Source organism: Plectropomus leopardus, chromosome 9 (assembly GCF_026936395.1).
Source record: "Plectropomus leopardus strain MGB_pleo_1.0 chromosome 9, ASM2693639v1, whole genome shotgun sequence".
Taxonomy (NCBI): domain Eukaryota; kingdom Metazoa; phylum Chordata; class Actinopteri; order Perciformes; family Serranidae; genus Plectropomus; species Plectropomus leopardus.
In genome coordinates this window covers 10292522-11198159 of record NC_142184.1, presented here as the reverse complement: position 1 = coordinate 11198159, position 905638 = coordinate 10292522, and the positions used below count along the sequence as shown (strand labels likewise).

General features: G+C 38.8%; 28 protein-coding genes and 4 long non-coding RNA genes across 82 annotated transcripts; 18 read left to right on the top strand and 14 right to left on the bottom strand.

Annotated features, from left to right (window-relative positions):
• Positions 1-12136: 12136 nt before the first annotated feature.
• LOC121947587 (specifically androgen-regulated gene protein) lies at positions 12137-23475 on the bottom strand. 2 transcript variants are annotated; one of them, XM_042492696.2, is made up of 4 exons: positions 23320-23475; positions 17379-17573; positions 15464-15626; positions 12137-15346 (listed from the first exon to the last, which is right to left on the bottom strand). In XM_042492696.2, the coding sequence occupies exons 2-4, from the start codon at positions 17481-17483 to the stop codon at positions 13803-13805; spliced, it is 1812 nt and encodes a 603-aa protein (XP_042348630.1). In that variant the 5' UTR covers positions 17484-17573; positions 23320-23475; the 3' UTR covers positions 12137-13802. The 2 variants fall into 2 exon arrangements, with proteins under 2 accessions (XP_042348630.1, XP_042348631.1); XM_042492697.2 differs by lacking the exon at positions 23320-23475 and adding an exon at positions 21706-21845.
• A 2790-nt stretch (positions 23476-26265) lies between these two features.
• anks1aa (ankyrin repeat and sterile alpha motif domain containing 1Aa) lies at positions 26266-118020 on the bottom strand. Of its 14 annotated transcripts, none has more exons than XM_088081965.1 (28): positions 117380-118011; positions 100060-100140; positions 99718-99874; positions 97746-97808; positions 85585-85881; positions 84872-84947; positions 83806-83907; positions 83619-83705; positions 83311-83480; positions 83013-83075; positions 81362-81494; positions 80438-80481; positions 79346-79427; positions 73463-73944; positions 58742-58798; positions 57144-57213; positions 52454-52569; positions 40307-40405; positions 38970-39116; positions 37447-37554; positions 37108-37278; positions 36848-36985; positions 36690-36761; positions 36509-36595; positions 35873-36010; positions 33544-33726; positions 30153-30247; positions 26266-29709 (listed from the first exon to the last, which is right to left on the bottom strand). In XM_088081965.1, exons 1-28 carry the CDS (start codon positions 117556-117558, stop codon positions 29694-29696), a joined length of 3513 nt encoding a protein of 1170 aa, XP_087938091.1. In that variant the 5' UTR covers positions 117559-118011; the 3' UTR covers positions 26266-29693. The 14 variants fall into 14 exon arrangements, with proteins under 14 accessions (XP_087938091.1, XP_042348573.2, XP_087938092.1 ...); XM_042492639.2 differs by having other exon boundaries at positions 26266-27764; positions 117380-118009; XM_088081966.1 differs by lacking the exon at positions 26266-29709 and adding an exon at positions 31282-31380 and having other exon boundaries at positions 29716-30247; positions 117380-118018.
• Positions 118021-119736: 1716 nt separating this feature from the next.
• On the top strand, positions 119737-122058 carry taf11 (TAF11 RNA polymerase II, TATA box binding protein (TBP)-associated factor). Its single transcript, XM_042491434.2, has 6 exons — positions 119737-119981; positions 120206-120420; positions 121024-121154; positions 121244-121331; positions 121418-121514; positions 121640-122058. The coding sequence occupies exons 2-6, from the start codon at positions 120247-120249 to the stop codon at positions 121768-121770; spliced, it is 621 nt and encodes a 206-aa protein (XP_042347368.2). The 5' UTR covers positions 119737-119981; positions 120206-120246; the 3' UTR covers positions 121771-122058.
• Positions 122059-122301: 243 nt separating this feature from the next.
• bltp3a (bridge-like lipid transfer protein family member 3A) lies at positions 122302-156454 on the bottom strand. 2 transcript variants are annotated; one of them, XM_088081963.1, is made up of 21 exons: positions 156319-156454; positions 145371-145533; positions 141951-141989; positions 141600-141691; positions 141298-141487; positions 139998-140138; positions 139698-139868; positions 138714-138894; positions 138411-138497; positions 136599-136769; positions 136065-136210; positions 134267-134408; positions 133624-133817; positions 131467-132683; positions 131149-131333; positions 130925-131064; positions 130569-130719; positions 128722-128987; positions 128039-128147; positions 127781-127872; positions 122302-126109 (listed from the first exon to the last, which is right to left on the bottom strand). In XM_088081963.1, the coding sequence occupies exons 2-21, from the start codon at positions 145431-145433 to the stop codon at positions 125993-125995; spliced, it is 3894 nt and encodes a 1297-aa protein (XP_087938089.1). In that variant the 5' UTR covers positions 145434-145533; positions 156319-156454; the 3' UTR covers positions 122302-125992. The 2 variants fall into 2 exon arrangements, with proteins under 2 accessions (XP_087938089.1, XP_042347366.2); XM_042491432.2 differs by lacking the exon at positions 156319-156454 and adding an exon at positions 149258-149499.
• LOC121946996 (protein ILRUN-like) lies at positions 153584-162638 on the top strand. Its single transcript, XM_042491852.2, has 5 exons — positions 153584-153838; positions 156346-156500; positions 156618-156815; positions 158072-158397; positions 160130-162638. Exons 1-5 carry the CDS (start codon positions 153675-153677, stop codon positions 160163-160165), a joined length of 879 nt encoding a protein of 292 aa, XP_042347786.1. The 5' UTR covers positions 153584-153674; the 3' UTR covers positions 160166-162638.
• Positions 162639-165379: 2741 nt separating this feature from the next.
• On the top strand, positions 165380-174245 carry LOC121947592 (SAM pointed domain-containing Ets transcription factor-like). 2 transcript variants are annotated; one of them, XM_088081961.1, is made up of 6 exons: positions 165380-165639; positions 170169-170604; positions 172211-172408; positions 172580-172627; positions 172754-172888; positions 173075-174245. In XM_088081961.1, exons 2-6 carry the CDS (start codon positions 170181-170183, stop codon positions 173251-173253), a joined length of 984 nt encoding a protein of 327 aa, XP_087938087.1. In that variant the 5' UTR covers positions 165380-165639; positions 170169-170180; the 3' UTR covers positions 173254-174245. The 2 variants fall into 2 exon arrangements, with proteins under 2 accessions (XP_087938087.1, XP_042348636.1); XM_042492702.2 differs by having other exon boundaries at positions 172751-172888.
• A 1319-nt stretch (positions 174246-175564) lies between these two features.
• LOC121947553 (protein kinase C and casein kinase substrate in neurons protein 1-like) lies at positions 175565-222532 on the bottom strand. Of its 3 annotated transcripts, none has more exons than XM_042492645.2 (11): positions 222192-222532; positions 213541-213612; positions 193104-193233; positions 189234-189390; positions 188803-189038; positions 186819-186974; positions 185119-185294; positions 183355-183475; positions 183157-183263; positions 180249-180445; positions 175565-177936 (listed from the first exon to the last, which is right to left on the bottom strand). In XM_042492645.2, exons 3-11 carry the CDS (start codon positions 193161-193163, stop codon positions 177827-177829), a joined length of 1320 nt encoding a protein of 439 aa, XP_042348579.1. In that variant the 5' UTR covers positions 193164-193233; positions 213541-213612; positions 222192-222532; the 3' UTR covers positions 175565-177826. The 3 variants fall into 3 exon arrangements, with proteins under 3 accessions (XP_042348579.1, XP_042348580.1, XP_042348582.1); XM_042492646.2 differs by lacking the exon at positions 222192-222532 and adding an exon at positions 222032-222169; XM_042492648.2 differs by lacking the exons at positions 213541-213612; positions 222192-222532 and adding an exon at positions 199940-200154.
• A 3848-nt stretch (positions 222533-226380) lies between these two features.
• On the top strand, positions 226381-234797 carry LOC148188689 (homeodomain-interacting protein kinase 1-like). The gene is made up of 11 exons (XM_088081483.1): positions 226381-226823; positions 226953-227144; positions 227240-227421; positions 228125-228248; positions 228505-228627; positions 228745-228831; positions 228938-229101; positions 229213-229293; positions 229490-229582; positions 230053-230174; positions 234730-234797. The coding sequence occupies exons 1-11, from the start codon at positions 226638-226640 to the stop codon at positions 234795-234797; spliced, it is 1422 nt and encodes a 473-aa protein (XP_087937609.1). The 5' UTR covers positions 226381-226637.
• smim29 (small integral membrane protein 29) lies at positions 234069-239847 on the top strand. 2 transcript variants are annotated; one of them, XM_042491933.2, is made up of 5 exons: positions 234069-234214; positions 234730-235014; positions 236060-236085; positions 236214-236319; positions 238214-239847. In XM_042491933.2, the coding sequence occupies exons 2-5, from the start codon at positions 234907-234909 to the stop codon at positions 238280-238282; spliced, it is 309 nt and encodes a 102-aa protein (XP_042347867.1). In that variant the 5' UTR covers positions 234069-234214; positions 234730-234906; the 3' UTR covers positions 238283-239847. The 2 variants fall into 2 exon arrangements, with proteins under 2 accessions (XP_042347867.1, XP_087938088.1); XM_088081962.1 differs by lacking the exon at positions 238214-239847 and having other exon boundaries at positions 236214-237432.
• A 1488-nt stretch (positions 239848-241335) lies between these two features.
• On the bottom strand, positions 241336-247918 carry hmga1a (high mobility group AT-hook 1a). Of its 6 annotated transcripts, none has more exons than XM_042492543.2 (5): positions 247791-247918; positions 246707-246810; positions 245251-245334; positions 244195-244248; positions 241336-243408 (listed from the first exon to the last, which is right to left on the bottom strand). In XM_042492543.2, exons 2-5 carry the CDS (start codon positions 246788-246790, stop codon positions 243346-243348), a joined length of 285 nt encoding a protein of 94 aa, XP_042348477.1. In that variant the 5' UTR covers positions 246791-246810; positions 247791-247918; the 3' UTR covers positions 241336-243345. The 6 variants fall into 6 exon arrangements, with proteins under 6 accessions (XP_042348477.1, XP_042348475.1, XP_087938085.1 ...); XM_042492541.2 differs by having other exon boundaries at positions 246692-246810; positions 247791-247914; XM_088081959.1 differs by lacking the exon at positions 247791-247918 and adding an exon at positions 247552-247707.
• LOC148188688 (uncharacterized) lies at positions 245328-248493 on the top strand. Its single transcript, XR_015777445.1, has 3 exons — positions 245328-245496; positions 245763-245863; positions 247856-248493. It is a non-coding gene; the product is annotated as an uncharacterized LOC148188688 (long non-coding RNA).
• Positions 248494-280262: 31769 nt separating this feature from the next.
• On the top strand, positions 280263-516995 carry LOC121946929 (metabotropic glutamate receptor 4-like). 2 transcript variants are annotated; one of them, XM_088081954.1, is made up of 12 exons: positions 280263-280819; positions 348150-349141; positions 436888-437104; positions 467517-467652; positions 471158-471312; positions 473064-473204; positions 487370-487570; positions 495226-495362; positions 498703-499638; positions 509016-509262; positions 510377-510422; positions 513319-516995. In XM_088081954.1, the coding sequence occupies exons 2-11, from the start codon at positions 348608-348610 to the stop codon at positions 510412-510414; spliced, it is 2742 nt and encodes a 913-aa protein (XP_087938080.1). In that variant the 5' UTR covers positions 280263-280819; positions 348150-348607; the 3' UTR covers positions 510415-510422; positions 513319-516995. The 2 variants fall into 2 exon arrangements, with proteins under 2 accessions (XP_087938080.1, XP_042347695.1); XM_042491761.2 differs by lacking the exon at positions 510377-510422.
• LOC148188687 (uncharacterized) lies at positions 339286-591805 on the bottom strand. The gene is made up of 6 exons (XR_015777443.1): positions 590383-591805; positions 588899-589074; positions 479207-479299; positions 444552-444673; positions 363517-363616; positions 339286-339344 (listed from the first exon to the last, which is right to left on the bottom strand). It is a non-coding gene; the product is annotated as an uncharacterized LOC148188687 (long non-coding RNA).
• LOC121946473 (immunoglobulin-like and fibronectin type III domain-containing protein 1) lies at positions 570927-595140 on the top strand. 2 transcript variants are annotated; one of them, XM_088081953.1, is made up of 27 exons: positions 570927-571083; positions 573319-573395; positions 575751-575810; positions 577910-578032; positions 578243-578382; positions 578532-578631; positions 578755-578797; positions 578914-579088; positions 580049-580247; positions 580572-580844; positions 580957-581418; positions 582467-582571; positions 582730-582885; positions 583068-583610; positions 584569-584685; positions 585432-585556; positions 586725-586866; positions 586996-587289; positions 587963-588259; positions 591812-591991; positions 592089-592217; positions 592377-592685; positions 592963-593048; positions 593182-593374; positions 594180-594476; positions 594552-594878; positions 594976-595140. In XM_088081953.1, exons 2-27 carry the CDS (start codon positions 573350-573352, stop codon positions 594978-594980), a joined length of 4926 nt encoding a protein of 1641 aa, XP_087938079.1. In that variant the 5' UTR covers positions 570927-571083; positions 573319-573349; the 3' UTR covers positions 594981-595140. The 2 variants fall into 2 exon arrangements, with proteins under 2 accessions (XP_087938079.1, XP_087938078.1); XM_088081952.1 differs by having other exon boundaries at positions 582332-582571.
• Positions 594306-601071, bottom strand: LOC148188686 (uncharacterized). The gene is made up of 3 exons (XR_015777442.1): positions 600936-601071; positions 599680-599835; positions 594306-594453 (listed from the first exon to the last, which is right to left on the bottom strand). It is a non-coding gene; the product is annotated as an uncharacterized LOC148188686 (long non-coding RNA).
• LOC121947086 (uncharacterized) lies at positions 596419-604954 on the top strand. Of its 3 annotated transcripts, XM_088081956.1 has the most exons (6): positions 596421-597052; positions 598667-599154; positions 599703-599769; positions 601066-601431; positions 601471-601660; positions 601756-604954. In XM_088081956.1, coding segments are annotated over exons 1-6 (1392 nt in total). In that variant the 5' UTR covers positions 596421-596773; the 3' UTR covers positions 601758-604954. The 3 variants fall into 3 exon arrangements, with proteins under 3 accessions (XP_087938081.1, XP_087938082.1, XP_042347913.1); XM_088081955.1 differs by having other exon boundaries at positions 596419-597052; positions 598670-599154; positions 601066-601660; XM_042491979.2 differs by having other exon boundaries at positions 596423-597052; positions 601066-601660.
• A 1848-nt stretch (positions 604955-606802) lies between these two features.
• On the top strand, positions 606803-611406 carry LOC148188685 (protein phosphatase 1 regulatory subunit 12B-like). The gene is made up of 5 exons (XM_088081482.1): positions 606803-606904; positions 609472-609562; positions 609653-609853; positions 609939-610053; positions 611372-611406. Exons 1-5 carry the CDS (start codon positions 606885-606887, stop codon positions 611404-611406), a joined length of 462 nt encoding a protein of 153 aa, XP_087937608.1. The 5' UTR covers positions 606803-606884.
• Positions 611407-615394: 3988 nt separating this feature from the next.
• On the top strand, positions 615395-638790 carry ppp1r12b (protein phosphatase 1, regulatory subunit 12B). 4 transcript variants are annotated; one of them, XM_088081957.1, is made up of 8 exons: positions 615395-616039; positions 625275-625291; positions 625406-625535; positions 627884-627988; positions 628157-628207; positions 628407-628457; positions 632352-632609; positions 635287-638790. In XM_088081957.1, the coding sequence occupies exons 1-7, from the start codon at positions 615938-615940 to the stop codon at positions 632484-632486; spliced, it is 591 nt and encodes a 196-aa protein (XP_087938083.1). In that variant the 5' UTR covers positions 615395-615937; the 3' UTR covers positions 632487-632609; positions 635287-638790. The 4 variants fall into 4 exon arrangements, with proteins under 4 accessions (XP_087938083.1, XP_042347729.1, XP_042347728.1 ...); XM_042491795.2 differs by lacking the exon at positions 632352-632609 and adding an exon at positions 629192-629259 and having other exon boundaries at positions 615398-616039; XM_042491794.2 differs by lacking the exon at positions 632352-632609 and adding an exon at positions 629189-629259 and having other exon boundaries at positions 615399-616039.
• LOC148188684 (uncharacterized) lies at positions 617766-627167 on the bottom strand. Its single transcript, XR_015777441.1, has 4 exons — positions 626822-627167; positions 619788-619914; positions 619601-619698; positions 617766-619341 (listed from the first exon to the last, which is right to left on the bottom strand). It is a non-coding gene; the product is annotated as an uncharacterized LOC148188684 (long non-coding RNA).
• A 3109-nt stretch (positions 638791-641899) lies between the features above and the next one.
• On the bottom strand, positions 641900-721450 carry LOC121946700 (synaptotagmin-2-like). Of its 6 annotated transcripts, none has more exons than XM_042491389.2 (11): positions 721403-721450; positions 721112-721175; positions 681470-681537; positions 658049-658263; positions 657539-657699; positions 651525-651662; positions 651213-651380; positions 650550-650717; positions 648507-648624; positions 648030-648163; positions 641900-645193 (listed from the first exon to the last, which is right to left on the bottom strand). In XM_042491389.2, exons 4-11 carry the CDS (start codon positions 658242-658244, stop codon positions 644978-644980), a joined length of 1299 nt encoding a protein of 432 aa, XP_042347323.1. In that variant the 5' UTR covers positions 658245-658263; positions 681470-681537; positions 721112-721175; positions 721403-721450; the 3' UTR covers positions 641900-644977. The 6 variants fall into 6 exon arrangements, with proteins under 6 accessions (XP_042347323.1, XP_042347322.1, XP_042347328.1 ...); XM_042491388.2 differs by having other exon boundaries at positions 721271-721411; XM_042491394.2 differs by having other exon boundaries at positions 651525-651653; positions 721271-721411.
• Positions 721451-723615: 2165 nt separating this feature from the next.
• On the bottom strand, positions 723616-727082 carry oard1 (O-acyl-ADP-ribose deacylase 1). 3 transcript variants are annotated; one of them, XM_042491651.2, is made up of 6 exons: positions 726887-727082; positions 726741-726805; positions 726429-726594; positions 725045-725103; positions 724834-724946; positions 723616-723911 (listed from the first exon to the last, which is right to left on the bottom strand). In XM_042491651.2, exons 2-6 carry the CDS (start codon positions 726783-726785, stop codon positions 723755-723757), a joined length of 540 nt encoding a protein of 179 aa, XP_042347585.1. In that variant the 5' UTR covers positions 726786-726805; positions 726887-727082; the 3' UTR covers positions 723616-723754. The 3 variants fall into 3 exon arrangements, with proteins under 3 accessions (XP_042347585.1, XP_042347586.1, XP_042347584.1); XM_042491652.2 differs by having other exon boundaries at positions 726741-726770; positions 726887-727081; XM_042491650.2 differs by having other exon boundaries at positions 726741-727082.
• Positions 727083-727643: 561 nt separating this feature from the next.
• Positions 727644-730249, bottom strand: guca1b (guanylate cyclase activator 1B). Its single transcript, XM_042491653.2, has 4 exons — positions 729822-730249; positions 728590-728739; positions 728343-728457; positions 727644-728111 (listed from the first exon to the last, which is right to left on the bottom strand). The coding sequence occupies exons 1-4, from the start codon at positions 730023-730025 to the stop codon at positions 727987-727989; spliced, it is 594 nt and encodes a 197-aa protein (XP_042347587.1). The 5' UTR covers positions 730026-730249; the 3' UTR covers positions 727644-727986.
• Positions 730250-732488: 2239 nt separating this feature from the next.
• LOC121946908 (serine/threonine-protein phosphatase 4 regulatory subunit 2-A-like) lies at positions 732489-738917 on the bottom strand. Of its 2 annotated transcripts, XM_042491732.2 has the most exons (9): positions 738766-738916; positions 737605-737686; positions 737273-737443; positions 736566-736659; positions 736378-736415; positions 735347-735421; positions 734981-735130; positions 734472-734761; positions 732489-733711 (listed from the first exon to the last, which is right to left on the bottom strand). In XM_042491732.2, exons 1-9 carry the CDS (start codon positions 738797-738799, stop codon positions 733407-733409), a joined length of 1239 nt encoding a protein of 412 aa, XP_042347666.2. In that variant the 5' UTR covers positions 738800-738916; the 3' UTR covers positions 732489-733406. The 2 variants fall into 2 exon arrangements, with proteins under 2 accessions (XP_042347666.2, XP_042347667.2); XM_042491733.2 differs by lacking the exon at positions 735347-735421 and having other exon boundaries at positions 738766-738917.
• A 37-nt stretch (positions 738918-738954) lies between these two features.
• On the top strand, positions 738955-745267 carry LOC121947431 (eukaryotic translation initiation factor 4E type 3-like). Its single transcript, XM_042492492.2, has 7 exons — positions 738955-739452; positions 740599-740671; positions 742582-742676; positions 742763-742823; positions 742906-742972; positions 743103-743258; positions 743346-745267. The coding sequence occupies exons 1-7, from the start codon at positions 739292-739294 to the stop codon at positions 743387-743389; spliced, it is 657 nt and encodes a 218-aa protein (XP_042348426.2). The 5' UTR covers positions 738955-739291; the 3' UTR covers positions 743390-745267.
• Positions 745268-747399: 2132 nt separating this feature from the next.
• Positions 747400-766392, top strand: LOC121947198 (forkhead box protein P1-B-like). 3 transcript variants are annotated; one of them, XM_042492134.2, is made up of 16 exons: positions 747400-747533; positions 750869-751009; positions 757001-757138; positions 757231-757320; positions 758495-758615; positions 759809-759914; positions 760043-760150; positions 760496-760583; positions 760967-761044; positions 761152-761347; positions 761506-761582; positions 762627-762728; positions 762923-763050; positions 764221-764275; positions 765334-765491; positions 765591-766392. In XM_042492134.2, the coding sequence occupies exons 2-16, from the start codon at positions 750884-750886 to the stop codon at positions 765745-765747; spliced, it is 1728 nt and encodes a 575-aa protein (XP_042348068.1). In that variant the 5' UTR covers positions 747400-747533; positions 750869-750883; the 3' UTR covers positions 765748-766392. The 3 variants fall into 3 exon arrangements, with proteins under 3 accessions (XP_042348068.1, XP_042348067.1, XP_042348069.1); XM_042492133.2 differs by having other exon boundaries at positions 761152-761353; XM_042492135.2 differs by lacking the exons at positions 747400-747533; positions 750869-751009 and adding an exon at positions 753516-753659 and having other exon boundaries at positions 761152-761353.
• Positions 766393-768290: 1898 nt separating this feature from the next.
• Positions 768291-770126, top strand: LOC121946661 (myoD family inhibitor domain-containing protein 2). Its single transcript, XM_042491338.2, has 3 exons — positions 768291-768369; positions 768779-769024; positions 769434-770126. The coding sequence occupies exons 1-3, from the start codon at positions 768291-768293 to the stop codon at positions 769694-769696; spliced, it is 588 nt and encodes a 195-aa protein (XP_042347272.1). The 3' UTR covers positions 769697-770126.
• Positions 770127-776015: 5889 nt separating this feature from the next.
• On the bottom strand, positions 776016-828344 carry LOC121947210 (microphthalmia-associated transcription factor-like). 4 transcript variants are annotated; one of them, XM_042492150.2, is made up of 10 exons: positions 828103-828344; positions 796834-797074; positions 786508-786723; positions 786300-786395; positions 784411-784528; positions 783987-784079; positions 783843-783899; positions 783575-783650; positions 781829-781976; positions 776016-780865 (listed from the first exon to the last, which is right to left on the bottom strand). In XM_042492150.2, exons 1-10 carry the CDS (start codon positions 828204-828206, stop codon positions 780470-780472), a joined length of 1545 nt encoding a protein of 514 aa, XP_042348084.2. In that variant the 5' UTR covers positions 828207-828344; the 3' UTR covers positions 776016-780469. The 4 variants fall into 4 exon arrangements, with proteins under 4 accessions (XP_042348084.2, XP_042348085.2, XP_042348086.2 ...); XM_042492151.2 differs by having other exon boundaries at positions 783843-783896; XM_042492152.2 differs by lacking the exon at positions 828103-828344 and adding an exon at positions 815425-815558.
• Positions 815611-870114, top strand: frmd4bb (FERM domain containing 4Bb). 6 transcript variants are annotated; one of them, XM_088081945.1, is made up of 27 exons: positions 815611-816074; positions 817900-818122; positions 819368-819425; positions 819987-820096; positions 850517-850582; positions 851738-851832; positions 851950-852042; positions 852409-852493; positions 852826-852882; positions 852979-853001; positions 854575-854658; positions 854981-855046; positions 855367-855424; positions 855511-855597; positions 858053-858129; positions 858863-859001; positions 859095-859236; positions 859441-859574; positions 859731-859847; positions 860434-860662; positions 861747-861800; positions 861919-862066; positions 862281-862448; positions 862621-863405; positions 864891-865029; positions 866209-866328; positions 868270-870114. In XM_088081945.1, the coding sequence occupies exons 5-26, from the start codon at positions 850517-850519 to the stop codon at positions 866324-866326; spliced, it is 2964 nt and encodes a 987-aa protein (XP_087938071.1). In that variant the 5' UTR covers positions 815611-816074; positions 817900-818122; positions 819368-819425; positions 819987-820096; the 3' UTR covers positions 866327-866328; positions 868270-870114. The 6 variants fall into 6 exon arrangements, with proteins under 6 accessions (XP_087938071.1, XP_087938070.1, XP_087938072.1 ...); XM_088081944.1 differs by having other exon boundaries at positions 819301-819425; XM_088081946.1 differs by lacking the exons at positions 815611-816074; positions 817900-818122; positions 819368-819425; positions 819987-820096 and adding an exon at positions 837109-837276.
• A 250-nt stretch (positions 870115-870364) lies between these two features.
• Positions 870365-873993, top strand: lmod3 (leiomodin 3 (fetal)). The gene is made up of 3 exons (XM_042491045.2): positions 870365-870886; positions 871008-872579; positions 873609-873993. The coding sequence occupies exons 1-3, from the start codon at positions 870599-870601 to the stop codon at positions 873654-873656; spliced, it is 1908 nt and encodes a 635-aa protein (XP_042346979.2). The 5' UTR covers positions 870365-870598; the 3' UTR covers positions 873657-873993.
• Positions 873994-874369: 376 nt separating this feature from the next.
• On the bottom strand, positions 874370-879872 carry LOC121946478 (PRA1 family protein 3-like). The gene is made up of 3 exons (XM_042491048.2): positions 879626-879872; positions 878804-879021; positions 874370-876282 (listed from the first exon to the last, which is right to left on the bottom strand). The coding sequence occupies exons 1-3, from the start codon at positions 879805-879807 to the stop codon at positions 876107-876109; spliced, it is 576 nt and encodes a 191-aa protein (XP_042346982.1). The 5' UTR covers positions 879808-879872; the 3' UTR covers positions 874370-876106.
• Positions 879873-880627: 755 nt separating this feature from the next.
• On the top strand, positions 880628-889044 carry LOC121946477 (NEDD8-activating enzyme E1 catalytic subunit-like). Of its 2 annotated transcripts, XM_042491046.2 has the most exons (18): positions 880628-880769; positions 880871-880909; positions 882312-882435; positions 882580-882660; positions 883189-883271; positions 883629-883709; positions 883798-883841; positions 883921-883985; positions 884092-884247; positions 885853-885955; positions 886065-886175; positions 886300-886353; positions 887331-887367; positions 887452-887533; positions 887655-887755; positions 888314-888377; positions 888466-888520; positions 888627-889044. In XM_042491046.2, exons 1-18 carry the CDS (start codon positions 880750-880752, stop codon positions 888713-888715), a joined length of 1389 nt encoding a protein of 462 aa, XP_042346980.2. In that variant the 5' UTR covers positions 880628-880749; the 3' UTR covers positions 888716-889044. The 2 variants fall into 2 exon arrangements, with proteins under 2 accessions (XP_042346980.2, XP_087938076.1); XM_088081950.1 differs by lacking the exon at positions 880628-880769 and having other exon boundaries at positions 880884-880933.
• A 138-nt stretch (positions 889045-889182) lies between these two features.
• On the top strand, positions 889183-901369 carry LOC121946474 (chemokine-like protein TAFA-4). Its single transcript, XM_042491041.2, has 5 exons — positions 889183-890402; positions 891464-891583; positions 893898-894053; positions 894273-894397; positions 896409-901369. The coding sequence occupies exons 1-5, from the start codon at positions 890378-890380 to the stop codon at positions 896418-896420; spliced, it is 438 nt and encodes a 145-aa protein (XP_042346975.2). The 5' UTR covers positions 889183-890377; the 3' UTR covers positions 896421-901369.
• Positions 901370-905638: the final 4269 nt, after the last annotated feature.

Below are 905638 nucleotides of genomic sequence, written 5' to 3'. Positions count from 1 at the left end.
AAAAGCAATGGCTGAAAGGGGGGCAAGAGGGCGGCTGGATTTATAAATGAGTCAGATGGAAAAAGTAATAGCCTGGAGATTGCATTTTGTTCATAGCCTGTGTGAAGCTGCGGCTCATCCAGTCCCGACTATCAAACCAATAAGCTCCCATTTTCATCGGGTCACGGTGCAGCACTGATGTGATGATGTCTGCAGTCTCACTTATTGAAGATTAATTAGTTCGTCATTACAGTTTGTCAGCAACAAATGCTGACATTTAGAGAAAGTCAAATCAACATCAAAAATATTACAAGCAGGGCCGGATTGTGAGAGAATGGACCCCGGGGCACAGATACGCAAAAGGCCCCACCACCTCTCCTCCACAGGAACAAGACACAGACTTTGTGGTGGCTTTGCCTTTTTTTCCCCCTGGTTGTTTTGCGTCTGAAATACTTTTGTGTCTTTTTGGTCATTTTGTGTCTCTTTGCGATAAGTTTGTTTCTTTTTTGGTTACTTTGGGTCTATTTTGTGTCTAAGATTTTTTTTTCTTGTATTTTGTTTTGTGAGACTTAGTGTCTCTGAGATAATTTTGTGTCTTTTTGGGTTGTTTTGTGTCTGTGATAACTTTGTTTTCATTTTCGGCTGCTTTGTGTCTCTATTTTGTGTCTCATATAGATATGTATTTTTTGGTCACATTGTGTCTCTTTGTAGTTATTTTGTGTCTCTTTGAAATTATTTGTGTTTTTATTGGTTATTTTGTGTCTGAGATAATTTTGTGTCTATTTTGATCATTTTGTATCTCTTTGTAGTCATTTTGTGTCTCTGAGATAATTTTGCATCTATTTTGGTCATTTTGTGTCTCTTCAAATTCTTTTATTATATTTTTTTATTATAGGTATTATAGGTATTTTCATGGGTGAAGATTTGGCAAGGGGATACAGGGGACACAGTCCCCTCAATAATACATTTATACCATAAAATTGTGCAGAGAATGCAAATTGGTGAATAGAAATTCACTAGAATGCAGGAAATTGAGTGTTTGATGCTCAAATATTACTGACAGATCTGACAGAGGACCCACAAACCCCCATGCCTGCCCCCCCCCGAAATGAAATCTATGCCCTTGGGTATTTGAGGACATTTTTAACTAAATTATTTAATTTAAGAGGAAAATAAGATTAAAACAATCTTTTTCTTTAATATCTGCCTGCTGAATTGAGTTAAAAGTTCAGCTGACAGAGTTGAGAACTAAATTGTAAAACATATTTGAAAATGAAAAATGAAAACCTGCAGTGTTTTCATTTTATACCTCCACTGATTTCCCTGCATATCATCCTTATTCCAAGGTCAATTGGGGGCCCTAAAGCAATTTCATATCCCTGTTACAGCTGCAGCTGCATTAAGTACTAAAATCTAACTGAACCTGTAGAAAAAATATGCACATGAAGAAACTGATTTTTCTCATAAAAAGCCATGTTGATATGAAGTTATTATGTTGAATGAATAAACGACGCCAGCTGTTCAAAATGAATCAATTCCTCAGGTATGATCACTAACAATCAGTAATTGTTAGTGTTTACAGGAACATTGATGAAAGCATTATAATAATCATCTGGTATAAGAACTAAAAACAACAGGAGTACTAATTTATTTTGTGTCATCTGGTGCCAAAACCATAACAAACATCATGTTTTCATCAGTATCGAGTTCTTCACTGCAGGAGATTCAGCTCAACTACTACATTACCTTTGAATGACTAAAGCCCCACCCGCTGTCACAAGACACTAATATTGAGAGTCACTTAGGAACGCGTGACGCATGTTGTAAAAAACCTTTCAAGACTTAAACCAACGATGGACTTTAGAAGTTGAACGGATTTAAAGAAGGCTGCGTTTGAATCACCACCATCAGCCAGCCCCGCAAAACTGATCATGAGGCGCTCTGCACACCATTACCCCCAAGACCTGAAGAGGAATGAGGCTTGAGGAGCTACATGAATCACAACAGACCTCTCTCACATTACCCCGAGCACAGCCCACTGGGCTACTGCGCCGAATTTCACCGCCAATCACATTGTTTTCAGGAAGCGCCCTGCAGAGAGAAGACATCTGTATCCCTACACCTGCTCCCTCCGCCTGCATTATCACCTAAATTAATCAGCTGTGTTGATGCGTTTATGTTTGCATTTTCAACGTACGGGCAGATTCTACACTATAATTATCACGTCAGCTCCAATGCGTTTTTTTTTTTCCCCTCAATCAAATATATTGTAATTAGGGCCTCAGAATGAGGCTGATTGGAGATAACAACTCTACTTTCCTCCGATGATGCAGAGAATCTGAAAATAGCATTACGGCTGATGACAGAAATTTTTCATTATCAGGATGTTGTTGTTACGTGTACTTTATGCAATAAAATGTACCTTAGATCTGTAAGCAGATATTTCATAAACAAGGTAATTTAATCCCCCTGCTACCAAATGTTTTTTGCCAAAGACTAGGGGCCTCAATAAATAAGAGATTCAGTACAATAGAATAACCTTACGAGAATCCCTCCTCGCATCCACAGAAGAAGAAAAAACATGTAAATCCAAAGCACAAAGTCAAGCAGTTCAGTGTAATTAAAATAACATCCGTCAGGGATATGGAAATATCCCATGTCCCTGTGTCTAAATCTCTGGGTAATTGTGAGCACTTGTATAACCAAATGAGCTCAGAGTCACTCTGGGAGTTTGAGAAAGTCAGAACACGGTTGCCACAGAGCCCGAGTACAAGTCACGCTGGAGGATCAGTACACTTTTCGTGGCAACACTTCATTAAAGACAGAAGGGCTGGTGTGCGGGCAACACACTGTGCACCAAACCGAGCTATTTTTACACTAACAGACACAGAAGGGAAGCCGAGGCAATGTTTAATTTATGATGCTCGTCATGAAAAGGACTTGAGCTACACACTCTGGGTAAAGAGGAGAGTGGAAGGTGTCGAGAGAGTAGCCAGGATTTTTTCATAAGCCCCTTTTACACTGCCTGCTCGAGGCGGGAATATCGTGGCGTTATGCCACCTCGCTGTTCTCTATGAAAGGTACGATCATGGAAAGGGAGGACAGAGTTGTCTAACCTTTGAGCCGGCAACAGAGGTGGTAACGGCGCCAAAACAAGGTCTGTGTTAAAGGTCAGCTGACAGGATGGGATCATGAGCATGATGAGTGTGACGTTTTGATGGCATGTTATGCACCCCAAGCCCGTTCTCATTTCAAAGCAGTCAAATACTGCTACTTTGTAAGTGATTTGGCATCAGACAACGATGCCAAAAACCAAAAAGTTATGAAAATACCTATAATACCCTTAAAAAGCCAAAAGGGCCGTACAGAACCTTTTGTGGGGTTATGATTCGCTGCCTGTCTGCTGCACGGCACCTGTCGCGGCAGTATAATACGCCGCTGGACAGCATCAGGATGAAAAGCATCATAAACAACATAATATAAGGAGCACAAAGATCCCTATAACGCAGGTGGGAGGGATGGTGGTTGAGTCATTCCCATATGAAAGTAGAGCCAAACTATGATGTTTTTTTCTAATCCTAACCACATGCTTTTGTTGACTAATCCTAACCATATGCTTCTGTTGACTTGTAGCTTCCTGGAACGTCAACAGTAAACGCAGGAGGATACATAGCACATAATATGTAGACGTGGAAGTCCACTGACAAAGCACCAATATGTGATGACTTTGTAGACATGCCACCCACCACGAGATTTAAAAAGCAGCTAATAGTAGTTAGCAGTTAACTCAAAGAAGAACAGCAGGTGTAAAAGTTCACAAATCAGAAAAACTGTGAGGTATGGGTAAGATCAGCCATCATATATCAGGGAGGGTAAATGATTGTTACTGCAATGTTATACCTTTATTACTGTTTAGAAAGGGCTGCCAGCAAGTGCTGCATGTTACACTAGAAGCCAACGGTGTTGTGAGAAACTTCACGCCTTTTTTGCTTCCAATCTGCCTGCATGCTGTCTAAAATCACACAATAGAGTGGCATGATACCGCTGTAATTAGGTTTTGTGTGAAATTGCAAAGGCAACATAGAGGAGGGACTTTGCAGCGTGTTTTCTGTGAAAAACATGCTATAGACAATTCAAATTAAGATCCATCACTATACATCTCTTTCCAGAGAGAGCGGGATCGTTTTTTGTGCATCACGTTTGTGAGATTCGTAGCAGAGTAACTGACCGCAACATGGCTTATTTTGCATTAAGTGTGCAGCTCTGTTTTCTTTTTGGATTTTACCATATTTGAAGGCAATATCAGTTTGTAACTTCCTTTTTTAAAAGAGTCGAGGCGTCTGGATCTATATGAAAAATGCACGATTGTCAGAGATACACCACATTTAACATCTGCCACAGTACTTCCAAACTTCACATTTTCCACTTTTCAGCCATCAGAAGGCAAAAAAATATGTGGCAGCTAGTTTTAGACAACCTACTTTTTATTTTGATGCTGAAATATCGAAGTGAGTGGATGCTCCAGCAGCTGCTACTCTAAGATAAATGCAAGATGGATGCATGTTGGGAGGTGTCAGTGAAAGCCATCACTGTACTATACTGCATGCTAATGAACTTGGGAGTTAGAAGCCCTGCAGAGAGCCTAATGTTCTCTTCCAGATGCTCCTACACAGGGACAGATCACCTCCGCTCCTCATTTACTTTCCTCCAGTTCGACATTCATACTCCCCAATTGTCTGAAAGATTTATGTGTGAAAATGCCAAGACTCTCGGCTCAGAAGTTTTTACCCTCCCTCTTACTTCCCTTCTTATTCCTCTCCGCAGGGGCTTCATATGCAAGGTTACCAACACCACCGCAGGCCCAGCAGGATCTCTTGGTACTCACCATGCCAGCACCACAGGGGAGCAGAGTGGCTTGCTGAGTTCCACACTTTAGTACAGGCATCCCAGCGAACGCTGCGGGCTTGCCCCAGGAATGCCTCCTGACCACAGCCTCAGTCACTGGCACTGACAGGGAGCAGAGAGAGGGAGAGCGAGAAAGGAAACACAGTTATCAGGTCGGAAGAGATGAAGGTGTCACTCACAGCCACTTTAACTAACTGAAAGACTAATAATGCATTCACTGTCTTCTTACTTTGGTGGGTTCATGAGCTTTAAATCATAATGTGGAAACATAGATTGCTAAAAACAGCACATTTTTACTAATACATTTTAAAACATTTTCTATAACTTTTCCATATGTTTACCCCAATTTCCATGACTTTAAGATCATATAGATGTCAATGCAATTTGATGTGTGTTTGGATTATAGTTTTTTATTTAGTTTGTATGCATTTATTTCTTGTTATTGTTACAGCAGTCACAGGGGGGTATTTTACTGTAAAACCACTTCATTTACTTTTGATACTTTAATTACTTACTTTAATTCTTACTTTTACTAAAGTAGGATTTTGAATGCACATATTGTTTAACCCTTAAAAACCTGGAGCAACTTCACTTTTCTTGTGCTGCTTTCAGATGCCTTTCACAAGTATTTAAACCTTCGAATTCAAAAATATGAGAAAAAGGCAATTAGTAACATGGTTATTAAATGTTCCAGAAATTGCACATTGAAAAGTTAGGGAAAAACAATATTTATCATTTTAAAAGTATATTGCAGAATCATTTGAAAAGATTAAGCACTTATTTGAAGGTCTTTTCTTTGTTTTGTTTTTTTTTTTGTTTTGTTTTGGGTTTTTTTATTACTAATTTCCAGACAAAGTGACAGGCTTGGTAAGGTTACTTCAACATAGACAGTGTTTTTTATTATATTATTCATTTATTAATGTATTTTGCTGTCTCTAAGAATGAAAAGAGCACTGTTGTTAAATTTCAGATAGAACAGCAAATATCAATAAAAATCTATGTTTATTCCATTTTTTGTCACTCTTTTTCAGTATTGGTTTCTTTTTTACGATAGTACTTATTTTTTAAAGTTTCAACTTTCTGTCACTTAAGTTGAAAGACGGTTTGCACATCAAAATGGCGAAAAAAAAACATTTTTTTTCCTGTGATTGTTTTATTGCCAATGTTTCCTTAAACAATGTCAAATTATATTTTTGCTGCCAAAACTTCATATACAACCCAAAAACATATTACATGTGATCAAAAAATTGACATGCAATATGGGAATTGATAATGAGTTTACATCCATCAACTGAACATATACTATCGTCCGCTGTGATGAAATTTTCACCAACCTTTGTTGTTTCAATTTGAGGGGGCATTCAGATGAATTTTCCTAATCTGGAACTATTTTTCTGATTATTTCGACACCACATGAATGCAGGGTTTTTCTTGCCTGCCAAAGAATACTTCTGCAGCATCATGGATGAAAATGACCCCAGAGGCTCAAGATGCATTTAAGTTGTGTTGCATTTATCACACCCCTGGATAAGTTAGAAGAGTTGAAACCTCCTAATGAGCGCTATCACCACAGCGCCCTCAGGCTCTGTGTTATGAGGGCTTGTTTTCCGTGACTCCCAGTCATATTACCTGAGTCTTAATGCTGCTGCAGCAGGGAGGTAGACAAGACACGGACAGGCTTTTTAGCTGCGTGAGTGAGCATGCGGGTGCTGGAGGGGATACAGGCCTGTGCACATATTGTATCTAGAGTGTGTGTGTGTGTGTGTGTGTGTGTGTGTGTGTGCGTGCCTGTAATCAAGTGGACTCATCAAGATCAAATGAGACAGAGAGGGAGACATTGTCCCGTTAAGATCCTTAGTTTAATCCTTTCTGATGAGCCCGAATCATTCAAAGTATCAATCATCATCATACAACTAAATTCAATGACAGTGCTTACAGTCTATCTGAACACATACACACACAGAAGAGAAAGATAATACCCGTATATTTTAAGTAAACTCTTTTGATGACACAGAACTGGGCCGGGCATGCTTAAACCCCAGCACACTCAGCAGTGGCTCTGCGCCACTTTGTCTGCACTAATCCTCTATGATCAACTCATACGTGGAGAAAGGGACGAGGCCTTTCGGCGGCCTCATTCAGACAGACACAGAGTAAGTAGGTAAGTACAGAACAGGACCGGGACAGCGGGGAAGTCCCATGAGCTCACTGTCTAGCCCGATAGTGCTGCAGCTACGCCCACCTGCTCCAACTACCGGCTCCAGGGAGTGTCTCCCAGGAGCTTTATGCAGGTTCAGCTCATGTGTGTGTCCTAAAATACCAAATAAGCCTTCAACATTTTGGCAATGTTGAATTCCTAAAAAAATCTGCAAAATACCAAATACCACGTTTTTTAAAATCTTAGAAAATCTACAAAAATGATCTGCTGTTGTGGACTCATAACATACATACACCAGTGTAATAAAAGACTCTACATCTACAAAACATCAAACTTCAGATCCCATTCAAACCTTGTCTAACCTTCACACGAGTGATGATTGCATTTAAGGGTCATAGAGACACTTCGATGAGTAAAACCTTCCCACAAATCGCCCACATTCAGCTCTTACATTCTTTGCAAATACTCTGACCTGAATCATTTCCTCTGAAAAGAACAAGACAAAGCAATTTTGTTTGGAAAGATAAAAACTGCAGCTCAGGACCAAGCTGGGCTCCCAGAGTCACGCTACTTCAGGTTGCATCTGACCTCATGAGCAGTACAGAAAAGAACTGTAAAAAAATGACTCTTTCCTCAGACGAAATGAAAAAGGCTCTGTAAAGAAAATGCAACAGGTCCTGTTTCTGCTAGAAAAGCCAGTTTTATGAGATGCTTCATGGATCAACAGCTGAACCAAATTCATTTTAATAAGTGAACTGATTTTATTATCGCAGAGGCAAAAATACTAAATTCTTTCCACATTTTGAATCCCCGAGTTTCAAAAAGACTTGGAAAAATGAGGCACATAAAATGGAAATTAAGTTAGTCATTGATATGGATTCTTTTAGCACTTTTGGCAGTAAAAAGACCTGCTGATACAAATGAAATCTCCTTAGGCCAATTAAAAGGGAACGCCAACTTCCCAGATTTTTCACCGAAGTCGAAATTAATTCAATTGTTATATTAGTTCATTAGTTAGCTCATATTAGTTCATATGAATTAGTAAATATAAAAAACATGATCTGCTGTTGTGATAATATACATACATCATTGTAATAAAAGTTTCATAATGAATCATCTTTAAAAGTTTTAAACCCATAAAGGAAATATCAAAACACAAAAAAATAAACAAAAAAAGACAGCAATTACTACACAAAATGTATCATGTACTACTTTCCACCAGAGTTGGCCCGACTCATAAGCAAACAAAGCTGCTACTTGAAATGTCCCACAAACAAAGCTAGGAGGCCCTATGCTCATTACACAAGTTGCCCAGGCTTCATAAATTATTACACTAAAACATTGTACAACTTCAATGAATGGCTGATATGGATCTATCACACAGAAATAAAAAGCACCATGAGAATGAAATACAGAAAATCTGATGTCAGTAAATAACAATAATATAACATCATGTGTGTTTAAACTAAAATGTACAACACTCACGCTAGTTCAGTGCCATGTTAGGTGGTGGGACAGGGGGGCCCCTAAACCAAATCTGCCTAGAGGTCCTCCAAAAGTCCCACGCCAGCCCTGTTTTCCACTATTCTAGTTCCGGTTCACATTATTTTTGAATTTCTGTAACTTGTGATATGCAGAAGTAGAAATGTTTAAATCATCACCTTTCTCTGTGTAAAGCTGAGGAAGCGTGCAGCACATTCATCAGCATGTGATGTGAAATACATGTATGCACATTACTGCATAGCGACCATCATGTGAGTAGTAAACCGCAGTGGGGAGGTCTGGTTACAGCTTTAGTGGTTTTACTGGTACACACACATATGAAGCTAGACCGCCCTCTAGTGGTCGAGCTGTTTCTATTTAACAACACTAAACACACTAAACTTAAATCTGAATAAAATGGATAGGAATAGTTCGGGGTTTTGTAACTGTTTTTTTACTCGTTGTCTTCAGTTTAGGATCCATTATTAAGTTTTGGTCCTGTTCGCATAATTAAGGTGCTATAAACAGGAAGTATTGACATGTCTTTGAGTCCTTAGTTATCTGTGTGCTACAAACAATTTGTTTACACCGACATTTCTTTACATTTTGGCAAATTGGAAGCATGACAACTATGCCGAATTAACGATTAGCAGTTCCCGTTTGCATTGCACCCATGTGTGTACACAAAACTATCACTGCAACACTTTGATACTGTATAAAACTTAAAAACATGATGATTCTCAGGCAGGTTCTGCAGTTATTTGTAGCGTCATTTTCTTTAACGTTTGTTGGCAACAGTGATATCCTCGGAAAGTGTTAGTCACGCTGAATTAAAAAACTTGTGTATGTGTGTTAAGTTTTGTTCGAGTTATGACACCGTGAAGGTACCTTAATTTCATCTTTGAGTTGTATCACATCCACTGCTGCTGCTTCCTCTGCTGACCGCGTTTATTTAAGGCGCCACATTCAACTTCCTGTTGTTCAAACAAACCAATGGGAGCGTCGAAATGAGTTCCTTCTTCAGGTGACGTCTCCCTCCGCGGCTCGGGTTAGGGCTTAGGTTAGGTTATAGTAGGGAATAGCACAGACAACTGGATGGGATTAGAGACAAGGTCCATGACATTAGGTCCATGTTAAAAGGACAGTTTACCCCCAAATCAAAACCACATATTTTTTCCTCTTTATCTGTGGCACAATTTATCAGTCTGGATTGCTTTTTTGGTCACTGCCAAGTTTTAGAGACATCAGCCATGGAGATGGCCCTGTCTCCAGTTTATCATGAAACTAGATGGCACTCGGCTTGTCCAAAGCACAAAATAAAGAAAAAATAAAATGAACAACTGAAAAACTCAACAGCAACATTTTTTTCCAGAAATCATGACCCAGTTACTCAAGATGATGTAGGAACTATTTTCTTTCTGCCAAACTCATCTCAGGACGAGACTGAGGCTGATGCTCATGACAGTGCAAGCTGTAAACAATGGTGATGTCCTCAGCTGAGCTGTATCATTAGCTAGCTCATAGTGAACTAACAGTAGGACTAGATGAGTGCTTCCATCTGCCTGTTGATATGGTTGTACATATGCTTGTGGCTGAAATGTCGTTCATGAGAAAGAAAATAGTTCCTACATGAAACTGCTGTCTTTGGATTATCTTGACATATAGCCTTTTTTTGCACTTTGAGCACCACAAGCCGAGTGCCATTTAGTTCCATTATATTCAAGAGAAGACATATCGCCACAGGTGATATCTCCAACACAAAGCAACTCATACAAAAATAATCCAGATTAATACATAGCACTATAGATAAGAGGGAAAATATGCACTTTTTAAATTTTTTGGGGGGTGGCTGTCTCTTTAAGGGGAACCACATACCAACAGGGAAACAGACTTTGACCTAACAACAGCGTGCACCTGTCCCTTTTACCGCACCCCCCTGCAGGCTCACCTTCCAGTTTGAAAACCTCTGCAGTAGAATGATAATCAGGATATAAACTACAGGTTTAGAAACCTAAACATATTCTGTAGCACCAGCTGCAGTTTTTGGAAAACTATGAACGAGCACAGCCCCACTCTACCTAATAAACCAATTTGTTATAAAGTTGCAGCCCCTTTGCTGTAATAGATCATTGTTGCATAGTGATTATACGGCTAAGGAATCAATTTCCTTCAGTCTTTGTAATTTCTTCACACTGAGAATGCAGATGTACAGACTGATATGTTATTCACAGCAGCTGATCTATGATGCCTCGGAGGGTAAGAGTGAAAGTGACAGGAACTGTCACTGGGTCCTTTTCAGTCAGGTCTGCTGGCAGCGGGACAAGAGACAGAGCAGGTGGAGAGGAGAGATAGCTCACATACCAACATGCCACAGAGCAGCACAAAGCAGCCTGTGTTGGGTTGACAGCTCGTAACTGCTTCTCCTTCTTTCGGCTTTACAGTGAAAGAGGATTTTCGCTATAAGCTAAACGTATAATAACCCAACACACCGATGATAATTGACTTACTATTTCCATTTGGTGTCTTAGAATTACAATGTCTTATTCATCTTTATAGCAAAATATGCACATGTGCTCTATCTTTAAAATATTCAAAACAATATTCAAATCCTTTTTCACTTGGCTCTTGTTAAAAGCGTCCGCTGACGTATCAGGTATTTACTTCCTTAGGAAAAATGTTTTGAAAAATATACACATAAACATATGAAAAAATTCTGTTTATAGACCATGCAAATTGTGATGATGTATTAAAACGCATGCTGAGAAGAAATGAAGGGTGTGACAACAAAAACTGATGCAGTCATTCAGAAATGACACACCTATGTGTAAATGTAATTCTACAATAAAAGATAAGATTGATGATTATCAGTTTGGAAACACTCCAGCAGCAAAATACTTGTAATATTTGGGTGTGCCAGGCCTCCAACATAGTCTAGAAAGTCCAAAAAATGGAAAAATGAGCTGATCCAAACACTTATCATTTTCTGTACAAACTCTGTAGTGCAGCAACCTGGTGGAAATACCGATTCAGAGAAATAGCTTTCAAATTGAGCTTAATTTTCACAGCCGTAGGTGACCTTAACACCAAATTACAGAAAAGAGCAAATCTATTTGTCTCTGAAAGCCTGCAGCAGTGGTAAAACGTCTTTCAGACGAACCGTCTGCTCGTAAATGTGCAGTAATGAGAGGCAAAGGTGTTGCATAAAGGCTAAACCAGGAGGTGAAAAAACAGGTTGCGCCGGTTCTATTGCCATCCAATCAGATAAAAGGTGCTGAAGCAGAGCCACGAAAATGGTGCCTCAATTTGTGATTTGACATGACACATAAGGGCTGAGGCTTCACATGCCACCAGAGGAAAACAAATGACGTAATCCAAATGCATTTACAGGAAATTTGTGACTTGTTGGCAACACAGGAAGAGTGCATTATAAACATATATATATATATATATATGTATGTAATACTGCTTGTAATTAAACTTGTTGAATCAGCTTGTACACTGTTGTGTAACAAGCTCATAAGTTTGACAAATGCGTCACATGCAAACAGCATGTTTCAGATTCCTATCACCTAGTGGCCACTAGCTACGTGCTTTAAATAACAGTGAGGTATGTTATAGCTATGCAAAACACACTTTTTTATTCATTTAATCAACACCCGTAAATTATGATGCACAACCCTTTACTGCAATGAGCAAATGGGTTCAATACAGCTCGTGTTGAAAAAAAACTTCATCCACAAAATAACCATTTTTAATTCAGTTAGTCATACCATATCACCTTGTATTCATTAAGGAAATATGACAGAAAGATTTTTGACTCTTTGGTCAGACAGATTTTAAATTTTGGGTTGAAATGAAAAAAATGACACTATTTAAAATGTCTAACAAAGTTAAAATTTCATTTTGTTTTGACCTTAACTATGATGTTTCGTTGGGTTTTGTTCTCCATATCTTCTGACTAAATGTCGTTATTCTATGTCACGATGTCACCGGCAACGGACATTCAGAGGACGTTGTTTGATTTTGGTTACATAACAACACAACTTAAATTCAACCAAATATCAGTGTCTAACAATGATGTTGGTCAGCAGGGGAGTGAGAGGCTGTCTGCTGATAGTTTCTCAGTCAGATCCACAGCTCACTCCTCCACAGCTTCAACATTTTACCCAAATAAGGCAATTTCCTGCTCCAAAAAAAAAAAACAGGATGGTGATGAATGAATTGCCGAATTAGCGGCTTCAGAACTGAAGTCCACAAATGGGTGACGTCTTGTTAGCTATGTCCATTATTTTTATGGTCTATGGTTGGACAGCAGCAAAACTACATCAAAACATCTGTTTATAAACTCTTACAGAACTCATACAGCATAATAATATTTTTCACTAAAACATAACTATTTAAAATGGAGCTGAAAGTGAAGCTCTGTCTATATGCTCTTTAAAGCCAGATTTTTCAGTGAAAATGCATTGCTTTGGGAAGTACTGAGCAATCATCTGGATAAATGAGACTTGGATATTAGCGCACAAGCTGTGTGAGTCTGAAAACAGATGTTTTGATAGTTCTGCTGTTGTTAAACGTGGTTGCCATTCTATCAGTATATTAATATGTTCACTATTTCCTGCAAGAAAACCTTTTTTTTCATGAATTTGAGGTAACGTGGCACGACTAAAGTATTCTTGTGGGTAAAGTATTCTTTTAAGTGCACAAAACTCTAAATATAAGCCAGTGTGTGCTAAAAAAGAAGTTCCTGTGGTCAACAAAGCTAAAAGAAATCTTGATTTTAGGAAGTGAAAGTGAACAACAGTGAAAGTATCTAAAAGCAGAACTTGGAGGGGAAGCAGCTTCACACGTGTCACTGAGACTAACATGGAAGCAACCACTGAGAGACAAAAAGGTTCATATGTTAAAGCACAGAAAACATAATTAAATGACAAAATAACTCATAGTTGCCTCTTAAAAGTAACAGTTTTTTTAATTTACAAAAACCACAGCTACAGTGAGTCAGTGAATATCCAAAACGTTCCAGTTTGATGAGAAGTAAAACTGTACATTTGGCTGTACAATCAAAGTAACAAGAACATGCAAGTGTGAGCATGACAGTCAGGGTATTAAAGTCATGTGAGGCAGTGTCAGGCTTAACATCCTATAAATGAAAACGCATAAATATATGTGGTTAAGCTGCTTCCCGAAAGTTTTGTAATGCCTTCAAAAACTGTGCATCAACCTCTGGTTTGTTTCTTTAAATGTAAAATGTGAAGAGAGTCTGTGGCTGTCAAGATTAGTCTCTGAGCAGCCCCAGCTTCTTCAGTGCCTCGCGGCGGTCTTCCTCGTTTTCTGAACGGGGGCAGATCAGCACACTGATGCCTTGCGATCGAGGCAGCTTCTGAGAGTCTCCGGAGTGCTGAGGGCCGGACAGGGACCTGTGCACATCCGACTCTTTGCTGGTGGCACGGCGGATCTGCAAACCCTCTCCATGAGCGCTTGAAAACTCTTTCCTACTCCCCAGAGACGCTGGTCGTGCTCGAGTGTTACGTAGCTGGCTGGGGCTCCGCTCACCGTTGACGCCCTGGCTGCCCTCACTGAAGTCTTGACTCGCCATGTAGCTGCTCAGACCTAGACCAGAGCGCTCCAGGGTGGCTGATTTGACACCTATGACCTTGGGTGGGGTTAGGTGATTGACCGCGGCAGGAGGGATAAGAGGTGGCGTGTTTATCTGCGCGTTAACAGCAGCCTCTGAAGCATCTTTAACGGCAGACAGTTCGCTCTCTGACAGCGGAGATTCGACGGGGTCGCTGAAAGCAGGAGGTGCTGGGAGAAACTCGATAGGCAGGACTGCCGGAGCTGGGGAGGTATCTGGTGGTGGCACAGGTGCAGGAGCCTGGAGAGGGACGGGGGCAGGAGACGGGCTGCTGACACGGGTGTAAGATGGTGTCGAGGGAGTTGAAGGTGGTGTATGTGAGGCTGCTGGGCTGACTGGAGAAGGAGGAGCTGCCCATGACCTTCTCGTTTTGGGAGAAAGTTTAGGGCTGAAGGCAGGTCCTGGATCTGCATCAGCGGGCAGAAGACCAAGCTTTATAAGGGCCTCAATGCGGACCCTCTGCGGATCCAACAAAACCCGGTCGCTACTAGCGGACACTGGATGTGAGGAGTTGCCATCAGCCACTGCTGCCTTGTGTGACTTCAGAATAATGTTGGCAGGAAGCTTCTTGGGCTTTGGGGCGACGGCAGGTGGACTTCTGGGCTCAGTGGGTTCAGGTGGAGGACCTGTGGGAGGACCAGAGCTGGCAGCTGGTAGACTCAGATCTGGGGGCTTGTTTGGAGGTTCCTGGATCACAGGGAAGCTCTTTGAAGAGGCTCTCTGGCGCAGCAGCTCCAAGTCAATAGGTCCTCCTGGTTTGTTTACGGATGATCCGGCAGATGTAAGAAGGTCTTTTACTCTCTGCGACTGTGGAGGAGGAGCGGGCTCATCCCTGAAGTCTGACGGAGGAGGGATCACACCCACATCCATGTCAGAGGTCGCAGTGGACTGATCGGTGCAAAGACTGGCACTTGGGACAATCTTGAGATTACCATCTTCATCCTTGGTTACACACAGCTCAGTGGCTGTTGGGTGGATTTTGCCATCAGATTCAGTGACTGGAGGTTCAGGTTGAGTCACAAAGTTTTCTGATGTTTCGAAATATTTCATGTTGGCTGCAGGACCAGGAGAGAACTGTGGTTCTAAGTTGTGATTTGGAGCGAGATGCTCAGCTTTGTCTCCGACTGTTAACACTCTGGATCCAGACTCTGATTTCTGGTCATCAGACTTGAAACTGGAAATGTCTGAGAAAGAAAAACACAATTACTGCACTTTTTTGTTTTTCACTCATTGGTGTTATTTTGGTGTAAAATGTGCACGTATACATGTAACCGACTGAATATTTCATGACATGATCATACCATTTACTCTGAGCCGACCCATTTTGTCCGTATGAAACCCAGCATCTGGTTCATCGTTGGATAAACCGCTGTCCTCCTGCACCTCCAGCGCTTCAATTGTTTCCTCCAGATACATGAGACACGCCCTCTCTTCTGCTGATAAGTGCTCCATGCTGTCTTCACTCTGTGCACAATATAAGAGATATGAGAAAACAAACTCATTTAAGCTCTGAACGGTTTCTCAACTCTTTAGCAATCTCTGTCCTCATTTTAACCCTTAACACAGAGCAGGAACTGTAGGTCAGAGTTGTTTAGTGTTAAAACAGTTGCAAAGGAATGACTAATTACACCCCCCGTCCTGTCCGCGGCTCTTTCCTTCTGTATTGGCCTGTCAGAGGAGTTTATTTCAGGTGACTGCAGGTGCATGAAAACAGCAGGAGATCTCACCTGTGGTCAGAAAACTCTCCCTGAAACTCTGCCTGAACAAACACAAGACTATATTACCTTTAAAAGATTCACTTCCTCTTATTTCCTATCATTTGGCCTTTTCATGTTTACTGTAAATATCCATGCAGGCGTCATGCAGCCTGATGCACAAACCTCAAATGTTTTTTTCCCCATTTCAACAAAGCACTGAAGCGCTGTCAAAGGAACACTTATCCACAAACTGATCATTTGAAAATCAAATACTCATCCCATGTTGTGTCAAATTCATAAAGAAATCTGTTGTTCTTGCATGTGGTGAAGGAGGAATAAAAAAACAGAGAGGATTATTTATAAATTAAAGTAAAGGGAGCCACATTTAACAGCAGCAGAACTATTTCAAAACATCCAATGCGTTCTTGTCCCAGGTCATCAAACACAGACACTCATGCCCCTCTGGTTTAACAGCGAGGGCACCTTTTCACATCTCTTTGAGACTTGCACTTAAAGATGTGTGTGTAACACACAGCTGTCTCCTGGATGAAACTCGTGTCTAACGCGTGGTTTAAGTGGCCAAATGGTCTCCGTTAGATTTAGGCAACAAAAAACACTTCTTAGGTTTTGAAAAAACACCATATTTGGGGTAAAATATGTCACGTGTCTTACACGTAATGTGAGTGATGATGAAGTATTTCACGGATGGACAAAAGTTATGTAATGTTCAATAACAACAGCACTGACTTTACGTAAAATTAGTGCTGACTTATTTTTCCACACAGGACACAAACAGCAGCCTCCTGGCTGAAAGTCTGTGTTTGTTTGACTCATCCACCGCAACTCCTGCCTGCCTTAGACAAACTTTCTTGCTCTTCATATTATTGCTGTTGCTCTGAGAGTCAAATATTACCACATATGGGTTTACATTGGAATTTTTTTAAAGCCTTGTACATCTCATAGAGTCATCATCGGTATCGCGGGGTGTGAAAGCATCTGTATTTGATGACCTGGAAAACGAGAACAAGCTAAAACATCAGTTTACAAACTCTCTTGCAACCCCATGCGCCCCACTCGTCCCTGCTTGAGACTGTTTATGCAAAAGTGTTTTAAATAGTAAAGTTTTAATGCAACTGCATGTGTTTAGTAGACACTGAGCATATGACTTGGATTATACTGCTGCTGCTGCTTTGCTGTTATTAAACATGGACCCCATTTACTTCAATTCATTAAGAATTTTTTCTGTTTTTGGATTGTTCGTATACTCTGGAGGCATGCAAAAAAAACGTTTTCATCATGAAATCAACACAACACAGAGTAAGTTATCGGTATACAGATGTTCAGTTTGAGGGTGAAGAATTCCTTTAAGAGTAATGTTTAAATAGGTCAGAGAAAACTAGTGTACCAGCGAAGTGTGTTGATATCTTGTTTTCAAGGTACAAGAAAATTATACGAGGAACAGATAGGCAACAGGGTCAGTGGGACAGCAGACTGATACGAGGTCTACAGTAGCACTCACATAGCCAGAGTTCATGCTGATTACACTGTCGCAGCTCCCGGCACTGTCCAAATTGCTCAAAGATTCCATGGCAACCCCGCCTGGCCACGTGTCACTCTTCGGCATTGCACAAGGAAGAGGACGAGGGCAGGACCTGGGCCTCACGGTCCTCTTTTGATTGTGTAAATTTCACTAGAAATCAGTCTGAGGAGGAATCTGAAAAGTCAAGAAGAAAATGTATGAATGGGATAAAAGGACCAAACTGGAATCAGATCAAATTTGTGTGGCGAAAACATCTCCTTGAGACAATTTATGAAATAGAAAGACTCCGACCTCCGACAGCTGGTAAACATTACATTAAGGCTTATATAAGCCTTAATAGTTCAGAAAATTGGTTTGTAAAACATTGCAGCAACAACTATTAATGTCAAATCTTTCCATTAGTGTGATGAATGAATGTCATAAATTACAGCTGATAGCTAAATGATCCTCATAATGTAAAAGCTCTCCTATTTAACATGTCAAATGTGCTGTTGCTGCCACTGTGATATATTAAACATAACCAGTTATGCTAATGCAGGTCATTATATATATTAATGGATGAGTAAACACTTTATTTACACATTACACTAAGCAGAGTAATATTAAGTCCATGCATTATTGGGGTTTTGTTGTGTCAAAAAAAAGGTTCACAACTTGTCAAGTCTGAAAACAATATCAAGTGGCATGGAAACTGGTTTTACACTCTGTTATCATTCATGTTCATACTGGCCAGCAAAAGACACTTTACTAATTTGTTTTTAATTTATGTGATGGGAATGTATTGCAAAAATCCATCTGATGATTATATGAGTTGCAGAAATCTTTGTGTTTCTTTTTTGAGCTGCAGCAGAGGGATAGTAACAAACATAGTACTATAAAGGCTTTAACTTTAGAGGAATAGTTAAACTCATTATTGTGATTTAAAAAGTGTGCCATGAATCAATTAATTTCCCTTCAATTCCTAAATCAGCTAATTTCAATGTTGCTCATTCCCTGCAAGTCGACACAGAACTCCGCAGATCCACTTTGTTTGCACGGCTATGACAGCATCCAGTTAAGTTGCAGGAGACAACCATGAAAAACTAACATAACATGACTGAGCGTGACCTGGAAAAAATTATCCCAAAGATTATTTTACTCATGAACAAATACTATGAATTGCAATATGTAAAACAATTTTAGAAAATTACAAGCAGAGAAGCAACAACTTCCAGCAAACTTACTTTAACAAATAAATACAAATTTAAAACTAGATATACCACCGTGCGGCTGTATGGCGTCAAGCTGTACGCAGTTTACATCCATGTCTGTGAAAACATTTATGCAAAATTTAAGGAAACTACCTCAAGGCCATCTTAAGATATTGCATTCACAAAAATTAGGCTGCTGCACGGTCACAGTGACCTTGACCTTTGAACACCAAATTCCCATTAGCTCATGTTCAAGGTGTTCTTGCAATATCGTGTTCACACAGACCAACAACCCAAAATCGGCTATGAAAAGCATGGAGGCATGAAAAAAAACAGATAAAAAAAAGATTTTTACATAATAATATATTATTAATATGGCACTGCATTCGGTGAAGAGCGCATTATTTCGCTCTCAAAACTCAAAGTTTAGACCTTTACTCGGGAATTGTTGCTTGCATAGCAACCACTTGGTGGCACACACGGTTATGGTGTACGAATAACCTTAAGTCATGTAGCGATGCTGAAAGTGGTTTACTGATCCGTATTCCAGTCACTATGAGTCAGCAATCAAGCGAGAAATGCTCATCTTTGTCTGCAAATACGCATGAAAGACTCCACGTCATGTAAAATCTGTGTAATGGCAGCTAATATGCCGTGTTGTGTTGCAACCCTGTGCTGCTTACAAGTGTTTCTGTCTGTTATTCTGTGTATATTACTACTGACAGGTCAGGCATGAGGAAAGCACACCAGCCAAAAACTAGAGGGCTTAGAGCCCGCCCGCTCCTCATCTGCCGAAGAGATACAAGGAGGCAAATTTTCAAAATCCTCACTAACAGACAGCTGATTTAGAAACAAACAGGCCTGTGAAGGAATTCAAAAGGCCACTTGGAGAGAAATTATGACCTCTTTACTTTCCTTTTAAAGTGCTCAAAGTGCATTAGTGAGCGCCAGAGGCAAATACCACCAACAATGAGTTATGATTGAGACATGAAAGGATTATATTTGATCAACTCGGGTTAAGAGTCTGAAGTGGATTTTTGCTAAATAGGTCACAAGCAATGCAATATACTGAACCGGGAGACAAAAGCTTTACAACCTGTTATATGACTTATTCATCACGTAGCCGCAGCTGCACAATCAGGTTCAGGTGTGTTCGTGGAAGCAGAGCAAAGCTGGCTTCATTGTTCTTTTATCTTTGGGAACATTTGATTAAACATATAGGAGCAAAGGATTTAAGGGTTCCCGTTACGAGCCAGTGTCATTGTTTTTCTGAGAATCAGCCTCCAACATGACGCAAGGTCTCAGCGCCACGACGGCCGTGACTTATCGTCATAATTACTGGGGCATGAGGTTCCTCTGGGGACAAGACACAGACACTCATTCACTGCAAACAATATGTCCCCTCTGCCAGAAGACAGTTTAAATTTCAATCACGTGTGATAAAAGTTTGTGTCTTGAAAAATGGGAGAAGCTTCTGAGATGTTTGGAAAGCAGCTCGAACAAGGTGAGGGATCTGTCAGTGACAGAGAAATTATGTCCTCTGTGGTTTTTTTCTGGCACTTTTGGGGTTTTAGTGAGCTGCAGGAAGAAACTAGATTCTATTATTTTTAGACTCAATATATTTACTTATGACTTACATCTTAAAAGGAAAAAATTGTTTAGGATCCACGACCTTGATTTTACTTTTTCAATATGATGATAAAAATATGTAATTTATAACACAATGGTTGTAAAAAGGTGGGGATTTTAACTGTACGTTTATTTAAATACTGCACTCAAGCACAAATTTAAGGTACTTTACTTGAGTACTTCCATTTTATGCAACTTTAAATTTCTACTCCACTAAATTTGTCGACAGCATGAAGTGTTAATGTGTTGGGAAAATATTCTCCCACTTCTTAAGCAAAATAGATTTATTTTTTTAAAAACCTTCTTGGATCAGCTGGAAAATGCATCGTCACAAAGCTAAAAAAAGGGCTGTTTGTCTGACACCATGAAAGGTAGACTTATAAATGTGTAGTTTTCACATGATGTTACCAACATCTGATGATCTTATAGAATATGATGCACCGCTGTAGATTAAACTACTCAACAGGATGTAACAAGTCTTTAAGCTGCTTAAAAAACTAACATGAGATTTTTTCCCCCCTTGATGTATCCCAATTTGGAAACTACGGGTCTACAGATTATCAGCCTTGCCGATTATTGGGGCCAATTATTTGTATCTCCATTTAATTTTAATGACGGACGATTAAATTAACTAATGAAAAAGTGTGTGTATTACACTCAACCAACAGCAGGGAAGGCAGTGTGCAGGTAAAGTATCAGCATGGGAGGAACTTTTGCTTTGTTAAACCTCGGCAAGATATTTATATTAATTCATTGTTTTCTGCAAATTTTTTTCCCAAAAAAAGTTGCAGGGAACCTGCTGTAAACAGTTAAAAGTTTCGTGTTGGAGTTTCCAAATTCTAAATTTTGACAGAAATATTGTCATTTTTACTGGAAATGCAATTCGCCTCCAAAGATCAGTTTTTGGTCCCATTAAGTACTAATAATCAGTATATTGGTATCCGCTCTAAAAAAAGAAAACAATATTGGTCGACCCTATTGGAAACGGCTAACCTCCTGCAGCGTCAAAGTCAGCAGTGACATTTCTGTCCTGTTGACATGAAGACACAGCAAGGACAGCTGGAGAAAAACCTGATCACCAACATCAACAGTCACTCAAGTTTTCCAGCAACAAAAGCTGGTTGACAAAACACCCGCTGGCCTCCGAGTGAAAGCTTTAATAAGTGTTAATTACTGTCCCTCCCATCAGCACATTCACATCAGCAGAGCGAGAAACAAGTGTCCGAGCTCTGAGCAGCCAACACCTTCCTCTCTCTCTGCGATCAAGACAACAAACCTGTAGGGCGGCAGCAGCAGAGCTCGCTACACCCACAGCTGAGTCAGGATTTAATAGTGACAGGAATGTCACTTTGCTTGCTTTTAAAAGACAACTCTTAAATTCAGCCCTCTGATGCGCCTGGGCGTTCCACTTGAATTACAACTCATGAGATAAAACACTTTCAACGATAAAAAAGGGACGATCAGCTGCACGTCTTTAAAGTGTTTACCGTGAGAACAGCTGCGCAGTTTGTGAGCCAGATTTTACAATCCAAGGAATCATCATTCACAGTCCGCGACGACACGTTATGAAGTGTGATTGCAAAAAAAAGAAAGAATCGGGGTCCAAAAATGTGAAGTATGTGTTCAAGGGCAGCCAGAGAGCTTAATGATTAACAGTAAACAAAAGTTCATGTTGTGCAACTCCCAACCTGCTGGAGTGAACAGAAATATTTCATTAATGTTTAGCTTGGCACCTTGTCCCATGAAAATCAGGATTATTGACATTTAGGTGCAAATATTTGTACTTTCCCTGACTCAACCAGGACTCACTAACACACAAAATATTCAGTGATTAAACACTAATGATAAATGGGTCATTTTTGAGAGGAAATGTGCGCCTCCAAAGAGCATGGAAGTGATTAACCCTTTGACACCAGGCAAACTGGCTTTATTTCTTTCAATAACATGAAATTAAGGCAATGAGCAAGGAATTACTAAAATTACTAAAAAACAAATTAAAAAAAGAAAAGATAAAAACTAAAACAAACAAGGAAAGTACCAGAAAAAAGTGCTTTTAAATAATAATGATTCTAAAACTTAATTTTTAAATTTGTTGTCATAATTATTACATATTTTTTTCTGGGCATTTTTTCCCCAGCTTCTTTTCGTTTTAAATAATTTTCTAAAACTGAAAAATCTTTGCTGGACAGTTTTTGTTACATGGCTAATGGCCTTCATTCTTATGTTTCAGAAGAAGAAATCAAGCCAAATTGATCGGGATTTAAAGGTTTAACCCTTTAAAAACCAACAAAAAAAAAGCCATTAGCAATGTGGCAAGACATTTTACATAAAGTTCAAGAAATTAGCGCATTTAAAAAAAAATATTTCTAAAAAGCTAGGGAAAAATTTTATAGGAAGAAATATAAAACAAATAATTACATATTTAACATTATGATACAGAATTATTACATTTGTTTAAGAACTCTTGAACTAAATTCTCTGATTGTTTGTTTTTAACTTTATTTTGTAAAAATTATCATTATTATTATTATTATTTATTATTATGGTGTTGTTGTTATTATTATCATCATCATTATTATTATACTAATCTTCAGGTAATTTTATTATACTTTTAGTAATTTCTTCCAAAACTTTTGGGTAATGTCTTCTTCTGTTGCTCATTACCTTCTTCCCGTGTTTTTGGAAGAATTCATACCAATGTGCTCAGGTTTCACAGGATTAATAATGATGATAAAATGTTGGAATATTTCTGTTGCTATTTCACCCTCAACTTCCCTCCACCCAAACTGTCAGCGGACAGAGGAAGACACTCGGCTGTCTGTGCAAAGTGGGTTTGTCACACGCATAAAACCTGCTCAGCTACAGGAAACAATAAAATCAAAATCTGTAGATGAATAACTTTGTACTCAAATGGCTCACACACAAACACACAGACACAGACACACACACACACAGACACAGACACACACACACACACACACACCAGTCTAAACAAGGATGATGACATTTCAGAGAAGCACAAATGTCAGAGCCATTAAACAAAACTCCGCACAAACAAACATCGCATTGACTTTAAACAGAGTAAATCCCTGATAACTCACCGGAGATGACAGAGAAGTGAAGTTAAAGCGTCCAGCTGTGCGCGTAAAGAGCTGCTTGCAGATGTCAGTCCATGGTGCACCTCAGTCTCCACCGAGTCTGACAGCTGCACTGTTCCTGGAAGTAAAAGTACATGGAGAGAAGAACAGGTGGGAAGTAATTGCAGCCAGGTGCGCCAATTAGCTTCCGGGCTGGTTTGGTGAGACTGGCCAATCAGTGAGCGTCTCGTGAAAGAAGAGCCAATGAAATAACAGCAGCCACATAAACGCAACACAGATATAAAAATTTATATTACAAAAAAACATCTATAAAAAAAATATATTTTTTATACTCCACAGATAAAGTAGAGAAGTCACACAATATGACGGTCACATTAAGGAGTTATATGGTACATATAATGTGTGTAAATATAATAAGACATGCTTTTACATATATTTGCATTATTAAAATTAAGTATTTATGTAGCCTCCTGTTAGTGTTAGAATGATGTTAAAGAGACAGTTCACCCCAAAATCAAAAATACATATTTTTTCCTCTTACCTGTAGTGCTATTTATCCATCTAGATTGTTTTGGTATGAGTTGCAGAGTGTTGGAGGTATCAGCTGTAGAGACGTCTGCCTTCTCCTCACTGTAATGAAACTAAATGGCACTCGGCTTGTGGTGCTTGTGGAGCACCAAAAATACATTTCAAAACTGAACAGCTGTGTCTTTCTCCAGAAATCATGACAAGGTTACTCAAGATGATCCACAGACCTTGTTGTGAGCAGTTTCATGTCACCGGATTACCAAAAGAAAACATGCATCTACTGCTAGCGCATCCAGCAGCACTGAGCTAGCTCAAGTCACAGTTCAGCTGATGAGGACGATATTAATGTTTAAATTTTGCTCTGTCAGAAGCACGAGCCTCATATGAGTAAATGCACACTTCCTTCCTTCTGCACAATGATACGGTTTGCAGGTGCAGTTTGGTAGAAAGAAAATAGTTCCTACATGCTCACAACAAGGTCTGTGGATTATCTTGAGTGACTGTAATGATTTGTGGATTTCTCCATGAGTACTGGGACATGAATGTGTGCGTCAAATTTTACAGCAATACGTTTGATAGGCTATGTATCGAGACACTTCAATAAAAACCCAAAAATATCAACTTCATGGTGCTAGGTAGACTCTAGCGCCGGGCGTGAAAGTCATGGGATCACCAAAGTCTGTGAGTTCATCATTTTGAAAGCATGAATATCTGTACAACATGTTGTTACAACCCATCACCTTTATATGCTGAAATATTTAACAGAAAAACACATTTGTGACATTTGTGGTGCAGAAAAAATCAGAGGGTCACAAAAGTCATTACAATGAATCCTTTTTGGGACCTTGAATATCTGTAGCAAAGGTCATGGTAACCCGTCCAATAGCTGTTGAAATATTTTAGTCTGAACCTCATGGCTTGTTTTACCAGTTATTCTGAGTTTTTACAGTCTGGATGCTGTGAAGAGTTTGTCAGTTTGTTCGTGTTGGAGTTTGTGAACAAAGCGCGCTTGTCTGCAGATATCAGCCTCACAATCAGCAACAAGCTGATCTGTTTTCCAGGAACAGCAGCATACATCAATGACGTCTGCTGCATATCTATGGAAATGAGCAGTGTAAAATCATACACCTGCGCCAGAAATCATCTCATCTCTTGTTCTGTTGAAGTTTTATCGTGTTGGCCAATGACGCAATAGTGCAGAAGTACATATTTTCCAGTCACATCATTCTACCAAAGATACGAAACAGCTTTATTGTAAAGAGGTGGGCTGAAGATAATGTCACATGACATGTTTGGCCACATTCTGCTATACAGACGGGTTAGAAGTTCAATCTAAAACACTAAAACAATCTTACTTTTACAAGTGTGATTTATAATTTGTAGCCTAAAGCAATTATTGGAAAAGTCTTCACAGTATATACAGTATATGTCTAAGAATCAGCACATTTGTGCAGGCAACTGCTGATTGGAGCTATTTGTTAAAAATAAATAAATATTTAAGCATTTATTTACGCATTCTCATGCAGCAATCTGAAAAAATGAACAATGTTTCAATTAATCTGAGCTAATGAAAATAAACAGACGCAAAATCGACAGAAGTCAGTTGTTTTCACTTTAAAACTAACAAGTGTACAGCGTGTGACATTTACTAACATCTATCAGTGAGGCTGCAGATTACAACCGACTAAAACTTTCCCACGAAATCTCAAATGGCCCCATCTAAAGCTGGCGTTGCTGTAAAAACATGGCGGACTCTGCAGAACAGGACCCGCTCCATATATAGATATTAACAGCTCATCCTAAGGTAACAAAAACACAACTACTTTTATTTTCAGGTGATTAGAAACTAATAAAAACATACTTACAAATACTTGTATTCCATTTATGCCAATAGATGCCTCTAAATACTACACAGTGGACTTTAAGTAAAAGAGTTTTTCTATCACTGATGATCAACATTTACAGCTGGAAAGTGACTTTAAATACAAAGAAAAAAACTTTAGTAAACTGCTTTTGCTGATAAATTGCTTTCTGAACTCTTTATATCACTGCAGTCTGTAGTTACTGCAGTAGTTCGTTGTTTGGATGGCTGCAGGAAGCTTTGATGATATTTTCCTGTCAGCTTGTGTACCTGAACCTCTTCACTTTTATCTCCTACGTTGTGTTAAACCTGTTTAGGCTCTGAGCAGTTTGGTCCATTCTTCAGCAGTGAAAGGTTTATGAAGTGGATGTGGAGGGCAGAGACCAAACGCCTGGTACGTCCACTGACCTTGTTTGCCCTCCGACAAACGGAGACGGTGTGGAGCTGTGATACCCGCGGCAGAAGTGCAGGTTGTCAAATCTGCTAAATTTGGGGAAAATAATGCAAAAAAAATGTCCACGCTACACAAGATTAGTGACAAACAAAGAGTCAAGAATTCATCATTTCTAATTGCGCCATTTATTAGTTGTACAATTATGAAAAATAATCATAAAAAAGACTGGAAGCCCAAGATTATGTACAATCTTTTTTTTCTGAAGTGAGGTCCCTCTTCTGAGTCATTGTTTTCTCAGCCTTTTTTTTTTTAATCACAGGGTATTTATTCACGATATGTTTAACTTTATAAGACATAGTCCTTTTCTCTCTTTTGACAAACGTCAAAAATTACATACATACATATACATATATATATATAGATATCTATAAAAGCAAAAATCATTCAAGTATCAAAATACAGACCGCTAGATTCGTGTACAATTTCATTCTCATCATTGTCGTCATCAGATTAGTCCCTAAATATCTCTCCTGACCCTTAAAAATGTGCAAAAGCAGAACGGGACCAGGCTGATGGACGAAGGCGCAGACGACAGTGTACCACGGAGCTATCGCACTGGCCTGACAGCGTACCACATATACAACAGTTAAATCAAAACGACCTGACTAAATGTACCCATATACACATCGGCTGACCAGAAAGTACCATTAACAGTCAACATACTGGGAGTTAGCTAGGAGAAACATGCCTATTGTTCTGTGCTGCAGCTAAAATCTAAACACGTACCAGCCTGCATGGCAGGTTTGGTGAATAATCTGGTCAAGATTAACCAAACAAAAGGAGCAGGGAAGGAGAAGTGAGCCACACCTGATCCAGTTCCAGCATTAGGACGCATCATTGTCCAATAAAACAATTAAAACATACAGAAAAAAACGTTCAAATCAAATAAAAGCCACCCCCTGTTATATTATAATTATTATTATTATTTTATAAAACAGTCTTTGTAGTGTCAGTTCCTCTGCCCTTTGGTTAGAGAGTTCCTCCCGTGCAAGATTATTTATCACAGTTATGTTGCAGATGAAGGTCATGACGAGACGCTACAATGTGTGGATACCGGACGAATGATCCAGAAGAGAGTGTGTACCTACAGTGTGAGGTCTCCGTCTGATAGTTTGTACCTTTGTATCATAACAAAAATAATAATGTTCCTTATCTGAGCCACTTCCCCTTTAACTGCAAGTTCTGCATTGCGACACCGTGAGTACATTTCCTCTAAAAGTAAACACAAACCCTGTACGAGGGAGGCCTGATGAGTGTCAAGAGGAAATGCAAAAAGCATAACAAAAACATCTGACTGTCACTTTCTGACAGACAGGAAGCGAAATGGAGCATTGTGAGCGTGTGTGTGTGAGCGTGTGTGTGTGTGTGTGTGTGTGCGTGTGCGTGTGCATGCGTGCGTGCGTGCATGATGAACTCTGTGAGGTCAGATGATCTGATGAGCATTACGTCTGTTTGTCTCCAGGCCTCGTGTGTTACTGTGGCGAGCTTGATCCACCTGCTGATGTGATGAAGTGGGTCGCCTTTCCAACAAAAACACTTTACCCACCATGCAACAGGGCTCATTCCTGTCCTTTCCTACTGGCTGGGATTGGCCACAGTGTTCAGCTATATGGGGAAGGGACACAGACACATGCACACAAAGCAGCGAGGTTAAAATAAAGTAAAAAATAACTAATGGACACAAACAGCGTGATGGCGACGGATCACCCCCCTCCCCCTTTATAATGATTAACTCTTTTCACCAGTGAATTATTAACCTATTGGTGAAAACAAAAGGCATTGCTGACAGGATGAACATAGAAGGCATTTGTTGTGAACAGAAGAAAAAAAGAAACTGGGTTTCACACACATTCATTTGTTTGTGTGGCCCGACACGATTAAAGCATCTGCTACACCAATAGATTTTCTATTTTTTGAGCTGGAATGAATCGCAAGTGACTTATTATGCCAGTCGGATCAGATTTGGCTATGCAACATGGATATTTGATGATTCGTTTTGTTTCCATACAAAGTTTTATAGTCTGAGTGGGCTCTGTGGGACATTCAGTGTGACTGTTGCATTCACGTAATATAGTAAACAAGCTAACAGTGCTCACAGCGGATCACAAATGCACAACAAGGTTTTATGCCCACACTAGACACCAACAAAAGCCAGAGACTGCATTATATTAACTTGATGTAAGCTGTAAATTTACCACCTTACAGTGCAGTCTCTCTGGTCCTCTGTGCCACTGCCTGTATGTCTGCAGCTGCAAAGAGCATCACAAAAGTCAAGAGCACTCACTCTGCAGCAAAATCTGGGGACTTTTTGGTCCCTGCACAGAAAAAAACGACTGCTGGACTGAATCTCTGTCGACTGATTCGAGTCTCTGACTTTCAAGGAGCAGCCCTTGTAAAGAACACTTTATTTTGAAGTAGAGTGAATTTCCAGCACAGAGCTTTTGTTTTGAAATGCAGCTACTGTTTATTCTTGTATGTTTTATGTTGTATCTTTTTTTGAATACGTTTAATTTATTTGTGTACTCAGACAAGGTACTGTTTACTATTTGTGAAATAAAACTGAATATGTGGCAATTTATAACGAGTGGACTAAAGAACTAAGAGACTAAAGACTAAGAAATCTGGACCCCGTGACTGGATCAGTTGGAAACCGCTGATTTATTGCACCACACTCTCAAAACACAGAGCTTAATGTGGTAGCAGACGGAGCGGCAGAGCATCAGGCGTGCTTAAAGTGAAACTTAATCTGTCCTTTTTTCTGGGTCTAAAACTTTGCATTTACTTGCAGCAGCTGCTCCTCTCATCTGTCGATCTGATCAGCTCTAAAAGGATTGACACATCAATTATCCATCCGGCTAAAATATAGGTTTGCTACATCGCAAGAACCTCGTAATTTAGAGAGAGGACACTAAATGATACAAGGGGACACAAGCATTTAAAAGAAAAAAAAATGCCACACATACACCCTGAATCTGTGGGAAACACTGAGACAGGACAGAGGAAGATGCACTTATTCTCACACACTTGGGGTTTTGGTAAAAGTGCTTAGTTTTAGTTAGTTCACTCCAGAAGAAGCATCAGGTTTCAAGCCTGGCGCTTTGATTGATAGACAGACGAGGGCATGCCAGTCTCAAGACAGCTTGTCTATTTTCTGGAGCAGCGCAGACCACTAACATGCGGGTCCGCATCAGCTTCTATGCCCTATCTGTTCCCCTAATTCCCCCACTAGAAAATCCCCCAAAATGCTTACTTTATTAGCTCCATAAAGGATCTTATCACAGTGCTAGGATCTCAGCCTCCTTTGGCTTGGAGCAGACCGCTGACAGTGAAAAATATCCCCCTTACTTAATCCTGTGTAACCTCAATAACACCACGACCTCCAGTCTGCTAAAGTCCAACTGACGCTTAGAGTAACAGGTCAGTTTCCTCAGGAAACATGTCCATCCAGGTACAGGATGTGTGCAGAGCGTCACTCTTGGTTGGTGTAAAATCACATTTTCTCAGCGCTCGGAGAAGTTGAAAGATTGAAAAGCCTCAGAGTGGCCGTCGCCTAATGAAGCAGGAAAAGCACCGAGAAAAAAAAAAGAGCTTATCACCAAGAGTCAATAGTGGGATGTTGACGAGGGGAAGAAAAAGGAAGCATTGTGCACAGGAAGCATACAAGGTACACAGAGAGGAGAAGAAGAGTGAGGGTGAGTGGCAGGCTGGTGTCAGCTAGAAGGAGGGTTGATAAAGCGGAAAGGTTGCACTGATAATCAGTAAAGGTGGTGGTTTAGCATAAGGAAGGAGCAAAGCACTCGCAGACTGTTTTCGTCGGGTGGGGACGCAAGTGATGGCTGAGGGGAGACGGGGGAGGGCAGCAGGAGTCCAGCCCAGAGAGGGAGGCAGAGTCACAGTGAAAGGCACACAGAAGGAGGGGGAGGAAGAGGGGTGAGACCAGGCCCAGAGGTCAGAAGGAAGAGGGGGTCCACTCAGAAAATGGTGGTCTCGTACTTAGTGCTGATAGTGCGCTTGGATTCCTTGGGGTCCACGAGCCACGTGGCGCTGCCCTGGGACTGAGAATCCCCCTCCTGCTCCACAATGTCCCCCTGAAAGCACAAACAGAGGGCATCAAACTCTCTGCTTCTCAACATTTGCAGATCTTAAGTCATTTCTTCCTGTAAAATATAAGTTTGGTCAGTAATGGTCGGAGTGAATCACAGTCTCAAAATTAACTCCAGTTTACATGCAGACTTGAGCGGGTTAATGTCTTATTCTATAGTCTTATATACACTTTGTGACAAAGCATACATCCCTAATGCCATCATTGGATCACCTCACCAACAGGCCGCATTTCTTTGTATTAATAGTTACCCAAAATTTAACCCTGAAGCATTGTAAGTCACTCTTAAAGGGACAGTTTTGTTTTCGTGATTGTATTTGTTTTGTTTCCTTCTGCGCGGTGAAACAGATATTGGCTGTAGTCCTGTAAACAGAAAATAGTTCAAACACGAAACTGCTTAAAAGAAGGTCTGCGGATTACCTTGAGTAATCAGGTAATGATTTCTCCAAAGAGACTGCTGTTGAATTTTTTAAGGTATTTAGTGGTGCTTTGAGCAACATAAGCTGAGTGGCATCTTTAAGTGTGACTCTAACAGCCTGCAACTCACAACCAAACTATCAAGATGGATAAATCACTAATATTAAGGGGAAAAGGATGACGTGGGAAGTAAACTGTCCCTTTAAACTATTTGTCTCAGATTTTTTTAAGTTAATAGTTTTTCTTTGTACAATGGATTTTTATATACATCAGCAAAGTAACTATCTACAGTTCCACCGTAAAAGGTCAACATTACTTGTGTTACCGCCAAACCGTCACTTGGGGGCGCCTGAGTCAAAAGTAATAATCAAAGCACTCATCAGTCCACATGAGGCCGAGCGTCTAAGTGTAGCTCGTCTACCAACACCAATAAAACATGCGATAATAGCAATATGAATCCACAAATAACAAAATGGGTTAAAGACACAAATGGAGAATTATGAGGGTTTTTTTAAGGCATTGAGAGGAAAAAAACAAAACAAAAAAAGGAGAAGAGAAGGAGGAAAGTGTGAGAGGATGGAGGCAATGATGCGAAGGCAGCACCTGGGCAGCAGGGCTGGCAGAGTGCAGCGGTAGAAAGGAGGGACGGTGGGTGGTGCAGGTGTAACAGTAACAGCAACGACTGTCGAGAGGAGGAGAGTCCTGGGAGAGATAAACGCCGCCAGGAGGAGAGAGAAGAGGAAGACACAGTGAGAAATAAGACGAGGAAGAAGGAAAAGAGCGCAAGAGAAACGGGATGAAGGGTCGAGAGAGAGTAAAAGAGAGAAATTGACATAGATTTGCATGAGACAGGAGCAGTCTGATCTGTTATAGCCAACACAGCTTACAGGTGAGGGTGTGTGTAACTGAGAGGTGCAACAGTGCAACTGAATAAACAAAGGCTGAAAATGTAGATATCAAAAGGTGCGGGGGAAAAAAAAGAAGTGACAGTAAATATCACATTCTTGACATGATTCAGTCGAGTTCATTAAGCTGCAGCTGGAAATGTGCAACTGGTCCCTGAGGTGCACTTAGCTCATTTATATTCAGCACAAGGCTTCACTTCTTAATGGTTTGATGCTAATGGCCAGACAAACACTGACACATAATAATGTGAAGAGCTGCAGACAGATACAAGGACTTGTCTAATGTGCTTTGAGGGTTTGATTCAGAAAGACTGGAAAAGTATTTCTCTAAAAACATCATTATGACATCAGGTGTCGGGATGACTCAGTATTGTATGATATGCTTGAGTTTTACAAAGAGATAAAGCGTCTGGTGCAATTTAACCTACTTTTTAAAGGTGCACAGAGAAGCTCAAACAATACTTGCAGTATGTAATAAAATTATTCTTTATTCTTTTATCCTGCAAGTGCTGCCAGAGTTTTAATCTCTTTCTGCTTCAGTTTAACACCAGACAACATCTTATAATAGTAGCTGTATCTTTTCTTTTTTTTTCAAATGGTGGATATTGAATTGATTTCCGGAGTCCGAAGCTGTGGACCCCCTTACAGACATAACGTAGACAACTGCACACCTGGCACTCTCCTCCGACACTTGCACCATGTGTGCTGCACAGAGCGAGACCTTACTGCCAAATGAACAGGAAAATAGCATTTTAGGGTCAGGAAAATACGCCTGTATTGAAGTAGCAGAACTTATACACATGTTTTTTATATTAAAGCTGCAGTGCTGAACTTTTGTCTCCTCCCTCTGGTTGTGAGAGTTACAACACAGACACTGTCGACGCACGCTCATGATGCTCGAGCACTACGCTTTCTCTCGCTCTCAGAAGCACTCTGCAAGTCGTTTTATACCTTTAATCATTTCTCTGAATGCTGAGAATCTTTTTTTACCCAGAGCATTCAGGGTGTATACAGATATGAGACACATTTTATTGACCTTTTTAATATAATTTTAAACAAATTTTCGACTGAGTTTTGGATAAACCATCTTTTTCTTCTTCAAGCATTGCAGGTAAAAATAAAAGATAAGTATTCATAGATGTCTCTCATGAAGTGGTAGATTTTATCAGAGTGAGTTCGGTTAATCTACAGTTAGCCAACAGGTAAATGCAAGTACACCGTAAAAAGCAGCATTAGGTTCAGTGGTAGGATTAAAGATTTGTGACATCAGAAATGTGGATTTTAACACGGAAGAGCTCGACTCATTTTGACCAGAAGAAATGTAAAGATGGATAAATTAAATTATAGTTTAGACCTCACACATTAAAGTTTAGGATTATTTACTGACTAAGGCCTAATATTTATAACATTAAATTTAATGCATTTTAAGGACCTTCATCATCAAGAGACTTTTTTTTGGAGGATTTTCCGCCATACTCCTAGCTGCCCCTAAAAAAAAACTTCAGAAGAAATCAGAGCAAAAAAAAAATCAGAATCACAGACATACGGATAAAACAATGTGAAGAAATGACAACAAAAGATCGAAAGGAAAAGCAGTGCTAAACAAAATAAAGACGACAAAAATGAAAGATATCTAACATAATATGAATAAAATCAGGGATCTCTCCTCCCTTTCGCTCTGGCTGGCTGATGTTAAATGCATCACGTCGGATACGCCTGTGTGGGAAAGTCTCCACAGACCCCAAAAACAAAAACTCTAGTATACACAGAATACAGAGAGCTTTCACGGGTGGTGTTTAGTCTGCACTGGGTGAACTTTTTCGGCAAGGGCTTGAATGAAACAGACATTTATTTACATGTAAAAGTCCCGCACTCCAGCTTTAAAACGGACAATAAACTATTCCAGAAAATGTTTATATGGTGTCATGTGCTACAGTTTGTGTTTAAATGCCCAACTCACCGCTGACTTCCGTATGCTGCCTCGTGGTCTGGGTACCGGTCTGCTGGCCTTGGTCTCAATAACCTCAGAACCGGGTCCCACTGGGAGGTTCTGCTGCTGTTTGGTCCTCTGGGCCTGCAGAGCCAGCTGATAGGCGACTTCAAAAGCCTGGCCGAGCGTTAGTATAATCTCATAGGTCAGGTTCTATACACAGAAGGAGAAAAAACAAGAAGGCGGCCCTTTAAGTACCCCAGACTTTGAGTCTCCGAGCTCAGAGAACATCTCTATACTGCAGTGAGACAGCAAAAAATATCAGAACAAAGTTTCTTTCCTCTACAACTTCTTCAAAACAGAATTATGTAACGAGGAGGAGTGGCAGTAATCTCGGGAGTATTGTGCAGCAGCAAGCAGCTCCCTTCAGCACCTGAACTGGATACATCCGCTGTAGATTAGTACTAAAGCTGCGCTCTATTGTTATACACTTACAAATATGAACAGACAGCTCAGACTAAAGACAGAGGATTCACACTTCATGCCTGGGGAAGTTAAAAAAAAGGCAATAATATGACAGGAACACAGACACAGAACTCTGAAATCATCTGCATATCCTCTGCCGAAGAATCTGCGCTGAGACGAACACGTCGTCTGTTTACTTAATGCCCTAATGAGCCTCGTGGCTTCTGCGCCAGACAGACGTGATGTGCTCCCTCTGTGTGTGGCGAGGATGGTGCAGGCCGATGGCAGCAGTTAGTCAATACAGTTTAAAATAACTGATTACATCTCACCACTGCTGTGGCTTTTTGGGGGTTATCAAACTGCTGTGAGCGGCAGTCCCTCGTTTCAGAGGACATCACGGAGCTCAGGAGAAGCACGGGGGAAAGGGAGCATTGTTATGCTGACTTTAGACTACAATGACCCTGGACGCATTATGAGGCAGATTAGCAGGATAATCATCCCATCTCAGGGGGAACAGAGTAGGTAATGGAGGGCTAGTTATCACGGCCGGAGTGTGTCTTCGAGGAGGCAATCAGCCCCAAGTGAAGCGTGACACCTTGAGGAGATAGGGCAGTCTAGAGATAACAGTGTTGACGACGCAGGCTGTCACATCTCCTCAGTGTAAAGAAACGCAGATGATGGTGGAGGAATTCAGATTTGCTGGTGAGGAACAATTTCAACACTCAATAGAAGTTTTCTTTCTAGTACTGCTTATAACACAAATGTGCGTCAGAATAAAGTAACGGGAACACACAGTGATACCGTTTTTCCACACGTGCTGGCTCGGCTTGAGTTGGTTTTACTCAGCATGTCAGCCCAGTGCAGCAGAGATTTTCATCTCATTACGATACGGCTCCCTGCTTGAAGGTGTGTCTTTAGCCGCATTTACACGGTATGTTCATAGCAGGAATATAAACCCACCTCACTGTTCTGTACATAATGTCCAATCACAGAAAGAGAGGACAGAGTGATCTGACATCTGGGTAAAATGTAAAGCTGGAAAGACATGACTATGGGCAGCGAGGGTGTGATGTTTTGACATGTTTTTGTGTGTGACCCACTGCAGCAGGTTTAAAAAGTAGCTGCTAGCAGTTAACAGCTAATACAAAGAACAAAAACAGCGGTTGTATGTCCACAAATACTAAAACTAACGAGATTCGGGGGCTCTTTCAATTCGAGCGTAGACAAGATCAGCCGCCATATAAAAGAGAAGGTGATTGTTATTAACATAGTATGCTATTGTCATTGTTTAGAAATATTATTTGTCACAATAGAGGCTGACACTGTTGTGTTATATGTCACACCCATCGTGCCTCTTTTGACTGCGGGATGCCGTGATGCAGCGTGTAATCACACAATGGGTTGGAATGATGCTGCTGTTGTTTTGGTTCTGTGTAAAAATGCAGAGGCGGTATTAAAAGGGAACTTTGTTTCGGCCCTTTAGCGCAATTCCTGTGTAAAAGCGGCTTGTAGCTGATGACAGCTTGTCTAAAGTGATGATGTTTAAACGCAGCGGGCCGATCCAGAGCTGAAAGACCCACGGCTACAAGTGCACAGCAGATAAGTGAAGTTTTCCTGTTGGAGGTGAGCTGTTTGCAGAGGTGTAGTTAGAGCTGTGGCTGTTTCTGCTTGTTCTCTTCCTCACAGCTGTATTAGTAGACATATTTTTATCATAAAAAAGCCACATTTATTTTGCTAAAGATACCTCACAATAAAATTCCCCCATTATTTTGTAAAGCTCCAGAGATGGGTCAATTTCTAGTGTGGCTCGGCATGTTACACCTGAAGAAGGAAATGCAAATTGGTGCTGAATGGTTTGACTCAGCACAGCCAACCCTTACGAGAGCATCCTTACCACATCTACTGTGCTGAACACATGGCAGTAGTGGTGGCTGGTCTGCAGGTCCTTGGTGATGTAGGCAAATGTGCACAGGTCCTCTGGGTCCTGGGCTGCACATGAAATATTACGAATCTCATGCTCCGCGATGATGTTCTGCACCAAGAAGAGAGTCAGCATTAGTCTTAATAAAGGGATGATGCAGACTACAAATAACATAACATTAACCTATGTTACACAGACCTTCAGCGCTATAAGTAGTAATGCATTATGAAAAAATCTGATTTATAAATATGATGACTGACAGCAAGTTGAGAGGAGATATTAAAGCATAAACCATGTGTCACAGCCATCGCAGGAAAGTGCAGCCATAATACCGGCTGAGCTTCCAAGGCAACCTTTTAATGCCTTTTTTTACGAATGTCAAATAAATGTCAATATGAGCAGACTTTCCTCCCTGTCAAACATAAACAAATCTGACATAAACTTGCAGACATGACATTTACAATCACAGAAAAAAAGTTTCAGCGTGATGCTACAAATCAAAACATACAGTTTTGGCAATGGATTCAATTGGAGACTTAAGACATGCAGAGAGAAAATGTAAAATTTCACATTGAGTCGGGCGGACAGTGTGTGCGTGTGGCAGCTGACCTTATTGGCTGCATCGATGAACTTCACCCCCTTATATGTGATGGAAAGCACGATGGTCGGGACTTTTCTCATTTGTTCCGTCGACCTCTGGAGGGAAAAAAGACACAGGCAGAGAGGACATTTAGGTGATTTACAATTTATTGTGTCCCATTCGTCCAATGAGATTGGAGAAGAAACATACCCGCATTTTGGCACAGGCATCCTGCGTGGACTCAGTACCTCGTAGATCCTTAATAAGCATGGAACCGAGGTACTACAAGGGCACAGGAGAGAGAAAGTATTGGCCTATATGTTCAAGAAAAGCTGCACCATGTAGGAAGGCGGAAGGCGGAAACATACACTAGCTTCGTAGGCGCAGGATTCAAAGATGAGCTTCTCAGGTTGATGCTGCCAGTTCTGGACCGGGGCGTACGGTGCTGCCAGACTCGGCGGTCGCAGGGTCAGACGGGGCTCTCGATGTCGTTCGTCGTACCGTTCCTGGAAAAAAAAGTATTATCATAAGACTGGCACAGGCTCGCTTTATCTGTTACATCACATAAAAGACAGCGGAGGACATTAAGTACCACAGAAACGAGTGATACAGATAAATCCAAACTTACTTGTGTTCTGAGCCGCTCACTGCGATATCTTTGGGTAACGTCATAGTCAGTATCTGGCACTTTTTTTCTCCCTGGCTCTCCGACTGGCAGCAGAGGGTCCATGGAGCGCCCTGAGTAGGACTCCATCTGACTGAGGGGGGACGACGTCTGGGATCCGGGCAGGTCCTGGCACTGAGGAGACAGTTGGACACGATTAGTTATCCTGCAATGAACAGCGATTTTCTCTAATATTTCACAAGCAACAAGCTTTCCAAAACTTGTGGACTAAAAACAAATCAAGCCTGCGAAGATGAAAAACTCATTCATCCCCCAGAAATCTGTTGGGAAAACAGTCCTCACCCTGATCTGAGACAAACGAGGAGGCTTGACTGGAGGTTCCTCGTAGGGCCTCTCCGCTAAGGAAGCAATGATGCGTTTCCTGTGACCAAGTAGGGAGATCTTTAGCACCTGGAGGAAAGATGAAATTATCTGGTGAACATGTGGAGCAGCACACGAGGAAGCAGATGTGCTGGAAAGTTGGAGGCATACCAAGAATCATCAGAAACTGCCACTTTACTTGTCATACCAACTTTCACTTCAGACATCAAACCTCTAAATTAGACCCTGTATGTCTTATTATATAATAACTCTCATCTCACTTAGACATCTTTGTTTTACCACTTTTCCCATTTCTAAAGGCAGCAGGCGTAACTATCTCACAGAACTACGAGGTTGGATTTGCAGGTGTCCAAAAAAATTACAAATAAGTTCTGTCTCTCAGAAATTACATTGGGGCTGCCCTCTAAAAGTCGAAGATTTAATCATCAGTCAGAGACCCCTCAGTTTACTGAGGTCGCTTCAAGTCGATGAGTCATTTATTTTCTGTCAGTCAACGTATAGTGTATTTCTGGGGATGTTTTGTTCTCCACATTTTGTTGCAGAGTGAGCTCTCCTCCCTTTCACACTTCTTCAGTACAGGCAGCTGCGAACATGGTGACAGCTGTCCCGAGGAGGAGAGGCTTTTGCTTTTCAGTGGTGAATTTACAGCTCAGAGGAACTTATTACAATACAGTCTCTGGCTTTTATTTGATATATAATGTCAGAAAAAAAAAACATTGCACACTTCCGATTTGTTGTTATCCCATTTAGCTTGTTATACATATATACACACACACACACACACACACACATATATATGTATATATATATTGCCAACTTGGATGTTATATATGCTGAAACACAGTGGATGAAAGTATGTCTGGTTAATGCTTAATATTAATTTGTGTAATGTATATCCGTTTTTGCTCACATGTAATTTGTTACATGTGCATTAGGCTGTAACATAAAGCTAATTTTCACGTAACGTGACCTTGATAAGACAGAGAAGTTATTTATTAGCATTAACTCCAATGACAAGTCAGGTGAAGCAATATTTTTAGTGGTTTTAGGGAATGCACAAGCTATCAAAATGTTTAAACGCTCTGAGCGATAAAAGACACTCACATCTTCTTTGCAGCATCCCTGCATTTTCCACATTATTATGACTTTAGCTCATGAACACACTGAAGTTGGAAGAACAACTTCCAAACTTGGGAAATGGGATGAACTAATGCACATGTGAATGTATAATTATTCATGAACTGTCACAACCTCAAATATCACTGGGTTTTTTGTCCTTTAAGTGCTAGAAACTAATTCCCAAATATTCAACCCCAAAGTTATGTGTGTGTTCACCTTCAGAGTTTAAGTTCTCTGCTGCCTCCAAACTGAAGCTGGAGTTAACTGTCAAACTTGTCCCTCATCCTGAGTTTTCTTTAACACTCGGTAAAACTAATTTCACCCTCTGATACTCCGCATGGTCTGTGTGCGTCACTGTGACTCACATTGACAATCTCCAGTTCCCACAGGTTTTTGACACAGTCCAGAGTGCGGTAGCCGCTGGCCAGGAAGTTGTGTAAGTACTCGTGCAGGCCGAGATTCTCCAGCCAAGAGGAGAGCGAGCTGCTGCCGTCACAGCCCAGAGCTTTCACCTGCAGGAGAAGACTTAATCATTCACTGATGCTTGGAAGGTTCTGGATGAAGGTGTCGGCATATATGCTGCTTTTTATAACCAGTTTTACTGCCTGACGTTTTGAAGGAAAAACACATTTTAGCGACCTAAAAAATTTCCCAACTATAACTATATACTATATATAACTATAACAACTATATATGAAATATTTTCATCCATTTTTTTCCTGTCAGACAGCAATTTCCGACAGGGTCTGTTGTTATCTCCCTCTTTTCTAAGCCAGACTCCATTGAAAACAGTAATTTAACACTGCTGAACACAGGAGCTGCTGGCCTCAATCAGTTTGTTTGTGTTATTGTGAGACTTTCACATTTAAAGCGTTCGTTCAGATTCACCAAAGTCACACTATGACATTAACTAACTCACTGAGGCAGCGGTAGAGCAACAGGTCCCGTGTTTAGCGAGCTAAAAATGACTTTTTATCGGTGGAGTCCTGCTTTGAAAAGGTACTGCACTGAAAATCACACTTCTGTGAAAGTACTGAGGAATTATCAGCTAAATATAATCTAAATATCTAAACAAATAACACTCATTTTGCAGAACCACATATGTTCTTGTGTATTACATTATTAGATTGATAATACTGATGCATCAGTGCGTAAGAAGCATTCTATTGTTGTGGCTGGTCGAGGTGGAGGTAGTTTATTTACTTTATACACAGTTTGGTAGTTTAATCCTATGGTTCTCAATCCAGGGGTAAGATAAATCAGAGTTGCGAGAAACAAGAGAAAACAAAGTTCTGCAGCACACATTTGTATTCAAACTTTGGACTTTTCTCTTATCTTTTCGTCCTTTGGTGAAATATTGTTTAATTTGAGTTCTTTGGGGCACAAAGAGCAAACTTTTTTTTTTTAAATGAAGACATCTGGAAAAGTTTAGAGGGGAAATAACTTTTTCGTGAAGCTTGTCATATGGTTACTTTTCTAGCAAATAAAGGTAGAGTAGTAACAAAAACAATATTTTCTTCTGAACAGTAGTGAATATAAAGCAGCATAAAATGGACTTATTTACTTTCCACTGCTGCACTACTTCTTTGGTATTAAGGGCAGACTAGCAGCTCGTGATCTCACATCAGAGGTAATGGTAGACATTGAATGAGGTCTTACTATCATTAGATGAGTATTGGAGTAATAATCAATCATTTGTCACCTTTGGTAACGAGCGCGCTGCATGAAGGATCTTCTTTCTGTGGCTTGGGTCTGTGATCCCGATCTCTCTCAGGTCCTGGTCCTCCATTACATTGCTCCCCTATAGAGGAAAACAAAAAAACAGGATCTCTGTTAAATGTCATGAGCCTTAATTTCTTAAACCTAAAGATATGTTGCTCTGCATAAGAAGACTTTATGCTGTAGGGGAAGTATTGATCACAAGTGATGCTACCAATGCAGAAAAAAAGGTCAATTACTCTTGAGTGAGATCCTAAAAGTCCTCCCTGGGACCCAACCGACTGACTGCACGGGGGCCACATCGATAACCCCGTAAATGAGATGTAAGTGTGTGGGGGAGGGAACTGACAGGAGTGTGTGTGAATGATGGTCAAACCCGCCTTTGGTTACACGCTGTATCACCTTTGGGACTGTGTGGCAGGTAAGGGAGAAAGGAGCAATAAATCAATGTCAGAACTGCAGAGTGGTCAGTGGTATGAGATGGAGGGGGAGAATACGAGCGCGTCGATAGTTGACTGTAACTGATGGCTGCAGGGGAGGAAAAAAATCAAAACATCCTGACGTGTAAAAGGAGGCTTTTATTCCTCTTCACTGAGCACCATTCATTAGCAGCATCCTGTTAGCTCATGTCATGGTCTGACAGTCAAAATAAATTCAAGTTATTACAAAGAATTACTACTCGAGTAAGACTTCAGTGAGAGCTCCGAGTCCAATTTGTTGACTGCGTTACTTCTAAAGAAGGAGGTCAGCAACTAAAATCTCATGTGTTGAAGTATCATGATGCTTCATGGGAGCTGCTGCCTCAGGAGCAAATTGTGACGGCTCAGGGCACATGTGGCTGACTCTTCAATATGAAGCCCAACTTAATCCTATAGTGCTTACCTCTGCGTGCGCACACACACACACACACACACACACACACACACACACACACACACACACACACACACTCTAGATACAATATGTGCACAGGCCTGTATCCACACACACACACACACACACACACACAAAGCAGTAACGGGATAGCAGAGAAGCTGTCTGTAGGTCAAACCTGACAGCCTGATTTTAATGCAGACACTGTCGATGCAAACGAGAGGTGAGAAGGGTGAGGAGAGGGGAGGAGTGAACCTGTCACTCAGTGGGAGTAAAAACTGCAGAGTAATCTTTGTGATGCTGCTCGTAGAATCACAATGTTTATTGCAATTTTGCTGATTGAGAAACTAATATCCAGTTTTACAATGACACAACATTCACGGTGCATATTCAAAATATTTGATATGAGCAGTTTTTGGTTAGGAGTTTGCATCAGCCTATGTAAGAGAATACTAAGAAAGAAAGACAGAAAGAAAGAAAGATAGACAGAAAGAAAAAGAATTTCATTCTCAAAGCCTCCGAGTACAAAGAGTTGCTCCTTGCGACAAAATTGAGAAGAAGAAAAGAAAGAAAATTGTGATGTTTTCTAAGAAATTCCCCTTGAAGTTAAAACTAGATCCTGGCTAAGGTAAATTTATTCACGAAGCGTCTTAGCCCTTAAGAGAGCTCTTAAGGTGAAAAACTGTAAGAGAAGGACTTTTAAGAGGCTTTCTAAGGAGGTATACGAGAAATATCTTCCAAAAACTGTTAGAGTTCAAAAAAGCTACAGATTACATGATGTAGGAATAATGTTTTTGTTTGATAATGATATGATGCAATAATGATATAGTGCCACAAATAAAGTTACCGCAACATTACAGTATTAAGCAACTGCAAAAATGCAACAGTGCAGCACTGATGACTTGGGTCTGTCTCAGCTTTCCATCAGCAGAATGATCACAGTAACAATAACACTTTTGCAAACCTATTTTGTGATGCAGTTCATTTAGGAGTTAGGAGCTCCATCAGAGTATTCTCAGAATATTTGCAAATATGGCCCCTGGTTAGTAAACAGCTGAAAGCAGCATGGAGGCATGTGAAAATGTTAGTGTAATCTCATACTTCAGTCTCTCTCTCAAACTCAGGGCCGACAGGTGCTGATCAGATTGTATTTTGTGGCAGCAGGTCACTGCTTCGCATAGACAGGTGAAAGACAGACAAACATAAAGAACAGAATCTTTTTTTTTAAGTGAGAAAAACAGACCAAAAAAAAAATGACAAAAAGAAACAGTTGGATCCAGGTGGAAAAGAAAACATGCCAGAAAGAAAATAAGATATAGGAAAGTTGAGAAAAATGAGTGCATGAGCTCTTGCCGGAGGTATTTTGGCCATATGTGGTGAGACACCATCCCAGATGCAGCTCATATTGTACACAAGGAGATCATGACGCATCACTTTTGCCTCCTTAATTCCTCGTGCTAAACTGACAACTTAAAGCCCATTATCTCTGAGCAGCGACATGCCGATCGCTGCCTCTCCAGCTGAGGATTGAAACTATTTGGGGAGCTGGATGGATAATAGCGCTTTCTCAGTGCATGGATCACTGCATTGCTGTCCCACTGGAGATTAACTGATAAATGGCTCTGTGGGGGAAATATAGCTCCAGCAGACTGAATCTACAGTCCTTGCTCCCATTTCCTGTTTTTTGCACGTTTTACTGTTAAATAGATGTGTGTTATGCAGTTGTTGTTTCTTAAGCAAGCGCCTGCTTAATGCCTTGATGCACCCAAAGTGTTCTGTTTATTTAACTTGAACTACAGATGCAGTTTATAATATCCATCTCTGAGGAAGGTACAGGAAAGAACAACAAAAAGCCTTTTTCCCTTCAAATGTTGCTGCTTGTCAAAATGTTTGATGTGAAAAAGCAAAATTATGCTTTCAAAACAAAACATTTGTTCTCTTAAAGGCCTATTAGTTCTGAAATGATTTGTTCATTCATTAATCAGCGAGTCGATTCATCACCAATCAATAATAAACGATTTAAATGACTGATTTGCTGTTTAAGGCATTACAAAGAATGAAATAATAAATAAATAAATAATGAAAAATAATAACTGATAGCATTTCCCCTGTTATGTATGTCTGTATATTAAATATTTGGGTGGTTTGGACTGGTGGTCAGACAAAAAAAAAGTTTTAAGAGGTCACTTCTGGCTCAGAGAAATTGTGGTGGGCCATTTTTCAGAAATTTATAACATTTTAGAGACCCGTAATTCTAAACAATAATTAATGAAGAAGTCATCTTTAGCTGAAGCTAGACATTTCATTGTTGGAAGCAAGCAGCAACCTCCAAGGCTGAAAAATGAAGCAAATGCAGGGATGCCAAAAACTGCAGCTCCTCAAATAATCACTTAAGGCTGGCTCCTGAAGTGAGTCAAACCCCACAGACCCCCATGTAAAAAAAACCCCCAACTTTATAGCAGAAATAAACATATTTACAGCCTGGTACAAAAAGCAGTTTTAGTTTCCATAGCTGTTCAAGTATGGTCATTTCTGGCTCCAAAAACAAAGATGGTGGTGGCCAAAATGTAGAACACAACATGAGTCTACCCATCAATGGGTACCATCAGGGTAGATATGTCCATTATTTACACAGAATGACTGGAAGTTGAGCTAATTTGTATGATTTTGCAGGATTCTTATTCAAACCACATTAAGGCTGAAGTAATCTCTATAAACAGATATCTGCAGATGTAATATGAGGACAGTACAAGATTTTGGTATTGGAAGCGTTCTAGTTTCTGTTTGTTGTCGATGCAACATTGACAAACCAATTTTAGTGGCAGATAAACAGTCCGAGAGCAAAAGAGCTGAAATGCATTGGCTATCATCTGATAAAGATTTAGCTTTTTAGGGGCTTTTTATTTATTTATATCTACATTCATGTACAGATACCTGTTGACAGAGATGAGAGGGAGCCTCGATATTAAGAATGAAGAGATTACTGAATTCATCCACCACTGGATTGACAAAAAAATAATACTATTTTACAACTTTTTATCTATTGGTTTTCAGGTCCTAAAATGTGTGGATTTGCTGTTTTTTGTCATGTATGATAGTAAACTAAACATCTTTTGGTTTTGGACTGTTGGCCACAGATTGATTTATAATGAAAATGATTGTTTGTTGTGGCCATTATCCACATTTTGCTACCTGAACTAAACTCAACTGAATTCAAGGATTTGAAATTTGAACCCCCGTAGGGTGAACAATACTTGAAAGGGATCATTTCGTCTTTGAAAGGTAGCAGAGTTGATGAGACTCCCATCTCCCGCAACATAAATATTACATTCACCTGTGCTTTATCTTGATGAGCCATTTATCCCCAGCCACAAAGACTTTGAAAACACAAACAGTGTGACTTGAAGAGACGCGCCGGTGACAACTCTGTGGGGAAAATCCTGACTAATGTGCCTCCACTTTTTCCTCTGCAGGTCTAAAAAAGTGAGAATATATTAGTTGGGAGAAAGCTGACATCAGCACAACTTGGGTGAAGAGGATAGATCTAGAGTATTGTAAGCTCGGTGGTTTTGTGTCTGCGCTTGTGCGGCCCATCCATCTTTGCTTTCACCCTCTCCTCTCATTAAAATGCTGCTCTCTCCTCGGCCTATCCGGAGCGCAGCCACAGCAGTCCCTCTGGTTTAAAAGCACTCTGAATTCAGGCCAGGGCCTCGAGGGCACGGATCACTCATTCTGACTGTCTAAAGGACGGATAACCAGCACCACTGAAAGTCGTAGTTTGTCCTCCTAAACAGGCTGTCATAAGAACACACAGTCTGGTGGAAAAGAGCTGTGACAGAATGTGCAAATATTAAAAAAACACGGTTAAAAAACTGAACGTCTTCTCCATCTAAAGTCTGCACAAATGTTTTTTAAAACGGACAAATGGGCGCAATTCATCACCAGCATTACCCTAACAGCAAAATCAATTAATCCATCCCCAATCCATGAGCATCTAATGCATGGAGCCATTACTGAGCTTCCAATTTGTCTGCAGGCTTTAGTATTATTGACTCTCTCCAATGTAACTGCTTTGCATTTATTCAATGACAGAAAAGAACAGAAAAAGAGAGGAGACACAGTTGAACTGAGATTACACACGGCGGTACAAACAGGCGTTACATCTTCTGATGTTTCTCTCACCTTCATGCAATTTATAGATTAAAAACAAGCTTTGTGTTTAGAAGTTATTGCTTCTAGTACACACTGAGTAACCTCCATCGACAGAAAACACAAAGTAAATTTGTTCCTCTCTAGCCGTCTCTGTGAATGCCAGCTTCAAACGAAGTGATGTCCCCGCAGAAGTGCAGCGGCGACACGGTTGCCTCGAATACAAACGAACTCGGAGCTCAGTTGGCTGACCCTGTCACAGCCGAAGACTCACCAGAAGCTGTGCTCAGAAGAGGACGAGGAGAGAAAAAAGAACTGATTCGTTTCAACAAGCATTACTTGTCAGTACCAGCGAGGGCCGGAGCGCAGCGTGGCCGCGCAGAGCTTGTTTCGTTGCTACATTTGCTCCATGAGTCGATAAAAAGCATCTAATTGGTTTCAGAAGGGGCTTGTCTCTGCTTCAGTGCTTGAACACAATACAACCACTGCTGTTATTGATCCACTTCTAGAGCGAGCCTGCGGGACAGACAGAGATCACAGCAGTCTGACTGGCAGAGTAAACATTGTTTAATTAGTGATCTCACTGCGCAGCGGACATGCTGTTTCTCAGCCATTGTTGGTTGATGTCGTTCATACCCAGGGGAAGATTGAAAGAAGGGACACTGGCACAGTTAGCTGCTCAGCCGATGCTAAATTTTACCATTTAAAATAAAATGGATAAAGGAAACTATTTCTGCACGTGAATTTGACTTCTTGACTGTTGATCGATAGCAGCTCAGCTACAAAGAAGATATCACAGCAGTATCAGATTTCTAATTTTATTCCCCCTGAGGACCCTATCTTACACCAGGTGCAAAGCGGTGTAAGTGATACTGTAATTGCTATTTTCAGTCCAAAGCAGTTTTCACTTTCACAGTTAGCGATCATGTTGTGTAAGTAGCAAATGTACTTACATACGCCTATCTGCGCACCCATAGGTGTTTAGGTCTTAAAATGAGGTGTGGTCAGGTGCATTGCTGGCGTACTGCTTTTGTGATGCAGCAGAAAGTGTTTGGGCCATTGACCAACAAAAACCTGGTTTATAAGCTATTTTAAGGGTAAATTATTCCCATACTAAAATGCACCACAGAGGCAGCTTCACAACAAGCATACACACTTGTTATACACACAGGCACTTATAGGCTGCCAGTGGGTGAAATAAAACATCACTAATGAGGAAAATATTAATTGCATTCTCTGAAATGTGATCATAGCAGAGTGCAGAGCAGAGCTGCTGAGCTGCTGTCTGCATAAAGAGAGAGGCGCTGTGCCCATTACGCACAGGGAGCCGCATAACTCCATTGATTATTTCAAAAGCAACATGTTAAGTCATTTCCTCCGTCACGTTTGTAGCTACAGTTTCGCTGCTTAAATGTCCCTCTGCAGCACTGCAGTGACATTACTGTAAGCTGAAAAACACTCACTTTTCCATATTGCAGAATCTGCCATGTAAATACCCGTGCATCAGGTGCAGGTGCACCTGGTCTTTGAAGGGAATGGGAGATGAGACGACACTCTGAACACACCTCTGATTAATGAAGGGACTGAATACAACCCCTTTTACCCCCTGCGTCTTTTTTTGCACCTGATTACGTGCTGATTAACTGCAGAAAGTGTTTGAACATCCTCTAACTACACCTGCATGCACTTTAAAGACCATGAGACCATGCATTTAAATCTGGTTCATAGAGTCAGCCATGATTCTATTGCAATGTACATCAGTAATACCTCAGTTTTTGTGTTATTTACAGCTAATACACTGGATCGCTATGGTAATTACATGAATGGATTTCTTCAAAAGCCGCTCTACTGGGGTCAACCTGTATGGAGCCCCAAAGTGTTCAATACCAAATAAGTCAATAAAACCTTATGACATAAATAACTGCAAAGTAAAAATCTATAAATGAATCCATAAATTGTGAAACAACAATAAGAATCATTAAAACTTGACCGTGTTTTTAAGAAATGTCACATAACTCTTAATGAAATATGAACACAAAATAGGATAAAAAAAGACCTCCAGCATGTTCTCTCGACAGTAAGAGTGATGAACTAACATTTCATAATAATGCGTTGACTTATTTTACACATTATTGGCTCATTTCAATACTTTACACGATTTATTAATGCAATAATGTATTCCCTAATTCCTTACTTATTTATTCAATACTGAACATTTAGGGGCTCCAATCTGTGCCACAAGTCTGGCACCACTAATAAAATTATACAAAAAAAAATCTGCTTGGTTATTGTGCCAAAAAAGGAAACCTGTTCTTGTTCTATCCACCTCATTGCACCAGCGCACATTTAACACAATTAGAAAAGTTTAGCAAAGACAAGGTGACTCAGAGGGTAAATCTCATTTCTAAATGAGACCAATTTGTGATTCTTAAAAAGGTCAACATTTACTGAGAGCAGGACACGCTGTTTAAAGCCTGCGGCTTTTTTCTAAATCCTCCAGAGATTTTAGGAAGCCAGGTGGTCTGTAAGCCGTGTTTAAAGATAGAAAAATTGCCAGCTCTCTGCTTTGAATTTTAAAAAAAGACAGTGTACTCAGGGTTAAGGACGGTGTGAGTGTGAAAGACTAAAAAGACAGTAGGAAGATTAAACCGAGAGAGTAACTTCAGAGGCTTCAGCACAGAATTAAACACGGGTGTTGATGACACCGGGAGAGGAGCAGATAAATGTGGGAATGCTCTACTCTCAGGTTATGTAAAGTAGATTAAAGTATCATCAAAGTATCAGTGGATGCTGAAATTAGTCAGACACGGCTGGGTCCTACAGTTAGAGGATAAAGAGCAGAAACATTCACATCTATTTTGGTATTCATCCATAAAGTTTCTAGCTTTGTAATGCTCTCGATAACAGTAAAACATTGTTGCCTAGTAAGACAAAATCTGCTCTCTGGAGACCAAGAAGTCCTAATTTGAAATATTTACAAGTCTAATTAACACCCAATAATGAACAAGAAACAATGATAAACACTGATTCATCTTTTGGCAGGATGTAAACAGTGACCACAGTGTTGTCAGGGGCATAATTTCTCTCTAAAAAAGGAAAGACCAAAGAGTCACCGCTGACACTTTCAACTCTGATATAGAGGAGAAGAGCAAAACATTGGAGACAGATGAAAATGACTAAAAGTTACTGAAGGTGGCTCGTGTTAGGCGGCTTGAAGTTTAGCACCCCTCTGCACTCTGCAGTCTATTTATTTCACTGTGCGTTGTGACAACTGTTGTCATGATTTAATACTTTTGTAGTCTGTGGAAATATTAGATTTAAATATTGGGTTCACCCCAGGCAAACTTTTTATCTTTCCTGGCAGAAAATAAAATGCCTTTGAAGATACAAAATGCCTTTGAAGATACAACATGCTGCTGGGTAACAGGTTTTAACACCAAGTGACGGGATCAAGGAGTAATTCAATGAGCTAAGGTTACAAACGTTGTTATGTTTGACATTGTGCCTTGACATTGCCAACTACACAGGTAACTCTATCAAGGAGCTGTATGCCACATTCAGAACATTATTATAGCAGCAAACAACTATTTGCTTTTTAAAGATATAGTGGAGTAATGGCATCCCGAGTGGAGAATGAAGTCATGGTCCATGGAGATCGTCAGCAATGGAGATCAACCCGGACAGCTCTGCTGTCGTTGAAGTCTAACCTTTAAGTTACATTGTACTGCACTGCATACATTGTAGATTCAAACATTTTAAATGACTAAAATTAACCTACATATGCATTTCTCTACCATTGTTTTCTTATTTTTTTCTTTGTTGATAATCTCTATGATTATTTTGTTCACTTAAACAATTGATATAGACCTATAACACAATTATATCACTATTCGCCTGGTCATCAGTCACTGTAATGCACTGTCATACTTCACTGCGGCTTCTGTCAGCTGTCAATGAGCTGTCATGTGTTTGCAGCCATGTTTGCGCCTCAGTCAATGTAATGTATCCTCCACTGTGCAGGGGATTGTGGGTCAGGATGGCCAGAAAAGCATGCTGGCTTGCATACTGTAAAGTCTAAACAGCAGATAACCTCTGAATCATAGAAATGATCTTAATATGGCATACAGCTCCTTTAGAGTAAATGCTAATTTGTAGTTATAAACACCTGAATACACACATTTGCAAAGCAACACAGAATCACAGATTTGGTCAAGAGACTGGCTGCCAGTAGTCCTGGCCATGAAAAAAGAAAGGAAGATAACTTTGTGCACAAAGAATTGAATTTAGCATGCCTTATCCTGTCCAGGGTCCAAGGACAGAGGGATGCCATATGTTGTACACTACAAGGATAATTAGGATTTGTGATATTGGACTTTATAGATCAAATTGAAATTGAATTGACACTACTATTTGTGCAGCCCTGTGGGGCATGCTATGTGATTGGGCTACAATGAACTTTGACATATTTCATCTGTAAAGCACTTTGGGTTGCCTTAGGGCATTAAAATGTGCTGTATAAATACAAATGCCTTCAGAAGGGTCACAGTTCAGCAACAAATATCCAGCATCTTGGTGGTCTAACATCTCATTTAGTATAAAGTTGAAACCTGGGATTGCTATGTATTTTGTAGGATTTCTGACTTTAGGTTTGTTACAGAAATAGAGCTACAGTGGCTTACAGTATCTTATCTCTTCTTTCTTTTTCTTAAAGTACGCTAAGCAGGAATCTTCTGTTACTGTTTGTAAACACAACATTTAAACTTGCCGATCTATCCTCTACATCAATCATGTACATACGGTATCTGTATAAGTAAAATGCATATATAGTGTATATAGATTTAATTTTTCTATAATTTAATTTTTATTTTATCTGATTTACATTTTGTAATATTCAGTCCTGTTTTGCAGTCAAATCACCATGATTTTGCATTTTTCTCTGTTTCTGACTCTTGAGCTTACTGTAATGTGTGAATTTCTCCGGAGTGGGATCAGTAAAGTCGGAACTTGTCTTTCTTTGTATGGTTTACATATTATATGCAGCACTCTGATCTGATTTGTATGAATTTGTGGTGCCTTAAAGGCCCAGGTGGGATGGCTGTTGAATAAGTTGTATCGGACAATAATAAAAATTTATTTCATTCAGTCATACATTTGTACATATGAAGACACATGCAAATGTTGAGTTGTGGTTTGCCTGCGTGTACATATTTCTCACCAAACACTGGAATCAAATCAAAGTTAGGTGTTTGGAAACACATTATTCTCCATAATGATTCATGATTGGCCTGATGGAGGAGGACAGAGTTTTAATCTTGACACATGAGACGACTGTCTCATTCCCAACATGTCCAGAGTCTCGGTCTACCAGCTGGGTCCCTCATCCCCTTCTCCATCAGTCCTCATTAGTGACACAACCAGCAGAGCCAACTCATAGTGGCGTCGCACACTTTGGGCTCTATAAACTTGTCGGCTTGGCAACAGCATCCCATTGCTCACTGAGACATCTCTCCGTTCTGGCTGAGTGTCAGCTGCTGCTCAGGCAGCCGGCCCACTGACTGTAAGTGAGTGGCCACAGAAAGAGACAGAGACAGACTGTCTGAAAGCCTGAAAGCAGTGTAAGCCTGATTCAACACGCAAAAAGGAGTAATGATATCCAACTTTCTGTTAACAAAGTATTGGACAGAACAAATCAAACTGCATATTGTCTGGTTGAATGGATGGATAAATCTAGCAAATGTCAATTAATGCTCTGTATGAGAGCCAAGGGGAAACATTTAATCATTGAATCACATTGATATACCCCTTTTCCAACAATGTGGAACCAGTTCTGTTCCACTTCCTGCACCTTATTTTGAACGACTAACAGCATTTCAACCAAGAACAAATTGATTTGGAACCCACAAAGTTGGTTCGCCATAAAAAAAGAAGAAAAAAAGGGTTTACTTGACCTGAGCTGCAAACTTTGACAACATCAGTGTTATATTTTACAGGTTGGAGAGACGATGGAATCTTGCACTTAATACTCTACTATTACTTCTTATCAGTAATAGTTGGTCCGTAGTGCATTTTGTTTAACACATTTTGAGGACACAGCCTCTGTACATGTACATTGGACGCTCGCTCTACCAGGAGAGCTACTGGGTGCCCCACCTTCCTGAAATTTTAACATCGTATACGGTATAACCTTCTTACATACTCTTGCTGGTGATCTAGTTAGTAAGTCCACTGTTCCAACAATCGCCAAGTCCGGTTTGGGTTGAAACAAATCCTTAATTTACTGAGTTAGATGTGAAAAACATGCTGTTATTCCACACATTCGCTCTCTGCCGGCTGTTTACAGACCTGTAACTTTCCACCACTAGATGTCACGGTGTCTTTCAGCTCATCTGCCTGTTCCACCAGTAGAGACCTGAGAATGAGCTCTGGTGGTGCATGCTGTGCACTACATACAATGACTTTTATACAAAGAGGAGCACATGTATTTATGAAGGTACTGAAAAATATACCTCTGGGATTTCTAAACCCTGGTATACCATTACACTGTGATACCGCCCATGCCTACTTGCTACATTCGATAATAATGTTCTGTTGGTGACACACCCTTAATTATGATGGTTCCCGCTCAAAACTGGTGGAAATGTGGGCTGGTTCGCTAGATTGCACCAGGACTCAAAGAAACATAAACAGGACCTTTTCAACCACCAGAGCTTAGTTGGTGTCAAGGTGTTAATAGAGAATAATGTTAATTTTATAAAGGTGATGTGCAATATCATATTATGTAGTGAATCTATTCCCAATATACAGTTCCTAGAATAAAATCCCTCAGCTGCTGCAAAACAAGTCAGACTCATCATAAAGCGGGAAGGGTCATTACAGGATTTCAGCTAATTGAACTTCAGACAAAGCTAATGGGATCATCTCACAGCTAATGGAGGGTGGCGTCAATTGGATTAATGCACAAAAACACCAACTGGAGTTAAGTAGGAGTCAGACGGTGAAAGACAAGAGAAAAAAGATCATAAAAGTGAGGAAAGACATGAAGAATGTAAATGGATACAACGGACAAGAGCATTAAGGTCAATTTGGACGTAAAAAGAAGTGAACTCACCATGTAGTGCAGGTCATCGAAACCGTTCAGGAGTAGTTTGCTCTCGTACTGCGGCAGCCCCACGTGCTCCAGCCAGTCGCCCACAGGCTGGTCCAGCAGCCGGCCGGCAGCACCTGCTGACAGTGGAAAGCGCTTCAGGAGGGAGAAACCTTTCAGCCGGTAGCAGCGGCACTCTGAAGATGAGACGTGGCATTGCCACATCATTCTCGGCCAGCAGAGCCGAGCGCACCAGCAACAGGAAGGCGGGGGAGACAGTGTCCTCTGTGGACAGGGCGTCAGCTCCCGCAGGGCAGCGGGGGCCGAACCACAGTCACCCAAGATGGCTTCAAGTACCCCTGATCTCAGGGGTGAGGAGGATGATAAAGGGCTGTGAGCTGGTGGTTTACCAGCAAATATCCATAAAATTCCTAGCTGTGAGACTCAGTCAGCAACATGCCAAAAACACATTTATAATTAACAAGATGCTGACTAAAACTGTCAAACAACAATTTATATCCAAGTTTGAAAAAAGTCAAAATGTCCCATGTCAGGAGGTAGCATTTTCTGTCCAATAAAAAACAAGCATCTGATTTTATCAAGCTCCAGTTTTGTTATGATGAGAAACTCAGAGGTGTTAATGTATAAAGTTCTTTGGAAACTTGTATCAAAGACGCAGGAGCCACTTAATTACCAAACAGGCTCATCTCTGATCCACAGACACAACCCACTCAGCATATAATCCACCACGCACAGTCCAGACAGCAATCTACCTGAGGACATGACAGTGTTCACACGGAGAGTGGCGGCACAGACAGAAACCCGGGATGCGACTGTCATGAGCTGAGATTGATTGAGAAAAAGAGCTACAGTGAAGGCTGTCAGCAGCCGGAGCCGAGAGGAGCCTAACCTGTACAAGGACAGATGACTGCCTCGACTCCTCTACATATTACTGGTCCAATTTATCTTGCTTTCAGAGCAAAAACACACATTTTATATAGTGAGAATCAGTTGTTACACACTTCAATTCTTAACTTGATAACAGCATCTCGACCACGGTTAAAAGTTAACATAGTAAATCATTTTTCTGCTGATAGGAGAGAGTTACATATCACCTAAATTTGTTTTTTCTTGTGCAGGACAACACACAAAGAACACTGACAACTTGATAGATATCAAAACCTAAAGTCAATGTGTAAAATGCACATTTTAAAGCTTCTTTTCCCTCATCATCTATTCAACCTTGTGCAAAACCAATCCTGTTTTAGAGGAGATCCCCACGTCATAAATCCCATTTCTGATCACTCCAGGAGCTCGGAAATCAAAAAAGAAATCCAGCTACTTCAAAGAGCACTAAAGTAATAGCCGGCCCTCAGAATGAACTCCTCTGCAGACAAAAGAGTGCTAAAACTGCCTCTTCTCAGTCTGTGAGATGCAGGTCAGGTCCAGCAGCAGCCACTTCCAGAAAAAAAAAGCTGTGTAGTCCACTTTGGGCTGAGGAACGAACCACCTAATCCTACAGATGCCGAGGTGGCGTCCTTCTATTGTCCTGGCTGTTCACAATTCTGCTGCCTGCAATTCCTCTCTCCTCTCTTACCCCACTCTCTCTCTCTCTCTTTCTCTCTCTCCTCGCTGCACACGCTTCCCCTCTCCTCCCTCCCTCTCCCTCTGAAACACTGCAGGTGGCTGCTCTATGTGAGCGCAAGCTACCGCTTCAGTTACAGACCCTCCACCCCTCATTACTTGCTCTTGTGCATCAGGTTTTTTTCTTTTTCTCACACTGTTTCCTTCACCCTCCTCCGTCATCTCTTTCACTCTGATGTAGAAGTAAATCATGAAAGAGGAGAAAAGTACAAGAGACTGCAGGCACAGAGCCAATCAGCCGGAGACATCACTGCTCTCCAGTCAACACTGAGAGGAGGCAAACACTGGACTGAATCACAGTGAGGGGAGAAAAAAGTGCATCAAACAGAGAGGCTCTTCTCCAGCGACTCCCTTGATGGCCTCCTGACAGCAGCTTCATTGAGACAGAGCTGTGGACGCGCTAAGATGATTGAGGCTCACACATACAGAGAGGAGGAGTGGATTCAGATACGGAGAGTGATGGGGTGCTAACTACTTCACTGCAGTGGTCTCAGCTTTCCTCATGTCTACAAAGCAAAAATGAGCTCATCCCCTGACATGCGTGCTGGTTAATATTTAAACAGCTCACTCCAGTGCAGGGCATAACAAACAGCGCGGCTAAAATAAGAAGACGGACAACTTTCTGCAAATCCGCTGCAATGCTGAAATATATTAAAATGTGGCTGAGGCAAAATGTGAAGTGGAGGTGAATGATGAATTATGTGCGAGGCTGAAGGGAAGGAGTCAATTGTTGGGGTTTACTGCTTCAGTCCCTGAACACCATCCATCAACCCCGACGACGGGCTTTTCAAAAGAGTAACAGGAGAGCAGGTACACAACCCTTAATACACAGACTTTACAGCGTGAAAAGCAAAATCTAATAAAGTGTCTCTCAGGTGCTTTGGTCTTTAAAATAAAAACACATCTGGTGCTGTCGAGTTAGGTTTAGAGAGCGGTGCTTAAAAAGCAAGACTGAGTCACACATACACTGTAAAATCTGACAAGTTGCTCTAACTTAAAATAATCTTGGGAACCAATTTTTCTTGAGAAAAAAAATATAACTCATGTTATGTCATGTTATTTTATATTTAAGTGTGAAGTTTACTTTAAATTTAGCTGTATCTATTTAATTTTATGAAGATGTTGCAACTTAAAAATGACAAACTTAGACAAACTATCACATTTGTCTAAGTGTTAGCAACTTCATTAAACCAACTTAGATTTTTTTTCAAGGCAAGCAATTTCCTACATGTTTTTTTAACAGTAAAATTCACTTGTCAGATTTTACAGTGGACAGACTAAAGCAACCACTGCCTTAAGATAGAGAACCGAAAGTCCCTCCCCTTCCTGTGGACCACCGTGAGACCGTATTTTGCAAAAAAAAAAAAAAGTATGGTTGATAAGGGTGATAGGCAAACTTTTTTTGGATCCCGTTTCAATTGTGCTCTGAATTATACATGATGAATAACGTTACATTTGTTAGGGGAACACAGTTAAGTTGAGCTAGCTAGCTGGTGTCAGTGATTTGTGCATTGTGCAAGATGAGAAATGAAATTCACTGAGAGGTTTCAAAATAACTGGTTGTCTGAAAATCCGACAACAAACTGCAACTTTCTTGATTTGCAAAATTATCTTTTACTTTGACAAACACCATATGTGTAATTCATGGCATAATTCCAACAGGATCTGAAAAGTATTTGTCTCATACTGTTGACTACCATGTGTATTTCTTTTTAACAAACTCTCCCAAGGAGGGACACAGGAAGGGGAGGGACCTCGCTTTTATGTATCAAAATGACAGACTTTTCAAAACTTAAATTTCCAGACTAATTGATGGACTTTTCAGACCATATCTGACATCTAAGTACAAACATCCAGCCCTCGGAAAACATTAACCCATTAAGGCCTTTCGGTCCTCACTCCTAAACAACAGTTGGACAATGGACTTATAACTCATACATGTTCAGACAAGCTTCATATTTGTTTATTTGTGATAGAATGTGCAGCTCACACCGTCTTGTAAACTAATTTGGTCTTGGATGTCTGGATTTGGTTTAATTATCAGGCACCTGTTGGAGCAGAGATGATTTGCAGACTGAAAAAGTACGTATGCAGCTCTGCGTAGGGATGTGTATATAATCACATGCCATACTTTTTGCCTTGCTCTCTAAGATACCAAGCTCTCTCTGGCCCACAGTCTCATACAGAAGCAAACATTTTGGTTTCACTTTTATTTTGAGAAATCCTTAATTATATAATTTCAAAACAAAATAGGCAGATTAGTGTGGAAACTCAAATATTTTTTCCGTACTCTCTTTTCTTTTTCCATCTTGAATTAAAAATCATTAAAATCAAATTCCATCCTTTTGCATTCTGTGTGGGAACATTGGACAAGCAAAATGCATCCAGTGGGTCTCTGTTCTTTGTACCTTAGGACAAGAAAAGTTATTCAAGAGTGTTTTCTTGCTATTCTCTGCAGCTGCTAATGTCGATTCCTCTCCTCACCTGTTTTATTAAAACAGACCAACTGTCCACCCGCGTTATACTTTTGTGTCCAATTCTCTGTTGCTAACTAAATCACGATTTGTTTTCGGATGCCTCCTTCATTGACCGTGTGTCCCAGGCATCTGATTTCCCCTGAGGGCGCTGATATGGATCAAAACATTTGGAGGTGAGGGGTATAATACAAGACAAGCACGGCAACTGTCAAAAAAGTTCTTGGGAAAATAAACGCATGTAAATCAAATACTTAGGCTGATTAAACCTTTTCAGGAAATACTGCCTGCTGAGATCTCCACCTACTGCCAAAAGTGTAATTTAGGGCTTCAACATTCAAACCTGGAGAGCTCGCTGTAAGATTCACAGCAGATTAATAATGCAAAGGAGGTGAAATTTATTACAGAGGTGAGTTAAAACAGATAAAAAAATCAGCACTAAGCGCAGAAGAAAAACATCTGAGTTCACTCTTTTTCACCTCAAACAGCTTTTGTGTGCAATTAATTCTTGAATGTGGGACAACACTCTCGCTGTTGAACTCTAACTAACATTTTAGAGTAGAGAACATGAAAAAGCGATGATGATCATACTTTACCTGGTGTAGCATATTGCTGATCTCTGGAAAAATCGATGCCAGCACCAATCAGCGTCATGATCTTCTCGATCTGAGGACAGGAACAGAAGAGGGAGATAAGCACCTTAAGGAGACACAGCAGTTTAACCTCCACCTCTCACCAGCAACAACAGAGAGAAATGCCCCCATGCCTTAAAACCACCAAATGTCACAGTCACCCTGCAAAAGCAAATGGCAGCAGTAAGGGAGCCTTTACCGAGAGAGAAGTCAGTCACAGTGGTTTTATGGAGACGCATAAATAAAGATTTTGAAGGGCATCGTAAGCGGCTGCACCATGGTTGATTGCCTTTATATCTCATTTATGGCCTCAGTGTTACAGTCATGTCTGTTGAATCTTGGCTGCAGGTAGCTGTGTCTCGTCTGCTGCCTGCAGCCAAAACAATACTGATTCTAACAGACGTCACGTCTGACAGTCTGATGTAAGTGATCACAAAGTTTGAGGGCAATCGAGCTGAGAGGAAAAGTGCAGTCTGAAAAAATCTGAAAAAGTCTGAAAAAATTATACGAAAACAAAGTAAGGGTGATTCATGCTTTTTATGTATTTTTAAACCTCTCAAAGGAAATTCTTAAACTAGCTATGTCTATGTTTGCTCCTTTAGCCCCTTTTGCACCAGCCACATTTACACTGTCTGTTAAAGGCGGGAGTTTTAAGGCAACTTTATCAAAAGCACAGATGAAGGTAAATACACACAGAGCTGGAGAAGAAATAGCAGTAACTAAAAATGCAGAAGCCACCCAGATTCCCATGTTTTATTGCAATAAAATAAAATATTGCAATCAATAATTTCATGCATTTCTACAGAGTGCATGTGAACACCACTACAGTGTTTTCTCCAAGCATAATCATCAATGTCCACGTGTCATACACATTCAGAAAATTTCACTGAAAAGCGTTCATTAAGGGCACCGAAGCAGCAGACGTCATTGAGCTGCAATATTACACCTGTCACAGCACAGAAACATGCCTCCCCCTTTCAACTGACAGTTTGCATGGACATCGGCTGGAAATGGAAAGGTAGAGACTGACAGTGCCACCGTCTCACCTGCCAGGTGCTGTCACTCCAGTTCTTTTTATAAAACAGACTGAATATCTATCTTCATTCTGGCATTTTGGAAATATTTCATGTGAAACGATTGTCCTGGCTGCTGCTCTAAAAGCCCCGAGACAGGTTAGATGTCCCCATTAGGATAATTATATCAGCAATAAAGTGCAATCAGGAGACGAAAGAGAACATTTGCTAGGTTTCTCATCATAATTTTTACATGTACTGGATGTTTAGTAGTGAAATGGCATCTAATTGGATGAGAAATGTCAGAGGCAGATATCGAACTTTGAAGAATTACACATCTTTTCAAATGCGCTGCTGTCAGACTGGGTAGTTAATAGTAAATGAGAGCTTCTAGACTTGCTTAGAAGAAGAAATGAATAATCACTGAGATTATATCATTCCATGAAACCTGAAAAGGATCCCGGCTACCTCTACAAAGAACGCCCCAGAAGAGGACAGAGCCCAACCCCCAAAAGGACTAGATGTTAAATTGAAGGATGGATGTCTTACATGGTCATCAGATTTAGATCTTCGTTGTTTTGAGGTGGGAGAAGTCGTCGGTGTCTGCTAAGAGAAAACTGAGCGTTCGGTTTTGCCTTTTTTCAGTGCACCTACCTACAATGTACCAGCTATTCTCTGGAAAGACGATTTTAATCATCCAGTTTTAAACAAAGATTCCCAACACACTTAGTACAGAAAACACTAAACTTGGTAGAACTGGAACACACTTTCAACAGGAATTATGTACCGTACGTGTCGAGTGTATGAGCAATGTGTCTGTAACGGTTAAAAGTACAGTTCACTTTTCCCCTTAACTGTAGTACTGTTTATCAACTTTGATTGTTTTGGTGCAAGTTGCTGAGTGTTGGAGATATCAGCCATAGAGTTGTCTGCCTTTTCTTCAGTATAATGGAACTAGATGGCACTCGACTTGTGGTGCTAAAAGCGCCAAAAAATGAATACATTTGATATTCTCAACAGCAATATATCTTTCTGGAAATCATGTACAGATTCAAGATAATCCACAGACCTTGTTGTGAGCAGTTTTATGCACCCGGCTGGTACTGGATGTTTAAATGACACCAGAAAGATGTTGGACTTTTATGTTTAATGATTAATTTTGGTTGGAATGAAATCAACTATTTTAAATGACCAATACTGTTCGAGTTTCACTTTGTGTGGATGTTTTGCTGCCGTTGGGTTTGTTCTCCACATCTTTTGGCCAAATGTCATTATTCTGACACTGCTCCCAGCAAGGTCTGTGGATTATCTTGAGTAACCAAGTCATGATTTCTGGAAAGAGGAATTGCTGTTGAGTTTTTCAAATGCTTTTTTTTTGGCCACAAGCAGTGATCTAGTACCATTAAATTCAAGAGATTGCAGACATCTCTAATACCAATAACTCCAACACTTAGCAGCACACATCAAAACAATCTGGTTTATGAATAGCACAACGGGAAAGAGGAAAAAAAATATATTTTTAATATATTTTTAAATTTCGGAGTGAACTGTCCCTTTAAATCATTGAGGAAACACAGGGAGAATTCATCAGTCATTGTGGAACCTGAAGATCACACTGCGCTGCAGTATGCAGCCCAATATATCACCCTTCTAACACTGCCTTCTCTGTTATTTTTATAGTCACTATGAATCCTCAGCACGTCGGAGGAAAAAAACACCTTATTTCTAGTAATAAGAAGAAGAGAGTAGAGGTGTGAGATGAAGGTCAGAGGGTGGACCATATTATTTTAGTTATCCATCTGCCACACTTTGCTTGTTCATAATGTTGATTAGAATACAGCATATTGACCAGATGGTAGATTAGTCACACAAGCTTGAGAAATAACCTCCATCTATCAGCACCACATGCTCCCTACATCAGTCATTAAGCAGGAGTGTTGATGGTGAATTGGCAGCGCCGCTCCTACCTGAGCAAAGACCCGGATGAGTCAGCAAAAAATACGTGGCTACAGTTTGTACCCTGCATGATGCGTCAGGGGTTTTTTATCTTGCTTAAGCAAACAGAAAATATTCTCCACATACTTTTGAGAAGGTCAACTGAAAATTTTGATACAGATAATCACAAGTGAGCACATGAGATGTTCTCTTATCATCATAGTTTGTGTTTTTTCCATGCCGGTGTACTCTCAAAGTGTTAAAACCAGGTAGATATTGGATAGTGGACTTTATAAAAAGGTAGGGACCAAATACCTGACCATAAGCAGCAGGCATCCAAATGGAAACTACAAGAATTACGCACACAGCACTGAAAAAAAACACAAGTAAACAACAAGCAGACCAACACTTTCTTTGACAATACTGTTAACAAACAGCGACCCAAAACTCCTCCATTGTAGACCTTTAATATTTAAGGCATGATGGCTGACATTGAGTGGGTGGTGTCCATATTTTGGGTGGGTGCCAGAAGTTAGTAGCTTGCGCTTCTTTTAATCCTCCCAAACAAATTTTTGGAATTTGTATTATTACACATAAATGGATGAGAAGAAGTCCAAAGATCCCAAGTTGTAGACCCGTTCCTTCCCAAACCTCAAATTATCTATTTTTTTGGACACTTGGGGGCAGCTGACACAAATTATGAACACAACACTGACATATCATCACCTTGTAAGTTGATACAGGGTGTCTGCAGGTACCAAGTTAAAGTAATGATTGTTTAAAGGCCTTTCAATATCAGTTAAAATAATATTTAAAACCAAATCATTGATGGAAACACACCATAAGTGTAAAAATACTCTTTCCAAGAACACAGCTCTTGATGACGGTTAGGCAAATGACTGTGATGATACTGCTCTGCTTGCTGCAGAAAAGTAAGGGGAGAAACAATAAAGTTTAATGATGCAGACTCTTGCGATCTGAATGCGATCTAAAATCGAAGTCCGTCCCCCCATCAAATAGTGTTTCCCTTCTGTTACAATCATCTCTCCTGTAGCGCCAACACCAGAGATTCTCACAGTAATGTGACTATCAAAAATTTAAGATCCATCAATCTGGATTTAACACAATTAAATACTTTTTAAACCCTTTTATAAGTAAATGTGTATTATTTAAGACATTTTGAGACTTTTTAAAGACTCAGGGTCACTCTGTGGTATGGCGAGTTTGTTAGCAAACGGTTGCTTATTTACACATTCAGCAGTTACAGAGCAACGTTAGCACTGATTCAGAGTCTCGTTTCTGGCCGCATGATTAATGGAAGTCCAATATCCACTCTCTTTCAGCTCTGTTTTGATCTCCACCAACTCCTAAGGAAAATATCTGGCTCTTTAGCTGCCAAATGCTCCACAAACACCTACCAAGCAGCTGCAGCACCTGCATGTTGTCCTCATAATAACCTAAATTATTAGGCCTCAGCAGGACAAAGGCAATTAGAAAGTTGCTGATGAACACTGGTATTAATCAGGGGTCCAATATGTAAAATCACACAAGCACAGAGCTGCTGTAGCTCCTGTGATAATGAGGATGGGGGGCAGTGCTCTTGTCTCATAAAGTGGCCGAGGTCTGTACTGAAGGGAGGATAATGCTCCTGTCAGTGGCATCATTTCTCAGCAAAGAGCGGATGGGGGACAATAAGGAGCTCTGACATGCAATCCAACTGCAGAGGTTATTTCTTTAGCTCACATGGGAGAAGACATGCCTGTGTGCTTTTAGACACTGTATCAGAGCTTACACTGCTGCATCTGCAACGATCTCGGTATGCCTTTCTGAGAGCCTCCGGCTGCAGTGGTGAAAAAGTAACAAATGAGGATGACGGCTGCATTTTAAAACACTCGCACTGCAGGTAAGGTCAGTGTACCGAGCTTTTTCATTTAAACACAATGCAAGTGCAGATGCAACAACAAAAACACAGCTGCATACACTCTCGGCTTCACTCGGCCAGTATAATGGAAAAGGGAACACTAGCTGCTCCAATGAGATTTAGAAGCAGCTACCGTGAAAGGCAGGTGTGATATACTGTTGGAGCTGGGTAAATATATCCTTATCAGGAGACACGGCCCAGTGATTTCCTCAAGGTAAAACACATCCACAACAAGAGAAAGCCTCTGAATTTCATGGTCACGGACTGAGAAGCCATGAGAGAATTAATAGAGGAGAGGGAGAGAAACGTGTTTTTGTGCTGCGGGATCAAATCAATACAGAGAACCTGAAATGGAGAGGCATTCACTGTGTGAAGGACTCGCCATGAGTACCGATACAATGAAGAGGGTCAGAAGTCAGCGGCGAGGCGGAGGTCAACAGCTGAAGAGCCAGCAGTGACGGGAGATGGTCAGGAGATTAAAGACACATGAACCCATTTATCATGCTTCTCACAGCGGGCCTGCTGCTCCAGGATGACTGGGCAGAATAACTTGGCTGCTGTTTGACTGTGATTTGAAAACATAAAGTGTTCTTTCATTATCAGCCTTGAGAATCTCGAACAATACGCAACTAAAGCTCAAAGAGTGGGGGGATGTGGGAGAGCTAAAGGACGACTGGCGGAGCTTGTTCAGGGTGAAACAAAAGGCTACTGCAGAGAGAGTGTGCCCGGACCACCGGCCTCAAATTGGCAAGTTGGCACCAAAACAAGGGTTGGATAGAAAACTATGGATTAGTGAACAGAACACAAGCGCACCACCGTCTAAAGCAGGTGCCAGCACCTCAATGCCACCATGGGACAAAGCGCTGTCAGCAGTCCCATCAACATCCTCCTGAAATAGTCCAATGTCATGCTTGTGCTTTTAGGCAGACTGTCCCTTCCACACAACTTAACAAAAAATTTGCAAACTCATCCCCGAGGGAAATAGAGGTGTGTGTATGGCTTGCCTACATAAGAAAAGCTATCAATGGTCACTTTAAATAGGCATGTGTCGAAGGTTATGTTGTGTAGCTATATTAATAAAAAGTATTGCACATTTTGTGTGATTTATTTTATATCCAGAAAGCTTACCAAAACAATCGAAGACTGACGTGATAATAGGGAGAATTTTGTGGAGATATGTAATGTTAAGAAGATCATCTGCATAAAAAGACAATTTACGCTCTGTCCCTTCCTTTAAAACACCACAGACGTCTGGTGAGGAGCCTAATATTGACAGGTTCTAAATCTAAATAAAAGCAGAGAATTTGGGCATCTCTGCCTTGTTCCACTTTATCCGTGATGCTGATGTCGTGATGTTGAACATTGGTATCAGCCGATATTTGCCTTGTTGACTGCCATCAGCTTGTCGGCAAAAACAAAGTGACATTCACTGATGGCAGTGGCTGATGATTTTTTTGCTTTGACACATTAATTCTGTGCAGGCTAAGAAACTGGGCTTGATACTAATGCCATCCTGATGTCCCCAATACAACAAATCTTAGCTAATTCATAAATAAAATAAATCATGAATCATTTCATTATCTATTTAAATGTAATCTTGTAAAATGTAGCTTTTGGTTAGACATTTAAATAAGTTTTAAGGACAAATTTGTTGATATTTTCACAGCAATATATAATGGATTATAGGGGGAATTATTAATTTATTAATTATTATCATACTTATTAAAGAATGAATTATTATTAATCATGACACATTACTTAATCCTAGAAAAGGCAAGAGTTTTTTTAAGCAGTTTTCTTTTAAAGATGTACGGTTGAATTTGCTCTTGTTTATGGATAAAGTGTAAGAAAGGGCTTAATAAATGCCATGGCACAATATGAAACAAAGAAGACAACAACAACAGCAGGGGAAAAGATCGGTATTAGCCATCGGCCAAGCTGTTATTTTAAAAATCAGTACTGGCCAAGTATTTCAGAATCTGTGCATCCCTCATAAATCTTCCAGTGAAGTGAAATCCTTTGTAGAAGTTAGAGAGAACAGAGAGGGCGTCTTTTTTTTCTCCAATGACTAAACTAAAGGAAACATTCAGTAGTGGCTGCATGTCTCAGCCCCCTGCGGCTCTCCTGTGTTTTCCCCCTGGTGGGGATTAGAGAATAGATTTCCCCTGCTGGTCGCACCAGGCCGTGACACACACACACACCCACAGTTTGGTTTGATCTCAGCAGGTCACACACACGAAACTCCCCCGTCAAAAACGTCAAGGCCACTTTTCTCCTCACAGAAAATAGAAGCTACTCCAAATCCACAATGACTTCATGAACACGGCAATACAAGACGGGGGAGGAAAGAACAAAGAGATGCTGCATGAATTGCCGGTAGATTCTTAAAATGCCACAGAGGATTAACTTTTTACAGAACACTCAAAAGTAGAAGGACAAACTGAAGGAGAGGCTTGAGCTCCATTGTGCTGTATTTAGCAATCCAGCGCAAATCAATCGAACAGGCTTTACAAGAAATATAATATCCAAAGAAGTGCTAGAAAGCATCAATTATTTTCCCATTCAATTCATTCATGGCAGGTAGACAAGATTAATGAGCCTCCAGCGAAGCAGCTGCCTGTAAAGGAATCAATACTCACAAAAGCTGGTTTCATAGTGGCTACTGGATCTGTGGAGTGCGAATCGAGAATGAAGTTAAAAGTGAAATGAGGCTGTGGATGGCGGCCCTCTCCGTCTGTCTCTGTCTACGCCGCTCTGTCTCCCTTTCTCTCCTCCCATCTGTGGAGCTCAGTCTGCTGGCCCACACAATGTGCCCCCTGGATTGTCATCTTCAGTCTGATCCCGAGGACCAAGACCAACCCGCATTAGCATGCGCTTTACACACCAGCACACACCCCACTCGTAGAGTGCGCACACACACACACACACACACACACACACACACACACACACACACACACACACACACACACACACACACACACACACACACACACACACACACACACACACACGGAGCTCCTTAAATGGAGAGATGCATAGGCCAAGACCTCATGCAAGTCAAATCCCCTTGTCTAAGAAACCAAAGGCAGAGTGAGTGGAGCTCATGTGAAGAAAAGGAGGGTAGACAGATAGAGAAAGAAAGGGAAGGAGGGTGTGAGAACGGGAATATTTAGCAAACCAGATTATAGAAAGAAAAAGATTTCTTTTTCATGTGTGTTTGCCTGAGGGCAGGGATACTCAACTTGTTTCGCTTGGGAGCCACTATTGCAAAATGACAAGAGGCCAGGGGCCAGTCGCAGCAGCCGCATACATGTTTCTAAGATTTTTAGCGATTTCCTGGATTTCAGGATGTTTCTAAGGAATTTCTAGGACATTTCTGGGCTTTTCTGATGTTCCCAGGATTTAATGACTATCTAGGATTTTATGATGATTCTCGGATATCAGGACATTTCTAGGATTTAAAGATGTTTCATGGATTTTAGGAAATATCTAGGATTTTAGGACATTTCTAGGATTTTAGGACGTTACAAGGATTTTAGGATGTTTCTAGGATTTTAGGACATGTATAAGATTTTAAGATGTTCTAGGATTTTAGGACATCAGGGGCTTAGCTCGGATATTTCTGTGCTTTTTTTATACAGTGTGGGACCTTATGTATACTGAAAGGAGGAAAACAATTCCTAGTGTGAATCACTTTCTTTTATTGTGAATTACGAAATGGTTAGGGGGCTACCTGGCACCCTCACTGGGGCTAGATTTGGCCTGAGGGCTGTAAGTTGAGTATCAATGCCTTCGAGGCTGGGTTTGGTAATGTCTTGGGACCCCTTGCCCAAATGCTGTCACACAGCTCAGTAGAGTCCAGAGCAGCCAGTCATGACCAGCAACATGACTACCATCTCAGAGAGTGAAGAAAACAGTGCAGACGGAGCCACATGAGCCGAGGAGAGGGCAGAGTGAGAGGTTTTCAGGGGACACTCCCAACATCATTAAAGAGAGTGCAGGCTGGGTTACGCCCAATCAAACTTTAACTACTCTCCCCCACAAACTCCTCTCATTTGCTATGCACTTTACATCAGCGGTGCGAATATTTCCATTTCAAGCAAATGCAGGCTTATTCCCTGAAAGGAAAGAGAGAAGAAAGATCCCCGGCGCTGCCTTTTGCTTTCAGCACAGAACTCCCAGGCATCTGAATCACTATTCAAGTGAAAAGAGAAACAGGCCTGCGAGTTCATTAACATTAACTAAAGCTCCAAAATTGGACAAAAGAAATTGCCTTTTCAAAATAATACTAACAGAGTGCCAACCAAGGCTTCTAATAAGCATCTCATTACTATGAACTGAATCAAAAATGCCTCGTCTCATTTGGGAAATAGTGTAGAAAAATCATGCAATCATTGATGTTAAAAAAGGTGGAGTCACTGCTGCAACCTGCTTCTTTTTTAAGCCATGGGCTTATTTTTTGCAAATTGCAGCTGAAGATTTGTACAGTACCAATTCATTCAGGCAGCATTGCGTGAATATGGATCTATTGCTCTGGCTGACAGGCTGCTTCACACACATAATTGACTATATGACAATATTGACTATATATGGACATCAGGGAGCATGACAAGGAGCCTGCACATACATGAGATCCATCAGAGGCGGGATTCAGGATTTGCAGGTTCCTCTTGGGCAAAAACTTATTTTATTCTGTGCTGACAGCCAGATCAGAATCCTACATTTTCAAGGTCAGCTGCATTATTAGTATCATTCCAAACAATTGCATTTTGTGGTCGCTGGAGTGGAGAGTAAATAAAATACAGTCCATGGTATGAATGAATAATTAAGGATGAATTCTGATGGTCTTTGCCAGCAGCCTACTTTAGGATTTCAAATAAGCTTTTAGGCATTTAGATGAACTTAAAGCTGGCCAGTTTACTCAGTAACACACACAAGTATGGAGGATGCAGTAATGAGGACATTGCCTGAAGTGTATCTGCTTCCCACTGATGAAGATCTCCTCCTCGGTTAAAAGCCAATAATACAACCTGTTCTCTCGCCACATGGGAGGGCATGCTTGTGCAAAAGGACAGCGATATGTTCTGTTTTGCCTCCACCTCTGAAGCCTTTTTCTTTTACAACCAGATCAATTCTCCAGCTCAGTTCATCTGCGCAGAAGCACCACAAGAAGACAACAGAGGAGCTACCCTACACTGCTGCTGAGGGCATCAGGGAAAGAGACGCAATCTCCAATAACCAAGTAATGTCATGGCTGCCTTAATCCTGTCACGCTCTCTGAGACCACATCCCTCAGACACAGTCTGCAGTCTGAGGAGGTGAGGTGTTCGTTAAACTGGATAATTAGACTGTACACTGCCCTGCCTCTGACCAGAAAGTTTGAATAGGGGAATAAAAAGATTCAATCAAACAAAATGTTCCCTTTTATTGACCTCATTATTACCCATCTGGACTCCAGTGTTCTGCAGGGAGACTAGGATGTCTCAGCAGCGTCAAAACTTTCCTCTATGAATCAATAATTGCACAACAAATAAATGCACGACCAGTAAATTAACCAGGCCAATATGAGCTTATTGCAGATATGATGTGCTGATAATTATGTCGGCCTATAACTGACAAGAAATAACATTGAAGAAATGCCAAGCCAGGTTTGAGTTAATGTAGAGACAGTGTCACCATTCCAAAGTTTGTCCACCAGAGAGCACTGACGCTGATTTTTTTAAACTGTAAAATGACCCCCTTAGTATGTATCTTGGTCAAAATTCTTTGAAAAAAAGAAAGAAAAAAAAACACCTAATCTAATGGACTTTGTCAAAAATGTTGGTATGTTATTAAAAAAAAGAAAATCACTATTGTCAACATATATCTCCAAAATGTTCATAGTGGTATCGGCTACAAAAATTGCATGGCTATATTTTGTGACATCTGTTGACTACATAATTAATTACAAAATTAAAGATTAATAGAGAGATCAATATTTAAGTATACATGTATACATGCTTGTGTATAACTATACACAAGCATGTAACTATAAACAAGTGGGCCATAATATTACTATAATGGCCCGTCCATATTCAATTTCTAAGGCTTATATAATATAATATTTTTACACAACCGAAAACATAAATTAAAATTTTTGATACGGTTTCTTTTTCTTTTTTTTTTTAATCAAAACCAAACAATGCACTGGGCAGTAGGGATGGGAACTGAGAACCTGTTCCAGTTTAGAGCCAGTTCTAAATTGGAAATCAGACCTATATTCCTCCAAGCTTCGATTTATATCAATACCAGCATGTTTTCCTGACAGCTGCACATTTAACAACAATGACGTCAAACTCATGCACATAAGCTGCTGGAAACGTGCAGCTAGAAGGAGTCATTGCTGAAATGAGGAAATGGTCTGAAGTTTGGCTTCATTTCATGAGGAAACTGTGTAATCAGAGATAATAAAATAGTTGTGTCGATGCTGAAATGTTGTGGAGGTAAACTCTTTTTCCACACAAAAAAATGAATCAGGAATCAATAAGGAAATGGAAAAGCATCAGACGGAGAGAGCATTGGTATCAATAAAATCTTCCATTCTCACTGGGCTGGATATCTTACAGCTAAAAAATAAACTTGGTGACACTGTTTCAAAACACATCTTTGGTATTTCTGTGCCTAATTTTCTTCAATTAGCAGCTGACATTTACACTGATACAGATATATCTGCAATCAGCTAATATCAGCTGATATATCAGCCGGGCCAAGTTATTCAATAAAATGAGCACAAAGGCCAAACTATAGTATTGATTTGTACTGCACACTATAACAAAGGTAAGTTCTTTACTATGGAACTCATCGACTGCATACAGAGAAGGGCTGAAGGTCAGTTTTTGTTAGTAACTTTAGTCAAATACTACCTTCAATTACAAGTGAGTGTGTACTTGGCAGGCTTGGACAAAACAATAAACTAAAATTATGTTGCTGATGCTGAAGTAGATCAAAGCAAAATCCTTCCTTCTGGTGCTCACACCTATAAAATCCCAGAGACAAGGTTACACTGACTGGAGACAAGAACGAATGAGTCATGCTGCCAAGGTGTTGTGCTCTGCCTTCAGGCTAGAAAAGCGTTTTGAACTTCGATGAGCTTCTGTACGAGGCCTTTTATACTGGCCGGTGTTGACAGGAGTATTTCCAGACAGAACAAACATCGGGTCCGTTTACTGTCGTGTATAAATGCCCCTCAAAGACCTCCTCTTCAACAACAGCCTCCTTGCTGTGGGCTCGTGTGACAGTTATCAACCTCTGTAATATTCACAGAACTGCAGCCATATAAACACAACATCTGGCTCAGTTTATAGCTGCATGTCACTGAAATAAATAATCAAGTTGTACTTTCACATGAGAGACGAGTAAATGAGCTCATTAGAGAAAAGTTATAACAATAATGTCTAGTGAGGAGGTCATAAACATTATACTGCAATCCAAAATGCTGCAGCAATAATACATAATTGAGGTTTTGTTGTGTAGCCCAAAAGTTCAGATGGGGCCAATAAAAGAGAGCATTAAAGGGACATTTCAAACCAAAACCATCAAAAACACATACATTTCCTCTGACCTGTATCACTCACGTTTGTTTTGGTGTGAGCTGTCGAGTGAAGGAGATGTCGCCCACAGAGACATCTGCCTTCTGTCTCGTATAACAAAACTCAAAAGCACTCAGCTTGAGGTGCTCAAAGTTCCCAAAAAATACATCTGAAAAGCTCAACAGCGATAGCCCGTTCCAGAAATCATTACCCAGCTACTTACAGTAATCTACTAACCTCGTTGTGAGCAGTTTCATGTAGGAACTACTTTCTTTCTAATGAACTACACCTGTCAGCTCTATCACTATGCAGAAGGAAACGTGCATCTACACTGTTCTCGGAGCTTAACTGATTCCAATGGGCATGTGTTTTCTTGGATCTACGATAACTGACATGTGACTCCACCCTTATTTGATAGGATGTCTGTAACCAATCACATGATGTACATCATCTAAAAAGGACTGCAGTAAGGCGACACCCCCATTTTTGACAAGCACGGCTGACCGTGAGAAGGGAGGCACTTTAAGTCATCAATTATATTTTTAAATTGCATAATTTGTGTTTAAACTGTGTTTAAACTAAACGTGTGATGTTACATGACTTAATAATACATCAAAGATTTATAGCTTTTAATCAGGATTTTAGCAAAAATATCCGTCCATTGGAATGGAAAGTGGATCTGGAGTGTCACTAGAAAATGAACGAGGCAAATACAGTTTAAACTGAGAATTACTGTTCTGATTTGTTTTTCCTAATGATACAACCAACTTGAAATGCAGCATAAGTTTTAAACACATTGTTCTTAGTAGATATTTCAGAAATTGAGGATATTTTGATGTAATTTTTGGCACTCTGAGCACTACAAGCCAAGTACCATCTAGTTCCATTATACAGGACAAGATAGACATCTCCATGGCCGATATCTCCAACACTTGGCAACTCACACCAAAACTATCAAGACTGATAAACAGCACAACAGTTAAGAGGAAAACGTGCATTTTTGATTTTCATCTGTGCTGTCACTTTAAAAGCCAGAAAACCTCAGCACACCACTGTCTAATAATTGCATCAGTGATGCTTGTCAGCTACCTTTCAAAGCTTTGCAGAGATATTTTGTATTCCATTCAATTTCCCCACACGGTATGACAACATCCACAAATCAAGTCTGCTCTGTCTGCTTCAATACTGGAGAGGTTATTGAGGCAGACATAAAAGTGGACAACTCTAACCACCCGCATACAGACTGCTGTATGAGCAGCCAAGATATCGACCTCAGAGCCGCCATTATCTCAGCTCACTGGTGCTGCTCTGATGGGGTCATGTACAGGAACACTAGGCAGCAATGCGATCTCCTCACTGTGGAGAAAAGGCATCAGGGGTGCTATCTGAGATCATGATGTTCTGGCATCGTAAATGCGACGTGTAAGGCGTCTCTTGAGGACTAAACTGCACTGGGCTGCAGCAGTGTTGCAAAAGAGATGCATGTTCAAAACAGCAGAGAACAAACAATGTTAAGGAACATGACTGAGACATAGTGAATAGCTTATGCTAGCACTTAATTGAGAGGCTTGGAGGATATCATTAATCCTGCTCACAGTAAGAGGATTGTTGTCGGAAAATGGTGAAAGAGAATTAAGTGGAAACTGCACTAACTGCTCAGACTGACTGTACATACTTCTGCCTATTCTTTGTTATATAATGATCTAATCTCACAGTCCATAGATATCAACATAACCTTAAAAAAGTGATGATGCAAGAGATGCTTCTTGTGTAACTTAAGCATTCAAACAGACTAAGAAAAATTGAGATTTTGGGAAAACTTTTTTGTCTCAGAATAGTCCTACACTTGTTCAGTGGTGTGTTCTGTGTTTGTTTGTATGATGGGCTGTCTCAGGTCTCTCAGTCTCAGTTTGCTTTGAGAAGGAGACACGAGCTGAAGGGAGACAGATCTGCAGCTTGTATGTTCCCTCTGAATCTCAATTTCTAAATCTCTGCCTCTTGTCTTACTCTCTCAGCTCCTCAGCCGTTTTATCCCCATCTTCTTGTCTCCTCTAATCTCCTCCCTCCGTGGCTGGACTCTCTTTATCTACATCCCAGACAAAGCATTAAAGTGCTGAATGGAGGGTATATTTAGTTAAGAACATCCACCATGATAACAAACGCAAGACAGGATTGAGAAAATAATGATACGCCAATTAAAGGCCAAGTGGAGTATTCCATGTGGGATGAAGCAGTATGTTTTGGGTACAACATAAACAGAAAAAATGAATTTTATGAGAAATTAACTGCACTTTTCAAAACACCTCCCGTATTAACATAAACAAACATCTTTTTCTATCACAGTCACTGTGTTTGCTGAAAGTTTCTGTTCAAAACAAAGTAAGGCTGAAATTTCACAGCGTCCCCCTAAAGACAACAGGTGGGCAGGAGAGTCTTTGTAGAAGTTCACTACAGTCAACACAATCATTTTCAGCTGATACTGAGGTTTTCATTCAATCAGGTCTGTAAGCTGAGGACAAATGTCTTATGACTGTGGCACAAGCACGTGCCGACCTAAGTCCAACAAGTGGGGCTTTGTTAAAATAAGGACATACTGACACAAAGTGCTCATACAACCTGAATATATTTTGATTGATGTTTCAGAACTACTGTTTAAATAAGTGATTCAACATGTGTACTTGGGTGCAATCTATGTTCATGAATTGGTGCATTATTGTAGCACTCTATAATACATTTCCTCCACATAATATTAAAGGGATAGTTCAGATTTTTTGAGGTGGGATTGTGTGAGTTTCTTATTCATAGTCGGTGTGTTACCTACAGATGTCAGTTGACATGCCCCTGGTACGGAGAAGCAGGCTGGAATCTGACACGCAGCTTTGCAATGTGCTGTTGAGTTTATCGGCCAGCAGCAAAACATATTTTAACTACCTAAAAATATGTCTAATAATCTATATCAGTTTAAGTGTACACTACATTTAGAATATTTTTAATGCTTTTCCTTTCGGTCAGAAAGCCTGTTCTGACCGTAAAGCCATTAATGGCTTCAGTTCCCCATCTACGCTCTCGTTAAAGCCTCCAGACTCCACTGACAAAAGTAGTAATTGTAGCCTGCTGAACACGAGAGCTGCTGGTTAGCTGGTTAGACCGGCAGCTCCAGTGTTGAGTGATATTAACATCACTGTTTCTCTTATTGAGTCTGGCTTTAAAGAAGGCAATGGAACAGCTTCATTTTCTCGTTGGAAATCGCTGTCTGACAGTTAATTGAAGCAATGAAAATATTCGAAATACAGCATATACTTGAATTGATATAGATTTTTTTTTAGATGGGATTTTTTTTTTTAGGCGGCTAAACATTTTACATTTTGCTGTGTCTCAAATCCACTGCAGCACATTACTTAGTACATGTTGGACTTCAGCCTTCTTCTCCTGACTGGGGGTGTCCCGGCTGACATCTGCTGTATGTCATATACTGAATATGGATGAGTGCCTCATACAAGCTTCAAAAAGCTGCTTGTGCTTTCTATGGCTTCTCATGACGAAAATGAAAAACTCATGGAAAAATATATCAAAACTGATTTTGCGTGTTAGGTTCCTACCTGGTGTCAATTTGTCTTTTTAAGAAAAGTTTTTTGATGTTTTTTTCTATATGTTTATAAAACATCTTGTAGTTAAAGTATTGGAGAAAGTGTTGCATTTAAACATATTAAACACCTTTAAAAAACCTTAAATTTTAGTCAATATTAACCTGTAGTCTAAGTAATGATTTGAAGGCTAAAGCACCAAATGGTTCACACACTAAACATGCTTTATGTCCTCAACAGGGGGAGAACAAACACTTACCTCGTCCCATTCTGAAGTGAAAGAAGGAGATTTCTCCAGCCTCTTCTTTCCAGTGCTACAGTTAGAAACAGACTCGCTGCGGTTCCCCAGTCCTCCGTCCTCCTCACTCGGGGGCGACACCAGCAGGTCTGAGTCAGACTTGGAGAGACTGCGTGCCAACTTCAGGTCCCCAGGAGGCCGCATCCTCACTGCAGCCCCGGCCCCTGAGTCCCTGGGCTCCTTGTTCACAGTTGCATAAATTGCTTTTGGGTCACAGTCTGTCAGGATGGCGGCCATACTGGGACGGCTTGGTGGCGGCGCAGCAGCTGCTACTTCCTCTTTTACTTTGGCGGGTTTTCTTGATTCTGGCTGGTTGGATGGCAGAACACCTGGAAGCCTGAAGGGCTCCTCACGGCTGTCGAAGACTGGGGAGGATCCGTGCAGGAGGCCAGTAAACTGCTCCGGGACACCTGCTCCCTGATCCTGGCCGAGCTGGGAGTTATCTGGAGAAAGAAAAGGAATGGGCAAAGTCAGTAAAGAAGGAGAGGAGTTTGTGAAGGCTGGGAACAGGGCTTCTAACTGAGGGGCAGATCCTGAGAGCATGGCTAATAAGAAACCGCCCACACGAGCCCAGAAACAGATCTGTAATTGTTTCCTACAAGGAGTGACAGAGAGAGAAAGAGGGAGAGATGGAGCAGGGAGAAGGCGTATGTTGGCTGGAGAAATAACAGAATTCCAGACCCAGCTTGCAGCCGTCTGACGGCGATCTGCTGGTGCCTGACTGCCTGTATTCTGTCACAGGGAGCTAAAGCTAGTCATGTTTGTGACGAGCCTTACCTCACAGGCCCTCTCGCCTGTTCGGTCCATTTTTCCCAAAATGACACTAAGAAATCCCACAGGCTACTGACTAAACTTGCATGCAAAAACTCACGCAACTACAACAAAACACACCATAAAATGCAAAAAAACATGAAGAAGAAGACTGAAATGTCCCCAAGAGGAGTGACACTTACGTTGACTGCCTTCTCCAACAAAAACAACTCCTTAATGAGACTGACTGGCAATTAAAAACAATTAGATTTTCCTCCTCCCTCTCCCTGAGGAATTACTGCCACCTAAGCCTCTTTTCCACAATCAAATCAGCATGGGATGCCTGTTGTCATCGACAGCGTGCTTCAGAAAAACCACTACTCTGTTTGGTTCTCTGGTCTTCTTCCTTGTGATGCGGGTTGTTGTCTGCTGTGTGACCAGCAGCCCTCTGTGTTTTCTAATTCTAGCCTCTAATGGTGGCTCAGGAATGGAAATTTGAATCTCCCTATCCTCCAGCAGCCAGACTCCTGATAATTAGCCTTGTGACACATGCTAAAGTAGTGTGTATGTGTGTGGACCGTCTCTGCCAGGGTGACAGGGTCAGGGTGTTTGGTGACAGTGAATCTGGGGCAGTGACTTCACAGGAAAAGAAGTGACCCGTTGTGCCACTTTGTTTGTCCTTCACAGACGAAGTTTCAGCAAACGTTGCGCTCGACTTGGCTCTGCTATCTCAACCTGCTGTTCAAAGACATCAAAAGAGCTGACGGCGAAGGACTCATATCAGCAGTACACGAGGGAAGGAAGCGTACCACTCCAATGTTTCACACGCAAACTGATTTCACCAAACTGCCCCATTACCGCATCAAGGACCATTTGTAATGTGCCAAACAACGCCCTGAACTCCCTTTTCACAAGTTTCTTAACACCTAAACATCCAGGAGAAATCTTTGTGTGTGTGTGGGTGTTTGTGTGTGTTATAAGGGGTGAGTGAGTGTACTGTGCGCATATGTCAGGACCGCAGCCAGACACCCACCCTCTCCTTGGCAGCTAGGGAGTGTGAACGCCCTATGAGAACATCAGTCTGCTTCCAACAATCTCACATGGTGTTAACCCTTGATGAGGCCACTGCACTTGACTGCTCACACACTTGTATTGTGGAAAATGTGCACCGACACAATCTGATGTTTTTTGTGGTTCTTATACATTGGCTGAGGTCACCGCTAAGGTTGGATGTGTGTATTTCATTTGGCAATGACAACTTCATGGCTTACTAATGATGTCAGGTTTGCTTTGCAGACACTGCTGGCTGTCAATCCTCCTTCTACATCGTCCAAAGACAACTCGTGCTCCGCCTGTGAAAACTCAGCTCTGTTTTTATTATAGATTCAAAGAGATTTGTAACTCTGGTTCATGTACTGCAGTCAATACAGAACTAAAGGCCATCGTATTGATGTTTGGACATTTACAGTAAAGCCAGGAAAGAAATACTTCTATTGACAGTGCCAGCCAATAAAAAACAACAGTCCCTCTGTTATCATATTCAACAGCATTCACATACTTTATACATGAGGGGACATAACATCTAACAAAAATGGAAGGAGCCGGTTTGTCTGTATGTATGTCTGTCCTTTGATTTTCTCGACAACCGTTCATCCGATCAACTTCACAGCTGGTACGTGTGTTGCTGAGGACCCGAGGGAGTCCCGTTTCAAGTGCGAGCTTTTGAGATCAATGGGACATATATATCAATAGTGCGTTTTGTACACACTATATTAAGAGAGAAGCCCTTTTAACTGTTACACCGCCAAAAGGCATGCTACAGCTCACTCTCTGTCGCTCGCTCCAGTACTTTAAAGAACGGATAAAGAAAGAGAGATGGGATACATAATATTGTAGCAAAGTCAAACATTTCATCTGGTATTTAACTTTAAGAATGAACACTTCTGTTCCTGGAAATAGCCCTGTCCCAAATAGCAAACTGTTAGCAACATTAACTCTAGCATTGCAACTATTGTTGTGTTTCTATCCAAATGCAGAGCAAATGTGAAAGAAATTTTTAAAGAATTGACAAATGTGAATGCACACATGCTTCCTTCCAATACGGTTGTGGTAATATTGGGAGTTGGTTCATCCAGATAAAAGAGTAGGCAACCTTTATTCTCCAACCAAGTGTTATTATACCACTACAGAAGAAGAGCACCAGTCTAACAAATGAAGGAAAACAATGGATGAGTTCAGTGAAAACAGTTCTGTGTGCATAAGTGTGTTAAGAGTCTCTCAGCAATGACAAAGAGAAATTTTAGTGGTCTATGCAAAGATAGTGTGTCATGACTGTATTTCCTCATTTATTTGCCGGTTTAATCGGTTTCCAATGTTCTTCGTTGCATTTAACTTTTATCAGTACACCAACTTTTCCACCTTCCCAAAGTCTAAAAACTTATATGCAGTTTTGAGATTTTTTTGTTTTTATTTGCAAACAGGTGGATTAAAATGCACCTAATGTCATGGCAGATGTATTTTTCTTTTTTTTTTTTCAAGAAAGCACACTGTTGAGTGTGAAGCTGTTTGGATGAGCAGTTCTTCACAAAGCACAAGTAGTAATACTAGAGGCAAAGCAATCTTTTTGTTCAGAACAGTAATGTTTCAAAAAGGCAAAGCAATAGTCATGAGAAACGATATATAAAATACGCCAATTACATGAGTGAAACAACAACAAGCAAACTACTACTAGTACTTGAAGTGGTACATCTAGATAAAGATAAAGGTTGTTAATACTTTCGTTGCCAAACAGGTGCTTTCCATCTCCAGTATCTCTGCATCCATCCGTGGCATTGCGTTCATAACAGCAACAAAAACAACTGTACATTTGCAGCAGCTATTCAAAGCTTTGGATAAATTATGAAGTGCTTTGGGTGTGAGAGAGAGCTGAAAGTGTAAAAGCTGCACAGAAAAGCATAGACCGTGAGATTAAATGAGCAGCACGTATTAAATAAGGTTGGATTGATTCTTCACTATTGCTGTTCATAACTGTGTACTATGGAAACCTCACATTTATTATCAGTGTAGAATCATAGGATGTTACTACTCATGAGAAATATCCCCTGGAAACCCTATAAAGCACGACACGGAGGTGGAAATCTGTTGGGAAACACTATATTCCTGCTGAGAACAGCAGTGTGTTTGTGACAGATGATAAACACCCTGCTATCGCTGACTGTGCATATCTCCTCCACCTGCCAGAGTGCTGAGGTCTGGTCCCTGACTGTCCACACAGGGGAAAGAAATCAGACCTCCGATCGCCTCAATCACAATGAGAGCCTCGTCCATGGGAGCAGAACTAACCAGTTAGGCTCAGCCAGCTGTCCGGGTTTATGTGAAACACAAAAGTGGAATTTGTGCATTTAACTTGCTGACGTGCAAAATCACAAAGTGGTATCCACATATAAACCAAACTTATGGTTTTGTGGTTTAAAGAACGGAAGAAGAGAGTATAACTTTAGAGCCACTCGGGACAATACGGAGGGAAAAAGGAAATGAAGGGCCCTCTGTGCTTTACAAAGTGCTTCACATTTCCCTCACTTCCCACAAAACCAGACTTTTACCAATAACTGTCACAATGACTCACTTTCTTTCTTCTTGAGTTCTTGGGCAACAAATACACATGCATTTGATGTAAATACATTAAAAGGACACTTTTCATGCTTTTCCTCATTTTCTGTCATATAAAAAATGTTACAATGTTGGATGTTCATGTTAAACATGGCCAAAGGTTTAAATAATGAGGTGAATGTGACAAAAAGCCAAAAAACAGGCTTCTTACAACAAGTAATACAACTGATGTTGTTAATTTCTTCTGGAATTTGGGTAATTTTCCTGCTCGAGCATGTCAGCTTGTGATAAGAAGCTTTGAGGGTCATGTGTCATGGTAGAAAGTGCCACTATACTCTGTTACAATCATTCCCAGCCTGCAATGATGGCACAAATGTAAAGATACTAAAGACCTTCAAATGCTGACCAATCAGAGCAGACTGGATGAAAATAGAGTGAGAAAAATTAAGTGTTTTTTTTAACAATAAAGCATGCCAACATGCTTGAGTTAAAACCCAAATAGGTAGGTATGAACCTAAAAACAAGTATAATAGGTCCCCTTATTAGTTAATTTTTAATTCAATTTTTAAAAATTTTTTTTTATTTAAAATCAATCACAAAGGGCAATGACTATCACCATGCATCCACGACACCGTACAAAGACTCCATGCACAAAAATCAATACTGAAAATGTGTCCTCGTAGTTTTAACAACCCTCATCAGATATTTTAAAGTAGTAAAACCAACGAAATTACATGTTCGGGGAAATAAGGCATCCTAATCCACTTTCAGTTTGTACTTAACTGCAATAAGATCAAACAAGTTCACATGTTTGATAGACTTATTAAATTGAACCTACTATAGTGATGTTGCTACAGTCCATCTATAAATTATTTGGAGAAAAAAAACTTGAAACTCTCTCCCTTTAACCACAGCAAGAAAAGAACTAAGTATATACTATGAAAAAGCCAGTTCCTCTTGTAAACAGCAACATCAAACCAGCTTGCCTGCCATGCTTCTTCCTGTAGCAAACGGGCTCAAAAAAGAATTATTCAATAAAGATATCTGCATATGTGTTGCCAGAAACCCAGAGCCCATATTCCTGCTTACCTCCTCTCTATGCTTGACAGGATGACGTGGCATATCCAGCTTTAAGCGGGATATGGATCTGAGATACGGATGTCACAATCTGATCAAGATTCTGTTTCATATTGGCAATGAAATGAGTCTTTTCCCCTTGCCAGGGAATGTCAATCAGCCTGCTCCTGACAAGTCAAATCCGCTCTGCTGCTCCAGAATGCCAATCATGCATTCCCTTGCAGTGCTAATCCAAGCCTGCCCATCTCGGCCTGCAAATGCATTTCTCCCATTTCATTGACATGCTTGATTTGTATTTTTCCAAGTCTGACTTGTCCGGTCCATCTCTTTCTATGCTCACAGTATTGCCAGCAGCAGTCGTTGCCCTTCATTAGGTTACTAAAAGTAAAAGTAAAGTCGTCGACTTACCTCCTGGTGCCCGTGAGTGAGGGTGCAGGGTGTCTTTCGTCTTGCTTGGGGCTCTGAGGTCGTTCGGGGCAGTGGGTTTACGCTGAAGTGGGAAAGAAGACAGAAGGAAAGAGTTTAATCACACCTGCCAATCAAATTTTACCTCCCAAACACTTCCTGTGCTGCCAGAATATCATATAATCACATGCAGTTACCAAAATTAATAGCCCTGGCTAATTATTCAGCAGCTAGCTTAGCTTGAAATGAAGATGCTATCCGACTGATTGCCTGCGTGGCAGTACTAGTGGCAGGCTTGCCCACATCAGCCATAATGTAGCTTGGCTCATTTATTACAATTAGGCAGCTGAGGAGCACGGCTAATCCAATAGGAGCCTGAAATAAAAGATGCGAGCAGATATTGTGGGCAGCAGGTGGGGTTGTGGGTGGGTGGTAGCATTAATAAAAGCTGCTAACTGAATGATAAAAAGGAAAAGGCAATAAAATAAGATATGATGGGACAATAAATAGCACCGGCGAGCTCAGACACCCAGTGATGAGAGCCAGTTTAGGATGTCTTCTGCTGACATATGACTCAATCTAGACCTTTATCGTTATTATATAACCTGTTAGGGTCATGTGGTCATGCTCCAGATATGCAATTCAAATTGCAGCTGGGAAACTTTTCTCTGACTGTCAAAACTCCATAAAATGGTTTTTGTACAACTTGCACTTGCAGAGGTTTTGAAACTGAATTTAGCAATTAACGGGTGCCAAAAAAACGGGACTAAATTAAATGCACAACATGTAAGTGTACATTTGTTGGGGCTGAACATGCCCTTGGTGCTTCCTGTGCTTTCCTGGATGTTAGAGCAGCTATATGTGGTAAAGGTAATATGACCCCATTGACAGGAGACTAAATGAAACACACGGTTACCTTGACTAAAATCACAGACTTCTCTGGGTTTGAACATTGTTAGAAACATTTGGGAAAATGTAGATACATTACTCAACAAAATATAACATTTAAATGTGGATTGTTACATATTATATGATGACTTAGTGGTGCAGATATAAAAGATATGAGGAGGATGAAAAAGAAAAGGTTATTTTTACCTGAGGTAGGACACTGTTGGAAGACTGTATCGTGGTGTTCTCATCTAAAGAGACAGAAGACATAGCAGTTAGGACAAACTGTAGTTGTGGCAGATAAAAGATGATCTCAGCCCAGTCAGAGTTCAATTACTCAACATACCCGCAGACTCACAGGCAGTGTGTTGCCTCTTGTGATGTCAGGAGAGACATTTTGCTAAGAGGAAGTGAAAGTGATGTATTATAAAATCATGTATTATGCATGGCGACATATCGGGCTACAAGTCAAGACAGACTTCAGATTAATCTCTCTGCCGTTTCAACAGCGCTAGCTCTGCTGATGTGATGAAGCAGTTTTAAAACAGACAGAAACTAATCATTTAAAATTTCTGTCCAACTCAAGAGTGGAGGAAGTAAAACAGCAAAGAACCCCTTTTTTTCTAACACCATCATTTATCCACATGGGGGGAGGCACGATGACATCAGCGATTATACTCCAGCCCTTCAGCTCTGTGACGTTTTGTAATGGTGCTACTGAGGCTGACTAAGCTGTGAGGCCCGAGGGGATGGTTTTAAAACATCTACATTAACAGCCGGGGATCAAAATGGCCTCCTAATTTAATCCCATTTAATCCAATTACATGCAGTGCCATTCATCAGGCGCGACTAAGGAGGGTCTGCTCATGTGCGGCACACACGGTCGTGGCAGGGGTTGACCACGTGTGTGTCGGCGCTCTTGCTGATGAGGAGAGGAATGCATTCAGGTTGTGTTGTGCTCAGACAGCATCAGTGGAGTTTGAAAAAGTAGTTTGGAAAAGAATCCAACTCTGCTATAATCCTGCCAGGAATGAGGCGTCACTGAGATGCAAAGTGGTGAAGCGAGAGTATGTAGTTTACCGGGAACGCAGAAATCTCAAGCACACAAATACTGGAAATTCACACAATTACCTTTATTAGATTGGGACTCCTGGCTGGGTGGCGGGTGTTTGGTCTGTGCAGTCAGCAACAATTCATACGTGTGATCCTCCTCCTCCTCCGCAGGCTCACCTCTCTCATCAATACTGCTATTAGTATACAGGGCCTGCAGGAAAAGGCGAGGACAAAGTAGAGAGACAGAAGGTGAAGAGAAAATGCAATGACTTGGAACACTTTGCCTTTTAGCATTCACTCATACTGGTTATGTTTTGTGATCCAAACATCTCCTGCAGTGAGAAAAACAGAAAGCAGGAAAATGTTTTGGTATAAAGAAACTTCCTTTATGCTACTTCAACAAAGCCTCCTCTATGGTCGGCCACAGCTGAGGACAGGCAGGTTCTCTGTGATTTTGCCTTCACTCCTTTTCCACTTCACTTCTCCTTTCATGCCCCCGCTGCCTGTGTCTCATGCCGCACTCAATTGAATATTCATTAGGAATTCGTTTGATTTGAGCAGCGGCCGTGAAAAGAACAGTCATGAAAGGGGTCGTGGCTAAAGAGTGGCTTTGTCAGTGGCAGATAATCGTCTTCCAACAGCCGCGGTGACAGTGACTTTGTTTACATGTACAAAATATTCTGGTTTTTGCCCTTATTCTGAAAAAAGAAATATTCCTACTAGGGATGGGAATCACCAGAGGCTCCAAAATATTATTCGCAATATGCTGAGTTTTGCAATAATATATGTTGCGATATGTTTAATTTATTACCTTTTTTTCAACTGTAAATTATGTCTCAGCAGAAGAAACTTCTTCAACATCTGTTTTTCTAATGAGAAATAGTTTTCAGTCTGTTGATCTCACTTCAATCATTTTTATTGCAGCAAAATGTCTCTAGTGGACTGAAAAAGCAACAGATTTTTATTATTTTCATAGAAAACCAAAAGATTTATTTTCATTTGTTATATTAATCATATAAATAATAAAAATTTATACTTGGCATCTGCGTATCGATACAAAATTGCCACATAAAAATATGATGGTCATATAATGCTGTATAGATTTTTTCCTCCTAAACTTTTTACAAGGCTAATGAAAATAAATATTCCACTAATATTCCTGTGTACCTGTAGCTGTCATACAATGATTAATGAGCCCTAACATGTTTAATCACATCAAAATATGAAAAAGTGGAAGCTGCTTGTGCCATTTTCCTCCTTTACATCAAAATAGGATTTTTTCCAAAGTTTCCCAGCAGTGTCAGACTTGTTCAACTGTAACAGCACAACCTCCCTTTTTCATTCCTTCAAACACCTCCTTAAAAAGGTCAGCGTTGCAATATTTGCAAGTCTTTCAAAATGGACATTTGGGGCATGTGTCGCTACCTCAGCCTTGCAAACTGTTGGATAGTTGCTACTATACAACTAGACCATGATGACAACACAAAAAGTGTGTTGCAAACTGTGGTTATAAACCTAAATGAGAAGCATATTCTAAATGCATTGTATACACGTCCAAAAAATGCTCCTAAAACCTGAATGATACCAGCATATCCCACACTCAATTGGAAAATAATACATTTGCAAAGAGGTCTAAGTTAAAATATATAAACAAAATATGCTGTTCAGATCTGTATCAAATTCACAATATTATCATATTCTCCAGGCCTAAATGATCCTGGCTCCTCACCTCTGAGCTCACCTCTTCGTCATGGCCAGGGCCAGGATGTGATGAGTGCACCATGCGATCTTTCTGTAAACGATCAAGAAGAGAAGATGTAATAAACTGGTTTATTACACGAACTAAGTAAAGAACTGCATTGCATCCTGACTGTGAACCACAAGATGTATGATGCTGGAGGGGTATGAGGCCTAGTGAATAGAAGACCACTATCACCCTCTAGTGGGAGTTCTGCATTTCTTTTCCCATCACACACTGTGATAAGCTTACCACTTTCATGTGTGTATGTTTGCGTGAGGGTGCTGACCTTGCCGGCTTCACTATCTGGCCGTCCAGAGTCCCTGTCGGAGGACTTGCCGCTGGTGAGGCTGTCCAGAGAGTGGCAAGAGGTGGCTTCAAACAGAGCCTCGTACGGGCTCTCCTCCTCGGGCCCCGGGGCCAGCCCTGAGATCAGCTCACTCACCTTCTCCAGATCCCCTGCAACACAGGACAAAATGATGCACAAGTAGGCAAAGGTCTTAGCTAAAATAAATCAAGGATGACAGTATTTTCCCTGCTCTATGTTTCCTGTTTGAAAGGCTGAGTGAATCAGCTCAAACATTTGGTAAATCGTACCCTTTTTCCGCAGGCTTGGGCTCTCCAGAGGTGGAGGGACTGGTGGAGGGGGAAGGTCAATGTCAGGGGGTTTTCCAGTCATGTGACCTGTAACAGACAAACAGGAGGTTGTATCACAGCCAGTAAATGTGAAATCAAGGGGACACTTCCCACCACACTTCTCTGTTTTCACATATTGAGTTTTCACCTAAGATGAGAGCAGCGATCTCTCTGCTCTTCTGGGAGGGCATGTCCTTGACAGTGTCCAGCGCTGTCAGACCCTTCTGGTCCACAATGTTCACATCGATACCTGAGAAAAGAGGACAGGGACATTCACGTGTAAATTAACTTCAAAAAAAGAGCCATAAGAGTTGTACACAAAATCACTTACAGAGAACCAACAAACGCACTTTTTAATCAAATCAAAAGTACTTAAATTCAAAGATCTGGATGATTCCAGATGATGAAGAGGAATTTCTATGTTCACAAAACAGTGACGATTATCGTTAAATGTTATTGTGTTGGAGTCAAAGGTGTTGATTTATGGAACAGCTTTGCTCTGTGATGCATGTGTGTTTATTCAGATTGATCTGTTCGTATTTTGTCTTAACCATTTGAAACCTGAGCAAATTGGCTTGATGTCTTTCAAAAACACTGGAAAAATTCAATGAGCAACGAGAGACAAAAATGACCCAGAAATTAGCAAACAATTAGTAAAAAGTACAAGAAAATTACCTGAAATTTTAAAAACAATAGAAGCGATAAAGACAGTTTAAAAAAAAAAAAAAACCAACAACAATGAAATGACCTGGAAAAAAAAACTTTCATTTTTTAAAAATAATTCTGTAACATACATTTAAATATGCAGTTATGATAATAGCTTTTCCCAATCTTATTTCTGTCCAGAATTGCAGAAATTTGCTCAGGGTTCAACGGTTTCAATACTTGTGAAAGGTGGCTGAAAGCAGCATGAGCAAGGTGATGTCGCTCCAGGTTTCAAAGGGTTACTTGTTTGATTAGATCAAGGTGTGTATGGTAAATCAAGGGTTTTTTGATGGTGTTTTTGATAAAAATTAAAAAAAGGGGGTAGGATTTCATAGGTATTCATTTCCTCCTACTCCTTTCCAGACATGAAATACTTAAGGTTGCTTACTGAATATACCTGATGGGCATTCTGGTGTTGTTTTTCTTACTTATGTTTATTAAAATAAAAAAGCTGTGTTGATTAATAGCAGAGAATGATTCAAACGTTGTTCATGTAGCACTGAACTGACCTGCACTAAGAAGTTTCTGTACAACATCCGTCTTCCCAAACAAGGCTGCTTCATGGAGGGCGCTGCCTTTCTCCGTCTGAGCAGAAAAAGAAACCAGAAAGAGCCGGAGGCGCGGAGAGAGTTGAGACAGAGGACAAACACCCATGTGTGACAAGAATATGATTATTATGAAAAATTAATGCTCATGTTTATTTTTTTTTCTTCTAATGCCAGATGAATCACACTGCAACAGACAGCACCCACATTTTGGCAAAATAAACAGTGTAGGGAAACCCAGCACCCAGTCCACTTCTCGACTGACAATTATGTGGTTGAGAAATCAAAGCAGATCATTTTCCAGCTCAGAGGGCCGTGCTAATTGAAACCTGCAGGACGTCAGGCCTGAAGGACACTGGGTAGACTCTTCATCCTTGATTCAGAGGAAAAGAGGGCAGAGTAAAGAATCTCCAGACAGATGGATGGCTCAGTTTGGTGCAGAGTCAGAGCCACAGGGCCCACCAGGGGGAGCAAGGCCAGCTCTGCTTTGATACCACAGCAGTTCCTTTACAAACCGAGAGCTTAAGAGTTTAATCTCATAGCTTTAGTGGGAAGTAGCGAAAGGAAGTGCTGCAAGAACAGATTAAGTTACCCAACATGATTTCAGCCATGACAGCATATTAAGACACACTTGCAAACTGAAGCTTTTAAGTTTACACATGTATAGAGAAACACACCTCATAGTTGATGTCCATGCCGGCGTCCAGCAGCACCTCCACCACAGACAGGTGTCCGTTCCGAGAGGCCAGATGCAGCGGCGTGTGTTTCTTGGTGTTACAGCTAAGCAGGTTGGGGTGGGCGCTGAGCAGAAGCTTGACGACCTCCAGGCGGCCGTACAGTGCAGCCAGGTCCAGTGGAGTCTCAAACTTGTTGTTCCTCATGGTGGGGTCTGTCAGCTCCTCCAGCAGCAGCCGCACCACCTGGGAGTGGCCGTACTGGGCGGCACAGTGCAGCGGCGTCTCGTTGTCATTGTTCTGTCGGGGATGGAGGAGCGAGTGAGAAGCAGCGCAGGACATACACAGGAAACAAAGTGACAATCAGATGAAATTAAGCAGATAAAGAGAGAAGTGACATGGGTTGAGTCATGTTTGTTAATGAGGAAGAATAGGTGACTCAGCGGAGTCATTGTGAGAATAAACCAATCAGTGCAAAGAGCCCGTCACATTAGCAGATTAAAAGGTCATGAAAAAGCACCAATAACGATGAAGCACACAGTGAGGCCTGAGGGGGATATCTGGCAGAGTGGGGAGGGGGTGAGCCTGGGTGGAGGACTGGCACACATGCATGGACTAATGAGGACAGGTGCTGGGGATGGCACTGAGTGCCAGGGGCAGCGGGGAGCTAGCAGAGGGGCAGAGGCACCCAGACAGGTGAGACATAGGCCTCTTAAGATGTAAGAATGTCATTGTCATTGTATATTAGTTAGAGGGAGACCTGGTTCATTAGTTTTGCCCTGTCAAGATGTGCTGTCATATCTATAAGGCGCTATTGTTTCTGCTCACACATCAGAGGCAACAATCCTGATAGTTTCAGACATGAACCAAGAGAACAGAGCAGGGGGCCTCCCGAAAACGTTTCAAAATTGAAGCCTTACTTTGGAGCATTATTTAGCTCATGTACCAACTACTTATACCAGTGGGTTTGGCACCAATATACATTTTAGGTTTTCGAGTTACACAATATACCACTACCATCTTCTAGCTTAAAAAATGACACAGTCCACAGCCTTTTAAAGAAGAAGAAAATCCCAGCGACAGGAGCAACCAGTAGCTCACCTGGTAGAGCGGGAACCCCATGTACAAAGGCTATGTCCTTGCCACAGCGGCTGTGGATTCAAACCCTCTCTCTCCCTTTCACACTACATTTGTCCAATCAAATAAAGGCATAAAAGCACCAAACCAACTAAAAAAAAAAAAAGATAATCCCATCGACAGCCAGTGATGGACTGGTGTCCTTAATGTTAAAATTATTCACATCATAGTCATTCATTCTGTGCAAAAGGGAAAATTATCTCATCCTAATAATCTCCATTGTAGTACAACTAGCTAACAGTCAAGCACACAAACAGCAATCCAAAGCAGTAATTTCAATGTGAACTCAGTAAGTGGTGCTTATTGGATCTAATGACTTGTGTGAAGAAACAAGATCAATGTCTAATAGAGTCGAGGAGCTCCAGCACCGCTGATGTCCTCTGTCAGAAAGCAGCCAGCAGGGGGCGGACCCTGCAATCCAGGAGCTGAACTGAGATGATGGCGTGGGAATACTCTCTCAAAACACACAATGACAACACGGATAGCCATAATTAACACTGTGCTGCTGGGTTTTATGTAGACACGTGGGAACAGCAGTGAAGGAAAAAAAAACCCACTATCCTGCTTAGTAGGAAGAGTGTCAGACTGGAAGACAACATTACAATCTCAGAAATGCAAATATGACTCCTGGCAATCTGCAAATAAAACCTGTGCAACCCTTCAGCTCTTTGGTTGGATTGACATATTGTGCAGAGACGGGTGTGTCAGATAACGCCAGCTATTGTGGAACCACATGCTCAGAGAGTCGGCCATTCCAGACACACAGATCCACCTACAAAGGGCTGACAGCTGGCGTGAGAGGCTCCCACATGGACACGCATGATGCCAGTTTGGGCGACTCCCAGAGGATCATGCCAGCTGTGCCACTGAAGACAGGACGTCATGTGGACGGGGGCAACAGGGGCAGTTTTAGACAGGTGTCAGTAGTCCCTTAAATGAGACTCTCTAAAAGACCTGGCGCCATATGGGATCAGCAGGTATCTCCTTCATTGTTGGAGGGAGAGAGTGGGATTCAGACAGAGGGAGAGAGTATTGTGCTGCACTGGCTGAGCAGGTCACAGCTTGAGCAGAGAGAGGAGGCGGAGCTTGGAGAAACAACAGGACACCTGCCTATCAAAAGAGGGGACGCAGAGGCTGCCTGGGGAAAAAACAACCACTCTCCTCTTGGGTGAACTTAACTGAACAAAACAACATGAATAAAAGGCTTTAGCAGAGCCTTTCTCTGAGAACTAAACCAAAGCGACCTCTGTTTTCACTGCCTGGGTGGTTTTATTTGGGATTTGAATGCCTGTTTAGAAACAAACTCACACATGTGCGCCCTTGCGGTGAAAAAGGCCGCAAACAAAAAGAGCACGCCGTCTTTCATCTGTGACGAACCGTCAAGCATTTGTCACAGCTTTTTAGAGATTTACTCTGAGTATTAAGATGACTTCAGCATGCAAACACTGCGATGACATCAGCATGACTCACTTCCTCAAATATGCAGGTCTGCTGCTTCAGTCGTAATCGTGAGTAAATCTAGCATGCAATGATTAACATAAAGCACAACAGGCCAGTGGGAATTTTATAAATAAGTGTACTATTAAAACACAAAGCCTTATCTAGATGTACAAAAAGAGTGTAAAATGCCCAGTGGACTGATATCTTGAACTCAGTGCTTATGATCAAGTGTCTCCCCTGACAGTGTGGTGGTCAGAGCTCTACAGCTGTGTGTCAGCCAGCATCTGATGGTATTAAACACGACTGACCCGACGCTTGACTCACTTATAGGAAACGAGCTGCAATGAGACATCGAGCCGCGCCTCCTCTGATGCAAGCTTTGCTACACGTTATTCACGCAGGAGCTATTCACTACTGGGCGTCTCCAAGAACTCCCAAACATCCTGATAACACCTCCATTGCTTAGGTTTTGACAGTGGTTTGTCTTTTAAATTTAGTTTTCAAATATGCGTTCTTTTGCAAAACATAATCTGCTGACCTTCTGGGTATAAAACTCAATCCTACTGCAGACAGTGCTAATGCACAAACATTTTACTGTTTATCTCTGATTTCTGTGTCTAATGTGGAAACCAGTATTTAGTGTCACTTTTTCTGTTGAAATTGTCCTGTTAAATATACAATATTTATTTGTGGTCACATAAATAGAATAGAATAGAATGCCTTTATTGTCATTAAACAGCTGTACAACGAAATTTAAGTAAAACTGACCCATACATATAAAATACGCTTGTTACAGCAGAGTCTGCATGCATTGGTCATGTATTTAGAAAGTATTTTAACTTTCAATCAGTGTGCCTCAGATGCTTTTCATCATGCAAACCTATAACATAGTCTTCTAAATTAGGTAAGCTGGACAGTAATTGTTTTTTATTCCTTTTTTATTACTTGCCATATCCTTGAAGAGAACTTATTTTTCAATATAACGAAAAACTTGTTTCTTGCCTCTATGTAGAACTCAAACTTTATCTTATCTGAATTATTTTTGAGACCCTTCAATATTTAGCACATCAAGTGCCTCTATATGTAATTACCATGATCTCACCGTGTCGGCATCAACAACCAGGTACAACTTTCTGTGTAGAGTTGGCAGGCGCCAGATTTCAGAAAGATTTGTGCTGATTTATTCATTGGAAGCCACTGAAATATCATTCTTTTAGATGGAAGTCACAACTTGAAAAACAACAACTTAAAAACAAATCTACTCTACAGCTACTGTGGGCATAGCAGCATTGTATGGTATCCACATCAACAAAAACACAAGAATGAAAGTTGGCATTGTATGTTTCTGCAACACACTGATATGTAACATCTTTACATTATTATCCAGCACATATGTTGATGTTGTTTACATTACAAAAATGCTGCAGTTAATGTGTAGTTATGTTTAAACAAAAAAAAAAAAATCATGTTTTGGCTTAAACTTAAAAACAATAGTATTTGCTGGCAAAATCACTGCTGGAAAAAAATGCAGATGACTTCCTAAAAACAACCTTTTTTGTGACACAAAAATAGCTAGAAATGCACTGATGACTCGCGAAAAAAAAAACAACAACTTTTATTGGCAAAATCACAGCCAGAAATTTCACTATTGTCTAATTAAAAGACACCTGCTTTTGGTTGAGGGATTGCCGCTGGACATGCCACTGAGGTCTTGCTAAAAAAACACCCATTTTTGGTGGCACAATTGCTGCTGTAAATGTCTTGTTTGAAAACGTCTGTATTTGGTGCCCCCATCGCACCAGGAAATGCCGCTGATGTCTCACTATAAAACACCCACCTTTGGGGGAAAAATTGCTGCTGGACATGCCATCGATATCTCACAAGAAAACACCCAATTTAATGGCAGAATCAGTGCTGGAGATGCAGTGATGTCTTGCTAAAAATAACTGTTGTTGTTGTCTGTTGGTCTTAAACAGTGTCTGCAGTTTAGCAGCAGTTGTGCTTAGGTGTCAAGCCGTCCCCTCCCCCTCCTCATGACAAAGTCAGCTCATATACATGTACTCATGTCACTTTAGAAACGTTGATATGATATGTATGACACATAGAAGTGTAACATATCTGCAGTATACAGAGTAGTACAGTGTCAACATTTTCTTCTGGTGACCGGGCTGCCCTCTTACAAGAATGTGGGACAATCATCAAAGTGATTAAAGAAGAGTAAACTTGGCATAAGGAGAACTAAAAATGGGTAGCCTGGTTTGCAACTAATTTTGGCATCCCGGCAGCCCTGCAGCAAAAAAAAAAAATCTCAATCCAAAACATTATTAAAATGAATTAATTTGTGATTTTCAGTGCAACTCTTTCCTATCCTTACATAAGAAGTACTCAGTGAGTTGCAGCATGAAATCTCACTCTATGAAAGAACAGGATCAGCCTTATCTCCACTGTACCACCACGGGCCACGTGAGCAGTCAGACAATCATGTACTAACAAGACAGAGCTCTGAAGGCTATTGCACAAAATGGCACCAATGACTTGCAGCCTTGCTGGGAAAGAGATTAGAATTCATACAACACGGCCAAGACTTCCTGGACAGAACATGTTTTTATGAAAATCCTGTCTCTGCTGCGGTGCTACAGACAGCATCAAACCCCATCCAGATTTAGACATCAGTGCATGTCGAACAAGAAGAGATTAAGATCTCTGCTGGTGTCTGCCGCTGATTGATAAACCCTGTCCTAACCAGGAACATCTGGAGATTATACTCCATTGTGCTTTCATGCTGCAGAACATTCAGAGCGAGGGGGGAAAGAGGCGCACAGTGACGGAGAGAACAGAGGATGTTATGATTCTCACAACCTGGGGCCGGGAGACGGTAACACGGTTTGACTAGCGACCTCTGTCACGTGACGGGCTGGCTGGCTGGCAGCGGAGCGAGGCAGTGGTTACGTCACCCTGGCCCCTGGTCGTGGTAGTAGTAGTGGTGGGAGGTGGTGGTGGAGGAGGAGTGGGCTGAGCAGCTGTTGCAGCTAGTATGCCAAAGGGCTGCCCATGCTCGTTGCATGCCCGCATCCGCCGTCACTATCTGACATCCTGATGCATGCACACATGCAGTTTTTTAGTATTTAACAATTCCAATTTGTTGCAAAGCATTAAAGACAGTTCATTACATGTTCTAAAAAATATTTAAAAATCTGGGCTTTTTAAATTTTCAAAGGAACAAAAGTATAAGCACTATTTCAGCACCTGATAAACAGTGTATAAACAGAAATAGGGACATTTTATGTGCAACTTCTGCTATGAAGACACATTTATATAATCATAGATGTAATTTGTTCTCATTCTATACACCAATCTCCAAAAAATGGTGCCCACATGAGTTAAAGTTGTTGACAATCACATTAATAATATTTGCTGGTTCTATATTCCCAATGTTACGTTTTGCGGCTTTTCTCCTTTTAAAAACTATCATTTTATTTTGTCTTGTCTTTGGGAAAGTGTTTTGTGATTTTTTATCATTATCTGATATCTTGCAGAAAAAAGTAGTGACTGATTCATCGATGATGAGGCTCAAATATTTGCAAAAAGAAAATCATATTTTGACATATTGCACCAGCAATATTATTATATTATTAGTTGGAATGGTGTTTTGTTTTTGTTTTTTAGATTATATATAAGTAGTTCAAGAGAGTCAGGAAAGTTGGGAGAGAGAGGGGGGAATGACATGCGGCAAAAGGCCACAGGCTGGACTCAAACCCGGGCCGCTGCAGAAGCCTCAGGCATATGGTGCACACACTCACTAAAAGAAATAGCAAAAATGATGATGATGTAATATTTGCTGAAGTATGAACCAAATAAGCACATTCTCTTATGCCTGGAATACGATTTGTAGACCGGAGTATTTCTGTAGCACCAAAAATTCTTCCTTTTTAAAGGTATGTTGTAACACATTTCTATCAAAAAATGTATCTCCTGCAATTTCTATATTTTTGATACTATTTTTGATTAATTATTCAGCCCTAAACAATAATGCAAATAATTGATAGTCGCAGCCACATATTTCTCTCCATACGTGAGGAACCATATAAATAGTGACCCCAAAAGTGTTCTTTCCGAAATGCACAGTAGCAATAATGTAAAGGCTGACTCTAATAGTGGATTTTTATTTGGACAATGTCACACATTCCTGAGTTAACAGACCTTGCAGTCCTATAATGAGATGAATGTCTCGCTGGCTTCCTGCCACAGACCGTAATTCTCTGTACAGTGGACGTTTTCTAGCTTTTGCAGAGAAGATTAGTTTCCCCTTCATATTGAACTTGACTGAATGGGACTTTCCAAACATTACTAACCTAAAAGCTTTAACGATCTTAGATAGCAACTCTGCAACTAAAACTCTCCTCCAGTAACAAAGGCTCCAACTGCCACACCATAAGACACACCCTGAAATTTGCAAACATGAATGCATGACAATGGATAATTCCTGGTCCTTCTGTTAAATAACAACACGTCCCCTCAAGGGGTCCTGTGATGTGCTTCAACCATTTCTTGGCACGACAGAGACGAGAACACGTCCTGGAGGACGAGCAGAGAGCGGAAGGTAAAGGGAGGGGCGTATGATGGTGTTGTTGCGGGAAGAGCTGGACACTGAAGTGACAGACAGAGGGGATAAATGAGCGTGCTGGCAGACTGTGAGCACTGTGCTCAGAGGAAGGAGGGGAAACGCTGCACCACTGATAATGAGATGACCAAGTTTGAAGAAATTACTTCTGCTGCTGCCATCAAAACTTTTCCTACGTCAGCCCTCAGACAAACTGCACACCAAGACGGACAGAAACACATACGACCCATTTTCAGTCCGAGCGTATAGCCACCCAAAACCAAAATATTTAGACTTTATTCCTGAGCGTCCGTTTATCCTGTGTGAAATTGTCCTGGTTAACTTACAGCACACGGTGGAGTTCACATTAACGGCAGAGCGCCGTGACATCTGAGCCGGGGTCAGAGGAAGTCATCTAAACATATATCGTATTAGACATGTGACCTATATAAGAAGATGAAGCGAGTGTGAGAGGTAGCGTGATGTGAGTGCGGGCAGACTAGAGGCTATATCTTATTATATCTGTAATACACAGAAAGTATGGTAATTAACAAAATGAGGTCAATGAAGGCATTCATAACAATGGTCTAATAAGGCCAGCGTTCCTATAAAAATTCAGTCGTCTCATTTGAAGTTATTTTATATGCTGAACCTTTAACAGCTCAGATTTTCATTTTATTTATTTATACAGGAAAGCACTTAAAAGTAAGATCAGGTGTTGTATTTAACTGGTTAGACTAAAACTGGCGTTAAGCAGGTTCCTGTTCAGTAGCGCATAATTCGATGATAATAATTAGAAAGTCATTACAAAGTCATTAGTTAGATGAGGTTATTCTTTGCGTCGAATACAGTACAATTTGGCATTTTATTTTTTATTACTGATTAATTTACAGGTTATTTTACCAATTCATTGTCTTTAAATTTCTAGTGTCAGTTCAACACCCAAATATATTCTTTTTATTCCTTTATTTTATTTGGAGTTGGAACCAGACAATTTACAGTTTACTTTAGCAGTTAATATATTCAGAGCTAAATGATTAGTCTATTCGTTAATCAGTTGAATGACAAGAAATTAATCAGAAACTACTTTAATAATTGCTTCATTATCCAATGTATTCTTTTTTTTGGCAACAATGTGAAGATTTGTTGCCAAAGAATGATAATTTGGTTTTTTTTTTTACTGATGGTCGAATAAAATTAACAATAATAATAGTAATAATAATAATAATAAATATTTTATAATAATAATATTATTATCTGTTTGTACATTTCTATTTCAATATGCACTGAACCTCTGTAACCTCAGTATTCAGCTGGCTGGTCAGTCCAGGTCAGGTCCTGTGGTTCTCCACTACCGAGGCGTCTGAAACATCAAAGCAGCTCACACCCAGGAAACCATCAGTAGGAGAGAGCACAGAGGTATAATGAATAAACATTGGTCTGCTCTGCTTCCTGGACCAGGATGACAGAGAATTGGACCGAGTCCAGTTTGCTTCCTCCAGTGTCCCTGAAGGCGCCACTGAAGCCTCGATCCTCCTCGAGTCCCGCACCCCACTTAAAGCCTCATCACACACCGTTCGTGTCTGTCTGTCTCCCTCTGCACAAACACCACATCTCTCCACTGGGTCACTCACCACCACTGTACCGTGACACTGTTACTATGACAACGTCCCACCTCTTCCTCTCCTCAGCAACGCTGGCACAAACTGGGAGGTGGGGGAAAGAGGAGGAGGGGCAAACACACCCATTTACACACTTACACAGACAAGCATGGCATGGAAATCTCTCTTTGATGGTGATGCAAAGAGACCTGTACACTGAAAACCTCCCATCCTCCTCCTCCTCTGGTCCCAGAGTGTGATGAGAGGCAGGAAGCACCCCGCCCACTCAGTCACATGACGCCATCAACCATGACCATAACCAGGGCCTGAGCATCCACACTGCATCAATCTCTCTGATTTATTCATAACAAGGCTTCAATTATTCAGGCGCGTGACCAGGTAGTGGTCCCCAAACTATCCGGAAAGTGTTTAAATTAAGACATCATCTATAATCTCGGCCATACCTCAAGCCATAAGACTCAATGTTAAATCCATCTAACAGACTAAATGGGGAAAAAAAGACAGTGAGACTCCAGCAAAATTCACACACCAATATATAGGCTAGCAGCTTTAAAGAAAGTCAGCCTTCCCGTCCAAACGCTAAGAAGATTAGACCAAAGGAAACACGACAATGTTCAAAAATAGTGTTCAGCTTTATCTACAGGCCTGGGTGGGTATCCAGCTCTGCCAGCTGAAAACTGAATTGTGCAGCCATCAACATGTGTGCACCACCCGCTGCTCTAACTTTGAGGGTGACGCTGTCAGAGACACTGTCGGCTCTGTGGTGTGTGCTGAGCAGCCGCCTCCTCATGTAAACGTGCTGCGACTGGGGCTTTCCTGGGTAGCTGAGTGCTATGAGGATGGTGCTCAAAGTGAATCATAGAGACAGCTGATGGAATATTGTTTTAACTCCAGATAAGACACATAAATGAGAAATAAAGAGTAAATATCGGGTTCATCCTCTTGTTGTTTTTTCCCAGTGGGACCGACATTTTTTTACCCAAATGGTTGGCTGGCATTTAAATCTGGAGGTCAAGTTTTTGAAATATTTCAGTCTGTTCCAAACTGAGTGACGCTGGCAGCATGGCTAAAAATAAAAGAACATTTCGTTTATTACAGCTTAACAAATGGTAGGTTTTTCCTATGAGTATTATAATAAATGGGTTTTGTAGCTACGGGTCAGACTGGATTGAAGTAACTTATGTTCACAATTTGTCATGCAGTCATTGAAAAAATAATTCATCAGAAGTGAAAATAACCAGAAGCTGCTGCACCACACAATTCATCAATTCAGCACTCAAACTGTTACAATACACAACCAACCAGTACCCAGCAGCCAACAATACAGAGACTTCCTGTAAGCTAATCCATTTGTCAACTTTCCACTGTTGATTTTTTAATACCATAATGGTCGTTGTAGCTCTAATTGATAGTGTGGTTTGCTAGCAGTCAATATTTTCTCCTAATGCTGGCTGTGTGGTGCTAACAACTTCACTGCTTCAAGTTGCACATTACACAAGTTTTCATTACCGATTTACTCAGATTTTAACACCTCCAGAGCACAAATAAATAAATAAATAACACCCAGACTCACAAAGTATCTATGGTGGCCCTTAGAGGACATTTACTGAACTTTCAAGGGCATTTAAAGCATTTAAAGCCTTCTCGACCCTGATCAAAGGGCAGGTACAACAGTACTGTAACTGGTGAGCAGATCACCTTATGAGACAGAGGGCATGTTGTAATACTCACCACGCTCAGGTTGGGTACCATTTATATGTCTCATGATATACCACTGTTGACGATAACCATGATATTTAAAAATGAAATATTGATCATGTTAATAATACATATATGATAATATGTAAATAATATTTACATTTTTGCTCTGTCTCCCTCCACAAAGGCCATATGGTTGCATTATTTCTTTCCATTAAATGTATAATAATCGTATTTTTTTGTACGCTTTTGGAGAGTTGTGGTTATTCTCTTTCTACCTCCCTTCGGATTTTGAGTTTATTTAATTTGCCAAAAAAGAGACAAAATGCACCATAACTGTTACAGTTGAATTAGACCAATGGCATTTTTAATAACTTTCTCTATAGTTTTTGCAATAATATCATAACCGGGAATTCTTCTGGAAACAGTAATTGTGCCCATTTGGGTACTTCACTCAGCCTCCAATTTTAAAAAAAATTCAAAATGAGTCCAAATTTCTGAGTTTCATTATTTTTACTTGGAACAATTTTGTATTTATTCAGAACATTTTTATAATCCTCAGGTAGGATGTGTTGCAATGGCCAATTTTGCATTTCAAATTACAAATACTAAACTGAGCAATGGTTGTGTTGTTTTTTGAAAAGTGTAACCACACTTGCTTTCAGCTTGCCATTGACCTCCGTGTTTAGACCGCAAGTGTGTCAAACGTGTCGCACACACCTCAACAGAGAGCTTCCCATTTTCATCTATATGGCTGTGTGAACCGGGGTTGTTCTGAAATGTGTTCCTCCTAATGGCGTTTCCATCCAGTTAATGTGTCTTGCCCCCTTGGTGATAAGGGTTAGGAATAACGTTTGGTTCAAGTTTAGGTAGAGTGAACACACACATTGCGGGTAAAAAATCTACAACGTAACACCCACCACAGAATCGTGTCTCAGCTGCATCACATTTGTAACCACAACCTCAAGTGTTTATTTACCCTGCAGGTCTATTTTTTTCAACAGTATGCTCATAATGGTGAGGTTGATGCCTGGGATAAAGGCACTGATTACATATATTTATCTACATTTTGCAACCTGCTGTGTATGGACAGAGCCAGAGAAAACCAAGGTCTCACAGCACTTTTGCCCAGCAGCTGGGAAGCTTGGGAGATATTGAGGCGCTGCAGTGTTTGCTCACGGGCAAACTGGATCCTACACTGTACATTTACTGCCACTAGACAACATCAAGGTAACCTTTCCTTCTGCTATGATCGCCAAGACCTGTCTGCCCTGAGTGCAGCCACTGTCTCCTTAAACCACACACTCACTGCCCACACACACTATACACTGCGCTGTCAGGTCCTGAAATTTGGCACAGTTTGATTTAAAGTGAATCTGTAATTGCTAGTGCTGACGTTAATCAGTTTTTTCCCTTAAAAGTACAGAGTTCGTAGCAAACCCTGTATCTGAATTAAGTTGGAGATCACAGGCGAGCATGAGAAAAAAGCCAGAGGACAGGGATCTACTGATAGTCGGTGAAATTAAAAGCTTCCCCGTATCTCTGCAGCAGAGTGTCCCCGCAAGCAGCAGCAGCAACAAACCAAACCCAAGCACAGCAAGACAACACAGCAGTAAAGCAAAGAGGCACTGCAAAAAGGAAATGTTTCAGCAGCACTGTGTACACACCTTGGCATTAATATAGGGGTCAAAGGGCCCACAGCGTTTGAACTCTTTATGGTCTACAGAGCTCTGGGAGGAAGAGAAGATAGGCCAATGGTTTTGGTTCAGACAAGCAATGAACAAATGAATGATGATCACAAATGAGTCAAACTAAATAAAAAGGGGAAACAAAATCAGAGTTGAGTTAATGAACAATCAGATGTCATGATCAGGCAGGGAGAAATGACACAAAATGAGATATACTGCATATATATATATCACATAGGTGATTTTTTTTGGCTTGTTTGATAAAATTTAATGGTTCCAACTACATTATATGGAGCTCATAATGGTTCATTTCTCCTCTTCCCACAGAGGACAGGCCAGAGATGGAGCCGGTCTGGAGGCTGTCTGTGCAGTAAAGCATCCAAACAAAATATGAAAACATACGTATGAGTTGAAACTGTTAAAATGGTTAGGGGGGAAAACAAGCACTTCTCACACTAGCACGGCGTCAAAGCACTTCAGGTACCACAGTAGAAGTAAGACTCACGATGCACTGAGGTTAATGCGTTCTGGTAACAATCTTTTCAACATTCACTTTGTTCAAATACAGTACAGAGCATGCCATGCTGAACTAGAATTAGAAATATCTCCAGGTGGCATTTTGTTGCTTTAATTGGCCTCCTTGCTTGTGGGAAAATGATCGACTTCCCACAGCTGCTGACTTAACAGTTACAACTGTAATTGTGAAACTACAGGAGGTCAACAAACGCGCTGAAGAGCAAGTTTCTGTTTTACTTTAAAAGACGACCAAATGCGTCTGCAACGTACACTAACTCATATTCTTACATTAATAAATTTAATAAAAGTGCAGTCTTAACAGTTCAGCGTGTAGGATTTAGGGGGCTATATTGGCAGAAATTGAATATAATAGTATAAGTATGTTTCCTTCAGTGTATAATCACCTAAAATTAAGAACTGTTGTGTTTCCGCCACATTTAAAAAAGCTGCTACATAGGAAGCGGGTCCTCATTTATGGAGATCGGCATGTTGCTCCACCATGTTTTCATGTTTTCATGTTTTCGTGTCAACCACTGCACTAAGAAGCCCCTCAGCAATGAGCAGAACAAGAGTTACGTTGATTTGTGATGTGAAACTGCTTTAGTCAGTGTTTCTAGCAGTTTAAATCACTGGGTCTAAAGAAAACCTCCTGAATGTCCAGATCTCTAATTATCAGAGAAAAAAGGTGAGCACACATTAGCATGTTGGTCGAGATGCCAAACAGAATCCGAAATACACAAGTTGTATCATGAAACTGCTTTGTTAAGTGTTTTTACCCGTTAAAATCACCGGGTCTGTTTGTTTTGGAGATAAAGAGACCTTTGCAGGTAATTCTGATAAAAACCTCCTGAACAATAAACACTGAAGTAATTCTAACCAGGAGAAGTTTCAGCTGGTTGCAATCTGCAAACCTCATAGCTAGACGCCACCAAATCCCCCTAAATTTAACACACTTCGCCTTTAAAGAAGGGATTATTTTTCTCTGATAATCTAAAACCCAGATATCCAAGAGGTTTTCACCGACAGCTGAATTATCCCCAGAGGTCTCTCCCTCTCCAAAACAAATAGACTCTGGATTTTAAATCATTAAAAAAACTGTAGAAAAAAAAGCAGCTGTTTTGAAAACAAAACACTAATGGCCTTATCTAGAGCCAGTGTTTGGTTTGTCTGTTCTGGGCTACTGTAGAAATATGACGATGTCTGTGGACGAGGACCTGATCCCTATGTGGACATACGTAACGGCTCATTCTACGGTAACAAAACAACAAGGTGATTACACTCTAAAGCAAACATACTTTATTATATTCCATTTCTGCTGATATATCCTCCTAAATCCAACACACTTGACGTTTAAGACCGAAACTTTAAGACCAAAAAAAACACACACACACACACACACACAGACAACCACAGAAGAGTAAATGCAGCGGCAGACCTGCTCGTTGAGTTTGGGGTGCGAGGGTCCTTGGTGAATGAGCAGTTTGACGATATGTTCGTCCCCCTTCCACGCAGCCAGGTGGAGAGGGTAGCAGCCCTTGTTGTCGGCGATGTTGGTCAAGGCCTCGTTTCGTAGCAGTGCCTCCACCACCTCGCTGCAGATGAAGGAAGGGACCACACTAATGAATACACACGGCCTCAGCAAACAGCCAATCAATAGCTTTATTTTTCCCAGTGGGACAATTGTACGTGAGGGCAGACCTCATTTAATGCAGAGCATAAACAGAGGAGCTGAAGCACAGTTTCTACCAAATCCCAGAGTTATTTATCATTGATCTACCTGTGTCCATTTAGGGCAGCGTGGTGGAGAGGGGAGTATCCAGTGCTGTCCACACAGTTCACATTGGGGCCTCTCCAGATGCTGTTGAAAAAAAGGATTGATTAAGTTTCCATAATCAACACATTTTTACCAAGACATTTCCATGATTTTTCCATGACTTTAAGGCAAAGTTTCAAGACCATTCATTCTCTGAAATCACTGACATTCACTGAATGACATTCACTTCGACGATCACTGATGCTCCTTATCAGTCCTTTTTCAGTACAAGGAAATGGGTTTTTATAATATATTAAAAAATGAATTCAGAAAAGGATTAGAACTGAATATTTAAATATAATATAAGTACTGATCGTTATTTATGAGAGGGGAGGGGGTGGTGCAAAAAGGGGGAGGCATGTCAAATAATTTTTAACCTCTGGGGAGAAACTTTTTTTTTGTTTTTTTTTAGCTTAAAGGAGGGGCAAACAGCTTTAAATGTCTGTATATTGTATTTATTTTAATGCTGAATTTTAAAGAAAACATGCCTTCCAAATCCTTCTTCAAAAATGTTCACTGACATTTTTAAAGTAAAACATTGTCCATTTTTTTTCTTTTTTCCTCAAAAACTTTTGGTGATTTTAAAAATATAAGGTAATTTCTTTTAAAATAAAAAATTATGCCATTTATCACAGCCAGAAATTGTAAAAACAGACATTATCATTGGATTTTCAAATTTCCAACAGTCCTTGAACACACCATGTGATATTATGCAAGTTTGTGAAACAGATTTCCATAACTTTTCCATAACTTTCAGGGTATATTTAGTTTTCCAAAGGTTTTACAGGCCTGGAAATTGCTATTTTAAAAATTCCATGACTTTTCCAGGTTTTTTTTATGACCGCACTAACCCTGCATAACACACACACCACACACACACACACTACACCACACAAACACTAGCCTATCCCTCTGTAAACTCTCTAACTGTGGGTGTGACGGATTGTGTTGTGATTGCTATCTCAGTGCCCCTCAGTCTCTCACAGTTCACATCAACTCCACGTACACACAGGTGGGGGCGTAGGTTTCTCTGTCGAAAAACATGTGAGAGGACGGGAATGAAGAAGCACAGGCCAGCTGAAGCTCGAACCACAATACCAGGAAGTAAACTATCACCACTGAGCAGCAGCAGCCAACATGAGCTTATTACGTCTAATTTACAGTAACTCAACACAACCTCAGCCTGATTGTTCCAGGCAAAGTGCTGCAGTCGAATGGGCTTTTGTTTTAAGCACCAACAAACAAAGCTTTGGGACACAGCCTAAAAGCATGCAAGGGTTAAGTGTGAGGTAGGCCAGCATTAGCGCGGCACTTTCCTTCACTGGAGCTGAACTCAGCTGTCAGCTCAGATTGGTTTGTTTCTTTTAATTTGCAAAGAGCGCTGTGGAGAGGAGGAAAGAGAACGACGATAGAGGGGAGGGGGTGGGAGTAATTTAAGAGGCTAAAGGATGTGTGGTGAGATGGAGTGCCAGGGCTGAGATGTGAGGCTCTCTGAAAGACCTTAAGACATCCTAAATAAATCATGCGACATGGAAATCCCAGCACTGGTGAACCAAATAACTGCGAGTCATTTGCCAAACTGAAAGAGAATGGGAGCAAAAGCAGTGGGGCTCACAGAGAATCAATCATGAATGGGAGAAATATATATATATATATATATATATATATATATATATATATGACTCTTTATTTAGCTTTTGATATATTATAGAAAGCTGTCTCAAAATCAGTGCACACTGATTTGACATTGGGACAGTTTCATGAATTATAACTGGCTTGGATTTTTATGCGAGCTAGAAAAGTAATTTCTACGAATAAAGCCTTAAGAGAGAGAACTCCACAAGGGAAAAGAACAGCAGGACGGGCCATTTGTAAATCTTTTCAGTGACTATGTTTACAAGCTTTCTTATTCCACTATTATTCCAAATATGCCTAAATTTCAATTTGATACAGCAATAAATGAACAGCATACTCTGTTTGTATATTACAGATTGAAGCCTTTTTCTGAATGCAGCATTTTCTGATGATAACACGTGAGATAAGCCAGTATTATCCATGTTTCAGGAACATTTATTGAACATGTAACACATTCAAAATGTGCATTTCAGCTGGGGTTTTTACTGCAGTTTGTCTCTCGCCCATTTGCGGTCAGCTTTGTGTGTTATACACAAACCAGCTAATGAACAGTTTGCAAGGACAGGATAGAGATGCATGCCCATCAACAAAAGCCCAACTCTATACAGAAGAAGTAAATCACCTACTTTTACACATTAGAAACTACACTCCACTTTATGTCCTTTCGCTCAAACATGCAGCCCAAAGTCTTTCACATAGCAAAATTAATAACAACACAGACACAATTTAAACTTTTGAAACCTGAGCAAATTGGCTTGATTTCTTTCAAAGACATGGGAAGAAGGCAATGACCAACTTGAGAAGAAATTACCAAAACATGAGCAAGGAAAGAAAAAGGAAAGTAAAAAAAAAGAAGAAAACAAACAAGAAAATTATTTTTTTTCCTTTTTAAATAAATAACAATATTTATGTTATATCAGTTTAATATATAATTAGGATAAATATAATTATAGTTTTCTGGTTAGAACCAGCAACCCTGGCTTGTTTTTAATAATTTAGTAAATCTATTAATTCCTTGCAATTTCCTGAACATTTCTTGCTCTAAGCTGCTCTGTCTTTGACAGAAATCAAACCACCTGAGAGCGGCACAAGAAAAGCGATGTTGATCCAGATTTCAAAGGGATAATGGATAACATGAATAAAGTTTTGTAAGACTAGAAAATTACAACAATAAAACTATTTTAAAAATTGGATAAAATGAAGTAAAAAAAACTGTATTATTATACTTAGAAATTAAAAGACAGATTAAACTGTTTTATTTTTAAAAATACAGAAAGCTTGCCATTCTAATATATTGAGATAGTGATAACAGACTTTCAGATACGCAAAAATATTTCCACGCCCTCTTGCTCAAAAAGCTGACTGAAGGAATAAAAGACAAAGGTGATAAAATCCTATCCCAATTCGGTTCCACTTTTCCATGTTTTATCGTGATTAAGACACATTAGGGCACGTTAATCTGATTAAGCATGGCTGCATGTAAACAGAAATATTAGCGGGTCGCATATTTTCATTAACCATGTAAACAACTTAGCAAGAATATTGTCTTTTCCTTTAACGGATATTTTGTGCGTGTGCAGGGTTCATAACACGAGCTCACGAGACACCACAGGAATTGATCCATGTGTGAACGGCAGCAGGGTGCTCAGCCTCCTCATATCAGCTTCGGTGCCACTGTGTGACTTTGCTGCTCGTTTTTGTCGCAGTAATGGCTGTTTTGCCCCCCTAAAATACATCTCCTATAATAGCTCAGAGAGCAGCCTGCAATTACACAGTCAGAGCCGTCTCATTAAATAAGTGTCTTGGAGGGCTCCATCGCCTGCAGAACAATGGGCCTGACAGAGCACAGACACACAGGGATGCACCACTCTACTAGTCATAACCTAAGCCGTTTATTCCTTACAGCAGGCCTTCTGGGTCTCATCTCACCGAGTCAGGCAGCCATGAAGACATGGGACATCAAAAGCAGGGCGTGCTAGGAGCAAATACTACAGTGGGAAAATGTGGTGGGAGGAAATGCTGCAGATTGATAAATTTCTGTCAGAGAGGGGGAAAAATGTGCGAGCTATGATTGTGTCAGCTCTTAAGGCATTGCACACACACAAACACTTCCTCTTCATTCCTCCCGAACCAGTAACCAAATTTGTAGTTAAGAGTACAGAGACGCTGCCTTGTGCATGGCCGCTGAACACATCAAAAGGGAAAACTGAGACAGAAACAGACCTCTAGTTGCTGTCCTAGATAAAGAGTTATGTAACGGCTTACAGAAAAAAGCCCATAAACAAATTAACATAAACATGAACAGAGCGGCGACTACGACTGCAGAATTTAAAAAATTCAGGCATAAGGCATTAACGACTAATGGAGTGAGGCATGAAGGCTAGACATGGGTTTGGAAACATGATTTTTATGTGTAAATATTAGTGCATTTTCTCTGGGTTTTTAAGACATTGCAATATAAAAGTCAGTCTATGTTCTGCAGGGCTGTCCCAAATACCAGTTTTTGGGCATCGAAGCTTCAGTAAAAAATATCCGGGATTAATCAAAGATTTAAGGGGGTGAGACGAGAGAACATTTTTTGAAACACTTTTTAGTCCATGCATCTAAAATAACAGGAAAATTATGGACTTGCAGGTTGAAGTATAGAGACCTCCTGGGATGACAATTTTCTGCAGGTCAAAGCGGAAGCTAACTTGGCCCCGTTTCCCTCGTCAAAATGCCTATGGGATTTTTCCACGGGATTTTGGTTTATTGCAGAAAATAAACTATTTTTATTCAGCAAACATAATCTTCACAAATCTTAAGCGTCACTACAGACCTTATTTCAGGCTTTTAACCTATAACCCATTCCAAAAAAAAACAATGACTTCTAGACTCATTCCTCTATTAGCCATAAATAGATAGAAAAAAATAATGCTTTAGCCATAAATAGATAGAAAAAAATAATGCTTTAGCCATAAATAGATAGAAAAAAATAATGCTTTGCTTTTCAGGTGATTCACAAAGTTTGTTCTAGATTTGTGGCATGCCAATTTCCTTTGGCATTTCTGGCACACAGCTCTTTGGGGGTCATCTTCATACATTTTGTAAAGACGCTCGACTTTTTTGGATATTGTGTTAAGAGTAAGGCTGTCAAGATCGATTAAATATCCTTCTGTCTCAGAATAACAAATAATTAATGTTGATGCATAATGAATTACGCTGGATAACTATGTCTTAATTTATGGGGGATTTGGGATTTTGGGCGTAATGGTACAGAAAAACAGAGCATTCGACTACTGATTTGGAAATCAATTACCATGGCAACGATCAAGGCTTTGAAGTATCCAGGTCAGCCCTGATCTTGTGTTATATGTCTTGCAGGTCCAAGCCCAAAATTTTGACAATAACTCTTGAGACATGAGACAAATTATCATCATGGTAGATGTACAAGAAAATTAAGGCCGACAGCTGCACACAAACAAAATAAGAACATTAAGTTAAAGCTAAATTTGAATCACTGTGACGAGTAAAGAAAAAGCCCACAGATAATGATGATAAAACAGTGACAAATAACAGAAAGCATAAAAAAAATTGCTTGGTTTAAATTATATGTGAAAGATAAAACTATATTTACTGAGGTATATCATGAGACATATTGCAAAATTGCCCTTTGACATTCAAAGTCATAATTTTAAAAATGAAATCTAGAATAAAGGCTAAAATGCATGATGGTTTTGCACACTGGTCCTCCTCAGCAGTCATGACTCTGATGTGTCATTGCCAGAAGTTCTAAAAATGCCACTCAGAAACACAAACATTGTGTCACATGACCAATGAAAAAGTAACAGTGGTGTCATGCATCACAAACCGCAGGATGATGTCACTTTCTGTTTTTCTGTTTCCATGATATTACAGCGGTGATGGGTGTTAATTAACGCTATCAAAATAATCTGAATGCAGCGGGAACAAAGATGTCAGCTCATTACAATTATTCACTGTCATGGTATTTAAACCCGCTGTAAGCAGAGCTGCCTGCGGTGGCAGCTTTAAGTGCAGTCCGAGTGTTGCGTCCTCTGAGCATTTTGGCAGCATGGCACTCAAGGGCATGAGTCAGAGTGGTGCTCGACAATCCACTTCATCCTCTTACTACGGCTCACAACCAACCTAACCGAGGGACGGGGCTTAGGCCCATAGCAGGGCAATGGGCAAAACAGAGTTGATTTGGTTTGGGAGGGGGCACATTCATGCGAACCGACGGAGGAATTCCTGTTTGAAAGGCTGAGCTAATCCTTAATTTCCCTGAGGGAATATCAGCGGGATGAAGCTGGAGTTTGAAAAAGATTCTGGGGGGCTGTAATTCTGTGTCGTACAAAGCCCAGCCAGTACGAGAGGAGGACGGATAATAACATTTCCCCTCTTTTATGTTTTGTCTGCATTAGCCTGCTGATGTTAGTCACACATACTGAAGGCATTTATAAAAGACATTCACTTCCAAAATATGTGGGGTTTAACATAAATCTCCACTGTGTTTTAGTCTGAAGTCCAAATGTCAAGATGCAGGGTTTCCCCAAAATTCATTTATTTGTGGCAGCCTGCCACGATCAAAACACCTGCTGCCAGGTATAAATTATATATTTCTGAGGCTGGACAGTTCACAAGGAGCGATATTGGAAAATACATCAGGGTTTTCCACATATGTATTTATTTGTATCAGGCCGCCACAACTAACAAATCTGCTGCCACTAGGGCTGTACCCAACTAAGAATTATGTCAGTCAAATCAGATTTGGCTGTTTAATACGAATGTTTGGCGATTCAATTTTGTTTTCCATAAAAAAAGTTTTACAGTTTGAACGAGGCTCAGTAAGACATTCAGTAAGACATTCAGTGCAACAGCGGCATTCATGCCATATAGTAAACAAGCAAACGGTGCTAACGTTGTATCACAAATGTGCCACAACAGTTTTTGCTGACACTGAATATAAACAAAAGCCAGAGACTATATTTTATCAAGTTGCTGTGAGCTGTAAATTCACCACTTCTTCACCCTATGGTACAGACTCTCTTTCCCTTATTGCTGCTGCCTGCATGTTTGCAGCTGCCAAGAGTAGCATGAAAGCCAAGAGCACTCACTCTGGACCAAAATCTGGGGATCCAAACAATCCCAGAAGTACACTGCACAGAAAAAAATGACTGCTCAACTTGAGGAAATCTCAGTCAACTGAGGGTCTCTGACTGATGATTAGAAGTTAGCATTCACTTGCCTCTGCAGCAGCTTCTCCTCTAATCCACTGATCTGATCAGCTCTAATCAAATCAATAATCCACCTCACGACTCAAACTCCTCATGACTCTACTGAGGAAAAAGGCTTTTTTATCCGTGATTCTCAAACCAAGAGACTATCAAATTAAATAATTGGTGCATTTAAATATATCTGTCAGTTTGATTAAATCAAGTTACTATTGATAATCTGATCTCTATCAGAGGTAGAAAAAACAGATGTATGATAAACAATAATGATTACAATGCTTATTTAGTTTTGCAACACATTATGACTAACCAGAATTACTAGTTTGACTGCCTTGCAGAGCAAATCTTTTTAGTGCACGACTTGCATCATGCACCAACAAGTTGAATAATATAACAACAGCTGGTATTAAAATAAGCGTTTCTATTTCGCCAGTATCAAAAAAATCATGGTATATGATTACATATTTATTTATGGAGCCCTGGGGAATAGCCAAGGCAAAATCCAGTCTTAGCTTTCAGCAAATAAGGACCCAGGTGGGTGTTAACCCGATGTCAAATAAACAGATTTTTCCTCCAGCCTATTAGTGGTGTGACCACACTGGGGATTAGTCTAGCCTGGGGCACTGAGCCCAGCAGTGACTGGCGCATGTCAGCCATCGTCAGGGAAATTGGGCTTAATTATGCATACTGCTGGCGGGTGGCGAAACCAGATGCCCCGCAGCCAAACGGCCAACCTGAGCGTCTCCTCCTCAGTGACTGAAGTACCTGCCAGAGAGCTCCAGGCCTGCTGAAGAGTACTTTTAATGAGGTAAAATCTCAGTCAAGACATCATGTCACGACCAAAGAACTGCAACAAAGTAATGCTCACTGATCGTGGAGGTAGTTACAGACCAGATTATTGTTCTGAGGCAGTATTTCAAGTTTGGCAGCACAGGGAAACTGGAAATTTATGACACAGTTATAAAAGGCGTCAACAACTCTATGACTAACACTTTAAGGGACAATTTGCTGCCTTTTAGCCAGCTTTGTATCATAACAATGTGGATAGTATGAGTAAATTAACTGTAGCTGACTTCCCCCCATTTTGCCAGCAACCACAACTCCTTGCTCATGTGCCAACAAAACCCTCTTGGGCCGCTGCGTGAACTACAGAATGCACGTGCTTATGTTTGTGAACTTAGACCAAACTCAGATCAAACTGTAAAACTAGGCAGTGCTAATAAAATATAAACCAAGATTCTGTTCCTGCCCTTTTTCTTCCCAAAATTTCTTCAGAAGCATATTTTAGTGCACTGTTTGGCTGTAATATGAGTGTTTGTGAACAGGAAGTGAGCGCCACACTGTTTCCTGTATTATAAAGAACGGTGGCTGAAAAACCTGAGATCAATCGGTCAAACTTAGCGGCGGTTGTAGAACTTGAACCTAAAGTGTGGTGTCATTAAAGTGCGATATGTGATATGCTTTACTGGCGTTGGTATTCGATTAACTCTTGTGGGAATCCCTCAAAATCAACCAAATTGTGAAATTGTCAACATTTGCCATTTAAGAAAATCCTTTTAAACAATAAGTGTGACGATAAACATTTGAAAGGGGCTAATGAAATGTATTTCTCTTATGTTAGTGCTACAGTAAACAGCCACAGTTATAAAGGAACAGAAAGTATTAAAATGGAGACAGTGATATTCGGCGAATTAGGTATAGCACATAGCTTTAACAAAGCCTGATTAAGTCTTAATGACTCTTGAACACAACATAGTGACTATTTCACAGAGCAACTGTGCTGCAGCAGGAGGTGTGAAAACACTGCGTCTGTCCACAGATGATCAGAGCTGTCCACCAGGCTCCAGCACAATCAAAGTGACGGGCATGAAAATCACTGTGGCAGGCTGAAAAAAGGTGGGATGACTACAGAAGGAAGATAATAGGGGAGAATCAGATGGGGAGAAATAAAGAGGCTGTTTCCAACAAGCTGGCATTTCCCCTACCGACTTCACAGCAGACACCACTGTGCACAAACAAACAACAGAGATCTCACTGTTTCACACCAGCATCCCCTGAGCATTTTGCTTTAAGAAGCAAGCTGATGTGCAGTTTCAACTAAAATGTTGCCGGATGGACGGGCAGTTATTTTCAGTTATGCTGACAACCCACTTCTGGAAATAGCACAAAACTTCTGTCTGATCCAGTTTGTATGGTTGAAGATTTCGTCAAATACTGCTCAGTTTGCTCACAAAACTCAACATTTTTAAGACTAAATTTTTGTGACCAGACCTTATTCATTAATATGCTGCACGTGCATGAATGTAGGTGAGTATAAAAGTTACAGTCTGTTGCAAATCTGCTTAGTCATGCTTGGCCAGAATAATTTGTTTTTGTTCCTTAACAGTTTGCACAGATATAAAATCAAAGGGGATCTTGGATAATTTATTTCCTGTGTGAACATACTGAGGGCAGTGCTATTACTCTGGCTCCAAGTACAACATGTTTGAAGTCTAGAGGTGGGGTGGAGGTTGGCGTGGGCCCAGCAGGTGGGCAGGAGGACTGCTGAGAGCAGCAGAATGGGAGAGAAAGGAAGACGCCGGTGAGCAAGCCAGACGGATGAAAATGTCTGGGGTCGGGGGGCCGCTGACAGAAAGCTAACACTCATGATGTAGAACTGCACAGGTCCAGAGGATGGGCTCGACGTCTCTGGTCGCTGTGGTGGCTCTATTATAAGGTTTTCAGTGAGTGGGGTGAAGCAGAGGTCACATGAACAGGCGCACATGAGACGCAGTGAATGTGTCTCTGTGTTGCTGTCCTGCTCATGCAGCAGCTTTCTGGGTTTTTTTAAACACAGGAGGAACAGAAATATTGTAAACTATAAACAAAAAGAGAACTAAACGGCCACCTACATCCTGAAGGTTAACTTTAAGAATAAACATATTACAATGATTGACAACCTGTCTAACTTTGTGTTGCATGGCCTGTCTGTGTTTTAGTGCTTACAAACATATTGTTCATCCATGACTGCATCTTTTAACATTTAATTAAGGGTTATGACTCCTGTATTTTATCTCTGCTTCTGTCTATTGCTGTTTCTTGTTGTTATGGCTGCTCTGCATGCCTGCGTGTTATGCTTAGCGTGTGTCATTTCTTCATGCTGCATGCATAACTATTGTGTGCAGGGCTATGTTGTGTTAAAAATGCTGTATGTTGTTGCTGTGCTGTTGGTTTGTATTGTTGTTCTGTTGTTTCTAGTTACGTCACATGGTTTGTGTTCTGTCTTGGGAGTTCCTGTTTGTTGTAGCTGTTGCTGTGTTTATGGAGTCCTGCTGCTGTTATGTGAATTTTATCATTTTACAGGTTTCAGAACATCTCGCCAAAGGACTGCAGTTGAAAATGATCCTGATGGCTAACACTGGCACATTTACAGAAATGTTAATTTTGATATTCAAATAATTGATTTAGTAATTTTATCAAGCCACAAAGCCAATCTTTTGCTGGTTTCATGTTTCTTAAATGTGAGAATTTGACGCTTTTCTTTATCATATATAATAATACACTGAATGAATAAGTTAAATTTTTGAACTGTTGGTAGCATCTGAAGACGTGGAGGGCTCTGGGAAATTACACGGGACATGTTTCACCATTTTATGAAATTTGATTGACAAAGCAATTATTTAACTGAGAAAATAATGGGCAGATTAGTCGATAATAATCGTTACTTGCAGACCTATCATTCATCAAAGCTAAAATTGCTATTGTTATAGTTATCGTTCTACTTGCAGATGGCCCTTGAAAATTAAAATAATTGTTAGTTGCAGCCCTTGCCCTAATTTTTAAACCTTACTTTATAATATTTTAAAAAGCACTATTAAAACAGAAGCTGCATCCTGCTGGTTCAATTCCAGCCTCAGTCGCTTCGCTGCATGTCATCCTCTCTCTCACCCCTTTCACACTTAAGCTTCCTATCTAATAAAGGCCAAAAGCCCAAGAAAAAATCTTAAATTTTATTATTATTATCACTGCTTGGCAGCCTTACATACATATTTTCTATTTCAGACAACTCCTTGAAAACTTTTCTTCTACAAACTAATTAAGAATCCCCTGACCCACTTAAACGAAAGCTATTTTTACCCCACCACCATTCAGCTAAAGTAATGATGGCTACATACTGAGTGGAAAGGACACTGTATTTGTCAGTTTCTAAACCCCCCCCCCTGCCCTCCAAACACACACACACTCACACATATGTGGAATTCATCACTGCTCCTAAGTGCCTCTCTGCTTGCTTTCTTACACTACACAAACATGGGCCGTAAACATAACGCGCCGAGCAGAGCATCCCAAACTCAGATGCTCCGGGAATGCTAACATGATGGTGTTAGATTTCCCAGCTACCCTTGCTCCCTCCTGGGCTGAACCAGCTACAGTTTCTTGCAGTTCAGAGGTCAACAGTTGATGAAATGTGACTGCCAGACCTGCTGTTTGCCAAGCTTTTGGCTACCTAGGAGTGATCCGAGGCTCTTAAAGTGAGAGAAACTGCCTTGTTAACGCTGCCCGATCTGCACACAACAGGAGGCAGGGAGACAGTTTACAAGAGCTAATACGAAACCTGTCTAAAGACTGAGGGTGTCAGATTCCCGCTGTGAGCTTGTCATCTGCAGACACACCATCTCAAGTCCTACAGTGCACCTTCACACTCAGTGAATTCTGCATGCACAAAATAACAGAGAAGCTCTGCGGAAATTTTGTGTTTTTAAAAAGGACAGTGTGTGCTCATTTTTATGCAGAACGTTTTCTCGCCGACACCGGTCTGACAGCATGAGTCTGCTTGGGATGAGCCAGAAATTGTGGATGTAATGGGATGGAATGATCTGGAGTTTTGCCCAAGCCTCTTAAAATGCTAACCAAGTCATCACACTGATAGAAATGCTTCCTTGTTACCGGAGTAACATGTTATAGAGAAAACATATTTCAAGAGGTCCATGCAAGTATTTAAAGCAGATTTTTATCACAAAACATTACAAAAGCCCTGCATGTATTCACCTACGAGTAGGACACTCTAAATAGGTGGTCCAATTCTATCCAAATGACAGCTCTATTTTCTTTGTAAAACCAAATAAGTACAGAAAAGCCCCCGAATGGTCTTTAGGGACTGATATGAATATGAAAAGACATCATTCTACGCTTTGTCAGTGGGACAAAGGACATGGCTGTGAAGCTGGGAGACGAGCCCTCATCTGGCTAAGCTCTCAGAGCGTCTGTCCAGAACTCCATGCATTCCTCTGTTAATTTCCCCTCAGTGGGCAGGCACTTTCCCTGCCAGGGACTGCTCTTACCTCCGGTCTGACCGCAGCAGCTGCCTGTGTTTGGACAACCTTGTCCAGGAAGTGCTAGTGAAGAGCGCTTCCTGTAGACCAATGGGATCAAAACGGGTCATGGGGCCCTAGTGAAAACTATCGTATGGAGGAAAACACAAATGCATGACCTAAAATGAGGCCTAATATCAGAGCTGGGATCAAGCCATTGTTTTGCGAGTCAAGAGTAAATCTGAAGACTGCACACTGAAGTCCCAAGTCAAGACTGTCAAGTCTTAAGTCCTACACTTCGAGTTAAGTCCCAAACAAGTCATAATGTTCTCTTCACTAGATGTAATTCCATTTTAACAACAGAGTAATAATATATTACAATTACATTTTCAAGTTGTATTTATGTGTTAAAACAAGTTTACTGGAAGTTGTTGCTTTTCTGTCTGTAATTTTTGACCCCACCAGGGTGTCCCACACAATCATGTATTTGTGGCGGCCTGCCACAATTACAACATTACATACTGATAATATATTTGTGGAGCTGGACTGTTCATTAGGAGCACTACTGGCATACATAAACTGTTAGTTCATTGATTGCACAACACTGTCAGAATACAGAGTGTACTTTGGGCACAAATGGAGCAGCAGAACATCAGACACAGTGAAAGTGAAATTTAGGAGTTCATTGCGCTGATTCTTAAAGTTTGCTTTCACTCTCATCTGCAGCGGCTGCTCCTCTCATCCTTTGATCTGATCCGGTCTGACCGGAGCAACCGATCAATTAACCATCCTGTGACTCAAACTTGTCAAACTGCTGCTGAGGAAAAATAACAAACTCACTCTGCCTTTGCTGATTTCACAGACATGCAAAAATGTCCAAAAGAGGGCACAGAGAATGATAAAAAAGGGACAAACAAAACCGAAAAAAAATAAATAAATAAACACAACCACTGCAACACTGCAACAGAGTAAAAAATATATTAAATTTACAACATTCATAAATTCTTTTTTTAAAGTTTGATTTTATTTGTTAAAAGAAGTTTATTGGAAGTTGCGTCTCTGTCTTAAATATCTAACCCACATATTTTTGCACACTGCAATTTGTTAGTTGTTGTCCATTGTGTAGTTTTTGTACTCAAAGAAAATTATCTCTAGACTAAAATTTACAGTAATATAATGTTAGTTCCTTGTCGTTCGCTCCTGCAGCTTGACTGGATTCTGTCAGATTGGTTCAAATATGAGTGGATCTGGAGAATTAAGTGTTGACTTAATTCAGGAAATGAAGGGAAAATAATTTATTTATGGGACTATTTTTGAATAACATATTTGTTCATCTTCGAGCTTGTGGGAAGATATCAAGTATTTTCAAGTTAAAAGGCTCAAATCCAAGTGAACCTTCAAGTCATTGGTGTTAAAGTCCAAAATGGGCTGCAAGTCTTTTTGATTTTGTCAAGTTGAGTCCAAAGTCCTCAAATTGGTGACAAGAGTTTGATCCCAGTCTAAGTCATATGACTTGAGTCCACACCTCTGCCTACCAAAGAAAACACTATGACCTAACTAGTTCCAACAAACAGTAACAACTCATCAAGCTTACTTCTGCATCAATGAAAGCTACACCATGACCTTCCAACTCGAGGAAGCCCCGCCCAGCTCATTTAGGTGATAATGGAACACTATGGAACAAATGTTTGGGGCGGCGGCGGTGTTAAACATGCCGGGGGTCGCTGTCTATCCCATGGCAACCGCTGGGATGCAGCCTCCTGGGAAAGCAGACATTCCTCAGAGCAGAGCTGTTCAACTGCCTGGTTACAAAAACAACGCAAGTCTTGACATGCACGCCATTCCTGAGCAAGAACGCCAAAAATCTAGTGAGAACACACACAACACACCTCCTATGAATAGTGACAAAACTGATCAGTTTGTCCTAGTCACCTGCATAGCCTGTGGTTTCATCTGTACAAGAGACGGGTACTTGTTACTGACTAAATTCTGCAAAAGAGGCATAATATCTTCCTATAACAGGACAAGATACAGCAAGTCAAATTAACCCTTTGAAACCTGGCTCTACACCAGTTTTCTTGTAATGCGTTTGGACACCGTTCAAAGGTATCCAAACCTTTGAAACCTGAGCAAATTGACTTGATTTACTTTAAAAACATGGGGAAAATGGCAATGTGCAACTTGGCAAGAAATGGCCTGGAAATTGCAATATTATTATTAGAAAATTAACAAAAACAAAGTGCAGGATGTGTAAATTACACACGCCTTTCTACATGTTAACATCACAAACAACACAGGCTATAATTTGCAAGAGAAAGATCAAACTGATCAAATCTCCTCTGACAGGATTACAGGCCCACACTTTCCAACAATGGATGATGAACAACTTACAAAGCGATTCTGGTAAAGGGGAAAAGAAAGAAACACGCCCACCACCCACAGCCTCTGCCACTGTAGTAATTCACTGTGATGTTCTTAAACGTATTGACATTTTCATTATGCAAACCAAATCAAATGTCACACACAATAGCAACAATCCCCCAGGCTGTCCTACGGTCACAAATCTCTCAACTGTCCTGTAAGCTCAGGTGCCCACAGACAACAGGCTTTTTTTAAAGTCTGTACACTATTAGTTTATTCATTTCCTACAAAGTCTAGCCAATAATTTCCCAGAGCTACTGTTGCCAAACATTGATTGCGCAAGTTAGAATAGATGACACAACGGGCTCTTCAGTCCGCCCCCAGATCTGTGAGCGAGAGTCAGAGCCAGCCTTGACTACATGACATCTTTGAATTGGATTTCCGATTAGATGGCTTTAATGTAATTACCTAGAGTACATTGTGCAGTCTGCGCTGAGTAACAGTGATGCATCACCTCGAGTTTCGCCGTGACACTTGTCCCTCGAAACAAGGTGGCTGGCACAGGGCTCCCGGAGGAGCAGGATTATTTTTTGATTGACAGACATTCGACTGCATGTGCTCATCATTAAAATAAAAGTGCAGAGAAGCCACTTGTAAGCTTTGACATGCAGCACTTAGCCTGACCATAAGTTTGATCTGAACACGTCTACCAGTTATACTTCACTTTTATCTACTATGTGCAGACATACAGAAGCCTGTGTAGCTTTAAAGGAACAGTTCACTCCCAAATCAAAAATGCATGTTTGTTTCTTACCTGTGAAGCTATTTATCTGTGTAGGTTGTTCTGATGTGAGCTGCAGAGAGTGAAAGATATCAGCCGTAGTTATCTCCGCCTTCTCTACAATATAATGGAACTAGATGGCACTCGACTTGTACTCGATGCAGCAAATCGTACACTTTAAGAATCAAGATCATAACCTGGTTACTCAAGATCACAGCAAACCTTGTGAGCAGTTTCACGTAGGAGCTATTTTGTGTCTACCAAACTGTACTCACCAACCGTATGGCTGTGCAGAAGGAAGCATGTCTAGTCATGATTGAGAGGCTTGTGTTTGTGATAGTGTTAGATGTAAACATTAATGGCGCCCCCCTCGGCTGAACGGTAACATCAACTAGCAGTGAACTAGCAGCAGATGCACGCTTCCTTCTGCGCTATAATACAGTTGGCGAGTGTAGTTCAGTAGAAAGAAAAGAGTTCTTGTGTGAAACTGTTCACAACAAGCAATGTGGATTATCTTGAGCAACCAATTCATGACTTCTAGAAAGAGACACTGCTGTTGAGTTTTTCAAATGTATTTTTTTGGTGCTTTAAGCACCACAAGCCGAGTGTCATCTAGTTCCATTTTATTAAAGAGAAGTCAGACATCTTTACAGCTGATATCTCCAGCACTCAGCAACTCATAACAAAACAATCTAGACTGATCAATAGCACTACAGGTAAGAGGAAAAATATGTATTTTTGATTTCAGTGTGGATTGTCCCTTTAAGGAATAGGCTCTTCTCAACAACAGAGCTGTTGCAGGTCTTATTATTTCATACAGCACAATGACTATCTCAACTATGGCTGTATAATGAAACTACATCATCTTCAGAAAAAAGTGTCTCAGCCCAGGGAAATTCAACAATCCTGCTGCGCTAAGCCTATAATTCAGATAAGATCTGCAGGACAAAATGAAATGCAGAACTTATCAGATCTATTATATTGCATCCTATTATTTAATATTACCCGGCAGCAGCCCTCATCAGCACAAAGTTAAAGGGATGGTACATTAGACGCAGCCAAACTGCCTCTTAATTATATGTGAGAAATCTGATGCCATCTTATGTTATTAAAAACAGGGACTTAGGCCCCTTATCAAGAATTTTACCATTATATTGCATTTTAGGGAAAGGTGTCAACACTATAAATGAGTTTTAAGCATTTTTATCTGCGCATTAACAGACTACAGTATGTGCACAGGTGGCACATGGGCAAGAAAGACAGGTACATGCTGACTGCAGTCTGCTTTCTTATCTCTGAATCAGAGCTCACAGCTGATAAAGGGAGGAGTGAGAGGGCCAAAACGCAATGTTGACAAGCAAAAACCTCAACAGAGCAGCTAAACCTTTCTAACCTTTCACTGTAGGTCTTGCATAGATTCGAAAAACCACATCAAATGTCTAGCTCACCGAGGGCTTCCTTCTGAAACTACTCAAAAACAGAAATGAAATCTGCCAGACTATATAGCTGTATTAAGGAAAATGAGTCCAATTTTGGGCTTAAAAAAGATTTCCAAATTAATACTACTGAAAACTGTAAGTCTGGTTCTTGTAGCTGGCTTTCTACTGCGCCTTCATTAGTGAATGTTCAGGTCTAGACTGAATGTAAGCAATTAATAATACATCTGTGTTAGCTTTTAAAGAGCCCATGGGCTGTTTTGTTGCAGATTTCTGTAGTTTAGTTGCATCATTACCAACCAGGCCTTTTATGCACATTACAGTGCAGCTGGCAGAGACAGGGAGCTAACAAAGAAGCATGCCACTGCTCCTGCGCTGCACGGGTTTAGGTTGTGTTTGTTTGGCAATGCAAGAAAAAAACATGACTCTGTGGAATAATATTCAACATACTTCAGGCTATAACAGAAACCGATGAGATAGTGTTTGACAGGGACAACACTTGTGGTCGTCCTCCATTCAGTTATATCCGCTTCCTTTCCCAAAGCCTACCTGAGCAGGCTGGAGAGCGTGTGAGAGGAGGCGCCGTGCCCGCCGCTGTTGCCGCTTCCCCCGGTCCCAGACGATCCGCCGCCGGTGCCAGCGGACTGTCGCTTCCCCGATAAAAGCTTCTCCACGGCGGCCAGGTTTCCCGTCCGCGCCGCTTCAAGAAGTTCCTGCTCCTTCCCCATCGCGGATCCCGGGGAAAAAAATCAGAGGAGGCGGCGGGGAGGAGAGGAGAGGAGAAATGGGGGTTTGGGTTGCGGGAGTGAAATTCCTCTGCGATCCCCGTTTTGGTCCCGACCTCAAGTTATTCCTGAGCGCTGCTGCTGCTTCTCGTGTGGAGAGGAAACAAAAGCTCCCTCCGTCGCCTGGTCCCGGTCCACGGTGCCGCTGCTGCTCAGGGGGGAAAAGTTTGGTTCAGCAGCACGGTACCACCACCGAGCAAACTTCCTCTGACCAGTCCCCTGAGCCTCGTCCGTCACTTCCTCGAAACTGCCCTTTCTTTCTGCATCTCCAATCCAGAAACGCCTCAGACACACACACATACGTACACACACACATACACAACCCCTGGCTCCCCCGCCCTAAGTGATTCATGTGGAAGTTGGATCGGTCTAAGCAAGATGGCGACCGACCTAAAGTACGTCAAATAAGTGAGCAGAGAGTTTAAAAATTAAACCCATCCAGTGGTTGAAATGTCTGTTCTGGTGTCACATATAGAGTCCGGAGCAAATTCCCAATTTTAACCCTTTAAGGGACTGTACATTATTTATCAGCGGTGGAGGGTTACCTTTAAAAGGACGGAATTTTAGGGCCACGTTGATGATTTTTTTTTTTTTTTTTTTTGAGATTTCAACAATGAAGTTGTAATATTATGAGAAATAAGTCCGAATATTACGAGAATGAAGACGTAGTTTTACAGGAAAAAAGTCATAATTTTATAATAATGATGATGTAACAGTATGAGAATATGGTCTTAATTTTACGAGAAAAAAAACGAGAAAAGGGATATTATATCGCGGAAATAAACATATTGCCAGCAAACTATAAAACAGGCAAGAGCACAGGCAGCCTCCTTAGCAACCACTGTACCAGGTGTGTTACTATGCCACAGGCAACAGGTAACCTGTGCTTGTCCAAAAATATGCCAAAAGAAAACATTCCTGAACAGCAAAAAGATGTAAAGCTACATAATTAATGTTTTCATTAATGTGAGCATATAAACTTTTCACTGAAAAAGATTTTTTTTCATATGTAACCCCTTTGTAATCAACATTTTGATTAGTAACCATAATATAACTGGGATTTTTTTCTCAGTCATTGTAACTGATTACAAGTACATTTATTTTGTAATTTGATTACTATAACTAGTTACAATAATTAAATTATCCCAACACTGTTTATCAGAATAATGCTCAGAAACTTTAATTTACACTAAAATAAATCCAGTCACCAAATGTAACAACTGTGAATGAGACTATCAGCAACTTATCAATGTCCTTAATCTTTTCAATGTCTAATCTTTTTTCAGTCCTTCATGGTGTGAACAGGAACATTTCATGACATTTGATAAGATGACAGCATAGACAGTAAACAGTAGGGATGGTCATCTAAACCAGTGATTCCCAACCTTTCCCTCAAGGAACTCTTTTCTATTATGAAGTAAACAGATGACCCAAACTAAGTGGCATAGTATGTCACTTAGTTACATACTGTTCCTTATATGGCTATTTCACATTAGGCCTATATTCAATGTATAACAATACATTTTAAATCAACCATACACACTTAAAAATCTCTCTTTTTTTGAGAAATTCAGTGTTTTCTTCTTCCTGACACTAGGCCAATCTTCTACTAGTTTTGGGCTCTCTCACTGTGCACTTTTCTACTACACGACAAGGCAGTTTAGCAGAGTGAAGGCTACATATATAGGCCTATTAACTTGCATTTAGGTCTTTACCATTCCCTTATCATGTGAGATTATTTTTGTTATTATCTAAAATGTAACAATAACAAATTCATTTAGTTTTCTTCAGGAGTGTTACTGAAATTCTGTGATATAGGCAGACTATTTATTTAAGTTTTTTTACACTCCTAAAATCCAGAAGGCCTCACGTCCCCCCGGTGATGCTTTAGCGACCCCTAATGGGAGTCGGGACCCGTAGGTTGAGAACCAGCGGTCTAAAATGTGGTTTAACTGGCAGTTTTATCACTTGGAAGTTTAAGAATTCAGCAATGAATTAAGAATGCAAACATTTATAGTGAATAAAAATAAAAATCACACAATACTCGCTCGCTTAGATATGAAAGTATTGCCGTGTGTTTGTATCCAGCTGCTTGTGTCTATAAAGTTCGTTTTAAAACAGGAAACGGAAACCCGCGTAGTATTCTAGCAATAAACAAGAAACGTAGCATATTGACGCTATCATTGCTCTCACAGCAAGGAGTTACCAACGTTAAATGTAATTAATCGTCGCACGAAATTCGGTAATCTCAGCGTTATTTGTTAGCCTCATTGCTAACTAGCTCCGCTTACTAAGCTAACGTTAGCTTACCTCTACCGTTAACTCGGTTATTCCTGCTGTTTCGTTGTCGCCTCGCTGCACAGAAGGTAGGTACATGTTGTATCCAGGCAGTTTTATTTACCTAAATGCGACCATAAACACAACACCGTATACTCTTGGTTGAGATTTCTCCCCTAAAGTGATATTTCAGCTAAGTATACACGAAAGAAAACGGTCGTCGTGTAGCTTCAGCACCAAAGTGAGAGCTATCCAGCGTTAGCCAAACTGCTAACTAACGTTAACTAATCAAATACCTGGTCGATATTTGCAGAAACTGAGGCTGTCAGTCAGTGTTGGAGGATCTGAGTGATTATGGCCGACCCTGCACGGATCAAACCAGAGGTGACACCTGAGAGAATATCTCCTGCTGGCGACGAGCATCCCAAATCAGAGGAAAGTGAAGATGTAACGTTACCTGCAACAGCAAAACCTGCAGATGAAAAAGAGTCATCGTCTCAAGATCAGCCCAAACAGGAGAGTAAATCTGTGAGTTCAGGGAGTAATTCATGTAACAGTGAGGCCAAAGTAATACACCAGTGTACCATACCAGAGTTTTCTTAGGTAGTTTTTTTGTTTTCCATCATTTTCAAACCTGAAGTGACCAGGAACATTAAAAACATGGGGAAAAGGAAATGAGCAATTTTGTAAATGTTACAAAAATGGCAAGAAATTAGTACTGTAAGAAAATAATTTCTATAAGCCTCAGGAAAATCTACATATAAAATTAAATAGTTATATTTTTAAAGTTGTTACAAAACTTTTTATACTTTTTAAGCGCTCTCTCACAGTCATTTCCATGTTTTTCTTAACTTTTTTTGTTGTATTGTTTTTTTTTTGTTGTATTGTTTTGTTTTTTACTGATTTTTAGGTATTTTCTTTTTCCAAGTGTCCTGCTAACTTTTGTGTCATTTGTTCTTTTGTTTGTTTCCATGTTTTTCCAGTCAAGCTAGGTTTCAAAGACGCAAAACAAACTAAAAGACAATTTAAAAGTGAACACTGTCTTGGCTGTATGAATGTGTTTATATGGTTTCACAAAGGGCATTTCATTATATTCAGTGGCTCTAAACAAATCTGTGTCCCTCTGTAAAGGAAATAGCAGCTGGAGAAGATGAAGAGGAAGGAACCTCTGGCCAACCTGCCTCCAAAAGACTGAAGGTGGAACCAGAGAAGAAGAAGGAGAAGCGTCAGAAAGTTGACGAGGATGAAATACAAAAGATGCAGTAAGATTTGAGATTTCCAACAGATCATTTTAAACCAAACACTTTAAGTTTTATCCCAGTAACGTCACACTGTTGTTTTCGTCTTACAGAGTTTTGGTGTCGTCCTTTTCTGAGGAGCAGCTGAATCGCTATGAGATGTACAGACGCTCTGCCTTCCCTAAGGCTGCTATTAAGAGGGTTAGTGTCCCTAATGCCTGAATGTTTTTACATTTCTAAAACTACTTTTTTGGCTTGATGTTTTTTTTTTCCTCTTCATTTTCTAGCTGATTCAGTCCATAACCGGATCATCGGTGTCTCAGAACGTGGTGATTGCTATGTCTGGTATCTCTAAGGTTTTTGCTGGTGAGATTGTTGAGGAAGGTGAGTGGTAGGCTTACAAAACGGAGAGAGTTCACACCAAATTAACTACAACACATAAATGCTTTTCATTTGCACTTCTTAGTTTTACTTTCATGCAGTTATATTGTCTGTCTTTATCCTCACAGCATTGGACGTTTGTGAGAAGTGGGGCGACACGCCACCGCTTCAGCCCAAGCACATGAGGGAAGCAGTGAGGAGGTTGAAGAGCAGAGATCAGATTCCCAACACAAAGTACAAGCAAATTCTCTTTCACTGAGGCACTTGTGCTGTAAATCGCCTCTGTCGTCATACTGCAGCCACCTGGACACTGATTATTCTCTATGGACTAACCGTTAAAATCTGTGACTGTAGTATTAAAGAATGGTCAATACAGACAAGATGACAGTCTCTTACATGAAGACAGTCTCTTATATGAAGATAACTGCAAGATAAATTTCCACTCAACTGTCCTCGTGTGAAGGTAAATTCTTGCTGCAACACTCAGTTCAAATGGTGCGAAATTATATTCATGTATTATGGTTGTAAATACATTGTTTTTTCCCAATGTTTTGTTCTCGTGCCTTGTTTATTTTAGAGAACCAGTTAGCTTTGGAAAGAGGCTTTAGTTAGTTTGGATAATTGATTGCTTAATTTCCAAAAATGTGCACTTTATTGCTTTTGTGTAGCTATACAAGTGCACACTGAGTATTAATTTAGATTTTTGAATGACTTTTAATACATTTTTGGATCCTTTTTCAGATTATAACATTTCTAGTGTTAACTGTAAAAACTGATGCCATCATTCAGATCACCTTAGAGTTAATTTATTATGTGCCACAATGCTAAAATAAAGAATTTTTCAAGTTTTATTTGGAAAGATTATGTACACTTTTTATTGGGTTCAACAAACTAGTTCAAACTACTTAAACATACAAGTTTCTGTATATTATGACAACACAAATGTGGAATCAGCAGGTTTTTTTTGTTACACGCAAACATGCATTTTTTTTTAAATTGAAACTTAAAGGCACAACTGAAATGTGTTCAGCATTTAATAATTTATTTTTTTCACTTTTAAAATATTTTCCACATGCTAGCTCTGGTTCACAGAACCAATTTTATATTAGTCTCAATGAAGTGATAAAGACGATTACAAAATTCAATGTAACTCTACACAACTGACAAAAATACTGTCCACAGGGTCTCCAACATTTGCATCACTTAGGAAGATTTCACAAGGACTCCTCTGCAATCCTTTGAAGTGATTCACATCAAAACAAGTGCAATTTCCAGTGAATTTTTCACATGAGTGCAAGTCATTCACAAGGCATGAACTATGCAACACAACCTCAGTACACACATCTGCGCCCAGTGGCAACAGGTTGCCGGGTCAGTCTTATGAAACGAGACAACACTCGTGTCCGAGCGAGTCTCGCTTCACTGTCCGTCCATCTCCTTTTTGCATTGTTATGAGCAGCTGGAACTCAGAGCACCAGTTTGTCAGCAGGGACGCTACGTGACATTGAGGCCTGACAGAGGAGAGGGGAAACCAGATAAACTTAACAGCTACATGTCGCATCCAGCATGGGATGTTCAATTCTGTACCTTTTTTTGTCTACTAAGGCCATGCAAAAACATAAACATCAAAGGCTGAGATCACAACTAGAAGTTATACTGAGGTTAAAGGGCAGTTTCTCTGCTTTATTACACTGATAGTTAGGACGTGTCGAATACACATGCAGTTAAGGGAAAAACATTAAATCCTGATAGACAGGTAAACATTTTTCTTAAAAAAAATCCACATCCAAAATGTGTAGTGTTACCGTTCTTTGTCATGTTTTTGGTTCAACCTAAGCTTTCTTTCTATTGCTTAAATAGCTTACATTCCTCTTCAAGAATGTAAATCTGTCATTCATAGCTTGCAAGGCAACCAAAGGATAGAAAGAAAAAAAATGAATGGGGAGTGCTCTGGCAAGTCCAGCCACCAGGGGTCATCCCAGCCCACAACAGGACTATGATGAATGGAAGTGAAAGGTGGCGTCACAGCCGGGAAGATAAGACAAGGATGCCTCCACGGGCAAAAATGATAAACCACTGATTTAACAATAGAACATTTGTACCTAAATGTATCTGAGACAGAGGTCTTTTTCATGCAAGCATTCATAAAATGAATCTGATGATCAAATCCATCATTGTTAAAAACTATGCATTTGACAGATTTATGCATAGAAAAGGGACAGTGACAGACTGGCCTCAGATAAAATCTGCAGATCAGGATTTAACACACTGACAAATATCAGTTTTTGTAGTGAATCTGGTCATTTACATGACACACTGTACACGCTGCATACATTGTCAGTACTACAGCATTTTTATGTCTTCTTTGTTGATTGATATGGCTTCAATATACTTTAAGGTAACTGATATTAAAAAAAAAAATCACAAAACTAAATAAATATACAAATAAAAGTTCTTGACCACTATACTATACATGACAAATGTGCCCAGAGGTAATCACACTAGCAGTCTGAGTTGTTTCCTGGCAAGCTACAAAGCAAGTTTTAACAAGATCAAGTATTATAACTCTGGTAGCTGGTATAATCTTCAAACCAGAGAGTTAGAGTGAAAAGACTAACCCGGTTACAACACTGAAGCTACTGTGCATCCCGCTCTCCACAGCCGAGGGAGAGATCGAAAGGCGTGTCGTCTTGGGTGGACATTCGGAGCACATTGTTTCACAGTACAAAAGAAGCACGATCAATGTTGCATAACTCAAAGAAAAATAACACTGGGGAATGATTCAACCTGCTTTTTGAGAACTGTATGAGTGTGTAACCATTCCACTGGTGATAAAGCAACTACGGTGGAAAAAGAGATGCATCTGTCTCTCAAAGAAAGCAGTGCTTTGCTTTCTTTAAATAAAAAAAAAAGTGCATTATTTTCCCTACCTTTCACAACACATTTTCAACAAGTAACAGCTGATAATATTGTCATAATACTTTTAAAATGAAAAGGAACACACAACTAAGTGACGTAATCTACATTACTAAATCCACTGAGCTTTACCGGTCTATCTGTAAATGTGCTACATGTAAATTAGCAGTGTTCACTAAGCATGCTTGACATTAAAGGGTAACTTTTGAAGTATTTTTCAACCTCGCCCCTAATTTCCTATGTTCTTGTGTCTAATGGGAAAGACAGTTTTTGAAGTTGGTTAAGTATTCAGCGAGAGAGCGCTGGAGCCGGCAGCGGTGAAACAGGCTGCAATGTAAACACTCACACTAAAAGGGCTTGTTTTTTTGCAACAAACAGGATCAGATTATTATTCTTGGGGTCTGACAACAATATGGAAAGAGAAAGACCTTTTTATTAAAGAGTATGATCCTTTTTCTTTTTACCGGAAATAGCCCAGAAATGGCTATTATTAATTTTAGCATGTATAGATTCAGTATATTTTTACATCTAACAGGATGAATTAAGAGGTTTAGTTCAACCAAACCAGAGCTGGTGGTTGCTAGAAGAGTGGAAACAAACAAAGACGGCTTTTGGGAGTTTCATTTTGTTTCGCTTGACTTTGAAAAAGTGTGTTTTATGATGAGAAAATTACTGTTTATTTAAATGTAGTCTGGTCTGTTTGGCAATAGTGATTTTGGGGCTGTTTCTGGTTAAAAAAAAGGATATTACTCGTAAACAACAAGGTCCATCTCTACACTGATCCTTTCCATAATGTTGTCAAACACTACGTCTGAGCACGTCAGTGGCAAAAACAAACAATTTTAGTGGACGTAAACTGACGGTGCACAATTGCCCCAGTGGTCACATTGCAACCTGCTTAATCATGCCGGCTGCAGCCCTCTCCCTCAATAATAAACCAATTTCAAAACTTCTTGTTCCCGTTAGTCACTTACACACAGAAACATGGGAAAATAGAGCACTTGTTGACGTATACAGCAGGTTCCCTTTAAGTTGTGTTTTGTAGAGGAAGCGACTGATGGGACTAGCAGCTGTCTGGCAGTGTCAGTGCATCTGAAGAGGAGGATTTGGCATGTGCTCAACTTAAACATTTCCGAAACACAAATAATTAACTGGAGAGAATTAAAGCTTGATGATATTTACCCTTGCATGCTGTGTGACAAACTACAACTACACAATGAGTTTACTGTCCACACTGAGTTGGATGTTAAATAGGAATATTTGTGTTTAGTACAGCAGTGAGGAATATCTAGACTGCCAGATAAAAAGTAGTACTGGTAATGTACCTATAATTTAGTTCACCATGTCCCCCTTTTAGTAATTGTTACAGGGGCTCTTTTGTAATCTCAGTGTGATATAGGAAGTGTGAAGTGATCCAAACCCTTAATTTGGATCCATCTTCTCAAACACGTCCGATGTCCAGACATGTTTTTACGGAGTCTTGCTGGTTCCTGACATTCAGCCTGATGCATCCCGTCACTGTCCCTCAGCGGAGCAGCAGGTTCAGAGGTGAAAGACAGAGCAGCTCACAGAGTAAACGTGGGGTCATGTTTCCTGATTTCCAGAAGGAGGCGTTCTCTGTCACCAAGGGCCTTGGTGAGAGCAGCCTGGGCATCAGAGAGCTGGGACTCCAGGGTTTGTTTCTGTAACAGATTATGGGATTGGTTAGTTTCAGCTCCAGCTGATGTTTGCTTTGCCAAGGTGCCGCACGCCAAGCGGGCAGATATCAGATTCTGCCGGACAGCAACAGGTGTAATCACAATACCATTACACAATCTTGTGCGCTGAACACAGCTCTGTGTTGTGTATGTCGGAGCTGACCAGTAACAGGACACCAGTGTTACAGCTGTATTTAAGACAGACAGAGAAGATTACTTAACAGTTAAACATGAGTAGAATCCTTAAATCTAACTCTGCTGAGGTTTCAATATCTTCACCACCTGGCCCTGTGAAAGTATCATAATTCAGAGCTACACACAGCCTCACGGTTGGCACAGTGTTGATATTCCTTTTGATAGCAACTAAATTTGTTTGCAAGCTGTATCTTGATTTCACACTTCACACACACATTATAATACTAAACAGAGGTTGTTTGTGTGACTGTGATACAGACAGGAGTACTGAGGGCTTGTTTTTTTGTAACTTGTTATTGTTTGAAACTTTTGGGGGTATTTTGGGTGTGGGAATAGTCTGCAGCATGATGATAAGTGACTACATTTACTTTTACTTTCAAGTTGAGGCCTCAAGTATTATATCCTGTGAATCCTGTAAATCACTTTACATGCATATAAGAATGTTTATCGTGTAGAGAAACAAAATTACCATAGATGACAAATTTGATTATCAAATTGAAATATACAGTGTACAACAATTTTATTTTATTTTCAAGGGGCCTATTTTCTTTTCTTCTCTTTTTACCATTTTTAATTACATTTGACATATTTTACAAATTAAATGTCTTTAAATCTTTAAATAAATAAACATGGGCATTTGTCAAACCTAGCCATGGAACGATCTGAAAATTTCATGTCGTGATAATGTTGGCCAAAGTAATGTGATTCACGATATTATTATGCTTATGATCAAAATACAGTATGTTTAAAACTCTTACATGGTGCTAATACATACTGGTAGCACTTCACATTTTGTAAATAAACAAATAATTTATTGCGTCACAGATAGGGCACATCTTTTCTAGTGAAAGACAAACAATACTAAAAAGCCAGGCTATTCAGCTGTTTGGAATGGCACCATATCTTTTGATATGAAATATGCCGATGCTCAGATAAAATGTTTTATATTTTTGAGGTTGGTACATCCGCAGCCTGCAGAGTCTCTTTTATCATTAGTTGCCCAGCAGTCACTGTCGATGTTGCTTGACACAATATTGTGTAAATTCTTATCTATCTATTGTAAATTTCTAAATTTCTATTTCATATTTCTTTTATATTTGCTACACGTTAGGCATTCTGTGGACAGCAAAGTAAGAATTTCATTGTACAGGGAAACATGTTTCCATACTGTGCATATGACAATAAACACTTTGAATCTTGAATCTATTTACGATTATCCTAAAAATGGAAAGTCATCACCATCTCCTTATTTTGTTTTTTTACTGTGATTGATCGTAAAAAACGTTTAACATTCATCCCATACCTAGTTGAACAAAGCAGGCAAAAAACAAACACATTTCACATCTAAAGAGCCACATGTAGAAGTCCTGATCTTTCTTAAATCCTGTCTACTCCCCTTGGCTGCAGAGAAACACTAAACTGAAGCACGTTCAGTATATTGCACTGCTTGGTGTCTCCTACCTCTTTCTGCTGTTGAGCAGAGCAGGAACCGTTTAGGTTGTCCGGTCCAGCCACAGGAACACCTGCTGAGGCTTTAGGGTCTGTACCTTCAGCTACAATCAGAGAGGAAACAGTGAAGATCACTTTCTGTTCATCTTTCTGTAAACATGTTACAGCAGATGTTGGTTGTTTGAGCATTTGTGGTTTCATGGTTCATGACCCTGTTAACATGTGGGTGTATTCACAGTATTGACTTAGAGAAGTTATCTTCTCGCTTACCTTTGAGCCTCATGATGCCGTCCTCACAGCGCTCGAGGAGCAGCTGATCTACAACGAATGAAGCTGGGACAGGTTGAGGGGCTGTGGGGTAGATTTTAGGGCCGTCATCCTAAAACAAACAAAAGGGATCTGGATAATTAACCACATACAGTACCTCAATATTAGCTACCCATAAATCATTTTACTGTAAAAGATTACAGTCTGTCCACAGCTTCAATTCATTTATATTTTTCAGTGGGACAATACACTCAGTATTGCCACTGCATTACATGGACTCCAGGGTATATACACTGAAAACACATGAACAACGTTCATGTTTTTCAATTCAATGGATTAACAAAGTGGATTGTCCTTAAAAGTCAACTTTTTGTGAGAAAAGGATCCTTTCATTCTGTGTAAAGTATTAAGACTAATATATATATATATATATATATATATATATATATATATATATATATATATATATATATATATATATACACACATACACACACACACACATATATACATATACATATATGTATATATACATACATATATATATATATAAATTGAATATTAAATTTGAAATATCTAAAAATCATATCACATCTATACAAAAATTCACAATGTAATTTCTACTTGCATCTAATGATCGTCTTATTCAAAATCAGTCGACAACAATCCAGACTTCAAAAACCCACCTTCATAGTGATGGTGACGTTTCTCATGTGTAACTTCATTGGCTGACCATCAACACTGAACTCGTCTTCCAGAAAAGGACCAATATTAGTCACCGTGGACGCTAAAAGCTCTGCCTTGCAGTCTTGCACTCTAATTTCCACAAAGCCCAAAGACTCAGCCATAGCAGAGTGTCGGGCTGCACATGGACCTGTTTCTGCTCGCATGCACACTGCTGGAGAGCCCCTGCTGCGCGGCCTGTCCTGCTTCTGGACCGTTCCGCTTGGAGCTGCAGAAACAAAGGACAAGGAACAAATGTAAGCCATGTGGGCACTTTACAAGTTCCTCCATGCTTTCCATACTGTAACTTGATGAGGTTCCTTTTCTAGCTGAGTAAATGTGCCAACACGCAGTAACTACATTCTGATTTAGAGGCATTTTTACAACATAAGAGATGATGCAAAAAGTGCTTATCGTTCATTGTTGTGATTACGCTGTTCAACTCGGTGCAAATCTTCAAAACTTGTGATGATTTGTTTGTCTGAAACTGCTGAGATTAAATATCAATCAATACCTGGATGATACTTGAGTAGTTAAAAATAAACATGTTGGTAAGTTTAACTTCACTTAAGATGTCAAAGAAGATCGTAGACCAGGACTGTTTTACATTTGTTTTGTCCTTTTTATTAAGCCTATCCAAAATACTTATCTAAACATTCGCTTTTCCAGAAAATGATTAGCAACCCTCTGATTAGTGGACTATAATAAGAATTACTGCCACGTTGGTTGTATGCCTCCACCAACCAGCCAAGTTGCAGTTAGTGTCACCAATTCAGTATCCGACCAAATATCTCCCCTTCTGTTCCCGAGTTATGATGCTGAATATCTGCCAGAAAATTGTTGTTGCTGAACATTATGATTTCACAGCGAATTTGACCTTTGACTGTTTGGATGTAAAATGTCATCACTTCATCAATGCAAATGATCTGTGATTAGACATTTGTGTGAAACTTTGTCTTGACAAGCGTATACACTCTTGAGTAATGGCCAAAAACCTGTTTTGTGAGGTCACAGTGATCTTGACCTTTGATCAGCAAATTCTTCAGATCATCCTTAAGTCCAAGAGGAGGTTTGTTTCAAATTTCAGGAAATTCCCTCAAAGCAGACATTTCCAAAGTCTGGCTCAGGGAAAATTGTGGCCCTCCCCTTGACTTTCAAAATGTACTATATGTGGCCCGCCACACAATGTTGGATAATCAAAAAAGCTCATCTTGCATTTTTTCCCTCACCTCACAATGACAGGACAATCATACAGTGCGTCAAGTAGAAACTATGGAGGCAGAATTTATGTGTTTTCATAAATCCATTAATCCAAGGTAAACAAGCAAACAGAACAGTTACCTCACAGCAGACATTTCCTGCTAGGTAGTAAACATGCCCACAGCAAAGAGGCGTAAAGTCAACAGTGAGGATTGTTACTTTCAGAAGTGATGGAAACTTGAATTCTTTTTCATAGAATGATGAAAGAGTTGCAATTGTGTCATTTGTGTGGGATTTTTTTTAAAGAAATAACCCATTTGATATGAGAGGCAGCTGGCCCACAGGTATTTTTTACAGTATATAATCTGGCCCCCATTCAAAAAAGTTGGGACACCCCCAATTTAAGGTGTTCTTGAGGTATTGTGCTCATGAGAATGAAATAAACACGTACTAAAAATAAAACGCATTCAGCCGTGGCTTTTGCCAGCATTGAGGCATAAAAAATGGATTGTTAAATATTACTAGTAAATAGAAAAACATGATTGGAGATTTTTTTAAAAAGGTTGTTGATAAGAAACACATAGCATGACATGAATAATAATCCAGTTACCTTGTATGAGGCCAGCGTGCAGGTCCGATACACGGACTGTTCCCATCTGCACAGGACTCACACTCTGTGTTTCTACAGCCACAACTTGGTCTTCTCCCTTTACTTCCATGGTGCACGCTGTTCCATTCAGGATCAGCAGCAACACTGAGGACTGTAACAACAGCACATCACAATAACATCACATTCAAACAACTCTACATTTATATTTGAAACAAATGTTTGAATTCATTTTTATGATTATTGAGGACAAGAATTTAGAGATTTTCTTTTGAGATATGAATTTGTTTAGGGAAAATAAGGTAACTCCACAGACAAATTCAGTGTATACATGGATGCCTATGAGCAGAGTAACCCACCATGTCCTGAGACACGTCCTCAATACTTTGTGACAGAGAGCTGCTGAGGTCAGCTGATGACCCTCCCTCTGTCCCTGGCGCTGGGCTGCCTCGACTGCCCACAGGAGTGTTGTTGGGTCGCATGGATTCCACACCGGACTCTGGAAACATGATACAAACTTTTAGTAGATACCACCTGTGTAAATCAGGGGAATTGCTTTGAAAACCTTGTGATGTTTAAGCACCTGAGTCCATGAGAACAACAAAATTGTCGCTGACATCACTATCCACAGAGAGATTTTCGTCAGGAAGGCTGCCATCCAAGATAGCACTATCAAAGGAATGCTGGGAAGGCGACTGCTTCATGGATTGGTGGCGCAGGCTGGCAGCCAGAGAGGGGGAGGACTCTTCTGAACGTTGGACCTGTTCCCTATGAACACACACACATATACACACACACACAGTTGTTTAGGGACAGCCAGTGAAAGCATGTGGCACACAGCATGGGTTCCAGACACACAAACACCATTATGTTGCCAACAGCACAGCAGGAGAGCACTTACTTAGCCTGCGGACTAAACAGTTTGCTCATCCCTGAGCCACGACTCAGCATGCTAAAGGCGTCCTTTGTTATCGAAAACGCCCCTTTGGTCAAGTCCAGCGAGGCACTAATGGCATCTTTGGTCACATCCTTGGTGACGTTGATGGCGCTCGACAGCTCTCCCTCCAGGCTGAAGTTGGACGGTTCGCGGGAGAGGACAGGGGAGTGTCCAGGTGAGAGTGGAGGCGAGAGGAGAGGGGTGTCCTCCTGTGTTGTCAAACCATCTCCGTCCAACCCTTCCTCCACGGCCTCACACGCCTCCTCCACCACCTCATCCTGTTCATCCTGATCAAACGCAGAGACCGTATTGATGGAGGAGATGCCGTTTTCCAAACCGCTGTCCTCCAGGACCGCAGAGTGATGTATGGGGGAGATGTCAGAGTCTGTCATGCTTGGGCTGTCAGTCTCTGGAGTGTGGGGAACTTCCCCTTCAGGCTCTGTGTTCACTGGCGGCAACAGGAGACCCACTTCTGCAGAGTCCACCAGGAGGGCAAGACAAGCTGTGGTAGGTTTTGTCTTCTGGCCGTGAGCCTGCTTAACGTCTCGTAGATCCCGGCCCAACTCGGCCCCTAACCGAGCCATGGCGTCCTTCATCCTCAGCAGGGCGACAAACTGGTAGTGGTTGAGCCACATCTTCACCGGAGTGATGGTGTGGGCCAAAAAGTGGATAGAGGCGAGTGAAGCGTCTTCTTGCTCTGATGAAGGGCTGTGGGCTCTGCTGGGACTCGAGGAGGAAGATGATGACCCATTTTTAAAAGCAGAGGGCTGACACATCCACACAGACATGGCGAAGGGCTCAACAAAAGGTTGAGTTCTGCCTTTGGGGAATCGCCGAGCTCCGTCAAATCCAAGGGTCACACGGGACAGACTGAGAGACCAGACATCCTGTGATCGTAGCAGCTTTCTGTCCAGAGGTTGGGGCTCTGTCTCTTGAGAGTGCTGGAGGAAGGCTGATGGGAGGGGGTGAAAGGCACTCTGGTCTCTGGGGTAGGGGCAGAAGGGAGGTTTGGACTGGAAGAAAGGGCAGCTGGCGAACTTGACAATAGTGCTGTTGAGGTCAGCCCTGGAGCCATGAGGACAGAGGCGAGTGTTGCTGAGAACCATCTGGGGTACAGTTACAGAGAGGGACTGTGGACGCTCCGGATGATCCAATATAGAAGAATCCAAGGGGATTATCAACTATAGAAAGGAATAAAAAAAAAGTCACATTAACCATCAGTTAATGGACGTTTGTTAGAAACGCAACAAGCTTCAGTAGAAATATTTAAAATTTAAAAAAAGATACCACCACATGGTTTTATGCCTCTGTGCATCTGTCAAGTTGCATTTAGTTTGCATCCATGTCTGTGACAACAGTGATGCTTCACACACATTTTCCCTTCAGCGACACAGAAGATCTCTACAATCAGCACAGTTTCAGGGTGGACACCCAAGGTTAGGGTCACCAGTTCAGTATCCAAATGTCTCCCCTTCTGCTCCTGAGATATGATGTTAAATAATGGTCAGAAAAGTGTTTTTGCAGAACACTATGATGTCAGAGTTGACCTATGACCTCTCAGATATAAAATGTCAGAAGCTCATCATTTTATCCTAATAGACATTTGGATTAAATCTGAGTGTATGAGTTCTTGATTTATGTCTCAAAAACATGTTTTATGAGGTGACCGTGTCCTTGACCTTTGACAACCAGATTCTAATCAGTTCATTCTTGTGTGCAAGTGGATGTTTCCACGAGAATGAGTCGAATGCAAGGTCACAGTGACCTTGACCTTTGAACACCAAATTCTCATCAGTTTATTTTTGAGTCCACTCGACTGTTTCCCTCAAGGTGTTCTTGAGATGTTGCGTTCACAAGAATAAGACAGAGGAGGTCACAGTGACCTTCAGCTTTGACCTTTGACCACAAAAATCTTACTACTTATTCACTGAGTCCAAGTACTAAGTCTAAGTGTTTGTGTATATTTGAGGAAATTCCCTCAGGGCATTCTTGAGATATCGTATTCACAACAATGGACCGGACAGATGGACGGACAACCCGAAAACATAAAGCCTCCGACCTCAGCTACTGCTGGCACAGAGGCATAAAAACAGTGATTTGTAAAAACAGTTGTGTTTTCACCTTAAGCTGAGCTGCATCCATGCGGACATCTACATGCTCTTCAGCCAGGCTGCTGTCTTGCAAATGGTAGAAAGCTTTGACCTGGTCCAGGGTGTGCAGCAGACCCCTGGAGAACAGATTGATCCACAGCACGCTGGCTGGGTCTACACAGAGCTGGAGGCCATTCAGCTGGGCATATAGATTTGAGGTGGGCACTGGAAGAAGGAAAAAAGGTGAGAGACACTGATACAGGATGTTCGCTAGGGGTGTAAATCACAAGTTTCATCATGATATGATATTATATCTTAATGCCTGCAGATATCACAAAGTCTGCCACAAAATAATTTGTAACTATGGCAAATACATGACCATCTGATCTGATTATTAACAAGTAATTCAAAATTAAAAGTCCAGTTTTTCAGAAGAAGTTTTTGCCAATCACTGACTAACACACATACAAGATGGACTGAAAAAAACATTTTTTACAAAGTTGCACGATAAGTTTTTGTCATAAGCACAAAAACAGGTCTGTAAAACTACACTTAGAAAGAAGGGGGTTGTGCTGCAAAGAAAAATACATTTTTGACACAGTATGTGAGTAAAGAAAATATAAATTGCTTATATAAAATCTAAACAAAAAAGGTTAAATACGTTTGCACAATACCTGAAAAACTGGGGTTGTCAGGAAAGTAGTATTCGGTGAACTGCAGATGAACTGCTGGTACGTTGTCTGGCAAACACAGAGTTTTACGATTGCAGGATATGAAAGACCGCGTCTTCTTGTTCTGACGGCCTCTTGTAGACACCTGGATGTAGAGGTGCAGAGGTTAGAGCAGTGGTGGAAACATAACTTAAAATGGGATTTGATTTTGCTCTTCTCTGCTTCATTCAAGAGACAATTACAAAGAAAAGGAATTCAAATATGTAGTGAAAGTATGTTTCACATGATATACTGTAACTAAACTACCAGAGTTTTCAGTGATTTCCTGTCATACACTGAAAGTGGAGACCCAAACATGTACAGAGTTTCCCCTTGGTGCCTCTTGTTCTATCAAATGGGGAACTACAAGTGTCTTAAACTTAAAATAGCCCTGGAAATTTTAAGATGAAAAGTGTGACATGTCCAAAGTGAAACTGCAGAATCAGTCCGAATGTGTCATCCCAAGTGTCAGGGGGGTTTCTCATTCTCACTCTCAGATAAATGGCAGCCAAGGGAAGTGACATATGAAACTTTTCTATTCTTATTTGTACTGACACTTAAGGAATAATTTCAGAGGTCAGTTCATAGACTTCACATCATGCAAAATGCAGCATTTAGATTTTTAATTAAAATCACTAAAAGGGAACACATTACTCCAATATTAATGAATTTACACTGGCTGCCCATTTGTTTTAGGATTGATTTTTAAGATTTTACGTATTACTTTTAAAGTAAAATCCGTAATCTCAGTTTATTAATACTACTACTACTACTACTACTACTACTACTACTACTACTACTACTACTACTAATAATAATAATAATAATAATAATAACAATAATAATAATAATAATAAAAGTTTCTATATAAAACTCAGAACTTCAGGAATTATTACAAGGCTATAGTTGTTAGTATGGCAATCATGACACAAGAATATGTCCTCTATTATTATAGTTCTCCAGAGGGGCAATCTGATGCATCTACACATTATCACATCAATGTAAGCGATCAGAAATCTGATCAAACATATAAGATATCTGCTTTGAGAGAGACTTTTGTTCCCTCTGTAAGGCCTGTCAGGCAGATGCCTGCAGGGCTGCTACTCTAACACAACGTTTTCTGATTTGAGCTCGCTGCACGTGATGAGTACACTGCAGCACGTGACATTCGTGTCAGCTACTAGCTAACCACGGCGCTAGAGATGGAGAAGAGCCACTAATAGACACAAATCTTTCTCGAAAATAGTCCCGTGTGTCCATTTCTGTTAGAGATGTCTTGGTAATGCTTGTGGTTAGTAATTAGTAAACGGGCTTAAAGCACGTTGTCACATCTTTTTATCAACTTTTCACTCTGTACTCTACAAGCTTTACACACACACACTATTCAAGGCCTTTACTTCTCATTTGCACAGTAAAAACTCAATGAATCATTATTGTGTAATTTCTTAAAGAGATGATAAGGAAGTTGTTTTTTTCCTGTTGTATGATCCACTGTAGATAACAGTTATGTGGCTGGAGGTTGATTGGTTCCATTGAAGATTTTAACATTTTAAAAAAACTCAAAATCCTCAAAATCAAAACCACCAGTGGCTACTTTATCACTCCTAAAATGTTCTAAATGCAAAGCGACTTCCAACTTCCAGCGTTGTCAGAGAAACTGCCCGACTGCTCCCACTGGGGAACAGAAGTCTCTCGGTCCATTCATTCAAGTACGGCCTCTGTTGCAGCAGGTAAATCAAATCAGCTGATCATTAAAGCTTGCCTGGCGAATGTCCACGTCATCCATCCTGACCACCACACAGCTGGAGCGCAGCCTCTTCAGTGATGACCCTGAAGGAGCTGTGACAGAGTTCCTGCTGGATGGCTGCTCTGTGTCGGAGGGGCTCGACTTGGGACTGGACTGTCCATCTAAAGTATGTGCGCGGAAGAGAAAACACTTTGTGACGAGCAGAAATGACTCACTCACAGAGGAGCGAGTCTGCTTCCTTGTTAGATCATGACACTGATGTTAAGAAATATTTTTACATATCAGGATTAGTGTCTTTCTTATCATTAAAATGTCATCATAACTGAGTCATGTGTTGATTTGTATGGGGGGGTGGGGTCATAGTTGCTACTCCGTGGTATTTTGTTGTGCAATGACAAAGAACAAATGTTTGTTTTATTTCATTACACCATTTTGACTGTTTCCTAGTTATTTTGATGCATCTGTGTACTTTTATTTTTGATAAGCTGTCACAAAAGAAATATATTCCCTATAATAAGACACACATTTATATTATTTCTGTAGTCATACCTTTAGCGGTCTTTGAAGAGTTGTCCTTGGTTGTCTCGGGTGCCTCAGTGTGCGGTCCAGGGAACCCAGAAGCCTCTGCTCTCCTCTGATACTCCTGCAGCAGTTTTCCGGCCCACTGGGCCTGAGCCTCCATGGCTCCGCTGTGGCGTTCCCAGTGTCGACATCCATCAGCTGTATTTGAGCAGCAGCAAAAAGGCAGTTATGACTCAGCAACATTTCTGGGCTTAAAACAAAATGTCCTCTGAAGAAGACCTTGTTTGTTGTTCAGCTCAAGTCTGTATGTAACAACTTTATGTAAAAAGGGAAAGTTCAACTGGAAAATGTAGTGTTATTTATTAGTGTGCATTGTTTTGCTGTAAGTTGAGTGAGTGTTGGTAATATCGGCCATAGAGATGTCTGCCTTCTCTCCAATACAACAGATGATAGCACACCACTTGTGATGCCCAAAGTGCTAAAAAAAAAAAAAGCCTCAACTGTAGGGGTCAACCGATATTGGTTTTTCGGAGCCGAAGTAGTTAATGAGACCGATAACCTATATGCCTTTACAATAAAAATGAAAATCTTTCTGTTGAAACATAGAATTTGAAAGATGACAGCAAGTTCCCTGCAACATAGTCAAGTGAAACTTTAAATAAAAAATGCAGAGATAAAAATAGCTTTCTGAGGTTTTACAAAGTAAAAGTTCCTCCCAATACTTTCTTTGCATGTATTGCAGACTGCCTTCCCTGGTGTTGGTTGAGTGTAATACTCCCATACTGCACTTTTGAATCTTTACCTTAGTGCAGACAGAGATGTGGGTGGGACATTAGGTGAGACAGAGTGGCGAGTTAAAACAGACCAGAGGGGAAGACACAGCTGCAGCGGAGCCAAAGAAGCAAAATGAATTAATTTTATTGCCATACATATAATTGGCAAAATGCTAAATATCAGCCTAATAATCGGCCAGGCAAATAATCTGTCGACCCCTACTCAACAGCAATGGCTCTTTCCAAAAATCATGACCCAATTACTCGAGATAATCCACAAACCATATCGGCATGCAGAGGAAGCAGAAGAGGACGTAATTAATGTTTACATCTCGCACTGTCACAAGTCACAACCCTCTCGTCCATGAGCAGATGCACTCTTCCTTCTGTGCAGTGATACAAATGGTGGGTTTAGTTTGATAGAAAGAAAATTGTTTCTATTTGAAACTGCTCACAATGAGGTCTGTGGATTATCTTGAGTAACCAGGTCATGATTTCTGGAAAGGGACGTTGCTGTTGAGTTTTTCAGATGTATTTTTTTGGCACCACAAGCCGAGTACCATCTCGTTCCATTATATTGTCTGTAGCTGTATTGGCTTGTAAATTTGTCCTCTTTGTGTGTCGGTTTAATGAGAGCTGGAGTCAAATTCCTTGCATGTGTCAACAAACTTGGTCACTATGCAAAGCTGGATGTGTTAATATGTATACATGCTTTAAACAAAGTTGCACTGAGCTGATATATGCATCTTTCTTTAATATTCACTTCAAAGACTGTAATTCTAAATCAAACCAAAAAGCAAAATAAAAGTGGTTTTTTTCTGACTTTGTTTAATTGACCATAATCGGCTGCAGAGGCGACCCCGCTGCTCTGCATTCAACACTTGAGGAATTCCACAGAGAATAATGGCACTGGGCACGCTCTCCCAGGCCATTAGTCTGCTTGAGTAGTAATCCTCCTAACAGTTAGTCCTGAATGAATGCTGTGGATAAAGATGGAGTAGGACACAGCCTCTGGGTGAACTGCGGTAAAATTAGAGCCAGAGAAAGGACCAGCCGTCACACTCACCAGGTCTGTGGATGGGGTAGTAGTCAAAACCCAGCTTCCTGAACGTCAGCTGCATGGCCCCTTGTAAACCCGGTGGTGGCGCGTCATCTGTGCAATATCACATGAAAGTTGTTCAAATCCACCTTGTCAGTAATTATCTTATAAATGCTCAGCAATTCACTGTATTTCAGGGATTACTTTGAGAAAACAATCATGGCTTTATGTGGAGGTAAAACAGCACAAATACACTTGAGTTACAAGACAATAGAGAATGCACGTGATCATTTTTGAGAAAAAAATCGTGATTTTTTTTTTTAAACTAACCGTCTTCCATTGAAGAACTGTCGTTGCATACGTGTAAGTCCAAGCGGGATATGAAGGTGTGGTAAGAAGACTCCTTGACATCATAGAGATCAAAGTACTGACTCATGTTGCTGGGGGTGCGAGTAGGAGCGGGTGGGGGCTCTGTCCAAAGGCTGTGGAGACCAGGCGATGGAGGAGCAGTCTAAAACACACACACACACACACATACATAAATATTTAGCAACATATATATCATAGTGAAACAAATGCAAACTTTATGATGTACAGAAAAACATAGTATTTAGCAATAGTCTTGTCCCAACTAATTTTGATTTAAAAGCTCGTCAGTCTTTATTTTGCAGTTTTAGATTCACTGTGGAACCTCTCATTTAAACACAATATAGACTCTATTAATCTGTGAATAGACTGAGTGTGTTTTATTTATGGTACCATAATTTTATTTATATATCAGGTAGACAAGTAAAAAACAACAGTTGTTAGTGCTGACATGGGGCTTTCACATTTAAGTCTACAGATCTGCTTATAAAATGCATTTGAAATATTCATATTTTTGTCATAAATAGCGTAAAGCTAAGACGCATCTGTAGATGACTCATTTCAAACCACCTCTTAATTTGGGTTGGATCTGATTTGCAAAAATCGCATTTCATGTGTTCTTTTGCTGTCCAGACTTTTTAAAATCTATCTGGATACAATTTAGATATGCCAAAAACAGATTTGAGCTGGCATTCTGAACAAAGCCAAAATGTCCTCTGTGATAAAGTCCTACTTTAATTTCTCAACATCAAATCAAATAAAACCAATGTCAACACAACAGTTCTTAAAAGACTTCAAATACATTAGGATCATACGTTTCAAAGGAGGCAATGCTCTAAATTTTCCTTTAAACCTATAAAAACTGTCATTAAAACATTTCATCATAAAATTGTATTCTCTATAGCTCTGATTATTCTGCACAACATTTATGTGAAAGAAGGCAAGGACCTGTAGGGATTCAGCAGTCCTGCTCTTCCTCTGCTGGGCAGACTTCTCCATGGCCTCACTGAGAGATTTGGCGTAATGGATGATGGCTTTGAGCTGGGAGTCCGTCAGCACCCACAGCAGGTCGTCCAGAATGAAAAGCAGCTTGGATGCCAGCACATTACAGTCCTTTATCTAGAGGGAACAATGAAGAATTAAACTTGACTTGTGACAAGCAGTTTGCAATTTAGATGAGTTCGAGTTTGGGATTTTTAACCAACGCCATGTCAGAGTAGTGAATGACAGGCAGAAACATGGTCTTACTCTGCGTTTTAATGCGATGCGAATGCGTCCCTGGTTGGTGATGAGACGTAATGGGGTGCTACCGAGGTCCTGGTCGTCACTCACGATGGCATCTGCCTCGATTCGTAGACTCTGCCAGTTTATTTCTTTGAATGTCAGCACCTGATTGAAACAATAAACGCAGCAAACACAAAAAGGAACTTAACTCCTCTGAAACAGAAGTTTTGCCCACTCTTGGTATTCGAGCTCAACATGTTGTCTTAAGAACATTTCTGCTGTTTTGGATAACAACCTGAGCCCTGAGTCCCGTGTTAAAAGGCTAGTTCAGTCATGTTTTTCCTTTTGAGAAGCATCTCTACAATTTTTCTCTTTTATTTATTTTAATGGTTTTCAAAGAGTTATTCATGCTTTTAGCACCACTCGCCTGGATTTTTGTAATTATGCATTTACATGCCTTAACCAGAACATGATGACATGACTTCACGGTGTCCAAAACACAGCTGCCAGACTGTTCATGTAATCATGTAAGCATAATCATATCTCCCCTATTTTAGCTTCCCTTCAATGGCTGCCTGTTTGTTTCATAATTGATTTTAAAATTTTACTCTTGACTTTCAAGGCCCTGCATGCCATGAAGGGCCTTTAAAGTAACCCGAGGTCTTCTGATGACATCCTGTTAGCTATTTCTCAGTCAAGGCTGAAGACCTAGGGTGACAGGGCAAGAAAATGCATGGCCTTCTTTTGAATCATCTCTCAAGACTCACTTTTACTGTCTGGCTATTTGTCTAAATTATTTTATCTGTCTCCTATGCTGTCAGTTCTTTTTGTACCCTTTATACATTTCTTTTCTGATTTCTTATAGCTGTTTTATTGTTATTTGCTACATGTCAACTTGTATTTGATTGTATTCCTGCTTTCTTTTATTTGTCTTTGTGTGTGAAGCACATGTAACAGTAGTTTGAGAGCTATATAAACTAAGTAATTATCATTTATATTATTTTTTCAAAAATTGAGACAAAAAACATCATCTTCCATCATCAATATGCAATTGACATCGGTGTGGTAGCAATGTGGCAAGGCAAATGGTTTTTTTAGACACAGAAAAATAAAGGCAACAAATGCATTTCCTTTAAGTGGATTACAAGACCTCATTCAGAAACGTTGTTTATCTCAGTATCTTCCCTGCAGCTAATAAAAACCAAAACAATTGGCCTGATTAAGTGATTTACTGCCTAATGAGCACACACTGTTTCTGTGGTAAGACGTTGTACACAACGTGCGGGCAGAGCTGTCTTAAACTGGTTGAGGAGGGGGACTGTACCTCTCCTCTCTTTGGGTCGGTGACACGGGTGTAGCGGAGGTCACTGCGCTGCCATTTGGGGTTGAGGCTGTTGCCTTGTAGCTGCCAGAGTTCGAAGGAGGCGTGGAAGGCACGAGCCTGGACCTTGATGGTAATGGAGTTGATCCTAACAGACATGCCCTCCACCACTTTCTCAGCAAAGCCGTACTCGCTATGAATGTAAGCATGAGCAAAGGCAGTCTTCATCATATGCATGACATGGGATGTAGCAGAGGAATTAACATCAGATATGTCGGCTTAGCACAGGATTTCTGCAGGCTTACCTCTGGCCTGCTGTGATAGCTATAGGAGAGGGGCCATTAGGGGGACGTGGCTCCTCACATGTCCTCATCTCTACCTCCACCTTATCCAGGAACTGCACAAAAGAGGAAACTGTGCTGAGCATACAACTGAGTAAGAATACATTGAAAAGAACCTAACATTTACATATGATAACATTACTGAGAGCACAATCTATGGAGCAGTATAACAAAACAGTGAACTAACTATGCAGGGCACTGTTAGAGTCATGCCAAAGTTGGGTTATTTTGGGATTAAAACATGAAGCGAAGAAGCTTAGCGCTGCAGAAATGCGCAACAACTCTGGAAAAGGACAAAAATAGCATCGTTCTTACCAGACAGATGGGGCTTGTTTTCAACTTTGTCCATTGTATCTAAAAAGAGAGGACAGCAAAGGTCCACAGAGTCAGTCACAAGCACTTGCCACAGCATTCTGCGCTGTTTATCATTCAGTGGCCGCAAGGGCACAGTGGACATCCAGCTCCTGCAAGTGCCAAACTGTAATACTTAGTCATAGTGCCTCAATAAATCAAAATCTCATCTTAAGCTATTAACAAAGTTATTATTACTATGTACCAGATTATATTAAACAAGGGAAATGAGAAACAAAGTATGGATACCTGACAAAGGGAGACTAAAAAAAAAAATCAATTACATTAAAAAAATAACCCTTATTGTTATTAGTGATATTCCTAATATATTTCTCTGATATTTAAAAGGTCAACTAGTCTAAATTGCACATTATCCTACAAAATATGAAAACTCACTAAATAGAAGTTGATCAATAAAATGTTAATGAAAATAATACTTTTTTGGACAGTACTCACTAGGAAATGTGCTTGACAATTACAAAAGCATTTCCATTGGGTGAACGCAATTCCATTAAGAAGTAATAATTAATAATAATAAGTTTAACTGTCTAGTATTTTTGGTTCCACTCAATGAGAGTAGCAGTGTTTAATCAGCTGGATTTATTTTGCACATCTCTAATTGTTGATATTTTAAAGAGTCGACAATGATTATTAAAAAAGACTAAAAGACATAAAACATTACTTGACAGCAAGTCTATAAATCTGAGTTTTTACATGTGTGGATGTTTGAGTTTACAGAAAACAGGAATGCTTTGAACGAGGCTTCGCCACAGTTTCAACCCAATTCTCTAAGAACAGAACATTATCGTAGAAAACAACAAAGCTTTTGCAGTGTTTGACAACATTTTGGGCTAATGAACCTTAACAGCTAGTAATTACTGCATTTATATTTGCAAGACCTTTGACAGGACGCATTGAGCTTCAGACAGTCTAGAGGCCTCAAGCTGTGAATGTCTTAAAGCACTGTATTATTTGCAGTGTAAATAAATTATACGCTGCTGTGCAAATAATACGTGTATTATGCAAACATATAATTTGTATTATCTGTATAGCAATTAAAACTGATGTTGTGCCTGTAGATGAATGTAGATAAAAGTAATATATACACAGACAATGAGCACTGACCCTAAGGGCTCAAAAAAATCATCCTAGATTTTGTGTCCAAAACTAAAACATTTATCTTAAATTAAGGACTCCAATGTTATTTCCATGGCCTAGGAAAGCTTAGTCAATATTTGTGAATATGAGCTAAGTCTAAAAGTTGTACTGATATTTTACCTTTCAAGGTTTGCATCCCCCTGTGATGTCAGCCAAGACTAATGTTACATGAGATTCACACTGTTCGGTCACAACAGCCCATAATATGCACTAGCACCATTGTTTGCTATTAAAGTCTCTAAAAAGGAAGTTAATAGGTGGGTGCATTATATGGCAATCTCTCTAGGATCACAAAATAGGAGGATGTAAATCCTGGCAGGTAAATAGTAGCATTTCCAAATGTCATTGTGAGGAGACAATGCTAACATGCGGATGTTAATCTGGTGTAACGTTTATCGTGTCCATCATGTAAGTTTGGCATATTAGGACTCTGACATCTGCTAAATAGCACTTAATGCAAAGAACAACTGAGGCTGATGGGTTTGCCATTAGATTTTTGAGTATTTGGTCACAAACCAAAATATTGGACAAAATCAAATGTCAACTACTGGTGAGTCTAGAAGAAAAGTCCAGGGATCGCCAAAGTCAGTAGAACTCATCCTCTGGGGACTATGAATATTTATATAAACTTCATGGCAGTTATTTATACCAACAGAATTTGGGTAATTGCGACACCAGCCAATAGCTGTTGAGTTTTTCTGTTTGGATCAAAGTGGTGGGCTGACCTGCATATGGACCGGCACCACGATCCATAGAGCCGCACCTATTCAACAAGTCGGTCACAATTCAGTGTCACTGCTCTAGTTTCAGTAAAAGGTCTATTTTTTTCGGTGAGCGTAAAAAAGGAATAAAAACTTCTAAAAGAACCTCTTTTTTAAAGCAATTAACTGATAAATATTAACTAGCCTAAGCAAAAAAGAGAGTTTTTTATAAATCAATATAAATTGAAGAAATTTTGGCCGTCATATTGGAGCTTTTGTAATGGGCGGTTAGCCCTGGAGCAATTCTAAAAGTAGGAAAACAAACAACAGAACAAGTGATTTCCAGTAAACAGCTGCAAAGGAGACGTTTTTACTCAGAGTCAGCAGTCACTCTGTTGACTGATGGCAGCGCCATAAGTTTCAGTATAAGTTTTAAAAAGAATGCTGCACATACTACAAAAAAAGTGGGATTGTAAAAACACGAAAAGATCAATAATATTACTGGGGAAGCTGTTAAAACAATATTGAGTCTTAGGTTGGATATTTCAGTCAGTAAAGGCATTATAAAGTAAAGCTGAAAGCATAATACATACTTCACGGCTAAAACTAAATCTAGAAAATATAAAAATAATAATAATAATAATCAATAAAATGTCAAAAAAGGTGAAAAATGTCCCAAGTTGACGCCCTCAAATGTCTTGTTTTATCCACAGCCCAAAGATATTTAGCTGTTACAAAAACTAGAAAATGTTCAAATTTAAGACGCAGAATTTAAGCATTTAAAAATTAGAGAATTTTTAGTTGTATTTCTTAATTTAAAAAATACTCAAACCAATTCAATTGTCTAAGTAGTTGGCGATTAATTTCATAGTTGACAACTAATCAATAAGTTGCTTCAGCTCTAACATACATACATAATGCTAGATGTATTAATATCATACAATGTTTGTTTCCTCCTTAAAAGTCCCCTTTGAAATGAAACTCAAGGAGAAATTGACGTTCGAGAGGTTAAAATATTTATGTAATGTGTGACAAATAACTCAACAACAACATTAACATAATTACCAGATTTCAATTTCAAACAAACTGTCTTAAACATGCTGTATTATTGGGATTATCTGGAAACAAAAATGAATCGTCCTGACAGCTCAAAGCACCCCAGCCAGTTTATCTCAGGATCACTGTAGCCTCTGGCCTTTACTGTCCGTCTGAATCATGGCCTGCCTCTCTGTTACCAATAACCCGCTCTGGTCTGAGGGATCACAACGTTCTCAGCTGCAGTGCGTATCTCTGTGGTACTGCCACTGCTCATTTCCACTGCGACGATGTGCACTCTGAATTTCAAAAAGCTCTATGATATTAATAAGCAGAAAACCCTTCTTTGTTTTGAAAATGAAGTGTGAGTCAATCACCAAGATGACATGAATTATGCTGCTTTTCTGCTCCAATAGGCTTCTTAGAAAAGGGAAACAACCTCACCTGTCAGACCAGCTACACAATCAGGTTTGACTAGTCGGTAACGTACCCTGATGGCGGCTTTGTTGCAGTAGACCCGGGTGACAGCCAGCCATGTCGGCAGGTCAAGCATGTTCTGCAGAACCTCTTCATCGAGCTCGAGGTTGGACAGCTGCCCCTCCCCTTTCAGCGTACTCAGATTGATTTTGTCCGGGGACAGATTCTTGGTGAACCTAAGGAAGGGAGACCAGGTAAAAACAGTGAATATGATGGAGGTTCATAGATTTTTAGTAAAGGGAAACACCTGGCATCACCAGCAAACGTCACTGATGATCTGAGAGACAGAAATACACAAAATTCAATTATGCAGCTTGGCCAAGATGTTTTAAAAGTAGTGCAACTGAATGAGTCATCCTGAGAAACTGTAGCAGCCTCCTTACTAGAGCCACATGGCTGTGCTCCCATCGAGGTTAACCTCACTGCTAAAGTAGTGAGCTCCGACAGCCAGGAATGGGCTTCAAACCCACACAGGGTGAATATAGCAGCAATCGGAGTAAATCAATTTGTTAAGTATTTTAATTTCACATGACTGAACACTGTTCTGACAAATCCCCATGACATTTCAGATATGAGCCGAGAGACACTGTTAAAAAAGAAGCAGATTAAATGTCAAGCAAGACAGCTAAAGAGAGCTGCTCACAGTTGGTTAATGATATTAATTAAACTAATGAGACGACATGTGAATGTGGTCCAAGTTGTCAAAACATGTGACACTGTTTTGGCCTTAAACCATGCTGAACCTGATAAGCTTGATAAGCCAGCTTCCCGTTGACATTGAGCAACAAAATAACAGCTCAACACTTCTTATATTGTGAAGAAAACCTGGGCCATTGTTTTCTCAAAATGAACATTTCATATTAACTCCCACACTCCTAAACGGCCTTTAATGAGTCACGCCTAACATGCTGAGCTAGTTCACATGTCCAAAAATACCAAAACAGCTATGACTTGATTGTACAGTGCCGTGCATTTTAATACTTTTGTCTTCTGGATTGATGGAATATAAAATGGTGTTTTGCTGGTAGACCTAAATTGGAGTAATGACTACTGAATAGTGGTGCTATTATTTATAAAAACAGCAAAATGGGGTAATTACTCAGATTAGCATGGTTCAAAGAGTGCAGAAATCCCAGAGCTTATCAGACACAAGAAAGAAGTCATTGTACAATCTTTTCCAAACGCACAACTGTTTGGTTTTACAATTAAAGAATACCACAATCGTTGTAAGACGATTAACATAAAAAGAGTCACCCTTGAAGTGGTCAAATTCAATCCAACAATCGCTCAGTGGTTTAAGAAGTCTATTGTATGCAAGTTTCGTTTTATGCTGCTCAGTTTGTTCAAGTCTGTTTGTCATTTCAACAGAGTTAACAAAACGTCGTTTATCATGGCCCAAGGTGCTTACACAAAATACACAAAATACAAAGGAGTCACAAACATCAAACACACTAGGGAAATAAAGGAAAAGTAAAATAACAAATGAAAAGAGGAGAGTAAAACAGAGAGATTATCTCCAAATGTGGTTTTGGCAGTCAACACCTTGAGCAACATAACAGTAATTGCGAATATATGATAAATATAAATACAGCTGGACAACTGAATAATAAAAACTATAAGAAAGTCGATAATATAAATAATGCTGAGCTAGCAGCAGGATAAATAGCTGTTAAAAATTGTATATATACAGCAAAACATACTGCTGCTATGAACTTCCATGTAAAGATTCAAGCTATTAACACGAACGCAATACAAGTCGGTCTGGTTCAACACTGATGATATGATCTTGTCCTCATCTTGCCGGGCTTAAAATAACCATAAGAATACTGCTACACTGAGTCAGATACTTCAGAGATAACTGAGGAGATGCTTGGATTATAAAACCTCATTCCTATTTGAAAGCAAACTACGGTCAGCAACATTAGCGTGTTGCTTATAAGTCTACCGACCAAGTATGTGTCCACTGTGTCCTATCTGCTGCAAATAATTGTTTTAATTATTCAGTGACAGAGACAACAGAGGGAAGGGTAGTACGAGTCAGTCAAATAGAAAGCTTCTGATTTAGCACACACCTATTGCCCAGAGTCTGACGGTAAACTTTATCCCATTCAGCTGTGGTAAGAGAGGCCTTTTAAACACATTGCTCTCTGACCCAATTTCTTAACAACTGTCAGCAAAAGAAGATTCAAGACGTTTTGACCCAATGAAAACCTTAACTATGAGGCAACACAGCAGGCCCAATGTCTCCTGCAAAAGAACATAGAAGAAGTAAAACCAGGTAAGGAGAAAAGGCTGCAGCCAGCCCTGAAGAGGATACTGAAGGTGACTGGACCGCAGTATTTGTCTGTGCACAGCAGGGTGGCAGACTGGAGAAAATTTACTGAAGGAAGACAGTGATCTGATTAAAACTACAGGAGCTATACTGAGTACTTTGGGACTAAATAAATAAAAACATGTTGGCATCAAGATGTTAAAGCTAAATTATATCCTCCATAACTCTCCCTATGTAGAAAATCTTTCCTTCTTTCTCCCAGAGGAGATGACATTGTTTTAAAAGCTGTACTGAGCAGATAGATGGATAGACAGCTAGATCGATATACTGGTATCAGACACAAAATTTGCTGAAAATTATCTTGAAAGATCTTAAAACCATAAACTTTAAGACTGAATTGTGGACAAATAACCTTTTTCTTAATTATTTGTTCCTGTCCTGAAGTAGGCTTTGTAGGAATATGGATTTTTGAGTGAGCTAGGTAAATCTACATTTCGCCAACCAATAATTGCAAGTATGGAGTAAAAAGATAAGTGGTAGGTTTAAAGACCTGTAACATCAAAAATAGGGACTTTCACACAGGACATATTGACTTATTTTGACAAAATAACATTAAAAGATGGATAAATGAAATAAGAAAAAAAATTGTTTGTGGCAGTTAAGACCGTTAAGACATTTTAAGGCCTAATATTTATAAAATTAAATTTAGACATTTTAAGGACCTGCAGATGGTAGGTAGGCAGGCAGGTAGATGTGTCCACAGGTATCAGACACTTAAATTTAATGGGGCTTAAGGCAGGTAAGTATAAAGTATGTGTTCCCGTGCAGAAATGGGTTTTATAGGATTATGGTTATTTGAGTAAATTAGGTAAATGTACATTTTCCTAGCAGGCAAGTGCAAGTACACAGTAAAAAGACAGTATTTGGTTCAGTAGTAGGTGCAAAAATTTGTAACATTAGAAATAAGAACTTTTGTGCAGGAGAGGTTGACTTGTTTTGACAAATTTAATCAAAACATGAATGAATTATATTATAAAAGAAAACATGTATTGCAGTTAAGATGTCATATTCAGATTTAAAACTATTTAATGACCTTTACGCCCTGATATTTATAAACTGAATTCTCACCACATAGATAAGATAGATTAGATAAATAGATAGATAAATAGATAGATAGGCAGACAGTGTTTACTGGGATGAACAGATGCCAAACCAGACTGTGCTTTCTAAAATTAAGTATTTAAGATATTTGGGGCCCCAAACCACTGACTGACTTAAAAACGACGAAAGTTAGCAGTGAGATACAGTTATTGAAGGTCTTAGGCCCTTTGAATCAAACATATTGTCTTTCTAAATCAAGTATTAAAGGCAGTCTGAAGCATATAACAGTATTATGGTATTCAGGTTGAACTGGTTTGCTGCGTTCACTGTCGCTGTCTGCTCTCCTAACGTTATTCTCGTGTTGCTGTTTAAGCTAGTTGTTGTTAAAGTGGAAATCAATGTAGCTAGCTTACATGATAGATAGCAGATACTAGCGAACCAGCGTTTGCGGTGTTGAAGGCAATAACGGTAAACTCATCCTCCAGCCGGGCTAACCGGCTAACACAAAGCCCAGAGATGACTCTTACCTTGACAAATGTTTCAAAATTTGCTTTTTTATAATCCCGGCCATGTCTGTTAGCGTCGTACCGCGACAGCAGATCCCCCTCTGAATTAAACATATAGGCTACTAGCTTCCAGGCACCTCTCTGCTCTCCACAGCCCGAGCTGTGTGCATCTTTTTAGCCGCTGCTGGCACTGCACAGCCTAGCTGCTGCTACCTCGCGAAACACCGGACACACACTGACCCCCCCGTCACATAGACACACACACACAAACACACATACACACACATACAAACACGCGAGACTCAATAACACAACTGCGACACCATGGCGCCATCTGCTGGATGGTGAGGGGAGTACAGGTGGGTGGCAGTGCGGGGAATATTTAACCCTCTGAAAACGTACCTATTTTGGGGTGTTTAAACTCACACAGTAAATTATCAATTATTATGCAATATTTAAAAAAAAAAAAAATAGCCAGGACCCTAAGGAAACCAATAGCACTGTTTATATTACATGTTTATTTACAGCTTAATACCACAAGTGCAATTTCACTTTCACCCATGCAACTGTGAACATTCTTTATTTAACTGTTGAGTTTCTCAGCGTTGTAAATACTGTATATATTGTTTGTTTATGTCGTCCTCTGTGCTTATTTCCTTCATCTTCATCCTGCACGTTTTTGTACTGATTTATTAATATAGTTTATTTTGCACAGTCTTTGCTATCTCTTTGCTGCTGCAATGTTGGAAATTTCCCCACTGTGGGACTAATAAAGGATTATCTTATCTTATCTTATCTTATCTTATCTTATCTTATCTTATTGTTTTATGACTTTCTGGAGGCCATGTGGAGTCCTTTTTTCCTGCATGGTTCAGCTCCATAAATTATGGTTCGCTGTTGCTTTAAGGTAATGTGCCCAAAACTGTACGCCCAAAAATATTTAATTATTTGCTAATTTCTTTGAATTAGGTTTACTACTTGTATTTTGTGACAAAAAAATATTACAAACATTTTTTAACAACTGGCATCATAAGGCGTACCATAGAGGGTTAATTACAGTCAAAATAAAAATACATGTTTACATAATGGTTGTAGTATTTTCAACTCAGTACTCCACTATGTCTGTTTAAATTTTGGAAGCCTAACCAGGGACGGGGGTTGCAAATTAGCCTTGGCTAGAAACCTGTATGCATAGCATCTACCTTATATTTCTTAGGATGCAATGTTTCGTGCATTTGTCCCTGTCAAATTAATATGTAAATAAACATGCTGTGCATTTGTGGCAGTGCAGAGATGGTTGTGTGTTAATAACTCAAATAAATCAGGTACTCTGGGTGTACTGTAGATAATATATTCTATGTTTCAAGTTCCAAGCTTTCATCTCTTTCATCTCTGTGCAGTGAAATGCTTTGATCTAGTTTCATATGGTGAAATGCAACCAAGTGTGTTTATTCAAGTACTGGACTAAAGAACAAATCTGTGGTACTTATACTTTCCTTGAGTATTTTCTTTTTATGCCACTTTATACTTTTATTTCACAACATTTCAGAGGGAAGTATTGTACTTTTTCCTTCACTGCATATATTGATTGACTTAGTTACTAGTTACTTTACAAATGAAGTAAAATAACAACAACAACAACAACAACAACAACAACAACAACAACAACAACAACAACAACAACAATATAAGTTTGTAAATTATGTTTTGTTATAAATTAGTCCGACAGTATATAAAAGTACAGGTGTAAACCATTATTATTATATTATCATCATTGTTATTATTATCAACAATTAAGATTTTTTTCTAATAATTGGGGTTTTGGAGTGTTTTTTTGTTTTGTTTTCTTTCCTTTTTTTGTTTAGGGTTTACTACATTGGGTACTTTTACTTTTTAATACTTAGGGTGCATTTTCCTCTGTCTGTTTCCTCTGTTAGTTTAGGTGCTACTTTTGGCTTTCTGTTGTTGTATTGCTGTCTATATATCCCATTTCTGCTTTGGTTACTTTGTGAACTCTGTTTTTGAGGATGCTATATGAATAAAGTCATTATCATTATTATTATTATTATTTCCCATTGCAAGTAGGCCAGAGCCATATACATGGCTCATAAAAGTAGCCTACACCTTTCTGTTTTCTTCTTCAACATCACAGACGACAAACAAGGCAGGTGAAAATGTTAGAGAGGTTACATCTTTTTTTATTTCACTTACTTTTTTAGTCTCTCTCTCTCTCTCTCTCTCTCTCAAACTCTGTGCCAACTAAATTTTTAACAATGTTGGAGTGCTGCTTGAACTGAGACAGACGGTATTTTCTGGCAGCCTGTCATTGTGTAGCACCAACAAAGGAGCTAAAATTAGCTCGTCCACAGGGGTGTTGTATTACCATCACTGCTGATCAGAGCTGGAGCCAATAAATACCTGTGACATTTGACCTGGGAGTGCCCATAGTAACCTTTACATTAAATACAAAAGCCAGATGTTAGTCAGTGTTAGTGAGGGTTTTTTGCCTATTGGGAAAGGGGCTTAAGAGTACTGGTTGTTTACTGGGTCTCTGTACAACTGTAGTGGAACTGCCACCTTCCCATTAAGCACATCACCGTGTTTGATGGGAACTTGGAAGAAAACAGGGGCCCAAGAGGAATTTTGCCTCCGGGCCCCCAAACAGGTTTATCTGGCCATCTACAGTAGAAAACACATACAACTCTGCTCATTTTACACTGTAGAAATACAACATTGCTAAGAAAACAATTTGCTAGGGGCTAATGGCAGAAATTTCCCAATCTTTTTATGGTAATTTTCACAATTAATAATGATAATGTTGATATATTATTTGATATTATTGATGTGTTATTTTGTTTCGGTTTAGTCTTACATTTAATTACACATTATTACTCATAATTATCAGTTGTGTTATGTATCAAAGTAATAATATTTTGCTCTAGTACTTTTCGCAGAATATCTGTACTTGAGTTTAGTTTTTCTGTCAACTTTTACTCCACTACATTTTCTGAGTAAAATGTATACCTCCACTCCACTACATATCCCCCAGGAAGTTTAGATACTTACTACAAAAATGGAAGGAAGGTAAGAGGGGACTTGTTCTTTAAAGTCTTTACATTGTAAAAAAAAAAAAGTAATATTTAAAAAATAATCATATTTACATTAATATTTAAAATATGCCCCCCCCCCACACACACACACACACACTCTAATCCACAATAAAAATTGAGTGATTCAAGTGGGGATTTTGTACTTTTAGTAAGTATCAGAGTATATAAAACAGCATCTAAATGGAGTTGTTTATCAAAAAAGTGCCAGTGGAGGATCCCCTGCACCACCCCCAACAGAGGTCCTAGCAAAAGCCCTAATGTCCTAAAAATCCTATAAATGTCTGAAATTCCTATAAATGTCCTGTAATCTTAGAAATGTCCTAAAATCCTAGAAGCATCCTAAAATCCTACAATCGTCTTAAAATCCTAAAAACGTCCTAAAATCCTCGAAATATCCAAAATTCCTAGAAATGTCCAAAATTAGAGATGTCCTAAAATCCACAGAAATCTTTTTAATTCCTGGACACATCCTAAAGTCCTAGAAATGTCCTAAAATCTTGGAAACATGCATGGGGCTGCTGCTGCTGTTGAATAGCCCTGCTTTAAGACTTATACTCAGGTAGGCCCAATATTCTAATCGGTGAATTTAACTTCTACAAAGGTAATTTTCTGATAAGAAAACTGTACTTTTACTCAAATATTGCTTTCAGGTACTTCATCCACCACTGATAATATGGTGAAATGCAACCAAGTGTATTTATTCAAGTACTGGGCTAAAGAACAAATCTGTGGTACTTATACCTTCCTTGAGTATTTTCTTTTTATGCCACTTTATACTTTTATTTCACAACATTTCAGAGGGAAGTATTGTACTTTTTCCCTCACTGCATATATTGATTGACTTAGTTACTAGTTACTTTACAAATGAAGTAAAATAACAACAACAACAACAACAACAACAACAATATAAGTTTGTAAATTATGTTTTGTTATAAATTAGTCCAACAGTATATAAAAGTACAGGTGTATACCATTATTATTATATTATCATCATTGTTGTATCAACCATTAAGATTTCTTTCTAATAATTGGGGTTTTGGGGTGTTTTTTTGTTTTCTTTTCTTTCCTTTTTTTGTTTAGGGTTTACTACATTGACTACTACACCACTGATAATATAGCCTGCACCTAGGGGAATATATAAATATATATTTCAAGCAGAGCTCAGTGTTTTCTTCTCTCCTGCAGGCCTGTGGCTCAGAGGCTGTTGAGGAACAAAACAGAATCATGTGACATGCGCACTCGGCCCTGTTGTTGAGTTTGTTATGACAAGTCGAGGCCTCGGACTAAATTAGGAGCGAAGCCCCAGTCTCTGTCCGGGCAAATCCGCGATGGAGGGCATGGACCTGGACCTGGACCTGGACCAGGAGCTCATGCAGAAATTCAGCTGCATGGGCACAACAGACAAAGACATCCTTATATCGGAATTTCAGAGGCTGCTCGGGTTTCAGTTAAACCCCGCCGGATGCGCCTTCTTTCTGGACATGACCAACTGGTGAGCTCGAGGACCCGTCCGGCCTGCTGTGCCGTTAGATAACAGTTACTGTACATTAGCTAGCTTTCTACGTAGCGGTTCTCGTTGTTCAGAATATATTTTATCGGTTAAAAAAGGGGAAGAAACCACGGAGGTGTTATCCTTAATTGTGACAGGGATAGCGTTTACGTTAGGTATGTAAAACGTGGGTACAATGACAGCTAACGACGTTGTAGTAACGTAACTAGCGTTAGCTGAGTCACCGTGTCTCCGACTTTTGATTGCCTGTCAGGGACAGCGTAAGGTAGCTTAGCCATTGCTGTAATAAAATGCCTATGAAGATGAATAAACCGTAGTTGACATGAATTCGCATCGAAGCGGGAGTGTTATATGAATGAAAATACATTAACATCGTGTTTGTTAATGTTTTTTTGTGATTCTTAAGGCTGCTGACCGGAGTTGTCGGCTGGTCACCACTTTCGTGCAAAGCTAACGTTACGTGGCGAGTCATTTAATTGACGTGTTAAGTAAAAGTTTATTATTAGTTTATGTAAACTGCCTATTGTTTTAGTACTGTACTGTATTAGACACCCGTCACTTTTACGTTATCGTCAGCCAAGTTAAAACATTGACGTTATGTCTGTCACTGCTTCATGGCTTCAGTTAATTACGTAACCTTCCGACCGTGTCAGAGCTCACTGTGGTTGTGCAAGCCTGGTGACTATTTACCTCACTGTGCCAGTACAAAATGTATTAATATATATTTTTACATGCACTGAGAATACTTCTCCAACATTGCATATTTGACGGGGTGTATGGCTTTAAATTATGTCTTCCGGTGACATATTTAGAAAATGAAACCGTGAAGGAATGTGTCAGGAACATAAAGGTCATATTGAAGGCTTCCCCCTTAAATTAATCGTTCTGCGCATATGCAGGATTAAGCCAATGCAGGTCCGTGGCAGATAACAGAATCCACGGGCAGTGTAGGCTGTAGTAGTAACACGTGATGCCGTGTAATAGCTGCTCTGCAACGGGCTTTCTAAAAATAAAAACTGCTGGTTTATGGATGACCAGCGTGTCACGGGAAGCACCCATTCGCAGTCTCTCAGAGTCTGCAGATATCTCAGTTGTTTGCCACATTATATGCATAAGAAGCAGCCACAAAAATGCAACAAAGTGGTGTTATTACCAGTTAATCACTGAAGTACAAACAAGCCTCTCTTTTGTAGAATAAATGTGTTTTTGTGAGGGATACAGGTTTACACCACAGGGTTTTAGTAGCAAGATACTTCTATAATTGGACTAACAAGTGCTTATTATGCTTATTATTACTAAGGTTCACAAAATTCACAGTTTGGTTCAATATGGTATAGCGGTGTCAAGTTATGATATGTTTTTCATACAGCAAAAAAGTAAAGCAAGAAATCCCAGAGAAATTTGTGAGTTTTTTTATGAAATGATTTTATTCATGTATTTATTTAAACTAACATAAGCTTTTTCAAAATCTTTTTATTTATTTTTTACTTTGTACTACGATGGAGCTTTGACTGTTTGTTCTATTAGCAGCATATTGAACAAAAACAGCTTCTTATTAAAAGTAAAATTTAATATTGTAGTTCTTAACAAATACAAACAAAAGAAGCAATTCTGTTTCTAAAATAAGAGAGAAATTTCCTTCTTTTTTAAAAAAAAAAAATCAGTGTATTAAAATTTGTTCCTGTGGTTTTCATATTCATTTTATGAATATTTTGTTTGCATTGCACAATTACAACCTTTTAAGACTTATGGGATATGTTTATGGCTGACACAACTGATGTTGTTTGTCTCTTGTCTGTAAATTGTATGTGTGTGTGTCTCCTTTGGCTTGAGGAAGTTGTAGCTGACTTTTTTTTTACACTGTTTCTTACATTTATAGACCAAATTAATTCATTAAAAATGTATCAGCAGGTCAATAATAATGAAAATAACCAGGTTGCGACTCTAGATATGATGATATTTAAACGTCCAGTATGTAGGATTTAGAACCATCTATTGGCAGAAATGGTGTATACATAACTGTTTTCATTAGTTTAAAATTGCTTGATATTAAGAGACGTGTTAGTCATGAATAAATGAGCTGTTTATATCTACATACAGAGCGTGTCCTCTTCCATGGAGTCTGCCATTATGTTTTTACGGTATCACAGAACAGTAAAATCAAACACTGGCTCTAGATAGGACCATTCATTTTTTCCCATCTGCCACCGAAGTTCTCCTACATGCTTGCCACATTTCTGTAACCTCACTGCTAAGTGCCACTAAATCCTACACACTAGTCCTTAAATGCTCTAAAATCTGATTTCTTTTTTGATGAAAATGTTAGCATGTTGGTGGTACAAAGGCCAGCTAGGAAAGGGGACAGTACTTAAGCCCCATATTTGGTCTATGTTTATTTATAGCTGCGCAAACAGCTGGTGAATCGTCACAAAATATAACAAATATAAATCTGTATAGATCACCTGGATTTCTGTCTTCTGTTGTCCCAGGAATTTACAAGCAGCCATCGGAGCCTACTACGACTTTGAGAGTCCCAACATCAGTGCACCATGCATGTCCTTCGTGAAGGATGTGACGATCGGTGAGGGCGAATCAGTTCCTCCGGACACACCTTTCACAAAGACCTGGAGAGTACAGAACACAGGTAAGTCTGCTGGAATAATTAAATAGATCACAAAGCTTTCAACACATCTTGTAATAACTAAACTAATAACACTCACATGTTATGCGGAGTTCAGCGTATTTTCTGTGTGTCTTCCAGGTGCAGAGTCATGGCCTCCTGGGGTTTGTCTGAAGTACGTCGGAGGAGATCAGTTTGGTCATGTAAACATGGTGATGGTGCGGTCTTTAGACCCTCAGGAAATGGCTGATGTTAGCGTGCAGATGCAGAGCCCTGCGTCTCCTGGCATGTACCAGGGCCAGTGGAGAATGTGCACAGCCACCGGACTTTACTATGGAGGTGAGGACAGCAAGCGTCACACTGCAAACAAAACAGGAATTGTTGTTTTTCAATACATATCAGTGGTGTAGTGGAGGGTATACACAGATATACGAGGCATATCCAGACCTTATTCTGGCTGGTTACAATCTACCCACCTATAAGCCAAAAAGGCACTAGAGTATATAGGAAAGTATACACACTAATGCCTTGATAACCTACCCATCTCCCTAGTAGTACACCCCCCTCATCAGCTAATAATAATAATAATAATAATAATACATTTTATTTAATATGTGTCTTTCAAAACACCCAAAGCAGACAAGAAAAAGAAATCATGCCAGTAAGTTAAAAACATACAGAACAAGACACATACCAACAGTAAAACCTTAAGCAAGCTCATTACACCACTGATACATATGCTGATACTTATACTCAAGAATAGACAGAAAATAGCAACTGTTTCGATAATTAATCTATTTAGTCATTTTTTCAGCAAAAATTCAAAACATTTGCAACTTCTCAAATATGAGGATTTGCTTTTTTTTGCATCATTGTAAACAATATTTTTTGGGATTTTGGACTTATGGACAGACAGATTGAGCTATTGAAGGTGTCACGTTGCGCTTTTATTACATTATTACAGAGTACAAGAATAATCAGCAGTTTAATAATCAAATCATTTTTGAACTGAGTTGCTGATATGCAGATAAACAGCAAGGTATCGTAGTGAGCAACAGGATGCAATAGTTGTTACTTAAGATAAAGTGCTAGATGTCTGGTATGTGTCTCCTTCAGTGAAAACTATTTAAAGATTGAATAGCCATTCTGTTTCAACACACACATATTAAATTAAGAGTCATTCATTTAATTGATTTATGTCCTCCTGCAAATTCAGCATGTGTGATGGATCTCTATAGGAAGTCCTTCAAGACTTCCCTACTTACAAATTAAGCAGCAGAGGGATACTCCATTAAAATAATACTCGGGCTTAATATTTCATTTAGGTGTTCATAACGATAATTCTTAACACAATCAGTTGCCTGGTGGAGGAAAGAATAGCAGACCTGGAGCACTTTAAATCTTGGAGGATATGGTGGGTGTGTGGTCCAGATTTAATTTACACAACCTTAATGTTTCAGAGGATAATTTGCATTTTCAGACTGGTTAATATAATCTTTTTGGTCATTTTAACCTTACACATAAGCACAAGTTGGAGCACAGAACAGTGTTAGTGGCTTTGTATATTTTGACATACTGTGTCTTTATTTTGACAGATGTCATTTGGGTGATCCTGAGTGTGGAGGTTGGAGGCCTCCTTGGCGTCACACAGCAGCTTTCCTCCTTCCAGGCAGAGTTCAACACCCAGCCGCACCGCACCCTGGAAGGAGACTACAACCCCTTCGCCTCACCAGAGAAGAGCAAGTGCCCCAACAGCAACAACAACAGCCTCCAAGATGCCAGCAGTCATCGGGTCGCAGAGGAACATTGGGAGGGAAACCCCAACCAGCTGCAGCAAGATCAGAACGGACTTTCACACAACTCTGTGGATATAGTAGCAAACAGTCTACAAAGCAATCTTTCAGTAGTCTCTTATAACCAGGTAAGACATATGAGAGGGCAGATTTAGTGCAGAGCAGTTTTCGGCAAACAAGACAAATAATCTAAAGTGCATGGTCAAAAGTGCATGCCATAAATGCATATAGGACGTGTCCAACTCCACTTTTGCAAGTTAAATGTTGCATAATCTGGGCACAAAGTAAGGCACAAGGGGCAAACGTGTAAGTCCCATTATTCATCAGAGGTGTGTTATCAGTGTAAAATGAATTGAACCAATCAGAGGGTCATCTCCCATTCCCTTTAAAAGCCAGCTGCGCCTGCAGCTGCCACTCTGCTATTTGCATGGTGAATTCAGTAAATTAGACAAGTGAGCTGTGTTCTGCCAAGTGTAATGGAGTAAGAGCATCTTAAACTGTAAAACTAAAAAAACAGAAGTTATAAACTTGACAGATGAACATAATTAAACTTAGTTTCTGAAATAATCAATGAAGTTACACTGTCTCTTGAGTGTAAATGTGCACAACATCTCTCTCAATGGGGATTTGGACTGCAGCTTTACTCTGCTGTCTGCTATTTTGGAGAATTAATGATGCATTATTTCACTGGCCTTCAACCCATCCATGCATCCCTGTATCTAAAACAGAACGCACAAGCAATGTAAATTCACCTATGTAGGTGCATCTTGCTATCTGAATAATGCATCCTTTAAATATCAGTAAAATACTGTGCCATTATGGCTTTAGACCAGGTTTGTGTTGGTCAATGGCACACTTGCTTTCTGCTGTCTCACAGTAGCAACATGACCAACAATGCACCTGACCACACCTCATCTTAAGACCCACAGCCCCAGTGCGAGTTCATGTGCTACTTACACAACATCAGCACTGGCTGTGAAAATGACAACTGCATCATTTGGAAACTAGCAGTGACAGTTGCATTGCGATGTACATCGCTTTGTGCAGATTGTAAGATCAGGCCTAAGAGTCTAAAGCCACACTTGAGGTTTTTGAAGATGTAACTGGACACAGCGGTGATTCGAGCAAGATGCTAAATTGTTGATGTTTTTGTGGGCAATTTTTACAACTTCAGTTTTCCAGTTAACTAAACTAAACTAAACTAAACTAAACAAAAACAAAAACAGCAGGCTCATGGGATTTTTATTAACTTTGCAGGTGTTTGGTCACAACCTGCCAATGTGGCCTAAAAACACCTAAAAATGTATAAATACAGTTGAGACCATCAGCATTAGTGCTGTCATAGATGTCTGTACATTAAGGCAATGAGTTAAAGCACCCTCATTCAGACAGTGAGGTAGATCAGGTCTGGATTAAAGCAGTGTTCCAGTGAACAGGCTTACAGTCAGGCATGAGAAGGAGGTCCGAACAAGGGAACGCATCCAGCGTGGTGAGGCCAGCAGCAGGTCAAACACAGGTGGCAGCTAAACAGGCGCAGAGGGCTGTAACAGAAAATCACAACATAACAAACTGGCAAAGGGAACAGTGAGCTGATTACATATACTGACAGACTGATGAGATAATGAGAGGCAGGTGGCAACGATTTGGAAGTCTGAGGGCATCTGGTGGACAGGTGGAGAATGGCAGATCTGGAAAATTACTCAAAAATGCACGGGGCCCTGGGGGAAGTCGAGGCAGGGACAAACTGTGCAAAATAGAAACGAGCGCTGTTGTGAAAAACTGAGCTGTAATTTAGCTTTCCGAACTTATTCCACACTGCACTCTAAAGTCTTTGTCTTTAACGATTTCTCTTCTCTGCAGGGTATACAGGAGCCCTATCCTTTTGGGCACTCTTAAATCATGGGACTTGTCACAGTGAAGCAGCACTAAACCTCTAGAGTCTGTCACACCAATAAGAGAAAGAAGAGGCTTTATCAGTAGCTGGCTGAGAGTGTGGAGATTCAAAAACACTTTTATGCAAAGTCCAGCTACACTTTGACAAAACCAGAGGCCAACGCTCCCAACGTGCAGCTCAACCAACATCCCACAACCCACTGTATGCACGTGTGAATGCTAAGTTAAAAATGAGTGCTATGAGTCTTTTGAGTGATAACTTTTTTCCAGACTTTTTTTTTTTAGTTGTCAGAGTGCAAATGAAACAATGACAGGAGTGTGTATTTGTGAAACTGTGTGCGTATACGTGTGTGCATTGTGCAACCTGAAAGAGAGACTTTGGAGGAAAAGCCATTTATTTTGCCAACTGATTCTCCGGTTTCTGCTCTGACTCTTGGTATATTGATGGGATTGATCCCTGTGGCTAAATCTAATAATACGGGCATCTCTGAACAGATCACTGGATGTCAGTATTAAGTTTTATCTTAATTTTTGAAGGTATGCTGTGCAGGATTGTCGGTCACTGTTTTTAAACGCACTCACCAGCTAACATAAAAGTAAGCCAACCCTAGAATTACTCTCATTTGGCATATTGCCTCGCTATATTGGCGTTATTTTTTTGGCCCCGTACCTCTTGGATGTGTGCTGCTTACTGTTTGGCACCTGGTCGCTACCTTTTACAAAGCTCCAACCTCACCTGAGTGCTGTGGCAGGTACATGTGCTGTAAATGTCCCAAATACAGAAAATTAAGATGAAAAATAAAAATAAAAAATTAAGCTTTATTAAATCCGGAAAGTCCCATTGAGATTGGGATCTCATTTTTAAGAGAGACCCGACAAAGACTTAAAACAAACATTGTACAATATTAATCTTAGTAAATACATAATATATTTAAAAAACACAGGTAAAAGGGGAAGTCACCACACAAGTGTGGCTGAGAAGGATTACTTTGGTATACTTTTTTTTTTTTTTTTTTAAGAAAATCCTGCAAGGTATACCTTTAATTTACACTTTAAAGAGAAGGGGAACAACCAATTTTTTCAGAAAAAAACAACAAACTGAAGCTTATTCAAGATTACTTGTGCATTATGGGCAATAATTTCTATGCTGTCATAACACCTGCAATTTTAAATGTAATGTGACTTTTGTCCACTGGAGGGAGTCAGCCATTACTCTAACAAACACTGAGAAACAGAACTATTTTTGACAGTATAGCTCCTATGATTTGTTCCAGTTTAGTCCTCATCATTGTACAGGAACATGTTTTTGTAAAGAATTTAGAGCCAACAGTTATATAATATTATTCCCTCTGAAGGTTTCTTCCCACACATGAAATACAGTCTCATTGCTGGCACTTTTGTATACACACATCTATAGAAATATAGAATATTAGCAGAATATTCATTATTAGTAATAATGCAGTATTATAGATTTCCCCGATTATTGTCTTAAGCTAAGATTTAGTCTAGTTTTACATGCTTTTATCAAAGTTAAACAAGATAACAGGATTAATGCAAGACTTTGAATTCAAGCCATATGAAGTAAAAACACAATTTCACATCATGAAAACATAAATGTTCTTTGTCAACGTGCTCTGAATTTTCATTTAGAAGCTGTTTTGGGCTTTTTGTCATATTAAGTTGAATGTATTTGATGAATGTAGAAGAGGACAAACATATTAATTCACCCAAAGATTCAAGATTGAATATTTGCATTGATCTGACAGTTTTATTAGTGTAGTTTATGTTCTTAATATTTCCATTACAATAATGCGTACATTATGCCACAGTCAAGTCTACAAATGTTCTTTCTAATCATCGATGAACTTTTTAAACACATTTGAGAATTTAGATTCGATCATTTCTCATTAACTGTACCAGTAAAGTTACACTGACTCATGCTGTCTTCTTTACTTGCACTAACTGGCTGATCTATGCACTGAGTACTGCAGCCTCCTCCACGGCGAGGCCTGTGCATACTTTTCTCCACCACCAAGTACAGTTAAGTCCTAAAGGGTTTATCGACTCTGTGATTTTATCTCGTCATCCGCAGCCAGTGTGTTGAGACCACCTTGTCAGGTAAACAGCCTTGTAACTGAGGCACTAACTGTAAGCCCCAGGGTTACTGAGCTTCAACATGACAACACCAGCCAATAACTACAGCGTGTCACGTGAATCTCTGTGAATTACCTGTGCAAATTGTTAATGTTTCTCTCCGCAGTCAGAGGTATCTGCTGTTAATTCATCATGTGTGTTTAGTTCTCAGTGTAATGTCTCTCTGAGGTTCCCACTGGCCAGATCGCAGAATGAATCAGTTGGCATTAGACTCATACAACAGCACATTTATGAGAGTGAGGAAGTGCAAACAGATGAAAGCTTTTTTTTCCCTGTATGTCTGATGAATGTTTGTATGATTAAATTATCACTGAAAACTGAAGTCTTGGTGCTCTGTTTTTTTGTTTTCCAGGACTGAAAATATCAATAGAGTCAATCTGAAGTTAAAATTTTATACACATGTGGACACCAGCTTTTCTTTTTTTTCCCCCCACGCCGTCAGTGATTTTATGGTCACTGACTTGCAGCAGTTTAACCAAATGTTCTTATACTCTGCTGTGAGCATTTTAAGTATTTACTTTACTAGGGAAACTGTAATTAACAGGGGCCTGGTCAGGCTTTCATGGATTTACAGGGATTTAAAGGCAATTCAAAGTGCTTTACAGGAGCATAGAAATACATAAAACTGGCATAAAGAAAATTGTAAAATTGCATTTAAAAGGCAATAAATAGATATAGTAGGGGAGGAGGGTTCTTCCTCCAGAAGAAAAAAAACATTAAAAGACATTTGTTGTCTATTTTATTGTCTCATGGTTATTATCGTCTTATGTGACTTTATATTTTGTGTATGCTGTATTATTTATACTTTTTAAATATTTTATTTTTCATACTTTTTAAACCTGTTTATGATTTACTCATTATTACTTTATTACTTTTTCTTTACTTATTATTATTTATCTCTATTTGCAAACAGGAAAACTGATTACATCGTTACTGATACTTTGCATTAAAATAACTAAATTTGTTGTTTTTTTCTTTAAAAAGACAGTTATGTCACGCAAAAACAAGCAAACTGTGTATGTTTTAAGTGCTGATTTAAATTAGTTCAAGGACAAAAAAAAGTTTACATTAAGATAAAAAAAACACCAAACAATTAATTTATTAAAACCATTATCGAAAAATGTAACCTGCGCTTGCTCATTGTTTTTCTTCAAACGGCCGAGCCAGATTCCTACATTCAGCAGCTTTCTACCAAACAGTAAAACCCCAACAGACAAACAGACACCGTGTGCAACTAAACCTAAAATAAGCAACAGCACACAATACAAGTGTACTGGTACCTGATGTCAGTGAGTACTCAAAATACTTTCAAAATGATGAGAGTGACGAGGACCGTCTCTTAATTGAGGGGTTACTTGAAGAAAACACGAGCTGCAGTTGAGAGACAGATCATGGCCAGTAGATGTGTCAGATTACAGGTTAGCCTGAAGGTTTACTGGTCAAAAGCAGCATGCAGCTCCTTTAAAATGCATCTCCATCTATAAGGGCTCTTTTGTCTCTGCAACAGCTCTGTCCAGCAGCAGAACCAAACTGCCTGAGGGAGAAACTCTCTCTTGACATTTGCAGAGGTTGACGAAAAAGCTTCAGTGAGTTGAAGGAGTTCATCAACCCAAACTTGAAGAAGTTGTGAGTAGGTTGCTAAAGCGTTATTCTGCGACTCTACTGCTGCACACTCAGCCACCCTCACAAAAGTTCAACCCCAGATCAAAAGCACATATTATTCCTCTTACCTGTAGTGATATCTACCCGTCTAGACTGTTTTGGTGAGTTGCAGAATGTTGGAGATATCGGCCACAGAGATGTCTGCTTTCTCCCGGCCAGTGCCGAGGCCTCGTCTGTCTCCTCTGTTTTTGGTGTAAGTTTGGGCTGAAGTCAAGGTCCTCAGGTGAGGATGTGCTGTATACAGTCAGAAGTCAGACATCTCTCCAGCCGATAACACTTGGCAACTCACACCTAAACAATCCAGATAAATAGCACTAAAGTTAAAAGGAATAATATGTGTTTTTGATTTTGGGTTGAACTTTCCCTTTAAAGATGATCTGTGAGGGTGGTTACGCATGCAGCAGCTCTTTAGAATATTTCAACACCAGCGCACAAACACTACTGTTTAGTTTAAGCAAACATTTGCTCACTCGCGCTTTCTCTTTCTTGTACTCGCTCTGTGTACCAGTTTTTCAACTTTTCCGCTAATAGCTTTCGACCTTTCAAAGCAGCTCCCACCATGACTGTCCTGGGGATGATTTGGTGATATGTTATGGATGTTATGCTCTGGATCTCATGTGTCCTTATATAGCCAGCCTTTCTGGTGTTTTAGGAGTCAAGCTCAGATAAAGCCTTTATAAATACACATAAAAAGTGAGATACTGGATCGTCTTTTCTTCTGTCTTTCAGTTAATTCTGACACGTTATGACAAAAGTTAGCCTCTGTATATCACTCTCCATCTGATCCTCTCCGTTCTACAGATGAAGCCCCCAAAAGGCCCAGTGGTGACTGATGAGTAAAGAGGTTTGGGACAGTTTTATCACCACAGAAATTCACTTTTATCTCTCTGCAAAATGGAAAGCGTCGATTATATGAAAACAGTGTGCTAATCCTCTGACAGTGGAATAACTAAACAGAGAGTTTTAGTCGAGTGTAAGACTTCATAAAGTGCAAATTCCCCTTTTCTGAGTATCAAAGCTCCTCAGGTCTACATTTCTGCTGAGGCCTGAGCTGTGGATTTATCCCAAAATAGTCATAAATTGTCCCACACCTCTCACACAGAACTGTGAACTTTGACACACTAATCTGATCAGATTAGATATATTTAGCTTCAAATGTTTTAGGCTCACAAAGTTTCAATATTATCCCAAAAAACTGCCATACTCAAAACGCTCATATAAAGTCTTCTTCAGCTTCTCCCCAGGCTGTTAAAACTCTCTGGCTTTGTTTACTAAAGGAACCCTCCATACGAATACTGCAATACTGCCCCAAGTCATTATTAGTTAGGCACTTGGAGCAACCTCCCTCACTGAGACACACCCTTTCCTTCAGAATTGATATGTCACAAAGGCACCGTGTCCCAAATAAGTCAAACTCTCACTGCTTGGACCAGCAGTCTAACAGGGTGTCTCCGTAGTTGGAGTGGACAGAAGAGATCCAGCTGTGAGCGCTGGACAGGAGACAAAAACTATATAGAGCACATCCTCACCTGAGGGCAAACAGATACAGCCTCCACAGGACTCTGACTTCAGCCCAAACTTACACTAAAAGCAGAGGAGCAGTTCAGGAGCGAGAGGAGGCCTCAGCACTGGAAACTACTGAACCCGCAAACACTGACAAGGTAAGACTGCAGCTCACAGTACCACTTGTATTACTACTACTAGGCTATTACTGCTATTATTATTACTACATGATACTACCTGCTACTGACACTGCGACCACTTCTGTTATAAGGAGTTGATGAAGTATTCATATACTCTGGTGAGCTATGAGGGGCCCTCAACACTGTGGGGAGTGAGAGCTTTTCATTTTATTATTATTATTTTTTGGATATTGAGCATGAAAAAATAATAAGAAATAAAATAAAATTAAATAAACACAATCAAAAATTAATTTATAATAAATAAATGAAATAAGGATAAAAATAAATAAATACATAGATATATTCTTTAAAGTACATACTTATGGTTACACTGCAATTTGTCTGTCATACTTATCATGTGAGATCTATTTAAGGTCCACTTTAAACATTTTTCTTTTTAAATCTGGTGCTTGTCATTGAGTTATTGTTTGTAAATAGTTTATGTCTCTTTTTTATTTATTATTATTTTTACTTAGCTTTGGCTATACATTTTATAAATATAAATATTTGTGCCTACACAGAAAATATTAAATCAAATAAATACCATGACAGGCCTTTTTTTCACAGCAGACATTTCAACATTTCTTGACAACAGTAAAAGCACAGATGATAAATAATGAAATTAATGACGGTTGAATTCCACTGAGCTGCTTCCTGGGTCCTCATGTGGTGCAGGCTGGCTCACCGTCACACTGTCATGGCTTCCTGAGACAACTAGGCCGTCCTTAATATCATCAGTGACACCTGTGCTTTTCCTGCTACGACAAATCAAAATGTCCACTGTGAAAAAGACACAAACACAAATAAAAAATGTAACTTCTTGTGACGATTCAAGGTGAAGCCTTTTTTTTCCTATTTTTTTTACAGATGGGATGTTGAAATCTTGAATATCGGCGCATATTTTATGTTATAAAACATTATAGTAAATACCTGCTAAAAAATTTCATAACATAGTAAATATTACTATAGTAACTCTAAATTGTCAATTGTCAAATTGATAAAATATTTAGTACCATAAAATGAAAGTACAATACTTGAGGAATTAATTTTAAATTGTGCTTTTTTAAAAAACTTACTTTCCACCTCTATCTACTACTGCCTAAACAGACAGACAAACAGGAAAATAGACAAGTCAAGACAAAAACTAGACAAAAACTGCTTCACCTGAAGACAGTTATCATATAGTTGTAACTGTCGAAGATAAAGTTACACAACAGAGCCCTCAGGCTTACTGCGACAGAGAGATGCCAAGTTTAGAGAGAGATACCAGCCCAACAGGAGCAGTTACAATTTAATCAAATAAAGAAGAAAAAATAAAAGATCATGTCTAATTCTGAGTTTTCTTGTGAGCTGTTTCTTTAAAACCTGCTCAAAATTTCCTCTGCTTCAGTGAGTTTCAGAGACACTAGAAGATTATTCCATTATACTGCAGCTGTATATAAAAAGATATTTTTGCCCATCTAGTATAATTACTCCCCTACTCTTATGTACATTACTGTTGGTGCTACGACTGTTATGACTGTAATAAATAAGTAGATTTTTGCTCGCACCATTTCCTCTACAGTAATTATACCAGCTACACTGCCACCAATGCTACTGCGTCTACCACCAGCTGTTCTTCTAGTGCTTCAACTAATAATAATCGTAATAATGATTAACTTTTCTTATAATGGCATCCAGACCAGTGGCTTTCAACCATTTTTTTGTCATAGCCCTTGAACTGATACACACTAGGTCCCCCATATGATACGATTTTGCTCCAGGGGCCTTCATCTGAAAAGATTGTTAAATATGACTAAAACCAGAATTTTATTAATAATACTTGAGGAGATAACCATCGAGGATGTGAAACCAATCAGAATACAGAATCCAAATGAACATTACTCTTGACTCTTTATCCCATTATGTTCACTTTTATAGTCACTTAAATAAAATAGACCCTGGGTACTCCCCCAAGGACCCCTGGGTGAGAGCCACAGGTCTAGACGATTAAACGTCACATATAAATTAAATACAGACAATAATCAACTACAGTTAATGTATTTGATTTTCCCCATTTGTTTACTGATAATGAGCCTTTTTTATCAGTGGATTAAAAGGAAATAATCATGTTTTGTAAGAAAAAAACAAAGTTCTGATTGAATGAATCAGTGTTTTGCATGAAGGTGAATTGAAGCTAAATTGAGTGTGTAGTTAAGAGATATTACTTACATCACTTGTTCACTCTTGCTCTCCTCCTTACTGCCACTCTGCAACCTGTAACAAACAAACACACACAGACTCAGACAGATGCAGCCACACATGAACAGTCTGCTGAACAGACACAGAGCAGGTAAAGGTGTGTAGTCAAACACCTTTTGTCCGAAGTACAGTGGATTGCAGCGATGAATGACCACAGCTTTTCATATCGACTAACTGCCTCTCATATCAGTTTGCTATCTGACGAAGAGTAAAACACAGCTACAAATACAAGTCTACAAATAATAGACCTGTTTTCGTGAGTGTGCTGCTTTCATTTGAACACACACACACACACACACACACACACACACACACACACACATACACACACAGAAAGAAAAGACATTTGTTCCAGAGAAAAAGGAAAATCTAGAAGAGCAAGTTTTTACTGCCGCTAAAATTCAAACTGCTAACGCCTGCAGGCGAGGAAATAATAATAGAGACATGTGTCCAGGCAGCGAGGCCATACACCTTTTTCACACAGACACAAGTTCACTCTTTTACACATTTTCCTCTATTTTTATTTTTGTGAAATTTGCGGTGATCCTGTTTTAGTAATCTATGCACAAACAAAAAAGGATGATGACTTTTTCTGGTGAATTATAAAAATAAATTGTTGGCTCTAGGCAATAATAACAGCTGCTGATGTCATTTCTGTCATCTTTACCTCGTATTTTCTCACGCAAACACACTTAAACAGCTTTATCAGTTATCTGTTATTTATAGCTCTATATTGTTCAGAGAGAACTGCCTTAGCACACCAACTCGCACTGTGTGCCTTTGTTTTGGAAATGTTTTAGACTGAGTACCAGTCGTCTGATCAATCTAATTGTCAGCACTTCCAGGGGCGGAGTATCACACAATAGGCCCCTGGGCACAGATATGCCCTCCCCCCTCCCCCCCCTTTACATAGGAGCAAGGCAATGCACCTTTTTATAGATTTCTTTCTCTCTGTAGTCATTTTGTGTCTCTTTCGGGTAACTGAGTGTTGTTTTCTGATCATTTAGTGTTCTTTTTTGTCAATTTGTGTCTCTGAGGTAATTTAATGGTCTTTTTGGTCATTTTGTGTCTCGTTGAGCTACTTTAGTGTTTTTATAAAAAATCATTTTATGTCTAATTTTGAATTTCTTCCTTGTCAGTGTGTTAATTTGAGTGACATTTTGCAGGTGAAGGCCAGGGGTTGGAGGGGTTGGGGGCCTTTACACTTTGGGCCCACTTAAGGCCTGTTAAGCAATTATCCATCCATGAGTACCTCATACTCAGTGTTTGCCAATGTATCTGTGTATAATATTCAGCATGATGTGTCTGATGGTGCAGGTACTTATTGTCACACCTATTTCATTCACTTTTGTGATGCATTTTTGTCTTTTGTTATGTCACATATCTACTCTGCTGAGAGCTGCAGTTGATGAAAGGACAAACACAGAAAAAAAGATAAAAGCATTATATATTACTGCTTTAGTAATTCAAAACACTTTGAATTCACACATATTATTTTGTCAGATCAGATAGTGTGTGGCACTCCCTGCCTGAGCTGTTTCTTACTCATACCTGCAGCTGCTTATCCTTTATCCACATATTGAGTGTGTCCCACCCTTTGTGCTGTATTTTATCAAGCTTTTCATTTGCAATTAACTTGTATGCTATCTGGATGACCTGCTATTTGTAAAATACACTGGGTGTTATATTGTGATAGTAGCCAAACAACTCATTTACCATAATCATTTGTATTTTTCATTTAGATTAAAACTTACAAGCAAATTCATTTTGACTTACAGTCTTTGATTTTTCTTTCTTTATCTGTACTTAAAGGTGGAGTAGATTGCTTTCTGATATTGCTGAATGGTGTTGAAAATAATGTTAAGGTCAGAATTTCACAAAGGCTGAACTCATATGACCTGGATATTTCCAATACATGTAGATTCATGTGAGTATCTGAATTATTAAGATAGATTATGGATCAAAAACTGACTTTTTGAGTTACATTAAAACACATTAAAAGGCAAACAATGGCTTCAGTCAATTTACTGTCACCGTTGCTCCAGTTTGCAAAGCGAGAATGACAGATTCCTTATTTCAAAGTAAGTCCCAGAAGAGTAAATAGCATGCAACAAATGTCAGGTTTACTTTAGGATTGCTGCTGTTTAAATATTGAGCATCTGGGTATGGTAGCATCAATGCAACTCTGTTGAAAATGTCAGACAGGGTGTAAATCTGTTATGACACCGATGACGTTTTATGAAAACAGTACTGTCTTTTTCTTCTAGTGTTAAACAAACATGAGCATGGGGAGTCCAGGCTGTGAGCACACGGGCTGCACTGCACACTCACCTCTCTACATCAGCCACCCCAATGCTGACTCCAGGATGGCCTGGCTGGACCAGGCAGAGGACATCAAACCGCCCCGCAGCCTGCTGGGTCTGCCTGAGCTCAGCTGGACGGGGGTCTACCTCCCCTGCTACGACAGATCACCTATAGAGGAGAACCCATGGGTGCTGAGGATGACAGAGGCCCCGGCTCCCGCCACTCCTCCCTCCAGGACACCAGAGCTGAGCCCGGTCAAGCCAAACCATTTGCATGACCCCCCCTCTGAGATGGAAGGTCAGGTGGAGGAGCGCTGCCTGGAGCAGGTCCAGACCATGGTGGTGGGGGAGGTGCTGAAGGATGTCGACACGGCTTGCAAACTGCTCAACATTGCACCAGGTAGGACAGGTTAAAGTTACATTATTACAATCAAAGAGAGACATTTGAGTAGACAAACCTGCTCCACAAAGTGTTGGCAGAAACTGACGTCTAATGAAATAAACCGTCAAAAGCCGTCATTTGTTTGTTTGCTCTCATATCAACATCTCCAGTGACACAGCAGGTGAGCATCGGAGGCCCGCCCACCTTGTGTAAACTTCTCTGTTGGCAGACGCTCATCTTCACTTCTTATGAACTGCGTCTTTATCTGCAGGCTTAAAATCATACACTGGTAGTGCAATTATTTGCCTTCTATACAGTGCGCTTCTTACATAAAGTAGGAAACACATTCATGGGGGCTCCAATTTGAATTTGCATGTACTTTGAAAGAGTTAGCCAGAAATTTAGTGTTGCATTATTAGATTATTATTGCAAAAGAGAGTTTTTTTAAGATGGTCGAAAACAAATTAAAGTCGCAGAGGCCGAGATATCTTGACTTTTTGTCCCCAGCATGGGCCAAGCACAAGGAAGACTTGAGTCCACATTTGCAACTGGTATCCTTTTGCTGCAAAATTTCAAACTCTACACACCCAGTTTCTAATTCAGGCTTTATGTTCAAAATGTGTGATTGTGAGTTGAAGCTGACATCACTCAAATAAAGTCACCAAGCCACAGAAGAACAGTCTTCTACATCATTTCCACTGCACGGTTCAGTTTGATCCGACTTAACTCACTTTTGGTACCAGGTTCTTCCCTCTACTTTGTTTTTCACGACAGATAGTACCCACATATGTATAAAGAGAACTGGAAACAGAGTTGAATTGGCCCTGTTAAGTTTCTCAGGGGCACATGAGGCCAAAAATATTTCACATTTCCTGAATCTTCTGCATCGATGGGCCCACAGAGCACGTGCTCTAGACTTACAGTGGCTGAATGGCTAACTTCTGATTTAGCAATCTGCTAACTTAAATGGAAATAAAATAGTTTAACTGTGCGGCTATTCTACACTTTCCACTCCTTTACGGAGGTCTCTTTTACAATGTTTATGGCAAAATGCCTATGGAAAACCAAAATAGAGTGAGTGGAGTTGAGTAGAGCTGTAACATACAGTGGAAATATGAGTACAAACTGTTTCCTTGGGCTGAGTAGTACTCTGTGGGAAAAAGTAAACTGACTTTGACAAATAAAACCAGTCATGTGGTCCTATAGTTGAATCTCTAAACAGCAGTTTTAGGATTTGTTTGTGTTCTGGTTTAGTTTCTTGGTCTTCACACATCCTTTAAACTTTAGTCCAGTTTACTTAACTGGTCATATTCATTTCCATTAAACTATCGTCTTTTTCCTGACTGGCTGCGACACTCATTCTAAAATGATTTCTGACAGCTACTCCAACGATTTAGCATTTCTCTTTATCGTAGGAAATTTACACAAGACAAATTATAAAAAACATAACAGAGGCGGCGATATCTTGATTTTTAGTCCCTGGTATGAGGTCAAAATCTGAATTCCAGAATAATGGACCTACTGGACTGATGTTTCATGTTTTCACTGTGAAATAAAAAGGGTCTAAACGTGTGTGGAGCTGTGTAATCTAACATGTTTTGTCACCCTGTGTTTTCCTCTTTAGACCCGTTGGACTGGAGCTGCATGCACGTTCAGAAGTGGCTCCTCTGGACCGAGCACCTGTACCGGCTGCCGCAGGTCAGCGCCATGTTTCAGGAGCTGAGCGGGAGGGATCTGTGCTCCATGACAGAGGCAGACTTCAGGCAACGCTCCTCGCAGTTTGGGGACATGCTGTACGCTCATCTGGACATCTGGAGATCTGGTAAGAACAACAGAACCACGAGGAAATGAACCTACATTAGCTCTACTGTTATGCAAATTAGGAAAAGGCTGATTGTGAAGCAAATGCAGTGTGACTAAGAGCAAATTAAAGACTTACCTTTAGGTATTCTGTGTGGTGTAAACTGCTTCATTATTGGTTCTGCTTGTTTAGCTGCAGCAATGAAGGAGCGCTGCCCCCCAGAAGAGGACAGCAAATCAGGTAAGTTCTTGGTTATAACAAGATTTCTATACAACTTACTAAAGCAGTGGTTTCCCTGATAAAAATACTGAAGTAAAACAAAGTAAAGCCACATCTGTTTTCTGAAAATCTCTCCTACGTTAGCAGTTGATGATGAGTCCTGGTCAGATGTGATGCATAACTACCCCAGCCAGCCCATCCACCTGTGGCAGTTCCTCCGAGAGCTGCTCCTTAAGCCGCATAACTACAGTCGCTGCATCCGCTGGCTCAACAAAGAGAAAGGTGAGGTGATAATAAATAAAAGACTGTTAAAAAGCATTCATTAAATGTATATATACTACTTAGAAATGCTAACTAGGGCGACATAATGTTACATAAAAAAATGATGCAATTTTATTTTCCAAAATGCAGTTGCTCTTATTCATTTCAAAATCCAAACTATGTACATTTTCTTGGTTCTGTCCAAAGGGATTTTCAAAATAGAAGACTCTGCTCTGGTGGCCAGGCTCTGGGGCATCAGGAAGAACCGCCCGGCTATGAACTATGACAAACTGAGTCGCTCTATACGCCAGTACTACAAGAAAGGCATCATTCGAAAACCCGACGTATCGCGCAGACTGGTCTACCAGTTCGTCAACCCCGTATGATGAAGAGGATCGGCTGATCCGAAGAGAACGAGCTGAAGAGAAACCAAAAGATATGCTGGTCATACAGTAGAAGTAACATTAACTCTGAAGCTCATTCGTTCATTGTACTTTGATGTTTCATTTCATTTGTAAAGACTGCCTATTTAACTATGCACTCCTGCCTATCATCATATCGCTCTACTTCATTATTCTTATCACTGGATTATTTTAATTTTTATGTCTCTTTGTTGTCGTTAGCACTCGTAATTTTATTTTTTGGTGTGATGTTTTGTTTCTCAAGAGGACACATTTCTTCTTTTAACTATGGAAACATTTCAAAGATTTAACGCTTCATTCACTTTTTTGCAGTTAGATGAGAAGATCGATACCATTGTAATACTGTTGCTATCTTAAATTAGCATGAAGACTGGAAACAGCTAGCTTGGCTCTCTCCAAAGGTCAAAAAACGGCATGTAAGCACTTCTGTATCTCGTTTATGTAGTGAGCTTTAGAAGTGCTGGCGGGTGACTTTCGATACCTTTAGAAAGAGCTAGGCTAGCCGATTGCAGTCTTGGAGCGAAGCTACGCTAACTTGCAGCTAGCATAAAAACATGTTAGATCAAACTTCTCATCTAACTAATGAAAAGGGAAATATCATTAATTTACAAAATTTTAAACTGTTCTTTAAATTCTCTCTTTTTTTCTTAAACAATGACACTTTTTGTCATTCAAGTGTCTTATATTTAGCAGTTGCAGAGCAATGCCAAAGTAAGAGTATTTTATTAAATCTGCCTTGATTTATAATCCTTTTTACACTTCTATCTTTGGGATTATGTTAAGGATACAGAATAAAATGATATATTAACAAATGTTGTCTCCTTTAAAAGTAACATATTGCCACGCCCAACTCGTCAAACCCTGATGCTAGGTCAGCGGCCCTGCACATCAAACCCCTCCAGCTCACAGATGTGTGATAACAGTAGATACTGCACCCCAGGATGGCACCTATTCAGTCCAGCGGAGACGCTCGCCTGGTGCATATGCCAAAAACTCTTTCATGCTTGTGGTTATACTTTTGCAATATGTGGTCCACTGAATATACGCAGTAGTGTTCCTCCTGTCGGCCGTAGCATCGAGTTCCTGCTTGATCATAGACTTTATATTGTGACATCACTGATTTTTAAATAGATTTTCTCGGCTCGAGGAACGTTTAAAAGGTTTAAACCTCCATAGATCAAAAAATCATAATAAAAAAGAGTCATAACTGACTTTCCTTGCAGTTCAAGGCGTCCCCTCAACTGTTTTACAGATGTGAGTGACGCCTCACAGCCACCCTGTCAAGCTGCCTCGCCCTTAAATATACAAAACTTTGGGCCTTAATAAAATATAAAGGAGCGAATTATAAAAAAAAACTCCCCCCATACAGTTGTCATGAATATTGAAATTAGCTATAGTGACCAAAACCATTTTTTGTACCAGAATGTGATCATATTTCTGTTGCGTAGTTGGGTATTTTAACATGGGTGTTGCTCTTGGAGCCATGCTCAAGAGGCCGTAAGAGGAACAGCAGTTTTTGGCACTTTTGCATCGGCTTAATTTTTAAGCCTCAGAGATTTCGGCTTGGGTTTAGGCAACAAAGGAATGATTAGGTTTAGAAAAAACATCATGGGTTAACTTAAAATAAGACACTAATGTAATGTAAAGTCACATGACATACATCACTAATTAGAACCTACATTGTTACTACAATAACTTGATTAACTTTTGGTTTTACACACGATACAAAAGCATTCTTCCACTTACAGTTTGGAGTTTGTCTGACCTGTCCATCTCCCCTTCCCACATGCCCCAATTGGACTTTTGTGCTTTTTATACTACAGGATTAGCGCAGCTAAAGCGCACCTCGGTGCGTCACTGTCAGGCCTCTGACCAGGTGTCAGTGTTTGACTGACTGGGACTGAGTACAGGTTACAGAAACAAGTAATCGTGTGATACATCACATGTGCATAGAAAAAACACACGGACACTCACTTTTTTTCAACAAACTTGTTTCCCCTTTCAAACCAATATCGCAATATTGACACCATCACAACAAATTTGAGTCGGGTTCTTCATCACTATCGTCATTATTATCTGTGATCATAATCATCTTTATGCATATTTAAATGAACTTCTTGTTACATCAAGATGAACAGGCACTACACCAGTTAGGAGATAAAAGTACATCACTAACTATGAACATACATCTTCTAGACCGCTAATATAGGGTTTCCACAACGTGAGCTGCTGTCCCCTGTGTGCATAAGGAAGAGATCATCAACATAAAAAAGCATTTACATGTACACCTTTTTACTGCCTCAACATGGTTAGGTCTCGTTGTTCAACTCAACACAGTTGTACAGTTACAATAGAATATAATCTTTAAATTACATCATCATATACAAATCTGACAGCGTGGGATAACGTCACGCTTTTATGATACACTGACAATTCCATTGCAATGAAATTCATACGATATGGTACCTATTACTTAATATGTTTTCCATTGCTGTTATCTTAATGAATCACATTTACATGTATAACACTACATTTTGTCTTAATAGTCAATCACTTGCATTTTTTAAATATTTTTTTTTTTTTACATTTTTGTTTCTGTAACATTTACACAACTCATACACACTGGATGATGAAGACTGTTTTCCCCCAAAATATTAACCTGGTAATGTGGATTATGTGTTTGTTTTGTGTATCATGTGTTTAATGCACGTGTGTTTGTATGTGTGTGTGTTTGTGTGTGTGTGTGTGTGTGCATACGCGCATTGAGGATGTGGGACAGTTTAATGATAGGAGTCCTTTTTGCTATGCTGGACAGCTTTACTCTAAGACACAACTTGTGAGCTGGTGATGTGTTTCTCCTCATGTGTGAGACCCAAACCTGTCAAATCCTTTTCCAGACACAGAGCTAAACACATCTGACTGCTGTTGGTCCGCTGAAATTTTTAGAAAACTTCAGGACAACTAAGTTATAAAAAGCATCTCTCCTGTCTAATCAGAGATTTCGGTGCAACTCGTAGCAAGATAACTCACTAAATCAGCGTCTGATGAATGCAATTTAATTTCTATAGAGCAAGATTTAAAAGGAACCATGTAGTGCACTGTGCAGGAGTCATCTTACAAGCAGTGCAGTACTGGTGACAAATGTATTCCCTGTGTCGTTGCGCAATGTTTTGCAGACAAATGAAGTTTGGGTGGACTGGGAGGCAGCTACAAGTTGATCCTCACTGAAGCTGTGATATGTAAATTATTGCATGGAGAGAAAACAGAGAGTTGATGGGTCATTCTTTGGCTCAGCAGGGAAACGGGCCACATAACTAGTGCTTTTTGCTAAGTGGGGCTTAAAATGACGGTGTTTTGACAACATGCCCTCTCTCAAGCCCAAACACTAGTACATTCATGTCCTGTTGAAGAGGCTTCGATCTTCACACAAGCACAGTAACAAGCCTCCATTGGCCCCCTCACTCTGGAAGAAAAAGTGCCCGGCGCGGGCATTGTTCAGAACCCACCTTTCATACTGCAGTGGCAAACTCAAGACTTGATCCGACTTTGCTCTGAGGGAATGTATCGCTCGTGTTAGCAGTGGTGGATTAAAATGAGACCTGAATTACTGAACCAAGAATGAAAGCTTCTGCAGAGAACTGTGTATCCTTTTACCTTTGGATTGAATGGAGATGATATTGCTAAGAAAAAAAAAAAAAGTCAAACAAAACAAACATAAAATCAGTTCATCAACAAGCTTCCTTTCATGAAATGTCCAGAAGAATGTGATGCTGAAAAAAGTGAACTCTGCATTTTGTAGTTGAAGTGTTGCATCAAGTTGTAGCCCTAAACGAGGCCGCAGGATTCAGGGAATGCGAGATTTTTTTTTTTTTTGCATAGCGCATGCTGCTATGCAAGTTCAGAAACAGTTTAAAACACATAGCACTGCACACACTGGAAAAGAGGTCGGACCAAAATCACAAAGAAAAACAAAAAAAACGAGAAAAAAAATTAGAGGATACTGTTTGTGGTACTTTTAACACTACACAGCATTCCAGATGTAAGAATGACGACTGACCACACACAGCATTAAAAATGCTACACAAAAATGGCATCACACTGTATATACACAATGCAGGTTAGAGAAGCTTGTCTTTGTCGAATGGGTTTAACTGATTATATTATCTTCCCATTTTCACAAGAGAACAGACTGCAGTGGACTGCAAGTTTAAATAAGCTGCATTATACGTTAAATACAGCTACACAGAGAAGCAATGTGTTCCTGCACTGTCTTGATGTTATAGTTGAGTGTGTATATACTGGAATAACTGCTGCTCCTGTTTTTAAATGTGTAAGTCCACCCACCCCAAATGCTGGATAAAATATATTATACTGATATATTGTCTTTTTAGGTTACTAAGTTTTTATTTAGGCAAGACTGCTTGGCGCATCTGTTGGGCAAGGGATGTGTTGCTCTTAAGTCTCTGGCTATGTGCGGTGCGATTGGACGGGACAGTTCAGGCTGCCTCCAATGGCGTGTCCTTGTCCAGTAGCGTGACTAGATTGGCTCGACATAATTGGCTGGGTACAGTCCCTCTCGGCCGTTGTCCAAACGACCTCTACACCAGCCTTGTTCGTCTTCGTCCTCAGTCTTGGTCAGTTCATCACCTGTGAAGGAGGGAGACACCACTCCTTAGTCAACAGTCTTGTGTCTAAGTGTCTAAAATAAAGGTATCTGTAAATTTAGCTCCATACTGTCTGTTTTTGTCCTGTGTTGTAGGCAGTATTTTAGTAATACCGAGGTCATGAGTCCAAGTCTCCCACACTCCCAAAAAAAAGAAAAAAATTACAGCGGAAACATTTCATAGTGATCACTTCTGTCCGGGCAAAATCAACACTATAAGCCGATGAACCTTTTTCTGTATTCCTCATGCAGATTACCATCTTATTAAAGTTTGTATTTAAAGAGATTTTTGAAAATGAAATATATAGAACATGCATAAAAAGTAAGACAGAGAACATTGTATGCATCATAAAAAGTAATAAATTTTTCTTTATGATTTTTTTGGAACTGGGGCTGGGCTCCATCTGGGGCAGGACATCATGTATGTTTATTACGTGAATATTAAGTAATGAGGGGCATTACATGACTGGGCATTATCAGTCCTTTAGACAAGGGTGGTTTCAACCACAGGCGCTTTCTCTGACTTATTTTCCACTTATTTTACCGTCATTATCAGCTGTGATTGTTTTACCTCTGTATCTCGTTGGCACATTATTGACAGTTTGCCATAAGCTTTGATGAGACTATGTTTTTCATTGGTCATGGGATCATCATGGGAGTAGAGTAAAAAATAAAAAGTAAAAAAACAAAAAGGAATTACTGTAGTTTTGTTTTCCCCTATGTCGTCATGTATAAAAACACCAAAATGAACATTGTAAGCAGCTTACTTGATTCCTTTAAGTGAATTATTTAAACAGCATTTGTGTATAAATGAGTTTAAGTGGTTACCACTTTGGACTTTTTATTTTTTATATTAACACAGTTAAAGAAACTGACTCTTTCTCAATGGTCAGATGAGAAGGTTGATACAATTGTCATGCCTGTAAAGCATATTTTAAAATATCACCAGAAGTCAGTTAGTTAAGCATAGACTAGAAGCAGAGGACACAGCTATCCTCGCTCTGTTTGAAAGTAAAAATAAATCCACCTAACAGCACCTCAAAAGCATACTAATACCCTTTTTTTCATAAAAAATTAACACGTATGCAGGATTTTTAAACATGGGAAATCCATCACAAATAGGCGATAGACTGCCAGCAGACTAGTATGCTTTACTGTTTTCTTTCTTTCTTTTTGTGTGTCACATTTAACGTTATGGATGCACCAGCGAGAACGGTTAGTAAACAGTAGAAAGCAACATGGAGGTCAGTGAAAATGTTTTGGTGGTTACCGCTTTTTTAAAATATCTGTTATTTATTCAGCATGTCTTTCAAAATTCAAAGTTGGTGCAGACTAAATTGGAACAATGTTTAAGCACCGCTCGGATGGAGACGGATGGAATTTCTCCAGGTGTCATGTTTCCATCACTGCCTATCAGAATAAAGTCAATAAATATGAATGACTACTGCAGAGTCATTTTACGAGCTATGTTTCAAGTCTTTGTGCTAAGCCAAGCGGGGGCTGTTTTTATGATTGGGTCTCTGTTTTGTTTGTTCACATGCACAAAAGGACACACACGTTTAAGAACATGTGTGAGGCGATACAATTAAATAGTTTCACACGGTTTCGTTGTTGAACAGGCGACAGTAAAGCACCAAGAAAAGCAGAGAAAAATGCAAAGAAGAAAAGACTGATTGCACCTTAACACACCTGTAAACAATGCAGGTTTCAAGTTAAAAAATTGGCTTTGTAAATGTTTTCCGAAGAAAGAAATGCATTCAACACAATTGCTCGACCTCTAGGATACACACAACGGATTTGTGTCAGCAATACTCAATGTAAATAGAAACTTTACAAGAAAAGTCTGCAGGGCACGTTTCTTATTTATTCATTTTTTTTTTTAAAAAAGAACATAAAAAGAACAAATTTGCATGTAGGTATTAGATGTCTTCAAAGACTCCCCCAGTCACTAGCAGATATCTCTCAGATGATTTAAAAACCCCTCATCTCAAATTTTGCTGTCAAAAACAGGAACTAGATGCACAGACAGAATGAAGACGCACAGCTGTGGCTTCTTCAATTGCTATTTTTCTCAAAGAGCTTTTTCTCTCTTTTTCCCAAAGAGCTTGTGCTAATTGGTGGCGAGTGCCTGTAATTTGTTTTCCATGTGGCTATTATTGACCGATCACTGCTATCTTAACCAGGACAGAGTTGGTGATTTTTGACCACCTGCGTGATCAATGAATGATTGAGTAAACAGGAGCTGTGTGCTGGTTTTGTTTACCACCATATAGCTCCTGCGTCATCTGATAATTACCTGCTTTGAAGGTGAGCTCATCTTGTTCCTGGCCTTCATAGTCATAGAGAGCGCGGACACGGACCCCTCTCCCAGTGCTAGAATCATCTTCAAAAGAATTCCCGTTTCCACCGTTTTCGTTTCCAGAGTAAGCAGCGGGCTGCTCGTCATCGGACCACTCAGTCGAGTAAGCTTGGTTTTTCTCGTAGCTGCTCACGCTGGAGGAGAGAGAACATGTATGGTGAGATTCAATGTTACAAACCACATTACTGAAAGTCTCTTCAAAGTCTTTCTAATTGTCAATGAATCCTATGAAAAGATCAGAAACATCCATGAACTGATTATATGAAGACATATTTTTCAGTGAAGCTTATTCGTCTGTGCCACACAGGTCCAGCACTGTGGGTGGGAATAACAGGCCTGGACTCTCCCCCCTGCACAACTGGCCCATCCATAGTGACTGGAAGAACATTTATTTTCTGAACCTTGATTATTAATGATCAAAAATCACCTTTAAATAAAAATGTTGAACCTTTTAATAGAGTAAAAGAAAAAATTTATAGTGTCCCACTCCTAAAACCTGGAAATGAGTTAGCATTTTAGCACCTCCAGTTCCCTCGTCTTGAAATCTATGGGTTTTTTTGAATGGGTTTTTGGTTAGATGCCCAAGAAAAGGTCTTTGGTTAACACAAACTGAGGAGACTTTCAAGTTTTGTTGTACAACATAACATAAGTAAGTAAATACCCCACTTTGGAGTCTTGTGGTGACATCATGCGTGGAAGTTGAATTTACGCTTCAACAATCCTAAAAGTTAGTGATCATTTGTGATTATCTTGCTGAAAACAACCCAAAAGAAAAATCCCACTGGTTTTTTGTCAAGGGACCTAGGGCGATTTTAAAATTTCCACGTTGGCCTACCAAAAAATGTCACTCCTGCAGCACTCTATTAAGCTACTATCATGTGTGAAGTCTGGAATGATTACAAGAAGCTGTTTTACATTTGCCCAGGCCTGTTAAACCCATGCACATCACAGCAAGTTATGTTAGTTTCCTGCAGAATGCGTGTATCAATGGTTTAGAATACAGACAGAGTAAGGTAAGGTAAGGTAAGGTAAGGTAAGGTAAGGTTTACTTTAATATCCCACAGGAAATTTGTTGGGGCTCAAAGCTGCAGCATCATACAGCATACACACATAGACACACACATACAGACAACATACATATGAACACTTGCATTAATGTGCCTAAATTCATTCATTTCATGAATAGTAAAAGCAATAAAAACAATAGTTTCACATAATAAAAAAGATGCAACCACTTTCAAATTTCATTACTGTAAAAGCATTTCCCATTGCCTCAAGAGGAACCAAGACAACAATGTGGGCAGGACAGGAGGTAGAGCTGAAAATCCCTGCCTTTATTGTCTCTATATTGCCTTGAAAGACCATTTTGTTTGAGACTTTTAAAGCTTTTAAATTACCAGCGCAGTGTGCCGCTCTCTCTCTTTTTAATAGCTAGTGTATCTCACACAGCAAATGATTTATCTCTGATATAAACAAATAATAGTCCAGTCAGATCATCTGAAAAAGACGGGGACTCCTTAACGACAATTTAAATATCAATAATCTAAATTAAAAGAAGCACAAAATCCACAGCACAAACAAATACGATAGATTGGATTCTATGTTTCATTTTTTGCATGATTTTAACAATATACCTATGTGTGCTGTTTGTAATGAACACAAACTGTCGTGGGGAAATAAGAAGCTATCTGGCACTGAAAATGTTTTAGAAAAAGACTTAAAAAGTGTCAGAATCAACCAGACGCACTAGTCATCTTCCACAGCGTGATATCAGTCATTTCTGTTTTAGCGAGACCACCAGTTGGAAACCGTCAAAGGAAGACAAACTTCTGTGATCAGCCAAAATTGAAGTCCTGGCATTGTGCCTGGTGCTGCAGATCTAAACTGTTAAAAACGATTAAAAACACATCAATAATCCTCACTGTTGCACTGAGAAGTGTTCCTTCTGTGAAGAAGATGGATGAGCACTGTAGTTTTTTTTTTTAACTGATCTCACAAGCACCATCCTGCTGCTGTAAATATGCACTAACATGCAGAATCTGCAGCTGAAAATAGCAAAAATAATAATAATAATAACAAGTCTTTACTGCTGTTTGTGAGCTCAGCCCCACCTGTTTTAGGAAATAATTTAGCCTTAAGAAAAAGTACATATTTATGACCAAATTTTAAAGATGTTTGTAAGCAGTAAGAACAAATGCACTTGGGAGTGAGAGTCACAGACAAGACAGGGAGGTCAGAACGTGGTTTTGGTCTTTTCATGAGATTTGTTGACTAAAACATAAATTTAAGTCGTGATTTGTGACTTGTTACAGAATATACTTTCATGAATTAATACAGGATTCCCACACATTATCATGAAAAAAGTTTCAAAACTTTTCCAGGATTTTTCAAGGACCATTGTTATTTTTCTTCTTTTCCCACCTGCGCGGTGTTCAAACATATCAGATTCTATTCAAACATAATTTCAGCTAGGTGACATACAGAAAGGGAGAGAAAGGTCACAGGGAGGAAATGAAGATATGTAGGTGATGGTGAAGAAAAACGTCACACATGGATAGATTTTGGAGCTGCGTTACCTCAACAAATACGCAAATGAAATTTTCTGTTATATTAGATCACATGGAAGTTTTTCAATAGAAGATTAATGTAACTATTTCATTTTACACAACAAAATTCCATGACTTTTCCGTAACTTTCAGGATTTTTTTTTAATTTCAGCATTTTTCCAGCCCTGAAAAATGTTATTTTAAAAATTTAATTTTTAAGTTTTCCATGAGTGTGGGAACCCCATAAATAAAGTGTTAATCAGTGTGGTTGATGTGATTGGAAACAATAGATTACTAACCTGCTGCGGTCACCAGGTGGAGCCACATGGTCGGTGCTTGGAGTGGGTGGGGCTCCGTCTGGTTTCTTCTTCTTTGGAGGAGCATTGGCCTGGTCTGGGTTGTATTCCTGGAGTAAAATAAACATGTGATAGCAGAATGAGGAAGAGTAGTAAATGAATACTAGAGGTTTTTGGTGTTTTTGTGAATGACAGTCGTACCTCAAATGCAGGCCAGTTCATATGCATTCCCGGGCCGTGGTTGTTGCTGAACCACTTCAGGTCCTCTTGTGTGTTTGCGGCGAGGATCGTGCGCTCCAGTTCTCTGTATATGGTGGCATAGCTGCGGAACGGAAAAGGGAACAAATGGTGATGATGAAAGTGCCAGAAGAGACCCGGGGGTGCTGCCAACTTGGCGAGAGAACCCACAATGCAGTTCAAATCTGGGCTGACAGAGATCCAACACTAGGTCATGACGGGACTTCAGTGTCTCCCTGAGTTTTCTGCTGAAGCTCTCAACAGCTGAAGTATTTGCCCCAAATAATCCTGATAATCCTTCACAAAGACATTGTTTATGTTGCCACAGTTTACCCAAATCTCTGCAATGTGTTATAGATTAAATGGGCACCTTGTAGTTTTATTACCTAACTTAAAGGATAAACCAATCTGACTAAGTTTCATACCTTAATGCTGTAAGAAAATATTTATCTCTATAAAGTCTAAAAATTAGGAATAAACAGACCACAACATCATCTGATTGTTTTCTTTTTTCTCCAGAGTTGAAACATTAATTAAATGGGTGCTGTGTTGGACTGAAGAGATAAGAAACCATACATTTTTAAACAGAAAATTCATTTTCATAACTAGATTTTGGAAAGATGAGGGCATATTTCCTACTGGAGATTTATATATAAGTCTAGTCTGTACTCATATATATATTTAGGGGTCTTCCCCCCAAAATAAAGAGAGACCAACTGCATTATATTTATATATTTTGAATTGTCACCCAGAGCCTGAATGCCTGAAAGATATTTCCACCATAAATTTTTAAAAAAAGGCACAAATCATTAGGGGTGTATATCACAAGTTTCATCACGATATTATATTTGATCAGTTTTTGACCAACAAGACATATTTTGTTGATTTTGATTCGATTCAGTTCAAGGGCCTACACCTTTTTTGAGATGATATCTGTCAAATAATCGCAAAATGATTTTTTTTGGCACATAGTGCTCCCCAATTTCTTCCCCCTTAAAACAGCTGTTAAGGGCAACACAGGTGAGGTCATGAATAGTAAACAGGAGAGGTGAAATGTGAAATGATACACATCTAATATGAAGAATTACATCAGTCAGGATGAATACCACCACAATTCTCTAAACAGCAAAGGGCTCGAATCATTACTAGCAACCAAAGGTAGGTTTGGTTTAAAACCCTGAAAAACACTTAGTCGTGGGTCTCGGCTTTGTTGTTACATGCCGGTTAAAAACAGCCCAGAAAATGACAAGCATTCATGGTGAACAAAATTCAGTTTGGCAGAAACGTCATTGACTGAATAATCAATTAATTAGTGCTGTGAGTCGGAACGCTAATGAGAAATGCATGCCTGGTTGAGAAGTGTGTTGAGATTAATCAATTTGAGGAGAACTGTGCTGAATGTGACACAACAAATCAAACGAATCTATTGTGCAATGTGATTAAAAGTAAAGGTACAGTATGCAATCATGCTCAAAGAGTTCTTTACCCATGTTGCATACGGTATCACTAAGAATAAAAATGATGCCATTTATTCGCTGAAATGACTCTGCAAGAGGGGAATAAAAGAAAGGTGTAGCAAGTAACATGCAGAGATGGTGCTAAATCAGAGGAATACACAGCAGATTAAAATGAGATCATTACATATATAAAATCACATGAGGAAAAGGAGTTTCTCTGCTCTGTAAATCAGCAGCTCTAAATAAAACCGTCTCCCTCCGCCTGGCTGACCTTGCGTTCTCGGTGAGGTTAAGGTGGCGTTTGATGTCCAGCAGGGCCTCCTTGAGGAAGGTCAGCCTCTTGACTTCATGCTGCTGGCACTGGTCAAACACCTGCTCCATGGACTCCATGTACTGCGGGGTGCACTTACTCAGCTCCTCCAGAGATTTCTCATACTTCTCTTTAGCCTGAGAGAGAAAACAGAGAACACAGTGAGAACTGAAGCCTCTTAGAAAAACAAACCAACATGGTTTAATTATCATTTCAATATTTATTGCTGAGTATTTGTAACTTTATATTCTGTGAAGAAATTGCACTACAGCTCATTTGTAAAGAATTCATTGTGGTGCTTTGGCAATGTTGTAAAACTGAATATCTGCCGCCTGTTGCACCAGCTGTGTTTAATTGCAAACTAGTTATAATGTTAATTATTACTAACTGTGATTTATGCATTACTAAAATAAAAGCGGTTGCACCAAAGTGATAAGGTACAATGTAACTCTAAGTGACAACTAAATAGTGCTTCTAGGGTAGTTTTTAATCATAAATGTTAAAGATTTATACTCACTCGTTGTAAAACAGCAGTTCTGCCACAGCATCATTTTTTTATCATTTGCATGCCATTGTACAACATAATGCAGTGAAGACTGAATTTATTGATATAATATTTCAATATGGATCCAGTTTACTACCATGCACAATGATACCAAGTGGCTCATGCCAGCCACCAAGCTAATGCGCATGATGACAATAACGACGTCTATCTTTGATCCCTGATTGGCGACTTGTCTCAGTAATGACTTTACCACCAAACTAGGTTTTGCTACAAGTAATTGTGGTGCAAGCAATTAACCCTTTGAAACCCGAGGCAATTTTTTAGATTTCTTTCAAAAACATGGAACAAATTAACAAGAAGTGATGGGACACAACAAAAACAGGAAATGACCTGAAAAAGTGCTAAAAAAAATCAATATGAATAATTGTTTTCTTGAAGTCTCTCCTTTTCTCTCTCTCTCTCTCATGTATTCGGTAATTTTCAAGTTAATTTTGTCACAGTTTTGCAATTTGTATGACATTTCATGACAAGTTTCAGACTACTGAGCCTCTAGTGCAAACATATATGTCGTCACATGGCAAACATTTCTCATTATAAAACAGTTAAAAGGAGCATTGTGAAGGATTTAGCTTCATCTAGTGGTGAGGATTGCAGATTGTAACTGAATGAAACTGGTTAGAATTCCTTCTGTGTTCATCGTTTAGGAGGTTTTTACCGGGAGCTGAAGTATCCACAGAGGTTTCCTCCTCTTCAAAACAAACGGAACAGGTGATATAAACCACTAAAATCACTGAACAAAGCAGTTTCTCATTAAAAATCAGTGTTTCTCCGATGCTGATCGGCTTATCGGAGACGGGCCGCAAGCCGAGCACCTGCTAATGTGCTCACCTATTTCCTCTGCTAACTTAGGATAGAAGATAAGATAAGATTAGCCTTTATTGTCTCCCTGAGGAGAATTTGTCTTGAACATTCGAGAAAACACAGGCGACAGAAACATGTCTCACATCTACTGACTCGTGACAATGTTTTATAGGTATGTGTGTATCTGTTTTTTGTTTTTTTTTTACTTTTTTTTACATCTTTGTTTTCCCTCACCTCAAACTAAACAAACCAAAGACTTTTTATTTTTCCTCATTTGTGTTTTTGACGTTCTCACCTTCTGCACATCCTGTTTGCATTTGTCCACTTTCTCGTGGAGTTTCTTCTGCTGGTCGGCTGTGACAGAAGCCTCAGTCTTGCCGTTGGCCTCTCGGGCTGCAGCCAGTTTCTCCTCCTTGCAGGCCATGTGGTACGTTTTCTTAGCTGCCTCCATCTGGATGTCCAAACACAGACATTGTCAGTGTCTCCGAACATGATCTAATTTCACCAAATGAACACAAGGGAGTCACATCAACTCAGCTCGGAGTAGGAACGACTTTGTCCAGACACTATACTAGAATTTAATGCGATAAGTAAATATAACTGCAAAAATATTGTTACATGCTTACAGCAATGACCGCAGCCTTATTTTGCAATTTAGGGTAAAAGATCAAAGGCAGTCATGTAACAATACTGTTACTACTTGCTCCTCTTAAGTTTTGTATTTTAAATGTCAATGCAAAAGTCAGGAGTTCATGTTTCCCATGTAGAGCTGAGAAAAGTCTTCTCATATCATACAGGTCCAGCTCCAGAGCAAAGGACTCAAACAACCCCTAAAACCAAACCAGGGAAGGGAAAGGGAAGATTTAACTTTGAACACTGTGCTTTATTAATGGTTTTAGGCAGTGAAGTTAGTACCTACAAAGTGTCTCCTAAGCTGAAGAATCAAGACTTGGTCCACTGACAATTAATTAGCGTCTTTCTCTTTTGCCTCATAGAGTTTTTCTTTGAAATTTCACATGCAAAGGGAGGGTGTTTAAGTGCAGCTCTCAGAGCTGCGGATCAGGAAATGTGCCAGTGAAACCACCATGGGTGCAGCCACAGACAGTGTCATGGAGAGGCTCCAGGATTGGCCTCTAGATAAAATCCTACATACAGTCTACCTCTGTGTTGTTAATCACAAATGGAAATTAAAACTTAAACCCTATTTACACTAGCAACCAGTTAAAGTCTCTGTTTTTGTCGAATTTACTGATATTATCTCTTGGATATGATACTATAGCACTACTAGCCGGGAAGTATTGTGTTAACCTCTTTTTTTTCTTTACAGATACAGTTGGTAACCTCTGTGAAAATAATTGTATGTAAACTTTGATGACACTTTCATTATATTCTGTAAAAACATCACGTCTCTCTTTTGCTTCCTACCGCTTCTAATGGCATTCCCTCAAATCAGACTACAGGGGGTCAGCAACAACCAGTCCAAGCTGAGGACTCTCGGCTGTCAATCATGTCAATCACTGCTTGTGAAGTGCGGTCAAACTCAGCAGAGCTAATCAAATATGAATCAAGATTATTTTACTGCATTGCTTTTTTCTTGACTCCAATATTTTCAGAGACACATTTAGTGTACTGTTTAGCTGTAAAATGAGAAAGTTTGAGACCTGGCTGACATGTTAAAAACAGTTCAACCAAAACAAAACACTGATGGCCAGAGGAAACTGTCTCGTTTTCGAGTTAAACAGTACACTAAAATATGTTTCTGAAACCATCTGAAGGGAGAAATAGAACAGTAACAGAATCATGATTCAGGTTTGATTGATTCGTTCAGCAGGTTGTTTATTTATAGGTGAGAGCAGCCTACTGCTGCTGCAGAAAAAAATACATGATGAGAGCGGTGAGAGTGAACCAAAACAGTAAAATTGTGAGCCTGACACTTAAAAAAACAATTATCAAAAAAAAAAACCAATCAATCAAAGAAAATGGGTTTAAAAAATCTTTAAAGACCAGAAAGGGCCTGTGTTACTTGTGTACTGCATTTCCCCTGTATTTTGCTTTTATCATGATATCAAGTTTAAAGTTTGAAATATTGTGAATAGATAGATAAGTGATTAAATGTTGTTGTGACACAGCTGAACACAAGGCAACCTCACAAAGTGAGGACCGGAGAGAACCAGGAAGCAGCTCATTCATGTCTTACATGATTCATGAAGTGAACCTGTTTTGTTACACAGAGGACAAAGACTCAGAGATTCACAGATATTTGTTTCCATCCCCCTCACCTCCTTGAGCTTTTTGGCCCACGGTTTCTGAGCCTTCTTGAAGCCCTCCTCTGCCTCCTTGGCCTCTTTGAAGCCTCCGATCATCTGCTTGTGATAGGCTTCCTTCTGCCAGTTCTTCACTTTCTCCACGTCTTCGTTCAGCAGGTTGTTCTTCACGTCTTGGTGTAGCTCGCTCACCTTTTCTGCCTCGGTCATCACAGCCAGCCAGGCTCTCTCCACAGAGCCGTACTGTGGGCCTGAGGGTCGGACAGAATTATTAATCCCATGTAAAATATTTAGTGCAATAACACACAGCCAAATATTACCAGAGAGCAAACAACAAACTGTAAACGAAGCTGTGGCAAATTGAAAAACAGCGTACAAAGTACAAAGTACAAAGTACATTCATTTGTTGAGCCATTTATTTTATTGACCCCCTCCCACACGCTGACCTTTCTCAATGAGCTGTCTCCATCTCTTGGACCAGGCAGTTAGCTGATCACCGTAAGCTTTTTCTATCTTGGCACGTTCCTGCAGGCAGCCCATGAGGTCATTGCAGAGCCGATGGCCATCATCAAATCTCTTGACAGCACGTTTGTAGTTCCCCACCTGAGAACACAGAGATAAAGAGGTTCAAGGCACAGAAAGCAAATCTGATTTTACATATATCACTGAAGAAAAAACATACACAATCCAAATCTACATCAAAATATACAAAACAAACAAAAAACTTGAGAACGGTTTTGTTATATATATATATATATATATATATATATATATATATATATATATATATATATATATATATATAGAGAGAGAGAGAGAGAGAGAGAGATAGATACTGTATATATACATGTCTTGCAATTGCCACTAAGATTTCTTTTATTCCTTATATTACCATTGTCAATATATCCAGCCAGATCTGTCCTTCCTGGCTGCATTACAGTCAAGATGGCAGCAAAGATAACAAAAATTGGAGGGTATCCGTCTTACTTTATTGTGTCATAACAAATTGAGTATTGAATTAATCTGCAGATGCATTTATGCACCACAGAGGCATTAATTAATGTGGGTGGGTTGGACACATTTTACCACATAGTGCATGATTTCCAGCACTGTTTTGATTTTGAAGCATATCTCTAAGAGTATCCTGAAATTAATAATGTATTCAATTAATTGCAATTTATGAAATGCTGCAATATTCATGCACATTTTAAATCCAAACATTAAACAGCTCCAGCCACATTTATTTGCTGAATTGAGGCATTGAAGCTAAATGTTTCTGTATGAGTATTCAGAGTTATTATGTCAAAATTATTTGACTGCTTTTCCTTTTATACGTTGCCACCTTAAGCGTACCGCCTTAAAAGAGCAGAGCCAGGCCGTGTGGATCCGCCTCTTCAGTGCCTGCAGGGGGCGTGAGCTCATGGTGCATGATGAAGGGAGGGTAGTGAGGAGGGGGGGTTGCTCGTGCCTGTGCATGTGTAGTTATGCAATGACATAGGCTTGTGTTTGTGTGTGTATCAGTGTGTGTGTGTGTGTGTGTGACTGCTTTAATCCTCTTGAGTGGTGTAATGCAGGCAGACAGATTCTCAGGGATAGACGTCGAGGTAGAGACACAAATACATAGAAACCACAGACTGCGTGTGTATACGCTGTAAATACATACGGCCGTACACATACATACATCACACACGCATATCTCGTGGAGAGCCTGTCTGATGTGTTCACTTGCTGCAGCACTGCACTGTGATTGGTCCTGACACAAGCATGCATGTGTTTGGTTACTGTTTGAGATGAGAGAGCTGCAGGGAGGCAGTGAGACAGGTGTGCGACGGTATGACTGTTGGCCTGCGTGACAGATTGCCAAGTCACACCAACAACAACAACACGCAGGTGGACTGGTTCTGCACATGAAAACATACCTGAGCTCTTGTTTTCGCACCACAATTCAACAGGGTGGTGATTATTTCATGTTTTTTTTCTATGTAGTTGGTACCTCTCATCTCAGTTGTATCAAACATCAACATTCCTGATGGCAAAACTTGAAAATTGAGTGTTTTTCTGGCGTTTATAAACCATGAGCTGACCCGAGTTGTGTTGCTAGTATACAGATGCTATAGGCAGGTGCATGTGGTGAAAGGACGCCTCAGAGCGACTGATGACTGAGGCTCTTTGTCCCTGTCTCTGTGGCTGAGAGCCATGACACAAAGAAGACTCTGTACTGAGGGAATTCATTAACGCTAATTTGGTGCTGGGTAAAAAGTACACAGGCTGAATCTCAGCACAAGAAGTGAGGATAGATTGTATGATGTTTATATTTGCTGTAATGTGTCCTACAACGACACAGTGTGCAATAATCTGCATTATTACATATACTTATAAAAATAGCTGCAATGCTCTTTTAAATAACAATCTGTAGCAAGTTCACATGTGGCACTCACATCTTCAACAATGTAAGACAGTGTTCATTGTGAAATCCAGATAGTTTAAGTAAACGATGGAAACCCATTTACATCAAGAGAATAATTCTTTCATTAGTCTCAATTTCAGTTTTTCACAGCCTGTCATCTTTGTCTGCCAGGGAAATAGATACTCGAGAAGAAATACTAAAAATATGTATGAGGCTGAGTCAAACGAAGTCCGCTGAAGTCCAGTTTATTTGAATTTGTAGCTCATACTTTTGACGTACTATGAGTTTATTTAGTCTGTCACAACAAAGTTTTTTTTTCTTCTCTGCAGGAATGGGCTTCATTATAAACATTAAGGCAGGCTATGGAAACCCATTTAATTACATCAAAGAAGTACATGAGTGTCTTCACAAAATAAGATGAGAAAATGAGACTAATACAAGAGTGTCTGTTTGGATAATTTCTCTTCATTTCTCTCTTGTTTAAAGCTGAATGTGCCAAACCAGTATGCTACTGACAAGTCTAGATAAAACCTAATACTAGCTATAGCTTGTGCACATTTACTAAATTTAACATAGCTGAACCTATGCATTTGCATAAAAGATATTTAGCCACACTTCTGCCAAATGAAGTGGAAGAACTCCTAATCCGGTCACCTTTAAAAGGTACTTTACCCCCTAAATGACCATTTGTACATCAATTACTCAACCTGTGTTACATAGATGTCATAAAGAAGAATTTTGGTTTTCATGCATGCCTATACAGTGAATGAAGAATCCAAAAACAGAGAAAATTCATTGTGAATTAAAGCCATAGAGACCCACATTTAACAAACAGCAAAACTATAACAGAACATTTTTTCCCCACAAACCCTCACACAACTCCTACAGTATAATCCAAGTCTCATTTGTCCTCTTGTATGCTCAGTTAACGTGCATTTTCACTAAAGTCTAGATTGTTTTTTTTAAGGGTTTGGTTATGCAAGTTTTTTATTGGTATTTATTAGATATTTAACATTTTGATTAGCACTGGGGCACTTTTATCATTTCATCTCTTGTCTTCTTGTCATGTATTATCTGGTATGTTGTCTGTGATGTCTGAAACAGTGTCAATAGATGCCTTTTACTTTCTACTGCAAACCAAATCTACCTCCAGGTAGAAATAAAGAGACCTAGACCTGAACAACTTACAATTTAAAACAGCATAAACAGGGCATGTGCACAGACAGTTCATGTGGCAGTGTTTGAAATAGCAATGCGTTGGCTGAAATGTGTGAAGTACTGAGGAGTGATGTTTTGATATGGTTTTGCTGTATTTAAAATGCCGATCCCTTCCGATTCGTCAAGACTTTTCTCTGTTTTTGGATTATTTCCTCACCGTTTTATTCCAAAATTTAACGTTATACAGGGTGAGAGATTTGGACACAAAAGGTCATTTGAGGGATGAAATATTCCTTTAAGAAGCTCTTAATTTAAAGCAATAGTCTGACATTTCAGGGAAATATGCTTCGCAATGGCAGGCTCAAACGATTGATACTGCTCACATATCTGCATGTTAAATGTGAAGCTACAGTCAGCAGCTGGTTAGCATAGCTTAGGACAAACAAGGCAGATTTGAGCATGGTATCAATCCTCTCATCGTAATCTCTGCAAGATTGTTTTCACTTTGAAGCGTATGACCATGCTGAATTTTTGTGACCCTCTGCCTTGAGCCTCAGTGGGTATAGAGCAGCTTTGCTACAACTTCTGAGACAAATTTTCCTGTAAAACCTTGGTGACACAAATCTAATTTCCATGGTTTCAGTGTTTACTCTGTGGGGTTTCAAAAGTCACACAAGACAAAGAGAAGAGTAAAAGTTTTTGGTTGCAGGTTGAAAATCTATCAGAGCAGACATGAGGGTGTTGTCCGTACCTCCCAGAAGCTGTCCATAGTGTCGTCACTTCCCGCACATTCATCGTAGGAGCCAGACATTTTCCTGGATGTGGCAAATCACTCTAATGACTAAACCTGTTCTCTGCAGCAGAGCTGGGTTCCTCATGCACTGAAAGACAAAAGGAGAACAATGTGACTAAAAATTACACAAATACAGGGACAAAGAAGTACAATGGATGTGCACAAGCAGACATCAGAAGGCCAAACACTGAAAAGCAACTTAGCAATTTTTCCCTGGCAACTGGAGGAAACCTTTCAGTGTTCAGTGGGCTTTTATTTGAGACGTTTATAATAATGAGATAAAAATAGTCTTCTTCACCATGCATACAGCGCCGTGCCCTGAGGAGTGAAACGGGGCATCTTATATTGGCGTGTCCTAGAAAAAATACCAGAGAGAGTGGAGCATCACGGCCATCACACAGCTCTGACCCTGAATCCTTGCACCGTGCAAATACTCATTCATCTGACACATTACATCTGAGAAAGATAAAAACACACGTATGCTACACATACTACACTGTGTGTAGCAGCCCTGAGTGCACCTTGGGTGTAAAAATAGAATCTTGCAATTGCCACTACTATTTCTATTACTACTTATATTACAATTGTCAATATATCCAGCCAGATCTGTCCTTCCTGGCTGCATTACAGTCAAGATGGCAGCAAAGATAACAAAAATTGGAGCATATTTGTCTTACTTTATTGTATCATAACAAATTGGGTATCAAATTAATCTGCAGATGCTTCGGTTCGAAATGAGATGAAATATTTCCATTAAAGTCAGTTTTTGAGCCACAACAAAGGCTTAATTGTGGCATGCAACAAATTGGGTAAAGTTTGCTGCTTTTAGCTGAGATGAGTTCCAAAAAAACTTGCAGCCCCTACCAACCAGTTAAGAGGAGTAGGGAGTCAGCAGTTAATGATTGAATAAAACTATCAATAAAGCAGATGTACATAAAAGATTAGGCTGATTAGTCCAGTAGTTTCTAGTTTGTGAGATTAGCTGCAGACAGAAAGAAACAAACACTCAACAGCCAAATGCATCATCCCCTCCAGGATCGTAGGCAAAGATAAAAAAAGAGATTTTCAAATCAAAATTCCCCCAAATTCTCTAATACATTTGTTTTCTGATTAAATTTAAGGCCAAAAAGAACTGTGTGATTGCAACCCTGAAATAACTACACTGAAACAAGATCAACACACTTATTTTTACACCTATGGATGTCCTTTAATGATGTGGTTTAATCACCTCTTACTTGATAACCCCTACAGAACAGAGTTCCTGCTGGATTTCCTCCAGCGTTTAAGGTGATTTATATTTATTTGTTTGACGTCTGGTCGATATCTGACCACCATGGTTAAAACAGAAGAGACTGCAAGATGCTTTAACAGTATTGAACTCAGTTTGAAGCCTAATCTATTTTGCTCACATGACTAATGGCTTTCCCCTGACAGAGAGCTCTTCATTGCAGTGCAGCAACCAATATGACAATACAATATGTTGTACGTGTCTAATAATAAGGAGGCTCTGTTGATAGTGACATGATGTCCTGGTCTTAACAATTAAATGCAGCTGATTGTGGTTATTATCTACTTCTGCACACGGCCCAACAAAATTTTATTATAGCTTTTAATTAAAATGATAACGAGTTTTTTTGTAAACGTTTTTAAGAGCACAGTGCAATAATTGATTGATTCTTAGTATGCACGGTCCAAATTAAGCGTTAGTTAAGCGGGCTAGATAGAGGTCAGTGCAAATGAAGGATGACTCGTGGCCATTTCAGATTACAAGCTGAGTCTGCAGTCTTCACTTTGCTGCAGCACAAGGAATATTTTGTTCAAATATTACCAGCACTCTCCATGCTCCATCCTTCAACTTCCTTCTGCAGTCAAGTGCAAACTCATTCCTGCAACATCCTTCATCCTGGAATGAGTCATGAAAAATGACTCTCTGCGTTAAGCTCAATTTAAACCGGCCTGACCTCACTTCCTTACACAGAATGTAACAACATAATCGTCCTTGTGAGGAAAAAGGAGAAACTACAAGGTCAGCTTATGATCAGAAAGTATTTTTAGTCGCAGTTAACACACTCCGTTTTCACTCAGGAACGACTCATCAAAAATGTTATCGGGGGAACATTAGTACCCAGTGTGATTGGTTCTGTTTTCAGCTGCAGAACAGCCCATCTATTCGTGCTCGCTCAGTGTTTCCACAGAACATTGACCGATTCAGCCAAGCTGTGTTTTATCAAAAGGCCTCGGTTAGTGCTCATAACACCAGTCTGTGGGGCTCCTAACAGGCCAGGCTTTCAGACACTGGCTATTTCAAGAGTGCACAACACAAAAGACCAGAGACCAGAGACCAAAGAACTATTACATGATTTGGCAACTTTTCTCTCAGTGTCTGAGTCAGAGGCATCTCCAGCCTTTCAGTCACACTGGGATCAGAAGCAAAATATTCTTCTGGTAATTCACCTTTTTTTTCTGAAAAGAGGAGTAAAAAAGTTATGTCTACCCTTCTGCCATATTGATTATTATATTTTTTTTGCTGAACATAGAGGATTAATAAAGATTTTGCTCTCCAAAAATTGACAGATGATATCCAATCCAGACCTATAAATCTCGATCATTATCTACAGAGTACAGTACAGCCAATATAGACATGACAAAATCTAAGTTTATATGAACACACTTTTACATGTTTATACAAAAACTCCGGCAAAGATCTCCTCTGTATCCCTCCGTCACTTTATTGTAGGTCTGCATGAATTGTTTGAAGCTTCATTCATGATATTCAGATCCTTCATTCTGACTAACACAGTTGCAGATAAAGATTAGGCTACACTCGTATTATTAGAATTATACTCTTTGTAAAGATTGTGTGATTCATTCATTTCCAATAACTCCAGAGTGCTGTTAAGTCCCAAATCTTTTCCACAATTCACAACATGTTTTATTTGACGAAGTATTCTGCTTCAATCCATATGTTTGGTCTTTAGTTGGACTAGCCCGTACACTTTAATGCTTCAATAGTAGCCATGTTAATGGACATCCATTAACATGGAACGCTTCATTTTTTAAATTTGTTTTTTCACCAGTAAATTGGTGGAGGAAACTGAACTTACTATCACCCCCCGTACCAGGTGTTTTGTTGAAGCATTGGATATTTGCAGGTAGTATCACTGAAGCTCTCAAGCCTCCAAAACGGTATTTGGGACAGCCCTAGCATTGAGCCTTTAAAAGCAACATTTTTACTTTTGTCAAAATACTTTTTGCTCTCAAAGACAGAGGCATGCCACAGGCTATTTTTTGTCATATCACTGCAATCTTTTTTTTTAATGTTTTGTTGTATTGCACTAAGAACTAAAAAGTAGAGACTTGGAAAAACGATTTATTCTAAATTGCCCATTACATTTGTTTTATGCTTAAATTAAGTTTTAAAAAAAAAGGAATCGTGTATTTGCAATCCTGAAATAGAACAGAAATACAAACACTGAAACAAGACCAACACAGCTATATTTACACCTATAAATGTCCTTAAATGATGTAGTTTAATCACCTCTTACTTTAAAAACCCTACAGAGGACACAAAGGGAGGCACGCAGCTGTGACCACAGGGCGGTTTTGCATTAATATAACAGCACCAATAATCATATTTACTCATTAAAAAGAAGTTGACTGAATAAAAGGAGACTCACTCATTTAGTCTGATGAGTACTTTTATTCAAATTAAGGGTTTTGTTCATAGATTGTTTAGAGTTTATCATCTAAAGCTTCATTCGTTGGGACAAGCTCTGAGTAACACCCTTCTTGAAAATGGGGACACGGGAAGACCCCTTTCTGCCAATCCACACAACACCAAAGTGATACATTAGCCACCCTCCTAACCTGCCCGATAAATTCAAGAGCTGGCATCAATGAAAATAATTTATAACAATAAGGAGACATTCGATTACCACACTGACCTCTGCTGATGAAATGGACTCAACCCCTACATCACCAAACTATTCTCCCTGTCCACACATAGAGGACATACTGCCTCCACTCAAAGTAAGAGCTGTGTAAAGGAATGGTGACTCTTTGGAAAAGACTCTCACTCGTTTTAATCGATAGAATTAGTTCAGGAGATAGATACCACTCACACAAAGCCTGTCTGCGTTTAAAGGTAACAAAAGCTGCCAACCAGCACCTCTAAAACTCACTAATTAACACACTGTTCATTTAATTTAGTTGTTGTTTAATCAGTACAAAAACCAAAGTGTAAAAACAAGTTTTGATAGCTTCATATTGGCCGTGCAGACATGAGTGTGGTATTGATCCTCTTATCTAGAACTTGGCAAGAAAGCAAATAAGCCCATTTCCCAACATGCTGCGCTATTCCTTTTTTTAATAAAAGCATTTTGGGAAATTTCCCAGTCGGACTCCCCATTGAGGACGATATTCTTTTGACAGATGGATGTGGTGAGCAGATGCTTTCTAACATGTATGTACATATGTAACCAGTAGGTGATTTGTTGATTTTAGGGCTGTCAAACAATTCATTTTTTTAATCGCGAGTAATCACAGAATTTCTATAGTCAATCGCAATTTAACCTAACTTTGGAGCATTACTCAGCCCCCTTACTGAGAGGCTACCATTACATGGTTGGTAACATTGATTTCACTTAGCCTTGTAGATTTATATGATACCAGTATCATCACTCTAGCTTTAAATCAGAAAGATGGAAAATGTTGGACAGCGATTAATGTGATTTAAAAAAAAAAACTGACCTTGTTAATTACAGACTTTAATTGCATCGTGATCAACATGTTAAAGCTGACAGTCCTAGTACATTTGTAACAGGAAGGACTGACTATTTGTAAGTCATCCTTTTACCATCTAATGTCTAAATTGCGTTATGATTCAGTGAGTCAGTCATATGAAATATTATATTTTCTGTGCCCTCAGACATACGTTTGAACTGTTAGTGTGAAGAATTAACATGATGTTTATTCTTAATGTAAAGCTCAGCTTTTGTTGTCCAATTTCTCTTTTCAGAATGCGCCATGTAAAATTACTTTTCCTCTGACTTACTTGTTTCTGTGACTGTTCATTCACGCATGTGTGTATCTCACTTGTCTTTGATTGGCTGTGTAACATGATGTGACATAATTCAATGTATGCAACTGGTCTTTCATTCGCTTAAGCAGTGCTACAACTGCTATGCAGGTTAAAATAGAAATGCTCCGTCATAACTGAGTAGTTCTCATCATTAAATGGTTGTAAGTCTGGATCTGGATGGTACATTGTAAAACTGACTTCCCCTTCTGGGATAAAGAAAGTTGTTTGAACTGAAGTGGAACAGCACAAGAGTCCAGATCCAAGGGATGGAGAAGGATGGCAGGTTAACAAGGTTGTTTTGCTAACAAGGGGGATGGCCTTCACCCTCAAATTACCCACTTTGTCAAACCACTGGAATCAACACTTGTAAATCCACTTGCAATGATATGTGCAGGTGTAGATAAGTCAAACAAACTGGCTCATACCACTTTCTGTTGTTCTGTGTTTATTCAGTTTGCATTCACTAAACAGGAAAAATTCCAAAAAGCACATTTGCTCAGCTATGATGACAATCATGCGTTTACTTGATGAGATTAGTCTGAGGATCTCTCCTCTGTAAACACAGACACAATAATTTAAACAGCACACGTTTGAGACACCATCTGTCTCAAATCCATACCTTGTAGGTAAAAATATTAGTTAAAGAAATGTTTGAGGAAAAAACTCACTAACGAGTCATATGACACAAAAACATGACTACGTGATAAAAGAAGGCCTCATGCAGCTAAGCAGCCCCAAAGTAGCATGTCTTAATCTCAACAACAAACAAACACCATTGGTCCAGCTACCTGTCCATCAGTCCAGCCCTCCAATTAGCTTTTGCATCCGTGACTACACACCTGGTGACATAAAAGTCAGTTAATCTGCGGCACAATGCCAGAATCCCAGCTCACTACGAAAATTGATGCATGCAGAGGCTTAATTTAACCAAAACTCACACACTTAAACCAACACACGCTTGATGGCATCTAGAAAGCACTTGGATTAAGACGATAATTCCCAGTGGTCTGTAGCATGGATGATTATATGTAAGCTGAAAAGACAATGGGTGAGGAAGCTTTAAATTTGTGCAAAGACAATATGGAAATTGAAGTCATCATCTTAAATTCACTGGACTAAACAAAGGAGACAGAATAAACCACAGAGATGTGTCAGTTTTGGTCCATTATTGGAGACTGTCGTGTGTCACATGAGATAGATAACCATGAGGAGTAGGAGTGGTAAGCATTTTGTAGAAAGGGGCCTTATACTTATAGATATTGAGGTCAATCCACCTCTATGACTGTGAACACACCTCCCATTCTCCACTGTATTAACTGGTAAGGAAATCAGAGTAAAGACAGAACACTATTTCTAATATTACTCAGGTTTTAGTTGAACAAATTTGAAATAAATGGGCCAGAATAATGAATTGGGCTGCAAAAAACCCCCCCAAAATATTGCATACAGTAAGTAAAATATATTAAAAAAAATAACAGCTGGTCTGTACGAGACACAGTCATCAATTTGGATTACTCTCTCTTTTTGAAACTGTTAACTGCCCACTCACTGACCACAACACTCGCTGCTGTCAAAGTGATCCCTTTTGTTACTGAAAGTCTTTTAGGAGTCTGTTGTGACTGCAGAGGCGGCGTTGTTGCCTCCAGCTGACAAAATACTATAATTCAAACTTTTGCACATTTCTAAGTAAACACTGCTCTGCACATGCACTTACCACGGTTAGCTCCATCATTAAAAATAGAAAAAAAAAACAATCCCAAAATTGAAAATACAACTCCCTTAAAAGATTCCCGGCAGATGTATGATTTGTAGTCCAAATGTGTCCTTTCAGACTCTTACTAATGTCTTGCAAATATTATTTTTGCAGCTTTGACCTCTGTGGCCAAAGTGGACCCAGAGCGGACGATAAGTCTGACCAAACCAGCATGTCTCAGAGGCTGAGGGATAATCCTGCAGTGTGCCACTTGAATAGCTTTAGAGGGGGAGGGTGCTTGTGAGGAAGCAGAGCAAAGACATGGATAAGACGAATGAGACAGAGATACAAAAAGTGGAGAGAGACATGTTGATATGAACCTGTAATTACATTATTCACTGACATGATAGCAGTACACAGGAATGTTTGTTTCTGCATGGTGACACATGCATTAGAGTTTGTGCAGAGGGGACACATTACAAAGACACTTCACTCCTGTGACTTGAGTTCACAGCAGCAACAACATTCAACTACGTGCTGCAGGTTCCTGATGAACATGAATGCTTTCAAGAGAGTTAAAGAGAGCCCCTGAGCCAGGTGAGACAAATGTTCTTGACACAGTCAGATGGTCCAGCGCTGGCAAACCTTTCAAAGCACTGAATGGGAACCACAACAAACACGTAAGCTTGTTACTGTAAGAAGATTTCAGAGAGATGAACTAACTTTACTCCAGCACACTACCAGGCTCACTGTGTTCTGACTGATTAGACAACAGCAATTCAAAGACGATGCTGACCTAATTTAGTTATTTATTCCCCCTCTCTTTATTCACGTAATCAGATGCACTTAAACTTTAAGGTTTAGGACGATATTGGCAGAAATGGAAGATAATATAATAAGTATGTTTTCTTTAGTGTATAATCAACTGAAAATAAAACGTTGCTTAGAAAGAGCTGTTTCTAAATGCACAGGGAGCAGGTACTTGTCTATGAAGATTGCCATGTTGCACCACCATGTTTCTGCTGTATCCCAGAATGTACAAACTAAACACCAGCTCTAGATAGGGCCATCCGAATTTTCGAGTCAGCCACTGTAGTTAGCAGCCCCTCTGCAACAAGTGTTAGAAAAAAACTTTTTATATTCAGTTGCTTTATTTATTGTTTTTACCTGTTTAAATCACTGGGTCAGTGTGTTTTGAAGAGAAAATTGCAGATAATTCTGCTCCTGATAAAAAACCACCTGAATGTCTGGATTTTAAGTTACTGGACACATTAGCAGGGGCTTTGCTAGCAGCCTGTCTAAGACATGCTAACCAGCGTTGGATTTGTAAAATAAAACTGCTTTATTCAGTGTTTTAACTTGTTTTAATCATCCCTATATTAATCCTTATAATAATCCTTATATTTTGGAGAGGACAAGATCTTTGCAGCTATTTGGATTACTGTCAAAACCTCCTGAAAGTCTGGATCAGAACAAAGGTGAGCACACATTAGTAGCTGATGGGTTCGCAGCCCGTTTCCAAAATGCCAAACAGCGTCGAAAAAACATAGATGTGTAACAAGAAAGTGCTTTATTCAGTGATTTATTCTGTTTGTTATAGAGAGGAAAGGAACTCTGTGGATAACTCAGCTCCTGGTAAAAAACTCCTGAAAAATAAACACTGAAGGAATTCTAACCAGGAGAATTTTCAGCTGGTTGCAATCTGCAATCTTGACCAGAAGATGCCACTAAATCCCCCTAAATCTTACACACTGTTCCTTTAAAATGAATCTGGCATGTCAAACATTTTAAGAAGTAACTTAATTTAAAGCTCTCAGTTGATGCTTTAATATATAGTTTGTTTACGATGCATTCTGGCTGTTTGAGGATGTTTGATAAGCACAGCATGTCCTCCTCTTCGACTGACTGAGTAAAGGAGGACACACAAGGGGAAAGACGGAGGGAGGTCTTTCATTGAGATACGGGCAAGGAGAGAGTGACAGAAAGAAACCGAGCGAGACAACAGCGGCAGGAAGGCGAGGGGGAGATAAAGATTGAGATGGAGGCAGGCCAGGGAGGGACGTGACAGGAGAGGTAGGGGAGGCACGACAGCTGGGATGAGGTGCAGGCAGTAAGCTCAGGCCACAGCATGGAGCTGCTCAGACAGCCAGACCGTTCCTGAGCAGAATAGAGGAGAGCCATGGGGCCAGAACGGCAGCTGAACACATCAGGACAGAGATGTGATTCATCTCACGGTGCAGCGCAGAATAAGCAGGCTGTTGGATGTTGCCAGGAGACAGAGCTGCCTTGTGCAGACTTCACACACGCTGTAACAGCCCAGGCCGTCATTAAGCTGACCATGTGACCGGCGCTTTAGACAGCAGCAAGAAGGCTGGTTGGGTGACGCAATGTCAGCTGTCCATCCCATAATCAACAGACGTCCTCCAGAATGTGCATGCACCAACAAACACGGGAGGGGAACTTGTGAAGTATGAGCGCAAAACAGGGACCAAAGAGGAGAGACTATTTCCAAAAAGATGCCACAATCTGAGCGAGATAAAAGAGTGCAGATAGAGAAAGAGGGGAAGTGAGGGAAACCCAGTGAGGGTGGAGGGTGTTGTGTTATTCATCAGCTGAACGTGTTTGCCGTGAGTCTTTTTCTCTGCTTGCTGAGGCATAGAGAAGGAGAGTCAAATCTGAATGGATTTGTTGATCCAAATAGGGAGTCTGCAACCAAATTTAGGGAGAAAACCTAACCACATCTCCTCTCTCTCCTATATCAGCTAACTTTAGCTGAGACAACAGAGGAAAGCCCCTGAAACAGAAGTATATGTAGACAGATTGTTTTTTTTTTTTTTTTAACATTTATTTGTTAAAGGTGACCTATTGATTTCATTTTTTGTTTTACACTTGTATTTTGGATTTCAAATACTTTATTTATATACTTTCTAAACTTTATTTTTCACATGATATCTGTGCTGGAACACTTGCATTCACCCTCTGTCTGAGACACTCGTTTTTGGGTCTGACTCTGTAAGCGCCCCTCCAAAAAGTCTCCATAGAAAAGGATTTCTGTATCTCTGCACCATCACAGAGGTTGGGGACTAACCCTAACTGCCTCTGACTCTGACAGATTGACATAAAAAAGTACTAGCCAATCACAGCATATAGTAGTGTTGTAAAAAATGGATATTTATCAATACTTAACAATTCTGAAAATTTAAAACAGTTTTAGTATTCATTTTCCGCTGTATCGATGCACCAGCACCCTCTCTAGAGCCTCGCTGTCTTGTAATGTTTACTACAGTCATTCTGCTGTTCTCTGCTGCTAACCGGGAAAATACAAGTCGCTGTCATGTTGTAGCCTTTTTATACTGCGTATATATATATATATATATATATATATATATATATATATATATATATATATATATATATATGTGTGTGTGTGTGTGTGTGTGTGTGTGTGTGTGTGTCAGTTTTTCCCCACAGCATCAAAAATGGTACCATGGTATCATATATCTTATATTGTATAGTAGTAGTAGCCAATCACAGTACGTTATGGCACTGGGCAAACACTCTTGGGAGAAAAAAAGCACAGGGAATAACTGTAACAGAGCATATTGGCACTTTCTACAGAGAAAAATCATAAGTAAATGCTTCTAAACCAAAATCTTCACAACCAGACATGTTCCCGTAGGAATATGATCTGAAATCATTCTGAAATTAATCACAACCAAAATTGTGTTTCCCTGAGGTTAACATGTAGCTACTTATAGCAGTGTAGGCTCTGTATGTAAACACTCGCAGTCAACTGTGCATTGAGCAGATGAGCATATAAATCATAAAGTCACGATGTTGCACACAGGGATTTCTTTTACAAACATTTAGCTCATTATTTTAAACTTTGGGCTTGTATGAACATCCTACAATTTAACATGATATATTTGACAGACAATAAGGCAAAGCAAAATAGGTTCCCTTTAAGAATCATTGCGATTAGCAGAACAAGTAGAAAATCAATATAAGCAAGGACAAAAAGTGTGCTACCCATGTGGCTTTCCGCAGTAAGGAAATAATCACTCACAGCACTTGGGTATATTTAGTTTCACCACTGCATACTTGAATAAGATGAGGGTGGCACTCTTATAACCTGCAGCAAGACGTCACTTCCAATCTGTCTCCAACATCAAACTCAGACATTCTGCAGATTAATATTTCTTCATAACAACAGAAGAGGAACTGATCAAATATACATTCCAGTCAGATTTATAATGTCAGGTATTTTGACGAAGAATCCCCATCCAAAGAGGCCTGTGCAGTGCCGGCTAGCTGTGTGTTTCATGATTTCAAGCAAACAAGCGCAGGATGACTCAGCTATCTGATTATGAATGCCTCCAGAGGTGCTCTGAGTGCACAAGAATCAAGTTTCTACATCCCTGTTTGGTCTTTGCATTTGAGCGTGTGTGAGAGTGAGAGAGGGGTGCTTTCCTGTGGCCTATTTTCAATCAATATCCACTTTTTTTAGCTGTGTGAGTTAGCCAGGTGTGCCACTGTTCATCTAACAATCACACACAAATTCGTCAGCACTGGGATGTAAATAACAAAAAAACACATTAATATTATATGTCATGGATTTCTGTGGGGAAATGTTCTCTTCCTCCTCTACCACCCGCCAGGGAGGTCAGAGGTCATGGTCAGCTGCAGGTCATATGGAGCTGGTAGGGATTGTCATCTGACAGCTCACAAAACAGTTTGTACGCTGATTCAATCTCCAATGTCTCGTTTGATACAAGGACTATCCAATGACAGCAGAGCGCTGAGGTAATGCACTGCCACAATGAAACATCCTCTTAGAGTAACTGTTGCAAACTAAATGTAAACAAAGACTAGGTATGTGCAATGTCATTTAACACTGAAATAAAAATCAACTCAATTAAAAAAACAACATGAGCTCGTCAAGCTTGTTTCTTAAGCAGTTTATCAAAATAATGTAATAATAACACAAGACTTTGGATTTTTTTATAACATTATATTGATGGAAAGACTGTTTTTCTGCAGAAATGGAAGAAACCTGGAATTGAACAGATAAAACCTGTGGACAAACGTCTAAACTGGGGACAGTGGCTATGAATCGGATTGACGTACACAATAATTATCATTTAACTTCATTATACTGTGCATGTTATTATTTTGGTGCTGTGCCTTATAATCATGGACCAATTTTATAAAATCATGGTGTACATGCTTATTTCTTAAAAAATTGAATAAAATAATCTTTTTTTGTTTTGTTTTTTCAATTGAATTTTTCTTAAAGAGAGTGAGCACAATCAAATTAACAAATGACCCACAAGATATTTAAAATGAAAATCCTAACAGGAAAAAGAACAAATGTTGTCTCCCACTAGAACATCTGACTATGTAATAGTTGCCAGGACAAAATAATAATAAATCAAATGGGCACTGACAATTTTTTTTTGTTGTATTGTTCATTTCTACATCCATGGATGCATTACTTCCGTTATTATGTTGTGAATACTTTTAAAATATGCATTTAAAGAACACTATGTAATACTATACTTAGTGTATTATGTAATACACTAATGCTTAATGAATGGATGGTTAAGGCACAAAAAGCACTTGGTTATGTGTAGGAAAAGGCTTAAAATACCTTGTTTTTGGGGCAAAATCCCTGCTGAAAATGCAGGGATGTCTGGGAAAAAAACAACAACTACAAGTTGTGCCACAATCCCAGCTGGAAAAACAGCAATGGGTATTTATACAACACCCATATTTGGTACAAATAAGGCTGCTGATAGCACTGGAATGGCTCACTAAAACACATCTGATTTTGTTGTTTGTTAACTCATGTACGACGTCACATGAAATGCCAACATTTTATTCAGAGGACTGAGCTAGAAATAAATAATCACAAAATGACTTTGGTTTTAGATCTTTGGCTCAGAGATGCAGAAATGTTTGGGCATGAATGGGCCTTTTTCAAGTTTAAAACCACAATAATATGAAAACAGCCAACCTATACACTCCATGCAGGAATGATCACTGAATGAAAGTCAACACAGCCATTCAAACAGCTCTATTAGGCTGTAATGAGCAGCATGTTAATGTTGGCATGGTAACACACTCACAGTGACACAGTGTTAACATGTTTCGTTGTTAACATTTGGTAATCAGCACAAACACGAAGTAAAGGTTAAGTTAATGGGAATGTCATTAGTTTTGCACTTTGATGATGAAGTGAGATGTTAGAGGGTAACCAAAGTCATTGCAATTCATCCTGAGGCGAAAATAATTATCTGCACTAAATTTCATGGAAAAACAATGAATAGCTGAGGAGATATCTCAGAAAAGACCAAAGTGGTGGAACAACCAACACTGCCATGCCAAAAGTCACAAAGAAACACACCTACAGACAAAAATGTGGAGTCTTACCCATTAACTAAGTGACATTCCTGACACAGCGTTATAAAAGTTTTGTCCTTCCCTTATCATAACTTGCAAAAGTCAGATTTTATGTTATTGTGCTCCCGTAAATCTAAATACTGTAACACCTCTTAAAACAATGCAAGTATATAATTTTACATTACTGCCTGCTTTAACTATCAGTGAGAGGCTGTAAAACGCCTACTACGAATTTAATGAGGCCCTCAGCCAGATCAATCAATGAGCCATTGTAGTGATGACACGACTCACTGTCTCTCTAACCTTGTTAACAACTATCACTACAAATTAGACACTGTGCAGATATAACTGTAACTCTGTAACTGACTCTGTAACTACATGGCTGTTTTCAGTTTTATTGAGAATGTGTGATTTCCAAAACAGTTGTTAGAAGCAGCGATAGTACAGTGGGTGGTGTCTGCTCATCCAACCAGGTCTAAGGAGGGCTCACCTCACAGTGAAAGAGATTATTTAACATCTATTATACTTGAAAAATAAGGTCCTACAGAGGATTGAATGGGAGGTGTCATAATGTTTCAGTTGTCCAGGGATCCAGAGGTAAACGTTATATTTAATATCTGCTGAGACACAATGAGGTTACTGGCTGCTGGAACATTTCCAAACTCTTGGACGGGCATGAAACTCCCTGTTCAACCATAAAATTCCAAAAAAGGCATTGAAGATATTTGAATAGTCACAGATACAATACTAAAAACTTTTGTGCCTCATGCACATTCTCATCAGCTCGCATTAGGACATCCTGGTACTTTTTAGATAAGCTAGCAAATTGTGACCTGAAAAATTGTCTAACAAGCCTTTTAAAACCTGTGTCAACATCACTTCTCTTTTCCTGCGCTCAGATGCCTTTCAAGTATTTAACTCGGAGCAAACTGGTTTGATTTCTTTCAGAAACATGAAAACAAAAAGCAATGAGCAACTAGGCAAGAAATGTCACACAAATTATAAGAAATTAGTAGCAGCATGAAACACTGCTGTGCCCAAGAACAGCCTCACAGCGCCACTAGCATGGCTGCCCTTGTTTCGATACATTCAACATCAATTACAACATGATTTCTTGAAAAAAATAAATGTAAAATGTAAAATTATCCATGAGAAACGCATATTTCGCGTATTGAAATCTTGAATTTGTCCACACAGCTACCCTACTGATCTGCCCATGCCAGACACTTTGTGAGGATATGTACCAAAAATCCCTTTTTAAACAGTGAGAGATCCCCGGCAGCAGGAAACAAACAGAAGGACAGAGAGAGACTATTGAATGGATGGTCACTGGACCCCTCTACAAATTTGGTTTTTGAGCAGAAACATACATTTTGGGGCAGCACCTATAAACACACACAAACACTTGCGACTGAGATTTAACACGCCGTCCCGAGCGCTGCTGCAGTGGTTATGTAACTATCAAGCCTCATGCCACAAGCCTCCTGGTGACAGCGTGGCGAAGACAGGGGGAAAAAACGGCCGGGGGAGGGCAGCGAGAGACGGACAAGAGAGGCAGAGCAGAGTGGAGGAGGGGGAGACAGACATATTGTGATGGGTGGTGATGAAGGAATGGACTGCAGACATGCAGCAGCAGCTGTGAGATGGAGCAGAAAGGATGGAGGCTCTGGTTCCAGTCCAGTTTTTCCCGATATCACAGAAAGAGGGAGCAGGGTAAGGGAGGGAGTAAATGAGCAAGGCAACAGTCAATCTGGGAATGCTGCTCTTTCCGCCTTCTTACTGTTTAGCTGCCTGATGCTGCACTGAATACTGATGAGCTACCTACAAACGCACTGCCTGAACATGTAAACATGAATTTATGAGACGAGAGGAGAGTGGGAGGTGGAGTTACTGAAAAGAAGAGAGCACCGCTGATTATTTTAACTAAAAAGGGTTATGCAGTGTATATCTCACTGGTTGCCCCCATCAACAGCCGAACTTAAATGCATTTTCATTTACCGAAAACAGCCCCGAGGCTTGTTAGTAACAGCTTTTGGTTCACTTTCCAGAGTAATGGCTATACATGTAACTTCTAAATGAAATGTTTTCATACTGACTACGAAAGCCAGTCGGAGACTCAGTGTTCCCGATAATAAAATGTATCTTTGCTTCTAGTCTCTATGTGGGAGGGAAGAGAGAAGGGGCTGCTTACACAGCAAAATAAAAATCTCCTATCAGCTGCTTTCACTTTGTTTTTAAAAGGTAATAAAAAGCTTCAAAAAACATTTTCCAAAAAATAGTTCACCGACACCATCTTGGTTTAGCTTGCTTGCATGCTAATATATGCTCACTCACTCTTTAAATATATGTGCAGTCATCAGAAGAAAATGTTGGCGTTGTATGTTTCTGCATATCAATGTACTGTTCAAAACCAAGAAACAACATAACCTTTTTTTGTTTTAGTTTTTTTTGCAAGAAATTGGTGGCATTTTCAGCTGTGATTGTGCTGCTCATAGCAGGTGTTTTATCTTAACCTAACCATAACCAAGTGTTTTTTTTTCCAAACATAACCACATGTTAACCACAGTGTTGATGAAACTTAAAGTTTCAAAATATCCACTTCATGACCATGTATAAATGTTACATTTCTTTGGTTTTGAGAAACATACAATGCCAGCATTTATTCTGCTGACTGGGTTGTAAATACTGACCACCAACATGGTGACAAGATACCGCCCTCAAAGTGCCGCCCACGAGTCAATATATTAAAAAAAGTCAAATGGTGTGTCGGATATAGTATCAGTGCAATAAATATTTCCTTGATACAGGTAAATGAACCACTGAGACCTCTCAGGTCTTCTGGGACAGGTCTGCTTTGTGTCCCCAAAGTCAAGAGCTTACATGGAGAAGCAGCATATATTTTGTATGCACTACATAACTGAAACAAACTCCCAGAAAACAGCAGGTCTGCTGAAGGCCGAAGACTTTTCTGTTTGCTGCTGCCTTTTTAAATATCAAATATTCACTCATTCCTTACACTGCACTGTAAAATGTATTCTTGTATTTTATAACTGTCTCAATATATTTTATTTTGTTCCTCTGACTCCTTGTCTTTTTATCTGTATGAAATATCCATTTACGACGTATTTCTTTTGCACGTCTCAATGCTTTTTGAGCACAGTGCAGATGACTATACTTTTACATGCTAATGTTTTTTTTTTTTAATCTGTTGACATAGTTGTCTGTTTACTTTTCTGACAAATGCTGAACAGTACGTGACAAATTTCGTAAAGGACTAATAAATATCTATGCCTATCTATGTAATGCCATTCACTCCTAGCATGCATGCTCACTTACAAATTCTTGCTGTCCTTGTCTGTGGCCAACAATTGAGACACCAGCTGTTCTTTCAGCTGATCACAGTTAATCAATAGCACAGTGACACACTTTCACTGTAAGCCTATCATCTTGCTGCTTCTTCTTTTAAATATGACTCTCTTCCTTTAGTGCGTTTATGCTGCAGTTGCGTACACCCTCCACATCCCCATCATCACCTAGTCTTTGCATATTTATCATATTTATCAGTCTGAGAAGAGTCATCAGCCACCAACAACAGTGTCTGAACTCCAGACGCCCCTCAATTACAAAATCTCCCTCTGGAGTCTAAGTCTTTCTGTCAAATCTTAATGATCCCATTACCTGTTAAGCCGTACACCTGTAATCTGTAATAATTATCTTTACTTCATTCACCTGTCTCTCCTGATTGAAATATGATCATGATAACAGGAACCTGACAGGAGAACACAAGCAACAACACCAGAGATGCGTCAACTGAATGCCCAGACTATAATCACCTTACATCCCTATTTATACTCACCTATAATACCCAGAGGCCATTTGGGTAGCGTAACTGACTGTGTGCCCAGTGACAGGCCTGCAGACCTGAGACTCAAATCAGACCCGAATTGCAAAAATACAGACTGGTCTCTCACTTGCAATCTTTTGCAATGAGAGTCAACTAGCAAAAAACACACAATGTGACAGCTTGAAGACACAACCTAAACTCAAGACTATATCATACTTGGAGTTGGCAAATACCTGTAGTGTCTATTTGAAGCACACTTGAGAGCAGCCATTGCCAATTTGGCTTTGAGTGTGGTGGATGGATATGCCTAATCAGGAGCCAAACTAGTGCTGCTGGTTGTTAAATAAAGAAGGAAGAAAAATAAATAAGTCTGGTGTAAATGTTTCCATGTGGGGATTGGCTAAACAGCCTGAAGGCATAAACAAGCCAACGAGTCCCAACTGGCACGAAGAGGAAACAGTGAGCAACTCGAAATCTGACTCTAAGAATTTAGAATATCACAATCCTACTTTCCAAATGTTTATAGTCCATGCAGCAAAGTGTGGCTGACAGATAAGAAATCAATTGAATTAAGTGACTGGATTTATTTGACTGCATGCTCTTTAAAAATTAGTACTCACTGTGCTGCTACCACAAGATTGTTAACTCTACTTCCTTTTCCTACACAGAGCTGTTTTTATTATAGCACATCATTACAGATGTATTATCACATCAAAGACATGCTTCTTGATTTATGATTGAAATAATCGTGACTGGATAAAGACTTTGGAATAAAGACATTACTAGACTAGGTAATATGTTTTGTGATTATTAAAAAATGCCGTGTTGATATGATTAAAATGTGGAATCAAATTGGTACATCTTCTCCTTAATTAGGGGTCCAAGCAGCACAATTCACTGCTGGAGCCATGTTGCTTTTGTTCTTATTATCTCCTTCTTTCTTCTACTTATTACAATTTTTCTTTTTAAAAGTGTTTGTACAGACAAAACCGTGGGATGAAAACTCACAAAATTGACAGGTGGTTTGCAAATTCCACCTTCATTTAAGGGACGTAAAATGGTGCTTACTGACCTCAAGATGGCGCTGTAAGAGCCAAGTTTACATTTTCACATTTCTCATCTCGAAAACAAAGCATGGAAGTGCAGTACTTGCAATCTACCTGGACAATGCCACTTACTGCTTTAATTAGATATTTCAAAATAAATAATTGAAAATTAAGGATCCTCTGATCTAATGAGCCATTTTCTAAATCTAAAAAGTGAGAACACAAACATTTCTGCAAAAGAAAATATCAGCACTGTATTTGTGGACAAACGGTGTAGCTGAGGCCAGAGAGTAAAGCACAAAATATTGTCTGGACATGACTAACAGGTACAATATTGCTGCTGGCGAAAATATTTCCTTTGTGGGCTCTTAAGTTCCTGCTCAGCCTTTGAGTACACTTTGTTTATTTTCTGACCCAGCTTCCTCTCACAGTACAAACTGCACAGGATCCCTGGAGAAGCCTCACTGAACTGGGCCATCGTGTTCTGATGAGCCTTCTTGCATATACAGACAACAGGCTGTGCTTATCAAACAGCTGCTTAACCTCCCTGCTGCTGCGCTGAGGTGCTGCTGCCATAACGCACACACAACAAAGATATCAAACCGGGAAATCAATAATCACTCCTGAGATATTCTCTCCAGTGAGAAAACGAGATCTGCTCTTAGGGAGGAAATACAATTCCTGATAAAACCTCTAAAAGCAAAAGTTAGGTGAATTATTAAGAGCGTTTAAATGTTATTGCAACCTGAAGAGAATACAGATCAGTGGATACGATCACTAGAGAGCTGAAATGCAACCCTTAAGTAGTGCTGTAATCCTACACGTAATGTTAATCATGCAGTGCACGCTCATGCACTGAGTAGACCACACGAAGAACAATTCAATATAAAAGTCTAATTATAAATGCCTACCATGTCACAAACTAACCTTTTGTGAATACTGATTAACTTGCAGGGTCACTATTTTTAAGAATTTAACTGGATTCCTTTGAGATTAAATATTATATCAAACTCCCTTTAAGAAATACAACATATTAATAATTCCTTATGTGGCTGCAAAACAACAGATAACTCTAGAAAAGCATCATGTGACAACAATAATTTTTGTCAATTTGGCAATAAATATAATCTATAAAGATCAACTGTATTTATATCAGAGTTTTACATTTTGGATTTTGTTGCCTCAACTTGATACCAGCCTGTTAGTTAACTGTGTTATTTCGGTGAGACGAGACTTAGGGAGTAAGAGGGGTATAGTTTTTAAAAATTAGGTTTTTTCCTGTCTTTTATTAAATGTTATTTTTTTTGTTCTTTTTACCGTTATAAACAGAACAGACAAAAAGTGACAGGAAAGGGGGAAGACGAGATAGGGGCAGCATTCCCACACAGTTTCATAGAGAAAATTTTTAAAACTTTTCCATGAGTTTTCGAGGACCCATTATAGTTTTTTTTCTTGCCCCACTTGCCCGGAGGTTTGGCATGAAGGTAGAGACAGAGCATGAGGAGAAAATGAAGAAACGTCTGTGATGGTAAACAAAACATCGGCACACATTTCAGCTACGTTACGTCGACAGCTACAGAACTCAGATTTGCTGTCAGTGCTATTATGTGGAAGGTTTTTGACAGAAGATTTATTTCATTACACAAAGCAAATTCTACTGCTTTTCTAAAGTCTAGTCCCATGACTTTTCCATGCCTGGAAAACATGATTGTGAAATTCCATGACTTTTCCAGGTTTTCAGTGACAGTGGGAATCCTGTAGGAGACAACATGCAAGCAAAGTGCTCCGGGTTGGAGTCAAATTCAGGCTGCTGAAGTAACAACACCGTCTTTGTCCATGGAGTGTGCGCTCTACCAGGGGAGCTACTGTGGTGCCCCCAAAAATGAAGATTTCTAGCTAAAATAAACGCTGGCTTGTTGATCAGAGACACGCTAAAGTCTTGTTCACTCCTTAACACCATCAAATGGTCAAGATCACAGGAGCGCAAACAAACCGAGGGAACGAGCAAAAGGTCTCATGATTTTATTCCAACATGACAAATTTGTCTGCATCAGTGAAATAGCTTGAAAAGTCGTTTGGCATGAGGGCAGCATAAGAAACAAAAAAAATGACCTCCAGTTAGCTCCCTGACAGACTGGAACGCCCTCATGAAATATTAACACCACTGATGAAGAGCTATTAATTACCTCAATTGGTGTGTGTTAGCATTATACATTATACAAAAGGTCTTTAAAATCACTTGGTGGTCTCCTAGAGCATCCAAGATTAAATGAGGATCAAGAGAAAAGGAAGATTTCAGAGAACAGACAACACAAACAGGTGCAACTCACCTTCTCCTCCAAATAGGAGGTCAGGTTTCCATAAACCTTAGAGAGAGCTGTTGGTCCCCTGCAGGAGATCACCTGAAATAAAACATGAGATGTTGGGGTCAGTCTTTTGAGGATCGAGTAACAGTGAGTGCAAGTGCTCTGCTAATGGGAAAACAAATGGAAATCAGCCCAACATGATTGAAACAAAGTGTCAAAACACCAATTATAATAACAGTGGCGAAGATATTAAAAGGTTAGTTGAATTTAATTTTGAACTGTCACAATTAAGCGGAGATTATTAAACTCTGACACTCAGGGAGGTAAAAGATTTTATTAATATCAGCCTGCTCTGTTACTTTAGTTGTATACTAATACACCAACTGTTGTACATAATTAAACATTGGAAGAATTATGAACCAGTTATAATAAAAGTTATGAATTTTACTGCTCATATGCTGTTAACAGTAATTATGTACGGTGTCATCTCAATAGAGTGAAAGGATAATGACTTTGCTGTGAATTTTACAATGATTTTTGAACGATATGTGTCAGTAGACAACATATCACACAGATACATGATGAGCACATAATGTAGTGTATAAGTTATGTACTCAGCATTAATTTTAATAAGTGTAACCTTTCTACTGTCATTAACACAAACCATATTGTAGCGATATGCATCCCACACAGAGCACAAAACTCAACACAAACCGCTCACTAAGAAACTATCAACACACACGAGTATCATAACATTATGTTTTGTATACTGTATCGTTTCTGACAAACACTATTAAAAAAAAAGATTTTACATGCAAAGATCGGTGATGGTGGTTCATTTTGTGTTATGTTTAAACCCTCAAACCCTAGATAGCAGTGTTGTTTAAGGTTTAAGATTTATTTGCAAAAAACATAACAACAGAAATGCAAAAACAAAAGAACATGTGTGCAGGTGAGATTTAGGAGACCACTGGGGCGTATAAAGAATCTCATCTCAAGAAGCATAATCAGCAAATACAAATTACAACAGTCATGCAATCAAGAAAAGTAAACAAACTAGCAAACAAAAGGTCAATAAGTACACATAAAATAAGCAAAGTAAATCAAGAAATGTTGTAAAAGTAAAAGCGCAAGTATTGTAATCTATCTTCAACCATTTGACTCTTTTACTCCAATTTAACAACATATCCTGAGCAAAAACACAACAGCACGAGCCTATGAAACAGTCACAAAGAGTGCGTCAACACCATCACCAAGGATTGCGCAGGGCAAGTAAATCTAGTAAATCTTGAGGTAAAAAGGAATTAAATACATCATTTTTCTGGAGCTGATGATGGAAGTAGCTAAGGAGTGAGACATCTTCCTTCTAATTGCTTTTGAGAGTTGCACATGCGCAGTACCAATCTGGCACTCACAAGCAAATGGCGATGGGTACATACGTAATGTATCGCCGGATTCTTGTAAATGCATAACCCTACTGCTCACCTACACTACAAAAATAAACAGCAATGTAGATAGTATCGGGAAGTATATTGGATAAATATACTCGACAATGAACTCCAAAAAGGTAGAAGCTGGTTTATTGTAACTGTAACTGTATTTTGTTGTGTTATATTGGACAGATGAATCATTTGATTGTCGAGATATTACTGTGACTAAAATCAGTGTTTTCCAGCAAGTGATAGTCATCTACTGTATATATTGAGGTTTGAAGCTCCCATTTGGTGTGAGAATGCAATTATCACTTCAAATCTGATCATCACATACTGTTTTTTTAGATAGAGCTGATATTTAACCAGTCTGTTACTATGTTATTTAAGCTACTACGTTTAAATCCTCCCTGCAACTATCTGATACTAAACGTGTTTCATGAAATGTTTATACACACTTGTACTGGGATCATCCACTGGGTCATGGTGCTCTTTTTACCTTCACCAAGAGGTAATGTTTTTGGTTTGGTTTGTTTGTTCGTCTGTTCTACAGCAGGATTATAGAAAAACTACTGGTCCAAAAGAATGGGCCAAGGAGGAACGCATTAAATTTTGAAGAGGGTCTGAATCGTGCAGCGAATACGCAAATTATTTTTCACTTTTATTAACACTGAGAGATAGAGCATATGGCCTTGTCGGAGGTCTGCACTCGGAGTGCACTTCTACAAGAATTACACTGGTGCGCGAAATGTTGAAAACACATTAAATGAACCAAAAGGAAAAGAGAACTAGACTGTGCAGGGAAATAATTTGTGGTTTGATACAATTTAAAACACTCGGATCAAGATTTTATCTACTGCAAAAACAATTAATCAACTAAAAGAGTGAAAGAAAAGTAAAGTAGTAAAGATTTGGATCACTGACATTTATCAAACAAACATTTCGAACATTCACTCCAACTCTTTCTGTATTAATTAATTTAAAATGGAATATCTCTGGGTTTAAACTGTTTGAAGGAAATACCACACAGTTTGAAGGTGTCTCTGGGATTTTTTTTTTTAACCATTTTAATCCAAATTAATCAATAACAAAAACAATCGCTAGCTGCAGCTCCAGCTTTAGCATCATGCTCATATCATCATACAGCCATCTTGTCTTGTCTTTAATATCTGGACATTTGGCAAAGAATATTAATGAGGCTAAAATGACTTAAATTCAGCTTACAGTGTCTTCAGAAATGTAATGTGATTGACACTACTTACTGTCTTTTCTGCATTTTGCACAAGTGCTCCCTGTGCAGCGTGTACCCCTATGTTTCTGTGTGTGTGCTGGGATACACTCCTACTGCACGTTATGAGCTGGATAAGCAGTTTAGATAACAGATGGATGGACTGAATTTCAGGCAAAAACCAGCGATGAAGCAGCCCACCCATCAGATGAAGCAACCTGAGATGTGGGCACCATGAGATGCCTGAAAACGGCCACATCCAACAGATTCTGGCTCGACATCATGTCAAAATGCTGAGTCATGGTCACTTTATGCCACTAGTGTTTTTCATCTGAATGTTCAGTCACAAAGGCACATAGATCAGCAGTCCTCTAATGCAGAAATCTTCAATTACTTCACAGATTGCTTAAGTTTCTGACAGAGATGAAACAATTACTGACAGTCAACAAAAAAACTAGCTGATTTATCAGATTTAGAGATTTAAGTTATTTAAGCAAAGACGCCAAAAATAATCCGTTCCCAGTTTTTAATTCAAATGTCAATATATGCTTGTTTTCTTTACCATATATACTGACTGTCACAGTGACCTGGTCGCCATTGACAACGATTTAGAGAAATTAGCAACCAATTCTTGGCCTTTGGTTGCTATCACTTGCAACATAAATATAGGGACAGCAAAAATGTGCATTCCAAAATTATTCTGATATTTAAATATCAGGGTTACAGTCAGAACCAGAGCTGTGCAAAGCTGTATGTGCGTTGGTACATTTATTCGCACAGGCATCCATTTAAGAGACCAGGGCGAATCAAATTGAGCTGTTTGGCTGTGGGATGAAAAGTTTAAATAACCTGTCAGCATCGCAAACAAATGTGGCAAAGTGACTCAAATGTGACTCACTCAAATGAGTGAAAGACAAAAAGGAAAATTGTAAAATGTCAGGAGTATCTTGGCATCTTTGAGCTGGCCAAAAATGTATACCACAAACCATAAACGACATACACCTCCATAATGGCACATCAGAAAGCTTTTAAAACTTCTTTTTTGTCACATTTTCATTATTCAGCTGATGTATAACTCCATAGTATCTTAATTATTCAAAATATACAGATAAGTTCAATGCAGACAACATTTTTGTGTTTTACAGATAACAAAGTACATAAAAAGAATAAATCACTGACAAAGGATTAAAAAGAAATCAAATCTGTTCGCAGAACAACCTGACACAACTGAGCTTCGCTAGTTGTAGGTGCTGCATGACATTTTGTCACCATAAAATTTAACTGTAACTTCCAATTTAGGAGAAGTAACCTGTCAGCTGAAACCATTATCAAAGCTAAAATCCTGTAATTGGCTCTATGAAGAGGACTATCCTCTCCTGAGACACCCAGTATGGCCATCAAAGGATCAGGCTCTGCCACATGCCAAAAACATCGGATAAAGTTTGGAAAATAGATTTCCAGTCAAGTTGCAGTTTGCTTCTGATACAGAATTTCAGTCTTGGCAAAACATACACGCACACCATGATGACCCGCTTCACTCTCCAGTCAAGAAGTCAACATGATATCATCTGACACCCTCTAGTGTTCACAGCAGTGACCTGAAACTGTTGCATTCACAGGTACGCTCAACTGTCAACAAAACAATGCTTCAGCACCAGCCCACTGATGTTCAACCATTCACACCAGTATCGATCCAAACTAGCACATGATTCATTCATACCCTCGACCGCCACGCTGGGACTCCATTTTGAATTACCCAAAAGGATCGTGACACACAGTGAGTCAGTGCTCTGCCTCAGGTTGAGCCACAGCTACATGATGAAGGTTCAGAGGACACAAACACTGACATGATGGTGAAAGCCACCTGGTGACATGGACCTCGCTCGTACTGCTCTCCAGAGTGAAAGGCTCTTGTTTAAGTAGAAAACAGGAGAAACATTATCGATTGTAGATAAACTCGTCGGAAAAGATGTTCTTATTAATGTTGAAATTAGCACCTCCCTTTTGTATTTCAGAAAAGAAAGAGAGTATTAATCCCACTTCTGTTGATCTTTAGTAGCGTTTAGCGTAAAATCAAACAGAAAAAATTCCTTCAGTGGTGTAAAAGGCGCCGTAGGTTGTTTAGATCACCTCCAATGTCATAAATCTTCCACCAAGGATAGAGCCTTCGCCGGTGCGCTTTTCTCCTCTGCACTCAGAGAGATGAGACACTCCAGCTGCCCTTCAGACTCTCTGTTCTTACATTGCCTCTTTTTTCACACCTTGTCAGACACCACTATCTCCTCTTCTAACACAGGAGCGGCAGCCTTTAACCCTTTCATCAACACAACACATAAAAAACCCCACTATTTCACACATTGTCGTGTCTGCCTCACACAGGAGCATCCGCAAACACCAAAGGCTGACAATGTAACGCAGCAACATAAAGGTCACAAACATGAGGAAACACCACATTCCTCCATGTGAGAGACACAGCAAAAATCAGATCTGACGGAATATTTTGGATTACGTGGATCTGAAAACTGAAAAAACCATTTGCATGTATCAGCATTATGCACCCGTTTCTCTCTGCTCACTTTGTCTTGATGCATCGTAACGCAACATAAGAGAAGAGATAAAGCAAAGGAAAACTGCGGCTAGAAATGAATTAGTGCCACGTGTGAAGCAAAACTATAGTTTTAACTGGCGTGCACTGTAATAAGAGCAACGCAGCCCTCACTTGTCAGAAGTGCTGCATGTTTTAAATGTTTGACATTAACAGAAGAGCAAACAACCAAATGACAAAAAGCCTGAACTGCAGCTTCCCACAAATCCCACGCTCCTGTTAATCCTTTGTCAGTTATTATGGACATGGCCAAAAAGAAACCAAATTGAAGTCGGATTAAAAACTGCCTAAACCATTTAGCAAAACTGCCCCAAACTATTACATTTTTACTTCCTGGCTCGCTGTACGCTCTCACTATGATCCCTTTGGTAGATATTATTAATGTCACGACCACTGTTTTCTATTAAAGGTTAAAGATAACCACAGATCAAGCCGGCGGTTTCCTGAGTGCAAATCCTGACATCAAGCCTCCTGAGCAGGAAGATTCTGCATCGCCATAATCAAAAACACAAACAAGTCAAGCGTGGAAACACAAAATGAACGGCACTGCAGAAACACAATGAGCGATACAAGAAGTTCGAGAGGACACACTTGTGGCTTTAGAAAATTAACAGCTTCAAAAGGCAGAGGAATGATAGTTTGTGACTTAATTATGAGCTCAAGGACACAGCCGAGCAGCGTACAAACACAAACAAATGCTTATAAATAGAGAAATACAGTTATGGTACAGACTGTGAGGATTACCAGCTGAATATTTGAAATATTGAGTTTTAGTATTGATACTAAAACACTTTCAATACCTACTTTAAAACCTGGAGACATATTTTCTACATATGTTTAAAGGTATACTATGTAATATCATAAGTTTTTGTTTGTAAACATGCTTGCCAGCAAAAAGTGACGGTAAAAGATGACCCCATATTCACTCTACTTTGGCATTTTGCCTCGCTATAGTTGAGCTTCTTTGGCACAGTGTCTCTTGAGGGCCTGCTGCTTACGGTCTGGCACATGGTCAATACATTTTTAAAGCCCTGACCTCACCGAGTGTTGTGGAGGTACACACCCATAAAAATCCCAAACACAGAAAACAAGAAGAAAATACACAGACACACACTGAGAGTGGGTCATGAGTGATGACTGAGAGGGATTGCTTCTGCATAAGTCAATATACTGTTTTTAGGAAAGTCCTACAGAGTAGTATCTTTATCAAAAGACCGCTAACTTTTCAAATGTTGCATAAACACAAGCAGGCATTCAATTCTTTGCCCAAGATTATAAATGTGCCGAGATAGTCAATGTCAGCTTTTGCTAACTGGCAATTTACTATATTTGGTGCTGTGGACACAATTAAGTAAGAAGGAAAAAGGCACTGAAGTTCGACACCTGTTTTTATTTACGTGACCAAAATTAAGGCTTAAATATGCCGCTACAGATTTCTTTTCATGTCATCTTTAAATATTATGGTTATCACTGATAAGAGTATATTGTGACACCTCTCCTTGTAACTGTGGATAAATCTGATGGTCCACACAGTGATTAAAGGGATAAAAAGAAAATTTGTGTGGAACAAAAATGTATTTGTTTTTTCTACGACTTTCCCTTTTTTTTGTTTTTTATTCTCCATGTAAATAGTAAATATGTGTAGTCTATTTAGCTGGTTGAAGTGCTAACCCTTCAAAAGGGCCATCAATTTTTTTTGGGGGGGGGGTCACAGCACAAAATATTGCTTCATTTTAAAAGGTCACATGCCATAAGTATGGTGGCCCTGAGGGTATCAAAGTTTCAGAAAACACATTTCATAAAAACATGACATTGTGGTGTTTTGTGAAATGTCGCTCTGTTTTCGAAAATGCCATATTTTGTGACATGTTATTTTTCTGAAATGTGTGCTTTGACCCTCAGGGCCACCGTACATACAGCCTGAAACTACTGCTACATATCTGTCAAATATTCTGCCTTTGCTAAAATACCAAGCACGTCCTGTTGATGCTCTGCTTTTAACTGGCCTCCACTGTGAAGAGTGAGTAGCCTGCTAATAAATAGCAGGTACTCTTAGACTCCCCTTTCCGCAACGCAATTGGATTACCCCCCTGACAGTATCATCATCTCCTCTCTGCAGCCTCGTGTCGGCCTCTCTTGGGGGCACCTTGGCTGCTGACAGACACGCACTCCAGCAAACAGTGAATTCAGCACCGCGGACAGCTCCAAAACAAGCTGAGGCGGGCACGAGCCACCTGCCACTCATCTGCCACGTCACCGTTTGAAGCCGCAGACACAAAAAAAAACACACAGCAGCCCTTTAATATGCCATGCATTGTGTGTGGATGGTAGCTGTAGCATGCTTTCATGCACGGATCAATGTTTTGAAGACATCACATTAACCAGAAACAGCTAAATAACATCCTCAGCAAGCCTCACGCATAAACGTGGCTATGGGATACTTTTAGTCAGCTGTAAGCCTGGATGCATTTCAGCTCGGGAGCAGATTTGATGAATGATTAAAACGACCACATGCACCTAATCCCATGTAGAAAGCAGGATGCTCCTCCTCTGTTGGTTTGTCAGAGAGAGAGAGAAAAAAAACACAATGACGCTAGAGATGGCTCCTCTCTTTGCTGTGACAACCAATTACATAACGTCAGAGCAGAGTGCTCTCACTCATTAACATTCGCGTCCATTTCACCGAGAAATCCTCACATACAAAACAGGGCGATTCCTGCTTCATCTAGTGTATTTGCACCGAATAAAACCCACTATGGACATAAAGCAGTGCTGATTACGACATATTTAATCGACGTAGTTCGCGCTCCTGGTCTTGTTTACTCGTTTGACGCATGGAAAGGAACATAAAATGGCAATCCTTCCCCCAGCCTTGACCACCATCTCCATCTACTATAACAAAGCTCATATATCATATTGGCATACTGGGAATATTGAAGCAGATAATCATAAAGCACTGCAAATACACTTTGGACACTGGGGTCAAATTTCTTATCAAACTGAAGGGCAATGAAACAGCTGCACAGTGAAACAACACCCTGCATCACCCTGCAGGCTCATTTCTGTGCAAAAACCAAACCAAACGACTCAAAAATGTAGTTTAGCATGCGAGCAAAGCATGCAGTAGTAATCCAAGATGATGCAAGATGGTCCCTGTCACCCTTTGCGTGTGCAAACTGAACACCATTGAAAATGACGCATGCATAATTCAAAATTGCCATAGCTACAGTATTGCAAATAAATCTGCATTACTTGGTTTGTATTGCAGAAGAGACAGGATGAGACATTCTCCAAACGATGTGAAATGATGGCTTTATCCCTGCGTCGCCCTTTGCTAAAAGGATGCTCAGCTTCCCAGTGCAGCAATGTGGCATCGACGCGGATCACATCACATACACACTGGCTGACTTACCAGAGATGCTGCTGCCGCTGAGGTGCACTACAACCCAACAGCCTGTGCTGCAATTTATTCAGTATTTCCCCTTGCAGTGACAGAAGGTGACCCTGCGTTCTCGCTGCACGACTCTGCATCCACTAGATCACGATGCACGCAGCAAGGGGGAGCTCCACAGCACAGGCGCGCGTCGGGGGGATGGCCCAGCGATTTCCTTTTCAATGGACGACAGAAATAGGCTGCAGGGAGAAACGAGTGCAGCGGACGCAACTTGGAAACGGGAATGTTGCCTGAAATTGCCTTCTCACCATTTAGCACATGAGCTCAGGGAAGCTTTTCCAGATGTGTCAGCATCTGCAGGTGAAAGTGGGTCATGTGCACGTTGAAGTTTTGATGCGGATTAAAGTTTTATGTGCAGCACATTTAAGTATGTGGGAAATATTTTGCATCATAGATATAGATCATTACTAAAATAATAAAGCTGTTTCAATAATGGGGAGAGCCCCAAATGTGACTTCCACTTTTCAACCAATAAGGAGAGCGGGATGGAAGGAGGAGGAGTCACTGAATTTCTTGTCAACCACGCCCACATTGCACTCCACTGCAGGGGAGGGAGCTGAGTGTTTTTGTCCTTTAGCTGCCTTAACAGGCCTGCTGAATCTCCATCCACTGTTTCAAGTACATAAAAGCAAGCTCTGCTTGCCTGCTGGCTTACACAGCTGTGCCAAAGTCCCATTTTTGTACCAAAGTGCTCCCTTGGTGACGGTATAACATGACGTTTACTCAAAGAGCCAAATCCAATGTAAACAGAACGGTGACTAAGCAACCCATTGGCGAGCAGAAAGATAACAATAGACACATTTTACGGAATCTCGAGGTCAAAGAGAATTGTTGAACAAAAATCTGTGTTTTGTCATTTTTTGAATGACTGTTTTGTGTTTGAATGACCCAGGGTCAGATTTGTTGAGCCTGTTAGCTTGCTAAAAGACACTGTAAACCTTTTTGGGTTGATTAAAATGTGAGAATTTCATTAAAATCACAAGGTCCAGGTGCTTATATTTCTGTCAAATGTTTGCATCATAACACTCCTCTTTTTTTCATTTTCTTAATCTCCTCTCCTCTCTCATCAATAACCTTGCACATGGCAAATTTGCACATCTCATTCTCTAGAGCTATTGATATATATTTTTTTTAGTCATCTCTAGTGATGAGTATCACTGTGTTTTTTTTACTGCTACTGTGCAATGCCTCAATAACCTGCTGCTGAAACAAAATAATTTCTCAACTTGGGATCAGTCAAGGACATCTATTTATCTTTTTCAATAAAGTGAATTCAAACTAATTTTGAGTATAAAATAAATCACAGCTATTTGTGTTTTTCTCTCTAGTGGCTCAAAACCACCCTGCTTGTTACTTTTAGAGAAATGACAACATGTCTGTGGTTTAAGCACATCTCTAACCACTCAACGCTCACATTGCAGGCTTTTTCCATTTTACCCTTCCCTTTTAATGCACTCTGTATTGATGGACAAACCACCAGACACAACACCACCTGCCTTCAATCTTTATGGGTTCATGTGTGCTAACCCTTTTAAAATTTCATCTGCCTATAGTCTGACAGAGTGCTAATTATCCAGTTTCCCACGGAAAGAAATCAAATGAAAGTGCTGAAGTTAGGCACCAGCAAACATCTATGTTAAATCTGGAGAAAGAATATTCTTGTTTTGTTTTTGCAGCGCTGGCTCTTTCAATTCTCGGTGGAGCAAAGCGCCCTGCCAAAGCCACTCAACATCTAACACAAACAGGGTGAGGAGAGGAGGTGTTTATTTTGTGGAGATGAGGTTGCTGGAGGAGCAAATCCCTTAAAGCAGATTAGCTGGATGTTGGCTTGGGTCTGACTCTGAGGAGCAATAACTTTATGCTAATGATATGATGATACAGATTGTCTATTTGATCACTTCAGTCACATATTACTGCACAATTGTTCATCACCAGAGCATATATGCTTTGATGCACATGATCTCTTTCACTTGTTACATGTGTAAATGCTCAGGAACTGTCTCTACTGCATGCCTAATCTTGACCCCTAACCTATACAAAACATTAAATAATAATACGCAAACAATTTAATCCAAATATATATTTTCTTGATACTAAAAGCTTCTTCTAGACGTGAACACAGACAAAATGAAATCTTAGGGGCTCTTTCTTTTTCCTTACCCCCTCGCCTCAAAATATAATGCCTCCTTATTCACTATGCTGTGGCTATGCTGAACACTGTAAGGTCATTATAGTTCAAACTTAACTAAATAAAAATGTTTTTTTGTTTTTGTTAACTGAAATAAAAAACTAGACATAAGAAAAAAGAAACCAAACTGAAATTATATTGTTTACTTGCAAAACTTACTTAAATAAAACAGAAATATACAGAAAATGTCTCTATTAACTGAAACAAAACTGATTTAAAATATGTATGTGTGTGTATATATATATATATATATATATATATATATATATATATATATATATACATAAACAAAACAAAAATAAAAATAAAAACAAATTGTATACTGAACCTCACAAGCAATTATTAAAGTCCCATGTTAGAAAAACAAAAGCATTCTGAGGAAGGAGCCAAAGGCTGCCGTTATTTGGGGATCCATACTATGCCTGGTTTGTGGTTATTGTGATCTATTAAGTCATAAGTCAGTTTTACCAACATTTACATGGTCGTGATAAATCAACTTAAAGGAGTTTAGTGACATCTAGTGGCAACAGACTGACAGTGCAACATCCTGCTGCAAACAGCGAGGACACTATGAGATCTATTTTCGGCTCTTATTCTGAATTGTGTAATAAAAGTTATGTGACAAACTTTTTATACAAATATTTGACTCATTAAAACATTTTTATTGAGGCCAGTCTGTTTGTTGTCTTGGGTAACAATGACCGTCGTAGCATTAATTCTCAATAAACTGCAATATAATTTCATGAGTTTGAAGCACATCTGCAGTCATCGCAGTATACATTTTTGGTGATTGCACCATATCATTTTTCTTTATTTTGTGTTCACTTTTTCACATGCTACACGTGAGAGAGTGAATTTAAGGGCCTTTCTCATGAAATGGGTTTGCTAGTAAACAGCATTTAAAATGTAAAATGTGTTTTTTGAATAGATAAAGGTTTGGGGTAAAAAAAAAAAATCCAAAAATCTATATTTTCTGCAGTTCTAATGATATCATTGGAAGTGTTCCAGCACAGAACACCATGACATACGAAACATTCTACAGAATGTTCTACTCACATCGTACTGTGGATCTCTGTCAGTCTACTACTGACAACCGCACCAGAAACGACCGCCGAACACTTGTGAACGGAGCGTTTCAGGATCTGGAACAATTCAACTGAAGATAACAACTTAACATTGTGAGACGTCTGTAGCTGATTCAGGTAAAGTCACTGTTTGTTTTTTCTTTAGTTTTCTGATGTCAAGTGATTTTGTAAATTACAACCATAAGTCAAAAATCAAGAAAAAAATGAATATATCAGTATTACTGTAAATCTGTTATTGAAGTATTTTAATAAGCAAGAAGTCCACAGGAAGGAACAGTAGGTGGCTACTTGTAAATGACCTCTAGGGCTGCAAATAATGATTAATTTTACTGCAGATTATTTTGTGGATCATTTTCTCTATTAATCAGTCAGATACTTGTGTAAAAAAAACTCTATAAGGGTTTGCCAAAGCCCAAGATGATGTACTCAAATGTCTTGTTTTGTCCGAAACCCAAAAACATTCAGTTCACTGTCACAGAGGAGTAAAGAAACCAGCAAATATCCACATTTAAGAAGCTCAAATGAAAGAATTTAGCTTTCTTGAAAAATAACTCAAATCAATGAATCAATCATCAAGTTACTTGGCAATTAACATAATTTGATAACTTTTCAATAAATTGCAACTCTATTGTCTTTTTTTTTTAATGTATATAACTTTTCGAGACAGCTGAATACAGTGCACTTAGCAAACTGATCATCTCAAATCAAAATGCTCTTTGGCTAAATCAGAACAAGCTAAGTAAAATCATTAAAATGGGACTTAAAAACACAGTCATGAACTATTAATGATCTAGTTTATTTCTTTACTTGGAAAAACTTAAACTACAGTAAGATGCAATGTGTGGCCTGCATAGGAATGTGTGTGTTTGTATATTTTAAACCTACCTATAGAGCAGGTTTCTATTGCCATTTTCAATTTTACATTTAATTATATAATACCAGAGTTGCATTTGCAACTTTAATTATCTCTTGAAAAATTTAAAATTAGGTCCAACTTGCTCTTAAGGGGCCATCTTTCACTTTATTTGAAGATATTAAGTGGCAGTGGAGTCATACCCTAAGATGTTTGAATGTTAAATGGTTAATTGTCTGTAGGCCTACTGGAAATAAAACATTCACACTTTGCTTCCAATGATTTTTGCAGAGATGCCTAAAAAGCCCCTAACAGATAGAATCTCAGACAACTATGAGATTGTAAAAATTCTGGGAGAGGGCAGCTATGGACAAGTCCTCAAATGTATCAAACGGGACACCAAAGAAACTGTGGCTGTGAAAGTCTTACAAAAAAGACGTGCAAAGAAAAAACGCATCCAGGAGGTGAGTGACATTTTGATGATCACAACTCAAAGATCAATTTCAATTTTCACAGATCACATTTTCTAAAACATTTTAAAGATGTGCCATCAAGTAAACTGTCACTGACTGAAACTTGTCATATGTCTGCAGCTTTTCATACTGAGGAAGCTCCGTTGTTTAGACCCTGACAAGGCCAACATCGTCAGATGCCATGAATGGTTCCACCGCCTCGACTGGATCTTCATGGTGTTCGAGGTGCTTGATATAAGCCTCTATGATTACATGGCCCAGAGAAAATGGATGCCTCTGCCTTTACATGGCATCAGGACTGTCATCCATGATGTAAGAAAACAGCACCACATAGAAAGTCGAATTCTAAGATTGGTTTGGTTTTCTTTTGCACTTTCTTCACATTCTGTGACTGACTTTACTTGCAGACAGCCACAGCGTTACAGGCCCTGAAGAGTATTGGACTGATCCACACAGATCTGAAAAACGACAACATCATGCTGGTGGATCATAAGAACCAACCATTCAGGGTGAAGCTCATTGACTTTGGCTTATCTCTGGAGATATCTGAAGTCTGGCCAGGAAAAAGTGTGCAGCCTCTTTGGAACAGGTGATGCCTTTAGACCTTTTTGTTATAAATTGCTTGCTTCAAGTTTCTTGTCAGTTACTGACATGACACCACTCTGCTGGGATGCAACTGCATTATTCCCTAAGATTGACTTGATATTGATTCCCTGTGTATTTTCCAAGAGGGTTTTGTCATTGTTAAAAAAAATTACACTTGATACCTGAGTTTTGGCGACAGGTGAACCCCCAGAGCCTGCTCAGAGCTTAAGTCATTTAATGATAAACAAAAATAAACAAAATGATCTTCATACTTTCCTTATAAAACAATGAAATAATAAAATTTTACTATACAGCCTATTTAGCTTGTAACGTGGCAAGATAACCCCAGAATCTGAATGTTTCAGCTTTTAAAAAAGATTAGTGACAAAACCATCATGTAAAGGCTTGTTGAACAGAGTCTTACTTGCAAAGCGTTCTATATATATGTGTGTGAGAAATAGTTAAATTCAAGGACCCACAAGTTGCTGCGGTCTCCTTGATGTTCATTTTGTACATGTTCACTTTGTCAGTACAAATAAATTGGCTTGTCATATCTGCAGAAATCAGTATGTTGGCAAATTCCGATATTTCATTTTCAAGCCAATATCGGCCACTGCCGATGACGTGTCGATATGATCGTGCATCCCTAAGTTTCATGGTGTATGTATGTTGTTCTTCATTTTATGTGTTACTTTTTTCCCATTCAGGTCTCCTGAGGTCATTCTGGGCCTACCATTTAATGAGGCCATTGACATCTGGTCCACTGGCACAGTCATGGCAGAAATGCTCCTCGGCTTTCCACTTTTCCCCGGGCAACAAGAATATGACGTGGTAAGTACCACTGTTGGTTTATTTCTTCATCTCTTTCTTCATTTCTGCATCCTCAAAACATCATCTCTATACAAGTTTAACAGCAAGGTTACTGTCTGTATTTCTGACGGTACTGAAAATCATACCGACAGGATACTGTCAAGATATCTTCAGGATACTGTTACTGTACAAACGTGATTACCCCTTAATCTGACTACTATGGCTAAAAATGTATAGGGGTCGTCAATAATGATGTTTTGCTGTGTTTTGTCTGTAGCTACGTTTTATCACTGACCTCCTGGGCGAACCTCCAAAGAGGCTTCTGAATGACGGGATAAACACAGGCCTGTTCTACTACAAGACGCGTAAGAACCTTGTGTTAAATCAGTGGACACTCATGGTAAGTACCAGAATCTTTTTGGACTTTTTTGTCATGAATTATCATCTGTTGGATAAATTGCTGTTAGATAAAAGTGTGATGAAGCAATACTTAAAGTAGATTTTTTTCTTCTTTAAGACACCACTGGAGTATTTCTCTGAAAGAAAGCGGAAGGCGCAGGAAAGCAGGAGATACAAGTTCTCCTCTCTCGACTCTATAAAAACAGTAGGTTGTCAAATAGATGCTGCCTTGAGAGGAGCACACACAAAATACTTTTTATGAGACATATTTATTTTGGCTGTCACTCTGAATGTTTTTGTTTTTGTTTTAGTTGAAGCTACATGAACTAAACAACGCAAAGACTGCTGCTGAAAGGAACGCATGTGTTGAACTGCTGAAGGAAATGCTTCAGATGGAGCCCAGAGACAGGATTACCCCCGAAGAAATCCTGGAGGATCCTTTCATTACAGGGAGCTACCTCAGCTCCTGCTCTAAGTAAGTGAATGACTGTATATCACGTCTTCCTCTTGGCACACAGGTTATCATAAAACAGTTATAATTTGCAACTTGAACATGATGATAAAAACCAAACTTATCCTTTGTTAGTGATGAAACTGAAGCCACTAAGACCAGCGAGAGCCAAGCGGTCACCAACAAAGATGCTAAAAAGACCAAGGCTCATGGCAGGTAGATAGAGATTGACATTTTCTTTTGGATTGTGTGGCCTAAAAGACATATTTGTTGTATAACTAGTTTGTAACTTTTGCTCTCGACTCTGAGCAAACTTCTGGTTCTGCTTCTTATATCTGAACAACAATATTCGTTATGTGCATGCATTTTTGCTTACCTGTGTATCCTCTCGTACATGTGAAACCTCTTGTAGATTTGCCAGAAAGGTAGCACCAGGCATCCCTGTTCTGCCAGGCAAGACAGCCATTCAGACCAACAAAACCACCGAACAGAGTAACTCCATGAGGTAAGATCACTTCCTCTGGCCACTAATCCATCAGATGAGGGGAAAAAGAGAAACATTGTGTTGGGTGTTAATAAATTAGTTATAATGGTCATGGCTAGTGTACACAAATAACGCAATCGCATTTGTCCACCCGAGGGCTAAATTGTTATTTTATCTGGTTTTAGGTTATTATTTTATGATCAACTTTATAGATCCTCATTGTTTCACCAACATGTTTTAAAAAGGCAAAGGATTTTAGTCGTTAGATGCCTGGTACACTACAGTTTGGGAGATTTTGGACCGATCTTTCTTGACTGCTGCTAGCTTGGCTCCGGTTTGTTTTTAGCCAATTGGCCTGGCAGTTGGTTGCTTTTTTACTGGCTTTGACTGTTGTTTTTTTAACATTTGATGGGCCAGTACACCAACCATGCAACCTGCCCTTTTGGTTTTGTATGGACCAACAATGACTCTGTGTCTGTATGTTTGTGTAGTCACCAGGATGAGATAACCAGAGACCCTGTCTTTGAGATATCTGACAGTGATCTCAAACACGAGAAAGAAACTGACAACAGCCCATCACTTCTTGACAACATAAACTCCCTCCACACTCCTGGTAGGAAACATTCACCCCCACTTGTCTGATTTGTCATGTCTTTCCACACTTTATTTGCAGTTATTCTTAACAGATAATTAAACCAGTGACCATACTTTTTATTTACAGAGGACAGTGAGCCAAAAAAGAAGAAGAAAAAAGGAATCCGGAGATTGTTCTCCGCTTTAAGGAAGGCAATTTTCTGCTGCTTCTGTGTGCACGTTGAATACGACTGAAGTAGTCTGTGAAGGTTTTACAGTATAACTCCCTCTGTTTGGCTCAGTTCAACTTCGTTATTTTCAGTTGCACTGAATCAGACTTAAAATATTTGTGAGTTTTACTGCAAAACCTTTGCAGCTCTTTCTCTGGGCACAGAGGCTCAGTCACTGCTGCAGTCCTCCCACACTCAAAAAACATGCACATTAGCATTATGTCATCAATAGCTAATAAAACTAATTGCAATTGAGTTATAAGTACAGTGCTGTGTTTCCCTTAAACCTGACTGATTGACTACTACAGTTTAACCTTCAGTTTTATTTTAATCACTCTTATGGACATCAGTTTTTCCTTTGCTGCATTCAAACACCTTTCACAGGTATTTAACCTTTGACACCTGTACATAAAGGTTTAATTTTCTACAAAAATGTGGAAATGAGGCAATGAGGAAATTGCAAGAAATTGGTCAAAATCCAGACAATAACATGATTTTTTTTTTTTAAAGGGGGGTGTATTAGCAAATTGTCAAAATTTAAAAAAAAAAGGAAATTGGGGGAAAAAGTCCAGAAACTATATTAGCAGAGATGCTATGATGGTTGAGTTTTTTCCAGCTGGGAATATTCCAATATGTTTTGATTTTAGGTCAAACCACCATTGTAAACATCTGGTGCAACCCTCAGATTTGATTTTTCTTCGTACCAATAGTGTACTAAGGAACGGAGTAAAACTGTTATGTCTCTCCCTATTTCCATCATCCAGGAATTCTGTTTTCTGGCATGTAATAAGCATCGCTTCCCACAGGGCTGCTACCATGGCTACAGATTTTCAGTCTTTTTTAACCAAATGTTGAGTACAGATGCACCACATTTTATATCATAATCCGAACATTCGACAACAGAAACTTATTTTTTCTTATACCTGAATCATTTTGTGGCCCCTCACATTTATTGGGAGTCCCTAAAATCGAATGGAATGAAAATGGAATTGTATGTTTGAATGCTGCAAGAGTTTTTGGGATTTTGTTGAGCTGTTAAGAAAAGCAAATTTAAATTAAAATGTTGGACTATTTCCCTTCCATTGGATATCTTATTTCAGGCTAGTAGAGGGGAAACATCCAGAACACACATTTAGGTGTTTGTTTAAGTTCAAATTTCTGTTTTGGAAATTCACACGAAAGTGCATACTGAAGATTTTTTATCTTCTGAATATGAAGGGATAAGAGATATCCAAAATCCCTCTGGCAAAATATTAAACCCTGACGTGTCAGCAAAATGAAACAAAAGCCTGACCCTGGCTTTATCAAATGTTCAGATTTTGTTTTGGAAATGTATAAAAAAAAAAGCAAATATTTGATCAAATAACACCTAATGTATATATTTGAAGATAAATCATTAAAAACAAATACATCTTAAAAATACTGCCTTAAAAATCCACCAGGAACGTTTCATATCTAGTAGTTTTAACATAATTATTTGTTAAACCCTATTCACCTTATAGTATCATTTTTTGTCTAAAAACATATGGGATATGATTTTTTTTCTCTCATACTCTGAGCCAGAAATCTTCCTTTCAGTAGCACTTAAATGACACTTTCCAAAATTTTAATTTCCTCTGAGCCAGAAATCTTCCTTTCAATAGCACTTAAATGACACTTTCCAAAATTTTAATTTCCTTTCTATATTCTCAAGGTTTTTACCTTTTAAATGTCTGTTGGCAGCATTTTCTGATTTGTGGAGCGAGACATATCCAAGACTCCCTTTGTAAAAAAAGAAAAGAAAAAAGTTAATTTTAATATTTTAGCAAAATGAAACAAGAACCTAAACCTGGATTTACTCAATATTTAGATTTATGTTCTGAAGTGTATGTAAAATAGTGCATATTTTTTTAAGCTAATGCCTAGTTTGCATATATAAACATAAAATTTCAGAAAACTACGATAATAAAAAAAATGAAAGTTTCATAGTGATAACGGTTAGTTTTTAACGGTCTGAAATACTTTTCAAGTGCTGCACAACTTTCTGATAAAGTGTCTCTTGTAAAGTTACATTTACACTTTCGTTAAGAACAGCACCTGGACAGGTGTTTACTGTCTACTGTGGTGTCAGTGCTTCTTACCATTTGGCACTGCTGAAAGTCTTGCTCAGTCCACAGTTTCACCACGTTGTCCTGCTGTCTTCCTGTTTGGTTGTCCTCTCAGAAAGAAACATGAGTCCCTGAAAGCTTGTTTTTGACAGGCACCCTTATCTTCTCCGAATAAAACACACACGTGAAGCCAAAGCAGCGTCCACTCTGACGAGCTAGCAGTTAGCAGTTAGCCAGGTTGTTTTCAGGAAAACCACGCCAGTTTAAGTCTGGTTGTTTTTTTTTTTTGTTATCAGAAGTTTGGTTTACAAAAATATCCCGTAGCTGGTAGGCACCGAAGTGTTTAAGTTTCTCTTCAAAAGGCAAACTTTCAACGCTGTGCTGAAGGAGAAAAAAATAGCCGCATCGTCCAAGAAGTTACTGATCACAACTACCTTTGGGCACGCGCACGCACAGTGCTTTTTTCGCACGCTCGCGGCGAAACTGCGAGCGTGCGGCCATGGAGCCGAGCGCATTTGAAACACAATTTTAACACTATTATATCCCACCACTGCAGCAGCCAAGGATTTTTTTAATGTCATGCGTTGGTCAACTATTGTTCACTTCTAATTTACTGATGGGCTTTTGGCTTTATCCCACTGGCCCCTAATGACCTGTTGCCTTTTTAAATACAGTAGGCTACACGAATTGGATCCCTAGACAGTATATACATTTTTTTTTCAGTTTATGGTTTATTTATATGTATTATCTGTATAAATAATATTATTAAATATATAATATATTTTATTTATTTATTCGTATACGCTTTATTTAGATATGTATATACAGTCTATGATTGGATCATACAGAAATGTTAAATGCCTTTACAGCCGTTTTGACCAACCAAGAAAAAAACAGAGTTCAGCTGAGAATTTTCCTTTGAGTATGTGTCAGGGGGAAAATGAAAATGATAATAATAATAATGGTTTTAAATTATTTAATACAGCCACAGTTTTGTGTATTTAAATATGGGAGGTCAATTGTATATGGATTCAGTAACAATGCCAACAAACTAACTGGTAATGCTGTGCTACTTGCAAATAATTTAAATATAACATACATCAGATAAAACAAAAAAAGTCAATAAAACGAAAGAGAATGCCTTATAATTAGGTTTAGGAAGTGACTTACAGATGAAAGGGTGTTCATGCCATAAACCCTGTGAAAGCAAGCATGTATAAAAATGTGTTTTTAGGTGTTACATTACATTAACATTCAGCCCTTTGCGCCCTGGATCAACATCAAATTTCTTCTTTCACTAGTTATTTGTTGACTCTTTAAGAAAATTGATATGATTTCTTTCGGAAACATGGGGAAAAGAAAGTGACCAACTTTGCAAGAAATGTCCCACAAGCAGAAATTAGAGTGACAAGAAAATTACTTAAAAATTAGTTTTAAAAAAGAGGGGATGATTATTAGAAAACTATCCAAAAATGGAGAAAATGTCCAGAAAACTATTTAAAAAATGTATATAAAATTATGTAACTGAAAAACATAATAAATTACATTAGACTACAACTAAATTTATTCTGTGATTGAATGTAGTTACTTACTCTCCAACACTGTACAGTAATGTTACAGTTTTGTTTGGTCACGACGCTTTTATTCTGACAGACTCAAACAGGAAGTCAAAGTGTCGTCGCTGCTAACGGAAAACCGACCACCGGAGGACCTGCGGATCACAACATAACGTTACTCCACAGAGAGGCTTTCCACATCGCACAGTGAGTAACAATTTACTCAGTTTTATCCAAACGATAAGCAGGACTATTTCAGCTCGTTCAAAATCAGCCTCGTCTTAACGTAGCGGGTTTATTTCAGCTTATTTACGCAATAAAACAACTTGTCAGTGCCGGTGTCATCTACCGGGGCAGCTAACGGTAGCTGTTTACATAGCTAGTAACGCTGTCTTACGGGTTAATAACAGCTAAGCTAGGTCTATGCGGAGCATTTTCATAGGAAACTTTATTGACGGTATATGATGTATTTTAGTCTGCTTTCTGCTGTCACGCGGGCAGATATAAGCAAACACCAGGAAACCAGCTGACCGCAGTAAGACAAGTGGCTTTTAGGGTAACATTAACTTCCTTGCTAACACGATATTAACTGGCCCATTTAAATGCACAAAGCCTCTCTCGTTTTTTTTGCCAATGGCGGGAAAGATATTCAACTAGGTAACTGCATGACTCCGATACGCTTATCGCTGTGTGCAGATTTTTTTCATGCCTTGTTCCATCAGATTTCTCGCTGATTAAGAGGAGCAGTGATACCATGCGGGAGTCACATGAACGACAAGATGAGGCGTAAACAACCAGGAGAGAGCACAGAGTCTGCCTGCCACAGAGAGGGGGCCTGCTGCGTGTAAAGGCCCTGCACAGGCAGCCCCCTGTGTGCCCCCCTCTCCTCAACATATGCAATGAACAGCACCACTGAGACCCCTGCCATCATAGATGGATACGTGTCTGTCAGCTACGTGTTGGTGCCATTTCTCCTCATCACTATTATTGGAATAGTTGCAGCTGTGGTGAGTGGGCGGTTGGTTTGTTTTGCATGAATAACCTACACAAAGTGTAAACCAGGGTGTCTGCAGGTACATAAAAAGTCTTGCATCCAGTTTTATAAATATAATGCCTTAAAGGTTATCATATAGACTTTTATTTGAGTTTGGAGCATCTTAATTTCCATAAACAATTTATAAAATTTTATGTAGCTATCTTTAAGGTTTTTTTTGTCTGAAGGAGTAAAGCTCTTCTACCTGAAAGTTCATGATAAGGGGTTGACAGATTATCATCCTGGCTGATTATTGGGGCCAATATTTGGCATTTTGCTGATTATCTGTATCAGCGTTTTATTTTAATGATGGCCGATTAATTAATTAAAAAGTGCAAAGAAAGTTTCAGCATGTGAGGAACTTTTACTTTGTAAAACCTCAGGGAGCTAGTTTTATTCTTTATTTTCATTTGACTTTATAAAAAAGTTGCTGGGAACTTGTAGTATATGTTGAAAGTTTCAAAAAGTTTTGAGTTTTGATTAAACTGTTAAAGGCATTTAAGCAAAGTTTTGTGTTGGAGTTTGTGATATTCCAAATTCTCAACATTGACAGAGATTTTCATTATTATTGCATATCGGTTCCAAATATTGGTTATCGGCCTCATTGACTACTAATAACCAGTGTCTGACCTAAAAAAACAATATCGGTCGACCCCTATTTATGATGTTATATATCTTTAAACCTGCCACTGAGTCTAACAGTCTTTTGACTTTAAACTTGCTCTTACCTGTTGGCAAAATTAACTAAACTCACTTGAATAACCATATTTCTGCGTAACCAATCTCTACATGGGACCTCACATCCACTACTAACCTTTAACCTAACCTGCAATGCTTGAATAAGACCAAAAAGGATTAAATTTAAGTGTCTGATACCTGTAGACATCCTGGTAAACAAGCTGTAAAGTTCATCAGAAAAATTACCATCAATGTAAGCAAAATGAAAACGCGCTGTGATACCTCAGAACTGATAGCTGCATATACGCAGTTAACATAATAATCTATTTTGTGTCTTTCAGGTCATGTATATTCGTAAGAAAAAGAGGTAGGCTTTTGATCTTCCTGCATTGTTTTCGTGGCACAATGCTCCTGTGATAAGCTTGATTGCTTCACCGCTGGGACTCGGTGCAAGTCACTAAATTGGTATCTGTTTTCTTTCATTTTGTCCCGCAGAATCGACAGACTCCGTCATCAGCTGTTGCCAGTTTATACGTATGATCCATCAGAAGAACTTAATGAAGCGGAGCAGGAAATGTTGTGGAGAGAAGAGGACACAAGGGTACGATTCACCATCGCTTTTCAAACTTTCAGGGTTCTGTGTTTTCTGGGACATTTTTTACTGCAAGTGGAACACGTTGTCATTGTGAAATCAGAGGAAAATCGCAAGATCAGCACTAAATAAATGTACTTTTTTTTCTACGGCAAGTCAGTGTGACAAATATCTTTCTGTTACAACACTACTGCGAGGAGGGTATACATTTTTCTAAATGTCGACGGGTGGATTAAGCATGCCAGTTCTACCACATTTTCTGCAACAGACATGTCTACGGTTGACTTGTCATATCTCAGTGTATTTTTTTAAACATTGTGGTTGTCTTTGGTTGCGCCATTCACTGTAACAACACAGCAGTTCCTCAATGCGTTAGTCACTTCCTCATCCACATAAAACAGTAGAAAGTATAGTAGTAGTAGTGGTGGTGGTAGTACAAAGGTTGCACTACTCTTTTTATTTGCAAACCTCAAATCCCTCACAACAGCAGTCAATGACTAGTTTTGGTTTCTCTCAGCTGGTCAGACGTTTTGTAAACATGTCTGACACTTTTATTTTGACACAGCATTTGGACTCAAAAATACTTTCTAGGATCAATGTTAATGGTAATAGCAGTTCCTAAAACCAAATCTAATTTAGTGTGGGACTACATGTGGCTATCATCTTATTTAAAGGTAAAACCAAAAAGTGTCTTACCTGCTTCTGAAGTCCTCTTTGATGCTCGTTGTGGTACAAGTAGTCTCGATCAGAAGTAGCTGAAAAACACATATATGATTACAGACAGAATAACACCACAGAAATAAAAGTATTGGTCTGGTTGATTCCAGTCAAAAATCATGCACTGTGCCATAACAAACACTGGGTGGCAGTGTTGGCAATGGGTAGTAAATAAGTAAAACTTACTCATCAAGTTTTACTCCACAGTATAAAATAGGAAGAACAAAGCCTTCACAACAAGTTCTGTGTTTGTTTAAGAGGCTTTTATAAAGTCCCAAATGGGTCGGTACAGCCAAAATCACAAAACATTTTCTCACTTAGCCTCACAAGATTACTTCTTTGTATTAGATAGTTTTGGTCTTATTTGCAGAGACTTCTTCAGCTAATTAAATATAGAGAAAGATATATTGAATTCATTTTTTGTGCTTAAGAAGCTCAAAAGCATCATGTCTTTCCAAAAAAAGTGTCCCTGTTACTGAGGATAAGAAGTACGTTTACATGTACACTAACATTTATTCAGAATATGACATTATTCCACTGTGATATGAGTCGTGTAAACAGCATATTCTGTGTGAATATTCCTAATAAGGCTTTATCACAAATGAAGCATTTTCCTGTTGAGAGATGAGGGATATGCTGCGCAGTCGAACAAGTCAGACATGGCTGGAAACTTTTCCATATTTTGGCGTGATAATTTCATATTAGGGCATGTTAATCGGAGTATGCACAGCTGCATGCATATGGAAATATCAGTGGAATATTCATTTATATTAGCTGTGTAAACAGCTTAGAAGAAATATGGTCCTTTTTTAGAACAAGATTGAATATTTTGAGTTATTTTGTTGACTTTATCCCCAGAAACCAGGACACTGTTTCTGGAAACACATGATTTTACATTTCAGATGTTGAACAGATTGTGCATATATGAATCACCACACACCTCCATTATTTTTGAGGTGGCTGCAGATTTTCAAATCTTACAGTGTCTACACATAAAATTTAAAAAACTATCATGGTGTCAGCACTGCCTGTGAGATAATCTTGTGTGTGATTTGGGTGAAGGAACCCTTTATCATAGTCAGTTTTACATGTTCTTATTGGAAATATTTTCTTGCTTCAAATTTGCCTTTTAAAAATTAAAGTGCCAAATTAAACTGTGCTTGCACTTTGCATTTTATCTCCTCAGATCGTACAAGGCTGGGCTAGAAGTTATCAACAGCGCCGCCCTCTTCTGACCAAAGATGTCAATGCATGATGGAAGTAAACCGTGGCAAAGAACATTTCCCGCGTGGACATAACCCTCAGCCACAGAAATCAGTCGTTTTTGAAGTCATGCACAAGACGTTCTTTGTTTATTTTTCTTTGCTACTGTTTGATCCCTCCTGTTTCATGTACAGACAAGAGTGACTGTTGATTTCTGTAGTTCTGAAGCCAATTCCGTGTGCCTAACAGACCTTCAATCTATTTATTTAAAATTATTTATTCAAACATTTTTTTTACTGTGATCTTCAGCAACTAAAAGTTAAAGAAGGTGGAATCTTTCTAAAGATAAAGGTTCCTGTAGGTTTACTCTGTTGTTTACATGTATTCACTGTTGTTGTGGGCGATATGTGGCAAGCTGTTCCTGTGGGTTGCAGTAGGCATTCGCGCTGACTTTAATTTAGGTGCAGTGTTCACAGTGTGGTAAGAGTACGAATGTTCTGCCCTAGTTAATAGATTATGTAAAGGTTGTTTGCAGTGCATTAAAAACAAATCTGGCTTTTTTGGTTAAATGCTTTTAGTTTGTAATCAATGCATTTGGTGACTTGAAACACTGCTTTTAAATTTAAAGTTTCATATATACATATATATATATATATATATATATATATATATATATATATATATATATATATATATATATATATATATATAAGAGATAGATATGATAGATTAGCTGTTAAAAATGAGTTGAGTGATTTTTATTTCAGTTTCAATTTGAGTCAAACAGTTGAACACACCCTTTTTGGTTCTAATTTCCTCTCAGACTTTAACTAGCTGCCACACGATCCGGATCTTTTTGTGGTTTAGCTAAATCCTATGACTCTTATCAAAGGCATGAAAAGCCAGATATGGAAGTAAATAACACCAACACCCTCTCATCCCCAAAATGAGCCGTGACTAGTGCCCTAAATATGTCCTGTCTACAAGGCATGGCACCAGCACAGATTTACCTCCAGCTGAAGATGAATGCCATAGGTCTGACTGTATCAAGCACTCAGGAAACTCGCTCTTTTTTCTTGATGAATTGTAATCTTTCCTGGCCTTTCTTTGCCTTTGTGAATGTAAACCAAAAACAATAGAACTGTTAAACTGTTTTCGAAGGGGGAGCATTTATGAGTTGTGAACATCCAAGTTTTGGACAGATAATGCCCTGACTCGATCTGCAGGTTTTATGCTTTTTCAAAGATGTTTTCTGTTGCCATATCTGGACCTGAAAACCTGTTCGTCTGTGCTCCCCAGCCATCGTTACATCTGTTTGTTTACTATGCATCATTGAAAAATCAATGAACTAGGGTAGTCACAATTTATACTGTACAAATATCCAATCATGACATAGATTTGCACTGGTCAAACACGTGGTGAACTTTTCATGGAAGGCTCTGATCTCAGGTTGCGCATGAAAAGTCAAAGAACTACTGATGAACTGCTGACGTAAACGTGAATTTGTCAGCACTGTTAAACCTTTAGACTGTCATACCAGTTTGCTACTTTGAGAGTGATTTGATTGAGGCTGTTGATTAAAGACATGGATCATATAAATAAAATAATGTAACTTTGCGCTCATTGTTGTTTGCTGCTTTATTAGCCTAAAGGTTCCTGTGGTGTGAAGGAAATTACAGTGGACACCTACATGTTTAGGGGTGTAACAATGCACTTATCTGGATCAATATATCAATAGGATGATTAATTGTCAAATATTATCAATGCAAGCTAAAAATGCTGATGCTTATCGTCATCTTTAAGCCTTTAATTTGAAATTCCCACAGCAAGTCCGTGTCATTGTTTCCATTCAGTACACCTTCCTAAACAAACAGTGTTTGCAGCCTGGACATGAATAACCTGTTTTTATTCTGATTTTTTTTGTATTCTGTCCATGTTTGAGCATGTAAACACCATGTCCCATTCATGAGAAACCTGTCCATGCTTTCCACTGCGCTCTGCAAGAAATTGGGGTGTATGAGCAGAATGTTAATACCCGATCCTCTGTGGTCATGTGAACACCATATCCCTATTATGATCATAACCAGGATGAGTTTCATAAACAGGTTATTCATTCATTCTCTGAATCTAATAAAAAATAAGCAAATATTATGTCATCCAAAACATAAATACATTATAAAAAAATATTTACACACCTAATAGTTACAGCAAAATAGATGCAGGACTAGACTATTTTTAAAGCCACCCAGAATGAAATTTTAGAACAAAAATTGAAATTGAAGAAAAGAAAAACATGAACCGCCATAAATTACTAAGATTGGGAATTTTGTCCAGGTTTACTGCAACATGAAACTTGACATTTTTGTCACATGGCAGAGACAAGGGTAGGACAGAACTGTGAAATACATGCTGTTTAAGCTGTTTAAGCTCTCTTAAGCTTTCTTGTGTTTCTCAGTTCTGCAAATGGGATTTTGCTACCTTGATTGCCATAGAGCCGACTTTCTGCATAAAATACATCAAGCCTTATACGCATTCCTTCCTGCCGGTTTCAGCTATGTCTCAAATCTTGGCTAAATTTTGTAAATGCAAGAGGCATTCAGTGGATTTTTTTTAAATGATGTTACCAATGAGATGTTAAAATGCAATGTCAGGAAAACTGTTAAAATCCTACTTCCCCATCAATGAACAGCACAATAGAGTTGCAGCTGTCTTACTTGTTTCGAGGTTTACTATGCTTTGACAATTGATTACCACACCATATACATTTGTTTATTTAACCTTTATTTTCAAAAGGAAGACTGTTCAAACATACTTCCATTTTTAAAAAGGAGTTTAGTGTCATTTTTAGTAAAACTTTTTTCAACCAAACTAAAAACCTTGTTTTATATACCGTGAAACCGCAGTATTTTCTGAATCATCCTACAATGCAATCTAATTTTGTTGGAACCCTACTGAACTAAAACTCTTGAAACACTGATTTAAGACATTTATATCCAATCTAAAGCTTACTTTTTTAGAATTAAATACTTGAACTTTTTAGAGATTTAAGGAACCCTGCTAATGCTTAGTTGAGCAATTGGTTGAAAAACTTGAGTGACAGGAAAATTGACAAAGAAAATTCTCTTTATTGACCATTTCGGATACAAATCGTTGTAGGGCACCATAGAAATATAGACATTGTACATTTATATACGGTGTACATTAAAAAGAATGATCCCATCCTATTGAGTTTACAGTATATAAATGAACGGATGCAAGATGTTGGTATGTAAAAATGACACCGATATTGTCCAGAGGATGTTGAAAAAAAGACACGAAATGATCGTCGTATGAGTATGGCGAGGGGTGGCCGCGTGCGGCGAACACACAGCAGCCGAGGGAACGGTTAAGTGGAAAGAGCGCCCAGTCGAATCACAAACACACAAACATTTGTCCATGAAAATCTGAACCGACATTTCAGTGCACCAGAAGAATAAAAACACACCTGCTAATCTACCACAGTCAGCGAACGCAGTTGTCAAGCTGACAGGTCTCCCTGACTTGCTTCACACATTTTAAAAAACAACCTGTCTGCAAGCTCCGGTTATGAATGAGGCATGACTGTGCTGCGTGTGCGAACACAATCACAAACTTCAGATACCTCATTTCAGTCAGGTAAAAAAAAAACAAAAAAAACCAAAAAAAAAAACATGATTTGTAATAACGACATCTTTCCAACTCATGCCAGAGGTTACATTTAAAACAACAGAAAACCAGTTAAATGCAATTATAGAGTAAGCTGTTGAGTGAGGTATGAAATTCCAGGCCGTGTATCGCCTGTTTGCAGTTTTCCGGGTTTCGTAACTGAGGTTGTAGCAGCTTAGGTGTGTGGAAAAACCCAGTTAAGTGGACTGTGACTGCGGGTTCCCTGACACTTAGAAATACACAAAACATTTTTTTCCTCGTAGCAGACAGCATACAACACACATCTTCAAAAGACTAAGAAAAAGTATATTACTGTACTAAGTGATGACAGAAGGACCAAGCTAGGTGAAGCTGTGAGAGCCAGATGGAATGGTACAGCCCTGTGGGATAGCAGTGCCACTGACTATCCTCTGTTACAATCAAACTGTGTTTGACCAATTGCAATTTGCCTTAACGAGTGACTGGGTGAGCGCTTAGAGACCAAGGACCGTGTGAAGACAAAATGTAACAGCAATTTTGTAAAAGCTCCCTGAAGAAACGACACTGATGCTCTCAGCCTAGAACTCTGCCAACCCCTATCCTTAAAAACACACATTATACCAAAAAAAAAGATTATGACATGAAAAAGCAGCACACTCATGTTTTTTTTAAATGGTATGTAACCCGAAGGAAAAACAGTAAGTCTGATCATACTAACGATACACTTTTACATCTCCCCACTACACGCCGAGGACCGCGAAGAAAGTCTGAGAAGCATAACTATGTCTAAACTGTCCTAAAGAGAAGGGGGGTAAGGATGCTTCTGCTCTACTGGTGAGACGGGGGCAAAATCAGTTAAGCAGATTAGAAATGGGGAGGAAAAGAAAACCCTACCATCTGTTACCTATTCTCATCCTAAACGCTGAAGCTCAACTCCATCTATAATACGACGCAAAGGATAGGTTAACCACTTCACACGAACACACACACAAAAAAAAACAAAAAAAAACAGCAAGTATAGGTAAAATTCACCTTTGTCCAGTACAAAACATGGAGAAAAATCTATATGCCCTACCATCTCAGATGCGGGTACAACAAATAAGTAACATTAAGCAGAGAAGAGTTCCTACAAACCGTCTTAAGGGGGGGAACGGAAACGTCCAGGGCTCCTTGGAGCACGCTTTTGTCCAGTATAAAAGACTTGTGATAACATGACATGTAGAGAAAAGGGCTGTTACCTTTCATGTAATTCTTAGATCTATGCTTGAGCAAGGTCCATCGTTCTATCCAGTGCTGTTGCATGATTATTTGAACTGTGTTAACCCACCTTTTCTGGCAAAAGAGGGCTTTGTCGTGAACAGTGGTCATGTGGTGGCACTGGTGTTGGAGATAAAGCCCAGTTCTGGTTAACAGTAAGTCAGTATGTTGAAGTGAGGTAGCATGCGTTGTGAATTACTGGTCCTCTTCCTCCTCCTCCTCCTCAGATGATTCCTGGGACGCCTTTTCTTCCTTCTCCTATGACAGAAGGAAAAAAAAAAACCTGTCAGCCCCCGACTACGCCCACAAGGAAAATGCCATCAACATTTAACAATAATAGCTGTCTGTGATTCATGTCCTAACGTGACTGTTTTACTTTTAATAACCCCAAACATGAAAAAAAAATATAAATCTCTTTGATAAACTGCTGTGGCACAAGGAACAAGGAAGAGTGAGCCATCTGCAGCGACGAGTGATTCATAAGAGTGGTGAGTCACAATGAGGCATCCTGCTTTTGCTCCCTTGTCTTTTTCTCCCTCCTCACACTCACTACTGACCAAGATGTTCATTCATAAAAATGAGCGGGTCTGGTTAGGAGGGTAACTTTGGGTCATTCCTTTCTGTGACTAATTCAATCCAGACTTGTTTTAAGCGTACGCCCTAACCACTCATGCACATGACAGAATGTTACTACAAGACCGCAACTTCTTCCTAGATTAAACATGCTATTCTGACCTGCTCTACAAAGTCTGGCAACTCATTTTTGCTATAAAAAAAGAACTGCAGAGTTACTCAACATTTGGATTAAGGAGACTTTGTTCAAACTGCTGTGCAGGTTCAGATTTGCCAACAAGGTAGAGTGTGCTCTAAATGACACAAATAGCTGCGATGAGTAAAAATGACTTGTCTGAGGGGAAAGAGGAAGGCGAGGGAATTAGGAAAATGCAATTTCGCCCTGCAGACAGTCACAGTCATACCAATCATAATTGAATTGAGGTAGGAATGGTTTAAAACAAATGGGAGTGTTTGCGAAGGGACTCTTACCTCTCTCTTAGGTCTTCCCCTGCGCTTTCCTCCTGCAGCCGGAGCTGCCGCCTTCTAAAAAAGAAAAACAATGCATGTTAACAGAGATACGAGCGTGATGCATTTTGTTGTGATTTTCTTGCTCTTACTGATCTGCTCATTGCAGCCAAGATTTTTTTTGAGGGGGATCAGTGCAAAAACCTGTGATATAAACAACCTAAATCTCCTAACTGAAATCTGCTTCTGGCTGCCTGCAGGTGGCAGTAGCACCTCTGAAATGAGACAGATGGAAAAGGGGCATTGGGTTCATTGGCTATTATCTGGAAGGCCGACAGGAACTGCACACAGGGCACTCCAGTTCGCTGGCCACCTGGTCTGAGGCTCAGAGACAGCTGGTGGAACTGAGCGGAGACACAAACCCTCTGCAGCTCGGCCCTCGCTGCTAAAACCTATATCATACATGTGTGTTTTACGCTCCCTCTCCCTTTCCCATACATAGCAGCGAAGACCGAGCGCACGGGGGAGCTGGAGGGTTGGGGCGAGGGAGAAAAATCAGTTGTTGCTATGGAGACGACAGGCAGAGAAGAACTAGGGCTGTGTGCTGGGTGGGGGCGGAGGGGTGCTTAGTGTCAGCTTGGAAACAGTCTTGCGGCCTCTGCACCTGCACCGCACTGTGCATGACAAGCTGCAGGAAGCTGGAGGACAGGAAGTACAGACTGAGCGAGCATCGCTCGAGAAAAAAAAGTAAGGCAGTAAACCAAGGTCTTTACAATGGGAAACCCAAGCCAGGCTATTTCTGACAACAGGAGGAGGGGGGAAGCAGCTAAATTGCAGCCAACCAATATATCACAAGTAACAGCAGGATGTCCTTTTAAGAGGATGAGGTTAGCTACCGTTAAAGTGGTCATCAACCATAAAGGAATGAGGGTTAGACAAAGGAAATGACTGCAAGACAAGATGGGATAACAGTGAGAAGCTGTCTTTCTTGGCATGGAGGCCATTGCAGTTTAGGATGAATGCTGACTGTTGCTGAAATCGTGACCTGTCGCCACATGCCCACTGACGGCTCTGACTCACCTTGGCCTTGGTGGTGGAGGACTTGTTTTTGCTACCCTTCGGCCGTCCTCTGGACCTCTTTGGAGTAGGAGACCCACTTGCCTCCTGACAATCACAACAGCGAAGATAGTTAGAATACCACAACGGACAAAAAAAACCCAATGTATTCTTTACAACTCAGTCTTTATTTACATCATAAGGAGGATCTGCTCTTCGTACAATATGAGAATGGAAACATGCTCATCAACATAAAGTACACTTTCCAAGGTCAGTGCAACTAATATGGACTTTAAAAACTGACAGGTGCTCAGAGCCACATGTTGCTTTGCTCCGACATGGAAAAACAAACACGTATAATAATAAAAGACGATATTCAGAAGTGAAAGTCTCCCTAAAAAGGCATGCACAGGTTGTGCTTTTAGTGGACAAATAACAAAAGGCTATGCACTTTAAGGGGCCCTTCACATTTCTTTTAGCTTTCTCGTGACTTATCTACTTATTTCTGCCTTTTTTTCTTGTTTCATTTATGGAAGATGAAAAATAAACAATCTGAATCTGAAAATGAAAGGAACCGGACTGAGGTGCAGAAAGGGGAATTATCTGTGGGGGATTACCACCAGCACCAAAATGCAAGGTAAATTCAGTATCGTCCTGTGACAGTTTGTGGTTGTAAGCCATGTCATGGTGGACACTTCTCCTATTGCACTTGAAGCGTGTTTACAACCGCAGCTCATAGCAACCGAGCAATTCAATACTAAAAGAGTGACAGCTATACGAGCCATTCTGTGCTTCGCCTCGGCTATGTCATTCATTACATGACGAGCAGAGGTGAGTCGTCAGGGGGTTAATACAGGTTTAAAGGTGTCGGGTTACAGGTTGCTTACAAACCGGTGAGACACACAGGAAGTTTGTTGTAGACTTCTACGTTTACACTGATAAAGGGGTGAGCAAATGGTCACAGGGGCTTGCTGCAGCCATATCTTGAATCACACAGAGCTCGTTGGAATAGCAGGGAGCTTATGTTATAGATATGCATGACTACCTAATATGCAATATTATCTACCTGGAACAGATGTGAGGTAATGGTGTGTTTTGTTTCTAGTCAAAGTCCTCAGTGCATGCCCACTTTTGTTGCAATTTGGGGTGCTGATATTCTCAAAGCTTGCAAAACTGGGAAAACTTTTCAATGACAATACTTTTTCCTTGCCCCACTAAGTTTAAAGAAAAACAAAGAAAGAAAGAAAACAAACTCAAACTTATAGTACAGCTACGTTACACTGTCAATGTTCTTACTTAATGTTCTCTTATACACAAATTCCCATGATTATTCCAAAACTTTCAATTAGTTGTTCAATGACTTTTCAAGGCCTGTAAAATGCGACTGTGAAACCCTATGACTTTTGTCCGTGAAAAGTATGTGTAATTTCCAACAAATAAATAAATTGGCACTAAAGTTACTTACGTCAGAGGTCTTTACCTGGGGCTGCTTGCGGGGTCTTCCACGCCCCCTCTTCTCCGGCGCCTCCTTCTCCTTCGGTGAGACTGTCCCCTTGTCGCTCATGTTTGCTTTGCTTTACAGACCTGGAAAATAAATCACAACAGTCACGCCTGCTGCTAAACAAAGCCCCATTTTCATACAAACATGCACCAAAAAATACAAGGGCTATAAACTCACTGACCGCAGCAGCAAACCTAAAATGACCGAGCTAACCACACACCGGTAACACGTTAAACTCAAATTAATCCGCGCTTATTTCCAAGTCTATTCCTGTCTCATCTGTGCTCCGTTACATGGCCAAACGGTGCCACACAAACAAGGGATTGACACCGAACCGACTGATATCGCTGGGACTCCGTAGGCGGTCGCAGGCCGCATAAATCTGCAAGATTACTGAACCCGATGCTCCCTCCCCGCACCGACCATGTTTAGAGGCCCTATGCTGTAGTTGTTGTGGCCAATAATCGGGCCTGCGCATAAAACTATCTCAGCATGTCTGCACGCCGGGGCCGTGGAGAGGTCCACCGACACACACACATACACACACACAACGGCGGATGTGTGTCCGGTGGGATTTGAGTTTTAAAACAGAGCCTGCATGGACGCTTTCAAAAAATAGCGCAGAAAATGTGACCGAGCAAGCGAGGTGCGTTCGGTTCACTTGCGGCGCCGAAAGCCCGGGCCGGGGCAACAAAAGACGGCTTCATATTAAAGCATGCAGCCTCCTCTCGTCGGAGCTGCCGCTCTGTGAAATGCATTAAAAATATCTATCCAATCGAGCATGCAAACTTTCAGCTGCTCACCGTCGCTTGTCTTGCACTCACCTATCGCTCGGATATAACCTCGGCTCTGAATTTAAGACGAAATGTTTCCTTTAAGCCTGGCTGGTTGTACCCGGTTAAAAAGCCTTGCACAGATCTATAGGCTACAGCTTTTATTCGTCAGGCAACACGCACAGCCCGCCCCTTTCAAATCCTAGCTCGTGCACCCTTTAAAAAACCTTATGTATCAGAAAAGGCAGAAAACTGATTTCTTCTTAAGAAATACGACTATGAATTCTTACCAGCAGGTTGAGAAGTTTGTTCCTTCGACGTCCTATAAATAGCACGTGTGTCTTGTCTCCTGCAGATAATGGAAAAAGGCGCCAGCCAGGAGGAGTTTTGAGGCAATTTAAAGAGCCGCCCTCATGGGAGGGCGGGGATATGATAAATGGGCCACCAACAGTACGAGAGGAGCACCCGCCCCCCTCCCGGAACCTCATTATTCCCCTAGTTTGATAACAAAACATCAAAAAGCCTAACTAATTGGCAGAATGTAACTTCAGCGACACAAGAAAATATTATCATTGAAATACTGTATCACTTAGGCCCAAATCATTATATTTATTCATTATGCCTAATTACAACACTATCATTTTTCTTGATTTTTTTTTTTTTAAATTTCAATTGCACTTCCTGTTCCTATGTTTATTATATTCTCATTTTAGTTATGTATCTCTTATTATTTATTTCTGTTAGTTTCTATGGGGCTGCAACTTGGAATCATTTTTATTTCTTTTTTGTTTTTGCACCTGCACTTTCCCTATTTTTAATGGTGATTTTAAAAAGTTAATCATTTAGTAATTAATTTGACCTTTTATATCTTTTCTTTTACTCTTCTATGGTAAGCATCTACCCTTTGATATGTTTTATCGCTCTCTAAAGCACTTTGAATGCCCGTATTATATGAAATCTGCCTTACAAATAAAGCTGCCTTGCCGTTATAAATTAATCTGTTGATTGTTTTCTCAAATAATTGATAAGTTCTTTGGTCCTCAGTGTTAAAAAGTGGTGAAAAAATGTCGATCCGTGTTTCCCAAAGTCCAAGATGACGTCCTCAAATGTCTCATTTCGTCCACAACCCCAATATTCAGAGAAGTAAAGAAATCAGAAATTAAGCTGAAATCAGAGAATTTCGAGTTTTTCCTTATAAAATTATTAAAAACTCAATTAATTGATTATAAAATTAGTAGGAAATTAGAATAATATTTGATAACTAACTGATTAATTATTGCTGCTCCATTTATCTGCACATATTTGCTTCCTTTTCTCTGCTGTAACGACTGGAGGATCTTCACGGTATCTTAATATTGTATGCATGTCTTAAACAGTACATACCACAGACTCCACAGTGGAAGCACAAACTGGTTTTGAGCTCAGACAGGCATTTCTTGTTATTTTCCTCTTGAAGCATCATCTTCTACAGTGACAACGTATCCAGATCCTTTACTCAGATAAAAGTTCAACAATTTAAAACTGCTCCACTGCCAAAAGCTCTGTCAAAATGTGTAAAATTAAGCCAGCAAAATGAACTTAAAATATCAAAAGTTAGTTTATTTAATGAAAAGGCTCCATGCAATATTTTGCACTATTACATATGACATTGTGGATTAAGAGTTTTCTGTTGTAGTTTTTGGAGGTGGAGCTCATTTAAATCTGCTTAATATACTGCTGGCTAATTTACTTTGTAATAATGTATCAGTTCCTTTGTACTCATCAGATGTTTCTGATGTCAAATCTTAATTTGTAAAGTAATGGTTTAGATAGAGCTGTCAAATAAATGTAGAAAACACAATATTTCTCTCTCAAATTTAGTGGAGCAGAAGAAAGATGTAGAATAACCTCTGAGTGTGACTGCTGCAGAAACTGTGTACTCTCTCTTGATGTTTTGTAAAATTTGATAACTTGCTCTCATTAGTGACAAATTTTTATTTTTAATGATACTTAGATTGCTCTCTAACGGTCTTAAAGTGATTAATTAAATCTTTTATTTACCTATATTAGAAATTTTATTCATTATTTTATAATCACATTTCTTAAAGGACCCTAAGGAAATATTTTTGCTCAACCCATGTTTTGTTGATTCTGTGAGTAAACTGTTTTTCTCTCGTGCCTCCATGGAGAATAAAGAATCCGATCGGTGACCGTCTCAAATAAAAAGCAAAACTATATCAAAACATTTCTTTTACAAACTCTCAAACAACACGGCAGCCCTCTCTGAAAGGGAACTGAAATACAAGTTAAGCTCGTCAATGCTCTCGTTTTAAAGCCAGACTCCATTCACCAAAGCAATATTTTTTCCTCGCTGAACGCAGACACTGTCGCTGCCCCAATAGGTAGTTTATGTGGCCAAACTTACCTTTTAAAACACCAAAGTCACATAAAAACACAAACATAGTCATTTATAGAGGTAGCACTAAACCAGCAGGTTATTTGTGAAGGGACTTTAAATTGTTTAAAGAAAGCATGGATAAGTTTCACTTTTAGTTCAGTTCACCCTCGGAAAGGGCTTTTTGTTTGGGAAGTTCTCAGCATATGACTGGATAAATGACGGTTGGATAATACTGCACGAGTTGTGTTGGAGTTTTAAACTTATGTTTTGATATAGTTTTGCTGTTGTTAAACGCACTCACCTCTGACTCTCCTGCAGAGTGTTCTTTAGCATTTTAATGTATCACTGGGTAAATTATTGTTATACAAATGCTCATTTAGGGGTGAAGTATTCATTTAATGCAGTAAAATGGCCCACACGAGTGTTGCATTATATATGACATTAATGGATTATCAAGTAGGAATTAATTGTTGTAGTTGGTTGAGGTGGAGCTAATTTTGCTTCATATGATGTTGAAGAGTTTAATCTAATTATATTAAATCATATTCTATAAACGTATCGGATGTTTTGGATGCCAAATCTTAATTTCTAAAGTAATGGACAGCTACAGCTAAAAAAGTACAATATTTTCCTCTGAACTGTAGCAGAGCAGAAGTATAAAGTAGCATAATCTCTAAACATTACTGCTGCTCGCTCTCTTTTTGAAGATTTTCATAACTTGCTCTTATAAATTATAGATTTGTATTTAAATGGTTTTTTACTCTTGTGCTCTCCTAAGGTTGTGCAGGATGTTTCTAAAGTGAAATATTTTATTTGTATTTTGAATTTAAATCATGATTTTTCCAGTCCCTTTTCTGTCTTGATTCTTATTTATGGCATATTTGCTTGGTCTGTCTTGTCTCTGAGAAAAGTTTCCAGGAAAAGAAAAACATCTGCTGTTGTTTCTCTGAACTAACAATCTTATAATTTCAGAGAAAATGAGCTTTTTTTCATGACAACTTTTTCCAGAATTCTAAAATAATAATCTCAAATATTTTTGGAAAAATGGAATAACAAAAATGAAGTGCACCAGAGAAAACACTGGTTACTCCTCTGTTTGTTTTTGTTACGTGTTTAATGTAAACAGCTGATTTTGATTTTGTTACTTTTTGCATTTTTGATGCCTATATTATTATAATATTTATTTTATTGACTGCAATACATGTGATTTCAGTCGTAGTGGTATACAAGATTTACGTATAAGTTCATTCACATTCACAAAATGCCTCTTAGTCACCCCATAACAACGATAAGTCACTTTTGTTCTTCTTATACTATTATTTTATGAGTATAAGTGAGTATGTTTGCTCCTACACTACAGGATGAATTTAATTCCTGATTACGCCTCCTGCTCTGTGACAACCTAGTCCACACCACCGCCTCTTTCATTCATTCACACAGACATACTGTAGGCGAACCCTTTATGTTGCTTTTGCACGGTGTCGATTTCACTATTTTGCATCTGAAATGAATAAACATCTGATGTATTTTGCATGGGTGTGGCAGATACAGAGCAGACAAGGTGAAGGTGTAGAGACACTCTAACCTGCGCTCTAATCAAACCACCACCTACTGCTACTTTCACACAAGGGTTTCTGATGTAAATGAAACGCCCATCTGGAGCTGATGGCTCCTCTACGATGCAGTTGAAAGCAGATACTGAGAAGGCACAGTGACCTGAAAGTGGTCAAAATGAGACCATTAGTGCGTATTTCACCTCTACGTCTGTTTTGTCAGGATTTATCTCAAGCAGCAAACAAAAACATTAAATCATGAAGTCATCCCAAAACAGTTGTGATCTGCAGATAGCGGACAGATATCACCATACTGTACGTACATGATGAGAGGAATGAGAGTTTGGTGAAAAGGGGATCGGATAGGGCATGAATGGAGGGAGCGCTTTTCTCAATGAGTCCAATGTTCTGCTCAGCATGTGCTTGTGCCTTGCATGCCACCCCCCCCCCCTTCCCTCCCCATTTCTTACTCTATTCACTTCCTTCCTCTATCTTCCACAACTACTTCAGCCCCATCCCCCACACCCTCACACATCTCTGCCATACCCAGAGCCTGGATGGAGACAGGGAAATAGGTCTACTCTGTCTGTCTGTGTGTGTGTGTGTGTGTGTGTGTGTGCGAGTGTGTGTGAGTGAGAGGAATGTTGTCAACCACTGGCACCACCTGGAGACCGATGAGGGGACTGGATAATGTGACTGAACAGTGATGATGCAAAACAAATGTTGGCTGTTACCATTTAGTTGTGAAGCTAAACAGTTGCTGACAAAAATTACAAAATCAGTAAAGACAGCGGAAACTGATCACAGGGCAGAGTGGGGTTTTCTCCAAAAAATATAGCACGTATAGGACATGTCAGCTATTTGAATACAATACACTTTTGTCTATGTCACTCTCAAAAACAGATTGACTTTACAGGATGAAACTGAAATCCTAAAATCGGCATCTCAAACGTGTCACCCATGAGCCAGAACTAGCATACCAAAGGGTCCAAACAGGCACACTAGACTGACACACCTAATGTTGATGCTTTTATGAGTGCTAAGAGGTGCCATGTGTCAGGAGCAAGTTAAGCAATGAGTTGCCTAACTCAAGAAGAACGTGTGAACGTGGAACGATGGCTTTGTCATGTCTATCAAGTAGAAACATGGAAATCCTTTGAAACTGGTGCTACGTGACCAGAGAAAACAGAGAAAAAGGACAGTGTCATTTGCTTTTGCCCCAGAGGTAGAAAACCTGCAACTATCAGAATGTCCTGCGCCACAACGGACCAATAACTACTTCCTGTTCACAAACTCTCGCTATTACAGCTACACAGGGCGTTAAAATATGCTTCTGAGAATCATTTTAGATGAGAAAAAAACAGAATAACAGAATCTTGGTTTGGTCTGAGTTTGAGAGAGAGAGGCTGGTCTATGTCTTCATCTCGATTTGATTTGATTAGCCTTTATTGTTTCCCTTAGGAAAATTTGTCTTGGACATACGAGAGACATAAGCAGCACAGACACATACAGTGAAATTAAGACAATAACCTCCCTGCATCCATACACGAGGACGAGAGAGACACAGGTGGTACAGCCGCATATGTATGCAGTCAAACTACAATTAACACACAGTATCCCCCAGTATCTACTTCTATCCTTGATGTGTCCGTGGTGGTGGTATGGGTGGCGGGCAATACGAAAACGTTAAAGTACAGCCTGTAGTTGGAGCAACAGCCCGAGAGCCAGCTAAACTCTCCTGAATGACATGTTTTGCATCATTGCATCACTGGAGGCGAAACGAAATGTTAAGATAGATGTAAGTTTACCACAGTTCATCTACATATATGACCCTTATTGGTATGATACACAGCTGGTTAAAAATCACAGAGGTATCCCTTTTAAGAGGCTTTTCCATCTGACCAGAATCCAATTCTATGAAAAAAAAAACCCCAAACAACTCATTGATCATTGTGCAAAATATTGTCAGTCAGCAGCTTCAGTACAAAATAGCCTGCTCCAAACTTCTGTCTCAAAACAATATTGGTAGAACCCTGTTGCAAGGGGACTGCCGTAACTTTCAATTTGTAAATGGTTTGTAAGGCAGCAGATAACTTAACCTGTTTACTCAATAGCCACCACTTTGGTTTTAATGTGGTGAGCCAGCATTTCTGCAGGAGTGGAGATATACTGGAGACTGCTCATGTGACGATGGTGAGTAGTAGACTGAATGAATGTGGAAAAACTGAGACATATTGTTTAAAGTGCAATTATTTCTCTCAAAAGGTCTGTTAATCAACTGTTTTGTAAATGGATTAATGTTTTCACAATATTCTTTATGCTTAAAGAAAGGAGAAAAATCGGAGGTGTTCTTGTTTGTAATTCATTATGCAATATTTGACTGTATTTGAGATGAAATTGAGCTGTGTGCAGCTCATTACGTAAATGAGTTTGACTCCTTTGTCCTAGAAAATGGTCATCCTATCTTATAAGTGCATTCAGGTTATTAGCGAGGTAAAATAAGGTCAACATTTTCAAGAGATTCCAGTCTCAGTCAACTGTTGTATGACTTTGGTTGTTGGATTTTAAGGAATGTGAGTAATTCTGAGATCATTCATATCAGGATCATCAAGTAGAGTACATACATTTGAACTAAGGTTACGTTATATCAGAAAACTGCCTCTTTATAGCAAATTGACGAAGAAATGTTTTCTGTACCAGAATGACCAGATCTTAACCTGTGGCACAAAAAAAATTCACAAAACAACCTGATGAGTCAGTTTGAATTTATATGCTAATCAAACCGTCCAAGACACAGACACTTCCGCATCAGACGCCCTCTACGGAGGCGTCTCCTGGCTTGTGAACTCTGCAGCAGCTCAGGGCAGACTGAATCCTATTAACCATCAGGGGGGTCTTGGCCCACTTTGGCATGCTCTCCCTCCCCACCTCTGTCCTCCTGCCCCCCTACTATATGCTCATCCGTCTTCCCCTCCAGCATGCTCTCTAACTCGCTCTAGCAATCCATTTTTAGGCGCTGTGTAAACCGCAAAGAGTGCTGCAGCCAAACCAACTAACAGATGTGGACAAAACATCCTATTCCTGCCTGTGCCTGGGTTTCCCCCTGCTTGTGCTGCTGTTGGCCCTGGATGAGCCTGAACATGACTAACACACACACACACGCCATTCACATCCTCCCACTAAAGAGGAGGGAGAAAAAAAAAAGGAGAGACGGACGGAGAGAGAAAATCCGTCGGGAGGGGAGAGGAAAAGTGTGGGAGCAGTTGAAAGGCAAGGTGGGCGGAGATGGGAATATGTGTGTGGGTGTCTTTTATACTTCTGCGAGGGGGCGGATGGAGGTTAGTGGGCGGGGGATGGGGCCCGGGCTGATTCAGTCCGCTCATGAGTAGTATCTGACTCACACAAACACAGGAAGTAGCGCGTGCTGCTTGTTTAGTGGACACAGCACTGTATTTATATGATACTCCTATACGCGGGGAATAATACGAGTTCATACACTACCTAATTTCACCTCAGCACGTCGGTCACTGACTCAACACTCCACTCTCCCTTTTAAATAGTTTCATATCCACATCCTGAGATTTTTGGACCAAGATCCAGCGGGTGCATCAGTCATACTGTGACTCAAGCTCGTGAAATTTGGACGGGTGAAAACAGTGCCATATTTGAAAGTTCCTTTGGCAGCAACACTTTTAAAATGCAAACAGCTCTCTATTTTAGATGTTTTATTTTTATTATTAGTCTTTGTTCGATGAGAACCAAATGCTCAGACAGAGTTTTGAAAACATATTGTTGCTTAGTTTCTTCCTCTAATTCATTCAATCATCTTAATCACATCCAGCATCCTTTCAATTATGTGTATAATTACCAAGACTCATGCATACAGCAGAGCTTTTGCATTACAAAATCTCCCAAACATGCTCCGCTCCTTCTTTAGCATTGTTTCCATGAAATCTATTCATCCCTGAAGGCAAACTCTCTTGGCTTAGTGCCTCAACATAGAGGTCAAAGGTCAGGGTCAGTGTCAGTGCAGCACCTCTCAAGCCGGCAGCAATTACGTGATGGGAAATTTTTACTTCAACTGCATTTTAAAAATGTAATGTTCAATTATACATCCACTACTTTGTTTTAGAAGCTTTGTGTCCTAAACTGAACTCTTTAGGTCCATGTAATCTGTAATTATGGTTGATAAAGAGCAGTCTGTCGTCTTTACCAATAGGTGGCAGACAGAGATTAGATTTGCAAAATCACACTGGGAGGATGACACCAGTGAATTCTCTAAGAAATTACACCATCTTGTGGTGATACTTGCTTATGCACAGTGCTTGTATTTAGAGTGAGAACATTTTTTTTCTTAAAAGCCGTAGTTGGTAACTTTAATAAAAAATAAAAACAAACTTTCATCATATTTGCTGTCACTGTCACTTTATTAACACAGCACTAAATGAGACAGATAACCTAAAACAAAAAACATATTCCTTTGCCCACTTCATTGACTTATAGTGTTTCCAATGGCCCTACTGCACGTGATGGAAAACAACCAATCAGAGCTGAGAAGTGTCTAACACAGCTGCCAATCACTGCTATCAAACTGCTATCAAACATGAATCAAGATTCTGTTACTGCATCGATACTAAATATCAGTACCACAGACACTTTTCATTTTAAAGATCAATCCTAGCGTCAATGAATCGATACCAATGAGAGATCAGTTACTCTCCTCTAGTTGTACCTATTAGTAACTAATGAGTTAAACTCTGTGCAAACAATTGTCCATTGTTGTGAAGACATCTAGTGCATGTACTGCTTCTCCATTGCTCATGTGTTGACCTGATTGATGATCTATTCACCTTCATAGTTCATCAGTCTATTGAATCAGTATCAGCAAATCTGGCCCTGTATTACCTGTAATGAGACCAAAACCAAATTTCCTGGTATTGCCCACTGCTACTGTATTGCCTATTTCTCACCTTAAATGTTTACAGAAATTTATTTTAGTGTATTGTTTGGCTGTAAAATGAGAAGTGGCAGCCAGGTCGCAAACTTTCTCATTTTAGAGCTAAACAGTGCACTGAAATATGTTTCTTACACATTTGAGGCTAGAATTAGGTAACACAGGTAATTTGTTTGCAGTAGCACTGATTCATATTTGATCAGCACTACCTAGTTTGACAGTGTGACCGCAGTTCAAGAGCAGTGACTGACATGACTGACAGCTTTGTTAGGGAGTACTTGGCTCTGATTAGCTGTTTTTGGTGCAGCACGGTCGATTCAAACAAACTGCATTAGAAGCAGTAAGAAAAGGAGGAGTGACGTTCTTTTCACAGACTATCTGTCAAGTATTTCTTTTTTGAATTAGGACAGTTTTTTCAAGTATGACGCAGTTATTTTCATAAAAGTTACCAACTGTAGCTTTAAAGCATTTCTCACTGCTTATTCACATATCAGAGGAGGAAAAACAAAAAACAAATAGAACAAGTCCTTTCCTCGCTCCACCGCTTTCAATTTACAGGTTTTCTCTGGAGGCATGCATCTGTGCTGAAATGTTGTTGTATTGATGTTTGTACCTCTGCAAATGTCTCACCTCAGCTCTGGTTGTCAAGTTACTCTCAAGGCAGCAAAGCACAGCGGTGATTATGTCCAGCAGAGGGTAGTCTTACTCTGAGGAAATCCGTTTCAGCTCCAGTTCCTCACCTGCATCTGAGGTGTAGCAGGTTTGCCGTCACTGAGGAAAAAAGACAATGCGGTAAACATGAACCAATGATGCAGACAGCTAGAAATCATTGTGGTATTGACAATCACTCTGCAAACAATCTCTTGACAGCCGCTAGGTATTTCCTGATGTCAAAAGGTGTTAATATACAATTAAGGCTATTCCAAAGAACAGTTTTGCAGATTACATTCTGCAGTTTGATTTAAAGCCTGCCCTCCAGAAATGACAATCAGAGGCAGCTGAATTAAGTTACCACTTAATTCAACTGACCCTCATCAGGTCGAAATCCAACTAAAGTAGAGAAAGCAAAGGACCTCTGTCACCCTGACAGATGAGCGTGTATTCAGAGCTGTTGGGAGCGGTAACAGATGAGAGTCACCTTGGTGATGGTGCATCTGGAGTTTTAGAATTCACGCTCTCCTCTCGCTGTCTTACCTGATTGATCAAAAGGGAAGGGGGCCCGCCTGCCCATTTTCGGGCCTGTCAAATCCCCATGTGGCAGCTGCAGCCCCCTGAGAAAGCAACTAGCCTAAGCTGCATCTGTGCTGGTTACTTATAGAGACGATCTGGGCTCAGTTTTATCACTGTTTTTTTTTTTATTTCCATTGGGAACGTGGAGCAGATTCTCTCTGCAGAGAGCTGATGTGATGACCACAACAACAAATAAGAGGCAGGCTTTACAGTTGGGGATAAAATGTTTACAAACTCCTCCACAAAACAGGGTCCAGGCTCAGCTGCAGTGTTCAGTTACTTTAGCATTTGTCTTATTGATTGTATTTTGACTGGCATTCCCCAGTCAGGCAAATTGGAAAGAGGGAACACTTTCCTCTCAACCAAAATAGACAAAATGTGTTTGAACAAAGGGCGGCCAGACATATTTAGAATATCACCAAAAATTTAGAAGAGGGAATATGTTCAGTTTACCTGATTTTCTACAGAATCTGTACTATATCTATAACTGCATTTATTGAAGAATCCCAACAGTCTTACACTTCCCATAATGCAACTCAGCAACATCTTTAACTGATTTATTACTCCAGACAGGTATTCAAGAGTCACAGAAGACATTAGGATTGTAATGTCACAGGTGGAATAGTACTCTTGTAGTAAAGTACACCTCTTGTTAAATTTGTGAATTGCTCCAAGACAAACCAAACCGAAATCAAACCTCACGTCACCTGTGTTTCAGCCAAAAAGTTGCACTTGTACACACCGCAAAGACCATAGCCAACTATAGCAGCAGGCCGACGTTGTCTATATTTGTCATTCAAAAGGGGAAACGGGACGACCGACAGGACAGATTCCAGATGCTAGTCAGCCAGTTAACACATTAACAACACCTGATGCTGACCGAGCGAAGCATATTTACAATGTGCTAGCGAACAATAACACAAACAGTAACAAACAGTTTCTGCTAAAGAGCTCAATGGCTAAAAATTAGGGCTCTCAAATCATTCATTTTTAAAAATTGCGATTAAACAGAATTTCGATAATCGCAATTAACTGCATTTTTCAATTGAATTCAATTGTATTGGATTTCAAAACAGTTTTAAAGTCCATATTGACAGGGTAAAGTAATTCTTACCAGATTGTTTAGATTAGGAATGAAATAACAGCAAAAACCTGCATGGGAATAGTAGAAAGTGGGCACGTCTGTAAAGGGGAGACTCATGGGTACAAACAGAACCCAGTTCATTCACATATCTTGAGGTCAGAGGTGAAAGAACCCCTGTGAAATGGCCATGCCATCTTTTCATTGCCAAAATTTAGCCTTAATTTGGAGCATTATTTAGCCCCCTTCCTGAGAAGCTAGCATGACATGGTTGGTAACACTGGATTATCATCGCTCTTTAAAAACTGATGAGCTTTAAAACTCTGCCCGGTGCAGATTCCTAAAGATGGGAATGTTGGCCAGCAACAAACAGGATTAAAAACAAAACACAAAAACGTGTTATGTGCAGACCTTAATCGCATTACAATTAATGCGTTAACCTTGACAGCCCTACTAAAAATCTAATCTTACTTCATAAAACAATGCTGTTTCTATCACACACCCTCTTGATTTTAGCTGTTTGTTTAATTTCCACACTTCTGTTTCTCTTCTTGTGCATGAGTGTTTTAAGTCATAGACAGGGTCCACTGGCTCTGATGCTGATTCAACATGCTGCAATGGCCAAAAAAAAGCCATCAAGAGCTGACACACCACCAAAACGAGGGCGACAGACACTCACCAACAGGTCGACATTGACTACAGGCTGACCGTCCGCTTGCTGTGTTCGGGTGCTACACACCCAGGTAACAAGGTACCTGTTTAACACTGCACTCCTATAACATTGCTAGAATCCTGATGGACTTTTAAGAAGTGATGAGAGAGAGAGAAATATTGTCTGTTATATGCCACACACTCTTTGTCTTTATCAAAACTGACATCTATGCTAGCCACCATACAACTCGACCAACAACAGTAAGGTTGGAGTTTCATTGGTAGTTGCAGCAAATGTAGCCTCGAGCTGCTAACTTCAAGCAGTGATAAGGAGCGAGCTGCAAAGGTCTGGTAAGCTCACTTCTTCTAACTCCACACACTGAGATTATTTTCATTTTCAGACTTTCAGCACCAACTGACGCTGACTCAAGTGGCAATTTATCAGACTCCTTCTAGCTCCCTCTGGGACCACAAAAAGCTTTATGCAACTATTTTTATGTAATGCAGTAGTACTCCCCAAATTCTGTAAACAGACTTAGATGTGTAGAATCGGAGGAGTTCCCCTTTACATCATTATGGTGCATTCATCTGGTAAACAACACGTACATTTCTTTTCAGTGTCTAGACAGGCTCAAAAAGAGCTAAACAGCAGTTTGAGATAAGCAGATTGTACTCGGAGCCTGCAATCCAGCTGTTGTAGATGGGAAGTCCCTCAGCGGTGTCTGGAGTAATATCGGTTGACAGATCCCCTCTCTGACACCAGGATGTCCGTCTCTGGCCTTGACCACATCACAGTGTTCGGTATCCCGTGGAAGCGGGTGTCAGATAGCTGCCTATTGATGAATGATTAGAGTTGCTGAAGATGGACTGTGGCACTGCCACCCGCGGGGGTCTAGGTGAGACGGATGGGCTCATTTGTAATGCAGAGGGGGCCTCACTGCTGCATTAACTATTTAGGTGTGGTTATCTCAGGGTAATGGTACGCCAGCAGCAACGAAGCAAACTACAGCAAGAGAAGGTATAATCCTTATGTTGATGTACGGCTCTGCTTCAGAAGATTATAGGTCCATTATCCAATCGGACCTGTTATCTCTGAAATGTCACATATGTTTGAACTGGGACATAAGTTCAGCCAGTGTAATCTGACATTTAACTGTATGGCCAAGATACACTAGTTTTCATCTGTCTAAATGGCTGGAATGATAGTTACAATGGAGCCTTTTTGCATATGACATCATACATGGCGTGATCCGTCCAGATGGAGGAAAGGCAGCTGGAAGCAAAGGCTACCAACACTGCAAAAATACCTGTTATTTGAGCTATTTAGGACTGTTTCAATCGATCAAATGGGGAAATAACAAGGTCCACTTTAAGTCGCAAAAATAGACTGTCAGACTGTAAGAAGAAGAGGAAGAAAAACCTCACTGAGAAAGAGCAGCAGATGTGGATCAAAAACCTTTCTTCAGTCTGGAGGGGCAGAGTCAACTAATATCACAATAATGTTTAAATGGGTCTTAAGAAAGCCTCGAGTGGAAGGCAATTATAATGCCCAGTAACAGCTTCTCCTTGTTTTTGGCATAGACGTAAAAAATAATGTATGTAGCTACTGTGATGTCACTCACTGGTTTGTTGATTACCGTTTTGAAGCCTTGTGTTCGGCATTACAGCTGTTGCCATCTTTGTTTTTTGGAGCCAGAATATACCATATTTGGGCAAGAGGAGGATGGGTGGATCTGACTCACAGACTGCAGCGACGCCTCGCAGACAGCCAGAGTGGCCATGCACTTAATTATGCGTCACTTTAAGCCTTAAAACAAAGGAAACAGGTGAGCTATGTAAAAGAAACCTAAAACCTGTGCATTCATAAAGGAGGAAATTAGCTATAGAGTCTAAAACCATTTTTGTACCGGGCTTTAACTATGTTTATTACGCTGCAAAGTTGGGTATCTTAACATGGAGGGGGGGTCTATGGCCAGCCTCAGGTGGCCATTCAAAGAGTTGGAGTTTTTGGGATTCTATGTTGGCTTAATTTTCGGCTCCTGAGGTTGCAGCTTGGTTGTTAGCCATGGCACAGATGTCAACAGCATTTCATCAGACCTCTGGGAATGGTTGAAAATAGTAGCTAAAGCTAGATAATGTTACCTCGTAATGTTAGCCTGACAGCAGTGCATCAATGTACAGAGCTGAAGTACTTTGGCACATTTACACACCATGCTCACAAAACAAGATGTCAGTTGTTTAAGGTGTGGATCCAGCCACACATAATATCGTTATTGTCCACGAGACTTGTGTAACATGCGTTTTCATCACCTCGCAATGTATCATTAGTAACATATGGAGGTCGGTCAAAATGTGGGAAAAATACCCTTTCATTGTTTTGTATGGATCGCATCCAATGTGAGATACCTGCTACCTGCAGATTACTAGATTTTGGATTTTTGCAGAAAATAAGCTCACAGAGAAGCTTATGATGTTTTGTTCAGCAATGTAATCTTCGCAAATAAACACCATTTTTATGATTTTTGAAGCATAAATGTAATCACCAGAGGTGAAAAGCTAACGTTAAGCAATAAACAAACTACACCACAGTCGAATGACTTAACATCCCCAGTTTTCAGTGTGATGATGTTCTGTAGTCTCATTCAGCCACTTGTTTTTAAGACACATAAAAGCTTCTTCAAGAGTGGGAAAGTTACTGACATATTTTATGTCGTAGAACAAAATGTGAATATAACGCTTACGTTAACCACAGACCTTTTTCAGGCATCAAACCAATAACCCATCCAAAAAAACATTGACTTCAAGATGAGGGAACCTGTAGTTGTGAACTCTTTTCTGGGTTTAACCCATTAAAACCTGGAGCGGCATCACTTTCCTTGTGCTGCTCTCAAGATTCCTTTCATAACTTCTTAAACCTTTGAAACCTGAGAAAATCATGCAACGCGATTTCTTTTGAAAAAATGGGAAAAAGACCACAAGAGACTTGGTTTCACACACTGCAAAATATAAGTAGATGTAGAAAATTATTTTTAAAAAGCTAGGAAAAAATGTCTATGGAAAAAATGGAAAAAACATATTCAAAATGATCATGATTGCATATTCAAGATTGTGTGACAGAATTATTATAGTTTTTAAACGCACTTTTTACAGGTTTGTTCCTTGTTTGCTTGTTGTTGTTTTAATTAATTTTCTTGTACTTTTTAATAATTTCTCGCTAATGTTTGGGGGATTTCTTTTTTTGAGATCATTGCCTTCTTCCCACGTTTTCGGAAAAAAAAAGTCAAGACAATTTGCTCAGGTTTCAAAGGGTTAAGCACTCATTCCCAGGGCACTCAGTATATCTATATTTATCACTTCCTGTCCTTCATCTTAATTTCGTTCTGCACGTGATTGTAAACAAACAGTTACACTGTTTATTTTAACCTAAAAGGGAACACAACACCTTTAAACCCTCGTAGTATGAGATTGAGTGTTTTAACCTTAATGTCAAGTGCTATCGTCTATTGCTTTACATTTACTTAAAGAGTCAATTAAGACTTGTCACAGTTGGTTACTCCACCTGTGACAGACTTATTTGTTTCTGTGGGATCAAATAATCCTAACCTAAGATAAAATAGTGTAGCAAAGCAGGGCCCAGAGTCTCTGCTTGCCAACAAGACTGTAATGATATATTTACCACCGGCCTGCCTCACAGCACAGCCAGTAAATGAAACAAAGACCCAGGAAATGTGGAGGGCTGCAAATGTCTAAGGAGGCTTCACCTTTGGTTGGCTCTGGTGTTTGTTTTCGTTTGCCAACAGCCACTGTGAGGAAGTTCGACTTGTTAAACTTTCTACAGATGGTCAATATTGCTACCTGTTCTCCTGCTCTTACCAGTATAAGTCTTGAATACGGAGAAAAAAGGGGTGGTTATTGATTCCACTGTACCTTTCCTCCTCTCATTTTGGCACCGTGCAGCCTGTCTTGTAAATGTGCCCCCACGGAGTCGATTGGCCTGAGGGATGGAGGAGCACAGGGAGTAGCTGGGTGCAGGAGTGAGTCATCTATCCTTGGTACCTGGTGGAGATGAGGGGGCAGGGCGGTGCTCTACCTGCCTGCTGAATAAATCATCGCTCAGTCCATTCTGCAGCTGCAGTCCAATTAACCAAAGGGGACCCTGTGAATGCAGTTATGTGGTATGATTAATTACACGGCACTGACAATACACACCAAAGCTCACAATATCCCAAAGGGCGAACATCAAGAGGCTTTACTCTGCAGATTTTAGCTTCCTTTTGAAGTATTGTTCACTTTGAATATTATCATTGGAAGTTTTCTCAATTTTGCTGACACACAGCAACTAATTAATCCATGAAAGTGGTAGAATCTCACACACACATACACACACATTTCAAACATACATGGATTATGTGCAGCAATTCCACTAAACACAATCATCAGCACAGAGGATTTGTCCCTCTCACATGCCAATTCTGCCTGTAATAGTAATTTAGGATGCAATTATTTCCGTTTACATGGCCCGTGACAAAGCTCTTCGTCTTCTTACTCCAGCTCATTTAAATAGTGCCTTTAATTGAACATAAAAAGGCAGAGTAGAAGGTGGAAGGGAAAGGTTAATGGGACTGACACAAAGGGCAGGCGGCAGCGGAAGTCTAGCCTTAAGTGTCACATCCTGCTCTCATCACAGCCCATACAAGGAGCCAATTAGGCCCGGTCAGTAATTAAGCCAACTCCAGCTGCCGGGCCCTGGCCTTCGCTTTCTGGGGGATTACAGCGCTCCCCAAGACAACTGCTGGTAATGACCTCCATCCCTCTATCAATGATATGCTCCCACATTGACGTTTGACTGCTGCCACATCCGATAGAAAGGTCACAAAGGATGTAACAAATGAGAATGGAGGAAAGGAGAGACATGGAAGTAATTGGAGGAGGATTTGGTCAACGAGAACAACCGTCCAGCCATTGTTTACTCTTATTTATCTCCATTCAAGAAGAAAACTAACTAACTCTTTCAATTCCCAGCATGTGTGGCTTGTTTCACTATACGAGCCACAAAGGGAAGCAAAACATGGATGTGACATTTTCAGCCGACTTTTATTCTAAAGGTTACATTCAGTTTCAAAGTTAAAACTTCTCTCTTTGAGGTATTCATTAGAGAAATGCAGTGTTTGTTTTCGCCTTCCAGATGGTCTGGAATAAGATGGACTTTGTAATGACTTTCATTAAAACAACAAAACAAATATAGCTGCAGTCTGTTTTTCCTCACAGAAAAACATGTAGCGAGTAAAAAACAACAAATAAACATTTAACACAGAAGTGATATTTAATGATAGGCAAAATAGAGCATGATAACTTGATCTAAATTGCATATTTCTCTGCTATTGTAACATTTGGCCAACTGGACATGCTATTTGTTTATTTTAATGATGTGATTATGTACATTCATGAGCCCAGAAATGACTTTTTTTAGCAGAGCATTTACACTTTAAAAGGTAAGTTCCACCCAAAATAAAAAAATACCCCGTTTTTCTCTTACCTGTAGTGTTTTTTATCAATTTAGATTGTTAGTGTGAGTTGCTGAGTGTTGGAGATATCAGTCACCGAAGGAAACGTGCATCTACAGCTAGCTCACCTAGCACCACCTAGCTAGCTAACATTAGCAGCTTAGCAGAGGAGGACGTCATCAATGTTTACATCTCTCGCTCGATGGCGGAGGGCACAAAGATAGAGGCTACTTAACTTAGCTTTAACATAAAGACTGAAAACAGAGGGAAACAGCTAGCCTGTCCTTCTCTACAAAACACACACATTGTATCTTGTTTTTTTTAGCCATACAAGAACAAGTCGTGCTTTTTAAGGAGGGGTTTGAGACGGACTATTACTTTAAAGGGACAGTTCAACACAAAATCAAAAGTAAATCTTTTTGATATTAGGGTAAACTGTCTTAGACAGGGCAAAGCTGACTGTTTCCACTCTCAGTGTTGAACTTAAATGAGTTTGCTCTCACTATGCTAAAATTAAGAGTCTATTTGTAATTACTAGATATATGACATTTAGTCTGAGGGTATATGTTATGGATATGCCAAGTAGTCTTTTAATGCAAGTAATTAACTGCAATTTAGACAAACACTCAAAACCCAAATCAAGGGGAATTGACCCATTTGAGAAAAGAGTGGTATCATCCACTAACTGAGCGACCAACTCAGTGAAAACCAGTTTTTGATTTTCCTTTTCAAGCACTGTTGTATTGTGAGCAGCGAGGGGCTGTGTACAGTGCAGAAAGAGGAAAAGGGATAATGGACAGTCTGGTTACAGCAGTGAAAAACATTTCATGAATGCATGTTTTGAATCGTTCTTGGATAAATAATTACTTGAAGTTTCACAGTTAATATTGGATTAGAGCACGCCCTTTAATGAAGCTGGTATTGAAGCTTTTTTTATTTTTAACCATTAATGCTTATTGCAAAACAAAAGCTGGTGAACATAAAAATGTATCCCAGCTTCCATTTATACTTGACAAAAGACCAGCTGGCTAATTAGAGTTTGAAAACACACATACTCGCCTAAAACAAAACACACACATCATAAATAATATATCAAAATATCAAGGCATATGGTGATCTGAGAGAGACTAATGAAGCAATTCACTGTTTGATATTTTATCACAAAATAAAAGGAAGGACATGATGGTATTATGCATTTGTAGTGCAAATCAATGAAATACACCAAAATTTAAAACAATGCCCTTACTCATATTTAATGGCACAGTGCTTAACAACTTTCAAAGTATGTAGAGGTACTTTTGTCTTTGTTTTATGTGTTATTTTGATGTTCTCTTAATTGGACATATATAAGATATCACATGAAAAATGACTTGATGAGACACTAGCAGATTTATGAATGAAGATAAGTTTTTAGGGTTTTCCATCATTTCATACATTTTTCATTTTTGTCATTTTGCAACATTTAAAGGATACACAAATGGACTCTTCCCTGCAATACGTTCAGGTGGTAGCCAGTTAGATTTCTTTTTATCCTTTGGGGGACCGGTAAAAGCCACAGATCAGAGGGTTTTTTCTGTTGCTTTTGGCTATTATGAATTTAAGATGAATAAATATTTTCACAAGTAAATATCTTGCAGGTTTAACCTCTTCTGTGTCACACAGTTTGCAGATTTATCTGGTGAATACCAAACACATTTGAGCTGTTTTTTAATCCGCATAGAAGCAGCTGTGGCACAAACTGAGTTATCCTCAACAACGTAACTGTGAATGTAGTTTAGTTTTGATGGACTGGTGAGGAATATCACAAGCAAAAGCAATTAAGATAAGCTGGGATCCTCAGTGTACTTTTTTTTGCATGTTCAGACCAAGCCATAACTCTATTTGAATTTTCTTTGTGACCACGAGGATACATCTTTGCACAATTATAGGATCCTGCATGCAACAGCACATACATTTGCATCCTGACTGTAGCCAAATCTGTGTATATTTTGCTAATATAACCTCAAAGGCTTTTTTCTGTAGCTGGCTATTGATGATCCTGTTGAATAAACATCATTTTCATTTGTAAATATTTTCTTGGGTTCATCTTAGGCAGCCCTCTTTCCCACACGACACAGGTTCATCTGCTATAAAATGCACTGTAGTTGTGTTCTGACTGCAGCTGCTTCTGAGGATTAAAACCAAACATGACTTATCCTGCACGCTGTGATTGTAAAGGCGGTTCAGTGGCTTTTTCCAGATAGAGTGTCTCAGTGTATAACAATGACTCTTGGCTGCAGCCGCAAACATTTCTCTGAATTGGATTACATTCACACAATGTATGGTGGGCAAAATTCTCATCCTAGATAAACTGTGGCACTGGATAAAGAAGATGAAGGAGAAAAACACATCTCTAAGGGCAGAAGTGAGAATTTATTTTCAAATAAAATCAGGAGTCTGTAGGCTCACTGTTTTAAAGAATGCAATGTGTAGGCTAAGATGGGTGAAGATGCCCCCTTTAAGACCAAAGTCAATTTACTGTAAAACAAAAACAATATTTGGATATAAGTTTAGCATGTGCTGGATAAGGATGCATAAACCAACACACTATTGGAAGAACTAAATTATTAAGGCAGCCACTTTTGCAGCCATTTTAGCACAAAAATGAAAATCTTGTACATTGGCATCCTGCCCCACTATTGGGGAGAAAATCTGAATTCACTTTGTAATTATTGTGCACATTTTCATGTTGGCTGGTGTGATGCAGATGCTCTTTCAAGTTATTTGAAGTTCAACAACAACAACACAAAAGATAAGATCAGAAAAACTCAACTCAGCTAAGGTAAACTAAATTAAGCTAAGTGAAAAACAGACAACTCTACGAAGCTATGATAAGATAAACTCAGCTAAGCTTTATTTGAGATAAGATGAAATATGATAAGTTAAGATAAATTCACCTAAGACAAGCTAAACTAAACTAAGCTAAGATAAATGATTGCTGGATGTAGCTTTGCATTTAAGATATGAGAGTGGTATCAGTCTTCTCATCTAACCCTTTGCCACAAAGTAAAGAGGTATATTTTCCAAAATGCTGAGTTGTTCTTTTAAAAATTTAAAAAAAACAAAGTGAAAGATAAACCCAAATAATAACTTCATCCTTAGTCAGCTGTTAACTCTGTAAAAACCTTGAGTAAAACATATGCACTGCGACTGAATTCACTTATTTGGTTACCAGGTTGCTCATCAATGTTTTACTAGGACCCTTGCTAACTTTTGGCTGATTCACAAGCCTGACCTGAATGCAAGCAGTTCATAATTTCAGCCAAGGTTTATCATTACTTACTTTCTCGAGGCCAAGTGGCTGTATTAATACATTAAAATGCATTAAAATGCTCAGAGTGTGCCTCTCTGGATAAGCGAAAAGGTGGATGTGTGAGCAAGGAGCATAGCACATTTTAAACTTACAACTCAGATACCCAAATTACCCAAATAAGTAGTTTAGAGAGAAACAGCCTCTCCATGTTAATGCCCAATATCCTCTGCACTTTAGCCTCAGCTATTTGGTCACTTAAAGAGAGCACCCATGTCAGTTTGGTCATTATTGCTCATCATTCGTCTACATTATATCAGAATTTAAGGAGCTGTATGCAGCATTCAGAGCATTAATACAGCAGCAAACCACTATCTGCTGTGTAAAAATAAACTGGAGTGATGGCGTATTGAGCAGAATTGCACTACCTCTCTGTGTGCTGTAATCTGCCCTAAACTGCCATGCAAACATGTTGGTACATATGAGTCCCTGTTTGTATTCCACTACCTAGATAATCAGTGTCACTGCGCTCATACAGTTACCCCTGACATTGGGATGGCGTCACCAACCTTTCACCTCACCTACAAAAATGTGACAAATACCCATGACAATCTACCAGACCCCAAAGGTGACATATTCAGTTTCAGATTCAACACTACAAAACTCAGACAGAAAAAAAGCAGAATATGCTCACATTTAAGTTGGAATAAAAAAAATGTTTGGCGTTTTTGCTTTAGAAAGGATTCAAACAATAAATTGATTTTTTTTAAATACAGGGTTTTAATTTTAATGTTTATCAACTAATAAATTAATTTGGCAATCTTTTAACTTTCAGTTATTAGTCACAAAATGTGTTAAAACTTTAAACTGTGTCAAAATATTTAACAATCATCTCAGCAAATTAATCAAATTAATGTTAAGCAGATTAAAGAGTAGTATGCTTTTTTTTTTATTATTTTAAAATTTCATTTTAGATTTAGAAACTTATTTTTGATGAAATACATTTTAATGTAATGTAGTTTTATATGACATCAGCATTTATTTTTGGCCTGCAGCACTCCATTCAGATTAATTTTTGGCTCTTCATAGGAAGGAATTTGGGCACCTCTGGTTTAAAGTGAAAACCACTCAGATAAACATGGTGACCCGAAACAGTTCCCACACTATTACAGCAGTCCAGTGGAAGAGTTTTGTAATCTCTCTGTAAGTATATTTTTATCTATAAAACAATGTTATGAATCACCTCAATACTATTTACACTGTGTTAGATATTGGCCATTTGTCCAAAGTGAAATATGTCTCGCTGCTGAAGCCGCCTCCAGCATGCAGCACAGTTTAGCAGGTAAATGGTGTGCATTTGTCTTACACTGTGCATGTAAAAGCTTGAACACAATGAACATGGTGCATCATGGGAATTATTCCCAATTTCCTCACGTATCATGTCTTTTCTTCATGTTTTTGTGTGTTCTGCTTTGTACTGGTCATGTTTTATTTTGCTGCATTACTGTTTTACACAATGCTGTTGAATGATTAATTGGTGGGCTGGATCCCTCTGAAATCCTTTGAGACATACTGTACTTGTGATGAATGGCAACAGAAAGATATTTGACTTAACATTCGTTACTGCAAGCTGAGTGAGAGACGTGAACTACAAATTAAGCTTCATGCGCCATGATAAATAAAGCATATATAAACCTATGTTGAATCATAAAACAATAGAACTAGCACTGATGGTGACGTTTAAAATAATACCGTCACTAAAGGCAAAAAGTTACATTTAAATAATCATGCCTGGTGACAGTAAAAGCTGACTCATAGACAGAAAATCCAAAAAGGGGACACATTTTAGAAAAATAAATAAAAGCGAATCTTGCAGGAAGACACAGACTGTGCTCATTGCATGTTACATTTTGTCAGATGGGTCTCGACCGCAATCTGCGTCAGACTATATGACACCAGCGTTGAGGCATGTCAGATGGTGTGATAAATGTCGGGAGAATGGTGATTAGACAGAAACAGATGCAACAGAAACATATCATCAACTTGCGTCATCCATTGGCCCGTGTGTTAAAAAAAATGTAGCGAAACAATGAAAAAGTAATGAACTTAGAGCTGACACTTCCACACATTGAAAAACCTAAAAAGGTAATATGTTTGGGTTTTTTTTCTCCTCACCAATGTACTCTACATCATTCCATGTCATATCCTGATTGGTTAGTTTCTCAATGCAGGCAGCATTCAATAATCACATGTAGGGACTTTGGTGCTTCATTTCTGACACTAACAGGATTTTGATGCAGCCTGTTTTTGGTCAATGAAGCAATAAAATCAACTGTCTCCCCGTTTCACTGGGATCTAAGATTGATGTGGGATTTGCAATAAACATTTTTTTCTTTATACCTGTACAATTCTTTTAATTTATTATTTTTTTTTGTATTGTATTTCAATATTTAAAGATTCAGTGTATAAGATTTAGGGCTATTTAGTGGTGCATAGCGGTGAGGATTGTAGATTTCATCCTGCTAGAATTCCCTTAGTGTTCATTGCTCAGGAGGTTTTAACAGTGAGCTGAATTATCTGCAGAAGTCTCTTCCTTTCCAAAACAAACGGACCCAAGTATTTAAACCAGAAGAAACACTGAATAAAGCAATTTCATCTTACAAATCAGTGTTTTTCTAATGCTGCTTGTTGCAGATGGGCTTCTAATATTGTTGGCTAATGCGCAGGGGCGTGGCTAAGGAGTGGCCTGAGGCACCTAATGTCACTCCTGAAATCTGATTGACCACCTTATTTGCCATTTGATTAGCTATCTGCTCAGTCAGTTTTAACTGTTTGATGATGAGTAAACTGAATTCTTGTTTATGGGCGCAATCTGTGTTAAACTAAACTATGAACAGGGATGTAAGACACTGCAATGTTAGTAATTAAAGTACTGTAGGTATGGGTAATGGAGAAAAAAATGGTAAATTAAAGCTATGCCAATGTGTGTGCTCCGCTGCAGCGCTCATACTTCATGCCACCCCTACATATGTCAGTCCTATACTTGGGTCACCAACGTAAAAGAAATCTGAACGCGCCACTGCTGATGCGAAAATTCGAATGTCCCTATTTGGAGCCAGTGTTTGGTTTGTCCAATCTGGGCAACTGTAGAAACATGGTGGTGAACATAGCAATCTCAGTAGACAAGGACCTGCTCCCTATGCAGATATGAACAGTTCATTTTAAGGCAACAACAACACAACAATTATTATTTTCAGTTGATTAAATTACTAAAGAAAACACTCTTATTATATTATACTCCATTTATGCCAATATATCCCGCTAAATTCTACACACTGGACCTTAAATACTTTGCTGTAGTTAATGAACTATATACCAAAGCAGTTTCAGTCACACATTTATTGCTCTCACCAGCAGGTGGCGGTGTTGGCTCTGTGTGGTACATTACTGCAAGCCACATGAGGCTTTTCCCATTTCGCAGTTTGCACATCCTTAGTTACTTCCGTCGCCTCCTCTCCTTGTAACTTAGTCCCTCCCACCTGAGATGTGAGGAAGGAGGCAGGGAAGTAGTGATGCATGGGTCAGGGTCTTTTAAAACCAACACCAACTGATATGAGAGTCAATCCACCATGCCCGACCTATAAACATATGCGTTAATAAATGACCCGAAACAAACTGCAAACTTGCAAATAAAAGCTAAAAGTTTTGTGTAAAGACCATTGCTAATAACAGTCCACCTGCTGTTGGCTATATTGTATCATTTCCAGTAAATATTACAATCCGATCTGGGAAAAATAGTTCATAAAACTGCTCACAACAATCTTGATCTGCCGGCACTTTTTGGACACCAGCTATGGTAACTGTCAGGCGGTGTGCAGTAATGGTGAAGTGCCAGACCGAGACAGAGGACTTTTGCATAATGTTTCTTTGACTTATTAATAACTTACTTAAGAATGCTGCTTTTTACACTTTATGACCTGCTCGCCCGAAACCTGCAATACTTTCTAACAATCTTACCTGCACCACCAGAACAGCCCGACCTGCAGGATTGGCTATGGGTCAACAACAGTGGCATTGTTAGGCCTGGGCATCCGAGGCTTTGGCCCCAGATATTTTACAAAAAGGCCCAGATGCAAATATAAAGGCTATATACACATTTTAAAAATAAGAACAGGCCTTAAAACAACAAAAAGTTGCAGATCTAATAATCTGTTGTTCGGTTCTTATGTGTACTTGAATAAATGTACTTAGTTACATTTTACCACTGTTAACATAGCAGTAAACGCATTCAACTATTTTTTCAGCTCTAGTCAATATATTTTTATCGATAGCATTTGTAAAGCATTCTGTATGTAATATTAATTACTTACAACCACTGATATTTTTCTCCGCACATTTCATACTAATTAATCTGGCTCCCAATACAGCACAGAATTCACTTCAAGATCCTCCTCATCATCTACAAAGCTCTCGTTAACCTTCTCCGACATCGCTCCCCCAGTCGCCACCTCAGATCATCTGATGCAAACCTTCTTCTCTCCTCATCACCAGGACTAAGCACCGCACCTTGAGGGACAGAGCCTTTGCCATTGCTGCCCTGACCATCTGGAAGTCCCTCCCTCCAAACATCCGCAACTCAGACTCACTCTGCTCATTTAAAAATAAACTCAAAATCCCTCTTTTTCCAAAAAAAAGCCATCAACACTGCTCTCCCACTGCCTCCACAAATCTGAACTACCATGTTCTCTACATTGTTTTTGTCCTCTGTTCTTGTATGTGTCTTTCAGTATTTTGTATTCTCTATTTTGTATTTGTTTTATTTTTGCATTTCATGTAAAGCGTTTCATTAGTACTTAAAAATGAGCTATGAGGCCTATCTATTATTATTATTAGAAAGAAAAAAATGTTTTTAAAGGTAAACAATGTGCCAGAGTGCATTAAAAAAGCATCAAAATGTTCCCCGGCATCAAAAAAAAGCCCTGGGAGGGATCCCAACGGACACCCCCTACTGAGTTCCAGGCTAAGCTTGCAATGTCCTCAAATTCTAGAAACGCCCCTGGCCGACTTGTGCACCACCACCAAGGAAGACACAAGGAGAGAGCAGTTGAGGCAACAAGCATTAAACACAATAAGACAACAATGCTTTGGAGCTGCCGTTTAAAAGTGATGTCAGTTTGTGTGAAGTACAGCTGCCTCATCAGCTCTGTGTCACGCCTCTTTTGTACGTCACGGGTGCAGAAAAGACTCCCACAAAGGATACACCTGTGCATCCTCACTCATGGCTACTCTGACAAGCCTCCGCTCTTCTTTAGGAATTGAGACATTCTTCAGGATGGCACACTGAGATCGATTCCCGGGTCACAGGCAGGACGAGACGATGAGAAGCACAAAAGAGAAATGAGAAAAGCCCAAACAAGAAGAGTAGATGCGGCTGATAGTCGGAGCCCACCATCTTTCTCAGAGTATTGTTGGCAAAACACCAACAATGAACGTTGTTCTACACCACTAATACCGTCGCAGTCTGAACTATGTGACACTGACGACCAAAGATTTCACCACGTTCATGTCACCATTGTCAACTTTCATTCAGGACTGCCCACTGCAAAGCGGCCTTAAGTGTGATTTTGCTGCCGGTTGCAAAGGTTGGACAAACATCTCTAATGCAGCTCTTGGTAGAAATCAGTTGTGATGGTGAGACTATGCATTATTTGTAGAGGCTGAATGGCTTTTGCAGCTTGCAGCTTGTTACTCTGCTGGATTTTGTCAATAGGTATTGCACAAAAAAGAGATAATAGGAAAGAAAAATGTCAACATGCTGAGACAATAAACATTTTTAAAAGCACTGTGGTAGAATAAAACTTAGACACTCACATCAACAGCAATAAAGGTCCACATTCATGAGACCGGAGAGGTTACTGTACTGTTAAGCAATGCCTAATACTGTGAAGGCCACCTGCAGTTACATTTACATCTGTGGAGAGGTGCAGTGTTGCCAGGCAGGACAGTGGGCCAGACAGATCCATGGCCTGACGCCCAGAACTCTGCTGCCCGGTCCCGCAGCTCAAACCATTTGTCCCAACCTGCTCCTAATGTAACCTCTACCAACTCTCCCCAAATTATGGAAAATCTGCGTGTGTGTGTGTGAGAGACAACAGATAACTTTTCCAACATTTCATGTCTGTGGCATGTCATTTCTTGTTTATGTTTGGGTTAGGTAACCTGTAACACATTTCTGATCCTTCTGTGATTACAATAAAGTTCAATCGCAGATGGATGCGTTCATCTGCTGTTCGCACAGTGTCGCCTAACTGCCTGCTTTATTTACAAAGTGAATTATTGGATTTAAGGTGTTTTTTTTCCCAGTCTTAAATGTGTCACTTTCACTCTTCTATGCAAAGAAGGTATGTGTGAGCACACATTTAAAGATAGTATAGAGAAGATATAGATATGTTAATGCAGAATGTGTTAAAGAAAGATGCAAAATTTTTCTCACCTACTTCAGCGTGATAGGAAACTGTTCTTTTTTTAAAAATTTAAACAGTATATGCTTTTATTCAGGGCAACTGGATCATAATCTGTCCACAATGATGAGGTCTGACAGTCACAGTCGCATGTATAATGAAAGCCCAAAGTCACGATGAAACATTAAAATGTGATGAGTGGCTCCTTTTGATTTATTAATCATAAAGAACACAATGTGTCCGTGTTTTCATCTCAGTGAAAACATCTAAATCTTTGACCTGTGCTTTGAAAATATGAAGAACCTCACAAATCTGTTATTCTGTCTTGTTTATTCTGAGCTCCATGAATCACTTGTTATATTTGCTGTATATGAGCTGAGTTTGTCATCGGGGGGGGCATTTTTTAACGAGAGGTCGGTACAATTCCAGCTGTAACTGTAGTTACAGAACTGGGCGTTTTTAAATTAAGGTCAGGATATTTCCAGCCATGTTTATGGAAAAAAGAGGTCATTTTTCTAATGAGAGTTTAAGATATTTCCAACCATGTTTGTAGCAACAAAATCTTTTTTTTTTTGTTACACATAGTTGGGACATTTCCAGCCATCTTTGGGGTGACCTTATTGGGTATTTTTTAAATGGTGGTCAGGACATTTTCAGCTGTATTTGTTCCAACAAACCAGGTATTTTCAAGAAGTCAAGACATTTCAAGCCATATTTGACAAACGTGACTGTTTTTTCACAAGAGGTTATCACATTTCCAGCCATGTTTTAGAGACAAAGAGTGTATTTTTAAATGAGAGTTTGGAACATTTCCAGTCTTCTCTGTAGTGACCAAATTGGTTTTTGTGCCAAAACCTAACCACATGTTAACCATTGCCAACAGTGCCAACATCAAACAAAAAACTTAAAATTGAAATATAAAGAAATATTAAGTGTCAACATATGAAACATACACATGTAAGATATCTGTGATTTGCAGAAACACACAATGCCAGTATTGATTCTGGTGACTTGGTTGTAAAAATCCTTTGTCCAAGACATATTTTCAGGGATGTGCTGAGTTGCAGCCTTGTTAGCCTGGCTCCTGCAGCCTGCACTGTATCACCACCCAGCAGGAGCTACATAACCATAAATATGAGCAGGAATACTGAACAACAACAAACAACAGCATATCATCTTCCAAGCCTTGGTGAGCAACATTACACCTCACCCGGCAATTACCTGTTTTATTCCAAAGACATACCACAGCACAACTCATTTTGATTTATTTCTTATTTGGCTTTTAAGCATGAGTGTGACTCTGCATTTACCGAGAGCGAATCACTCTCCGGATCCTGAGTCTGTCACTGCAGTAGCAGAGGAGAGCTAATGAAATACTGCTGCCCACCCCAATTTGGATGGATCATGGTTAGCGGTAGAGCAGAATAATTCATAGACCACCCCCAAGCTCATGTGACTGTCCAAGGTGAAAATAGGTAGACTTTTATTACAACCCATATTACTTATTAATCCTGGCCTGGCCCTTATCAAATTCAATAATTAAGACTGTGGACCGTTAAGAGCAGTTTTGCATTTTGTGTTTTTGAAATTCATAAAACTTTGCTCTAATAAACACAATAATGCCTTCCAGTCTGAATTTCTGGTTGTGTTATTCATTATTTTTCAAAGTGAGAATGCTCTCGGGAGAAAATAAATTAAGCTTGTAATTGTTCCAGTCAAGAGGTGAGAAAAAATATAGATACTGAGACTCAGATATATAACACCCTATATAATTAAGAATATGGGAATTAATTCCTTCGTTGTTTTGTAATTAAGCGGTGTGATTTTTTCTCTGTGAATTTAAATAGGTGCTTTAGTCCGACTGACAGAAATATGAAAATTAAATAATGATATCATAGCATACATAGTCATAGCATAACAGTGTTACCTTTTGAGCAGCACAGGACAAGCTATTTCAATGTTTTAGAAAAATAACTGCTGACAACCTTTTCATATTTGACAGTTTCTCATGAATTTTGCACTAAAAAGGGATGAAAAAAACCTACAAGGCTATCCAAAGTTGTTTATCACAGTGTTTTTCCACAGGAATGCCAGTTCATACGACCGTAACTAGATGTTCCAGATGATGAGATGTTTGTGCCTTAATGGCTTTGTTGGAATGGACTGCACATGTCGACAAGCAAACTGTCTCTTCTTTTACTATCTAAGTACCTTTTCCAAAATAGCTTACAGGGTGTATTTTGCATAATTTATTAGTCATTGTTGGGAAAGTAGGAGAAAATCAAATCCTGCATGAGAACCAAATGTAATTCACCTTGTACATAAGGCACAAGCAATCCATAAAGGCCTGCAGCTCAGATGAAAATTGGGATGGAAATGAGAACAGAGTGTGTTAGGAGTGTTTACAGAAATTGTAGACTGACATGCACTGCACGTAAGAATAAAGAAAGTCTCTGTCAGACACCTGCAATTGCTTGATCTCTCATACCTGCTGATTGTTTCAAATTGCTAAGCATCTGCACCACACAGATTCAGTGCACCCCCGTGTCTTGTTTAAAAAATATCATTAGGATAAATACAATGTATCCTAATAACAACTGACAATGGCATAATGGCACCATTTTCCAATAAGCATCCTTTATGAAGGGTTTATAAGCTGCAATTTATGGCTTTATTAATGATAAATAAGTTATATACTGATGTTTGATACATCAGTTATGAGACATTACTAAAAACAATTTTTGGGCTGCCAGGTTAGGGACAATTCCTCCAGTTGTAATATAAACAGCAGAAATTATGTATTAATAAAAACTTGGAGCCAGGTATGTATTAACAGATGCAAACCTTCTTCTTTCCAACATGAACATGCAAAGCCATGTTATTGCCAAATATTTTCACAAATGAGGGCACAGTGATGCTACAGAGCATTTACTCAAACAGAATGTAAATGTTATACTTTGGAAATGTAATAAAACATATCTTACCATAAATACTCCACCTTTACAGCTTTGCTCTCTCTACTATCTAAAGAAGACGCTACAGATAAATAGGGTGAGACTTTTAAACTAACAGATGTCACCATGAAACTACCCCAGTGGATTACTAACATTAAGATAATTATTTTTGCATGACAAGTTTTCTGAAATGTTATGTTACAATATGCAAATGAGGCATTATCCAATTAGTTAGATTTTTTTTTTAACAATACATCTCCAAAACAGAAATCTTAACTTAAACAAACACCTAAATGTGTATTGTAAATTTATTTTTTGACACTTGTCTGAATAAAGACATGTTATGGAAGCAAAACTGACCTGTGCATTAAAAACTACGTTTTCACCTAAAGTGTCGCCCCTTAAGTGTTGCAGATCAAAAGCTTTGCGAACATGTATTAGTCAAATGAATGGAACTGAAAACAATAAGCTACAGAGTCTGAAGTTATAAATGTTAGGACGCCTCTAATAAAGGGGTATTGCTCTTATTTTGGATAAATCATCAACTCTGTTGTTACAAAATTGCTAATAAAGTCATAAATAAAGGCTCACAACTGTCTCACTTCGTCATCTTAAAAAAGGAATATAAATTCGTAGCGTAACACAGGGTAGTTATACAGTCATTTATTACGGCTGTTAGCGAATGGATTTTGGTCCAGATGTCCTGCAACAGTTCACTACGGGGGTCTTCATGATGAATTTAAGTGTCATACTGAAGAGGGATTTTCAACAACCTGGCAACCTGGAAGTTACTCTTAATTATCTTATAACTGATCTATAAAGCATCAGTCAATTAATTATTAACCTTTACTACAGCCATTAGTTACAGTCAGTGCTGGGAAGGTTACTTTTCAAAAGGGAGAGGTTACACATTACTAGTTACTCCATTAAAAATGTAATAAGTAATGTAACTATTTTAATGATTCATCAAAGTAATGTAGATTATTACATTGGATTACTTTTTGATGACTTTTCTTAAATATGTTTGGGCAGTTAAAGCTGAAAAATATGCAGTAATAAACTTCACCAAAAGAGAGCATTCCTGCACACCAAAAAGATGCAAAGCAACAGTATGCATGTTATATTCTACCTTCATTTACTGTAATTTAAGTAGGCCAACGTATTTTTTTTTCACAGTAACTGTAACTGATTAAAATTGGGCTACATTTATTTTCTAATTGACTTTTACATAGTTAATCCCCAACACTGGTTACAGTTAATAACGTCTTGGTCTATAAAATAATAAAAGTCTAAAGTGTGACATGTGTTTGTAAAAGGAAAAAAAAATGTATAGAAATGTCCACACACTGCACTGCGAGGCATCAGACCAACCCAGAGCCCAGATTAAAGCTCGGGCCGGAAGCAGCTGGGTCTGCTCTGTTCATTCATTACTGGAAGCACGCGCTGCAGCTGATTAGACTGATGAATCAATAACTGCAATCAGCGCGGTAATGATCAACATATAAAGAAAAGCGATTCCGATGAACAAGTCGAAATTACCCGAGGGATGATCCGAGATAATCATTGGACGGCGAGAAGTACATAAACGTCCGGAGTGAGACGTGCGCGCGTGTGATTAAACTGCGTGCGCGAAAAGTGCAATTTCAACGCTATTAACCCTTTAAAACTGGGATCCGCGTCAGTTTTCTTGTGCTGCATACAGACGCCTTGTACAAGCTGTTTAACCATTTAAACCTGGGAACATTGTTTTCTTTCTAAAATATGGGAGAAAAAAGTCTCACAAATTGCAAGAAATGGGTACAAGGTGACGACAAAAGACCTGAAAAAGGGAGAATTTTTAAAAAAGGGAAAAATGTCCGGAAAAATATATTCAGAATTGTTATAATTCAATATTTAAATGTATACGAAATAAATAAATACATAAATAATTCTTTACTAAACTTTTGGGCCATGTCTTGATAAGTTGCTCATTGCCTATCCATGTTTATGCAAGAAATCGTACCCATTTGTTGAAGTTTCATAGCGTTAAACACAGGCAGATCGATGGAGGAGAGGAGCGGCCGCAGTGCACGTCAAGATGCGCTAGTCGGCGCCTTAAGAATGAAATTCAATACTGTGGCTTGAATGTGGACCACACTGCACTCAGAGGAGCTGATCCTGGAGAGGAGCCCTCCCTGACGCACGGTTTGTTTAACTTAGTGGATCCTCAGACCTCCACTCGTGTCCATAAACGATCACATGCAACAAACATCCCTGACACACACTCATCCTGTGTCATTCATCTTAAATGCACACACCAGGAGCTCCACCGTTGAGAAAAGGTGTGCTAACCCAGCACACACACACCTAAACCTGAACACCTGCAGGCTGTGATCTCTGCAACATCTTTCACAAACATCTCTTTTACAGCCCTGAGCTTCTTCCTTCTTCCTGCGTAACACAAATAACAAAACTCTTAAAATGTCTTGTCAGCCGCTTTAACAACAATCCACCTTTTTACAACCAAATCTTCTAAACTAAAAACCTCCTTTTTGTCTTTTTTTCCTCTCCCCCCAATTAATCATCCACTTGCCACAAGCTCAGGGTTAATTCATTGATTTGTTTAAACGCAGCTGATTTGGATGCAAATTCTCAAGCATTACGCATTCACTTCCTGTCCCCCCTTTTCTGTTGTTGTTGCTGTGGAATGCGTTAGCAGCGGTGTCAGTGCCACACAAACCTCGCCTTTGGTCAGGATCTAAATTGAAGCGCTTATACTAAAAAAAGGAAAAAGAGAAAAGAAGAAGTAGAGAGACAGTTTCCAATCTAGCGCGGTGGGAGGGAAGATTTGTGCGGCGAAAAAGAGGAAAAAGAAGAAGAGGAGGAGGGAGAGAAAAAAGTAGAAAATCTCTGCAACCCCTGGAGTCTCATTCAGCACCACTCGCTACTGGACAGCGTCTGAGCAGCAGGAGTTGATCGAGAAACAGGAGATTTGGTCAAAGCTCGAGTCTGGGAGTAACACCGCATCTGCATAGGGCGCTTTATTCCCAACAACATTTACTATTGCACACCGGCGTTTCACTCCCGACAAGTGTCTTTAGCTTTTACAAAAAAAAAATCATCCGTGTGGCGGGTTTGGCAAGCGGCGTTCAAACAGGAGGCGTCTGGAGCTGGCGCTGCCAAACAAAGACGCAGGAAGAAAAAAAAGAAGAAGAAAAACGGCATCAGAGATCGCAGAAGTTCATTTTCTCCACTTTGGGCTCACTTCTATCAGGAGGATTAAAAGGTAAGAGTGTCTCCGCTGTTTTACAGTGTCACATTTGGGATGAGCGGGGTTTAGGAGTGGTGCTGGATGAGAGTTACGCAGCTATGTGTGAGAGTATGCTGCACAAAACCGATTATCTAATAAGAGTCTTGAAAGCACGCTGATGTGTTTTAACGTCTCACGATGAGAAAAGAGTGAGCAGTTGCGCGCATTTTTTTGTCTTCTGGTGGCATTTTTGATTGAGCGCACAGTGACTTTAGAAACCCTCTTCTCTAAATATCAGTGTGTATGCGTCTGTTGGGAAGCTTTTGGAGGGCTGTGGTCCCTATTAGACTCAACAGATGAATCACCTTAACTGAAAGGCTTTAGGAGCAGGAGCGATGCTGACGTTTCTGATGGAGGGAGGGGGACCTGACAATACAATGAACCCCTTCATCAGCTGTGTCTATGGGAGCCCCCTCTGCAAGCCCCTCGCTGCTTTCCGCTTCACTTGGCTTGCTGTTGTTCATCTCTCTCTCTCTCTCTCTCTCACACACACACTCACACACACACACACACTCACACACACACATATATAAGCAAATCCGGGGAGTCTTTAGGTCTAACCAATGCACTGATGAAGACAGACGGTCATTTTAAACTAATGTGATTTCAGTGGATATGAAGGTGCAGCTCAAAAGACGCGCTGAAATGTGTGCTTTTACTGGGTTGTTTGCATGAATCGGTGGCAATCCATCTTTGCATTTAATCATTTTCAAGTGAGACATGACGCCCTGGCGGGTCATATGCTTTGGTGACGCCTCACTTGATTATGCATCACTGTCAGAAAGTAATTACTGCTCACATTTCCGCTGCCTGTTGGCTGTTAAATGCATGATGTTTGTTAAAAACAATTAAATAATACCTTTATTTCTTGTTGCAAAGGGTGTGTTGTCCTGGATTTGAAAAGAACAAATGTGTTTGCACAGGCATTCTGATAAGAGGCATCGCATTTTAACATTTCTCTGCCACAAAGCCTCTATTTCCACTCTTCATTTCATTTTTATTGCAGTCTGTGTTTTGCTGAAGCTCCACTCTATAACCCTCTGGATCTCCTCCCAGTCCAACATCCACAAAAATTCCTCGCTGGATTTCAATTAGTGACTCCATGGAGGTGATACTCTTCAAATTCAAAACTTCAGTTGATGCCAAATGAAAGACAAAAAGCGAAAGCAGAAGAGTAGCAAATGGCAACCCACAATGGAAACACTTTGTTGGTCTTTAAAGACCAATCAGATTCTCCCTAAACACTTCTTGAAAACAGCTGCACTGGCGCAGAAATGTTTCACTGAGCCTCTAAAAATTTAATTTGAACCGTTTCATTTCGTTTTCGGGGGAAAACACACAAAAGGCAAATGGATCTTTTGAAGACCTACAACAGGTGCTTTGAAATACCCATCAAACGCTCTCTGCTGCAATAACATGTTGCCTTTTCCGTGGTCATTCCCACATTAATTCTCACAGTATGAGAACAGATTCAACAAATCTTTGCAGCACCACTTCTCCACCCAGTCTGAGCAATATCACACTGTCTGCAGAGTAAATCTCCACTGGCAGCCACAGTACGTGTGCATTAGTGATTATCCAGGAGAAGAAAATAGTTTCTCAACCCTCACAAAAGCTTATTATGTGCGACTGTAGACAGGTGAACTGAAGATGTTTGATATTAGCAATACTGACAATAATCAGTTTATTTGGGGGTACAAATGTACGGGTTTGCAGGTGTTTCAGAGAACCTACATAATATTTAAAGGAGCAGTTTGTAGGATTTCATGGCATTTAGTGGTGAGGATTGCTTGCAGATCATAACCAGAATCTTTCACTGTTCATTGAGTGTGTTTACATGGACAAGAACAAGCTGTTTATTATATATACATGATCTGGTGTTCTGAGTATCCTGTTTATGTGTATGAGCATCTAATCACCATATTCCATTTATGAGAAACCAGAATATGCTAACTCTGATAGAAACTGACATTTACATGGGGAATATGAAGAACCTGATTTCTCTGTGCTCATTTAAAAGCTATATCCGCTAAATGTCCATGTAATCACACTCAGTGTTCAGGAGATTTTTACCAGAAGCTGAATTATCCATAGAGGTCTTTTAAAAAACAAACAGACCAGGTGATTAAAACCAGCAAAAATACAGAATAAAGCAATTTCATGTTACAAGTCAGTGTTTCTCCTACGCTGTACAGCTGAGCTGTCAGCCCAGCGCCTGCTAATGTATGCTCAATTTATTTCTGATCCAGACATCCAGGATGTCTTTACCAGGAGCCGAATTATCCGCAGAGTCGTCCCCTTTCCAAAACAAACAAACCAGGTGACTAAAACCAGTAAAACACAGATTACAGCAATTTCACATTCACATTTTCCGATGCTGTTTAGTTGTGGCAGACAGGCTGCAAGCCCTGCACCTGCTAATGTGAGCTGATCTTTTTTTCCTCGAATAACTCCAGACATACAAGAGGTTTTTACCAGAGGCTGAATTGTCCACAGAAGGCTCTATGTCTCCAAAACAAACTGACCTGGGGTTTAAAACCAGTAAAAACACTGAATAAAGTAGTTAAAGTATGTTAAAAAAATCTGTTTTTTGCCCAATACTGCTCATTGTGAAGGGGCTGCTAACAATGGTACTGATTTCAAAACTTGAATGGCCCCATCTAGAGCCAGTGTTTGGCTCGTGTGTTCTAGGCTACAGCAGAAACACAGCGGTACAACATGGTGATCTCCAAAAACAAGGACCTGCTCCCTCTGCAGATATAAACCATTCATTTCTAATGCAACAAAAACACCATGATTCTCATTTTCAGGTGATTACTCACTAAAGAAAACATACTTACTGCATTATATTGCATTTCTGCCAACATATCCCCCTAAATCCTACACGCTGGACCTTCAAATCATATTTGTGCATCTTTTTTTTAACCTGCTATTTCAAAACCATGATCACTCTGATCTCAGACTCTTTGGCTTCTCATATTTTAATGTTCTGGCTTAGTGGCCTTCATCAGAGCATATTTGCACTTCATTATCCTGCTCCTAATGTGTTTCCCCCTTTATTTATGCAAAGCTTCATATGCCCTGCAGTAACTAGCCTACTTGACTGTGCTGCTTTTAAACAGTGTATCAAGGTGTTGGGAGTACACTCTCTTGAAGGAAAGAAAGAAGCTTCTTAGAATTTCCTGAAAGACACGAGATGTGCAAAATGCGCAGCCCTCTATCTGAAGCTGTGTGTGCACCAGCAAGATCCACCAATTAAAAACACTGTGTTTGGTTTCAGATATTGAGGTTAGGGATCGGGCCGTAGTTCAGATAAGGGTCTGAGAGGTGGGATGTGTGCGCAGCCTAGGGGGAAGCACTGCCCCACAGGGCCGAAGAAACAATTACTGGAAACTTGACGGCCCAAAAAAAAAAAAAAAAATGCTTGAAGATGTCTTCTATATTTCCCAAACCAAAATCCAAAACAATCTCATTAAGATGCAAAGCTTGGAGAAGCTCCAATAAACAGAATAAGAGACTGACTGTCAGCACAAAGCCTGTTACTCTTAACCTTTACATCCAAATGAGTTTCCTTGTACTATAATCTGTCCGAGACCTGATAACGTTCCCCTTATAGCCAGAAAATCATCCAGGATATGTTTACTGTCATTTCCTCCATCTTTGGTGATTCATTTTCCATGCTGCTGCGAGTTAGTGTGACATTATAAGAACAGTGTGGGATAAATCATTCTCTGTCGGAGTCTCTTCCTTTTCAGAGCGAGCAGCTGAAAGCACGAGCATACGTCAGCGCTGAAAATCACAGGCATCCAGCAGAGGAGAGAGACAGACAGACAGACAGACAGACAGACAGGCGGAGAGACTTTTCTCTGTGTCGGAGGAGTTTTCGATATCCATTCCTCTGTTGTTCCTCGTCACTGCTTCTCGATCATCACAGAGTGTCCACAGTCTGGATCACCTCCTCTGCTTTCTCCTCCTGGCTGTCTGTCTGTTTGTTGGGGGGGGGCTGCATGTGTGGTCTTGCTTTTCTGACCACAGTCTGGTGATCTCCCAAACAACAGCAGATCCGTTCCTCTCAACACAATCCTGTTTTCCAAACTGCTGATTCTGCTTCTCAATGATCCTTTAACAAGCTTTCCATTTTATAAGGCTCAGTCCGCTCTGCCATATGTGTGTCTTGGTGAAATAGTTTCATTGAAGGCTTTGGACTCTGGAAGTTTCTTTTTTGTGGAGGATAAAGTTTTAAAGTCCAGATGCTGCTGTGTAAAATCACCATGCAGTAGGAAAAACTCTCTTTTCACCAGTGGTGGACTGTAGCTAAGTATATAAAGTCAAGTCCTGTCCTTAAGTACAAAAATGAGGTACTTTTACTTGAGTATGTTCTTCTTATTCCCCTTTATACTACAATACAGAGGGAATTATCGTACTTTTTACTCTACATTTAGCTTTAGTTGTAAGTTACTTTACAAATTAAAAGGGTAAAATCTTTTTTTCAACCTGGACCTTATTTTGCCATGTTTTGCGTTGAAGTGACTCAGGGGAACTGCAGTTTTTGAAAATGGTTCTGCACAGAGAGAGAGTGCTGCAGTCAGCGGTGGCAGAACAGGCTGCAATGTGACCACTTCGCACCGCCAATTTACATCATCCAAAAGTGCTTGTTTTTACCGGTGACAGGCTCAGATTGTTATTCTAAGTGTCTGACAACATTATGCAAAGGATTCCTACAGAGGCAGACCTTTTTTTAAAGAGTAAGATCCTTCTCGTTAAACCGGAAACAGCCCAGAAGTTGCTATTGCTAAAGCCACCAGACTCCATTTAAGTGAACTGTAATTTTAGCCTGTATAGAGTCAGCATATTTTCACATAACTGGGTGAATTAAGGGTTTATTTGAACCAAACCAGAGTTGGCGATTATTGGATCAGCGTAAAGATGAACCAAGAAAGTTTCTGATTTTTAATTTGTTTCTGTCAATTTTAAATGAGGTGTGTTTTTGAAAATAATAAAACTAGGGGAGTTTGGTGGGATTGACAATAGCAATTTTGGGTCTTTTTCTGGTTAGACAGAGAGGATTTTACTCCTTAACAAAAAGGTGTGTCTCTGTAGGGATCCCTTCCATGATGTTGAGTTGTTAGGCACTTTTTATAACAATCTGAGCGTGTCAGTAATAAAACTAACAAACAAAAAACAAAACAAAACTCTCTCTCACTCTCAATGCGCAGACTGCTGCTTTTCCTGTTAAATGTTTGTAATGTTGGTTGGACAAAACAAGCGCTGTGAGGCTCTCTGTAATTCTAACAATCATCACTATTTTCTGAATTTTTACAAACAATCAATCAATTCACATCAAGAAAATAATCTGCAGATAATCCGTAATCAAAAATAATTATTTGTTGCAATCTTATACAAAATAATCAAAAATTTGCTCCACCTTAACCAACTACGACAGTAAAAGCCTGCTTCTACGGCCATGCATTAGTCATAATAATCTATAATATATAACAGCGGAACAGATACAGAGGCCACTTTCCTGCATAAATATTTTTACTTTTAATACTTAATGTACATTTTCCTGATTATACGTTTACATTTTCAATCAAGGACTTTTACACATACTGGAGCATGTTCACAGTGCAGTATTAGTACTTGTATAAAGGGTCTGAGCACTTCCTCCACCACTGCTTATCAGAGAGTCGGTGCATGAGAGCTGCAACACGCCTACAGGTTGAACATCTTCATTAGAGGCCTGTTGACACTAATCAGAGATGACATCCACTAGCACTCTGGTTAATTTACAAGATTTACAACACAAACAATGAAGCAAATAATCTCTCCATCACAGAGCGAGAGTTCCTCATAACGGAGACGCATCTGACGAGGTGTCGAATTAATCTTTGTTCTTAGCAGAGGTTATAATGCCACATGCTGTCCTCAGCAAAACGGGCTTCGACTCACATTTTAAATAATTGGTCCCTCTTGACAGACCGAGTTCATTCAGATGAGTCAAGAGCGTAATGGATCTATATACATCTGTTATAACTCAGGCAGTGCGATGTTTTGGTCTAACCTACAAAGTCATGTAAGTGAGATAAAGTACTAGTAGTAAATGTTTAAATAATTCAGTGAAATAAGCACCTTTATTTCACTGACACATGACTATAATGTTAGCTTCTTCCTCTTTGTGTTGGCGTCAGTTATCAAAACATTTCTTCATGAAGCTGGATGATTATATTAAATCTCCTAATACATTTTAATCGCTTGGGGAGATAAAACTACAGGAAACTCGAAATCCTGAATTCTTAACTTAGTAGGTGTTGATTGTGCTGGTGTTTTTTTCCTTGAGCTGCTTGCCATTACATAACATATATCCTTATTTTAATTTTCTGCTTGATATGCTCACAGTTTTGTTATGTAATTGACAGATTTGTTCATAAGTGTTGGATTACAGTATAAATTTGAAGAATATTGTGATTTGGCTCAATTTTACACCATAAAAATACTAATATTTGATACCAAATGACAACAACACAGGATAATTGTATATTTTGTATTTTAACCAATACAAAATAATTTGGTTTATTTGGTTATTACAGGTTATTTTGGGATGCTGTAATTGGCAGTGGTACAGCAGCATATGTTCACAATTACACTAATTAGGCAACAAGAACATCACACATATTTTACTGTTAGTGCAGCAGCTTTGGGTGGACAGTAAGGTTACATTCTGTATGTTGTTTGGATCACAAAATAAATATGTCAATCTGCTTCCCACGAGGCTTAAATATACACTCACATAATACAGGTCAGCATTTGGTACTTACAAAACCAAATATAATCACGCTCCTTCATATAACGATTTTCTGATCTGATCTATTGGACTATACAGTACATTCATAGGTTATTTTTATTACATTGTTGATCAGTACCTAAAGCCATATGAAATCACAGTTTAAGTACTGATTTGTAAATTTTAATAAATAAATTATTTTATATTATTAAGGTTTGACTAGATGTCAGAGTGAAAATAACTTTTAGGTTTTGGGAAAGATCACAGTTTGGGTACCACTTTTCTCAGGTTGAGGTTAGTTAATATGGTTAAGTAATTGTCATTAATATGTGCTATCACTGTCAAACAAATACATGAAGTAAACAAAATTAGAGGTTAGGGACAGTGTCCAACATTAAAGTAATCTGTCACCCCAACCCTCCAGCCTGACTTCCTCCCTCAGTTGACTGTGGCTCCGTAAAAACATGATACCACTTTGTCCTTTGCTCCTGACTAACAACACTTTAATGTCCCCAAAGAGGCAATTAGTGCTGAAGCACAGTAAAGAACACAAGATTATGACAATGATCTATCAATCAGTAAAAAGGACGTCCTTTGTATGCTGATGCATTGGACCAAATAGCCTTTGTTTTTTTCTGTGACTAATTTTGGAATTTCCACACCAACACACGACACAGTACCAAAGGATGCTCTCGTATGATGATTTGAAAATGAAGTAAGAATTTTACAAACAGGCTTTTTTTATAATGGTCAAATCATAATAACTATGGGCATTTGAAGTTCACTTGAACCTTTTTAAGTAACTTTTTCAGAAAGAAAAGAGACACAACATTGAAGCAGTTAAAAAAGTAACATTATCCACCTCCTCCCATCCCTCTGTGCAAACTGTGTGTGTACTCCACAGTGTATATTCCCATGATCATGCCTTAATAGAATTGCATTGTATTATAAAAAGCGTATGTAAACAAATGTTCAACTGAAAGAAGAAATCACTGAGGTGTTATGAGGGTTCTCTCACTGCAGAAAGGTTAGCAATATGTGTGTAAATCTTGTTGCTTTCCCTGTCATCTCATCGTATTTTCTGCATATATAAAGTATTAGAGAACTAGGTGAGCCAGGCTTTAAAACACTGGGATATCTCTTTGTACCAGACCCTATGGTTTACAGAGACCTTTCCACACTGGATCAACATGCAAAAAGTTACAAAAGCAGACACCATAGAAATGCTGAAGAAGGTGCTGGAACCACATTAAAGTGCAAACACTGAACACAGGAAGGTCCGCATACTTCAGCTCCCTTTATCTTATTGAGATACTCACAAAATCAGGGATGGTTCGAGCCTCATGCTCTTCTTCAGACTGAATCAACATCATTTTCAAATGAGATTTTGCAACCAGTTTAGGATGTTACAAAATCATGTCAATAAACATCTGAGTAACAACGGAAAACTTCTGCGCAAAACTTCTGGAGTGCAAAACCAAAACATATCGTATGAGCCAGCGGTCCATCAGATCGTTTGCAGTCACTTGAACGTGAGCATATGTTGTTTTGGAGCATTTGCTAATGCGTTTTTCTTGGACAGAAAGTCTCTGTAATTGATTGGTGTTGTTTGGTGCAGGCGACATTGCTAAATCAGGTGTTCTTCATGCTCTGCCAGAATTAAACACGCAGTAAACAAACATTTAGTTATCTTTCAGGTTAATCGGGCAAAGCTGCAATGCTTTGTTTCAGGTTATTAAAGCTCCTCTCATTTAACAAAACTGTTAATGGCTGTTTTTTTTTTTTTTAATTTTCACTATGGACCTTAATGTATAACATTAAATGTTTCCAGTACAATAGACATACGTAGACCTAAATATCTATAGGCTGGATCAAGTTTCCTATAAGTTTAAAGGCTTCCACTGGAATATTCTAGTTTCATACAATTGTTATATTTTTTTGTTTCACGAAGGGGCCCACTTCTACATTTTTCATTGATATTCACAATATGTGAGCTGAGGCATTTTCCCACTTTCTTTGTCAATGTTAAGGTCTGCCCACTACTCATGAATATGTATGAGCATATCTTCACACTAAAGAAATCTGGCTCATGAACTCCAGCTACGTGCCTTAAAGACAGAATCTCTGTGCAATCGATCTGTAAAGCTGCAAGGTCCAAACAAACAAGCCACTTCTATGTGCATTACAGTGGGATTAGGAACTTGCATAGGTGACAGTTTAAAAAGAAATCTGTTGATACAAATCCAGAAAATGCATGATTTCTACTGTTAAAATTTGTGATAAGGATAAAAAACATACATTAATGTGTAACAGTTCATAAGGAACTAAAATCATTATATTAGATAAAATATTTAAAATCAGTGAGATCGTATATAGAAGTAGCTAGATGCTAAAAAATGGTTTATCATTTTTTATTGATTAATATGAGATTTAAGTGTTTTTTTCTGTGTTTAACAAGGTGGTCTTAATCTAAGATTCTAAAATAACCATGAATAGATCTAAAAGAAGCAAATGACCATATTTTCCCAAATGTCAAACTTTTCCTTTAACGAAGTACAATCATGCTTTGGTTGGCATGATTTGATGTTGTTGGAAAAACTGATTAATTACATTGACAACAAACATTTTGCAGACGCATTCAAGCTCACTACGAATATTTTGCAACTTTGTAGAAAAGTTCATTAAAAATGTTATTATTATTTAGTATATTGATGTAGCAGTACGAGTTTTTCACAACCTGCCAGTGTGTGACGTAGTACCGTATGCTGTATGCAGAGAACTGTGGCCAGTCGGCCAAGTCACATCGTGCTAAAAGCAGACACCCGGGGGGTCTGTGGGAGGCCATTCCTTCTGTTGAAAGTTACTATGCTATTAGATCGACTTTGAAACTGCTATTTTAAGGTAGAAAAGCTACACAATGTTGCTTTAAGATTGTGCTGAGGAAAGAACACTTTCATTCTGTGATTATTATTGCCCCTATTTTAAGGGCGTAACCATACATATTTCAATTAAAAAACACAGAAACAGTTCCACAGCTTATTCAAAAGGAAAAGTTTGGATTGTAATGACATATGAGGTATTGGCTTAGCAGTGATGAAAATATTGGCCTATTCAACACAGACTGAATCCTTTGAGTAGAAAGAAAAAACACAACCCTCAGCAAGGTCCGGTATTCAACGGAAATGTTCTACATGGGCCTACAGCAGAAAATTGTAGAAATGAAAATTATCCCCACTTTTCCCATAATGCATGACTTCAGGGCCAGTTCCTTTTAGCTGCAACAGACCACTCCAGATTAGCTCTTGTTCTGCACACCAGTGCCTGGCAGAAATCTCTTGCCAGCAGCAGTGGGGAGGCACAGCCGAGTTCCTAAATCCTGCAGTCAACAGCCACCCAGCTCTCTGTGCACTACTCCTGGCCTTGATTACGATTTGTGTGCCACAGTGGCTGGCTCCACAGAAAAGGGCCACATGGAGATATCAAATTATACGTGCAGTTGGATTGAATGGGCAAGTTCACTGCCGAGATTTTGAAAAAAACATTGTAATTTCACATAAAGTCATAAACAGTTTAAATGAAATATTCAAAATCTGGGCAGTGTTCACAATGTGTCAGGTTGTAAAAGCAAAGGAAATCCTAAACAAACATTGTGACTCAAGGCAGTAATCTTATTTTGCTCCTCTACCGCTTATAGATCCGCCATTCAGATCCGATTTTCTCATTAGTCTGCCACTGCCTTAAAGAAAGATGGATGCAAAAAAAAGCATTCATCCTATATCCTAAACTTGTTCAAAGACCATTATAGGTATCAGCGTTGGCAGACGCTTGACATGATTAATTGCAATCCCATGCCCTCTTTGTTTTACTCAAGCCTACAATCTTCACAATCGAATATGAACAAAGCATGAGAGGAAGCTTGGGACAAATATGAGGAAGCACAATGTCATTGTTTCTCAGCAAAATGCAATAACATATTGACTTTGCAAGAGTGCATGCAAGTTACCTCAGGTCACTGCTGATTGGCTGGCACAAATTAGCAAAGACAAACATTTAATTGAAAAATGCAAAAAAAAAAAGGAAAAACAGGCAGGATGATGTTTTATTCAACACCTCCTGCTCTATTTGCCAATAGTTCAGCAATCATACTCCTCAACAACACCCACAGAGTTGTGTTTAACAGCATTACATTGTAAAGGGAGAATGCCATTAGAGGCTTTAGTTGTTTCACTTGGTTGTGTTTTGCTTTATAATGGCCCTGTAGGGCTACTACGTGCACCGCAGGTCCACTTAATGGTGTGCTGATCTGTTAGAGCCCATTACTCAGAGAATCCTTGTCATTGCCCTTGCCCTTCCGCAGTAACACACTTCAGCTCACCAGTAATGAGATGTCTGTATTTACAGCAAGTCCTGATTACTAATGCAGAGGCAGTGATATGGTATAGCATGTCTACCACTCCCAGCTTTCATGTCTGACACCTGTAAATGGGGAATTAGAGACGGTTACTCATATTGCAAACATGCAGACGCTTGGAGCCAAATCTGGTGAGCCGCTCAAGCAACTACCATAGGAATAAATACAACCTGTAGTGAGAATTTCTACAAAAACACCCACTTATTTCAATCCTGATGCTGAGATTATGTTTATATGCTAAACAGTCATAAGGAGATGGTTACATGGAATGATGGGTGGATCCTAGAGACCGTCCCACATGTGGTTAGGTATCATTAGGAAATCTTATTTGACTGAGGTTAGGAAAAGATGGTGCCTTTGGTTTAATAGTGGGAAATCAAGCTTTGTCATGTAGTTTCATTCTCAGATTCATTTAAATTCAGCACAATCCCCTCATTATTACAGAGTCACTATGTTTAAATTTTATGTTGGCTAGTTATTTTTCAGATTTTTCCTGAATTATTATGATATTACAAAGTGAAAAATGGTCAAATAATTGGCAGCAGTGGCTGCCAAACAAAACTGCAAAATTAAAGTAAAATGTCCCAATTCAAATAAATTGCAAAACTAATAAATGTAAAGAAATGTTCATTAACGATTTTGCAGATAAACAGTTGTTTTACAGATGTTTGTTGGTCTTGAATAATGGTCTAAAGTGTCAGACGTCAAGCCATTGACTACGACAAAGTCAGTTCACATACATAATAATCAGAACTACATCTTTTTAGAAATGATATAATATACATAAATGATGCAAATGTGACGTTCCAACATTTTCTTTGATGACTGGGATGTTTAAATAAGTGTAGGCTCCTGAATTTTCATTTCTGAACTGCAGCGAAAACTAAAAACCTAAAATAAAAAATAGGCACACCATTTTAATAATACAACCATGTCTGAAAATTTGCTTTCAGATGCATAGTTTGCTTTCGTGAAACCATTATTGACTTCGACAGATTTGTTGTGTGAACACAGACAGGCGTGGACAGCATCCTCAATGAGATGCTGTGAACTATATTTGTTTCATGATTGAAGGTACCTCGAACTCCCCATCTGACTTACACTCTGTGTCCTGTCTTTGTTTACAACGTGGCTGTAATGGGGGCTCTGTAGACTTTCCTCAGTCAATACAAACACTATTCTAGACCCTGGCTTGGCAGCGTGAAGCACACACGCACCCGCACACACACGCACGGAGCAGCAGCAGCAGCCGCACTGTGTGGATGCCTTAGGCTGTTCTTCTCTGGATTTTTATCCATGTAGAGAAATATTAGTACATGGCATGGAGTGCATTTGATATATTGCGACGTTCCACTAGATTTAGCTCCACTTGTGCCACCAACATACTGTAGGCTGTAAGGATAAGAATATATGGCCTCTTTATTAAAAATGCAAGATGAAAGGCAAATATTTGAATTTGCATCTCTTGGTGGTGTCTAAGCCTCAGCTGCTGCAGTCTAAGACATACAAGTTACATAGCTTTCAATCTGTTTGAGTTCTCTATTAAACCCATTGTTTCCAGGATTGTACATAAGATCAATCAATAAGGAGTCACTGTAGAGGAATGAAAAAACAAGTTTGTTTAATTTCACTTGACAAACCTATTGGCTTGGGTGCCAAAAGAACAATCAGTCTAAAAACACACCGCAGCTGCAGTAGCACAACATATGACATGTACCAAATGCTTCACCCAGCACAATACGACCGCTGTCCTGCAGCACATCAACAGAAGACCACAGACAGTTATTATTGCTTTTACTAAAAGGTCTGTATTTCTTCCAGCATTAAGCCTAAAATCATCTATGGACACTCGCTACTTAAACTTCATGTCTCACTTTAACAGTCGATCTCAAGAACTATGGTTGCCAGGCCATATCTTTTTTTGCCATCATCTTTATAATGGTGTCATTGTGGGACGTTGTAGCTCAAGATATTTCTGAATTTCAACAACTACTCTCTCTTATTCCATTCACACACAAGAGACAGCAACAGCAAGAGGTGAGGAGAGAAGTCAAGCTTCCATGGGGAAGCGAGAAGAAGAGTTGCTACAGGAGCCGGGATGTGCAAGCAGCGAGCAATTTTGGAAAAAATAGATCCCTTCAGGGGCGCTGAGGCTGGAAATAGGACAGTAGTTTGAACTGTTGCAGGTTTCACTGCCATGCAACAAGCCAGCAGTTGTTCATAGAAAGTGATAGGGGCGGCTGTATTGATGTCCACCATTTGATGGCAGTACGTTTTGTCTTCAAGTTTACACAGTTTATCCAAAAGAAGTGTCTGTATCCTCCTCTCATAACTGCGAATCGTTTTTCTTTGGTGAGGTAGTTCATGCTGCGACAGACTCTCGGTTCCCTCAGAGGTTAATACCATCAGACATCTTGCTGATGTTCAATGTTGCAAATGTGTTCAAAGTTAACCAAAATAGAACTTCACACAAAAGATTTGTGTCCCCTACAAGTTAATCTGTTGATCATGGCGATAACATTAAAAAGGAACATGTTGGTGCGGCTTGGTTTGGCTGGCTTGGTTTAGGCTAAAGGATTGACATTGGTTGGGTTTAGGGTAGACTGTCAAAGTAAGCCTGTCAGAGGGTGAGTAAGGTGAGTCATGCCTTCGCCATCCTAGGAAAAAAAAATTGCAAAACATACACTCCATTTAATGCATAAACTTGTCAGTGCTCCCTGGTGGACAAACTTAAGCGATATTTTCGATAAAAGTTGATTCTACACCTGAATCGGATCCCCCATGCACCACTGTCTTTGCTATACGGATTGACAAAGCAGTCCAGCTATTAGTGCCTGTTCCATCTTGCACCTTTTCACACTTGTTTTTGTAAATTGGTGGCTCAGCTCCAATGTCTCCCCTTACAAACTTACAAGACTGTGGTGCACGTTCCCGCTAAGTCAGAGAAAACTCAGGGCTGTCTCACTATGAAATCAGCAAGTGTTGGAGGGCTCTGTCACAGACTTTTCGAGCCTTTTCTGCAACTCTGCAAGTCTGCTACAGGATATAACCTACAGTAACAACACAGCATTGACCTTGGATTTGTGCATTGTAAAAAAAAGAAAAGTAAAACATGACTGAAATTGTGAAGATTATATTATCCTCTAAAGTGTGAACATGCAACACAGTTTGGAGCAAAAAACGCCCTCCTAAACTTACACAGTTTGGGTGCAGGGGAAAAACAGAGCTGGACCAGTTTGTTTTACTGCCATCTGTGTTTTAGACCTGCAAAATCAGTGAACCTCCTTCCTGTGTTTGTCAGATCTTTTGCCCGCTCTCTTCTTGCCAACCACAAGCCCTTTGTTCGACCATCGATTCCTGCGGATTGCCTTTAATTCACCCTACTTTTCCTATGTGTCTGCATTTGGGTTCTTTCCCAGCTGCCACATACCTGACCTGTGACAATCAGCTACTTGGATGAGCAGCTACATTAATGACTTACACATCTCCCCATACAAATAAAAAATTAGAAGATGAAGGAGATTTTTTTAGACGCGCTTACAAGAGTCCAGGAATTGTACCAAGTTAAAACTGGATCCAAAATAGCAGCGTCTCTCTGAACCTCTAATTAAGGGTATGGTGTGAACAAAAGGCCATCCTTCCAGGTGCACTGTGTGGGCACTCTCACAGCCAGTCTTTCATCACAGTGCAACAGCAGCCACCCGTACCGGCTTTCTAATGAAATGCTCCATCTCTGTCATCAGGCTGCCATTTTCACGATCTATTAAACCTCATACATTCACTGCACTGTTATGCATTATGTGCCATTGACTTCTGCTATCCTGCAGCATTGTTTCAATTATGAAGAAGAAGGGAGCGGCTGCTGAAGCTTCATCACAAAGTCATATCATGATTTTCCACATTATGTATATTTTCCGAGAAGCTCGAGATTACTTCCTGTGTGATTTTCCACCTTGCATGGTGGCCTTCCCGCTGAACAAATTGAGGATCAGCGGCTAGCGTTTAATGTATGCGTATTACTTAGTTTTCTTTGATGTTAATGTGTTTGCAGGGTTTAACATCCACCAAGACCAACACACAACATGCTTCCTCCAAAGTTGCACTCCACATAAATGACCACAGGGTTAAATTCTGGAATAATCTCCACCGACAGAGCGGTGGGCCTGCATGTAATGGCACAGCTTAGATGTTTATTGGAATTTGGACCACCGTATTTGCCCACAAGTTACAAAATAAATAACAACTTTCAAGCCGCTTGGATCATCCACTGCGACAACTTGGGGAATCAAAAATAAGAGTCTGCATGTGCCAACATAGGATTTAATAAATATTATGTTGTTTGAATGAGGCTGAATCTCTTAATGAGAATGCCAAGGCAGTAATGTTATCTGATGTAGTTTGGTAAATGCAGCAATGGAAAGTCAGTCATTTTATTTAAGAACTGTACTCATATTTTTTCAGGTACTTACACTTTACATGATTATTTGCATTTTATGCTACTTTATACGTCTACTCTGCTACATTTCAGATACTTTTCAGATTATTACTTTACATGAAATAAATGTAACCCAGTGGTTTCCAGCCCTTTTGGCTTGTGGGTTGGATAACCAGTGTGCCAGTATAGCAACAATTCCCATATGAGCATTTACAGTACAGTTTAGAATATCTGTCAGTAAACAACTCCCAAAGACCAAAGCCAAGTTCCCCTGTCTTTCATGCCACCTGCTGATTTATGGGAAGAGGGTTAGCCCCAAAGTTAGCAAGCCAAGTCACATTTGAATTTGAACAAACTCACTTAAGGTGGACCAGCAATTATATTAATTATTTTAAGTTCAAATTTGTCTTTGCAATAAAAAAGACATTCTTTAAAGTAGTTGAAAAAAGTATCAGTTTGGGCACCGTTTAGGCACCGGTACCATTTTAAAAGTATAGTTCTAGCACCGGTATCGGCAGAAAAAACAACGACACCCATCCCTACTCGTTATTGTATGAACACAGGTAAGACCCAAGAATGCAGGCTCAACTCAGAAGTGAAATCAGCAAAACAGTCTTTCATTAGGGCAAAGGTCTCTACACAGTAAATCCGTCCACTCTGGCAGAAGTATAATAGTCCACAAGGCAAAAGGCAATGTCAAAACTCAAAACTGGTAAAAACTACGTTGGTTCACTATGAAAAAACACGAGGAATTGCTGGAACGCTGACACAAAAGACAAGACAAACTGACAGGGAGGGGAGGTGAACAAAGACTACATGCTCTAGGCGAGAGGAGACAATGAGACACAGGTGCATCACATTAAGGCGGGACAGGTAATCACACAGGAGGCCAAGAAGTAAGGAGACCTGGAGCGAGACAACGTGTGAATATCAAAATAAAACAGGAGACACAAGACTTGAAACCTGAGGAATTAGTGACAAAAACTTAAGTACCAGGAGGGGGCATGACAGTAAACACATACAAAAAACTATGTGGTTGGGGCTCCGTTATGTTTCAGATGTCTGTGAGTTGAATGCAGACCCACCAAAGAGACATTTTTCCTCTTGATTGTTTTACTTAAGCAACAATTCAAGGCCCAAAGTGACAAAATTATCAAATATTTCACAAAAAGCACAACTCAAAACTCAATGTTTATCACTATGACAGCAACAGACTTCTTGAGGTAACTGACAATATTTTGGGTTGATTCGGTTTAGTGAGCGGATATCAGTGTTTTGTGAACAATCCAAGCGTAATATATTCTTATATCTCATGCGTGTAATTATGACAGCTTTTAAATGTCAAAGAAGTTGAAGAATGAGCACGTTAAGGTATGGGAAGGCATCTCATCATGTGTTCTGCTGATGCAGTGAATTGTTTACATTACAGTCTACCAGTATTCAAAGATAATAAAGCTAACACACCGTGCACCCGGTCACACAAATTAAAGTGTGTCCTCATGAACCCCTGAATGAGGTCAAACATTTTTCATATCCTCCCTAATCATATCATATCATTGAACATTCATGGCAAAGAGCTGGAGGCTTTTCTTTTTAAAGAATAGTCCAATATCGCAGCACACTTTGACAGCAATCCAGGGAGGTTTAAAGAGCTTCTGAGAGCAGGTAATACCCTTTTATTGAATATAAATATTCACTCACATTTTAGATATTATAATGATTTTGCAATTAATAAAGTCAGAAGTCAATAAAACACAAAATGATTAGCTGATTAATCCATTACTTCATTAGCCAAAAACTAAAAAAATATTTTGATGACTTAATTAATTAATTAATTAATTAATTTTTCAAGAAAAACATTGTCTAGTTTTCAGTCTCTCAAATGTGAGGATTTGCTGCTTTTTACTGTTTATATTATGTTTATATTATATAGTATGTCATATCGGTATTTGACTGAATATCTTTGGGGCTGGGGGACAAACCAAGCAGTTTCAAAACATCATTTTGAGCTCTGAAAAATGTAATGAGGATTCATTTCAATATTTGTCTGACAATTCGTAGGCTAAACAATAAATACATGAATCAAGAAAACAATCAGCAGGTTAACTGGTATTGCAAATAACTGTTATTTGCAGCCCTGATGAAAGCCTTCTAAAATATATAAATTATTATTTTGAATGTCATCTAGTCACGATCACTTTAATCTTTGTGATACAAATACCCACTAGCAACATTAACATGATGTGTTCCAGTTTCTTACATAACAGCACATCGCTGGTCTGCAGGAGACATTCACAAACATAATGCCATCACAAAAACAAATTAAAAAACTTAATAGAGACGTACTGCAGTTATATATCCAAATATTTACCTATTACAGGCTCGAGGTGAATTATTAATGATAGTTATAGTTAACAAACCCCATAAACCAGAGGCTCTGCCTGAGAGAGTTGTCTGTTCCCTCGAGCTTATTGAGTGGGACACACGGGATCATTAGAGGCTGATGTCGTCTGTTTGAGGTCAGATGTTGCAGTAATGAAAACATACAACCTCAAAGGACGACAAGGGGAGCTCAGAGATGACTGTGTAGCATTATCTCTTTACATTTTGTTTAATACATTGTTACATCAACCACCTACAAAGTATAGTCCCTATGAAGTGCTGTCCGAAGCTTCATTGCAGTATTTTGCCTCCTGCTTTTTGTTTTTTTTCAGTCTAGAGAAAAGGATTGCTATAACTTAGCATCACACCAAAATTTTAGTGTCCAAATGGACAAAATCAAACCAAATGAAAACACAAAGAAGCATTTAGTTTGATTTAGAACGGTGCATATTTCATATTCTGACAATTGATTAATCATTTAAGTCACTGTCCAAGCAAGAATACCAAACATTTGCCGGGGGCGGCAGCGGTTCAAGTCCAGCTCGGACCATATTACAGGCTATGGATTGGTAGCTGGAAAAGTTCACCTCCTGCACACACACAATGGTTTGTGGACTACCATTTTAAAGCCTCTAGTTTTGCATTTTAGCTGTCACCATCTTGTTTTTTGGGGCCAAAATTGTTAATATTTGAAGGACTGAGAGCCCTTGTCAATTACAAGGTAGTCACACCCTAAAGTATACCCGGCTTTATCGTCTATTTTACTCTAAATGGGACCACAATTTACAAAATGAACATCATGCTGTATTGAGGAAGACTTAAAACTACTGATTGAGATCATAAATTAATTAGGAAAATGTTTATTGAGGTAATAAATCAAGTGAGGAGAAGGCTCATTTCCCCATTACAATCGGAATTCTTATTGGTACCAATGGTGATGCCGCCTGCTGGCCATTAATGCAGGATTAAGCACTTCCATACTGGCATCACTTTTCAGACCCCAAAAAAACCCTTGGTGGGAGCCCCAACACTTTGGCATCTCTACAATGCACATTCATGTGTGTTTAATTAAAATAAAAATAGGAAAAAACCTGGAACTTCCCCAAGAGTTCAGCTTCTAAAATACGATCATTTATTGCTGTTTTCTGTTTCATATAATTGTAAACTGTAGATCTTTGGGCTTTGGACTATTGGTCAAATAAAAAAAGACATTTCAATATCTGCCTTTTCAAATTTGGGAATTTTCCACAGGCTTTTCAAACAGTTTTTATAGATGAAGCAAGAAATGGAAATAATGGTTGGTTGCAGCCCCTCCATTCATTCATTCAACTACTCAGCCAGCCTAAACCAATCTGCTCAGCCAGACAGCCCTCAGTGAATATAAACAATCTGATCACATCTTCAATCTCCGCTGTCGGCCCTCTCATCTTCTCATTGTCTGGAGATCAAGTAAACTTTCAGCTGTTTGACACGGCTTAAACGAAAATAATGCTCTGTAAAATCTCTTTGCAAATTATATTCATACACTTGCGTTCCCCCCTCTTTTGCTTGCTTGTCGCACGGCACATGCCTAATCTACTTAAAACAAGTTGATAGACTGGTAATATAAATGAGACTGCTCGGCCATCTGAGGATCTGTCTTCATTAGGAGCGGATCTGGAGAGAGTTTCTATTAGCTCACTATCAAGATGGGGAGACTGTGAGGAGGAAATTACGCATGTCACAAGACAAAGTGCAGGCGGCCCACAGCTAAGCCCAACGGAGGATGAAAAGCCTTAATCAACGACAAGGACTACCGGTGACAAGCCACCATGATCGCCCAATGCGTCTCAATGTGGGAGATTATATCCAACCTCTGACAGATTGACAGTTCCTCTTTTTTGTCCCTGGCCAGAGAGAGTCGAGAGTGGCACCTCCCTCCCTTCCTTTCCTTGCTTTGTTCGTCACCATCAAAGGTCTTCCCCACATTTGGGTCATTATTTTTTGGTCTCATCTGCAAGGGTAATAACGCTTACTGTTTTTTGAAAGATAACAGCGGCAGAGCGAGCCCCGGGAGGGCCATGAACACAACTCGCCAAGACAATGAATCACAGTTATAAAGGAAGTGGAGATTTCAGAAATATATGAGGATGTTTTCATGTAAAATACTTATTTCAAAGGTCATTATCCATCTGAATGAAAGTCCTCCTGTTGTGCTATCCTTATCTATTTCCTGTTTCACTCTCTTGTCCTTGTCACATTACTATTACGAATAACCTACGTAAACAGCGTTGGTAAAAACGCTTTCCTGTGTTTATTTCAGTGCTTTACAGACACTCTTGTTTGAATTAGTCAGATGCTATTATCACAGGTGCACTATAAACAGTGCTTCTTCCGATTACTCATCTGCCGCAGCTAAAGAGGGTTCACTGTAGACAAGAAATGTTTTTCTTCAAAGAGAAAGGATCATTATTTTCGCCCGACCTTCTGAGTAAGAGTGCAATTACTCAAGACACGCCTCTGAGCTACAACAGTGCAGATAGGATGATGAGTTCAGGACTGATGTACACACATGAAGCTGGAGAACAAAAAAAAACAAACAAAAGAAACATTGTCTGGGGTGTTTTTCTACCACTTCATGCTCTCATGGCTCTACAAAAACAGTTTTCCTGCCTGTTGATCCTCAGTTGGCTGTAGTTGTCATCCACCGCCAAGGTTACTGGCTGTGACTTGTTGTTCTTTTGTCGTTCTTCTCCTTCATGGGGTGCTGGCTGATAATTAACTTGATTTAATAGCTCCGGTCTTTTGAGGCAACTGTGCTAATTAAGAAACAAGGAGCCAATATTTCCATCTTGCTCTCAAATGAAAAGGGTGCTAATTGCTCAAACCTAATCAAATCTCATGCTGTATCTGCGCCAATGGTTAAACTCATTCTTTGTATGCTTCTTGCATAAAAATCCCTGTAATGACAGTATTACAATAGAGCACACCATCGATTAAGCATTGCAGTCCTATAAGACTTATCAGGGGACAGTACGTTTAAAAAAAGGATCAAACTCGATGCAGCAGATTGATTGATTGTCTTTTGTATTCTGCACATTCTTATTTGTTGTTAAACAGAGACTCTGACATTACCCACGATACATCACTGCTAACATTGCTGTCTGATGGTGTGCTCCATTTGCTGTGGTAAGTCTGAATATCAGTGTCAGAAAAGTTCAACTGGAGCACCACCTGAAGTTGGATTTTTGACTCAAAAAAATAAAAGGGACCCCACCAACCCTGACCTTAAAATCCAATGTAGCTTCTCTGTGCATCAACAGCAGTATAAGCTTAAGTAATATATTGTTTATTAGCACTTCTGTGATATTTGTTTCTCATTAAAACAGTCGCATACAAAGTCCTGTCCAACTTTACATCTGTGGACATTCTTCTGGGGTTTTTGTATACGCAAAATATGGCGTAATGCTTTGTTATCAACTGGTATGCTAACAGTGGCTGACCTGGCTTGAACTGGTATTGTTTATAACATCTTGGCTTTCCGACTTGCACTGGATCTTTATGCCCCAATTAGTGCATAGACAGTATGGACACACTAACAAAAGCAGCAATAGATGATGTTACTGATTTACTAAACAAGGGCACAGATAAGCAACAAGGGACAGTGTGTGAGGAAAAGGAAAAAAAGAAGAGAAGAAAAATAGTTAAATAATTTGAAAAAGGAGAGAAAAACTATATTCAAAATAAGAAAGAGGACAAGGGGAAGGTGAAATAAAAAAAAATGAGAGGGAGCGAGGGAGATAAAAATAAATAATTGAAAGGCACAGTCTGGTTTGGATGCATTTCAGTCGAGTTTTGCAGGATGGGTTTGGTTTAGAATCATAAATTCTCTCAATAGACACACAATCACATTTACACTGCCAAATTTCCCCAATTACATGCTTACATCCCCTAATCAACCGCTTGTTTTCCAGTCACAGAGTTAAAATGACTCAAATCCTGGAGACACACAGATGAGAAAGAGCTGGTGTACATAAAGATGCCATGTCGACCGTGTGGGTACAGTACAGGAAGTTAAATGTAAAAACGCAGCCTTTACAGAACATCTTTACAGGCCAAAACGAATCTAAATTTCATTCATTTATATATTCATATTTTGGGGGAAAAACATGAATTTGGGCTTTTTAAACGACCGATTTCTAAAATAAAAATGACTTAATTTCCTTCATTATTTCTGTGTTCTTGCTCATTTACATCAATGTGATGTAAATGTACCAAATCTGGCCGCGAGGCTAATTTCCATTTGCAAGGTGATGTTAAGCATTAAATGAAACATCCAGGCGAAACAGAAAGCAGAAAAAAAAATCAGTGCAAATAGGACACCGCATAAATGTCAAATCTACAGAATGCCATATGACAGTTAAACCATCTCCAGCGGTTTCAAACCATATCTCCCTGAATGTTGCAATTTCTAAATATTATACGTCATGCCCGGCATATCAAAGGCTATCTTTCATCGCAGCGGTATATCTGCTTCTTTGCTATTGTAGATTTGCGGCATATTTCAGTCCCTGCCAGCGGTTATGTAATGAGGCTTGTCGCCAGGGGTTGTGCAAACACAAGGGACCCTGCTCTCCTCTCTGAGTAAGTGCCAAGAAGGAGAACCTAGGGTTATAAGGAGGAGGCAGAGAGTGTAAACGGCCTGCTCTCTGAGAGCTTTGCATGGGATCAAATGATCAAGAGTGAATAGAGCATCCAAACAAGAGCGAGATACTGTCGTTGCAGGACTTTTGTGTGGATAAAGGGCTACAGTTCAGGTCTAAGAAGTACTCCGGGGTTGATAAGAGGTGCTTGTCTATTCTGCGTCTCTGCTGACCTTTCCAATAAAGAGCCTGCAGTAATGACAGAGGTTCAGTATTTTCCTGTAGGCGGTCAGGCTGTGGTTTCTGGAAAAACATATCAGCATGGCACAGTGACACTTGTCATCTTGAATGCTTGGCTGGGAGCAGTGACAGGGCAATGTGAGCCGGAGCTAGCCTGTCGCTTGTCTCCACCCGGCCGCCTACAGTGATTAAAAATGGCAGAGCAGTTAAACCCTCAACCACAAGCGCTCTTCGAGGTCTCACGTCATGTTCAGTTTTAGGCAGACTCCTGATGTTGGACTTAAAAACTTCTGAAAACATTATGTTCTCCTGTTGTGACGCTCTTTAAACCAATCTGTGCTGCATATTGAGAGATCTGTCACCAACAATGTGATTATGCCTATCAAAGGGACTGATTGTGCACTTATCATGTAATAACAGAGTTTCTCTGTGGAGTGACGCTTTGTTAAGTCTATTCTTTTGTATTCTAATCTGGTTATTATCCCGGTGCATTTGCTAATTAAGGTGTGCTGTGTTCTTTGTGTTTGGGACATCCTGCATCTTAAAGCTCAAAGTCTGGTTGGATAAGCAGCAGCTCTCCGTTTCAGGAGTGGGATCAGTGCCTCGAGGGAGCATCAGGATATATCTTTTGCTTTGAAGCTCTGAGGGCTGGACAGAGTTCACCCAACTGCCAGTTTAATGGATTGAGTCTGGCTTTGCAGAGGTGCCACAGAGACAGAGCTATTTGCTGCGCTGGTTAAAAGTCGAGGAAGCGGATCTGTCCCCCGCCTCTCTTTCTGTCTCTCTCTTATTCTCCTGTTATCTCTTTGCTCTGTTTATAGCTGAGCTGATACACTCATTTATTCACTGTTTAACAGGGAAACAAGCAGCAGTGGAAGACGTATGCAGTTCCTTTACTAAAGTAAAAGTACCAATACCAGACTGTATTAAAATTTTAAGTAAAAGGCCTGCATTTAAAATCTTACATAGTAAAACTAAAGCCCTATTCTAATGGGACACAGGATGCATAAGCGCTGTCTTGTATTCACTCATATTTGCTGACATTATTCCCCCCTGTGCAGAACAATATTCCCCCCAAAAACACCCTAAATCACCAGCAAATAATAGAGATGCCGATTGGTGTGGGACTAATATTATCGTATGACCTCTGTATTCTGCCCTGTAATCTTCATTTTACAGACATGGCAGATTCACGTGGGATTACAATCATAGTTGTCCCCGCGTAATACTAGTCGGGGGTGAAGAGGTTGGTATAATGAATAGAAATGAATAAATTATACCTCCCTGAATAGATAGGTATAATCAGAAAAATGTGCTTAAAGTATTAAAGATAAAAGTAACATCATAATTAATAAAATCAGAGTTATTTTTAATGTGATCTCTTCTTCTTCTTCTTTTATGCATCTTAATTTGTAAAGTAACGAAAGCTGTCCAATTAATGTGATTAAGTAAAAAGTACAATATTTCCCTTTAAAATGTAGTAGAATGGAAATATAAAGTGGCAAGATAAGAAAATACTAGTGTAAAATACAAGTACCTCAAATTTTTACTCATGTACAGAACTTGAGTAAATGTACTCAGTTACATTGCACTGCTGGAAACAAGCAGGAAAAAAAGGAGTTAGAAAATAATGCAGCTGCCACTCATTTTAACATGTAGTATCAGCGAGCATTAAGTCAATATTAGCACATCCAACCTCTCTGAAACTTTATCAGATTTCATTGTCACAAATGTATGTCTTCTCAAACACAGCTCCAGTCTGATACAGTATTTTTCACATAAGGTTTCAGCTCAGGATAGCCACCATTTGTCACAGCTAAAAGTTATATAGTGGTGTATATTCTACACTAAAGACACTCACAATCAATGCATGAAGTGTTTTTTGGGAATAAACAATCTAATTGCACTTCATTGTCACTGTAATAGAGAAGGTCAGGCAAAAATAATTTAAACACTGGATGAAAAATGCCTTTATCTTTGAAATAAACAAATCACAACTTCAAGGACAGAAACATTGCTGAATACCAAACACCAGTCCTCATGTGCCAGTTTTAAAAAAAATAAGTCTGGCAGTCACTACTTTAATACAAACGATGAAAGCAACATGAAAAACAAACATGCATATATCAGTAGCCTAATTCTGAACAATATTGTAAAATTTGAGTCGTTGCATTTGTTTGTGTCCCTGCTGCCTCAACATGAGTGACAAGCTACTAACAGTCGCCAAAATAAAATGTTGGTATTGTATCATATGTGTCATATCAACATTTTAAAGTGATGTAAGTGGCTATATATGCTGACTATGTCACCTAGAGGTGAAGAGGATGGTAGATAACATCTTGGCGAGACCCCTGTCAAGCTGCAGACCACAGTTTAAGACCAACAAAGTCAGTTGTGAATTAGCAAGTCATTGCTTTTTTTTCCCAGAAGCTTTTTAGGCACACAGAGTGGCTTTTTTTTCTTGTTTGCAGAGACATCACTTTATTTCCTACTGGAACGGTAGCTCGAAAAGCATTTAATTTTTACAGAGACATTGTTGCTCTTCTTGATGGGAAAGTGGCGGGAAAAGTGTTTTTCCTTTTGCTCGGACATTTCTGCCTTTCCTGCTGGGATAGTGGCACAAAAAGTGGCTGTTTTTTACTAAAACATCACTGCTTTTCCTGCAGGAATAATGCCATGCAAAGTGATCTTTTGCCAAACATCACTCCTTTTTTCTGCTGGTATGGTGGCAAAATAAGCAGTTCCTTTTCACAGAGATTGCTGCTTTTCCTGATGATATTTTTGCAAGACATAATGCTGTTATTTGGAGAGACATTGCTGCTTGTTCTGCCAGGATAGCTGCAGGAAAAGTGGTTGTTTTTTTTTTACTTTTTGCACCAATATTTTTTTAAGATATTGGTGCATTCCCTGCTGGGATTTTCTACTGGTTTGGGGATTTTGCCCCCAAACTGGATATTTAAGCCATCTTTTCCTTATCATAAAGTGTTTTTTTTTTGTTTAAATGTAAGAGTCACTGTGTTGTTTAAATGTACATAATAACATGCAAATTTAATGTTTGAGTGGTTTGCAGAAACATATGACTTCATTTTTTCTGGTGATTACATTGGAATGACACCAATCGCAGACGGTTTAAAATTCAAAAAAGCCAAACTATGATTGTGACCCAGAATGTTCAAAATGGTGTTGGATCTGTAATCCAGGACACCATTTACTCAGATTGACCATTATTGTAGCACACCTGCAAGTGATTACAGGGTTTTTTTTTTATAACACCAAGTGGAAATTTTGTTGGACGCAATCTTTTCTCACAATGTCCAAATGATATCCAAGATGATAATGTCACCATAAACACCGCAAAACAAATTCAGCAGTCCCTCCAGGAACACCAGAATGAAGTCAAACTGCTTCCATGAACTCCACAAACACATGAAACCTTTATGAGATGTTCTAGCATGCAGAGTGTAAAGCAGAAACCTCCTCCTTCACCCACAAACAGCTGGAGGCTTTCTTTCTTGAAGAAAGGTTTAACATCCCACGACACAGCTCTGCATGGCAGCATTCAGAGGACTGAAGCTGCTCTGAATCAAAATGTCGGTCTGACTCCTCACCTGATATTCATATATTTCGGTGTTTTACAGCATTTCTTTTTCATGATGATGAAAGCCCGTCTGTCATGCACCTCATTATGTAAGTGAGACACATTGGTCTCATATCACATAAAGCATCTGAGCCAATTTTAGGTAAAAATAGAATACAATACAATAGAAACTTATTGGTAACATTACTGTAATACTTGAAACACAACTCTTAACTTAATACCAACAGACTAATGTAAATGCTGCAGCAGCAGCAGCGCAAGGTAAAACCTTTGAAATCTTTCAAAATCATGGGAAGAAGGCAACGAGCAATGAAAAAAGAAATGACCCAGAAATTTGAAAGAAATAAGTAAAAAGTACAGGAAAAATCTTTGGAAAATTAATTTTAAACAAAACAACAACAATTTTAAATATGCAATTAGGACTTTAAATATAATTGTTCCGTAGACATTTTTTCCTTGCTTTTTTTAAAATAATTTTCTAAATATAATAATTTTCTTGCAATGTGTGAAACATTTAACATCAAGTTGCTCATTGTCTTTTCCCATGTCTTTGAAAGAAATCGCTTTGCTATGATTATGCTTATTTGAAAGTTCATACCTACTTAGTTACTCATCTTTAGGCTTTAATGGTCAAAAAAACTTTATTTTATTTTTGGCAAAATTTTATTTGATAATAATATATATACAGAAAATAAGGCAAAGCATAAAAGGTCTCCTTTAAATATACAGAGACATTAAATGCATGTCTTGTTCGCCTTACTGAGATAACTGTTTTACATATCTCACTTAAGCATCATCTCATGTGATCAAAGAAAATTAAATCTGCTTGATTAATAAGAAAAAATTCTGAATAAGCTGATTTTATGTGGTTCGGTGGATTCTTCTCATGTCAGATCAGTTTAGAAAAATTAATTTTACCCTTGCTATGCTACCGGGGCAAATGGGGTCACAAAAACCTTCATACAACCTTAATCATCCAGCAATATATTTTTAATTCATGCTAACTTCATGGATGAATAAATGAATATCAACTACGCTTAACAATTTACATACAGCATGTGAGCAAAAATGGACTTCATTTCTTAGAAATATAGGTTTGTGCAAGGTTATGCTTTTTAAAACAGTCTGAATATGTTGGATTTTACTAATAAATGATTAAATTGATATGGAAATGTGTGGGAGGATGAATTGTGAGGGCTGGGTGAGGGGTAACGGTCATGTCATGTTGAAGTAAAGTAATAAGGAACATTTACGCAAAAAGGCCAAGATACACCAAACTGACATAATATAGCTCGTGGCGAGGAGGGCCGACTGTTGCCTCATGTTGCCTGTGTCTCTGCAAAAAAGTTGCATTTTAATTCACCGCAAAGGCTACAGCTGACGGCCAAAAAGCATGTTTATTCTCCACCTGTCTTTCAGGAAATAACTCTCCACATCAGGAGGCAGCAGTAGTCTCTGTTTGTCAGTCAAAGAGGGAAAAGGGAAGACTGACAGGATGGATTCAAGACATTAGTTAGCCCGTTAGCATGTTAACAACACAGCCCAATGATGAAAGAACAACTGACATTTGTCACAAGCTGGAGAACAATAACACAAACAATTACGAACCATTTCTGCTAAAAAGCTTGTTTCTCTTCTTGTGCACTGAGTTGAACTGCCAATCAGAGTGATTTCATTCACTGATGGGATATGACGCTAATTCAACATGCTGAACCAGCTGAGAAAAAAAAGCTGACAAGGGTCGACAAAGGCTGACGAATGCCAACGTGGGCTTACATGAGGCAACGGGGGCCGACAAGTGTCAATGATGTGGGACACATCATCAAAGGGCAACAGATGCTCACTAAAGGCCTGACACTGACCAGCGGCCGACTGTTCGCTTGGTGTGTCAGGGTCCAAAGACAACTGTGTACGAATGACAAAAAGCCCAGTACCAGATAAATTAAGCCAGCAATGTACATCTGGCAGCCTTCACGCAAACTGAACAAAGACAGACAAAAGTCAGACGAAAACCTTTGTCACTATGACACAACCAGCTTTCAGTGTTTCAAAAGTACTCTTTGAGTATGTGGAACTACTGCATATATAATTGCCAGTTACATGTTTTGCACTTCTTTTTTTGCAGTATACATTGCAGCAACATGATGCTCTATTTTGAGCCATGATGGAGCAAAAGCAGATAAAAACGTTCAGATCCTGTCAATATGTGCAAATTAACCCTCCTTTAAAATATAAAAGAAACTTCCAAATTGGACCTTTCAGTTAATGGTGTCAGGGTGTAAAGTGCGTCTGCGAAGGGTGTTTTTGTTTTAATAAGGACGAATGACAAACAAGCGTTTTAAATTGGATCCAAAGCACAAAAAACAACAAGCTGGCTTGCCTCTTTTGCTATAATAGAGCTCAAAAGTGATAAATAAAGGCCTAACAGCTTTAATTAGCTGTCAGTATGGGGTCTGGGGTCATGAATCCTCCTCCCACTTCAGAGACACATCTCACTCTCTTCCACAGATTCCGCTCCTCCTCTCTCTCCATCTTTTTTTGCCCCCCTTCATTTTAGCCTACTTTTTCTCATTGACACCCTCTATGTGTAAATTGAGGGAGGCATTTCAAGGTTGTCTCCATCTTTGATCGTCACACAGTGGACCCCATAGGAAATATCAAATATTAAAGCGACAGAGCTCCTCAGTAGTGCACACTTTGAGGCACGCTATGCCATGAGAATGCATAGTGTGATGTTCAAAATGCAAAGCAGTGGTGTTACAGACTTTCCAAGGCAGTTCCCACGGGATCCTCCTTCCATTACTTTGAACAGTTTGGTGTTTGAGCGCCTGAACGTTCTCGCTGCTGGAAACAGGTTAACAGAGAGTCTAATCCAGGCATGTCATGAAGGGCAGACAGTGTTCAGATTATACCTGGTGAGGATGAAGAGATGAGGAGAGGAGGAAGTAATTAGTCAAATCATTTGGGGTTGTATTCATAAACATTCGGAATAATTCTGTCAGAGAGCTTTTTAGCATAAAAACTTCCAGCTTAGAGGTGATTTAGAAAGTTCTCTGAGTGACTCTGAGCAATAACAAGAAAACTTTTATCTCAGCGTCGAGGTTTCTCACTTGTGAAATGTAATGAAGGAACTCTAAAAAAAAACGAAATAATCCCAACTATGACCTCAGTTTACTATTTTACGGTTCTCTGAAGATGCCTCTTAACATCTTCGCCGGTCTCTCCTGATTCGAATTAAAATGTCATGCACACCTGAGCCCCAAGCAAGCTATAGGTGGTAAGCTCATTTAAAATGGAAAGAAAAAATTACACGTAAAATCCAAGATTACACTCTGACAGGATAAAAACGCAACATCTACTTGGAGAAAATAGTGTCAGCGCCATAGAAGCAGCAAGATATGTCAGTGCATGTCACAGAGACAACCGACACAACACATAACAGGTGGAGTTCATCTCCTCACAGCTCAAACTCTGCCTTTTTATTTACCCTATTTACTCTATTTACTAAGGTTTTTTTGGTTTGTTTGTTTTTTACACTTGATTCTATGAATTTGTATTTATATATTGTTGTTAATTGTTTCTCTAATGACCTCATGCAAACATTAATTACTAGTTTAATTACTTACTTTACTTTTTGCGTGTTATTTATGTTATTTATCTGATCTGTTGTTAATTTAATTCACTGTATTTGAATTGGAATTGTGCTTTGGCAATGCGTGTCAAATGTCTTGCCAATAAATCCTATGGAGCTGACTTGAAAAAGACATCTGAACGTTAAACTCATAATTTGTGAAAGTCTAAAAGAAACAGCCACGAGAACGTCTCCAAATGCAGCTCTGGTGATTTTAACACCTATGGTAACCCGGAAAGTGCACCAAGCTGTTGAAGCTTTTGTCTGATGCTTGAATGATCTGTGTGGGTGAGGGAGCCCCCGAAGACAACATAACTTTTGTCTCACTCGTAGAACATAAAAACATTCACCCATGTCTTATGTGTGGGTTTATGAGTAGTTATTAGCAAGCTAACTGTTTCTGTTGCTGTTCTGTGCACAAGTAACTCTTCTTTTGGCATTTTTGGCAGCTGATCATGATTTGCATGCAGCCCTGAAAGACCAAGAAAAATCTACAGTCATAGATTTGTGATCTGGCTTCACAGAGAATTGTATATGTGGCCTCTGTATTTTATTTGGACACAAGAAACTTGAAATGACAAGTTTAAATGGAGCTAATAGGATACAAAGATGTAGCCTGTTGCACCATAACATCAAATCCCACTCTGAAACATCTTATAGAACTATGTCTACTTGCAGTTATTTGTGTGGATATGATAAATGTATCATTACACGTCCATCATGTCATGTTCGGAGGTGGTGAAAATGAGTCACAACTTTGACTGCAGCCTACATGAACATGTTCACTGATGTCCATCGTCTGATGACGCAGATGTGCCTCTCATCAGTGATTCCAACAACACTAGAGGAGTCTGTTACATCGATTAAAGCTGCTTGTTTGGCTCTCAAGAAGTGCACATCCTACGGTAATGAAATTAATTGAAGCTGTGCAACAGTGTTAATGGTGTAATAGCATTGATTTATTGAACAAGGAATACAAACTTGTCCCCAATGAGACGAAAATCCACCACAAATATCATCCGTGTACAATCTAATCTGTTGGACCTTTACAGCTGCTGGTTACTATGAGAGCACTTTTCTGTATTCGTCTTACTTTTAAACATTCTGCATCATGCATACAGTCTCTAAGGCTTCACAGCGGTGTGTACTCAAAGTACCCAGAGTAAAAGCACTTTAATATTATTAGCAACATGTACTTCAGGTGTCCAAACTTTGGATGCTTGCTTGATTAATAAAGTGTGTGGCAAGACACATATAGTATAATTTCAAAGTCTAGCTGGGGGGCATTTAAAACTGATCCTAGGGCCATGATTGGCCTCTGGACTGGACTTTGGACATGCCTAACTTCAAAGTATCTAGAGTAAAAGTACATTAGTATTATCAGCAACATGCACAAAAAATCCACTAACCCCCATTGTTTAATGTAATGGAAAAGGTGACCATCAGCATTAACACCCACATCAAATGACTCTGCAGTTGTCACGGGTATTTTTTAACCCCTTAACCAGCAAGATACAATGGTGTGCAGATGCAGATTGCCGCCCGTCTCCATCCAAGCAGCGCTCAAACACCGATCCAAATTAGTCTGCACCCAGTTTGAGAGGGAGGCTCATTAACTAAGAGATATACAGTATTAAGAGGTGTAACCATCGAACAGATTTTACAGGCCTCCATCCATGTTGCCGTCTACTGTTTACAACATGTTTGCTGGCATGTCCTTAACATTGAACATGGTACACCAAAATGCACACACACACACACACACACACACACACACACACACACACACACACACACACACACACACACACACACACACATGCAAGCACACGGGCACGCAAGCGCACAGGCACGCAGGCACGCAGGCACGCAGGCACACAGAGAGAGAGGCATACTCGTCTGTTGCAGAAGATCTAGTCTAGCAATGGGAAAGGAGTCTATCGCCTACTGTGAGCTGGTTTACCCATGTTTAAAAAAAAAACAAAACATGTACATGCACTAATTTTGGTGGAAAAGTGGTATTAATAATGTCAGCAATGTGTACTTAAAGTTTACAAAATAAAAGTACATTAGTATTATCAGCAACATTTACTTTAGGTATTCAGAATAAAAATACATTAGTATCATGTATCCAAATTAAAAGTACATTAATATTACATATTCAAAGAAAAAGTACAGTAGTAATACCAGCAGCATGTACTCACAGTACTGTATCAGAACTTTAAAGGTCCCCAAAGATGCGTTGCTTTAAAAAAAGAAACCAACACACTCTTGGCCTTCCAGATCACATGATTTGACACCCCTGCTGGAAACTGTGATGTCACCGAAAGACAGCAACAGTGCTTTCACAGGGGTGTGGATATTGTGTTTTCTGGGTCACAGCTTCTAGCCTCCCTGAAACTTGGTAAAGCTAAAAAAATTACAGTCTGTGTTTTCACTTTGTTGACAACAGAGAAGTTGTTGAAAGAGTAAGTTGATCAAATGATGTTTGTTGTTGTTGAGAGTGTATGTGCATAGAAAGCAGCATTTTTCCCTGTGCCTCTTACATAACTTGCAAGTCATTTGAAAGTCATCGAGCAAAAAAACACAGAAGATCGGTAACAACATATTGCTAAAAACACAGAGAGCACTTTTCTTGTTTGCCAATTTCCAACCTCTTGTGTACGAGTGACAGATGAGGAAGAAGTGACCTGACCCTCGCTAAAGCACCACTTCTGGAGCTGAGAAAAACTAAAGAGGTTGTGAGAGTTCATCTGACAGGTCCACATGGAAATGTCGCTGCAAGCACATTAGCTCCCCTCACTTCTACTGTTAAATGTCAGTATGCTAATAACCAGAAACCCATGTCAACGATGTTCTCCATGTTATAGCATGCCATGCTGGGGTGTTTCTGCAGCATTTTAAACCAGTCCTGTGCAGAACCTCTATGTGCATGTGGTTTCTTCCAGCACATGCTAAGGCAGATAGGATCTGATGAAACATTAAAGTTTCAGTGGGGGTTTGTGGTCTCTGCGGAGCAGGAGCAGATGCTGAATGTATGTTCCCTGGTTTAAATCACATTTCCAAACCCTTTGGGCATAACCGAGCGTGGAAATTGTGTAATTTTTGAAAGCCGAAGCACGGGCAAGATGGAGTCCCCATATGGATAGCTGCAATACATGCTGCATAAGGTTGCTTTACCAATATTTATTCAGCCCTTTTACTGTATTCACTTACAGATACAATCATTGGCGGTATACAGTCGCTGGTGTCTTTATAGTCTTTATAGAATCACCTAAGTAATCATCATTTAGTTTGATGAGCTGTCAAGTTACCGATGCCACAACTGTAAAGCACATATTCAAAGACTCATGTTCACACATATTCCCAGACAAAAATGAAGGGTTTTACTGCTGCGTTTTCAAGTCAATGTGAGAACCCTGAAGGTGGTATATAACATATGCCGTTTGGTGGATCGCTCAGTCACATAATCTACCTGTGAGATCTAGAGATGCTAGATGTGTAAAGACAAAGTCATGGTGCTGGAAAACTGACATAAAAGATGAAGATTCTGCTACATTAATTCAAATATGAAATTCAGAAAAATAAAAAAGAGGTAGTAGTCAGCAACTCATCTTTCCAAGTTATCTTGGATTGCTGAACCCATCATGATTCAGCAATAAGGGGAAAAAAACTCTGGGTTGCTTATATTTACTTAAACCAATCACTGTTGTCTCAGGAGGCACAGAGCCCAGGAAGCAGCCTCTGTGCTCTTGCATAATAGCTTGGGAAGAGAACTTTTTTGATGGAACACTGGCATGTCTGGAGGGGAGTGGTGGCATAAAAATGGCTGATTCCCCACAAAAGAAAACACCACACATCATTATAGAGTGTGGGTTGGTAGTTCAGAGGTTGTTGTTGTTTCACGCATAGCGTTAAAACCAAATGTTGAGATTTATGAAGCTACAGGAATTAGCTAGGGTAGAGGTACATGCCCAAAAGAAGAGCCACATTTATTGTCAGAAGGTGAAATGAACCTACTTTTAAACATTGTGAAAGATGTGGATATCATTTTTTGGGCAACAAAGCTGTTTAAGGTTTTTAAACTTTTGTGTAAGTTTCTTTTTATTGTGTGTCCTCTCTATAAATTTGGACATTACTGCAGGTCCATGAACGCAGCACAGCTGGAATTCGTATTGAGTTCATTTTTCCCTATAGCAGCAGTTTGAGGAGTCTGAGTGACGGGTGGATAATTGATCTGTCGATCCGGTTAGAGCTAATCTGATCGATGGATGAGAGGAGCAGCTGCTGCAGACTTTTAGACCCAGCACAATGAATGGTGAAGTTTCACTTTTACTGCGCCTGGAATTCTACTGCTCTGTCTGTGCCCAGAGTACGCTCTGCACTCCAGCACTGTGGTATAATGCATAACCAAATGGTAGGCTTACCCAGTATCACTGCTAATGAACGGTCCAGCTCCTACGTTTGTTCAGGCAAACGTTTTAAACATGGAGGGCTGCCTCAATGACATGATTGTGTGTGAAACCCTGTTGGTGGAATATTCATCTTCATCGGTAATGTGACCTGCTTAGTGGGAATATTGTTTTTTTCTGGCGTAAGGTCAATAAAACTGAATATTTTGTGCATATAAACATTAAGCCAAGTCTCTACTTTTGGGAAGAAATGGAAACTGTACCACCTCTAACAGCACAAAACTCATATCAGTTTAGGTTTATGTTCAACACACTGTTGTTTAAGTTACAAATTTAGTTCAGCTTGACTGTTGACGCAGACACAAACAGTACAACTTGTCCCTGAACTCTGTCACATTTTAGCAATGCTAAGTTAACTCAGTTTGTTACAGCTACCCGTGGCCACTTGTTCAGGCTGTCCTCTTATCTTTGGGAAGTAGGGGACAGATTTATGATCACATTATCCAGTTTAAGGTGTGACTGCATGTGTTCCCACATTACTTATTTCCCAAAAAGCTGTAAAAGGGAGAAGTGACTCATAGCATGCTACTAACTGACGGAATAACTGAAGCCCATAATTCATGCAAGATATCATGGGACTAGGAATAATGTGGATTGTTACACATGTATCTGTTTTTGTATTAGATTGTGGACTATGTGCCCAGATACACTGAATCATCTGAGAGGGAGAGAAAAACATATGCACACACTGACACACATGCACAGTTTTCTAAAGCTGTGTTTCTCTCAGGTGTGCTGGTTGACTGAGCAAGCGTTTAGTGTTTGTTTGTGTCTGCCACAGGACGGTTGATCCATCTGCTGCAGTCACCGAGACTGATGGTGAGATTCCAGCGTCCAGTGGAAAGTGACAAAAGAGGAAAAAATAACTGCGGCCCATATGCTTCAGGACAAGAGAAACCATTAAGAGCTGAGAATTACTGAGCAACCTCACTTCAAAGAGATGAACAACGACGCTCGGAGCGTTTTTTTTTTGTCATTGTGCCCGTTTTGATTCAGACGTTCAGCACCATCAGTAGACCATTAACAAAGTGCCAGAGAAGAAAGCAGGGAGTGACACCTTTACAGAATATGAGTGCACACATGAACTGTTGGATGTTGTCTGTAAATTTACATTTTTAACACGTCTGTTTCTGTATTCATCTGGCAGCTTTTACTGTATGGCCTTATTACCATGTCAATGACAAATAATTGCTTCTTCAACCTTGTTGCACAAAAACTAAAGACGGCTCTGATTATGCTGATTATGTAAGGAAATTAAAGTGATTACAGTAATGTAGAAACCTTTCTAGACCTCACAGCAGTTACAACAGCGAAGACCTTTAATGGGAGCACCACAGATAGAACAGGTTTATTCTCCGCAGTAATTAGAGCTGTTTGGAGATGTAGCCCAGTCTTTAAGGAGAACGTTTCTTAATTGCTACCTTTGTCGCAACACTGCTGCCGTTTGAAAGGATAATAACAGCCAGTCAAAGTAATTGTTGCTTTATAAATTCATTTGTTGCTCTGTACTGGAATGTTTCCCCTAGAAACTGGTTATTGTTCTGCGCTCAAAGCTGTTGCATCGTCGGACAGATGCTGCTAAATTATGTTGCATGACAACAACAACAAAAAAATGCTAATGTGCTCCAGCAAGAAATTCAGATGGTTTGAAGAAATGAGGGAATAAAATGCATGGAATTCAGGGATTTGAGTTTTCAAAAATTAAAACCTGGGAAACTGTTCTAGTTTGAATATATGAATTAAAGCGTAACTTTGATATATTTCAACCTGGACCCAATTTTCCCATGATTCTGTACATGTATATACATGTCTCTTTTTTCTTTATACAAATGAGTAATCAGAACAACAGTGTCTGAAACTAATCCAGTATTAAGCCAGAGCACTGCAGCTGGCAGTAAGGAAACAGGTTGTCAATTTACATGGACTAAAGGTGCTTGTTTTTACCGCTGACAGGCTCAGATAGTTACCCTAAGTGTCTGACAACATTATGGAAAGGATCCCTACAGAGATAGCATTTTGCTAAAGAGTAAGATCCATTTTGTTTAACTAGAAACAGCCCTGTAAACGCTGTTGCCAAACCCACTAAACTCCATTTTAGCATGTATTAAACCAGTATATTTTTACATCGAACTGGGTGAATTTAGGGGTTTATTTCAACCAAATCAAAGTTGGTGATTGTTGGAAGAGTTAAAAGATGAACCAAGACAGCTTTTGTGTTTTTTTTGTTTTGTTTCTGTTGACTTTGAATAAAGTGTGTTTTATGATATATAAAAATTAATAAAAATTACTGTTTTTTTATGTTGAATCTGGTGGGTTTGTCTATAGCAATATCGAAGCACCATCAAAGGTGGTGTCTATTGTGGCTGTTTCTGGTTAAACAAAAGGATCCTTCTCTTTAACAGAAAGATCCATCTCTGTATGAATCCTTTCCATAATGTTGTCAGACACGTATAATAACAATCTCAGCCTGTAAGTGGCAATAACAAACACTTTTAGGGGATGTAAATTGACGGTGCACAAAATCTCCAAGTGGTTACACTGAAGGCAGTTTTGCCACTGCCAGCTGCAGCTGTCTCTCCCAATACTGAACAAATTCTAATTATTTTATGACACAAAAATGTCAGAAAATAAGGTCCAGTTTGAAAACACTGAAGTTAAACAAGGAATAATAGCACAAAGCAGTGATGTTCATTAACAAGTAAACACCTTGAAGTTTCCTTGTGAAAGGCGAGTTTAGACCTGCATCCTGCCCTCGGAAATTGATATGCCGGTCAATGACAGTGATTACAATGCCTGTGGTTCTCCCTCCTACGCCTCTCCTGTCAGAGCAGCTGAGATAATGAGACAGCACATGTTATTTGGCCGTGCTGTGATCATGTTTTACTAACCCAACAGCAGCAGAGATAACCTAGTTGTTTCAATTGTCCTGTGCCGTTAGAAAGCCGTGATAAACCAACCACTTTGCTGTAGGCCATGTATGCAACCACAGATACATCATCATATAAAGACTCAGTGACAGCAGATGAAAAAAAATCTATCTCGTTTTAATCAGTGGGAAATGGATTGCTGCAGATTCAGTGCAGTGTGGGTAAAAGCTATAAATGCAGGAGCATGCACATACAAAGTCTGCACACAGGCATTCTCTATTAGGCTTGTAACCAGTGATGAATATTTATATATTGCATACTTTTAACTTCCCATTAGTCTTTTTAAAAAGAGCCCATGTGCACTTTTCTGTAAATTTGTTTATGCTGAATCCCTCATTTGTTGAAATTTTTTCCTGTGTTCATGCATCAAAGCATTTGCTGTAAAATATGTGAAAAATATTGTTGTTGTTGTTCTTCCTACGAGGAAATTTGCCCTCCAAATCCTGAAAATATACAAAACTGCACACACAGGTCCAGTCATATGCCAAACTTCCTTAGCTGACATTGTGAGCTAAAAGTCCTGATGAATGATACAGCAACTATCTAACTTTAAAGTTTGAAAAAAAAAGTGCAACTTCCATTGAAATGTAGCCCAGTTGGGTAGAAATGTTCAGATGCTTCGAACTGCCAGAAATACTGAGGTGCATCACTCTGTTTTTCTTTTAAAACTGGAAATTAATTAAACCTATCTTCCCCAACAGTTTTGCTTAACTGACACCAAACTTGCTTAACATCATCTTCAGACTCTCCTCCACAAACAATTTCAACAGATTTTTAAATGACCAGTCCAGTCCAGTGAGTCCAAAGTGCAACAGGATGTTTACTGTAAACAGCTACTATACATTTTCAATCAATAAATATTCAATGTGATGAAAATAATTACCATAATATTGATGCTGTGGTATAAGTAGTGTAATAAATTCCAGATTCGTATCTTAAATACAGCATTTTTTGGCAGTACTTTGAATTCTATCCTTGTGCAAACTATTGCAGTCAAAGGAAAAAAGAGCATCTTGAAACAGAAATTTTGTGGAGCGATAAATCTCTGTAAAAAAATTTATTAAATGAAATCTGTGTTGTTTATATAAGGAACACACATTTTTGGTATTTTGTCTTAAATACCAAAAATGCTAGCTAAATTTTTGACTCTAGTTTGAAATCTGCATGTACATGCAACCTCTGTGATTGTTGGAGTTATAATGTAAAGCAGATCTTTGATCTTACTCACTTGGCTCATGTAGCTCAACATGATCTAGACTTGCCCTTAATGTATAAGGCTGTGAATTCAAACTGCAGATGATGCAGAAAGAAAAAACAATTTATGTTTGTTAGGAGGACATACATTTAAGTTAATTTCAGTTTAATAAAGTTAAATAGTCAGTTCTGCTGATGGACTCTTCCTGTCTCTCGTTTCCTTCTTCCTCCTTTTTCCTCCTTCTCAAAATGCTCAGTCCAAACTCATTGCTGCTGCACTGCAGCCATATTTTAATTTGACCTGTTCTCTCTCATTACGTGGCTTTCCACACAGAGAAGGGTTATAATGAATGTCAAATAAGAAATTGAATGTCACTTTAATGAGAAGGTGAATCCACAGAATTCACGAAATGTAAACACAGAGTGATTATAAAGGCTGCACTGTTCTCTCTTATGTGTTGGAGAAGTAGTTATCATGACAATTTGGGAAATACATTTTTTTAAAACGTTTTACATTTTTTTTTGGAGAGTGAGATGAGAAGATAAAGCCAGATGAAGCCAGATGATGTTAACTTAGCTTTGCGTAAAGAATGAAGCAGAGGGAAACAATGCTTGATTTTGGTAACAAAGTCCATATTTCAGCACCTTTAAAACTCACAAATTTACATGTTACAAAGTCAGGCTACTTGTTTCCTGTTTAGCTAAGCTAAGCTAAGCTAAGCTAAGCGGTTACTGGCTATAACCTCATACCGCCATGAGAGTAGTATCGACCTTCTCATGTAACCCTCTGCAAAAACACCATAATAAGCATATTTCCCCAAATTTCTGTTTTATTAATTGTTCCTTGATATATCTTTACAGTAATTTCACAGCATTAGCCTGTATATAAAATTAGTTGTACAATTCATTTGTGCAGCTCAAGAAATAATATTAAGATTAAGATAAAAATCAAAGTTAATGGGGCATGCTAAGACTTTAGTGGGCTAATCTTGCCAGACCTTAATCAAGTCATCCCCTGTCTCTCTCCTAGGCTTTACGTATCCCAAGCTTCGATTTAAAAAGATAGAAATGCCAAATAATATACACGTACAAGCCAAAAAAATTAAAAAAAGGAAAAAACCTCATCCTCTGAAATGTAGATACATTCAGAAGGTTGAGCCTTTACACCCATTGCATGCCTAATCAACATCCACTGAGAGAGTTCTGGCTCATTAAACAGGCCCTTTGTGCCGGCATTAATAATGCAGAGGCTATGTGAGAGCCGTGATGTGCTCAAAGACCTGCCATCTCGTTAATGCACCATTAATCGCACAGGTTAAGACAACAGCCTTGAGGGCAGTTGACCCCCTCCCCCATCTTTAGGAGGAGGGGTCAGAAAACTGGGCATGCGTTCCCCAAAATGGGCACTTGTTCTCTCTCCCAGACACTCATCGAATCCACCTGGAATACCTTGAAAATAGAACCACGATACAACACGGAGCAAAATGCAAGATATGACACTTTATTCTGTACTGAATAGTATTAAGCTGTATTTGTCACTACAACCTCACTTCCTTTCTGTGTGTCCAACATGTTCTCATCTAACGGCGTCACATGTTGCCGCTTTGCAGAGGACTTTCGCATCTACATATTATTGGTATCCTTCTGCATGTGCTATTGGCATTATGGGATGCTTCTTCTGTTTAGGCAAAAATAGCACATGGAAGCCAACGCAGGACGTCAACAGACGCACATGCTGGCATGGATGGTTAGATTTAGGCAAAAAAGGCACATGGTATGGTGTAGAAAAAAAAAAAAAAAAACATAAAATTCAGATTGACAGCAAACACTGGATTCCCGCATGAAAGTCCAGAGTTTGTTGGATGCATCCATCCTGCTTCTAACCCGCCCTACAGGAACCTTCTTGCTCCTTATATTACATCGTTACAGGCAGCGTCTCAGCCTGACGCCATCCTGCTGCATGTAATCATGATCGTTTTTAGCTGATGTAAAGTGTTTTTGAATACCATGAAAAGTGCTCTAGAAATAAAATGTATTCTTAATAAAATAAAATTACTACTACTACTACTAATAATAATTATTATTATATTTATTACATGACAGGTCCAGTCCAGCTGCATTCTCAAGTAATGCCGCCCATCTGTGTACCATGTTGCCATGGACATCTGGTGGTGTATCATAACACTGCTAACGGTTCTGTTTGCAACTGATGCCGTCCAATGGTGTACCATGCGGACGCGAAAGATGGCTTTTTGGATGTTAAGGGTTATCCATCACTGCAAAAGCGGCAGTATTAATGACTTTGGAATGAGATTGGGAAAGTATGTCAGAGGCACATTATTTTCACTTAAACCTTGCAGTAACAAAGTAACAAGGTGAACTTGGCAAAATAAGAGTAGAAAACTATCAGCGTAAGAGGAGTGTATTAAGAAAAGAACAGGATGTTAATGAAAGAAGATCTGAATTTAATCCTTAATTCTCTCTGAATATGTGTATAATCCTTATCATGGCACCTGTTTTTGTTTCACTAAGAATTATCCTGTCGCTCCCACATGAAAATCCTCAGACTGAGGTTACATCTGTAAACATTTCTACATACTCTCCTGTATGCTGTATACATCGGAAAATTTCCATTGTGGCTAAAAATTAACTCCTACAGAAATTCAAGGACGGAAGTAAGGGTAGAAGTAATCATACGAGACAAGAAAGTGACCTGAATCGTCTTGACTGACTTTTTCCCTGCACCCACATGTGCATTGCCACACTTTATCTGACTACATTTCCCTCGACGGGGGATAGACTGCTAGTTTGAAGGCTTTTCTGACTCGCTCCTATTCCCTTTTCCTCCCACCTGCTTCTTGAACTGAAATCAATGTTCCAGCCCTTTCATCCTCTCTGCAGATTGCCTCAACCAGGGCAGAGTCTATCAGGCACCACCAGACTGACATTTCCCTCTAGCTGCAGCACCTACAGGGGACTCCATAACTGACTCAGCCCCCCCCCAGGGACGGATAATCCCAGGCTAAAACCCCCAGATTCTGTGATTAATGATATGTCTAGTGGTTGTGACCCTTGTTCTCTAGCTGTGATGCCTCGTGTCGAGCCCAGGGAGCTTTCGAGAGCTGACAAGGGAGACCTGTACAATTATGCACTGGCACAGCAAAGCAGCCCCCTGGCAAACATAGACGGAGCTTGACAGGACCTTTATTAGCAACAAGACATGCGGTGCATATACAGTACAGTATATTAAGAAACAAAGCCACAGTGCAGCCATGGTGCTTTGTACAGTGGGTGAGGGGTTTGCAGCGTTTACAAATAGTGGAAATTTATTCTACATGTGAAGTCATGTGTGGTTAAATCTCTGCTGTACTACATACTGTAAATGTATTCTGCATGCAACCACCCATATTTTAAAGGGACCCTGCAGAGTGTCAAATGCATTGGATTGCATTGTATTCTTGAGGCCTAACAACTGTGTTGAATGCATTTTCCTTTCTCGTGGAACATTTGCAAAGCTAATTTTTGGAATATTTTCAAACCTGCATCCATTTTTATATCAGCCAGCAGTCTTCTTCTTTAGCGCAGTTTTGTGACCTTTTCTGCCAAAAACTGTCGCCAGTAATGTACATCATATGCATCCTTGTGTAACAAAAGTGCACAAAAGAAAAACTGCTGCAATTAGCGCCTTGCGGTTGTGTTCCTCCGGGAACCACTCAAGTTGCACTTACAGTTTACATCCATCTGTCCAGACTCATGTCTTGCAACGACAGTAGACAATGCTTTTAATATAAATGCTGCTGAGAGAAGCTACATATTCTAAAACATGGATCCTTCGCACACCTCTTTCAACCAGCAGCACAGGAGATATGTACAATCAGCACAGTTTCAAGGTGAGCACCCAAGATTAGTCACCAATTTAGTATCTAACCAAATGTCTGCCCTTCTGTTCCTGAGTTGCGACACTTAATAATGGCCAGAAAAAGTGTTTTGCCAGAACATTATGTCATAGTGAAGTTGACTTTTGACCATTTGAATATAAAATGTCATCACTTTATCATTTTATCCTTTAGACATTTGTGTGAAATGCTGTCATAATTATCATATGAGTTACTGAGTTGTGGCCAAAGCATAACTGGCCACCAAATTCTAATCAGTTCGTTGCTGAGTCCAAGAGAACGATTGTGCCAAATTTGAAGAAACTCCCTCATTCATGAGATATCGCATTCACAAAAATGAGATGCAAAAGGTCACGGTGACCTTGACCTATGACCAACAAAATCTAATCATTTCATTACTGAGTCCAAGTGGACGTTTTAGCCTAATTTGTAGAAATTCACTTAAGACATTCTTAGGATACTGCATTCACAATGGGATGGACGGTAAGACGTGAGTATGGACAGCCCAAAATCATAATGCCTCCAGCCACTGTTGTCTCCAGCATGGAGGCATTAAAAAACAGGACTAACTAATCATCACATGACTCCACTGATGGTCAAACCTCCACAGGGTATCTTTATTTCCACTAACTATGGAGCATCATGATGTTTTTGATCATACTGCCTTTGTGTGTCAAGTTTACAACGACATGCTGGTTACGCGAGCTGGAAACTCAGAACTGCCTGCAGGTTTGATTTTAGCCTGAGTGTGCAGGTCTATAGAGGACTGGCAATCTGTCTTTGTGCTAGAATACACTCGACTAACGGTCACTGACAGGGCTGGTCTGCATTTATGCAAATTAGGGCTTATATGTTGAGAAACGTTGATAATTTAAAAGACAGATTATCTATTTTTTTTCTCAACAATAATTCTAATTGTGTCTGGGCTTGGCAGACAAAAGTTGTCTGCAGGTGTCTGTGTTAAGTTGTTTTTCAAGGCTTTTAGACCCGAGCAATAAGTCAAAGGTAACAGCTCCAGAGGGGCTGCTCAATGACCAACAAATAAAACTGTGAGTGGACTGTGCAGCCTCCAGCTGTGACTGTGTGCAACTGCGAGAGCATGCAGCAGGGCGTAGCTGAGACATTCATGCTCAGCTAACCTACACACTCAACAGTGCATTCTCATACCGAAAACTATATCGTAACAGGCACTAAATAGTAAATCTTTACACCCAAAGGCACACAGTGGGTAGTTTTAATATATCCAAATGTATTCAAATGTAAATCACATCTGGCTGAAGGTACAGTTACCAGCTAGTTAAAGGGACAGTTCACCCCAAAATTAAATATACATGTTTTCATCTTGTTGCTATTTGTCAATCTAGAATCTAGATAGAGGGCAGACATCTCTACATCTGATATCTCCAACACTCAACTCACACAAAAACAATCTAGATTGATAAATAGAACTATAGGTACAAGGAAACATTTTGATTTTTGGATAAAATGTCCCTTTCGGTCATGCGAGACCTGGGTTCAATTTCTGGAGGTGGTGCCTCTGGCTTGCTCCACTTAACACAACTGGTTGTGCCTATGGGGAATCATGTGCTGAAAACTGGTTTAGTCAATATGTCTCACAGGGACTGCTGTGGCTCAGGAGGTAGAGCAGGTTATCAACTGATCGAAAAATTGGAGGTTCGATCCCTAGCTCTGCCAGTCCACATGTTAAGTGTCCTTGGGCAGTGTGTGAGTGTGTAAAGGGTTTACCGAGCAGCAGGTGTCATTATATTTTGGTTTTTGAAATATAAGTGTTGTCTTTTCTTGTTTGTAAAGCCTGATTTACAGTAAAGTGTGATGTTATTTTCTTCTTCTTTTTGTCCTTTACCCACTAAGTCATTATATGCACAAACCTACATATCATCTCAATATTTATATTGAGGTATTTGGTCAAAAATATTGTGATGGTTGATTTTCTACATATAGGGTTACCGCACATTTTGTGATTAAAATTTCAAAACTTTTTCATGAGTTTTTAAGGACCCAAAATCCTTATTTCAACACAATTCTGGCTAGCTGGCATATATGAAGGGAGAGAATGACTGCAGGGAGAGAATTCAATTTGCCGTTATGTTACATTACGTGGACATTATCCACAGAAAAATAACTGTAACAATTCTATTACAACCAACAAAATCCCATGTCTTTTCCAAAACTTTCATTGGTTTTTACTAATTCCATGACTTTTCCAGGTATACAGTGACTGTAAGAACCCTGTCTATATCACCCAACCTTAAATTAAAATTCAATACAAATAAGTTATAGTACTTAAACTGACATAATTTTTCAGAGATGATTTCAGAGAAAAATTTAGGAGCAATCACACTGACTATTTTTATTGCTGTTTTCTTGATCCTTTAAAACTGAATGAAATTCCTCCATAGTAATGAGCTCTGACTGTTTCGGGCCCTTCTGTTCATCATTCCATGAAGAAGAGGCAGTATATTTAAAAGCTTTTTTGCCTTTTGCCACGGACCCTTCTGCCTACACCCTTCCCACACCAGGCAACAGTAACATCTCTATTCTACAAAGTGAGAAAACTGGGAAAATGCCAAACCGATTTTCTAACACTTGTCTGATTATTACACCATTGTCTACAGGTGCGTTGTTTTTACTTTACTAGTACAAATTGTACTAAGTGAACAAATGATGCCGACCTTATTAAAAGTGATTTTAATATGTATCCTTTAGATCATTTCATCCACAGGAGGAGTTCAATTGTTGCTTAGCAAGGTGCTCTCACTAAAAGGTTTCAGACAGGCCCACAAAATTCAGAAAAAGATGTAATAAAATAAATGTTTGAGAGCAAATCTGGCAAAAGTGCTGCTGAAATCCTGTATAAATTTGAATGCTCATCTCTGCCAAAGTGGAAAAATGAAAGTACTTGTTTCAAGTGTCATCGTTTCTCTCTTTAGCAGCTAATCTCCCTAAATAAGTTGACTTCATAGTGGAGCTCGTCTAATAAGCTGCTGTGCAATGAATCTATTCCGAGTGCACCTTAGATTACCACAAGACAGCACCTGACGGGCTTAGTGATCAGCTTTTGTTTCTCTCATCCAGAACCACAAGATCAGCGTATCACTAGAAGACAAATTATGCTCCAGTGCTAATCTTCACTACAGCATCACCCAGTATCCAGCTGTCCCATATTTTACAAAGATACTCATACAAATCTTTTACATGATCCTTTTATGGATCAAAGTCTTTTTCAAAGCTTTCTTCTCAGAAAATTCCAATTGCTCAATCAGACACCTATTTCCGCTGAGGAGCCTCAAGTTAATGACCCTGTTTCTCATCTGGGCTCCTCCCTATTTTCCTCTGGCGTTGAGGGTGAATGCTTAATCTTCAGGGGAAGCTGTCAGAACATGATGAATGCTAGCAGTAGACTGGCTCTCAAAACCTGCATTAATTTTTAAGCACAATTACTAGAACAAATTTTTTTTATTAAGCTATGGGAGATGACTGCAGTGGCACACGCAAGGCCAGGAAACTTGCACAAGGGGTTTACTGGAACAGTATTCCTGCATATTTGAGTCACAATCGGTGAGAGTTTTGCTGTAATGGCATAGGGGAACATGAAACAGAGACAGAGAGTTTTCACAAAAACGTTGATCTCAACGCACAGACAGCGGTGTTGCGGGTCTGCTAACCCGTCCAACTCTTTGCTATAGTTTGCAATCAATGTCTCATTCATGCTCTGCCTCATCGTCTTTGATCCAAGAATTAACAAGACAGATGAAAGGAACAATTATCAGGTCCCACGCTTCACTTAAAGGACCGTCTTACACAAAGTTAGCTCGGTTTATGTTAAGCTTTTGCTACAAAGAGAGGTTTGCATTCTCCCACTATCTGCTGCCGAGCATTCGACGAAAGAGGGGAGAGATAAAGAGGACTAAGGAGGCTGCGATACAGCAGAGAGGGGTGAATAATTAATGGGCTGTATTCAATTGTAAAAACCTAAGATGCACACAAGCTTGTAAATACTGATGCTGCAGAGAGAGATAGGGAAAAAGAGAATCATAGCATTTAAAAAATTCAAGTATGTCAAAAGGCCCTGAATTGTAAGGTGCCCTCTTTTATCCTGCAAAAATGATGTTTGTGAGACAAAGACCTTGAAGTTTGACACAGGGATTTAACAGCAGCGAGACTATACAGGAAGAACCCTGAAATCAAATGTGTTTCCTGCTGGAAGCCACAAAAGAGGCACAAGGCCGTGCCCAGAGTGTCTTCTGTTTCTGTGAATTGACATGGAAGACATATTTTCTGTTTCACTGCAGACGGTGGGGGGGTGGGGGGTAGGGGCAATGAGTCATCTCAACCTCGAACTTCTTTATTAATACAGGCTATTTTTTCCTGTGATCATTAATGAATCCGGCAATGTTCAGCTGACACATTCAGAATATCTCAGAAGATTTAACCATCTCTTTCTTAGATTATTTATATACTTACTAGAGATGCAGAGGATATTTTGACTGCTAATGATGTCGATCTATGGGTTACTGCACTGTGCACCAAGTCTGGTGGGAGCTAGCTATTATTGCCACTAGTTAGGGTCATGACAGTGATTTAAGATGTACTTGCACAAAACAAAAGGACTGAAATACAACACAAAAGAAGACAAGATTGTCCAGGCGAGATTAAGAAAGCCCTTATAAGAAATCTCACCTCAATAAGGATAATAAATTCAAATGTTGTGTAATCAAGACAAGTAAGCAAACATAGTCAATAAACAAACATACAGTCAGCCAAGAATTACTTCTAGTAATGCAATCAATTTTGAGCCACAAACCCCCTTTAGCATTGTTAACTATGTTATCACTGTTTGATCTGTTAGCACTGTTAGCCGAGGTTTCCCACACATTCATTGTGTGTGGCAGCCCACCAAACAAGTTAAGAAAAATGGTAAATTTCCTGATGGGGGAATTATTTTTCCACATGTTAACGCAGTCAGCCACCTGCTTGTAGGTAAAGTCAACCGAAATTGAACTCTTGTATTTCATATCATTTTGCAGTCAAATCATATCAAAGCAAAATTAATCAAAACTGACATTGACAATTCTTCTTTTTCATATTGCTTCTTCTTTTTCTTATTGTCTCTCATGCATTCCTCTGATAAACTGTATATGTGTGTTTTATATATATATATATATATATACACATATACATATACATAAATACACACATATATACATTTATACACACACACACACACACACACACACACACACACACACACACATATATACACACATATATATACACATATATACACACACACATACATTTTTTTTGTGGAAAAGTTTTAAGCAGAGTTGATCTCTCTCACTTAAACCTACTGAAATAAGCCTAACCAAGAGTCTAACCAAGACTTTATATGTATGATTAACTAAATATCATTTTTACCATCAATCAATCTGCTGATCATTTTCTTGATTAACTGTCCAAAGATGATGTCAAAGATGATCTTTTCAAAATGCTTGTTTTTTGCTCAACAAACAGTCCAAATCCAAAGGGTATTTGATTTACTTTCATCATGGACATAACCACCAATTTTGTTTTATATTGTTTGTTATACATTGTTGTGGGCATTTTCTCTTTTAAAAATGACTTAATTGACTGACTGATTATCAAAATTGTTGCAGATTATGTTTAAGTCAACTAATTGGTTAATTTACTGTTTCAGCTCTAAATATATGAGGTATCTCACAACCTGCATCCAAATATCAGTGTAAAATTGTAAATAAATCCTACATTTGTAGTTGTCTGAATACAGACAACAGCATTTGAGGAAAAAAAAACCTCTTTGTGTTCATGTTTCAGTTTTCATTGAGGTTTTGTGTCATATTATAGCTCTGTTCCACGTTTCTTTATGACTAACAGAGAATAAAAAGCAGTGTGCGGTTGCATTCTCGCATCATGCTAATTATAGAGAGTACAGCATGAGCATTGTGTTAAGTGACTTGGCTTTGGCTACTGAGCCCCCGTGGGACTGATGGACAGCTGGACGAGCCGCCATCATCACGTCTCATTTGGCCATTAATACCTTCAATCACTGCAGCTCACTGTCACTGATTCAAAGCTCCTTGAAAGGAGCTTCTATATAAAGTCTGAGGCCAGTTACTTCTCAGTCCTCAAACAGCGTCTGCAGCCGAACAGGTCAGAGGCTTCTGCTGGCAGCTGGATCACAGCTGACAGGCCCTGTGGCTAAGCTCATCATGACAAAGCCATGTGCTGGACCTGCTCTGAGAGATGTATGCATTCATGTATCGTGACTGAGAAGCTGCTGTAATGTCACATTTTTTAGATTCCGTGCTCACAAAGTAGAGAGAAGTCTATTTGCATAGCTCTTAATCACAGTTACAACCTTGAAAAGCTTCACAGCAGCAGGATCATAAACCAGTAAATGAAAAGGACAACCCCTCCACACCCACTGAACACCGTCAACTGAGCACAGGAAATAACTCCTACGAAAACAACAATTAGGACACAAATTGTGAGGGAAAGGCCACATGGAGAAGAATGCCGAGGGTACAAAAGCAAGGATTAAAGAAATACTTTGCAGATTTACCACCAACTCTGTATCAAAACAATGTGGGTAATATGTATAGATGAACTGTGATAAACTTCCCTCTATCAAACCAGATATCCCTCCTTCCCCCACAGCAAAACACATTCTCATCCCAAGTTGTCACATATTACCACTTTGCAGTGGATTTCTGCCTTTACATTATACGCTCAAGGTATCCTTCTGTGTCTGCTGTTCTGTGATAGTGCCACCGTGATGTCAACAAATGCACATGGTGCCTGACGTTTACACAACACAAGCACGCAGCAGCCAGCAGGACATCGACAAAACCACATGCTTAGGATTAGGCAACAAAGGCACGAATAGTAAGGTTATGGTAAAAGGAGCACATGGTTAGGTGTAGAAAAAAGCTATCAGCGAACACCAGACTCCCGCATCAAAGTCTGTGGTTTGTTGGACCCATCACCCACCCCATAGGGACCTTCGTGCTCCTTATATTACGTTGGTACTGGAAGGCGTTTCAACCTGAAGCTGTACACTGCCCTATCATGTGAACATGACAGCTTCCACCCTGCTGCGTTCTCAACTGATGCTGACCGTCTGCGTACCATGTTACCTGGTAGGTGCCGCCTGCGTTCTTAGCTGATGCCTTCCAGCGGCGTATCATGTGGATGCGAAAGATACCTCCTGGTGTCGGGATCTTACACCATAAGAACTGCAAAATCAGTGGTATTGTCTGACTTCGGAATGAGAACGGGCTGGAGACTTCACTGGATGACATATGACTTTTGCACAAACTACAGGCTGCGATTTCATATTGCCTGCCACCGATGCTGCTGCCACCGAGGACACAAGGAGCACAGAGCAGATCACTCACTTGCCCATCTCTCTCTCTCTCTCTCAAACTCGGATAGAAATCTGATCAAACAGTAAAACTAGGCAGTGCTGACTGAATATAAACCAAGATTCGGTTACTGAGCTGTCTATGTCTCTCCTAAAATATTCTTAGAAACTGATTTTTAGTACCATATTTAGCTGTAAAAGTGAGAGTTTTTGAACAGAAAGTGGGCAACATCTCGCCCAAAAAAACACAGAGATCAGACAGTAAAATAATGCAGTGCTGATCGAATATAAACCAAGATTCTGTTACTGGGTTGCCTATTTGTTGCCTCAAATGTGTTCAGAAACATGCTAAATGTAACACGAGATTGCTGGCTGCCATTGTTTCACATGGACCAGCCCACAACATGTCACCCACCAGCGGGAGTGTTTATTAGTCATGGTAAGGTGCGTTGCATTGTAGTTTTTCTAACTTTTGAGCAAGACAGTCAATTTTCTCTATTTTCTCTGGTCATGTGGCACCGCTTGCAAAAGTAAATGTATCTTTCTATCTCATAGTTTTACGGACTTTCTTTATATTGGTGAAATACTTCTGTAAGCATCAAGAAAACCTTTAACTTGCCTTCACTGCCTCTATTCTATGCACAGTTGGATGATACACAAATACCATGCTGTACTGTAACATTCATTTGACTGTAAAAACCATCATGCACTATTTGCCTGCAGTGCTCTACTGTACCTCTCTAATGGTTTACGAGACACTTTCTGCCAAGAATCACAGAAAAAAGGCTTGGAACTGGAAAAAAAGTGGCAGATTTTAATAAGAGCGCACTGGCAACCCAATTAGCAGTGATGCAAAGCTTACAACCTAATACCCTTTGATTCACTGTTTGTATTCCTGTATTTAACACCCAGCTCCACTCCTCTTGGCATACTCAAAACATGCTCTTTCAGCCACACTCCAGCTGCCCAGCATGCACATTTGACAAGATGAAGAAGGGCAAAAAAATCACTTTTATAAAAATCTTTAGTCGGGGGATTAAATCCATGTCATGAGACCAAAGGCTGACGGGGTACCCTTTGAAGCCGGATAGATCCCTCTAAGAAGAGATGAATGGCAAAAGAGAGGAGAGATTTTGGTGTTGGCAGATAGCATTAAGTGAGCTGGGCTCTGCTCTCTAGTTTTTTAGTAATGATACCACGAAAAAAGGGGAAGATGACAGCGCCAGGAAGTGAATGTGCCTGAAAGGGAACTGGTTGTGATGTTGACAGGGACCTTTGATAGAAGCGCCAAAGAGTGTGTGGCCTGATGCTACAGCAGCTCAATATCAATTTACTGTTGACCTGTAACATAGTGTACCATGGAGTCACTGCACCACAATACAAAGCAATCTGTGACCACATGTCCTCAGAAGCCTGAGCAAAGGAAATGTAGAACTGTAGAACAGAGATGCATCATTTTTTGGGAAGGTGTGCATAACCACAACAATTTTATTACAAGCCTATGTCACTTAGATTTATATTTAAAGACCAGTAAATGGTTCCGCAGACCACAGTTCAGATTGTGCTTGTGGTTACAACCAGACTACAAAACCACTAAAGTTAGAGAAAGGATCAGGGCTCAGTTAACCCTTTAGAATCTATATTTACACCAGTTTTGCTGTGCTGCATTCAGACGCCTTTCACACATACTTATATCTGTGGGACCTGAGAAAATTGGTTTGATTTAAAAAAAAAAAAAAAACATGGAAAAAAGGCAATGAGAAACTTGGCAAGACATGCCTAGAAAATTGAAAAAATAAATAAACAGATAAATAAATAAATAAAAGGTGACAGGAAAATGACTTGCAATTTAGCTGAGGGGAAATTATTAGATATTACCCAAAAAAGGGAAAAAATGTCCAGACAGCTATATTTATCATTCTTACAATGATATTTTTCAAATTATGTCAGAAAAAATAAATATATTTTTAAATTTTATTTTATTTTTCACACTTTTTTAAAGTTCTTTCTTGTCTCTTTTTGTTTTTTATTTTCCTTTTCTTTCTTTTTTTCTTCTTATTTTCAGGTAATTTTCTTGCAACTTTTTACTAATTTCTTGCTCATTTTGGGGGCCATTGCCCTCTTCCCTTCGATTGAAATCAAGCCAATTTGTTCAGGTTTCAAAAGGTAACAATTTAAAATATGCTCATTTGCTTTGTTGCTGAAATTAAGATAAAATAGTTGATAACACTCTCATCTCTGTACAGTAAATACAGCTAAACCCAGCAGCTCAGCAGACAGACTGGGAGCACGCTAGAAATGTCACGCTGCTGACATTCCTAGCATTGTGTAAGTATGCCGTGCTCCCAATTAACAAATTGCACTGGTCTCACCAAAAAAAAGCTTTTCTCTACCACAAGTAAAGGCAGAGCTGTCGCTGCAGCTGCACTTGTCACCATCTTCCATGTGTTATTGTTGGAAAGAATTTTTGGCCTTGACTTGTTGGCAAAGTTTGGGTTCTCGTGACATTTCTAACTCCAGGAGACAAAGTTGACATTTTGGTCCTAAACTTGATCAGACTTTATGAGGTTTATTACAGTAATGTGTATTTGTATTTATCTTCCCTCACCAGAATAGCAATTGTCTCTTTGCTCATTTTCAGCCACCATTTGCTCCAGTCCAGCTGTCCTGTTAAATCATGCATGCTTTTTAGTGTTTGTCACCGAGCAGCTCAACAACCTTATCTCTAATTGTATTGTCCCAACAGAGGTGAGTGGTTTTGCAGCAAAGGTTACATCACAAAACACCATTAACAAAATAAAGCACAGGTATTCTAGAAAGAGTAAAACAAAAGATGTACAGTATATAGCACAAGAACATTTAAAATCAATAAAATCACTAGAAGCTAAGATCTTGATGAAAAAAGAACCAGTTAAACTGATAAATATGGCAATAGAGCGAATAATATAACTAGGTAGGAAAGCAGAGATTACAATTCCTAAGAGTTCGGCTGAGCTTTGTGCACAGAGGACAAATGAAACAAGAGCGTCAGTGCTTTTCTCTGTGCACTGGGAGAGAAACATGTTATTAAGGCCCTGCTGCTGTGACCTCCTGACACTCATTCAAAACCCTCAGGGTACACTCCATTTGGCCCTGCCAGCATGCCACATACTGTGTAGTGACAGGGGTGGTGAAAGCCACTTAGAGTACAAGTGACAGGTATTACACTGTATCCCGATTGGCTGACAATCAAACAAAATGATTAAACAGTGGCAGGTGGTTTATTTAAAGCTGTGGGAACACTTCTCAGGGAAAATGAGCTGCATTAAGTATCTGGTGAACATAAGTATCAGGTAAAGAAACCTACTGAAGATTTCTTACTTGGGTGCAACCGTGTGAAATGAGCATGTTTTCTCCGGTGTTTCAGGCTGTCACATACGGCAAGTGCCATTCTGTGAGAGATATTGTAAATGAAGTGGAAACCACACCCACTTGGCATGAAACAGCTTTGTGCCGGTAGGGTTTGGAGCTCTCCCTACGTTTTCTGAAAGCACCATATATCAGAGAGGGATGTACGATTATCTCCACCAATGGCAGTGCCAGTGAAAATGAGGTCCAGGTGTTCAACAGTGAAATCATGGCAGGGTGGCGGGGGTGGGGCTCTTTGAAATGATGGAACTCAGTTTGCTCGCTTTTACCAGGAAGTAACTCTTTGGTCCAGGGGAAAAAGTCGAAATAATAACTGAGTTCTTGCAGCCGAAAGAGACACAGTCGCTGTAAACAGACTGCCGCCCGGCCCGATTCCCCTGTTGAGCGCTTGGACCTCATTTTAAACTGGGACTTTGGCTGGTGGAGACAATCATACATCACTTTCTGATGTTTACAGTTTTCAGGAAGGATTTCTCTCTCTCTCTCTCTCTCTCCTCCTCAAATAAAATGTTGCCTTTGAGTCCTCCAGGAACATTCAGCTCCCCTCTGCATCCCACGTCTGTATGTAAAGGAACACAGGCAAGAAGTAAATGGTGGTGTTCTCATGATAAAAATTCCACTTTATCCATTCAAGCATGCCTCAACACTGAAACCCTTTTTGACAGGGTGGCAGCAACCGGAGGGATGCAGTATTCATACAGTCATCTCTGTCTCCAGGAGCGCAGATAAACCCGGGCTATACTTAGAAGCTCAATGTGCGATTTGAAACATGTGATTCCTCACAAATACGTCTTTGCCCCCCTAATGTCACCACCAAGGGAGGTGTGTGTTCGCTTTCTGTGACAAAACTACCCTCCTCCCCCCACACACACACTGAAATGTGCTCAGCACTGTTAGCCAGCTATTACTTGACTATTAGGATGCTGCTCTTGGGGAGAGATTTATTGGACTCACAGAGTGCTTTGCATGGCAGCTGCCACAGTCTTCCTTCATTTGATTTCGGTGCAGCAGACATAAGAAATGTTTCATTCTCGCTTGAAAGAAATGTGCCTGTGAGCTTTGTTGTTCAATCAGACCTTTAGCAATCTGATTTAGACTTTTTGAAGGAACTCAATGGGCTGAAATGGACTTAAAGGATGAATACCCCTTAGAAATGGTTTTATACCTCAAAATATTTTCTAAATAGGCTAAAACTGAAAGTCTTTAAAGTGGTATTTCACTGCTGGAAAGATGGAATTTTCATAAAACTAGGCTATCTATGCAGTAAAAAGATGCACATAATTGGTGCTACATGACCACATAAACCAGAGGGGAGCTTTAGCCTTTGCTTTTGCTCAAGAGGTAGAAAACCTGCATTTTTTGAGTGTCACATTCCCCGCAAAATAATAAATCACCATCAGAATTTTACTCATTTGGTCCAAAAACATTTGGGAAGTCTAAAAGAGCTGCACGATTGAATCACATTACCCCCATCCAAGTAAGCAGAGCGCCAAATTGGAAGTAGTTGGCTCGGTATGTTAAAGTATCCAGTGCCTCTGCTCTATGGGCCACACAGTGCAGAAACAGTGCCGATTATCTGGCTCATTTAATACGCCACAGTTGACGTTTTGTGGTTTCATGCGCCAGCTGGTAACAAACTATCTCTATTAAAGTAAACATGGTTTGTATGGTTTATATTTGATCAGCACTACCTAGTATTACTGGTTGACCTCAGTTCTCTCAACAATTATTTTTACAATACAGTAAACAGTGTGGCTCCCACTTCTCGGATATCAGCAAAACAGTTCACTAAAATATTAGGGATGAGCGCACCATTGTCAATATCTGTTTCAACAACTACATTATCTTTATCTGTATCTTTACTTTGAATGGGTGGAGTTTGAACCCGGATGTGGGTGGGATAAACTGGAAATGTATTTCACCTAACCTGACATTGTTATTTTAACCCTGAAATGAGTAAGGGTTCATCAGAAGTTGCTATATTTATTAGAAAACTATTTACAGAAAAATCTCAGGATTGAGCCTCAGATCATTTTTGATCATATCATCACATATGAGGATTTTCTTTTATAGTGAGTAAGAATATTGACACATTTTGCTCAGATGATACTCATAAAAAGTACATTATCTGCACTGGATACTCTTCATTTGAGCACTAAATAAGCAGTACATAAGCAGTACAGCAAAATCTTTGTTTATACTCGATCAGCCCTGCCTAGTTTTTTCTGAGTTTGACAGAGAGAGAGAGACAGAGGGGTGGGTCTCTCTCTTGAGCCGCTTCTATACTCATTGTGTCCGTGGTGGCGGGTATACGAAAATGCAGAAGTACAATATGTAGTTGGCGCAACAGCACTAGAGCCAGTGAAACTTTGAGATGGTTCATGTATACATACTATCCAAACTGTTATGATACAGAGCTGGTTGAAAACGTCAAAGCATCCCTTTAATTAAAAAAACATTCAAATTCTGGTCTTTCCTCTCATTTTGACTTCATGTGTCATTGCAGTCTTTCTTATCCTTCATCTTGCCATGTATGACACCGGTTTATCGATCTGCGGGATACAAGTGTCACAGCATCATCTGGCTTGACTATCAATGAGTTCGATCGCTTGTATTCATTCTCACTTGGTTGAAACACCACATGTGGAGCAACTGTGACAAAACTGCCCCTTGTTTAACATCTCTGTTATTGTTGTACCAAGGCTATTTAGACTGGTTAATCCATATCAGGACTTCTTTCTGAGTCATGGTGCACCAAAGAAGCAAATAATAATCAGCTGCATTGATGAAATGATAGATTGCTCGGTTGGTTGCTAACTCAGCTTGTCTGCAGCCCTAGTTTTTGGATAAAAAGCATCACACTGTAGCTGATTCTTCATACTGTCCACTCCTTTAGTCTGTCTGACTTGGCACATTTAGGACATCCTGATTCAAGCGCTTACAAAGTGCTGTGCCCGGCTCCTCAACGGCAAAGCTCAAAGGGTGCTTTTGTGTGTTGATGTTGTAAACTGTAGTGCGACATGAAAAATTAGTTCAAGCAAAGTGGGACACACACAAAGCTTCAGCTAGTGCCTCTTGTTCACTGCTTCACTGCCTCTCGCACAAACATTTCTTATCTCCCTCTGAAAAAGCAAACACCAGGACAAAGTCATATCTTTCCTTCACCCCGACGAGCCCCCTAGCATTAATTGCGCATATGTTGGTGGAGCCTTGAAGGATTTCGCCATGAATAATTCACATCTTACATACATGCAGTGAGGAAGAGACATGGTTTGAAACCACGTATAGTGGAAATTGCATCACGTAGCAAAGGAGCTGTTTAAAGAGTCATTTAACTGCTGAAACACTGCATCTGACCAACAGTTCAATTCTTGGATCCATTTCTATCATCCTGATCTATAAAGGCAACAAAGGCGTTCCAGCTGAGCAGAAGGCTATTGTTCATTCACAGAAGATACTCTTGTATCCTTATCTGCATGCAGCCTGTATTGATAGATTTGTTTATTTAAAGGGGACCTAATATGCTTTTCTATCCTGTTATATATATAATGTTACAATAATATAAAATATTCATATTAATGCGTCAAATGTTTCGAATAATGAGGTAAAAGTATGTGAAAGAAATCCTTGTGAGTAAAAACCCTCATGCTTCTGACTGTACTCTGTTTTTGCAACACATTCTCATCCCAACTCATCAAATATCGTCGACTCGTTAGTGCCGTTCAGTCTATATATGACGCAGTGTCCTGTGTCTGCTGTTGACGTTCTGGGACAGTGTTTCAATTTACGCCTTGCATTGTGTCTTTTCAAAATACACTTCTGCGTTCACAGGAAATACAGTTTCTGCTAGCGCTGTGAGTTAGTAATGACGGGCCCCAGTGTAGGCGATTAGGATGGGCCCTTTGGCTCGCTAGTTATGAAGCACACATGCCCACACATACAGTATGCACACTTTTAGATACGCACACACAATTAAGGGTATATATAAAGTACCAACAATTTGTTGGATTTTACAGTTGGAATGTGTTACTTAGGCCAGTGTTTCCCAGCTGGTTAAGCCACAGATTTCTCCTTCGAGGTCCACATGTTAAATACATTACAGCATATTCTATTTTATTTTGCAAAATGTAAACAACATATTGGCTTATAACACAAGTAAATAAAAATATTGCAAAAATAAATAGAAATGACATTTCAAAATAAAAGCTGGAAGTTAACTGTACTCTAAAAACAAACGTGTGCTTTCTGAAAATTTGACATGTTCTCAAGTCACTTGCTGTGCATTCAGAATGGGCCCCCGACCCACTTTTGGACCATGACCCACCAGTTGGGAACCACTGACCAAGGCTATTGTATTTGCAAAGTACATAGGTCAAAGACATAGTTATGAGAACCATGGGAAGTGCTGTGACAGTCAAATTTCTGAAACGTGAATACAAGCACCTGAGAGCTGAGGAGATGTCCATGTAACTGTCTGCTGAAATGACCGCACACTTTTCATGAATTTTTAGCGCACTCCTCTTTGAAATACAAGCAGGAGATTATTGTACAATACATACTAGCAAACAACACCGTGTCCCAAAAACTGGCCAGCTACAGCAACACGCACACAGTTTACCCACAAAAGTACAAATACACAATGAAACAGGCGCTCAGCAGCAACCTGTCTCCAAAATAACACCAGACTTTGAAACACGGGCATGCGGCCCAACAGATAATCCAAATCCCCTTAAAAAGGCACTTGTACTCACCCATTTGAATGCTTCTGTCTCCGACTGGTTAGGCCTGCAACAAGAAATATATAAATATACAGTGATAATGCTAGAAGTAGACAGCATCTACTAGGCTACTAATTAGCTTACCATGAAAAATCATAGACTGGCTATGCACCAGTAGCGATATTAATTTACAAGCAGCCAACAATTTAGCCTACATAATACATGAACGCCTTGTCTTAAAATTTGCATGTAAAACTATAGCCTAATGTTAAATTATTTAGACCAACGTTAAATAGCTTGCAGCTAAGGTCAGCCTACCTGCCGCATGTTTGTTGACGTTCACTGAGGGCAGCAGCAAGGGGCTGGTCCATGGACTGGCGACTGTAAAAAAAAAAAACCCAAAGAATCTAATTTATCAGAGCAGATGTTTTTTCAGGAGGAGGGGCTTAAAGAGACAGGTGCTTCCTTTCAGAAAGTGGGTGAATACAGGTGTTCCAGCACAGACATGAGCAAAATAAAGTGTTTTTTGAACATTAAAGCTTGTAAACAGTCTAATAGATGCTCCAAATGAACCTGAAAATGAGCACAATAGGTTGCCTTTTCAGAAAAAGAAATCCTGAATCACATTTGGGATCATTTTCAGTAACAAAAACACTATATGATTCAGGTACAAAATGTGAATCTATAATCTCATTATTATGACCTCTTTAAAGAGTTGTTTTGACTCACACTGCCTTTTCACTGTTAGACGTTCTCCACAGAAGTCTTGAATCATCTTCCCTGATAGCTCTGGGCAGTAACACAGACTGTTTGTTAATGGAATCTGCATTTTGCATGAAGAAAGTGTTAATGAGCGAATATGAATCGGCCCTAATATCTCCAGCTCTGGTTGAGCGAGCTAATGGACAGTGTCCTGGAGAGGGGGAAGAGGGTAATGGAGAAAAGGGGAATTAGCTTTGAGGTGGGTGTCTGATGTCTGCCGTGAAGATAGGATGAATGCAGATAGCCTAGTATATAGAGTTACAATGCATGTAATGAAGCTTTGTGCAAACTCCCCTTTACTCCCCCTTCCTCTCAACCATTTTCTATTCCCCCGCACCCTCGTATCCTTGTTTTTTTGTCTTCACTACCTTGAATGTGACTCATCATACAAGGAATGTTTCACACAGATTTAATGTGACAGTGACTCAGAATATTTTGCATCCACAAAGGGTACTCTTAAAAGAAAACTACGATTGCATCTGAGATCATCCCATTGTATTAACCACACACTGAGGGGAGTTGAAGGGGGGAGGCAAAGATACTGCATGAGATAAAAGGCAAGTAAGGCTTTAATCTGTGAGCTTGTGTAGATTGTCACAATTTGCTTAAAACTCATAGTCCTAACACTCACTATTTCTGCTGTCCATTGCAAAGAAACATTCATGAATTTGCTTAGAGATCAAAGAAAGGAGAAGACATTCCCCTTATTACTGCAGACCTTGCACAAGTGTCAACAGAATTTAAGGTTTTCTTCAGTACTAAAGTAATCCAGTGATAGTTTTCCTTACATTCATGGGTATCATCGACTGGACATCGTAACTGTTCTCTAAAAGTGAAGCCAAAATATTTTGATTGCCCCCTGGTGGCTGGCTGCAGTACAGGTCATAAACTCCTACCCTCCCTCTGTTAGTCAATGGGACATGAAGCAAACTAAAAAGTCAAAGTACATGCCAAATACATTTTTCCAAAAAATGGTTTCTGTCATTTAAGATAGTTCTTATCACCCTGATGTTTGCTCAAATGTTCTTTTTTCTTGTTTAAATGAGTTATTTGATACTATAAAAAGGGGATTTGACTACATGATTGACAACTATGTGTGCCAACACAGTGATGATTGGTTGCATGGGTGTATGGGCGGGAACCCACAAACCTACTGCACAACAGCTTTGCAGCATTTTCGTGTTTCTCTTGTTACATAACGTTGCTTTCCTTCAAAAGGAGCCAGTCATGCATTTTGCATGTTAGACATGTTTGAGGATTTTATAAACATATTCTAAACAGCAAAACTTTGTCAATTCAAAACTTTTTCATAACATTCTGTTAGTTCTAGACCACTTCCAGGCCTGGAAGGCTGCTTTTCTAGTTTCATGGCTTTTCCAGGAATTTCATGACAGTGGTAACGCTGGATCTTTGTCCACTACTGCACTGCATTGTGAGATATTTGAGATATTTTACTGAATAATAATAGGCATGTCAGAAACCATTAATGTTATATTTTTATGTTGAACTATCAATATTTGCTTGATGTTTTTATATCACACACTTACACATACCTCTAATGTAATATGTGATTCTTTGCATGTAATTTACTATCTGCATGTACAGTAAATCCCAAAATGTCAATTACACACATTTCTCCTTTACACTACATGATGTAGGAGGAGATTATTTTTTCCTCCTACAATATATCGGTGTAAATAAACTGCATTCTTCTTAAACATAATAGCCAGTGACTCATTGCTTTTACAGGATCTGTCACTACTCCGGTTGGCAATGAGGACAGTGTTTTTCCCCCACTGCCTTTATTGTCTAAAAAACAATAGTCATAGTCATCAGTTTGACGCCAATAATAATTAAGCTCCCGTTCCTTTTGAATCTCAGCAGAAACTGACACAGAAACTGTCTTATGTCACGGCAAAATGAAACAGCGGCAGCTGAACGTTACAATTCTCTCCTCTGATGGATTGCTGGGATTTTAAAAAAGAGACGAAGACATTAAAATGACAATTACTTTAAAAGAGCTGTGCATTGAGTCACGAAGAACTACTGCAACACTTTCTACTCTCCACAGCATTCATTTTCTTCTCACATGCAGCTAAATTTATACAGTACCTGATTGTTTATAATAAAAAAACATGGTTAAAATGCACTAAGTGAACACGAGGGAAACAAGAGTAACAAATCTGAAGATACAAAAACCATCTATGTATTCTGGCAGACCAGCGATCAGACAGACAGTGTAGCACTCTCTACTGAGGACTTTATCTTCACTCTCAACTGTAATCATATTGGTCTTTTGGGCCTAAGTATCTCCTCTGCCGAAGCAGAACGGCCAAAACAGCGGTTCCCTGTCGGATTAGGACATCACTGTCAGACGGTCCCAGCTACTCTGTGACAGACCTATTAGCAGGACGCATGTCATTGTGAGGCTTTGCAGAGATGACAGGATGTAAAATCAAGGGGTGTGTCTCGCTGCATTTCTTTGGCACTTTTCTGACTTTAGAGAAAATGAATAAAACATCAAAACATTACACCATCAAATACTAAACTAGAATTACCACCTCACGGTGGTATGCCTCCTTAAACCAGTCGAGTTGCAGTTTGGATTCATTTCTGGCCAGACTCCGATGTTTGTGAAGCAAACATGTTTTAGAATATGCAGCTTTTTTTTCACAGCAATATCCATATTTGCATTTTCTATAGTCATAGCTACGACTTTGTGTTCTATCAGAAAAAGCTTTATTGTCCAAGCATCTAAACACAAAAAGTTTGACTTGATGTTTCTCTCAATTCTCAATTAAACACTAGTAGACTTACAGCTGAACAAGAACAATAAAGCTTAGACAAGACAAGTCTAACCAGTTTTATTATTCCTATATCACAATTGAAGGGTCTGCACCAAGGGTATTTACAATCGAACAGCAAACAGCATCCTCTATTTTTAGACCCTCATGTCAGATGAGGAACAACTCAAATCAATGGGCAAAATGGAGAAAAAGCAGAACAGAAGGGATCCCTCTCCCTAGACAGATGTGCAATTGATGTCACATATGCAGAATAGACCATTACAGAATACAATCCCTTCAATTTCAAAGTGGACATCCAACATTAGTGTCACCAATTTAATATCCAAACAAATGTCACTGAGTAATGACCAGTAAAGTGATTTTTGCAGATCATTATGATGTCCCAATGAAGCTGACTTTTGGCCTTTTGGATATAAACTGTCATCACTAATCAGCTCATCCTTGAATCCAAGGGGATGTTTGTGCCAAATTTGAAAAAGAAATCCTCAAGGAATTGCCGAGATGCTGCGTTTCTGAGAATGGGACAGATGGATGGACGGCCTGACTAGACTATAGTAGATTAACTGACAATAAAATATTCAGGCTGGTTTGTTTGGTTGCATAGCTTTAGTCTACAAGTTATCAAATCATTGCAGATGAAGATATAAGCTGCTGTCTCTGTGGGTGTCATGGCTTGGTTCAAGTGTTTTCTGGTATTCATCAACATTCTGGTTGAATAGTGATTAACTGAGTGATTTAAGACATCTACTGTTATTGCTTGTGTAAACAACAACTATAGAGACTGAGTGTAATTAAGTCTTACCTTAACCGGGGGGAGGACATTCATCGCTCTCGCTAGTAAAAAACAGAAAACTGGCTTAAAGCTGCTGTGTGGTGGGATGCACTACCAACAACATAAAGAACCAGAACTAAGTTTTAATAAGCTGCCAACTCGAAAAAAAGCTTTAAAAGTGGATACAGGCACTAAGACGTGATGCATCAGTAGGAAGAAGGGATCCTGACACTCATAAATAAGTTACAGTTGCTGATTTGGCCAGATAAACTGTAGAGGTCGAACTAAGCTATGCAAAGTTTGGTTTTCATCTTTGAATGTTAAATGATGATTTTAGCTTGTGATTGAATTAATTAATTGTAAATATTAAAGCATTTCATGTCTGCCTGGAATCATGTCTCCAAGATATCCTAAAGGAGAAGGGATAGACCTACAATAAACTGACAATTTTGAGTTTTCAGATATAACTTTTCCTCTATGGAAGACAAAGGGTGCAAAAATGATCCTTTAATATGTTGAAATCCAGTGTTTTTAGCTAGCTGCAGGGATTTTGTTAGCGTTTCAGCCCTTGGTTGCATTTTGTGGTGCCGATTGTCTTTCCCTCCAGTGAGTGCAGTTTTCAGAGGCGTTGTGCTTTGTCTGAATAAAGATGGCTTTGATGCTACATAAACAATAGCTGAAATGATTCAGCTAATTATTGGCCGAGTTGCCTCAGAAGCCGTCTGGCTTGGTGGGAGTTTGCTTGTCTTTCCGCCTTGGTGTTGGCTGGCGAGTCGCCAAAGGCTGATTCAAAATTTAGAATCGCCGTCGGCAATCTTTGATCATTTGGCAGAGAAAAAGGTTTGTACTTTTCTGAACTGTTTCTGAGGCAGTTCCTGTATGTCCCTTCATTTTTAGCATTTAATCTTTTTCCAGCTCTCCAATATTTAGTTAAATCCCCAAGAGAAACTCCCTAGTGGGCATTAAACTTTCTCATGCTTGTAACAAATTTAAGTAAATTGCATTCAATTAAAATGTCAGAACAGAGTGTGTGTGAGTGTGTGTGGCGCTGTTGAAGAAAGAGCCTAAAACTCCAAACACATGCGGCTAATTGCTCAAGAAACAATCACCAAGATAGATTTTAAAACATCTAAAAAAAAAAAAAAAAAATGTTCATACAGCTTTTATGCAACTGTCATTTCATGGCAACCATAAACTACAATGCTATATTTAATGTATTATTGATTCTTTAAGTGAAAATGAAATGTCCTGAAATCACTGCTCACTTTGTGCTCACTAACACATTTACCTTCACTTTAAGCCTATTTCACTGATAATAAAAAAAGGCCCTCACATTAATCTATGCTGTCTCTGCAGTAGAAAAGCTCAAATACTTTTTACATTGGTGCTATGTGACCAGAGAAAGCAGAGAAAAAGGACACTGCGAGAATGCAGTGCCACACCGGACCAATAAATGCTCCCATCTGGATGACATAATAAGTCCACGTCTGTTTGAAACAACAGCAAGAACAAACCTTGTATTCCAGTTAAACGGTGGGCTAAAATGTGTTTCTAAAAACATTGAGGTGAGAAATAGGCAACACAGTAACTGAATCTTGATTTATGTTTGATCAGTGCTGCTTAGTTTTATTGTTTGATTGCTGTTTTTTCTGCCTCTGTTTTTAAGTTATTTTGAAGGCTACAGAAAATTAATTTGCCATCACCTGGAAGGTTTTCATTGGAAAATTATTATAACAATTTCGTAATACACAACAAAACTCCATGACTGTTCCAAATCTTTTAATGATTTCAACTAATTATGTCACTTTTCAAGACCTGGAAAATGTGACTGTGAGATTCCATAACTTTTTCAGATTTTCCATGAACATGGGAAACCTGTTAAGTGCAAAACACGTTGTGAATTAACAGAGCAGTGAGCACTGAGGTGGCTTTATCAAATATTTACCGTTGATAATCTGATTAATTTGCGCTGCAATGTAAACAAACAGATTTTAATAGTGATTAATTGAACTTTTAATGAATGGCTCCCACTCACTCAACCTTGTGGAGAGCACACAACTGCTGACAAAAAAGGCATGCTATCTCATAAATTCTAGACACACTCCAGTAAATACTACATTAAAAAGTTTTTTCCATAGCAATGTGCGATTTAATTTTCGAGAAACCCTCGGTGGAGAAAAGCCTACAGCTCTGTCAGCCATCAGTGTGGCAGTGCACACAGCAGCGGGGGACTGTGGTCGAGTGCAGAGGAAGCCGGAGTTCCTCCTCGTCACAGTGAGGGGAGATGGTTGCTGTGTGGATTCTGCAATTTCCCCCTAACTCCCGCTCTCTGCAGACAGCTGATGTTTATCTGCTCTGCCCATCTGGGCCTTGCGACTAAACATCTGGTAAAGCTGCCACTGTGCATGCAGTGTTTCACAGAGTGATGACAGTGAAGGGGCAATGCTGTCCACCTCTTCCAAAAAGATCTTGAGAGGCGGGGAGGACTTCATCTCTCAGATGTCTAGGCTTGTTCTTAAAACGTGACTCAATTACCGCAGTATTGTCCGGCACTAAAGACATTTATCTGGCTGTTTTGTTCAGTGGTGCATTGAAATTATCCACGATTGCAGCTTTATTAGTTTGTAATCACAATGATGAAGGTGATTTGAAATAAAAAGCAAGTTTCTTGCCTGCAGCTCCTTTCTGTAATTTTCAGGCTGAGATTACGATCTCGTTGAAAATGATCAAACAACATTATTACCAAAATGCCCACAACGAGAAATGCAATCGTCAAATTAAAAAGCTTTTTTCAGGGCCACCCATGCTGCAAAGCTTTTCAAAGTAAAGCTCAGAGTGCCCTGAAGAGTGATTATAGTCTATACAACAGGGGCCATTTTCCTTCGATGTGGTGCTTTTATAATAGTTGTTACAAAGCAGGTGTCGCTTCATCATCATTACAGCAGCAGTTTCCTTTCCTACCTGTTTGTCTGTTATCAACTCTTTCGCAAAAAGGACAAGCCTGCGTAGCCAGCCCTCCCTCGCCCTTCTCTTTGAGGCTTTCTCCTTGAACGAGATGTTTTGCAGCGACTGGTAGGCCTTCATCCATTATGGATGCTGTTTTTTGGTACCCAGCAGGATGGGAGAAGCAGCACAAGACAGGCCACTGTGTAGTGTTAGAGCAGGGCATCTTTATTATTTGATTTGATGTCCAAAGTAAAAGAAAGCAAAGATGCGCACGCTCTTTTTAATTTATGAGTCACTGCAAATCTCTCAACACCTCCACTTCAGTGAGATAGTTCTACAAATATATTCTCAACATTAGAGATGAAAGTTGCAGAAAAGAGGCATTCCAATTGTAAATAGATAAAATAGTTATGAACAAACCAATCACTATTTATTAACTTACATGCTTTACATGTTATGATATTGCTGATTTTAAAACTGAACAAATATTTTTTTTTTTTTTTTTTTTAAGAATTGGCTTCCTACTTATATTCAGAGGCTGTTTGAAAGCAGAGAGTGCATGTATAAACTTAGGGGAACAGGTGTGTTTAAAAAAACAGGGTGAGAACAAACATGATGAGCAGATGTGTATCTATCAGAGGGGTTAATTTGTGGATTGGATGTGATAATGAATTAAAACTGTGTAGCTCACTCTGAAAATTTTTAAAAAATGAGTGAAAATATGGTGGTAAATGAAAATAAAAATAGGGTATGATTATTATTTTGGATGAAATGTTTCAGAATATTGTTTCTATTTCTCTTTTGTCCTTCTGATGTTTGAACCAGATTTTGTTTTCTAAAGATGAGTTTCTAAGGTGAATATTCTAAAGAGAAAGGGTAGGTATAATAAGCTTCTCGCCGAGGGCACCAGATGTGCTAGAACCGCCATTGCCAGTTACTGCCACTACACCTCCATTCCCATTAAAATACTTGCAAAATATCACTCCTCCACGACGATGGATTTGACAGCTGCTGCAAGGTAGCACAACTTTGTGGTCCTGGATGAGCTTTTGCCCTCTGTGTCCTCTGACACAGGCCGCACCACGGCGGGAGGCTGTATGTTAGCATACAAAAGCAGCATGAGGTAAAGCCTCACAGATACGTGTGTGTGAGAGAGAGATGGTCAATTGAGAGTGAGAAAGAGGGAGGGCTGCAGGACTCTCCCACTGTGTCCAGATCCTCTGCTCTATTAGTCTGGCACTGTGGGGGAAGTAAGCCTACTGTTGGGACGTGCGCATGAACACACACACACACACACACACACACACACACACACACACACACACACACACTCTACTGATATAAAGGGAAGGAAAGACGATGAGGGATTGGATGTGCAAAGAGCAGATGTGTTCATAACCCGAGGAATATTGTTTCTTTGATTATCAGAATCCCTTGCTCTTAATTTAGCGCTATATTTCATAACCTTTTGGTAAAACAGTCTGGAGAGGATCTACATGAGCAGAGCAGTGTGCGGTTATGAAGTCAATGGAACAGTGCCAAGCAGCAGCAAATCAGTTATGCTCAAGGCACATAGAAATAATTCATTGCAGTGCTCTGAAAGCAGTGGAGGCATGGGTGCAACACAGAACAGATTTCCTGTGTTGAGTTGCAGAGTCCAGGTATTATTTATGCTTGAATTTCAGGATCCAGAAAATAATTTGGTTCTCTAACTGACCCATGCAAATGTGCTATGCAGCTCGGAGTATGACATCAATTATAATATAGCAGCTCATCTCCCATACTCTTATGGGAGACTTAAGTAGGACCATGTTGGAGGCTAATACACGGCTGTATAAATCTATTTGTTGCTCTTCCTGTTGTTTCATCAGTTTTTACACCTCTCGTTTCTTTTTTCAGGAGCCTGCAGTGGAGCCCGCTGGGTCATCTCGTGACTTCCTGCTTGCTTGAAGGACCAAAAGGAGAGCTAAATGCACCTGAGTGATCCTGGAGAAGCAGAGAAGAGAGGCTAACTTCCCACCTTTGTTCTCGCCTTATGTGAACGCTCTCTACGGACTCTGGCTCAGCTCGCCCTGTGCTGTTTCTGCATGTAGCCACTGCTCTCAGGTGCAGGAAAAGAGTGAGACAAGAGGAAAGAAGAAAAAGATAAAGAGAGCGAGGGCTGCATAATTAGTATTACCCAGTTTGTGTCAGAGCTAGAAACCATGAGAAGAGACTTCTGAAGAACGACTGTGCTCTGAAAAACATTGCGGCTAACCTTCAGGACATTTGTATGTGTTTGTGGGTGTATGTGCGCACACCTCTTTCATTTTCAAAGGACTTGAATTTGTATTTGGATGCAGATTTAGCCTTTCATTATGACTCTGCGAGGAAGCTTTGAGAGAGCGTGGATTGGCTGCAACAGAGGTGTCTGCTGCTGGGTGCTGCTGCTGGCTTGTTATTTCTCGATCGCCTTGGCAGCCAAGCCCAAAATGCCAGGCCACACACACCTCAATTCAATACGCATTGATGGGGACATTTCTCTGGGTGGGCTGTTCCCGGTGCACGCCAGGGGAAACGATGGCAAAGCATGTGGGGAGCTGAAGAAGGAGAAAGGGATCCATAGGTTGGAGGCCATGTTATTTGCCCTGGATCGTATCAATAATGACAACGAGCTGCTGCCTAATATCACTCTGGGGGCGCGCATCCTGGACACCTGCTCCCGGGACACCCATGCTCTGGAGCAGTCGCTGACATTCGTTCAGGCACTGATTGAGAAGGACTCAACTGATGTCAAGTGTCTCAGTGGAGGGCCGCCCATCATCACTAAGCCTGAGAGAGTGGTGGGAGTGATTGGTGCATCTGCCAGCTCTGTGTCAATCATGGTAGCCAACATACTGCGTCTCTTCAAGGTCAGTTCAGCTTCTTCCTCTTACTTTACTTTTTCCTTCTGAACATGCTTGCAGTGTACAGATATATTCATGATTCCTGCACATATTTAGGGACAACATTTCAAAACTTTTCCATGACTTTTCAAGAACATATATATTCACATCAGTTTGAAACGCAGCTAAAAACGACATATAAGGAGCTTGAAAGTCCCTCTAGGGCAGGCGGGAGGTGAGATGGATGAGTCCAGCAAACCCTGGACTTTTACCCGGGAGCCCGCTGTTCGCTTCACATATGAATGTAGAGCCAATAATTTTTCAAACCTATGCTTGTGTTGCACATAAACTTAAATAGGAGGTGTTTTACTGATATCATAAGTTCATTCTGACAGACTTTATGCACCTAACGAGCAGAAACTGTACATTACCTGTTAAAATGGAAGTGTATTTTGAAAAGACACAATGTATTTAACAGGCGTCAATTGACAAGAGCCCTGAGCCGCAGAATGCGCTTGGTTCAGCACTGTGCAGAATATTCCCTAAAACATATTTTTGGAGATCAGACTTTTAGTTGAAAACAATATGAAAGGGAAACTTTGCATTTTAATCTGACATTGTTTCCATATCACCAGACTGTGTCCAAAGTTAACTCTAATGGAATAAACATGCATACACAAACACACACACACTTTTCATTCAGTGTTGTTATTGTTTCTCTTTTGACCTTTGTATATTCCTCAGAAGCTTAAACCACATTAGTTTCAGACTTTTTTCTTCCACTGTCCAGAATACCATGCACTGATCATTACACCATAATTCTCCTCACTAATGACATTAATTTGCCAAGACTCCTTAGTGTTGCCTTCCTCTAATTAATTCAGGGAAGCCATGCATAACACCATGGGCTCATTGCTACTGCTGTTGAATATAGTGCACAATATGAGCCTCAGCGTTGTGTTGGCTCAGCAGATGCAAATATTATGTGCAAATGAGAACAACACATAAACAGTATATGACAGGACTTTTGTAATACCTGCTCAAGGCTGTCAAACCAAACTACAGGCCACAACCGAACTAATGAGCGTAAGGACTGTGTCAAAACAGGTTGGCTCTTTTTTGTAATATCCCAACATTCATAGCAGACTAGCTGCAGTAGGAATACAGCAGTTATGTAGTGTAAGCCCTGCTCTACAAACACAAGTGAGGACCTCTTACGGGCTCTTCAGGATTGACAAACATGTTTTTATGAATCCAATGACTAAAAAAGGGACATATGTGCCCACTCATGAATCTATTTAACCTTACAGAGGCTGAATATAAAGTATCATGGATATTCATTTTACCTTCCCTGTTCCTTATCCATTTAGCTTTGGGCGACAAGTGAAGTGGCAGTGAATATAGCGAGAGCTTCCATTGATGTTCAAACAGCAAGAAATACAATATGTAGCCATTGTTCTGTTCATGCAGGCTTCATCTTTGAAAAGAGCCCTATAGAAGACGAAGCATGGCTCACCCGCTGTTAAAGTGATTGTGTTTCACCTGCCTGCCACCATCCTGGGCCTGTAAAACTGCTCAGCAGAGGGCTGGAGGGTGATTAGTATGCCACATCACAAGCATGATCGACATGTCACAAGTCACCCAGAAAAAATGCAAAAGTCTTACCAACTACGTAACACAAGGCTGGCATCTGTATCCAGCCATTACAAACCAAGGCAGCGTTTCCCCTATATGCATTATGAGTGTAGCTCCCATATGCAATCGACTGGCTTTTTCTCTACTATTAAAAGCAAAAGTTGAGGACAAGCAAGGACTATAAACTGAGCACCCCCAGATAAGGTTACTACAATCAATCAGCCGCCAATCGTTATCAGTTAATATTAAATAGTTTGAAGAGCAATCAGAGGAGCTGATCAGATGATACAAAACACATGAGACATTATGGAGGCCTTATGGCTTAAAAATAAGATCGCAGTATGTTTAAACTATATCACGATACACTAAATATGCCTTGATTTTTAAAAATGTCCTCCAAACTACTGTAGACTGCTGAAGTACAATATTATTAAATGGACTATGGTTACAATAAAGATGAGGAAAAAAGACACTGTTTTTATAAGAAGGTTGAATAAAATATTGTTATAAAGAAGTTTAATGGAATACTATAATAATAATGTTTCAAATGTACTATTATAATAAAGGTCAATGAAATACTATTTAATAAAGGTAAAGAAAAGGCTGTTATAATAAAGGTTAAATATAGTACTATAATAATAATGAAGTTAAATATATCACTGTTATAATAAATATAAATAAAATTTTGTTATAATTAAATTAATCAAAGTGAAACCACTGGTGCTTTTATTTTGATTCACCTTGTTGATCTGTGAAGTTTCTTGTGAATTTGTTGCTTTCAATCAACAGTTGGATGTTAACAGTTAGAAGAAAATTGCCACTGCGCTTTTAAACATGAGGATGTTTTCACTGTGAGTTGGAAAAAATGAACAGCTCTCTTGCTCATACGTCAATAACATTTGCAAGGTGCACTGGTGCTCCGCGGTCGCAAATTGCAGTTAAATAGTCACGTCCTAGACACTTGCAAATACAAGGACACACACTTTGCCTGCTCACACATCATTGCTCAGGAAAAAGTGATTTGCATGATGATGGCCAAAATGCAGAACTCAAAGCTTCAAAAAGTCATTCCACAAACCAATGGGTACTTTTACTTTACCTTTTTTTCTGGTCTAAAATCTTTCTTGTATCAGGGGACTCACTAATTATCTTCCGGTGTCAAATTATGAAACTTTCACACTTCAGCATCGTTGCTGGAAAAAAATTTGTGGAATCGATCTTCTGGTGCCGTGCATGGACCTGTCACATACTTTCACCATCAGGAAATGCACATTCTTATTATAAGTACCACTAAAAAAATAGATGGTTGGTGACATACTGTATCTCACATTGTCAGAAACTGTCTCATTGCTCAGTACAACAAAGGCTGGTCACTATGTTGCCCCACCACTTTATGTCACATGCCAACATTTTCTCATCCTGCACAGAACAGTTTTATATATGCACTCAGTCTGTGGGAGGTGTTTCGACAACAGGTCAACAACAACCAGTCCACAATCACTTTCTGCAAAAGCAGAGGGTGTGGGAGACAAGTGACACTGCTCAGCAAACCTCGATAAAAAAAGACCCAAAAGTCAGAAATAAACAACTCCATCCATGCCACCTTTACATCCCTGCAGAAGACACAGCTTGCAGCAAAAAGAGTCCCCGCATTAGCCTCGAGACACTGTTGAGCGTGCATCCCGAGAGGCTAAAAACCCAACCCCAAATGTTCCACCACACAAGGCTGTCAGTGCTGCCAGACTTCTTGTGGAGGGCACATGAAATCGCCGGAGGAGTTTCTGTCCACTCACAGGCTTGTGAGACGTCTTCACACAGCTAATTGGCAAGCCTCTGTTTGGGCAGGATTTTGCCAATGAGTTGTTGTGTGTTCCAAATAGCAAGCCAAATCCTGCAGTGGGAGCAAATGATTTAGTTCTCTCTCTCTCTCCCTCCCTCTCTCTAAAGGGCATTGAGTTGCTCCATCCAAGACTCTGTGTTTTTGGGGGAAAGAATGAGTTTTGTGTGAGAAAAATGCGACTCAGATTCTGATAGCTAAGATGGACAGAAAGTTGTTCTCCCTGTAGGCTTAGGTCAGAGCAAGCAGGGATCCTTTTTTTTGATGGACAACAGCCCTAAAAGGTATCTGCCCAGTGGGCTTGAACAGCCTGCTTGAGAGGGCCTTGAGCACGACCGGCAAATCCCACTGAGGGACATAGGAGACTGCTACAGGATGCTGCCACTTCACCCCAAGCAGGAAACACTATATTTCAAAAGATGGATACTAAAACTATCTCTCTCAAAACCACTCATGGCAAGAGATAGCTGACACGTACACTTTGAAATCTGGAACTTGCACACGTAGCAGGAAACTCGAGAGTTTGTGCTTCAATTTCCTTTACTTACAGTTTCTTGGATGGTCACGCAAGCATTGGATGACTGTACCATTGCCGGGTACAATCTTAGAATCTCAAGTATGTCCGTGACATGATACAAGCTCTGAGAGGCATTGGGTGAGCAGCCATTAGCTGAGCATGTTCTGCATATCACAGCGTGGTAGCAGAATAACCAAGAGCTGCTCCTGTCTGACTCTCTGCGTCAGCTGTGGGATCAGATGGAAGGAGGGAAAAGCGTAAGAACAAGCTTTTAGGTAATAGAGTTATGTGCAAATGCATCCACCTCCAATGGTGGATGGGGGAAAAATCAGAGGGTGTTCAGTCTCTACATGAACAGCTCACATCCTCTCAGCTTTAAAAAGTATGGGGAAGTCTTGAGTCAGTGGATGATGAAACATTTCTGACACATTTCAGGTTTGTTTTGGAGCACTAATGTGGCATGGCAGTGCACCCAGCAGAAAATGTGAATGGTAAACAAGCAGGTTGGTCATAGTGCTGCTATTTCAAAAATCTAACCTGAAAAACCCAGAGCACACAAGGGTTTCTCCAGTCTAAAAATGTAACACTGTGATTACTGTACAACAGCAGGGTGTTTCTCAACCTTTCTTTCTTTATATCTACAATCAGTTAAATCTGTCATTCTGCAGCTCAAAAAAATACATGGAATTAAATAGTTTATTCTTAATATTTTGATTTTAATTTATCATGGTTCTAGGCCTTCTTACATTTCCCAATGGCAAACATGTGTAGCATGTACACTAAATTGAAAAAAAAAGTTTTAACATTTCATCAACTCAGTAGTGTTGTCTAGCTTTCAAGTCCCATTTCAAAAAAGAAAAAATCTCGTAGAAAAATAAAGAATTTAAAAGAGAACCATTTTCAAGATTCATTCATGTTATTCTTTTGGACAACAAAAATGAGTGAACATGACCAACTATATTCCAAATCTGAGAACTAGAGTGCTAAACTCAGATATGTGATGTCATCAGGTATAAAGTCTGGATCTGCTCTGTAGAGAATGAATTGGGAAAGATTTCATAGATGACACCTAGAGCAGCCGGGGGGAATGATCTCAGTACATTAAGACATTTTCTGTTTAAGATCCGAGATCAGTAAAACAAAATAAAGCTGCAAAATTAAAATACCAAATAATCATTAATAGCCCACTGCGGAGTAGCCAACTTGTAAAAAATAACTAATTGTCTTTTAGACCTATTAGTAATGTTGAAATGCTAACTTTGACTTAATAGGCTGTGTTACCCTCACTATAAGGCTAAAGTACATTATGCAACACCTGACAGATTTTTTTGGAAATGCGTCCTTTGACAATGAAGATTACCTACCCCTGAGCTAAATGAACAGTGAATCTGTTTATACAGCTTACATTTCACTAAAAAATGCTTCATCAACCATGCTGGAAAAACACACGCCCCACTATGTCCCTGAACTGAAAATACTTTATCTAACAGATACAACAGGTCAGTGTGGCTTCCCTCCTTGCTTGTGTTTGTTCTTTCTTTGTTTAGTGCTTTTTTTCATAATTTTACACAAAATGCCAAGGAGATACCATTAATTGCAAATATAAATGAAGAACCACCTACAACACCGGTGGCACCCTTCCTTGAAAAATTTTTCTTTAGATGTTCTTTCCTGTAATATTTCAAATAAGCATTGCAGAGAACTGGGAAGCTTTAAAAGCCTTTAATCGACTTATCTTCTGTTTTGCACACGACAGCCAGAACGATTTTTCATGAATCACACTGATAGGGAAACAAGAAGCCATGGAAATGGGATTTGTATGGGGCCCAGAAGTGGCCCCAGGTGAAAAGAATAATACTTGGTTTAATATTTTTAATAATAGTAGTCCTGCACAAGTCACAAGATGATTTTGCATATGTATGAGTCAGACCCTGTGCTTCAATTTACTGTCATGAACCAGATGCATATCACCCCCTTGTTTTAGTTAATTTGTGCCCCTTTTTCTGCAATTTTCTCTTCAGGATTTAATCTTCATGCCAACAAATTTAATAATGTAAACAAGTAGATAAAATGTTCCCACTGTGCTTAATTTAACTTGTTATCTCCACAATCCACCATCCTCTGTTTTTGCATTACACTCCAATCTACTTGATTGGATTGTTTGATTAAATAATGGTACTTTGATCAGGTGACTGTTTAGATAAATGAGCCTTGTGTAGTAAATAGCATCAGTTTAAATTTCTATTGCCAGTAGGTGATGTTGTCCCCCTTTTCAACAAAATGACCAAAATGTATCCTCCTTGTTAGCTTGTCATCCCTCTCCGTCCCCCAGGTCCGGACCCAGACCCATAACCGATAAATTGAAAACAATAATCAAAATTTGACGGAAGCATGTCCACTCGAACTGGTGCAGCATTTTTAGCACTAATTTACAGACCAAGAAACTCTCAGACCAATTGCATATGTGAAAAAAACCCATGTGATGCTATTCAGACAATCAAGACTCTTCTTAGTAATTTAATATGCCTTATCGTTTTCTCTGTTATCATGCCATTGCATTTCCTGCATTATGTTACCTGCTTGCTAAATTTTTAGAATTGGTGGCAACTAGATACCAACAGTGGTAACCTTGTTGGTATTCTCACTACTTAACCACTTGAATACCAAATATAATATGAGCAATTCTTCCCATGTCGTAACCACAAGCTCACAAGTTCAAGAGACAACAGTTGCAGAAATAAGTGACTCTGTCAAGAATCAACAAATTGCCAATTGAGCATTGCAAAACACAAAAACCCACGACATATTTAAAGTCTCTACCACTGCTATAATGAAAACTGGAATGATGTTTTAGCGTATTGGACAGAAAATTGGCAAAGTTTTCATTTTCTCCTGGTTCTGATGGAAATGCATGAACTTCAAGTGAGTTGGGAACAAAATTATGCGTATTGTCTGGCAGTTGTCCAAATGTATTGCGGGAAATCCAGGAAATCACTAACTGAGGCAGAGGAAGAAGAGTTAAGGGAGACAGGGTATATCCAAGATAAAATAACTCACAGGACATAAGTTAAAAATGAAACTGATGACTTATAGCAAAACAAGAATTTTCCTCGGGTGGATTTTTCCGTCTAAACATTTGTCACAAGCCTTCAATGTGGCCTTTTTGAATTCCTGAGTGTAACATTTACCAAGACCCACCAAAAACCAATCTGCTACAATTACATACAATCCCATGTGCTTGACTGTAATGATACAGAGTATTCAACACAAGGGTTGTGCTTTCACACAGCTTGGCGTGGCTCAGCTCAGCAGGCTTGGCTCTTTTCTCCATCATTAAAGTCACATAAAACCATAAGCAGGACTCTGTTGAGTGGCAGGAGCGGTTTTGCCATTCACCACTTCCCTCTAATGATTTCAAAACTCTGACATGGCTTCTTACAACCTTTCAACCTGTATTTGTTTTCCTGACCTCAACTGCTGGGCTTAAACTGAAACTGAGACGATGATGATGATGATACTGGTGAATCTTTATTTTGCATTTGATGCAGTCTCTAGGTTGTTTTGAAGACAATCTAGAACAAAAATAATGATGTTAAGAGATGTGCAAATAAGTGGTTGTGGCTTATATATATATATATATATATATATATATATATATATATATATATATATATATATATATATATATATATATATATATATATATATATATATATATATATATATATATATATATATATATATATATATATATATATATATACACACACACATATGGAAGCATGTCCATGTCCAGAAAACAATATATAGAAATTTCATAATTATATATTTAAACTTTTTGATAATTTTTTTGATTGTTTTTGACTTTTCTTTTTTGCTTATTTTCAGGGAACTTTCTTGTAACTTTCTACTTAATTCCCACTTAATTTTAGGCCATGTCGAGTTGATCATTGCCATTTCCCCGTGCTTTTGATAGAGATCAAACCAATTTGCTCTGGTTTTAAAGGGTTAACAGCTTATCAGTAGGTCTGCTGGTTTGTTGCAGCTCCTTGTTTCTCTTCATGCAGCCTTTTTTTTTTTGGTGTTTTTTTTTTTTTTTGCTTCATCAAATTTTCATGGTTATTTGATGATCTAATAAACACAAAGAGCACGCTCATGAAAGCAGACAAAAAACAAAATATACCACCAGTATGCTTTTGGACCTGATGCTGTTAAACCTGCTTGCTGTCCTCATGAGGACAAGAATTTGTTTCCTGATGATAGCTGGCTTTATGCTCGCAATTGTTTTTCAGCTCCTTACTTTTGGGCTTTTCCTTATCCTGCTCACAGTCTCAGAGTGGCTGAGGGCGAAGTGTTTGCTCAGCACTTCAGAGCAGGCAGGATTCCGTCCCCATGGTGTGTCATGAATATTTTACTATATTGTTACGTAATTTACGCCCAGGGATTGGGGTTGAAAGCTCCCTCTCTGCATCCCCTCATCAGTGGGTCCGGGCAGCTCTTGGTCTGTTCTCATCAGTTGCGTTTTTATACTGCCTTATAAGCAAGAGCAAAGTGCACCAGCACTTGTGGTAATTAGTGGTTGGTTGCTTATGATACTCAAGACAGACCGAGTGTAATTAAAGCTGCGGGCTTTAGATTGTGTCTTATACATCACTGAAAACAGCTCCACTGACTGGCTTGAGGGATATTGCTGCAGCAGTCAGAAACTGCAGGAGCATGCACTGTTTCAGGTATGGAAGTTGACTTGCTGAGACAATCATAAGCTTCCAGACAAAGGAGGGGGTGGGGGGGGGCAGCTTGGGCAACTTCCACACAGCAGCTCTTTAAATTAGGTACAAGCAGGCACAGTGAGTGTGCAGGACTAAGTCTTTCCTCTGTGGAGGAGTGAGCTTGAAACCCGGGAGACGGATGGTGTGAGGAGAGCAGAGGTGGTAGCTAGGTATAGGCCGAGCAGAAAGAGGAGGCTTAACCAGTTGCCTGTTGTTCTGTCTGTGAAGAAGAGACCTTGCATCCGCCTCCCTCTTCTCTCATTAGAGACAGAGGCAGAGGCCCTCAGGCACAGTGCCTTACTCCCCCTCAGCATTTCACTGTGTTGAGACAGTGCTCTTATTGGATTACCCCGTCAGCCTACAGTGAAGACACGCTGAAAGCTTTAGAGGCTATCAAATATATGCACACAGCTGCTTTTTACTCTTGCTTGTTCATGCTCAATCCATTCATCTGGCCATAAAGGTAAATATCCATTTCAGTTCATGTCAGACCTGAATAAAATTTCAGCAGCATTAAAATAAAATGTATGTTAAATTTTGCTGTGAAGCTATAGTAATGTGTTCAAAAGGGTTGAACGGGTATATAGTTTAGCTAAGTTCCATTTTTTGGCATGCCCACTGTTTTGTTAATAAATAACTCGTTATTAGCTATAAAAAGTTAAGCTGTCATGGTTAATGTATTAGCAAACAGTTGCCTATTTACCAACACATCCTTGTTTCCTGCCAGGATTATGCCCCAAAAGCAGGTATTTTAAGCCAAAACATGATCTTTTCCTAACTCTGTCTGAGTGTTTTTGTGCCGTAACCTAACTGTTAACAACAGCATTGCCGAAACATTTAATTTCATACAAATGTATTGTATCCATGGTTTGCAGAAATACACAATGCCATCATTTTTTAGGTGACTGAGTTGGGTCAGATGTCCACAGACTCAATAATAGCAATATAACTTTGGTACATTCTAAAGTAATTGTTGTGCTCAATGCGACTCCTCAGAGTGTAATACAGCTGGACGCTCCACTCTGACTTGTTAGTGCTTCATCACAGCTGGACAGTGCTCCCATGGTGTGTCCTGTCACCTTCACAGAGCCTCAACAACCTGGAACTGTGTGGTAATTGAGGGGAGAGAAAGGTCTGAATAGGAGAATTGATTCTGACGAAGCTAACTCCCATTCTGGGCTAAGTGTAATTTGGAGCACACCACGCTACATTAGCTCATTCGTGCAGCCCATTCCCTGAAACCCACCCACCCATGTCCAACAAAATCCCATGTACTCACTGCAATCCCCACACCCGGAGAGTCCAAGTGACACGAACAAACAGGAAAGCAAATCAAAAAAATGCCTTAAAAACAAGCAGAAAGCAATTGTTTTCAGTGTGTTCACAGACCAGTGGGCTTCCATGGTTTTTATCTGTGCCCCCCAACTTGACTTTTACAACTGAGCGGACCAAATCCACCAAGCTGTCTCTCCCGACCCCAGATTGCAGACATCCCCCATCTACCATGCTCTGGCTACAAAGGAGCAGCTCCTTTAGTTCAGGATTAGTTCCAACTCAACTCACTTTGCCCACCCAAGCCCGGGTGGTCAATTCTCAGGACAGTCATGAGTGAAGGCTGCTGAGAGCCTCGCCTTTTTTATTCTTGGCACTATTTTATCCCCCTTTCTCCTGCCGTTTGCAAATCCCTCTGCAGGCAATCCCAACCACTGCTGGTAATCACCAAGTGCAGCGACAAAAAGCTACTGTGTGGTTGTCTCCTGTGCATTCTCTTTCTCGATATGTTAGGTCTCACTCAAATTAATTTCTGGTATTTAATTAGTGTGCACTAGCAGGCCCACTGAGGGGATGCTGGCAGGAGGGGAAAAAATGTCTTTTCTTTTTTAAATGTATGATTTCATTCTGCTGAGCATTGCTGTGAAATTATCAAAGCAGAGAGGGGACAACGGAGAGAGCAACATAAACACCGACAGGGTTTGCTTATGTTCGCTGTGTTGGAGCTGTCACTACACCACAGTGGTTACAATCCTCCAATCTTGAACATTTAGATGTGCATTTGGTATCCTGCTCTGACTTTTCTCTAAAAGTTTACAAAGAAGTAAAAAAAAAGAAAAGAAAAGCATCCTCAGAAGAGAATAAAGAGTGTACAGCCGTCACACAGTTTCCTTGAAAAGAGCGTGGGATTAAAGGCTTGGAGCTGTCTCACCTGCATAATCTCACCATCAACCCAACAATCCATCACTGTCCTGCTGTGTTGAGGCTTAAAATTTACTCAGACTAAAACAAAAGGTTTGACGCCACAAGGAAGAGAAAAGAGAAACCCTCGAGTAGCTCAAGCCGATTTAAATTAGAAGTAATCAATGGTGCCATGACAGCTTTAGTATTGACTGTGGGAGAGTGATTTTTATTTTTCTTCAACTTGAACAGTCAAAGTGATAGTGTCAGCTGGTGAAAAATGACTGATGAACTGCAGATGTTTATTAATTTCAGCACAGCAGTTTATGTGTTCTGGTCTTTACCAATAAATATAAAACGCACAACCAAGAAAAGGTCAGTATAATAAAGATTTCATGCGGCCACTGTAAAGTTGCCTGAGATCTTAAAGGGATTGTTCTGTCAGCCTAATGCCAGCCGATATCCTCAGCCTACCCTGCAGCGGCGACAGAAAGAGAAAGTTTGGCCGCCTTCAGGCTAAGCAGCTTGGACATCATCCAGCCTTCCAGCACATGAGACAACATGGAGGCTCCCATGAGTCACTGCTGTGTCACACAAAGGGACTCGCTTTCTGGTCAGAGGCAGTTGGGATTTACCATGAAAACACAACACTGAAGCTATAATTCTGAAAATAAATAAAACTGTGTTGAATTGATTCCATACTTTTAAGATGTTGTTTTGTGTCGAGCACTGTGATATTGTGAAGGGACATGCATTATGGATGTTATAGTTTTCATGCCCCAGTAAGGACAAAAATCTACATTTTATACCGTGAGAAAAAGACTGTTATTGTGGCAGTCATCACAAGGTCTTTTGCTATTTCTTCCTCTACTGTGTGTTCAGTGCCCTTGATCATCCATAGAAGGTATTTTGTCACAAAGCGCAAAAGAAAAACAGTAGTAAGGGGCCTTCCACACCAAAAATGATAACTATAACAGTACCAATAACTATATATTGTTTTAATATAATTTTAACTCAAGTGGATGGGTCCACACCACTACTATAATGACAATGACAGTGGTAAACAATATTGTTGGGATAAATTGTAGAACAATTTCATGAAAAATAGAAACACTGGCAGCCAATAAGAATCCATCTGATTGTTCAGAATGCTACATTCAACATGGAAGATGATACTGTGGAGAGACTCAGCATTTAAGTCCAAAAATCCCACCCCTGATTAAACAAAGAGTCGTATACAGTACTATCAAGAAGGACATCTTGGATGCAGTCAGGCTAATTAGTAGTTATTGTCATTATTATTATTATTATTATTAAGGTAGAGAGTCATAAAGCAGTTAAAGGTCATCAATATTTCCTCAGCTGCCGACAAAGCTGGAGCACACAACACATGCTTGCCACCGCTGTTAACAAATGTCATTGTTCATCAGTGTGGAAGCTAACATCATCATCTTTACAGTCAGTGTATCCTCATACAACTGTGCGTAGAATATCTAACTAATTAGTGCACCTACAAGTCAGGCTAGGCTTATGACAAATATCATGGCTGGGCTTAATCAAGCTGCGTGATCTGGTCATCTGGGGGAAAGTCCTGTATTTGTTTGACCCATCCACCACCACAACCTGCTTCCTTACACTGACTTTCTTTGCTCTTTATACTACCTCCCTCTTCACTCCAGTCAACATATTTGTAAGATGCAAACAGTGCATGAAAACAGCCTCTTAAAGTTAGCATCATAGTTATCGTTCTTGTTGTGGATGGAGAGTATACAGCCACAGTTATATGCCCAATGACAACATATAATATTTAGCTGATATTTACCATGTTTGGCATCTTAGCTTTCCATGCCAGCATGCTATTATTTGCTAATGATCACAAAAAAATGAACGACAGCTCAGGCTGATGGAAATATAATATAATATAATATATAATATATTAGTTTTGCAGGTATTAAGCCACAAATCAAAGAAATTGACAAATTGAAATTATGCCCTGAGGACAGTACTAGAGAAAAAAGGGATCAAAAAAGTCATTACAATTCATCCTGAAGGGGACATGAATATCTACCAAATGTCACTGAAATCCATCCAATAATTCAAAAATCGAAATGTAAACCTCATGGTGGCAAGTTAGGAACTGTCTGGGAACTATGAAGATTTTGTGCCAATCCGTCCAGTAGATGTTAGGATATTTAAGTTCTGATCAAAGTAGTTGACCAAGTGACCAGCAGACCAACACTGCCATCCCTTGAGCCACGCTGCTCACAAGGCTGATGGTCATTGTGCTAATATTGATATTGGACATGAGGGTATTGCCTACAATCATACTGATAGGTATAATTGCTATAGGAAAGGAAAAAAGATACTAAGCACCAGCTAAATTTTGCCTTTAATGATGTTAAATTAGAAAGTCATACATCTTTTACTTTTAAACAAAGGCTGATTACTCACAGTTGTGCAGCAGTTAGCATCAGGGCAATCTAATGAGGATAGCACTGGTGCTGGTGTGATTTTTTACTGATGTATTTCTTCATTAATTCCATTGATTTTTTTGGGCAGAAATCACTGAAATTGATTGACCTAATCTCACCCAGCACCTTGAGATATATTTAAAACACACTCTAGAGACATAATTTAGCTTTTTTTTTTTTAAAGCTGTGGATCCACACGATGATTAGGGTATTGATTAGCACAAAAATATTTGCTTATTCTTTCCTTAAGTAAAGGCTTGATTTTAAGAGACGTGCCTAGAAAAACAATTATGTGGTTGCTTTTTCAAAATGAATGTTAAAATAAATAAATAAATTAATGAGCTGAGACAAGACACAAAAATGAAATGGTTTCAGCGACAGTGACAGCTGATATTTATGTATGCCAACAGGCAAAGATGAGATGAGGAAAAACAACTTTATAGTGGCAGTACACTATTCATCTATTCAGATTTTTAAGCCATTTAAAAACATCCAAACCCTTTGCTTCTTGATTTCTAAAGCTCCAGCATACATCCCTAATGTTCTCACACCAGATGGTCCCCCATGTCTCATGAATTTGTTTACATTTTCTTCTATTATGATTCCCTCAAGCACTTCCAGTTTTCAGTTTCTACAGCAGTGCAAAGGTGGAGTGCTGCCATCGAGGAAAGAAATTATTTGCATGGCTTTACAGCGGCTGCCATTTTATGAAGTCAGTTGATATTTAAAACCAGTGTCCAATGAGATTGGCTGCAAATGTAGAGGCAGGATACAGAAGCCAATCAGGCCTGCTCTCCAAATATTTGTACACATTCACATTACCAGCTGGCAGAGGGGGATCAATTCTCATTTACAGGCTAATTATCGTCTCAGAAGCTTCCTCACTCGGTAAAAACACAATAAATCCTCACAGACTAGCTGTCCATTTTGTCACCACCCCATCACCTTGTTTCTTTAACCTGCAATCATTGAGCTATCAAGATTTGAAGACAAACACACACCTGGATATTGACCTGGCCGTCTTCAAGCTGGCGTGACAACATGCCTCATTTCCTGACACGTTCACCTCATCCTTCTGTGGCTCAAAGTCAGTGTTTGGACCTGTTCAGAGCAGAATTGGAGCACATTGCTATTGATTTCTGAAAAATGTGACATGTTGATATTAAACTTTAGATGACTGTTACATAACAGCAGTAAAAATCTCTGCCCTCCTTCTCCGAGGATAATTCCCTCAATAAATTCTTATTATGAAATGGTGTATCAATAATAATTCGATCTATGCCAGTGTGGGCAGTCTGAATGATTAAAATTCAGAATAATCATTCCACCCGTGGCACCAGCAGACATGTAACTGGGTTGAGCAGCCCTGACAACAGCAGCAATAAGAATAGTAATAAAAAATAATAGTCATTCCTCAAGAGGCCACTGAGCCTCTGATTCTTTGTGAAATCGTAGGAACCAGCATTTTGTATTTCACATTAGAGTAGAGTTTTGTATCCTGAGGTCCTCTGTATTAGTCACCACTGATTCGTCTCATATAATACATTTTGTTACACAGGTAAACCTGCAGTTTGCCCTCTGATGTAACATATCTAGTAGGTCATCTTATCTGATCTTAGTTGCGCTATACATTACAGACAACAGCTAGGCTATCCCTGTAGTATTTAAGCATTCGACACAGGCCTCAAAATTAAAAATGTCGGGGGAGTGTCTGTATACTTGGGCATTGTCTCTGGCAGTAATACTCTGGATTCAGTTTCCCATCCCAAGAAAAATTAAGAATTATTTAAGCGTGCTACCAAGCAACATACTATGTGTTTTTGTTTGATGAGAAATCCTTTAAGCGGCCACAGTAATTATGGAAGGAGTAAAGGAGGAAGTCAAGGTGAGGGGTGGAAATTAGTGGGACAACAAAAAGTTGTTCTTTAACGGTAGACAGCTGTTTGTCTCCTTTTTCCAACTTAGGGACAAAGATTTTTAAATTATGACCACAAAAAGTCCTCCTAACCTAAACAGGGATTTATTACCATCACCATAATGATGGAGCTCCCCAAACCTTTACAAAGAAGACATTTTAACCCAAATCACAATGTTTTTCTAAATCCAACCAAGTTGTTTTTGTGCCTGAACTTAACCAAACCTTAACCACAGCGTGGTCACATAATAAGACAGATATATTTTTACAATAAATTATTCATTTGAAGATAAACTGTTTTAGTATTAAGCATTTGTTTTGCACATTTTGGTTTGCTAGATGAACAAACTAACCCAAAAGCAATTTAAAGGTTCTGTATGTGACATACAGAACACTAATATAGCAACAAATCATCTGTAAAAGATATTGGAATAATGCATCCAGAGCAGCTGTGTGTGTGTGTGTTGTGTCCCAGCTTCTCTTTGGTTTATTGTGGTAAACTGGTCTAGCAGCGCGAGCATATCCGACTGGCTAGCTAATCGCTGCGACTTTGCACTGCACACTGCATGACCGTCACCGCTGATATCTGGGAGGCAGCATCGCTGAAGCATTACACCCACCCTGTTGGACTGTTGCTATGTTTAGCGCTGCTTATGGAGTTTACACCATTAGCTGTTAGCCACCTCCAAATTGAGAACTTTGATTTTTGCGTGGAGACTCTTTAACCACGTGTTTATTAATGACACGATAAAGAGAAGCTCACATAACCATAAAGAAGAAGGTAATTTTCACCCAAACCAAGACACTGTCTTTAATCTTAAATGATGTAAGGGCATCAGATCAGAGAAAGAGGGCCAGGACAAACAACAAGTTGGAGCATTTGTTGCAATAACTACGAATGTTGTAAAATAAATAAATAAATAAATCTTAGTTTAAATGTAGACCTAATCTTTTTAATGCGTTGGACTCAATTATCATTTTGAAGATTAACAGTTTGATAAAAGGCTGTTGGTAAAGAAATTAACCAATAAGTTATTTGACCCTCAGATGAGTTAAAAGAAAGTATATTAGTCCCTGGGCCAGATGTACAGGTGTAAATAATGTAAGCACAAAAATTTGTGACGTTATAGCGACAAGTCCTAAAATTTAGACAACAAAATAAGGTTTGGTTAGGTTTTAGCTCACCAACAACTTGGTTAGGAAAGATTATAGTCATGATTTAAAGAAATCAACGCTGATACATATGTTGATATTTATGCTTTTTAGGCACAAAATGTAGATGATATAGTTTTTTACAGTTGGACAGTGTGTTTCACATATACAGCACAGCGAAAACAACACAGAAAACAACCAGGAGTTTCTCACTCCATCTCTCTGCGTAAAACTTCTGCAGGTTGTACAGATTTGACTCATGGAGTTTCTGGGTCATTGCCAAGGATGCTGCAGTTTCCCATCTCAAGCTGCTTTTAGTGCTTTCATATAGAATGATATCATCTCAGGGTGGAGATCTCTACCCTGCTGGGCTCCTCGATGAAACTCTATAAATTGAGACATGATCCACGGCCTCAGCAGTGTTGTGAGCCTCTGGCAGCTCACAACACTGCTGCTCGCACTAAATGAAATGTCAACAGAGCGGCAGTTTAATCACATTAACAATGTCACATTCCTTATTTTGCCATGCATGACTTTCTAAATCAGGGAGAGGATTTACTACTCTTTATATTACAACCTGCTGTCTTTGGTTTGACCCCAGATTTACTGTCTCATGTGTCTCAATGGCACTGCAAAGTCAACAGTACAGATGGTAAACCCACAAGATCCCACTGACCCCAGCTGGAGCATGACCATTACTTAAAACCAGAGCGGCATCGACACAGGGATGAAAACAGTGAGGGAATGGACTTGTTCCAAAGTCATTCAAAGGTGTTGTGCCATTAGCTTTGAATGATAGTGCAGTTTGTGCATGAAAAATCAATATCTGTGAATGAGCATAACAAATATAACTTTCTATAAATTCTGTCACTGATATATTGGGAGAACAAATGTCGTTGATGCAAATAGTTGAGACTGCATTTTGTCAACAATCTGTTATGTGCCTCGGGAGAAACATGAAATCCTCAATAAATGTCTTTTTCTGAATAAAAGATCAGACATAGTATATATTTTTGGTACATGCAAAAAGAACAAACTTTTCTATAACACATACTTCCTGTAAATATAGTAACAGCTCTTAAAACATTCCTCTCTATAAGTAATCAAGGGGGGAAAAGCTTTAGATAAGTACATTCAATTAAGGAAAGCAGGTAATTATGCCCAATGTGAGTGTGAAACTTTCTGTAAAACAAACAGAAATTAGTTTCAATGGTGCTTAGAGCGCTCCAGATTAAACCCTGCAGAAACTTTGGGTTTAATCAGTGTTTTTTTCCTTAAAGCACAGGATAAAGGTCACGGCAGGATAAAGAGGATAGCACGGTTTACATCAATCATCAATTTTGTCTGAAGCCATGAAGCGATGTAGAAAATTATCTGCAAAATGTTTTTAAAGCAGTCCACACAGCAGCAAATGCATCCAGCCAGTCACAGCATGCGTCTTCCCTGAAACAGATTACCTGTGCAGACAGTGACACTTTTGTGTTAAAGCCATTGCCATCGACTCAGTGAATACATTACCTGCCTGTGTACTGTTCTCACAGTTAATCAACTAGTCAGTGTTAATGGAGGCGTCAGATCCTGACATAGACACTGACAGTGAGTCTGCAGCTGCAGTACAGTGCTTTTCTCCTCCATTTTATCTCACTTTTGCTAAATGTTTTAACAGCACAAAAGACACCTCTGGTCAGCCAAAATGGTGGTGATTTTGTGTTTATGGAAAAAATGATGGGAAATTAGTTCTTAAAGCAGCCCTGAATGTGTTGGGTAGAGCTCAGCCAAGTTAACAGCAATGTTTTTAATTGGTAAACAACAAGACATGGCAGATTGTTTTGGCAAATGCTTCTCACATTAATCACATGTGCTTCATGCATGAATGCGTTTCCCAGTAATTTAATATTGCATTATAAACAATATGGATTGCATGTGACATGGAGGCCCATTAAACAGTTCCCCTTTGTTCTCCACGCATGACAGAAACAATAGGAGGCATCTGGACTTCCTTTTGTTGTGCTCTCTGCATTGAAAAATAACACATTATGCTCATTATCAGGTTAGAACATGTTTACATGTTTTAATGGTCAGCGACACACATGTTCTCGCAGGAGTATGATCCAAATCAGGGTATCAGCAACCAAAATTTCATGCTTCTCTGACTTTAACATACTGATATGTAGTAATTGAAGCCATAGAATGACTGTAACATAGAATCGCAGCTCTTTCTAACATGAAAAATCACCTAGAAACCTTTCGAAAAACAAGTGAACATGTTCTGGTGGGAATGTGATGGGAAAATGCAGGAATAATGAAAAACATTGCAACAAAGGTTCCATGTTTTCCAGACATTAGCATGAAGCTACATGTACATTAGCAGTATGCTTGCAGCTGAAGAGTGACTGCATTGGAGAAAAGCGCCATTTTCTACCACGAAAGAATCACTAATAAAAGTTTCAAGCACAATCAGACATGTACCAGCAGGATTATGATCCAAAATTGGGGAGAAACTGACAACATCAGCAACCAAGTTTACATGTTTCCCTGACTTTAGCATGTAGCTACATGTAGTAGTTGCAGCTGGAGAGTGACTATAATGGAGAATAACTGCACATTATACTGTGAAAAATCACCAATATAAGATTAATTTACAAAATCCACAATCAAGTTAACATGTTTACCTTAGGTTTGCACAAGGCTACATGTACATTAGCGGTGTACTTTGAGCTGGGGTATAACCACAACAGAGAAACGTAGAAACCAACTTGGCCACTTAAAAAAATTACATTCTTTACTTTAACACACAACATACTAAAAAGCCTAGGCTAATAGGCCAATATAAGGTGAAAACTATTAAAAACGGTCCACAGTGAGCTCTGTGGATTATCCTGAATGGTCTGGTCAGAATAAATTTATTTCTAATATTACTATTATATGACATACTGTATGTTACTGTCACTAAGCAGGATGTGTTGTATATGGCTCAATACGGGCCCACTGTGGACAAATTATACACAGCCGTGTGTTTTAGCCTAACAGCGAGAATCAGAGATTAAGTGCATGTGTCCATCACCTGCAGCTTTAATGGATATCAGAGTAGCACGAGGCCTTCAACAGCCATGCATTTTTAAATGCTGTGTCATGTCATCAAATACAACCTCAGTGTATCTGGCAGATTTCAGAAGTCAGCTAAAAGCATTACTACCAGGAGTAAACCATGAACTGCGACGGGTTTGTTAAAATAATTAATCAGTTGTAACTTTAAAGCAGTGCAACAACAGTCTGTAGAGTTTCATGATTTTCAGCAAATTTACTTATTGATGTAAATATTTTATGTTGCCGTCAGTCTTTGTAAAAGCCACATCGAGAGTATTGCACCTATGTTTCTTCCTATTTCCATTTGCAGGTCCTAAACATCAAAGATCTGCCTCAGGTGAAAAGCCTGGTTTGCTTACACATGGAGAAGTCGGCTGTCTGTTGGCATCAATGTCAAAGCGCACACAGGAATGACTCGATTGAAACACTCAGGCAATCAGCCCGCGCTGCTTACAGACTTTAGCTAGGCACAGCTTGATTTTGAGCAGGAGAGACTGCAGGCACACTCACTCAACCCACTCTGTTGTCTCATAACTGCTGCATACTGTGCTATCAATGCTTTTCACCGCCCCATTTCTCTTTTCTGCAAGTTAAGCTGAAAAAAGAGTAATGAAATATTTAAAATCCAAGTATTGGGGTTTGCAGAGGAGTGCCTTTCTTCCTCTCCGAGTCCCAGAGGCATTGCACATGTAGGTGTAGTTTGACGTTGATTTAGTCAAGATAATGAAACACAACTTAAAGGAGAGCATAAAGGGATGGGCAAAAAAAAGAGGGGTAAAGGGACAGTTCACCCCAAAATCAAAATACATATTTTTCCTCTTACCTGTAGTGCTATTTAACAATCTAGAATGTTTTGGTGTGAGTTGCCGAGTGTTCGAGATATCGACTGTCTGCCCTCTCTCCAAAACAATGGCACTTGATGGCGCTTGGCTTGTGGTGCTCAAAACGCCAAAAAATATACCTTTGAAAACTTCAACAGCCGTGTCTCTTTCAAGAAGTCATGACTGGTTATTTGAGATAATCCAGAGACCTTGTTGTGAGCAGTTTCATGTACAAACTATTTTCTTCTCTACCAACTGTATCACCGCCATATAACAGGGATGGTAAATGATTGTTATTGCCATTGTTACTGTTTATAAAGTGCTGCCGATGCTCATGTTATATGTCACACAAGAGGCTGTTGGTGTGACATGTCATGACTCTCGTTTCAGGGATGGTGACATCGCACAATCACACACTGGAGCGACATGATGCCGCCATCATTTGTTTCTGTGTTTTAAAAATGCAAAGGCGGCGTAAAGAACAGACTTTGTAATGATCCTATAGTGTGATCTCTATGTAAAAATGGCCATTAATGGCTATTAATCCTCCTTGTATGAGTGCTAACATTAGCTTGCTCAGTGGTACGAGGTGCCAGCAGTAGATGCACGCTTCCTCCTGCCCTGTTATACAGTTAGTGGTGTTGTTAGGTAGAAAGAAAGTAGTTCCTATGTAAAACTGCTCAGAGCAAGGTCTGTGGATTACCATGAGTAACTGGGTCATGATATCTGGAAAAACACATTGCTGTTGAGTTTTTCAGATGTATTTTCTGGCTCTTTGTGCACCACAAGCCAAGTGCTATCTACTTCTATTATACTGGAGAGAAGAGACATCTCATCTCACAACAAAACAATCTAGAAAACTTGTAAATAGCACTACAGGTAAGAGGAAAAAATCTGTATTTTAATTGTGGGGTAAACTGTCCCTTTAAGATTTAGATGGCGCCTATTAGCTGAGGTAACATGAAAAGACCATCTCCTGCTTGTTTACATCAATGTTTCAACTGTTGTGACATTGCTGCCAAAGGATGCTATTGAACTGGTCTCTGTGGGATGGGTTGTAATTTGATTAAACAATCTATGCAAATTAGATGTAATTTGCATTACCTTTTGTGCACTTCAGCACAGTTAGTTGTCTGCAATTAAAATGCTTTTGAACAGGGGCAATAAGGCCGCTTCAGACACACCACATTCCAAATACTGTGTCAAACCTCAAAGCATCTGAACAGCGGTTTTAACACTTTGTGATCTTTTCCGTTTTTGGTGAGAAGACAGTGAGAGTATCCTGATTTTTAAACTATGTTGCCTTGCTCTAGTAAAAAGTTCTTATTTGACCTCAAAGGGATGATCCAGAAACTAGTTTAAATTTAAAGAATCCTTTACTTTAATGTAACACTTCTTTTTTATGGTCTGTCATAGAAAAGAAAGAAATAACCCCATTAAATCTTTTTTATTTAGGAATGGGGTCTTAATAGCTTTGTAATAGATAATTAAGTGGTACTAATCAGTTGCCTTCAAGTACTTAAGGGATATTCAGAAGGGACTCAAATCCCATAATATTAAAAGGACAGATGACACCTACCCTAGATTCATTTCAAAGTTACAGAATTACAACACATGGTCTACATAAGTTGAGAAAGTTGCAAACGGGACATATGATTTTGATATTATTGCAATGGTTTTCTTCTATATCCATTTTAAAGCTTAAAACTTAAGCTTATATTTTTTCCCAACTTCCTTTTTCATTTGATTTTGGTTATTCAATACACATCCGATGGGGTATAGCCAAAGCACACAGATCAATAGTGCAGTCAGAGGCTTTAAAAGCTGGCAGGATGAATGGACGGCAGAGTGCTTTGAATTATTCAATGGCGCTGTGGATTTGTCTCTTTCGCGCTGACCGTACTGTTTACGCAGCTACACCTCAAGAAGCTACGACCAAGATGTTAAATATCACAGCAGATATCATTCACTCATAACTTTCATCTGTTTAAGGTCGAAACCTGGAAGAGAAATAACACGCCACTTATACATAAAGAAATATGTTTCCTTATGGGAGACCATGGAGATCAAACACATTTCATTCTGGTTAAAACACGTAGGATGATATCGCTAGCTGTCCTATCTAAAAAAAATTAGACTGCTGCCTCTTGTGCAAAACATGGCTGTGGCCACACTGCATTCAGGTCTATTACAGCATTCAGTGGATGCTATTTGCCCCCTGGTAAAAGCAATACAAAAAACACACCATCAAACAACAACATGGACCTTGAGCTCAGTGGATGCTGCCTCAAAAGACGTTTGAACTGGAATTCAGAGTAACATCAGACTCTTAACTGTGAAACTTTTTGGTGTAATGGATACCCACCCAGCAACCAAAAAGCCACTGGAATATATAGGATAGTTCACACATCTACCTTGTGTTACAGCCACCTCAACAACTAGACCGCTGGTATCAATAGTATGAAGAAGATGAAATAGAAAGGCCGACTCTGAGGATATGAGGCACAGTTTCCTGGTTTGGTTTAAAGGGTGCATGAACCATTACACACAGACATGGTATGTTTCTGTCATCTTAAACATCTTTTCAGCAGATAGTTTTGTCATTGAGCTAAAGGAGCTTGCAAACACAACAACCCAATTGCCAGAAAAAAATGTTGGCATTTCACTTTTCTGCAAACCACAGATATGTTATATTTGCACCTTAATTTGCAGAGGATATGTTGAAACTTTAAATTTCAACAATCCTGTGTTTAATGTGTGGTTAGACCTGGTTATGGTAAGGAAAAGTATGTTTTGAATTTAAATGTATCATTTGCGGGCACAATGCTGTCTATGTAAAAAACAAAATAAAAAACACTCTTTTTGTGCCTAAAAATCTGCTGGAGAAAAATGTTAGGATGCTAAAAAAAACACCCACGTTTGGGACCCGCAAGTCAAACATTTATTATTTTAGCTATGGAAAATTAGTGCTACGGGCAAAACAAACAAACAAAAAAAAAATGCATTCTGGGATATATATGTAATAATGAACTGAAGTAGAAGTGAACAGACAGGTTCAGAAAAGAAATTAGTTGTCTACCACTAAGCTGCAAGTAAATGTTAATTAATGACATCTAATGGCCACCTGATTAGGCTGCAGTGACTACTCTTATAAATACTAAATTTAATTCAATCAAAGCGAAAAACAATGGTAGGTAACAACAGCCTCTCAAAACTGTTGACCATCAACCCAAAATGACACGCAAATGTTTACAGTAAATCAGAGCTAACAGATCAACTGACTTTGCAAAACAAACACTACAAAAGTGCACTAAGGGTATGTGGAAAAGTATTTATTCCTATAGCCATAGTTATGGAAGTGCACTTTACTGACTCTTAAAAGTAAAGACACTTGGAAAAACAGATACCTGAATAATTGTCATTATTCCAGTTCGGCCCTGACTAATACAAACCATATGTCAATTTAGTTGCTTACTAGCTGCTAGTTATACTGGCCATGGTCCTGTAGTGTGTTACATTTGCTTATATAATACTGTATATGTGTCTTAATTGTAATAAAAATTGAATTATAGCAGTGTATACCTTATATTTATGGCAGGTTTCCTTCCCTGATTCTATTTTATAAATGAAAATAAACCATTCTCAGTCTTTCTCCATTCCAAATTCCAAATTGTAAACATTCACAATGTGAGTGACAAAAAGACAAAGTCACACATTTCCTTTCATTTCTTATTCAGTTGAACAATCTCTGCGACACTTGGAAACTTGAACAGTTCATGAGTGGAGGAAAGTTTCTGAAGATTTTATCCTTATGAGCTGCAAATAGCCAATAACATTTCTGAGCCCATTTTGTTCCCAAAGCCGGTAATGTCAAGAGCAGCCATACGTCTTTTTCCACTTCTAAGAAATGGCAAAAAGTAAAGTACCCTGTAATCAAAAAGGGTAAAAATGGTTTTAAGTGTTTGGGCTGAAGATGGAATCCTAAAGAAACTGAACAGAATTAAAATAAATGGGAGGGTTTTTGAATATGAGTTGAAAAAGTATGCATAGGAGCTGAAAGGAATTCCAAAAAAGTTCTAATGAGAGTAAATGAGGGTGGTCATCAGCTATAATATGGACTAAATGTTGGATGTGACCACTGTGTTACTCATGGCTGAAACAGTTTGTGCTCTGCTGGAACGTGTGCACCACAAATCTATATTCACTTTTATATTCAACAGATCATCAATCTATTAATTCCTTAGAAAATGTGTCTAATTACAGCATAACCCTTTTATACTCAAGCAAATTGGTTTGATTCCTTTCTAAACCATGGGAGGGTAGCAAGAAACTTTACAAGAAATGGGCCAAAAATGAGCTAAAAATGAGTTTAAAAACAAACAACAACCAACCTGAAAATAAGCAAAAAAAAAAAAAAAAAAAGAAAAAAAAAAGAAAAACAGAGAATAAACTATAAAACAAAACCAAAAAGTATATTTATAGTTCTCTTAATTATAAATTTAAAGTGAGATTACAGAAAAAAGATGGGGTTATATACAAGTAAAGAAAAATTATGTTGATCAAGGTGTAAAAGGGTTAACCTTCGAAACACCTGATATTAGGAAAAAGATCATCTTCACCATTATGTTTTCAGCCTGTGTGCTGTTTTTGTCTAGTTATCCATATTGGATGGTTTTCTCCTCAGTGCAAAATAGAAATTTGAACATTACATTTTTACAGAAAGCTGGGAAAGACTGTGAAGAGCATCATAATGGAAACATTTCAGCCCCGATCTGCTGTTGCATCTGTATAATTACTGTAACAATAAACTGAATATGTTTGATTAAAACCATTTGAGATATTATGGAAAACAAGTGGACAAAACAAAGATGCACTCAAGTCAACACCTGTTCCCATTTATTCCAAAAGACTGAAACACAGCGACTTGTCAGCCGGAGCTCGAGGAAACGAGATCTAATTAGCTCTCACTCCTTAGCCGGGAACCCCGACCTCATTTTCCCAAATCCAAACCACAACTATACCTCATTTCCTGACACTTCACAGCAGAACAGTTATTATCAACTTCCACTTTTATTAGCTATCTGTAATGGCTCTTGACCAATTATAAAGTGTTCGGATAATTGGTTGCCTTGGAGAATGGGGAGATTCTCAATTGTTTGTCGCTTGAGGCTATCTTTGAGGAATTATTTGTCAGAACAGAGACGAGTGCAATAAAACAGTGCAAAGGAGGGGGAACAAGAGGAGTGAGTTTGAAGAGATGGAGAGTCCCCAGTGGTGCAGGGAAGAAAGGGCGCCACACTCACTGGAGCCAAGTCCTAAAATTCTCCCGAAGTGCTGTAGCAGCCCGTGAAATGGCTTCTTGGGGTCGTGTAACCCCAAATTGTTTCAAGGGGTTGTATATAATGGCATGTATTCTACTACCTCCTACTAAAGAGCCGAGCGATAATGGCAGGGAAAACATACAGTAAATGTGGGCAGAGTCTTCAGGCTTTGTTTCTGTTTGTGTTTATCAGGCATCCACAGATCCCTTCCAGTGTAGGCGTCTAGGGTAATGGATTAGAGTGCTGGTGCCAGTGATATCATGGTTGAGAAAGAACTGCATATTTTCGACTTTCTTTGTCTCTATGTGAGGCCTGTGTATTTCACTGGTGAGTTTGACTGTTACTGATATGCCCCCTGGCGCGGTGGTCCAGTGTGAGTATAATTTAGTGCAACAACATTGGCAAACCCGAGGGTGTGGAAGAATGGCAGAGTAACAGGCCGGCCAGGAAGGATTTAACGTTAGCCTTACTTTGTGGCTGCAGAATTATGGATTGTTTTGCACACCAGATGCACCAACATTTAATAAAAAATACTACTGGCAGGTATTATATACACTGCATGCCAATATTTCAGTGATAACCTTAGTTAAAGAAGCAGTGTGTAAGATTTAGGGGGATTTAGTGGCATTAAGTAATGATGAGTACAGATTACCACCAGCTGAATCTTTTCCTAATGAGAATTACTTCTATGTTCATTGCTCAAGAGGTTTTTACCGTTGAATCAACCCATTTTCAGCCCATCTTATTGAATATAACTTGGTAAGTCCAGTTCACACCTACATAATGCAACTAAATATCCTCTTGTGTTTGTTGTTGACATTCTGGGATGGTACGTCAATGTATTGAGACTTTTCAAAACACACTTTAGTTTTCACAGGAAATGTAGTGTCTACTAGTGAGATGCATGTTATCTTTTTCAAGATAAACTTAAGTTGGTAAAACACCTGGGGTGCCCAGTAGCTCACCTGGTAGAGAAGGCGCCCCATGTCCAGAGGCTGTGTCCTCGCTGCTGCAGCCACAGGTTTGACTCCAACCTGCAGCCCTTTGCTAAATGCCTTGTTTTCGCGTTTATTTTCTTGTGCAACAACAGTACGTGAATAGGTTTAAAAGCAAACACAGCAGTTTGCTGGACCCGTCCACCTCCCTCCAACCTGCCCTAAGAGGGCTTTCCAGCTCCATATTATTCTGTTACCGGCAGCATTTCCAACTGGCGCCACATATCATACCACTGTGACAGGTGCCGTCCGGCTGACTGCCGGCACATCACACTGTCACAAAAGGTGGCTTTTGGCATTGGTGTCTAACGCCAAAATCTCCAACCAAGTGGCAGTTCTGATGAGTTCCAACTGAGAACCGAATGGAATCATCTCCAAAGGTATCCTTCTCTCCAAAACAAACAAACAAACCCAGTTTCATGTTACAAATCACTTTTTCACAGTTTGGCTCTTCAGAGAAGAGCCACTAGCACAGCACCGGCTGATGCGTGCTCACCTATTTTCTTTGGTGACTAAAGATCAGAAATTCAAGAGGTTTTTCCTAGGAACCAAATTATCCCCAGAGGTCTCTTCATCTCCAAAACAAACAGACCAGGTGATTTAAACTAGTGAAAACACTAAATAGTCTGCTAACTAAATTGTCTGATGTAAAAACATGAATGGCCCTACCTAGAGCCAGTGGCAGCACTTGCCATAGGTGATATAGCCAGTGGCCTAGGGCACCACTGCAAAGACGGCATCAAAATTACACCCAGAAAAATAATCATCTGAACAAGGCGCAATGCTATCTTTGATGGGTAACGTTAAAGTGGAATCAGTTGGATGTTAGAGGGGTGTATGTGGAGAGAAAGAAAATTTAAAAAACAAATACATATTAAATCGTGTGGAGGAGTGCTAATTAACGTTTGCACTAAACAGGTAGTGGCTGCAATTAAAAGCTCACAGTGGTTGCATCGGGTTACACTGTGATGCATTCAGGCTCTATTCAGTAAAAATTGGTATTGGGGGAAGGTAAATTATATTGCGCTAGAGGCTTGCGTAGGGCACAAAATGTGCCTGAACTCCCACTGCCTTCAGCCACTGTTTGGTTTGTCCATTATGGGCTACTGTAGAAACATGATAGTGCAACGTGGCAAATTCCATAAACAGGGATCAATTCACTATGTAGATATAAAAAGCTCATTCTCAGCTAACAAAAACACATTCTTTATTTTCAGGTGATTAACACTACAGAAGACATTATATTCCATTCTGCTGATATTTTCGCCTAAATCCTACACACCTGGCATTTAAAACTGTTTAAAGAAAATAAACAGCAGATGTTTTGGTGCTTGAAATTGTGTTCCTGTTTATTGTAATCGTTGGAGAGTGTCATCCACAAGAACAACTGCCGACCTGTGAGTACAAGTGAAACAAATAAGCAAGTTTCTACACCTCATCTCTGAGTCATTTCTGTTTCCTCACCTCACTTGCACCCATTCCTCAGCTGTTTACAGACATATCCTCGATCCTATTCCAAGTGTAACACATCATTTTCAGAAACATGTCAGTAGAATTTCTCAGCAAAAATACAGAAATGTGTAAAATTTCCACTACAGTACAGTACACCCCCCTGGATCCCTGCCGCTTCCCTGAGTGCATGTTCTGTCACAAGCGTTCATTGATAACTGACATCATCTGTCAGTCATCAATTTTAAAATGGGACCTTATGGAAGGAACAGATGCAAAGATGAAACGATGATGAAACAATAATGAGATGCTTACTGACATCTTATTCTTATTGATGCTTCCTGAAATCCTGAGATGCATAAATTGCTTTTGTGTCTCCAGTGGAAAAGTTGCACGGCTTCATCAAATATGTGATGTTGTCAGCTTGCATTCTGCGACTTTGTTGAAGAAAATCTCACATCTCATCAATATTATCTTCATGTCAGTATTACTTGAATTTTTGGCTCAGAGCCCGTAGCTTGCACACATCTGTGCATACTATTAATGAGTTGAAAAAGACGCTGTACCCCTGAAAAAGAATCTATTTAAAAGATGAAGGTGTTTTGGAAAAAAAGCTGTGGGGTAGCATTTATTATCCGTCTGTATAATTGCTTAGAAAGTAGGGAGGAAATCAGCAGGGAGCTTCTGATATGATAGTGTAAGTGTTCACGTGTCCTGCTTGTCGCCCCATTGGCCCAATCGTAGCCCACATATGTGGACACAAAAAGGAGCCCACATTGAGCTTGTGGATGATTACTCATGTGACTCCTGTCTATTGGCAGCATTAGTGACCCACATACATTTGGAGCTGCTGGACACATTTTTGTGAGCCAAATTTGGGAGGCCTCAATGGAGGCCAAACGCCAGACCAACACAAATTCACATTAAGCCTACAAGGATGTTCAAAAAGATAAGTACTTTGTCTTTATGTGTTCATGCAATTATTTTAATAAATTAGTACAGACCTTGCATTTATGTCTCCAGAGTTCTTGTTAGGAGGAAAAAGCAACAGGTTTCCCCCATTCATATTTTAATAGATTTTATTTTTCATAGTTTTGTGCCGTGTGTGTGCATATCGGTTGTATATCAACTCGGGATGGTTATGAGTAATTGAGTACTGGGCAGCTAGCATGCAGAGGGGTTTTTAAACCTTCTTCAATATAAACAGCTGCCTGTTTAAACAATACTGATGAGAGCTGTGAAAGAATCCAAACAAAGCGCTGAAAGATAACAAAAGCTCTGCTGAACTGAAGGGAAACTGAAGAGCAGGGTGATAATTCTCTGACGGCAATATAAAAATATTGATTATAGCAGCTTTAAATTGGCTAAGACAGGGTTTACAAAGACCTTTAGTCATTCTGTATCAAGCTTTGCTTTGTCTTTAAAATTGTGCGCCAAAGCTTGGATTCAAAGTGGGCAGGTGCGGCTCAAATCTAATGCAGCGTATAATCATCCTCCATGTGTGTTTTTTTTCTTCTCTGGTAATTTGACCACCGTGCGAATTCTTACAAAGGATGGTTGTTTCAAATCTTGAGTTATAAGAAAAGACAAAGCAAGATGCAATAGACTTGTTAAAATGCTGTTTGGAAAATATTGACACTGCCAATACAAGAACAGTTACATGTTATACTGGAAAATATAAATGATTGAATTTTTCTCCTGCCTGTTCTGGCTTGACCACATGAAGAGAGAAAAGTAGACCATCAATATGTTGGTGCTTAGAGGCAGACTTGAGCAGACGGATCAAAATGAGACAGTCCACAGTGGGTAAAAGGATTCAGACCTTGGAATGATAAATAAAGTAGAGAGACCTTGCTAAGCCTAACAGAATGAGAATGCGGCTATCCCTGGACCCCCCAGACCATGCACATGAGCTGGAGTTAAGCAAATGGAAAGCTACCATTAATGCTGAACTAATTAACATGACACGACAGCCGCTCACTGCTCGGTAGTTGACTGGGATCATTATTGAATGAAGTGAGGTAGGAAATCACTACCGGCATTAACTGAGACTTAGAGCAGCTGCTGTGCTACCGGATGCTCAAAAGAGCTGAACATTGAAGTTAAACATCAACTGATCGAACATTCACCAATCATCCAATTCAAATAAATCAATGAGGCGGTCTTTAAACCTCGAAACAGAGGACTATAACTCTCCTAATGCCTACACCACTACTGCCGTTTCTGTTTTTTCTCCTACGTTGCCACTGTAACTAATTAAGCTGCTGCCAGTGTCTGTCGCGACACCCGCTAAGAAGCCGAGAGTCCAAACTCGGATTAGTCTAAGCCAATGGCCTTTCATTATACCGAGGCCTCACTCAGTCATAAAGTCCTGCTTCAGGCCTTGGAAACCGCTCATTATCCTGCTCCTTTCACCGCCAGCCACACATGCACTGGGTCTTAAAAACACTGGAGCTCCGAGAAGAGAACATTTCCCTTGAACTCATTAGACACCCGAGCCTTACTTCCAAAGGAATTTTGGACACAAAGATGTCTATTTACAAGAGAAGACTGTTGGGACATGCAGTCCTCCTACCCTTATTTAACCTATGCCAACTACATGAGAAGGTTTTGGTCTGACTTACTGACATCTAATAACAAAATCAGAAACAGGAATCGCCTACTGATCATTGGAGATAATTGGGATATGTTACAATTGCTCTTACACATAAGCATGGAGAAATTTAAATATCAAGAAAATAAAAAGGATGTAAAAATTAAGGCTGTCCCTTGAATGTCAGAGACTCAAATCATCAGACCCCTCAGTCCACTGGGATTGCTTTAGGTCGAGCAGTCTTTTTTTTTCTGTGCACTTTACTTCTGGAGAAATTTTGGTCCCCAGATTTTGCTGCATAGTGAGTGCTCATGACTTTCATGCTACTCATAGCCGCTGCAGATATGCAGGCAGCGGCACAGTTGGAGAAGAAGTGGTGAACTTAAAGCACAGAACAAGTTAATATGATACAGTCTCTGCTCTGGCTTTTGTTGATATGTAGAGCTGGCAAAAAGTGTTGCACATTTGTAATGCGTCGTGGGCACCGATAGCTTGTTTTCTTTATGACGTGGATGTCACTGTCACACTGAACGTACTGCAGAGCCTGCTTAGACTTTAAAACTTTGTATACAAAACGAATCATCAGATATTTGTATTGAACAGCCAAATCCGATTCGACAGAATTCTGAGTCGGGTACAGCCGTATCAAAAATACATAAAAATATGTGCATTATGCATGTGTAATATGCTAGAATATGTACATAAAAAGGAAAATAAGAAATAAAAAAAACAAAATAGAAATATTAGCTGAAAAGAATATTGCATAGTTGCAATATTCTTTTCATGCTCAACTTAACAAGCACAGTATGACGTCAATCTGTAGCCAGATTAGAAAAAACTGTTGGAAATAGAGTATTCATAACAACAGGGGTTACTTTTACATATGTTTATCTGATTTTTTAATAACATGTGCCATATTTAATATGAACATCCTTTATTGTAACATTATATTTTAGACACAAAATATGGAAAAGCATAATAGGGCCCCTTTAATAGGAGAACAAGATTGTATCAAGACATCTTAAAACAGCTGAGGAGTGTTCATCTCGGAGAAACACCACTATTACGTTACTTGCTAATTGTCTAAAACAACAAAATTACTCAACTTCAGTATCAGCTGATTGTGAGTAAGACACTATGCTTGCACATATACAGTCGAACAGATTGTCTGAAACTATTGGCATTCAATGCAGCACCTCCGCTGTAAACTTGCAGCTTATATTTAAGCCCAGAAGGTGTCCAGAACTTTTCGCCTGTATAAAAATACTGATGCAATCTTAATCATTTGAGGGTATCCAGTAGCTGAGCTCACACCTCAACTGCAAAGTTATGTAAGCATCCATGGAGAATTACAACATGCTTCCCATATATGAATAGGATGAAGACTGCGGTGTTGCATCTTTTGTTTGAGGCAAAACCAGGAGACAGACTTTTGTTTGTTTGTGCTCACCACAAAATCTCACACCGCTGCTTGGATTCCTCGGGGAGGGATGTTGAAGAGCTGAGCCCTTTCTGCCAAATTCAACCGTTTCTGAGTGAAATGGAGCATTGCATTTGTTCAGGCAGAACACTGCAATCATGCACTCCATCAGGCGATCTCTATTAGCTCTTACAGTCACCAATCACATCCAAAAATCTCAATGGGGTGGTCTTCATAATCTGACAGCAAAGACTCCCTTTTGGGAACTTTCAAGCCAAAACAACATCACCACTGACTACGATTTTAAAGAGAGGTGCTGAGTAGTCCTCATCAACGAGCAGGTGTCACTGATCCATAACTGTTTGCACAGATATTTTGCTGCTGAAAACACACTTAACATCTGTACTGCTCATTATGGACACATGAAGTGGGTACTTCTCATTCATTCTTTGTGTAAAGGCTTTAGATAATCCAATCAGCTTTAATCTGTCAGTCATTGCCACTTCACAGCCGCAGATATGGAGGTACTTGACTTTGTTGTGAATTGCTTTGCTTTGGACACTGAAAAAATGAAATACCCTGATTACACAAAGGTAAGCATCGGGGCGTAATTAGCCATTTGCTCATAATTAGCATTGACATCCTTGTCACCAACAATACAGCATCTAGTGGTTCCAACAGCAGATTGTTTGTGTGTGTGTGTGTGTGAATGGGAGGCTTAGTTTAACACTCATACAAGACGAACGACATCATTCAGGCACAGTAGTCGATTATTAATAGGATGTAATGTCTTGGCATGGTCTTAAGCCTTGTTCTAATTATGGATTTAATAAACTTGCAGTCTGTTTGGGAGCAGAAACTAAAATTACCGTTGTCTCATGAATAATAGATCCTGTTTTAAATACAGTATGCTCCTCAATTCATCAGCGGACATCCAGTACACTTAAGGACATTCTGCTTTCACAAATGTGTTTTTTGGATTTTAGTACAACGTGTGAGTGATATGCTGAGAGGATATTTTTTAGTTTTGTTTGTGAATTTCAGAGAAAATTGCACAGTGGAATGACTGCTGGAGGTGAATGGGAAATACAGTACACTGAGGCAGGCTGTGGATTGCTCACTGCTGATTGAGTTTATACAATCAAAAGGCAGGGATACCCTTTTGATGAATCAGATGGGCTTATCCACAGACGAAGTATAATAAATTCAAATCACTTTCGTGCTTACCAAACAGAATATATGTTTTTAAATCCAGGGAGAAGATATTTTGTTTTCTATTCAAATGCTAATCTTGATTCCGACTGTTTTTGCAGATCTGCTCCTTCATGAATTACAAAAAAACACATAGAATAGATGGTGGTCCCAGGATCCAGCCAGAAGATGGTACAGTGGAAAGTCTGCATGAGATGGAAAACAACTGCAATGCACAAATGCCGGATCATTTTTAGGGTCAAGTTCAGACTTAGTTTCTCTAAACACAATCCAACAAATGCCCAACATGTCATGTGAAGCTTAGAAGTTAACATCTGACTGCTGCTCATGAGAGAGATTTTGCTGCCACTTACTTTAGCTTGACTGTGTGTCAAATTGCAGGATGTAAAGCTTGTATCAGACTTAATATTAAACAGATTAGATATAACATAGACATTATTATCACATGAAATGGATGAGCCACCTTAAGCAGAGGTCAACAGCTGCTTAAAGAGTAACTAAACCCCCAAACCACTTTTTTTTTTCAGTTTAAAAGCAGTACATATTCAGTTCAATTCAATTTAGATCAATACAATTCAATTCAATTCAACGTATAAAGCCCATTATCACAAATCACAATTTGCCTCAGAGGGCTTTAGAGCATGCAATATCGCTATGTCCTTGGACACTCACAAGTAGCATTGATAACTGATTCAGGTCCAACTCTTGATATTTGAGTGCAAAGTATTACAATTCTACATATTGTGTTATAAATATGCATAGTGACTTTTAAGGTTGAAACCTGGATATTACAATTGAATTTTGATATCGCCTGCTTTCATCACCAACCCCCTGTTGCAGCCCTCTCACCAACTGATTATGTGCATGGGGCAGGGAGGTACTGTGGATCAAGAGGGGGGCATGATTGAGTGACTGGTCATTTCTCAGTCAACAGTGGGTAACCCTCTAAAAAATAATGACTTGCTTATCTCACATTGGGAAACCTTAAAATAATGACTTGTATCTTAAAATACTGAGATATTTTTTTCAAAATAATGTCAAACTTTCTTATAATAAGTACTTAAAATTTCAAAAATTAGACAATTAAGTCATTGTTTTGAGATATTAACTCATAATAATAATAATAATAATTATTATTATTATTATTTAGAAAACTTACTATTTTCATTACACTGGTATAAATTGACTTCCATAGATTCACACAGATGGGGACATCTGAATGACAGACAGACCTGTTCTGATAATCACATGGCTGTGAGGCAGATGGTCCACAAAATAAATCACTTCACCATTAAATGCCATGCAAAGGTTGTTTCAGAATTAAGAATGTGCAGCATGTTTCATAGCTGTCTCTTTTGTCAATCTGAACTTTCATTTAATTACCTTCAAGCTTGGTGTGAGCGGTGTGTGAATGACAGGACCAAAGGTACACAGTGACAGCTGTGCGCTGATGCTGGAGCTGCTCATCCAGCTGGAGAAATGAATGATACTTCTTATTGAATCGGATTGATACGGTGTCATTTATCATGTTTTGATGCCTGCTCGTCATCCTCCTCATCTTTATTACTATCAATCTAAAATATACCTGCCCTCAGCTCTGGACATCTGCTGGCATGGCAGCACACTCACACCCTCTCTGCTGCATTGGCAGCGGCAGCGGAGCTAATGTTTGCCTCACTAGGGCTCATTAGGCTGAGACGCAGAGTGAATATTGTTAGCAGCAAACACTAGCAGCAGTTGATTCCTTTTGAAGAAAAAAAGTTGTCAGAAATGCTTTCGTTTCTCTTTCTTTTTTTGTTTGTCTGTGCCGGTTGAGTAGCTTTACTTTAATTTATTTGTTTGTTATGTTCTCCGTCTCTTGTGCAGTAGAAAGGAAAATTAGCTGAGAGTCAAGTGGCAGCATCATGCTAACAGTCGAGTGGAAGAGTGCAGTGAAACTAAACTCTGTGCTTGTGTGTGTGTGCGTGTATGTGTGTGTGTACACTGACGAAGTGGGTAATAAAATGTAATGACTTTTGGGGACTAAAATAAATTACTATTTGTTTTAGTCTTGTAACGTAAAGGCACATTTATCACATTGTTGTCTTAATTAAGCTCCAGCCTACCAAGTGTCCTGCATTTGTAGTCAACAATAAGGCTAAGGGTCAACATCCACTATAGCCGCTGAGAAATGCTTTGAGGTTAATGATGTCAGCAATATGCCAAAATTACAATATGCTGGGCAGTTATGTCTAACATGTTGTGTTAGCATGGTGAAATTCACAAATGAGCACTGAGGCTGAGTGCAGCTGAGGCTGATGGGAATGTTATTAGTTTTGTCACAAACTAAAGTACTGGACAAATTATAATTCATAACCTGATAATAGGATAAAAAAAAAAGTCAGAGGTCACTGAAGTTATTAGAATTTGTCCTGAGGGGGACATGAATGTCTGAATTAATTTTGTTATCAATCCATCAAACAGCTGTTGAGATAATTCAGTCTTTGGGTATCAGCAGCTAATCAGAAGCTAAAAACTTGGATGTTGTCTGTGAAACTTTGCAACATTATGCAACCCTGCATCAGAATAACTCATAAATCTAATAGATAAGTTACATGTGAAAAATGCAGGTGCACTATTAAAATCTTCACTTCGTATATATTGAGCTTATTTTTACATTAATTTTGAAACTTGATCTCAGAGAAAAACAAAATGACCACAAACTCTTAAAACTGCTTTACGTGGCGGTGGCACGTGAAATTAAGTCAGTGGGACTTGGTTAGGTTTAGAAATGTATTGTGTTCTTCTTCAAAATAACTCCGCTTGTTAAATACAGGACGCAAGCACATTGAAAAGGGACGTACCATTATGCAGTACGTAAAGGATGCAAGTATGTGAAGTTAAAATAGGTCAATGCTGACTTGTAGCTCTAAACACAACACAAAAATGATCTCCTGGGTTAAAGTCCTATAAAGTACATTGCTGTGCAGCAGTTGCAATACAAAGTTAGAGCCGATCCAAAGCATGCAATATACCAGGACTAAAATTACGTTTTTGCAGAAAAAGCAAAAGTATAGCAAATTTAAAACTAGCTAACTATAGCTTGCAAAATATTAAAAAAATAGTTAACAGTAAGTGAATAAGGTGTAATCCAATATATACAATAACGACACAAACAGGTGGTTAGCATGGATGATAAATATAGTCCGGTGGGGTTTCTTACTCTTTTTGATACCTAAGAGGTTGTTACATTGCGTGACTTTATTGAATCAGGCAATCTGTGTGTCCATCGCAACAAAGGATCCTATTTCCTTTCCAGTGGCATTGTTTTTATAGTGCCAGCATGTAATTTTTTACATATAAGTGCATAATGCAGTGTTAAGAGGTCATGGTCATTTCATTTATTTCTGTGAGACCAGGCTGTCATTTTGTGAAGATGCATCTTCGCAGTGTTGTTCTGCACGCATTGGTTTTTACATTATATTTAGTTTTGTTTTTGTTTTTTTCGTCATTTGAATCAACTGTTTGAGGCGGGGCGATGATCCCTAACTCCCTAAAAGTCTCCTCTGTCACATGAAACTGCATATGGTGACTAAGTGGTACACTTTATTAACAACTGTCACTGTTCCACAACTGATCTCAAATTTCCAAAAAGAAATAGCTTTTTGCTCTGCGTTTTGTATTGTCTTATATGTCCACTTTAAATAATCCTATTTATAGGAGACAGTAAACAACAGTAGACATTACAGCAGTTAATAGTTCAGAATCTGTTACTTAAAATGGGATGGTTTGGATGTACATGATTTTCATCTTTTAGCAATGTTATGTTATTTCATATTTATAACATAGAGGTTTAACTATTTTTTCAGTGTAAAGGATACATGCCAAGATTTTGTTGCAGCAGTCAGTGATGACCTCAAATTTCAAAATTTTCCAGGGATATAAGACAAGTGAATGAGGATATGTACCTTTAAAGTTCATCATATAAGGATTTTTGTTGTGCCAGAAAAAAAAATCTTATTTTGTTTTGTACAAAAGCTCCTACACCTCCTCTTGTTGTGTCACATCATTCAAGCAGCAGTAAACATGTTTGTCACAGTGCACAGTACTGAGTGTTCAAACAAACTGCTTCTCAAAAACAAAATGCCATTTCTCGTCTTTTATTAATCTCTGCAGGTGTGGGATATTGACTCATCAGTGTCACGGATGTAACTTTTTTGGGAATCGATTCAAAACAAAACTGAAATCATGTATCTGTTCTCTTATGAAATTGTGTTTTATGCTGATAAAAAAATGCTAAAATGGATAAAATCTTCCACGGACTACTATGCCAAAGTTTCCCACATCAGAAAACTTAAAACATAAACGCCTGCTTGACACAACGGGCTCTCAAGATGGCGGCCTTAGTATTTCAGAGGGTGTTACACCGCGGGGCATGGTACAGAACTTATTTCACCAAATTAGACACGATTTCATCACTGTTTACATACCTGGGGCAAAGACATGCTTTAAAATTCAGAAAGAGAAGTCAACAGAAATACAGTAAGGAGTAGGCTAATGAAAAAATGCAGGATATTAGAGGAGGAGAAGCTTTGTCAGACTCAAAGGTGTGCAGAAAAGCAATTTTAAGTCCCGATATTAGTCTTCAACACAGATATGGATAGACAGATTATTTGTTTTTGACAAGTGCAAACATTTTGTAATTGAAGCATTTCCAACTAATGTCCTAATGTTTCATCTCTACTGATCTGATAGAAGACAGAAGTTACATGATTTCTCTTTTGGTTTGGACAAATGCCCAGAAAAAGCCACAACAATGACATTGATGAGTCGACAACCCACACCTGCAGGGCCTAATGAGAGAGGAGGAGTGACATTTGTTTTCCCAGATTCTGAGCTGACTATAAGTGGCTGAATACTCAGTACAGTGTGACAAAATTGTTTATTGCTGTTCAAATAATAAGACATAAATAGGAGGTTTGGGAGCTATTGTGCAAAACAAAATCATATTTCTTGTGGCACCTGCAACCTACTTAAAGCACCAAATCCCAAATGCAATAATTGTCAGGAGATAAACGGGAAAAATCTATCTGCAAAGTCTGAAGAAGGTTCAGTTATCAGAACTCAATAATGACTTGTTCCTGCACAGATAATCAGCTCATTTCCATAAATTAATCTTTCCCTTAGCATTATTGATGAGTGTATAGCAAGGTTCAACAAATGTAAGCCGTGCTGAGTTATGATTTGAAATAAATGCGCAGTCATGCATTCCAGGGAGGGGATTTATATTCTTTACCCTTCAGCAGAAATATCAGCAGAGCTATCGTTTGTTTTTCTCCATCTCCCCAGTGCACTATTTACCAGCTGGGAGGAAGTAAATCTCTTCATCTAAATCAATTAATCAAACAACAAACCACAGTTTACCGAAGAAAGATGAAGCCCTCATAAACACAGTGTGTAGTCAAACATGAATGCAATGGAAAAACAAATTAGCCTAGGTTAAATATCGTAACCTTAAACATGGCAGACGAATAAATTCTATTCACTTAATTAGGATTTTTTTCTATGCGAGGGCCACAAAAAACATATAAGGTGAAAAGGTGGAGTCGCAACTGACCCTTTCTTTGTGTGGATATACACACGATATATAAAGTAAATATATCTCTCAACCAATGTGCTGCGAGAAGAACAGATTGCCTGTGCAGCCTCACACATCATTAGGCAAAATGTATTTTTTCATTCACACAGCAGCAACAACAGCTGCAAACATACGGTACTATACAAACACCAGTGAAGTGTTTGTATACTGTAACACCATGTTCTCAGTACTGGGCCAACTTAAATTTCAAACCAGCCAGCCTCCATGTAGTTGCAATTAATATGTTTGTTAAATACATGGAGATAATGTTTCAATCAAAGATTTACAGACAGCTGAGGGAAAAACACAACCAGACTATCAAACTCTGGTTTCACAGCTAACTTCTGAAGTTTGGGGACATCACAAAATTGAGAAAAAAGGGGCCATGATAGCTAGGCATATCGGCATATTTTGTTAGTAAAACTATAAAGCTCCTTAAAGTCCCACATAGACACTACAAAGTACAGCAGTGCAGCTGTGGCACAGGAGGGGGAGCGGATTGTCCACTGATAAGAAGAGTGGTGGTTCAATCCCCTGCTCCTCTACTTCGCATTATATGTCCATGTTACATGATGACGTATCTGTAGGCAAGATACTGCTGTTCCATTGGTGTTGGAACACCAGTGTGTGAATGTATGTGTGAATGGGTGAATGTGACGTGTAGTGTAAACACACTTTGAGTGGACTAGACTAGAAAAGCGCCATAGGTCCATTTACTGAACAACATTGCTAAGTGGGGGCCCCAGGAGCCATAGATAAAGTAGTTGCATTGTTAAAGTAGTTGAAAAGTTGTCTACTTCCACATAAAATTATATAGTATGAGGACATCTCTACAAGTATTAACTAAGGCAAATAAACCTCAATGCTTGACAAACGTGAGTTTTGCAATTCCTTATCACCACATTGACGTGACGTAATTCAGTTCATGTAAGTCTAACACACACTCCTGTCTTGAGTGTCCAGATTGTTAATAATTAGAGACAAAACTTTTTCCACCACACAACGATCATAAACCCATGTGTATAAAAACGATTCACAGAAATCAGCTGAGAAATTTAAATGTTACAATGCTTTTTAATCTTAACTTGCATTTGTTTATAGGCAAGTCTTTCTTTCTCCAATATGGCAGCAATGTTGAAGTACTGCTGCAAGGGCTGACAGTCAATTCCATGTAGCTACAGTATGACAGCTAGATACCATCAGTAAGAACTGTCATACATACAGCGTTGGGTATAACCATCAGTGCAATGAAACAGGGCCTTGATGGGCTTCTTTGCCTGGGGCAAATAGTCTAGCACTGTTTTTTGTATCTTTATAATAAACATTTTCACACACGTGTATCTGTACATCCCATATCCAGCTAGCCAGTCATCTATAGAAAGCATGACTCACTGTTGCCTTTGAAGCAGCCTGATACAGATTCAACAAGGTGCTGGGTACGGTCCACAGGGATCTCGGTCAGTGCTGACTCCAGCAGATTCCTCAGCAGCAAATTCTCACACATCCTGTTACACCTCATCGTAAAAGTGCTGTGCTGAACTCTGGGGACTGCTAAAGCCATGATCATAGATCCAGCTTGAGAGGATATGGTATTTAAACCAACTTGAATATCACTGTAGTACAATAAAATCAGACAGTATGTCTGAAGTTTAATTTCAGGGAAAAATGCATTTCTTTCCCAGAAATTATTCAGAGCATGAAATACTCCTCATCACGACAAACATCAAGGCTGCCTGAGGGGTTTTTTGGGGTGCTGAGTCAGCCATGATGATCAGCAGAAGCACCTGCTAGCTTAACGGTAACTGAGCAACACATCTCCCAGAAGAGTAACGTCACATGTTGAACACAGAATAAAAGGGCTGTTCTGATAGACTGGATACACTGCAACAGACTGAGTAAGGAGTATTAGCTAATAGTTTATTTAAGCTAGTTAACATTAACTAGTTAGTAAACCATTAAAATATTAACAGTTTGGTCTCATTATCTCTAAATAATTAAAATCTCTGTGGTGTTTATTTCACAGTGTACTCCCTCTCAGTCTGCTTATACACCTGTGTCTGACATTTGCTCTTACAGAGAGAGGAGGGTTGCATTAAAACTGACAGGGCACATTATTCTGCTGGAGGTGTCCCTATTAAAAGCTTGGACTGTGGCCACAAAGAGATAGACCAATGTCTCAGTAGCACCTAAATGGAAAAGTGGCTGATGGCATACCACTCATTTTGGAGGCACATGCCCATTCTTTAACCAACTTTACTTTTTTTTAAATTTAACAATGATAATGCATTTTTATGACATTTGTCTGCAGCCTCCAGGCAGGCAAACAGTGTGAATAAATGCATTGAAACTATAATCAACTATAAAAGCTGTAAAAATATTCAGACACAATTCTGAGTATATATGTCACTGATCTACTGGCCCAAGGCCATTATTGTCAAATTATTGACATATGCTGATAATAACACGCTGCTGCTGCTGCTGTATACAGCCTGTTTTGCTGGAAGATATCTCTGTCCCTCTGCACTGTCACAGCCGTCCACCATGATGTGCCTCTTTTTTTTAACTGTTATGACGATTTTTCATGGTATGGCTCTCTAAACTAGTGGCTTTAAATGGTGGCTTGCTGTTATTTGATACTACATGACTGATGTTTTATTGTAATGAATCACCGTCGACCAGCATGTGATCATTTTTTATTGCAATATGCCACTGCTGTGGCTAACAGTATACCATATGCACATATCTAACTTCTTACATAACAAAAAAAAATAATAAAAGTGACATTGTGAGATAATTTCCGTAAGCACATAACTAACATTAGTGGCCAAACTTTGCCCAAAAGTAGCCACAAATGATCTTCCAGTATGATGTAATTCCGGCTGTATAACTAATAATTATGTCAGTAGAATCAGATTTGGCTGTTCAATACAAGTATTTCACTATTGGTTCCTTATTTTCCACAAATATTTTGAGAGTTTGGACGGGGTCCAGCGGGGTATCCAGTGTAACAGTGACACAGATATTAAACAAAAGCCAGAGTCTGTACCGTAATAATTGTTGTGAGCTGTAAATTCACCACTTCTAAGCAGAAGATGGAAGAAAGCATTTTTTCTGGGACTTACGGGGTCTCTCCTCCTCTGTGCTACTTACGCAGAAGCCTGTACCAAGGAGCAGCACAGTCCTGCCTGCTTTATGCTTCTGCCTCCAGTCATTTGGTGGGTTAGTTGCTGGAGAATATGTCATAAGTGCTTCAGGTTGAGAACCACCTGATTAATGTATTTCACTTTAGTTTTATCTGTGCAGCTTTAGGTTGAAAATCTGGTTGTAGATTTTTTGCATAATTAACGGATATTGTATTGACATGGTATCAAAGTATCAAACCATTTAACAGCCTTAGAGCTGAGCCTGTGTTTGGGCCAGCACAGAACAGTACTATATATTCTACTGAGATCTTACACTACTTGAATACATACTGGCCGCCCCCCTGAAAGCAAAGGTCTGGCCATTCTCCTCTCACCTCTCCAGATAATGAGGCATCCACTGGACGGCAGCTAACTGGTTGTTTTTTTGCTTCTCATACTATTAAAAACTTGTAGACCAAACTCCAAAATGTAAAACTTTGTCTCCCCAGAGGGAGTTTGTTTCTGAGATCCAGATTAACAACAAATCCTTTCATATTTATCTGCATCTTGGCCATTGTTAACATTCAGACAAATGTCTCCTGTCGCTGTTTACTAAATATTCATGAGAAGTGGTTTGTGTACACAGGGAGCTCTGCCCAACAGAGAGGAGAGTTTTCAGAAGGAGAAGGGTGAGAGCATGAGAGAGAATTATATAAATCTTTGCTGCAGTGGATCATATTGTATGTTGTGTGTATCATTTTCTCTATCCGCAGTACTTACCCTCTTACAACAGGATCTGTCACTCCGATAGTCGCACAGATAACGTATCAAAAGGAAATGAATGCATGCTTTTCATTTTGTCTGCCCCGGGGATATTCATATCGCAAATAAAATTGCTGTAAGAGACCTTATAATACACAGTATGATGAAAAATGCTGAAAAAAAAGATGGTATTTTGAGTCACAGTCATAGGGGTATTACCAAAGTTCAGATAACAGCAACTGCTACTCAGGCAATTCTTTGACTCAGCATGTTGCTGGAATTTAAATCTCCGCTGAAGCAGAGATCCAAACCTTTAAGACGGCAGTGCTACTCCCATCATTGAGAGGGCTTCAAAGTCACATGATCCTGTCTGGGAAGTCCCATTAGCTGGGTTATGCTTGGGATATGTGGCTGAGGGGACGGATGTCCTGGAGCCCAGTATGACACAGTGATACTTTGATCTAGCAGCCAGTTTCTCTAGCCCTGGGTCCTGCTGGGTGTAGTATCAGAGCCACATAGAGTCACTGTAAGGCTCCTGCTGCTCGCTGTCTGTCTGTGCCCTGTGGCTCAACACTGCACCATGCAAGACAGGAATCTTTAAAGGACATCCAGGATCACCATACAAACCAATCCTTCCCCTGACTACACTGCAGCAATGTGTCTAACTTTCAGACGCACACAGTGAGGGGTTTCAGTGTCCGTCAAAGTTAAACATATCTCACAACTCCTAAATTGATGTTTCGGGCTTCATCTTGCCTTCATTTGGGAGGTATTTGTATTTATTTCCAGTGTCTTAGATCAGTGCTTCCCAACTGGTAAAAACTAGGTCATAGGTCCGTTCTAAATTGATTGCAAGTGACTCATTAACAGGTCAAGTTAGTAAAAACACACTTTTATTGGAGAACAGACCCAGTGACATTATTAAGGGCCTTATTTATCATGTCAACCTGTTTTTTCCCAGTACAGCAACTATGTTATTGCCTTATTCTTGATATTACTTTACGTGCTGTGCCTTTGCAGTGTTTTATGTAACCAGTCTTAACGCAATAATACGCATTTTTCTGGTTGCATACAATATAGTGGCTACATTTTAAGCAACTGGATGTAATTCTTGCAATATATTTTATTTCACTGTTATAAGCCCATATGTTTACATTTTGTCAAGTAAAATTGAATATGTGGTAATTCATCTAATATGTGGACCTTGAACTAATGACTAAAGGGAAATCTGGACCTCATGGCTGGACCAGTTGCGAACCTCTATCTTAGAGAGCCATTTCCAGGCTAACCTCTGTTCCACAAGCTTTTGTCACGTTTCTTTCATTTGTCTCTAGACTTGATCATTGTTGCCAACTCTTTTCCAATGAAAGTAGCTCACACTAGCTAGTCAACAAAAGTGGCGAGGTGATGTCATTTGCATACTAGTGACATCATTGCACATTAATGGATGCATTAAAACTTTTGACTCGATAGAAGAATCATCGACAAAACCTTTGAATGGCATGAGAACTATAGGGGTTATACTAGAGAGCAACATCTTCTGCACTTCCAATTCAGAGAGCGAAAGCTTTGTCTCAACTACAAAAAAAATCACTACAACTTCCACAACGAGCGACGTCCACGCACAAGAGGAGAGAAGGGGGAGCCCCTGCACTGATGGCAAAACAGCCATGGTCTGCAATCCGTTTTGCTCTTAACCCACTGACTGATTAAACACATTGAATTGCTGTATCTTTTTTTAACAAAAAAAAGAGCTAATTATTCTCTTTTTAAACTTATTTTTACAACACATCATTTCTTCTGTATGTGTATAACCTTGATGAATCCAGGTTACAGTCGTTCTCAACACATGCCTCCTTTAACTGAAATCCATTATTCTTGAAAAAAAAAAAAAAGCCAATCCGATGATTCTGCAGCCAGTCCCTCCAGCCTGGAGCCAACACGGAGCAACTGTGAGGTCCAGGCTGCAGACAAGTCTCTGTCAATAGTCCAGGCGAAGGCAGAATTAAAATGCTCTCTGTCTTTCTCTCATCATGTCACTCACATTCACTCACTAGTGGCTCTCTGCTTATTTCGTTCATGCCAACAGTTTGCTCATTAAATAAGTAACCATATATCAAATGGGAATCTTGTGTATTGTAATTCCATCTTGTGTCATTCTGGTTTGTTCTTTTGAATTGACTGTATGAGGGACCGCTTGAGAGGGATATAAAATAAATAAATAAATAAATCGCTAGAAACCCACGGACAAAGAGACAGACATGATGCTGGTAAGTGCGTTCCATTTTTGTTTAAATGTTAGCTCCTCTTTTTCTCCTCCTCCACTAATGGCTCCAAAACATCCAGCTGAAAAGTGCTGCAGTTAAATACGCTGAGCCAGAGAGGAGCTGCTTAATCATTTAGGAAAAAAGAAGAGTACTTTCTTGTTGGTAAGAATGGTAATGAAGTGCAAAACCCTCTCGCAGTTTTTTTTTCTTTTTTTCTGGGAGTGTCTAATGAGTAGAGGTGCCCTACTTTAACAAAGAGTCTATCTTTTGCAGCGCACACAAAAATCCAGACAAGACAAATATAGATAACATAATTAAATCAAACAATGTGGAAGGAAAATAGGGGCTCAGTTAGATGAGGAGCTCAAAATGGTGAACTGGATACTGAACAGCAAAGCCCCCGAGACATTTGAGACTTATACAGTTAGGATGATTTCTGGGTGATGGGAGATAGTTATTTTTGTGATGCTGTGAGGGATTCAAATGTGGGCGTGACATACAGAGTTTTTAATTAACGCTCACTCAAAAACAAAAACTGTGCGCTTTATTCCTCTGTTTTATCTCCTAAACAGTGTGTGTTCACTCTTTTAATTGGATGAGTTCAAATACAGTCAAATATTTTTCCTTTATGTGACTCCTGACTCAGGTGATTTAAGGCATATTAGTGTGTGAGATACCGGCAGGCAGTGGTGGAAAGTAACTAAGTATATTTACTAAAGTATTTATTTGAGTATTGTACTTTCTACTTCAACTATACTCTACTCATTACAGGAGAAAACATTGTAATTCTTATGCCATTACATTTTTTAACACCTTTAGTTACTTTTCAGATTCAACTTATTAATGTATAATTAACTAAATAAATGAAAAAATGATGCATGAATAAAATTAGCTCAGTATTTAATAGCTGGATCATTAAAGTACATATCAATGCATCAAAAATTAAGTATATAGTATATATGCATGATGATTATCTTGGTGCTAAAGTAGGACCTACATTTTGATGCTAACACTTTTGTTCACATGATTTTTAACACAAGACTTACTTGTAACTGAGTATTTTTACCCTGTTGTACTGTGCGTGTTGTAATTTGAGCTTCTCTATTCTTCGTTGTGGTAGACAGTCTGGTGGCACATGAGCTCATGCGAGTCTCTGTGCAGTAGCTTCAGCTTCCCGAATCCACAGCATCATTGCGAAAACGTAAGGCCCACCCCCTTGTTTTTTCTCAGGTTAACAGGTCTGTTGCTGTTGTTATCACTGTTCACGCTGTAAGCACCGTTGGCTGTTAGCCACCTCCATGTTAACAACAACCTGAATCAGACTCTGAATCATGAATATGCTCAAAATATTGCACATAGTTCCTTTAAAGTTTGTCAACGACTAAAACTCCTATTGAGCAAATTTAATAGGTGTATTAAACAGGTGTCATTGGGTTTAATTAATCTATTTTTGTTTGACTTTTAATTCATTATTATTATTGTTATTATTATTATTATTATAAAATATAAATGATAACAAATATATTTATATGAGAATGAAATATGAGGGAGTTTTTGTTTTTGTTGTATCTTTTAATGGAATATTAAGTCATTTATTCATACATACTTCTTGCCTTTCCATAACAAGTGAGCAAACTCCATCTGCTGATAAAAGACATTACTTGTGGCTAAAAAGCTCTAAACTTGTAAGTAAGTAAGTCAGCTTTGAGTGGAGATGTTTTGGTCAAACTAATATGTAATATTGAGATCGGTAATTACTGAATGAAGCTCAACATCTTTTAAATCTGCCTATGAATGGTTTGTACATGTTCATGTGTGTGTTCATATGCAATTTTATTTATTATAATTACAATTATGCTACTCTGTCTGTCATTCATTCTCTGTTTAAACAAGTTACAGATGCTTTATTTCAGAAGTTATATTGTTGACCAATACATTATTAAACACCTAAAGTTGCCTGTTACTTGTGAGTTGCAAGCCATTTATTTAAGTTTATAAACTCCTTATTGGCAGGTTGAAGTTACATGATATTGTTGCAACATGTTGGTGTAAATTGTAAATATGGTCCCAGCATTTATGTATATTTACTATAAGAATAGGACTCCAGCTTTTGTCCAGCTTCAACAAATAGTATAACCCAATACCTATTTTTATACTAAACTTCTATTTCAAGAATTTAGAAACTCCAAAATATTCCTGAGTACACTTACTTTTGTCACTCTCCCAGTGATGAAATGAGAATTAATATGTAGCATGGCATTGAGAGACAGACTTAATAACAGATTACAGTGAACACCTGTAAGCTGCATGACCTTGATCACTGCCTCTTTGTGGCAGGTGCCATCACAGTTGTTATTAATAGAATAGCTGCTGACTGCACTCCAGCAGGTCGTCTATGTCGGAGGTATTCAAAGGCTCTGATCGCTGCAAACTAATGGCTTTCATTTGGATCTGACAGCTTGGTATTTGCAGGTCCCTCTTGAATTGATAGATTGCATAATTTGGAGTCATTTGTTTACCCAGCCTGTCTTGTGTGAGCTATTTCGCCTCCGTAGAACTGCAAAATAACAGAACAGGAATTGGATATGATTAATAGGACGAGTTATAATGTTAAAGCCGATTCCTGTAGAATGATACTTGTGTGGGCATTGTTTTCTCCCTGAACTCACAGGTTTTCTCCAATGAATGTCAGTGTTATTTCAGTGTGAAGGCAGGTTAATTAAAAGTGCTGATGTAAATATGAAACTCAAATGGAAACTTTATATTATAGCATCTGAGCCGATTATTCCTCGTTGATATCAGCTGATGCCGACGTCTAGACTCACCCAGGGCTGTTGCTGCAACTTGGTATAATCACACCAACTTCTCCACACAGATGATAAGATAATCAAATCCCCTGCTCAAGTAGTCCAGAGGGAGTTTGTATATGATGGCAATCTGTGAGCATCTCTTGCAGAGAGCCAAGGAGCCTCAGCTGAGACATGATCAAAGAGATCCAAAATGTGCTACTGTAGGGAGGTAGAGGAGCTGGAGTAAGGAGGTTTTTAATGATACCAGTACTGTAAGGTTTGCTTACTGATCAGTATTTCATGCCATAATTGTTGATTTCTCCTGACTCCTTTTCATCTATGTGAAGAAAATCTTTGGAGGATAAATGTCAGAATGACTTCCACACTTCCTGCAGTGGCACACAGAACAGAAAGCCATAACCCAGAGTAATGTGTTTTTATGTACGTCCTTCATGTCAAGGTAACCAACAGCATCTGGCTTTATGGGTGGAAAGAGATGCATCAGGCCACAGAGAACAGAGTCAAGTAACGGCTGGCAACATGACTGAGACTACACGCCAGTCCACAGATACAAGCTGAACATGCTATAAGCTTCTCCCTTGAGAGCTTATTTTTCATCTCCTTTGATTTATGGTTGTCATGTAGACTTCATAACATTCTTTGATCGTATGCACAAAAACATACAGCATACTACAGTGTTGACAGGCTTACTGATATAATGTATTCTACTACAGATAACTATGTCCTGAAATGTAATTTGTATTATCCATTAAATTACTCAAACTAAGTATTCTAAATACTTTTGATTAGTTTTCGAATATTTTAAAACCATCTTCCTGAACTAATTTGTCTGGGTATTATATTTCCATGCCAAAAACACATTTGTGGCAGTTTTCTGCCAGTATATCTCTCCTGCCATTGTCATGTAGCAGGTGCAAATGTGTGCCTTTTATTAATTTTACACCCGTGCCCGATATAGCAGCAAGCGTCACTCCCTGTCCACACTGAATCTGTTAAATATGAACTCCTTTTACGTCATGTGCACAAACAACATAGGCTATCTATCAGCTGTGCGCCCAAATAGAGACAAAGCCACTTAATGGTCCTGCGTGTACAATTTAGGGGGTTTTATGGGCAGAAATTGAATATAATATATTCAGTATGTTTTCTTGTATAATCACCAGTTGTGCATAATCACATGAAAGTAAGAGTCTTTGTGTTTTCGTCACCTTAGAATGAGCCACCTCTATCTACATAGGAAGCATGTCCACGCCTCTTCAATGAGCAGTGTCAGAAAAACACAGATTCTTTAATGTGAACCTTCTTCATTCAGTGTTTTACAAGTTTATATCACCTGGTCCATATGTTTTCGGAGATTAAGAGATTGATTTAGATGCCACAAAATCCCCCTAGATATTACACACTGTTCCTTTAAAAGATGGGTGAGTACTTGCCATCTTTCTACATTTGTACTTTTAAACAGAAAACACACATTTTATATTGTGATATTTACTGGAAATGACACAATATAGCCAACAGCAAGTAGTTTGTTATTAGCTGTAGTCATTAGTTCAGCTCAAAACAAAAGTGCTGCATCGCTCTCAGCCAGCTGGAACATTCAAATAGAAAACAATGCAATCAAACTCAAGCTCATTCACGTTGCATTCAGTTAGGACACAATGTTAGAGCAAACTAGAACTACCGTCTCGTGAACTATCCATGATCCAGCGAGGTTGCTGTTACATTTAACATCTATGTCTGTCCAGACTCATGTTGCTGCCAAGAAGCTATAAACTCTTAAACATACATCACAAAAATCTTCAACCAGACAGCACAGAAAATCTCCAAAACCAGCACAGTTTTAAGATGGACACCCAAAGATAGAGTCACCAATTCAGTATCTCACCAAGTGCTTTCCCTTCTGTTCCTGAGATACAGTATGATGCTGAATAATGACCACAGACATGATTTTTTTTGTTATTATGTCACAGTGATGCTGACCTTTGACCTTCTTGATATAAAATGTCATCAGTCTATCATTTTATCCGATAAGACATTTGTGTAAAATTTTAATTAGTTTATGAATTCTTGAGTTATGTCCAAAAACATGTTTTGTGAGGTCACAGTGACCTTTGACCACCAATCAGTTCATTGTTGAGTCTAAGTGGATGTTTGTGCCACACTGGATTATATTCTCTGGAGGTCTTCTTGAGATAATGCGTTCATGAGAATGAGACAGAGGTCAAAGTGACCTTTAACCATAAAAATCTAATGAGTTCATTGATGAGACCAAGTGGACACAATGGACAAGTGGTTTATAAGGCAGAAGAAATAAAGTAATCCCTTTAAGTAATCTACTATTAAAGACAGTAACTGTTTTAAATACACCATTGATTAAGCTCTAGCTGTAACAAATATAGTTACTCATATGTTAAATACCCGATGGCATTACTTGTACTCCATCATTTCCCAATCCAGATGGTGTGGGTCAAATTTAGTGCGAGTGACGACGTCAAAAGCAAAATATCATTTAAAGATCTTCCATAGAGCTTAAATCTTTTTTGTTACAGTATTTAATTAGTGGCCTGTTAGGTCTCAAAGGAACTAAATAATAATAACCATTTAAGAGGGTATGATTAACTTTTTGTCGACGAGAGTAAATGACTCTTCAGATTGCTACCAAAATAAACAGCAAGGCAGCATAACAATGATGCATACAGATTAATAAATTATACCTAGACATAAATTATCAATCACAAGATCATTATGGTGCCACACATGAAAGTGCATAATGTAGCAGAGCAACAAAGCAATATATCTTGTGCATGTGAAGAGAAATGATGCCAGAGGATTTCTGTACAAACCAGAGTGTGTGCTGACATCTACTTATGTGTACTTGTGGGGGGAAACATCAGACACGTAAACAGTTTACCACCATGATGAAACACAATGAGATTCATTTAACTGAAGAATCAATGACGACGTTTAATCAGGGTAAAATAAAAGACAGAAATAAAGGTGAGTTTTATTGCTCAGCACAGTTTTATAAAAGTGTCCTCCAATCTGCAGCCATGCGATGAGAGACAGATGGATGTCTACAATCAGGTTGACAGATTGAGAGCACATACATACAGCCTGATGCAATCAAAGGCAATATATGTTTGTCTTTTGTCTTTGCTTTGCTCCCTTTCCTTCACAGTTCAGAAGGTAGAAGCAAAAGTACAAATAAAGCAAGAAATAAAATCAACACCTCTTGCACTCAGACATCTTAGTTTCCTTAACTCATATTTGTTTTGGCAGTTTCGACCTCATTCTAATGATAGATAACAGGCAGTGTGACTGGCATGTGGTATTTCTTGCCATTTGTTGGGAATAGTCTGCCATGTTCACGCTGCGACACATCACCGCTGCACAGTGAAGAATGTAATGTATTACCACAACACAGCGGCGTACATTTCTGCTGAGCTGTAAGTGCATTCAGCCTCTCGTTATGACTGAAATTAATGTTGCTATGTAAATAATTAAGGAGTCGTGTTTGTTCTGCAGTGTTGAAAAACACATGGAGAGTTGGCAACACAGCATGTGATTGCCTCAAGGATTTCATTTACTTTCAAGGAATGTGATCATTATTGTGTCTTGGTGGCTTACTTTGGTCAGATCAGTACAATGAGTGGGAGGGAAGTTAAGGCAGAGAGTGCCTGGCGGGATCAGTGAAATTGGCAAAGTGGTAAACTGTATAGGATCTTGATGGATGAGTTGGAAGAGGGATGCAGGGTAATATTTTGGGAGGGGAAATCTCATTTTCTCTGAGCTACCTTAAGGGAGCACTGAACTCAATCAAACATAAATGTAATCAAACATGTCATCGCTCTTTGTAGCCGTAGAGGGATCTCTCTGACCACGGACTTACAGTTCTCGCTCTCTCTCCCACACTTTGTCCCTCCCTCGCTCGCCCCTCCATCACTCCATAAACACAGACACAAGCGTCGGAGTGGTTAAGGTCACTGTGAGTTTATGTGGAAAAAGTGCATAAGGGAACACTTTACTGCTTCCGTTTGATGAAATAATTCTGTTTTATCTTAGTGACGGAAGTTCACATTAAATAAAACTACATGGAGATGTAGTTCTCAGACAAAATAAGGACACTTACTCTTTAATGCTGAATAGGGTTGCAAATCTTAAGTACTTTCCTTAATCAAGAATTGGTATAATTAATGATAAATGAATTGTTATTTGAGAAAAACATTAAAACTTTGCTTACTTCAAACAAAACCAAACATGTTTTATCCTCAACGATGAACGCAATTCAACAAAAAATAACGCATTATGTACGGCCCTTAATCACATCTTAATTAACGTATTAAAGCTGACAGCCCTAAAAAAACGAAACCTTAATATGCAATGCACAACACAGATGATGTGTTAAGCGTTACCAGCGAATCCTTGTCGAATGTATCCATGACACATAAATATATGAGTCTGCCAATAATTCATATTTTAATTGCTTATTGTATGCACCATATAAAGGTTTGTTTATTCATAGCACTTAAAACCGCCCTACACATTATTGTAAGTCTAGTTCATGCAACTCAATTTTATGTAAGTAGTAGGAGGTCCTTACTCCTTTCACTTTCAGCTAGGGGGTCTTTGGCCGAAGACCTAATTTATGCAATTCAGTGTGTGCTACATAAATCGAGAAGGCTGAGTTTGCAGCTGCAAAATCTGCATCTGGGGCTGCCTTTGATGAAATGGTGACATAGTTGGAGGCAAGAAAGAACTACAGGCTGATTCATTGTTGTTTATGCGTAACAAGGAAGCATGTTCGAGATGCCGCGCAGAAACAGAACTTGGATTGCAAACTAGCTTCATTTCCAACGGTGAAAATGGCATCCTAGAGTGCAGAGGATGTTATAGACAAGGCTACATTTTACTGTGACTCAGATATTCACCCCCACGAGCGAGAGCTCTACATCAGGGCCAGTACCCACCGGCTGGCATAAAAAAGGTGATTTCCAGGTGGTAATTTGTTGTTTATGTGTTTGGTTCTTGGTTCTTAGTAAATGTGGCTCAGATTGCAGGTGTTGGGTGATAAATATATTGAAATATAATTAAAATAATAATAATTAAATTTGATGTTTTGACGTTTTAATCCTCTGACTGTTGACTTTATGAGTTGGCTCTTTCTTCCGCGCCAGCTGGAATATGAGAGCTGCATCAATCAGGTGCGTTACTAACAAGCACATTAACTGTGGAGATGTGCAGCTCAGTATTACGAGAATAAACAAAAAATATTCATTTCCTGATTAACCTCATTTTAAAATATACTACCTTCGTTTCATATGTATGAAATGGCCCAAAATGATCACTTTCAACATGCTGTTTAAACAAATTATTTGACCAGCGTCGCCATTATAGGATTGGCATTTTAGGGTTGGCCAACGGATCGAGTCGACGGGTTGTGGAACTAATTGTTCATATGTGTAAGTGGTTGGACGGGTGCAGTACTGCATGTCCCAGTGCTGGTTTGGGAGCAGGTCTTAAAAATCACACCCATGCACAACTCTGTCACAAGCTACCAGGTTTTTAGAAGGATTTGGGGATTGGGTGCAATGCATCCTGGAAAATGTAGGCACCAGCAGGAGAACTCAGCTTTTTCGGTCGATATAGCATGAACTAAGGAATCTATTGCTTAAACTGACTATATTTTCCATCAACACTAATAGGAAATCCACATAACAGATGGCAAATTTTCTTTATAACATGTTCAGTGTTACAGTGCATGCACAGAACATATGGTTTTCTTGCCTGAGATAACAACATGGCCAAGGACAGTATCTGCTGCTGGATAAAAAGCCCAGACAGGCTGCTGCTGTCGATATCTGCTATATGTGCAATGCTTTGAGCTCCTCAGCACAAAGCATACATTACATCTCTGGGGAAAACTGAACCATGGCACCGTATTGATTAACGGGCACTCCTTTTGTAAGACACTAGCACTGAAGCTGTTTTTAACGCTCTCTGTAGGTGTGTTTGGAATATGCTGACAACTAGGCGGTGCATGGAGATAGGTATCTCAAGACAATGGTGTTGTTTTGGTGTTCACCTGGCTGGACGGCCACTGAATTTTATATCTGAGCAACTGTGTCCCCAGTTTCACAGTCAAAGCGACACGTGACTGGCTTTGACTGTGCATGTCTGAAAGCATGTGTAAAAAAACATGTCTTTGGGATGGAGGGAGACATTTGATAAAAGCCCATTGGCTGGACAGAGGGGAACTGTAGGTCAGTGGGTGTCATGGGGGACATCATGTGAAGTGGTCTGAGGGAAAAAACACACAAAAAACAACTACAGAAGTTCCTGTTTTAAGCCTGAAATTGACAGGGGTTTATCAGAAGATGCTAGATTGATTATTTATCAGAAAACTATTTACAGAACAATCACAGAAATAAGCTTCAGACCATTTTTGATCACGAGAGTAAGATATTTCAGACTTTCTTTCATCATAAGGACAGATATTGACACATTTTACACATTTGGAACTCGCACTCCCAAAAAGTACATTATGTGTATCGGATACTCTTTTTATCAGGGTATTCAGCTACTGTTCAGTGGACCACACTCTCAGGGCGGCAGATCACACTTTAGAGAGGGAACAGCAGAGTGCCATGCACAGTGAAAATGAAACTTTTTTTTGGTGTTATTTTATATAAAAATATAGCACTCTTACACTGGGAAATTGGTGAGAACCTGACCCAATTCAAGACCGGGCAAATACCAAGAAATTACAGCCTGATCCGGATCCAGCAGCTAGGGTTCAGCTCAACCGAGTTTAGCCATTATCCTAAAATATTTATAGGGATAATCAAGAAAGACTGGGGGTGAACTGTTCATCAGAATGATGGTTTTAGTGGGGAGATGTTTTTTTACGCTTAAATACAATGACAAATGTAATAGAGGATTGAAAATCATGGCTGGGAAATGAAGATATCCTGTTAGTATGTGTGTGAAATGCACCATAAACAAGTAATGAGGCATCAACAGGTACAGGGCTAACTAACTGGAGGGACCATGTCTTTTGCTAAAGAAAAAAGTACATTGGCTTCTGTGTGGATTTAATTAGTGACCAGTCACTTCCATCAAAGTCTAACCACTTGGCCAGCAATCAACAAGCATGAATCAGACATTAGGCTGAGGCACTGTGACTTGAATACTAGTTTTGTAATCACAAAGCCAGACTTCTGAAGAGACAAAAACACATTTTCCTTTCCATTTAACTTGATGATTCGTAGTGACATACTAGCCTGTAACTAATACTTACAACCTGCTGGGTTTCACTTTCTTGCAATTTTTAATTTTATTCTCTTTTACAAAAATTCATCTATGATTATATAAGTACTTTTAGCAGCGCTATAATGTGTCTATCTATATTCATTCTTTGTGTCATTCTATATTCATTCTTGTGATATGAGAATCTTCAGATGCTTATGAAGCTGCCACAAAATCCTGTTTACCCATCATGTCACTCAAGTTTTCTTTTCCACCACAGGGACAAGCTGTAAGCTACCTTGATATCAGCAGACAGACAGACAGACTCTCTTATGTGCCTTAAAAAGGTTGTTATTTCCTTCAGAGTGCTAGAAATAAAGACAGAAAACAGTCTTCATTGTCCTCAGTCACTGTAGATGCAGCGGGCCCTTTCAACCGCAGTTTGAGCTCAGCAGTTATGTTTCTCCCCCAACAAAGCTGCTCAATGAAAACAGATTTTTAAGAGAAGGATTTGCTCAAATTGCAATTTCCCAAATGCAGCTGCATGATAAATAATGTTTACCAATGGTCAATTACCATATCAAGGCATATTACTAGCTGAAGTGTAGTTTTGTGGAATGAATAGGGCGGGAAAATTTTCAGAGGTTCACACAAAGGTCTCCTCCATTAAGGATCAACGAGTAATAAAAGACTGGCAGGATTATAGGTTCTGATTTCTATTGCAGATTTTCCATTTGCTGATGGAAACGTGTCAAAAGCAAAAGTAATCCGAATACAATAATTGCCTTGGCTCTCACGACAACATTCATAGTTAATAACCCTGCTTTTGAAATTATAGATGACAGACTGAGTCTACCTCCTCATAATTCATGGCCATGTCTCATAAGTGTGGGTCCCACACAACCTTATCATCTGTATCTGTAACCAAAATCATGCAAGTAAACAACATGCTGCAGCTCTGTGGGTTTTATAATCTCTCTCGTGTGTGTGCGTGTGCTCTGTTTTAGACTGCCCACATATACCTTAAAAAATTGCTTTGAATCACAGATTATCATTGATAGAGATCCCAACACCGTGGGGGGATATCTGTGCATTATTACCTCAACTCTTACTGATCCCACGTGGATCTTTTATCTATTGATTGTACTGTATAACATCCATCAAGTCCAGCAAAACAACGAAAGACATTACTTAAAATTTTTCTCCAGACACTTTTTACAGTGTGTAATAATACCCTATTATGATTCATATTTTGTTTAAAATGGTTTTTCAGAGGGGCTCAAAGCAGATACTCTCTCCTGCATAGAGAAATTTGAGTTCTGCTCCGCCCACCACCTATGCTTGCACTAGGTCTCGCTTTCATGTTTTCCAGCGCTGGCACAGTGCTGACGGGGAAGTAGTGATGTGCAGTTCAGATAGTTTAAAGCCTGCGCCAACCTGGGCCAAACCACACCGCCAAATATATGGGTTTTACTGGTCATTCGATGACCTGAACCCGAACCCGAACCACAAACCATCACTGAAAGTTTCCTTCTTGTTGTTGGCTATGTTGTTAACATTTCTGTTTTTAGAAGTATTACAAAAAGTTCACAAAAGCTTGCAAATCCAGACAACTCAACACGAATTAAATATTTGTGGGAGCATAGTACTCACCCATCTTTTAAGTGGTTACCTATGATATTGAGAGCAGAGCTGGTAACCTATGTGGTTTGTTTACTTGACATTACAGATGTGCATATTCATTGGATTTATCATGGACAGAGAGGTGCTTTCTGTTAGGACATGGTGTTACACCTATATATTTGCAAAGGGAAATATTTTTAGCAGTCATTATGATGGGAGAGCTCTGAATATGTCCCATTGGTCCAGTTTACATTAAAAGAATTGCACACTCTTAACATGTTTATGGTCAAAACTTTCACTATGGTAATGCTAACTCTCTGTCCTAAAACGTTGCTGGAGGTTTGAGGTTCATTTGCCAGCATTTGTATATTGGACAGTGATTGGCTGTTGCATTTGCAACGTACCTATATCAATCTTGCTTGAGCAGGCATGTTTGAATCTCAGATTTTAGGGAAGTGCACAGACACCTCCCTCTCCAGAAGAGGAATGGGAAAACTCTTCTTAAATGACAAACTTTGCACAGACATAAGTCAGCATAATCAAGGTCAGATGTTTCAGACATTAAGTGACTCTTTGGTGAAGAGCTTGGACCCTCCAAACACTGCAAAGGCTCTCTATTGGATGGCACATTTCATTTTGTTTAAGTATTGATAAGCCAAGGCTGTGACTTTGGGGTGATTGATTTTGGTTTGAAGAAAAGGTCATGTTTAATGACTTGCTAGTGCTTCATGCCAACTTTGATCCATTCCAATATTAGACAAGTAAATATCAGACAGAACACATTTTAATCAAAGTGACAAAGGATTTAATTAGTTTTTTTTCCTCCGTCACATATTCTACTATAGGTGCAGAGACTGTCCTCTCACAGAACAGCATGTGTGAGCTTTACATTGATTGCAAGAAACTCACAAATCACTTTAATTGTCTTTGGACGACACTGATGTCCAGACTGTGTAAACCCTGCTTATGTGACAGAAGGTGAAAGTATGTAGGGCCAAAGCTAAGACATACTATCCACATTGAACGTCCGTGGACAGCTGCGGTCATACAGACATGGTTTTATTCGTGCTACGCTTGACAGTTTGTGTCAGGAGGGCTGAGAAGTGAACTAAAAAAAAACTAACTTCACTGTGGTGAGGCGGCTGTGGCCGCAGTGTGGAAAAGAGACTTGAGCATGCATATTTGGTGCGCTTACAATACCTACAGTTCCTGTGGTCACAAAAAATGGCTAGCATGCGGTGGTTAGGGCTGCACATTTAATCAAATTTCAATCACAATCACAATTTTGGCTTCCCACAATTAAAAACAAACATGATTGGCTCTGATATATCAATGTTTAACATGCATGCTCTGTTCATAGAAAACTGCATATCAAATCAAGCACTTCCTAAACTGACAGCCAGCTGCGACTTCTGAAAAGGCTGTCATACCATTACCCATGCACCATGCAGCAGCAGTGTGCAAATGACTTCAATGGATGTTGCGAATGCAGACGGGCATAACGAAAAACATCTGTCATCCACCATCATCATCTGTTGTTTCAAAGTTTTTCTGAACAAATCATATGCAAAAAGTGCATGCGACTTGTTTCTGTGCTGCAAAGCAGCACAACTAACTTGTTAAAGCCAAGAGAAAATGCCACAAACTGCAGTATGATGAATGCATGACGGCCAACGTTAATAATTTTGCCAAACAATACCCCACTGAATCCCATCCTTGTCGAGTCAACTCAGAAATTCATAAAAGCAACAATTTACAGCATGTCATGGTGCAGTGACCACTAGAAAAATACAATAAATAAATAAATACAGTAATGGATCAGCCAAAGACAGACTGAAATAACCAATGCAGTCACATTCCACATTTGTTAATTAGCAGGAATGTAGCATGACATGGAAGTGAAAGCAGTGCTCGGTATAATTAAATGTGAAAAAGCAATATAAATATTGTCCCCAAAATCAATGAATAATCATCATAAACAATCTCTTTCTCAATATTGATCAAAATAATCATGATTTTCATTTTTGGCCATAATCATACAGCCCTAGCAGATGTCCACGGGATCTGTGCTAACACAGTGTGTGAATGTTGGACTCAAAAAGTGATTCTTGCTGAGACTTGCTTGTTTGCAACTAAAAATAGTCACTGAATAATGAGAAAAATACACATGAAAGACAATCTCACTCTCTGACACCCATATATGAAATAAACGACACCTATTTCATATCAATCACAGACTCGTGCTCTAACTTGACTCTGCTTTCCATTGTGCCAATTTAGTTTAAAATAAGGCTGACTAGCAGTGTGGAGCAGTTTTTCATAACTCTTTATGTAGGGCAAAATAATGAATTCACCAAAATAAGAACAAGAGAAAGAAACTTTTATAATCAGTCTTTTCAAGTTTTCTTTTCTACCAGTCTAAATAGTCACCTCAATACATTTACTTTATTGTCAGTGTATTTAATTGAATAAGCCTTATGATTTGAATGTGTTTGTAGTCATGCCAAAATTGATATTAGTAAAACAAATTGCTATGCAAATGCAGTGACCCAAGAAGCAAGAATTCTTTATTGAATACTTATATAAAACACACATTAAAGCCTACACTGTTTGTTTCTATCTAATGAATGCAGAGCAAAGAGCCACTAAGCGACTTATACACATGTTAATAAGGGCTGGAGGATATCAGTAAAAGCTCTTGAGCTGTTACCCACCGAAGAAGGCACAGAAAAGTTGATGCGATAACCTTTCTTCAGGGACTGCTTTAGTCCTGTTGTGCACACAAGGTACAGAGGTACTTAAGGAGACTCTCATTTCACTTTCCTATTAACTGCCAGTGCCCTTGTCTTCTTTCTCCACCTTCAAGTATATTGATTCATCACATGAGTATGAGGCCTCAGACTGGGCTAAAATTGCCTATGTTTGGATTCTTTTAGGTTTTCTGGATTGCTTGCACTGTTTCAAGTACTACAACTTAAATGAACTGGTAACATCATGTGTAATGTACTGTTGTGTCAGTTTACAAAGAGTCAGATACAGTTTCTGCTGACAACAAATCAGGGAATGATCTGGGATGATCTGTTACCCTAAACTCAAATACAGGTTGGATATGGTAGATGGGAAATAATATTTTATTTATTTTCATATGATTAAGTGACATATATGACAGTTTAGGTTTGATTCTGTTGCTTAAAAAAATAACAATTATTTCATCTTACTATTTCTTTGTGTTTTTGATGGATGTGCTATAAAACTGTCTGGGGTTGGGTTTAAAGAAGGGTGCAGGGACGAGTCCATTAGAATTTTAGCACACCCTGTTCCCTCGTTTAAAGTAAATGGGTTTTTCTGAATGAGTTTTGGGGTAGATGCTTGAAATAAGCTTAGCATGTTAAAAATTTTGTTATAGGACATAAAATATGTTAGTAAATAACTCCACTCGTAAATTTTGAAGGTTTTGCTAACAAGTGGCTAAATGAGACTTCAGAACATCAGCTTTTAACTTCTGGCAACTGCATTTACACCTTAAAATTCATGATAGGGATGTCTATTTGCAAATATTATTTTGCTGAAAAAAAAAAAAAAAAAAACAGCCCGACGAGTGCCAAATTTGTGGCACACACTATCACGACGAGGGCCACGGGTACTTGCTGTCAGCCCAACATGGGCAGGTGGCCGACCTTCAGCTTGCTATTTGTGAACTGCACTAAAATGAAGGTCAAAGTTCACCAAATTTGAACTTGATGCAAAAAATCTCTGCAGATTTACTTCACCCCTGCAAGAGAATTCACTGATTGCTGCAATACTATTGAAATCAATGGATTTTGACGCAAAAGTTTGCCATATTTAACAATGTTGGGATCAGGCCTTGATGCTCAGTAATTTTGTTGGGTCACAAAATGTGTCAGCTCTGTCTACCATCCTGTGATTAACAGATTTTTTTTATGGTTCTTGAGTTGCGATGATCTCTAAGAAACAACAGAGTTTGTACCTGCTTCAACCCAAAAGGATTTTTTTTCCCCAGTCTTACTGGGTCGTCTACAGTCAGTGGGAGTCACACAGAGATATCACAGACTTTCCATCATACCATTGCTCTATTTATAAGCCTCCCCATACACCAGCCTTGCTCTCCAGGGAGGTCATTAATTTGCCTCTCTGTCAGTGGTATGCCCCACAAAAAGTCCATCAAAACTTGCAGGCTGCTTATCTATACGGCTACATTTGCTCGAGTAGAAATTATAGCCGTGTGAATTCTCATTAGAAAGAAGCCTTTTAATTACCGAGTCATGACAAATGCTGCAGCAAACCCAAAAGACAGATGACCCTCTTTATTTTTGTTTCTTGTGTTTTAGTTTCAGACAAAATGAAATTATATCATAACAGTGTTCATGGTGATAAAACATATCTGACTACTCTGGAAAACAGGACAAAGCCAACTTATCATAGCCTAGTGCCATGCTCCTTGATGGTACCCACAATGTTTATTTTTTTTTTATTATTTCTTAATATTATTATTCCTCATTTTTCTTCAGTTCAAGTGTATAGCGATAAGATATGAGGGACAGAACAAGGTGCAGGAGCAGATGTTTTCCAGTGAAGATAAAGTGGTCTGGAGATAAATGTAATGCAGTCTGTGACTCTGATAACCTCGGGTTGCTTCTTGTGTGGCTCTTCGCTCCCTGCTACTGTCTCAGCATTTATCAGCGGACTTCTAAAGTGGGTTGACCCCCTGACCTGCATGAGCTTATATCGTGCTTTTCATTCCAGGCGTAGAGCCACGGTGGCTGTGAAAGGTGTTTAATGAACTGTCTTGTAAGGAGAAGGGTGCTTGCCCATCAGCGCTCATCCCTCCTCCCTGTTTCTGCATCACTTTCTTATTTACAGCCATATCTCAGCTGCCTTTTTGCTGAGCTAGGGAGTTTTCCCCGAATTGAAAAGCCCTGGAGGGGTGACTAGTCCGTCTGTACAAAGATACATCATTTGTTGGGATTTGCATGTTACAGAGGAAAGCGTGGAGAACACAAAATAGGTGTAATAGCTGATACTGGCATTGAATCCACTTGAATTTACACACTGAAAATATGCAGAATGATTTACTTTGGAGAAAAAGGAAATGCTTTGCTGATGTTGAAAGCTAATATCCTAGAAATATTTTTGAGGGAACCATGTAATTGCATCTATTGGTCTGTAACACCAGCTACTGGTCAATGGCTCTTTGTTTGAAGCTGCTGGCAGCATGTTAGATCCATTCATTGTTGATTTATTGCCTATTGATCATTCTGCACATGAATAGGAGGCTACTGTAGCTAATATTCTATTTCTTTTTTTTAAACAATTAATGCTTTTTTAGAACTCCACAGAGACATATTCTCTGCAGTCAGCAGTCTTGATATTACAATTATCATATTTTTCATGTACTTTGTGTAGAGCTCGACTGTAATGGCTACAGAGAAACAAATGCAGTAGATTCTTTTTAGTGCATGCAAAAGCACAGAGGAACCAGTGAAATCAGTTCCCGTGCAATTTACTGAGGAGAGCTGCAATTCAGCTGTAATCATTTTCACCATGCATAAAGTTACTGTAATTTACATGTACTATTATGCATACTTGAGTACAATGTAAGTCAAGAGAGAACTCGGGAGAGATGAATAGTAGCAGGTTTGATGCTTTGTGTGAACTTTCAATTCAGAGTAGACTTGTTCCTGCTTGCAGATTCTGAATGGCTGCTTCTAAGAGACAGGTTTTGATTGGGCAGTTGTCTTTTTCACAATTACATTTTTCCTAACAGAGACAGCAGAGTATTCAGCTGTCTTGATTTTACAAGGTAAGGCGATTCTTGCCAGATTAGTCTTGATTAGGAATCAAATGACGGCAAAAAAATGCATGATTAGCATAAAGTGGGTAAAGGGGAGACTCGTGATTAAAAAATGTGATTAACTGCGATAAACTACTGAAATTCTACGATTTATTGCGATTGAAAAATGAATCATTTGAAATCCCTAATAAATATGTGAAAAACTTATATACAGATATATTCAAAGTATCATCACATATCAAGGAGTCAGACTAGAATATAGCCCTTCGATGGAGCCCAGAATACTGACTGCTGTCATGCATCCAAACATTTTTTACATCCTCAGCACAAATGTGCACAGAGCTACATTATTGAAGATGTTAACGTTTCATCTACATTTTCAAAGGTTGCAGAGCAGCCCATTTAGATAATGTATGTATGAGTCCTCTTCAGTGGTGACTAATAAGATATCTAGGGAGTGTCTAAAGGTTAAAATAATTAGATATCAGATTATGAGATCGGTTAGTGAAATGATTATAATATCAGCAGCAAAGCTGGAAATTCATTTATTCCACTTCCTTATCTGAATGACTGGAAAAATTACTAATTGAAATGTTGCAACCAGTATCCTGCCGTAACATGTTTATTTACAGACAGAAATGAGCGCCAGAGATGGTGGTTTGGGATGTTTTCTGCATCATAGGAGAGGAATTGATTTTATTTCTTTTCATGTTTTTAAAATGGTTTCTATGAGGTCAGTGATGTTGGCTAACCAAGCTGTAACAGTAGATACTGCTTCTGTTCAGGAGAAACCACAAAGAGCATCAAAAGCATCACAGCATTTACCAAACATCCGATCATCGTATTTCATTATTAATCTACAGGTACCTGAGGTTAGTGCTTTGTTCTTTTCTTGTAAAGGCTGTGGTTGTAACAGGCAGCTCCCAGTTCAGACACTCACGTCAAGAATCTGACCATTTACAGCCTCGTGTTTGGACAGCTAGATGTTGCAGAAAAGGCTCTGCTCTCTGAGGGAGCTCTCAGAAATCTGAGCACCACCTGTCAGTATAATGCAAAACAACTCAACAGCACCACAGACTACAGCCTGCAAACTGTGAAGCTATTTAAAGAAAATATGATTATCGCCTACAGGAAGGTAGTATATTTTGAAGGACTGTTATATTAGACTATATTAGTTTCAGCTAGGTGTACCTGCTGTTATAAAACTGGCAAACCCAAGTGAAATGGAATATGTGGGTGAGGTATGGTTACGAAACAGATTCAAATCAGATTCTTAAGATCTGACTTTGTATCACTAAACAGTAGGCATATTTATTTAAGTTTCAGGGACAATAAAAATAGCATCTGGTGCACAAAGACAAGGAGTCTGGGTCAATTCTGGGACGGCAAGAAACGTATAATTCCAAGTGAAATTAGTACATTCATGCGTCATAAATTGTTAGGGGTTCAGATTCAAAAAATGTGAGGTGGCATCGTCCGAATCATACAGAGAGTCCCAGATGAGGGAACAAAAAACCCAACGATGAAATGCTGAGGTGGCTCAATAAGACCAGCAGCGGCAACAAAGCAAGGGAGCCCCCTGAAAAAGCCACAGTGACAGCCAGAATCTTTATTTTTGATTCAGTCGTAAGTGTTGGGAGCAACTAACCAAAATTCCAAAAACAAAACAAAAACAAAGAACAAGCTACTGCAAAGCAATGGACTCTTTTGAGCAGCCAACTCAGTGCACAAAATGAAAACATCTTCTGAGCCAAAAACTGAGCTGCTGCGCAGCTACAGACTCTTTAGCAGCTCAACCAGGAGCCCAGAAACACACACCAGGCCGAAAAACGAGAGAGACGCTGCACGGCGACAGACTCTGTCGCCGTGCAGCCGTGTAAGAAAGCAAGCAACACTAATATATAATATAATGCTACGAGCTCTGACGTCAGTAGAACATTTCAGCTACTTCAGCGGACACACCCGCAGCATTTCAGAGCAGAGAATACTGTTCATTTTTCTAACGATTTTGATAACTAATTTTTAATACTTAAAAATGTTTTAATCATTCAAATTTGTCTGGGTGGTTAATAACTATTTTTTCTGTGGTGTGACAGACTTATTACACATATACTAAAATATTTTTTGCTTTATCTGGACTTTGATTTTGGGACAGCTGGAAGTAGATTTTGGAACAATAACTGGAAATTGAGCAAAAAAGTGACTCTCGAGTCCTGGGTTAGCTAGCACCCCGAATTACATTTGACTTGTGATTTCCAGATGAGTCATAATTAAGGAAAGCTATAGCATTCAGCAGCCTCACAGCACGCATGATACTGTAATTCCTATGAATTGGAAATGTAACAAACATCCCCTTTTAAGGAGATGGTTGCAGGAGGTGTTGTCTTTGCTTCAGCTTGAGAAAATTAGACAAACTTTCAATGGATCCTCAGACAAATTCAATAAAATACGGTCTTCATTTATTGATCATGTAAAGGGACTTACTCTTTGATACGCCAGGCCATCTCATTGGTGATTTCTTTCTGTGTAGATATTGCTGCTATAATTAATATGTATATATTGGACCCCACTCTTTTTTTAATGCTGTAGGCTTTTGTGTATGATGTGAATATTTCTGTGTATTACAACTGTCTATCCATTTGTATGTGCATAAGCAAAAAAGTTCTTTAGATAAAAGTGTTTTAAAAAAGATGAGTCATCAAAAATATTTTAACAGAAGGATAATGATGGATATTTTTAACAAATATTTGGCATATTACAAGAGATGGCTGAACAAAGGATTAGAATGTGGAAAATACTTTTTTTTTCAAGAGATCCTTGTTTTTAACTTTAATTGAAAACTCACTCCAAACTGACATTTAAAGAAACAAGTGATATCCATTCGCTGTGAAGCCTTTTCCTCAAAAGAGTGTTTTTTTTTCATGCTGTATTCATCTGTTTGGCGTCTGACAGAATTCTAATTTATATACCTCACAGGGGAGCTGTTTTATATGTAGACAGTGGAAGGGGGTAAAAAGTGGAATAACATCATAAATAAATAATAGACCCTCTATTGTTAAATAGCTTTGTGCTGTCTGGTCTCCTTCCTGAACATTTAGGTAAGGATCAGGACAACATACAGCAAAACACTACTAAGAGAGATGTATAGATATGAGGACTGCTGTGATTCAGGTCATGGACCCCGTGGGGCTACATTCAAGAGAATAAAGTGACCCATATTGTCTGTAAATATGTACACTTAAATAATGCGCTGAGCGGAGAAACAGCTTCTTTTAAACAAACTCCCAAATTGCAAAAGGTTTTAGGTTACTGCAGTGCAAAGCAAACACAATTAATGTAATGGTTTAAGGAGCAGGAAGTCGCCCGGAGTAAGAGTTCTCACATTTATGAAACGAAATTACACTAAAACTATGTTGTTTGTCCCCGTACAGATTTCAAAGTAGTAGCATACGGCATGTAGTTCATTTTTGATGCGACCAACACCTCATCTGTTTTATCTGACCTCAGTGCTGCCCAAACCTGCAGGCAGAATTACGTGGTGAATGACTTCAAATGTAGGCAAGAGATGATGGAAATGCCTGACATGCTGCTTTATATGCTGCTTCTTTACTGATGGGAATAATTAAGTCAAAGCCCTATCCTGTTTTACTTTTTTTAAAGGCTTTCTTCTGGGGTTTACATTTCCCTGCTGATATAGTTTTATTAAGAGGTGCTTGAGCTTGGCTGGCTGGTTTATAGGACTGAGCTCCAATTTCTGCTCTTCACATCAACAACAACACTTGTTTACCTTGTCCGCTTGGGACAAGTCTTCACGTTACACCCTGGATTCAATTTTGCTTGGCTTTTTAGTTTGTCTTTGTGAACAAAACAACCAGGCAGCAGTGGTCTCTGTCTGACCTCTATTTGTCTTTAGTCCTCCCTCTGAAATGAGCCTTCCATCCCCCCCAGATCCTTTTTTTCCTCTATGGAAATAGCTCACTGACACATTTTACATGTTTACCCTGAAGGTGAAAAACTGGCTGATCAAAGCCTGTTGGGAAGCTTAATAAAAAACAACGTGCTGTCGTCTCAGAAAGACACAAATGTTTGAACCAATATACATACTTCTGATCATTAGGCAGGTACACAGTTCACACGAGGATATTATTTACGTGCATACCTAAGACAGCCCAGTTGGCAGAAGAAAATGATGGTATTTTACGTGTAACTGTAAATTTCATATGTATCATATCAATGTTTCTAAAGTGACAGTGTATAAGCAGACTTTGTCATCAGGAGGTAAAGGAAATTGCTTGACACCTTAGCAAGATGCCTGCCAAGCTGTAGACTGCTGTTCGAGACGAAGTAACAACAAAACTAACTGTTTTAAGCCCCCACTGGGGATAGTGCCATGAAAAGCAGTTTTTTTTTTACCAAGACATCGCTGTGTTTTGTGTTAGAATAGTGCCACAAAAATGTCCATTTTTTTGCTAAGACAGAATTTTGCCACAGAAAGTGGGTATTTTAACCCTTTGAAAGCTGAGCAAATTGGCTTGATTTCTTTCAAAAAGCATGGGGAAAAGGCAATAAGCAACTCAACAAGAATTACCAAAATTTGTGGAAAAATGTGTAAAATAATAAAATAATAAAATAAAATATATATATATATATTTATATAAGAAAATGAAAGAGCTACATTTATATATATATATTTCTGAAACATAACAGAAAATATATAATTGAAATAATTATAAATAGAGTTTTCATGTACATTACATATATTTTCCTTATTTTCAAACAAAAATTTCTAATCTCTCTCTCCCTCTCTTATTTTTTGACTTATTTTCAGGTCATTTTCTTGTCACGTTGTCCTAATTTCTTGCAAGGTTTAAATGCTTGTTAAAGGCATCTGAATGCAACATAAGAAAACTGAGGTCAATAAAGGTTTCTGAAAGGTTAACCCACATGACATAAACATGACCTTTTCCCAACTATAACCAAGTGGTTTTGTGCCTATAATTAACCATACATGAACCACGGCTTTGTTGGAATGTAAAGTTAAGCAAAGTTTTAATGTATCCGCTAAATAATAACGTATAAATATAGCAGATCTATGGTTCTCTGAAACATGCAGTGACAATTTTTTTCTGGCAATTGGGTTTCCCAATAAGTGGCAAACAGGTAAGAAAGATATTGAATTCAGATCTGCTGTATCTTTTGTGTAATGACGAGGCAGCTGAAAGTGACCTCAATAGACTGAATGGGAGTTTATTTAAGGTTCTCCATCTATTGAAAATTTATAGCTGCAGCACTTGACTCCAAAATGGACATCACGGGCACCCTCCCCAGGGTGTGTCTACTATAACTAACCCACATAGCCTCACCTAGCCTGGAAGAGAATCCCACTATGTGCATAAAAAATGAGGAAAAGGGAAATACATGATCATCTGCTCTCATGTGCGGATTAACACCCGCTGAGAGACAGTTATTTTTAGCGAATCTTAAATGCAAAAAAACACTATGCTGACTTTCTTTGCAAGATTAAGTACCACTCTAGATGACACATTTCATAAAGAATCAATCAGCAAAGTCCAGTGGCGAATGACATCATTTGATGAAAACAAATGTGTTCATTTAAGGGTTTATGCACAGTTTACAGTTGAACAAACTTGTAAAATAAATATTCTGTTATGTGGTCTGAGGGTGTATCCATTGTTAGTCCTGCATAGCAAGACCTATCTCCAAACGGCTGTGTCATCGCTAGAGAAAGGTCCACTATAGGGGACAAATGCTCTGTCTTGTTTGTATTTATTTATACCAGTCACAATATTCTTGGGTGTCACTGAGCTCAAGATGCAGCGGCAGTGCTCCTGCAAAAATAATTTTGGGGGAAACTTGCTTTGGTCTAACATTTGCATATGGGGTAACAGACAGTAACAGACATATGATTAATCTTTTACTGTTAAAGAAGACAAGTATAATTTGATTATCTGTGCCCTAAAGGTGAAGTCTGGCTATACTTTAGCTCTGGAGGAGCTTACTGAACCAGTTAAATCTACAAACAACTTGCTGGCTGTATGTGGCTCTTGCACAACATTATTACAATGATAACACAGAAGTTCATGAGAAGTTAATGTCACCGGCACATACTGCTGCCAAGGCAAAAAGACATGGCAAATCAACAACGACTGGCTCTATGAGAAAAGTTATCAGCATCAGGCGTAAATTCTGGGCTTTTCTGAGGTACATTCAAGTTGTTTGATTCATTGCATGCCTTTACAAACTCTCTAAAAGAACAAAGCAGGTATTCCTTATTACACAATCCAAATCCTTGTCAAAACTTGACATTTTCAGCATGTAGGTTGTTAGCTCAAAGGATATCGTTTCCCATAGCAAAAAGGGTTTTTCAAAACGGTAACATGCAAATAGCATAAGGTAGGGAAAATGTTGGGCTAAATAGCTGGCCAATGACAGGTTTATAGCCACAGTCAACATCCAGTAATCCAATCTAGTCCATCGTCAAGTTGTTCATTACCAAAGACATAAATGTATAAAGATATAAAGATAGATATAAATGTATAAAAATAAAAAACATATAGCATAGCGTAGATATAATGGAGATATAATCCATGTAAGTAGCTACAGAGTGTTGTGTTTAAAATACTTCCATATGTCTGAATATTCCTCAATGAGCCATTCTAAAGTTAAGAGTCTCCACATAAACTTTCAAGGTTGAATGGCTTGAAATTTGATGGCAAGTTACCTTGATATATATTGAATAAAATGTTTCTTTTAGAGGCTTCGTAGAAGCACAGTCATCATTAATTGACACCACATCTTTCATGCTAAAGTAGAGAAGTTAACACAGTCTCTCTCTGTCTCATCTGCCTTTCCTTCGTCTCACCCGACTTCATTCCTGAAGCAGAATAAGTAGAGAAAGGAGGAAAGAGCGATAGTGAAAGGATTTGGGACATACCCTCAGTAAATGGAGCTGATGATGCCACATTTTAGAAGTGGCCCCCTTTGGTCCACCTGCAGGGAATACTTATCTGAATTCCCAATCACTTTAGATGGTGATGTCTTTCTCTATTTGAGATTAGATGAATTTTGTCACTTTTCTAAAACAGAGGGTAGAACTCTGAATTATTCATGGAGTTCATATTTCCATATTAATGGATGGTATCATTTGTGTACTGTGTTTTGTAGCTGTGTATTGTCAAACTTTCGAGAGGGCACCGAAGTCAGAACATTTCAGATTCTACAAACAGGCACTAAAACATGAATATCACTAAGAAGATTAGGATTTTTGCATATATTTGAACAGGATTCTGCAGCCATGCAAGCAGCTCTGTAACCTGTGCTTTGACACAGTGGTTTGAGCCAACGCTAACCTCGGCATTTGAACAAGGTTCACAATGCTCTCCATCTTAGTTTAGTATTTTAGCACGTTGGGGTGGTATAAAAGTATTACTGTATACTGGGGGTATTTAAAAATCCCAAAGGTATAAAAATACAGACAGTCGTCTTTCTGTATAAGTGATACAGAGACGCGGTATTGAGGCAATGTATTGCAGTGCACAGTGTGCACCACTAGAGGTCAGTGCAACAGGCATCTAAGATGAGTCGAGTGGTGTGGATTACATTACATTACAGGATTAATAAAACAAGAAAAATGCCAATGCTACTTTTTGAGAGTCCTGCCACATATAACAATCTTTAAATGATTTCTTCCATCTACATAAGAATTTATTAGTTATATGATTTTATTCAACAATCATCTCCATCTGGCCCACTGACGTATGAAGAGGACTAAACATAGTGTTGGTGTTGTGGCCCCGCTCATTACTATGAAAATTGTTAAGCGGCACATGAAGCCAAAAACTAACATGTATAAAAACTTGCCAAATTAGCCCTCCGCTAGCTTGAATTGGAATGAAATGAGTTAATCTCTAGCTCCTCTAGACTTTTAAAATGTTATCTGACTGACTGGATCAAATCTTGATATACAATTGCATCATATTGTGAAAATTGTGATGCTCAAAAACATTTATATTTAACATTAACATTAACATTTAACATTTAAGTACATTTATGTACTGATTTACGGATGTCTCTTTCACAAAGTATTTTATACTACTAGTAATTGCTTTGGTGTTTTCCAGTCAGTGCAGGGCCTTGCCAAACACACAAATAATATAATCCACAACACAGCCACTGCTATAAAACTAACCACATCCTGTGAAGCTCTGGAAAAAAAAATACTTGGAATACAATACTTATATTTGCTACCATGTTAATGTTTGCCTCTAACTGAAACTGAATCAACAGATAGCCTTATTTATTTTGTTTCTGTAACAAACTTTTCTTCACTGTTTGAATCCAAATATTGGAAAACTGGCCATTAAGGCTACGGGTTACTTTTGCTCAGAAAAAATACTGATTTTTATGCAGTCCAGCTGCATTACAAAACATATCTCCTGCTACCCTCCCAACGCAGAAATATAATAATCTAAAATAAATGTCGTGCTTATTATGCAGGAGGAAATGAAACTGGTTAAGTAAGCCAAATCTGAAATAAAATATGGTAAATGAGCCTATTTGAATGTGTAGGAGACACATTTCTTTATTTTAAACATGATATTTCTCATTAGGTTAGGCTGTATGCTCAGGAAAATGTGATGATGTGAACTCATTATTTTTAATTAGCTCCATCCTCTTGGTGTGTTATCACCAGTTTTACCGATAACACTGCTGTCTGTCAACACGTGTTTGTGCCTGCTGCTGATGTTTATGGCTACTGTCGGCAAACTAAAACCCCGAATACAAAAACTTCAATGAACTGGCTCAGGCTGGATTTCTCTTAGGTCATAAATCAGTGACACAGAAGAATGAATCAGGCATGTAATTATACAAAGAAGTTGTGAATTGGCCTACAGGGGGGAAAGAAAGCTGCTGCAGCGTCATTGGTTCAACCCCCGGCTGCTTCTGGTGTGGTTCCATCAAACAAAACTGGCAGCGCTCATTGGTGTGAGGCACTGCAATAAATTTAATGCAAAATTCTTCAAGAATTTATGGTTCGTATGCAGGAACATCAGGCAGCCCAATATACTGTGGATGAGTTGGGGACCAGTGACCTCATGATGTTTAAGACACTTTTAAGATTGGCCGAGATCGATGAATAAAGTATGAATCTGACATAGCGTGCAAGACTCGTTCTGAATCTTCCCCCAGAAATATTAAATCCATTCATATCCCAAGGCACTGTCGAGAATTTCCATTTTTCCCTTCATTGATGTCTTTTGAACCAATGCAGTATAAAATGTCTGTTGCCTGGGGAGAAGAGACACAGGAGGGCACCAGTTCAGAGATGTTGAATGCAAAAGAGATATCCATTGTGTTAACCCCAAATACATTCAGACAATTTATTATATTTCAAGTTTATTAATCATCTGTTGTGAATCTCCCTGAGCTCTAACAAGAGCGTGGCTTTTCACAGCTTAGTGGTACTTGATAAAACTGTCAATTGAGACGAGGAGGGACTCTTATTTAAAAAGTTTCAATTGTATTTTGATCAATCAACTTTTGTGTGTGGTTTTTAATGTTAGGGTTGTAATGCTAATTCACAATAACCAGAGGGAGGATCAGTCACACCTGAGCATTAATTGCACTATTTACAACTTCCTTTCAAATTTTGTCGTAAACAAGTGCATTATTTTTTATGCAGTGATTCATTAATCACAAATGTCATTTAGTTCAAATCTCACAACACTCTTAACCTTTAGCTGAGATCATTTGCATGTTTAACGCAAGTAATAATTCAATTTGTAATGAGATAATTAATCACAGTCGCCACCGGCCAAATTAATGATTGCCACAGCTTAACAAATAGAATAACAACCCCTGTTTAGGAACAGCAGAGAGTGGCTTTCTGAATTGGGGATGAACAAGAAGTGCCAGGGCATATCAAATATTTTATTCAGCTGCAACATTTTCTTGCGTTGCTTTGTTTTTGCAAAGGCAAAGTAAGAAAAATGAGCTACCTATTTGTGACAAAAGGTTGAAAATGAAATGGAACAGCCCACCCCTGCAAGAATGGGAAATAAATTCTTATCTAGTATTGCCTGTCTGTTCTCTTTTCTCAGAGATACAAAGATTTATGCAAACTGTAACAATGCAGAAATGGCTGCCGGCTACTGTTTTGTGCTTAGTTTGGTGAGTGTGTTCTATTGAATAAACGAATAGTGACAAAAACAGTTGTGTGGACTGGTTTGAACATCATATCGCATCCATGGCTTTCACAGCAGCAAAAGTTGTAAATCGGGTCTTGGAAGAGTGAACTGGAATAGGCCCGGGGATGTTTGGTGCCAGAATGTAAACCAATCAGGGAAACTGCTACAAGATGAGGAGAATAAGGTGGAGTGAACACAAAATCACCCGATTAATCAATTAAGCTCCAGCCTTCAAACATGCAAATGTGTTGCTCTCCATAAACAAACAAGGGCCAACATGTGTCACTTGTTCTGCTGAAGGATAAGTATGATCTGACTCATTTTCTCCATTAACAATCTAGACATTTCTAGCAGCGTAGTGTTATTTAAGACTGCTTGAATGAGTGGCTGGCAGCTGGTATTGCAGGGTTGGCAGTTCCCTCGCTCCTACTGTCACAATAATTTTGTAATTGACTGATCGTATGATGCATGGACATGATCATTTTGCTGACCTCAATATTACCCATTGTTTTTACGTGTGTTTGCTTACACAAGAATGTCAACAAAATTTTAGCCAAAATGATGCAAGAATAAATAGCAGGGTTTTTCCAAATGTTGCAAGACTTGGACGCAGCAAGTCAGGAGAAAAATAAATGACACTTCAAAGACAACACAGTGTAGCTTAGTGGTAGACTGCAGCTGCACTTTTGGAGTAGAAAATGTTAAGTTCTGATAGTCGTTAGCTTGCTAACCCCAAGCAATGAGCCAAAAAGTCTGTCATTAGAAGTTTAACACGCCAACAACTTCATCCTCTACTCCGTGATTCCACCAGCAAACCACTCAGTTAATAGGTCCTCCATCCCAAGGAGCCAACTGCAGCTGCAGTGTTCTCAGTGCTACGATGAGCTTTTCTATTAGTTGCAAGCTACCGGGTTACTTGATTTTGTTTTTTTTGTCGGCCATGCAGTAATTTTTGGCTACCCTTATAAAGGTATTATACTTTTATAAATACTTTTTTGTACATATTATTAGGTGTTTAAAATTATTATATTTATATTATATTTTACATTTTAATTTAAATGTCTGAATAGTCTTGAGAAATTACAGTTAATTGCTCTTCAAAAGGGTGTTCTTGTAGTATTTTACTATTATTTTATCATCATATCTCTGGAATATAATGATCTCAAAATGACAGTAATATCTTTGACTGCAATTATTTCTAATACAATATGTTATCCAATAAAAGTACTTCATCCTGACAGGCCGACTCCTGTCAAAGTCAAAGTATCCTTAAAGATATACTAGATATATCTATGTTTTGAGTCATACAGAAGATATCTCTCTCAATCAACATAAATGACCACCTAGGAGAACGTGGCAGAGTATTTTTCTGCAGAGACTCTGTCCACTGCCTGGATTTTCTTATTTTCTTGTTATTTTCTGTTCAGGACGATTGTGGGAGTGTATCCCCGCAGCGCTCTGGTGAGGTCAGGGCTTTATAAAAGGGGCCAGACTGTAAGCAGCAGGCATCCAATAGACATAGCACTGAAAAACACAAATATCATCAGGCAAAACAGAAAACAAGAGTGAATCTGGGGTTAGCTTTTACTTTCACTTTTACTAGGTAAAAGAGAGACGGTAACCAACAATCCTGCAGAGTTTACCTTAAAGCAAGACAGACAACCACAACCTGCTCACTATTGGGAGGCCAGCACCTCTGTGTGTGAATGTGTGTATACATGAATGAATCAGAAGCATATTTAAAATGCTTTGTCCATTGAGGTAGAAAAGCACTACATAAGTGCACATCATTTACCATTTAAATTCATGTGTCATAACTAAAGGCACTTTTAAATCTAACTCTGAGGCTCATTTGCTGCAACTCAACACAACACTGCTGGGGCAACAGTGACATGCAGACATGAATGGCAACAACAAACAGTAATTCATCACTGCAAATGTGAAGCCACCAACTGCATTCTGAAATACTAAATCAGAGGTTTTTACGTTATAAATATCAGTTACACTCACTTTTTCATCATGAGGCCCACACTTAGGAGGACACATGAGCTGCCATTTTTACTTTTGTTCTCAATAATTAAACTGCGAATTTAATATTCTTGGCAGTCATGAATTATTAAAAGCCTTCAAGTTAACCAAAGCAACATTTCCTTTCTAGACATTTTCTAATGTAATGGTTAAACTGCCACCAAAATGATTAAGTAGTGTACCTACTTTATAAAACAGTGAGGACAGAAAACATGACAAACGCAATAAAAGCGCAGTAAAGCCATCTACATTAGTGTTAAACAGAGATTGTCCTGAAAATGAATAAATGTGATTTCCCTACCTAACTTTAACGTTGTTTTTTTTCTGTAATGTGAAGTTTTCTGTAACATCTCCACTGAATCTCACAGAGTTCAGTTTGGCAGAGGCCACATCAAAGCCCCATATTCAATACACAGCACATATGAACAGCTGTCATTACCCATACCCTGTAAACATGATTGTCGCACTTATGGATCTAAACAACATAACTGCCAAGAGCTGCCTGAGGAGAGGGAAGCAGGGAGTCGTCGAGATGTAGCACATTATTTTTAGTGTTTCTTGGTACATTTGTGAATACATAATAATGCTGCCACTATGACTGGCTTGTGCGATTACATGTTTTGCTTTTCTTGGCATTTCTAGATAGACTGAGTCACTGTTTGGAGAGGAAAAGTTTGCATCAGTAGAACAGGAGAAATGTAGTTAAGTTTTTGGCCATTCTTTTGTGAATCATGCCTCTTTGATTCTTTGTGTGTCTGGGTCTTATGAGCCACTCTTTGTGAAGATTTACAACTTCAAACCCAATTTTCAGAGACTTTACAGCATCAAAGACATGAAACTGTAGTGTGAATGCAACATGGTTAAGTGATAAGCTCACTAGGGGATGGCTTTTACAGTAGGCTGTGGAAAAATGTTTCTGCTCTTTCTAATTTCAAATATACGCAAACACATCGGCTTGTGTTATTATCATTATTTTTTTAAAAATGCAATGCAGTTCTCATTTTCATGTGCATTCTGGGATTGCAGCATACTCTCAGAGCATTCACCAAAACTATATTGGGGTGACCAACAGCTTCAATCGTATCGGTCTACAATACCGTCACCCAAACTCTGTCCCCTAGAAATTACCTTTGTATGTTACGAAACATCCTTCTTAGTTATGCTGAATGATGTTCAGAGACAACATTTTCAGGTAATTAAATACTATATTTATGTGCTGCTTAGGCTTCAAAATGGTAAATGGTAAATAGACTGCACTTGTATAGTGCTTTTCTTCTTTTATTTTGAGTGTGAAGGCATGTATGGACGCAGCATCTGAGTCCAAGACAAATTTCCCTGTGGGGACAATAAAGCATATTGTATCATATGGTATCGAATTGAAATACATTTTCGGTGAACAATTTGCTGATACATTCAGTATGAACATTTTTGTGACTTTCTAGATACATTAATTAGCAAAATGTCCTCATTATGACAATACACATTTTAAGATGCACTGCATTACATTTCCCTCAAAACATTTTTGGTGTTTTAAATTAGTGTATATAAACGTAATTCTGAGGAGATAGGGCTATGCAGCCAAAGGTGTTTGTGTATCTGAGGCTGTGTCCTAAATCCCTCCCTCGGTTATTATTTCCTATATAAACAGAAATTCAATACTTTACAGTGAGCAGAAAATCGACATTGAGACACAAATGAATCATCATTTTGCATCATCACTGACAGTTGTAATATTGCATTATATTCCATGTTTGTATCTATCAAATGTAACACAAAGGACTGTGGGATTGGTGGTGAGTAGTAGAGTTCATTCATGCCATGAACACTTTCACTAATGTTTGCACAAAATATAATGCGCTAAGTACTAAATAGGGAGTGATTTCTGACACAAATTAACTCTCACAGACTAATACTTCCATGCACACAAAACATCCACATTGTGTATAGCAGTTGGAAGAGTTGTCAGTGGACGTTCTCTGTGAAGTGAAGCTGGGAGCAGTGCCAAAGTGTTTTAACTCAGCACTTAATGTCTCTCATTTGCTTCCTACCATTGAGAACAATACATGCATTTGTTGACGGTAATGTCAGACACTTTCTGTCTGTCTGGTGCTTTAGAGTCTCCTGAATCTAAAACAAATTGAATTCTACTAACACAAAAGTTGAGGAGTCTACAACGCTAATGTTGTGCTGCTAGCCAGCTAAACCTGCTGACTGCAGGGAAGGGGAGTCAAATTCTTTCTCAAATCATTATTTTGTGCACTCAAATTAGTGATTTGTGCTTGCAATTTAATATTGTTATTGCTGTGAGACACCCACTTTCAAGCTCTGTCTTTCACTCTCTGCTGCCCAAACAAAGCCACACAGCCACACCTAAAGAAAAACATTCAGTAGCTATATAAGTTAATTAGAGTGCCTCAACAAACATGATTACATCTGAATGTCAGGCTATTTTTTCATATTCTTAGGTTAACAAAAGTGCACACACAAACCTCTGAAGTCTTTTATTACCTGTCTAGTATTTTGAGTTTAGCCTCTTTCACTTTGTTCTCATTTTCAGTCTGTAAGAGGCTGGATTAATAAACCTATTATATTCACACGCCACTGAGTAATCAGTTTATTTCGATAATTATTATACCTGTAGACTTCACACAGCAGCAGGAATGATACCACTGTTTCCAAATTAAGAATGGGCTCCTTATTCTGCAGAGTGGCACAGCAGTGGTAACTTCATTAATAATTTGTAATTATTAATTTTCCCTTTCACAGTGACAGGATCGGTCAGGATCTAATGGTAAATTACGTTCTGTACTTTTCAACACATCAGACAGATGAGCTGAGCACAGAGACTACAAGCTTATCCAGTCAAACCTTTCTGAATAAAGAAGCCGACATCAGGATGAGTCGAGCTTCATCAAACCTGCAAAACACTAATGCATCACGTAATGATGAATGTAAAGTCAGTAACTGTGCCCTCCTTAAAGAGATACTTTACCCATTTTCAACCAGGTTTTTATCATCACAATGTGCAAAGTATGTGTAAATGAACTGTTGTAAGTTTCCCTCCATCTTACCAGCACCCAGATTTCTCTGCTCATCTTTCAGCTTAGTTTTTGTGGCTCTAGGGCTGTTGCAAAACCTACGGATTGTTCTTCCGTATTTCGAGTTCGAGAGAAAGCAGCACCTCTCTCTCGCTCCTAAAATGTCTTCAGGAACATATTTAAGTGCATTGTTTGGTTGTAATATGTGAACTTGTTAACAAGAAGTGGGCTCTATACTTTGCTGTATTGTAAAAATAGTGTCTGAAAATGCTGACATCAAACGGTAAAACTAAGCGGTGCTGTTCAAATATAAACCAAAATTCTGTTACTGTGTTTAGTGTACTGTTTAACTGTAACTTGAGATTGTTTGATACCAACCGGCAGCCATATTGTTTGCTCTGGAAAACAGCCAAGCTCGCATTACAGCACAAATGCAGCACAGTGCATTTTAGTAGTTTTCTACCTCTTGAGCAAAAGAAATTGCCACAGCCCTTTTCACGTGTTTTGTCTGCTCATGTAGCACACATTTAGAAAGTAATTGCATCTTTTCACCATATAAACGGCCCAGTTCTATAAAAAGTTGATCTTTCCAGCAATAAAATACTTTAATATTAAGTCTCAAAAAAGCATGGCCATACGATTCACTCATCATTTAATCGTTTCTGACTGACATTTAGAATTCTTATGTCATAATATGTCAAGCTACATAAAATCTGATCTAATTCATACTCATTTGTATTATTAAATACAGGATAACTGTGGAGATAACTTCAATTACCAACATTAATAAATGTGTGTTTTGATATTTATCTGTACATTGAACTCCCTCTAGCCCCTTCATCACATACCACAGACATGCATAACAATAACTGTGTTATGCTGTCCATTTATATGCTTGTACAGCAGAGAATATCAGACTGTAGTGAAAAAAAAACATTAACCGGCCTTGGTCGTTTAGCTCATCAACAGTATCTATCTATCTATATCTACCTCTTTGGAGAAGCTTTCTTCATGTCTCCAACAGGACTGTACATGCAACTTGCCATTGTGTAATTGCATGCATATCAGGCAACAACATCATCTGAGATATTGTTTTTGAGCTTTTATTTGGGACGCAGTGAAAATTGCTGTGGTGCTCAAGCCCTTCAGCAGCCACAGAGATTCAGTTCAGTCGTTCAGTGGCTGTAGTAGCCATTTATTTAGCAGCTCTTATAGAGAGTGGTTGTATTTTTCACCAGTTTGTTCTTCTACTGTAAATATCTTAAGATAATGACTGGATTGCAGTTTTTTTCTGGGTCAAAAGGAGGGTCAAAAGAAAGCATTAATAATGCTGGGAACCAAAATAGAACAAAAAACCAATATTAAACAAACAATATTTAATTGAGAGCATGCATTATTAAATAGAGAGAACGAATTAGTAATTCAAGAACACAAATTATTAAATGGTTTTTTTCTTCCATGACACCTCCCGGGCGCCATACCTTTCTGTTAATTGGACTTATTATTTTGAGCTCGGCACGGTGGCTGCCCTGAACCCAATTAAAGTGTAGTTTAAGCAGGAAGTAAAGAGCAGAGCAGAACAGATGAATTGCTAGATAGAGAGTAAACACATTAGCAAAAAGAGTAACTAAACATGAACATTTAAATGACTGTCTAAAAGTTATTTTAGTCATTTTTGAATGGAGCAGCACAGTGAGATACAATCTGTCGCTGCTAATTCAGCCAGAATCATGATTACAGCTCGGACATTTCATGCCATGCACTAACGCTGACACATTATTGATCAATTACAGATTGCGGTCGGTAAATTTCAGTCATCTTGTGCACTATAACAGTGTAAATATGCACAGAAATGGGTTGAGGTTAGTGGTTCTGGCTGAATTGTTGGAACAGCACAGTTCAGTAGAAATAGGGTGAAGGTTTGCAGCATTTGTTCAGCATCCTGATCCCCCCGCACAGTGAAGCTTTATACAAGCAGCAGTGCCCTTTTATTCTCAAGAGGCCGTTCATCTATAGTAGAAACATATAAGAAATTCTTGCAGAGTTGTAAACAGGGAATGTTGGAGAGAAAGAATTAAGCCTTGGTGATACCTTGCATAGAGGCGGATCAGATGCCTGGCCCGAGTATCAGTGTGGAGCTTGCATTGTTCACTTTAGTCTCACCATATTGATCCCAGTAACAATGGGTTGAAAGATCTCAATGCGTTTTATGACTCAGCAGATTGGTTCTGCAGTTAGTCACACAGGGTCAGGCCAAGCTGGAGAGAAAGAGGCCTTTTTTTTTTTTTTAACTTGGCAGAAACAAAGCGTCTTAATGACGAGAACAGTGAAACTGTTGAGTAGCTGAAAATAGAGAAAGCACATAAAAATTCCCGTCAACACAATGGCTTGATCAATCAGCATGCCAGGAGGAGCATTGTTTAATTATCACCGGGTTAGACTGGATACACTGCAGGGATTCACTGACTGGAGGCTTCACCTTTGGATAACATCCAGTGTTATATTCAGCCGCTTCTTAATTGAATGGTGAAGACTACACTGCATGCCTGAAGGTGCTGCCGAGTGTCAGCCCTCTGGCTCCTGTGAGAGCAAACAGGAAATACATTTGCCTCTAAGTGAATATGAGAACCAGGAGGAAAACCAGTCTGAGATTTACAAACTACAGCACCATTATTGGGATAACACGGTTTCCCCCCGAGGATAGGGACAGGCAACGTATAGGTATTGTAGTGTGTAAATGACTTTGACACCCGCAGTTGGAGGGGACTGTGGATGGCATGACACATAAGACTCCTGCCAAGCTGCAGACAACTGTTCAAGGCCAACAAACAACAAAACCAGTTGTGATTTAGTGAATGATTGTTGTGTTTCCAGTAGCTTTGGAGGCATCAAATGTGGGTGTTTGGTAGCAACCCGTTGCTGTGTTTCCATGGGCTTTTTGGCATGAAAAATAATTGGATTTTTTTTTCCACTGAGACATCCCTGCGTTTTTCTGACAGGATTGTTCCCGCCAATATGGGTATTTTAAGCCAAAACATGATCTTCCCTGAACCATAAACAAGTAGCTGTTGTGCATATTTTTTTCTAGCGATTGGTTTATAGTTGCTATTGCATTGCCAAGCTCTCCATTCTAGCACTAGTCTACTTTTAGGTAGATGACTGGGGATTTTTCTAATGTAATCTGCAACCTCATAAAAAATGTAGTTCGCTAACTGATATGCTTCTTTCTTTTGACTGTAATGCTAAGTTACTTCTAACAAGTTAGCCGATCACGCTAACAAAGCAGTCTGAGTTAGAGCAGACGCACTGTTAAATCCATCCCTCATAATGACAAAAAAAACCCTCTCAAAAGTAATTTTCACCCTTGCTGCAGTTCAATGCACATCACATGGGGCTGCAGTAACTATTATTATTCATGGTTTACATATGAAAATCGCTGTTCAGGGGAGGCAAGGGCATAAATTTAGTCAAACATTTATGTGGTTTGAGGATCTTGCACTACAAAATTTTGAGCATCAAATGCTTTATTTCCTTCATTCTGGTGAATTTTATAAATCAATTTGCACATGTTCTACATGAATTTATGTAAATGACAAAAATATAGCTCAAAGGTCAGCCACCATCCTTGAAAAATGCACAATTTTAGCTGGAAACATCCCAGACTACAACCACTGCTCTCAGACTTTGTGTCTCCATTATTGTTTTATCTCACAATAATTTCAGATAAAAACATCAACACCTGATGCACAGAAACAGCGATCCTGCATAACTGTCAGCAAGACAAACGAGTTAGCTCATTCAGAACTTTTTCTTCTGTTTTTACAGATGGAAAATACACAGCTAACATATTTGCAGGAAGTATTTACTGGAACATTTCCAGATCCTGACTGAAGCTTTTTGATTTTTCTTCACCATGCAAACAGTACAGATGTACAATATTTCTGTACAGTTCTAATGAGCATCATTACTCCTGCATTGATGCAGTGCCAAATGAGCTCATTGAATTTTTAAAAAGGCACAGTTATTTAAAGCAAGTGATTTGAACATTAAATCTGCATCAAAAATCTGCTTGAGACTCACATCACAGCAATTAAGCATATTTCCCAAGCCCATTAGCAATTAAATGGATAGTGCTGGGGTGACGGGGTGCAGATTAAAGCAGTTCTATAAACTTGGGGTGGAAACGTAGTGTATGGATGAACTCTGTATAAAGTGATGGGGTCACAAAGAGCTCACATCACAGGACAGGAAGCTCAGCTGCGTTAGCCTCAGCCGGAGCAGATGGTGTACACAGCTTCACTAAAATGGAGCCACAAGAACATTTTTGAACAACGTAAGATCTTTACCACTGAATCTGGCTGTGAGTATAGTGAGCAATCCTGAATTCAACTGCACTGTGCAGTTTTCATACGTCAAACCCCTGCCAAGATATCTTCTCCCTGCCTGCATATGGCATATTCTCTTTTCACATCACGTCTTTATTTTTCCTTCCAATCCCTGTTTCTTTTGATTCTCTATAGGGGGATCAGAGAGGGCCTTTGCTGAGGAATTTAATTTCTTGAGTCAATGCTAAGAAGTGACTGTGTTCTATTAGAGGAAGCACACTGTTCAGGACTATCGCTGTAGTCCAGCGAGCAAGAAATCTCGCCAACACAAACATGATAAGCTCTGCCTGTCCCGGTTCTTGACAGAATGCTGAAATTGTGTGATTGTTACAGCAGTGAAAATCCCTCAGGTGAAAAATACAACACAGGGTTGCTTCACTGCGGCTCCCACTTGTTTGGCAGATATGGGACTAGACACGTCACAGCAGCACCACAATACATGACAGCAGCAAAATTAGAAACCCCAAAACATGAGATATATTTCAGATCAGGGTAGATTCATTCAATTAGGCGTTTTTAATGTACTGCAGGATTTTGCTGACAAAGACTTTTTAAATCCAATTACAATTACAAAGCTACTTTATTATTCTTCAACTGAACTTGGTTTTATAATACAATAATACAACTACAGCAGTCTGTGTAATTATTCAAATGTGCAAAATTCTCTCAACTTTTGAATGTTGGCTTTGTTTAACATGTTACTTATATTCTATTCATTGTATATGTTTTTATTGTTCTTCTATATATCCATTGTACATTGTAGCATTACACATATTTTATATTTCTTACTTTACATACTAGTTTTATACATTGAGTTGTAGCATAAGAAAAAAATATATATTTCTCCACTTTACATGTTTAGAATTTTACATATTTACATACTAGTGCTGATTGTTCCTTATTATTACTGTATTTATATGCTATATTTTAAATCTTTACACACTTTTCATAGTCAGCACATTATACATATAAGTTTTAAATATTCATATACTAGTGATATTTGTTTTTATTACTTCTGTTTTATATTTTATATGTATACATACTGTGCTGGTACTTATTTCTGCTTTACATCAGAGCAACTTTAACAAACCACAATTGCCCCCATCCCAGGAGATCAATAGAGCATTTCCGACTCTGAGTTTTGCACCACACATTTTAACCTCTAACTAATTATTCTTCAGTCAGTTTTTCTGAAAAACAGCTCTTGTAAAACACAGTGATAACAGGTGCAATCATGCATGTCAGCAGGGATTCATGATATGTTATCTGTGTTTTTTTTAAAAGCCCCTCTAGGAGGAGAGTTACAAAAATCCTGAGGGGTGCCATGGGGAGAAGTTGCCACGTACATTTTTATACATGTGCTTTAACCTCATTTTTTACTCAGAAGATCATGCTTTACTCACTTTGCAAAATTAGCAGATATTAGCACATACTCTCTAACTCTCTTAAAAACTGAAGAGTAAGGATCATTTTCACTGTGCTGCTGTGTGCTAGAACATTGAAATAATCTAAAATGAGACATTATTAACACCTTACAAACACCTTTGCACAGCACAGCGTGCTAGATCCCGCCTTATGACGTCAAAGCAGTGCCAGAAACAAAAAAAATCTGGTTCACACTTTTGTTGCTAGAAAGGGGGAGAGAAAAACAGATGTAAAAGGAGAAAAGTTCTGCCAACAGTCAAGGCAGACATTAAGTGAGCAAACTTTTAAGGTCAGGTGTATCTTAGTCTGCTGTTACCACCAGGTGTTAAATCGACAAGTCAGTTGACTGCCACCAGTCCGCAGGGTGCACACTCAAAACATGCCATGGATCCCGTCAAGGTCCGTGTCTCTGAGAGAATCCCGGAGGAGCACGTGCATGAAGCATGTCAGCTTCCAACATGGATGTCATTCGGTGCTCACAGTTCATGAGGCAGAGCAATTTGCACAAGCTCTAAACAAGACAACTGACGCAGAAATACTGCTTGGACACAGCACAGTGTGATGCGCCGGGGACGACTGAGAGCCATTCATCCGGGAGGATGACATACAACATGCACATGGTCCATTAGCACACACAGATATCCCTTTTCTGCCTTTTCTCTTCTGCGAAAGAGAATCGACTTAACAAGGCTGTTTCTGAGTGGCATGCTTGCCGCATCACAAGTCACTACCTATAAAGCCGATTCGGCACTGAAGCACAACTCTGACATATCACAATAAAATGACACAAGGGGAACATCTTCTACATTCATTCATTACAAGCTCTGCACTCGTTCAGGCTTTACCCAGAGGATCCTTGTGGCGAAAAGAAAGTCTGTGTGGAATTACACGAGTTGTTGGAGCTGTAGGTCACGGGTACAGACTGAACAGCTGTGCTCCTCACACAGGCTACAGAGACGAGCGGGGCGCACAGCAGTAGCAGGATCAGTACACTGCTACAGCTGACCACATCAAAGGCCTCCGCTGTGTGAAGTGAGGGAGAGAGGAAGGGACGGTTTCAATTCCACAGCCGTCTGTGTGCAGATAGAGGAGTAAATATTGGTGAAGTACTATGAAACTGTAGGTGGGTAAAGTTTACCTTGATGTACCACTGCAGGATGTAAGTGCTGTAATTTGTTCTGTGATTTGTTTCCCCTCCCAAACATACCATTTTATATATTTAAATTCAGATATATAAAAAGCAAATAAATAAAGGCTGTAATGCAGGGTGGGGCGATTAATCTGACTTTTTTTTTTCAATTACAACTCTGACTTCTCTCAATTTTCAAATCAAGATAATCGAAACTATTTTGTGCCGCATGAAGAGTCTACAAATGTTGCTCGCATTTGGTCTTATTTTGTCAATCAGGTACATCTTACCAGCAGATTGGCCGATTGGCCCCTCCTACCAAAGCCTAAAAAGAAATTTCCGTGCGATTTGAAAACAATGTTGCCAACTTAGCGACTTTGTCGCTATATTTAGCCACCAAGGTAATCAAGAAATGTCTTCAAGTATATTATACTGTATTGCATTCTCACGCATCCTGCGCAGGACAGTACAAGACTACTCTGCTGAGTCTCTACCCATTTTGCGTTGGCACCAGGCAGGCGACGGGGAGTACACCGCTGAGAGTCCTTTGTTACAGAGCCTTCACTGTGAATTGTGTGTTATCGGGGTGCCCAGTAGCTCACAGAGCAGGTGCCCCATGTACGCAGGCTGCTGTCCTCACTGCAGCAGCCTCAGTTCAACTCCAGCGTGCGGCCCTTTGCTGCATGTCATCCCCTCTCTCTCTCCCCCTTTCAAACTTGAGCTGTCCTATCACTAATAAAGCCAAATAATAATCTTTTAAAAGATTGAATTGTGTGTTGTCAATGCTCCCAGTTTGGACAGGCACACAAGAAAACTGATAACTTGGTTCCGAAAGTCACACAATAACACAAACTGCCCACCAGCCGAAGACAAGAGACTCCTTGTGAAGTACCATCACTTTTTCTGTCAATGGCATCTGGTGGCTTCAAAGACAGCATAGCAGTCATAATGGTGTTAGTTTCCTATTGTAAAGGACTGTATGACAGCAAGGTAAAGCAGTGAAAATAGTCTAAACCTACGTATACTAGGTGTTTATGTGGTCCTATTTTCATGGCTGAAATATATTTTGCTTCTGCCCCCCTCCACAATAACCTGAAACACTACTTTTACCTCACAGCTCTCATGCCATTCAAATGCTTTGTTGAGGATATTTCTGTTTAATGTAATTAACCAAAGTTGTAAAATGGTTCCATTTCTGTCAGGAGTATAATTAAGAAAACATTGCCCTACTTTAATGTATAACAAATGAATGCTGTTCTGACATACTGCTGGTTTTAAGTATTTTTCAGCTTATCTGTCCATCCACGTCCCTCCATCTCAGTGGGGATGCTAAAAGGGGGTTGTCAAAATCCCCAGAGTGCCTCTTAGGTGCCATGACAAACAGCATTTGGAAGGGATGAGCAAAATCACATTCAAATGTCAGTCATCAGATAAAAAAAGCACAGTCAAAGTCAACTACTTTGACCTCCGTATTTATCCTCAGACTTCAGAAAAAGACAAGTAACTTGTAGCAGCAGGTCTCAACCTTTTTTCACGTTAAAGACCTTTAAATTGATACACATTAGGTCACAGACACCCATTTAATAAGATTTCACTTTAGGGATCTCCAGCTGAAAACGTTTTGGTTGTTAGATAAGATTAGCACCAGAGTTCTCTTGGAGGAAGTAAAAACTATAATCAGAATAGCTTTTACTTACATTTTACAATTTCAGGCATTCAGGAATACTTACAATCAGAATTTTCCCTTCCATTTGACAAAATTATGTTTTTTCCTCGTGTGTTACTTCAGCAATTTGTGTTTTTACTGTAAAAATGAAACATGATTTCTCGGATTAAGGCGTCTTTAAAAGGCAGGATTGGCTTTAGGACAAGTAGTCTACTTTTAACACTGAGCTGGGTCACGCACATTAAAAGATGTTCCCCCACTGACTCATGCAGTTAAACTCTATTCTGGTTTAAAGCAGCTGTGACTTCTACATCTTCTGCCTGAATTCATCAACCCAGGAGAATCTAGACCTGAACATTTTTTTACATCAGCATAAAAAAGTGTGTCCGTATTTGAAGTTAAAGCATGAAACACATTACTGAGTGTCATAAAATCTGGTCAGTTAACTTCCAAACTGTGCAGCACGGAAGCCATAGGAAGATCACAGAAGCCATAAATCTGAAATAACTTGAGCAAGCAAAAAGTTGAGATTACGAACCAACTAAGACTCCCTGAAACACTTTTGTAGTGAAACTAAGAAGAGTTAAACCTTTTATAACAGCAGCATGTGGAGACAGGCAGAAATCTGAAGACAGCACTCAACAGTTTTCACATTTTATTAATGTATTTTTAAATATATCTATTGAAGGATTATTAAAAATATATTTAAAGCCATTCCCATCATTTCAAAACGCTTAACTTCCTTATCTTCCATACTATCGAATTACTGCATAACCTTTCACCTTATTGAGTTCTACTTTCATTTCAAACTCTTCTAAGTAACACATTAAAGTTATATTATATTTATGGTTTTCTAGCCTTTCCCATGAAACAATAACGGCTTTGCAATTCCTGACAAGAACACTGGGTATTACTGCAGCTCTGGAGGCAGATCATCATGTGCTTTTATGTTTTTCAACACCAAATAAATCTCACATTATGTTCGAGACAAGTGTGAATTCATGAGCAGATTAGTGTTGCTTGACTGGTGTGGAAGTATACTTTAGCTACAGCTAAGCCTGTAATCATCAGGCCTATTTAAAGCAACAGAGTGTACACTGTAGAGGGTGAATACCAACCACGGGGCAGATGAGATTCCAGCAGATGTTCGGTGTCATTCAATAATCATGTAATTGTACATGGAACCTTCGTCCTGAACATGTCATTAATTTACATAAAGTCTATTATTCATACATTTCACAGTGTGTAACCACGTCTCTCTCTTTCTTAGATCCCTCAGGTGAGCTACGCCTCCACAGCTCCGGAGCTGAGTGACAACACCCGCTACGACTTTTTCTCCCGGGTGGTGCCCCCAGACACCTACCAGGCCCAGGCTATGGTGGACATTGTCAAAGCCATGCGTTGGAACTACGTCTCCACTGTAGCCTCAGAGGGAAACTACGGGGAAAGTGGCGTTGATGCGTTTATTCAAAAGTCTCGAGAGGACGGTGAGTCTTTATTAAAATATTCCTACAAGCATCCTAGAGTTTGTTCAGACTGATGTGAAAGTGTTTTTTGCTATGTGTATCTCATTTTTTAAATCCCTCAGGGTGTTTCCCCGTGATTGGACAAAAATCAGACTCTCGTATCTGTGCTCTTTAAACAACCAGTACGTAAACTTTCTATTGTGGGCGCCCAGTAGCTCACCTCGTAGAGCGGGCACTCCATGTAAATAAGGCTGTGTCCTTGCCGCAGCAAACTTAACCTCTCTCTCCCTTTCAATCTAAACTGTCCAATAAAGCAGAAAAGGCCTAAAAAAATAAATAAATACAAAGCTTTCTGAATCAGTAATAATAATAATAATACATTTTGTTTATAGGTGCCTTTCAAATCACTCTAGCACACCCTACAAGACACAGTTCAAAACAAACCGCAACATATCCACAGATCACAAAGGGAAACAATCATTAATATACAACTAGGTATTGATTCATTATAATAAAATCATCAGCAGTGCAAAACAAGATGTATACAATGAGATTCTTCAGTATTGTCGTAGTAAGGAAGGAAAAATATCGAACAGCTGGAATAGTCTGGTAAATATATAAAAATTACATTACTCTAATGTAATGCAGCTTTTAAAATCCAGAAAAGACAACATTTATGATATCATGATATCAAAATCTAAAATGCTATCTAGTATCATATCACAATATCGATATCAAAATATTGCCCCCCACAAAATTTAAATAACTTGAATTGCAGTATAAGGCATTTCCTCAAGCACTTGAATGTATTCTTTGCCTCAGCTGTTTAAGAATGTTCCACAGATGTAAATGTTTAGTGCAACTTCATTTTTTTTCATATACATATACAAAAAGTAGAGCCCATTGGGCATGTTTTATGCTGAAGTCTTAATTCTCTCCCTAAAGTCTGACTTAGCACTAAGCTCTTGACTCTTGTCTCCAGGGAGCACTTGTATCTGCTACAAAAGTGTGCACAGTAGACGCAGTGCTAATTAAATTTGATTTTCAAATATTGAGGAGCGGTGACAGTGTGAAAGTGAGGCTGCAGAGCCAGCCCGCAGCAATACAAGAAGATGGCATTGTACAGTGTTGGGAATACAGTCAGTTTGGCGCAGGGAGCTGCCGGCACACACTCAATCTGACCTCTGACCCTTTCTGAAGCAGAATGTAATCACTACCGACATGTCCAGTACTCTCTGTGCCACTGCGTCCCTTTCTTTCCTGCCAGCTCGAAGCTGCTGCCCATCATCAGTCGTCCTGGAGAAGCACCAGCAGCAGATTACTCCTGCAGAGCCCTCCAGTCTGTCCAGCTCAGCTGCCTATTTGCCTAACAGTCTATGCAAAAGGGACTCAAAACCCAACACGACAGATCCAGTATGATTTGGGCCTTTTCTCCTTTTTTCTTTTTGAAACATTCTCTCATTTTTCCACTACTTTTAAAAATGCTGGGATTTTATGCTAATTATGACCTAACCCTTGCATATGAATTTAAATATTGTGGTATGAGCCTTCCCAGATTCCTAAATTCTCATAAAAAAGGACAGACACAAGGAGGAGAAAGCCTGTGAGTACTCAAATGTCCTCTACAGTCATGAAGAGTTTTAAATAGGTGGGTGTAAAGTGATTATGAAATGAATCCCCTTCAAACTTGAGTGCAACTTTTTTAAGGGCAAAAATCCAAAGTCTGTTTGACAAAATGTTGGTTTAGTTAAGAGCAACTTTAAAACTTTAAAATCAGTTTATGTCCTTGCTTTATGGGAGCAAAATACAGTGTTATTCAGAGTCTTTGTGAAAGGTGGAAATTTAAGTTAGAAAGAAACTGAGTCATAGTTGGTGGCATCAGATGAAGAACACAAGCTAGTGTAAACAATCCACATTAAAATAAGACTTCTCTGTGACAGGAAACTTTGTTATGCCTTAAAGGTCATAAGTATAAAATGAATTTAGTGAGTGATAAACAAATCTGTGTTGTTTTGACATCTATGCACAGATGTCTCTAGATCTGCTGTTTCTCTTTTGCTCAAAATGTCTCTGTCTGAGCACAGGTGAAGAATCCCTAAAGCTGCCTCCAATTCACTCAGCGCAGCCTTTCATTAAATCAAACCCAAACTGAGTCATGAGCACTTAAAGCCCTGCAAACTTCTCCTTATTCCACCTGTTCGTTCTGCAGGTACAGAGATCTGACACTTTCTTACAGGGTTTTATTGCATTTAGGGATGTCATTTCTCTGCGTGCCTCCTGAGGTCGCATCTTAATTAGAAAGGTTTAGTAAGCATCCCAGGGGGAGGTGCAATATGCTTGTCGTATCATGTCGGTTAGAGGAGTTACATGTATTTTTAGCATCATCGTCATATGTTGTATTGGGAATAAATCAGCATTTTGGGGGCCTTGTTATTGCACAAATTAAAAAACTAGTATAGGTTCGTTAAGACTAATTTAGAAAGTATACTCAAAAGCATATAGTATTTTTCTACAAATACAGCTAATGTATACAGTGATTGTTTGTTAACTGTGGCATTACTGATTCAAGTTGAAATAGTTTTCTTTTTATCTGACAACTTGTTGTCAGGTTTACCTATTGCTATGTTGGCTGGATATGCAGCATTTTTTGTTGCATTTGTTTCGGGGGTTTGTGTGTTTTTGATATTGTTTCTTTTCTGTATTTGCAGCACATTTGCAGTGAATGTCTTGTCTCTTTTGACTTTGTGCAGCACATTTTTTTCATTTGCAGCACTTTCCATCTTTGTATTTGTTTTGGATTTTTGCAGTTTTCTGTATTTGGAAATGTTTGGGCCATCACAGCGCGTCTGCCCTTGTTGGCCAACAAAGTTTAATGTGGTTAGCCCTATGTTTTAGGAATTATGTTTTGATGCAACTAACTCTAACCCTAATCCCCCTTTATTAACATTTAACTGAAATCACGATCTTTCCCTATCTTTCACCCGGGTCCTTAAACCTAAGACAGGATTCAAGTGGTGTCAAGGTCCTGAACTTTGTAGCCCACCATCCTCCCCAACCATCTCTTTCCAAAGCCTAAGTAGAACATTAATGTAGTGTGTCGTTATTTGAGAAAAAAAAACGTCTCTGAACATAATCCAGGCAACAATTACGTTGCCCCAACAACATTAATACAAAAGCAGTTTTGCAACATACAAACGTAATTTCTAGAAGACAGGGTTGCTGTAGTAGTAGGGCAGTATAATATACTGTAGTAAATACAGTATATTGCATAGAGAGTCCACATAATACCAAAAAAGCAAACAAAGAGGGGAAACATGAGAGTGATAAACCACTGATAAGGTGATGGTCTTAAGTCATCCAGCAATGTATGACCCATGACTCCATACATCCACACGCATTTTACATCTTTCTCTAATGCTGTATGACACAAACTCCTGATCAAATGTCTTGAATTGAAATTCAATCAATTTTTACAGTATATTTAAAAAAATATATTTTGTTCTGGTGTAGACTAAAGAAATAATTATGCAGTGATGGTAATAGACAGTAATCTGATATTAGTCGCTTGTTGAAATATGGCTTGGGGGCATGTTTGACTGAAGCCTCAGCCTTTGTACATTGCATGAGTCTCATCGGTGCCTGGTTTGATGAACATTTCCGAAATGCCACAAAGAATAAAGCAATGTCAAGACAAAAGATAAACTACAAGAGGAGGACACTTCTGGTTTGAATGTTTCAGCACAGAAGGTCAAACATCTGTCTTTATAGACATTTGATGGGCACAACAGAGAAAAGACTTCTGAACACAGTCTGAAATTTCATTGCCACTAAATTGAACCACCTGATGGTAAAAGACAAAATGTCAGGCGAACAACTGTCAACCACGCAGGCAAAATCACTGTTTAGAGACAAACACTGAACTCTTTTCACTGCCTTACAATTGTAAACAAGAATCGAGACAAATATCTGTCAGGTCTTCAAGCCTCCTCCTCTTTTAAATGTGACGAGTGAAGTGATTGCTGCGAAACATTCACATATGTCTGTTTGCTATACTGATGCATTGTTTGAGTCCCATGCCCTTTCCTTCAATTCAGGCTTTGATTGATTATACGACAGGGACACTGAGGACAGGCAGGCCGCTCTGTCAAAACCAGAGCCACAGGTATTTGGCTGCTAAATGGGTTCTGCAGTTGTCTGCTCACATAATAAAACAGCCAGATCAGAAGTGGCCAAATGTTCTATCTCATTAACCAGCCAAAGGCCATACTGAGCAGCAGTCGCACCCACCTAATGTCACAGCGGCCCTGTTTTCCCTGTGTGGCTCTGTGTGGAGGAAAACTGATTTTAGTTTTGACTGGCAGATTCAGATATGGTGAAGCAGCATAATAATTATGTAATATAACATATTCTTTGTCTTAATTGAACAAAACTGTTTATTTTGTGCTCATTTTCAGCTATTTGTGAAGAAGAAAAAACAGTCGTGGAAATGATTATCAAAATCTTGAAAAGAGAATATAAGTAGAAGCAGCCAGTTAATGGAGCGGCTCACAATGTTTATTTACAATAATTTGCAGGTAGAAAACCATTGTGACATCTACATTAAAACAACATTGCGCCATTGCTGCCTCCCAGCCAACATTGCTATGTGGGGCTCATGGTTAGTAAATGGGCTGAAAAGTAGCCCCTGTCATCCACAGGCTCCATGTAGGAATGGGTGTGGGAATGGGCCCTTCATGGGAATCTTATCTTATCTTATCATGGGTAAAACCCACCCATGTGGACAATTGGCATGGAGCCATTATGGAACCCTAAGACAATCCCACGAAGGTCCCAGATTTCAGCCCACATATTACCCACATAGGCTTCACAAACAAATGCTGGGTTTGAATGATTAGTTTTTAGCCATCTTAAAAAAAAATCTAAAAAACCCAGTTTATATCAGTTTACTTAGCAGAACACAAGCAGGAGTTACTTGTCAGCTTCGTCATTGGTCAATGTGTACGGTAAAGCTGAGCAAATACTGAAATATAGAACACACATACTCTGATATAATTTTTTTTAGTTGGCTAAACTACGTTTTGCTGCAGCCCCATCCAGAGTGTTATATTACCTAGCTTTTGTGCCCGAATTATTAAAGATATTAGCAAAGCAACACATTACATAAAGCACGGCTGAAACCTCGATTGGTCAGACCACCGTGTTCAACTATGTATATCTAAACGTTACAGTTACAGCTGAAAATGACGACAGAAATAAACAAGTTTGTAGATTTTACATATCCTCGCAATAGGAATCAATGGCCAGTAATGTATGCGGAAGTGATTGATGATGTTAGCCTGATGTAAAAGGGATTAAGTCTGTAGACATTTTCAAGGTGTCTTTTGGTTACTAGAAAAAAAACATTGTTGTTCCACTCATACTTAAGGTCCAGCCACTACACAGTCACAGTTACGCATATTTAAGGGTCACTCGCTTGTGTGACAGGCTGTCTGTGAGGCGTCGCCACATTCTGTGAGTCACATCCACTCCTCCCTCCTCCACAGCTCTAACCTCTTGTCCAAATTTGGCTCCAGAAAATTAAGATAATGACAGCTGACATGTAAAACTGGAAGCCTCAAAAAGGCAATCCACAAACCAATGTCCATTGCTTATATAGTCTATGCTTGAAAAGTATATATATATACTGTATATTTCCATGCACAAAAAATAAGAACTTCAGTTCTACTTTAAGGACTTTTTCTTTGGGATTAGTGCTTTATTTGTTTTCAAGACAGCTTAGCTGTGAAACAGATTGCTGTGTTGACCCACAGACCATATGCTTGTGAGGTCCTATCATCAACACACTGCAGCTGGTGTTTCTGTGCTATGATTCAGTTATATTGAGCACACTGTTAGTCTCAAGCTCATAAATGGATATTATGGCTTTTGTAAAATTTGGCCTTTTCTACACAGCGCCCTGCAGCTTAATGTTTCTATTTAAAGCTAGCTGGAGGACAAATGTAAAAATTTCTCCCATAATGGGATGAAAAAGATCAAAATATCAAATGTAGTCCAGTCATTCAAATATCCATTTAGTTTTACTGTGTGTCCATTTGGTTCCTGGCAAAAGGGAGCAGAATGAAACAATAAGTTTTTGACATTCTACTTTTTAATTTTATATTTTTGGTCCAATAAACATTTTCAAAAAGTGCATTAGTGTGTGGGGGGTGTTGAGGCGTTGTTTTAGATGTTAGATGACACGAGGTCCTGCTGGTGAAAGAATCTGATATCATTTGATCCCAGCTCAGCAGGCTTTCAAGTGGAAACAGAATTAAAGTAGAAACTCACACAGTATTTGTTCAGACTGGCTGGACTTGAGTATCGGTACCGTGGAGCGGAAACAGTTTGACACTGGGGCAGTCGATATCTCCGAGGAGGTTGCAAATAACCTTTAGTGCTTCTGTGAGAGCAAGCATGAACTCGAGCTGTGAGAATAATAATTAAGACAATCGAGAGACCGCCATGCTTCTGCTTAGATGGCCTGGTCTGTTGTATATTAAGTCCTGAACAGTTTTAAAATGAGAAAAAAATCATTATTGGCAGTTTTGTTCCCTCTAAACGCAGCACGCCCGTAGCATCCACTGTGTCAGTAAAAATGTGCAACCAAGAATGCTGAACCTCAAAATGAAGACAATGTGTTCTTGACAGAGTTCCTATAATCCAGATGGTTTTTCTGACAGAATGTCTTTTTTTTCAAACATGGTAAGGAGATAAATGCTGAATCACTGAGTCACTCTCAGTCTCTTCACACCCGTCAACAGCCAGACTTCCATAACCATGTATGAGGCTCTTAAATCCAATTGTAACAGATTTTTTTTACAAAATCTGTTTTTCGGCAGTGACAAATCAGAGGATAACAATGCACTGATGTATTAGCGTCAACATACAGTATGGGAAGCTAAATCACATCCTACATTTTGTTTCCCACTGGACTTATTTCTGAATGCTGCCTACGAATTTTTGAATTTTGCTGACTCAAACATTTGTCTGTGATGAGAAATAATCTTATTTCTATGACTGAAAAAGCACCTGTGGACATTTGTTTGGTATTATGGGAGATGTACCCTTTGAGTCTGCCCCACTCCGCTGAGTTTGAGTTGACTGATTGGTCTGACATTGTGACATGAAACAGAGGTTCCTCAGTTAAAAGAAAAAAACAATGAGCACCATCAGGGGACTCAATTAACCAATCAGCGGCATGAACAGGACCAGCACCCTTGTCAAACCGATGTCAAGCATTGTCAAGCAATGTGCCAGAAGCAATAAAAGGTAACAACAACAATGGCGAGTGCTAAAGACAAGATAGATGCTGCTATTGAGGCTGTTATAGATAGACATCTTCTTCTAAATATCAGTCGACATTGTGGTTTGTTTTAGACTGAAGTGCTGAAAATTCTGTCTAATTTCAAAAAAGTTTTTATTTATTTACCTCTTATTTGGTGTCTTCAGGATGTTCTGGGCATAGTAGGCAAGTGAGGTCAGGGTGTTGTAAAGTGGTAGCAACAAGGTGCCAGACCATAAGCAGCACACATCTAAGATGAAGCTACAAAACTGCAGACACAGAGACAAAAAAAGAGGAAAAAAACACATAGTGAGGCATAACGTGAAGGCTCACTGACTTTTACTTTCACTTTTGCTGGCGATACTGTTTGTAAACAGTAGCTGACAATTCCTGCATAGAGATGATTCACGCTGTTTCCAAAAGGAGGCCATGCAGCAAATGGCATAGTCATACCAAAACACAGTACAAACTACAAATGATATAGTCAGAGGAAGAAAGCTTTTGCTTATTCACTAGTTTGTTTTCACTGGAGGAGGAAACAGCAGTTCCAGTAAAAGATTTCTCAGCAGTGAGGGGAGAGAGGCATCAATGTTTAATGTTAGACCACGCAGGCGTCACACATAGAGCTGGTTTGTATTGGTCTCCAAAGTGTGTCAGCTGCTGATTTTTTGGCAATGCTGAACAGTGTCATCGTCAGGACAGTTATTCAAATTGAAACTACGTCAGATATCATTTCATCTGCAGCTGCTGGACTGCCGCTGAGATGTTTTACCTCTGAGACGCAGAGCTGTTTTCAAAAAGCTGCATTTCCATTTGGGTCATTCCCATTGTATAACATCTATCAAACCGCCCCTCGGGATTAAGGAGTGTCATTATGGAAGATGATTACAAGCAAAGAGGGATAAAACACTTTCTCAGTACGATGTCTTGCTGTTGTCACCATTGGAATGCAAGACCGTCCTTGATGCACAAGTCTGTGCTCCCTCAGAAGATTTCTTTTCTGTTTGTGCTTCTCTCTGAAAAGCTGCTGTGCCTCCAGTGTCCTTATTAGAGAGTGTACGGTCCTCTGCGGTAATGGAGGCTGACGCTCCGTGTCATTTTTTTTCCTCACCTTGTAAAAAGTAGTGTGATTTTTTCTTTCCCTCCAGTGGATATTGCACACCTTCCTATTATATCCGTGTATGTAATCAAATTTAGTGGATTTTACGGACTCAGGTGGCGACACACTTTGAAATTAAAGTATTAGAAAAAGGCATCACAGGTTCATCCTACAAAATGAAACCACAACATTTTTTCCTTCTTTTTTTCTTCAAATCTCTACACCTGCAGTTACATAATGCCGGATGGATAATTTCAAATCATAATAAATCAGATTTTTTTTTCTTCTTAAATGACAGCTGAAGCAAAGGAGGAGGAGGAGGGCAAAGATAGCACACAGAAGCAAAGGGGATGACAAGGAGAGATTATGCAAATGTTTGAAATGAGGGTTGCGTACTGCACCCTTTGTCATGAGGGAAATGTCAAGAGGAATGACTTGAATACTCATTAACCTGAAACGCCTGGTGGAAAGAAAAATATTGTGTGAAGAGGAGGTTTCAATAATATTTTTAAATGTTCTATATGGGCAACACAAACAGTAAATTACTTATTATGGAAATGCACATTATAAGCTTATGATACCATAGCTATTAAGATATTACAATGATCAAGACAAAGCACAATAGTCTGCGCAATAAATTGAAGTGAATGTTTAAAGCCTTATTCTGCGACGATGAAAGGAATTACCAGAACAATTCAATAAATAAGGTGTTATGCAAATGTGCAGCTTCAACAGAATTTTCTGTCTAATGTTCTTTCTCATTGTAATTATACTTTGTGTGCAAGAAAGAAAGAAAGGACGGGAAGAAGAGAGGGAGGGAGGCAGGAGTTCATGTCCCCTCGGCTCAGCATGTCAAACACAGGAAATCCCTGTCAGGGCTCAGACAGCTGCTCCTCCTGCTTCAGGCCTCATTGACTCCTGATGAATGCTGTGTTGGGCTTCTGAGGGTTAAGAGAGACGTTAGGTGAATTTACTTTGACTGTGCAACCACCTGTACCTTTGGTATTTATTTCATCCATTACCCCTGCAGTGTTCACCCGCTGGTATTATTCATACTACTGAACAGCCATCCACTGACAAGAGACACCAGAGCGGTGAGCGATGTGGGAATACTGCTGTGTAGGCCAAAGTGCAGTGCACATACTATTGATAAGACAAAAGAAGATAGGAAAGTAATGATCGAGACATGTGTGTCAAAGCAAAAAAATCTGAGCTGGCACATTTTGGAGACACTAAAGCCCCTTTTCCACTGCACAAAAAACAGCTAACTCAAGTCAACATTTGGCTTTTTAAATGAATAGGAAAGGTAACAATCTGCATTCACAACTGCATTAAATGTCTCTGAGTCATGGGTATTTATGCCCTACGACTCTGACCAGCATTGATGGAAACACAACACCCAGGTGAACGCGCTAATTTTAGCCCCTTTACTGGTGAGACTCAATGACTCGCCGTCAGAAATTACTATCTGTCTCCCCCACGCAGCGATCAAAAATCGATCCAAATTAGTCTGCACCGAGTTTGAAAGGGAGACTGAAAAAGAAGTAACCACCATTAAGCGTTCGCAGGCCTTCGTCCATGCTGCGTTCTACTGTTTACCTGCTCTCTGGCTTTTCCATGATGTCAAACATGACACACTAAAGAGGTAGTAACACAATACTTATTTAACTCTGTATGGTTTCAAAGGTGTGACCCGTAAGATTCTCCTTAAAAATTAATACCAGCTATGACCAACTAAATTACGTGGCAGAGTATTTATCTGCAGAGACCCTACCCTCTGCCTGTATTTTCTTCTTCTTATATTATTATTAATAATAACAATAATAATAATGACAATAATAATAGATAGATAGACAGACAGACAGATAGACAGACAGATAAGACTTCTATTGCCCCTTTCTAAGTAGTCAGAGATGCTTTACATGAAATGCAAAAACAAAATAAATACAAAGAACAGAATTTCAATACCAAATATAGAGGATATGACAGTTCAGATTAGGCAGTGGGAGCTGCTCCTACAAGACCCTTTTTGATGAACAGCGCTGTAAACTGAAGTGTAGCAAAATGAACCTATAGACCGACATGAGTAGCATTAAAAATTTACTCAGCGGGTAACTGACTGATGGTTGACTGAGGACATCCTTAATAGGGATGGAGAGTGACGCAGAATTGACCTGTTTTCTGTTTAGGTGGGTGCTGGCAGTTACCTTAGTTAACTTGCTAAAGTATAAGCATATCCATTACAACATATGTAGCTTCCTATATTGGTACAGTATTGTAAAAGCCAAGTTTGAATGTTGTGTTTACAAACAGTAACCGACAATTCCTGCACGGTATACTTTTGGCAAATGTAGAAAAATTATTTTCTTAACCCAAACAGAAACATTTTGATTGAATTTTCCTCATTTTATATCTCCACTTCAGTTACATTGCTATGCTGCTCTGCCCATTTAGTACTTTTCCATTTTCCACTGTTCATTACCTTGTTTGATTAGCAGTTTGCAGCATTTTGCAAATGGTTTCATGTCTTTTAAACTGTCACAGCGACACTTCCAAGGATTGCTTTATGTTCCTTGCAACCACCTGGAACTTGGTTCCTCAGACAGTTTGAAAACCAATGAAGGGTTTTAGCTGCAGGTGTGCAGAGAGAGAACGATTGTCGAGACTCCCGTCACAGATCTTCTATTTGCATAATGTGCTTTATCTCAATCATGTCTCACAGACTTGCAAACACTGCATAACAGAATATCCAAAAACTTTCCAGCGACGACACAAAACGCAAATCTGTGGTTTTGGTTTATCTGGCTTAAATTTCCTCAGTTATTCTCTCTAATCCTTTGTTTGCATTAAATATTGGGTTGACAGTTTAGCTAACCTTCTCCTAATCACATGTCAGACAGTTAATCTAATCCACAATATGTGAAAATAAGATATTTTCTGTTTTTACTTGACTGAAGGAAGTCCAGTTTAATCTTTTCCACTTTGAGGCCTATAGCTTTTAGACCACTGCTTTGGCCCCAAAACAATTTAACAAAGGGAGAAATCGTCTGAGAATTGTTCGTTACTGTATGTTGGAGAAGTTGTAAACCCAGCAAGGCTGTTCTGAACTCTGCGGGAGACTGTCCTGGGGCCTGCCAGAGGCAATATTAAAGGTGAAGACACTTTATCACAAATGGATGAACCTTCAAGTAGTTGGATTCTGCTGTAGCTTTGGGGGCACCTATGGCCCTTGGTGCAGTCTGATTGTAAAGCACATTTGGGAAAGGGGCAAGAATGGGCAGCATTTCTGTTACATACACCTGACTCAAATACATGAAATGCATTGAGAAGAGTGGTGCTTTCTCTTATTTGTAATGTAATGTTTACCAGAAAGAAACTGGCATCTTCTTCCAATAATGTGATTTTGTATTGGTGTTCGAGCTCTCTAGCAGAAGCCCTAGAAATCTATTTGCACACTATTTCATAGGATGAGTTAAGTATAACAAATTGGCTTTAGTTTTCGATTCAAAGGCATACCCATCTCTACAGTATATCTGTGTTTTTGAGTAATATAATCACGAAAAGTGTGTCAGCCTTATTGAAAATGTAAAACTCTCTCCTTTCACAGTTTTAAAATCTCTATGAATACAGTAGCTATTCCAAATAAGTACTGGATACAAGGCCAACATTGAGTAGTACAGGAGTTTATTATTAATAAACTCCTGAACTACTCACTGTTGGCTTTTCATTCCTGATAGTTAATTGTCTTGTCTAAAATGTCTACGAGAATATGGAAATATACCAGCAACTGCTCAACTTGAAGGACTTGAATTTTTAACTTGTGGGGGGGCAGCCGTAATTTTCAAATTATCAAATTGCTTGTTTAATGCAACCAACAGAAACTAAAGATATTCAATTTAACACTGAAGGTATACTTCGCAGAATTGTCGGTTCCTCTTTGTAAACAGCATCACAAGTGAAAGTGAAAGCCAACCCCAGTTTAGCGTTTGGCTTCACTATATTTGCATTTCTCACACTTTTGGAAATAAAATACTGTGCGGGAATTGTCAGCAAAAGTCAAAGTCAAATTTACCGTGTTGCAGGGTCTTTTTTGGTGCTGTGTATGGGATTTTTGTAGCTTCCTCTGGGATGTGTGCTTGACCGAGGGCCAGGTCACACAGAAGGGAATTATTTTCGTATGAATCTATATATTGTTTTCTAGGAGAATCCTGCTTAATAAAAAAATGACAAACAAGAGCATGAAATAATGACGATTGAGAGACTGCAACTAACAAATATGTCAATATATCAACTAATTGTTGCAGCTCTACTCTTGAGCACTTTTTCTGTAATTTAATTGAGTGGAAGTAATACAGCAGAATATAATCTGCAAATAACAGGACCAAAAAAGGGCAAAGTCGTATACAGCCAGGTGAACATTAGCATCTGAAACAGTATGCATTTTCAAAAAAAACAAACACTAGTGGCCATTTATCCTGCAGCAGCTCTTTGTCTATGACCACACAGAAGTTGCTGCCAGCTGTATCAGCAGGTTACAATGAAGAACGCCGGCAAAGCCAAGAAGCTATTTATCACATCTGAAGCACTGATAAAGAAACTATTGTGATATGCCAGGGGAGGGAAATAAAGAGATTTAAATTCAGGATGTCAACTGTTATTTCACTCATCTGTTGTCAGAAATGTATGCAAGTTACTGACGGTAGCATATAAACTGATAGAGCCTGACAGTCTCACATCAAATGCAGTTGCAGGGAAGTTTTCGGCAGCTCTTTGACAATGTGAGAAAGTGCACCTCAAGGCCCGCTGCAGCACGCTCTTCAGCCGAGCCCACGCCTGATTAGACAGCACCGTTAATGTTTGCTTTGCCTCATGTGAGGAAGCAGTACACACTTTTACTCTTCAGCTGAGGTTTTCATCTTAAGAACTTCACAATGTGGATTCTCCTCAGTAAGAGGAAAGTCCCATGGCTGTCAGGTGAGTCATGTTTCCACAGTGCAGAAAAGCTCATTTCACAGTGCTTAGAGGCCCGTCTTTGAGTTACAAATCATTTGCACTGAGAAGGAAAATGTCATTCATTCATTTTGAAATCTAATTTATAGTTGCCCCAGAACTTGTTGTCGTATACCTCTTTTTTTATTCAGGATCAGGGAGCTAAATAGTCAAGATGCTCTCCAGCATAACTGCTCAATGGCCCACAATGACATGCAGTTGCTATTCTCTCCTGAAGAACATAAAAAGCATTATCAGAATTTCTGTGTGTGAAGTGTGTATCCCCAGGTCAAACTGACACATTTGTACAAAAATCTTTGCTATTAACAGCTCAGAACTTTACAGCGGCTGGAAAATAGGACAGTGTGGGATTTCTCAAGCTCCTGCCGACACAGACGAATCATTTGTGCTTACACTGCTGAGTTGAAATAATAGTTTCTAATGTAATGTCATGGTTGTCAATAAACGGTGCTCAGCCCGGTTGGCAGCAGCAGTGCTTGAGAGTTTGTTTTTGAAGAAACAGTTGCACTGACAGTGACAGTTTTTATGTGTATTTTACTCGTGGCCTGACAGATTTCTAACAGACAACAGTTGCTACTGCTGTTTTATGTGCATTGTTACTTCTTTGAAATATTTGAAATGCAAACCAAATTTATCCTAAAACTAACAGTTTATAACATGAAATACACATAATAATAACAACATGATATAAAACAGGGTTTAAAATAACTGAACTGGGTAAATTCAAGCTGTCACTGGCACTGACAGCGAATCAGAGTCTGCAACATGAGCAATTTGTCGTGTTCAAGACATGTGACCTCGGAAATTCTTTGTGATTTGCTGACATACATGTAGGAATGGTGAAATGCATTATGGGATGCACTCTTAGTTCACTAGCATGTTACAGAGATGGAGCATTTTTTCTATATCATTTAATTGTCAGCAAAAAGGCCACACACCTACAGCGTTTGTGTGCACATCTATGAACCCGTCACGTGACCCATGTCAGCAGTGATGTTCGGCTGTGGCTCATCTACAGGTTCAGTCTGTCGCCTACTTTCAATGTGACAAACATGGTTCTCTGCAAAAAGTTGACAGTGATAATTATAGTCATACTGTCATCATACCGGAAACATCACACTTATTCCATTTTATGACAGGCTGATTGCATGGCTATAATGAGCACAATACACCTGAATTATCCAAAGAGCACCTGTATGTGGTCATTACCAAGCGCCGCTTCTACGCCATTGTCTTCACAGCAGCATTAAACCTTTCAGTTCCATTTTAGTGTCTATATCTGGGGTGTCTGTGGCTCAGGAGCAAACGGCACCTCAGAGGCTGCAAAATGAAGCCATGGCAGAAGTGCCACAAGCTGCAGTTCGTCCAGCGGCCGCTTGAGGCCTACTCCACAACAGTGAATTCCCATAGACCCTCATGCTAAAATGTCTGACTTTACAGCAGAAATAAACATGTTGACAGCCTCGTACAAAAAATGTTTTTGGTTTCGAGAGCTTATTTCAACATCCATGCAATCTGTGTGTCAGATCCGCCACTCACCTCTTCACAGCTCTAACCCTTCATCCAAATATGGTCACTTGTGGATCCAAAAAAAAAACAAAAACATGGCGACAGGCAAAATGTCAAACACAAAAGCTTCAAAATGGCAAACCAACAGATGACATCACAGCAGCTACATCTATTATTTACACACTCTATGCTCAGGAGGCAGAGCAATCGTCAACTAATCGATAGATCGTCAGATCAATCCCCAGCTCCTCCAGTCTGCATGTCGAAGTATGTTTGCGCAAGATACTGAACTCCAAATTACTTCATGTGCATGTGATTGTTTAAAGATCAATATGTATGAATGTGTGTGTGTTTGTGTGTGTGTGACCTGTAGCGTGAAAGCAATTTGAGTAGACAAAAGACAAGAAAAGAAAACCCATCAACCAAGTCCATGTACCATGTACTCTGTGACAGACATGAAATAAACAATACTACACTTCCTTTTTCTTTTTCACAATAAAAGCCCTCTAGCATTTCTGTGAAGAGAAACCCTTCATTTGTTTACAGAAGGCATTTAATATTATTTATTATTTACAGTTGAGGGCACACTTCTTAACATTTTTCTGCCTAAAATAAGTATAAATGGCATTTATAATGAAATGAAGACCTAAAAAACACAGTACATCAACATTACATATAAGTAAATAAGCAGAGAATAAGCAAGAAAAGTTTGTTATTTTCATTTTATGGTTGCCGGACCAGTTAAAATATACAAGGGGCCAGAAAGACTCTGATCTACAGTATTTGCCTCAGGAGTCAATGGGGGGAAATTTGACATTGGACACTGAATAAGATAATTACGTTATCCGTTAAAATTGTGGCAAGTGAATCCATTTCAGTAGGGGATTTAGTCAAAATATTGCTGAAATAAACTACCTGTTCATTTATACAAAACACACTATACAATTAAAGCTTATCATATCAGTAAATTGGAAGTTGACAGCTATAACTAGCTAATATCTAGTTTTTAAATTTCAAACCTCCCCCAAAATGACAGCGTGTTCTCAGTAAAAATACACTGCAGTGGAGGAACTGCATATTTCCAGCATGCACCAAATTGCAGGGACCGTCTGGGATGAATAATATGTACAAAATAACATGTTCTGTCACTCCTGCCCTCTTGCCCTCCATGAGCTTCCCCCACACTGTGGGGATAAATAGAGAGTGGGTCTATTTCCCTCCGGGACTTAACAGCGTGCTGATATCGGAGCAGAGTTGCTGACAGACGTAATAGCGGGACTGGTTGCCATTTGGCTTAAGAAAATAGCCATGCCAACAAATACTTTGAGTTGATCCATCAACTTTGAGGCCAGAGTGTTACTACATCTTCCACCCTGCTGTGTTCTCACATACACTTTCGCAGATTGTTAGCGGAGTCATCAATACAAGCTTGAGTGGATAATTCTTTCTTTCAGAGACCAAAGATTAGACCCAAGCAGTTCATAACACTCAATTTAACAAGCCAGTCCAGAGTAGAGCACCTGTTGGGGCACTAAAGTTGCTTCACTGCTCCCTTTCCATACCTTCATTATAATAAAGGCAAGTCGTCAGTCTCCATTTAATTGCCTCAGCTCTCAGAGTAAGAAACTTTTTTCAATAACAACACCAGAAGCCGTGCAATAATACAATTCTAAATGTAGTGGATTTAACTTGTCTTGCTGAGTCCGCAGACAAACAAAAGTTCACATGGGAAGTAATGAGTCCACTATTGCTGTGAGGAGGGGATGGATAACAGTCAGTCAGCTGCAGCAGATTAAAACACACATTTAAAGGTCCAGTCTGTGGATTTAGGGGGATATATAATGGCAGATATGGAAAAAAAATATTTATACCTGTGCTTTCCATAGTGTTTAATTTAACTGCTTGCAGCGTTATGTCTCAAGTAGAAATGCAACTGTAATTTTATAATCAAATACTGTTTAAGTAAAACATTTTTAAGACAAGAAGGGCTGTGGACAAAACAAGAAATCTGAAGATGTCATTGTGGGCTTTGGGAAACACAGATCGACATTTTTAACCATTTTTTGATATGTTATAGACCAAATAACTTATCAATTAATCAGTAAAAAAAACCCAAAAAGAACAAAGTCAGCTGCAGCTCTATAGGGTCACCAGGTAATGAAGTCAAATCTGGCTCAACTTCTGCTAGAATGCGTAACTAATTAAACACATGCAAGAACACGTTCCTGGTTGAATACTGTTAACTTTTTGGTTTTTGTTGCCATATGCCTTTTCTGATAACATAGCCTATGTCTTTTACACCATAATGGAGTTTTTACTTGTGTGGCACCCATAAAGAGTAGTTGCTTCACCGTTAGTGGCTAATGGAGATAAAAAAAAATCATAAATAATGTTGCTGTAATAACTGACTAGAACAGTGCATCATATACTGTAGACCATGGTATAAAAACACCCTTCAAACTCATGGATCTATTACTCAAACTGGACATCCTGGATCATATTTCATTGTCTCACTGGTACATGAATCAAAACACCACAACTAACACAGGACTGCTTTTGGGTCTAAACGCCCACTCGGTCCTCTTTTCTAGCTTAGCTGTCAGCTGAACACGAAAAACAGCCTGACTATACAACCATTTCTGAATGCATCACCGAAAACATTTTTTATCCTCAGATTTCAAAAGTATTAACTGAAATGTGATAACACTATTCATTTGAAATTGAAAAGCATGGAAGCTTTCCCAATTTCATCTGGACTGCAGAGCAGTTTGTAAAAGATACCTGAAATCAGTAATTGATAAATTATTGATCAGTTATCAATAACTATATTTAAAATAGTACCTCAAGATTAAGGAGAATTTGAGACACAACAATGTGATGATAAAAATGAAATTTAGGGTAAGATGTAAAACAAGCATTTGTGTCATATGGTTATTGATGAACCTAATGGTGTATATGATTGTAGAAAGGGTTCAGGTATTTTTGTCACAGAAATGGCGGCATACTTATTTTACAGAAAACATATGGGGAGGATGCATCACAGCAATCACAGTCTTTATAATCCAATCTAATTTCACACATCACCATGCAGATGTCTAACTTATTAACATCAGATCATCTCCCCATGAGTACATTCGAAACCCATTATAAACGACGACACAGCAAGCTAGAAAATTGCTTCCTTTCATTTTGTTTCATCCTCTGCTTCTTTGATACCCAAATATTCAGCAGCTCCACTTTCCGTCAATAACATAGCAAAGCCAGAAGGAAGCACAGAGGAAGTGCACAGCTAGTTATTAGGAAAATAAAAGGCTAGAAAATATTATTAGCAAGGCTCTTATGCTTTTTACTCATTACTGGGTTCTTTACATGTTAAAGAAAATTCACTGAGAGGTGAAAATTAAAGGACATGAAGCACTTGCCATAGTGAGGCATTAGTTACTTCATAATTACACTACCTATTATACTTTACAATTCAGTGTAATCAAATTTCAGTGTTAACAAATTTTCTAAACTGTCTAAATGGTCAGAATTAGAGCTAAAGAGAGAAAAGCTGCATATTGTAAATGAATTTGCTTTAAATTGTGTGATACTTAAAAAGCCTCTCACTTTTTTGGCTGACTTTAACTCCCTAACATATTTTGGTAAAACCTAATTCAATCTATAAACACCCTGACCAATCTCTAATTGAAACAGAGAAAAATAAAATATGCAGCATGACTCCTGTAAAGTTGTTTTAGCTAGATATTTTGAAACTATATTTTCATTATTCAATTATTTTGACAAATGCTGCAATTGTGATATGAGTTACAATTTTAGGGGAAATGATCATTTTTGCATTTCATTACTCAAATGATAATTTGATTTTTGGCTGGGGTCTGTACCAAACAAGCATGTTCCCTTACATGTGGAATATGATTTGTAGGACAGGGCGTCTCTTTATCGTCACAATGCATCATTTATGATAGCATGATGTGACACATTTTACCTTCATCAAAACATGGCAGCTCCTGCAATGTGGGTATTTTCCTTGGCTATGTTTGCAGCCCCAGTGTGTGTGTGAGAGAGGGCAACTATCTTGCATGTAAATACGTCTCACTTTAATTGCATTAAAAAAATACTAAAATAGGCAAGGAATATCTCATTGTAACAATACGGTCACCTGCCATATCACACATGAAATTATATGTGAGTATATCACATTAATTCGATACATCACCTCCCTCTATATCTGAGGGGAGAAACTTGACTCTCACAAGCCTCACATTAAACCAAAGTCCAGCCTCATTTTCCCAGCAGTACATCATGGTGAACCCAGGGCTTATCACATGATCCAGCCCAAAGCTGGTCTCAGATATTAACCTGACGACTCAGCAAGTCCCCAACCAGTTATCCGGACTGTGCAGAAAATGCACTGAGACAAGTTCATGTGTTTTAAATTCACTTAAAATGAACATTCACACGTACACTGTACAGTAAACACACTATTTAGACACAGTGGCTATCAAATGCTGTGTAGGAGGTTTTATAGATTTGGAAAATGACACACATGCTCGACATTATAAAGACAAATTACAGTGACATACAGGTGGAATTGGGTTCATTTATCTTCTCCCCTCTTATATGGAAGCCACTCAGGTAAAAAAAAAGTGTAATCTCTACCAAATTTTGTGTTCTACTTTCCATGTTGAGACATATGGCAGAAGCAGGTCTTTAAAGTCATCTGAGCCTCATAATATTGCAGATAAGGATGAAATTTGGTGGTTTGGGGTATCTTTTTGGCTCAGCAGTCTATAATAATTCTAATGGCATATTATACTGTAATTGATCCCCCGAGGAGGAATTCATTTCTTTTTATCCCCTCAGCCTTGCACAGAGAGGTAAGAGCACAGAGTCAGCGACAGAAAAGCGCCTCAGGGACTGAGGGGGATTTAGTGTCTTGCTCCAGGACACTTTAACAGAGGGGGGTTGCTGGAACAAGGGACTTAACCTGGACCTTTTCTGTATGAGGTCACTCTCCCAATTGATTTCAAACCATTCTTTCACATTCACCTCCTAGTATTATTAGTATTATACTTCCACTCAAACACGGCTTTATTTCTGATAAGTGGGGGAAATGTACCAATGTCAAAACAAAGCACACTTCCTGCCGTTCATCTACGGCAGTGGTTTCCAACTCAGTCCATTCTGAATGGACTGCAAGGGACCTGTGACTGTGTCAAATTTGTAAAAAAAAAATTTAAAAAAAGACTTTTTTTTAAGTGCAGTAAATTTCCAGCATGAAGCTTTAACTTTGAAATGCCATATCCTTAAATGTTTAATTTCTACGTGTTCTAAGCCACATGTTATCAGCGGTGGAATGTTACTAAGTACATTTACTCAGTTCTTGCACTTTACTTGGGTATTTTCTTTTCATGCTAATTTTTATATTTTTACACCACTACATTTCAGAGGGAAATATTGCACTTTTTACATCACTACATTTATTTGACAGTTTAGTTACTTTACAAATGAATATTTTTGCATAAAAAACATAATAGTTTAAATAATATGATGTTTTGTTATTAAATTACCCAACAGTTGCACAGCTTGCCAACTACATTGACAAACATTTAACACTTAAATAACAATAGTAATAATAATAATAATAATAATAATAATAATAATCTTTATAATTTTGAGGGGTTTCTGGGTGGGGATTTTTTTTCAAGATTTTTCTGCATTGGGTTCTTTTACTTTTAATCCTTAACATACATTTTTCTGATTATACTTACTCGCTTTTACTTAAGTAACTCTACGACAGAACCATTTTGGAACCACTGATCTAAGGAAACATTTGCTACCAAAAATGGTTGGGATTTTACTTATACGGTTGTTTTTCTTGCTTAAATTTACCAATTTCTCTCCCTCTCAGGGGCCTGAGTGTGTCCCAGCATGCACAGGATGAAAGGCAGCGAAACATTGGACAGGTTGCCAGTTTATCACAGGCCTCTGATCAACTGATTTGCATAAATCATTCGGTGCACAGTTGACTAAATCAGAGGGGGATATTATCTATCTCCCCATTTAGTGCTATCCACATCATCTTGTTTTGGTTCACAACATTTTTCAGTACTTTGATGTCATCTGAGAGAGTTTGTATAATGTGAACCGCTGTGATCACATCGCTGAGGCTGGTCTGTGCATTAGACTGCTGGTCAGACGCCAGACAGTATATATGGGACTGTCAATGAATTGATGAAACAACACTGCCGTTCAAAGCAGATGGGAATTCAAAGCACTGTACGGCTCAAAGAGGCTTTCTAATTATTAACTGATTGTGTCTGTTGCCTAATAAATCATTTGTTGCAGAAATAAGTTGCAGCTACAGTCAGTATGTTTCTATGCTGTTAGAAAAAGTCAAATTATTGTGTTAGTCCGACTCGAATGGCCTTTTAAAATACATGTTAATGTGTTAGTCAGACTGAAACAGTGCGAAATGGAATTCCTCAAAGTCGGACTAACACACCCAGATAACTCTGTTGCGAATCGAGCTACTCTTTCATGTACACTGTACAATCTGACAAATTCATTTGCTTTAAAAAAAATCTTGGAAACCAAATGCCTTAAAAAATGTAAGTAAATATAACTGTTAGACTTCATCTATGTTTACTTTATATCTAATTAAGTTTACTTAAAGTACACTTATATTTACTCAATTTTGTGAAGTTATTACAACTAAAAATGAGAAGTTTAAATAAATCAATCTTTCTTAGTTTTAGCAACTTCAGTAAACCAAGTATAATGTGCTATATATCTGTATGCTGCTGGCTGCAAACTAGTCAGTCATATTTGTATATCTTTAAACACATTAAATTTCACTTGTCATTTTTCAGTTGATTTCACAAAATGAAGTAAATACTACAAAGTTTTGGAAAAAAGGCCTTTTTAAAGGGGGCTTAAAAGTAATCAGTTCAGGCAAAGTTTGCTCAAGGCCATTTGATTATATGCATATGATGCTGTGTTTTATGTTACTATGAAGTTATTGTAAATATACACTGTGATTCGGTCTATAGGAACTAGCTGAAAGGGGGCATATCTCCTCCTACCGTGGCAGTCGGACATACTTGCATCAAAAAAATCGATTCTCCCTTGGTGCTTGTATACTGGGACAAGGACAGTAGTCCAATTAAATAGCCTAATCGAGCTACTCTGCAGCTCAACTTATCTGTGCATGCTAACTAACCAAGTGTTGATGTTTTCATTCAGCAGTGAAGAAAGTGACAATTTCTCAAATCTGCAGCATTAAAAATTACTGACCATCAGTGCTGTAGGAGCAACATTAGTTTTTTTTGGATCTCTGTCTCTTTCTCCAGCTGCAAATTAAGCCTGCCTGTGTAGGTATTTCCTCTAAGGGCATCCCAATAAACAGGCTATATATATACCTGCACCTTCCCCACAACGCCCACCTGGGTGTGTTTTGTGTGCTTTTCTGCACTACTTTTGCCCGAGCACAGGTGCTGTGCTGCAATCGGCCTCAGTGCCAGGGAATATTTAACGTTTATGGCAGTACTGTCTCTCCCACGGGTGTCAAATGAGAAGGAATATTAGTGTTCTGAGCTATTAGGAGAGCAGAGACTGAGGCTGACAATGGAAGACACGAGAGAGGAGGCTCGCAGTCTCCTCAGCAACGGATATTTTTAGAGGCGTTTTTTTAGACATGGCTTAGATGTTAAGAGTGGTATAGGATGAGTGTTGGGAGAGAAACACACTGCTCATAAAGTTTTCAGCAGTATCTGCAGGATAAAGGATGGCTCACTTAATACAGCAGATTCGACTTTGCCCTGTGCTGTACGTACAGATAATGTATTGGGTTTTGACAAACTGCAACAGGTCATCGGGAAAATGAACAAACTAGCTAAACGTGAAGATAAATTAAAGTTTTGATTAATTATTTACTTTGCTAGACTTGATGCACAACCCAGTTGTTCAGTTTGGTTTCACACAAACCAATGATTATTAATCTGTACGGATCATTATCAAATAATTTTGATACATAACTGTAATTAATCAGCAGACCTGGATGTCTCTGAACATACAAACAATACGGTAAATGTTTTTTTTTTGTTTGTCTGCAGGAAAAATTGTAATTAATGGCTTTATAATTTTCTTTCTTTGTGTTATTGTGTTTACAAAGACACACTGGGTGGGAAATGGTATAAAAACTCTTCTAACCCCACCTGTTTAACATATCCTACAACCTCACGCAACTCTGTCACCTTAGCAAACATACAACTTTTGATAACTTTTTCAGACTTGTCTTTATTTTAAATTTTATCTGTTGTTTTATCTACTATGTAAAGCATCCTTGGGTCTTGTGAAAGGGGCTATATAAATCCAAGCTATTATTATTATTGTCATCATTATTATTGCTAGAGTAGATAGTATCTGTTAAGGCCCAACCCTACATGAACCTACATGGTATCTGTCCAAGTCCGGCCTGTGCCCCACCCACAGGAGCAGCTTTAAGCCCAAGCCCAATTAAAAATCTGAATTTCAAAGTCAAAGACATATATTGTATATTATTTATTTTTTACTGTTAAAACTTTTTTTACAAGCTAAGGGCTGATGTGTTTCCTCACACCGCTACTACTTTATTTTTTCCATATTTCAATAGTCTGGCGTCGCATACACGACAGGTTAGGCAGAGCGAGCTATGCTCCTCAGTGTCTGGTGCGAACAGTGATCCGTGGCGATGTGATGCGCAATTGATGATCACTGTTTTTTGCAGCATGTAACATGCATGCACATCTCTCCTACTGCTGGTAAAGGAAACACTGTCAACCAACCAAGTGACTCAGACTGATTTAGTACATCAAAATTATGCTCATTTATATAACAACTGCCAGTTCCATTAGAAAAACAACAATAATAAAAGAAGAATCTGTGAATCTGACTCAATTCAAGCTGAGGGGCATTAATGAGAAACTACAGCCCAGTGGGGCCGGGGCAGAGAATCAGAGCTCTACAATGGTGGTCTGGTTCGCTTTAAAGGAAGTGTGATGAGAAGCAGTGTGCAGACAGGAGGAGGGGACATTCTCCCTAATTACATCCTGTCCGATGGCAAAATGGAATCTGGTTAATTGTTTTATTGAAAACCTGATACCTCTTAAGAGACTTGTTTCATTAGCTTAAATTAATATAAAATATGGAATGAGCAAGACCTATAATTAACAAAACCAATTAAAAACCACTTAGGTTGTATAAAAATGTCCGTTTGGAGCAGCTTGACATAGCTGAATCAAAATATATTTCAGAATGTGAGAGAAATAACCGTATTATGTGTGGATGTTTGGATACATAGTATGTACATTATTCGACACAGCGGGCTGCCACAAATAGATTTTTGGAGCTGTGCTGTTCATTAAGAGGAGTACTGGAATATATATACCATTTGGTTATTTATAGCACATCAGGTGCACTGAAAGTGAAACTTTACCTTTATTCTGAAAGTGTAAAAGTTTGTTTTTACTCACTTTTTACTTTTCATTTATCCACTGATGTGATCTGAATGGATCGATAGATCAATTATCCACCCAATGAGTGACAATCTCCTGCAGAGGAAAAAGAAGTCACGGAGAGCTTTGCCTGCACTGCGTTTACGGACCTGCAAAAACCTCCAATTTTAGAGAGGGGATGCAATGAAACAAAGGGACACACAGACATTTAAAAGATGCTTAAAAAGAAACCCTCAGCAGCAGCTGAAGGAGTCTGAGGAGCAGGGTGGATAACTGATTCATCAATCCGGTCAGAGCTGATCAGATCGATGGATGAGAGGTGCAGCTGCTGCAAAGGTCAGTGTAAAGTAAACTTTTAGACTCATCCTAATTAACCGTAAATTTGAATTTTCACTGCGCCGGATCTGCTGCTGCTTTGTGCCCTGGGTATACTCTGCACTCAGAGAGTGTGGTGCAACGAATAAAAAGACAGTATATGTATTCCAATAGTGCTCCAAATGAACTGTCTAGATCTAAAAATCAATACCTAGCAGCAGATGTTTTAATTGTGGCAGGCGGACACAAATGAATGAATGTGTGGGACATCCAGATGTTTATGTGTGTAATGAAAAAACTGATGGACATATGTCAACATATGTATTTTTATCTTTAAGTGCTGTTTATGAAAACAACAACAATTCTCAGGTTAATTGTTATCCTACTAGACAAACAAAAACTCTTAACCTACCAATGTATCATATATCGAGAGGACAGTACATGAACTTGAACTTTTTGACAGATTCTATGTCCTTCTTCCAATATACAAAGATACTACATAAATAATATATAAAAAAGATTTGGTACTGTAAAGAGGTGTGTTGTGTGGCTGTTGTGTTTCTACATAGTATTAATTAATTTGATGTTGTGTTTATTTCTTTTCAGTAGTGATGATTGGGGGGAAGACATTTATTTATATTGACATTTTATTTTGCATTGTGTTGTATTTTTAACTTTTTGTATATTTTATTCTTTTCCTAAGTTGAGGTCCTTAGAAAAACCCATTGTGGGTCTCATCTGCACATGCATACTGTTTTATATCCTTCATTTGTTTTATTTAATCTAAATGTGCAACTAAACTAAACTAAACCAAACTAATTATAGAGTTAGCTACAGAACAGAAAAACAGAAATCCAATCTAGGCGCAGGTAGGGATTGAGTGTCTTGTTCAGTAGCTGCTCCCCATCACAGGGTTTGAATTGGGGTCCTCGAGTCAAGGGACCATGTCTTTGACCATCCTGTGCTCAGAGAGGAATGGGTGGACAGATGCATGGATGACTGGGTAGTGTTAGCAATAAAACAAATTGCCGTGTCTACCCTCCAGCTAACAGAGTGACAACAGCAGCCCCATGGAGGGCTTTGTTCAGTGTGCCTCAACTCCCACAAGCGGTTCTTATCCCCCTGGTCCTCCCTGTATTCTCTCTGGAGGTTCAGCATTGCTGCAGCCTGATGCTGGTGACGTGAGAAGAGAAGGCAAGGAAGGGATGAGTGCTCTGCTTCCACACAGCAGATGTTGTGGGAATGGGGGACTAAAGTACCAGTGAGGCAAAGACATAGAATCTAATGATTGATAGAGTCTCTGAGAGCAGAGAGCTGCTGCTGTGCTGCTGTTGCTAAATTTCCCATGTGCCCGTCTGGGTAGTGTAAGTGTAATGACACAGAGAGGGAGACAGATAAACCTCGGCTTCAGTTTTAAAACAGCCTCAACAAGCAAGACAGTAGAGCGGTACACTAACATTGCAAACTGTAAAATGTTTTAATGGCATATCTTCCTATTTTTAGTTTAACTTGTTCGGTACAACAACTGTGATCCTAAATCCACACCCTTACCAACAATTTGCATATCATTAATTGAGCCTGCAGCATTAGTCTGAATACCAGTCAGCAAAAAGACAACACCACAACAGCCACCATTACTTGTGATCCCTACTGTACGTACTACTCAGGTTATTTAGAATATATGTATCATTAATTTGTCAAATGTGCCTTTAACAGTGATAATCAATCAATCAACATCATTTTTTGTTTACTCTCATATCAATACATGCTTTAAAAAGTGCTTTATAATAAAGATAATGTGACAAGATCACAGAGGGAAATAAAATGTGATGCATCCTGTGTAAATTAAAAGAGTGATGAAATTGAGTTGGTAATTAAAGCTGAGGTAGACGGAAATCTGGAGGGGGGAAAAAAGGCAGAATATAGAAATGCATCCTCCTCTTGCAGCTCTCATCGTTATGTCTTCAGCCATTGATTTTTGAATGATTTTTTTGATTATTTAAAAATCTTATTTAATTGTTAAGTGCTTTCTCTCTGCTTATCATACAACAAAAGAGACAAGAATTAGCTAACTGCTATCTAACCACTATGTGTGCAGCATCTCAGGAGACAGACCCTCAGTGAGGGGCTATAGCAGCTTGAGTTTGGCCAACAATTCTGATTTTAATGTTAAACCACATATGCACTATATCACAAAAACAGCATTTTATCCTTTAAAAAATATTTCCAATGTCAGGCAGTTTCTCTGAGCTACACCAAGAAACTAATGCACGCTTGTAGAACCAGCAGACTTCTTTAACGCTCTCCTTTCTGGTCTACCAGAAAAAAAAAATTAATCAGTTACAACTAATTCAGAATTCTGCAGCACAAGTTCTGACTGAGACCAGAAGGAGAGCACAAATTAAACCTGTTTTAAAAACTTTACACCAGCTGCCTGTAGGTTTAGTTTTAAATTATTTTATTAGTTTATAACACACTGCCTCTTCTTGTTTAGCTGTTCCACAGAGTCACACTAAAACATTTGTTGATTCTGCTTTAACCCATTATGCTCCAAAATGCTAGAACAGCCTGCTAGAGGATTTGAGAGGAGGTGTAAATATTGATACTTTGAAACATAAATTCAAAGCCTGTCTTTTTAGTCTGGCTTTTATGTAGTGTCTGACTTTCACCATTCATTTTTGCTTATTTATAAAGGTGCTATATAAATAACATTTGATTGATTGATTGATTGACTGAATGCAAACCCCCAGTGATGGGGCCACCAAGCAGGCTGGTGGCCAGTGGCAGCACTGGGTCTATTTTGTGTAACAGCAGCAACATAAAGTCTGCCGGCCTGGCAGAAGTCTAGGCTCTCAGGCCCCTGGTTTGTGATGGCTGGACTTGAGCTGCAGCTTCTAACTGGGAGTCCATCTCTGAAGCTGCTGCCTGGATGGTCTGTAGCAGCAGGGAGTGAGGCGTAGGACACGCTATGATTCGTGACTCTAGCTAATCTGTCTAGCTGACACACAGAGACAGACAACCATCCATACTCACATTTATACTTACTGCTAAGTACCACCACCTTGAGAAAATGTGCCACGCGTGGCGTCGTTCTTCAGAGTAAAGTCTCATTTTGTGCGGCCACTCTGAGTGCTGCCAGTTGAAATTTTTTTTACTTTATAGAAATGCGCCAGTGATGTCTCTGCTGTTCCTTTAGCTAGGCTACTGTCACAACAGAGACAGAAAAGCCCATTTGTGGGAGCAGATCGGCCGGTTGACACTGGATGTTGCTGGTGTGTAGTGCTTTTATGACTGCACCACTGCAAGCTAGTTGTTCACTGTGTAGTCAGCCCTCTGTCAACATAGTATCACGTTAGCTTACTAATGTTAATGTTTAGATATCGTTTTCATAGAAACAATGCCAGCACGCAGCACGTCATTAAATATAAGCACTGGGAGAGCTCTTGTATGTAGCACTGGGATGAAGCTTTCCCTGGTGCCCTGTCGCCACTTTCCTAAAAGAGAAAAATGCTAGGTGGACACAGGCCCTACCCCAGCTCAAATCAAAAATAATTGCAGTTTTAAATGCTATTAAGACTGCAAAAATTGCAACCTAACCAATGTTTTATTATTAGATTTTGTCTTTTCATCTTACACTCCCATCTCCACCTTACATCATATCACCCTCAGGTGCGGCTAAAAAGGTACGACTGGTCTTAAGTATGAAATGCTGAATGCATGTTTCCTGTTAAGATGCATTATTTATACATCTGGCTGCAGTTCACTAACACATATGACGCAATCTGTGAATTTCAAGAAATCTGTGTTCACTGCAATATTCAAGTTGTGTAAATTAGGGGTTTGATGCGGCTGTCTTGCTCAAGTGCAGAAGGAAACATCCCCCAAAAACAAGACATGGGCCAATTCGCACAAAAGAATGAGTCTGTTCCTCCAGTGAAGGAGCTGCTAATCCATTAACCAGTCAAGTGAATGTAAAAGCCAGAACTGTCGTGCTCTGGCTGTGACATGCATCACCACAAAAAACCTATACACGCAGCCTTTCTGAGGAAAAACAGCCGCAGTAAAATAAGCGAAAGGTTTGAATAGAAAGGAAACATCATTAAATTCATACACAGAGTACAATCAGAAAAATGTTGCAGGCCACTGACTGAAGCTCCTTGCTGACTTGAGCGGAAGTGACTTTTCATACCCAAGAGCAAAGCAGTCAAATATCATTGTTAATTTAATGGCATCCCCTACTCTTTACTCATATTTCCAGTTTCCCAACCTATTAGTATCTGAGCAGGGGCCAGGCTTTGTTTTATGGTGTGAGTCTGGCTGCCATGAACTGAACTAGAGGGTATTATTCCTGCATTGATTGTTCATTGGGCTGCTTTGTACTGGGTCACGAAAGGGAAATTCATTAGCATGCACATACTCTCTGTGGCATTTTGGCAGGGCTACAAAACAGTTATCCTGAAATGTAGCATTGGGAATTAAAAAGCCTTTGCTTGTTGGTAACCAGGGGACATCTCCTACTGCCTTTAGACTTGTGTTCAATACCAGAGCATTTCTAAAAGGCTAAAGGCTCTGTTTAAACTGATCCCTGGGGAATTACTGTGCTGGGCAGTGCCTAACAAGCTAAACCGAACTAATCAATGTCACTGGACCGTACTGTAGGGTGACCAGCATTTCATTTGACAAATTCAACTGGAAATTTAGGTAATATATTGTCTCTTATCTGTTTCTCTTTCAATCATGCTGTTTGTTGTTAGCATGAGAAAAAGCAGTGTCTTTGGCAACCTAAACCATGTACATATATATATATATATATACATATATTTAACTTAATGGATAAACATAATAAGGCCACTTTAAGGTACATTTATCAAAGTGTAAAAAATAAATTAATCAAAAGAATTAATGAAAAAATAAATAAACAAATAAAAAAGTATTAAAAAAAGTTTTTTAAAAAGTATAAATTAAAAACAATCATATATAATAAAATTAAAAGATAAGTAGATTAAAAAAAGGATTACAAGAAAAAAAACTAATACTAGTTAAATTAAATTTACAAAGTCAATATGAAGTAAATAATGGTTGCATCAAATCAGTTTAGGAGACAATATTTGTATTTATCTGTCTGTCTTTCCAAATTGGCTCATTCTTGAGTCAAGAATAAGAAGAAATTAAGTAAAAATAGTTTTTACTTCGAACAAAGTGAAACCACCTATAAGAAAAATGACTTCGAACAAATGAGACCAGTTTTCAATTACAAAATTTATGTACTTTCAAAATGCTACAAAATTCCCTTGGTCTCTCTGCCAGCACCATAAACTGAATTGATGGGTCTCCATGTCTCAAAGTTGCCCCTTGTGGTTTGAGGAAAGATTTTTTTTTAATACCTAGCATTCCTCATGCTGTGAAATACTGCACCTGTGCACATTTACTAGTGCATGTATCATAAAAAAGTCCAAAGGACTGAAAAGATTTGTGAGGGTTAAATGAATGAAGAAAGAAAAAAAATTCAAGGCTCAAACAAATATTTCTGTTGACCAAGATAAAAGACACACCTGAAAGCGCAGCATTAATATGCACTAAAATGTCTGCTCCTGAGATCTGTTCTGATGTTTTGCAGAAGAAAAGGCAGTTTTTTCTTCTTAAACCTGTTTAATTTAGAAACTTCTTTTGTCATCCAATTAGGTGGTCTGTGCATTTCCCAGTCTGTGAAAATACCACGTGAACCAAGAGCTGGAGAGTTTGACAAGATCATTCGCAGGCTGAGTGAGAATCCTAACGCCCGAGTCGTCATTATCTTTGCCAATGAGGACGACATCAGGTGAGTTCAGTGAAATCCTAATTGCTGTTATTTTAAAGACCTTTTAACCTAAATTTTCTTAACCACTTCTAACTGCTGATTAATATGTTCTGTCATAACATGTACCCACCAATCTTTCCTGAAATAAAAGTCTACTTTGTTTTGATATGTAGAAGTAAAGCTGTTCGAAGATTTTCAAAATCTAGTAACGTTTCAAGTAATAAATGTTGTTTAGTAATGTCTCTACCTGAGGCTGCCTCTGCAGCCGGCATTAAAATGTCACAAATGTCTCCAGTGTGCATAAAGATATTGAATTTCTTTTTTTCTTGTGAAAAACAGTCTGCTGTCTGCCTGTTAATATTTATGAGTTCTAAATGGAAGATGTGATTAGATTTGGGTGTATTCATATTTTCTTAAGCTTTGTCACTGAAGATGTCACAGGTACAGGCAAGTGTTTTTTAACACAAAGACACCAAGGAACAGGGTGATCTAAAGCAATACAGTGGAACAACCTTGCAAATAACTTCTATCACTGGTACACCATTAATGTTTACATCGCACGCTGTCACAATCACGCGCCTCTTGTCCATGAGTAGATTCACGCTTCCTTCTCTGTGGTGATATGGTTGGCAGGCATAGATTGGTGGAAAGAAAATAATTCCTGCAAGACATTGCTCACAACAAGGTCTGTGGATTATCTTGAGTAACCGGGTCATAATTTCTGAAAAAATACATTGCTGTTGAGTTTTAATTTATTTTCTTCTGGCACTTTGAGCACCGCAAGCCATCTAGTGCTATCTAGTTCAATAATTTTCAAGATAAGGCAGACATCTCTACAGCCGATATCTCCAACACTCAATAATGCACAAAATAATCTGGACTGATAAATGACACAAGTAATACATATATATATATATTTGATTTGAGGGTGAACCTTCCCTTTAAATAAATGATATGAGTACTTCTTCCACCACTGATAGTACCTTTGCTATAAAAGTTGAATCCTTTATTGAGACTGCCTCAAAGAGGGGTTTACTGCACTCTCATCATGTTGTAGTTAAATGCATTTTATTGAGAAGTTTTTCTAATATTTTGTATTCTGACCATATTATACAAAAGTGCAATTAACAGTGTCCCTGCTTTCCTTGCGGGGATGCAAATGTATCAATTAAAATTCATTATCTATTATTAAGACGGATCTTCTGCATTAAGAACGAGTTAATTAGTTGTAGGCTGAATCAACACACGCAGCACTGTTGTGGCTTTACAGGGGAAATGTTTCCCAGCAACCAGTCAGTAGGCCAGTGAATTCCTAGTGGAAGTGGGCAGTGATTTGGGGCGGTCTCTTGATGATGACCAGGGCAGAAGTCCCAGTGCTCATTGACTTAATCCGGTCCTGATAACGGGTAATAGTCTGGATATATAGTAATTACAGAAAGCCAGGGGGATTTCAGTGCTGCATGCCTGCTCTATCCTTGAACCCAGTCAGTGTTGGCTGGCAGCAGCCTAATAAGAACCCAAAATTGTCTACATAGAAAGTATAAAAGACTTGAGCTGGTTGATTGAGCCCTTTAATGTAATTATTAAACAAATATATAAATATACTACCTTGTCTAAGCATTGTTAACAGTAGGAGAAATACTGTGTGTGGTTTGCCTTTCCTAATGTAGTCAGGTAGGTCTGTATTTGTTGTGAAGGAAAACAACACGGTTTCATAACATTAAAGTAAATATAATAATTCATATATGTATTGTAAACTTCAGTTATAGAAACATTTTTTCCTCCACCTCATTATTTTATAGTAACACACACTGGATGTGTTCTTTTCGCTTATTTATCACCTGAAATTTTGACTTTGATTTTAAAGCAACATTCACCAAGACATGACTCCATGTTATGTTGATGATTATTGCTGAACAAAAAATCCAAAAACGGAGAAAGTAAACTGAAGTCATGGGGGGCCGGAATTCTAACACCAAAACTACGTATATCAAAACATCTGTTTACAAACTCACACACACAACTCATTTTTCTCCAGTCATATGCTCAGTACCTCCTAAACTCTCTTTTCTGGAGGGGAACTGAACAGACAGTGAAATGTATCTATGCTCTCTTCAAGGCCAACAGACTTCATTGACAAAAACAGTAATTCTACCTTTCTAATTACAGAAGCACCTGGTCTACCACTGTCTCAATCAGCTTGTTTGTTTGTGTTTTACTGGGCCTTTGGCATTTTAAAGAGTTAGTTGGGATTCAGCAAAGACACAATAATACAATCATGCTGTTGTTGAAAGCAGCCCCCCTTTAGTACAAGTCATCATGAATTTTTAGTTTTCTTAGTCACCAGAGGCATGCGAGAAAAACAAAGGTTTCCTCATTAAATCAAAATAACACAGGCAAGTAATTCATATAAATCGTTAGTTGGGGGGTGGAGTATTCCTATAAGTTTAGGTATATCAAATGTTAGATAAAACTAAAACCATGCAACTACAATAGCTTTCATCATAGTAAGAGTAGGGTTGTTTTGCAACATAATTACAATTTAGCACACAGTAAAGAACTTACTGTTAGCTGGGAACTGAACCTGGAAATGTACAAGATGCACCCATCCACGACCTCGACACAGCATCTTTACTTCTCACTGTGTTAGACTTGTCAGCCTGTCAACTCATGTCTCTGATATGTAATCATCTGAGGGCTGGAAAATCTATTTCTCTCATTTTTACCACATGAAGCACATAATTGCACCTTACAACATGCTCATTTCACTACATTCCTGGAAACCAGGCTCAGAGAAAAATCATTACCAATCAAACATACGTCACTGGGGTCAATAAACTAAAGTAAAGACACATTAAGTCAGTTGGATGAGTCGCTGCTCGCCCACTGCACATATGACATAAAAACTGTAGTAAATATTTTAATGCTTTATTACATCTTTTATGCACCTAAAAACACCCATGCAAGATTTTGAAACAGCATATGTGATGTAGAAGAGCTGCTGTTGTCTACAATACAACAAGATGCTTCATATTTATTTTTTGAGCCAGCATCTTTGGGGAGATATGAGGGTCGAAATTCTCCACATGCCAGGTGGCTGTGTTTAAATTTTATGTTGCTGTGCTCAAGCTTTCTTGATATAACTGCAGCTACAGCAGAGCTCGCTGGCACTTTTTTACAGCTCCCCAAACTTAGTCCCATTGGCAACAAGCCTGGACAAATGTGGCAAGGGTGTCATTCTGCCACAGACAAGAAGAACTACGCTGCACTGGGAATGGATAGTGTGTCTGTGGTGGCTTTTCAATTCTCCTTAAGTGCCTCGGTGCAACATAGTGCAGACTCCGAATCGAATATTCTAGTTATGGTATCACCTGTATGACAGATGCATGCCCTCCTCTTCATAGGGCATTTAAAATAGGATCCCACATCATTGTATGTGCATGTAAATGCGTAAAATAAATTGAAACACTGACTATAAAAATATTTATGGTATCCTTCACCATTACTCTCCTTCTCTCTCCCAAAGGCGGCTCCTTCAGGCAGCAAAAAAAGCCAATCAAACCGGCCATTTCATCTGGGTGGGTTCAGACAGCTGGGGCTCCAAAATCTCCCCGATACTGAACCAGGAAGAAATGGCAGAAGGTGCCGTCACCATCCTTCCCAAACGACAGTCCATCAAAGGTATTCAAAACACTCAATCTAACTTTACCTTACAGAAACGTCTTCATGGTTTATTTTATTACATCACTGTTTCCCATACAGTGTCCCAAATTAATTTTTTGACTAACCGGCCAAGGTAGCTGGTAGATGAAGAATCCACTGCAGATCCTTTTTTTTTTTTTTTTTTTTTAAATAATTGCCTTTTTGTGTCACATATAACATGCATTTGGCTCAGTACATTTAATTGAGATAGCCTAATGACTTATGTTGAATGCAAACCTCAAGAACAGGCAAAATTATATTATTATAATGCAATATACATATATATTGAACAGCTCATCACCACAGCCTAAGCATATGAATAAGTTCACTCTGGTAAGCAGTGATGCAAGTCTAGGGCTTTTATTGTGAAAGGTAAGAATAGGTGAGAAGGCTATAATAAGTTTGCCGTCTTGGTTCAAATCAAGGGGCCTCTGTGTTATAATTTCATAAAATTCTGCTTTCAGTAATAGTATCTGGATGTAACTTTATTTGTATGGGTTGGATGAGCACCAAGATATGTGCCCACATGGACCTGCCAATGCGCAATTAGTCTGCACTGGGCCTCTTCATATGAGTAAGATGTCAATTTGAATAGGAAATGTGGTGATCAAACATCACATAATTTATTAAGAAACTTCAAAGTAGTTTCACAATCAGATAAAACAGCAGTTTTCCCAGAAATCAGTTCTTCTTCACTGCTTTAATACAGTAGCCTACACAACAAGTTGCTCTGTGCAGCCACTGGCAACTATGAGTTTAGGGCGACTATAAAAAACCGACTTCTGGCAAATAGTTCTCAATGTGTCAGTAATACTGGCATTATTTTGCACTGGATAGTAAAAAGATAAAATGCACAGCTTTGGTTTCAGGATTAGTGGTATAAAGCTGTTAATGTTTTTTTTTTTTTCTCACAATAGTATCAGATCAGTACTCAGTTTTGAGTATATTGACAAGGCAAAAATTGTTATTGTGATAGTTTGAAATCAAAAAACCACCACCCAATCTAATCTAATCTAACTACCATCAAATTCTGTGGGGAAGACTGTACATTAATATTTCACATTTAATAAAATCTTTATACTTCTGCCACTTTTCTGCTTATGGTTTTTTTATGTTTGCCTCTACTATACATTACCAATACTGCTCTCTCCCACTTACAGACACATTGGACATAAAATGTTTTGTCGTTGTTGTTGCTGACTTTTCATATTAATCGCATCAATGTAAAAAAAAAACTGGATATATTTTCCTGATGTTTATATGTAGAGTTACTCTTTTTTGACAAAGTTTACTTCATAAAGTGCATAAAGTTGTCTATGGGTGACTGAATATGCACTCAGTCATAAAATCTGAAAAACGTTCTAATTATACATGCCCCTCAGACAATTCTGCAGAATTAGGTTTATCAAAAATATTTTGACAAACTCATGGACAGCATAATAATTAATCAAAGTCAGCATGGTGAATGAATATGTACTACTGGATGTTTTAAAAAGATGTGACTCCGTATGAACTGTTCTTTAGCTGAGAGCAAACCAAAGGGAGTTTGGGTTGCTAATGTGTTTGACTGCTGAGCTTCAGTTCTAGCCGGGCTTTGACAAATACAATTTGGAATCATCACCAAAGTTATCCACGAGGGCCGGGACCCAAAAGACATTTACAATTTGCTTAGCATATTCAAATGTAAAAACAAGATTGATTAAATTCTGACAGCACGTTATTTCTTCCAGGATTTGATCGCTACTTCATCAGCCGAACGCTCGAGAACAACAGGAGGAATATTTGGTTTGCAGAGTTCTGGGAGAATAACTTCCAATGCAAGCTCAGTCGACACGCTGTGAAGAAAGGATCCGGCATCAAAAAATGCACAAGTGAGTCTACACTTAATAGCAGAGAAGGCACTCCGTCAATGGAAAGCACTCAATCAATGACTGAGTATATTGATTGGCTCTGCTATGAATACATTATGTGTTTGCTTGGTATGCAAAAGTAAATGTATTTGTCACCAGGGAGAAAACAATCACGCTACTTTAATTTAGGTTAAATGTAACGCATGTAGATAAGTGATTGGGAATCTCTATCCGTCCGAGAGAAATTAATGTTCCCATTACTTGTCTGTTGGCTACCTCAATTTGCAGGGGGGGCAACAATAGCAATCACAAAACTATGCCACCGCATGCGCTGAAAACATAATCAATAGTAAATCCAATCAACCCATTAGAAACAAGCTCTCAGGCCGTTAAAATCAGTAGGCTCTCTGGGCTTGTCTCTCATCCCAGCGCGCAGTGCAGCGCTGCATCTCAAGTAGTGCTGATTTAAAGCTGGTAATGTTTCCAGGCAATACATGCCTCACATGTATGTTGGACTATCGTACAACGCAAAACTTTCAACGAGGAAGCTGCTTGTTCTCTGCGGTTTGAGAGAAAGTGATTGAACTGTATGATTGCACCTGTCCGTCACTGGTCCAGCCTTGGCAACTAACTGCTATCAATCCCCAAGAGAGGGCAGAAATGTCATGTTCATTTGTATTTGAATACAAATGAGAAAACTCCCACGCAGTGTCTCGCTTACTGCTGGGATATTTATTAACGATGGTTCAGCCTGTTTTGACCTTCATCAGGTATATGGGAAAGCATCACAACACTTCCATATACTGCACATACACATATAGGCGCCTTCAATTATCCAATCATAAGGTCACAGAAATCTGTTCAACTGGAGAATGGAAAACCTTGAGCGAAAACGCACACACTGCCAACCAGGTTATTAGGAGAAGGAAACATCATATCAGAGACTAGAAAAGGATCAGAAATAAAAACAAAGTGTCAAGTCATTAAAAATCTCAGGATTTTATCTATCAAAAGACACTGCAGCGCATTCCTTTACAGCATTAAAGTATCCAAAGGCCAAAATATAGAAAACGACAAAAGTAAATAAGGGCAAGATCATAAATCTTACAATAATAACAAAGGAAAGTTATCTTTGCTATAAAACTTTCAAAACTATCAACCACCCGCCCTGCCACCCGTCCGCAATTCTTCAGTTCTATAGACTTTCTGTTGGTTAAAATCATGTCCATTAACCTTATTGTTAAACTAAAATGGTGAATATTGATATTAACACTGGTGCAGGGCCTGAATTTTAGCGCAGGATTGCTGGTATTGCACATAATTTCATTACTCATTATTATTTCATTATTATTAATTTCACAAATCTAGCACTAATAATTAAGGAATTTCCTGCATGTATTTATTGCTTGCTAGCACTTACAGGCAGGTTTCAATAATGTGAAGTTGAAGGCATGCAACCATGATGGACCGCTGGCGGAACCCTAAAAGACAGACACAAGTGCAAGTGCCGGTGATGCCAATGTTAATGATGTTAATCGTAACATTAACGTTACTATGGAAAAGCAGCAGTTCAAAAACACGCAAGGCAGACTGCCTACCTGGCATACAGCAGTAAAAATCAAAACCGCATCAGGAAGGGAGAGAAAAGGGAGCCACCAAAAGAAAGACTGTGGACACTAAATATGTTTACATTTACAAAATAGTCCAGTTTTTTCCCCTTATTCCAGAAAAAACAATACTCCTACCAAGCTGTGTCATGACATGTCTAATGAAAATGAATATTCCATTAACACTCCAGTTTAAATATAGCCGAGCATACTCAGATTAACGTGCCCTAACATGTAGTTAATCATGTCACAATATGGAGAAGTGGAACAACTGGAGCCGCTTGTCATTTTGCTTCTTTGCATCAAAATAGGATTTTTTCAGTTTCATAACGGAGGTGAACCTGTTGGAATCTTTCCTTCTGCATGTCCCACGTGTTATTTGGAAAATGCTAAATTCGGAATATTTAAATGGCATGCGATGTCTATATGACCGCATTAAACTCAGAATATTGTAAAAGTCAAAATAGGGGAATATTGGTGTGCATGCAACTACAGCCAGTGATGCAGCTCAAAGGGATGAACACTGCAGAGGAGGAGAAAGACACAACAGCAATGTAAATTGTGATAAAATACAATGTGAGGATAAGAATAAAATAAATTAGTAGTAAGTGCAGTTTAAGCCCCTTTCCCTGAAAAGCTCATAAGAGAACCATCTACTGTATCTCTGGAAGGAAAAAAATCTTCAGTCTCAACACTTTTGAGATTTTGAGTGCAGCTGATGCACAAGTTGTGCTCAATGCATTCGACATAATAGCAGTCAGAAACGACAAGCTGCTGTTCAGGCCTCCTGGAGATACTGTAGCACACTCATATTAACACATCAGTATCAGAAAGATGTGCAGAACAGATGGTTTACTAACTGCAGACATTTTTATCTGAAATGACTTGTTTTGAATAGTATTATTAGATGCGGCTTTTTAATCCAACTAATATTGGACACTGCAACTCCAAAATGTCAACAAATACCATAGGAGACCGACTAAATTGGTACAGCAGATGAACGGACAAAGCTAAACAATTAAGCAGAGATTTAATTGTCACCTCTCGAAACAGCAGCGTGTCCCTTGGCAAAACACAGACATGCTTCCAACAATCCACGCTTGTTTCCAGGCTCCAATCCACACAGGTTTCAGGAGAGCACGTTACCTTAAATGATTTCTGTATTTATCAGTTGTCATGGTGGCTGCTCTTGGCCTAAATTGCTGCAGGCCCTTTTCTTCCTATGAGTAGCCTCCAGGGCACAGTAAATTTTTACAGACAAGAGGTACAATCATTTCACTCAGAGCCTTTTGGAAGTACTATCACTATCCTCCCCATTGTTCCCTTTGTAAGCAACATCATTTCCTGTCCCCACCTCTGCTTTTGTTATCCATTATAATAATGTAGTGTATAGACCACGCATAATACACCAAGTAGGAAGTTATTTTTCAAATTACAGGAGAAACTTTTAGCCTCAAAATCCTTTCTGAAGTTCCTGTGATTATATTTAATGAATGTACAGTCTGCTGTCAGTGCACTTAATAAGAAAGAGATTCCTCTGTGGAAATATCTGCAGAAAGCTGTATCAAACCACCAGAGACTGGAAAATGATATTCTTAAAGTACTAACATGATTAGATGGGCATGTAATTATTCTATTTGTGTGGTATCAAAGCTTTTAATCACACAATGCAAGTCACTGGCATCTGATTTATGTACCATAACAGCGGGGTAAGTAACAGGTCATATTCCAGGACTGAGACATTAAAGTGTATCTGGCTTAGACAGTGAGAAAAACAACTCTTTGCAAATGTATAATTCAGGTCCTTTTGCTGCTGTTTCTCCCAGTGTTCATGTATCTGCTGCCCCAGAGGCCAAGATTTACTTTGTATCTTCAGATGTAAAATGTAACCCCCAACCCACCGATCATTTTACTGCTCTGTGCGGATGTTCCCAGGGGTGCAGCCAAAATACTATCAAGAGCACCTGAGCACCTAAGCTACCTGCTTTAATTCTCCAAAAATGTGTTAAAATACATGCACTGAACTGCATTATACGGAGAAACAATGGTCAGTATTATACAATATCAACAAGCACAAAAAACCACATTCTGTGGAATGATCATAAAGTTGAACCAACACCTCGAAAACAGTTTCAACAAAGACTGAACATTATGAAGGCAGGATTTTTTGCAGGGTTTTAGTTTGAAGCAGGGATATCCACTTGTATGATGCATACAATACAAAGCTTTCAAAATAATACTTTTTGGCAGATATGTATACATGGTTGTTTCTGAGGTGCACAGTATTTCAGAGCCTCATCCTTGAAAAGTTAAAGAACGATTCATTGTGGCAAACAAGAATGTCTGTACACTTGAAATCATACAGCTAACTGGCCAACATTTTTCAATAATACGTTACTGTTAGCCAATTAGTTTAGCTCGCTGTCATGTTATGGAAGGGTACCACACAATGATTTAGTGTTAGCTAGCCAACATGATTGCACAAGGATTTGTGGGTAACAGTCTTTCATTAGTGTCGTTTACTGTAAACTATGTTATGTATTTTGTGGCCAATTTATTTTTGGTAATAATATGTTGGATTAATGTATATTTTTGACATATTTTAATTTCAGAAAATTAAAAAGCTGCATAAATCAGCATTTATATCAAATTACATTTAAACAATAATTTGAAAATGATTTTAAACAACAAATACATTATTAAGAGAAACATAAATGCATTTCATTTTCTATTAACGAGGAAATATTTCAAAAAATATAAAAAGATTTTAAATACATTTGGAAATTGAAAGTGAAAGAAATTCTTAGCAAATTAATTAGGTCACATATACCAAAACATAAGTTAACTGCTTTTAAGCCTTGAACTCGGAAGCTCCTCTATCAAGCTTATAAAATGTCCTATTTTTTTAGGACCTTTATATCAGTATCATATAAACAACACGGTTTTGTTTCCTACAGCGGAGTAAGCAGAGCCCCAGAAACTTCTGGTTACAGGTATCAATCACACATCAGAAGGTCCAAACAGAAGTTTTACTTTCTCTATGGCTAAATTGTGAATTGTTGCTGTGGAGAATCCAATAATTCTCGAGTTTACTATCTGATCTGCTCAGACCTTTCACTGTACATCATGCTATTTCACGCTGCTGAACCATAAAACATGATCCTGTTTTGCAGAGCACAATGAAGGAGAATTGGCTGAGAACTTGTGAAAAGAGAGACAAATTGGCAATAACAGAAAAATGTTGCACGGTATCGTGGCATGAGATTTCTCATCAGCATTGTATCGGTCAGAAATGAGCAGGGCTATCACTTGAATCATAATTACTCTGGAGTGAGCAGACCACTGCATAAAACACACAAAACATACCAGAAAGTAGAATATCGAGGAGAGCAATTAGCCAACAGTCCAGCCATATCATGCAGCATTTCCTGTTATTAAACTTTTATGTCTTACTAAGCAGTTGGCAAAGATAAAATCCTCTGCAGGTATGCGTCTTATTCACGTCATTTCAACACACTTTGGGGTTTGAAATTTCAATGAAGCAAACTGGCTTGAGTCATTCTGTTGCTCTCCATCCCTGCAGACATGAGTCATCAAGGCTACCAGACACGAGCACATGCCTGCTCAATTGTCTGACGTCGATTGCTCACTGAGAGCATCAAGGACACCACCTGCAACTAAGCAATGTTCTCTCACTTCTTTGAATCTCTTGAGATGCAACACAGATATCAAGGTTCAAGTAAAAAGATGAGCCAGAAAGCAACAAAGACTATTCACTGTGGAGAAATTAGGGCTGACCTGCAGTGCTTTAGAATAATTATTCTGTATGATAGCAATGGAGGAAAGATATCCCCATTTAAAAGTAATTTGTTATCCTCAATTTCTTACCTTAGACATTTCCTATAATTAATTCTTGTTTAAAGGCGGTTAAAACTCATTTGCTATCCATAGCTTGCAGCTGCAACAATGAGTTCACTCCGTCTATGTGACCGTGTCTTTGAAGCTATGGTCACAAGCACTGTGGTCTATTTTTGTCACTGGGGTGATAATGTCCAATATCCTTAATTAGAATAAGGAAATGAGAGGGGTTTGTTATGAATGCCAAACAAAGTTTGTCAAACCTCTCACTAATACAACATTAGGACACCATTTTAACTATTTCTCTACATGCCGTGTGCCATGTGAATCACACGTGACCAAAGGTGGCCTTCACACAGAGGCTGAAAGGACTACAATTGTTTCTGCTTCATTTTTATGACAGCATAATTTCCGTTCAGTGATGGAAAGTAAAAATAACCATAACCTTGGTACCGTAGCACAATATGAGTGAACAAGTAATTATAAGAACATAATGTAGGTGCAAGGCTACCAAAAAACAGCATACATGAAGGACAAAAGTAAAGAATGCACACTTACGTCATTCCACGACAGGTCAGGGCCAGATCCAATCCAAGGAGGCCCCACCTTGAATCTGGGCTACTGGCACATCTTATGGATTAGGGCTGCCACCTGAAAGTCAAAGATTCAAATCATCAGTCAAAGACCCTCAGTTGACTGTAACTGCTTCAAATCAAGCAGTTTGTTTTTTTCTTTTTTGTTTGTTTGTTTTTTGTGCTGTGTACTCCTGGGGACAGTTTGGTCCCCAGACTTTGCTGTTAAGTGATTGCTCTTGACTTATGGACATGAAGGCAGTGGCACAGAAGCGGCAGAGGAGAGACCTTCTGCCTAGAAGTGGTGAGTTTACAGCTCACAGCAACCTAATATGGTACAGTCTCTGGCTTTTTGCTGATATCTGGCATTGCAAAAAAAACCTGTTGCACTTTTATGACCTGTCGTTAACGCCATTAGCTTGTTTACTATATTACGTGAATGCAGCTGATAACACTGAACTTCCCGTTGAGCCTGCTCAAACTTTAAAAATTTGTATGGAAAACAAAACAAATCATTGAATATTCACATTAAACAGCCAAATCTGATTCAACTGACATAATTCTGACTTAGGTACAGCCCTATGGATGCTCAATCACTTTGGGATCTGGGAAATTTAGATTCCTTGAGCTCTTGGCCATGCTTAAACAGTTTTTGCAGTGCGGCATGAATCAGTGTCTGCTGAGGAGGGGCAATGCCATCAGGGAGTGCTGTTGCCATGAGGGGGGTTACTTGGTCTGCAACGGTGTTTGGGTTGGTACAGCACACTAACTGGTGTCCACATTTAATTCCAACCTGAAGTTTTTCAGAAGAGCATTGAATTGTAACAAAATAATTAAATTTATTCACTTGACCCACCAGTGGTTTTAATGTTTTGGTTGACCAGTGTATACCTTATATAATAAAACATTATGTCAAAATTAATCATCATTCCACATCACCTGTGTTCAAAAATGTATTAAGTTAGAGGAGGGGCAAAAAACATGTCAAATACATGCATAGATATTAGGTCTAAAACACCAATCTGAAAAACTGATCAAATTTCAATTGAGGAAAAAAATAATATGGGAAGCACAGCTGTTATATTAATTTCCTTTTTTTTTTTTTTTTTTTTACAAACACTGACCTGACTAAGATCCAAGCAGGACTGACACATTGCCTTCATTAAAAACTTGTGTGGCATTGAGCAAGTGTGTAGGCGTTAAATCTGACATGGCCTTGATTTTGATGTTGAAGTAATTTGAAGTAATGTTGAATGTTTTGAAGTAATTTATTATGCATGACAAGGCCTGCAACTTGCATTTATTTTCATATTTTATCAAATGTTTGCACTATGGAAACAGGGAAAATGCTCATTGCAATTCTCCAGAGCCCAAAATGACGGCTTCAAATGGCTCCTTTTTTTTGCAGGTCAAAACTGGCAAAAAAAAACCCCAGACATTTTCTGTAATGTGAGACTAGCAAGAGAAGCAAATCCTGACAATTTGAAAAGGGGGGAACATTTCCTAAAGAAAATAAAATAAAATAGTTACTGATTAGTTGCCAAATAGTTACCTTGCCTGAGTGACCCGTTATGTCAAAATGATCTGTACTCTGCCAAGAAAGACTCATCGTTTCTTCTATCAGCTGAGCACATTAGAAGCCTTGTAGCCTGTAATTCTCAGCACCACGAAAAAAAGGAATCACAGTGTGCACCGGTAATAGAATGAAATTTTTGCACCACTCTACCTTGAATGAACATACAGAGTGACCCGGAGCTTTCTGGATCATTGTGTTCTTTCAGAATTTCAAGGTTTGCCTTGATGAAAACTCCTAAAGCACTGACCAAGAGATACAGTCACAAGGTTTCATCTTTATTCACATCCACAGTTGTTTTGCACTGCTGACTAACCTTCCTGAGGCACTTCTCAAAATCCAGTTTCTCTCTTTTGTCTCCTTCCATCTGCCAACTGGAACCTCATTTTAGAGAAATAAGCTCTTAAAACATACAGCAGGTGTCTAAACATGGATGTGTTCTGGTATTTCTTAGGTTTTCCGGAAGGATATTTCCTGAAACTAAACAGCAAAGGTGCAACATTATTCAAGTTAAAAATGTGTGAAATCAATTGTGGTCAGGTTTCTACACAGAAAAATGTCTTTTGCACAAGAGGAATTTCTTGTGACTTTTCTCTTGCTTTTCATAAAATATTGGATCTTTTTACCTGTAACAACCATAAAAATCCCTCAAATCCAACATGATATGGAATCATAACCTATAGCAGGGGATCACAAGCACACATTGCTTCATTTTTTACGAGTCAAAAGCCAAAAAGGTTCAGAGCCATGGTCTGCCTCACCTGTACGTGTTTGGACAGTGAGGGGAAACGAATGCCAAATACCAACTCTTGGTCAGTGGCTCTCAGCATCAGATACACCATAGAAACTATAAACTATAAACTATAAACTATAAACTATAAACTATCTGTTTTACCTTTACAAAGTTAGTGTGTAAACTGCCTAAAAATTTTAATTTGACTGTTTGAGAAGACAAGTTGACTAATTGTTGAATAATTCATCTTCTCAAATTCAAACATGAAAATTTAAGGCAGCCTGAACAGTGACTTTTTAGTTAAAACACATAATTCATTTCTAGACTTCTCGATGCACTGAGGTACTCTTTAGCAGCTGTTGTTTTGTCCAGTGTGAAACCGATACTCAAATTACTTTTTTAAAAACTCGGTGTGCTGGTATGTATGTATGTATGTGACGTATGTCCTGTGATGTTACATTACATTAGTAAATAAAGTATTTATTTTAAGCCGCGTTATCAGATTTTTCTACACCTAACCACATACTTAACTGCTTAAACCTAATGAAATAAACCTTATTTAAAAGGCTATACCCGAGAATGATGTAAGTCAAATTTAAATTTTCAGTTCGATACAAATATTCGATGATTCAGGGTTATTTTCCATAAAAAGTTTGAAAGTTTGAACGTGGTTCAGTGGGAGTTTCAGTGTGACAGTGACATTCACTTAATACAGCAAACAAGCTAAATGTGCTAATGAAGGATCGGAAATGTGCAACAGAGAGGGCCAGAGATTGTATTGTATTAAGCTGCCGTGAGCCATGATTCACCACTTCTAAGCAGAGGGCAGAAGATAATGATATCCACGGGCCTGACGGTACATAGTCTCTCTTTTTCTGAGCTTCTGCATCAAGGTATCTCCAGCTGATTCAAATCTACGACTTTCAGAGGGCAGCCCTAGGTTTTTAACCTACGTACCAAGTTTATTTTTTAAAAGAGACAGATTTGACAAGCTGAAACTGTACATTTCCTCTGAAAATTGAAGTTTATTTTGAAAAGACCCAAAACATGTCATCCCTGAGTGTCTAAAACTGAATGGAAGGGGTACAAGGCGTGTAGTTTCACGTGCAAGGCCACTGATCAACCATCAGTATTTGTCGAGTTGGAAGTGAGAATGTGCCGAAATAAGGGACCTTCTGGCTTTTAGCCGACAGTGCAAACCTCTGAGGCTTCTTGCCTTCAATGAGCCAAATGTCTTTGTATATTTATGTTTAAATGAGAGATACAAAGAGTGTGGGAGAGACATTAAAATGAGAGAAGCTGTGACAGCCACAAACAGAGACAGACTGCCTTGTCCATGCTTCACTTTGCCTGTAGCACACATTTACAGAATAACTGGCGATATTCAAGCTACTTAAACATTCAGAGCCCTGTCACTGATGTTAAATTGCCTCTTCTTAGTGATCAAATAATGGGGGAATATATAGATAAAAACAACAAGACAAACAAAAACTATTCATCTGTTTAAAGCTAACACTTGTTAAAATGAAGTCTCTCTGCTGAGATAAGAAATGGCTGCCACGTCTTACAAGGCGTGCAAACAAAACCTGATTCCACTTTATCAATTGCTTCATGTTGCTTTTTGTTATCTGATCATGTCGGGCTGTTTACATTGTCTTGTGTTGTGCTTGTCTCGGCACAGACATGTGGAAGAGACAGTGAAAAGGGCAAGCATTTGATGAGGAACATTGAAGTTAACCTTAATTGAAAGCAAAAAAAACAGAGGACTCAAATACTGCTCCCTCAGTGACAGCAAGCAGATCGTTTAAATTATATATATTTCCGTATAATAATTGCAAAATGTCAGAGCAAACACGACATTTCAGTGATTAGGAAACAGCCAGGAAGAGCATAGTGTGACCAATTTTCACTAGAGAATACCCATTAGCACACCAAATTGATTATGGTCACTCTTTCCACTTTTCCACATTATGTGTTATTGACATGAGCTATTATTCAGAATTACTCTTTCAAGTCTTTGATGGTACAGATGAAATGAGGTGCTGTAATACAAATTACTCCATTACTTCCAAACATTTTTTTCCCTTCAAGCTAAATAGAGTCCAGCATCAGAGGATTTAATTATTCTAAAAAAGCATCAACCTTCAGAGCACAAGAAACTAGGCTGACATGGACCATCTATTGCTCTCATACAAACGAACCTCTATTACAGGGTGTCATTGTTTTCTGTTTGACTTCAATAAGCTCTTCAGACATTTCCCCGAAGAATAGGAAAATGTCAAATGTTACTTGTCACTTCAACCATCACTTGTCCTCAGTGTTTCTGACCACAAAATATATCATATTTCCAAGGGGTTTTGGTTAGCGAGTTTTAAAAGCATGTGGATGACAAAGCATTGCAAAGTGTCTCTCAAAAAACCTTTTCCAACACATTCAGGAAATAACGCTGCAGACAACTAATTTCAGATTAGACACATACATAATAAAGTCCTCATGGATTCATTGAGAGAGAAAGAAAAAAAGCAACACATCAGAATGATGCAAAAGTGGTGTTCAAATGAGTTGTAAATAAAAGATAGTTAAAGCAAAGCACATTTGGAGTGTCTCCTTATCACCGCTGTACCAGCACTCAAACCTGTGATAAAACTGAAGTGTGAGATAGTGACAGTGTTTGTCCTTTTCTGTTAGTTTTCTCACAATTTGTTATACTGAGCCTTAAGAATAGTTTTTGGTCACTTCGCAAACAAGCAAATCTGCAACAGCAGATATATTCGCACATCCAAATGCATACAGTGCTCTCATCCCAGGTCGTCAAATACTGATGCTTTCTCAAGCCCTCTCGTAAGGGCTGGGCGATTAATAAGATTTTAATTTCGATTACGATTTTGGCTTCCCTCTATTTTCAAAACAAGATAATCGAGATTAACGATTATGTGCAGCATGATGAGTCTAACAATGTTGCTCCAATTTTGTCTTTTATTTTGTAAATCAAGCACACCCTTTCCTCGTGCTCTAAAGTCCAAACAGAAGTTTTAGCGCAGGTTGATAACAGAGAGCCACAGCACACTGCCTCTCTGATTTTTTGGAACTTTTCATTTTGTTTATAGACCGCGCTTGCAGCAAAAGAGAGAGGACGAGCAACAACGTGCACAAGCAGGGAGAGCAGATGTGTGCGTGCTATTGATGGTGACAGTGAGGCTGCAGCGAGAGGAGCAGAAAGTATGACGTGAAACGCAGCCATGTGATGTGTGAACAGTTGAGGCTGTTTGTCAGAGAATACATGCTACAACTCTTTAAGACTCGAGACACATTCCCATGTCTAGCTCGCAGAAGTTAGCCCCGAAGTTAGCAAGCTGTGAATCTGAACAAACTACAGTATACAGTAGCAAGATGTGTTACCCAATTGTGGCTGCACCACAAAGCGTTCATTGTTTTTCAGTTCACTTCTATTTAAAATTAAAGGACATAAGTGTTGAAAGTAAACACCAGAGTTAATGTTCAATAACTGCTTGATGTTCCGAAGGCCAGTGAGTAATCATGTTAAATAATTCTGATTTCAACAGCAATCAAAATATCGTGATTATTATTTTTGCCATAATAGAGCAGCCCTACCTCCTGTGTGATACCTGTGCTGAGGGCATCCTTTTGCCTCTCTTTAAGATGCACCATTTGTGATGCACAACTATCTCCTGGGCAAAACTTGTAACACATAGTTAAAGTTGACAAATAGTCGTGGTTAGGTTTAGGCAACAAAACAACTTGGTTAGGTTTAGAAAACACATTATGCTTTGGGTTAAAATAAGTATGTAACCTGTCGTATATATGTCAAGAGTGGCCTAAATATGTAACAGATAAACGTACATAAACGTATGTCAAAAACAGCATTGACTTTATGTTTAAACAGCACTCAGTTTTGTTTTCACATGGGTCATTAACAGCGATATCCTGGGCTAAAGTTTTTTGCGTAACCCAGCCATCACCCTGGTAGTCTGCCCCACACGGACTTTCTCACTCTTTATACTATGCCAGTTTCTCTGAGCATCAATTTTTGCCCTGGATGGGATTACACTGGACTTAGCTGAAACTCATAGGGTATCCACAGGGTGCCCAAGGCTTAAGTATCACAGGCTGAGGGGTGTGACAACACATCAGTCTTTGACAACCTGGGAATGTGAATGGCCTTATAGAACAAAATGACTCTGATGTGTGTAAACAGTCCTTTTCAGACGTTAAATACATAACACTGCAGACTTTATCTATTTGCAAAGACAATGGCTTTTTGTCATTCAGATAGGTGCAATTTCTAGGTAAATTTTCCTAAAGGCTCCATTCAGACATGAAAGCACATTTACAAAAACAGACACAATGCTTGCATGATATTTTGTACCACTTGCATGTGAGAAAACAGCTGTGAGTGTAAAAATGTTATGATAGCAAAGAAGAGTGTTTTCTGATCTCTCACAGGCTGCATCACTGATGGATTTTAATGTGGTTGAATGATTGCTGAAGCTTGATTAATGACCATCGTCATGAGTGCAAGAAACACTCACCCCCAAGTCTTACAGTATATATCCACTGATATATCCTGATAATGATCAATTCGTCAAGCTATTAGAGAGCAAATTTTGCAGCCTGTTTCATAAAGTGTGACAGTTAACGAGTACCAAATGACAGGACCTTATGTTGGACTTATGTTTTATCTCTAAGAGCTCACATGCTTAAAATAGGCTCTTTAGTAGTTTAGTGTACTAAAACTTAGTTGTTTGAAAGGGGTGTGCTTCTACTCTAGCTGCTTTTACAAACTTTTCCAATTTTCCAGTTTCATTCCTGTTAGTTCTTGCAGTTTCTTGAAGCAGTAACTGTCCTGCTGTCACTCTTTACGGTCAACTTATCTGGCAGGCCATTGGCTAACAAAAGCATTACGCTGCTAATTGAAAGCTTGCTTGGCAGTTAACACGCTTTCAAACCAATAGAACTGCCCCAGCTATGATTAATATACACCTGTCATAACTAATTACATTAATACTGAAGAATGATTAGGCCTGTCTTGCTGTGTCTTCCACTCCTCCTCTACCACTCTATCACACTCTGCAGTCTTGATTAATGGATGTGAGGTGGCATGTGACTTTGTGGGCATAAACACTAAGAGATCATATAAACCTAAGAACATCCAGAGAAGGCTCCCAAAGTTACTGAAGCAATTTCCAATTCATGTTTGTATTGACAAACCTTTGCTCACAATATTTGAAATCATTTAAGATCTTTGCATGATGCCCAAGAGTTTACTAAAGGCCTTAAACTGCACCAATAAAGGCAGATTAGGATATATAACACCAAAAGAGTCTCGTTAAATAATCTTGAGTGGGTCTTATCAGCTATCGACGGACCATTATGAGAAAAGCTGTGCATGAGACCATTTTAGATGTTGGTGAGAGGAGATTCTGTGATTGATGTCTTAAAGAAATAGCGTATAATCAGCGGTTAGAATGCACAATTCAACGCCAATCTCTTAATAAATTAAATATTGTGAAGAAATGATGGGTTCACAATTGAGTAATCAAGCTTCTTGAAAGGCTATCATTTGCTTGATTTTACACATCTAGCAATCATTGTTTAGTTTGTACATCTTTGATTGATTGTGGAGCAGCTTTTTTGTTCTGAATATTATGTCATTTATATCAAATATGCTCGTCTTGATTGTCTACTGTGATCGCAATGATTCAGACAGTAAAACACAGCTTGAGAACATATACAGTATAAGTCAAAATCAAATAAGTGATAATATTTCTTGCAATATTTAGAAGAAGAATTTCATTAGTTGTGACTTTTGTGTTTTCTTTTAGATCACGAGCGGATCGGTAAAGACTCATCCTACGAACAAGAGGGAAAAGTCCAGTTTGTGATTGATGCAGTTTATGCCATGGCTCATGCTTTACATAACATGCACAAAGATCTCTGCCCTGGAAAAGTTGGCCTCTGCTCCAAGATGGATACCATCAACGGCACACTGCTGCTCAAGTACATCCGTAATGTCAACTTCACAGGTATGTACTCCTTTTTCCACCTTGGAAGGCTCAACTGCATGTGTGTACTGTGTATAAAGTGGCAAGTAATCTGCAAAATCTATCCTGTATCATCAGTTTATTTGTACCAAAGCAATCTTATCTGTATCATTCTGAGGCATTTCTGCACAGCTTTCTGAAGCAATTTGAATGTCCTATTTATTTTTGGGTTCACCAACATGCTCATGAAGAGGCTTTTGTGAGTATACAGTGTTCTCCAATTATCAGGCTACTGAATGTAAATTACTCCCAGCAAGTATAAGAGGCTGAGAACTGTAGGAGGGCTGTCAATCATCAGAAGAACAGCGTGTTTTATCATAGTTGATGATGTGCAGGGACTGTGCTTTGTGTGATTTCCCGCCTTATCTTGTCAGCATTGAATTGCCCACACAAGAGATCCCCTGCTTGAAGTGCACTGGCTGCGTAGTTAGAATTGTACATAAATGAGAGGAGGAAGAGTGTTAACACGCAGCGGCATGAAAAGCAGGCATCAGTAGTTTTCCACTGGCTGTTCTGTGGGACTTACAAGGCTTTCACACCAGGGACATGGCACGGATCAGAGTACACTTGACCCTAAAGTCCAGTTCATTTGATTGGTGTGAACTCCAGGGCACGGATCAGTGCACAATGTCCACTTGAAAAGGTGGTCTCGAGTACGGTTTATGTCCACTTTGCTACGGTGCGCACCAATCATACTAAAACACTAAAGTTGACTGCAATGTAACGTGACTACAAGGAGTTTTTAAGCAGTTATGAAACTGTCTCAATTTAACACTGATGCCTCTATATTAGATGACAGTGCAGCCTGCCGCAGACAGACCCAGACCTGGCTTTACTGCCACCTTCAACCTACAGTCAGAGCCTTGGGGGAGGCAGAGAGCTCCGTGCCTGACAGCAGTGCCTCAGCCTCCAGTCAGAAGCAGAGCTTCACCTTGCTGCAGCTTTTCCCGCTGATGCAGTTCACAGGCCAGCAGTGTCCACCTGGGGCCCCCTTTTCTAAACTGTAGTTCAACAAAAATGTCACATAGATGATGACGCGAGTATACTCAACATTACTAATGTGAGAGCTGAGAGCTGGGAGTGGACAGGGCGAGCTCGTATTCAGGCACGCTACAGATCAATCATACCGAATATGAAAAGCCTTTAAATGTAGTGTAACTGGCCAGTACAGTGAGCAAAGTGTGACTTAAATACACTTCTGTACAACAAAGCTTGCAAAGCTGTGACCCATTCCAAGTCATTCTCTTAAAAAGCATCACCTGAACATCTAAAATGTATAGGGAGACAAATTTCACTTCCTGTCTGGCTTCTGTAACTTCAGTCAGTCCCTCAATGAGTATTTTTCTTTCATCGGCCTTTCTCAGAAAATGAAACAAGATCGTGATGTTTACTTTCTACATCATATGACAAATTGGCATCCACTACGAGAGCTTATTGCAGATTTAGAGTCTTTGTGTGTCTATTGGCCGATAATTAACAGGAAATTTTATAACAGAAATTTAAAATAAGGTTTGAGGCAATTTCAAAAGTCACCTCAGTCACTGCCCTTCAACTTGCCCACGGACTCATCTCTTTTGTTGAGCTGTGAAGTATACCTTGAGTAGCCTCAGGGTTACTCAGGACTCGTAGTTACTAGTAGTACTTTTTTTTTTTACCTTGACCTGTTTCAACTGCTGTCTTCCTGCAGTCTTCCCCAGAAGAGTCACATGATGTTGTTATGACATATCCTGTCAGCTGTTTTACATACATTTGGTCATCCTGTCAGGTTTACTGTCCTTGGGGCCTGTTTCGCAATCTTAATGGCCTCCCTCATCCAACAGTGGTGGTTGTTGCTCTCTAGCCGAATGACTCTGGCTTTGGCTTTTTTTCAAAGGCAATAAAAACAGCACCTGCACAATGCAGACTCACTTTCTGAAAGAGATATGTCAATGACATACTGGAAAAGGTGAAATCTGTTCAATATGTCAGACCTGACACGATGACCAAACCTGTATAAAACAGCTGACAGGACACATCACAACATCACCTGACTCTTCTGAGGAAGACTGCAGGAAGAAAGCAAAGGTTAAAAAAACAACCTTACTAGTCTGGTGATAAGGAAAGAACTAGCCATATGACACACTCTTGAGGCCTGTTTTTTTTTTTTGTTATTTGCATTGTTACAAAAGTAAGTTGGATTTTGAATACAGTTTCCCTACTACTTTCCTACTACAACCTTATATGACAATTGCATTAACTGCTGTTGTATCACAACAATGCAAAAACATTTCAAGTATGAAAGCGCGCCAGTGTTAGCAAAGAAATGTTAAAATTCACCGTTTTATAGCCAAAGCTGTACATTATTTTGTACCATTTGTTGCCCATTATCCTGGGTAAGAACAACTAGAACATTCAAATACAGAACAACTGGCTTGCACTTGTTCTCTTCCTGTATCAGCACATGTATGGTGCCTAAATGATTTACATATTATGACAATAGTCTCCTATTGTTATGACAATAGGATTTTGCACAAGAATATCTTTGTAAGCTTAATTGTTTTAGACACTGACATTGTTTATCTTCTGCTATTCATCTTTGATGACTGCTTTTAGGACATATTTTAGAGGATACACACTATAAAACATTCAGCTAAAGAGTGTAGCAACTGATGTAAAGGTGGAAAGGTTTTGCTAAACTGTCTCAACACATGTACAATTCTACAAATGTAACACTATAACATAGCAACAAGTAAGATGCACTTTGAAACTTTGAAAATTAATTACAGCCCTGCATTTGCAAGAGAAGGTACATGTATAAGGAGGTCATGAAAGCGGCATGCGCACAAATTTAACCTGCTGGCTTGTAAAGAAATAATGTAAATGTACGCACAACGGGGTCTAACTCAGGTCAGCATTAGTGCTTATAACAACTTGGGTAATTATACATCAGATGAGTAGAGGGTCAAAGTGTTCATGCAATCAAGCAGAATGCAATGTAAGCAGTGTGACGTAGTCCCGAACCTTTTCCACCCTCACAAATGATTATACAGTAAAGGCTGCATTTATCTGTATGACAATTACATGGTGGAATTTTTGGGTGTCGGCAGTCACACCACAGCAAGTACATGACAGGAATAATTTGCAGTAAATGAGAACAGTAAGGGAACTTTATGAGTAAAACATCTGCCCACTGCTGCAGGATCCAGTGTTGCTGACAGTTTAAAAAAAGAAAAAAAAAAGAACAGACAGAAAGAAGCAAGGACCTAAACTCAACCTTTCTTGGGAAATGACAGCATGTAAGTTGAAAATAGCAGGCAGCAACGACAGCAACAGGGTTAAGTTTTGTTGCTAACTAAACTGATGTTAAATTTAGGGAAAAGTACAAAACTGTTAAAAGAAAAGGCATGATATGGCATTTACTTTTTAGAGACTTGTATGGTTTATAGATTTATGTACGAGAGCTTTAAAGTCGAGACAAAGTAGCAAAGGAACAAAGCAAACACAGATACACATTAAATATGGATAGATTTTAATAATGTAGTCAACGTAACCTTTTGTCGGGTATAATAAAGGTTAACTTGACACTTGTTATTTGCAGCAGTTAGTTTTCATCTCAAATGGATATTGAAAGGAAACTCTGCAACACTGAGATAGTGTTTTACTGTAGGCCTTATCTTCAAAGTCAAAACATTGTTTACCTGCACTGAGTGTGCCTATTACTATGTAAGCAGGTCAGCCCTCATTTGTGTAAAATAAAAAAAAGAAGATGAAACAGTCTTATCCTGAAGTTTAACTTGTTTAGTTTTACAAGACAGATCAATTCTCCCAGCTCTGGAGTAAAGCTTTAATGTATAGCAGGCTTGTGTTACTGGATTAAACTCTGTCTTTATGCACCCTTTCATTCATGGTGTTATGTTACTGGATGGCTTGTCAGCACTGAAGCCAATGGGGTTACTATAGGGATGGCTAGAAAAATCAATGCTGCACATTACCGTAATGCTGCCTTACCTCTTTCGGCACAGAGGTATGGAGAATTTAAAAGGTTTGTAGGAAAACAACGGGAATGTCCACATGATCCCAGTGTATTCTGGGAATTGTATACACTCATCCATGCTGACAAAAGGAAAGAGGAAACCCATACAGATACTGTAGATGATACGTATTGATGCATGGCATTAACACTGTAATCCCAGTGATGCTGAGGAAACTGCTGCTGTTTATATTCATAAAAATGGTACATGCTTAGTGGTACTTAACCCATTAAATCTGGAGCAAACTGGTTTGACTTATATGAAAAACAGGGGAAGAAGGTAATGAGCAACGAAAGAAGAAATCACCAAACATTTGCAAGAAATCTGTAAAAAGTACAATAAAATTACCTGAACCACCTTATGATGAAAACCATACATAAGAAAGGAAAGTTAAAAAAAAAACAACAAAGAAATGACCTGGAAAAATGCTTAAAAATGCTGAAACATAATTCTACTGTGTATTTATGGTAATTAAAATGAAGTTTTTCCTGAGCTTTTTGCCTTCTTTTCCCCTAGCCTTTTTAACAATAATTTTTAAAGCTAAAGCTAGAGTTTTTGAACATTTCTTTCCAAGTTGCTCATTGCCTTTCTTTCCCATGCCTCTGAAAGAAATCCCACCAATTTGCGTAGAGCTCAAAAGTTTAAATACTTTTGAAAGGCATCTGAAAGCAGCTCAAGGAAAGTGATGTTGCTCTGGGTTACAAAGGGTTAATGCTTGTTTTCCTGAGGAAATTTTGTTTTACAAAGTCACCTTGCAAGACGTAAAACTGATAGTTATAGCTGTGTTAAAAGCGTTGTGATTAAAGGTTGGCTGTAATATAGAGTTTGCGTTTCAATCTGCCTGTTTTCATGAGGTTTGATTACTAATTTAACTAGGATGTAACCTGAGGAAGCACTCACTCTCAGGATCATATATGTATACTGCTTAATAATGGATCCTGCCTGTCGGGAAAGTAGGAATATTAAAGAGCAAACTGTGAGGGTGTGATAGAGTTTGGGAGACTAAACTGTTCCTGAGGTCAGTGCTATAAAAGAGAGAACGCTGAAAAGACAATCAGCCCCAGCACTGGCCCTTAACTCTGCCCAATTGAACGACTAATAACCATGTAAGGCTCTGCTTCCATTTACAATAGAAATAAATTGCAGGGTCCGACAGCTCTGAATCTCGTTTTTTTTTTTTTTTTCTAATCGCTGCTTTGCATTTATGAGAAAAGCGTGGTAATTCTGTTTTCTTCTGCTTGTATTATTAGGTTTGTAGCAAATGCCTTCATCAAAGAGTTCACCAAAAGCAGCACTTTTAAAGTTCAACGGCACAATCTGTGTATGGATTTGATCAGTTTTTATGCATTTGTAAACACATTAGATTCTCGTGGCTTTGGCTAATGGCTTTTAATGGAGTTGGAGGGTGATTTTTTTTTAACTGAAACCGTGACATTCTGCAAATTGCTGTTTTGTTTGAATGCATTATCAATTCTTAAGAGAAGCAAAGAGGAGCTTTAAATGTGTCGCCTTCAATAAACCAGCCTGAAAACCGAGAAGAAACATTAGCAGACTTGGAACGTAAACTAGCAGACCAGTCACTGCTCATAATCAAACAATAAAGTTCAACAATTTCACAGCAATGAATCATGTTTATATAGATTTATTTGTTCTCATCTAATTTGGAGTTGTATGTTTGTAATAATACAGTATCTACACACTGCTCTGAACACATGTTCTTTGTCAACTCCACCGTGCAGCTTTGTTGATTTAGCTCTCAAAGCAATAACACACACTATTATAATTAACAGAAAATTTTACTGAGGCCATTTAATTTTTGGTGCATCTGGGCAGAGCTGCAGTTCATGAGAGTCAATGATGTTTTTATGCCTCAGAGCCAGCAACAGCCATGGCTTGAGGCATTACGTTTTTGGGTTGTCCATCCCATTGGTTTGTCCCATAAGGGATATTCTACAAATTTGGCAAAAACAGCATTAATATTCTGAAAAAATATTTTTCTGGCCATTACTTGATGCCATAACTCAGGAACAGAGGGGAGACATTTGGACAGATACTGAATTGGTGACACTAATCTTAGGTGTCCATCTTGATACTGTGTTGATTGTATAGATCTTCTGTGCTACCGTTTGTTGTTTGCAGCAACATTCATATCTAAAGCATTGTCAAGTGTTATGGCTTCACATGAGTCTGGACAGACATGGATGTTCACTTTAACTGCAACTTGAGTGGTGTGGAGGCATACAACTGTGAGGCTAATTCCCGTGTTTTCCTGGATTGCATGTTTTTTTTTCATAGGAGTTATCATGTGCTGTGTACCCTCAGAAATGTGACCTGGTTATTAAACAAGCAGTTTGTTCATTTTTGCTGGATGTGCATGAAACTTGCTAAAGTTTAGAGGTGAAACTAATCGATTAAGGCAATCAAATCAGGAGAAACATACATCCCACTCAATTCCCTGTATTGCTGAGATCAGCAAGAAAAGTTTTCATAATTCTACATGACTGCCTGCAGTTGTCTTGGACATGTCCTCTAGATAATGCAGCAGGATTATACTAATGCAGTTAAGTCCTATGGGTTCTGATCAGACCTCTGACACACACAAATCTGCAGGGAGGGAGTAAAAAAAAAAAACCGTCTGGTCTCAAAGCCTGACTCACAGGTTTCCAAATCTGACTCACAGGTTCAAACAACAATCAATACGGTGACCTACACAGGGAAACAACAACACACTCACACATAAATAATTCCTTTTATTCTTATGACAAAGAAGAGTGAATTCAATACTTTTGGAACATGATTAACTCTGAAAAATGCTGAAAAACACTGAGTCTGAGGTCCAAACATGAAGAATATCCTCTTTCTGTTACAGAAAATTGCACTCTTATCCCTTTGATGTAGCTCTAGAATATACTGTACACAACATCCAAATATTGACTGTGGGCAATCCAAAACACATTTCAGCAGCAAGTTAACTAAGTGCAATTTTTTTCCCTGACTTTTCAACCCCACTTTCAACATGTTACAGAATTGCTGAGTATTAGGGAATCGCATTGCTGGAGAGACAGCACATTTGGTTGGAGCAAATAGACAGAGATGGTTATGCTATTAATGGTCCTTTCCTCAGAGATGCTCTGCGGTGGGCTCTCATCACTAAATCTGTGAATCCTCGTTCCCTCACACCACAATTTTATAACAAGTTGTGAAGCCGGAGAGGGGGGTTGTAGCTTGGCTCAGAAACAGGAAGCAGGGGGATGAGAGAGACCTCAAAGTGGTAATCAAAATCAATGCCGTCATTCGTTAGCACTCCGAGTGGGGACCTTGTAGATAACAAGCAATGGGGCAATAAGCAGAATGAAGGAGTGTGAAATGATATGGGAACATGAACAGACAGCAGCGCTGGCCCTCCTCAAAGGACCAGGACAACATGGCTGTCAACATCTATTTTGCTCCCATCATTAACACTATAACAGCATTAGCTTGAGGTCCCCTTGCAGCCTCATTTCATCTCAGAGCGTTATGGGAACTACTTGAGTTTGTGCTGTGTTGTCCAACCCTGGAGTTCAGTTTTACTTTACAATTTGCCTTTTATTAAAACAACTATAACATTTTATTCCCTTTCATACTCAGGAATTGCTGGCACCCCGGTGGTCTTCAACGTGAACGGAGACGCCCCAGGTCGCTACGAAATCTACCAATACCAGATCACGAATAACACCACAGAATACAAGATCATTGGCCACTGGACAGATCATCTCCACTTAAACGTATGGATATTTTAAATACTACTCTTACTTTTCATATGCTTGACTTTTCTAATAATGTGAGTGCCAGATCTTTATGCTAGTGATTGTGCTCAATATCCACATCAGACTTTGACAATCAGCCATTCATCCGACATCCCATATATGGCTGTTTAGTGTTTCATTACTAATTGAACTCATTTAGTCTTGACAAGAAAATAGAAAAACATACAATAAATAAATCATAAAAAAAATATATTTATAAAAAAATAAACCTACAATTTTTAGTTTCACCAACATGAAAGATCAATGTTATAACCATGGTCTTAAAGAAAGGCACTGAACGGAGGAACATTTCCCTTCATCAGTTAGGACAAAAGCCAAAGTAATCTAAAGACATACATTCTTATCTGAGTTTATTTTCTTTCAACACTGCCAAAGCAGCCTCTTTACAATTAGATATAACATGTACAGCACTATTATTGCTTCACATAGTAGAACTTCATGTGTTCACCTTCTTATGACTGTTATCAAAGCTCATGTTGAATGCATGTTGCTCATGCTGGCTTTTACAGGGCAACAGTCAACTGAATAATGTTAATAATTAATCACCCTCCACCTGGATACCTTTAGAATTTATAAACATACAGCCTAACAAATGCTTTAGGTTAATACAGTGTGTGTTGTGCAGTATTTCCACAAGATTTTCACCCCTAACCATGCCAATATAAGAAGGTCCAAGGGAGTAAAAAGCCATCTGTTTGCATTAACCTTCAAGACTCAAGATTCTGTGTCACTATTACAGTACATACTCCACATACTTGAAACAGCATTCTCTGCAGCAGCATATACTACGGACAAGACACACCATTTAAGTTATAAGCATATATAAAAACTGAGTAATGACTGGAAATTAATAAGTGCTTGCAAAGATAGTCCAAAATCTTATTTGACATTTATTCACGATACGGTAATAGTTCCCTTTTCAACATATGCATGGTAGGGTTGGGTACTGAGGTTGGTACTTTTGAAAGTACTGAGCAAATTACGTCAGTATTACCAAGTTGCAATTTGCGTTAAATCCATCAGTGCCAAATGCAGGTACCTGAAAGCACATCTGGATGAGAGTGAAGGGTTTACACAGGAGGGGGAAGTACTGCAAAGCATCCTGAAGCCTGGAAGCCAGCTATAAAGCTCCAAGGCCAGCAACAGAGCTCCATGAAGCCGCTGGGTTTACCTTCAGACAGGAGGCGGAAGTTCCCCAAAGCCACAATGAAAAGATTAGAAAAGAGCAGAGGAGAATAGTTGCCTTAGTAGTCTACTACCTCACCCCTGCAGCTTTTCAAAAACTAAATTTTGTTATAACAGAGAAAGTAAAGTACCAAAAAAAGGTATGTTTGGCGATCAATACCAAAGTACCGGAACCAAATATCACTTCACATGTGAACGGTATCCAACCCTAATATATGAGGCACAGAACCTGTAGTTTCCTATGTGTTGACATCAAATTCTTTGTTTTCAATTTTAAACTTTGTGAAAAACAATGAGTATGCATCCTTTTGTTGTTATGTATCATTTATACATGAGCCCCCAGGCGTTCTTATTTTGTTGATGCACTTACTGTGGGTATGGTACAAGATTATTGTAGACATCAAGTTTTTGAGTTACTGCTGCACACAGATCAACTTATCAGCATCACCTGCATGGCAGAGATCTCCAAGGAAAATCAAGAACGCCATATGGACATTTTTTTAGACCCAAAACCAATCACCTAAATCATCCAGATGTTTATTTGAATAATTGAATATTCCCTATCCCTTTCCGCACCCCATCTTACTTTAATAAGGCCTCTTAAGCAAACCGTGTTGTAATAAAAATAAATAACGTCAGAGCAACAGTACAGGCACATGACACTGCAGTGTTGAGACTGCAGAGCCACACACACTCTATTTACTTATCTTTCCCCCAGTAAGTGCAACATCGCTTGGAAGTAATTAAACGGCAAAGTTGTTTCCTGTAGAGTTGTAATTCGATGAGTTTACACAATGATGTCTTGATAAAAAGAGTGCAGCTTTCATGTGGTGAATATCCCATTTACAGTTTGTTCATTCAATCATGCACTCCTGTGTAAACTAATCTACCAAGTGTTAATTGAATTGTATCCTCATGCATTATGCAGAAAGCTATTTATGTAACTAGTGTTACAATATGTTGTAAATTATGTTCAAGTTTTTGCTGACCCTTAACGGTGCTCTTTAATTCTGATTATGAGCTTGTCCAAATGTAATAATGTTGAATAATTGCACAATATTTTTGTTCATTGGTTATCAGGCATGTGAGTATACAGTTCTGAAAAAAACATAGGAGACCGCTGCAAAGTCATCAGTTTCTCTAGTATACCTATTTATAGCTATTTGTTTAACTACAATTAATATTTTTGTTTTATTCTAACTAACTAACTACTGACAACATTCCCAAAATCTAAATAAAATAGTGTGATGTACAGCAGTGGTTCCCAACTGGTGGGTTGTAGTCCAAAAGTGGGTCGCAAGTCCATTCTGAGTGGACCAAACATGACCAATGAACATGTCAAGTTTCTCAAAAACACTATCTTGATGTAAAGTGAATTTATAGCATAAAGCTTTTATTTTGAAGTGTCATTCCTGTTTACTCTTGCAGTTTGTTTTATTTCTTTGTGTTTAAGCCAACGTGATATTTACATTTTTTGTAAATAAAATTGGTAATGGGGTAATTTATTAAATGTGTAGACCTTAAACTAATAACTAAGGGGAAATAAGGACCCTATGGCTGGACTTATTGGTAACTGCTGATATAGAGCAGTCATTTGTGGAAAATAACAGCTGGTCAAAATAACAGAAAAGAGGCAGTTTTCAGACCCCAAATAATGCAATATTAATAAATAAAAAAAATCATATTCACTTTCTATACAGCACAGTATTAATGTTCTTCTTTTCAAACTCTGAATGACTTTTGTTTTCATTTCTTTTGGCGTGGTCACTAGTTACTTTTTGATTCCAGTTATTTTTGAGGTACCATTGGCACTGTTTTTTCAATCCAGCTGGTCCTTATTCAAGAAGACAGCAATGACCACAGCAGTGCTTTTTTAAAAATCTTTTCCTTGTTAAATAATATTTGGTTAAAGTGGTTCACTTATTCAGTACCTTATTCAGTCAAATAAATGATGTGCGTATGTGTTGGAATGGAATGGCTCCCATCCACGTTGAGACACTGACTGAAGAACAATTTGAAGTGGTTTCTCAGTTTTTTTCTAAAGCTGTATACAGAGGTGGAATAAACTGGTAATTTCTGTATTTTTCCCCCATTCCTATCATTTTCTCTCCAGATCAATGACATGCAGTGGCCTGGTTCAACACAAGAAATCCCGTCCTCTATTTGCAGCCAACCCTGCCGCCCTGGCCAGCGCAAGAAGACAGTTAAGGGAATTCCATGTTGTTGGCACTGTGAGAATTGTGACGGTTACCAGTATCAGGCAGACACTTACACCTGCAAGATGTGCCGCTTTGATTTGCGGCCTAATGCGAACCACACTGGCTGCGATCCCATTCCCATTGTCAAGCTGGAGTGGAGCTCTCCATGGGCGGTCATCCCTGTCCTTATCGCTGTGCTGGGTATCATGGCCACCGTGTTTGTGGTCGTCACCTTTATACGCTACAATGACACACCCATTGTTAAGGCATCAGGTCGAGAGTTGAGCTATGTGCTGCTGACTGGTATCTTTCTCTGCTACGCTACAACATTCCTCATGATCTCCACTCCTGATGTGGTTATTTGCTCCCTAAGAAGGATTTTCTTGGGCTTGGGTATGAGTATAAGCTACGCAGCCCTGCTGACCAAGACAAATCGGATCTACAGGATTTTTGAGCAGGGCAAGATGTCGGTCAGTGCCCCTCGATTCATCTCCCCAGCATCCCAGTTAGTCATCACATTTAGCCTGATATCACTGCAGCTCCTCGGAGTGTGCATCTGGTTCGGTGTTGACCCATCACAAGCCATCATCGACTACGAGGATCAGCGTACGGCCAATCCTAAATTGGCCCGTGGTGTTCTGAAATGTGATATATCAGACCTCTCCCTCATCTGTCTGCTGGGTTATAGCATGCTGCTGATGGTTACCTGCACAGTTTACGCCATCAAGACCAGAGGGGTTCCCGAGACGTTCAACGAGGCCAAGCCCATCGGCTTTACCATGTACACCACCTGCATTGTATGGCTCGCCTTCATCCCCATCTTCTTTGGGACTTCGCAATCAGCAGAAAAGGTAAACATTTCTTTTTAAATGTGTTGAAATAGAAAATGTAGAGTAAAATAATCTAAGACGGTGCAAACAACCTATTCTTCAGCCCAGTTAAACCAAAGATTTTTTAGTGGACAGGTTAAAATTTGCAATTAATTGCAGTGTGCTAATCTTTCTGAAAAATCTGCTAGTTTACACCTATGACTAGACAGTGTATTGCCTCCATGGCGTCGACTTTCTTCACTTCTGTTCTTATCTCCAGCTTTTTAGGAATATTTTGTTCCTGATGTAAGTTGTAGCTTTGTTAAAATATGAATGAGGGTAGCAACAGTGAGATGTTGGCTAAAGTTGCATTTAATAGACATAAACAAAACAACCTGAACTTCAAATGGACAGTATGCACAATAAATAGGCCACAATAATTTATAGGACCAGCATCTATTAATCACTCAGTGAGTATGTATGCGTGACATGCACACATACAAGCAACAGCACTGAAACACTGTCCGACATCAACACACAGAGAGACCGACATACGTGCCAACAGCCGCATGGATTTAAATGAGATGGACTCAGGCTCTGCGGGAACCAAGGGCTGTTGTAGGAGAATGCCACAGCTAGCAAACAAACCATCTTCTGACTGTTTGTAACTTACATGGCCAGAGAACTTTTTCTAAATGTTTCTGAATAATATGATGTTTATGAAAAAGGGGTAATTCAGCCTCCAGGAAAATGCAGAAGAGTCTACAGACCCCCACACACTCCAGAGTTTGCCTTTCAATCAACTTCACAAAAAGCAGCAGTTACAAAATGTTTTGATAATCTCTAAATAATTGTAAATTACGAGAATAACATGAAGTAAATTGTAAATACTTTTTATGCCAAAGACCCAAAGACTATATTTAAAGAAGCATAGCAGTGATCAGGAGTAACATAAACAAATGAGACCAGCTGACCAACGCACACTGCAGCACCAAAGCAACCTAAACCAACTCTGTTGTGACAAAATAACTTAATGCTCAGTCTGTTTCACCTCAAAAAACCCGGCACCCACTTAGCATCTTGGCTTTCTCCGCAGCTAATATTGCAGCAGAGCGGCTGCTCTCCACAGCTGGAGACATTACCACATATTACAACACAGCAGAGCACTCCGCCTCCCCCTCATTTTGTTATTCTCATAAAGTTTTCATATTAATTAATTTGTAAATTAATTTATTCAGTTAACTTTTTAAAATAAAAAGGCTGTGGACCATTTATCTTATTTGCAAGCTATGTTTCAGATTGTACTTCAGTGGAATTAGGACACCAATGAATAGTTTGGCACACAGTATACTGGTGCAAGACAATGAAAATTGTGGCCCGTTTTCTATTCAATCAATCAAGAACCAGACAGCAAAGATTTGGAATTGAATGGTGAGGGTCCAAAAGATTCCCTCTCCTAAAAATAACCAGCTAAGTTTTGCCCCCTTTGTTTATTATTATTTTTTAATTGTTTTCGGTGCACAAACGCCAATGCAGTCACAAAGCTTCCACTGATTGTTCTGTATTTAGAAAGAGCACAATGACAGCAAGTCAATTAAATGCACTCATGCATGTTGGATGTCAGTTTTGATTTGGAGTTCTTTCCTATTTTCTATGTGCCTCATTGTGAAGAAAATGGCCACTCAAATTATGTTTGTTGTGTAGCATCAGCCTCTTGTGTTTGTGGATACTGCCACTATTCATCACGAGACGATGGGCTTTGTGCTTCACCGTGGGGATTACAAGGCTTTTAGAGCTGTCTTGTGAGGATAATTCATTCACCTCAAGTTTGCTTGGATATGTTGTCTTTAATTGTGTTTCTGCGTATGTATTTGATTCAGTTCCTCTGGTTGGGAATACCGAGTAGTCAATCACCGCATATTCAGGCACATAGAAACAGATAACGCAGGTTTGTGAAGTAGCATAAAATTACTGTGGCTGTTGAGGTTTCTTGTCAGTTGAAAGTGAATCACAAATTACCTCTTTCAAGTGCTAATTCTGAGGTTGCTCAACACAGATGTACATTTAAAAAAGCAGAGAGTGGAAAAGTTAAACTACTGATAGAAATGGGAATGCTACTGTATGGTGCTGCATAATAACAACCTTAATAGCAGCCTTCAGGCAGCGTGATTCATAAGTGTGCATGGACATTTGGTACTACTAAAGAAGTCGTAGAGGAAAATGCCTAAACACCTATTAAAACATAGTAGTGTTTCTTAGACAAAGGCTGTGCGGGGAAGTGTCCTTTTAGATACGTACATACTCTTTGTTCTCCTCAGCTGGACAAGAATACAGATGTAGTAAACCAGTAATATTAAGACCATTATCCAGTTGCTAAAGTAAACTATCATTCTTACAAATTACTACTACTACTACTACTACTACTACTACTACTACTACTACTACTACTACTACACCACTACTACTACTACTACTACTACCACTACTACTAACTAATTGTACTATGGTAGCCTATTAACAATATTTAATAAATAGAGTGTGAACTATAATTAGAAAATTGTCTGTTAGGGCTGCAACTTTCACAGTGTTTCCCATGTATTCATTCACATTTTGATAATTCAGGAGTGTTCATTAGGAGTGCGATTGGAATAGATATACTGTTCTATTATGCATTGCACCAAACTCTTGGAGAGCAGAGCATACTGTTGTCACAGGCAGAGTAGCAGAATTCCGGGTGCAGTGAAAGTAAAACTGTTAATTGTGCTGTGTTTAAAAGTTTGCTTTCACCCTCTTTGCAGCACCTTCTCTTCTTGTTTATCAATCTGATTAGCTTTGGACAGGATCAACAGATCAACTGTTCACTCATTTTTTTCTTGAATAATTTACTGTTTATTTTTTTGGTTATTTGATTAATGACTAATTTATAGATTATTCTAAAGATTTGCTTCATTACTCAACTAATTTAGCTATTAATTTACCCTCAAAAAAGTATAAATTGCACACCTATTGCACATTTTAAATTAAATGCATTTCCGTAATCAATGTTGTCTATTAACTCTAGGGCTGTACCCGACTCAGAATTATGTATGTAGAATCAGGTTCAGAGTCAACTCCTCATGCTTTTTCCATATACTTTTAAAGTTTGACCATAGTTCAGTGGATGTTTAGGGTGACAGCGGCATTCACCTTCTAGAGTAAAAAGGCTGACTGCCCTAATGATGCGTTGGCATTGTACAACAACATTTTTTGCTGATACTTATCAAATAAAGGCCAGAGACTCTTTCATGTTGCTGTGAGCTGTACATTGGCCACTTCTAAGCAGAAGAGAGAAGATGACATTACCTCAGTGCCTTACAATGGAGAGTCTCTTCCTCTGTACTGCTGCACTGTGTGCACAGCCGTCTCTGTCAAAGAATAGTGTAGGAAAGAGTGCTCAATGCACAGAGAAAAAAAAACTGGGCACCAGAAGTACGAAACACTAATTCGTGTTTTTAACTTTCCTTTGCTGCCTGCTGTGTTCGATACTGTAAAATGAACAGCACAGCACCTAAAAACTCTACATTAACTAACACACGCACATATATTTGGAATTAGCTTGCGGCAGAACCCATTCGGTCCTCCTTGCCAGGTGTGCTTTCTGAAGATTTGGTTGAAGCCCTTTAGAATCAACAGGCAGCAAAGCTGTTGCCTAATGCTATGACGTTGCCCATCTGGTAACTTGTCTATCTTTTCTGTACTTTGTTGCTAATGGACTGTACAGTGTGTTGGCAGGAAAACATAGGTAGAAAAGAATATTTGTCAACTGGTTTATCACGGCATAGCAGCACTCAATTTAGGGTTATCATGAGGCATGTGAACAGGTTTCCCCAGTGTGGCCAATAACTAAGTCACACCATTCATGTAAACACAGCCAGTGATGAAACAGGCAGCCAAATACAAATAAGCTCTATTCTTCAGTTGTATCTCTGCCACTGAAGAGCAGGTGGATGAACTGAAAGGAGAAAATCACTCTCTGTCTAACAGGGTTTCAATCCAATCCAACTGGCGTTTACACAAATCGAAGGCTTGCTATGTTGTTATCACAAAAGATGTTAATTTACACCCTGAAATAATACAGACTATCTGTGAAAGAACACTGCAAACTATAAACTATTACAAGTAAAACTATTTCCAGATCAAAGCTACTGTGGTAACTTTAAAATAAGTTTGAACTTTTTGAAGTTTTTGTCATACATGCTGAAACTGTGACTATATTTTGGCAGTAGTATATATGACAGATAAACATGTTTATCCTCCAATTAGCGGTTCTAATGGAAATTGCTAGAAACTACCTCAGCTGTTGGAAAACAACCAATGAGAATTGAGGAGTTTCTAAAGCTATCATGTCAATCACGACATATGAACAGCAATCAGACTGTTAAACTAGGCAACCCTGATCAATTATGAATCAAGATTTTATTACAGAGTTGCCAATTTAATGTTTTTAGAAATGCATTTAAGTTAACTGTTTAGCTGTAACTTAACTTCAACTTTCACAGCGTTTCTGTGAGAGCGGCGTGGTCATAAATTTTCTCATTGCACAGCTAAAAACTAGATTAAAGTATGTTTCTGAAAACAATAAGTAGGCAATTCCTTAACAGAATATTGATTCATATACGAGTTTTTTAGTCTGACCGCAGATCATGAGCAGTGATTGATATGATTGACGTGTGCTAGAGATTCATGGCTGTGATTGATTGTTTTCCTTTAGCCGTGGTGGATCTCGCAAATGCCATTAGAAGTACTATGAGGAGGAGGAGCGTGATTTTTTCATAGTTTATGTGTCTCAAGTCCTACTGTCAGAATATACTAAAAAAAATTTCAGCAAATATGACAAAAACTTGTTCTTATAAAACGTGCACGCTATAGCTTAAAAGAGAGCACTGCAGTCTTTTTTTCATTTCCAGTTTTCAGAGAAGCAAGACTGTATCCTGTTTATTCATGAAATATACTCTTACACGCACCATTAATTTCCAATCCAATATGCTGAATGTAGCTCCCTATAACTTGTATTTGTTTTATTTATATACACATTATTCAGTAGCAAATGTATTACCTGAAATTGTGGTATCTTATGACCTGCCATGATATGGCTCCTTTAATATGTGTTGTCCAAATCCAAACAAATACTGACTATAAGTAACCATTTTGGAATCAAACCAAATTAGAGTTAATCAACCTTTTCACAGGAAAAATGTTGTCATAGTATGAGAAGAATAGCAGTTACTAATATCATTAATGTTGGCCTTATTTTCGTGAAGTGTCCCAATAAACAATAATAGTGCAAAAAATAAGTCACCATGCGTAACACCAGGACCCTGAAACCAGTCCCTGATCAGATGTTGCTGCCCTCCACCCCCCACCATCAAAAATAGATTCTAATTTTTCTGTTGTATGCTGACTGAATGCTATTCAATGCAATTTCAATTATTTTTGCAATCTGCTCTGTTCCCTTTATTTTATTGCAAAAAAACCCTCATCTAGAAATATTGCAACATGCACTACAAGTTTTTTTGTTTTTTTTGTTGTTTTGTTAGAAAAGCTGCCTTAGAATCAGGCATTTCAGGCTGCAACGATTATAAATACAGTCTGTGAAATCCTAGAGGGAGTGTAAAACTGCAGCATCTACTGTACATGGATTTCAGCTGTCATTAATTTACACCTGCACTTTTCCTTTTGTGACATGTTTGCTTAAGGAAATATAGCCAATAAAGTATTTTGCAAATGATTTAATTACTAAATATACAAACTATATATACTAAATATATATACAAGGACTTGGAAGAGCTGTGAGTGTGTCCCTGTTCACATGCTCTGCGTATAGGTAGGAACAGCTCTGGAAGCTGTCTGGACAAGAGATTTGATGCCTAATGACATAAAGGAGCAATCCCGCTTCAAAGAAACTTCATAATGGCTCAGCCCTCTGAGGTTCCTGTGCCCGGCCCTGTTCCCTCACTGTACCGATGGAGCAGATTGGCAATCATATCGGCTTGTCAGAGAAAATTTATGTCACCAGGGCCGATGGAAGTGGACAAGGGTCTTGGCTCCTCTCACAGAGTGACTCCACTCTGCACTCCAGAGGGGTAGCAATATTGTTCCGAATTCACCACAGGCCACGTGTAATCTTCTCAGGAGATTACAACACTCCCCCTCCTTCACCAAGGAATGCTCACATCGCAGGATGATGAAATACAATGTCCTATCACTTCCATTTTCTACTGACATTTTTTCTTAACTGACATGGTTCTAGGGGACTTAATTTGTGGAAGGTTTCTCTAAAGTTTTTGTTTTGTATTGCATCAACATATATCATTGTCACTGTATGACAGGTCATGCTACATATTTCGTTTTTTTTTTGCATTGAGCTTACTGAATGTTCTACCTAATAATTGACCATACTGTGCAAAAGTCTCAGGCCACCTTAAACTTTGTTATTATAGCAAGGTTATAATGATCATAAATATGTATTTCTCTGTAGTCTCCTTACTAAATTACGACCAAAACATACAGCAAATATGTATACAGTATTTAAAAAAAGCAAATATTTCAGAATAAAACAACTTCAACAGGCTAAAGATGCAAGTATTGAGTGTGACCTCCCTTTTCACTTAACATGTCTTTAATTCTCTTGGGCAAACAATAGATTTACAATTCTAATCTTCTGCTGTATTTACACCACGTTGCAGTGAAGACATGTCCAAAGCTCAATACTGATTGTTTAAGCTATTTTTTGTTATTTCTGTAAGACTCCTTGTTTTACACTAAATATTGAAGTCTGAAGAAGCAATTTTGGTCCGACATTTCTGGTGTTTTAATTCATTGTACATGTTCTCTTTATTCTTTGTATCTAAATAAAGAGAATAATATATATATATATATATATATATATATATATATATATATATATATATATATATCCTCAATACAATTTTGCTAAAACAACAAATCTATGGTGACCAAAGACTTTTGCACTATAATGTATGTGTACAAAAGCACTCACATAGCTAAAAGAAAGCTACACAAATACCCTGCTGAACACTGAACAGTGCCTTCTATATTAGATTAATATGAATGAACATTTACCTACAGCTTAAGATTGTCATGGTGCTGCAAAGGTTTGTAAGAAGAAAAATCAGTAAGCATCTTGACATGTCAGGATAAATGTTGTGCAAGCTGACATACAAACAACATATGTCACGACCCCATGCTGGGAAACATAATTTGTAACTGTTGACATGCTAGTGGTTCAGAGCCCTGTGGGCTATTCCCATGCCAAAAGACTCAGTCATTTGTGATGTCTGCAAATGTAATGTCAGACAAAACCTCAGGCAAATCTCTTTGAAGGATGTCTGCCAGCTGTGTTTTCCACTGTACACTCTTCGTCTTGTGTTCATCAGCTTTAGAGGACCTCAGCAATTTATTCCAAAAGGCAAAGTCAACTGTTCTCTTTTTCTTCTGTTTTCTAATTAATGCTGTGACTGTGAAAAGATGGAGAATCACTGCAAAACACTTCAAATTCAAATTCATTACTTTGATGATTTTGGAAAGGTTTGTTAATAGAAGAACACTTTGAAAATGAAGAAATCCCTTTTTCATATTTCATAAGCTGTGACAAATTCAATGTGATCTACCTATTATATATTTTACAGCTGGTGCGCCAACTCACCACATCCCATACATCAACAAATCAGAGATGGACCGTGTCTGAGCTCTGGGATGATTATCATAAATGAAAAATCACTTGCAGGCACTTTTAATATGCTCTAGGATGTTTCTCTCTGCTCCATAGCTGTTGCCTGTAGCTATATATCTGCTACCCAGCTGTGAGCTGCAGCTGTCACTGACTTCAGAAAGCACACAATCCTTATGCTGTTGTCTAAAACCTCAGGGTAAAAAACATCTATACGCAGACTACATAGACACCCATCAGGGGGGCACTTCTATTAGTCGTGTATCATAAATAAACAAACACACCGATGAAAGCAGAGCTCAGGAGTGATGAACCAAGCACATGAAAATAAAAGATTATGAATAAAGGGTACTGGATGCCATCGCCATGTATTTTTATGTGATACCGTGAGCTGTGTAAAGTTAAGTTCTCCTGTGTAAGAAGCTGTGAATTAATATATTATCCTCTGCTATCCATGTATTACTTGAGTAAGGCAGTGTCTGTCCTACTTGCAAAGCTTTCAAAGCCTCAGTCTATTGAAAGCACTACATTCTCGGCCATCACATGCCCCAGAAACTATTCTTCTTCTGCAGCTTTATTACAAAATTGGCCAACGCAATGAAATAAATGAATTTAATTTCCCCTGATGGACTTCATTCAAACTGCACAGGCTCTACAGTGAGTGTGCCCTGTTTAACCCATAGACTGTATTAATAATGGACGTAGCTCCTGTGACATTCCCTATTGGATTGTGGCCTGCCGTTTTGAGGTCTCGACTTTCGCAACCTTGTTTTTTTTAAGCCAAAGGTGACCGGATTTGAACAAGAGGTTGGAGCTGTAGAGAACTAAAGGGTGGATCTGACTCAGACTGCAGGGACTAGTAGTGATGACAACACCCTGTTACTCAGGTGGCTCTACCTTTAAATATGCATAACTTTGGGCCTTAATAAAATGTAAGCAGTCTAGTTATGAAAAAAATTAACCCCCCTGCACAGTTACCATGGTTGCTGAAATTAGCTACGGCGAGTGCGTTACTTACTTTCAGCCTTCAAGACTAATAAACACACAAAAGAAACCCACAAAATGTTAAGAAAAATAATATTCTCACACGTATTGTTCTTATTAAACACAGAAATACAACTGTACAGGTTTTGAATTCCACTTTCTCTTGGTCAAGGAAAACTGACTTAATTGCCTCGTTCACTCATCATAAAACACACTTCATTCAAACTTATGCCTCCACCACTAGGTGTTGCAGTTAGAGAATAAAGACCAGAGACTGAGCTCCGGTGGTGCGTGCTGTGTACTACATACAAAAAGTGTAATTGAGAGAGGAGCGCATGTATTTATGACAATACTGAAAAACATACCTTAGGGATTTCTAAATACTCAGGTATACTGTAATAATGCAATATTGCCCAAGCCTATTACAGGGACAATTTTTTTTTTTTGTAGCAGGTCCATTTCTGCTGTAAAGTTGGGAATTTTAAAATGGGGATTCATTTTGTTTTGAATTTAACCATAATCGGCCATTGGATGAACTGCAGTTTTTGGCACTTCCACTTCATCTTTTAGTCTCAGAGGTTGCCGCTTCATTTAACCGAGATGGTTACAGAGATTCCATGATCACAACATCACTGTCAATCAGTCAGTGTCCCCTCAACAAATGATTCTGTGTGGTTGTGTCTCTGCTGTCTCTTCCATAATGCAGATGTATATCCAGACCACAACCCTGACCATCTCCGTAAGCCTCAGTGCGTCAGTCTCTCTGGGAATGCTCTACATGCCTAAGGTCTACGTGGTTCTCTTCCATCCAGAGCAGAACGTACCCAAGCGCAAGCGCAGCCTGAAGGCTGTGGTGACTGCGGCCACCATGTCCAACAAGTTCAACCCTAAAGGAGGCCTGAGGCCCAACGGAGAGGCCAAGTCTGAACTCTGTGAAAGTCTTGAAACACAAGGTTGGTACCGTGCCTGATGGAGCAATAAAGAGAAAGGAAAGAAATGTGAAATGTGTTCCAGTGGACCTCAACCAGGAGTTGATTTTTATGCTAATGCAATGAGCTGCTTCTGTGTAAAATTATAGCAGTTATAGAATACACATGTCTACTTGAAAATAATTAACTCCTTTTATGTGAACATAATTGATGCCAGTGTTATTTTGCACTTCAGCAGTTCTGGAAATTAGCAAGCCTTACGTGAGCACACGAGAAGTTGGGATGCCAGCTAGAGTGGTTTTATACTATGGCTTCTTTCTAAACATGATCGGAGGACATAACGTTTACTTTAAATTGACTCCACTAACACACATCAAACAGCACATGGGATATATTAACCTTCAGGGCTTTCTGTCCTTCCTTGCCTACACTGACGTCACTGTCACTTCAAATGACATCGAGTGCAGGAACAAAAACAGAGCTGTGAACTCGGTCACAACTAAGGAAATTACCGCATCAACCCTTTCTATTAATACTGATTGGACATCCACATACAGTATTCTCTTTAATATAGGATACACAGCATAAATCTTTTCTCAGATAAAGCAAGGTATTTTTTAAAACTTTGCTTTGTTCCAAATATACTCAAACAAAATAATGTATTTGAAAAAGACAGGAAGTTATTTTTCACCAGGATAATCCTGCATGTTAAATACGTGGAACAAGCAGTTCCATTCTCAATAACTCTGACCACACTGGATTTTTGAATCAGGAGGTATGACAGGGTGCCCACGCTATTCTGATTTTGAAAGGGACTAAGGAGACGAGTAGCTCAGTGTAGGAAAAGAGAATGTTAAAATCACCAAGATAAAGTGTATGAGACTGTGTGGGGGGCATGCTTAAATCCAATCAAGCAACCCCACATGTTCTGATTACTGAAAGTCCTGATTTTATACTCTGACAAGCTGAACATTATAGAATGATGTGTATTAGGAGTAAAAAACCTGCGCCCACACTTGCATGAATGCCTTTTTTGGACCTCAGAATGGAGCCGTTCATTCACCATTTATAGGTGCTAATTCTCGCCCTCAGGTTTGAACTGTGAATCTAACAACTGCTCTTTGTGCTTATGTGTCAGACTGTGTTGAGGGAGGGGAGCCTTGTGAGGGACTTTAGACTCTCAGGTAACCCGATTAGACAATGACTGTGCCCTTTTATTATCTGTGACCACTTATTCCTGTTACTTTCTGCTAATGTTCACCACGACACCCGTGCCTGCCTATACTATGCACAAAGCATCCCGGCTGCCCCTGGCTAAAATACAGCACCCTGAATGACACGAGGCAGTAATCACGCCCTCACAAATCCACCCTTCACCAACAGACATTAACTTGGGTAGACAATATTGGTGTGTGTGGTGCTGTAAAATGGCCAATCAGCATGGTAAAGCCTGTTAATGTGGGAAGATGACACCACTCTGCCTGAGTGCAGGAGACAAGCGATAGCCATGTGTCCCCTGTAATTTGTTTCCCTGTTGACAAAAGAAGGAATTTGCGGTAATAGGACAACAACAACAATAAGAATGAACAGGAAAAGACAGATGGGTCTGCCAGCTCCAATTCTTTCTGGACCATCTATTCTTTATCTTGGCCTTGCAGCACATAAATATTCAAATAAGGTACATTTATCAATGCTTCTCTTGGAAGAGATGCTTTGGATGAAATGGCAAGAATGCCGCCCCCATTCACACACACCCAACGTGGCACAAACAAATATACAGAAACATTTACCATTACACGCCTCTCCTCTACAGCACTTTTGCCCCGACTCTGGCTTTCAGCTGTCTTCTGATTGGATTCATCCCCTCTGACATATTCAATCAGCCAAGGCTGCTGCGGGCAGATTGGCAGATTGGTAGTGTGATTACCACCACACCAAGCATGCTCGCTGAGGACAGATTTATTTTAAAAAATGACACACACATACACACTGACACTTGCGCACAGACATATGTGTGCACAGAAGCATGACTGCACACATGCACATAGGTACTGTATTGAGAGTCATGTTTCACCAGCGGGCTGAGCTTGTTATGGTCACTGTGGTCTTCCCTCTGGTCATCTGTCTGATGTGTTTTATTCACAGCTGATAGAAAATTCCATGAAACATGAAAAGAATGTGAAAGAATAATGAGCAGTACTATCAAACATTGATGACAACGCTTACAGTGCCAAGTCAGATCACACATTGTCTATTACGCTTTACAGTTCAAAATGTTACTGAAATACACTGACTGTCTGCTGCATGCTTTGCTTGGTGCACAGAGAAATCTCAGGCCTTTGCATGTAGGAAAAGACTTGCATTTGAATGGTTACTAATGCATTTTATACCACAGCTGTGATCTGCTTGGTGGCTCTATATGATGCAATTTTTTTAAACAATTAAATGATATAATCAGCTGTGAGGAAAACACTGAGACAGAGGTTTCCCTGATTCCATAGATGGTACTTTGATAGTAGGTACTCAAACTGAAATGACCATTGCCACGGCCTATGAGTCTGACTGCATCTGCATCACTGTCTTGACAAATATTTCATGGTGATATGTTGTTAAAATGTATGCAATGATATTGTGTGCAATATTAATCAATGATTCACCAACAACAATCAACAGAAGTCTTTCGTTGCTATGAATTTTTGGAAAATCTATTTTTAGAGCTGAAACGAATAGTTGATTAATCAGTAACTATTTTGATGATCAATTCATCGTTTCACTTAAATTTCAAGCAAAAATCCCAAACATTATTTTGTTCTAGTTTTTCCAAACGTGAGGACCTTCGAGTTTTGGAGTTTGTCAGATATCATTTTGAGTTCTGAGAAATTGCAATGAGCATTTCACTATTTTTTGACATTACAGATGCTAAACAATTAATTAACAATTCGAGCAAACAACTGGCTATACTGAATACTTATTTTCAATTCAAATACCCCACAGCTTTTTTTTGTTAAATCACATATTCCTGCACAGCTGCAGACAAAGATTAGGCCTCACTTCTTTTAGTATTATACTGCTTGCAACTTATTGTGATCCGAACATTAACCGATAACTCCACTTTTAGTCCAAAAGTTTAAATTTACTGAAAAAAAGGTAGATTCAATTATTGTCCAAATTCTTAACATGTTATTATCTAACACAATATTCTGTTTCAAACCATGTTTGTTAGTGTGTAGGACCCTCCCCCCTTGGAGGTACTTTAGTGTTTCCAATACATATACTCTTTTACATAACTCTTCAAATTAGACTATGGCGGGCCGCCATGGTCTAATTTGTCCCGCCATAGTCTCAGTGGTGCTGGTCGTATTAAAACTCTGGTGAGTTATTTGTAGCACAGTAGCAGCAGAGACGCGCAGTACAACGTCAGGCGCATTAAAAGTTAAGCTGAACTGTTCTTTCTGCTGGACCTAAAACTGCGAAGGAGATAAAAAGAACTCCGCCTGCTGTGCTGCATTTACGGACCCGCAAAAACGTCAGATGTTAGAGTGACACCACAGATAGAGTGACACTAACCGGTACGCCAAGAACTCAGGATTTTGTTCAAAGCATTTTTATTCTTTTGTAGAGTGATGTCATCATAAAATATGACTTAAGACATTCAAAGCTTTATCTGAAAACCTCAATATAAGCTTTGAATAAAACAAATGACATTCGGTACAGCCCTCATGGAAATAACCATTAGCTACAGCCCTGATCCATGTTATAAATATAGATGTTTTTGCATCTATGTGACAGTTGATTCTCAATCAGTCACATTTCCATTGTCATCAGCTTCGCAAATGATGTTTGACAATTTAAATGCAACACAAAAATATAGGAGATGCCATTCCTGTAAATACAGCTTTCACATACAACGCCCTGCTGTTATGATTGGTTCCACCTGCCCTCATTCAAGGAAGTCATCCTCAAATAGAACTTCCCATCAATCTGGACTCCACCATGTGCTCTGAAAGATTCACGCCTATTTGAATCTCACCCATTGCATTTTTAACCCTCTCCTTCTTTCTCCCACATCTTCGCTTACAGTGTTGGCTTCCAAGCAGACATACATAAGCTACAGTAACCATGCCATCTAAGCCAGAGACGAACAATGGAAGCGGAGCCAGGGCCTGCCTGCAGAGAAATCACCTGATTCTGGGGAATACTGGGGGAAATACTGGAGGACTTCCAAGCTGCTACAGCAGAGAGGACTCGGGTGGAAAGATGGGAATTCGTCACTCCATAAATAGAAAGGATGTCATATTTTTCTAGAGAATCAGGTACCGGCTCGAATGCCAAAATTTATGAGAAATTTGTGGGAGATGGGAGATGTAAGGGAGATTGGACAGTTAATTTTCCTCTTCCCACCCTTCCTGAGACACAAGTGAGCGTTGAGCAGTGACGTTTCCAGATGCAGGCTGAGTGAACCACCTGGAGTCTACAGTATGTTCTCCTTCTGAAGTGTAAAGCACACAACTTCAGTTCTCTCTGAGGCTGAATCGTTTGTCTCATTTCAACAAAAACAGGGGAATAAAGTGTTCTGTTTGCGCTCAAGTCAAATGCAGTCGACAAGATGAAGCAGTATAAAAATAAAGTCATTATTTTTCGTTACTGGTATTATTGGGGTTGAAAGCTGCAGTACTCTTCAAACTGTACATGCCTTACTACAGTACATTCAGTATTCCTACATGAACTAACCATATCGGAACCACCTGAAAATAAAGCAGTGGGTCATCCCAGTTTGTTTTTTTAACTAAATGTTTCATAATGATGATGAAGATGATGATGATGATGATGATGATGATGCCGTCATCTTGGCAAACCTAGTGTACAGTCCCAGAGCATGCTTGTGGGAGCATCACGTGTACTGTGCTGTGTTGTCAACGTCTTTGGAATGCAACATTTGTCATGGTTGTCATTCACAGTGGAGATGTCATTTTGGACCATTACCCGCTGGGTTACCCTCTGCTGAATAAAGACTATTTTCAAACACAAAAGGAGCAAAATCTAAAAGCAAATTGCCATGTATAAACTTTATAGTTGACACCACACTCCATAAATGTCAGCCAGGACTTTAAAGACTTGTCAAAGCAAACATCCCGGATTTATTGGCCTTTATTTATCAGGCGCTCGTTGAATCCTTTGCAAATTCAAGCAGTTGGATAATTGTGAGAATTCATTTTTACCCATTTGTTTAACTTCCATCACAGCTAACATTAAATATATGATTCTTGAGACGACAATAACACACTTGCAATTGACATTCATCCTGTAAATTACAGTTGTCTCCATATTATTCCGTCTTTTCTATATTTGTGTATTACTATGTTCAGAATTCACCAATATAAATTTTTAGAGAATAACCGTATATTCTGTCCCTAGCCAATTAATTTGTGAAAGAATAAAACAGCACACTAGTCTGTTCAAACACCAAATAAATTATGTTTAAAGCTTGATGGTACAATATGATAGATTACATAGGACAGTGTTACATGGGGACTTCCTATGATTTATGATAGATGCCCAGGTAATCCAGGATCCTTGCAAAGGGTCCTTCTTTCCTTTTCTGGGTCATGGATTTTGAGGCTACAGTGGAAATGATTAATGAGAGTTTTAATAGTATTTTGGGCACAAAATTAGGCTCGTGCAGCTGCTCAGTAGAAGACCCATTTGGAGAAGGTGCAAGTTAAGTTCCATCAAACAGCATAAATGTTCAAAGACAATTAGGTGGATGACAGGCACAGGATTTCAAAAGGAGTGTTTCACCAATATGATCCCTTTAGGGTTGACATTATAGCTCCCTTTAAACATTTTCCACAACCCTAGAGAATAGTATCTTGGTAATGGTCAGATATTTACATATAAATACATTTGAGGTTATGTGTGTCAGATTTAGAGGGAAATATTGGCAGAAATGAAATATAATATTCATAACTGTGTTTTTATTAGTATTAAATCACCTAAAACCAAAAATCATTGTGTTTTTGTAACCTTAGATTAAACCGTTTATATATTCGCAGGGCACAAGTTGCCCTCAATATTTACAACATTTGCATCTGTGCCTCCCAATAAAAACATGAAACTAGCAGAATAACAGACTCTATTAGAACAACTAGCAGACTTTTATTTTGACAAAATTAAAGATAATGCACAAATTGGTGCTTAAAATTTCACCAGAATATATGAAATTAAGTGTTTGATAATAAGAATTTGAAACAAAAACCTATGACCTTGGTTTTTCTTTAGTAGCCCAGAACAGACAAACCAAACACCGGTGCTTGAAAAAGCCATTTGCGCTTTCATGTCCGCCACCATAGCTCCCTCTACAAGTTTGGCACACAAGATTCAGAAGTTTTAGTTGGTTGCAATCTGCAACCTCACCACTAGATGCCACTAAATCCTGAACACTAGACCATTAAATAGTCAGCTAATTTAGCCAAACTAGGGCTGGCCGAAAATTTTATTTTTGACCAAATACCTTGACATGGACATTGCAGTGATATTGTAGGGCTGACTATTGGTGCTTTCACAAATTATTCATACAATAAGATTTTTGATTAATAATCATCAGTAATGTGGATATAATGACTAAGTGCAGTAGGTTCAGAAAACAACATTACTTGGCTGCAATGCAGCCTTTACAACTAAGAAGAGACAACACTCACAATGTTACATTATCCATTGTCACATTATCCAATTTCTAAGATGAAAATTTAAAAAAAATCTGTATTATCAATACTATTGTCCAGCCCTGAGCCAAAGCGGACTTTGTCATAGTAACCTGCATCAAGTAACAGGGCTGCTCATAGTATGGATCCCACTGAGAATTAACACTAAAGACTGAAGCTTATCATACATTAATTGTTTTTTTTACCATAGTGAAAACCTCCCATTTCTAGATGAAAAGGGGGTATGTACAGCTGCTTGATAAATAAAGGCCAGTGCCTTCATTCTGTGCCTCATACCCATTTAAGTACTCCTGCCATTCTTTCAATGGATTTTTGATGGTGTCATTTATGTTGCATCCATTACCTTTCAAGTGTACTCTGGTCAATCATGAGAAAGACAGGACTCAATGTACATTTATATTTAAGTGTGTAAACTCCATCTCTGTCTGCAGTCTCTAAAGTATTTGTCATAAAAAGTAACTCTGGAATTTGTCTCATTAAATGTTATCCTCAGCGATGCAAAAATATGTATGTTGCATGTCAAAACTCATAACAAGTCATGTGAACAATTTGAGAGAAAGGTATAATGTCCAGAAGGAGAACTACTGCAGAGGATTATAAATAACTAATATTTTTTGGTTTCATCAATGATTCTCTCAGATTCAACAAAAGTCTAGGGTGTTGCCGCAAATGTTGTTTTCTCATCAGTTGATAAAGTATTGTTTGTGGGATTGTTTGTGTTTGTGAATATGATAATTTACTGCTTTTTTTCGCCACAACCCCCCTCCCTCCCCTTTATTTTTCTAAAACACTTTGTCTGTGTTACAAAATAGAATATGTAAGTGCTGACTGAAATTAAGTGGCAAGTTAATGTACGTTATTAAAATGGATTGATCATGTCTGCTTTATGTACTGAATTATTTAAAAAAAAAAAAAAAGACAGATAAAAAAGAATTACAGTGCCTGGATATTTATGAATTATCTATAGAAAAAAATACAAATGTGTAGAGCATGTTCATTTTTATACAAGATATTTCTAATAAAAGACTGTTTTGCTAAAAAAGTGTGGCTGCTTCTTGTCATTTTGCAATTTCATTAGAAATTCAACGCAAAACAGAGCATGTTTCAGCTTCAACAGTTACAAAGGAAAGCTTTTCCATAAGCACCAGGAAACGACCCCAAACCTGATTATCATCATTATTAAAAACCTCTTTAAATAGAAGGGTGGGCATTGGGAGGTCTCCAGGTTGACACTATATGCAAGACAAAGGCAAAGGCATGCTAAGGGCTTTTAATTGTCCTGTAGACGCTCTGAAATGATGTTCGTCCTTGAACAGACATTTGAACAAACTCATTATTACATAAGAACAGGTATTCAGTTGGAGTTTTTTTTCTTGTTTTTTAATTAACAATTTGTCATTCAATTGATCATTCAATGATGAGAGAACAACTTTTGATAAGCTCTTAATTGTTAAAAGGAGTTCAAAACAATATTCAGAGTATTAAAATGGCAGCAGTCTTTAGCTATGTAAAGATGTAGTGGAGTAATTGCATCCTGAAAAGAGAATGAAGTCATGCACCATCTGTGTGTGTTGCAGTTCGAGCTTCTTTGTTTTTTGTTGTGGCAGACAGTCCATCTGCGCGTGCATGTGAACCCTCATTTGTGTATCCCAGCTAGCTATTACAGCTGGCCTGCACTGAGCTAATATGGCAGTTACTTTTGATATCTGCCAAGCTGGCCGCTTTTCCGGTATAGGTGCTGTTTTGCACCCACTCGTTGATTTTCTAGCGGCTTTTGTCCCACTGAATCTGAGTAAGTATTAAACAACAATTGCTATGTTTCAGTGGCTCTTGTGCAACCAGTTGTTTGTATTTTAAGCTAAAATATGATCTTTTCTTAATCAAAACCCATTTATTTTTATGCCTAAACATAACCACACGTTAACCAAAGCATTTTAAGAAACGTAAAGTTTTAACCAATCAGCTGCATAATAAAGTACAAGTGTAACATACCCATGGTTTGCAGAAATGGGAATATTTTCACTGCTGATTGAAAACTTAACTGTTAGATGATAGCTCAGGCAACTCCATGTCGAGGATGGTGTGCAGACATACTCTTAGTCATAGGTGAGCTCTGAATATCATATAGAGCTCCTTTAAATAATTTATCAATCCATACCTACAACACCTGCATTTTCTAATTACAGCTTCTTCAGTGTTCAGATGTGCTGTTTTTCCATTCTATTTGTCTTTAGAACAAAAGACACTGAAAAAATATCTTAGACTTTGGGAAACGTAATGCCATTTTCAGTATTTGCTGACATTCTATAGACTAAATAATAATCGATCCAAAATAAATAAATAATTGACAGCTTAATCAACGATGCAAATGATCGTTAAAAAAAAATCAATGCCCGTGTTGTCATAATGGCTTATATTCAATGGGAATATGAGGTTATGTAAACTGATGACTGGAGACTGATGGATAACACAATTTAAAAAGATTGGGAGGGCCACATTCAGATCACGTACAATTTCTTCGCACCAGGAAGGCCCAGAGCCAAGACTAGTACATCCCATGAAATAATCAGGATTTTCCATCTCGTCATTTTTTACTGCTGAATCATAAAGCCATGTGATTTGCCAGAGGAGAAGCTGTCAGGAGGCTGGGGAAAAATACTAAATTGGAGGGTAACATGGGGAAGATCTCAAGGCCACTATTGAGCTGCAACTTCTTTTTGAAAGTGCCCCTGGGTCATTATATTGACAACTATGCAGAAACTGTTAAACATGAAAACAAGTCAAAGTCAGCACAGAATGACAATGCCACTCGTGTACTGTGAGTTTCCTCAGTAAGCAGGGGAGCCATGACCTTAACCCCGGTTTAATGGTGGATCAATACGGTCAGCTACACCTGCAGCATAAGCCTTGAACAAATTGAGAAAATATCATACTATCTATAAAAGCTGGCAGAATTATGAGCCACTCTAAATGAAAGTAGAGCTAGTGAAACTATCTTTATTGTGCATTTACTGCAGGGTTGAAATTGCCACCTGGGTGATCACTGATATGGCACTATCATTAGCCTTGTGTTTTCTAAGTGAATCCCCTGCCCTGCACAATTAGCAACACAGCAGTGTGTAGAAACTGTATAGTCTCTCTTTCACGGTGATGTATAGGTAACTTCCCAAGGAGGAAATGAACATTTTTCAAATTCTAATAAAGTCTCTGCTCCCTGTTACTAACCTTCCCCAGAATACTGCAAAGCATTTCTGGGTTTTAATAGAAAAGCAGCTCTCTTGGTTGTTGCTGTTTTTTTCTGTGGAAGTGAAAGTTTCCAAACCAGCATATTTTTGTTACTAATATGACCATAAGATCAATGAGAAAAACAACTGGGTAAGAAGTGAGACCTTAGTCTGCAGCACATTTGGTTCAGTTTCTGAATCTGCACCAGTTTAGAAACAAATGCAAAGGTAATAGAGGTGGACCGATATATATGTTTGGCTGATTAATCGGCGCAGACGCTTTACGAAGTATTATTGATGGCAGAACTTATTGGTGCAGCTTCCACCAGTCACAACAGGACACACCTCTTGGAGCTGGAGAGGGGATGGTTGTGCTAAATGGAGAAAAAAGGAGCTGAGATAATGTGCCTTTTGTTCTTTGTGACTGTGTCTCAGTGTATTGTTCTTCATTTTAACATGTATTCACATGAAGTTTGCGGCTGGACTGCAACAGCACCGAAGCGAAAGTCTGTTAGTCTGTGACTGAGCTAATGCTGCCACTTCCTCTTTCAAATTAAAATCTTGTTAAAAATTAAAAGCCCTATAACTCTTTGACCTAGTTATGCATTTTAATGTTTAACATACCATGGAAAAGTAATTTGAGTATTCTGAAATCAAAAAAATACTCCACTGAAAAGTTTAGTGTTGGATATTAGATTTGGATTTGTTTTCAGTCCTTTCAAATATCAATTACAAATATTCAAAAGTAACTGAAATGCATATTTTAAACACAAGTAACAGAAATACTGCCCATCTCAGATCACCATTTTGCAAGGAGGAAAACCTGTAGCTCAAAACACAAATTTACTCCCAAATAGATTTGTTATTGTTATGAAGTAATTAGACTTAGATGTGTTTTTTGGGGGATTTATGTGAATAACATGAAAACATAAAGCACAAAACAAGTAACCAACAAATAGTGCAATACAATTAACTAACATGAAAACAAACAGCAAGACAAGCTGGGAAACAATGGAAATATAAGAAAGTTTTCCAGTTTCTAATAACAACAAAGCCTGTTGATTTCCAACACTAAAGCTTTCGTAGGTGGGGGTGTTATCCGCCCATTTATTGACAGATTTTTCCTGTTCCAAACTATTGTTCAATCTATTAGACTTTAAAACTCCACCTTGGTCAACCTTTAGCACAGATCTCTTCAGTGTAAACAGTTGTGCAGTTGTCCACTGACCACTTTTAACAGGTAATCAATCAGTAATCACAAAAGTCTTAAATCAGGTCCAGCTCTTAACTATAATGCTTCAGGTGTCTCAGAAAGCAACAGTGAGAATTCATGCAACTCCAGGGTTCATGCCTGATTAATGTTATTAAACACACCTGTGATTCTCATGCTAGACGTGCCTAAGTGTCTGCTGGAAAAATGGTGTTTGGCCACCGGGATAATCCTCAGCAAAGATGAATTTGCCACGCCATATCCGGCCTCTTCAATACCCTACATCACTGCCATATCACATTGTCATTTTAGTCATGGCTGAGGATGAGGAGTTCTGCTGTATAAAGTTCTCTCTGCAGGACACTGATTTACTTGTCAAGCGAGTACAGAGCCACTGTGACTGCAAGGAGGTCCCCAAAGGGCTGGTGATGTAAGACTACTTCAGAAAGAGGTAGACCATAATCTAAATATGACTGTTAGCATGCTGTCTGCCACTGGTGACACACATCTGTTAGGAACTGGTATGAGCTCATTTGTCATCAGTCAAAATAAATTAAACCAATTAGCAGATGCCTGCCTTCATCACCTGATGTGTTGTGAAAACACAGAGGGAACTCTTCCAGACAGATCTGCCAAATAATGCAGAGACAAATATTAAAACAGGAGTTTATTACATCAGAGGACGGTTAGAATCCACTGCCCAATGACAAGTAGGAGATTCTCATAACATTACAGCTGACTTTATTCGCATGCCCAATTCTCATGAAAGTAGTACTGTAATATAAGTATTTGGGGGGATTTTCTGAGAACTTTATTGGATAGAAGCTAGTAGAGAATGGTAGGAAATGTTGGGAGAGAGAGAGAGAGAATGACAAAACTAGGGCTGTACCCAACTCAAAATTATGTCAGTCGAGTCAGATTTGGCTGTTCAATACAAATATTCAACTATTTGTGCCTTTATTCCATATAGAGTCAAAATTTGAAAGTGGTTCAGCGGGACAGTCAGTGTTAAGTCTCATTTATACTCCCTTTACATACAAAATATATACGTCCATTTCAGAAGTTGCAAACATCATGTCAGGACAGAGTCAAAGATTTTACACAACAATAAACAATTAGAAGGAGATGGACAAGGAATTCCTTTCACCATTTCACTCTAAATACTGTATGTAATTATATATTTCCAAATCGTTTCGTTATGCAATTATTTTAATGTTTTTCTCGTCTCCTACTGCATCTCTACGGTTGTGTATCACTGCCCCCACAAGCCCTTCCAGTGACATTCGTGATTGGAAATGCGCAACAACACGTTTTGACAACACTAGATATCAAATAAAAACATATAGACTAAAAAATGACCTTGCAAATGAGTTTGACAAGCCACCAGAATTTTTGGATGCCGAGAAGATATTGTCTCATTGACCTTGTGAGTTACTGGTACGACCAGGATGAAACTAAGAAGAAACACAGGCATGATGTAGGTCTAATTATTAACTGATGTAGATTAGACATCTTTTGTAAATTAAACAGAGTAAAGAAAACCCTTAAAGCGTTTAAGTAGGAGTCACCCAGGCTTCCTTTGCTAAAAGCCTTATCTAGAAGTTGTTTCACTGGTGATATATTATTTCTCTCTTTGGCCTAAAAGGTACACTGTCATCACAAAGGAAAAGCATTTGCACTTAAATCACTTTCTACCCACATTCCCTTCCAGATGGATCTTGCACTTATGTTCGACTGAGAGGGTAAAATCAGTTCAAAAAGAAGGTGGCATATTCATAAAGAAATGTGAAAAAATGGGCCATGAAAAGAGTGTTACAGGTTTAACTCAAGGGAAAAGAAAAATTTAAAAATAGAGTTAGATTCTGTGTTTTCGATTTCTTTTAAGAATGTAATACTCATATAAAAGCCCTTAACATTGTTAGAATCAAATGTGGGCCACTACTGAACTGTTTCTAAACCTGTTAACCCTAGCTACCTTATGTCTATTCTACTCACACAGTAAACAACGAGATTTAGAATTGGACTTTCCTGTTCAATTTTTCATGCATGGTTTATCATCTCAGGATGCGATGTTCTCCATATCCTTTCCTACAAATTACCAAGAAAACGCCACAGCTTTTGAACATTTTCGCATTAAAGGTAATGTTACCACGTCGACATTCCCATTGTGCAAATTAATAAGCACTGTTCATGAGATCATTTAGGGAATACATGCTGAAAATAAAAAAGGTTTTCCTCATTTGAAATATTACTTTAATATTTCCACTCTGCTGCTCTAACCAGCGAGTGGGTATTTTATTTTGTCCCCAGGAGAGAACCATTAAATGTGGCTGAGGTGTTTGTTTCTTTCTGAATGTGGTGGAGACACACTGCCTGGATGCTAAGACTGTGGTGAGTGCAGATTGAATTTACCCCTGCTGGATTGTGCTGCATCATAAAGTACAACGTGCTGAACAAAACAGGTCAAAAACAGTCTATTTGTGGTCAAATGCTTCATGGATGTCCCTTTTTTCCGTGGGTTGCTCCAACAGCTGTATGCGGTGGTCCATTAATCTTAACTCCATGCACATGTGTCTCACTCTGTGTGACTGATGCAGCTTCTGTCAACTAATGCTGGCAGCAGACAGGGGTTTACTGAGAGTGATGGAGCTAGAAGGTTGCAAAGCTCTAATAACAAAAGGAATGAAACTGGGCCAGTTGGAGCTACCTCTTAGCTTACTTTCTAATGATATAAATAATTTATTAATGTATGCATTCTGAGTCAAAGTATAATGTTTCTTGTTTCTCTCTAACACGATCCTTAACCTATAATTTTACATTTAATTGATTTCATTTCATTCTTTTTTTTTTCAATTTATTTACTTATTTTTAAAATGTAGTTATTTATTTATTTACTCTTTTGGATTTTGGATGAATTATATGTGTATTTGACATGTCCTTGTATGTCCTAAATGTTTGGGAGAAAAATTCAAATATCACATTTCAAATCCCAAAGGACATCTGTTAAGAAACAAACTAATCTTTTTTTATGCTTTTAGCAGTATGTTCATTTTTGCATGATATCAATTTTATGAAATGCCTCAATCACAATACATACTTTAATCAGTTTTTACAAAGTTACTTACTTGCTTCTTAATAAGAAGGAAAAATAAAATACAAAAGACTTTTTCTGGGTAGCACAATAAATCACACAGACAACCTGTACACTGTTTTGTGGCCCATTACAGCAAGCCTGTAGCAGGAATTTGTTTTGGACCTCCCTTGACTAGTTACAAAAATGTAGCAATCACTATAAAATAATCTTCCTGTAGTTTCTTCTTTACTGTGTCCTTTCTCCAGTAGAAAAACAATTATCTGATAGGAAAGTGGCGGTGAACTGCAAGGTACAACAAAACGTCAAAAGCCTAAGGTTAACCTTCGACACTGGCTCAAAAGGTACAGTCAGCTTCAAACCAGCGCAAAAGGATTCTGGTGGTTCAGCACTGTGCAGCAAATGTGTGTCGTGAAAGCAATCTACTCATCCCCACAGGCACAACTAAACTACACACAACAGTTTGAAAGGTTATCAGTGGCCTAAAGTGCTTTAAAAGCTTCAGAACTCCTGAACAGATTGCTATGATGCATCAACCATCCAGGTTTTGTTGAAATAAAATCAGTCTAGTGTGAAATATATTCTACTTGTAACAGCATTACACCAATTAGCGTGTATTTTAAGGAAAGATGGATATGCGTAGCCAGTTTTGTGCCACAAAGGCTTGTCAATTCAATTAGCGTTTGTTTTTTCAATAGATGTTTTTTATTTGTCTGTTTTCGTTAAAACTGAGAACAGTGCAAAGTGCATAATTGCTCAAAAGTTAATGGAAATCTCAAAAATCATTGAAGTTAAAAACAAATTAAATTTTGCTACTGCACCCCTGTGACAAATCTGCATACTGGAACAGTATAGGAATGTATTATTCCTCAGCGATTAATCAACATCAGCCCAAAATGGCTGATGAACATGCACTGTGTGTTTTGTTTAGATCTTTCGCTTTGGATCCTGATGCAAAAATGCCCATCTGTTAGGTAGTTGGATGGAGAGGCGCAATTGAAGATCCATTTCAATGTGACAACTTAACGTGGCACAAAGGTAGTTGAAAGTGTATTTTTGACAGCCAGGTCTGTTCCCAGCCAAACAGTGTCTCCCACAGAGACGGATAACATATGATTTAAATTATGTATTCAGATGACAAAAAAATGAATAAATAAAAATACAGGCCACTCTCACCAAAAAACGGCATACTCAGTAGCTTATTACGACCCATACTTGCGTTTATTGTAAGATGATGCCCTCTATTGGCTGTTGTAATTATTAAAGGAGCAAAGGAGGAAGTGAGGTTATGTACAATAAAAACCAACAAAGTAGTGTGATGTTGTACAAAAATGGAAGATGTCCCTATAGGGTGTGTAGGAGGGGTGGTGAATGGATCAAACAAGCACAGGATTTTCACCCATGAGATCGGGGTTCATGACCAGAAGTCAACGTTGACTTATTTCAACAACATTATAGATTATGCTAATATGTGGAGCATACGATGCTAGTGATGTATGTGACTTGACACCTGTGACAATAAATATGTGACGTTGGTCATGTGACATATGAGAAATTACATTATTACTTTATTATTACATTTACTTAAAGCTCAAACATGATTTTTTTCCTAAACCTAACCACTGAGTAAAACTGAAGTGAAAATTAAACATATCTATGCTCCTTTCAAAGCCAGACTCCAAAACAACAGTTTTAGCAAAAATATATGTTTTTGGGAAGTGCTGAACATACTGGATGAATGAGACTTGGATTATACTGCACAAATTGATGTTTTAATATAGGTTTTGCTATTGTTAAAAGTGGTCCTTAATCAATCAATAAATCGATATGTCAGCTGTTTTCTTCACAAATTCAAAGTAACATAGCATGACTAACTGATTCATATATGGTCATTTCATGGCTGAAGTATTCATTTAACCAAAATGCTTTTGTTGCCAATAAAACCATAAACGACACCACAGCATAATTGTGGAAACAAATTAGTAAACTAGACAAGCTAAATACTTGGACAAAATCATAAAAATTGTGCTTTAAAAATGTAAATATTTCTGATTAAATACCTTCCAACCTCTGGATGCATTTAGATCAGCATGTAAGCTATGTGTTTGATGCAATAAAGGTGAATTGTCAGTAAAACACACTGTACTCCGCTAAAGAACAATAGTAAATCATCTCATCTGTATTCCTCTCTCTCCCTGCATCTCAAATCCTCACAGTCACCTGAAGGCAGCAGGACAGACGATCAGCAGCCTCCAATTTGAAAAGTGCCATGCTACAGCGCAGAGTCATTGCAGATGGCCGTCCACAGTGTTTAAATCATGTACAGAGAAATTTGGACACTGCGACTCTGCCATTAAAACAGCAGATATAGGCTGATGGGAATACTTTTTGGTTAAAAGGAGATGTAGAGGGCAAAACATCAACACTGATAATATTCACAGAAATGAACTCAAGCAGTTCATCTTGAAGAAGACACATTAGCAGTTTATGCATGTACTAGTGCATGCCCTCCCAGGAGGAAGTGCTTGTTCAATTTGTTTGAACAAGAACATCAGCCTGCTTCTTTATAAATGTTTAAAGGGCTTGTGTATCTTAAAATGTCATGTGATATTTTAGCATATGTGTACAGCAACTTGATTGTGATCATTCCCAACAAGTTGAAGAGTTTATGGACATGCTCCATCAAACAATCAGATGGAAAAAGTCTTCACACTGCAATCTGATAATTGAAATTCAAATGAGCACATATCTTCTACAAACATTTAAATCACCCGGGAAGAAACTCATTATGCATAATAGCAGCCTTTTCCTGGACCTCCAATAATCTTAACAAACTGCATGACAGCATAATGGAACCCTATTGAGGAAAGATAAATATTCCATCAGCAAGACTCGCTCTTTAAAATTGCAGAGACAAACACAGCATACAAGTTTGTGCAAGCAACAAACAAGAAGCTCCTCACTTGTCTTTCAAGGTTGAAATTATATCAACACTGTGGACGTGATAATAAGATCTTGGGGTTATACATGAATACGATTATTATTTGCTGTCGGAAATTCTCAAAGCTGAATCCTCTGAAACAATTCCCCACAGTTTTAAGATACAAGCTGACTACAATATAAAGCAGACTTTGTTACACTCCCCCCCGGTGTATCAAAATACATTTACTCAAGTATTGTATTTAAATACAATTTTGAATTACTTGTATGTTACTTGAGTATTTCTATTTCATGTTACTTGTACTTAGGGATGGGGATTGTAACCCAGTTCTATTAAGGACCTGGTTTTGCTTTTTTCAAACCAAAAAATCAATACAGTTTGAGCTTATCAATACTGCTGTCGAGTCCCGTGGGTCCTAAAACGTAGCATTACATCTTCAGTCGAGTCACCTGTCCGCATACATCAATTGTACATCAAATTAAACCTAAAAGCAGTGCCTTTGACTGTCTTGAGGTAAAAAAAAAAACCTCCTTCAAATTCATCAGCTGGCACAGTCTTCATCATCATCCACTCAGAGCAGCAGTGGTAAGCATTCCCAAATTTTGTAGCAAGTTCACTTCAATTAAAAATAATTATTCAATGTTGAAATTCTAGTTTAAATTGGTCAGATAAGAACTATATAAATGAGGATGCATAAGGTTTCATCGTGATAACAGTTCAGCTTAGAAAATGGCAAAGGTAAATAAAACATCATCATGATATGTTCAAATGTAACATCAAGACAGAAAATTTAGTTTTTGGCTAGAAACATGAATAATACAGTTGCTTGGGTGCAAATTTATTTTTCGCAGCAATATAAAAGAAACAGTCACCTATTAAGCAATAAAAGCAAAACCAGCTCTGTTAAAAATGTGTTGTCTCCTTGTCTTCCCACCAAATAAGAGAAAAGTATCGACAGTGGTATCGATTAAGACTCAGATCGTTAAGGAGTCATGATAATGAAATCAATGTTAATAAAAATTTACGATCCCCATCTCTACTTCTACTTCTACTCACTGTATCTCAGAGGCATATATTGCACTTTCTCTCCGCTTAATTTATTTGAAAAGCGATTTAGCGCCTGCCTCTGTAAACTCCAACACCGAAAAAGCCCAGTCTGCTCTGACTGGTCAGTGTGGGTCTATCATATTTTGGTGACTCTTTATCGTTATTGTAACCAGGGAATGACTGTTACTGAGTACAGCGTCATTGTCTACTGAGAAGAACACCAAAAAAAGCCTCTAAACCAAAATCAACGCAACTGGACTGATTCCAGCAGCAACTTGATCCAAAATCAGGGAGAAATGAACAGCTACGATTTCTCCATCACTGTTGTTAATGTACACTACAGTCATTCTGCTGAAAAGAAAAGCTGCCATCATGTCACAGCTTTGTTATATATATATATATATATATCTTTTAATAAAAAACTACCTCAATGTTGTTTTCCGTGTGGTATTTAAAATGGTATAGAATATTGCTATTTTTTAACAGTATAGTCTCACCTTTGGAAACTCAAGCATCTAGAAAACATGAGTAAACACCTGCAGTAGCATACCTGGAGCATATGACTACATACAGAAATCTGACACTGAAGGACATCAGCTTTTCTTGAAAGTAGAAGAAAAAAAATGCTGCAAACAGAGAATTCAGAACGGTCTAAAGCCTGAGGTTTCTGCTCATAGGGATTACTTTTACATAGTGTATGTTTATCTCATTATTTAAACTCAGCCCACGTCTAATATGAGCATCAAACATTGTAACTTATTTATATCAACAGAAAATAAGGGAAAGTATAACAGATCCCCTTTAATCCATTGGTATGCATAATAATACAATAATTTGATATAATAATATTACAATTCATAGGCCCAATTTTGCTACGTAAAGAGTCCTACTTCTGATACTTTAAATGCATTTTGCCAAAAATACTTTTTTACCTAAATAGACTTGCAAATGCAGGCATTTCCTTATAGTGGAGTATTTTATATATTGAAGTATTATTATTGTAGTTTTGTAGTATTATTGCATTATTGTAGAATTGCAGTATTACTTCTTTTACTTAAGTAAAGGATTGTAATACTTCCGCCAACATAATTGTACAGTATACAGACACAAATCTCATTACACTGCAGGATGACTTACACGTTACAGTACAAGGGGCAGGATCATGTGTACATTACCATCACTCCTTGTACAATAATAACAGCATGCCCACACTGACAGGGAGATTTAATGGACCAGATCACTAGATGAGAACCCTCATTTATCTCCAAGTATGCACATGAGGTTGTGTATGTGTGTGTTTAAGCTACTGCATGTGCATTTATGTGCATGCCAGGTGGATGAAAAGCCTGCTTATAGCCACACTGTCTGTGTTTGTAGATTTGCAGTAGTCTGTCGTCTGTGAGGAGATGTCAATCAAATGTGTACATGCCCTGACAGGAATTTAGTAATATTCTCGTCGCTATTTTTAACCAGTCTCCACAGCTGTTTGTGCTGTCTTTTTCTGTCCTGCCTCGCTGTCTGGTTTACACATCATCATCTAACTGGAACATCCACAGTATCACAATATTTAAAGCTGACTAATATATTGCACATTTAACATTATTAGTATTCATAACATGTACACACGGGTGTTACAGGCATGCTGCCGGTAACGAATGTGGCTATTGTGTTCTGTGTTTATGTGTATATGGTTGCAGCTAGCCTGGTGACACTATTACAGCTCATGATTTAGGACTGTCAAGACTCTATGCCATTACTCTTCTAATAAACACCAGATTCCTGGCTCGTACCTCTGCTTCACCTGCCCCACAGTAGGTATTTACGTGTTCAGTTAGCTGTGCTACTGAAGGGGCCAGCCCATATGTCTCCCTGAACCCTCTGAATAATTTAGCCCAACAGCCATTCCTATAAAAACCCCATCTATATTAATGAGCAGCCTCCAACCATTTGGATCGCTGCATGGAGGTTGTGGTCCCTCCATCATGCTTGAGGTGTCGTTGAAGGTCCGCCTTCAACCAGACAATCTCAGGCAGTGTATGCGAAGGGGGTAGATACCGTGTGAAGAACTGGTCTGTTCAAATCTAAAATCACACCTTCTCCTCCCATTCATCAACACACTTTTGCTTTCACTAGATGTCACAGACACACAGATCTTCCCTGATACAATTCAACCCATTGTGAGGCAGCCATTTTATATCCCCCATCAAAAAGCACTGGTTTGATCTGGTTTTTGAGCAGCATGAATGAAAGTTCACCCATGTGGAAATTGGGTTTACTGTCATAGCTGCATAGCAATTTCTGTGGTAACTGACAAGAAACATTATGTGTGTGTTGCCCGAAAAGAAAAGAAAAAAGAAGAATGAAATGGTCAGTGCCTTGGCTGAATGATGAGTTGACGTCTATGATTTATAAAAGTTAGAATTTTGGGACTTTATCTGCACAACAAAAACTATTTGTAAATTGTATTTTTGAGGAAAAAAACCTTCTGTTGTAATTACTTTGAGGGTTTTTGGCACAATTCCCATTTTTGTCATCATTGTCTATCACTGGAAGCAATCCAGTCACCAGAATAAATGTTGGCATGGTAAATATTTGCTAACATGTATTTGTTACATTTGTTCCTTTTTATGTAGTTGGTATTTTGAGACTTTTGAGACTGAATTTTGTGTAGGCATAAAAAAACAATTGGTAATGGTTAGAAAAAGATCGATGGCTTTTGGTGCCACAATCAAAGCTGGAAATGCAGCAAATGTTTTGCAAAACTAAAATTAACACCTTGTGTTTTGTAAGCATTTGCCAGTTAGTCAAGTTACAGTTTACATCCATGTCTGTCCAGAGTCATATGTAGCCATGCCAGTTGACAATTCTTATAACATGAATGTTGATGCAAAGAAGCTATGAATTTGAAAACACAAATCTTCAAAAAACAGCACAGAAGATGTATAAAATCAGCATGGTTTTAATGTAGACACATTAGTGTCGTCTCTGACCAAATCTCTCCCTTTCTGTTCCTGAGTAATAGCACTGAATAATGGCAAGCAGAACATTATGTCACAGTAAAGTTGACCTTTGACATTCTGTAAAATGTCGACACAAATGTCATCATTTAAGCCTATAAGACATTTTTTTCTCAACTTTTGTCATAATTAGTCCATGAATATTTGAGTTATGGAACTAAACATGTAGATTCCATGTAGATAGTTTTGCCAAATTTGAGGACATTCCCTCCATACATTCTTGAGATATGGGATGGTCAGATGGGCAACCCTTAAAGAGAATGCCACTGGCCATGACTGTCACTGTCATGGAGGCATAAAAATGCTCAGTTTTGGTGGCACAGTCATCATTGGAAATGGCACTGATGTCTTGCAAGAAGACAGCCTGTTTTCTTGTTTGTTTATCTCGAACAGTGGTCTGTGGCTTTGCAAGCGTCTTGTCAGGTGTCACACCATCCACCGTCCCCTCCACCTTTAACGTAGTCAGCACATATACACATAATCAAATTACTTCACGATAGAAAAGTTGCCATGATTCGTATAAAACATACAAATGTAATGTATGGTTTGCAGAAACATACAGTGCAAACATTTTCTCCTGGCAGCTTTTCTTTTGAACTTTGGGAAATTAAAATCTGGACAGAAACCAATTTAAGTTAATGTGCTCCTTTTTTGTTCAGACAACATAAAGGCACATGCTTCAGGGATGTGTAATAGAAAAGTTCTTTTATCAAGACTACACAGAGTCCCTGAAACTGCTCAAGTATCTAGCATTTACTGGCATATTGCCTCTGCTGGTTCTCGAATGAGGATACTACTTCCTCAATGTGCTGTTTCTCAGTCTACCCCAGTGTACTTAAATGTTCATTAGGATTCAAAATAAATAGCACATTGAGCTGAGATTGTCCCCCTGTGAAACATCCATAACTTGTCAAACATTTTAAGTCAAAAAAGCCTCTCTGCCTGCCGGACTGTTTGGTCATGGTCCAGTGGCAGGAAGTTAACAGTACTCAGGGATCAATTTACTTTTCATCAGCACTCAGTTTGAATCATTAATGAGAGTTTGGATATCTCCTCTGTTTTGTCCACAGAGCAGAAATGAGCTGGATTTCATTTGTGCAACTAATATGCATGTCCAACACCATCAATCGTGCAACTGCAGAGGAATAGTACAAATTCTGAAATCTATAAATATGAGGGCTGTTTTGTTCAAGTAGATTCAGATCCAAGTAATTAACTTTGGGAAAGTGGATGATATTTTTCATGAACTGAGACACTGGTGCGAAATTAACTTCCTCTCTCATCTGTCTAAAGAAATAACCTTGCCTCTATTTGTCACTTTTCTTGCTTCAAACTTTTGATCTGGAGAAACAAAACATGTAGCTTTATCACTGCACAGGCAGTAACAAGAAGTAGATCAAAGCACTACAGTTATTCCTTATCATTTCCAACAATATGGAAAAAATGTACGTGAAGGCTCTTAAAGGTGAAGTGTATAACAATTGGGGGGGTTGCATCTAGCTGTGAATTGCAGATCATAACCAGTTAAAACTTCTCCTAGAATTTCTTTTTTATTTATTGTTGAGGCATTTTTTTATTGGGAGAGAAATTATTCACATAGGTCTCTTCCTCTCCAAAACAAAAAGGACCAGGCAATTAAAACAGCAGCACACTTAATAAAGCACTTTCAAGTTACAAATCAGTGAAACTCCTACGTGGTTTGGCTTTTTTTAGAGCTCCAGACCATGACTATTTAGTCACATTTTGTGACCACAGAGGTCCTTTCCTCCCCAAAACAAACGGACCCAGTGATGTTAACTGCTAGAAACACCGAAAACAAAAGCTTCACGTTACAAATTAGAGTAACTTCGGTGCTGCTCATTGCCATTGGGCTGCCGACCGCAGTGGCTGATGGGAAAACCTGAATAGCCCTCTCTAGAGCCAGTGTGGTAAGTGGTAAGTTCAGGGCTACTGTAGAAACATGGCAGTGGACTTGGCAATCTACATAAACCATGACCCATTACCTACATAGATATAAACAAGTCATTCTAAGGTAACAAAAACACAACAGTTATTATTTTAAGGTAATTATATACAAAAGAAAACATACTTATTACATTCTAATCCATTTTTGCCAATAACCCCCCCTAAATCCTACACGCTGGTCCTATAAGCTGCACACTTTAATCAACTTGATTATTGGCTGTGATGTTCTGTTGATGGATCAACAGATTTCCCCCACTGATGCTTTTATGATGTGTCAGGCTCAAACAATGCTTTGCTATGAAGCCATTGTAAGGGGAAATCAGCTATTGATCACCACCAGTTGGTGAATTGCCTTGAAATGAAGATTAGAAGGCTGTACTGTGCAGAATTACTAACTGCCCTATCCTTTCCCTTCCCCAACCCCCCCCCCTTCCCTCCATATCTCTCTCTCTCTCTCTCTCTCTCTCTCTCTCTCTCTCTCTCTCTCTCTCTCTCTCTCTCTCTCTCTCTCTCTCTCTCTCTCTCTCTCTCTCTCTCTCTCTCTCTCTCGTTCCAATAAACAGCCAATAACACTACGCCATTCCTCAGCTGAGCATCTGCTGCCATGGCTGGCCATTTGTCTTTATGGTTAGTAATTCACTTACAAAGGGGAGCTGTGTATGGCCCAAACTTTCATCAGCAGGAGTGTGTTTTTTCATTTGAGAGTAAATGAAATGAACACGGGAAATGAATAAGCCAAGAAATAAAAAATGGAACAAAAAGAAAAATGAAAACTCCTCATGGCCAACCACAAAAAATTCCTCCTGGAGTGCCGCTGTACGCCACAATAATGGTTTTGTGTATGGAGCATTTATTCACTGTCAGCATGCAACAGCTTGCATGTAAGTTGCGTGGCTGGCATCCAGTGAAACGGTTTGCATTCCTGTCCACCACCTGTCCTGTCTGTGCTATGCTGACATGTCTATTAGAGGAATATGAGCTCGCCCTGGAGATTATTCCTCAATGCATTTTGTCATCTGCAGTCAGAGTAAAACTGCTGTAATCACCATGCTGTGTCAACACAGAGAACGCAGCGCGGGGCTTTTCTTCTGCTGACAAAAACTACCATGACAAGAATCTCCTCTGCTGGGACGGAAATATTAATCTACTCCTGGAACTCACACTGTGCCTAAATGCCTTGTGGATCTTGTTGTTGCTTTGCAACAATAAAAATGGTCAAAAATAACTTGTGGAGGATGATGGTGAAAGGTGGTGCGATAAAAGGGGCACTAGGTCTATGCAACAGATTAATCACAGCACAAAATGCTCCTAAGCATTACAATTAATGACCCTGCTCCACCAAAGATTATTTCTCCCAAAATATTCTTTGTGGTTATCTTAAGGAAATGGTTATAATACATTATTAATGAGGACAATGTTTATCTTACTCACTCTAAAGACTGACTTTAAGGAGTAAAACATGCATAGCTCAGTATGCACACACTGTATTTTGCAGCTATGTATTAAGTGCACCATAACGAGGTTATTTTCTATGGAGAATTTATTTTCAACTTTTCTTCAATAGATTTTGCTCCTGCAAATCATTCAGTCGCAACCTTTTTTTTGTTTTGTTTGGTGCTTCATTAAATGTACATCTCTGAAAAGAAACCTAATGAGGCAATGTTCAATTAATAGAAGCCATTTCACCTCCTGTAACTGTATCACACTTACGAGACTAAAAAGACTAAAACAGAAGAAAAATGGCAAAGATCACCATGTCATTCATTTTGTAGTAAAGACATAAAGGCATAAAACAGTACACACAGCAATTCAGCATCATCAGGAGAATCAAACTTGGTATCAGAAATATACTGAGAGTATATTGGGTCAATGGGTTGAAACAAAAATGTGTTATGTGGCTACTTTTGACAGACGAAAAGCATTAAAAAAGCAGCATTATTCTTTGATGCGACAAAACACCACTGGAGAATTATTGGATCTGTGTAAAATGTGTTTAAATGTGTTGTGTTAAAATAGGTAGTGTTAACTGACAAAGACAACTACTGTATGTGATGAACCATCTATTTTTAGTGCATTTATTAGAGGTATTTGATAATAGTCACCCTATCCTCATGCTTTACCAGCGGGAGGGAGGAAGTGACAATATTCTAATGTTCCTCAGTATGACACAATCTACCGATGAGTAATGTGTGGTATCTCTGTATACTGAAATTGCATACAGCGTCAAAAGCAAACCTTGAGAAATAAATCTGATTCGATCTTCCAATTTCATGCTGATAAGCAGCAACCTAATCCTTTTAAATAGTTATTAAAAGCAGCAGAAATTGCTGCTCATGGCAACATAACCTTCTATAGTCACATGCAAGAAATGAGAAAACGGTTGACAGAAGAACTTACATGTATGTGGGCTTCTCAATGCATTTTAGACAGATGCTTTAAATATTTATGCTTGATTATTACTTCTATTACATCACAATGCAAATATCTCATTCACCATTTATATCACCCACATCTGACCAGATTAAAAAATCCTTTAAAATAATGTGGAGGAAAAAAAATGTTGCAATTACATAATTTTATGAGGAATCAACTTTGTTCATAACTACGTTAATCAAGTATATAACACTCTAAAATTCCTTGTAAATAATGTGAAAAATGTAAATGGACCAATTTAACTTTTACTAGTAATCTTAAATATGAGTGTTCATCATTATGGTAACAATACATAATAAAAATTCATTTTAAATAATGTGAAAACTTAATTTTGAATCAACTTAAAAATGCGTATTCATATGTCTAAAAATGCGTATTCAGTAAGTCAAATTTAATATGAAAATTTTCTACTACACAGGACACACCTCATATGGATTTTAGTGCATTCTCTGTTTTTTAAATCAATATTTCATGGACATTTGTCATATATATTTCATATTTTTCATATATAAGTTGGTCAGTAACCAACTTCAGTAACGGTTACGTTACTGGTTACACTGATGACATCAAACTTTACATCTCACCGAACTCCATCACCACAGAAACCCACCCCACCCTGACAATTTGCCTCTCTGAAATAAAAACCTGGATGAACACCAATTTCCTCTCACTGAACTACAATAAATCTGAAATAATTATCATCAGCCCCAAATCATTCACCAAATTCGCACAAAATTTCACCCTCCAAATTCACAACTCTGCCCTATCACCCTCCAATCATATCCGCAACCTTGATATTATATTTAACAGTCACCTCACCTTTAAACAAAACGTCACCCAGCTCACTTGAACTGCCTTCCTTCACTTAAAAACATAGCCCGCATTCATCCATTTCTCCCCTTCTCTGCTGCTGAAACCCTGATCCATGCCTTTATCACATCCAGACTCGACTACTGCAATAGCATCCTCTACGGACAAGCTTCCAAAGTTCTCAATAAACTTCAATATATCCAAAACTCCACCACACGCCTCCTCATCCATACCCACACCCGTGACCACATCAGCCCTGTCCTGCAAAATCTTCACTGGCTCCCCATCCCCTTCCGCATCCAATTCAAAATTCTCCTCCTCATACACAAAGCCCTCAATCAACAGGCCCCCTCCTATCTCACTGACCTCCTTCACCGTCACACTCCTTCCCGCAGCCTCCGCTCTTCCATCGCCAGCCTCCTCTCTCCACCACGCAGAACCAAGCACCGAACCCTGGGGGACAGAGGCTTCTCAATCGCTGCTCCCTCACTCTGGAACTCACTCCCAATACATATTCAAGACTGCACCGAAACATCCGAATGCAAATCCTTTCTAAAAACTCACCTTCTTAAACAGGCTTTTAATGTGTGATTTTTTTTGTATTTTTTTCTTTTGTTTGTTTGTCTGTTTGTTGGTTTGTCATTAATTTGCTTGCTGTGTATTTGTGTGTTATGTTATTATCCTTTATACAGTGTCTCTGAGTTCCTTTAAACGTGCTTCATAAATCAAATGTATTTTTATTATCATCATCATCATCATCATCATTATTATTATTATTATTAATAAGCAAATTAATTAATATAAGCAGAGGTTTCACTGTACATTACTGTAATTTCAGGTATATCCAGTAGCAGCCATGACGGAAGTGCAGATAAAAGACAAACACACCAAACTGGTACATGTAATTGTAAAAGTTACATGCACCAGTGCATGTCCACAGAAAAGGGTATTTCGAGCCCCGCTGCTTTATCTGATGAATTATTTAAGCCTCTTTAACAATCACAGGTTGTTCAGTAGAATATTGATGAAGCATTTGCATTTCAATTCATTTCAACAGCATTCATCCCATCTTTAGACCCTGTGATTTAGGTTACCTGTAAATTGAATGCACCATAAGACGTATCTCTTGCAGTAAAAGCTAATGTCTAAATCTTTACATTCGCTCAGCAGCTAGTTTAAAACCACTCAGTCCATGATAAAAGAGGGATGAAGCAACCAATAAATCACACAGAATTTAAATGCCGTGTGTGAACGTGGGGGATTAATGTAAAACAAGTCCCCAGCGCCTCATTGTTACCTGCACTCAGACAACATGTTGAATGGCACTGAGAGAAAACGAAGACAGTGAGATATAAAAAGGTGGGTTTCATTCTTTTCCAGAAGGCCTTGCCTTTTCTCAGAAGAAAGAAAAAATATATTTATTGTTGTTCAAAAGGATATATGAGGGATCTGGAAGCTTTAGACTCCATTGTGTAGCTGGTGGTGGATTAGAGTGTGTTTGCAAAGCCTGTTTTGGCCCTGAACTCCAGGAAAGATGAGAAGATGAAATGTCTCACCACATGTTGCAAAATCAAATACAACCCACAATGGCACACAAGAGGACTCCCACCTGGGGCTTAAGACAGCACAGCATAAAATGAAGACACACATGCCACCTAAGGCTAAGCATACAAAAGCAAAGAGACCTACTGTAGAATGAGAGGAAAATAGATGCATACCTTGCTTTACATAGCTAATTTGAGTGACAGTAATCTTGAACACTAAGCTATAATAAAACATGAATTTCTCATCATCTGTGACCTTCATTCAATCCTATATTACATGTCATCTTCGTTTATTTATCATCTTTTGAGAGTTGGTTTGCATCTGAATTTTAGAAAGTACACAATTTTATATAGAAATGTAATCAACAATAATAATGACAAAAGAAAAGGGTATATAAACGTATAGATGCCACTCACGTCCAACATGATATGGTATCTTCCTTTTAAGCAGTATAGTATATGAAGGGCACAGTAAATTGAATTTTCTGTTTGTATTGTCATATATGTGGCTACGTTCTCTTACTTTTGTTCTCACAGATGCAGTGCATTAAGCTTGTTTGGAGCTAGGACTTCTTTTATAGTGAATAATGGTTTTTCTGCACAGGGAACGGATCCAAGTCCTACCAATAAAGTGGTGGAGGTATATCATAGCCCTCATTAAGCAAAGCTATTATGAACCTGCTGGTGCACAGTGCCACAAGACAGGATGAAAAACTGTCTCTCTGGACTTCCACTCCTCCGGCCGGACTGAGCAATGCAGCCCCCCCCCTTGATATCCTTTCAGCAGCCCCAATAAAATTGTTGTATATTCACGCTGTGACATTTTCTGTGTAGCTATAAACCATCTGATCCAGGTCTGCGTAGATTTACTTATTTAGAAAACACATGGGAGGACTTTCTGCAATTGATTTGATATTGAATATCACATTCTGATGGAGGCACTTTATTTTTACATAACACAAACATATAAAACATTTTACTCACTGTATTGCATATTGTTTTTATAGTGAATGACAGCATGGTGTGTATCATGTGTTTGAACATATAAAATGTGCAGGATATGATTGGATTTGATTTTGATGTTTTTGCAACATACTGCACGCTCTGACAACTTTTTGTGCATTACATAGAAATCTAAATTTAAGGTGCCATACAGTGCCTTTTGATTGAGTTTGTCAAATATGAGGGCTGTGAGAACACATCCTCTGATTGGTTAATGGTAAATTCTCCTGTAGGCATGATCTGTGTTTCAAGAAATTTAAGAAGTCACCACACAGCCATGTTGGAGAAACTTTTGACAGAAATTACATTTTGTTTTCCTGAACACAACGTTTTCAGCCAAGAGTCTAGATGCACTTGTGTAACTAAATATAGCTGCCTTAATGTGCCACTAAATCTAAAGTTCAAACCACAATATGTAACGGCCACCTGTACAATGATAAACGTAAGAGTCTGCTGTTTTTATGTACAACATTTGAACATTTGAGCTGGAGCACATTGAATAAACAGGCCTTCCCAAATCATTTACAAAATAACACTGCACCATTTGACTGACCAAAACAAGTTGTTGTGTCTGTGTTATGTGCTCAATTCAATGCCACAATTTATTAGTTCATATGTAATATGACCGAACCGTTGCAATAACTTTGTATATTATTTTCATTACATTTTATAATCAAAGGGTGTTATTGTACACAAAAGTCATAGTCTGAAGCAAGTTTGGTACAACAGGAAAAAAAACTAATGTATAAGGATAATTTTCTTTTTATTTACTTTGAACAGATAGTCGTGTGAAAGACAGCTCAAGTCCTCCTGCCAGAGACTGAGGTAGCATTTTGCCCGCTGGCAAATTTGATAAACTATTTTTCGTCAGAAACTTCTTTTAAACACTTATATATTACAGTGTATTAACACTGAACAAACCAGAATACATTTAATAATAAAAAAATAAAACTTGTCCATGAGGAGGAGTCCTTCAATTAGTTCCACCTTGACTATATTTAAACATTTACAGCAGCCACATATTTATCATCCCAGTGATTGGACCACTTGAGTAATGCTGAATGTGCATGAGCATGCAATAAACGAAAAAACCCTACACTATGCTCCCATAAATATTCAATTAATTTACCACCGAGGTAATGTTTTGACCTTCATACTCTTTATCATGTTTTTTCTCCTCTTGCATAATCTTTTGTCCTGCACTTTTATCATCTGGACAAGTGTGATTTTTATGTCAGCTGTGTTTCTACCCACAGACGCAATGGAGAAGGAACACAGACACACTGTCCTCATCTTAAAGACGACTCTTTCATTGATGCTGTTTGAGCTGAACAGGAAGCTGCAGGCGGGTCCTCCAGCTTCTGTGTTTAACATGTGCTTTCCAAAGTATGATTTACTCAGATGGCCAATCCACTTCTTGTGCTCACGTCCACATATGTTGCAAATGGCATACAGCTCAAATTTTCCAGGCAGAACTTGCACTTGTTAACTTTGGTTCCACATTATGTGCACCTATCTACATAGGCCAACTGTGTTTTCTTCTTAAAGCTGCGTGCACAGGAGAGTGACCCTTGTACTGTGACACTTCAGTACGAATCAGAATCAGAATCAGAATCAGAATCAGAAATAGTATATTGATCCCCGGGGGAAAACTGTGATTCGTTACAGTTGCTCTGATGCCAACATAGAGAATTATAGCAGGAAAATAGGCGCAAGCACAAGTATATAAAAATATGAATGTAAAAATAGAAATACAGTATTAGTAAATAATAAGCACAATATGCAAAAAATCTTATATTTAAAAAAAATAGTTTATGTATAATAATATGCTGAGTATGTAAAGGTGTAAAAATATATATGTAATTAATATAGTGTGTATGAAAAATGAAATTTTAATATGGACAGTGTGATGTGTGTAAAGTGTAAATATAAAAATTGTGCTTCAGTGTGTAAAACTAGTATGTAAGTTCAAAATATAAAAATATAAATACGTGTGCAATAGATACACGAACCAATACAGCCCTATGTTATCATCAGTGTTGCACCATAATAGAAGAGATGGTATGACTTTTTTTGAATTGGACTGAATGTTTTCATTTAAACTGAACCCAAATTACTTTTTTGTATGTAAGACAGTTATCCAAATATTTACTGGACAGAAAAAATAAATCAGCGAGACATTGAAAACATGGCCTTTGACAGAGAGTAAAAGACCACAATCATCCATATCCAGCATCAAACATCAGCTGTGACGTAGCTTGAAAAGCGAAAAATAACTGTATTATGTACAGTAATTTTATATGAAGCTAAATAAGTTGTGAGCTTCGTCATTATCATACACTGTATAACTGTGTTCTTAGGTTTAGTTCACATTATAGCTAAACCTTTTCCTGTGCAGTTGGGTATACAGTACATTTCACTTCCTAAGATAATTAGAGGTATTGCTTTACCAGATTTAATAATGCAGTGTAGCATGTTTTCCCTTAACAGCCATTTTGTCATCATCTCTATTTGTATTATATAACAAAAGCTGCCTATGAGGAAAAGGAGAACTTTGTGACCTCACCGTTTGGTGTGTGGTAACAGAAGTTAAATACTAAGAGAGAATATAATATGGACTTTTAAGCCTCGTTATAAAGAAATGTTTCACTGTCTCAGCTGTGAGTGATTTAGCCTTTTTTAAATATTTGAAACCCGGCATTCACAAGATCAGTTAGTGGACATGAATTATTTGGCTCTCGCATCTGCTCCCAACGATCCTCATCCAGGCGCTGAAGCATGTGGCTGCATATTTTTGTACAGCTCTGAATAAATGCTGAGCACAAAATTCTTCTGTAATCAATATTTCAAGACATCAACATTGCTCTCTAGTTGTCGCATTAATATAAAAGCTATTGTTGCAAAATGTTGTTTTCAAGTGAGGGAAAACACGGAAAGAAACGTGTGCTCATGAGAGATCAGTATTACTGTATTCAGGAATTAGGTCCAATGCATCAGAACAGTAGTGTAAGGTCACAACAGTTACAATGACTCTTGTATTAGCTCTTGGTCCTTCGCGGCGTGATCTTGTAAAAGGCTTTCTTTCACTTTGGCCTTATTACCCTACCTACTGCAGGTCTGAAAGTGCAACGGACAGATTGTGGCTTTTCACTCAGGTGTAGTGCTTTGTAAGGCCCTCCAAGGTTTCATAGTCCAGCAGCAGTTAATCATAGCATGCGTAACTGACTGAACTCATTTATTCTTTACATTACTATGCTCTGATAGGTAGCTCTGTCCCATTGAACCCCGAGGAGAATATTACTAAAACTGAGAATCTAATTCTGAGGCATTTTAAACTCAGTTAGAGTAGGGAAAACAATTGATAGTATATACAGCAAATGATCACTATATTTTTGTTTGGCGATATCATCTCGATACATGGATGCCAAGAATAGATTTTATCCTATAAATGATTAATGTTGCAAGCACAAATTAAACTTTTGGTAGCCTAGACTGATCAAATAAATTTCTTCTTCAGTCTAGGGGATACATTTTGCTGCAAATAAAAATAACTGAAGCAAGTTAAACAGACTGAAAACTTTATCTCATTAGATAAAACTGGCACAAGTTTGTAGACGTGCCTTTGAAGACATAATTTGCAGTTTAAAAAAGGTAATGAATTACAATATATCACAATGTACGTTATCCTAAAACTCAGCATATTTCAAAAATATTTCACTCCCTCTGCAGCAGCTGCTCCTCTCATCCATCAATATGATCAGCTCTAGTGGGATCAACAGACCAATTATCCAACCGAAATTAACAACAAAACCATCCATTCTGAATCAGTATTGTAGCCTACTGGTGGAAATGACCAATGTCTAGCAGACCAATCAGATTGCTAGGTCAGATCAACTTGTGACAGTACAATACTTGTGACAATACAATTTATACTGAATGGAAGATGAATGTCTGTTCCAAATTTTATGGCAATCCATCTCATATTTGTTGAGAAATTTCACTCTGAGCCAAAACTGTCAACTGGCTGATAGTGGCAGCAGAAAAGTCAGGGGATCAATTTTAAAACCCAACACCTGTATGAGAAGATACTGAAAAGTATAACAATCCTACTGTCAAGGCAGGCAGAGACCTATCTGACCTCAATGACCCACAGAAACACAAATCAAGGCAAAAGGCTTCTCAGCACAATCTTTTTCCAAGACTTCTTTCCCACACAAGACCGGAAGCTTTTCTTATATATCAAAACATGTCTTTCTGATTTGTACATGTAGCAGCTCGAACATCCCTTTTTTGTTAACAAATAATCTACTTTTCTAATTTGATTCAGTTGAGCAGATTCAGACACCTCTCAGTTTAAACATTAAACAGCAGCTCTATGATTTTTCAGCAAAAAAGGTTTCAGTGTATTGGAAAATAATACATTCTCTGATGCTTTTACTGTCAGTTGTTTTTTAAGATACAATAACTTCGAATTATGTCGGTATTTCCTGCATTAGTTTAAACCCCACTAAGCAAACTCCTGCAGCAGGCAGCTATTTAATTGTGGCTGACTCAGTGCTCTGCGCGTACCTGCAATCTAGGAGTTCACTGACGGGTCCATTCAAGCTCAGCAATTTTTCCTGCTCTCTTTTCTTCAAAGTAACTCCCTTACCAAATGAAATTACTAAGTGCATCAAAATACAAGATCAATTTATATTCAACTTATTTGACTGTAAGGGAGCATGTTTCTAAAATCTAGGTTTGCTCTCATGTCTTTCAAGGCTGCTCATTGAGTCTACCGTTATAATGGTTTTGCCGATGCTATGAGGGGTGAGAGTCCAAACTTTCCACGCTACTCACAGTCAGTTAATTGTGACAAGGAACAAGATTGAAATGCTAACAAGGGAGTTATCCTCATTTATTGAAAGGTGGTGTTTCATCACATGGATTGAACTGTTTTATTCTGGGCTTTTTTTCTGTCCATGCTGTTTGTTGCTACAGTAGCTGGTTTATTGAGCAGAGCAATGCACTACTCAGGATCATCCAAGATCTGATGTTAAAGATGCTAATTTTAGTTTAGCCAGTTATATAGTGGAATATTTCATGAAGTCACAACTGTTGTCACATAACCTGTAGAGTTGAGGCACCAGATGAGTAAACCTCTGTAGATTCATGATTAAATCTGTGTATGTACAAAGGCAGAAATATGCATATGCCATCTTTTCGTCTGATTTAAAAAGCTGTGCGTACGTCCGATTCTGTTTTATGAATCTCAGTCACTGTGACACTGGATGCATGTGCAAGCACCTCATTTACACACCAATTGTTCACCATAAATGGATAGAAACACCCTTAAACATTAATTTGCATGTCGATACTTGTGCCTCTCCACCACTCATTGCACCTTTAAATAAGAAATATGGAAAATTAATTTAAATCACCACATGATATACACACTTGTCAAGTATAAAAAGACAATTACTTAATTATGTGATATTCATTTTTTTGCCACTGAGCCCACACCATGGATTTATAAATGAAAATGAAATAAATTCCCAGCCTCAGTAAGATCAAGAGAACAAGGGCTTCCAATCCAGAACATGTGAGTCATACCTGTGAAAAGTCTCCTGCATGCTTTATATTCTGGACTACAGTCCACTGTGGGTAGAAAAACTGGCATCATGTTCCATTATACAATGCATTTTCTCCATGCATGGCTGATCATCACTGGCACACTTGTGATTTAAAAAAAATATCTTTTTTTTTAATTCTGGATATCATATCATATTTCTTAGCCTAAGTTCCCGAAGTCGCCCTGTTTTAAAATATGAAAATATCACGCATCAACAATTGACAATTGACCCTTCAAATCCAGAGTACTTTATGCACAGCTTTTTTTAATGTCAGGATGAATTATTTTCTTACAACAAACAGACGTGGTTGAAAAATTCTAGTGTATATGTTTCTGCATAGGATCAGCCACGCTAGCTAAGATAAAAAGAGCTTAGTCAACTTAATGAATTCATTTGCTCTGGAACAACTGGATTAATAATGTTGATGTTGACATCTCCAGTCACGATTATTCTGTCAAAGTCTGTGAACTGCATAGTTGTAGCAGATTAGTAAGTCTCCTGAAGACTCAGAGTTGAGTTCCAGTGTCCAGCAAATAACATTTTGAGGAAAAATGACATTTCAAATACATGTTTGTAGTAAAAGTAAGATGCCTCAATGGACCTTTGGGGGAAGGTATCCATGGTATAATAAAACTTGATTTGGGCGGTACTACTGTATACCAGGGTATTTGGAAATCCTGACATTATGACTTTCAAAACTGTCAAAAATACAGACGGTCATCTTTTTATTAAATTCAGCAAACCAGTATCGTACCAGTATACCAGTATAAGTATTTGTCCTCCCCAGTGAAAGTCTCAGACCGATGCAGTTGACACTTTAACAGCCAACCACCCGGATGGTTTGCAGGTGGGTATGTCATTAATGACAAAAGTATTAATTACACTTCTAAATGTGAACATAGCAGAGCTGCAAAGGTGCTGTCTGACTCCACATTAAGAGAGAAGCTGTGCGCCTTTACACACGAGTAGCAGGATAAATTCAATGATTTCAGTGTTGTTTTCTCTGTCAAATTCATAACTACAGCTTTTACTAGGGATGTAACGATGCATTGCGAGGCAGTTAAAAATCAATATAAAATATGACAAATTTAAATCGGTGAAATGAAAAATGAACCGCAATACTTTTTTTTAACAGCCGAGAGCTCTACTTTTGACTTCGCTTGCTGAATGTGCCACATCACTACCTGTTCAACATCTCACGTCATGTTCAAGACTAGAGACAACTTGCCAACGTAAATAAGATTAAGCAAAGGCTCCACAACAGGCAATGTTAAAATAGAAGACGCACCCTCCAGTTTCAAATCGGAAGTGTGGCGGCATTTGAGCTTTCTTAAGATAGAAAGTAATAAAGGCAAGAAAATAACAGAAAAGACAAAAACAGTCTGCAAATATTACTAAAGGGTGTCGAACTACACAAATAGTACAATTAACATGATGCAGCATGTCAGCTAGGATCACAGTGACGTGCTCCGGTCTGCCCTGCCTACGCACGTTCCTCCTTACTGATGACTACATGGCCAAACCACACTGACAAGCACATTTGCAACCCCGCTCGCCAAAATGCCTACAAGAGACAAAGAGAAAGCCCAACTTATTACTCACAAGTTGTTAACTTCTTCAAACTAGCCCTCTCTGTTTTCCACTCTAGCAAAAACATGCATTTCTACACCAACCACCTATGTCCCACGTGAAAGGATTTTTTTTTTTTTTTTTTTTAAAAGGAGAGGACACTGTGAATGTCCAGATGTGCATTCATTGCATAGTTTGTGTTTTGCACTTATACCCTACCTCAGAAATAATAACGGATTCTTTAATTTGATATAAAAAGGAGAGAAAATGCAGTATTTTGTATATTTTTTGTTTGAAATAATTAATAAATATCTTTCAGTCATAATTTTTCTGTAATCTCATTTTGTATTTAAAAACAAATGTGAGAAAATCCCGGTGCTGTAAATTGTATTGAATCGTGAGTGGAGTGAATCATTTCATCCCTAGTTTTTAGCTTTACTGCTTAAATAACATCACAATATTTGCTGCAGCGACATTACTGCTACGACTCCACCATGTAAATAATAGTGTGCCACGTGCCAGCGCATGGGGTCCTAAAAGGGAATGAGAAATGACACATGCCCAAAAAACACCTATGAATAATACAACACCTTTGCCTCTTACACCTCAATTTTCTCACTGAATATGCCTCATTTAGTAAGTAAAAGAAGAGCTGGGACAAAACCTAAATGCACTTGTGCCATGCACTTTGTACAATGCGCTTAGACTGTTCAAACAGGATCCTAAACCTTTACATAATGCCATTGTATATAGAGCTGCTGCAATGGCACAAGGCACAAACCTGGTTGGTATTTGTATGACTTTAATGTACTTCTTTGTGTGTACACAATATTTCCTTTATTTAGGGCGCTTGAGGTTTTGTGCTGTCTTCACAGTTCAAAATTGAATTCCCTTTGGCGGTGTGTATCGCCCACATCTCTCATTTGTTCAATCATTCAAGCAAGCCTGGTGTTTGTGCTTATTCACAGCTGTATTCCCCAGTTGAAGAAACAGTCTGCCAATCAGAGCTTTGTAGGCGGGATAAAGAATAAGGGCATCATCTTTCCATGTAGCTAAAAAAAAAATAGCTGGCTAGTTATGGATGGATATGTGATTTGGTAAAATAACAACACAACAAAATACCCAAACCCCTCTATAATAGAAATCAGCTAAGAAAGAAATATATCAGGCTGAATGAATTATAGAGCAACATACTGGCATTTTAGTCCGATTATCAAGCTGTATTTCAAAAGCCATTACAAACAAATAAACAACAATAGCAACGCTATTACAGTTCACAGGTTCAGTTTCTCTCCCAGGGCTGTGAAACTCATCGGGTATTTTTACACTTCATGTAGACACACTGCACAAACCTGTGAAATTCTGCTATTAGCTCTCTTCCTATTTTAAAAATCAAAAACTGTTGGCAAGGAACAAGGAAAAAGAAAGCCTCATTCCCAAGCTTGGCAAACCAGAGACGTGATGAAAATATGGGCTCCGATTGCTCAACTGACAGCCAATAAGGTAACGTCTATAAGTCTTTAGGCTTTGCTCCGAGCGACAATAGCCCTCCAGTTAAACACTGCAAGGGTTTGCATTGGTTTTGTTCCCAGAGAGTAGATGAAATATAAAACAAAGGAGTCCAGTTTGGATGCAAATCATGCAGAAAGACACCATACTGTAAATTACTTTCCTTTAAGGCTGATTTGGGTGATAGATTCATACATATTTTCTATTTGAAGGTTGCAAACATAATTATCTCCAAACTCATACATTAATTTCTAAATAAGAAATACATTCATCACAACCAGCATTGTGCAGGAACACGTTCATTGAGCATGTTCATCTTTTTGTTGAATGGTGAATTAAACGTATCAGTTTTGTTAACTCTCACAACAGTTAATGCTCCAGTACTGTGTTTTACAATATCCAAGCATTTACAGCACCTGCCATGCTGGTGTGTGACACATTTTTACAGGGAAAAACTGTTCGACATGTGAGCAGACCTTGACACAACAGCAGCATGGCTAGCGCAATTGACAATTCAGGCAATGTCGCTAGTAGTAACTGAAATCATATTATGCCTAAAGCACACTTATGATTAATTAAGGGACTAAATACAATCACTTTGTCCCTTATGCCTTTCTTTGCACCCTGAATATGCCCCATTTAACAAGCAAAAGAAGAGCTGGGACAGAATCTAAATGCACTTGCCCTTATGCACTTTAGGCCATGTGCTAAAGATTGTTCAAACAGGATGCTACACCTTCGACAAAACAGCAACTTAGCTCCTGCAACTAGCAATTCAGGCAAAGCAGCTAGTGGTACTGCTGAAGTTAGTTTATATTCAATATTTGAAGGACTTTTAGAAGAAATTCCTGTGTTTATACTAATTTCACAAAACTTTACATGACAGTGTTGTATAGTTCCCAAAGGTATTCATTTACAAACTGGCTGAACTGAAACAAAACACATTATGAGAGAAGGTTGCGAAAACTCACAAACCATTATCTTTACTGAGGTCTCAGTCAATATTTGTCAGCACTGGTTTACTGGTAGATTGAGCCTAAACAGTTTTACTAACTGCTGAGGAAACCTCAGGGGAGTCATCAGGTCAGTAAAGTAAATTAATGTCAGCCCTGAGACCATAACGAGTAAAAACACAACTAAGTGGAGGGTAGACACACAGAAGAAAATTACTGATGCCCATTCATTTAAAATAAGTTTTATCTTTTGTTATCAAGAAGGAAAATAACTTTTTTCTCTTAGTGTAACTGACAAGCAGGAATACTTTGCCATTAATTTGTTTCTGTAGTTACACTGACATAAACTACATGAGGTATGACAGCACAAATACAGTATGAGTCAACATCAAGCTCCAGCAGAAGTAACTTAAGCCACTGAATCTGCTAAAACTAGGTCTGCATTCAAACCCATCACACCAAGCTGAGAGGTAAATGGGCTGTAGAGGAGGCATCCACTCTAAGTGACAGGGAGGTCACAAAACACACTCCCCTGGTGCCTCTGAAGTGCTCTCACTGACTGACAGCAGCATATCATTTCTGTCGATTTATTCTGAAGGATGTATCCACCTGACCTGCAGATGGGGGCATTTGTCTGCTGGTCAGTGGAGAGCAATCTGAATTCATTTGACCTCCACTCCAAAAAAATCTGACGTGCCACCTATTAAATTTGGAGAGAACTTGGTTTTGAACTTTACGATGCATCACTGAGTCACAGTTGCTATTCTGTTCAATCACATCACAATCCATTAAAAAACTCAGTCACTTCTGAGCAAAGTTTAACATTAGATTGTGGACCGTGCTTTAAAAGGCATGTCCTGCTTTGTGTGAGTGGATGTTTCAAAGTCAGACACTATAAATACTATACTCTAACATCAAAACAGACTGGGATCTCTGTTGTTATATTATCAGAGATGTTGAACATCATTTTTGAAATGACATAGAAATTTTAGATGTTCATTGTGGTCATGTTCAATTATTATAAATGTTTCCTACCACTTAGGATCAAGCAAACTCTTAATCTTAGCTTTAGCAAGGAGATAATTATCATTTTGCTGCAACTGGACTTAAACATAGCAACCATTCAATCATTTAGGCCCACAAAAACATTCAAAATTCAGCTGTTACAGCAAAATATACTCAGACATCTCTTCTCATGTTCTACAGATGAACCACAGTTGCAAACACTGAGTGTGTTGACATGTACATTAGTGTCCTGTTTTGGACATATTTGGGAGGTGGCTTTGCATGGAAAACAAGAATCCAGGTTATTCATATACATGTATACATGATGATAACAGTATAGAAAGTTGGTTTCTGATCATTTGTCTACAGGTGTGTTTAATGTCTCAGCCACTTCTTTCACAGTGGATGTTTAGAAACCCTGATCTAATCCTGGAGCCTGTTTACATCTGGTATTTACAAGTTTCATTGATCTAACCATAAGTGGACAGGCAAGAAATTTTGCTGTTCACACCTGTACCACTTTTGTTTAGATTTTTGTTTGATTCGATTTGTTCAGACTCGAAGGACCTGCTCAACAGGATGCCTTAGCAGTTGGAGCTGGAGATATCACTGTCAGCAGAATTCAACACGTCTCCTTCCATAGCGCAAAACAATAGACGTCTACACATAAATGGGAATGGGTTATCATAATAATGACATGGTTAAAGCTAGGGAACATATGAAATACAAATATGGTTGTTCTTAATAAAAACAAAACCCAGTTAAAAAGTGCTGCTGTCTCCCATGTTAATCTCACATGTTTACTTGACCCAACCTTCCTCCCTCTACACAGGGCTTTGTCACCTTAGAGTTTGTTGTTAGAGGTACTTGCTGAACACTGTTGTCATTCTTCTTCTGGGGACAGTCTGCGTCCTGGTATGAAAACAGTTAGTCTATCTTGTGTAACAGTAACAGTATCAGTTGCACTTTGTTAAGCGCCTGAAGGTGACTTTTTTCAAACCCCATCGTGTTTGTGTCTTGAAAGTTTAATATTAGGTGTGAAATACTTTTTCACAGATTCCTGGAAAACTCTCAGTGATATTAGACTCTCCTCTTGCCAAGATACTGAAGATCACATTGCACCCACTCAGCTTATCCAGTCTCATTTACTTCAAAACTCTTTTCAGTCAGGTTAGAAAGGTATCTCACATTGGGTGGATCAAAAACAAAACCCCCTGGGGGAATGGAGTAATCTGTATTACACTCTTCGCCTGCAATCAACAACTCTCTGTACAGATGTGAAGGTGGCACCTATGAGCTCCATTAAAATCCAATTTGAACCAATTATCTCTAATTATCTATGATTGTTTCAGTGTATACCATGTTTAAATCAACAACACTATTATGTCTAATTAGTCTCCAGTTTGAAATACATTTTTTTTTCAAACAGGTCTAAGAGTTCAGAGGCATCTACAGAGTAAACAACCTTTTGGGTACTTTTTGCTTTTAAAAATTTCCAACTGTGATTAGCAGTGCATGCAGAACACAGTGTGTCATGGGGCTACGACCTGAGCACCCATCCAGTTCATAAATTGCTTTTCAACAGGAGGTAATCCAGTGGAGTTGTCTCAGATGATTACCACTTTCTTGTGAAATTCTCATGCAAATCACTTCAACTTTATGGCCTCTGAAACCAGCATTACACAATCCCTCTGCGTGTCCACCACTGAATACTATTCAGTCTAATGTACAGTACTGTTGGACTGAATACTATTCAGTCTAATGTACAGTACTGTTAGCTTTCAGTGACCTCTTGAAAGTTAAGGTATATCAAAAGTTCCTACTATATATGAGGCAGATTCCATGAAAATATATCATTATGGCAATGATCATTCCACCATATAGCTGTTGTGCAAACTGAGGTCAAAAAGCCATAAAGTATATTCACTGGAGTTGCAGCCCGGGCTGCATATATCTATCTGCATACAGCCGTCACTGCTGTCCAAATTTGTGCATGCCAGGCAGACGTTAAACTGACCTCGAGAAGAGCGGCTCTGAGACGGTCCTTCAGTGCTCTGAGCGCTGTGTATGGCCTACATAATGAAACGTTAACAGCAAGTTCCACTAAAGTTGGCTGGTCTTGCTCATGTGAACCTTTTAGTTTATGTATTAATAGACTAATTGATTTCTGGTTGTTCAATAAATTAATTTAAAAAATAACTTGTTCTTTCTGTTGTTGGCCAATTTAAATTCCTATTTTAACATGGTTGGGGTTTTTTTTTCTGCATGTACTCTAGTGTATAATAATTTAATGTGAGAACTCGAATATGACAGTTTCTTGACATATCCATCCTTTGTTGGGTCAAGTCTGAGTCAGTCTAATTCACACAACCAAGATATCCAGTTTCTCCAGCAGAAATCTCCAAATAAAAGGAAAAAAAGGTCCTTTTTCTGATCTGAATCTAATCTGAAAAGGACAACATAGTCGTTTCAAAAATAATACTGTTTTCTGGTCCTTTGATTAGGTTTAATCATAAAAACAACTCAGTTAGGTATAAGTTTGACTGTTGGCAGGAGACAGGAAACAAACAGCAATCTCCTATGTCTGATGTTTCACTGACCCATCCATCCACCCAAACATTCCTCCTCTGAGGACCTGCCTGTACAACGTCACACTACTAACGTCACCCACCTTATCTCCTAACAGACAAGAGCCGCGATTACTACGCAGCTGGAGGGGTTTACCCCTTTAACATACCCAAGCCGTTTTGAGCATTTGTTGAAATGATTTTCTTGTGAAGGCAGTCTCAGAAATCTAACTGTGTAAACACTGCTCTCCTTTCTTTTAACAAAATCTGATTAATCTTTACTTGACATTAAAATATAAAGTTTGAAAGCAAACAATAACATGGTTACTTGATAAGATGAAAACATACTGATTGGAATTAAACACAATCTCCTCAAGACTCTGAAAAATAAACCTGCTTTTGTTTTTAGTCAGGGAATATACTGTGCAAAGACATGTCAGTTAAATTTACAATATAAATACTGTTATTCATGTAAATACTTGACTGCAGAGAGAGACGAATGATGTTTACTAACATGAAAAACAATAAGCATTCACTTTGGTGTTTATACTGACCTATACTATAAACCTTCAGATAATATATGGCTTTCTGTGGCTAAGAAAAGTAAATATTGTCTGTGATACATAACTCAGTATACAGAATTGATATGTTGTCTAATAATAATAATAATAATAATAACTTTATTTATAAAGCGCTTTCAGTCAAAGTGCTGTACAGCTAATAAAATCAATCAATAAAACATAAATCTAAAACTATAAAAACATTAACACAGTAAGAACAAATCAGGACATATAGCAAATAAAAAAGTGGGTCTTCAGCTTCGTTTTAAAAACATCCAGAGAGCATGCCTGTCTTATGTCCAGAGGAAGACTGTTCCAAAGTGTTGGTGCTCGGAAAGAAAAGGCTCGCTCACCAACAGTCTTTTTCCTGACTTTCGGCACCATCAGCAGGCTAGATCCTTGAGAGCGGAGAGCACGAGACGGTGTATACAGTCTGACCAGATCAGTTAAATAAGAAGGTGCTGCTCCATTTAAAATTTTATAAGTCAATAAAAGCACCTTAAAGTCAGCACGAACCTGACATGGAAGCCAGTGAAGAGAGGCCAATACCGGGGTCATGTGTTCATATTTCCCAGCACCCGTCAGAACCCGAGCCGCAGCATTTTGCACCATCTGCAGGACGCGGAAACTTTTTTTGGGTAATCCTGACAGAAGAGCATTGCAATAGTCCAAACGAGATGTGATAAAAGCATGGATGAGGACTTCAGCATCTTTGTCACTCAGGATTGGCCTGATCTTAGCAATCCTTCGAAGATGAAAAAATGATATTCTAGTCACCTCCTTGATGTGCTTATCAAAAGCAAGGGTCTGGTCAAATATGACACCAAGGTTTTTTATCTTGTCTCTGCCAAGAACAACACAGTCATCAAGAGACAAAGAAACATTACCGAATAGATTTTGTAACTTTTGGGGTCCAATGACCATCATTTCAGTCTTTGCAGCATTAAGGAAAAGGAAATTTTCAGAGAGCCAAATCCTGACAGCTGAAAGACAAGCCTCAATTTTTGACAAGTTAGAATTTTTTTCACATGTTAATGGCATGTATAATTGCAAATCATCTGCATAACAGTGAAAATCAATATCAAAGGAATGTAATAAGTTACCGAGTGGTGCAAGATACAGTGAAAAAAGCAGAGGACCCAGAACAGAACCCTGAGGAACCCCATGCTTCACTGTGCAAGGCTCAGATAGGACATTATTAAATAAAACACATTGAGATCTGTCAGACAGATACGACTTTAACCATGACAGCACCTTGCCTGAGATGCCAAAATGGTATTCCAGTCTTTCAATTAAAATACAGTGATCAACCGTATCAAAAGCAGCACTGAGGTCCAACAACAATAAAACTGAAGCACAATCAGAGTCAGCATTCAATAACAAATGATTTACCACCTTTATCAGTGCAGTCTCTGTGGAGTGATTTGCCCTAAAAGCAGACTGAAGAGGCTCAAAGAGATCATTCTTTGTCAGATAGTGGATCAGCTGCTTTGACGCCACTTTCTCAAACACTTTTGATAAAAAAGCAAGGTTTGAGACAGGTCTGTAATTTGATGGTGTTTCAGCATCTAGTCCTGGCTTCTTTAATAATGGTTTTACCACTGCTGATTTAAAACACGCTGGAAAAACCCCTGAAAACAGGGAATAATTTAAAATGGATAAAACATACGGGCCAAGTGCAGACCAGAGCTCCTTTATGACCCAAGAAGGGAGAGGATCCAACGAACAGGTTGTTGAGCGAGATGAACTAACAATCTTGGATAGTTCAGACAGTAACTGTATTCCTGGAGATTATGCAGAAGCAGCATGGGCTCTGTATTAGGCACATTCGGACACAATTTCTGCAGCCTCGCAGGCTATGAGGAGAAAAAGAAAGTGTGGGGTTGTGAAAGCCCTAAGGGTGGTTGTGAATTAAGTGACATTTTTCTTCCTTGTTCCATCCCCTTTTTCTTGCCTTTTCTAGTTGCATGCTTAAATATGTGTGCTAGTTATGGCAAAATGTGAAGCAATGTCATATCTAGGACCATGCTATGCATTATCATTAAAAGTAACGTAGCTGTACAAAGTTCCTGGTAAAAATAAAAATAAATGAAGAACCTAGAAGTGGGGGAAAAGTATGATTGTTTCTCTCTGATTCTGACTGAATAATTAGCTTTGAATGAAAGAAAGTGAAGTACTCTATGCCCCTATCCCCCAAAGACTAGCTAATGTTAGAGGAGGGGAGCACCAAACTCTAGCACTAACTAAGGACACCAGCTGTCCAACTCACACTGCAGCACTTCACAGAATTCAAAGCCAACTCTGTTCATGTACAGAAAAGAGCTTGGTTGACTATTGAATATACAGAACGGGCACATTCATGACAACATCACATGTTTTTATGTAACCCAAAGAGCTTTATAATTTAACAGCTGCATATTCACACTTCTCTTTGTATTTTCTGTAGTCACATTTTTTTATTCCCAAAGATTATCATCCTGAAAAAAAAATGATTATTACATTATGTAATGGCCTTACATTAAAGGCAATACATTTTTTTAACCAACATTTTTAAAGCACCTTTGAGACACATTTTTGTCACACTTGTAACTCTTTTTAACACCTTATTTATTACATTTTAATGATTTTTTTCACAACTTTATGAAAGTAAAAGGTAATGAATTTATGACTGAAACATAATAAAACAAACAATAAAACTGTCTCTGAGACAGTAACAGGTATTTCATGAAGGATATGTTTGACAACAACAGTCTGTGCAACCCAAATATAGGCAGGGTCTTGACAGCGTCACACATTGTTCAGTACTGCATAGCATTTTTACCATAGAAAATGGCCTGCTTTTACAGAGATCTTTTATCCAAAGCACTTTACAATTTTCCCATCATTCAACACACACACACACACACACACACACTGATGGCAGTGAGCTACCATGCAAGGCACTGGGGCAACCACCGGAAGCAATTTGGATTTCAGTGTCCTGCTCAAGGACACGACATGTGGACAGGAAGCGCCAAGTATTGAAATGATGACAAGAACAACTTGCTCTACCTGCAGAGTCATGCGAGGATATATAAACAAGCTTCTGACAGTCATTTTAAAGTACCTGCTCTTGCATGGATAGAAAATGTCATGTGATTATTTCCTCCTGCATAGCTGAGATACAAATGAAAGATTTTACAATTTCATTGTGTAGCTACATTATATATTCCCTAATCTAATGTGCATTAATATCACAGCACCTGTGAGAAGTCTGATTTTCTTTTCAGCCAGCCAGTGGATAATAAGCTTACAATTACCTGTTTGTACAGTTTACAACAATGACTCATCTCAGTGTCAGCATATCTAATGTTGGATGACACATGAGAGTGGTGCTCAACAGTAAATGTAACTCACATCTATGTTTTTGCCACACAACATGTAGAGTCCCAGTTAAACTTAGGGCGTCTTTTTCATCTGTACTGTGACATATTCCCCGGTCAAATTACATATTTGGATGACATACAGTTACAAAAGGGATTTAAATCTAATCTGCTGCATTTGGCTTCGAACATACACCTCTCTTGTTAGATCCAGAGAAGAACGAAAGAAAAATGCAGGAGCGCTATAAAGTGGGGACTTAGTTGTGGCCCTATAGCTCCATCTCTTTGTAAAAGCAGCTACTGAAAATTGAATTTGTACACATCAGACATTTGCCCAGTAAGTTACAGGGCTATACATTAAATGTAATTACACCTTTTTCCCTGTCAGACAGGGAATTTCCCACAGTGTCCCACCACAATATAAATTCTATGATACTAATGAAGGCAGTGTTGTTTAATAAAACGAAAGCTTAAAAAGGTATTTTTATGAGTGCCTTTCTTTCATCATCATTGAGGAGCACAGGCCCATTATTATCCCAGGATTATTTGTTGCCATCATTCCCCAGCATTGCCTACTTAAGGCAGGAGCTGTAAAGAAGAGCTATGGTCTCTAAAGGGGGAGATATACAGCAGGCAGGGCCTCACATGACAAATGAGGAGCTTGGCCCACGCTTATTTATGGCTACTTAAAGCTGTCAGTTGGAGATGATAAAGGGTGACCGCTTGATTAGAAAGTGTTAGATTGGTCCAGTCCTTGTGACCCGCGACAGGAACAGATGAGCAGGGGAAAGGTGCTGATAGCTTTAGTGAAACTGTTTTTTTCTTGACAGGTTCACTGGTTTTGGGATTCTAGCAGACAAGAAAAAGATGACTGAGGAGGATATGGATGTCAGGTTGTCTTGAGAGGTGTGCCTGTGTCAGCTTTATTTTCCTCTTTTTTTCCCAGTCTGACCTACATTTGTTATGATTGACATCAAGAGAGGTACTGAAATGGGTATCATACTTTCTAAAGTCATTGTCAAGTTAAATGATTCTGGGGGTTAAAAACAGAAATTGCAAGATGATAAGGAAGACAGCAGAATATAACGAGAGGTTGCCTGTAGGTCTCCTGGGTGACAGGTGAAGAAATTGATTTGAAAAAAATCAATTTGCAATCACCTTCATTACTACATTATGACCTTTACTTGGACGTTTCAAACGTGGTCTCTAAAGCATGTGATGGGTGGAGGAGGGGGTCATGCATTTTCCCCAGTCCCTTTCCTTCTTCTTTTCATTAATGTCAATCAAAAATATCAAAGACCGTAATCTAACAAAGAATAAAAAGAGCCAAATGGACAGTTAGTGGTTAATAGTTTAACCCTTTGAAATCTACATCGCCATCAGTTTTCCTGTGCTGCCTTCAGATGCCTTTCACAAGGATTTAAACCTTTTTAAACATTAAGCAAATTGGTTTCTTTAAAAAAACAGTCTCTGATTTTTGTTTTATATCTAGCCTTGGCAAAAAAATGTTGTTACATTTTTACGACCTGTTGTTAGCACAGTTAGCTTTTTTACTATATGAGGTGAATGTTGCTGGCACCCTGAATGTCCAGCAGAGCTCGTTTAAACTTTAAAACTCTGTATAGAAAACAATGTGAATCATCACATATTGGACAGCCAAATCCAATTCCACTGACATAATTTTGAGTCGGGTAAAGCCCTACAATGCATATTGCTGCAATCAAGATCCTCTAATATCAGAGCTTTTAGATGTTGAACGTATGGCCTCAGAACTACAGATGGCTTATCTGCCATCTTCTGTATTAAGTGTCTTCTGCTGCAATGCAGTTAAGCAGTATGGTTCAAAGACTGATAGGCACTGTCAGCCCCTTTTTTTTCTAAATTGCTGCTGCTGTGCCATCTTGTTAAGTGGATGGTTAAGTATCATGGTCTCGCTGAAGCGTGTTCTGTTGGTTGATGGACCAGGATTTGCTGAGAGATAGGAAGCCACAGACACCAGATATTACCACCAACAATCTCACCCGTTTGATGACAACTCAAACTGCCACACGAGTCCTCACTCAGACCCATTAAAGGAAAAAGATTAAACTCTGCTGTCGCCTCTTTTTCTGTTGTTGTGGGGAAACTAGCCCAATCTTTGAGTTAAAGAAAATGGTTTTTCCAGAATGATGAAACAATTATCCTATATTTTGCTTTCAGTTGATTAGTAAGCCAAAATAAATACATGTCCTTGCATAGGTTTCAGTTATGTAACCACAAGAGGCATGTGAATGGCTTTTCTGCTGCTAATGTATTAATCGGCTCTTTAAATGACAGCATTTAATCATCATTTAAAGTTAATAGCCTCTCTCCTTGATAAGTTTGTGATAAATAGATAATGCATCTTAATAGCTTTCATTAACTTAACAACCTCTACCCGAAAGGACAGGTCTCACAGCTATATAAAGAGAAGACACTCGTCTTTGACCTGCGTGACTTCATTCTTTTCAAGATGACTGCCAAGAGGGACAGAACAGGAAATTGGAGGGATGTGCACATTGTGGTTAAGCCACGCATACAGAACAAACCTTGAACAACATGCTGGAGATAGCTGTGAGTGGATTACCAGTAATAAACTGCCCCTCTGGCTAGTATCAGCCGGCTCATCTTCTGCAGACTTCACGGTGTGTTTACATGTATCCAACAGTAGAGTCACCCGCGTTATCGTCATTGTTGTTTACCTTTTGAAACACATAAAACATTGGCTGCATCATTCTTTGCCCCCAGCAGCTGTGATGGAGATTATCTTCCATCTCGTATTCTTGTACATCATGCTATGTGTAAGTATTAATGCTTGTCCTTGTGTAACCTGGGGAATCATTGGTCTGCAGTTCTTGGCAGCCATGGAAGGTGGTCCTACACAAAGCATTGCTGTCTATTGCAGGCTGTTTATTTTTTTAATGGTACGTAAAGATATGCTAGCACATTTGCAGTGTAGTTAATCTTACAAGGGCTCCTCACTTGTGTCCTGAAGTAAAATGGACTGCTGTGCAGTCTAAACCCATTTATACTTCCTTACTGTTCCATGTTTAAGAAGCAAGGAGAGATTTGTCTTTTGAATTAAGTTATGGCTTAAAGTTAAAGGAGGCAGACTGTATATTATGAATATATGAATGTGGCTGAATAATATGTCAATTGATATGTTTGGAGTGCCCTCCTTCGTCACGGTTTAATCCAGCTTCAGTTATCAGTAGGAGAGTATTTTAGGGGAGGTGGGGCTAGGTGTTTGGTTGTTTTTCTTTCCTCACACTGTTGTACATGTTGCTTCAATAAATGCAGGCACAACCAAAAAGATCTCTGCCTGAGCCTCTTCATTTATACACATTTCAAAGTCAACATGACCCCCTTTCCTTCTTGCATTAAAATGCATTTTGATTGACCAGACATCATTCCAATAATGCTCGACCACATGAAAGTACAGGTGTAAATGCGACAAAACGCATTGAGAATGGACTGTGATCCAATCGTACAATGCTTATTATTTGTGACTACATTCAACACAAGTACAAATTCAACTGTGTTTTTAATCTACATACAACAGCCGCATGAGCAGAAATACATAATTACACATGACTGTTCTAGACCAGTGAGGTAACAGCCATTAGCCAGTTGACAAACTAAGCTACTAGCAATAAGGCAACAACAAAGTTTACGAAAATTTAAACACTTGTGAATGAAGTAAAGAAGAAGCCATGGCTGAGTAAATGGAGGACAACAGCTACGATCCACTGGATATTTGAGTTGGATAGAGCAATCAGATCTCAATTTGGACACTGGGGACATAATACCAGGTGTGATTGTAATCAGGCTAAAACTAGATACAATCTGGATACGAGATGCACTTTAATGTTATTACACTGATGATGTTGATGTTAATTAGGGCTAGGCCTAATTATTCTCTTTCAAATCAATGACTGACTTGGTCTATAAAATGCTGGAAAATGGTTAAACGGAAAGCATCCACCACAATTTGCCATTGCCTGTGTGATATCTTCAAATGTCTGGAAATGTCTGAGCAACTGCCCAAAAACTGAAAACATTACATTTAAATTCATTAAAACCACCAGATATTCACATCTGAGATGCTGGAAAAGATAATTTTTTGGCATTTTTGAATGATAAGGGACTTGAACGATTCATATTTTAATGTAATGTTGTTTAATCTTAAACATTTCAAAAGTTTCTGTCTGATCTTTTTCATTTTATTTATCAAACTGCATTACTGTATAAACTTTGTAACCCAAAATATATTAGATTGCTTGCTTTTATGCCATAAATCTGTCAAATTGGTCAACGACCAACATCTGTTTGAATCTTTATGCTTAAAACAATGATGGTGAAAGTGTGGTTTGTTCTCTGTTAGAGCTCCCGTATCACAAGCTGTTTACACAAAACAGAAAATGAGCATCAGTTAAGATTTGCATTATGCTAATGATGTTGACCACTGTGGGTCAATGCTGGTGGTCATAAATGCAGTGCAGATGTCACATACAACACCAGGGACAGGAAACAGACGGAGCTATGAAACTAACACAAGGGGCAAGCACCTCTTCATGGCTGCAGTTGTTGAGTGCTGGGAGTGGGAGGGAATGTCGATTTGATTTAAGATGCCTGCTCCTTCAGAACGACGCTGACAGTATGGCAGTGACAGGCACTGTTCCTGAGGAGCACTGCTGCGCCTGTTTTTTGTTTCTCCAACAAGCGACAACAAAGATTTGGGAGAGCCAAGGAGTGGAAATTGTCTTGAATTCTCGGTACACTTTAATATGTGGCACAGACGCATTCTTTCAAATGATAAATGCTCCCCGATGGAGACAGATTTTGAGTAATCTGATCAGATTTTCTTGCAGGTGTAGCTGTGTGAAGTGCCATTTTCCCAGTGCAACATTTGTTCTTTCTTGTAAGACTTTGGTTCCCTGTTTACTTTACACTGTAACTTTTGGATTACATGTTATTAAAAGTAATTGTTGTTTTTAATTTAGCGTTAAAAGAAGAAATAGGTTCAGGAATTTGTGCAAATCAGTCATGGCAGAATGTTTTTAAAAATCTAAAATAAGATTAAATGAGTAGCCTGAGGTTAAAAAAACAGATCTTTTATCTAACATTTGATAGGACAGCTGAATTGTAACAGAAGTGAACTATGATAAAAATGTAGAAATAAATAACTAAAGCAAAGGTTAATAAACATTGTTATATGTGATAATCCTGCACGTCAGAGTTGATTTTAAGGTTTCTGCCCAGCTACTTACAGATACTGGGTCACAATCGAAGAGCGACAGTCTCACATTTCTCCCCAGAGCCCTTTTCATTTATCTCACTGAGATAGACTTGCCATATCATCATATAATGCCTTTCTCATATCCAGCAAAATGAAAAAGCTATTCAATGGATGGAAAATAGCCTGAAATTCAATGAGGAAAATTACAAATTAAGTCTGGATTGAATATAATGTAATTATATGTGTTCTTTCCTTTTATAATCATCTTTTTTTCTCTTTTTTTTATTTTTTTGCAGTGGTCTGGTTGAATTTATTTTCCGTTTCACCCAGTGAAGTACAATGCACTGAACCCATTCGAGAGAGAAGCAGATTTTACCACAATACATTGATCAAATAGCCTTAACTCACAAAAATATGAAACTGCCCTATGCTCCCTGGTGATTACACAATAAAACTTCCAAGAAAAAGATAATTTTTCAGAATTTCATTTTGTAAAAAGTGATGAAGAAATCATTTACATGTTGCACTCCTTACAGGACACTTCTTTTAATTTTACCATGACTGCAAATGAAGGAAATCTACTGCCATCTTGTGGATGGCTTAAGGGAAGAAGACCAACCTGGTTTTAAATCTTCTCTAAATGTGAGTTAGATCAGGCATGTCAAACTGGTCCACAGGGGGGCCGGTGTGGCTGCAGGTTTTTGTGCCAACCAACCAAGAGCACACAGTTTGACCAATCAACTGTCTGAAGACGGAGATCAGTTGATTAAATGAGTCAAGTCTGGTGTGCTGCTACTTGGTTGGAAACAAAACCTGCAGCCACACCGGCCCCCCTGTGGACCGGTTTGACATGCCTGAGTTAGATGATTAACACGATAGGACAAGCATCAAAAAATGGCAGATCCACGTCTGGACCTGGACCGAGTGGTGGTTCTATACAGACCCCTGCACAGTCTCTGATAAATTAATAATAACAATCTTCACAGAGTGTTTTTCTCCAGCGTTCATGGCTATAGACCAAGAGTGAAGCTAATTTAGTTAATATAGCAATAATGAGCCAATCAAATTGATTGTTTACCATGCATAGACAGTTCAATAAAAACAACAACAGCAAGAGAGAGATCTGAGAGAGATGACAGCAAGCAGCATGGAGCAACTGACCTGCTACTTTCTGCTTACAATCTGACTACATTCCCTGCTTCAGCCAAAGTAGCACTACACACCTTGACCATGTTTGGATTTAACTAACAGCTGTGAGTCAGCTTTCTCCGCTATGTACATTATTAAAAGCAAATACCGTTCCAGGCTCACCAGGGAGCACATACACATGTGCAGGAGAATGGCACTAACACTGTTCAAGCCAAGATTCAAATTAGCGGCAGGGCAGTCACTGGCCCAGTTCTCTCTCTGGGAAAAGAAGTAGAAAGAAATGTAAAAAATTTAAGAGAAAGGGGGCTGCCCAAAGCTGTGTTCGCACTTCTAAAACCAGCACTTTGTATTTATTTTATTCAGTAGATTCTGTGTTTTTTGTTTTACTTGAAATGTGGGTTCTACAGGCCAGTGTGTCCCGTTTAGGGAGATATGCTGGCAAACCTGGAATACAATATAATTAGTATGTTTTCTTGAGGGTATAATCACCTTAAAGTATGATTCATTGTGTTTTTGTTACCTTAGAATGAGCCATTTATATCTACATAGGGAGAGGATCCTCATCAACGGAGATCACTAATCTGCAACAACATGTTTCTACAGTACATAAGAATGGACAAACCAAACAACAGCCTTCTGTAGTCAGAAGCCCCTCTGGGATGCAAATTTGCATTTATTTTTTTTTTTAGGAAAGCGGAGGTATGACTCGCCATGCTCTGCCTTACTCTGCCTCTGGTTGGCTCACCCTGACATTCCTACCCTAACTGTAACCAATCACACTCCTCTTGCCTTAACTTAACCAACCCAAGTGACAAAGGCAACAAGCACTAGCCAATCATAGGGAGAGTAAGGCAGGTCATGCTTTTGCTTTGCTAGAAAATGCAAATTTGTCTGAGTGTTGGAAAAATGCTTATATTTTCCATGAAATTGCTTTTTTCAGGCTTTTATCAATTTCAAGGAGGAAGGAGGAAATTATTTACTGGACCTCATCAAAGTGAATTAATAACCTTCCTATCAGACAAAATCCTGGGTATTAAAGAGAACCGTCTCATAGGGAGATCAATTCAGGAATCTGAGTTACAGAGAGAACTAACAGCAACACAGCATTTTACCTTAATAAGTATCACACTGTGTCCTAACAGCAAGCATCTGTCTATTGCGCAGCATCGCATTACAGCAGATTCTCTCTGCTCACACTGAATCTATTAGCTATGGCACTCTATTACATGATGTGAACAGACCACTTTCCTATGAGCTGTGTGCTCAAAGAAGTATGCACTTTGTTATTATTCATATTCTCTACAATGCTATGGGGTATAGATAGTGTTGTAGCTACCTTGCTATATCATACCACAATCTCCACCCTGTAAAACAAGGTAGCTTGCTAGCAAGTGCTGCTGTGCATCCCACGCAACGATACTAGACAAGTGCCCTCGCGATCTTCCTCCAGCCAGATTTCAACGTATTTAGTTTTTCTGTAGTGAAATGAGAAAATAATGTGTACGTAATTCCTCATTTCATCCTTCTGAATCAGCTGTTTCTCATCCACTGCAGCGCTCTCAAGCGTCAGGAAAAAAATAGAGACTAACATCTGACAAAAGTTCTGCCTTAAATGGCGTGCCGCATCACAATATATCGCACACAGGTAATTAGGACACTCCAATAGAAAATGTTGCAGTCAAACTGATTTACATGCAGACAAGAGCTGCATCCAGTTAGGACATGGTTTAAAAGCAAAATTTGTATTTAAATCCCCAAAAGAAATACTGGTGATCTAAATACTACATTTGCCCTAGTTGGGGTTGGTGTATCTCAGACAGGATTCACCTCAGATAGAATAGTGACATATTCTGTTGGAGTTGTGTCATATTTAAAGGTCTCATGACACACATTGTACATGGTGAACCAGATCTTATCAAGTTATTTTTGCTGCATGCTCCATTTGTAGAATGTAATTTGTGCAGAGGCAGCTGCAGACATTAATAAAAAGAATGAGCGTCTAGTGATATTGTGACAATCCACACTGAACTGTGTCGTGAGAGTACAAGCTCAATACTGTATCTGATGTTGAGGACTGTGCCATGTTTATGTCAATCCTGGGCTCTTTGATATTACTGTGGCATGGTGTTGATCCTAGATGGATGAAGAGCGAGGCTACCTCTTAGGCACGCCCTGACCAATCCTAATATTTTTGCAACGGGGAACTGCAGTGAATGCCATTCAGCCTAAGTATAAGCACTCAGGTATGAACAGCTTTGTTGTGATTGGTCAGCTCTTAAGTACGTGATTCAAATGTAGTTGTACGGAGGGAGCGTACCGGCAACAATCAGCGTGCCAGAGTCTGAGTGTTTAAAGCACACAGATTATTTTTCTGTGAGGAGAATTAATCAAGCTTGGAGCCTTTGGAGCTGTGAATAATGAGGATGGAGATGGGCCACCAGGAAGATGTGATGAGGTTTTAGAATGCAATTCATGGCAGGAAGTACCCCATCTCAAAGAGATGGAGACATTTTTTTCACCCTCTGTTTCTTGCCAGTGGACAGAGACTTTTCAGGCATATCCATTTCCTGTCTGATTTATCTTGCATGCAAGATTTTGCAAGTGAAATCAGTTCTCTTACCATCACTTCGAATGTGTTGAATACAGTGTATGACAAGACTACAATCAGGGGGAGAACACAATACATACTGAGTGTTTTCTGTTTTGTGTTTTATATTCAGCTCTTTAGCATGTATCTACATGTCTGTATAACATTATGTAAGAAACAATGCATATGCTCTAATGGTTCTTAAATAGAAGCAGAGTAAACATTTAAAGCAGCGTTTGTAGATGTTGACTGCACTGGGCTGACTGCCGTGTTTTTAATGATTTAATTTAAATGAAGTAGAAGCAAATAAACCAAAAGCTTACAGAAGTGTAACTCTCTCTTGACTGAAAGAATCTCTAACAATAGAGAATTTTTGACTGAAATAGTGAGCAGTAATCAATGTTCTGTATCCACTACAGCCTTGGCAGCCCGTTCCCATTTATCAGTTCGTCAAATACTGCCACTTTGCCACACCCCACGGTGTGTGATATCAGTACTGAAGGCAGCCTTCAGCGTCTTTACGAGACACGACTGCCCATCAACTAATGGCATGTTTGAATGTTTGATGCTGAGAGCAACTGATGTAGTATAGAGAGCGAGAAAGTCCACATTAGGGAAGAGCTGGTGTGGAGTTGGATGGATCAGACTAGTCTGGACCTTCAGTCAGGAGACAGCAGTTCATGTCCAGTTTGCAACCAAAAGGGCAGTGCTGTTTTAACGTAAGAGTAGACAATTTATATGCAGTCATCGCACACTGACGTCATTCACATGACGTACTTATTGTAAACCAAAACATGGTCTTTTTTCTAAACCTAACCAAGAAGTTTTGTTGCCTTAACCTATCCACAACTGTTTTACATCATAAACCTGCTCCAGCTCTGGGTCCTTTGCGGCACTATGAGCAGAGGCACCATAGCTTATTTTGACAACCTGGGATGAGAACGTGGGTGCTTTTACTGAGGGACATCTCATAGGTAGTTAAGCCTAATAAGAAATCTATAACACACCTGTTTTTGTAATCACTTTTGTATTTGGGGTTATATTTTTAAACAATTTGTGTCTTCAGGAATGTCTTTAGGAATTTTATCTCTACATGATACATGAGAAACATTACGTCATCTAAAATGAAGATGCAATGGCTTTACAACTGCATTAAAAAATGTAATGTTATTAGTAATCTCATCAAAAATAGCTTTTTATTACTGAGCAAAGTTGTCTGGGCCATTCTGGTCTGAAGCCTAGAATTCAAGCACCCAAAATACATGGTACACTTTTCCCCCACCCTTTCTGAGCCAACACCATCCTTTTGGCTAGGAAGACAGCAATAAAATAAATGTGTGTGTCACAATCACAGCTCCCTTATTGCTTTCTTCCATACATTCTAACATGTGTTTACTGTGATTTATAGCCATCAGTGGTCCATCAGCATTGCAATGAGCATGTGAAAGGCACCTGATGCATCAATGCAATCATAGCTCTGTGGGTAGGCATGCTCTAGAGCAATGATGAAGTGCTGACAGCATATGGAGTATAAAATATGAGAAGCGGCAGCCAGCTGTATTAAGGTGTGATTGCTGAAACAGTAATGAGGTACTCTGATTTGAGAGCTCTGGACACTACGTTAAAGCAACTAAACCATCAATAAAAACATTTTTTTTTTTTTAATTGCATGAGTACAGGCTATATCAGATCCCACTGATTCTGTTCACAAAATGACTTGTTATTTCTATAGCACCAGCCCAGGCCATCCGCTTGCCTTCAGGATTAAATCTAACAATTACAGAGCAAATATCAAAACCCCAAAGCCCTCTGATCAGAAACTCAAACAGTCAGGGCACAATGGGGACAACAAAAGTCAAGCCAAAATGGCAGTAAAGATATATAATTGTCTTCAAGTAATTCTACCAAAGTTCGTACTCATGGCATAACACTGAAATACCATAGCTACTGAAAAAGCCCTTAACTCTTGAAAAGCTTCATTATGCTCTATTAAGTATGAAAATGGGAACATGTCCTGCCACGGTGGAATTCCAGCACAAATGTGTATTGCTTTCTGGCCATTATTAGGTTACTTAATGTTAAATGTGCTGAAAAAGTCTATTCAGGAAGCCTTTTTTTTTTACCTAATTCCAAAATCTAATTAAGATTTTTACATTTCAATGAAACATCACCTGTCAAATATTCCATCTACAGACACATAAGTCTACTGAACAGTGGCATAAAGGTAATGGACAAGGTTCTGGCAGCTTTCCTGGATCTTTTTATATCACTCTTTATCTATAAAGTACAAACCAGCTTTGTCAAATTCATGAATGCTACAGACAATACGAGTAATCTCCTTCACATTATTTATGCCTCTCATAATGCTCATCACTTAAAATGTAACTTTTGTCTCCTTAAGAACACATTTATGTTTTATGTTGTCCATTGCTCCATGAATCACAATCTCACACTAAATTCATATGTATATTTTAAAGATTTTACTATATGTTGCATGTTTTCAGGTTATAAAACTAAACTGGCGTGTGTTAATATTAATGCAGCTGGGTTTTACAGAAATTCACTATATATATATATATATATATATATATATATATATATATATATATACATATCTGTGTACATTGTCTCAAGTTTTCAAAGCTCAAGAGTTCTAATATAAACGATGTTATTTCTTCCATACTTCACTTTCGACTAATGACAATTGACAATTTTGACTTGGATACACGGAAATGTGTTTTAAGGACACAGCTGGTGTGTATTTTTCCTCCATAACTCTACTGACACACTACACATCATCATGCAAACATGCTAGAGGATAAAGCTTTTGTTTTTCACTGCAAGATATAAATTTGTATCATTGTATCGTTCATCATTAGTTTCAAACTTATATTTCTTTTTATCTTCTTTTCGGTATTCTGAGACAATTGATGTTGAGTTTTGGAACTGGAAATTGTTTCATTTTTTTTTAAATGTTGGCCCCAGTGATATTGTTGTGTGGACTGTGAACATATTTTAATGTTCTGCCATTAAGAGACTCATTATGTCTGTGTGGAAGATTTTTTGTTTTTTTAATCTAGTGTATATACATTTGAATGTCACCACAGAACCACTGAAAACAACTGCATGAATATATTTAAAAACTAAATAATCTAAAGAAAAATAATGCAGTACTTAGTGATGGCTTATTTATGGTTTCATTTATAAAAGACTATATATAAAAAACAGGTACTTGTTTAATTTTTATCTATAAAGAGAGTAAATAAAATGGAGAAGTCTAGTTCAAGAGATAGACACTGGTGGTGCAATGACCTCCTAAGCAAGTATATTTATAGCTTTTTGTTTTAACCAATGGCAGTCTAATTTTATGTAGTGTATTTGTGTTGTTTACATCTGGTGTTTTTTCTGTCCTGTTATCCAAAACGTAAATTAAAAAAATTAAATAAAATGCAGAAATTCCTCTTGCTTTATTTTTATGTACAACTTGACCTGTCTCTGGCTAATAATTTTGAATTACCCATACTTAAAAAGCCAGATTGTTTGTTGGGCTACATATTTTTATTATTATTATTTATAGGCAGAGATTTGCTGTGAGTGCACCTAGTGAAACCCAATTAAGAATATCTTCACTCCTTGTTGACGAATGAGTGACAAGGCCTCAGCTGATGTACTGTTGAGGTTTCCCTCAGAAGAGCAATCTACACTACGGAGAGGCAGGCCAGGCTGTCTAGTTAGCACCTCAGCGGCGGCTCTCTGTGGTTCCCCATGACTGGAATGAAAGCTATGCAGCATGACATTTCATCAATATAAGGAAGGCGGGCTGAGGGGGTTTAATTTCTAATCCAGCTGGTTTATGTGGGCTCAGGCCTACTCAAGAGCCTATTCAGATGCATTAGAGGTACTGCACGTGGAAGGACAAGCATGACAGGACACTGGCACCATTTGGAGTTTGTGCTAGTAGATTCTATGTCCTGTTAAGAGTTAAGTGTCAGAAGTCTGTATTTTCATTTACTTTTCAATGTACAATAGATCCCATTGGATACTCTGCAACTGATATAGAATTGATGGAACTGTTATGTATGTTTTGCTCAAAATGTGAATGGTTTTGGGACACATGACATCCTTTTGTGGTGGCGAAGTATGTTTTTTCCTATACAGTTTAAGATCTGGTGTTTAAATAATACTAAACTAGGGGTATTAGGTTTCTGAAAGATATTTTGAATAACACCCACTTGAGGTGGGGAAAGATGGATCCTTAGATGCACTGTGATTTATTATTCATCCTTTCACAAATCTCAAAAACAGGTCTTCTAAATGCTAGTAAACAACATGATGTTGACGAAAAAGGCAGAACTCAAACACAAGGGCAGGCACAGTGACATCACACAGAGGCTCACGTTAATGGAGCACAGCAGCAATCAGCAGTAACATTACCAAATACACTCTAACGCTATAGTCTGTTTCACCTCAAAAAACTCTGCGCGCCCTCAGCATCTTGGCTTTCCCCAGAGCTAATTGTGAAGCAGAGAGGTTGCTCTTCACTGCTGGAGATATAAGTAAACAACAACACTGATTTTGGTATTTTCATACAGGCATTTTAAAATGCCCTGATGAAGACAGTAAGCTTGAACGCATAGGCACCAAGCCCATGTATTAAATGCTTTGTAATTCTTAGTGTTCTATGGTATTTTTTGGTTTTGACTTGTTGACAAAACAGATAAAAAATCCAACCTCTCCCTCCTTTTTTTCGTCATTTTGGCTAGTAAGTCAAAGTTAAAAAGAACTTTCAGAAGAGCTGCACTGCATGCAAGTAAATTCATCTGTATATTTAAATATGGAGCATTACAAAAATGCTCTTTTCAAGAGAAAAATAAATCATGTATAAAAAATTTTAAAATTTGATTTAACGTAAAGATTCATCAATAATCGTTTTAGAAACGCTCGCAGCCTTCTGAATCGGAATTGAATTGTGAAGTGCCTTGATCTTACCACCCCTAATGTTAGCAACTTAAATACCAGAAAACTATATTCTTGGATGTATGGCACCAGAGGTAAGCCTGTTTGGTTAGCAAAAGAAAAAGGTTCATCCTCTGGACAATAGCCATTTTAGGAAATCTCATCAGCTTCAGCTGTTGAGCTGGGCCAGGCTTTGAGCTGAACGCCAATATTATCATGCTAACATGTTTATGCTAGGTGTCATGTTAGCATGATGTTACGCTCACATTTAGCATAGTGTTAAATGCTCATGTTTCACAAGTTAACATGTTAACATCAGTATGCTATGTGAATATTAATCTTAAATCACAGATAAAGAGTGGAAATTGTATGTCGGCAGCGCTAAATGAAAAGTCAGAGATCACCAAACTCATTACATGTCAGCGTCAGGGGACAATGGAAGTGTGTATCGCACTAAATGGCAATCTGTTCAGTAGTTGTTCCTCTGGACCAAAGAGCTGGACCAACAGACTGACAGCATTGCCATTTCTAGAGCCAAGCTGCTAATGTGGCAAAAAAACAAACAGGTTTCCATGGAGAGAACATAACAGGAATTAAATATAGTTACCTCCCATAAGGAAACTGCAACAGCAACTGCAAAAACAAAGTGTGGTAAAGTCAACCGTTGATGTTTACCACCTGCTGTAGCAACATGTTTATGTCAACGTATATTCTTATGCATTATAAGCCATGCACATTACACAGATTAAAAGCCAGAACATGCATGCACAGCTTGATTGTTATGTCATGACTGTAACAGACATTCCAGTATTTGACCTTGAAACCATTAATGCCTTGTTCTTCATTTGACCTTCCCCTCTCTGAAGTTACAACCGCCTCAAAGCCATGACAAGAGGAGCTTATACCACATAAATGCCATGACCTTGATTATGTAATATAAGAAGTACATGGCAGACGAGGGATAAGTACCTTGTTCACAATGTTTGATCTTCAATTGCAAGAGGTGGGTTCAATTTGGGATCAAATTGTGAATTAGTTTCAACATTATCTTCAAGTTCAATGGAGAGTATGACTTCCAGGCATGTTCTTTTATTAGCTTCACAGTTCAAATGAATAGAAATGCCACGCTACCTGCTTGCCACCACCCATTAAATTTCCATAAGCAGCCTTTAGTTCTGCATACTTCCATCGAAGCCTTGGGTGACAGCTCAAACTCAAACATGTATCTTTTGAAGTCCTTTGCCTGCACTTTCCGCAATTAACACTCTACTTAACAGGGAAATTAAAGCACTACTAACCCCGTGACGGCTGAGCGTGTATGGTATCTGCAAGAATCAGATCCCACACAAACATAAACGAACGCACCAATCATTTTCTTGTCAGCAACTGTTCTGTGAAAGATGAGTATGCTGTCACCAGTAATTACCGCGGTAAGAGATAAACTTCACCACTAACTTGTCATTGGTAGCCCTTCCCACTCCTTCGGGCTATTCATCCCTCCTTACCTCATGCGGTGCCCCCACCACCACCCACTCCCTTAATAATAACCCACCCCCTTTGAGCATCCATCTGCCTAAAGAGAAGAAGCCTCTCCTTGACAGACACTGTCTAGGCACAGGCTTGCAGGCAGCAAAAATCAAACGTGTTTTCCTAAAGGATTTAATATACAGTAAACCCCAGGAGGCAGACCATTTATACCGTCTATAAACCAGCCTAAGAGCCTCAGTGGGAGTGAGGACAGAGCTGCAGACAGGTAAACCACTCTTCCTCTCCATGTGTTTGTGTCTGTGCGACCAAGGGGTGCATACTGACCCTTACTTCTTTATGTGGATTACAGTTTATGAAATGCTAAAACAACAACAACTGGGGTATTTACTGGATGCTCTTGAGAGGAATCAGAGGTTTCTATTTAAAGGAAGACCGGATCAAAGTGTTGATTTTCACTCTTGTTTGTTCTGTATTGTAGGCATGTTGGTGTATGAATAACTCTTCTATCCTTTAATTACCTTCTATTTTCAATCTGTGATAAAAACGCAAGCAAGTTTGGCTTCAGAAGCAATCATCATTGAAAGTTTGGATTGGAACAGATAAATGAAATATTCAGCTGTAATAAAGTTACAATATCTCTTGCTGTGTCTCTTTTTGTAAGGTTATTATTTTATTTATTAACAGTGAACTCTGAATGCATAGATGTATTCAGAGCATCTAATTCTGAGGATATTACTTCTGAGAATGGGGATCTCAGAGCAGCAATAATCTGCAGCAAGGCGCTTTATGAAGGTATTACAGGGTCACAGCTAACTTTAGCTTCGGGAGCCAAACACCATCAGTGTTTTTGTCCTGCACTCAATATGAATCGGCCTCTCAATGACCACCGTCTTAATATTTGTAAGCCCTGAGATCTGTCCTGAATATAACAATATGCATAATCGTTCCTGTCAAAAAAATCTTCACTTAATACTTTTTGTGTTACATAAGAAGTAACTGCTGCCATCCCTTTAGGGATACATTTGTAAAGGCATACAGTTCAAACTTCAGAGAACATATTAAAAAAATGAGTTCAACAAAGCTTTTCACTTAAGCTTTTGAACTGCAGCAACTAGTTGAATCAACACTTTTTTGTATCCCTATTAGCACATAGAGTTCATGTATTCCCCACCGACTGTAATGCTCATAGGGAATAACAAGCCCCGAGTCATACTCAACATAACAGGTTGACCTTTTTACCTTGTTCCACATTTTTAGCCTCAAAGCATGGGTGGATACACATGGGCAGATACAACAGACCAGGCAGTTTTATATGAGCAATGCAACCTACGCTATAACACAAGAGTGGGGTCTCACTGTCAACATAATGGAAATATTTGAATCTTATGTAATCAGTTGTTTACAATGTATTGGTTGTTGTCCCAAATTAAAAAAAAAAAAAAAACAAACAGAAGCCAACAAAAAGATTAAAGGGAAACAACACCTAAGTATATGTTATTTTCATGGCTTTAAAATTTCAATTAATATTTGGGAACATGAGCTACTCAAAGCCAGAAACCAGTAAGCTAAGTCCCAAACATGTGATGTCATTGAGCATAAAGTCTGAAGCTGCTCCACAGACAACAAATGGGAGCCTGATTTTGTGGACCCACAAAATGTTTGTTTTCTTTTTTAAACCAAAATGACCTTTACTCTATCATAGTGTTTGTTGTTCTAAAACAGAAAATGTACCTTTATATTCCAAATATATCCCTGAGTGCTCTCAGTGTCACCTATATCTTTTACAATCCACTGTCCATGCAGCAGCTCCTGACTTTCTATTTTGTGAACTATTTTATGTGAAGTGCTGCATTCATGCTCCCTCTGTCACAATTACCTTAATAATATGCTGTAGTGTGTCATGTGCCATTATTTTAAAATATTGTAGTATGTGCATAATTAAAATTAGACAGAGGAATATCTGTGAAGTTTTTCTTTATGTGTGTGATGCAACCTGATTTCAAAATCAGTTCGGACGTTAAAACTCCTATAGCGTCAGCCCAGCATAAAGCCATAATACCTTATAAATGGAACTGTCTTTTCTTAATAGTTCTGTCTAGTTTTGAATGATGTTAAGAAAATCTCTATAAATAGCAGCATTGTATTATATGCTACGACTACTACTAACTGTTCATTGTGCTGGGTCTAAAAGTTTGCATTCAATCACTCTGTTTCTCCTCTCATCTATCAACCTGATCAACCCTGCCTGGATCAACTGATCAGTTACCCCTGCAGCAACTCTAACTGCTGCTGAAAGATTAAAATAACTCATGATGAGTTTCGCCTGCACTGCGTTACCCCTGCATTCTGTCATCAGCTATCATCACATAGATTCTGATCCTGTGGGAAACACTGAAATGCATGTAGATAATACCTTATAATGCAAAGAAACACTAATGACTGATCTTATCACTGGTATTAATGGTTATATTATTGATGGTTATCTGTCTTTCTTTTGCAGGTCATCCATTTGACGGTAAACTCTTGCCAAAATGTGGAACAGGGCGAAGAACACAGGCCCCGCCACCAACAGACAATGTACAGTACTACAATCCCACCTCTCTCTTCAAATCTATTTTTCTACTAATTTCTACTCCATTTTACTGATTTCAGCAACAACTAAGTGGTCTCCTGTCCATATATTGCAACCTGTGTCAAAGGAAAGTTATAAGTTTAAGTCTTAATCCCAAAACAAAGCCATAGTGCTTATATTCTGTCACTGTAATTTATAAAATATATACTATACTGCAGGCTCTGCAGAATTGTTTTGTGAAGCAAAAAATCCTTCAATGACTGAAACTGTTACACTATTGAAAATCATATAACAAATATTAAGAACCAAAAAAGACGACACTGACAACATTGTTTTATACCACCATTTGGCGGATAAAAATGTAATGAAAGCCTAAATTATTGCTTGATGTAAGCAATCCAATTTAATTACCGTCTTATATACAGTGAACTATGTGCAAGTCAATTTATCACCAAAAGTGTCAGAAAATGAGCTGTCACTAATCCTGCCAAAACATAACATATTGCTGAAGCCAACAAACAATTTAGAGGACAGAAACTCTCCATGTTGTATACACTGTCAGAGTGGTACATCAAGACAGTGGCTTAAAACACCATGAAACATGAAGCATCAGTCATGCTCAGGCTTCAACAGTACTTTATACAAAAACTGGAGAAATATTACTGTCTTTGAAACAGAAAATGAAAGTCTGGTCCTTTTATTTATTAATAACCAATAAATGCCTGACTACATTCATATATTCCTAATATATTTCTGTGATATGAAGGTATTAAAGGAATCCTTCTTACTGTTACAAATGTTGGTTACTGTACCCTTTCATCTCATCATCTTAAAGCTCCGTTTCTTCTACCAACATGGAAACACGACTAAATATGTATTTGTTTAATGCAGCAATCATCAATATGTTTATAATAACAATTTAACAAATGACAATGCGGAAACAATGTGATAATGAGAGGTGAGTTTTTAGCTCATTGTCTAGCTGTCCAAAACCCGCATTTTTAACTACTTCTCAGAGTGTCATTTATTGCTGCAGCAGGAAGCTGTTTTCAGAGAAAAAGCCTTCTGCTGGGGCTGTCCCAATAACCGCAATATAATAATACCAGCCAATCAAGTCAGCTGAGGATGGCAAGCAATTGCCACAACCACTTTGTCCATCTTTTGTGTTTTTTGATGGGAGCGCTGCATATTTACACTATGTTATGCAACAGCATGACAAGGTACTACTCTGCGGAGTGCTAATTTTTCGCCATTTTTTTCCTGCTCTCTGAGAAAAAACATTAAGCTTGGGGTAAAACGCTGCAGCCACTTGTCACCGTTACATTTTACCCAGCCATCCAAAAACAGTGGAGGAGGGACAGGACAAATCACATTTCACAGAGACCAGTGATCACATTGCTTAACAGCAACAATAATGGAGGAGAAATTAATACTGAACCCAAATACACTGGCCTGTCTGTCCTATGGGCTTCAGCCTCCCCTTCATCGAAAGCAATAGCGGAGCAGCGCATACTAAATTGGATTAAGGAGGCCACAAACATCACTCCAAATGAATGATAATATTGCTCCATAACTACAAGACGTGTAAATACAAAACCATTTGCTAACAGGTTTGTTGCATCAACTTAAAAGCTCATAAAATATCAATGCTGTTAAAAACTTGTTTGCGCTGCCCTCAAGTGTCTTAATTTTAAAAGATCAATTATTGCAGATTTTAAAAGAAAACTGAACTTTGAAACATAACGTACACGGCATCTGTAAAAGGCAGTGAAAGTGAAAACATTCACTTCAACCACATCATGTACAGTATTTCCAGTGACTTAAAAATTCATGACAACTATGCTAGTTGGAGTTTGCCCAAGTGACAGGCAGCCAGTTGACTAAAGGTCTTCTCTCCGAGGCTTCAGTGATAAAGTGAGGATGAGAAGAAAACATCCCTGGATTAAAGTTGCCTGCCTGCTGCCCTTTACTGTGACTCTCTCTGTGCTTCAGTTTATTCAGGCCTCCATGAGCTTTCCTTTTCCACATTATGCCTGCCTGGGTCACTTCCGTCCTCAGTCTCTCACTCAATTACTTCTGTCTCTCTCACCTTTTTCATCTCTCTCTCTATCCATCTATCAGTCACACTCACCTGAAAGTAAAAAGGCAAACAAATGCTTTGAAAGGCTTGGATAATCATTTCCACAGATATAAGGAAATGCCTACAGGACATAGCCTGTAATTTCACAGAGGCAGCTAATAACAAACAGCTCCTGTTGGACACGCACTGTATAGATATATATACCACTTCATGTCCTAAATCCATAGCATAGCATTCACTCTTGTACTTCTAACTGATCGTGTAATTTCTTTTCACCCAGGTTTCTCCCTCGTTCATCAATACATTCAGCGCTTTAATGAGGTGTCTGGCAGCAAGTCAGGTGAAATAAAAGAGCTCAGCTTTTTCCTGGTAGTGAAAAACACAGAGTGTTTTTTGAGATCTCCATGCACTACTATACTGTTTGAATGCAATACTGAGCTACATCCATTATTATGAATAATGGAATAAATATTGAATAATACATTAGGTATTATTGAATACTATGTCTGCCTGTGGCCTGTCCTGTCTTTGTGTTGATAACGTGAAATATCTATTTACCACCTTGTCAAATCAGTCGCCCTCAGTTATACGTTTGACAGGGTGGCGGTGCTCCTATTTCAGTCCTTGTCAAAATAATGATTAACCCCTGGATTAATGTTGTTCTTCATCGACTCCTGTGTGATCCTCTTTCTTTGCACATCCAAAGCCTGATAAAAAAAAAAATTGAGCAACAAAGGAAGTGGGCAGAGGATCACAGTGTGGATTTCATGCACCGCTGTTTGAAATGCCTGAGTGAATTAATGTGCAGTATATTCATTTACCTTTGTAGTCTCTGTATTGAATATGCACGTTACAGTTAAAATGATTAGTGGATCAATCAAGTAGTCAATTAATAGAGTAATTATCTGCAACTTTGATTATCAATTAACCCTCTTTAGTCATTTTTAAAAGGGCAGTTCACCTTAAAAATCAGCAATACGTAATGGTCCAATTTCCTGTAATGCTATTTATCTAAATTGTGTTAATGTGAGTCGCCAATTGCTGAAGATATCGGGCGTAGAGATGTCTGCCTTCTCTCAAATGTAATGGAAGTAGATGGCATTCAGCTAGATAAGCCACAGAATGTTGTGAGCGGCTTTATGTAGAAACTATTTTCTTTCTACTGAACTACGCCCACCAACAGTATCAGCTACAAAGGGAGGTGTGTATCATCTCATGGACAAGAGGCTTGTGGAAGTATTGGTCATAGAGATGTCTGCCTTGTCTCGCATATAATGAAACTAGATGTGCTAGCTCACCGAGCACCACTGTGCTAGCTAACGATACAGCTCAGATGAGGAAGATGCCATTTGTGTTTACATCTTTAGCTGTTACTAGGACGAGCCTCTCATTCATAAGAAGACTTCCATGGAAACACTGTTAGCAGTGGTTTTTGTGGTACTTTGAGCACCACAAGCCAAGTGCCATCTAGTTCCATTATACTGAATATGTCTTACATTTGGCAACTCACACCAAAACAATCTAGACTGATAAATAGCAATAGAAGTAAGAGAAAAGATTTGGGGGTAAGCTGTCCCTTTAAATAAAGTTGCCAGTCATCCCATTCTTGAAACTTTAAGTGATTCTTTGCTGCTTTTTTCTCTGTTTTATATCAATATAAATTGAATGTCTTTGTAAAGACCAAACTATGATTTGTGAAAATAATTGAAAATGTAAATGATCATTAGTTGAAGCCACTTTGTGACAATTATACATAAGCTAATTTTCAGAACTACATAAGCACCAACTTCTAAGTAATGAGAGCACACTGTGAAATTACTCTTATGCTGCATCTCTGCAATAAAAGGTTCTACAATATAATTTGTAAATCATATTTTTGTTGATGAGTTTTACTGTACAGCATGTGCTGTATATACAAGTACAGAGCAACTTATGCCTCATTAACTTTCTTTCATTTTAGCTGATATGGGCTTTGAATTTTTCAGTTAACAGATAAAGTCACTAAGCTGACAAAAATCCAAAGCAAACAGAACACATCTGAAATGTACAAGAGTGAAAATACCCCTAAGTCTATGGCATGACTTTCCTCGTTGATGTTTTTTAGCCATCTGAGATTTGTGTGCAGCATTTCCCATTTGTTTAGTCATCAAAAGGGGAATGCTTATGTTAAAACACAGGCACACGCACACGCACACGCACACACACACACACACACACACACACACACACACACACACACACAAAAAGCATCACTGGGAAAACGCTTGACATTCCTGACATCTGCTGGCAGCAAAAAACAGAAATGATCACTTTTACCAAAAACAGCACTCCCCATTTGTCTGAATATTTTTTTTTTTTTTTAGGCTGTAAAGTACTTTGCTGTGCTCATAATTAAGTGTTCTGTTTCTCTTTATTTTCAATTTTGCTGGCTTTGTTTAGCTGTCATTCGGAGAAGATCTAAGACTCCTGGAGTAATGATCATGCAGCACATAGTAAACATACCAGAGGGAAAAAGCACCCCAGATTTCCAGAGTAAACCTGCTCCACTAACGATCAAGGAAGGTGGGTTTATAACAGGACACTAAAACATATATTTGCAACTGTGCAGTAACCTAAAGGAGGTGAATGACAATAAATAACTCATACTTTATCAAAGAAACAAAGGAAAGTTAATTGGTGGGTTTCATAGCCCCTTTTCTCTAATCATAAACTCCAACTGAAAATCATGGATGTAAAAATAAAGATGCAATATTTTCATATATCCCCATATAGGAGCATTAGCTGTTTTCAGGGTCTTGGTGACAGGGGATCCAAAACCAGAGGTGTCATGGAGAAGAGCTAAAGCTCCTATTACAGACAAAAAAAGGTTTCAGAGCAAATATGATGAATCCACTGGGGAGCATATATTAGAGGTGAGTGAATACCTTCACAAACAGTAAATACCCACTGAGTAGCCACGCAGCTCATAAGCACAGTAAAACAGTATGAACAGCAAAACTGTATAAAAATGTGCAATTCAATCTGTGCATCTGATAATTTGCCATGTTATTTGTATTTCTAGATTCACAGAGTGACTGGTGAGGAAACAGATACATACAAATGCTATGCTGTAAATGAATATGGAAAAGCTGTCTGCACAACAACATTAAATGTGACTGTGGGTAAGAGTTCACGCAATAAACACGATTGTGAATATTGGTTTTGATTGTGCTTGTCAGGGAGTCACACTTCAAGATTTGTGTAGTAAAGAAATTAAAAAATGCAACTGTATTTGCTGCTTTCAGCTTCAAACAATCCAGGAGACTTCAGAAAATTGCTAAGGAGAAGGTAAGAAAATAGATACCATGACATTAAAATATCTAACCAGATATTTCTGCATGCATGTGCATTTTATAATCAATTGTTGTTAGGTGATAAACATTTTTTTTGCCTAACACCTTTAGTAAAGGCAATGAAAAAGCAGAAGGTGAAAATGATGAAAGATTCTGGGACGCCATGTTGAACGCTGACCGGAAAGACTACGAGCGCATCTGTGCTGAGTTTGGTGTTTCAGACTTACATTCGATTCTCAAAAAATTGGAAGAGAAGAAGAGAGAGAGGGCACAACATAAGTGTAAGGTATGAAAACCGCTGGCTCTTAAAAATAGCAGATTAACTCCAGCTAAATCATCAGTACAGTTCTTAACAAGCTATGATGGATTTGTAATTTCACAGACGACATGTGACATGGATTTAACTGTTCATTCTGATTATTTACCTAACATAGCATGTTATTGTGTTGCTAAACATAATAGTTCAAATGTTATCAGTTCAAATCTGAATAAGAACTGCATTTAAAGTATCAGTAATGAACTATATCATCTGTTTTTATTGCTCATTTCATCTAATTAATTCTGAATCGCTCAAGATATCTGACTCCTATCTTATCTAGCGGTTTCCATCTCTCATCAGTATCAGAAAACAAGCAAAATTATGTTTAAAAAAGATGGCTGTACTTCATTAGAGCCAGAAATTGAGCTAAAGGGTGCACAGTGAGACAGATTAAGAGGTGTTTAGCTTATTGTTTTTAAAGTATTGTGTCTCTTAGCACTTCATATTTGCTTCATCAAGAATTATATTCACAATATGTAAAATCTGAGCTAAATTTTGAAATTTACGCACTTCATTCGCTTAAAAATTCCCACAGTGAAGGTAAAAAAAGTGGAGTCAATGTCATGTACACTACCTCTGTTAATGCAATATGCCGATTTCATAGCAAAATGACAACAATACATAAGTGTACGCAATCTCATTTTTTGCTCACTATAGAGCAAATTATTGAATATGTATTATCTAAGGAGTTATGAGTTAGTGGACAGGAGAGTGATTTGCGACAAAGCCATTGTGTCTCAAACTTATTTACTTGCCGATTCAATGAGCTGATTTAAAATAATTTATCATAAAGTGGTAATCATTATCAGAGCTGTACAGTGACATTTTATATAATATGCACTATATACAAATATTGAAAGGATCTTCTCTATAGTCAAAATATTAAAAAGTTCAATTTTGTCTGTAACTCCTCTGTGTACTTTGTAGAATGGGGGGATTCCCTACGATGGAGATGCGGCGGAGATAAACTGCCTTAAGAGTTCTGGGAGAAGGACGGATTATAATACTAAGGGCCAAATGCAAAAGGGCACAGAGCTCAGTCAGGCGGATGGAGAAGTCAACCTTCTTGATACAGGGCTGGATCTGACAGATGGAGAGGCCACTCTTCTCTCTACAGAGTTTAAACGTAGGTTCAAGAAATAAACAGTGGATGGGATTTAATCTGTATCCAACCAGTGTTTCCTTTATCTGAAAATATTATTTTCCAACAGTTCCTTTGAGGTAAATTTCACAATGGCAAGATTACTCTTCTAAAAATTAAGCTAAATGACTGTTGGTGATTGTTTTCAGCTTTTATGAGTACGTATAGATTTTTTCTGTTCAGAGGTTATTCTCTTCATACACAAACACACAGACTGCACGGGTCTAATCATCATTACTATTAATTGTAGTAGCTTTGTGTAATGAATAGATGGCTGGGTTCACTGACTTCTTTGTGTTGCTTTTACAGTTTCCAACGTGGACTTTGTTATCAAAATTCAGGACCTTAAAGCTCATGAAAGAGAGGATGCCCTCTTTGCATGTGTTCTGACACACCCACTGCCCAGGATCACATGGATGGGCAAGGGCAGCACCCTGGAGGATGGAGAGAAATACAGCATAACTGTGTCAGACCACAAACTGATCCACCGGCTGGTGATCAAGGACTGCAACCAGCTGGACAAAGGCATCTATTCAGCTGTGGCTGGCGTTAAGTCCTGCAGTGCCTGGCTGGTTGTTCAAGGTAATACCTTACAGCACCAAAAAACAATTTGTCAGTGTGTCTTGAAGTGATCCTAATTGCTGCCATAATTATGAGTGATGTGTCATGTATGTTGTATTTCACACCCTCTAAGCTGAGAGCGACCCTGCATCTGCTGGACTGAAGAAAGCTCGTAAAAATACCTTGGCTGGTGGAGCACACATCGACCTTGAGAAGGTGGCCAGAGAGCAACAAATAAAAAACAGAGAGGAGATGGAGAAGATTTTAGCAGCCGTAAAAGCAAAAGACAGAGAAGGACAACTGAAAGAAGGAAAGGCTTTAATGACAAATGGAAGAGATGGTGAAATAAGTGCAGTCACTGGAATGGGTAAAAACAGTGGAACAGTAAAGAACAAGAGTGATGCTGCAAAAGCCAGTGGCCTGTCTAAGTCAAAGGGGAGCAAGGGGAAAGCCAAAACCAAAAACTCAAGAGGCAAAAAAACTAAATTAGATGCTTCAGGGTGTGTAACACAAGAAGGAGGACAACTGACAGGAAATGAGCCCGAGAAGAAGAAACAAAGCAGATCCGGTCAAGTGGATTTTGACAAGGTAACAGGTAAAGTCGATCTATGTCTAACAATGTATTTTCACCGGTGGTTAAAATTTGTGTTTATGAACAAAACATGCAGGCTTCCTTCTACTTCACTTTTGTTATTTCAAGAGAGGAAGCGAGTGAGGAGAAAAGAGTGCCCCCTAGTGTTTAGGTTAAGTGCCACATACTAAGAAGAGCCCTTTATCTTAAGGCTGATTTGTAGTTTTATGATTGATTATAATTATCATTGGTGTGTCTGTCGCACTGTAATTACACCTGCAAAACATTAGTTGGCAGTTAAGTTTTACTGATACAACCAATGCGCCTAAAACACATAAAATATGTCTTAATAGTGATTAGATTACACATAAGTACAAAAATCAGCTTAATTAAAACTCACAAGGTTCACAGGAAAATTACCGTCTTTTGCTTGACATGTTTTAACCACAAATACCACATGTTTATGTCATTAGCATGAGCCTATGACATTTTACATTGCATAAATAAGAATGGCTGCTAGCAGACTTTTTTCTATGAAGCCGGGCAATATTTAACAAAAGGTAACATTACAATTACAGCTCACAATGTTTGCTTACAAATCAAGCATCTAATACTAGACAACTGTTCTCCCGACACATACAGCATGCTTACATTATTAGCACAAGCCTATGGTGTTTTCATTGCATAAATTAGCCTTGCAGATAGCAGAATTTTCCTCTACTCACATAAAGCCAGGATAAATCACACACATTACTTTAAATACTATTTTGAAGAAGTGAAGAAGTATAAACTCCGCTTTACAAGTAAACTTTAAGAATTTTAATGTACTGTATATATGATGATAAATAATAAATGATCAGGCATCTTATCCTATTGTTTTTATTTATCTTTGTACCAAGGATTAGAAAACTGACAAATTCATTGTTTCCTTTAAAAGATGGAATCAAAAACTTAGAATTAAATTACTGGCAAGGTGGGGTTAACAAGTCTACATTGTTAACTGAAGTGGTGTCAACAAGAGAGCTCCCACACAAGGAGAGTAAGCTGAACTGTTTCAATATAATTGACCTAGATTCAGATGGAGAAGGATATTTTGAAGAGGATGAGGACCTCATTGGATCTGACAATAATTCAAAATACATAAAACATGGTCAAGGGACAAAACATAAACAATTTGGTAAGTCAACATGTACAAAACATGCTGCTCTTTATCCATAAATATGATTTTTTTTTTTTTTATGTTTTTTACTTTGACAATACTTTTCAAAATTTGCTCAGTAAACATCCATCCTTATTTTCTATTCATTGTTTTAATTGTGTGTTGTGTCTGTGCAGAGTCCGGTGGCAGAGGTGTTGATGGAGTGGACAACCAGAACCAAACATTTGTCAAAAGTCAAAATGAAGTGACTGGTTCTGATGGAAATAAAGACCCCACTGGGTTTGTCAGACACCAAAAGCACAAAAACAGGGTCCATTGGAAACAAACACCTGGTAAGAAACAACAGGGAGCATACTGACTGCATGGATGAAATGTACAGTAATATTCACTCCACTGGTGGAGATATGGAGTATTGTTTTAATATTAAACTTGTGAGGGAGCATGATGATGATCTTGTCTTTGTTTGGGAGATGACTCAGTAAGATGTCTGTCGTACTTGTTGCTCTGCTTTTAGACCAAGATCAAAATGGACTAGCAGGTGACGAAGTATATGACGATCAAGCAAGTGACGATCAAGCAAGTGATGATCAACCAAGTGATGAGGAAGTGGAAGCAAGTGACGATGAAGAAACTGAAGAGGAAGCAAGTGATGATAACGAAAGTGACAAGGAAGCAAGTGAAAGCATTGAGAACGAGGACTCTACTGGCCAGGGCAAACATTCACGTTCAAAACATAGCAAAAGACGAAAGAAACACCCAAGTGACAATCAAGCAAGTGACGAGGAAGCAAGTGACGATCAAGCAAGCAACAATGAAGAAGGTGATGAGCAAGCAAGTGAAAGCATTGAGAATGAGGACTCTACTGGCCAGGTCAAGCATTCACGTTGTTCAAAGCAAAGCAAAAGGCAAAAGAAACATCCAAGTGACGAGGAAGCAAGTGATGATCAAGAAATTGACGAAGAAGCAAGCGACAGTGTTGAGAACAAGGACTCTACTGGCCAGGTCAAGCATTCACGTCGTTCAAAGGAAAGCAAAAGGCGAAGGAAAGCAGTCAATGGTAAGAGAACAAAAGCAGGGCACTACTGCATGGAGGTGTGGTAATGTAACATACCCTTATAGAACGGTTTGTATGATATCCTTATGCACACACAACAGTTCATTTGGTATCCTACAAATTAGTGCCCAACATTTGATGTTACGTCCTTAACATAAAGTAATTACCTTAAAGTTAGAGGTTAGGTTTAGGCAAGTAAAGTTAGGAAAAGAAGTTTTAGGAAAAGAAACATAGTGAGGACACACATTCAGATGACTCAAAGTTCATTCTAGGGCCACGTTGACACAAGAACAGCCCTAGTAAAAATGGAAAAGTCTTTCCTTCGCATTTAAAGAAAAAATCTGAGCTCATATGATAATGTGAGAATGATGCTCATGCACACGGATCCATAAACACAACCAAAAACGCTGTAGTATGCATGCCAGCCCAGTAGTTGGCAGTGTAACTTTGTAATAACACACCACAGAAAAGGACCTACTTGGGGCCACTTCCTTGTTTACTCCCATCAGCGCATTGGTCATGTGATTGTAATGCTCCATCAAACTTGGGATATGTACGAAGCTGAGTGCATTACTTTTCATAGGAAAACATACAAACAGTTCATGAGAACAGCCTAAATATTTCATGGGTAATGGCTAGAAAGTAACATCTTTAGATATTTTGCTTTAGTAAGCAGTTCATGTTGTTCCACCACTTGTTCTATGAGTGGACGGCAAGGTAGTGACTCATCAACAGAGTCAAGGCAGGTATTACTTTATCTGCATGATTTTCTGTTTTTAAGTATGCAAGTGTAATGAGTTTAAGTGACTTAATTTTAGTTTAATTAGCCCCACATACTGTCAGACTCTTACTAAGAAACGTAATTTGTACACCCTCTGGGACTGTTATAATTATATAATTTTCAAACAAATTTCAGTAACTGTTGTAAAGTTCAGGGTTGAATAATTTTATGGTTTTAAAGGTGAAAGTAAACATCCTGAAGACCACAATGAGTACGATGAGACCCAGGATGCAACTGGCACTGCAAAACATTCAAAGTGTAAAAGAAAAGGCCGACTGATAGAAGATGTCGTGATTGGTGAGTAACCTAAAAGGTGTTACACCTAAATCACAGGAAGGGGCTCCAGCTAAACACTCCTTCTTGTGATAGTAATCAAAGTACTAATTTACACATCAATAAGTACACCTACAGTATATCTGATTTTTATATGTGCAACTTCTCATTGCTATAATTTTTTAAATGTATGACTGGTGTAGTATTCTTGACCCATGTGTATTTATATGACTTTATATGACATTTTTGTATCTTATTATGACTTCAGAGCTTAGAACTTAATCCATCCACCAAAAACTAAAAGCTTTGTAAATCAGAATTATTAATCATAACATGCAGTATCAGAATTGTATGTATAAGAGCATTTGCTACAGCACAGTAGTGATCCTCTCCAGGGGCAGGTTTACACTACACAGCCAAGTTGTTTTTTCATCTTTATTTCCTATATGACATGAATGTTCCTGACAGATTTTATGGCCATAGAGAGAGTCAATATTATGTTGAAAAGAAAAAAAAGAAAAAATGTTTTGAAAACAATTTGTAGCAAACAATTTGTAGAAACTGAGAGGACAACAAAAACCTCCCATAAGAGACTGAAAAAGTATCTGAAAAAAAGTTAATAATATATATTTTTTAAACAATATTTCTGAGCAATTTGAAGAAGAATAGCTAATGTTTGAACATTTCATTTTATTTCTTACTATAACTGTGAAACAGGTTTTCTTTTGGATACAAGTCAAAATAATCATAATGCCTATTTGTTCACTTAGATCCAGGGGTTCATTTCATCTGTGGCTTGTCTGATGTCAATGCTGTCATCAATGAGACTGCTGAGTTGACATGTAAGCTCAGCAGTGAAGACTGTGAGGGAGTCTGGTTCAGAGATGGCAAAAAGGTCAGTTGTAAAGGTCAAACTCATCATTTTCTTGGGTATTGTGTCAGTGTCCATCAAGAAAGCAATTATATATTAAGTGATAACTATCGTTAAAAGTCCAGACTGTAACTGCGCTTCATACATCAAAAACAGTGACGAACGGAGTAATAATTCAAGAAGAGTTACTGCTTGGCTGCTAAATGCTGAAATACACAATATATACACAACTCGGGTCTATCTCCTTTTCACTTTCAAATGTATTAGGGGAAATATCTGTATAAAGAGGTGATGCCAATATGCTTTGCAAAAAGACTTTACAGCAGTTCGGGAGACTGCTTTCTTAAAAGCTCACAACCAGCAATTGATTCATTCAAAGTTTATCTTAAATTATGCCAAAACCACATATCTACTCTCACACAGTCCCAAGGTTGGACTGCTTTGCATTCACACTATAAACAAACTACACCAGATTCTGCTGTAAAACAGGCCAAGACCCTCCTTTTCAGGCACTCTGGGTTTGATTGTTTAGTCTGCTCCCAAATCCAATTGACTACGTTAAACCAGTCAAAACAAACAGCTTTAAACACAAAAACACACCTAAGTTCATTTGAACTGAACCAAACAGGCTGGGTGCGAAAGGACTTTGGATGTGTTGCAGGGTTGAAAAAAAGTGATCATGGATTATTTTTTAATCCATTTTCCCACAATATTTTTATTTAAAATTTTAAATGGCATAAAATGCAGTCTTTACATTATTATTTACATAAGTAACATAAAATTAAAATTGCTGCATTGACACTAGATTTTATAATGCCTGAATCTATAAAATTCAAATACAAAGGTGGAAATAAGTAATAAATATGCTTCATAATTTACAAGCTATATAATATATAATTCAACTTATCCATATAGTCTAGTGTTAAAAAAATAATAAAAAAAATCCCAATCAATCATGATTTCGAAATTGTAATACTTGTAGAAACACTTAAAGGAGGTAAGCATATTGTCTAGCATATATAACCGTAATATCCCTGACTCAAATAAACGCCCTCACTCTTCTTGGTTTCTGTCCATTTCTCTACCGTGCACCCGGTAATAAAAACAAATACACCACAAAATACTACAACACTGAATTGACTGTTGATGCTCAATTTGTTTATTTTCATCTGTCTGCTCATTTTTCTATCAGATATCCCCAGATGACAATTTCAGTATCACTAAAGATGGTGCGATCCATAAATTAGTTATAATTGGGTGCAATGAAGAGCACTCTGGAAAATACCGCTTTGAGGCAGACGGTCGTAAAACAGAGGCAATGTTCAACGTCAAAGGTTTGATGATTTGTCATGATAACAATGATTTTTAATATTATGCAGTATAACTGGAAAGGGGGAAAAATACAGCCAGAGCAAACACCATATAAACACTCAAATGACCCAAACTGTCCTTTTCCTTTTTAGATCCCCCGAGGTTTGACCCTAAAGACCTCAGTGCTTTCAGTGAGCCTGTGACAGTTAGAGTGGGCCACAGTGCCATCTTCAAGCTGCATTTTGTTGGCCATGAACCCATAAAAATAAAGTGGTACAGAGAAGGAGAAGAGCTCCTTGATGACAACAACACAAGGATAGAGAAATCTGCAAGTCACAGCCGCTTGCTCCTGAGTAGGTGCCAGAGAAAGGACATGGGAGAGATCAAGATCAAGCTCAAGAATGAAGACGGCTTCACTGAGGCAATTTCACAGTTAATTGTGCTTGGTGAGTGTATGAGGGACAATGCAGAAATTCACAGAGAAATCTCATTTTTTGTATGCATACATGTAACAACACAAAACAATATCACACCAGTTTAAAAGAAATAATTAACCCAACATCCAACTCTTTCAAGACAAATCTAATCTTTATAGATGCTGGAGATGTGATTTGTGCAGCAAGCTGTGTAAGAAGTACTTTGCTATGCTGAGATCTTAAGAACGGCAAACAGCAGTGTCGTTAAATGCTTCATAGCTCATCCACATAATTGCAAAAATCAGGCCAGTCTTTTCTCCATCAGGTGAAAAGGGGGCCACATTTCACTGAGCCCATCTGTGCCTGGACAGATTTAGGTACTTATTTTCCATCTACAGCTCTCACTCTACCTTGCCACTGACTTGAAAAAAGAAAAGTTTTGTTCTACTTGAAGCTGAATCCCAGTTGGTGATAATGTGACAGGTTAAAGATGTGTTTTGGAAATACATTTCACTGCTTGACAAAAGTTATTATGTTCCAACCATCTGCCATCACTGCCAGCATCACAACTGTCAAATTTTACCATGAATATCTCTGAAGGAAAATGCTTTTTCCCTTGGTATAAATGCAGTATTCACTTCCACTCATATAACACGCAAGAAAGGGTTTCCGAGCTTTAAATAACACTTTTTTGATATTTCAGACAAACCAACTCCACCCCTGGGTCCAGCAGAGGTAACTGAGAGCTCAGCTATGAGTATTGAATTTAAGTGGCGGCCTCCAAAAGATGATGGAGGCTCACCGGTGATTAACTACATAATGGAGCGACAGCAGGTGGGACGAAACACCTGGAAGAAAATAGGGGAAATCCCAGGTGTGGCCAGCTACCGAGATACAGACGTTGACCGTGGTCGGAAATATTGTTACCGAATCCGGGCTGTGACTGCAGAGGGTATAAGTGAAGTGATGGAGACTGATGAAATGCAAGCTGGCACACTTGGTGAGCCAAACTGGTACTTCTATGATGTGTCAGATCAGTTTGACTGACCTACTAATCTATAATCCCAAAGACAGGCATGTAATTGATGATAAACTGCACCTGCTGAGCTTTAAACATAACTGAACGTTTTTATGGTCAAATGACAAAATATCTTCGTAAACCTATTTTCCTCTTGGCACCACCAATATATCTAAAATTAACCCACAAAAACAAACTGATGATGATGGACCCTTCCAATGACAAGTCGCATAGCAAAACAATACATTACAGTCACTTTCATTGTCCAACAACACAGCAGAGCAGACAGTCTTTGGGCTAAATTAAGTAAGACAAAGTCACAAGACTGCAGCCCAATTGACACTGAATTACACTGGAAAAAATGCCCTCTTATTTTCCTTTCCAAATGAAAAAAAAAGACTGCTACAATAACCTGGTTTTAGATAAATTAATGTATCACAGAGAGAAAATGTCACATATTTAAGCCTACTGATGCCACAACAAAAGCCAAACAATAAAAAAACAGCAGAAAAGGCCACAAAGTCACAACAAGCACAGGCCCTGTACGGCGCGGCAGCCGACACAATACAAGCAAAACAACACAACACAAGAGTAATGCATTAAAAAATTACTTGCACTTACTGACTGATGTCTTCCTTCATGGGGTCAGTGTGTTGTAGAAGTTCTCCATCTAGGCCATCAGTCTCAACTGTGTTTAAGATGCCACAGAAACACTGTCCAGAGTTGTGAGTCATCCTTGAAAAGTCTTTAGGAGTCTTCTCCAAGGTCTCGAGCCAGTTTTTCTTTACAAGTTGTCCCTGTTGGAAAACAGTACCATCAAGTTTGGGTAGTATAAAACTATATTGCTGCTGGTTTATCAAATGACTGTTCATAAATGATGTATATTCAGTTTATGGTTTAGCCACAGAACCAGTATTTCATCTGACATCAGTCTACCAGCAGACCAGCAAACAACAGTTTGGGTTTCTCTTTTCGCAACACATATTTTCCCTTAAAAATCTAGTACTAAAAACTACATCAGTAATCTATTTTTCCATTAAACTATTGGATTATGTAGCTGGTTATTGGTCAGTTATCTATCATATCCATCATAAATCATTGCACTGACTTATTAATTATATTTGTATATTTCTTTCATTTTGAATTGAGTAGAAATTTATTTTGAACATGTAAAAAAAGGAAAGGAAATAATTAACATATAAACATACACAACCATATAGACATATCTGAAAAGGAGTGGGAAGAAGTGCAATCTTTTTAAATCCCACACCTTCTCCATTAGTTACTGAAAAATAATTGACACACTTCCATTTTTAAAGAGGTGGAATTTTCTTATACTATATATAACTATATTTAAACTATAAACTATATATAACTTTATGTAAACATAATAATTATAGTATTCAATCATGCTGAATTGTAAAAAAAAAAAAAAAAAAAAACATATCTTTTGACTTATTTGGTAAAAAATGTAAATATTTGACTAGAATACCAACTAACAAGAATGACAGTTTCCATAGCTGGCACCAAATATTACATATTATTATGCAAATATCTTTTTTTTAACAGCTTTATTTAACAAAAATATGTCAGGCAAACGAACACAAACATACATGAGAGCACAGATAACTAACTTTCTACACACCACAATGAATCTCGAATGATCTTGAATGAATGAACAATAGAATAAACAATCATAATATAATACATAAATCAATAAAAATCTTTCAAAGGACAAGTGCAGAAAAAAGCAAACAAAATAATTCATGTTCATATCACATCAGAGGGAACATGCTAAACTTTAAACTAGCAAGCTAACATTATAAAGGGCATTCTGAAATCTCTTTCCATACCTGTTTTTATAATAATTACAAAACTCAAAATCCATTTTAATAAACTGGAGATAAACAAAAGGGGAAATATCTTTAATTTGCAAGTTTGCGCCTGTCATGCCGTTTTTTTTAACTTTAGGGCGAATGTTAACGGTAAATTAATTAGTTAGCTTCGGGAAGCTAGTTAGCTTAGGAGCTAGCTAAGCCGACAGAGAAGCCGTTTCCGACCAAACCAAACTTTGAAGAACTCCACAAGTCTTTGACAACACTTACCCCCTTTTTCGAATACGTTTCCGGATCCAACGCGCAGGTGTGGCTTATGTCAATGGTGCTACGGCAGACACTGATTGACATAATACTGATTCTACATGGTCTAACATCACTGAATCCACATAGAAACTGTAGTGTCATCTCTGAAACTGTTGTAATAAAAAAAAATTAATTAAAAAACACAAGATAGAGCCCCTAGGTCTTTTTCACTGCATACATTTGACTTGTCATAACAGGAATCGCATCGAGGGTCTCCTCTGCTGTGCCTATTGCAAAACCCCCTTGTGTGATATTGGACCATAGAAATAAAATTTGCTTAACTAGACGTGTTATTAATAACATTGAGGTGAGCTCCATGCTATTCAAGTGTCCCAATAAGCTATGACAGAGTCTGTAACTGGAGTCACTAGTGCTCTGAAGAGTTCAGCCCTCACCAATGAAATTATCCACACCTGTGCTTTTCTTCCTGTCACATGTCAAAATGTGTTCTCTGAAATAGAAGTTTGCCAAATAAGTGTCATTACTGCCCCCTACTGTGCTGCAGTACTAACCATCCTGATAGATACTGGTCTGTACTCTCTTTTAATGCACTGTGTATCACTGCGATTAGGAGGATAAAAACACAACTGAACACCAGTCAGGTCAATCTGTCTGAATAACTATGATTAATTGGTATAATTCATGTGAAATTGTTGTTTTCCCCCTAATCAACAGCTAAATAGCTAGAAGTATTTTCAATTAGCAACGAATAAAAGAAAAAGCTGCCAATTATTCTACTTGAAAAACAAACAAACAAACAAAAAATCTTTGTCACTTTTGTTTGATAAATAAATTAATCATTTATTGGGCTGATAATTTCAATACAGGGCTGATGAAAAGAATTACAAGAACGTTGCATGTTTACTGCACTTTTCTAAAAGCAAAGGAGCATAAATCAACATTTTTTGACTGTCAGCGTGCAGTGAATGCAAGTGTTTTCCTTGTGTGATGCTGTCCTATGTGTTGATGTTTTGGAGTATTTGTTAGTGAATGTAGTGCCTGTGTGTTTTTGCTTTTAATGTGCACTTTAATATCAGCCACACTTCTCATGTTATGTCAGTGTATGTTGTATTGTGCTTTTGTTGTTTTTATATCTAATGTAATCAGGGCATCCTTGTGAAAGAGAGCTTACTCTCAATGGCCTTCCCTGTTTAGATAAAGGTTATAATAATAATAATACCTCAACAGACAGCACAGGTCTCTGATGTCAAAACATTTTGCCACATTAGTGATATAACCAAAATATAACATTCATAAGCTGAAATAATTTACAGGTAGATTCTTACGAATCAATACTGCTACTGAAGAAATACAAAAGAAATGTTTATACTCTCTGACACTTTTACCAGCACACTTTTACCAGCACAGCCTTACTTGTTTCTGCATGGTTCAGCTTTTCCCGGCCCTCCAGCACCTCCAAAAGTGGTTAGCGCCTGTGACGACTGCATCAACATTTCCTGGGCTCCTCCAAGTAACACCGGAGGTTCCCGTATCCTCGGCTATATTCTGGAGAAACGCAAGAAGGGAAGTAACCTCTGGGCTGTTGTCAACGCCATGGATGAGCTAATAAAAGGTCTGCGATTTTTTTTTATTTGAGTGTAGTTCAGTTTGATGGCACTGAAGACTATAACACTGATGTTTGGTTGTTGTTTTTCTGAAATGATTTCTAGAGAAGACATATGCTGTGAAAGATGTTGTGGCAGGAATGGAGTATGAATTCAGAGTCACTGCCATAAACCTCTCAGGAGTCGGTGAATTTAGTAACCCATCAGAGTTTGTATTTGCACGGGATCCAAAGAGTGAGTTGTTTTTCATGCTCAACAATACATTGCTCCAAATATATTCATGTGTGCATCTTAAAATCATCTTATATGAAAAAGAACTAACTAATACTGTATAAGATCATATTTCTATTGATGAAATGTTAAAATGTACATATTTAATGTTGTGCATCACAGAGCGTCCTGGTAAAGTTACAGGCCTGAAGGTGACAGAAACTTCCTACAGCCACTTGGTCCTGACTTGGACCAAACCTGAAGACAAACCAGGGATACAGGATGAAGCAAGGGGATATTTTGTGGAGATTCGTCCTGCAGAGTGCATTGAGTGGTCCCGCTGTAATACCACTCTCATCATCACAACTACCTACAGTGTGAGAGGCCTAAAGTCCATGGGCATGTACTGGATGAGAGTGATTGCGATTAATGATGGAGGAGAAAGTGATCCCGAGGAGCTGGCCAACTATGTCCTTGCAATGCCCTCGCCTGGTATGTTGGAAATGTAATATGTTGCTGGTTAGTTGCAGCTATGTATCAATATTTTGAAGGGGTTAAAATTAACTATGCATTCTGTTTCTTTACAATCCCATAAAGCTCTTATTATTAATATTTTCTCAATGCTTTTCCTCATGATCAGTTTGATTCTATATGTTAACAGAAATATTTTACTGAATCACTAACCTTTCATTTCTAACTCTTTCAAATGAACCTTTTTAAGTTACATATTGTCCAAAGCACTTTTCATTTTTTTTTCTGCTTATTCTAGTGAGGCCAAAGTTCACAAACCACAAGATGAAGAGTTTCATGGTTGTGAGGGCGGGAAACTCTGTCAGAATCACAGTGAATTTTGAGGTGAGGTTTATACTTTATTTATTTGTAACATACTGAGTTAAACTATAATTATCCTGAACTATACAAGAGAGCAACCCAAAAAATAAAATCAGGCCAAAAATCCTCAAAACACGACTAAAGTTCTTTTTCACAGGCCTCTCCACGACCACATATTATGTGGCTGAAGGACAACGTGCCGGTGACAAAGCGAGTTACAATCAGTAACTCTGACGGCTCATCCCAGCTGCTGATCCCCTCGTCTGAGCGCTCTGATTCTGGCATTTACTCCATTTTGGTGAAAAATCTTGCAGGGCAGGAGACATTCAGTACAGAGGTCAGAGTAACAGGTAAAAAAAGAGAAATTTAAGGTCCAGTGTGTAAGATTTAGGGGGATTTAGTGGCATCTAGCGGTGAGTATTGCAGATTGAGACGAGCTAAAACTTAGATTTCCTTCAGTGTTCATTTTTCAGGACGTTTTTACTGGGAGCTGAATTATTCACAGAGGTCTCTTTCTACATCAAACTAATGGACCAGGTGATTAGAATCAGTAAAAACACTGAATGAGGAAGTTTCGCATTACGAATCCATGTTTCTCCAATTCTGTTCAGCCTGTCTGCGACGAGCATCTGCTAATACGTTATTATTATATAAAAAAGTTATCAGCGAAAAAAGCTGATAACTTTTTTTTGTGCTGACTTTTTCCTCATCCAGACATTTGGTAGTTTTTAACCGTAAGTAAAGTCATCCGCAGATGACTCTTACTCTTGAAAATAAACTGACCCAGTGATTCAAAATAGCAAAAACACCAAATAAAGCAGTTTCACTGTCATGGCTGACGTGAAAACGTGCTCGGCCCTATAAGAGCCTGTGTTTGGTTTATCTGTTTTAGGCTACATGGTGATGCAAAATGGTGGATTCCTTAGACAAGGACCTGTTCCCTATGTAGGTAAAAATGGCTCATAAGGTTACAAAAACACAGCAATTCTTATTTTCAGGTGATAAAACACCAAAGAAAACACACTTATTTAATCATATTCCATTTCTGCCAATAAATCCCCCTAAATCCTGCACATTACACCTTTAAGTTGTGTTTTTTTTAATATCACTGACGTGTGTTAATGGATAAGCCAGTAAAACTGATCGTGGTTACAGATGATCCAAAGCCTCCTGGACCGGTAGAGCTGGAGGAAAATGTGCCCGGCACCATATCGGTGATCTGGGAGCCTTCTCCTGATGAGAAGCGCGATGACCGCCTCCATTACACAGTGTCCAAACTTGACTCCACCAAACGCACATGGACCACGGTGGCTGACAGGCTCTTCAATAACAAGTTCACAGTCTGCAACATCATGCAGGGGAGGGAATATCATTTTCGAGTGTATGCCAAAAACGACATGGGCATATCTGCACCTTCAGAGTCGCCAACCTGTGGGACAGAGAAGAAGAGAGGTTAGTGCATCTCAAACCACCTTACATAATCACTTCTTCAGGAAAATAATCGTACTGCATCTCTTTTCTTTGTAGAAAAATTTGTGGTGAGCGTACCGACCAGGAAAGACTGTGATTTGCGATGTGCTCCGACCTTCATTGTACCCTTGAAGCTTCACACTGCACCCAAAGGCTATGAATGTTATATGAGCTGTGCAGTGAAGGGAAACCCCACACCTCGAATCACGTGGTATCGGAATCACATCAGCCTAAACACTAACACCAACTACTACATCTCCAACACCTGCGGCGTCTGCTCCATGTTAATTCTACGTGTAGGCCCCAAAGACACGGGGGAGTACACCATCACTGCAGAGAACGCACTCGGACGCACCGAGTGCTCCACTGTCCTCAGCGTCAGAGGTGAGAGAAACATACCTACAGTACACTGAGATTCAATTTAAAAAAAAACAAAAAAAAACTTAATGACGCTAAATCATTTTATCTTTCTTCCATACAGAGTGAAGAAACTAAAGGCGCCAAAATATGAGCAGTATTTATTTTATGGTTTAGATCTAATGATGTTTGAGTTGAAGTGGTTGTGCTGCTTGGATGTAATGCACCAGCTGCAATAAGAAAAAGATGGAATATTGTATTAGTTTGACTGCTAATAAAAATAAAACCGGATCTCTCATGGTTTGACATATATTTTTGCAGTGGAGTTTTCTGTCTTGTGCAAATCAGATGATCAGTGCAGAGCAAGGACACAGTTTGATATCATTTTTTACTAGCTGATTGCTGTATCAGGCACAGTAGCTTGTGAGAGTATACCGCATTCATATCAAATTATCATACTGTGGCTGCTTGGTTTCTGTTTAGTTTTGCTCACGCTCTTCCGGCGTCTTCATTGAGCTTTTTATAGTTTTCATTGCAGCACGGTGGAGCAGTGGTTAACACTGTCGCCTCACAGCTAAAAGGTTCTAGTGTTCTCCGTGGGTCCAAATTGCCTGTATAGGTGTGAATGTGAGTGGCTGTCTGTCTGTATGAAGGACTAACATCCTTTTCTACCATGCAGTGTGAGCTAGAATATGCTCATGCACTATTTAAACAATATCTGCATGTGAATGCAGATCAGTTTTTAAAAAGTGAATATGAAGCAAAATCATCGTCAGATGATAGAAGCATGGGCGGATTATGAGACACTGGGCCCCTGGCCACATATATGCAAAAGGCCCAACACCTCTACAGCACAGAAGCAAGACACAGACGTTGCAGTGGTGGGCGTTTGCTATTCTACAGTTTGGAAAGAGAGGATGGAAGCCAACAATAGATAAACCAAGTGAGAAACTGTCAGAAAAAAGAGCATGCAGTGGACTCATTAATAATTGGTCTATACTTTTTTCCTTTTCTTTTTTTTTTTTTGGAGGGGGGGACAACATCTGTAATATAACAAAATGTCACAGGTAATCAGGTAATTAACATCATATCATGCATACTCTTATCGTGATGGCCCAGAAGCTGATGGTTTCATTAAATACAATGCTTGTCAGTGTATGTAATATTCATTAATTGTGCAAAATAAGAAAAAGACTTCAGTTTAGGGTTAATGTTTTGTATCTGGTCACTTTGGCAATAAAAAAAATATTGGTTTGTGAATTTGGCAGAAATCGGCGTGTTGGCCGATTACAATATTTCGGCCAATAATCTGCCGATATTATTCTGCAACCCTTGAGATTTCGCCCCTTCCTTATTCTGTGCATGACACTGAATGTGTCTGATGGCCACATTTTTAAAAGGATGCTGAGCTATTCGTACAAATGAAGAAACTATTAGATTAATTCAGGTTTTCCTGCAGCCAAGTCATGACACGTCACCACAACCCATGGTGGCCCTACACCGGAAGCCTCCACGAAGCTCTGAGCTCAGCTGCAGGAAAAAATAGCACAGGGGGAAGATACGTGTGGTTCCTCCATTAGATGACAGCAGCGCACATGGTGGCGGAGGATCAGCCACTCCCGGCAGGCAGCCCAGCCCCCCTGCTCAACCCTGCTCTTCCTGAATGGCCGATCACGCTGCCTGCGGTCCACGCCTCCCTGCCTCATCCTCTGCTCTACCTCTTCATCAAGAACTCGCTGCAGCCTCTCGGTACCTTATTGCGCGGTGATTGAAACTAGCTCGGTTTGTGCAGCGCCGCGTTTAAAGGAGCTCCCCTGAAGACAATCACCGCGCACACTTCATCGCTCCAGTCTTTCTGACCCACCGGCTTCTTGAGTCTCACCTCTCTGCCTGCCTAGAACATTGTGTCCTTTGTGGGGAAAATGACTGCAAAGCACCGAAGAGGGAAGGGCAACCACAAACACGAAGATAACTTTTTCAAAAACGATGTTGTGGAGGCAGAAGTTCGCAATGGAGTCAATAATTACGCGCTCCACTTGGTTTTATTTCTGCTGATTGTAATTGGCGGTGCCACCGGCGCGTGGTTCTGTTTCCAGCAGCACCAAAGTTTAACCTACTTAACAGACAATCTCATGGGCATGCAGATGAAAATAGTGAAGCTACAGTCCTCCCACGAAGAATTGCGACAGTCAAGTAGAGAGGTAAGGAATTAAAATAAGTAAGTCGCTCCTCTCTCCCCTGTGAGATTTGATTAGTCACCTGAGTTTGCAGCCATTAACCGCACAACACGCCTCCTGTGATGGCCTATATCTTATCATGAATCCACTTAAAGTCTTTTCAGGAGCTTCTAACTTACAAACTAAATACGAAAAGGCCTCAGCACATGCTCACACTGCACGTTGCAACTTACAAGCAAGGAAAGTAAGTGGCAAGACCTGCAGGCCTCTATCAGATTTCAAAATGCCAACAGCCCGACTGGAGTGAGTAAAAAACGCTGCTATTTCTAACATCCACACAGCTGCTGATGTTTGTAATGAGGATTATTCTTGACCTACTACTGCAGGGACTCATATCACTGACTCTAGTATCATTTTAGATTTATAAATCTTATTTGTGAAAATAAAATCAGTTATTTTATATCACCAGTCAAGAGCATGCTGCCAGAGCTGTGCAGAGGATGCTGCCAAAATAACAAGTAACAAGACAGTAGTGTGCCAAGGTTAATTTTAGTCTGATTTTGATATTGAACACCAGTTCAGAGGCTGTTTACAGGTCACCAGAGAGCAGACAGTCTTGATTGTTTCATCTACACTTCAGAACCCACAAAATATGTCTAAAAACTGTGTAGGATGGTATTGGTACTACTACTAGAGATATTCTTTTATTATTCTTAATTATTCTTAAAATTTTATGTATCTGCATGAATGAACACACCCCACACTGCAAACAGAGGTTAATGGCTGTCTTGGGTTATATTTCAACTACCTTTATGAGTTGCAGTAGGACACTCCAAGGAAATGAGCAAAATTTGAGAAGAAGAGTATTTTACCAAACAAAATCCAGTCCGCCCACTCCTCCTCTCTCTCATGCAACTCCACCTTTTAGTTCAGGCATTCAATTATGTGGCACAAACTTTCTTTACAAGAGCAGCTCTGCTAGCTCAGTCTTGTTACACACATATTTTCTGCATCAACAGTTAATTGCTTTTTTGTGACTCATGAGTTTGCCACTGCAGTTGCAAAGTTTGCAACCCAGTGCTGGTTGGCTTACTGTCCCTAGCTTGGCTTGTGAGAAAATATATTTAACTGAGAAAATTATTTGCATCTTTATGAAAATTCAGTTTGTTTCATGTACATTGTTAAAAGGAAACAAGAGCTGAGCTGTCCATGCATGATAAAGCCTGTTCAGACAGGTTGTTTAGATTTTGATACTGGTTTGACTGGTTAGTTAGATTTAATGAGAATTTGAACTGAGTCTACCAAATAAAAAAAAAAACAACATGCTGCTACAAACCATGCCTGCATCAGTGGCTTGAGTATTACAAAAAGTTGATAATTTCATGGACCCTGATATGGTCAGAAAATATTTGTTTTTGTAAGTTTATTAGTAAAACATCATATAATTTGAATATAAAATCATATTTGCCATGTCAGAATTTTAGTAACATAATGCTTACATAATACTTTCATAGTTTTAGAGTCCACTTTACACTAGTTTAAGAGACTATCGAAGCAGCAGCTCAGTAAGTACGTATTATTATAGTTCCTTGAAGTTGCCAGCTTGACTCAACATCCCTCTTGTTTGTCTCTTTGCAGCAGCATGTGTCAGAGAGCCTGGAGACCCGCCTGAATGCCCTGGAGGATTCATACGCACTAGCCAAGAAGCAGGTGGGCATGGCCTTGGCCACAGCCGAACAGCTCAAGACGTCTGACCTTCCTGCTCAGGTGTTATCGCTCCACACTGAGATGAAAGCCCGCCTGGCAGAGATGCAGCAGGCCACCGTGTCTCTGGACCAGCTGAGCCAGCTGCAGACCATGCTGAAAGGGAAGAGCGAGGAGTTTGAGGGTGTCAGGATTCAGGTTGAGGGCTTGGCCATGCTGAGTGCCGAGCTATCCCAGAAGGTTGAGGTGTTGACGGGGAGCATGGGAGAAGCAGAATCCAAGCTGGAGGAGAGAGCTGGACAGGTTGCCACGCTGAGCGCCACCCTGGACGGACAGGCGGCAGAGATGCTCAGACTGAAGGAGCAGCTGGACGCTTACCAGGCTAAGCTTGAAGCCAGCACACAGGAGATGGCGACAGTCAGGTAGGTTTCGGAAAAAAGCAGCAGCTGTTGGAGCTGTGGAGAAAATAGCTCCCCTCCTCTGACCCATAATGTTATGTTGACTTTGTCAAAGCCCTGTTGGCTGTCACTGTCTGAGTCTCTGTATGACTCTGGGCCAGTGTCAGTAGGCCTCATATTCACATTGTAAGATTGTCCTGTTCTGTATAAACATTTCTATTGTATTGATTTTTGGAGCCGAATGGTTGGCATACAGTCTGTATGTAAAATGAGCGCTCTTTGAAGCTTATGTAAACATCACAGAAATGTGGTTCGCAGGCTATTATTACACACAAGAAAGCAATGTAATGCAGCCACTGGTGCTAATAAATGTTCAGGCTTCATGAGGCAACACAATTAATTCTGCCTTGAACTTTTGTTATTATTTGGCACAATAAAAAAATGAGCTTGACTTTAGTTCTAATTATGACAAAATTTCTCTTCTTCTAGCTAATAACTGCATGAAACATTGTAAAAAAAACCCACAGATTTTCACCTACAAACTCTCACCATGAGTATCTTCTGTTGTTCAGAGCGTTGCTCGAGAGTGAACAGTCCCAGCAGGTCCAGCAGGCCAGTGTGGAGGAGCAGCTTAGTGCGGTAAGTCAGAGTCTGCAGGATCTGAACTCAGCAGCCCAAAATCTGCACTCTGAACTCTGGGCTCAGCTGGAAAACAAAGAGAGGCAGGTTACCCAGGAAACACACAAGCTGACCAGATTTATACCTGATAACTAGAATGAACTTCCAGCCGAAACTGTTCTCATGCTAGACAATTTGTTGTTTTGCCCAAACCTATATGGTAGCAAGTATCTGCCTCATCAATGTGATTTTCAGTAACACAGAAGCTAAAGTAGCTGAAGCATAAAGCTTAAAGGGACAATTTACTGTAAAATTAACAATACATATCTTCCCTCTTACCTGTAGTGCTATTTATCAGTCTAAATTATTTTACCAGCTGAAACTGTTCTCATGTTAGGCAATTTAGTGTTGGAGATATCGACTGTAGAGACGTTTTCCTTCTCTACATAAATGGAACTAGATGGCATTGAGCTTATGGTGCTAAAAGCACCAAAATATACATTTGAAAAAACTCAACAGTAAAGTGTCACAAGCCGAGTGCCATCTAGTCCCATTATATTAGAGAGAAGGCAGACAAATGATGTGTTTCAGATTATGGAGTGAACTGCCAATTTTACATCTAATACATTGGTCAAAGTCAGATTAGTCACTGATATAACATAAATAATGAGTTATTTCTGCATGTGGACTGTGTATGTGTCAGTCTTTACCACACTTGTCACCTTCTGTGTTATCTTCCTGCATAACTTGCTCACTACATAACATCGACATTCTTAACCTGTCCACAATGCTCTGATTAGTCAGTTCCTCCTCACACAGGCTGAAATATCTGTCCACACTACAACTACTTGAATTGATGAATAAATGAGATATGTGTGACCAGACCAAAATCAGATTTCTCTTCTTTAAAAAAACTGATTAGGTCACAGATATAAAAGACAGTTTTAAAAGCGGTTGTGCATCATTAGATTATATTAGAACTATAATGGCAGAACATGTGACACATCTAGCACACATACTGTGTCAGCACACATGGCCTCTGTGTTATTTCTGTCCAGTGTGTCCAAAGGGACACATAATGTCATTTTCCTCTCATTACTGTGAAGGAGCTAATTGCCTGCATGGAGTCTCGGTTGGATTGACATCTGCACTTATATTCATACAGAATAGATTCTTATTTTGTTTACCAATTTTTCTCTCTTACAATTCACTGAGACATCTGGATGTCCACATAGACGACCCACAAATGATTTTCTGTCCAGACTCCGCTCTACTGTGAACTAATGTACAGTATTTTATTGCTTTCTATTACTGTAGGCGGTGGGACAGACAGAGGAAGAGACAGCTCCCGCAGCTGAAGAAGAGTCAGCTGCAGCAACTGAAGAAGAAGAGGCACTCCCTGCAGATGCAGAACAAGAGGCACCCAACACAGAAGAAGAGGAAGAGGCAGATGAGGGAGGAGAGACGAGTGAAGGAGAGGCAGCTGCACAGGATGAAGCTCCTGTCGAGCAGGAGGCCGCTGTGACAGATGAAACTGCTCCTGCAGAGGAGGCTGAGGCAGTAAAGGAGGATCAGACAGAGCAAGATGAGTCGGCTGCTCTATCTGAAACGACAGACGAGGGGGTAGAAGGTGAAGAGGAGAACCAGGAAGCAGATCAAGAGGAGAGCCACCAAGCGAAGGAGGTAGAAGCAGATGCAGAGGAGAGCCACCAAGCAGAGGAGGTAGAAGCAGATGCAGAGGAGGAGACAGCTGCAGAAGAAGAGGTGTTGTCTGAAGGAGAGACAGGACTAGGAGGGGAGGAAGTATCGGAAGGAGAGGAAGAACAGCAGGATGCAGCAGCTGAAGAGAAGGCAGAGGAGACACACGAAGCAGAGGAGCCTTTAGAAAATAACGCTTTACCAGAGGATGAATGTAAGTTTGACTATATCATGAAAACATCTATAAAAATAGCTGTGATGAAAATTGTCATATCTACTAACATTTTCTTGTTTTTTCATGTTTTGCAGAGTGCATATCACCAGAAAGGGATTTTTTTTTCCACACCGGACAAATCCGCCAAGGAGACTGAGAGCTTTCTCAGTCTAAAGTCACACTCTACAACACGAAAAATACTGTAGGAAGGCGTTATTGATTGCTGTTGTTTAGGTGCAGTATTCATTATGTGGTTGCTCTTTGAAAGGCAGAAGAAATCGGTCACTACGCTGGAGTCGGAGCTGAAACCTGTACCTCAAAATATGACATGGCTGTTAGTAAATGAGTAATTCAGGGTTTACCTGCCAATAACAACCTGAGAAGCCTTAAACCATAAATCTCTCTTTCTACAGAGCTTTTTTCACTCTTCATAACTTGCACTTTTTTGTTTGTTAGGTTCTGTACTAAACTGGAAAAGCCAATGACATTAACTGTTTATCAATGCACTTGAAGCCATAAGTAACGCCTGTCTTGGTGACATTAAAATGTGTTTCTATTTGTCACTGACTGAAATACATTGTGAGACAATATCTTAGAAGGGAAAAAAAAAAACTTTTGCAGTAACTTGATGCATCCCAGTTGTTTACACAGGCAACACAGCCAACTAAAGAGCTAGCAAAAAGGAAAAAAAAACATTTGATGAGATAAACAAGAATAATTCCTGAATGTTTTTAAAAGTATAGGACAAACTGTAGTGGGTAGATTTTTTTTACTTTTTAAAGTACTTAAATACTGGAGGTTTGCTTTAATTAAGCACTTTTGTAACTGATTACAATTCCACTCAGACCTACACACCTGTAGTATTTTTAGATACAGTGGTCTAAAAGTCCTCTACCAAGAACTGGTTCAGCACATTATTCTATTGATTTAAAGTACCTCTCCAGGCATCTAGTAAAAACTCATCTCTGCTCATCAGAATTACATATTTTTACATTCTTTTCCCATTAAAAAATTCCCTCATGCCTCAAAATAGTTTAGATGTAATTACCGCTGCATTCCAAATCGCATACTTCTTTATACTCTCAGTACAAGTAGGTACTGTTGCACTAAGTATGTATAAAACTGGGACATACTATTTCAAGAAGAAAGTGTGATTTTGAATGCAGAATACACTTTTGCATCATTTAATGGCTCTATGAATATGCAAACTAGCTCCACCCCTCAGCTTACCTCCTGCTGCTCGAGCGTACCTGCTCACCTTCAACTCTGCTCATCAAACGCACAAACCTCTTAACGGTAATAGATAGGTCTTCGGCTAGACGACGTTATCAAACAGCCAATAATGCACTGCTAATATTGGATAAACTTGTTTCCAATCGTCAGCTGACAAGTCGAAGTGAAAGTAAAACTTACATTTGTAAAATACCAACACCTAGTTACATTGGCTTCTCCTCTGATACCCCGACTTTTGCAAGTTAATGTGATTTGTTCCTTTGGACCCAGACACACCACATTGACATCAAAGAACCAGTGGCAACCGATGCTGAATATTTCATTGCCTCATGTCACCTGTGTCTCTGCCAAAAAGTTGCTTTGAACACATCTCAGAGACTACAATCAACAGCCAACTAGCATGTACATTCTGCAGCTACGTGAGAGAAAATAACTCTGCATACCAGCAGGCGGGGGTAGTCTATTCCTCATTCACAAAGGGCAACCGGAAGACCGACAGGAGGGATTGAAGTTGCTAGTTAGCCAATTAGCACATTAACAGCACAACCTGGTGTTGAAAGAACAAAGGATATTTACCGTGCGCTAGCGAACAATAACGCCACCATATCACAAACCGTTTCTGCAAAAGAGCTCAAAAGCTAAAAATGAAAATCTTGCCTAATTTAACAAGTTTCAATCTCATGCTCTCTCGACTTTAGCTGTCTGCTTTCCTCACTTCCGTTTCTTGTCTTGTGCATTGAGCTTAACTGCCAATTAGTGATTTCTTAACCAACATGGTTTCAACATGCTGAAGTAAAGACAAGGGCCAATGTCAATGGTGCAGGACGCAAAAACTAGGGCGACAGATGCTCATTGATGGTCCGACATTGACCAACGGCTGACCATTAGTTTGGTGTGTCAGGGCCCTTCGGTTTGTGACGCAACAATCCCTTGTGATCCGAGTCTGTTTTTGAGACTGTCTCTGGCACACTGCAGTTCTGAGGCAAAAATGCTTGTTTATGGCGGTGACTGCTTGGTATTGTCTTGTAGCATATAAAAACATTCTATAGACGTGTTCACGCAATTTCGTCACCTGCATCACTTAGTGCCATACTTAGTCTTTAACAAATGACAGTAGATATTCTATGCATCATGTCACAGCTAATGCTTTCTTACTTTGGGGAAAAAAAAGCAGTTTTTTACCAACAGAAGAGCTAAGTGAAGCAACTCAGGAACAAATAGACAGATGGAAAACTATGGCAGTGTTAAAGTGCAGCTATATTAAATCTTGCATTTCCAGCGTGTGAGACTTTCACAGCTAAGTCATAATCATCCAAAACAACACCAATTAGGCCAAAATTAATTGATCACAGTTCCAAAATTCAACTTTTAAAAACCTGAAATTTTGATTATAGGTGAATCAAACTTTACAGTTGCAAATGAAGTCAAACAGAAGGTAAAATACACACATTCAGCTCCATACGAACCAAACAAAATGACAACTTTACGCTGCAGTCATGTCAGACTTTTTAGCTTTAAGGTCATGCAGAAGAGGAAACTGACCTTAACCATGGATCTCAAATGTGCCACAACTGTGAAATCTAAAGGAGGAGCAAGGAGTGCCAGCGTTCACTTCCACAGTCACCAGATCTCAAACCCCACTGAACATGTCTGGGAACATTAGAAACACATAAAGGGCAAAACATAAGGTCACATCATAAGACTGTCTCTCTGAGATGCTCTGAAGACAACTGTAATAATGTGAATTCTCAATAATGTAGAAAAAATGTACAAACTGTGATTAGGGCAAAATATACACATATCAGTTATTGTTACAAAATTACCTCTTTGGAGACATGACGAATGTTTGTGTAGTCATGCTTCACACATGTGGAATAAGTTTCTGATAAGTGGATTCAACAGAGTTCTTGGTAGTGTGGTAAGACTTTGACACCACTGTACGTTTTCCTGAGACTTTTTCACTTTTACAGAATGCACTGTTTCTGCCAAGGCTTTGGTTACTGTCAGAGTGACACTTCTCACAATGTTTTTAAAATAAACCCTGGTTCTTTCACTTTTGTATACTCGATTCTGTGCTCTTGTGTCATAGTTCATAGCTTAACTTTAAGTGCCACTGAGCTCAGTTGTTATCCGAAAACTATTAAAGACACATCAGTGAGCCATGTGGTTACACTGGCTGACAGTCTTTCATCATGATGATAATGCTCACCAGAGCAGTTTCTCAAATGGGGGTACTTGTACCCCTAGGGGTATTTTGGGGTACTGCAGGAGGTTTGTGAGATTTTTTTAATGTTAATTTTTATAATATCAGCTGTGCATCATTCCTGAAAAAATTGTTCTTTAGTAAATCACACAACTATTTTGCAGTGCTGTATTGCACCTCTTTATATATATATATATATATATATATATATATATATACATATTTATACAAAATTTATATCAAAAGTTATTTGCACTGGTCAGGTGGTACTTCTGCTGAAAAAAAATATAATATAATATATATTATATAACAATATAACATTATTATATGATATACCAGACCAGCGGTTCCCAACCTTCTTAATTAAGGGACCCCTTTTCTATCATCGAGTTAACTGACGATCCCTGACCAAGTGACATATTTCATTAATATTTTTAATGATATTAAATGCATGAAAATAAAAGTATAGAACAGCTGATAAACTGTACAATTTAATGGCTAACTGTTTCTGTCAAATGTGCAATTATGATGAATTTTGGGTCGATTATTTTCTGTGAATGTTGTTTCAGAGATGGGCTTTTCTAAATTTTGTAGGAACTTATTTGAAGATTCTCCATATTATGTTTTTGTTTTACAATCACACCTATTTAAAATGCTTTTTTTAAATTTAGAAATTCAGTGTTTTTTCCTCTTCCTTTTGCTTGGCAGTTGTTATATTAGCTCTTTGGTAGTTTTATCTGGATACTTTTCTTATGTAGAAAAAGGTTTTTTAGCAAAGAGTGAAGGCTCTGTGAATACAGCTTGTGTTCAGGTATTCACTGTGCTCTGTGATATTTCATTTTTAAAAACTTTTTAAAAAACTAACTAATAATCCTAAATTTAAAAATAACAATTTCACTTATTTTTCTTCACAGAAAAAATGTATAAAGTGCTAAAACAAGAGGCTTACTGTATGTATGATTTAAAGTTTTCACATCTTAAAATCAAGAAGGCCTCGTGATCTCCAGTGGTAGTCGGGGCCCTAAGATTTGGAACCAGTGCACTAAAACACCAAACCCACATGTTAAAATAGTCCCCAACAAATGCACTATTTACTCCAACTTACTGAATGTTTGCTAAAAGGTCCCCAGGTATTTTATTACATGTTCATCTTTTAAGTGGAAATGAACAGTGTTTCAGACATAAGATATGTAACGTACATTAATATATTGCCAAAAATCTCAGTGAATATTAAATTAAGTGTCTAAGGGGTCATACCTTTGTAAATTTAATGTGCTGAATTTGCACCGTTTTGCAGTTGCAACCTAAATATCACCCAAAGAACAGATGCCAACCTTTTGTTGTTTGTTTGTTTGAACAGGTCAGTACCCCCTTGCACCCTGCAGGGATTTATCTTTCTTCAGACAGCCTAAGCGTGTCTGTGTGCTGGAATCGCCTGTCCTCCAAGGTGTGACTGAATGAATGGATGAATGACTGTGCCTGCCAGGTTTCAACATACTATAGCAGAAAAAGGCTGCAACACACTGACATATTTCCAGAATGAAGAAATTTGTTTGCTGCACACATTCAGCTGAACTGGAGACCTGCTTTCATTAGACCACAGTAGACAGAAAGTCTGTATCGATTGTGTGCATCATTCAGAAAGACAGGAAGTCTGTCTCTCTCTCTTTCCCTCTCTCCCTCTCTCTCTCTGCACTCTCGCCTGTTCCAGAGTCACTTGGTTCAGCCTCTCCCACACATCACTGCTGCAGTGTCTCTGTGCCTTGTCTCTGACCTTCCACAGGGACCATGCAAGCATTTGTTCCCAGGTAAGTTTCAGAGACACTGAGTCATTCTGCTATTTCTGGATTCTTATTTAACCAATTTTACTTTCAGCCTGATGAGCCACTGTTTTGGCAAAATGCCAAGTTGTTAATGTGGAGAAACTATGTTCTGCTCTGTACAGGTGCCGTAGGCCTCTGTGAACTGATGTGAGTTTGTGGTTTGTTACTTTAGCGGCTAAAATTACTCCTTCTCTCTTTGGTCTGCTTGATCAGCTTTTTTTAATGTACATTAGTAATCGTTGGCTGAGGGATATTATTCTAAGCAACTATTTAAGGGTATTAATTATTCACATTTTTATGATGCAGATTAAGAGGAGCATTTTTCCTGTACACGGGCTGCAGATTTGGGAGATAAAATTGAAATTCAAATCATGATTTTTAACAGTTAATGAATCAGTTACTACGATTCTGCTGCTTGGATAGCTCTAACATGTTTTATGTTTGATCAGGTTACGGTGTCATTTCTAGTTTCAGCCTGCGGACTACAGTCTATATCCTTTGCTTTGTTCATGATACAGTAGAGTGTGCAGCTGAGCATCCCGTTGACTCAGTCAGGATTCAGGGTGACTCCACAACTGAGAGATCAATACCAGTAAAAGCTTAGCAGAGGAGGGGGGGCGGCAGCTCTCTGAGTAAAACATGAGCCTCTTCACTGATGCTTGCTCAGCTGTTTCTGTGTGTCTGCTAAGCCTCTTGCGGAAGTCGTGCTCAGGACTCGAAGTCACAGTGAAAATGTATTTTCAGAGCATCTTGCTCTGCATCTGCATCTTGATGTGCTTAATTTATTTATTGTTGATATGAGATGTTGGGGTGGTGAATAATGCAGGGAGGAGTTGATGATGCTGATGATGTAGGTCGCAATTAAAGACACAGCTGAAAATTTGAGAAATGTGGCCTTTGGGCGTTTTTTGTTTTTTATTAGAAATATGAACATTTTTTATTTTAATTCTTATACAATTAAAAAACACAATAAAAGTGTCAAATCATACCACCGAGGATGTATTATCAACTCGGAAAAGCAGGCAAATGCCAGAAAGACACAAATATATAAAATTCATTACAATATTAACTAAAATGTCCTGCATTATTACTTAATTGTGTCACCTTATCTTTTCAGACCTTCTATTTAAAAAATGTAGATGTAAGACCATTTTGGTTCATGTTGTGCATTCATGGATCATATTACTACATAAATTTAGGAGAAACCAAATTACTACAGACTTGCGCTGCATTCAAGTGTTCCTCGGATAATCCCATTCCCCAAGTTGGGAAGACATTATTCCGATAATTATGTTCTTCAGCTTTAAAGCCGTAATGTGAAAGCAACACAGATGTCACCAAGAATATGTGTTGTATTTCATTGCTCAGAGCGTTTAACGTCCCAGTGAAGATTCATCTGGCTATCCAAGTATGGTGAAACTATTTAGAGCTTTAAATTACAAAAGGTTTTTGTCCCAGACTTGTTGCTGCACCTGTACTTTCCCTATAACCACTAAAATATTGCTTTACCTTCGTTATCAGGGTTAATGCTAATATATAACTTTTCTAACTAATCTAAGTCAATCTACATGGACATCAACCATCAGTTACAACCTAACACCATTTCACAAGTTACACGTGAACAAAATCATGCATGCAATAAGTGATTTAATTAAATGTTGCTTAACATGTACTGAACATTTATTTTTTCTGCCATGTTTCTGCATAATATGTGTACGTCATACATGTAATTCGTGTTCCAAAATTTGTGCCAACTTTCCGAGTTGTATTGACTTGAAGGGGCTTTCAGGTGAATTTTTACAATTATTCTGACACCACACAAATATGATGTTACTGACACACACACAACCAGGAGCCAGTTGGCATCACAATGGTGGGTCTTTGAATATTTGGGAGAATAGATTTTGGGCTTGGAGGGTCTGTGCTATTTTAAAATTACTTAAATTCAAATACAGCCCCTGCATTTACACGACCTGGAATTATAACGACAGCAATTTTAGATTTGTAATTGTATGCAACACAGAATATATACATATATTGTTTAATAATTACATAAAATTGAAAGTTTAAATGGTTTGAGTTCTGTTAGTCTAAAAGACAAAACTGTTGAAAAGTGAGCCTGGCTGTTAAAAAAGTTAAAGTTTATATACATATTGCTTTAGCATTTTAGGAACATTAAGAAATACAATAACAATAAACCATGTTTATTGGATTGTTTTTGACTGTTGACTATATTTTTAATTGATTTTGTTCCTTATAAATCCCACATTTGATCTGATTTCATCTTTCACTATATTATGTTGATTTTCATTTGCAGCCTTGTGTGAAAAGCACAGTGTAACATGGGTCTTGAAAAGGGCTCCACAGATAAAAATTGTTAATATTATTATTATTATTTTAAACAGTATATTTGCCAAGATCAGAAATGTCATTCTTTCCTCTGTTTGTGGAAGGTCTGCAGAGCCCTCTGTGTGCATTTCTGCGACAGCGCCCACTGAAAGCTTATTACTTCAAATCTTTGTGTTTACTGTTCCTCTGTCTCACTGACCCAGGTCGTATCTGACCCCGGTCAGGGATGAAGAAGCAGAGTCTCAGAGAAAAGCAAAGTCTCGTCATGCCAGACAGACCCGACGGTCTACACAGGTAAAGATCAAATGTCTGACAGAAGTTCAGGTTTTTATTGGATTGTGTTTTGACTGCTGACAGATATGGAGCTGTATGAATGTCCTGCAGGGTGTGACACTGACAGACCTGAAAGAAGCTCAGAAGACCAACAGCCTGTCTGCTCCAGACAGACAGATGGAGGAAGGAGGCACTCTGGATGAAAGGACCTGTCTGAGGAAAGGCTTGACGGATGACAGGAGAGTCAAAGTCGGCCTGATAGAGTCCACGGAAACATCAGAAATCTGTCCAAAATGGAGCAAAATGGACGAGGTTAGAGAGAGGAATTTGTGTTTGTAACTTTGGAGAATGTTTGTGATTTATCTAAAACTCTGTTTGTTGTCTCTCATGCATACAGCAGGGGAACATTGAACCCAGGTTAGAAAGTCTCGCCGAGTCTCCGATGCCAAACCTTTCATATTCGTCGATTGCTGGATCCCGTGGCTTGCTTTACTGCAACGACTCCTTCAGAGGTGAGGAAAGTATTAAAGGTTTTTGTTTTGTTTGTTTTTTCACGCTGGCTTCTTTTACTCACTGTATGGGAAGCCACAGACTCCACTGCTGCATGTTTATCATTCATATATTAAAGTGCTAACCCTTCACTTTGCCATCAAAACTGGTGATATGACCGATGATATTCCATCTTTTATATATTAAATGAGGTTTGAATGTACAGAATGTGCCAAAATGCTATTTACAGATGAAGAAATGTACAGCACATTATTCTTCATAGTGACTAACTTATATTTAAGGATTATTAGACACTATAGAGGTCTCACTCTCTCCGTAAACTATTGTAAAACTTCAATGACAGAAATTCTGATAGACTGTGAAATTGACAGGGGAAATGCCATTAAATCAACACCAATCACAGATGGAAATCCTTTGTATTTGACAATGTTCTCCAGATTTTGAGATGCCAAAACAACCATTATCATCAATCATCCCAAACATGTCATCAGTTATAGGCATTTTTCATAGAATTACTGTAAGGGGGTTAAACAATTCTTATCATGTTTATATTTTTTTGGGGGGTGAGGTAGGGGGCGTTTAGCTACAAAGGACTGGTCTGGTCGCCCAAACTGATAATAAAAAAAGGCAATTAGTGTTGTTTCATTGCTCATTTTTAACAGAGAATAATAAATAAATATACAACAGAAATACTTACTTTATATGTACAGCTGGTGAGGGATGGTGGAGAGATGAAAATCAGAACCTGACTGAAGATGCATCACGGCTCACCTTTTCAACCCTGCAGCAGAGACGACAGTGCTGTGATGCTGATGGTTCAGACAACGACAGTACAGAGGTATGTGGGAAACTCTTTTGGCTCTTTTAACAATCACAGAAAAAAGATGATTTGAGCTGCTCAGAGCAACATCGTTTAGTTGTTGTTTTCCCTCACCACCACTAGATGGAGCCAAAAGATCTTTAAATTTTATTTTCATGGTAACAGGAGAACTGAGTATTTACAGTTCAGATGTCACAAACTACTGAAATATAGAGGTGTCAGACTCATTTTCAGTTAATTGGCCACATACAGCTTAATTAGGTAAGGTATTGAAAATTTTAATCAAGGTGGCAGTTATCAAATGCTGAAATTTCAATTTGACATCTTTTTCTACAACTACAAATCATTTCTGCACATTTACAAACTTCCACTTCTCAAGCAGATTTTTTTGGCAGGTTTAAAGGATGACTTAGGAGCACATTTACTGATCATCATTCAAAAATACCAAATTCTCAAAGCTATCGTGCTGTTCTCATACACTCTTTGTATGTTTTTCATAGGATATCATATAAATCTTCGTATGAGGATACGTTGAACCAGTTCATACCGAGGTTCACTGTAAACTGACTTATCAACCTCACCTTTAAGAAGCATAAAAATAACTATCCCTTTGGCAGGCCAGCTCTGGCCCACAGGCCTTATGTTTGACACCCCTGGTCTAATACAATGAGATCCCTAATGGAAAAGTTTTGAGTGAATTCATGACATTGGCTATTGTAAAAGTAAAAATTCTGCCTTACTTATGAAAAAATGCATCCAGATATCAGTTCCCAGCTGATAATCTTATGCTTCAATTATTGTTCAATATTCATTAGCGCCATTGTTTCATATTCACATCCTGTTTCTCCCTCACCCGAAAGCAAAGCATGCTTCAAAGGCAGCCAAACTCTGGTCCATGATGCAATATTTTGAGATGTACCGCAAGAGTAGATGTGAAGCACGTGTTCAGAGGTTCTTTTAACTAGATGTGCTGGTTAATATCACACAGAGAGACAGTCTAGGAGGACCGACCCCCCTCCTCCTCCTCCTCCTCCTCCTCCTCCTCCTCCTCGCTCTAAGTCGCTTTGCTTCCTCACATCACATGGCTGAGGTGTCTCAGCATACCATACCATATTGGGCAAACTGAGACGCTCTCTGCGTAGTCTTAGCCTTGGATTCAAGGGGATTTACTTTCTTTTCTTTTTCACCCTCTAAACTGATACTGTGCTCCCTCCACCTGTGTGCTGCATGTGAAAAACCCTGAACCTTCACCACTAATTCCTCCTACTGGCTGCAACATGACGATCCACTTGAGTCTCAGTGAAGATATTCTATTAATCTGTGTTTCTTAAAGGAAGATAGTGAACAGGGAACAGAGCAGATAAGGAAATAGATTATAGATGATACAGTTTCCCTCTGAGCTGACTCCAGGTCAGCGGTTCAGCTGTCCCCTGTGGTGGAATCTGACACAGAGATCTGTTGGTAACATGAGAGTCCCATAGCGTTACGGAGGGGACTATATCTGTCTGTGATAATCATACCGAGCAGCGAGGTTTCATCGGGAGCATGACGGGCTGCCCATCACCAGAGCCGACCTCTGCATGACTCCATGATGATCTGAGCAGATTTTCCACAGTGACTTTCAGCAGCAGAGAGAAAGGCAGGTGTAGAGGAAATCAGCTAAGAGATTCTGCTGCTTTTGAGATTGTTGGTGATGGTAGCGATAATGATAGGAGGAATTAACAAGACATAAAGCAAGCAAGAGTATTTTTGCAGACAGTTTTTCCCCCACAATATCACTTTTGGGATTCAGTAATTAGATCTTACTCCAAAAAATTAAGTTAACTCTGGTAGCAGCTTCTGTGGATCATTTTCTGTATCCATGAAATAGACGAGAATAATATCCCATATGGAAAGTCCTGTAACTGAGGGCGAGGATCAGAATGGGGGAACTCCAGCTGGGATCGACTCTTAATAAAACTCTCCAACATCAGTGCCAATGTAGTTCACTGCCACCAAGTCATATTCTCCACAGATGGTCTCTCATGTAAGAACATGCATTACAAATATACTGTTTATACACGAGATGGCTACTTTTGCCAATTTCAATCCACCACAAAAGCCCACAACTCACGCTAATACAATACAGAATAAATAAGGAACCAAAACTAAGATTATAAACCTTTTAAGAAGAGCTTAAGAGGCAACAAGGAGTAATTGAGGGTAAATTAGGATCTCCGTTTATGTCATTTATGTGGATGGTTGTGCACATAACATCACAGTCAGTGTTTTTGTTAAACAATCAAGTATTTTCCTCTTCTTTTCTCCTTTATATTCTCTCCATCGTTCTATTTTTCCTCCTCCTGTGTTTTTGCCTTTATCTCTCCTTTTATCTATTCGCCCTGAGCGAGTATGAGGGAGTTTAGGAACAGTGTGGTGCTGTGAACCTCTCTATAAAAGGAAGGTAGCGAGAGCTGGTTTGTGCTAAAGTCTTTGGGAAGAAGGAAAGGGGGGTTGCGGGGTTGTTTAAAGGAACAGTTCAGTACCTGTTCAAGGAGACTGGTCCCACTATCATGACTGAATGATGAATATGAAGTTACAGACAGCTGCCTGTTAGCTTAGATTAGCACTAAGACTGGAAATAGGAAAACAGCCAGGCCCGGTCTGTTTAGGGCTGCAAGGTGTGAGGAAAAATATCCCAAAACCAGTATTATTAGTATTAAATGATCAGATATTAAAGTGAACTCAGATCTTGACTCAGACATGCACAGCACCTGTGCTTGTGACATGTCATTTCTCATTTATCTGAAATATTGCTAGATGGCTGATGCTATTTTTTCTTTTTTTTTTGCCTCCAGTTCCTCTCTGGGATTCACACTTTTGTTGGCACTCATTGCAGCTACAATGTTTAATCAATTTGTCAACTAGTGGTCGACTGTTAAATTAACTGCCAACTGATATGATATTCTATTAATGAGTTTGAGCCATTTTTAAAAGGGAATTTTTTGAATGTGAATATTTTCTGGTTTCTTTACTCCTCCATGATAGTAACCGAACATTTTGTGGACAAATAAGGCATTTGAGACTGTCATCTTGGGCTTCAAGAAAACTTCATCAACATATATCACCATTCTTTGACATTTATGGACCAAGCCACTAATTGATAAATTGAGAAATAACTGATACATTAATCAACGATGAAAATAATCGATGAAGCCCCTACACTCATCTTGTCACATTCTCCTTCAACCACAGAGAGTAGTGCGACAGTACTCGTAAACCATGTAAATCCTACTTGCATGTGTACATAATAGCTACACAATAGTTAACAGTGAGGGCTCTGTCTTATTTGTTAAGAGTTAACAGCATGGCACGTACAAGATAAAAGAGCGCCAGCAGACAGAATGCAATTCAATACTACTATATTCAAAATGCAATATTTCAGTCTTTTGCCATGAATTTATCGATTTAACGAGTTTAAGATGAAAAAAAAAACTATATTTTGTGTGGCTCTAGTTCTTTCCAATCAAAAGATAGCAAAATCTGCCTACCAGCACCTCTAAGGCCAGAGGTAAACTTGCTTTTAACTATGCACTTGTGTGTGCACGATGACTGCTTCACATATACTACATTAGTTTGGAGCACATCCTCAGAAATTAATGCAACACATTCACAAGATGCAATACGCACATGACTGGTGAGAAAAAACACTTATATACCATCTTCTATGGTGCGCTTTCATAATCTCAGATTTAACAAAATAGTGATGCCTTGAGTGTCGTCATTATTTACATTATGCAAATCCATAAATCCTACACGGGCTGAGCGCTCTGTTGTGCCCTCTAGTGGAATCCCCCAGCAACACACGTGGTACATGGGAAATGTGAACAATTTTCGCTCATGACGCAGCTGTTTTCTTTTCGCCTTTGCATAAACGTGAGGTTAAAAATCAAGTAAATCTCCAGCCTAAAGCTTTCTAATTAATATATTATATGTTGTCTGTTTAATCTGAATGTTTAAAAAATTGCCTTGATAAATTTAAAAACCTCAAAAGGCCATAATATGAAAACGATTATCAGAGCTGTAGGGCAAAAATCACCAATGCCTTTAATATTACTGGGCTAAAATGTTAAATAGTTTAAAAATGCTTTGGTCAGAGGAGGCGCAGCACCACTGCTCCGTGTTAACACTGTGTAACACTCACACTAACAGCATCTCCTCTCCATCACACTGCGGGGTGAACCGAGTTACTTGACACTTCACGGTTGTTGATGGCTCCTCAGGTAATACTGTGTGTTGACCTTCCTGGACACAAACTGCTGCAGCACCTCTCCAACTCTGGCTTTGTGCTCCACCTCCCCCTTATCCCCCGTCCACATCAGTGGACAATTTTAGCCCTGAGTCCCGAGTCCGGCCATAGCAGAGCCTCTGGCAGACTGCCAAGGCTGAAGAGAGCAGGGAGAAGGAGGGGGTTTGGGGGTAGAGGGGGGGACTGGGAGGGCGACCAAGCAGTGAAAGGAGAAGAAGAGAGAGAAAGCGAGGGAGGGAGGGAGATGGAGAGCGAGTGTGTGTATAACTTTGGGAAACATAGGAAGAGGCAGCAAAGGGAACAAACTTTTCTCTCTTGGCTACGTCCTTTTGGACTTTTTCACATTTCATCAAAGACGTCAGTGTTGACAGAGCGGACACAAGGGATGATAATTTGTTTGCTTTACTAGTTAAAGAATTATTTCTCTGTTTTCATGACAAACAGAAGATATGTCGTTTGTTGTTCTTTGCATTTTTATCTGATTATTGCTTCAATGTCTGAGCACTGAAGAAGGCGTGACCACACATCTGAAATCCCTCCAAACTTAGCTGCAGCTCTCTCCAGCTCATGGGAGTGTGAAGCTGGACTGAAACACACACACACACACATACATATACACACACCTGTTGTTGCTGAGGATTCCCCGGGAGCGCAGTCATGGGCATCTGCGTCACTGTTGCTTGAGGGAATCTGTGCGTCCGTGCAGCTGTTATCTGGTGGTGGCCTCGCTGAATGTTACAGTAGAAGCTGACCTGCCAGTCCAGAGAAGAGGGGGGAGATGTCATCCTACTACCCGCGCACCAAGGACCTGACTCGCACCAGGAAGTCAGTGACAGAGTCACCGCCGTCCTCTCCGTCCCCTACAGACAAAAACTACAGAGTAAGAACAGAAACTTTTCTAATAGAAAACATACCATTTGGATTCTAATCTTTATCATCTCACCAGTTTAGCAGTGTCTAATTACATCTTTGTATGTGAAACTTATTTTCATTAAGCTGTTAAAAGTTTTGATATTAGATATCTTAGTTTATTTACCCAGTCCAGTCATGTTATATATTAATCTAAAGAACAAGAAATGTAAACAAGCACATTATTTTCTGTGGGTTTTTGTGATTGATCTATTTACCAAACATTTTTTGTCTGCATTTAGACTTAATTTTTAAAGACTTCTGTGTAAAGCAGAGCTGGTCAATTAATTCTTTAGTCGATCAACAGAAGACAATTGGCAGCTATTTTCAACAATATATTTATTATTTTAGTTATTTTTCAAGCAAATATACAAAATATTCTATGATTCCAGCTTCTTAAATGTCAGTAATGGCCACTTTTCTTCTTTATATATATAGTAAACTGAGTATATTTTAGTTTTAGATTGTTTGGCAGATGAGTCTTGAGAAAAGAAGATCCAGCACGCTGCTCTTGCTCAGCATCACAATTTATTGTTTATACTGATGTATCTGTCCCTCTAGACCTTCTCCTGCTCTTGGAAAAAGTTAAAAAGGACTGAACCGTTAGAATAACCAATATATTGTGATGCTCAGCACAACCAGCATGCAGGATCTTCTTTTCTCAAGACGCAAGTGATACTTTCCAACACACCTGCATCTGAGATGGTTGGATGTGCACGTCTCATTTAAAAAACAAAGACAGTCGGTCAGATAAAACCGAAGACATCTCCTTGATCTCGGAAATTAAGACCTTTTTTTTTTTTACACAAAGCGATTACTTGGCTACCGAACTAGCAGATTAAGTGATAATGGGATTAATTGTTAGTTGCAGCCATTGTAAAATATTAGTATGTTTGGATATGTGCTGCTGTGAGCGTTTATAGTTAAACAAACAAATATTCCATAACTTCATTAAACGGAGAGTTATTTTCTTGGGTTCCTACACCTTATTCAGAATCAAATTCAGGGATTTTTCAATCACTTTCCAGGCCTAATTCCCTCAAACCTCTGTGTGTGAGGACGCTGCACGTTGTGATATGTAGCACTTAAATGATCAGGGGTGGACAGGTCTATAATAAGGGTGAGGAGCCTTGGTGTTGTTGTTTGGGTTTTTAGTGTTGTTGCTGTTGTCGGTGTCATTATGCTTGTCTGTTTACTTATCTGACAATTGCTGGTACACAGGGAATTCTCGAAAGGGCTTATCTATCTATCTTAGATACTGCTACAAAAACAAGAATTTTACAATGAAAACTAAAAGGCTTTACAGAACGACACAAACAATAATTCAAAATACTTACTTTACTAATGTAAAAAAAAAGCAAAAGAACTTCTATTCTTTCACATAAATATATACATTCAAGCCCTTTCAATGAAACATGTCGATGTTTGTCTGTTTCCAAAATTATATAAAAATGTATTTCCCTAAAATGCAAATATTTAATGATTTAAAGGACCCATAAATCCCTGCATTTCTCATTTCTACACCATTATGTGCATTTGCATGGCCAATCCTCCACCCCTTTACCAGATTAGTTTATTAGAGTGATGAACCAACTTGTGAACCGCTCATCATCATCTCAGTTTATTGATGAGCAGTGAAAGAGAGGCGAGTATTTGCTCTTAGAGTCTGACCACACTTTTCTGGACAAGACTTTTGGACTGAAATGTTCCTTCTGTAATTTCCTGTTATGTTTTTTCAGTCTAAGTGGCTTATTCTCATGGGCGCTGTTAGACTTGTGTGTTTATGTCAGTGCTGCAGACTCTGTGTGACAGCCACATTTTAGGGGACAGAAAGAAATGCAGAAATATGACACAACGTGATTCTGTCTGCCATGAGATGCATACTTTTGCTCTTCTAATGTCATGCAACACTGCTGCTCATTATGGCATGGTTGCAGTGAATGCTACCAGTGCGGATGCTGTCAGTTTTCTGTCAGTCTCTCTGTGTGCTGTATCCATGGAGGAACTCAGGCAATCATTTTCCATGATGTCAGCCCAATCTGAAATAGGCTGAGTTTTCATGGGAGAGAAGATGCAATGCAGAGGAGAGGGGAGAGGGGAGAGGAGAGGGGGGCCAGGTTGATGCAGTAGCACTTGCTGTAATGTTTTGATGAGAAACTAGTCCTCTTTAGTACAAAAACAATGTGTGCTACAGCTGTGAGCAACAGGAAGTGAAATAAGCAGGAACACATTTGCATCATTGAATGACACCCATTATTTGGAAGATGTTCTCAGTGGTGGAAAGTAACTAAGTACATTTACCCAAGTACTGTGCTTAAGTTGTACTTTACTTGAGTATTTACATCTGATGCTACTTTAGATTTCTACATTTCATAAACCTTTTCATAAACCTTTTACTGTTTCACTCCTCCACATCTATGGGATGGGTACAATTGTATTTAAATGAGTCTGCTTATTGATTCTGGTTCAAAATGATTATCAATTATGATTTTTATTTTTAAAAAGTTGTATGCAATGTATATAAATATTCACAATGCACTTAATATAGTTAATGGAACATGTAAATCAGTTTCATTCAGTTTAACTTGGTTGCTGTTAAAAAAAATAGAATTTAATATTAACCCTATGAAACCTAGAATGACATAACTTTTCTTGTACATCTTTCAGACGCCTTTCACAAGTATATAAACCTTTGAACCCTGAGCATATTAGTGGGAGTGCTTTCAAAAACATGGGAAAAAGGGCTATTAGCAACTTGGAAAGAAATGTCCCACAAATTCCAAGAAATTAGTAGATTTAGAAAATTAAAAGAAAAGAAAAGAAAAGAAAAAAGTTAGAGAAAAAAACTATATGTATAATTATTGTAAATACATGATTATGTCACAGAATTATTATAATTCTTTAAAGCACTTTTTCAAAGTATTTTTAAAAAATATTTTTTTAGGTAATTGCTAATTTCTTGCTAATTAAGGGTCATTTCTTCTTTCGTAGCTCATTGCCTTCTTCCCATGTTTTCAAATAAATTAGGCTAATTTGCTCAGGTTTCAAACGGTTAACCCATTTATTCTCTGTAACTCTTACACTAAACCTGTCGAAATTGACAACACAGCAACAGTCTAAAAAACTATTTAGTTTATGGAGCCGCAGCTAATGTGGGTGTAGACAGCAAGAGAGAAGGAACATCTGTGCACGATGCACTGGTATAGCTGCATACAAACCAAATAACAAATATACAAACGCCAACGCTGGTCTGGACTAGTAGATATGAAAACCCTGTAAATCAAAAACAGTTCTTGTTGAGAAAAATGAGCATATCTATTTTTTTAGGCATTATGGACGTGTTCAGCAGATTGTGTTCACTAGGTACAGAGGAGAACTGGACACGATAATATGAGAACAAATTTAAAAAATAAAAACCGATAAAAAGTAAAGAGTAGTGAAAACAATAAATAGTGAAAACATCTATTAAAGGCATAGATCATTGTTAAAACTAAAAACCTATCAAATATAATTTCAGAAATGGTGTACTTACATGCTCTTATTCCTCGCTCTCTGCTCCTTCCTCATTCTCTTGGCTTTTCTCAGATTGCACTGTGTCGCCACCATCTGCTCATGATCACTCTTAGTTAACTGCGGGTCACATAATTGGCATTTAGATCGAACAGTTCAATGACTGAGGAGGAGTCAGTATATTTTTGTGCATGAATGACAATTTTTACCTGCTCAGGCAGTCAACTTTCCAGCAAGTAACTTCCCTTGATCTGGTCCCAGACAGCGGCACTGTGGTTCATCTTTTGTTTGAGCTGATGCAGTGGCCTCTTCAAGAAAGTCGCTGATGTCATCCCTCTGTAAAACATGAATGCTCTTTAAACATAACATCACAACAGAATTGTTTCATGTTTTCCACATTTGCAGCTCTGACACAAACCCGAAAAATCGCAAATACATACAGAAATAAGATTATACTGATTTGATATGCAACTTTTACATATTTAGAATAATCTCGGCTGTGGATGACCTTTTCATCCACATGACGATGTCATCAACTGCGTAGGAACCATAATGTGTATTAGGCTTGTTATTGATGATTTGTTTAGGCTGCACACGTTCTTTTGGTTAGTTTCACTTCCGGTAGTAGTAATTGGCACAGAGGGGGTTTGATTTCACTTTGTTTACATGTTCATTCACCGCCACTGAGACAAAGATAGTGAGTTTGGCTCTGATATTTTCTGTTGACCGTTAACACCTTGTCACATTTATTTCACATTTCATCTCGTTTTGCTTTAGTTATTCCAGTTTCCAGTCTTTTGTTAAATTAACCACTTTTAAACGCATCTCTGGACTCAAGCATGAATTTCTGTAAACGTGTCACAGTTACGAGCCTACTAACCCTTTTTATTGGCTTTTTTATGGATATGAGTTGCTATACGCTGAGTCACTGCGGTCAACTAGAGACTTTGTGCTGCCAGATTGAGTGCAACCGAACCTTACAAATTGCAGCTTTTTTATGACCATCCACTGTGGTGGCCACTACTTTTGGGGTAAGGAGCATGCACCTCGAAGTCTGTAACCCTGCATGTTTTAGATGTCTCTCTGCCCCAACACATATATATATACATAATATTCAAATATCATGTATGACTCAGCTGCTTGATAACTAGGTGATCATGTAAATCAGGTGTGTTGGAGCAGAGAGATATCAAAAACATTCAGGACTATAGCCCTCCAGAACCACAACATCACCCCTTCTGTTGGCAGAAGACCTATGATTGTCAACAACCAAAGTTCAAAAAAAAATTTAATATATTTAAACATTTTCTCCATCTTTTTGCACACATTTTCCCTGACAACATTCAAGTGAGGAAAAAAGGCAATAGTTCTGAAAAACTGCTTTTAGTGTTGTTTGTTGCCTTACTTTTCACAGTAAACTTTTACATAAAAGAAAACCTTTAATAGCCATATGAAATAGAAGACATTATTAAAAAATAAAAACCAATGGTTTCCATTTTTTTTTTTTGCTGAAACTTTCTACAAAGAGACAGCCTCTTTGAGCTCAAATCTGCAAAAGTTGTGAACGTTTCAAATATTTCTCATCTGAACTTGGCAGATGGTTTAATTAAAATATCTGTTTGAGGCCCAAAGAGATTATTTTTTTAAAAATCCAATATTTCATTAAAAAGAAGAAAAGATTAGAGAATAGTCAAACAAATACATCAGTTTGAGAGGCAAAATTAAGGTTTTTCTTCTGTTGTACCGTTAATCATTTCACAACCCACTGTAACCTTTTGGAGGAGGGCCTGATCTCTAGGTTGGGAGCCAATTGACTGAACAAACCGTATTTAAAGTAATTACAATGAGCTCCACCTCGAACGGCTTGCAAAGGTAAAATAACACTGATGCCTTTTTGTAGTACTATTAACAATCTAAAAATGTAGCAACTATGAGAGTCAATAACAGGCAATCTTTCTGCAGTGAGTAGGCGTACATTTATTTTGGATTCTAAATACTGCAAAGGCCTTTTACTTGTAATTAAGTATTTAACATTGTAGCATTAGTACTTTATTTTGAGTAAAGGATCTAAGTATCTTTTTCACCAGTGGATGTGAAGCATTTTTGGTAAACGCTCTTAAAAAAAAAAGAAGATGCTCTCAGCGCCCTGACTCAAATACTGCAAAGAGTAAAGAGAGAGAAGAAGTAAAGTGAGAAAAGGTGAGTGAATATGGAAGAAACGTCTTTTATGGTTATGTGTGCAGTGTCAGTTCCAGTAGTGGGGGTGAAGAGTGTACGTTTGTGCAGCTCAGATTTTCCTACTGCAAAATCCAGTGAACTCTGAAGGAGTGATGCTGCGACAGAGCAAGGGGAAGTGGTGAGAGGGAGGGTTAAGAGTCTCCTAATGATGATTTCATTGGCTCTTGCAAACTGCTGTTAACATTATCCTTTATATACTGTAGCAGTGAGCTCATGAAGGCAGCCTGCATCTGTGTATCCCCGGCTCCCCCCCCGATGTGCATGATGTTGGTCCTGGCAAACCATAAAACTGGAGGCAGTTGTGTTTACAGAGCGCCCGCGGTTCATGGATGCACCCGTTTCCATCAGCCTGACACCCTGTTGTTTTTCTCCCCCCAGTTGATTGTCTCCTCCTGCATCTGCTCTGCTGAGCCACATGTGCCACTTCTGACTCCCTCTGTTTTTCCTAACAAGGGAATCACATTGCTGCAGCTGCTATCAGAAGCAGAATTTCAGTTCAGTTTCTGGCTTTGGCTACATTTGGACAAAAAGTATTATGATGCAGACATACATGTAAAAGCCTGTATTGTTCTAAGGAATCCCTCTTTCACCAAGAATCAGGTGCTGTGAACCCCACTGGGCTCGCTTAAGATTTCACTGGAATTAATTCTTTTAAAAAACTCATTTCCCCAATTTGCTAATCCTTTAGTGTGAAATAGGTTTGCGTACAGGAACTTATAATCTTGAAAGAGTTCGATGAACGGCTATGTAACACTTCATATCCCTAAAAGCAGACTTCATGATGATTTATTCATAAAAACCAGGGGGGCAATCATTCTGGCTGATTAATGACCGCACACCAAATCCGATCGAGGAATCTCCTTAGCATAACATGAAGAGATCAGAGTGAGAGAGAGAGATCTTCATGGCTCCATCCTTGGCCCTTTTTCATCTGAGGTCACGGAGGTCTGTTTTTTCCTGGATAGCTCTGCTAAAGCACATGACCACATAAGGACAGGCAGCGCTGGCTCAGTTATGTAAACACTTGCTGAGGAATAGCTCCTTTGACGCTGCGTGAAATATCCCCCGACTCTGTAAATGTGAGCGCAGGAATAACTGTGCGCTCTGTTCCTTTTGACAGGAATTGTACTCCTATAAAGCCCATGCTTTTAATGCAGTACATCTGCTTCTTGTTTCAAACAGATTGGACCACCACATGAGACGTTTACTGGTGTTTATTTCTAAATGGAGGTGTTTAAGGCCCTCTTTCACCAGCAAGACAGAAACTCCAAATCTTTAAATCTAAGAGTAAAGTTTACAAGACTGCATTTGATATTGTAAAGACATCATGGTCTGGAGTCTGGACTTACAGTAACAGCCTCCTCTCTTTCCCTCCCGGTCTCTCTTTTCCAGTCTCTGACTGATCGTAAACATCTCCAGTCATCATTCTGTCATGTGCCACATTTATCAGCTGATGGCAGTGAGTTATCTGTTTGTTCAGTTTGGTTTGGTGCTGAAGAGGGTCTGCCTGAAGGTCTGGACAGATATGAATTCTGATATTGGATACCCTGTGCACACAGTTTATGACATGTATAGCAGCATAGGGAGGCAGTAGATAAATAAACTAGACCTAACAGTAAGGGTGTATCAGTTTACAAAATTTACATTCGCTTCAAAACAACACAGTGATGTCATAGTTCAGTATGTTTTCAATACAGCAAAAAGTATAAATGCCTGAGAAATTTCCTTGATTTCTTCCATTTCTATTCTATTAAAACTAACATCATAATGCACAATCTTTTTTGAATTTGAACAACGATGGAGCCGGAGGGGTTTTCTTAGCAGCATATGAGACAAAAACAGCTCCTTGTAAAATATGAAATATAGTATTGTAGTTACAAACAAATACAAAAAAAGAAGTAATTCTGTTTCTGAAATGTGAGAGAAATTTCCTTTTTTTTTTAAACGGGGCTTAATAACATCAAGCATGTTGGTAAAGTCTCCATTTTCCAATACAGAGTTGGATCTCATATCAGTGATTTTTTTTTCCTTGTTTAAACTGTTAAGAATGGCTGCTGAAATGCTGCAGTGATAACGATAGCTGGTAGCTTGTGTTGCTCCTTGTTTTTGTCTAGTTCAACCAGTTGACAACACTGGGGTGAAGCCGGCGTAAACGAGTTAGGGGGGACAGCATGATGACTGTTACGTTGTGTGGGCTGCCTTACTTTGCGCAATGGCACTGAGAACACTATATTTCACATAATGTAAAGAGTATATTTTGTTTTACAGGATTAGTTAAAAAAAACAGGATTAGTTAAAAAACGGGATTAGTTAAAAAACGGGATTAGTTAAAAAACGGGATTAGTTAAAAAAAATCATTCGGTTTGTAATGTGCCTCATACCGAACGGTACAATACAAATACATAAATTGTTATACCCCTAACTACCAGCTAATTAGCGTTGCAACAGTATGAGGTTTTTTATGGTATAATAACCATCTTAAAAAATATCATGGTTTTATGGAATCACAGTACATGGGCTTACACAATAAGTATTATTACTATTATCAGTAATCCTTAACGAAATAAAAACATTTTATAACAACCGGAACTTGACACCATTTTTTAAATGGAAGAGTATGTAAAAAGGCAGTCAACGGGGAAAGCAGATGCACATGCACAGGGAAGATTCTTCGTCTGATTAAATCTTTTTCAAGACCGTAGATAAGAAAATTTACACGGCACAAATAACCATCTTTAATACTACAGTATACCTTGAAACCGGTATATCGCTGCAAACCTTGAGCTAACGAATTATAGGCCAATCTTTGAGGTAATCTGATTTCTGAAAACAGACTAGTATGAAATCCAGCCAGAGAAAAAATACATAAACAACTGTGAACGTAGCACAATACCCAGGCTCCTCGGTGAAGTGGAAACAAATTCAGTATGTGATCACCACAGGCAACTTGGCAGCCATGTAGACTGGACTAGTCATAGCAAAACCCTGCCAGGACAGCCTGCTATCAGTCTGTTGTCTGAGGTCAGACATCGACCCGTCACACAGGAGATACTTAGCTTCTGATGTCATGATGTCATCTTTATGCTGCTGGCTTTTGCGTGGCAGCCGCCTGTTCTAAAAGATTAACCGGGGCTCACCGGGGAGGTTTGACCTGTGTGAACCCTGTCAGTGCAGTGTTTGGGTGAATTATATCTCACTTCTGCATGCATTTCTTCCCCCTGGGACTTCAGGTCTCTGAACACGCTGTGATAATTCACTTGGAAGTTTTGTTTTTCTTCTCTGTTGTCTCAGAACTGAAATGGAAATGGGAAAAAAAAAAATCCCTGCCAAGCCTCTGTTTGGTCTTATCAAACAAATAAATCTGGATCTAACCACAACAGAACATTTTTTACACTGAGTTGTTCCCACACTGCACTGCTGAGTGATCAAACTAACATGGCTTGTTCTTTGTTTTTCAGCATGACAGATTGTCAAGGTAAGGATTTAGCATTTTTTTAATCTCCTGTATCATGGAAGTGTATTTCCTGAGATAATCAAAAATAAATGCCCTAAATAAAGTGGCATTGTGGACTGAATGTGTTACTTTTAGATATGACTCCAGTGGGGAGAGTGCAACAGACAAACCACTGGGCCGCACCAGCTCATACACTCGGAGAGAGACAAGGCTGGCAGCTCTGAGCAGACAAGAGCAAGACTCCAGTACCAAAGACTATAAGAAGGTAGTAACTCTTCAGTTTCAACAAGCACAATCCCTCCTGAATGATTCATGTGGTGCAGAAAGCTGTTGGATCACTAGGCAGATTTATCTATTTTAATAACATTCCAGTGGGGGCAAGCAGATGGAGATTTAATTGGATTTAAAGAAAATAAACAATATCTGAATTTTTGGAATCTTTAAATAAAAATTAACATGGCATTTACCAATACATATATATATAATGTCTGCATTAATTAGTATATATGTATTATGAGGCTATGAGGCTGCTAGGCCACTATACAATATGACTTTATAGACAGATTAGCATTATACTAGTACAATGTGTTTTTAAATGTTCACATTATAGGTTTATTTATTTATTTTTATTACACTGATAAGGAAACACCATGTCATATAGCCATGTCTACTATACAGTAGCATAGTACATTAATCAACATTATAGATTAATTTTTGTTAATAATTTGTTTTGGTTGCCGTAACGTTACATAATCTGTCAAGTCCTATTGAGTTATTGTACATATTATTTGAAATAATCAACTATCTAGTGACATAAATGGATGATCATACAAATAACTGTGGGAAGGCAAAGGGCTTTTAACTGTGGTGGAAGAAGTACTTAAATTTTCTACTACAGTAAATGAAGCAATACCACAGAGTAAAAATACTCTGTTACAAATAAAAGTCCTGCATTAGACATTTTACTTAAGGAAAAGTACAAAAGGATTTGCACCAAAATATACTTAAAGTACAACAAGTAAAACAACGTATTCATAATGACCCCTTTCAGAATAGTATAAATATTACTGCATTATAATTATTGATGCATTAATATGTTGCAGCTGGTGATTGTATTTTGTGGCAAATAAATAATCTGAATCTGTAGAGAAGCTGGTGACTAAATTTATCAAATAAATGTAATGGGGTAAAAGGTGCAATATTTGCCCCTACAATGCACTGGAGTAGCAGTATAAATGAGGATGAAATGTAAATACTCAAGTATTAAACCACAGTAGCCTATTTGAGTAAATTTACCAATATATTTTCCACAACACGTTTTTAATGTTCAAAATATAGATACGGTATTGGCATCGTCGTTCTTTTATTTGTTTGGCTCCAAAGGTGTTCAATATTTGATGAATAAATAGCTATGTTATAATGAAATTACCAATACACTGGGTGATATAACCTCTGTAAATTAATTTTAGCAAAGCTGCGGCTAATTGTTAGCCAACTCGGAGAGACAATGTTACGGTCAGAAGCTAGCAGCTTAATTAAGAGTCAACTTACCTCTGCGACGTTTTTAGTTCCTCACATGAAAAACACACAACACTGAAGAGCTGACACACACAGTCACACACTCACACACACACACAGTCTTGCTTAAACCAACGTTAGCAATGAGCTAACACCGCTAGCAGGACTTCACTCCTGCGGGTCTGATGCAGGCTAGCAAGTTAGCTGGCTAGCTAGGAAGCCAGCTAACTGTTAAGCGGATGTTGATGAGTCTGCGCAGTCCCATTGGTAGTTTTTCAAATAAATGTCTAGAAATGTAAATATCTCCTTGGTCTGGCCTTGCTAGGAATCAAAGCGGTGTTTTACAGATATCAGTTCCCAGAACTAGAGTCGACTTGTGCGTAAAATAAAATAAAACTTGCTTGGCTGCTGCTCTAAGCAAGCGAGCTATCAGCGGCTAACTGGCACACTAACGGCAAGGTTTCTCTGCTCAATTAAAGGAGGTCTTTAAAAAGTGTCAGAAAAAATACCATTATGAAATAAAAACACATTTTTGGTAATGCACATAGAAAACCTTTTTTTTTTCTCAATTCAAAAATAATTTTAAAAAAAGTATTTCAATAAAACTCAAGAAATTTGAACTTACACTTCAGTTTAATTAGCTTATTATGTAATAGTTAATAGTTAATTAATTCACAATTTACTCCTTAATTCAGATAGATAGATAGAATTCATAGAAAACTGAGTCAGAGGGATCCATTATATACTAACAAAAATATTCAAAAGATATTCAATTAAAGCTCCATTCTCGTGAACTTTTAAGAAAATATTTGTCACAAATCTTGTTATAAAAAATATAAATAAATATTTTATATAGGATTTCGTCTTACATGTCATTATTGATTGTTTATTTAATACTGAACATTTTGTGGTTCTATAGCCTCGTTACTTGCCAATCTTTTATTTCTTTGTTACACTGGTTAATTTGTTATTTAATCATTGATTTGTTTTTACTTAAAAATTTAAACATATTTTGATTTAAAAAAGAGGATTTGTCACATTGAAAGAATCCCTGCAATAAAACTGTTTCTTATTATCTATCTTGTCTACTTTCAGATGTATGCAGAGGCTTTGCATGAGAATGAGAAACTTAAGTCCAGGTTGCAGGACAGCAAACATGAACTGGTGAAAATTCGTTCCCAGCTGGAGAAAGTCACTCAGGTACAGAAAAATGAAAACAGTCAATTCAGTCATCTTTTCACTGCTGCACCATCATCCTTTTTCCTACGGGTGTGCAGATGGAAGGTCATGCCTGATTACTTTATGAAATCAAAAATAAATACAATTCTCCCAGTGCCTCACAAATAACAGCACCATTCTATCTTTTAGCGGCATGACAGAATATCAGAGAGATCTACAGTACTTGAATCGGAGAAAAGGGTAAGTGCCTTGGCAACACTTTGGTATTTTATTTGCTCTCCTGCACTATCAAGATGGATGAAAGACCATGTCGTTTCTTGGCAATTTTCCCTACAATTTTCCTGTCTGCTTTAATCATAGTCGAATAGCTTCTCACTCTTTTTTCCCCCAAGGGAGCACAGACATATATTTATTTCAGTTGTTTCTTATTTGTTTACAGGAAAAACAAGCTCTTGAGAAAAGAGTGTCAAACATGGAGGATGAGTTAAAGGTCAGTGCATGCAAAAAAAAAAAATGTGCACACTCACCCTGGATTTAAATAGCATATTTTGTCTCTTACACAAGTCATGCGTCATTTATCACACTGTTTTTATCCCAACATTATAATAACACTAACAGTACTCGAAGGTACACACCTCCAGCCAAGCCCCTCTCACCCGTGCTAAATCAATCACAAGCAAAGCAAAACACACACATATAGCACACCCCAGGGCTGTAGTCAGCCAGGTGAAGTCAAGGAGAGGGAAGGTTAATGCTTCAGGCTCATTACCCACAGTGTCTGCTGGGCCACTTCCTGCCAGGCTAAGGAGGAGCCTGCGCTGCTGCTCCCCTGCTCCACTTATCCCACTGTTGGGGTGAACATGGTGACCTAGTTCCAGCTGAATACCAAACCCCGTCCAAGAGCAAAAGACCTGCTTTTGTGAGACATTCCTGCACTGCACTGTGTGTATTCTGCTACACAAAAAGAGACGGGGCAGAGCAGCAGAGAGATTTCAGGCCTGAGTAGACGTGGTCTGCGCTGTACGTGTGTGCAAGCAGCCACAAATGACACTGTAAGATTACAATTTGTTATTGCAATGTTATATTCCTTCAGGAGAGAGAAAATCATGGCTCCGGTCTGAGAAAGTGTAATATGCAGACAGTGACGAGGACTTTATAAATAGGACAGTGCTGTACGTCTGTAGCAGATGTTTGACCCCCGTGTTGTCCTGGTTCCCTTAGCAGGACGCCCCACTGCGATTCCGCTGTGGGTACCAGCCCTGAGAGCAGGTTGTCTCAGGGGAGGGGGGATGGTGAGTGGTTGCTATGACGCGGAGGAGTGATTGACACCTGCCTGTCACCTCACATGATTCTGTCAGAGACTCGGGCATGTTTACACGTGTGGACACACATGTACGTCACATGATAATCTCAAAGTACCTGAGACAAAATGAAATTCTGTATTTTGTTTTCTTTAGATGCAAAGCACGCCAGGAAACTGGCTATTCACTCACTCACTCACAAAGTTTCTTGTTCACGATAAACAAACTACAGATTAATGTTCAGTCGTTTTCAGATTAGAGCCAACATGTGCCACCTACTGGAAAAGAAAAATGGTGGCAACACTTAACCTTTTGAAACCTGGAACAATTTTCTTACACTGTCTTCAGATGCCTTTCAAAAGTTTTTAAACCTTTGAACCATGAGAAAATTGGTGGGATTTCTTTCAAAAACATAGGGAGAAAAGGCAATAAGCAACATGGTGCGAAATTTTCCACAAATAGCAAGACATTAGTAGTTTAGAAAATTATTTTTTTAAAGCTATGTAAAATGTCTTGGGGAAAAAATTGGGAAAAACAATATTCATAGTTATTAAAACAACATATTTAGAATTATGTAACAGAATTATTATAATTTTTAAAGTATTTCTTCCAGGTCATTTCCTTCTTCTTTTCTTTTTTTTTAAATTCTTTTGCATCTTTTTTTGAAATATATTTTCGGGTATTTTTCTTGTTCTTTTTTCTGATTTCTTTTGAATTTCTGTCATTTCCTCTTACCTTGCTCATTGCCTTCTTTTCATGTTTTTGAAAGAAATCAAGCAAATGTGCTCAGGTTTCAAAGGGTTAAGAACTCCAAATGCAGAAATGTCAGTGCTGTCTTCTACCCAGCTGGTGTTGTTTTAACACTTACACCACTGTGTGTTAGTGTTACAACTGCTGCTGTTTTGTGTGTAGCTGATAAAAAACAACTACAAACATCAACAACACACATGCTGTAACACTTATTACCTGTGGATGGTGCACATAGATGTGACTTATCACCACTAGACAGGCATCGGTTAGACAACCCAATCGCTAAAATAAATGTTGGCATTGATCATCTCTGCAAACCACGGATACATTTCATTTACAATTTATTATGCTGCAGATTGCATTCAAACTAGGCTTCTTTATGTTAAAAAACGCTGTGGTTAATGGTTACATTTAGGCACAAAAACCACTGGGTATGATTACATGGTTTCCACACATTAATTTTCAAGGACCCTAAATAACTACTTTTCCTTTCTTGTCCCACTTGCCTTGCGTTTTTCAAACATATCAGATTCAAACTCTATTTGGACATAATTTCAGGTAGCTGGCATACATGAAGAGAGAGACAGAACGGAAAAGCAAATGAAAATGGAGAAACGTATGTGATGGTTAACAAAACACCACAAATCAACACATTGGACTGATGTTACATCGACAGCTTCAGAAAATATGTTTGCATTATGTTACATAACGTGGAAGGTTATCCACGAAAGATTACTGCCACAAATTCAATACACACAACAAAATTTCCATGACTTTTCCAAAAGTTTTACATTAAATGTTCTCCATGATTGTGGGGATACTCTGGTTAGGAAAAGGTCTTGTTTTGGTGTAAAATACCTACTTTTGATGGCACAAAGTCAGCTGTAAATGCAGCAATATCTCAGTGAAAAACAACTGCTTTTTCGTAGCCCTATCCCGTTTGAAACACAGTGATGTTGCAATGAAAAACAACTGCTTTTAATGGCACAATCCCAGCTGGAAAAGCATTGATGTCTCAGTAAAAAACAACAACTCTTGGTGGCTAAAAACCCGCTGAAACGCTGCAATGACAATAACAACCAGTTTGTTTTTTGTTGATTTTAAACCGTGGTCTGCAGCTTGGCACCCGTCTTGCCTTGGTGTCATGCCCCATTTATTTTTAAGAAAAGTACAACGCCAACATCTTTCTGGAGCGACTGGGCTGGGATAGATTAATTCTTACTCCTCAGGTCTGAACCTGCTGACACTGTGGATCCGTAGTTGAACAGTGCTGGTTTCAGGTGCTTCACATCAACAGCCCTGTGTGTCCTTGTTTTCCCTTTTTTCCCTTCATGTCCTAGTGTCTGATTCCTTTGTGGGGGTTTTACATTTCATACAGAAAAGCTGAATTATTCTCGACACCCTCTGAAACTTAATTAATAGCAACTGTGTTGAATTATCTGCAGGACTTGAGAGTTCGGTCCCATCTAATTTAATATCAAAGAGCTCGATATTAAGAGAGTGTAATAAAGGATACAGGTCATTATGCATTCTCGCCTCACTCTGTTCTTCTCTTCTCCCTCGCCAAGGGCACCTCTCCAGAAACTGCACCGTTTTATTCTAATACCAAGGGAACATTATATGCATGAACTGCTAGGTCCCAAACACAGGCTAGATTCAAATTGCTTTAATAATGTGTTTTGGTGTTGTAAGAAGCAGCTGGGTGTCCTCCTTAAACCTCATTTTTGGCCATATTCACACTTGTGTTTGGGTAGCCTGAAACACTGCAAGTGCTCTGTGTGTGCGCGTGTGCGTATGTGTGTGTGTGTAATGTGGTTTGCCCTCAGGAATCGCGTCAAACCACAGATGTTTCTGTTGAACCACATTGAGGTTCACCTCAAAAAGTCAGGCCAAGAAGAGACGGGAATTAATAACTTCTTTTCCTTTGACTTATAACAGACTAGGCTCTCACATAAAAGTGTGAAATAGCAGAATTTTAGGTTATGTGAATTTTTAGGAATTTTATATTCATATAATAACACCTGAGTGCGTCACCACTCTCTGAGCACAAACCTCGAGGTGAAATGGCTTCACAATTTCCTTTGCTCGTTGCAGCTTTTTCTGTTTCCTCTCAGAATCTTCCTGTTGTGTAAATATTCTTTTATATAAGTTCTGCTGATGAGTCCCTCTGATCTGTTGTTCTCCTCCCCTGTCTGTGTAGGTGTGTGGGCGCATGCCTGTATGAGTGGATATGTATTCAGTCTCAGTATGAGTCTTTCTCCTTGCACACGGCCTGCCTCCCTGCATGCTTTCTCTGTCGGCCCCTCTCTGTATCTCTCTCTTCCTCTGTGCAGGCTTTCCCTGCTCTGGCTCAGGTCCAGAGCTTGCGGAGGGTGAACGAGTGTCTCCTGGCTGAGAATAGAGCCATGCTGCGCGTCCTCGCCCGCCTCTCTGAGACGGCCTCCATGCCGGAGACAGAGGACCTCTGAGCCCCTGACATCATCTGCTCCTCCTTCCCCCTCCTCTCCCCTTTTCAGCCACATAACTTCTACACTCCCCTCTCCTCCTGGTGCCTCCACAGCCCCCCTCGTCCTCTGCTGTGTTCCTCTCAGGCAGGTCCTGCACCCTCCCGATGCTCACCCCCCCCCCACACTGCAACGCATCCTCTGCTCTCTTTTAACCCAATCTCTTTTATGGCCATCAGAGGGCAACCCTGCTGACCCCTCCCCTCCCGCAAACATTTCTCATGAGCCTCCTTTGAAGTGTATTTTTAGCTGCATTCATGTTGCATGGGGCTTCACATGACACGAACACTGCACTAAGAGGTTTTTTTTTCTTTTTTATAAACTAAATCAGGGATATTCAACTTGCTTTGCTTGGGCGCCACTTTTGCAAAATGACAGGAGGCCAGGGGCCAGTCGCAGGAGCCCGATAAATGTTTCTGGAATTTAAGGACATTTTAAGATTTTTGGACACTTCTAGGATTTCACAACGTTTCTGGTATTTTTGCATATTTCTAGGATTTTTTTTAGGATATTTCTAGGATTTTTTTAGGATATTTCTAGGATTTTAGGAAATTTCTCACATTTTAGGACATTTCTGGGATTTTAGGACCTCTGTTGGGGTGTGCAGGGGATCCTCCACTGACACCTTTTTTTATAAACAAGCTTTATTTTGATGTTGCTTCATGCACTTTGGCATCATGTATACTAAAAGTACCAAAATAATTCCTAGTGTGAATCAATTTACGTTTAATGTAAATTAAAAAATGTTTGGGGGGGCCACCTGGCACCCTATCGGGGGCCATGAGTTGAGTGTCACTGATCCAAATCACACATTCAGCGGCAGTCTGCACCATGAGGACTAAATGCATTTATAGTGGTAATTGATTTTGTGACAGTCAAATATATGTGGGTTCTGTGTAATGTGCTGTGAAATCAATGCAAAGTTGTTTTGCCAAGGAAATAGCCATTCTAGTCAATCTTCCAAAGAGGAAATGTAACGTGTGAGATCATTAAACTTCAAAATGAACAAGTGGATGAGACACTGGGTGTGTTTTGGACGCATTTCCCGAAATGTTCAACTATTCCTTTAATTGCATTTAAAGCATTAACATGATCATGCAATACATATACTGGGATTGTTATTCAGTACAGAGAAATTAAAATAGAAAGGCGGCTCCAAACTTGTGATCCGCCACATGCCAGGGGCCTTTGCTCATTCACCAGTTTTCGGTAATATGTCACAGCTAGAGAGCAGCGGGTTATTGTTTGTCTCTTGTAGAGGGGAAATACTTTGGCAAAGAGGGTGGTTATTTTTAGTCATCGCTCCTCATGAGAGACATGACCTAGTTTTGGGAAATTGACCCTCTCTCAGTTTCTCTCTGTTTGACTTTATTCTGTTTTTCTTTTCACATGCAGAACATATCTTCAAAGTCACTCCGCACTTGCATGATTGAGTACTGCACAGCATGTCTTTGTTGTTTGGCCTCAAACTTTACTGAAGGACAACTTGGAGTCCACTAGTTGTATATTATAGAGGATAATGTATCATTGTAGTCCTGGTGAACTGTGTCATTGTTCCATCTGAGGTTTTTAAAGGCCCACTGTGTAAGATTTAGGGGGATTTACTTGAGAAATGCAGATTGCAACCAGATGAAACTTCTCCTGGTTAGAATACCCTCACTGTTAATTAATAAGGATGTTTTGACCAGGAGCCAAATTATCTGCAGAGGTGTCCTACTCCCCAAAATAAACAGTCAAAGTGATTTAAATGGTTTAACTCTGAATAAAGCAAGTCTCATGTTTGTGACAGTCTCCTCCCATGCTCTAGAAGTCTCTGTTGCTCTCTCTCAGCCTGAGGACAGCACCCGGTTTGTTATTCACATACACTGCAACACACGCACATATGCATTTCATGACTGATCTACTGGCAGTAAAAGTTGTATTATTTGATTTAACCAGTGTTTTTTTTTTGTAAAAAATTATTGTTGTTGTTAGCCAGCTCATTTTGTCACAGCTTTTGAGCTGGGCTTTGACAAAATCAGAGAAAAACAAAGCACACTGTGACTTCTACAAACACATTACACTAACCACCAGTTTCATTCAGGAAATCTCAGCCCCTGCCCATCAAAACAACAATTAGCAGAAATCTTACTGGTCAGAGGAGTGGATGAGCTTCCATTTGTCACAATGGAAACCAGATGCTGTCTTGCTGTCCTCACGTCAACAGAGAGCCTGAGACTGACGCGGGAGGGGCATTAATCACAGCTCACACTGGGTTCAGGTGCGGCAAAATCAGCAGACACCCTCCTCTCAGCTCCTGCAACACAGCAGATGAAAACCAGCAACAGAGACATCTAGAGCATGGGAGGAGGGTCATCGCACATTAAAAAATATAAATGTTATTCCGGCGCTCTCATCCTGAAGCGGCTACGATGGCCAACATGAAAAACATAATTGGCCCTGTCTAGAGCCAGTATTTGGGTGGTCTGTTCTGGGTTACTGTATGGACACAACATGGCCATCTCTGTGGACGAGGACCACTTCTTATGTAGATATAAACAGCTGATCCTTAGGTAACAAAAACACAACAATACTTATTTTCAAGTGATTATACACTGAAGAAAACATTATTTTATAATGTATTTCATTTCCGCTAATACATCCCCCTAAATCCTACACACTGAGCCTTTAAATTGCATTTTTATAGCATCCACAAACAATTTAACATATATTTATATGTATTAACATTGGTTTCTGATATATTTTTTTCCGTCTGCTGTCTCAGATCTTAACAGAGCTAAAGTCAGACAACCAGAGGCTAAAGGATGAGAACGGGGCTCTCATTCGAGTCATCAGCAAACTGTCCAAATGAAAAGATGTCTGAAGCTCCTGTTCTGTGTCTGTGGACGCTCCAACCCTGATACGGCAGTTTAATTATCCACGACGTCCCGAGATGTGACTCCTCTCTGAGTTATGGTGATGGCTGATTTGCAGAAATAAAATTCCTGCTGGGACTTTTGAAGATCCAAAGAGAAGTATTAAGGAGTTTGAGTCAAATTTCACTGTGTGTTATGATGGAGTTACAATTGTTTGTTAGTTATTATTATTATTTTGTAGCATCAAGTATTTCACATTAATCAAATAGGGACCAGTTGTACTGTTTTGAATGACCTTTTAAGGCCCAGTTCAAACAGATCCAGGGGTTTGCATGAAGACTCTGTTTCTAATATTATACCCACTCTTCACGTCACGTTTGTTGCTACATGGAGCACTGCAGAAAAGTATTTTAATGTTGTCTTAATTGTTAAAGAAAGAAAGGGCCACAGAGTGGCATGGAGATATGTTATTATTAAAAATAAGGTTTGAATTAAATTAAAATATATAGTGACACAGGTAAAATAAGACCCAGCCAAACGACAAACAGGCACAATGGTTCCAAAAGCAAAAACTAAATATTTGTATGAATTAGGGTTATGTGATGTTATTTGATACCTTTAAGGTACTGACCAAAGTAACCCAGTACTAAGAAGTATTGAAATGTTTCCAGTCAAACAATATCTGCATTTGATCCTTATTTGCATCTCGGGCTCCCTGCTGGATCAGCAGACTTTCGGTTGCTGCCGACTCCAGAGCTGCTCTCCTGCCGGCGAATGATAAGTTTCGCTTCTGCCCGGTTAGCACGAGCTAACACAGCAGCAGCTTACAACCAATAACAAGCCGTTTAACGCTCCCAAAAACTAACTGCAACACCAAAATGGCCCGACTCTGTCGTTATACCTGTTTATCATGAGGTAACAATAGCTGTGACGATAACAGTTAACCCTGTTAACTCTGGACCCCCCCGGCAGCTACAACCAATTCAGTCTATGGCGTGAAGAGATGCCACCAAAACATTCAAAAGTATGGCGATACAACATGCCTCTCCACTTACATTATGGCATTGAATGAAGTTCCCTGCTGGTATCAGTATCACTTTAAGTTTACTGGGTATTGGGTCTCTGGCTTCTCTCATACATTTTTATAAGAGATGTTGCACTAAAAAGGAATTATTTTGAACATTTTTACTCCACGATAAAGAAAGATATAAAAGATATTAAGGTTAAATAAGAGGCATGTTTCGCTTTGTGTTTGCGTTGATTGACAACATTCTCAGGTTGGTCTCTCAGCTGTGCCTGCTCACCGCCCTTAGTGCTTCTTTAGTTTTAACTTTATAACTCCAAGTTCTGTAAACTTCCCTTTAGCAAACCTGCAACTGGTGAAATACATTTTTCTTGACATCTGGAAAATGAAATTTTATGATAATGTCCCCACTGCATTAAGTATTCGAAGGGGGCCGTATGCTAGCCCTGAAAGGAAGAGTACTGAGTATGTGCACTTTGTACAGAGCGGTCAGTGCTGATCTTTCATCACTAGCAGCACTTTATTATCTCCAGACTGGTTTCAGTTTCTATGATAACATAATTTAGTATTTGCCAGATTCTGTTCTTTGTATGGCTTCGGTAGCCTTTCATCTTTCATGAGTGTCCTTTTATAGAGCATTTGTTTTGTTTTTTATCTAATGGCTTCAACAAAGCAGAATGGCTACACAGAGCAGACAGTCCGAGGATGTGTCAAAGAAAGTGTCCTATGTTCTGTAATAGAGATATATTTATTTATTTATGTATTTCTTAGTTCTAATCTTTATACTTTGTTTACTCACATTACTTTGAAAAGAATACATAAATTATTTTTTGGGTGTCTTGGCCATATTTCTGTTCGGTGATGAAGAGATAAACGCCAAAATCATTCACTGGTAGACGTGCTGGATATCATTTTGGCCCCCACGACATTGTGTGGCCTTAAAGGGACGATTCAGCCCCAAATCACCTTGCACCACTGAGCTAGCTCATGCTACAGCTCAGCTGATGAGGACGACAGAGTTTTTAGAAATAAACTCCAGCTAGCACTTTTCATTATATTGTATGTGTAGATAACATAAAATGTAACACAACTGTCTTGTGTGCATTATACTGTCACAATAAATTAGGTCAAAATAACTATTGCCTTAGTACACTCAGTTGCCAGTGTATTAGGTACACCTGGCTATTTCTAATCGAATCCAGTTCTACAGCCTGCAAACAACTTTATGACGATTATCAGCCTTTGTTCCAGTCCTTTTGGAGGTCATATTTTTATTGCATTATATTGTAACGTTCTTCATTTTTTGGGGTCTATAAAATGTTTAAATAAATTAGAAAAGTTGCTACTACTTAACATAAGAAATACAAATAAAACCATGCAAAAGGCTGCGGCCTTGTAGTGGTTCTTAAAGGGGCTCATGGTGTGCTGTCACCCTCAGTATATGCAGCTCAGTTGCCAGAGAAAAATGATGGTATTGTATGTTGCTGCTGCTGTGTGACATTTTTACCTTTTTAAAAAAATGCATCATTTAAACCTTTCTGAACTGCATCTAACGTATAAGTTGACTTTTTCATCAGGAGGTGGAAGGGATGGTGGATGGTGTGACATCTTGGCAAGATGTCTGCCAAGCTACAGGCCACTGTTTGAGACAAACAAGCAGCAAAAGTGGTTGTGATGAAGTGAATCAATGCCGTGTTTACAGCAGCTTTTTTACCAACATGTTGCTGCTTTTCCTGCCAGAATCCAAACAGGGTATTTTAAGCCAAAGGAATGATCTTTTCCTAATTATAGTCAAGTGTTTTTGTACCTAATCACACAGTGTTGAAACATGAAGTTATAAGGCAAACCCTACACAATAACATGCAAATGTAATGTACGCATGGTTTGCAGAAATGTACAATGCCAACATTTTTTTGCTGTTGATCAGGTAACTATACTACAAAAAGAAAATAGTGAAGGCAGATAGAGTCATCCCTGGGTCAAAACATTTTTGTCATTTATGTATCTTATCATACTTAATATAGACTCAGCTTCACATTTTCATTAATATTCCTGTAGCTGTGGTGTGATAAATGATGTGCCCGAGACATGAATAATTTTGGTATCTGTCGTCCCATCACTTTAATGGATGATTTGACCAAAGCGTTGTATGATGTATTTCTTTAACAATATGACGGTTTTGGAGTCCAAGCGGGGCAGCGTGCTGTGACACCAGTGTTATCTTTGGTCACATTTACTCAAAACTACAGAGCTGTTTTTACATTTGCTGTAGATATAATGAACTCTGTAGAATATTGTATTGATGATAATGTTTGTAATGTGCTGATGATAGCTTAATGTACACACATGGGTTAACTCACTTTGCTTAATAAACTGTAAAGGAATGGAAGTGTTTCTCAGTGTGACGTTAATATATTATGCATCACAGGCGGAGACATTATTAGGAGCCAGCTGAGCTGAACGCTCGGCGTATTAAACACAAACAAGTCATGGTAATTAAAAGGCCTTTATTTCCTATTTGTTTTTTTTTGTTTTTTTTACAGAACTGGTAACACATATGATAAATTTGTAATAAGTTATTTGGTTCCCTTGATAACTTTATAAGGATCCCCAACGTTTGTCCACTTAAGGGTCAAGAGGAGTTTGTGAGCAACGTTTGTGTCCAGTCAAGGGCTAAAGCATGCGATCCACAGTAGGCACAAGTACTGACATGAACACGCGCACCACGACACTAGACACGAAGAAACACAGCTAGAGGACACAACCTGACTGTCCTCCGACGCTTTAAAAGATGATGAAGAAGAGAAAGAGGTGGGAAAAAAAGAGTCTTGAGAGTACAGTTGCATCAGGGATGAGAGGTGGAGGACTAAGCGCTCAAGAGGGGGGGGGGGGGTTTGGTACGGTCCTGCATGTTTGGCAGTATACGGTATGTCCATGTTGTAAACATGAAGGCCGGCATTCTTTACGCTCAGCAAAAGCAGATTCAGAGGAGAAATCGACGAGCCCACTTTCCTACTCAGCGTAATGATACTGATAGCTGGTTACACATAAACAGGACAAAGACACAAACAGAAAAGCGAACGTGACTTGATTCAAACACAGTCCTACATTTCTACATTAGAAGTACACATCACACAAACAAATAAGGACAGAAGGAGTGTGCACAAGAATACAAAGAAGAAATACAGCGAGTAATAGAGGAGACAAGACAGCATGTTTCAAAGTGGTGTCTTTACCCGCTGAGAGGCTTCTCAAACACATTTTGACAGGGTGGTAAAATGATCTGCTGAACTTTGGATGGTTTCCCTTTTTAAATCCCAGCGTTTGTTCACAAAAAAACAAACAAGAAACTAGTTGTGTGAACCAACGGTGCTCTAAAACTGTCTCTGCAGAGCTGAAACAGCCCATAGTTTCAGACGCAGTTGTGCATAAAGTACATCTACAGAGCTACCGACAGAACTAAACAACCCCCATATTTAAACTAAGATTGTTTGAGTATTACGATCATACACACAAAGATGTACATTTAGGAATGAGTAATGTGTCCCATGCATGGAGACCTGTACTGTATATTGTAATTATATATTCTAGTGCTGTGTTGTTGCACCATGTCTGCTAAAGGGCCTACACTCCACCTGTTTATCCCACATATACAAGCACACACACAGCTCTCCCATAGAACTCAGATGTCACGTGACCATGGTGTGGCAGTGAAAATAAATCTCTTAAATGTGCTATAAATCGACCTGTAATCACATTTGCCTCACCGTCTGATGTGTTCTGTTGTGCTCTGCTTGAATTGTTTTGGCTTTGTAGATTCAAACAGTGTTGACGAATGCAGGCAACTGTGATCAGGTACTGGCAGTATTTTTTGTGATTTTTGTGTGTCTGAATTGTTCTCAGTGCATCATTTGGTCACAGTCAGGAGCATTAATGGGACGGTGGGTAAATATAATATTGCATTAGACGATAAGATTGTTGTCAGGGTAGAGATGGCAGTTCAGTGTTTACCTCTGAGAAAATTCAGCGACTGAGGTCAACTTAAAGGAATAGTACAATAGTTTTGGGAAATAGGCTTATTCGCCTTCTCGGCACCAGTTAGATGAGATACCGCTCTTATCTGTCCTTTAAATATAAAGCTGGAGTCAGGAGACAGTTCGCTTAGCCTAACACAAATACAGACAGGGAGCTTACATGCATAGTAATGGAGTAAAAATAACACCTTTGATAAGCTTTGATAAACTTTTTTGGAGGAGGAAGATTTTGCGACAGCCTTTTAGTAAACTACTACTGTTTTTAATTAACATTTGAGCAGCTGTGTTGTCATTAGGTGTCGGATCATCTAACTTTTTTTCCACCAAGATGTGATTTCAGTACACCAGAATGCCACCTTTGTTAATGTGAATTGCATGGTCAATAAATGTCATTTATACAGACAGAGCCAAATTAGCCATTTTCTCGTGGAACTCCCTAAAAACACAGATTTCCACCTGCATCACACAGTGCTGTGCACATTCTTGTCTGCCCACACTGGGTCGTCTCATCACTTTATTGGATGAGTTTTCAATACAGTGACCTAAAAAGTCGTTTATCAACTTCAGTCTCTCTGCGAGAAAGCAAATAAGTATATTTCCCAAAATTTGGAATTACTCTTATAATTTCATATCATGTGCATGACATAATATGTATTTTTATATTCTCAAAAAATTTTTTTTATGTGTTTGTCAAAATCATAACTCTATGCATAGTTCTATGGGAGGGATTCAGGCCTAAAACTTGGGTGCCACTGTTTTGAAATTTCTCTCTTTTTGCTTTAATATTGTTGGATCTCTCTTCTACATTGTTTTGAAGCTCGAGCAATAGACGAACCAACAAAAACCTCAGCGTGAGCCGCAGATCACCAGCAGTGTGTTATTGATTGTACGAGTACATTCTGCTGTGAAACTGGAAAAAGAGAAACTTGAAGAGCGACCCAGTTTGGTTCAGAAATTGCACTCAGCCCAAGAATAGAACACACTCTTGTATATATATATATATATATATATATATGTATATATAATTTAAGCAGTATTATTGAGAACCTATTGTGATATTCTTATTTATACTATCAAAACAAGGCATATACGTTACTAATCACAATACTGTAAAATCAGCTACCTCTATGAAACAAGGACATCGACAGCTCTGAAAGTAGAAAAAGACACACTCACTCTACTAAACTCACAACTGTTCTCAAAGCTCACATATACAGAAAAAAGTGGATTTTGCCCTCTTGATGAACAAAGACCTCTGAACGGAATGTAAAAGAGAAACACTGGCCAAGGAAAATGAAGACATGTCAGATACTCTTTTTTTCTTCATAAATAAACTCTAGCTACTCAGCTGAGCTCTAAAGAGTTAGTGCTTGAGTTTTATGGCTTTAGTTTTATCTTATTCATTTATCTTGTATACACGTACACATATTGTATAATAAACACAGTAAAAGAGACACAGCCGTGAAGGGTTTCAGGTCATTTAAATACTGTAGAAGTGAAAAATAAAAACTTCCAAGTAAAGAAAGAGAGAAGACGGGAATCCAAGTCGTTTTGTGTTCGCTGGAATGGGATTAGTCATCGTTTTGGCCCTTGGAAATGCGTTTTTACAAAGATATGATCAAACAGACTTTCACTACTGGCACAAATAACAGCTCCTACAATCCACCTACAGATTGCAGAATTATTCCATCTTTTTTCGAGTTATTTCAGAATAACAACGTGCCAAATCTGTTTTTAAAAAATAGTAATAGACTTGGAGACCCCGACATCCCAAACATTGAAAATTTAAAACATATTTCGCTTCTTTAAAAAAAAAAAAAAAAAAAAAAAAAGCAACACCAATAAAACAAGTCAAACATTGGCCTTCAGATAAGCGCTGAAAAAATGTATGGAAGATAAATGGTGTCAAAAAAAAAAAAATCCGATCACAAGGAATTATATAGCAAGCATGCGGCTACATTTTCATCCTACATGAACTCACACACAGTACTGGACGACACACTTGCTTAAGAATTTCAGGCGTGGAAAGGTTCTTATTAGTAATAGTACTCTAATATTTGTATGACATTCTCTCCAATGACCCTCATGGAAAATAAATACACATTTGTTTCATTTAGAAAATATACAGTGCATCTTTTTTTCCCCCTTCGTTTGTGTTATTAAAATGACAAATGACACCCATTTACGTACACGAGATATTTTTGCTTTGTCTCTAAAACATGCTCCTATGTACAGTATTTTGTATAAACATGCAGTATCAACGTGTATGAACTATGTATATAGGCAAAACTACACACCGATGGGTTGCTTGATTGCTTCCATGTTGCCTTTTCTTTAGTGCTGCTTCGTCAACAGAGGAAAAAAGATAATGTGCGATGAAAAACTGAATGTGGGCTATGTCGGTTATAAAAAAATCAAGAGTCAAAGTTTCCAACAGAGGAAGATACAAGAGCCAACATTCATAAAATTCAAAAAAAAAAGTTGATTTACATTGACTTTGCTTTTTTTCTTTCTTTTTTTTTTTGCACACAGTTAACGGGTAGTTTATGCTGATTTAAATTAATAAGTAGACCTGGAAGCAGGCACACAAGACCTGATGCATATTAGGAGTTTGATTACTAATTACGCATCCTCCAATTTATTCAGGGCTGATAAGTTTTGGTCATTTTGGATTGTGTCACTAGACAAACTTCCTCTTTAAAATTAATCTTCAGCAGAATATTAATTTACAAAACTGAACCAATTGCATTCTGCGAAGGAGCCAGGGAGCAGCATTAGATTGTGTCTCTTTTCTTTCTTTTAGAGTTTTTTTTTTTGACACACATATGTGTATATAGTATGTAGGAGGAGACCTGTCTGGTGTGCCACAGAAAAATTCAATCTCACAACATTTCATCATTAAAAAATAAAATCTACACAGATCAAAAAACAGCGTCAAATTACCACAGAACAGAAACATACCCAGTAGTGCAATTAAATTCAACAGTTTGGTAAGCTGTGTATAATATACACATGATCAGTGCCTTCTTCCAGACCATATCCTTGCAATCGAGAGTGAGAAACGTAATATTCAAACAATCAATACACAAAATGCCCAAAAAAAAGCAACAATAACAAAAAAAAATACATAATGCACTCCTTTGCTCTTTTTTCTTCATAAAACCAGCAGATATCAATGACATTAATAATTAAAGCTCTGGTTTCTGAGGGTACTTAACGTAACATTTGGATTTAAAGTGCTTGAGGAATAAAAGTGTTTGAAGTTAAATAAAATGGATAAATGAACAGAACAAGAAAAATAAAGAAATGAAGAGAACAACACCGCTAACTGGAAGGCGTCCCTGGTAGTTGAAAATTGCTTATTTTGTTACTTTGAAGGCTTGTCTCCTTTATGACTGTAAGACGGTTATAGGGATTCCTTTGAAGTAAAACCCTTGTGTCAAGTCCATGACTAATGGCAGTAGCACTGAACAAGTGAGATACAGAATCAGAGGCGTTGGGAGGGGAGGTGGTAGACTGCAGGCAGTAATCGACACCTTGTAAATATCATGTCATTGGTGGTTGGAATCAGTCTCTGTTGTACCCACTCTGATAATATTTCCTTGCTTTTTTGTTATTCAAATGACAGCCTTTTTGTCAAAAAAATACACAAATACCCCTTTTTTTCTGAAAATCCACCACTCCCTGTTGCCTACCATTTCATGGATAAACTAGCACTAGTCGTGAGCCTTACGTCACCGGAAAATAAACAAGCGCTTGGATCCGACGGTCTCATCAAGAGGAGTATTTGAATAATAATAACAACCCGTTTAGAAAAAAAGGCATGGAGTTTCAGTTTCCTCTCAGTTTTCCTGAGACGATGGGTGGAAGGTTAACTAATCAAAAAAGGCAGTGTGTTTGTGGGTAACTGGATATATGCCTATCCCTACTCGCTACCCAACTCTAGGAATGTACTTCAAACGAACAGAATCATCTAGTATGATAACTGGCAGGTGTGGAACATGGTGCACAATACACCTAAGGAATGGACCTGCTTGTGTTATTTCTCTATCATATGGCAGTATAAAGCATTTTATTATTAAGCACTATTCTAAGCAAACTGTGTCACTAAGGGGAAGGGGTGAGAAGTACAATATGAGTGAATGTTAATGTTTTATCCCCTCTATCACCAGATTCCCATATAGCACTCTTTGTAGTCTACTCTGTATTCTTATTAATGGAACCACAACCCCAATACAAAAATAGATCTAAAGGAAATCAACGGAGTATCTGTCCATCCTGTAACTTGTCTTCTTTTTTCAATGACATGATTTCATATAACATGATGCTTTTTTTTTAAACTAGATTTCCCATCATGTTGAATGTATGGATCTTTTGAAAGGTGGCAGCGGGAGAGGAAGGGGAGGAGGAGGGAGCAGATGAACAGTTGGGGTGTTCTTCTGGAATATACACTGATACGTGGGGCCCGGGGGGAGATGGTCGAGGGGGAATGCGTGGGTAAGGTAAGGTGGAAGGTGGGGGACGATGTGTTCAGGGGGGAGTTTACTTCTTGGCATTCAGGGCTGCGATGGCAGCATCCACCTCCTCCTCTGGCTGCAGTGGATGCCACTGGGCGATGGGGCGGCGGGGGTTGGCCAGCATGTCGGACCAGTGTTTCAGCCCGGCCCCCGTGCACTTGCTTCCCACCAAGATCTTCCCAATGGCATCGTTCTTGCCAATCTTGTCATAATCCAGCACTGTGATCACAGCTAGGATTTTCTGGGGGAGAAAGCATTACAACAAGGTTCAGAATGCCACGATGATCACAACGATACGAGGGGGGTGCAGGGTGCAGAATTTTACTCAAATACTGATGTTTTGTGTGTGGCATTTTTGCCTTTTATTGGTTAGGACAGAATTTAAGCATGAAAGTGGGAGAGAGAGAGAGAGGGGTTGTCATGCAGCAAACATCACTATATTATTACGATACTTCCGTTACAATACAATATGATTGCAATTTTAAATGTTTTGCAATATGCCGAGTGCTGCAATAATTCATATTGTTATTTATTGCAATATTTATTACCTTTTTTTCAGCCGTAAATTATGTCCCCAAGGAAAAATTTGTCAGCAGCTGTTTTATCCAATAAAATAAAGTTTCAAAGATAAAGTTTCTCAACTCAATCATTTTTATTGCAGCAAAATGTATCTAGTGGACTGATTTGTATATTTGTATTTATATTATTAATCACTTTTATTAATAAAACAATCTGTGCTTGGCGTACTTTTATCGATACCATATTGCCACACAAAACATTGCGATACCATGTTACTGTATCAATTTTTCCCCGCCCGACTATATTCAGTTCAATTCAATTTTATTTCTAAAAACCCATTAGTGTAGCATGAGAAAACTGATGTCCAACCAGGTTTGAATGGGTTAGAGGAACAGTTTGACATTATGGGGAATAAACCTGTTTGCTTTCTTGCCGACAGTTAGATGAGAGGTTTGATACCACTGTCACGTCTGTACAGATTACGGATTATTTCTTGGAAAGCCGCAGTGACTTCCTGGAGTCTCTGCTAGTTGCCTGGCAGCCTCACAGTGATGTCAAGTCTTCAACATTTTATGCTAAAGTAATCTAAGTGGATGCTGGCTGGAGCCTTTAATTTACCAGACAGAGATGAGAGTGGGATCAATCTTTTGATCTAAGTCTCAGCAAGAAGGCGAATAAGTGTGTCTTCCAAAATGTCAAACTATTTCTTTAAAAGCTAAAATATGGTGACATAGCTCAAGTAGAGAGGACTCGTGAAGTGAGCAATCATTCTCAGTAATGGTAGTTACACAGCACTTTCTAAAGTTTTAAAGGTCTTAAGGTTGCCAACATTAGCCACCATACGCATGCCCGCTGCAGCACCGCTATCACAGTGGGAAGTTGTAGTGACTCTGCTGAGTCTGCTGCTTCCTGCTGACAGTGAATTGATGGCTTAAAATGATGATTGTTTGGCTTAAAATGTAGACATTAATGACTGTCTGCCAAATAACAGTTTCCCCTAGTTACAAAAAAATCACTCCAAATAAACAAAGGGCTGCCGGTGTTCAGTTTAACGACCATGTTAAAGTTCCGCCTTTTTGTGTTTTAAACAGCGACCAACACTATGAGTGACGCACTTGCGTGAGTCACCGGTGAATATGATCATTTGTTAAACCAAACACTGTGTTTGTTATGCTGACTGAATTATCTTTACTCTGTGGTCATTTGTTTGCTAAGATTATATTTCACAATAACGCGACAGTCAGTAGTTGCAGTGGTAGTTACCCTTGACAGTGTAATGCCAGTAAAGGTGACAGCAGAAAATTGTAAACTTCGTCAGACTCTTACATTTCAATGCGCATGTATTGTTGGGAGATACTAGTGCAGTAACAGCAACTTGTTTACCTCCAGTACTTCCCCAGATTAGTGTTTACCAGCAACCAGACTGCAAATTACTCCTGGCATATGCAAACAGAGTTAGCTCCCAGAATTTGTGGTAAACTTTATAGCTTAGTGTAAATATTTAAATGTACTTAGTACCATGGATACGCATTGCTACACTTCTAACCTGCTTGACAGTTTGCCATGGTAGTGACTTGTCAATCACAAGGTAGCCACACGCTAAAGCATACCCTGCTTTATCGTTTATTTTACTCTAAATGGGACTGTAATTTACAAAATGAGCATTATACCGTAGTGAAGAAGACTCTGAAGTAGCAATTGAGACCATAAACTCATTAGGACGATGTTTAGTGGGGAAAAAAATCAAGTAAGAATTGCAACCAGTGGAGTCGCCCCCTGTTGGCCATTAGAAAGTATGCAGGTTTAACACAGTTTGCATTGGTTTAACTTTTCAGACGCAGAGACTTCGACCATTTTTTCACGCAGACAGTTTTAGGCTGAAGCACTAAAACCCAGTAGTGTAATTTATTATAATTTTATTAACTATGAATTCTCACATGCTCTTTACCAATAACTTAGTTAAAGGTCAATGTGACAATCTAATCAAAAAATATTCATTTATATACAGGTGTGCTCCTGTCTTCAGCTTTATCTGAAAGAGACCATCTATGGTCTAACTGTTAGCAGTCATGTTCAAACAAAATAATATAAAAATCTGGGACAAAACAGCAGTGTGCAGGTATTATTTGTGTCATGTGATTAATGGATTTTTCTCTGCCTGATGATAGATAGTTCGGTAGGGCACATTGATATTGATCTATGAATACATTTACCTTTTTATAAATCAGGGTGTCTACTGATATCAGACACTCAAATTTAATGCTTTTTCAGACCTTTTCAAAATCATTTTTAACCAAATTTAGGTCAGATTTTTTGAGAAATAATCTTGGTCTTATTCAAGCACTACAGGTTAGTATAAAGGTTAGTAATGAACATGTGATTTCGTGCAGAGGTAGGTTTTATGCAGAGATATGATTATTAGAATGAGTTTGATTTATCTACATTTTGCCAACAAATAAGTGCAAGTATAAGGTAAAAAGTTAAACTTAGTTAGACTTTTTAAGGACGTGCAGTGCTTTTTAACACCTGTACTTTCTTCAGCGAGTCCATGTCCTTACCTGCATTTGTTCAAGAGGAATCTCAAAGCTGAAGGACTCATTGTAGTACGGATTCAAAGTGTTCTTCTTCACTGTCGTCTTCTTCTTCTTCAGCCTCTTTCCATTCTGCAGGAGGTTAATTTTCACATAAGGATCTGGAAACAGAGAGATTAAGAAGAAAGCGTGATTAAAAAAAATGCCTTGCACATGCATGTTTGGGTTGCAGTGCTGTGATGCACCAACAGATGGGGCCCATGCTGAAGCCAGAGGGGGGAGCGAGAGCTGGTGCATGGTAAGCACTGCAGCGTCAGCACGTGAGCAGAGCAGGGCCGACCTAATGGCTGTGCTCACAGGCACGTTCCTGTGTACACTGCAGTCCCACTGCAAGCACCCACATTTCACATTAAGCTGATGTATCTCGGCTAGACCGTGAGCACTGAAATTGTGTCAGGTGTGATAATGAAATGCACTATCTGATGCTCAGCTCTGTGCATATACCTGACAGCCCACCCACGTCCATTTTCTTCAGGTTCTTGGCCTCCAGGATACAGATGGTAAGTTTGCCAGCAGTGGGGACGTAACGCAGAGAGATGCAAATGTCACCCAGCTTCTCAGGCTGTGAGGAGGAGGGAGGGGGAGAGAAAGTTAAAGGAGGTCTGACGCAGAATTTATATCTTCTCTCTGATGTAAGGCGCACGACACAAACACACAAACTGTCCCTCTGGAGTCACGTTTTAAATATGCGCCGTCTGTGCAAATAATTCCTGCTGCCATTAGTTTTGTTTTAGGAGCAGGAATTACTGATATTCTTAAGCACATCTCATTGGCCTTTTCAAAGGTAATAAAATATCTGAGACCGCAAGCAACTGTAGAGTGATTATTCCTTCTTAACATGGCTCTGGGGAGATTTCACTGATTGATTTTCATATTCTGGTGCGGCATTATTGTGAAAACACCAAATTACAGACTGCATGGATACAAAGGATGCAGTGCAGTCGCTTAGAAAAACAAAAAGTGTGTCCTTCAGCGTTCTGTATCTCACCAGATGAAGTTGCCACCTTGTGCCCCTGGTTATTTTAGTATTATGTCATCAGCTGAGTAAACTGTTCAGGTTGCTCTACGTGAAAATAAGTGTTTTTGCTGATGGTCTGAGGAAATTTACTTCAGTTTGTCTAAAACCTCTCTTATTGGTTGTATTATGATTACAGTCTGCAAAGAGAATAAGACTTCTGTTGCATATTAGTTACTATTTAAACATCCAGCAGTTACAGAGCACACTGTGTTTTTGGCCACCTGGTGAATCTAAGTCCAATATTCACTCTCTTTTAGCTTTGTTCTGTGGTCTCAATAAACTCCTCAGGGAATTTTAAACTGCAATTTGCTCCACTCTGTTCACCAGCAAGTCTCTAACTATGTTTGCTGCTGAGCAGGTAATGTACGGCGGTTTCTTAGAGCTGCTGCACTAAAAGCAGCTGCCTCCTGTGGCTGAAAACAATGCTCTGAGAGCTGTGGAAGTGAACTAAAACAGCACATTTGTGGGCTGGGCTGCTAAAAACAAAAGATGGCCCGAAATTCAACATAAAGCAGATTCAGGTGATAACTCTATGTAGGTGATTCATTACAATTGACCCTTTTGCCAGTACAGAAATATAAATTAAATCCAAACAGTGGCGTTTTTGTGATGTCAGTCATTACCTTGGCCATGCCTAACAATTCGAGGTCACCAGTAAACAGGAGAGTGAAAAGGGAATGACATTTTGTGAGGTGATCTTCATTTCTTTGGCCACATTAACATTTACTTGCAATACTAGCAGAGACCAGAAAAAACAGTACGTTGCTTCACACACTAGTGAGTTAAAGAGTATGTTAGCTCCACCTACCCTTTCTGGTAGACCAACTACTGCATGATAAAGGAAAATGCTTCACTAACTGTGCGTCACCCAGACACCCAATTCATAATAATACAAATGCAATGGCTTTCTTCAGTAGGCTATAGGCTCAATCTCCATAGTTACCTCATTAAGAAATAGACAGTGACTTAACAGACATTAAAAGGTCCAGTGTGCAGGATTTGGGAGGAATAATATTGGCAGAAAACAACTATAATATTCAGAAATGTGTTTTAATTAGTTTATAATTATGTGAATATATTAGAATCAGTGTGTTTTCATTTCCTCAGAACGAGCTGTTTACATCTACATACAGAGAAGGTCCTCTTTCAAAGAGCCTGCCATGTTGTTTCTACTGTAGCCCAAGAGGGACAAACCAAACACTTGTGCTATATAGGGCCATTTGCGTTTTCACGTCAGCAAACATAGGTCTCCTTCACGGTTGACACACGGGAGATGTTTCATTTGGTTGCAATATGCAACCTAACAGCTAAATACCACTAAATCCTACACACTGAACCTTTAAATGAAATCTCTGAGATTATTACTTCAAAGGATCTTTATTATAATCTATGCAGGTATTGGCCTCAGATATATAGTAAAACGTGCATAAGTAATAGACATGAGCAGCAGCGTGCCGCATGACTCTTACCTCTTCTTGATCTGCGCTGTCCAGGTCTCTCCACTCCTCAATTGGCTTTGCCAGGTCAAGGGTGTTCATGGGTATTTTAATCTCTCCGATGACATCATGTTTAGAGAAGCGATCAAAGTCATAGACTGACATCACCAGAGTCTTTCCTCCCATCTCTTGGAATGGAATCTGGGAGACAGAGGTAATCCCATTTTCATGCATCACTTTCAAAGACCGATCCTCAATCCTAAACTTATAGAGCAACTCAGATCAGAACTAGCATTATTGGGTTGTGACTTTGGCCTCGAGCTCAAAATGGCCTGACGTAAAAGCGTGCACCCTCAGCAGAACCAGCCTGACTTTGACAAGGAGAAGGTGTTGGTATTGTTTTTTATAGAGCTGTGTCAGCAGCAGGCGAAGTGCACCAGAGGTGGCCCTCTCCTCTAATTTGATTCTCTGCCACATTCTCCTTGTCTGACACCTTCAATATGTCTGCTGCTTTTTTATCACTGCTGGGCAGAGGTGTTTGAGAAATCAGATTCTAAGCAGCAGCTAAGCCCTCACAGACAAAAAAGGACGAGCGTTTCACCTTTACCAGGACCCTTCTACAAATCAAACAGCTTGGTGAACTTGTTGTTTTAATAAGTAATAAGTAAAAGGTGACCACGAGATGTTACAGCTTACCTTGAAGGTAAAGGTCTCATTGAAGACAGGATTGAGTGTTTTCTTGTGAACCTTTGTGTCAAACTTCTTCTTTTTGTCAGGGAGGACAAAGACCTTGACGTAGGGGTCAGAGGTGCCTCCGCTGTCCATGGAGAGGAGATCAGCTGCTTGCAGGATTCCCACAGTCAGCTGGCGGAGGCAGGAGAGAGGAGGTACGTGATTAAAAGTCAGTGTGTATTTTCTCCTTGATCCTGTTTCTCTTTTTTGATAATCGACCGTGAAAAACAGGCCAAAGGCTCCACATCTGGACAAGAAAATGTAAAATAAGCTTGCCTTGTTCTCCTGGAAGTCATAATCAATGGAGTACTGCAGCTTCCCCAGCTTCTCTTTCTCCTTCACTTCCTCCTCTTTCTCGTCTCCAGTCAGTCCGGGTTCGACATCATCTTCTTCATCATCGTCATCCTGTTGTTTCTGCACAGACAGAGGGGAGGGGCGGGCGGCAGAGGAGACCAACAGTGAGAGGGCGTTTGTGAGGTGGCGGCTGTGCTGAACACTAAACCTCGGGCAATAGCAGTCGGGTTAGCCACAGCACCTACCTGCCACTTACCCCCGCTCACCCAGGTGTTACTAGTGCAATCTGTTCATCGATGGCCACGGTTGCAACCTGACTTGATTTCACTATTTCTTGGGTGACACCATTTGCTGTTTTCTTTTTTCTTTTTTTTTCATGAGTGTTACAGGTGGGTTAAAATCTACATTCAGATATGGGGGAATTCTCTTTGACTACAAAATATTGTAAAAAAAAAAATCCATTTCAATAGAACTGTTTTATTGTGGAAAGTGTGGAGAGAGATAGAGAGAGAAAAGGAGAGAAACAGCAGAATAAATACAGTCAATATACACGGGGTGGACAGAAAAACAGGCACACCTTACAATATGCAGCAATCTAACACATCAACCATGCAAAAAAAAAAAAAAAAAAACTCCAGAACATCTTCCTTTTCACTCAAAAAAGGTGATTGTCAAACCTTTTCAAATCAATATATCTTACTTGTGTAGCTGCTTGTAAGTGTGATATTACAGGGGTGGACAAAATATTGGGAACATCAGTTGAAACAGGTCTTTGAAGGAACTGCATTGTGGCTACACAAGCAGCTGCCCAGATCCTAAATATGACTCATCCCTAATGAGTCACATTAACTTTTTAAAAAGTGTAAAGAATCGTGACTGTATATCCCACACAGCAGAAAGCTGCATCAGCTGAAATGAGCCAAAGTCACAATTAAGCAGACTGAAGGACATTATGGGATATTTTCTCAAAAGGGTTAAAAAATGAGGTTAGAAAATGCATCCGGTTACTTCCTATAACTGTATATATATATATATAGTTTTATTAATGCTCCAGGGATGTTTTTACATGTTTTACCCTCTTATTGCTACTTTGTGGAAATTTGTAAATGGTCTTAGGTTTGACTGGGTTGAAATATGATCCCAATCTTTTTCTCTCTATTCTAAAGAACAATTCATGTTCATCAATGTAGACTGTTGTCTGCAGCCTTTATAGCTGCAGGATAGACAGTTTCACAAATGTGGTACACTTTGAGGCTCTCTTTGAGGTCACACTGGATTCATGGCCTTTAATAAAATAGCGAACTTGGAGTCTAGCCTAAAGCAGCTGGGATTAATAGCGTGCGCCTTAAGCCAATAAGGGCACGGATGGATATTGCAGCTGCCCGTGATAATCGATAGACTTAAATGCTTTGACCTCAGCTGGCCCCTCAGCCCTCCGTCTTTGGTTGCTGTACTTGTTTTGGCTTGTTTGGTTATTTTTTATTTCTCAGAGTGATGCATTGATCTATCAGCCTAACACTGGTATCAGCCAATATCCCTATCAGCCAACAAGGTGACATTCCAATGGTGGTGCCCATTGGTTGTTTTTTTTGGTTTTTTTTTGCTGAGTCACATAAACTTTGTGCAGGCTAAAACGCAGGGCTCGACACCATGGTGCTCCATTCCCTGAGACAACAGAAAATACGTTTTGTATGAACAGAGGTCTTTCCAGGGACATCTTCTGGACGAAATGACGGAGTAAACTCACTATTGTTACGTCAGAAGATGCCCCCTAAAGTGTTCCCGATAATGCTGCATTATGAACAACAAATTATGAACAGCTGTTCGCAGCTGGTGGCCAGAACTAATAGCTAACTGAGGTTGCATTTAGTTACATTATAATTTTTGCAAGCTCTATTCAGGAAAAATGAGTATTGGGCGACGGTAAATTATTATGCTGTCTTGATGGTAAATTCTAATGTTGCATGATGTGGAGACATTTATTGTTTTCACAGCAATATAAAATTGATGTTGAAAAGAAAATTATGATATATTATACGCTGAGAAAAAGACTTTTAAAGCAGTTAGTTGTTTCATAAATTTGTATGATTAAATCTGTGCTCATTCAAAGGAAGTGTAATGAAGGGCTGAATGACTTTAAATAATTAGGTTATTTTCTATAATGAAGATTACTTTGTTTCTTTTGTTCCTGGCATAAAAGGGCAAAAAAAATTAAACAAAAACAAAGGCAACAATGACAAAAAATAAATTAATTAATTTTAAAAAATGATATCAGCACCAGCTTTTGGCCAAATTATTATTTAAACATTAGTATTGTAGTGGCCCAGAATTTAAAATCAACAAAGTTCAGTTTTTTTTAAAACAAAAACGAACACTGAACAAACTAGTTTCTATTGCAGAGCTATTACACTGCATTGCACAATAGTGAAAGGCGTTCTTGTTATATTGTCCACCCCGTGTACAGCATTTCAAACACAAGCTGTCACAAGAAACAGAGCGTCCTTCCTGAGAGGAACTGAAGGACGGCGCTTTGAGGAAACGCTGTGATTTGATCAAACTCCTGACGCAGTGATTCCTGACACTTTTCTCCAAAAGCTCTCAAACTTAAACTGCAGACGAAAATCCTCAAACTGATGCTGTAAGCTTTTTGGCAAACAGGTTTATTTCAAGCCAGACAATATTAAATGTTTGCACTTTATCTCCTCCTGACATCCCAAAGTCTCATTAATGTGTTTACACTTGTATTGCTGATCGGATTTTGCTGCTATTATTGTACTTTGGTCTGATTATTATAACTGAATTGTGAATATATTTCAAAATTTATTCCAAACAGAGTCCAGATTTTTCCTGCTGATACTCTAACATGAATTATTGTGACTCTTGATCACATGCTAGGACAAAAAAATCAGTTCAGTTCAGTGACAGTTTAATAGCTCCTGAGATAATCAACAAAGAAGATAAATCCATCTTGACTTTACACTACACCCAGTGACTCTTCGGTGTTTCGTCTCTTTAGAGGCGGCTGTGACTAATCGAGTTAAAGCAATCTGATCCGATATGAACATTAAAGTAAAGTAAGTAAAGTCTCATTTACGATACTGCATGGATAATATCTCAGTATGGCCTACTGTCCTACGGCTGTCTTCTTGAAAAAACACTGATGTCTTCGTAAGACTGGAGGGTCCAGCTACTCACTGATGAGCTGGAAGAGGAACAGGGCACACACACAGATAATACACACCCACTACACACCATACTGTACTATCAAACACTCACACACACGTTTGCTTACATGCAGGCTCTCATGCATGCTTTAACACTTTCTCTCTCTCTCTCTCTCTCACACACACACACACACACACACACACATTCTCACACAATAACCTTATATGTGGCATTCTCTATCTTTATTGTGGTAAATGCTTTTCATTCAAGCATGCCAGGCCACACAATGCAGGATCCAAGTTTCCTTCTGACGGCAAATGTAAAATGAATTACCTTTGAATTTCTAAAGACGGATTAAAGTAATGTTTTTTTTTAACTACCTCTGCAAATTTTTGTGAAACCCAAAAATTTCTACGCATGTGTTCTGAGTGAAATGTACACATCCATGGAGGGATCATGCTATAATGAGAATTTCCAGTTATTCTCAAACTTCCAGTGAGGGTTCAAAGATGAAGACATGGTTTGTCTGAATGTATGCCCTTTGGTGAACTCAGTGGGGTGAATTGTGAGCTCAGTACTGAGGTTTTATCTTTTAAAACAGCAAGTAGATTGTAGTTTTATCTTTACATTGACTGAAATCAGGCCAAGTGGAGCTTGGGCAAACATTCTGGCCCACCATTTCTCCTCAGTGAGACCCGAGTGCTTTCAGGGAGAGAGGAGGTCAATGACTTGTCACCGAGTATGTCAGCAGCATGGGTCATCCAGGAAAGTTACTCTCAAGTCAAGTTGTGGCCATTCAATGGTACCTACTGCAAGGGAATATGCTGGTCTTTGTCAAGAGATACAAACAGCTTTATCTGTCGTGGAACTCAGAGCGTGTTTGCACGCAGGTGGGGCGCAGCATGTGAATTTCAGACCCATGTCAGTCACCGTATCTCTGGAGGGAAATTGTTTGTAATATGTTTGTTGTTTTTTTTGTTGTTTTTTTGGTTGTGTTGCACATTGTAACGGTGGAAACATGCTCAAAGCTCTCAGTTAGGTAAAGTTCCAGCTTATTATTTGACAAATATCCAGCTTACCCCTTGCACATGCATGTTAGTGATCTCTAGTGAGTTGCTGAGTGCACTCGTCATTCAAAAGGCTCAACCATAGGATGAGTTTCATGTTCATTTCAAAACACTTTAACACGTCTCTGTTCTGTTTTTTTTTTTTTTAGCCAAAAAAATTGCAATCTCTGGATATTCAAGACATAGCAGTTGGTGCGGCATATCAGTTCAGTGGATTTTGCGAAGCAGCTTAAATCGCTCCCAAAGATTCCTCAAGCACCCGCAGCACCTAAGCTTGCAAAAAACTAAGGAAGCCATAGCACTCATAGTCATCATCACTGCAATCCAACCCCTCCAAGCCCAAGCCCAGCCCCCCACCACCACCCCCAACCACCGCTCCCCTGCCCTGGTCTGCGCTTACTCAGAGCGGCCAGAGAGGGGCGCCGCGTGCTATCAGACCTACCGTAGGCAGAGAAGTCCACCACAGTCAAGATACACGGAGCACACATAAGACACAAAGCAGGAAGGAGGAGAGCAGAGACAAAGGAAGAGATTGAACTCACAGCAGACACCAAAGAAGTGTAATCACAGCAAATGTAGTCAGCTACACTGTAGGGAGCGAGGAAAATGACAGATAGAGAAGCCTCCTCATTAGCACAATCATATCTTGTGCAGCAGGGCCGTCAGCTTTTAAAATAACTCCACGTTTTTTTTGGATATATTCTTATTGTCAAATCATCCATCACATATGTGGAAAAAAAATAATTACAGGCCCAAAAACAGCAGCATTGTGCTAACTACTAATTTTCATAATTACTCTTTAATGACTGGGGAAAACAATGGTTGGGTTGAATAGATAAGAGTCCTGTCATTTTCCACTCAAATCCCAAAGCACAAGTGAGAGAAAGAGCAACAATAACATTAATGACAAATACATTAAATAACAAAACAAAAAGAAAGAGAAAAATGAAAAATAATCATGGTGAATAAAGAATGCAATTAACACCTGCGGAGAATACACTGACTGGGTTAGAAAGCCATCATAGAGTTAAACAGCCTGTCTAATCTAATGTGTAATGTGTAATCTAATCAAACAGGAAACGTTTTACTAGAATAAAATGTGCAGCACGAGGACTGCTGTTATAGAATTAGCTGTGTCAGACTACATGCATGTTTTTCTTCCAGTACAAAGCTATATTGTAATCCCCATAGATGTTACATAATCAGTCCCTCCAGGATTTCGCAGGATTGTTGCAGCCTGAAATGCCTGATTTCAGAGCAACTTTTCTAAAAGAAAAATTGATGCATGTTGCAATGTTTATAGGCATTTTCAAATGGAAAATTGACAAAATTGTTGCGGTGCTGTCTCGTATTAGGAACTTATAATTACAAGCATTCAATGTTTCCTTCAAAATTACGATGTGTTTGTGATGGTGGTGGTGAGGGGAGGCAGCAACAGCTGATTGATGACTGTGTGTCTGTGACTCTGAGGGGCTGAGTTAATACACTGCACACGACTCCACAATGAAATGAGATGCTACTCATTTTCAAGTGTAAAATTTTTCGTAAAGTTATGCTGATTGGACAAAATTGCACGTCCTGCAAAATTCACAGGGATCGGCTGAATTTTTATTAATTGTTGTGATCAAAATATTGCGACATCCTGGTGGGAATGCATAATAGGCTCATAAACAGGTTAAAGTTAGCTGTGATGTGGCTCGCTTCATATACAGTACAAGTGAAAATATCCCCGGCTGTGATGCGACCTCCCGCGGAACAACATACCTCTCCCCCTTTCAGGTTCTTCATTCCCATGTCCCCCTTCCCCTTCTTGCCCTTCTTGTTCTTCTTCTTCTTGCAACAGCATTTCTTGATGATGCAGAAGCAGCATGTTAGAATGAGTAAAGCAGCGACCACGGCAATGGCAATGATAGCCCAGGACGGCACTGAGGGGAACATACAGACCGTAATATAGAATGGCACATCCACACCAAAAGAGAGAAGAAAGAAGTAAAATACTTTGACATTTGACCAACCAATCATTTAGCCGACTCCATATCATGTCCTGGGCCAAATATATTTAGTAAGAGGGTGCTAGGTTAGCAATTAGATTGGGTGAAAATTAGATTTCTCTGCCATTAGGAAGGGCAGCCAGTGATCAATACTGAATAAAGGCATTATGAGGCTGCCAATGCCTGCAGCAAAACAGAAAATCTAATTCCAAAATCATTGCTTAGAGTCACATCAATACAAGTTGGTTGATCAGGACAGGCTTGAATTTTGTCCGGCACTCACGTGGGATCTTGTCGATTTCATTTAGGAACTTGTTTTTGATCTCGTCAAAGGCATCGTTCTTGTTGACCGGTTCGGTGGTGTTGTCGGCAGAGACTAATGCGACGGAGGCTGGAGTCACAGTCAAGGCACTGGCCCCCGTTGGCTTAGCAGCGACCATGGGCGTTGTCTGATGCCTGAACAAGTTCCACTTCGTCATTTAAGCTGCACACACAGTCCTTGAAAAACAAAAAAAAAGAAAACACTGTCAGTAAGATTATAGTTAAGTTATGAAATTCATAATAATGCATGAAGCCACCAGAAAACAATCAAAATAGGAAATAATTTATGGTTTATTTACAAAATACCACCTGTCATGTTTTGTTTTTTTAACAGGTTAAATGGATAAATAATGTCGGTGCCTTACATGTTAATAAAGCTGTTTTGAGACTGGCATCCAAATCAAACACAAAGCAGAGCCACTTCACTCTCAGTCTTGTGAAAAGAAAATGAAAAAGGAACAAAAGGTGGCTGTAGCTCAGGTGGTGGAGAGCTGATATAAGATATTCAGTTTGTTCCCCGGCTTCTACCTTTATGTATAAGTGTCCTTGAGCAAAACACTGAAACCCAAATTACAACTTATAAAACGGATACTTGCAGGCCTTGATTGGCTGAGCCATGTTCAAAGCCAATTTAAAAATATTCTTTTATCAAACAGCTGTGACCACATTACAGTTTCAGTATTACTGTGGCAATTATTAACATATAGGCTGAATCACAACGTTTGTTTACTAATATATCAGTATTAGTTTACACTATATTTAGATTTTCATCACTTGCACCCTAACCCCCAGCTCTTTCTGAAGGGGAAATGAAGCTGCTATCTTCAACCCATTAGACTCCAGTGACAAAAGCAGTAATTTTACTATATATATCGTATATCTTACTATATATCTTTAAAAGTTAAGGCTGAGGATGACAACAGAAATAAACAAGTTTGTCAGTATCACAAGTCTCCCCAGTTGGTTATTTTAATATTTATGTTTTCCTAGTTTATCTTCCTCTTTTTTCTGTAAATTATAATGTAAAATTGTTGATATTTAATTTGCATTTTCTCTTCTTTCTTTTACATGTTCAAAATAAATGCCAGTTGTCTACCTAAGTGATGTCATGGTGATTCGGTCTATTGTCATATGGGATGCAGAGCTAAAGGGGGCAGTCTGAAGCTCAGATGATTTATCATCCCCCAGGACGAAAATGCTCAGAAATAAGCAAAGCTGTTATTCAATGAATTCACAAAAAAAGACAACAATGCTGCAAAAGTGACAAAGAGAGTTTACAGGGATTTAAGTTTGAGCAGCCAGGGAATCCACCATGTCCTGTCATTTTGTTTAAGAAACACTGTCCGCCCAATCCAACGGCCTATTATCTCCATCCAAAGTGGACAAACTACACCAACAATCTATTGCAAGTTAACGATGTAATTTTAGCTGGCTCGCAAGTTTTCATCTGCAGTATTACACTCTCTTTCCTTATCTATGTCGTTAATTGCTAGTGACATCATGGTTGTTATAATGTAGCCTGGTTATTCAGATAGTGAGCGGGATCCACTGCAACAAAAGCGATATTGTTGGAAAGTGACGACATTGAGAGGAGAGTGAACATAAAAGTTGTCAATTTCATGAACTTTTCTCTTCTTTCTCCTAATGTGAGGCTCGAGAGCCCATGGGAATGAACCTCTTTGGCTCCATGTTGCGAATGATTTGTAAGATCTGTGTGTTGCTTGGCAACGGTTCTGCTAAATGTCGTTAAAGAACTACATTGCTAGGAGGTAGAATGATTATTTGTTATCAATAAATTATTGCATTTTTTTGTTGCTGTGTGTTAATTGTATGAAACATTGCCAGGTATATGTATATATGTAATAGCCATTTTATGAAATCAACAGGCCACTTGAGGCTGTTGTTAACACAGATTTAAAACAGCTAAGGAGCACTTTGCTCAACTTCCCTTAGCTGTTCCGAAATCAGTGTAAACTTCGGCCTCTCATTGCTTATTGTTTTATTACAAAAAAAGTCACTTTTGACAAATGAAATATACTATAATGTGACTTGGGAGCACTGGCACAACATACAGATTTATATCAGTTATATTTTCTGCATCTGTGGATGGTTTTAAGCGAGTACATCTTCAAAGGTTCACACCTGAGGCACTAATACTCTCCTCTACATCTGCCACGAGAGCAAACATGACAAGCAAACTGAAACTGGTTTTGCTAGATTTGCCACTCATGTGTCTGCTGTTCAGAGAATGCAAATGCTGGTGAAATAAAGGAAGAGATTTTTTTCATCTGTCATGGTGTTAGTTAAGCTCTATTTATCCTGGAGGTTTAATTGAGATCCTTTTTATAAGATAGACTTGAGAACAAATAACAAATGAAAAAATATCACATATAAAGACAATTCATTCAAACAAAGCAGTCATCACACAGTCACACTAGTTAAGATATTAAAACACATTATTAAAAATATAAACAAGCATAATGTGTTTATACATAAATCCCCCAGAGGAATGAGTGTCACTAACTTCTATTTGTTTTGCATTACAGTATAGCGAGGTGCACATTTGAAAAAAAAAAAAAAAAGAAATCCAGCCACACATTTTGCTGTTACACCCTTAAACTTCAAGTTAATTTTTTTTTCTTGATGGCGCAATGCTCACTCACTCCCTGTTAGTTGGATAATTACGGTATGACTCAAAAAGTGTAATGTCTCATACATCCAGTTAAAAACATGATCAAAGTAAAATCTTATTTTTTCTTTGCCAAAGGCCTTTTTGTCAACCAGCGTATACATGTATCCATGTCAAAAACACAGAAAGCACAAAGACAGCTGGAAGCGCATGGCTTGCAAAAAAAACCCATAATTTAGAAAAAAATGATGTCATCTTTTGAAGATTCTGATAAGTACACATCACCCTTAAGCACATATTAAGCGCACATGGTGTGATGGAACAAAATGTGAACAGAAGTAGCTCTAATGCAGTGGAGCAATGTCAAAGACAAACTGCATCTTAATACCACATAAAAATGTATGTAGTTCATGTTCTATGAGAAACTCAATGCTCACAATTAAAAAAAACATCCTATTTAGCAGAAGAATGACAGTATAATTCTTAAACAACAATAAATCAGTGATGATGGATGTGATGACTCACAAAGGACTTATGTGCTGAAAATCATGCATTAAGTAATTAAAAAATATATTGGACATGTTGTCCAAAGAATGAGAATATATCTACCAGTATTACAAAACGACTGCAGTGCCTGCTTGTTAAGAATGGGCTGATTGTTTAGCCCTAAGTATTGCTGCTTGCGGTTTTCTTGAGAGCTGCTCATCCAAACAACTTCACACTCCACACTGCGCTGCCTTGGGTCCTGAGCAATATACCTGCCATGACATACAGTAGTTATGTCCCCTAGCAATGCTGGAGTATGCGTGTCACTTGGGTGCAAAAGCTCTCGTAAATATCTTATGGCCAAAGTCAAAGCCTGGCTTTCTACAAGAACAAAAGCTTTATTTTCCAAATGTTTAAATCTGCCACAATTTAATATCTCTTTTCTCTTTCTACATCTGTTAAGTCAAGTCAAGTCGAGTCGAGTCAAGTCAATTTTATTTATAAAGCCCATTATCACAAAACACGGTTTGTCTCAGAGGGCTTTACAGCATACGACATCCCTCTGCCCTTAGACCCTCACATCACCTATGGAAAAACTCCCCAAAAAGAACCCCTGAAACGGGGGCTAAAAGAAATGGAAGAAACCTCAGGGAGCGGCAGAGGATAATGAGGGATCCCTCTTTCAGGACGGACAGACGTGCAGTAGATGTCGTAAATAACAGTTGAATTACAATAATGACAAAAAGGAAAGAGAGAGGGGAAGAGAGAGGAAGAGAGAGAGAGAGAGATGCACAGTAATTATGGTAACAAACACGTCATATTATGATAATAATAGTTGTAAAATTACTAAATGCACTCTATGATAGCATGTTCTGTTATGTGCAAATAACTTTTGTGTTGATAAAAGTCCTGTGCGTATATTGATAGTGGTTCTGTTCTTGAATGTGGCCAGACACAACTTCCACGTCTGTCACATGATGCCATGGGGCCCAGAAAAGCTTTTCTTCACAGACTTGCATTGTGAAAGAGATGTCTGTAAATCAGCTGATTGTTTTTCCCCAAAGGTACATCAATACTTAAATAGCCCTTAATTAAATCATTATGTACTAACAGTTACAGTAATAGTCACTAACAGCCGAATGCATAGTTATTATTATGAACTTTCATTCATGTGAGCGAGCCTGAGACCGAGCCGTGAGGAGGCAGTTTTAAAAGAAAAACGCTGGTTCTGGCTCTATGAGCACATGGATGCAGGTTATTTTAGACCCACAACTGTATCCAGCTGTTTCCAGTTCTCTATTAACATCCATGAGTGTAGTGAGCAACAGAGAGCAAAGTGTGCCCAGCATGCCTTTTGGCAGTGTAACAGTTAATAGGGTCCCCTCTCTATATAATACAATATCTCAATATAATACACTGCACAGTGTGTACATAACGAACTACCAATAAATATGTCATAGATCTCAAGAGCTCTGCCTCAACACTGCACTTCCTTGTGTCCTCAGCAATTCACCCGCCAAGGGTGAAGTCAATCGGATGAATGTTGTTGAGAAACTCGACATAGACGGACAGACAGACAAACAAACAAACAGAGACTCCTTCTGCTTTAGTTAAATGAGTCTCACATGCTTATCTTAAAACAGAACATTCTCTTTAGCCAATCTCTGGTCTCTGACTATTATCATATCATCAGATACATCATCGTAACTGCTTTGTGTTACTGTCTGTATGTCTGTCCATTACATCTATCTTGTTAATCTTCAATCTATATATGTCACTTTTTATTGTGTAAGGTCATTTCACCAATAAAGGTTAAAAAAAAGGGACAATACAGAAAGGGCAAAACAATTGCGAAAAAGTTTTGGGAACATATGAAAAAGCTATTTTTTATGACTCAACCAAGGTCCGAACCCTTTGGCTTTGTAACGTTCAATTCATCCCCACTGAGGAGGTGCACAGGAATTCATTTAATAAAATGATTGATTACGGCAGTCTACACCACAGTCTGCCACTTCGTACTGTTTCTAACACTTTTCACAGAGTTGCGAGGGTCATGGATTCGGGATCAGCTACCGACAGTATTTATGAGAAATAACTATCAATTCTCAATTTATCGCGTTTTTGTTTTGTCTGGACGCTGCCCTGTACTCAAGCCAACAGTGCCTGACCGGCGAAGGTGTTTGACCGTAGAAACAAAACAAAATGAACAACTACGGGCTGTTCTCCGGTGGTGTTTCCACAGGCCAAACAAATGTTCAATCAGAGCTCTTATCGGTTCCAGAAATCACAGTGTGACAAGTGCAGCTGAAAGCAGCCTGCCGACAGAGTGATGAGTGATCGGGCGAGACCTCCGTTCAGAAAGCAAAGAAAGATGACAAGCATAACGAGAGGAGACTTCTGCTGTTGATTTTTTTTAAAGTCATGGTGATACGGGTAAAAAAAGACAGAAAAAAAGAGGAAATTCCTATTTTTCAAGTTCCAATTCTCCAAGTTGGTGCCAGAGATTCTGCCTCTATTTATTGCCACGTATAAATTATTTAAATTGAAGCTGACAGCAGGATGGATGAGCTTGTATTATTCAGGGGCCAGAGCCAGTTCATACATCTTAAAATATACGTATCTAAAATAACTGCTGCTACAGGCTGATGTTACAGACAACCAAGATCTTGTTATGATATACCGGGATGGAAACTGAGCTATTATACATACAAGGTTATTGAGAAAATTGAAAAAATGACTCGGAATCATTTCAGCCCATCACACATTTGAAAATGAGTGTGTTGCTCAATAAAACAGCAATCAGGTGCCTCACTGTCCCCGCTCTCTATTAGACACCACTGTAGACGTTGTGACATGTTAAAAGCATCCACTTTACACCTGAGCTTTATGTGAAATTTATCCTGTTTGCCCCACACATCAGGGCAAGCCAGACCAATTAAATTAACATTCATGGATATGTGCTACAGCATTTTATCTCCTCAGCTCCGAGGGCGACAGTGAGGACGGACAGAGAGGACACAGACTTACGCTATTGTTTTATGACAGCCATTAGTCCTGCTTCACTGCCAGCTCACAGCGCTCATTCCAGACAAATCAACTATATAAAAAGCCTTTTCTCTGGTGAAGGAAGTCTTTTACCTTCTTTGGTCCTTTTTTTTTGTGAGGAATCATTATTATCTGTTGACTGAGGCTATAAAAACTACACAGGATGTTTAGTTCATCAAACTTAACCCCATGAATAACAAAAAGGTCACAATGGCTTAATCCTGAAATCTCCATATGAACAGAGGCAAAAATGCTTCATAACAAATCTAGTTGTTCCAATAATTCAAATATATAAAAAAAAACAAGACCAAACTACAGCCATGTAAGCAGCTTTTTGAGATTATACGTAGGTACAGCCATGATTTGAGCTTACGTCTTATGTCAGTATGCTAACATCTCACAATGTCAGTGCTAACATGGTGATGATCAGAAGAATTATTGTTTACCACCTTAGTATAGCATAGTTAGCTCTGTCAGCAATGTTGCCGTGTTTGCACCCTTAGCACGGCTAGCACTCGCCACTGTCATTTCATGTCAGCCACCTCCATGATTGCATGTTACATTAGACCGGCTACTACATATCTACTGGCTACTGAGAGACGGCCCCTCGCTCGCTTTCTGTTTACACAGAAAATACGTAAATATGCAGAATCACATGACACTCTGCCAGATGTTTCAGGGGGACACTAGGGGGATTCCTGAATAATTACAATGAATCCTGATTTCAAAATGTTCACCTGCTGGTGACACTAGAGTAAAAGGCAGAGGATCAACAAATTTATTAGGATTTACCCTCTGAGAAGCATGAATGTCTGCACCACATTTCAGAGCAATCCGTCAAATAGTCTGGACCAAAGTAGCAGGTCAGTTGGGACTGGTAAACAGACACCCCACAGCTAAAACTCAGAGCGACCTGAACAACATATACTCAAAAATAACTAAATATGTGATAAGTAGATGCAAAAGTAGACTAAAAAGATTGTGTTAAATTATAATACAGGTGGTTGGTGGTTAATCCCTGAACCAAAAGATTACATTTTAGAGAGGTATTAGAGCACGGATTGCCCCTTGCTTGTTACCACCAATGAGATGCCCTTGAGCAAGACTTTTAACCTCTATCTGCTCAAGTGGTGCTCCACGATGACCAGTTCAGACTATGGTTGTACTGGGCAGCCTCCAGGCGTAAATGTGAGTAACTGTGTGTGAGTGTGAATCGGGGTGATCCTGCAGTATCAGGAAACATTCCCTGTGATGAATGCAATGCAAGTTAAAAATAGACCTCTTATCCAATATGCATTTCCTATAATACTCAATTACTGAAATCTGTGGGAGTTTTGAGCTCCATCTCCCAACGTGCGTCTCATTTCGTTAGCGTTTGAGTCATCAGAATTAGTTAAAACAAAATGGCTCGGCTCCCCGGCCCAGAGCAGCGCAGCCATGGGCATGATCCGGCCCTTATCACTAAACACACTGCTCCGAGTTGGATGGGGATCAAGCACTTTTATCTTTGGTGCACAAACAAACAGGGTGTAGCAACCACACGTACTCACACAGCAGTTTGACTGAGAAATTAACTGTGATGCATGAAGGTTTAACGTCTCTCTTAAAGTCTATCAGGCGAGACACAAGGTGAAAGCAGATGGCTTCAATATTTGTAAAAAGAAAGATCACTACTGTAGACTCTGAGGAGGAATCAGTGAAAGCTGGGAGAAGCTGTGTTGTTTGCATCTTTCATTTCAAAAGAATTCAGCTAATTGTTTTTAAGAACATCTTCAAATGGATTCAAAAAAATAATTTGCTTTCATATAGCAGAAATAAACAAACTGCTGTTCCATGGTAAAATCATTGACTTTATGTAACCAGAATCAGAAATACTTTCCCCATCACAAAGCCATGGCAATTTGTGTTTGATGTGGCTCACACGGTATACACAGAGTACACAATTACTTAATTATAGCTGATATTAGGAACTTCTTCTCAAAACAGCCAAAAGATTCTCGAACTTGACTACATGCACATTCTCTTATATGATCTGTGATATAGATTTAATAACTGAATAATTAGAAAGAGATGATAACTTTCATCTTGATTCTTACTCTTACAGTATCATGACATATTTTCACTGCTTTCACATGATGTGTGTCTTGCAGCACAGGTGTTTCAAATCAGAGATGAAGGCTGTGTATTGGTACTGATACCTTTAAGGTATCAACCGAAATAATATAGTACCAAATAGTATCAAATCCTCTCCAGTCAAATAATACCTAAATTTGATCTGTTTTGTACCCTGGTTGGCCCTGTTGAATGGTCTGTGCATATTGTCAGCATGATGTTTATTTGGCCATATTTCAATTCGATGTATTTGTTTTTCTATATTCATGTTTTCCTATATTAAATATGTTTATACTTTCTTCTCTTAATATATTCCCATTATGTAACCCTTTCTCTGTTGTTTATTATGGCTATTTGGTCTTTGTGTTGCCTGATTCCCATTTGGAGCTGTGTGTGTGGGTTGGCCTAGAAAGAGGTGTTATTGTTATTATTTTGCCATGAGATTTGCCATTAGCCTGACTTCATTGCTGACATGTTTGACATGCTTTTCAAAGGATATCATTCAAAGTTTACACAGATGTAGCTGTTGCCCATAATTATCAAATTTGACGGTGGTAGGTGCCTTCTAATAAGCCAAATTCACACAGACTGTGGGATGATTGTAAAAACAGCTAATGCTTCTGATTGACCTCACCTGAGGAGGAATTATCTACATATATTTTGACATGTTCTTTGTTTCTACACTTTTGAGGACTGAAATGTTGCATATTTGAATAAAGTATATTGCAAGTAATAGGACTGTATGCAGGAATTCTCATCTCTTCTCTGTACCCAGATTTAGAAAAAAAGACTATACGTATGGTTTTGCTTGCAGCCAATTACCACAAGTGTTCTTTGATTTAATGCTAATGTGATTGGCCCACTACTGCAGCAGCTGCAACTCATACAATCTGTGGTCAGGTTAAGTCAAGCACCGTGTATTGACAGTTCAGCATTATAAGATGCCGCAATAACGTTTGAAAGTATGGCCACTATACACACCACTCCATTCACATAACTGGTTTTGAATGAAATGAAATAAAAAGTTATACCAATGAAGTACTGTTTTGGTATTTGTGTCACTTTAAGGTATTAGTACTGGCATCATCATTTTTGAAAACACTGCCAAGCCCAATCAGGGACGTTGTGGTTTTGTGGTCGGCGTCTTTCCCCCTAAACTTTCGGGGCTCACCTTGCAGTACATTTAATGTGCTGAACTGAATACGTTTTATGCAATAAATAAGACTATAAGAGATAAATAAGATTAGTAGCAGATTTTTTAATCACACTCATGCACACTAATGGATTATCACATCATATGTTGTCTTCATCATCATTAGAGAAAAATGAGTCACTTAGAAACGCTAAGATATGCCTACAGGCTAACTGCTTTTACTTAATTGCCTCCCACCTGTCAAACTCTAATAATAACAACTACATCTCCATACTCTGCATACACATGACTAAGACATGCTGCTTCCTTATCTAAAGTCATGCGTTTGATGACCGACTGACCACAGAGTGTGACATCCTCCCCAGTGACAGGAAACCCCAGCTGCAGATAAGCAGTGTGAGGGGGAGGGTTGTGTTTATTGAAAGCTTATTAGCACCCAGGTCAGATACAAGAGAAAACAACCTAAGGAGAGGGAGCTAAAAGTCATGCAGCTGTTTCATTACACGACAACAAGTACCCCGAACACTGATTAATTAACAATCTACAGCCAGACGGTGAAGTCCTTTAGTTTCCCCCGGCCCTTACAACTTGCCTTTAAACCAGATCACAGCTGTCTGCCAGTGGCCAATCTATATATTTGTTAAAATCTGAGCTTCTATGTGCTGCATTAGTGATGGAATACAAAAGGTCTTTCAAAATGGCTTCTGTAAAAGGAGAGAAAACTGGTCATGGGGTCATACAACTGCAGCTCGGGGCAACAGTCAGAAGCAGTGGGGCGGCAAATTAAGTATTGAATATTAGTCACAGTGAAAAGGTTGTTGTCGTCAAAGAGAAAAAACGGCAGGAATGGCCGCTCGGTTGTCACCGGCCACCAGACGACCGGGGTCCTCCAAAGGTAAAAAGTAATCTGAATAACACAACCCCAGTGAAATCATTCAGCCTCCACTGAGGCCCCTGCCATCTGTGACATTATGGGTTATGCGTGGGCGGGCGGAGTGCTTGGCCTCCAGCTCTAGTAGCTGCGCATCCTGCGCAGCTTCATTTCCTTCAAGTCTCACTAATGTGATTGCTTCAGTAAATTCGGTTGGATTATTTAAAAATATACAAGAAGTCAGTAACTTTCTCCAAGCACTAGAGAGACTCTTAATTTGATAATTTCAGATATGCGTAAATGTTACTTTTATGCAAAGTGGTATGTCTTTCACAGTGGGGCAGATTATCTCCTTCTGGGAAGTTGCATGCGTATGTGCGTGTGTGTGCTCTGAGTTTTTATTTGCTATGCCGAGTGACTCTTTCATCTGAATCCCACTGAGCTATTTTAGGTGTGAGCCAAGTTGTGCAAGATTTCGAGGATATCATTTAAAAAGGTATTGGTTCAAAGACATCATGTGCATCTTGAATTTATGATAAACACACTTGAAGGAAATGGGAGGAGAATATTGGCTCGGCTACCGCTGAGTCACAGCTGACCTCTGAACCGTCTGGACTCGATTTCAGCTGGAAATATGCACTGGAACATTTGGAGAACAGGGGGGCATAGTATTTTATTAGATCCATCAGACAGAGCATTACTGTAGTCGGAAAAGCCGAGCTGAGATGGTGGAGTTGTTTCAATTAGAGATAATGTGCAGCTTTGTTCCTGAACTCTTGCTACTCTATGGTAATTCACCCCTGCTGAAATGGACTTGGGGCTCCCACAGTCATAATGGTCTCATTTTGGCCGAGTTTTAATAGGATTACAGGGGGGATACTGATGGCTGCATTGCTTGTTATTTACCGCTGAAGAATGAGATACTGTGTGGAACTTGGCCTGAGCCAAACCTAAGAGTATATTTAGCTGTATTTAAGGAAAATTCATTAAAATGATAGAATTTATTTTTTCTATTATTTCTCATTAACTGAGCTCATTATTGATAAAAATTTCAGTATGCATTTTTTATTTCAGTGTGAGTGAAAATATTGAGCTGAGAGTTTCTCCTAACTTAACAGCATCATTAAAGGTTGTCTGTAAGTTTTTACATGTATTAGCCCAGTTTATTATTTTATTGCCAATAGGTGAACAGGTTGTAACGTAACTAAAAAACTGAGATTTTCCCCGACTTTTTTGGTTGTCTCGAGCACACTGGGAACTGACTTCTGTGCAAAGTACTCAGGCCGTTCTGGGAAAATCCAAAGGATGAGATGTTACTCATGTTCCAGAGGGTCTAGTCTCTTTTCAACTCTGCTATTGTGCAACAGTAGCTAATGTTAACTCAAGGGCCGATCACACTGAGAAGTGTCGCTGGAAAAACGTTGACAGCAAAACCATAGAAACAGCGTAGCGCTTCATTTAAAAAAAAACATAATGGGAGGGCTCTTTTATAAAACGCTGGGACCGTGGTGTAGGTTAAAGCCTCATATTAGCTTTTCACTTCTGGTGATTGCATTTAGGTTTCAAAAATTCTGAAAGTCTGGGTTACATACAGAACCTCTAAAAATGCAGTTTTTATAGCTTCTGCTGGTTGTATCTATTAGGGTTGTAACAGTATGACATTTTCATGGTACAACTGTCTCAGAAAATATCACAGTATCATGGCATTACAAAATTATTATCATCAGTCACATTGACCCTTAAAGGAATGAAACAGAGGGGTCAGTTTTGGTTGAACAAATGTTTTATCACTATAATTAAGACCTGAAACCATTTTTTAATGGAATTATGTGTAAAAAGTCTCTCTTTTGAAAATACCTGAAGGGTGTGATTTTGCACCCAGCTGCATTTTTTTCAATATTGTAGATAAGAACAAGTACACAATATGATAATCGTCATATCATCTTATACCTTAAAACTGGTATATCACTGCAAACCTAGTATCTTTCTGTGCTTCTTCATTGCTGCATAAAGATATCTCTTCGACTTTGCTCGTGCACACATGTGCAATGTCATTGTATGATCCCGAACAGATCTCGGCTGGCATGCACAGTCAGATAAACGCCAAGTGTGTGGCAGAGACAGATTCCTGCAAGGTAGACCACTGTAGTTGCAAAACACTCCCTCTTTTGTACATGGTGGAGAGCCAAGAGACTGACAAAAGCTCTGGCAAATCCAAAAAAGCAGCACACGGTGCACAGCGTGTGCCAGAGCCAGATTCTTGACCAAGAACCTTCAAGTCTCCTGCCACAATACATCTATGGGAAAGTGCCAAGCATCTGTCCGGATGCTTTAATGTGACTTAACTGTAATTAAGCCATTAAATTCAGCTAACAAGGCACTAGCTTCAGTGATCAGCAAAAATCCTGCTAGCCATTTCTCTTTTTGAGGAGTGCATGTCTCCTGATTTGGGGTTAATGCGGGTCATACAGCCTACAGTTAATGTTTTCATTTCTTTTACAATAGTTTCGACAAATCTTACAGTTTAAAAGCTTATTTCACTAGTGCCAAACTAACCTAAGATGAACTCTATTTTTTTAGGCCAGCTCTGTAACTTTTTAGTAATATCTGTGCCAAAACACAACAGACTGAATGACATTTACACATTCACTCAGCACCCAATCTACAACACAGTCAGCAGAACTGCTTATGCAGCCGTCCAGGACAGGCCATTTACAGAGGCATCAGCCCCCCGTGTTCAGCCTCAGGATTTCACAAACATTCAGAATGCAAACACACAACACAAGCGTCCACAAGAAAAGACCCTGACCATCAATCACAGATGTCAAGATGGCAATTACACCTTTTTGTCAACAAAATGCAACTGCATCAGGAAATCCTGCTGGTGCCACAGCTGATGTGAGGGCAACTGTGAAGATAAGGATGTCAAAAAGGTGCCGTGCACATCATCTCGCAGAAGAGAATTAGAGAAAAGCCTCTCCCTCATTGTGTGCTGACCTGAAAGGCAGTCCAGAGAGGCTCATTTACAATTCTGCTTGTGTAGATAAAACAATGCTTATTCTCACCTGCAGCTGAATGTGACTCAGCTATTATCAGGAGAGATCCTTGAAAAGGAGGTGGGAGGCACCAGGGTTTGAATGCTGAGCGAGGAGCTGCAGGGATCATTTACAGCCAGTTGCCATACATCCTCCCTCTCCCCCTCAGCACAACCCCTTTCCCCGTCCCCTGATAGGTCGATTAATCATTCTGTCACAGAGATAGTGACCCAATCTGCATGTAAGGCTGTGAGGAAAAACTGTAAAAGAGGAGTGGGCCTCTGCAGCACTGCAGATAGGACAAAACTATCAGGGTTCTTGTTTGGAGAAGGACAATATGAAGACAGCAAGTACAAAATATCTTTTTAAGTTACAGTATAGTTTAACATTTTGGGAAAGATGCCTCACTGCTTTCTATTGGAAATGACAAGATTGAAATCAATCCATCAACTATATAGTAAGCTACAACCAGTTAGCTTAGCTTAGCATAAAGACTAGAAACAAGGGAAGACAGCTAGCCTCTGAAAAGATGAAAATTCACCATGTTATAGAGGGGTGTCTACTGGACTGTTTCTATTGTCTATGAGCAGTTGCCAGGCAACTAGCAGACTTCAAGAAGTTGCTGGTCCCAGCCAAGAAAATTCTGAAAGAAGGAAAGGTCGTGATGTCAGTGACAACATTCGAATTTTGCACTGGAGTCAGACTTTGGTGCCACTTCTGTTGGAGTAAATGGGGCCGGCATTGCAATCCTTTAGCTCGGCTACGTTTTGCATCGTGTATATGTAGATCTAAGGGTGTGTACTGTGTATTGCACTTTTTAAAAAATATTGTTTTATGTATTGGTGTGTTTTTCTATATTCAAAACCCAATACAAATATTTTATTACTTAATCTGATGGAAGGATTTTTCAGTCAAACTTGAAGCAGCAAAGATATGATGTTTTATAGTGTGATTTGTCGTGCCCAACCCACTGACCTCAATAGAAGTGGTACCAAAGTCTTGCACCAATACAAAATTCAAACGGTGTCACTGATGTCAAGACCTTTTCTTTTGTTGTAGTTTCCGTGTTCCCAGACAAAAGATAGCTTGGCGGTTTTGGTTTTGTACCCTTTCGTTTCTGTATTGATTAAAAAAACAAGATGAAACATGTAAATTGGTGAGCGTTGGTAGTTCTGGTAGGTTACTTTGGACAGAGCCAGGCTTACTGATACTCTCTTCTTGCAGTATTTGTGCTAAGCTAAAGTAATCAACTGCTGGTTGTACATAAGAGTGGTATGAATCTTCTCATCTAAACTTGCCCCAGAAAGCAAATCCACATATTTCCCAAAATGTCAAACTGTTCCTCTAAATGAACTCCTGCATATTTGTCCAACTTTTGACACAAAAAACCTCTGCATAATTCAAAGCTTTTGCTGTAACTTTGTGGGCGTTACACAAAACATCTCCAGTATGATGAAACACACTGAAAATATTTTCACTCATTCTCTACAGCAGAGTGTTACCCTGCTCTGTAGTACGCTCCCTCTGACCATCACAAATCTTCTCCTCCAGTGAGAAAACAAAAAAACGCTGCTTGAGGTCTTGCAACAAAAATTGGCATGTTTTTCTCCCTCTGAAGATTAAAGAGTGGTGAAAATGCCCTGTCAGCGCAGCAGGGTGCCGTGACTGGTGACAGCGTCTGACCATTTAACACTGACGCTCTCTGCCATCCTCTGCCAGCAACACAACATCAAATGGGCTGGGGCCAGAACTGGGAAGACTCAGCTCTCACCTGGTGTGGGAAGCTGACAGTGGCTGAGCAGTCCCAATGATAGTTGTGCTAATGTGTCAGAGAGAAAATCACTGACTCATCCTCAGAGTGCAGCAGGGGTTGCCACTTTGAACACACCTCTGCTTGCAGAATACTTTAAAATATGACCAGCTGAAGAAATAATGAAGCAGCAGGAAGTGGGAAAACAAGGCTGATGTGGGTGCAAGAGGGCACACCCACTCAAGCAAGACACTCTGGGAGGCAGTTAGAATAAGCCTCTTTTATTTCTCCTCTTCTCTGAGCAGTCCTCTGCAAACGGGCACCAGCTGCCTTCTTGGAGGGAGCCAAAAGAAAAAAAAGAAATAAGACCGGTGAACTTCAAAGCGTCCTCTCATTTTTTCTGGTTATGTATGAGAGAGTCGGAGAGTATTTCTCAGTGTGAGAGCCAATGGGAGCGGCAGCCTGAGGTACGTACTTAATGAGCCTGCCTGAATGTTTTAGAGGCTGACAAAAAAAGAAACCTTCAGAGCATGCTCAGAACAGTCTCCTGCACTCCGGATATTGGAGGAGTAAACATGTATGCAAGTATAGCATACACGCAGCTGCATATACATATAATATGACCCCTCACATCCCATACTCGGGGTTTGTTTACCACACTCCTGAAACCTGAGTGATCATGTGACCACTCTGAATACAAGCTATTGACTGTATCTGATAATTACACCAGGGACTCTCAGGAGAATAAACCTGGTTTATATTTCGGGATGTTACTTCAGGACACGAAGCAGACATGAATAATCTCTTTGCGCATAATGTGAGAATTATTGGATTTGTTTTAAACTGGAGGAAATGACACCCTATCTATTCACAGTCAGCTTGTTATCATTAATTTGAATTTGATTTCATGAAAACTCTGTTTTGCTAATGATGCAGACCTGCAAGACTCGACATGAGGAGGTTTAGCAGCCCAAGATGGGTTTTGTCCTTGGTGCTGTCACCTCAGCGCTGCCTGTGCTATATGTCCCATGAGAGACAGCAGAAAAAAAGAGCATCCTGCAGCACTTTAAAAAATCCCCACCCCTCTATACTCCTCAGCACAACTGTCAGCCTCTTTTCATGTCTTACTCATCACTCTCAGAAGATAAAGAGCACCGTGGCTTGTGTCCGTTTGGTTACATTGCGTTTATAACACAGTATTGATACAGTGCGGTGGTTTAATTTGCAATTTTCTGGCTCCGGTTGTTTGTTTCCGTGTGTTTTGGGGAGGTCATGAAAGATGCCGATGTGGCTACAGGGGTAAGCAGAGCATCTGTCAGCAGGGCAGCCTCCTGGACACTCTCCAGGAAAGAGGTACTACACCCGTCAGGCAAGCTAAATGAGGCATGATCAATGAGAATAATCTACATCCAGAGCTACATCTCACCCCCTCTTCAAAAAAACCTGATGTGGAATCTTGATGGATTGCACACAAAATGGGTGAAGACAAGGTCCAGAGCTGGATCCGAGAGGCAGGATGTTCAGTATTCCCTTCACAAGGCTCATGAATTAAAGTTTGGACCACATGCACCAGGAAGTAACATGCACACAGCACCTGCATTATGAAAACCAACAAAAAAGGAAACGCCAAGTCAGACACAGCCTGCAGAAAGCAACCCCCAGCCTTGTAACTCTGATCCAGATTCCTCAAAGGAAGTGTTCAAGCAATGCTGAGAAGAGAGTTGAAATACGCCCTTACCAGCACTACCGTAATTCCGTAATCCTGTTCTCCACAAAAGGCTAACCCATTCACCAAAGAGGCACTTAGGGTTAATGTTACAATGCCTTAATAATGTCCCTCGACCGCTCTCCCATCAGCACCAGAAACTGCAGTCCTCTTCGCACTGTTTCCACTGCAGCACTACTTACTCTCCCGTACACACACACACACATACACACACACGCTCACACATTCTCTCGGTGACTACCCCCACCTCTGTTTCGCTCAATCCCCTCCTCCTCTCCCTCGCTCCACTCTTTCTATCTCTGTCACTGAAAGGATCCCCCTCCCCTCCCCTTTTCCCCCCCTTCTCCCGCTTTCTCTCCATCTTCCATCTCTCCCTCCACTCCAGCTCTCACTACCCTGGCCGGCTGATTTGTGATGCTGCTCACAAGGTGCTGTATGCAGCAATCTGTGCCCCGGTCCAATGCATAAGGGCACTCCAAAAGCATCCATATGCTCTACTGTCCGACCGGCACCCACACCCTCGTTCATATAGCACAGCTGCACGGGAACTCCGCGGGGCTCAGATATGTTCCTGAGCTGCTGCTGCATGAAAAAAAGAGTGAATGTAAATAAGTAAACAAGGGTAAAAATGCCATACTGTATATGAGACCTCTAGATAATAAGACAAGAAGAAGCACGTCATTTGCTGTGTGCTTACTGCAGCAATAGTCTGCTGCTGAGTCTCTTTCTCTCTTGCCATCTCTATCCATTTATCTGAATTATGTCTTTAGACTTGCACCACTCCCACTGTCATCAAGGAAGATTTTAATCCTACAACAAGCACAAGGACTAGCTGGGTATTGCGTATATAAGTGTGCAAATATATTGGTAGGATTTGAAACATTTTGCTGACCTTGCACAGCTTTATTAAAGCATCTAAGCTCAGTAATGAGGCTTTTGGGTGTGCTCATGTGATAATAATCGCCAAAAAAAGGGTTACAAAAATATATATATATTTCTAGTATACTAAAATCCTCAGCATCGCTGCCCGGGCCCCCTTTAACTCATACTGCATTTTTTTTCCCTTCCAGTGGGCACATTACTGTGTAAATCTGCTTGTTTAATGACGATATGTGACGCACTCTTTCGCTTTACACCAACGCTGAACCAGACAGTTTGGAGCCCTTTGGGTATTACTGCGTGTCACCGAGAATTATCATCGTCATCTAAGTGAATCACCCTTCTTACTGGCCGGCAATGAGCACTTGAACCAGAAATCAATAAAGTCTCAATCAGAGAAAATGGAAGGTAGAGAGAGTGAGAGAGAGGGAGATGACTTTTTGTAATTTCAAAACATACAACTGGAGCGAGAGAGGAATGTAATTTGTTTCCTGTCTGTGGTAATACCATTTCTCAGTGTTGGGTCCAGGCTGGATGCATGGTTGGTGGTTTTGAATTAGAAGTGATCTGGTAATTATAGGGGAGGTGAAGCTGTCCTAATAACACCCACATAAAGAAAAATGAGAGCTCTTATCATCTTGATATCTTCACCTTCACCTTTGCTAGTGTACAAACTAAGCGGTAAAGCTGGCGTTACTCAAGACTTTTTTTCGTCAACAAATTCATCAGAAGCACCATTCCTGTCTATCTCCAGCTGCGCTGTCATAAATCAAAAGCGTGCAAAAAATAATAATTAAAAAAAGATATACTATGCAGAATTTTGCTAAAAAAAAAATGTATTGACTCACGCTAAAGTGATCTCTCTCAATTATCACGTATGACCCACAAGAAGTGTGTGGTCGTGTATTTATCTATAGAATACCTGCCCTCTGCCTTTATTTTCTTCTTACTTTGCAGTGTTTGAGATGTTCCTCGCACAGCTGGAAGTTGTGAGTTTAAATAAGTTAGCGACCAGGTGCCACATTATAAGGATTATACATCAAAGAAGAAGCAATGAAACCGGCGACACAGAGCTGAAAAAAAAAAACGCAAAATAAAGTGAACAGGAGTGAATTTGGGGTTGGTTTTTACTTTAACTTTCACTGGTTATACTGTTTATAGACAGAAGAAGTATGAATCTTAGTCACATGACTTGGACTCGAGTCACAAATTTGATGACTTTAGACTTGACAAAATCAAAAAAGACTTGCAACTTGACTTTAATGCCAATGACTTGTGACTTCACTTAGACTTGAACCTTTTGACTCAATAGTACTTGACAACTTTCCCCAAACCAATCTGCAGGAAATTTAAAGAAAAACAAGACTGGACAAGAATATAAAAAATTGCTGTTTTGGTGGATTACTTCTAGTAGTGCTATGTGCTATGAAAGTGTACTGTCATCACTACTTTTTTATGATTAAGATCAGTTGCACTCGTTCTAGCAAACCTGTTTTTAAGGAAAAACAAATGCTAATTTTTAAAAAGAAACATTGAATTTTGCTCATATAACATATTTTTACTCTGTTGTTAAAATGGCCTTACATGTGGTGAAGCAGGCATTAAGACTTGTTTATGACTCAAAACTAAAAATTTAGGACTTGGGAGTTGTTAGTTTTGACTTGGGACTTGACTTGGGACTCGATTGCAAAGATGTGTGACTTGCAAAACAATTATTTGGTCCCACCACACACAAGCAGTAACCAACAATTCCTGCATAGTACACCTATAAAAATGATCATAAATATACAGTTTCATTTTGAGAAAAGGCTTACTATTGTTCTTTAGAAAGCTGGGCATTGTAGTTTTTTGGATTAACTGGTGTAAATAGTGCATTTGTTAGGGACTATTTTCTGCAGCGGATTGACACACATTTTGTTTCTAGTAAGTATTCAACTGCACTATATGTAGGATTCACTCAAAATAACAGTGCACATTCATAATGAAAGACCATGCAGTGCAACAGAGTGACAAAAATGGAGCTCGACAGCACAAATGAGGCTTTGGCTACACAGAATATACTCAGTAGCATGATAAAATTGTCACTGTTTTTTGTCTTTTTATGGGATTTACTGACTACAAGAACAGAATATTTAGGGTCACAGAGTACAACCATACCTGGAGGGTGGCTACTTCAGCTTTTCCTGCATCTCACTGCCTCCATATTGTTTTGTGAGGGGTGAAAGTAAAATGGCAGCCTTCACAATGCGATTTGTGCTAAATAAAGCCCAATAGTTTATATTCCCTCCTCATCAACAATGTGGTTTGACATTTAAGCCTCGCTATTGGATCCATGAAAGCTAGTGAAGCCTGTATTCCTTTGTGCACTGTGAGAGATATCTCACAGCCCAGTGCCCTGAAACTCAGGCAGGTCTGATTCAGTGTCTGAGTGGGAACAGGATATTGATCCACCCGAGATTCATGGCATGCTGGGTAAACCCATGGTGAACAACACTGGCACCTGCCCCATGAGACATGAAACACAGAAGCAAAGTGATTTGTAGTGACAGATGACAAATATAAACACTCTCGTCATAGTTTTACACTGCTGACTACTGCTGTACACACCAAAATATGCTAATATTCTAGTAATTCAATTGACTAAGAGAAAGAAAAACTCCATCAGACCTCACTTTGAACTAAACAGGCCAAGTCTCCAGAGACATCCAGTGCAACTTACAATGCATATTTAATAAGGCGTGCGTGTTGTGGAGACTAACTGCTTGCAGCCATGTATTCGAGCCATTCAGTCAATGAGTATGGGAAGCCATTAAAATGCATCGCCCTACCCAGTCTTTTCCGAAAAAAAAATCACATGTAATGCCATGTGTTTCTATGCAATGAGTAAAAGCTGTGCTTTCACAAGGTGACACAGGAGATATCCAACACAACCTCGACAGAAAAAGACAAAAATAGAAATGCAGGATGGCAAAGAGACAGGAGTGATGCTTCTTTTCTCTCCGGGTGATAGGAGAGCAAAAAAAAAAAAAAAAACATAAAAGATGTGTCCTGATGCCTCATATACGGCACAAACGATCACATCTAGTGCTTCTTTTTATCAAGTGAAGTCGTATGATTTATGTCTGCTCTAAACATGAAGCAGTGAAGCATTTTTGCCGCTTCCCCCGATCTTCAAATCTTTTTAGCGAGCGCAGCCTTCATGTATTTGTGGTAAATGTAAAAAGCCGCGGCTGGCGGTCAGGGATTAGATCTGCTTCTGTGTCTGTGCTGCGATGTGGTGCTGCAGATGTGAGGAGGTGCAACAATGCAGCACTGTGTGTTTTATTGTGTTGGCCCATTTTAGATCTGGCACAGCTAGAGGGAAACCCCTCTGCTGGAGACATGTTTCCATTATGTGTTTTCACACAGCTGTGCAGAATCTGCTGCGACAATGTGTGTTATTTCAACGGAAGAGTGAAATATTGTGGGTGAAAACACCAAATTTAGGACCTAATGGCAAATTTTTAGATTTTACCTGTTTTAGTTACTACTGTGGTTTTGTAGGTTAAAAATAATCAATACTCATAAGTATTATATCCTCCATCATATCACTAGGTGCATAAAATGGTATATTAAAGCAAAAATCTTTGAAACACTGAATATATAAGCCTTATATAAAGAGCTGATTTTTTTTAAATCATTTTTCAAGCAAAAATGTTTTAAAATTAGACAATTTGCTTTTTCCTCCCTTACATTGTAGCTAATTAAATTTATTTGGGTTTTTAATAGTTATTCAGAAAAAGCACTTGAAGGACGTCACCTTGGGCTCTATAAAACTGTGATGGACATTTTTGTGTTTTGTTTTGTTTTGTTTTTTTTGTCTCTGATGTCTGTGGACCAAACAATTAATCGAGAACACTGGGCGGATTAATTTTGTAATAAATGATCCTACTTATGAGTAACCCTTTATCTTTTTACTTTAGTTATGTATAAAGCCATTTCACATGGTTATTTTTAAAATATTTGACAATTTACATTTTTCTGTTTTTCTAAATTTAATTTTCTTCTGTGATATCATCTTGGAATATTTTACATGATCCAAATTCTGAAAAAATGAACAGATTCTTATATACAGTATATAGTGCAGAGTAAATCAGTTATTTAAAAATTACTTCTTATCATTATTTATTCAATCAACTGAAATTCAAATCCAATCAGAGTTAATCCAGTAACTGATTTTGTGCAATTTAAGTATTTTTTTGATATTCTGCAATTAAACAACATTCAAAGCTTTTATAACGGACAACTAAATAGGGTTGCTCGCAGTGACGAACCCAAAGGGAATTATCACCTGACCCTCTACAGAGCATCTTTGAACTTAATGTTTTGGTTCACTTTTCCTGCTCATATCATCATTTTTGTGAGCAATAGGCAGCTGTTTTCAGCTGTCTTTTAAAAATCTGCTGTATACAGCATTTGGCAATATGAGAGCTAGATATTATCCTTAGGGGTGTAAAGAATGATTATTTTGCTGTGTTGTGTTTCAGCTGCCTCCCAAGTGGCCAAAATTTAGTTGATGAGTTGAAGTTTAAAAAAGTTCTTTGTGTTTGAGTTCTTATTAAATTTCATCCTGATAAGAAAAAAAGATATTTTTTTTTGGTGCCTCTTGCAAACCCAGAGATGAGGAATTTATGCTCCTTCCTCAGTATGCATTTAGTACAGACCCTAATGGTGCTGCATATTCAAACACTTAACTGTGCAGCAGCAGTCCCCAGGGTAAGAATTCTCATTCAGTGGATGTTGAGCTGATCAATGTTAATAACAATGAGGCTGACACAGGGCAGCGAGGGCTGAATAATGGCAGATGCTCATAGTAACAGAGTCGGAATAAAAGCGTCGGCCAGTAACCGTCCTTCAAGGCGTGGCTGTTGTCCGCTGGGGATTATTAGCTTTCTGTAGCCTCTGAGGCACTGGAGCCTCCATCACTCATGGAAATGACTCTGATTAATCAGCTGAGTGCTGTAGTGTGCGGGGTATGCTGGAGACCAGACCAGTCCGACAGTAAATCATGCTTGTTCACAGTGGGCTGCACCTTCATCCTCACTATGCCTTCCCTGCTCAGTGCACGCTGCAGTGGGCTCCCTCCTCCCTGGCACATGCAGAGCTTTCTCTAACAACAGATGGAAGAGCGGGGAAAACCCGAAACACGACGTTTCATGCTGACATCTAGTGGAATTCAAAACATGTGATTACGCAACTCTATTTACATACACTGTAGCACTGTGCTGATTTCATTGTTGGACTCCATGTTTAATATTCTTCTGGAATAATTTGATATGAAGTATAAATAACTGCAGCGCTCATCAGTGTTATATTACTGGACAGTTTGAGAGAGCACCCAACCATAGACAGTCCACCATCTGGGCCATGCCTTCAGTGGACAGTGGGGACACAGAGCCAAGCAGGATTTCTCATAGGATGAGGAATGGATGATATTTCTGAGAGGGGAGCTGCAGAGGATGGAGGCATCTAACAATGTGCAGTGATCTGTCTCCTCCTAAAGAGGACGGTCACGGCAATGACACTGGACTGATCTGATGGAGTGGAGAATCTCCTCCTCCCTGCTTCTCTCTCCATCTCACAGCCTCTGAGTTCGCAGCGCTGGCTCAGAGCCTCAACTCGTGCCACACATAACATGTTTGCTGGCGGGGTACTCACAGCCAAATCTTGATTTCTTGAAAAGTGGCCGGAGGTAATCACAGTGAGAGTGCTGTCAGTCAGAAACCCTGAAAGAGAAAGACAGTGTGAACTCAGAGAGGCACATTTCACTCTTCACTCTAAATCAAAGAAACGTCCATATTGTATTTATTGGAGAAATTTAATGTCAAAGTTGACCTGAAAGTCATTCCTCTCTGATCATGTAAATATACAGAGTTTGATAGATTTGAAGGCGGTTAAATAACCCAACTGGCAGAAAAATGTTGGCATTGAACGTTTCTGCAAACCATGGATACAATACATTGAAACTCTACATTTCAACAAAGCTGTTGAGAACCTGGTTATGTTTAGGCAAAAAAACACTGATTATGGTTAGAAAAAGATAATGCTTTGGCTTAAAATAGCCCTTTTGTGGGGCACAATCCCGGCAGGAAAAACAGCAGTGTCTCAGTTAAAGACAACCGCTTTTTGGTTCACAATCCGAGGCAGGAAAAGATGCAATGTCTTGGTAAAAAACACACACTTGTAATTTCAAAAGCTGCAATGTCTCAATAAAAAAACGATTGCTTTTTGGGCCACTACCACAAGATTAAAAGCAGCAATGTCAACCACTTTTTAGGCCACAATCCCAACAGGAAAAGCAGCAATGTCTCGATATAAAATAATCGCATGTTGTGCCTTAGTAGCCACAATAAAACAGCCACAGGGCGCTACAAAATACCCATGTTCGGTGCCTAAAAAGTGGCTGGAAACACAACAATGACTCGCTAAATCACAATGTCTTGTTTTTTATTTGTTGGTCTTGAACACTGGTCTGCAGCTTGGCAGGTGTTTGGCCAACATGTCACTCCAATCCACCACCGATGGCAAAGTCAGTTCACATATATGTAAAACATACAAATGTATTCGTGGTTTGCAGAAATGTGCATTGCCAAAAGAAAAATTCTGAGGTCTGGGGTTGGGTTAAACTGGTATTTGTATCTTTTAAAGATAATCCCTGGCATTATATCACCCTCCACTTACACCTAGTGTGTTTAGCATTCTTGACTAAAACCATGAAAAATGAAACTTTCAATTTGCACACAACAAACCCTTTGTTGTGTGCAAATGTTTTTGAGCCAAGAGAAGAATATTGATAGCTGTCTCGCTCTCACATAAACAAGCTGATATATGGCTGGAGCCAATCTTTGTTGATCCACAAAGCTGCAGGATGAATGAATCATGACTGAAAGCTATCTATTGCACATTACGACTCACCGGTTATTGAATCAATTCATTGTCATAACCGTAGTACCACTCTAATGACGGTCTCTTTGAAAACTGGCTGTGAACATAAAACAACTTTCTGAACCAACACACAAAGTTCAAATCTGACTTAAAAGAGCTTTGAACCTTTTATATTACACAGATATCCCCACAGTGTTTTCATGGTGAAGCTCCAAAGATGAATTCATCAGCCATGCATTAATATTTCATTTTTGGCATATTGTTTTATTGACAAACACAACAGGCAGGTGTTGACAAATGGTCATCACCTCACTAATGGCTGTATTGGACAAACACTGGAATCTGATCAAAGCAACACATTTCTAATTTCAGGAGACCAAAATCATTTTTGTTAAATAAGGATTTGCTCATTTCCTCTCATGGCAAAATAATAGATTCAATATTCAATTGACTAATTTCAAAGCATGATTAATTACTTATTTATAAAGAACCAAGTCAAAAGACAAATATCTGTACATTAGATGTGAAGATACCACAAGATAGTTAGCTTATCTTAGTTTAGCATAAAGACTGAAAACAGGGGGACACAGCGAGCCTGGCTCTGTTCAAAGGTAACAGAATCTGCCCAACATCACCCTTCAAGCTTCAGTTTACATGTCATATATCTCGTTTGTTTAACCAATACAAAAAACGAAGTGCACTTCCTTAAGTCTTGTTGTTGTATCTCTTGTCGGATTGTGGTTGACTTTCAGTTAGGTTTAGGCACACAAAAACACTTGGTCATGGTTAGGAAAAGATCATGTTTTGGGGCACAATTCCTGCTAGAAACAGCAGCGATGCCTCGGTTAAAAACAACCACTTTTCTGGCCATAAGCAGGAAAAGCAGCAATGTTTCGGTAAAAAACAACTGCTTTTGGGCCATAATTCCAGTAGGAAAACAATATTGGCTCCGTAAAATAATAATTCCATTAAAAAAAAAGCTTTAAAGAGCAGTGTTGTCATGGTAAAAAACAGCCACTTTTAGAGCCTAAGAAGCCACTGGGTTCCTTTAATATACAGATTTTTTTTTTTTTTGCCTAAAAAGCTGCTGGAAACACAGCAGTAATTTGCTAATCAGGTTTCTTTTTTTTTTTTTTTTTTGGTCTCAAACAGTTGGCTGGAGCTTGGCAGGCTGTCAGCATATTGCCCACTCCATACAGGGAAATAGGAGATATAATGTGTTAATTAGTGAGCTTTAGAGGTGCCAGGACAGGCTAGAGGTCAGCTTTTTCATCCTGCTCTAAGTGTTTTGGCTAAGCCAACCATCACTTTGTGGTAGCTTCATATTAACCAAACACATGAGAGTGGTATCGATCTTGCCATCTAACTCTGAGTAAGAGAGCGAATGAGCTTTTTTTTCTCCAAATGTCAAACTATTCCCCTCGGGTGCGACAACCAGATTTAAGTCACTTTCTTTGACTCATGACCGCGACTATCTACTGTGCCCTTTCAGATGCTTGCAAATAACAATGTGCTGACGACAGAATGAAAGAATTTTGTCAGTTTTCTTGTGCAGACCTTTGAGAATATTCTATTTGTGGCCCAATTTCCGCCTCCTATTTTAGCAAAACAATCCATTTCATGATTCACTGGACTTAATTGCTTTATTGTAATTGTATCATGAAAGACATCCACAGGGAGAGATAACCAACTTCAATTTGCGTACTTCAGTGAAGGAAAACAGTTCAAACAATTCCGCCATCACCAGCATTTTCTTATGTGAATCATATAGATAATATAAGGATTTTGTTTTTCTGAACACACTCAAAGCAGTTCATTTAAATTGCTATTTAATAAGTAACACCCTTGAGATTAATCCATCATTAGGATCTGCTGATGCCATAAAATATGAACACTGTCAAACTGCTGAAAGAAATCGTCTTCTATACCTCGTGCATGTGACCTTTTCAACAGACAACAAGACGGCTGATGAAAAATATCTGTGTACTGAAGAGTAATTTCATGGTGCATGGATGACAGTATAGACTGGGGACTCTTAATGTTCCTGACTTCCTGCACAAATACCTGCAGTCCTCATTGAAACGTTATGAAACTATCAAAGTGACTTGTTTGCAGCCGACTGAGGGGCCACAGTGACAGGGAGGAGAAAAGCAGCACATCAACACTGCTTCACACTGCAGCACTCCAAAAATACAAGTGGCATTTTATTTCAAATGGAAAGGTCAAACGACAAGGACTGAATTCAAATTTATAAAAAAAACAAAAGCACTCAATCAAAGCTGATTAGAATCTCAAATATATAAGTGCTTGCCTGTTACACACTTTGATAATAACATGATCCCACAGCTGAAATAAATACTATCCTGTGAGGACAAATTTAAGGTCGAATCTCACTCCGAAAAAAAGGAACAAATTGTTGAATGATCATAAATTGGCGAGCTGACAAAGGCGACAGGCCCTGATGTGCAGATTCTCAGATACAATCACGTTAAAGGGAATTGCCTCTTGGTGAACATAATTGGATCGTTCCCACACCTATTTATGTCCACAAGGGACCGCACTATGTGGAGGAAAAAGGAAAGGGAATTTAATGAAGACTCTGTCCTTTCGTTTTCATGACAAGTCCAAATCAGAGAAGCACCCTAGCAATGGTGTCAATTCAAAAATGTACAGTGATAAGCCAAATCATTCATGTCGGTATCTAAGTGTTACCAGATGTGAAAATATTCCTAGCCCTTTAGAAAGCAGGTCTGAATAATAAAAAGTCTCACTCAAGTGTATTTTGGCATTTTTGTGATATTTCATATTTTTCTGAGTCATTCTCTGACAATGCTGATTAGCCACAATGTTTGCTAAATATTTTTGACAAATAATTTTGCGTTTAAAGATAAAAAAAAGTTGTTGCCAAAGCGGGAAGATGAAGTATGACTATAGTAAAAGCTGCAGATCATACATCTTTTTCCAAGCTTGCGCAGGTGCACTTTCCTGCCTCTACGCATCTGACCAGCAAAACCAACATTGTTATGAGCTAACTAGTCAATTTATCTTGCGTTTTGGCTACACTGAAGATGTAATAGATGCGAGCAATTTGCAGAGCGGATGAGTCATGTTTTTTTACTTGCAACACCTTCAGTACACATACAGCGTTGGGTTGTTTGAGACACAGGCATAACAAGACGATTATCTTTCATTTTGGCATTGAGTGGGATGTTTATTCAGTTTTTGGACCCAGCACAGCACGGTGAAACTTCAGCCTTTTCACCAAGTTTGTGTCATATGGGTAAGTTCACTTCTACAGACTACAACAGGCCACAGAAAAGATAAAGTTATTAAGCAACTGCAAGCCAGTATTGGCAAAATAAATGCTGAAAGGCATGAACCCTGTTTGGGTAACTGACCTTTCAACAACACTGACACTGTTTGCTGTGACTTGAGATGACAGATATTTTGCCTTGTTTTAAGGTTAGTCTACACAAAATCATTTTGTTTCTTAATTTATTGTAACATTGTGATATACTGTGGTGGAATATCTTTTAATGGTCTTTAAATGCCCTTATCTATTCTGTATAGAATAACTATTTTCTGCCAAAGTTGCAACAACTTTGGGTATTTCACATATGAGATTTCTGTTTTTTTCCTCTTTTTGTTTTTCTTTTTACTGGTTTGAAGGGGGCAGGGCTCAGTTGGAAACAGGTGATGTCACACCAATCAGGATTAAGCAGAATCTGTTGTCAGCTGTTGGAAAATGTTTGGTCACTGTCAGTCAAAAGTGATCAAAACACACCCACATAGTCCTCACAGAGAAGATTAGCAATTAGCAAATCATCCCCCAGGGACAAATAAACTGTCTTGAATCTGTACAGCTGAGTTTTTGACTATTAATCTCTTAACATCACATTTTAGCATATTCAGAAATAAAGCTATAATGTTAAATAATTAAGATGTGAAGCCAAGTTTTCAGGGACTATAGGGCTGCACTGTCCAACACATATGCTGTGTTTAAGATCACATAATAACATACTATGTACTTCCTATGATGTAAAATTGAGTAAGTGGTGCATTCACACTGCATATTATTGGCATTTTGTGTACATGAGAAATGCCCCGAAGTATACTATATTAACAAGAACCTCTGAGTGTAAGATATGAGTTTACTGGACTGAACTCACTTGACTGACATTGCATCTCTCCAGACTGCACACGTGGCACACGGCTATGACTGTGAGCCAGGCTTAAAGCTGCTAATAGGTCACTTTATTAAATTTTAATATTTACTTGGGCGAAAAACATTAGGGCGAGATAGGGTCCCAATATGTGTTTAGTTTATATTTATTAATTATGCCTATTTTGAAATAAAGAACAACCAGCCATCAGTTTTGTGATGCAGTCATGTTACTGATTATACTTTAATGTGAAAAGTTGGTTTACATAACGTGTGGGTAGAAAACCCCCGTGTGACGCAGATAAAATGAACCAGCGCCAAGCAAACGCAGCCTCAGTTAGGCCTAAAAAAATGTATATCAGTTAAGGTGAACACTAAATTTGGAGTTTTTTCACTGCTTTACCTTGCCATCAGCCTGATGGGGAACTGAAGCCGTTATCTCAAAGCTACCAAACTCCATTGACACAAACAGTCATTTAAGAATATGGGAGTTGCTGGTCTACCACTGCTTTGATTAGTTAGTGTGAGGTAAAGAGAGGAAATATTCCAAGTACAGCATACACTTTAAACTGATCTTTTAGGTGATTAAAATAGCTGACGTGCCAGAAGATTTGGTTTATCAAGATGTTAGCAAAGCAACATGGTACATAAATCACAGCAGAAACATCAAACAGGTCAGACAACTGTGTTTAACTATATATCTTTAGATGTACAGTAATGGATCAAATTGGCAACATAAAGAAACAAGTTTGCCGATATCACATATCTGTACTCACAACATCACAGTGATTCAGCCTCTACAGATTGAGGATGTAGCAGCGAACACGTTAGTATGCGATTCCAAACACGACTATACACACCAATAATGACAGTTGCTTGAAATATCTTCATGTGTTAATATCTTCTGAAACCATCAGTGGTCAACACACCATTGTTATCAAAGAGTTTGCTACAAAATTCCTCATCTTTTTCATTTTCTCAACAGCACAAGCTTTTGTTTTCAGCGTTTTTTGGGTGAAAATGATTCCCAAAGCTCTGTTTTAACTGCCTGTGCTGGCTGCTGGTTTTATTGACTGTGTCCACGGCTGTGAGCTTGTCTCATTGATTAAACAAGTCCACAGTCTGAGACTTGAAACAAAGCTTTCTTCTAATATTCCCAGTTACTAAAATCACACTGCTGTCCAAGAGAAAGAACATTCTCTGATTTATGTTCCCTCTTATTCCCCAATTGATCTCTGTTTGATGAAGAGGACCATGTAGTCCAAACAACTGGAAAAGTCACTCAGCACCAAACTACAGAGCGTTTCCATTCTTTAACAAAATTACTGTGCAGCTTCGCAGACAGTACTTGAATTGCAGAGCCCCCAAGGATCCCATGTTTTCCTTTTTCTCTCTCAGTCTCTCGTTCTCTCTGTCTGTGTCTGTCTCCAAGACACGTGGCTCTACATGACTGTTGCTCCCACTCAGACAGGGAGGAGGGAGGGGGATTCATGTGGGGCAAAGGGAGCCTACAGGAGACTTTTGGGGGCTCTCAGCTGCCCTGCGCTCTCTGGAGCGTAGCATATGAACACTGGAAGATGTGCATGTGTGAGCGAGGAGCTTTCCACGCAGGAGGGATCTGGCCCAAATTTAATCTCTCTATTGTGAGGATGGAGGTTGAGAGAAAAAAAAAAGGGCCGTGCCTGCTGAAATCCCACTGGCAGTGCTGCAATGCAGGGGTTTAACATAGAGCCGGAAGGCAGGCGAACACATTAAGAAACTGGCCCTGTGATTACACACGATACACACATTTTAACACAAGTACACGCAGATAGAGGAACGCATGCAAGCACACACACCCACACACACACACAAAAGCCTATTTGATCTGAGATACCTGCATAAAGAGATTTCTACATCATAAAATGCTGTGACGCCCACAGAGTTTTACATAGCAGCTCTGTCACGTGTAATATCTCAGTGCCCAGGTAAGTCAGGGATTTACAGCACTGCGAAGGACAGCTGACACAACTCAAATACCACATGAAAAGAGTAAAAACATAAATAACAATCAACAATTTTAAACCCCTGAAAACTTGGCTTCAGGTATTTAAGGGATTCTTTGCCAGTTTTCAACCAGCTTTGAATGTGAACGTGAACTGTGGCAAACTTCCCTCAATCTAACCAGTGCCTAAATATTCTTCCAGCCCCCTAGCAAAAGTCCACCAAATTACATATGCAGAGTTTTTCTGCCTCTGGGGATGTTGATCAAACTACAGGCTGTACTTCTGCATTTTTGTATTGCCTGCCACCCATGCCGCCACTGTGTACAGACAGAGTATAGAAGCAGGTCAAGAGACCTCCCCGCCTCTCTCTCTCCTCAAAACTCGGACCGAAATCTGATCAGACAGTAAAACTAGGCAGTGCTGATGGAATAAAAAACAGGATTATGTTACTGCACTGCCTATTTCTCTTCTAAAATGTCTTCAGGAATACATTTTAGTGCCTTGTTTACCTGTAATATGAGAGTTTGTGAACAGGAGGTGGGCGTCATGATGCTTTCTGCACAGTCAAAACGGAGACTGAAAAAACTGAGATCCAACAGTGAAACTAAGCAGCGCTGATTTAATATAAACTAAGATTCTGTTACTGCGTTGCATATTTCTTGCCTTAAATGTTTTCAAAGACATGTTTTGCCTTAATCTTAAACTGTGTTGTTTTACTAACCTCCCCCCAGTTGTCTCAAATGAATGAGTTTGCTTTACGTCACCCACTAGTGGGAGCGTTTATTGGTCTGGTATGGCGCATTGCATTCTGGCAGTTATAGGTTTTCTACCTCTTGGTCAAAAGCAAATGCCACAGAGCCTTTTCTCCATTTTCTCTGGTCATGTAGCACCAATTTCAAAAGTATTTGGATCTTTCTATGACATAAACGGCCTAGATTTGTGAAAAAGACCCTCTTTATATTGGTGAAATACTTCTTTAAGTCTTAATTATTTCTGTATAATTATTGATATTAATTTCTTAATAAGCAAGTCAACAAAACATATTTGGTAATTATTTTTTAATAACCGATTTATCATGACTGTGTGAGTGTTCAAATTGACTGACAGTGGCCAAACAGCCAATCCTCACATTTTGATTAAAATTTCAGAGTCCTGAAATCACCTTTTTCAAATTAGTCCAACCCACTTCAAACCACAAAGAAGATGAGAGGAGGAAATACAGCAATGTCTCCTTTAAAATAACAGAAACTGTTGCAAATTTGGCAGAAAAATATTGTATTTGCACACAAACCCATTACTCATAGTAAGAAATGAATCGAGAAAATGGCTATTTGTGCCTTTGCGTTCTCATAAGTAAGCACACTGCACCATTTGCCCAAATATAAATTGAGGTGGAGGCAGCCGTGGGCTTTACTGTTTACTGTCCATAAAGTCCCCCTTAGAGTGTGCGAGGTGAAGAACGTGATGGGTGGTTGCTTACATGACAGATTGCTGACTGTGGGAGTCTTTTACAGTCAGCAGAAACAAGCAATTGATGACACTTTGGCTTCTTCACGCTCTGATACAGCCAGTACAGAGACGAGAGAGAAACAGCGCTGTCCATCAAACATTTTCTAACTCTAAGTGGTTCATTTGAATTGGAAACTAAAACTCAACAATAGTGGGCGTTGATTTAAGGGAATAATATTCAGTGAATAAATAAAAAATCACTATTGTGGTTTATGTGAAGGATTTGAGAATTCCCATAGCTGGGGTTAGGTACTGTTCACATATTTTATTAGCAGCTTATTTACTTTCTGTAACATAAAGATGTATTTTCTGTTGTAAAGGGAAAGTCCAAACCTTCATTATTTATTTAAAACATTTTTTTTATTTATGACAGCTGTTTTGTTCAGCTGCCTCTTGGCAAAATGCTTTTAGTGAATTTAAGTTCCCTCTTGTAAGCAGCATAATATGTCTAGGTCTTTTATTGTGAAAATTAAGAACGGCAGAAGTGAAGCTATACTGTGTTGCTGTTTAAAAAGTTTGTGGTCTTTGCTGAGACCACGGAGCCTCCATGTTATTATTTCATCACATAAGTAGACTATGCACAACTCATAGCCCTGCATTTTTAGAACATTTTACACACCACACAAAATAAAACTCATCTCTACATCCCTTTCCTTTCCAAAAACCTGTCCCTACAACCTCCACCCTGCCACAATCTGTCACTAGGGCATAGCGTGAGAACACGACGTGTATGTCTTGAAGCAAGGGTTGTCTGCAATGAGTTTTGAAAAGTATAACCACCAATGCGACCGCTTTCGGCTTGGTGCTGCCCTGACTCACTGTGACTTGAACACGCTGCAGGGGTCACATAGTCTCTCTCTTTCTCTCTATATTCTGATGCACTCTCAGGTGACAAAATTTGCCACCAATTGATATAACGTGTCTGCACACAATAGTAGCAATATATTTTGGGTATCAAGTTCTGTACTCAACATTAGTCATTGCTGACTATGTTGATTCTTATTTGTGACGATAGAAAAAAAAAATCTCACTTGAAAAGAATGACTTAGCCCGGGGCAAAGCCTCGGCTCTCCCTGCCCTGACACGCTGCGCCTGTCATTTCTTTATCTGTAGCCCACCAACATCATGCTGTCATTATGTTGCCCCACAAAGACTGTCAGTGATTAAAAATGGTTTCCATGACTGTCCTGTCACCAGCAGTTGGTTTCGGTTGAACAATATGTTGCTAGTAGCAACTCCTACTGGCAGAGATCCACAGCAGTTTCTCTGACTCCATCGTGCTCCATCCTCACGTAAGAGGACGTGACGACGTACATTTCTCCACTTCCAGAAAATGCCGACTTCCAAGCAGAAGTGGACTACAGGGGGGAGTTTAAATCATGCTGTTGCTTGATTAAGAGCATCAAAACAACAGAAAATACTGTGCTGAACAGACAATACATATCCATTTTAAAAGTTAGTTTGACTTCAGGTTCTGTCTCGCATGACACAACATCACAACCTTCTTACGAGCATAAAAAATGAGTAAAGTACTTAAAACTGGCCAAGCCTGGGCCTATACTGACCACAAAAATGCAGACCAAACACAAGAGTATTGCTATTAAACCATTATATGACAAGTATGACATTTGTTTATTATTCTCACCTGTTCTAAAATGTGTAAAGCAGACATCAAGTATCATTTGACGACAGGGATCAGGATCTGTTTTGGTTAACACTCGATGTTAAATGTTACACGAGCCCTCTTAATGGCCATCAGCCATTTCTTCCCTCATGATTCCTCAATTGGTATTACATAAAAGTGGAGACCTATTTTTGGTCTTGTTTTTCACACAACCACTTACAAGGCAGTTCTTTGGCATGTTGGTGTGTTAATGTAATGAAAAAAGCGATCTTAAAATGCAGTTTTTCTAAGCAATTTTCTGCACTGCAATAAACTGTACGGGTATGGATCTTTCCCAATCGCCATTGTCAGGTAGCAACAACAGACGGGAAGTCGCCTTTGAGAATTAGTGTTGGGCAGAATATTGTGTCATTTACTCTGTTATTACTTTTCCTCCAGTGCACTTTGTCACATGTCACTAATTCAACAATTTATTTACAGTATCTTTGGTCTAACTTTTCTTTATGTGATGTCTTTGCTCTCTGAGTAGTAATCAATACCATCTAATTTGTTCCAATACTGTCTTCACAGTTTCACAGTTGCTCCACTATAAACCTCGGGGGCCATGTCCTTTCTTCAACCTTTATTGGAAGAGTGTTCAGCTCTCTGTATAGTTTTGCTCGTTGCAGTACACACAAACTGAGGGCAGACTGAGGATCCAACAGCCTTAGCAGAGATCTGACCCTGATGATTCGGGACTATCTAGCATTAAGCCCAGCAGAGATCGTATTCAATTTAGGAGCACAGGTTAAAAACAACTGTGTTGGGCCACAGATCTATCAGCTAAATTTAAAATGGCTGCGTCAAATCAATTTCAGCATCCTGCCTGGCAGCAGTTAAAAAGTAATTGCTCCATCAGCCTCATGACACAGCATAAACACCAACAAGAAAGATTTAGCCTTTGCGTCAATTTTTTTTCATCATTCTTCTCAGCTTTTTAGGAAATGATGATCTTACTTCACTTATTGGAGGCAAGTGCTATTTTTCTCAAAGCTACTGTCCATAAATCCTGCTGGAGAGCGCCTACTTCCCTGCGGCTACCTGCTTCACTGAGAGACAAGACCTGTGTTTATGTGCAGAAATAAGGCAATTCATCATCCAGTCCCAGAGAAATGGTCAACAGCAGGGACAAACCAGCACACTATTCCAGATTAATTGCTTCCCTCCCTGCCTGCCCGGTGAATGAAACATAACACTACAAACCACAACAGACAGAGACAGAGATTAAATATTGTTAAGGAAATAATGAAATGTATCAGTTTAATTTCTGATTTTAACCATTAACCACGCATGCAACTGAACGATCGACATATCTATCTGTACAATGCATTGATTGAGTTAACACATTATTACCTTAATTGGTTGACTCTAATGGAAGAGGACGATCTCTGCAAAAGAAATAAATGGAAAGGGGGAGACACACTCAAACCAGACCTCAATGTCTCTGAATTACATGCTTCCTGAGAGCACTATGGCTCTAGAAAACAACAAACTCCCCAGGGGACCAACAAACTCTTATAAATGTCAAATAGGTTTTAGTGATGCGCTCTGAGAGCAGCTGTTTCTTTAGGACACAGCCTCTCAACATAATAAACCATATTACCTCTCAAGCTATCATCCCAGCCGCCAGGAGAAAATGTTGGCATTGTATCTTTCTGCAAACCACAGATACGTTTCATACATATTCATATGCATCATATAAATGTCTGTTGCTCAGGAGGTAGAGCAGTAATCTATCAATCTAACAATCCAAAGATCCGTGGTTCAATCTCTGCCTGCTACATACTACATGCTGAAGTGTCCTTGTGAAAGATACTGCATCATTATCTAATGAGCAGGCAGCACTTTGTGCAGTAGCCTTGTACTGTACATGGTCCCTTTTAAGTGAAATAAAATAAATAATTAAATTTAAAATGACATGGTTTGGATGACATGTATGTGAGCTGCCTTTGTCATCGAGAGGTGGGGGGGATGATGGATGGCGTGCAGTCCTGTTTCCTAGAAATAATGTTAATATACATCTAATTTAAAACAGGAAATATAATTTAACGGAAACATCATGCAAACTTATTATGTTTCTACCAATTAAAGTATGGGATTTTTGAAGTGGGGCTGTAAGAGATACTTATGTATGGTCAATATATTTCATACAGTAGCTGGTGGTCAGTGCAGACTGGGTGCACACCCCACAGGGCTTGATATGAAAACCTATTTTAGCCACTTTAAAAAAGGCCTACCTAAAAAAACACAACAGCAGTTTAAGTGGATGCTGTATTGAGAGTGTTTTCAATGTGAAGTTTTGTTTTGGATGACTCGGATAATGGCCACTAACAGCACTTTCTGATCCCAACAGCTGACCGGCAGCGTATTACAAATGTAGTGCCAAAGGAAAAAGTCTGTGTGATGGCAAGGTAAAGCAGTGAAAATATTCTAAATATAGCAGCCACTTAAACTAATATTGTATTTTTTAGGTAGGCCTTTTGTGAAGTGGCTAAAATCATTTTGATACCAACCCTGTGGGGTGTGCACCTCGTCTCTTTCTACAAACCAGGAGTGCACTAATTCTAATACATTTCTCATACAAAAATCCTGAACTATCTCTTTAATATGCATATGTGTGACACCTAAGCTAGACAGCAGCCAAGCTGCGGACCACTGTTAAAGACCAACAAACACAAAACCAGTTGGTTTTTAGTGAGACATAGAGTTATAGCATTTCAAGATGTGATTGTGCCACCAGAACTGTGTATTTTAAGCCAAAACAAGATTTTTTTCCTAGCCATAACCATGCGTTTTTGTGCTTAAACATACCCAGGTGGCCACCAACATTGTTAGACGTTGATATTTGGTTGAATTTAGGTTGTGATGTTGGATGATACATGATTCAATTTCAGGATAATGCGTAATGCTAACATCAATTTGTTGGGAATGTTAAAGACAAATGACATTATCATTTTGTCAAATTCTAAGTTGTGTCATTAAGGTGGCAAAATCCAACATCTTTCAAACGTCTCCCGCCAACATCATCTTATCATAGAGAACATTTAGTTGTGAGGTACGGAGAACAAAACCCTACATCTGTAAAGAATCATAATGTTAATGTTGTTAAACATTTAAAATATTGTGAACACTTTATTTATCCCAACCAAAATTTAATGTGTGTTTAACGTAAAAGTCCAACGTCTTTCTGATATCATATTGATGTCAGGCATCAACAGTTTAACCACATATAAGCCACAGCCTTGTTGAAATGTCAGGTTTCAAAATATCTGCTACAACATAAACAACATAAAAATGTTACATATCTGTGGCTTGCAGAAACAAACAAAGACAACTTTTATTTTGCACTTGAGATGCGAGCTATCTATAGTTGGAGGAACAATCAATTCTCATAGTGTTTAGTGAGTGCCACATCTCTGATAAAAATCAATGCAACACTTGATCTTTTAAAATAAACATCCGTTAATTTCTGATTGTACTTTAAAATTTGGAGAATGGAAGTGAAGGGCAAAGTCTTGTTATGAAACTCTAGACGTGATAAACTTGTCCGAGGAGGGTGAATGTCCTTTTTCACTCCTTGTAATGCGGTCAAAGGTATTGTAGGACAAACGATAGACAAGCCGCAAGTGGCAAACAGAGTGGCTGCTCATGGGGATCATTCACCTTCACATAGTCAGTGAACTCTATTACAAGGCAGGCCCAAATCTTGGAAACCGCTGCACCATTAGTCAAACACAGATTGGCTGTGACAGCTAACCTCTCATGATGATCTCCTTGCACCACATAAAAACTGACTCTTGTTGCGGCATAATCACGTCGTACTCAGATCAGTCTCACTACACAGTAAGAACAAAGCAGATACTTTGCCATCACTTTTACGTGGAATAACACAACATTTTGAACATCTTATAAACTAAATGAACTACAAAAAATCTGTCAAAAAGAAAATGAAAAACAATCTGTTCTCTGTGCCTGAAACATAGTTAGTTAGGAACAGTTCTCCACTTCATTATACATACAGCTGAGCAACAACATGCTGAATTTAATGACAAATACTTTTAAGAGGCTCACTGCAGCTTGTTGCATCGCTTTAATGTACACGTCTTTAATCTTAAGCTCTTTCATGAATGAAAAATTGGTGCAGTTTTATCTGTTCAATACCTCCTTGCCCTCCTCTGATGATTTATTCAACGGTGTATGAAAGAGTAGTTACTTTTTTAAAATTAATAACACTGCCTTTCAGGACATCTCTCATGTATTGAAAAAAGTCCAGTTGAGCAATAGAAAGATCTGACCTAAGAACAGTGCGATATTTAACTGAGATCTTCTGTAAAGTAGACAGAGAGTCGCTTTCAATTAAGCGCTCATTAAAATCTAAATTAGGCTCTGACCCTTGAAACATACTAGCACAGGGAGGAGGAGAGGAAGGTAGACATGTACTTTAAAACATCCATCTCTCAGTAAAATAAGAACTGTCTACATTGTGTTTCAAAGGTCTGTAATGTCACATAATCACACAAACAAGCTAACTGATCAAGGCAGCAGTAGACCAGCAACTCCAGTGTTCAGAAATTGAAAGAAAAAAAAGCAAATTGACGTGATTTCTATTTCAAAAAACATGGGGAAATGGCAATAAGCAACTCAAGAAGAAATTTCCCAAAAATTAAAAAAAGATAAAAAGTACAAGAAAGTGTACCTAAAAAGACAGAAAAAGGAAAAAAAAAAAAGTTAGAAAAAAACACAGAAATGTCTTAAAAATAGGCTTAAAAAGTTTGTAAAATAATTTTGATAATATGATAATTCTAAATATATATTTTTCCCTAGCTTTTTTACAAATAATTTTCCAATGCACTACATTCTTGCAATTTGTGGAATACTTTTTGCCAGGTTGCTCATTGCCTTTTTTCCCACGTTTTCAAAAGAAATAAGCCAATTTGCTCAGATTTTTAAGGTTTAAATAGCTGTGAAGATGTCTGAAAGTGGCACAAGAAAAGTTATGTTATTCCAGGTTTCAAAGGGCTACGATAAAGCAGTGAGAATACACTCGATTTAGCGTACACTTAAACTGATATTGATAATTTTAGGTGGTACTTGTTTATGTGGGTAAAATATGTTTTGTTGCCGACCCCTAAACAGCAGCACTCTGCTTTACTTCCATGTTGGACTCGAGCCTGCTCCTCCAAACTGGGGGTAAAACCATAGAAATATATATTACATACATGTCTATGGTTAAGTACCCCGTACAACCCCACCTCAAAAAATCTGATGTATACTTTTAATCAAATCAGCTTCGTCTAGTCATTAAGCAGCAGGGCTTTCAGAGAAATAATTATAATTGTCACCAACTCTGTATTGCAAAAACATCTACATAGTATTTTCCTTTATTAATGTGCACACTGGCACTGAGATTACATGGACGTCTAGTGGTTAACAATCAAATCAAGTGTTCTCAGCTGAGGCATGCCTCTAAATATCTCAAGTGATCAGCTGCACAGTCGCTAATATTCATGAATCCCTACTTATACTTGCATTCATTCATGAATTAATGTTTCTGAACAAATCTATGAGAAAAAAACAAACAAAAAGATTGATGACTTTCACAAACACAGACCCAATCAGAAAGGAGGGATGTTTCTGCGGCCAGACAGTAGTGTATTATCACCTGCCCTCACATAGCCTCGTAATCTGAGAGCGGCATCAACAATCAATGGAAGGAGGGAAAGAGAAGACAAGACCAATCGATGCCTGTTAGAAACGCTACGGTAATTGTGCACTTATCAGTTTGGAGCAGCTATACCTGTTGTGAACTTGAAGAAGCCTAATCTGGATGACCATTCCTGATATTACACTTAAATTCATATTCAAAATAGCTGCAATTCAATAACACATTTGTGCAATGAAAATGTTATACTTACTGTTTTATACCCTGTTGGTATAAATCTTATTTATTGTGAGGCATTAAGTGGGATTTAATTGTTGTAATCAACAGCTGTTTCCCAAAACTCCTAGAGATATAATTTCAGTTTCCTTTTTGTATAGAAAAAGCTGTTATTTTCAGTGTAACATGAGCAGTTAACAGAATAAGACAACTAAAATATAGCTGTTATAAGGGTCAATGTAATCAATACAAACACAAATCTATAAATAGACAGTTGAGCCCTTATTAACCAGTCCCTCTGTATTCATACATACATGTGAGCCACCTGCCATATGAGGTTTCATAAGGAAGCATGTTAACAGGAAGAAAAACTCGAAATGAATTACAGCACTGTGTAATTAAAATTTACTTCTGCTGTAGAAAATTCGTTCCCAACTGGTGGGTCGCAGGCCAAAATTGGGTCATGGGTTCATTCTAAATGGACCACAAGTGACCCGCAAACATGTCAGGTTTGTAAAAAAAACTTCATTTCAAGCAGTCTCCTAATGTTTTTTTGTTTTTTTTTCCCCGAGTACAGTCAGCAACTATATTGCCCTTTTTTTGCATTTTGGGGCTATTAAAATGTTGTGGATTTGGTGTTCTTTTCCTTGAAGTTTTAAGTAATTGCATTTTATTTGTGCAATACACTGTATTTAATTGTGTTCTTAGCTCACATGTTTACATTTTGAGAAATAAAATGAATATGTGTTTCTTTCTCTTTTGCGTGGACGTTGATCTAATGACGAAAGTGAAATCTGGACCCCGCACCTGTACCATATGGGAATCACTGCTGTAGAAAATGTGAACACCTAAACTGGCTCTCAGAAAAAGAGAAACTTTTGTTCCCAAGGAAACAATAAAAGTCTGCAGCTATGCTGGTGGCGCAGTGAGACTTATTTTAAGTATCAGTCAGCGTTAATGACTATAAATATGTGTACAGTACACACACAAGAAATTTGAGTGCTAAGATGTGGATGTTCAGCAGGTGTATTTACTATGTGCACAACTTTGGCTTAGTGTATGAGCATGCCAACATTTATTAATTAAGGGCATTTTTTATATGAAGTTGGATTCATACCAGCCTGAATACGATTGCCTGCCTCTCCACCTGCCACTCAGCTTTCACGTATGTTTATATGTAGCCAAGTACACTTGTGTCATCATCTAGTTGACATTTTTGTTGTGCTACGGTGAAAAAAAGGCAGAAAAAAGGGAAAAAATGTGCGCTTCCTTGAAGAGCTACAGCATGACCTGCCCTACTCTGCCTCTGATTGGCTTACCCTTACATTCTTACGCTAACCCTAACCAATCTTACTCCTTTTGCCTAAACCTAACCTGTCCAGTTGACAAAGGCAAGGAGTACAAGCCAATCTAAGGGTTGGTAGGGCGGGTCAGGCCTTTGCATTTGTGCCTCAGTGATCGTCATCAGCAGTGAGGCAAAGCTCTGCTCCTGGCTGGAGAAGGAGCTGCTGCTATTAGGCGTGAAACTCTCTGCCTTCCACCAGAGCTCCAGCTGCAGGTCGGAGGTGATGGTAAAGTCAGATCTGGGTCTGTCCGTGAAGGGCTGCGCTGCCGTCTAATATAAAGGTACTATTATTAAACTGAGACAATTCCATACTAAGTTAAAAACTGCTTGACAACACTAAACAGTAGTCCACTTCTGTGTTTTGGTACACAGCTGATGCGCAGTGTACCTGAACTGTACGTAAAAGTACGGATCTCTGTACTGTGTCTGGGTACAGTACACAGTTTTCACCTTGATAAGCTGGACTTTGGGGTCAGGTGTATTTGGATCCAGAGCCAGGTCCATAAGTGAAAGCCACAATCAATAAGTGCAAAGTACAGCTGAAGTTCAGCCTGACACTCTTTTTTCCAGGAATTACTTCACAAACCAAAGTATTACCCAATATGAAATAGTGACCGAATTAATCTTGAGAGGTACGTGAATGTCTGTACCACGTTTCATTAAAATCCATCCAATAGTTGTCAAGACATTTCACTAAAAGCCCAAAACCTGCTGCTGGCTCAAAAGGAAAAGTAAGAGGATCACCATCATCTTCTGCCTTCATCCTCTGGGGATCGTTATCGGATGAAACCGGTGAACCAACCAACAGAACGACGAAACAAACACTGGCACCCATATTGTCTTGTCGCTAAGATCTCTAACATAAAACAGCCTTTGTACACTGTGGCAAAAAGTAACTGAGACGGTTGGAGAAGAATGCAGGAACCCAAACACTGCTACAATGAAGCCATCAGACACTGCTGGCAGTCAGTATCAGCTGGCAACTAAACACAAACCTTTTGGGGCCTGGCTGGTAAATGTTACCACAACTTTTGCTACTTTTTGGCCAAAATGCATACAGGATTATCCAAAAGGGCCACATTTCCCAACATGGGTCTGTTTAATGAGCCCATCAGATTCAAATGATCCTAGCAGGATGTTGTACTGGTAATATGAAGAAAGCAGCAGCAGGTATTATGGGAGGGCAGGCGGGAGACAAGCGACCCAAAATCACCAAGGAGACTCATTAAGGAGCCCAGATTACACCCTACTTTCTTTTTTTTTTTTTTTTTTACATCAATGTAATTTCACTGTTCTTTTTTACTACTGTACTCTGTGCATAGACATCGGTGGTGGGGAAAAAAAATGTTACAGTATTCTTGACGAAATACCTTGATATTGATACTGTGATGATATTGTAGAGTTGGCTCTTGGTGCTTTAAAAAAATACATGATCGTTGATAGATAATTGTCAGTAATGTGGATATAATAACTAAGTAGGTAAAAGAAAATGATAGAACAGCTAAAACAGTCTGGAAAGCTCAGAAAATTACACCACTTTAGAGTAATACAACCAGGAATAGACATCACTTACGATATTAGGATTTCCAAAATCTAAGGTGATGTCTAGTCTCTTATCACAAAACTGATATAATATCAATATATTGGCAAGTCCTACTACTTTTTATAAAAATCCAATTTAATATCGTGCAGTGGGCAATGCATCTAATGTTCCTACAGTGTTGTCTGTATGTATTTTTTCCTTCTTCTTATCATAATGAATGTTTTAATCACTGTTTCAAAAATGATTTATTTTATAATTGATCTAGTCTGGCCATAGACTGTAACATAGCTAACAAGACACCGATTAGTTTGTGGACTTGCATTCTTACAGCTTCAATTTCAGTATTTTGGCCATCACCATCTTGTTTTTTTGAGCCAGAAGTGACCATATTCAGCCAAGAGGCTGGCACTGTGGAGGAACGAGGGGTGGATCTGATCTGAGAGGCCGAGGACACTATCACCAGACAGATTTTCACTCAAAGCAGCCCAACCTTAATTATGCATAACTTGAAGCCTTCATAAAATGTAAAAGGGTGAGTTGTGCAAAAAAATATCCTCTGCACAGTTGTCATGAAGGGAGAAATTAGCTTTAAAGACCAAACCATTTTTTGTACCAGGCTGTAAAGTGAAGCTGGGCATTTTAACACGGGGGGGTCTCTACAGAGACTGACTTGCTTTTGGAGCCAGCCTCAAGTGGCTATTTAATGAAGTGCAGGTTTTGGCACTTCCGTGCTGGCTTCAGAGGTTGCCGCTTGGTTACACCAGGCAGTGTGTGGTTATCATGATGTGGGTGTTTTATGAATATTCTGCCTACCCCATTAAACTGTCAACCGTTCCCTTTTAAAGAAGTTAAATCTTGTATTTGTCCATCGTTTTTATTACCAATAAACAATCCCAGGTTTACAGAGCGCCGTAGGATTTGGACATTGCATTAAAGCAGCTTTCCCCATAAACGGAACCATAATTTCTACCTCTCACTGCATCCCAGCAGATGCAAGTTAATGCCCCAACAATTAAAAACCAGAAAGCCTTGAAGAAACACACAACAAGCCAAATCTTTCCACTCAATTGACAATATGTGAAATCCTACACGACCAACTGACAGGATTCTATCAATTATTCAGGAGGAGAAAGGCTCACAAAAAAGTACTGCACCCCCGGCTATGCAGCAGTAAATCACTGTATAGCACACCATCTGCTGCTTGTCAGAGCCAACGGTTGCTGTGTGCTCAGGAGTGCTGAACAACATTGATCCTTAAGTCTGGGGTTGATTTCCATTGTGAGTCACAGATCATGAGGTAAAATTAAGTCTGGGTCAAAATGTGGAAAGCATGCATTATATCAAAATATCTATACGTTTTTAAAACCACAGGTAAGAGAGTAATTTCACAATGTGCACAAAGTGAGCAGTGTGATATTTCTGTATCCATTTTGTATGATTCACCCAGGCTAAAGGATGTTACTGTAAAAAGAGCATTAAAAAAAAAAATCTCATTAAATATTGAGCGTCCACATGATGGGATGTAAGGATGATTCTCCCTCTCGTCTTTGGGTCCTTCACCCTCGTTGGTGTTTCAAAGCGTAACCTCCTCCAGAGACAAAATGTCCCGTATTCAGACTTCAATAATGCAACGCCTTCGTTCTCAGGGCCAAGGGCAGGCTCGCCTGACATCTGACTAATCGCTGACAAAGCCATGGGTTCAGTAAGTTACTGCACACTGGCTATTTTTGGGGAAATAAACAACAGAATTCCCCACAATATGCATCAGTTAAAAAATCTGACAACCGTTTTATAACAGCAGAAGTAAATATATTTTAGATTAAACTGAACATTTCTCATTTGTTTTTCTGGGTTCTTGTTTTTGTGACAGTTTTGACTAATTAACAGCCTTCATAGCACATTTAGTAAAATTAGCATTTGTTATCTGTCAAATGAGTAATAGCATTGTCCAATCATCCATTCACTGAGTGTTTGAAAATATGCAATAGTCAGAACAGCAGTCAGGAAACTGCTTTATGTCCCAAACTGCAGATATGTCAGGAGAACAAAGTCACAGCGGGTCCTCATTATGTTGTTGATTATCAGTTATTCTGCACGTCAAGCTCAATATTGTGTCCTGTCAGTCACCTAGTCAAAGAATGACCCGTCTAATTATTTGCTGTGTTTACATTTCCTGATGTCTCTGTGTGAGACACTTTGACTCAATGTCACCCGTTCTCTCTCTTTGCAGTCTCTCTGCTTTGAAATGTGAAATGAAGCAAAAATGCCCTAATGAGCGTCAAAAGTGTAACGAACACAACTTTAAACAGTTAAACTTGTTTCAAATGGGTAACATATATACAGAACACTGTTTTTTATTATTCCACTCTAATTCAGGTACATTACTCTCCTTTAGTACAATCAGCTTAGAGTCTTCAATGTTTTTCAGGCCAAGGACCCCTACTGCACATACGGTGTAAAACTGAGTTACACTTGAGATAATTTAGTGAATATGTTTTTGGTCTTCTCCTATTTGTGCTTGCCTGTGGCTTTTTTTATGTGAAAAATCATCTTAGTAATAATATATTGGATTCATATCAATACATATTTTAAAGCATGTTTGAATTTTATAATTCAAATTCAAAACCCCCTGGAGTAACTCTAAGGGCTCCCTGTCAAAATTTCTTGGAGAGAAGGCAATAAGCAATTTTATAAGACGTGGCCCAAATAATAACAAAAAAATAGTAAAAAAAAGTCTTTAGGGTGAAAAATAATATTAAAATGAATTAGAAATAAATTATAAAAATCAGACTACTAATAAATATATTTTTTCATTATATTTTCCTTTTTTGGAAAATTTTCTAATACCACTCCCACAGTTTTTTTTAACTAATTTTGTAGTATTTTTTGTCATTAGTAAGTAATTGAAATTTGTGGGATTTTTTTTGCCAGGTGGATCATTGCTTTCCCTTCCATGTTTTAGTTCAGAGAAATCAAACCAATTTGCTCAGGTTTCAAAGAGTTAATCTTTACTTTTTTCAGATGGTCAAACAAATAGAAGAAATGTAAAATTAGAAGCCATTTAAAAGCACTGCCCCTTTAATAGACTCCTGAGCCTCCAAACAGCAGCACATGATGATTAGCTGCACCAAATTTCGAACACTGCATCATTACCACCAGCACCCCTGGCTGTGGCAGGGTTTAATGTCATCCAATATCGTCATTAAATAAATACTGACATATCTGTGAAGGATTCTAGCCTCACGCAGTTGGAGGAGAAATAATCCCGGCCAGTAAATGCTCTGTTTCATAACTGCTGCTGGATTTGTGGGTGGTGCTGCCCAGGTCTGAAGGGAAAAAACAGCCATTTTAAAAAGCTCAATTAAAAGGGATTTTTGGTGAAAATAAATAAATAAATAAATAAATAAATAAAAACCCAAACAAACAAACATAAAAAGTCACATTGAACTGCAGTCTGAATTTGTCATTTTGTAGAAATTATGCAAACTCTATGCAATGCAAATGTTTCATAAAGCAGGGGCTCAATTTGCATAGACTAAAAGCTCTAACATTATGTCTAGAAAAACCTAAGCTGGCAGCACAAGCCGTTTAAAATGTGCACCAACACATAATGCACAGTTGGTTTAACTTCTATTGCAGCTTAACTTTCCAATTTGGATTCATTTCTTCGTTTTATAATATGAAAATGGTGAGGCTGCAAAAATGAAAAGAACGTTTGTAGAGAGATTCTTAAACTTTTTCAGCCGCATGCCAGGAACTAGATAAGGAGAAAATGTCAATTTCAATGTATTTATAAATGACTCTGTAATGGCACTACGCAATTGCACTGTGCTTTTAGAGTCAGAGGAGCACAATCAGCCAGTTCCCATAGGTCCATTCATTTCTCACAGAGCAGAGGCACCGGGGAAACCCGGCCAACACGGTGTTGGACAACAAGCTTGCCAGTTGAGATAGAGCCAAGCTGACAAGTCGTCCCCTTTCGCAAACAACAGTCAGATTTCCACTGTTCCTTGTTTTCCAACCTATTTCATTTAATTTTATAAATAATAGCTCTGTCTGGAAAAGTGCACAACAGGGGAGAAGTTATTTACAGCAAGTTCAAAGAGTTGCATTCTACATCTTTAATGTAAACGTAGTGTGAATGTGAAAGTAGTAAATGATGCAGTTACATCAGTTGAGGAAGTTCATGGTAAGCTTCAATTTTTCCCTTTAATTTATTAAAACTGATACGTCTGATGGAAGGCCGATGATGCTGGTTAGCATGCTAGGATTTGAATTTTGAATTGAATAACAAAATATAGTCATTTATTTAAGGGTCGTGTTGGTATGCTAGGAACCCGACGAACGTATGAAACACTTGATTTAATTGATCTATGTCACTTAGCATAGATTTTAGAGAAGAAAGTAAAACTTTTCTGTCTTGTCCAATTCCAAAACAAAGTGCACTGATCATAGCACTTGGTTGCATCACACAATCAAACTCCTCTGAAGGGTAAAAACTTCACAGTGCAGATCCATATTGCAAACTGATGCGTGCAGAGTGATCAAAGGGAAGGACAAATCAATAGAGAAAATGAAGCTGGATGTTAGAAGGATATCAATATACCAAGGGCACATTTCGATACAAAACTTTTCAAGAAGCCTTTAAGTAAATGTAATGAGGATAGTTCATCAGTCTCTCTATCAATATACATGTTAACCAGACAGGTGCAGCAGTATAACTACCAGTGACAGATTCATCAGATTTCAGAGGTAAATATTGTACTTTTCACTCCACTTCATTTATTAGATGGCTTTAGCAACTTTTCAGGTTACAATTTCACACAAAATACAGTGATAAGACTCAGAATTAAATTAGCTAAAATATAAAAAGGAATGAAAATGAACTCCATCTCAACCAGCAACATAAACATATGTGAAATTCAGAGCCTTGGGATTGACTCTCCACGCACTTTTCAACATGAATGTGTCTGTGCTGGCGGTTAGCGACTTAAGGTGCTTACTCAATAAACAGCCCTAACAACTGCAACAGAGCTAACTGTATTAACCAGGGGGGAAACCAGAGGGTGGGCGCTACGCTTCTGCAACCATGACATCCGGATATCAGCAGTAACCACCGTATAAAGGCAGTGCAAGGTGTTGGCGATTAGTGCATGCACCAACGTGCGTGTGCAGCTCGACCGTCGACCACAACAACAAAGAAGCTCTTATTACAACACACGCAGAGGTAAATTCATTCTCCACTATATCCTTACATATCCATACTGGTTTGCTCCTTTATTAATGCCCTGCATGGCACATGCAGCTTCTTTAACAATGCAATATTTTATAACTTATTCCCCACAGGGTCATTATTCCACAGATTCTGCACATACTTTAAGTACATTTTTGTGATGAGACTTCAGTACTTTTACATAAGTAGGATTTTGAAAGAAGGAATTTAATTTGTTTTTAATGAAGTATTTTTATTATGTTCTATAGGTCATTTTATCTACGTAAATGACCCGAATACTTATTCCACTACTTATAACAACTATCAACATCATATATATATATATTCAAAATAAGATAGAAGCTAGTCAATTGACAATAAGAATCAGCTCCCTACACTCTGTGGTCCTTGCCAATACTCCATGACACATTGTGTAACACACTCAAAGGTCAGCAATATCCTCCAGATCCCAACACACTAAAAGCAGTACCCCAGCTAATGGGGTTGAGCCAATACTCGGATGAAAAGAGTATGGTATGTAAAATGTATTTTTGATATGTATCATCCAAGTAAAATGTGTCAATATCCAAACTTGTGACGAAGGAAAAACCATATTAAGGTTGCAAAACAGTTCTCTTATGCTTGTGCTAAAAAAAATGATCTAAAGCTCAAATTTGAGAACATTTTGTAAATAGTTTTCTAATAAATAATAAATATAGCAACTTCTCAACAACCCCTATCAATTTCAGGCTGAAAATAACAACAGCTGGTTAGGTCACATCCATTTTCAACTCAAGCCGCACACAGTTCTGGTTAGGGTAAAACTCAGCAAACCGTAAGCACAAATATGACTAAAGAGAATTTTGTGACTTGAACAGATACAGGTAAAGGTTTCCTCAGTCATCCCTACTAACTAACCAGTACTGAGACATTATCCCTCACTGGTTTCCCACCAACCAACGTAACCAGCTGTGTTTGTTGGAGCGTGTGACCAAGCAGAAGCTGTGCACAGGTCTCTACACTGAAAGGTGAGTGTTCTGCCCCTGCACCACCCCTTCATTTCTTAAGGCAGAGCAACTAATTGAATTACTGCCCACTGTATCAAGGACAATTTCATAAGAAAGTCTGAGAGAGTGTAAAAAAAAACAACTCAATATCAAGCTCACTGTCACAGCCCCTTTGACGCATTTCAATGAGGGGGCACAAACCAGCCATGCCCTAGATAAACGGTACCCTGCACTGCATAGAAAAACTCTCTACAGCAGTCAGGTTTACATAACAGCAGACAATACACGGGGATGCACTTCGCTTCCAGAGCTCCATACGAAAACAAAATACAGGCTAAAATGCTCCCTGTCCATCAGTTTAAAAACCACAGAGGATTTTATCCTTGGGTTTAAAGATGACGCACAACAACACATTAGGAATCCTTTTGTAGAAGAGGCGTCATAGATTGGTGTATTTTAATTATCTGGTGGGGGCAATGATGTTGTAATTAATTTCTGAATTGTTGATTAGTTTCCAAATCCCAAAGGAGATCAGGTGAGATACAAAACCTGATTTGATATACTTAAAATAGGATGCACTAACTTTCTATTAGTTTGATGATCGGCACTGACGATGGTTTGTAAGTTTAGAATTAGCACATTTATTTAAGTGCGTGTTCTCTTCTTATAAATAGCATCATGTTCAGACTGCTCAGACTATGCTTTCTAACAGGATTTTTCCACCATAAAGATTTTTTTTGTGGATGTTTTTCCTTATCTGCTGTGAGGGTCTAAGGACAGAGGGATGTCATATGCTGTAAAGCCCTCTGAGGCAAACTGTGATATGTGATAATGGGTTTTATAAATAAAATTGACTTGACTTAAAGTCATTTAGTCCCTAATGTAAGACCAATTTAAGCACGAATTTCTATTTGGTAAAAATGTCTGTGTTGGGATGACATTTGTTATATACTGTAGCTTCTGATATAACATAAGTAAACACAACAGTTTCTGTATATTTGAAAGAGTATATAGTGGATAATGCTATGATCGTGTTTATATTATTTCTGTGTTAGAATGTAGGCATACGTTATTTATGACAGGTATGGCGCCATAAGGCCATTTAGTGTGCATGGCAAATAGAGATTGGTACAATTTTTTTGGATGATGACATGAAGTCTGGGTATGTTTGGACTGCTAATTTTTTGAGTGTGTTATACAGTGTAAAAAGCCTCTTTTACACTGCCTGTTCAAGACAAGAATATCACACTGTTCTGCTGCCTTACTGTTCTGTGCAAAAGTTACACTCCCAGTATGGGGGGACAGTGTTGTCTGTCTTTTGAGACGGCAAAGGAGGTAGTGACAGAGAAAATCAAGGTATATATAAAGGAACAGCTGGCAGAGCAGGATCATGAGCATGAGGAGTGTGATGTTTTGATGGCTTATGTGATCCACAGCGGTAGATTTAAAAAGCAGCTAATAGCAGTTATTGACTAACTCGAAGAAGATGAACAGTAGCTACAAATGTCCACAAATTGGATAAACAATAAGGTCATGCAGCTCCTTACCCTCCCAGCAGAGGACGAGATGAGCTGCCATATAACAGAGATGGTAAATGATTGGTATTGACATGTAATGCCATTGTCATTGTTTTGAGAGCAATGCCGACAAATATGTTACATGTCACACCAGAGAAAGACTAAGTGGCCGAGGAACTTGCATGTTAAAACAACCACTATACCCAGTGTTGGGCTGGCTAAAGAGTCAAGTATGACAAACCACTGCTTCGAAATGGCAGGAGAATCTGAGAGAGAGTCAGGCCTTAAACGAGATATAGAAAAAAATGATGGCGACCAGTGACAGCAGAAATTAAAGGCAAACACTGGACTGGCCATCTATTGATGAAGACTGACAAAGATTATTGACTGGCATAGAGGTTACATGCTCCTTGATTGACAGATTGTTAACCATATATCGTTTATCACTGTCAGAAAAGCTATAAACTATAAACAGCATTAGCTCTATTTAAAGGCGATGCAATGCATGAACCAAAATGCAAAGAATGCACTTTGCTGACTCACTAAAACAACATGGAGAGAGAAATTAGACTCTGCCATGTTCGTGATTCACCAGTGCCTCGAATTAGTGCACAATGCCCTCCAGCATGGACCACTGCAGCGACATTTTGGTATTTCCCCTCTTTTGTTTACCTATTTCTCCTCCTGAGCTGTCAGATATCATACAAGTGCTCTCATGCAAACTCTTGGCGATTAACACAGCCATGTTGCAATACAAAAAGCATTCTTATTTAACCAAAGGACACACAGTGGATCTGTGTATTATGAGGCTTGGTGTAATGATTCAGGAAAATGCTCCAGATGAGAATGAAGATTGCGAAAAATGCATCTGCGAACAGCTCTCCAGATAACAATGCTGTGAGTGGGTTTAAATAACTGGACAAAAGGATGGGAGCAATTATTTTGATCAATGAATGGCATGTCCTTCTTGATATTCCGAACTATTACCAGCCTTATCATGGCAGGAAATAGATTTTGCAATCCTCCATCATGCTCTTGACGCCAGCCAATTTGCTGTCAAGTCAATAATCTCTTTGGGAGAGATCGAATCTGTAAGATTTGTCCAACTTGGCTGGTGCACAAAACAAAAACATTCAGACGTTACACTTCACTCTTTTTAAATCCACAAGAAGTTAGATTAGTAGACTTTGGTTTCTTTTTGGTGCTGACACTTCTTTGCAAGGCAGTCTGACTCGAAACGGGTTTGCTGAATACAAATTAAACCTTTATTCTGGGGATGGCAGCAGCACAAAGGCCTAAGGAGAGAATGAGTGAAGAGGATGGCTCAACACTCAGTGGAGCACCTTTAGCTTTACAAAAGCACCGTAAGTGACCTGCCATTCACACAACTTGAGGTGTTCATTCATGTAGCAAAACTGCTGTGGTACCACACTGAAGGTCAAACCTTTGTGATGAAGTCAGACTTGTTAGTACTGAGCAAAGTTGGGGGACTCAAGTCAGGTCATGTGACCAAATTTGAGGACCAAGCAGCAACCTCCGAGGCTGAAAAATGAAGCCAACGCTGAATTGCTAAAAACTGCAGTTCCTCTACTGACCAATGATTAAAATGTTAAAATGGCCAACTTGACAGCATAAATAAACATGTTTACAGCCTGGTGCCAAAAAAAGTTTTGGTCTCCATCGCTAATTTCCCTATTTCCAAAAACTGTACCAAGGGAGGGAGGGAGTTAACATTTTATCAAGCCTTATAGTTATACATAATTAAGGGCATGATTACTCTGAGTGACAGGTAAGTGCAGTTCATTTACAAAGTGCAGGCAGAGCCATAACTACTTCTGTGTGTATTTAATTAAAGTTATTTCTAATGATCTGGCCACCTAAAAAAGTCATGTTTAGCATTTGCTGTCCCCTAAGTTGTTGGATGTTCTGTTTTTCTAGTAAGTAAATTTTGTTTTAATGGTTTTAAGCCTGTTTTTTGCTAGAAAAAACTAGCATTATCGCAATTTGCTGCTAACCAAGCTAGCAGCTATGGTCAGCTCCGACCTCTCATCCAAACATGGTCACTTCTGGCTCCAAAAATCCAGTACGGCGTTGGCCAAAATGTCAAACTCGAGGCTTCAAAATGGCAGTCGACAAACCAATGGGTGATGATGTTACTGTGGCTACATCCATCGTCTATACAGTCTGCTCTCAAGATTTGACCTAGACAATAGATAGATGAGTCAAAAGGACATTTTATAAATGAAATATGTCAATTTTTCCATATACTAATAAGTACCCTCTATTTTTGATGCATGATTGAGTGAGTTCTAGTGCAACATGCACAAACCTGAAAATTTACTAGGACGCAGCAACACAAAAGGAAAGGACATAATAAATATAACATAACACAAGCAGTAGCGGCATGCCATCAACTTCATTCAACACTACAAAAGAAACAGAGAAAGGCATGTAAATGTGTCTGTTTTAACAACTGCGGGCTGATGAAATATTGGCTAGAAAGTTAAAATTTCACTAGATCATCAGTGTCATAGGCCAATGACGTCACTCATCTTACTTGACTTAAATTCACTTGTTCACTAGACTTACTTAATTCTCACCACAGTAACTTGAGACTTGAAGATTAAGACTTGCTTGTGACTTGCACATGTATGACTTGGGCTACTCCCACCTCTGGTACTGAGTCATTGTTCATCCATTCAGCATTCAAAATAAAACTGTGTTGATAAAAACTGCATTTGTAACACAGAGATGAACCTTAAATTATATGTCAAAGCAACAAACACTAAAATATGCTCTACAACGACTACCATGCATATTTAAATGTATCCAGGCCTGTCAGCACGACAAAATTCAGCATTTCATGAATAAAATATGTTTTTTTCTTTTCACTTTGATTATTTTATTCTTTGTTATCTCTCAGTCCTACCACAGGTAACACTGCTGCTAGAACTCAGAGGGATTTATTTTCAATCTGTATGTTGCGTCCTTCGCCTGCACAGTGGCCTCTAAAAACTCAAAGAGAAAAGAAGCAGCCTTCATGCAGAGCACCTACTCACACAGCTCAAGTATTCTCCTTCCTCCTCCCTTTCCATTCTCTGTCTCTCTCTCTGGCTGTTATTACACAGCACAGTGTTCTCCTCTAATGAAAAACATAAATCCTTGTATACCTCTGATTTATAAACAGAAAAAGGCACAGATCACAGAAGCTCGCAGGTTGCACAGAAAAATTAAATTATAAAATTCCTCACAACTGCAGCCTGCAGTTTAAACTAATTTAAGATTTTTATAGTATGACACAAACTCAGAGCAATTTCAAAGCATGACTTTACTTTAAAGCTGAAAAACTTTTTTTTCTCAAGGTTTCTGTTGATGTTTGCACCGCTCCAAGCGTTCTGAATGTCAGATGGGCAGATTCTCACTTGCTAAGAAATGGCAACTCAGCTCTCCCACTGCAAAACCCCGTGGGACTTGAGAGAGAAAGAAAACCAAAAATGCCTCCTCATTTCTAAGATTTCAGAGGACAGAAAAAATATATTTAATGAGGCCCTGTGTTGTTTCTCCACGCAGGAAAAAAACCTTTAGATTCTGCTGCCAGATGCCTTTTGGGAAATGCTTGGAAGAAAAATATAAAGGAAAATACATACAAAGCCCTTGAACTACATTTTAAACACATAACACCCTGAGGGCATATTTCTCAAGACAGCTGTTGGCAGGCTATCATAAAGTTCACTGTCGTTATTTAGACAGATTAAATCACTCCTCCTAAACAAGCTTGATATTGCTGCTACAGGATGCACCTTGCACCTTAGTGGGACTTCTATCTTCAAGGTTCAATTGTATCCGTCTCTACCTGCACCTGATAATGTTGAGGTTGTAATTTAAGTGTGATTTTGTGGCTCTTGGGGGACTGGAATGAAACTGCCGTCATTACCGGCTTTCTCACTGTGTGTAGAGAGAGAGGCTTGGAGCCGACACAGGGTGCATTTCAAATGCCTCTGTGCAATCCCTCAGCCCTTCTGACAAGGACGGATCCCCGCAGTAGCTTTTGGCAGACACTTCTCTTCAAAGACAGGAGCTGTTTTGAGTTAAGATTAAGCAGGAAATAAAATACAATGCAACATATGGATAACACTGAGAAACATGAGCATGCATAGCTTTACTGTGAGGACATGAAAGCTGGGCATGTTGCAGCAAAATAGATGTCAAGAACTCGCTGCAGCTACAGTGATGATGAGGTTATGTGGCAGGGGTGCGAGCGGTGCAGCGTGATATAGATGTGATCACCAGCCGAGGCAATAACACCCTGGAGACAGAGGAGCTAAATGGGTTCCTGAGGTTTGACAGCACCAAAGACCAACACGTTCCTACATATTAAAGCCTGGATGCATTCAATACATGCCTCCATAAACATTTATTCACATTTAAGTAGATCCCTGCATGCCGAAACATTCAGTATATGCACTGGGGGTCCAGAGTTAACCACATTCATATATTTGTGGTGGCCCTTGACTAGGATAACATCTACTACCATGCCTTGCTTTTATATTTTTGGTACTAGACTGTTTATGATAAGCACTATTGGAATGTGTATACTGGGTTATTCTTTTTACCACATTCTCACCCCCAAACTCCCCGAAGTCAGCTACTGTCACACATACAGATTCTAATTCTTTGGGACACACTGGAGTGAGTATCACCAGAGGCCCCAAGATATTATATTAAAATGATACTTCATTCAAGATACAATTTTATTGCAATGTTAAACATTTTGCTATAAGCTAATTATTGCAATAACATATATTATATATTATGTAATTACTTTTTCAACTGCAATTATATCCGAAAGTAAGCTACCAAAAGTTTAATTTCTATTTGCAATATTAAAAAATTGTATGATAAAAAATAATTTATACTTGGTGCCCTTGTATTGATACAACATTGCCACGCAAAATATTGTGATAAAGCGGCAACATCTGAAACAGAAAAATGAAGCCAATGTGAAGGTGCCAAAAACTGCAGTTCCTCTAATGGCCACTGGATGCTGGCTCTAAAATTTCCATAGACCCCAATGTTATAATGCTCAACTTAACAGCAGAAATAAACACATTTACAGCCTGGTACAAAAAACAGTTTCGTCCTATATGCTTATTTCAACATTCCTGACAACTGGAGGTAGGGTGAATTTCTTTATAACTTACCCATGGCCCAAAGTTAAGCATATTTAAGTGAGGGGCTGCTAAATTAACATGCTGTCTGCTGATAGTGTCCTTGAGTTCTCAGTCAGATCCACCCCTTGCTCTGCCAGCTCCAACTTATCATTGAAATATGATCACTTCTGGCTCAAAAAGACACAGGATGGTAACAGCTGAAATGCTGAACTCAAAGCTCCAAAACAACCACAAACCAATTAAAGGAGCCACGTCCATTATTTATACAGTCTATGATCACAATACTATGCTGTATTGACTTTTCCACCACTCTTATATGATGCAGAAAAGGCATGAAAAAGGCATGAATTAGTGCACAAAAAAATCACCAGAATGCAGGAAACATTTGATGCTCAAAGTTTTCTGGCAGTGGACCCCAAACCCCCAATTTCATATGTGTGCCACCCAATGCTGAAACAAATCTCACACCCTAGTATGAGCAGAAATAATGCCTGAACAGGCAGATGCTTCCTATGCAGAGAAACTGTGCTTAAAAATAAAACTGAGGAGAGAATAATAGAGATTGTCTCAGAACACAAAGCGCCTAAAAACAGCAGGTCTCCTCCTGTTAGAATGTGTGCCCTTTCATAAGCAGTCAGCACAATCGCACCAACACTGAACAACAACCTAGAATCTGTAAAGGAGATGACTAAAAATATAACACCATCATCCCACAAAATAAAAGCCACTCCTCCTCCTCCTCCTCCTTCCTTATGGTCCAATTCAGACAGACCAGATGAGAGTTACACCAGATGTGTCATATAGGAAGCTGTTTTGCTACAAATTGGATGATTAACAGAGCCGTGCAGCCAGCATTGAGGCATTTGGCTGTGGTGCACAGCTCAGTGGAGAGTGATTGGCTTTGAGGGCCGAGGGAGCAGATGGGACGGGGACACAGAGCTGGACTGAGAGTGTGCCTCCTTGATTTTGCATCAAAATATCACTTCTATAGTCAAGAGTGATTCAACAGCACACGCAGAATAGCTCTGTTTATAGCAGTGTTGCAGCGGCTTGTTCTTCATGGCAAGTTATCCCCGCCTTTCGCTCCACCCCCTTAACATTAATTATGCAGCTCAATGCAGCACTCCGAATCCCCACTGCAGCTCACCCACACTACAATACTCTGCTGCTCTCTCCCACTCTCTCTGTCTCTGTCACACTCACAAACCAGAGTGTTTCTTGCTTTTTCCCTTCATGACTACATTCTCAACTATCCACAGTTAAAGGCAGCATATTCCTCCGTGCGTCACCTTTTGAATAGTTGCAAGGACGAAGGCATGACTAGCTACTCTTTCTTTCTTCAATAGAGTTTTCAAGGTTATATGGCCTCACACTTTCATTCCAAAGGAAAAAAAATCTTACACATGTAAAACATGGTAGAAATCTGTTTCACTGCTTTCAATCAAATGCACAATATATGCTACATGTTTTCCAAACATTCATTCACAGCATCTGATACATTTGATGTGAATGAATACAATAATTACAAGTTGGATTACTATCTTTGGTAGCAGAGTGACTCACTACCAGCACTTTTTTTTGCCTTATCATTTTCAAAGCCTGCTGCTGATTTTTGTGCAAATCAGAAGCAAACACAGTCTGATGTGCCGAGGTAAACACACTTAACAGCTCAAACACCTGTCTGGCAAGGTGTAATTGACTCAACTACTCCTGAACACAGCGAGAGACACAATCAGACCTTGTCACAGGAAGCAGAGAGAGAGTCCAAACTACGCAATCGGCTACATCAGCAAAGTAGAGGGGAGGACATACAGAGAGGGAAACTCTCACGCTTCAGCCGTCCACCCCCCGGGCAGGCAGTGGGACGGAAACGAAGCAACTGTTTATGGAAGCAGAAACAGGCTTCTCTTTCGTTTCCTAGAGCTTTCACATGATTAAGATTCGTTTCACATCTGCATGCATGCGTTTGTGTGCTTTGCGTGTCTGTGTATGTGTGTGAGAGTATAGCCTTCCTGGCCAGAAGCTGTATAATTAATCCAGCTAGAGTGTGAGGCTACCCTGTGAGTCACTGATGCATGCTGTGCATTGCCTGGCTTTAGACTGAATTAATGGTGTTTTTTTTTTTTTTCTTTAAAGGTTCAGTGTGTAGAGTTTAGGGACATCTATTGGCAGAAATGGTATATATTATTCATAACTATGTTTTCAATCACCTGAAAGTTAGACTTTTTTTGTTTGATTTATCTTTGTCTTTGACTTATCTTTGAGTTTGCCATGTTGTTCTTCAGTAGCCCAGAATGGACAAACTACTGACTCTTGAGAAGGCCATTCGCATTTTCACATCAGCCACGGTAGTTCTGCTACACTCTTGGCATAAGGGAGAACGACTGTGATCGATGTCACTAAATTCCTAAACACTGGACCTTTCAAGGATCAGTTCAACCACCAATATTTATTTATACTCTTTTTAAATATGTAAATTATCTTACCAGTCTTATTCTGTTTTATAATGGTCTGCATATAATAATGCTTTGTAATTTCTACTACCATTTTTTGTTGTTATTGTGCCTATTTAAATTAATCCATTTCGTGTGCCATTCATTTTAATTTACTGATCAACTGCAGTTATCTACGAATGAGATATATGGATCAACTCAATTTGATTTGACTTGATTATCTGTCGTGCTATTTATCAATCTAGATTGTTTTGGTTTATTAGCCATAGAGATGTCTGCCTTCTCTCCAATATTATGGAACTAGCCAGCACTCGGCTTGTGGTGCTCAAGGTGCCAAAAAATTCAATATACAAACTCAATAGATATCTCTTAACAGAAATCATGACCTGGTTAAGATAATCCATATACTTTGTTGTGAGCAGTTTCATGTAGGAACAATTTTCTTTTTACCAAACTATATTAGCTCACCTACCACAGCAGAGGTAGCTAAAGTTACTGGCGCCCATTAATGTCTACAGTTCAAGCCTCTCGTCCAGTGACTGTATATAAAGATGGACAACGTTACTCTGTTTCCTCCCATTGTAGAAAAATGAAGCCAAAATATCCCCGATTTTGCCGCTGCCATCTTGCACTGGTGACACCATTTGGAGCCAGATTCTGCTAAAAAAAAAGCAATATCAGCTAAATTGAGTTACCACTGTCCGACCAATCACAAGCAGCATCAGTGATCACAGACACTCGATTTGCGCACTGTCAATCATGTCCTCATATCCCCTTTTCAGAGCATCAAATGATAATTAAAACTAAACTTATCAGATAAACATACTCTTGAATATACATCAGTGAAATAAGAACAGGCATAAATAACAGAAACCATCTTTGGGGTAACATTTAGTTGATATGTAGTTTGATCTTTTAATTTGGCTCATTTCTCACTGGCTTACATGGGGGGGCGATGGGCGATTGAGTGTTTTGGCTTCACTTTTGGGGAGCTCTCATGTCATCCATTTTTATTGTAAAGTCTATGCTCTCATCCATGAGTAAATGCACACTTCATTCTGCGCAATGGTACTGTTCGCAGGTGTAGTTTGGTAGAACGAAAATGAGGCAGACATCTTTACGGGTGATACCTCCAAAACACGGCAACTCACACCAAAACAGTACAGACTGATAAATAGCATGACAGGTAAGAGGAACAAAATCTATTTTTGATTTTGGGGTGAACTGTCCCTTTAAGGTAAGATCCCATATCAGATGAAGGTCTTAGCAGTTTTTCATGGGATCATTATTTGTTATTCACCACACAGGATACCAACAAAATGTCAAACAACAAACACACAAACGGCAGCTATTTAAAGGTACATGTTGTTTGTCTTTCTATTGTTGCCATTTCAATAAGTTCAATAAAATGTCTGTGTGTGTTTGCAAAGATGCTACCTCTGAAACCAAAGCAAACAGTGAGGCAGATGTTCCTAATGAGGAAAACATGGCCAGGGAAGGCGGGATCATTCAGCTGGTATCGGGTGAAGTGAATGTGTTATACGCTTACATAATCCAGGGGGAAGCGTGAATTGACTACTCCCTCTCTCTACATGACAATGCGCTGCCAGGCACAGGTCGGCCGTTTTCTCGTGAACACCGTGTCTTCCATCACTCCTCCAAAAAAAAAAAAAAAATCAGTGCATCTTTAGATGTCCAGAATGCACAACGGCGGGTCAAAAGCTCTTTGTGAGGTTGCTGTTCATCAGCAGGCAGCCTTCTGCACCGTGCAGCTCTGCTGCTGCAGGGGTCTTTTCAGTGCATGGAACCGGATGGTGAGCAGAGAACACAGCGGGGGCTGGGCACTGCAATGTACTGCAGTGCTCGTAGCTCTGCTATGCACACCCACTCTCTTCCATTCTTGCTCTGCCTCTGACAATCTCTCAATCTCTCGCTCTATCTCTCGCCCTCTCTCGCCCATACTTGTATCGTTTATCTTATATTCCTCTCCTCACTTTCTTCTCATTGCTTTTGTCCTTTTCGTGCAGATTTTTCTCTACACTCTTACAGCTGTCTCTAATCTTTGTGTGCCACACTGTGTTTTATATTCTTTATTCAAACAGCTGTGCCCTCTGTCACTCACATACACACTTAGAAACACATTCTTACATAAATACATCCTGTAACCTTTCCCTGGAGAATGATAAAGTGCCCTTTTCCTGGTTATGGAGAATGCATACACACACACTATCCTTCTGACACTTCATTGTATTTATCACAGTGTCATTCTTATATCACTATAAGAGATACTGCTAACCTTAAACATCCATTTCACCTAAACAACAAAGGTGTGACACTACTTCTGCTTGTTTGGGGAGTTTTTACAGTACCTCTTGTCATCAATAATATGGAGAGTTTGGGGATTGTTTCTAACTGTAGTAAGCCACAGTGACAGCCGTTGTTTCTCCGCTATGTTGCCTACATCATCATTTACAGGGGCACACTAAACGCCCATGTTGCACAGTCTCGGACAGAGGGTGTCATACACGCAGGATGAGCAATGACGAGCCCAACAGCTGCTCCATTCCTCCAAAAAAAAAGCGCACAAATCTTCGAAAGAGTTCCAGTATATCATTTAAATACATATATAAGAATAGACAACAGAAAAACAGTGATAGGAATTATCCCGCTGGAAATCATCACCCGGCATAAAGTAAATTCTTACACATGGCCAGAATTGTATTTGTTGTGAAAAATTCAAAAAGCTGCTTAATCACAGGACACGGGTCTGTGTGTTCAAATCAGCCATTCTTTCTAATTATAAGTGGTTAAATCTCCTCCATCTCTGACACTCACTTCTCTCTTAAAGAGCGACACTGGCTAATTCTTGGGAACAGTGAGGGGTCTCATTTCCGTTTGCCATTAAAGAGCTGAGGTTTCTAATCATTGCCATCCGAATGAGTTTCTCAGTATGCTGGCTGCGTCCTGCAGAGACACTTTCCCAGTCGCTCTCAAGCATGATATGAAACAAAGCTTCGTGTGACAGCAGGTGTCGAACTGTGCGGGCCACAGCCATTTCATGCTTTACATTCTATTGTCGACGATTCTGCTGTCTTTCAAGAAGACAGCAGAATTGAGTTTACAACAAAAATAATGTTTAATTTCTAATCTAATCATTTGATTTTGAGTTTTTACACAAAGAGATCCCATGCCATAAGCAGATGTCAAACCTGAATGATTTTGTTGCTGCAGTCAATTTCATCCCACACTTTGATGTGTCACTCTGAGCTTTGCAGTGAAAAGGAAGGTAGAACAAAACCCACAGCACTGACATTCCCACCTGGAACATACAGTGATAATATAGGTAGACAAGGACAGGAAGGACGAGTTTTTTTGGGTTTTTTTTTACAAAGGAAACAGCTAGGACCGGGGTTTTCAGCACCTCTGTGAAAATATACTTCTCTTTAAGACTGTGTTCTAGAAATGGGGAGCTGCATGAATAATGAAAAGTGTTTTCACCTGGAAAAGCAAAAAAACAGATGTGCACAGCTGACTGCAACACAAAATAGAGACTTGGAAATGTGCACAGCCACACAATTTATCAGGTCATCTAATAGAAGAATTAGCTTTGCCTTTAACATTCATCCAACCTTCATTACTAAACACTGCTTTGCTTCAAACAATTTGAGGGAAGCACTTAACAGAGGTCTTGGCTCTGCGCTCTGTCCATGGTGCTGAAATGAGTTACATTTCCTCCCCAGCTCTCTCCTTATCCCCGCATATAACTCAGTGCTGAATAATTTAAACATCATTTAAAACCAGTGGCTGGGATCAATGAGTCCGGTCAGGTTCACGACTGTCTTGCGCTTCTATCAACTGTCTGAGGATGAAAGGTTTTACTTCTGAGTGAAAACATCAGTACATACTGTTCTCTTCATCCTGTCTGACGACGCTTTGCAGCGTGCCCACACAAAACACACTAAGTCCATCCATTATTGCCTCCCATGCTGCAGCAGGCCAGTGCTCACTGACATTTCCTACAGAGAAAACACACACTGCCCACTGCTGGACGGTATCATATCTTCATTCACAAATGATGAAGGTCAGACTTCCAAAAAAAAAGACAGTGGGATGTAATAAATTAACAGCGAACGTGCTTAAAAAAAAGCTGATAATGAATGCATGCTGACAAAAACAAATGTGTTGTTAGTATGAATCATCTTTCGCTGTAAACAAACAAAGCTTCACTTTCTTGTTTGAGCTCATTTTACAACAATAATTAGACATATCTTTAGTGTATAAACACGCCATTGAAGGTACACAGACACTAATTTTTCCGCTTATTTGGTACACTGTGGTCACAAAGCCCAGCTCACCCAATCAGAGAGCTCACTTTTGCTGCAGGCTCAGACTGAAGGAAGTCCCAGAACACCGGATAAACAAAACAAAAACTCATCACCAGGCTATCAGAGCCAATTCAATCTGTTATCTAAGCAACCCAAAATGATACCCAGAATACATAATGAGAGCATGCACTACAAAACGTGCTGCAGCAGCCTCACTGGCACACTGAGATTATCAGTGTATAAGGGGCAAAACTTTACTCATCCCATCCATGGAGGACAATATGGTGGGGGTTGTTTTAGAAAGATTGTAGTTAGTTGAATCACACTGGCTGGATGCTGAGGCAGCTCTGCTCAGGGATGTAATGGGATACTGCAGCACTAGAGAACCGTGTGCACAGAAACTTGCCTAGAAGCATCAGGGAGTCCCGCACTAACCTTCCCCCTCCCTCTCTCTCTTCCTCTGTCTCCCCCTCTGCTGCTCTGTCAAGTCTTTATAATGCAAAACAAAACATTAAAGTATTATGTATATATTTGAATGTAATTACATATGAAAGAGGGCACATAAGCCACTGACAAAATAGACAAAAACAACTTCAGAAGTAAAAAAACCCAGCATGCCTGTAGTAGCAGAACATAGCTGCTTACCTTTTGTGCAGGGTGCTCTCCTCTGGACGCTGAGCTCTTCCCCTTCTCCACAGGCTCCGAGACACTTTGAGATAGAGAGAGAAATAATCAATCTTCTCTTACTTTCTCTTATTTCCCAGTTTCAGAATGAACAAGTCTAACACAGCCCTCTAGACACACCTTTACTCTGTCCTTCTGTAAACTCTGCCACATGTACACACACAGACACCCATTCAAATGCACCCCAAGACTGGAGTACACAAATTGATAAAGATCTGCTCAGGGGAGGGATAAAAAACTACACACACTCACACACTGCAGTTTTTTTCTCTCCCTTCCTCTTGCCCACTCGCTCTGCTGCTTTTTTTTCCTTGCTGTCTTTGCCTGCACTGCCTCCTGATTGGCTAAGCTGCTCTTCAATAACATAAGCTCTCTTCTTTAATTGGAAGGGGGCCAGTTGTGTGGTGCACCAGAAACCCTCCCGCCCAGCTCATCTCTTGCTTTTTTTTTATACTCTCCCCCCTAAGTGCCTGTGGAGAAGAATGCTGAGCTCTGCAATTTCATACGCATCGAGCGAAGGGAAAAAAAAAGGGAATGGAGGACAGAGGGAGGGGAGGGGGGTGGGAGAGAAAAAGAGTGGGAATGGGGGAGAGAGCATCGGTGGCGAATCAGTGGACCGCAGTGGGACAAGATGAAGAGGCTGCATAGGGAACAAAAGAAGAACGGGGGCTGTGGTGTAAGGACAGATTTGGATGCATACCAGCCTCAGCATGCTGAGGTGAGACAGCAGGTCAGATGGAGGGAGATTTCCCTGCACTCACTGCAGCGCGGCTAGGTGGCTCTGCTGCAGTGTGCAGTCTAATTGCCAGGCAAGAAGGGGGATGGGAAGAGAGGAGGAGGAGGAGGATGAAGAGGAGGAGGAGGAGGAGGAGGCTGCAGGGGGGGTGGTTGCAGTTCTGCCGAAGTACAGTCTTCCAGCCAACCATAGATATATGGGGGGAAACGGGCAGGCAGCCGCACTGTACAACGGTTAATGCCTTTTTCCTCATGAATTATTGAAGGCGCCCCAAAGGAGAGAGGGAGGGTCACAGACGGCAAACTCCTCAGCCTGTTCAGACACTCTCACTGCCACTGAGGTTTATGATAATTACTCGCACCTGAAGTCGTCAAATTATTAAATGGAGCCCCCTTCAGTTAAGATTATTTAATCCAGCTAATATAATAGACTGCTTTTAAATGGAGATGGTGCACTCTCTGCTTCCCACTTCACTTTGTGCTAAAGGGATAGTTCAGATTCTTTTTGATGTGGGGTACTTATCCACAGACAGGAGATTAGATGTCAGTCTGCACGCCCCCAGTTTGGAAAGCAGACTGAAGTCCGGCATGGAAGCTAAGCAATCTAGTGCTGAGAGGAGGACAAAATGTATTTTAGGCACCTAAAAAAAAACAGTTTAAGTGTATGCAGTATTGAGAATATTCACTGCTTTACCTCAATGTCAGTGATTTCTAATGATAAGATGAACCCGTTTCTATCACTCTCTTCAAAGTCAGACTCCATAGAGAGAAAAAGTAATTTAACATTGCTGAACACATTAGCCGTTGGTCTCCTGCCTCCATCTGTTAGTTTGTGTTATTGTGTTACTTTGGATTCACCAAAGTCATACGATAACACAAACTAACCAACTGATTGAAAAATCTCCTATGTTCAGCGAGCTAAAATAATTCTTTTTCTCAAAGGAGTCTGGTGGCTTTGAAAAGAGCAAAGATGTGGAAGTGAAGCCAGCTTCTGCGTTGAAAATACTTGAAATATAGCATGCAATTAAACTGACAGTGATTTTTTCTGTGAGTGGGACTTTTTTAGGTTGCTAAAATGCATGTTGTTGCTGCACCCCATCCACAGCAGTACATTGCTAAGCCTCCGTGTTCAACTCCAACTGGCTTCTTCAAACTGGGGGCATGCAGACTGTCATCTATTGCATGTAATACACCGACTATGGAAAAGTACATGCAATTACATACAATCCCACTTCAGAAAATCCAAAATATCCCTTTAAAAGGCTCTCCCCTCCTGGTGCAAACAGATGTGAGGGATTGACTTTACGGTGTCAGGTTCCCTGCCGCTCTTTCTTTGACTACCTCCAATGTGTCCCAGCTGCTTTAAAAGGACAATGCCCCAGAAGATCAATAATGGATCACACAATAGCTCAACCATCTGCAGAGGCTACAATGAGAACTCTAGAAGTTATATGGTCACCACAGAGAGGTGCAAATACACTGTTTGCTCAATCAACAGCGTAATTGCCTGGTAAATGGGATGCCTGATGTTTTCGGCTCACTGTCCTGGTGTAAAGTACCACGTGACAAAAAGGCGCAGGTGATCAAATCCTAGCATCCAACTGGATTTAGTGACAAATCAAAATGAGCCTGTTTCATAAACAAGCATATCGCCAAATATTTGAAAACTGGCAATTGCAGACTGTAGATACAAATATCTACTTGCAGAAGTTCATGACAGTTTGGTTGAGTTTGATATGCAAAAAAGGACATTTATTTTCAAATAATCTACAGTTTTCCCCCCAATGAAAAAGATAACCATTGAGGTCATATCCTGTGGGTATATAATACAGAAAAATCCATTAACTTATAGTTACAATAAACAAACTTTTACATCATTCTTCTGCGCTTGTTTTCCTTCATAACTGTCGTCTCTGCTCTCTCAGGGAGGCTGTAGACTGTGATGGAGATGTTTGTGTGTTTGAAGACTTGTTCCAGGATTTCCGACACTCTGCTCCACTGCAGCCGATCCAGCCCACAACCGATACTGTCAGAAAGAGAGAGAAAACCAGCGGCGCCATTAGGTCAGAGGCTTCAGCAGACGAGTGTCTCATCTATAGCCCCAGTTCAAAATACATATAGGACAAATATATAAATTCCAATATTAAGAATAGGTATAATATTTTTAAAAAAGCCCCAAATTTAAATATCTGTTATCTGTTAATGTATCAAAGCCCTTAAAAAATAACATGATACTGCTGATCAAAATCACGCTTTAAACTATTTTTGTAACTTTAGTCAATTGTCATCAGTGATCCTAATTGATAACTAATATTTTTAGCAGCATAATTCCTAATTAATCTAGAAGGTTTAAAAAAAACACACACACATTTTTTAAGGGTAAATAAGATATCAGAATGCATAAACTGAATAATAATAAAGCTTGTTCATCAAAGGCTCCTGGATCGGCACAGATCCAGGCTAAGCCCCAGTGTCCTCAAATTCTAGAAACACCCGTGAGAAAAACATACTAGTTGATTGTACCAACACAAATCTTGTATTTCTTTCTTGAACCTGGTTTGATTAAATCTCACTGAATAATGCATTTGTTAAAGAGCAGATGATGACAAGGAGGAAAAAGTACTTAGGGATGTAAACCTTGCAGCATGGTTACTATATGAGCTCAAATTAGGAGAATGAAAAAATGCCCATGATTATATTATGCATTTAAGATTTATGCATAAAGTGTCTTGTCTGAGAAGTTGTTCTATGTGACTTTTTTTCTTTTTTTCTTGTCATTGTTGTTGTTGTATTGTTTAGTACACTTTTGCTACAGTGTGTGCTTTGGTTGATGAGGCACATATCTAAATGTTTGCTATAAAGTGTATGTATACATGTGTATATATATAAGATTTTTTAAATAAACATATTGTTTTAAATCTCACTAGATGACTGGAAATAATACAAACCGAGGCATTGATATTCTTGTTACTGCGTTCTCTTCACAGTGTGTCTTCATTTCCTCCAGGCTCTGTGTCAGGCTGTCATAGGTTGGTTTTTGGCTGGCCTTTTTCTTTGTAATCTGCAAAATATTAACAGAGAGCAACAAAAATAACATAATACTGATGTTATAATGAAAATTTGCACAGAGAACAATTATAATAATGGGTAGATTTTTACCAGATAGTAGACAAAACGTCTGTCTCTTTTCAGTACTGCACACTGTCCTGTCAGCTTTTCTGTTTGGAGATTTTTTTTTAAAAAAAAGAGATAATATCCACATCAAAATATGACACAATTCAAACTCCAAGCGAATTTCATGCATTTCAGCAAAAGAAATCCAACCCACTGATTTTTACTTTAAATTTTAGTGGTGATACTTAAGTTCCAAGGAGACCAGAAATGTCAGGATGGATTTTGGATAAATGTGTACAAAATGATGCAAAAGATAACACAAATGTTTTTTTTTTTTTTATGTGATGGGATGCTGAAGCCATAAAATCCACCAACTTCTGTAGGCGTATCTTTTGATACATAACATATGGGTCAATCTTTAACTATGGTCAATTTTGGTCTGGAAACCTTTAAAAGTCTCATATTTAGTGACATGTTTTGATGTCTTTAACAATAATTAAAGTGATGGAAATGACTGTTGTGGTATGTTTTAAAAAACACTCAAGATACGTAAGCCTGTTAATGTCTGTTTTAGTGTTAACATAAGATATACACAATACACATTATAAAATCTTGTTGTTTTTTCTTATTATTTGTATATTCAAAAGAAATATGAGCTGCCAATAAGCATATTCTTGATTTAACAAAAATTTGCTTTTATTTCCATCCTCTCCATGAAGCTAACTGTCCTGCAGCCATGTGCTGTTCTGTCACATCACTCTTGCTGTGCTCCAGTACACAAATTCTAGAAAAAAACTTCCCTCAGTTTACATTTTGTAAAGTCATGTGGACATGAGAGTAACCCCACAGGTATTTTATGATGACTATTTTTAATAGTTTTATTATCTATCTACATCTTTTTTTTGTAATCTTAAGATTTACCCTACACCATTTCAGTCTATTTTCTCCTTTTAATATTTTTAACAGTTGAGTTTGCACCATGTTTTTTTACTTTTGAACCTTGTTTATTTACTATTGCACCTTGTTGCTTTGCAATTACTGCACCTTGTCTTTTACTTTTTATTTTGTTCCTTTGTTTGCTTGCTCTCTTGTACACACCTTGCTGCGGTAACAATGCAAACTTTCCCATTGTAGCACCAATAAAGGATTATCTTATCTTATCTAATGTAATATCTGGATGCTATTTATTCCTTATTATGTGCATGCCTCTTGTAAAATCATTAATAAGGACCAATATAAGTCACTACAAACAAACAGTGTAGAGTAAGATGATTTTTCAAACAAGCTAGGATATTAAAAAAAATTTTTTTAGACTGCTGCTAAAAACAAATCCAGGCATCTCTGTACTGAACAAATGTTCAAAAAACACCCCAGAATAATTAATTTTATCTGCTGCTTTTAATTTTCTAAATAAAAAGGGCTGACTCACTCTGTTCCTTTAACTCCTCTATCCCTCCAAACTTCTTCTTGAACATGACTGCTATGCCTGCCCCCATGCGGCAGTCCTCACTGATGCAGTGGGCCAGAGCCTCGTCCTCCGGGCAGGTGAAAAGGTTCCCGGTGACATAATTAAGGCTCCAGCTGTCTTCTGCAGGCTGGTCGGGCGGGGGCAGCACCGCACCGTGTGATGGAGCACAATGACAACAAGAAACAAACAGTGACGGAGGGAAGGGCAGCTAACAGAATTCCCCTTTTTAACTCTATCAAAACCAGAAAAAAACCCTCCAGGTGTTAACTTTACCTTAATTTTGTCAATGTCGACTGGTGTCTCCTGTTCAGACGACATTGACACCAGTAAGCAGAGCACTTAAACGGTGAGTGGATTCGGTGTTTAACGTTTTGAACACACATTAAAACAACTGCTACAAGACTCGTTAGCTAGCTTACCATGCGGCGGTGAAGTTTCTTGTATAACTAACGAACAGTTCACAACAGAAGGCCGTTTAATGCTAAATTAAGGGACTTTGAGGATGCTAGTTGGCAGCTCAGGTAGACCGGTCACTTTGCTGAGAAGGAGCACGAGCAGCAGGGGAACCGCCGAAGCACCCGCCGGGACGGCTCAGGCCATCCTCTCGCGAGAAAACGTGATTTTATGTTCGCGAGAGTTCGCACCTCCTTAATATATCCTGTACAAAAATCAACATCAAAAAACACATTTTGACTCCCTTTTTGCACAAAACGTTGTCATGAAAATAGGTGTATAGATAAATAGATTAACATATATGTGTGTGTGTGTGTGTATACGTATATATATATATATATATATACACACACACACACACACACACACACACACACTACTCCTCAGACATGAAACACTTACGTTTGTTTGTCGGGAATTCTGAATGGAGTTTTTTTCTAGCTTATATTTTATTTTTGTTGTCTTTTTTTATTTGCCATGTTAATAAAATCTAATAACTAACTAACTAAAATATTTAAAGAATACCTGAAACCTACCACCCAAATTTTTTTTTTAATTTAAAACCGCATAATTGTCTTTACCAAGGGACTAAGGGACTTTATTTATCAGAGGAGGAAGGTGGCCCTCACAAAAGATACAAATATATTTTTTTGAGCCTCCCTGAGTGACTTGGGGAAAATGCATGACCATGTATTCAGTCCTAAATAAATGAAAACACCTCTCTTATGGAGCTAATTATGTTTATTTAATCACTTTTATGCTCATTTTACACAGAAAAAAAACAAAAAATACAGTAGCACCTTATGTCTGCAGCGTCTATCAAATACAGACATAAAAACAGACCTACAAGGCTGTAGCTGCCAATAATTTATGTCAAAACTACTGCTTTGTAAGTGTTAAACCTGAACCACATTGAATAGCATTGTACAGCATACAGAACACTGTCACGATGACTGGTGTTGTTTTGTTTTTTATATACACAGACACTGCAAAACAAAATCACAACATGACTGGTCACACATGAAGGATGTGTGCCCGTGACAGATTGACAGTCCATCTTCCAGCCTCAGAAGTCAGAGCTGCGTCTTCGCTCATTGATCCAGTCCCCGGGGTTGACGTCCATATGCAGCATCTTCATCACCCACTTGTCCCTCCGTGCTCCGTCAATGAACTCATCCAGCGAGAGCTCTCCTAAGTGACGAGTCGTTATTTTACCATACATTTCTCCATCCCTGAATTCATCATTTTGATTAGGAGACGACCTTTGTACGGATGAGTCACACCTTCCCTTTTTAACATGCACAAGCAACAGGCACACTTTCACACTGGCTTCCCACAAAGTCATTACAGCAGCCTGACATGGACCTTTTGAATCATTCATGAAGCATTTTAAGCTGTCAGAAAACTGTGACAAACACTCACCATCTCCATTTTCATCAACCAGCTCAAATATCCGGTCGACCACTTGGTCTGGGGTCAGCAGATTGCATTCTTCATCCAGCTCTCCGTGGCAGGCTTTCTTCAGTCGATAAATAGACTGAGAGTGACAGCAAAGTAAGTTAACAACGACTCTCCCACTGACGACATCTCTTCACAGACCACTGATTCATCTGGCAATATTCTTTGAAAGCTTTACAAATCAATATTTGCAGATAATCATAAATATTACCTCCACAATTTCAAGAAGCTCTGTTTTATCAATGCATCCGCTTCCATCTTTATCGTACATTTTGAATGTCCATTTAAGCTTATGTTCCAGTTTACCCCTCAGGACTAAATTCAACGCTGCAACGTACTCCAGAAAATCTATGGTGTTATCCTGTGTACACGAAGAGAGAGTAAAAATGTTAAGAAGGAAAATGTTTCTTCACTTTGACAGAAAAAAAGATTAAATATAAATAGACTTCTTAGTCTTCTTATTAGATTCAACAATAAAAGATGTAGATGTAGAAGTGCAACTGAGGACTATTTTCAGTATCGATTTACCTGCTGATTATTTTCTCAACTAATTGTTTAGACTACAACCTGCCTGAAAACATTGAAAAATTACCCATTATAATTTTCAATTTCCAGGACAAAGGTGGACATATTAAAATTGAATTAATAATTGATTATTATCTATTATCAGAACAAACTCTGCAGAGTGTTTGCCTGTTTTATCTGATATTCAGATAAGATATTCAGTTTACTTTCACAGTAAATATTTACATTTCAGAAGCTGGGACCTGTTCATTTATTGTCTTTTTGCATCAATTTCAACATTGTTACTAGATCATTTTCTGATAATAAACTAATAGTTTGGGATTAAAATATATTTACTAAATAACAGGCATTAACAGCGTTTTTTTACAAATACTTCCAATAAATACATCTTCCAAATAACGGCATTGGCGTCAGAATCTGCAGAGGCCTTAATGATATGATTTTATCACAATACTTTAGTCACAATACAATATTATTGGCATTTAAACATTTTTCAATGTGCTCAGTATTGCTATAAAATAGATAACAATTTGTTATCCTTTTTTAAAACCTTTTTTTGTCCCCAAAGCAAAAATTTGTCAACATCTGTTTTACCCAATGAGTTAAAGTTTTAAAGATTACGTTTCTCATTTTTATTGCAGCAAAATATATCTAATGTACTGACAAAGCAATTGATGTTATTATTCTACTAGGCTGCCAAAAGTTTGATTTGTATTTGCAATATTTATGTTTTATATAACTAAAAAATCAATACTTGGCATCTGTGTGTCGATACGATATTGCCAGACAAAATCTTGCAATATGATGCTGTACCTATTTTTCCACACCCCTTTAACTGTGGCAAGTGTAGTGTCAACACTAAAATAAGACAAAATGATTATGTGTAAGGCTTATACTTCTACACAAGTTAGTACTTACGCCATTCTTGTCAAAGGCTCGAAACATGTTTTCAATGTAATCTGCAGCCTCCTTGTTGTCAGTAACACCGAAAAACCCCTTGAACTCATGCATGAACAGAGTTCCGCTCGGGCACTCCACGACAAATTTTTTGTACCATTCCTGCAGCTCCGCCACATCAATTTCCTTGTCTGGGTCACAGTCCTCGCTTAGGCGCTGACCCATCGTGGAAATTCTCTCTTCAACTCACTAAAGAATGAAATTATTTCTCATATTACAGAAAACGTATTGATTTGTGGAACTCTCTACATTACAGAGTCCATATATTGGTCCTTGGTTATCGAGCAATTACTGCAACAAACTTTGTGCAAATCAGCAAAAATCAAATTGATCAAAATGACATGAAAGTCCATACAGGCTGAATAGTTATTGGGTTCTCTATTGTGGTAAATCCGCTCTGAGAGTCGGGATGAGACACAGGCTGTTATGGATCACATGATGAAGGATTAGATATGGACACTTGTCAAAATCAATTAGTTCACAAACAGATCTGGAGAGGATTTTCTTGTAGTCCTCCTACCTCTCCCAGAAAGTACATCTGTACGTTTGCTTTGTTGAAACACAGGGAGGGTCTAATGCCATTAGTTGCATTATGGGAAATGTAGGATTCAGCATTTCTAGAGGAGCTAAACCATTTTAGCCAATAAAAATCAGAACATCTCACACACAGCTGCTTAGATTTTGACAATTTTTCATTGTGCCTCTTCAGAGTCCCAAATGTAATGCAAGTAGAATGCTAAATCGCTGATGCACTCCTTTAAATAATCTTTCCTGGTAGTGGAAGTTCCTGACCAGTCTGATGATTCACACAGTTTTTTGGTTATCCCCGACAGCTCTGACCTTCATAAGCCATGTTATTTACTCCTACCACGATTACTGTTTACATGTCTGCTTCAGTCTCACAGAAGCCGATAATAAATGTGTTGCAGCTGAATTCATTAATGCTGGACATTACAGCATAGGCGTCAAGGAAAATATATTCAGGGAATGGGTGGAAACATCTAGCAAGTTTTTGGCCTTGTTTGAGTATTGGGCAGTGGAGCAGTTTTTGGAAATGTGGAAATGTTCTTTTAATAGAACAGTAGTGTCACTGTTAGTGGTCAACCGTAGCCATTGTTTACAGGCTTGGCCCAATACCTTCCTCTGCTGATGACAGGGATAGTGATAATCATAGCTTAGAAATGTCAAGGCCAGTGTCAAGGTGTCACAGTGTGTTATCCTCACGATTAAAATGATTCACTCGCTTCTCTTATACAAGAGATCATTTAAATCCCACCCACATTTACCTTCATCCAGTCATCTTACATAATTTATATTCCTGCAGGGCAGGTCTAGTTTAGACCCACTGGTTCTTTACCCATGACTGGCTTGCATTGATTGACAGGACTGAGTCCACTGTAACTCAGGTGTCATCTCGATATTGCTGTACTGTTTCAGCTCAGTAATTCTACAGTCTACAGCAGTGATAATCAACTTGGAGGCAGATAGTCAGCCCACTGAGTCACACTGGGAATTTCTTTTTTTTTTTTGTACTTTGAATGTAAATAAAGTGACATGGTGCATAAAATAGCTTGAGGTCTGGGTTGATTATTTATACAAGTATTCATTTTTCTTTCTTTAATAACTGGCCTCCTGCCATTTTGCAAAAGTGCCCCTGAGGAAAGAAAGTTGAGTATAACTGGTCCATGCTAGCGGCTGTGTGAGGCTGTGCTTGAGCTACATGCTTACATCAATAATGGTAGAATGATGATGCTTAGCACATCTAAATTTACCATGTTGACCAACCAAGTTGGTTTAGCATGCTGACATGCAAACGTTTGCTAATTAGCACCAAACATTAAGTTCAGTTGAAGCTGATGGGAATGCCATACATTTTGCAGGCATTTGGTCATAAACCTGAGAATAACACTAAACACAATTTTGACCAGATGATGACACTAGATGAGAATTCTCGAGGTTAGTTGTTACAATTCATCCTCTGGGGAACATTAATGTAACATTAATATAACTTTAAAGGTTAGATGGCTCATTATCAGGGTTGGAAAGTAGCGCCTGCCTGCTAGATTTGCTTCACTCACCAGTCAAAAAAACAACTGTCATGAACTTAGCGTTCAACATGATTCAGACCAAATGCAAGAATACAATGTTGGCAGTGTACATTTCTGCAAACCACAAATGTTACATTTGTACATCTCTTACATATCATATCAACATTTCTAAAGTGACTAAGTTCTGATTACATGAACGTGTGTTGATTTTGTCATCGGGAGATGGAGGGAATGGTGGACGGTGTGAGATCTGGGGGAGACAGCTGCCAAGCTGCAGACAACTGTTTGAGACCAACAACAAAACTATTTGTTTGTCGCGAGAAATTGGCGGCATTTTTGGTTATGACGCCAAAACCAGGTATTTTTTATACAAAACATGATCTTTTCCCAACCACGACCAAGTGGTTTTGTATCTAAACATAACGACACGGTAACTTCAGCATTTTAGAGATTAAAATTGTCAACATACCTTCTACAGTTTAACATACAGATCTTACATATCTGTGGTTTGCAGAAACGTACAATGCCATAGTGTATTCTGGCAACAGGGTTGTAAGAGGAACTTTTGTGGGAAGCATACTTCACTTTCAATTTGACCATTTATTGCTTTCCATGAATACTATGATACAAGCTCAAGCATTCAACTTCCAGCGATAATCAGTTTTACGAAGGCAGTGGACATGTATTACAAGTCTACAAAAACTGATTTACAGATGCGTACTGTAAAAATCCAAGCTATCAAAAGGGACATTTGTACAACAAAGGTTTGACATACAGAAATTGTAAAAGTACCTTGTGTTCTGGTGACAGATTTCAATGCAGAAATGGCTTCAAACCAATATTCAAACTGGTTTCTATCAGCAATACTATGTGTTTCTATTGGCTTCAAAGAAAGCAAAACTGTGACGTTTTCCACATCGTTCAAGGGGTAAATGCAAACAAGTGCAATATAATGTTATTAAGAAATACATTTTATGTTATGTGCTTCATTACAAACATGAGAGGATGTCTGTGAAGTGTTGCTTCACATTCTTAGCACTTGTCCTCGTTCAGCTCAAGAGACACACATTCATCAGAGATATAGGCTGGAAACCCCCCCCCCAAAAAAATAAAATGTCAAACTGTGAAATGTCAATCATCTGTTTGGAAATGCATGCCAAATGCCATAAAAATGATGAAATTGCTAAATAACTCAGTTATCAAGGTTAAATTATAATGCTCCGATATAAAAACCAGGGAGAAAAGATTAGAAAACGTTTTAGTCAACAGTGAAAAAGCAAAGTCTCTATAATCTTTAAATCATTTCCTTCCAGTTTAAAGACCAGCAGATGTGTGGACTTGAGTACTTGAAACTGAAGAGGACAAAAAGATCCTTCAGTGAGGAATCTTGAGGTTCACATCGCTCCTGGTCCTGAGAGGTCCACAGTGCTACAGATATACCCTTGGTGTGGTATCATACAGTGTAAAAAAAAAGTTAGTTGGCAGGCTGGGCTTTCAGTTAGGCATGTTCCTCTGGCTCTGTTGCAGTCTTAGTGCTGTTTGAATTGTCAGCGTCGCCCTCTGTTGACAAGTCAGGTGAACTACTGGAAGAGGGCACCTGCTTGTCGCTGGCTGGGCCCTCTCCGTCACTGTTGCTGCTGCTGCTGCTCTCTGCATTTTCCTGCTCAAAGTTTTCACTCTTCTCTGAAGGCACAGGCTGCTCAGGTTGATGCACAGAGCCGTCCTTCTCCAGACTCTTGACTTCCTCCTTCTCAGACGAATCTTCTTCCTTCTCAGAAAGTTCTGTCTTTGTGCTGCTGGGCTCTGAGGACCATAACAGACAAAATTAGGGCTGCAACTCATGATTATCTTTATTATCAATTTATCTATTCATTATTTCTCAAAGAACAGATTAGTTGTTTGTATATAAAATAAAACTGAAAAATGTCCATTAGGAATTCCCAAAGCCTGAGGTGACTTCTTCGTGTGTTTTGTTTTGTCTGACCAACAGTTCAAAACTAAAATATATTAAGTTGACTGTCATAAAAGACCAAAAAACAAATACTTTCTGTAAGGATGGCACCAGTGTTTTGCCACCAGTGTGGATTTGAAATCAGAGGTAACTACTAGAAAGTTACAGAATGATATAAAAACCTAAAACAAACAATAAATAATTAAGCCATCCTTTAAAAACTACCAAAAAGAACTGCAGGTTGATTTTCCACTAATCGTTGCAACTCTATTCATTTTATCATCACATTCTAAATAATGAACAGTCTGAGCTGTTACCCAAATAAATTCAAGGCTATCCTTATTTCTATGCTTTTGAAACTCAATGAATTAACTGAAATGTTTATGTGATGAAATGAAAAAATGCCATATACCAGTTTAAGGGAAATAAACACAACATTGACCATTACTGGTAGTCCAACATTAAACTTGGAGATGCCTGACGTAATTTAAGAGTTTGAGATCAACTTAAAAGTCAAAATAAAAGCATTGAAGCTTAAAAAAAGACATTTTTGGTCACTATTTCAAGCATAAAGTGTGAGTGGAACACAAGACATTGCAGGGCAACACATACCGTGATCCTCTGAAATAGCAGGTTTGTCACAAGATGTTCCACTTTTGTCATCTTGACCACAAGATTCCTCTGAAGACTCGGGTGTCTCTGATGAGCTCTCTGACCCTTTACAACAAGATGACTCCTTCTCTTCATTCTCAGTTTCATCCTCTTCCCTCTCGTCAAACTTGAGCCTTTTGACCTCGTGCTTTTCAGCATCAGAGCCCTCCTCCTCCTCCTCTTCCTCCTCGGGGTGTTTGTTCTTTATCCCGCTGTTTGGTGTAATTTCATCCTCTGATGGAGAGGAATCACTGCAGCAAGAACAAACACATCAAATTACATATTTAAAATTAGAGCAATGAGAAGCTCATATACTGTACATTCCTTTTAAAGATGAGGTATCTGCTCATGGAGGAAACGCTCATCAGTGCCCTTTATTTTAAATAAAAAACAGTTAGTAGACTTACTCAGTGTACTGCACACTCACTCACAGTGCCACACGCAGTACGTATCATACTTATTCCAATTACCCAGTATGGTGCTCCTCCACCTCCTCTGTGGCTGGCTCTGGCTCTTTACTGACTGTACAGTCAGGGAGCCCGTTGGTAGAAAGTGAAGCCGACAATGACAGCTTTGGTCTGGTGAGTGGTTTTGGTGTGTCTGGTCCATTTACGTTGCGACTGCAAAAAAAAGAAAATGAGCATTTCTTACACAAGTAAAATCACATAATGACAAATCAGCAGAACTACACACCAAAATTGACGGGTAAGATATAACTGCCCTTACTGTAACCTTGGTTTTTTTTTTTTATTTTTAACTTTAATATAATTCAGCTTTCCACTTGCTGGTGTACTAGATTTGTGGAAGTCAGTCACTGACAAGTATGTGGCTCCCACCTGTCTGAATATAGAGAAGAGTTACCAGGAAACATCACTCCATTCATTCTGTTTACACTGGATGCCCCATTTTTCCTTCGAAAGAAGTAGAAAGGCACAAGAACAACTGGCTGTTAATTGTAACTTTGTAAGTGTGACTGAATAAGCAAATGCAAGGGAGCTGTCAATGTGCAGCAGAAGCAGCTTCAAGGGGCAGCTCAACCCAAAAACAAAAATACGATTTTTTCCTCTTACCTGTAGTGATAGTTATCGGTCCAGACTGTTTTGGTGTGAGTCCAAGTATTGGAGATATCAGTCTTAGAGATGTCTGCCTTCTCATGAATGTAACGGAACAAGATGTCACTCTGCGTGTGGAGTCTAATGCGCCACAAAAATGCATTTAAACTGAACAGCAATGTCTCTTTCCAGAAATCATGACCAAATTACTCAAGATAATCCACATACCTTGTTGTGAGCAGTTTCATGAGAGAACATTTTACTTTCTGCTAAACTACACCTGCCACCAACCATATCACTGCACAAAAGAAAGCTTGCATCTGCTAATGGTCAAGAAGTTTGAGGTCATGACAGCGCAAGATTTGACCATTAAAGGCGCCCCCTTCTGCTGATCTTTAACATTAGCTATCTCAGTGGTGCCAGGTGAGCTTCCCTGTGTGTGGTGATATGCTTAGCAGGCGTAGCTGGGCAGAAAGAAAATAGTTCCTACATAAACTGCCCACAAAAAGGTCTGTGGATTATCTTGAGAAACTGGGTCATGATTTATGGAAAGAGACATTACTGTTCAGTTTTTCAATTTTATATTTTTTGGCTCTTTGAGCCCTTTAAGTTGAGTGCCACCCAAAGGCACCATATTAGAAAGAAAGCAGACATCTCTACAGCCAATGTCTCCAACACTGCAACTCACACCAAAACAATCTGCAGGTAAAAGGAAAAATATGTATTTTGGGATTTTGGGGTGAACTGCCCCTTTAACAGAAATACTGCATCCAGCAGAGCACGGGGAACAAAAGCTTAACAGCATATGTACTTACTCTGATGTGGGGTATATACAACTGACCACCATCACATTCTACAAATCAGAAAAAAATATTATAAATTAGAATTTAATTTAAAGCCATGGAACAAAATATTCATAACAATAAATATTGTTCATTTTGAGTGGAAACACTTAACATCACAGTTCCTGGACTTTTACACAGTAGTGCAGTGTAGTCCTCACCTTCTCTAAACCCATAAGAAACTTGTCTGTTCCTGAATAGTTGCGCTTGGGGTCTGTAAGCAGTTCACACAGACGCTGAATGGTGAATGGGATTCTGGAAAAAGTTAACAACAGATATATTTCGGATTAGACATGCATGGCCACATTACAGTCAACCAGCATCAACACCTGCCAAACCTAGCAGCACTAGAGCTGAATAAAAAAAACACTTGGATTAATCTGGGTGGATCCGGTAAACCTTAGTCACAGCTGGTCCCAAGTTCTGATATGAATGATTAATCTGGATTTATTATTATTTATTATATAGGGAAAGCATTTTTAACACTAAGTTTAGATCTGACTGATGCACCACTGATGCAAACAAAAGTTCAGAATGCATTTCCAAATAGTTTTGCAATTGATGTGGAGGAAGTTGCACAACTCTGGCAGATAAAGATAAATACATTACAACACACAATGAGCCAAATCTGATTTCATCTGATTGATTTTGATTTGAATGCCTTCATATTTTACTGTTTTTTTATTTAATACATATCTACATGTCTCTCGTTCTTTGTGGTTACGTTTTTCTATTGATAACATGAAAAAACATGAATAATGTATAAAAAGGCATTTATGGAAACATTTCAGTGGACTGCTTCATTATTTTGTTTTGTACATGGTGTTGTTTGCAGTTTGTAAAGAGTCTTATCATCAGTTTTACTCACCCGTTGTAGCCATCCACTATTTTTAAGATCCTCGTCTTCATCTCTTCGAAGGGAACATACTCTACATTGGGATTATGTGGTGCTCTCTGTTCTGGCGTTGAAGCGTGGAAATCATCCATGACTTTTTCCAACTTAAACACAAAGTATGTTTTGAACTGTGACCACGAGATCCTGGAAGACATTGGAAATGCAATTCTTCATGTCATACACACAAAAGACCGAAAAGTCTTGAAACACATTTTTGTAAAAAGACTGACACTCTGTTGTGTGTGAAGATTCGTTAAAGTTTTAATGCCTTTAATATTTTGTGTGAGCCATTGTGGAATACTCACATTGGCTGCCCCGTCTTGGCAACATGACACAAAAATTGTTCTAGTTCAGGACAGATCTCTTTCTTGCCTTTCTTCTCAAAATCTGTAAATGCCCACATGGAAAACAGAAAAATTACAGCACACGTCTGACCCAAACCAGACAAAACAATGGTTATACCTGCATTTACCTTTACCTAAAATGGAAAGTATGCAAAACACGTGCACACCATTTTGAGATTGAACATGCCCCAGATTTTTTTTAAGCACTGGAGAGGGAGTGATGTTTTTTGATTAATGGCTTAGGGGAGGGACGTTCAACTTAAAATAGTTGTATTTTGTATGTATTTTAATACCCTCAAAACCCCAGAACCCACAACTGGGTTTTAAAGGCATGTTTTCTTTAAAAATCCCCAAAATCACACTGTTCATATCATAGCCATAAACTGTGAAATAATGTTATTTATGATAAAGGAAGGGTCAAGCATTTTGACCCAATCACTAAGGAAAGCTCAAGTGTGTGTGTGTGTGTGTGTGTGTGTGTGTGTGTATGTATATATAATTATAATTATAATTATATTGTCACATCTCAGCTAACCCCCTAATATGATAAATTAAGTACTGCCACTTATAGAATAATGTATTCTGTCAATTCTGGATTCCAATTATTTTCAAATAATCATTGCTCTGTTCACATTACTGTGAACAGGGCAATGTTTACACGATAGTAAAATGTCAATAATTAGCTGCATATAGTGAAAATATAAAAATTCAAAATATTACACACCACATCATAAAATTGTCAAACGCCAATTTCGGTCAACTAGCTGGAAAGTTCTTGTAAAAGTTACTAAGTTAGCATGTTTATTGTGATGCTACCCTGCTAGCTGTTTACACAGCCCCCAAGTATCGAAACGGGAATAAATGAGTCAAAATTACACAATGTTACAAATGCATTTCTTGCTGAGGACATCACTGAACTAGCTAGGCCAAGCGGGGACAGTTCAGACTGTCCCTCGGTGCCTCTTCTAAACGCTAATCGTTGTTAGTAAGCTAAGTTATAGTAACGCACGTAACGTAGTTAGCAAACATTACAGATTTTTCTTTCTGGGTGTGCAAAAACAAGCTTCAAAATCATTCCCTTATAATGTATCAAATATTTGAATAACTGTAAAAGAAAATTACCTTGAAACGCCTGCAACAACGCGTCGATGTCCATAGCTGTGTCCAGTCACTGGCAGGAAATACTAGCTAGTTAGCAGTTAGCATGTAGCAACCCAACAAAGCTGGTGGCAGTGAGGACTGCGCATGTGTGAAATGACGTATGCACATTTGCGGAAGATGTGTTCCTGTCTCGAGATCAACAAAGCGCTTGAATGCCCCCTCAGCGACGGAATAAGCAGCCATTGCTGAAATATTACTTGTTCTTGTAGCGCAAATAAGTAAATGTGAAGTTAAAGAATGCGCAGACTTCAGTGACAGAAACTTCTGGATCGCTCTGGTGCGCTGTAGGTGCCGCAAGCAGTCAGCGGGCGTCATCGTTTCTCTGTTGTTGTGACGGCGCAAACCGGCGAGGCGACCAATGAGTCAGCAGCTGATCGGGGTTAATTTTACCTAACCAAACCGTATATATATAACGATAACAACTCTGGTGTTAGCATCCGCACGAGAGACCTACTAGATTATACAGGAAGCCTTTTCAGAGGTAACAATGGCAGTTCCAGTAGCTGCATTACAAATGAGCACATCATCCAGCCCGGTTCTGCTGGAGCACAACATTCACATCAGCGACAGAGATTTGGGAAGGATTTCAAGTGACAATAACAACGACATTCTGCCTTTGCATTCACCGTGGACTTTCTGGCTTGACAGGTAAGATATTGCTTAGTTATTCCCCCCCTCTGTCGCTATATCAGTAATATTTAGCCGGTGTCAAGTGGGTGAACTCTTTGTAGCTGACCTTTTAATGAGAACAAAGAAGGGAGATCTCTGTGGCCTGCTATAACAACCCAGATTACATTATAGGTGTGTATATAAGCGACATAGGGATTGTCTGAATTACTCAATAACAGAAAAATAACATTACAAGAAACACTGCCTGTTAATGGTTTTGATGCAGCTTTTCTGCCAACTTGTTTTCTCTCTGACCTACATACGCAAGATCTCTACTTGGAGGGATCTTAAAATAAAAAAAGCGTTATAACTGGTTAAACATTTAAAAAAAAAAAAAAAAAAAAACTCCAGTCAGTTTCAGGTCATCCTTAGTTTTTTTCTTTTCTTTGCAATAACATTTTATTAATTTTACATTAACAAACAAAGAACCAGACAGCACAGATCTTGCCAAATTACAAAATAATGATAATGCACATGGGTTACATAAACACACATTTGAATATCAAATAAATTCTTGTTTGTATTAGAGTCATGTCAAAGGAAGAGGTTTAACAGACTTATTTGTGAAGACGAGGTGTAGGGGCCCTTTCTGCCACAGATTGACAAAATCACTGGGAAGATAATCAAGAAGTGGTTGCCATATATAATTTATTTGTATTTTTTCTGAGAACGGTTTAAAAACTTGTGCCACTCCTCATGTGTCTTTGAGCATTATTTTTCTGTCTGATTAAATGTATTCAGTTCAAATTTGCCATTACTTTAAGAAAAAAAATCTGAATTTAAAAGTAATTATGAGGCAATCACAACAGAGTTGAACACAGGTGACAGTGAGTTACACAAGCCTCTTCATCCACAGTGCAAATCCAAGGGTACTGTGTTCAAATGGGGTCAGTGTTGTTTACTGTTTACTGGCTTATTTGTCATCTGATCACCCCACCCCCCACCCCTCCAACCTGTCTGCACAGAGGGCAGCTTACTGAAATATGTCTGAGTAATGCAACACTGACAGAAATTTATTTAAAACATGTCAAGTTAGAGAGTCTGGGGTCTTTGCAACATGTATTTTTTGTAGAAGTCAATAAAAGAAATGTAATTTGAGCAAATGTATTTGTCTGTTTTGGTCAGATCTCTACCAGGAACAACAGCAGCTGAATGTGAGTCAAATCTGAAGAAAATCTACACCGTGGAGACCGTCCAGGTAAGATGCTTTACAATCTTTATACAAGAGCAAAACTCCAGCGCGCATAGCGGTGGTATGTTCTGCATTAGTAGATGATATGATGACACATTTCAGTAGCAAGGTTCCTTCTGTATTTATTTTGTACATTCAAATCAAGATAATGTGCTGATGTCTTTCCCCACTGCTCTTAAAGTTTCTCTTTCACCCAAATGTGCCGAAACTACATCTTAACTTAAAGGTCTTATTTGTAGGATTTAGTGGTATGTAGCAGTAAGGATGCAGAACTGAAACTTTTCCCAGAGTGCCAAGTATGTAGGGGAAAAACAGTGGTTGATGTGAATAAGCAAATGGCTCTTTCTACAGTTTGATTTGTCTGTTCTGGACTACTGTAGAAGAACATGGCGGCCTCTGTAGAGGAGGACTCGCTCTTTATGTAGATATAAACAGCGCATTCTAAGGAAACTAAAACATGCTGATTCTTATTTCAGGTGATTATGCCCCACAAATTTGACCTTTAAGACACATATCAAGATAAACTGAATACTTTTTCCCCACTGATGTCTTTGTACTTGAAGTAAACTGTGCTGCCTACGGGATTTAGTAGCAGCAGTTACATTAGTAACATACCTGAACTCAATGATACAGGTCAGACCACATCATCAGCCTGAGGTTCAATAGCATTACACATTTTTTCCAATGCTCTTTACTGGCAGCACAGATGTGTGTCATTATGTCCTGTAACTTACTAACAAAAGAGTTTGGAGAGTCAGTGACGATATGTGAAAACCAGTTTGCTGACTTGGAAACACCTGCTTATTAACATCCTAAAGCTACAATTGGTAACTTCCATTTAAATAACTTTTTGTCGTATTTGCTGAAACTGTTCCTATATTATGGATGAAGTACATGAGAGATAGTCTTTGAACAAACTATGTCCCATCCTCCTCTTCCTACTGTTTCTAATGGCATTCGCTAGAATCTACAGCAGCACACTAAAAACAACCATTCAGAGCTGAGGAGTCTCTAATGCAGCTGTCAGTCATGTCAATCACTGCTCGTGAACCGGGTCAAACTGACAAACTTGCAGCGTTGATCAAATATGAATAACAATTCGGTTACTGCATTGCCTATTTCTCACCTCAAATGTTTTCTTCAGCATATGTTAGTATACTGTTTAGCTGTAAAATTAAAGAGTTTGTAACCTTACTGCCATGTTGAAAACTGTCAACTGAAGAACCAAACAGCTCACCACCCGGACCAACTTTCTCATTTTACAGCTACAACAGTACACTAAATTATATTTTTGACAACATTTAAGGTGAGAAATATGCAATGCAGTTACAGAACCCTGATTCACTGCCTAATTTGACAGTTTTATCCAGAGTTCATGAGCAGTGATTGACGTGATTGACAACTACGTAAGAGACTCCTCAGCTCTGATTCGTTGTGCGTTCATGTTCATTTCGGCCATTAGAAGCACTAAAAAGCATAGAGAAGGCAGAGGGATGTGATTTTCTTTCACCAATTATCTTTCTCATTTACTGCTGTGTGAACATAGTGACAGTTTCTGCAAATATAGATTAAAAAATTAAACAAAACTTGACAAAGCACAGCTTTATTCTGTATAATTACTGATAACTGACCTATTTAGCATGGCAGGTTATTTTTAATGTGTCACTGTGATTGTGGTAAAGAGCTTAAGTACCAATTTATGAAACACTTACCACATCTGTGCAGGATAAGGATCCATAAATGTGGTTTTTGTGTGTGGTTAAGAGCAATGAGGAAAAGACCTTTGGCAACATTTTTTTTTTTTTAACATCATGACAAAAGTGAAATATTAACAAGGCCGACTGTGTGCACTCACTGTGCCAGTAAATGGTTCAATAAATAACCGATTTCCTCTCTTCACCTTGGCACTGGAGTAGAACTTTTGGAGGGTTTACAACAACATACCTGGTGTCTCCAGTCTGCCACTGAGATGCAGCTATCATCTGATGAGAGGAGAGAGAAAGCCACTCTGGTAAGATTGAGTTTAAGATAAACGCATGAGTGCGTTCCTCGTATTTGAAGGTGTTTGTGTAATATTGCTTGCTGGTTTGCACACAGGGAAGAAGAAAGCAATGCTAAAGGTGGCGTTTGGAAGATGAAAGTCCCCAAAGAATGCACTGTGAGTGGTCTAATCAACATATTTATGTACTATTTTCTGAATAATTATAAACTATTTAACTAATTTGTCTTCATATTTACAGTCTGCTGTGTGGAAGGAGCTGCTATTGGCTACTATTGGAGAGCAGTTCAGTGATTATTGTGCCTCAGGTACATTTCTTGAATGAGTTATGTGAAATTGCAGTCGCTGTGGGTCTAGGGAATGAATAATTACATTGAATGAACACAATGCTGCAAGTCTGACTTGCATTAATCTCAGTCTCTGCTTTTGTTCTTGCAGACGATGAAGTAGTCGGGGTCAGCGTCAGTGTGAGAGACAGAGAGGATGTGTTTCAGGTTTGGAATGGGAACGCTTCTTGTGCTAACGAGTCGAAAATCTTAGGGAGGATCAATGAGCTTCTTCCTCAGATTCCTTTCAAAGCAGTGTTTTACAAACGTAAGTATTTTCCCGCAATATTAACAATTCCTTAATGGCTTTAACACAGTAAAAAGGGAGTAATTGCTCTTTTTATTTATATTACAGCACATGAGGAGCACCACGCTTTTGAAGGAGGTCGAAGACATTAGGGCATTTTGCACATCAGAACCCTCGGGACATGCTTTTTTTTTGCTTATAAACATGTTTTGGATAATATTTAGGCACATTTTGAGGCAAGTTAGTTGCTTAATATATCATCTTACTTACCTCAAAATCTTGCCAATGTACTTAAATTCGAAACCGATGGAATTTCCCATCTTCTGAGCGCTACTGTCATTTAGAATAACATCCAAAATACTTTTATTTTACTCGAAAGCAAAAACTCTTTTTCAGTTTGATTTTATTTGTGGCAGTGTTTGTGTGTTTTTTATACCGCAAAATTTTGCAAATCCTTAACCAAAACAGTAGATCATGTACATGTACATGTCCAGTTTTTTTAGATGTATCATAGCATATTATGTGCCGTTTCCTGAGCACAAAGCTAGGTCTTTGGATTACATCTCATTTTTTGGATCTAATTAAAGGCCTAGTTCCACAAAGCAAACCTTTATCTTAACAATGCATTACAAATGCTTTTCTAGTTAGCTCTTTTCTCTGTTTTTGTATGTTCCAGCCAAAATAATGTTGCCTAACATGAATATTTAGTATGCTGTAATGCTAATATACAAGCAAAAAATTGCACATTCTTTTTTATTTTCTTTTTTAGGATACGAGCGGATTGTAAAAAGGAATATGTTCTTGTTACAATAAAATGACCTCAGTACACAAATCACCACAAGTAGATGCTGAGAAATATATGCAATCATTTCTATTCTGTAGAATTTGCAGCAGATTTGCAGTGTTGTGGTTCTTATTTTGTTCAAGCATCTGCCCCAAATCAAGCACTTTGTTTCTTACTGTGTGTTGAGTGTCCGGGATAAGATGGAGTTTTGATAACTGAGACCAAATCCACTTTGGTTTTATGTTACCTTTTATGATAAATTGTCCGGGTTTTTTTTAATGGATTTCTTTTTTTCCTCCTTTACTTGTAACTGAGATGTGTAGATGGTAATGTTTTAATTATGTTTGTCTATGTATTCTGTGTTAAATTTGACTTCGTAAAAGCCTTCCCTTTGTAAATAATATTGGCCTGAGGAAAAAAACAAAACAAACACATGACGTGCATTAATGTGTCACAGAGAGGGACACCAGAAAACTGCTTTAAATCTCACTTTCCTTGAGGGACTGCTCGGGGTCTACTTTAGTCTATTTGTACAAATCGTGGGAGTTTGAAGTGAAGCAATCACTGCAGCAGGGTCAAATCAGTATGAAACAAGTTAATGAGATTACTACTGCTGCACAAAAACGCATTTCAGTGTCTCTGAGATCCATATAGATGTATTTTCTGTCGCAGTTGGAAAGACTGTATTTGTAGTGTTAAAAATCATGATCAGATTATGGAAATGTTAAAAAAAGTTGAACATCTCAACAAAGGCACCTTTCCCCCGTGTTTGTGTTTGAGGGAGTAGAATTAACTATTCTAGGCTACATAGAGCATTTTGGGTCATTTCTAAACAGCAATGGCTTATGGACTGAAACCCACAGAAACTCACTGCTGCTATGATTTCCGAGTCAAATCAAATGTTTAAACATGTATTATGCTGGTGTCTTGGCTTGGATTCTCTGCTGAAGAATATTCACAAGAGGAGTTAGATTTCCAACCATCGACTTTGCCAATTTTGCTTTGTTTTCCCTTTATTCTTTTGTTGTTCATGTAATATAAGCACATACTAAGAGAATACTGTACCCTTGCACATATACAGTTGACCACTCACTTCAGGTCTCAGACTTTGTAACTGATTGTTGATCTTGGATGGTGCCTTGTGTTTACCAGCAGTTTAGAATGTCATCTGTGTTTAGCATGTATATAGTCATGTTTCTCTGTTAGTTTTACACGTGTTTGACAAATAAAGACGCATAAACTTCCACCTTTTTCTGTTTGGTATACTAAGTGTATGTGTGATATGACTACCAATATTACATTGAATACAAAACAGCACTGGAACTTTTAAACTAGACCTTTTCTAGAAATTATTGTTTTCTTGCTGTTCATGGCAGAAAATCTTTTAATGGCCTCTTGTTTGATTCTTCTTGTGTATGTGAATTTGGTTATTTTTAAATTCTACCAGGTAGATTTTCACATTGAATCAAATACAAGATAAGATTGTTGTGCGGCAGACAATAGACATGTTTTGATAAAAGAAAATCTTTTCACGGCCATGGGAACAACACTGACAGTGGATTTTTAAATAAAGCAATCTCCTGCCTCTGGTTTACCTCAGGAATAGGAAGCCACCATTTCATGATGACTAGAAGGAAAATGTTTCCCCCTTGTGGTTGCATTGATGCATAGACTTAAAAAAAAAGTTCATAATAAAGCTACATTTGGAGTGCCACGAGGATTTGTTCTCCAGGTGAAGACAGCCTTACTCTTACAATGATCAGTCTGCCTATATTTAATAAACATGTTCACAGTACTGAGCAGGATGCTCGCTAGTACTGACCTATATTCGTATTGCACAAACAAAGGATGAAATGTCTTTTTATAACTGAGACACTGTTTTATGAGTGATGCAAGGGAGAACTTGTTTTGTGTGCCTTTGCACTGGATCGGGGAGACTCAACATGTGCATCAAGGTACTGAGAAAAAGTTTTACTTTGATGGGTATTGTCAGAAAATAGAGAGGACAAGAAGTAAAAAATAAAATTTAAATGATGCATATCTCATCCTCTAGGAAGTTAATGTTACAGACTGTTCTTTATTTATCAGAGGAGGGGGTGTTTTTTTTTTGTTTTTTTTTTAAATCTTGACCCTCCCTGAAGCTACATATATTTTTCTTTGAGCCTCCCTGAGTGACAGCACGAAAATGCATGACCCTCCACCTGTGTTTACAGTTTCTGACTATGATAAATGGTGTGATTTTACTGATTTTTTAAAAAAGAAAACATGACTTTCAAAACTGCTGTTGGGTGTTGGGGTCAGATGGTGTTGAAAATAAAGTCCCTTCCCAGTGCTTAAAACAGACAAGCCTCATCCATTTTGCACTTCCCCTCCCCCAACACAAATAACAAACAATCCCTTCATTGTTCCTATTTCCCATATACTGTAATATTTCACATCATGTCTTAAGAAGATGAGAGGTACGAGGAGTAGTTTGCAAGGATGGACTGAGCTGAAACTTCATTAAATTGACAAAATTATTTTAAATTGTTGATCAAACTCTGAATATATTTGTCAATATGTAATCCTGGGACATGTTTGCCTTTAGCATTTATTTTTTCCAGGCGCACTGGAATAATTATTGTTTTTCTCTACCTGTTCTAGCCATGTATTCTTTATCTAATAAAGAGTCCTTGTAAGATCCCTGCAGAAATTGCCTATTTAATTTTGGAGGTCAGCCATTTTATTTGCTCCTCTGTGAGTAGTTTTGTTCCAGCTCCTCTTTTTGTATCATCACACACGAGTTTTTAATATTAAAGTGAAAGGGAAAATGTGGTTAGTTACAGGCTCTCTGATGCCAGCATTGAGAATTATAGCAAGTATAAATAGGCACCAGAGCGAGTACATACAAATATTTAAAAAAGAAATAATCATAAACAAAATAAAATAAAATATATTTGTAAAGAAAAAATGATAAATATAGTCTACATTCAAGATTTGGAAGCATATCAAAGACAATATCCTTAAAACAAAAGGAATAATCGCCAATAAATATTTTTAAATATGAAAATTAGGATGTCTGACCAAAATTTCTCTGTATGAGGACAATTCTAAAATAAGTGTGACATAGTTTAATCTGAATTTTTACAAAACGAGCAATCGTACTCTTATATGTTATGTTTTATATGTCATGATTATATCGCTAAAGGAAACATTTTGCAGGGTAGAATTTGTGAATTCATTTAAACTCCTCATTTTTACTCACTTGATCAGTAACGACCACACTTTTCTGCAAGGCACATTTTCCATTATAGAGCGTTTTTGTTTTTTTGTTATTTTTTGGGGTTTTTTTTTTGGCTATGCGCCATACAGTCTCGCGCATGACGTCACCAATGTTTACTTTTACCTAAGCCACGCCCTCTGTTAGCAACTTGTGGCTAGCTGGCGACCAAGGAAGGCAGCGCTCCGATGCTCCGAGGTCTGTTGCTCAGACACCACCCCGAGTCGAAGACTGTCCGCCCGCACATAACTCGGTGAGTACACGTTAATTCAACCGTGCGCTGACTCTCACTGAATGAAAGTTGTATTTAACGTTACATTAATTTTGACATTACCGGGTGTCAAAACGGAGGGGAGAGGGAAACGTTTCTCACGAGCTAGCGTTTGAACAGGCTGCTAGCTTTTGTTGTGCTGTTGAACGCCTCGCGCAACGTTGGTCGAAAACACTTTTCTGGTCTAGCTAACACGTTGTTAAAAACACGACGCTATGTTTAATATTGTTTAACATACTAACTTTAAAACCTCCATTTTCTTCTGTTTAAATGCCTAGTTGAAGGCTCGCGTAATCAACGCCAACCTCAGACCGCAATGGTTGGTGTTAACGGATATCGACTCAATTCATATCGAGCTCAATGATAAACCGCATTATTTTTGTCAACAAACGTAACCTCAGATCAGATAACGTTTACTCAGAATTTTAAGTATGTTTTAGGTGTTAAGTCGCGTGTGAAATGGTCACTGGGTTATTAGTAAGGACATTAGGAACCCGGGTATTGAACATGTGATCCTACTATTGAGATATCATTATACAAATATACATTAACGCTATTCAAACGTGTTTAAATTGGCCTAGACGATACAAGATTGTGAATGATAATGAATTAATGCGGACTGAAACTTAACTGGTTGAGTGCAACACAATGTGAAATATCGATTAACAATGAAGGGACTTTTATATAGGAAGTTGTATTCATCAGAAGGTTAACACAGTTGGCTAATTGATAATGGGGAAATAAGTTAATAATGGTAATACTTAATGTGTTGTTATACATCACTAACGGAGAACTTAATCCATTTTTGAAATTCACAAATATTATTCCCATGGTATAAGACAGGCCAAAAATTTGAGTGAAAATGAAGAACTCTCTTCCATATCCAAAAACTAAAGTACTAAAACTCAAACTGGTGATTTAATTTCATAGAATATTAAGTCTGGAGCTGCTTCCTTGACAATAATTGGGAAAGATGTTAGAGATGATGGAGTACATGGGTGTATTTTCTATTTCACAACTGCGAACAGTACAATAGAATAAAGCTCATTTGGGTATAAAAAGGACAATCAAATTCTGTGGGTCCATAAAATCATTCATTGTCTATGGAGCAGCTCCAGACTTTTCATCCTATGACCCATCCTAAATTTGAGACTTACCTCTGGTATCTGGTGTTAAGGGAGGGACAGTAGTGTGTTTTCACAAAAATTGATTTCACTTTCCTAGGTCAAGGGAATAACATATTTGAATTCTTCTTTTAGGTGGCACATTCCTTTATTGCTTATGCACTGCAGCAAAAAAGTATGCAGGGTAACTGATTAAAATATATATATTTTTGTTAATGTGATCAAATATTGTTTTTCCAAAGTACTGGCAAATTTTAACTTGCCAAGACTTTAAGTTTATTATTATTAGGGCTCAGTGATGTGGAGAAAATTTATGATCATCATGAATTTTTGATCATATATATCTATCAGTATTGTAGTGTAGGGTTGACAAGTGGTGCTTTCACAAATTATTTTAACATAGCGAAATTTCTTTTAAAAATAATCATCAGTAATGTGGCTGCAATGATTAAGTGAGTAAAGGAAAATAACAGTCACTTTACCGTAATACAGCCTTTAAAACCAGGAAAAGACAAAACTTAGGATATTCCAATATCCAAAATCTTAGACGATATCATCTAATTTTAACACATAGTGTGGTATATTGTTCAGCCTCAGTTGTGATAGAATTTGGAGATTCTTGTTGATTTATCTATTATATCTTTCAAGTTTTTATATTTAAGCATTGGTGCTTTAAAGGTTATTTTGTTTTTTTTCAAGGGGACTTTATGAGATAAGCTTTTTTGTTATTAACAAGGGTCGCCGTAGGCATTTTGAAGATACCAGCTAATAGCCTTTATGTGAAAGCAGATGTAAAAACTATATTCTTCAGTAAGGGGTGCACATTGTTTACTTTTTCTTAAGGAAAGGCCTCTTTACAGTGTTTCCTCTACATTCTTTGAAGAGTGGTGGCCTCCACTGCTGGAGAGTTGCCCCTGTGGTGAGAACACTATAAATAAAGTAAAAATTCATCATGGACTTATTAAACAGTCCTTCCTGAAAATAGCTGCACTGCAGCATGACTGTTCAATTATCAAAATCCCACAGTTCCCAGATAGTATCCGTTTTCAAAATAATGCATAATGGAACTAATGTGGAATGAAACCAGGAATCATCTTGTTCTTTGCCACCAAAATCACCCCTGACTTCTCCAAAAATGTCTACAGGAAACACTGCCCTTTGTCTTCAGAAGTAATCCTGAAACAAAAGTAAACAGTGGAAACCTCAACAACAGCTGCCTGCTTTGATTGGATAGGCTTTAGGTTTATATTGCAGAAATTACCTCAGTTTTTACCATCTAAGTTATGACACATTGCTGCAGCCGGACATAGCTAACTATTCAGTAGTCATCTGTTAGTCATTGTCAAATGTAGGAAACACTGTGCTGTTTTCCCTCTTCAATTTCTGCAGCTAACTGTTGGTAAAGTTTTGGTCATGAGTTTATCTGAGTAGAAGTCTAATCAAATCATCTGTCATATGTTGCCTAAATGTTGGTGCTAGCTCTTAGTGGTGCCCAACTGATTGATTGATGAACAGGCTGATTTCAATTTGTGAATTTAATAGTTGGGTAACCCTGGAAAATAATGACATTATCCTTGAGGCTATGTGGTTTGTTTCATTTAAGGCTTTCTGTGTAGGTTTCCATCTGCTGCTCACATTATTTGTTTGCCCACTTTATTTACCTTTGTTTATGCTGCTTAGCTTTTGACTCAAACACACCCAAGCTGTATACATAAAAGCCTACTTGTGCATTGTACTACCTGCCACGGCCGTTTATCGCACCACCTGGTTAATGGTAAATTGTTCCAGAAGGAAGATATGTTTGCACATAAACACAGACCCAGGGCCCCTGTGTTTACAGTAGTCATGGCAGCACTCGGTTATTCAACAAATAGACCTAGCATGTTCCTCTCTCACTTGTAGAAGAGAATGTTTGTCTTGTTGGGTAGAGCTAAAACTGTAGTTCTTAACTTTTAGTTCCTTTTACATACAACAGAGGCCTCTTTGACATGGTGAATGACTCCATTATTTGGTCATTCAGAGACAATCAAGTGTTGTTATATTTTTCTGAGAGAATGGACCTTATCAACTGATGAAGTAAAAGTCATGTTAAAGACATCCAGAAAGTGGTTTTCTGTTTGTCCGATCACTGTATGTCATTATGTTGTACTGCTTTATACAGTTGTTTTCATTTACATGTATTTCCTCTCTCAGGTCAGTGAAGTCCAGATGCATGAGTCTGGGTCAGAACCAACAAGCCACATCATTCCAGCAAATCAGACCGAGAACGGGAATAATACTGAGAATGAGAGTCGACTGAGGAGCAGCCAGACTCCTCCTCCAGAGGCACCCAGGGTCAGTCATTCCCAGCTGCATCCACATCAGCACTTAATTCCAAAAGGCAAATGTTGTCATAAATGTAGGGCTAATTCTTGTATTTGCACCAAAATATTACATAATTGTACACCTGAGCTGAAATGCTTTGTCGATTAATTGATTTTTAGTTCAACAGAAAATTAAAGAACAGTTCACCCCACAATTATAAGTACATATTTTCCTCTTACCTGTAGTGCTATTTATCAGTCTAGATTGTTTTGGTGTAAGTTACCTAGTGTTGGAGATAATCAGCTGTAGTGATGACAGTCTTCTCTCCAATGTAATGGAACTGGATGGCGCTCAGCTTGTGGTGCTCAAAGCGGCAAAAAAATACATTTGAAAAACTCAACAACAATGCATCTCTCCATAAGTCATGACATGGTTGCTCAAGATAATCCACAGACCTTTTTGTGAGCAGTCTTGCGGAGGAACTAGTTTCTTTTACTACAGTCACCACCTGAATTACTGCGCATATGGAAGTATGCATCTACTTATAGACGAGAGGCTCATGACAGCGCAAGATGTAAACATTAATTGCATCCTCCTTGCCTGAGCTGCAATGTTTGCTAGCTCAGTGGTGCTAGGTGAGCTAATAGTAGATGCACGCTTCCTTCTGAGCAGTGACATGGTTGGTGGGTGTGGTTTCGTAGAAAAAAATAGTCCCTACATGAAACTGCTCACAACAAGGTCTGTGGATTATCTTGAGTAACTGCATCATGATTTGTGGAAAGAGGCATTTCTGTTGAGTTTTTAAGGTTAAATATGCATTTTAGATTTTATGGTGAACTTTCCCTTTAAGTAACTGCTATTTTGACAGTTGCTGTGTTTATTGAGTCCTCTGTCAAGTCAAAATGGCAAACATTTCCTTGCTCTAGCTTGACAGACCTTACAATAATTTGCTGTTTTTTATGTCTTACATGATAGTTAACAGGGTATCTTTTAACTTTGACAAAAACTTAATTTGAAGATATCACCTAGCACTTTGTGACAGACAGTTTTATCTAAATATCACATATCATTAACAAGAAGAATGATTGATAGATTAAGAACAAAATTCTTAATTAACAATCATAATAATCTTTAGTTGCGTCCTTATTCAGGCATATCTCTTTTAGGAGTTATACTGCCCTCAATGTTGTGGGATCAATTCCATTATTGTAGTATATTGATATTATTTTTTATTATTAGAAGAATTTGCTCAAAACAGGAAAGATTCCAACAAAAGTGTGGTGACATTTAAAACAAGGAACACAAAGGTGTGCATCGTCAGGAATTTGGACAGCCGCGTATTGATTTCAGACTATGTTTGATTTTACAGTGTGGACACAAATAAGCCATTTGAAACAACTAGCTTCTCAAATGTCAGGACTTTTTAAGTGGCTTTTTTTTGCTTCATGTGATAGTGAACTGAATGTATTTTGGTAGTGAACTGTTTGTTGGACAAAACAAGCACTTTTCAGAGGTCACTTAGCTGTAGGAAAGCATGGTGGACTTTTTACAGAGCTAACTATTAATCAAATTATTGGCTCATTCATACATAATGAGTAGTTAATTGCAGCCCTGGAGCAAATTTGTTGTGTTCAGAAAAGCTTTTTTTGCTGCTGAGTGCAATTCTAGTACCGTGTTACACCATACAGCTGAAAATGTTTGTTCTCAACACTACAAATATGTGTTGCAACTGATGCTGCTGCTTTTACTCCTCTAAAGTATGAATAGGAGGTGGCCAAAATATCTGTAATTTTGTATCACAATAACAGAATATATCACAATGCAGTAATTATCCTGCAAATTTGATTACAAAATGGTTTAAAGCAAACCGATTATTTGCTTCTTTTATTTGGAACTTCCATACAACAAATAAACAACAGCCTCACATGAGACAACACTTAAATCCTTTAAAAATGGAGGCTTTAAGATTATTGAGAACAATCACGTCTAGTGTCACAGGTTTCTTTATTTACAGTTTAATTCTTCTCCATATCTGACCAAATCACATTACCTTGCAAGGCAGCTAGATTTGCGAGAATTGCAAGATCACGCAAGATTCCAGCCCTGATTTTTCACATAGCATGCCCTGAGTAGCTCCCCTACCAATAGAAACGGTTTTGTCAGATCTCTACCGGTGGACAAATTTCTTCCATTGTACTGCATATACCGTCATATCATCCAACCCTAGCGTGAATCACAACTACTTAAACTACATTTGAATTATGTAAAGCTGTTCTGGTAACATGAGATTGTATCTTCTCTTACCAGTATTCATAGGGCAGGCAGCATACTGTTATATGAGAATGTGGGATACTTTGTTTTGTTTTGTTTTTTTGTTTTTTTTTTCACTTTTAAAGGTGTCCCAGAACATCTGACTTTGAATTTCTCAGTTTCTCCAAACTGCAGTGTTTTATATTTATGCTGAAGGGGAGCACATGGAGGGGGGAGGTTGTACCGAGGTTCAGAAGGGGAGGGAGGGAGAGCAGAGCTCCTGCTGGGCGGAGGGATCAGTGTTATAGTTTTGTTTATGCTCACATCATGTAGGTTAGCGAAGCTCTGTCAGATTGTTAGGCAGAACATTATTGCTGAGCAGCATCTGTTTTTTCAACGCCGAGGCCAGCTTTTCAATGGAGACGATCAGGTTTGTCCAACTCGTTCTGTTTGTTTTATGAGATTAAAATAGAATTCTATTTTTTAATCAAGTTTGTTTAGTTAAAATGTGTCTGTCAGGGAAAATTATGTCACATATCTGTGGTTATTGAATGTGCAAGTTCATATTTTAAAAATTTCCTCTCTTTTTGCAAAAGTCACAGTTTCCCGTGCCACACCTATTTTGGCATATTAGTAAATATTAAATCTCCTAAAAGACGGCAGATTGTGTTTGTTTTTCAGCAAGTTTTCAGTGCTCCTATTTGCTGTCAGTCATCTCAGAGTTCACAAGACCAGTCTTGCGGGAACAGATCCGTGTTTACACTCAGTTGCTCACTGGTATGACTTTCAACAATAACAACAACAGAAGATGTTTGGACTTGCTGGCTGCCATGGCAACAGGGATTAGGCAAAGGCTGTTGTTGTGTTGATGGTGTCCACAGAAAAATAGAGGGGCCAACTGGCTCTGTTTGTGGGATAGACCTGTTTTCATTGCTTTGGTGGCCACCTCTGGAGCATTGAATTTCATAAGAAAGGACAAAGTAGGAGGCAGTCATCTGTTATTGTTAGCCCAAAGCCTGTGTGAAATTCACTGTCAGTTTGTTTACCCGATTCAAAACAGACTCTGCCTCGGAGAGAAATGTTTGTTTGTGGTTCAGACCTTAATTAAAATACGAATCTCAAGTTCTGTTTTCATAAACAGGCTCTGTGTGCTTTCTTATTCATTATTTATATGTCTGTGCAATTTTGATTACTCTGTTTATGTTTACTGTAAACATCCCTTGAGCTGTGAGGCTTGACAGTGAGGGGGATGGTGTGGTAATTGCTGCATGCCTAGCAGAGGATGTTGTTGTTGTTTTTGTGGTACTGGTTGTTGTTGTTGTTTTGATGGAGTTCTTATTCCCCCAGGACATTCAATGTTGTTGTTGTTTTCGTTTGGTTCATTTTTAGCTGAAATGGCACTAGAGCCAAGTTCAGCATGCAAGATGGACCAGTGAACTGAGAATAATAAATAAGGCGTACTGTGAGTAGTAATAGGTTATTTTTTGATTTGGAAAACTAGGCTTTGTGGTGAAGCTGCAACAGTTAGTTGATTGATTGATTAGTCAACCAACAGAAAATAAAGTAGCAATTATTTTAATAGCCGAATCATTGCTTTCACATTTTTAAAACCACAATCTCAGACAATTGCTGGTTCCAGCTTCTCAAATGTAAAAATTTGATGTTTTCCTCTGTCATACATGTTAGTAAACTAAATTTCTTTTGGGTTTCGGACTGTTACTGTGACCAAACAAGACATCTCAAGATGTCACCTTGGGCTGAAGATAATTACAACAGGCGTTTTTTCCCTATTTTTGACATTACATAGATAAAACAAACAGATTGATTGAAAAAATAATCATCAGATTAACTGAAAATATAAATAATAGCAATCTGCAGCCCTGTGTGGGAGTAGTTTTGAAAGTTTGACCCTGAGGAGTCCCTTCTCCCTAATAAGTCATTAACCATCTTTAATACAATCTTTAATTCACACACTACATTTACATGAATGTAATTACAGGGAAAAATATAAGAAAAAAGATAACCGATAACAGATAACGTGCTGGCATTATTCAGGTAAACTGCCTTCTACCATGACCAATGCTGGCATACATAAGGGGTAAAATATTTGATGCTGCATCCAGAAGAGATCTTTTTTTTTAACCATTAGAGCACTTGGACTGACTGTGCTGTTGAGTGGGAGAACAGACTCTGTAGTTAGAGAGCACATGATTTTTTTCTGTGTGTGTTTATGTGTTTAAATTTCACAAATAACCTACTGTTCAGCGGTGGAGACTTAGACCTGCTTGTTTCAGTTTTAGATGAACTACGGATGTAATTATTTTGGAAACAACAAGGATGCACTGATACAAGGTTTTCTTTGTATCCTGCTGCATTGCTGTCACAGTGAAACTTTTCCTTTCTGAAGTCTTTGTCTTGCACGTATTTGGGCTAAAATCCCCGTAAGAAACTCTGTTGAACATATAGTCACATGACCAAGAAATCAGGTTACTCCAGCACAAAGGTATCTGTGTTTCCTGTTTGATAAACCTTTACCTTGATTAAAGAGATGCAGTTTCTTGTTTACATCTAAACGCACTGATTGTCTGCGGTAGGATGCTGTCCATATAGACCAAATGAAAGTAGCTTGCACTCACATTAGGAGTTTCACGGTACACAAAAGTCACCTTTCAGTTTATACCAGGTTTAGGAGTAATGGTTAGGTGTGCGTTTGCTAGGGATTGACAGATTATCGACCTAGCTGACTATCGGAGCCGATATTTGGCATTTTGCCGATTATCTGTATTGGTTTGTTATTTTAATGATTGTTGATAAAATTAATTAAAAAATGCACTACTTTGGCTCTGCTACTATTTTTATTTATTTAAGTTTTTGGAAACTTGCTGTGCATGTTTTTGAAAGTGTCAGTTTTGATTAAACATTTCAGAAAAAAACATATCAGTTATCGGTCTCATTAACTATGCATAATGAGTAAATGTATCGGCCCTGAAAAACCAATGGCAGTTGAACCCTACTTAGTACAGTGGGAAAACTTCTACCCCCAAAGTCATTATGATAGGTTTGTTTTTATTTATTTTAACAGACAGTAGTGAAAGTATCAAAGACAGACAAAATCCTCCTCTTAGGAACGGAGGTAGCATTTTGCCCACTGGTAACTTTGGCAGACTATTTTCATCATAAAAATCTGGAACATTTCAAATACTCCTGTACTACACTGAACAAACACTTTCCCAAAAGGAGACGAGTCACAAAAGGTTATAAAAATGAAAAGCATCTCGTATGCCATGAAATTGAAAATACAAAATAAGGGCTGCTTTTCCTCATCCCAGTGATTAGAACATCTGGGTGAAGTTGTCAAATGTGTGTTTGCATGTTCAATGTGTTTCCACTCGCATATCTCACAACAGTGGAATAATGCTGCCACATTGTCCTTGTCTCATACTCAACTCAACCTGCAAGTGCATCTTCCAGCTTTTCCAGACGTGTCATTTGCATTAGCCGAAGTGTGACTGGCATGCACACAAACCTTGTGTTGTTGTACTAACATAAGCACCTGTGCCGCATGGCAATCTGCCAAAAGTTTCCGGGCAGAGCCACTTCCATATGATGTGCATCAATGTGTATACCGTGTATTCTGCTGTAGACTGTATGAATATACCATTACAGGCCTAACACACATACACACACCCAGAACAGCCTGTCTCTGTTGTGTACATGTGTCTCTTAAATTTTAACTCACCGTCTTATTATATTCTTTTCTTGATGATGCAGGTTCCAGTGTCGTTATCCATGATGACCCCACCAGCAGAGGCCCCACAGCAGTTGCAACAGACATCACAGCAGCAGGTCCTCAGTCCTCAGCAGCTCCAAGCGCTGCTCCAGCAGCAGAAAGCACTCATGTTACACCAGGTAATGCACCTTCAGAGTAGTTCGTTCATTGCTTCCCATTGATCACAGTGCTTTTATTTCTCTTAACTCAAGTTTCATTAACATTTCTGCAGCAACAAATTCAAGAGGTCTTCAAGAATCAGCAAGAGCAGCTAAATATCCAGCTGCTGCAGCAGAAGAATGCTGGGATTGTTAGCCAAGAGGTAACTTTTAATCATTATAGAATTATTGTGATCAGTTCATGAATATTTGATCTTTGTAGCAGTATTTATCAAGGATCTTTTTTTCCTGAATTAGGGACTAGCCTGATTCAGTTAAGTAGTACAAAAGGTTTAATGGCAGAGTACTTATCACTAAAATTATAGTAATTACTCAAACAAAAGCTACCTATCTGCACAGCCTGACATATCTTTTTCAAAATGTCCAATTCTCTGTGAGGAAAAGGAGTTAGAAATCTATCTATGTAGTGTGCCATGAAAAAAACACCTATTAAGGGTGAAGCTGTTACAGTAATAGACCCTAATTACATAGAAGGTGGGGTTTTTTTTAGCTGTGGAGGGCACTTTATGTGTTTTTTTAAGATTAGTTTTTGCTGCTTCTTGCCTTCATTTGGGAGGGCAGTTAAAGCATGAAAGGGGGAGGGAGAGGGGATGACATGCAGCAAAGGTGCAGGTGTTGAAAGGAAGAAAAATAATTTGATGTGCTTTAAGCAGAAATGTGTTCTACGTAGTTTTTATTCAATTAGATGAAAACAAAAGTGCACATTGTTTTCTAGTTCTGTTTGGACTGTTGGAGTCAACAAAAATGGAGCCAAAATTAAAAAGCTTTTGTTTATGTTTGACCAACAGTGAATATTAGGATAAAAATAAGCAGCACCAGACTCAAGTGGATGTTTGTTTCATCTTTAAATAGCTAATAACATCAGCTGATTTCATTACCTTTTTAAACTATGTGATTGACAGCACCTGACTTGATGGCTTCCAGTGAGGCAGAGCTTTGTGTGTGTCACATTTTCAGCCTTACAAATTTTGTCCAGTCTAGAGGACCTACTCATTCTCCATAATTAATCAAATTAATCAATCATCAAATTAATTTATGGTGTGGGGTGGCCTCTAGCTCAAGCGCACAATTTAGCTTCTAAATTGTGCGACCCATATGTCGAGACCTTTGCAGCGGCTGGGTTCGATTCCAGCCTGTGGCCCTTTGCTGTACGTCAGCTGAACTATCAATAAAGGGGGGAAAAAAATAATTAATTTATAGTGGATAAAGATTTCTTTGCTGAATCAAATTGTAGACAAATCCCCAAACAGCCTGTATTTTGAATGAAGAATGAGAAAGGCATTTACTGACAGATGTTGTCTCTTCTCTGTGTCACAGCTGACAGCCCAGCAGATTGCCATCCAGCAGCAGCTCCTTCAGGTGCAGCAGCAACATCTCCTCAACCTGCAGAGACAAGGCCTGCTGTCGGTCCTTCCCACCAGCCCCATCGCAATCCCAGGTATGCTGTGTTACCTTCCTTACTGCATTTCTGTCTAAAGACTTCAGTAAAATACTTTCAGGTACACAGGTTGGTGTTCACTTGTGCTTGACAGTATTCTCAGTTTAAAGTAAACACAGAGGCAAGGGTCAATGTACATTTTCAGACATCAATATGTGTTATACTAACACCTCAGTTCAACACCAACACAAACTGCAGCCTCCAAAATGACCATGAAGTTAAATCAATATGCTCAAAACACAAACTAAGCATTAAAACTTTTATGAAGATAGGATTTATTGCAGGACTGATATATAAGGATACTTGCAGCCTATAGTTGGGTTCATTTGGTCCAGACCAAGGGAGAAAAATTATTCATTCTTGCATGTTAGTTCTGCTCCAGTTCCTGTTTACCCTGGCGTTTTACAAATGATCCCAGAGGAATAAACATGGCGTTCTACAGACTGACAGGTAACTTGCTGATTGGACAGCTTTAGCAATTGACATCTTGCATTAAAAGGATGTGGGGAAATCAAATTATGGTGACTGACAGAAGTTTACGCAGCACTTTAATGCTTTTGTTGTATATTTATGTTCTTTGGTTGCATAAAGAGCTCACAGAAAATAAGTATAATTTTAATAGTATAACAGTATTATTAAACTGCAAATTGACTGCATGTAATTTGGGGCTTGTGACTGTGGGATAGTTGTCACCCTTTTTAATGGACTTAATGAACTGACAAAGAACATGGAGTCAGATACAAGCACAGCAGTTCTAACTTTTGACCTGTTAATCAGGGAGAAGACCTGCACTGACATACTTAAGTGTTACTTTTACCAACATGGCCTTACACAGATCAATTATAAGATAATTTTCTGAACATCTTTCACATATGGATGTATCAGTAGTTTAGCTTTTGAAATTGTGCCAAAATCACATATCTACTATCACTGAATTATGTATTTTGTTTGTTTGCTTTCATGCCACAAACCAACCACGCCAGACTGTCTTGGAGGCGGACAAAAACACACCCTTTCTTAAAGGGTTCAGTTGGTAGCTTTCATACCAGCCGTGCTAACTGGGCAAATAGACTTGAGTTTGTTTTAACTAGGGACGATAACAATAAATCGGTTGCTATCGGCTAATTTAGTTAACTGGTAGTGACACCTCAATGTATTATAACAAAACAGTTTAATTATAAATGCAATTTCAGGCTGTGAGAATGGTAGCATCCTGTCCACTGGTGGAGACACTAGAGAGTCTTCCAGTCAACAATCCACCACCAACGGTCATCACACTCTCCTGAAGAGGAAAGAAAGGTGCAATTTATACTGTCTTCTCAAAGGTTTAGCTTCGATTTATCCTTTTTTTTTAATTGTGCTTGTGCAGTACCAACCTGTTGGCCCTGAGATGTTTCACTAATAGTTGGCTGTGGTACTTGTTGCAGCGGGTCACAGGATGAAAACACACAGAACAGCCATGCACTGTATGGAAACGGCATGTGCAAATGGCCTGGCTGTGAGACTGTCTTTGGAGACTTCCAGGCATTTCTCAAGTGAGTGTTGAAACTTTGCATACCTCTAATGCTAGCGTGATGTTTATCCTCTCTCACATGATGCAGTATAAATCTAATATAGTAAGTACAGGGAATAAATATATTTAAATGTTATATGTAGACACAGGAGCTGTTAATGCCTACCGTCAGGATCTAAAACAAGATCTCCTCTTTTTGTTATTGTGCATTTCTTATTTTGTGCTATAAAACCCTATGTTGAATTTTAATGTCTTTAAAGCTGAAATAAAATGATTCTTGACATCTTATTTTTATGTGCTTTTCCCCCTCTCAGCCTATATAGCCAGTGATTTTCTTCAAGTATATCATGATTTCTTTTTTCTGCAGACATTTGAACAGTGAACACATACTGGATGACAAGAGCACAGCACAGTGTCGCGTGCAGATGCAAGTGGTACAGCAGCTGGAGCTGCAGGTACACATTTGATTATTTTCTTATAACTGAGCATTTATATTTATATTTTAAAATCAAACAACTAAACAAGCAAAACATTTTGATTTATTAACAGCTGTTTACCTTTACAAATATAACTTAACCACTGCTTGGTATAGTCAGTATCTGGTCCTTTTTTTTAACTATTAAAAAGGAAAAGGAAGTGCGTTCCAAAATCTTTAACAGTGCTTGACAAAGCAGCGGTGATGTGTTTTCACAACAGCCCTGGAATCACAACTGATGTTTTTAGATAATTACACTTTCCAGGATGCCAGAAACCGACACTGAATCGTCATTTTTGTCATTTCACACATCGTGAATTTACCAACTCTAAACATCTATTTTGGTCTTCTCCTCTAACACAGTTGAAAAAGGACAAAGAGCGACTGCAAGCTATGATGGCTCATCTGAAGTCCTCTGAACCCAAACCCGCAGCGCAGCCTGTAAGTACCTGCTGTGACCCGCTGTGTTTCCTTCAATTAAAATAAATATTGTTTTGCTTGTAGGTAACACTGATGTTTTCCTGACATAACTGCTTTGTTTTTTTCAGGTAAATCTGGTGTCTAATGTATCCTTCTCCCAGGCAACATTGCCCAAAGGCCCTCCTCCAATGAGTCTATCTCAGAGTGCCACGGCACCATCCACACCCCTGACGCCGCTCTCTGAATCCCCTTCAGTCCTCACTCCCAATAGCATGTTCACTGGAACTCCCGTGAGGAGGCGGTATAGCCGCTCTGTGAGCCAAGGTAACGGTGAGACCATGAATTAGAACCTCATAAAGAAAAAGCATTTTCTTAATAACAAATATTTTTATTTTGTTATTTATTACTTCTATTTTCCATAATTGGAAATGTTATGTTTACAAGGTTACGTCAACATATTGCTTGTTAATGTCTTTCCACAGATATAGTTGATAATAAGGAGTTCTACTTGAGCACAGAAGTCAGACCTCCGTTTACATATGCGTCGCTCATAAGACAGGTAATGTATACTTCACTTTACACAGTCACAAAAAATATTTAAATACCAAGGTTGCTTCAGTCAAGATTTTTGGAGATAATCACCGATTCATGGAAGCGGTATCAGCCAATAGCAATCACAAGGTCTATTTAAAGCCTTTTATTTATCGTGTTGCATTATTTATTTATTTAGCTATTCACAAAAGCATGATATATTAAGTATTAACATGGTATTATGATATATTCCACCCTCTCTTAGAAACACAACACAGCAGCCTATATGTGGTTATTGGGAGCAGCTGAGAGCTGAACAAGTGTAGCTTTCCGGTGGAATAAAATAACAAACTTTTATAGAATAAAAACTATGTTAAAAGCTAAATGTGCACAGCACATCAAGTTAGAATAAAACATTATACTGAAACAATTAGTTCTAATTTTTTAAATTATTTTTTTCATTAAGTTTTAGTCCTGTGCTAAAGGTCCTTATTATTTTTTATTGTACTTTGTCAACCTCATTCTATTTTTTAATCAAGTAATAGTTTTAGTCAATTTTTGTCATTTTGTTAAACGTTAATCAAGGAAAACTAATAATGTTAGTCTAGTTTAAGTTTTAAAAAAAACAGTTGACATTGAAGTAATAGTCATGTTTTCATCAGATTATATGGAACAAATCAGTCAATCTATTTGATCCAAAACTAACAGCTTTGCATATACTGTTAGCGACACCAAACAACACATGCACTCTCTCTTTGTCTCTTTCACTGTCTGTCTCTCTCTCACTCACACGCACACTTGTATTTGCCTAACAGTCTAAAATATTTCATCTACATTTTGGCACCATATAGAGAAATTGTCATAATTTGTGTAATCTGATCTGTGCTTCTGATCGGTCTTTATAGGCAACCAACTTAACTATTTAGAACTGCTAATAATGATAGGTGGTCAATCAATGGAAGCAACCTTATGTAATACTGTTGAAAAAAGGGAATTCGCATATTTAAATGACAATATTAGTCTTCTTATTGTTTCATTTTCAGTATTTCTTACATGTTTTTGGTCTCTTTAGGCTATATTTGAATCACCTCGCAATCAGCTGACATTAAATGAAATCTACAACTGGTTCACAAGAAACTTTGCATACTTCAGGCGCAATGCAGCTACCTGGAAGGTATGGACTGCTTTACATATTGAAAATGTTTGAATTTTAATGTAGAAAACAGGATGTGTACAGAAACATTTGCTTGAATTTACATTTAGTTTTAATGTAACAAGTGCAAGTTCAGTACTTCAGGTATATGTAGAAGTCCTAATGTGTTTTTGGTTTTTTTTGTTCTTTTTTTAAAATTTCCTTTACTCTTCCAGAATGCTGTTAGGCATAATCTCAGCCTCCATAAATGCTTTGTACGTCTGGAAAATGTGAAGGGAGCTGTGTGGACAGTAGATGAGATCGAGTTCCACAGGAGAAGGCCCCAGAAGACTGCTGGTAACGGGTAAGTGTTGGACATGAAGCCAGACATGACTAGAAGTCAGATAAGCTGGTAGTTTCTGACCTTCTAGCCCCACCTAATAAGTACACACAATATTTACTGTAAGCAGGCTTTATAAGGAGTTTCAAAGTCAGTGTGTGCTAGATGCAGTCGGATTGGACATGTTCTCACAAGTAAATAGATACCTTTGTGAACAAACTGAAAATTCACAACCCTGAACGCTCTGAAACACTACTGTCAGCAGGTGGTTGAAAATGCCACGGGATTGTTGTATTTGGCTTGTCATGTCTTGCCACGGTGACTGAAACTCTCTTAACTCATAACAGTGTGGATTTTATAAAACAAACAGACCTGGAAGCGCAGTGTGTATGTTGGCAGTTGCTCATAGTGCCAGCAGCTTGAGGATATCCGGCTAAGCCTCGCCCCCCTTAGTTATTGCTACACCAGTCAAGTTTCCCATTCTGGCTCAGCAGAGTTTATAATGGCAACAGTGGCAGGGTTACCTCTTAAAATTCTTAGATATTTTTGAAACCAAAGATTCCTGAATTCAGACAGAGGTAGACAAAAGAAGTTTTTTTAGACTGCCCAGTGACTGACAATGTTTTCGGCTGATTTCACAACTGTCACTGACAGATTTTCCCAGTTGTAACTAGCAAACTAATTAAACCAATTTATCTCAAGGAGTTGGTTAAAACTGAGGGCATAAGTTTTGTTTCAGCATTGGGATAAATACATATGAAACAGGGGTTTTGGAGTCCACTATCAAGAAATTTCTAGCATCAAACGTCCAATTTCCTGCATTCTGGTGATTTTTTTTACACCAGTTTATGGTGTAAATGTCTTAAATGGGTAAAAAATAAAAGATCTCCCCGACATTCATATTTTTATTAAAGGGGAGACAAATGCACATGTTCCAAACACTGAGGGAGACATGTCGCCTGTCGAGTTGCCTGATGCACAACACTTCAACATGTTCAGAAATCCCAAGCTTGCCGTATGTTTGCTAATCTGTGATATGAAAATCACTGTTAAGGGAAGAACGAGAACGGCCGATTTCAAGTGCACCAAATGTTCTTGGTATAATGCCAGTCCTAGTGCATGATACTTAACTCCAGTCTTTAGGTGTTCATACTCAATTAAATATAACTTTCGGTTGCATCTCTGTACTTATAGATCTCTGCTGAAGAACTCACAGAACCATCAGAACGCGGCTGGGTCTGCGCCTCAGGTAAGAGACATCTGATATTTACCTCACCGAGGGGGTTATTTTTTCGGTTTAGTTTGTTTGTTAGCAGGATTGTGGAAAAACTACTGGCTTGACTTTCATAACAATCAGGGGTAAGTTGTAGCATGAGTCAAGGAAGAACTTTTGGCGTTGATATGAATCAAGTGGGACGATACACAAATTATTTTCCGCTTTTGTTAACATCATATATCTTCAATTCCAGCGTATGGTTATAAAATTCAAACAAAAGCATACACATGTAGTTAGTCACACTTCATACAGAAAGCAGTTGTTATGGAGCTGTCGAGAATAGTGGTTTCATCGAAAAACTGCCACAATTGTAAAACCATGTGTTTAAATATGAATGTCCTATTCATACTGGTTTGTATAATATGTTTTTTTGTTCAATATTAAAATTAATATTTGATTTAAAAATGTGTTCCTGGCCGCAGGTTCAATTCTGGCCTCGGCCGTTTGCTGCATGTTTTCCCCTCTCTCCCCCTTTCACACTTCACGTTTCCCATCAATTGAAGGCATAAAAGCGCCCCCCCAAAAAAACTATGTTTATAATGATAACAATAATTATAATAATACGTTTTGCAACACTCAAGAACTAAAAAATAAAATACAAAAAAATTACAATAAAATAATGTTACAGATCAGTAAAAAATAATAAAAAGAGATGCAGAGATGTGCAGAAATGTTTGGCAGGGAATGTGCAGACGTTCACAGTAGAGCAATATATGTTGTGTATGTAAATATTTCCGATATAGAGAAACATATGAATGTCGACAGCTGAGATGATGAGGGTGACAGATTTCTAATAGCTTTGGAAATTCTTTATATACAGACATACATTGTGGGTGCACTTGCAGATTTACATATCAGAAAACTGGACCATTGACCATATTGTCCGAGTGACCTTCTAGTTTTAGCCTTTTTTAGTGTAGTATGAATTAAGATAACATATTTAACTTTTCCACCTTTTTTATATTGCAGAAGTCTGAGAATTGTTGATGCAGTGTTATAAGTATTAAAGCTGAGAATGTTTACTTTTTCAGAGTGGTGGTCTGGACTGTCTCTACAACGCAGCCTCTATTGGCAGCATCCCGTTTCACTCCCTGCCTCATGTTCTCCAAGAGCAGATGAACGGAGCGCTGGCTAATGGATCTGGATACCAAAGTGACAGCAGTGCAACACAGTCCCCCCCACAAGCTTTGTAAGTGTCAGCTCCAGTGCATCGTTCTCTGACTCTGCTGTGATTTAATGTAATTTTCTGATAACACATTCTAATTACATCTCTTTTTTTTTTAATCAGCATTAAAGAGGAGCAAGAGGATGAGGAGATATGTGAAGGTTACCCCTATGAATCCCCAGAGAGCACAGACGAGCACGGCCACAGCCCAGAGATGAACCACGATGAAGACAGCCCGGAGAGGCCCAATCTCCATTTCGATCGTGTGCCTTCTCTCTGACTGTGAGGTCCAAACTTGCCACCACAAGGCCGCCTCACTCACAGCCCTTGTGACTTTGTACTCCAAAATTTTCCAAAAAAACACAACTGCTTCATCTACATAACCAAACACTCTCCTTGGGGAAATTTTTATCAGCATTTTTTTTTAATCTAGCTCAATTCTTTCTGTACAGTAGAGTGAGATCACAAATGTCTGTTCATGATTTTTTCTTATTTTATATATGTGTGTACACAAAAGGACCATGATGAGCAGAGAAGCCAAAGGAAAGGGAAAATTGATAGTTAGCACTTCACAATGAAAAGTTTCCCCCCCTCTGTATAGCTACTTTATGCTACGCTGGGGCCACACTACCTGATTTTATTTTAGTAGTCATAATATATTAAGATTTGTAGAGGAAGTTAAAAAATATTGCTTTAAAAATGGAGATGTTCACTGCCAACATGATCTGATATATTTGTATTTAAGGTATAATCAACTGATGAAAAGAATACGTAGCTTCTTTATACTTGTTGGTCTTTTTCACCCCTTCCACGAACATTGCTAAAAAATTGCTCTAACTGAGCTTGTAAGAGTAGATAATATAGATTTACCATTATTGTAAACCAATGCATCTCTATGAATAATAAATCCCTCATGAAAAATGTGTATACTGTATGTGTCTTTGATCTAGCTATGCGTCCACGCCAGCAATAGCCATGGCCTGAGGCAATATGCTTTCAGGTTGTCCGTCCTGTTCTCCTAAATGGGATATAAATGGGTTATCTCAAGAGCACCTTGACGGAACTTCTTCAAATTTGGCACAAACATCCACTCGGATGGTTATAGGTGAAAGGTCAAGGTCACCTTGACCTTGTCTATCCCATTCTTGTAAATTTTATATCTTAAAAACTTTAAATTTTTTTCAAATTTGTCACAGATGTTCACTTTGACTCATAGACAAACTATTTAAGGCTGGTCAGAGGTCACATCCACTGTGACCTTGCATCCATCTCCTTCTTTTAGATATATATTTTTTTTTGCTTTTTGCCTTCATGCACATGCACCGCAGAGCCACAGGTTAGAGTCAAACCTGCAGCCGCTGCAGCTAGGACACAACCTCAGCCCATGGAGAGCCTGCTCTACCAGGTGATGTACTGGGTGCCTCAAGTTTGTCTCAATCTTGTAAATGCGATTTCTCAAGAACACTTTGAGGACATTTTTCTTTCAATTTGGCACAAACGTACAATTGACTCAACAATAGACTGATACCGTTTTGGAGGTTATAGATCAATGGTCATGGTCACTATCTTGTGAACGCGGTATCTTAAGAATACCTTCAGGGAATTTCCTCAAATTTGGCACAAACGTCCACTTGGACTCAAGAATTAATACATTTTAATTTTGGTTATTGAAGGTCAAAATCACTGACTTCACAAAGCATTTTTTTTTGCTGTAACTCAAGAATTCATGAACTAATTATGATAGAATTTCACACAAATGTGTAAAAGGATATTATAATAATAAAGTGATGAAAAACACTTTTCTGGCCATCAGAAAAAGCAGAGGAGACATTTCGACAGATTCTGAATTGGTGCCTTTAATCTTGAAACTCTGCAGATTGTATAGATCTTCTTTGTTGCCTGGTTGAAGCTGCGTATGAAGTATCCTTGCTTTCACAGATTGGATGTAACTAACTGCAGCTAAACTGGTTCGTGGAGGCAAACAACAGCGAAGCTGTAATTCTAGTTTTATTACGTCCTTGGTGGTAAGCAGCGTTTCATGTAATGAAATTATGGCTTGGTGCAGTTTTGACCTGATAACAGCTCCACTTCTCTCTGTGAACGATAATGACCTCATAATGGAAGGTAATGGAAGAAAGCAGATACCCTGGCTGCCAATTTTTCCACTGTGGTCTTGTGGTATGCCCACTTCAATAATTGTTATAAATTCACCTGTGAACCATCAGCAGATGCAGTACTGGTCTGCAAATCGCTGTGGTGTTATAAGTATTGGCTGCGGCAAGATCATAAACTGCGGTAAGATCACTTCATGTAAATGTTATTGTATTGTTATTATCTGTCAGTGAAGTGTTTGATAAGTGGCTTGGTTTGACTTTTTATCAACATAATGTCGTAATTGAATGCATCTTCCATACATTATGTATCACAGATCTGTAGTTGTGCTTCCTGATTGGCGATTATTGATCGATGTGGAGTGTGCTCACAATGTGGGTGTGTGCATGATGATGGGAGGTGCTCAAGCTCACAAGGGGTTCACTGTTGCAGATACTGCGGATGACACTGTTGGAGATTTAACCAGTACAAACAGGTAAAAAGTAAATTATCTTGGCCATATTAATTAAAGAATATTTGTTTTGTTCATTTTTAATTTCAGTTTGGGAAACATTTCTGGCATGATTCTTGAACTTAACTTAAAATCAGGATGTAGAAATAATGATTTAATGCTGTCTGTCTTAAGTCAAGTTAATTAGATAATTATAATGCCACAATTCAGTTTTTTGCATGTGTGTCTCACTCTATTATCTCCACTTTGCTCTGCAAAAGATGACAGCTCCTTTAAAGCTTCCTGTGAGTGATCAGGATGGTTTCGAGCTTGAGAAAATCGAGGACCATGTGTCTGATGGTATGTTGTTCTTGATGTTGTTTACTCCATGTCTGATCAGGCTGCATGGGTGAAGTTATTGTTAGTCACAACTCGAATGTGACTGACAGATGTGGTGCATGCCAAATGTTAGTGGAGGAGTATATTTTCACACAGTGTATATTTTTCTCCTGCCCGATTCAATCCAGGAAACTAGATCCAAATAAAAGCTTGCAAATCAATAATCTCTCCTCGCTGAAGTTTTATTGAGCAAGCCTCCTCCATTATACACTTCAAGTCTCACCTCCCTGACAAACTGCATGTTAATGGTGCTCTGAATTATTAAAACTGCTTCACAGAAGATCTAACTTATCTAACAGAGACTGAACTGGGTGCAAAACCAGTGCTGTATTTTTATGACTTTGTTCCAAAATACATTCCTCTTTTAAAGGCAGCATCACCAAGCCAGTGATAGACAATCCACCCAGAAAGATGACCAGCAAATCCACCAGTGGGGTGTGCAGACTGAGCACCATCTCAGAGCAAGAATCAGACAAACCAGACACTGATCCCACTCCCCATGATCCCCCAGGTGGCAGTGAATGGCGTGGATCCAGTTTCTCCATGTGTTCTGACAAGTTTAAGAACAGCAGCAGTTATTTTTCCTCTGATGATTCAAACCAGCCCGACAGTGGAGGTAGTGTTTAAGTCCTTAAAGGGACATTTCACTCCAAAATCAAAAATATATATTTTTCCAGTTACCTATAGTGATATTTATCAGTTTAGATTGTGTTGGTGCTGGAGATATCAGCCGTAGAGATGTCTACCTTCTCTTAAATATAATTGAACTAAATGCCAATCAGCTTCTGGTGCTCAAAGCACCAAAAAAAAAAAAAAAAATCATTTGAAAAACTCAACGTTTCTTTCCAGAAAATCATGGCAGTTACTTCACATAAGAGAAGCGAAAAATATGTACTTTTTGATTTGGGGGTAACCTGTCCCTTTTGGAAGTTTTTTAATAACTAAAAAAGTAATTTTAGGATAAGCTTTTTCATTAATATTTCTTCTTTTTGATCTCTTTTATCCTACCTCATCACTGCCACCAGATGACTGTGCCGGACTTCTTCTCGCCTGTCTGCATTGTCGTTTCCAAGAGCTTATGGTTCTCCTACCAAATACATGTGAGAGGGCTTTGACCCGGTGTTTTCCCTCGTTCAAATACGTCACAGCGACCAGAGAGGTAGAACAGCAGGGGAAGGACTGCTGCAACTACAAGCTGGAACTGGACTGTAACTGCTGCGGCTCCTGTCAGGACGCAGGAGAACTTATAGAGCTGGCCATGGAGATATCAGAGGTCTGCTATCGCTGAGAAACTCCTTCTCTGCTGTTCGCCCCAAACACAAACCTCAAACAACTTTAATGCTCAACAGAGTTACTGTCTCATCCTATTCACATTTATGTATGTCATAAATTGCCTGCATTCATACGTTGTTTTGTATAGGCCTGATGTGGAAATTCACATGATTTGTAGGTCATGTTCCTCAACATAATTCATGGCTGCTGACCTCTGAAACACTGTAGAGCTGGTTGTTATGATAAATGACTAGAATAGCTCATTTGTTGTAACTGTGCTCGCCCCACCAAGCAAAGTAATCAAATACCAACATCCTGAGTGCAGGAGTGTGTGTATATTGAGCCACTGCCACGTCCTCTTCGCTGGCATCCTGTACATTTCCTCTCATAAAGCATGACAGAGTGGGTGAAAACATTTAGGAGAGCAGATATCTGGAAGCATGCTTTTAAATAAAAACTCATTCACAACCAATGAACTCAATCTGGGCCAAGTGAAAGCATGCAGATTTGACAAAGTGAGCGGGAAAGTTATCATATGCTAAAAGGTAAGTATTAAATGGAAAATGGATTGATATTATGCATTAAAAGATTTTTTTAACTGATTGTCATAATTTATTCTGTAGTATGTAATAATAGGTTTACATTCTCAATGCATAGATAATACATAAATAGATTTATTTAGGCTGTTGCATCAATTAAATTCAAATCAATTAAACCCTGGTTTTCTTATGAAAAAAGCCAGTGGGATTTTTCCATTAGATTTTGGATTATTGCAAAAAAATAAGATCTGCAGCAACCAATGTTTTATAATACTTACAGATTTTGTTCAGCTGGATAATCTTCACAAACTGACCATATTTAAGATTTTTTGTAAATGCAATTGCTAGACGTAAAAAGCTAACATTAGGCTATAAAAGAACTAGACTACAGTCGCATGACTTAACGTCAACACCACCAATGAGGCTTTAGTCGAGGTGAGTTTTTTTTACTGTCATTAAGCCACTTGTTAGCAACCACATTTTTTAAGACATAAATTCACAAGTGGGGTTTTTACTAACATATTTTATGCCGTATAACAAAACATTAAAGCCTGTAAGGCTTGTGTTAAGCATAGACCTAATTTCAGGCATCTTACCAAAAAAAACATAAAAAAAACATTGACTGAGACAAGGGAACTGAGTAGTCAAAAATTCTAACTCATTTCTGGGTTTTAGACTCATTCTGCACCATTGTACTGGTAGCCTACATAGTATATTGTCTACCTTTGAGTAAAAGTAGCGTACAAGTTTTTAATTTAATTAAATTTATTTATTTATTTAATCAATTTATTTATTTATTTAAAAAGTAAAATTTATTTCACTTCTTCAGACGCTTGAGGGATAGTTATTTAAATATCCCACAAGTTAAATAATGACATTTTTAAACACTCGCAAAAAGTCCACCTCTGTCCTGTCTCAACAAATTCCTACTATAGGTGTAATGTAAGCATACGTTCACTGAAATATTCACTTTTGTTATGTCAATATATGGAAATGTCAAATAAAAGTATCTGTCTATCCATCTATCTATTCGCAGAACCAAAGATATCCTCTTTTGTATTCCATATATTCTTTTTCCTTCTCAAAAAATTGGCGCCTACATCACCCACAATGCACCTTGGCCCCGACTGTTCAGTTCGTCAAAAGGGCGTGTTATGCTAGCAGCGGCTAATGTTGCCTCCAGCTGCTAGCCTCAGGGATGAGGAGCATGTCATGAGCTCTGGGGTTTTTGTTGAATTTTTTTTCCTGTTTTCATGAATGAGTCATGTCGTCTTTCACTTCCTGCCTTTGTCTTTTTCCGGCCTGTTTTCTGTCACACCTGTGTTTCATAAGTTCATTAGTGCCTTGGTTGTTAGTTGCTTGTGCTCCTTGTGGGATTGCCTGCCTGTTTCTCATGCCATATCACTTTCCTCTCAGTTTAGTTTAAGCAGTTTTTTTCTTACTTTGATTCACCTCAGCCTGCTCCTTTAGTTTTCTTGCCTGCCTGCCTGCTTTCATGCATTTAGGACCTCTTTTTGAAACTGAAACATAACAGAGCAGACTACAGAAAAACTGGTAAGCTCGCCTCTTTCTAACTCTACAACCCCTGACTTTTATTTTTATTTCTTAGTGATGTAACTTCACTTACCTCAGCAGTCAGAGCTGGGAAAGACGTCACACCAGACAAGTTTGAAAATCAGGTACCAGCCGGGTTAGCCATTTTTGGTTCTTTTTAGTTGATAACAAAGCTTTACTTGGTATTTTGAGCATGCAGACCTCATAGCAACATGTCCACAGATAGAAGTTGGACAATACTGTGTGTGTGACAGTTTTAAATAAGACATAAAGAAGACAGACGCTCTGACAAACAGTATATTACTACAGCTTTATCTTAGATTTTGAGGCAGGGGCTGGAGAAGTTCCTCTTTCCAAGTCGAAAATCCGACTTCAGAGGTCATTGTATTTATAATTTCCAACTGGGAGCTTGGGAATTTTGACATCCCAGTTCAAATCGAATGCACCATTGACCCCAACCTGTGCTGACTCATGTGACATCACTTGAGGCAATTGAGGCGCCAACAAAATGTAGCAAAACGTTTATTTAAACAGAAGCAGTGGTGGGTTGAACACGCTGTTGTGTCACACAGGCACACTGTGGTGTTAATTCAATTCAGTTCAAAGGACTTTATTGGCGTGGAAAATGTATCTTTACAATATCAAAGCAAGTGTGAAAGATAAAAAACGCATGTAGCCTAAGTAGTATAATAAGGTAAAGGTCTGCTAGACTTTCTTTATATACGTGTCACTGCCAGCTGGGTAACACCTGACATGCCCAACAAACGGGAGAAAACATACCTCAAAGCCCATTTCATACCATTTCACATCGTTTTGAGGAAGCATGTCGTTCAATTGGGAAACTGTAGACAAACGGAGCATAACGTTTGAGGCTAAACTTGCCCCAGATTTCAAGAAGCTCCCAGAAAAAGTCTTTATACAGCTTCTTTTACATTAGTGTTAGTACCCTCAAAGACCTGTAAACAGACTATGTTGTGTACAAAAGATGGATTTTCACTTTACAGGTCCAGTGTGTAGAATTTAGGGGCACCTATTGGCAGGAATTACTTTCATTAGTGTATAATTACCTGAAAATAGGAATTGTTGTGTTCTAATTTCCTAAAATAAGCAGTCTGTATCAACATACGAAGCGTTTCTGCCTAAAAGTTCACCATTGTGTTTCTACAGTAGCCCAGAATGGACAAATCAAACACTGGCTCTAGACAGGGCCATTCACATTTTTGCACGAGCCATGCAGTTCTCCATGCTTGGCGCACGGGAGAAATTTTTGTTCTGCAACTTCAATACTAGATGACACTAAATCCTCAACACTGGACCTTTAGTTAAAGTACTGAAGTCTTATCAGTAAAATACACTTAAATTAAGCCTATTTGACCTATTAAGAGTAAAAGTATGCTCTAATGGAAAGTCAGAGACCATAAAGGTTCTCGTCATCGTGTGATCATTGATCAGTGGAGTTTTTTTTCTGATGGTCTGCAAGCACGAACTTATGAACAACTGGTTTCCTGATTTTTAAGCATTAATTTTGTAGGTTGCAGTTCCTGCTGTTATGGAAGAAAAATTAGTGTGCTGAGACCAGAATTATGTTTTTGTAGATGGTAGCAGAAACCAATTTTCTTGTTAGTGCATTTGTGCTCAAACAACAGACGTCTGACAGTTTAAAAGTCTTGTATTGACAAGCACTGCTGTCAAGAAATTAAACACAAAAGACACATAATAAACTGAGATAATTAGCAAGCTAATGTGAATCTGGTTCTTTCTTTTATTGAATATTGATTAGTTTGTATCATGTGCACACAAGTGTATAATTTGTGTGCCACAGCTATTGTCTTATTTGCACAAGTTTTTAAAAAAGTACTTTCAGTAGTTGTTTCACCAAGCACTTAAATGCATCAGCAACAAAGACATCCTCCCTTCTTGCAAGTTTATCAACAAGATTTAAGTAATGTATGCCGTCAAATGTTTGAAATGGATAACCTATCAAAAACAAGTCTCTTGATGCTGATTCTAATATTGCACTGACAAGGCTTCATCCCTTGGCAGCCAAGGCTAATTACAGCTAATTGCATTAGCATATTTCTGAGGAGCTGTCATTGATTTTGATGTTTGGAGAATTTCATCTTGTTTGCACATTAATGCAAATGAGTCCTGTAGCAAGGGGATCTTGAGTAATCACCAAACAAGTATGTTGTGACAAAAGCACTTGTTTGCTAAAGCTTAACAGAGCTCACTCCCCTCTACCTACATCTTTCTATGATGATGTACAGAGCTGAGAACCCCCAAACTTTTCTTCAAAGCTTGCAAACTGAGCTATGGCATCTTATCATTTATGATATTGTGTAAGCACTTTAACAGTGAACATGTATTGATGATTTTCTTCCTCCAAAATGAAAATATAACCATCATACATTTCCATCTTCTCTGACTGCATAGAGTGATGCCAGTGCGGCCTCTTGGGGAGGAGTTCAACATCGACATGACCAGCATGGTGTGAATTGGCCACCAGAGGGGGCTGGTGACAGTGAGGAGAGAGGACACTGAGTGCACTGTGTGTGGCACCTGGACTGCACACTGCATTGTCCCTGGTGCAGAAATCCCTCATACAGCATCTGAAGCTCTCTGCTGATTCTCGGAGGATGCCTCTATCCACAGGACTGGGATGTGCAGGTACAATAATTGACCAGAAAACCTATCTGTAAATAATCTTTTGCCCCTTTTGAGTTTAGTAAAAACAGGCAAAACATAAATTCTCTCTTAAGATAAAATACTTGATGAACATATTTCTGCTTCTTGCCTCTTTAAACCCCCCTTTTACCACTGATAAGCAGTATATAGTAGTATAGTATATCAATATAATTTGATAGTACATAAACACCTAATATATATTCTTCATAACACTCTACATTATAGTTAATGGCAACAAATATAGCTCCTTCTGTGGGCACCAGGGGCATAATAATACTGTAGGTAGTGCAGGCAGTGTGGTTGCACTAGGGCCGGATGGGTGGTGGAGCCTCTAAAGAAAGCAGGACATCCAACAATATGTTGGGCGGAGAACAGCAAGTGTTGCAGATTGCCACCTTGGAAATATCCTTTATTAAAAAAAGAATTCACACTAAATTAAGTCAAGTCAGTTTTATTTATAAAGCCCATTATCACAAAACACGGTTTGCCTTGGAGGGCTTTACAGCATATGACATCAATCTGCCTTTAGACCCTCACATTACCTAAGGAAAAACCAACCCAAAAAGAACCCCTGTAACAGGAGGGAAAAAGAGACCTCAGGAAGAGTGGCAGAGGATGATGAAGGATCCCTCTTCTGAGACGGACAGACGTGCAATAGATGTAAATAACAGTTGAATTGCAATCATGACAGAAAGGAAAGCGAGAGAGAGGGAGAGATACACAGTAATAATGGAAACAGGCACATGTCATATTACAATAACAATAGATGTAAAATTACTAAATGTACTCTATGATAATATTGTGGTTGCTGATAAGAGTCCCATGCGTATATCGATAGTGGAGGCATCATTTGCTATGCGTCTGTGTGCTCGATAGTGTGTACTGCTGCCTGTTATACCTACGTTATGCCACTGGCTGGGGTATAAACAGACTATAAATGACAATGTTGTAGAGCTGTCATGTCCAAAGTCTAGCCTGGGGGCCAATTCTGGCTGTCTGATATACTTCTGAAGTATAATATATGTGGCCCGACACAAAATATTATTTAATAGAGCAGTGTATTTTTAAATTCACCTCACACTGGCAGGACTGTCATACTGTTTGTAGACATGCATCAAGTAGGAACTACACAGGCAGAACTGATGTGTTTTTATTATACCTAACAGCAGACACTTCCTGCTAGGCAGCTGACATGGCCGCAGCAAAGAAGTGTGAAGTTGATGGTGAGGACTGAAAGTTGACTATTTTTTCACTGAAGGATGAAACTGTTGTTTGCCTCATTTGTTCGTGATTTATTTAATTTTTTTGTCTTTAATGACCCATTTGATGCAAGAAGCCGCTGGCCGCAGGTGGTTTCACATGATGTAATCCGGCCCCCATTCCATTCATTTTGGAAACCCCTGTTGTAGAGCATTGCTGTAATAATATAAAAAATGTCCTCAAAGTAAACCGTACTGATAAAAACATCTTTTTTAAAAAAAAGTTAGCATTAGCAGATTACATCGAAAATCATTATAATGCAGTTTATGAGGAATAAAAACACGATTTCTACAAACATTCAAATAAAACTTTTTAATATTTCTCACAAGATAGTTTCCACATTGAGTACCAATGAGTTTGAGTTCACTAATCTGAAACCAGTGCATACAGTAACTATTGCTACATTCATCTTATATAAACTGTAACAATAAGAACAGTAGCAACATCAGCAGAGAACGTTGTCTGTCTGAACCACAGGAATGAGAGTGAGCAGAGGAGGTCTACGTTGAGCTAACATGGTTCTTCGTCAGTGGTTTACCCATAATGTGCCGTAACAATTAACAGCTGGAAGATTCATTATGAGAAATCAGTCGTAGTGATGGCTTTAAATTAATTCAGGCATGATGCTGATGTTTATTCTAACCTGTCACATTTCATGGTGAAGATGAGTCATCTATTATATCTTTAAAAAAAGCTGATCTGGGTTCAGTCACAGGGCAGTGTTTCAGGCCTGTGTGTATTGCACTATTGGTGAATAAAGGCCATTCTGCAGTCCACTGACGCTGTAAAAAAAATCAACGTCAAGTCCACTTACTGGGATTACTGGGATTTCAATCACATCTCATGGTCTTAACAACAGTACTTGCTATTTCCTTCTGCTAATGAAGACTGTGGGATGCAGTTGAAAACTCCAGAAAAGATATCTTTTAAGTAGAAATATTTTTTGTGTGAAGATACTGTTTGCCAAAGACATTAATCACCTGAACTTTACTTATTGCCTAATTGCCATCATGTTGGTATTGCTTGTAACTACATCAGATAAACACCATAAGAGGTACTTAAACTAAACTGTTAAAACTTTCTATTTATATAAATGTCCTGTATATTTAATTTTAGCTACACATTTTGGCAGTCATCACTTTAAACTAAATTCATACTAGTCTGAAAAGGATGCTGAATAATCAGTACAACTTTGGAAACACTGCCTTCAGTGGAGAATTTGACCTTAATAAAGATGAAACAAAATGAGCAGCCGCCCCAATGTGTTCATTATTAAATAAATAAGTAAGACAGTATGAAATAAATACTCACATGAATAAAATATTACAAGATTAAGAGTCTGCAGCCACACTAGCAGCAGCTTTGTGAGGCACAAGACGTTTCACTAACTGCCAAAAGTTTCAATCTGCTGGTGGCGTTAGATGAAAAGTCAGGGAATCACCAAAATAATTAGGATTCATTCAGTACCATGAATGTCTGTACAACATTAAATGGCAATCCAGCTTGTAGTTGTGATATTTTCTGCTCTGTTCAGCTCAACTCTAGACCAAAGTGATGGGAAAATTATTAAATAAATTATTTGAACTCAAGTTATTACTTATAAAATGTTGTTTCATCATTCTTCTTTGCACGTTCCGCAGTGACACTTCATTTCAAAATGTCACTTTTTCTTCCATGCCTCCACCCTCTCGACAGACAAAAAAACAGTCTGCTGGCTCCTGTTGGCTATAACAACCAAACAGTATTAGTCTTAGCATTTTCTTTGCTCTGGCTAACAGAAGCCTAAATTTTGTGACTATAGAGTGCCCAAGGGATGATGTTTTTCTGTAGGTTGATGCAGAAGTCAGCGTTACCCTGGTTTCCCTGTCAAAAAGCCTATGGGATTTTTCCATTGGAATTTGGATCATTGCAGAAAATAAGCTCTGTGGTTAACAAACTGTTTTTTTTTTCAGCAAGATAATCTTCAAAAATTAACACCAGTTTTAGGATTTTTAAAACATACATGTAATTGCCAGGGCTGAAAAGCTAAGGTTAAGCTATAAAGGAAGTACACAATGTTCGCTTGACCTCACAGTGCTACAACTCTGAGGCTGTAAAGCCGCATTCAGCATACCTCGGTGTGATGACATTCTGCAGTCTCATTTTTCAAAGTTTTAAAGTCACTGACGTATTTTATGTAACCAAACCACCATCTAACCAAAACCCATTGACTCTGAGGCGAGGAAACCAGGATTGCTGAACTGCTAACTCATTTCCGAGTTTTAGGAATTATTCCTATTGTGCTCTTTTGTTAAGCCCTTAGGGAGGATGGCGCTAGGTTTTATAATTAGTATATTATTAGTATTATTATATATCTATGGGATCGAGTGATTGCATGTGTAATGAATAGGTGGTATATGTTTTAATAAAGGGGGGGTGGCAAATATTTTGAAATAAAAAAAGTGTCTGGGAAAAATACATTATGTAAAAACAGAATTTTGAAAAGGGCACTTTGAAGGAAAAAAACTAAATAAATAAAACTCTGTAAATAAGTAAATAATAATGATGAAATAACATTTATTGATAATGATGGTGTTTTAAAAATTTAATTATTTTAAAATTCATTGGTTTACTTAAATATTTTACTGTATATACTTTTGTGGTTTATTCATTATGCCTTATTTAGTACTGAACACTTTGGGGTTCCATCATTTCAAACTATCAAGCTATTTTTTGTAGTTCTTACCTCTGAAAGACTTTTAGTGTTATCTTGTACTGACAAACAGCCCTTTCCTACTGCTTTTTAAACAACTTTGGCACTCTTCAGTTAATCCACGAAGCACCAAACACCAGTATAAACATCAACCAAAAATTTGCATCACTGTGTACAACTCCTCTCACATCACCAGGGTAACAGAAACGACTGTAAGGCACTTAAATCAATTATAAAGATAATTACTTTGACACTGTTTTAGACTAATTCATAAGGAAGTCACATTGTCGAGATATGACGCTGCTCTGCAGGCACAACTTCAACCATTGCATAGTTTAACAGAATGGAGGCTGTGCTGAAAGAGGGCTCTCATTGTATGGCAGGTAGTTATTAACAAAGGCATACTTGCTACAACTGTTGAAAACAAGCTGCTGAAATATACAACAACTGTACACCATAAAGAATCTACAATCTCATACATCATTCTGTATGCATTTGAAAAGCCAAATACAATAGTTAGTTAATGCTTAGATAAAAAAAAAGGCGAACAAACCACGTTTCAAATTACAGAGGTCATTCCAGTGTTTTGACAATGTCATGCATTTCATACAAAATCCCAAAGCAGTCTCCTTATACTCCTTGGCAATATAAATGTTCACATAATGGAAAAAAAAGATCCTGAAAGTGAAATGTCACCACAGTGGTGTAAAAAAAAGAAAATAATTTAGGAAATGGATGGACAATTATAAAAACTCAGCACTTGTATCTGAAGTATTACACTGTGTGCTAAACTAGTAGCAATTTTACCAGTTATGTTAGTCTGAACACTACAGACAAGAATACAATAAAAAAAAAAGATTAATCTTCATCTTGCAGTAATCATCTATGAAAGATTTATAGAATTATGTAACAATCAGATCTATCATCAGCTTCTTGTGCGTGTGTCAGAGCTACAATAGGCTTTTTAATTTTGATTTGTGCTAAGATTTTACTTGTTCTGAGACTGCATTATAAACAAATCTTTTTTAAAAAAAAAAGTATTTCCGTGCTTTTGGCAGTGAGGAATGTATATCTGGTACACACTGCAAAGAAGTCAACAATGGATGATTAAACGTTACAACAGTATGGTGAAACTTGACTTTTCTCTCTTGTTACTAGAGTATTGTGCTGCTTCTTGCTCATTATGGCGATGAATAAAAGCCTAAAATCAGCCATTACCAATGCAGCATTTGTTGAATTTTAACTTTCTCAAATAAGACATCTTAGCTTCCTATTTTTAATGTGCTTTTACTTATCATTAATTATTTCAAAAAGGCTTTTTTTAAATGCCTTGTTATAAATACATTTTGGGGGGAATGTTTACTTAACGTCCTGTTTACAAAGATACATAAATAAGATCAATTCTACAAATGATTAATATTTGTCAAGGAAGAAATTTCAACTGGAAGACTGACAAAGACTCAGCTAACAGCCAAAAAATGTGCATAGCAATACAACATCGATGTATACACATCTTAATAAGGCATTGGCACATTCAAGTTCAATCTAAGACACAAGGAGTGTAAAGCACTATAGTAATAAATAGACTTTTTTGTACTATTATTGCTAGTGATTTAAAAAGCAGTGTTCATTTCAACACAAAATATCTACATGTCTGACCATGATTTATAACTTCCCTAGATTCTTTGGAATCAATAGAAATAAACATAATCTAGCCTCTATCCAAAGATGAGTTGTTTTTTTAAATATAAAAACTTCTATTTTTGTAACTCATTGTCATCGAAGTATTGATTAAAGCAAACATTGTAATCAGTCCTTGAAATCAAGGTTGAGTGCTTGAAAAAACAAAAGATATCAGCCATAAACTAACAAAAAAAACATGAATGGAAAAGATTCAATACATGTAAACGCCGGTGGGGGAGAAAAAAAAAACAACAAACAAATGACACAAACAGAAAGCCTCTCCTGCAGCTGGGAGTGTGTTAGCTGTGGACAGGGACACTTGCAGCAGGATGGAGACGGTTGGAGATGCAGGTGAGGTGTCTTCCAGTAGGGGGTGCTAACAGCCCTGCTCATCTCCATCCATGCTTACACTGCTCTTACGACTGCTGTCCTTTGAGGTGTCTGGGGAGACGGACGAGAGCAAAGGGTCCCCCCCTCTCACCGGTGATAAGTTGTCTTCCATTAGGATGTCGTTGAGTTTGGAGCCCGGCTTGCCGTGAACGCTGTAGTGGCCCTCTGGGAAGTTAGCGTGGCCTTCGTTCAGCTCCAGGGCACTGGGTGGTTCTGGAGTGCAGGCTGGGTGGTGTTGGTGATGAGGGTGGAGTGTGTACAGGTCCTGGCGACAGTCCTCCAAAGCGGGCTCCTGCTTAATGGACCGAGCCCCAAGTTCAGAAGAGCAGAGTGCTGAAGAGGTTATGACCAGACCGTGAGCTCGCGCCTGCATCTCTAACTCCTGCAAACCACAGAAATACACAAACACACACAGTTTAGACAGGTTAGACATTGACAAGTTTCCCTCTCTGTGAGTTTTCCAAGTTAATTGATTATAAATGATTATTTGTTTATCAATTTCTTGTCCCATGTCATGTAAATATGTGAAGAAAACATTTATTTTTTTGCACGCCCCTGGTAAACAAGTGCAGTATAACTCAAGTCTCATTATTAAGTTATATGCTCAGCATTTGCCAAACAGACAGCCCTTTCCTTTCTGATGGAGAACTAAATTTAAAGTCAAACTTTATCTAAACTCTCTTCAAAGCCACACTCCATTAAAGAAACAGTAATTTTACTTCACTGAACACAGGAGCTGCTGGTCCACTGCTGCCTCGATCAGTTAGTTTATTATTTTTTGACCTAGGTGAATTTGAACTAACCCTTTTAAACACGAAAGTCACACAGTAAACACAAACATGTAACTGATCGAGTTTGCAGTAGACAGCAGTTACTGTGTTCAGTGAGGTAAAATTACAGTCTGGTTTAAAGGAAAGCATAGATACGTTTCACTTTCAATTTATTTACCCGTCAGGAAGGGCTGCCTTTTTAAAAAGAACGACTTCTGTTCAGCAAGAATTTGATCAGTTTTAGGATTCTTCGTTGACCATCCGAGAAAAAGTTTTTCTTTTCTCCCCTGATATTGTTGTTCTAAATAATCATTGTGACATAAACTCACAATGTGATCAATCAGTCCGTGTCTAGTAGATACAAGCTTTCTCCCTCCTCAAATGTGTGGCTATTGCCATTACTTATTACATCAAAGTGTAGTACTTTCTTGTGACATTAGCAGAGACACTATCCATCACACAGACAATCCTTTCTGTTTACACCTGACACAGTAAAAAAAGGAATCATGTAAACGAATGCAATTCCACAACTCTGTGACTCTACCTCCCGAACATTAGATGTCATAAAAGTTTACCTGTATCCTCAACATCAGATGTCGATTGGCATGTTCGAGCTTCTTCTGGCGACTCTCCAGCTCCTTGGCCCTCTGCTGTTCCCGCTGTAGTTTCCTGATGTAATCTACTGATGCCTTCAGGATGGTGCCTTTGTTCCAGCGCATGTCCCTGAAAATCACAGAGGAGACGTTATTTGTATATTTTATATACAGCCTGCTAGATCCTGTAGGTTTGACGTCAGACAGGCATCTGATTATAGAGTTTCATCAGAATCAGGCTGCTATTACAGACCACTTAGCATTTTACTCCGTACAATAGTAACTAATTTCTGCCAGTGCAATGGAAAAAAAATCCTTTTGTCATTATAATGACAGTAAGTATCTCAAAAATAATGGATTAGAACCTAAACATAGTTTAGTATCTAAAAATAATGAGTTAGCATCTCAAAAAAATAAGCAGCTTTCCCAAAGTAATGGTTTGATTTCTCAAAATAATGACTTAGTGTGTCACGATAAAGACTAATTATTTCAAAAATAATATCTCAAAGAATTAGTATCTCAGAATAATGACTAATTATCCAAAAAAAAGACATCTTAAAAAATTGAGAAAGTATCTCAAAATAAGGACTAACATATAAAAAAGTAATGACTTATCTTAAAATAAGAACAAAGGAAGGACTTAGTATCTCAGTGAGGACTAACTTAACTCAGAATAAGCTTTCATAAAATAATGACAAGCAACTTCCTGAAGTTTCTCATTATTTTGAGATACTAAGTCATTATTTCAAAAAGTTTCTCCTAAAGATTTACAGTGTCTATTTTTTTCATCACGCTGGCGAATATCGCCGTCCAAGAGAGACTAATGAGCAGGAACAAGGAGCAAAGCTGCTCTGGAGGTCACGGAGGTGACCAGCAGTTAAAAGTCTGAGTTCTTAGCAGAACTGAATGCTACATCGTAAACGTATACAGAGGGGGGTCACTGAGATCACAAGCAGTCATAAGCATGACCCCGAGCTCCCTGAAGAATTAAAGGTCGCAATGAAAGTTTTGCAAAAGCAATATCGATATTTATAGACTAAACAGGGAAATTCTGCACTATAGAGCCCAAAATTATGCCGAGAGGTGTTTTTATGTTTTAAGTGGTGTGTAGACAAATCCTTCTGTTTTTGTTTGCAATTATATTGATGAATGCAGGTTAAGAGTTATCAATAAATGTAAGTATTAAATATTTCTAATGCTAAAAAGCAAATATGCTGTACGTTTTCTCATTTATTTGAATTATCTATCATAATTACTAGTCGAGACAGGTCTGTTTGTTCAAGGCAGTCTCTGAGTTTGTGTGTATGTAGTCTTATGTGAGGGTGGAGTACCCAGCTGGGGTTTAGCACAACAACCATGTGTGGATAGACATAATAAAAGGGACTGCTGGGATATTCCCAGCCACAGGCAAGGTCAAAGGGCAGAGGAAAAGGCTAGTGAGCCTAAAGGTATATTTCACCCCTAAATGACCATTTGTATATCAGTTACTCTCCCTACGTTACATTTACTTTCTCTCACATGCCTCCACCATGAACGAAAACAGTTTAAAAAGTTTAGTTGACAAACTCTCACACGAATCGTGTGATATAATCCAAGTCTTAAACTCAGTATTTCCCATACAGACGTCCCTTTCTGATGGGGAGTTGAACTAAAAGTGAAATATATCAATGCTCTCTTCAAAGAAATACCTTATTAAAAAATGGAGAGTGAATAAAATAAGTAACTTACGGGTCATTGGATTTAGGAATTAAAGTGCCCAATTCCTTGATTCGATCATTGATGTTAAACCGTCGTCTCCTCTCAACTACAGAATAAAAAACAAACAACAAAAATCCACAATGAGCTGATGAATCACCATCTGAAAATTCATTTTTCTTTTAAAGTGTAACAAAAAAAATGACAGTATGTCAACCATAAACACATCTAAGTAGTTTAAAGTCATATTTATAGAGTCGTATATGTAATTAAGATCAATTAAAGTGCAATTAAAACTCACTCAGATTGTGGTTATCCTTCTTCTGCCTCTCTTTTGCCATCGCTCTTACCTCAGCTTCTGGAGAAAATGTATTAACTGATCAATATAATTAACAGTGCCCTGCATGCATCAAAAATGTTCTCGAGGTTCATTAAACACACGTACCAACAGGGAACCCTTCAGGCCTTTGATAGTTGTCAAATTTACCGCAGGATCCAGATTTATCCAGCATATGCATGATGGCCGGGGATTGTGAAACTGTGGGATAAATAATGTTTTCAATATCAAAATGTGCAGAATGGATACAAACAGATTGAAAAACATGTCAGTCAAGCACAAACATCCCCACACAGAGGAGGATTATCTGACTATTTATAAAACATAACATTATCAGCTGCACAAAGCCACAGAGGCTAAAGCTTCATATGTATTATGAGAGCCCCGATGTTTCCCTTACAATGGAGAAGCTGAATAGATATTACTGTTTATTTTCACAGCTGACAGCTCTGAAAACATTTGTTATATCTTGATGACAGAATCCAGATGTTTGAGCGTGTGTGTCTCTTGCTGTGTTGCCTGTCCTGCTTACCAGAGTATTCCCTTTTGATGTTGGGCAGGTTGGCAGGGCAGGAGTTGCTGATGGGCAGACCTTGCTGGGACATACCCTGATTTCCGTACATGTCCATGAGGTTAGCATTCACTGGGATCTGAGAGGACACAGCAAAGACGTTAAGACATTTTTCTAATCAGCAGTACAAGGTGAGCATGATGACCAAACATGTATTGAGAAATGTATTGAGAAAAGTTAAACAGATGTTATATAATGCAAAATAAGGGTCAGAATTTTTGGAACTTAAGCTTATTTGTCTATAATATCTAGCAACAGCAAAGACCTGGTTTGTTTAGTGTAGGGACGGTTAACAAGGAAAATGCCTAGAGTTGCTCTGTCCAAAAGTAAAAAAATAAATAAAAATCACATGCCAGCACCTCTAACACTCACTAAGAAACACGTTATATCTTGTTTGTTTTCTCTGTGTAAAAAGCAATGTGCAAAAATGACAATTTATAGTTTTATCTCCTGAAACCCGAGGCATTGTTTTGAGGCATTTTTAATTTCTTCTTATTACTTTGGATTATTAGGACCTGATAAGTATGAAAAGTAAGCATTGTCTTTGAACAGGAAGTAGTCAGTGAAATAAACAACGTCCTCATATGGGGACACTGGTTGTTTTTTTTGTATAACACAATAGAGTCACCAGTGTGTAACAAAGTGGAAACGGTTAATTTCCATGCCTAAACATCGCTGTTCCAAAAACAAAATTACAAACAATGCAACATTTGTTCAACATTCTCAACTCTGTCTGATTTTTTTTTCTTGCTCCAGTCTCCAAACTTGGAAATCTTGTGTGTGGTGTGTGACATGTAATGTGTCCTCATGTAAACTGTAGCCAGCTGTTGAGAAGCATTTCAGAAAGGCCAATAGGTGTGACATCCTGTTTCTATAGAAAAAAAGGACAGCATGGAGCAAGGAAAATCCATACAGACTGACAAAACATTGCATTGTTTGTAATGTGTTTTTTGCACAATAACTTGGAACAGTTTTCTACTTTAAGGACCCTATCTTGCATCAAGCACAAAGCGGCACACAGCACAGTGCTACTGTCACTGCTAGTTTCAGAATAACCGAGTTGTCATTGTCAGCGCCCCCGTTGTGTACATAGCAAATGTACTTGTGTCTATTTGTGCACCCATAGGTGTCTGGAACTTTAATTGAGGAGGTCAGGCGTATTGTTCGCCTATTGCTTTTTGAGGCAGCAGAAAGCATTGTGCCATTGACCAACGAAAATCTACTCTGAAGTCAGTATGGTGCAGTTTTTTTCCTTCCATTATTTAGATGCACCTGCATAAATGCCTGTACACTCTGCTTGTTACACACACAGGGACAGACAGATGGGTTGCATGTGTGTGAAATAATACACCATTAATGCAGAAAACATTAGTTACATTCTCTAAAATGTGAACATAGCAGAACCGAGCTACTATCTGACACCCCAATACAAGAGAGGCAGTGCGCTTTTACACTAATTTGTGTATTTTGCTTTTGCTAACACTAGATGGCACAAAAAATGTCCATAAATGAGAAAACGGGTCTATGTTAAGCAGAATAAAGTATCAGGTCCAGCAAACACAAAATGTAATGTCCCCATATGTGGACTCAGGGTCACAGAAGGTCAAAGGGGCCTATGTGTGGGGCTCTTTCTTGACTGGATGCAGTGACTTCCCTGAGGCTGGCTGCCTTAAAGTGCCGAGAAGTCTCCAGGATGTAATCTCAATAATGTGTAACTATTTCTTCACGTTTCCACAAACAGCTAGAGATGATTGGTTTTCCTGGTAGTATAACAGCAACTAGCTGCAGCTCGTTGAACACACACACACACACACACACACACACACACACACACACACACACACACACACCGTGTTAGCCATCTGAAGTCCTGGGTCCATCAGGCCGAGGATATCATCACTGTAACTGGACTCCAGACTAATAATGTCGTCAATGACATCATCCATCTAAAACAAGATGACATAAAAGGCGAAGGTCATCCAGATAAGTCTCATAAGATCACAAAAAGGCTTATTCAGAGTGTTATTGAGTAAGAGACAACAAGTCTCAAGCAGTCACCTCTTTCTCGCAGTTAGAGTTCAGGGTCAGTAGGGCCATAGGGCTGTTGGGGGCGCTGTTGCCCGGCCCTGGCGGCATGCCCCCGTGGTCAGAGGACTGGTTGTGGCAGGGCAAGCTCAACACCTGAGAGCCAAGCTTTCCCAGGTACCGCTTGACCTGCTGCTGCTGAGAGCGCTGGATGTGGTACTTGGTTGGGTTCTCCAGGTGAGTCTGGACCTATTGGTGGAGGTTGAGAAGGAAAAAGTGCAAGAGAGCAGAGAAGTAAAGTGGGATGAATGAGATGAAAAATATGTATTAATGGCAGGATAGATGTTGGGATGTGTATACCTCAAAGCCTGTCCCTAGTATTGCACAGTGCTTTCTAAAACATTAAAATAATCTTGGCAGTTCAAATCCGTCGATGCATTATGCATTTTTCATTTGAGATGCTGTCAAGTGTTGTTATCTCAAAGTCTCCCAGTACGAAAATATTTCTACATATTTTTCTACTACGTTCTGCTTTTCTGCATTTATAGTCCACATATTTTAAGCAGCAAAAATTACATGCACACCCATCTCTACACTCCCTGGTTATGGATTAATTTTATTTCTGTGGATCATTAATCCTCACGCAGCATTAATGATCCGGAAAAGCTACTGCGGGCACGTAAACAAACTTCAGAGACGGTGTTTGTCAGGCTGTAACTCATTTTAAATGGAGCACTGCAGCTGCATTCCAGCTCACATTTGGAGTCTATATTTAAACCTTCTGTCTGTATATTTCCAGAGTTTTTTTGACAGATTCTGTAGTTTGTGAAATAACGACACAGTAGATAGATCATCATTAAATATAGATCCATAATATGGACATACATCAGCACTGTTATAGTTAATCACACAACAATATTGGCTTTAAGAATTACGCCTCATACTGTCATTTTTCCCCATATACGATTAAAAAAACAACTCTTCACCATAAACGATAACTTTAATTTTGAACATACCTCATAAGGCTGGTATCCAAGTAGCTTAAGCATCATTTACAGTTAACTGATCTGCCCAATTTAAAAACAAAACATCTGTCTAAACTAAGAAATGCTTTGGCTGGGTCCCTCTTCCTTGCAGCCGAAGACTGAGCCTGCTAAGGACAAACACATCCTGCTCATCTTTTAAAGGCCAAGAAGAGTAATTAGTTATGCACATCAGGGAAATACAATGAGCTTTTTCAAATTTGTGTTGTTTTATGTAAAATCTGAATTTATCACTTGATGTCAGGATGTGCTGCTAACAGTCAGTGCCTTTGTTTGGCAGGGCCACCTCTTTTACTGAAACTTGCCCGAGGCTGTTGCTTTGCTGCATCCACTTTTTTAACCCTGTGGATGCTTGCCGTAAATTCGCAGTTCCACACAGCACAAAGAATAAATTCTCTTACATCCATGTGTGTGCAGCCTGCCTCTCCACGTGTCTCTACATGACATTTTTAATCAAGCAGCAACAAATATCACCCTCAGCTACTTTATTTTTACACATTTATGTATTTGTTCTGCTTAAGCTCAGAGGATTTGGCTTCATTAACAGAGCTGTGGAGGTCACAGGCTCTAGACAAACGCTAAGCTACTGCTGACATTTCCTCTGTTTCTGTGAAAAAACCCTGCAGTCTGCACACTGCACCCAAGAGCTGAGATGAATGGTTGTTATAACACGTGGAGCCTAAGCAAAAGAAAGAAATGCATTGACACGATCTATTGCTGAGCATGGATGCTCAATATCTGTGGAAACTGACTGCTCAGGCATATCCAGTCACAGCAGCCTTGCAAAAATCAGGTCTACACAGGGGTGTTTCTAGGACATTGGGGGCTTAGCCCAAACCTCTTATGGGGTGGTTTCTCCCTGGCACTGTTCCTTGTATGTGTTTCCCTTTTTAAATTATTCTTTGCCCCCTCTTTAAAGATGTTTTTGCGGGACCATGAACATGATTTCTTTTTTCTCTCTGCAGCAGTTTCAGTAGTTTGAGTCATGGATGATTGATCTGTCGATCCATTCAGAGCTGATAATGTCGATGAATGAATGGGGGAGCTTCTGTAGAGGTTAAGTTTTAGAGCAAGCGCAATAGGGTTGCCCCTCGAAAGTTGGAGTTTTGAATAATCAGCCGGAGAAACCTCAGTTGACTGAGATTGCTTTAAGTCGAGTAGTCTTTTTGTTGTTGTTGTTTTTTTAGCTAGTCAGGCAGTGTGCTGTAAAGATTTGGTCCCCAGATTTTGCTGCAGAGTGAGTCCTCTACTGTCATGCTACTCTTTGGTAATGGGCGCTGCAGACATGCAGGCAGCGGCACAGAGGAGGAGAGAGGATAGATATTCTGCTTAATAGTGGTGAACTTGACGTCTCTTGAGTCTCTGGCTTTTGTTTGATATCTAATGTTGGCAAAAAATTTTGTTGCACATGTGCGACCCGTTTTTAGCACCGTGAGCTTGTTTACTGTGTTACATTAATGGCGCTATCATACTGAACATCCTGGTGTGCCCGTTCAGACATAAGTTTGTATGGAAAACAAAACAAATCGTCAATATTCATATTGAACAGCAAAAGCTGATTCAACTGGCATCATTTTAAGTCCAGTACAGCACTACTGGACAATTAAACTTTAAGTTTCATCTCCACTGTACTCTGCCTTCTACTGCCCTTTCTATACCCAGATTATGCTCTGCGCTCCCGGTGCCACCAATAACTGAACGGTGTATATATTCCAATACCGCTCCAATTAAATGGTCCAGCTCCAAAAATATAAAATCAGTATGTCTTGGGAGACGATTTAATTGTTGCCAGACACCACAAATATATGAATATGTAGGAAACCCTGAAATATTAACAGTAGGTTACCTGACCTGACTGTCTTTTCTGTCTTTACAATTTTCCACTTCTGACCAGAACAGAGACCCTTTCAGAGTCTCTACTGAATGCTCAGAGACATTATCATTGTTCTGCAGGGGGATACTCATGTGAGGGGTACATCAATCATTCAGGTATGATGTCATTACAGGGCTGTAAAACTGACAGCACTGACGGGGGACATTAACAGCACGTCAATTACTCATTAGAACCATGTTATGCTTTGGGCTAAAGTGCAAAACAATGAGACTCATTAATGTTGGTAACTACAGTCCTCAATACTACAGTCCTTTACTTTTACTATTATCATTACAAATAATAGTATCTCAAAGATAATTTTCACTGTAATTAGACCATCAACAAAAAATCAACCAACCTCTGCAAATCCAGCAATTTATTGCAAATGATATGTTTTATACATTATGGGCCACAGTGACGTTGATCCTGAAAGTAGACTGACCAAACGTGGGCTGCAGGGTATTTGCACCTAATCCAGATGGATAATACTTAAGCCATAAGTGAGCAATCCAGTTATTTGCACTAACATGCGTAAATGACGGCTAAACAAACCGTGAGGACGAGTGAGCTGTTCCATTTATCAGCTAAACTGTGACTGAATATAGGTTGAGTTTAACCTGGTACAATTGTGATAATACTGAGTTTAGTAAATCTCAACATATTATTTTATTATATCTTTGTCCTCTTGTAGTTTTTGTTTCTCTATTAATAGTCTGTGTTTTCCAGTCTACTGATTATTTTGGTTAATCTGTTGATTATTTTTTCTGTTGTTAGGTCAATTGCTTGTCCATAGAATGCCAGAAAACAGTAAAAGTTAACATGTTAAAATTACTTGTTCAGTCCAAACCCCGAAGAGATTAAGATTTAGGTCAAAGAAGACAAAATAAAAGCAGCAAATATTTTTATTTGAGAGGCAGAAAGAAGTGAATGCATTGAAATTTGGATTTAAAAAAAAATTTATAACAATTAATTGACTAAAATAGTAACTTTATTAATTTTCTCATGATCTAATAATTATTTTCAATCTCGGTTACTTATCTGCAGAGAGCAATTTTGCAATTTTCTCAAATACTGGTCAGTTTTCTGTGGATGCCAGTAGTAAATCCATGCAGCCAGAGTCCAGGCTCTGAAAATATCATACGTATCAATGTCATACATACAACCCCAGGTATTGAAAGAAGACTTGTGGGACTACAACAGGCTAATATTTATTTATTTAATATTATTTTACACTTAACCTTTCTTTTTAAATTCAGTCAAATGTAATAATATAGCAGCAAACAACAGAAATAATACACTGCATTACAAATTTATGCTTCACATCGACACAGGCACCTGAGTTACCTCATTCTAATGTACAATCACCCATATGTTTAACCAGACACTCACATGGCAGTTTGGTAAACTTTGAAAAGTAAAAACAGGACGATCAGGGAAAATCTCAATACTTTTTCACTGTACCACCACTATACATGCGCTTATACACAATGGCAGACACATCTACTTCAGTTACATGTAGACACTATCAGTAAAACTCTTCCTCTTCACTGTGGTTACAGAGGAGTTGTGTACAGGTGTCCATTTAATTTTCAAAACGCCTGATTTGGAGTTTGGCAGTTATGCTTTCCATCAAATATATGCTTCTCAGTTAAATGTGGGCTTTTTTTGTCTTTTATAATCATCAACATAATCAGTATACAACGTCAGCATCATTATAACAATCATATTTATTTTACTAAACCCGCAACGATTAGGAAAAGTAAGAGAAATTAGATTAAGAGTATGGGAAACTCATTTGGCAGAATTTTTTTTTCTACTTTCCAATCCTGTTAATCATCTCACAGCCCCTCAGATTTATCCTATGACCCCTTGGGGGGTTCAGGCCACCAGGTTGAAAACCACTGCTACAGTCTGTGCATTCAAGGAAAACAAGATTTTTGTTACAGACACCCACTGGCTCTGTCTCTATCTGTCTGTTCACATCTTTTGCATCAAGTTCACACATCCACAAAAGTGATAGCTGTTACTGTCTAAAATTAGAAACAATCACACTGTACAAAGGATTACTGTAGGAGCCCCATACAACTGTCTCTCTCTCTCTCCCTCTCTCTCTCACACACACACATGCACACAGACATATAATAAGAATAGAAACATTGAGGTCATTAAGGGCATTATGTTCACAAGACAAAGTAAAAGTTGCTCCAATAAAAAAATCCCAGTTTTACTAGCTGAAAAAGTTGGCTCTCGGTTTGCAAAGTCTTGTCAGTTAAAGATTTCCTCATTGCGGAAATTATATTTACATTTAAAAGCCAATCAATTGATACTGACAGAAAAATAATATGCAACTCTTTTGATAATCAGCCAAAGTCAAGGCTTTAGGAAATCATGAAGGGTGTTTTCACACTTTTCTAGTTTTTTAAAAAGCTGAGTAATTAATTGATTGGTCACGGAAACAAGCAGCAGATTCATTATCGATGAAAATTGTGGGTTACAGCCCTAAATCGATTAACTGTTTCAGTATTTGTATTTCCTGATTCCAGCTTCTAAAGTGGGAGAATATGCTGCTTTTCTTTTCTTATTTTTTTCTTTAGGACTTTTGGACCCTTGGTCGAACAAAACACGTAGTGTTCTTTACGCACTGCATTCTTCTCCATTTTCTGACTCTAAATAATCCAAACACTTACTTATGTCATTAAGAAAATGATAAGCAGATCAATCAATTATCAAAATATAAACAATCATTAATTGTGTCCCTTAAATCTGTAAAGTAAACCTCTTACATTTACTTAACCTGCTGAAGTCGTATTTTTTTTCTTTGCATTCAAATGAGCATTAGTGGTTTCTTTAACTTGTTTTTTGTCCCAAGGGATTTCCTAAATTATCACACATAATGAGATGATCTTACTGCTCTGAGTTCACTGGAGCACCCTGAGGGGGTCACAGACCTCAAGGGGGAACATCTTGGGTCTTCAATACGTACTGTAGCTTTTGTTAGGATGAAATGGTCTAAAGGGGGGGAAAGTATCTGTTCTGACTGAAAAATGATCCTTTTCATGGTGGGTTTACAAAATGGACACATTAATACAGATTTGACTTCTCCAGGCTCTTTCTCATAATTGTCTAAAAACGGTGCATATGTAAGCATTGGTTTGAGATCTATACACATTCTGAATAAACTTTGATACACCTCAAATATTAATGATTTACTTTGCCAGCTTGTGTAAGAGCCAATGGGCAAAACAACAGATTACAGAGGGATCTTTGCACCAGCTGGACTTGAACTTCTCTTTCCCAAACTTCACTTAATGTGCTATTTACAAAACACACAGTTTGGAAATGTGACGTCAACTGCTAACTCAACGCATCTGCAACCACAGCAAACAAGACAGCTTGTTGTTTATCAGCTCGTTTTTAAGCCTTCAACAGCCCCGAGGGCATCGCAAAACATAACCCTCAAAGAGTCAGAAACACTCTGCAGAAACACGCACAAAGCGTCCCGCTGTACTGGGAGAGGACGCAGGGTGAGAGCTGACAAACACTGATCTGTATTTTTTTTTACTTGCATGCTTTGGGCATTCCATGACGGTCCTACCAGGATACATTAACAAGAATGCCCCCGTTTGCTATGCGGGTGAGAAGAATAGGCCACTTTGTCTCACAGTTAAGCTGCTAACGTGCTTTGTGGAACCTGCAGACAACAACTGTGATGCTAATGCGAGCAGCTACATCACAGCAACCTGTGGGCTGCTCCAGCTCTCATGTAGTGTCATGCTGTTATGCAAAAACCTGACAAATTACCAACAGAACATTAACCTCGAGCCCTTAATTTATATGTTTATACTGTATATGCACTTTATAGCCTTATATATGCTTAATAGATATGTTAAATTAGAAGTAAAAGGTTAGCAAATAGATTTTCGACTACATGGTTTTCTGTTTTATTCACTAAAAATGTACAGCTGTAATAATTAGAACAATAATAATAATAAACTTCAATTACTAAATATATTAAATAATGAAGGCAGCAGTGCACCTGAAGATCCATTGTGCAGGATCTAGGGGCATATGTTGGCAGAAATGGATTATATTATAATAAGTATATCATCTTTAGTGTGTAATCACCTGAAAATAAGAATCATTGTGTTTTCAATAGAATGAGTCATTTATATTTACATAGGAAGCTGATCCTCATCCACGGAGACCGCCATGTTGCACTGCTATGTTTTTACAGTAGCCCTGAGCAGACAAAACAAACACTGGCTCTACATAGGGACGTTCGTGTTTTTGCATCAGTCACAGTAGTTAGCAGGCCCTCTGGGATGAGCAGCGTTGGAAACATACAGATTTTTTAACTTGGAACTGCTTTGTTGAGTGTTTTTACTAATTTAAACCCCCAGGTCAGTTTGTTTTGGAGACGAAAAGAGCTCTGCGTAAAAGCTAGCTCTCTGTAAAAACCATTTACATGTCTTTATCTTAACTTATTAGAGAAAAAAGGTAAGCACATAGTCTCCGCAAAGACGAACAGCATTGAATAAACACTGATTTGTAACATTAAACTGCATTATTCAGTTTTTTACTGGTTCAAATCCCTGTGTCCGTTTGTTTTTGAGAGGAAGAGACCTCTGCAGATAATTCAGCTCCAAGCAAAAACCTCCTGAATGTCTTGATCTTAAGTTATCAGAGAAAAAAGGTGAGCACACATTAGGAGGTGCTCGAGTCCCCTCTGTGGTAAGACAAACAGTGTTAGAAAAAACACCTATTAGTGTTGTGATGTAAACTTGCTTTATTCAGTGATTTTACTAGTTTTAAACATTGGGTCTGTTTATTTTGGAGAGGAAGAAACTTGTACAGATAATTCGACTGGAAATGAAAACCTCCTGAACAATGAACATTGAAGGTATTCAATTATTTCAATATTAAGTATTCAAGACATTTCAACTGGTTACAATCTGCAGTCCCCACTTCAATATACCACAGAATCCCCCTAATTCTAACACACTGCTTTCTTAATTGTTATGCTGTATATTTAATATCATGAAATAACTGCACTGCATAATGCACACTAAATATTTTTCCACAGATATGAAGTATAAAGTCATTTTTTTTTCGGAGGGGGGGATTAAAGACTACGCAAAGTGCATTTCTCTTGAATGTCCTGCTGCATTAACTCCCAAATCGACCGAAATGAGACATCTGTGTGGCATCATTGTATACTCTCTGATGGTCACGAGCTACACTGGCTTTATAATCCAAAGAGAAACGTACATTTTGTACAGGGTTGAAGAGTACTTTGTTCTCTTCATGGCACCATAAATCCTTTGAAAAAGAAATCATTTTTTAACCCTTTTAGGAAGTTATCCTACATAAATTTCAAAGCAGTGTTTTTTTCCCTCTTAAATATGCCGTGGAATGAAGGCAGTGGGGGCTAATTATGAGCATTCTTCACTGAATTAGCGTTTGGTGTGTGGTAAGGCTGTGCTCGCCTTTGTCTTGATCCCTAAACTGATCCCGTACTTATTCCCCACAAGGTCAAAGGGTCACTTGGTTAATTAAGGGTCCAATCAGTCTTTAGATAAACTCATCTGAGCTTAATGTTTGCACTTTTTGAGGTCCAGCAGCTCTGCCTGGTACCCCTGAGCTTTTTGTGGACTCTTGCTAATCTACCCACAGACAGGGGAGTGGGTTAACCCAGCTCAACAGCGCCAAGCTGGAACGGCCTTTTCATTTGAGGGCTTCAGTCAATGAAGAATGTCTGTAAGCTCTCGCCAAAGCAGAGAAATTACTCTAACTTGATGTATTGTACACAGGCCGAGGGTTCGGGGGGCGGGGGGTGCCCTAAACCTCTCAAAGAGCTGCAGATTATGGAGAGTAAGTAATGTTTATGCTGCATGAGGAGGGCCATGTTTTCAATGGATATACTGTATTTGTCCTTCGCTGCTGGCCCATGCCACACACATCCAGGGTGATGAAAGTGTGGCTGAGCAAGTAACCATGAAATCTGTGACTGTGTTGTGGATGGATTTAGATCAACAAAGATTACTCAATAGCCTGCGGTGTATCAGTCCTTTATACTACACCTAATTTGAGGTTACACAAACGAAACTATCCTTTAAATAAAGCTCGAAGCATCTGAACAAGCTCTTATGATCTTCAGCTAACACAGCCAGTATAGCAGCTCTATTATTCTTCGAAATGCAACAGTTTATGACAGCAGTGTCAGAGAAAACTTACTCCACATGGAAGCAATTATTAAGTGACTAGAACATTGTTAGTGTTGCATAAAAGTAAGATATTTGGCAACAAAATATCTTAACATTGTAGATACAATAATCATCTTTGAAAGTCAAATGCACATGATCACACAAGTAGAGGAATATTCCCTAAATGTCTCATTTCAAAATAGAAAAGATTTGGGTCTGTAATCACACCGCATTTCAAAAATCAGTGAGCTGAAATACACACATGGAAACTGATGGCAGAACAAAAGTGTCATTTGTGTCTTTCTTCGAGAAATGGCAAATGAAAAACTCACGGAAAGCACACAAGAATATACGGGTATAAATCTGTCCTCGTGTCAAATTCCACAGACATTTCCATCACCTTTGCGATGATTTAAAATCTCCCGAAAAGTACAAACACAATAACTGAAATGAAGCAACTAATTACGTGTTTTTGGCAGGAACACCTAAAAAGTCATCTTTGTTTTGTCCTAATCTTTCCACATCACAATCACAAACCTTTTTAGTTTTCTTTAGACTGTTAATCACTAAAATGAAGGAAAATGTGCTAGAAAAAAACAATCGATGTGACCACCAAATAGAAATAATGCAGATTCTGATACAAATGTTCACCGCCACACAACTCAGCCTAACGAATTTCTATCGCTATTTCAAACAGATTACAAATTCCCTGAAAACACATGCACAGGATAAACAGGAAAACTTACTTACTTTAACTGCTTGTTAAAATGATCCCTCAAACAAAACGATCTCTACTCGTACAGAAAATCTCAACAGTCTCCTGTCTCTCGGACTGCCAGGGAATCAAAGCTTGAAAAGATGTGAATCTAGCTGAGCAAATAGGATTAAAGATGGCTAAATCCAAATGGCTGGAAGCACAGCATGCATTAAAGAGGAATTCTCTCAGGAAAGATAATCCCCATATACGCATTTTAACACACTTCACTCACTCCTCTGTTTTTTTTACACACAGTCATAGTAAAACCTCGATTGCCTGACTGTCCACACGAGTCAATAAAATCTATAAATACAGCACTGCCTGGACCATCCAGACTGCAACCGTGACACATGCAACTGCTAATTCCAGAGGTGGAAACTTTATACATATACTGTAATAACTCTGACAGCCTGCCAATCACAAATGCTGCCACATATCCTTCTTCTCCTCCTCATATCACAAACTAAATCCATATTTGTTTACCTTGAGCACCTCCATTGGCACCTGGGCGGCAGGCGGTAGACTGGCGGGGACACTGACATTGATGGCAGGGGTCTGGGCCGCAGTGGTTTGTGGGTACTGGGAGGCCTGTTGTCTCTGCTGCTCCCGCCGCTCCTGCTCCTGAAGCTGCTCCCGCATCAGCTGCTGCCGCAGCAGGATGCGTGATGTCATGGCCGAGGAGCTCAGCGGGGGTTTGGAGGAGCTGTGCTGGTCCGATGGGCTGCTGCAGAGGGTGAGAGAGATGCCAGTTGAATGAGCAGAGACAGTGAGAGATGTGAAGATAGCGAGGGGAAAGCAAAGGGGGGATTGGTAAGGTGAGGTGAAGAGAGGCGAAATAACAGCGAGTGATAACAGAGAAAGGGGTAGAGAGAGGTCAGACGAGGAGGGAGAGGTCAAGCAAAAGAGACGAGAGGAGGAAGATTAGAAGAAAAGGAAGAAAAGGTCGAAGAAGATGAAGGGAAAGCAGATGGAATAAAAGGCTGATATGAGGATGACTGAAGGGGCAGAGATCAAAAGGAAAATCTTCACTATAGACCTGCAACAATTAGTTGATTGATCTTGAAAATATTGACAACTTTTTCGAGAATCTGTTCATTATTTCAGCCATATTTTAAGGACGCATTCACAGGTTCCTGCCTCTAGAATGTGAGGATTTCTGCTTTTGCGTCATTTATGATAGTTATGAAATTTTTCCGAGCCACTAAAATCCCTAAAGGGGATTTTTCTTTTTTTTAAATCAGTTACACTAGTTATTATTTTGTGGAAACAACTTATTTATCTTGTGGAATCAAGATAATTATTTGAGGGAACAACTTATTTTGTTCAAATTATTAATCTTGTGGGAACAATTTATTTATCATGTGGGACGACCTTACTTCAGTTATTGATCTTATTTGAAAAAGTCATTAGATTGTGGGAACAACTTCTTTATCTTGTGGGAACGACTTATTTTTTGTGGGAACAGATTTTTTATTATGAGTACACAATTTATTTATTTTGTGGGAACAGATTATTATTATTTTATAGTATATTTTATTATTATTTTGAGTGCATAACTTATTTATTTTGTGAACACAACTTGTATATCTAGTGGGAACAACTTATTTATCTTGAGCGCACGTTATTCATCTTTTGGGAACAGAATAATTATGTGTGCACAAGTTATTTATCTGTTTGAATAACTAATTTATCATATGGAAATGACTTATTTATCTTGTGCACACAAATAATTATCTTTTGATAACAACATCTACAGGATAGATAAGTTGTTCCCACAAGATTGAAAAAAAAAAAACCTGAACTCAAGGGACTTTAGAGGTTCTTTAGGTTTTAGACTGTTGGTCAGACAAACAAGCAATTTGAAGATGTTACTTTGACCTCAAGGAAATTGTGATTAACATTTTTCACAAATTTCTGAATTTTTGAACAAAAAAATAACTGGCGAATGAAAATAATTGCTAATTGCAGTCCTACTTTTAAGCAATTCGTTTTTTTATTTCAGAGAAAGATAAATATTACAAATTAAACCACTTCAGAGTCAAAGCATCAATTAAAATGTTATTTCAAACAGCTGATCTATCTAATTCTTATGATTTTGGAAAGCAAAAAGCTCCAGGCTGCACTCACAAAGCTTTTATCTTTAACAGAATTACACACAACAGAAAAGAGGAACAGGTTTCGTAAAAGGTTGCTTCAGTTTTCCCACTCTCTTAATTTAGACGGCTACTCCCCAGACAGAGCCCTGCAGTCCTAAAATAGAGAGACTCTGCTGAAGCAGAAGTTGTCGGAATGAAGCCCTCATCGAGTGAGTGATCCTTTTGACAAAACTCAGTAAAACGTCTGGCCAATCCAGCTGTGCAGTAATCGCACTAATTAGCCAGCGGAGTCAAACACAGCTTCGGTCTACAGCGTATTCAGTGGGTGTTGAGCCCTCAACATACCATAATTCTCCCCACAGTACTGCATATAATCTCATTGTCTAATACCACACCCACTGAGCACTGAGTACCAGAGCAAAAATCTGCTTCAATATAACATAAAACCACATTTTCTATAAGTTTACAAACACAACTTTAATATAAACTGTCTCATTAATTTCTGAAGACAATGCTGATGCAGATAAACTGATTATTGATCCAGAATTAATCAATTAACAAGTGGATTTAATGACTGAATTACAGCAGAACAAAGATGTGGTTTTTGAAAGTACTGCAGCACTTTGGGTCTTTGAATCCGACAGCATGTTTCTTTGTACTTCACCCAGTACGCAGAATCAGGTTTAGTCTTCGTATGTATAATTCCTTTGTCTGTGTGACTTTGGGCGATTGTGTTTCCTTTCATCCCCTAAGTTTCAAACAAAAGTCACTGGATCTAATGTTAAAATAGCTTTTTTTTTGGGATAATTTTTCCCTGCCAGAGCTAAACTCCTTTGATTTTTTTCTTTCTTCCTTTAATCAGCTTCACTTTTGGAGTGTTTAAATTTCAAGACAACAGACGTTTTATTTCCTTTTCCTTCTCGTTTCCAGTTAGAATGAACAAAAAATGCACATTTCTTTAATATTTGAATAGATGCTGATCAGATTTGTGATATTTAAATAGTAGTATATATAGTTAAATTATTGTAAGTCCAATGCAACAATGCTGACAAACGTTTAAAAAAAAAAATAAATAAAATGTACTGGCTACTGACTTCACGCTGTATTATGATACCACTGTCATGCATTATGCTCACATACACACTGTACAATAAGTAGTAGCAGTAGTGGAAAGTATCTCAGTGTATATACAGCACTGTACTTCACTTCAGATTTGTAATTACTTTCAGTATTTCCATGTCATGCTACTTTATACCTCTAGGGTGGGGGAAATAATTGATACAGTATAGTATTGCGATATTTTTGCAGGGCAATATTGTAACAATTCAAGTATCGATTCTTTTTATTATATACATTAATTCTACATATACAAATTAAACTTTTGGTGGCCTACTGTAATAAAAAAAATCAATTTATTTTACAGGCCACTAGATGCAATTAGCCGCAATAGAAATGATTAAAGTTAAGATGAACAGACTGAAAACTGTATCTTGAAACAGATGTTGACAAAGTTTTCTTTTTAGGACATAATCAGCAGTTGATAAAGGTAATAAATCACAGTAGTCAGCATATCACAACATGTCTAAAATAACAATATCATTGTGTTGTGATAATATTGTAGAAAGGGACCTCTGTGATTCCCACCCCTAATGTCTACTCCACTACAGAGGCAAATATTAAATTATCAATACCAAATACAATCAACATATACATTATGATTATTATGTAATATATTAGGTTTTACAGCTGAATATAAAGTTGTAACAATACCTGCTGCAACAAAGCAATGCTAACATGTAAATGCACTAATAGTGGTAGTTTTTATCCAATGATATAATACATAATATTCTGAAATAATGAGTACTTTTACTTTTGGTACTTGAAGTATATTTTGATGCCAATAGTCGGGCTAGTAGACATGCAAAAAAGAAGAAAAAAATAGAAGATCATATTGTGTTTATTTTGACAGTTAATGTGATTGCGATATGAGTCACGATTTCAGTGGGGATGGCAATTTTCCCTTTCTTTTTCAATATAAAAATGATGTGATTCTTTCTCGGGTCTGTACCAAACAAGCATCTTCCCTTATACATCTGCAATGTCATTTGTAGGCTGGGGAATCTCTGTAGCACCACATTTACAATGGTAAATTCTAAAACATTATATCTTTATCAGAAAATTTGCAGCTCCATGCCATTTTGATATGTCTCTTGGCCATATTGCAGTTTTTATAATATCTATATTTTGTAATATTGAAATTAATCGTGCAGTTCTATGGAGGGACAACAATAGTTATGCAGGGACAACAATAGTCAGAAGTAGCTTTGAAAATGTTTGGAAGAGGATGGAAATACATTCAACTTGTTGTACATAATGTATTTTGGTGGGAAACACTGAAAGTAAACGTAACGTTTTACAATAAAACTCCACAGGGCATCTTTAACAACCGCCACAGCCTGCATCTGTGCTCTGTTTGCACTTCAGGATGTGTTGCTTTGATCGAGGTGGATAAAATGTAGTAAAAGTATAAAAATGCAATGTTTACTCCCCTCACTGACAGGCTATGCCCCTCAGTATGAAAGTTTGAGTTTTATTAGTTTTGGCAATGACTTTTCAGGTTAAAGCGCATCTTCACACCCGTCAGGCAAACAGGCAGTCTGAGGGAAAACACCTTCGTCACCTCAAACACAACAACAACAGCCTGAAGGCGCAGCAGCGCTTCCAGGCAAAACAGAGAATGCACCAGTTTCTGTCTCCACAGACACACACCTGTTGTCTTTCACCACATGAACCACAATGTCTCCCATGAAATTCTTATGTTATGGCTTTAAAATCAGACAATAATGATTTCCACACTGCATGAACATAATAATCATATATACAAAAACTGTATATATGACAAACAGAATCTGTGTTGTGGAAGTTATATTTCATTGCATTTGAATTAAGTGCACAAATCCAATAGAGCATTTTTACTAGCTGCATCTTGTCTTTAACATTGTTTTATGCGTATTTACCTTTACCTTGACTTTAAAATAATAGCAGGATAACTAATTATAAAGAATAAAGCAGAATTTTAAATTAAGCTCATTACAGTGTTGTGAGGCCTTGGAAGACAGAAGTCTTGAAATTAGCAGATACTAAAGTTTTCACAAAGTAAATGCTGATATTTTACAGAAATATACCTACACACACGAGGCTACTGTAGCAGCTGCCACCTGCTACTTATATACAGTAAATATTAATATGCATTTAAACAGCCATAGGGAACAATCAAGGTTCAGTCTCTTGCCAAAGGATGTGCTGACAAAGCTTTATTTGCCTTAATGTCAAATAATGCTAGCAGCTCTGTGAGACTATATTGATACTCAACTTACGACCATTTTCAAATTCACAATACAAATAAAATTATTCACACTGGGAATTTAGTTTTGGACTTTGAGTGCCAAAGTACATAAAAAAGTATCAAAATGAAGCTTGTTTATAATAAAATGAACCAGCAAAAGCATCAGAGGAGGATCCCCCGAACCACCTTAATAGAATTCTACGCTTATTATTTAAGAAATTTAATTAGTTATGTTTTGTTATTTATTTATGTTTGTTTATTAACGAAGCCCTGAAATCCTGTCATTTTTTCAATAGAGTTAGCAAGTTTTGTTTCCCTGCTGTACTGATGCAGCTGTGTTTTGAGCTAAATGCTAACATTCTCACAAGGACAATGCTAACATGCTAATGTTAGTTATAATGTTTCCCATGTTAACTAGGGATGATAACAATTAAACACTGAGAATCGATTAATCGGTCATTAAAAATTGAATCAAACAAAATTTTTATCGATTAATCTATGGGCTATGAAATTATGTCAAAATATAGTCTATGCAATATGTTACTGTGAGCTTTGAGGAAAAACTGCATTTGCTACTGTTTGAAATAAGCAAAGTTTTATGTTTTTTTATTTCAAATAGCGATTAATCGATTGTTAATTTTACAGATGAATCGATTAACAAAGTGCTTACAACTTGCAAACCTAATGTTAACCATTTCATTTTAGCTTGTTAGCATGCTAACTTTTGCTAATTAAAATTCCCCTTAGATGTACAAAACAGTACATCTAAGGGAAATGTTAACTTTGGATGTAACTGGTCATAAATCAAAGTAATGTATTAGTAAAAGTTGACCTGATGATGGCACTACATGAAGATTGAAGGTATCATCAAAGTTAACAGGAGTCATCATGTGGGGACCATGAATATCTGTGACATATTACATGACAGGGCATGTAGCCATGTAGCCTGCTGAGCAGGACATTTCACAGTTACATAAACTTGATAGCGCTCTCTGGTGTACAAAACATAAAATGACGACACTGTTTCTAAATTACCTCAAACAAATCTTAGTTTTTCTGTACAGTAACAGTACTAATATCAAAACCAGTATCAATATATCTGTCATAAGCTAATAAATCAGTAATGTAGATGGATCTCTCAGGCTTTACTTTACATTATTTAAACATGTCACCAAATTTTAATTATCAACCCCATTAAGGGTCTGAAGAGTTTAGCTACACTTGAGTGACTACAGGATGTTAATCCGAGCATATTTCCAAATAGAAAAGTGTTTAATATCAGAGATCTGTTGATGGTTTTAGCACCTCATGATTTTATTTAATACATTTCCGATTATCAGATTGATTTATTATGTGTTTGTGTGTGAGAGTCTGTGCATGAATGACCAGAAGCCTCTCTACAAAGCAAAGCTCCTCTTTCTCTCTGTTTCTTCTGTTCGACTGTTCGGTGGCTTTTTGCCAAACTGACCAGTGAAACACATAAAAAGCTCTTTTGTCCTTTTTAACTTTTTCACTCGTGTGTGTGTGTGTGTGTGTGTGTGTGTGTGTGTGTGTGTGTGTGTGTGTGTGTGTGTGTGTGTGTGTGCACTCGCGCATATATATAACAGGGAACATACTCATCGTTACACAGTCACCAACAGGGAACGGCAAAACTAACAGGGGACATTTTTTAAGTCCCCACTTGGACATGCTCTAAATCATCATAAAATCATGTGTTATGGCCTCTGGTGAAATTTTTCAGATTTTGCCAAGAGGGGACCAAAGTGTGTGAGAGTGTTTATATCCATATTCAGAGCTCTCCCTCCTGGTTGGAGCAGGTATTTGAACGACCCATTCACACACGTCGCTTTTAACACTCCTCTCCCCAGCAGCCTTTCAGACTGCAGATGGGCCGTTAAACAGGCTTTAGTAATGTTAATGTGGGTGACATGAAGGCCACAGAATGTAATGTATCAAATATGATACAAATAGCATGATAGGGTTAATAAAGACACCAGTCTCCTGAAACATGATTTGTTATTAGTCTTTGCATTAAAATTCAAGGCTTGGCTTTAGGTGATTTCATAAGTTTTAAGCTCTATACTGTATTAAAATAAAGGGCTACCCAGAAGGCAGGAGAGAAATCAGTATTTTAGAGCCTTAAAAAAAGCAAGAAAACTATAATCCAAGCAGAATAAACCTTTACATAAAATGATCAGCAGTAAGATTTTTTCTTCTTAGGTTTAATTATGTAAAATGATGTAACATCAGACCTTGACTAGACCTTTAAAGTTGTTCAGTCCCTGACGATACTGACCTGACCAGTTTTCCACGAGCACTGAATGTCAATCAGTTTTTCAATATACTTCAATATACACTCTCAGTCTGTACTCATAGAAATGTAATTTGTTTGTGGGTGCACATTATAGAAAACATGTCCAAACATAGGATAATGCAACATGAGTCCACTGTTGGCTGGTACATAATGACAATTAGTTCCTCTTGGATAGCATGGAGTTACGTTCACACTCCACCATGTAAAGAATAAATAAAATGAGATAGATAAGACTTACACAAAAAGAATCTCACCTAAATAATTCAAAAAATATTCCTCAACTATGATTACAATGACTGTGATTATTATAATTATAACTAATATTTTATAACAAACTATAAAGGCTCAGTTTTTAGTGGATGGCTTAACCATCTAGCTTGACACTGTTTTACAATAATACGGCTTCCCCAGAGGGCAAGGAAATATTTTAAAAATCTAAAGAAAGGAGAAATAACAATAACAACAACAACAACAACAACAATAATAATAATAATAATAATAATAATGGTAGGAAGAAAATGTGGAGAGAAAATACCAGCAAGATCTTTACTAATTTTAATGAAGTGCTTAAATTAGTTTATTATCAGAATTTAACTTAACCTTGAGATTAGCTCAATCCTCCAAAACTCCCTTTGAGTTTTTAGATGCACTAGAAGCACTAGATTTCCGTCCAATCTTACAATGTACATATGTTTTGTTTCTCTATAATCACAGGAATGCATTTTATTTGCTGATCTACCTACAGGCAAAAGAGGTCCACACTTGTGTAGTATAAAGCAACAGGGGTCCACAGTTGGCTGGTACATAATGACAAGTTACTTGTAAATATATCTAAACTAAATCATGTAATTTTTTTTGCTTCTAAAAGGATCTGTAAGTATGTATTTTTGTAACTGAATATAAAGGCTCAGCCGTTGTGGACGTCCTTTACCATTTTATAGCTTGACACTGTGTTTAAAAAGGGCTACCCCAGTCCATTCTCATTGTTAACTTTTCAAATACATTCCCTCTGTCAGTGCTTTTTGGCATACCTGCATCAATCTGGATCATGGCAGGATGATGTGAGATGAGAACATAGCCGGACAGAGCCAGCGGCATTGTTATTATACGTCAGTAGACAGCCAGACAGCACCAGGCACATCTGCATACATCTTGCGTGGCTAGCATCACTTGAGAATATGGATGGATACTCAAAACTTCCATTTAACGAAGTTTTTACAAGCAAAAAAATGCCATGCAAGTTTTAGGTTTTATTTTTGAGGATTTAAAAGTTTTTTTTTCTATTGGGAAAAGAATATTAAAACAAAAAATGTTATTATTTTTTAATAAAAGGAATAAAGTTTCATCATCATTGAATGATGCCTTTTCAGAGCCAATATTTGCATAAAATGAAGCAAATAATTTAAAATAGCTTTGCTGGTCCAAAGTCTTCTTTGTAAAAACATCAGAGCCAGTCAGAAATACTTAGAGGGCAACTGAGGAACTGAGTGGATTAGTTGTGGGCAGACGTACAGTGAAAATCAGATTTTTAACCGTTTAAATAGTTAAGAATTCTGTATAGTTGCAGTGATTTGACAAAATTGCAGGGTCTCCCAGAATTCACAGGAATCAGCTGAATTTGGCATTTATTGTTATGGTTGCAATCCAATGTATGTGTGCGAACTATAGGAATCCATTTTATTTGTCGCTCCACATTACAGAAAAGAGGTCCACACTTGAGTTGTATAAAGTGACATGAGTCCACTGTTGGCTGGTATATAATGACACAAGTTCCATCTTAGATATATGGTATAGAGTGACATTCCCATTTCAACATGGATAAATGACAAAGAATAGGAAAAAAAGAAGTTAGATGCATTATTGTTCAAAGAAAATAATCTTACAAAAATGTAATAATAAAATTATTTATTTTTTTAGGAAATTGGAGATAGAAATATCATTTTAGTTTTTTAGACATTGCTTTTTGAATCGTGCACCTGAATAAGTTTTTGAGTTGCTGTTTAAGAGTGTGCTCCTTTTTACCTTTGTGTTGAAAACACATTGACAACCCATCATGATATAAATGACTAGAGCAATCTTAATGGTATTTATAATATGGGAGGTTTTGTGAGCAATCAGTTTGTCTCAGTTACAGGATAAGTCAGTTAGAGGAATGATTAACCTCTGAAACCCTCTGTTCAACTGCTTGAGATGAACTTATTTCCAAATTCTATAGGTTTTTGGCTGTACTTTTGGCTGTACTTTAACTTTAAATTCTAAAAAAGGAAAGTCAGTCCACACTTTGTCCCCTCTTGGCCTGTACAAAATGACACTTCTTGTTTTGTTTTGTTTTGTTTTGTTTTATATTTTCTCCAATGTTTTAAATTAATCTTAAATCTGCATTAGACAGACAAAATTGTATATACACATTACTAGATCTCAAGAAAACCAAAACAACTACAACTACTAAAACAACTAGAATCAAAATAGGATTCACTTTCAAGTAAAATAAAAAAAATAACGCTGAGAGATTTGGATTGGATTGTCTGCTGTGTACGACCTTTAAAGTCTTCTGTTGTAGGAGAGGGAACTGAGAGTTTTTAAATGGGTGTACTGGCATGCAAAATTACCAGCACATTTATGGATTGTGTCTTTAATGGAGGCTGACTACTCATTTTGTATTGGATTAAATGATTTGCCATCTCTTTGTGTGCATGCTGCAGTGACCAGAGGGACTTATTATTATTCAACACAGTTTTGGTTTATTTGAAGAATTTCAAATTCCTTAAAGGGTTTTTAGGTTTATGATGTAAGCATTAAACAATCCTCCACATTGACTGAGTGGAGTGTGCAGCACCCATGTGCCTTTAAGGTTGCCTCTGAGAAGTGAGTGACTTGGAGAGGGTGAGGGGTCAGCGTGTGCAGCTCTGTGCCAGGCCTTGATTCTCTGCAGTGTGGGGGTTGGTTTCTTTGTTGTTGACAGATGGTCACAGGCCATTCCACATTAAGCTTCAGAGATGCTAATTTATATTAGCTAGAATGTTACATCCAACTCTGACTGCCTGAGACATGGGTCTGTCCCCTGTCCTGGGTTAAGCAAGTGGCACACAGTGCTTATTTTAGCTGGTACAACATCTCTGGATTATTGGGAATAACATCCTAAAAGTTTACAGATTGGGCATATAATTCTCCACTCAAATTCCCACTAGCTTGAATACTGATACAAAAGTTGTACTTTTTTTTACTGGATAGTTAAATATTTGAACATATTTAATCACCTAATAATTACATGAATTTCATGGCAAACCATTGTGATGTTACATAGTTTATTGTGCCAAGTTAACGTGTAATTGTTCTAATCATAATAAAAGGTTTGGTTTCAACTATAGGAGTAAAACAAAACTAAAGAGTAAGAGTGATCGTCTGATCATCATGTTAAACATATTCAGGAAACAGAAATAAAATGTCAGAATGCAACATTGAGCCAAAGAAAAAACATGGTGGATTATTGTAGTTTTGTAACATAGGTTTTGTTATTGATCTGTAATGTTGAATTTATGTAGTCCATTTTTCACATCCTGAACCCTTTTCATTTGAGCTGCAGTGATATAAATTTAAAAGGTTTGGTCATAAATCAGTTTGAACTTATATATGAAAATAAATAGTTTTCTAACCTATAAAACATTTAATGGGGGCAAACGTGTATGCATGCTTAAAACAGCGCTGAGAAACAAAGCATTTTTTAAGTGACTGTAAGATTTAAAACAGCAAATGCAACTTTAAAATGGTCTCCCAAATAATATGTCAAGATCCACTACATGGTATTTTTTAACAGTTTAACAATATACCATCAGTAGTGTATCAGTGTATCAGCGTACCATCAGTAGTTGCAATTTATTTATTAGTTATCAAGTAGTATTGATAAAAGTGAAATTAACAGTCTGTTAACAGCCAGCTTAGGAAAGATGACACTGACATGTAAAATTACCAGCACATTTATGGAGTGAAATGCATCCCTAAAGGAGGTTAAATATTCATTTGTTTGTGAAAAAATTGTTGTTCATCTCTCTAAGATGTTAAACATTTGATTCAGTGGGCGCCTGCATTATTAAGTAAGCAATCACATGGTGTTATAGATATATTGTTAGATTTATGAGCATTCAGATGATGAAGATGAAAAAATATGTAATTTCCTCTACACTGAAGAGGTGGAGTGACCAGCACCCATATGATTCTCAGATCCTAACTTTGAATGTTGAACAGTGGAGACTGCTGCCACTGAGAAGTGAGTGACCTGCAGTGAGTGAGGGTTTGACTCTGTGCAAGTCAGCCTGTGAAAATCAGTCAGGCCTTGATTCTGCAGTGCGGGATGGTTTCTTCTAGCTGACGATGGTCGTTAGCACATGACACATTGAGCTAAGGGGTTGCTAACTTCTCATATCCAAGATGCTGTATCTGATTTAGACTGACTGAAACGTGGCTTATTCCCCCATCCTGGGTTTAACAAGTAGCACCCACTGCTTATCTTGGTTAGTACAACATCCCTGGATTATTGGGAAGAACACCCTGAAATTGTACGGAGTAGGCATACAATTCTCCACTTTAATTCCCATTTTAAATGCTGTTTTTTTTTTCAAAACTTGTACTATTATGGATATTTAAGTAGTTGAACATATTCAGTTACCTAATGATTACATCTGTTATTTCATGACATACCATTTTGATGTTGCACAGGTTATTGCCTCAAGTTTACATTTCATTATTCTAATTATAATAAAAGGTTCTGTTTTAACTAAAGAGGTAAAACAATACTACAGAATTAGATACTCTGTAAAGCATCTACAAACATTATTTAGATAGTTAAAATGTTGTCAATGGTTATTGATTGTATGGAGTAAAACTAATTTGGCCCTTTTAAATGTTTTATAGGTGAGCTACATAAAGAGTACATGTTTGTGTCCTGATTGTGTGATTATCATTTTAAACACATATATGAACAGAAAGTCAATGTTGACATGCAACTTTGAGCCAAAGATAAATGTAGTGGGTTATTGTTGTTTTGCAACTTTTGTAACCTATTAAAAATTTAATGAAGGGCAAACGTATGTATACTTTACAAAGTGCTTAGAAAGACATTATTTATTAAGTGACTCAAAAGATTTAAATAGCAACTGCAACTTTATAATGGTCTTCCAAATAGTATTTCAAGATCTGCTACATGGTATTTGTTAACAGTTTAACAGTTTATTACCATTAGCAGTTGCAACTTTATAGAAACCATCCAAACAATGTTTATAAACAGTTTTCAAGCCAACTATTAATAGTTAACAAAGTGTTATAAATATTTGGTCTATATATCCAAGAGATATTTATATTGTATAATTTACTTTTTTTGTTTTTACAAAGGTTTACAAATTAGTTGGAAACCATTAATACTTAGTTTATGTTTTTATACAAGACTGTATAAGTCTTGGTATTTGACTAATAAAATAACAATCTATAACATTACTTATAATGGGTAAAGTTAATTAGTTATCATTTCTTCATTGGTTATCAAGGAGTATTGACAAAAGTATAATTAACAGTCAGTTAACAAATTATTAATGATGCCTATAATACAGTATTGCCAGCTTCAGAAAGATGATACCGATTAACGTAAAATTACCACATTTATGGAGTAAGATGCATCCCTAAAAGAGGCCGAGTATTCATATGTGTGAAAAAAAATGTTATTCATCTCTGTATGATCTATGTACATTTGATTCAGTGGCTTTGTGCATTCTTTAGAAAGCAATTTGTCTTTATTACATATCTACACACAGTTTTATAGATATATTTTATATTTACTTGGCCTTCAGTTGATGAAGTGGACAAAAATATGTAATTTCTTCTACACTGAAGAGGTGGAGTGACCAGCACCCATATGATTCTCAGATCCTAACTTTGAGTGTTGAACAGTGAGACTGCTGCCACTGAGAAGTGAGTGACCTGCAGTGGGTGAGGGGTTTGATTCTCTGCAAGTCAGCCTGTGAAAATCTGTCAGGCGTTGATTCTCTGCAAAAGCGGGGATGGTTTCTTCTAGCTGACGATGGTCGTTATGGTCGTGAGGACATTACACATTGGGCTTCAGGGTTGCTTACTTCTCATATCCTAGATGTTGTATCTGACTGAAACATGGCTTTTTTCTCTGTCCTGTGTTAAACAAATGGATGTTGGGTAAGATAATGTTGAACTGTAAAGAGTAGAAATACAAGCAGAATTCCACATTTGTCGTCAATTGCACAATTGACTACAAGCTATTCAAAAAAAGGAGTTAAACATGTTTTTCACATGAAGAAACATCTGCTGGGAAGTGACATAATAACCACATGTATGTAATATCACTGAAATAATTGAAAGGTAATTATTTATTAAGTGGCCCTCTAAAGCAGTAGGGCATCTTGGCTCTCAGTGGCTCTGTTTGTCTGAATTTTTAATGCAATGGCCATCAGAAACACATTAACATTAGTTAAACTTTAAGTGCTAAAGAGTTGTTTCAGTTGACAACACTGGAATGTAAAGACCTGTAAAGCTGAGTGTCAATGTAAACTTATTTTAGCAATCTCACATGCCTTCATGCACACTCTCTAAAGCCGCAGTGACAATGTTGTATACCAGCCCTGTATTTGCCAACTAATTTACAACTCTATGTGTTACCAACTATAGTTATCAAAAACAACCAAAAAATAGATATAACAATAATAAAAACTTAGTTCTGGGTTGCAAACCTCTTTGAATGGGGTCAACAGAAGACAACTAGTGAAGGCCCATTCATAGATGTGTATCCTGCTGTGATGGTTTTGAGATGAGGTGTTGGTGGCTCATCACCATTTCAATGCCCATCAAAACACTAACATACCAGTTAAACTTTAAGTGCTAAAGAAAGGTTTTAGTTTAGTTAGTTTTAGTTAGTTTTAGTTTTTTAGTTTTAGTATTATTATATTATTTATTATGTGCCTTTCACTTCATGCACACTCTTTTGTGCACTGTGACAATGCTGCATGCCAGTGTGTGTAGTATATGTTATAGACTGTAGTCATTAAAAACAAACATCTTTGAATGGGGGGTCTAGATTAGATAATGCTAAAATACACTAACAAACACAGGTGTTTCATCCATCACTAAAAAACTATTCATTTTGAACACAATGGAACACATTACAAAACAAGATATTTGGTGTTCAAATCCATGAACTATCATAATAGCATGAAAAGATTCAGAGAACCTTGAGAAATACATAAAAGAGACAAGGCTAAAAACCAAAAATGAATGGCCATGACCTTTGACCCATAAAGCTGCACTGCATTAAATACCAACATGACTGAAGGATATCACAAAATGAGCTCGGGACACTAAAAACCACTGACAGTGGACACAGTTTATCACTGTATCTATAAAAGCAAATTAAGACTTAACTATGCAAAGTGAAAGCCAGATATCAACAAAATCCAGAAACACTGCCAACTTCCCCGGACCTGAGCTCATCTGTCACGTCACAGTGAATATTAAGACAAGTTATAATTGTGTTCACAGTATGGCCTTTATTTTAAAAAGCTACAATGGCGACATTTCTGGTGCCAATTTACTAAACAATGAGAAGCTTTACTGAATAGATACATTTTTGTATTAGATATTTTTCTCTTTACAAAATGCACCTTTCTATTTCTTTTTCATTAATCTATGGTGGAGTGTGAATATCACTCTGTCCCATCCAAAAGGGAACTTGTGTCATTATGTACCAGCCAATAACTTGGGACCACCGTCGCTTTATTCTATATGTGGCCCTTTTTCTGTAATGTTGATCAACAAAGAAAATGCATTCTTATGCATATAAATTGAAAAGCACGCATATACATTGTAAAGAGATCCTGTGTTTGTAATTAACTCTTAATGGGAATTTCCAGAAAAAGCCTGATAATAAATCTATTTTTTTTATTAACCAGCAAATACTGTTGCTTACTTTTATATTGTTTTGGTCCTTTCGGGGAACCCCTTCATTGTAAAGGTGAACATCTAAAGTAGGAATTCCAGTATGTTTTTTCCATGGCCAAGGGATCAGCTTGTATGTGTGATATCTCTGATCTAGACACTAGAGAAAGAAGTGTCAGACTTGTAATGTGATGAGGTATAAAGTTTGAGCTGCTCCTTCTGCTCATCGAGAGCCTAATTTTGGGGGACCAACAGAATGTTTGTTATCCCTTAAACCCAAATGAACTTTATTATATTGGTGTTGTCAGTTCTGTAACAGAAAATGTTCCCATATACTTATAACATTGTTCTGGCTGTTCTCAGTGTCATCTAGAAAATCTTTCACAATTTCATATCAATGGAGCAACTCTACACTTTATATCACATGACATCACAAGCACTCCAGTTTTTGGATATGGGAGCGAGTTGCCGTCTATGTTTACTAATGTTTTTAGACTGCCTTAGATCATAGAAATAATATGTATGTATTTTAGAAATGGGCATAATTTTCCATTAATACAGTATCAAGCCATAAAAGGTTAAGCCAGCCACTAAAGTTGAGCCTTTATATTCTGTTACAAAACATACTAACAAATCATATTTGAAGAAGAAATGTAACATTATTCAGATGAGATTTTTTTCACAAGTATTATTAAATATGTTTGTATGTGCTTTTACATGGTTGAGTGTGAACGTCCAATCCGTGCTATCTAAGAAGGAACTTGTGACATTATGTACCAGCCAACAGTGGACTCATGTCATTATATCCTACTCAAGGGTGGACCTTCTTCTGTAATGTGCACCAACAAACAAGTTGCATTTCTTTAAGTACAGACTGAGAACACAAGTATATTGAAAACTTGATTGACATTCACTACTTGTGAAAACTGGTCAGGTAAGTATTTTGGAAATTGAACAATTTTAAAGGTCAAGTCAAAGTTTGATGTTACATAATTTTAATTTAAAACTCCTTTTTAGTTTTCTTACAAAAAGAAATGGAGGTGGACATTTTTTTTCTTTTTAGAGTGCAAAGTTCAAAGAGTACAAACAGAAGTCGACTTATGAAGGCCCATTCATAGATGTGTATCCTGTTGTGATGGTTTTGAGATGAGTAGTTGGTGGCTCATCACCATTTCAATGCCCATCAAAACACTAACATACCAGTTAAACTTTAAGTGCTAAAGAAAGTTTCAGTTTACAATACTGGAATGTAAAGTCCTGTAAAGCTGAGTGTCATTGTGAACTTATCGTAACATTTATTATGTGCCTTTTCACTTACGAGACACTCTGTGCACTGTGACAATGCTGCATGCCAGTGTGTGTAGTATGTGTTACAGACTGTAGTCATTAAAAAACAAACATCTTTGAATGGGGTCTAGATTAGATAATGCTAAAATACACTAACAAACACAGGTGTTTCATCCATCACTGAAAAACTATGTGAACACAAAAGGAATACATTACAAAACAAGATATTTGCTGTTCAAATCCATTAACTATCTGCCATAATAGCATGAAAAAGATTTAGAGAACCTTGAGAAATCTCTGCATAAAAGGGACAAGGCTAAAACCAAAATGAATGGCCATGACCTTTGACCCATGAAGGTAATTGCATTAAATACCAACATGATATCACAAAATGAGTCAGGACACTGAAAACCACTGACAGTGAACACAGTTCATCACTGCATCTATAAATGCAAGTTAAGACTCTACTATGCTAAGTGAAAGCTAGATTCAACAAAAATCCAGAAACACCACTGACTTCTCTTGGACCTGAGCTCATCTGTCATGTCAGTTTGATTTCTTTCTTTTGGAAGCAAACAGCTTTTAAGGTCTAGTCACAGACTTGTGTTAAATCATTTTATAGTGATTAATTAATTAAAATAAATATATTATTTATTAAAATAAGTAATTATATTGCTGATCATTTTATGTATAATGTTACTCGTTTATAGATTTATTTTTCTGAATTTTTGGTGATACATTGGTAGTTACAATTGGTCTGGTCTAAATATACATATATATATATATATATAAAGACAACAATAAAGTTATTAACAGTAAATACTAAGTAAGATAAAACTGAATTCACAGGATTATGGGAGCCTTCTTTAAAAGATATACTTTGCTTTGGCAAGTATTATTTCTGTAATATTTATTATCACAAAAAATGTTGATATATTGCAAGCAATAAAGTTTACATACCCATTTTTAAAGATACAAATGAAGTTTTAGTGAAAAAGAAGCACTCTATAGGTGAGAGAACCAGGATAAACCAGTTTGACTGCAGTATATGGATGTCCCCCCTTTGATAGGCAGACGTCGCTCAAGGCTTCAGGTCCCCTCTTGGCAATTTCTTTAAAAAATTGTAAAAATCACATTTGCAGTAATATTGTGAAAGAAGACCTCAAAAGTAAATTTTCAATTCTAGTTTTGTATTTTTAAAATGACTGCTAATAAAGGTTCCCTCTTGGATAGTACACTTAGATAGTCCCCTATTATTCATGTTCGCATGTATGTGTGTGTGTGTGTGTGTGTGTGTGTGTGTGTGCGCGTGTACACACCTCCTCTCATAGTTGTGTGTATCTCAAAGAAAAAAAACAAAACAATGGCTGTACAGTACTGAAGAGCCCCACCCACCCAACTCATGATTCCTCTGATTCTGCACGATGCTGCTCCATCACTCCATTATTAGTCAAATAGTCAGAGCTGAGTGTTTGATGCAGGTTTTAATGACAAACAGAAAAGAGGGAAATTAAGTTGTACTGAGAGAAGATTAGGTAGCTATCAACAGAGGTCTGATCAGAGTCAAAACACTTAGCTTTTAGAGGAAAATAATGTGTAGAACAGACACACTGCACCACTAATACTGCTGCTGGTAATTAACAGGAGCTAATAGCTCTGCCTAATGGACAATAATGGTATAACAACAAGTTTGTCTAAAAACTAATGGTATTACAATCTTTTTTTTACCGTTACAAACATCTTCAGACTGTTTTTGTGATTATCTTTTTTTGTGTCAAGTGTCATAAAGTGACAAAAGAATCTCTCTAGGTGCTTACTTCTTATTAAAAAAAATCAATAACCAATTGCAATCAGGTCTATGCTTATTTGTCAAACTACTCATTTTAAATAATGAATCAGAAGCCGTGTAAGGCAAAACAAACCCTGCACAAAAAGAAATCTGCCTTAGCTATGATTGTATACACTTTCCACACTCTGTGCACGGTGCCCTTCATGTGTACACACAGGCCTAATGTTGTACCCACAACAATAAACTCCAAAATCACACCTTAACACACGCCAGCATGCTCCAGCTCCATACTCACAAACAGTCAAATGAGCAGGGTCTGTACACTTGCACTCCTACAGCCTCCATATTTGTTTGTTTTTTCCTGAAGGTGCACCACCCGCCCTTGGAGAGCAATGAAAGTCATGCTGGTGGTGCAGCGCTGAAAGTGTGTCAGAGGGGGGAGGCTCCGGGGCCCGGCCTGGAATCTCCAATCGCCACACAGAGTCCCAGGCAGAGGACCAGCCCCGTCCAGCGCAACGGCAGAGCAGAGCAGAGGAGAGGAGAGGAGAGGGCAAGCGCCCACTGGAAACACACTGGCCATCAACAGACTGATTTAAAACCACACAGATAGTATTTCACTCTGAGATATGTGTCGTCACTGTTCAGTGGACGGCCTGCAACTAACTTAGTCACTGCATGTACTGGCTCTCCAAAATGTCAACTTTTAATGAGCTAAAAATAACAGCCCTGCTTTCATCTTTGTGACGATGCATTTCGTAGAAAACTCAATTGCTATTTAAATGGTTTATCTTTCTTAAAGTTCAGCTCCATACAAAAATGTTTTGCTTTTTGTTCCTTTACTTGGATGCTTGAGTTTCACTGTGCAGAATGATGTATTTTGCAGAGCTTTCCTGTCTGCTGAAGAGGACAAAGTTTCTCTGTGCTCACCTTAGATCTTCAACATATGTAAGTATGAGCATTGTGATCATGGTCCAGTGTGCAGTGAACTCAGATGTGATGTGGAAAGCCTTGAAAATGAGAAGTGTTTGCATATTAGTAGATGCTAGATTTTTCTGCGAGTAAGAAGAGATAGAAGAATTTTTAAGTAGGTCATTGTACAGCTGTACTTTTTTGTGGAAAAACCACAGTAGACATTAACTGTTATCAGTATTTTTTATGTCCTTAAAAGGGGTCTGGAAGGGATCTATGGATCTATGGGATCTAGGGATGGAAAGTACAAGACATTTCATTGATGCCAAAGCCATTATCGATTCTACTTATTGGCCTCATTCTTTATTGATTACCTTACCGCTTCTAGGGGTGGGAAAAGTCGATTTTTATTATACAAATTATTAATATTACACATACAAATTAAACTTCAGAGCCTTCTAGATTAATAAAATTAATTGCTTTTTCAGTTTTGATGCAATGAAAATGATTGAAGTGAGATGAACAGACTGTCAACATCTATTTTTTCTCATACATTTTTCAAAGTTTTCAATTGGGAGTATAATTTGCAGTTGAAAAAGGTAATAAATTGCAGTGTATTGCAATACATGTTCGCTATATATCGCTAAAGTTTTATTATATCTGAGTCGCAGCAAAGTGCAGAAGAAATAGGAAAATATTTGTACAGTATTTGTTTTCATTCAGGTTGTCTTAGTCAAAGAAAATGTCTGCTAAGCCTGTCAGCGTGGCGCCAATGTTAGTCGAACAGGATATTTACCCTCGTAACAGACATGATGCTTCGAGCATAGAGTGTCAAATACATGACATTCCTAGAATCTAATGTGGTGTAGAGAGATGTTTCAGCATATTACTGCTGGTGTTTCCACCTTTACTTGAAATTATGATTTCACAGACATTACAAGCGGCACTGTTGTTATCTTTCTTCATGAATTAAAAACACGCTTTGCGCTTTGTCAGAAAAACATGCCAGCATTAATAAAAGGAATTGATAAGCTTGGAGGCATACAAGTCTGATGGATCAGACAACCTGAAGCCACTGCTCAGTCGCAATGCCTGTTCTAAATCTCAGTTCCCATCAAAAATCTTAAAGAGGGACATTTTATCAACCCATGAAATAAAGAAGCAGATCATTCTTCAGTTCAGGTGAAAAATCAAAAATCAGTTGCATGAATTTTACTGGACAGTGACGTTTGTCCATTAGAATGCTCAAACTGCTATTCATAAGGATTACATTTTCTCCTGCAGGTAGAATATCCGTAAAGTTTTGGTTAAATCAAGACTGAATAAATTCAGAAAAGCATTTTTCAGACAGTTACAATAGCATGCATAGGACAAATACTATACACAAGCTTGCATGCTCACTCTTAGCATAATGGTCATTTTAAACAAAGTATAAATGTACAAGAGTAAAAGCAACTTCAACACGCTGTGTGCACACTATTATTGATCCATATTTCCACAAATTAAGAATCTTTCTCAGAAAATTGTACCCCAAATTACACTCAAAAAACAGCCACTGAAATCTACAAATCCATACACATAAAACATATTCTAAGGACTTAACCATTCACCCACCAGGGGCTGCTCTTTCAACTATTGGCCCAGTGCACTTTCTCTGACATATACTGTCATTCTAATTGCATATTGAGAATAGGCAATGACGTGAATATCACACTGCTATAAAGGGAGTGCAGTGGAAGAAGAGTGAGAGAGAATGAACAAGCAAGATCTCATGTTAGACTGTAGCCAAGAATCTGCACTGTAAAAATCCTGCAATAAGCTGCATGTGATGAGCCTGTCTGGTTTTGTTTGTCTCTATCAGACTGCAGGTGCGTTGCTCACAGAGCAGATCGGGCCCTCCTGGCAGACTACACAACCTCTCAGCTGGAACACAGCTCAGTGATTAAGACCCTACATGACAGTACATTGATCCACTCACACTCTCCTGCTGATCACAACACCCCAGCGCGCTGCAGCTGGCATGGCCCCCCAGGAGATGGTTACCAGCAAGCAAATCGGTGATAATGGGAATCATCTGTATGCAAGTGAGAAGTCTAGACCGTCAATTATGTGGGCTTTGATACCAGGGAGAGAAAGACAGAGGCAGAGAGGAGAAAACATCTGTGCAAACTACAACTAGTTGAACAGAGTAAACTACTTAGTGTATTTATGCAAGTGAGATTAGTTAAATACAGTTTTCTGCACAATAGGCTACCATGCAGCTATGAAAAACAGTTAAAATGTTAAACAGTTCATACTATAAAAAGAGAAAATGATATACAGATTAATGACATTTTATAACATAATGATATTGGAAGTTGGAGCCATGCATACTTATAACACACTCTTCTGAAGTGCAATGTAATGTGCAATATATATATATATATATATATATATATATATATATATATATATATATTATTCTCTTTGTTACTCTTGGCAATTTGTGTCTCTTTGTAGTTATTCTGTGTCTCTTTGAGGTCATCTTTGTGGCTGTTTTATGTCTCCTTGTAGTTGTTATGTGTCTCCTTGTAATTGTTATGTGTCTCTTTGTAATTGTCTTGTGTTTCATTGTCATCATTTTGTGTCTTTTGTGTTTTTTATGTCTCTTTTTTGGGCCTTTTCTGTCATGTTGTGTCTCTTTTTAGCCATTCTGTGTCTCTCTTTAGTTGTTTTGCATTTCTTTGAAGTCAGTGTCTCTTTGTCTCTTTGCAGTTCCTTTGCATCTCTTTTGGTCTTTTTTTGTCTCATTGTGGTTGCCTTTAATTTCTTCCCAGCTGGTGCATATTAATTTGATTGACATTTTGCAGGTGAAGACCAAGGGGCTCCCTAAGCCTGTGCCCTGAAAGCCCATTTAGAAATCTACATCTGTCTAACATTGCTGTCTATCTATAAATCACTTTTACTACCATTTCCAACAAAAACCTGACCCTCCCGCCCCCACACACACCCTTTTTTACTAAAAAGCTGTCAGTAAATGTCAAAAATAACTTGTTTCCAATTCTAATTGTAAAGTAAATCCTCTGTCCCTGCAAATTAACAGCGCTGCTGAGAGATTCAGATGCAAAAGCAAAACAAAACAAAACCGGGTAAGCTGTTAAAGCATCTCAAAGAGATAATCAGGTTCCTTCCAGGAAGCAAGGGCCAGCTGGGATAACTTGAACTTGCCGGGTCTTATTTCTCTAATTACGTTCCTTGCCCCTCATAATTCTCCTCTCGCCAGGACATCCTGCTCTAACTCCTGCTCTAACTCCTGCTCCTCTCTCCTCCCTCTGTGCTTCTACATGGAGAAAACGGAGCATCCAAGGACAGCCTGGTGGAGGATTTCATGCACGTTCCTACAGCAGGGTGAGTGAGTCCATAAGGTTTTCAAGTTCACACAAGTAAGGATGTTGTACAAGCACAACGAAGCAGCTTTTTTTTTCTGTTACACTTACGGCTGATTTATCATAGATTTGTGTCAATAACAGACAATACGTTCAGCCCATTCACAGCTGAAAAGCATTATTCAGACCTCATTTTTACACACAATAACCGTGAAAAACTTTTTTCTTGACCTTATGTGATAATTATGAAAGACCATTTGTAAGGGTTTTACAGAGTTGTCACTCCCAAAAAGGTTGAGATACTGTATATACAAATTTGATGCTTTAATACTAAAACCCTTGCAAGGTTAAACCTCTGGGGTACTCATGTCATGCTTTTATTTGTAGCTAACACAGATCAGGTGATCTGTTGTTTCTCATCACAGGTGTGTGGGGGGGGGTGTGGCCTGGAGAACAAGGGGAAGTGAAATGTTTGAGGTGCTGAGAAGTGAAAATGCTTTTGGAGGTAGACGAAGGAGTTATGAAAGATCCTGGCTGCTTACAAGGAAGATGGAAAAAGACATTAAGCTCTTTTTTATGGCAGGGTCTCATCCGTGTGAAGAAAATACAGATGTGTTGAGATGTGAGGACCACTACTGAACAAAGGGGACTGGAGATCAACTCTAGGCCAGAGTCCTCCCAGTTCAACTTCCGGTGAGTTTGATCCGTTTGAGGACTTTTTGCATTAAATCATTGTTCAGATTAATATGTTTGCATTCTGAAGGTTGGTTGGAATATGTGGAGTACTTTTTTGAATTGGACTCAAGTAGTGGACATCCAAGTGGACATTAAAATTATTTGTGAGGTTGTTTTTTTTTAAATTTTGTCATGCATACATTTAGTATGTTGCTTTGTTATTGGCTGGAGGACTTCAAAAGCACCCAAATTCCTTGAATTTCCTCATTTGGCCAGATTTTAAGAAATGGATTTTGGCTTTCAAATTATTATCGTAACAAGGCTTTAAACTCAAGCTGAGTTTCATTATTGTCAACCGGAGCAAAAAACACACAACGAAATACGGTAATATTGCACTCAATGATTTTTTCAGATTGTTGAAAGAGTGTCAGTAGAAAATTGTGCATAATGTAACCAGCATTCTTTTAAATTGGGGCCTTTTGTGTTACATTCAATTATAAATGTGTTTAATTAAAGAAAGTTGACATTTTTTTAATCAACAAGCAATTTGTTGTATTTTAGCAGTATACTGAAAGCAGCAGAAAGGCAGTATTTTTGCAAAGTAGTATCATTATTGTGAAATTCAACAGCATTATTGCATATTGCATATTTACCTCATATCATGCAGCCCTAGTTCTGGTTGTTCAAAATGAGCTTTTTGAAGATGTCACATTGGGTTCTGGAATATGTTGCCAGTAATTTTTCACTATTTTCTGACATTTCATCTGACTTTCAATAGATTAATGGAGAAATGAAAAAGTTACAGCCCTGCAATATTTTGCATCAGGCAGGATGTTGTGTATAAAGTGCTATTTATCAGTGTTGTTGCAGTCTCTACTGGTCACCAACAGAGGCTGACAGAGATCACATATTACTATTATTGGCAAAAATAAGTTTTTGAGGATTTTCCAGTGTAGAAATGGAAAGCAAACGCATGCTTCAAAAAGCTGCAGAAGAAGTTACACAGTAAAGTGATCATGACGGCGGAACAAGTCGTTGACATGCAGCCACGACACCTGTCTGTGTCATTAAGCTCTTTGGTCCCTCTTAATATCAAGGACGAAACCCTTCGGCCTCTCAGGCATCTCTGTCTAGGATTCCCCACGGGAACAGGCTGCTCCCAGTACTAACTTTCATAACTGTCGACCTCTGACTCAGCTCTCTGTCACAGGAAGATTTAAATGCACCAGTAATTATACTATTTTCCTAATTTCATAAAAATTAATCTTGAGATAAGTTTATAGCTGATCTGCAACGTACTTTAAAGGCACAATAACCATGAATTAGACATAATATGTTCAGTATTTTTTATAAGTAATAAGTCTGCAGTCAAGTCAGCCATGTTGAAACATGACTGAATGTTTAACCTTGGTGCTCCCTAAGTACAGACCATTTTTAATATGTACAGGTATTGAAATTTATCATTGAGTGTTTGATCACACTCTTAGTCTTGTTTGTCTTTTCTTTGATCAAATATTTCCTTGTTTTAAGAATTATGTGAATTTAAAACTTTTATCCAACATTAAACATAATAACCCTTTAAAAGTAGAAGTAGCTAGTAGAAAGCTTATATTCAAGATTATTTGTCCCTCAGGAAATTTGCGTTGGACATAAAAGCTGCCACATAAAAATACGTACAGACGTAAAGTGCATAGTACGGACAAGTGCAGACATAAAGTGCATTCAAATACATGCACCACTGTTGTCATTTACACCCTCCTTTTGTCCTGAATTGAGCAGATTCTCTGATAGAGCAAAGAAAGAGCTTTATACCTGTTCAGGTACCTTTGATTGGCACCCGACAGGATCTGCCTGATAGGAACAGTACATATTCTGAATATGGGACGTGGGAGGGGTCTGATCATTTTTCTAGCCTTTTTCACTAAAAAGCATTTGGTGAGGCGATGCTCCCTCACCCCCATCACTTTCTTTATTGTGTGGACCAGTCTGTTTTATTTGGGATTTTTACTTAAAGCTACAGTACCAGCACGTTCTCACTCCCAACTTGTCAAACACCACCGCTTTGATACCAGAACACAGAGGCACCTTTCACGGCGGTATGATAGACAGCAGGCCGCAGCAGTTGTTGATGCTGCGGGCAAAAAGTCAACTGGTCCAATATTACCATTCTGTTACTGGACATCGGTTTGAGATACAAATGCATGGAGTAACCCTTTGTGGTGTTATTAACCTACACTGGCCAGCTGCAGTTTGTAAAGCAACCACCAACTACCAAAATATTAGGAGCGAGACAGTCCCTACAGGACAGGAGGTTGGTGGATGCATGGCTGTTTGTAGTTCATTAAAGATCATTTCTGAAGAGAAATATCATGTGGTCCTGATGGCATTTGCAAGAATTCCCTGCAAAGCTCCTTCTGAAGCCCTGAGCTGAAGATATTGAGCTTGACTGGGTGAGAGGAGACTCCTCTTGGCTCTGATTGGTTGTTTTTGTTCAGGCATCAGGGATTCTTGCAAATGCCATTAGGAGCACTACTAAGAGGCAGAGGAGTCAGATTTTTTCACAGATTATCTGTCTCATATACTATTGGCAGGATGTAATTTACGGAAATATGACAAAAAGTTCTTTTTTAATGTAATTGATGAATTATCAAACAAAGCTGGGATTCCTTAATGTTAAATACTTTCCATCATTGCATGATAAAACATTATTACCCTGTTTCCAACGCAAAACACTTTCAGTCTGCACGAAATGTAACGTTGGTTATATTCAGCAAAGTATATGTTGCATGTCATACCCTCCTCTCTCTCTTGCTCCTGTTTCTACACAGTCCTTTGTCAAATATTAGCAAAAATACCACATAGAAAATTTAAAAGGCAACAACAAACAGAAATAAACTAATCCATCTAATTACTGAGATAATATCTGCATTTATGCTAACATTTTGAAAAAATATCCAGCTTTTCACATGTGCTATGAACTGGAAAGCATAACTGCGACTTTCAGCCTCAGTTTGACTCTGCATGCCAAGTAAGCCTGCAAATAATGATCCCCCAACTCCCAGCTTCAGATATAACACATTCAGTGCTAAATTTATACCTCTTATTTACACTGCATAGAAGACTAGTTTCACCGTCTGTCTCACGTCTATGTTAGGAACAAAAAGTCTGGCACGTCGTCTGCAGCCGTCTGAGCACTCTGTCAACTTTATAAGACAGCAACAAAATAATCTTTGAACCCAAAAATGACATTTTGTCACACTTAATATTTTAAATTTAGAAACAGTGGGGTAGGACATCATACACCTCCAATAATCAATCAAACTAATAATATCCATTTTGCGCAACAATGTCTCGGAGCACAGTCATCGTGACTTTTATTATGCTGGATCATCCTCATGTGATGGGAAGAGGAAGTGGGATACCTTCAATCGAAACAACTGTTCAGACAACTTCACATATTCCAGAGGAAATGACACGAAATAATCTGTGATACTTCACTCCTGCTGAGACTGGCTATCACTGCAGCTCTGACAAAACAACACAGCTCAGATTCAGCCCTTGTACGTGTAACAGTATAATGACATTTCACTAATAGAGAAATTAGTTTAAAAAATGCAGAAGTGGGTTAAAGGTTAGGACTGTTTTTTTTTCTCCCTGAACTGGTGTTTTGGCTGAATACAGAGAAAAGGAGATAAACTCAGAATCTGCAGGAAAATGTCCAGAGAGGGAAAAAATAACAGGAGTCTACCAAACGTCTGCAATAAGAGCTCTGTCTGCACACAGTGGCGTACTGTCCTCTGTATGTCTCACCCTCACAATGAAGCCATGTATTACTCCCGCTGAACAGCATAACGGAAGCGCGTAGACACAAAATACAGATAACGAGACACCATTCTCTTAATAGCTGTATTGTCGTCATCACCGCCGTCATCATCACAGAGGCAAAGTGGTGTGTCTCACAACTTCCCAGTTGGATCACAGCTGCTTCATAATGTTTAGATGTCCAGAAAAAGGAGTTGTGTTTTTTCATCATAACTAAAAATAAGCCTGGTTATATGTTAATGTTAATACCTAAAAAAATATTCTCATGCTCATCTGTGTTTAGCATGTTTTTAACTGAGGTAAAAACCCATTAAATGATGACAGTACTATTGTCAGCAACAAAGAAAAGCACCAATAATTCCGTGCTCTCTATTCATTTAAGGAACCTTATGACATTTTGGACATTTTGCAATACTTAATTTCGTTTTCTTGCCGAGAGTTTGTTGAAAAGATCAATACCACTCACACCTGTTCATTAATATCAAGCTGCAGCTGGTTAGCTTAGATGAAATGTGAAAAACAGGTGGAAACAGGTAGCTTTGCTCCATTTTAAAGGTAACAAAACTCATCTTGCAGCACCTCACAGTGATGGAAAGACTCCACCAACACATTCTCATTCCCAGCTTGTCACATATTGCCAAATGTTCAGTGGACTTTTGAAGTCTGCATATCTGTTGTTGACGTTCTAGGACGCTGTGTCAATTTACACCTACACGGACTGTTTCTTTTCAGACTAGACTTACGTTTTCACAGGAAATGTACAGTTTCTGCTCGTTAGATGCATACGATCTTTTTCAAATATAAGTACAACATTGGTAAAACACCTTGTATTTATGTTTATATATTTGTGCAACAAACACAGGTTGTTAGTTTTAGGCAACAAAAGTGCATGGTTAGCATGGTTTGGTTTTCCTTTCGTACAGTAAGCAAACTGGTGCCTCTCGGGTGAAAGTCTAGTGTTTGCTGGACCTATTCACCACCCCTCCTACCTGCTCTACATGGACTCTTCAGTTCCTCAAGTTATGTTTTTGTCTGGCTGCGTTTCAAATTGACACCACTTGGCAGTGTATTATACTGTCGCAAAAGGATTGTTTTTAGGTTGGTATCTGATGTGGAAATCACTGACAAAAATTAGGTATCTGACAACTTTAGAATGAGTCCAGGTTGGACTCCCATGAAAACCTCAACTAGTCATTTTAACTTCGGTTTCAGTATCAATTAAACAAACAAGATATGACATGTTAATTAGAGAGCTTTAGATGTGTCTTATGGCAGAATTTTAAACATTTCAAACAAATTTTTTTAGAGACTATTGCACAGGTCTAAAGTCTAAGTGTTTTATATACCATTAAACATTATTAACCTTATTATTAACCTTACTTTTGTTGCACACCCTTGTTTCTATCTCCCGTATTTCTACACTGTCCTCTGTCAAATAAAGGCAAAAATTAGGGTTTCTTGCCTCTCTCCTTAACATGTCATATCTAATTTGTTTAATTCATGGTGAAAATGAAGTGTTAAATGACAAGTTGAGTTTTTTTATGGGAGTCTTGTCATCACTGTGAGCTGCTGGAGGGGGAATTTTGTTATCTTTGTACCAAGTTAGACAAGCTGTTTGCAGTTTTAAGACTTTATGTTAACTGTCTCTTGGATCTTGTTTCACATTTAACAACATACATAAAAGTAGTATTAATCTCCTGATCTAACTCTCTGCAAGAAACAAATAAGCATATTTCCCAAAATGTCAAACTGTTCCCTCAAAAAAAAAATCAAATTTTATTTGCATTTGACTGCACAAATAGCATATGAATATGACTAAGGGCCCCTGGAAATAGGTATGCAAAGGGACCCACTACCTCGGCAAAATAGGTCATACTTTGTGGTGGTTTTGCGTCTCTTTGTAGTAGTTATGCATCTTTTTACTGGTATGTGTCTTCTTTGTGGACACCCTGAGTCTCTTCCTGGTTGGCATGTGTTAATTTGACATATGACATTTTGTAAGTGAAGGCCAGAGTGCCTCCTGACATTTGAGGTCCCTGGCCCTGTGCCCAGTGGGACCCTTTAGTAATCCATCCAGGATCAGGCAGCACACTTACTGTGCAGTAATCTGACATGGAGAAAATCAAATATCTTGATATTTTTTAACAAAATGCTATTATATTTCTATGTGATGATATTGTAGAGTTGACAATTATTTGTGTTTTCACAAAATATTTACACAATGAACTTTTTGATAAATATTCATCAGTGATGTGGATATAATGACTAAGTAGGTAGAGTCTGGTTAGTTCAGAAAATGACATCACTTTACTGTAGTGCAGCTGGGCCTGTCACAATAACTACTTTTGTTGAAAATAACAGTGATAAACAATATTATTATCATTTTAAGACCATTAAATGCTGCCGATAGAATGATAGTATAAAAGCGTAATAATGCAAGTACAGTACACCCTTTTACTATTAACTTTTCAATTCACTAGAAATGACAGTAAAAGGTGTTTCTGCATAGTTTTTTGTTTCTGTTTATTTAGCCTAGGCACTACGTCCAAGTCTTATAATGGTCATGAAAACCTTGCTTTTTTTTTTGGCATCAAGTTGGCAAAAATGTTGCTGACATTTTTTAGTAAACAAACATGCATGGAATATATAGCTTATATACTCTGCCACCACCATGGCTGTTTAAATTCCTCATTTCAGATCTTGTTTTAATGATTGTAAATGCTTTAACTAGAAATCTACACATGTACACCAAAGCATGTTTATTAGAGTATATTTCAACTTTTAACTACTACATTTTATTATTGTTTATTGTTTTGTAAGACTTTATTTCAGTTTTAACTGCTTTGCGTATTGGTTATCTGCTTATTTTAACTTATTTAACGTTGCTAACATTTTTTTTATGTCTATTTTCATGCTTGGAAAAATAAGGGGTTCCTTAAATTGATTTACACAGTCTTAAAGGTTTGAATTGAATTGCATGTAAAAACCAGGCTTTATCATACAATCTATGAACATGACCTCGATTGTTTTTGATGACCTCAATAAGTTGTCTGTAATTATTATGACAAGCCTATATGCAGCCCTTTAAAATCAGGAAAAGACAACATTTACATTATTATAATCTCCAAAATCTAAGTTTCTTATCACAATATTGATATAATATCCATATATTGTCCAGCCCTATTCCTTCAACAAAGTCCTAAAATCCCTGGACAGAGCATTAGTACTTCAACTGCACTGATAGCATCTAAATATAACATCAAACAGATATATGAGACAGCACACTTACTGTGCAGTAGACTTCTAGAAGAAGGGTGAAAGGTCAAGTCAGACCACATAGACCTGACTCAGCTCAAAGCTGACTGTGTGGAGAGGCCTCGACATGCTAAAGCTGAAAATAGCTTTCTGATAAGTCAGTGTTTGTGTTCACATCCTGAGAAACCATATGAACTATTCAAGTTTGGAACATTTATTCTAAGAAGGAGGTTTGTTTTATAAGGATTTAGAGCACTTTCTCCGTGCAGAATTTTTATCCAGCTCTGGATATAAATACACAGAAAGGTAGCTACTTGATTCAAAAGGAGATTTTGTCACTTCTGGAGCTCTAATCAGCTCTCAGCTAGTTGATATTATCTGTAAACTTTGTGCAGTGAATTCCAGAAAAGATCCACAACAAGAAGCATCTGTTTCATTTAGTATGCAGTTGGATTTTAGGTGTTTCACCACAATTTACATAGATAAAACAGTAGCATAATATTATTTGACTAATCAAAGCAGTTATTCTGCGGATTGCATTTTGCATGCAAAATGCCATGCAGAGATATCCATAAATAATATTTTTTTAGGAGAATCAATGTAATCAGCAACACGCCCATCAGCTTTATCTGCACTTAAACCATCAACACAAGTGAGGCTGAGCAGCATCTCTTTAAACTGACCTGTCTGCTCCTCTAAGAGCTAATATTTGAAGTTGATGTTGACAAGACAACACCCAAGTGTTGCATAACTTCATGCCAGCAGGATAACCATAAGAAACGGGAGGCAAGTTGACTCCCATTCCGGAGCTTAGCTCCATTAACATCAATGCAGAAAGCCTCATACATGCACCGACTCTGGACAATAACTCAGAAAGTCTGCAGCCTAATTATCACCCAAACACCAAAACCGCTCCAGCGTGGGAAATAACTGTCCACAGAACTGACCTGTTTTTCAAGGGTTGACTCTTCAATTCGTAGTACGTTTTAGGTTCCTCTTGAAACTCCTCTCCAACCTCGAAGTCGGGAACTATTCCCGATTCGGACTGCATACTTGCAGAGGTCAACTTTTGGAAACGTTAAACCCCTGAAAAAAAACCCAGACGGACGATATTTATGCCGCCGTACTTCGCTTAGTACCAACCGCTGTCAACGCAGCTGCCTCTGTGCAGAACCCGGAGCTCTGTAGTCCTCCACAGCCGCGAGCACAGCGCTGCTGACGGGCTGCAGGCGACCAGCCGACTACCACTACCAGGATGCACCTCGGCTGTCAATGTCAGCATGGTTCTCATTGGCTGCAACATCCCGAGGGGATTTTACAGCCTTATTTGCTCACACAGTGAAACTCCAGTGTCATAAAGTTTATTTAGCCTTCTTAAATGATGAATATTATTAATGAACGCGAACAGCTGGTTTTCATTACTTTTATTGGTTAAATGTAAACATTGGTTTTGAGTATTGTAATATTGTAATGCTTTATTACCTTGTTAGAGACAATGACCTCACATAACACCTGACTGTAGTACAATAGGCCTAATATATATTAACATATTAGTAGGCTGGAAACTTGTGCTGTCTGTATGAAGATGAGTTGTTCTCCATTAGAGGAGTGTGAGGTTGGTTGGGACACCTTACTGTGGGCTAAAATATGTATTATTTAAACTGAAATAAATACATTTCAGTCCTAATAGGAAAGCCCTTTTATTTACAATGTCACTTGTTTGAGCAGAAAGACATCATTTGGAAATACATTACTGAGAGATGGAGTTTAGCTGTCTCTCGAGTTTTCATTTCAGTAGCATCTAATGGCTTAATTTGGTTACCACAGGCCAAAAAAAAAAGAAAAAAAAGTAATTTGAGAGTTGGTAAAGTGTTAAACAGTTGAGCTCTGCACATTTAAAATATGTGCAGGGGTTGAAATTTAGGCCTTTACAAAGGTCATGCAATAAACATTCACTCAGTCACTTCACGAGGTCTTATTTGATTAGGAAAAGCCTTTGTCTTGTTTTTGTCTACTTTTTTCAACATGTTGACATAATGATGTCATACAGTTACACATGGCAACAACAAGCATGACTGAAAGCAAAATTGCTAAGTGCTCCGCACTGAAAATTTGAACGTAAACTGATACATTTATGCTGACATTTAAAATGAACACCTTTGTCATATTGTCATAAAGAATATTGTTATCATAAAAATAGCTTGATATATTATGAGATTATTTAGGGCCATATCGCCCACCCCTAGCAGGAACTAAAAGTATTATTGTCCCAACCGTCCCAAGGAGAGCAGACACACTTTGGACTCTTGTGCTAGTGTAGCCGAGCATCCTGAGTTCACCTAACTAAATAAGTAATTCAACAATAAACGGGATGCAACAGTAAGATGGTGCAACAGTTCCAACAGCAACTGCTGTCTTTTTTTTTCTTGACCTAAAACTCCCACACATGAGCACCCCTACAGTGGAAGTACCCTGAAACTTTTCTCCACGCTACTGCAACTCAGAAGGACACACGATATATAAAACAGTCTGTGACACAAGCTGCCAATTAAAAATTAATTCATTGGACAAACTGATAGGCCAGAAAACGAGCTTTCTAGGGATATGTTCTTTGTTTGTAGCATAACTAAAAATAGTATGGTAGAAGATCAATTAAAAAAGAGCCAAAATGCACATACACACTGTAGATTTTAAAATTTTGAATAAAATCTAAGCAATAGTTAGAGTATATAAGCGTGGTGAATGGCATGGATGTAATTGCTTGCTATAAAAGCAATGTCCCAGCTGACCCCACCCTATGTCCCTGTGCAATTTGATAAAAATGGAAGGTACACAGTTTTTGTAGCATGAGAAAAAACAAATCAATAAATGGTAAGTTAATACAATTATTATGCTCAGAGGTCAAACTCTCCTTATATGTATAGAGTGACCTTGAAAGCCATCAATGATGATCAGTCATAGAAAGAATTTCCATAAGAATACATTGCAAAGCCGCTTTACTTAAACTAATGTCCACTTTTGCACCAAAACAACAAAGCACAGCAGCAGCACTTATTCACCCTGGTAATTATTTCTGGCCTATATCTTGCATTTCTCTCAGCAGTCCAGTTAAGCAGGTATTTGCACCCAAATCATAACAAACCTGGAGACTCTGTCGACCCTCATGTCTCTGTTTCCCTCCAGCTCCTGTGCAGACACACCAACCTGTCTTTGGTCTCCTCCTCCGCTCCTCACTCTGCTCTCTGCTCACCAAGTTTTGTCTCCCCAATGGACTCCTATCTGCCACTTGGGGGCAGTATGTAGCTAGAGAAGCTGGTGTTGTGGGCCCACTGGGGGCACTTGCTTTCGATTACAAAATGGAAATTCAAGTTCAATATTTGCATTCGCATCATCCTGCTGAACTGGTTGAAGTCTGCTTTTTACCAATGCAAATTTCATGCAAATGTGCTCCTGCTGGAAAGCACAGACTTAAAAAAATAACTAAAAATAACGCCTTAAATGACATGATGATGATTGGAGACAGACACAACTCGAATAGGAAACAGAATTTGCCAGTATGTAGACATTTTATTTGCCACAAAAGCTCAGAGACATATGAAAAGCAAACCGAGTTACAGTCAGAAGAGGAGACATGAAGCAGGACCTGCAGGGCTTCACATTCAGTCACAGTGGACGGACACAAAAGACTAGACAACACATATTATTCTGGGTGTTGTTGTGGGGTGAAAAGCGGCACTGATTACTGAGGGCCTCCAGCTGAGGGAGGCCCCCAGAGTTTGTAGACTACAATGCCCTTTGTTATTTCTCAAGTGAGTGTCGTGTTTAAATACTTGATACTTCAGTACAGATAGTTCTGTCTATGAAGCATGATTTGGTTGAACATGTTATTTTATGGTAAAGCTTAAGCTTGTTTGGTCAAAAATAATCATATAGTTTGGGTAAATTGCAAAACAGTAAAATGAATTGAGATAAAGGGCCCCTGGGCACAGATATGGTAGGGCCCCCCTCCACCTCTCCTACACAGGACCAAGACACACAGACTCTGTGGTGGTTTTGCATCTCTTTTTTAGTCCATATGCATCTTTTTATGGTTTTGGTAATTTTTGTAGTCATTTAGGTGTCTCATAGTTATTTTATGTGTTTTAGTGATGTTGTATTCCTTGTGGTTGTTTTGTGACTCTTTGTAGTCATTTTGAATCTGTTTGTGGTTGATTAGCCCATTTTGATAGTTACTGTGTGTCTGTAGTTATTTTTGTATCCTTTGAGGTAATTTTGTGTGAATTTTTGTCATGTTCTAACTCCCTGTGGTTGTGTTGTTACTTGCTGTAGTTATTTAGGTGTATCTGAGGTGACTTTGTGTATTATTAGGGCTAATTTGGTGTTTCTTTTTGGACTTTTGTAGTCATTTTGTGTCTAGGTGCTAAGTTGGTGGAATACTATGCCAATTTTGATTTGATTACAGCCTGAAAAAAACAAGCTGTACTAAGGATATTTTAAACAGGGGGCTAAATGCTTAAACATGTACCTGCCACAGCCAAAATCTACATTGTCAAACCACAGAAATACAACAGGTTACTGGTGTGATAATTGATCAGTCCCATTTTGTGCCTCCCTTTCCAACTCCCCCCCGCCTGCTTATACATTCAACATTCTGCCATAACAACATGTGCATGATGGCTGTAGCCCACAAATACAGTGTGGAGACTGACAGCGACACACTGGCTGTGTGCCATTAGATAACTGAACACATGGACGTAATTAGAAAGACTAATACATCATCGTTTAAACAGTGTTGTGAGGATTTAATGAGCAGTAGCAGCCAGTGCAAACATTGGCTAAAAACACAGTGCATGACCTGAAATACCAGATAAAAAGGCATGGAATCATTAGTACTGTATTATCCTGAAAAATATAATTTCGTTTATTTTGATAACTTCTTATTTTACTGTGATGTGTGCCTGATGTTTTAAATAACCCATAATCTTGCAGCTCTTCTCCTTAGAAGATCCTGACAGTGGCAGTGGCAGTAGAGAGCACCTACTCGAGGTGACTGCAAGTTCAGAATTACAGCCTTTAAGTCGACCTGCTTTCTCAGCTCACTCCCAAATAAAAACTACATATTTTTCATCTTACCTGTAGCACTATTATAAATCTACATAGTTTAGGTGTTGAGTTGCAGTGTTGTAGATATCTGTCAGAGAGAGGTCTGTTGTCTCTTCAGTATAATGAAACTAGATGGCACTCTGCTTGTGGTGCTCAAAGCTAAAAAAGAATAAATAAAAATGATGATGTTGAGTAACCGGGTCATGATTTCTGGAAAGTAACATTGCTGTTGAGTTTTTCAAACGCATTGTTTTGGCGCTTTGTGCACCAAAAACTGCCAAGTGCTGGAGAGAGGGCAGACATCTCTATGAACGATATCTCCAACAAGTGACAACTCACACCAAAATAATTTAGATCGATAATAGCACTCCTAGTAAAGAGGAAAAATATGTATTTCTTATTTTTGGGTGAACTGTCACTTGTAAGAATGTAGAAGTGGGTCGCCCACAAACACTAGGGAGGAAGAACCAGCCTTAAGCTTTAATCATAGTCGGCACCAGTGATTGTCTTGTATTGTAATTATCATAGTGATTTTAATTATGATCTCACACTGATTTTTATGTATTGTGTCATTTATATTGAAGTAGTACAGTATATTCGCTGACCTGCTCAGGCACAACATATTCAAATTAGCCACCAGCTAACTCTGGTGCAATTGCTTTAAATTGTATGCTGTCTGTGTGAAGAATGAATAATAAAATAAATAGATGGAGGCCAACAGTAGGTGTGAATAGACAGTCCTCTACCTTTCTTTTCACTAAACGGAGGGCAGCTGTCTGCCAATCATAGCAGCCGTTTGTCACTAAGCGCTTTATGTTGCAATCAAAACAACATCCTGGAATATGAGCCAAGGTTTATCAGGACATAAGTGAAGTGTTATGCTGACTGTCATCTACTTCTATATCCTAAAAGACAACTAAAACAACAGTCAAAAAGGAGACTCAGTTGTCGCTACAGATAACAAATCTGTCATCATTATAGAACATTATTTGGTCTGTGCTACATGAAGTGAATACTGAAGTGTTTTTCTGTTGCAAAAGTTGAAATATACAACATATCCTAAAATATCTGTCAGCTACAATTATGATGCTTTTGTATATTGTTAGTGGAAAGTTTAAACTGAAATTAATTTGTGCTTCCCAAAAATCTCAGTGATAACACGCAACATTTCCAAAACCAGACACATTTATGCAATTGTTTCTGGTGGGCATCGTTGCCCAATGAAGGCTCCTTATTTCCACTGTGTTTGCTTATAGAGACTTGCCCAAGTTTCCAAAACTTTCTAATCACATGCATGGGATTATTTTTCCATTCATTGCTCAGAATGTTTTTTACAGTCAGAACACAATGTTTGCATGGCGCTTATTCAAAGTATTTCTTTATGAGACCACGGATTAACTTTATGTTGTTGCTCGGCTCCTTTTAGTTTCTATTGTTATGGGATCTGTGTTTGTATTTATATAAAGCATCTGCCAAGAAACATTTGACTATGTTTAAATGGAGACTGAAGAGTAATTGTGCACACACACACACACACGCGCACACACACACACACACACACACAAAGTCAATTATGCATAAAAAGTACAAAAATTCAGCTCCAGTTTCATCTTGCACACAATTTTAAAGTAGATTTTGGCTTTTTGTATTGTGCAAAGTGATGGAGAGACTGATGATAAGTTGCACGCAAACATGTAAAATTTCATGACCCTGTTTGCAGCAATACACTGTAGGTTTAAAGTAAAATGGCTTAAAAATTAAAAGCAACCTACAGTGTAAAATGTACATACATTAATGCTGACTTTAGTCTTGTATTGTAAAAGGTACAGTTAATGTTTATGTCGCTGGATCTGCTAGCTTTTGACAAAAAAGCACTGTCTCGGATGTATCCTCTGAATGTATTAAAAGTACAGCTTGCCATTGATGATAGAATTAATGAGGGCAACGAGGGTAAAGAGGGAATCGTACTCTTTTGTTTATGAGAGCATTTTCCTGTAAGGAGGAGACTCACTGGACAGATGGTTTTGGGGGATCTTAATGAGATACTTATTCATGTCTGATGTCAGAAATCCACGAGTAGAGGGGGAGGTGGGGGTGGGGAAGCCTCGCTCGGCTAACAGGCTGCAGTATAGTATTTACTGTAGAATCTGAGGACATACAGAAATAACAGTACAGTTTATCTTTATTTATCAGTCTTAATGCAAAATGCAGTAAGTCAGTGTATTTTGATGGTCTATCTTGATATTTACTTGAGGAGTTGAATGAAATACCCGTTTTTTGGGACTTTAACAAAGCTGTGTTTGTGTGCTTCTTTGGAAAATTACCAGCGGAGTAAGAGTAAAGACAGTGATGAATATTTCAGTGGCACTGTCACTCCTGAGCTGAAATGAATATCACGCGTGAAACGCACACCAAGGTTCAGCAGTATTGCGTCTTTTGAATTGCTCGTGTCAGAGATGTTAAGTGATGTGTAAAGTGACTTAAATGTAATAACTGACTTAGTAGCATAATAACAGCCACCAAACTGGTATTTAAAATGTGCTCAGCATATTTCTGCACAACATGAGGCCAACAGGGACAATTTAAAAAAAGGATAATTCATTGAGTCTGTTTTTTTGCTGTTGAACAACATGTAAACTTTCTACTGGAAATAGTGCTGAGTGTCCGACTTTGACCCACTTTTCAATGTAGGTCAACTTAGATTAAGCTGTAAAGTCCTTTTTAAAAATAACTCTTTTTGTCATTAAATATGCTAAAAACAAACCTCAGGGTCCTGAACATTTGTCAAATGATCTTATTTGTCAGTGTTCAGTTGGTGTTGATGCTCCTACACATTGTGATAAAATCAAATATGTTTGCGCTGTCAGTGGTTCCTGTGTTTTGTCAGTTGTCTCATGCTAAATGCATCCTCCTCAGCAGCTCATGTTTTTAGCACTTTAGCACAGATCCTGTTTTATTGCCGCAGGTCAGTGGAAGTCAGGGGGAAAAAAATCCTTTGTGCAAATACTGTGCATCCAAGCAGACTAAAACATACATAAAAAACCTGTTAGCTGAACTGTCGGGAATCCCCTTTAGTCATGTTTACTGAAACACAGACACCTCATACAGACATTTAAAAGAAAGGTGTTAAAACAGTATAATGATACAGTAAAACATAATTTATTTTCTGAAAGTGTCTACAGTTATTGAACAAGGCAGGTAGGAGAGGCCTTATTATGCAGCCATGGGCGTATTATGAAACAATGGGCCACTGGGCGCAGACATGCTAAGGGCCCCACCACCTCTCTTTCACAGCAGCGAGACACACACTTTTTGGTGGTTTTGCATCTTATTTTGTTGTTTTATATCTGTTTGCAGTCATCATGAATCTTTTTTTAGGTTTCTTGAAGTCATTTTGTGACTCCTTGTTGTTGTTCTGTGTTTCTTTGTGGACTTTTTGTGTTTCTTTGAGGTCATTTTGTGTCTTTTTTGGTCATGAGACCAAATGAGACTCTCCCTGGTCAGCTCACATTAATGTGAGTGTCATTTTGCCATGCTTTGGGGCTCTGGGCCTGTTCCTGGCAGACCTGTTCAGTAGTCCATCCATGTATGCTAACTCAGCCAAAGACTAATCTGATGAAACACAGGAGGAAAAAAATGTTGCACTTAGAGGGACCTAGAACAACATATTTTTTAAAATTACTCAGTACATATTGAATAATTACAAGGTACAAACAGGGTCCTCTTGCAACAGCTGTGTCTTAAAAAAGACACAAAGTAGGTGTTGCATCTAAACTTAGCTAAAGAAAAAGCAGCAATAGAAAAAGATAAATAGATGAATTGGGAAATTAAATAAAGTCTTTAAAATATACTTTAATATACAGCAATGCAATTTACACTTCAGTAGTAACACATAATTTAACCTACAAAAGAAAACTTTACATGCATTATAATTAATATATCATCATTTTGAATATGATATAATATGAATAATTTCACTTAAATATCATCACTGTTACGCCATTATTCTTGCCTTGTTACCCAGTAGTAATACTATTGTACCTTCTAATAGGTAGGCCTAAACAATAATTTAAGAGATACTTGCAGTGTAATTTAAATTTTGGTCCCTCTTAAACAAAGTGTTAACTCCGCTTTCCCTAACCGTAAGTCTTTTTTCATTGTGCTTACAGCCCAACAGGTACCTAATAAGTACTTTATTGATATTCGGTATAAACTAAGTAATCACACAGTAATTTGAGTTGGTTTACTGTCATGTTTTCCATAGGTTTGTCATCACTTAATTTATTTTTCATAAGCCCTGACTTTATTGGATTGGGTGCACTGTAATCATGTGTTTGTTAAACAATATCATTTTAATATGAACCCCCGGAAGTAGGAGTAATTGTAGTCATTGAAACAACTAATGAGCATCTAAATAAACAATAAACTGATGTTATATGATACAATAAGGATATCAGAAATTAAATATTGAGTAATAGACATTGCATATGAATATTATATGCTGGAGATAATAACACACGGGAAAAAAAAAACTTAAGATCATTACTGATGAGCATAAAAAGGGAACTTTGTTTTTTGACCTGTTATGAGACAAATAAAAATGGATAAATAGGATGATATGTAGTATATATATAGAGTTTAATATCATATAGCCACAGGGATGCGACACAGGCAGCCTTGAGGACATCACACCTTATTATTATGAGGATTCAGTGTGAATCAGGCCGGCCGGCAGCTGCTGGATGAGAGGCAGAGGGAGGAGGGAGGAGGGAGGAGAGAGGAGGGAGGGGATGCGGGGCTTGTTCACATAATAGCCGGTGGGTGAAGGCGTGGTGAGTGTGGCTCAATACGAGGCGAGTGTGTGAGCTCCAGTAGTACCGGAGGATGAACACGGTTAGCGGCTGCACGGCGGCTCCCCTCCCCGGCAAAAGCAGCTGGGGAGACAGCTGAACGATCAATATGCAGGGGAAGCTATACCTTATCAATAAGACCTAAGCGGGGATATAAGGAGTGCAAAGGTAAGGCGATACGTGATGTGATGGAGCAGATTCAACCCGCCTTAGTGAATGAGTGAGCTGTGGGGAGACAAAGTAGTCACGGACGCATGTGATCCGGTATCAATGAGAATTACAACAGCATGGGTTTGGCTCTCTGCTGCAGCTGTTTCATGAGTAAAACGAGGAGCAGTGTGGTTTTATTTGACACATGTGTCTCAGTCATGGGGCTCAGGTGGAAACCACCCATATACAGTAGAGAAGCCCACAGTAGTACATTCATTGTTCTCCCTGCACAGTGGAAACTGGCCCTTAGGTGGGCTGGTCTCATGATAGGATGCTATGAACAATACTGGTGATTGTGATGGACATGAGATGGTCTTATTAGATGTGTTTGAGTAAAATCAAAAGTAGTTTATGAGCTATTTAACTGGAGTGAGAAGCATGCTGTACAATACAGAGATATAGGTATATGTGACTGGTGAATATGGAAAAGAATTGCTGGATGAATCATCATTTTACCCTTCTGCAGCACTGTGAACCATGCCTGTCTAAAGCATTGCTTTATTATTTGATTTTTTATGTTATGTTATGTTTATATTATTTGATTATTTTTGCTTTGTGTGTACATAATTAAGGTTTTTTATTTTTTATTTTGATTTAACTGTGGTGACACTTTTTTTTAAATTTTTGAAAGATATTAATTCAATTTAATATTATTTTAAATTTAATATATATTTTTTTTAATTCATGATTTGTCAGTCCACACAAGGCAGTTGATATGTAACTTTTGCACATCTCTCTTATCACACACAAAAAACAAGCAATTACGGCAGAGGGGTAGCGTAGGGGTCAGCCATAATTTGGCGCCTCTGGAGCAGTTTGAGGGTTTGGTGCCATGCTTAAGGGCATTTCGGCAGTGATCAAGGAGCAAACTGACACCTCTCCAGCTGCCAGCCCACACTCCATACTTGGTCTACATGGGGACTTAAACTGGCGACCCTTCAATTCCCAAACCAGGTGACCACAGACGGAGCTACTACCACCCATTTGGTGACTGAAGCTAGGCATTTTTAGACATATTTTACAAGGGCATTAGCTGTTGGTTTTGGTGCATGTAGGCCTCATGTCACCTCATGATTTTCTTTCTTTTAAATTTATGCTCTGGATGTCTATTCTTACTCCACAAAACAAGGATAAGTCCTGCTAAGGTTGACACTGACCTACTGATGTTATCTCAGAGTTGAAGGAAGAGACACATGCATGTGTGTATTTAAAGCTTCAGGAATTGTAAACAGGAATTGTTGTTGTCTGTACACGTGTCCAGCGTGAAACTCTGTCACTCTTCCTATTTGTTAAAGAGGATGTCCTGTCTCATTTATCACACCTGTCAGCTTCATGGGGACAGTTTATGACAGTCTTTAATGATCCATTGTGTAGGGTTTATGGGAATATATTGGCAGAAATAGAATATATTATAAAAAGTATCTTTTCTTTAGTGTATAATCCACTGAAAAAAGGGATTGTTGTATCTGTCTTACCTTAGAATTAACTGTTTTTATCTACATAGGAAGCAGGTTCTCCTCCAGAGAGGTTGCCATGTTGCAGCAGCATCTTTCTACATTAGCCCAGAGGGGGCAAACCAAACACTGGCTCTAGATAGGGCCGTACACATTTTTCCATCGGCCACCATAGTTGCAGCCCCCCTGTGACAAGAGCGGAGGAACAATACAGATTTTTAAAAAATGTGAAACTGCTTTATGTGGTGTTTCAAAAGGTTTAAATAGTTAATACCATTTATTTTGGAGAGGAAGAGACCTCTGTTGATAATTGGGCTCCTGGTAAAAACCTCCGGATCATAAGTTATCAAAGAAAAAAGGTTAGCACATGTTAGCACCTGCTGAGCTATCGACTCATCTCGGTCATGCCGAACAGCATTGGATAAACACTGATTTGTAGCATGAAACTGCTTTATTTAGTGTTTTTACAGTTAAATTCCCTAGTACGTTTGTTTTAGAGTGGAGGAGACATCTGCGGATAATTCTGCTCCTGGTGAAAACCTCTTGAACAAATTCTTACCAGGAGAAGTTTCAGCTGGTTGCAATCTGCCATCCAGATGCCACTAAATCTCCCCAAAACTTTCACACTGTTCCTTTGATACATAAAACAGAACCAGTTAAAACTAAGCACACAATTGTTTGTCATGAACATCTTCAGCTGTTTGTCAGCTTCAGGAGGCAGAGATGCTCCTGGTGTATGTTTGATGCTGCTCAGAAGGGTCTTAGCGCTCGGCTGGCAAACGTCCATTTAGGAATCAAAGCCTCCTGAGACTTTCTGAGAAATGTGCTGAAGACAGAGAGGGAGAGATCTATTTTTGGACAGGCAAGTAATCTTGTATTCATACTCTTACCATGGAGGGATTGAATCTGATATATATAATAAGGTGAAAGGCGAGCAACATCGCTGGAGCAGGTGAGGATTTAGGATTACAGCTTAAACTGCATTCTGAAATGCAAACTTTTTCTTTTTACTTTTGTACGTATTGCAGCTATACAGTGTCTACTATTGCACGAAGTATGCACACAATTTGGTACTTTGTCATAACATAGCGCCTATAACTTTGACCCTCTTCCTCATATATCCATTGCAGACCTTAGTGTGAAAATTGAAGGAGAACAAAAAAATATGCAATTTGGAACACAGCAAATTTTAACGTTAAAATTTTAATACAACAAATTCCCAAACTTGCAGAAGACAAAGGTCGGCTTTGCGGCTGTTGCTTTGCATCATAAGTAGTTTTAACTTTTAAGTGATATCTGCATACATTGTAGATTATTTGCGATTATTGATAATAGTCATTTCGGCTTCTGTCAGCCGTCAATGAGCTGTCTGCTTGCTGTCTATGTGACATAATCGGCTATGCAGAGGATTGTGGGTCAGAATAGCCAGAAAAGCATGCTGGCTTGCATTTTGCAAAATGTGACTGGATGTAGTTGGACATCCTGGTATTTTTTGCATACTGCATTTGACATACTATGTATTAAGAGTGGGATATACTGAGTCTTTTTCAGGCATGCTAAGTAGCATGGCAGTACAGGTATTTGAACCCACCATTTGTCTTTCACAAGTGCAGCTGTCCTTTTAATCAAAATCGATGAATCTAGTTTCAACATATCAGCTGATCTTGACATGTGCTTTCAGTCAAGCCAAAGATGATAAGTATAACTTGATTACATCCCTCGATATTATGGTGATAGGATGATTTTCACTGGGCTGCAGATACTCTGATTCATCTTCCAGGTCTTGAAATTTGGTCATGTTCCATTTTTCTCCACCCATTTGCGTTCGTGCCTCAGTGCCTCGTCCCTGAGCTCTGCAGAAAGTCACTGCAGTTCTCTGTAATGAAACTCTGCAGTTTTTGTGATATCGGGAGTGCCAGTGGGGACAGTGAAGGCAACTGGTGGTAACGCTCTCATGATTGCTTTTAGGCTCGTCTGTGTGTTTTGAATCAGCTAGTCGCTCGGTCGTCTGTTTCTATTTCATCTGCACCGAGGTGCAACAAATGGACAGCTTGAGGCTTTAAGAATATCTGTAATCTGAACATCTTGATTTGTAATAATTCTGATCAGTGAAGGTGGAGATTTTTTGTTTGTTTAGTATCTTCCTGATCAATCTGTTTATATGGAATGATAAAAACACAAAAGAAAAACAACAACAACAAAAAACCCACACATATCTGAGAAACAATGATGGATTACTGAACAAACCTACCTGGCACAGGCCCAGGGGCCCAAAGCTTTTGCGGGCTCCCTGGCCTTCATTTGCAAAATGTCATTAAAAAAAAGAAACGAAATAAATAGACAAATAGGCAAAACAACCACAAAGGCACACAAAAATACCACAAAAGACACAAAATTACCTCAATAAGACATAGAACTACTTCAAAAACACCTGAATGACAAAAAGTTGCGAAACAACCACAAGGAGACACAAAAAGACCACAAAAAGACACACAATCTGTATATCTGGGCCCATTGATTTATAATCCGCCTGTGCTTGGATCCAGGTATACGTAATAAAATGTGAAATTCTACGTTAGATCTTTTGTTCAAAGTCAAGATATGCCATCAAACACATTCACGTTCCCCAGATGATGGACTCATCAAGCTAACTTTGGAAACTTCATGAGCTTTTTACCTTCAGACAAATGCGTATATTGCACACAGAATAATAATAACACCACAAGCAGATTCCTATGAATTGCTAAACACATTCATTCTTCCATGGATAAAAACTTCTTTTTGGATAACATCTAGCTTTTGCTCCTGTAGAGTTCGATTGCAATTCTTGTAACTCGCTTTAGACAAATGCTAAATGACATTTCCATCAGCTGCACTCTGTGCTACTAACATGCAAAACTAAGGTGGCGAACATGGTAAACATCATACCTGCTAAACGAGTTAGCATTGTCACTGTGAGCATATTAGCATTCTGATGTAATTATAAAACTCAAACACTGCTGTGTCTAAATGCAGCCTCAAAGACACGCTAGCATGGCTGTGGACTCTTAGTCTTGTGCTTCGGTGTAGGATGTGGTTCAAATGGACATTTCTAATTTTGCTGCAAAGTACAGGATTTTTGGGATTTATCACACTGCGCAGTGTTTAAGCCATATTTTAACAGCATAAATAAAAATGCAGAAACACCTTTTTCCCTTTATTTGATTAAACACACAGTCACTAATGCTCAAGGTCAATTCTTACGACAGCAGCTGAAACTCTGACTTTAAGCACTGTGCAGCTCTGGAGAAAACACACCCTGATGGAAACGTTAATCTTATATTATGTATATCTATGAAATTAAAATTAACGTTTCCATCAGGGTGTGTTTTCTCTTATATTATGTATATCTATGAAATTAAAATATCACATTAATACTTGTACTTATTTTGCTTTTCTGCTGCTTGTAATACAACAAAGACTGATAGAAGCAGATTTGACCGCCACTGTCAGAGAAGCTGCTAATAAAATATCGTGCTCTCTGTTGCTACTTGCAGTTGCAGGACAGCCATTAGAAAATATATCACAATGTCCGACTGCCTTTCTAGACGTCCTTTTCCGGGGAAGAAAAGGAACTTGGACTGACTGCATGATGACATCATTCACATGAATCACTCTGCTGTGATGCAGCCCGCCCTTGTTGTATCACACAGATTTATTATTATAAAAAACAAAATGTATATTTGTTACAGGTTCTAATTTCTCCATAATATCCTGAGCCTCATTGTGTTCATGAATTTTCCGGATATCACAAACAGCCAGACTGGATCTCTGTGGAAGATGATGCTAGACAGATACCTTTTGACCGCTGACAACATGAGTCATGATGAGCTATCAGATGTGGTTTCAGATAATCCTGCGCTGTATCCTTCAGCCCACAGCTCCTGTAACCAGGGCTGCTTGCTGTGTACTCAGACTGTTCTGAGTAGTTCTGGCCTTTGGTGTTTTATTTATTATTTTTGCACTGCCAGTACGCCTACTTATTAAGGATCCTGTCAGTGGGATTTCTTTTTGGAGAGATTAGACTTTCTTGCCATAACGTAAGACTAAAACCAAAAAGCTGATATCACTTATTTTTGCAATTAAAAAAAAAAAACCTGGAAGACGAGGAAACTCAACTGCCAAAAAAATATTGGCATTGTACATTTCTGCAAACCACAGGTGTGTTAAATTTGTATGTTCCATATGGAAACAGATACGCTGTCATGTAACATTTGCTTACGTTTCAGTCTTTTGTTGTCTCAACTCTGGTCAACATGTGGTCAGACTAAGGAAAACATCATTTTTCGGCTTAGAATACCTGGTTTCGTTGCCACAAACATGGCTGGAAATGTTATGACACCCCATTGAAAATACACCCAGTTTTGTCACCGCAAATATTGCTAGAAATATCCCATTGTCTAGTTAAAATACCCAGTTTTGTCCCCACAGAACATGGCTGGAAGTGTCCCAATGTCTCAATAAATAATATTCACTATTGTTGCTACAAACATGATGGGAAATGTCCCGAACTCTCATAAAAAAAACTCAAAAAACCTAATTTTGTAGCTACAGCCAAGGCTAGAAATGTCCAGATGTAAATACTCAATATCCACTTTTGTTGCTGCAAAACATGGATGGAAATGTCTCGACATCTCGTTAAAACATACCAACTGTTGCTGCTATAAACATGTTGGGAAATGTCCCGAACTCATGTTAAAGAATTTTAAAAATACAATTTTTTGTTGCGACAAACATGGCTGAAATTGTCCCAAACTCTTGTTAAAAGATACCTGCTACAAACAAGGCAAGAAATGCCCCGACCTCTCATAAAATGACAAATAACAACACCATTTTTGTCGGCACAAACACAGGTGCAAATGTCACTGGTTAAACAGTGGCATGCTTTTCGACGGCCTGTTTATCAGCTGTCTCGCCCAGGTGTCATGCCATCCACCATCACCCCTCCCTCTGATGAGTAATTCAGCTCATATACGCGTAATTTGAACTACACATAAGAAATGCCGATATGATATGTAAAAATGTAACTGTGGTTTGCAGAAATGGACAAAGCCAACATTTTATTCTGGCGACTGGACTGTAGTGAAGTCATCATTAATCATGCAGGTCTCTGTTACCAGTCAGGGTCAGAGGTCAGCTACATCAGTGACAGCTATTGTCAGAGCATTATAAAGGAACTGTAAAATCTATGTGTGAAACACTGAACTTAGTGTGTTCCCTTTACCACAAGTGTAGTGGATGGCACAATCACTGTTTGTAGCAGCTCCCAGGTTTTATTCTGATTTCCTTTGGCTACTTGTCTTTGTCTAAATGGGTGAATTCAGTCACTGGATACTTTACTGTGCAGGTTTTCTCAAGAAATCTAAAGTAAAATAGCTCAGAAATGTATAATCTATAATTATTTCTGGCTTTGTGTGATTGCAGTGGGCGTCTTCAAAAGAACATATAAGCATTGAGAGCAGACACTGACTTGCGTGTGTGTGTGATACCGGCCTTCATCAATAATGCATGAAAACGGGAAACTGAGATAAGACAGGCTGCAGTCTGGACATGACATTTAACCAGCATGAAGTATTAAACACTGACTGTCAGTTTACTCAGGAGACAGAAATTCTCCTGTTGGCTGATTGTACAACTTTCAAACTTAATATGGTGTTAATTGTTTATAAAATGAAAATTAGGTGTTACATTTTTTCATGCTTTGTCTGCTCATCGTCAGAGGGGTTCAGATTTCTACATCTTAGGTCATGCTTTATTATAATGAACATGATTATTCTTTGTTTCTTTGTGATGGGGGCCACATCTGTATCGTCTCCAAGTCTCCACTGGGAAATTTCATTGTAGCACACTACATAACAAGCTGTCTATATGCCAACCTCAGGCTGCAAACTACAGCCAAACCCGCACCCTGCAGCGTCTCTGGAGAGACAAACACAAAGACTGACAGATCTTTCATCTCCTCCCGCCGTCTCGTTTTTACATGAGGGCTCGATGCTTGTCTTAACCCCACAGGGTCCGAGGCTGGCCTTTTATTGAGGTTGAATAGGTCGTGTTTGGTTGATGAAGCAGCACTGTCTGCTGCGCTGTGATGGATAGTAAATACATCATGAGATGACAAATGAAGATTTAGATTTTTAGCAGTTGATCAGTAGAGCAACAGAAAGCAACTATTTTGACACTTATGAAGCAAAAGCACCAAATATTTGCTGTTGCAGTAGCTATAGCTAATTTCCCCATTCAGGTCAGCCACAGGGGAGGTAAATTTTTATATAACTCACCTGTTTACATTTTATTTAGGTTCTAAAATAAAATAAAAGTTCTGTATAATGAGGCGTTGCTATGGTCTGTCAGTCTGATCCACCCGCTCGCTCTGCCACAGCTGCAGTCTCTTGTCCAAAAATGGTGTTTTCTGGCCCCAAGAAACCAATATGGCGTTGACCGAACTTGCTGAACTTGAGACTTCGAAATGGGTGACATCACCGTGGCTGCATCCATTTGTATACAGTCTATGATGGTGAGCAACATGGAGAATATTAAATATCACAATATAAATTGCCAAATACCCCAGTATTAGTACTGCAATGATTTTTTATTTTTTTTTATAAAAAGCTCTTGGTTTGGAAAAAAAGATTTTTATTTTATTTTATTTCTTTATTTTATTTTATTTTGTTCAATTGTTGTTGTTGTTGTTATCATTATTAGTATCATTTACCTTTTTATTATTGAAGGTTTGACTCATGTCCTATAACAGTTTGTATTTAAGTTCAGAAAATTTCATCACTTTGCTGTAATCCAGCTTTTAAAACAAGCGAAAGAGAACATTTATGGTATTACAGTATCCAAAAACCAAAACGATATATGTTCTTATACCACGATATCGATATAATATCTTTGAATTGCCCTAGTTTCAGCCCAGGTTGCTCATGTGCATTGGCGATTATTGTGTATCCACCAGTTTGAAATCACAGCCTGTGTGGGTGACTTTTTCGTGTTGTGACAGAGAAACTGCTGGTTCAGTCGGGTTTGCTGGGCTGCTCTGTCAGATATAAATAGCCGTTCTTGTGGTGATTATAGCTCTCAGATAGATGATTAATAGTGTAGATTCCTAAAAATTGCGGCTCCTCCTCCCACTAACTTCATCTATATTGCATAAGTCATCCCAGCTGAATTTGACTCAGCTGAACTAATAACTGCTTATGAAAATCCCTCTGTGGCGCATGCTTGTTTAAGAAGCCATCTTCACCATATGAACTTTTTCTCCACACAGAAAAATAATCATCTCTGCTCCATCTAGTGGCCAGAGCTTTTACTGTGCTGTACATACCAGCTGGAGTCATGTCACGCTTATTACAGAGACACATTGTGTGACCTCACCATGACGCAGTCATAACTAAATCAAGCTCAAATCAATGTAATAATACTCCCGGTGATTATCAGTAACGGCTCCACTCCAAATTAATTGAATGTATTGAATGTGCACTTTTAATTTAGATCATTAAAGAGAATTTATGATTGTGTTGGAAAAAAAGACACATTATTCAGAGGCTGTAATTGACAAAGTGCTCGTTAGAAACATTACAGTTGGCGTAATTTAAAGAAGTGACCCATCCCGTTCAGGAAGCAGGGCAATTTGTTTAATCATTCATTAGTGCAATGTGAGAAATGAACAAATAAGGGGCAGAATGTGACTAAAGTAAGGCTTCTTTAGTTGTTTCAATCACCTAAGAGCCTTAATTAACAAATCAAGCAGTTAAGAAATACAGAAATAGGAAGCAAGGGACACCTGATATCCAGATTCAAACCCATTCAGACACAGAACAAGTGAAATAAGAAACTAAAATATATCAGCAGACAGTATGGACATGACAAAAGAGATTTTTTATGTGACACTTATCAATAGTCGGTGTATTACACAGCGGACGTCAGTCGACACGACCTATGTTTGGAGAAGTAGGCTGAAAACACAGAAGCTAAGCAATGTAATGCTGCATGGGGTCAACAATAAAACATATCTAACCACCTAAATAAGTTCCAAAATTATTCATAATGTAACAGAATTATTAAAATTTTAAGCACATTTTCCAAGTAATTTCTTTTTTTTGTTTGTTTGTTTTATCACTTTCCTTTTTTATTATTATTTTTTTTAAACTAATTTTCAGGTATTTGTCCTGTGCTTTTTACTAATTTCTTGCAAACTTTGAGGTCATTTCTTCTTTTGTTTCTTCATGTTTTTTAAAGACATCAAGCCGTTGCTCATGTTTCAAAGGGTTAAATGCCAAAGTTGCAAGAAAACACAAATAAATAACTGTTTAAGGCAGCGGTAGATCAGAAGCTCCTTTGTTCAGCAATATTAAATCACTGTTTTTCTCAATGGAGTTTGGCTTTGAAGAGAACAATATAACACCTTCATTTTCCCATTGGAAATCACTGTCTAACAAGGTAAAGCAATAAAAATACTCTCACCATAGTATACACTTAACTTATATTGATTGTTTTAGGTAAGATTTTTTAGGTGGCTACAATATTGCTGAGCTTCCATGTCCTGATTGTTTCTCCAGACTAGGGGCATGTCGACTGACATGCTGTTTGTAACATACTGTTTATGGAAAACCATCCCTTACAACCCCACTTCAACAAAACTTAAATATCACTTTAACCACTTCATAGCGACCATTTGTTTCCTGTCTGACCCGACTGCTCACTTTAAGAAGCTGTAAACCCTAAAGTGTGGTCAGGAGCCTGACCCAGCCTGCCCTCATTCAGTCAGTGGTCGATTTCTGGCCACACTGTATAAGCCGCCCCTAAGGCCTGGCGACTCGGTCAATAACCTCAATGGAACAAGTTGCTGGTTAATCTGCTGCTGCTCAGCCACAGCTAACAATTTTCATGGTCTGGATCCAAAGAAGAGACTCTTATTAAAGGATGAAGTCTAGTCAGGGATGCATCCACACCTGCACTCTCCCCGGAGAGGTTTACCAGGTACAGCAGCTGTTTGCTTCACTCACAGTGTTAGAAGTTGGGATCAGCCTCATTCTGTCACATGAGGAGGATGTTGGATCTATCGGCAGTGTGTCTTTTTCTTTCTGTTTGTGAGCAGGTTTTGTTGGTTAACCTCAATCTGTCATTGTTACTAACTATTTGATTTATCGAGCACACGGTGCTTTCAGTGTTTCTTAGAGGGTCGAGCTGATTCTGCGAAGAGAAGTGTTTAAAGGGCATTGTGGTCAAAGTGATCTTGCACAAGGAAAACATGATTTCTTATCTTGTGGAGAACTGGGATTAATGGATGCAGAGTTTATTCAGAATCTGATATGTGCTTGTGGTTTACTGCAGCTGCCTGCTGGTTGGATCCTGGTGCATGAATGTTTTATTAAACAGGGTGAAAAGTTTGCAGTTATGAAGATATAAGCAAGGGTGGAAGTGTTCAGATCTTTTACTTCAATAAAAGTAGCAGTACAACTGTGTAAAATATTCAATTATAAGTAAAAGCCATGTTTTCAAGAGTAAAAGTACCCAAGAATAAGAAAATGCACTTAAAGTATCAAAAGTAAATGTTTTCATTATGTAGAAAATAGCCCCCTTTTACCGTTTTATTATGAAATAATTATGTAATTTAATGACTAAAATGGTTGTAATTATGTCTGAAAAGCAATTTAATGCTGTAGTAGGTGGAGGTAAACAAATATTAATCACTATATTCTTAGGTCATTCAATCTTTAGAAATGCATTGTGTTCTCTATACTGATCATATGTTTTGTATGTAAAATTTATCCTGCAACTGTAAAATAATTGTAGTAAAAGGAGTAAAAACTACAACATTTCCCTCTGAAATGTAGTGGAATAGAAGTACAAAGTAGTAGTAGAAGTACAGTGCTTAAATAAATGTACTTAGTTAATTGATCCACTGAATATTTCTTTACTCAGATGCTGCAGGCTGGGAGACTGAGGGAGTAAAAGTTAAACGTTAAAGGTTCTAAATGGAACTTCAAATCCTTCCTTTGGTTGCTATGGCAACAAATCCTTGAGACAATCGCTCTATTGTTATTAATGAAGGTTTTTTTTCTGTACACCACCAAGGCCTTTGCTCAGTTTGGTTACTGACCGTCACTCTATTGAAGCCACTATGATTGGATATTTGATCAAAGATTTTTTTTTTTCCATTTCATAGCATGAAGAATATGTTCGACCTGTAATGAAATATATTTTGCAAGTTCAGGCACAATCTTTTTTACCCATTACAGCCAGATATCAGCTTGTTGCGGGATGGAGAGAAAGTAATATGGCAGGGGTCTTCGTTTTTTTCAGCCTATGGGCCCCATTAGTCAAAAGAGATGATGACAGCAAACTTTCTTTTGTCATTCTTTTGATTGTGTGTGTCCTTTTGTATCATTCTGTGTGCCCTCTCTAAATGCAGGGAATTTATGTCAATGCAGTGCAGGTGGAGCTCTCTATGAGTTATTTTTTCCTCGGCAGCAGATTGTGACTCCTGGGGTGGATAATTGATCTGTCGATGCGTTCAGAGCTGATCAGATTGTTGGATGGGAGAAGCAGCTGTTGCAAATGAATGCAAACCTGTAGACCTAGCATAATAAACACACGTTTCGTTTTCACTGTGCCTGACGTTCTGCTGCTCCATCTGTGTGTGTGAGTATGCGCTGCACTCCGATAGTTTAGTGCAATAAATAATTGAACAATATGTATTTCAACAGCGCTCCTATTGAACAGTCCAGCTCCAAAAATAGAAAATGTATCTGTGGTGGCAGATTTTTTAATTGTGGCAAGCCGCCACAAATAAATACATGTGTGGGAGACACTGAAAAATCATGTTTAATTCATATATATTTTGAAAATGTCATTTAAAATTCTCTCTCCTTATTTTTGAGTGCTGAGTTGGCTATGTTATGCTTGACAGAAAAGGTTTTGAAACTAAAATGTTCTAAATAAAGCTTAAAAACTCACCAACTTTTGATTTTGACTCCCTCAGATTCTTAAATTATTAACTCTTAGTAGTGTCACTTAAAGGAAGTATTTTGGTGCAGATATACATTGTTGTGATTAGTGGAGCAAGAAATGTATGTACACACATAAATCATGCTATTTTAACTAAAACCCTTCTTTTTTAACATTTGATTAACATCGTCTTCATTTCATTTAGCATGAAGACTGAAGCATTTATGTGCCTAAAAAGAAACAAACAGAAAAATCCAAGATTATGCAATGTTTTAGTAATATGTCACATAAATGTGTAAAAAGCTCAGGACAGACTTGCAAAAATGACTAGTTAAATAGAAAACAGATAAAAATACAAAACATCCAATTGTATTCTTTAATTTCATTTCAATTCATGCTAATAAGTACAGGTGAATAGTGTCTTCAGCCGTTGAGATTAATAGTAACAGTTTTATGCTGCCTTGTTGTTCTTTTTAAATGTTGCTGACCCAAGCTAGCAGTTTTAATAGAATAACTCAGGTCTGTTTACTGCATAATACCAGATTTGACACAACTTCCTCCATTTAGCAATTTGGAGATATTTTAGTGTTACAAGACCTGTCATGTCATATGACATAAGGCTTATGTGTACTGTTTGTCCGTAGTTGTAAACACATCCCCCTTACATAAGACCTGATGTCATTGTGCCTTGTGATGATGAATGGTTTGCAATCTGTATCACAAGCTTTGAACTTCCTCTTTTCTCTTCCCTGCAGATGACTGAGGGCAGACTGTGCCAAGTGCAGCTGCTGGATGACAGGAAGCTAGAGCTGCTGGTTCAGGTACGAACACTCCCGACGGCTATAATCGATGTTTTTATAATGACAATGGATTAATTGGCGTGCAGATGATTAATGTAAATTGGGTTGCTGGTGATAATGAACACATAAAGAATAATCGCCTGACTCTGCAGTTCTGCTCAGCTTGAATAAATGTCTTTAATTTCATTGTGAGTTTTTTATGGTTGCGACTGGGCCATTTTGGTTCACTGTCATTACCCTCATAGCATAATTTTTGTCACTTTCACCATAAAAAGCTCCAACAACAACCTACACTACCTGACAAACAAACAAAAAACACATTGCAGGTGAAGACAGAAAACAAATAGGGTAAAACTTTTAACTTAGATATCACCATGAAACTTTAGCATTTGATTATATTTAGACAGTTATTTGTTGTAGCACAGATTTTCTGAACTTTTATGTTTAAATATGCAAATGAAACATTATGTGATTCCCTATGTGCTAAGTTGCAAACATTTCCAGAACAGAAATCCAAAAATGGGACACAACCAGGTTCAAAATTAATTTTATTGATACACTATTTAAAGATTTTAACAGTTGGGATTCTGAACATTTTTGAACATCTTTGTATTATTCCATAAATCAGACATTACTGCCAACAGCAATTTTAAGAAATCACTATGTTTTTAACAAAGTTATTGATAAAACGATATATAAATATAGTAGAGATATCGCTGTAGTTTAATGATATATTGGAAATATATATTGCAAGTTTTCCCGTTGTGGGACTAATAGGATTATGTTATCTCATTATTTCATCTTATATACTTTATTAGGCATGTTTTCAGTGGGAATATAATATAAATGGGGTTGGCAGGGAGGTATGTTCCCTCCAACACATTTTCCAGAATATAAATTTACAGAATATATGATTGGGCAGCACATTAGATTAGTGAGTAGAAAGACTGTCCTCTAGCAGTATGACCTGGATTAATTCTTGAGTGTGTGCGATGCTGAAGCATCCCTGAGTACAGCTCGCTTGTTCCTCTTTAGTCTTGCCTGTCTTTTGAGGAAAGCAAGCAACAGAAAAAATAATTTCCTCATTTTCTTTGTGGCACATTTACAAATTATTTTCTGAGGGATTTTTTTTTTAATATAGTAGGTTTGCAACTAAATCTAAATCTGCTTCCTCAGCCCAAGCTGCTGTCGTACGAACTCCTCGACTTGGTTTCCTCCCATTTCAACCTCAAAGAGAAGGAGTTCTTTGGACTCGCATTTTTTGATGACAAGTATGTAAACTGTTAAATTAATTTTATGTTAATGTCTCTGAATATGTACAGATGTCCACATGTGTATGTTGTGTGTGTGCAAAGTGCAGCTTTCTGATGATTCAGTGTGTGTTGCAGTGGTCAGTGTAAGTGGTTGCAGATGGACCGCAGAGTTCTTGAACATGACTTTTTGAAGAAACCTGGCTCCATTGTCCTCAACTTCCTGGTCAGGTAATAATTCAGTTTTCTCATGCAAATCACAACATCTCCAGCAGGGAGCACTACTTTGTTGACCTAGTAGAGCTGTTAGCGGTCAACAAAACGTTCAGAATAGTTTCAATCCTGATTGTCTTGAATATATTAAAGTGTTTCCAACTGTTGGCTGAAAAGCTTTAACAGTGAAGTGTCTTTCTGGTGGTTTTCAGGCTTTTGCAAATCACCATAAGCCGTCACTCTCAGGCACACCTCACACTGCTAACAAGTATATTCACCAGGGAGAGAAAAGTGCAAATTTTATAAGCTGCAATAACACGGTGACAAATAATCTCAGTTTAACCTTTAAATTGTTGTGTGTGCATCTGCTTTTACCCTTCACAGGTTTTATGTAGAAAACATAACACAGCTTAAGGACATCATTACGGTGGAGTTGTTCTTCCTGAATGCAAAATCTGCTGTGTACAACGTAAGTGTTTTCTGCTTGTTTTTGAGAAATTATGTGGCTGGTTGTTTTTGTTCTCAGCAGCTTGCGGATGATTCACTGTCTCTGGACCCTTGCAGCGCCGCAGACAATGACTGCGGGGCACAGTTTTCTCACTCTGCTGGCTGGAATGTAAAGTAGACAATCTAAGAAAATAGAAAAAAAAACATAAGAGTTTACTGTGAGAACAAGCAGAGGTTATTGGAGGGCAGCACAGAAAGAGATTCTATGTTTGGATCTAGAAAGCTTTTCCCACAAGGACCACACATTCTGCATCCTGCTCATTTTTTCCCATATTGATCTATTTTGTCTCCCAGGGGTTTATAGAAGTGGAAAGTGAGAATGTCTTCAAATTAGCTGCAAACGCTTTGCAGGTTGGTGCCTTTAATAGCCTCATTTACATACATTAATTGCTTCTGAAATCCATTTAAAGTATGTAATCTGATAAGATGTTTTTTTTCTATCACCAGGAGGCAAAGGGAGACTACACAAGGTAAGTGCATATCAGCATCATCAGCGTAAGAGGTATTTAACAGCAGCAGGACAAGTTAATAGAGAGCTTTTAGTGGACGCATTCATAGGTCACAACAAAAATCAATGTCAGTGTTATGTGAGGTTTACCACAGACTGCAGAGAAGCTTGCACCAGGAAACTAATTAGTTTCGCAGTGCTGACAGAAGCCAGAGCAGAGACACCTTTACATTACAGAGAGCAGCTAATGTCTGCATTTAACACAGCGTGAAATGTTCAGAGGGGATACTGCAGGTCTTTGTGCAGGTCGCCACCTGGCTTTGACCAGCTCATGAAATAAGGACTACAGACATCTTTGTTCATATGAGTAAATTCTCTATTATGGTAGCTGTGACTACCATTTAGGACATGCTAAGGTCATGTCTTCTGTATTTTTATGGTATGTTTGGGGGAATTTAAGCAACAAGTTTACAATGTTTAATCTGAAACCTATATATTTATAGGCTGACTTAAAGTATTTGAGTCTTGAGATGAAAAAGATCCCATAGACTTGCTCAGCATCACAGTTTTACTGGTTATACTAATGTGTTGGCCCCTCTTGACCTTCATCAAAGGTATTTCACAACATTGATGTTAAATAGATAGTGCTTGGCCTGTTTTTTAGTGCACAGGTGTAGGACAAATAATCACCTGTCAGTGCGTCTCTCGGTAGTTAACAGCAACATGTGTACCATCTGTTGCATATAAAGAAGAAAAAAAGGAAATCCTACATAATTAAGTCTATTTGCAAGATGATTTACAGAAAATGCTGATCTGATGAATTAATACATTGGCCTTGCAGCTTTCATGCATCATTGAAAAGTGTATACTTGTATCTTACATGTAACATAAATATACATTTATAAGATCCTTTTCTTATAGGAATCAGTCAAGTGATACTTTCCAATGCACCTGCATCTGCAAGATTTGAATTGTAAATTTTTCCTGTTAAAAATAGACTCAGTATATTCAATTCTGACTTGTTAAAGAAATTGCTTCTAAAATGTAGCAGAATAAAAGTACAAAGTTGTAGAATATTAAAATATTCAAAGTGCAAGTACCTCAAAACTCTACTTGAGTTATTGTACTGGGTTTATATTCCAGCATAAAAGGTCACTGGCAAAAATCTCACAAATCCAAGAAGTGCAGTTAAGGGTACAACGTGTAGGATTTAGGGGGATAAAATGGAAAAAATGGAATATAATATTCACAACTATTTTCCATTAGTATATAATCGCCTGAGAATTAGAATCATTGTGCTTTTGTTACCTTAAAATGAGTAGTTAATGTCTGCATTGGAGTGGGTCCTTATTTTAAGTTATTGTTCTACAGTAGCCCAAAATAGACAAAAACAGACACTGGCTCGAGAAATCATGTTTTCTCATCAATTACCATATTCTCCTACGCAATGACACACGGGAGAAGTTTCAGTAGGTCACAGTCTATAGCCTCACAGCTAGGAACCCCTACATCCTGCACACAATGCCTTTAAGTAATGTAAAATACTAATTGCATATAATGTCTCCTGATTGCACTATTTGTCTCCTCTGTTTCAGTGATGAAAACACGAGGGCTGAGTTAAAGAAACTACCAACGCTTCCCACCAAAGTACTCAAGGAACACCCATCACTTGCATACTGGTACGCTCACAGGAAAGACTTACTGAAATTTTGCCTACAGTTACATTTTTAAAAACATTGACTGAGTTTAGTTAATTTTTTACATGCAGTTAAAACAGTTTGTTTGAAGTCAACAGATTGGCAGTGATGGACAAAACCGTAAAATAAAAAGTGTTTAATTTTTTGTAACAAATTGATTGGAGGTTAATGTTTTAGTTATTGTTATTTCAGTTATATTTCTGAGTTACAGGGCTAAATACACATATAGTGCACAGAAAAGCTTTATCTAATAATGTCCATCTGTTAAAGCGTAAAAATGTGTCTTCTTTCTGTGACCTTTCAGTGAAGATCGAGTTATTGAACATTATAAGCAGCTGAAAGGAGTCTCCAGAGGACAGGCCATCGTGCAGTGAGTACTGAAGAAAAATGTGCATTTGCTGAAAAAGGTTCAACTCTAGTAATTAAACGATGAATGCCATTAAGCTTTGAGTTCATTAATCTTCCTCTCACCTCTATTAGCCCCTCCCTTCTCTCTCCGTCTCTCTCCGGCACTCCTTTTCTCATCATTTGATAGAAATCAATAGCTCCTCCTCAGTTGCAGTCCAGTGAATCGCACTGATTCACTGGACACAGATCAAATTCCCCGTTCAGTCTTTTCAAATCTCCAAGGTAAACCATATGCAGATGTTAAGAAAGCAGCTGCTGGTTTTAATACATTTTTTGTTCTAGGTATTTGACGTTAGTGGAGTCCTTGCCCACGTATGGCGTGCATTATTACGAAGTAAAGGTAGGTCCTCTGCTGTGATTAATGGGAAGTGACAGCTGTTGTGATTGAAACTGAGTCAGCCTTCAAGCTGTGCTCTTGCCTCACAGGATAAACAGGGGATCCCGTGGTGGCTTGGAATCAGCTATAAGGGCATCGGCCAGTATGACCTGCAGGACAAATTAAAACCCAGAAAGGTAAACCTTCCTGCTGCTCTGCCTCTATAACGACTGCTCCCATTTCTTCACTAATCCGACTGTGGACATGATAGCACAGGGGTTTGCTGCTGTTGCACATATCGTGGTGATTCACCAGCTCAAATTCATGCATCATCTGTTTCACACTAACAAAGGCTGTGCTTCAGCTGCTGCAGCAGACGAGGCCAGACTTGAAGAATGGGAGCGAAATCTCAGACTAGAGAGCTCTGGCACTTAAAGGGATAGTTTGGATTTTTTTACATACTGCCGGGGATGGGAGTTGTTTAAAAACATATTTAAACTTTGAGACCTTGATAGACATCACTTTTCTTGTACTGCATTCAGACAATTTCCACAAGCTATTTGACCATTTGAATCCTGAGCAGATGGGTTTGATTTCTTTCAAAAACATGCGTAAAAAAGACAATTGCCAATTTGACAAGAAGTGTCCCACAAACTGCAAGAAATTACTAAAAGGAGACAAGGAAGTTACCTAAAAATATTATTATTATTATTATTATTTTAAGACAGCATTTTGTGAGGTTATTTTCTTGCTTGTTTTGTTGTTTTGCTGGTTTCAATGTCAAAGCCACCAGACTCACTTGACAAAAACATTTTATCATTTTAGTTTGCTTAATATGGGAGCTGCTGGTCTACTGCTGCCTCGATCACTTCATTAGATTGTGTTATTGAGTGACCTTGGTGAATCCGAAATGACCCTTTGAAACGCCAAAGTTACACAATAACATAAACTAACTGATTGAGTCAGCGGTCGACCAGCAGCTCCTGCGTTCAGCAGTATTAAATCACTGTTTTGGCTTTGGAGAGAGTCATGTAATATGGCTTCATTTTTCTGTTGGACACCACTCTCTGACATTGAGGTAAAGCATTAAAAAATACTCTAAATATACAGTACTGTCATACAGACATTGTTTTTTTTTAGGTGGGACTTTTTTTGGAGGCTAAAGTATGTTTTTTGCTCACCTCGCCATCCACAGCAGCAGATTGGTTAGCTTCTATGTCGGTCTTCTGCCTGGTTCTCCAAACTGGGAGCATGCTGGCTGACATCTACAAAATGTGATATACTGTGTATCGACACATAGTCCATACAATCCCACTTCACAAAATCTAAACTATCCCTTTAATACGACTGGTGAGTTTTGTATCAACTCTATGAGAACAGCACACACACAATATGAACCTGCTTTTCTTGTTTCATTGCAGTTGTTTTAGCATTTAGGTTGATAGGAGAAACACCCATGTGAGTGATCTGTCAGCTATGTCGTCCAGCCTGGTGCCTCCAGTATCTGCAGGCGTGCACACATGCAATGCTGTTACATAAAGAAAAGGAAAGTTCAAAGCAATGCACATTAAATAACTGGCACTGTCTTCCTGTATCACAGGATATGGTGCAATCTGTCTTTGACTGCTGCGTTCCAAAAATTGTGCAAGCAGCAGACGGCTGTGTGCAGGCAGCAGCAGTGCGTTGTTGGAGAAGGAGAAGAGGGAGTGAGCTGGTGATGTCAAAGGGAAAAGGGGCGGGATTTGGGGCGTTGTAGTGCATGTTCTCAGAATACCTGAGGAGACAAGTCAGGAGCTGACAGGAGAAGGAGCAAAGTATATGTTTGTGTTGACAGCGGAGGATTTAATAAGTTAAGAACAGGACTTGTGAACATCCATTGTACTGGTAAGCCTGGAAACTAAACAACTTTGTCTGACTGTCAGAAATACTGCAAGTAGACTGATCTTCTATTTAAAGTTACTAAGTAAATTTACAACAACTAATTAGTTTATGTATCTTTTAAAAAATATATATTTAAATAGTAAAACTTGATGTTAGCCCCTATACTTGTCACTGAGTGTTAACCACGCAGTGGCATTGTTCTGCAAATTACAACCACATGTATCGTTTTCTGTGTGCTGTCTGCTCAACATCGTGTCTCATTCGGATTTTGTCCAGACACACAGTGACTCACCATCCCAAAAAGGTTGTTCATATCATTCTGCTGTCAGTGAGCACCTGGGTGATAGAGGGATGGACGTGATGAGCCATGGAAAGTGTTGTATACTGCGATGAGTCTTTGAGTAATGTCCCCTTGTGGCACTCTTAGCTTTCTAACACCTGCATTATTGCAGACTTGGCATGCCAGACTGTAATGACGGTTCATGTTACAGTCTGGCTTTCTTTAATGACTGTGGCTGAAACAGGCGAGCCAAAACACCTGCACTACTAATCTTTTTTTTCTAATAGTTTATTTGATGTCAATCATCATGCTCATGGCTTCAATACTGTATATGATTTTAAAATAAAACATAATTATTCACCAGGATTGAAGGCACCAGCGGTCATGTTTTAAAGTCATTTTCCTGTGACAACATTTCTGTTCATCTCATTACATTTCATGTTGTAAACTACAGAGTGCAATTATTAATTATTTCTTTTTTTCATCCCCAGCTTTATCAGTGGAAGCAGCTGGAAAACTTGTATTTTCGGGAGAAGAAGTTTGCCGTAGAAGTTAACGACCCACACAGGTGAGCAGCAGGAGAGATTCGCCTCTGTCAACTGGCTTTTTTTTACAAATTGATGTTTTGTTTTGTTTTTTTTTAATTTTTCTCGTTTTTTGAGTCAATCAAACTTGAATGTATGTATGGAATTTTTTTAAATGTTTTTTTTCCCATAGTTTTAGCCAGAAATTACACTTACACACACCTGATTCTCCCACTCCTATCTATATTATAAAGGTTTTTTATTGAGGGATTTGTTCATATATCATTTATAGCCTGATTTATGTAGCATTTTATACCTAAAACACTGCAAAATTTGATTTTTTTATGAATGTTGACAGTATTATCTGATTTTTTGAGTGATTAAAAAGGGATGAGATGATCAAATTTGCTCCATAAAAACACAACTAAATAAAACAAGAATTCTAAAACTGGCTTTATCCAGTGTTCAGATATCTGTTTTAGATATGCATGTAAAGTAGCACATATTTAATTATATAATTCCTCATTTGCATATTTAAACATACAATTTCAGAAAACTTGTAATACAGAAAATCATAATAATCTTTATGTAAGTAATCAGCCAGGAAAGATAAATGGGGATATGTTATAGGAATATTACAATTTGTTTCCCTATCCACCTGTAGTATCTTCAGCATTTATCCAAAGAGATTGTTCATGACTGTGTTGTTTAATCTGAATTGTGTTTAAAAACTCCATCTTAGCCTCTGATTTATTTTTGCTGTGTTTCTTGCAACAGGAGAGCAGTAACCAAGCGCACATTTGGACAGACGGGTCTACTCATCCACACCTGGTATGCCAGCCATTCTCTGATCAAAACCATTTGGGTCATGGCTATAAGCCAGCACCAGTTCTACCTGGACAGAAAGCAAAGCAAAGTAAGTTTCTATTATTAGTAACTGTAACATTACTTTCAACACTGTTAATACCATCCACTGATCTTTGTTGTATTTTCTTCTCAATTCTTTCAGTCTAAATTAGGAGCAGCGAGAAGTGTGGAGGAAATTGCCATGGACCTCACAGAGCACGGAGGAGCAAAAATAAACAGACTGGGAGACGCAGGCCTGAAAAATAACTTAATAACAGCCAGTAATGGCAGCCTGGTGTCTACAGGTTGGTTATAATTACTCAAGTTCATGAAGCAACTGTCTGTTAAGTTCATGTTTTCATAACAAAAAGCTTCCAAGTGTCTTCGACTAAGCTGCGAAGGATAAACACTGAGCTGTGAATTAAAAAGTAAAGAGGACATGATGAATCAGCTGGTTGGATGTAATTTTTAGATATATTGGCACGACAACTGAGACGCTGTTTTCACAGGTTCTGCAGACTCTGAAATGAGTGAAGAACAGAAGAAAGAGAAACTGTCTGAACTGAGAAGAAAAGAACAAGAGATTCAAGATATTTTGGCCAAGAAGACAAAAGAGCTAAAGAAGATTTGCCTGAGAGAGGCGGTGAGAGATCGTTTTATTTTACACTTCTTCTGCACTGGTTCTACATTTTGCAAGGCACATCGAGTCAGCTGAAACGTCATTATTAAGATTAATGGTTTCTGCTGTTACATTCAGTTCATGTAAGTGCTTAGGGGTCTTTCTGTTATGTGTTTCCAGGAGCTTACTGGCAAGCTGCCAAAAGAGTATCCCCTCTCCTCAGGTGAAAGACCGCCACACGTCAGACGGCGGGTTGGCACTGCTTTCAAGTTAGATGACCTTTTTCCCTACAATGAGGTCTGTGTTGAACTGTTTTTCTATATAATGTATGCAAAAGTTCACATATTTCACTTTTTAAGTGAGGTTAAGGCTAAAGTTTAAAGCATTTGGTGAGATTTTATTTTCATTTTGTTGTCAACAGATTCCACAGAAAGCTCACAACCAACAATGAATTCATCAAAAAATATTATTTCTCTGCATCACAGAGCTCCAGTGTCATCCAAAAACTATTAAAACTGTGTCAATGAGCCACACAGTTGCACTTCGTGACATGGTTTTCATTACGACAAATGTGCACTGTAGTTTATTTTTTAGTTTATCAGCCATACTGTTTTCTATTGGAGTAGCAATTGCAAATAGTGCAGATCCTTGCAATTACAGGAAATTATCTCAGCTTTTAAAATTTCAACTATATATTCTTGACCCATTTTAAAGATTTACAACTCCACATAGAGTGCCACAGGGTAAAAAAGTCAAAAAACATTGAAATAGAAACTTGTTGAAATGGGTGGCAGTTGTAGTTATTATCTCAATAAACTACGTGTAGTGTGTGTGAATTCTTGTTATTACTCATTGTTATCTCTGGGGGTCTGTTGTGTTTCAGGATCCCATCCTGAGGAACCTGGAGAGCAGATTCGCCTTGCAGCAAAAGATTGTGGAGGCGGCTAAGAAGCTCGCCAATGAGCCAGAACTGTGCAAAACAGTGAAGAAGAAGAGGAGGAGAAACTGTTTGGATGCCATGCACAAACTGCAGCAGATAGAGGACGAGATGAACCAGTACAGAATCAAGAAAGGAAAAAAGCCCACGCAGCGGGCCTCAGTGATCATTGCAGGTATGATGCAAGTTAAAGTAAAACATTTTTTCATTTTGGCATTTTGGCCTTCACCATCTTGGAGTTTTGGAGCCAGAAGTGACCATATTTGGAAGAGAGAGTGGAGCTAACCCTAATGTAATGCTAGCTGCCAGCTTGGTTAACATGGTGCATTTAAAGCTATAGTTAACTGTTAAAGTACTATTGCTAATGCAAATTTGTGCTTGCAAAAACAGGTATAAAATCATAAAAAGCAAATGTACTTATCAGAAAAATTGACTGACTCTTTAGGGAGTCTTTTGCCACAATCAAATGCTGAACAGGACTGAAAGATACAATTAACTTTCACGAATTGAAAACACACCTTATTAGCTACAACTACAGCTATACTCTTTGAATATGGGGTTAAACCATTGCCATGTTGTCTAACCAGTGTTGTCACAGTAGTAGTGACTTGTCAACACATGGCGCCCACCTGTCACTCACTTAATCATGTGTAACTTTAAGCCTTAATAACATTTACATGGGTGAGTTGAATAAAAATTCACCCATGTACTATTGACATAAACAGGGGAATTAGCTATAGAGAATAAACCCATTTTTGTACAAGGTTGTAAACATGTTTATTTTGGCTGTAAAATTTTAACATGGGGGTTTATGGGGGATTGACCTGGTTTGGGAGGCATCCTCAAGTAGCCTTTCAAGAAACTGCAGCTTTTGGCACCTTCATATTGGCTTCATTTCTCAGTTCCGGACGTTGCTGCTTGCAGCTGCAGGGGAAAACAAAAATCCTCTCTCTGTTTTGGTTGCATAATGGTTGATGCACTTCATTTGTGCCATAAATCAAGCCTTCATGCACTTCATAGAAATTACCAGGTGGCAGACAGATTTGCATAGTAAAATTCAAGGGGACCGTTCGTAACGCTGGTGGTGTCATTATGCTATAGCCAATACAATGTGCAATCAGCATTTGCTTCAGAATGATAAATTAAAGCAAAAAAAGTGTCCGTTTCTACTTTAATCTTTTATTGGATTATCACTGGATTATGTGCACAAAGAATTTATATATTCACAGTAAACATGAAGTTGTTTTCTCTTCCCTCAGATGAACTCGTTCGTTCAGACTGCAGCTCTTTGTCTAGCCTCCCGCTGGATGATGGTGAGTCACACGAACACATTCTGGTGCATTAAATTCAACAGACCTGTTATTATGAATACTTTTGAAAGGGCGAGTGTAAAGGGCGAGTATTGCTACTGTGAAATTCTTTTGTATTCAGATGACTCAGACGGCGTCAGTCAGAGGCCACGGTCACGGTCGGTCCAAGGCTCCCCTCAGCTCAGCCCGATGCGATCGCTGGGAGCAGAATTTGATGCGGAGAGGCAGGGATCTCCGAGGGAAAACCACCATAACAAGAACCACAGCAGGTGGGGAAACACAAATCTGATTGTTGCCAGAACGTTTAGTATGCAACTTGTTTAACAACTTTTGATTTTATCTTGAAATGAAGCAATTGTATCACGTTTTGGCAGAGTCCATAATATTTGTTATGTCATGTTTGCAGCCTCATTCCTTTCCCTGCATCTCATCCCCTTTTCCTTTTCTTTTTTTTGATCCTTTCCCAATGCCACAACCTTTTAGATTAGCTTTTGAAGGCCAGGAGGCTTCCCACTACTACCAAAATCCAAGAGAGGTCTCCTCCGCCCACAGTAGTCCCTATAAAACCCTTCCCAGACCTCCTAGAGATCCACGCAGCATGCCGCCCACCCCGGTTATGACCCGCAATGCCTACAGCAGCAGCCAGCTCAGGTGTGATCTCTGCACTGACGCATTGCAGACCTAATATCTTTCTGTCTCCCTAACACTCTTCACCAATTCCCTTATATTTACCAAATCTCCCTTTATTTTATCTAATAAATCCAGAAATATAACTGATTTTGTCCTTTTAGAAGACAGTTTCAAAGTTATGTCTTTCCTCCAGGTCCGAGGGGTCTCCTCATTGCTTCAGGCATCGCAGCGGAAGTCTGGAGTCGCAGCCTCAGCTAAGAAAAGACACGGACTCCGAGAAGCCCGTCTTTATATTGTCACCAGCCCACCGCAGCAACAGCACTGAGGTGTTAGAGGATTGCTCGTCTTACACCAGCCAGTCCAGTCTGGACTACTGCGGGGCGGCAAACTCCCAGTACAGCACCCTGGACTCCCGAACCTCAACCATGCATCGTCTCCACAGGAAGGTGGAAGTGTATGGAAACACTGGGAGTATGCCCAACTTGGTCCAGCACCACTCTGGCTGTAGTTATTCATGCGAGACCTCAGCACACTATGCACCCAGTGCCTACTACGTCTCCGGCTACCCCTGCCCGGACATGGAGCCTTACGCTAACGGTGCCTACGTGTATGAGAACGAAGTCGAGGGCCACTACAACGTCAACCCTTCCTACCAAATAAATGGGTATCATGGACATGATAGATTCAGGAATTACAGCAGTGACCGGGCTGACAGTCTTTCCCAGAATCCCTACGCGACGGTGAGGCCGCCACGGAACAGAGAGGGGCCCAGAAATGAGCTGTTGGCCAAGAACATGCACAAGGCACTGGTGGCGGAGCATCTGAAAGGCTGGTACCACCGAAACAAGGGCCACAGGGAGGGAGGGAGGGGGATGCTGGCTGGATATGACTTCGACAGCGGCTCTCAGCTCAGCCTGGGCTACCAGACCATGCCGGCGGCCTTCAGCCACTCCAGCAGAACCACCTCCTTTTCTTCAGGTGAGATGATGTACCTGAGCAGTTTGATAAAGACAAAATTAAAGGTTCAGTTTGTAGGATGTAGGGGGATTTATTGTCAGAATTTAAATTAAATATATGAAGTGTGTTTTTTATGTATAATCACCTGAAAGTAAGAATTGTTGTGTTTTTGTTAAATTAGCATAAGCCGTTTAAGTCTGTATATTGAGCACCTTCATATACGGAGATCGCCTTGTTTCTATGGTAGCCCAGAAAGGACAAACCAAACACTGGCTGTGGACAAATTTGCCCCTTGCTAAAAATCTCCTGAACAATAAATAAAGAAAGGACCCTAACCCAGGAGATGTTTCAGCTGATCGCAGTCAGCAATTATGACCACTAGATGTCACTAATCACCCTAAATCTTACACAGTGGACCTTTAATGGTGTATGAAGTAAAATCTTAAAGAGAATATAAATGTTTTTACTTTCTCTAAATCAGGAATAGATGTACACGTATATATTGCTTACATTTATCTGCTGATGGTTGTATATCACATAAACTGGTGGAGTCTGTCTAAGTATCTTGCAAGGGATGCTGTTTTATTTCTATATCTATTTCTTCTTCACTTTGAATTCCTCCACTGAGCCCTCAAGAGCTGCTAAGCCACCCAAGACAATTTTATTTATGTGAGTTTCAGTCGAGAGTTTCACTTGATGTGTCCAAAGCTTTTCCAGGCTGCCAAAAATAGTAGTCTGGGAGAGAATAAGCCCCGGTTTGTGCCGTTAATGTATTAATATTATTTACATAGTGACAGTCAGTCATTACAGTCACAGAGCAAAGCATCTTTGTTTTTTTAAAGATGAATGCTTGGTGGTTGACTTACTGCTGATATGAAGGCATTGCTGTAATATGCAAAGACTACTTTACCCACCTCAGTTTAAAAATATTGTTTCCACTTGACATCTTAAAAGATTTTTAAACCATTTCCCAAGTTGTGAAACTAATTTCTAAAACGAGCAGCTGTAAATTACATCCCATTCCTTATTTTAAGATTGATATAAACAAGTGTAACTAATGATAAAACTTTAAAATGCTGATTCATATTGTACAAATTAAGGATGAATGTAATTCTGACTGTAATTCTTTTGATTAGAAAACTGAGCCACATCTCAGTGAAAAGGGGGTTGAAAGTCTTTTCTATCTAATGTAACACTGATGCATGAGATGCACAAACTTGTACTTGTGATTTATTAAAATGAGATTAAAAGATATAAATTAATTTTAAGATATTGGTCCAAACACAAAAACAAAAGAACTTTTGGAGGTGTAGGTCCTTGTAAGTTTCCATGTTAAGTGGCAGGAACAGTTCTATAATAACATAATGCTGTGTCATGTGAGCTGTAATTGTTTGTCCTGCAGAGGTGACATTAAGCCGGACTTAAAGAGTGTTTCCAATAACAACAATTACTTCTGAGTTCCACACCAACATTACCTGAGCGTTGTTGCCTTTCTGTTGTTTGCAGTGTCCTCAGTGGAAAGCACAGGAAACTGGCGCAACCAGCTCGCAGTCGGCCTGACAGAGTACGACACATCTGACACACCTCAGTACCCACACCCTGGAGCTCCTGCTTCTCCGTACAACCGCAGTCCGTCACATAGCAGGTGAGTGCAGCAGGTTACTCCACGCTGAGCTGATGCAACAGTGTGACCCAATCATAGACTTTATTTTCAGTTTAAATATGTGTGGATCTTTAGATAAAATGCTGGTTACTATTTTGAAAACAATTCAAATTAAAAAACAATCCTCTCACTTGTTCTATTTATCAGTATAGATTTTTTGGTGCGAGTTGGTATATCAGCAGAAGAGATGTCTGCTTTCTCTCAAGTATAATAGATCTATGGCAATCGGCTTGTGGTGCTCAGAGCATCGAAAACTGTATTTGAAAAACTCAACAGGAATGTCTCTCCAGAAACCATAACCCGGTTACTCAGTGTGATTCACTGTCCCTGTTGTGAGCAGTTTTATGTAGGAACTATTTTCCTTCAATTGAACCACACCCACCAACTGAATCATTGCGCAGAAGGAGGTGTGCATGTACAGCTAGTGCTACTGCCATTACAGCTCATCTGTAGAGGACTGCTTTAATTTTTGCATCTTGCGCTTTTGCAAGCACAAGTCCTCATTAATAAATAGCCGTATGCCTCCTTCTGTCTGTGATACGGTGGGAAGGTGTACTTAGGTAGAAATAAATTAGTTCCTATATGGAACTGCTCACATTAAGATAATTAGAGTATCTTGAGTAACCAACTCATGATGTCTGGATGATTTCTTCAAATGTGTATATATATATATAGGAGAGAAGGCAGACATCTCTGCGGCCAATGTCTCCAACGCTCAGCAGCTCACACCAAAATAATTAAAATTATAAAAATAATATATTAAAATTATTTGACTGAATTATTATTATTTTTAATTACTTTTTGGATAATGTCATTGTTATTTTTTTCTTTTAGTGTCTTTTTCTTTGTTTTTTTTCTAATTTTCCTGTGCTTTATACTTTTTTGCTAATTCTTGTGTAATTTCTTCTTATGCTGCTCATTGCCTTTTCCCTATGTTTCTGAAAGACATCAAGACAGTTTTCTCAGGTGTTTTGTGTGCTGCTTTGCCTCTGGATTAAACATCACACTGTATTTCTCTGCATTTATAAAAAAAATAAGTTTTATCTTGTATTTCTCTTGTCTGACCTGACCTTTGGCTCATTACAAAAGTATCTACAAGGACCTGCTCTCTTTCTTGCTGCCTTTTCTATCTTGACTTATGATTAATGCTCATGTGTGCAGATTTTCTCCAGAAAACAAAGTGTCTGACACAATTCCTAAAAAATCTGAGTCAGTTGAGGTGGTTGGCTCTGAGGCCAATAGTACAGATGAACCATCAGACAACCATTCTAGCACCTAAGGGTGAGACACAGCGGGCTGCTTTGTGTCGTGTTGCCAGTCATTTCCACTTTGACATCCCATCTGCATTCGTGTGTCACTCCTGTATAGACTATTTATGCAAATCATCAACATTTTTATATTGTGGTCTGTTTTTTCTTTCTTCTGGCACAGCATCTCTTTGGTATTTGCACAAAAATGTTTTACTCATTATCTCAATGATCTTACATACAGCAAGGCAAAAGCATACCTGAGAGGTGATAATCACGTGATTAAAGCGCCGCACAACAAAAAGTCTGCAGCCAGGCTAACAGCTCTGTGAGGACTTAGGCAGAGCAGTGCTAAATGCTAACATCAGCGTGCTAATGTGCCCACATATGATAATGTTAACATGCTAGTGTTTAACAAATATAGTTTGTAAGTATTCACCATGTTCTGTATGTTAGCATGTTAGCACGCTTATATTTACTCATTAGGCCCTAAATGCAAATACAGCTGAGGCTGACTGGAATGTCATCAGTTTTGCTGGTATTTGGTCATAAAACAACATATTGGAAAAAAATACCTGTTTTCACCTGGTATTGGCTAAGATGAAAAGTCTGGGGATCACTAAAGTTATAACAAATCAAAGTGAAGGAAACAGAAATGTTGAAATGTGATTGCAATATATAAAATAGTCGTTAAAACATTTGACTAAAAAGAGAAATTTCAAACACAATCACCAGAAAGAAATGTTGGCATTGTAGGTCATGTTTCTATAAACCACAGATATGTTACATTTGTTCATTATTATGTAGTGGATACATGGGTATGTAAGTGACGATTAGGAAAAAAATCATGTTTATGTTTAATAAACAATGTTTTAGTGGCACAATCACAGCTGGAGACGCTGTCCATGTCTCAGTAAAAAACAACTGCTATTTGTAGCATTTATCCCGGATGGAAACAAAGCAATGGGTCGCTAAAAAACACTCATGATTATTGGCTAAAAAGCCACTGGAGATGAAGCAATGACTGGCTATAAAACAGCTGGTTTTGATGTTTATTGATCTTTAACAGTGGTCTGTAGCATGGCAGGCGTCTCGCCTACGTATCACGCCATCCACCGTCCCCTCCACCACCCGATGACAATGTCACTTCTTATGCTACTTAACTTATAAACATTGATTTGATACGTATGAGACAATTAAATTAATGTCAGAAAGAGAGAGAGATAATTGGATGCTCTTTATAATTAGACATAGGTTAAAAACATCTGTTGGGTGCTGATGGAAAATGGGAAACAACAGGATAAACAAAAAGGACATCCAGGCTTTTCAAAATTGTGGAAAACAAGCGGGAAGTACATTAAAAGCCTTATTTTTAGTGGCTAAATCATTAAAGCCCTTCCGAAGACCAGCAGTAGTTGTAACATGTTGGCTTTTATAATGCTTTAGCCCCTAAAAATAAGGCTTTTAAATGCAGTTCCTCGTTTTCCACATTTATGGAGTACCTGGATTTCCTTCCTGTATATGAATAAATGTATTTATGGTTTGCAAAAACATACAATGCCAACATTTTTTTCTGGTGACTGGGCTGAACTTTCAGCCTCATGATGGCACCAGAGGAAAAGTCAGGGGATTATAAAAGCTGGAAGGCATCATTCTCAAGGGATAATGAATGTTTGAATTCAGTTTCATGGAAAACCATCTTATAACTGAGTATTTCTGGATCAAAGTGGCGGGCTGACCAATGCAACATTTTAATCCTGGTGCTGCTGTGGCTAAAAAGTAGTAAAAGCCCCATTTTCTCCATGAAGCTGAAATCATGTTGCATGCCTTCACATCGTAATGTGGACTTTTTGTTGTAGTGCATCTTCACGTCCATTCCTCAGTTTATTTCACAAGATCCAGTCATGTGCTCATTTGTTGTTAAACAATTGAACCGTAGTCGATTTGACATCTTCTTGTCTTGCTGCCTGTGCAGATATCACCTGGATGGAAGCTACATGAGCATCCACTGAGGAGGACCAAACCAAACTTTGGCACAAATAAAGCCATGGCCAGCAGCACATGGCGGGGATGAAGTTGAAACATACTGTACTCAGACTTTCGGTGGCTGCCATAACCCCGTGCTGGAGAGATGTTGGGTTTGTTAGGTTTTTGGCAGAGTCTACGTGTACGCTGTCCTCATGTTAAAGTAACCTCTGAACACAGTGATGACACTCTTGAATGACTTTCCCATGTGCCTTGGATTGGATGAATTGTACGGGCAGATGAGAATGTGTCAAGGAACTTTAAGATGTTGCACAACCACACTGGATTCAAACCCTTTTGTGTTTTAAAAATGAAAAAAAAGAGGCAACGTGTTTTTACTGCATTTCCATGTATTTTAACAGCAACTAGCTACTGCCTTATACAAAACAGTAGGTTATAGAGTAAACGTTTTTCACCACTTTCATCTCAGTAAAGTATGATTAAATAGTCTTAAAAAAACATCTAAACTGAAAACAAAGCTTGAACATGTCCACGATGACAGTGCAAGAATTGATCATTAGAGCAGACTGTGTATTTCCATTTCCTCCTTTTTAATCAGAATGTATTATGTCAATATTGTTCATAGAAACATTGGTCTTTGTTGGTGGTGTAATGTGTTTTAAAATGCATGATAAGAATTTTTTTGGATAACAACTTCTTTTTATATCAACAGAGGACCACTGCCGTTTAAAAAAAAACCCAAAACAAAACAAAAAAAAAAAACATATCCATGTCTCATTGTTTTCTCACATATTTGTACAGTCAGTGTGTAGTTATATGTGATTAGATGTTGTCATAAAATATTTTCCACCGGGAACAAGGATGTGAATAAATACATGTGCGACATAGATGGCTGTTGTCACTTTCTTAGAGAGGCCCGCGTGGCTGGTAAACAACCGTTTCAGGTTCTGATATGAAGAACATGAGTAAGCCTTGAAGGAATAGTTGGACTTTTTGGTATTCAGTATTTGCTTTCTTGCTGAGAGTTAGATGAGAAGATCAAGATCACTGTCATATTCAGTGGTGTCGTGGAGAGTTTACCGGGTATACCGATCTCTTTTTCTGGCCGTTAAGTATACCCACCTATCAGCCAAAAAGCTATTTGAATAATTAGGAGAGTATATTTATGTCCTCCTCCGTAACCTACCCATCTAGCTATTTCTATCAAATACCACTACACCATTGCTCATATCTGTCCATTAACCCCTTGAAACATGGATTGATATCAGTTTTCTTGTGCTGCGCTTTAATGCTTTTCACAAGCTATTTGACCCTTTGAAACTCGAGCAAATTAGTTTGATTTCTTTTGAAAACATGGGGAAAAAGACAATGACCAACTGGGCAAGAAATGCACCACAAACTGTAAGAAATTAGTAAAGGGTGACAAGAAAATTACCTAAAAAGACTGATTCATATTGTTACAGAAAAAAAAATCAAATAAATATATTTTATCAGCAGTTTTGTATTTTCATGTTTGTTTTTGTTTCTCACTGTTTTGCTTATTTTCATGTGATTTTCTTGTATTTTTTTTTCTGCTATTCTATTTTGCTATTTTTTTTGGGCCATGTTTTGTTAAGTTTCTCATTGTCTCTCCCCGTATTTTTGAAAGAAGTCAAACCAATTTGTCCAGGTTATAAAGGGTTAAACTTGAAGTTGATTAACTAACCATAAAAACTGTAAAAAAAGAGCAGCATCTAACTTGGCTTTGTCCAGAGGTAAGCATATTTTCGAAAATGTCAGACTATTCCTGTACAGTTGTCGATTTCTTCTATAAATAAAACCTGAATTCACACTAGATATGTTTCAAACTGATTTGAATAATGATCCTAAAAAATGTCTTCTCTACAACTCTTGGTATCCATTAATCTGATGACAAATTGCATTTCAATTATCACTTCTAGCTTGTTCTCGTGTTTGTTGTGCAGCACTTCAGAGCTCTGGGAGACTGGGAGGAGCTCTGCGTTCAGGCGAGACTTTCTACGCCCCCACCACAAGCAGCCCAGTCAAAATGGTCCACCTGCTGCTGTCTGTCCAACACTTTCCTTTGCCTGAAGCAACTGTCATCCCAAAAGATCCTGATGGCCGGGCCAGCTGAGCAGGGGCTGAAAGAAGAATGTTCGCATGTCTCTTTTGCTTGTACCTTAAATATCTTCCATGCAGTTCACAGGGTTTAATTTTAGCCTCCACATGCGGCACAAGCAGTCAGTTCCTTGCTGAAGTCAGAAGCTACTCAGTTTGCTCTGTCATAGATTGGACATCAACAGGAGAAAGAAGCAAATATGTCGGACGATAAAGACATGGAGAATCCAAGTGACGAGGATATTGATGAGGATGAACTCCTCGCTATGCTTTCACCTGACGAGCTTAGGGAGCTCCAGAGTGAGATGGATGTTATTATTGCCCCTGATGAGAGGGTACCGGTGGGACAGAGACAGAAGGACCAGACGGAGAAGCCTCCGACGGGGACGTTCGACCACAGATCCTTAGTTGATTACCTCTACTGGGAGAAAGAGTCCAAACGTATGCTTGAGGAAGAAAGAGTGCCTGCTACCCTGCTTCCCAGTGAGGTAAGAGATCAATTTAGAATATTGATATTTATTCAGAAACAATGAACTACAGGCAGAATTTCTTTTACAGAAGTGTTTGGACTACAATTCTAACCTTGGTCTGATGTGTTGCTTTCATCAGAAAACTTTGAGGGAGGAAACTGAAAAGAAAGACGAAGAAGAAGATGTTGAATATGAAGTTATAGAGGAAGTCATTGAGGAAGAAGCCTTAGATGGTGTAGACGGAGAGGAAATTATAGAGGAGATCATTGAGGAAATTGTTGAAGAGATTGACGAAAAGGACGAAGGGGTGGATGTGAAAGATGAACAAGAAGTGAAGTCACCTGTGACCACGCACAAACATGTGGATGTTTCAGATGCAAGCACTGAAAAAATACCAGAAAACAATACAGATGACAAACAGCCCGTTTCAGATACAAAGAAGAATGAGAATTCAGACCCAAAACACAGCACATCACAAGTTGAAGAGAAAGAGGAAATTAAAACCACAGAATCTTCGCTTCCCAAAGAAGCTCCAGAGGAGCCAAAGATAAATGACACCGATGATAAGCCCCCTCCAAAAGAAGAGAGAAAAATTAACAAATTGAATATTCCTAAGCTGTCACTCAATAACATAAAAATGACATCAAGACCTTCAGGAAATGAGACAAACTTGGAGTCGACACTCGACAAAATCCGCAACAATAACCCCTCTGTTACTGAGATAAACCTCAACAACATTGAAAACATTCCCAAAGAGATGCTCCTGGACTACGTCAACGCCTTGAAGAAGAACAAACACGTAAAAACCTTCAGCATAGCCAACACCGGAGTTGATGAAAACATAGCGTTCAACCTGGCCAACATGTTACGAGAGAATCGCAGCATCACGACTTTGAATATCGAGTCCAACTTCATAACCGGAAAGGGCATCGTCGCCATCATCCGCTGCCTCCAGTTCAACGAGACTCTCACAGAGCTGCGTTTTCACAACCAGAGGCACATGCTGGGTCACCACGCTGAGATGGAGATCTCACGCCTGCTCAAAGCCAACAACACCCTCTTGAAGATGGGCTACCACTTTGAGCAGCCGGGGCCGAGGATGGTGGTGACCAACCTTTTAACCAGGAATCTGGACCGCCAGAGGCAGCTGAGGAAGGAGGAGCAGAGGCAGCAGCAAGCAAAGGAGCAGAGGGAGCTGATGCAGATGTATGAGAACAGTCTAAACCTGCCTCCTGGTTTACTGGAGATGCTCGGGTACGTACCGCCTCTAGAACTCCTCCAGGAGCATGGGCTCGTCCCCCCCTCCTCAGACGTGAGCACTGCACCTCAAACACATCAACAGAAAGAAAAACCAGAGCCTCAGAGGAAGCTTAAACACAAGAGCGTGCCCAAACAACCCAGCGCCGCCGAACCGGCAAACGCACTGAAGGACGTCCAGCTGAAGAGGACACCCAAGAAACGCGATCCTTTTCTGGACCTGGACCCGAGGGATAATAAGGGACCAGAAAGGGCAAGTTTCCAACTGAGGAAGACTCCCAAAGCAAAGAATGTCAGCAGTGGGGAGGTGGCGGATGAAAGAGCAAACCTGAGTGACGTCATTAAGACTTTGAAGCCCATCCCTCGCAGACGACAGCCACCTAAAGTTGATCTTACACCCCGTGATCAGCTCCTGAGTGACATCAAAAAGAGCAACGTGGCCTATCTCAAATCTGTGAGTATCCGAGAATCAAGTCGAGATCATGGATTTAGGGGTAGTTCCAACATTTGACAAGTCATTTTTTAAAGGTCCAGTGTTTATGATTTAGTGGCATCTGGTGGTGAAGACTGAAGATTGCGCCGGCTGAAATTTTCAGGAGGTTTTTAGTGGGAGCTGAATTATCTGCAGAGGTCTCCTCCTCTCGATATCAAACAGACTAGGTGATTAGAACTGATAAAATCACTGAATAAAGCAGTGTCATGTTAAAAATCAGTGTTTCTCCAAAGTTGTGTAGCATGTCAAAAATGGGCCACTAGCCTAGCTTTTCTTAAAAAAAACCCAAAAAAATCAATGTAACCTGTGTGCATCGAGCACTGTGACACTATGATGTCACCGCTAAAATTAGTCTCTGTTGCAGCTACACATAAAAAAAAAAAACCAACGCAGTAAAAATGCAATAAAAAGTTTTCTAAAAATGTGGTTGTTGCTGTCAGTGCCTAGCAGCTGCAAGGCTAATGTCTATTGCTCACCTTTTTTCTGGGATAACATAAAATCTGCTAAATCATCCACAGAGATCTCTTTCCAAAACAAGACTCAGCGTTTTTTGGGGGCTTGTTTGCCACGAATGGCCCTGTCTAGAGCCAGTGCTTGGCTTGTCCTTTCTTGGATACTGTAGAAGCATGACAGTGCAACATGGTGATCTTTGTTGATATGTAGATATAAATAGATCATTCTAAGGTAATAAAAACACAACAACTCTTATTTTCAGGTGATTATACACTAAAGAAAGCATACTTATTATATTATATTCCATTTATGTTAATATATCCCCCTAAAGCCTACACACTGGACTTTTAATTGATATAAAGGGTTACTGTTAATGGTAGTAAAGGCCTTAAAACAGAGAAAACAGAGCATTTATAGCATGTGAAAGTGTTAAATTATCTGAACTTGTTTTACAGCTTTGTATTCGTTATCCATGATTATGTGACACCACTGTCCCAGAAGTCATCTTTTTATTCTTTCATTTGTTGCTGCTTGCAGGTGCCGCTCCCTAAAGTCCTGGAATCAAGTGAAACGAGTCTCCTCTGAGGTGCCAACTTGAGCTGTTTGTTCTCCTCACCAGACTGTATGTTTATTTTACACATATTCTCAAATGAACTGTGCAAAGCAAGAGTGAAGCAGACTTTCACACATAAGAGATATCGGGTGTTTGGTGTTGCTCTCTTGTGTTAACACACTCTTTAGATATTCGTTACGATATTTTCATCATTTGCTATTGCCATCGCTCATATATTTCTAATCATTTTGTGCTAGAAACCAGATCTTTTAAAGTACGTTTGTTTGATTAAAAGTTAGCTGATTTTATTTTAGAGAAAACTTGTTCCATATATTTGCATTTTGCTATAAAAAAATCTTTCACACTTTACCCGGGGAATGTTTTTTCTTTCTTCTGCTGTTATTAAAATGGAATAGCTCTCAGTGTTAAACAAATAGGATCCCCAGTGAATCATTGCAGTTACTCCCAGTTCTTCAAGGTGCACAAAAAAGACAAATTACATAAATGGAGATGAGTCAGAGTCCTGAGAAACTGTTGTGATGCAGATAATTAGTCTGAACCAATGACAGTATGTACAATCCTGGAGGGGATGTTAATTAGTTCGCTATTCAGTAGTTTAAATAAGCATTTCATTTGTTTCAGGAATAGCCTGCAATTTGTTTCACAGAAATATTAAACTTAAAAAAGACAAAAACCTGATTTTGCGATAAATTAGTAGGATCTATATATTCACACTGAGTCTCAGTTGGGAAAAGATGGCAACATGAATCAGGTTATCTTTATTTTTATAGAGGACAGCCATGTTTCACTTCCAGTTCTGTGACTTCATTATCACTTTTCAAGAATGAAAAAAAGTCACATAAAAACATCGAGAATATATAATAATATAACATAAACAATCTTTGTAACCCGCCATTTGTGAAGGTAGCATGCACAAACTGCAGTTAGTGTGCACGTGTGGAAACGTAACAGGAAAACAGCTGCTCTTACTATCAGGAGTAACAGTAGAAAATGAACAACTGACATTATAGATGACAGATTAATTCATATATGTATATTTTTTTCACAAGGAAAAGAGGATTTGACTTCTATGGAGCCCCATAAGTCCCGAAAGGTGATTTTTTATTATTTTTTTTAAATCTTGTACGCACAAGTTCATTATCTTGTGGAAAGATTATGCTGATAACATGGTTCCTGCACATTTTCATAGACAAAGTTTCAAAACCTTTCCATGACTTTTAAAGGACTCATAATTAAATTTCCATTACAATAGCAACAAATAACACGAACAGCAGTACGCATCGGTACCCTCAGTAAAAAAAAACAAAAAACTATGCTGGCCAATCAATGCATATTAGAGCTGCGTTATGTCAACAGCTACATACATTACATTCTACATTTATGTGAAATTCAGTTAACCACAGAGAATTACTGTAACAAAATTCCATAACTTTTCCATAACTTTAAAGGATTTTACTAATTCCATGATTTTCTCAGGCCTGAAAAAAACAAATTTTGGAATTCCATGACTTTTCCAGGTTTTTCATGACTTGCCACAAGAAAATTAATAATAAAATATGATTTTTCAGTACTTTAGGGACTCCCAACACAGCATGGGGAAAACAACCTGGGAAGTTAATTAATTTAATAAATAATTTGTCTCACTGCCAAAATTATGTCCTTTGTATCCTATAGCCATTTAATACATTTCTGCATGCTATATTAAGAAAATAAAGACACATCAGAAATAACAACAAACTTTACACATCATGACATAATATTCAAACAATAAAGCTGCACTTGCCATTCATTTTTCAATATTGCATAGCTGTGATCAGAAGGGATACACTCAGGCCAGCCTGCACGGTCAGGAACTGTGTGCACGCATCTTAATAAGAATAGGAATATTTAAACTCCAAGATTATTAATCAGGCCATATAACCATGTCTACACGAGAAGCAAACTGGTCTCAAACCAGTATTCATACAGGTCCAAGACGGGAGTTATTGCTATTCAATAAGCAGTTAACAGTTCACTGGGTTTTGGGTAAATTAAACATGCTTGTGTTGAGGTAGCAAACTGAAAGGATCTGATTTTAGAACAAACACAACAGATATTGTGTTAAGACATTCTGCTTCATTTTGCTAAAAAATAAATACTCAGTCGTCATGGGGAACAAAGTCGACAAATGATTTGTATTTGGAACATTTTTTGACACAGGAATGACCTTTGGTAACCTTTGGTGCCCATTGCCTTTCAACATCCAATCTACGCTGTGATTGTGCAAATCTTGTAATAATGTTACTATCCATCTGTGAGTCACACAAAATAGAATGATGGATGAAAAAGTATGGGAATGCAAACGTCAGTAACTTTACATGTACAGAGGGGATAAAAACTCAACACATGGGACTATGCTATGGAAATTTTAATCCATACTATATGACACTGAACTCCCCTTGGCACACGTTTGGCTAGCTTCTTATTCCTTCAGTTTGCTCTCAATGAAATCCTGAATCTTGTTCATTTTCTCCTCCTGCTGATCCAGCAGGTCCATGATGACGCCCATGGGGGTCTTCTTCAGCCCGACACCCTCAATCTTGTTCTCCAGTCTGTTCTTCATGTTGCGCAGTCTCAGAGAGGCGTGGATCAGAATTACTACAGGAGAAACAAGATATTTATATTATGTGGACACAAGAGCATGAATTTAAGTCTCAAACTTCAGTCAATCAGACTTTAAAAAACACACATATATAACAATAATAAGTAAAATAAATAAATAAAATACTCTCAGTTGTAGATAAAAGGAAAATAAAAGGATAACAGCACACATAATAATACCTTTTTAGTTCAAACAAAAAGCCAAACTAAAAAGGTAGGCCTCGAGTTGTTTTTAAAAAATGATTTTGCCTGGAACACATCCTGAGAAAATTAAATGTGATACTGTTGAAACTCAGAAATTAAAGCAGGTGTAAGGACCGGCGTGTGTTTTATGCCCGTGGCAGACAGATACTGAATGCATGACATCAGCCCGTAAATGCAGTTCTGTCCAAATCAACAACCCATAGCAACCCGTCAACACAGGCAGCAGTGGGCAGGCCTCCTGGGAAGCGATCAAACTGCCTCATCTATCCGCCACCATGTGAGAGCTGCTACATTTGCTCTAACGATCCAACCCATCAATTATCCAAAGCACTCTGCCAACTGCCTGACTCAGAATTTATTTAGAGAACTGTAGCAAACCCAAAACTATACATCTGAGCTACAGTTTACTCGCTCTGTAATAACGACTTTATTTTGCAATCTGTGTCATGAGTGAATCCATGTCGGTGACACTGAACACGCAGTTCAATCCCTACAGTGAGTCAGTATGAGAGAGCGCTTGGAAAAACTTGTTCACCCGCAGAAAAACCTCAGTTATGCGTCCCTGTGTGACTCACATCCCCCTTTACTGTTTACGTGGAACATTAGCCAACAAGTGTTTGCAATATACTGTAAAGAACGCAAGTTACAGTTCTGATTACACTAAGCTGAGCACTACATCTATAAAGATACTTTAAGTTTAAGCAGTTCTAGAGAGAACATTTTGGTCACATCTATTAAACTAAAGTGTTGTGAAGCTGGATATAAGTAAAAATAACCTGTTTTACCCCAAAAACTTATTTGATGCCTCAAATGTTTTGCATTTTTGTGTCAAAATCACAGCATAGCAGAAGAAACAGACAGAGAAAGGAGTGTTTGTGTGATTCCTCAATACTAAATCTAACTTCACCAGGGCCATGCCCTTAAATTACAAATGGGAGTGTGTGGGAACTGAAAGGACACAATTAAAAATGACTGACAGCTCAATTTTCCATGATCTATTAGTACAGGTTTCTTACTGCTTAAGGCAAATTTGTTTTAAGACACTGAATGACATTAAGAGTCAATAAGGTCAATTCTACAATAAATAAAACTGAAGGAATAAAAACCAAAATAAAATCAATTACTTAAGGTTAGGGACAATTTTAACCCAATGTTTATATCAAATTAAAACATGACTTTTGGGGGGGAAATACCTGGCATTTGTTGGTGGGTTTTGGGGCTATTTTGTGTTTGCCTTGACTCCCATTGTGCTGAGTTTGAAAAACTTTTTGCCATTAAGTACACAGAGCCTTGTACTGGTCTCAGCCATACTGCCAAAATCTTGCTCAAATTGTTAATTTTTTTTTTTCAATTTATTGATCCTCATGTCATCCATAGTTCAGCAGACAATGGATCCTTTGCTCGGAGCATCCTGGCTGGAAACAAAATATGTGTTGTTGGTTCCGCTATCCTGATCTGCATGACGTTAATGTGAGAGGCATTTTTAATTTTACAACGCAAAGTAAAAAAAAAATATTCATAAAATCCAGCACCCCATGTTTCATCATTTTAAGACTTTTAAAAATTGATTTTAGAAATGTAAATACTAATTAATGCTTAATGAATTAATGATTAATGAATTAAATGCCCTCTGAGACTTTTGAAGGACCTATGACAGGGACACTCAACTTACTTTGCCCGGGGGCCACTCCTGCAAAATGACAGGAGGCCAGGGGCCAATTCAAAAACAACTATTAATGATAATACATAAATAATTAGCCCAGACCTTTGTCAGGGGTTCCCAGGCACTTTCTTTGATAAACAAGCTGATGATGCTTTTTGTAATACATTCTGGCACCTTAACTGCGTTCAAAATACAAAAAATGTCGCGGTGTAAATCATTTTATTTTTTATTGTGAATTCGAAAATGGTCAACTGGCTACCCGGCACCCTGTATTATGATGCAAGTGATGTTTTTAATTTACCATGTCAAGTAGCTACAGGTAAGCTCATGGCAACATTGGCTTTTTAATTATTTTAAACAGAACAAAGTCAAACTTGATAAGATCTTGGAAACAGCAGTTTGGCGTTTTCACGTGACCAAAATTCCATATGCATGTGGTAACAATAAAAAAAACATCTCCATGAGCACTAAGCAAACTCCAGTCTGCACTTGCCATGGACACATTTTTTCATTCCACTAGAAGATTTTTAGGGCACTCTGTGGTTCATAACACCCAAATAAAATAGGGGAACAGTAAATATAGTGCTTTGCCACAGCCTGAATACAACTGTATGACGTCTTTGAAAGTAAACGGTAAACACTGTGACTTACACAGCAAAGGGAAAGTGATGCCAAAGATGAAGACCATGACGCCGCCACACAGCGACAGCAGAAAGTAACTAGTGACCATGACCCCGATGACAAACAGCGTGGGGTTCTTCTTTTTGAAATTCTTGACCATGGCCTTGTTCTCTCCTGCCCACACTGAACCCATGAAGACCAGTGTCACCACAGCTCCTCCCAGAAACATGCCAAATGGGTTCAGGAACCTGGAAATATGAAAGTGAGATATTGTACATGATGTGCTCCTTTGAGTGAAGGCATTGTTTTTAAATAGCACAACCTGGTGGTAAAACAACAGCTGACACTCTGTCCGGAGGGCAGATGCCTGCAGTCAGGCCTATATACTCATCACTACATCATGCTCGATTCACAGAAAACTATCAAACCAGCTTGATGTTTGCAAAACTAGAAGCAATAACATGTGAATGTGGGAGCTTCAGATTAAATGTAACATCACTGATTCTCATTAACACTCAACATCCGGTAAGTAACGTTTACTAAAAAAAAAAAAATGTTGACATTACAGTAAGCACATTTTAAGCTAGCTGCAGTGTTAACTTATAATGACTGCTAGCGTTACTGAAGATAGTTTAAAGGAAAATATGTAACTGCTAAAGGCCAAGAGAGCTAAATGTCTAAAAGTCAAAGGCTGCCAAGAGAGTCTGAGAGCTTTAAATGTTGGCACAACAAAAGGAAAGGTGACAGAAATAGCCTGTGTGGTCATGATGGGTGTGGACAGAAGGTATGCAGGCTAATTAAGCACAGAACCAGAGATGCTAGCTGTCCTGTTAGCATGCTGTCAGAACTCACCCTACAATGAGGAAAACCACCACAGCCACGGCGAAATAATTGGTCTGGTAGTACAGTAAATTACTGATCACTCTGTTGTTCCACTTTGTTAAATCTCCGAACTCGGGTTTGGCGAACCGGTCCGTCCCGGGGAAGAAGTCATCCCACGGTCTGAGGGGTGCGAGCTCCATTTTGGTTGCCATGTCTTCAAGCGCAGCAGAGACACACGAACACAAACATACCCGCACGCGCTACGTAATATTTTGACAGGCCAGCTGATCGCCGTCTGTACGTGGAAGGAGGGGGAGTCAACAAGCCGTACTCCCGTTCAAGATCTCGCGAGAGTTTGGGTTCTCGAGGAGATGTTTGGAATGTTGGACTTGCGTTCTAGAATGCGCAGCAGCACCGATAGACGTCTAGAATGTTTTGTTTAACATCCAAAAAAGAAACAATTGAATTTCATTTAATTTTTAATAACAACAACAACAACAATAATTATTATTACTACTATATTTATTTTATATTCATATTAATATTTCATTTATATTTTTTTATTTTATATCTATATTTCTATAGAATCCAGTAATTTAAATTCGATTCAGGAAAATGGTTTATCTTTAAATTTGTGTAAATTCTGAAATTCAAAACGGCAAATTATGTTAATTAAAATTATGTTTTGCGATATAAAAAAAAAACCCAACCTTTATTTATATAGCTGATAGACATATATCAGTCTATGGTATAGCTCTATAAACAAAGCTAAGATATTCAAATCACTACAAATATTTTTCAAAATAAATGCAGCAATATTTAGCGCACATGTTGTTGTGAAAGTAAATTGTGAATAAAAAAGTAAATAAATACATAAACAAACAAACAGACTGTAGCAGTGTTCAGAGTGTGCCTTCTAATGTCTGATTTAAAGTTCTGTCATAATGTTTTCTAGATCACATTTATTTGTAATCTGATGCTACACTTAAACCTCATTGATAGCCAATTTTTATGGTCATTATAGAGTTCGGACTGAAGAGAAGAAGCAGGATATTAGTATATTTCCATGGGCATTTGGAGCTGCTGCGTGCAGGGTGCAGTTTTGACTCTCAGAAACACAGCAGGAACAATCGGGGACATGGGACCGTGAAAGTATGGCGGATGCCGAGGAGCCGTAAGTCTCAATGGACGAATAATATGATTTTATCGCAGTTAAACTCGCGTCTTTCGCCGTTAACCGACATGCTTGAACCCTGTTTTACTTTCCTCTTCCAGGGAGAAGAAAAGAAGGCGAATAGAGGACCTTACTGAGAAGTTAGTGACGAATGCTAAATAAAGGTCTCTGACTGGCAGCAGGTTTGCGTTGCACTGTGAGCAGCGACTGCTGGGCCAGGAGACATGAAAATACACATTTTAGCAAGGGACAGCCTTAATAACCAAGTTAGCTTTTTATAAAATACATGCACTTACGCAGTGTATCCATTCACAGTGTCACACATAATGCAGAAACCCTGCACTGCACCAAATCACGCAACCTGTCTGCAAAACATATCCCTGAATGTCCACAACGTTAAAGCTGAGAACCAATTCCATACTAAATACTCACCCTAAGAAGGATTTGAGTATGTAATTTTGTGTGTATAAACTCAAACAAGGCAGAATGCATTCTTAAAAACACTTGAATCATGAATGTGAACAATGCACTGCACTGTGACGGAGCGTGTGTTGTATAAAACAGTGAAGTATATTGGTTTGGGGACTCTCGGTTTCTTAATATACTGTGAGGATTAGTGTATAGTACATACTGTATAGGATTGGAGTGTAGTAATGAATTGGGACACAGTATTACGTTTATGAGGATTTTTAGCCATCTTTGTTATAAATCTGGTTTTCTGATGAACATGCTGCAGTCCAATCTCTTAGTTTACTGGTTTGGCTCTGACCCCACAGCAGGGTTCCTGTGGATCCCTAAAAGGTCTTAAAAGGCATTGGATCCATTCATCTTAAAATATAGCCTTAATTGATATAAAAATGTCTTTAATTAGTCTTTCAAAAGTCTTAGCAATGGACATATGAAGTATGATTATAAGGAATTGTTTTTCTGATATTGTATGGTGAAAGCTCAAAATTATGGATAACTGACAAAAAAAGCCTCTTGCATCAGCATCATCAAAAAGTCATGCCACAATAAATATTTGGGAAAGTTCACCTGTATCTTAAGAAACCATTGTCAGTTCATAATTTTTTCCCCTTCAATTTTGGCTATTGTAAAATTGATCTTAAATTTCATTACAAGTGGCATTATAAAGGTCTTGAAAAGTCTTAAATCCCACTTTTTTTTTAAATTTTTTTAAAAGATGTAGGAATGCTGCTTAGTAGAGAATATTTCTACTGTGTCTTATAAGTTAATATCTGTGAGATGTTTGATTTTTAACTGAAGAGTTCCCCTCACAGTGATTTTCTTTTACTGCAGAATGATTGCAGGAAAGTAAAAAAAAAAGTGTAGCCAATTAAAAAAAAAAAAAAAAAAATCCTGCAAAGGTAATCTTAATTTGGCCCCACAAATCCATCTCAGTTTGGGAAAAAAAACTATCCCATCAGTTAGTCAAAGACAGCTTGTGCAGTGTTAAGAAAAAAAACAGAAATTCACCATTTTCAGCTAAATAAAAAGAGTTGTAGTACAAATTCAGTGTATCGCGGTGCGTTGTGTGTCCAGAATGGCTGTAGATGGTGGACACAGGGACGGTGGTTGCGACTGGGATGGTCGGTGGAATCATGTGAGGAAGTTTTTGGAAAGACCGGGCCCGTTCACCCATCCTGACTTTGAGCCAAGCACAGAGGTGACTTTGAAATATTTTCGTTGAACAAAAGCACAGTTTTTTCATGTGTAAATCACTCTTGTAGCTCAACTCTGTCCGTTGGTAATGATTTTTTTTCAAATCACACTCTATTCTTTACTTATTGCGGTGTTTCTTTCATCTCAGTCTCTACAGTTCTTGTTGGAAACATGCAAGATTCTGGTCATTGGTGCAGGAGGACTTGGATGTGAACTCCTCAAAAATCTGGTAGGAAATAGTTTTAAAGGAATATTTGACCCATTTCTATGTTATGTTAAATTTGTAAAGAAAACATTGTTTCTCTCACATGGTGAACGCTTATAGTTGAAATAATCAAATCCTGCAGTATAATCCAAGTCTCATTTTTCCAGTCGTATGCTAAGTACTTCCCAAACACATGCATTTTCACTAAAACAATACACTATAGATCACTGTCGCTTTCGAGTGAAGCACCCTGAGTATGTCAGAGCATGCACGTGTGTATAAGCTCTTTTGAGCAGATGTCAAATGCACGTGCCTGCCCAGGCAAGCTATTGCTTTTTGTACTGATGTGTTTTAAATTGTAACATTTCAGATTTAAGTATTCTTTGTTCACTGTGGAGACACAGGAGAAAACGTTTTCTTCATGAATTCCAGTTAATGCGATGAGTAAATGATGAATTAATGTATTTACTTAAGTGTAGGCTAAACAAACACAAATTACCTTTGCCGTTTGCATGATTTGATAAGTTCTTACTGAATCTTTTTGTGCTGTAGGCCCTGTCAGGGTTTCGCCTTATTCATGTGGTTGACATGGACACGATCGATGTGTCCAATCTCAACAGGCAGTTTCTTTTCAGGTAAGTTTCACCTTTGTCCTTCTTCTTCCTTATAGTTTTAACAGAAGTTTTATATTTGATAAATACAGCTTGTGGTGAAAAACATGTAATTTTTTAATTTAAATTTGGGTATATTTGTCACAAAAAGTGGGAGATATTCATTTCCATTCATATAATATTTAATTGATTTATATACAACTTATGAAACAAGATAATAAGCTGTAATAATCTGATAGTGCTCATTTTAAAATACATGAGATATCATGTCATGTGTACCTGCAATAGAGTGACATGAATTTTCCATCAAGTGACTGTAGCACTGTAACAATATCAGTGTAATAAATCAGATTATATTCAGAATCTGTTATATGCATTTAGACCCAAAGATGTTGGACGACCAAAGGCAGAAGTGGCTGCAGACTTCATCAACAGTCGCATCCCTGGATGTAAAGTTGTCCCGTATCCTTTGAAGCAACCATTTTTTACAGTTAATACACTGTAAAAAATATCTTGACAACTATTTTTGTTCCCTATCAACAACATACAGTCACTTTAAGAAGATCCAAGACTTTGATGAGTCTTTCTACAGACGTAAGTATTTTGTTTTTCAAGATTTATGCACCGGTGGAACTTACAGAGTAAGCAGTTTAAAATGATCATCTCTTTCCAGAGTTCCACATCATCGTCTGTGGACTCGACTCCATCATTGCCAGACGCTGGATGAACGGGATGCTGGTAGGAAAGAGAGATTTGACATTTTTGTTCACTTGATAAACCGTTTCATATTAGGAATGTATTTGTGCAATCTGTGGTGAGTTATGTTTGACTTTGCCTTCCCTAGATTTCCCTCCTGAGCTATGAAGACGGAGTCCTGGACCCCAGCTCCATCATCCCCCTCATTGATGGAGGAACGGAGGGCTTTAAAGGAAACGCTCGAGTCATTCTGCCCGGCATGACCGCATGCATCGACTGCACATTGGAGCTGTACCCTCCACAGGTCAGTTTTCAAAAGTTATTTTCTTGTAGTTTAACTTCAGAGTCATATACAGCAGTTCTTCTATTGTCAGTAGATGAATTATATGACAGAATGGTTAACCAACTTTTTACAAAAGCTTTTGCATTTGCTGTTCAACTTGTCTTTTGGTGGGAGAAATCATCTGTGGTGCACAGAAGGTGATGTTTCACATTTCCATCTGCACCAACAGCTGCTCGCTTGGGGGAAAAAAAAGGAAAAAAGATTTGGGTCATAAACATCAGCAATAATAGCTACCAGACCGAAACAGAAAAAGAAATGGTGCTAGAAAATTAGAGAAAAATGTGACACATGCAGGCAGACGAGTGAAAAACACGGGCTGTATTCACAAACACTCCCAGAAGACCTCAATTTCTAGCCAGGAGTCCGAGCTTAAGAGTTTCAGAAAAAAATGCCTCAACTCTGAGCAACAAAGGGGCAAAATCTTTTGTCTTATCTTATCTTAGGAGGAGTGTTTGATCCCGTTGCTTGGTATTATCAATAATTTAAAAGATGTGATTGGTTGTCCTTTTTGTGAGCCTGCAGTGTGTGGACACCCAGTGGAGATGAAGTAAACTGCATCACAATATGAGACTGAAAGGGACGTAATAGTGTGATTATTTGAGACAGATCCAAGTCATCACTGCTGCACTGCTGCCAAATATCTCAGTGTTGTGAACACTTTTATTTCTGGTGTTGGTTGGGAGATTGGAGCACATCTAATTCAATTTAATGTTTATTTAAAAGGGACATAGCACATTAATGAACACCAGAAAATCATTATTTTATCATAACCCTAACCCCTAGAGTACTGACTATTCTGCATTAAAAACGCACACAAAAAAGGAAACAATAAAAATGTAATTAAAGGTTGCATATGTAACTTTTTACATGTATTAATTGCTTTGCGTGGCCAATAGGTGAAAATATTGGAACATAACTTAAAAATGGAGACTTTCCTAAACTTTCTATAACATATGCTGGACACTGGACAGATTTCTATGTCAAGGATTCGGGACTAATTTTCCTGGTAAAACCAAAGGATTTGACGTTAGGCATGCTCCTAAGTGCCTTGCCTGTTCCCAGCTGATGGATTTATAAATAGCTCCGCTACTGAGCTAAAGTGTGCAACAGTAGCTCAGAAATGGCACACAATGGCACACACTATAACAAACAAACACTTTCTGCTGGGATGTGCGCCGGCGGATATCATGGATCTGTCGGTTCAAATAAAATATTGGAACATTACAGATAGTTATTCTGAAAATAATTTGAATATATTTTCCAGCGTTTTATCAACATGACGTCGGTCAGCCCTGTATGTCATATCGCTGTTTTGGCTGATGCCCGGGTGCTTGCTCGTGCCTACAGAGTGTGAGCACGAGCAACAGGAAAGAGACTGCAGTTTACTTCAAGGCCTCAGAAAGAGGTGTTAAAAATAAACTTAATTTAAAGAATTCAAGTATTCAACTCATTCATGAACACTTTCAAGCAGGTATTTTATTGTTTTGATAATAGAGGTGAATAGAAAAAGGGCTTATGTGCTCCTTTAAATGTGTTTATGCTTGACCTTAATGTTACGATCCGCAGATAAATTTCCCCATGTGCACAATTGCGTCAATGCCGAGGCTACCAGAGCACTGCATTGAATATGCCAGAATCTTACAATGGCCCAAAGAAAAGCCATTTGGAGGTAAGATAAAATATTCACTTTTTCTTTTACCTCCAACATAGCACTTAATCTTTAGCCTGTGTACATTATTACAATAAAGACTAACGACAAGGGTCTTTATCCCAACTAGATATGAGCTTAGACGGAGACAGTCCAGAACACATCCAGTGGGTGTTTGAAAGAGCCCAAGAAAGAGCTGCAGAGTTCAACATCACAGGAGTAACGTACAGACTCACTCAAGGTGAATTAAAGGAAAAAGCTTTTTTTTTTCTGATAACTTTCTCGTCATAACTGACAGCTCACAGGTTCTCAGTTATTTGTTGTAATGGGCTGGAATTAAACTGGTGACGGTTTTTGTGTCACAGGAGTTGTGAAGAGGATCATTCCTGCTGTGGCATCAACTAATGCTGTAATCGCCGGTATGACACTCTAAAGTTTTTGACGCAGTAGCTGTTTCTGTTGAGAATGGAACCCCTTAGGGGACATAGGGGACGAAAAAGAAATACTTTTGCGTTCTCCTAAGAAACTTTAGTGATATCTCCCAAAACTCTAATTTTCCCGGAAATATTCGACTCGTATTCCCAGGTTGTGAAATACTGATGATTCATCATCCCCCTCCGCATCCGATACCGACGCACAAGGCAAACTTCGGAGCGCAAAACTTACCTTTTTTTCCCATTTTTTTCCTTACTCATGTCCCCTTGGGGCCTCCGTAGTTCAGAGATAATGACAAAGGAAATATTTGGCAACATTCATAGAATATCTTTGCTGAAATAGCGAAAGAAACAGATCCTTGTTGCTACTCCTGTCGAGCCAACTGTTTTTGCACAGCACATATCCAGTTTACGTGATGAAGGTAGCAGATTTACTAATTAAAAACTGTTGTAATTTTTTAAAATTGTGGGTCTTCAATTTGACGCGGTAGTAAACAAAAGCAGGATTCTTATATCTAGCTAACGATAATAGCAGATTTTATCAGCTATGGCTAGCGAGCTGTGTAATACTAATTCCATGAGTTAGTTGAAACCTGTGTCTCCAGTTTAGGTTTTAATATTTCAGGTTGACTTTTTAAGAAGCAATAACCATGGAAAAGTTTTTTAAATTAGCACGTGACGGCTTCATACCTGATAGAAAGACAAAACATTAAATCATACAAGACTTCCTGACAAGTTAGTCGTCCATGTAGAACATAAAAATAAAAATAAAGAATAATCCATTTTCTAGTGTTTTGCCCTTGTGTTTTTATTTGAAAAGACAAAAAAGCTGACCCTGCTACTGCTCTTATTGTTCAATAATACATTTCTTTTTTGAGGGGGGATTTATTATTTATTGTTTGCTACTGAAACAAATATGAAATTCTTGTTACTAGATTTAATTTTGTCTTTGTTCTCTGTAGCTGCCTGTGCCACTGAAGTTTTTAAAATTGCTACAAGGTCAGGAGCAAAAACAATTCCTAATCTCTCATCCCGGTTGATTTGTCAAACGAACATTACTTAACAAGAAATTTTATTTTGCAGTGCGTATATTCCTTTAAATAATTACCTGGTCTTTAATGACGTGGATGGACTCTACACCTACACGTTTGAAGCTGAACGAAAGGTTTGTTGTACCTTAATTGTCAGTAACCACAATCACCAGTGAGCTGCTGGTCAGAACTATAATGTGCATTTCTTTGTACAGAGACTAACCAGTTTTATTTTGCATCATCTTTTATCGGCAGGAAAACTGTTCAGCCTGCAGCCAGGTACCTCAGGACCTCCAGTTTCCTCCATCTGCCAAATTACAGGAGGTTTTAGAGTACCTAACAGAAAACGCCTCTCTGTGAGTATTCCGAAAAAAACATTTAATGCTGCTTTTTATAACATTTATTTATCAATTTTATAGAGCAGTATAAGAACACAATGGACAAAAAAACAGCAACAGAAGAAAGTGAATGCACAAACAAACAACAGCAAATAAACAAGCACAATAAAAAAATCAAATCAAACAGGAAAAAAACAGGACATTGGTGGTTAAAAACAGACCAGAGAAAGAAAAAATACACATGAATTGCAGGTTATTGACATGTGATACATTGATACAGTTAACCTGTTAGACCATTAACCATTCAATTCAATTTTCTGATCAGATCAATAATTGGTTGCCAGATTTTCTGAAAGAGTTTGTCCCTGTTTGACATAGTGAAACTTATTTTCTCCAATTGTACAACATTTGCTGATTCCATCAGCCACATACTCCAACATTGGTAGGTTTTCAGATTTCCAAAATTGTAGCAGTAATTTTCTCACTAGCAGAAAGATGATCTGAGATTATTTTTAAAGCTTCCTTAGGAAAAAAAAAACAATGATGAGTTTACAGTTGTATATAAATGATTTCCAGACAAATGAAGTCCCCAGCTATCACCACAACTCTGGAAGGCAAGAATAAGACGCTGTATTTGCAGGTAATATAGTCTTTGAGAATGCTGCATGGTGTCTGGTCACTTGCATTTCATCATAAACTAAAGTGCGATGACCACATTTTGATTCCAGTCTGTTAAATCCATTGAGGAACGAACCAGGCCAAACCTCTGCAAAACTTTGAAAGGTAACAAGATGCATCGATTTTATAATTCCCAGTCTGTCCAAAGTAAAGCAGCCACTGACTTTCATATTCATGTGTAATGTTTGGGGTTTTTTTTGGTCTGATGCAGAGCTGGGCTTGTCGGATGGACAGGAACTCGCTGTGGCTGACGTCACCACGCCCCAGACGGTTCTCTTCAAGCTCAATTTCACCACCTGAACATTCATTACAACTCTCAGCACTGACGTCAGATTGACTGGATCTGAATGCTAACGGGGTCTTGCATCACAAGGTTACTGGGATGTTGCAGGAGCACATTTGATATAAAAATGTAAATAATATGAGTGAGGTCTCTCTCGTGAGATAGGATTGGATGTCATATGAACACGGAATCATTTAACAGCATTGGTTTTTTTTTTATTAGTAATGTTGTTTACTTCTTTGTGTACTTGTCATGTGCTGACTTATATTGTAGCGATTTCCCTGTCAATCAAATGAGAATAATGATGTGCACTGTGCTCTAATAAAGTTTTATTATCATGGTTGTAGAGGAAGCCTCTTTAAACAGGTTTTTGTCATGATCATCATCTTTACTTAAAAACATCTGAGCAGCTTCACTGGTTAACTTTGAATGTACTGAAAGAAACTGAATTACACAACTTAAATGCATTTTATGCCACAACCCCAGCAACACCTGGGGGGGCAGGCATTATGTTTTCGGGTTTCCTGTCCATCCGTCCCTCTGTTTGTCCGTCTGTCCGTTAAAAGGTCAAGGTCACAAAACATCATAGACGGCATTTGGCTTGTGGTGCTCAAATAAAAAAATAGTTTAAAAAAAAAAAACAACTCTCAAAATGTAACAGCAATGTCTCTTCCCAGAAATCATGACCCGGTTGCGTAAAATAACCCACAGACCCTGTTGCCAGCAGTTTCATGTAGGAACTATTTTCTCTCTACCGAACTACACCCACCAACTGCATCACTGCACAGACGCATCACTAATCATTCTTCATTCACTTTCTAAAATGTAGACCTATTTATTTTTTATAAATCAATGAGCAATTAAAAACATTTCTATTATTTTTATGAGTTATTGTTGTACTTTTCCAGTGAGCCTTAATTGAATATTTATAGCACAGTTTGATATTTTACTTTGAGTGGTGTGTTATGCCTCATTATTGAATTGCAAATATTAATTCATATTCTGGGAACCAATGAAGCAAATATAAATAAATAAATAAATAAATAAACAGGCGTGAATCTCACTTCTGCTGCTTGGCAAAGTGACAGCATACGTGAAAAGTCTGTTTTCAGATATGAGCTTTAAAGAAAACACGTAAAATATCTCGTGAAAACAGCACTTGGCCCTCAGATGCAGTTTATATCCTCTATCCTCTGTGTGACAGGATGTCGATACTCACTTTAAGCTTCTTAGGGCGCTAATGAAAGTGGCCGCATATTGTCCAGGGGACAGATGGTTTCTGTCTTGATTAAGTTTTTAATTTTCCTGACGGGAAAAGCTGGCAGGCTTCGCTCGTCGGAGTGGTTCCGCTGTGTTCACAGACCAACATATCGCTCACATCACATCCTGCCTGAAAGCCATAGTAACTCCAGGTAGAGGAGCTCATGTGTGAAACTGCAGGTTTTTCACTCAGACGAAGTGCTGACTGTTATCTCAGCTTGGGGCGTTATTTAGCAGCACGCGGGCGATCTCCCGACTTGTTTTTTTCTCGCTCGTTCTCGGGATGGAGGCAAGAAAACTTTGTGAAACTGGAGGATCATATCCGCTGCAAACTTTTGCATCCTTACTCAAACGATCATTGCGTAAAGTATGCATGACGTCAACCCAGACACCGATGGAGGCTTCAGTGGAGGCTGTTCATGTGTATCAATAACCTGAGCAAAGGTGAGCGGGACAACATTCAAGATTGTCATTGCAATCACTGTCAAAAGTCTAACAAATTCAATACGTCTTTAATTTTACTTATCTAACTATTGCTTATTATGTAATGGCATGGTTTAATGTTAAGAAGAAGTCAGACTCACTTTTGTTAATGATGATGTTGCACAACACTGTAGCCTTTATATGTAGGCTATATGTGTGCGTAATAATAATAGCAAACTGACACAGTGTTTTGGCACAAATATACCAAATATGAATGTGCAGCATGTTTAAAACTTTCTTATTGTTGTTTTTGTTTAAATTTCTTTTGTAATTTATTGCCCTTTTCTTTCTCTTCTTTTGGATTTATGTATCATAATACTGTTATATAATTTCTTGAAATGTAAAAAAATAAATAAAATAGAAATCGTTTCACTATTAAGTCAAGTCATCTCCAGTTTTTAAATGCAGGTACACTATTATATTCTTTTTTAACTCTAAATTTGACTCAAAACAAGCAATTTAAAGATTTGGTCTAGGCAAACTTTAAATGACTTTTTTATTGACCAAATGTTTAATCAATAATAAAATTATTCATTAGATTAAGCCATAAACTTTATATATAAGGGATTAAGTGATGAATGAAAACACCTCAAGCAGTCTTCAGCAGTGATGTTTTACTTTCTGTCATTTTTTCTTGCATTAGTTATTGCTGTAATTTGACATAAAAGTCCTCGCCCCAGTTTTTTCTGTGACTCATGTGGAATACAACTTGTTTTGGAGCAAGAATTTAGCTTTTACAGCTGAAGGGATGATGTGAGTCAGAAATGAGTGCAAGGACCCACTCATCATCTGCAGCATCCAAAATCAAGCCTCTGATCTGCTTTTTTATTGGCATTTCTTTGATTTGCCTTGGCCTAAGTCAGTCATGTGAGATTGAACAAATAGATGCAATGATCTTATGAACCAAATATCAGGAGACATCAGAAGCTGTATTAATTTAGTTTCATGGTCACATGCTTAAGGGAGAGGTATTAACCTAATTCCTACTGATTAAGTTCACATGAACCTCTTTGTCTGTGTAGGCAAGATGAAGCTGAACATACTGGCTGGACCATTACACGGGGGCCTTCTGCTTCTCTGCGTCGTGGGCTTCTGCAGCCAGCTTGTGTCTGCAGGCAACCAAAGCTCCCGAGGACAGACAGGTAGGTGTTAGACCCAGCCAGACCAGTCACACCCCCTGAGGGACTTATTATAGCTCCTGGTCACCAGCCCAGTCACCGTGTAGAGAGTTTAGTTTAAGCAACAAGACACTGAAACTCATTTTGCTTCTCCTTAGAAAATTTAAGATGTCCTTTTTCATGCTTATTAGAAGCTGATGATCAGACAGATAATCCACAAGCAATAATGTCAAGGCTAAAATGAGATAAAATGGATTTAATTGGCCATGCACTTTGACTCTTGCTAGCTGACATGAATCTAATTACATCCAGCATAATGTTGCTGTTTATCACACACTGAACATTTAACCCCTGCAGTATCACATGAGAAGCAGAGGGGGGGACATTTGTTTCATACCATCAATGGTGGAAGAAGTATTAAAGGTCCTGTAAGTAGGATTTAGTGGCATCTAGTGGTGAGGTTGCAGAATGGAAACGTCTGCATGCTAAGCATGTAGGAGAACTACAGAGGCTGACGTGAAGCACAAATGATTCTGTGCAGAGTCAGTGTTTGGTTTTTCCATTCTGGGCTAAGAACAACACGGTGGACTCTGTGGCAGAAGACTCGCTCAGTATGTAGATATAAATGGCTCAAGGCAATTAAAACACAACGATTGCTTTTTTCAGGTGATTATAAACTAAGTTTTAGAAAACAAAGTTATGAAAATTATACACCCTTTAGATGACCCTAAATCCAAAACACTGGATCTTTAACATTCAGTTAAAATCCTTGATTTCAAATTCTACCTCTATGAAAGTACAGGTATCATCATGGCCTTTCAGAATCAAAATTAAAAGTACTAGTTCGGCCAAAAAACGGACATAATAGATTATGTTAGATTGTTAGAATGGATAAATCAATGCACGAGCAGCATATAAACTACTTCATACCTCTAGACTGTTTAAGTCAGCGGTTCTCAATTTAGGGGCCAGGTCTCCTGCTTCCAGGGACTGTGAGATGATCAAAGGGGTTGGAAGGGGAAAAAATCTTACCAAACATAATATTCAGTTGCTTAAGTGGTCACAAGCTTAAAAAGTTGGACACCACTGACTTAATCAATAATATACAGACTAGACTATCTAGTGTTTTTTTTTTAATAATTATTATTTGTGGCATAAAATCTTAGGTATCCTATGCAGGAATCGTTTGCTACTGTTTGTAAGCACTATATTTAGGCAAAGTGAAGGCCAATCTTTGCTTTCTATGTTTGGTTTTTCTCCACGTTATATTTGTGTGTTTTGTTGCTTCTTCTCAGATACATGCTGCTGATAGTCTGGTATCTGGTTGCTGTGTTTTTCTTAAGTTCTGACCTCATTTATGCACTGTGCCCAGAAACATCTTGAACACAGCAAACTAAGACGAAAATAAGAAAATATAGGCAGAGGGCAGAGTATCGGCAGATAAATACACCACCACACTCTTGTAATGGGTCATAAGTGATACTTCTTTTTGTTTTTCTCTTTTTTAATGGAACATTTTGCATAATATATCACTGATCTGTAAAAAGTACGATTTCAACTGAAGCGGAAGTATGAAGTAGCTTTAAATAGAGGTATAGCGTAAAGTAATGTGCAGGTACATTAAGTCCAGCACTTGAGAAAATGTACACTTCGCTAGTACGACAACAGAACTTCTAAAGAGGTTTTCTTTGATTGTAGTCCAATTTTAAGCCCAACTCTAATCATTAATCAACCTTTCAGTCCTGCAGGTATTGTTCGCCATGCAGCCAGACACCTCTGCTCTAGATTATCAAATGCGCGTATGTTTTTTCCTTCATGGTTTTACCTTTGCTTTGTTGCACCCGTTCAACTGGCAATTTGGTTTAAGTGTGTCAGCATGAATCATCAGCAGTGTAATAATCATCTGAAGCAGCATTCAGTTGTTTTTTTCCGAATAAATGACGCAGAAGCAGGTGCGGGACAGAAATTTCTGTTCGTGCTGTTAATTCAGCTCATTTCTCTTCATTCAGGCAATCTGAAACATTCAATTAGGAAGCTGAAGATGCCGATTGTAGCAAATATGTTTTGACACTTGAATGTGTTTTTGTTTGAGTGAGGCATGAGTGCTGATGCTTTTCATCCACTTGGTGGTGCTGCAGCTTTGGAAACATCAAAATGACAGTTGAAGTATTTTATGACTTTGCTTATATGATCTCATCGGAATGAGTGTAGCAAAAAGGCTTCTATATTTATTTTTTATTTAACATCTTATAAAACAAATAATTCATTAACTTTGACTATAACAGTGCCATCTGTCTCAAGCTGCCTCTACTTACATGTACTAAATTCTTTTCCTCAGGGTCATCGCAGGAGAGGACAGGGACTTGTGAAGTGGTTGCTGCTCACCGTTGCTGCAACAAGAACAAGATCGAGGAACGCTCTCAAACAGTCAAGTGCTCCTGCTTCCCAGGACAGGTGGCGGGGACAACAAGAGCTCTGCCCTCTTGTGTTGAAGGTAAAATTACCCTTCTACCTCTTTTAACCTGAAATATTCTGACATGACATGAATGTATTATTTATCAGGTATTCAGTTTCACCAGAGTTCACTGATACTGCGGCTGTCAAGGACCAGAGAGTGTGATATCTGATTGAGATGTTTTTATCCAAACAAGTCTTCTTTTAAAAGTCCTTTCGTCTAAAAAGTGACCTTCGGCTGTGGTGTGTTTTTCTCCAGCCTCCATTGTTCGTCAGAAGTGGTGGTGTAAAATGGAGCCATGTCTGGAGGGGGAAGAGTGCCGCGTTCTCCCTGACCTCACGGGTTGGTCATGCATCTCAGGGAACAAAGTAAAGACCACAAAGGTAAGGCCTGCATTAGTGTGTGAGTCACAGTGGCATCTGCACTGTAAGAAAAACATAAAATGGCTTTAGTTTAAGGCATGGTATTTATAGACGCTTAAATGCAGCCATACAGTAAATCTCCTTCATTTTTATTGCATTACTCGTATGCAAAACAGGGGCCGACAGACTTGTGAATGCTCATCATAAAGCTTTATTTTAGTAAGCTCTCCTTTGATGCTGAAAGATTCCACAATCAGGCGTAATCACTGCTCCCATTGGCCGTATCAAGCCTCTTGCTCCCCGGCAAGCACAGTTGGCTCAGAAAACCTAATTCTATAATCTGGTGAATGATGGGGCCAAGAGGACAAACATGAAATAAGCTGTAAACTAATACCGAACAGTAAAAACCATGTAATTAAATCTGACGGCCAGAGGAAACCCCACTGTGTTCAGAAATGCACTCATAAGTTGCCTTTTTGTTCAACCATTTTATGTGAGCGGTTCAGGGGGAAACATTTTACAGTGAAACAGGGGCATGTTAACACTGGCAGCATGCAGCTGGTGATCAAAAGATACCCAGTGGTCATGTGGGCCATCAGATTATAGGACTGAAATATAGAATAACTGGTGGAAGAAGTACTCAGAGCTGCTATTTAAGTAAAAGTAGTAATACCACAGTGTTAAAATACAGTTTTAAGTAAAAGTCATTCAAAATGTTTTTTTTTCCAGCCATGTTTTTGTGTCTAGGTAACTTAATGGTTCTTTGAGGCAGCGGCAATGGACTATATAGTGCCTTTATGGAAGGTTTCAGTGGGTTTCTAGTTGTCATTGGAATATCTGCTAATATGAGTGACCATCGTGGTACCTGTTTTCACAAATTTCTTGGGGGGGCCCTGAACATTTGCTTGGTTCGCTCCTCCTTACGGGGTGCCTCTGTGAACCTTTACCCTAATTTCCTATGTTTTTTGTGTTGGAAACTAATGGGATAGACGATTTTTTAAATATGTGTAATATTGAGTGAGACTGTTGCAGATGGCATCTGCAAAACTCTCTCTAATGTAATGTTAAGAGACCTTTCTGCACTGTCAATTAACGTCCACTAAAAGTAGTTGTTTTTGCCACTGACGGACTTAGATTGTTACTATAAGTGTGTGACAACTTATGGAAAGGACCCCTACAGAGATATAGACCTCTCTTTCAAGAAGTAAGATCATTTTTGTTTCATCAGAAACAGCCCCAAAATCACCATTGCCATAAATGCCTTGGTTTGTCTTTCTACTCTTCCAGTAATTACCAAATCAGGTTGGGTTTAAAACCTTAATTGACCCAGTTGGATGTGAAAATGTACTGGTTCAATTCATGCTAAAATTACTGTTTATTTAAATGTAGTTTGGTGTGTTTGGTGATGGCATTTATAGGGTTGTTTCTGGTTAAATAAAAAGGTTCTTACTTTTGGCTAAATCTGTAATGATCTAATGTTGTCAGACTTATAACTTATAATAACAATCTGAGCCCATCAGTGGCAAAAACAAGCACTTTTTGTGGCTATAAATTGACGGTGTAGAATTGCCCCCAATGGTTACAGTGCAGCCTGTTTTTCTGCTGCTGGCTGCAGCCCTTCTGCCCCAGACTGGACCAATTTTAAAAAATTATCGTCTTGAACACAAAAACATGGAAAAATAAGGTCCATGCTGAAAAATACTGACGTTAACCTTAGTAAAAACACATAATTATCTGCATCATAATATACTTAAAGTACTACACTACAAGAAAAAGTACTAATCATGCAGAATTTCCCATTTCAGAATAAATTAGAGGATTTTAATAATTGATGCATTAATGTGTACATCATTTTAATGTTGCCTCTGGTAGATGCAAGGCTAATTACTTTACATACTGAATATAATTACATTTTTATCACATCGCTCAGGTTTATCTTGTTTGAAACATATTGAAATAATTGTGATGAAATTAACAAAACCAGAGTTGGAAAATTTTCTACCCTTATTTCTTACTATCTTGTTGTTTTCAGGTGGCACGGTAGCAAGGCGACAAAGTAGAAGAAACTCCATCTAATCAGTACAAGCCTGTCCTGCCCTGCTGCGGTCACCTTAACTAACACTGGACTCTGAGGACAGTGAACGCCCCGTCAGATAGAGCAAAGAACAATATAGATTTAATTAGATATCTCCTGGCTGAGCTTTAAACTGCAGGAACTCATTATTTTAATTTCCCTGCGCTTGAACACAATTTTAGTTGGGGTTAATCCCATGGAGTGGACAATCTATTAGCGACTGACTTAAGATAAAACGACGCAGCGCCCCTTTCCCAGTCCAAACAGGCAGCTGCTGCAAAAGTCTGTATCATTGTTCCAGTGCTTGATATGCTGGGCACATTGTGATGCACTCAATCAAAGTTTGGATGGGCCTGCTGGCAGACACTTAAGGAGAGATTTTGTGGATTTTCAGGAGGCAGAATGTGAATCCAGTCGGTTGCTTGTGACTCTCTCTGCCGATCAAAGCAGAAAGCACAAATACTGAGAAATTTATGATTATGTAGCATTTGTAAACAATGCTGTCCCGTAGACTTACTTGGAGCTTTGTAAAGAGGTCAGATCCCCGTGGACTACGCCTTACCACAAAGAGGCACTCTTCCAAACACACCTGCACACACACACAAACACACACACACATACACAGGCTGCTTTTGGACTCCACTGGTTGGACAGGCCACCACCTGCAAGGCTGTGATGGCATGCACACAAGCATGAAGCTCTGATGCAAAACAAGGACTGTTTGAAATGCTAATCATGGGGAGAAAGGGAGAGAGAAGAGAAGAGGAGCTTCTTCACTGCTGAGAGTATTTACATCATGCTTTTGTTTGTCTCTCTAAACTGAGTACTCCTGTGGAGGGAACTCCGCTTATAGTAATGATGGGAAACATTGGAGGTTCTCTGCCTTGAAGCAAATTGTAGCCACTAACAGAACTGAATATTTACTGTTATTACCACTTCATCGGTTGTCCTCTTTTTATGAATAATATTCCTTCTGGACCCACCCTGATTGCTTCTCTTTTATCTCTTGAGTTCAGTGAGATGCTTTGCATTTTACCTTTGCAATGAAGAGACATTTTATAATAACACTTATACGGCGACTGCAAATCATCCCATCCGAGGCTTCAGACTTGTACGAATGCCACATGCTGTGCCAGTTGAAAGCAGCTGAATTCTAAGCAGTTTGCTCAACATTTACTTAATGCAATTATGCATTTTGGTTGTCTCAGTGGTGACAAGATTCTTCACTGAGCTGTCACGCAGTCCGAGGCACTTTAGGCATGGCTTTGCTTTGTAAACACTGAAGTTTTGATCACTTTTTAATGTTAGTGGGGCTGTGAATGTCATCAAAATCATATAATTTTAATATTAATGATAATATTGACACTGAATTTGTTGAATCATTTAGAACAGTGATTCTTATGTGGTGGGTCACAATCCAAAAGTGGTCCTGGTCCATTCTGAATGCTACCACAAGTGACTCGTGACCATGTCAAGTTTATGGAAAACTCATTTTATTTCAAAGTACAATAAGTTTACAGTACATAGCTTGCATTTTGAAGTGTGGTTTCCTGCTGTAGAGTGAGAAAGGGGTTTTTTTTCTTCAAGAAGACCCTTCCCAAAGCTACAAATATTTTTCCTTGAGCCTCCCTGTGTGACTCGAGGAAAATGCATTAAATGTTCGTTCCACAGGATGTGTTCAACCTGGACCGTCAGAAATTTGAAAATTCAACAATAATTTGTATTTTCACAGTCTCTGGCTGTGATAAATGGTGCTATTTTGGTGATTTTTATTTTGGCGAGCCAAAAGGTTTGGAAGAAATGTTTTCTTTGAAAATAACCAAAAATGTTAAAAGATAGAAAAATCAACAAAAGCAAGACAAGAGACAATAAATAAATAAATAAATAAATAAATAAACGGCAAAAGTTTTTAAAAATCACTAAAAATTTTGAAGTAAAAAAAAAGAAGCAAAAAAACAAAAACAAAAATAAAAAATCTGGACCCAGTGCCTGGACCAGGTGGGAACCACTAATTTAGAAAACTCCTCCCTGAATAAGTGATGTAGATGAAAGAGTAATACACCTTTGCTGATGAATGAAGTTTTTTTGTTTCTGTGTTTTAGCAGATCCACTGAAAGCTTATTGCATAAAAAAAATGTTTCTGGTCATGGGCTTTGTAAACTTCGTAAGCATCTTTGTGTTTGTATTGTTGCCTGCTGACAATAGTATTATTAACACAACCTGAGGAGATCAGCCATATACAGAGTTGGAAAATGTTCATCCAACATACTGTTAACAGAAGACCTTGGGTGTATTTGATTTGAAAGCTGACTTTAAAATGTAATGCTACACAAAGGGGGGATTGCAGCAATGGAAACTCCACACAATGTGCAATCCACTCGAACAATGCCCTAAATTACTGTATGGCATCAAAATGACCTTAGATTTCAATCAGCACGTCTCTGGCACAATATAATATTGACAAAATTACAGCTTTTGTATTGTATTGTACTGTGTTTAAGGTTTTGTGCATAAACCACAACTATTCAGTATTATTTCAGAACATTTGGACCTTATGGATTAGTCAACACATATCTGAACCTTTTAATTGGTTTTTATATTGTCAGATAATGTTTAAAGATTTTTTTAAGCAAAAAGTGTAATCAGTTATAATTTGTTGCTTTTCTTTGTCTTATGTGTTAATGCAACATCTTTAGGTTTTGGAACATTGGTCAGAATATGCAAACTAAATATATTTAGACCAAATCATTAATCAAGAAGAGTGACAGGCAGATGAAGCGCAAATGAATAGCCAGAAAAAAATGTTCCTATTGTATGTTTCTGCAAACCACAGATATGATGATGATATATATTTTTACATGTTACATGTTATTTTATAGCAGGTTTGTTGCCACTTTACATTTCTTAACAATGATGTGGTGAAGGTCTGGTTAGATTTAGGCTCAAAATCAACTTGGTTATGGTTAAAAAAAAAGATTGCGTTTTGGCTTAAAGGTCCAGCGTGTAGCATTTAGGGAGACATATTGAAGGAAATGGTATTTAATCTTATCAGTATATTTTCTTAAGTGTATAATCACCAAAAAAAACAACCAGGTTTGTCACTGTAGGAATTGCCACGATATGTCAGCAAATACACTCAAGTGTGACAAAAACAGGTGGATACATTGGGAAGTGTTGCCAAAAAAATCCAACTGGTGTTGGTTTTTATCGGCTTCAAAAAGTGGTCTGCAGCTTGGCAGGCATTTCACTAAGGTGTCACCGTCCCCTCCACCTCCCAGTGACAAAGACAGCTTATATATATTACGTCACTTTATGAATTCTGATATGATACATATAAAACATGCAAATGTAACATATTCATGGCGTGCAGAAACGTACAATGCCAACATTTTCTTTTTGGCGACTGGCTGTTAACGGTAATGAAAATAGTCATTACTTGTTTTTCATATTTTGTGTTTTTAGTTGCTCAGTTTTGGAACTGAAACTTCTCTTGAATATAAAATCTTGTTAATAATGTATACAGCAACTCTGGGAATAAACCAAGAAATACAAGAGTTAGATTTTATATATTCCTGCAAGTTAAACTCAGGAGCTGGATGGGCTGCTCTAGAAGTCCAACGCTAGTCTTATCTCCCATTCCTGCTCATTGAACCATTCCCCATCTTGTATTTATGTGTTCGTATTGTACAGAAATGCAACGCTCATTGAAGTTAAAGGTCCCAAGATTCCCTGAGTGTTCTTAAAATCGGAGTAGATCTGGACGAGAAAGCTTGGGAAAGATCAGGAACTCGTGGAGCTACATTTTCTCAGCGACTCTACAGAAGCTGCAGAAACGATGAATCCACTGGGAATTGAACTGAATAAGTTGATGTGAATTCCATATTATTACCATCCTCACACTCTCTTCTGTGTTTATTTTTTCATGAGTGTATTGAGACATAATTTTTTTATTCCTGTGTACTGTGCACAGTGTATATTGTAGTGTCATGTTTGTATATTGTTTGTAACCTTTATGGGCATTTGCTCAAAGAAGAGATTTTGTTTTTCAAATTCTCAACAAGAACTAACTTTTTATAATAAAAGTTTGAAATAAGCTAAAAAACGTTCACACCCCAGTGGGGTTTATGTCAACGTCGACAGCATGCGTCCTCATATTTGTGCCTATATTCCTAAAATACCAGCAGCACTCACAACTTTCTTTTTTTCTGATTCATTTTCAAAGGAGCTGGTGTGACATTCATTAGGTGACTTGCAGATGTGTCTTAGATTCACACACACAGGTTCCTACAAAGGTTTAGGAACTCTTTCCACGCTTCTTGATTACCTTTTTATCTTTAAAATAACCTTAAAGCCAGTCAAAAGAGCTTTATCTCCGTTAGTCTGAAGAAATTGAGTGGAAACCCTCTGAGCACCTGTCATCATGCGTGGCTTTAAAAACAAAAATCACATCCTAAATTCAAAATGAAAGCAGCCAAAATAAGGTAATTAAGGTAGGAGTTATGGGATCCTCGCTCTTAGCTCGAGCATGTTGAGAAAAACTGCCTTACACAGGAGGTGACAACAGATGAACAGAAGATTAAATACACTTTTCTCCATTTCATCCACAAAATGAGACAGAAATAACCTCAATTTAGAGACGTTATTTACAAAAGTGTGGACATTTCTTTAGATTTGAGTCTCATACTTCAAACCGGAGTCAGTTTTCTGGCAGCTTATTTGATCTCAGTTTGCAGGTGATATGTGGCAGAGGGCCCTCCCTCTCTTGTGGCCGTCTGTTGGGGACAGTAGTTCATGTTCGCTAATAGAAAATAAACTGTCCTGGGGCACATGAAAAACATAATGGAAACGCTGTTCTATTCCCCTTTAACAACTTTTTCCTCATACAGTGTTGACACTTGTAATAAAAAATGTAAACACAATTCTCCTTGTCTCCCTCTCTTTGTGTATATACTGCGAGTGTGTGTGTGTGAACTAAATTAGCCTTTTACTGCAGGCAGCTATATAGGCGACTCAGAGCAATAGACTGAAAGTAGTTTGGTCATGGCTGAGAGGTTTCATCTATTTGCTTTGTCATTATGCATACATATTATCTGGAATGGAGATTTTTTTTGCTTAATTAAAACAGAGAGCTGAACAGTTACACTTTACCAAACAAACATTAATTGGATGATATTAATGTTATCAGCTGCGTGTGATGGATTCATATGTATTCATGCCTCATGGCTGCATGTTACATTAATGAAACAGACAGTGTTTTGCACGCCAACAAGGAGGAGAGAAACAAAACTACACAAAGAATCATTCTATATCTTGCTGAATGTGCAAGTTGATTGTTTAAAAGTTTTTCTTTAATTTCTGAAAAAAAGGTGTAATGGATCTCACACTGCAATTAACCTCCTTGTACAGGTGATAATAAGGTTTCATTCAACTGACTTCTGTGTGAATCATTTCAGTTTTTTTCTTCAAACTGGTGATATGTTGAGAAAAGAAGACATTATGCTTTCGTTTAATAAAAATCTAATGGTAGAAGATTAAACTGAAGAGCAAAACTAAAGTCACTCTGTCCAACGTTTAAACATCAACACTGAGTCAGTTAAACTTAAAAAAGAATTTGTTAAAATCATTTGAATAAATATTTAAATCTAGACAAGGCAGGACAGATATGACATTTTTGGAAATATACATTTGCTTTCTTGTCGAGAGTCAGATGTCACACAGTCATCGAAGTGGTATAAATCTCCTCGTCTTACTCTCAGCAAGAAAGTGCGTGTTTCCTAAAATGTCAAATTATTTTTTTAAAGATTAGGACAAGGAGTCATCAAAGAAAATTATTATGTTATAATGTATTTTTTCCAGATGGATGAACCCCTCGCTGTTCTAGGGCTTCACGTCATCTCAAGGAGTTTTTTTTATTGCATTCATCAGGGGTAACATTTACTCTTACCGATGTAACATTTTTTTGTACTTGTACTTTTTTGAGTTTAGTAGTAGAGTAGGGGAGAATGGGGTTGATTGTCACATTAATTAAATCTTGCTCCTGGTGCTGTTAAAAAAATATTGGTACTGAAATTTTCAGATTTGGGTTCAGAGGTCACCTACAGGGTAATTTCAGGAGTAAGATACTTGGCATTGAGGGGAGAGGATTTATTACGAAACAATTGTAATCCTTAAAAAATAAGAAGGGAGAGCTATAATTGCGTTTTTTTTCCCCTTAGGTAGACTTCAGCGTGTGGTTATTAGCTTAGACAGCATTTGGGGATTCTTGTTTCACATTTTCTTTTGGGGTTGGTTGTCACATGTTTTGTCAACAAGTTGTTGCATTTCACTGAAAAATCAATCAGTTTCAATGAAATTTAACTTATTAAATTAATTCTTAAAAAAAAATGCTTTCATTAATATAACAACAATTGACCCCGCAATGGAGTACACAAAACATATTCAGCAGTCCATTTTATTTTGAACAGCATAAGCTGATAAAGAGTAAGGTTATTTTATTAATATCTAACATTTCAGGCGTCCATTGCACATTGAATGGGAATTAAAGTAAAAAATGTGACAACCAGCACTGTATTCCCCTGCCTTTATTCACTAATAGTAGATAGACCTTGATTGTAGGTTGTGGTAATTAGCATTATTGTACCTCCCCATAGTTCAAAAAAGGGGGTTAATAGTTGCATTTATCTTATTAATTCAGCAGAAATATAATGCACCTCCCGGGCAGAATTCTAAGTGACCCAAATCAAACACACCCACGATTTGACGTCACCACCAGGTGCATCCGCGTGGCTAACTGCTACTTGCTACGCTTCCACTGAGGAGCTGCTACCTTCACTGAGGAGTTTGAGGCCTTTCTGCTGTTTGAGATGTTTCTGACTTCAGCTCAACATGTCTGGAAACGTTGTTGAGAGGGCCAGAGACGCTGGGACTATTTTGGGATCGGAGCGTACTAGTTACATTTTGCTTCGAGGATGAGCGAGCAGAGAAGCTGAACCTGGACCAGATTGTGGAGGACTTCAGCATGCAGGAGGCTCGCAGCGCGCCTTCAGACAGGTGAGTACATTAGCAAAGTCTTTGGCCTACTGGCTGCATGGGCGTGTTTTCGCCGTAATGTGTGTGAGTATGGCTAGAGTCGCTGTGAAGTTTGTGTTGTTGACACATCTCTGTGTTGTCTGGTGATGTTTTCTTTTGCTGTTGAATCTATGAGAAGTCTTGTGAAGTCTTTTTTGTGAAATTGTCTTGAGTTTTATCCTAATTTCTGGAAGGCGGTTGTGTATTTGTAATTGATTATGGCTTTTATGCACAGGCTGCAAAGTGCAGTCTGCAGAGATGGAAGTTATTGTTGTCGGTTTGGACATACAGGCTGTTGTTGCTGATGTTGTTCCACCAGTGTGTACTGTGACATTTTATGCAATTGATTTTGTAGCCTGAAGGTGTTCTTGAATTTGACTGTAGTGTCATGTATCATTATCAACATTTTGTCTTTACCCTGAGTGCATTTTTACACAAGAACTTTTGCTTTTACTTGAGTGATTTCATTTTTAAAAAAGCAATAGTACTTTCACTATAATGCTGTGTTTCTCTCTCTCTTTATGCATTTTCACATTATTTAAAGGTTAAGGGTTTCGCAAAATACTGGTATTGACCATATTTGTAATATATAAAATAAAATATTGATGTCATTTTAATAATACACTTAGGATAACACAGTTTAAATAATTCAGCACCTTTTAAATCATTACTGTTTCTTTCAGTTCTCGCTTCGTCTCCTTCACCTAACTTCATCTGGCTGCTTTTCCATAATCCATTAAGTGTAATTACTCTATTAGTACAATTTTACAGACTCTCACCCTCTCCACCACCCTACATTTGTATTTAGGGTTAAATTAATTTGCCAAAATAGACAAAACACAGAATAAACACAGGATGAATGTGACTGATAGCATTATCATTACTATATCAATTATATTATATTATATATAATATAATATATATTATAGTATATTATATTATATAGAATTCTATAGATGTCACAATAATATAATTATTGTGAACTGTTTTGGCCACGATAATTGTGTAGTGAAAATCTGATATTGTACCAGCTCTATTAACAGTTGTATATCTTTGCAGTATTGTCAGGGTATGTGGGAACTTCCCTCTATGTTCTATCCTCAAGTGAATCAGGAATCTGTAAAAATGGCATCTCTAAAATTGCTATAAAAAGAAACCATCACTGCATAACATGTAAATGTCAGGTTTACAATACTGGCAGTAGTGTAGCTGACAGTACCGAGACATTTTCTTCTACAGTCTCTTAAGAGCATATTGACAGTTTTCAGTTTGCCAGGGTGTCTTGGTTTATGGAGATGTCAGTGCCTCTAGGTAGTCAGACATAAAAAAAAGTAGGTACTCTTATAGCATTTGTCCCAGGTTAACAGTTTCAACAGAGTAACACATTTCTCACTTGCTTTTTTCTTTGAGATAAAGGAAATGTATTTTATCACATGTTTAACAAAGCTTGATGAAGTCGAGTAGGTAAGGAAACAAGGAACAATATTACATCTCATTGATGTGTTGAAGTCAAAAAAGATGCTGATGTGTGAATGTGTTCAATTATAGTTAAGAAATTATGCGTTGATACAGCCTCATGTTACCTTACACACCAAGCCACTCTCACCCCGTGGGGTAAAACATAACATCACTTTGAAAATACATGCAATGCGCACGCTGGAGTAAGCCACTCCAATAATACCTATGGAGACCTTTCTTTTATGCACACGGCTGTTTCGACCTTGCTCACATGTCTTTAAAAGGCTGCGATTTTACCTGGAAATTGATGAGTTATGCCTTCATCAGTCCCTCCAGAATTTCACGGGCTGGTTTTGTAATTGTTGGGGCCTGAAATGCCTGATTTCATGGCAGCTTTTCTAACAAAATTACAATGCATGTTGTGATGTTTAAAGTTGTTTCATTTTTTGCAATGAAAATACGGGGGCAAGTTTTTGTTACCCGTTTTAAATAGTCAAATTGTGGTAAAGTTTTGGTGATTAGACAAAATTGCAAGGTTGTGTAGAAGTCACAGGCATTTGCTGAATTTGCGTTAATTGCTGCAATTTCAACATTGCAAAATTCTCAGGGACAGCTTTATGCCCGGAGATGAAGATGGAACAAACTGCAAAATTAGACGCTGG

Excerpts from the sequence above, each read along its gene's own strand:
- LOC121947587 (XM_042492696.2), bottom strand. The coding sequence starts at position 17,483 with ATGCCGAAGAGTGACACGTGGCCAGGCGGGGTTGCCATGGAATCTTTG. Across the intron at positions 15,627-17,378 it reads TCAGCATGAACTCTGGCTAT|AGTGAAGACAGCATGGAGCA; the intron begins GTGAGTGCTACT and ends TATTGTGCACAG. Across the intron at positions 15,347-15,463 it reads GGGTCGGCTCAGAGTAAATG|ACATTTCCAGTTTCAAGTCT; the intron begins GTATGATCATGT and ends TTTCTTTCTCAG.
- anks1aa (XM_042492628.2), bottom strand. The coding sequence starts at position 117,558 with ATGGGGAAGGAGCAGGAACTTCTTGAAGCGGCGCGGACGGGAAACCTG. Across the intron at positions 83,908-84,871 it reads ACAGAAACTTCTTAGTGCAG|GTATCGATGTGAACATTGTG; the intron begins GTCAGTTCAGTG and ends CTCTTTTCTCAG. Across the intron at positions 40,406-52,453 it reads TCGATGACCTGCACTACATG|GGGAGCAATGTAATGGAGGA; the intron begins GTGAGTTCACTT and ends TTTCCTCTATAG.
- taf11 (XM_042491434.2), top strand. The coding sequence starts at position 120,247 with ATGGCCGACCCTGCACGGATCAAACCAGAGGTGACACCTGAGAGAATA. Across the intron at positions 120,421-121,023 it reads CCAAACAGGAGAGTAAATCT|GAAATAGCAGCTGGAGAAGA; the intron begins GTGAGTTCAGGG and ends CCCTCTGTAAAG. Across the intron at positions 121,155-121,243 it reads GATGAAATACAAAAGATGCA|AGTTTTGGTGTCGTCCTTTT; the intron begins GTAAGATTTGAG and ends TTCGTCTTACAG.
- bltp3a (XM_042491432.2), bottom strand. The coding sequence starts at position 149,301 with ATGGCCGGGATTATAAAAAAGCAAATTTTGAAACATTTGTCAAG. Across the intron at positions 141,692-141,950 it reads AAACAAGCCCCATCTGTCTG|TTCCTGGATAAGGTGGAGGT; the intron begins GTAAGAACGATG and ends TCTTTTGTGCAG. Across the intron at positions 136,770-138,410 it reads CTACCCCATCCACAGACCTG|CTGATGGATGTCGACACTGG; the intron begins GTGAGTGTGACG and ends GCTCAAATACAG.
- LOC121946996 (XM_042491852.2), top strand. The coding sequence starts at position 153,675 with ATGGAGGGCATGGACCTGGACCTGGACCTGGACCAGGAGCTCATGCAG. Across the intron at positions 153,839-156,345 it reads TTTCTGGACATGACCAACTG|GAATTTACAAGCAGCCATCG; the intron begins GTGAGCTCGAGG and ends CTGTTGTCCCAG. Across the intron at positions 156,501-156,617 it reads CTGGAGAGTACAGAACACAG|GTGCAGAGTCATGGCCTCCT; the intron begins GTAAGTCTGCTG and ends TGTGTCTTCCAG.
- LOC121947592 (XM_042492702.2), top strand. The coding sequence starts at position 170,181 with ATGAGCATGGGGAGTCCAGGCTGTGAGCACACGGGCTGCACTGCACAC. Across the intron at positions 172,409-172,579 it reads TCTGGACATCTGGAGATCTG|CTGCAGCAATGAAGGAGCGC; the intron begins GTAAGAACAACA and ends CTGCTTGTTTAG. Across the intron at positions 172,628-172,750 it reads AGAAGAGGACAGCAAATCAG|CAGTTGATGATGAGTCCTGG; the intron begins GTAAGTTCTTGG and ends CTCCTACGTTAG.
- LOC121947553 (XM_042492645.2), bottom strand. The coding sequence starts at position 193,163 with ATGTCTGGCTCCTACGATGAATGTGCGGGAAGTGACGACACTATGGAC. Across the intron at positions 189,391-193,103 it reads CTATGGACAGCTTCTGGGAG|GTGGGGAACTACAAACGTGC; the intron begins GTACGGACAACA and ends CTGTGTTCTCAG. Across the intron at positions 189,039-189,233 it reads GAGACAGCTCATTGAGAAAG|GCCCACAGTACGGCTCTGTG; the intron begins GTCAGCGTGTGG and ends TCCGACCCTCAG.
- LOC148188689 (XM_088081483.1), top strand. The coding sequence starts at position 226,638 with ATGATTTTTGCAGAGATGCCTAAAAAGCCCCTAACAGATAGAATCTCA. Across the intron at positions 226,824-226,952 it reads AGAAAAAACGCATCCAGGAG|CTTTTCATACTGAGGAAGCT; the intron begins GTGAGTGACATT and ends ATATGTCTGCAG. Across the intron at positions 229,102-229,212 it reads TACCTCAGCTCCTGCTCTAA|TGATGAAACTGAAGCCACTA; the intron begins GTAAGTGAATGA and ends ATCCTTTGTTAG.
- smim29 (XM_088081962.1), top strand. The coding sequence starts at position 234,907 with ATGAACAGCACCACTGAGACCCCTGCCATCATAGATGGATACGTGTCT. Across the intron at positions 235,015-236,059 it reads TTGGAATAGTTGCAGCTGTG|GTCATGTATATTCGTAAGAA; the intron begins GTGAGTGGGCGG and ends TGTGTCTTTCAG. Across the intron at positions 236,086-236,213 it reads TATATTCGTAAGAAAAAGAG|AATCGACAGACTCCGTCATC; the intron begins GTAGGCTTTTGA and ends TTTGTCCCGCAG.
- hmga1a (XM_042492541.2), bottom strand. The coding sequence starts at position 246,790 with ATGAGCGACAAGGGGACAGTCTCACCGAAGGAGAAGGAGGCGCCGGAG. Across the intron at positions 245,335-246,691 it reads CCCAGGTAAAGACCTCTGAC|GAGGCAAGTGGGTCTCCTAC; the intron begins GTAAGTAACTTT and ends TGTGATTGTCAG. Across the intron at positions 244,249-245,250 it reads CCTCCACCACCAAGGCCAAG|AAGGCGGCAGCTCCGGCTGC; the intron begins GTGAGTCAGAGC and ends TTTCTTTTTTAG.
- LOC121946929 (XM_042491761.2), top strand. The coding sequence starts at position 348,608 with ATGACTCTGCGAGGAAGCTTTGAGAGAGCGTGGATTGGCTGCAACAGA. Across the intron at positions 437,105-467,516 it reads TCAAAAGTCTCGAGAGGACG|GTGGTCTGTGCATTTCCCAG; the intron begins GTGAGTCTTTAT and ends TCATCCAATTAG. Across the intron at positions 487,571-495,225 it reads CCGTAATGTCAACTTCACAG|GAATTGCTGGCACCCCGGTG; the intron begins GTATGTACTCCT and ends TTTCATACTCAG.
- LOC121946473 (XM_088081952.1), top strand. The coding sequence starts at position 573,350 with ATGTGGAACAGGGCGAAGAACACAGGCCCCGCCACCAACAGACAAT. Across the intron at positions 582,572-582,729 it reads GACAAAACATAAACAATTTG|AGTCCGGTGGCAGAGGTGTT; the intron begins GTAAGTCAACAT and ends GTGTCTGTGCAG. Across the intron at positions 592,218-592,376 it reads ATTTGCACGGGATCCAAAGA|AGCGTCCTGGTAAAGTTACA; the intron begins GTGAGTTGTTTT and ends TGTGCATCACAG.
- LOC121947086 (XM_042491979.2), top strand. The coding sequence starts at position 596,774 with ATGACTGCAAAGCACCGAAGAGGGAAGGGCAACCACAAACACGAAGAT. Across the intron at positions 597,053-598,666 it reads TGCGACAGTCAAGTAGAGAG|CAGCATGTGTCAGAGAGCCT; the intron begins GTAAGGAATTAA and ends GTCTCTTTGCAG. Across the intron at positions 599,770-601,065 it reads TGGAGGAGCAGCTTAGTGCG|GCGGTGGGACAGACAGAGGA; the intron begins GTAAGTCAGAGT and ends CTATTACTGTAG.
- LOC148188685 (XM_088081482.1), top strand. The coding sequence starts at position 606,885 with ATGCAAGCATTTGTTCCCAG. Across the intron at positions 606,905-609,471 it reads ATGCAAGCATTTGTTCCCAG|GTCGTATCTGACCCCGGTCA; the intron begins GTAAGTTTCAGA and ends TCACTGACCCAG. Across the intron at positions 609,854-609,938 it reads AATGGAGCAAAATGGACGAG|CAGGGGAACATTGAACCCAG; the intron begins GTTAGAGAGAGG and ends TCATGCATACAG.
- ppp1r12b (XM_088081957.1), top strand. The coding sequence starts at position 615,938 with ATGTCATCCTACTACCCGCGCACCAAGGACCTGACTCGCACCAGGAAG. Across the intron at positions 628,208-628,406 it reads TACTTGAATCGGAGAAAAGG|GAAAAACAAGCTCTTGAGAA; the intron begins GTAAGTGCCTTG and ends ATTTGTTTACAG. Across the intron at positions 628,458-632,351 it reads ACATGGAGGATGAGTTAAAG|GCTTTCCCTGCTCTGGCTCA; the intron begins GTCAGTGCATGC and ends TCCTCTGTGCAG.
- LOC121946700 (XM_042491389.2), bottom strand. The coding sequence starts at position 658,244 with ATGACGAAGTGGAACTTGTTCAGGCATCAGACAACGCCCATGGTCGCT. Across the intron at positions 657,700-658,048 it reads TGAAATCGACAAGATCCCAC|TGCCGTCCTGGGCTATCATT; the intron begins GTGAGTGCCGGA and ends TGTTCCCCTCAG. Across the intron at positions 648,164-648,506 it reads GGACGTGGGTGGGCTGTCAG|ATCCTTATGTGAAAATTAAC; the intron begins GTATATGCACAG and ends CTCTGTTTCCAG.
- oard1 (XM_042491650.2), bottom strand. The coding sequence starts at position 726,785 with ATGTCGTCTGAACAGGAGACACCAGTCGACATTGACAAAATTAAG. Across the intron at positions 725,104-726,428 it reads AGAGGAGTTAAAGGAACAGA|AAAAGCTGACAGGACAGTGT; the intron begins GTGAGTCAGCCC and ends ATCTCCAAACAG. Across the intron at positions 723,912-724,833 it reads ACAAGAATATCAATGCCTCG|TATCGGTTGTGGGCTGGATC; the intron begins GTTTGTATTATT and ends TCTTTCTGACAG.
- guca1b (XM_042491653.2), bottom strand. The coding sequence starts at position 730,025 with ATGGGTCAGCGCCTAAGCGAGGACTGTGACCCAGACAAGGAAATTGAT. Across the intron at positions 728,740-729,821 it reads GAGCCTTTGACAAGAATGGC|GATAACACCATAGATTTTCT; the intron begins GTAAGTACTAAC and ends TCGTGTACACAG. Across the intron at positions 728,112-728,342 it reads GGTTGATGAAAATGGAGATG|GAGAGCTCTCGCTGGATGAG; the intron begins GTGAGTGTTTGT and ends CTCGTCACTTAG.
- LOC121946908 (XM_042491732.2), bottom strand. The coding sequence starts at position 738,799 with ATGGACATCGACGCGTTGTTGCAGGCGTTTCAAG. Across the intron at positions 736,416-736,565 it reads TTCTTATGGGTTTAGAGAAG|AATGTGATGGTGGTCAGTTG; the intron begins GTGAGGACTACA and ends TCTGATTTGTAG. Across the intron at positions 735,131-735,346 it reads TCTTCTCTATATTCAGACAG|TCGCAACGTAAATGGACCAG; the intron begins GTGGGAGCCACA and ends TTTTTTTTGCAG.
- LOC121947431 (XM_042492492.2), top strand. The coding sequence starts at position 739,292 with ATGGCAGTTCCAGTAGCTGCATTACAAATGAGCACATCATCCAGCCCG. Across the intron at positions 739,453-740,598 it reads TGGACTTTCTGGCTTGACAG|ATCTCTACCAGGAACAACAG; the intron begins GTAAGATATTGC and ends TGTTTTGGTCAG. Across the intron at positions 740,672-742,581 it reads ACACCGTGGAGACCGTCCAG|AACTTTTGGAGGGTTTACAA; the intron begins GTAAGATGCTTT and ends GCACTGGAGTAG.
- LOC121947198 (XM_042492133.2), top strand. The coding sequence starts at position 750,884 with ATGCATGAGTCTGGGTCAGAACCAACAAGCCACATCATTCCAGCAAAT. Across the intron at positions 758,616-759,808 it reads CAGCCCCATCGCAATCCCAG|GCTGTGAGAATGGTAGCATC; the intron begins GTATGCTGTGTT and ends ATGCAATTTCAG. Across the intron at positions 760,151-760,495 it reads GACTTCCAGGCATTTCTCAA|ACATTTGAACAGTGAACACA; the intron begins GTGAGTGTTGAA and ends TTTTTTCTGCAG.
- LOC121946661 (XM_042491338.2), top strand. The coding sequence starts at position 768,291 with ATGACAGCTCCTTTAAAGCTTCCTGTGAGTGATCAGGATGGTTTCGAG. Across the intron at positions 768,370-768,778 it reads CGAGGACCATGTGTCTGATG|GCAGCATCACCAAGCCAGTG; the intron begins GTATGTTGTTCT and ends CCTCTTTTAAAG. Across the intron at positions 769,025-769,433 it reads AAACCAGCCCGACAGTGGAG|ATGACTGTGCCGGACTTCTT; the intron begins GTAGTGTTTAAG and ends CACTGCCACCAG.
- LOC121947210 (XM_042492150.2), bottom strand. The coding sequence starts at position 828,206 with ATGCAGTCCGAATCGGGAATAGTTCCCGACTTCGAGGTTGGAGAGGAG. Across the intron at positions 783,900-783,986 it reads GCCTGAAGGGTTCCCTGTTG|AAGCTGAGGTAAGAGCGATG; the intron begins GTACGTGTGTTT and ends CATTTTCTCCAG. Across the intron at positions 783,651-783,842 it reads GAAGGATAACCACAATCTGA|TTGAGAGGAGACGACGGTTT; the intron begins GTGAGTTTTAAT and ends TTTATTCTGTAG.
- frmd4bb (XM_088081943.1), top strand. The coding sequence starts at position 847,734 with ATGAAGTCTAGTCAGGGATGCATCCACACCTGCACTCTCCCCGGAGAG. Across the intron at positions 847,791-850,516 it reads TCCCCGGAGAGGTTTACCAG|ATGACTGAGGGCAGACTGTG; the intron begins GTACAGCAGCTG and ends TCTTCCCTGCAG. Across the intron at positions 859,575-859,730 it reads AGATTTGCCTGAGAGAGGCG|GAGCTTACTGGCAAGCTGCC; the intron begins GTGAGAGATCGT and ends ATGTGTTTCCAG.
- lmod3 (XM_042491045.2), top strand. The coding sequence starts at position 870,599 with ATGTCGGACGATAAAGACATGGAGAATCCAAGTGACGAGGATATTGAT. Across the intron at positions 870,887-871,007 it reads CTACCCTGCTTCCCAGTGAG|AAAACTTTGAGGGAGGAAAC; the intron begins GTAAGAGATCAA and ends TGCTTTCATCAG. Across the intron at positions 872,580-873,608 it reads ACGTGGCCTATCTCAAATCT|GTGCCGCTCCCTAAAGTCCT; the intron begins GTGAGTATCCGA and ends TGCTGCTTGCAG.
- LOC121946478 (XM_042491048.2), bottom strand. The coding sequence starts at position 879,807 with ATGGCAACCAAAATGGAGCTCGCACCCCTCAGACCGTGGGATGACTTC. Across the intron at positions 879,022-879,625 it reads GTGGTTTTCCTCATTGTAGG|GTTCCTGAACCCATTTGGCA; the intron begins GTGAGTTCTGAC and ends TCATATTTCCAG. Across the intron at positions 876,283-878,803 it reads CATCACTTTCCCTTTGCTGT|TAATTCTGATCCACGCCTCT; the intron begins GTAAGTCACAGT and ends TTTCTCCTGTAG.
- LOC121946477 (XM_042491046.2), top strand. The coding sequence starts at position 880,750 with ATGGCGGATGCCGAGGAGCC. Across the intron at positions 880,770-880,870 it reads ATGGCGGATGCCGAGGAGCC|GGAGAAGAAAAGAAGGCGAA; the intron begins GTAAGTCTCAAT and ends TTCCTCTTCCAG. Across the intron at positions 888,521-888,626 it reads CCTCTGCAAAACTTTGAAAG|AGCTGGGCTTGTCGGATGGA; the intron begins GTAACAAGATGC and ends GGTCTGATGCAG.
- LOC121946474 (XM_042491041.2), top strand. The coding sequence starts at position 890,378 with ATGTGTATCAATAACCTGAGCAAAG. Across the intron at positions 891,584-893,897 it reads AAGCTCCCGAGGACAGACAG|GGTCATCGCAGGAGAGGACA; the intron begins GTAGGTGTTAGA and ends TCTTTTCCTCAG. Across the intron at positions 894,054-894,272 it reads TCTGCCCTCTTGTGTTGAAG|CCTCCATTGTTCGTCAGAAG; the intron begins GTAAAATTACCC and ends GTTTTTCTCCAG.